The sequence below is a fragment of the Lonchura striata genome, chromosome 14, assembly GCF_050655825.1.
Source record: "Lonchura striata isolate lonStrDom1 chromosome 14, ASM5065582v1, whole genome shotgun sequence".
In the NCBI taxonomy this organism is placed as follows: Eukaryota; Metazoa; Chordata; class Aves; order Passeriformes; family Estrildidae; genus Lonchura; species Lonchura striata.
The window spans coordinates 3,781,334-4,824,341 of NC_140716.1; the positions used below are offsets into that span (position 1 = coordinate 3,781,334).

Here is a 1,043,008-nt window from a genome sequence, read left to right on the forward strand (position 1 = left end):
TACTGCTTTATAGTACCCCACATAAAAACTAATATGCACTAATTGATCTAAATAGGCTGCAATGATTAAGTAATTTGCGAGACGTGCAGCTTGAACCATCCGAACCCGAGGAAGTGCAGTTTCAAGGATCAGAGAAAGGCCTCTTTTCTAAATCAAAACCAAAAGTAGCATGGGCTCATAAAAATACCTTCAAGCCTGAGTCTCACTGATTCAACGACAATAAAAGAACTGTATCAAAAGACAGCTGTGAGGAACTTTTGGATGAAGTCTTTGCGCGTCCTGGGTGACTCGGGGGGGTCATGCCAGGCTCCACATCAGCGAGGAGCTGCTTCCATCCCCTTCCCCAGGCAGGAGCAGAAGTTGGCGGGGAGGGAGAGGGCACCACGCCGCTGCCAGCACGCCAGGGCCCGTGTCCCCGCCAGGAGCGGCTCAGGGGAGCTGAGGGGGCTGACCGGGGCTGCTCCGGGGCTGCTCCCGGCCCTGCCCCTGCTGGACCCCGCTCCGGCCCCGAGGCCCCGGGCGGCTCCAGCGGCGCTCCCGCCATGGGAACAGCGGCACCGGGGAGACCCCGGCAGGCCCCGCCCGGCCCAGAGCCCCCCAGGCCGCCGCCGCCCCTCAGCCCGCGCCCCTCAGCCCCCCTTACGTGTTGTCCTGGTTGAAGTTGGCGAAGAGCAGATGGCCGCTGCCGGCGTCGCCGCTCTGCCCGGCCAAGTTCATGGCGGGACAGCCCTCGCCACCACCCGTCCGGCGGGGGGGGGGGGAGAGAGAAGGACGAGGAAGCACCTGCGGAAGGCTGCGCCCCTCCCTCAGCCGCGGCCGCCGCGGCCGCGCCGACCCCGCCGCATCCCCGCCGGGCCCTTGTTTACGCGGCGGGCGGCGGAGCGGCCCCGCGCCTGCGCCCTCCCGGCCGCCGTACGGCCGGCGCGCCTGCGCGGGCGCGGCGGTGGCGGGAGGAGCGCGTGGCGAAGCTAAGCAGGGCCCGCCGCGATCGGCGCTGGATGGGAGACCCGCAGCGCGGCCGGGATCCCCGGCCCGGGCGCGTCCCCGCTGTCCCCAAGCTGAGCGTGGCCACGGCGCTCCCGTCACGGTGGCCACGGCGCTCCCGTCACGGTGGCCACGGCGCTCCCGTCACGGTGGCCACGGCGCTCCCGTCACGGTCACGCCCCCGCTGTTCCCCCGTTCTCTGCCCGTGCAGTTCCGCTTCGTGCCACGGGATGTCCCCGAGGCTCAGCGGATGAGCGGGCGGAGGGTCCGGACTTGGGGAAAAAGGAAAAAAGAAAAAAGAAGTTGTTCAGGTCTTGGAGGCCCCAGAGCAGCTTTCAGTGTCTGAAGGGGGTCAGGATTTGTAGGGATAGGGGAAGGAGTGATGGGTTCACATTGAAAGGGGAAATAGATATGCAGAAGGAATTCTGTGCTGTGATGGTGGGGAGGTGCCTGGAACAGGTTGCAGATGATCCCCAGCAGTGTCCAAAACCAGGCTGAATTGGGCATCCTGGTCTAGTGAATAACACAAGTTGCAGGGGAAAAAAAAACAAAAAACAAACCAAACCACCACCACCACCACCAAAAAAAAAAACCCGCAAACAAACCAAACAAAGCAAAAAACCCCTCAAACCAAAAGAAAAAACAAAAAAACAAACAAACAAAAAAAAAACCCAGCAAAAAACAGCAGCAACAAAACCCAAAAAAACCCCCAAACAAACAACACCCCCCAAAAAACCCAACAAAAAACAAACCCCAACCAACCAGCCAAATAAATGATGACAACAATAAAAAAACCCAAACAAACAACCCCCCAAATAAACAAAAAAAAACCAAACCCCAAAAACCCAACCAACCAACCAAAAAAGCCAATGACAACAACAACATTAAAAAACCCCAAATAAACAACCCCCCAAGAAAACAACAACAAACAAACCACAAAAACCCAACCAACCAAAACAACAACCAAAAATCCCCACCAAAACAAACAAACAACCTGTCACCCTGATTCTTAAGATTTTCTAAAGCTTTCTGAGTTTACATTCTGTTAGAAAACTTTTTCACACAATTTCTATAAATAACATATTGTTTTGCATTCCTTCATGGGGGTGGAGAAACTTGATGTACTAGTGATTTGTCCAATGTCTTTGGAGAGGTAGCCCATTCACTCTCCAATCCAATGTCACCTTTAGAAAAGTATAAAAGTTAGAAAATAAATCTTCTTTATCTTGCAAATAGCAGGTAGCTCGCGTTGTGCTTTCACATGTCCTATAGCGACAACAACCCCACCTGGAACTGAAAAAGTGATTTTTGGAAATGGGATCAACATCAAGGGATCAGTACAAGGGTAAATGTCACAAACATGAGCCTCCAGGTGTTGGGTTTGTGCCTCTGGGGCCATCTGGCTCCAGAGGGTTCCTGAGTGGTGCTCAGGGAGCAGTGTGGAATGATGGAGCCTCTCCGGCCTGCGAGGCTGAAGGATCTCCAGCTGCTGGCACAGAGACCCCTCCAAATGGCCAAAAGCCAAGTGGCCGTGCCCTGCTGGCCTGCAGCCACCCTGCCATGTCCACCGGAGCCAGCCCTGTCCCCCACACTGCACCCCACAGTCACCTCTGCCAGCACAGCCACGTGTCCTGTGGCTCTTTATACCCATCCAGAGCTTCTGTTCTCCCGGGGAGACTTCCCCTGCTGATGGCAGATTTTAATCTCGAGTTGTCTCTTTTTATACCTCTTGATTCTGGTAGTTTCATGTGCAGGAAAATGTCCCTCCCTGGGGAAATGGGATCACAGCTTGTGCTGCCATCCCTGCAAGGTGGGGTGCTCACGGCTGGGATCCCCCAGAGCCCTTCAGCAGGGGACAATGCACAGAGGTGTCTCCTGATGTGGGAATTCTGCAGGGAATCACAGAATATCCTGAGATGGAACTCACACAAGGGTCAGAGTCCAGCTCCTGGCCCTGCCCAGGACACCCCGACAATCCCACCCTGTGTCTGGGAGCTCTGTCCAAATGCTCCTGGAGCTCTGGCAGCCTTGAGGCTGGGACCATTCCTTGGGGAATCTGTTCAGTGCCCCAGCACCCTCTGGGGAAAGAATTTTTTCCTACTATCCAAGCTAAACTTCCCCAGACAGCTCCAGCTGTTCCCTCGGGTCCTGTCACTGGTCACCAGTGAGAAGAGATCATAATGAAGGAAGAAAACATCCCTGGGCTTCATGAGCTATTCCTCATCTAAAGGAAAATTCTGCAAACTCCACCCTGTTTTGGTGACATAAAAAAAACCCCAACTGTATTCAGGGTACCTCAGAATGTTGGAATTTCTCCTTAACACCCTTACAATTTCTCTTTGCAAGGTAGGGAGTGCACCAGGGATGGGAGAGGAAAGAAAAACAAGCTGGGCTCATGGCCAGAGGAGAGCTGCTGTGCAGGGAGGGAACACATCCCAGTGGGGTACAGGCGCTGTGAGCATGGATGTCTCCACACCCCAGCTTGGAGCAGCCCCTGGGATTCTCTGTCTGCCAGGTTTGGAGGCATTGCTGGGGCTGGAGCCATTCCCCAGCACGATGCTCAAGGCTCTGGTTGCCATAACAACTGGATTCAGGCTTCAAAAATAGTAACTTATTTTTCATTCAATTTGCCTTTTGCCCTCTGAGATGGATCTATTTTGGGATGGAGGGTTTGCTTCAGGTGTCTCTTGCCAGCACCCTCAGCCGTGGGCTGGGGGATTTGGGGATAAGGGTTATTTTGGTAAATGTGATTTATTGTCCTTTCTTCTTCCTCTCCTCTTCAGGCCCAGAGAACAGGTACAGCAGGGCACAAGAACCATGACATAGGCTCTGCCAGAGCTCATCATCTGGGGAAGGAATTTGGAAAAAAATCTTCCTGGCTAAGTGGCAGAGCGTGGGAGAGTTTTTCAGAGATGATCTCACTCTGCATCTCAGCTTGGACCTGCCACTCTCAGCCAGGCCTTGGCTGTCCCAGATATCCTACTGAAAATGGGGTTTATTTTGTTGCCCCTACATCTCCTGGATCCTGCCTGGTCCCCACTGGTGTCTTCCATCCACAATGGGAATTGTGCAGGAAGGCTGAACCTGCTGCTGGATCCTGGGGTGCTTCTGGTGAGCCTGGGGGACACCCCACAATGCAGCTGCACCTGCAGCATTCCCTGAGGGATTCAGCTGCTTTTGGAAGGGCTTGCAGAGGGTCAAGATTAATTCATGCCTTGAATGAAGGGATCCCTTCCTTTTGGTTGCTTTGGCTCTTGGAAGAGCTGTGTGTGCTGGATTTCCCATGGAAATGGCCATTCAAGCACAGCCCTTCTCCTCAAGATGTCCTCAGCTGTTCCACCTTCAGCATCGCCACGGCTTCAGCAAGGAGAGGTGCTGCGGGGTGACCCAGGCTCTGCTCCTCCAGGTGTTGCTGACCTCTCCTTTCTTGTCCCTCAGCTGCTGGCCTGAGGGTGCCCGCGGTCCCTGGCACAGCCGTGGCAAAGGTGGCACCTCTCTGCCCACATCACCTTTTGTATCTCCCTCCGAGCTGTCCAACCTCGGATGTACCTCGGGATGTCACCTCCTGCAGGAGCCTACTTGAGTGATGTAGAGGAGGGAGGGGTGAAGGCTTTACGATGGAGATGGGCTGATTTTGGGGTCCTTAATCCTTGCCTTGCTGTCGTGCTGCTTTGTCCCCCTTCATCCCGAGGGGTGCTGGAGTTGTGTCCCCTCCCAGGGGCACCACGCATGGTGGGGCTGAGGCAGAGCCACCCACCCCAGCTGGGGCCTCTGGAAAATAATGGGGGGGGGAAAAATCATTAAAACCAAATAAATAAAAGCCAAACCAAACAAACCAGCTCCTTGGGGAGCTGCCCCGGGGCGGGCAGAGATGTCTCGGGGACCCTCGGGGGGACCCAGCCGTGGCCAGCGGAGCAGGTGGGTACCGGGGGAAGCGTCTGAATGCCAGCACTCGGCGCTCTCCCCCTCCCCGATGCTTTAATCACATTTTCAATTCAAATCTGCTGCTATTTGATCCCCCGGGGGTGGCAGCGGGGAGGGTGGGGGATATTTTTAGCTGTGCTTAAAGCTGCCGGGGGGCGGAGGGAGATCGCGCAGGTTGCTGTGGCCGGGAAGAGTTGGAAGGGATTCCCCCCCATCCCCCTTGCTTTTTTTCCTCCTCCTCCTCCTCTTCGTTGCACATCTGAGGGCGGCAGCGGGGCTGGCTCCCATCTCCTGGAGGTCGCCTTTGTTTTGCCCGTGTCGCTTCTCCCGAGCAGCCGAGGGGGCGGGAGGGGGCCGGGGCCGGGCTGGGCTGTGCCGTGCCGGGCTGGGCTGGGCTGGACCGGCCGCTCCTTCTCCTCGCCGGCCGCCGGAGCTCGCCGAGTTGGTGCCGTTCCCCCGGGCGGCACTTTCCCCCCGGCCCGGGGCTGAGCAGCCGCCGCTGCCCGGGACCCCCATGGCACCGCCGCGATGTTCGTGTCCCGGCTCCTGGATTTCCAGAAGACGCGCTACGCCAGGTAAATCCGTCGGTGCGGCGGTCCCCGACCCCCGGTGCTCGCAGAGCCCCCGGACAGCCCCAACCCCTCCCCGGGCTCGGCTCGGCTCGGCTGGGATGGAACCCGAAAGGATCTTCGAAAGCTGCCGAGTGCCTCAAAGCACCGGGCAAGCGCGGGCTGGGCTTTCGGCTACCTGCTTTTCTGCATCCCTAAAGGATTCTCGGCATCCTTGGGAGCCTCCGCTGTCTTTCGCTGGGTCTAACTTCACCACCCGCTGCCGGAGGAGCAGGATCCTGCCTTCCCGAGGGAACAGACCCTAGTTCTGGCACCGAACCCCCCATGGAGGGACCGATGTGATCCAGGGTCCCGGTGGAACCCCCTCGGCTCAACAGCGGGATGCAGGGCTGGTGGATCCTTCTCTCCCTCCATGAAATCCCCAGGGAGGTTTCCCAGCAGCAGCCGGGACCTGTTGGAAAAGCTCGGTGTAGCAGGAAACCTCACGGTGTTACCTATGCTGGGGGGAAACCTGAGGATTGCTGAGCACAGGTCAGAGGGCACTTGGCCACACGCGCGGCTGCGGGATCAGATGTGGCCTTTAGGAGGGAGCTGGCAGGTGACACGGGGACAACGCCTGCCCTGCCCACAGCCCTGTGCTCCCCGGGTGGCCGGGATGAGTCTGGGGGCACCGGGCATGCACAGGTGGGCACCGTGGGCTGCTGGGGCTGCCCAGCTTTGCACCGAGGACAGGCTTTGCTCCAGCTCCCTGGGACTGTGCTGGGGGTGTTTTCCTGCCTGGGTAGGGTCCCACGGGCTGGCACAACTCCTGAGGGCACTGAGCTCTGTGCTGCCACTTCCAGACTCGCAGGGGTCCTGTCAGGGGTAGATACCAGAGAAAAACTTGTGTGAAAAGAAGTGGTGATGGTGTTTCTCGACTGCCCCAGGTAGAATGATCCCTGAGAGATGTTTGTCTGGGCTGGGTAAGGAAAGGAGACCATCTTCCAACCCCCTCCAGCCATCAGCTCCTTTCCTTCCAGGTGTCCCATGGGGAAAATCCGTGCTTACATCTCCAAAACTTGCCTGAAACGTGGCCACTTGCTCAAAGACCCTTTTGAAGCTGTAGCTGCCTCCTAACCTTTGTCTGGGGAAGAGGCAGGAGGCACCCAGCAGATCTGCACAATGTGCCTGGTACAAAACCCTGTGAAAATGGAGGATTCAAGACTTTTTCACCCCCACCCTCCCCTGCCCAGTTGGCATGCAAAGGACAGAGCTGGGGGAAATGGAGCTGAGCAAAGCTCTGTACCCCCCAGAGCAGGAGGAAAACCATAAAACCATACCTTTCCCCCATGGCAGGGCTGCAGAGGCTCTTTGGGAACTGGGCAGCAGATCAGGGGCTGCTCCACTGACATCAGTCTCCCCCAGCAGAACCCATCTGCCAGCCTGTTGCTCGATTTATCCCGAATCAGCATGCTCCAGCCTTGTTGTGGTCCTTTTTGGAGACAGCTTGGTAAATGGGATGGGGCATTGCAGGGAGCCTTGCAGGGATGGTGCCCACATGCAGGACAGGGCTGTGGGGCACGGGAAGGGTCAGATCCACAGGGAATCTTCCAGCTCTCACTGTGTGCCAGGCTGGATGGGGAGCAGCAGGACATGGGTGCTCCCTGGGCTTTCACCCCAAGGAAGTCACCAGCACGTGATGCTAACCCAGGGCTTCCTCTATCATCACAGAGATCCTCTTAGCCCAGTGCTCAAAAATAACAGTGGGATAATCCCTGTCCCCCTCCCTCCGTGCACACCAGCTCTGCTCTCCATGGAAATGCTCTGCTGGGGCATATCCCAAAAGAAACCCTAAAGCTGCTTTTTCCTTTGTGCCAGGGATGCTCGTTCAGCTGAGCTCTGAGGTGGGAACTGGGGTGAGCAGAAGCCAGGGGACTCACGGTGGCACGTGCCCTTCAAAGCAGCAGAAACATCTCAAATCCTGTGTTCAGTTTTCACTACAGGAAAGATGGTGGGGTGCTGGAGCAGGTCCAAAGAAGGATAATACAGCACAAGTCTGATAAGGAGCAGCTGTGGGGAGCTCAGTCTGGAGAAAAAGAGGCTTGGGGGGACCTTCTCAGTGACCACAACTCCCTGACAGGAGGGTGCAGCCAGGTGAGGGTCAGGCTCTGTTCCCAGGGAACAAGGGACAGGATAAGACAAAACGGGCTCAAACTGCACCAGGGGAAGTTTAGATTAGATATTAGGAAAGATTAAAATAGGCTGCCTGGGGAAATGGCTGAATCACCATCCCTGGAAGTTTTCAAAAACACATGTGGATCTGGCACCTGGGGAAGTGGTTTAGGGGTGAACATGGTCAGACTCAATCTTCAAGGTCTTGCCCAACCTTAACAATTCTATGATTCCATCTTGCAACATCTTTTCAGAGAATGTGGCCTTGCTTATAATGTTCCTTGAAAAAACCAAAAAATATCAAAGTTTTCCTTGTGGAGGAAAAGCCTGGAACAGGCTTCATTTTTCATGTCCTTTTATCTAATTTTGAGCGAGGACCAAGAAAGGAGGAACTTGGCCATTGATACACCCACCAAAAGGAATAAATAAAACACAGTGTGGTGTTGAAAGACGTGTTGTGTGAGAACAAAGAGATGCAAAGCCGTGATCAATGTGGGAACGTTCTGTGAACTTCCAGGAGAAACTCGGGGCTGGAGGGACACTTGGCTGTCTCCAAATCCCTCCTGGCTGGGCTTTGGAGATGCAGAGTTCGAGCTGGGGCAGAGGGGAGGAAAGGAAAGGGAGAGGATGTCACCATGGTGGAGCAGGGTGCAGGGCAGTGCCCTTTGAACATGCTGAGGTTATAAATGAGAAACTCGATGATTTCTGCTTGGCTGTGGGGCCCAGGAGGCTCTTCCATCACTGACACCTTGGGGAAATGGAGTTTCAAAGCACAGTTGCTGCAAGGCTTTCCCTGTCACTCACAACCCTGACAAGCAATATCCATCTCCTGCCCCACAGGCCGAGTTTAACCACGACACCAGCAGAGCACAGAGTGCGAGCAGATGGGATTCCTCCTGCTTTATCCAGCCACCACAGGGATATCCCTCCCCTCCCCCTCCACTCTTCCTCCCAGCTCACCAAAACGGTGCTGGGTCCCTACCAGACCAACAATTCAGACCAAGCTGCATCTTTATCACTGGGCTCATTGGTCAGGTTACACTGACCTGGTAACTAAACTCTCCCTGACCTTCACCACCAGCTTTGACCCCCTTTTGGCCCAGTTTTAACTCAGACATGGTCTGGTCCTTCCTGCCCACGAAGCTGCCATGAGGCTGAGTAGTTCCCTGTGGGGACATTGAATGCTTCCCAGATCTTGGCCATCCATCCAGAGCTGTAATTGGAAGGAAATGTGATTAATCAGGGAGCTGCTGTATCCAGCCAGCTTCAGCATCTCAGGAGCAGCAGTGGAGAGAGAGAGGGCTTTGCTGGGAGCTGCAGGGCACTGAATCATCCTCACAAACTGATAGCAGCTCCTGTGATTTGTTCATGGTAAAGGCTCTAAATCTTACTGTGTTTGCTTGGCTTGCCCTGCATGGGGTAACACAAAGAGGAGCAGATGGGAAAATTCACATTTATGTCTCAGCCCAGGAGCAGGGGCCTCTGGAGCTGCATGGTCCAGGCTTGTCCTCACCTCCCTGTGCCTGCAATGAAGGCATTGCCACCTCCTCATCAGTGTGAGGGGATGGAGGTCTGAACTCTACACTTGCCCAAACCCAAATCCTCTGATTTGGGGAAGGGCACCTGGGAAGACCTTCCTTGTTTCTCCCTGCACCTGTAATTATGGAGCAAGGAGACATTCATCAGCTATTCCAGCATCTCTGGCCAAGACAGTAAGAGGAGAACCAGCAGGAACAGGAGGACTAGGAGATGTTGGGGTGCTCAGACTCCAAACACAAGTAAACCAATGCCAGGCTGACAGCCTGGACAGAGCAACCACATTGGGAAGACCTGTTCCCCACTGCTTTGCCATGAAAACATGAGCAGCCCTCGCCTGCTCCCACACACTCCAAGATGCTTTCCAAGAGCTTTGCTTCCCCCACAGCCCATGTGGGATGAAGCAGTGAGAAGGGAAATGCTTTCAGTGTTGATACCACAGCCTGAAGCTCCTCAAGAGGCAGGGGCTGCTCACCTTGCAAGCACCAGCCCCATCAAGACCTACCAGTCTGTCCCCAGCTGAGCAGACAGACCACCCTCATGCAAAAGGCTCTGCTCCAAGAGATGGGAGGCCCCCAAAATGCTTGGAAAAACCAGGATTGGCTGATGTTATCAACCAATTCCATGCTGGTTGCTTTGTGAGGCCAGCTTGACTCAGACACCCTCCTAAAATGGCACCAGTAGGAGTTACCTCACGTAGCTCAGGGTGCATAATGGGAACCAGGTATTTGGAAGGCAACAAGCTCTCAGAGCAGCATTTTTAATGGGATATCCACTCAGACTTCCCTGTTCCATCCTCTGTAAGGGCTGGGGCATCCAGCAGGACAGGCTCAGGTGGGGACCACCACACTGAAGATGTGCATGGGTGGGCAAACCGAGCCCCATGCTTTGTGCTTTTGGGGCAAGGACGGTCTCTTGGCTGCCTGGGAAACACATGATCTTTCCCCTCCTTCAGCTGGTGTTGGATATCAGCCTGATGTGATTCTTTGGCACAGTTTGCTGTGTCCAGCTTCACGAGGCAGCAGCCAACACAACCCATGGGAAATTCAAGCCACTGCCCAGCCTGGCAGGTCAGTGACTGTGAGAAATGGGGCTCTGCCAGGGCTGGTCCTGGGCTGGCCTCCCCTCCTCCTCCCTTCCCACACCCCCAGCTCCACAGTGAGACAAAGCCATGCCAACAAGTACAACTCCCAAAGAAAGGAAGGGGAAAGAGCACAACTTATTCCAGTCCTTCACTCCTGAGGGGTGCCTGGCTGCAGCTGCACGAGGAGCTTTGTTGAGTCCCCAGAGATGCTGCTGCCAGGTCTGGGTCTGAGAAAGGCAGAGAAGACATGGCCAAACACATAGATCAGGTCTCTCCAGGTGTGACAAACTCAACGTTTTCATGAAGGAGTCCAGAGCCTGATGGGCTCTCTGTGATCACACTGAACCTCTCATGATAACAGGATGCCACAGGTGTCATATTCCTGGTGGATGAGTCAGATACCACTGAGTTGAGCCAAGCAGTGCTGACCTTCAGGAGAATTTGGAGTCAACTCTGTGCTCCTGTTTGAGTTTACAGCCCAGGTTTGCTGCTGTTGAGGAAAGGATTTTATGCAGAAAGAGATCATCAGGTCAGGGCAAGAAGCTGGCTCCTCTCTGTGCTGAGCAGCACTGGTTGGCACAGCAGAATTAGACACAGCCCTGCTCTCTGTTGTAAGCAATACTAATGGAAATCTTACTATCTGCATGCTTGGCTGGTGAAATACATGATTTTCCTTCCGTGCCTTCGCTGTCCAGAGGCATTTGCTGAATAATTTACAGATATGATTTGTACTTGAGTAGCATCTGGGAATCTCAAATGAGAGCCTGGCTGTGTCTCTCAGGCCATGCTGTGGGGAGATTTTGTGAGCCTGGGACATGCTCACCTGCCCATGTATTTCACAGTCACAGCCAGGGTTAGAGGCTGGGAAAGCTCCAGCCCTCAAACTATCCAAATTTTCTGCCAGCAGGCACAGGATCCAGTGGTCACACTCACTCCTGCCCACCTTGGGCTGCTGCAGTTAAAGAGGCAGAGCCAGCTCAGGATTTATCCCAATAAATCCCTGCTCAAGGCAAGGCAGCAAGAAACATGCACAATGACTTCCCAAACAAGAAATTAATGAATAATAGAGGATTTGCAGTTCTGGAAACAGTCCTTCCAACAGTCACAAAACACCTGAGACATCAGAGTCATTTTGTGACTAATCAGCTGTTGTTGGATGTCTCATGAGTACCAAATGAAACAAGAAGTCCCAGCTCAGAAAGTAATTTGGGAAACACTCATCAGTCCCATCTGTTGTGAATAAACAAACAGCTCTGCTGTGGTTGCAGGGTCATGAATTACCTTGGAAGAGTTAGAGATACCATCTACATAGAGAGCTGAGGAGAAAAAGAAATATCCCTGTCCGTAGGATGGGGATATGGGCAGTTAGCACCTTGTTGGGAGTTACTGCTGAGTTTCCACCACCAGCCAAGCCCTGCTGGGTGTACATGGGCTCTTGTGGGTGCAGAAATGGTCAGTGCCTGCATCCAGCCTGGCTTGGAGCCTCCTGTGGTTGTCCCTGAGCAAGAAAGGAATTGAGTATGCCCTCAGTGTGTTCAGGGGAAGAGCAGCACATTCCCTCCTGCACCCTCTGAGGCAGCAGGGTGTGTCAGGTGCTCTGTCCCTTCTCAGGGGACACCTGTGCCTGTGGCTCAGAGCCAGGTACACCACGGCCCTGGCTGAGCACACAGTCCCTCTCTGGGAGCACCTCCAAGTCAGCAGCAGCCCTTGCTCATCGTTCCTCAGGGTTGTGTCGTGCCAGGGGATGGTCCACAGCCAGCCCAGGGTGCTCACACACACCAGAGCGCTGGCAGTGAGCAAAACTGGGGTGGGAGGAATGAGGTGATGGATGATGATTTGATCTGCTGCCCCTTTTGACTCGCTTTGTGCGAGCAAGGCTTGCACCAGTGGAATGTGGGTGGGTTACTCCAGAAATCTGGGGAATTTACCCATGAGAAAGGGAAATGCTGGCTTAGATAAAGACCCTTCCATTTCCTGCTCCAAACCCAAGCTGCCAGCTCCTTGTGCTAGGAAGTGTGACAGAAGGAATCGCGGAGTTGTCCTGCTCCATCAGCCCTGCCCCTCTCCCACGGATGGGCTGGAGTCACAGGAGGTGCCCAAGGCCAGGCCTGCCCCACTCCCCTGGCCCAGGAGCTGCCCCCGAGCTTCCAGCAGGCACAGCCCAGCTTGGCAGAGCAGCAAGTGCCATCTGTGTGCGTGGGAGCCTGCAGGCACCGAGGAAGGGGCTGGGGAGGCAGGGCTCAGCCCCAGCGGGTGCCCCGCGCTGCCCGTGTGGGTGGCTCTGCAGATGGCACTGCCGGCAGCGCTGCCTCGGCCTTTCTGCTCCCCCGTGGCAAACGTTCCCGAGTCAGTGGGGGGAAAGGAAAAACAGCATTTCACAAGTGCTCCTGGGCTGGATGAAGCAGTAAAATCTGGGGGATGTCCTGGGTTCGAGGTGGCCCTGCATCTGGTGAGCCCCGCGATGGTGCGGTGCACATCAGCAGCAGCCAGCTCCACGCCAGCACACACAGCTCCCCTGCACTCAGCTGATTACAAACCACAGAGGAGCTCAAGGGATTGAAGCCTCTTACCAGGGATGCAGCTGGAGCATTACCAGATCCCAGATCAGAGGCAGAGCACCTGCCAAGCCCCAGCTTACGGGGATGCCACCACAGCAGCTCCCACGTGAGCACGAGCCCCAGGATCAAGCCCTGACATCTGTGCTGGGTGTGCAGCCTCAGGGCAAACCCAGGCCATGCCCTGACCAGAGAGGCCAGTCTGTCCTGCAGGGACACATCTGCTCCATCACTGACACCTTGTTCTACCAAGGGGCAGCCCCAGCAGAACTTACCATCACTGCTGATCAACATCCAGCAAATTCTTCCTCAAGCCTCCCTCTCTGACCACCACCAGGTTCTTCCTCTGCTTCTTTAAAAGCAGCTGTGACATCCAGTCACAAGAGGAGGGAGAAATCATCTCCCTTTGCAGCCAGATCCCAAGAACTGCCCAGCAGGGAACACAGCTTGGAGAAGACCCAGCTCCTTGGGCAGGAGGGATGGATATACAGCAAATCCATCTCCACAGGCTTTAGGCCAACTCCTGAGCAAGCCCAGCCCTTTTATAAGCCCTTTTTAGGTGAAACCTGTAGAGGTGAGCTGCTCTGGGGAGATTTGTATCACCTGGGATAACCTTGGACTTGCTGACTGCTCCTTTGTCCCATGGCACCCAGCCCACAGTGCACAGACACACAGACACATGCACAGCCTGATTTATGGCAGGGCTGGGAAGGGCAGGTGTTGGAGCAGCTCTTTTCAAGGGCAGAAATCCAACTCGCACCTCCCCATCCACATCTTAGTGGTCATTTCACACCCTCCTCGAATTATCCACCACTGGCTTGCCTAAAGGATGTCAAAATTATTATTCTCACTTGGAGAGAGGGGAAAGGGGAGTGAGAGGGACATGAAGTCATGTGCAGAGGCCAACCAGAGAGTTGTGTCAAAGGCAAGGCTAAGCCTCATCTGTCCCAAATTGCAGACTGGCTTGGGTCTCTTTTGGGGCCATTCCCCTCATGTATGCAGGGAACAGCTTTACTGCAAGTGTCCAATGGCTCTGCTTGTCTGAGTGTGTGGTGACCATGGAGTGACTGATTCAGATTCTCTTGGTGCCCTCAGGATAGCTCAGAGTCCCACATGAGCCCTCCTGAGGAATAATTTAACTGTATCCCTTTCTTCACCTTCTTCCCACCCTGGCAAAGGAAGAGCCAGGCAGATCTGCATAATTTCGGAGGCTAGAATTTTGTTCTTGGATAAAAGCCTTTTAAAAATCCAGTAAAACCCCCTAAAGCTATATTAAAAAAACCCCAACCCAAGAGAGCAGGAGAAAGGAGCAGGCCTGGGAAGCCAGCTCTGCACTTTGCCCAGGGACAAGGGGCTCATTGTTTCCCTGGCCAGAGCTGCTGTACTGGCCCTTTTCAGGCTCCCTCCCTGGGAAAGGGGCCAGGGGAAAGCAGGGCAGGCAAAAACCGTGGGACTGCTGGGAATAACCCCTGGTCAGACCCTCAGCAGCTCCCCCTCTTCATGCAGGCAGCTGTAGGGAGTGTGCCAGGAGCAGCACCGGGAGGAGAAGGTGCCCAGGAACCCTTTGGCTCCCTGCTTCCCACACTCATCCCTGTAAATGAACATGCTCCTGCCCCTGCTCTGCAGGAGGCTTTGAACTTCTCTGTGTTTTTTGGATTTTGCCATCCTGAACACTTCTGAGCTGCACTGGAGCACCCAATGGTGTGTAAACACCTGCTCGTGGCTTCCTGCACCCAAGAGTCACGGGTGCTGTTTCCAAGTGCATCCATCTGTCTGTCCAGGCTGGAGCTGTGGTTTGAGGTGGGTTCTGCACACTGGTGTGGCAACTGTCTGCAGGCTGGGAATGCTGCAGGGCTCCCTGTGCCCTGCATCCATGCCAGTGTGTACAAGGATGACACCAGCTGGTCCATAAAATCCCAGGAGAGCAGGGGAGGAAATGACCTCTGCCTCCCTGGGAAATGAGGTGCAGCCAGGGACTTATCCTGCCTTGCCAGATGTGCCAACACCAGCTGCTCCCATTTCTACAGAGCATACAGGACCACAGAAATGTGCCAAATTAGCCCCAAAACACAATGCAGGTCCCAAAAGTGGGGTCAGGCTGACCCACCATGTCCCACATCCTTGATGCTCCATTTCTCACCAGCCACAGGATGATGCTAACTAGAAAGCAGGGCAGGAAAATAAGATCATTTTCTCCCCAGGTCAAAAAAAAAGGGTTCTTCCTCAAGGCTATTGTCCCTCTGGGAAAAGCAGGAGGTTTGTGGTGCCCCACACCAGCACGACTCTGAGCTTCAGGAACATAAATGCTCTCCAACCTTGTTACATGGAGATGGCTTGGATGGTCCTTCCCAGCTTCTCTACCCCCGTATCAGAGCTAGCAAGGATATTTGCACCCCAGGGAAACCTTCCTAAAGGGTCTGGGAGCCCCCCAGGCCTGGGGAGGAGGTTGTGGAATTGGTTCAGTGTTGCTGCTCTGAACAGCACCAGCCAGAGCAGAGGGGAGATGGAGCAGGCTTTGTTAAAATCAATAAATTCAAGGAAAAGGCCTTGAACGTGTTTCCTCAGCAACTGTGACGTCATGTGGACGTCTGGCCTCCTCTCTTCCCCCCTCCTTCTGATTATTAAAGGGAAAATAAAGGGAAGCAGACAGTGAAGGGGAGCTGGGGACAGTCTCCTGGCAACACTGGGGACAGTAACATCCTCCTGCCAGGACGTGGCTCCAGCACAGGCAGCTCTGCCACCCTTGTGGCTGGAGTGGTGGGATGGGGAGGGCATCCCTGGTGTCCTGGGGTGGAGGTGGCAGTGCTCTGGGCACAGCCATGTCCCCAGGGGTGCCCAGCTTCTTCCCAGCCCTGCTGAGCCCCCATTTACCCCGTGGGAGCCCTTGGTGAGCAGAGCAGTGGGAGCTTGGCCCCTCCATTCCCCCCCTTAATTCCTGACATTTTTTGGTGATGAGGACCATGAATCTCTTCCCCAGTGCCAGGGTCTGGCAGGGGGCAGGGCAGGGGTTGGGAACAGAGCCCCTCTGTGCGTTGTCACTGTCACCTGCTGGGGCACCCCTTACCCCGCTGTGGTTGCACAATTCCCCCCACACCAAATCCTTGTCATTTGAGCTATTTAATCCATCCTGGCTCTGTTTGAACAGGTAAAGGCTCAGGCAGTGGGGCCAGCAGGCAGGAGATGGCAGAGGAGTCACACAGGCGTGGGTGGCTTGGGGACAGGGAGAGGGGACTTTTCCTGCCTTTCCAAGCATCCTGGCCTGAAGCATCACCCTGTGCCCAGCAGCAAGGTCTTGCCAGCCCTGAGCCCCTTTGCTGGGCACAACTCAGCTGTGAAAGGCTGCAGATGGTGCTGGAGCTGGGGACAAACAGGGTCACAAAGCAATTAGCCCAGGTCCTGCGAGCAGCCCTGCCAACCCCTGCTTGGCTTGGCCGTCCTGGCCTGAACCACAGCAGGAAAAGTCTTAAAACCCCAGATTGTCAGGAGCAGGCAAGGAACCCTCAGCATTTCCCTGTTTCTCATTCCCTCTGCTCAGCCTCCACTGCTGTCTCCTGCCAGAAGAGGGTGGTGAAGGAGGCTTTGCTCAGAGCTGTTATCCCGGATGCACATTGAGTTTGTTGTTACACACCCAGCAATGGAGTGACATGATTTTTTATCGCTGCCTGTTGGTCCAGCAGGGGAAAACCATACATTCCTGTGAATGCCAAGAGCAAGCTGATGCCTCCTAAGACTATGAGAAATGGAAATAAAGATGCAGGCTTCCAAGGGAGGGCAGTAGGTTTTTCCCCACAGCAATTTATGTGCAGCTCTGGGGGTAGGTGCAGGTGGTACCCAGAAACCAAAGGCATTGCAGGGATACCTTTTTTGCAGGTGGGCATGCTGCTGTGACATGAAGGTGTCACCCCTGGATGGGTTGGGGTCCCACAGGTCTGCCCACTACCCTATGTCCCCTCTTCTGCCCACAGCAACTGGCAGAGCTGGCTCCTGCCTTCTGCTCTCCAAGCAGCAGCAATTCCCAGGAGCTGCTTCAGCCTCAGCCATGGCTGAGCAAGACCTGGGGACCCTGCACTTGGGGACAGCCAGATGGACACGCTGTGCTCTGGTGTCCCTTCTGCAGGGCAGCTGGAGCAAAGCTGAGCTGTGTTAGGGTTGCAGGCTGGGGGTGGCCCTGTGCAGACCCCTCCAGAAGGGTTTTGCTCCATTCCTGTCCCCTGAGTGTGTTTCTCTCCCTGCTTCTCTCTGCAGGTTCATGAATCACCGTGTCCCGTCCAACTGCAGGTACCAGCCCACAGAATATGAGCATGCAGCCAACTGTGCCACCCACGCTGTGAGTCCCTGTCCCTGGGTGAGGGAGGACAGTGCTCATCTCTCTGGGGATCCACTGAGGAACCTCAAGGGACACCCAAAAACATCTGTGCTCAGCCCTGGGGCTGAGAGTCTGAGGGCTGTGGTGAGGCAGATGTTCCCTGTGTGCTCCTGGGGACTGGGATGTTCTCCTGCCCTGGGAAGTTGATTTGCACCTTTCTTGCTCTCCCCCACTGTGGCCTCATGTCCCTGGGCAAGCTGGCTGTGGGCTCGGTGGGGCAGGAGTATTTTCAGAGCTCCCTGAAAATGGATTGTTTCACAGCAAGAGCTGTGACAGGTGCCCATGGGGCTGCCTGTGTAGCAGTGGGAGGGACCTCTCCCCCCATGAGGGTTTCTTTTGGGAGTTGACAATTCCCAGTCTGAGTCCTGGGAGATGACTCAGAGACAGTCATCCTCCTTGTGCCTTCCTCCTCCTCCTCCCTACCTTCTGGACAAACTATTTTGGAGCTGCACTATGCAGGGTGGTGCACCTTAAGGGTGGTAGCTTTGACCAGAAGCTAAAGAAACACCTAAAAGGAGAAGTGGAGGCTCTATTGTAGCTGCTCAATGGAAATGCAGAGGGTAAACAGCGGGTTTGCTCGCCTTTCCAGTTCTGGATCCTGCCCAGCATCCTCGGCAGCTCCATCCTCTACATCCTCTCTGATGATCAGTGGGAAACCATCTCAGCCTGGATCTATGGCTTTGGCTTGTCCAGCCTCTTCATTGTCTCCACCATCTTCCACACCATCTCCTGGAAGAAGAGGCATCTCAGGTACCACCCCTGATTGCTCAGGGCTTGGGAAGGGGGAGAGGGTCCAGATGTCCCCAGTGCTGTGACCCATCTGTCCGTCCTGCAGGACTGTGGAGCACTGCCTGCACATGTTTGACAGGATGGTGATCTACTTCTTCATCGCCGCGTCCTACGCTCCCTGGTGAGTCGCTGGTGGCTGGGGGGTCTTCACCTGGCCCAACTGAAGGGGAAAAAAATCATCCTGGTTCCAACAAATAGAGTTTCCCTCTCTGGCTTTGCTTCTTCTCGAGGTTGCACCTCACCATTTCCACAAAACCTTCACATCCTATGGATTTCAGCCTCTGGCAGTTACAAGTTGGGAAGACCCTGTGGTGGGACAGCCACGGGGGTGAGGGGCTGAGCCCAGTCCAGGGCTCTGCCTTAGACCCTCCTCACCACAGCCCTGGCTCTTGCAGGTTGAACCTGAGGGAGTTGGGTCCCTGGGCCTCCCACATGCGCTGGATCATCTGGATCATGGCATCCATCGGGACCGTCTACGTTTTCTTCTTCCATGAGCGGTGAGTGCCTGCGGGTGGGTGCGTGGGGCTCGGGGCACGGAGCAGGGACACGCTGCCATGAATTTCTTCCTCCACGTGGTGGCACCAAATAAAAAGCCAAAGGCTCCAGATGTCACCGTGGAGTCCCAAGCGCCAGGTCCCAGGCCAGCGCACACATGGGGACGTGGGACCTGCCGTGATGGCACTGCCACCCCTCTCCCTGTAGTACTGCTGTGGGAATTTCAAACATAAGCTCCCTGTGCCCCTGCTCCAAGCTGCCTCTCTGTCTGTCGCAGGTACAAGCTGGTGGAGCTGGTGTGCTACGTTATCATGGGCTTCTTCCCCGCCTTGGTCATCCTCTCCATGGTAAGGCCCTGCTGGAAGCACTTGGGCTCAGTGTGAGGGACAAATCCCAGGAGGGATTTGAAAACCTGGAGCGGCGTGGCTGCCGTGGTTGGGGCAGTCTCCAGGCTGTGTGAGGGATAAAGCCATCCCTGATACGATGTGGCTCACCTTGGATTTGCAGGTGCTTTGGGTGCCCAGCAGGCACCATGTGCATCTCTCCCAGATCTCCTTCCTGGCCTCTGTTGTTTGGAAATTGTAGGATCGCAGAATCATAGAATTGAAAGGCACCTCAAAGATCATCTAGTTCCATTTCTCCCAGGGCTGCTGGGTCCCTGCTGGCTTGCTGGAGTGTAGCAGAAGGCAGAGAAGTCCAGAGCTGCAGCTGGACACATCTGGTCTCAGTGGGGTGGTGGGAGAGGGCAGAGCCCCCTTGGCCTCACTGAGCATTGCCTGCTCCCAGCCCAACAGGGACGGCCTCCTGGAGCTGGTGGCCGGCGGCTTCTTCTACTGCCTGGGCATGGTGTTCTTCAAGAGCGACGGCCGCATCCCCTTCGCCCACGCCATCTGGCACCTCTTCGTGGCCATCGGAGCTGGCATCCACTACTATGCCATCTGGAGGTACCTGTACCAGCCCGGAGCGCTGGACACCAACACTTCCCGCTAGAAGCCTTAAAGACTTTGTGCCACCCGGCACGTGGGCACACAGAGGGCAGCGGGGACACGGCCTGCACCACGGGCTCGCCCCAAAACACCCCCTCACCCCATGGGCAGCAGCTGTTGGTGCCCTTCCTGCACAGACAGGAGAGCCTGGAGGCTGATTTTAAATATTTTTTCTTTTTTAACCTCGAGGACTGTTTATTTTTTTAGGCAAAGGTTTCAGAGCACAGTGACTGACTGGGCTGTGGGTGATAGGAGTGACCACTCGCTCGGAGCTTCACTCACTCACCTGGCCTTGAGCATCCCACGGGACTGGGCACCTTGGCCACACACACCCCTGGCTATGACACCCTGGGTTTGGTACTGGAGTCCTTAGAGTGTGCCACTGAGGGGACTGGAGGAGTCAGGATGAGGGGAGAGGGATGTGGTGACACCCCTGCACCACCTGGACTGGCTCCTAAATCATCCCAAGTCCTGTCAGCATAAACATCCATCCCAAGCCCTTGAGGGGAGGGTCCATACTCAACAAGCCTTACAAGAGATTGAAACTTGAATCTCTTCCAGGGCATCCCAGCCCCTGAGCACTGGGAAACCCTTTCTCTAAGCCAATATGAAGTGCACATCTCAGTACATCCCTGGGATCCCCTATGGACAATTTCTCCCTGGAGTGCTTGGTTTTCCTCTCCAGCCTGGTGCCAGTGGCAGCCTAAAGCACAGCCCTGCTCCCAGGCCCTGCTGCACGTGTGCCTTCAGCAGGGAGCAGAGCTGGGATCCAGCTCCTGGCATCTCCCTGACTGGGGTCAGCCCATCCACTTCAGGGGATTCCCTTTGTCCAAGAGGGAGGGAAGAGAACCTCCTTGCACTGGGATCACAGGGCTGCCTGCCTTCTCTGCTCCCATTTTGCTGATTAACCTGTTGCTCACCAGATTTAATTCCACTTTTGGAAAGATTTCTGACATTCTCAGTATTGCTGCAGGGCAGGAATGCATCCACACGAAGCCTGGGTGTGAGCTGTGATGGAGAGATCCCAGTGATGCTCAGTTTTCAGATGCCTGACCGTGGCCACACAGTGCTAACTCAGGCCAGTGAGCCATGGAACATCCAGCCAGCTGCTGGGAGCAGTAGAATGGCAAACCCACACCTGATCCTGCTCCCCAAACACCCTGGCAGAGCTGCTGGAGCCAGGAGGGTGTGGTGTGTGCTGGGCTGTGCCTGCACCTTCCCCATCAGCCTCCAAATTAATCAATTGCCCATCACCTCTTTTTGGCCTTTGATTAATCACAGCTGCAGCCTCTGGCACCATGTGGCAAGTGAAGGAGCTTTATGGCCACCATCCCACATCTCCTGTTTCTCCAGCAGCATTCCAGGGAGCTGAGCAGAGCTTGGGGCCCCCCAAGCCTGTGGCACCCCAGGACTGGCTCTCCAGGGCTGTGCCATTGTGCAGCAAATTACCAAAGAGGAAGCAGCTGGGTACTCACCCCCTCCTGATGTGGCTGGCAAAAATATCTGCTGGGCTTTCACTTCCACAGGCAGAAGGTTCCTGTAAAAGGCTCTGGGAGCTGTACCTGCCACCCCAGCCTGGCGTGGGGCTGCTGGGGGTCTGTGCCCAGGGCACCCCAAAGCAGCCTTTGGGCTGGGACTGTCCTTGGGGTGATGGGTGGTCTTAGGGACGGGGGTGAACGAGCTGGTGGGGGTTGGTGAGAGCTGATGCTCTGCCCAGCCCTGGCCCTGTCACCTGCTGCAGGTGGAGAGGTGGAGAAGGACGAGCTGTGAGTAACCAGCAGTTGATGGAGCATACCCAGGGTTGGATTAGCAGGATACAGAGGTCCCAGAATGGGAGATGCCATATTTTCTCTCTGGCAAGTCATTACCCGTCTCTGTGCCTCAGTTTCCCCATCTGTAAAATGGGGGCGAAGACCCTGACCTACCTCACAGGGCTCGTGTGAGGACCCCGTGAAGCACCTGGAGGACAGCCAGAGCTTCACAAACACCTGCTTCAGTTTTCACTGAGTCTGAGGGAGCAGCTTCCCAGAGCCACTGTGGGGCACGGGGACAACTTCAGCTCTCCTCTCTCTCTGTCACCAAACACCACAGGGAACCACCCTGGGGTCAGAGCAGGCAAACAGCACTCCCAGCCACAGGCAAATGTCCCCTGGCAGGGGCTGAGGATGCCCAGGGACCACCACCACGCCTGTAGGCTTCATCCCAAGGGATTTATCTCAGAAACTGTTCTGCCATTGGTGGTCTTTTGGCCCTAAATCTGTCCCAAGGGCTCCTGAGGCACAGGGAGGTGCCAGAAGGACTTTTCTGAGGCTGCTTCAACTCAGTCTCCTGCTGAAAATCCAGGGCAGGACACCTGGGCAGGAATGGATGGCTGGGCTCTGTTGGGAACATTGCCACCCTGCCTTCAGCCTGGGTTTGCAGAGTGGGCTTCTCTGTAAACTGAGAGGCTCCTAAATCCTCCCCTTGCACAGCATGGGGGGCACAGAGCAAGTTTTTGGCTTGTCCTCCTATTTTATACTAATTTTAAATGACTCATAACATTCAGGATGTTTATGGAGGAGGGCTCGAGGGATCTTTTTAGCATCTCATTTTTTCACCATCCATCCTTGTTCAATCAGTATATTATATTTAACACAGTATTGAGTCAAATACAAACAAATGTAAGGAAGATAACGCTAGTGGATGTTGTTTCCTGTGGAGTAGGATCGAAATAAAAACTCAAGATACCTCACTCTTGCCTGCTTGTTAAATCAAAATTAGTTCCCCTGCAGCATGTGGAAATAAACTAATTTTCTATCTGACTCATCCCCCATGGCTTTGCTCCCTGGGGAGGAGAGGAGCCACTCAACCAACTGCAGGCACTTGGGCTGCTGAGCACTGACTCACCTTGGTGCAGGGATGGCATTGCCAGCTGCTGAACAAACAAACAAACAAACAAAACTAAACAAATCAGCGAGTTTGCTGGCAGTGCCCCTGCGCCCAGAGGTGCTGGCTGAAGACTCATCAGCATCTCACCATGGCAGTGTCAGCACAGAGCCCTCCACGCTGCTCCAGCCCTGCCATTTCCCCTCCTCCGTGGCTGAGTCAGAGGCTGAGGTGTGGAGCCCCAGGGGGATGGAGGAGGAGAAAATCTGTGGCAGCCTGGGCAGGGGGCAAGCACAGCTCCCTGCTGCCCCACAGAGCAAACCCACCACCCCACCAGCCTCTCCGGTGGGCACTGGCTCCTCTTGGAGGGGGAGAATTTGCCCTCGTGCTGGAGCTGCCTGCCCTGGGCTCTGCACATCCACTGCCTGCCATCTCTGCCATAATTACACAGGGCTGCATTCCCCCAGGCTGCCATGCTCAGCGGCTTTCCCAGAAAGCCAGGGAGGGTTCCTGCTTCCAGGGGCGGCTGAACTCACCCCGAAACCTGACCCACAACTTCCACCCCATTCCTTTGCTGCTGGCAACTGGGCTGGACTGGGAGGCCTCCTGACTTTGCTTTGGTGCTGTCGTTCCCAGAGGGTGTCTGGGTGGCAGAATTACTTTCCCACCCAGAGCACCCCTGGACAGGGAAACACCCTGTTACCAAAAGGAGATCTTCACCAAGGCAAGCAGAGCCTTTTGAGCATCTCAACTGAACAACTGCCCAGTGCAATAAGGATCCATCCCTCACTCCTTTCAGGCCCCAGCCTGTGTGCACCCTCAGCAGTCTCCAGGTCAGCTCTGGAGCTGTTTGGATAAAACCTGTTTGGCCAAAGCCAGCCTGTGCAGCTGAGGTGCTGCTGCCTGCAGAGCCCTGCCTGGCTCGCTCCTGGTATTTTCATAGAATCCTAGAAAGGCTTGGTTGGAAGGAACATTAAAACTCATGTTGCCCCAACCCCTGCCATGACCTTCCTCTAGACCAAGCTGATCAAAGCCACTTCCAACCCAGCCTGGAACACTTCCAGGGATGGGGCAGCTATGGCTTCTCTGGGCACCCTATGCCAGGGCCTCACTCTCACAGGCAAGAATTTATTCCCAATATTCCATCTAACCCTGTCCTCTGTCAGTGGGAATCTGTTCCCCCTTGTCCTCCTTGCCTAAGGTCCCTCTCCATCTTTCTTGGAGCCCCTTTAGGCACTGGAAGAGGCTCTAAGGTCTCCCTGGAGCCTTCTCTTCTCCATCCTGATCATCCCCAGCTCTCTCAGCCTGGCTCCATAGGAAAAGTGCTCCTGCCCTTGGAGCATCTTAGCAGCCTCACTCCATGCTCTATGTCTTTCTGTGCTGAAGATCCCAGGGCTGCGTGCAGCACCCCAGGCGGGGTCTCAGAGAGTGGGGCAGAGGGGGGCAGAACCCCCTTCCCACGTCCCAGCCCTTTGTACATCCTGACCCTTCCCACAATCTGACCCTTTCCCAGTGCCGACCCTTTCCACATTCCAACCCTCCCCTAGTCCCTCATCCTGACCCTTCCCCAGTACAGACCCTTCCCTCATCCTGACCTTTCTCAGTACAGAAACTTCCCCAGATCCCAACCCTTTCCCAAATCCTGACCCTCCCCCAAATCCCGACCAGTATAGACCCTTGCCAAATCCTGACTTTTCCCAGTACAGACCCTTCCCTCATCCCAACCTTTTCCCAAATCCTGACCCTTCCCTAGATCCCTATCCTTCCCCAAATCCTGACCCTTCCCCAAATCCCGACCCATCCCCCATCCTGACCCTTCCCCGAATCCCGACCTTTCCCTCATTCCGACCTCTCCCAGTACAGACCCTTCCCTCATCCTGACCATTCCCCAAATCCCAGCCTTTCCCAGTACAGACCCTTCCCCAAATCCCAATCCTTTCTCAATTCCTGACCTTTCCCTCATCCTGACCCTTCCCCAAAGGCTGACCTTTCTCAGTACAGACCCTTCCCTCATCCCTACTCCTCCCCAGATCCCGACCCCTCCCCAAATCCCGACCTTTCGCAGTACAGACCCCTCCCCAAATCCCGACCCTTCCCCAGACCCCGTCCCTTCCCCATATCCCTATCCTTCCCTCATCCCGACCCTTCCCAGTACAGACCCCTCCTCAAATCCCGACCCTTCCCCAAATCCTGACCATTCCCTCGTCCCGACCCTTCCCAGTACAGACCCCTCCTCAAATCCTGACCCTTCCCCATATCCCTATCCTTCCCTCGTCCCGACCTTTCCCTCATCCCGAACCCTCCCCAAATCCCGACCTTTCCCTCATCCCGACCCTCCCCACATCCCGACCCTTCCCCAGATCCCGACCTTTCCCTCTTCCCGACCCTTCCCAGTACAGACCCCTCCCCAAATCCCTATCCTTCCCTCATCCCGACCCTCCCCAGATCCCTACCCTCCCCTCATCCCGACCCTCCCCACATCCCTATCCTTCCCACATCCCTATCCTTCCCACATCCCGACCCTTCCCAGTACAGACCCCTCCCCAGATCCCGACCCTCCCCACATTCCTATCCTCCCCCCATCCCTATCCTTCCCACATCCCGACCCTCCCCACACCCCTATCCTCCCCAGATCCCTATCCTTCCCTCATCCCGACCCTCCCCAGATCCCTATCCTTCCCACATCCCGACCCTCCCCACATCCCTATCCTCCCCAGATCCCGACCCTCCCCAGATCCCGACCCTCCCCACATCCCTATCCTCCCCACACCCCTATCCTCCCCACACCCCTATCCTTCCCACATCCCGACCCTCCCCACACCCCTATCCTCCCCACACCCCTATCCTCCCCTCATCCCTATCCTCCCCACACCCCTATCCTCCCCACACCCCTATCCTTCCCACATCCCTATCCTTCCCACATCCCGACCCTCCCCTCACCCCTATCCTCCCCACACCCCTATCCTCCCCTCACCCCTATCCTCCCCACATCCCACCCTCCCCGGCCCCGCCGCCCCGCTCCCCGCCGGCGGTGCCGGTGGCGGCCGCGCGGGGGCGCCGCGGCCGCGGTCGCTCCGCCCCGGCGGGACGGGGCCGGCCCGAGGTCCCCGCGCAGCCCCGGCGGCTCCGGGCGCTGCCGCCGCCGGGGTCGCGCCGAGCCTGCCCCGCTCCGACGGTGAGTACCGGGGCCGCGGGGGGCAAGGCGGACCCTTCCCCAGGGCCCCCTTTCGTGGGGGGCAGATCCCCGCTGTTGCGTCCCCGGACACCCTCGCCGCGCCGGGCGGGAGCGTTCGTTTCTCGTGCCCTGGGAAGCGGAGGCGGGAGGAGCGCGGCGCTCGGGGCTTGTCCGGTTGCCGTGGGAGACCCGCGCTGCCCGCGGAGCCGCACCGGGCACGGCCGGCGGGAGGGATGTGCCGGGAACCGCAGCGCCCGAGGGTCCCCGTCCCATGGCCGGGAACACGGGGAGCCTTCCCCACACTGCCTGTCCCCGTGTCCCATCACACGAGCCTTGGGATCATCCCCGTTCCGTCCCCCTTGGGCTCCTTCTCCCCGCTGAACTCTCCTTGGAATCCGTGCCCCCATTCCGTATCCCTCAGGATCTGCGTCCCCACTGCACGCTCCTCGGGATCCTTCTCCCAGTCGCATGCCCCTTGGGCTTCTTCTGCCCCTTGCACACTCCCCATCCAGTACCCCTTGGGATCCTTGTCCCCGCTGCATGCCCCTTGAGATCCTCGTCCGCTTGCACGACCCTTGGGATCCCGCTGCTATCCCACACCCGCCGTGTCACCTGCGTTCAGCTGCCTGCCACTGTGGTGGCACCCCGGGCCGTGGCAGGGAGGTGCTGACACGATCTGTGTCCCTGTGAGGCTGGAGCAGTTTCATGCTGAGTTGTAACTTTAGCAGAGAAAACTCAGGGGAGTTTGCTACTTGCTTGGGAAGTGCTTATTTTCAGCTCTCTCCAGGACCAGTTAATTATCGCTGGGAAAAAAAAAAAATATTGCTAAGATCTTATAATTAGGCAGCCTACGGAGTCTGTGGAGCTCGGGAGGCAGCAGAAAGCAAATGCTCTTTGTGCAGGGTTTCTGGGGTGTGTGAATAGAGCTGCCCGGGCAGAGGGCTGGCATTTGCACTACTGCATTACCGGAGGGCTGGTGCACGTTGGCGGCTCAAAAGACCCTGCAAAATAATTACAGGGAAAAAAAAAACAACAACAAAACAAACCAAAAAAACAACCAAGAAAAGACAACCTGCTAACAGGACTCCTGTTGTCCTTGTGGAATCAGGTCCCAGACTGGTATAATGTTTGTGGAGCGATAGGTGCCTTTGGGACCAGCTGTTGGTGTTTTTGGGACCGGGGCTGCTTTTCCATCCTATTGGAGCAGCCCCGGGGCCGCGGGGTCCAGGCTACTGCAGGGTGCCCGCTGCTAAGAATAACGTGGTAAGGAGTTTACCCTCCCTGATCCGGCTCAAGACGGCACCGAGGGAGCCACGGGCATCATCAGGCTCCGATCCGCCCCTAGATTAGGTGGATAAAACTCGCCCAAGGAAAGGCTGGGCTCTGGAGCGGAGATTTGATCCCGGGAGGAGGGAGCGGAGGGGTTTGGGTTTTGCCCCAGCAGCCTCGGCTGTGGGGATGGGATCTGCAGGATTTGGAGCAGGGGGGCAGGATTTGGAGCCCAGGAGCGCACGTCAAAGCCACCAGGGCGTTCTCATTTCCTTTGCTCTCCGAGTTCTAATTTGTTCCACATTGCAGTGCCGGAGCGGCCGCTCCCTCCACTTGCAGCATCCAGGCTGTGGTCACTGCAATTAGTCCCAGGCTGCCACTCCAGCAGTTTCCATTAAAAAAAAAACCAAAAACCCAAATAACAAAAACAAAACCCCAAACAAACAAACAAAAAACCAACAAAAAACCCCTAAAAACAAAAACAAACCCAAAAAACAAAACAAAAAAAAAAACCCAAACCAACCAATCAAACAAAACAAACAAACCCCCCCCCAAAAACCAAATCAAACAAACAAAAAACCCCCCAAAAAACCCCAAAAAACAACCCCCCAAAAAACCCCCAACCAAAACAAAAACAACCCCAAAAAACAAAAAACACCCCAAAACCAACCAAACAAAACAAACAAAAACACCCCCCAAAAAACAAAACCAAACAAAAAAAAACCCCCCAAAAAAACCCCAAAAAATCCCCAACCAAAACAACCCCCCCCAAACCCAACCCAAACAAACAAACAAAAAAAACTACAAAAAACAAAATTAATAACCAACAAACCCAGCCCCCCAAAAAAAACCCACAAAAAAAACAACCAACCAAACAAAAAAAAAACCCCACCAAAGGCGGAAAAACAAAAAAGAAAATAAAAGAAAAATTTCAAACAAAGATCTGAGGAAACAGTTTTTCTGGTTCTTATTCTGGAGTGGTTATAGCTGAAATCTCACCACCCATCCGTGTGCTGGGATGAGCCCTGGGGAAATTCCAGATGATTAAAAAGTGTTTTAATAGTGTTTTTGCTCTTCCCCAAAGGGAATAAGATGACCTGGTAGCTACAGGTTGATTGGCTTGATAGCATCCCCCCCAGGGAGAAGAGGGAGAAACCTGGCTTGGGCTTGAATTGATTAAAGACTTCAGCACCAGGAATAAATTCCTGCCATCCAACGTGGCTGTATGGAAAATAACTCCTGCCAAATAGAAATTATTTCAGTCTCCAACATGAGAGGTGACTCTCTGTCTGTAATACACTTCTGAGAAGCAGCTGAGTTATGGGAGGTGATATTCTTATAAAAATCTGCACTTTCCACTATTAAAAAAGTCAATCCAGTCCTGTATTTAGAGCTGACATTGCACAGTGTCAAGAAAGCTGGTATTAAATAAACGTGATCCATTTCCAAGGCAGTTATCAGGGAGATTATCACTGCTGGTAACATGGACTTGGTGTTTTTATCACTAATCTGGAAGAAAGGAGATGGAAATGATTTCTGGAAAAACCTGGATCTGACCCAGAGCAGCTGAGTGTTAATGGTTTGTACAAATCCGGGTGGTAAGCTGAGTGAGAGGAGGGCATCCTAACTGGAGCAGAATGGAACATGGAAATCTTTTACACCCAAAAATAATAACTGTGGCTGTACATGGTTTCCTGTCCCCAATCTGGATGGCAAATTTTCAGCTGGAGCTGCCTGCAGATGCTGGGAGAGGCAGCACAGGGGCTCACCAGGCAGCAGTTTGGGGGGTGGCTGCCTGTCTGTCCCCATTTCTGCACTGGAGAATTGAAATTTTTCAGGATAATGTAATATTTGTCTCTGGGGAAAAAAAAAAAAAATGGCAGTTATTTGCATTTCTGGTCAGATCCAAATTTGGGTTTATGGCAGCCAAATCCAAACTTTCCTTCTCAGCAGAGGAGATGTGGAGTCCAAGGGGAAGGGACTAAGGGGCTGCAGAAAGGGTCTTACAGGTGGAGAGGAGGGGGCCATCAGTGAGTCCACTCATAAATCAAACCAAAGAGGAAAGAGGAGGGCTTGGCAAAAGCATTTAAATACTCTCACAGAGGAGAAAATACACGGTAACCAAAAGCTCGTTAGTTGAGCAGAGAAAAGATGGCAGGAATCAGTATATGGAAGCTGAGGGCAGACCCACTGGAAATAAGACATAAATATTTTACCAGGAGGAGCGATTAATCATTGGAAGAAACGTGGAGCAGCAGAGGTGGGGTCAGCACCACTTTGCCTTTTGCATCACAGCCTGCAGAGCTTCTCCCACAGCCCGAGGCTGGGCCAGCACAGGGACTGGATGGAACCACCCCAAGGCCCTGATTAGGTGATTTAATTAGAGGATGATGCATTTACCTTTAATCACGGTGGAGCCATGGAAAAGAGTAGCTCCAGTGCCCTGATGGCTCTCTGCAAGGAACACCCCTGAAATCCCTGGTGGCACTTGGCACGTGCCTCTTAGCTTTGTCCCTGGTGACCTGTGGTTGTGCTCTCGCAGATCCGTGGTGGGAAGGTGAGGGGACAGTGCTTGGTGGCTCTTGGTGTCCAGCAAAACGAAGTGAGATTCAGGAAAACAAATCTCAGTGAGCATCCCAGCATGCTGCAGCTGCTGGGGGAAGGAGCTGGTCCAGGGCTTGCTTGTCCACCTGGAGGGGACATGGGTGCTTAGGAGAAAGAGATGAAGGACACGGGGCTGTTGCTGGTTCCATCTCCTCTCCTTCTCCTTTCCTTTCCTGCCTCCTGCTTCCTCTTCTCTCCTTCCTCCTGCTGTTCTCTCCCGGTCTCCCTTGCAGTGGGGTAGGAGCTGTTGGTTATAGGGGGTGGAGACGTGGTGCAGTAGCCACATGCAAACATCAGGACCGTGTTGCAGAGCCTCTGAGCTTTCCAAACCCACCACACTGGGAGCAGCTGATGTCCGTGAGCAGCCCAGGACCTCTCCTCCTCTTCCTCTCTCAGAAGCGTGACAGACGCCTGCCCAGGATGATGCACAGCGAAGGGCAAAGATTGTTTTGAGAAGGAGGATGAATGGAAGGGAAAAAGGCACGTGAGAAGGATGGCAAGGTAGGGAGAGGCTTTTCCTGAGTGCTGGGTGGGGCCCTGGGAAGGAGCTGCTCACCCATTACAGGAGCAGGAACCTCAGGCCTGCAGGAAAGTCCCGGGTGCTCGCAGAGTCAGTCGTGGTGGTGGAAGGACACGTGGTGGCAACGTCAGTACCACGGGCATTTGTCACAGCTCTGCAGAGCTCAGACAGACAGACAGGCTGTGGAAAATAGCTGGCTTTGGTGTGGTCAGGCACTGCTGTGAAGAGGTGAAGGATCCCTGACAGATCTCGCTGGGAGGCAATCCCAGGCTTTTGACTAAGCCGTGTGTGCCCGTTAGAGAGAGAACATCACTGAATGCTGGAGAAAGGGACTTGGAAAAGTCTGGAACGTGCTCCATAGCTGCAGGCTTGTGTCCTTCCAGGGAACTGGCCTGCAGTGAGAAAAGGGCTCAGCTGGACTGGGGATATCCAGGAGCACGTGTCCCACTGACCTGCTGGAAGGTGTGACACTCTTGCTGGCTTTGTCCCCAGGCAGCTGCGGGCAGCTGGAGCATAGTGGGGCTCAGTGGGATGGCACCTACCAGAGATTTCCTCCTCATACCAGAGATTTTCTCCTCGTACCAGAGATTTCCTCCTGGGGGGAGATGCTGGTGTCCAGCGTACCTGAGCTCATGGATGTGGGAGGAGCCCATTATCATCTTATCCTGTCCATTAGGGGGATTAAGACCGGGTGTGTTTTGTTGTCTCCAGGAGAAGGCTGTGATTTCTCAGGTCACCCAGACTGGTAAAATCACACCTGTGCTGCTCTAGATGCTGAAAATTGGGGTGACCAGGCTGGCGCCTCCTCCTCATCCAGGCTTTTGATTTTTTCCTGGTGAAACGTCTTTGCCCCTGAACTCTGTAGGAGCTGTGTTTGATAGAAAGAGCAGAAAAATAGCTGAGCTATAAATAACACATTCAAAACCAGGCAGGGACCTGCAAGAAGGGAGGATGGTGTCTCTGTGATGTGGGCTTGGAGGAATGATTTTGCCACCAGCAGATGGTAAAAGGTTTCCCTTTGTGCTGGGGGTACTTCAGGGTGGAGGAGATTAAATCCACTAAACCAGTGATTTGATGACAAAGTCTTGTCTTTGCGTCCTTGATGACAAGGTCCTGCAGGGACTCTGGGGCAGTTTTCCTTCTGGTCAATGCTAATGAGGGCTGGCAGGGCCGTGCTGGAGGCCTGGGGCAGCTGTTCCTGAGCCTGTCTGCCAGCGCCCTGACCTGCTCCCCAGGTCGGGGCTGCTGCGGCACTCCCAGGAGATGTCACACAGCAGACATCAAGGGACGTCCCCAGGGATGTCCCCAGCGGGAGCAGCAGCTCTGGGCTCAGCTGGAGGAGGAGGAGCAGCAGTGTGGGGGGAGCCAGAGCCCCAACTCCATCCCTGCCTCAGTTTCCCCACTTGCAAAGTGGGAGCAGGAGCAGCCTTACCTGAGCCAAATAAGTTGGGGTAAAGTTCTGGGGCAATGTAAAACACAAGGTCCTCAGCCCCGCTGTCCTGTGCCAGGATTCCTGTCCTTCAGCACACCAGGAGTCAGTGTTGGAACCAGCACACCGGGGAGAAGGACAAACCCCAGCATTTTCGCAGTCTTTCCGGGGCTGGGAAAGGGGTGACTTTGGGATGTAGCAGCATTGCAGGATTACACAGCTCCCAGGCACATCCTTAACACCTGGTGCCTCAGTTTCCCCATCTGCAGCATTCCCTGGCTCTCTGGCTGTGGGATGGGGGGATGCACATCCTGCAGCAACCTTCCACGCACGGCTGGGAGGTGTTTCTGGGTTAGAAGGTGACCTCTTCCTTTAGCAGCAGGGAGGCTCTTTTTTTCCTGAATTAGATGGTGGTTTGGAGGCTGTCCAGGCCCGGCATCACTGCCTGATAGTGCTGAGTTTGCTCCAGGGCGTGGCTGCCCGAGCGAGCCAGGGCTGCAGCTGTGGCTCCTCACATGTGCCCGGCCAGGAACACCTGGATCACCCCAGCTGCTGCATCCAGGTGCTCTGATAGCTGTGGATGGGACATTTTGGGGTTCTTCTGTGTGTGCACGGAGTTCCTGCACGTTCTAGATCTGGAGGTGAGGGACTCCCCAGTTCTGTCCCAGCCAGGAACGCTCAGATTGCCTTTCCAGACCCCCCTGCCAGCAGGTCACAGTGTGGCTGTGGGTCACCAGCACCAGGAAATCACCAAGTGCTGGTGCAGCCAGGGTGGGATTTCAAAGCCATCTGCAGATGGTGACAGTGACATCGGGCAGGTGTGCTACCCACCTAAATCCAGAAGTGGTTCGTGGTTCCCAGTCCACTCCAGTGGCAGCACTGGGAGCTGCCACACGGCCTTGGCCACATCTCCTCCAGTCGCTGCCCACTCGGGGCTGCCCTGAGCAGCCTTGCCAGCGATGCCACCCTGGACCTGAACGTCCTCCACAAACAAGCAACAGCCAAGAGATTTGCCAGAGTCAGGACATTTTTAGAAAGGCTAATTAAAGCCCATTTTCACCCTGTGCCTCTCGCTGAACAAAAGCATTTAGCAGTACCTCAGAGTGAGTGAATTTGCACTTGAGCTTTCTGTTTCACCTCTAAAAAATGGGATTGCTCCATAAACTCGTTAGTGAAAGTACCTCCTGATGCCTTGGCTGCTGACCAGGATGGGCCCCGCCAAGTCCCGCTGGGCTCTGCTGTCCTCACGCTGCATTTTGCCTGGGCAAGAGGGACCTCTTGATGGAGAAATATGGGGCCTCTCCAGGCTGTGTTTTCAGGGACAAATCCATCCACAGGTAACTGTGCTGGTGCCAAGGAGCTTGCCTAAGCTTTTGCACTGGTGTTTTGGGTTACACGAGGGAAATGCCCTCCCTTGATCCGTCACCTTGGAGGTGACAGCGGCTCCCCCGCGGCCACCTGCTCGCTGTCCCCTGCGGCACATCCAGCCTCCAAACCACTCACCTTGCCCTCCTTGCTCTTCCCTGCCCAGCTGTGCTTCGTGACCACCTCACGCACCATGTTTTACGGGCCGTCCTCCAGCATGGCCCCGCCGTCCAAGAGCCGGCTGAAGCGCCAGAGCCGCCTCTTCTCGCAGGTGCTGTACCGCACCCTGAGCTACAAGGACCGCAGCTGCGCCTCGCCGGCGGCCGCCGAGGACGACCCGGCCGAGCTCTCCACCCAGCTCTCGGCCCCTGGCATCCTGAAAATCTTCGGGGGCAACATCTGTGCGGGCACCAACTACAAGAGCGTGCTGGTGACGGGCAGCTCGGGCGCGCGGGAGCTGGTGAAGGAGGCCCTGGAGCGCTACGGGCTGAGCCAGCTCAGCGCCGGGCAGTTCGCGCTCTGCGATGTCATCGGCCGCTTCCAGGGCCCCGAGAAGCAGTGGCACACGGAGGGGCTGAGGGTCCTGGCTGACCACGAGAAGCCTCTGCTCATCCAGGACCTCTGGAAGCCCAGGGAGGGCTTCTCGCGCCGGCTGGAGCTGCGCAGGAGGGCGGAGGTGGAGGAGATGGCGGCCAGGGATGTGGACACCACCACTGCAGGTCAGAGCTGGGTGTGGGGCAGGGAGAGGGTTGGGGTGCACCCCCAAAAGCCCTCCCACAGTGGAGGATTTCACACGTGGTTTGGGTGCAGGGGGAGGGTGGCCACATTTTAGCTGCAAGGCTCCTGGGTTCAGGCAGCACTCGGCATTCTCCTGCGTCAGTTTGGTATCTGTCACCTCAAATATTTACCCCAGGCAGTTTAGGGGTTAATAACAAACCTGCCCATGGCTGGGGAGCAGCAGGCAAGAGCATCAGTGCTTCCTGCTGTTCCCATCAGTGAGCCAGCACCATGGCATCCCCAGCTTGTGCCTTGCAAAGCACTGCCCTGCTCCCCCTGCATCCCCATCTCCCTCTGGGCATCCTCCAGGCCTGACACCCTGGGCAAATCGGCAGGAGCAATTAAGGAAAATGAAAAGCTAATGAAGAGAGAGCAATGTAGGGCAGGAGAGCCCCTGCAGCGGTGCCTGATGGAGGCCAGGGCTGGCAGGAGGAGATAAGTGCATCATTAGGAACCAGCAAGTTAATAAGTGACCCCAGCACACAGTAATGAAGCTTCCCTCCTCCCACCCTCAGATAAAAGCCCTGTGAGAATGAGGGCAGAAAGGTTTAAAATCAGATTTTTAGTTGCACAGTGTGCTTGCTGGGTCAGACCTGCTGACAGAGGGGTCTGGACCAGGCCCCAGAGATGTCAGCCACAGGGTTTTGCTGGGGCCCTGATGTTCCTCATGTGTGTTGGAAAGGGCTTTTACTGTCAGAACTGAACTGGTGATGATGCAGGATTACTCTGTGTGCTTGGCAAAGAAGAGCCAAGTTTCTGTCCCACGTCAAGGGGGACACAGCTCCTCTCCCACCCATCCAACAAAGGCTGGAGAGAACCCTGGCATGAGTGAATCCAGCCATGGGCATCCTGGGGGAGAGCAGAGGCAGCTGGAGCCTGCCCAGCTGCACTTTTCAATTGGGATTTCACCTGGTGCTTGAGGAGACAGGGCTACCTCCATGCTCACCTTGGCTCCTCAGGGAGGGGATGCCACAGCTGCTCCCAGCTCATTGCATGTGGGACACAAACACGAAGAGGTGGCTCCTGCCAGAGCCTGGGCCGAGGAGGTGGATGCTCTGCTCTTCAGCTCTTCCTCCAGCCAGGACCAGAGAGATGTGAAGCACTTTGGGAGAGCAGCCACTCTAAAACAGCTTCTGTTGAAGAGAGGGAAGGGCAAGGGCCACGTGGCTGCTCCCTGCAGGAGCCCAAGGTCACATCCAGTCAGCCTCAAATCCTCCCCCTCGGATGCAGAAAGCAACTTTCCTCCCCGTGAGCTGGTCCTGGGTGGGCTGGGGGCCGTGGGAGTGCCAGGCTCCCACACAGGCAGGGGAAGCAGCAGGGTCTGGGCTGCCCAGCACAGGAGCAGCACCCAGCTGGCCTGGGGCTGGCACCCTTGGGTCATTTCCGATGGAGGAGCAGCTCCTGACAGGATCCTGTGCTCTGGATCTGGACATAAGCCCGTTATGCTTTCGTTATCACTTCATTTGTTTCAGCACTCCTGGGTGGGGCTGTGGAAATTCCCCATTTTTTAATCTTTGGGCATTTTCCATAGCTGACCAAGCTCTTCCAAGACAGAAGCTACACCCGCAGTCAGGCTGTCTGCTCTGCAGAGTGCACAGCCCATAGCTGTCTTACCTGGTAAAATCTCACTCCTGCAGCCCCTTCTTTTGGTGGCACCAGGGGCTCTGTCACCAGTCTCACCCTGTGCTGCTGTGGGGCTGGGATCACCCTTTCCCACCTCATCTACAAACTGCCAGGAGTGAATGCAAGTGACAAAGCCTGTGACCCAGCACCCCAAAAAGACACAAAACTCCTGGTGTAGGGGGTACTGACCATGAGTGCCCTCCACCAGGGTCACCCTTGTCACGAGGCTCAGGCTGGCAGAGGTCCTCTTGCTGAGCAGCAGCTGCCTGCCCAGGGTGGTGAGGCACTGGTGTGGAAAACACAACATCTGTGCCAAAACAAAGGGACTTCAGGCTTGCAGTTCCCTCCGAGAAAAGCAGAGGGATGCTGAAATCATCCCCAGGGAAATACCTGCAGGCCCTTCCCCACACAGGGCATTGCTGGAACAGCAGGACTGGGACCACTGGGGTCATGCAGGTGCATCACTGGCTGAGGGAAAGGCTCCACATCCATCCATGACCTGTTAGCAAATAGCTTAAGAGTTTTATCTGCTCACTTACCCATTATCCTAATTAGTTTATTAGCTGCTTCCCACTGGGGAGGACAGTGCTGGCTCCTCATGCCACTAATTAGCAGCACAGGTGGAGCCTCTCTGCAGCAAATGAAGCAGCCCCTCTCTCCCTGCTACCCCCAGCCCTGCTCCTTTTGGGCAGCACAGAGGCAGCAGTCATGGAGATGCGGGGAAAACACCCACAAACTGGAGGGTGCTGGAGGGAGGTGCAGCACTTGGCATCTCAGTGGCATTCATTTTCCAAAATACCCCCATTTTGTACCAGGTCCTGTCCTGACTGGAGCTTTCCCAAGAGGCTGGAGGCTGAAGTGCACACACAGCTCCAGAAATTTGGGATTTAAGCCCATTATTCTAAAAGATGCTCTGGCAAGTGCCTTTGAGGATCTGGCTTTGATATACCTTAGCACAACTGCATCCAGGGAAGATTCCCTGCAGAGTCTGCAGAGCAATTACATTAGGAAGGACTAGCCTGGTCTTAGTCCCTGTTGGGTATGTTCAAAGCATTTCTTCTTTCCTGGGGCCCATGGAGTTATTTGTTGATTTATTTCTCAGCCAGGAAAAGCGAACCTCTTTCCTCAGCTGAAAAAGAGGCAGATCCCAGCCAAGATCCCAGGCACCACAACTAAAAGTCTTTCCCCTGGGTTGCAGGATGGGTTTAGAGGCAGCAGCTTGGTGGGGTCTGGTGGATGCTGCCCAAGGGGTGCCCAGCTCTCTCCTAAGGGTGCCATCCAGCCCTGTGTTAGGATCTGATTAGTGAGAGATGCCTCTGCCTGAACTGAGGTGCAAACGAGACAAATGCTGAGTAAATAATACAGATTTTATTAGCAATCAATGTGAGGTAGAGAGAAAGAAAGAAAGAGAAAAGAGGGAGGACAGAGACAGAACTCTTGTTTTGAGCTGGTGGTTTCTTGGGCTGGTGGTTGTGAATCTCCCCCTGCCACAATTGCCTCTCACCCAGTCAGAGCTGATTCAGCACAGTTGCTGAGTTGCTTCTATTAGTTTCTTCCTTATCTTGGGAGTTCTGCCAAGTGTCCTCGTGGCCTGTAAATTCTGTATTCTTTGTGCCCACTATCAGTGGTACATCCTTTTTCCCAAGCCTTGTCAGCTCCCTAGGCCTGACATCATTGGAGCTTGTCCAGCCCTAAACTTTAACAAGGCCTAACACCCCGACAGCAGTACCTCCTTTCTGTACTCCAAGTCCTGGCTATCCAGGGAGGAATGTAATATTTGGGGATGCTCTTTAACTCCTTACATGCTGTTCCCATCCCAGTCTCCATGTGGATTCAGCAGCCACTGGCTCTGCCCTGGTCATGCTGCACTGGAGATGTTCAGACTGAGTTTTGGGTGGGATAACCTGCACATGCTTGGGAGCAGAAAACAGTACCAAAGGATGAAAAAAACCTAACCTAGTTTTATGGAGGGACTTTGTTATGCTCAGGAAAAGAGCTGTGTTTATCTTTCCAGCACAGCCCTGGGGTTAGTGGGAACCAGTGACGAGGGCTCTATCGACAGTGAAAAAGCAGCTTTTTCCTACACAAAATAAATACAGAAGCTTCCTTTCCCCTCGATAAGGGGCTGGTGATGGCCTGTCTCTGCAGGCAGTGGGACCCCAGTCCTGGCAGGCCCTGCTCTGCCCCACTGAGCTGCAGCAGCAGCTGCTCCCCAGGATCCAGCCCCACTCCTCCCACGGGCTGCTCTGGGGTCTGCACTGCCCCAGCCATCCTTCATCCCTCTGGCCCATTTCCATGATGTGGGCTGGGGACAGGCTCCTGGGGGGAGCTGAGGTGACACGTTTGGGGTGGCCTTTGGCATCCCCAGCAGCGTGGCTTGTGTGGGCTCGTTGTCACATCCGCACCGTGGCCGGGATGGGGACGGCAGCGGGGCCGATTGCCTTTTTAAGAAGGACACAGGGCACAGGACTGCTTGGGGTGGCTTGACTGTGCCTTGCCCTAATCCCAAGGCATGTAAACAGCAGGGGCTATTTTCTCCCTGTCCCACCCCCCTCCCCATCTCCATCTCTTTGATTTTCCCAGCAAAGGAGCGCTCCATTTAAAACAAACAAACAAAAAAATGTATTTCAGAACCAGCAGCCCATTCCTCACCAAATAAGGCAGATGATTTATTTTTTTGGGTCTGAGATTGTGAGTGTCCCTTTAAGCAGCCCTGGGCACCAGGCTCTCTGCTTTGCCGTCCCCAAATCCCGCCGGCTGTCCCCAAATCTCGCTGTCCAAAGCCTGCTCCCTGCTCGGCCGAGCCAGGAGCAGGGCTCTGGCTCTGGTGCTGCACCGACAACGCTGCACTGCTGCTCCTGCAAGCAAATCCTTTAGGGTTTTTCCCCCTCTCTTCGTCCTCCCGAATGCCAGTGACCTGCTCCCAGGAGGCTGCCCAGCTGAGGTACGAGCATCACCCCTCGGTCACAGAACTTTCTGTTTCTCCTGCAGAGCCCAAGCCGCGCTTGCAGCACGGAGGGACCCGCCAGGACCCCCCCGGCTCTGGGGGTGCCATGTGAGGGGCTGCTTTTGCAAGCTCAGCCAGGCCTGTTTATTCACTCCAGCTCCTGTTTGTCTCACAGACAGACAGCTCTGCTCGAATTGATGCTTGGGAGAAGTTAATTACAGCTTTTTCTTGCTGCAGCTGGGCTCCACTGCAGCTCCCATGTCTGGCTGATGCTCTGGGGAATTGGGGGGGGGTCCTTGTGGTCCCCACTTGCTGCTGGTGACTGAGTGCCGAAGGGCTGAGAGCCGAATCTGGGCTCTTTTTTTTTTTTTTCTTCTTTTTAGCAAAGATTGAGTGAAATTTCTTTTTAGCAGGGATTTCCTCTCCCCCAGCCCTGCAGCGTGGCCGGGGCAGATAGGCGATACTATGGACCGGCTGCTCTCCATTCAGTGAGGTTTGGGGGCCAGGGAAGGCTGGGACACCCCCTTTTTAGCGGTGGCATTAGGACACTCAACTCTCCGCGTCGGTGTCTTGGCGTCACCTTTCGGGGAGGGCAAAGGACGGGGGACATCCAGGCGGGGTGGGTGCGCAGCGCCGGGCGGGCTCCAGCTGCTCCATCCCCGCTGCGAGCCGCAGCATCCCTCCGGCCGCGGGGTGCCGCGGTGCTCGGGGGGCCGCAGGGGCTGAACGCCGCTGTGTCTCCCCCCCAAATCCCCGCAGGCATCAACGCCCAAGCGCGGAAGCTGCAGCGGCACCGGGCGCGGGGGGCCCGGCGGGCGGCGGGGGCTGAGCGGCGCGGGCCGCCCCCGGCCCTGCGGCGCAGCCTCAGCGAGACCAGCCTGGGGACACCGGCACGGCGGGCAGGGAGCGGCGCCGGCAGCGGGGCCCGGCTCCAGCGGCACTGCTCCACCCTGCCCGGCAGCCCGGCGGCGGCGCGGAGCGGCGGCGGCAGCATGCGGTACTCCCTCTACCAGTCCCCGCACCTCCTGCTCCTGCAGGGCTACAGCCAGCAGCATGTAAGCACCGCGCCGCCTCCTGCGCACCCACCCCGCTTCCCTCCCACCCCACGAAGCCCCCCGGAGTGGGGCTGCTTGCATGGCCGGAGCTGCTGGGCTCGAGGGAGGTGGTGGTGGCGGTGGTGGCGGTGGCGAGGATGAGCATCCTTTAGGAAACGGGCTTGGGACTTGCAGCCTTGTCCTCAAGTCTGTCCCCAGCCTGTCCCCAAGTACGGGGAACACGGAGGCAGGAGCCGTGGCCACCTGCAATGCCCCAGAGGGATGCAAGGTGATCCCCGGGCAGCATCCCTAGGGAGCCCTAGTCCGGCGGGTGGTGGCTGAGCTGCCCCGTCCCTTGTCCAGCTGCTTCCTCAGTGGCAGATGGAATCAGAGGCTGCAAGGAGAGCAGCGCGACTGCGGGAGACACTTGGAGAACTGCAAAGGACGGGGTCGGCTCTTGCAGTTAATGGCTACTTTGTGCCCGTTAAGCATCCAGCTGTTCCAAGTTTTTGGCAGGGTGACACTGGCATTGCAGCCATCCCGTTAGTGCTGCTGGGGAAACTGAGGCACGAGGTGGTCTCCTGAGCTACCTCGGGGTGTGTGGGCAAGCTGCAGGGAAAGGCAGGGCCAGGGGTGGATGCTCTGGCCAGGGTCCCACTGTCGCCCTGGGCAGGGAGTGCAGGCATCGCTGCAGTCTAGGGGGAGAAGGTGGGAAGGAAAAGCAGCTGCAGAAGGGATGAGGTGGAGAGGTGGAAGGAGGGCTCCTTCTGTCCAAAGCAGCCCCATTTACTGCATGCCCAAAGTCATTGCACCCATTTCTTGCCGTGCCCAAAGCAGGGATCGCTGTTGTCCTGCTTGGCAGCGAGGAGAGTAAAAAAAAAAAAAAATGTTTTTGCCATGCAAATGTGCGTGGGGGACAGCTGGGGACGGCGAGGGGACAGCTGGGGACAGGCTGCAGCACTCACTGCATGGCAGGGAGCAGGGTCCCTTCTCCCCCCTCCCCGGTTCATGCTGCGTCTCCTCGCTTGGCAGGACAGCTTGGTGTACCTGCTGAACCGCGAGCAGCACACGGTGGGCCAGAGGACACAGGCGAGCAAGCCCAGCATCAGCCTGTCCGCCCCCGACATCCTGCCCCTGCACTGCACCATCAGGAAGCTCCGGCCTTCCCGGCACCGCTCGGAGGAGAGGCTGGTGCTGGAGCCCATCGCCGGCGCCGGCGTCTCCGTCAACTTCACCGAGGTGGCCCGGACCGTGGTGCTGCGCCACGGGGACCTGCTGTCCCTCGGCCTCTACTACCTGCTCCTCTACAAGGACCCCATGAAGGCGCAGCCGCTGCCAGCGCAGACGCTGCTGAGGCTGCGAGCCCTGCACCCCGAGGGTCCCCACGTGTGCGGGGCGTGTGGCAGCCTGCTGAGGGAGAAGGACAAAAAGCGGGGCCCGTCGCCCGCCGGTGGCCCCAGGACGCCCCGCAGGAAGCTGCAGCTGGAGTTCGAGCCGGCGGCCGAGGATGTGCTCCTGCGGCGCATCATGACCCTGATCGAGCCCGGCGGGGACGACCACAAGCTGACCCCTGCCTTCCTGCTCTGCCTCTGCATCCAGCACTCGGCCACCAACTTCGAGCCAGGAGACTTCGGGCAGCTGCTGCTCAAAGCGGCCAGAATGATCCAGAGGACGGTGTGGGTCAGTCAGCGGTGGGATGGGGTGTTTGTGGGGTGGGGGTTTTGCTCAAGCTCTCCCTGGGGGCTCCTCAGCCTGGTCTCTGGGGGCAGCGTGTGCTGATGGGGGTGATGCTCGTGCCACCCCATCCCACGGGTTTTCACTGTGCTTTCCCCTTCTCTCCCTGCCCAGGAGCGGACACGGGAGCTGGCTGAAAAGCAATCCCAGCAGTAAGTGTGACCCTCCTTGTTTTACCTCAAAAAACGGAGAGAATTCAAACTGGTTCTTCCTCCAGGAGTGAGGGAAGTCCGTGGCTGTCAGCCAGTGGTGCATGATGAGTTTTCCTGCTGAATCCCACACATTCTGCTCTCTGATCCTTTAACCACAATGCCTTCACACAATGAGTGGGTTTGGAAAAGCTCAGGATGGAATAGGACCTGTAGCAGCTCTGGGGGTTTCTCTGATCCAACACCTGGCCAAGGCTTTGCACTTGTGGCTTCAGCCCTGATGATACAGTAGGAATGTCCCTTATGCATGAGCCTGACCTTCCTCAGGCTGCAGACCCCTCAGTGGAGCTGAGATGGAGCTGGTATTGCATGTGTGCATCCAAGGGTGGTGGCACAGGGTGTCCCAGTGCTGGGAGCACCATTCTGGGACAACCACAGTGGTGCAAGGAGCTGTCTTCCCAGCCATGTCCAGAATCCCGTCTCTAAACCAGTATCTGGAGAAATGGTGCTTGCTGTGAGCTCTCCTTTAGGATGAACTTCAAGGATGCTTCCCAGCCCCTTCCTATAGCAGGAAAAAGCAGTTTAGCAGTTGAGAAATCACCCAGATGCTTTTTGTCTTATTTTTGAACAGCCCAGGGCAGGTGAGCTGGGTTTAACTGTCCAGGGCTGGCAGGAGCAGCACGTACCTCTGGGGAAGGGCTGCTCTTCATGAATATTTAGTGCAGTTCATCTCTATTAGGGGAAGTCTCTCCCAAAAGTGGCACCCCACAAAGGCCAGGTGGCTGTAATCAGCCTGGTCCCCACAGGGTCCCCTTTACCACCCCACAGAGCAGAAACCATGGAATTTTTCCTTGTAAAAGATCTTTCTAAGGGGAGTGCTGGGCTTGGGAGTGGGGGGATATGAAAGCCCTCTGGCATTGCCCCAGGCTGGCTGTTTTCTCCCCAAAGGCCTGAGTGGGGATGCTGAGGGGCAGAAGGTGTAACACCTGCTGTATCTCCCCAGCCAGGACCCTGCCACCCTGTCCCGCTTCACCATCACAGACCTTCTCCCAGACCTGCAGCACATCATCTTCTGGATGGCCAATGCCATCGAGATCCTCTACTTTGTCCAGCAGAAATCACCCACCTACATCCAGAGCATGGAGGAAGAGCTGGACATCAAAGGTAAGTGTGGATGCAGCATCCTGCCTGTTTTCCCAGGCGGAGCAGCTCTGCTCTGCTCATCCCCAGACACAGGTGGTGGTCAGTGCCCTCAAGATGCTCCATTAACCCTCCATAATCCTCAGCAGCAGGGACATCTCTGCTGTGGGCTGGGGAAATCTGTGGGAGGAGCAGCCTCACCTCCTGCCAGCTCCAGAACCAGGTTGTGTTGTGTTCACACACATCCCCTGCCACCACAGCAGCTCGTGGTTAATGCCCTGGGGGGCTTTCAGCAGCCTGGATTTGCAGGTAGCCCTGCAGAACTGCTCACTGGTGAGCCTGTGTTAATGCCAACAAAAGAAAAAAAAATAAATTGAAAGGTATTAAACCAGCCTCAGGAACTTTCTGGTCTAATGCAAAAGGTTAAAATGTTCTTAGGCCAGGCAGGAGCTGCCAGCAGTGATGGGAGTGTGGGGGATGGCAGGTGGGAGGCCACAGGAGCCTCTTTGCTGTGTTGAGGAATTCTGTGGGGATGATACAAACCTGGAGATCCTAATAACCCACACCCTGGGGGTTTGGGGGTGTGGGTTTGCTCCCCCATCCTCTCCTCCCTGCAGGCTCCAAGGAGTCTCTGTTCTCCTCGACCATCACGGCCAGCGAGGAGGCGATGACGGTGCTGGAGGAGGTGATCATGTACACCTTCCAGCAGTGTGTCTACTACATCTCCAAGGTACAGCGTCACACGGGGCCAGCAGAGCATCCCAGGGCTGTGCAGGAGGAGGTTTTTGTTTTTTTTTTTTTTTTTAAGCTTTTCCTCCTTGGCAGTTGCACCACGCTGAGGTGTTTTCCTTCGGGCTGAAGTTCCCCGATTTTTGGTCGCAGCCCAGGCAAAGTATTGAATTACTGCGGCGTGTTTCCTTGTCTGCAGTGCAGCGGCTCGGGGGAGGTGTTTGGGGAGGGCTGCTTGGCTCGGGCCGGTGTGGAAGAATGGTGTGATTCAGGGCGTGATGGAAAGGGGCCCCTGGCCCGCGGGAGCCGGGCGGCCAAGGGAACAGAGCAGCAGTGTGAGGCACAGAAAGGCTGCCCTGTGCAGGACACCGGCACCCGGAGCAGCGCCTTCCACCCCTGTGCCCTCCCCTTCCCTTTGCCCTGGAAGAAGTGAGTGCAAAGCGCTCTGCTCTCCTATTTAAGCAATATGGAAAATCATCCCCATCCATCCTGAATTTTCTTTCGCCCTCGTACCCAGCTGATTGGTTGCTGCCCTGTTCACATCAGGTTTTGCAGATTTTAGCTGGTGTCACACACCATCTTCCAACTGCTAAAAGTGACCAACGTGTTAATTTTAATATTTTTTTAAACTTTTGCACTACACTGGAGCCCATGGAGGCAGGGGGTGAATAGGAGCTGCCTCTTGCTGGAGCAGCACCGGTGGGTTTGCTTGGCTTGAGGAGGTGAAGGAAAGGCTTGGCTGGTGCAAAAATAGAAAAACCCCAACAAACTGAGTCTGCTGTGAACTTGCTGCTCTCCCTGCAGTGTCTGTACGTGTCACTCCCTGCCCTGCTGGAGTGCAACCCCTTCCAGATCGAGTGCCGGGAGAGCTGGCGGGGGACCCCGCCTCTGCCCGAGGAGCTCCACAGGGTCGTGCTCATCTACCAGGCTGTGCTGGACCTGCTCCAGCAGTACGAAGTGCACCCCGAGATCACCTCCCAGATGTTCGCCTACCTCTTCTTCTTCTCCAACACCCTGCTCTTCAACCAGCTCCTGGAGAAGGGTCAGTCCTCCTTGAACTGGGAAACACAGAAGGGACTGAGTTATTGGGATGCCCTCCAGTCCATCCCTGTGCCACCTAAAGGGGTACAGCAAGGAGAGGGCTGGAGATGGGCAGGTTTCAGCATAGCTACAGGCAGGCCAAGCACAGACCCAGCTGCTGCCTCCTGAGTCCCCATTCCCAGGAGAGGCTAAACCCCACAAGGATCCCATCCCATTCCATTGCCCCTTGGAGCCTGAGCAGAGAAGGCTGAGGGCTGTTAATAGGGGCAGCTCATTAATAAACTACAGCAGCCTGAGGTGCTCATTAGCCCTCATTAACACAGCTGCCCCCTTGTAAGTGCCAAGCAAGGTCCAGCCACCACCAGGAATTACAGCCACAGGATGCTGGGGACATTAACCTGATGTAGGGGCTGGGGGACAAGAGGGGCTGTTCCCTGATGTGGCTGATGGATGCTTTGCCTCCTCAGGCTCCTCTCTGGGCTGCTTCCACTGGTCTCAGGGGGTGAAGCTGCGGGCCAGCGTGCGGCTGCTCCTGGAATGGCTGCACGGCGCCGGCTTCGAGCAGCTCGCCCAGCAGTTCTTCGCCAAACTGGCCAGCGTGGCCAACCTGCTGGCCATGCCCGGCTCCCAGCTGGTGCAGGTGAGGGGTGCCCAGCCCAGGGCTCGTGGTATTGGGATAGGCATGGGCAGGAGACCGCTTGCTCAGTGTCCTGGGGAGTTCCTACACTGATGTGTCCCTTTTGCAAGCTGCTCTTTCTCAGGGTCCCTGGGTGGGCAGTACCCAGGAGAGGATGTTCTGGTTCTCTCCATCTTGCCCAACATCTCCCTCCTGTGCCCCCTGCAAGCTCCTGCTCCTCAGAGGAAGCAGTTTCTCACCTCTGCCTTGTGCCTCCTGCTGTCTCCTCACACAGATGACCTGGCCATCCCTGCGAGCCGAGTTCCCAGCGCTGAGCCCTGCGCAGCTGCACCGGGTGCTGAACCAGTGCCAGGCAGTGATGGACGTGGGCTGCATCTCAGCCTGGCAGCCCAGTGAGGAGGAGAGCCCGGCCACCTTCCAGCCTGGTGAGTCCTGCTCGGCCTACTCCAGTCACAAACCAAGCAGGTCATTCCCTTCCCCTTCCTGGGTGTCCTGTAGTACCTTCAGCAATTGGTAATAACCACAGCCCCAAAATTCAAATATTGCAAAGGATGTAAAGTGCATGAGGCTTTTTTTGCTGTCCCAAGTGAGGGATGCTGCTGGTTCAAGTTTACTAAATCCCTGATCCCAGCTGGGAGACTGCACGTGGTTGAGAGCAGAGGAGGCGTAACTGGGGTGCAGCCTGAGCCAGTGCTCACTCCATCCCTCTGCTTTTCAGATGAGGTGCTGGAGTCCTTTGACAACCACCCACCCATCATCCTGCCCAGCGGGGGCTTCAAAGTGGACCTGGAGGTGGAGACGTTGGATGACAACATCTACAGACACCTCCTTTACATCCGCCACTTCCTCTGGAGCCTGCAGAGCAGGAGCCCCCACACCAGCGACGGGCTGGGCTCAGCACTCCCAAAGGTAGCCTGTATCCCACGGGGGGTTGTTCCTCTCCAGGGTGGGCAGGAGGGTCTTGGGTCCTTCTGCAGACCCCTCCAAGCCCAGTGCCAAGGGCTTGCTGCCCTTGCCTGCAGCCTGGAGCTGTGGCAGTGCCCTCATGGAGAGCTTCTGGAGGGATTAGTGCTGCTAATCCCCCAGTATGGGGGGCACAGGAAGCTGAGCTTGAAGGACAGGATCTTCCCAGCAATCTCGTTAGGGAGGGAGGGGAGATGTCTGTGGGCAGTGCTCCTTTTCTCCCTGTGTGTTCCCTGTCTTCCCTGAGCTGCACCCTGCCCGTCCCCAGCAGCCAGGCTTGCACAAAAGCACTAATTAGCTAATGCCTGTAAAGCACAGGGAGGGTGGTACGTGCTGTGGGCGCTAAGCTCAGCTGCCATGTGGAGGGTGGCCCTCCAGCAGGTCCCCTTCTCCTCTCCCATCCTGTCCCCATTCCCTGCAGCACTCATGGGAATGTCCCCCCAGCAGGGACATGACCAGGAGTCCCCTCCTGGCTGGTTGTAAACACCCCCAGCACAGCCCTGGCCACCAAACTGGGCTGTGGGAGCTGTGCTGGGAAGCCAGGACAAGCCTGGCATCGTCTGAATTGTCAAGGCTTTGAGTGTGTGTGGCAGCCAGGAAAGCAACAGTGTGGTGGGGGTCCAGGTAGGGAGTGAAAATCACACGCGGCGGGTCCCACAGCATTTTCCTCCTTCTTAAGAAAGAGGCATGCCCGACGCCGGAGGTGCTGGAGGTGAGCGAGGGGGGCAGCACCATTGCCCAGGAGGATTATTGCTCCCCGGGGGGCTGTGCCGAGCCAGAAGGGAACCCCCAGCTCTGCCTGGCCACCAGCGCCCGCCCCTGCGAGCCCCCCGCCGGCGAGCCCCAGCTCCAGGAGAAGCTCCAGCAGCTGCAGCTGGGCAGGAGCCCGGTCCCCAAGGGTGGCACGGTGCCCCCAGACCCCTCCTGCCTGCTGACACCACCCACCACCCCCCTGAACTTCGACTGCGGGAGCCCGGAGTCCCCGCAGGGCACCGGCAAAGGGCTGCAGGACGCCCGGAGGAACGGGATGAGCGGCACCAAAGGCAGCACCCCCGAAGGTACCGAGAGCTGGCGCTGCCCGGGGCTGTGGGGCTGGGCTCGGGCGGTGCCAGAGCCGTAAGCCGCTCTCTCTGCCAGGCTGCTCGCCGACCCCCTACGACTACCCCACGCCGGAGTCGTCCAGCCGCAGCTCTGCCACCGATGACTTCTGCTACGTCTTCGTGGTGGAGCTGGAGAGGGGCCCCATCGGGCTGGGGATGGGGCTGATCGACGGCGTGGTGAGTTCTCAGCTGATGCCCTCACACAGCTGGAGTGGCACGTGTGAAATGTGGTTTATACCCCAAGAAAAGCCAGCAAAGAAGCTGATGCCTTCCCATGGGAGCTAGGCTGCTTCTCCTAGGGATGAGGAGGCACTGAGGGATCTCTCAGTGGATCTCTACTCGTAGGTCACCATGCCGTACATGCAAAGTGCACAGCTGTCCTGCAGCTGGGAAGAGAAAACAGGCTCAGCTCTTGTGGAAGGAAAATGACTCAGCCGAGGTCTTTCCTCCACCCTTCAGCGGTGGCAGGAGGAGCAGGGAGGCTCACAGGGTGTCAAAACAGCTCCTCCTTTGCATAAGGAGGAATCTGGCATTGTGGGGTGGATCATCCTTTTAAATGGCCTTTCACAGCTGTGCTGTTGGTCAGTAGGAAACAGAGCATCACTGAGCCCTGGGACAGCATGAGCAGAACTCCCATCCCAACATGGCTGCAGGCTAACAATGCTTTACTCTTAATTAAATTGCACAAGAGCAGATTGCCCCCACCTTTCCTTTCTGTGTATAAATGGATATAAAACTAAAGGACTGCATTTCCTTCCTGTTACTGTTAGCACCATCCCCATCATGTTCCCAAACATCTCCATGGTCCCACTTGCCCTCGGGCTTGGTTGTGAGCCCTGAGGGAGAGTTACCCTTCCTGGGGAGCTAGGCCCTTTGGGAACACAAATCTTTGTGTCCCTTTTTTCACTCACTGCCTTCCCCTGCCCACAGCACACCCCTCTGTGCTCCCCGGGGATCTACATCCGCACCCTGATCGAGGACAGCCCCGCAGCCGCCGACGGCAGGCTCTCCATCGGGGACCGCATCCTGGCTGTCAACGGCACCAGCCTCATCGGGGCAGACTACCAGAGGTGAGTCTCACCTCAGCAGAGGGCCTGGGCTGCTACCAGCCCTGGAGGAGTTCCTGTCAGGTCCAGGTTTCCGGCTGTTCTGCTCCAAGAGCGCTGCAGTGCTGAGGATGCTGCGGTATCAGCGAGCTGCAGGGAGAGCAGGGACCTGCACAGGACATCAGAGAGGGGGGGAAGGCTGTAGGTTTGGAAGAGGGATTATGGAGCAACAACTGGGGAGCATAAATGAGAAATAAACGAGTGCTCCGGATGTGGGCCTCAGCAATGCAGAGCTGCTGCAGCCCCATCCCACCCCAGGTTTCCTCTTGAAGGTGGTGGGATGGGGCAGCTCAGAGGCAGAGCCCAGGTGCCCATAGCACAGGGCAGCTTTGGGCTTGTTTGCCCTTGTCCTGGCACCACTAACCTGGAGGCCAAGCCCTCCACAAAGCTACAGGCAGGAGAAAAACAGCCCCTGCTTGTAGCCCTGAGCAGCACAGGTGATGGTACCAGGGGGGTGTTTTGTGACTTGACAGGCTCCTGAGGGGCTGCCAGCCCAAGGGAGCCAGAACTCACCTCTGTCCCTGTTGCTGCTCCCTGCAGTGCTGTGGACCTCATCCGCTCCGGAGGGAAAAAGCTGCGGTTTCTGGTTGCCAAGTCAGACATTGAAATAGCCAAAAAGATCAGTTCCAGCTCCTCTTCCTCTTAGTCCTTGTGGTACAAGGATCCCGCAGCAGCTTGTGGCTACAGCTCTGGTTAAGGCTGACCTCAGGGAGCCTGGAGTGCAAGAGGGAGGACCAGGACTCCACAACAGCCCTCTATGTGCTTTTGGACACTTTGCCCCTGCACTGCAGCAGATGAAAGGACATGCAAGGATGGTGCATGCTTCTCCCACTGCACTGCCTGGGAGCATCATTCCTGATCCATTGCCCAGCCTCACCTTATACCCAGTGTCGTCCTTCTCAGGAGCTTTCCTGTTCCTTTGTCCCCTCTGGCAGGGGGAGGGAAGGGAATGCTCCCACCATGAGGATGTGTAGGCAGGCTCCTCTGTTCCTCTAGGCTGGCAGCCCTGTGTAATATTTTATGCTGGCAGGCAGAAGGCTTGAAATACCTTTGGGTTTTGAAGAGAACATGTGAGGCAGGCCTGGACTTCACTGTGGCCACCTGAGGTGCTGGCACATCAGTCTGGAGAAGTGTGCCCAGCTCTGAGGGTGGTGAAGGCAGCACAAGCACCCAGGAGTGGGACACAGGATGCATCGCCAGGAGTTAATTCCCCTGATGGAATTATACACTAGCTCAGGTGCCTTTCTGCTGCTGGGCTACAGCCCTGCCTCAGGATGGGAAGCAGCTGCAGCGAAGGGCTGACACCACCAGCAGTTCCTGTGAGTCCTGGGGAGAGCTCCCTGCAGAGGAGGACTCCCTTGCCCTTGCTCTGCAGATTCACTGCCCGGCTCTGGCACCACGATCGTGGCTGAGGGCTGCCAGGACTGACAGCACAATGTTCCCACAGAGGATTGGTGCCACCAGGAAGCTGAGTGAGCCCAGCAGCACTCGGCACTGCCACCAGCCCAGGCAGACAAGTGACAGCTCAGCACCACGTCCTGCTCCCCCAGCTTTGCCTCATTGCAAGGCCACCCTGATTTGTGCCCTGCTTGGAGCATCTCCCGGGTGTGTGCTGCTGAAATGCCGGCAGGTGAGGATGGACAGCAGAGACTCCCTTTGGGATGACACTTGTGAATACCCCAGCAACTGCTCTGCTACCGACCCCGGCCTCAGCTCAGCCGAGGGTTCAGCTCCATCGTGTGGCTGCCCGGGTCCCAGCACACCCGGCCTCCTGCCGCCTCCTCCCTCTGCTTTTAGCACCATTAACGGGATAAACCCGACCTCATTTCCACATATAGACAGATACTGAGACCTACTTTAGCCGAACCCTATTAAAACAGCCTGCAGCAAAGCCCTCCGGCACACCCTGCACGGTCCAGGCTCTGGCAGGGGATCAGATACTCACATGGCATCTCACAACAACAGTGCTCGGAGGATTGTGATGCCAAAACAGGGCTGGCTTTAATTACACCTCACTGCTGCAGTTTTGGTTCCTGAGCTTAGTCTTGCACGTCGCAGGAGAGAGATGTCAGAACTCCATGCATGGGAAATGCTCCACTACTGGATTTCAGTGCAGCCTGGATTGCTTTTCTAGGCAAGATGGACCAGGCACCTTCTCTGAGACACGAGTGCCTTGCTGCTCTGCTGGGCCACGCTCACAGCCCTGGCCTTGGGTCATCCTCCTGCCACTGACTCAGCTCTACCAGGCAGGTGAGCAAAGGCTCAGGGCTCCTGGTGATTCACTTCACTTTCAATCAAGTAGGTATGCTGGCCTGTCATCCTCCACAGAACTTGGAATGGGCTGCCTAAAGCCTCTGGGCAAACTGCATGCACTCCTTACTCCCCTCTGCCCCGGAGCCAGGGCTTGGGGTGAGGCTTGGTTTGCACTAGACAGTGCTGGAGCTGCATCCTGGCACGTTCCAGCAGTACCAGCGCAACTCACTAAGCACCCCTGGAGCTGGAAAACAGCCCCAGAGCTGTGTGTCACTCACGGTGCAGTCAGGTATTGAAACAGACTGTAAATAAACCCTGTATTTACTAGTGTGCATGAGGGCTGGCTTCTCCCAGGAGGAGCAGTGGGATGGATTGAGTTCCCTGTGTGTTAATATGTACAGCTGAGATGTGTATAAAGCTCTGGTGCAGATACTGAGCACAGCATGGCGCCTGTCGGACACGGTGGATGTTAAGAAATGCTCTGTGTCAACAATAAACTGGATCAATAAAACTCTCGAAGCCCTGCTCTGGCAGCTGTCTCTTGGATCTCTCCGTGTTCACTCCAGTGGTGAGACACAAGAGCAGGGAGGCCTCCCAGATGTGCTGGAGTCAGTCCTGCTTCCTCCAGCTCACACAGGCCTTTGCCTGATCTGCTGCAAAGAGAGGCAAGAGAAGCAGCACGTGCAGGTGTAGAGCAAAGGGGAGGGGAAACAAAGCAGAGGAAGGGAGGGAACAAGTACATCTCCAAAGAGACAGGATGTGCTGACAGAGAATTAATGCACCATTCAGTCTCCTGCAACATTTGCACAAATCCACCAGGATTTTTAATGCATACTCACCAGGAAGGGATAAGACAAGCTTAGGAGATAAAAAAGCAACAGGCACTAGGACAGAAATACAGCTTTAGATCAGAAGAGCAGCTTCAGCTCTCCTTATTCCTGTTCTCTGTTTCATTCACAATCATTTGTTCCTCTTTTCCAGTTAAGATCAGGGCCTCAGCCTTGAGTGTCAGCAGTGTCCAGCGAGTTATTCCAGAAACCTCCTGCCCTCACACTGGCACGGAGCCTGGAGCAGGCTCCAGGAGCTGGGTGACCATCCTCAGGGCCAAAGGGAGGGAGTCATTCACCTCCCTCTGAAATTGTGTGCTGGCCACGGGTGGGGTGAGCACAAACTGAGCCACGCTGGGCATCTTGAGCAGGTTCATGAGCTCAGTTGCACGTATAAGGATCTCCTCAAGGTCTTCCTCACGGTAAACAGAGGTGACAGCAGGGCTCTGCACAAATGTCCTCATCTTGGACAGGAACATGGACACTCTGCAGGAGAGGACACAAATATCAGCTGGCAGGACCTTTTCACCCAGCCAGTCACTACTTAAGTGTGTAAACTCCCACAGACTAGTGCAGGTGACAGAGAATTAGTCAGCAGATGAATCCACTCCTCTAAACTGTGCCCTTCCACAGCTCACCTCTGTCCTCTTTCAGCTGCCAGACTCAGTTATTAATTAACACCAGCACACCCACATTCAGACTCATGGAATCTGCACGTTTCAAGCCTCTGCTGGTGCTCACCTGGGGATCAAGTCCTGGCTGCGGGCTGCCAGCTTGGTCAAGGTGGCCATGAGGACACTGATGGCACAGGGGGCACAGCTGGGGGTGCTGGCCTGTGGCTGCAGCTGGATGATCTCAAAGAGCACGGCCTCCAGGGGCTCGAAGAACCGTGTGATCTGCTCCACTGTGCAGCGCTTGTCGTGGGACACCGACAGGAACTCGCCCACAGCCCACGCCTGGTGCTAGGGCAGAGGGAGCACAGGGAAAGGGAACAGAATGATTTTTAGGGGATAGAGAATCAGGTGAGCTAATGCTAGGAGAGAGGAGGAGAGTGCAGCTGGTGCAGCCCGTGGCAGCAGCAGCCCTGCTCACCAAGTGGGTGAAGATGGCCTCCTTGCTCTGGATGTTGCTGACTGCTCCCAGGAACTCCAGGATCTCTGTGGACAGTCCCACCAGGAGCGCAGGGCGCAGCCTGCAAAGCGTTGCCAGCTGTGAGCCCAGCACCCTGCAGCAGAGACACAGGCACAGCTCAGACCAGGGCAGGGTGGTGATGCCCAAAGCCAGGAGGGGCTGGCAGCACCCAGCCACTGGCACAGGGCTGTGCCCTCAGGGTATTCCCAGCCACCATGAAGCTGCAGCCCCCATTTTGCACTCTTCAAAGATATGTCACAGCAGGGACTGGGCCAAAACTGAAAAAGCTGCCCTGGGATGCCAAAAGGAAGGGCTGGGAGCTGGGCTGTGCCTCCTGTCTCATCTCACCTGTACACATCCTCTTTAAACGCTAGGATCTCATAGAGCTGGTCACTCCTCTGCAGCAGCAGCACCACCAGCTGGTTTATCAGAGACCCATCTGCAAACAGCCCTTGTTTCAGCAGAACCAGTGACATCAAGCAGCCATACCTCAAAATAACCAGCCAGGTAAGACAGATGGCAGAGAAACTGCCTGGTCTAGGAGGGGAGCAGTGCACAAAGCAGGTATCAGGCACTCACTGTGCTCTCATCCCTCTCCTTTACAGCTGGCTGAGAGCACAGAATGAACCTGACACTGCCCCACAGACCTTTTCTGTTTCTCTGATCAAGTGGCCAGCTCAGTGCTGGTTCATGTCAGTACCAATCCCACTCTCCCTTCATGCACCCCTCTCTCAGAGCTGCAGCATCTTCACCATTTTGCTTCTACAACTGCTCTTGACATAAAAAGAGATCCCTGCAGCACAACTGGGAACTGAACTCCCCCAAAAAGACCTACCTCTGCCACCACCCTGAAAAAGAGCTCCAGTAAGACAGGGACAGTCTCTGCACACTGCACTACCCTTGGGCTGCCAGCCAGGGATCCCAGCAGCTGCCGAAGTGGAACCAGACTGAGGGCAAAAGAAGAGTAACTGTTGAAGGTTTGTTCCCAGTTACCTTTCTTTATTCCCCACAGGCCTTGAGTGCTGGCAAAGATGACAGAGGGAAGAGAAATCCACCTCACGCCAGCTCAGAGCAGCTGTGCCTTGCCCAGTAATCCCAGTGCTGCCTCCAGGAGCTGGGTGGCTGAACCACACTGCAGACAGGCTCCTACCTCTCCGGAGCATCCTCGGGAGCAGCCTTGGTGCGGAGCAGATACTGGAACAAGCTCTTGTAGAGGGGATGGCCAAAGGCCTCCAGACATGTGGCTGCTTTCCCAGCTGGGTCAGCCCTGGCCTTCTCAGAGGCAGAAAGAGCTGCTGCCCTAGCAGGGAACACACAGAATGTGCTGCACTGTGACCATGGGCCAGGGCAGAGCTGGGATCCTGAACACTGAACAGCAAGTTGGTCTAATCCAGGCTCTCCGGAAGCCAGAGAGCCAAACTGAGGAGTTCAAGCCCCCCATATTCAGACAACAGTTTCAGACTTTCTTCTGTGTCATGGCTGGGAAAGGGAAAAATGGCACTCTATTCCTCAGTTATCCAAGCCCACCAACATCTGCCTCCAGGATGGCTCTCTTTTCTAAGCACTCCAGAAAGAGCTGTAATGTAAGGAGGACAAGGAAGAACAGAGGTACACCCAGTTCCAGTCCTACCCCACCCTCATGGAAACTCACAGCTCCTAAGATCTCAGGAAGAAAATTCTGTGTGCCTCCAGGAGAACAAAGCTAAAACCAGGGCTAAGAGCAGGTAAGGAAGAATAGGCATTTCACCTCTGTATTGAGATGGTAGCTCGTGGAAGCCTCAAACATGTGGCAATCATTTAAAGTTGGAGAGGGAGAGGGGAATGGCAACAGATCCCTGAGCCCCAAAGACAGTCCAGTACTGAAATGTGAGAGCTGGTCACCTTCTCTTCTCATGGACAACACATTACGAGGAACACTGGGCTGACAACTGTGCAGCCTTGTGTTAACCTCCCTGCAGTGATCCCCTTGCTCTGTGCCAGCTGAGGCTCAGAAGTGTGCACTGGGCTTTGGTCAGTGTTAAGATGCTGATTAACAAGTGAGAAGGGAAGGTGCATTACCTCAGCTGGATGTCCAGAGCTGCTGTCAGACAGGGCAGGTCAAGCAGCAAATGGAAGATCTCAATGGTTGTGCCTGGATCCAGCAGAAATGGGAGAAGGTCCACAAACTCAGAGATCAGAGGTGGGCTGTTCCATGCCAGGAACTGCAAGCAACAAGCACAAACTTCTGTTCCATCACACACCCAGACAACTCCACACTGTGACCAGATGGGATGGGGAAGAGAAAGTCACTTCTTCAAAGCAAAACCAGAGAAATCTGAGGGCTTGGTCAAAACCCAGGAGCCTGTTAGAAGCTCAACACAGGCCTCTGGCAGCTGGCTCAGTGGCTGGCAAGCTGCAGCTTACTAAACTTTTCCAGAAACAAAGTGCTGTGTCCTGTGTTCACTGTGCTCCCCAGCCCTCCACAGTCCTGCCAGCCCAGACTCTTCTCTCCTGGCAGTGCTGGACACACCCAGAACCCTCCTCCCTTTCAAACTCACACTTGTTTTGTGACAATCCTTCTTGCCTGTGCTCTCCCTAGCACTGCCATGAAGGCACATGGAGGGCTCTGGGGCACAAAAACAAAGTTCTAGGGCACAGAAGGGGATGTGATGCAGGTTCTCCCCTTTGCTGCTCCAACATGTTGTACCTTGAAGAGATTTGGGAAGCTCTGCCTGAATATGCTGGAGGAGTCTGTGAAGAGCTGGCTGTTGTCTTTGCAGAACTGGACAAATTCGAAGGCCAGTGATGGGTTGTGGAAGAGCTGAGCTGGGATATCAGTGAAGAGGTGTTTGTAGATGGCATCAGAGTCCACAGCTGCCAGTTTGCCTGGGAGGACACAGCACCTTGCTGAATTCCTCCATCTCAGAGCTGTAAACCCCCTGCTTTGCTTTCCTATGTGTCTCAACCACATATCCCACAAAAAATGTCAAAGAACACCAGCACTTCTAGGCTACTGTTTTCCAAAACAAGGTGATTCTGGGAATCCAAACCAGCAGGTAACAGACTAACAAATGTTCTTGTGAGGTCACCATGGCAACTCAGCACTCACCTGTTTGGTTCTGGGACTGGAGAAGAAGCCTCCAGAGGGTTGAGCCATTCCTTGCTGAATGCTTGCATACCTCAGCCAGTCAGCCAGCTTTTTACTGACAACATCGATCTGTTCTGTACAAGGGAAGTGACAGGGTCATTGCTAGATTGAGCACAGAAGCAGCCTCTGCAACATGTCCCTGTTAACCCTCAGGTGCTGTGCTTTTTCTCCAGCCTGGATCACTCTCTGAACCAGCAATCCATAAAGAAATTGGTAGCCCAAGGTGGGTGCTCTATACCCCTCATACCACCTCAGCCAGGGAGTGAATGCTGGAACCAAGGACTCTGCTACCAGATCACTCAAGAGATACTTGTTGCTTTGTCTCCATCCACAGCTGCTGTTAGGGGGAATGTACAAAATCACTGTCACTTTATTCAGGCACTGTCTGGCTTCAGCTCTGCAGCCAAAGGCACAACTCCCTCACTGGGAACTCACAGAAACTGGGGCAGATGATCCTTCCTGCTCTGCCATGCACCCAGCCCAACATCCTCCCCAAAGCTTCTCTGGCACACCGCATGAAACACACAAACCTCACAGGAAACTCCCAGAAACTCACCCTTGCTCACAACTCCCCAGCATTTTAAGCCTGGAAAGCTCTCCTAGGTTAACTCACCACTACCTACCCAGTGCTGCCTCTCTGATGAAGAGCACTTCTAGTTGTTCCTGCTGCTCTCTTGACCAGATGCACAGGCACATCTCTGTTTCTCTCTCTCTTGGCTTGATGTTCTTCAGGATAGCTACAGTTTCACACTCCTGCTGCAACCTCAGCTAGAGCACATGATCCTGTTATACAAATCCAGGAAGGCCCAGTCCCAGGGTAGTGGAATACATCTCACCCAGTAAGTTCCCTTTCCTTGTAGCAGAGATGTCACTTTTGACAGCAGTTCCCAACTGAGAGCCTTCTGATCAGTACCCAGACCACAGCCAGGTGGCAATCTCAGCCCTTCCTATAGCTTTACCTTCTGTTAGAGACCCTGGGGAAAGGCTGAGGACATTTGCCAGGACAGGAAGAAGGAACTGAGCATTCTGACCCTCAGGCAGTCTCCTTTCCAAGGCTTTCACAACATGCTGCCCCACAGCTGCCACTTCACCCTTATTTCCCTGAAAAATAAAGCAGAGGTAAAGATAGAGACCAATCTCCTCCATCAGGCATCAATACCAAAGTCAAACACAAAAAGAACTCACAGGACAAGGGATTTTACCACATTTCACAGGGATTTTCTGCCATTTGAATTCACAAATCCCAAACTGTGGGGCTGGTTATGTCTGTTTTTACATTGTGGAATTGCAGGACAGCCCCAGTGCTGGATATGGGAGAGAGGAGCTTTGTGAGGCAGCATGTAAGTAATACATTGATGGTTTCTGTTTCACTTTAAGTAGACTCAGATGAATGTCAGAAACACTGGAGACATTTCTAAGCACACAGTGAAACTCAGAACGAGAAGTTTCACAAAAATATTTTACCTTTAACAGACACAATACAAATAAAGGAGAGGAAAAAGAGAAATTTCCAGCTTGTTCCCCAGGCAGCACTCGAAACAGGGAGATCCTCATGTTTGCTTCTCTTAATGGAGAATCTAGACCTTTGAAGTGTCATTGCATTTACAGTTTTACATGTTTTGTAGGTTCTATGTATGTTTTTTATATGTGAACATGAAAGCCAATATCGTAAGACAAATAATATCTAAAATGCTTTGCTTTCCTCCCCAGGTTCAAGCAACCCTGATTTGAAATCTATTTCAGCAGCCAGCTCTAAAGGGCTCTTTTTTGCTTCCTGGACCTTAGTGTCTAAACATTACAGTTTTAAGCATTTTCTGTTGTTATGTGCCATTTTTCCTCCATGCAAAGCAGAATAATGAGATCCTTTAAATGAACACAGAAATACCTCTGCTTTTTTCCTACATACTTGCAAGTGGTTTTCACTCTCCTTGAGCTCAGGGAGGAGCTCAGGAGCAGGGAACAATCAAAAAGCAAATCCATATTGATAAGAGAAGAGCTCTGCTTTGACAGGTCATTTACCTGAGCCAGAAGGAGGAGGACACCAGGCTCAAGAGCTTTGTATCTTGAATCTCATCACAGGAGAGGATGAGATCGTTGCAAGGTGACATCTCTCTCAGGATGGCAGCACATAACACCTGAATCTGCTCAGGACTTTTGGGTGAGCACAGCACTGTCTGCAACAGCTCCACAAACTCGCCATCGAGCCTGCAAGAGTCACAGTGAAGATCACTGCAAGGCAAGAAAAGATCCAGATGTTTATTTCCTGCCTATTTTTGGCTCTGGGATGATCCCCCTTGCCAGTGACTACTGCCACTCATCACCTTCATTTCTGAGTGCACTTCCACAGAGGGTTCAGTGACACCGACGCTTGTTAATCCTGCTGCAAAAGGAGACGGGCACCCTCTGCTCAGCACGGGGGTGAAAGGCAAAGAGGGGCTTTGTGTTTAAACTGAACCTAGGGTTTTCAAGGCAGCGTGTTATTTTAAAGCCCTAACCCACGCCCTTTTTTTCTTTTTGCTTAGGAAGGTAGCGCTTCGCTTCTCGGAACACCCGGGACACGCAGGGGCACTCACTTGCGGGGGTACTTGGTGGCGGCCACCGTGAGGTGCAGCCTCTGCAGCCCATCCACGGCCTCGGGGCCCGGCTCGGGGCCCTGCAGCAGGGCGGACACGCGGGCGGCGAACCTGCGCAGCTCCTCCGGCTGGATCTCCCTGCCGGGGCAGTCGGGGCTGTCACGGAGCCGGGCCCTCACGGGGAGCCCCGGCCCGGAGGGTCGGTCCTCACCGCCCTCCCCTCCGCCCGGCCCCGCCAGCCCCCCGGCCCGGCCCGAGGGCTCCGTGGCGCTGTCCCGGTGCCTGCCGCACCTCGCCCGCCGCAGGAATCTCTCGGCAGCCGCCGCGAACATCCCGGGCCCGCCGCGCCCCGGCCCCGCCGCGGTGCGCGGCAAAAGCCGCCCCCCATGGGCGGCCGGTACGCCGCACCGGCTCCGGGGGAACGCGGCGGCTGCTGCGCCAAGGTTCCGCCCGGCGGGAAGGGTCGCAGAGGACGGGGGTGACCAAAATCCTCCCCGGCGGCTGCTCACGGGCTGCCCGAGGTGCTGGTGTGATCATCCCACACCTCAGGAGCCTCAGCACAAGCTGGGCTCTGAGGCCACCCCGCCCCAGGCACTCAGACCTATGGAGAACATCATTATATGGCAGGGATGAGAGCTGGGGCTTCTATGGACAATGAATATATCAGCCTTTCCTGCAACCCGTTCACAAACAGAACTTCCAAAACAGGTAGGAGATGTTAAACCAGCTGCTCAGGTCTCCAGCACTCCCAGAAATTAAAAATCCATCAGGACTTTCTTTCCTGGCTGCTAACACGGCTGAAGCTCTCAGCACCACGCTGAGCACTGCCCTGCAAGGAGGAGAGAGATGCCAGGGGATGGGATTTGGCACTCTGCCTTTGGTACTTCCCTGCCCTGTGCTCTCCTGGCATTAAAGTTCATTAGCACCATGCCTGGGCAATCAGCCAGCAGAGCAGCAGCACGTGGGGAGACAAAGGATAATTTTAAATACACCTCCCTTTCCAGAAAAAGGTCTGGATTAATACTGCTTACTGTGTATTGTGTTATTAATTTTTTAATTAGTCAATTTAAAAAATGCTCCGTGTAGTAACAGAAGCGAGACTACAAGAGAGAAACTTTTTACAAGGGCATGGAGTGACAAAACAAGGGGGAATGGCTTCAAACTGAGAGGGCAGGGTTAGATGGGATATTGGGAAGGAATTCTTCCCTGGGAGGGTGGTGGGACCCTGGCACAGGGTGTCCAGAGAAGCTGTGGCTGCCCCTGGATCCCAGGAGTGCCCAAGGCCAGGCTGGATGGAGCTTGGAGCAACCTGGGATAGGGAAATAAGGGAAGGTGTCCCTGCCCACGTCAAGGATTGGAATGAGGTGACTTTTAATGCTCTTTCCAACCCAAACCATTCAGTTGTTCTGAAAGTCTATGAATTACAGCTACTTTGTGTCAATTGAGGCATTAAAAGATATTACCATTAATTTTGGAGCTAAGAATGTTTAGTCAAAATAAACCCAGAACTTAAATTGTAGCTGCATTAGAAGAAAAAGGAGGAAAAGCCTAACTACAAGACAGATAAAATACTGTTTTCTGATCTCACAGACTTAAATGAAAGCACTTATTATAAGTTACAGGGGAACACACTAGAACAGTTTAACTTTCAAAATAACAATGTTTCACTTCATGACAAAACAAAAGCTGGAGCTGGAGGAATCGTTTATCAGCCCCAGGGGAAGCATCTCACATCTCAAACACACAAGTCCATGTGTTCACTCTGCTGCGAGTCAACAGCTGCCCCAATAACTGACAAGGGATCAAAAGTCTGAACTCCAAACAGTGCAAGGTGTGCAGATACACACTTCCTGCCTACATGGAAAAAACAAAAACAAACAAACAAAAAAAAAAATAAAAAGGAAAAAATATTAAACACACTATTCCCTCACTGCTGCAGGAAACTCAACCCCTCCTGTGATGTTACACTGGAAGAATCCAAGTCTGGCACCCAAAAACAGCAAACCAATTTCAGGGCATTTTCTCTTTCATATATAATTTTATTTCTGGTTATAGAAACAAATGCTAAGAGGAGAAGCAACATTCCCCAACCACATACATCAAATTAAGGTAACAGAACAGTTAAAATAAATGAAAAAAAAAAAAAAAGTAGAAATTTAAACCTTTGTTATAGCTTTAAAATATTAACGTTCTCGATACATTAGAAATCACATTCAGATCTCAAATTACTTAAAAAAATGTATGGCTCTATATTAAAAAAACAAACAAACAAAACCACTGTATCCCATTTGAAGTGGAAACACAGGTCCTGCTCCTGGGATGCAGGATCCCACACCCTGCTGGGAGCCAGGGCTGCAACATGGCCAGAGAAAGAAAGTGAACTTCACATCCACTGCCCCCACGGAGCTTCCCCCTTGGGATACACACCTGCTTTTTAAAAAGCACTGGGAACGAAAACAAATCACAAAAAAAAAAACACAACCCAAAACAACTTTTGATATCGGCTGTAAAAAAAAAAAAACAAACAAACAAAAAAAACCAACCCACAAACCCCAAAACATCTGGCTGGAGGTGTCTTGCACAGGCAACACCAGGAACTGAAATGCAAGCATGGCTTTAGTTTCCCCTTCCCATCACCTTCTTATTCTATAAAATAAGTGCCAAACTGAGGTGAAAGGGGTAAGGCTGGCCCAGATGTCTGCAGCAAACCCTTCTGTGAAGCCATTGAGGTATTCCAGGTTGTCCTCTCAGCCTTCCCCGGGGACTCAGTGGGAATGAGCATCTGCACAACAGGGGGAAGAGGTGGATTTTTCTGAATTTGTTTTTATTAGAGCAATTATTCAGAGTTGGATCTGATTTTCCAGCTTTACCATCCATTGCTCACACACAGCTTTTGATTTATCCCTAAACAGCTTTTAACAGTCCTTTGGATAACAGTCCTTTGGATAGCTACAGACTCTTAAAATGCTCTTTTTGGCTACGTGGAGGTTGGCTGGCAGGCTGGGCAAGGCCAGCCTCCTCAGCACAAACAGCATGTCCAGAACCCAACACAACATATGGTCTTGTAAGATTTTCATATTTTAAAGCCATTTTCTGTATCACTATGTTTGAATGAGTTTGGTTTTGTTTTTTTTTTTAAATTTTTAAAAATTTTTTTTTACATTCTGTTTTCTATTAAAGCAAAAAGATCTTACAAACAATACTCTGGTTCCCTCTACTTCAAGCCCATTTGAGGGAGAAAAAAAAAAGAGAGATTAAGCAAGTTTAGGTTTACAGTAATTCAATTGCTACAGAGCCAGCTTAGCAGCCTGCCCACCTCCCAAGAGCAGCATATAAATCAGCAGAACATCAGGATGTTCTGCACCAGACTTTTAGCAGCAAGACAGTGAAACAGAAGGAATTCTCACTTTTTCTGCTCCATTTAAATCTCATTTTTCTTCAACTATCAGACATTTCTCCTCACCGTTGCCTTTAGCTTTAAGGAAGGCTCTGTCTCAGAGTGCTTTAAGTGAAACTGAGGTGGGGTAGGAGCAGGACAGAGAGGTCCAGACCACAGCATAACTTGGCACAGACACGAGGCAACAACCAAATATTAGGGGCAGTCTGGGTTTCCCAGGGGCTGTTTTCTGCTGGATGAGGAGGAAAGCTGCTTCCTTTCACTGCTCCTACTCTGGTCACTCTTCCTATCACCAACCCTGTCCTCCCTGAAGTACTGAAGCCCCATCAGCAGCCAGTGATTGCTGAGGTGAAGCTTTCACTCAGATCCTCATAGAGAATTTCTGCTTCTGGAAGAGCAATTAAGATTAGGAAGTCAAATATCACTTGCTTTTATTCTCAAAGGACCCGAGTGGTTCAAAATACACCCTTCTGTGAATTTAGTGATCCCTGCAGAATTAAATCACACCTGAACTTTGGCCAATTCAGCAAAAACTTTACTCCCTGTGAATGGAAACATTAGAAAAACTCTTCTGTGCTTGTTTTTAAGGGGAATATAGACACACCTCACCCCAAAAAGAGACAGAAGCATGACAAAAAGAAAATTATCTCACCACAGAAGAAAAGAAACTATTTCCTAGCGCCCCAGTGTTAGCTTAGCCACCTGACAGAGAGAATTCCTCAGCCTTACAGCATCCTCGTGGAGCCCCCATAAATCTCCTCTGTTAGAAATAAGGTCCCATTATTTACAGAGCAGAATCTGTAAACAACTCCCTGATACTGCATCTAGAGAGAACTGCAGACAAGAAAGGATTCCAGCTTTCATTAGTGCCATTTGGGGTTTTTTTTTGCCAGAAAAGCAGTGTGGACTGGGGTTGCTGCAAGCAGGACAAAGCCAGGAGCAGGGATCCTACAGAAGGAAGATGCAAGTACCAGGTTGCCTCTTCTGCTCTGCGAGAGGAATGAAAGCAATCACTGAAGTAAAGCTGCTTCCACTGGCTGCTCACATTTGTTACAAAAATAAGTTCATCATTCTTTCAGAGTCAGTGCCTGGTGCAGGAATTACCAACACACTGTATAAAAGTCTGTGTAAGTACCATTCAAGAGAAAGAAATAGTCATGGACCACTTATATATCTATATTGACACACACGCTCACACACTCACACATTAATAAATATAAATTTTATGTTTACACAGATCTAATTTCATATTCTCTGAAAAAAAATATTTAAAGGGTTTCTTCCTTAGCTGCCACCCATAAATTGTCAATGGTTTTTTTTCTGTCTTGAGAGCAAAGGGGTAGATTTGGCACACTACCCTCATGCTCTGAAACTTAAAGTGACACATAAGGAGAGGACCAACCATACATTCTGAAAGGTTTTAATTCAGTGTTGGTAAATCAAAAAGGTATCAAAAGAATTTTCCAAACATATAAATACAAATGTCAAAAATTGATTCAAAATTTGGAATTTAAATATAGTGCTCCAAAAAAACAAAGTATTTTTCAAAATGTCTTGCTCAGGCCAAAGTAAAATACTCCCTGGTGTATTATTGCCCCATGAAAGACACCCTAACAGAGAAAGCCCACCCTCACAGCTACAGAATTCCCACTGCTGGTTATGGCACGGGAATATACCCACACCTGTATGCACAAACACGTGCACTGACCTGCAAACAACCCACCCAGCAGAGAGAGGTGTAAAAAATCTAACAAATCCCAGCCCAAGAGCTGCCAGGCAGCCCAGAGAGAGATTCCCCAGCCACGTCTTGATCAGGTGCAGATCAGCATGCAGGAAGGCATCAGCTCCAGCAATCCAATGACCCTGTAGTGTAACTGTTTTCTGCAGCACAGCTGGCTCCACTGGAAGCTACACTTTCCAGCAGTAGTGTATGCTATAGTAGCAGCAGCTTGGGCATAATTTTTCACCCAGAAGGACACAAAAAGTTCTACAACAGATTGTTTACTCGTGTAACTGCAACCTAACACAAGAATGCTCACCAGATGCAGACCTTCAAGCAATGGAATTCAATTAGGAGTTGGATTAAAGGACTCTGGAGTTGACAGACATAACTACAAACAGAGGGGAAAAACTGATGAGGAGCAGAAACAGGAGCTGCCCAAGAGACTAGCTGGCAAGAGAATTCAGATAATTTACTGCAGGATGGCATTTGCAAACTCAAAAACTCAGTGCAGCAAGGGCAAAATTATGAAGCCAGTCCTGTTCCTTTAGAGGTTCATTCTTAATGCCCTAGTCCAACTTATTAGCAGCAGGACTTTAAAAAAGCCTCAAAGATTTTGCAGCAGGGAGAAACTCAAGGCAATTTTCCACATTGGAATGAAACAATCACTTGATAAGATTAAGCACAGGTATCTTTAAAAGTGATCAGGATCCTTCAGTGCTGCTTCCTGCTCAAAAAGACCCAAATTAGGACTGTTCCTGGGAAGAGAGGGACAACGTGGCTACATCTGCACAAATGCAATCCACTTCACTCTGTGATTTGTTCCTTACACTTTACACTTGTCTTGCAGCGAGAGACCAAACAGGTACTGAGCTGTACTGGCAGAAATGTAGCTGCCAGGCCAAGGAAAAAGATTCCTCTTCCAACCCATCCAGCATTCCCCAGATCATGTCTGCAGCACTTGTCTCTGCCTTTGGGCTCCCCAGTACAAGACTCACAGGGACCCCCTGCAGCAATTCCACCTGATGGACAAAAAGAGACCGAGACAACCAGGCTGGTTCAGCCTTAAGGAAGAAAATTGGAAAGATCTTACTGCAATCTTCAAGTACCTATTTGCAACATGCAGAGGAGGTAGAGCTGGGTTCTCCTCAGAGGCAAGGAGCAAATGCAGCTGCATGGGAAATTCTTCTTATGTTGCTGATAAGTTTTCACCTTGTGTGGTGAGAATGGATTCTCTAAGGAGAGGCACAGAACTACTGCTAGGTGAAATCCAAGATCTCCAAACCCAAGTGTAGCAGGGAAACACTTCTCCTTTCACCCTGCATTTTGACATTCACTTACACACTAGCACACACCAGTGATACCAAATAAATACCCCCTTGCTGACACAGATGAAAAGCTCCAAAACCAACTGAACATCCCCAGCAGGCAGGGAGAAGTGTTCCACACCACACTGCAAGAGAGTTCAGGTCAGATGCCCTCACTTGCTTAGATACAGGTCCCTAGCCTTCTGTACTCCAAATTTTATTCCGCTGTGGGCATTTCCCTACTGAAAAAGGAAAAAAAAATGTGGAAATTAACTCTGAATGACAACTCTACATCAGTACACAAGACCAAACATGCAAGATTACTCCCCCTAAAATCTGATGCTAGACCGTGACGCTGATGGCAGAAGCACTGTAAGAGCTTGAGCTGTTATTTCTTTCCTCTTACAAAGCTTTAAGATGTCTCTGAAAACACTCTCCTGAATAAGCTCTGCCCAACAGTAACATGTCTAGAACACAGCATGAAAATTAATACATGAAAATTGACCTTTCTCAACCTGTTCTGGAGCACCATGTATTCCACAGGCATTTTCATCCTTGAGTCCTCAGGCAGAGCTTAATACAAGGTGCTGCTCCTGTCAGTGGATAAAAATGACTGGATATGCTACAGGGGACATCGTTAATGGTATGGGGGAGGGAGGAATATGGGAAGGAAAAGGAGTTGAAAAGAATATATGAGCTAATCATGAACTTCAATTTTGTGCTCAGCACTGTGCTGTGTTATCACTAAATCAGATTAAATTGATCTTTCTCTAAAAAGCTTTCTGTATCATAAGAGCCAAGGTCAAGACAAACAACATGGAATTCCAGTGGAATAGAACAAAGAGCAACTGCATTCAACTCTTACAAACTGGGGCAAAGAAAGTTGCTATAAACTAACTGTGATCAAAGTAAAATTAGTCAATGTCATTGCCTAAGGTGAAAAGAAATCAATAGGGAATGGTGGAAAGTGAATTCACACATTAAGAACTTGGCTTTACAGTTTTCCCAGGTCTAAGTTATCGCAGTTTAAATATTCAATATGCCTTGACCTTCATTACACAGACAGCAGAAAATCCAGTGAAGCCTCCCCCTTCACTTCCCCTCAAACCTTTAGTTAATGTAATCAAAGATGAAATGCAACTTTTTAGACAATACAAACAAGTCAGATTATAAATTTAAATAATGTGAGTACTGCATATAACCATTAAGATAAACATTTTCTTCCTAGTTGAAGACTTAATTCTACCACCATGCCTCTGCAGCCTGTAGAACAAGGACTGGTATGCAGAAAGAATGGTGCTGTCATCCAGACTGATCAGTGCTGAAAGAATTCATCTGGAGGCGTTAAACAAGATGTCTTCATCTCACATGTTCTGGATAAGGACCACACTTTTCCACAGTTCCTAACACGATTCAGCAAGAAGAGTTATTTTACCTGGTACCAGGCAATGTTTAGCCAAACCTATAAAAAAAAAAATCTGCAAGTGGCAGGACTGCTTCCTACAGCAGCAGAGGGATGCAGCAGACTGATAAAGCAAAAACCCCCTGAAAGGGTGAGCTGACAAGTTCCAGACATCTCAAGCAGAAAGAGTGAACAGAACAAAGATATTTGCTTATCCTCAACTCCCATTTGAACCATCAGGCATTGTGAGCCACAAAAAGAAGAGACAGAAAGTGTTATTCTGTTCTAAATACTCAGGAGGCAGATCTACACATGCAACCTGAGGATGGACTTTCAAGAGGTATCTACAAAGCAGCAGCTTTATGGTGGATGAAAACATTGTCACTCAGCTGATGTCTTTCTGCAGCGCTGGATTAGTTTACAGAAGTCCAGACCCTTCAAGAGAAAAGCATCAGTGAAGAAAAATCCACAGAATCCTGGCAGCTCCACATCCTGAACAGTTTTGTGTTGGTTTTTCACCTTGCTCTGACTCACCCAACATTCTGGAAACCCAAGGATTCCTGCGCTTCCGGAGCGCTCCCGAGGCTCGGGGATGTTTCAGAGTCGTGCCTGTACCCAAACCAGCAGTCACCCAAAAGCAATGATTCATCACAGATACACTGTGCTGCACTCTCACTTGTGCCTTCTGCCTAGAAGTTCATTTTATTGACTCCTGGCTTGGAAAAGGCTACAGAAAACAGAGCTAATGTGTGTGCTTTTCCACTGTGCCACACCTTGCCTTCCTAGCGGGAGAAGGGACAGCTGGAGGCCAGCTTGCTTCAATTACTTTGTGGTCTCTAACAATCCTCCTTCACAAAACCATTTCAAAGTACTAAAATCCCATCTAATAACTGTCACTAAGGGCACACACCTGAATTCTGAAAGCCCAGCTGAGATAAATGATCTGTCATGAATATTTTATGTGCCTCTCTCCGCAGAAAGTAACCACAAATCATGAGACCAAGAAATTACTTCCTTCTTTCGGCAATATTTCTCACAAAACAATGGACGTGAGAATTAAACATGTCTGGATTTTATTCAAGTGGTGGGACTTGGTTATTGAATAGGATTTGGCAAAGACAAAGGAAACCTAGAAGGGAACAAGTGATGCCAGCTGTTACCTTGTGGACTTCCTCCCCAGATTCCAGCAGGCACTGAAGGGCTGTGCCTTGCCCCTAATCCCCATGGATATGCTGACAGTATCATTTACTGCACATTGGGGAAGGCTTTTTGCAATGTTTCTGCAGTGGTGTCAGACTGCACAGGACAGCAAATCAGTACATATAGGGGATAACCCACAAGAGGCACAGCCCACCCCTCTTAAGTCACTCTTGCCATTACCAAAGCTGTAACATTTGCTAAATGAAAAAATCTCTGCTGTGCTGCCAGAAGACACGTTAGCCAAGGGGACTGGAAAGGGTGTAAAGCCAAAGGGGTTTGCTGGAGGTTACAGGCAGGGGTGAGTTTCTTTGCCAGTCACAAGGTATCACACACACCCACTGCTGCATGTGGCTGCAGTGAGTCAAATCTGCCTTCCTTGAAAGACATCCTTGTACTACGTGAGGAGCCTGGAATACAGTCTGAGTAAAGGCCTCCTCCTACTGGCAAACCCAAATGGTGCTCAAGGCAGGAGACATGGGAGGGAGCCAAGCAGTGAAAGCAAACCTCTGAATCAATTTTGGTAAAACTGTTTGGTAAAACTGTGAGTTTTGTCACACGGAAAATAAAAGATAAATTTTTTGCCTTTGTCTACTATACCCTGACAGAATTTGAATGAACCATGGTATGACCTCTGCTGCCTCTCATCCAAGCCCTAAATTTCCCTCTCCAAAGAGTAACACAGGAATTCTGCTGTTAGCCATGAAAGAGGGTCAGCTCTGACCTCCTGACCAGAGTCCATCAAGCTAAGGACCACATCACCACAAGGAGCTGAAGGTGACAGCTTTAGTGCAGAACATCAACCAGTATTTTCTCAAGGTCACAGAGACAGTGGCCATGCCTTCACCTCCAGTGCTAATTTGAACAAAAGCTGGTGCTTCACACAAGCTGTAATCAATCAAATACATACAGAAACCTCCTGGAGACATAGATGTGGTCCTCAGGCATCGAGATACTTTGGCTGTTGTCCAGAGCAAGTGATGAATAATTGCAAGAAATGATTTGTAAAGATACAAACTCCTTTGTTTTTAACATCTTTACAGGAACCAAGTTAATGCAGTTCCTCTGTCATCCTATTCTCCCTCAGAGGGAATGGAGAGAAATAAATCTGGAAATCCAGGTGGCTGAGCCCTGTAACTCTCCCTCCTGAATCCCTATATAAATAAACATTTATATTCAGAATTTTCTCTTTTAAAAAACCAGAATAATTTGCTTTTTTTTTTTATGTTTGGTACCATGTTTCTTGAATGTTGTTGTGAGATACTGCACCCATCTTTCAGCATTTGATTGCCTTTTTAAAATGGTCCTATGGTTCAAAGCTCTCAGAAGCGTGGTATTAAGGCATAGAACGTGAGAAGTTTTCTTTCCAGGGAGCAGACTGTATTTGTGTTACATTCCTTTAGATTCTGAACTGCAAATCCCATCCCCTTGGAGCCAAAAGGGGAAAAGATAGTTAAAAATATCCCAGCAGTCATACAATCAGTTGTCTGTATTTTTTTGAATCTTAAAAAAAAAAAAAAAGGAAAAAAAAGGAAAAAAATATCCCATAAGTAGAGACAGAACAGAGTTCCAGATATGGGTTCTTGGGAGGGATTTTCCATTCTTTTTGGCACCTTGTGATTATAACAGCTGTTGTCCTCCCAATGAAAAATCTGCCTTTAAACAGAGCTCTTTATCAGCTGTGTTTTGAGCTGTTACAGTTGTGGTTGGTTTCCTGTGAAAGCTGCTTTAGGGCTCCTGCCATCCCATGCCCACCCCACCATCACTCCAGCTCCTCCCACCGGTTCTTCATTCACTGGTTGCCTGTCCTTGTGGCACTGTGGATGTGATGACTCCAGTCTGGGCTGGCACTGCTCCGCTGGGCTCCTCTATCCGTGGTCTCTTCACTTCAGGCTCACTGGAGGAGGCTGCTGCCGTCTCTTCGGTCCCCGGCTCGCAGACCCGGCTGACTACAACAGGAGTGGATGAGCTGGCCTGGGCTGCAAGGAGCTGCAGTGGATTTGTAAGAGCTGGGAAGGAAGATAAGAAAGAGAAGCAGAATTAGTGGGGTGAAGCAGAACAAGTGTTTGCTATTCCAAGCAAAGCAAGAAAAGAAAATCCCACCGTCAAACACAACAGCTGGCACATGGTCAAGTGTTGCTTCCCGGAGCATTTTGAAAGCTTGGCTCGCCTTCTCCTTCCCTCTCCCTCCAGAACCTCAGCTTTTCAAGTTTACCAAACCAACAACAAGCCCTCTCACAGGAGAACTTTCTTCTTCCCATCCCTGTCAAACTAGGCATTGCTAGCTAATTATTTGTTCCCAGCAGGGGAGGATCAAGCTCTAGTTAAAATTACAACACATCTCTTTGAGAGGTAGTTCTGATTGTAGGTGGCCAGACAATTTCTCATGAACTCCAACATCCATGTGCAGGGCCTTTTATTTGGAGGTTTAGAGGTTTTCTTGAGCCCTGCTCACACAGGAAGAAGAAACCAGGCTGTTGGGAAATAGAGTGCAAATATTGAGTGTACTGACATTTCACTTGCAAAAGGGGCAGGAAAAAGCTTACCCTAGACAACCACATGTGCTCCCACAGAACTGGGATCAGAACAAAGGAATTTCTGGCTTCCAATCTTGTATTGCAGTACTGACACAAGGTCTCACCCTCCCATTAATAAAAGTGGTAAGAAAAAAGATGATTTAAGTAGCAACCCTCGGTAAAAATGTCTACAATTCCAAGTTCCAGACAGAGAATGTGCTTACACACTGATTTTGGCACACATCACTGCTTGGAAAACAAAACACATGCAGCTTTTGGACTCTGCATCAATCAGAGAGGAAGCCAAAGGGGACTCAGGAAACAGCACATCCTCTGCCCTCCAGACTCATTTACAAAGGATGGAATGACTGAACATCAGTGCTGTGTTCACTGCTAAATGCATAAAAAAGGAGCCCTAGGATAAATAAACAAAGCCAACAGAACAAAGGCCCTCAAAGCCCAGTAACTTCTACCAAGACATGAGAAGAAAGCTGTAGAGTATCAAGAGGATGAAGGGAAAAAAAATAGGGTAAAGATGAGGGCAGTCAGCAATTACAGCTTAGTGACTTAGAGAACCTAAATCATGCAGTTGAGAAGTTAACTTAGTACAGATGAGAGTCAAGGGACTCAGGCTTTGTTTTGTGAACCATAAAATTTACTGCCATTTACAAAAAAACTCAGATACAACTGGAATATTTCCCACCTAGACAAGAGTTAAAAAGTTTGGTGAGATTAAAATATTTCAACATAAAAATGTTAAATAAAATCTGTCTGATTCTACATTAGAGAAATGCTAATGCTGGTTAGTAGAAGTGTGACCTACCTGATCTATTAATACCTTATAATACTTGCATAAAAACCTTATCACTATAATTTTTTCACAGTTCCAATGAGATTCTTGCAATTGAAGTGCATGCTGGGTGATAACTGTGAAGAGATGTGGCAGAAAATTCTGTAGAAACATTCCTACCTTCATGAAAGGCATCCAAAGCCCAGCAGTGCCCTTCATTTCAAACTCCCCAAAGTACCAGCCTGAGGCAGCAGAAGTGCTTGGCATCTCAGAGAAAAAAGCCATAAGAAACCTGGATATTCCCATCCTCAACTGAATAAAAACTGAGGTGCTGAGCAAGCAAGAGGAGGCTGCCAAGACATGGCTTGTATGGAATTTCAAAAAACCATGCTTGACAAATGACTAGAACACATCCTGTGTATACAAAAATCCTACATTTGTTCACCTGGTGAAATAGATCTTGTTTCTCTTAGGCTCTAAGACTGTAAAATGGGAAAGTATGTTATTTTCTTTTTACTCTATCGAGTCATGTTTCACAAGATCTAAAGAACACCATGGAAATTTTATTATTTGGCACGCTGCAAGCAAAGGCTGTTGATCAGAAGAAAATAAATGAAAACAGGCTCTCCACAAGAATCACTAACACTTTCAACAAGTAACCTCAAGAGGTAGAGAATCTCAGTACTAATAACTGCACAGCCAAGGGCAAAGGAAGGACAGGGCTTTTCCGCCAGAAAAGGCAGCAGAAGTGGACAAAAGGGAACCTCCCACTGATTTACAGCCCTAGAAGTGGAAGAACTGCAATACCTTTGAGATAGACACATGGATTAACTTGATACACAGAAAGCAAGAGGAGAAAAGCCTTGCAAGCAGCTTTCCAGCCTGGCTGCTGAGCCGGGGGAGCAGTGGCAGGCAGGAGCAGGGCAGCAGACCCACCGTAGGCGCTGCCGGCGATGCTGTTGGTGGGCACGGCGTGTTTGCCGTTCTGGGTGACCGCCCGCACCGGCAGCTGGTGCTGCCCCAGCGCCACCGGAGCTGCCTGCTGCAGGATGGTGACAGTCTGCCCGGGGACACCCTGCGCCATCTGACTGGCCACTGTCTGGATAACACGGCTGGCCGTGGGGATCGTGGCAAACGCGATCGTCGGCTTCTCGTCCATGCCTGCGGAAGAGCAGAAGAGACAAGGATCAGTCGCTGCCCTGGCTTAGAGGCAGGTTTTAGTCTCATTAACACTTTAGCAGGGGCATGTGACATTCACATTCTCTAGACAGAGAGACATAACTCTGTCTCTGAAGATTTCTTAGAGAAGCACAGAGAGAAGAAGAGGAAACAATCTTTATCTCTACTCCTTTGTTTTCCTCATGTAGAATGTAGTATGGAGATTGTTTACCTAAAGTAATTACTTGATTGGATTCTGGTGGAAGTTGTTTAAGTTTAATGACCAATGAGATCCAACTATGTAATGAACTTTCAGCAGAGAGTCAGGAGTTTGTAGTTAGTTAGGTAAGTAAATATGTAGAATAGTATAGTATCTCTTTAAATAGTATATTAATGTAATACAGTATAGTTTTAATAAAACTATCCTTCAGCCTTCTAATCTGGAGTCAGACATCATTATTCCTTCCCTAGATCTGGCATTCACCACATTTTCATTATAGGGATACACACCCCAGGATTACAATACCTCAGCACCACAGAAGGTCAAGGATGAGTATTTGGAAACACTAAAATATTCTCTGTTGCACATTTACTCTATCAACATTAAGAATATTTTTCTTACAGCGTAAGGCACAAGAAAAATTGAAAAAAATCAAACCCGTCAATTTGACCCTTTGCCCAAAAAAGGCATCACCTCCCTTATTGGCACATCACAGCTGTGATATGGACAGCAAGCACTGCAAATCTCATAGCTTACTTTGCAATTTCAAACAAACTGGCCTGACTTTCAATACCACACAGCAGGAGAAGGCATTAAGATCTTAAACAATGCCTGGAGCCAAAAGTCTGCAGCAGCTTGCTGTCAGGCTGCATGGAGGCTGATTTACAAGGAGGTCTTCCCACAGTTGCCAGCTTTTGCTGTGAAGTATAGGAAGAAAACAGGATGGAGGAAAAATAAAAAATAAATAAGGAGAGCAGAGTTCCTGGACAGAGGTAACTGCTTAAGAGCACTAAACCACTTTTTCTCACTTCCCAGGATAAGTAAGGGGTCAATACAGCAGGTATGGAACAGATACAGGACAGCATCCTGCCAGGAAAGGAGAGGATCCACTCTTCCAGGGCCTCTGTGAGTCTCAAAGGAGAGAGGGCAGGAAGCACAATCTCATTAGTCCTGTAGGAAAAGAAGGCCTCTCCCATTTTAACATTTGCACACAATAAGAGTGGTGTTAGATAGGACTTAAGCACTGAGCTGAAACCTGAAGGCAAGCTCATGAGAATGGGGAGGGAAAAGGCAAAGAATGCAAGGAGTTTAGGAATGAAAATGCAGCAAACAGGGAAAATAGAGATTAGAAAGGATACAAGTGGAACAAGTAGGGAAAGAACAGGCAACACAAGAACCAGTGAGTGAAAGAAGGGAGCAGGTGACAAGGCAGCTGCAACTGTTAGCGCTTCAGGAACACGTATGGGATCCAGACAGGAATTTCTAGAGAATGCAAGTGAAACTCAAGCAAGATAACCAGTGCTGAACTAAAAATGCCAGAGGTCCTGCTGCTGCAAGAGGGGAAGCTCTTTGTAATTTTTTCCTTCCCTTAGAGAGGGACCATTGTCCCACTGCCCACATAAAAGCAGTCACAGAAACCAGCCTTGCTGCTGCTACAACATACACTGACCTTGCAGCACTAAGACCTTCTGAAATGGGGAGCAGACAAGGTGTTGTCTAGATCATAGCAAGAGAATATTTAACTCACTAAATCCCCCAAGGGTGGAATTTCCACCTTAGGGACAAAAAAAGGCCTTTGTTCTAACTGGTTTTTGAAGATTGCTTTAATGGGGCACTGCCTGCACTTCCAGAAGCACATGCTTTCCTCTAGGAATCCGGGCCTGCAGAAAAAAGTGCTCAATCATTTATTTACAAAGCCATCCTGAAGCAGAGTTGCAGCCTTTCCCAGGCTCTCTCTTTTGGATGGAAAATGCACACGCTTTTATAGCCAATATACCAATATACAGGCGTAATTCTGATAATGGGGATAGTTACAAATGCACAGAGAGATAGGACAAAGGGGAATGGCTTCAAACTGAAAGACCAGGTATAGATGAGATATTAGGAAGAAATTCTCTCCTGTTGAGGTGGTGAGGTCCTGGCACAGGCTGCCCCATCCCTGAAGTGTCCAAGACCAGGCTGGACAAGACTTGGACCACCCTGGGATAGTGGAAGGTGCTCCTGCCCATGGCAGGGGGATTGGAATGAGATTATCTTCAAGGTACCCTCCAATCCAGATCATTATATGGTTCTATGGTAATATGCAAGTTTTATGCACTGCATGTTTTCTCAGGCTCCAAAGTCTGTTAGTTTTGTTCCCCAGGAGAGAAGAGAACACTCCTGCTCTCTGGTGGAGACAAAAAATGGATAAGCTCCCATTTGGTTTAAGTTTTACCTGGAGAAACATCTTTTTTAATGGCTCAGTGCTCAGTGATCGAAAATGTTCAACAACTCTCCCCTCCCAGCCTGCTCAAGAATTATTAGCAGAGTAGCAAGGGAGGAGAAAAGCTACCTCGGTGGTCAGCAGCTAAGTCCAACACTGCTCCTGCAGCTTCATGAGCTCCTCCTGCTGTGCCCTGGTTTGTGAGGATGTATCCGTTTGCAGAGTTTGCAGAGGAGGTCACCACTCGGACCATGGTGACAGTGGGGGCTTGCTGAACGACGTGGATGGCGTGGCACGGAGGCTGCTGAGAAGTCACTATGGACGCTGGCATGTAGGCCACTGGTTTGGCCACCAGGGTGGATGGTCGGGGAGGAACAGCCATAATCACTGGCTGGGCACTCACTGGAGATCCTGAACAGAAAAGAGAAGCACACCTTAACAGGAGAGGCAAAAAGACCTCCATTTATTTAATCTGTGCACTTCCAGTCTACTCAGTGCTTCAGCACTGGCAGGAATGGAGGTAGAAACAAGCAACAAAGAAAACAAGCCTTCAAAAATACCACCTTCAAACCTCTCCTTCCAAATGTACAAAACCCCTACTTGTCAACTGAGCACATTTTGGTGAATAAAAGCCATAATAAACATAAGAAAATATCCCAAACCAAGCTTTCCTTAATGAGCTTTGCTTTCCAATCTCACCCTACGCCCAAGTCAGCACAGCTGACAAGCAGATATTTACCAGGTTCTGGCCACAGCACCAGAGCTTGGTGTAGGCCAGGCTGATCGTATCCAAAGGCTGGTAAATGGCAGCAGGTGAGCTGTGTGCTGCCATGGCTACTCTGCTGTCAGATCTTTACAGCCACCTAGCTCAAGGTTAGATCAGCTGTCTCTACACATTCTGCCCCTCATCCACAGAGGGGTCAGAAAAAGGTTTGAAGTTGTATTTGCACCATTAGTCTCTAACAACAAAGTGGAAAGAGAGTCCTGGATCCTCCCAAAAAACACTGCAGAAGCCTTCCTGTGGTGTCCTGAGCATGGCACATGGGACAAGTGAACAGCCAGCCTCTGGAACAAGGGCTACTCACCGGGTGCACTCTGGGAATACCGATACTCTGGAACTGAGGCTAGCTTTGACCCAAAGTCGTGATCGTGTGGAATGGGTGAGCCCTCCCGTGACAGGCACTCTGGAGTCTGTAGGCCACTAGAGTGAGGGGACAGCAGGCCAGGGTGAGTAGGGGAGGCAGGAGCACTCCTGAAACACCAAAACATAGTGTTGGCAAGTGCAGATGCATTTTGACAAGACAGCAGCAGAGACCCAAAGTTATGTCCAGTAGAGGATTCTCTAGGAAGGACAACCTTTCCTCCACACCACCCACTGCAGTCCTGCTGGGAAGAGCTGAAAGGTAGACACAGACCCCACAAACACTCCAGCTCCAAATATTATTGTGTTATTCCTTGCTGAAGGAAACTGGACCCTTCAGAGCAGGGTTAATATTTCATTGTTAGACCCACTGCTGACAGAGAATCCCCAAATGCTGCATGCTCAGATCAGTTTTATAACTTCAAGTAATTCTCAAAGAACCTATGTGAGAGTTTGAGAGTGACAGGGAGAAGAAAGATGCAAGCAGAGACAAGTGTCTGGCCCTGCATATAATTGCAGAGCAGTTGCTTCCCCTTCTCCCTGTTGCCTCCCTCCCCTGCCACTTGGTTCCCACCTCTGGTCCCAAACATGTGAGGAGTTGTACATTTCTTCAATGATGAACCAGAATAAAAAGCTGAAAAATTCTCCTCCTGTTTCCCCTACATTTTAACTGAGAAAATAGGAGGTGTGGGAGGAATGTTCCATGAAACTGTTCAAGCTAGTGCTGGATTCCAAGTCTTCTCCTCACAGCTAAAGGACTCAAAGAAGCTGTCACTGCACAAGGCAGTGAAGCTGACTGAAGCAGCCACACAGAACTCCCTTTGCTCCACTGCTGACAACCACCATCAACCTGATCTCCCAATAGAAGAGTGTTTTAAATACCACAGAAGTTATTCCCACTATGATCTAATCCACAACTAAACACAGCTTTCCTCAAATCAGAGATTGGCATCTGAAAACACTCACTCCAGTGATAACTGCTTTGAATTTCTTTGAAATGATGCCAAAACAGATATGTTATTTGATGCATTTTTCTAGCTTCTTCTGGATTTTTTTTTGTTAAACACTTAAGAAGTCAGAACAATTTTCAGATTATGCCTCAGGACTAACTACATAACCTTTCAAACTATAAACAGCAAAGTATACTCACTGTACTTCAGGAGAAGCTTTGGTTTATTTTCTTTGTAATGAGTTTGGCAGAGAGATGAGAGGAAATTGAAGTTACCTGGAGGAGAGAGGCCCAAAAGGTGTTCGGAAGCAGGACACTCCTCTTTGCCTTCTTTTTCTAAAAGCTTGCTCTACAAGTTTGGCTTCAGAGGCAGGGTCAATCCTCCAAAAGGAGCCCTTCCCAGGCTCCTCTTGGGAGCGTGGGACTTTAATAAAGTAACGGTTCAAGGAGAGGTTGTGCCGAATGGAATTCTGCAGGAAGCAGAGGAATGAGGTGATTGTTTTGCCACAAAGAAGTATGTAACAAAGACAAATGGGTTGCACCACACAGCTTGGAAAAATAAATCCACATTGCCAGAATCAGTGTTGAAGGTAGAAACAAGTCACTCAACTCACATAGCTCCAAAGTCACAGGAGAACAGCAGGAGAAAACCTGGGGGAAAGTGTCAGAATTTCTCTTAACCAAGTTGAAAGATGGGGTTGCTTGGTATAAACCATTACTTAAATACATCTGGAGCCAGAGCAGTGACTTCTCTGTGGAAAGCCATGAAAGCAGAGTTTTTGCTGAGGCAGGGGGAAATCACTGTAAACCACAATAGAACTCTCAAAAGACAGGCTTTATTCTTGGCAAGTGGAAAAAGTTGCCTGAGCCTGTGCTAACTGTTCACCTGCCAAATGATTACCAGGTTGCCCAAACATGCCCTAGAGGACACTGCATCTCACAGTAATCACAACGCAAGGCAGCCAACATGCCCTCAGCCAGCTCTGGGAGGAATCCATGAGCTCTGTGGCACTCTGCAGCTCTCTGGATGATGACAAGAATGTTCATCCCTTCCATTGTAAAAGCCCATCTCTTACAGGGTGTAGCACTGCCTTTTGCGCTGGGGAAGGGCTCAGCAAGCCTCTGTGTGCACAAACTTATACCTCTTCTACTTTCAAAAAAACCCAAAAGCTTTTCTAGCAGGTTTAGACAATCTCTTCACTGGTGAAGCCTTACAATGCCACTGGAGGAGAGAGAAAAAGGCAACTTCACTCCCTGCTGAAATGCAGCTCTCTGAAGCAGGATGCAGCAACTGGTTCACAAAGCACAACTCTGCTGAGCAGGTTAGGGCAGGAAGTGAATTCCACAATTAATTAGAACTGCAGGGAAAAGCCAGGGAGGCAGAAATGTATTTATTCCAACGACACTCAAAGTGCACTAAGCAGTACTGCTCCTGCCAGTTGCACACCGTGAAATCAGCAGCTGCAAGAGCCTTTGCAGCTGTATTAGTGTATTACATTTAAATGCCAACACTCATGGCAGAGGTGTGATGCCAAGAAAAAGTCTGAAAGCAGGTGGAGTTGAGGTTCTTGAAACTTTGGAAGCAACTCTCAAGTGAACACTGAAGTTTGATTTAGCGTGTGTTAACTACATCCAAACTCTCCTCTGAAGCTGGTCAGATCTCCTTGAGCACCACAAGGAGTCCATGGACTCCTAGTTTCCCAAGTTCCCACTCAAATTCAGAACTTGCAAACTGTGACTCAAGCAATGCAGTTGATACACTGGGAAACCAAAACATCTGTAATAATTTAAGGTGCTAGGATTAAAAATTGGAGCCTCAGTTTTAGGCTGGACATCCTCTGCTTGGAGAAATCATGCTAAAGATGAGGTGAAGGATTCAGCAAGTATCTGGGCAGAGGAGTGACTGATAGCAAGGATGTAGGGAAACAAAAAAACAAAATGAAAGACACATGACTACAGCATTACAAGAGAAATTAGAGAGCCCAACAGTAACACACTACAATGCCCTACAAAGTATTAAAAAAAAAAAAAAAAACCCAACAAAACTAATCACCCACAAATGAAATAGTCAGCTTGTGTTAAACAAATTCACTCTGGGAACAGTCAAAGCAGCTCTATTCCCAGTGGCCCAAATCTTTAATAAATGCATTTCAAAGCAGATAAGCCACGTCAAAGTAGTTTAAAAGCTTGTCAGTGTCAAGAACTCACCTGCCAGCCTTTGTCAGCAGTCCTGTAATATGGATAATGCTTGGTAATGTGGGCATAGATCCCACTTAGTGTTAATTGCCTGTCCTGTGCTGAAGATATAGCCTGCACAATTAGCTGAGCATAAGAATAGGGTGGCTTGGATTCATCCTAAGCAAGAAAAAAAAAAAAACAACGGATAAAGATTTAGTCACTAACAAAGAATTCCTACACTGCAGTGTACCACAACTTAAAAAGCACATTGGGCTGTAATTTTCATTGATGCCAAGAGAGCAGCAGGGCAGGTAAGAGAGCATCAGCTCTCCATTGCTGTTTTATGTCGCCACCATCCCATTTAGCACAAGCATTTGTGTTCAAACAGCTACAGGGCTGATTCAGATGAAAGTATCTCCTTCCATCTCCCCACAAACACACATAAACCCCAACTTCAATCTGATTCCATTCCCCACTGAATTTCCCACACATGCTTACACCAGCACAAGGAAAGGGGTCAAGACAGGCAATTGGAATCAGAAATAGAGTATAGGTACATTCACTGCTTTCTGTGCTCATGAATCAAAGCCTTCAGTTCTGCCCAGCTACTCTGCTGGAAAGGTTGGAGACTGTATGTTACCAGCCCTCCTCCCAGCAACAAGCCCAACATGAAACCTGATCCCATCCCTTCTCTTCTCCAGCAGGATTTGTTTCATTCTAGGAAGTTCAATTTGTTTGCTAGATCTCGTATTTCCAACTCTTTGCATTACCCCACCAAGAACAACTCTTCTTATCTCAAGGGAGAATTAACTTTACTAAAAAAAGTCATCTAGTAGTATGCTCCTCCACCCAATCTCAAATCAGGTGGTTTTGGATATGGAGCTTTTAAACTTTGATCTGAAGATCAGCTCACCAAAATTCCATTTTATCATTCTAACTAAGTTATTTTTTAATCTAGATTCCACTTGCCACTCTCCTCATTTAACGCCTACTTGACAGGCCTTCATGTTTGTTTTAAAGTCTGACTACAGACTTCTCATGACAAGGATCTGGTTTCTTCCCCTGCTTCTGCTTTCTCCAACTGTGTTTTGCAAAATACCATTAATTAAATGAAGAAAATGAGATGCTGAATTTTATGTGCCTCTTCTTTATGAGATCTTGATTTATCAAATAAGCAAAAATATTATTATTGCTCAAACCCTTTAGTGAGTGATTTGAATACATTTTAGGCAGCTAAGCAAGCAGAGACTACCACTAAGCCAAGCACAGTTTGAAGGAATGACCTCCAACCCCTGCAGGATGCTGTACACAGCACCCTTATGGCCAGGGTGTTCTTAAACCCCTTTTAACTCTACCCAGGACTAGCAATAACGCCCCAGGCTTTAATAATCCTCCCAAGGAGCACTGCTGGGTAAGTAATGATTGTGTGAACCTTTGGGCTGTCCCCGCCAGATGCATCTGCCTGCTGCTCTGATGCTGCCTTTGCCGCATACTCTGCTGCCAGCTGCAGATCCGAGGTAATGTTGTGAACAAAACGATATCCTGAGGATCCAGCACCACGTGGACTGGCTGGGCAAGAGTTGGGAACACTGGAGAGGCAAAAAAAACCGAAAATAAATACAGTTGTTATTTCATTTATTACCAAGGCATGCAGTTCTTACTCTCTAAGGTACAGTAAAGCTCTCTGGTCATGGAGAAGCAGATGCAATGGCCTTACTTTTGCCCCTGTGGCTTATCCAAAGCCCAGACAGATTGAGAAAAAAATCCACCAGAGATAAAATTGGAATTTCTACAAAATCCTGACACTCCCTGCCATATGTACTTTCTGCAATCAGAACAGAGCAGTGTTTCAAAGTATTAAGTATTAAACAACTCCTTTGTGTTTAGAGAACCACTTCAAACTTCAAACAACATCCAGTGTATGAGGGATGAATATTTAAATAAATGGATAGTTTGTTATTATGACTTGTTAAGGAACAACACACCAATCTCCTTGTAACACTGATCATAGTTAATCAATCCTTCTAACAGACAGTTCTACAGCATCAGAGCTAAAGCACCTGAGCAGGGATCTGCCATGAAGGTCCCTAACACCACATCTGAGCTCCACAAGGCCATACCCCAACACCTCACAGCTGGAGACAGGCATTTATTTCCTTGATTCACCCCACACTCATGCGGGCAGCAAAGGGGAGCTGCACTCACTGCCTACACACAGAGGTAGCCCAGCACCAGCTCTGGCTGGAAAAGGCAGGGCCACCACAAGATGGCATTACAGGAACGGTGACTGAGCACCACAGGCTGTGAAAGGTAATGAAATGCCACAAACACATAAAAGGGGGCTATAATTTGCAACATCACTCAGGCACACAGAAATGAGCGCTACAAGATGAGAACTAATTAGAAATGCTTGTCTATGGATCACACGTCCTTGATTTTTTGGGTTGGAAGAATGGTTTGGATTGGAAGAGACCTTAAAGATCACCTTGTTCCAAGCCCCCTGTCATGGGCAGGCACACCTTCCACTGGACCAGGTTATTTCCTAGCCCCATCCAACCTGGCCTAGAAAGATTGGAGGAGAGGGATGAGTTTGGGAAGCTGAAGTTCCCTTTTGCTGTCTCTCCCTGTCCTGTGCTGTCCAGAACTGAGGGATTCAGTGCCAGAACAGCAGGATGCACAGCCAAATCCCAGGATTACAAATGTCTTCTAGGAGCAGAGAAACAGTAAACAAGAAAGCAAACCAATACACAGAAGATTTACATAGCAAAACAAGCAGTTCAAATTGTATGAAAAGATGCAAATTGAAGCTCACAGCTGGAACTAGAATTCAGTAAAACTGGCATAAACAATCCTCTTACTGGTGAAATGCCCAAAAACTGACACAAACAAATGCTGACACTCATCACAGCACTGCACCAAATGCTGTATGAAAAAACACTGAACGTGGCCCCTTCCTCAAAAGGGGACTGGCTGGATAGCTTCCCACACACACACAGAGATGGAGAGGAGCAGTGAGACAACCCTTGTTTGCTCAGTGGGCAATACCTTGGGTGCAGAAGCAATTTGTCAGTGTAAGGAATGACCATTTCCCACCACAGTCCAGCCTGTAAACTGAGAAGTGCTGCTACTCCTTGTGGTGTCTCTGCAAATGGCTGCAGTGCTGAGCTCAGCAGAACCCAGACTGGTTTCTTTTAAAAGTGAATTACAGAATGGGGGAGCTGGGGGCAGAGAAAAGGCAGCAGAAAAATCCAGCAACAACAAACCCTTGCAACAGGGAACCCAAGCTCACTCCTGCCCCATGTATCAGCCTTGTACAACACCTGGTAATCCTTGCAATGCCCACCAATAATCCTGGGCATTAATGGGTGATGCTGTTCAGAAGCACAACAGAAAGTAAAGCTTTCAGGTAGTGCAAGGTATAAAATGTTGATGAGCCTATACTTATAGATCTTTTGCTAGAGATAAAGGCATTTCTTACCCAGCCTTTCAAAGAGCAGAGATCTATTTGTGCAGGAAAATGAATGAAAATTTCCTACCCCAAGCTTTGGAAGTGGATAATACTAAACCACAGAAGACACTCTAGGATGTCTTAGTATTCACATGAGGAGCTGGTGTGAATTTAATTATTCTGCTGTCATTTTTCCATAGCTTCTTCACATACACACTTCTTACAATGTGCAGATAATTACAACTGAAAGCCATTTTCATACATGAAACAATGACAAACTAAAAACACAGCAATTCTTTTTGTGTTTGGCACCCGAGCAATTAATGCAACACGCGGGCTAGAAGCAGAATAGGATGAAACAGTTTTCTGATTTTGTTATTTGTCTGCAGAAATACACAAACAGCAAACCACAGAGACAGCAGCCAAAACTCAGGAAAAAGATATGGAAGGGAGAAAAGTTCTCCAATAAATCCATGCTCTGCAGAGCCATATTTCTTGCTTTTCCTTTTTAATAAATACATAAATAAAAATAGATAAAAGAATTTATTCCTTTGTTCAAGATCAGCAGAGCAAGAAGCTCAGTTTTTGCCTCTCCAGCTCTAGCATCTGAATTTTTAGTATGATCTCTTGCTTAAAAAAACAAACAAACAAAAAAAAAACAACCAAAGGGAGAAACCCAGTCCTTGCAGGGCTGTGATTCTCTGGAGTGTTGACAAAGCCCCTCCAAACTAAAGTGTTAATAACTTGTAGAAAAGCCAGGCTCTCCCAGCAGATATTCACTGAAGAACACAATAATGATCATCCCTTAAAGAAGCAGCTGCCCCCTGGGACAGCCACAGGTGATACCAAAGATTTGGAAGAGATACTAATCTTTTATCAGAATGAAGCCCTTTTGTCCAGGTAGATCTGCTTCCTTTCAGCCTGGATTAATGATCAAATCAAGAGATGTGGGGACAGAAGAAACACCAGCGTTTAGGCACTCCAAGCACAGACAGGGTAACACATGCTGCTGAGTGTTCAAGCTCTCAGTCAATCATCACAGCTCTTCAGAGGGGAGGCAGAAAGAGCTGACTACTGGAAAAAACAAGGAGACACAATCTGTTCCCCTCCCAACATGGGACAGAAGGAGTGAAGAAACAGTTTTACTAAAAATACCCCTCTGAGAGTTAAGTTAAAATTAAACATTAGTGCAGTCAAAAGAAAACAAGCAAACACAATGCAGTGACATCAGTTTCCTGGAGTTCCTGGAATTCTCCTCACCACCCAAAGCCAGGGGCTGGCCAGGGCTGCTTGCATGCACTCACACTCCCTTTAAAAATATTATGAAACAAAGAGTTTTCCCTACAAACACCTGTTTGTGCTATAAATCAAAAATCAACTGCAAGAACACTAATAATGATTTGTTGAATATTAACACAGTATCAATACTTGGCCAAAACTTGATCCATGCTGATACTATATCCTTTCTCTGAGAAAAGCACAGCTAGGTCTGCAATTTCACCCTGCTCTGACATCCCACCACACTACTGGGATCCATACTCACTGTCCACGCTGGCAAACTTAGTTTACAAGCAATCCAAGCTAATTTGGGTTAAGCTTGCTTCTTATGGAAGAGAGCATTTTGCAGAGCAAGTGTTTACACTACTGAAAGACACAGAACATGGAAACAACCCAGCTGCAGTTACCCAGTCTTAATCCTATGGTACCATGGTTAATGCCCCAAGTGCCAGAGATCTTTGATATCCACTGAGGATCCAGCATCTCAACTTGAACCAGTGACTGCAGGCAGCCACTGAGCCACAGTTCTCTAAATATCATGCTGAGAGCTCAGCTTTAGAATCAGACTACAACCACGTGCTGAATCACACCAGCCCTCTGCAGCATGTTTTCCATTTCAGACTTAACCCTTCTCTGGCAGGAAGGCCAGAAAGACGAGGGCTGAAAGCAGTATCTGCAATACACTCACCCATGTAAGTGGCAGGATGCCCTTTAAACACGAGGCTTGAACGTTCTTTGTAACACCACAATTCACTTTCAACTCCTGCCAAGAGGAACCCAGCCTGCAAGTTCACAGCACTTGCTAGCAGCAATTAAGTCTATGCTGCTGCAGAGTGTGTACAATGTGCTGCATTGCTATAGGAATGTCCACAATCACGTTGTTTAACCAAAGAATCAGCCTGCAAAAATAGGATGTACTACTGCATGATTGGTGCATTCACACCAGGACACTGTGTGTTGCTTGTCTACTCTCATTAAAAAAAAAAAAAAAGGAAAATAGAGCAGATCCAGAGAAGGTACTGACAGGGATAGGTAGGATGACTGGACATATGGAATGGATTTCATACAAAGTTTAAGACAGAAGCTGAGGTGCAAATTGACAGCTATAAAAACAAAGCCAACAGGAAGTGTTTAGCTCCTGGCCTCTTGCAGCAGAAGAGATGGTGGGCACAAAATGAAACTAAGTAGCATGTCCAAAACAAAAGAAAGTGCTTCTACTTCTGTGGCTAGGCTGTGAGGTGACATGATGTAAGACAGGGCTGATGATAAAGTCTGTGTGAAAGGAAAAGGCAGTTCATAAGTTCTTGGGGAAAGAGAAGGACAGTAAAGCCATCAGGAGCTTGAGAAGACAGTCAGAAGTCCCTGGTCCAAGGCAGTCTCTCCTGTCCAAGAAAATGGAGGCAAACTACACCTAAGTCAGCATTACTCTGTTTTTTATGTTATACAATCCCCAAGACATCCATGTCTGAGGCAGAACACTGCTAGAGGGACCTGTTCCCTGGGCACATTGAGATTCCCACATAAAGATTTCCACTGTCTCTCAATACTAGGCACGTTTTATGGACTAGGCGGTAATAAAAATAAAAATGAAGCAACAAGTACTTACATTATTTATTTATGGTCATATTACAAGTCTGTGAACAATCTGGAAACCAAAACACTCCCAAATTCCTGTGCCAACTTCCCCAGAAGGAGAGGCAGTAGTAGAATGCAGGAAAGTTGCCCTATTACTCAATCGAGGAATCAAGCTATGGAGGCTAAATTTAAGCCAGGTATATAGAAAAAGCACCTATCCTCTCTATGACAAAGAGGAAAGGTTACCTGGGATCCCACAAAAAATTGTTCACCTGCCTTGGAATCTGCACTGCTAAAGAAGAGCAAAACCATTGCTGGTTTAGGATATGGTATGCACATGGTAGTACCTTTGAAAAATTCCCATGTGCACATTTGTGAAGCAGGTACAGACACACAGCAGGGATAAGTTACAGCCTTGGCAATTCTGCCAGTACACAGATTCCAGTCTGACTAGGCATTTTTAAAGCCCCTGCTGGGTACAGAGAAAAAAAAAAAATCACCACTTCTTATAATCCTCCCCATTCTGTTCCTCGAATGCAAACTGGAAGTGCATTGCCCTGGGCACAAGGACAGTGGTTAGAGAAACAGCACAAACCTCTAACTACCACAATACTCCACTTCATGAGCCTACAAAAAGGGGCATGAAGATATAAGGGACGCTTTTTATGTGCAACCAGCAAGAATCAGGTCAAAGTACAGCCCTTGGACTTGCGAAACAAGCCTTTCCACGATACACCAATCAGCAAGAATGACTGAGAATCCTCCACTGCTCTCACCTTCCCCAGCCTAGCCCCAGAATTCTAACTCAAAGAAAGGCAAGTCCTTGCATGTTGCGTGTTTCAGACAGGTTTCAGAAGCAATCACAAGTGGTGAGACTGCCAAACCAAGCTGGATTTTGATGTGAAAGGAGAAATCTGAGAGCTACTCTGCCTGCTTAGTGATGAAGAAAACCAAAGCTGTCGAACAAGCCACAAGTGAGAGAAAGTGACTTATCCACGAAAGGTGAAATTATTATTCGTCAGTGCTCCAGAGGTTCCCCTGGAAAGAAGTGACTTCACTCCAACTGTGGATTCTGTGAGCATTTTATACTCATTGGGGAAGAGGAAGTGCTCCTGTAACTGGTGACATCTGCAAGCCTTCCTCCAGCACATGGCTTGGCACATGTCCTCTAGCACACAGTCCATTATCTGCAATAAACATGCGTAGGAGCTCCCCAGCCCAGCATAGACTGTTGCTTCTCTTATGTGATGTATATGCATCATCCTCCTTGGCTTGTGGTTTGGAGACTTGGGTGATTAAAAATAATCACCTCTCTGTCCAACTGTGGGAGTTGTCTGAGCTGTGCATTCTGCCTGAGTGCAGGAAGTAATGTATAACTGAGATGATGCAAAAGAGCCTGCAAAAAACCTGCCTTGGAGCTCTTCAGTGGCATTTCAGTTCAATGGCTCACAGTGCTCTGGGAAGAGGCAAAGCCTGAATGAAATGGAACATGGAATATTTATGCATCCTGCCCCAGTGAGTGAATGCATCCACTGAAGCCAGGCTTCATTCAGCTTCCCCTACACACCTTCAGAGTAAATCCCAAGGGTTGTGAAACAGCAGAGCATGGCTATGGCTATCCTAGAGCCTATAAAAAGCCCCCTTCCTTTTTCCCAGCCAAGTCTAGATCAAAGCAGAGCCAGCATTTGCAGGTCTGCTGGAACATGGCTCACACATACTCATGTCATGCTTTATGGAATAAGAGCTCAATACATAATTTATCTACTACACACGCTTGTGAAGTAGTAATTACACTGCATGCATAAAAATCAGACAATGACTTTAAATGACCTGTTAAAGGCCACAAAACAAGTTGGTGGCTAAGTCAAGATAATTGCAGTTAGCTCTGAGTAATCCACTATCAGAGCATGCAATGTGTTACTGAACTCATTTCTCTCAGGGAAAAAGGGACCATATGAAACCAAGCAATTCAGCTCACACCTTCTGGTTTACTAATCAAGTTACAGAACAAAAGAAGGTGACCTTTCATTATTCATGCCATTAACTGCATTGCAAACTAGCTATCAACCCTTCTAGTAACAGCCAAATATGGGTAGGCACATTAAGAGCTAACAGTTAAAATACAAATTTGGGTTCACACACAAATATGTATCAGTCTAGCTATTAACACTGAACCTCACCGGATACTTTTCAAGCAGTGGTTCTCACAGGACCCTAAGGACTCTTACTCCTACATGTCAAAGAAGTATTTTTACTGATAAAGACTGTGTTTGTTAGCTAACAATCCATGCCCTTTCTGTGAAAAAACCCAAACAAGTACAAGACAAAACGTTCAAGCCTGAAGTTATTCTAGTGCAGAGATAAGCCAGAAGTAGCAGCTGAAAAATATGAGTAATACCACTGACCTCCATGGCAGGACATTTAGTATTTCTGTATTGTAGTGTGTGTGTGTGTGTGTGTGTGTGTGTGTGTGTGTGTGTGTGTGTATCTCTCTATATATATCTCACTGAGAATATAATTGCTGTCTAGCAATAGGGAAGCAAGTACAAAGAAATAATTAAATTCTCATAAATATTAAAACCACCCCAGCTCTGAGGAGCAAGTCTGCAGAGAGATACTATTTGGTGAACTGAGTTAAGTTACTGCTACAGGGCCATTAACAATGACTGAACCATAGCAAAAAGGAAACTAAACACTGTAAATCAAAACTCCAACCCAGTAAGACTTCGAGATCAGGAATAGAGTCCTGCATCACACCTTGTCTCTGTAGATCTGATAATAATCCAAGCACAAGCCACTCTGTGGACTGGGTTACAACCCAGAGTCACATACATGCAGATATTGTGCATTTATCACAAAATCAGGCAAAGTGTTTACAGCATAGGTGAGAAAATTTGTGGAACCACTGTCACTCAAAGAGGAGGCTCTAAATGCAAGGTGCAGAAGCTTAAAGCCATGTACTGACAGACAGTTCCGTAAGTCCTGAAATTGTGACTCAGTTTTATCTCCAAAAAGTAGAGCTGAATTCAATCAAACCCCACATGATTTTCACAGAGCTTTTCAATCCCTTGAACCTACTGAGGAGCAATTCAGTGCTACTCTGCCCTTTCATATGTTGTGTAAAATGGCAGGCCGCTTCTACTGAGTTCTTACAACCACAGTTGGCTTTTCCTTTCTGGAAAAGGAAAAAAAAATGCAAGTCTGATTTTTTTAAAAAGGAGTTTTGAACTCAAAGCAGGAAGAAATAACCCATGCCTGTTTGCAACCCTCACAGCATGCTGCCAACCAACATTTTCCCTTACAGCTGTACAACAGCATTCAAAACACATCCACACACAGCCCCTCCTGGAGACGAAACACCTAGCTGAGAAAACAGTGAGCACATTTCTCCCCAGGAACAAGCAGGAATCTTGCTTTGCAAAGCTGCTGAGGGTGACAGGTTTGGTTTTGTTTAACTAAAGCTCATTCCCTCTCTAGGCACTGCACTTTGCAGAGGGAAAATAAATAGGCTGGAAAAAACCCAGAAGCTTGCAGGGGAGAATCTGCAGGGAAGCAAGCTGCAGTGTAAACAGGGAGGCAGAGCAGGGTTGGGGGTCAGGAGGGCAGGGCTGGATCTGGTCAGGGGGGGTGCAGGTACAGCCCCTGCCCTACAACAGGGTGGAGGCAGGAAAAGGGGGCCAGGAGCCACTTTCCAAAAAGGAAATTTCACCCTGCCCAGGATTTCCAAACTGCAATAATTTTCCATGGGCCAATCAGGGAGGAGCAAGGCAAACGCACCAAATTAGGAAAGTAAATACTAGAAGGGGGAGAGGAAGGAGGAGGAGGAGGAGAACCCAGCAACCAACTCCCAAAGCCAGCAGTGGGAGAGGGGTCTGAGTTTCATACTGAGCCCCACCAGCCCTCCCAGCTCTGCCTCTGGGAAGGAGGAGAGGACACTGTGCCAGCCTCACCCAGCACTGTGAAGCCATCAAGAAAGCAAAGAGCTGCCCTGGGAGTCAGATGGCCCGAATGCACAGCTACATGCTCCCAAAGGAGCATTCCCTTCTCAGGCAGAAACACCCAAATCACTTCCCAAGTCCGGCCCACAGGGGAGAGCTGCAAGACCCTGCCGGGGGAGAGGGGAAGGCTGAAGGGGCTGAGCAGGGATGTTTACAAACGTGTCAGGCTCTCCTCTGTAAGAGGAACTAGGAAATGAAAGGGCTTCAGCAAGCGAAACCTCAGATGTCTTTTGAGGTTTTCTGAAGACTGGGCTGGATTAGCTTCTGCTCGAGACAAACGGATGCAATCATTAATCATCCTTAGTAAACACTGCGCTAGGGGCTGAGCACAATTCAACACTACTATTTCCACTTTCTCCTTATGCAAAAGAAACATTCTCAGGGAATCAAATATCAGTTGCAGGCATATGCCAGAGTCAAAAGATACAGCCTCTGTTAGTAACACAAACCACACTGTGCTGCTTTGCACAAGATGACTGAATGGAAACTAACTACCATATGTTGGCAAAGGAACCATCCCCCTCCCCTCCCAGCAACAAGCTTCATCTAAAAAGAGAAGGTTAAATATAAACTAAAAGCAGTGCTTGAACAGAGGACTAAAACCACAGCTACCTCCAGCCCCCTCTTTCTAGAATATCTGCACTGCACATCTGTGCAGCTTTGTAAGGCGGTCGGAAAAACCCAAACAAGCCTCTGGATCATGCAAACCCAAACCGACTTCATTGTGACTCTGAAGTCTCGGTCTCAGCCATGCACATTTGAATACTACTCACTGAATTACTGCTGTCAGGAGAGATTTGCATATTATACCTTTTTACAAATGTACAGTCAAGAAAACAACCCAAAGGCTACTACTATTACTAGGCACACTCTTGCTATTTTGATGCCCACATGTTTTAAAATTCTAATATATCATCCTATACCACAACTCTCCTTTACTTTACAAAATACATGATAACTTCAAGTCACAGATTTAACTTCAAAAGATTTCACTGAAACTCTGTAGCCTCAACTCTTTGCCGAAGAGGAAAGAAAATATTCCATACAGTAACTTGGTGTTCATCTTATTTCTACTGCACATCCACGGATCAGATCATTCACAAAACAGGATACTCACCCACATGTACATTTAGATTGCTACAGCCCCTCAGTACATGGTCAGCATCCTACCCCCATTTCCTTCCATTCCCAGGAAACCATGTGCCAATGGCCACCCCTGTCCCTAACTTCAGATAACAGCAGCACCACCCAGCAACAACAGAATATTACTGAGACAAAAATAAAACAGGCAGTCTTAAGATAGAAAGTATATGCCTGCTTTCTTTTCTCCATGTATATAGGTAGCTCTCAATAAATATTTCTAATTCCACTGCCAAAGATAGACTCTATATGTAACTCTATAGTGTGAAACTAACACTCACGTTTACCCTTGAACCCTCTGAGCTCTTAAACTAAACTACTGCCCTACTGCTGGCCACCATAACGTTTTTTAGCAGTCTTCCATAATTCTGAACATCAAAGATTTAACTAGTTATTTTTAATGGGGCATTTCTTGCACCAAGGATACCAAACAAAACAGGGCTGACAGACTGATGTCAGAGAGCACATTTTTGAGAATTATCTTACCTGATAGTGCCTGTGGGGGATGGGAGGGGACTGACCACGCTCCGGAGATCCGGCTCCGGGATGTGGATCTTCAGAGGTGATATTTGAGGGTAAAGTGGCCGAAGGGGATGTGTTGAGGCTTCCTCTTTTACTTCCTCTTTATGGTATAAAGATGTGAACTGGATTTTTATAACCGTGCTAGGGAATCGGAAAGTACATCTGGAAAAGAAAGAAAGGGAAAAGTCAGTTTCACACATGATACTGAATGTATTTAAGAGGTTTTGTATGCAGCTGATGCATCATTAATTAATTCAAAGTCAAACATTCTCTACTGATCTTTTTGCCTAGTGTCTTGGGTAGCATTACTGATCATTCATAAAGCTCTGTAAATACTTCTCAGTGAATCATGGGCCATCTAGAGATGAGGTGCAAGCTGAAGATTTGGTTACATTCACTGATTTCCTCAAGGCCATGCATTCAATCAGTGACTAAGCAAGATGCACTCCTGCAATAACATACTCTGGGGTTCCTGCAATGTATCAAGGACAAGGATCTATTTTTTATTAGCTCATTGCACACATTTAAGTAAGATCCAAGTCACTAGAAAGTATCAAACCACAAGAAATAGGGAACAAAACAGCCATGAAGTCCAGGCAGAGCAACAGGCTCCAGGTTAAGACCAGAGTGTACTCTTTAAAGATTTGTCTCTAGATATTGTATAATTGATATCCATTTATATTTGTGCATGGGATGTTATAGGATCATCTAGCAGGTTTCAGATTAAAATATATTCATTAAGAAGTGCCTCCCTTTAGGGTTACAGCTAGCAGGTTTACAACAGGGCCCCTGCAAGCCTGTGGGCCTCATTTCTTCTTCAAGTAACATTTCTTTCCAACTGTTATTTAGAGAAAAAAACAATCACACAAGTGCAGCCTTCAGGAGATGCTTAGAAAATTCAAAAGGAAATAAGCACTGACATTTTCCATATTTGAACAGAAAACTTTCTGATTTACAGTGTCTACAATGAGCACAGGACTGTAAGAGTGAGTGTTCTTATTGCACTTTAATTAGACAATCATGTGCAATCAATACAAGCTTTCCAGGAATCATTTCACTGATACTAAGGTTAAAGCAGCAGGAAATAAAAACCAGGTTTCACCGTGGGAAAGGCCAGCAGAGCACAGTAATTGTGCTGGATTCCAGCATCTTGCCTATAGAAGGAAAGGAAGGGATTTGGGTGGTGTTGTTCTAGCACTGTAAGTGCTGGTGTGTGCTGGGCAGAATTCTTTTAACCAGTGCATTGTTGAATCCTGCCAGGTAACAGAACAAGGTGACAAGCAAGTCAATCTGTTTTTGTGACCACCTTATCTTAATGGTGCTATTGACAGAAATGCAGCTCTAAAACACATTCGCTTGCTCTTGGTTCTTTGGCACAAGCTGATTGTGCTGTAAGGTAATGCTCAAAATTATCATTCAGGCATGGGCAGCTCATTCCCATCTCCCACCTCATCTCTCAAATGAGCTGGCTCAGCATTCAGTGGCTCACAATGGCTCTGCTAGTATAGCAGGAGTTTGCATTGCATTTAATTCACTTCAGAGGTCCTGCCACCTGCACTCATTAATGCATTAAATAAGAACATCATTGCTGGCAATGCAGCCTAATTGTGTTTATCTAACCCTCCTAAACAAGGTTCCCTGCAGACTCGACATGAAGGCACAGTTCAAAACAGCAGTGTCCATGCCTTGCAGCGTCTGCCAGGAGCAGGCACCACCTCCTGAGGTGAACCTGAAACAAGGATGTTGAGCCACTGCCCTGGATTTTAAGCTTTGTACTGCTACATGGATTTGCTTAAAGAGAAAAAGCTCAAAGTACATATATTTGCAATGAGCATCACATGGACTAAGGCTCAAAACCAGTACAAGCAAAGCTTCATCATTTCTCAAGCCCTTATCAGGGAAAAGCTGAGCTGCCTGTCACAGAGTGATGGAATTCTCTGCTGTAACACCAACTGCTCAGCATTTTCCTGAGTCAAGGACAAATCAGTCCCTGCTCAGCAGTGTTCAGTGCAATCCCAACCTGCTGCTGATCAACAGGCCTGACTGCACAGAGCCCTAAGGCAGCTTTACAGCACTGCTGAGGCCAGGAGATCCCCCACTACAACCTCATAGCAGTAAGGTGCTCTATCCCACTGCCACTTATGTCTTCCTTTTCAGAAAGAGCCACTAATGCAAGATCTATATCTTCTAAATTGCTCTGAGGTGATGATAAAGTAACTTCCTAACTCTTCCCCACTTACTGATGCTGCAGTAGTATTAGATAAAAAGTGGTACCTGCACCCAAACCACTGTGAGAGGCTGTCCCATCAGCCTGTGAGTGTGGGCAATCTCAAGAAAATCTGTTACTTTTCCAAAATCATGAGTCAACCTGAAATGTGAAGTCTAAACGAAGGCAGTGAATGTGCTGAAAAGGCCCATCCAGCACTGCTCTTCCCTGCGAGCCTCCCCAGAGGACCCGATCCAGCCATGTGATTTACCCGCAATCTCAGCCTGCGACCAGGGCAGAGAAACAGAGCCTGGGCTGGGCTGACTACACAAGCAAACAATTCCTTGGCTGCTGTGATTTTGTTTTTAGACAGACAGGCTTCCCAGCTCACTGAAGCAGAACCCAGGATGTACAACCAGCTTCCATGGATTATGGTAACTAGCATGAACTTGGCCATTTTGTAAGGAATCAGTCCCAGGAAAACCGGGGGGTGGATACATGCATGGGTGCTCACAGCTTTAGAAAGTCCTGCAGCCTGCTCTGTGCTGGCTTCAGTACTGATACTGCCTGCAAAGCCAAGCTGGGCTAATATAGCTGAATTTATGCTTTTCCTGATGTAAAAACCTTCAACCCAAGAAATGGAAATGCAGTGCAAAGCAGATTGTAAATTCCTGTGGAACTCCTCCCTTCCCTCAGGGGTGAGAAGGTGCCTGGGATTAAGGTTATTGTTCCAGTCTATTATAACCACCACAGCAATGCAAGCAGGGCCACCAGCACAGCCCAAGCCACTGCTTCAAATCGACACAGTCTAATGCTGGGGCACTGCGTCAGTGAGAAATCAGAATAACATTATTTTGGAAGCATCTTGTCACAGGAAGCTCACTTTTCCAACCAAGAGGATAAACTTATATCAGGTTGTCCTACTTGGGAGTGAGGCACATTAGTGCAGGACTTTACACCTTTGAGAACTACACTTCTACAGAAGATAAGCAGGACAAGACAACCCAAGCAGAACTGAGCATGCATTCCTTAAGATTACTGTGTATATTTCAGGTTATTTAAACTGAGTTATACTATTTGATCCATGTTGCTTGATTCCTATCAAAGATGCAACAACAACTTTTACTCCTGCTTAACATTTTCATTATGAGAAAAAGATCAATCTGAAAGCACAGATTAGATTCAACATAAAAAGCATAATGAAGTTAACTGGTATTTCCAAGAGTGCCCAAGAGGCAGTTCTTTCAGACACCTCTGAAATTTCCAGCTGATTAGATGGATGAATTAATGGTCTGCAAAATCTTTGGTCTTGTTACCAGCAGGAAGAGCCTGCCTCAGTTACAGATCTGCTGAGTTTACACAATAACCTGCTACAGACAGGCCTGTGCTGCAATCAATCCCTTGGCCAGAGAAATTATATGGACTGAAATCACATTTACAGTATTGCACATACATCAATTCCTTGTGGGAAAGGGTTCCAATTTCTCTAGATGCCTTGCAAGAGAATAGGAAGGGGTTTTTTTAATTGTACTTTTTTTCAGTTTGTGTTAAAACTCAAAACACACAAACAGCCTCCACAAACTGAACAGAAACAATTTTTGCCTTTTTAGACTACAGACAGGAGAGAGTCACGGAAAATGGATTGCTGGCTCCATGCTGCCTGCTGGAGCGCACAGAATCCATAGCAAGTGGCTGAATGCATGCTATATATACATTGGAGACCAAGGGGAAGAGAAGGAGTGCACATTCCACACATGGTTACAGTCACATAAAAGATGTTGCTAGAATTTTGTTTGCTTGTTTTACACAAGACAGATTTTTCCAAAAGTTTCCTGGGTGAGCTCCTCCCACTGACAGCACAGCTCCCATGCTATTAGGCATCCTTCATGTGGTGAACCAGTGACAGTGACCACAAGCATTTCATCTACATAAAGTCTGAAAATAAAGTACTAGGAAACACTAGACTTTACATAAACAGTCACCCTACAGCAGACTTCAGGAAGGATGGTTAGGGCAAAAACCCAACAAAATGACTGCATACCCTGCATGGCTCTATAAAAAGTAGACATTTTCCTCCTCTTCAAAGCACCTTTTACTCACAGATGCAAAGGGAACGGAGATGCATTTGCCAAAACATAGTACCAGGTTCAATAGAAGCTATTACAGTCACTGACTTCTTTGTTAAAGCATCCCGAGTGCTGTTAGCACCAAATGACTTCTGCTAAGATCTGCTGCATGACAGCAAGAAAAGGCTATTTAAAGATTTTAAAAGGAGGCAGGAAACTGTGCTGGATTTATGCTTTTACATTCACACCGAGGAAAACCACAGTGACAAAAGAAGACAAATCATGAGAAGGCCAAGGTGAAACATACATATATATAATATACATATTACATGCATACATTAAACTTGGAATGATATTTATATATATTGTTATATATATATATAATCATAATGTAGTATGTTATGTTATATATAAACATCATTCCAGTTCATCATGCAAAAGGAACAACCAGAAAAGTAAGCTGGAACTACCACACATGCGTTGTAATCAGTAAGTTGGTACCATCTTTGTCTGCTTTATCTCGCCATAGTTTATGAAATCCTGTTGTTCCTGAATGTTGGGGGTATAACTGCACCAGTAGCATCTGTGGTACAGTGCTGAGATGCAGGTCGAGCAAGAAGCATTGTAGGAGGTGCTCTGTTAAAAATATCACTTTTTACAATTTGAATCAGACGGTACCATAGGCCCCAGGTTTCATTCAAAACCTGCTTAAGCAGGACTGTCTGCAACAGCCCCTTTTAAAACATGCAGATACTGTAACCACCCTGCTGACACTCAGGATCTCAAGCTTTCCCTCCATCACCCTGACTTTGTATCAGCATCGGTGGGAGCAGCAGGACCAGGACAGGGATTGTTCACTGTGAGGTGGTCCAACTCTGGACCTCAATTCAGGAAGGACACTGAGGGGCTGAGTGTGTCCAGAGAAGGGAAAAGATCTGGGGAAGGGTCTGGAGCAGCTGAGGGAGTTGGGGAAGGGGCTCAGAATGGAGAAAAGGAGGCTCAGGGACCTTCTGGCTCTGCACAACTTCTTGACAGGAGGGGACAGCTGCGGGGAGTCAGGCTCTGCTCCCAAGTAACAAACAACAGGATGAGAAGAAATGGCCTCTGGTTGTGCCAAGGGAGGTTTAAACTGAACACTGGGAACCATTTCTTCACCTAAAGGGTTGTCAAGCACTGAACAGGCTGCCCAAGTCAATGGCAGAATCGCTGTCCCAGAGGAATTTAAAGATGAGTGAATATGGCACCTGGGGACATGGAGGGATTTAAAAGACCTATGGAAGTGGCACTTGGGGACATGGTTCAGTGGTGCCACTGGCAGTGATGGCAGAATGGTTGGACTCGATGATATTGAAGGTCCCTTCCAAACTAAACAATTCTGTGATTCTGTGATGTGAGGGGACAGTAATTCAACTCTTGAGGATGAGGCAGTTATCTCTACAATCAGCAAATACCCTGGATTCAGCAAAAAGGGCCAGCCAGAGCTCTAATCACAACACACATCATGATGATAGAGAACTATGCCATTACTGGCTAAATTTTGACCAAGAATGCCCACAAAAACCCTTGTAAAAGAGAAAAAAAATCCTAAGCAACCCCCACAAAACAGCTGTTTCTCTGTTCCCTGTAATTTCTCTGAAAATCATTAGTTTTGTGCCAATAACACATAGCTCACCCCACAGAATACAGTACTATTTCCATGCACAAAATTCCAAAATCATGTTGAGTTTCTCAGTACAAGTGAGAATTTGCTGTCAGTCATCTCATGGTCAGGCTATTACCCTTACCAGCTATTTCAAGACACCTGACATAATTCTGTGGAGGGCAAGATGGGTACTTGTCATCCTTTCAGTGAATGTGTACCATAAATACCAACATTTCAGGCTACAATCAATGTGCAGGTGCTGTACAGAACAGCCATCAAAGAAAAGTGCCCAATTACCTCCTGTAACCCATTCTTCTTCATCTTCTGTAACCAGCTAAGCAAAGAACCACAAGCCTGCATCTATGAAAATCCTAAATCCACTCCCTAGTCACAAAATCCTTTGAAGCAGTGTGAAAGGATGTGCCTTGGACAACATAAAAGACTCACTGGGAAAGTTTAAGCACCTGTGCATCAAAAATGAAACTAAATTTGGTTAGAAAAAGATAAGTTTGCTTCACTTAACTAAATATATATCTAAGCCCTGAAGGTTTGCCCACAGAGAGATAAGCAGACTGAGATAAGAATAACTACCTGAGATTCTAATTTCTTCAAAAACAAGACTCTGAGAATTGCTGAGACCTCTGCAACAGCTGAGCTGGGAGTATTTGTTGACCAAGACTTGTTGCTTTGTGATGTTGCACTCTGCCCAGGGACAGCAATGCTTTTCAGAACTTCAGCTTTTCTACAGCACAAAGCCTCACTGCATCACCTAGTACAAAACAAATCACTTCAACTGCAAAATATTAAGAAGGATGTCTCCCATTTCAGTAACTAAAATAACCAAACCAATGATCTCTACCTTCAAAAAATAAACTAAACCTTGCATCCCAAGGGGAATAATCAACACAAGTATTTTGCTCAAAATGTGTATGTTGCCGGAATAAAGCAGTCTGAAGCAGCAAGGTGAGTGAAAGCACAAGTACAAAAACCACCTTTCAATCACAAATGAATTAAAACGAATATTAGTTTGAACAATTGTCATAAAACCATACAATAAGCTCTGAAAGCTGTCTGAGCTGTCATCAGAGATTAGGTACTATTCACCCCTCCTTTGCAATAAAAGAATAATAATAATAATAATAAAATCATCCAACATTTCCTGTTCCACTCCCTACCCTACAATTTTTCCCCTAAATAGCACTTAGTAAGCAATACCAATAAGAAACCAGTTATATCATCCACTTGGGTAGTGCTATCTCCATTTCAAACAAAGAAGTTAATTGCTCTGAGGCTACAGAGAGTTATGGAGGAAAGAAGAGAGATACATTTTATTCCTTTTAGTCTAAATACAAATCACAAAACAAGCATGTGCCTATCACCACGGTAATTTAAGAGTCACTATAATGCTTTTCCTTACACATCTCTATAGGCTGTGGGACACAGGTGGTGTAACTGCCACAGTTTTAAGAGTGATTGGTTCATTTTGGAGATCACTGCAGTCTAAAAGTAAAGGGTTTTCAGGATTTGCTATTTCCCTTTCAACTCTACTACTCTGAGCAGTTTAAGCACAGAAACCCTACTGAAGACATACCCATAAAGTCCTTTATCAAACACAGAGAGAAATACCTCATGGCTGGTAAAATCATTTGCTGTATACATGAAGAGATAAGCAAAGGGTCTGCAAGCAAATGGTGAAGTCCAGAACCCACATTTGTTCTTCCTGTAATGAATCAACTCAATCTGAAGAAAAGCAAGACATGCACTTGGCCAAACAGCAGCAGGATAAGGAAATAAACTGCAGAACTGCCTGCAAAAATGCCTCTGATATTACCCACTATTGTTCAGTGAGAGGAAAAGCTAGAAACATCACTGTTACTCTTTGTAACATAAATGACAGAAAACTAGATTTTAAAAGTACTGAGATCATCTGCAAATAAAGGACTACAGTGATCGCTCCCACTGCTCCAATGAAAGAGCAACCCATTGTAATGTTTGGTCATAATTAATCTGTAAGTCACCATATGAGTTTAGATCTGGAGGACTGTCCCTAACCTCAGAATTACCCTGAGCTCACAAATCACTTGTCTTGCATGCTTTGTAGCACACTCACTGTATTTAATATATGCTGTCATACTTAACACTGCAGATACACAAAGGAGTTCATCTGTCAGCCAAGACTGAACCAGAACTGCCTGTGTGAATATGTGAGTGAGCTCATGCTTGAAATAATTAGTTCAATTCAAAAGGCAGTGGTCTTACTTCTACTTAATGAATTTAAATTTTTTTCTCTAGGGAACTTATTCCACAAAAAGTTCCAGCAACTATTTCTCTTGCCATGTTCCACCAGATGCACAAGTAGCTGAATATTAGTGTTCTGGGGTTCCTGGCATTACCCATGCCTTAGGTATTGTTCCTGTACTAGAAATAATGTAAATCCAGTTTTAGTAAAGGCAAACTCACACTGAAGTCATCAGGAACTCATCATATCCAATTTGGTGGAATTATTATTGACTACCCTGTAATTCCAGATTACTGGAAGGATTTTCTGTCCTTCCCTGAAATACATTTGAGTTAGCTGGAAATCCTAATCTTTCCTGGACTTGCTGGGATGAGTAACTGGAAACTGGGTAAAATTCTGTGTCGCACGTGGAAGGCTCACTGGTTTCGTCTCCCTTAAAAATAATCTCCCCAAAGATATATCGTGTCACTAAATCCCATGTAGATTTATTTCAACACAACCTAAATCTGCTTCTCTGCTATAAGAAGCATTTCCTTCACTCCACCACCATTCCTTCTCTTCTGCCATTTCCTCTCAGTACCACCCCTGTGCCAACAGTACCATCCAAACCTCTGCACAGCAAGGCCCGAGGTAGCTGGAATAATTATACATCTCCTTTTTGGTGGGACTAAGTTGCCAGGCAGATCAGATCCCTTAGCCTTCCCTCCAGATGGCATCACCAACACAGAGAAGGTGGAGGGGAAAAATATCAAGTGCAGGGGAAAAATATCAAGCAGAGAAAGGAGATAAGAAGGTGCCAGGAAAAATGTTGCAGGTTTGTCTGGACTATAAAAAAGACAGAGCATGTAACCACAGTCTCAGATTTAAGCATCACATGATCCAAAGACTGCATTCTGCTTTCAGAAAACAAACTACAATTCATTCATTTTGAGAAAAGCTCTGGTCTTTATCAGGCAAATCACATCAGCCACATGCTGATACTCTCAGGCTGGAAATTTTCAAAACTTCCTGAATCAGAGATGTCACCCTTTCTTAAAAATTCAGCCTAATTATTTCAAATCCCATGTCACTCAGCTATGTAAAAGGGGACAAAACAAAAACCAAAAATTTTTTCTCCATTCCAACAGGAACATCCCGTGGCCATGTACCCATGGCAATCCTCCTATGGCAACTGGCAGGGCCCTTCTGCAGGAGCTGGAGTGGGTTTGTGTTTATCTCAGATGGGATACACAGGCTCTGCATGCTGCAAAATCAATGCTTTTTAGTACCTTTGTGCTTCCTGGGCTTATTCACTGAACAGCCTTGAGAAAGCAAGCGCAGTAAGATGGCTGAACAAGGACAATGCTTCAGGAATATTCAGAATTGCCATTTCTTGATCACAGTCGAGATGTTTTCTTTATGCTCCTTGTTACTGTTTAGCTGAAATTGTATGCACAATAAAGGACTTTTTCCCTTAATGAGAAGGCACCCAGGTTACACTGGGATTTTACTAACAATACAGATCGCCAAGCTTAAAATGAGGTATCCAACACAGCCAGACAAGATTTCAGATGGGCAAAGAGCGTGTGCAGACAAGCGTATCTACTTAAAACAAATACTACCAGCAGCATCAGGCAAAACCACAACTTAAAAAGCACGAAGTAAATTAGCTGTAATGAATGTTTCTATTGAGCACAGTTGCACAGGGCTTCCCTCTATGCCATTTCATCAAGGTTCAAACAAATTGAGAAACACTTCCACACAGAGGCAGATTTTCAAGAAGGCACTTTAGCAACCTCCTTTTGAAGACAGCAAAGTTCACAGCAAAATTTAGCCAGATTTCTGGGATTCTTCTCCCTGCCAGCAGCAGGCACACACAGATGTACACAGAAAATATCTGTGATCCCTCAGTTCCTGCAGACATCCCCTCACAGCACTGAGAGCAGCACTGCCACTGCCCATCCCAGGAAAAGGCAGCGAGTGAAACTCAGCCAAGCAGGTGGTGGGGGGAAAGGAGCATAAACACCCCCAGGATAAGAAAGGCTAAAAAGAGATCCCAGAAGCCCAACCCAAAGAACTACAAAATGCTGGTTTGGTTCATGTATTATCTTCTTTAAAAGCACATAGAAGAAGAGAAACGTTTTGAGTTTAGGCTCCCAAATGGATGCTAAAAGTAAAACCTTCAGGAGGGTTTGCTCTGTAGATATCATGCTGTGAAACTTCAACAGTCATTTTATTCTACATATCTTTCCCACAATTTCTTATCTTTCTTAGCAATACTTTTAATTGCTGTCAGAGAGCTAATAAAAATAGCTGATAAATTGAGCTAATTTTTCATTCAAGTGAGAACATTGGAGGCTGTTTCACACTGGAGAATTAGCAGTGAAGAATCAAGAGCTGTATTTTTGTATATATGTCTTTATTTTACATTCCTTACATATCTTTATTAATATTCTGATTTCACTCTTAGGAAATTATTTGAGACATCAAGCACAGCTTCACTTTCAGATTCTCCTCTTTGAGTAAAACAGCACAGAAAAGGGAAAAAAAGAGCAAACCAGGTAAGATATTATAGGTGCTACTTTTTCAGTGTAATGAAACACTGCAACAAGGTCAGGGAATAAATTCATGGAGTATCAAAATAGCAGCCCACAGAAGAGTAGGGGAGAAACTGCCAGAACTGCTGAGAAGGGTGTTTCAATCTGCTAATGGAGAGCCAGCAGGAATAGCAGGAGGCTCCCTCTGAAGTTGCCACCCTGCCTGGAGAATTAACATTATCAACAGGTCTTCTCCAGATTGTACTATCCCCAGCTTGGCAGGATGCCTCTTATAATAATCCTGCTCAGTCCAATGCCAAAATAACCCCGACTAGAAGCTGCTCCAGTCTTTTCCAGAGAGCCAACAAAGTGCATGCAAATGGTCAGGAATGTGCATTTTCAAAAATGACCTTTCTGAAAGTTTTTCAGCAGCAGCTATAAGCCAGCCCTAAGTGTTTGCTCATTTATCTTACTGTCCGCAAAAAAAAAGCTGAAGGATATTCTCAAAATACCATCACTATCACCAGTTATTTACAAACTCAATCCACACCTGACTAGGGATTTATTCACTTATCTTTTTAAAACATAAAAAGCCTCAACTACTAAGCTAATATTAAAATTGATCCAAAAAAATCCTGACAATTATTTCCAGACAAATGATAAGCAAGGTGATGTCAGAAACCAAGCCATGGTATAATCAAAAGAATATCATCAGTAGGCTTTTTAACAAACATCATTAAGGTGAAGGGTCTCTGCTGAAGCCCACCACAAAAGTCACCTCTAAAATACTGATGACAACACGCCATGGTTGTTACTGGTGCCCATCCACTGGGCAGAGAGAAACAAAGAGGTGGTGCTGTAATTGTACCTCCCTCAGCTTCACATTTCAAAACATTGCAGTCAGCTTCAAAATATGCCATTCATTCCAAACCAGGAGTGCTGGGCACAGGGCTGGCTATCAGAACACAAATTCCTGCTCCCTTCCCAAGTGCTCCTATTCCTTTGCAACCAGCTCACTGCAGGTCAGCAGCACACAGGGCAGATTTCATGGAGTACAGCCAGCAAAGATCTACCTCAAGTCTGCCAAGGTGCTAAATGCAGGAGCCTTAGGTCTTGCCTACACACACAAAAATTAGATGTGATTTTACATCAATATAAATTAATTTGCATCAATGACATCTACCTTTTGATCAATACTAGGTAGGGGTTTTGTTTGATTATTTTTATTAAAGGCTCCCCAGGGTGAATTTTGGCCCCACTTCCACCACAGCATTACAGAAGTTGCTCTGTTCTGCTGTCTAGTCTTTAATATAAACAACTTTGTGTCTCTGAGCACAGTTAAGTTACAGTGAATTTTTTTCAGTGTGTCATATGGTAAACCACATCTTCACCCAGCACCACACTCTTCCAGACAATTCCACTCTCTCATTTATTCTGCCTTTCAGCTTTTCAACGTTGAAAAGCCCTGCAGTTGCATTCCCAGGGGTGTTAACAGACCTGCAGAGAACATTTAGTAATATGTCCTTAAAGGCTAAAATTAACCATAAAGCTGCTGTTTATTTGGAATCTTGGGAACAGGGAGGTGTTTTATATGTCAGAATGAGTGGCCTGACATCAAAAACCTGATATGAAAGTTTGCCACTGAAGAAGTGGGCTGGCACAAAGAGCAGACGAGGCTTTTATTTAAATGAAGTTGGCTGCCAGTACCAGAAAGTTTCACTATCAGCACTGCAGATGCCTGATACCATCTGTAACACACAGCAAGTCTATTATGTTATTTTGTTGTGTGTGTGGTTGTATACATAAAAATAAGGAGAGTTAAGAGACTCTATATAACACACAACACTCTGTGTACCACGGCTGCTCTAATCAGGTATTCCAACCTGTGGAGGTCTAGATCCTATCTTAACCATTTCTGTACCAGCCAAGAAATATTTGATCTTCAGAGAAAACATAAATTACGTGCAACACGTGTGTGTATCTCACTTGTATCGTCAAATCTTAGAAGTGCAAAAATCTCTTTCCACGTTAGGCTGATCAATATGTTAATTTTTTAGTATATTGTCAGCATTATGTTTTATTTTTTTTCCTAAAATTTGAAAATTATCAATATCTGTGACTTGAAACTAAATAACCAAAACTTAACATGCTACATATAGACACTCCAAAAGCTAAATAGTTATGTGGTTTGTACATAGCTAAGTGGGGCCAGGAAACAAATTATTTTAGTTCCAGAGAAGGCTTTTTTAATGAACTCAGTCTCTTTTCTACTCTAATATGTTTGTATTTTAATTTATTTTCCTAAATAGTGCTCATTTTCCAATCTTCCATTTTGAATTTCCTTGCATTGCATGCAACAGCATTGTTTTTCAAGGTGTCTTTTTTAAAAGGATCACCACTTAAAACTCCTGTAGGTCACAACCCCTTTAGCATGTTTCAAATCCTGATTTCTCTCTCTGGAGATCAGCAAGCCTCTGCCACCAAGAGAAAAACAGAGATCCCCTCCTCAAGAGCCATGGGGTGTTTCCAGAAGGCCAAGCTGAAGAGAAAGGAGTGCATCACCTACACAAACTGCCTTGCTCGAGCACACACAAAGGGAAAAAGGCTGTGCTGCCAGGGATCAGTCCCTTGCCAGAGATTTTGGACAGCAGCCTCTGGGACACACCACGGCCATTGCACCCACACGTGGACAACATCAATAACATCACTATCAGCTGCAAGGAGACACAGATGACCAGTCAGCCACTCCCTCCTCCCAGCCTCCTTTGTGTCAATAAATCTTACCCTGGCTGTTTGAGCAATGTTTAATCATAAACAGTTGGGGACATGCTCCTGAATATAAACAAAGGTGAGTAGGAGAAAAACGGAGAGTGCAGTACTGAAAATCACTCGCCACTTGCTGCTGAGCCAGGTAACAGAGAGCAGAGAAACAAAGAACTCCTGGGGAACAGCACACAAGCACCTGGTGTTCATTTAAAGCAACGACCATGCAACAACATGAAAGTATTCAGGATTGCAGCCACGGAAGGATTTCATGGACTAAATGCATTAACATTCTTGGTTCTCTTAAAAACAAACAAAAAAGAAAAATTAAATTGCTTAGAACACCCACTCAGATGCATGGAAATAAACTACCCTCATTGATCTCATCCCACTGCCATTTACAACAGTCATCTTGATTCCCTTCTGTGTTGCTAATCAAGCTAAAATTAACTCCTCTCCTGCTTACCACACATGCTAGAGCCACGAACATCAATACAGGGGGACAGCAGGATCAATTGTTTTTCTCTACAAGTGCAGCCCACCTTGCTCATGTGGTAAACATGTATTTAGGACTTAAGGGTATCCCTCCAGGGATTTCAACCATTTTTGTCATGAGGCTGTTTAGACCGGGTGACAGAATAAGTAGCTCTACACTTCAAACACTTCTGAACAACTTCTAGTCATTACTGGCCTCTATGGACTTCCGTAAAATAGGCTGCAAGAAAGTGGGGATTTCAGTCCTGTTCAGCCAGTGTCCATCTTGGAAGAATCAACATCACACTTGTCACTCCTACTCTGACTAAGGGCTAAGATGTGTCTTAAGGCAGTGTCTTCACAAAGCCCTGGAGGACTCTTCATTCCCAGAAGTTTGGGGCTTATTCAGAGGACACAGAGCTTCGTTTATATGGTTGTCACTCTAACAAAACTGTTAAAAATAAATATCATATCCGAGTGTTCAGCTCTAAAGCAGCTTCATTTCAGATCCCAATGCGATGTTTTAAAGGAAAAATGCCAAATCAAAACAAAATCCCAATCCTACCAGAAAACAGCCATTAAAGAAAGCTGAAGTACAGATCAAATTGGCAGAACTATGGAGTGGAGCAGAAGTTTCAAAGAGAAAGGCACTCAATGGAGATAAATACACTTCAAGTGTGTGCTTGACAGCAGCCTAGGTTTTATGGTACTGGAAAAATACAGTGATAAACAAGGTTTGTCCATCCACCCCCATGGTAACTTGCTGCCACTAAGTAAATTCAAGTGCACAATGAAAGGCAACTCTTATGAAACAATGCAGGATGGTATTTAATTCTGAGTTCTGCTCTGGCCACTTCACCCTGCACTGATCTTTCCATAGACATCAAATTCTGCACTGTAAGGCTGCAATGGCAGACACTGCACAGCCTTTGATCAAGGAGCACGTTTTGCTCAGCCCTTGCAAGGGCTCAGAGGCCTGACACGTCTCACCCTCCTGTAGGATTTCTCATTTCCCACTTTCCCCAGTCCTAAGGGAGCACTGCCAAACCACAGCTCCCAATCCCAATGACAACATGTAGCCCCTGGCTGCTTCAAGACTCCTGGACTGTGGCTACTCTGGCAGCCCCAGGTAATGAGTCTGACATTGCTTTCCAGAGATGACACAGAAACCCTCAACACCAGCTGTGGAATACACACACATGTACCCATTTTCTGGTGCAGTGAACCAGAAAAGGCTGCCTAGCCCCCATTCACACTCAATTTTTCCCTGCTCCAAGATAAACCTTAAGATAAGAGTCTAAGTCTGGCTTCCATTCTACCACAGCAGAGACCACAAGAAGTGACTCAGCCTCTGCCACCACCTCTCATTCCTTCCCTGCTTCTGTGAAATTCAAGAGCCCTTCTGAGAGGCTTTCCAAGCCTCTGCTGGTCCCACTGATCTTGGTTAAAATGAAAAAGGTCAATATTAACTATTTTCTTTCTTTGCTCATCTTGGCAGAAACATTGAACTATGTTTCCCCCTCAATCATAAACCACAATTAACACCTACCTCAGTGCCAAAAAAAAGCCCCATCTGCACCCACACTCAGAGGAACTTCCCTATACCAGCCTCTACACAGAGTTCTGTTTTCAATAAGAAATTAAACAGTTCACCAAGAATTAAATATGTACTGACAGTATGGAACTAATTGCAGGGCCACAGTTGGCCTCTACAAGGAGTACTGGTTATTCATTTCCATACCTCACTCAATACCAAGAATTTCAAATCTTTGTTTAACTACCATGGAACTTCCAGCTGGCTGCAGATCCTGCCCCTTTCACCACACAAGTCTGGCCAACTTCAGTTCTACCCCCATTTTCATCCTAACTCCCATTTCCTCGAGAAGACCCTTCCTCATTACTACAAGCATCCAGACTCTTGGGGAATTTTTGTACCCTGGAGAATAAGTGTAAACTAACCATCTGAAAATAGCAGCTCATAAAATCTCCTAATAACCTTTTCAGAGAGAGGCACTTGTTTCTGCATCTATGCTGGATATACTAGAGCAGTTTGATTCTCATGTAAAATCTCATTTACAATGCCATCAACTTCCTTCTAATGGGCCATTCATCATAGTAGAGTTTGCTATCAAGCAGCCAGCCCAATACCTTCAAAGGTCTCACACAAGTCATTTAGCAGACTCACCCTTCCAAAGCCAGGGAGCTACCTATAAACACATTAGGAATGCCTGAGCAAAACAAAATCACCTCAGTAAAGCTCAGGAAAAGAATTCTAATTTCCACATATATATGCCAGAAAAAGCCTGTGTGTGGGATGGTACTAACCTTTGAATTCAATCAGGCTCTCTAAGAGGGCTCTAACACGCAGAGCATGAACTATGATGTATTTTCCTTTGAGGCTGCTTCAGTTCATTTAGAAAGTGATTTGGAAAAGCTAATGTACTATTTATGTACATTATAAAAAATTATCCATATGGAGTTAAAACTTTGCAAAATGTTCACATAAGTCCGTTCCATTCCCTCTGAAGACATTTCACAATCCATTCAATACCCAGTAGAGGAAGCCAGGATTACTGTTTTAAAACAGCTCTGAGGGTAGTTTAAATGTTTTAAAAGCTGACAACTTCTAGACTCAGAGCCAAATAAACATTTGGGGCAACAGAGAGTCTCTTACACAAGTGTCTACAAAGTGACATTCACCTGGATTCTTCCAAATACTGACATTTAAAATAAAGGATAAAAGAGCACAGGCACAGGCATAACCTTCCCTCCTACTAAAAAAGAGAATAATTTTACTATGATTCAGATGATGATGTACTGAACTGGCTTGGGAAAGACCACCTAGCAGGACAAAGTTAAGATTGCAAACAATAAAAAACTATCACAAGATTTCTAAGGGATTTTAAATCCTGCCAGTATATATAACTGTGCTAAGGAGTTTAATCCTTGAGAAGAGTTTAACCAACTGAAGTGACAATGACTCTTCCAAAACACAGCACATGTGGAAGTTGTCACCCCAGTGGTTTCATTATTTTTAAATTAGGAAAATTTTAGAGAGTTATATTGTCATATTAATGGCATAGTTTAAGGCTCCCTTTGCTTCAGGAGAATATATAGAATTAGGGAAAGATTTTACTTTAATGAATGTACCTTATGTGCAATATTTATATGAACTTCATAGTTTGCAGTATCAGCTTTCTGGGGGACAGAATTCTGGCCGTTTTCTGCTACAGGATTTTAATAGGAATTCTCATTCTTGCAACCGAGAACAAAGCAGGAAGAAATTGAGAAGAAACTGTAGTCTCTTGGAGAAGAGGATGCACCCACTTGGTGACAAGAGACTTTAGATTCAGAATGAATATCCACCAAAACAAACTTGTTTCCAAACTTCATCCTGTGGCTGTTTGCAGCAATTTTTACACAATTGTAAACAGATGATGTGCAAGTCTAAACTACTCCATCGTGACTATTTTCAACAGCCAGTCTGCATACACCTTGTTTACCCAACATACACACAAAAAATGATAGCAATTCTTTTACTGAACCACTAGCCATCAGGAATTTTCTCCTAAGAATTCCTATGCCTGAAGGAAACTTCAGTGCTTGCCTTAATATTCCATAAAGGCATTAGCAGCAAAGCATGTGCCAGCCTTTGACTTCTTTTTTGGTCTTCCTAGGACTAAAACATTAGATGGCTTTTGAGGGAGAGATGGGAAAAGAAGAGCTACAGTAATTATCCAGCTGAATGAACAAGGCAGAAGGAGGCAAAGCCACGCAATTGCCAGGCTTGTTGACAGCCAAAACCACATTATACCAGCCATGAGACAACCAAAAAAAGGAACGAGATCAATAAATAAATAGCAATTGGCACATCTCCCACACCAAGAGCCTACCCTTCCTAGCTTGGGCTACGCCTCAAACTGAATATGAAAACCAAAATAATTTTTGGTCTACCCATCAGGTAGAAACAAAATTTGCTTTCTGTTTCTAGCCCTTTTCTCCTCCCACACAATCAGGATTCCGAGTGTGTACGAGTCCAGAGTTCTTATGCCCTCGAGAGAGGAAAGGCCTGAAGTTGCTCAAGAACAATTCCTTTAGCAAGTGCACAAACTGGCTCTGCAGGGAGTCCAGTCCTGCTTAGACAAACTGTTGGTGGCTTCTGTATGTGGCCTAAAGGGAGATAGAAGATTAAACAGTTTGTGTGGGAAGATTTCCCAAGGCTCTCCTTGAAGTGGCATGAAGCAGAAAAAAGGGGTACAGCTCCAAGGTTGTATTTCAGAGAGAGGGGGAGGGATGTCCTTTTCCACAGTGCTTACAACACCTCTGCAAGGCTTTTTGTCTTCTCATTCTGTCCTAAAAGCTGGAGTGGATTGTGCTTGCACAGGAAAAAAGGCTCTTATGCTAGAAGATTCTTGAAGCATGATAATAAGTGGTAACAATGTGCTTAAAGTTTCTTTCTACTTCTCCTCCTATCCTAATCACACAGCATATATTAACAGAACCAGACAAAGATTGTCCATCTTTGCTCCTTCAGCTAAGGCAGAGCTCCTAATTAACTTCTACATTATTTCTCCCCAGCTGTCAAAATGTCCTCAAAGAACATGAAAATTACATATCTGGTACATTTAAAGGAGGGAGGAAAACCACCAAAGTAAATTGCACATGCACAACAAAGGACAACCCAAGAAATTAAACTTGCTTTTAAGTTACTAAAAATAGACAGGATGGGAGGGAAGGGACTATCAATCAAATCTTAGAGTTGCTGAATATTCAAAGAACAGCCTTGTAATAGACTGCTCTCTCAAGATTGCTTGAAATTTTTATGATAAAAAATGCACGAGGACATGAAAAAAGGAGCAGAAGGATAACGAAGAGCAAAATACACATGACAGAAGTGGATACAGAGTATTAATTAGGCCATTAAGATACTTAAATGTTTTACTGTCCAATAAAATATGTATTTCATAAAAATTAAGTGCCATGCAGAAGGAATGCACACATGAATTTACTGAGCTGTTCTGAAGAAACCAAAGATGTGAATTACTAGCAAAAAACATTTGTGTACAAGAGTGAATAGACATCAGTAAAATTGTATTTGTACTATGAAAACAAAGAATATACAATTGGATGGAAATTTTCACTCACATTTACTTAAAGGAGAAATTAATCTGCTCTATAAGCATCTCATCAATCTGCTCTTATGAGGAGCCTGCAGTCAACTGAAATAGGGAGACGTATAAATACTTGAAAAAACAGTTCAGTGATTAATACTGAATTATTGACTGAAGTGGATGCTTTAAGACCAGACAATAATTTGTACTCACAATTAGTCGATTAACTATGTCTGGAAGTACATCAAGATGTCTTTTCATAGCCCACATTCAAGAGACAGAAAAAAATGCTTCAGCTTTTTCATCTTGCAAATTTGTCAAAGGAAAAAAAAAAGTCACTGTAAAAATGACACCTCCACATTTTCCCTGGTTTCAGTGCTGCAGTCAGTTACATCAGGGCCCATCAACCATTTCAGATGCATAAAACAACATTTTAACATAAGTTTACCTGTCAGAAAACAGTGCACAAGCTCAGGGGACTTCTCAGGCATTTACTGCAAAGCGTGTTCAACCGTAAGAGAACAAAGACCTTCACCACTCAATACACTGTGGACTATTCTTTCTTTACAGTGGATATCTCAGTCATGAGTCTTCAACCTCAGGAAACTCCTGGGTGTACGGGGACTGAACCAAAGATAATAAAACAAAGCTGGTGTTGGGCATGGCTACATGTGAGAGAAGCCTCTGTGCTCTGGAGAGCTATTAAGGAAAAGGAAAGGAAAGAATTTGTACTAAAAGCAAATGAGAATTTTTCTCCCTTTTCATTAACATCACCAACTCAAAAGCACATAATCTTTCTTTTCTTAACCACAATTCCACTTGGATTGGAAAGGAAAGCTGTCTCATCCACATGTAACCAGCAGTGAGGTGAAGCTCGGTCCGTGAAGCGTTTCTGGTTACGGAGCCCCTTGGCTCTGATGGCAGAACACCCAGACACTGCTCAGACACTGAGCTAGAAGGAACTCGGAGTAAATCACCACATGCCAGAGGAGCTGATATGGAGCTGAGTGCTAGCAGAGATCCCCCCAGAATAGGAAAGCCAGCTGGAGGGAACTGACAGCTCTCTGAGTGGTTTAACAAGCACCTCACCAGCCTGTGTCCCCTTTGTCACCCAAGGCTGTCACAGAGCAGTCCCCAAACCCTCGCTGGCTCTGCTCTCTGACAACACTGCACAAACTCCTCTCAACAACAGACACTAATTACCACACCTGGGCCAGCAGTAAGCCTTTATTTGCATGGCATAAGTGGCAAATTCAAGTAGTTCCCTATTCTCTACCAACATCCTGTTGCCACATCTACTCCTCCAGGCAACTGCAACACCGAGAGAGAGAATTCGGTGTCCCACAGAACAGCTCTGATGCCAAATGGCCAGTGGAGCAGTTACTGGGAGCTTGCTCACAAAGACAACAGGCACATTAATCTGGCTGTCATTTATACTCTCAGTTATTCAGTGCAAAGCTGCCTATCACGTTTTCTGGAGAAAGAGGGTGAAAAAAAAAAAGCAAACAGCATTATTATGATTTGTTACCAGGACAGATGCTCTGCTGTGAGTACGCTCACACAGCTGGCACCAAAATAACTAGGATATGAATTACTACAGATTTCATCATTTTTATTCCTCATTTACAGAAAAGCAAAAACTTTCACACTCATTCATCCTCTAGATTTATATGAAAACAAAACAGTACCCACAGGAAGGAATCCACAGTCACCTAAGGATACATGCCATGATTAAGAGTTTGCTAGCACAAAGAAGTTACACCAGCACAACTTGAATCCACATTTATGACTTTATAGGTGAGACTCCACACAAAACTGTACAAGACAAGTGTGGCATGTTTTCCTTAGATTAATCTTTCCATAATCAACACATCAGGTAAGCTGAACCAAGCCTGGTTTAAAAGAATCCATAAGGACATACAGTGAGTTTTGCATAACCTTAGTTTATATTCACAACCTGACTTACAGCACAGCTATTTTTGAATCAACAAATTGAGCAGCAGTTTCACATGAGAGAAACTTTCCCTTAAACGTTTAATATAACTCATGACAAATTGAGCTGCTTAGCCAAAAATTATTACTTGACATGAATTCTGTAATTAAAATCAGGTAATCCTTTATCACATCTTGCTGTGCAACAAAAAACGTGTTCTCAAAGACAGTCTTTGAAATTAAGTAAGAGCATGAAAAATACAAGATGAAGCACTAAGAAAGCAAATCTTTAAAGGGTTTCTAGCAAGAGTAAAACCACCATCCACAAGCTGTAGCACAGCAAACAACGTATTTCAAACAAAGAACAAAAAAAATATTGTTGCAAATGCAGGTAATGCAGTATTTAAAAAGCAAAACTACCTAAGGAGTTACCAGAGACAACATACATATGCAGCATTTCAGAAACAACTAGTTCTGCAGCTGTGGTTCTGTGGTCAAAGCATTTCCTTGGTGTGAGTACACAGGGTGTGCAGCTGCCCCAGCTGTAAGGACACTGTCCCTTGTACCCCTGTGATGGCATCACTCCAACCACAAGAACGGAGTTTGAGTGGTTGGTGAGGTCACCAAAACACTGCAGTGCATTGTGCATCTCCATTTTCCTAGAATATGGCATTTTTTAAAACTTGAATTAGTGCCTGGATTTTCTGGCTAGCAGACTGTACAGCCATGTCCCTCAGAAATTGGATATAGTTCTCAATTTTCTGGCTGCTGAGACACCCTCACTAACCAAACACCGAAGGGAACTTGTGTACTCACAATATGGAAAGATTAATGCATGTGTAAAATTCTGCAGGATCAGCAGCTTGGTGTGTGGTCAGAGTATTGGACTATTTATTTTTGTCAAGTTTATTGAGCACCTAGAAAAATCCCATTACAAATAAAGCAGCATGCTCTTAATAAAACTTGACATGCATGGTAAGTTTTCAATCTATAACGGGGCTTAGATACATAATGTTTTTATTTTAACTCCGTGTTTTAATTTGATTTCCTACATCCACGTAGTTACTTCCCTTGAATTTATTCTCGAACTAAGAAAGCTCCTCCATTTATTTCCTAAATGCTAAAAGAACTACAGGTTTAAAAACTTGTTTTTATGCTTAGAAACCTCATACTGAAAGAACTCATTTACACTGAAAAACACCAACTTCAGGCTCCATTAATTATGCTACTGCAAAAATTCTAAATGTTCACAGCAGCAATAAGCAAATATCCCATGAAACATTCCCAGACAAGCATCATTTTCCAATCTATTGAGCTCACAGTTCAAAAAGCTCAAGTGCTATTATCAGGCTATGCTCAAGCAACACTTGCAGGTTTAGTCAATAGAACTTTTGTATTTAGGAGCATCTGAAGACCTGACTCACAGCTACTTAAAATTCAGGTTAGCAAGTTAAACTTTCATCTGATACAGTTCCTTCTGTTCTGGGGGACAAAATAAATAAATAACTAAACAGATACTTATTTTAGTTACTGAAGTGCCTAACTTGTTATTGCCAATTATTTTTAAAACTGAGTCAATTTTGAACAAAGAAACAGTTAATAATTCATCATTAACCTGATCCTGTAAACACCTGATTACACCATAAATTTGAAGAAATTACTGTCCTCAACAGGAAAAAAATACTCCAATTAATGGTTCCTGCTCTATCTTACACTTTTGCTGGTATCAAGAGTTTTTAAAATCTAGTGCATATTCTCCTGGTAGTTTTGAGTTTCCTCTCTTTCTTATAGAAAAATACCCAGAGAGTTATCTACAGATTTCCAGCTCCCACAAGCACAGCTAAAAAAACATCACAAGCTATAAAAAGTGTTTCTAGCAAATCCTAAATTTGATTTGAAGCACGTATTTTTGATGCAAGTACTTCCATAATTTCATCTTGATTTATATTTGTAATGTCTGCTGTAGTGTGGCACTTATTAATTAAACTGATTAAGGATCTTCAGCTGTACCATAGGCTCTCCACTCTTCCACCCACTTTGTTCCTAACTGTCATTAACCTCTAGGAAATGTCCTCTTTGTTGGTTATTACTGTTTAATTATACTGTATAGTTATGTCATCACATCTGTGAAATACAACCTCCCATAACAACACAGCTGTGGAATATGATACTCCTGCCCAGCAGTAAAATCCTGGTTACAGCAGAGAATCCACACACACCACGCTGATGGAGGAAGTGATACAGAGCTTTTCAAAAGCCCTTGGTTTTGAGTAGGGCTGTTGAGACAGGAGGTTAAGTACAGCCTTCAGAGAGGTCTCAAACTCCCCCTCTTTCCTCCCTTCCCACCCCTCCTGACGAGATCTTCCATACATCAGGAATTACTTCTAAACTTAGAAATCTTAGAAAAGAGAAGTTTTACACAGAAACAGTAAAGTGAGAAGGAACCTCAGAAAACAGAATTTATGAGCTCATCATCTATTTTTTTACTAACAATATGAACTACAACTGAAAGACACTTTTTCCTGGAACCCTCTGCTTCCATTCATGATCTCATGATGCACAAGCATTTCCTCTGCTTGTAAAGTAAGAGCACCAGTGACTGCAGTGGTCCAAAGAAAACGGCTCTTTGCACATTTCTGCCATCCTTTACAGGTGTGGGGGAGGACAACCAGTCAAACAACTGGCTTTTAGAATATTACCAGCAAAAACTGCCCATATCACAAGGACCTCCCTCTAAAACATTGTCTGGAATGATCACTAATTGCTGAAATTTAACATGAACTCTACATTCTCTGGTACACGGAAAAGGTGTGGCTGTATCAAACACGGCAGGAGTGTTACCATAATATGCAGAAAACATTGTGTAAAATTTGTGTACTACAACCTGTTCTCACTTTGTCCTCCTTCTGACAACATTAGCTGGCTGTAAGCACACAGGCTTCTCTACAGGAAAGAAATAGCACTTTATGTTTACTGGGGAGAGATTTTTTTGTGTGTGGAGAGGGTGACTGGGAGAGAATTGCCTGATTTTTCAAGAGTGGAGATAATGAGATAACAACAGACGGTTTCAAGCCTCAATCTGTACGCCAAGCTTCAACAAGATCTTTTTCCTGGTCTGAGTTACAAACCCTTGACTGGCCAGTAAGGAGTTGTTTACCTGATAGAAGCAAGGGGGCAAATTCCTTTAGATTGATACAAAACATTTTCCTACTCTGGAAGTCAGAAAGGGAGGAGTACCAAGTTTATTTATGTAGCTCAACCAGCAGCCAAGTTATGAGGATGCCTTATTGTGTAGAGTTCAGAAGTGTACATTAAACTCCTCCCTTTAAAGCAATGCAGAAGGAAAGTTGCCGTTCCCACTCCAGGAGTCAGGAGCAAAGGGGAGAGAAACAAACAGCAAGGTTGCTGTTTGACATAGTTTTCTGTCACAATGCTTATGATTAACCAAGTGAAGAAACAGAATGACAGGGAACAGAGAGCTTGCACAGATACCAGAGCCAGAGGGAATGACAACAGAAGTGCCCAGGGCATCGGGTGGTCTTGTTTTACAAAGCCAGATTAATTAACCAGCCACTAAAGGACATCTCTTTTAGAAAATGAAACACGTTAGAAACCAAAACACCTCAGAGAGTGAGCAGCTAGGGAGCTATAACTAAATTACTAAGTACAAAATGAAGCAGCCTGCAGAGGAAATGAGTAATTAAAAAACCCTCCCCTGAGCGACAGGCTGGCGAGAGAGGCATAACTCCAGGACCCTGTTGCTGGAGGTAAACAGCACCAAAGCCAAAACGTGACAGATGAAAACAGATGTTTTATATGAACAACAACTCCCCAATCCCTGCCTTTACAGCACACTCGGGGATGGCATTAGGCACAGTCAGTCTGGAACAACCTGAGGAGATGCACACAGGAATTACATCACCCACCACTATCACGCTGCTGCCCTGGGGTGAAGCACTGCAGTCGCTGGACAGTACTCAGCAGCTATAAACAATGTTTTCAGAGGAAGAAATAGATCAACCTCGTTCTTCTTTCTGCAAGAGAGTTTGACAGAGCACAGACCCTGGTAGCACAGCAAATCCCTCTCCTCTTCCATAAGGAAGCAAAGACACCCCTGGGCACCTGCTGTCCTGGTGAGCAGCATCACTCCCAGCCTGACCTGATTCCTTTTTTACTGCTGCTCCACAAAGACACCAAGAACAACACCTAACTTGCCAACCCTTAAGTAAGTAATTCTGGCAATGTGGTTTCCAACTTTTTCCACTAGATCTTTTCCAAGGAAGACAAGCCTTGGGTGTAGCAAGTTTTAGCCCACTGAGAGTCCTTCCTTCTTCTCTTTCTGAAACCCTTAAAAGCCACTAGTTGAACATGAGTCTGTCTACAGGCAAGCATGGAGGATGGTGATGACCATGGGGGACACCCTGCAGTGGGGAGTTTACACTTCTTCACGCTTTTTCCCCAGGCATGGCTCTCTCAGACGGAGCAGCCCCAGTCCCAATGAACATCATCCTCTTTCTCAGCCACAGACGGCAGCAAGGCTGGGAAGGTGAGAACATCCCATGGTGATGCTGAGAACCTCATCAGGCAGATGTCCCTCAACACAACCTCAAGCTCTCCACTAGGTGAGTGTTCCTCACCCACTGTGACCAACTTCAAGTGAGGGGACCTTCACTGTCCCCTAAGGCTCTCTGTGAGCAGGGGGATGCACCATCGCTATCTCAAGAAGCAGATATATTCAGAAGCAGACCCTCACCATCCCCTGAGACCCCTGACCCCTGTTTCCATCAGCTGTGGCCCCTCACCATCACCTCAGGCCCTTCTCCTGGCAGAGACACATCCCCTGCACGGGACACGGTGGGGCGAGGGACCCCTCAGCGTCCCCTCCTCGAAGGAGCCCCCGCTCCGCCCGGCCCCACGTCCCCTCCCCGGGACAGGGGGTCCCTCTCCAGCCCCGCGGAGCGGGCCCGGCCCCGCCGCCCCCGGCCCCCGGCACTCACTGCGGCGGCAGCTGCAGGGCCGGGCCGCCGCGGCGCTGGAAGGCGCCGTCCACGAAGACGCCGTTCTTGCCGAGGCAGCGCAGGTAGAAGTGCGGCTCCTGGAAGCTGAGCTGCAGGTGCCGCCGCGAGATGAAGCTGGAGTGCCCCATGTTGACGTCCACCGAGCCCTGCGAGGAGTTGCGGCCTATGGTGACGGCCGGCTGCCGCATGAGGAACTCGAACTCGCGGCCCTGCAGCCGCGCCAGCACCGGCCCGGTGCAGGCGGCGGGCGGCGCGGCCGGGGGCGGCGGCCCGGGAGGGGGCGCGGCGGCGGGGCTGCAGGGCGCCGAGCGCAGCGCCAGCAGAGCCCGCGCCCCGCTACTGTCCTCCCCGACTTCGGCCATGTTCCCCGGCAGCGAGCGAGCCAGCGTGCCGGCCTCCGGGGCGGGGCCGGCGGGGCGGGGATGGCGGGGACGCGGGGCGGGGCGGGAGCCGCGCCGGCCGCCGCCTCCCCCGGCAGCTCCGCCGGGTGCGGCCGCCCCGCCGCGGTGCGGGGCGCGGGGCGGGGCGGCAACGGCGGGCGCGCGGCGCCGCCTGCGGGCCAGGGCGGGCAGCGCGCTCGGGCAGGTGTGAGGGAGCGGCCGCGGCCGCGCCATGCCGGCGGTTAAACCGCTCCGGGCCGCCGCAAACCAGCCGGCGCCGGGTCCTGTGGGCACGGGAAGGTCCGTGCACGGCACGGGTCTGGTCACTGCCGTGGGCTCGCTTCAGCGGCCTCTTGGTGCCTCTCCATGGAAGCACAGGATGGGCTGGAGGGATTTAAAGATCACACAGTTCCACTATGCCAGGCTGCTCCAAGCCCTGTCCAGCCTGGCCTTGGACACTTCCAGGGATGGGCAGCCACAGCTTCTCTGGGCACCCTGTGCCAGGGCCTCCCCACCCTCAAAGGGAAGAATTTCCTCCCAATAGTTCACATAAATTTCCACTCTTTCATTTTGAACCCATTATTCCTTGTCCTATCACTGCAGTTCCTACCAAGAAGTTCTCTCCAAATCACGTCATAACGCCCTGTGCTGGAGAAATGTCCTGAGCCCAAACCAGCCTGCTCCAGGTTTTCTGTGGGGCAAGGGCACATACAGCCTCTGGCTGGTCTCTGACATGAGCTGGGTTCAGTGGTCTTCTGCTGCCTCTCTAGGGAATCATGGAATTTTGGCTTGGAAGAGACACTAAAACTCATGTGGTTCCACACCCCTGCCATGGGTACGGACACCTTCCACTAGACCAGGTTGCTCCTAGCCCCATCCAACCTGGCATTGGACACTTCCTTAATGACGACCCTGGACTGTTTGCTGAGGCTTGCTGAAAGGGGAGATTCATCCCACATCCACAAAGATGTGAGGGTTAAAGCACCTTAATGGCCTTTTGAAGAGTTATTATATATGTATAATAAATATACATATATATAAATATTTATACACTCATCTGTGAATATATATAATCATATAGTGTTTCTATATAGATTTATACTCATACAGTTTTTCATTATAAGGGACTGTGTAGGTTGTTTAGCTTGCATTACAGCATTTCTTGAAATTACTTTTTATATTTCGGTTTGATTATGTATTATATTTCTATCTATATTTATATTAATGATAAAGGTCATGTGCTGTGTCACAACAGCATATATTTGGCTCATGTGTAGCCTGTGCTATACATACATATCCATATATACATATATCCAGATTAAACAAAAAATGTTTCTGTATAGGCGAGCTGGTGATACTTTGCAGAATCCTGAGTAGTTAAATAATCAAAAAATAATGAATTTGAGAATGTGGGAGAGGGAGCAGCTGTAGTTTTGTATTGCTTCAGCTTGTGTGGGGAATGTGTCAGCTCATAGCAAGGCTGCTCAACAGTTTTGAGGAGACAGGGAAAAAAAATCCCATAACTGGTCAAAAGTGCAGAGCAAATTTCAGCGATGAAAACTGTAATTAAATGAGCTGGAATCGGTCCAGGACCACAAGGTTAACATCCCTCTTCCTGGAACATCTTCCCTGAGATGTTTAATGACTGCTGAGCAGTTGGGACCTGCGTTAGACATCTCACCCGAGACACCGTCTTCAGTGAGTGCTCTTTGCCTCTGCAGTTCAATACCAACCGAGAGGAGAGAAAAGCACAAAGCACCAGTGCCACTTCCTCCACACCAGTGGCAGCTCTGCAGCAAGACTCAGCCAAGCAGGGCACAGCAAAGGGTTGCAGGAGAAGGAGGAAAAACTTCCACAGAGGGGGCAGAGAGAGGAGGGAGGTGGTCTGAGCCGGGATCTGAGCTCCTCTCCTGCCCCAAACTGCTCAGCATCAGCAAACACTTGTGGCCAAAAAGCAAAATGTGGCCATCAGGTAGAGCCAGAGCTACATGCTGCCTGACAAGAGCTGGCTCAGGCTTTTACTCCATCCACCCTTGGATAAGTGTGCTCTTACCTGAGCTTAAAGATGGACTCAAGCTAGCAGGGTAAGACCTTGTATCAGAGCAGCCTGACCTGCCAAAAAAACCCTAAAAAAACAAAACCAATTAAAAGAGAAAGCAGTGCCAGAGATTTTAGTTCATGTCTAAAGCTTTTCTAAATCCCAAATTTGACCAGGAGGACCCAAAAGGAGCAGGAATAGGGTGAGGCTGTTACCAGATGTTGTCAGTAACTGTTTCTAGGGCTGCCTGAGAAAACACATTGTGGGCAGGCTGGGTCAGGGCAGGAGCCAACCCCCACGGGCAGGAGCAGGGCCCTGGTTCCAAACTCAGGAGGTGCAGGGAAGCCCCATGTGGCCCTCTGATGTGGGGCCAAGAGACATGTCACTGCAGGGCTGTGTCCTGTTACTGCTCCCACATTCGATACAGGCTCCAGATTTTTGCAGCTCCAGTTAGGGAATAACCCGAGGGCTGATACATGAGGCTGGCTGGGAAGATCCTTGCCCCAAAGGCTCCCCAGCTGCTCAGGACAGAGCTGATGCAGCATCACTGCTCCAGGGCTGTGGAGCTGGTGATGTCAATGGGCATGTCCAGCCACACCAACTGACGAGATTTTTTCTAACAAGTCTTTTCCTTTCTGCTTCTGAGAAATTTCTTCTGAGTGGCATTTGCTGCTTAAGCCAGCACTACTGCTGAGATAAATCCCAGCTTCATGCACAATGTGATCAAGTGGTGTACAGAAACAGGATTCCTCTGAGCTGCCTGGTGGGTTGTGCTTAGCACCGTGTCTCAGCAGCCCGTCTGCCTGCGGCATCCTTTCCCTAAGCTTCTAACAGAGGGCTCTGCTGGCAGCCTGCAATGCTCTGCTCAGCTCTAATCTGCCCTGCAACAGCATCAAACCAAGGGCCCTTCAGCCACAGCAACACCTTGTGCTCCTCCAGTCAGCTAATCCTGCTTGAAGTCAAGCTGGCTGCCCCGGTGTAAATGCCTGATGTAAACGTACTCAAGATTGTTTGAATTAAGTTTATCTCATCCTGCATGGCTGGACTTTATAGTTGCACCTTTTCCTCTGCAGGGTTTTAGATGGCTGTGTCAGCAGATGTGGCCAAACTTCTTAACTCCATGAGTTGCCTGCTAAAATATTTGGATGGCCTGGAGATGCCTGCCAGGTTTCAAGAGGTGTAGGGAGCCGAGCACGGTCCTTGTGCCACCTGAGATGTGGATCTGGAAATGGCACCTTGGCCATCCCTGGCCATCCAAACTGTCCTGCTCCAGCCAGAACTGTGCTCAGGCACTACCATGGTGTGACACCAACACAAGCACATGCAGAAATAATCCCTCCTGGCACTTTGTAGAAATGCCTTTGGCCATTTTGAGATGATGCCCTGCCTCATCTCTCTGTGCAACAGGACAACCTGAACTGGGAGGAGAAATCAAACATTCAAACAAAGCAGCTGTGAGAGCAGAAAATATCTGGGATGGAGTCAGGGTTACTCAGAGAGTGGTATGAAACCCAAATGTCCTTTGTCAAATATTTGTTTGGCTGTGTGTCATTGCTGACTGTCTCAATACAGCAAGAATCTGTTTCATGCTATCAGTTGTGGGCAAATGAATGTAATGGGTTGTTATGGTCACTCAGATACCACTGCATTGGGCAAACACAAATCTTGCAAAAACAGTGATAAAAGGGCACGTTTCTGCTTTTATCTGCTGGATGGTGCCTGCTTAGAAACACTGAGTTTTTAGAAGTGAAATGCTGCATTTCTATAGCATTTCACATGGCTGTTGCTCACTGTTCCGATGCGTGAGACTCAATACATATTTATCAAGCCCCAGTTCAGCAAGGAATCTGTTTGGCTTCAGCACTGCAGGAAATCTGTTCTACCCCCAGACCAAAGCATCATTGAAAAGCAGCTTGGACAGAAAGGAATGATGAGAGCTGTGCACTGGGTGTGAGCCACTTGATGTATTTACCCAGCAGCCAGACAACACATTGATGCCCACAATGAAAGACAGCCTAATGTGTGCAGCCCTGACCTGGGAAGGAGGAGGAGAAGAGTGAAGCAAAGCAATTACTCTAAGGAAAAGACTGCTGTCTCTGTGCCAGCCCAGCATTTCTCCTGAGCATGGTGCCAATCTCATGGGGTTAATGGCGATAAGGCTTTCACTGATGTAAGTGTGCATCATTAGCAAGCAAGCAGACACTTCAGCACCTGCATCGCACAAACACTTTGATAAAATAAAAAAGAAGAGGGCAGTGTTCCCTCAAATTCCAGCCAATCTCTCTGCAGCACTTTTTCCTTTCCCTTCTCTCAGCCCTCAAGTAGGTTTTAAATGCTGTTGTGGTTTTTGTCCAAACTGATTTGAAGCAGTGTAAGTGATGAGCAATGTGCCCTGGATCTATGGAGCTACTTTCCCCTGCACACCTGAGCTCAAGAACAGTCTCACTTTTCTCTCCAGCTGGGTGGGTTTTAATTCTGCTTTGTGTCTCAGGGAAATCACCGTGATATGACACAGGAACAAAAAGAGGTTTGCACTTATACTGGTAGGACTTTCTTCTTAACCAAGCAGCTGCAAGAAGTTAAGTAAAATTCATTGTTTTGAAATATATTCAGGCACATCACAGTATCTGTCACACACACACACACACACACACACACACACTCTCTCTCTCTCTCTCTCTCTCTCTCTCTCTCTCTCTCTCTCTCTCTCTGTTGCATGGTGTCTAACTCAGCCTCCCATGGGATTTCTACCTGTTTTCTCAATTCTGTCGCAGCATCTGTGCTTTTAACTCGATCCTCATGTCTCTCAGTGATGACTCTTGTGCCTGATCTGGGACAACCATGTAAATGTCCCTGCCATCCAAAACTGCATCCATGGCATGGCTCTCTGACTGGGAGGACACATTCAAGGCTCACAGTGGCATTTGAGGAAGTGAGCTGGCATTGAGGGTTTGGGGAGAACAGCAGCACCCTAATCCCATCTGTGATACCCATAAATACCTTCCCTCTGTCAGAACAATTTTACAGATCTTTCACAGTGGCTCTGAGACAGGTTTTAATCCAAATGGGCTGATAAGAAAGGGCTGGCCTGTGGAGGAGGTGATCCACTGATAGAGGAATTCTTTCTTCTTCAAAAGGTTGAAGAAAACAACATTAGTGAGTCAGAAATATGGTGGGAGCACTCACAGTCCTGAAAGCTCACAAAGGACACAAACCCTCCATTTTCTCCCCTATTGCCAATAGGTTGCTAAGCTGAAGGGAGCAGGATCAGAGAGAGAAAAAGGCAGGCAAACATTGCCCTATAGTGAGGGGCACTGCTTACACCCTGCTTGTCAGAGCTGCCTCCTGCAAGGTGCTGCATGCTCTGTGCTGGGTGCTGAGCAGCAGCCCTGGTGCCTGAAGAGGAGATAGGGCTAAATGAGATGCTGTGTTTGTTAACTCCCTCCCAAGAGCAGCACAGCCTGCAGAGACTGTGCTTTCTATAGTAATGACATTTTTTCATTTTCAAATCAGCTGTGATCCTGTTTACTGTAAACTCCAGCATGCTCAAAATGTTTCTATCACAGTTTATTTAGGCTTCAGAGAGATTTTTTTTTTTTTTTTGAATCACACTTATCAAGAATATATTTTCACAGCAAGCTCTCTGAAATACAGTAAGGACCTAGGAACATCTGATGCCCAGAGTCTGCCATTCCCTAAGATATTATATGATCTGCTCATTCCCCATGCAGAAATGCTGTCACTTTTGTAGAATCCAAGCCAGTGCCTGTCTGATGCATTATACCTCACTTTGGAAGGCCTTGAACAAGACTATTTGTTGTCAAGATACTTTTACAAAAGCAATACAATTTCATGGGTTGTAGTTAAAAGAATTCATACAGTTTACACTGCTCTGTGTGCTCTGAGATTTAAACCTGCTTAGTTAACTTAACTTTCATTTTGGCTTGAAACTTGGACCAGGGTGAAATGCACAACACAAGCCAGGTCTGAATTATTTGCTTTAGTTTTCCGAATGATCTCATTTTCTCACTATCCATAGATGTGAACAGAGGGAAAAAAACCCACCACATACTTTATAACAGCTGAAAACAACTGAACCAGTAAGTATAATATCTGATACCAAACACAAAGCATTTCAGCCCAAAAGGAATATGGCTTTGGACTTTTATGAGCTGCTGCAGCATATAGTGCCTGTCACTGCTGAAAATAAGCTACATGCATTGTCTGGAGGGTTGGAAGCAACTGATCTTAAATATCTTGCTTTACAAGCTGCCTGAGAAGTAAGAAGAGACAGAAAAGCTACAAATTTTCCCCTGCATTTTTATAAAACATTCAAACAAAAGGAACAGGATGTGTGTGTTTGCTGTCCCAAATCCTAGATCACCATCCACACCTATGATGATGTATCTATCATGAGGTGCAGCCAGTGTAACGTGCTGCCAAAACCACAGTGGTCACGCCTGATCCCAGCATCCTTCCCCTGTTTTCACAGGCATAAACCACACAGAGAAGATCAGGGCAGCCTGGAATCAGTTCCAAAGCCAGCATGTTGTGTGTGTAAATGGCCTCTTTGCTACCTCACCTCTATGCCATGACCCAGCAGCCCAGACCCTGCATTATCCCAGCCTCTGGAAATGGCTGCATGCAGGTGCTTGTCCAGCAAATTTCCCCCACCAAAATAAACAGCCTCTCTTTCTCTTTTAATAAGCTATCACCTATTAACCTGCTTGATTCCAAAAATTTCCCTTCCAAGTACAAAAAACCCCACCAAGCCATGCCAGGAAAATAAGGAAAAGGTCTGGATCCAGCCTTTCTCACCCTGTTCAAGGCTCCCTGCCTGGAGCATCCCAGGGATGCATGTACACCATGAACACTCTTTTGGATGGATTAAAACATAAGGAAAAATGAAGTAGTGGCTGGTGTTCATGTGGCTCTGTTTTTTCTCAAGTAAGAGACAGGGGACCAAGCGTAGAGAGGAAGAGTCCAGTGCCCAAGAACAACCAAGGTATCCAGGATCCATGTGGGAACAGGCCTGGACTTCAGCCTCTGTGTAGCATTCTAGCAGAGGAAATTGGAGCTGCTGTAATCTATTCTTAGCTTTGGCTGTCAACACAGGTTATCCTGGAAGCAGGGACTAGCAAAGGCACTTGTAAACCATAATTGCTTTCAGTGGGACATGAGCATCTTTTGGGATCACTGGAGCCTCTCAGCAGGGAGCAGATGCTGCAGGAGGGACTCTCCTAAAATATCTTGCTGTTCTGCAGACACCTCTAAAGCACTGAGCAAACCCAACTTCTGTGTATAGTTCCAGCATTAATGATGGTTCCCAGTAAAATCCTGGATTTAGTGTGAAACTCCTTTTCCCATTCCGTGCTCCCCTTTCTGGTTGGTTGCATTCATTAGGTGTGTTAGTAACTGAAGGACATTTGATGTAAGAGCTGGGAAACCCTGGATTTACAACAATCAGGCATCACTTTCAGGGCCCACTGTCACCCTTAGAAAAGCATCTGCTATAAACAGTTTAACTTACATTTCTGATAATACCATACTGTATTAAAAGTGAAAGGATTTTAAAAATCCAATTTACTTGTCCTTCAGCTTGGCCAGTAAAAAGAATCAATGAGATTCTTTCAAGTGTCTCACTTCAGTTTGGAGTACTTTTCGCTCACAAGTTCCCTCATGCTGATGAACTTGCTTTACAGGAAGGAGAGGTCATGTTTACCTGCTTAAAAACCCTATCTGTGCACCCTGGAAATTGAAAAAAAATAAATTAAAATGTCTCCAAAAAAAGAGAGATAAATAGGAAAGCATGAAAACATGTCTATTGATTTTCTTATTATAAATACGTTTTACAGAAATGAAACTGTTGCTGAATTTGACTGAAGGTCATTCTTCATCCACAAAGTAATAATAATAATCTCAGAACTTAATGGCTGAATCAAATTCAGTTTACGTTAACAGGAGACTGCCATTATGGAGTAAACTTTGATTGGATTAAGGATGTTATTTTTCTTTTTCAAGGTAGGATTTAAAATCCCTAACCATTAAAAGTAACTTATATGAAGTTTGGGTTATGGGCAAAGTTTGCATTAGCCAAACTAAAAGATAAAATAGGAACTTTGTAGCCGTCAGAAATGTTGACTCTAACACTGCCTCTAACCCCAAGAGCTCATTATGCTGGTTTATGTGTTCACTTTGGGCTGGAAAGGGAGAAACCAAGAGAAAGTGATTTGAAACAGATTTATGGACTTTTGTACCTTTACTTTCTGTATAGCTCAGAGTGGAAATTGGGTGGATGCCAGTGGGTCTAAACTCCCTCCAGGCTCTCCAAGGCATCCTGGAGCCCCAGGTCCCTTCAGCCCCTTTAATTCCCAGCATCACTCACCCTGGGGCACAATCCCTGGGGCACCCAATGTTAGGACGGTACCACCGCTGCTTGTGCTGAATCCTTTCTGCCCTGTTCACCCAGAAGCTGTTTTCCCTCATCATTTCTTCCTGTTAGAGGTTGGTTCAGAAGCCTGCAGCAGGCACACTGGCTGGCAGCATCCTTTCCCTTGGGGATGTGTTTGGTTGGGGCCTGGGCACAGCCACAGATACCCACATTTGTGGTGCCCATGGCACAGGGACCACCCGTGGCAGCACTGGCTCCCAGGCTCTGATGCCAGACCTCATTGCTAAATGCCCAGCATGACAATTTGGAATTTTATTTTCCCTCCACCTTGCATCCTGGCTGTAATAAATTGGAGTGATACTGTCTCAGGCTTCCTCCCTGCTTCTCCTGAAGCTTGTATCTAAAATTCAGCATTAGCAAAATGTGCCTCTGGAATAAAGCCTCATAAAATATTGTTAGGATTGCTAGGCAACCCGGAGGCACGTTGGGAGCTGAAAGGAGCCTTAAGTGGGCGTAGCGAGCCTGTGCTGGAGTCTCAGATGAAAAAGAGAGGGTATTCTTTGTGTCTCCATGCTGACAACACTTTGCCTTTGATTTTCTCTTGGAAAGAGGTTGAGATAGACTGCTTCCAAATGCACAGAGGTACATATCTGTGTAATTGTTGCTGCGGTGGCCTCTAACCTCAGATTAATCAGCTGGATAAGAAATGCACCTATCCAGGGCTTTTCAATAGCAATAAAAGTAAAATGAAGTTTTTATGGCCATGAAAATACCCATATTCCAGCTGCTTGCATCTTCCAAGGGCTAATTTTGTGAGAAAGAGAGGCCGTGCTCAATAAGAACTTGTTTTATGAGGCCACTGAGGCGTTACCTCAAGCCCTTGCTGCAGTGGTGCTTAATGCAAACCGACTCTGGAAGGAAGGGAAACAAATAAGCACACAATTTATTGGCAGGGTCTAGCACAAGTAATCGGCTATTTGCAGATACACACACAGGAATTACAGAAAAATTGAACTGGGCTTGCAAGAACTTTGGGAGGAATTACTGTAGGTGGAAATAGCTGGGGGTTACTGCTGATTTTGTTAGCTTAGAGGCTAAAGGGAGTTTCTGGTTTAGCCCTTCCTGCATTCACCTCGAGAGCAGGAGATGCTGTTCCCACAGTCTATATCTCATCTCTCCAGCAGCACCTTAGCTTGCCCAAAGGCCTTTAGCCAAGCAGACTCCAGTCCTTCCTTGGGCACATCTGCTTTGCTCCCACCCCAAGCCAAACCTCCAGCAGGCAGCACTTTCCTTAGAGGAAACCCTGGAAAAGCACACACACACTTTGCCAGCAAACACAGCACCCAGGTGCTGAAGCTGTCTTTGTGTCTGGCTTTTTCTCCTTCCATCCAGCATTGCCAAAGGCAGATCCTAGCAGCAAGTCCTGCAGGAGGTGGATGTGCCTCTGCTGAGAACAGCTGTCTGTGCCAGAGGCCAGCCTTCCAGCCACGCTGAGTGTGCAATTTGTTTCCCAGGCCTTGATTTAGCACATCATTTTCTGTTAAAACAGCCACTGGCCAAGCTAACACATCTGTCTGCTCAGAGTCTGTCTGGCTCCTCCATGGGAAGGGCTGCTCCCACCAAATCCTTTCCAGAGGTTACAAAAGGCTCCTCCTCCATCTCCAGTGCTCTTGGGTGACTGAAATCCCTCATTCACTCACAAATCCCACCTTGCTTTCCTCCTGTGCTGACACAGGGCTTTGTCTGCCCCATTCCTGGTGCAACACATTTGATCAGCACAAATGGAGGCACTGAAAATTAGTGGTGAGAGCAGGAGATGATGATTTTTGTTCATCCTTTGTCAATGAAAACATTCCTCAAGCATCCAACACACCTAGATATTCCCATACAATACAGAAAGGGACTATTATGTGGCAGATATGCATTTCCTAAGACTATTAATAAATCTTCCCATGAGGCTGTTGTTGGGATAAGGCATCATGGACATATTTAAAAGATGTGTAGATGTGTGACTGAGGGATGTGGTTCAGTGGTGAACCTGGCAGTGCTGGATTAATGATTGAACTCAATGATCCTAAAGGTCTTTTTCAACTTAAATAATTCTACAATTCTATGACCCTTTCTGTTGGAAGCTGCTTGCTGCTCTTGATCTTGATCTTGGCAAACAAATGGGAACAAACCTCAGATTTCTACAATATTATAAGGTTTCTTTGGTAACCACAGGTGGCATAGATAAACTACACCCTTTACTTCTCATGTAGTTTTCTAGCCAGATTTAGGTCAGGAAAGAAGTCTGTGAGGTGTTTATTCATTCCTGGCAGTGAACTGGGTGATTTTTCTGCTCTGTTAACATTGCAGGTCTCATGATACATATTGGCCCAGGCCAGAGCACTTGGCACTGCCACTCTCTGCCCCTCCAGCCACAGGATGCTGGTCAGTCACGAGGAGCACAGTGGGATTTCTCCTGTGATCTCCTTTTCCTTCCCCAGTCTCCCAGGTCAGTTTTGGAGGCACATAAAATTGGGTCAAACCTGGGCTTTCTCTTACTTTTCTCAGCAAAGCTCCCTCTTCACAGTGAGCCAGAGATGGGCTGGTCCTCAACATTATTCTAGCAGTTATTTTAATAAAAAAGGTGGCAGCTGGAAGTCTAAGAAGGATGGGAGCCAGGCACCTTAAGAAATGATAATTGCAGACTTGGAGCAGTACTAAGAGTTAACGGAGAGATGTTTAATCCAATTCTCAGCTTCTATTTTAGGATCCTTTTAACTTTCAAAATAAAAAAAAAAAAAAAAGGAAGAGGGGAGGGGAAGAAAAAAAATAATCAAAAAATAATCTCCATCACAGTGCAATTTCTTAAGCTTGTTCACAGCCCAAAGGTGAATTTTTGTTCATGTGAGGAGTCTGAAGAAAATCCATTCAGCTGTTTCAGAGGTTTCAGAGCATGAAAGCAACATCTGGTTCAAAAATCAAAAATAAAGAGAAATTCCCTTTGCTCATCAGAGTCAAAATGGGTTTTGGTTTCACACCTCTGATTTGGTGTATCTTGAGCTGTCCCCTGGAGAAAGGTAGCCATTTCTGCATTGATTTGAAGGGGATGGAATTATGTTGCAAACTCCACAAAAATTATGGTCAGCCAGACAGGAGGGCAGGTGCTACTCACACCTCCACTGCCATCCAGTCCAACACAACATGGTCCATGGCCCCTAAATTGCCAATTTAATTCACTGCAGGAAGGTCTCTCACAGCCTGCTGCCTCCTTTGGGGTTTTTTTTGGGTCGTGGTGTGATTTTTGGAGCGTGGTTTGCTGTGCTCTGCGCTGCGCTATAGATGGCACTGCAGGATGGAAATTGCAGCCTCTTCGCTCTGCAATAACAACCCTGGGCTGTGGCGGCTCCTGCAGCTTGTCCCGGCGGAGGAAACCAGCTCGGGTCGCTAATTTCTGCAGCTCTGCCTGCAAATTTCGCTCCGTTTTTTACCTGGCTATTAATAACAACACAAACATGACCCCCAACATAAAAAGCAAGTGTGACAAGGAAGCTCTCTGTAAATTAAAAAACCACACAAAAGCTCAAAATCCACTGGCAAATTTAGCCATCCTGTTGCAACACAGGAATATTTTGCATTTCAAAGGAGGCAGGCAGTTGATTTCTCTGTACATCACATAAGATGTGCCTGTACTGAAGTTGTGCTGCCGTAAATGAAAGCACAAACTCTCTCATCATCCCATTCGGTATTTATAAGGACACTAAAGTCTACCCAAATCTAACCATGTGCAGCGATTTTTTCTGCTCTCTTTGTAGAGTTCCCTGGAGTTCTGGGACTAAAAGTAAGAAAAGAAGCAAAATCCAACTTAGGTCTGCAGAAGGAGATGCAATGCTGGCAGGAATAGGGATGCTACGGAGGAGATCAGGATGGGAAGTGAAGAATATCATAAGCAATTACAGCAAAATGCTTTTGGAAAATCCCTCCAGGTACCCAGGTGCATCTGTCGATGCTTAAACACCTTCAGAAATCTGGCCACCAGCCTGCTGCTCCAGATGTTAAAAAACCTCCAGCAATCAGAGACAAGTAAAAGGTGTAAGAAAGACAAATTCCTTTTGCCATTGGCAAAATGAAAGAAAAACACAACTATTTTTGTGGAGAAAACTGCAGACAATAAATACGAGAAGCTGTCCTTGTCTTCCTTTGGAAAATGATGCTGGAGGAAGATTAGGTCCCTGCAGAACTTTGTTGTTTCATTCCAATGAACTATCCAAGAGCTGCCATCCACCTGGGCCATCCCAGGACTGGATGGATGAGCCACTGCAGCTCTCTGCCAAGGAGCTGTGCAGCACTTCTCTCTTACAGGAGTTTAATGTGGTCTTACACAGCAAGAGGATTCAAATGACAAGAATGAAGGGCAGTAGGCAACCTCATGGTTTGAGATTCTGATGAAATGATGTCCTGGCACATCCATCACATTGTTCTGCTGTCAAAAGAACTCCCAACTCTGGAAGATGAGTGTGTTTTTCTTTTACAGTGTTGAGGAAAAAAGCAGGAAAAGAAGAAAAGCAGCTGTTCTCAAGTCTAACTACTACACAAATGTAACTTTGAGATGAGACACAGCCTGATACATGAGATGAGGGCACAAGTGCACCCAGCTCTGTCTGAAGGCACGGGAGTGGGGTGAAGCCTGCACTGTGTGCAAGCAGAACTGGGACTCTGCAGAGCACAGCAGGAGGGACAAGACGAAAGACTGAAGGAAGATTCATTCCTTGCCAGCAGCATATGTAGACTTTGTGTGCCAATCCCTGTGCATTCATCTCAGAGAAGCAGATGCAGACGTGAGTGAGAGGGAGCAAAGTGTAAATCTGAGCCTGCATGGAAGGAAGGACCATGGTGAGGATATTTGCTAAGCACAGGGCTGGGGGGATGTAGGGATGCAGATGCTGATGTTGCCCAGGCAACACTCACTTTTGCAAGGCACCCCTTTGTCTCTCCTGATTTTTAAGTGTGGTTCTCACTCTAAAATGCAGATTCTCCAAGCTGTTAATAAGACTTATTATCTCCTAATGCTCTTCCCCTGTTTCCTTTTAGAGGCTGTTCGCAGCAGCACTGCTTGTGACTGAGTAACACAGGAAATTAGGAGCAGCTCCACAGCTGTGCCTGCACAGGATGGGAGAGGAGATCTCTGGAGAGAGGCAGAAGCAAGAATTGGTGCTGGGGAGTGGGTGCAAGACACCCTGAGCTGCATTTCCCACCCCACTGAGCAAACTGTGGCTGTGGAGCCAGCAGGATTTAAGGGGAGGATAAGCCTTTACCAAAAGCCTTCAGTTTATCCTTCATAAAGTCTTTCTTCCAACTTTCAGAGCCCTGATAAAGTTGCACATGGTGTCGCTGCTATTGCTCTGTTCTGACTGCAAGGTTTCATGCCCAGAGCACAAGATTTAATGCTGCACTATCCCCAGCCCACATCTGTGTGCAGTGGCCAGCATTTCCTCCCTCCAGAGTGCTTTCAAAACCCAGGGCTGATATCTCCCAGGAAGCACTGGGGACAGTCAGTGTTTTCCCACCGTGTCTCATGCCCCAGGACACTGTACCCTGGTTTGCACTAATTATGAGCTGCTGATCCCATTATTATGGAGCAAAATTGCCAAGTGCTGGAAAAAAGAGCACAACAAAAACTGGTGGAGTGGTAAGCTTGAGTGAGGTGGAAATAATATCTGCTCTGTATGGGAGGCCTGGATTTGCTAATTGGACATGGCTAAGGTCAGTAAGTTGGAGTGAGGAGAGCAAGACATTGTGAGGGGGATGACATTACCCTTCCTGATGAAGGGGCAGGCAGGAGATTCATGGGATGAATTGTGTCTCTGCACCTTCCAACCAGAAAACAGGATTCAAACACAGTGAGAGAGGGATGACAGCAAGCAAGAAACCTGATCCCCAAGTGTGGAGGTGGCACAGGAAGAAGTGGAGCAGCTGGAGAAATGTATTTGCATTTGGAGTGGGGATGGATTAAGGCAGAGCAAAGGCAGGAGCTTTACTGCCTTGTGAAAAGCCCCCAGATTTCTTCTTCACCCCAGCCTGGGTGGCTGCCACAACCCCACAAGTGCACCAGCCCCTCCAGGCAACGTGACCTGCCCTGTGTGGGGGACAGAGCTGAGAGCAGCCAACTTGTTTTCATTGCCACATAGCATTTGGTCGCCCTATTTTGCTGCTTTCTCTTTGATGCAATGAGCCTGTGGGGAATAAAGCTCAGTGGGAGATTGCTTACGTGGTTTCTAACCCATTAGTTTCTTTTATTGGCAGTTGCCTCAATAAAAAAAAGAAGACGACGAAGAAGAAAACCAAGGAAAAGTAGTTCAAGGTGTGAAAAATTCACGTGGCAGAAAAATATATAAAAAGTTATTGGCTCTGTCCCCCTTGGCTCCAGCCTCAATCTTATCACCATGCTGTGCATTTATCCTTCTATTATTACACATAATGACAGGGAAATTCTAGCAAGTTCTATGCAAAAAGCCAGCCTGCTCCTCTCCCCTCCACAAGAAACTGTCCTGGCTTGAGCTCACATCGTTGGCATCTGATTTCAGCCTAGCAGGGTGTTTCAATACCAATAAACATCTTGTTTTCATGTGAACAGCCGCTTCAGCTACATTCTTTCCCATCTTTTGTGAGCATCAAAGGCTCCGTGTAAAACTTTTTATTGATCACATAAATAGCAGCTCTGCTTCCCTACAGGCCCCGTCTCCAGCAAGTGTTTTGATATCTGGAGAATGAAAGGTTCAATAGAAAACTGATTCCCTCTGCTTTCTGGGACTCTGTACACAGGGCTGCTGGTTCCTGCTCTCCTTGGCAGAGCAGGATCCAGGGAGGAGAGTGAGGGAGCAGGGAGGGAAAGGTTTGGCTTGTTCTGGCTGTGTTTGAGGCAGTTTATACACAGACACATTTTGTCTGCAACAAAGGCAGAAGTAAAGCCACTGTGCAAAGAGCTGGGAGCAATCATTAAAGATTTAATTGGTCTGAAAGCTTCCTGAAATACTAAGGAGAGACTTAAACCACACAACGTGGAGCAGGAAGCCTCCCAAGCTGGAAAGCATAGGTGGCTTTGCTGCTTAGGGGTGTTGGTATCGTGTACTAGGCAGTCACTTGCCATGCTAAGGAATTCCCCAGGGAGGAGATGCCCTGGCTCTACCAGGGCAGTGAGGAACAGCTCCTTCATGTCCCTGGAGAAGCTGTCTCATGTCTCACAAGGAGAGACTGAGACCTCTCCATGCCTTCCTGCAAGGCACTGCTGAGATACAGCAAAGGACTGCCCTGAAATCCAAAATGCCAACGGGATCCTTCCCATCCATGTCCTGGCTGTCAGACCCATTGCATTGTCACCTTTTGTGCAAATGAAATACAAAACCTCCTCAGCTGCAGCCAAGCAGAGCTCACAGGGAAGAAGATTAATGGGAGCTACCAGAGAGCCTCATCAGTCCTTGTTCAGGAATCAGAAATCCCAATCGAAGCCTCCGTGACTCATGGCTGTGTGCTGGCACAAATTCGACCTCGTTTGGATAACGAAGGGCACATCCTGTTCAGAGCCATCTCAGAAAACCTTTGTGACTGTGACTTTATCACACCAGGCTGAAAGGGCACTGGGAACTTCGCTGACCTTGCAGGTGGCAGAGTGTGACAGCCCCGAAGGCAGCTGGGCTGCGCCAGTGGCTCCTGGAAGAGCCACCATGGCAGAGGCAGTGAGAGCCTGAACCCCCTGTGGCTGGAGGAGCCCAGCCCAGCCCAGCAGCCTAGGGCTGAGCCACCAGCAGGTGCCCTTGCAGGTGTGAAGGCTCCACTCCTCTCAGATGCTGCACTCTCAATTAATTTGAATAGTAATTACTTATGATCCACACACCTTGGGGGAAAAATGGTTTGAGATGCCTGCGCTCAGCTCCTGGGGCCAAAGAACAAATTAATCTCTAACTCCTGAGGTCCCACCAGGTCCTCGTGGTGAACCTCTGTTAAACTCTCCTTGTCCATGGACAGGAAGATACTGAAGTATTTGCAGGCTGGGTGGCCAAGCCAAAATGTAGCACCCGTTTCACCTCAAGTGCCTAATCCTGAGTGCTCAGAAAACCACTCCTCAAAGCTTCACCTACAAGAGGGGATAATGGGGAGTTATGGGGTTTTTGGTTTGCTTTGCAAATAGAAGTCTTGGGATTTTCAATAGTTTTTCTTACAGGGAAAATCTGCTTGCAAACTCAAAGGTGAAACCTGTTGCCACACCAGCGTTTCCCCTCCTCTGCTTCCAATACAACTTTATTTGTAGGGTGGTGATAATGAGAATTCTACTGCTATTGATTTTTCTTAAAAACATATATAACTTTGAAACACTGTAGATATTGCATGGACTTTACAGCCAGATAAGAAGAGGTAAATACATTCACAGTATCTCTAGCTCTTTAATTAGTCTGGACAGCAAACTCTAGCTGTATTCCTAGAGCAGACTGACTACCTCGCCTGAATATTCTCATTTTCTATGCAAATGTGGAGATGGTGGTAATTCAGCACCCCACAGGGATCTAACTTCTGACACTTAATTTTTATAAGAGAAAATTGTCATGGCCCTGCTTGTTTGACAGCAACTGCTTCACAACTCTGTGGAATGGGCTGGAAAACAGAGAAATATAGGCTTGACTTCTGCTGATATAGTGAGCAGTCTCCGTTTCTCAGAACAACCTTAAGATGGAGCAAAACTGTCAAGCTGTAAGAATGTACTGCAGAGAGAAAATAATAGAGATCAGAAGATGAGAGGGTTATGGCCCAGCTTCCCAGAGGCCTGATTGTGGAAGAACTGTCCCTGTGCATTTGTTCTGGGGTTTGCAAAACACTCTGGGACCCCAATTCCCCCCATCATCTCCTGGGAATGCCTTGTGGAGGGTGAGGTCCTGGAGCAAAGGCAGTGCCCTGAGCTCTGGCCTGCAGAGCCTTTGGGAAATGGATTTATAGGAAATTTTCAAAGCCTGACAGAAGGTTCACATAGTATGCATCTGTATGCAAACCTAAATTTTAGTTAAGGTGTAAAACTTAGACCCACGAAAAGTAATTTTACATAATTAACTCTAAAGCATTTACAGCATAGTATAACAAAAGCTAATAAACCAAAAAAACACTTACATTATAATTAAAATATTAATAAACTTATAATTATAATAACATAAATTGTAACATCTATATTATCTCACCCTTCTCATAAAACTAAACCAAAATTTTTAAAAACATCTCTCAATTACCCCATCTCTAAGTCAGAAAAAAACCCAGTCCAACAGAGCTCACTGCTGCCTTGCTCTTCACCCTTGGCTCTGGTGAAATCAATGGATTAAATGAGCACAAATGAGGCTGGAGCTGGCTCCTTGTGCTGGGGTGAGGCAGTGAGGAAGCTGGCCCTGATACATCCATCTGAAGCCTTGTATTGAATTGCAGCTGACAGCTCCAATAATGATAATAGATGTGGCCAAAGCTGCCTCCTATTTGGAGGAGGCCAGGTTCCTCCTCACTGCTCTCAGGCAGCCTCACCACGCTGCCAGCTCTCATCTCCCAGCCATTCTGAAAGGTCCAAAGGCAAACCCTGCTCCTCATACTGCCAAAGCCCAAAAGGATGACAGACTATGGCCTGCCTACCCCACACAGTCAATCTAATTCCTCATGGGGGTCTTTGCAGGAATCCCCCATGGCTCATAGCCTTGCTAGAACCCCAGGATTCACCTTTAATTTAATCTAAAATTTCCCTGGCTTGGTCTAACATGAGAAATGGTACCAGAGGGATGCCATAAACACATCCCACAAAGCTCTTCTCCAAGCAGAGGCTGCTTCTGCAGATCCAGCCAGCTCCCAGCCCACAGAGACAAGGACAAGTGCCAAGGACACCGAGTGGATCCGGGGACACGGTGTGGACAAGGCTCTTTCTGAACTCACAAAACCAGGCTAAGCTAACCCAAAGCTCAGTGACACAAAGTCAAGCCACATCAACATGAAAGGCCTCAAGAAATAAATAAAAAATCATGCAAAAAACTTCAAGCATCTGGACTTCATTATGGCATTATCCATGCACACATGCTGAAAATCCCTTCGGACACTTTGCCCCTGCAGCCAGCCATGCTGAGTTAGCCGTGCCCAAGCCCTGCAGTGGGGTTTAGCAAGGCTCAGGTTTTATCCCATATCCCAACCCCTGCTGAGCTGGGGTTGTGTCACTAAATGAGCTGGGTCAGGTAGAAATAGAGTAGCTCAGGGATGTTTATAAAAGAAAGGGAGATGAACCCTAAAGCAGAGGGCATGCCATGTGTTTGGGGAGCTAAGTCAGCAGGGAATAAATTGGGCTGCCTGCAGTTAGTGATGCTTCAGGGAGGAATAAAGCAGGGAGGCAGCTGGGACAGGTGCCTGTCCCTGCACGGAGTCCCCAGCATGTCCTGCTTCCCTGTGTTTATGCTGTGACAGGGAGCTCACCAGAGCAGCCTCAGGTTTTATGGTGTGTACACATTATTAGTGCTTCACAAGTAAATAATGTCATATTTCATTGTTTATTGCTGAAAATGCACAGGAAAAGGCTAAAGCCTGAAAAGCAGAAGAAAATAATTTATGTGGGAGGAATGAATTTCCCATCATGTCAGACTTCTGTCAGAATTTATCACGGTGCCCTTCAGTTTGGGTCTCTGTCCAACATTTTAAAGGTCTCCCTTTGTTATACACAGAGGCACAGGGAAGCTGAAGGTTATTGAGAAGACTGGGAATTGCTGCTGGTGTTGGAGCAGGAGAGAGGAAAGCATAATGTGAAGCCCTCAAAAAGCCTTCCTCCACTTAACATGGGAAATAAGGAGTACTGATCACCAAGAGCCATCCTGGTGAAGGGATGAAATGGCAGGAGGTTCAGCAATGGCTCTTCTTGAAATGTGTAAATCAGAATGGAGATGGTCAAGGGCCACTGGCCGAACTGTTGGTGGTGATCAATATCTTAACTAATATCTGATTCCCACTCTCCACTCAGGCACTCAGCACTGGTAACTCAGGTCACAGATGTAAGGATTTCTTGGGCGTATAAGGATTGCAGGGTGAGGGCATGAAACTTCAGAGAAAGGTTTTGAAGCTGCTTTCCCTCCTGCTGCTTTTTCCTTGAGAACCTGCCACACTGCTGGGCAGGAGCATCAGCCTAAGGGAATAATTGTGTTTTAAAGATACTATTTCTGTCCCTGTCATTTATATGTGTCTTGTCAGATTTGCACCTGAATCCATCTCCGAGGTGTCGGTACCAACCAGTGTGGAACCACAGCCGGAGCGCTCTGGTGAGCACACGCCAAACTATTCTCCAAACTAAACTTCTCCCTCAATCAAAAGAACAGCTGGAACAGCCTGCTGTTGAAATAAGCACCCAAAAGATTTGGAGCTTTGGGGCTGGAGATGCTCCTGCCAGCCAAGCCAAGAATTTCTGCGTACAGGCAAGGTGCCCCCTGCCAGGGATGCAGAGCTGATGAGGACAAGTCAGAAGCCAGAGGGGCACAAAACGGCATAAAAGCACACAAGGACCAAAAAAAGTCTCCTGCTCCAGAGAAAGCAGATGCCCAGTTTCTTGGGAGTGGTGGACATTTTTCTGGTGGGACTCATCCTCTCCCATGCTTCTGTTAGGGATGTCCAGGCTTAGTGAGGTGAGCATCACCACACCACCTAATGACTGGTTAAACATCCAACCAGGCAAACTGCGTGGACAAGTCAGGCTGAGAGAGAAAGGTTTTTACACCCAGACCTGAGATCAGAACTCGTGAATCCCAAAGGACTTATTCTTGTGAGCCTCTGAGTTCAGATAAGACAATTCCAAGGACCCCTTGACCAAGGTCTGTGCTACTGTGTATTTTAAACTCCTTTGACCCCTCAGGGTCATTTCCAATCTGAAATAATGATGATCCAACATTTTTCTTTCTATTTTTTTTTAAACAGACTATCTTAACACAAATACAAAATACATAAGGACTTATCACAGAGTGATTTAAACAACAAGCCTGTGTTTTGCTTGTGTAAGATGATTTTAGGGACTGGTTTTTAATATAACAAAAACAACCACAAATAAACAAACACCCAAAAAACCCAACCTGACTCTAGGCTGAAACTTTAGACCCTGAGAAACTTCTGTTTAGAAAACTAAAGAGAAAAAGAACATATTAGGATGCACTGACATGTGATATGAAAATTATGCCAAGATAATCCTTTTCAAAATTTACCTGTGTCTGGGAGCAGATCAAGTAGCTGATGGAGGGAATGGCAATTTGAAAACACACCCATTTAGGTGAAAAGCATTAACCCCCAATCATCTCTGTTATCACACAGAGCCCTTTCCATGAACCTCCAGGTGTGCCATCCCTGACATTGAACACTTTGGCACATCCTTGTCAGGAGAGCTGCCACATCTATCCCAGCCACCAAAGAGCAAGTGCCCCATGTCAAATGATGGAGCAAGTGATCTGTGGGCTGAAAAACACACAGGGAAAGGATCCTGGTTTCATTTATGACAAATACCAGAGTCTCACAGTCCTTACTAACTGTGTAACTCCAACCACAACGGAGCTGAACCCAATGAGCTAATGGGAGCAGGTCACCCTGTGGAGGCTGCAGCGGTGGCAGGGACATCGAGTGGAGACATGACGTTATTCCTGCCTTGGGCACAATCTCAGGCACTGCTTTGCATAGCAAAGTCCTTCACACACCCGATGATTTGTCACCCTCTAAAAGATCCATTGTTCTGAATGAGTCAAGTGCCCTGACTTCACCAGGCTGTGACATCCCAGTGCAGAACTGACACCCCAAAGAAGAATTCTGACATGCCAAAGCAGGACTTTGCTGGGCAATGATTTGTGCAGACACTTCTTGAGATTACTTTGCCAAAATGATGGCACAACAAAGCACCACTCTCATGCAGCTTCCCCATCAAAACATCCTCCTGAAAGTATCACGTAAAGAACATGATCTCCCCCTTGTACTGGGAATATATCTCACCTACATTTGCATTTGTCCCTCACCTGTATTTGCTTTTGTCAAGGATTTTTGCTGCTGTTCCCTTCTGGAATGTAACCTTGTCTTTCATTGCATTGTAGGTAAGGATCATGGGTGGAGCTGGCAGGGTATTTTATTATTTCTTAACTCATTCTAAAAAGCTAAAGAACCTCGAACAGGCTTTTGTATTAGATTGGGCAAAAGAATGCATTGCTCAGAGTTAATTAGCCATCCAGATTTCATACAGCTTTTGTAGCTGTCATTTCTTGGAATGAAAAGAAATATAATGATATATTGCAAAGATTATGAAGGAAGATTGGGATATATCAGGGATATTACTTTAACTGAAAAAAACATCAGAAAAATGTCCTAGTTTCTGTGTAATTCCAAAGCTCAGTATATGGAACAAAACATCCAGGGGAATTAATTATGTTTTTGTTGAGGAATTTCTGTGAGCTTTTTAAATCCCACAGAAATCTAGGTACAGGAGGGTATCAGTCATCTATACACAGAACTACATAAAGTATCATTAGAGAACCCTCCAAATGCATTGATTTTTTTTTCCCCCAGCAGTAGTCTATCAATATTTTTACCACAGCAAAAAAAATTTAACTTTCATTATGAAACATTTTTCTGTGGGCAACTAAACTGGTATCAGGGAAAAGAAATAGTTGCCTCCCCACATCTTCTGTGTAGAAAGTAAACTTGCATTGGTCTGACAGAAGAACTCTGTAAGTTTAATGTATTACTCCCTCTTCCCACCAGTAGCTGCCTTATCTCTCATATTACATTATCTGACCTTTTTTTTCTCTATTTTAACCCTACAAAGTAAAGACTCCTGAGCCTTCCAGGCCAGGACTGTGCTCATTTCCAGCCTAGCAGTTACTCGTGGCTGGATTATTCCCATTTGTCTTTGTGCCAACATCATAATTTGGTTCACTAGCTCTTTTACCTGGCATTTATTCTCATAGCAACCACCTTCCAGCCCAGCTATCCTTTAGTCAGACCAAAAAAAAAAAAAACCCAAGGAGTTTGGGGGCATCTCTCCAAGGGGGTGAAAAGTGCTGATTTTCTGGACCCTCCCTTAATTGGACTCCAGAAAGTAAATGTGTTCTAGCATTGCACTGCTCTGAGTCAGGCACAGCAACAAGAAGATCTCGTGGCCAGAAGATAAAAATATATAATAGTGGACTTTGAACTGCAAAGTCTTTCTTGTTGTTGTTTTGCTTCACTTCTTACTGGTTTGATTTCTTCTGAGCATCCTTTCAATGCAGCTGTTCAGGCAGTTGAAAGTCTCTTGACATGTAAGTGGCTGATAATATTAGCACAGGTGACTTCAAAAAGGAGGTTAGACACAGTCTGCAGTGAAGGTCCTGAGATATTCCACTGGCTTGTTTCACCTGTTTGTCCTCTTGAAAAATGAGTCTGGGTTACAGACTTGGGTTTTCCTTACACTTAATATTAAATGAAATGAATGTGGTTTGTTCAACCCAAGGTAATATTACTCTTTTCTTCCAGAATGTCTTAAATTACTCATCAGCACTGAAGCTAAATCCATGTCACTGCTTGCCAGTTTGGTGTTTCTCCAGGGCAGAAATCTGCCTTCTCCCTCCCATACAGAGATTAGCTGAGCTCTGCGTGATCAGCAGCAATTTGTATGATCTGTATCTATAGAGTTTGAAGTACTCCATAATGACACAACTTCACAGCAATATTTATACCCTGAGTAGCACTGCAGAGTCCCCACTGGTCCAGCCCTGGGAATCTAAAACAAATTCCCTGAAGTATCTTAGGAGAACCTCTTTTACCATACTCCAAAGTGAATTAAACCTAAAGATTCAGACTTACCCAGCCTAGCCTTCCCTATACCTGTGTAGTCCTTTTCATCAGGAACACAAGATGTTACCCCACTGGGGCTTTTTTCCTTCCTCCCAACAGCTCTTCTTCTTCTGAACTGCTTGTTCCTCTCCACACCTGTGCCCTAGTCATAATTGCTATTCCAGGGTGTCCTTTCAACCCCACATCCTTTGGTTACACATCTTGTGAAAGAAATACACGGTCCTCTATTTTTTCTGCCCAGACCCCAGTCATTATTCCACAAAAATCCTTCCTTCTCATCACACCTTGTTCACAGCCTGGATTTGCAGCACTCCCTTCGTTAAGCTGCACATAACAACGTGTTGTTATTTTGCTCTCCTGAAAGCCATTAATCCATTAATCTGAGCATCTTCTTAGGGGCATTAGAAATGGGAAAGCAGCTCAGTTCTCTTCTAAATTTGCTGCAAACGTGGCTTTTCAACCTCTCAGCCTGTGACCATCCAGGAAACTCAGTGACAGCAGCCTAAATTACAAGGGGTGAGTGTTATGTGTGTCACTGTCACCTGTGAATGGGGCTCAGGGTGCCATCAGCAGGGTGTTCCCACAACCATAATTGGGGTTACACCTTCTCATGCCCCTGAGCACTCTCCCTCTGCTCCAGGCACCTGGAGGGCTCCCCTAAAGTCATAGTGGGATGCAGTGGACTTCCCAATGTCCAGGAGAAGAAGAGGATGGGCATAAAAGCCAGTGGTGTGAGGACTAAGATGTTAGATAGGACTTGGAAGGGTGAAGGAACCACTGTGCTGCACCCCTGAGCAGCTTAGGGGGCACCACAGTTGGGGATTTACAGTTTTAATAGAGTGCGCCTTTGGGCATAAACTGGCTCTGAGCTGGGCTTATGTGTGAAAATCAGTCAATCTTTCCTGGATATTGACCTCTCTTTGGCATGGATTAATCACCCAGGACTTTCTCTGTTTATCCACCATCTGTCTCCAGGGGATGGTGGAGTTGTGTTGTTTGTTTGAAGTGGATTGGCACATTCCATTTGGCAGAGATCATCAGACCACAATGCAAAACCACAGCAAAACTTTGCACTTCTGCTTTTTCATACCAATTTTCCCAGAGACTAATTACCCCTAAAAATGATGAAAAGAGGACAAAGATTGAAGCTTATTTTTACTGAGAATAGAGAACCCTACAACAATCCTATTTCTGGAATAAACTATGTTAGCCTATTTCCCAACACAGGGAGTTGGGAACATTTTGGTAAACTCAAATTTCAAGGCTGTGTCAAAATAGGCAAAGAGGAACCCTGGAGAACCAATCACTGCTGTGACCACTTCCTGAAGGGGAAAGCACCTCTTGAACCTTGAACCATGCTCTTGCAACATCTCTGAATCAAGAAAGGCAGAACCCAGCACAGGCTTGGAGAGCTGTGTCAGGAACTTGTCTGCTCACGTCAAACTAAAGCAAACTGTGTTTATTACAAAATAATCTACAACTGTTCTTTTTCCAAAGGCCAGAGCAAAACTGGGAGAAAGAGAAATGAGATACAAATGCTGAGATAAGGCAGATGATGCTCCTGTGGAATGTGGTGTGAGATCCACTGCTTGGTCAGCGCAGCGTCTATCACAGCCACATCCTTACAGACACAAAGCTTCTGACATGCCAAAAGATTAAAACACCCACCCAACTTGCCTCCAGTGCAGACAGTAACCTCCCTTCTGAAGACAGCAGCTCTGTAAATATGAAGAAAATTGCTCATTTTAAAATTCTGAACAAAACCCTAAAAATAGTGTAGTGCACATCTACACAAACCATAGAACTTCTTGCCCTGGCTTAGTCCCCACTAACAAACAGCATCCAAAGAGCTCAGTTTTCTTCCACATCATCATCTCCTCTCAGCACATCCCCACCTGCTTTTGCTTTTCAGCACCATCCTTACAGGAGAGCCTGTACAAAATTTGTGTTTTCCCTTTTCTTGTGCCTTTTCCCCAGCTGCTGCAGAAGGGTGGGCATGGGTTTTATTCATGAGCCACGAGTGGTGCTTCGGAAAGAGTGACACTTTAACTGTTTACAGTTGTGGAGTGACAGCATTTCTCTTACATAACTCCTGGCCACAGGCCAGCAAACAAGGTGGACTGGACTTCTACAGCCTTCAGAAGGGACAAATTCCTGCTTTAGTAGAAGCTGCTACTGATACACCGCAGGCAGTGCTTGCACTTCACAACAGAGAAAGAGAGATATTTCAAACAAAATCTTAAATTCTGCTAGAGAGGCTCTTGTCATACAATATGTGAATAACCTTTTCCCTTCTCTTTCCCTTTTGTAAACCAACCCTGACACCTGCTTTGGGATTTACCTTTTCATTGTAACCTGTTTATATTTACTTTGGTGTGGGAGCCCAGGGGCATGAGTCAATGGAAGGCAGTTATTACTTGCAATAGGGAAACCAGCTGAAATGTTTGGCAACACATGCATTAAATAACTTGAACCTTAGACAGTTCAATCTATCACATGAATGGTGTTTTTCAGATTAGCAGACGTTTCTACCTTTACCTTCCACCCCTCCTCCTTTGTCACAGAAGGAGGGCCCCTAAATCATATGACAGGATAAAAAAGATTGCACAGTGTGAAACACTCCTATTTCCCACTGACGTGGGACAAGACATCAAGAACTTGGCAGAATTCAGAGCCAATCAGAGAAGAACTGAAATGAACCTTCTGCCTTTTTTCTCTACAGAAACATGGGCTCTTATACTACTTCTGTTGGCTCTCCTGCTATTGTGAGTAAAATATTCTTTATTGATTCTCTGCTCCTGCTATTTCTCTCTTCTTGCCACTGCTCACTTTCACACAACTAATCTGCTGAAGAGTAGATGTGATTCCCAGTTTTCCAGTATCTAACCAGGCTCTGGAATGTAGCAGAGAAGTCTAAAGACTACAGGTGTGTGATCTTGCTCCAAGGTTTGGAGTATTCCCATCCAGTTATGAGATTGCTGATAAGAATCAAAGGAAAAATGGAACGCTAATGATGTCAGGTACTGGGTACCATCAGGGTGCTGGTTTCAGTCAGGGTTCTGATCCATCAGGTGATTTTTCACAGAAATCCAGCTATGCCTCCCTGGCTGAGGTTGCTCTGCAGGCAAGCCAGCAGAAGATGACCCCTGCTGCACAGATGGAGAGCAGCAGAAAGGTGCCAGGAGAAGAATATTTACAAATATATCAGTTTTTACTCCTTCTGACTTCTTCCATGGTACCCAGCTAAGATTCTCCTCAGGGGCACCTGGACTAGGAGGGGTCCTTTGCAGATCTTTGATTTCCATCCCATGTCCCTCCTCACAGCCACCTGTGCTGGGGGAAGGGGTGGAGCACAGAGCAATGTCAGCCACCCGCTCCTGGCTTTCCAGACAAAATCCCACAGCAGAAATGTACCCCCAGTGCTTCAGGGCAGCCCTGCTAGTGGGGAAATGCTGTTATTTGCTTTCCTGGTGCCAATCAGCACTGCAGCAGAGCAGAGCTGGTTAAAAACCCCTGACTGATGTGGTGCACATGAGCACAGCCCATTTGTCTGCCCTGGCAATGCTCCAGCCACAGCACCTCAGCAAGCTCAGAAAGTTTTAGCCATATTTTTCAAATATGTTCCTGTGATTTGGATCACTCAAAAGTCTGTTTTGGGCTGACTCTTATAAAAAAACAACAACAACAACAAAACAAAAACCAAATCCCAAACCACACCAAAACAACAAAACCAAAAAAGCTACCCTGAATCTTGACCCAAGCTTTCCTATTTCAGTAACTCTGTGGCTATCTAAGATTGCTGGTTACCAGGCTTGCACCTTCTGCAGGCACCTGTAATTCTGTTGTGGCAAAAGGGACTTAAACCCAGATTGCTGTGCTCTGATATCAGAACTAAAATGGAAATTTCACTGCTCATTGACACAGGTTGTTTAGATCCTTCTTGTCCAGCTGGGGCAACACTGTTCCAGTTCACACATGAGGGAATTTCAGGCATTTCTTGTTCACATCCCTGGTAGAAAGAAGTAATGACTATTCTTTGGCTTTACAGTTAATGGTCCTTTTCAGTCTGCAGAAAACCCTGACACATTTTACTGGTAGGAGTGTTAGGCTACATTTTCCTGGCCATGTTTCAAGTGGTTTAAACCTGTTTCCCTCCAGTATTACTGGGCTTTGTATTTCTGGGCTTTGTTACTAGCCCTCCCTGACATTTCCTGGTCCTCCCGCATCCTTGGCTACCTAGCAGAACATTACAAATGAGAATCCACAAACATTTGACTCCTAGCACTGAATTAACCTTTGACAAAAAAGGTTAAACATTGACAGACTGAGTTCTGTGAAACCTTTCTTCACCTGAACACACCCAGCTCCCCATTTTTTACCTGTTCTGTTTGGACCATAAGGTGGGATCTGCTTTTTTTGCTCTGGCAGAAGCTGTGCTGCGGGACACTGATCTCATTGGGGGTCCTCAGAATTTAAAAAAAAATTGGCAATTGTAAGGGAGACCCTCCCTAAGTCTCAACCTAGATTTTGCCTTTTCAAATAAGCATCCCCAAAATCCTGCCTGAGCAGCTGCTGCCTCATGACCTGAAGATGATCTCTGATAACATCCCCCATCAAACCTTCCCTACTTTACATCCCTTCTGCAATGAACTGCTCACTTGGGAAGCTGCAGCTACTAACTAAAACCAAATATTTTGAGGACCTCTTTCAACACAGCCAAAGAGAAGCTTCAAAGGGCTGCAGCTCAGGCCCTTGTTGAGAAAGAAAAAGCCCCAAGGTAGAAGCAATAACTTTAGAGCTGCCAGAAAGGGTACTTCAGAGGAAAGAAATCTGCAAGGCTGTCAATAAAATCTAAAGAGAAAACCATCAAGACTAGGCTTCCACTGAGCTAATGCTGGACTAAGGGAAGGAGAACAATTACTGAAATTGAAGAACAGTTTGACAAAAACCCTGCCTGGGACATAATTCCTGGCATTGCTTTGATTTCTCTTCAATACAAACATGTAAGCTTGGTGCTCCTTCCAGCCCCATTTTCTGCCTCTCCTTTGGTAGACAATGAGCTCCTGTCAGGAGTTTTGCTCAAGATTTCCAGATGCTGTCTCCACAGGTGATCTGGTGGAAACAATTGCTTTCACACCAAAAGGATCCCTCTGAAGCTCTGTGTAAGCCTTACCATGGCTTACAAGTAGATTTTTACAGGGCAATTTTCACTTGGACTGCTTTTTTTTCACCACTTGTATCAACCGCCTCTCCCAAGGGATGTCGCTGAAATATTCAGATTTAGGAGAGCTCGCAGCCCCAATGCCACAGTGATATAACACTCTTTAACGCTCTTTTCTGTCCCACAGATATGGGATCTGGCCATTTGGTGTGTTCAAGAAGTTGGGCATTCCTGGGCCAAGACCTCTGCCTTTCTTGGGGACATCTCTGGAATATCGCAAAGTGAGTGCCTGGAGCTGCCTTTGCTGGCACAGCTGTAGCTGAGCAGACACAGAGTAATGATAATTTATCCACAAATGCTCCTCTGTCACACAGGGCCTGTGCAAAGGCGAGGTGGGTTTTATGGGACGCATTCGCGGAAGCGATGCAAAGCTTCTGTGTAAGTGACAATCTGAACCACTGGAAAGCTGTACACACCTCTGTGAAAAACACATGCTAAAGACAAAAGAAACATGGGAACTCTCTCTTTTCCAGTTGGCAAAGAGGCAGCAGGGGCTGGGCCTCGTCGTGCCCCATTCCTGTGGTGCCCCTGGTCCCCATGGCTGCAGGCAGGTGAGGGGAGTGTGAGGGGCTGAGGCTGGGCTGGGCCATGGCTGCAGTTTCTAAAATCTTCCTCCCACTGAGCCCTGCCCTGCTGCCTGCCTGGGGCCCAGCTGGGTCTGCTGGGCCCAGGAGCAGCCCCAGGCTGGGCTGGCCAAGATTCTGCCACCATTGAGATCTGCCCACAACCACCGGGCAGGGAGAGGAGAAGCCATCAGCCAGCCTCAGCCACTGTTCCTGCCACAAACTACTGGGCCCACCTGGGCTCAAGGGACCATAGTGACCATCTGCAGGCCCTGGGCGAGACATTACCTGTTTCAGTGCTTCAATCTTCCCTCAAATGAGAGACAGGAACAAAATGCAGGCAGTGTAGAGGAGCAAGATGAAGACTCTGAAGTCAGTGAAGAAGAAGTCAAGTCCCAGATGGGAGTGATGAGGAGATGCTTTGATCTTAGGGTTTAAATACTCTTGTAAAGCTGTGGAGAAAGACTCTTTTTCCCTATAATGCATGAAAGGATGGGTAGATGAAAGTGTTCAAATTGTAGATATTGAGCAAAGGCCTCCATGCTAAAGTAAGCAGATGTTAAAGTAGCTGTGATCCTATGAGAAGTTTGAACAGAGAAGGAGAGAAGATTGATGAAGATCCTGTGCTCACAGGAAGAAGATGATTTCAGAGATAGATAATGAGAACCTTTGCCTTTGAACAGCACATCGTTGAAACAATACCCCAGAAGCTGACATAAACACAGCCATGGGAAAATCTTGTGGAAAATGAGAGAGATTTCACAATTGCAGATTTCTCCAGGTGGCTGCTGTTCATGGAAAAGCCATGAGAGAACTGTTTTCTTGTGGAGAGATCTCCATAACATTAACACGAGGGACTTCCCTCCCTAAGGGAACTGAAGAAAGACTGTTCTAGAAGTGGTAAACTTACTGCAAATTTAGGTTTAGTTTCTTTACATTTTCATTGGGAAATATAGGTTGTAGGGGGAGAAGTGTCCTGAAGGTTTTGTTCTTATTACTCTTTCTTTTAGTTACTGTTAATAAATTTTTTCTTTTAAAGGCTTTTAAAGTTTTGAGCCTGCTTTGCCTTTCTCCTAATCCTGCCTCACAGCAGAAAATGAATAAGTATATTCTAGTGAGAGCACTAATGATTGGTCAGCACTGAACCCACCACACTAACTGGTGCATTGGCCAGGAAATCTCAAATTGGTGAAGCAAAACCACTACAAAAGCCCAGTGTGGGATAAAGCTCAGCAGCACAGACCAAGGGGCATCCCCAAAGGAGCTCTCCTGGCTGGCTGATTTCCAGCTGCCCTTTGCCAGCCCCCTGGCCAACAGCTCACTCAAAGCACAGTGCACATTCATGCTTCATCATGGCTTTGGCTGCTCATAAAGCAGCTCTGAACATTAGCTTAGAGCTTTTCTTCCCCACCCACCATGTCCAAAATCATCCCCTCCACTGCATCCTCTCTCAGATAATTCAGTACCAATGCTGCCAGAGCTCAAGGAGCATTTGGACAACTCTCTCACACATGTGCATGGCTAGGAGTTGGACTTGGATGGTCCTTGTGGGTCTCTTTCAATCCAGGGTAGCACATGACAATTTTAAAATTGCTTTCCACAGGGTTTCCTGGAATTTGACACAGAATGTTTCAAGAAATACGGGAAAATCTGGGGGTGAGTATGAACCCCACAGTTCCACATGATGACAGCAGCAGTGACAGGGTGCTGCTGATGGCTTACTTGGAACCTGGTGACACAGATCTGTGTCACTGCCGCACCATACAGGAGCTATTTTGACCAGTATTGCGAAAAGCAGTTTAAATCTGGTAAAAAAGGCCCTCACCTGCCCCTAACAAAATCATGAACAGAACTATTTACTTCAGCAGGATCTGGAACTGGGAGGTTGGGTGGCTCTGATTTACCAACAGCAGAGGAATGTGAGTGACTCCCTTTGGAGCTGATCCAAAGAATTTCTTGTGCTGCTGATCCCCACCTGCCACAGCAGGAGCTCTGCAATTATGGCTCTTCTGTTCTAGACACTTCCTCCCATAGCTTTCATCACTGTTGTTACAACTTAGGCTACAACCTTGCACATCCTGTATGATGCATCCACTGGTCCCTACATCAGCTTTAAAAAGTAGAGTCTGGAAAATTTATGTTTACACAAATGGGTAGAGAGCACAAATCAGCTTAATCTACATCTGTTCCAGGAAAGCATTCAGAACTGGCAGCTTAAAAAGACAAAAACAAGGACTGAGTTTCATCTCCAAGGATATCTCAGTGCTGTCAGCCCAAGTCTCCAGATACCCAACTCAAGAGCCTGAAAGGGGTCGAACAAGTTTCCTTCTAATACTGTAATGTGTTTAAGTGCCTGGAAAAACACAGAGAGTCAGGGGAGGAAAGGAAGACACTTGCTTCATTTAGTATCTGGCCCTTTGAGCAACTGAGCCCTGCTCATTTCCCAGTGAATTTGGAGGGTGTTTATCCCCCTTTACCATTTACAAAACCAGATGGGAAAAGGTCTGGGAGTCCTTTTCTATCTCTTCTTTCTACATTTCTGTACTCAGACAACAGAGCAACAAGGCTGCTGATGGAACAACATTTGTTCAACACATGGGCATCTCGTGGGCATCAGCCAAGCCTTACACTTCAATTATCTGGGGTTATTTACCTGCCTCCACTTTTCCCCCCACCAGGATTTACGATGGCAGACAACCCACGCTGGCTGTCACAGACCCCCAAATCATCAAATCTGTGCTGGTTAAAGACTGTTACACCACCTTCACCAACCGCAGGGTAAGAGCACAAGTGCTGTGATCTACACAGTCCAGAGAAGTGCAGAGGAGACATGCCAAGCATCCTTTGGGAACGAGTGGCTGCACTACAGGGATTGCTGAGCATGACCACTGCACGTCACTGTTCCCCTGCCTTTCAGCCTGGACTGCACACACGGGCTGGCAGAGGGAGCAGACCAAGTCTACTCTCACACCTATTGTATATTTTTGTCTATATGGATGGATTTGGGTCTGTGTGAGCGTGCAGGAATCTGTAAGGGTGCACATGTACCACCAGCTGGGATGCAGGGATGGGACATGGTGGGTACACACAGACATGCAGGTGCTGGGCTGATTGGACTTGTACTGGGGCTGAGAATGGCACCTCACAGCTGGTTTAGTGCAGAAAAGGGAATTATTTATGGATTTGTGCCTTGACAGAGGCTGTTTGTCAGGCCACAGCCTGCTGCCAGCAGTAATGCCCCCAGAAGAGCCCAGGCAGGGGCTTGCATACCACATTGCCACCCCTGCAAGGAGGCTGCTCTCTTTTTTGGGGTTAACACCTTCTCTTTTCCCCTGCAGCGCACAGACCTGGCCGGGGTATTGAACAATGCCGTCTCATTAGCTGAAGATGAGCAGTGGAAGAGGCTCCGTACTGTGCTCTCTCCAACCTTCACCAGTGGGAAGCTAAAGGAGGTAAACCAGAGGGGCAGGTACAGACTAAATCAGAGTCAGTCAGCAGTGTTTTCAGGCTGAGATTATCACAGGGGTCTGATATCTTTAGTCAGAGCCTGGCAACTAAGCAGGCCTGTTTGATTTATGCCTAACTGAAAGCAGAAAAGTCTTAAAATAAACCTGAACAGAGAAATCTTATTTGTAAATATTCATGAAACTCCCTGTAGTCTTCATGAGCCTGTGTAAATGAGTAAAATGTATTGTCCTGAAGTGACCATGCCTGGTTTGTGTTACAGATGTTCCCTATAATGAAGCACTATGGGGAAGCTTTGGTGAAGAATGTTCAGAAGCAAGTGAAAGAGGGCAGCTCAATATCTGTAAAGGAGTAAGTAGCTGCTAAGAGCATCTGGCAGAGCAAAACTTGTTAGAAGTGCTGTGGTTCACTGGGTACCAGCAATGCACATCTTTCCCTTGGTCAGCCAGGGCTCTGAAAGGAGGAATGGCACCTACTGAAAGCCTGACTGGAAATTTAAAAGGGGAAATTTTAATTTGGATGTTAGGAAACTTTCCAGAGGTAGATAGGAAGGAAAATGCTCCAGCACACCTTTGTGAATCCAGAGATCCAAAATAATTCCAAGATTGGCAGGAAAACCCAGTTTTTCCTGCAAACACTCAGGATCTCTGTGCAGCACCTTCTCCTTTCCCAGAATATGGAAGATGCTGACCTCTGCCCCACACAGAAGTGTGGGATGCTCATCCCTCACATGCCCCACTGCTGGGCAAACTGAGGCTGTAGATTGGCCCTGAGTGTTTTTGCCTCATCTGTGCCTTCCATATGGGCTCTGGACAAAACCCTGTGTATTAAACCCCAATTTCAAAGCAAAAATGCAGCAGGGGCAGCTGCACACCAGGAACCACAAAGCAGCAAAGCTCCCCTTAAACCAAACCCCTGCAAGGGGAGGGCATGGACAGCTTGGAACAGGGGGCTGTCCTGGGTGGAACTGGACCACTCCCAGGGCTTGTTTGAGGCAAGGTGTGCTGCCACCCCTCCTCAAGAGGTTACCATGCTAAGTTCCACATGCTGTCCTTCCACCAACCCATTCCATGTTGTTGTAAAATCCTTGGAAAAGCTGCCTGACTTCAAAACTTGTGCAGGCTGGAAACAAAATCTCTCTAAAAATCTATCCCCTTCTCTAGAAGTGCTGTTCAGTGCCACATAACCAATTTTCTTTCCAAACCTAAGGCAGGAGGTCTTCTGAGACTTTATATTTGAATGTCACATAGACATGAGGAAAAAAAAAACATTCATTCAGTCCAAATATTTAACCACAGTCTATTTTTTTCCATCTTCCATCAGCATCTTTGGGAGTTACAGCATGGACGTAGTCACCAGCACTTCCTTTGGTGTGAACATTGACTCCATGAACAACCCCAAGGACCCCTTTGTCAGAGAGATGAAGAAACTGGTCAAGTTTGACTTTTTTAACCCAGTCTTCATATTGTCATGTAAGTGACTCCAGGTTTTGCTTGGACAACTTCCCTTACTGGGAATGAAGTCCTACTGGCCCTTGTCTCATCATTTCCTCATTGTGAGCTTCATGCTGAAACCCTGGGGATGAGATGAGTGAAAGCTTCCTCCACCTTTGGCATCCCCAGTGCAAGAAAGTTGTGAATCACCCAGAAATATCCAATTAAGTGCTGGGAAATGATTTGAAGGTTGAAAAGCAAGTGAGGCTTGAGGAGAGTACTGCTATCTGAAATGCATTTTCTGGAAGAGAGTGCTGAGTGGGGACTGTAATTAGATGCAATTTCCTCCAGTGCAATAGCTTTGCAGCAATGGATCTTAAATTAATGTTAGATACCTTGCTGAAACCCAGGGAAAGTCTGGATCTGTGCACAGAGGAGGTTCTGGTGCTGTAGATGTTATGAATTGATAGAGAATATCAAGATCCAGTTTCTACAAGGAAGGAAAAGCCTTGAAAAGGACTTGAAAATGTTTGCATGATCACAGCAAGGCAGTGAACAGCTCAGCTTGAACAAAGAACTCAGAATTTTCAATATTTCTCTTGTGAGCCACATGCCTGTTGTGTCCAGAAGTAACCTGTCATTAGAAAACAGAGCCTTAGAAATAGGAGGTGGAATATGCCTTGGTCTTCTCTTAAATGAATGATTATACCCAGCTTGGTTGTGCCCATGTGACACAAAAACTATTCCAAGGGAATGAAACTGAGGGAAAAAAGACACAGTCCATGCTTTTCTCATCTACAGAAACTAAAAAATGAAATAAATTCCCAGTAGCATCCACAGCTATCAGGAGGGTTTTATTTAAAGAGTGCAATTTAATTTTCTATTTGTTTTTCAGTTGCTTTCCCATTCCTTATTCCTGTCATGGCCAAGATGAACGTAAACGTCTTCCCCAGTGATGCTGTGGATTTTTTCATGAGATCCCTTGCCAAAATTAAGCAGGATCGTGAAAAGGAAGCTCACAAGGTGAGTGGGAATTTGAGAGCAATTGTGGCAGAAAGTACACTGAAGTGAGATATAATTAGGAAGATGATATCAAAGGTGAAGTCAAAGTACAATGACTCAACAAAACCCTGAGCCTACTCAAGTGTAAACATTTCATTTTAATACTGTCAGGAAAGCCCCACCTGACCCGTCCTGGCAGAGAATCAGGGGGACTTTGTACATCCGTGATCTGAAGCTAAATCCAGATAAAGGCTCAGCAAAATTGAACTGAGCTTCAGTCTGCAGCACTTGTAATGAGAGATTGAGAGACTCCCTGAAGAAGATTAGGCAGAGGATGAGAGAGTGCAGAGTAAGCAGCACATGAGCAGCAAAATCACCTTTAGGGTTCAGCCTTCCCCTCTTGCTTTTCTAAAACTGCAGTTTGCTTCCTGACAAAATTCTGCCTTTTAGAGTTTGGATCCCTTTGCCCAAATTTATTCAAGACACTGCTCTCCCACCCAGTGGCTTAATGGACAGGACAGACAGGTTTCCAAAATAAAAAGCAAGCATTACGTTTTTCAGTAAAGAAGTTTTGTGCATTTTGGGGATGTTCTCAGTCTAAAACTTGTGCTTAGGCTGTGAAATCTGCTTATCTAAGCCCTCCAAGGAACCTGTCACCAAAGACCTGTCCTGCTTTCCCTCTCAGGGCAGGGTAGACTTCCTGCAGCTGATGATCGAATCCCAGCGCTCAGCCAGCCAGGGCAACAGCGAAGCAAACCACTCATATAAAGGTAACAACACCCAAATCCTCATCATGGGCTGTGGGAGTGAGGAGAATATGGGGAGGTGTTTGCCTCACCATCATCTTCAGTGACTAGTTCTAGATGGAGCTCTGTCACCTGGTGCCAGCACCAGGGCTGAGATACGTGTCTGGGGAGCAGGACTGCCATATCATTTATTTATACTCAGGAAATCACCTGCCTCCTCTATCAAATGAATTTTTCTAGGCAGGTAGAGCAGTTATAAAAGCATTATCAGAAAACAACTGCAACAAACCTGCCTCAACACCACCTGCTGCTGCCTGCTCCTTGCTGAGACCATCAGCCAACACTGCTTTTCTCATCTCCCCACAGCCCTGACCGACACAGAGGTCCTGGCCCAGGCATTCATCTTTATCTTTGCTGGGTATGAACCCACCAGTAACACCCTTGGTTTCCTGGCCTATGAGCTGGCCATGCACCCTGATGTGCAGGAAAAGGTGCTGCAGGAGATTGACACAGTCCTGCCCAACAAGGTAAGGGGGGCCTTGAGTGATCAGGAGGACCCTGTGACCCTGCTGCCCTCCTGGTTCAGTCAGGGCAGTGAGAAATCTTCAGCTCCTAAACACCACGGATTTTCCATGAGCTCTGGGAGACACACACTGAGACAACTCAGCCCTGCAGTGGTTTTCTTTTGGCAGCTGGAACCTTCCAGCCACCTCAGCTGCTCAAGCCTGTTTGCCACACTCTGCACCCTTGCACAAGAGGATGTAGGTTTCCAAGCATTTCTATGACTCAAGGGTCAAAAACTGAAACCAGTTGCTCAATTTCTACCTTGCATTTTGTTCTTCAGTGAGTCTGAGTTAAAATTGGGGTAGTGGGGGTTGGGGATACTCTGGCTCCCACAGTTATTTTAGGACAATCCACTTCTGATGCCAACATAGCTAGTCACCTTCCTCGTGTTGTCCTGCAGGCTCCTCTCACGTACGAAGCAATTACAAAACTGGAATACCTTGACATGACAGTGAATGAAACCCTCCGGATCTATCCTCTTGGGGGGCGGATTGAGAGAACCTGCAAGAAAGACGTGGAGATAAATGGAGTGAACATTCCCAAAGGAGTCGTGGTCACAATCCCACCCTACGTCCTGCACCGTGACCCCGAGTACTGGCCCAACCCAGATGAGTTCAGGCCAGAAAGGTACAAAAAGCTTAATGAAAGGGAAGAAATATCACACTGCTTTTTCCTCAGTAATTAAGCATTAATCTCTGATTAGCTTCCTAATGGTGTTCTTCCTATCTTTTTACAAACAATACGGATGAGAGATTGCAGGCTCGTGGGAATGTAATTTTAAGAAGAAAACGAGCTTTGTGCTTAAAGCAGGGTTTCAAACAACATAATCTTCTTGGGAGAATAGCACTGATACCTCACAGGATCTTGTACCCAGATTTTAAGCTTTCTGAGAGGGGGCAAATTTGGAGGTTTTGTAACTGCTGGCCATCCACTGTATAATCCTTCTTGTTGAACCTGTTCCCTTCATACCAGCTTCTATTAAATATGCCAGACTCAATCCTTCTAGAATTGCTTTCCTTCCTTGTTTTCAAGGATAACTTTCCCTAGCTGTTTCTTTTTGTAACTAATATCTACTTCTCATTCCCAGAGAAAGTGAAGCCATAGGCTGCTCCTAACCAAAACAACTTCTGGTTCTTCTCTCTCTAAATACCGGAGACAGGAAATATCTGTCACTGTGGGACAGGATGTTGCCTGGATTTTCACCTTGCTTCCAATTACTAATCTGGATGGACAGAATTAAAATCAAACCCTCAAAAGGGACCCCACCCTGTCCTGGGCAAGGGCTTGGTCTTAGTACTCAATTTCTGGGGTAGCCTGAGACACTTTAAGAAAAACCCAAACCAGGCTCTGCAGGGCACCAGTGAGAGATCCCTGGGTAAATAAGATGTAGGTTTTGTGGTTTTGCTGCCTTCATTTCTTTTCCCCAACCATCATCTAGGTTCAGTAAGGAGAACAAGGAGTCCATAGACCCGTACACGTACCTGCCCTTTGGGGCTGGGCCCAGGAACTGCATTGGGATGAGGTTTGCTCTCCTGATTCTGAAAGTCGCCATTGTCTCCCTGCTGCAGCATTTCACCTTCCAGACCTGCAAAGAGACTCAGGTGAGGGGCACGTGGAGGCTCGGGGCTGGCACGGGCCGGGTGCCAACACCAGACATTTCACACTTCCAGGCACTATGGATCCAGTCATGCCTGAACCTTTCATCCCTGCGTGTTTAACTTATCCATCTGCACCTGTGCTTTCCCTCTCATTGTTGCAGATACCAATCAAGCTGAGTTCAGTGGGGCTGCTAACACCAGAGAAGCCAATTATTCTGAAGTTTGTGCCCCGGACCAGCACTGAGCCTGCCAAGAACTGAAACCCAGCCACAGCCCCCAACACCCAGGGACTGCTGTGCTAACAAAGGGATCACACATCACAGGAAATCTCTCCTACACAGAAGAGCAGCTCCAGTTAATTCTGGATGCAATTACTACATATTTACTAATAAACATAACTGTCAGAAACGTGATGTGGATCACTGGGCAGTGACAATACACAGTCCCCTTAATTTTGATTGCAAAACAAGAAATAAATCCAAATGAGAAGCTGATCATCGACTTCTAAAGGGACTTCTCCATCTGGAGGGAAGGAATTACTGCCACATCCAAGAAACAGAGGGTGTGATGGAAATTCAAACTGCCAGACCTCACTGGGCAGGGACGGGTGCTGTTCTTCTGGGTGTACTGATGCTTGAAATTTCATGTGTTCTAATTAAGACGACTGGTGTGAGACTACACATCCTAGTTACCAACCCTCTCCTGTGCCATGTGTTAATTAAACTAAAGTGTGTACAAATACTGTCATTAAAAACGTTTGAGAGCTGCTCTGTGTTGTATATAGTGGCTGATCACTTCCTATTTAAAACCCGTATTCAGCCTCGACCCTTGAAATCATCCATGTACATTGCTTTCCACTTAATTTAATGAATCTGATCCTTCATTTAATGCCATCAAACCCTCCCATTTGTAAAGTATTTTACAAACACTCCAGCTCCCACCTCTTACTTTGATTAAGAGGGTACCTTCAGTTCAGCACTGGCCAACCCTTTCCCATGCTGGAGTGACAAGATGGATTAGAGAGAGCAGCAGCTCCCAGGAGGAAAGGACAGCCCTGCAGAAGGGCCAGTGCCCCTGGAGGAATGGTGTGCACACAGCCTGGAGCTGAGCCTTTCCTCCCAGGTACGTGGGTGGGGTTTAGTCATTGCTTATGGTGCAGTTTCAGGTGCTTTGAGCTGCTCCTGTCACCAACAGGATGCTCTGGCCACATGGGGCTCATGCCATCCCTGACCATTTAAACAGGGAATATTCAAAAGCAGATGGGAGGTTCTCCCAGATCCAAGTTTCAGACCCCAGTTCACCCCAGTAACCTGTGCTGGTTTTCACACCTACCAACCAAAACAGATAGTAGTGAAACGGGAAAGGTTTCTACAAGAGATACAAATCAAATCAAGTCATCCTGTAACTTTCTCCTGGCACCCTTCTTTCCAAGGCATTATTTGCTGTAATTTTCTCCTGTGGTAATGTGCTTTTCTCTTTAGTCTAGCAGACAAAACTGCAACATGACCCAAATGGTGCCATCCCACGTAGCACAAATTTATTCAACAGTTCAGGTCCACTCTTTACCAGTGACTATTCAGGGGTTTGGGTGCGGACAAGCAACAGCACAGTGGATTCCTCATCCCTGGAAATCCCCAAATCAAAGCTGTCCATTTTTCTGGAAGATACAGTGACATTCACCAGGCTCTAATTCAAGAGTAAGCAGCTTGTGCTGTCCCAAAAGGCAGATAAAACAATTATAGTGCTCCCTTCTGATTCATCATCTGTGATAGACTGTTTGGGTTGTGCTGTGTACACAGCAAGGCTCTGAGGAGTGCTGCCAATGAGGCCCTGCCTCAGTTTAATCTGTTGCTCATCTCTTACCAGGGGTTAGAAATCATCCCTGGAAGAGCTGGGCCTGTCTGACTGGCTGTGATGCTGCAGTGGCTCTGATGGGGAGAGTGCAAAGCATGGACAAATCAGTTTAAAAAAGGCATTTTTCTGTAGAAAATCCAGTGCCAGGCAAAACTAACTCAGGTTCAAAAAAAGAGAAGGAAAGGGGAAACTATCATGGAAGCAGCACATCACTTACATGCCAAAGAGCTGCTTTGAAGTGATGAAAAATCCTTTTGGCACCTGATGAGGAAACCCAAGTGCCTTTGCCAGAAGCACAAAGGGTTAATCCAGCCACACCCCAAGCCTGGAAGTTCCTTCTCTGCATGGCCTCTCTGGGAATGAAGTCATTAAGTGCAACTGTTCAGATCATTCTTCCAAATGTGAAAAATGTGACTAATTTTCCAGCTTCAGCCAATTATGACCTGCCAGGACTATCATAACAGCCCATAAATAATCTGTAACAAAATCATGGTAATGAGTCTTCTAGAAGAAAATTAGATCCTCCGTGTCTTAACTCCATAAAAATACTCTGCTTTTAAGGGCTGCCTCCATCATTCCCAGCACTTCCTATTGCTTTCTTGGTCACCCTCAGCAGTGGCTTGGCCAGGAGTCTGCTGGTCCTGGGCATCCATCAGGTTTCACTGGTTTGGCCATTCCCACTTTAAATCAGGCCATTTAACTCACCCCTTGAATGGTTTTTCCTGATAAAACATTTATTTTATCTGGACTCCTCGCTGATTCATAAAATCAAAGAATCTTTATGGTTGGAAAAGGCCTCTAAGATCATCAAATCCAGCCATTAACTCGCCACCATGCTCACCACTGAATCATATAAACCATGTCCACAAATGCCACAAAGACTTTTCTTTGAACACTTCCAGGGGTGGAGATTCCATCTCTGCCCTGGGCAGCCTGTTCCAGTGCTTGAGCCCTGTTTCTACACATCCTTGGCAGGCCTGGGACATTGAATTGCCCCAGAATAGCTGGGTCTCATCAGAGGAAAGAAAAGAGTGTAAAGTAGAAATTAATTGTGGGGCCACTTCTGTTTCTCTTCCCCACCTAAGTCCTCCCAAAACCCAAGTAAGAAGGAAAAGAGAATGAAGGAAATTGTTGTTTCATTATAATTTTAAATCGCATAGGGTTTTCTCAAAGGCTTTACAACCTTGTCTCAGAGAAGTTATTTTGACATCACTGCAGAATAACAGACTCACACCCAGGGAAACACCAGCATCACTCAGAAACTCCTGTAAATATGCAGAAATATATTCCCCTTAACAAAGAAAGGACCTTTTCACAGGAGGTTTGTATCCTATGGGATAAGAACTGTTATTACATCAGTCCTGGTGAAAGACAAAAGGTGATTTTAAGTGGGGAGGTTTGTTTTCTGTTTCCCAGTTAACTACAGCAGAGTCACCCTCACTCCTAACTTGCCTAAATGATGTAATGCTTCCAATTGATTGCAATGACCAAATTGATGTTATGAAAAACAGGTTTCCTGCTTACAGTGAGGGAATGTTTCATGTGCTTCACCAAATCCGTTATGAGATATTTCAATACCAGGCTGAGCCCTGACAGAGAGAAGAATGGTCTGACTATTAGCAAACTAAGTGTCCCTAAAGTATTGAAGTCTTTTGCAATTCTGCTGTGCCTTTAAAGTGAAAAATGAAACATTTCCAGGCATATTTCACCTGAAAGGAAGAACAGACAGCATGGCTCCTTTTACTTCTACAGAGGCACAGTTCCTCTGGCATCAGGAGCCTGCAAGTCAAGGGACACAAGTGGAAAAGGCAGCACAGGCAGGGCTGGGATTGATCTCATTCCCTTCCTCCTCTCTCCATCTCCCTGGTAGAAGTAACAAGCCAGCATGGGGAATTACCAGACAGATTGGAAACATGGAAAACCTGTGGCTGAATTTATGCAACGACATCACTTTTCCCTGCTGTAATGGAGAGAATTGGACATATCGAATTGCTCACCACACAGATATGGAATTTTGAAAGCCCTTACTATTGCACAAATGTTGACAGGATATTTTATTTACTGCATCATTAAAGGTTAAAGAGACTCATTCTCCAGAGGATTCATTTTTTCAACTCTTAATATCAATTAAAGCTAATTTCGGCTCTAACCAATGATTAACATAAAATATGGAAAAAGCTCTAACTGAGCATTTCTGTTCATTACTCCAATGCTCTTGTATTGCTGGGGCACTTTATAGGTACTGATGCAGCTTTGTATCACCTAAGACATAGATAATTTTCCTCTCCAAAGTTTTTGTTGTTTTGTTTATGAAAATGCTGCAAATATGCTCAAAATACCTTTGATGATTTGGAACAAAATTTTTATTTAACCATTTCATAGCTGATGATCAGTGATGTTCTCCATGGGCTTCCCTACATGGCTGGGTACAATGTCTAGATACAAATGTACCTTGTTCCAAGGCCTGCAGCTTCCATATAATTCATATATATAATAAATAAACCCACTCTGAGGTGCTTGTGCAGCCACAAGTTTGCAAATGGAGTGGGGAAGACACTAGAACTGTTCAAGGGAAAATGAAAAACCTTGCCTGCCACTTATGAACTGAAGCCAGTCCAGCACAGCTGGATGCATTTACCCATCTTCACTTGACAAAATACTGATTCCATCCACACAGCACAGAGAGCCCAGGAAAATAAGCTACAGTTCATCTGCTGGACTGTGTCAGAGGTTTCTGTAGCCCAGCTGAAGGGGCACAGGTGCCACACCACAGCTTTCCCATCCTGGGGCTGTCCAGCTGGTTTTGCTTTGAAATTAGAGGTAGTAAAAACAGAAAAGACTTTTGGAAAATGGAGCACAAAGACAAACCCCCAGAATGGGGGGAGAGTTTGTCTTGCACAGCCTTGCACTAATTTGCCAGAAGCTTGTCTAACCTTTTCAGGACTTGTCTACTTGTATCCTAATTTTAGGCTATTTATTGTTAACAAGCACTAATCTGGGATCAATCAGTATCCAAAGGTCACAGCAGAAGCCAGAGGGAAGGCAAGGAGTGGTACAGATGCTCCGAGGAAGGTCAGCTGCTGCCACTCAGGCTGCTCTCAGGGGTAACCACACATCAATCACCCCACCAGCAGCCTGAGCCTCATCCAGGGCAGTCAGCAGATGCCTGATTCTCCCAGTGTCTGCAACAGGCTCCAGTGGAAATCTGCAGGATGTACAAGTGGGGAAAATGCATTTGGAGATGCTCCTTGCCAAGAAGGGGAGTGTTTCCCATGCTGGCTGTCTCACTCCTGTGCCCAATGCAAGCCCAGGGCTCTGCACTGAGCTGCAGGTGTCTCAGGCAGACCACTGAACTAACTGTTCTTATTTTTCCTCAGCTTTTCAAGACTGTAAGTGGCTTTCTCCTTCCCCCTCCTGCATTTTCATATTTAGCTTTCAGTGACTGGAATTCATTCGGCTGAGAGGAAGTGAAACTGCTCTCCTAAGTGGAAGAGCCACCTAATAAAGTTTTAATGGAAGATATCATTTCTAATCTTTACATTACATTAAAAGCCAGTCGGGAAATGAAAGCCCAGGAGGGTTAGGAGTTGGAAACACTCAGCAAGACAGCCTTATCTTCAGGGAGTTCACAGAATAAGTGTTGCCCTAAGGAACAGATTTTGCAGCAGCAGAGAGCCGGGGTTGTTACAGACTTAGTAGCCACATGTAGATAAATATCTTTATATTTGTGTGCATATCCACACTCCCAAAGGGCACAAGGATGTCTTAGCCTTTGGACAGACTCTCCAAATCCAGCTGAGATATCCACCTGGGAGTGCCCGAGGTGATAAGCTTGGAGCCCAGGCCATGGCATGGAGCATTTACCTGCTCCGCACCACCAAGGTGCTCATTTAAGCACCAAAACCACTGCCATGTTCAGTTTTTTTTTGTTTGGGTTTTTTTTTTTTTTTTTTTTTTTTTTTTTGTGACTTACATAGAATTGGCCACTTTGGGCTCTTCAATAATCCACAACCTGAATTTAAGAAACCTTCCCACCACCAGTTCCTTGCTCTGCTGAACATCCATGCAACACCAGTAGGAGCAGTTACAGAAATCTGTTTCCAGAAGCAATAGCAGAACTGAGCAGTTCTCAGGCTCACTGTGAAGGAACTGAAACATTCAAGCACATATCAGAAAGACAATTAAAATGGGCCAAAAGAGTACCATACATTTTTGAAACACTTGGCCTTCTAGTTTAAAAAGTTGACCTTGCAAATTTTGGTTGGCTGAGAGGAACCACATTCAGTGATGGATGTTCCTTCTCCCAGGTAACAAGTGGTAGGTCAAGAGAAAACAGCATCAAGTTGCTCCAGAGGAGGTTTAGGTTGGATATCAGGGAAAATGTCTTCATGGAAAGGGTTGTCAAGCATTGGATCAGGCTACTCAGGGACATGGTGGATTCACCATCCCTGGAAATGTTGAAAAACTCTAGATGTGGCACCTGGGGACACAGTTCAGTGGTGGGCTTGACCTTAGAGGTATTTTCCAACTGAATCAATTTGTGATTCTATAACCATCACCAAGAGTAAAACACATTCAAAAGCTGTTTTAAACTTGCAAAAGCCAAACTTCAAAAAATGCCAGAGTATAAATCTTCTCAGGGACCCAGAAGGCCCCAAGGTGGCAGCAATGAAGTTTCTGCAGCAAGAACTGAGAGCTCCCAAAGATGGGAAGGACCTGCCAGGGTGTCCAAGCAGCAGCTGCCCCAGGGAAGTGCTCAGACCCTCTGCTATGCTGACCCTGCTCTAAGGACAGCGAGAACAATGAGAAATTAAATTGCACCGTCACAAACCCCAGCATGCAGCAACTTCTGGCACTGCTTTGGTTTGTTTATTATAAAGCCACGTTGGCTTTGTGTTGGGTTTTTGCCTTCTCTCTGCTTGCTGGCAGCAGCTCCAGGAAGATTTCTGGAATTTTGCTAAAATTTCAGATATTGGTTTCCTTTGTAAGGAGTTAGAAGTTCCCACCAGACTCTCTCCCTAAGCACACACCACAGCTGCACAGCTCATTATTTGCTACATTTATTATATAATCACAAAAAGATTGGAGGTTTAAACCTTCTGTCTCTTGCCCAATTCTGAACTGGCTCCCAGGTGGGTTTGAGCACCAGCAGCTGGCCCTGCTGGGCTGCTCTGCCCCAGGACAACATTGCTGTTCTCCAAATCACCCCTGGAGCCACAAGGAAAGAAAACAAACCCATGGATCAACCTCTCCTCACTGCTCCTACTCACAGCTGAAAGAGCAATGCAGGGAAGAATCAGAAAAGTGGCTCTGAGCTGGACACACATCTGAGTGTGATCCACACGTGTTTCCATCCCAGGGCAGCCTGATCCCCAAAGCCCTGAGCTTTCCCTGACAAAAACCTGCTGAAATCATCCATTTGAGTGTTCATCTTTCACCTGTAGTTTCATTTCAAATCCATTTTTTGTAGGGGTTGCTGGACTTCAACCAAAATTGCTTTCAGAATTCTGGGAAATGTGAGAGGGGCTGTTTTCCATGGAAAAATTCACCTCACTGCAGCTCTGAAGTGCAGCCACCACCTCAGGCCCAGGGCTGGTCCCTGGGGAGGGTCTGGCAGAGGGAGAAATCTGGGCTGCACATCATGGACCTGTTAGCCTGGTCTGCCAGGTGAGAACCCCAAAATATTCAAGTTCAATGGCTCCCACTGAAAATCAGAAAATAAAAAAAATTCTGGTGTTGGAATAAGCAGGACCTAAGATTTTTTTTATCATTCAGGTGGTTTCTCAATTAAAGTTTTGTGGAATAGAGTGGGTACAACCAATGCTGAGATACTGGGAAGAGATAGCAGCAGCTGAGCCAGGAGAAAGGATCTGAAGCTTCAAACATACCACAGGCAGCGGGTGGGCTTTTTGAATAAGGAGAAAATTCATTAACTCTGTGTCAAAGATCACACAGAATTTAACGAAAGTCTTAAGTAAAAGATGCCAAGTGTTTCTGAGGAGGCCTCCTGGATCTTTCCTTGAAGATCTGCAAAGAAATGTGAAGGAAATGCACCACTTTCAGTACCATACTGTGAAATTAAATGTTATCCTGCTACACATTCTTTTTTTATAGCCCACTTTCTATTTTTATTCCTGTTCTGCTGTGGAAGTGTTTGCTAATAATATATGATAGGATGCTTTGTCATGAAAAAACCTTGTATCATTTATCTGTTTCTGAAAAAAGAAATTCTCAGTACAAATCTAATAAGGGAAAAAATCCTATTCTAGCTCCTGTTGGAGGAAAGGGATTGATTTATGGAGAGAGATGAAAAGCACTAAGTATGTATTGCTTGGCAAAATGAGGAATTGTAGAGAACTGTCTTTATGCATTTGAAGGGTGTAAACATCAAAGAGGCAGAAGAGCTATTTAGAGCATTAGGAAGAGGCACATCTAGGAGACAAGAGCTGAAATTAAATGAACATCCTTAACTTAAAAATCATACTTCTGCCTGCAAATCTATTTCCTGGTATTATTACTTGCAGCACACTAATGAGTATAAATGAAGCTTATAGAAAAAAACACCTAATCTATTTTTCATATCTGATCAGCAGATCTTCCTGTAACATTTATAAAGCCCAGACCCAGCACCTAATCCAGAAACTTTGGGAGAAGAGCACCCTTTAAGCCTCCTTCTTATTGCCCAACAAATGTTGATCAATACAGTGGGTCACTTCCCCACCTCTGTGCCCTCTGCAGCCTTTGTGGTCAGTCTGAGATCAGACTCATAGGAGCTGGGTGGGTTTAACTGCTTTTACAGCAGCCAAGGGATAATTCTGATTGTTAACAACCCTTCTGAGAAACAAGAGCTTCCTTGCTCACACCCTGCAGGAAACCTGTCACTGATCCTGCAGGATGCCCAAACCTGCCTGTTTGGAATTCAGTTAATTGCCCACAGACCTGGGCTAGAGCATCAGGGGAGGAAAGGCTCTCTAAGAAATCAGAGCCTCTGCTCTCCTCCAGGCTTTGCAGCGTGCTCCAAGAACTCCAGAGTCTCACGTGGCCTGACAGCCCACAGAGACCTCAAGGACAGAGTTTTGCTCTCCCACCCCAAGGATGAAGTTTTGGAGTAAGGAGAGCTCAAGGACAGAGATTTGCTCTCCTTTTCAGCAGGCTTTGGGAGCGCCCCGTGCCCATCTGGGGGTGGGCTGGCAGCACAGCCATACCAGGCTCCAGCTGAGCTGACCTCAGCCTAGCAGGGGTCTGCACATCCATATGGATGGGCCTGGATAATTGGAAACAGCCTGCAGCTGGAGGCTCCCAGCTGAAAAACATCACTTGGTTACACACCTCCCTTCTAATTCCTACCAGCCAGCCCAGGATAACAAGGCCTGTCCCTCCCTGTGCCTTTTCTCAGCAGCATTTCACAGGTGACAGATCCTGGAGATGGCAGGGCAGGACTCCCCACTCTCAGCCTCCCCAGAGAAATCCTAAAATCCTTCCAGAATTACAGACACCTTTTATATTATTTTTTCTGCCTAGATTTTTAGTCTAAAGACAAGACTGTGGTCTCATATTAGCCATTAAAGTCAAGTAAAGGAGGTGCTTTTTGTGCTCCCTCCCTTCACCAGCAGGAAAAGAGGTAAAACCCAGGGGAACAGAGGCAGCAAAATTGTGAAGTCAGAGCACAGAGGCCATGCAGGCTGTGGCTTCCCAAACATCCTGATCCCTTCAGTCAGAAACCACTTCATCATCAAACACAGCATTTCATGTGCATAAATAAAAAGGAAGAGAAATGATTGCAATAAGCTTCTGATAATAGCCAAGGTTCACAACTGAATCTGTGATATTTTAGCAGAAAGCATATATTCATGTAAAATAAACATGATGCCTGTGAATGACAGGCTCTGATTTATATTCCTGATGTTTCCAGCCCTACAGCATCGTAAGAACATTGTAATGAAAAATGTTCAGCAGCAAATAGGAAAGGATGGCACTCTGTAGGCGAGAGGGGAATTACACTGCTTCCCGTGCCCTGCCTGGGGCCACCAAGGTCCCACACTTGTTCACATCCAGAAACATCAGTTCCTAAAGGAATGGACTTTCTGATGTAGTCACAGCTCTGTGCAAAGCCTGAGCAGCTGAGGAAAGCTTATCCAAACTGCAGGGCAGCAGCTGTGGTACTCAGAAAAGGGCAGGGGACACAGAGCTGTCCCCACCCCTCCCTGGACACTCGTTCCCACTCTGCAACCTTTGCAGCAAACTCACAGACCACAAGCCAGAAAGCCAAAAAATCTAAATAACATCTTACCATGCTGGGGGAAAGGCCACGTTCCTCAGGTGGGGAAGGGGGTCCCATGGTGAGGCAGGGTGGTGCTTTCACTGGAGACCTGCACATCTCCAGCTGAGCTCAGGAGAGGAACAGCACAACCAGGCTGAGCTTAAATGGGCTCTGGGCCTGTGGGTGGGGTGTAGAGCCCAGGTGAGGCTGGGCAAGGTCTGCTGTCCCCACCCAGGAGGCCCTCTCCATCCTCAGCTGGAGGAAATCCCTGCCTGACAGTTCAGGGCCTGTCTAGTGGAGGTCTGAGGGTCTCCAAGTTTGGAATAAATCCCCAGAGAATCAAGGGATGCACAGTGCAGGTGCTCACCACCCACTGACCTATGCCCAGCCCCTCCCCTGCAGCCACTGGTGACTTCAGCCAGGTTCCCCAGTTGACACACTGAGCATGGTGTCCTGAGGTAGGAACATCCCTTTGGCCACTTTGGGTCACCTCTCCTGGCCATGGAAGGCAGAGCATGAGACACTGAAAAGTCCTGGGCTGGGGGTAAGCTCCCCTCAGCCACAGCTCAGCCATTGGTGTCACCAGCACTGCTCTCACACTGAACCCAAAGCACTGTACCAGCTACTGAGGAGAAAATTAACTCTATCCCAGCTAAACCAGGCCAGCTCCCTGTGTCCTTTTGTGTCCCCTAAACACCATGCTGTCCCTGCAGGCTGTCCCCAGCTGGGGCAGGAACTGGAGCAGAAAGGCAGTAACCCTGCACAGGGCTGCAGGAGAAGCTGCCACAGGAACCCTCCTGCTGAGAGATCCCTGCTGCCTCAGGCTGCTGCAGGAGATGCACCACGCCAGGACATGTGGCTCTCTGAGGGAGAGATGAGTCCATTTAGATCAGGAGTGAATTTGGCCTCGGGCTGGAGCTGTTTTGGATAAAGTTGGACACGGTGACCTGTGGAAAGCACTTGTGTAGCACCTGGTGCAGTAGAGAGCCCAATCTGCAAACAGAAAAATCTGGATGCTCTACCAACCAGAACATGTCCAAACACTGTCAGAGATTTCTGGTGAGGTTAGAATTTTCCTGTCTCTTAAAGGAGTTTCATTCTCAGGGCATTGTATCCATTTCACAACATATTTCTCTGTCTCCTACATAAACAGCCCTTAGTCCTTCCCTTAAAAGGGTGAATGTGAACAAACTCCCCAGAATATCTAAAGTTCTTCTTGTGGTCAGTTATTAAAGCCAAGGCACAAGAAACATGCTCAGAGGTGGACAGGTCACATCAGAGAAAGGAAAGTCTGGGCATGGGAACACCTAGCAGAGAAGAAAAGCTGGAAGAAAAAGGTGTGACAGACTTCCTTGTGCTGGCAGGCCATGGAGATCTCTGCATCTCATGCATCCAGACCAAAAAAACCACTACAATACAGTCAAAACAAGGGGAGGCTGATGAATGAAGCCATTACAGGTGACAGGGGACAGAGACACAAAGCAGAGGAGTTGAAGTATTGCATAATGACTCGTGTGGAGGTGTAGGAGAAGGTGGAGAGACAAAACATCCCAATCACTGTCAGCTCCTAATGGGTACAGCATGCTCATTGAAAACCCAGCAGAAGGTCACTGGCCCCTGGGGAGTACAAGGAGGAGGCAGCAGCCAGAACCCCTTTTCCTCTGTGTCACCACAAATAGCCCTGAGCCACCTCTGGACACATTTTGGTGCTTGGGAACATGTGAGGATTCAGTGAGTGAAATCAGGTTTGTTTCACAAGTTCTCCTTCCTCCACTGCAAGTGCCCAGCTGGCCCATGCTGCAGCATTAATTGCTGCCCAGGAAAGTGCCATGGGGTTTGGGAAGCTCAGTGCCCTCTGGTGATCTCTCCATCTCCTTTAACTGTGAAGTTGTGGGATGAGGTAATGTTGCAGGGCTGTCTGGGATGGCTTTGCTTTCCAAAGCTCTGCTCAGAAATCCTGGCAGGAATTGGCCTGTGGCAGAACTGTGGGAGGCTGCTGCCTTTCTCTGCCCAGGGTTTCTTCAACTTGTCAATAAACTCCATGGGCTCCAAGATGAGTCAGGAAAGTAAGAAGCAAGATCCTCATCTAAAGGCAGCATCACAAAAGGTTTTCCCATCCCCAGGCTCCTGGAGGAGGGCAGCAGGTCTGTGATTATTCACTCAACCTGAGTGCAGAGAGGCTGTTCCTGTGCATTGTGTATGTACTTTTGCATGAGAAATGCTTTAAAGAGAAGTAATTATAGAAAAACTTGTCTAGTAACTGAAAGAAAAAGCAGGAAAGAATAAGCAGGTGTGACACTACCTGGGGTACATGAATGAGAGCAGGGCAGTGGAAGATGAGCAACTGCATCAACTCTTCCCAGGGGCTGCCAGCTGTTTGTCTAAATTGCATTTCTTAGCAATGTTGAGGGACTCTCCCCTTCGCTCAAAGCACAGATGAAAGCAGGGCTCCTGTGGGGTCTCTTTCCCTCATCCCTTCTCACATCTCCCCACACATCTGGGAACTGCTCCCTGCTGTGGGAGCTCCTGCTCACCAGTCCCCCTAGGACAGGTCAGGCTCTTCCCTCAGGACCAAATTCACTGCTTTGGTAAAATTCTGGCCTCTGCTTTGGCAGCAATGGGGTACCTTGAGATCCAAACACAACCAATGGCCTTTTTAACCCTATTCCAGTTGTGTACTTCATAAATCTTGTACAGATTTACACTGTTTGGGGGCAGGAGGATGTGGGGAATACTCTTCATGGAGCAGCAAAGCTGTGCTGCATTCCTCCATCCCTCAGACCAAAAATGTTTCACCAACTGATTTAATTACATGAAGCTTATGCTGGAGTTATAGAGGGATTATCTGGGTTTTATCATGGTTATTAGAGAAAATGACTCTATTGTTACTATTACAGAGTTACAAAAAGTAAAGAGGAATCACAGGAAACTTGGCAAGGGCTCATTAGCAGTGTGGTAGTGTCTCCAGAAGCTAATTAAAAATGTCTATACCTCATAATAACCATTTATCTCATCAGAGCCTCCATTCCTTACGTCTTTTTCTCTGGATAGAGTGAGGGGGAATGAGATCTGCTCGCTGGTGAATGCACACACAGCAATACATCTGAGCTTGGCACAGTACAAATGGCTTTGTTCCGGGATGTGAAGCCACCAGCACTGCTCTTGCCTGCCTGAGCTGGGGCTGGCTGTCCTTGCCTTGCTCACAAGGACACAGAGATGCTCAGGGACATCCTGAGAGTCACTTCAGGAAATATCCCAGCCAACAATCACATGCTGGGTGGGAGAGGATAGAGACAGTGAACCTGGAGGAGGTGCTGGTTGGGAGGCATGGAAACAGCATTAAAGCAGAACAGTGGCACAAGAGTTTACATTTGCTGTGCCCAAAGTCCTGCAGAAGCCATTGGTACCTGTGATGTCTCAGCAAAACTCTGGTCTGATGAGGCAGGCAGGATTTCCTCAAACATCTCAATCTCCTCTGTCACGTCACTCCTTCTTCAGGCCTCCAAAGCAAACAGAAAAATGACACAGCTCCTGGTTAATCTGTGTTATCTGGAAGAAGAAATCAAGGTGAAATCCAGTTTGTCAACAGGGGTGTGAGTGCTGACAGGAGATGGATCGGAACAGAAGAATGCCAGCTGTAGTTTTGCCCGACAAGTCATTTCTCACACAATGCCTGGATGCTGATGGATATTCTAGAGATGATGCTTGATAAACTTGTTTTGGATTGGAGTTTGAGTTGAAGGGGTCTGTAGGGAAAGCAGAGAAATAAATCCCAAAGGCCATGGTGGTTGTGATACCATTTTCTGTTCTGCCCTGTGGTCCTGGCCAGCACAGAGGAAACAGAGCCGAGAGACAAAGCCCGCCTGCCTCACTCTCCAGGGAGAGAAATGTGCTTCCACTTCTTAGCCCATCCAAAATATCAGTCCCTTGGATATAAATTCCTCATCATATTAACCTTTGTGCACATTTTCAGTAAAGCAGAAGGAATGGATGCTTCATTACAAAATCCTTGATCCCATCCCAGTGAAGTCAGAGGTAAAATCCCCTCAGCAGCACTGAGATGATGCTTCCCGTGACAGCAAGGACCAAGCCTGAAACCCACTGGCCTCCAAAACAACCTGGCTGGACCTCAGTGCTCAGAGATGCTGCTCCTCCTTGCAAGAGTTCACAATCTCTTGCCCAGCTTAAGTGCTTCCCCACACCTCTGCTTGACACCACCTGACCAATGTTTTACTCTGTCTCCTTGCACAGACAGAGCTCTTACCCATGACTTTTGGCAGAAATCAAAACATTTTTGTCCCAAACCATACATTTTTTTATTGTCTTATGCTAAGGAGAACCTCTGTTAGTTCTCCTATTACTGTTTTTCTTACTGATGTGTACAGAGATGATGAGCAGTGCCTGCTCTCATCCAGCATATCCAGCCTGACCTCCTTGGCAACTGGGAACACTTTTATTCCAGTCAATTAAACCTCACCACTGTGGCTGTTGAGCAGCTCCAGCTCTCAGGAAAGAAAACCCTGGCATGTCCCCCAGAAATATCACCCTCCTTTTGAAAACAACATGATAAAAATCAGGATTTTGCTCTCACAATTTCTGCACACTTTCTCCTTTTCATCTTTCCCTGCCAAACTCCATCCTCAGATGTATTCCTGCCTGGTTCTGTGCTGTGTCAGCCTGTCTCCCAGACATCCTCTGCTTTCTCAGGCACACAGCAGCCCAGCTGCTGCCCTGGATGGGGAAATCTCCTCTTGCAATGGCAGCAGTCACTAAGGGCCTTGGTGGATGAAGCAACCCATGACTCACTTCCATAGCTTTTCTAGGAGATGCTGGAGGCAGGACATTGAGCTCAGCTGAGATTTCCCAACACAGGAAAGAGTGAAAGAGCTGTTGTAATGTTTGGGTGGCCAAACATGAGTCATTTCCAAGCCTAGATCGTGCTTTTCTTCCCTGAAATCAAATTATCTACTAAACCAATCCAATAATTCCTAATGAAAACAAGGTGGAACAGCTTTCCTGAAATGAGGGGATTTATGAGGAGCATTAACTTATCTCCCCTTTGAGTTTATGGGATGTCCCTTGCACCAGAATCCAGGCTGAGAAAAGAGGTGGGAGATAGCACATATCCCACCAGATCCTGTCCTCCAAGACTGGAGTTTTGCAGTGCTGCAAAATCTTACCTGAAACAATCTGATGGAGGATTGAGATTTTCTTGTGGTAAATTACTAGAAAAGTAATTAAATAATTATGCAGTTGAGAATTGTTCTCAATTGTTATCTGAGAATTAGCAGAGATAAGCACAGAGGTATAAACTGTGATTCAGGCTAAGAAAGGCAGGGTTTTACACATATTCCATGCATGGAGCGTGAGGTGTCTTGACATACACACACAGAAATCAGCTGAAAGGAAGAGCTTCGAGCAGTGAAAAATTAAGAGACAGAAAAGAGGGAGGGGGTTAATCAACATTAGTGCTGCTTTCAGTCTCCAGGTCCCCTACAGAAATGGAATTGCTTGACTTGCACAAGATTACCCATTATGCATCCATGCCATTGCTTTCATCCCTCCCTTTCCTGGGAGAGGGCAGTGATGTCCTTGTGCTGCAGCCTTGGCTCCAGCACAGAGGGGTTAATCTGCTCTCACTCCCCAGCTCTTTAAATACAAGTCATAAATGTGATTGTTTGCTTGCTTTTATTACAAGAGCTGTAGCTCTCCTGGAGAAAATACACCTTGCACCAATACACTGGAGTTTTCCAAAGGGAAGTTTAAGTCTCCTTCAGCAAACGCAATGGTCACAGGTTTTAAATCTTATGATGTGGGCAATAAGCTGTTATTGGCCACAGCCAAAATAATAGCCAAAAGCTATTATTGCCAGAGCATAAAAGCAAAATACAAGGCCTCACAGCCCAGAGCCTGCAGCTCCAAACCATAGATGTAACATAACTAACATATATAGATATAATTCTTTGTATAGCTGCCATAAATACATGGTACATACCTATGGCAGTTGCATACACACATAAATATATATATATATATATATGTGTGTGTGTGTGTGTGTGTATTTGAAGTGGCCACAAACGGTATTGGAGAAAAACAAGTCTCTGTTTTTCATTACCACCTGTAATTCCACCTGGGCCCATTACTTCTTTCACTGAAGTAATGAATGAAGTGATAATTCTCCCTAAAAGCTGTGTGGCCACCAGCCTCCCACGTCAATGGAGCACTGGGAATGGGCACTTAGGAGTGGTCAGATCCAGGTATAAGAGCTGAATTTTTCCTCCCTACCCCAAATTCTGAAGTAACCCGGCAGTTTTAGGAGATTTACATTTATTTTCATGCTCTAAGCCAGAATAAACTGAAGCTGAGATGAGGCTGCAAGCATCTGGAGGTGCTCATGAAACCAGCACTCAGCATGAGTTGAAAACTTGGCTTTGTGTCCCTGAATAAGCCAAAAATAGTTTTTCCATAGAGACTAAGTGACCTCCCTGCTCCCTTCCTAACTCTGTGTGCTTTATCTGATGGGCTTCAAGAGATTTCCTCTGATTATTGCCAACGCCTCTGGAGACACATTCAAAAGGATCCTGAGCACCTGCAAAACCTCTCCCTGTGAAATCAGCCTGTGGAGAAACCTCACGGAGGAGATGTAAATCTTGGGAGGGTTTATAGCAGCTCCTCCAACATCTGTAATTCCTGTATCAGCAAACACTTTACACATTGCTCTGGGATGCAGAGGAGGGAGAGTTATTTCAGAAAGCAATCACTTAACATCCACAGCTCTACATGGAGAAAAAAAAAAAAAAAAAAAAAAAGTAATCCCAAATAGCTTTCCTAAAACGGGTTGTATTAAAATGTATATATATATATATATATATATATATATATATGAACTTACAGCATTTCACTGCTGGTCATTTTCCACTTGCTGGCCATGGATAAACTCTCAGTTATGTCCAGATCCTGCCGTGCTGCAATGACTGCTGGAATAGTTAAATATTCCTCCTAGCACTCTTGTAGTGGTTTTTCTTCCTAAAAGAAGAAAATTACCCTGTTCTGGATTAAAGGAGGTGAGGGTGGGTTAAGAACAGAGTGTTATTGGGTGGTAAGAGAGGCAGCAGAAGTGGGATAAAAAATGAGGGAGAAGGAGGAGGGTTTTGGTGCATGTTGGCATTTTGATAGCACACCTAATTCTGGCCAGACCAAACCCTCAGCCTGCTTTGGTTGCAGTGGGATGATGGGTTTGCAGCCTATTTTACAAACCCCAAATGTATTTTGATAAAAAGTGCCATGGCAATGAAAGGAATCAATACAGCAGTGCCTCTGTGTATGTGTTTTATATTAAGACTTAGTTGATGACTTCTCATCATTTGAAAGAAATGTTCAGCCTCAGTGCTTGAAATTATCCAGCTGCAGCATTTTCTACTCAATCCAATCTCCAGTTAATTTGATCCTTCATTTATCTTGAACAAAGCCTCCTAATAAAAACATTTGTATTACAAATGATACACTTGATCAATGGGATTGCTTTAGGCAAGTATTTGATAATTTGAACACTAGCTATAAAAAGTTCTCATTTAATCAATGTGGCTGGCCAAAATTTGGTGGGAGAAAAAGCCCCAAACCTGCACATGACTGAACAGCCAGACTATAATTACATATCAGGTTATTTAGATGTTCTTACCAGCATTATTGTTAGAATTGGCCAATATAATTGGTGTGATATTAGCCTTAATTATTTTTGGTAACACAATTAATTATTTAGTTCACTCAAAGTGACAAGAATGGAATGAATCAAAATAAGAAGCTGGCTAGGCTGGGAACCATTAATTTTCTTTCAATTCCATGATTCCTTCAGTCAAATCAATGAGATAAATAGTCAGATGGGAAAAGTCAATGACATTTCCATTGACTTGGAAGAGCATCCAGGTCCCAGGCAGGTCAGGAGATGATACTGGGCCCTTCACAGGGGCTGGGAAGTTTCCCTTGGCATCATTCAGGTCTGAGATGATGGTTTTTCAAACCTACAAGATCTTCAAGGTCACGGGCTGCTCTGCTAAGTGTGGTGTGTTCCCCCCAGGGCTTGTGTCCAAAGTAGAAAACATTTATCCCTTGGCAGCAAAAGTGAATTTCTGCTTTATTGCATCTGTTGCTATCCTTGGATGCTTTGAGAAGAAATCATGTTGCTTGGAATGTTATTGTGTGTTTATTTTCATTAACAGTGGTATTAATCAACATTTTCCTCTGTTCTCCACAGATGGATCAGGGATGCCTTTGGAAAACAAAGACAAATTCCAGGTCAGGGTTCCTATTGTTGAACAATATTATATGTGGGAAGTGAAATTATTCCTCTCCTTGCTTAGATTTGTGCAGGAACACTGAAAAACTTCTCAAAAGCTCCCCTATCCCTCCTGTGCCTTGGCTGAGGAGCTTTGTTTTGACACAGCCACCAGCAGGTATATCATGAAAAAAATTCAGAAGGGCTAAAAAACATCCACAGTGTACATCAGAATATTTCACTTTGTTTCTTCAACCCTTTTAAATCAGCATTTTTAGGACTTCATTTTAAGTGGGAGACAGGAAGCAGCGCAGTGAGGACTCTCTGCTGTCACATCATGCACAGAGTTGTACAACACAGCAGCCCCAAATCTCTTTCAATCCATCACTTATTTCCCTCTAGAAACCTTTTCCTTTTTTTTTTTTTTTTTTTTCCTCTCCTCCTTTCTGGGTTGTCTTTGACTGTTATTTATTTTTTTGGTTAGTTGACTTCAAGGGACATTTCTCCTGGCTGGATTAAGACGTTTCACAAACAAATGCAGGGGAACATTTCTGATGAGGCTGCGGAGGCAGCCGGCTCCCCGTGGGCAGGTGAAGTTTTGTGTCACTCAGCTCTGCTCCATCAGGGAGCAGCATTTTTCACAGCTGCTCCACCAACGGGCCCCAAGCAGCAGCGGGGACCAAAGTGAGAGGAATTAAAGGGCTGCTCGAGGTTCTGTGGGGCTCTAAGGGCTCCCCTGGGGAGGATAAAAAAGAATTAGAAAAGGTTTTATTGACGTGAGTATGTTGCCTGTGCTTTGATACGCACGCAGAGAGTAATTGTCAGTGTGGGGAGGAGGGTTCTCCACAGCTGAAACTATCATTTATACCCTGTGGAGACTTAAAAAACTCTCAGCATAGAACATGGGTAGGCACAACGGCCCAAGGCCCAAACAAGGGGTACTAAACAGGCAGCAAGGATTTATAAAGCAGCAATAAATAATATTGCTCCATTTCAAAGAGCTCCACGGCTCCTGCAGCACCCCAAGACACCGAGAGGGAAAGACATCACCATCAGCAAAACGTGTGCTGAAAAAAACCCCCACCACTGGGCAAGTCTGCAGCTGCCAGGGGAGAGGCAAACACGCGAGGCAGCAGCTCAGCATCTGGAGGGGAGAGCATCTGCTGAGAGACACCTCGGCGCTTACTTGGAGTGAGAAATCATCACTCTGGCTGCAATTCTTCACGAGCCAGACGCACCAAGTGAATGGAATCCACACAAATGAGGTCGTTAGCATAACCGAATACGCTCTTCATTCCTTCAAGAATGAAAAATATGAGTAATTCCCTGGCACAGCACAATTACAGCCTGCCAGCACTAGCACATGGGTTATATCTATTATGAAATAATAAGATAACATTAATAAGATTCCCAGAAAGGACATTAGATAGCTAATCTCATGACTGTGTACAACTGGTCTAACTATTCAGGCTGTCTCCAGCCTGCACGGCTCTACAATCTCCAGGTCTTTCTTGTCATTTTCTCTGGGAAAAGTTCAGGTCTACCAGCTTTTAAGCAGAAGGTTCTGAGTGGGAAGCACGGCGAGAGCTCTGGGAGTGCTGGGAAACTCAGGGTAGCTGCTCTCTTTTCAGGAGTTTCAGTAGCAGCCATAAACGTGAGAGCTACAGCAAACAAATGTCCCTGTAGACAGATCCATGCTGGCAGCTGTATTTTGGGTCGTTAACCTGAGTGCTTCAGACACGTGCTGGCAGAGCTTCCGAGAGCACCTGAATAATCTTTTTCCTCCCCCCATTTGCTTGTGTCCTGTGGCTCCACACCCTGCATGCACACAGAGCACCCAGAGCTGTTTCACGGGTGCATCAGCACAGGCAAGAAACTGAGTTTGACCTTTCAGATGAACATCACCCCACCTTCCTGAGACACTCACAGCTAAGCTTTAAAGAGAAAAAATACGGACAATAAGACATGCATAGAGCTGAGCATAACAACACACATTGCTCAGAATCCTGCTAAGGCAGGAGGCAGCCGAGACGTCCATCGCTGTAATTTAGCAAGATGCATCTCAGGCTCTCGCAGGAGCATCCAGCTCCCCAGGACCAAGGACACGTCAATAGCTGCAGTCAGACCCTGTGAATTTGGCAGGAGGCTAAATTGGCTCCACAGCCTCGCTGGCCCTGCTCGGGGAAGGAAAGACGCCGAGTCTCAGCACAGAGGGATGTAATGAGGATTAATAAGGCGTGTGAAGACGCTCTGTAATTGTCCGGCCGGCTGTTTCCTTTGCACCTTATGCTGTCGTTTATGCTCGTGCAAAGTGGCTGTTAAACGCCCCAGGTCTGATTCAATAGAACTCTGCAGATTCCTCGCACAGGTGTAAATTGCTCTGTGAGGTTCAGGGCACTGTCTAAATGCAAACTAATCTGATCATCTCTGTTGCCTTTTTTTTTTTTTTTTTTTTTTTTTTCCTTCTGTAAACTCCTCTGCAGACAATTGAACATTTCAATGCCTAATAAACTACAAAATATCAGGTATTTCGTGCATGAACTTACGTCCCAGAAATAGAATTCGCAGCGCTGGCTTCAAGGAGAACTGGAGATGCATCAAGATGCCAAGACTGGACCACCAGCACTGCACTTCTGTGAGCTGGTTGCTGCCCACAGGGGTGGAACATTCACATCATAAACCTCAGGGGCTGGTGCACACTGACAGCGAGCCTGAACCCTGGAGAAACCATGAAAAATGAGCTAACGACATAATTTGGGAGGGAACGGGCAAAAAACAATGCCTGACCTTGTTCAGACATAGGAAAAAACAACTGCAGAACGACAGCAGCTGTAAAATGAGCCTGAACTAAACTGCATGAGCTGGTATTTCAGGGAATAACCCTTAAAAGGTGGAAGGCTTTGATAGACGCACTCCTACAGGTAGCTTCAATCCCCGGCAGCTGCAAGGCTTCGGTAATGAATGTCAGACTGCTGGGCAGCTGTGAGGGGAATAAACAGCTATTTGCCTTCAGTGGAAGTAGCATCAGTTTGACATATGACATTCAAATGATACGAGCTTTAAAGTGTGGTTAAACGACTGATGTTTGACTTGGAACCTTGGGCCCGCCGAAGCGGCAGCGCCGCCGTTTACCTTGGCTCCGTGGGGGATTGAATCACTGAGCTTAAAGATGAAAGATCAAAGTGTTTCTGCAAATCCAGCTCTGCAGTATGTCGTGTGTCCAGCGGCTGGAGTGATGAGAGGGGTAAGATGGATCCTCCCCCTGCTGCGGGCACACGTGGGACTGAGGAGACACAAGATGGGCGATGAAATCTGAGGAATGTGGAGAAAAAGGGTTATTCCCACCTGGTCCTTCCCAAAGCACACCCTTCTCCTGCCATCCACATTGGTGGGTTCCTCTTCAAGGCTCTTTGCATTTTGCCTTGCAGGACATCAGCCCACCCTGCACCATCTCCTGCTCATTTTAGAGAAACAAGTGCTGCCAAAACTTACGTGCCTGTTTTAGGAGCCCTTGTTAGGCCCTTGTAACATCAGCCTGTCAGCTAACTACCAGCACTCATAACCCTTTGATAACCTACCTGCTGAAGTGCTTTGGCTTGCAATCTTCACACTGAAACAAGAGCTCAGGACCAAAGTTGCTGGAGGAAAAAAATCACTGCTTCCTGACCTTTGGGCAGACTCTGTGGGCTGATTATCTCATCGATTTTAACCGAATTGAGCATTCAATACGGGTGTCTGGAGGCCTGTCTCTCCTCAGCAGCGGGTACAGTACAGCACCAGCAGCAATAATAGACAAGCTCTATGCAAGCCAGGGTCAGGGGCAGGAGAGCTCCAGGTTTCTTGTAAATTGTGGCAGGCATGATTAGTCCACCTGAGCTGGGCCCTGGGAGCACTGAGGCACAGGGGGAGCCCTCAGTGAGAGCACTTCAGAGAGGGAGCACTCTGTGAAGTGCAAATGGGTGCTCTCCCTTGGAAGGAGCCAAAACAACTGAAGGAGAAATGAGTGGGGCCAGACTGGAGTGATGCCACTCGAGGGGGGACTGTCCTTCCAGAAGGAGCTGTGCTGAGCTGATGCCTGTTTGCTCTGGGAAGCAGCACTCTGCTGTAGGAGGGGATGTGTGGAGCAGAGGAGCTCATGCTGAGGGCCCCACAGTCATCCTGGATGTTTTTAGGGGGAGTGAAGGATTTGCTTCAAGCTGTCAGCAGCTGGACTATATTAGGGGAGAACCTGAAGCACTTCTGCTGTAGTGCCCTCCAAAAGAAAACCCATTTGCTCACTCTGGGACCTCACTGGAATCTGAATCAAAGCATGGCATAAGGTGGACACACATCAAATTTCACTATTGCCTAAGTGTAAATAATTTTTAAAAAATTATAGGTGCAGGTAAACTGAGGCACAGGGCTGTGGAAGAGCACAGCTCCATTTCCCTTGGATATGGGGAGTGGTTACCTCTGGAAATCAGACCAGAAAGGGCTGACATCAAACATCTTCCAGACAGCTGCTCAGTCTGGAATAAATCCAAGAAACAGCATCCCAGGTACTGAACCTGCTGGAAAATTCAGCATCCAAACATTTCTCCACTGCAAGATCTCACCCAAACCATTCCCCAAAGCCAAATCTGTTGGCAAACCTCCCTCTAGGACACTTGGGAGCCCATACCAATTTGTGCTTCCTGCTCTTAAGCACAGAATTCAGCAGAACAAAGATGAGGTGTGACAGAACTCCCGTTTTGTCCCTTGGCAGAACCCCAGCAGATGCTGGGGGATGAGGCAGTGCTGTGTCCATCTCTCTGCAGGTACAGCAGTGTTCTCAGCCCAGCTGTGCTACCCCACTCCCTTGGCACAGGGTGCAGCAGATGAAGATGCCTTTGAACAGACATGAGAGGGGCTGAAACCCTTTGAGACCTCCATGTGAACTGTATATTTTCAAAATGTTAAGCAGCTTTGTGAGAGAGATTATCCTGAAGGATATTTTCCTGTAGTGTTGACATTTCTGTGTGAGTGATTAATTCCAACATGGGCATGGGTGAGGAGGTAAAGGAAGCCTTTTCTCTTTGCCACCAGGCAAGTTTTGGCCTTTGAACCAGCAAGGCCATTAATTCATCCCTGTGACACTGCAGGTAACTTTGTCATCCTCATCTTCTTGGTCACTTCTCAAGGCAGAGGATTTTCCATGCCCCATTTCATGAACCACTGTGATGGTACAGGCACTTTTCAGCTGTTTGTCCTCCAGGGGTCTGAACTGCCTGTACATTTAGTCCATGTGCTGTCACAAACACCCTGCCTTGACTTTGGAAAAGAAGACAGCAACAGCTGAGAACAAAGATGGATTGTCACTTTTGGACATTGGTGTGCTGCAGGTGCGAGGGCAGAAGGGCAGGCCATGGCTGCCTGAGCTGCTGGGAATTTTCCAACCCGCTCACCCAGCTCATTGATGACTCTCTAGAGAAGCAGCCTCACTCCTCCCCTACACTTCCAGTCAAGGGTGTCTTTCACTGGGGAATTTAATTTGCTGCAGAAAGGTTATTATATCCCTTCTGAGGTTTTCTACTCAATTCCTAAAAAATATAGAAAGTAAGTATGAAAAGAATATAGAATAACATATGTATAATCTATCTACCTCTATAAAAAGAATATAAAAGAAATATAAAAACGGCTATATAGTGAATAGAATTCCTTTTGCAATAGGAATCACTTCACAACCTCAATGACTCTGTGACTCTGCTCAGCTGTTCCTTTTGAGCTGTTGTACCTTCAGCTCTGCACCTCCAGGAGCAGCTCTTAGGATTTATGGTACCCACAAGGATTCATCCAGGATAAAAAGAGTTTTCATCACCTGGCCAAAGGCTTATGAGATCTACAGATGGAGTCACTTGTGTATGGAGAAAGCACAGCAGCAGAGACTGGCATCACTTGGACACAGAAGAGGCAAGTGAACTTTTTATTGCAGTTAGCATTCCTGCAGCAGTTTTTGGAGGAATAATATGAAATTCTAGACTGTACAAAAATGTAGAAGTTTGGCAAGATTTTGAAGCTCTCAATAGGCAAAGGCACCTTTCTTCCAGACAGGATTGCCCAGGACATCTGAAGGCTCTCAGTGCTGCACCTTGCATAATGATTAATTTAGTTAAGTTGGTCTTACAGTGGTGTAATATAAATTAGACTAAAAGGTGTCATGATAGCAGTATGGATGGTTCCTGTGTTGACAATCCCTCCCATGGCAGGTGGCTGCATGCCCACGATAAAATAAGCAAACAATCAGGAAACATATGTGGGACACTTCTCTCCCACTCTGCAAATCTCCAGTCCTTAGGGGTAACTGCTTCTCTCCTGGCTCCTCCAGTTAACCCATCTGCACTTGGAATCACACAAAAGCCATCTAAAATCATACCAAAATCTAAATATATCAACATCAGAAAATGTGCTGCAGGCATTCAGTACTGTAAGGACGTGACCATTTTAACATTTGTCAGGGTCACAGCACAGAGCTGAGGAAACGTCCTTGGACAACTCTGCATGCCCAGGAGAATGAAACCAGGAGACACACAGAATCACCCAGCAAGCAGAGGGAACAGGAGCAATGGCAGCATTACTTAACTATGTGCAATTTGCTCTCCCCATCTTGATTTAAATTACACTGCCAGAAGAGACTGACAGTGCCTGGAATCAAATTGCTTAGAAAAGTGCCTCTTCAGAGACAGAGAAAAAAATGCCCAAATAACTGGAGTGCAAATGGTCTTGCAAAATGCCTATTGTGATTGGGGACAGCAGGACTTGGTCTCATGTTCATTAGGATAATGCTCATGTAATTGTGCTGGGCCAAACCCCCATGAAATGGGGGGAGGGCTGCCCCCCTGACATTCCTACAGTGAACACATTAACCTGGTCTCCTCTCAAGAGCTGGAGGAGGCACCATTAAATAAGAGTCTCTTGCTCTGCTCCTGCTTCCTTCACTTCTTCAGGTCAGCCTGGGCTCTGGGGACCATCTTCAGGACAATGGGCTTCTTTGGCTGCATGAAACCTTTCGAGTCCAGGTCCAGTGGGATCTTGAGCAGGAGGGGAAAAAACAACCACATCAGCTGGGAGAAAGGACAAACAGGACAACAGGAGCCCTACAGCTCAAACACATCACAGCTACCACTCAGTTTCAATGCATTTCCCAGCTCACAGGTGTACTTACAGCAGGACCAGCACTCTTGCTCGTGCAAAGCAGCCACCAGCAGGTGTTTAACAGCCCTCAGCTCTTGGATAAACTGGTTGGTGAGCTCTGGCTTTCAGCTGGAGCGGTACAAAGAGCTCGGTGCACTGATCAACAGGCTGCACTTGGAGGGAAGAGCAGCCAAACCCCACCCTGGGTGCTGCAGCTAAATGGGAGCATGCAGTGCCATTTTGTTTAATGCACAAGTGTGTCAGTAGTAAGGGCAGCTAGATCATAATGGGAGATGGAAGAGCAATAAACTCTCCAGAAAGAGTAAAACTAAAATTGCTGCTCAGACTGAGTAGCAAACCAAAAGCATCCTCAGCATCAAAGGTTTCCATGGGATAGGTTGGGAATCTCTTTAGAAACAAGATTTAGAGCTGGTGTTGGAGGAATCATCTTGCAAGGGAGGAATTTAAGTGTTTAAAGTCTCCCCCACCAATGGATGCTGCTCATATCCCAGCTCCCTCTCTCCCCATCAGGACAAGGGTGACACACCCCCAGCCCAACAGGCCACATTCACCTCCCATATCGCAGTAAGCTTTGTTTCAGGAAATTTAAATATGGCTTGGAGCCCAAAGTGCCATCAGTGGAGCAGTGAGAGGAGGCTGCAACTTCCATGTGCATGTTCCAAAGGGATGTTCTAGCATGAAATTTTCCCTCCCATTCTGATGTACATGACACCTTCTGTAGAAAAAAAGGGCTGAAAGAGCCCCATAAACCTATGGGCACCAATAATACAATACATATTTAACTTGTCTCCTTTTAATTAAAGGCAGTTATAAAAAGAATCAATTTTATGGATTGCAGAGGACTAGAAAAATGTCATTAGACTTGGGGGAGGGTGGATAGGTCACTGCATTGTTAATGGACTATTACAGTCTTTCACCTCCAGGTTACCAGTTGAGCTGCAATCTGAATCTGCAGAGATTCCAGCTGAGCACCCGTGCCAAGTAATAATTTAATAAGAACTTTTCTGTTTCTTACAACAAACGTCCTTTGAGTGACTTGTTGCCCTCTCTGCTCTGATTTCCAAAGCTCTCCTCACAAACAGAATGTAATAATGGCCCAGCCTTTTGCAGCAGTGAGTGCAGGGAGCTAGGTCAGGCTGGAAGCAACGTGGTGCTGCCTGCCTGAGGCACAGGAGCTGCCGTGCTCTCAGCAGGGCTGGACTGACACATCATTTCCAACAGCTCCTGCATTTATTTCATGTCAAACACTACCACCCTGCAAGGCCATCTCATCTGTATGCAGCATTCACTGGGCAAAACCAGCCTGGTGGGAACCTGCATAGCCCCTAAGAGGGAGAAGGTAATCAATATAAACTTAACCCATTTTGTGCTTGCTTGAAAACCCCTAACATTTAGGGACTTCCCTGGGTCATAAGAGATGAATTTTGTTGTCTTGGAATGTCCCACAGAGAGTGTTTGTGTTGCAAAACACATCTTTGGCACGGGCTGGGGGATATTCTCTTCCTGCTCTCTGGAGCAGGGTCTTCCTAATCTGGGTCAAACAGACCAACAGTGCACTGTGGGGGAGAGAGCACCCCACAATTTAGGTGCACCCAAAGATAGGCACAGGACTTCAGGGATTTCAGCCTAAAACATCCCACCAACATTAAATACGCTTCTGTAGAGGCTTTTTAAACAAAACGTAAGTAACTTGTGGTGAACCCCTTAAAATTAACTGAGAAGATTTAAACAGTTATTCCCATCTAACAGTAGGACATCTCAGAGGGAGTAAGGGGCAGATAATGAGACACATCACCACAGATCCTCACCGGTGTGTCTTTGCAGGGTCTGAATGAGAAGTTCTGCAACAGGACAACCACAGCCACTTTCACAACAAGGAGAGCAAACCTCATCCCTATGCAGTTCCTGGGGCCTGCCCCAAATGGCAGGAAGGTGTAGGGGTCAATACCCTCTTTGCTCTCTTTACTGAACCTGATTATACCAAAACAAACAAACAAACAAAACCAAGTTAGCAAGAGCCATTCTGTTGCAGGACGTGTCAGCTTCCTAATCTGAAGTAATGAGGGGTCTGGGAAGGGAAAAGCTTTTTGGTATTTCTGTGTATATTAGAAGCTAAGTCCCTTATTTATGTCTCAATAGATACGTTATGCCTCTGCTTTCATCCCAATGCTCAGATTTGGTTGTGCAAATCCAGGTGCATTGGGTGTCCTGGGAATACCTGAAATACAGTAATGGATTTCATAACTGCTCTTTTTTCAGAACTCCCTCTCAGCTCCAAAACTGAACCCAGATTTCAAACCCTAAACCACACAGGTCTACAGCTCCACAGCTTCCCTATAGATCAAAGGACTGAGCAAACACAAAGATGTTCTCCCACTGCGTGACTAAAGACAGGGCTGCTTTTGAGACATGCCAGCCCCATTCCTTTCCTCATCATGAAAAACAGGGAAGTACAATCAGCTTTACAGAGAAATTTGCCACAGAGCATTTTCAGTAATACTTCTTAGTGATCAGTTGGTTTTCATGTCAAAAAGCTTTTCATTCCCTGTGCATGAGGTACAAACCTCAGCTATGCTAAGTCAGAAGTGAAGTATCTCACTACTGAGACACCAGCACATCCCTCTGATGAACTCCCAGCAAGGCAAGTGAGTCCTAAAGAGCTCCTGTCCAGCTACCCATGCCAAGTTTGACAACTGGAATAAGGATGTGGCTACTGGAGAAACTGGTGTAGTCTGGCCCATTGCCAGAGCACTTATATTTGGGTGTTTCCTTCTGAATCCAACACAAAGTGACCACAGGCTTCACAGGTGTTTCTGCCTGATACCACTGCCATGTTTTGTCTCAAAGGTCACCACGTTCCCATACCAGGATTAGTTTCCAGGGGTATTTCAGCTCTTGGTGCAAGGGCAGAGGTCTGGTCCTGTTCTCTCTGGACCAAGCATCAATGTCTTGGTGGCCACCTAAAGATTACCAGGTTCATGGTATCCCAGGTCTGCCTTGGGCTATTGCATCATTTTGCAGGGTCTGACAGAGCTCCTAAGCAAAGATTGCTTCAGAATTTGAGTTAAAAATTGAGTTTTCTTTCCTACCCATCTTTGCCCTTCCACTGCTGATTTGCAGGGCATTGTGCCAGTCACCCAATGGCTTTTAATATCTGGCCATAAACCCCTCAGTGTTACAGCTGCTGGGAGCTGCTCTCACTGTTGCTCCCTTCAATGCAGTTAATTAAATTCCATGCACAGTTTATGGATGTAGATCATAAAACTCCCCTCACGGTAATGCTGGGACTAGATGTCAGACAATGATAAATGCCTAATTTAAATGTTATAATCATGCATTCCCCTCTTTTGCTGCCATTTCCACTCCCAGGGCTAAGGTTGAGCATGCAGCTATTCCCCCATGTGGCCCTCACCTCTCAGGCCTGAACTCGTCCGGCTCTGGCCAGTACTGTGGGTCCCGGTGCAGCACGAAGGCTGGGATCAGGACCACCATTCCCTCTGGAATAGTCACTCCATTGAGCTCCACAGTCTTCTTGCAGACCCTCTCAAGCCGGCCCCCGGTGGGGTAGAGCCGGATGGATTCGCTCACCACCATATCCAAGTACTCCATCTGAATGATGGCGTTGTATGTGGGAGAGGCCTGGGAGAGGAATGGGAGGACTGAGAACACAGCACTGCAACTGCCACCCCTACAGCCCCCCAGTGCTTCCAGGGAAGGGGGAAATCTCAGTGCCAGCACCTCTGCCACTCTGTTTCCAACCTGGGTTTGCAAGGCAGGTGGGAACAAGCCCAGCATCTTCCCACCCTCCTTTACCTTGTTAGGCAGGTGTGCATCGACCTCGTCCTGGAGTCGCTGCTGCACATCAGGGTGGGTGGCCAGGTTGTAGGCTATGTAGCTGAGGGTGGAGCTGGTGGTCTCATAACCAGCAAAGACAAAGATAAGAGCCTGGGCCAGAACTTCCTCATCACTTAATGCTGAAAAAAGACATAGAAGCACATACAAGAAGCTGAAAATTACAGTAATTAACCCTTGGGAATTTAGAATCCCAGTCATCAGTCTAGGTAATGCTACTCCTAGCTACATAATGGCTGGTAAAGGAAACATCCAGCTTACCCTCTGGTACCACAGAGGGGTGCACGATGCAGAGCAGTGTGCCCTACAAGTACCCTGTCCTGGCACCTCAAAAGTTTAAAAGCATTCTGCCTTGAGTTGACAGACTTGAGTTGACTATGCCTTAGCTGAGCCTTTACCTTCTTACACTTTACCTAGGATAGCAGATAAGCAAGGTACACACAGCATATGTGCTTTGTGTGCTTTTTGATATACAGCCAACATTGCTGGCCTTCAGAGACAACAGAGTAAGAAATGGGGGTAAGGAGATACTCTTTTTTATTCTTTGTTGCACAAACACACCTCAGAAATTATCCCAGGAAACTAGATATAATAAAAATATGGCTGACCTGTGATAAACATCATTATGGCCCCACTACTGAGGCCCCAAATCTTTCATGGGATTAATGACTAAAATCCTCTCCCTACTTCTCTTTTAAATGGATAAGGAACTATTGCTTTCTCCTGAGAGGAGGACACATCTCAAGACACACTTTTGTCCAAGTTGGTCTCAGCAGACTTGGAGCCATCATGTGACTTCTGCGATTCAATCATGAGCTGCAGGAAATCCACCCGGTCCTGGGGAGAAACAGAGGCAGAGAAGATGTGGGTGGGGAGGAGGCAAACCTTGTCCAGCACAAGTCCCCTGCTGAGACACCCGCTCCACTCACAGCTTCAGTACACGATGAGGTCTGGACTACAGACCCTTCAGGAACACAAATACTTTCTCCACTTGGACCCCCAAGCAGGGTGTGGTTCTGGCCTTTCTTGGGTTTGGTGAGCTTGGAGAACAGGTGACACACCACAGCTTCTGAAGATGCCACCAGATTCCTCCTGTACTCAGAGCTTTTCCTGAAGAGAAGAAGCCACCTAGGTTGGACTTACTGTGCTGCTGCCCTTCTCCCGTTCCTTCTTTATTTTTGTGAAGACATTCTTGAAGAAATCCATGACATCTGAGGGTAACAGAGCCACCTTCATCTTTTCCAGCACAGGTATAACAAAGGGGAACAACACTAAAAGGAAAGAAGAGACCAACACACTTGAGCTCAAAGGGGTCCTGAAGAAAATCAAAACTGGCTCAAAGCATAGAAAGGAGCAGTACATCTGGACCTTGACCCTTTTTATTGCCTCCATCTCTCTTTTCCTAACCACGGTTGGGCTGCAACAGCACCTCCTTCATATGTTACTTCATGACCACAATACCACATTAAGTGCAGCTCTCTGTGACAGAGCAGCTCTCCACCATCTCTGCAAACAGGGTCTCTCCTCATAGGAGGATGCTGCCAAGATCCACATGGACTGTGAAAATCCTGGCTGTGGTTTCCTTGGGGAAATATTTCTGCAGATCTGAGACTGTAAATCTAATTCTGCAAAGTGTTAAGCATCTCCCCTATGGCAAAAAAGGACTCAAAGCTACTAAGGGAGCTTCCAGAAAATGCAGCACCTTTGATACTGACTCAGGGCTGTATGAGATGAGGTTTGTCATACCTAAGAGTAAGAACACAGGACTCAGGAAACTGAACTGAAGAAATTTCTTAATGTTGGTGACAAAGGGGTCATTGGGGTTGTTCATGGAGTCAACATTGACACTGAAAGAAGTGCTGGTCACCACATCCATGCTGTAAGCTCCAAAAATGCTGAGTAGAGAAGAAGAGAGAGTGAATGAGATGAACCCAACCACAGCAGAAAATAAGAACCCATCTAGGAACAATCCCTGTGAGAAGGAATCTCTCTTACTGCACAGTCCTAACATAGTAGGTCTGCCCTGATCTGCAGGATCATTTCATTTTTGAAGTTTCCCTGTTGCATTCATTCCCCTAACTTTTTTCAGCTTCAAAAACCTAAGTGGTAGTTGGAAAGCACTGAACTGCAGTCTAGGGTAACAACAATTATATTCTGATTTTCATCTGTAAAAGAGATTGCAAAAATGACATCCAAAAATACCGTATCTTGTGCAGCTTCTAGAAAAACTTTGGGAAATGCTTCCTACCTCAAAATGCATCCCCAGTAAAATGAAATGGGGAAAGGGCACAGCTCTCCCATTTGAGCAGAGCAGAGCACAGCAAGCCCACTGCTGAAGAGCATGCCATGCTCATGACTGCTGTGGAGTTTGCTTCCATAGCTGACAAGGGATCCATGCTGCAGCATGAAAAAGGCTCTTCAGAACAGCCCCTTCCCCACACTGAATACAAACCCTTTCCTGTCAGCCCCAGTTACTCACTCCTTTGCAGTCACAAACTCATCATTAGCCACCTTCTTCTCAATATATTTCACTAATTTTCCACCATGGTGATTAATGATATGGAACATCTGAAATGCAAACCAAAGCACAAAGCAGTGTTGACTCTTTCCCTGCCACCAAACAAGGCTGGGACACACTGTCATCTGCCACTTTCCACATCTGGTCTGGGGAGGAAGGGCAAGCAAGGGGAAGGTCTCATTCCCAGGCCTCAGTCACTGCTTTCTCTCATCTTAACAACCTGTTCAGAGAGGTCATCTGACTAAGACTGAGCAAGGCTCGCCTTCAAAAATCCACAAACAGCTCCCACTCCAGCTTAGCATCCACTCCAGCTGGAATGAACATGGCTCCTGAGCGCATGGAAAATGGACAAGCCTGGTGTGAGTGATGTGTTTAGCAGGATGAACATACAGGCCATAGGACCAACAGCCTCATCTTGCAATGCCTTCGTGCTGTTTCCTCCCCACCCCCTTCTCCTGACTCCCTCCCTGGGATGGCAGCCAGACACTGTATTGCTGAATGGCACCAACAATGCAGGTGCTCATGGATGTGGTCCTAGCAAACAGGACAACTTCCCCATTTGAGGGGAAGGTCTGCACTCAGAAACAGCTCAGTTCTTCTCCAGCTATGGATACCAGCAGCCTGTGCTTTACCTCTTTCAGCTTCCCACTGGTGAAGGCTGGAGACAGCACTACACGAATCCTTTTCCACTGCTCGTCTTCAGCCACATTGAGAGCTGACTCCAGGATCCCGTTCAGACGAAAGTTCTGCACAGGGGAACAGGAGACAGGTGAGGGTTTACAGCCCCCTTCCATGTGACAGAAATGCAAAGAAAAACCTTCCATGGAGCGCTGACTTGGCCCCTGAAGTCATGTCAGCTCTACCTCAACCAGCAAACAACAAAAATGGAAGCAAAATTCTAAGAGTCATGAATGACATCAGCCTCTACGGCACATCCAGGCTGATGTCGCAGCCAGAGTGGCCCCTACACCACCCTAGCAGGGTTTTGATGGTGGTACCATCAATAAACTGGGGAAAATCAGAGAGCAAGTACTTGCTGAAGGGCTCAGAGGAAAATAGAAACCAAGAAGAAACTCCTTCTTTTTTCTGCATGTGCTCTGTACTGAAAGTCAAAGCACAGGACTAAGTACCTACCCGGCGATTAGTAAAAATGTTGTAGCACTCTTTCACCAGGATGTTTTTGATGAGGATGGGGTCCAAAACAGCCAGCACAGGCTGCCTGCCATCATAAAACCTAAGCCAATAGAAACCCACAGTCAGTCTATCCTTCATGATCAGTTGGAGCAAAAGCAGCCTGCTCTGTCAATGGCCAGAGCCATGGCACAAAGTGTTTGGGCCCTCTGACAAAACAGCTGGAAGGGTGAGGCTGAAACTTGTTTATTATGTAGTAAAAAAGGAGAAAGGGAATGACAGTGACAAACATGGGTAGCGTGAGCACTTCTAGCTATTGTCTGTGGTATGGAAGAGTTGCCAAAGCTGTGTGGGTTTAGATAAAAGGCAGCTTTTTGCCACAATGTTGATCCCCTGCACTTGGGCTGTCTGAGTTGTTTCCACTACTGATGGCTGGAGACAAGAAATCCACACCAAACAATCTACCTGTGGAAGAAAGAGATTTCCTGCCTGGCCTACAAGGCACTCAAAGGTGAAAACCTCATCTGTCTCCTCCATTTTCCAATGAACAGAGACAGAAAAACTTAAAAGTCATGGTGTGGGCTAAAGGGCAGAGAGCCCTGTGCCACAGCTGAGGGAAGTTGCCATCTTCAAGAAGCTTGCAAACATTTAATCTTTTGAAAAAATGCATCAGGTTTCATGAAGCCTCCCAGGATTTTTTTTGCAGAGCAATTTTGTTTTGGTTTGAGAGGTTCTCAGTGGAAGCGTGATAAGAGGCCCCTGCATAAAGCAAGCACTGTGCAGGGAGCAGGGAGGCAGGTTAAAAGGTAGCTTGTGTTCCAGCTCTGGGAGAAGCAGGGAGCAAGATGAAAAACACCGTGGCAGCCTGCAGCTTGCTTTCTGCTCCAGACACAGAAGAGCAGCTTCAAAGGCAGGAGGCTCAGACTGACACCAAACAGTGGAGGTGATTTTCAAAGCTTATGCAGAGAAATGACCCCATAAACTGGCCATCACCATCCCAGCCCCACACCACACTGAAATCCCAGCAGGAGAAAAGCCTTGGAGAGATGGGTGGAGACTTCCCCAGTGATAAACCTTGATTCTCCCAGGCTGTCACAGCTGGAATTACAGTACTGATGAATGTAACATCAGTGTAACTTTTCCCATTCTATTCTGGGATTGTGGAGCACCCCAATTTGGTAGTTTTGTTCTGTAGAAACTCACCCCCAGATTTTTCCATACTTTTCAAAGCATTTCTGGTCAAAATTGTGGACTCCCTGGAAAAGAAGAAAGGAGAAATGAACAGTTTGCCAGTGAAAAGTGATCAAAGCAGGCCACAGATGGCAGCACAGTGCATCCCACAGCCCCATTGTAAGTGGCAGAGGTTGAGGTTGGGAGGTGCATGATCCTCTTAAGCATCATCTTAAGCTTAGGGGACATTTGCATTGGAGAGAAAAAAAGAGAGCAGAGATTGAAAAAATAAAAAGGTACTTTCAACCTCCACCAGCCAACCTGATCTAAAAATGTAAAGAAGACAAGATATGACAGGCTACAAAGTTTTAGTGAGCAGAGTTAGGAGGCAGAACTGGATCCCAGGGTGTCCTTTTGCCTTCAGCTCAACAAGTTAGAGCTGCTGCTGTCTTGTCCTCATACGATCTTCCTCTGCAGTTACTGAAGACAGATTTTTATTTTGTTTCCATTAGGGTTTTAACTGATGTTACATGTAACAATGAAACTTACCGGACACATAAGGCTCACTAAACCATTAGTAAGAGGCAACATGAATGACCTGAATCAGGAAATACAATAAAACACCTCTTTTTTATTGAAGCCAATACACTTAATCTGCATTTGCAATCAGTTACCTGTGGTCAGCTACTGCCTTGAGGAACCTCATCTGCCTTATTTGATGAGGTTTGATAGCTTGATAATATTTGAGTTTTATTTAAAAATGTATTTGTCTGATAGTCTCAGGCTGGCCCAAAAGTAAGTGGTTGGATGAAGCATTCAGCCTCTTCATGTTGATGATAAAAAGAGCAAAGGGACATGCAGTTCCCAGAAAACAGCAGTCTTAGAAATCTCTCCAATGTTTTTGTTCGTTTGTTTGTTTCCAACAGAACTTCAGTTGCTCAAGAGCAGGTAGAAACACAGGGAGAAACAAAAAATTTAAATTACAAAGTAGTTTTTAAATACAGCACACCTCCTTCAGGTTAGCCTGAACTTTTATGTTCTCCACATGTCCAAAGAGCTTCCTACCTAAAAGCACAATTTTCATCTGACTGAATCAAGGACAAATGAAAGAGATGCCCAAAGAATGGGGAAAACAGCAGCAGCCACAAGAAGGATCTAAGACACTACAGAGCATCACCTGCTGGTACTCACATGTCGGTACTCCAGGAAAGTTCCCACAAATGGCAGGGGCCGTGGGCCAGGAATGCCCAGCTTCTTGAAGGTCTGGTAGGGCCATATCCCGTAGCTGTCAACAAAGAGCATGAGAGAAGCATTTATACAATGAAAAGAGACGATACTTCTTCCTAAGCACAGGGAACTTCTTAAATAACTGGTTTCTGTCACTCAAGGACAGAAATTATGAAATTATGGACCAGCAGCAGCTCTGCTGAGGATACTCTTTGCAACAAACGCAGGATCACTTAGGGTACGTTTTGATGGAAGACAAGGGTTGAAAGGAGCTGCACCCCAGCCTATGCAAACCAGTGTACCTGGGCACCTCAGGGCTTTATTCAGGGCCTCATTTAGTTGCCCAGCTCAGGCAAACGTGGCTCAGGTGACTCAGGAGAGATCTCGGAGCGACTGAGTTCTGAAGCTGAGGCCTGCCCTTGTGTTTGCCTTTGCAAAGACCTCCTGCGATGCTCAGGTGGCCGCGCTACATCGGCAGGGCAGGGACATAAATTACCGCAGCAAAATTAAGTTTTAGCCTGTAGAGCTCATTACAGCTCCCCTGAGCCATATAAGCCGAAGTTTTGCCAACAGAACTACTTAATCGGGGAGGTTCTGCTGGCAGCAGCTCCGGCATCACCCGGCGCTGCCCCCAGCTGGCACAGCCCAAGGACACCACGGGCGCTGATGGCTTTAAACAACCGGAAGCTCCTTCATGGGAAAAGATTAAAAAACCCAACTATTCCCTTTACTTTCCCTCCCCGCCGAGCCCAGCTCGCTCCTCCCTGCTGGCAGCGGGGCCCCGCACCGCTCCGAGCGGCGCTCGCTGTGCCCGGAGGGCAGCGCGGGGCCCCGCGTGGTTTCAGCGCTAATTCACTCCAACCCCACCGGCACCGGGCTCTTCTGCCCGGTCCTCCAGGGCACAGGCCTCTACTCACACGGCCACGAGGCACAGGAAGGCGGCAAGGAGCAGCCAGGTGACGGGGGAGAGGCTGGGCAGGAGCGGCATGGTGCCCGCTGTGCGCCCCGGCCCGCCTCACGGAGGGAGGCGGCGCTTCCCTGAGGCCCGGCGCCTCAGGGCCGCGTCCCCCCGAGCCGGCTCTCCGGGACCGAGCTGCCGCTCCCCTGAGGCTGGAAATTGCTGAAAGAGCGCCCCGAGCTCCTCGTGCTGCCTCTGGAGGGACAGGAGCTGCTCCAGTGTGCCGTCTGTGCCAGCTCCGGGGGTGTCTGTGCACATTCCCTTGCGCCTCCTCTCCCTCCTCCATGTGTCACGCCCTGTATCTGCTGTTTAGGGTTCAGGAGGGAAGGGGCTGGAGGAGACAGACCTCCACCAAACACCCGCCCAAGCTGAAAGGCACATCCTCTGAAGGATTCGATTCTGTGGCAGCGTAACTTGTAGTCTCACCTGTGCCGGTGGAGCTTCTGCCTGAGTCGGTGACCCGCCAGCCGCAGGGAGCCGCCAGGGCCGGGCCGTGCGGGCACGGCCTCATCACCTGGGGACGGATTCCCGCATCACCTGGGGACGGATTCCCGCATCACCTGGGGACGGATTCCCACCTCACCTGGGGACGGATTCCCACCTCACCTGGGGACGGATTCCCACCTCTCCTGGGGACGGATTCCCACCTCTCCTGGGGAGGATTCCCACCTCACCTGGGGACGGATTCCCACCTCTCCTGGGGACGGATTCCCACCTCACCTGGGGACGGATTCCCGCATCACCTGGGGACGGATTCCCACATCTCCTGGGGACGGATTCCCACCTCACCTGGGGACGGATTCCCGCATCACCTGGGGACGGATTCCCGCATCACCTGGGGACGGATTCCCACCTCTCCTGGGGACGGATTCCCACATCACCTGGGGATGGATTCCCACCTCTCCTGGGGACGGATTCCCACATCACCTGGGGACGGATTCCCACCTCTCCTGGGGACGGATTCCCACATCTCTTGGGCATGGATTCCCACATCCCCTCTGCCCCGGGCGTTCTCTCTGCACTCAGGTTGCACAAGATGATGGCATTTGGCTTTAGGCAGCTCAGTTTCCCCCTCAGGCACAGACACTGGGCTGCCTGCATTCTGTCAGAGAAGTGGGAAGTGCATGTTTGTATGGGGGACACACTGGAACCTCTGGCCAGTTTAGCTCCAGCACATGCAAATACCCCGTGCTGGTGGGTGTGTGTGGGGATGGGTCAGGCTGCGGTGTCCCTTGTTCCCGTCACACTAGGAAGGGCCACAAATCTCTTCCACTGCCCAGTCAGCACCATCCCCTTCTCTGTATTCCCTGAAGACACCAGTAGACACACAATGACCCTACATCACTCTCACCTGCATCAGACATTACTCCCTGCCTTTGGCATGCTCAGCCTTAAGGAAACCCAAGTGCTTCTGCAGTTACCTGCCAGTCAGATCTCACGTGGCTCTGCCTGCAGGCCAGCTGTGGATTTTGCCTCTGCCTAAACATTTCTTTTGCCTCATAAAACACACACAGCCTGTGCTGAGCTGCCAGCAGTGACCTCCACACTTATGAGGAACAGCTGAGCAGCAGCACTGCCAGTTTTGGTAGGTCAGTGTCTCAGACATCTCCAGCATTGCACAGCCACGATGTGCTCAATGATTCACATAATCACTGGCTGGCAGTAATCAATTAACCATTTTATGAAGGCACATCCCTGATTCCTGCTTCTCCAGGCTGCTCTGAAGAGCTGAGCTGTACCAGGATGCTGTGACAGGAACTTTAGTCTCCATTTTATGGGATCTGCCCCTTTTAAGACACCTTGAAGTAACTGTACTCAGGGAGTTATCCTTTCTCTTGCATACAAAGGCTGGTTCTTCTCCTTGACAGGTCCCATACCAGAAGGATATAAAGAACAGCAGTGAAAGGCAGGAGGAGAAACCAGGTGCTAGAGCAGTAACTCCCAGACTGGGATTAGCTGCATTTCCTCCCTCACACAAACCCTTTGATTTTCCAATCATTTTTAACAGCTGTTGTGATTTCTCAGTAGAAAGTGGGTTTGTGGTTCAGTATTTTCTCCTCCCTCACACAGAAACTTAAGCAAGGAAAGACTTCAGAGGAAAGCAAGAATGTTAGCTCTAGCCCCCCAAATATGTAAATAAGCTGTGCAGCATCTTTGCATACAAGGAAATTACTAATTTGTCCAAAACAAATTAGTAACTAGATTTTTGGTTTGGTTTTTTTGCAGGTCTCTTGAAGTGCTGTGTCTCTCCAGCACCCCAGATTTGAGAAAATCATAGTTGATAAAATGTCCACCTCCCAGTCAAAATTGCTGCTATGACTCAGAGCTGCAGGTGGGGCCATTCTGAACACTCAATATCAAATAATTTTATACAAATTGCATGTATTAGTGATGCTTTTATCCTTACACAACCCTTTAGAGCAAATGTGGTGGTATACTCTGTACTTACTGAAACTATTTTTCTAACATGAATATCACTGAAATGGCACCCAGGAGGAATAAATCAGAGGGAAAGGCTCTCCAGATAATTTTTCTGGCAACATTTAAAGGGATTTAGCATTGTGGGCAAGCAAATTGCACAACAGGGCTGCAGGTGAGGGGCTGCTGTGGCATCCCAGCCCCTTGTCTAAGAGAAGGGAAGAAAATTGCCTATTGTTTGGGCTACACAACTCTTGTTTGTCCAAGGCTGGTGATCCAGCAAAAACATCTTGTGGTACAAAAGGGGAGCAATGAGTGCTCCCCACTGCCCTTGTGCAGCAGATGTGCTAAAACAAGTGAAAAATAACAGTAACAGTAGCAGCCTGCAAGCTGACATCTTCTAATTCACCTCTTTCACAAAACTGTCACTTCCCCCCACCCCTCTAATTTCAGGCAATAACTTATTAATAGGAGATACCTCCAAGAGAGATGCTAAACCCTGTTGGTAGGAGCCACATCAATGCCTGTGACCTCTCTGATGTGCTGGTCTACAGGCATGGTTATATATTAGAAGGCAGAGCTGGTTCACAGCCCTTGTGATGTTTCCAGGGTTAGAGACCTGTAGCTAAGAAGGACCCAGAGTGGTCCAAAAGGAATGTCCCTCTCTGGGTCATAAGCACAAGTGGCCTCAGCCTCTCTGACATTGCCCTTCTTACTGACACCAACACACTGCCACTGCTTTGCTCATTAATAACAAATCCCGAGGGCTCTAAAAAGGCTTGCTGGAGCCCTGGGGATGAGCACAGTGCTATTAAAAGACTATTTATTCTTATGCCCTGGGGAGAGGAGGAGTAACTGAGTGTGACCCTCTTCCCCCACAGCAGGGTGGCCTGTGATGGTCCCAGGCAGCACTGAAGCCATGGCCCTGCCCTCCCACGCTTGTCCTCTGGCCACCACATGATCCCTCACTCTGTAGTGGTTCCTGGCATGTTTGTTCTTGCTGTGCCACCCTGGAAACAATCCCAGTTCAATATTAACTCACACATTATCTACCACTCCTCTTTGCAATGGCAGAGTGTTTTCATGCACTGGGTACCCTTTCTGTGTTTGTGTTCCTTCTGCTGAGCCAACATGCTGCACTCCTAGGAGCCGGAGGGGAACAGGTGGCCAAGGAACTGAGATCTGTGGGGATTCAAAAGCTGATGGTCACCATGGCTAACACAAACAGAAGGAGACATGAACTGTGATAACTGGCTGTAGTCAGCAGTAAATATGGGACAATGCAACCTAGACCAACTGGAACAGCAGCAACTGAACTGATGGGGCATATGTTAAAACTCATGCAGAATTTCAGTTTTTATAAGCTCGGAGAAAGAGAAACAAAAATTCGAACTCGAGGGTCCTTCCTGAAGGAGAGGTGATTTTACTACTGTCTGCTTGGCAGGTCTGAACCAGGCCAAAGGGAGAGGAAGCCCTGCATGAGTGCAGAGCAGTGGTGGAAGGCCATCCCCAGAAGACAAATGCTCCCCTGCATCTCAGGGTCTCTGTTAGAGAGAATGAGAGATTGTCTTGCAAACAAGATAATGCTTATTATCTTATTTGCAAGATAATGTCTCGTTAGCTGCTATGTTACAGACCCAAACGTTTTCCTTTCCTACACATACTATGGGAAAAGTCATGTTGTAACACAGTCTTTCTAACAGCCATAGCAAAATGTCAACCCAATTAATAACCAGGCTTTTATTCACTGATTGTCCCATCTTTAACAATTCCCTTCTTATTTTCCTCTTATCCCACAAACGCCATCATGAGCTGTTTATTCCTTGCTCTTCCTTACAAACCTTGCTCTCAAATGAGCCTCTTGAAAGGACTAAATGGGAAAGCAGCAGATGTATGACATCCTCAAAGAGCTCCAGCAGCCAGGGGAGGACCAAGGGCTGGCACCAGCTTCTGCCCTCCCTCTCACCAAGCCCAAAACCACACAGCACTTCATGCCTGGGTATTTCTGAGACCTCTGCAGAGCAAAAAGGCCACATTGTTCCTTTCATCTAGCAATGCTGCTGAATGCTCCTGAAGCATTGACAGCTGAAACCCATCTCCCTTTCACTCCTCTATAATTTCTGAGCAAGGATAGAAAATCATAAGCTGCAGCCAGTGTTAAAGTGTAAAACCAATTCTGGAAAGCACAGCGGGGGCAGTGCTGTGTGCACTCCCCGCTCATGCTCGGACACCAGCTCCTCCAAGGACAACTTCTTCTTTGCCTGTCTCACATTGTACCAGAGAACAACTCTGGCTTTTCAGACCTTCCAGCTGGTAGCTCAGTCTCACTGCATGAAGCAGCCAGTGCTTTTTCAGAAAATGTTATTGCACCACTTGCAATGACCTCAATTTCTGCTGAGCTGCTTCCAAACCAGAAATCAAGCCAGAAAAGACAAAAATCATGACATGACCCTGAAACTATCATCTCCAAACACATGACATGCAGCCCTTTCTACCACCATCCCCTTACCTCCAAACCTACCCTATCTCACAAGGACACACATTAGAAACAATCCAGTGTTCTGGAATCTGTTTTGGAGTCAGGATCTCTGTTCAGCCAGACCCAGCATTCAGAGACACATTGCTGCCCAAGGGCAGAGTTTGGCCCATTGTTTCTGTCTCCTCTGAGTTCTGGATGCTTTATCTGGACACATTCTGGATATGAACTCAGGGCAGGGATGAAGCTGTTTGGCTCTTGAGTCATTTGGCATTGTGGACTCCCTGTCAGCAGCTGCTGGATGGGAGCCATCCCTGACATGTTCAGGCAGTCCTTGAGAATCCAAGCAGGTATGGCTGGAGGCTTATCACTCAGCCTCATAGGATTTCTCTATTGCAGCTAAAGCCAAGCATTTGGCTGGTTGGATTAACCCTTGCTGGCTTTGTGAAATAGGCTTCATTGAAAACAAGCATCTTTCTCTCACCTTTTAATTTCTTCTGTGGCATGGAGACAGCTATGGATCAATGAAAGTGTCCTCATCGATCACCCTGGATGTATTTTGCTGGAGAGAGGATTGAAATACTGAATCCTTCCTTTGCCAGTCTTCCACACGGTGGGGGATAAAACATTTCCCAATTTCCATCACTTTATGTGAGGTTTAATCCCAGAGGATACGGTCTCCCAGCAGATTAAGTCAGTCTCATAAATACAGCTGAAAATTGACCCTTGTTTATCCAAATTTTCCCATCATCAACTTTTTGATGACTCCCATTGCCCTGCTCCTCCCCTGCCCTCCACCTCTGGGGTTCATACCAATCAGATGTACTAGTACATACATAAGAAATAACTCAAGATTGAAAAAGTTTATATTTAAAAGCTGAGCCTTGTACTGTTGGAATTAGACTCTAATTAGGTCAGTTGTGTTCCCCTGGTAGGGTAAGAATGATAGTGCCGAAAACAGACAATTTATAAAGACCCAAAAATAACTCATCCTGCTGTTTTGTAAGAAAGATGCGTTTTCTTTGCCCTGTGCTGAGGACATTGCAGTCAAGGCCACTTGGGCACACCGATAGCAGCCACACAGACTGGGCCTTGGTCCCACAGGCAAAGCTGGCCTGTGCCTCAATTTCCTCCTACCACAGGTGGGGTATTCATCCTTCCCAATTTGGCAGAGCTGTGGTAAGGTCACCTGTGTTTGTTAGGTATTTTGTCACTCTTGGCATGAGGTCCCAGCTATATTACACCAGCTCTTTTTCCCAACTTGCCTTTTAGCCTTATCTACACCTTCTGTGAAGTGCACAAAGGGCAAAACTCAGACTGAGGAGGCTCAGGATAAAGAACAAGTCCTTGCAGCTGCTTTTCTAAGGTGTGTGCCATCAGCATAAAAAGTGCACAGAGCCCCTTGGAAATTGCACAAAGCAGGGAATTACCTTTGAGTGACACTGTGGGTGTTGGTCTCTTCTTCCTCCGAACACATTTTTGTCACGCAACCATGAGCAGCTTCCTTGCTCCTCCACAGGCAGGTGTTGATCCTCTGATTCCACAAGACTTCACAGGTTTCAGCGCTGCTGACAAATTAGCCTTGTAAAGCCTCGAAGAATGACTTCACACATCAGCCTCGTCTGATTTAGGATTATCCTAACTCGTTAACAAATGGTGATGAACGTGCCAATTGCCTACTTAATGAAGGTTTCTACCAGGCTGGGAAGTCAGCGGCCACACCGCCTTGGCTTGGAGGGACGTGCCCAGCATTTCTAAGTAAACAAGACAGCAAAGCTAAAGAACTCCTGGAGCACAGTGGAAGTGAACAAAAACCCAACAAAAACATGTGTTCACGTTAAGTTCCTTTTGATTTTGTGGGAAATGCAGGTTTGAGATGAAAATAATCAGTGAGGCAAGAGGAGGAGAGGAAAAATAATAAAAACAAGAAGCAGGCTTACGAAAGAAAAAACAGAAAAGAAAAGGATCGAGGAGAAAAATAAATAACCCTGGAGCAAAAACTCAGAGGGGAAAAGAGGGAACAAAAGAGACAAATAGCAGGAAAAGGATCAGTAATGAAAGCCCAGATTACTTGATTCAGTCAAGCCACTGCTTGTGCTGTTCAGGACAGGGCGGGAAGCCAATTTGTTTTTTCTGGTATTGTTTAGGCTATGAATACCGTGGCAGATTTCCCATCCACTCCCATGTTTATGTCCGTGCTCCAATCCTAGCCACAAAAATGTGTGGGGGAAACACATCCTGAGAAGAGTAAGGGCTGGAAGCTGGAGGATGATACACTTTGGAGCCAAATGGCCTCAAAAAAGCACTTCTGCACCTTATGGCAATTTTGCAGGATAATGTCTCGTTCACGAAATGCTGTGGCAGGAGGATTTTCATCTTCAAAATGGGTACAGTGATACCTCTGGGTTATTACAAGCTCCCAGCTGCAAAGGGCTGCCTGTATTTATACAACACTGCATTATTTATAATATTCTTTTCAGGAGCAGGAGAATATGAGTTCTTTCCTCCACAGTTTGACTATTTTTTTTCATCCTTTCTCCCACTTGGAAAACATTGATTTCTTGCTCTCATTTCTCCCACCAGAGTTGTAGCTGACCTGACTGTGTTTAGTTTACTTCTTGAGGCCAGATGCTCAGTGGGTGAAAAGCACAACCAACCACCCTGGAATAACAGAGCTGCCCTGATTTTCTCCAGCTGGGACCTTGTCCTGCCTCCCCAACATCTGCACGTTTGTGGGAACTGATTAACAACTGCTACAACACTGGTGGGGTGGGGACAAAGGCATGAAAAATGTTGGCCCCATGGATTTCTGTTTCTGAGCAGGCTTTGACGCTCTTGTACTAAGGATCTGAGGAAGTTTATTGCTGCAAAATCATAAAATATTTAAGACTGATCAAATTTTGTGTGGAAACTATTTCAGAGTGTCAGCTTAGCTGAGAAGCAGCAGGGGTTGTAAGATTTTACAGTCCAGAGCAAACAGTGAGGAATTTCAGTGTGTGTTACATTCTCAGTGTCCTGAGCTGTTAACTCATGAGCATGCTGGCAAGGCACCCAGAAACTTCTTCAGCAACAGATGAGTCTGGAAAAATCCTTTTTTTCCCTTCTGCAGAACAAATGTACCAAGGACACAGATGTTTCCAAAAGGGTTCTTTTAATCAGAAGCAAGTTTGCAAAAGAAGAAGTAACTTTCTCATATAAAATAGTGAAGTGGTGAAGGTGAGGCTAACAAGAGGTGTGGAACAAAAATCCAGGGCAAATCTCCAAGGAGACACTGAATTAAAAGCAATGATCCGATAACCGGAGTACACCAAAGGGTAGCTCAGACACAGCTGTGTGAGGTGGTCCTACCCCATAGCTGACAGCAGATACCAAATCAGAAGATGGACTCCAGCCCAAGAGAGGCAAAGTGACTAGCTACAAACTCACCAGAATATGGGGGTTTTGCACATTTCTGCTACCTGAGAGCTCCCACTGCACTGTGACAGGCCCCAGCATGGCCCAGAGGTGTAATGACATCAAAGGCAGCCCTGGTGGCACTTCCCACCTGCAGAATGCCACCATTCAGTGGTAGCAGAAATTCCCAAATCTAGTGAATTGGACACAAATGGGAAAATACCTTGATATAAAGCTCTGTAACCCCAGTCCTGTCTCCATATCCAGTGATTCAAGCCCCAAGAAAGTGCACAGTGATCAAACAGCATTGAAATAATGAATTTCCTGTCAAGTCTTGAGGCCCCAAGGCCATTTAAAGTGGGCAAGTGGCAGCTTTGAGAAGATAAAATTCTGAGTCAGAGCCTGAATCTCAAGTGCTAATGGTACTTCACTCCTTGTTCAAACAAATCTCACCTGTCCCAGGTGTCCGTGTGTGCTTAATGTGGCTCTCTGCTGTCGGGCGCTGCAAACTCTATACCTGCACAAAGTGCAAGGCAGCTTTCTTTTTCTGGGAGGGCAGGGGGAGGACAAAAGGAGTACAGAAATACATGAACAAAAGGGACTGGAAGTGTCCAAGGCCAGGTTGGAGCAACCTGGTCATAGTGGAATGTGTCCTTGCCCTTGGCAGGGGAGTTCAAACAAGATCTCTTCCAACCCAAACCATTCTGGGATTCTATGACTTGTCTGGTGGAGCCTTTTAAGGCCCAGCATGTTCAGTCTTGGGGTGAACAGGTTCCCAGTTAAAGGGTGGTTTCCATAAGAAGGTTTCAATGGGTTTTGCAGAGCCACATCATCACATGTGTGGCTTCATTTGAACACCACACCAACAAACCTTTCCCCACCTCTGGTAACCTTGTAACTTCTAGGAACACCTTGATAATGTGTGCATTCCAGATGTGCTGGCAACAATCTATAAAAGCAACCTAAGGAATGTGACTGAACTAGCAAGAACTCCAGGCTGAGTGGAACTGTCTGCACTACAACCTGCCCATGTCCCAGCAGCTCTGTGGTTCTTCCTTTCCAAACATCACGCCTCACTGCGCGTGTCCTTCTGGCTGCTGCTGGTACAGGAGATCAGTAAAAACAGGAGGTCTTGGCATCTTGGTCACTCTTACACATCACAGGCTTCTGGACTTCAAGATTTCTAATGCCTCTGATAGAGGTTATCTTCCTTATGTGGTTGTTTGCTTTCTTTCAAAGTTTCTGATAAATTCCTTTTCTAAAAAGATTTTTCTCCAACAAGTTTTCCTGTATATCTGAAAGCAATGCGTGGGAGAAGACACCAGTTCTCTGTATGTATAAAGATCTCTCTCTCATCCCTTTTTGGAAAGCAGATTAGATAATCTTTGGATGACCCAATGGATTTCTTGAGGGAAGCAATGGCAAGGATAATAAATGCATCCCCATGTCAAGAGATTTAGTCCAAACATTCCTACAGCAGCTTCTGGCAGAGACCTTGGTATAAGGAAGAAAAATGAGATCCTGGCCCATCTGCAAAACATCACTGGTTTTAACACTCAAAATAAAGAGGGAAAAGAAATCCTTTAGAGTAATAGATGAGTTTCTTTTCTGTGTATTTTTCTTTTTTCTCTCCAGTCATGCTGACTGCTCCCAAAAGTGGGATCACTGGCCAAAGTGTGATTCCTTTAGTAACTGCTGATGAAAGCCTTTGCTCTTGCCTCTCCCTGCCCTCCCCATGAAGTCATTCCACGAGTGACTCCCAGGGTAGGGAATAAGAGACTGTCACTGATGAAAGCAAAGGAGTGCCCTCTCCTGTCCCTTGTCACTACTTCCATTTGTACCTGCACAGCGCTGGCCCTGCCCAAACATCAGAGCATTAAAGGGCAGGAATGGAAAATACTCCACCCAGTGGTGTGGGCCATGGCAGGGACACACCACGTGTGACATAGATTTTGGGAGGGATAAAAGGCTCTACTCGGAGTGGGCTGGAGCAGCACAGCTCCTTTCATGTGTGCACTTTTGCACATGATTTATGACAGGGACAACTTGAGGTTTGGGGCTGGGAGCATTGCTGAGAGTGGTGACTGCTGTCACCTCAGCCCTGCAGGGGGTGAAGACTTGGGCACTTTTTACCTGCAGGAGACTGAATATTTTTACAGCTATTGCATGAAAAACAAGCTCCTATTAAACCATTCTCTGAAATGTCTCCCTTGGTCATTTCATGATGCTGCTTTTATTTTTCAGTAACAGTCACCAAGACACCTGAGAAACAGGGAAAGGGAAATAAATAAATAAAAATAAAATATCCTGAGAAGGCATTTTAAACATAAGCCTTCATTTTTCAAGACTTTTCTAAACAGGAAGATGGAAATGGAAGAGAATTCAATGGGTGAAGTTACTGTAACATGACAACTAACGTTTAAAAGTTGTATTTCAAGGCTGCAATTTCCAAAGATTGCAGCAATGAAATAGAGCTTTCTTCCTAACTGATGGAATATTTCCTTCCAGATAAAACAATTTCCCTGATATGTGAAGTAAATAAAACCTACCTATTAACCATATTTTACAAGTTGAGTGTGTTAGCAAGAGGGTGGATGCACCACACATGGAGCTACACACGATCCTGCACAGCAGAAAACACATCCTGTGCTCAGCTGAGGGCTGAGCAGGGCACTGCACCTCCTCACTCTGCAACTGCCTATTGAAAATAAACCCACGTGTCAGAAAAGCCAGCTCCTGAACACAACATAACCAAGAGTGACAACAGTGTGGATGAGAATGGAACAGAAACACCTTTGCTGGGATCAACAGGTCCTAAAGGAATCACACCTAACCTGTTATTTTGACAGCAGTCAGAAAAAGAGCCACACAGCCAACTCAGCAGGTCCTCAGCAAGCTCAGGCTTTTTAGTTGCAGTTGGTTCTGAGAAAAAAGAAGCAGTCTCTTCTTCTCGCTTTGTATAGATTGTGCTGCTCCCCATGTTGTCCTTCAGCGGAGCAGTGGCCATGAAGTCCATTTCCTTTATTCCCTGTGATTTTCTTGGCTTTTTTTTCCTTAATGTGGTATCAGATCAGGCCCAGGGAGTAACTGCATCTTACACCAAGTGTAAGGCAATATTCAGCAGGTGTGGAGTTACACTATGCTTTTGGAGCAAAGTCTTCGTGTGTTCCATCTACTTCCTACTAATTTACATCCCTAATGTCCTCAGTGGTCCTTGGAGGGCTCCTCCTGCAGCACTACCTCTTACACCTGTTGGACAAGTGCCATTAAAATTCCAAGAGCAATTGCATTGCTGTGTCAAATGTATAAAAACAACATGTCTAAAATATGTAATCTGATGCGGGAAATGACAAAGGAAAAGGAAAACAAATCAGAAAGTCACGTAGATAATTTTGTCTAAGAAGCAAAAAACACAGACTGAAAACAAATTTTGGCAGTTCAGTAATTAAAGCAAAGTCCATATGGCTTAAGAGAACAGTCAAAGTGCACAGAAGGCAGTGGGTTTTTTGTTTGCTTTGCATTCCTCTTCACAGCACACTCCAAGTCATCCTCTTTGGAGCCCCATCTCCATCCTACACACATCCTACCCAGGTGCAGAGAGGGGGATGACTCACAGGGTTTTGGCTCAGCCGTGTCTTTGCGAGTCCCTTGCCATCTAATGAGCTGCAGATCATTATCCCAAACTCAAAAGCCCTTAAACACACCCACTGGAGTTTTTGGTTTTGAACTTTTTCTTCCTGGAACCTTTGGAGAGGAACAGCAATCCAGTGCCAAAGCTATGCAGAACATGCACCAAGAGCAGCAGTGCTTGGAGGCAGTGCCCAAGAGTAAAAGCAGTTCTGAGATTGTTTGCCCTGTCCAAGAGGCACTGAAAGGTGACAGCAAGGCTGAGCTGGCCCTTGGACCTCAGCTCCTTTGAGGTGCCACCAGGATACTCCCAACCAGGTCCTTGGGCAGCCTGGTTTCAACAACCTGCTCTGAAGACATCACCTCCCCCTGCCACAGATGTCCCACATCCCTTGAGAGAAAAGGGACAATTTTCCATGGTAACAATGCCCACATGAGCCTTGACAGAATATTAGCAAGCACCAATTTTCCTGGCTTATCCACCTGGAAGGAAATGCCAGATCCTGGCGTGACAAGAACTCTCCTACTTCCAAATTCACCTTTCAAACTCTTATGATAAAAAGTCTGGTGACCCAGGACTGTTGCTACTTGGATTCTTTCAAAGCCTGACAACTTCCTTGTGAGTAAACAACTTGCTACTAAACATGACAGACTCAGGAAAAGAATAGAAAAGAAGAAAGCAAAAAGTGAGCTGTACAAAAGGATGAAAAATAAACTAAAAGTCTCCTCTTTTCTTTCCAAAGGCTGTAGTTTCAAGTGCACAAAGCAGGCTGTAAACGTGCACAAGGTTAATTCATGACCCCAAAGCCTGAAAAACCTGGTTAGCTTTATTTGGAGACACTTTTTTTGCTTCTCCCAGATATGAAACTGCAGAATCAATAAAAGGCACCTGTGGACACCAAAACTCACCCAATCTGTTTGGTGTGTCTTTCTACTAAAAAAATAAAATCAAACAAACCCTGCCACTGTGTACCTTTTTACAGACCAATAAACAGAACTGCAGAGTCTGGGTGAGAAAGGATGTTCAACTTCTGTTGGCAGAGCATGGTAACTCTGATGATCAAAACCCTCATCAATTAGTAAACTATCTAGGTTGTCACTGCAATTTTAATTGAAAAATTCCTCTGGCTTGCTGGGTTGTGTCCTTTGACTTTTAAAAAATGACTGATTCAAATGGTACATGAAGTCCACAAGGAGGATTAGAGCCACACCAAAAATAAACTGACCTTACATCTGAATTCTTCCCACTTGCTTCACCCACCATTGCCTACAGTGCTCTTTTGAGCCATCTCCTCTTCCAAAGGCCCTGGAGTTGGAATATTTAAAGAATGCAGCAGGTCCCATTTGAAGAAGAAAAAAAAGCAGGTCAGTAATTAAATATAAATACACCAGTAGTGAGCTTAGAGCAGACACAGTGACACATCTGAGCCTACATTGATCAGCCAGTGCTCCTAATGTGTGGAGCAGCAAGGAGAAGAGAGGTGTCTGCTTGTCACCTAGAAACGTGTCCATTTTCTATCTTTTACTACTTAACTTTGATGACAGAGAAAAATTAAAGAGGAGACAGAAAAGAAAAAAAAAGAGTAGAGAAAAAGGAAGAAAAAGGAGCCTGGGAGATTTTATGTTTTCTCTTCAAATCACATCACAGAGTCACTCGTTGCATCTGGGGAATTCACCTGCTTGTTTGGGAGCAGTGGGACAGGAGGAAGGGAGAGAAAGAAAGAGGCGAGGAGAAGGGCATGGGAGCTGCTTCCTGAAGCAGTGTTACAAAAAGCGGTTAAAAAACCCCTACTATTCACAAGTGGTTAAAATCATCACTGTTCAGAATTCCTTTTTTTTCTTTTTGTTTTCTTAAACAAAGGTTCAGCTAGTTCAGCTCGGTATTTTTATAGAGTTGATTGTCTTCAGAAAGGAAAAAAAAAAACCAAAAAAAACCAAAAAACCAACAAAACAACCCAAACCAACCAAAACACCAACAACCCAGCCTCAGGTGTGTTCCCATCCGTTTCTACCCTGATAGGAGAGGTCCCCCAGAGTTCAGCGCCCCGGCCACGCACACCGGTCACTGCGGCTGTCCCGCCGTGTCCCCAGCCCCGCTCAGACAAAGGACGAGAATCCTGTCACTGGAGTCCGGGAGCCGGGCGCGGGCTGTCCCGTGGGGGTGTACACCCCTCCTGAGCTCTGTGTCGTGATGACAGTCTGGAAATAGGGTTCTGCCTCGCTGGCCGTGCACTCCTCGTATCTGTAGGACGCCGGGTGCTGCTTCACCCCTTTCTGCTGCCGCTTCCACGAGTTGTAGTAGGTGGGGTCGCTCATGTAATGGTTCACAAAGGAGTGCTTGGGCAACTCGTCCTCGTAATCCGAGTCAGTGACCTGGGGCATCAGGAAAAACAGAAGTAAATAATCGGGCATTAGCATCGATGATTTTTTTAGCCTGTTGTGCTCGCAAAGAAATGGGAGGCAAGTTTAGCATCGCCAGCTGACGGAAATTGTAATGTCAAGGTAAGAGGGATGGCAGTCCAAGTGTGGTACAGGCTGGGCTGTGGAAAAGCACTGTGCTCTGCTTTAGGCAGACTTTGCTGCTAGGAGAGTCCCCTGATGGTAAGTGACAGAGAAATCCCTTCTAATTCCCTGCAGAACGGTGCAGGGACAGCCAGGAGCTCCTGCTTGGGCACAAGATGCAGGGAAGTGTAGAGAGGTCACAGTGAAACCAACAGCTTTCAGTCACAACCAGAAATATTGCAATTACAACTGAGTATCTTTCTTCTGATGGAAGGACAGCAAGGATGCCTTCCACACAAACACTGGTTAGCCAGGCCAATGTTTGGGGTGGCCAGCCCAAGCCACCTGCACAGAACTCTGGGTGTTAAGTATTGAAAATTAGTTCTATAACTGGAAGGAAGCTAAGTAAAATCAGACTTTTTACAGGCATATAACACTATTTGCATGTTCCAGCTGATTATGGGTGGTACAAGGTACACAACCAGCGGGGACAGAAGAAAGGGAATGCAAAATCTGGGAAAGAAGAGCTCCCAGGCAGGAGGGGCTGTTCCTTGGGATGAGTCAGACCCAGCTCTGTGCTCAGAGTGGATCCTACCCCTGAAACATTTATGCACGGTGGCTGGAGAGCTTCAAAGCTCCCAGCAATATCAAGCAGGAGCTCTATTGAGATGTAACCAGATAAGCTCTGTGCATCTGCCCCTCCTCTGAAGTGCTGCTGCTGGGATGCAGCTGGAGGAATCGCAGAGGGCTTGTACATCTCTGCTGAGTGCAGAGACCACGGCAAAGCTGCAGCCATGGAATCTCTACACACATTTTTCCTTCTTTTCCTACTGATGTTCCCACCAGTAACAGCCCCATCCCACCCAGCACACCTTTACCCAGGCATTTCCAGATCTCAAGCCTTCCCTCAAAATCTCCAATTAGACCATGCAAAAGCTTTTATTCCTTTCCCTCCCCCACTCAATCTGCATTGCCAATTCTTGAGGCAATTAAATATCAAAGTAGGAGCTGCCTAAGACACACAGGAGAGACAGGTAAGTGCAGCTCGTCACTGTTCGTTGCTGCAATTAGTTTCAAAAGGTTGGTGTGGTTCTGATCTATGACACCATCCAGCAAACACACATCCTTCTTGATCCTGCCTGCCACAAAACTTGTCTTTCCTCCTCTAAAGCTCCTTTTTAATGGTCTCTGAAGAACAATCCTCAAATGCCTTGTGAACCATCGTTTGAAAAGGGCACAGCATCCATCAACCCGCTTCTTTGCCTAGGTAGCTGCTTCAATACTATTCTGTGTCCCTTTTCCAGCACAGAGGGTGATGGACAGAGCTGAGAAATTTTTCCCAGTGCTTTCCAAAAGTGAGCAAAGCAGCTCTTTACAGCTTTGCAAACTTCCTTTTCACTATTACCCAGGCTTTGGCTCTTCAGGAATTATGTACTGTTTGATTTTTAAGAATTAATAGCTTCAGGTGCCTTGACAAGTAATTACTAATACAACAAAGCCCTACCAGCATTTAATAATTATTCCAGAAGGAACACAGCAAGCCTATCTCCTAGAAAAACACTCCTTTGCACCAGATGCCAGGCTTGGGAAGCCAACACCCGACTCCCTCCAAAGACCTTCCTGAACAGGTGGTTTTTGCAGCATTCCTGGAATATCCCCAGATCTGGACTGCTTCACAGCCAGTGGGTGCAGAGAGCAGCTCCAGAGTCTTGGCACTGCTGCCAGGAGCATCCTGCCAGCACTGCCCTGTCTGTTTTTGCAAGGGGCTCCAACAGGAGTGCCACGGACGGCTGCAGATGTGGCAGCAGGGCAGGGCTGGCAGCAGGAGCTCAGGCTGCTCCTCAGCTGCAGACACAGCCAGCTTCACCAAAAGATCCCCAAACCTGGTTCCCTCTGTCCTCAGCAGGAAACAAGTTATTGCACTCTGCATCAGTCTCCAGACATGGTGCTGTGAGTCCATAGTGCAATTTTAAGATAAATGCCTGGGAAGCTGAGGGATGACATGGAAGAAAAGTCTCTGCATCCTGAGCAGAGGCAGGATAACTCACCAGAAGCAGCACCCAGAGATGTGAACTCCTCCAGCTCCTGTGGATGTGCTCTCTCTACCAAAGGCACGAGGCACTGCTCTCCCATGGCCTCTGACTCCTTCCCCAGCCCACCACCACTTTTACAGACTCAGCCACCCAACAAAGAAACAGAGCCCTGCTGAACAGAGGCATCACAGCTCAGCTGAGGTGGCATAAGCATGAGGAACCAAAGAAACCCCAAGAAGTTCTAGTGGCTCTTTATGAATCTTCCTGATGTCCCCACAACTGCGGGGTTGGATAAAGCCAACTAAAAGCTGGAAGCCCTCAGGAGAAATGCAAAGAAGCATGTGACATGACTTTATAGCTGTAATAGTACTTATGCAGCCACTTGAACTCTGTCCATCACAAGCAAAAAAAACCACTCACTCACAAAACTAATATAATTTCTGTTCCTAAGCCAAGTTATTTCAATATTGCCAGAAGTCAACATAATAAAGAGAAGAAATCCCAGGAACACTTTAAGATGGGCTGCTATTGTCTGAAATACGGTTCACTCAGATTTGCCATGAACTGAAAGAGGGAATTTAAAACAATACCACTTGCTGATAATTTCTCCACTCATTAGTTCATTATACCAACTGAAAGGGAACAATAATTTGGTGTAAATAAGGCCAGGGTCTTTCAGAAGGAAAGACTGTCATGAAGCATATGGAGCTGCAGTAATTTCAGCCTTTCACCATCATTCAGACTGATGCTGGAAAGGATAACCTGCTTGTTAGTGTTGATACAACAGTTTTTTTCTATATTTCTTTCAGGACAGGCAGGAACTGACTATTTTGTCGGTGTTTCTGAAGTATCTCCTAAGGTCTGCTCCCAGTAAGACTCCCCAAACCACCCTTATCAGCAAAGAATGCTCTAAACTGGCATTCCACAGCCCATGAAAATCAAGGAGAAGTAAGATAAATCTGTTTAGCATGACAATGCAGACAGCTTATACTAGAGGATTACTCTTTAGTGGTTTTTAAACTATTGAGTAAATAGAAATGCTGCAGGGCTTTTTGCTTTGTTTTCAGTTTTCTCCTTTCCCTGTGACTGTGGCTGTTACCTTGGAAACTTCCATAGGCTGATTGGGTGTGTGGTGACATTACACACTGTCAACCAAAGGTGCATGGATGCCTATGAAACAACAAATACAGAAAATGAGAGGCTATTTAGGTTTATTTTTCATAGCATAAAATGCACAAGTGCTGCTCAGAGGCAAGTCAGCCACCAGAGTTGGCTGGCTTAGTCAGTGGGAAATGTGATAATAAATTTGATAATAGTTCCAGTTATCCTTTTAAGTGACTACAAAAGAAACAGCCTTACAAGATTACTTCTAAAAATGTAGATAACAGCAGGATTTTTTTTTTTTTTTGTTGGCCTGAAATAAATATGCTGTAAAAAAGACAAGGTATGCAAAATATTTCTCTGGACATGGGAACCCATTCTTATTTTATGTGTCATTTGCAGCTGGTTTCCACATAGTGCCCAACTTGTCAAAATCACTGGAGAGCCTTACTGGAAGCAAGTTAAACCCTATTCCCTCTGAAGTGTTAAGTGGAAATGAGTAACTTCCTACAGAGTTGAGAAAGCCAAAGCCAGTCAGACTGCAGACAGCAGTGGGAAGGCCAGAGCATCCAGCACTGCCTGATAACATGTGCAACCTGGAAACAGTTTTTGGGAGACCACAAGGACATGTGAAAGCACACAAACATGCACCAGCCTCCCCTCTCCTCCTGCTCTTCCTTGGCTGGATGACATTGCAGGTACATCATCAGATTTCTACATGCTGAACACCAAATTTTTTCAGATTATCTGTCTAGAGTCTTGTCCACTTGACTCATTAACAAAAAGCCTATTATTATTAATCATTTAGAATTTACACTCATAGCAGTCTCCTGCTCCGTATCTGCCAATTAAACTTCTTTAACCTCATTAACAGTACTGGTGCTTGGCTTTCATGACATGGAATAAGTTCACCTCTTGATTTATGAATGTTGAGAATCCTCCTTGATTTCCTCTTTGTTTCTGTGTGTCTCTCCCCTCCAGGAGGGAGCTTGGAGGAATGCTCCCAGGCTGCTGTGTTTTAAGTGCAGTCAGCCAGCCCAAGAGTTCTTCATGTTCAGTAAACCTCAGGAGACTTGAAGCCAGTGAGCTTCCTTCTTCTCCATATAAAATCTTGACACATCAGGTAATAGGCATAAGACTAGGCAGTAACATGGTGACAAATGATTGAAGGTAAAGGCACAGGTTTTGTCCCTGCCTGCTCTAATGTGCAACATATTAAGTGGAATTTGAGACCCCCACACAGATGTATTAGAGGAAAACAGCATCAGGACCCTCTGCTGCAGAGGACCAGACCTGGGTAGAACTTTTACATGAAAAGATATCTTTAATTCTTCATCTAATGGCAAATATTTCTGCCTGCCAAGGCAGATAGAAAATCTGAAACTCTCAGAAAACAGAGCTTGCCTATTAAGATCTCCTCTGAGAACAGAAACTAAAAGAAAATAAAAGAAAAACAGGAAGAGCTAATAGGTACAGGAACACTTGAAACAAGAGTGGTCAGTCATCGATGCCCACCTCTGCCCCAACCCACCCTCACCTCCTGTCTGCACCTGCCAACATAAACAGCATTTTCAGGCTGATCAAAAGGCAGCATCTCCTACTGCTACCTCTACTGGGAGTATATTAACATTTCATGACTAAAAGCACTCCCCACTACAAGAAAACCCAAACAAGCATCAAAGACATTATACAGGAGGGCTGCATATCCAAGCCCAAAGGAAAAACGGGTATATTTTATGCACATACTCATGTGCACATCCACATTCACAAAAACACCAAAATCTCAACTGAGACCTGCAGGCTTGACAGCAATACAACAGTAAATAAACAATATCAATAGCCTGAGAAAAAAACCACCAAAATCACTTCATTCTCTCCTGTACAAACAGTGCAGATAGGAGGCATAATGACACCCTGCAAGGAGACTTCTGCACATCACCAGGAAACACCACACGGGACATTGAAATTAATGTCAAAAGGTGCCAGTGCTAAATTCACGATCATGCTCAGCAAACTGTTTTAATGACAGGTTTAATGCTGGGTTGTTACAGTGACACGACCAAAGCACTGAGGGTTTAATCTGGAGGGTAATGCTGGAGCATTGCAGAGACAGCAGCTTGAGCTGCACCAAGGAAAGCTGCCTGCACGATGGGTCGGCCACAGGGCAGCACAAAGCAGCAGGCTGTCGGTGGTAATTAGCAGGAGGTGAGAGCTAGGTAGCCAGGAAAAGCAGCTGTAGCTGCAGGTGCAGAAAAGCTACAGATGAAAACTGTCATCTTCTTTCATGACTTGCTGCCTGTGATTTTTTTCTTGCTGGAAGGGTCAGGTTTGGCATGGTTTGGCCCACTGCTCGCTTCTTGCGCTGTCAGTTCGGATTCATCAGAGTCTCAGCTGACAGCATCTAATTTTAGAGACAGATTTACCTTTCTGGATCTCTTTGAAGTCTGTCTATTCACCCATGGCCACTGCTGGACTTTCACAGACAGCAAGCACTTTCTTCTTTCTTACAGGGAATGTGAAACACAAGATGGAGCCCTGCCAAATGGATAATGCTGGCAAACACCCACCTTCCGTGGAGAGCAGTCTACAGGCAAGGCTGGGGTGTTCAGAGGGCTGAATGCTGGGCCCTCACAGCCATGGCCATGGCCATGGGGCTCCCTGGCAAGTTACTCACTCCCCACCTACTCCCTCTGTAACCAAGGCAGTGGTTGTCACCACTCAGGCCACTCCTCTGACTCCTGGTGTTTGCTGTAGCTGTGAAACTCCAAACCACATTCCACGCTCCAGTCATTGCAACAGTCCAAAGCACATCTCACCTTTAACCTCCCCTAGACAGCAGCTGGTTATTTTACAGCACATGTGTGGCTTCCCAAAAGTGCTCCAAGTTTGCAACCCACAGGCAGAAGGAGGTGTGCAGATCCTTCCAGAGAGGTCAGCACACACTGTCTGACTGATTGCACTTATTTTTCTACCTGACTCTGGAAAACTGAAAATCTGCCAAGGCCAGGTCTGGAGTCTGCCCTGGCTGGGTCCTGCTTGTCATTCTTTCCTTTGATATTTTTATTTTAAGATGTGATGCAAACAGCCTTGTGCATTGAACCTTTTAAAATCCCTGAGACAGACAAACAGTGACCACACAGCATGATGCAGGTATGGGACTGGGACTTCAAAGACTTGCCAGGATTTAGCATGGAAATGATTATCTGCAGTGTCTGTGCAGTGTGAGGCAGTGGGAAATCCTTACCTCTGACTCTGACACTTCCAGGGGCTTCTCGTTGAGGCCCAAGCCCTCGGTCAGCACAGCCCCGTTGTACTTGTTGCAGATATCCTCATCAGAGTAGTGCAGCCCCCCTGGGCTTGGCCGAGGAGGAGACCTAGGAAATGCAAAGGATGAGTGTTTGGGATGTTGTTATTCCCCTGGAATTAATGAAATCATGCTTAGAAGCCAGAATCACAGCTTGAAGCAGAGACTTGGGTGTTTAAGTCCTCCCTGGATTCTTCAGTCAGACTCTTTAACAGTGCTTGAAGCTAGAAAAAAGACATTTCAAAAGCACAGCATTCCCAGCTTTTTACCTGGTTCCATTTTTCTTTGAGAAGGTGCTCTTGATGTTCAGGTGTCTGCTGTTGAGCTCCAGAGCAGTGAAGCCTCCATTGTCCAGGGTGACTGACTCTTCCACGTTGGAGATGGTTTTACCTGGAGACAGAAAATGAAAGGTTCAGCTGAAACAAAGGCACTTTTCCCCCAAATAGAACTGCAGGAGCAAACGTCTCCTTTTTTCTGTTTTATGACATCAATAATTATTTGAAATTCTTTTTACTTTTCTTACTGCAAGGGAGAACAGAGTGAAGGCAAGGAGTGTATCAGGAATGTGAAGGGGCAGAGGAAGCCAAAAGAGGAGAAAGGAGTTATGGATGGATAGATGGATTTAATTCAGAAGCAAGTATTTAAAATAGCACAGATAAACTGTGCTTCAAAAGTGCTTATTTTTGGGTTTTGACTATAAATAGAAACCAGATAACTAAAGTAGGTGCTGTGAATCCCATTCCATGCTGACTGAAGCAAAGCAAGAGAAAGTAAAACTAGAAAAGGCAGAAAAAGAGGAAAAGAGGAAAGGTAGAGAGAGGAAAAAAAGGCAGGAGTAAAAGCAAGATGAAGGGTAAGTGGACAGCAAATTGGAAAAACATGCCACAGCTGAAATGGGGATCAGGTATGGAGAAATCACTGATAATGTAGGGCAGGAACAAGGATGGGAAGAAGGAAAATACAGCCCAGTGTATTATTTCTCGTGATAAAATCTAGCAGGAGCTTGTTCTCTCCTGTGCTCATCCTTTGTCATCCCAAAGGAGTGACTGAGCCCGTGTCCCAGGGAGAAGGGCTGGCTGCCACTTTGCAGCAGACAGGTGCTTTATCCTCAGCTTCAATTTCAGTGCTGCATTAAGGCTCTGTGAACATGAATATCTGACAGCACAGGTCAGACCTGCCTTTTCATGTCTGTCCCCCAAACACAGTAAAACTAAGAAGATGAGAGACTTCCTATGAGCTGTGCATACAAATATGTAATAGTATTAACTTGGTAAAATGCCACGGTATTCATACATCTTCTATCTCATGGGACTGAAATCTGATTCTAACACTTGTTAGAAGTGAATTACAAAGAAAGAGAGGATCTTCACTTTGGGACTGAATTACTAAATACTGCCTGGAAGACTTCATTACATTAATCCCTAAGAACAGGTAGTGCAGAGACCCATCCACCTGATCCTTTTCATTAATGTGCCTTTTCTGGCACCTCCTGGCATCAGAGAAATTTCCTGCTGCAGGTGGAGGAGGCTATCAGAGAAATACATATGTGAACAACCCTCTCAGGACTTTATCATGCAGGGAGAAGAAAAGGTAAAAGCAATATTCAGAGCTCAAGAATGAGGCTTTTTCAAAGGGGACTATTTGACATTCCAAGTTACAGAGCAGGTAGCTCCTGTTTCCTTTCAAGAAAGGAGACTGGTAAAAATCTTTACCAAAGGAAAATTCAAAGCTTGATGCTCACTATATGTTAAAATATAACAGGTCCAGATAATCAAGACACCTCCTGGCTGCTTGGCCCCCAGCCCAGCAACTGCAGCTTGACTTATGGAAGGAATGTGAGATGCAGGGCACCCAATAGAAAGGAATTGTGATACAGTCCTTACACAGAGAGATTTAGAATATCCACACTGGCACAGCCATGGAGACACAGAATCTTTCTCCTTCTCCCCATCTATCAGGGTGTTATGATAAAGTTAAACAATGTCTCAGCTAATTCCTTATTTATTCCTTATCTGCCAAATGTTTGACCCAGACTTCTTGGCTTTTACTGCAGTCCCTGGGACTTCCAGAGTCTGTCCTGTCTGAGTCCATGGCTGGTCAGTGTCTAAACCCTGATGCAGTGTGGCTAGGGGCAAAAGCCATTTCTACCAAACCAGACAGCAAATGTTCCAAGTCTTCTGCCAAGCAAAATAGCTGTGAACACAGTCCCTGCTGAGGAAATCAGAGGTTCAAAGGAAAGGATCTCTGATTCCCACAGCTTTTGAGACTTTTGCACAGCACAGAGATGATGCCTTACCTCCATTGCAGTTCTTGTACTTCTTGCTCTGGCCGTGCAGGACCAATGCAAACACCACCAGCAGGATGAGGATGAGGCTTGAGAGAGCCATCACCAGAAGAAACCACCACTCCTCATAGAAAGGGGCTTCTGTTTGTGCTGAAAGAACAAAAAAAAAACCATAAAAAAACAGTTCCTCTTTATGCCCCTTTAAAATTTTCTCGTTCCCCACAGGGAATGATGGCTCTGCAATGGTGCTCAGGAGGAGGGGGGTCAGGCTCTCGAGGGGCTTGCTGACCCTTCTAAGATGGCAGAGAACAGGAGCATATCACAGCTCCAAGCCAGAACCCCAGGATGGTTTGGGTTGGAAGGGATCTTAAAGCTCATCCAGGGCCACCCCCTGCCATGGCAGGGACACCTTCCACTGTCCCAGGTTGTTCCAAGCCCCGTCCAACCTGGCCTTGGGCACTGCCTGGGATGGAGCAGCCACAGCTTCTCTACAATCAGTTCCATCTCTACAAGCACCTTTCATACCCCTGGAGCAGCTCCAGAGGCCCTTAGCTAAGTTATCACCAGGAGAAGAGAGGCAGGTTTCTTCCCACAGCTCTGCACACCTACATTTCTTGACCATGGCAGGCTTAGCACTCCTGGGTCAAGGCAACCACTAATACACGTGCCATGACCCATGATAATTCCACTTTGTGGGAGGCTTACCGTGCCAAAATGCTGTTTCAAAGTGGCTCCTTGAAAAATACAGCTAGTGCCAGGGAACAAAGCACTCTTGGTTCAGCATCTTTCAGTACCTCCATTAACTCCAACTTCCAACATTCACTGCTACTCTATATCACTTCTCCATCCACTGAGCCAAGCCTGATGTGCAGCACAGGGATATCAGTTCAATTGCCTGGATTTTGTGTAGTCTCAGGTCATTTCACCCTGTTTGACCTCAAGTGGAAACAGAAAATGACACTAACTTCCCCTTTCCGGAGTTACCTTGCCAGTCTTGGTTTAAAGTAATAAGTATTATTGTTTTCTTGCAGTGATATTCTCTTTGATATCCTTCCTTGAGCTCCCTCAGCTTTGGGGAAAATTTGCAGATTCTGAGCATGAGCCAGCAGCTGATGTAATTTCCCTGTAGTCCTTAAGGTGGAACACCACCTGGCAGGAGGGGGTGAAGCCAGGAGAACAACCCAACCCCTCACTATCACCAAACCCTCTTTCCCTGACTGTCCCAAGGCTGGATCTGAATAAAAGTCTGTTTTAAGCCCAACGATACGAGCTCAAATTTGTTCCAGAATACTGGGTATTCTGCAGCAGGGAAAAACAGCCATGCTCTTTCTTTGCTAGGAGGCCAGTCCAGGCCAATAAAATCCTAGAGACAAACTGCACAAGCCATGCTGGGATGAGCAGATTCAGGGCAATTTATACCTCCCAGTGCCAGCTGAAGTGGCCAGCCTAAAATGCTTTATACTTTTATGACTGTGAATCTCAATGGAAGCCTCTTATTTTCATGCAGCAATTTGAGAGGAACACTGAAGCATCAAAAGGAGGTGAATTAAATAGTTCTGTTCAAGTGGAGAACTTACAAACAAGCAGTTTATTTATAGAAAGCACCACAAGGAGATGCATGCCCTGCTTCAGAGGAATAATGCCTTTGAGCAAAGGAAAGACTGACACGATTGCTGGTCCCTTATACTGTGTTACAGCCTCTCTGAAACCCCAGACAGGAAAAACACCGACTCCTGGTGTTTGAAGTGGGTTGTCCATGCCCTTGTCCTGAAGAAGAAAAGCAGGGGTAGCACTCACAGTGAAATCCATGGAAGCTCTCACGGGGTAAGTGGTTAATTGTGTCAGGACGGCGCAGCAGCCGCGATGGCGAGAGCAGCACTTGCTACTCCTGCCTGCTGGGGAGTTGTTGAATGGTGTCCATGCCTTTCACTGGAGCAGCAAAGAGATAAAAGCCACTCCAGATACTGGAGCACTGCCAGGTTCTCAGGACTCTCCAGAATTTTGAATCACAAAGCTGCTTTATCAGATTCTTTTATTTCCCTTGTCTTTGCTGACACAGCAAGGATGAAACCTATGGCTCAAAAGCAACCTGGAGTAGAGTGGGGGAAGAGGAGACCCAGCAAAGCCTTCCCAAGAGCAAGGCCTCTCACCTCACCAGAGGCCAAGGCATGCATTCAGCTGCCCAGCCCAGGCAAGCTGAGAGGAATTTGATTTTCAAGGTATTCAAGCCCCTTCAGAAAAGCAGAGGGTGGGCTGCTCACAGGGATTTGGGAAGCACGTTTAGGTCATAGCCCTGTTTACTGGGAGTAAGCACAGGAGAGTGGGAAGAGCCCCAGAGCATCACAAATGAGCTGTTCTGGTGGAGGGGGGCTGGAGCAAGACTGCCAGCACAAAGCATTGTCAGGAATAACGTGAAACTACACTTCTGTATTTGTGGGAGCTAAATACAAGTAACACAGAAAACGTTTATCAGAGTCCAGAGTAAAAAAAAGAAAGCAGAGCAAACAAAAACCATTCTAGGAATGGAGAAAAAGCAAACAAATTGCAGACTCTACAAATTAGTCTTATGACAAGAGATCTGACATACATACTCTGAGTAGGTTCTTTATCAAGCTTAAAAATGGCACATGCACATTTTTCCTCTTGAGAATCGAGCATACTGTAATTCAAACCTTAATTCACCACTTTATTACTCCAGTTTTATCCTAAAACAAGTGAAAACAAACTGCCTTTGATTATTTGCTGCAGTTAGAGAGTCTGATTTGTTTCTTTTCCCCCCCTCTTCTCCTTCAGCCTCGGGAAATTCCAATGAAAAAGACTTTAAAAAAAAAAATTCCATGATTACCTGATACTGCCACAGAAGGAACACTTGGCTCTCCATAGCCAAACTCGTTGACAGCCACCACCCGAAATTCGTAGGTGACTCCTTGTCTGAGTTTGTCCAGGCCCACTGTGTAGGAGGTGGCGCTGCGAGGGATGTCCTTCACGAACATATCCCAGAGTCCTTCATCTAGGAGAGCAGCAAGGAGAGAAATGGCATCAGCTGTGTGCCCTGGCACTTCCACCTGCTCAGTGAGAGAGCTTGTCACCAGCGCTGTGCTGGAGCCACAGGCAGGGACACACTCCCCTGGAGGCTGCCCTGTGGTACACACAGATGTTAGAATGCCCTGCAATGCATTAATTCAGGATGGGAGATTTTCATAGCCCAGATGGAAGAGGTCTCTCAATCAGCAGCAGCACCCACACAGACCTGAGCTGGCTGGAGCAGCTGCCACTCCCTCCTGTTTGGGTAAGGTCACCCATCAGCACATCTGTCATTTGATAGATCAGGGAAACCCAAGGCAACATTAATGAGTCCTAATCACAAAGGTTTTGCTTGCCTTTTACACTGCAAAATTTGCTTTGTTGTTGAACTATAAGTCCTGGGAGGCTCTGTAGTGCCAGGGGACTGGTGTCACAGGAGTGCTGCTTGCTCCATGACAGCAACAGAGATGTGTCCTTTGCATGGCACAAAGCTGGTGCTGCACTCTGTGCTCTGCAGTTTTAAACAGAAATGGGTTTTGTTTATTTTTATAAAGCTGTTGAAGTTGTTAGAAGCACAATAACATTCTGATGGGAGTGTTTCAGTAGGGTAATCCTTGCTCTCCACAGCCATAATGACATTAATCCTGATCCACATCCTAACGAGGCACCATCCCATCCCTGATCCACACCTGTAACCTCACATTAACTTGACTACAATGGAATGAACTTTCAAGAAGATGGATTCTGGTACCAGGAGCAACAAAAACAACTATAATGAAAAATACCACTCAAAAATGTTGAGGGCAGGAATCAAACATTAATCTGGCTGATTAACTTCCCAGTAAAAATTGGTGCCCAGCACTTCTGCTGAGAAAATGGAGTCTCTGTGTACACGTAGGGCCAAACCCTCAGCTCACCTACCCAGTGTAGCTCTCACAGACCTGACCTCACAAGCATCCCATTGGGCTTTTACTTTTAGCTATCAAAGCTGTTCCAACAATATCTATTTTTCTCTCCATGTCCCACAGCAGTGGGGATAGGATGATAACCTCTCCACAGACACGACTTCAGTGTGGGAGCTGCCTGCTTTGAAAGATCTGCACTGCGTGCTCGCCAGCAGCAGGACTTCTGTAGCTCGAGGTGTTATCAAGGTAACAATAAAGCAGGAGCCAGCCCTGTTACCCTCAGTGACTCGTTCTGCTGCAGTGTGAGGCAGGAATCTGTTCTCATTTGCTTTGCCTTTACCTGAGTGTAACCTAATTGGAGTCACTGCAGCGATTCCAGAACTGTGCTGGTGTAACAGAGCAAGATCTGGCCCTCAGCCTGCTCCTGTGCCACAGGGAATAGCAGCAAAGATGGATTGATTAACACTGCAGGTGCATTTCCATGTGAATGTTTTAGCTTTGGCACCAGTAAATATTTGGCTCGGTGATTTGTACTGTGCTGCACGTCTGGTGACACACACAATGAGTAACAGCCCCAAACTACAGCTTTTCTGGTCAGGAGGATTGGCAGTCTCAGCAGATGCAAAAAGCAGGCTGGAATGTTATTGTTCCAGCTGCATTTGAGAAACACCAAAGAACAATAAAAACAGGTAATTTTCATGCCATGCTTAAAACTCGGACCAATACATTATTCAACAGCATGATCAGACTATAATGAAGTTATCATAATGTACCATTGTTATGTATTAGCTGGGTATTACAATGGCTATAAAACAAGAGATAAAATATTGACTTCCCTTTTACAGGGCAATAGAAGCCGAGATTATTTCTACCACATAAAGTTACAATGTAATAAAAAGGGAGTTTGGGATTTAGTTTCTCTGAAGAGGGTGGAGTGAGGGATGCATTTTCAAAGTTGGATTGTTGCAGCCACCAATACTCAGAAGATGCATCTCACGACTATAAAATATTGCCATATTTGCTAGAATTGCCTAAGCTTTCATAAACACATTTGTAAACAGCAATAAGAGAATTTGAGCCCATTGTGAATTGTCTGAAAAGCAATTTGTTTGCATTCAAAGCCACTTAAATAGGGGAAGAAAAAGCAACAATAAAAGTGAATGTTCAGCACTCATTACAACAAACACAACTGTTCAGACACACACTTTCTCACTCATTTTCTCAAACCTATCAGGGTGCACAGTGCAGAAAGCCCAACAGACAAAGAAGTGTAAATTTAACTGCTTTGTGAAGCTTGCAGTAAGTTGGGAAAAGCACCCCTGAGAGGTCAACATTGCATTTCCTCCTCTCTGTCCCCTTGGCTATGGTGGTGACAGTGTGGGGTAGCAAAGGCTGCTGGTGGATGTTTCTTCAGAGGTATTTCTGTCTCACAGGGACTCAGAGATGCTCTAGCTGGTGGCCATGTAGTCACTGGCCCATCTCCCTTTCATTCACTGAAAGAATCTTTGTCAAAACTTTGTTTTTTTCCCTGGGGTAGGACTGCCAGTGCTGAGTTAATGGTTTGATTTGATGATCTTGGAGGTCTTTTCCAACCTTAATGATTCTAAAATGGGACCCAGCTCATTATCCCTGAGGTCCCAGAGAGGTGCTGATGCAGCTACAGTGGACAGATGTCCTATGTCTTCCCCACTGCTGACCCCTAAGCACAGCATAGCCTGTGGCTTCCCTAGCCCTGGCCAGCAAGATTTTTAATTCCAAAGCCTCAATTAATTTATCTTATATCCATCTGGAACATCCAGACTCCTCTTTGTAAACAATGATCACAATCAGATATATCCAAACTAAAAAATCACTTTATTCCAGTAGTGAACTTTGAGATTAAATCTTGAACACACACTTGTGAATTCCTTCACTGCACCTCTCCCCGTCCTCAAAACCAGGTATGCTCTAGGTATGCTCTAAATGTTAGAAGTTCAGCTGAAAGAGAATTCATGAGAAGGTCACCTGTGATAGCAGAGACTGGCCTTTCAGTTCAGTAGAAAATCCTTAGTGTACCACACACAACATTTTCTGCTCCATTTAGGGAGGAAAGATGCACATGCCATGGCTGGGACATCAGCTGGGTATTAACTCTTAGAAACCACTGGGAAGAGCAAGTTTGCAACCCTTAACAGGGCTCAGGTGCAGGGCTCAGAGGGGCATCCCCAGGGAAGCTGCCCTTGCTTTTTCTTTTCAGTCACATCAGTCCCCATCTTCACTCCCCACTGCCTTTCACTGGGCACTCAGCCTCTTAAACATGTGATGGAAAAGCAAGTGCTCCACGAAAAAGAAAGATTTTTCTTTGCTCCTTCTTTCTGTCAGTTTGCCCTGCCCCATCCTAACTCCTGCTGATGGGAGATTTGCTCTTCACCTCCCAGCCTCGACGCTCTGTCCCGTCTGAGCTTGAGGACCAGGCACAGGGAGAGGATCTGAGTGACAGGGGAAGGTGAAGCCACCTCTGCCCTAACGCCGTGTCCAGCCCATGTTGGAGAGGAGCTGCTCTGCTCCCGTGGGCCAGCCCGGCGTCACAGGCCATTAATCAGGGTCTCCACGCTAAATAAAGCTGTCACTCAGCGAGGGAGGCTCCCAGCCCCACTAAATCCAGCCACTGACAACCCAGGGCATGGAGAGCTGTCAGTTATCTGGGTTTTAAACACCAGCAGTCCCCTCTCAGAGCAGGAGAGCTGGGCTGTAAAGCTCCCTCCTAATTACACATTAGAAGGTTTATGAGGGGAGAAGCTGCTGAGAGTTAAGGCCCGGCTGAACGCCACCGGTGTTCCTCCTACAGAGGACACAATTAAAACGTGGCTGTGTTTGTCAGAGGCAAAGGGCTGGATTATCATGCAGAGCAGTGGAAGGACAAGAATGGGAAGTGAAGGCTGACAAACTGTCAGGCCCGGTGTGTCACTCGCCAGCAGAAGTGAAAAAGGCCCCATGGCAGATGCCGGGGATGCAGCTGCACCCTTCACTTTGAATTTACTGACTTCTGCTGGTTCGTGTCCATGTTTGACACCGCGCTCCCTCATTTGGGTAAAAATAAATAGAAAAGGAAGAAAACAGAAAAACACCACTCAAGACACCAGAAAGGAAACGAAAGCAAACACTGCCCTCAGGGCGTGGGAAGCAAAACCCAGCATTTATGAGGTAGACAATTCCCACTCCAAGCAGATGGGTTCTTTCCCTAAATGTCTGTTGCCTTCATGGAACTCATCATCTTGAAAGCTGGAAAGGGACTTTTTACAAGGGCATGGGGTGACAGGACAAGGGGGAATGGCTTCAAACTGAGAGGGCAGGGATAGATGGGATATCAGGGAGAAATTCCTCCCTGGGAGGGTGGTGAGGCTCTGGTACAGGTTGTCCAGAGAAGCCGTGGCTGCCCCATCCCCTGAAAGTGTCCAAGGCCAGGCTGGAAGGGGCTTGGAGCCACCAGGTCTAATAGCAAGTGTCCCTGCCCATGGCAGGGGGATGGAGCTGGATGATCTTTAAGGTGCCTTCCAATCCACACCAATCCATTTAGGTGCAAATCTCTTCCAGTTGCCTGACATCATCCCCTGCTTGGCAAAAGCACACAAAGTCCAAAATTGTGGTGGGGAGAGGAAGCAGAAAAGGAAATCTCCCTCTGCTTGTTCTGGGTCAGGGAGGCTCCTTCTGAGGTGACAGAAGCCAGGAAGATGTGTCACTTATGGACATGGTTCAGTGGTGGACATGGCAGAGTTTGGCTTATGGTTGGATTTGTTGACCTGAAGGGTTTTTTCCAATCTAAATGATTCTGTGAGGCCCAACAGCTACACAGCTGCTCTGCACAGGCTGACCCATGGATGGAGGTCTCATGGGGCAGCTCCACATCCAGGGGCACTCCTGGCCTGTGGATCCCCGGGGTGTTTCACAAACACCTCCCTGGCAGACAGGGGTCACTGGGAAACAGCTCTGGCTGAGACTGCTGGGAATGCACAGGCCACATGCCCACCACTAAAGCACAGTGACAGGAACCTTTGGCTAGGACCTGGAGCTGGGAAAAAAGAGGTGAAGCCAGCTTCTCCATTCCTCCCAGCAGCACTGGGAACCTTGTGCCATTTGTCTTTTGCTCTGTATGTAAAAGCTGAGGGCACAATCTATTCCCCATTCCTCAGCCAGCCCAGCTGATGTCTGGGGAGCATTTACAGTGGCAGAGACAGAGCCTGCTTAATTGCATTTCTTGTAATGCACACGGAGCTAAACTGGAATCCATTTCTCTAAGGACAGAGAAGTTGAAGGAAAAGAAAAACTCCTCTGTTTCTGTAATGTCGTCCTCTAGTACAGATCACTCTGGAAAAAATATTGGTTTGCCTGCTTCATCCCTGTGTGTGAGAGTACTCAAAATGCAGAGGAGGTACTGAGCCTGGTCACCTTCCATAAAGCCAGCAGAGAAACAGGGAAATCAAATGAGCAGTCTCAGCTGCCTGCTGCCACCATTGCTAAACCCAGCAGGGCAGAGGAGCCCTGGGAGACACAGCAGGGCTCCGAAAAATTCAAAGGGAAGTGACAAAAGGGAGTAGGGTTTGCCATTTCTGACAGAAAGCCATCCTCCTACTCTGATGGAAGAGTCTTGGCAGGGAGCTACAGCAGGGAAAATGAGATGATACAGCATTTAACGTTTGGGGTAATGAGGCCTGTAACAGATGACACTTGAGATGTGAAACACTAAGGTAGTGGTATTGCATTTAAATATTGGCAACAAGCTAAAGCTTTTCATCTGTCTGCTCAACGCCCCCTTTTTTGACCTCAGAAGGATAAATATCTTTTCCTTTCTTGATTTTATGTGAAGAGCACAAGTCAACTGCTCTCCTCTTGGAACAACTCCTCCTTAAAAACAATCCACACTCTTAAAATCCACACTCTAGTGCCTGTATAAATCAACATGCAAAAGCAAATTTTTAGAATTATATTAAAACAGGAACTACTCTGAATGACCAGCCCTGAGAGGAAGAATTCGTTCCCTGCTTTTGTTAAGCTCGTAATTCAGATTTCAGACTCTTCTGTGCAGAGATGAGGAAGAAAAGCAGCAGAGAGAGGAAGCTGACACTTGGGTGGAATAAGCAAATCTTCCAATTAGTCTGTCTCCTCTCCTGGATCACATTTCACGCTTCCTACAGCTGCAACCAGAACGAAGGATGAGAATCCAGCATACAAATGCCTAGTTCATTTGCTACAGCAGCATGAATAGGATTAAAATAATCTGAAGAGGAATTAAATGCCTCGACAGTCAGGTTGCAAGAGCGGGAGAATAAAACCTCTTGTGTGCCTTTCCAGGATCAGTGGAGTGGGGCCAGCAGAAGTGACCCAGGGTCAATGCAGCTCAGACCTGCCTTGGAGGGACTATTTTCTTCCTACTCAAAAGGAGTGGGCCCCAAATCCTGCATCCTTAGCCATGAGCTGTGAAATGTTTGTTCACATCCAACGGGAGTCGAGTGGATGAGTTTCCAATGTCACCACTCACACAAGCTGGATTTCCAAACTTGCAGACATGCTGTACATGGGCTGCAGGTTTCCCCCTAAAATACTCTGGCTCACAGAAAACCTGTCTGGGGGAAATGTAAGCTGGTAAGTGATTTTAAATTAACAAGTTTGGTTTAACTTGCTAACAATGCTGTTCGAATAAGAAAATATTTTCTATCTCTGATGAAATAAGGACAGAACTCAAAAAGCTGATGCAGGTGAAATAGAAGCACAGCAATGTCATGCCTCTAACTGAAAGTAAACTTGATCACTCTGGGAAACCCCAGTGCTTTGGGGAGGTATGTATTTCCTTTGCTTTTATTTCAAAAACAATTGACAAGTTAAATTACAGAAATAAGAAAGAATTTTTAGGATTAGAGCAGAGCCTCACTACAGAGCAAATTCTATCAGATGCAGGTATGGAAACCTGCATCTTCAGAGATAACCTCAATAATTTCCTTACTGGTCTGGTTAAATGTAATTAAAATCATTGGTTTTAAATGCAACCTTGCATTCAAGACACAAACAAATTTCTTGATCAAATCAAACAGATAAGCATTCATTTAATCAATATATAATCAAGCAATGTGCAAACACCTGGAAGTGAAAAAGAAAGAACCAGCAGCCAAGATGATTATGTCAAGTATAGATCATGTTTAATTTTCTTCTGTGACAGAGTAGCAGACCTTGTCAATAGAGGAGAAAGAGCAGACATCATATATCCTGACTTCAGCAAATCTTTTCACTTGGTGACATTCAAACACCGCCTACGTGGAACAAGGAGCTGGTGGAGGTATCACCAGCTGGAAAACTGTACCCAGGGAGTGGTTATCAACATCCCCTGTCAGAGTGGAGGGAAGCTATCAAGGGAGATTACACAGAGGCCTGGCAGCACTCACTGGCTTTCCTTAATGACTGAGTTCCCAGGAAATCTGTGCTTTTTGAATTTGCAAGGGGTACCAAGCTGCAATCAGGCTGGAGCACACACTGACTTTCAAAATTACCTTGTCCAAGTGGGGGAACACTCTGGAAAAAAAGCAGAGAACAGCTTCACTAAGATGCAAATCCCAGAAGCAAAGGAGCTCTGGGAAAGCACCAAGAAAAACTGTGGTGATGGGGAATTCCTTCCCCCTGCCTCAATGCTCTCCCTGCAGAACAAATGGGGGAAGAATTGTGTATGTGCTGCTGAAGCCCTGGCCCTATTATTAACATTAAAACAGTAATTAGCTGCTGTGCTCTGCTGCAGAAGGGGACAGATTTCTATCTGTGGTTCTCAAAGTACAGCTTGCAAATACTTATTAGTCCTTGCTCCTGAAAGATGCTGCAAGCATTTAAATGAGTTTTAATTATTAACTATATTAGTTCATCTGTTGGATGATTTTCCAGTGATGTAACACAGTGAAAGCCAGAGTAGTCAGGGTAATTTTCTGTGACTACTCCTAAAGAGGAGAAAATATGCCAAACCACATAATAAACCAGTAACATCTTAATACTAAATGGAAACATATTCTCTCACAAAATCCTATTACCTTACTGGAATGACAAAGAGCCTCTCTACTTCAGCAGGGGCTGAAGGAAGGGAACTGATGACATCAAACTCCCCACATCTCCTGGGGCTTACCTGAGGGTCGTGCCTCTATAATGTAGCCAGTTGTGGGTTTTTCTCCTGAATCTCCCTCAGTCCATTGCAGTGTCAGCCCAGAAGCAGATTTTGTCACCAGGATTTCCTGAGGGGAGCCAGGAGACCCTGAAGGAGGAAAGGAAAGTAGCAAATGAAGGTGGCATTAAACTGCAGCATGAATTGTTTCTGCTGAGAGAGAAAAATTATCTTGCAGTGTTGGTCAACAAATATGCAACATAAACCAGCTCTGTGGGCTACTGCCCTGACTTTTTCAGTAGCTCCAGTACCAGCAGTTACATATCAATGGGGTTTACAGGTCACAGGCTCATAGAATATCCTGAGTTGGAAGGGACCCACTAGGATCATCAAAGTCCAACTCATGGCCCTACAGGAGATAACCTTGACGAAGTGGGGGGGGTTACACCTTTTGTGTTAAGAAGGAAAGAGAAAAAGGACTCTCATTTTATCCATTGCCACTGCTATTTCTCATTTCAAAAGTGAAATTAGCCTGTGAGGTTCATGGAGAGATTCATGGGGACAGGCACTGCCCATTGGCTTGGCAAGATGCCATGGCCAAGTTAGAAAGGATTCCTCATCTACACTTGGTCTGTGGTCTGATGTGAGAGACTCTGCGAGTGGGAAACAAACAAAAATCAGAGCTATGGCCACTGCACCAATTGTTACTTACCTGCCAGGTTGGTATCATTGGAGGGCATTTACCTTGTTGGATTATCTGTATATCGAAGTCACTGATCAAATAAGAAAACCAGCTCTGGTTACAGAGCTGAACCAAGCAGGGAACCCTGCCCTGCAGCTGCTCTTGACACAGCAAGAAATCCACAGATCTCTCCCTCTGCAGAAGCCAACGTGTCAGGAGAGAACAACTGTAAATTTTTTCTGGTTTTGTATCCAGAAATCTCTGTTGGTTTCAGCAGCTACTCCAGTTCTGCCTCCCACTGCAGAGCAGTACAGTCAGAATTATGCACTGCGCTGTCAGGCAGCAGCCTGGAAATCCCTGGCTGGCCTGTTTGCATTATGATTTATTTATAGTGTTTTGTTTATTCACATTAAACTTCTAGGTTTCAGGAAAAAAAAAGGAAACATGTTTTTCATGGCAGTTGTGAAATGTGCTGAATCACATCCCATGACTCAGCTTCTCCTTGGAGCTGGAAATTCATGTGAAGCCCTGAGCGCACCATTCCCTGCTAGTGCCCTGTGTTTGTAGAAATGATGTGTGACTTGTGATTTGCTTTTATAGTCCCCCTCACCTTCTGCTGGCCCAGCTGTGATGTTGGCTTGCAGTTCAGGTCCATAGGCGATGGTTCGGGCTTGCACTCGGAATAAATAGGTCATGCCCTTGGTGAGATCCCGGACCTTCAGCCAGCGCTGCCAGTTCCCCTTGATGTCCACAGTCACCACCTTGCTCACCCCTGGAACAGCCACACAGGTAAAAAAATAAGAGGGAATTTCAGTGCAAAAATAGAAATCAAGTGGAGCTTATTACATCTACATGGTAACTAAAATCATCTAACAGTTTGCTAAGAAAGTATTTCTTACAATTAGCAGGAGTTTAAGTAGTGATAATAGGCAATTTTCAGCACTGATAAGTATAATTAGAGTTTAAGCTTGATAAGTGGGTACTGACAAGGAAAAAACCTTACAACACATCTGGGAAATTACCAAGAGACTACATGTAACCTCAGTAATTATGCTGGGAAGAAAGGAGGAGGTAAACGAAGAGGAGTGCACATTCCAGATTGCTTCCCAGGCAAGCATTTCTCTGTTGCTGTTTCCAAATAACCTCCAACATGGTCTGGAGGAGGAACAAGGGCCAGGTGTGCTCCATTCATCTCATCCTGTCATCTCCACCATCCCCAGGTGGATGCAGAGTGAAGGATGTGCAGCTCACCAGGACCTTGAGGCTATAAATGCCACGGCAAGAGGGGATGCAATCAAAGCACTGTGAGCTTAAACAAGGCTGGAGATGTGACTTGTGTTTCACTCTTCTCACCCTCTCAGAATTTTTCCTACAGGGATCAGCTAAAATCAGAGTTGTTCCCTTCACCAAGGTTCATAGCTAGGTTCACCTTTAGGTTCTCAGTGCTGCATAAAAAACAGAGGGGCAATGACTGGTTTGAAAACAAAAAAATCTGACTTTCACTGAAATTTTATAGAAGTAAGTCAATGGAAAGAATTTGATTTATAAAAGATTTTACAGAATAAACATTTCAAATTTTGAGAGTCTTTCTGGTGGTTTTTTTGGTCTGTATATATACATGACACATTTCAAACCAGGAAAGTAGCAAGCAGAAGGTTCTTCCCACTAGAAACGGCTGCTTGCTAGTTTATCATTCCAAAAAATGCAGAAGGAAGATGTTTTCAATCCAGATGCTTATTTTATGCAAATCAAGATGATACTTTCAGTTTTAATCACGTAAATAAAGAGTAATGTCCAAGCAATTTCTGTTCAAAATTTTCTTCCAGATACAATTTATAACTCAGGGAATCTTTCCTTGGCTAACAAGGATGCAGTAAAAGTGCTCCCTCCTGCCACAGGTGAACTATTTCATTTCTGTGAGACAAATCAGGAGGCATTTGTCATTTTCAAGTTATGTTCCAAAAAGAAAAAAAAACCAAACAAACAAACAAAAAAAAAACAAAAACAAAAACAAAAACAAAAAAAAAAACCCAAAAAACTGTTGAAAAAGGCTCTCGGGCAATCTTGTTGTCTATTATTGTGTAAAACATAACAGTGTAAAGCTTAAACAATAAAAGGTCAAGCAGGGATAAGACTGTGCTAAAGAACAGATTGCTGCTGGAAAGCTTGGAAAAATGGGCAGGTGAGTGGTGGTTGGTGTGTGGGAAGGCAAAAGGTGTCACCATGGGAGGACAGCCAAAAATCAAGGGTGGGTGGAAAGTCAAAATATGAATGAGAAAAGCTCCAAGAGGGTCCAGCCCATCCAGGCTGCACTGCAGTGCTCACATGGAGGAATGTGGGGTCTGGTCCCACATGGGCTATTTATTTAAGATCTGGACTTGATGATCCATGTGGGTCCCTCCCAACATGGAATATTGGTTGAATCTGTGAAAATGATGGGGTCAAGGAAGGGATTCTTTTCCATGGCAGGAGAATAAATATGTTTGCTGAAAGAAAAATGCTGGCACAAGAGCAAATGGTGGGTAAAGACTGGAAAATAAATGTAGGCAAATATTTTGCATCTGAGGAAGAGCCCTCCATAACCTTCCTGCTCACATCAGAAATCCTCCAGAGGGGAAGGAGAGACAAGTTGGAGTCGGGGCAGCACAGGCAGAGGTGGGGAAGAGAGGAAAAGACAACAAAGGTTCTGAAGGATGTTAAGTCAAATACATGCAGAGAAAACATGATTTGACACTTCCATATTTTCAGGGGGGAAAAAACTATTATTGAACATTGTGTAGGAATGAAGAAAAGGGAGTAAATACCCAGGCAGCCTGAACCTCCTGCACACACTGTGCACATTTCTTGGTCAGAATCAGAAATGCTTCCTGTATTAGCTCTTTGTGCTCAGACCTGTCAGCCATAAAGGCTGACAGGGCTTTTATTCTGGTGTTTTCAGTCCTGAGTTTAACTTTCTCTGTGCATGAGACATGGATATTCAGACAATATAGATCATTATTCCTTACAGGAGAAGCAAATACAAGTGATTGATATCCTTATTTCTTTGGAAAAGAGTTTAAAATGGATTGGCAATGGCTGAAATTACTCTCCCTGCTGTCATGCTGCCAAAGCTGGACATCCTATTGAACTATTGGCAATCTACCAGGAATATAAAAATATTAATAAAGCCATCCACAAACTATGTCATCTTTTCTAATTCACCTTTGGAATTAATTTACATTTGTTTTCAGAGAAACTGCCAAATCTTTCTCTGTTGCTGCTCTGGCAAATTAATGAAACGTTTGTGGCCTGCACTTTGTTGTGATTTAACTGAACTCTGGTGATGGGTTAAAAATGCTGCCTGAAAACTCCGTGTAAAGAGACACAGCCATGTCTCTGTCCTGTTATCCTGCCTGTCCTGTCACTGCAGAGGTGCTGCCAGTGATGACCAGCACATTTGATGCCTGGGCAATCTCTATGATCACAGAAGTGACACATGATGTGATAAGCAACACAAATGTGCCTGACAACTATTCTGGGATGGAGCCTACTCAGCAGTTTCAAAGGCAAAGCGTGGAGACAATCAGGCACTCCCAGGCTGAGCCTCTTCTTCGCCCAGACCAGGTAATGATGGCTGTAAAATGACTTTTCAAATCACACAGCCTATAGTTTGTGCAAGAAAATGGGAGAAGACAAGACAAAAGCTATACTCCACAATATTATGGCTCACTGAAGCATTCTGGCAAAAGTGGAATTGTTTTATTTACCCTTTGCCACCTGGCTTCTCTTGGAAAACAGCAGAGAGCAAGTAGGAAATTGGGCAGAGATGAAAGGTCCTACAGCACCATTGTGTCTTTTCCCCATGAATATGTATGATCAGAGGTCTTTCTTACCCTGGACAGGAGCCAAAGGCTCGTAGACAACTCGATAACCCTGCAGGACTCCATTTGCTGCTGTTGGCTCGCCCCAAGACACATTGAGGGTAGTGCAGGTGATTTCAGAGAAGGCCAGGAAGCTGGGAGCACTGGGTGCTGAAAGGATTGCACACAGATTGAATTGCAGCAGCAGGAGTCAATCTAATATACATATATATTATAAAACATTGCTTTATTTGCCCAGCCTAAATCTAAAGGAAATAAGCTGAGAATGGGATTTGTCAGTTGTATCCAAATGTCCCGTAATCAGTCAGAAATGCAGCCTGTCCTAAATATACAGCCAGTCAGCTGCAAAACTGAACGTCCACAGCAAACAGGGAGAGAGGAAGGGAAGGGCCCTCAGAAGGGTGCAATGGGAGCCACCTCCCCTTCACAGCCACCACCCAAGGCATTGCCTTCACCCTGTACCAGAGCACTCCCAGCATATCCAGCACAGGGACTGCTCAGCCTGAATGGGAGGATGCTGATCCAGCTTAAAAATAAAAGAATAGCGAGGAATTCTATAAAGCATGCTAATTGTTTCACAGGACCATCAGGGCAACTTCCAGGCACTGGAGATGAGCTCCTTCTGATTTCCAGGTGTGGCAGCAGAAACGAGAAACAAAGCCACAGACTGTTTCCTTCTGGACCAGCTTAGTTAATGGCCAGTCCTTTCTGCCACTCCATTCTCATTGCATCCTTCTCCCTTTTATCACACTCCACTTATTTGATGCTTTTTTCTCCACTTTCAAGACCTCTACAGTGCAAAAGCAAAGAGCACTGCCCTCCTGCATGCCCCCTTTCCCCTGGCTGTGCCCAGGTGAGCAGGATCTGGTCCCGTACCTGCCTGGTGCGTCCTGCCCTGGGCGGGGCTGCTGCGGGGGCCGTCCCCGGCCGCGTTGAAGGCGGAGATGCAGACCAGGTACCGCGTGTGGCTCGTCAGGTTCTTGAGCCGCACGCTCGTCTCCGGGAGGAAAAGGACCTTCACCTTCTCCGTGTCGTTCAGGGTGTCGCTCTCCCAGTAATAAATCTGTTGTCACAGCGAGACAGAAGCCCAGCATTATCAAGGTTGGAAAAGCCCTCTAAGGTCATGAGTCCAACCATCAACCCCCAGGTTTGCCATTAAACCATGAGCCCAAGTCCCACATCCACTCATCTTCAGAACACTTCAAGGCTTGGTGATTCTGCCCCCTCCCTGGGCAGCCTGCTCCCATGCCTGACCACGCTTTCTGTGAAGAAATTCTTCTTAATATCTACTTGTAAACTCCCCTGGCACAGCTGGAGGGCATTCCCTTCATCCTGTCATGTGTTGTACTATATCCTATACCTAGAAAGTATTTGGCCACTGCAGCTACAAAACAACCAGAAAGACAGTGAAGTCTTGCCCTGGACTCCTCCATTAGCTGGGATACTCAGGATTTTTAGCACATGCCAAATCTTTTCCTTAGCAAATATCCCTGAGTCCACGTAGCTGAGTACATCACTCAAAAATAGAGCAAAGGCTGAAGAATATGGCTTAATGACAGCAGGTATGAGCTTCCAGGGTTCACTGAGGAGAGGTCAGTTTAAACACTCCCTGCAATGCAAGCTGCCTGTCAGCACTGGCATCCTGACACACTGTGATGGTCCATAACTCCCCTCTGCACACACACAGCTCTCACACCACTGCTGTTCACAGCACAGCCAGGAAAATGCTCTCCTCAAGAGGGTAACGAAGATTCTCCCTAAAGTTCTTTGGGGTGCTTTTCACCCTTCTTCCATTACATAATTTTTACCCTGATGCTATAAAATTAGCCTTCGGAGAAGTTGTTTCCAAGCGGGAAATTGGTGCCAGCCCTACTTATTGGACAGGCCTGGCAGTGAGAGCATTACAACAGGCCAAAGCAAGCCAGAGAGCTGAGAGAACAAGCCAAGGCAAGACTCCACCTTAGCTCTCCAAGCCAAGCTGCTGAAGCCATCTATATACGTACAAAAGGGAAAGGACAGGGATTGATATATAAGGATGCTTGTTACTGCCAAGAAGGGATGCCAGATTATTCACACTGGCTTGGCTTTCCTTCACTTATGGATCTAAATTCATGGAGAGAGGCAGAGCCAGACACTGAACCCAAGCCAAGCTCCAGACTTGCCCATTCCCAATCTCTGAGGGTCCATTCTCAGGCTGGAGATGCTGAGCAGCGTGTCTCTGCAACGTGCTCATCTCCTGCAAACCAAACGCAATTAATACCCTGATTTAATTTTGTTAAAGTTAAGGAAATGAAACAATGCTTCCAAAATCTGACCTGGCTTAGGCTTCCAGCTGGGAGAAAGTTCTGCTCTTCCTAAAGGCTTGTAGCATTTGATGGAGGGAAAGCTCAGTTAATTTTCTTCAATACATTTCTTGCTCCCAGCTCTTGTGTAGGTGCATTGCTTTTTGGAGCAGATATGTTGCCTGCATAAGTGGAGCAGCCTCCTTATCTGCATCCCCTGTTTCCCCCATGCTCTCCTTCTCCATAAATAACTACACACTCTCCCTTTTCTCTCCTCCCCCCTCCAAATCTCATTCTCTTTCTTTTGGTTCTGGGACTTGCTGCAGTTCCCTACTGCAGCCTGAGCACTGCTCTAATTTGCCTTATGTGGTGAGGGCTACTGCACTTTGTAGAGCTCTCTCACAAGCAAATAGCAATGCCAGGCAAGATAAATGAAAACAGCAGAAAGGGGAGGATTGCCTTGTAGCCTTGGATGATCCCGTTCTGGCTGTCGGCAGGAGGGGGGTCCCAGGTGAGCTCCAGCTGGCTTGCAGAAAGGGAGTTGACTTGGATGTTCTGTGGGGCCAGCGCTGGTGCTAGGGAGGAAGGAGGACAGAAGTATTAACAGTGACAAGCAGAATTAGCTCATAGCCAGGTTTTTCATTTGCAGGAGAACCCAGGACAGACTCTGTTTATGCCACAAGTCAGCAACGAGCCGGCCCCGGGGTATCTGCGTCATTCGGATGTCTCGGCACAAGAGGAGCGAGGAGCAGCTGAGCCCTGGGACGTGGCTGTGCTCTGCTCCACACAGGCTGCCTTAGACACTGAACCAACTCAATCCTGCCAGTGACTTTGAAAAAGCAAGGAAAATTTTGCCTTGGTTCCCTGGTAGTTTGGGGCTTACCTTTGGCAGTGGACAGTGCTCCTCCTCAACTGTTCCTGGTGAGCAAGGCAGCCCCTGCCACCATCAGCCCAAATGCCACTCAGTAGCAAGACTTTGGGCTAAAATACTGCCTAAAATTACCTCCAAACAGTCAGTTGCTAATCAATACACTAATATTCTTTGTATGACAGAATGACTTTTAGTTTGCTACTATGGCTTTTTGTTAGCTCCACTTTGATTACATGTCCACATGCACACACTGGCCCTCTTTGGCTCCTGATGGCATTTCTTCTTTGAATTATGCTGTGCTAGAAAACCAATATTTGAGTGCTCCTGGGTCACTCCATCCCTTCCCTTTGTCAGGATCCCACTTGGTGCAGGTGGATTTTCCTCCCCAGCAGCTACTGAGGACGCTCTGTTCTCCTGACCTGCTGTCTGAGCCTCCGGCAGGTTTTAACAAAACAGCTCCTGTTCTGTTCACAGAAAAGGTGCTGAAGCATGTCCTGGTCAAACTGCAGAAGTGGGGAAAGAAAGGCAGGACAAAGGCTCCTCTTCTCCTTTCTCTGTGTTCAGAGTGCCATAGCCTTCTGCCAGACCCCCTGAGAAAGTTGTCTCTTTTCTCTCTGCCCCTTTCTGGGCCATAAATAGAAATGATAAAATATTCACCACTTGCACTGGATAGCACCGGTTAGCTGCTCCTCTGGAGACTTCTTTCTTAAGAGAGAATGACCTTCATAAGTCACACTTTTCTACCAATACTCCCTCCCCCCAGAGTTATAAAATAAAAAAGTAATTAACACCCACTCAGCCTGACACCAACTATTTATTTTGTTCTAACTGTGTGGTTTCCATATTATCACTGCCCACCCTGCCGTTAATGGAAATGTTAATAACCAGCGCCAGGTTGTTGTGACAGATGCTTGGGCTCATTATCAGAAATTCTTATTTACCGCTCCATTAAACGACAGAATCGCACAAAAAAACAATTCAATCAAAACTAACTGGAGGAATTTTAACAGCCACATTAATAATCCAAAACATAAATAAAGTTAATGTCTTTTGCATGTTTGCCATTGGCAACTCTATTGCAAAATTATTGCTATACAATTAAAACGTGAAAGGTAAAATTGAAAATAGCCTTTATCCCAGGGCTCGGTTAAAACTATTTATTTATTGTGGGCTTTTTTGTTTCCTTTCTGGCTGGATGGTGAATACATGAGGTGACAGTGACCATCAGTAAACCCCAGCTTGGTCACAAGGGTGCACTTGTCTAATTATTGCCCTGCCTTCTGTGCTCGTTGCTTGGCTGGATGCCCTCAGTGCAAGGGAGTGCTGTTAGGGATCAAAAGCCTCTAGATTTTGAGAATTTCACAGCACAAACCATAGCATGAGGCCATACTGATCACAGAGAGCAAAGCTGAAAACACATCCCAGAGATCTGCCAGGATGACATGCTCAGGGAAACAGGAACATGTACAATCACAGAGGAAAAGGGGTCCCTTTCGCAGTGCATTTCCTTTCTAAGGAGTGATACAGCTGTCTGTCCTGAGCTGACAGCTTCACAGCGCTCTCAACACCCAGGTCTGAAGCAGCACCTACAAGAGCATTTTTCTTTGGATGCCATGTGGCAGTCAGGAACAAATACTGCTTCTGAGACACGACCATCAGAGGAGACGGTGTGTACTACTCACTGCCAGAGAAACACTGCTTTTCCTCACCCCCTTCATGCAGCACATCTAAGAAACACAGTGGTTAAACCCTGCCAGTGGTAACTCTGCACCGACACACTCGCTGCTGGAGCCGCGCTTTTGCTGGCGCGGCGGAGGAAAATTTGACGGGAGGAACGAAAAAAAAGTGTGGAAAAAGACATTTCTCTTCACTACTCCAGAGCCTCCACAAGATGCAAATTGTTTGGTTTTGTGCCCTGTAAGTCTGTCCCTCTGTTCAACTTTCAAAGGCTGATGTGTCCCTCCTCCTCCAAGCACAGATTTCTTGTTGACAGCGAGGGACAGCAGAAGAGCGCTGCTGACGCTTGATGTGGCTCTGTGAGAGAGCACGCTCCATTAAGGGTGAAGTGAAACACTTCAAAAAGAAGGAAACACATCCCTGAAGACCCTACCTGTTTGCAACCCCAAACCATTCCCTGAATATATGGATAGCCTGTGCCAATAAAAGCAAGTGCATTTTAAAGGTGAATTCAAAAGACTTTTTGCCTTCTAGGAATGCACTTCAAGATTACTGAGTTTGGAATTTTTCACAGCTGTTGAAATCTCAAATACATAAAAAGCAAGGTTAGAGCTGCACACCTCACACTGCTTTAGGTGTTAGTGACATTATCAACTATAGCAGGAGTGACACAGACCCCCGAGGGCCCAAACATAGCTCTTGAAGGCAGGTGGAAAGCATTTCACTTTCCCTGAAAAAAATATCTGTGCACTCATGAAGTAGAATTCTGTGCACGTATCTTGGTTTGGAATCTCATGCAGATATTTGCAAACATTTCTTTTCTTATCTGATTTCAATTTACCATTGAGATTGTCTCCTTGAAACTCTCGGCCAAAGCCTAAGGAGAAAGACTGAGCAGGTTGTGTAGTAATTAGTAACAAATAGTAACAGATATGGGCTGGGCTGCTGTTGGCAGGCTCACGTAAAGACAGCAAATCTATCCAGAAACGTGGTGAGAGTGTCAAAATAAGCCTGTAAATAAAGTTACACATCTGAATCCACATTTAAACATATCACTGCCCTCATTTCCCAGCTGCACTGAGCAGCCTCTGCTCTCACTGCAGGCAATTTGAGCTTGCAAATGCATCTAACCTTTAAAGAGAAGGTGCTTTAAATCCCCAGTGGCCTCCCTGCTCCTGAGCTCTGTGCTCTGCAGAAGGTTCACCTCAGCTCTTCTCACTTGGGATATTTGTTCTCTGGGCTGTGTGGCACCCAGAGTTTTCCATCAATATGGAGCTACTACTCCTCTTCCCAGTGACAATTGCCACGATGCTCTGTGGCACAGGTAGGCTACAAATCCTTGTGATTCATTGGGCAAACTTGATAACTGGTTTTGTGAAGCATTCCTCACTGCTCTTATATCTGCTCCAGTTTCTGGTGAGCAGAGAATTTCTCCTCTACTGGTTTTCTAATTGTTCCTGCAGTGGCAGTGTTACTGGCAGACAAGTTTGGGGCAAGATTTCCTGATACTCACATGCCATTTAAGTAAAGATTCAGGCCAAATATGAAGAGAAAAATGCAGTGAAAGAGACTGAAGGGTTTCCTGTGCACCAGCTTGATCCCAAATAATCCCAAGCAAATTTCTGTTTTGTAAAGACCACTGATCCTTTTCTGCCTAGCAAGTGTTTCCCCCAAGTTCTTCAAAGCATGGCTTGCAGAATATGCCTGCCTTTTTTCCCTAGTAGTCAATATGTTTGCATTTTGGTGTTAGCACCTAGAGGCCAGAATCTCATTGCACAATGTGCTGCAAAAAAACAGAACAAAGACACAGCTCCAGGCCCCCAAATCCTCTAATCTGTCTCCACATTACAATGGAGGGGTGGTTGCAGCATGTTCTGAGTATCAGCTGTAATTTTCCCTACCTAGTGATTAACAACAAGGGGAAGGAACAGCAGTATTCAGTTCAGTGTGTGCTGATGGTGAAATCTTGCACACCAGAGCTTCCAAAGTTTACACACTGATTCCTGGCACACACAGTCATGGAAAATAGGGGTAAAAGGGTTTGGAAAGGACTCAGACATCCTCCCGGGTCACACTGGCATCAGTTTGCTGGTCAGAATTTCATGTAATCACAAGCACTGACTTCTTTCCAGATTGTGCTGTCATTCTCACACAAACTCTGCCAGTACCTCCCTACTTTAACAGCTCTTTAAACAGGGGTTTGTGTAACAGCCATACTTTAAAAATAAAAATAAACAAAATAGGGATATCTGTAATAGAACACGAACAAAATAACTCTTGTATTATTCTTTTTGATGCTTAACCTAAACCATCCTCACTATATGGAAGTTATATCCCTGCAGTGACATGGAGATTGTTGCTTCTTCAGCTGCAGCCACTGCCTTCAAGTCACAGTGTAGATAAGCAATAGTTTAGTGGATTCTAAAGCCAAACACAACACAATGAACAGAAGGTCACCAGATAAAGCAGTGATCAGCAGAACAGGCAAAGTGGGGTTTTCCTGCAGTACAGGCTTAGAGAAGAAATGTGAGGATGGTACCTCCCAGGAATGACCAAAAAGGTGGATCTGCAGATGTCTGCAGTCACTCCTTGCACGAAGGAAAAGTGGCATGAGAGAAGAATGTTCAGTGTTTACTGGCCATTTTCTTACAGAGCCTGGGAGGGAGCAGTGGGAGGATGGAAGCTTCCCTGAGCAGCAGAGCCTGGTGCCATCAGGAATGCTGCGTGAGTGATGCTGATTAGCTCAATGACAATTAGTCAGTTGTGCTTCAAAACCAGCTACTGCGAAGCTGCTTTCCACTGTGACAGAGCAGCACAAGCTATATTTAGAATGTAAAGCACACTTCCCACTAATTTCTGCCTGTTTTAGGCTGGGCTTCACCTCGTGATGAAGTCGGTGCTTTTTCCAAGGGCTGTGCTTTCTGTGGTTACTCAGATGTGCTTCAGAGGCACTCAGAGAGGCAGAGCCACATTCCAGGGATGGGGGTCTCAACCCCTCCAACACACTCCATTGTGCCCGAGTGCTCCTGTCCCCTTACTGAGCAATTTGGCACCCATGCTGCCCTGCCAGGCTTGTGACACCCTGAGACATGAAATGAGCCTCACCAAAGGATCAGTCTGGCCCCCCCATCATTGAGATGTGCAACTGGTTGGGGGAGGAGGCTAAAACAGCTGTAAAAGCCAGGTTTTAATTGGGAATACTCCTTTCTAAGGGATGTTGATGTATGTGATGATTTACACAATTGCATAGAACAGTATAAGAGAAATTGAAACATCTCCTCATGTAACAGTGGAAGTGAACACAAGAAGAACTTGGAAAACATCTCACCTTCATGAATGCTGGAAGACAGAGCAAAAATGGAAAAAAATAGACATAGAATAGAAAGAAAAAATATAGAAAACCTGTTTTAGTGGAGAAGAAAGGGTGAAGAGGAGAAAGAGAACAGCTGTCAGGATGAGAACTCTGGGAGTCTGGAACACCTGCAGTTGTTTTACTCTGTGCCATCTTGTCTGGGTAGGCAAACACTTGGCTCTCCTCTGTATACCACATTTAGTACAGTAGCTGTGTTTTGCCACATCAATTTTTTAAGGGTATTAAACTAATGAAGAAACATCAATTAAAGCAGCTGCAAATGATCCCCAAATGTAACATCCCCAGCTTCTATGCTTAGCACTGGGAAGCTTCCCAATGTTGGCACAGGTATCTTCAGCACCTGCAGAGATACAGGAGGGAGGTGGGGGTGGAGGGAGGGAGAGATGACATTGCTGCAAACTGAATTCCTGAAAACTGAAATTAAACAGGGCCTAGAAGTGGAGTCTCTTTTCCATGGACACAGGTCTAGGGGCTAACCTGCTAGTGCCCTTTTTGAACTGATGAGCCATTCTCATCCCGTTCCTTACCAGCTCTTCCAGTGGTGGTGAAAACACTGTTGCTGTGATCCCTAATCTTTTAAAGGGGGTTTGGATTTCCCACACGGGTGAGCCATGTGCAATCTGGGAATTTCTGCAATCTGGGGCAGACATGATCTGGGTGATCAGAACCATGGCAAACCTCACAGAGCAGTGCTGTGAAAGAGCCTGCAAACAAAAACTACACATTTTTCTTTTGCTGAATTGCAGAGTTCTACTTAGCAAACACAACCCTAGAACAGGCTATCACATTGCATACTGAGATTATCCATCAAGGAAGTAAGAGAGCCTGGCCCAAAACTGAACAGAACTGTCAGACTGCCTCTGGAAATGGTGTACAGGTGGTTAAAACAAGAAGTGGGGAGGATAATAAAATGAGCTTTTCCCTCTATTTCTTTCATGTCAGGAAGGATATGATCACACACAGCCAGCAGAGATGGGCCATGAGCAGGAACAGCAAGAGCCTGACAGGACTGGGTAGGCACAAACCTGCGAGCTAAAACCTCCTCTCTCTTACATCCATGCAAATCAGGGATGGCTCCTGCAGCTCCCTCTCCCTCACATCCATGCACTCGGGGGTTTTCTCCACTGAAGAGCAGAAACGGTTGTGTAAAGAGAACAGTGCCAGCTCTGATGAGTGCAGGATTCACCCCCAGGAGGTGCTGAAGGTTGTTGAAGGGATGGTGAGGAGCTGCTGCATGTCTGATCCTCTCTTGTGTGCACTGGGAGCAGTACAGGAGAGGAAAGCACTGCCCTCCACTCTCTTACAAGTCTATCCATTAGAGAAGCAAAATTACCAATTTCAGATTGTTTTCCCACACTCTCCAGGACTCAAATTTCCTCCTCCTCTATTTGTAGTCAAGTTCTGCTTATAATTTATTAATGCCACATTTGAATATCATAATACCACAAGATCATGGCAGCTGACAAAAGCACCCACTTCACATCCACTAACAGCAATGGCAGCACCTACTAAAGTCTAATCCTTCTGCTTCACTGCAGCCAAGAGAGCGTATCAAATAATCTCCCCTGGGTCTGCCATCTACCAAATGTCAAAAGCTTTATCTGAAAAAAGTCAAAGGGCACAGGTGAGATCTGCCCCTGGAATAACCTTTCACTGTGGCTTTTATGCCAGTTTGGGTAGTTGACCCCCACGAGGAATTAATTTAGGATTTACAGATTGCAATGGTCAGGGAACCCCAGGGAGCTCACAGAAGACTGTGTTCTTGTGCTCCTGGGGAGAGAGAGATTACATTTAAATTTTCTTGACTCTCTGTGAGAGTTTTCTCTTTCTTTCTTTTTCATCCCTGAGGTCATCGCTGCAGTTTCACACCCCCATTCCATCTCAGTGCTTGGACTGCTGTGGCCAAGATATTTTAGGTTATTGTTAATTCATACTTTCTTAAGAAAAAATGGCAACTTTTCTGTTTTCAGTCTACAACAGGCAACCTGAAAAGCCTCCAGTTCTGTGATTGACGACGGATACAGCAAACAGATGTCAGGGAAGAAAACCAACTGTGTTTCTCCACAGCTGGCTTCACAGCAAAGCTGTACAGAGGAGGCAAAACCACAGGAGTTGAGACCCATATGAAAATACTTACAGCACAAATTTTGCTCACATATCCCAGGATGACTGCAAACAAGCAGAGCAGGACTGCACAATTAAGCAAAATAGGAATTTGGCTGCAAATATAACCCTTTAGTCAAAAGCACTCCAACTCCAGCCTGTGTCTGCAGGAACACGAGTTATCAGCCAGGGGCTTCCCCACTTCTTTACCAGGACAATTTCTGGTTCATTTGACTTCACTACTGATTGCTCACGTTTTCTGAAAGGAAGGTGAATTCCTCTGCTTTTAATGGAGTAGCTGTGCTGTTGGTGGAGGAAATCTCTGCATGCAGGATCAGGCTTGTGGCTGCTCCCGGCTCCCGCAGCCACAGAGCGCTGCAGCGGAGCGGCTCGTCCGTCCTTCCCTCCCACAACTGCAGCACGAACCCCATGATGAATTTGGGCACGGGGACCTGCCCGTCTCGGGCTACAGTCGGCACCAAAAAAATCAGCATCAAATGGTTGGGGTTGTGAGTTCATCGTCAGAGCAAAACGCTGCCTGGCAATCACAGCCCAGCGCTCCCGGCCCCGGGACCAGCGCATCAAAGCCGCGGATATTTTTTGCTAGGACAGAAACATCTTTCCTACATTGAGACGTGATAAAAAGAGGCAATTAGACCCGAGCTAAGCAGGAGCTGCCGCACTGCATAAAGCATTGTGCTGTACCAAAGGCTGCTGATGACCAATATTAACAACTTAATGAGCTGTTAATGAGGCGCGCGTTCGGCTTTTACTTGCAGCATGAAAACATTGCAAATCATTTTAGGGAGCTTTGGACTGTCAATGGAGAATTAAAGATGTCAAATAAGCCCATCAAATCTATGTCTCAATCTGGACACTGCTTTCCATTGCATTAGCTTAAAATTCCTTCTCCTATATGGTAGAATAACTTGCTTTGACAGCACTACGACTCTCAGACTTTGCTTCCTTCTGCCTTGACATTAGATTTCAGTCTCCAGAGAGCTGCAGGGATGTCTTTTTGACATGTTGACATTAAGGACACTTCTTCCACAGACTCACACTGGCACGGTTACTTTCTGTCTTGCCGTTGTAAGAGCAGCTACTGAGCTAAGCTACCAAATCTGGAAGTCTAATTAGCAAAACCTTCACATCATCTGTAAACAGATTAAGAATATAAAATTACCCTTAAAAATAGCCAGTTTGAGTAGGAAACGGAGCCAAGTCTTACAGAGAAAATTCATTTCCATAACTCCCCAGCATTGTAACAATACCAGCAGCACACAAGCAGTGACTAATGCTCTAATGTGGGCACACTTTAGTTTGTTATTTTTTACTGTCCTGTCACAGCCCTGTAGGATTAGATCCCACAGCCAAATGCTATCAACACTCCTGCTACCTTCAGTGGAACTGCATTGAGGGAAACAACAAATCCAAATTGGACTTGCTGCAGACAAGCCCTTAGTTGAGCCCCTGTACACAGAGTGAACTGGAGAAGTTCAAAATCCACCAAGAAACACTGATGGGATGTGCCCAGGGGCCAATCCTCCTCTCAGAAATGGGATGCTGTTGGGGTACAGGTGGATTGAATTCCAAGAGAAACTGGAAAGAGGTTACTTTTCCAGACCAATTAGGAACTGTCTCACCATTTTTTTCCCCTTTCATCTTCCTACAGTTTGCCTTTCTTGCTCTGCTCAGACTTTACTCTGTCTTTAGCACATTATTGGAGAACATGGCTTGCATCTTTAACTCCAAGCTGACAGGAGACCTTCCATGGAAAGAAAGACACTGGGGACAGGATGGCAACCCAGTGTCACTCCTGGAGCAAGGCATTCCCAGAATGTCAGGGTAAAGCTCATCCAGAACTGAGCACCACATTGGAACAGCTCTGCAGGTTCTTTAAACGTAAAGGTGAGGGGAAAAAGGACAACCAGTTTCAAACACCCTGCCATCCCCCAAAAGTAGCCTCTTGCTGATGTCCAGAGGTGTCAGCAATTAAAAGGCAAACACCCTTTTATTTCAAAGGCTTGCTGCTCTTGAAGTGTCGAAGTTGCCCTTTGTTTAAAGTTTGAGCACATGAAACCAATAATTCATTTACCATTCTATTTCCCAGTAGCTTCCCTCCGTCCCCTTTTGTTTATTGAGGGAAGATACTGTCCCCTAGGCTGATAGGTTTTAGACTACTGCAATGTGAAATGGCCACGATAACCCTTCTCTTCCCTTCTCCAGTGGCATCTGGGATGGCACTGCCCACCCAGCTCTGCAGAGGCACAGCCAGCAGAGTCCCACCGAGACAGGAGAGAGCAGCCCGGATGCGCTGGAACCTTGCCATTCCTCTCCCAGCCTGACACCAAGGAGGCACAGGGGACTCCACACAGCATCTCCTCTGCTGCCTGGGCCAGGGGAGGAGATGAAGCTGCTGTGCTGTAAGAGAAAGGGGGGCCTAGGCAGTGCTGAGGGATCCCTGTCTCCAGAAAGGGACGGAGGTGGCACCAACGGGGGAATCTGGAGCGCACACATAAAAGAGTGAGGCCTGAAGGAAGAGATTAAAGCACCCAAGGGCAAAGGAGCCTTGTCCTGCCAACCTTCCTTGCCTTCAGCACAAAGGGATGTTGCCCCAGCACAGGTAACCAGGTAAGAAGGGACAAGAGCTCTGTGCTGGAAGCTCTTTTTACTCCTTGCCTTTCCCATTACAGAACCACCTCTCAGAGACCATCATTAAAAAGAACAACAACAACAACCCAGCCTCATCAGTTCTTGTGAATTCTGAAGGTCACCAATGTCACCATCAGTAATAATGACACACATCACTCCCCTCTTCACACAAATGGATTTACAACCTGTTTAAAGGCTGATGTCTCTCGAAGCACTTCACCCCTTCTGCCACCCCCTCTCTGCACACACTCACTCTACTCCAGCAACAGCTGCTGGAAGAAATGATGAATTCCATTACTTTTCATCCAAAACAGCTTTGCAGTATATGGGAAGATCACTGAAGGCTGCAGGCTCTTTAGCACAGGATTTGTATTGCCACATTTTACCTTATTCACCTTCCCAAATTAGGTAAGGCATGTCTGGCCCAAACCTGTGATTTCTGTTTAATTAAAATGCAGGTAGTGGAGTCTCCCGAACTCCAGAACCCCCCACACAATCAGGTAGTGACAGCAACCTGGTAGAATAATGCTCTTGATATAGTGGCTGCTCTAACAGAGTCTTAATTTCAGTGGAGCAGAACAGCACCTCTGGTAGCAGCTGCGTTTTGGGCTGGGATGAATATCAGTACCCAGCCTCTGCCTGAACACTCACTGCCTCCCCAATCAGAGCCAGCATCCCTGACAGCTGAACTGTTAAATGAATTAACAAGGCGAAAAGGGGGCTTGCCAGCGGGGCTGTGACTCCCTTCCTAATTTCTGCAAGTGGTGGCTTTCAATTTTTCTGTCATTTGACAGGAGATGCACATGGTTCTCTAATGAGCAGGGCAGAGCTGCAGCCAGCTCTAAAAAGACAGTGTTCAAGGATCTTCTGGGCCTTGGAGGAGAGGGATGCAGATGCTTGAGGCAGGTGGGGGAAGGACACGGGCTCTGCTCAGACTGAACAGGCAGCACATCCTTCCCAGCTGTGCTGAGCGCAAGGACTCCCAGCCCACTCTCCCATCTTGGGGAAGAACTGCTCTCCACACCAGTGAGTTTTGCCAGAACTCAAAAGGAAGCCTTCGGTCTTATGGGCTACTCGAAAAAGGAAAAGCATTTCCCGCACCTGAAGAATAAAATTTAAAACCCACCACTAAAAAAAACCCTAAAGATCCAAACCACTGGCATCCAGCTTTGCAAGTTGGGCTACAGAGGCCTTTTAATCATGGCTGTCCCATTGTTCTCTCCCAGAATTTCCACCTGCCCATCAGTCAGAGGCAGGGAAGACCTGCTTAGGTTGCCCAAGGGGGCAGTTGGCTGAAGCACAGCTCAAGAGCACTCCAGGGCTGGAGACAAACTGCCCATTTGGGTATATTTTGCTCATTTAATTGGCAAAACTTGAAGAAGGTTGCTTTTAGTGGCTTTTTTCCCCCCAAGCTTTTCAGGTGGTTCCATTACCTACTGGAACTTTTACTGCAAAAATCCAGGTCTGATCATAGGGAATATTTCAAATCTAACAGGAGAGAGCACAAGAGAGAAGGAAGGAATCACAGGCACTCCTCCTTCTGCATCACTCTGTAGAAGCTGAACAGCACAACCAACAGCAACACGAACAACCAACAGAAATGTGTCTTTTGACTGAGCTGGCCTAAACCCCAAAGCACATTTCCCCAAAGGCACAAAGGCTTTATATCCCATTTTATGAGCCAGAGAGGAATGCTCTCCCCTCTCCCAGAATTACTGCAATGCTTAGGGCAGAACGAGGCCCCATTTAACAGCACTGAGACAAGCACTACCTAAGAGTTTCAGCCCAGGGATTGGCCACCTTCATTCACTTTGTGCCCAGTATTGTGCCTGTGTCAGCACTTGTTTATTGGGAAGCTTTTCTCTGTTTTTAACCTGGATGCCCCATTACTGGAGCTGAGCAGAACTCATTTTTTTCCAGCTTGCTGCCTAACTGCCTTTACCGTGGGTAAGAACATTGAACAAACAATAACAGCAAAACCCTTGTATTTCCACAGCACACTTTAACTCAAAGGTGTCACAAATCAATTTAAAACTTAAATTGCAATACCATCTCCAATCACTTTACTCACAGTATAAATCACAGCCAGTTCTGGAGGTGGAAGAGGCAGTTATATAACAAAGTGTAATAACTTCACACAACAAGAGTGAAAATCGGCAGGAAGATCCTACATTCATCATCTCTGCTGTGTGAACCTGGATGGTCCCTTTCCAGAGGTAAATCCAGGAACTCTAAAACAACAGCCAAGTCACACACTACAACTTCAGACTCATCAGTCCTGCCTGGGAAAGGAGGCATCCTGGATAGCACAGAATCATGGAATGGTTTGAGTTGGAAGAGATCTTAAAGCTCATCTAATTCCAGCCCCGCTTCCTTCAGACACTCAGGGGTCCTGTAATTATCTCAGTGTGCTCTCAAGTCTGTCTCCTTCCATTGCCTTGTTCCCTGAGTTATGATGGGAAGAGCTGGACTGTGGGATTAAGAGACACAATATAACAGCATTTCCTTGTTTTCCCCAGCTGATTTCCCATGCTGTGTACATGTGTATAAGTGCATATGCTGGCTCCATTTGCAGCAGGGAGATACTTAGCTCTGAAACAAAAATGTATTTTGAAGCCAGATACAGTTGCCTCCACTTGGGACTTTCTTTGCTGCAGTTGCAGGAGTAAGTTGGAGCAGCAGCACACTTGAAAAAAAATGTAAATATTGCCAGCTGTCTCTCCAGGACAACGCTGCTCTGATTAATTTATGATGTTTTCAAAGAAAGATGGTGAATGTTCCACCATATTTGAAATAAAAAGGTTAAGCAGAGTTTAAAAAAAATGCAGAGTAGAGTTCTTAAAAAAAAGGTGCTTTGCTTAGTTTTGAGCAATAGAATGTCTAATGAGTAATAATGAATTAGTGCTGGCTCGGATAGCTCCTCCATCCCTCAGCCCTGAGACACAGAACAAAGTGCAATCAGCTCTGCTGCTGGGCCAGGCAATGGGAGGGTGGAGCTGCCTCCCCTTGTTCTGAGCTTCAAACGCTGCTGCTGCAGAAATGGAGACCAGAACTAAGGAGGATTTCAGAGCCAGCCTCCCTCCAGCTGGGATCACCAGAGCTGCAGGAGGGCAGCAGCTATTGCAGTCCTGCCCTTCCCAGCTGGAGTTTCTGGGGGGACAGACTGGCTGGGGCTTCTCTGGGCTCTCACAAACCACCCATTTCTCAGGGCATTCACAGAAGCATCTGCTCAACTCTTCCGTCCTGATTTCCACCTCCAGCTTCCAGGGGAGGGAAGGATCTTTTTTGATAATTTTAAAATGATCAAAATTAATTAATTAATTTTAAATGGTCAAAAAGGACTCAGTAACCAGATCCAGAGTAAGCAAAGGTTTGAACAGTGCCACTGACTGGGGCCGGGTGCAGGGACCAGCTGCACATTCTGGGAGCACCCATCCCCTGCCTCCAAAACCAACATTAAACCAGACAGGGCATCTTCTCGCTTCAAGAGCACAAAAACACAGCCAAGTGTGGTGCCAGGCAACATTTCTACACAGAGAGTTATAAAATAAAAGAATCAGCTTTCTGAGTCTCCCTTGTTTTGTAGTTTTGTTTCTTTTCCCTTGTGGCTTTCCTGTGCTCCACTTTTCACTTCTTTAACTCAAGTCAATTTTTCCCTCAAGCTAATTTGGTATGAACAGTCATCCTCCTGCAACTCCAGAAATATTTTCTCTTCTTTCTTTCAAATGTCCTTCCTTCCCTCCTTCCTTCAGACCAACTGGTTTTCCAATGGCAAGAAACTGCCAGTGCCTATTCCAGGAGAGTGGGCAACAAAAAATTGTCAGCAATGATGACTGGGGAATTTTTCAAATAATCCCTTTCCTGGACAATTATTGATCATTATCTGGAGAATACTACAACATGCTGATATTAAAAAAAAAACAACAAAGAAATAAACTGATTTTCTTTTCACTTACCTGCTTCACCCACAAACACTTCCACTGGTGTGCTGGTAGGGCTCTCACCAATGACATTATATGCTGTCATTAGTACTTCATATCTCTTGTATTTCTTCAATTCTGAAAAAGTAAAATATTACATATTAATATTATATATTATGATTTATAATGTATTAAAGCTATCTTTTAGACTCCAACACCTCTTTATCTCCAGACTTGTCTCTCAGAATAGAGCAGTGGCAGTAGAACAGCACAATAGTGCAATGCCTATTTAAAATCATCCTGTATTTACACATCACAACAGTATTTGCATCATTTTGAAAGATATTTGTGATGAAATGGCAGGATTTTCCAGAGCTTCCTCACAGTGTCACTCCAGTAAGAGGAATAATGATTTCTCTTTATTTCTTATGGATAACTAACCAGAGGAACATCTCTAGGTCATTCTTAAGTACAGAAAATGGCAGGATTTGTCTTTGAATGTCACCATAAAGTCTCATTTTGATCTGCACAGATAGGAAAGAGCTTGCCTAGCCTTTGCCTAATCCCTGGAATGCTCATTTTGGGGGGTATTTGGCAACTGCACTGCTCTAGAACAGCTGAAGCAGGTGCAGAGGGGGAGCTGAGTGTGGAATCTGGAGTTCCATCCCAGGTACTCCACAAGGAACTTCTCCAACGTGACCACAGCCCAACCATCAATCACAATGAGAAAGGAGAATTTGAAGGCTGGACTCCATTTGGCCACCAGGCAACAAATTTATTTGCAGACACAGAGAAACTACTCTGACAGATGAGGCGGGAGAGTGAGAGAAGCGTGAAAAAAATCGAAAAACCCCAATTGTTTGTGGGTAATTAACAGATGCAATGAGGGTGGAGCAGATTCACGTCATTAAGGGAGGCAGCGCCTGAGCAGTTTCAGATTTTGCATTTTTTAGGATGAAAGAATCAATCCTAACAGATATATTTATCATCTACAATACTTAACAGGGAAATTAGAGTAAGAGAGCAATCAATAATATAAATTGCCCCATTTAAATGAGCATTGAATTAAGACACGCATGGCCAGAGGTCCAAATTTCTCCCTTTGCCAATAATTTTCCCTGCTATCTATGAATCAGAGTTCCCTTAACACAAGGGCTGACAGTGTGCCATTGGTTTGGTAAAGTTCAAAAAGCCTAATTAGGCAAGTTTGTCTAATTTCAGTGTCACAGAACTGTTTATCCATGTTGTGCTCCAATATCTGACTGTGACTTCAGCATCATTCCCCAGTCTCTGGCATACCATAAATCATACCTAATATATCCCAAATTTTTTAAATGTCATATCACTAAATTTGGATGGACTGCAAAAGATGGAGAAGGCAAATCAGAAATTACTGTGCTGAGTTCATAAACCAACAACAGTAAGATACACACGTATAGTACTGGGCAGCTTGCACAGGGAAACTGGTTTTTCTGCCATGAGAAGTCACAAGGGAGATTTTAGTGTTAACTGGATGTGGAAGAAAATGGAACACGAGAGTTCATGCATGCAACTTCCAGTGGGGATTTGGCTTCATTTTTTCTTTTTTTTTAGTCCATCACAATCTGTGACTCAAAAGCCTTGGGCAAAACCTATCTAGTGAACCATCAGCACCACAAAGCAACTTGCCTTTTAACTCTGTCGAATGTTATTTTATTCATTTCCAATTGAAAACACCTCTGGAGATGCACATAAATTCATTGGGCCCTTTCTAAATTGGCCTTGTACTCCATGGAATGTTCAAACATTGCAATGCTTGAATCATAGGACTAATGATGTGATACAGCTGAACTCAGATGGACTGCAGAATATGTAGCAAGTGAATCAAAATTCATGTAGCATCAGCAATACTGGGTTGTTACAGTCACTAATGTTTTACCTTCCCAGCAGCCACATTTTTACAACAGCTACCTACTTGCATCATCGGTGTCTCTTGGTGTAGGGGAAGCAAAGGCTTAAAGAAAAAGAAACTGGAGAAAGCCAGAGTCATGAATCTGTGTTGATTTCTGCTGGATCTACAGAGGAGAGCCACAGGAGTTTGCCCATGGTCTATTTTGAACCATTACAAAGAGTCTCAACTGAAGGCAGTGTGCACTTACGTGTTAATTCATACGTCGTTAATGCAGAGCTGCTGTTCACTGTCTTGAAGCTGCTTTGGGCTATTCAGGGTAAGCAAAGCAGAAAGCTTGTTACAGTGCAAGGAAATAGTTATTGCAAATGATGTACAGCAGAGACAGAGGCAAATGAGGCAGCACACCCATACACAGTTTAAGCTTTAGGAATATACCTTGAAGGGCAATAAAATCACATCACTCTCTCGTAACACATCGAGAGCATCTCGCCCACATGGGGCTGTTTCATTTCCTCCTCAAACAGAGAACTCACAAATACACAACACAAAGATGTTCTGGCTTTAAGATTAAACAGAACAAATTAGTAAAAATGAAATGATTTCTAGGGGCGAAAGCTCTCAGCGGTGCATTACATCCTGATTTCTCAAGATGCAAAATTCAGACCCTGAAGAGCTGCAGAGTGCTGAGCTGGAAGGTGGACCACAAAGTGAACACTTACATCAGGGCAGGACCTGTTTCTTTGGGTGGAAATTCGATTTCCCAGTTTCACTTACAGAATTCAAGATTCCTGCTGTGAGTGAATTGTAATAATATGCTAAACTGTGCAAAACTGTGGGTCAGTGAGGAATAGAGGTGTCCTAAATTGAGAATTATGAGGAGAAAGAGGGAAATTTATCTTAAAATACTTTTGTCTCCACCCCTTGCTCTCTCTGTCTCTTGACTCCCTGGAGTCAAGAGAGGTACAGCTTGTTTTTTCTCCTCTACAGTAATTAGGAACATTGCTGCAGGGCCAGACAAGAAGAGGCAAAAGACAAAAGTGGTTAGTTTCACAGGCTCCCCATCTTGAGAGAGCATCCAAATTCATTATTTCATAATGTACACTGTCAGTCATTCAGTTTTTGTCTGAGAAAAGCCCTTCTGCATTCCTACACCTATGAGAGCTTTACATCTCTGTCCTCGTTCAAGCTGCTCAGTCTGAGAAGTCTCATTAGCTTTGACCATGTAAGTGAGGTCAGAATTAGGTGCTTACTTTATCTTTAAAGCACCCACTTATCCAGACCCACATTAAAATTCACTCTTGCTTTTGTAGAAATCACTTCTATGGGTTCAGGAAAGCATGGCAGATGATATAAGATATTAAAATAGTCTCACTGAACCCTATTCAGCTGCTCATGGAGTATTATCTTATTCTGAATATTCCAGTGACATCGAAGAGGACAAAAGCTGGTCCCTACATGAGCACATCTCATTGCTGGACCTTATTTCTCAAGCTACTGAGTGTTCACATGTCTACCTCACATCATCTTATTCTGCCTATTCTTCCCTCTGATTCCCTTTCTAGCCTTTATCTAAAAAGCCTTTTCATTTTTTTATATTATTCCACTCCCTCTCCACTTTCTTTCCATGTGAGCCATAAATCCCAGTGACTAAAATGGAAAACAGGCACCTAAAAATTCTTGCTCATCTTTGCTATTTTCTTTTAAAATGTGGACAAGTGCTTTGAAATTATAAAAATTCTATTTTAAAATTCTCCTCAGCTGTTTTCCTCATAGTGCAAAAAGAAAAACAAAATGTCAATTATAAAAACTATTGAAAATACCAGCAAGAAAGGAAAAAATTGCCAGCTGAGGAAAATGAAGTGTCTCTCGTTTGAAAGCAGAACAAAGTGTACCAGGGTAATTATGAAGTGGAGGTAGGGGGAAGCAGGAAATCAGAGGGTATGTGGGGGACAGACCATCAATTCCAGCATGCTGGCAGAGACCAGCACATTACAATGCTGATCACACTGAAGTCACTTGCATTTTCCAGCATCTTCAGGCTGATTGTGTAAAACCTGAATTATTCCCAGCTCTCTTAGACTTCCATTTTATTTCCATGGGGCAAGAGGGGGGGATGCAGTGCCTGGTGTAATGACAGATTACCACTGTGAGATATTTTAAGGTCCAAAGCGCAGGCTTACGTGTGAGCTCTGCTCTCAGAGCTGAGGGGTTCTGGATGGTTTTGGATTCCGTCCCAGGCCCGGTGTCGTAATCCAGCTCGCGGTAGTAGATGCGGTATCCCAGCAGGAGCCCGTTCACACTCTCTGCCTTGGGGGGCTGAAAAACACCCACGTGAAGAACAGCCTCGTTAGGATGGGCATGGCAACAGACATCCATCACCAGGGCAGTGGCTTTGCTGAAAACAGACATTGGTAAAGCACTGGCTTGCAGGTTGTGTGGTTTGAAAAGCACAATTAAAGGCAATGTGGGTCTCAGATTCAGTCAAAGAAAGAAACAGGCAGAACCCTGGGAAAGAGCTGGAGAAGAATGTAAATAATTCTCTATCTCTCTTATTTACATTGTTTATAGTTAAGTTCTATCACTGTGCATCAAGCACTGCACCAATGGTGTGGTTGTTTTCACTTCAGAACCAATGGAGTTGGTCCTCACAAAGCTCTGTATAAAAGAACAGTGTATTTTGAATAAACCAGAGTTTTACTCTCAGCAGCCTTCTGATCAGAGTCTCTTCATTCCTGTCCTGCCTCGACAGCGACATGGCGTCTTTAAGGAATTTGCTCAACTGTGGCCATTGCAAAAGGCTCTTGACTGAAAAATCCAAACAATGAATTGAGCTCCTTTCCTTTTTGGCCCACAGAAACCTGGCTGGGATGAAAAGTATAAATAAGCACTCCCTAGAAATGCCGGTTGCCTTCCACCAACCATAGAACAGCCAAACAGTGCTTCACTGCTTCCAAAAGGAAATGAATTATTTTGTCACAGACAGAATTTCTTCCTTTTCCTTGGGGACTGATCACAGGACAGTCTTCATTTGGCTTCATTATTTTACTGAAAGACTGATGATCAAATAAAAAAGGAAAATAAAAAGGAATTATAAAAATTGTTCTGGCTTTGCTTAGGAAGACAAAACTAGGTCTAATAATAACCTCATACAGGCATTTAGAGAGAAGTTACAGTGTGATGTGCTCTGGTGTGGTCACAGAGGAAAACTAAGGGCTCCTCCATAACAGCTCAGAGCAGTCTGGCACATACAGTCATGAGATGGCTCAAATATGAGTTTTTTCCTTTCAGCATCATGCTGGGAGATGCTCAAAGACAAAACACCTCAGCAAGGCTTCTCCAGCAGCCCATCACATCCCCCTTCAGCTACAGATACACAGCTGGCACACTGAAAAGGAGATTCATATCTGAGTGTCTCGCTCAAATAGAGACAAGCAAAGGGATTCCTCATGTTTTGGAAAAAAATTACTTTCCTGAGTCTAATGCAGGCTAAGAACTGCAGAGAAGAGATGCCTTGAGCCATTTATCTTCTAAAGATTCTTTAACTGAAATTTAAGGGGCTGAAAGTATAAATGAAAAGTATTTTAATGATAATCTTGCCTTTAATCCAGAAAGATCCCTACCAGTCTTGAGGACTTTACTAAGCAAAAGCATTGTGTAAAAATTAACTGCTGGTGTGAAACACCGTCACAATAGAAGGTAATGCACCATGTAATTTTAATGAAGAAAGTCAGGACATCTTGATAGAAAGGAGGAAGATCTTTGGTAATTCTGCTTCCAGAGATGACATGAATTTTCCATTACTCCATTACAATGGCAAGAGGAGGAAAAGGGTTGTCCTGGCTCAGTGCCAAGGACTTTGCTTTGGGTGAGGGCTGAAGGAATCAAGTAGAAAAACTGTAGTTTATAGAAACTAAAAAAGAAAATTACATGAATTAGAGAATAAGCACCAAGAGGAAACTGCCTGCTTTTGCAGCTGTCCTGCCCAGAGCCTGCTGAAAGCAACCCAAACCCTCCCAAGATTTCAGTTGCCCTGCCTGGGTGGAGATCTCTAATTCCTCATTTCATGCTCATCGTTGTGCTCCATCCCCTGGCAAAGCTCTGACCACCTCTCACTGTTATTGGGCACCTGCAGCAGAGAATGATGCTGTGGATGCAGGACTGTGAGGGACCTCGAGGATCATCTTGGGAGCTCCTCACTGCAGAACCCCAGCTGCTGAAAGCTTCTTTCACAGACAGAACAACCTCCACCAGAAATGGAGCTGATTCTTCAGCCTCCCAGTATTCCTGTTGGAAAGCTGTTCCCAGCCTCACCACTCCGGTGGTTAGAAACCTTCATTTAATTTCTAATCTAAATAATTCATAGCCAGTTTCTAACCATTTGTTCCTGTGCTAACATTGCCTTTTGGGTTAAATTGTTCTTCTCCCTGTGGGGTGTTTACTCCTGTGATGTATTTTAGAAAGGGCAATCATATTCCCTCTACGACTGCATTTTACAAGGCAAATAAATCAAGCTTTCCTACAACAGCCTTTCCTAGTCTCAGGTTGAGAGCCCCTTGTCCAAGGGACTAAGAAAATAGACCAAATAAAGTGCCAGGTTTCTCCAGGGCTGCCCCATGGTGTTACTGCTCATGGACCAGCTGAAACTCTTGCCTGTGCAAGGAGATGAGATGGGTATACTGAAAATGATTAGAATCTCTCTCCTGATATTTTATTTTCTCTTTTCCAATCTTTTGACTTTCTGTTTTCTGTATTACACTGAAGTTACTTTAGCCCTGATGGTGCCCTTGCAGAGAAGGGCTCCACAGGCACAGCAGTGTCCTTGCCTACCTATGACTTTTCCTATTTTAATTACTAATAATTTTTTTTAAATTTAAGGAAAAACGTTGAAGAGGAATATCCGACATAACTCTAAAAGGAAAACCCTGCTGAAGCTGAGGAGGAAACTGTGACTCCCTGCTCTGACATATAACTGCCTAACAAGTAAAGCTTAATTTCTTGTAACCCAACACTGATCTTAGTTTTCTTATAAAACAATATATAAAAATAAAACATTGTTTTCTTATGCTATCATGTGATTCTCCATTTTTTCCTTCCTTGAGATTTAGGACAGGAAAGCTCAGAAAATAAATAGCTTGCAAACTGTCTCTCTTTTTGCCATGGAAATGATGATTCTTTCCTGGAAAGGGTACTCTGCTAAAAGGTCAGGTCTTCCCCTTCCTATCTGTCTTCTGTGGACAAAACTCTGCTTTTGATGTAATGGATTATTTAGGATTTTGTAGAAAGGCCTGGGGGATCTGCTGAAATAGGTAAAATGGTTATGAGTGGCAGCCCATAATGTTGTACAGAAGTAAGAGAAACATCTTTGTACTGTTTCTAAAGAGAAATAAATAAATAAAGACTGAAATGTAAGTTTGAATAATTGTTATCTCTAAGGTAGGAGCAGAACAGTACATGATCCTGATGTTAAGTGTAACATCCTCCAGAACATTTGAAATAACCCTGCATTATTGATACAACAGACCTTACTCAAAATCACTTATTTTCTTCCTCCTTCAAATTTAAAAATAATGGACTGATTGGACCAAGCAGCTAAAAGCCCAGATAGTGCATCGAGAATTTGTTTTGTGAATTATTAACACAGCTCAAAGTTAAAATTTTAGCTTTGCTTGGAAATCCACTCTCCCATTTAGCTTGACTGCTGTTTTCAGTTTACATTATTTCTTAGACACTGCTGTGAAACTTCCTCTTAATTGGAGGCTATTGTGGGACTTCAAGATTTTTGTTTATTTGAAAAATATAGTACGGTTGAATTACCAGGACCTATTAATATACATGTGGTAATGACATATAATCGCCCACAACTCCCTTGAGATGGCTCTGGCACAACAACCCCATTTCACTTTCATGAAATGAAAAGCATCCAATTACCTAAACAACCACCTATTTCACATTAACTACACACCAGTAATCAGTCAGCTGGGGGAATGTTTTCTTCTGTGGTCCATCGTGCCTCACATCCTCTTTGTCCTCTCTTTCTGCTCTTTTTTCCTCTTTGCTGGGAGCTCTTGCTGTAGGTGGGGAGGCAGATTTGCATCTCTCCATAATTCTTCTGGTAAAACTGCTCAACACGCCTCCTATTTGCTTGACATGCTGTAAGCAATGCTGCTGCTCAGGATTTTGCTGTGAGAGCTGGGGCCAGGCACCCAGCAGCACAGCCAGGCAGATTTTCAAGTGCTGCTGCACACCAATAAACACACCCTCATCCATATCTTTTTCTTCCAAAAATGCAAGGAGCCCCATCTGTACTGTAAATGCATATGTACATTTTTCACCATAATGCAATCTGTCCAAAGTTGTCTTTATGAGGTGTGGGGGCATTGTCTGGGGAGCAGGGTGGGCAGAGGCTTTCCAGGATGGGTTTTGGATAATGTGCAGTACCCCACTGGGTCCCTCTATTAATGCCCACTCTGCAAAAAGAAACCTCAGGCACTGGATCACAAAATGTTCCTGCATCTCCCAGGAGGCCAGGGTTGAGACATAAAGGAAGGCAGAGGAAATGCCAATATAAAATGCAGACTTGACACAAATACATCCCCATCCAACCCGGAGAGACTGCGGAGAGCTCAAACTTCCTTTCTTTTCTCTGAAGAAACTCAATGTTTCCCTCTCAAAGAGTCAAGAGGGCATGTGGAGCTCCTCAGAGGTATGAATGGGATCTCAGGCACTGATCTCAGGCTTCTGATCATTCCAGCAGCAGGAGGAGGCTGTGCATGACATGAGCTTTTGATTACCTGATCTTACCAACACCATGCTCTGTGGAGTATTTTCTGTGTAAAGATGCACATCCATGGATAGCAATGAAAGGGCATGAGAATCTGTTAAGAAACAATCTTGGACGTGGCTACAGACACTCCTTTACCTCCCAGTGGGGCACAAAGTAAAAGCAACTGACAGGAATCTCCATTCATCACTAAAATTTATGCTAGATCAGGCAAATAAGGAAGTAGCTGCAGTCATTCAATGTTAATAAAATACTTCCAGCTCCAGAGAATGTCCCTGGCAATGTACCCTAACATTCAACAAGTCAAAGCAGCCAAAAAATTGTTCACAGGAACATCAGAATTTTTCATTTTACCTACCTGCCACTGCACAAGGACAGAGGAAGTTGTGTGGGGAGTCACTAACACAGAACTGGGTGGTTCATCTGGAACTAAACAAGAGAAAAAGGAAACAAAAGCAGTTACAGCAAGAGGGTGGAAAAGGGACAGCTTTTCTTTCATTCATCAAGTTCTTTTTCTTCACTGCTGAAGGAAAGCTTCCATCCCAGCTGCGTCGTGATTGCTCCCAAAAGCAGCATGGTGGATGTGGGTGTTGGAAGGAGGAGAAGCCAGGCACTCCTCACATCCCCTGATCTACCTGGGGTCTTGGCATTTTCAGCAGAGTAAGAAAAGCTCAGGGCATAAACCTGGAGGAAGCTGCAGCAGCCAGCTGCTCACAGACCAGCAGATGCCCATCAGTAAGGAACTTCAACCAGCTGTGTGCTGGCTCCAAAGGGTGAGAAAACTGCTGCCACATTTTTCAGGAGATTTTTTTTCCACCTTTGGGGCAAAAGCTCACCTTGAATTTAGGAGTGTGTGTCACATAGTCACACATGATTTTAGTCAGGACAGCTTGATTTAGCACAGGTTAACCCCTTCCTGTGCCCATGGCCTGTGGCACTCCCAAACACTCCACAGCAGCTCAAAGACATGAAGCAAAGGCTTATCAGGAGCTCACAGCCCTCCCCAGTGCAATGCTCAAGTGGCAGCACCGGGGTTGCTCAGCAGAATAAAAGCTCAATTTGTTGAGGAGGTGAGGAGCTTTCACAGGTTTTTTTGTTTTTTTTTTTTTTCCCCAGCAGTATTGTGAGGAGGCCAAGCACAACTCTGGATCCACTGTGGCTAAATTCAAAGAGAACTTAAAACGAAATTTTAAATTCCAGAACAGTGAGTCAGTGCTGCTTCATTAGCACCAGTTACAGCCTGCACTGACCCTGCTGCTGCTGTGCAGGAAGCTGGAGAGTCAGGATTCCTTTAAGGGGCTGCTTAGCACATTGGTCAGGTACTAAATGGGCTCCTGTTTAAAATCCCATGCTCCTGAGCTCTGTCCTCTCTCTGGTCTTCTGATTTCAAGATCACATTCCCTGGCAAAATGGCTTCCTATTTTTATATCTCAGAGTAATTTCTAACTCATCACTCCTTGCTCTGTATGAAATAATTCCTAGCACCACACACACACACACACACACACACACACACACATATATATATATATATATATATAATCATAGAATCATTTAGGTTGGAAAAGATCTCTAAAACCATCAAGTCTAACCATTAAGTCAGCACTTCCAAGCCCACTGCTAACTCATGTCCCCAGCCACATGTACATGGCTTTCAAATCCCTCCAGGGACTGGGATTCCACCATTGCTCTAGGCAGCCTTTGCCAGTGCTTGAAAAACCTTACAGTGAAGGAATTTTCCCTAATACTCAATTTACACTTCCCCTGGTGCAACCAGGCCATTTCCTTATGTTCTAGCACTTCTTACTTGGGAGAAGAGATTGACCCCCACCTCACAGCACTCACATATATATATTTATCCATGTATGTATCCCAGGATTACCCAATTTCCCAGGGTAAAAGCACACACTGATGCTTTTCCTACTTTGCAGAGTTCCTTTCTCCATTCAAGACATCAGAGCTACTTCTGCATTCAGGCATCGACTTTATACAATCAAGGAATTAGAAGCTGATCTCTAAGGCTAAAAATAAAAGCCTTGTCAATGTCATTCACAGTTTATTAGTCCTGATCTGCAGGATTAAATGCTCATGTTTCCAGGAGCTACATACTCTTTCTTACTTATACCTCAGCAATTTTGCCATTCCGCAGAATGACGTGGATTGTGAGGGGAAAACAATTGAAGAAACTTCTTCAAATGTATGCAGGGTTATACATTTATTTTTAATGTTCTCTTGTAAATTATTCAATTTCTGCAAAGATAATGGTTAGTGCAGAGCTTGGAAGCCAATCAAATGAAGTTTAAATCCATTTTGAGACTCCTGAAAGTATGATTCATTATCAGAGGGCACAGCAGGACACTTAAAGGCTGCCTGTTAATTCAGCCAGATGTCATTGCTACCTGTGTCAACTTCCTGTGGACAAAAATGCTTTGGCTGTTGGTTTTCCCTCCAGCCTCCGTGGAGAACACCCTGCAGTGGCTCCAGGAGCTCTGGGGAGCCTCCAGTGTGCCTCTCCTCCTCCTGCCTTACCATCCTGCAGGGTGGTGACCGCCTCTGTCTCGGCGCTGAAGTCACTGTCCCCGATGTCGTTGGTGGCCTTCACTCGCAGCTTGTAGGAGGTGAACGGGTTCAAGCTGTGGAACGGGGGAAACAAGGCTGAGGGAGGAAATCTCCCTCCCTCATCACAACTTGCCTCCACAGAGAACCTGCCCACTGCCAACCAGAGTCGCTGAGCAATTTGTCTCCTCTCCCCATCGCCTCTTCTCAGCAGTCTCCCCCAACTTCCCAGTTTTCCCCACCCTTGATGCCATCAGCACTTCCCAGACGTCCCCTGCCCTGAGTGCCCAGAAACACTCATGGATTTGTTGCTGAATTGGGCACCAGAACACAGACGTGAGGCTGCAGCTCATGGAGCAGCCCACGACTGGGGGTCGCTACCTGAGTGCTGCATGGCTGTGCAGAGCCTGGCTGCCGAGGTGCTTTGCTGAGATATCCTCCAAAGCCACCTGGGCCAGCCCATCCTCTGAGCAGGGACAGGTGGGGAGGAGGCAGGAGACACACCCAGGGTCAGCCAGTGCCCAGCAGGCTCTGGAATTCAGAGTGCCAGCTCCTGACCAATCCCCTACACCACACCACTTGATCAGTGCATTTTGCTCCTGCTGAATCCCAAATTAATGCCATTACTTGGATTATTTAATAAAGACGGTGACAACAGGTTCCCTGCAGCTCTTTTATCTATGTGGTGCTTTAAGATATGCAAAGAGTGATTTCCAGCTGACATAACCTTGCAAAGATGATTCTGTCTTGGCTTGGCAGGGGAGGTGAAGGGGAGGCTGCCTTTGGAGTCGCAGGCAGAGGTTTGAAATGCAGAGCTGTAACTTATGGGGGATTTCACTAATTAATTGGTAGTGTCTAACCATCCACTGGCAGATGGAACACTGATACAAACCCAAGTTACTTGTAAGGAATGATTAAACATCAAGGATAATGCATTCTGATGGGCAGCACTCTCACGCCCATGACTCTTCTGGACTTCCACAGCAAAATGCTTTTAGCAAGGGGGAGAAGAAATCTCTTTCAGTAGTGTCACCCTATCAGGACAGAATTACCTATAGCAACTTGATTAATGTCAATCATCTTTTTTGATCTTTTGTTTTCAGTCATGCCAATGTCATGTATAAGTGACATAGATGGTTTCCTTGTTTTTGCAGGTTTTGACTGCAAAGATACTGGCACACAACCAGTGAGCTGCCATATACCACAGCCACCAATACTTGTGATAATGGACCCAAAATACCTGTATCTGAATGCTCAGAATACCTGATTCTAAAGCCTAAAGCTCACAGCCTTTTAGAAATAATCTGATTTGTACTGGCTTGTCAACAGAGGAAATGGACAGCAAAACAAGTACCTGCTCGTAGACATTCAATTACTTCTGCTGATGTTACAAGGACTTTAATTACACCAGTATTGCAGAGGATATAATGAAGCCTGAATAACAAAGTTTAAACATTCTGATGCTATCTATAAACTTCAGTATGGAAAATACAGATAAAAATGGTTCTCATTTCATCTGGAAGAGCTTATATAGAGATAATTGCAATGCAGCATTCAGAATGGATTTTAACATCAGTCACTACTGAAAGGATTTTTAACTAGTTGTATTTTACAGAGCACTGTGTAGCTACATATGATTTAGCCCGAGTAGTGTTATCTGTGGTGCTGAGCTTCCAGGAAAGGCTTCAAAAAGATGCACTGCAGTCCAACTTTAATTAGATTTATTGCATGACCTTCAGCAAATCTCTCAACTGCTGTTCATAACACCACCTCTAAAATGGGAGCAGTGGCCTCACTTAACCTCTCTCCCCCAAAAAGAACATGAAGCTGAGTGATGCTTGTTTTGATTTCCTAACTAGTGGGAAAGTATGAGAATTTCTGTGCTGGCCTGGGATCACGTGGTACCTTTCGATAATGCAGGATGTGGCCTCGTGGCTGATGGAGGAGGAGTAGGTCTGCCAGTCTCCATGGGGCAGCTCCCGCACTTGGACTGTGAAATATCGGATTGGCGACGATCCATCACTGCCAGGCACCCAGGTCAGCACCAGGCTCCGGGAGGACACGTCGCCCTGGGGGGTCATCACCTGCCTGGGAGGTGCTGGTCGCTCTGCAATCAAACCATAATTTAGGTGCTTTGAGAGGAAGTTCAAAACAACGTAAAACGGGACAGCCGGGTCAGAGTTTCACTGTGGTGAAGCCAAAGGGCACTGAATTTTTGAATTGCCACAACCATCCCAATTTCTTAACCTTCTACTGCAAGGAGGAGCAGTAAAATGGATTCTTATCTCCCTGCAGCAAAGGTCACTGCAGGATGTAAACCTTCCTTACTGTGGACCTCAAACTTGGGGGGGTCTTGACCTGGCAGGTTAAAGAACAACCATCAGGACTGACAGCCAAGCAAAGCAAGGCAGTCTTTAATGAAACTCAGCTGTGCTTCTGGCTGCAATTGCTCTTTTGACAGAATCTGTGTGTCAATTAGCTCACTTTTTAACCTGTTCTTACTCCTTGGTACCAGGAACTCTGTTCTCTCTGTACTATGCAGAGTCCTGTTCCACCTGCTGAGGCATGAGGAAGAGGAAGGGGCGAGCTGGAACAGGCTGTTGTGTGGCAGAGTCCAAGCACACACAGCTGATGCTGAATTCCTGCACCAGGCAAGGAACCAGGAGGCATCAGCAGCTCCTGGTGCTGCTGCTTCCAAACCCCAGCCAGGAACCAGCACAGAGCTGGGGCTGGAGCACCTGCTGCAGGGTCCTTCCAGAGCTCCCCAACTCTTCCCTTCATACCCACTAACCTTGAACCTGCAGAGTCAAACCAGCCAGTGCTGAGGGAGATCTCTCCAGAGTAATTACCCTCACACCTCTGGGATGAGCAGGGAATGGCAATGCAGGTGTAAGCATGCCAGCCCCCAACTGTTTCATTACAGATCTCCTTTCCCATCACCGCGTCTCCGCACTCCATCGATTTCAATAGAGAAACTCTATAGAGTGAGGAATAATTGTTTAATTGTTTATCATGAAGATTATTGATTCTGATTAAAATGTGTGGCATGTAATAAAGCAGAAATTGATTGGAGACACCGCAGTGACTTGCTTTTGAGAAGCAATTCAATTCAACTTCATCAGCACTTGTTTCCATAAACACACCTCTGCCTGCTTGATTCCTCACAGCCCCGTATGGCCAGCGCTTCGTTTCCCTGCCATCCCCTACAATCATTTCCTACATGTTTTGGCATTTCTCTGCAGCCTGCTCTCGCTGACATCAGTGCCCAAAGACTTGTAAGCTATTAGCTGGAGGAAGCCCTGGGTGCCAGCAGCCTGCGAGCAGCAGCACGACGCAAAAGGTCAGTGCCTTACACTGACAGGCAGAGACAGGGACGTGGGGTTATTCCATGCCAGGGAGGGAGAGTCATGCAGGGATTTTATACATTCTGCTGAGAAGCTCTGCACTTTTGGGCAGGTCAGATCTTGCAGTCAGTCTCCCATGATTTCGTTTCCTTCTGCTGCTAATGGGAGATCTTAAATCTCCCATGTTGCAGGATATACTCCCTGACTGTTTGTACAAACCCATTAGTATAAAGAGTTTATTTATGGGAGTTTAGCCACAAGCAAATGCTAAGGTAAGACTTTCAGTACAGGCTTGACTCTACCAGGCCACATGACTCTATAGACTACTTTTAATTTCTTGCTACATTTCAGTTTTTTTACTCAGTTCTGCCCCGATCCCCAGTGTTGACTATTCTGAACTATAGATTCAAAGCACTGCAGTAGAGGCTCTGGAGAATAAAGCCATACTATAACTTGGGATCTATAAATCACAGGCATTGCTGCAAAATGTAAAGATTTATACTGGGATTAACCAAGGAATTTACAAGGGCAAGAGTGACTAATTTTGTTAATTTTCAAGAGAATTTTTGTCTCTACCTTAGTATCAAGGACTGTGAGGATATTAAATACATCCTTATTAACAGGAATTAGATATCTTTTAATTCTAGAATATTTATTGTCATGTATACACATTTCAGGTTAATTTCTTATCAGCAAAATAGCTGCACTGGATAAATTTCTTTGTCATCCCCTTTTATAATTCTTGATGATGTGAGAAAACACGTTGTTGTCCTTATACTTTATATGGGATCAGTAAACTTGTGGTTCCAAAGCACATAGAGAGAGACCCAGAAGAGTTGTCCATCAAAAAGCAAAAGGGATCATGTTACACTGTGATTTGGGTACTCAAGATAACCCTAAAACATTGATAGCAACAAGGGGTCACTGTTCCCACAGTGAGCTGGGAGTTCTGCCTTGAGCTGCTGTGCATCCTTGTGCACAGGCTGGGAAATCTCAGCACATTTTATTGAGCAGGAAAGGCTCTGAGATTTGAGAATTCACATTATTTTGGCATGGTGGATTTTTCTTTTGGAAGCCTCTACATGTCAGGCTTTGAACCTGCCCTTTGACAGCAATCAGACAGGGGTGGGAGAAACCTTGAGCTGATAAGTCTCTTTGATGGACAGCACCTTTAGCAGAGGCACTTCCAATTTCCTAGTACATCTCCAGAGGTTCTTTCCCTGAGGACTGCACTGTTATGCACTGGGAAGGCAGCACATGACCTGCAGAGCTTTGCCAGAGGGAATTTTAAACCCAACCAAACAGGCCAGGAGTAGTTGAAATGCACCTCACAGGCTCTTGCTGTTGGTAGCTGAACATCAACTTCTTCTCTTAGAAGTGTTAAAAGAAAAAATAATGAGGAAGACATTGTTGGCAAATACAATGGGAGATCCTTACCTTTACAATAAATGATGTGCAAGGTGTAGAAAGGACTTTAAACAAATGATTGCTTATCAGGAACATTTTAGGAATTAAAAGCAAATGTCATTGGTTGCACAATAGTGCACCAAGAGCAGGCCCACAAGCACATGCAGAAATTCTAACAACAGTTGAATGATGTCTGTGGAGGTCTGGTCTGGTGATCTGCTGCAGTGTGCTCTTCTCTGAACTGTGACTTTTATAAGGCATGGAAGTTGTATGGTTCTAGTTTTTGAGGGAGAATTTTACTTTTAAAATATCAATATCCAGACACAGCACAAAACCCAGTGGTGCTGGTGGTTACCCTGGCTTGTTTTGATTTTTCCAAATCAAAGAGACCAAATACATTCTTTGCAGTGGAACATGGCCTACATGCAAAAAAAAAATGCAGGGAAATGGCCAGGGAAGAACCCACACTCTTGTTCTCCACCAATATTCGGCAATATATTCTCTTTTAGCTCTGAATAAAAAAAAAATTAAAAATCTTCATGCACAAGTAGAAAATGCAAATTTTTTAACTGAAGCTCTACAGACCAGTTCTAAAACTGGAGGAATGAGCAGTTCCTTGAGCCAAAGCATTAAAAACAAGCAGTGATGCAGAGCAGATCCTGTAATACCTTACACGTCTTTCACATTTTGGTACATTTGGTATCAAAGCATCTGGTTTCATTTACAAACACATATAAATTCCACCTTCTAGATTACCCTCAACAGAACTTGTCTGGAGAGTCAGGGTGCCAACAACCATTTCATGGCTAATGCAAGAAGCAGAAAAACTCTGGGCAATTCAGATGCAAAGGCTCTGCTGGAGCGTGTGGCAGCGAAAGGCCAGAGTAATTACAAACACATTAGGTCAGGGCTGAGGCACATGTGGAGAAATTCTGCAACACCACTGCCTCTCATTTTGCGTTCCCTAATCAATATAATTCATCCATCACTTACTTTCTTAAGATTGCAATCTTTCTAGAAAACGAGCGAGCTAAAAAAAAAACCCAAAAAAAACTGACTGCAAAAGGAGGCTGCACATGGCCAATATAACAGCTGATGGAAAAATCAATTCCAACAGCCCGGCAGGTTAGAAGAACTGTGTCTCATAAAAGTCTGCCTTGCTTTCTCAAATCATGATGCTGCCATGGATTGGGGCAGGTTTATGGGGTGAGAAGGAGGAGGAGTAGCCTGCTATTAAAATCCCCTGAAGTGCAGTGCAGGCTCCAGGGCAGGCACAGAAATTCCCTGAACCCCCGGCTTGCAAGCATTACCTCGTTTCTCAGTGGTGATCACCGTGGCTTCCAGAGGCTCCCCCCAGCCCTGCCTGGTCTTGGCAGATGTCCTGAAGATGTAGGCTGACTCTGGGCTCAGGTCTGTAGCCGTGAACTGCCGGACTGTGGAGCCAACCTCCACCGTGGTGAACTTGTTGGGGCTGCTGCTGGCCAGGCGGTAGGCGACCTGGTACCCTGCAAGCAGAGAGGGGAAAAGGCTCAGCTGGCTTCTCTAGCAGGGACAAAAGAGCACCAGCACTATTAGTTTATCCTAATTACATGCTTATCTGAAGTCGGGAGAAAAGTAATTTGCTGCCTTTGGTGTTATAAAGCTCTGCTTTTTGGCAGATGCCACACACACCTTACAAAGGAAATTGCTCACACATGAGGCTCTGCTGGGTACAACTGCCATGAAACTGAGTTCACTTTCTATTCCTTAGGCCAACAAGATGCAAAAAAGGTGCATTCTGGCACCTTTTCAGAAAGCAAAGGAACAGAGTTGGTGCAATGTGTCACCTGACTGAGGTGGTTCAAGGCAATGCTCCAGTTCCAGCTTTCCAACCCACGCTCACAGGTTGCTCTGCCCTCTCTCTGTTTCAGCACTGGCTCAAATTCAAGGTTCTTCAGCTGCAGCTCCAGCAGCTGGATTGCCCAAACCATGCAGCCTTCACACCGCTCCAGTCAAAGCTTGCTCCTCCTTTCTGCAAGTGCTTTTCCCTCTGCAGTGAGTGCCAGAACTGCCAGCAAAGCCACCCTTCTGTCACTCAGCATCGCTGCCCTTGCCCAGAGCCAGGGAAGGAGCCTGCAAGCTCTGTGGTCCTGCTTCATGCAGGCAGGTCTCAATAATCAATTTTGCTGATGCCTGTAAGTGATAACCCCCCTTCCACCCTGCCTGACAATCAGGAGCTCACAGTTTAGCCTGGGTTATTAATGATTCCACTGTGCAAGGAGGGCTTCCAGGCTTCTTACGCACCACTAGCGACAACTGTCCCCCAAAGAGGGTCTGCCAAATGTTCAAACCTATTCTGTAAACCCAGCAATTCAATCAGGCTCTCACTTCTGGAGCTCAATGGTAACTTCCAGTCCAGCAGCTGACTTCCAAAATCAATTAATAGCAGAACTGATGTGGGGTTTTATTGCCTGAGCTGAATGTATTATTAAATGCTCCATGGACTTACACAGGGCAGAGCACAGCCAACAAATCCAAATCAAACCAGCTGAAAACAAAACAGTCACGACACAGTTCTGCCAACCCTCTGCTCACCCTCCAAATGACAAAAGAGGTCTGCAGCACCTGAGCCATCTCTTTCTCATGGAATTAATATCCCAGCTAGAGTTCGAACTCCCACCATATCTTGGCTGTAACAAGACCAAGGGGAGCCAAACCTGGCATGGTTCATTTGGGAAGGTCAGTGCATGAAATCTGAGGGGCTGATCTTACCTATGGCTATTAGAGAAAACCCAACGACATTTATTTCCCACTGTGAATATGCCACAATTGCCACATTGCCACTCACTGAAAAGGCCTGGAGTTCCTGCAGTCCCTGGAATCGATGCCACTCGCGTGTAGTGCACTCTGCCACAAACAGTGGAATTTAATTGGGATACAGATGGTATTAATTTTGTTGTGCTGACTCTCACAGTGCCACTGATGATGCACCAGGGTTTCCTTGTCCTTTCTTCCCTGGCAGCTGCTCGTGGACATGGGGCAGCAGTCATGGCTGCTTCATGTGGAACAATTTTGCACTGACACCTCGAGGAGTGACCTGGCTTTTCCAAGCACCTGTGGCTTCAGCCCCAGCTCCCCCAGGCTGTGGCTGGCTTAATCCTACAGGAACATTTCCACTGCTGGGTGGACAGCTTTAGATTCCTCTAAAGGCTGGCAATAATGTCCTATGAGAAGTGCCTGAGGATTTTGGGCTTGTCTAGTCTGGAGGCTGAGGGGTGACCTCACAGCTCCCTAAGGAGGGGGTGTGGAGAGGGAGGTGCTGAAACACTGGTGCAGAGAGGTGGTGGCTGCCTAATCCTTGAAAATATTCAAGTCAGGTTGGACATGGCTTGGAACAACCTTTATTAGCTGAGAATGCCCCTGCCCATGGCAGGGGGGTTGGACCAGATGGCTTTCAAAGACTGCTGCTAACCCAAACTATCCAGGGCTATGATCTCCCTGGGACTGATAGGACACGTGGGAATGGTTCAAAACTGCTTCAGCCAAGGTTCAGACTGAACATAAGGAAGAATTTATTTATGGGGGGGTGGTCAAACCCTGGAACTGCCTTCCTGGAGAATTGGGCAATGCCCCAAGCTTGTCTGTGTTTAAAAGCTATTTGGATGAAGCCCTTAATAATGCTGTAACTTGGTGAGCACTGAACTGGTCAGGCAGCTGGACTAAATTATTGTTATAGGTGCCTTCCAGCTGGAATAGTCTGGTCTGTTCTATTCGAATCAATCAAAAAGTATCCTGATTTTTCAGTGCTCCTGAGTATGCTTAGATCCCAGCAAAGTCTTGGGGTCTTACACTTTCAACATTTCATTCTTTCGCCTACAAATTATCTCCTTTTATCCATGGGACTAGTTCTTCCATTACTGGTCCAATATATTTCAGTGAAGTATTTCTGTATCTTTAATGCTGCAATATTTGGATCTTTTTAAAAAGTCCACAGAAAGACAGAGAGCAATGGGGAGGAGAAACTGATATATGTGATCTTTTTTGTTTATACTGATGTGAAGAATGTGGGAGTGAAAACCCCAGTGCAGGATCTTAACAAGGAGGAAAAACAGTCAAACAAAGCACTGGGGAAATTTTTACAGAAGCAAAAGAGATGAAGGAAAAAGCAACTAAGATGGCTAAAGAAGCTTGATAAAGGGATATAAGACTTAAAGAATAAGACCTGGAGGGAAACAGAGAACAGTAAAAGAACAGAAAAGTTGATTTATCTAGTTATTAAAAGATAAGTATGATATCTGGGACATATCCTTGTCAAGTAATTTCCTCTCTTTTCTAAACCTTTGTAAAATATGAAGTATAGTTAAAATGTAAGGGTGGAAAGAAAGATAACTATTTACTGCTAAATGGTGGCACTCATGCTGGGAAGCAATTACAAACACACCCAGATTAGGCAAAGGAACACATACATACCTAGGCCATTACAATATCTTACATAAGAGTGAGTCTGTGGCTAGTGAAATAATTAATTTAGCTGTGAGAAAGAGGAAATCACTTGTCACAGACTGTCTCTGTGACAGGCTCTGCAAACTCCCTTTCCTTGCATCCCTGTGAAAGACAGTAGCAGCTCTCACTGTCCCCTCCAACATCTGCTGTGTTGGCTCAAAGTCTGTGGAAATATCTCTTTTCCTGAGTTTACACAACCACAGCTACTACCTTAACAGATTTCTTAAGAAACTCAACACTTCCATAGGTCTGGTTCCACCTGAACTCAGCTCACTTTTATTGCTACCTGCAACCCACCCAAGAGACACCCAGCACTTCATTCTGACCCCCTGCATCTCCTGTTAGACAGTTTGGGACAATGAGGATCCAGACTGGCATAAAAAGCATTACTTTTATTTTTTTCTGAGTGGCACAGACGACTCAGTACTTAAACTACAACTTGGATAATAACTAGGGCTAATGCAAGATCAAAAAGATAAAATTATTAAGTTGATGAATTTCAGCAACCAGGGATAGGAGAAGAAAGGAAATGTTAAGTGAAATCAAACGAGGCAAATCAATAGAGGTAAATGGAAAGTGTTCAAAGAGAAATTAATGTATGCTCGAGGGCTATAACAGGCAATTGCTGCAGTGGAGGAATGAGCAGCTTCCTTTCCTTGCTAGATTATGACAATAAGATGTTGCAGATATATTAGGGAAAAAAATTAAAAATCAAGGGTTTTGAATGAAAGTATAACCTTTAAAAGGTGATTGGAGCAAATTTTTTGGGGAAAGGAATATATTACAGAATGTGAAATATCTGGATGGTCAATAAGAATTCATATTATTTTCTTAACTTTTTTGCCATGTGGTATTAGATCCCAAATAACTTTCACTATTGGGAGTGTTGCCACTCACCAGGTCAAAACAGCATTAAAAACCCTCCCGATAGATCAAGTCTTCAGGAGCTTATTTATTCATTGAAACTTATTTTTCATTTCAGCATATTTTTGAGTTTTTTTGTTTTGTTTTGTTTTTTTGCACAAGTGCAGGCAGTTCCATGAGCTGCACACTTGCCCAACTCAATAAATGGCAGCTGCCTGTTAAACGTTAGGTCACCGCAACGCAGCCGCTGGATTCCCCGAAGCAAACAGGCAGCAGGAGGGTGACAACACCCCATGAATAGCAAACAGCTTTCAAGCTCATCACCATACAAAGCCCTTCAAGAAGTGACAGCACCCGTTGGTGCAGGCCATGGTGCAGCAGAGATACAAACAATTATTAATTTGTCACGGAACTCGGGGAGAGCTGAGCGATACCACGAGGTTACGCTCGGCGCGGCGGAGCAGCAATCCAGTTTGTTGATTTTCCTGCTTATCTGTTTTAGGGCCAGCGGGTGTGCAAATGCAGCCTGGGATCAAAATAGGAATTTGCAAACATGGATTACATCCAATTTTGGTTCTAATTCTCGGCGGAGTTCTTAGACTTTTTTTTTTTTTTTGCAATAAGCTCCAGGTAAATGCTAAATACGAGGATACCGTGAGGAATACTAACCATGGCTTGGGAGGATGTGGGCTAAGCTCTTGTTTTCAGGGGGAGCTCATAGCTTGAAGTGCACAAATGCACATTAATGCCTCATTTATCTTTAATAGTATTTGAGGGAACTATGTGGGTGCTGGCTGAACTGAGTGCAGAGAGGAAGACAGAGTGAAGTCTCAGATGGTTGGAGTAACATTCCCAGAAGGAAAAAGGGAAATATCTCACAGTCTTGCATGGTAAAATATTTAAACAAACAAACAAGTGGTTTTCCCTCTTGGTGCCTGCCAGTATTTCATCCTGCTAATCTCTCTCTGAAATGCTAGAACATGTTTTTATATAGATTACAAAAATGTTAGCTGCAAAGGTGCATGTATGCTCAGAGGACAAGGCAGCCAGAGCAGGAACATTAGTTCAAAGGCTCTGAATATAAGTCGCTCTTGCAAAGCAAGTGGTTTTTCTTTTGAGCCCCAGGACTGAATAGAAGGGCAGCGCACAAAATTATGTTCACTTATTTTTCCCAATGACTCCACTTTGGTGCACTTGACTAGAGGGTTGGAGTGGTGTTTTGGAGGTTCATTATAGTAATGAGATGTAAAAAGTGTGCAGGGAAAAAAATAAAAACCCAAAGCTCCCCAAATTTGCAACCTTTCCTTAGAATCCTACACATAGTTTTTTATCTGTTTTTGAAGCATGGTTCACTTCTTAGGAAACATCACAGAAGTACCCAGCATGAGCAATTTTCCCTTTTTCTCTCTTTGGCAGCTAACTACTTCCTCCAGGAACCTCAGTATTTCTACCATTGAGAAAATAAAAGTGAGAACTGTTGAATAAAGACAATGAACTTCAAAGAGGTGGATGGGGGGACTGGCAAGTAACATCTCCCTGGGAAGGAATTCTAATGGAAAAAGGAATCCAGGTGAGTTGGCCATTTTAAGACACACACACACACACAAAAAAAAAGGTACAACTATCCCAATGCAGACAAAAGATGTTAAGAGGCCAATATGTTTGCATTCAGGGATCACTAATGACCTGAAAATCAAAAGTGAATTGAACAAAAAGTTGAAACAGGACACAGGTCTAAGGGAGTGTATAAATAGACAGCACAGGCACGTAGGGACAAAATCAGAACGGCCAAAGAGCAATGGGAGTTATCACCTGAAGGGCAGCAAAGGCAATGAGAAAGATTTCATAAATACATTAAAAGTCAGAGGGAGAGGAGGAGAACAGGCCAGCCAGCAGGAAGGAAAAACGAGCACAAGACAGGTGAGGCAGAGAGGGAAGGAAGGCTGGTACCTGCATGGCTGCATTTTTACACACAACAAGAAGTGGGTGCTGACAGGATCCTCCACACAAATTAAAAGTGACAACAATGTAAGTAGGGATGCAGGCTGGAATGGAGAACAGGTTAACGAATATTTAGTTAAGCTGGATGTAATCAAGTCAGAAAGGCCTGATGAAATTTTCCCTGCAGAGATGGAGCCATCTCTGAATAATTAGCCATTCTCTTCTAGGACTTGTGCACGACAGGTGACATCCCAGAACATTACAAAAGGGCAAACAGAGTACACCATCTTCTAAAAGGAGGCAAGACTGACTAAAGGAATTATGGACAAATCAAACTAAAGTTCAATACACAGAAAGAGCCTGGAAAAAAATATGAGTCAATATACAAGCATCCATGAGGATAATAATGTGCCAGGGAACAGCCAATATCTCTTTGATTGGAGCAAATAATAAATATCAAATAATCTGTTTTCCATTTTGACAGTGTAATTGGCCAGGTGGGAAGAGTAGATATGATCCACATTGACTTTGAGTAAGGCTTTAATATGGTCGCACATAGTCCCACCAAAAGCAAACACAATAACAGAATTGAAGAAGAACACCACACATTTTGAAATGAACGCTTAAAAAAATAAAATGTTGTTATCAATGATTTGCTAACAACCTGGGAGGACATAGTAAGCTCTCATGAGACCTCATGAATGAGTCTGATCCTGTTTAATACTTTCATTAATGGCCTCGCAGATGGAATTGCCAATCTGCTTGCAAACTCCAAAAATGAAACCAAGCTGTGCACACTTTAGAGGACATGAGTGCCATTTAAAGAGATCTGGGTAATGAAGAGAGATGGTCTGGAATCAGTGAGATGAAATTCAATAAAGGCATCTGCAAATTATCACACTTAAAGAGAAAAAACTGAATGTTCTTGTGAAAGGAGGACTGGCTGACGTAGAAGTGCTCTGTAGGAAAAAGAAGGAATGAACAATGGGACACAAACTGACTTAGTTACACCATCAAAGTAGTCAAGGATTGTTGAAGTGTCCTGGGATGTCTTACTGGGCATGGGCTGTGAAAGACTTTGGAAACAACACTCTACATGCTAAAAATGATAAAGATTCTTTAAGGGACAGCTTTTCTCTTTCCTTCCAACCCTGTTTTTTGTATGATTTTATCATCAACATAATGGCACTGAGCAAGAACCAGCTGCAGAGGGGATGCACTGCACAAAGTATTCTGCAAAGTCAAAATAAAGGAGAGTTCCTACACCACTGATCTTGCAGAAACTCCAGCAAATGAGGCTGACAAAGTGCAGCAACGTGAGAGGTTGGAACACAGTTGGGGGAGCAAATGTCTTTTGTGCTTTCTCCTCATTCCTATCAAATGATTTTTTTTTCTTCTTAACCACATCCTGTGACTCAAATCTCAATCTCTGCTGAGAGCACGTTCTAGGACACACAGTTCCTTAAAAAAAGCAACAAATCAAATCCACAAGACAACCTGGAAGCCAAGCTTCCTTGAGCTGCAGAGAAACCCTGCGTGGATCCATCTCTGGCAGCTCACTGCTGCCAAGCTTCACACAGACTCCTCCTCGTGCTCAGAAAATCCTGCAGCACCTGCCTTTGGATGCTGTTTGATGATTTCCCAGTGTCTTCAGATGCCAGGATCACTTTGATAAACTACACACCTGAGCAAACACCTTGAGTTCTTGACTCAAGATTTAAGTGCAATGCAGGATGAGTTCTGTATTTAAAGCAATGCCACCTCTGCAGGAGCATTTGAAGCAGGCACCCTCCAGCCAGCAAGGAAGGCTTTAGGGAATATTGCTGGAAGCTAACATGTGAGCCTGAATGATGGCAGTGAAATTAGAAGCAGAAAGGCCTGGCAGACTGAGTACTAGATAAAAACAAAAGCTTTTGCTTCTGTTCTCAGAATTGAGACACAAATCTTTACTCACCAGCCAGAACTACTGTAAAATGTGTTCAGCAGCAGCACAAAACACTAAATTGCTTGGTAACTATGAGCTACGTTAATTTTAGAGGCAGGAATGGATTCTTACATTGTAAAAGTCTTCACATTTTTAGTGCAACAGTGGCTGGTGCACATATTGCAAAGACAACCCAAGAGTTATGAGAGCAGGAAGGTGAGAAGGTTTCCCACAAATTCCTGTCATGCCTTGCTGCCTCTCCTTCCCCTGATGGAAGGGCAAATAGGATTTAACTCCTCATGACCTGTCAGACATATTATCTCAAGGAAGCAATAAAATGGAAGCACACATGAAACTGAAACACTGGGCATGTCTGGCAAAGGTGGGGAAAATCCAGGTCTCCAGGCAGTTTTCCCAACAGTCAGCCGAACAGGTTACCAACCCAAATGCAGATGGGAGGAGAGATGACATCCAGACATGGGGGCTGGAATAACACTGAATTCTGGCTCAGGAAAAGCCACAGCACGGAGCCGTGTGGACTTGCCCCCTCAGCTGACAGAAGCACATTTTCTTTTCATCAGCCAGAGATTTGCTTATGTGCAAGGCCAAGGAAAACCCAACAGCTGTGGCTTGCTCTGATCTCCATCCCTCCGCTCCCAGCCCGGGGTTTGCTGCTCCTCTTACCCAGGATGATCCCGTTGGGCTCCTCCGGCGGCTGCCAGACGATGCGCACGGACGTCAGCCTCACCTCGGGGAACACCAGCCTCACGGGGGGCCCGGGGGCTGCAAGGCAACACAGAGGGCATGGCAGCAAGCACTGCACACCACAGGCATCACAGCTTTTCTGCCCACCCTACACAGAATGATGACCCAAGCTGTATCTCTCCAATAGTGCACGTGCATAATATAATTTATTCTGTATATAAATATACGTTCTGTCCATGGATAAAGGCCTCCAACGCCCTCAGACACCAAACACAGCACAGACCAGTGCACCCTACACTGTTTTTTTACTGCACCATGAGCTCTGTAGGATTTTTCTCACTGCAGCATCACCACCACTGGTGTAGCTGAGAACACACTACGAAGCAGGACACCAAGCTGCCTTTACAGAGAGTTATATAGCTTAATTCACTTCCTACCTGTTAGAATTCAACAATATCCCTTCCCTGTGTCATCAACACCAGCTTTGAACTGCTTTCTGACTTTATATTTGCATTTTAAACACTGAGGTGTGAACAGGAGAACCTGAGGCAGGTGAGAGGCACATTAACACAAATGGCACTGACCAGCCCAGGTTCACAAGGTGAGGAGATGCTAATTCATACATTACCATCCATGAATTTTCCCCTTCAGCACAAATTCCACCTGCATTACTCCTGGTGATACTTTTAATTAAGTTGAGCCCAGAGGAGACACAACATATTTATGTCAGGGGTATGGAGATGGAAGAACAATTAGTTTCATTTGCCAACATGCACTTAAGGAGGGAACTGCTATAATGGGGTTATCCAAAACAAACAGTTTTAAGTATTTCTCATTACAGTCTGATATGTACATTTCATTGAGTGCTTTTCTCTCCCTGCAGAGTTCTGCTAACAGTAATTTTTCTTATTTTTCCTTTCAAAGAAAAGCCAGGTCCACACACAGGGAGTATGCTGAAGAAAAGGCTAAAAAAAAATGTCAGGGAGTTCTTGCCCCTGTTCCTGACCCCACATGCTCCCACTCCTTCCTTCCCTGCACTGCACAGAAAATGATTTTTTAAGCCAGAAGTCTAAATGTGCTTTGAGCCCAACCAAATTACCTTAATGAATTTGCTTGTGTAAACCAATGTTTACTCCATTATTATTCTGAAAAGATTTTGATGAGAAAGAGAGAGACTTAAACAGAAGAAGCCTCTCACACTGATCTCAACCTATTTATTCCTGAAAAGGTAATGAAAGTAAAAGCAGTTTTAGCATCTGCAAAGCCCAAAGATATTTAAAGAATTGAACCAAATTTCTGTAGAATTTCATCAGCAAGAATGCTTCCACCACAGTAGTGTGCTCAGGGAGCACTTGCTTGGGTTCCTTAAGGACATCCAACTGCACTGGGAACCCCCTGGGAAGTGCAGGAGGCAGCTGCAAAAGGAAGCTGGTAGGATCATCTTCCAAGGTCAATACCTTATTGTTTTGGGGTTAAAAAAAAAAAAAAGGCAAGTGGATTACTGAAGTCGCAAATTCCATCTCTTTCGTTCAGTCCAGTCAGACACAGATTTGTTTATTGCTTTCAATTGCAGCAATTTTTTTTTTAGCATGATTGAACTTCAATAGGAATTTCTAATTGGGCTCTAAAATTGTCTTCAATAGAAATTATCTCCACCAAGCTACAAAGTTCAATGTTAGATGTTTTCTTCCTCTTCATTAGCTGCAGGGAAGGAGGAAATAGGGGACAGTGGTTTTCTGTGCTTTTGCCAGATCCTCAGCCCATGACCAATGGGATACTGCTGAGTTATATACCAGGTACAGCCAATGTCCTTTGGGTTCAAAGCTGAAAATAAAAATCCCCCCAAAATCCAAATATTTGTTGCCTACACTTGAACCACTAGAAGACATCTACATTAAAAGGTTGGAACAAATAAGATGGCTATTTTGGCAACCTTTAAACTCACCATCATCCTTGGTTCTCTCTGTCACTGCTGGGGAGCTGGGGACTCCATCCCCAATGCGGGTGAATGCCAGCACCTGGAGCTCGTAGAGGACGAATTTCCTCAGGCCTGAGAGCAGCACTGACTGGGTGTGGTTCCCCCTCACTGTTTGGCTCTTGGGCTCTGAGTCCAAATCCTTTGCTTTGTAAAGGATCTGCAGGATAAATGTGGATGAGACACAGAGGGAAAGAGATTGCTGCACGAGGACTGAAGAGAGGGAGATTCCTTCTTGTCACCCAGTATAAAATGAGATTACAGTCACCAATCATCCCTTTCAAAGCCAGCACACTTCCTGTATCTTCTCCAGCTGACTTTGGAACAATAAGAATACCCAGCAGGTGAATAATAAGTAACAAATACAAAAGCATGTCCCGGGATTACACTGAAAATCAAACGAGTATGAAAGTCCAGTCACATACCTTGTAGCCCAGGATGAGACCATTCTGCTCAGACTCAGGAACTGCTGCCCAGGTCAGCAGGATCTGGGTTGAGCTCACAGCTTCAGCAGAGACATTCTCAGGAGGAGCAGAGGGAACTGGAACCACACAGCATCACCAAAGAGCAGAAATAGGTCAGACACAGCAGATCATTTTTCTCCGTCTCCCTACATGCCCAGAAATCTTCCAGGATCCCACAGAAGAGTATTCAAACCCAAAAGAGCTGGAATATGTTTTAGAAAATCCCCTCTCTTCTTGTATTCATTCTACATCATCTTTATTTTTCAGCCTGTCTCACAATTTCTTGCCAGTTCATCTCAGAAATGACAATGTTTGTAAAGAGCTAAACATTTAATACTTATCAGTGTCTACAGACAGACAGTAAATATTGACAGCTATGAATAAATTTCAAATTCTATATATTTTCAGTAATTAGAACCAAGTTTAAATTCCTGGACTTCTCCAGAAGCCTATCCCCCAGTATTTCTTTACCACACCTTTTATTCCCTATGCCAAAACCTAGAACTCTCTCTGAATGTGAGTTTATCTTATAGCATGATCTGTTCTAACAAGAAGTTTTATGCCCCTGTGGCTTCCTATATTATCTGAAAGGAAATTGTAACATCTTGTCTAGAGCTAGCAATAATTCTGCCCCTGGATAGCACTCCCACTTCAGTAAGGAATTCTTTAACCTCTGCAGCCTTTTGATAATGTGATAGCACTCAACATTTGCAAGACATCAATTAGAGATGGATGCATTAACACCAGGAGTGTTTTCAGGGATTGATACGGTGTCAATGAGAGATGCCTATTTCATCTGTGTTGCAAAATTGGCTCTCGTGAAACTGCAAACATCATTAGCACTGATGGCACAGGAACACTGTAATTTTCTCTGACTCCAGAGAAGAGCAAACTTGCATTTTCCCATGCCATTAAAACCCGAAGTGCTGCAGAACCACACAACTGCAGCCTTTTGTAGGCAAGCTTAACAGCACGTCACGTTATGCAAGCAGGATGTGAGGCTATTTTTAAGAGTTCACATTTTATGCTGCCCTTTCGCATTTTTTCCCCACGGCATTTCCAGCATCTGAAGGGTACAATCTTTTCTAAAGCCTGATACACCTGTCAGACCTCCAGGGAACATTCACCAAGTTACATTACACAAGCACTTAGGGACAGTACAGCTTGATTAGGGCCTGAATATATCACAAAAAGCAGCCCAAAGCTCTGCCAAAGGAAAGCTTTCCTGGCTGTCCAAGTGAAAGAACAGATCTGCTGTTTTGGAGGCGAGCTCCTGAAGCTCCTAGCAACATGAATGAGATAATGAGGATGACACCAGAATTAATAAAAATGGAAAAAATACACCCCCAAAACATGGTACCCCCACCCCTGTGCACTCAAGGTTAACGACAGAGATAGTAATTTCTGAAACAATTTCCCTGATACTAATTATTTGGGGCATAAGAAACAGAGGACCATCACATGACACAGCAGCAGACTGAAATCCAATTTTTTCCCCCCTCCAACACTGAAGTGTCTTTTTTTTTTTTTTTTTTTTTTAAATCTTCTCCCAGATTTATCCCCCACAAGGATATAATTATGTTAAAGGAAAATAGATTGCCAGGAGCCATGAATGTCTTTGGATAGCTGCCATAGATTTATCTGTAGATCTTCACAAAGAGCTACTCCCACATGAATCACTCCTGGAGAGAGACAGGGTGGAGGTGGGCCTCAAGAAACCAGGATGTGTGGAGGAAAGAAGCCCTTTCCAGCCACATTTATTTCTATTTTATCTGGTTTGAGGCCTTTCAAAAGAGAAAAAGTTACTTTATTTTACAAATATGAATTTTCCTCTCTGATCAGCAGCCAGGAACTCTCCTGAATTTACAGGAGGTAGAGGCTGTGCCCGGGCTGGCCCCGAGGGCATCCTGGCTTGGAGGTGAGGATGGTCACACTGCTGGTGGGGCACTGGAGAGCTGACAAAGGAGAGAAAAGGTTCATTAGCTCAGACCCCTCTCAATTCCCAGCGACAGAGCAGCTGAATGCCCCCTCTCACTGGAAAGTAATCCGAGTCCAATGCCTGAATGGTAAAAATCCTTGTGTTCATTGAGCAAGCTTTAAATCTTCAGTCCTCACCTCAGTGTCGAGAATTTGATTCTAATACGAGTTCAGGAACTGCAAGTGATTTTATGGATCTTATTGTTGCCAGCCTTTTATCAAGTAACAGACTTTGATCGACCCTTTAAGAATGAATTGAAAGGTAACCTTCATTTCTCTGACCCACCTCCTCTCTCAGGAAGCTGTAATTCGAAGAAATTATAGTTTGCTAAAACTAATTAATGAGTGAGGCACATAATCCCTTCTTTCCTCTGCAAGCTCCCTTCTCTAATGCTGGTTTCCTAAAACTGTTGCACTGAAGACTTTGTTATAAGCTCCAAAAAGCTGAGTTCTCATTAGTAACCTGCAAGAACAGCGCAGAAGGCAAGCAACAGCGTCCAAAAAAATCCCAGAGCATGAACAAAATGAACCAGAAACACGGAAACTAAACGATGAGCTAATCCAGCAAAGTGCCAGCACGGAGCACTTCAGAAGATCAAACGTAGGAAATCACAGAGTTACTGGCACTTTGCACTGGAATGTCAATAAGAGCTCAGGTTTTTAAGGTTATCCACTTTGGCATCTAAAATCATGCATCTTCTTTCTACATCTGACACAGCCACATCTGATGTACAGCAAATGATGTCGTTTTATGTCTCTAACTGGGCCAAAAGGAGCTTTTAATAAGCTGGTCTATATTCTGGCTTTCTAGGAAAGCTAGAGAGTGAGATGCAGTGGTTCTCTGCATTTTTGCTGCTCATTTTAGCTGGACATCCCTCATTCTTTTTGAAAGCAAAAATTAAAGTGGCACATTGTACATCTGATGTCTGCTAAGAAGGCCAAATTTCCAGCAAGGTTCACAGCAAAAGTAGCATAGCTGCAGCACACATCCACTTTGCCTATAAAATTAGGTACTGCAGGCCAAATCCTCAGCTTGTACAAACTGACAAATTCCCACAGTGACACTGGACCACATGTGAATTATCAAGAGATGCTCCATCACAGCACAGTAACTGCTCTGTGAAGGTCAGACTCCCAAGCTCCAGGAGATTGATCCTTGCCATGGATGTGTGACCATGCTCCTACAGTAGCTCATCCTGTAAGACAAGTGTACACATTCGTGTAGCTGAATATTAAGAGCACAAAATCCATTAAGGCACTGGGTTAGGTGTATCTGAGATGAATTTTTTTGAAAGCAACAGGGTCTGCATCTAAGAGGAAGCAGCCCTGCCAAGGTTGTTCTAATACATCAGATGCCTCTGCAATTTCTTGCTTTCTCTATATTGGACCTACTGTCGTTGTCAATTTATTGAGTGGAAACTGAGCTTGTTACCCTGAAGTTATTTTACACTGTAAAATTTAATGAGCTATTTAATTTCTAACATTACAAAAACATTTTGGATTGATAGAACCTGTCCTGTTTAAAAATCCTAATTCATCTCTCTCCGCCTTCAGCTGCTTGCAACCCTATCCCAGATTCTCATTTTAGAAATTCCCAATTGTTTTTCAAGCCAGTGTCACCCAAACCTACAGCATTATTTATTCCCTCATAGCTTCTTTGGTTTTGATTTGTTTTATATATTCAAGAGCTTCAGAAACCAGTGAGTACTTGTAATGACATGCCCCACTATTGTTGTTGGCATTTGTGCTCAGCTATCAGTGCTGTGATTGCACAAGCTAAAGCAAACAAATGCTCAAACAGAGCTTTATTTTCAATAAAGATTTTGGGCTCTGGTGGTTGCACTGCCATCAGATACCATAACCTGGTTTAGTGCCTGGGCTCTACTCCTTATCTCCTTGAATGGTGTAAAACATGGAACCAGGAGTTGTGCCAAGGAAGCACCACGAGATCCTGGCCAAGGCACCTCTGGCCAGTGGTGTGGCAAGTTTACAATCCTCAGCACCAGCAAACCAACTTCCCTAAGACTCTGTATCTAAAAAACTGAAAAAGAAATATTTTGAAGTTCTTGGAGAACATAAGCGATAAATAGAAATTTTCGTATAGTTCCAAAGACAGACCCAAAAGTGCTTTAGCCTTTCTCTCCGGCTTTAAATATCTTTTATTTGCATTTTAACCCCATTTGACTGTGCATACAGGTTAATTCCAGATTCCCTGAAGTGCTTTCATATAGTTTGCTGCTAAGCCAGCACATCTTGTATATTCTAAATCTAGGAAGATACAGCCAAAAGTCTGAGCCCCAACTTGCTCCGTGCAAGAAATCAGATGTCAGTATCAAAGCAAACACATGGAAAAAACCAAACGAGTCCTTACGGCCTAGATCACAGCCTTGTATTATTTTGATCCTGGGTTCTGTGTGCCTCCTACAATCAGTTTCAAGTCAACCTTCTCTTAATACTCCCAGAGAAAATGCCAGATCCACGCATAACCTCTGATCTTTAGATGCTGAGCAAGAGTGCTGCAATCCTAAGGTTTTATGAAATGACTTAATCTTAGTATTTACTACATTTCAAAAGAAGTGTTTGAAGAGCAGCAGAGAGGCGAAAGTGGAGGCTGTGATATCTTTTTATTACGACACAGAACTGCTTTGTCTGGGCTGTGCTATCTCTAACTCCAGCACAAGCCTTCTTTAAAATACCTCTGGCAATCGCTTTCCAATTATTCCTTCCCAAAGAGCAACACTTCAATGGAGGGGGATGACTTTGTTTAGCTTTCTCCTTGGCTAGTTCAAAGCAGAGTTATCTGAACCAGCAGACCAATCCCTGCTGTGCCTGGTCTCACTTCCCACCAAGGAACACTGTGTGGTACACAGGGCACAGACATGTACACATCAGGCATGCATGGGATTAAATCCCAAAACTCTTTAACGATGAAAAATTGCAAAAAAACCCCCAAAAAACAGGAAAAAAAATCAGCATTGAACCTTGCACAAAGACGTGCCACAAATATATTTATTATAAACATTTAAACTGCACATGTCACCCACTTTGTTGCTAACTTGCAACATAACTTTTCATTTCCCAGGTGCAAGTAGGATAGGTCTGGAAATAAGTTTTGGGGAAGTCAACAGCTAGAGAGCAGCTTTTCAACATCTGCCTTCACTGTTCTCCTGAGCTAACAGTAATTTACTGTTGCCTGAGAGTGACAGCTTCCTTCTGATATTTGAAGTCTCTGTGCTTGCCTGGACAATTCAGGTCCACAATACAGCCCTGCTGTTCCAGATCTGTGAGCAGGTTATGTCTACACAGCCTTGCACACACAATTTTGGAAGGCAGGTTTGAAAACGTGCCATCAGAAGCCCAGAAAATTATTTTATTTCTCTCTGTGTAATCAGCTGTCTAATATGACTTGTGCCCTTTTAGAATTATTTGGTGCTTGAAATGAAATTTCAGGTAACCACAGCCGTGAGAGAATGTGCCTCAGGCTAGAAGCAGATGGGGGAAAGGGGAGGATTAGGGTAAGAGGAGTATTGGGGAGAAGAGGAGGCATGAGAGAGCATCTCAGTCACAAAAGTCTCTATACAAGCTTCTCTTTGTGCTGTCCACACTGGGGCAGAAATGGGGAGAGGTTGTTCTGTTTGCTTTAAGTAAAAAACCTGAAGGTTTGTGCATGAAAGCAAGGTAGGAATAAAAAAAAGAAAAAGAACCCTTCAAATGTCTGCATGTCTTTTTGCCTGCAGTGCATCCCAAGATAATTTTTTAAAAAATTTAATTTCAGATTTCACGGCTAAGCAAGCCAAAAAGAAAAACCCCACCCAACTTCGAAACACCAAACTTCAAAGTTGAAATCTGAAGGAAAGCGGTGAATGTCCCGTGTTTTCTGTGCTCGGACTCACCCGACTCGCGTGTCCGACCTCTGACGGCCTCGCTCCAGGGCCCTGCCCCGATGGCGTTGAAGGCCTGGACCTGCAGCTCGTACTCGGTCCACTCCTGCAGCTCCTCCAGCGTGCACTCCCGCGCCAGGCGGTCGGCGAGCACCTTCAGCAGGGCTGGGCCCGGCAGGTCCGCGCGCCACGCCCGGATCCTGTACCCCACCGACTCGGGGTGCCCGTTGTACTGCGTGTCAGGCAGCGGCTGGCGGGCGACAGCAAGACACAACGTTCCCATCGGGACACGGCCGCCGGAGCCCGCGTACAGGCCGCAGCAAGGCAACAACGATCCAGAGGATGATTGTACGGTTTACGCTCTGCGATTTCTACCTTCGGAATTTTTCTTTTGGTTTTTTTACCGTAATTTTGAGCCAAGGAGGTTCGCTCACGAAACCAAGCCCTTTGCTGTGGGTGTATTCATATCAACAGAGATGATATGAATACGGTGTATTTCAGAGCTTTGTGATTAATTATGGAAATGAATGATAAATTGCTGAAGCATGTGACAAATTCATTTATCGTATATTTCTTGCCTTTTTTTTACTGACTTATTTATCAGCCTACTCATTTATCAGTAGAGATTCATTCTAGTATTCTAACTCCCCAAGCAATTTCAGAGATTAAAATATGAAATAATTAGCCTACTTCATGAAGTTTGGAGTTTTTCTGCTGTAAAACTAACTACACGATGCCACGGATGGCTGAGATTCAGCTCTGATTCACTGGGAAAGCTGGGTACACATTAACATTTCACAGCTTAGAAGACACTACCCCGCAGGCATGCAGGGCTAGAAGCGTGACCCTCATTCTGCAGGAAGGGAGGAATCCCCAGCTCTCTGGGGAAAACAGATTCACCTGCAGGTCTTGAAATAAAAGACATTAAACACTTTCAAATATTGATGTTATTAACCATGAAAAGCGTTTATCAGGTCATTTTAGCTGTGGCTGTTGCTTCTCCTGAACCCTACAATTTGACTCAAGGAAAATAGGCTTTCAGGTAACACAATCTTAAGGTTTTAAAGGCTCTTAAAACAACCTGGAGTTAATTTTGATGGAAGATATGTAGGTCTGGATACAGCACCAATGTGGGCATGATATTCACACAGAAAAGCCATGACAGTTGTGTGGGGAACTGCAATGGCTCATCTGTGGGTAGTGAGGTGACACCTTCAAGTTTCAGGTTTTGGTCTGGCAAGGTTCAGCATTAAGTGCAGTGTCCTGTTGAGAAACTGGAATTATTCCTTTCCAACAGCAGAAAAAACCTCTTGTCCCCAGCCTGATTTTGACTTCCAGCCATAATGAGTTTATGCATGGAAAAGCTAACATTTGGGCAAAAGGAAACCTGTGCTTCATCAACTTCACACCACAGTAACCCCGATGGAAAACTCTGCCTAACAGGGGTGAAGAAAAACCATTCTGGAGCAGGTTAATTGCCAAGTAAATCCCAATGTGGCAACTCTGCAGGTAACTGAGACGGGCAAAGGGGCACGGTGATGTCAGCAATTGCCGCATCTTCGCAATTAATCATTTATCTCTGCACTTTAGCGCATAATTCCACACCGATTCAGCTAAATCTAATCTTCCCACAGGAGAGCCAGCCTCGCTGCTGCACCACAGCTCTGAGAAGCACAGGATGCTGCCCATGGCTGGGCTGCACCTTCTGGGGACCGTTTTGTACAGGGCAAATAACCGAGCCCTGGAAAGCGGCAAATTGGCTCGAGCGGCCCGTTCCTGCCCCACGCGCTGACCCAGACTGTGGTCCTGGAGCTCCTCAAAGCCAAGCTTTTACACACAGCCACATTCCCCTGATGAAGTGGCAGAAACAGTGGCAGTAGGCAATTTATTTGATTAATAAGGCACTTAAGGCAAGGCTCAGATTTCCGACTAGTCTGGAAAAGGAAACAATTTGGCCGTTGCTCCTTCGCACCATGAGGAGGAGGAGGAACAGGCACTTTGGGAGGGCTGCCCAGACTCTGGGGGAGCAGCCCCATGCCCATCCCCATCCCCACGTCCCTCGGGCTGCTCACCACCCATCGCAGCCACAGGCTGGTCTCGCTGGCCGTGCGCACGGTGACGCTGCCGGGGGCCACGTCCGGCGGCGCCTGCAGGGTCTGGATGACCCGCGAGGGTTGGCTCAGTGGGCTGGGGCCCACCACGTTCACCTGCCGCATCCGGAACCTGGAGCAAGGGGGGAAAAGGGGCACTGAGTGCTGCTGCCAGGGCTCGGGGAATGCTCCCTTGCTCCTCCAGGGAGGGAGGATGCGTGGAAAAATACGAATTAGCGGCTTTCGGAACGTTCCGCAAAGGTCGCCGCACGCAGGTCTCCTTTGTATTCGCTGCTGAATGCTTGATGGTAACTGCTTTCAGATCCTCTCAGGTATTTAAAAAATGAAAATGAGATTAGCTTAGGGTCTATTAGAAACTTAGGTATTTGTGTGAGAAATTTATGTTAATTATACCAAGCCTGATGAGCTTATGCTGGCAGTAAGTGATTTTCTCTGGTGATGCTTATACAATACATTCAGAAAGGTATTAAAATATCAAACTTTGGATAGTCTCATTCCCTGTCAATATAAAAAATACACTGGTGATAACATTTCCCCTCAATTACGTGTTGAAAGAGGCTGATTTATCCCTGTGCTGCATTTTCAGCCTTCCTGCACAAGAAAGATTAAGTTATTTAATATGGATATGCATCTTTAAAAAATACCCTGTCTGCTTGAAACCATCTCTTCTACAATAGAAATCCTTATTGGGTCACAAAAGATTTAGGGAAATCTTTTTTTACAAGGAGCAGCACATAATTAAGATGTGCTGTATATTTCAGATACTCTCACCCATCACAAGCAACTGGAAGCACCCAACACTTGCACATAAAATACGTGACCTGCTCATATTAAACCCTTAATTTTTGGAGCTAATGACTGAACTTGGGAAAAGAATGAGCCAGTCAACACAGCAGTGTTTATTTACCTGCTCTGATCTCCCTCCAAAGTGCACTGAAGGAAACACATTAAAAAAATACTGTCCTGATTTCACCCTCAAACACTGGCCCAAAATATAGGAAAGAAGAATGGCCTGTAAAGATGTGCTCTGATAATCAGCTCTCACTATGCATTTCCTCAGTGAGCAATGACTGAAGCTGATTAGGGGACAACAAATTCATTTGGCAACAGCTTTCTAGGTTTCAAAAATTTGTATAAAATTGGTCAACACTGAAGCAAAACCGAAAAATTTCCTACCTGTGCATGCAGGAGAGACAAAAAATAGGCAAAATTCAAGGAGTTGCCATGAAATGAAAAAAAGTCAAAAGGCCAAAATGGGTGTGTAAAAGTAAGGCCATTCCAGAATTTAATAAACAAGAGGCAAATGAGATGCAAGAATAAAATAAACCAAAAAATTTTAACAAAAGGGAAAAAACAATCACCCCGAATTTCTCATATTCTTCATTTTTTGCTATCCCAAAGATGTTTCTCCATGTACCTGTCTGGGTGTGCAAGTTTTCTTATTCTTCATGGATAGTGAAGGCTGAACTGTGGTACAACCTGCACTTTCCTGCTCACCCCTGCCTCTTCAGCTTTTGGGATCTCTCTTTACAGGGAGAGCAAAATCCTCTTAACTTGAAGATAATTTTCCTAAACCTCTGCACCAGAAATCTCTATTTAAGTTAAAAAAAAAATTCAAAGACCTTTTAGTAAAACGTTTAGCTCTGGAAGATGAGGTTTAAAACACTTCAGTGGAGAGTTAGTGAGAAATTCAATATATTCCTAAGTTTGTGACCAAGGGAGAAGAATTACATGCCAGCACTGAGTCAGTAGTAAATTACATGAGCTCTCCTTGGTTGCACCTACTCCTGGCTTACAACAGCACATGGGTTAGTTAATAGCCCCTTCAGCCAGCACAAAATGGACAAGTTTCTAGAAAGCTGATTTAACACTTGCCACTGGATTTCCTTTCCACTAGCCTCTACATTAGCAAGCTGGATCATGAAAGTATTTTTCATTAGGGCTGAGTACCTCAAATTCTCCAGCCTTGTCTATACCACAGCATCACTCGGATTGGATTGATTTAAAAATCAATCTTGTTTAACTGGGGTGCACCCACAATGCAGTCACCTCAATCAGTTTAGGCATTGCTTATATCTATTAAGCTTAACTTGGTAAATTCCTATAAACAAAGGTTTCATCTAACTGATGTTACCAAATTAAGTTTAAATCAATAAAGAGATGTTTAAGCTGATGCAAATATGTAATTACAGGTTTGCACCAGTTTAACTACGATTGATTTGTCACTGGCTGATGTTCCACGGGTGCTCTCTTCAGGGAGAGAAGTCGCAGGATAGCAGTTACTTTTAAAAGAAGCATCTCATTGAGCACTTGAATTTCCTTCTCAGTGTTATCAACTGGATTTTATGTTAATTACAATTAACAATATCAGATTGGTAATTTTAGGTATAACCTATGAAAACAGCACAGCTTTTCCCTTTCGTTCAGATTCTAAAACCCATTAGATGTTTCTGATTAGGAAAGCTGTTTCATGCTGCTATTTACTATTTTTTTTTTCATGAATCTGCTGTTCTTACCTGTAATGAGTGTAAGGAGTGAGGTTTGGTACCTCCAGCATCTGAGCATCAGGTTCATTCTCCACCTCATGAAGAGTGACCCATTCTTCTTCATCACCCAGCACACCAACCTGTACAAAGGAAAGGTTGGAAGGAATACAAAGTAGGTTATAAGTATATATATAAAAATAAATACATATAACCTCTTTTACAATGTGTGTCATCACAGCAGTGGAAGCACAAATGCTGTTAAACACATTTAGTGCTATTTTTTATATGCCTAGTTATTTGTAAAGAGAAAACCCAGCCAAGTACCTGATGGGACTTCACTGGATCCTGTGATAAGATCCATTCCAGAAAAAACACATGAGAGCAATAATACCCTGTTCAATCTTCCTGCCACAATACAAAAGTATCAAGTAGTAATATAAGAGAATGAAAAATAGCCTTGATAATAACTCGCAGGAACTGATGCATATTAAGTAAGTCTCAATGGAGGCAAAATGCCATGGAAATGAAGACAGAGAAACAAGAACAAAGTCAAAGAACAAAAGTGTTTTAACCTCATTTGCTGCTCTGCACTTAGACCAGACTTTTCCATGAGCAACCCTTTGTAGTAATTAATCACAACACGTTGCCCAACATGGGCCCTCAGCCACAGCAGCGTTAGAAGGGACTGAACACTGATGAGAATTGAGCATTGCTTTCTGTGCAGCTTTCTGGAGATCAAATGAAGGTGAATCAGGACTTTAAAGGAAACCAACAGGGAATGAGAGAGAGGCTGGAGGATGCAGCATGCATGTGCAGGGCTGTGCCCGAGAGCCATGGGAGCAGTGTGGAGAGGGGGAGAAGGGCTGGATGGCTGGGCTTCACTTTGGAGATCTGCAGGTGCTGAAACCCAGGGGAGATCAGGCAAGGCTCCTGGAATAACCCCCCAGCACTGAGCATGTTCCTCTGGTGTTCCAACCCCACCCAAAGGGTGGGTGTAACCCAATTCCCTCGCCCTGGTATCCACAGCCAGGGGCTGAAGGGTACCAGGGGGTACCTGGGCAGCTCCTCCCTTCAGTGTCTATTCACAGACTGAACATCCACAAAGACACCTCACCCCTTTTTAACCCACTGACACTAGCTACTCCCACAGGCTGCTGTGGCAACTCATTCCAGAAGCTCACAACCCACTTTGTAAAGAGCCATTTCCTTTAATCTTTTTTAAACAGATCCCTTGCAAGTTCTGTGTACGAGTTACAGCCACAGACGCCGTCAAACACTCGACAGGCACCACAGCCCCAAGTATCTCATACCCCAAGTACTTCAAATAGAAAATTAGGTTTCATTCACTCTTTTCTGGTTTTTTTTCCCCTTCAGAAGAAGCAGCCTGATTTATTTATAGATGTTTTAGTTCTTCGCTCACTCAGGACTTGATGTACTGCATATTTATGTTTGTGCATGAAGAAATGACACAAAGAAAATTAGGCCAGAGAAGTAAGTTCTGCACTGCACTGTGGAAAGAAACCTCTCTGATCTTCCCAGCAGAACACTGATTCCATGGAGGATGTGGCTGAACAGCTCTTGATGGGCCTTTAAGACTTTTTGGGGATCAAGGTCACTGCCGGACACTAAACAACATACAAAATAGATGGTAGTGAAAATTATGGACCTTTAAAATTTCCAGTCCTAACTAAGCTCCATAAAAAGTAGTGAAGACCATGGATGTGGAAGCTGAAGGGAAACAAGTTGAGACTGTTCTGCAGGTTCAGTTAAGGGATGTTCTGTTTTACTGTGCAGACCTAAGAGTTGATAAAGAGATTTAAAAGAAAAAAAAAAAAAAAAAAGCCCAACACAAAGAAAGGATGAGAGTGTTGATTTCAGTCAAGGAAGCAGAACACTTTTCATTAAATTAATTTTCTATTAATACTGTAGGAAGTCTATAGCAAATGCTTATTTTTGCAAATTTTGGATGTAACAGCATCACCTCCAAGTGCTGCAGTAATTGTATAGCAACAATCCACAGTGTTCTGGAGGCTGCAAATATTCTCCAGTGGTGACTAAGTTGTCTTTTTTGTATTCTAAGAGCAGTAAGAGCTTTTTAAAATATTTCTTACCTAAGAAAATAATGAGAAAAAAACCCCAAAAAAGGACCCACAGGTTGCAATTGCTGTGCAGAGCAGGCAGGTCATTAATACCCATTAAGGACCACAAGGCCCAGCAGGGCTGACATTGCCTCTGTGAGACATTTTCTGGTGGGCTGCAAAGGTGGAAATATTAAGGATCTTGTACTAGGTCCATGTTGCTCGGAAGAAGTTTCATTTATTTATTTTATATATATATATATATCTATAAGTGATCTCAGAAGCGAGCCTTAGAAGAAAACCTTCAGTGATGGACTTTATATTTTTAACTTCCACAAAATCTATAGCAGATTCCAAGTTTCAGGCTGTGGAAGGAAAAGGAAACTGTTTTTGCTGAAACACTCTGATGCCAGATCAGAGGAAACTTATCAGTTTCAAGAATCAGAGTACAAAGGGATTCCCACGAGGCAGAAAGAACCACGGGCAGTGGTTGGAATAAAAGATCCCTTTGAGGGCCAGGAGAGCCCACTCTGAGCTGCTCTGCAGAACATCAAGTGAAGTTAAAGGCTGTTTTTTTGGATAACAGTGTATGCACGCTTCAGAGCAGGATGGTGTTTGTTGACACATCACACACGCTCGTGGGTGCTTTGTTTTGGGAGGCAGATGAGGCACCAGCTGCTTTTCTGTTACCATCAGCAGAAAAACTCCTTGAGGAACACACTCTGCACCTTCCCAGTTCCCTGTGCCACGGAGCCACAGTCCCCAGGGCTGCCACAATAAAACACCTCTGTCCCACGAGACACCTCATGGAATGCTCAACAACCATCAGCCATCATATTCATTGCCATCCCTCAGCTGCTCCCAAGGCCATACATCCAATAAAAGGGCATATTCTTTTATTATTGCAGAAATGAGACAGTGTAAAACAATATTGGGAGTGATGTCAGAACCTTTTACTTCCCCATGCATTAGTTTCTCCATTTCTTAAAAGGAAAACGTTACATATTACTCAACGATTTCTGATGGAACACACTGCATAAGCAAAGTTGCAGAATTCTGACTTTAAAGAGAAAACCCCAAAAATTAAAATTTGGCATGAAAAAAATCATGTGTGTAAGACAGAAATGCCTCCAGAACTTCAGTTACGAGGTACTAACTGCAGGAAAGGAAAACACAATGTTTCTGTACATTACAGAGGTAGCCCTTGTCCTGCTATAGTTCAAGATGTGTCAGAGTTTTCGTTTTAGAGGTCCATAACTCACACATTTGAAATCGCTTTGGGAGAAATTTGGTTCAGAGGACGTCAGCCCCGGTGCAATTTTTTTTCTCACTAAATCCTTACATCGATTCAGCCATTTTTGATTTAGAGATTGTCAAGGGCATAAAACTGTCAGAGTTTCAGACACTTTATTTACCAGCTCCAAAGTGAAAACGACACCCAGAGAATCACCTGGTGCAACGGATGAATCCTATCTGGGTCACTGGCTTCACCCACAAACCCACACAAATTCATGGGAAAAGTTGCAACTTCTTTCCCAACCACAGCTTTAGAAGGCAACACAGAGATAATACTTTAAAGGTTTTACCACTTTGAAACTCTGCTCCTGCTCACCATGACATTAATACAAAAACATTTCTAAAAACAGCAGAAAGGCTTTAAGCAAAAACTCTCCATAAAAGCCCATATACTCATGGCTCCAGGAAATGTGATGCTTCTTTGGAAACAGCTTTCAGTCATTCTGCAGGTCTTGTGCTGCCTGCAAATAATTTAAATCACCAGAAAACCACACCTGACTGGCCAGAAGTTATCCCAGATTCTGTAATCAGCTTGATGGTGTGGACTAAGCACCCACCAAAGCACAGCCAGGGTGGGTTGAAAATAATGGATCCTCAAGGTCCTTTCCAACCCAAACCATTCCATGATCAATTTATACACATTTTTCCTGAAAAAAAACCCCAGGAAAAATCCAACACAAGAAAAACAAGAAACTAGATTGCAACTGCCAGAGTGCAAACATGAAACTACACGAACACCAGCAGGGATTTGTAGCCATTCTTGGCTGAAAATTGCCCAAAAAAAGAGCTTGCAATATATGCTCTAACTGCATCTGAGAAGACAGGAGGGTTGGAAGGATTTATTGAAATTCTTTGTAGAGGAACAAGTTTCCTGTGAGTGTCAATGCCACAAGGCAGGGGGACTGCTGGTCCCTCTGAACAAGTGTCAGTGGAACCTTTATATTACATTTGAACCTCTTCCCTTTAAACGATACTCTGTGTAATAGAAAAAAACATGATAGAAGTATTTTTTAAACAGTATTGGTACATTTTTGTATTTCTCTGTTTGGAAATCCAGTTTTCTCCAGTCCTGAGTCAAGATAAAATGATGGAAAAGAAACAATCTAATTATTTTTTAAAAATCTCTTCAATAGTACAGAATGTGCCTTCACTAGAAACATAGAAATGGGATTTTTAATGCTTGATATTTCAGTATCTACCAACACTAAACTCTTCAAGACTCAATCTCCTCTCATGTTCATTGACATAATTGAGAATTAGTTCCACAGTGGCTCCCATGAATTTATACCCCAGGAACAAAAAGGCAGAAACCAAGGCCAGATGCACAAAAATTTCACGTCAGCTGGAATTCCCAGCTGTGTTTCTCATCCAAATTGTTCACGAAGGATCAGACTTCAAAAATGGCTCTCAGCCAAACTGGAGCATTTGGAACATTTTCTAGACCTGCCCTCACCAAGGAAGCTTTCTGCCAAATAAAGGAACAAAGAAGAAAAACACGTTGGTGGCAGGTTGGTTGTGTTTGTGAATACAAAACAGCTGAATTTTGTCTGTAAGGACTCAGACATTGAGAATGAAAGGTAAATTCCCAGTAGAGATGGAAGAGAAGAATCAGAATTATCAGGGATGTCCAAAACAAAGGTGTTGCCCAGCTTACAGAGGGGGAGGGACACAGGTGAAGAGCCCAAATCACAGATTAGTGTTTTATAGCTGAATGTCATCCTGTCCCTTGGCAATACCACCAGCTTTAAAATCAGAATGTGCAAAACCGCCCCTTAAGTGGCTTTTAATTTAAAGCCAAGGCATGAAACACTTAACACTGCTATTAAAAGCTGTACATGGGTCAGTGAATGAAAGATCCAGAAGGACAAAAACCCTCCCTCCATTCCAGTATTGCACACCCACAGCCCTTCAATCCAGCACAGTCCTGAGGAGCAATTATGGTTGTCTGTGCTAAAATACAGATGTTGCAGCATCGGCCTGCACCCCAGCAAGGACAAATCCCCGCTGAGAACAGACCACATCAAAGGCAGAAATGGAGACTGGGGTGGCACTGGCAGCAAAAACCAATTTTGCAAAAGCTCTTTGAAAGGTGGGCAGGTCCAAGGCAGTTTTGATCCAAGTGGAGACAGAGGCATTCCTGCCCTTATCTCTGCTTCCAGTGCCATGTTCACACCCCCTCCCCTCACAATGATGTTCTGATCACACACAGCCTGGGCAGAGTTGATCTGTCTGAAAATCATTTGTTCTTGGCTGGATCAAAGCTCGCAGCAGCTCCAGGTCTGATCCTGTGTCAGCACACACAGAAGGCAGGAGGAGGAAAATCCGTGGTAAGTGGAATGGGGAGAGGGAGCAGGAAAAGGACAAGCAGAGCTCTGCTTTAGATTGGCTGAAAGTTCTGTGAAATTGCACTTTCAGAGAGAAAGAGTTTGAGAGGAGTGCTGGCAGAAAGGGGCTGTGAACAAAGGATTATACGCAGCTGTCATCCTGGAAACAGGATTTGCTATATCCTTGAGGACTCACCTATTTCACTGCATACCTGAACTGATCTTCATTAATCAGGTGAGCAAGAGTTTTTATTTTTTTCCTGAAATCCACTAGGAGCAACATTTCTTGTTGTGCTGAAGGTGAGCAGTGAGGTGTGGTGCAGCAGAAACTTGTAGGGTTGTGGTGGTTAAAAGGAATGCCCAGATTCCACAAGGACTTGGCTGTGCTCCTTCCTCAAAAGGAACAAATAATTCCTGGATCTGTCAGAACCAAGAACCCCTGGACTTTTCTAGTGATGCATGAGATGTTGGTGAGGGTTTGTGAACAAGAAAGATCCTCCCTGCACACCAAGGACTGCTCAAACCACTGTTTGCACCCAGGGCTCTTCAAGGATGCAGATGAACTTCATCGTAATTATCACTGCAGTTTTAAATCATTCAAATTTGCTCCACTTCAGCAGCATTCTGCAACTCACTGAATTAACAAATTCCTACCAACGTCAATACGGTGTTCCAGCAGGAAAATGCTCCTCAGAATGTGCTAAGCCACCATATTATTGGATTTTGGTGTTTAATTCTGTAATTTGCCATAATGTGTATATAAATGGCACAAAATGTACCAACTTGTTCACAACAATCTCATTACCAAGTGAAGTGATTGTATCAACATGTCGAAGTGGTGACGGTGATTTAAGAAGTCCAACATTTGGTCTTAAAAACAGATTATAGTATTTATAAAGACCCGTGGGAGGAAAGGAAGAAGCAAAGCTCATCTGTCAGGAGAACAAATGAGGAATATATAACTCCTCCAAGGCATAATGACAGCAGAAAGAGGGATATTGTTTAAAGCTGATGGAGAAGAGAATTCATCCTATTCATATCTAGAGGCCAGGATAGAAAACCTTGATATATTCCATTACAAGACAGAAAAATACACTCAATCTCATGAATAATGGTATCTTTACTGTTCAGTGCAATTCTTGCTATACTCCTGAATCTATGAGATAATAATTCCAAACTTTTGAAAAGATACCTCACAGAACCTAAACACAAGTTTCAAATCCTTTTTAAAATAGAAGGATGGACTAAAGGATGCTGTGTATTCTGTTTATGCTGTACCTGGTGTTCTGAATCTAGACAAAACCCCATGTGAATTATTTAAAGGATAAGCATTCTCACATACATACATATACACATTTATATTATATATCACTTTTTTCCTGTTGTTCTGAACAGAAGTCCCAGAATTCATCTGACCCTTTCCTCCCCGGCTGACACAGACATTTCTGAACTGAGCCTCTCAAACTCTCCTGCATCCCAACTCTCCCAGAACCCTCTGAACAGCAACTCCAGCATTCATAGAGGAGCTCTGGTCCAAAGTTTAACAAAAACTGAAATCCCAAAAGGAATTAATTAGTTAGGCTCTTTTTAACCCCCCAGAAACTTCATTAAGATAATTTTGTCAGGGGCATACCTGGCCTTCCACTATCCACTTGGAGATGGAGGTTTTGCCATCGTATCCCGGGCGGAATTGAAGCGTGGCAGAGCGAGGGCTGATGTTGGAAATCACCAGGTTGGTTGGAGCACCTGGAAGTTCTGGAGAAACAGAAAAATAAATGAGAGGTAGAAACACTCTTTGTCTAGGAGCCAGTAACACAAGCTGACCTTCAGTTTCTAACATAAAAAAACCCCAAAAACACAGCAGAAAGGGATCTATTTGCCCCAATTGTGGTTATTTTTTTCTTTTTGGCAGAGTTTAATTCAAAACTACTATTTCTGCTTTCTGAGCATGCACCACATTGTTACAGAACAAATGAGGAAAGAAAGAGCCCATCTACAGAATTGCAGGAACTATTTTAGAGAAGCTTCCCAATGAACAAACCCTGGTGGTCCTGGGGGGGAAGGCACTTCCCAGCTCCAGGTCTGCCAAGTTACCTAACTCCAATGAATTTGTTCCCCCAGAATTAAATTACAATAATGTTTATTTACTTCTTTGAGGACATACAACTACAACTGGAAACTACAACTGGAAAAAACCTCAAAATTTTGGGTAGTGTATTTAATATTGACCTATAATATCTAGGTTTTCCAGGGCATATCTAAAGCCTGATTAAAGTAGATTTTTTTTTTTCAATTCCTGTAGCAAATAAACTGGGTGATCTCCTACGAGGAAAAGCCCCAATCAGATCTTTGCCTCCCATCAGTCAAGATTACAGTGGCATTTACATATTTAATATCATCTGAATTAACAACAAAAGCAAGTTTAGGAAAGAGATTAAATATAGAGTGTTTAGAATAAATTCTCAACAGTCACCTGCATTTATAACTAATTGAAATAACTATTATAATCAGTAATTATATAGTGGAAGGTGTCCCTGCCCATGGCAGGGGGTTGGAACTAAATTATCTTTCAGATCCCTTCCAACCCAAACCATTCTGCAATTTTATGATAATGCTGCACCCTGTGCAACTGCAAAAGGCCAAAACTGGGCAGGGTTTTGGCATATATTTCAGGTATGCACAGTATTTCTTGGTTCTTACTTCACATTTGTGGGAACCATGATCGATCAACTAACCCTGCCCAAGTGGGATAATGCTGTTATCTGGCAGGCACCCTGCCATCAGATATCATGGCATTGATCCAGTCTGCAGCTTGTCATAATTACCTATGATTAGGGAACAGAAGGGCAACCATACTTTAGGACACACAGAAAAGCGAAATAATACTGGGGAATGGAAAAATTGGATTCCCCCAGTGATGAGCAATAACTGCTCCACTTCGGAAAATTCTACTTCTGTAACCTCTGTATTAACTGAAACTGCTTATTTGAGGTATGAATTGGCTGTTTAGTTTGCTTTTTACACTGGATGGGGCAGAGTGTAGAATTTTAAAAACAAAATACAGAAAGGGTAAATGTACCGGTGCCCAAATGGTAAATCGGACAATGTGGGACAGAACTGCCTCCTCTCAAATATTTCTTCAGGCCAAAATTTCAAATTCTTGTAAATAAGATTTTAGTTTCACTATACAAGTGAAACACTCATAGTTGACATAAGCTATATTACTTCCACATGGAAAATCCTTTCCCTTTTAATATCACCCAAGCTCTGTTTTTTCCCCCAAAGCAACACTTTGAATTGATTCAGACTTCATTCTGATGTCACTTTGTAAATGTCAAGAGATTCTGTATTGTATCCACTTTATTACTTTGTCCATTCCATTGTCATACCCACACATTTTTTTTTTGTATTTGTATTAAACATCCTGAACTTCCTGGAAATTTCAAACTGCAAATATCTTCGCGTTAACATTTCAGTCTGTTCCAAAAATTAAATCCGAATTACGCGGCAAAGAACTCCAGTGCTTTACAAATAAAATAATGTTTATTGCCGTTGAACTGAAGTAACCTGTGACCTTTGGGACACAGAAACACCAAGAACCAGCAGGTTTTGTTTTGTTCTGTTTTGTTTCCTGCAGGCTGACCAACCTGGGGGCACTCCAGAGGAGATGGTGGAGGAGGTGACCCAGCCGCTGCCCTGGGCGGTCACGGCCGCCACCTCGATGGTGTAGGTGGTGAGGGAGGACAGCCCCGTGATCTTGTACTCCAGGGTGCTGTTGGACAGGGCGCGGGCCAGGCGGGACTCGTTCCTGCCATACACCTCCCAGGAGATCTGGTACCCTGCAAAACAGATCAGGGGGACACCAATAACCCAGAGAATTCCTGCGTGGGCTGGTGGGCAGGGGTGGATCATCGTTCCTTATGCCGTTCCTTGTGATCACCTTTTATAAACAGAAAAAAACCTTCTTGAAGTAAACACTGGCTAAAATACCCAACTATTAAAAAAATATTCATATTTCCAATAAACAATTGATGCAGGTACCCCACAGAGCACTGTCTCCCTGTCAGGAGGACATGAGGTCTCAGCTGTTTTTTTTTTCTATGTTTGGTATGAAATGGCCTGGAAACCTGGAAATAACCTGACAGAAAGGTGGACTTTCATTCTCTGAACTCTACAAAGCAAACAGGAAGAAACACTGGAAAATATAATATCTACTGGAATATCTAATTAAAAATCTCTATGTGCTTAGTAGGGCTTTCTCCTTTTGCATGCTGAAGTAACCTTCAGTGCTGCCTGTCTAGAAATACTTAGAAATCTGACAATAACAAGCAGGCAGGAACATTGTGGGAATCTTCTAGGAACTGAAAAACCTCTACTCCCCACCGCTTGTTCCTTGCAGAAATCCTTCAGCAGGGTGAATCATTATCCTTTCTTTCAAAACCATCTTGGAGCCAATGCATTGTCCAAAGCTACACCTGCCCTGACCTCCATATTATTCTTCTATCATAGCCACACTTTCCTTTTTATCCCTTTGATAACCACTTGCCTTCCAAGAACTTTTGAAACTTTCCACTGTCTGATTTGCTCAATTTTACCTCCAAATCTGCTTGTCCTCCTCCTGCCCAGTCCCACTTTATTCTCATTTGAACCCACGTGAACCTCGCTGTGCCAGTCCTTGGAGAGCATGTCTGAAAAGTTTGCTTGATTGCTGCTTTCTTTGTGATTTGACTCAGAGGGTGAAAAAAAAAAAAAATACACATAGCTCTTGAATGCCTGTGAAATTGAAGTGAGTGAAAAGGACTAACAGAAAGGAATCCCACTGAGTGAACCATGCACAAGGCAAACTGGTTAGAGAAACTCCCTACTGGGTTCCTGTTCCCATCATCTAAGATGAGGAATTCAGACCAGTTGGAGCGCTTGAAGGGTTTTTTTAAAATTTTTTTTTAAAAATAAAAAGACATGACAAGCTGATTAACATATATGAATTGATGTAGTAAAATCCCTCATGGTATTAACCAGCAAGAAAGCATCATCTCAGGAGGCAAAAGCATGGTGAGACAAATATTTCTGCAAGAGTCTGAGAGGTGTGAGATGTTCTCCATCCTCTCTTTTGAGCTGCTGTCACTGACAGGGATTCATCTTGACCTGATTTTGCACGAAAATAGGCTCAGTGTGCTCACAGTCACTAATTACATTTCAGGTGAGGGGGCAGTGATAAAGGGAGGTGATGCTTCAACAATTCCAGCTACACCACAAATGCTCCTCTGACTTTGCACTGCAGAGGGGAAGGAGAAAATCTCCTGAATGCTCATCTGGAACAAGTTTTAAACGAGTGTCTAAGTGGGAATTAATTAACTCAGTAATTTACTGATGTCGTGGAAACACTGTGGTGTTTTGATGCTCTCTGAATAGACTTAAGAATCATTTGCCAGACCAGAGCTGATGCAGCACAGACAGGATTGTAACCTGTAGGAAGATTTTGACAACATTTAACGGCTCTGTTGCCTGAATTAACAGAGGATGAGCAGAAATATGGGGGCTGACTGTCCCCTGCGTTTGATGCTCAGTCAAGAGGCATGAAGGAGTTGCAGACAGAAGGACCATCACAAGCAGCCTCTTCTTTCAATAGCTGTGGGTGCAGCCTGTTCCAGACAATAAATAACCAGAGGAAGATAAGCAGAGGACTTTTAATGCTCCCTTTATCCATTTGTTGCTTACGGACAATGGAAAGTGTCACTCAGAATACACCAGGCAATCTTCAGTGATTGAGATATCTCCTCTCCCATCTGGATAAGCTTAGGTTATACATCAAATGTTGGTGATTATTCTTTGGACATTTTATCTCTTCTCCCTTGTGACCACAGAAGAGACCCAGCTTTCCCGCCCATTAAGCACATAGTCCCTATGTATTTATTTTCTGGGGAAAAAAAAAAAATGTTCACCAAGAAAAATATCCCAAGTTCCCGTGTAAATTGAAGAAAAGGCAAAGAGGCAGTATTTACTGTCAGGGATTTCAGTCCCCAATGCATAGTTAAATTCCAGTCATATAAAAGATGAGAACAGAAAATCTGTACATACACAGTGAGCAGACACAAAGCCAAATGCAATCAGGCATAACAAAAACAGATGGAAAAAAAAGTGCTGAAGGAAAGCAACAACAAGCACTGCACCCTCAAGTAGCACTTCAGCCACACTGAGTGGCAGATGGGCAGAACTCTGGGCCATGTGGCTGGTGAGAACACACTCCCTGTGCTCCAGATGTGATCCCTGCCAGAAACGTGCGTGGGGAGCACAGCTGGATCTTCCAGAGGGTTTCCCCTGGCTCGGTGTGAGCGAGGACAGAAGAGGTGCCACAGATCCTTCCCCACGCTTTGGCACTCCACAAAACACTGCCTAACGGGAACTAATGACCAGAGGAGTTTCAGAAATAATTTTCTGTTGATGTGGAGTAAATTCTCTACACGAGAGCACTACACCCAATCACAAACTGTCCGTCCACATCCAGATCCTCATAAATCAACGTTTGCTGAGGGAAGGAGGAAGATACTGAGATTTACAGCAAGAGTAATGGGCAATTTCCCAGAGCAGGTTGGCTGCTGGGCACCCCCTCCATGCTTCCCTCCTCCCAGTGCCTGTGCAGGGAACAAGAAGGTCCAGTAAAGACATCAATGAGCAGAAATGATGAATAATTGCCTCCCTGAGCACTCAGACCTCCAAGCAGCCCTCTCTAAACCTTTGAGGTGCTCAGGGCACGAACAATTTTACTGTTCTTCTATCCCAAATGCAATTTGCATCAATAAGGAGGTTTCTTTTTCCTTATAGACTCTGCTGGGCATTTTCACACTGGTGCTTTGTCCTGAATAAGAGAAAGTCTTCAGTTAATTCCTTCTGAAACAATTTACCCCAAATATAACCCAGTCCATCATTGGCTCCATCTGGTTTCAACCCATTCAGGGAGGGGACAGCTTGTTTTTGCAAAGTAATTCTGCAACACCAAGCTCAGAGCTGCTACCTGCTGCTTAACAAGGATCAGAATTACATCATCCTGGGTGGAGGTACCTAAATTTAAGCAATTGGGCTTGAAAGGCTTTGGCCATCCTCACTGAATCAATACTCTCTGCTTTCAGGAGTCATTAGTTTCTATTCTCAAACCACTTAAATCAGTGCATATTTCAAGCAGGTTTCCATGGTGGAGAGGCAGGAGATGATCTGCATGAGGACTCCACAAACAGCTTGGAGCACACAGTTACAAATGGTGCACGTCACAGATACACAGAGGAAAACACTGACAAGTGAAACCCTATCAAAATAATTACAACTGTCAAAGTTAAAATGCTTCCAGAAATTAGACTGATATAATGTTTCAGTGGTGAAGGGCCAGAAAATCTGATTTTTTTTTAAACTCCTAAAATGTATTTTAAAAAATGGTAACACAATTTTAAAAAATTAAACACTTTAACATTCTAAAACCAAAATATTTTGATCCACATGAAATTATTTTCTCCTTTCCCAACTACCTCCAGCAATTTAAAATCTGGGAGCTTTTTTGTGCTTCAAAACGTTAAAAACCTTTGTTAAATGGAATGTCCATTCTGTGCAGCTGCAATAGTTTCCCATCTGAAAACAATATTGCTTCTGTTGATAAGAACTAGAAGTTTCCTCAAGTATTTATACCTCCCTTTTTGAAAAACAATGAAGTTGCTGCTGTTGTATCTACACTGGCATACAGTAAATAGATAAATAGCTTGTCAAATGGCAGACTCATCAAAGGGAAACAAGAGAGTTCTGAACCCTTGTGATAGTTTATAACAGATTAAGTAATGACATGCAAATTCTGTCACGCAGTCCACAGCCAGACCACTTGATCACAGAGGAAGGATTCTGCTGATTTCAGGCTTGGTCTTGATTGCAAACCTCAGCAATGCCAATCCAGACTTTGCAGCTGTGAGCTCTGTGTAGGGACCCCCCACTCCTGGGGCAAAGGCCAAGCACGGTCTCACAAATTTCCAAAAATTCAGTAGAGCAGGTGGAGGTCACAGAGGATTTAACAAGACCAGACTCCCTGTGGGGAGCTGATTTCTAACACAAACTGCTTTTCCAGTAACCACAATCATGAGCTGCCAGTAATTGGAGCTGTACTTTGTGTAACACTCCCTGGTGACATCTCAATTACCCAGAGGAGGGGCCAGGAAACCAGCAATAGCCCAAATTCTCCCTAAATGCTCCACTACACAGTTTTTCACAGCAACAACACATTCCACCCCCGACACACTGAATAAAAAAAAAAAAAAAGAGTAAAAGCAGGGATAGCAGCTGATACCTGTGATGATGCCATTCTTCTCTACAGGTTCTTGCCAGCTGACCTTGAGCGAGGTGTCCAGAATCTCAGTGAAACTCAGGTGTCCCACAGCTCCTGGCTCTGACAAAGCAGAAAAGGAAAGATGTTAATAACTGGGATCAGATTCACGTGGCAGGACTAAGGATGGAGAAATATGTCCCTGAGCCAGGGCTAAGTGAGGCTGGAAACCTCGGTGAGAGGAGAATGCAAGGTGGGAAGAAACACTCGGGCTATCATCATGTCAATTATTTCACCCAGTCATCACCCCAAGTGTGTGGAGATCTAACAGCATTACTGTTATCCCTCGAGGATACCTGTGAGGTGTTTACCTGCCCTGTTTTGTGCAGCATCACCACCAGCAATCCTCTCAGCTGGAAAGAGCCTTTTCCCTATGCAAGGTCACAGCAAGGACAGAGTCACGAGCCACTGCTTGAATATATTCCCTCAAAACAACTCTAAAAATGTCCAACATAATGGCAACTGTCTTCTGTAAAATGAATACAAGTGTGTGAAACTTTTTAAAGGGTTTTTATGATGTAGCTCAAGAGCTCTTAAAAATTTCAGCTCCCCAGTGTGCAATGAAAGAGCATAAAATGGAATGACTGTCAAGAATATGCCATCCTCCCTCAATTTTGATCTTCAAGGAAGACAACCTGACTGATTTTTGATCCAAATGCTGTTCTGTCCTCAATCGATGCACTGGAAAAAGGAGGTTTTGTTCACTTTATATTCACTGTGCTTTTGTCATTGGATACCTGCCCGAGTATCCTCCAGCTCCACTGACATCAGTTGGCAATTTCTTGTCTGCAATTTCATGTTTTGTTTCCTCTTCAATTTAGTCCAGCCTCTTGTTCCCCTCCAGCTATGACAAAAAAAAACCCCAAATCCTGCCAGTAGGTCAGCTACAAGCCCATTTGCAATTCTGCAGTCCCAGGGAGGAAAATTCCCAAACCCACTCTGCAGTACCCAGTAGTCAAAGCACCACAGAAGAATTGCTGAGCCCGTAGTGATCCCAGGAATGCCCACAAAAGCATGGAATTATCTCTGTTTGGGATTGTGGAGCTGCAGGCATTGAAACCACACACTCACAAAGCTTTGCTCCAATCAGCCCCTGCATTTGGAGCCCAATTTTAAAGTCACCAGGAAACACAGGTGCAGGTGACTGCAGGCCAGGACACGATGCTTGTGACTGGATGTCAGGTTTTATCTGACCTACAGCTTGTCAGCAAACAGATCCCTGTTTTCCTAAAGGACTGCCTAACTTTGCTATCCAGACAGAAAATGATCACCTGTGAACATGAATGACAGGCCTTTCAAATCTTTTTTTCCCACCACATAAATCCTGAAGCAACTCAGCTTCAAGGAGCTCTCTGCCAAGATGCATTACACCATCCTGCACGGAACTCGGTGAAAACCCAGAGAAGCAATTCTGCAGACTTTATAAATAAATAAATCAACCCTGCTCATCTCTCCTGCTGAGGCTCCTTGCAGCATGTAGCTGGACACATCAAGAAATGTCTCAGATTATCTAGAAAATACAAGTCTGGCTCTCTTTTAGTTTATGTTTTCCAATGGAATTCTCTTGTGTTTAAAATGGCACGTGATCCCAACATTTCCCTGAGACAGCCTCAATGAGACAGGACAACAACTCTGCCCCTGCTCCCACTTTGTGGAAAGCATTTAAGCTTCATTTCTGCAGCCTTTTCTTCAGCAGAAATATTAACAGTCTCTTTCCTCTTCCCAGCTGATAACTTTGTGTGAAATCCAAGGAGTTTTGTATCTCTGGTTTCTTACCCTTCTGCACTCACCAAAATCAACCACAGGATTCTACTGTGCTAAGAGGGAGAAGACAGATGAACTCAAACACATTTACAAATCATCACTGCCTAAAGCTTCTTTTTCTTAGGAAAATGGGGAAAATAGTTGATAATGCACAGAGGAACCTAATGCATATTTCTCCTTCCACCTCACCTTTTGCTTTCATCCCAGACACACAACTTGGATTAGTGGCTCACAGATTAGTGGCTCACACAGATTTCTGTTCCTTAAATTCCTACCTCTGGCACCCTTTTCTAGCACATAGAGAGTACATTTTTCCACACTAGGAAAAATGCATGGGAGAGTAATTTTCTCCAGGTTCCTTCAAAAATATCTAATGAAAAATTGGATTAGCACTTTAACCTCACTCCTGTGAATGTTAATGACAATTGGATTCTTCTTTACGGGAACACTGACTAACCCAAAAGATCCCTATTAAGGCAGAGTAGTATTTCTAAAAACAATATCTTAATGGATGAATTAGACACTTTTTATTCTGGTTTAAACCTGCAAATGTGCAGCAGTGTTACAATGCTCCTGAAGCACAGGCCAGAGCCAAGATCACTGTGGACACAGTCAATTTATCCACATCAGACACACATTGCACATGTTAGGCCCAAATATGTCTTGATAAAACAACTTCAAGGGGTCACAGAGACCAAACCATTTTCTGATGCAGGAAATAATTTACATGCTAAACCATTAATTTAATTTTATTTAATCCTGCGTCCAGTTTTTCAGGATGCAAGATGCTGCCTTGCTGTGATCCTGGTTCTTTCACACAAACACTTGCAATATAATATAGATACATACACTTTTAATTTATTGAGTAACATCAGGAAACAACTGTAAATTAATCTTTGACCTCCACAGGAAGTTCCAGTGCTCAGTTCCTAAGAAGATCAATTCATATTTATTCCTGAACATGGATTTAAGAGCACAAGGAATTGCAGACATAATGCATTGTGTGTTGGCTGAACCAGACTATGAAGCTCTTAGCTAATCATCAATATAAAAAAATTCATCCAGGTTTAGTCCATAATGAAACAAAAAAAAAAAATCAAATATTTGCCACAGGCTGAAAGAAGACCCATGGAAAACTGGCTGAGGTCTTCATCTGACACGAGGTCTTATGAGAAGAGATTGCTGTGAACCTGAGGTCAAATTTTAAGCAGAGAGGTTTAAATTTTGGGTACTCACTGTCTTCCAGGGTGCGCAGGAGCTGGGGAGGGCTCCGAGGGCCGTCCCCTGGGGTGGTGAAGCACAGCACTGAGGTGTAGTAGCTGGTGAACTTCCTCAGGTTGGAGATGCAGCCACTGTGAACACCGTGGAAATCCGGAGCGATGGTGACCACGGTCACGCTCTCGGGAGCATCCACGGGCCACGCCAGGAGCTGGGAAATTGAAATATGGATGAGCCCTCAGTAGAAGTTGTGTGTATTTGGAATCAAAGTCGGCTTGGCTGCCAAAACAGTCTTAATCTGATTGCAAAGAACCAAGCAGTGCTGTTAAACCTCTGTCAGCTCTGATGCTGAACAGATGGATGCAGCACTGTGACACTGGAGGGATGTCTGTAACACTCACTGCTGATGGGGATACAACCAGCACTGCAATTCTCCATGGCTGCTGCTGAGCAGTGCCAAAATTATGGCAAATCATTATTCAGATGATGTGAGCCTTTTGTCTCATCAGCCTGGCCAGTCTCTGCTGCTGCTGAAAGCAGGCTGAAGGAAGAAAAGCACTTTCAGTGCTACTTTGTCATAAATGCTTTATTGGATTTTCTTTCCAGATCCCACAGTCTGGGGAGGTTTTTGGGATCAGCGGGAGAGACATGGGGACACACACACTCTCCAACCCCTGCCAGAGCTCCCCCAGCACCCCAGGGAGCAGCCCTGCCCCACAGGCTGGGAGCATTACAAGCTCAGTGGACTGGGGACATCCACACTGTGAATGATTCAAGTGGTTCTGGAACTACAGAAAGAATAGAGAAACGGTTGTAAAGATGATTACTGCAATTTTCAACACCTGAGTCCCAAAAGTTAGACTCCTGAAGACATTTTCATGCATTTAAAATAGGGTGCTTCTCTGAGGAGCTCAGTCTTCCAGGTTTCATTCATCTCAGTGGATGTTCTGGGCGATCAATATCTCTGAGAGTGCAATACCTCATGTGTAGGTACCTAAATGAGGACTTAAAAAATTCATTTTTGGCAAACGACTTTGAAATTCTGAAACAATTTTTGAAATTGCCTTAAAGGCTTAGGGGTCTAAAACTTGAAAGTGTTTATGAAATTTTTATTTTGTCCAAAAATCGTTATCATGTGGCTTGCAGGAGAATGTTAGAATTCCAAGTCTGACTCAGTATCTGTGTAAATCATGCTACTTGTATTGATTTCAGGCTCATAAACATGAATAGATACCTGAAATTAATAAGCCATATTTGACACATTTAGCCAATGTCTAGAGTCTCTGATAACCAGAAAGCACAGTTAGGAGACTATAAAGAGTAATTTTGTTAGGAATATTTCATATTTGAGAAAGTGCACTTTACAACTTATTGAAATGCAAATAAATTTCAAAGAAAAGATAAAAATGTATAATGGCTGAAGAGGACAGTAAGTTTTATTTTCTTTTCTAAATCACCTCTGTGCATTTCAACTGGCATTTATAACTTTGGAAGACTGAACTCTTGAGTGGATGTTTGTGAGGAAACATGTGCAGAAAATGCAGGTGAACATTTTTGTCAGTTAAAAGAAAAAATGAGTTTAATCTTTAAGAAAGGCAAAGGCCTGGTTTTGACTACTAGAAATTTATAAATCATACACAAAGTTACTCTGTAAAAACCAGTGACAGAAATGATCTCACACAGTTTTTGTACTGTAATTCCCAACCCCTGGGAGAAACAGGATGGTAAAACTATGGCAATTTACTGCAATCAAAGAAATACAAATTTTTATAATTTCAGAAGTTTTCATTGGCCACTGACAGATTCAAATGACAAAATTACTTCTTTTACAGCATTGCTGAAGAAACGGAAACAAAAATTAAAGGTAGCTATGCAATGAGATGAAGGATCTTTAGACTGAAACTCTGAATATAACAGAGGATGAAAATCTGAAATAAGACTTTTGCAAATGTGGGCTCACTGTGCTTGGACTTGCACCAGAAAATTACAGTGCACTGCAGTTCACTGAGCCCCAGAAGTGCTTTTATTCTCCAGAGTCAGAACAGAAGCCAAGTGCTATTTCTGTGCTGGAGTTTCAGGGTATTGTGCTGCAGCCCTGTCAGTCACTGAGCCTTGAGAGCTGATTTTGTCCATGCCAGAAGCAGACATACACATCTCCATGTTTTTATTTACTTCTTCAGCAGTGAGATTCTCAGACCACTGCTGCTCCTCTTGAGAAATACATTGGGTTGGGCAGAAATACCAAAATTCCCATGCATATCTCTTAGTTTGTCACTCTGAGACTAGAGAAGGATCAAGTCTTCTGAAACATCTCAAATCCATGTACAATCCCTTAATTCACAGTCTTTTGAACTACAACAACCTCCTCAAATCACTCCATATCCCTTCACCCAGCACTCAAATCAAGCTTGCTTCTCCCTGCTCATAGACCACACCTGTCTTCCCTTTTCTTGCTCTGATTTCCTGCAAGATTTCTCATTGTTCTCTCTATGGAGGTTTTTAAACCCTTCATTTATTATGCCCTGACTGCTGAATCACTGATGGAGGTTCTACTGAGAACAAACCACCCTACCCAGCTCCTCAGCAAACACTCCACTGGTCAGAGGCTCTGTTAAGCACTCTCTGCTCTGTGTGCTCTTGTTAGATATTGCCTGATTAATAAATTCTACATTCTTAAATCTATCAGATCAGCACAGTGGGAAAGTCAAGGCAATTATTTAGTGTTCCCAATGAAATGAGCGGTGATTTTGCATTAGCATAAACAGGGACCTCAAGGTTGGTTTTCAGAGCCACAATGACATGTCTCCTGAGGTGACTTTCCAAACTGACATGGAATTGCTTTCTGGCTTTGGAAACTCGCCAGGAAAATGACAAAGCTATAAGGACTTCTAGGCTATGGCACATTCCCTTTTCAGAACTTACATAAACTGCAAATATTAGAATCATAGAATGGTTTTGGGTGGAAGAGACCTTGAAGATCATCCAGTTCCAACCTGTGCCATGGGCAGGGGCACCTTCCACTATCCCAGGCTGCTCCAAGCCCTGCTAGGAGCAACATCTGCTCACTTGTCTCTTTATTTTACCTGTGTAAGATACTTCTGAATGCACAGAGTCGCTTCAGAGATTTGGAGATCATAAGGCTGACATTCTGGCTTACACCAGAACTGTTCATGCAGACATTATTTGGAGTGTGTACTCACCTTGTAGCCTTGGTTAATGCCATTGATGAACTGCTGGGGTGGAGGGTTCCACAGGAACTGGATGGTTGTGGAATTCACCGCTTCAACCTGCACGTTCTGAGGTGGAGCTGTGGGCACTGCTCCCAGGAGCAGAGAGGGAACAAAAAAAAACAGAGAAGAGAGAATGAGGGGAAAAAGAGAAAAATGAACACAGAACCGCCTGAGTGCCACTTGCAAGTCACAGAGTAATAACAACCTTGAGAGAGGGATGCATTTCCTGTGAAACAGCAGCGATTTGGAAAGCTGGGTAATTGGGTTAATTTCTCATCCTGTACTGGAGATTCCTTCAAGGGGGGGAGAAGCTTATTATCTGCAGCTTATTATCCTGCAGAGGAGTTTCTCAGAAAGACTTGAGGCAGGAGCCACGTAAGGACAGGTGAGCACAGCTCTTTCAGTCATCCATGAGTGCACAGAGAATGAAGAGTTTCTGAGAGAAATTTCTTGAGTCCTTTAATGCTGCTCAATTCCCCAGATCAGACAAGAATACATGGAGTTTGCACAATTAAGGTTTTAATTGTGAATTATAATCTGGCAAGAGCATCTGTTTATTATTTACTACTGCTCAAAGAATTAGGACCAGTCATATCACATGCAGTAAAGATTTTTCTTGGGAATTGGGAGTTGTTCTTATTTTATCTTGATATGATATGCATTCATCTATATTGAATTGATTATATATATCCTGAGCCAATACATCCTCTAATCTACTAAAAGTTGCATAAACATTTTATGCCAAGGATTTAATTAGACAGATGTTTTCTCAATACAAAAGCAAGCATGGAACATAAAGGCATGCTGCCTTCAAACAACCAAAACCAGCCCTTAAATATTTCCCCATTTAATAAAATGTCTAATTCCAAGCAATTTCTTCAATTTACTGCTTTAAGATGTCATTTCTATAGTTCTCAGATGAAAGAATATTAATAGACAGGCCTATTTTTCTGAAATTATCAAGCTTATAGTAATGTTAAGAAGAAAACTGCTATTTGAGTACAAAGAAATGGACTAAGACACTTTAAATCCCATAAAATAAGCTTAATAATGCTTCAAAAATATCACTATTGACAGGCATGTGCATTTGTATTCTATGAAAGAGGAGCTATCCACAAGTGGTTTTGAAACCTGGAAGCCTTTGTTCCTTCTGCTTCCAAGGAAATGTTTCTACCAAAGCCCAATGATCTGTGCTTCTAAGGAGAATCCACGATTACCACTGAGAAATGGTGGTTTCCTCCACACTTTTCTTAAACAGGGCAGAAACTTTTAAAATTCCAAAGTACTTTGTGGAAGACAAGTCTTTGTGTGGAGAAGAAATGAAGAAAAGAAGTTCAAAAATGCAAAACTGCCTCGTTTCCCACCAAAAGTTATTATTTGTTTGGAAGAGACATAAAGGGGCATTATTCTTAAGTAGTGTTGACACTACAGTAAGACAGGACAGTGCACACCTATCAGAGATGTTCACAGCCCAGAAATATCAACACAGAAAAAAGGAGAAATCCTCAAGGATGTCAGGTTTGAAATGACAAGAACATCCACTCCCTTGCCCTCTGTTATTAAAATTCCCTGAAGATTCTGCCATGGCTCCACAACTTTGCTCTGCACACTTTTTTAAACCTCAGTAGCTGCGTATTAGTCAGAACCTTCTTGCCCTAATTTAAAACTTGATGCGACAATTTATGAACTATGCATAATTATTGAGTTCTGAAAGCAGAGTTTATCTGATAGTACTCTAAATTTTCATTAGAATCTGTGCTCTACTTCCTGCCATGTATCATAATTCCCTGTGTGCTTTTGGAAGGTTATACTATTATCTGAATGACCTGTAGACATCATAAAGTTTTTCTAGCTAAGAGATTCACCAAATCATCCTGAGATATGGTCATAAATACTAAAGTCACTCTACATTCATAATGAGTTGCTTTGGCTACAGTCCCCCACTAAATGCATTTTTTCTTATTCATGTTCTTGATGAAACAAGATATAATTAATGGTTAACACGCATAAAAATTTTTAGAAGTCAAAATTCTTACTTTCCTGTATATTTGCATGTTTAGCTATTGCAACTGCCAGAGATTTGTTTTTGCAGAAGAAAATTGTGTTACAGGTCTTGATGTTAGTTTGTTGTCAGAATTTCACCAGGATAGATGAATCTCCTCCTGCCAGGAAGGTTAAACCAGCTGAGTGAGCACCACCAAGCCCCAAGTTTTCATTTGTGGTCCTCACAGTACACAAAAAAGCTCAGGAAAACACTTGAGGATAGGTTTACTACAGTTTTAGGAATGTGGATAACCAAATGCATTAGTTACCTTTTTAAAAAAGGGAAATATTTTTTGTTCATTAGGAGACAAATTTCTGAAACAAGAATATATGGTGTTAGCAGAGAAAATACCTGCTGTAATAAGGAAAGGGGAAAAAAATTATGAACAGAAAACATAAAACCATCAGAATGCTGGAAATCATGATTTATATCACATTTCCTCCTTGGATATCTTTATTGAAAAATCAACATCTACATCTCAATTAATGCATTTAAAAGATGGAAAAAACATGGTCCATCTGATATGCATAAGCTTAATTATACTGCAGAAGGCATAATGTAATACATTTTTTATATTTTTAATCAGTAAAATATTGGCATTATAATCTCAAATTTACTTCAAAGTGCCAGTATAATATTCTCCTTTTATGTCCTGATATTAAAAACTTCCTTAGGTATCTGAGCAGTTCTGCATTTTAAAAAGAAAAGAAGTTTGAGGGAAGCTAAATCAGAATTGACCTTCTGGTCACTTCAAAACTCAGATACTTTTCCAACATCATGGAGAGTAACTTCCTGAAGCTGTGACTGTCTGCACAAAGGATTTTCTAATTTAGTGGTAGATTCCAGTCCTCTTCTTACAAATTTCTTGTCAATCTGTACAGAAGCTGCCAATGTCAAACAGGTGTTTTAAGAGTAATCCCCAAGTATTTACATTCCCAGCTTTTAAAGCTGCACTTCATCATGTCTGCAAGTATTCCAAAGCCATCTCACACTGGAGATCCATCTGGGAGTCATCTCAGAGCTGCAGATCAAATTGGTCAGACACAACCAACTGTTAGTTTCCTCCTGATAAAGTTCATGTGGTTGGAAATCTGCGGAGAGCTCAGCCCCCGGGACTGTGGGTTAATGTAGAGCATTCCAAGTAGAAAAGGTCACGGAAGCACTCTAGATAAAAACCATTAAAAGGGTTTCACTGACAAGATAATTGAGAGGAGACAAGGCACGGAGGTTAAGCATGTGTACATGGAATTATTCTGTCTCTGGCCATGTGCAAACAGCATGGAAATCCCGTGGAGTTTCTGGCTGCCAGACTCCTGCTCCTAAATATAGATCTTAAACACAGGCTTGCAAAAAAGGCTCCTGTGGAGCTCCTGACCTTCGAGGTGGCAGCTTGCCTGTCTCAGGCAGGCTTAGGGAACTGCAGGTTTTTCTCTAGGTGAGGATTTGGTTGTTCCTTCGAATGAGGTGCTGAGCTGCACATCCCATGGGAGAGGTGGGGATGTGGAGCTGTAATTCCTCCTGGAAGCCTCTTCCCCCTCTGTTCCCTGCTGGTGTTCTGGGCTGTGCTCTGAACAGCAATGGGTGCCTAGGAGAAGTGGTCTCTGTAACCCTACACATCTGAAAATGTGAATTCTGAAATTCAGCAGTGTGAGATTCAGCTTCTTGAGGCTGGGAACTGCCTCCTTCCTTTCCTGCATGTCTCTCACACAGACAGGATTTTATTTCTTTATTAAGAGCTGGGGGCCAGGAACCTTTCTGAGACAACTGCTAATTTCATCACCTTGTGAAATTATTTGAAAATTAAATAAAAGCAATAGATGGCAAATTACATCTAGCAAGATAAAATCCCCCCAGCCACTACAACCCTAACCTGCTTCTGCAGAGGAGCAGTGGGGCCCAAAACAGCCACGGTGCCCCAAGGCTGTGGGGAGGGTCCCCAAAGGAAGTGAAAGAGACTCCTTAAGGTGTTTTTGCCAAGAAAATACCTTTTCACTGAGATAAAGTCAATGGCTGCAGAGGACACTTTGCAGTCAGGGATTCCTTTTTCAAGATTATTTCCTACATAAAGCAGGAAACTTTCAGTGAACTGGGTTTCCTCTGGCTCCTCTACCTCAGCCATACACATTTCTCTGATTAATCTCATAGTGCCTGAGGAAGAAGCTGCTTTGGACCTGGCTGAACAGACTCCTCTTGCTTTTATCCTTTCCACACCATCAAGACTCACTAGTCTGGTAACTTTTATTCACTTTTGCTCAGACCTTCTTGGCCTGGCAAGATGTCCATGCACAACAAAGAAGGGAAAACTAAACAACATTCAAATACATGCTGAGATCTCTGAACTTTTGGATATAAGACTGGCTTTTGAGATATATATCAAAAGAAAAAAGCACTAAAAGCAGAAACAGAAGTGGTTAATGTCAATGCAGAGGCTAATCGAAGAAATATTTGCACTTGTAAACTTTGCCCTGCCTAAATCTAAGGCATGGTGGGAGTTTTTCAAAGAGAGAGAAATTCAGAGATATTCACAGTGGTGAGATGAAAGGGACAGACCCAAAGTAAGGGGTGGAAGTTGCTGCTTTATCAAATCAACCCGCAGAAAAAGGCAAACATGTCCAACAGTACAGAGCAGAGACAATATTGTCACCACAGAAAGATGTTTATACCTTCACAAAGCTTTTCTTACATGAAAAGGTATTGGGAAACTTCAGGTTTTCCTAGGGCAACAAGAAGTCCTGCAGGACAATGCTTAAATAAGTAAAATTGCCCTATGCAGAGGGCTGGCACAAATCCCTCTGAAAAGTAACATCAAAGCAAGGAACAGCTGGAGAAACTCTGATGAAGAAAGACCTATATATACAGAGCATCAAAGGATTAGGCTGAATATCACTCTGCAAAGACTTTCAAGATTTTAGAGGCAGTCAACCTGTCTGACCCTCGTGCTGGGATGTTCAGTGCTCTGCCAGTAAGTCTTCCTGACATTTTATCTCACTGACATTATGCACTGGCTTCCCCCAAGTTCAGATCCCTCAGCATCTCTTCAGCTTGGCTGTGTTCTGGAAGTTGGTGATTTTTGAGGAGCTTGGAGCAGCTGATTAGTTTTCAGTGGCTAAAGCAATGCCAGAGGACTAATAAGGGATTAATAGACTAGCTCCTGGTATAAATCCACAGCTTATATGGCCAGTCAATACCCCCTATGACAAAGGTGCCAATATGCTGATGTGCTCCTGCCAATGGGCTGATCTGCTCCCGGGGTTCATTTCCTCCCAGGCTCTGCCTGCACAGCACACTTGATGAGTTTGAGGTATTTTTCATCTGCAGACAGACAGGTTCTTGCCAGCACAGCTCACATCATTTAATGCACGTCAGAGCAGAGGCAGTGGTGGTGTGGTAGCAGGAGAGGGGGATGGATGGGAGTGTGTCTCTTTGACATTTATCTCTGCTCATATTAAAATCAGAATATGATTTACAAGGCAGTTTTACACATGGCTTTTTCTTACTCCTGCTAGTTTGGTTTAGGAAAACATTCTGGAGGAAGAAACTAGATTTCCCCGTCTTTTCTCAACTGCAATAAACATAAAGGAGCAGAGATTTGGATAGTAGACATTACAACATGATATTAATCCAGTTTCAAATTGTAGTTATGCCAACCAGTCTCCCTTTTCAGCTCTAAATGTCAAAAGGCTTCAAACTTTTTTTAAAACAGGACATACACCTTTGGTGAACCCAGCAAGGTTCATCAAGAAGTGGCAGCATCAATGAGGTAGTTATTAACAACTATTAGCAAATGCCAATATGAAATAAATCAGAAATATCCAGCTTTTTTTCTGTCTACCCAGCACTGAGGAATTACATGAAGCCAAAGAGGCCATTGCAGGTTGGCCTGCAGTCTAAACACTCTTGCTGATTAACATGAATGCAGGACTGACTACACCTAATTTATAACAGAGGATTTATGCCCTTATAAATGACAACAGACAGCCAATCAATAAAGGATGATAATAACTGCACATAATATCAAGGGAAATTAGAGTCAATTACAGGGTTTAAGAAAAAGGAGTGTGAAGTCCAAACCTGGGCCTTAATAGATGGAAGGTTAAGGTACTATGATAGCTTAAAATGTGCAAATAAACAAGGTAATGAATTACAAGCATCATCACAAAAAGGATTCAAATTCTGTGGGCAAACCAATTCTCTGCAGAGCTTAGGTGTTTAGTGGGATAGAAAACATTAATCCTGGCTGAAGGAGAAGACTTCAAGAAAAACATTTCAAGGTCTGCTATAAATACTTCTAGAATGAGGTTGAGTGTGCCTAGGCTCCTCTGAACTATGAGACTTTACATGCCCTAAGACAAAATATAGATAGTTCTTTCCCTAGTTGTTGTGGTTAATTAGTGTTGCAGATGAATAATTTGTTCTTTAAGATCTCCCTACACCTCAAACTGTATCTAATCATGCTATAACCTACTCCTAGCAACAATTAACAAACATCTTCTTCACTGATTTAGAATTAACTGATGCACTGTAAATCTGCAAGTTTTTAAAACAGTATAATTGCTTTATGACCAGCCCATGTACTGTCCAGTGCTCAGCATCCAGCACAACCCTGCAATTATGGGAATATATGGAAGCCTTAAGGACCTGGCACTTAATTATCCTACAGATTTTTATACCAATCTAGAGGTGTAAACATGCCTTACACTGGTTGTAAAAAGTAATTACATATCCTTTTGTTGGTATAATTTATACTCTTCTTAAAGCACTTAGAAAAGTGTGGAGGAGCTGTAGCATAAAAATCAGGGCTTTAAAGATCATTTTATCTTCCCCTTTGGAAGTATCTGCACCATTCCTGAAATGCTTCAGAACCCTTTCTCCACAGGTTGTATTTCTCTCCCTATGCTTTCCTTGCAATTTATTCCATATTTCTAAAACAAGGTTTTCTGTGATTATCAGAACTAATGCGGCTGGTTCACTCTATCTCCTACATTGCATATGCAGCATCTTGCTTGCCTTGGCCATGATAAAACCAATTCCCTGCCATATTTTTTCTAACTCTCCTGGCAGGGTAACCTCAGCCCCTGCCTGTCACAGGTCCCATAAATCCATTCCCCAGGACCCCAGCTCTCATCAGCATTTCTATTTATTACTTCTGCTGCAGCTGACTCTGACCTGCGAGCGTGCCAACACGTCATCTCGAGGGTCAACAAAACAGATAATTTTTTTCCTTCACTCCCAGCTTTTTCTGCAACAGAGATAGAGCAAAGACTTGGCTCTGACCAGGCACTTGAAATTTGCAGGTGCTTCCTGCTCCAAGCTGTCTATCAAGTTTGACTGAAGTGACCATTGATTTCCCGGGTTCTAAGGTGGGCAGCACATCCCCTGGGGAAGCCGTGGGCCGATCAAGGAGATCCTGCTGGGATTTGCTCACCTCCCTGCAGTGTGTACTCTGTCACAGGCCTGCTGAAGGCTCCCAGCCCAGCTCCGTTGTAAGATGCCACCTGGATTTCATACTGGGTCCAAATGATCAGGTCTTTCACCAAGCAATAGTTGATTTCTGCACTGGTGATGTTTTTATACTGGTACTCTCCTGGGAGGCCGGCCAGGCGATACCTGCCATATGGGGAGAAGAATTAGCTGGTTAATTAGATGGTACCAATTAGAGAAAAAATATCCTGGCTGACAAAATAGCTTCCTTTGTGAAGAGGCAACATGCAAAATTTTACAGCAGAATTTTACCAAGAATAATGAAAAATAATCAGGAGGAACATAGCAACTCCTGATATCGTGTTTGACTGCTATAGTATTTATAATCTGATCTCACTGAGATTACAGGCTCAGGGCTAAACAAAACGGGTATTTTATCCTGTTTTATGGTTGCAGAAAAATTACAGCTTTTTAAATGTGGCTTGTCTAGTAAAAGCTGTGATTTAGTATAAAAAATAGCCCAGATGTGATTTTTATCAGAGTGCTGTTGTAAATCAGCCTGAGAAATTGTTTTTTCCCTTCACTTCTGAAATCTGAAAAGGAAGAGCTCAGAGGGCTCTGACCTCCTAGAATCTCAGCCACTGGCACTCCTGGCTTCCACCAGAATTTACTTCACAGAATAATTAAAATAAGGATTGAATACAGACTGAAGGGTTGGATAAGCACTGGAGTTCCAGGAGCAGGGCTGTGTCAAACACAGGTGGGTGATAAATATCCTGAAATTCGTTCTGCTGATATATGAGCAGCTGAAATACCAAATATATTTTCTCACGTAAAAACTGTATTCCAGAAAACAGAGCCCCTTTGATGTGTCTCTTCAGGCCAACAAACTACATTGAAGAACTAGACTATAGAAAACAAACAAACCTTGCAAATCTGTGAATGTGAATAATACTGTTTGTTTTCCTTTCTTTAGGAAAGCAGTACAGTGGATGCTCACAATATGCTAATTTACAAAAAAATAAAAAAAACAGAGGCCAAATAAGGGACACAAGGCTTTACTGTTCCATGAAGAAGACAAATAAGGAAACATTTGTATTTTTATTCACCACACAACTTTTATACACTTACCCATCCTTTGCTTCACTGCAATCACCAAAAGTTTATTGACACAGAACAATTTCATTGACATCTTACAGAGACATTTTAAATTCATCTAAGTAAAATCAGTGAAACGTTTATGACTAGACAACTTCACGTGTTTCATCCAGAGATTTTTGTTCTAAAGTCTTCCTATAAAGATCAGTTCTTAATCACTGACATCTTTATTTTCTGCTGCTTGCCTGACCGTCCTTTAGCACACTTAATATTTGTAATGTTACACTGGTGTGATTCCATTTACGAAATATAAATGGAAATAAAGAAATACCAGCCCTCTGCTGAGTTTATTGAATGTTTTGCTCCCCCTTTCTCTCTCTCTGTCCTGTGCAGAGCTTGTGCTCCCTGGCAAGTCAGTTCTTAGTCCCCTGCCCAGCAGACAAGGTGTAAGTGCTCCTGTGATTTAATCTGTTATGCTGTTAGCAAGGCAGAGCCCTAAATGCAATATTGGCAGTGAGGAAAAGGGCAGAGGAAGGAGGCCAGTTCAGAAATGTCATGTCTTCATGATTTTTCTCACCATGGACTTTGATGGATACTCCACATGACTTGTGCAGTGCACCTTCACTTTTAAAGTTCAGGTGTTCCATCAATTTAGCATCTTGCATGTCTTGAGTTTTGGGTCTCTGGAGTGGCTGGTGCTTTTCATTCTGCTATACCCTAATTCTGCAGAAATCAGTGCAGGACACTGTTCTTCAGTGGATATTGCTGTGACCATACAATTCAACTGGGAAGAACAGCCTGTTTTATTACCTGGGATACTTGTGCTTTTATGTGATAATCTTAAAATCTTGTTGAATAAATGGTTTCTCTGCTCTGATGTCAAGACAAAGCAGGAAGACACCAAAAACGTTCACAGATAGAGCATAATGAATATGAGCACTATTAAAATGGAAAGAGATGTTCCACCAAGGTCAGGGATCAATTATTCAGATAAATACTGTAGAAAGTACCAAAGTTAAACATTATTGGAAATGCTATATGGAGAAAATAGCACAGATTGCCAGAAGTAGGAGCTTATGGGATTGTTTTTTAAAGGACTTAATGCTGAGACTAGGAAAGACTCCCTGGCAATAACTGAGGAACTAATCTTAACACTGAGCAGACCAATTTGAAGGGAAGAACTGCATAAAGAATGTTTGCACCCTTGGCAGATGGGAACCCACGACTCAAGACAAGGGTCAATCTGCAGGCAGAAGTTAAAGGACCTTTCCTCACTGATGGATGACAAAATGTTGCAAACTGAGCCCAGCCCTAAAACCTTGTACCAACAAGGTTTTGTTGTTTTTCACTTGCACAAGGGGCTCACCTCTGCTGAGGGGCTCTGTGCAGGGGAAAGGGAGACAAACACACTCAACTCTGCCTGCAGACAGAGGGAACTTCCCAGGGCTGTTCTGGGAGCTCACCAACACTCTTAGCATGACAAAAGCCTTTCCATCCATGCCAGTGGAAGTAGGAGCAAAGCTTGAACAGGATGTTTGCATTTAAATGGCAGCATTTAGTTATCTTTTATGGTTCTGGAGGACACTGTATTAAAAATGTCAGCAGCCTGCCTACAGGAGGCTGTAACCATCACTTGGAAATACATCATGGGATGGGAGTTTCCCACAAAAAATGCCTCCCTCACTACAGGTGTGGCTCTAGCTGGCTGCTAGCACTGCAGGGTGTGGAGGATGCCAAATGAGCAATAATCTGTAGGAGATTTTGGTAGGAGTGAATACTGAGTCCCAAAAAATCACCTAAGGGAAATGCTCTGCAAAGTCTCTCAAGTGACAACAACCTTTCCAAGACAATGAATCCTGGGTAAGCAGCCAGACTGGATGGGTGCAGGATTCCCAGTTACCTGCCTGAATGTGTTTCTCATTAATAAATACAGAGAGGGCTGAAAGAATCTTACTCAACTGGCTGATTTTCAAAACCAAACCAAGGTCTGCCATGAAGCATCTGACCTGTCATTCCCTCTCGCCATTTTGTTTGGCACAAACCTGAAGTTTATTGATTCTTTTGCTGCTCCTGCATAGGCAGGAGCCCTGTTGTGTCTTTGATAAATTTAATTAACCTTTTGAGCAGGGAGCTGAGCTTGTAATAAGCAAATATACATCTGCATAGGCTGCACTGTACCAGCCTCCCATGTGAACACTTGCATTACTTGGAGCTTCACTTCTCTTTGAAAATGGAATAAAAGGATGTGGCGAGTCTCCACAGGGAGCAGGTCCTTTGGTGCAGTGGATGCAGCCCTCAGACTCTCTAGGACAGACAAGCCAGAATTTAAGTGGCTGTTTTTTTCACATTTAACAAATCAGGGCAGCCTGAGCATCTTCAAACAATAACCAATATCTTCAATTCAACTAGAGATACCTTTTATTACCCTCTTAAGTCACCATTTGAACTCCCCTGTGCACACCTGAACCTGTCTCTGCATTCCCAGATTAAGAAAGGATTTACCTGAGGATGTAGCCATGGAGAACCCCATTGTGCTCACTCTCAGGAGGAGGCTGCCACTGGACCATGATGGACTGATTGGTTCTCCCACTGGCCACGATGTTTTTAGGGGGGGCACTGGGGGGCTCCTCAGGTAGCATCAACCTAGAGTACAAAAGAATGTGATGGACATGGGTGTTGAAAGAAATCATAAATAACAGTCTATTTCCTGTATCCACTCCAAGTGAACCACTCTTTGTTATCACAGTCTGATGACTAGAAAGAAATATAATGCTGATCAAACTGCTGAAGACATGCATGAAATAGTTACAACAAATCAACATAATAGGAAATCAGTTAAGCAAGCAACAAGACAGACAGCTGAGGTAACCCTATTCTCTTGGAATCACCCAGGCTGCTACAACTCTTTAAAAAGATTACAAGGCTGAATGAGTAAAAGCTCGGGTCCAGTGTCTGTGACTCCTTCCAAATTGTTTCTTTCAGCTCTTTCAATATTTTTTATATCAAACTCCCACATTTTGAAAAAGCCATTTAGAGTTCAGCTGTTCTGCAATTCAAGCTTGCAGCAAGCTTCTTCACAGAAGAAGGGGGATGCATTTGAAACTGAATATGATGAAGCCATCCCTCTCTGTCACATCTGGGTAAATTCCAGAAATGACATTGCCATGACAGGGTGAGAGCTGTGCTCCTGCCCGGGCTAACTGCTGGGGCTTAGCATAAGAGCAAAATGTAATTTCTGAGATTCTGCTCAACTGATACTCTGGAATATGAGGACGCCTCTCCCATGATGTGCTGATCTCCTGCATCCCCCAAATGCCATCATCCTCAACTCCTGCCAGCTGCAGGGCATTCTCCAGACACTTGGGAAATGGCAACTTCTCCATCTTCTCAATCATTGCGCAAAAGTTTATTTTATTCCTTCATTCCCAAGCAGCATTTTCCCCTCCCCAGGTTGCTGTCCCTTCAGCACACAGCCCCTGACTGTCATTACCTGCTGGTCTCGGTGCTGTAGCGGCCCTTGCCCACCTGGTTGACTGCACACACCCTGAACTGGTAGGTCCTGGCTGGAGTGAGGCCACTCACAGTGACACTGGTCATCTTCGGGTCAAGGTTTGACAGGTGAACCTTCCAGGGAGAATCTGTTGGAAAAATTAGCATGGGAAAAAAAAGAAAAAATATGAAAGTGCCTGTCAAAAGCCTTGCAGAAGTGAGAAAATAGCTCTGACTGCTCAGAGCTCTTCGTGCTTGCTTCCCTCAGAGGAACTTTGGGAAGAAGTTTCTTTTCAGCAGAAGAAACCTTCCTGTCAGCCCACACGGTTATGCAGATTGCACATTTGTCTACTGGAAAGTGATGCTGCACATGTCATGGCATAATAAATAAAAACTATATTCATTAACATTTTAATAAAAGAGGAAACAAGCATGATAAAGACAGATGGGCTGTGTATTTCACAACCCATCTGTTTGGCAGGCCATCACACCACCACACCCATGAGTGGCTCTGGTGGAAGGATTCTAATGAAATTCACAGTCAGTTTGGAATATCTTCCTACCCAGCTTGCAAGCAGGTGTAGAAGCGTGACTCTCTCTGCCAAATCAGTCCTTTGCTGCAAGACCTGAGAAAACTTCAGCTGCTGATTCTACGTGTCTGCAGTCTTATTTTTTTTTTTCCCAAGTGATATTATTCAGCTTGGAGTCTAATTGTCCTAGGAAGACTCCCTGGTAGAAAGAGCCCTGGCAGCACTCTAAACCCCTCGCTGTCAGTTCACATATTCTTGCCATATCAAGCTCCTCTGATGCCCAAATTACATTTACAAGTTTTCAAAGAGGTCAGAAATGAACCATGTTGAAAATTAAATATTCTGACATTTTGTCTTCATAGCCTGGTGTCACATATTCTCCCTGATGTCATGAGTGAAATAGTCAGAGAGAGGTGACATTTGGTCTGTGTTGCAACAGTACAGCAACAGAATCAGCCAATTTGAAGATTTGTTCAGTTTTTAAATAATACCAGCTGTTTTCATGCTCCCTGCTCAAAATTACTAACACTTCTGGAAATTGCTGAGGAGCTCGCTGTAGATTTTGGCAAAGTTATCTGTGCATGTTGCTCATCAGAAGTGCATCGTGGCTCCTGGCAGGTCACCTCAACGTCTGCCTGAAAATGAAGATGAGATGTCCCAAACGTGGAAGGCTGCTAAACTTCACACCAAGACAGAAGCCACTCATTTTCTGCTTTTCTGGCAGATTCCTTAGCAAGTTGAAGTCCTCTAGGGTGTGATGCCAGTTGAGCTATAAACACTGCATCTTCAAATTACTCCAAATGTATTTATTCCAGTAAGGGCTTTGCCAGAACAAAGCCTTTTTTAACAGGAAAACTGACACAGCAGAATACTGGGAATGCTGGAGAGGGACATTTGCACAGCAGTAAAGGTCTGTTCTTGCCAATTGTTGATTTAACAACAGCCACTTTGGCTGCAAGATCTTGATGTCAATTTATCATAGCTGAACATTGGATTTCTTTTAGAGAGCTCTTAGAGGGAGCACACCTGTGCCATCTAGAAAAGCATTGCTTCGGAGTTTTTTGCACCTTAGTTCCTCCTGAATTTTCACAGGCTTCCCTTGAGACTTCCCAAACAGCCTTGTTACAGCCAGAGTGCACAGCAACAAATCAAGGGAAGCTGGAGGTAAGGTATGGCTGACCTAGTGCACTGTCTGAAGGAACTTCCTGAGGAAAATGGAAGAGCAGACACCAAGAAGGGAGAGAAATACCCTTGTATGAGCTACTTGGGCAGTGGTCCGTTTCCCAGAGCATTTAATTTGTTTACTGCCAGTGTAAACACCACCTGAGAGTGCTTAACCCAAGCAGCTCAATGTAGTGAGCAGTTTGATTCAACAAGAGGCCCTATTAATCTCCTCAGCACCTTGGGGCTTAGCTCTGTTTATATGCTGCATCTGTAGAATACTTTATTAATTCTTTTTCCTCTCCTGGTGGAAGATAAAAGATCTGGCAGGAAGAGAGATTAAACTGGAAACTAATATAAACGAAGCCTATTCATCTCCTGGGCACTCTGATTCAGAGAGGAGGGTGGTTCAGGGAGCATTTGCTCACTCCTGGAGCACTGGATACACCAAATGTGCAGAGTATCTTTAAAATTTAAATGTCAAGTCTTTTTTTTTTTACAATCAATAAACAAAACACTCAAAAAAAAAAAATAAAAAAGGATCTCCCTCTTTAGATACACACAACCAACCCCAGGATTGTGCAGAAGCTCTTTTCACTGCGGAGAAGAGCAATTCTGACAAGGGAAACATGCCATAAAATTTTCAACACTGCCTCTCCTGTCCTCCAGGGATGGCTGTCACTCACCTGTCCTAGGAAGCCTGGAGAAGCTCCATGGTGACAAAAGACTTGCCAGGTCAAACTATTAAAAAAAGTCTCTGTTAGACTGAACAGACTCTGCTAATCCTTCATTTAACTTAAGCTGCCCAGAACATACTCTGGGCTCTGCTGCTCTTCCCCTGTAATTGCTGCTGTCTGAACAACTTCCATGTTGAGCTGTCTGTCGTCTCACAAATATTGGGAATTCTGAATTAACTCTGATTGCCTCTCCAGCTTAATTTATTGGAAATGAAGAAACTCACAGGCTGTTCTCTGGTTTACAATGTCATTTTGGGGTTTTAGAAATGACATTTTTTTTTTCTGTCATGAATTTTTGGATGCGCTTGTGACGCGTTCAATAACTCTGGCTACGTGCCAAGAGGCATTTCTTCTCTATTTCCCACTCTACCCTACAGTTCATGCATTAATTGCAATTTCCCCAAAAGTCATTTCTAATTTGATATTACCAATCAGATCTACTGCAGAAAACTGATTTTTGCAGGTTTAGAACACATTTCCATCTCTTTCCTTCTCAGGGGGTTTGGCATAGATGGCATCATCAGAATTTGCTGTACTGCTAGAATACACTGAATTCATCTTTCAAACCTTTGTAGCAATGTGACATTGCAAAAAATCCAAATGAAAGCTAAATGGTTCATCCCTTGTTTAGTAGGACCTATGCAAGGTCTACCAGTGGCCTGAAAAAAAGTATATTTTAAAATTATCATATCTGAGCCACAATCATAATGACAATGCAGTTTTACTTTGATTTTTGCAAGGATTTATCAAGGAGTTCAATATTTGCCATTTGAATATTCCTTCCAAATTCAGGATGCCAATCCATAGGTTTTAGTTAAGCATGTAGAGATGCTTTCCACAAGAATTTTTATTATCTCCTCATTAGCACAACGTGTTGAATCTGAGTTATATCATCACCTCATATAGCACAGATATCCCAGAATACAATAAAACAAAAATGGGCTTTTATCTTCATTGTCCTCAGCAGAATTCTATAAGACTTAATTCATTTTTTCAGTTAAAAGACTATTCAGAATATTTTTTTATTAATTTCTTTAGTCTAAACCTCTTTGGAATAAAATAAGCATATCCCCTCCTAACTCCGTGAAGATGCTTCATTGGAATTCCGAGGTAAATTGCAATGGGGCTAAACAGGTCATGAAACATCCAAAATTATATTAGTGCAAATGACAGCAATGCATGGTACTATTTATTTGAAAATCCTATTTCAAATCAAGGTTCACATTCTTGGCTCTGTGTGGGCAGGAATACTTAATGACTGTGTTTCCTTGGAACTGTGTTTTTCAAATTAGATTGTAAATTTGCCCCCAAATGTTTAAGGCCATATGTCTCAAATCACCCACAGACAGTCTACTGTGAATACTTGCATTTTGAGAATTATTGCGTTGTGCCAAATACATTAATTTAAAAAATTAGGTGGCTAGAGTTGTTCATATTCCCAGCAATTTATGTGCACGATCTGCCACTGTTTTCTTCCCTCTAATTAAAATAAGGGTTTTGTATCTCTTTACTGAATTGATATTAATGAAAAGGAGTTCTAATCCATGCCAGGTGGAGTGACACGCCTCCCTCTAATGCAGCTGGTAATTAAACTCCTGAAATTTATACTTGTTATTTTGAATCCTCTTCAGCTATTTCTCTGCAACAGACACTGTTGTGTATTCATTGATGGTAAGTGCTTCAAAACCTACCATGGGTCCTAAACCTGTGAGAGAGTTATCCAAAACAAAACACCTAAAAAAAGCAACAAAACAAGGCTACTTTTCAGCACCTGTAACCAAAACACTCCAACTCCAAATATTCAAACTCCACAGAACTAAGAACAAAATCTGCACAGCATTGCTAGCTGGAAAATAAACCCTAATTCTGAAGGTGTCCCTCCTTCACATTTGAAAGTTCACATTTGAAGGGGGACGGGGATGGGAGATGCATTGCTCTGTTGTGACAGTGACAGAGCTCGTGGAGGGTGTTCCCTGTCTCCCTGACAGTCACTCCTCCTTCTGCAGCACAAATCCCAAACAGAAATTGTTTTTGAAAAGCAAAGAGTTTCTGCAGTCATATCAGGCCAAGCTATACCTACACAACATCAAATACCAGCTTTGTGCACAAACAGTGCTTGGGATGGCTGGGAACAAAGGGAAGGTGATGGTTTCCAGAGGAGCAGGAGGTCTGGAGAAGCTAAATATTAACCACACACTGCTGAGATCAAAATAACCCTGAAAAACAAACACTTCAGGAAAATAGAAACCAAAACAAGCCAGTGTCAGTGTGCAGACATTTCAGTCAGTGTTCCAAACCAAAGTCACTGCTGACATTGCTGTCCTGTTCTGTAAATATGGAACAAGAGAGCACAGCAACAGTGGACTATCCAAGGGCTCAGATTCTTTCCTCTTCTACTTCTGTGGGCATTGCACATAAAAGGCAAAGTGAATAAAGACAAAAATTTAAAGGACAGCAAGACCTGGGATATATCTGGGAGTTAAGAAGCTCAGTCCACAACAAACCTGGCCTGAGGCTTTTGCAGCTTTGAGCTGTGGCAGGACACAGACCTGTGCTTTGGGATGATGAGACCCTCTCAGTGGCAGACTGCAATGGCATCAGCCAAAAAAATTTAATCTATCACAGAGTGAGCAATGGTTCACAGGACCCTGTGGTGTTCTCGGGGACTGTGTGCATGCTTTCCAAAGAACTACTGTTGATTTTGGCTGAGCCTTCGACAAATTTCAGTGAATTAATTCTAAAATGATGGCATATCTACCCCATTCCTATACAACTGCAAAGCATCCTTGGTAGAAAGGACTTGAAGACCTTCCAAACTCCTCCATGACAAAAGAAAGATGATGGATTGAGATGATCTTCAAGGTCCCTTCCAATTGAAACAATTCCATAATTCTCCTGGCACTGAATGAGCTGCCTTTTCTTTCAGGGACTTCTCCCAGTCGATGCAGCCCACTGCAGGATCCAAGTGCACGTGTTCTGCCACCTCTGTGCTGTCTCTGTGCAAATACAGCTCTAGGACCTTTGCATCATGTTCCCAGACTGGGACTTCACTAACTTGTCATCAACAAAGCCACTGGGAAACAAGGAGCAGAAGGGAAACATCCTTGGGCAAAAGACCAGGGAAGGAAAAGAAGAAAAACAGGCAGCAACTGGCCTGTAGCTATGGGAGGGAAGGAGAAAAGAGTGAAAATAAAAAGGAAGCTGGTGATAAAACGGTAGAGGAGTATGAGTGCAGGATCATGGATTTTCTTACTCATTTGTAACAAAAAGATCCAGAGTCTTTGATTGAAAAGAACTATTTTAAGGGCAGCAGTCCTGGGCATGACTTTGGATTTCTGCTAGGATTAGAAACCTGCACTTTGCTTAACAGTTGTGAAGATCATTGGTTCTGGGACCTCCACATCTGAGAAGTTATGCACTCCAGCCTGCAAAGCAAAAGGCTTGTATGTGATCTGAAGCTCAAGTTCCCCTCAAGCTCTCAGTGTGGCAAAACAAACTGCTGCTCTCCAGATAATCAGAAATCAGAACTGTTTCACATTCAGTTATGCAGTAACTAATTTCCACATGTCACAAAAAGTGATGCTCTTAATTTTTTCATCAAGAATCAATTGTTCAGCTTGGATTTCCAGCTCCTAGGGTGATAGAGATTAGAAAGTATTGCCAAGGTGACCGATTTCCATATACCCTCATCTTTCCATCAACTCCTCAAGAGGCATTAGCAATGTCCCTGAATAACCTTGCAGACAGAGAGCCACGGAGGGCCTGGTGTACAGCATGCTAAAACTGGCAAGTGGCAATTTCCAATGCCCAGGTTTGTCATGCAGGAAGTCAGATATTTGGATTGCACTCGACCATTCTCAACCACCTACCTCAAGGAAGGGTGTAAAATGATAATCCAGAGAAAGCAGAGAAAACATAGGAGCCCACAGAGAGGTAGGACAGCAGCTCCTCTTGACATCCAGGTTTGTTCCTTTGACAGACCATCAGTTGTTTGAATTATCCCCCTGTCTGCATATTTTAGGTGAAACTGGGGCTCTGAATACACCAAGAAATCCACAAAACTGGAGAAAAAGCCATGGGAAGGAACAAACTGACTACTGCTGTTGTACTGAGGAATGAGCTGTTGTGCCTCAAGTCTGGCTGGCAACACCAGAGGTGGAACTAAGTCCTTCCTGTAAATAAATCCCCCCATCTCAGCCTTCTTTGTCATTCCACTCTTCCAGCATGCAAACACCTGAGTGTAAAACCCCTTTCTGAAGGCTTTGGCCAACTGCAGCAGCATTTTGCCAGCAGCTCTGGGGAGAGGTGAGTCTGAAGGAATGGTTTAAGAACACCACGAGGCTGAGAAGTATTTGACTTACTGTTCTCAGAGAGCTCCACCACGTAGTAGAGCACGGGGCTGTTGCCGTCGAAGGGGCGCACCCAGGAGAGCACCACGCTGCGGCTGTAGGAGGAGTTCAGGGTGGCCACCAGGTTCTGAGGGGAGTGAGGCAGCTCTCTATGGAGGAAAAAGGGCAAGAGAGGGAAAAAAAATAAACCAGCACAGAAAAATTAATCTATATTTCATCCAGCTCCAGTCTTTTAGGCCGTTAAAGGCAGGCGACATCAGCCCCGTGTGATGATGGATATAAAACCACCAGCAGCTATTGTACAATTAAATAAATGAAAGACATCTCAGAATTCTTCACAATTTTATCTTGTTTGGAGGGGTGTGGAAATTTAGGCTGAAAGTCCCAAGGCTGATGCATAGAACAGCTAATGGACATGTTGCTAAATGTGGCAAAAAGCCAATTTTCATCCTGTTTTTGACTGAGCAAATTGGTCAATAAATTTCCTCTCTCACTTTTTCTCCCGTCTTGCAATGATGTCCTACAATGTGACAGCAGTGATACGTATAAATAGTAAAACACATGGGAGATATGATTTAACATGGAATTTTTCATACTCAAGGAAGCAGAAGACATTGACACTATCCACACAGAGCGACTAATCAAAATTACCATATGTATTCTTAGGCTACAGAACAGCTTGATTTACTCACGGATTCAAGGCTTATCCTGTCATGGGTAGAATCCTTCCTCCCTATAATAAGGATTTTTTTGGAAGCACCCAACCAGAAAATGTAGTGAAAATGCCTGCAGAAACCCCATGGAAATACAACATAAAACATTTCAAAAACAAAAATAAAGCAGCAGCTCAATTAAAATGTGTAATTTCTACACATAAAGGAAATTTGTGGAAAAACATTTCATTTGTACCCATTGGCTGAAAGAGGGAGCTGCATGGTGAAGTGAGAACACTAAATTCTGCTGCAACCCTTAAATGCTGATGTGTTTTAAGAGATAAAAGTCCTCCAGCATTATACTTAAGCATGATTTTTGCTCCTTATCATTCTGGTTCCTAAGGAGAATGAAGATTTTGGAGTGAAAGGAAAGCAGGAAGGGCCAGTTTTTACCCATTCAATCTGCCCTCCTCCCCAGGAAGGCTGAGGGTGACCCTTCCACAGCTCAGGCCAGAGCACAAAGCCATGAGGACACTCACATGCTTGCATTAAAAATGCAGCAATTCCTGCTTGTGATGTATTTTGCCACTGAAGACTCAGAGTTATTTAAAAACCGCAACTCCTCAGCCACTCACCAAAATAAATACAGGCTCTGGCTCCAAGCCAGAACAATAAATATGTCCTGGATTTCTGTTTCTACTGGAAGATTGAGGAACATATGGAGAGCCAGACAATAGTTTTATTATTTTTCCGTTAAGCCGTGAATGCTTTTGTTTACGTGTTTCTGATGGATACACACTGTGGAGTTAGCATCAAAAAAAAAAAAAAAATATAAAAAAAAAGAACTTAAAAAAAACCCAACTTGCTGGAAGAGCCAAAGAGTGGCAAGAAAAACACACAACTAATGAGGCACCAGAAGCAGAAGGCACTTCCCTGCCCACCTCTCTCCAGGCAAGAGGAGTTGATATTTCCTAAGGCTAAACCTGAGACTCAAAGCCTTGTCTCATCTCATTTGACTTTAAACGCAGAACCAAATTAGCAGCACAGTGACCCCAGGCTCTTTCTGTAGTAAACATGGAATGACACCTCAGGGTGTGATTCAAATCTCAACTTCATTAAATCGCTTGCTTGGGATGCCTTGATGGTGAGGAGTTTAAGTTGACTGTTCTCACTCCTTTCTGGGCGTGCACTGACAGCTCAGACATGGTCACGTTGGGGCTAAAACAAACAGCAGGCACAGAAAGGATCATGTGTGGGCCCAAAGGGAGTAGATTTTGAACACAGCACTGTGAAATTTTGGATAAACACATTTAGGAAAGAGGGGAACCTGGAAATAAAGCAGGAGGGCAGCTGACCTGGGAGACAGAGTGTAGCTGTCACTGGAAAGTGTGGGGGTGTAAGATATGGCCATTTACCCAGGGACTACAGGAGTGTGCTGCTTAATTTTGAATGAAACATTAAATTATAATAAACATTAAACCCCCACCACAATTTATCATTATGTCCTAGGCAAGCTGGTTGGAAAAGTTTTTGTGATTAAGCTGGCAAAGGTAATTACTGAAGGGAAGAGTGAAATGTCTTGTTGCTACATGCCTCACACAAGTCCCAGTCCCCACTTCATTTATCACCAGTCCCTGCGGGGAAGAGCTCAGAGCAGGGCTGTGGCTCCAGCTCCTCCTGCAAGATGATGGCCACAGAAGCAGCAGTGTGAGAGGAATGGCTGAGGGGAAGCTCACAGCAGATTATCCCCATGTATCTGCTGTTCTGGGCAGCAAGACTTAAAGCTCAGTCTCTTTTTCCAAGTGCACAACACTCAGAAGACTTTTGGAAAAGAGTTTCGCTGTTTTTCCCTGTTTTTTAAATGCACAGACTGGGTTAAAACCTGGGGTTTTGCTTGCTTAGGATTTGGGTTTAGTAGATTTTTCTCTCAGATTGACAAGGACAATCAGCAGCAGCACAAGGGAAATGGGCACTTTCTGTTCAGACAAGAGATTGAGTAGCGTGAGCTGCTGCCTCCATCCAGGACACCCTATCCACAAATATCACAAATATTGGGTTTGTCTTTACCCAAACGTGTCCACACTGAACAGCAACAGATGGTGCTCACAGATTTAAACCCCCTGAGGCAGGCAGAACAAGTGCCTAAGAAACACACCTGGACAGAAATGAACATTTAAAGCTGCAAAGACATTTCAGCACAGGAGTGTACCTCTCCCATTGTAGTATGCAAAAGCAGAGATTAAAAAGTAGTAATTTCTACTTCAGCATGCACTTACACTTTGTCTCCTCATTTGCTACCACATACCCTGTGGAAGTGATGATAAATGAGACCTGTACCACCATCATGAATATTCACGTTCCCCGAAGAGATCATTGCTTCTGTTTTTCCTTTAAGAGGATTATCTTTCCTTGCTTCCAACACCCAAGAAATTATTACAGAGAATTCTAATTTCAACCCTTTCTCAGGGCGAGGAGGACCTCAGAGTAGAATTGGTCAGCACCAAGAAAGTGGATGAGGTTTAGAGCAATAACACTCAGAGCACTGAACAGACCTTGACCAGACATGCAAAGTGTAGTTCCATCATTATCATTCTTTTGTTCACTGAAGCCCCAACAGGAATTATATGGAAGTTTTTCAATATAGAGTATCTTAAAACTTCATTTTTCTAATGCTGAAGAGTTGCATGGAGGCAAGTTTTCCATAACTTATTTTATGTGATAGCAAAATATGTGCATGGACACTTTAAAATCTGTAATTGATAGATAACCCCAGGGTTAATGGCATTGCCACCAAGGTGACCTGAGGGAACTCTGACAAAGCAATTAAAGTAGTGCATTTGCAAGAAAAGAATATGAAGTCATTGTGACAATCTGGGAGAGAAATATTAGCCAGCTGCAAATGATACATGCTCAAAACAGAAACCCTAATGTTTTGAGTCAGCTCATCACTGCCAGAGGGCAGCTGAAAAATTCACTCAGCAAACACATAGAGTGTTTTATAAAATTAGCTAAAAGCAGACTATTTGCTGAGAAAAATAAACCAGACATGGTTTGGAGAGACTTCTGAGAAAAATGGTCCAACGGCAGGTAATTAGAGAGACTGTGACTGAAGAGGGGATTACTAAAAAGGCACAGGAGATTAAACAAGTTTTCTTGTCAGGTTCTGAAAAGCCCTGCTCCTATTTTATAATGGACTCCCTCCGTGAGGTCCAGCAGGCAGGGTCTGCTCAGGAGCAGCTGGTTCATCTGCCAGGGCTGATAACAGCACCGGGCTGAGGCAGGGAGCAGCACTCAGCCCTGATGGCTCTGCTGGTAAAAGTTTATCATGGTTTAAATTAACAAACACGGCAACTGTTGCTCAGGACTTTGCAGTTTCTCTTGCAAAAGAATCCTTTCCAATTCCTGCAAGGCAGCCCTGAGTTTTGAGGCTCTTTGTCTCTCAGAGGTCTGTAACAAGGGGAATTTTTGGAATTATAGGGTTGCCGAGTTCCAGAGTGCACAGATTTATTTCCCATTTCAATCTGCTCAGATCTGGAGATGACTTGAGAAAGAGGTTTGAATTTTATGTTTTCTTTTTGCTGAAAATATCTACATTCCTGCTATATCTTCAATGTCAAACAGACACAATGGCATTTATTTCCAAATGCATTTCTAGGCAATATTTCTCCTCTGAGTATCAAGTGCACTCAGACCCAGCAGTGAACCTTGAGTCTTGGATGACATCTCAATAGAGAGCTTGGAAAAATAAATAGAATCCTTCTTTCCAGTGAGGAAGGAATAATATATTCTCAAGTTTGACATTCCTTCTGCTTTCTCTCCCTGGAGAAAGGAGAAGAGATGGACAATTGGAACCAAGGGATGTGGGATCTGTATCATGTTACATTTGTAATTGGACATCATTTTTATCTCACACTGCATTGGCCACACTGATTTTAATTTTAGCAATATTTTTTTATGGGGTATATTGGGAAGAAATTGGAAGAAGTGGCAATTATAAATAGTCCAGTAAAAAGGGTATCCAAATTCATGGATAGATGGCTGACAAAGGCAATACTCTGCATTTCTGGCAACGCACTGGGGTTTATTATAAGTGGTTAGCTCCCCTCTCCTGCTTTTGAAGAAGACAGAACAATAATAGCTCTTTCTCTGATGAAAGGGAACTGAAAGAAGATGAACTTGCTGCCAGGAATAAATTGCCTATTTTTGTAATACATTGTCCTTCCCATATTTTTGCATGCAAAAAGAGCCTAAAAGATTTTACTATATGTTGTGACATAACAGAGGCTTGTAGAGGGCTTTGATTTTCCAACAATACAGCATTACCATACTTTGCAGTCACATTCATACAACAAAGAGATCCTCTAGCATGGGCTGCAGACAGGCTGGTATTGAGCAGTGGGTATCATCAGGCACAGATAGTGGTAATTCTGAATATTTTATACATCCTGAGAATCCTCAGGACACTTCGAGCTGGAATCAGCACAGTTTCCCATCAGGTGAGTGATACATGGTGATAGCTCAGCTTTTGCAGCTTTAGGAACAAGCCTTTTTCCCTCTGTATGTATTTCAGGGTTGTGTATGCAGGACTATAAAAGTAAGCTAAATGAAGCTGGAATGTTTCATAACATGCAATTACTTTCAGGATCAAACCCTGTGACTTGCAGGGATGTGAGAGAAGCGGGGGGCTCATCACCAAATGTCTCTGATATGCAGTTGAGAAATTCTACTAGGAGAAAAACATAGTCAGTGTAAAATTAAAATCTATCTCTTGCAGAATAGAAACATCACTCTCAAATGTTTTACCTCATGCAAATCAAATCAAGTGATGTACATGGAGAATAAACACATTTAGAGGGAAGACAAATGAATGAATAGAGTATCTTGACTAGCAATTAGTTTCTGTGCCCAAGTACCATCAGTGCAAAATTGATGAGCAAGATAACCTTTGGCTGCACTTTAGCAAGTTCTTCATTAGTTTTTTGGCTTTCCTTTGCAAATATTTTATTTCTTCTTTCATATTGAGGTAGATGATCCATCCTGCCTGCAGCACCAATGTATCTGTGCTGTGCTATCTGTGCAGGTTCTTCCTGCAAGGAACACCACCATTGTCCCCAAGCCTGACTTCCAGCAAGGGCAGGCAAAGGAAGAGATTTCTTTCTTGAAAACTGGACCATCAGAGATTAAATAACCTGGAGGTCGATGGTTTTCAATTGAATCAGTTTGAACAGAAATCAGTAACAAACTTATTTGTGTCTTTGGAAACTCCTCTCGATGGGCACACAGGTGGAGGAGGAACATGCTGGATTCCCGAGGGGGGAAAAAGGTGGGGGAGATTTGGAGTTGTCAGGCAAGGCTATGTACTATCCATTGGTGGCTGCTCCAGTCTGTAACTGGTTAGAGGCCTCCTTTGAACATTTGTCTGCCATTAGTGCTACTCAAGGCACTGAAGTGTAAGTGCTCATCGATGGGAATGTGCATGCCCTGTTTGTTGATGCTCTGCACGAGGGAATTATCCGGGAGAACGGGGAATGTTATAGATCTGTCATTCCTATACAAGCTGGAATTTAATTTAGGCTTCACTTCAGATGTTTCCTTTCCACATATTTTCTTCTTCATTTCACTCCTGTTGTATCGTGTATCTCTCTTCCTCGCAGATCAGTGCTGCTGAGCCAAACGATAATGATGAAAGCTGCAAGGAAATGCAATGTTTTCTGGCAGTATTGCACTACCTGCAGCCCTGCTTTGAAATGAAATGTCACAATTCAAGGTATTATTGAGTGACTTATCAGTTACTTGACTCCCCTGAAAGAGTGGGTCTGATAGATTCCTTTAATTCCTCCAGGAAAAACAGGAGATGGGCGATCAGCAACAGAACATCAAAGGAAGTAGAGAGGCAGGATTAAGAGGCAGTCCCAGTGCATGGGGAGCCAGCCAACACAGCTGGAACAGCTGGGGTGCCTCAGCAGGGCACACAGGACCAGCCTCTCCCAACCAACTTTAGCCCAGATTTTATGGCCCATAAAAGAAGCTCCTCAGTGGTCAGTTGGGAACTGCAAGTAAATCCAATTCCCTGTGCTGTACTGGGCAGCTTTTGCTATTCAGCATTAGGAAACCGTCCTGCTGCTGAAGTGTTTAGCACATATTTATAGCTTTGTTTCAAAGTCCAAGCTTTAACATTCTTTTCAGTCTTTACTGTGATTTTCTGCCCTCCATTCAAAAACCGCCTCAGAGAACAGCGAGCGTGGCTATGTAGCAGCAATATATTCTGAATTGTCTTCTGCTCTTGGATTCCAACCAGCAGTAAAATGCACTCCGGGAGGAGAGCTGAGGAGTGCTTAATTAGAAAAAGAATGTATGACCGCTCTCGGAAAATGGGCATCTGATGGAGCCTTGGCACTGTCAGAATGATGCTGTATCAAACAGCCCTCTGCACAGCAAATCTCAGAGGTGAACTCGTTACACTGCCAACCACACAATTGCCATCTTCTCAGAAACATCAGGCATGACCAGCAGAAACAGATGCAATTTTAGTTAAATTAAAGCGTGCGTACTACTCGAGTAAATAAATAAATAAATAACTCTACATAAAACATTACCTTCTTTTTTTCTTTTTCATTTGATCTGCTCCACACATGTACCAAACCCACAGCTGTTGCTTTTAGTGATAAAAATAAAATGGAAGAGCACTTCACCCCAGTGGAATGACAGAAATAGAAAATATGGAACCATGTAATGACATTTTTATAATCCTTTTCCAGAGCTGAATGGCACTTTAAACATCTTTTTGTTTTTATTTTTAAAGATCCATAGAAATAAAGAAAATCATACATAAAAATATTTTTTTTTCTTGAAAAATTATGTATAAAGAGAATGCAAGAGTAAGCAATGCCCATCCAGGGAGCAGCTATTCTGATAAATGTTTAACAGAGAAAATACTAAAAGGAAGAAAACATTTTCTTGTTTTCAAGCCTTGGCATCACAGCACAGCACTTGGGCTTTATGGGAAAGCCCTGCAGCATGGGGTAATAGAAGGATCCAGGTTTAAAGGGACCTTAGGAGGTCTCTGGTCCAAACTCCTGCTCAATGCAGGCTCAGCCATGAGATCAGAGCATTTCAAAGCAATTTCATTAGCAATGAACCAGCCTTCAAGCCCCTTAAAAAAATGCCTCACACCAAAAAATCAGAACTGCTGACTGTCCACAACACCTAGAATGAAATGTTTAAAAAATCCCCGAGGGTGTCTGAAACCCAATGTGGGGAATATTTAAGCTGGAGTACTCACATCACTTCCAGCCGAGCTGTCCTGGAGTCGTTTCCCCCAGAAGAAACGACCTCACAGGTGTAGTCCCCGATGTCACCCGACCACGTCTGGCTGATGAGGAGGGTCCCGTCCTTCTCTACGGTGATCCTGGAACTGCTGGATGGATTTATTGCAACACTGTCCTTCTTCCAAAGGTACCTGAGTATCAGAAAGCTTCTGTTATTGATCACTTGTAAGAACACCAGAATAGATTGATTTTAACTTTCTGGAAGGGATCAGCTCCTGTCATCACGTGTTAAAAATGACAGGCCCCTGCAGCTACTTTCAAGAACCTTTTACAAATTCAGGTTTTAGATCAAGCGATCAGAATGAAAAATGTAATTCCATCTGAGATATTAAGTATTTTACCAGGAAAAGATGGATACTGTTACATGTCCAAGTTCTTAAATTCACCCCACCAGAAGAGAAACTCTGCAATTTATGGTGGGTGTTGGCCAGCTCTGTAACACTGGGCTGCCAGGATCAGAAACTTGTTGAAGGTCTACTAGAGCTCACATAGCAAAAACACACCTCCCAACATGTCATGTGGGGAGCCCACAGACACAATTTCCCACCTCTGAATTTTTATACCCATATTTCTCTTTCCAAAGTTCTTTCTGCAGTTCACCCTTCAAGCACTCTCCAAGCTCTTCCTTGCATTTTATTTCATTTATGTTGCTTTCAGACTACATTAATTTTCATGGCAAATTTATTTTCAAGTTCTGAGTTTCATCTAGATGCTCTAATTCAAATTTTAATAGTCCAGACAAATTCTGGTTTCCTTTACACGGTTAGAACAGACTATAAGCCCAAGTTATTGAGTTGTTTCCAAAAACATGGGCATCTCTGGTGTTGCTTTTATGCACCCCAGAGTAAACACTTCTGAAATCCTATTCCTTCTCTTTGGCTTTTACTCTCATTAAGTATCAGCCTCTGACAAGTTGGTTTTATTGATAGTGTATTAACCTTGACAGTAAAATCATGGAAGGCTATATTGAAGTCATGAAGTGGAACACAGCTCATTGTAAATAATACATAAGGCTGAAATGGAAGATGGGATTTATATGATTAATGATACAGTGTACAACCTTATAATGCAGTAATCAGGGGTTTGGTGTGAAAATCTGGGGTCCCAAAACTTTTCACCTACTGCTATTCATGCAGCTTATAAAATTAAACTGGGATAAACCAGAGAAACAAGAAGTGCCACCACCAACCTGATTGAGATTCTGGGGTCGTGCGTGGCCTCGCAGCGCAGGGTGGCTGTGGTGCCTTTGATCACCGTGCTGTCCTCGGGAGGGCGGACAATGGAAGTGCGATCTGAAAGGAGCACAGGAGAAATGAGAGCCTTTGGCCTTGGCTACTCACTCAGAGAGCAGCCACCGAGTTCAAAGCAAGAGGGACACTGCTCTTCAAGCCTCTGCTGTGAAGGCTCCTCTTCCTCTACGGACATTGTGACACAGGAGGCACAGCAGCGCAGGGCACGAGTTAAGCCCAGAGGAGAAGAATGGTAAAGCTCTCCAAACTCTCAATTGGCTTGTGCAGGTGTCTGTCAATGCAACTCCCTAAAGTCTCAGCGAGTGTGTGGAAGCAAACGCTGAGGAAACGAACCGTGCTCAAAAGCACAAACAAGACCGAGGAAAATCTGCGCAAAGGAAAATGCACTTAAAAAAAACGAGAAAGAGGTAAACTTAAACAGCACCCTACAGCCTCATCAACCCCAGGACACGGAGGAGCTCCTGGAAGAAAAATCTGCCATATCAGAAAGATGTTGTTTACTTAAATGTTTCAGAGCATCCTTACTCAAGCCCCTCCTAGAGGCTCAGAACACAATAATTGCTGTAACTACAGCAACCTGATCTGGTGTGAAAGATCCCATTATGTGTCACACACAAGAGCAGCAGCAGAAAGCATCAGCTGAGGTAGGGAGACAAACAGGATGAGTTTGGAAGATATGTGGATAATGCTAATAAGTCTCAAATCCCTACAGAGATAATCAGCACCTACTGAGGCATCTCATACATACACAAGAAGGGACCATCAGCATAATCAAAAGCTGACTCTAAACATCATGGAATTTTTAGCATTACTCCTGATGCACCTATGTAAGGCTTCTGGCTTTATAATGGTGCTATTGCTACACAAACATTAGGTTATATTCACTTTTCTTCCCCTCATGCAGTACAATGAACAGGAACTATTTTTAATACCTGTAAGAACCATAGCTTTGAGAATTAATAGGCAGTATCTCCTTTACTTGATCCATACACCTGGATATCATTCAGTTTATGGCATCCTGAAATTTCTACCAACTTAATATTGTCAATAAGACATAAACATGATGGACACAAATATGTTACAGTTACTGTCAGGAATGTTTTCAGGTATTCCCAATTTCAAAAGGAAAAATGTGGCTGATTTAGCTTGCAGAGTTTGGGGATTAATAAATGCCAAATATGCACCACACATCAGCAGCACAATCAGTACTTCAAGTGCTGGAGAGAAGCCACAACATTTTTCTATTAATCCTCATCATCTTCATTATTTTCAGTTGCTCTTAGTCCCTGCTCAGGGATCATTATTTTGTACCTTGAGTAGTAAAAACCATGTTACCCTTCAATTGAACTCACTTAGGAGTTACACAGGTGAACCTCTTGGATCAGACTCACTTCCCTAACAGAAGAAATATAAAAATATAGAGATCAAGGGAAAAAGGTGAATGACAAAACCATTTCATAGGATGCCCTGTCTCACACCAGTCTGTAGTGGGAGGGATTAGCTGAAATCTGCTACACTTTGATTTGGCTTCCAACAGCATGCAGAGCCACAAAAAATACAAAAGTGTGAGGAAAATCCTATCCTATTGTGACTGTGGCCACTGTCTCAGACTGGCCTGTGCTGCCTGCAGATTCCTGGAGGCAGAAACCACCTGAAACCAACCAAATCTACAGGTTAAAAGCTCACACTTGCAATGCAAGACACCAACGCAAAACCTGAGTAAAACTGCAATTGTGATTGAAACTCTATTTAAATAAACTTCCTTTCACAAAATAGAGATTTATATGCATAATTCTCCAAACAAAAAGGGTATTTGTGATAGGCTTCCTAAAATAGACACATTATTCCTATTAAATCATACAAGTAACGCTATTAACGAGAAAAGCATAATTACTAATGAAAATTTCTTGAGTGTACAACAAAAACTGATTAATACTTGATTAAAGTTAGACTTTAAACAAAGCATTATCCTTACTCCACACTGTCAGCATCACAAAAGCATCCAGGGCTCCTTCAGAGTTGGCTGCACAGCAAGTGTAATTGCCAGCATCCTGCAGGAACACGGGCGCTATCTGGAGCCCTCCAGACTCGAGGAGAACGAAGCGAGGAATCTGCACCGAGCCACTGGCTAAGATCTGCTCTCCTGAAACACACGGGGCAAGCAGCACGGTTAGTGCCAGGCAGGGTCAGGGATCAGGCACTGCAATTCCAGCTCTCCCAAAATGTTACAGCCTGCCCAGGCCGCTGGCTCTTGATGGCCCCACAGCGAACCCGCCGGGGAAAAAGGCACTGGATGGATCTACAGGATCTCAACAACAGGAATGGGCAGGAAAATGTGGATTGCAGCTCTTCTACACATTGATAACTGGCTACCTTTCTTCCAGGAGATGGCAGGTCTTGGAGCTCCTGAAACTTCACAGGTCAGTACTGCAGTCATCCCCTCAGTGACTGTGGTGTCCTCTGGGGGCTGGATAAAGGCTGGCTTGATGTCTAGAATAAAAAATTCAAACAAACTCAGTGCCTCACCTCTCAGAAAGATCCTTTAACTGTTACCGTGGACTCCTTTACATCCACTTTTATAGAGCTGATCATGGAGAAGGACATGACAATAAGACATGAAAATCTTTCAGCAGTGACTGTAACCTTTTCTTATTCATCTCCCAGGAATTGCCTAATCCTGTTTATTACCTACACAGAAAATAAAAATCTATCAGTGCTCGTACCTGTACAAGTAAGATAGGTTAAAGAAAAAGGAAGATAAAGATCAAAATGAGTGTTTGGGGGGAACTTGAGAAATCTAGATAAACAAAACTATTTTCCTTCATCTTCATAACAGAGTTCTTTAAGATGAAAAGCAACTTGAGAGAGGCATTAACTTTGAAACTTAAATGTCAGCCAAAAGAATTTAGAACCTGAGCCTTATCCAAGACATTTTCTAAGTTTCTTTCTCTCTTATTTTCCCCCAGTTGCATTTTATTGCAGTTTTTTCCCTGCAGTTTCCTAGATCTATATTGAACTGGGGCTGATTTATTTTCTGAGGCCAGTAGGAATTCTGGTCAGTATGTGCAAAGTGCTCCTGGGCTAAAAATCAGCTTCCTGAAGGGAAGTTTAATATTACAGAAATGACTGTTAATAATCACTGTTAAAAGAGACTACTAGGATTTGTAATTCTTCCATAGAGAAGCATGCACTTCATTAACAAAACCATTTAATCTGACTTTTTGGCCAAAAAAGACATTTAACTTGAATTTTCTTTCTTTTTTCTGACCAAATGCAGTTGCAGAGAAAGGCAAATAAAATGATAGCATGCACAATCATGAAGCAGTAGCTCAAGTTCAGAATGGAATTACATTAGAGTGGAAATTGGAAGGAAGCGAAGGAAAGATAATAGTATTTCACAATTAATTTTCTTTTCACCAAGATCTCTTTTTGCCATGTGAAATAGGGGAGTTCACCTCAAGCCAAGCTCTCCTGATGTCCTGGAGAGCTTTTCCACACGATTCAGCAGATTGCTGAGGCCACAGGGCCATTTTGGGGTTCCTTACAGCTGGGGCAGCTACCCGTGACACGAATTCAGAGCTCTGCAGGTTGAACTAAAGCAGCTCTGAGAAACGCGACGGGCGTGGGGTCACCGACAGGGATGACACCTCCTGCAGCCCGTGGCAGCCCTCCTCACTCACTGGTGACATCCAGGTAGGTGTAGGTGTGGATCTCCCCAGCCTGGTTGCTGGCGAAGCACTGGAAGATGCCGGCGTCCTGCGGGCGCAGCGCGTGGATGCGCAGCCCCCCGCTCAGCAGCACCTTGTACCGGGGGTTCTGCAGCCTGCCGAGGGCAACCGAGTCCTTGTACCACACCAGCGTGGGGATGGGAACACCTGCTCAAGCAAAAACAAATCCTTATTACTCTTTGCAGAGCACGTTTTAGGTCATATCCCCGTTTTCTCATCTTTCTACGCCGATTTGTATTTTTTCCAAGCTGCTTTAAATAAACGGAGGCTGTATCTCACATTATCAATGGTAATAACACACTGCAGGACATAAGGGAATAAAACCAGCAAATACTAAGGGGGAATGTTGAGAAAACATGTTATCAAATTGCTTTCTTCACCCAATCATATTTCATGCTACTACAAAATAAGATTTGGAGCAATTTCATGTTGAAAGCCAGAATCATGCTCCTTAAACAGTGTGGCAATACAGCCAGTCTGCAAGGCTGTTCCATCCCAAATAAGATTCCTCTGTGCTTCTGTAGCTAAGATAGCTGAAATACAAAGGAAATGGCAAATTACACATGAAAAACGAAGCGCTCACATGGCTGTACTTGAATCCCAATCTAGAAGCTTAGTCTGAGTAATGTACAAACAACAATAGGATAGCTTTAAATTATTATTATTTTTATTCAGTTTCAAGCTTCACCTGCTATTTGAAAAAGCAGGCATAAAGAGAAATAAAATTCCTAGCCTAGATAAAAGTTACAGTCCCATTTATTTCTGTTTTCTTTCATGAGCATGTTCCACAAACCCTGACACAGTTATTTCACACATATTTTTGTTGCTGTCATGTCCCTGTCACCTGGGATGAAGTGGCTGTAAATTTATTATACACAAATAGTGTAGGATTCTCTTTTCCTCAAGAGATGTCAGGGGCCTAGAACAGTCTGAGACAGCTGTTCCCATCCCACTGCTCATATCAGACAATGTTTTATGTTTACATCCCAGAAATCCCCACTGGATCAAATGCTGGGGATTCTGTGCAGAGATCAGAAATGAGGCAGGTATTTTATTATGTGGTTAGATAATCACTGAGTAATTAAGATTGGAAAAGACCTCCAAGATCATAATTTCTTTTTCCAGTACCTGACAAACCTTCCTGTGCAGAAATGCTTCCTGATGTCCATCCTGACCCTCCTCTGGCACAGTTTAACACCATTTCCTCTCATCCTGCCCACTGCTCCCTGGGAGCAGAGCCCGACCCCCATCTCACTACAAACCTCCTGTTAGAAACTGGAGAGCAAGAAGGTCCTCCCCGATCCTCCTTTTCTCCAGGCTGAGCTCCCCCAGCTTCCCCAGCCTCTCCTCACAGGTTTTACACTCCAAACCCTTCTGTTCCTTTCCCTGGACACGCCCCAGCCCCTCAATGTTCTTCCTGAACAGAGGGCCCAGAACTGGGCACAGCACTTGGGGTGTTTTTGAACACTTTTCACTTAAAGCCTCAGACCTGCACTATTTATTGTAATAAGGTACCTTAGTACCTTATATACCTTGTAATAAGTTCTCTTGTAATAAGAGACCACAAACTTAAATCCATGGGTGGGTGAAATTTGACCAAATAGAGAAGAAGTGTCACTGAAGCATGGAGTCACTGATGAATTGAGCATCTGCAGACAATGAATTTCACTGCAATGCTGGCAGTTACTTGATGTTCCGAGAGCTAAAGTGCCATGGGAAGATCTATATAATCATCATTATCATTTTAAAACTCCCAGAGTTAAATACTACTCCATCCAATATGTGATGCTTCCATTCACATATTTTCTCAGTGTACTTACTCTCTTTATACAGACAAAAGCTGTATTAACTCTGGAAGGAATGTACAAACAATGTATGGCAATGACTGAAAAACAACATCCAATTGCTGTTGTTACTTTTATAAACACGTATCATTTACTTCAATCACCTCTGATGCTTTTGTTCTGCTGATAAAATAAAATGTACTCATAGTGCAGATAATCATCTCAGGAAGAAACCCACTATGTAGAAGTGCATTGTTTGATAGAGAATAGACGTGATGTAGGAGCTTGCAATAGGCATAATTTAAATTTCATACAACAGCCCATATACAGAATTAGCGTAAATTTCAATGTTCGCAATTCTCGGTGAGAGTGTTATTCATCTCTTGAAAATCCTCCTGGGCAAATACAAATTATCACTGAGTAATGAAGAAACAGATGATGCAAAATGGAATAGTTCTCCTGATGCTGAGAAGCTTGGAAATTATTTCAAGTTTAAATAATAGCAACTCCATTTTCCCACACATTAGACTTGATAGGCACCAAGGAAATAATGAAATCCTGCATTCAGAACACTCAAACCTTTAACACTGGTGTCATTCCACAAATCCCATTCTACTAACAGTATTGGCAAACCTTCTAATCCTATAATCACTGTGAGATACACCTTCCTATCACCAACTCAGCTGACAAACTGAATATTACCATCTCTATTTCTCTACTTTTCAGTTACGGGTATCTTCCTCCACTCAAAGTTATGAGTCTGAATAATAGGATCTTATCTGAGCACTCTGATGCCTGTCAGCAGCATTCATCTGGGCTTTAGTGATCTTCCCAGAGAGATTTGTCTTCCAAGTTGTACACACGTTCTCTTCTAATTTTGCTGCCTATTTGGTTGTAAAAAATGGTTAAACCCAGCTTTTCTCATCTTCTACCCACCCCACAACTTTTCCTCTCCACACACCCCGCAAAAGGAATTTTTCTTTTTTCTTCTCTAGACAACTTCTGGTGAAAAATTATGAAGAGAAGGAAACACTTTCAAGACCTTTTGCACTCTACCTTTCCAAGCAGTATTGGCCCAACCCTGCAGTTCAGGAGGTGAGAGTGGCCTAAAAGACTGGCAGCAATAAATAAAATAACCTTATTTCTCAGTTGTATGCAGCACTATTCATTTTTCACAGACAAATTAACCTAGTGTCAGGGGGGAGGAGGGAAGGTAGGAAACGGAGACGCTGGTTCCAGCTTTGCCACTTCTGTAACCTTGGGCAAATAACTGAAGAACCCGAGGCTCAGCTCCTCCATCTGTGAAACAGCTGCTTGACTCTCTGCCAAATTTCACTTAAGAACCTCGATGAAAGACTCAGGATATTCACTGTGTCATCTTTGTTATTTATTTTTTTACCGCCTCCTCTAGATCCCAGTGAGCTACTGGGGAATCCCCAAAAGCATCTCTTCCATCTCCTTCTCTAAACAGGTAGAACTGAAGTGCAATTAACTGTGCTCCCCAGACACCACCACCACTGCCTGCAGCTCGAAACTTTCCACAAGCAAATCAGAAAGAGCATTTAAAGGAAACCCATTGAACATTCAGGCAGCATCAGCCACTGCTGGAAGATAAACAGCAGAGCCTGGTTCCTGTGGTCTGATACCCTGAAACTCCATTACAGGGAGCAGGGAGCTGGTTGCTGCAAGTTGCAATTTTATTTACAGTTAATCTCTGCTTATACTGTGAAATTAATCTGTCTCTCACACATCCACAGTGCACGAAGTCTTGGCAAATGGGCTTTGTGCACACAACCTGATGGGGCTAGGGGAAATACAATCTGTCTTCCATTTGTAGCAAAGGTAGAGGGCAGCTCTGCAGCTTCCCCAGTGCTTTGTTCTCCCAGCTCAGAGCAGGGAGGCAGCAATCTTCATTTACCGTCTTTTTAAGTGATGGAAATTGCTAGATTTGTGTAATAATGGATCAAAATTCCTCTGTATTTAATTACAGTACCTACCCCTTATATGTATTATAGATAGTCAACAAAATAATCCATAGGGAAACAGGTTTTCATGCTCCTGCACCACATTTATCAGCAAATTAGATGTGCACTACAAGAGCTGAACAGAAATAATTAATTTTGTCGAATAAGGGTTCCCATATTTCCACTGAGAATGGTTATGAGTGCCCCATTAACCCCCTTGGGAACTAAACTACTCAAAGAAAAAGTGAGGGTAGAAGGAAGAGTTGAAGTCAACCTCACACCCCTCTGATTCCTCCAGGTTTTGGGTTGGCTTGTCTTTTTTTATTTTTTTTAATTCATAAAAATATTTGAGAGAGCAGATGAGTTCCTGGGGAACTCCACTGACAGCAAGTCCTGCTGTGTTTTGCTTAAAAAGCTATTAATGAACAAGAAGACATTGACTCTTATCATCTGATAGCTTCATTTCCATAAGAGCTTTTTGTAAGAGATCTCATCATAGGCTTCTGAAATTCCAAATCAGCCACAGCTCCCTTAACACACACACTTGCTTATCACACAGTTTGCAAAGACTCCTTCTAGAAAAGAAGTGCTGACTCTTTCCTACATAAAACATGGGGAAAAATGCTTAAATTGTAATGGCAATAACACAAGCACGCAGTAAAAATGTCTTTATTGGCTCTGATTTGGAGGAAGACACCACACAAATAACTGTTAGTTAGGTCTGGCTTTTTTAACCAAGGATGTGATCTTTTTCCCTAAGGACCTCATGGCATTTTATGTGTGTTGCTTCTTAAAATCAGCACCAGGGAAAGTAAAACAACAAAATGTTCAGTCCCTCATCAGAGTAATGGAGAAATTTGGTGATTTGAGAAACCTGCAGTAAACACATGATGACAACATCTCCTACCTGACAGTGCTGAAAGAGGTTGGGAATGCATTTCTGTGGAACTCAACTTGAAACCTCATTTTAGTCAGGTGGAATTCTAGACTTTTGAATCCTTTTATATTAAGAGGCCACCTACCAATTAAAAACTACCTGTAATAGTCCTCCTGCAGATTTCATAACTATGTTCAGATGTCAGAGTTACTGACATTTCTATGCACTATAATAGTTCCCTAAATTTTAGAAGAAAGGGCATTGTGACTGTTGAAAGTAAGGACTGTTTGCATTGCAAATGATGGGTTCCATAACCATGCTCCCCCCTCAGCTCATTTTCTGGTTCAAGATATTGAAATCTCTTCTCTAGTGATACCTCTGAAGCACAGGCAAGATTCCAGAGTGACAGGAGCAGGACTTGTGCTCCTCACAGACAAACATCAACATGCCAGAATTATTCCAAATTAAACTAAACTACAGGAAATATCCAATTCTGCAAGGGGAAAGACCAACCCTCTTCCTTCTATATGGGACCTGTGATAATCAGCAATACCACAGAGACTTCTAAACATTAAAAACTTCCAAAGATGGTTTATGTAAGATGATTTCTTCCAAACTGGACAGACACATGCCATCAGTCCAGGTTGGAACACTTTTGTGCACTCACCCATGGCCTGGCACAGGATGTCCACGTCCTTCTCCACCTCAGCCAAAATCACATTCTGGGGTTCAGCCGTGAAATACGGAGGTTCTTGGGGAAAGAAAACAAAAGTCAACAAGCAAAGCCACAGCAAGGTGATAAACAGGAGCTCATAAAAGAATATTAATCACAGAATCCCTCCATGGCTGGTGAATTTGATGTGAGGGGTTACAAACAGATTTGTTTGTCTCTATTTGGGGGATTTTTGGTAGTAAAAACATCATAAAAATAAGGCCTGACAATGTTTCCTTTGCTGAGTATGAATTCCAGAGTCAAGTCAATGGAAGGTAAAGATTTAGGGGTTTGCACTGCAAATTAATACTCAGAGCAGGGGCTACTTTTCATTTTATAGGGCTGAATCATGGAACATGTTAATTTTTTGCTTAGAAAGGCCCTCCCGAGAGGTTTATAAAGGTTTATATTTACAATGTACATTTTATAGGATAGTTTGCTTCAGTATCTAGACTGCATTTCACCTCAGCAAGGTGTGAAGTATGTCAAATAAAGTGCCATGGCATGTCACAGAGTCGACATCAGAGGACAAGTGCAGCATAATTAGAAGAAATTCCTCTCAACTGTTTTATTTCATGAAAGCAAACAGATTTAATGCTTTAATTGAAGTTATAGTAATAATCATAAAAATCTCCACTTTATCATTAGGGCGAAAGAAAAGATATTAGATGTTTAATTAAACAAAGACCAGACTGCAGAAATTGCAGAGTATGCTGGCATGTAACTCTTTCTTCTATGCAGCATAAAATTGAAGAGCATCATGTCAAAGTCCCAGAGGCACTAAGGTTGCAGTCATTATCATGGTAACTAAAAACTGTCATAGTTTGTTCAATGCAATTATCATCTGAGTACTGGTTTTAGAAGGATTTTACTTGATTATAAATGCAGTTCTCTTGCAGCATAACGAAACTCACTGGTAAGTTTTAGGAAATACAGAAAAGGCAATGTAAGTAGCTTGTGAAACTGAGTTATTTGTATTTCCATTTTAAGGAAAATTGAGTATGTTTTAAAATACGTAGGAAGCTGCAATATCCAAGGTCATCTGAGCTGACCTGCTCTCAAACCTCTTCACCAAACACGACTGGAGAAAAGAACTTGTGGTTATATTATTGCTATGGCATCAGCATTTTAATAAATAAAATCAAAACCATATAAATTTATCCTGCACAATCTTGTTGCTACCTGCAGTATAGCAAGCATGGCTGTCATTACACAGGGGTGAATTAGGAGGCACCAGCTTAGAACAGAACCTCCCTTTTCCCAGCAGTTCTTCCCTCTCACTCCAATAAAATACTTGCTTGGGTGTACAGAACTGGGGTTTGTCTGAGCACCAATGGATATTACAATTCTGTATTCATTCCAAATAAAGCAAATCAATATTAGTCTTCAGCATGCTATGCAGGGGAGGAGGGGAGGTTGCAAACAGCCTGGAATAGTTGTTTACCCAGCAAAACCAATAAAAACAAGCTACCTGATTTATTATATTCTAATAATATACATGTGTTAACATTATTGATCCTCACTGCCTAAATATAAAGCTATTAATAAACATGCATAATAAGCTGTGATTTATTGCATATGATCTCATGCGTTAATCTCAACAACAAATTGAAAAGCTGAACGTTTAATTGAAATTCACTGATGGCACACACTTTGACATGTTTGATCAGCTAAGTTGCTGAGTCCTCTGCAATTCATCTAAGTCCGTTTTTACTCTGAGCACTCTCCTTCCTCTCATGCCATCCTCCAAGTCCCGCCTGGTGTTTTTCTTGTGCTCCATTTCCCTGGATGTTAACTTTTGAATTTCCAAACCTTCAGCCTAGTGTCCTTATCTACGTGTCCTGTCCGTGGCTGCACAGGTCAGTGTCCACACATCCATCTCTCACAGTAAAATTTTAATCTTTCATTCTATGGCAATCTGATGTGATTGTGGGGTGAGGACAAAGCAACAACGGGCCAGGAAGGCATCCAGACACATTCACAAATCTAGACATTTCCTTCTAAGTCTGGGCTTCTTCTGTGAATGTCTCTCCCATCACTGAAGTTTATCTTTTGCTTAGGAAGGTCCTGACTGCATCTTTCCTTTTATAAAGGATTCTGCCCTTAACAGGCCAAACTCTACACTTGGCAACCTTCAGCCACCAGCTCTCAAACTTTCTCCTGGATCAGCAACATACTCGCACACCAGTGATAAATTTGCAGATTTATCTTCACTGTGGGCCTGCAGTCCAGCTGCAAAGCACCCAATGTGACCTCAAAGCTGCTGGTGGTTCCATGACCTCTGTTTATGTGCTGCTGCTGCACAGCTCCTGCATGTACACCTGGCAGATTTACACAGCTGTCTTTCCCAGTGTCCCTCCCAAAATCCTAATCTGCAACCTGTGCTCCTTCCTTTAAATCCCACACAGGCTGTTTGTCACCCTCAAGGAAACTTCTGACATTAAGAGATGCTTAGGGGAGCAGGTATCAAGCAATGAATTACGTGACAAAGAGCCTGAAGTCAGTGACAACTGTCACTTAGCAAACGGGATGTGATGCTCTAAAAAGAAGACTCGCATCAGTTTTTCTGAAAGGAGCAGTGAGAAACAGAAGCAGACAAGACAGAAAAAGAGCAGGAGCAGCAGAAAGATGCAATCTAAAGGCTACAGGCAAATCCCAGAGGACTTTTGGTGCCAACAGATTTGATTTCTACTCTTGAAGTGCAGACTCACCTTTTCCCCCAGACTAAAGCCTGCTGAACTCTGTTCACAGCCACTCCAGCAGCTGGAGGCACTGCCAAATGTGACACCTGACACAGAGACAGAAGCTGCCCACAGATGAATCAGATCCTATTCTTGAAAGATAAGCACTGATACAGAAAACCTTCCATGAGCAACTCTGCAATTTATGGCCTGTACTGACTAAAACTTGAGACAAGCCTGGGTGGGATGGCAAGGCTGATTGATAAGGGATTTCTGGAAGATCCAGAATAGCACATGGACAGCAGAGCTGTGCCAAAATCTATCAGATGTGGAAAATTAGCCCTGGTGGTGCAAGAAATTAGGGAATTTCAGGAATATTGGTGTAGGGATACCCTAAGGGGTTTTGAGACGAATAAAAGAGTGATTTCACACAGAATCTCATTATGGCTGGGGTTGGAAGTGACCTCTAGAAATTACCCAGGCCAGTCCCCCTGCTGGTTCATCCAGGGCAGGCTGCAGGTGTGTTTTTATCATCTCCACAACCTCTCTGAGAAGCCTCTTCCAGTGCTCTGTCACTCTCCAAGTAAAGAAGTCTGAGTTTTCCATGCAGCTGGGAGCTTTTCCACACTCATGTGCCATTCACTGGCAGCATGGATGCTCTAAAGGTCCTGTGAAGTCAACAGAACTTGGGCTGTGGAGGAAACAGCTCCATTTACAGGTGCTAGGCAACTGCAACCTCAACTCCTCACTTTTCAGAGGTGTCAGATGCATCATCTGACAGGTTTTGTGCCCAAGGGTCTGAATGCCCAGCATTAACTGCAAGGGAGAAATTCAGAGTATCTGAATTTGGGTTGTACAGCACCTGGTGAATGACTGTCAGAAAGAGGCCATAAAAATGCAGCACTATTTATAGGGGTCAGATGGCATTCTGAGGGGGCATTCTGGGTGGCTGTATACATGACTCCACTGCATATTTATAAGGCTTGGTTTGAATCACACAGTATGAATTTAACATTTACTGTTGTAGGCAATAATCATGTGTTGAAATTTAATATGTGTGGTGAAATTATTATGTCTTCCAAAGAATATAATATGCCAGACACAAGTCCCCACACATGGCAATTTTTAGGAATGACAGTAATTTGCCAGTATCAGGTCAAACATTTAAATTTTTTGGAAATTATAGAATCACAATAGTTAGACTAGGAAAGGACCCATTACTCCAAGTTCACCCTGCTGGCATTGTGGTGTGTGGCAACGGGAGGGGTCACAGCCCACATTAGACTGAAAGAAACAGTGCATTGTTCAGATATTGTATTGGTGTTTGATCTTCACTAAAATGTCAAGTAGAAGCAAGGGGGGGAAATAGTATTTGAATATAAATTGGTGTTTTTAATAGTTGTTGAGGATTTTGGTTTTTTTTTTTTTTTTCACTCCAGACATCACTGGGAAGATGTGTCTTAGAAAAGCCCTTGGGAGCCTGCAAAATTTGATCCTGTTCTAACTTCCCCTGTGCAGAGTTACATGGTCACTGATTTTAGCATTCAAAAGATAGCAGTCAGCATCCATTACATACCCTTCAAGCTGCACTGGAGATGTGTGACCTAATCCTAGATACACACATGAAAGTCAGAAAGAACAGAGAAAGCCCCAGGGGCTCCTCCAAAGCTGCAATTCCTGAATCTCTCAGAAACTCAGAGCTACATATTTAAGAGGGAAATTGAGCCTTCAACATGGAAGTCTTCCTCCAGCATTACCATAAACTAATTTATTTGGTGACTATCTTCTAAAGGAAGAGGAACTGGAAGCTTGACAGCCCCTTGTAGGTACAAAGTCTAACTCCAAACAGAAGATCAGACTGGCCATGCTGGGAGAGAAGCCCCACTGTGGATGCAGGTACAGCAGGCTCCTTGGAGCAGGAAGTTTCTTTGCATGAATATCAGGTTAAAACAGAGAGAGATGAAAAGATCTGTGTGGTTTCTTGCTACCCCCACTGTGAGCTGCAGTCTGTGTGTTCTGAAATGACAGCCCAGGGAACACATGTCCTGTCCGCAGGGCTGAAAGGAGGAAGAGCTTGTTGGGAATACCAGAGACAGAGCTGGGCTGCCCAGAGGTCCCACTGCTTCCCTCTGGGGTAGGTCCTGTTGCACTTAGGCTCCAGGCAGAATGTCTGTGTCCATCTCAGAATCTCTGAGCCCTGACAAATCAAAAGCTGCAAATAGTTTTTTCCTTTGAGCCCAAACTGTGATTAGGCGAGTCCGAAGACATTTTGTATTATAGTTTCCCTGAAAACTTATTATTTTCTTACACAGTAGATGAACACAGTCATCAGGATCTTCCCTTAAGCACCACACATGAAAAATTATTTCTACTGCTTTCAAAGAAGGCATCTGTAGTGTTTCAAAGTGTCTAAGCTGGAGCCACGAGAGCTGCTGTTTCCAGAGGCCTGAGCACGAGGCACTGAAGTGCTCATAGCTACAGAGGGAAATAACTTCTGCTCTGGCAGTTCTGTGCACACAGTGCAAATTCCTGAGCAGCAGAAACGGACAAAGAAGACCCTTCAGCATCTGGACACTCCTGGAGAACAGGGAGGGAGAAACAGCCCCACAGTCCATGTCAGAGCCCAGCCAGGTGGGCCCTTCAGCCCAGCACTGGAACTTTTCTGAGTTCCTGAATCCTGTGGTCCCACAGAGCTGAATCCTCCCAAGAAGAGAATAACATGTCTTTTAATGTTGATCTCTGGGCACAAAATATTCTCCAAAAGAAGGGAAGCCCTCTCCTTTGACTCTGTTTAATTCATTTGTATTCCTTTGGACAGACCAACAGGGCGTCAGCCCTCAGTTCTGTACATCCACTCATCATGCCAGGCCCTTTCATCAAATTGTTTTTCTCATTTTTTTCAGATTTTACTATCTGACTACATTTAATTTAAAGAGCACTTTGGATTTCATACAGTGGAAGACTTTGGTTCCCCATTTTTTTGAGCTCCTAAAATTCATAATTTCCCGTAGAACAGTCACTTAAGAAATGACTATTGCCATTTGTCATGAAAACTTGCAGAAGTGGAGCAAAAGAATTTAAGATTATCTCAGCTTTCAAATTGGTTTGTTCATGGGAAGACTCTTTAAATTACTTAATCTTCAAACTGTTAGTGATAAAACAAATGTGCTCTTATCTAATCTGCAACAAATCTTTCCCAAACTGTTACTCTGCCAAGCGAGGAACATGATACCCTTTAAAAATTTATAACAACTGCAGCTAATAAAACCAAGGTTTGGAACCACCTCCGTTTATCTTTTCTGGAACAATATGAAGATGTCAGGGAGCTCTTTGCCACATTCAGAAGAAAAGTGCAGCAGCACACAACTAGGGGATTTTCCTCCTGCTTATGCAGTACTACTCTGATACATTGGAGATTCAGGTTTCTTCAATATTATTGTGGTTTTAATTTACAGACTGAGCTATAGTCTCAGAAATATCCAGAAAAACTTCTGAGATAATACTGTAGGTCACAAATAATAATTTGAGTACATCCTTTGTGCTAAGTTCCACTGCCTTCTAATAGAACTTTTGTCACCATCTGAGCCACACTCAAATTGTATGACTTAGCTGGAAAAGTCAAGGACTGATATATTTGGAAAAAAGCTTTGATTAACTCACTGTTTTTGACATCTTTGATGCATCTTTTTGCTACCCCTGTTCTATCTATTAATAGCAAAATATTTTTCCCTCTTGATCCACAGAAGCTCTCACAGCTATGCTATTGAGGGGTTGCATTTGATTTCTCCCATTCTGCAAACAAACCTCTTCTTTTAAGACAATTTCCTTTTTCCTGTTAGTTGAGACCCCTCATTAAGTCCACACTGTGTTATTCTCCCAAGAAGTACAGCTCATTATCAGCTCCCAATCTACACATCCACACTACAAATATTTTATGCATGCAAATGGACAAGCATTCCTGATTCTCTCTAAGTACTGCCCCCATGGACTAGGAGAGATACACTGCAGAAAGCCTTAGGTTTGAATCTTCTCTGCACTTTCCTCTAGAACTCGTCCCTTGACTAATTAAATGACAGCCAGATCCATCCAAGAATTCTAAAGCTGAATATAAGTTATGCATTAACTACTAATCCTTTGATTTGGCTCCCTGTTTCGAATTAGAGATCCATCCTGCAAGCTCAAGAAACTCATAAATAAAGAAATCTATCAGGCTTTGCTGACACGTTGAGTAAACACCTGCATCTGAAGTGTCGTGTTCCATCAGAAGGAAATAAAAGTAATTGGTAACCAATTTGTTTCTGCTTTCTTTCATCTGCTTGTTCTTATCTACAGACCTTTTCATAACTTCATTCCCTGACAGCCTCCTAAAACCGGATAGGAAATAAATAAAACATTTAAAAATAAGAGAGCAGGTAAGCTACTAAAGCACTGCTAGTTTAATATGATTCCCCAGTGATTATTTTTCAGTTTTATTGTAACTGTATTTAAGAGTCTTTTGCATTAACCAAGAGGCTGCTTTAAGTATTGCATTAGGCTGGATCTGACATCACAGCAACAAAGGCAAACCAGCTACTATAAAATCTTATTCATAAGGAAAAATTTAAACAAAACCTATAAATAAGTGAAATTCATCTCTGCTCCTTAAAGAGAAGGTAATAACTCCAAGGACCAGAGGGCAAGGAAAGAGACTGCAACCAAAGTTTGTCCAGCAGGTAGTAAATATAACAAACACACAGTGCTCTAAAAGAATCCAGAATGGAGCTTTGCAGAGGGAAGAGCTGCTTTCTCACTTAACAGCAGCTACTACAAATTGCTTTAGCAGAATACAAATCATACAGCAGTCTTTAAAATTGTATTTTCAGAGGCTCAAAGATGTAAAGAATTGTGGGCTGCATTCCCTCTGCAAAGCTCCAGGAGTGCACGTGCCTGAACCCTGAGCAACACCGCGACTGCTGGCACTGCCAGGGCTCCAGCCTCCCCAGGACACTCCCACAGATAAAAGCTTGACTTTACACAATCATGTCTGGCTGAAAACATCTCAGTGTCCCTAGTCTAAACCACCACTTTCAGTCTAAAAGTGCTGTGTGCACTGTGCTAATGTGCAGAATTTCATCAGACATGCCAAGAACCACCATTTCCAAATTCCAACCTCCTCCCTACAGCAACACTCGGAGAGGAGGTGGTGGTGGAAACAGGCAAGGAAAGGGCAGCAATGTCCCCTTTAACAGCATTAATTCCAAAGTTTCCCTGGGAGCTGGAGGTCCAGCAAACAGAGCTGCTTTAATGGCAATTCCTTCCCTGTCCTGTTGCCTCAGCAATGCTCTGTGCCTGCAGAACGTCCTTGGCCCCGGCTGCACCCGCAGCACACGAGGCACAGGAGTGCTCCTGAAAGCCTTCCTGCAAAGATACAGGCACTTGACATATGAAAACTGGATGTAAGCAAGGCAGGAGTTAATCAGGATTTAAAACCTAAAAGCCAAGCTAGGGAAGCTGCCCATTAAGGATTTTACTACTGTATTTCTCAAATTTCCCATTAAACGTATAGTTTCGCAGGGGATTTACAATCACAGCAGTGTTTAAAAAAATCTATTTGATGAATTTATATTAGCAGGGAAGAACGGCTGAATTAATTTGGAAGATAACCCTCCTTCACCTTCTTTGTTCTGTTCTCTGAAGAAAGGTTCAAATGTAAGGTCAATGAAATATTAAGATATCAATTTTATTTCCTATTATACCTCAGCCCAGAACCTTTTTTACTAAAAAACACATTGCCTCAAGAATTACCCAATATGGAAAGGAAAGCTTTAGCTCTTGCTGGTTCCTCTGTGCTTTCTCTGAGCTTGGCTTCACAGAAGTACATCCCCACATCAGCAGAGGTCGGGTTGGTGATAGTGAGGCGTCTCCCAAAGCTGCTGATGCCACTGGTGATCTTGATTCCATTTCTCTTCCAGGTCACGCTCAGCCTCTCAAGAGGTCTGGCAAAAAAAATACAAGAATAAAATCATAAAACATATATATTGCAGGATAATCGCTGTGTGCATATATATATGTTTATACACAGGAGGAATATAATATTACAGATTATAAAACTTCTTTAAGTCTTCCTCTATCCCCAAAACACACTGTTAGAAAGTAAATACATGTATAACTTCTACACATCAAGGACTACAGACTACTCAAGTGGCATTATGCAAGTACAGCTAATTGATACAGCAATAGAACCTAAGTGCTAATAATTTGATTTCTCCAAGCAAAAGGAGTAAATACTGCTATGGGAATCAGTTGCATGGGAAGTGCTTTCATTACAACTCAATTACCAAAACAATATTAATCATATCAAGAACATTTCTGCCCTCAGAGGGCAAAGTAAATCAGTTGGTGTTATCACCCAAGGACTTCAACTATTCACTTCCACTGATATTCAAGGCCAGCTAGATGGAAACATAGGAGGAACACTGTGAATTCTGTATTACAGTGCATTATGAACAGTTGAGCAATAATCACTGTAAAATGAGAATGCCTGAAAAAATTACTTCATAGGAGATCTTCACTAAATTTATTTACTGGGAAGCACCAACTGTTCAACAGCATCACCTCTGCTGTTGATAGGCAACAGCCAAAATATTATTAAACCTCACCATAATTTTTTCCAAAGATAATGTCTGCTGATTGAATAGCACTTTTTTCCTTTCCATGAGAGGCCAAGGTGGGAAAGCACCCCTGCCTGACCCTCATTTGGCCAGAAAAATCAACAGGTTTAATTCAGTAACGTTGGACAAAGATCACTCATAAGGTCACTCTGAAAAGTGAGCGTCCTTCTTCAATCTCCAAATTATTAACAACAAAAAGATGAAAATAACATCCTCTGCTGTTCTCTAGGGAGGACAGAGTCCCAGAGCAGCTGAGGAGGTGTTCCCATACCTGGCGTTGGCCACGCACTCCAGGGTGGCCTCGCTGCTCCCCGCCGCCACGCTGGTGTTGTGCGGGCGGATGACCATGGCAGGAGCCGCGCTGGCCGAGGGGCTGCTGGCACCTGCAGGGCACAGACACACCTGGTGAGGCCCCGGGGACAGCCAGGGCTGTGACAGCAAGGATGGCACCTTCCAGGCACCGCTGCAGGCGTCACCCTCCAGCCTCACCCAGCTTTGCGTCTCCAGGGGCGTTCCCGATGGCGTTCCCGGCGCCGCTCCAACCAAGCCAGCACTACAACCCCACAACTCCCAAGAACTGGCCCCTGCCCTCCATCCAGGAATATTCTCAAAGACAGAGCAAATAAATTAAGCATCCTAAAGGTTTTCTACCGTTGAGCACTTTTATCAAACACTTGCTGACTTATATTTTTAAGACCTTTTCATGTTTTGTTTAATCTTACCCCTTCCATACCATTTCAAAAGAGTCTGCCAATACTCATGTTAGTTCTTTAAAAAGATTTTACACACTGGGGAACAAATATAAAATTAACAAAGCAGCATATCACAGCAACTTCAATCCCCTTTTCTTATCACAAAAGTAAATAACCCAAATCTGTTACTCTTTTGTGAAGCTTCATGCTGTAAATAATTCAGCTTATGCAACAGTCAGCAGACACTTAAAAAATGGTAAAAAGATAGCTTGTAAATTTTCTCTGTATGCATTTAGTAAGTGAATTAAAATATCCATGTATTCATAGGTACTTTGCTTCAAGCAACTCATTTGGGAAAGAAAAATTAGCTATTTTTTAGCTTGAATAACACAATAATAAAATTTTCAAAGATATGGAAACCAATAAACAAATTACAGGGAAAAGTAATAAAAATAAAACTAGACTGATGGAAAAGCAAGCCAGTTCATCAAATGTTTTCTGCACAGGAGGCTCATCCATGCCCATTAAGCAGCATGGGGAATTGGGAAATGCAAGGTATGGACCCTAAAATTTAAGGTAATGCCCTAAAGAACAGAAAACAGTCAGCAGACTGTTTGCTTAAATCATACCCAGCAGGCCAAAAACCATTTGACATTGGATTTGATTTGTTTGATGGAAAAAGGCTTTGGTCATGGGGCTCCGAAAATATACAAGATTAGCAGATCTCTCAATGACAAATCCTTTACCTTTGGATGTTTTTCTAATGGACAGCAGTTAGTGTAGTACAGGACTTGGAAGTGTGGATCATAATTTCAAAAATTTAAAGAATACCACCCACACTTCTGAATAAATTCAAGCATTCAAGAACAGTACTTAAAGAGTACGCAGATATTTATTTCTTCCCCTAAATATGCTCTGTCAACCTGACACAGCATCTCTATGAAACACACACAGGATCTCAAAACACAAGCTGTTGGTAACTTTTACACCTCCTCACCAACATTCCTGGAAACATGATGCCATCATGTAGGAAAATCTATTTTCTAAGATTTCCATGCTGGTCTTATAGGTATTCATGGCAGAAATTTTCCAGTTAGTAATTAAAAAAATCAAACAAAGCCAAAACAAACCAAACCAGAAAACAAAAGCTGATAATCAGATTAGGAGCTTGTTACTGATTAGAAGAAATAACCTCAGCATCACTGCTCCCCACAACTTCTGCCCAAGATGAAGATTTACAACAGTGAACGCTAAAACATCAACAAACCAGTGACTAATTTGGCAGTAATCATTCCAACCTTATCTCCATCTGGAAGAGAGGAAAACCACTTGTTTCACTTATCAGCTCCCCACTAAAACCAGACAAAGAGGAGAAGCTGGCTTTGCTGTCACCACCATCACCCACACAAGTGGCCCCGTGTGCACTCAGCAGATAAGAAAGTGCACATTCCTCATCCTTCAACCAGGAATAGGCAGAGATTTCTTAGTGACTGTAACAAGAATCTAAACAAAGCATGTGTTTATTGTTATTTTGTACCATTCCTGAAACAAACTTATAAAAAGCAGTCTCCTGCTAAAGGCTGAGAGTGAACTGATACTGATGTGAGACAGAGGGCTCAAAAGGGTCATAATTTGGATTTCCACGAATGCACCTATGAAGGGCAGCTATGGACATAACAGGCATATACAGAAAAGAGCAAAATTTCCAAGTATTACCTAAACAGTATGGAGGCAGCATGAATATTCCTATTTTATATTCAAAGACAGCTCAAGTTTCCCTTTGCAGCACTAAGAAACTCCTTCTCATAACTCACTCGGGCCCCAGTCTTGCCAAATCAAACTCCATAGGGACATTCCCTTTGCAGAGGGCACTTTGCAGCTTTGTTTTATGGCTAATTGAAACACCAAAGGAGGATCTTAGTTTTACTTTAGAGTAAAAATCTCAATAGGGCTGTAACTTGGGATCTGTGCTTTTCAGAACTTCACTCTTTTGTACAAAATCCACAGGCTGGAGTATCAGAGTAGCCAAGATCCTAATGGAGATAAGCAACGTTGGGGTTTTGTTTGGGTGATGGGATGTGGCAGATCAGCTTTCCATCAGGCTGGGGAAGGCAGAGAGTTATTGCAAACAATCAGATAATGAACAGCTACCCAGACTCCCCAAGTTTCTCATCCTGCCTGTCAATAAAGCCACTCCATCCTTCTGCCTCCACATGCAGCACACAGATGTGATTTTACTTGACTGATGCTACACAAAAATCCAATGCAGAATGTCATTGTTAGTAAACAGACATTTTCTTTAAAATCCTTTGTCAAAAACAATTGAATTTTTCTCCTTTTCACTGTTCCTTTTTTTACTTCATCAGACTTTTTGTTGCCTGAGCTTTCTAGCACTTTTCTGTTTCTGGCTTTTCATCACCTCTTCTTTCTCTTCCTCCTCTCTCTCAGCTTCTTTGCATTCATCTCTGGCCATTTCCTCCCTTTTTTTTCTATCCCATGGTCCCCCCTTAAACATGTTTCACTATTTAAGAACTGCTCAGTTTTTGATGTAGCCTTTAATTTAATGATTGAACTTCAGCTTCTCTGAAGGAAATATTAAATACACTGAAATGGGGAAGTAATGCAAATGCACACAGGAACAGAGCTACAGTGAGATGAATGCACTAACAGGGGACCACCATTCCCAGCTATATTCTTCCTTTTTGGAAAGCAAATACCTTTTTTCTTTCCCATGTGCTTTCTGAACCCTCCTCTTAGCTAGAAAATCAAAGCAGCTTTAGGGAAAAACACTGACCCCAGAAGTGCAGCCAGGGGATGCCTCCCTGTCAGACATAATCAGTCTGGGGGGAACCTGTGGGAAGCTGCAGAGACAAGGCTGAGTGACACTGAAAAACACTTAAGGGATGTGCTCTTAATCTGATTTTAGCCCTTAATAGATGGACAGAAGGACTGCCACAGGCAAGAGTCCTAATCCAACAGGGACTGTTATCCAAAAGAGAGCTCACACTGCTTTATTTTCCTTTCCATTTTAGCCACTGCACTCCCAGCATTTCCAATCTTCCCTTTGCTTCTAAACTTTCTCATTTATCACTGTCTGAGCCATTACCAGGATCTACAAGGGCCCAGCACCTGCAGGGCCTTCAGGACGGACCCCAAACAGTTTTAGAAGTAAAACTGTGGGACCACCAAAGATTTGGACTTGGGGCAGGAGGGAGTTTGTCCTCCAGCCCTCCAGTGGTGGCCATCCCCAGCTGCTCTTGGAACAGTTCAACAGTTCAGCCCAAGATATTTAGGTAAATTGGCATTGGTATTATGTTTGCCATATTAATTTTTTTTTTTTAAGAGACAGAAAAAGAAAAAAAAAAGATACAACAGAAAATGGAAAGGGATGATCTGGGGTTTTTTTTCTGTCCCTTTGAACATAAATTCCTCTCCAGACTGTGGAATTCAGGAATCTGGCAATCCCCCACAAAGCAGAGATAAACTGAGAGAAGAAGAAAAAGAGTGAACAACTTTTGCACGGCCTGTTTGTTTTTATCACCTGTGGCTGTGAATGGCTGCACATCACTGAGCCTGCTGAACTTCTCCCTCTCTCCTCCTGCCTGATCAGGAATGAAACCCATCCAAAGCCTAACACTGATTTCTTTTTTTTAGTACTGACGAGCTGTAGAATTTTCATCTGTTATTTAAATACAGTAATTATGTACACTGCCCTATCATCTCTGCAAAGACAGTATTTTTATCTCTGTACATATATTGACATGTAAGGTGCAGGAAATTTGAAATATTGTAATTTACAGCTTGTAAAGATCCCAGACCTTATCAAAGCCACTTCAGATGCTTAATTTTCCCAACAGAACTGAAATCTCACCCAGGCCAGATGACTGGAGACACAATAGGTTCTTTCCCCTTCAGAAATGCATAAACATTAAGTTCTTCCCTAGATTTTACATTATGACATGCAAAGTTTATCTATGTCTGTATTTGCAGTGCAGAATATTAAGTGTATTACTTCAATGGGTGCTCAAATTCATGTGACAGAGATATGAGGTAAGCCAGCCTCAATAGAAACTGAGAGAAACTTTATCTCCTGTGAAGAAGTAATAGTTTGAGTTCAGACTTGAGCACAAAAGTAAGATTTATTTTTGAGGCTTGCTTATAGGTCCCAACCCTCTAAAGAAACTTAATCCAAACAAGGTGACCATGAGCAGGGGGACGGGGAGGATTGTCCAAATAATCAAGAGCCTGGAATGTGAGGTTGGCTGCACCTCCCTCATCCCTACCCTCACTGTAAATTACTGCAAAACTGCTCCATGTCCAAAGAGGATGGGATCCCACAGGCATCAGTACCCAAAAATAAATTTATTTATTCATATTATGAAATTTGTCTATGTGAGAAAAATGCTCCACAGAAGAGATCACCAGTACCCTACCCTTCAATAAAGAAATGGAGTATTTAAACAGAACTTTCAAAAGTTATCATGAGAGAAAAATATTAGAAAACTTTCACCCTAAAATTCCCACAGACTTCCAGGCTTGCACAGGATGCAGAAATGCCTTGGTAATTACTCTGCAGGATACATGCAAAGCTTCATTTTATCAAATTATGGACACCCCTATTAGAAAAAAGCAGGATAGGAGCTAAGAGTCCAACACAAATAGGAAAAATATTACATCTAGTACAACATGATTGCATCAGGAATGTGCAATCTCTGCCTGGGACACAGAATATGAGAAGAGAGGAGACATGACAACCACAGGGTATGTCAAGATTGCTCGAGGGGGAGAGAAAAGAAACAAATACAAACTACCTGATGGAACACAGCCCCTGTTGCCAGGTACAGCCTGCAGATGCTTTGAATGATGAGCCCAGAGTGGATTAATGCCCCTTTCCCTCTCCAGTACAAGACACACAACAGGAACTGGATCCTGATCAATAATAGATTAATTTCCCTTCCCCTTTGGAGCAAAAGATGCACAACAGGAATTGGAGCCCGATCAACAGAAAAGCAAATGCTGACAACCACCTGCAGACACCAGAGAAAACACCAAGCAATTAATGAAAAGAAAGTGTGTTCTCAATCACAAACCCATGTCCAAACCATGCCTATTGCCTCCCTGCTTATTGGAGTGATTCTTAAGAGCTGATACAATAAAAGAGCATTAAGGTAACCAAAATTACTGTTTCAGTTTCCCATTTTGACCCTAGAAAAGACTATTTATTTTCAAGAAAAGGGAAATATGCTGCTGTCACTGCACAGGTCTTTGCTCTGATTTCTAGACATAAAGAAAAATAACAGAGACTTTCCCATGAGGCTTCTTGGTCACATTTGTTTAGTTTGATGAAGAACATAAAAACTCCAGATGGGTTTTTTTTGAGCCAACGTTACATAGTTACAAAATAATTAGCAAACTAATGGTGAAGAGTTGGCATAACAAGAATTATGACTTTTCAGTATCAAAGAATGTCTTCATACTCCTCAAAAATGTAAATATTAACACAATTTATTTAACTTTTGAGAATCCAGACTGTAGACCTAAAAAAGTAAATAAGGAGCAACATAAAAAACCTTAATTTTGTGGATCAAATTTATAGGGAAGAAACAGCCTAGTTGTTTGAATTAATCACAGCAAGTGAATTCTTCTATATCCAGCCCTCGTCTTGAACCAGACATCAAACATCACAACATATGAATAAAACACCAGAAATGAAAAAGATTTACAAAACCCAAGCAAAACAAGTGAATGATCTAGGTCAGTTGTGTTTATTGACTCATTACACTCTTGTCACTGTGACTATGCTTTGTCCACATCAGAACAAACACAGGATACAGTTCCACTGTAAGGAAAGTTAAAAAAAAAATAAAATTAAAAAAGGGTAAATAAAATAATAAGACTCAGAACAATATAGAGCAAGTAGATCCCAAGTTAAATATTTGAGGAGGGATATGGTAAGGAACAATTAGAAAAGATTTCATCAGCACCTGTTGAGGAAGCCTTGCAATAAATTCATTTTGCCTGAATTGCCCATGTCATAGGGCTGAGAACCTCCCCTTGTTTCTGGGCCTGTGGGTTTGTCTGAGTATGTCATAATGACACCTCTGAAGCATTTAACTTCAAAAAACAAAATTACCCACAGAAATTAACCCCTACATGTTGTGATTCCACCACTCCAGATCCTTTTTTGGTTGGAAAGCTTCCTAAAGCTTTTCTGCTCAAGCTGCTACAAACACTCCTAATTCCCAGCTTCAGTGGCCAATGCACTGTTAGTTCTTCTGCCAGAGCTGTCCTTCACAGCTTTTCAGAGCTGCTCTCTCCCCTCTGAGATGTTTACATCCTGAAGCATTTACAGAAAGCAATCCTATTCTTTCACAGCCTTCATTTTACTAAGTGAAACTCGTCTTGTCTGGAAGGATTCATTGAAAAACACACAAAAGATGAGGAGCAAGGATAAAAATCCAAGCCAGCATCACTCTATAAATGCCTCCAAATGTTTAAACAACTAACAGCCACGTTTTAAACAGCTTTTTCCCCACCCTTTGTAAGGACTTTCACACAGACTGCAAGTGCTGTTAGTTTTAGCCCTAGGGAAAGATTAATGGAGAACTCGGTTCTAGCCAGAAGACAATTTATACCCCTTTGTGTGTAGATAGTCTAGTAAAGAGGAGATTTATATATTTTATTGGATAAAACTGAGTCTAAAACACAGGTTGAAAAGGTCTAAAACCTTATAGAGAGTTCTTAGGGTCTACTTCTGGGCAGAGTGAGAGGCTGGGGCCTAAATACAGTTGATTTAAAGATGGAAAATGTATTTCTGTAACCAACAAAGTGCCCCAGGAGAGGCAGCAAGGCCAGGATGGTACGTGGTGACACAGTCCCTCCAGCCTTTCACCAGTTCTGCTCTGAAGACAGGGACAGGGATGGGAGGTGTGGGTTTTTTCTTGATTTTCCTCTCTTTCTACAGATCATTAAGTGCAGGTGACCCAGCAGCTGCCATTTGGGGGGTGAATTTCTCTTTTTTCTACTTCCTGAGGTTTACAGACCCACTTTGTATTACAGGACCACTTCAGAAATAGATTCCTAGCATTGTCCCATGTAGTTTTAAGGAAATTAAACCACTGCTTAGTTACACAGCTCCCTGTGAATCAGCAGCTAAATTCAAAAGCAGACCAAATTTCTGCTCCAACACTCTGCAATTCCCTTCTCACAACTCCTCGTGCAGAAAGAGCAATTTGGAAGTTCAGTCTCTGTCACTGACCTGACCTTCCCCCATGCACAGTGAGGGGCTTCTTTCTGCCTGGAAACTTATCATCCAGCACATCATTAGAGCTTTTAACATGAAAAAATATCTAGCCTCAAGCTATTCCAGCTAAAGAACACTCAGGTGGCTTTTCAATTCACCAGATAGCTTTAATACCAGCTAAATAAGTGGATAGAGTGTGTAATCTTATTCAACAGCAGTTAAAAGGGGGAAAAATATCCATGGTCTGGCAGTGGAATCTATTAGCCTCAGAGTCATCTTCAAAGAGATGCAGGAGGCAAAAAGGCAGAGCAGCTGCACTGCAGCCAGGGCCCACAGCCTTTGGCTTCCCATGGAATCCAGAATTCCAGAATGGTTTGGGTGGGGAGAGACCTTAAAGCCCATCCAGTGCCACCCCCTGCCATGGCAGGGACACCTTCCACTGTCCCAGGTTGTGCCAAGCCCTGTCCAGCCCAGCCTTGGACACTTCCAGGGATCCAGGGGCAGCCACAGCTGCTCTGGGCACCTGTGCCAGGGGCTCCCCATCCTCCCAGGGAAGAATTTCTCCCCAATGTTCCATCTATCCCTGCCCCTGGCAGTTTAGAGCCATTCCCCCTTGCCCTGGCACTCCAGGCCCTTCTCAGCTCTCCTGGAACCCTTTCAGGCACTGGAAGATGCTCCAATGTCTCCCCAGAGTCTTCTCTTCTCCAGGCTGAACAGCCTCAAATCTCTCCCAAAACACGGCTATGTTTAAAAAGACTTAAAAATAACTCATTAGTGGGAATTACTTTTAAGAGGCTGTATATTTTTACGATGCACTTTAGTGCATTGCATGAGAAGCATTTTTAACCATAAACAGACCCTCATTTGGCAGGAGGAAACAGGTTTGAGGGGCCTGGCAGTGGTTGCAGGGGTTTCTGCAGCACAAGGCAGGACTCACGTTCTCCTAAGGACAAAATTTTAAGGCCTTGCAGTCTCAATGCTTCAGACACCTGGATATTTACCATTTGCTTTCTTAATAATGGGAAATTTAAGTTAATAAAGCACATATCAGTAGCTGGATGTTAAATAAACCAAACCTGTCACTTAATAATCATGTCCACAAATACAAATTCAGTGGTGAGATGAGCTGAAAGGAGAAAGGAAAGAGGAAAGCTGAGCTGGGGACATGGCTGTGTCAGAGGGATCAGGGTGCTGCTGCCATTTCAGGGGCAGCAATTCTAACCAGCAGATCTTGGTTTCATGTCAAGCAGCAGCGAAGAGAGAGAAATGGAAGATAATAAAATGCTGCTTTCTATTTACAAATATGTCTTCGCATATGGCTTCATATTAGACTTTTTTTATAAACACATTTTTTAACTCCTTACTATGACACAATTAAAATCCCACAACTGACAGTCTACATTTGCTTTTTCTTACTTGTAAGAAGTTTAAACTCTTCCTCTTAGAAATGAAAGAGTGGTAACAACTAAAGAAGAGAATCTCATCTATCCTTCACTGGAGTTAAATAAAGAAAAGCATTTGCAGTGACTTTGGGGGAATTTCTTTATGAAATACCATCAACAATTTATTTTATGACAACAATAATGGAAGCACTATTTTCAGAAGGAAGATTTAAGATTAAATATGCTCTGTGGAGCATAAAGCAGATATGTACAATTGATCACATGTGAATTCCCAAGATCTCTTTCTCTGCAGCAGTTTTTAAATGAACCTGATGCTGTGGGGCATTACGTGGGAAGCAGAGACTTGTGTACACAGACTGATCACAGAATCCCAGAATGGTTTGGGTTGGAAGGGACCTTAAAGCTCATCCACTTCAGGGACACCTTCCACTATCCCAGACTGCTCCAAAACTCCATCCAACCTGGGTCCAACAGGGATCCAGGAGCAGCCACAGCTTCCCTGGCACCCTGCACCAGGGCCCCCCCACCCTCACAGGGAAGAATTTCTTCCTAACTTCCTATATAATCTAAATCTCTCTTCATATGCTCTTGACAATGAATAGTGGAGCTTTTCTATCACAGATATTTGTGGCAAGTGTCCAGGCCACCACCTGGGCCATTCCCATCTTCTTAAAAAGCACTCAACCAAAGCCATGCAAGTCCATTTTTGCAGGTGGTGGATAAGCAAAGTGTGGGTCAAAGCTTTCTCCAGAAAATTCACTCTAAGAACTGAGATTAAAACTTGCCACATATAGACATAATTTGAACTTCAAAAGAAATAAAAAATCCCTGCCAAATTTAACAGCCTCAGATCCCAGATGCCACAGTTCATGAAGGCTTAAAGGAGAGCAATTCTACAGAGAGGATAGCACTGAAATAAACAGGCATTCTTGGTTTCCCTCGTTGAACTTAACTCTTCAAACCCAGATGCACTCACCTAGCAGCATTTTAAGCTCAAGGTCAGTTCTGGCTGCATTCTATTTTTATATATTTACACACACACATCTGAGAAACATGTTTTGGGATCCAGATTGCTACCTTGCTCCCAAAGGTCTGCTATTTCCAAATCTTTACATAAAGAGAACAGATCAGAAAAACAAGAAGATACCCCACAGCCTTCTTCCAGCAGCTAACTCAACCAAACATATGGAATGACTTGTCAAAATAATATTTTGAGAAATAGGTTATCAGGGGCCTCAGGTCCACTCCATATGGTCTAAAGCTCTCCATCCCCCTGACCATATCATGCTACTTCTCCACTGTCTTCTATAAAGGGAGACAATCCTTAATAAAAGTAGAGTTGTTCAGGTCACATACATTCAGAACCAAATAAAATTTCATTTATAATATTTACAGTACTGTAAAATAATTTTAAAAATCAGGACAAAGCCATGCACACAGCAGAGCTCAGAATCCAGAGAAATATTTTTCTAACAAAGGAAAGTTTTGTTTCCATTTTCTAGCACAGATGTTTTTTCCTAAGTGCAGCTTCCCTTTTGCAGTCTTTGCGATTATCAATCTTTGGTTACTTTATAATATAAGGTTGCTTCAGACTTCATCAGGGAGAAAAATACACATTGCTGCATTTCCTCTGTCACAAGAATAAAACAACTCTGAAAGCAAAGAATGTTCCAAAAGAGCAAACAATAACCCAGCTAAAGAAGGTCTACAAATGTATCCATTCAAAAATAATTCCACAGATGGATAAGCATTTAATTTTCTGAAGTGAGAATAAACCAGCCTCTCTTTTCTGGGATGTGGAATGGGGTTTTGGACCTACCTATTTATACCCAGTACATAAATGCTGCTCAGAGAATGCTGCAAGTCCTCTAAAAAGAAATCTAAAGGAAAGTTATTACTCCAGGCTCTTTGTTGGTGCTGCTGCAGTCTGGGTAGTGCCAGCATTGTTAAAAACAAACTGTTGGCTGTACCTCGCTTGGCCTGTACAAATGTTCTTTGCATTAAATTACTCAGGAGCTCCTCTCTGCTGTGCCCTGCCAAGAGAAGAGTGGAAGAGTGGGATGTCTTCTCAAACTTGCATTGACTTCCTGCCCTCTCAGACAAGGCCTGGTCACAGATTTTGGCTGTGTGGATGGTAAACAGCCTCTCCTGAATATAACAGGGACTCACTGCTGTGATAAAAACCATAAGTTTATTTCCACAGGGTGCTCTTGACTCCCAGCTCATCCAAAACTTCGTGTTTCATGCTGCTTCTTATTTGAAATTTTCATCATTATGATATGACACTCGGATGTCACAACAGAATTACAGTTAATAAGGAAAATTAGGGGGAATAAGTGGAAGATAAAGTGGCACATTAGAAAATGCACCATCATCTGAGACATGAATTTTTATATTGTTGAGGTACAAGTAATATCTATTTCATTTTGTTTTAAAAAGAAATCAATTCACCCCTAGGTTTAGAAACACTCTGTCACTTCCCAAAATGTCCTTGGGTTGTCAGTTTGAAATAAATTGGCAACGTGTCATTAGGCAGAACACAACTGCATTGTTTCGACTTAATTAACCCATTTTATTCAGATTTGCCCCAAAAATAACCTTAACAATATGATTCTGCTCTCCAGATGGTGATGGGCTGTGTCAGAGCAGAACTATCAGCTGTCAGCTGAACCAGAAATCAAACATTACAGGGTCCACTTGAAACCCAAAACCTGTAGCTCACTTTCTCTCCTACACACATCTCCTGAAAGTGCTGACACAGAATGAGGAAGGATGAATCACATTAAATGCATCTCGAGGAGATGAAAATTACCCCAAGCAGGTAAAACAAAGCTGCAGGAAGGCAGGCTGGAAGAGCTGCCTGCAGCCACACCTGGATCCTGGATGCTGATGGGGATGCCCAAACACCTACAGCACCAACCTGGCGTTGCCACCTCCTGCTCAGTGACTTCTCTCCAGGTTTTTGGCTGTGGGATTAGTCCTGAAACATCAGTGAATCCACACTCACCTTCAGTGGGAGGAAATACTGAATGAATAAAGCATGTGCAGTGTCAAAAGCTGGTGCTGGCCTCTCTGCAGGCTACTGCCAGCACCCTACAGAGTGTCACGAACTGCTCCATTTCTCTCCCCTCCTTCCTTTCAAAAACGTTATTATAGATAAGAGATTAATGTGTGCCAGACCATTTGGCTATTCAGGAGCAAAAGAATTTTGCAGCATAGACTGAATTTAAGACAATAAAATGTGTTACCTACTGAACCACAAAATCTCTAAGAAGACTCAGAAATAGAAGCAGCTTTTTGAAATAAACCATAATCTCTCTGCCCTGTTCCCAAAGTCTGCAACTTCAAACAAAAAAACCCTGAAAAACACAAAGCCTGGTGATATATAAAAATAAAAGTACAGATGAAGCATTTCTGACATTTCTCTATCACTCTTAAAAATAGTAATAATCTTGAGCTATTGAAGTTGCTGAAAGAAAATGAAAATCAATGTGTTTTCACTTAGCACTTCTGAAAAAGAAAAGGATCAGTTGGTATTTCAGCAAAATGCTTTAATGCCACTCTGTAACAGAGCCCACTGGAAGGTGCAAATAAAGCTCTTCTCACCCAAGCATTAACTGCACCCCAGAATTAGGGACTGGGAAGAGCCCTGGGGCAAGGGTGCAGAGCAGTCCTGTCCCAGGGTTCAGAACCCAGGCTGTTCTGGGCTCTGGGAACAGTGCCCCATGTCCCACACACAAGGCAGAGACTTCAGACATAACTCCTGAGCATTTCATACACTGAATAAAGCAATTTATTTCCCAAGCATGGAAGCTGCACTGGATTTCTGCTTCCCATGCTTCCCAGCCCTGATCCAGCAAGCAGTGATGCACAAATCACTGCTTGTGTGGGGTTTTGTGGTTGATTTGGGGGGCAGCTTGATTTGCTTTTTAATTTTTATTTTAAACTACATGCATGGTAAACATGACAAGCTTCAACTCCAATGTGTACCCAAAGTTCTGCAAATGTGGGCTTTGAAGTGTTTCTTTGCATTTCCCAGTTGCTGTCTGGTCACGAATTTTAGGTGTGCAACCATAGGCAGGACAAATTTCTGAGAGACATTGAGAAGCTCCTGCAAATCATTGCTATCTACTCACTTTGAAAGTGGTAAATGGTTGAACCTTCCCTCAGCACAGGCAGGGTGGACATAAAACTGGGTATTTTATAGTGAACCACAAGTACTACTCACAATAATTAATAGCAATAGCCAATATAAAGGAGAAGAAAAAAATAGCATGTTGCAAATGAATCTGTTTCTTGTTTCATATAGAAGAACCAGAGTCACAAAAAATGCTTTTAAAGAAATGTTTTAACTGTTAACAATTTTTCTGTTGTTTCTGGTTCTTCTCTGTGCATACAAATGCATGAAATGTAAAACCCAGCAAAGAAGTAAAGTGGAAAATTTTAAAAAGCTGATTTATTTCTGTACAAATCCTTTACTTCTACCATTAAAAAGTACAAATTATTACCACTGGAAAGCAGAAGGAGTAGAAAGTGCTCTTGAAAAATAATAACTGCTTCTCCCAGCACACCAGAGACCTCTAGAGAAGATGGAGGAACCATTATCTCCATTTTATGTGTAGTGAAAATGAGGCGAGGACAAACATTACTGAAATGAGGCTACACCAGGTGCATCTGACCTGTTTATTACAACCTTTTAACATATTAGGTTTCACTCAAATACAAGATGGAAAGATTATTTTTTTCTTTCCAGTTTTCAGCTGGAAGAAGATACAAATCCTTGGGGATCTTGCAGGCTCTGAAGGTGTCCCCCTTCGCAGGCCAGTTCTCAGTTGGAAAATTCCTTAATGAGATGTGGCAATCTAAATTTAATTCTGCTGCTGGACAGTTATTTACAGTATCTTTGGTCAACAGCAGAGCAGAGAGAGGGAAAAGCAATGTATTCTCCCAGGTTGTACCAAGGCCAGAGCAAGCCAAGCAATCTGCATTTCTCAGAGTTACTGTCCCAGGCTGCCCCTGGCACATGTCACCACAGCGATTTAACTGAGCTTGAGCTGTTAAAAAGCATTAGAAATGTGCCTGAAGCCCAGATCAAAACATGTGCTAAGGCCATTCAGACAGAAGGTTCCATCCCAGTGTTAAACCTGCTCTCCTGCCCCTCCATCTCCACATCCATGTTCTGCCAGACCTTTCTTCTGTCCTTTCTCACAGATCAAATGCACATATCCCACAAAATTAAAAGTTTAAAAAGACAAGATGAAAAGCCATCTGAAGCCCAGATGAAAAGCCATCTGAAGCATTGCAGAGGATGGGTTCAGTGGGTGTGAAATGTCAGTGAGGACTCTTCACCTTCCCTGGGAAGCAGCCAGGAAAGGAGCCCAGGCTGGGCTCCTCTCAACCCCCTGAGCTGAATCCTTCCAGAATTCAAACCAACAGCATCCCTCTGCCTTCCCAATCTCCTCTGGATGCAAACGTGGTCAGTGCCATACACTCTAAATCCAGTCCTGGCTGCTCTTTAAGCTGCAGGAGGGTGGATTTAGATTCTAAATTAAAAAGAAATACTTCCCTGTGAGGGAAGTGAGTTTGTTTTGCCCTGATCACTTGATTGCCACAACCAAGAGTTGGAACTGTGACAAGAGTACTCACAGAGCCTAAATCACAGATATCAGCCTAGTTCTGTGAGGATGTTAAGGGATATTTGAGAAGGGATATGACCTTCTCTTTAGGAAGAATGAAAAATAAATTCAAATTATTTTTCCCTTAACCTTTATGAATCACAATTTCTCATTTGTCTGGGGTGACAGATTCCTGTATTTTTCCCAGAGGAAAACACAATTTTCCTTGAGTAAGGAGAAGCAAAAGAGAGCGCAAGTCAAAATATTTTGATTATTTCAGTTCTTTCAAGGGCCACTTTCTACAGAAGGAACTGGATGAATTCATCCTTATGACTGCCATTCCCAAGTGCTGTTGTACTGCAGGTGGGATGAATTCCTCAGGCCACCAGGAGGAAAAGGGGAACATAAATACATTACTAGTTAGTACATCACTCTTTGACATCACTTTAAGGACTCAATTCACCAATAAAAAAAACCTTTTCCTTCTAATGGAGGAACATTGGACAGCTCAAGGATGAGGCTTTTTATCAAACCAAGGACTCTTAATTGAAAATTAGAGTAAGAAATACCCCAGATGCTGAGGATGCATAGAATGAGCTGCTAAGTTTTGCAAAATCTCTTCCCCTTCACAACTACCTTTGGCTCAGGGGAGGGGGGGAAACCTGTTTGAAAGACACATTATTAACTTTCCAACTCTTATAATAAGGTTACAATCCTCAACCCTTCCTGTTACAGTACAGGAAAGGCATCCAAAGATGAAAGGGAACGTTCACCAAAGCACAAATATCTGTTGCCATTATTTGATGATCAGCTTCAGGTTAAACCTGTCTGCCTTGAGACTGGAGATTAATAGTGATAGCTTCTTTTAATGACTGTAGAAATGCCACAGTGCCTGCCAATAACAACTTGAGCAATGAACAGGTTGCTATAGAATGTATTGTTTATGCACCACTGACTGCAATCTCTATACAGAAAATTTAATAGACCCTTTTTTCCCCTCTCAGCAAGCTTATGTGGTTGGGGATTTAGAACTGCATTATTCCTTATGACCTGACTTATTTATCGTGTCAATCATAGTAATGATGTGTCAGAATTATCACAGTTCTGAAGCTTTCCCTTTATCATCATTTTAAGAGTGTTCTTTCTCAGCATTATAAGTACATATGACAGAAGAGACATCAGAGGCATAGATTTCATGCATGGCTCTAACAAAATCACAGGGTTAAACAGCTACTTTGAGAGCCAAAGCACCATGGAATAACTTCTTCCATTTTTCTAATTCAGTTCTTGTAATAGCAGCCAGACACAGCTGCAGTTGCAATTAAGGAGAAAAGATGGGGAATAAAACAGCACAGAGTCAATTGCCAAAGGTCAAATTAAGATGCTGGGATTTGCAGGTCCTGACCCACATAACACCATGTAGTTGGCCTTCTGATACCACCAGTCAGATTTAAAATTACAACTTTAGCAATTACTGTGAGTGAAGAAGCAGACAAGCAGGTTACGTGGTGGTGAGAATGCCCTTCCCTGCCTGAGGAGAAAGTCTCCTCAAGGGCTGCTGTTAGGGAAGAGAGGATAATGCAGGTGAGGGATTCAGCCCTTGCTGGAGCAGAAGTTTCAGACAAGAGTGTGAGCAAGGTCAGGGCCAGGCTGATGAAGGTGACTGTCTCAGTGGCACAGGTGCCACACGCCTCAGAGCAGCTTTCCCCACAAAAACCTGGCATCCACAGCAGGCTATTGACTCGGAGAAATTAAAGGATGAGAAATAGTTAACAACAGGAGTTCTGTCAGAGGTACAACATATATTCCTTTGGTTCAATTTTCTAAAGCCCAAGGTCTGAAAGAGATGGAAGCCTCTCTGAAAGGGTCTGGACAGCATTCTAAATTTCATGTACCATAAGTTTCTCTCAGTCACACAAGATTAATTCACCATTTATTCTGGAGGCTAGCAAGAACTCAGGGAGCAGGTAGTGTGTGCTGCCCTGAAGGAGTGAGACAGCAAAGCCCTGCTTCCTCTGGGGCTTGTAAGTGGGGCTGAAACCATTTTTTAATATAGTTACAGTCAAGAAGAGTTTTAACAAGTTTGAATGCACACCTAACATTGTTACATCCTGAAATATGGATTCTCTAACCAGTGGCCTGTGTTGCAGCATAATTTTTGCTACAACAGCTGTCTGGAATGATCCTAAAAATCAAGCTAACACCAGACAGGTTGAAAAATACCTGTCAAGTCCACTTCGGGCAGCATCACCATGATGCCTGTTTGAAGTGTCCAGGCTGTGGATCAGCAAAACCATGCAGCTTAATAAAGCTTAATAAAACAGAAACAGCTTGTTCTGGGCAAACTCTGATGGAAGTGCAGGATGTTTGCTGCTGAATTACCAGGGTGAGCATGTCTCAGGGGACCCCAGAATCAATAAGAGAGACACGTCGTGGCCCTTCAGCGGGCAGAGTCGAGACAGACAGGTCCACAAAATGAACTGACAACAGCCAGCAAGAACTGCTTAGTTAGGAGAAGTAAAGTTGTGGAGAAGAAAAGTGTAGGACTTGGAAGGAGATTTAAGTTAAGCATAAACTTAATGGTCTTTCAGAACCAATTAAAAATTAACAACTCTAATGTCTAATCTGACCTGCCCTCTGTCAGTTTGAAGCCATTCCCTGTGTCCTGTTCCTCCAGGTCCTTGTCCCCAGTCCCTCTCCAGCTCTCCTGGAGCCCCTTTAGGCCCTGAAAGAAGCTCTGAGATCTCTCTGGAGCTTTCTCCTCTCCAGGCTGAGCACACCCAGCTCTCTCATCCTGTCTCCAGAGCAGAGGGGCTCCAGCCCTTGGAGCATCTCCTTGTCCTCCCCATTTAGTGCTCCAGCTGTTTGCAGCTGGATGGAGCAGCACAAACAGTGCAATGAGGGGGTCACATCCACCTCTCCCATTCCCAGCCCTGCCCAAGCCACACTCTGGAAAAACTGAGGAATGCTCCTGGCTGCCTGTGCTCTGTCTGCAGGGACATCACACCAAAGGGAAGCTTCTTATTACTGCTGTGCCCCTGATAAATAAGTTATATTTCTTAGGAATTTCCAGATAAAATATCTTCTCCAAGACAGTGGACAACAAGAGTGTGAAAGTAATTCAGGGGAGGAAGACAATGTGTATGAAATTCACTACACCATGAAAGTTTGATGTCTTCCTTAATACCAGATTGAGGTTGGTCTGGGTTTCATGGTGATTTAAACAATATAAATCCACTTCAAAAAAAAAGATGATGTTATCTTGAGTGACTTAAATTTACAAAAGTGAAGAAATTAGCCAATCCCATTGTACGGATCATTTCTCAACGTTCCATTTAGCTTTTAATTACCCAACAGACTGTAATGGTTGCTCTGGAGCTATTACACTCCATTGTGTCAATTTGGCTGCTACAAATGCACAGCACAAAGTCCTCAAGCTAAAAATCATTACGAAATTATTGTTGAAAAAGATTGTTGGGCATGTGCAATAGCTCACTTTTGAACTCCGATGTTTTACAATTTCTCTTTTTTATAAATAGCTGGAGCAATTAGATGCTGCTATGAAGCTATTCAAAACCTTTCAGTTTTGAGATGCAAAGCGTTTCTTGAGTTACAGAACTGTAAAATTTCAGTTAAATTGGCAAAGTTCTGTTTGCAGTCTGTCACAGCCTCATATTTTCTCTTTACTTCTGTATACAATCTATTCAAGTCGTATTTTTTACACAATGTTACATCAGAGAAAACATCAGAAAATATTTTAGAAAGTAAATGAAATAAATCTAAAAAAATTGTGTCTGCAGAAGCTACACAATAATAAGAAACAGATGCTTGTATAGAAGAACAGAACTCAAAGCACTAAGTAGCACACCCAGCCTTGCCTGGACACAAGATTAAAAAGGGAAAGAAAGGATTTAGGAATTTGGGCATGCAAAGAAAATTGAGGTTTCATGTAAATCAGAAACCCAAAATAACAAGGAATATGCACTGGTGGGATTTGCAGAGAATGAGCCATTAAATGGTTCATGGATTTGAGAGAAAGCTGCACCTAGGTGAGAATATCTCAGCTGAGCTCCCCAAATCAGGGCAATTCCAGCTGAAAGCACATGATAGACTCAGCCTGGGATGGAGTCTTGTCAAGGACACAGAGCAGGGCTTCACAGAGGAACAGTTCATCACACAAATGGAACAGTCACTGCCTCCCAGATCTTGCAGTGCAACGTATAAACCAGAAGTTCCCTCTCCCAAGGATGGTGCAGCCAAACAAGAAAGCAGAAGGAAATTATTCAGCTCTATTTGACAGCATATTAACTTGCTGGATCACGCTCAAACTTCTCGTAGGCATCCCAGCACAGACACTTCCAGAAGGCATTTTGTAGCACTAATGAGGCAAATTCACAGGATTTGTTTTTTTCCCCTGGAATATAAGTCAGGAGCAGCATAGGAATTAGCACAGGTGAGACTCTAAAAACAGAACAAGCAGGTGAGGGGTTGGGAAATGGCTGAGGAGAGCCAGGAGCTGATCTCTCCTTGTTGTCTTCATGATGGAAAAGGTCATAAATCTCCTCAAAAGTGAGAAAGAGGGAGAAAAACAGCAGGACACAAAATGGGAGGGTAAAGGTCAAAGCAATACCTGAGAAGGCATTTTAGTAATGGAGATATGAGTTTGACAAGAGTTTGGGATTTATTGGAAAGGCTGTATCATCACAAGACTATTAAAAGTAAGATTAATTTTTAAATAATAGCTCAACATAAAGATGAGGGATCTCAGAAGATGACAGTAAGTAACTTCTAGCCAATGCCATCCTGTGGGATAAGCAGCATGTTTACATTCTCTGGGGAGTCAGCAAAGAATGAGAGGAAGAGGTGTGGTGGGATCTGCAGGGACTGCTATGGGAAGATAAATCTGATTTTTCAAAAGTGGATGACAAACAGTTGATATATATCAAAGAGATTTAGAGGAAAGGCAAAAAAGAAACCCCAAGAAATAGGGATAAGGGGGGTGTTCTTTGAAAGGGTGATTAGACTGGTAGGAAATCAAGTACAGATGGTGGCAAGGAAGCAGAAGGGGTCTAGATTTCAAAGAGGATATGTGCTAAAGCATCCAAGGAGATTACCACTCCTTTTGTAATTTGAACTGGTGTGAAGGACCAATAGCAAAAAGCAAAAGATCAAAGAAGCCTCTGTGTTATCAGCTCTTATATAAAATTAACCTTTGATAAATTGTATACTTAAAATAGCAAGAAGGTCTCGAAATTTCTCTATATTTTTTCCTGCAGTTGAGTACTAAGAAAACCAAAAGTAGAATAAAATGTCTGGAGAAGAATCATAGACTCAGGGAATTCCAGGATGTTTTGGGTTGGAAGGGACCTTAAAGCTCATCCAGTTCAATCCCTTGTCATGGCCAGGGACATTTTCCACTGTCCTGGGCAGCTCCTGGCCTTGGACACTTCCAAAAGGGCATAGAAAGCAAATCCTTGGAAAGGGCTGAAACACAGGACCTCAAGTGTGAAAGAGACACAAAAACAAGGAACAAACAGAGCACTGAAGGTGAAACATGGCTGGGGTGACAGGAAGTCTTACTGGAACGCAATCATTTTACAACAGAGAAATTAATGCCACCAAAAATCAGGATATCAAGAGTGTCTCTTCCTAGGGCCTGGTATTTTAACGATGCTGACTGGTTTTAAAACATGCAAGTTCACCAGCAGACAGACGCCTCTGTGGGCAGAGAACAATCTGGGTGTCTGCAAGTCTGCTTGAGAAACAAGTTGTTTGTAAGAGGTGGCTCTGAAATGCTTTTGTTGGGCGGTGAAGTACCAACACAGTGGGATAGTCTATTCTTGTTTTGTCTCTTAGAATGGGAGAAAAACAAATCCTGCAATTCTGCACAATGTTTGCTGAACACAAAGTGCTGCACTCTTCCCAGAAAGCTGCTGATGCAGCACAGCTCAGAGCCAGGCACAGCACAGCTCCTCCAGCACAGAGACATTTACTCCTTCCACTGCTACCTTCAGGGAAAATTAGCAACATTCCTGGGCAGCTCTTCAGCTGTCCAGAATATTCATTTTTACAGTCTCCTCTCTTCCTTTGCTTTCAAAGGAATTCCACCTCCTGGCTCATGTACCTGCAACACAGTTTGGGACGTGCCTCTGAGAGGCATTTATAACTAAAGAACAGACTCAGCATCTATGTTCTGAACAAGTACACAAGAGGGAATAAGAAAAAATAAAATTACATCTCAGAACATGAGAAGAAGCAGCATTTTGGTTATCAAGCATGCAAAGGTGCTCAGGTCAATACAGTGGACAAACACCCAGTGAGGCAGCCCAGCCCTCATCATACTGGTTAGAGATGTTGTGAGTAAGAAATATAACCTGCAATGTTTTTTAAGCCTCTACACTCCTTAGGTATTAAAAAGTTTGGTGTCAATGCCAAAAAAATCCAGGCCTTGCTCAAAAATATCTCTTTAATGATTAGCTATCATTATTTAAGATACAGATTGCATAGCTTGGTTTCCCCATAAAATCTCACTTTTTTATTCCATGGAAATCCAACAAAAGCCTTTCCTCACTGTTGAAGGGCCCAATGCCTGTCACCTGATCCTCTCACAATTGCCAAAATACTGACTGAATGAGGTTTCCTCCCTCAGGGCTCAGAAGAGTCTCACACATTTCTGTCCTCAGCACCAAGCAGAAGCCACAACTTGGAATTGATGTACCCTGGGAGGAAAGAGAATCTGCTCCTCACTCTCCATTCCAACCTGCTGATGCTGGGGGTTGCCTGACAGTCATAAACACTTCACATTGCTTCCCACATTAACACTTCTACAAATATTCTAAACATTATCTCACTTTATTTTCATTTAAAGGAAAAAAAATTGCTGGTTTGCAGAACACCTCAGTGTATACTTTTTAGTATCAGTCAAAAAATATGAAAAAGAAGCCTAGGTCAACTTTTTAGAAGTTCACAAGATCTGGAAGATAGCATAGAACATCTTTCAAAAACTCTTGGTTTAAATAAAACCTTTTCATACAAATGGCAAAGGATTAGCAAGTTTTACCAGTGAACCCAAGTGACCCCTAGAAAATCCAGCAGAACAGAGGTGCACTGAGAGATTCAGATTTCTTTGAGGATGAGGACTGAACCAACACTCTGGATGATACTGGGGACCCAGGAAGAATAATCCAAGACTGAATAGAAAATGGCACAGCATGATATAATTTTAATTGCATTTCCCACAACATTTCTTGCTCTATCATTAATGTTGATCAGTTAAAAGCCAATTAAAAATCCACATGCAAGTTCAGTGAGGTGCACAATCCTTCCTCATTTCAGCCCTTAAACTATTGCTCTTTGGGTTTTTTTTTGTAAAAATGTCATCACCACCGTACCTCTACTGAAGAGAAAGTGAAAAATTTTCTACTTATAATCATACATAGCATGATTAGGGCAATTCTGGATTGCAAGTGATACACAAACCTCATAATAAATAATGCACACAATTTTGAGATTAGCACTGCTGACAGCATTTAACTTCAGCACTGCTGCAAGACTTTGATCTAACATCAATATAACTGACTGCAACCCTTTTGCTTAATTGCCATCTATAGAAGAATCTAATTAGACCAAGAAATATTAAAATAGTTTTAATGGTTAACATAAAGCTTCATAAAAACAATCACTGCTGGTTCAAGGACACAATCAATACCCCCTAGCTTGAAAAATATTGTGGCTGCAATTATAACTAGACTGGCATTCAATCCATCCTCTCCCCTTTTTCATAAAAATCAGTATCTTGAAGAATGTTCCTATGGCACTACATGCACTGTAATTTTTCACTCTTTCTCTAAATCTCAGAAAATGTGCTGTAGATGGCCCCAGGAGCAAACACAGCAAAGATGAAGTAAAACTCGAAAAGGAGCTGTCTGGTTTAATCTATGAATGTTCACAGCAAGGGCTCCGTGTAAGAAATTTGTAATCAGGATTTCCACAAATGATGGTGGCAAGGTTTCATTGGAACTGGTGTTCTTGTCATCTGCAGAGCCTGTCACAGCAACCTGTGAGCATTTGCTGTTGCTGTGATTTGAGAATCCCCAAGCATCCTGCTTCTCCCCAGTGCCCAAACACACACAGCAGATCTTCCTGCTCACAGCCACCCCAGCTTAATGGCCATGCATTTGTTATGCTCTGCAGGGAGAAGTGCAAGAGCTGCTGAAACAAGCTGCTGGAGTCTCAAAGTGCTAACCAAAGCCCCAGCAAATGAAAGCTGTCCGGGATACAAGTTAGTGTGTCAATTAGGAGCAAGCTCCTCACACAGTGATGGGTAGGTGAGGGAGCAGGGGAACACCTGGGAAGGAACACGGCCTGTCAGAGCTTCTAACAGGGATGACTCCAGGTAAACAAATAACACTGACACACTGGGTCTTGCTTCTTAAGCACATTTGTGGAATAGAAATACCTCAGGAGCAGGAAAACAAAAGCTATCCTCCAGCTACCCTGTTTCTCAAGCCTTTAATTTAATTTGTATCCAATTACTCCAAGACAATTAGCTTGACAAGGAATGGGGTGAAATTCTCATAGAAATTTCAGCCAGCCCAGGATGTTTCAGCAGATCTGCCTGGCGCTGACTAATGACAAAAGAAGAAATGGGGACCGACAGTTATCCAGGGTGCCCTGACAGAATCACATCCTGCTTCTGATTCTGGTCCACAGTACCATAGAAGAGATGCACACAGCTTCACCTCTCCTTGCATGCCAGACCCCAAACGACACTCAGCTAAAAACCACACTCTACTAAATGACAAAGTAAGTCAAACAAGGATAATAAAGTTAAACTGGTACAAAGAAGAGGAGAACCAGTTCCTTGATGCCCTCCTTGCATCAGCCAAACCCTGCAGGCAGTTTCCAGCCTAGTTTTCAGTGATGTTTTCTCACCTTTTATTCTTTCCATTCTCGAGTTTTCCTGGCATACAAGCTGTGTATGAAGATGTTCAGAAGCATCATCTCCCAAAGCACACTCACCACAGGGGGTGATCACACATTTTCATCCAGAGCATGACCTCCCTACCCAAGGCAGCTCTCCTCACCATCCTGTTTGTGAGAGACTTCAAAGCTTGAACTGGTGATAATTAACACCCTGAGTTCATCATCTTCCTAAATGGGAGGGATTCTCAGTAACAGTGGGGAGCCAAGATGACCAAGGCACCTCAACCCTCCTGGGACGTGCTGTGCCAGGCTCAGCTGGTACCAGCACCAAGGCCAGGAAGAGGAGCAAGCAGCACAACTCCCCCATTTCCCTAGCAAAGAGCTACAGCAGAGAATCATCACTTGGAGGGCATCAGTGGGGCCCAGGGAAAAAGCAGAAGAGAAAAGGAATTAGGCTGGAATATGAGGTTTGACTGAGATGTAAGCTGAAACTTCCACAAGTGAATCTCTGCTTATAGTCAGGCCACACCTGCTGGGTAAACACAGAAAATACAGCCACCTCTTGCCCAAAAGGTTTAATATTAACACCACTGCTGTATACTATACTTTAACTTAATTACCCTAGCATATTAAAATAGGCCATTTAGCTGCAAAATTTGGGGCTCAGACAGTAATCATTATCTTCTCAACATTAAAAAAAAAACCAATTAAAAAATGGCTTGCAAATCAATATGTGAACACTTCAACACCACACACAAAATATTATTCCCCAATAATTTCTTCCTATTTTGCAATTTCAGCTTTGGGTGATGTGTGTAAGGAGAAAGGGGAGGGTGGAAAGCAGAGATGGGTTTTATATCAACAATTCCCATTAGCATTGATGGGAATTGCACCCATAAAGACTCAGGTCACTGATGCTTTTCTTTACTCATTAGGTAATTTCCAGCATTGTATTCTTCTAGTTTCTGCTCTCTGCCCTATAATTTCCAATGCAGTATTTAGATCCTTCCAAAAAGCTTCATTGTGTGCTGGCTGCCACTTGCAAGTAAACAGCACTGTGATGAACTTAGGAATATCTATTTCTCCTATAATTGGCTGGTAGCAGTCAGTGCAGTCCAGCAATGGGAAAAACAAGGAAAACACACTGGAAAATATTAGCTGATTCAAATACTCCCTGAAAATACAGATATTCCACTATGACTTCTCATTACTAGCAAAATACTAAGAAAAAGTATGATTCTGTGTCATCAAAAATAGCTGTGACGAGGTTGAAAACTAAGGAACAAAGGTCTGAATGTACTTTACTGCATTCTGGGAGGGGAAATCAAGCAAGATCTCTCTCTTCCTCTCTCTCTGTAACATCAGGGAAAGTTGTTCAAAGACCTCATGGACAGCAGTTCAACTGAATGTCTATAATAAAGTATTTTGCCTGCAATGAAATCTGAACACAATTAATTTTTCTCTTGATTTATGTATTTATTTTCAAAGAATCTGTTTCTATAAGAAAGCCTAGTGCACTGTGTCACATAGCAGGGATTATTGGATCACAGAGAAAGGGACTGTTCTTTCTGAAATTCTGAATGTTGTTCATTAAGAGAACACAAAAAACTCAAGGTAATACATGATATGTGCAAATTGCACTGATATTCGAGGATCAGCACACCTGGGCTTCAAGTCTACCACCCAAATCAATCACTGCTGATAATCATCCTTCAACAGAGCAATGCAGATCAATTTTGATCTGTTAAGTGCTTCTGCCTAACTTTATTACCCCACTGTCTCCTAAAGAAGACAGATACCAGGGTATTTTAATAGAAATTATTTGACACAGCTCTTATAAATTCCATAAAATAATTATCCTTGTGTTGCATGTAGGAGTCAATTTTGTTAAGTGAGAAGATCATGGGACCGAGAATTACAAAATGTGATTTCTAACCTTGTTTCTGCCCCTGATTCTAACTAAGTGATTTTAAGCTAATCACTTTTATCTTTCTGTGCATCAGTTTTCTCATTTTGATATTGGAATTAATAACCTGCATCTTGGTAAAGACTTTTGAGGAATACTGATGAAAAGCATTAGATATGAATCAGGCCTTATTATTAATAATAGGAAATTGCTTTGGGATCCTTGGATGATAAGTGCAATTTAAATTCAAAGAAAATATTGGGACTTTAATTGCTTCATCTTTCAGATCTACCCCAGCTTTACTTACTCACACACTGACAGGTAAATTGAACTCAAATTATATCAGAGTGGATACACAAAGATATAAATGTATGAGCCCCTTGCATTATTGCTGTTGCAGCTTCCAAGGCTTTGGAACACCTGCTTTGAGCTGCTCAAGATCCCACATGGCAAAAATCCAAATCTCCTGCTGCTGGTGGGATATTGGGTATTAATGGAAATGCTGAAATCCCCAAATTCTTTCAACAGCCCAACTTCAAACCTCCCATTTATGAGACGGTTTATCAAAGTCATTTCTATTGTGATGAAACTGCTGTTGTTTTGAAATGATATAGGGAACAAAATGTCATTATCAAGTAGTTTCACTCAGGGAAGATCAGAGCCACAGTCTATTAAAGTATTGCCATTGATTTATTCACTAATGTGCCCTATATTTTCATCTGCAAAAGCCTTTGTAAAACCCAGTGTCTATTAGTGCAATTATCCCACATAACTGCTCTGCAGGGCACGGCTCATTATGGTTCTTTTTTTTTTTGCTTTTAGTGCCGAGCGCTGCCAGCAGCATCCGGGTACAGGAGAGGCTTTGGCGGGTGGTGACAGTGGGAAAACAACTCCAGCACCACCAGGAGCCTCGGCCACTGTCTCCATAACAAACTGCAGGGAAAACAACTGTAAACTGATATTATCATCCCAGCAGTGCCTGTGACAGAGACAGGAAACAGGCACGAGGTGGAACACCAGGAATTCTCTCTAGGCACAAGGAGTTTTAATTTGTTCCTTGACTGCCAGGGTAGCCAAACACTGGAGAAGGCTGAGGGCTCTTCACCCTCCGAGATGCTCAAACCCACCTGAGCAGAGCCCTCAGCCTGCTGGAAGTGACCTCCTTTAGCAAGGGATGGACTCCCCAGGAGCCTTCCAGCCTCATCCACCCTGTGAGTCTAGGACTAATAATTCCTCTCAGGTTGTTGATGTGTGACCTGTGTTATTCACTACTGGAAATTAAAGAGAGCAGCTGCAAACACTTCAAATCTGGACTGGATAGAGGAATACATCCCCTAATAAAACGCTGCAGAGAAAACTTTGTTTTTCCTGTTTACTCATCTTCTACCTGATGGAAGTAAAGCATAAACATGGCTCTTTTTAACCAGACTAATTCTGGGAAGGCAGTAATGACTGACTTAATTACTAATCAGTTTGCATCAGAAATTAGCAGGCCAAAAGCAGAGTGCTGCATTAGTCACGCAGTTTAATACCCAGTATTTTTGGTATCTCTGAAATATCTCTTTTCCTTGGAATTATCCAGCCAAAGCCCATTACTTTACCACAGTGTTCCATTGCGAGAACATTATTTCTTCATTATAAACCAAATTCCAGCCTGGGAATGGGAGAGGAAACCTCCCTGGTTGCCTGAGTCTCTATTAATGACTGCAGAAAGCTCAGGCAGCTTCTTCACACCTCTGAGAAGCAAGGAGAACTCCATGGGAAAACAGGAACATGCTTTGTTTGGTTTAATAACAAACCAAATCAATTTGATGAGCAGTGATGGCCTTGGCCCCGGGCATTTCTGGGGAATTAACAAGCGACCTGTATTTATGGCCTAAAGCAACACTCCTCCAGCAGGGAGGGCTCCAAAGCAGGAGCTGAATTTTCAGTCATATCTGCTTCTCAACAGGGAAGAGAGTGAAAAGCACTAAGCAGAGGAATTTAGGTGAAAAGCTCATTTTTTTCCCCCCATGAAACATTAATTATGCTCCTTTTTGTTGTTATCAGAATTGTGACACCAGGCTAAGCAGCCGTCATTTCTGTTCAGTGCAACTTCCACATTTCAATGGAAATAATTCTGGAGTTCAGGACTTGTGTATTTTGTACTTTTTTTTTTAAAGTTTAAGGTGCTTCTACAACAAAATCTTCAAATGAAAGCCAACAGACTCTTTGGGGCTTGAACTCCATGCCCTGTACAAGATCTTAAGTACTGCCAATATCCATTTCATTTTCCAAAAAAAATTTAAAGGAACATGCATTTGTGGAGAAAAGAATAATGACTGCCAGTCACCATATGGAAGGACAGGGACAATGAGAAGTGCATTATTTAAAAATACAAGAGGGCTGTGTTCCAGCCATAGTCAGGCACTATAAATATTTCAGCTACTTTTATAATTGGGTTCATTTAAAATACTATCTACTCCCAAAAACATTGCATTCAAAATGCATTGTGCAGAATAACTATCATTTGTTTTGGTCACATCAAAATATCACTCAAAAAACCATTAGGGATTCTTTTTTTTTTCCTGGCTCTGATGCTGTAAAACAGCATCTCCCCGAGACCAAAAAAAATGATGTTGTAGAACATATAATTCATCTTGCCTCTGGATAAAATGACTGCTGTGAAACAATCCAAAAACTTTCAGCAAGGAGATAAAACAATGTATATTTTTGCCAGAAAGCCCAAGTTGCCTGACAGCACCTCATCTTAGCCCAATGGCTAAATCTCAAACTGTCTCCTGGATAGTGATTTTTGACCATCCTCTTAAGATACGGGTAATTATGCAGTATTTTTAATATCAATGGCAAAAATATTGCAAAATATTTGCAATATCATCGCAATAGCAATGAAAGATACAACTCCTGTACAACAGCACTAAACTTTACAGAACTATGCAATAAAGTGTTTTCCATTGAATTCTTTGAATTTCTAAGTGAAAATGTGAAGATGGATTTTATTCTGTTCTTCCTTAGTGTGTATTTGCATTTAAGTTGCATTTAATATTTTTCTGTAAGAAATCAGCAGTGAGGGAGACCGGCATTCTGAATCTGTATGAAATGGAGTATCCAATGGTGTTTTCTTTTTGTTTGTTATTTTTGAACTCCCCATGATTTTAAATAAATATGAGGCTTTGTGGTTTGGATGCTATGGATTGCAACACAGCAAAAAACAGAGTCAAAAATTAGCAATTCCTCACAGAGGCTTCCAGAAGAAAGGGTTTGTTCTGCACAAGGCAGAAGTGTTAATATCCTCTGCACATTCCATCCCCCTCAGATTTTATCAACCATGAATGTGAGAAGCAAGAACACAGAATAATCTCCCAGGATTAACCCAAACCGTGGCTATGGGGACAAACCTGAAAATTCCCTCACACTTTTTTCTCCCACCACGAATGTGGCTGATCCGTTTCCTCATGGGATGAGCCCATCATTAACATCAGTTTGTATGTGTGTGCCAGCTCTGCTTTTTTAGCACTTTTAGCTTTTGGTATCAGTGACAGGAGTATCTTTCACCATCTCTAATCTGGGAAGCTTTTGCAGAATTAAGTTAAATGTGATGGTGAGCAGCATTATTTACAGCAGCGGCTTTGTGAGGTGTTCTGAATGTCAGCATGGGGAAACAGCTAAAAAAACTTCTTCACCTCTGGTCAGAAACAGGAAAAGAAGATGTTTGAACTTTGAGGGGGTTTTTCTAGAGCTAAAACTGTGTCAGGTTGAAGTCACACCAGAAAACATAATCCAAACTCTAGTTTGTGCCTCTGTCTGGCAAGAACAGACCTAATGAGGATGGGCATATGTTCTGTCCATGAATTGTTCCAATCCTCCTGCCCTCCCGCTCACCTGCTGATCCCAGGAGCTGCCTCTGGTGCTGTGGCCAAGCCTTGGCTGGCTGGGGACACCTCCTGTCCCCCAGCACCTCCCCAAGCAGCTTCTGTCAGTCCTGCTGCCCCAGCCAGCTGTTAGGCAATGAACAAAATCGGCTGATTATTGCTCCAGCCAAGAAATATTCTTCCACCAGGAACAAGAAATCACCTCCATATTGCCAGTCCCAAAGTAGGCAAGGAAAATTATGCTCATTAAAAAAAAAATCTTTCCGTAATGACATACTTCCTATCAAAAAGCTCAGGGATGACCGACCTTGGCATCCAGGATTAAGGCAGCATTATTTTTCTTGATTACCAGCAGCGGAATACTAGGGAAATTATAAAGCCATTGAGAGGATTAATACAGCCCTGATCTCTCTCTCCTGGCTCTTTATCTCAAGCGATTAAAGTTCTCCAGGAAAAAAACCCTAGAATAAAATAGCCATGGAGCATACGCCTGCTGCCATGGAGAGAGACAGCATCAGCTCCCTGTGACAGCCAGGAGGGCAGAGGTTAATTATGCATTCTGTATATGGCTTTAATCACTTTAATCAGATCACCACTCTGCTCCATCTCAGGCTGTAACTTCCTAAAAGCAAGAGGAGCCCTTTGGGCCCGGCAGTGTTTGTTTTAGGAAGGGAGGAAGAGGATGGAACATGCTGCTGGTGCAAAACCAACTGGCCAGACGCACAGACTGAGCCTGGCCATTGGTGTGAGCAGGGCCAGAGTGGCACCGAGAGGTCACAGGGGGGACACGAGGTCCCTTCCTGCTCTGGGGACACCCAGAGAGCCGCCCCAGCCTCTGAACAAAGCGCGGCCCCAACGCACGCCCTGCACGCTCCTCCCCACCTTTGTCTCTGCTTCCAGAGCCTGACACCCCAGCAAAGGCCAAGAAAAACAAGGGAATAATTGCACAGCAACAGGAAAAGCCACATTAAGAGAGATGGAACAGACTGGCAGGGAGTCACAGGAGTCAGAGCTCCATGCCCAACGTGGGAACAAAGGATGGCTCCTTTCAGAACTCCAGCTGGGGTTATTATCAGCTCTGTTCAGGGTTTTGTGCTTGCATCTTACACAGACAAATCTCTCATTTATGGGCATTTGATTTGAAAAGAAAGAGCAGAATAGGCCTTTTTTTTTTTACATTTAATTAAGGAATATTGGCCCTCAGGAGAAAGGGAGGAAGTTCCAGTCCGTGGAATGGAGTGGGAGAGAGAAATCTGTCTTTGTTCCCTTTGGAGCATACAGAGACATTGTTATATTCTAGTTAAAATATTTTCAAACTGGGTGGCATGAGGAAAGTGTTCAGGCTTCTCCCCAGCAGCCAATATTTATTGCAGCATAAAAAATGTCAAACATGGATAGGTTCTAACTTTGAACAAAGCAATCCCTGAGCCAAACTGATCCTCATTACAAGGCTCCCTCACATCGCCAGACATGACTTTAATACAAGGCCACACTTCCCCTGCCAGATTCAATTTCCAGGTTACTTCACTTTTGTATTGGGAGGCAGAAACCCAAGAACATCATTCAGTCCCAAATAAGGTCCTTTTTAGAAAAACATCCAAAATATTTGACAATTCTTGTGGGCTCTTCTGCAGTGTTCTACTGAGCAAAGAGAATCTTTAAAATAAATTATTTCCTTTTATAGCAGCCCATAAATACTTCTCTGTATAATGCTTTGGATATACCTGGCTATACACAAGGGACTCTAAAAGTGTTTGAAGATAATTTATTAATTTTATTTTTAAATCCAGCCATCTGGAGCTATAAACACATTTAGTGAGTTACATAATAAGACCAATATCTAACAAAATCCTCCCATGCCTGCCCAGAGAACTCCATCATCCAAAAGCCCAACTCATTCTTAATCCTAAAACTGTCATATTCTGTTGGTCCCAATTTTTGCAAAACCCCATGTTGAATAGCTTTTATTTCTGCTTTTAATTCGTAACCAACCTATATATTTTTCCTTCAAAAATATCTGCTGTAATCCAATAAACAAGAAAATAAATAAAAATCATGTTTTGGAGGTGAGGAAACAAGAAGGAGGAAGGGAACCTGCCAGAAACACTTTCCTATGCCTCAGTTCAAACCTTCTCAAAAACACCTGTGGCATCAACATCTTCCCATGGATGGAGAGTGAGGTTTTTTTAACAATTATGGAGTACCCAGGTACCCAAGGTGGTAAGACAGAGTGTCAGTTTGCTGTCTGACCAAGTATGAAAGTGAATGCCCAGAAAAGGAGACAGCATTTTAGTAACAGCTGTATTTCTGCAGGAGAAGTTCTCACAGATACAAGGAAGGAAATTTGATCCATTTTAGAATAGTTTGTCACCTACGCATTTTTGAAGCCAAAAATCTGAACCAACTAGAAATGAAAGATTTAAAATCTAGTTTTTAACATTTGTTGATTAAAAGAAGGATTTGACTCTCCAAGGGAAGCTGTGTGATGAGAGCACTGGTCTCCAGTTGATCCCCAGATTCTGGGGGAGCTGACAGAAAGGTATCAGGATAATTCCAGGGTTCTCTCAAAGCCTGAGTTAATAAAGACAGGGTCATTTCCAAATGTCACCATCTCTTTATTCAACAAGCACCACTGGAGTTCTAAGATAAAAACACCCAGCTCAAAGGTTTTGCAAGTTGATATTATCACTACCAGAAAAATCACTTTGGAGCTTAGCAAGTAATGAAACACCTTTCAAAAGCAACTTAAGAAGAGGGGAGGCAATAGGAGGGAAAACAACCTTATTCTCGGGCAAGACGCTGTTTTCAATAAATAAAACAAACCCTATTGCAGAGAGAATGACCTTTCAGCAAATCTGACCTTAGCTCAGTGTAAAGGAAATTAAAGTCTCTGGTACTGATGCAGGCATAGTCAAGAGCATCTTGTGCTGGCAGCAAGAATTCCTGTTGCTGCTTTACTTCTGACCTTTTGCATCCAGTAGGGGAAGAAAGGAGAGGGAAGGGAGCCCATCTGGATTTCCTGTAGACAATATGTCTGATCATATACATCATGACCCAGCTGGTAAATAAAGAAACCTTGGCAAGTGGTGGTAAGCAGAAACGTGTCCTGCTGATAGGATTTCTCCAGGAGAGGCAGCAGCTCTGAATAAAGTCCCCATTCTCAATAATCTGCTCGTTGTCTCTGGGGGAAATCAGATTTAACATTTATTTGCCCTTTGGTTACCAGAGGAACAGACTGAGTGCAGACTGTCCCTTTCCCCAAGCAGTTACTAAAGTGGCCTTTCAAAGCTGGCTTCTCTAAGAAACTTTCATCTCTTCAGATGGCATTTCTCTGAAATACTGCCTGCCCATTAACACAAGACTGGAAGCTGGCCCTGGCAGAAGATCTCTCCTTCCCACCAGTTCATTGTCTGCTGCAATTCACTCTCTTCTTTTAACTATGTGCTCTGGACATTTCTTCATCTCCTTCCACACCTCAGCCTGGGTGAAACACCACTTCAGCCACCCTCAGATAGATCCCTTCCATCAGTCATTTCTGAATCCTATGAGAAATGATAGTTATGACGAGGTAGAGGATCTGTGGGAATGTTTTCAAGATAGTTGTGATCAGTAATAGCTCCAGGTCAACGACCCAAGGGAAGCCACAATGGATACATCCCTAAGAACTCATATTTTAGCAATAAGATTCCTCACTTCCTGTATTTCCTACATTAAGAACTTGCATGGAAAAATGCTAGAATAACATGAACTCCCTTCTTCACAGAAGAATTGCTGTCAAATATTTATCCCAAAAGTGAAATACCTAACAGGGACTTTGGATGACACTAAAATAAGAATATTACTGCAGCCACAGCACAGCCAACTCTCTTCTCATGGTAAATCCAGAATTGTCCCAGATACTTTTGGCAAACCCATGGCAACACCCAGGCTTCTGAGTGGCCTGAGAACAAAGCACGCCTGCACTGTGCATCCAAACCAGGTTGCAGTCTGGAACTTGCTCAATCCTTCAAATACACCAAGAAATTCTTCCCTGAGAGGGTGGGGAGGCCCTGGCAGAGGTGCCCAGAGAAGCTGTGGCTGGCCCTGGATCCCTGGAAGTGTCCAAGGCCAGGCTGGATGGAGCTTGGAGCAACCTGGGATGGTGGAAAGTGCCCCTGCCCAGGGCAGAGGGTGGAACTGGATGATCTTTAAGGTCCTTTGTAACCCAAACCATTCTGTGATTCTTTGATGAGGCAGCTTTATCTCTTCCTGCTTAAATAAAGTTCATTTTTCTTAACATGACAGTTTTAATCTCATTCAACTGAAAATTCTGTTCAACAGTATTTAATAAACCCAGTACTACCCAGAGACACATATACTACATAGAAATGATACCATTTATAGGAGTAAGTTATATGGCACATTTTTCAAAGTCAGTGATTGGTGACAGGCTTGCTTACTGCTCATTAATAAAAAATAAAGACATCGCTCCTGCTGGATACTACTAAAGTTTCTTGTTTACTTTTCCTTCCAATTACTATAATTGACCTATAACTCACTGGAGTTCTGGGCATTTATTCTAAACTTTGCACAGAATGCAGCAACAATCCTTCAGCATGGCAGCTAAATATGTCAGGATTAACATTCTGCTAAATATTCCAAGAGAAATTACACTAGTGTTGTAAGCTGGGGGTTTATGAGGGGTTTTATGCAATTTGTAAATACTGATCACATCTGGGACAATATTAAAGGGCAAGTAAAGATCTGTCACAAATCTGTGTTTATCTCTTTGCTAGCCAAAAATAAAAATCCAACCAAATCTCAGTAAGTCTGGTTTGGGAAAGAATTATGTAATAGTTTACTGTATTTTTATAAATTTATTTCACTTGATGTCAAGCAAAACACCAATAACTTTAAGTGACTCTGCTTGGTACAAGCACAGGGTGATGAGACCCTTTGATCACTCAGGGATGCTCTTCCATCCCCCTGCTTCCCTCAAAGTTTTCTTCTCATATGGGAACTTTAACATCAATTCCTGCCTTCTAGAAAGATTTCCTTTATTTTGATCACCAGATATAAGGACCCCCTGAGATGTGCTTAGACAAGTGATTGTAGATGAGACCGTCTTGACAATCCAAACTAATTTTCAGCACAGGGAACAAAAATCCTCTCAGCACAAGGACTCGCAGGGTGCACCATGCAGCTGTTGGGCAACAGCCTCCAAAGCTCCAGAGCCAGAACTTGTCTGACAGCTGTGAATTACAAACCTCTTCCAAAACTGGCCTAGCAAATATCTACACTGCACCCTGCAACCCCCTGGCAATTTAGTAGCTACCTCAAATTGTTTTTCAAAGCAGATTTCTCCCTTTGCATAGCGATGGAATAAACACAAACTCTTCTAATTCAGTAATCAGGACAGATAATTACATCCTCTTAATTGTTTTCTTTTTCCAGCTTAGGCTCATGTTGATGGGAGATGGTAAAATTAGTCCACGAGCCATCTGAAGTTTGCCACTTGCTGATTAAAGGCTTAATTGATTCAGAATGTTTTACAAATCAATCTCTGAATTACTTCGGGATCATGGTGGCATATTGTAAAAAGGAATTCAAACGCACACACACTCCCCCTGTGAATGAGAATCACATTCCCATAAATCCTTAACTGCATAAACAACTTGGTTATGTTGTTTCAAAATTCACTGTTTGACAAATTCAGGGGAAAATGACAAAATGAGAATTGCCTAAAATACAACCTGCTGTGACTTACAGAGGATTCTTATTTCTTCTTAAGCTTACTTAGCAATTTTTGAATGGATTGCAATGACACAATCTTGAGGGGGGAAAAAAAAAGTAAAGCATAGAACTACCCCATCTTCTGCAAACTCATAAAACTGTGATCTACAACCCAGTGCATTCTGAGCCAGATGTGTTTTTCTGATTCAATGCACTCCTTCCCTCAATCAGGATCCACACTTTTCACGGAGATTTTATATTCCCTATTATGCAGTTCTGGTGAGCTTTGCACCTTTCCAGAGACTGCTACCCAAGATTTCCTTCTGCAACAGAGATTTTAAAGTTCTCTTGGTGATCAAGGATGAAAAGCAGAGATATCTGACACTGTTCTTAAGGGCTTATCAAAAGGAACAACTCTGGCTGTAAGGACAAGCCCCTCCCTTCCCAGTGCTGAATTTGCAGAGGTCAGAGTGAGCATCAGACAACTTTGATGTCTCTCTTCCCCCAGAATTGATCATTCAGTTGAGCTCACCTTTGTCTCACAGGCTCACTACACTTGAGAACATGGAGACCACTTAAAACACACCACTGGGCCCTTAAAAAACAGCAAAAGAGGGGCTTCTGTCCTATATTTCAAAAAGTTGACAGATTTCACAAAACATCCTGTTTTTTATAACACACCCTGTCTATAAAATTGTGTTCCCCTCATTTTTGTAATAGCTGTGTCTGACAAACACAGCTGGAGGCTGAAGTGAGGTGGATTACAGAGGCATTTGTGTTTTTCCAGGGACCATTTCCTCTGGGCAGCACAGAGTTGTTGTTTGCTGTTTGCACTCATGGACAGAACTTTCTACAGATCACACACCTCGATGCCTCACCATAAAGGTAAAATTTACTTTGGAAAATTCTTATTCAAAGATACAACCGACAAATTTCTATGCCACAAGTATCACTCAGGTAATTCATATGCACTTCTGATAAATTTTTAAAGAACACCACTCAGTTAAGTATGAGGATTTATGACAAATACACCACCTCCAGCATTAACACACAATGAGGTTTGTGCTCCCCATTTTGCTGCTGTGCTGTGCCCGGAAGCATCTGTAAATGTGGTATTAAGGTACTAAAAAGTCATCAAAGTTGTTTGTGACATTGTGAAGTGGAAGTGAAATCAAGTACCTGAGTCACACAAACCAAGTATGGACTTGTTAAAAACCAGTCTTTTAAAAATTGCAATAAAGTCTTGTCAGCTGACTTCATAAACCTCCTCTTTATACACACAGAAAATAGCTTTATTGCTTTAAAAATAGCAAAATATAGTTCTGAAAAGAAGCTGCCTTAAAGAACCAGTGTGTGCAAAGGCTGCAGGAAAACAGCTTGGTCATTATTCACAGTAAACTCATAACTTGTAGGTTTTAAGTCTCACAACTCGGAAATATTTTGACAAAATTAAAAACACCTCCTCTTGTATGTGCAGCAAAAGAATGAACCAAGAAAAACACTATCTACCTGCATCTGCTGGCCATAAACTCGAGATAAACAGTGTAACTTCATCCCTCTCACAGCTGCTACAGCCTCATGCTGCCACACTAATTAGAGGTCTGTCACTTCTTCCATTACAAACACCCTCCGAAAGCATTTGTAACAACCTTGTAAAGGAAGATTTATCTGTGAATTTTAAGAATTCCACTGCTTTCTCCACCTTTAAACCATAAAAAAAACCCCTTCCCCACGTAGCCCAGCTGACTGCAGTGACACTGCTACAAGCTACAACAAAAAATGCACAGCCACCCTGGACTTGTTTGCTGAAAATGAATTCTGCATTATGCTCAGCAACTCAGCAGCCCATGTCCTAAGAGATCTGCCAGATTCCATCTTTTAGCCCATTAGCCTCTGAGGTGCAAATCCCTGTTCTGCAGTGGCACCCAGAGCTGTCAGCACAATTTAATCAGAGTCTTCCTCTCCTCACCTCCTCTACATCAGGGCTGTGTCTGCAGATGATGCCATGGCCCACTGTGCTACTTTCAAAAGCACCCCAGGCCCTCCAAGTTAGAACACACCACATCAATCGCATGGAAGAAGTGATCAATATCCTCCCTCAAAAGCAAGTGGCAACTGTTAATCCAAACTCTGTTAAGATGCTTTCAATATTAAGCAACCTGGACACATTTGCTGTGCTTACATTTTGTACATGACACTTCTTGAGTTAGAACTTAGAGAAAAGCTAAATTTAAATGTCATCTTGAGGGTGCAAAACCATAATATTGCCTTACTCTAATGCATTGCTTCTTTTAGTAGAAAAAAAATCCTTCTCTTTTTTAATTCCCTGTAACATCTTGGGCATTGGCTATTTGCATTACTTGTCTTTCCACAGTTAAAGGGAAGTGTTGAACATCTGGTTAAACCTCCTCTCCCTTAAAAAACACACCTGTTGCACTGACAAGCAATCCACAAAGCAATCAAGCTGAACAATTTTTGGAAAAGCTTTAAAAAATACTTGCATGGCAAGGTACAGATATTTGTCACAGAGGTCACAGAGCAGTTCCTAAGCTAACAAGGTTAGAAATCTGTGTTAGTGTAGTGAAATGAGCAGAATTCTCTATCAAATCTACCAAGAGAATACCCACAAGTGAAAGAATATTAATTTTATATGAAAAATCAATACGTAACAAAACCACTGACATTACAATGTCCACAAAATTAAGGTGAGCAGAAATATTGTCTGAAGGGGAAAGTGCTTCTCAAGTGATTAAACAAATGATCCCTGTTGTAGCAAAGATAATAAATAATAATTGCAAAGCACATTTATATAAATCTTCAGAATCAATCACATGGTGTTTTACAGTTTAAGAGAAGATTATATAGGTCAGCATGATGTTGGAGATCAATACCATAATAATATGTTGAAGTATAAGCAACCATACCAAATTCTATTTGAAAGTGTGAAATTGGTCCAAAAGTGATGAGCCCATAATCACAATATTTACAAGAAAAACAGCCCTCAGGCTCCAAGTTCACAAGCTATTTAGACCTATGTGAAAGCACTCTGCACTTGTATTAAGTCAGCAGGACTCAAAATGAAGATATTTATTTTTCAGCTTTCTCTATCTCTGTTTGCATCTGAAGTTTCCAGTTTAAATCACAGAACAAAATGAACCTTAGATTTTTCAGCTAAAAAACAACTCCATATAACATTGCTTTGCGAGATGAAGATCACCAAATGAAATTAAGTCTCTTTACAGTATTTCTTGGCCTTGCTCCAGGACGATGTGGCAAAGAAACATTTGTCACAATTGCTTCCAGTTGGGAAAGAACAGGAAAAGATCCTGTTAATGACACAGCACGTGGCACAGGGGCTCTGCAGAGCCATCACTGCCCAGTGGCACCCCACAGACCTGGGGTGGATAAAACTGGACTGAGATGCACCGAGTTCTCTGCACAGGGGAATTCACAGCCTAAAAAAGGAGATATTTACTTCCACCTCCTTTGGCACAGTACACCCACTTGCATTATCTTGCTTTCTGGGGTTTTTTTGGTTGGTTGGATGAGCATGGCACGCCTGCAAAGCCTCTTTTCACGCCATTATCCTCAGCATATTCACTTCTTGCTTTCATGGGCCTTTCTAGCTAGCTTTTACTGACTTGATTTAATATTCATAATCATCTTGAAAAGGCCATCTGCAATTTAATCACTCACTACCAATTACTTTCTTTAATAGCTCTGACAGTATCACTCACAGATACCTGACAAATCCACAAGGATGGCTGAAGGCAGCACAGGCTTTGCACTGACTTTCCCAGCATTTGCAGAAGGTACAACACTGCTGGCTTTTTAAGCCTCCACCAAGTCTTTACTAAGTCAGGTTTATGAGCAGATCAAAATGCAGCCACACAGAGTGAAAAAGCAAAATTTTCTTTTATCCCTCCTTAGCGAGGAAGGAACGAGCGGCAATAAAAAAGAACCGCCAGACACAACTACTCTGCTTTTCCTTCTTTATCCAGCACATCTTCCACTGCAGTATTTTCTCTAAACACAAACAACAGAATCTACTTCATCCTCAGTTTGTAGAGATATTTAACAGAAAACACGGCTGGACAAAATTTAGTAACAATTTTGCACAAATAGGGCCTCAGAGACCAGGACATTGTGTGCATTTTCCTGGTTGCTGTGCTCCATCTTTATCACAGAAAGCTTGCAGTCTTTTAAAGATATGCTATTTAACAATGATGTTCTCCAGTATTAGTGGAGCTGTAACTTTGTTCACACATTCCATAGCTAGAATGATTTATCCACCCTCAAAAATAATCCATAATCCCAAAGTCTGCCTTTTTAAGGGCTTGAAAGTGTAGACAAAAGTCTGCACATGAAAAGAAAACAGTGCTTTCATCACTTTATAGCAAAGTCTGTAGGGAAAAAAAAATCAAATTTTGGATTGCTCCAATGTCTAAACCACTCCCCAGCTGCACACAACAATATGTGAAACCGAGCAGGACAAAACCAAAGGATAACAAACATCCTGGCTTGGCAATTTACAGCTCCCATGGCACAGCCCAGGGGACAGGAAATCAATGCAGCTTTTACATACATCAGGTGAAGCAACCCAGGTTATGGCCAGGTCTGAGTTTCTCTTCCTATTACAAATGGGGTAGGAACAACCAATTATTCTAAATTACTTTAAAATTCATAGAAAGTCCTTACTAAAATCTAAAAAGAATATTTATTGCTGTATGGGTGACCTTGAATCCTGCCTGTCCTGACTCTCTTGGACTGCAGTTGTAATCAGTATTTTTTCCATTTTTTTCCATACCCAGGTTGTTGTCTGCACTACCACAATTACTTGGACAAATCACATCTCTCTGACAGACATCCAAGGCTTTTCCATTCTCATTCAATTTTCCTGTTTTATGATGTATATTGAGAAGAAATTAAAAACATCTTTAATATGAAGAGCTTCAAAAATTATAACCCTCAAGCAACCATATGTCTGTGAAAGCTGGAGATGAAAATCAGCTTTTGTGAAGATGCTGGGAGGGCAGCTCTGCCACGCAGACCTTTGGCATGTGCAGCAACTTTTAGGATATATTTAGGCTTTTGCAGTAACTCAGTGCAGAACATACTCCACCAAACATCTGTTTTGACCATATTTACTATTCCTTATCTGTATTGCTTAGACTAGATTTTAAGCTTGCCTAACATAACGGTTTAAAGAATGTTATCAAATAGTTCCTAAAGTATTTATCTTTCAAATTGAAGAGTCTTCTGTGACTAAAAAAACCCTTCAGAACACCTTACATGCTGCAAATTTATGTGGATCATAAGAAATAAAATGCCTGTCACTGTTTTCCTAAGCAAGAGCTTGGTATCTGCATTCTCACTCACAGATCAGCCAGGACAACTTTTCTCACAGAAGACCAGGAAAGAGCTCTCACAGCCATAGATCAGAGAATCATTGATTACCCTGAGTTGAAAGATCTGCAAGGATCATCATCAAAGTCCAAATCTTGGATATTTTTCTTTAAATAGGGTTGTTTGTTTTTCCTTAAAATAGCACATCTCAGCTCAAGCTCAATTCAATAAGTTACAGGTTCTTAGTTTCTTAGTAAAAAGCACCTTCAAAAGGGTTTGCCAACTTAAAATAAGTGAGAATTATACTTTAAATACATCCCACTGGGTAAAGAAGGGAATCAAAGCAAAATACTTCAAGTCAGCTCCTTGGAAAACTCCAGCAGTTTGGCACAGCAGAGGGAGACTTAGAAGAAACCAGGAGTTAATGTTCAAAAGGGGTAAATTGATAGACCAGTCTCCAGTGCTGTTCCTCCTAAAGCTTCAGCATTATGATCCTTACAGGAACTGCAATGCAAAGCCCTGTACAAATGCCTACAAATCACTGGGATTCTGGCTGCTCCGGGAGATTTTAGGCAGTGCAGTTGGATCTGGGGTGTACAGGATAAAGAGATAAACAGTTCCAGGGAAAAGATTGTTTCCAGACTGACAGGCCCAGGAAGCTGCCAACACTGAACATTGTTTGACTTAAATCTTCCCCGTTTTATGATTTCTATTACTGTTATTATATTATTCATCTAGATACTCGTTTTTATGGCATTATCAGTACATATTAAAAAGCTTTTGCAAGTTCCCATAGTAGTGCTTAAACTTACAAGTATGGACAGGAGCTACTACTCTCATGCCAACAATTAGAACTAATCATGAGCACAAAGTGCTTACATGAGAGTGAGAAAATTAGTTCACTTATCACTGCGCTGAAATGGAAAAGAGAAACTAAATAGAAATATGTTCATGATAGAACGTGTTAAATTGGAATTGGATTATACTATCAGTTTTACCATTTCTGCCCATGAAAGATGATTCAGTCTTGAGTAACCAACATCATCTTTTTATGTCTGATCAAAACAATCTTTATTTTAACAGCTCCCTTTCATGTTATTCCACTCTGAAGAATTAGTACAAGATTGACTGAAGAAAAACACAGATCAAAAATGATACTTTCTTTGTAAATTTTACAGCATTATTTAAAACCACCGTAGGTGGACCAATGAGATTGAAAAGTCTGTCTGTTGAACCAGCAATACTTTTCTGTCTAGAAAAGTTTTCTGGCATTTCTCTTCTGCTGATCTTCCAACAAATCATCGCAGTTTGTTCAAGATGGCATTTTCCTGGATGGCATGTATAATTGATGGGTGTCACATTTTATAAAATGATTGCAAGGTAAATTCAATTTTCCCTTTTCCTTGTTTGTGTCCTCTAAGAATCCCTTATCTCCACATATCAATTACCAAGCAATGACAGAGATAGGATACAAATCACTCCGATGAATGTAATAGCAAAAGTGATTAGAGATAGGGAGAGATTAATTGCATGTGTCAGATATAAATAAAGGGTTTAGGAGACAACCCAGGATTTGGAGCCTGTGTCTGTGTGTATTCCAGATCTCTCTCAGACACTGTAACCCCCAAACCTCATAAACAGACAAGTATAACATGAAGCCATGTTAAAGTAATAAGTTTGATTATCGAAACTTCAGCATTTGCTGCTTCTTCAGAGCAACATGCATAATGTATGTGCATCTGCTGAGGGAACAGACACTTAGCTCGGGTGCAGTTCTGTGGTTTCACCAGCCAGTGAGGAGTCCCCATAACAACAGGGTTGTTCTGTTGCACTTAGGAGAAAAGGAAATAGCTATTCTTCCCATAAACCACGCATTTAAAGCTTCATTACATTTGTTGATGCAATATGATGAAAATTAAGTGCCAGATATTTGAATAGGTTTTATGCTGATTTAGGCTGTTTCAGTTCTCTTTATTAGGCAGACTGAAATAACCTTACAGAAAGTTCAGTTTGTCATCTTTCCATGACAAAAGCTACCAGCAGAGGAGACCCTGCTTGCCTGGGGCAGAGGCTGCAGCAGATGCACCATGAGTGGCACTAAGTTTTATCAAAAATAGTCCAGAGGGGGATGAAACTGGAGGCCAACCAATATTTCTGATATTTATCAAGAAGAGAACTGATAGCATATTTGGAAAAAACTAAGAAAAAAAAGCTTGAGCTGCCACAGAGGTTTCTTGGCTCACCTTTATTATTCCTGCAGTTTAACAATCTATCATTTTAACCACAGGTTTTCTTCTCTATCTCTGTAGTTAAAAGTGAGCAAAGTTTTCCTTTAAGGAGAAGAAAGGTAGAGAATTATGGAAGAGATCTGGCTGAGGCTTTAGAAAAACCTAACAATGAAATTTGGAGTCCAAGAAGGCTGATAAATCCTGAACATCATCTGTTACTTCTTTGTAATGCATATAAAATCAGCCTACACTGCAGTACAGTGTCACTTTTTGCAGTAGATAATAGGGTAAAGCACTGAGAATATCAGCCTCCAGTGAAATTGCCAGCTCTGGATAAAGCTTAAACTAACATTTGCTCCAATATATCAAACCCAAATCTTTAGCACTAACTCAATTTAGTCTTTTTTCTCACAGCTATTATTGTTATTAAAATGTGTTTGACTTAAATACATAACCATGCATTTGAGATCTGTGTAAATTGCATTCTATTCTCAAAGTAAGGAAAATGATCCCCATTTAAAATGTATGTCCTTGAATATTGAGCAACAATAGAAGAAAAAGCACTTTCACAATATTTGACCAGGGTATTAAAGATAGCTTTGACACAGAATGTGTCCTTAGGGTTGAGTGTTAGACCCCAAACACTTCCACAGACTCCTACAAATTAACATTTCGGGTAACTGGGGCTTGTTTAGTGCCAATCAAATGTTCAGGGTCACCCAAAGCCAAAGGTACACATTTACTCATGGAACCCCACCACAACACCCCTCCTGGAAATCCTGCTAGACAAGGAGAGAGCAAAACCTTTGAGGAAATGGGAAAGAAATGTGATCCTTTCAAAGAGCCACTTAAAACCAGTTCACAGAGGGGTGAGCTCTGCTCTGTTGGACTTCCCCAGTATTTGGTCACAGCCTTGGGAAATCAGGTACAGTCACGGCACAGAAATGCAATTTCATCTCATCCCATATTCCTTCTTCTTCCCTCATCTAAAAGTAAAAAAAGCATCATAGAACCACTAAATTCACCTCTACAGCACTGACCCAGAGAGGCTAAAAGAAGTCAATTTTCTTGGCATGAACTAAAACCAGTCTGACAAGTCTATAGAGCTTGTGTGAATTTGACATCAGAATAGAAATATCTGTTCCCTGTGTGTGCCAGCCCATTCCTTTTTTCCTTTTTCCTGCCTACACCTGAAAGCTGGGACTGGCAATGAAAAATTCATGCCTTTTGTGCTTCAAACTTCCCCATGAAGGATCCTCAGCATCTGCTGACTTGAACGAACCCTGATGGTTAATATGGAAAATCGTGTTAGTGAAATGCTCTCTTCCAGAGAAGAAAATGTCTGCTCAGAATCTTCTGAAAACTTCTTAGCAAACCTGACAGAAGGATGTCATGAGGAACATCCTCTCAAACACACCGACAGGTAATGGGGCACTTCCCCCCCCCACCTCTTTTTTCCTGACAACATAAAGAATATTTCATTCTTCCAGACACTAAAAGTGACCTAAATGTCCTGTGCAATCATGAGAGCCTTCCTTTATAGAAGAAAACCAAACAAACAAGAGCTTTGAGGAAAATTCAGTCCCTGTGAGCCTGAAATGGGACTTCTGCCTTCTGTAAAGTTTATGTCTTGATACATTAAGTTGAAGTACAAAACAGGCACCAAGCAGAGAAAAACAGGGTCTGTTTAGCCTCATGTCAATGTCTGCCATAACAGAATAAAATTCTTCTGGTTGCAAGTGGAAGTTAGGCAGAACAACACTACACCCTCATACTTTGAATTAATTGCAGTGCAACCAAGCCAGGAGTTTAATTTTCAGTCCCCAACTTTTTTCTTTCCTTACTACCTTTTTTTTTTTCTTTTAAGCATTGCCAGTACCCAAGGGAAAAATTTATCTTCGTTAAATGATAATTGGCTTTATTATCTTTGACTCTTCAGAAATGCTGGCTGGCAAGGTTTTTAAAATTTTCATCAATCTTGTTTTCTCTTTTCACGAAGCCTGCATCAGAAAATGACATCAGGCTGCAGAACACTGTATCTCATGGTGTTACCAACAGGTCTGGGGACTATCTAATTTACTAATAAATCTATTGGAGCGACATGCATCTCAATATTTCACAGCTTAACAAGGAGGGGCAGGAGCAAGGCCCTGAATTGCAGTTCCGGACGATTAGCGCCACAAAACCAATTGAAGCAGGACCATCTAAACTGTCACAACAGCTTACACACACCCACCTCCTGCAAGCCAGCCATTTAAATCATTTACTGAGGCCCACATTTTTCATAAAATGCTTCAACTGGACTCAGAAAAAGCCAAGCACTCCATTAAAAGTTTCCAGGACTAGGCCAGTGGTGCTCACATAAAGCGTTGCCCTGGAGTCAATAATGGAAATATCTCACCAAGGCTTTGCCAACTTCTTCCCACGTGGCTCCAGAGCCTGGCCATGGTGTCACATCGTAAAGTGGAAGGACACAGACTGAATGCCCTGCAGGGAATAGCTCAGCCAGCTCATCACAGAAATAAAAAGCTCCGTACTAATCTTTCTTTTTCTCTCCCTCTTCTAATAAACCCACTTAAACTCTTGACTTACATTCTACAATCCCTCATGGTTTCATTAAGAAGCTCTAAATGGCCTTGCTCCCCTTTACCCTCAAAAAAGCCTTTATGCAAAAGTGGCACAGCCAACAGCGAAGTACCATGTACTAGCTTTTGTTGTTTGTTTGGGTGTTTCTGGGGGTCTTTGGTTTGTGGAAGTTTTTTATCATTACTTTCAAAGATTTGGAGTTTTGAGTTTTTTTGTTTGGTTGGATTTTGTTTGATATTTAAGTTCCATACTACAACCAGAAGAGTTGTGATGCAGATGCAGAGATATTTAGCTGCTACACTGAGAATGGCCCTCAAGGAAGTGAGGTTTTACGATGGCCTTACTTGAATAAACACTTCAATCTTTAGGTACCCTGCCAACACTTGTAAGATCAAAGAATGTCACTTTATTCCCTGACAAGTCACAATCCTTAGGAGCAGACCAGACCATCTGTGCTGCAGGGTTTATCTGGCTGTGGGAGAATAGGCATATGAAAGAAAAAGCCTAAAGAATTAAGGATCCATTTATGATACCATCATCAAACCCTATAGCTCAATAGATGGGAACAGGAATAAAACATTTAGGATTTTCCAAGTGTTGTTATTGAAGAGCAGTATTTACATCCCAAAAGCTTGTACCAGTCCAGAGACAGATAAATTCTCACACAACTCTAGTTAAGTTAGGAAATTCCATCAATGGCGTTAATACTGAAACCCTCCCAAGCAGCAGTAGTGAATTCTCAACAAGGAGTGAGTAATTTCAGTTAAAACCCAAAGCCAGTGTTGTTACTATTTCCACTGCCAAACTCTTGACTTTCAGACTTTCCGATTTTCCAAGCCAAAATTTTGTGTTATTTACATGAAAGCTCTGACATATGGTTTAAAAAAGAGGAAAGAAAAAAGTGGCAAGATTTTCATTAGTGTAGTACACAGTTCAACTCATTTTTAGACATTTTAAATTTAGGACTAATTTATGACACCTCACACTAATTTCAGATGTGACGTTATTCCCAATATGCTGTCTGTTGGACATAATTTTTATTTCCCCAGAGCCTGTCACCTCAGAGATGATCTAATCTTCCTGAAATCAGTGCAAGTGAAGCCACTTGAAAGAAACCTCCATGGTTTTCAAGCACAGCTGGGTGGACCTCACCCTGTGTCACATTCAGACACAAGGGTTTAGGGCAGGCATGTGGAGCACGGGTGTTCAGCCAAGCTGGGGACTCAGCTGTGAAGGAAAAAAACTGCTTAATATTTGGATTTTCTCACTCAGTGACCAGATCTACTGGGAAATAAATCTTTAGTGCCTTTGCACCAGGGGTGTGTAAGGACTGAGTGATGGGGATGGGGGTTGTACCTGAATCACCCAAATATCCTGAAAAACTGAGAGTTTCCCTAAGCCCTGGCACTCTGCTGCCTTCATTTCCCACGTGTGGCCGACCTCAGAACATGGAGAAAAGCAAACCCAGGCACAGGCAAAGCAAGCCTGACGAGCCTGCAGGCTTTCTGTGGGAGCTGTTTCCCAACTTCCCCTCATGTTTGCAATCAGGGGCGATGGGTGGGTGTGAGATTCACAGTGTTGGACTCCGTGAGCTGCAGTTTAGACTGACAAGAAACATGTCTTTACTATTAATACTCAGAGCCCTACTGGAGAATTCTGTGTGATTGGAGCTTTTAGACTGTTTTTGAAACATGCTCAACATCCTCTAATCTTTTTAGAGCATGTGTATCAAATACAGTTATTAATTGAAGGACAGTTCAATGTATTTTCCAGGCGATGCTCAAGCTCCATTTACCTTCAGCCACAGTTCAACAGCGAGTTTAATCTGCAATATAAGGCCCTGAAACTCATCCTCTGCTCAGCTCAGAGCCAGACCTTTCTCCTCCTGTCATTCTTGTACTTTGGAGCAGAACAGGACAGCTTACAGCTTTCTCAGCTGTTAGAATGATTCTGCAAATATGCTTTTCTTACAGGCTGAAGCAAATCTGACACTGGTCTCCTTCAAGGAATAATGAGCTGTGCATATCTAACACTGTTCTCAGAGAATGGCTGCCCTGGGAATTATCTACAGGGTTTTTTCCTCCTGCCCTCAATAACAGTGGCAGTGTGCACGCTGAGTCATGCAGCAAGGTTGTACTCAATAATTAATATATAATCTACTTGCACACAGATTGGCTATTCTGCTTTACTTGGGGTTTACTGGATTTTGATTAATCTGTTTTTAAACTTTATACATGTCCTAATGAAAAGTTACAAGTGACATCACTCCTAACATCCCATAAGATTCAGATAGAGACAAGTCAATGCAGTATCTTCCTCATCTGTGTTACCTTTAACAATCTGTTTCTAACCTTTTGCTTGAATTCTTTATTACTCTTCCAAAATATGTCATTTTTCGGCAACCATTTTCTGCATATTGCTTCAGGACTGTATTTTTACCTGATTATTTTCTGTTACCAGACCGAAAATGTTTATTCATTTCTATGTACTGTATCACATAAGTTTTCTCCCCAGATCAAAGTTCAGAATGATCACGTTAATCCAATTTTCTTTACAGACTCCAATGCCTTACAGCCAGTGCCTTCCTTCACCACACACACACAGCCTTAATAACCCTGAATATCAAGGTGTCAATTTGAAAACCTCATTGGCTGACATTACTTCTAAAAGCAAATTCATTTCTGGCTTTCCATCTTGTCTCATCCTTCCTTTTCTTTTATCCATTTTATCTTTCCTATTTGCCACATTCCAGGCAGACTTTGCATTCATGGTATCAAGCCTGTGAGCATTTTGGAGTGTTTTCTTTTCCATATGCCCATATTACCTTCTGCTTTGCATAGCACTTGTTATGCATGCATGATCACAGACTATTTCTAGCATTAATTAAGACATGAAATTAAAGTGGGAAGTATGCTATTGGTCACATAATACAAACAACACAAATTTGCTTTAAAAATGAAATTACTGAAGTGTTAGCAAACCTCTTCATACTGTCAGAAATAATAATGTTTACAATCTACATGCCACAGAACAGCCAGAATTCACAAGTGGATTTGGAATATTATTTCCACTTTAGAAAGATACACACGAAACCTCTGAGCAGTTCATTTAGTTTAGATACTTGTCTGGAAGAAAACGGAGGTTTGTGTCACCTGCTGCCTGTCAAAGCATGCAGCTGCTGCCCACAGTGACCCCCAGCCCATGACCAGGGCCCCCCGTGCTTGCCCAAGAACAGCTTTCCTTGAAATCCAATTAGGAATTTTAGCAGAAAAACGACATTTTCTTAGTAATGGAATGTTTCACAGGACCATGTTTCAGATGAACTTATGACAGACATAAGCACTGCTCCAAAAGCAGTTTCCCGGATTTCCAGCCCAGAAACTCAGACTCCCAAGATTTGCTATTGTAAGGAAATGAGCCAACAAGGATTGTCCAAAATCTCATAGTACCCAAGATCAGGAGTTCTGGGGCATCTCATTATGCCATTGATCTAGAGCCAAGTCCTGCATCTTCTAGAAGCCCAAATTATCAAGGCTGCCACTGTCATCAGTGATTTACTCCATCACCTCTTCCCTGTCTCTACAAGCAAAAACGAGGAACCTCCCCATTCCCACAGCACTAACACGCTCCCTCTTCTCACAGCTACATAAATAATGCCTTTATCAAGTGCCTCATACAAGGATTCAATCCATTTCATGTGTTTAGAATATTAATTTTTCATGCAAACAGGTTTACTGGATGTTTTACAAGAGCTTGCACATGCACATTTCTGCTGAAATGTGCAGAAATGTGCACCTTGGCAGACTCAGTGTGCAGCCATCTCCCTGACCCCAGTGCTCTGCTGCTTTTCCCTCTTCTCTGCTGCAAAACCCAATCATGGAATATCTCTGGAGTGGTAGTGTTAATACAACCCATGTAATGTAAAATAATAAGTAATAACAATGAAATGCATGTTCCCTGGGACTCTGTGATAACTCCAGGTAAAAATAATGCCATAAACTGGGAATAGATTCATAAATAAATTTGCACTCAGAAGGATGACTTGTTTACTTAGGCACAATGGAAAACAACACATTATAAACACCTGCATTAAAAAGAAATTATAACCACAACTTCACAATAAACAGTGAGGGATATCATCATGTACCTGCCTTGCACAAAGCAAACCACCAGACAAAGGGCTCTGAGGGTGATTTGTGGAGGGCATCTCCTCTCCTAGGTCCCTCTTTTGCACAAGGAGTTCAGTGTGCTCCAAAACCAAGCAGGAAACACTGACCTCCTTTAAAGGTCCAATCCTTTATTAGCAAAGCTCTTTGTATTGGGGAAGCCTTTGTGAGTCCTGCCTGCAGCCCCAGGGTGCCAGCACATGCCCCACAATTTGAGTACTCACGTGCTACGCTGAGATGAATGAAGGGACTGGTCTTGTTCTCCCCGTTCTTCTCGTTGACTGCTTGGACGTAGTAACCTCCTGCATCTGTCTCTGACACCCCCAGGATCACCAGCTGGTTCTCCAGAGTGATGGCTCTGTTTAGGGAAGAGAAAGATCACACTGAAACCAGAAGAATGTTATCCACACCACACCTCAGACCTGACACCTAATATGATATTCACTGGTCATGTTGTGGAATCAAAACCAGCCCCACTTCAAATACAGGAAATAAAGATCTCAGATGCCTCTGGGCCTTTTCTCTACTTAGATCATGTAAGATGCTTATGGTGACACACAGAAAAGGCTTCAATGTGTAAAACAGGGGCAGTTTAAATGGCAATAAGAAGTTATGCAAGAATCAGCAAATGACACCGGTGACCACCAGGCTGCAAACTGCATCTTTGTGGGGTGATGACAATCCTGGCAATCATCAGGATGCTGCAAAGCCAGATTTATTGAAAACCTTCTCAACAAGTGAAAGGCAGCCTATTAAAGAGTCACACTCCAGGAATTACACACAGTTCACTAAAATAAGAAAGTAAAAATCAAAGACAGCAGAAGATCCAAAGGTAAACTTTCTGCATTTATGGCATCACTGGTTATCACCTCATCACAGATAAGGCCATGGGCTGTCACAGAGATGATCTGTGGGAATAGGGAGGGGTTTTCTTTCATCCACAGCCCTGTAGGTAACTGGTGTGGGCCTGGAGGAGTCAATACATGTCATTGCCTAACACAAGTCTGTTCTTAGAGCTGCTGTATAACGAAGGTTTCTGTGAACTCGCTCACAGGCAGCATTACACACTTGGCTACTTTATTTTCACATGGATTAGATGGCCTTTTCTTGACTATAAGAGATAAAGGATTAACCTAGAGGAAACATGTAAGTATTCAAGAGTTTGAGGAATAGGACACAGGAAGCTCAAAACCCAGAAAGATAAAAGAAAATGTAACGTTCCAGGGAAAGCCAGTGGAGCAAAGAGCTCGTCTACTGCAGCCTGGGACAGGCACAGACTTGGAAATCAGAGCATAAGGCTGGGAGGAAAAACTCCCTTCACTTCTAATGCTTGATGAGAAGCCATGCTGAGTTCAGCTGTGCTATTAGATATATCACTGAGCATGAGGGTGAAGCAACTTATGGAATTATTATACTGGAAGAAACAAATTCACACATCAATAGGCTCAGAAAGAATCAGCACTGAATCAAAGCATTTGTGCACTAATCAGTGAATAATAAACACCCCTGCATTCCATCCTCCTGTTTTGCCATGGGGTGGTTACCCGTAGTAATAAACAGCTATTTTGCTCTTAAAAAAACCCAAGTAACAGTGGAAATCACACATTCCTAGTGTAGCAAACTGGTTTTTATATGTAGGGAGAGCATTAGAAATTACAGAGAGAACACAGCTGTATTCAAAGCCAGGCATTTGATTCATAACATTTCAATTTCCTGATGTGGATACAAAGAAACCTGAACTTCTGAATCAGAGAACCATTTATGCTGGAAAAGATCTTTAAGATCGTGGAGTCCAGCCCTGCCAAGGCTGCCACTGAACCCCTCCAGGGATAGGGACTCCACCACTGCCCTGGGCAGCTGTACCAGTGCTTGGGAACCCTTTTGGTCAAAAAATTTTCCCTTATTTCCAACCTAAATCTTCCCTGGTGCAAATTTAGGCTGTTTCTTCTTGTCCTGTCAGGGAATTGCAGAGCAAGAATGTCCCCCCTGAGCCTCCTTTTCTTCAGGCTGAGCCTCACCAGCTCCCTCAGCTGCTGCTCAGACTTCTGCTCCAGACAATAATTACAATAAACTGCTGAAAAATGAAGCTAAATGTTCAGCTCTGAAATAATTCATTACACGCCACCTAAAGATCCTGTTTACAGCCTCTTCCTTGGCAACTCTTATTGTAAAAACTACTAAAAAAAATCACAGTACTTTTTTTAAAATTCAATGACACTGTACTAGTTTAATTGATTTAGAAAATTAATCAAAGAAACTGTGATAAATTTACAGAGTGAGGATATAAAACACAATTAATAGGACATTTGATAGAGCAAATAAAGATAAAATTCCAGTTCAGTGCTAATAATTGAATATTACAAGACAATTACATTCATATTCATTTCTACTTTAATTCTAAAGACAGCAGCATTAGAAAGATTCTTTGAAAATACTGAAATATATCTCAGGCAACTGATTCCAGGTAAAACTGCACCCAAAGTTTTAAAGGTGATCCTTGAATACTGCTGAGATGGACACAGTTACTCTCTGCTTTAAATTGGCTGAAAATTTTGACACTTAACCCATTAAGCTCATAATAATAATAATCAAGAGCAAAGGACATGAAAATGTATTTACGAAGGAAAATGTTGAAAATTAAGCAGGACTTTTTCATTTTGATACACAAATTTTTACTGGAGTGTGAGCAAAATGTAACATTTGTGTGTGAAAAGTAAGTAAATTTTAGAAAGCAATCTACATAAGCATAATTTCCTGTACTAATTTGTACAGGAAAAAAAAGAGTTAGAAGATAATGCAACTCCTGAAGGCAGCTCTTAAGGGTCATCAATTACACTGTCAAATTTAAAATCCAACTCCACAAATGAGTTATTGATATGTTAATAGTTCTGTGAAAAATGGCACGTCCTGAGTTCATTAAGGGAAAGCAGGTATGGAGGCAGCCAGGAGCCTCCCAGAGCCCGGGAGTTTTATTTACATCACGCATGAGCCCCGTGCAGCAGGAAAATCAATTAGTCACATTTTAAGGACTCATTAATTCCAATGTTTCTAAATCATCTGAAGCTCCAGGCCCCAGCCCTTACCAGGGCTGCAGCCACTTTCTGCACAACAGCTGCACAGAGCATCCAAAAATTGGCTTCACACGTTTTCTTGGGTTTATTGTTTGTTTTCATTGTCTGATATAACTTTTAAATTCTGACAGCACCACTGCGATGTTCCAAGGAAAATCTGATTCCTGTGTGCTCAGTTTAACAGCACATTTCATGAAGATGACTGCAGCAGATGGAGTGGACCTGTCAGTAATTCATACCCAGCACAGAATACATGAAAAATATAAATATTACTTTTTTAAAGCAGTATCAAACTTAACTCTAGCTAACATTTTCGAGACAGGAACAACCAGCAAGCAAACTAAGCAGACTGATCCTCTGGGATTTCTTAAGCTAGGAAAGGAACATTTTAAAGCACACTTTTTAATAGGAGAATTGTTGGGATTTCTCTGGAGCCCAGCAGAAGCCTGCAGGGAACACAGGGCTGGCAGTGGGAGGTAGTTGAATGGTGGATCCAAGATTATCATGTCCAAAAACATCTCAGTGGCACCTTCACCACAGAAGGAGCTGAGGCTGAACCAGGCTGATCTCAAAGCAAAGGCAAGGAGGCCTTTGAGATGACAAACTGGTTAGGGAATGCTGTTTAATCAAAATTATGGACTGAGGGGATGGGAAAAGGCAGCAGTGATGGGCACAAAGCATTATACAGCCCATTCTTCTAAACACCAGAACACAGAACTGCACCTTCTGAGGTTTCCTCACTTCCACTCACAGCAGTCAGAACTGAGCACGTGGACACCTGGTCTAAAGTAAAGCATCCCTGCCCATGGCACAGGAAACAGATCATCTTTGTGGTCCCTTCCAACCCAAACCATTCTACAGCTGTGCACTCTGGAATTGTTATCTGCACCTTTTCAAGTTGTCCAAATACTATAAACTCTTCTGCAAATAATCTCTAAGCTTCATCTAAAGCTTATGGGAATTTTTTTGTTAAGATCAATGGGACATGAATGAGACTTTTACAAGTAAAGATAATTTTTCAAAGGGGATGCCATTTTTATGGCCTTTAAGTGAAAGGTTTTTGAGTTAATGCTGCAAATGAACCCTTCAGTATCTCAAATAGGTGGATTTAGATTAATAATGTTTTTTATTGGAAAATAGCAAAATCTACTCTACAAGGGGATAATTCCTCAAAGTTAGATATTTGTTATGTTATTAGTCTACCAGATTACACAGAAAGTAGATAATACTGAGTTATAAAAATATAAAATGAAAATCAGAGTAACCTGATTAGGCTGTCTCTCATAAGGCACCATCTGCTCCTGAGCCAGAGTGCAATATTTTAGTACAAAGGCCTTCATAAAGGCTCTTTTCCAATATTACCTCTAGCTAACATGATTATTAATCCCACTACACCAGATATTTTTTACTGGAGAGCCTCTGTTCCCCTTTCAAAAACTTCTGTCCACACTACACAGCAAGGCCCAATCTCCCCATGCCACAGACACCACAGAGTACCACTGATGCTGCCAGAAAAGGGAGAGATTATGGAATAATCACAAAATAATTACTGCAAGACTTCCCCCATGGGTTTCCCCTCTTGGAAAAGCAGGGATCTGCTGCAGTTGCACACACAGCTGTTCCAGGGGATCTGGGTGCATGCACAGCTTAACCCAGCCAGCACTTCACCACCCTCATGGCTACTGGTGCCGAGAGGGAATTATTAATGCAAATTATTTAAATACACATTTCTCACAAACAGTCGTGTTTCTCAGGACTCAATCACAGGGAAAAAGATTTGTGTTTGTGCTGCAGAGAAGCATCTCCACAGGGACAGAGCACCAAGAGCTGTGACTGCATGGCAGTTTTGTGGGATATTATTCAGGTTCTTTATACATTGTTACTGCAAATCAACCATCTATTAATAAAAATTTTATACTTGCACAGGCACTGGATATTAAATAAAGCTACATTGAATTTAGAATCAGGGCAGTTCATCTATTGCTTCTCTAGCTGTGTCAGGGCACAACACATGTTTCTGGGAAGTGCCTGGGATTTCTAGTCGTGGAAACATCCCAAGGCTATAAAGAGTAACCAAGACAGTCCTAATAACCAGGCAGAGGCCAAACACCACTCTGAAATGAAGGACAGCCAGCTGTTGGTGGGTTTAGCAGATGTATTTCAGGAGGAACCGAGATAAACAGCAGTTTCCACATTTTACAATTGACTTCGCTGTTCTCTGGTTTTGGAGCTTGCAGGGTCTTGGTTTAACAAGGCTATAGCCAACACTCCCTGTGCCTCTTCACGAACACCTTACACTACATCTGGTCTGTGTGAAGCAGGTGGAAGGCTGGAAAGGAAGCAGGTGGAAAACTGCACTTGACAAATCATCAGTGATCCACGACCTGAGTGGAAAGTGAGAACAGGTACAAACCCACAGGGTCTGTCTTTGGCCTGCCTTAATATTTTCATTGGTGTTTGTTGACTGGATATAGATTTCACTTACTAAATCTGCTGATAAAGTCCCAAAGACTCTGAAAGACAGAATCAGAATTACAAATGCAGGAGATCTGCTCAAGCCTCTCCCCTGACTGAGAGTTTGCAGTTCAGTGAACAAGCTCAAAACCTTGTATTTGAGAAAGAATAAGTGACCGAGCAACAGGCAAACCTCACAAGGGGGTGTGTAAACAGCAGTATCACTGGGAAATCTAGAAAACAAGCCTGTTTCTCAGCCTCCTCTCAGCCCTAGCTGTTACATGTGTACCCACACATGTAAGTCAAGAAGAATTCAAACAGCACCAAAACACTATCACAACCATCCACTCCCCTCCATCTGACCCAAAGAATCATCCAGAGACTGTGACGTGCAGGAGAGCATTCAAAGCAAACAAACCAAAAAACAAAACAAACCAAACCTCAATTCATCACAATCGTCTTCATATATGTACAGGACTGGTACAAAAAAGTGTCTCAGATTTAAGCAGAATCACCAAATATTGTGTCTTGGTATAAAAATCTTAGCAGCTCACCCTAAGAAAGCTTGTTTTTGGTCTTTGGAGATAGAAGCTCCCAGAAAATATGCTCAGATAAATTATCCCAAATGTATATTTTTTAATCATGCCCATATCAAGCAATTACTTGTCTAGAGATTAAAAACCACACAAAGCCAAACCCAAGATAATCACTATATAATTGATCACAAGAGAGATGTTTACAGGGAGAGACAATACTGCCAATGCAGAGGCAAGGAATTACAGCAACAAACTAAGAAATAATTCCTAAATGCAGTATTTATGTTAAAACAGTTTTATTTTTCTCCCCAGGTTTCCAGCAGCTTCAATTCTTACTTAATGCAGCTTAATTATCACACAACTCTTCTCCTTTTTTTTTTCTTATTTTGATCTGTTTGCTCTTTTAAAAAATTATTACACTTTAAGCAGCAAGAGTTAGTGCAGCTGATATAAGAACTTGAATGTGCTTAAATCCCAGCTCCTGGGTGTTATCTTGCTGAACCACACCGAGGTGTGGCTGGATGTGCTACACCAGCACTTCTCAGGCAAATAGAAAAAAACAGACTTTCAAGACAAAATACACGTCTCGGTCAATAACAGAAAGAGAAGACCCAGAATAAAATAAGACAATTTTCTCCAGCCTCCTCTTCCTATAAAACTCATACAGCATTCAAGATATTTATAAGCAGGGTGTCTGTTTTTCTTCCCTCTCCATTTTATGGTATAATCAACACTTTGAACTCCACTTGTGCCATCACCAGCTGTTGCCATGGACATTTCTGGCAACCACAGGCAGAAAAAATAGAGGATTTTTTTTTTTTTAATACAAATGGGTTATTTAAACAAAACATTGCAGTTAAAAAGTACCATAGGTTGTTGATTTACACAGCTGGCTGACTTCGCTGACAGTAAGCACAAAGACTATTTGTAATAATTTGGGATTTTATAGTTCAATTTTCAGAGACAGACATGAATATTGCTTCCCTTTATGATAGTTCTCCTGAATTGATTATTTAAGGTGCTGTGGGGTTTTTTTTAAACACTGATTTGTTCCCCTTTCCTTCACTGTGGGAGGAAAACTTGTGTTATTAAATTATATCTTCATTTCGGATAAAACATGTCAGCATAATGGTATGTGCTCTAGTGCTTTGTGGTGAAGAGTGGAAGGGTTTCCTGTTGAATATTGTATATTCATACCATTACTTCACTGAGATACATTTGTTTTTATTCTGAGTACATAAGCCATGGCTGTGAACTGCACTAACTATAAAACAAATTAGCAGCATCGTGGCCCTGTCACAGGGCAATGCCCTGAAGGGATAATTGATCATGCAACAACGACAAAGGAAACGTCAACCTCTTAACAGCATATTTAACACATGTATTTAGATGTGCCACAATTGTGCCTACTTAAATGCTCCCAACTTTCCTTTATTAATGTTCCTGAATGCCCCAGCATCATCTCTGCCTTTTTAATTCCTCATTTCACACATATCTCGTTCAGAACCATCTCCATTTTCACATAGGTGTAGCTGAAAACAAGATTTGGCACAGCTAGTTTTGAGAACACCTAGTCTCACGGACTCAGAAATCTGTAACACAGCAACTGAAAGAGCCACACCATTTGGAAATAAAAGCTCAAAACTTGGGCTGGTCAATGTACTTGCTCAGTTTTCTCAGATGAAAAACTCCTTCAGCAGCAAAATACATGCACATGAGTATATTTAAAACTGATTTCCAGAGTACACAGAGCAGGGATAGCAAGCCTCTGTCTGGAACCAGCAAACCTCATGGCAGCTGATTTTCATCACTGAAGATGAAACCACAGGTGGAAGACCTCAAGAGGCCAGTACCTGCAGTGGCTACTTCTTATTGTATGAACCAAAGGCTTTGCTTTCCTTTTAATGCCAGAAAAATATAACTCCAGCTTAAACCCAGCAAAATAAATATCCAGCTGTACCACACTTGCTCTACAAGAGAGAGGAACAGCATCAACCTGGCCACTCAGCGCCTTCAGGTGATAATAAACCCCTGAAGGGATAGGAGAAACTGTACAAGACATAACTTGTAGGAAGGAATCTTGTACTTCAGGACTAACAGCCTGATAGCCCCTTAGTTTTTAGATCCATTACCCTTCCTTTTAATGGTACCAGATCTTTAAAAAAAGAGAAAGGATAAGGTAAAAAGTGGCCACTGACCCAAGCATCAACCTCTGCTGCTGCCAGAGAGCAGCAGCACTACAGCTATTTATTTAGACAAGTTTTACTATGAAAGATAATTAAAGATTTAGAGGCACGGATCGATACAACAGCAAACACTATCTATGTACAGCCCTGCAGTTTGCCAAGACCAGCATTTGTGTTACTGCTGCAGATCCATCATACAGGGCTATTACAGTGTCTCAGGTTTGCTGTCTACATCAAAATAAGGATTTTTGTGGGGTCATTTCTACTCACACACCATTAGGACACATACTACTGCTGTGCAGCAGAAATTGAGCACAGGCCCTGGAGCCAGGTAAATCTAGGTTGGGTTATCAAGCCTTGGCTGAGTTATTCAGCCTTTCAGTCTCTATGTTTTGCCAAGAGAGAAAAAGGATAGCACATGTATATGTTTCTTTTTAGGCAGGAAAACTATATCTAGAGGCTTAAATAGTTAATACCTGTGGCACTCAAAAGACGTAGAAGATTATTAAATCTTAATACTCTTAACTTCCCCTTGCATTTCAGTTTGACTGTCAGGCATTTATTACAACTTCAGGCAAAGCACTGATGTTCAACTCCTTTAAAATCTCCTTAGCTCAACACCAGGCAGGTGAGCACTGCTTTCCAAACACCAGAATTCCAAGGAATTGCACAACTTCCTTCAGCAGAACCCCCTCGTACTGGGTACAGATGCACTCAGTAACAAACACACAGACTCCACCAAATCCTGGCTATTACTGAGAGTGATTCAGAAGTTGAAACTTCTAGCAACTCAATCACACTTACTTTTTTAAATGTCCTTTTAATGTCCACACTGCAAATGCTTCCATACACTTCATGTTAGCAACATTAAAACATAAAAACCACAGGTTAAAGAGAAGAAATAAGCAAAAATTAAAAAGGAAGCAGTAGCTCCTTATTTCTATCACAAATACACCATGTATTGACCCAAAGTCAAAGCCAGGTTGGATTCATGCAACCAAATGTTGAACAAACAGATGAGGCCAACCACTGGAAATCAGAGAAGCATTTTCTGTTGTGATTTCTGCCCAAACATGTTTTCCTGTCAATAGTGTGTCAAACAGCACAGTAAACTATAGGAAACAATTGTTTTATCAATAGAACTTTTTATCTTTTAAGGAAGGGGTACATTACAGTCTAAAAATACAAATGGATAGTTTTTCAAAAATAAAAGGAGGGATATTTTCAGTTAATGAATCAAACATACACAAAGCTGTTGTGTAGCAAAGATATGGAATTCTAAAAGGTGGAAAGCAAAGTTATGAGGAGATTTATGTAAGAAACTGAGAACTATTCTTGTACCTTAAGCATTCGATGATCCCAGTTCCAGGCAGAGCAGCATACCCTACAGTAAGATCTGTGAAACCTCAGTCTAAACATCAGAATCTTTGAAAAGAAAGTGTCCCAGCGTGGCAGCAGCTCTCTGGCCACAGAAAGCAATGCACAGCTTTCTCAGGCATTGTCCTGGGAAAGGCAGTGAGAAGATCAGAGAAAAGAATGAGAAACAACTCCTATCTTCACTTGCTGCACCTGTGGACATGTGGAATGTGTTGTGGAGATTTGCTTACCAAAGGGAGGTTTCTTGATTGGCCAGTGGTTGATGGTTTGAATTGAAGGACTAATTGGGTCCACCTGTTTCATGGCTGTGTGTGAGGGCAATGGGTTTGTTAGTAAGTACAGTATAATAAAGTGATTGATCAGCCTTTGAGAAGCATGGAGTCAATGCTAATTATTACCCAGCTGGGGGCCTGTGGCGACATCCCAGAATAGAGGCTTTAGACATTCCAAAGTAAAGCTCTTTTTTGGGATCCTTTTGCATGTCCTGCTTGAAACCCTGTTGTAGCCCTTGTCTCCAACTCATCACAAACACTTCAGCGACCATCTCAAATGTAAATTGCACACAATTAAAGGACCATACAGATTTTTATGTTTTCAGCACAGGTGCTGTTGCCAAATCTGGGCACACAGGTACTCTTTCAACGCCACTGATTTTTAAATTACTTGAAATCAAGACACAGGTGTTTTTGTATGACTTACTGCATATTTGACTTCTGAGTCTAATGACACAAATTTCCTTGCCCTAGAGCAATGAAATACATTCAGGACTTCTGGCTGTAAAGCTTAAGGAAGTCAGAAGGCCAAAGCTTCTGCAGTAAATCTGGCCAGTCCTCCAGTGGAATGACAGCAACTTCTACTTTAGAAATAGTCCCAGAGGTAAAATAAAAAGTGAAGAACTTCAACTCCCTCCCAGTACTGAAGCTTTAAGCACCACACTTTCCCTCTAATGAAGGACAACCCTGCCTTGTTTGCATCTGCTGCATGATCCATAAACATTGTGCCCATCGAGCAGGCCAGGGAAACCCTGAAGAGTCAGGAGACACAGCATGGTTTCTTTGATTTTATAGCTACGAGAGGCTTTGCAGAGTAATTTTATTCTCAGGACTGAAGAAACACTCGGCTGAGTTCCGTGGCAGAACAACTCACAAATCCCGAGGAAGAGGCACATGTGATGCCAGCCCAGGGCTGGGAACAGAGTGCTCCACACCCTGCTGGTGCAAGTAATTCCACTTAAGAGCTGGACCAGAACAGAAAACCTCTGATGCCCCCAAAGTCTCTGCTGCAATCTGTCTCCCTGTATTTATCTCTGTACTTGCAGACATTCCTGCTGCAGAGGTTTTAGGGATTTGCTCCTGCAACGCAGCAAAATGCTGCTCCCTGTGATTCCCCTCATCTGGAGGAGAGCTTCTATTACCCAGTTAATGGCCAGTAGACACAACAGTTCCATCACCTTCAGTTACTGACTCTTTTTATCCACTTTGCCCTGTAATGAGGATCTCTGCTTGCCCATATTTACGCAGCGGCAGCGGCAGCTCTCCCCTAATCCTGCACACATAAAAATGGAAAGATAGATGCAGGAAAACATTAAAATGCGCTTATCACTTGGCTGCAGGGGTATAAACTTAAAATAGGAGATTGTTTTTCTGTTGGAAACAAACAAATAAATACATTTACTTAATTTTCTTCTTAAATAATCCTTATGAGCATTGCAAGGAGCCTTTGATTATTACTGTAAAGATAAACACTGGAACATTCCATTCTATCTTACCCAGGTTAGATAGAAACAAATCCAATTCCTTCCTGTACATGTTTTTCCCAGGTGCATTAACACGCTCTTTACATTCAAGAACCAACTTTTATTACAAGCTGAGTGTGTAGGGAACAGGGAGATAGGGAAAGAAAACAGAATGAACAGAATGCTAATGAGAAAGAAAAATACAGACTCAACAGTCAATTCCTTTAATTAGACAGACGTCTATGTTTTTAACTTCCAAGTTTTTAATCCTGTTGTTACTGAACTTGAAAGATGGAAAATAGAAACAATGCTCAAATAAACCCTGCAGGCTACCTTGCTAAAGGAAATAGGAAAATTAACCTCTTATCTCCTAAGATGAAAAATAAGTGTTTTGTAAGAGCCAGATTCATGAGGCCAATAATAACAAAACACAAGCCTCAGAGTGAAGTTTTGAAAGCACAGTTAACAAACAGGAGATAAGTAACAACTCATGCAGGATAGGGATATAAATGCCCTGTTTTCTCCCATACATTCTTCACCCAGTAATTCAGAGAAAAAATACATATTTGGTTATGCTGCAGCCCTTACTCAATCATGCAGAACAATCAGAAAAATAACCATATGCAACAAGTCCTGCTAAATTAATAATAATGAAACAGAAAGCCACGTGCAGGTTTGAGGTACTTAAGTCTCATTGCCCTTTCATGCAAAGGGCACAAACACGTTCACAGAGTTTCCTTGTTTCAAGTTAGTAAAAGCACATTGCTCAAGTGGTTAATATTCAACCCAGAAAAGAAGTCAAACAGGTACCCAGGGATTGCACCTGGGTACTCAAATTCAGGATTGCATTCCACAGACATGCAGGCTCACAGTTCCTCAATGCATACAAGCCTACACTTCAGCTCCACACGCTCTGCAAAGTCAGAGACTGCAGGGAAAAAGGGAGCCATGGCATGGCTCATGTCTAATTGAGTGCTTGTGTATGAGAATGAGCAGGAGAGAGGGCACACATCCCACAAAAACACACAGACACATCTCGGGAGAGGTGTCAGAGCTGCCTCTTGACTGATCCCTCTGTCAACTCAAGCACTGAAGTTCCTCCTTCAGCTCATTCAACAGCCAAGGTTTTTGATGTCGAGACTTTAAATTCTGTTCCCTGGTGCCACAAGTGAGTCAGTAGTGTCTACACGAGGCTAGGGTTTGTTATCATGCCAGAATTGAGCTTTAAGACCTAACAATATTGCTCTACAGATAATTCCAGCCTGCTCAGTTTAGATGACTTCACCCAGAAGGTCACAAATGGAATGTGTTCCTTTTCCTCCCTCTTTCTTTACTCTTCAATGCAGAGTGGCAGCTGAAAAGGAATAGTTGAGAACATGAATCACCTCTCAAGAGCAGAGGCAGCACCAACACCACTGCACTGCTTTCCCTCCTAGGGCAGCAGAGGGGCTGTCTCACTTTAAAGCATCTCCTCACTCCAACAGCACCAGAGACAAAAAGGGAAAAACTCTTCACCACAAACCAACACTTTTGTAAGGAAACGTTCTTCCTACGTTTCTGTTGTCACTCAGAAGCTGCATCTCTGATGCCTCAAGGATTTATCAAAATACTAATTCTTGGTAATCTCTATGACAAGAACAACGTTAATAGAAAGCATTTGCCTAGATAACACAATTCTCCTCTCCCCAAAGAAAGCAGCTGGAGGTTTATTAGAGTTACTGAGCCTCCTGAAACGCTGTTCTTCCAGCCATCACCTTTTCACAGCAGTGTCTCTGTGCATGCACAGCTCTGGCTGTCCACATCCCAGCCCTGGGACAAACTGCCAGAGCAGCCACTTCTGAGCCAGCACCAGAATGTAAAGGATGATGTTAGGTGAACCTGTGAAGATGGATGAGGAACCTCAAAACTCTGCATTTCCAAGCTGCATTGCTGTGGGTTTTCTGCTTAATTTCTCTACCTTTGTCAGGGTCAGGATTGAAGATCCAGAACCAAAATCCACATTTACATGGCTTTTTTTGTGCCTGGCTACAGGTTCAAACTTCTGATTCCAGGGTATAAATTCTGTATGCATATACTGGAATACCTCTATATATTCCATGTCTATAGAAGTGATATACAGAAATATAGAGAGAGACTGTAATATGCTACAGATTATAGTTATAGAATATATCTACAGATACTCTATATTCTACAGGACATATCTAAAGACAGTCTATCTATAATAAGAAATCTGTAACATATTCTCTATCTACAGGCAAGTTTCTGTTGGAAGACCTGTGTTGCAGAGTCTAAGCCATTGTTAATTAAAAAAGACACCGCTCAAATTACATTTCACTCTAGTCCTCCATTTGTGTCTTCACACTGCCTGCATTTCATTCTTCAGTCAGTTGCTTCAAGAACTCCAGGGAGAAAAATAATGTGTTGCTGTGAGGATACGCCTGTGCTCCTCTTTAAGCTTTAAAGTTGGCTTCCAACAGTCAAAGAAATAGCAGGAAAGGGGAAGGTTAAAAACTTTGCTTTTCATCTCTGCCAAAACAGTAAAAGAAAAATGAAATTGCTGAATAGCTGACTGACTGCAGAATCAACACAGCAGTGATCTGCCTATAAGCTGCAAAGGGCAAACCCAAGGCATCTGCTTAAAAGCTTATGCCAACTGTGGGATAAAAAGTAAGGAAGCCACAATAAAACATAATTATTACAGGAGCTATAATTATGGCATTATTCTTTGGTGTATTCAATGTTGTGCACATTAAACCTTGTACACTGTGAATATTTAATGATTATATGCTTACTCAAAGCCCTTTCACATCCTTAAAATACAGATATTTTTCATGTATTAAGAAAAAATTACACATAATTTTTTTTCCTAAGGGTCTGCTGTTGAAAGAGATGGACAACATTCTGTGAGTCTTCTGCAAATTTAAATCTCAAAGCTTTGGAACCTGTGTGTTTACAGTCACTGCATGCCAATTTTTAGTAGTTTTTGGAACAAGACTCCACTATCTTGACCTCAAGAAAACAAAATATAACCTGTGAGTGGTCAACTGCAGCTGCTCTGTCTCATCATCTCTAAGAACTTCCATCAAAAGTAGCAGCAGGTCTCTAAGGAGACTGAAAAACTTTGGATACATGCAAACATTCTTCACAGTAACAAGCCAAAAATGTATTTCTGCACTCAGGAGCAGCAGGAAGGAAGATTCAACAAGTGCCAACAGAGCAGAAAGCTCAGGAGTTTCTACTGAGCTGCCTCTCTATAAACCATGCACCCAGGAACCATGAAAAGGATTCAGGTTTTACTATGTAATACAGTGTAACAGGGCCAGACATACAATTTCCAGTATTTTATAAGGATATAAGTAAAGAAAAATTACCAGATTTTTTTTGCATGCATTGAGGCTTTAGTACAGTAAATACTGGCAAAAGGATTTATGGCATTTTTGCATGTTCCACCCTTACCTGAATGGAGAGCACACCTTGATGGGTCTGGGTTTTTATACTGGAAAAGATGGACTTTTAAAAAAAATTACTGATTTTTGGGGGAAATCAGCATTCTGGGCTGCTGTAAGATTGCCAGTGGCTTTGCTACTTTTTTCCAAACAGCCACCTTTTAATCACTGCAAATGAAAGCAGAAGAAACAGCTTCCAGAAGTGCTGGTTGGCTCATCCTACCAGGATGGGAAACTTGCAAATCACCCAGCACGGAACTGCTGCTAACTCTTCTCAAAGTCCAATTTCCCCATTTGCCATCCCTTTGCTGGCAGACCAGACCTTCTTACAACCCACAAAGCAGTATTGAAAGCCCTGCTGAAATTAGGATGTTAAAATTAACATCTGCTGCTCCACTTGTATCTACCAACCACAGGGGGGTCCAGCACAACCCATTTCTGACACATATAAATATATATTTGTTGTTAAATGACTTTTTTTTTTTTAGAAGATTACAGTTAGTTCTTTTGGTTGCTTAGGACAGCATTTTTCCAGGAATGAGAGGTGAGCTGACTGACATTTAATTTCCATATTTCTCTTTTCCCCTTCCTAAAAACAGACATGACATTTCTTGGTGTTTTGCATCCCAGGCTCACATCCTGCATTCATTCTCCAGGATAACTGCCAACCATTCCAAAATCATTCTGTGGCTTCTCCAGGTAACCTAGATAAAGATCACCTGTCCAATTGATTAAGAAATATTTAAGCTATGACATCAAGTACGAGGGATGGTTATATATGTAATAAAGATGAAATATTGCTTGTTTTCAAAAGCACCACGATGTTCTCATGTTTTTTATTATTACTTATTTCCAATTTATTACCTCAGCAACACCGCCTGCTCTATCATTCCAGCTAGCCAGGGAGCACTTCTGATCCCCAGGATATGGTTTGTGGCCTTGAAAGGATATTGAGTTAAAAAGAAAATTAATGTGAACTAAATTAAGCCCCTCAATGCATGCCTCACTTTTTAAAACTGAAGCTAAATCACAGAACCACGGGCTCCCAGGTTGGAAGGGGACCTCAAGGGCGATGATGTTTGATAATGCTTCCCAAGCCTCCATGGCAATCCAGCCCTGAGCATTTGCTGCTTGCTCTGTGCTGCAGCTGCTCCCAGTTCTCCATCTGGAGGACTCCAGCCATCCAACACAAGTCCCAAGGTAAATCTCAGGCTCTGGAAGGAAATAATTTCGACACTTGCTAGAGCAGCTGATAAAAATAGGAGATTTCCTCATCCCGTGCTTTGTAAGACTCTGGATCGGGACAGAGGGAATGGAGAAAAGGAGAAAGTAGAGGAGGAGAGGAGAAGAGGAGGAGAAGAGGTTTCTGCATGTTTTGGGAGACCCAGCAGATCAGAACACACCAAGCCCCATGTGTAGAAGCCAGACCTTATCTTTCCCTGCTCTACAGAATGAGGAATGGAGAGACAGAGGTGAAGCTGGAGAGATATGAAGAGAACTTCTGCTTGTTTTCATTTGTTACGGTACAACACAACAGAATCCAGGTAGGAATGTGTTCCTTAGCATTGCCTGGGGTCTCTTGACCATCAATTTCTTGTTCTCTAACTACAAAAAGCCAGCTGATGTCCTCCTTTAGAGTCATAGAAACCATTAAAACATTGACAGATGTAGTTCTGGGCAGAAAGGAACAGCAGCAGAGAAGCAACACAGCTCCCCAGAGCAGCTTGGCATGTCACACACTGAATATTGATGCAAATTCCACACTCAGGTACTAACTAAAGAGAGCATTTACACAAGCCTAGTTGTTTGTAGCATTTCTTCAAGCAAGTTCCCTGTGCTCTGGGGCCAGGAATAGGAATTATTTTGTGTTAAGAAAAGGATGTTGAACACAATCTTATTTGCAAAGTCTCTCGATTTCCCAGCCAGGTCTGGTGTCTGGGGTCACAAAAGTGGCATTTTTGTTTTGTTTTTGCAAAGCAATGAATGTTTTAACATTTTCCAGCAGTAGTATTTGTAGTATCCAAGGTTGGCCTGTTCCATGGCCTTCTACCACTTGATATTTAAAGGCTTGTACATAATTGTGGAATATTTTGCATATTAGTTGGTGCTGTATATACTGTTCATAAATATGTATTACCTGGCACAGTGTGTGTACCAGTCATAAAAGTTTAATGGATTTAAGAATTACCTTAAGAAGACCAAAAATTGTACTGGATATTTGTGCATTTATGAGCACATACACCCTAGCCTTGTAAGTATATTTGCAAATGAAAAAGGAAATAGAATGGAAAAGGGATTTTTCTAATCACACCTTTGACAAAATAATGGCATCATTATCTTTCCTACATTAGGACACTGTAGAATATTTCACTTCCAATGATTTATCTTCACTGTTTGTTTCTGTAAAATCTTTCTCATACCTGAGCAAATTGCAAAATGTAATTTCAGAACCCTAAAAAATCTGCTAATTCAAGAAGGTAATGCTCTAAAAATATCTCTGTTATCAGGGGTTTCCAGGAAGTAGATGTAAAAAGGGAGAACTAATTCTTAGATTATGCAGTGTACTGATATGAAATCCATTTGATTAAAAATACAGAAAAACTTTTTTTTCAACCAAGCCATAAATTTGATTTGCCTCCTTCCCTCTCAATTTTTAAACTAACAGCTCCAACTTGTTGCTTCATCCCAGCCTCTTTCATGCCTCCAAGTCTAATGGAAAAGATCTGTAGTCACCTCAAATATCCCTGTAGTCACCTCAAGTCTCCTGTTTGTCACTCTGCAGCACCAGCACCACTCAGAACTTCAAAGGATCAGGACAGACCAAATTGGGATCCTTGTTTCTCAAGAGACCTGGCTCCAGGAGATAAGGAAATCTTCATTAGCTGCTCTCGTTATGGAGACGATGAATCAATTAAGGAGTTCCAACTCCCGGAATGAGAGTGCACCCCAGGATAACTCAGTTTGAAACATGTAAAACTGCCAGAGCTTTAGATCCTGCTGATGCTGGAGCTGGGCTGTGGGAGCTCTGGGTTTCCTCTCTCATGGCAGTTTGCTTTTACTGAGCAGCACTGGGGCATGGCCATAGCAGAGGCTGCTCGCTTTGTCCTTCTGCAGCTTTCCCAAATGAAGGATTTGCTCAAGTATTGTTTTGTTGTTTTTTTTTTTTAAATTTCAATGAAATAGTTCATAGATTAGAAAAATTCAAATTATGGATGGTAAACATTGCATCCGACAGAAAGTATCTTGTGTGATGAGACCATCCTTAGTTTTCCTAAGTGGAAGGATTCCAATTCCCTTTCTGGTGTTTGCAATTGAGCTGCTAAGATACTGCTCAAAGATCCTTACCGTGGGAAATAAATTTGAATAGTTCATTTTCTGGAAGGCCTTGAATAAGTAGCTTTCTTATGCATTCATTCTTTAAAATTACTCAGTTTAATACAGTCAGTGCCTGTCTTATTGTTCCCCTTTTAAATTTATTTTTAGGACCAACATTCAAACAAAGCATTATGACTATAAACCCCCATGGGCTGGTTTGACTTGGAATTTAAAAAATGCAGAGTTAGCACGGGCAAATGGGGAGATATTTTTAAGTCACATACATAAATAAGGCAGAGGGAAAACAGGTTGCAATGGATAAGTTTAAATTTAGATCTGGTGCCGTTCTCAGTAGTGTTTTGCAGTACATCCTAACCTAAATAAATACTACAATAGAGTGGAGTTATTAGAAATATCCAGTTAAATTAGCAGCTCCATCCACAGCTGATAATGTGCAATACTGCCCAAGTTATTCTACTTCATGGAAGCAAGGCCCCATCTAGACAAAATTACACTTTCACAAACTTTTTCTCAAAAAAGTCCCTACAACTCCTAATTAAAAATACTGATTTCAGTTAAAGTCAAAGCACTCTAGCATGTCTCCTGGAACCATTCCTTCACCAATGCATAAAGGGGCCATTATTGGGAATTCTACATGGGAAAGGATTTAATCTATAAAATATTACAGGGAAAACTTACCTAAGTGTGATATAAAAAAAATATAGAAAACATATTTTGGAACCATAGTAGAGGTGGTGGGGAGAAGTTTATTCTTTTTTTTTTTTTTCTTTAAAGGAAAAGTGTTTGCTTCCTGAATTATGAATCTTAATTTAGCATCTGACAAAGTCATGATTACTCCCAAAATCACAGTGATGTTTTGGGCTTTTTTTTGCCACCTTTTAGTCATGTAAGCTAACAGCAATATGGATATGTATGCAGTCTATAGATGATTGTATAAATTAATCTAACTACTTGACAAAAAAATAAAGAAAAATGGAATATTGGAATGGAGAATTAACTAATGAGGATTTAAACAGAATTTTAAAATCAAGGAACTACAAATCAGAAATCCTGTGGAAGGTGCCCCACAAAGGCAAAGTCCCAGATCTGTAAGGATGGAGGCAAAGCCCACCCATGCCCACATGCAGCCACTGAAATACAGTTTTTAAAGGTGCTGTGAAGAATTCAATTTCCAGGCTGGGAGCAGAAATATCAGGCACGTGAGGGGATTTCTGCAGAGACTCGAGCAACTGCTCTGGCTCACAGATATTGATCCGAGCATGCAGATGAAAGGCAAACACAGAGCTGGGCTTACAGACAAGCTAAAATATTATTGCTGTCACAAAATCAAGACATGTCCCTTTCCCCCTTTTTAATTAGGCACTTCAGAAAGTGTGCAGTGTACAGCTCCTCCTAATTTCACCAATAACTGCGAGTAAATTCCCTCTTCAGTTTAAATGCAGGATTAAGCTGGTTGCTGAATCAGCTCACTCTGCCTCGAACTGCTCAGACTGCTACAAATTTAGGAACTACTTCTTAGAGATGCAGAGTTAGTCAGAATAAATCCTGTATCACAGTTCCTTCAGTTGCTAAGTATTTAGCTTTTGCTTTTAAAGGGACACAAGCAATGAATTGCAATAAGTCAAGCATCCTGTGCTCTTCTAGCATTTATTTTCTTTCTATTACAGTTGTTTGGAAAGCAACTGTGGCACAGCAATTTTGCCAGGAAGCCCCAAAAGCCCATCTGGATTCTGAAAAGCAGATATTGCAGCTTGACTCCAGAGTTAACTGGTCAGACTCACCTTACCCTGGGAATACAGATAAATATACTGTAATAGTGTATTACATGTGATATTTTATATATATATTTATATATACATAGGATTTATGTGGTGTATTTACTGTAGAGGGCAGGGCTGGGATATTAAGGATAGAGGCATCATTTCCTCCATGTCCCACCCTGTTCCATATGGAAAGAATTTAACAAGTTCTAGCTTTCCTGGCACTTATAATATAATACATAGATATAATTACAGAAGTATCAGGAACTTTCTGGTTATTGCACACAATTAATGCCCAAATACACAATGTATCTGCCACAAACAGCCTCCCTCAGCAGATTCAGGGCCGGGGCCATTTCATTAATCAGTGTTTGCCCGAGGCACAGCACATGAATTCCCTAAATTGCTGCCAGGGTTCCTTGATCATCCTTTGGCTTCAGAATGAGAATTTCTCCACAGGCACCTCCTGTTCAGCACAGCCATTCCCACCCTGGAGATGTGCAGGACACCCAGCCCTGGCAGCTGCTGTTTGTGCCTCAAATGACATCTCCCAAGTCAAGGTGCAAGAAGAGGATACAGACAATAAGTGGTGAAGGAGATAAAAGGAGTCCAAACCTGCTTGGAAGCTGTCATTCCTTTAAGGCAGAATTTGACAAGAATTCTGAAAATGCTGTCAGGTAATTAAAGACAGATGCTACAGTTCCTGACTTTAAACAAAGTCAGGACCATTTAACACTGTGCACGATCAGAATATTAAACAAACATGATCAGAAAGGATTGTATCACACATGAGGAGTAAGGGGTTATGTTCTGCATCCTTACTGCAGCTCTATTAAAATCAAAAACCTTGTCCAGCCTAGGAAGGAATATTCAAAGGTTTCAGACCTTTTGGTTTCAAAGTGTCTGCTTATCAAAGGTACAGTTCTGTGCACTGTGAATGAACAAATCAGCTGTACAATCTTCAGATATTTCAAGCACATCTTAGACTCAGAGATGATACCCTTCTCATTTTTAAATTTCACTCAAAAAACCATTGATTTTTCTTCTTAAACACATCCCCACACTCTACAGACCCAGAATACTCAGACACAAGACTGCAGTGGCTGGTCTCCCAGAACTCTCACCCAGATCCTGGGGAACCTCAAATGGGGAACCTCTGCTTTCTGTTAAATCACCTCTGACAGTTCCATATCATAATCTTCAATAAGTTATACGGCCATTTAATCAAAATTCCATTTCAGAAACTAGACCAGCTTCTCAAGATCTAAGTTCTTTAAAATAAAAAAATGTGATGCTTAAATAAGCAATCCTGTATGAGTGAAGGCTGAGATGCCTTGAGGAAGAGTATCAGAAGTTCTAATGGTCACTGCACAATTTCCAATTCCAACTAGTAGAACAAATCCACAAATAGGGAGGTTAAAAAAAAACCCCAAACCCCCAAATAACAACAAAAAACATAAAAGAGGGAAAACTTCCAGATGTTTAAGGCAAAACAATTTTTTCTCTACACATCAGACCAATGTGAGATGACTTTTGACACCAGCTCTGTCTACTTAAAAAGCCCCTTTTGTACATAACCTGCAAAAACAGCTCTCACTGATGAGTTATACCACTGGAATGTGGTATTTTGATGTGAGATAAAGTCACCCAGTTTGAGAACATGTTTGGGAAAATAGCATGAGCAGCATGGAAAAGCAGCTCACTTTGAAAGCTACTACAGTAAGGCAGCTTCATATGGAAAAAAATGTGCTTTTATTTATTTTTACACATCACCTCCCACAAGTGTTAAGACTGTTCACCTTCTGGCATATACTAAAAGCTCTTGCTGAGTTCACAGACATCAAGGATTCACTTGATTCCACCACATGGCTTAGCTCTTGCACAGAATTACTTTATAATAGTGGAGGAATGCTACTAAGAAGTGACCGTGGATTATAAATCTGAGAGATCTATTGAGGTGTTTTCAAATTTTCTAGTACTGTATAATATAATTCTAGAATATAAATAACAATAACAGTTTCTAGAGGTTACTGCACTGGATTAAAAAACATTTAATATACTGGATTGGTGTTATCAATCACTGCACACCACTTACAAAAGGAGTTGATGTTATCCCCACTTTTTGCCCCTGGATCATTTGTGACCCTACCTAGACACAACAGCCCAGACAGCAGATCAGGCTCCAGCACCCACCCACACCAGAGCAGGGATTTATCACAGGTTCTTTTTACACAGCTCCAGCCTAAGATGGACAAGTTGGCAATCTCAGCATCTGCACTTTTTCTATCCAAAATCCATTTCACCGATGGGCGTTGAACTGCTCTGCAAGACAGATTGGATGTTTATTTCCTAAAATTGAATATACCGGGTAAGTTCAGGCAGAAGGACAGCAAAGAAAGGGAGGAGGGAAAGAACATCAATAATTTAGTGTTGTCTTTGTTAATTTAATAACTCACTGAGGTATTCTATTAAAGTGTCATGTACTAAAAGCACCTCTTCAGAAGGGATGCCAAATTCTCTTCAGTGTCAAGGAAGTTTAAGCCTCCAAAACAAACAGATACCTTAGTCTAAGAGCATTTAGCTACTTTGTATTCCTGCCTGCTAATGTCTCATGTGAATTGTTTTTAGTGGTAAAATTTTGTCTGTAATGTGCAAGCATTGCAGCACTTTGAAGTAATGAAACCCAATGGACCCTTCATCCTTATTCTGTTTATGTTATATAATTATAAACTCATTATTTTTATATAAAATGCTATTCTAATCTAGAAAAGGATGCTACAAGATACAGCAAATCAATCTGTCAACCTTGCAAACCAAACATAAATCTGTCAACCCCACGCTGATGACAATTGTTGTCTGGAATGGAAAAGAGATATGACTTATGATCATAAAGACCAAAATTCAAAAAATAAACTGAACATTAAGCTGAGCTGTTTTCCTGCCTCTTTTTCATCCTTGCTAGCAATAAAGACTCTGATACCTGAACTCTGCTAGGTTCCACCTGTGCAGCATCACTGTCTGCACTGTGCATGATCTCAGCACAACCACTGAGCCTCATTCCTCACATCCCAGTCCTGAGCATGGAACTGCTGCTTTAAAAGCCCTGATTCCTGCCCTCCCTCACACTGGCACTACTCCTTGAAACCCCATTACTATGTGTACTCAAATTCATTTTCTTAAAGTTAATTATTTTCATTTATGTTTCCCATGCTCCTTATAGTCATGTCCTGTGGTGTTTTGGCTAGATCAGTTAACAAAACTCTAAGGACTGTGTTTGGTCTCTTCTTTCCTCACCACAGTCACCTTAACATCACTGGGGTTTCTTATCAACTGTGCCAGAAGAATGACTGAGTCACCACCACAGCCATTCCTGTTGCAGGAAGATAATCTCTGTATGCTCTAGGTTTGTACTGCATTAAAAAAAGAAGAGGTAAAGAGCAGAATAAGCCCCCATGGCAGCACAACCGTCAGTGGTACAAGAGCTACCAGCACAAGGAAATCTATTTTCAAAGCAGCTGGAATCCCACATGAGAAATCTGTACTCATTCATGCAAGAAAACATTTTTGTTGTAAACTTTCAGGAAACTGAAAGCTGCTTGTGAGGAAGGAATGGTTTGTCTAGGAACAAATTATATGTGCAAGATGACAACACAGAAGTATGCAGCTAGAAGGGACAAGTGCAGCATTGCTGTAATCAACATAGATTGTTAATTTTTTTTTTGACACTAAGCTTTGTGAGACAAGACTGTATCCTGCTATAACTATATTGTGCTTACTCCCTTGAGCCAAGGTCATATTTTATCCTGCAATGTAACTTTTCTGTTTAAACCTGCTGACAAGTCTCAATAAGGAAAAGGATGCAGTCGACCAGTAAATTATTCCTTTACATTACAACTCTTTTTTATCTTAAAGCTTCTCTCTTGCAAGAACTTTAAGCAGTTTATTTTTATGATGTTTTATTTGTTCTGCAGAGTGCTGCTGCCGAGTGGTGTCTCCACTTCAGTTAATGCAGAGTAATCCTGTTATACAATACAAGCCTGTATTCTCCAGAGCTTCAAGGTAACAGCTTTTCTGTTCAGACTCCAGAAGATAGGATGTTTTCTCTGCTGCTCTTCATGCTTCCAACTGCTCTGACAATGATGGTATTTACAGCTGGGGGAAAATGCTTAATAAAATTACAAGGATCTGCTAGAGGAGGATTCAGGCAGCGATGTGCATCAGCTCGGTCTCTCTCTGACATGTGAGAGCCATCCTGAAGTAAGCCCTGGGTGAAGGCAAACTGCACATTTCCAGTCCCACCTGGCTTTCATGGCCAATCTTCATACTGAACATCTAATAATGGTTTTAGACAGCACGTGATTTGAGTGCAGGAAAGGACATGCACGATCAGAAAGAATTGCCTCACCTCTCACAGTTTAATTAATCACATCTCTATTTTCACACCGTGTCCCCAGGTCCCTTTGACAATACCAGAGGTGAAAGCTGCACTCAGTGCAAACACACAGCAGCACTGCAATGGTAAGATCAGTGATTTGCTGCCTGTGCCATGCACAACTGTGGCCTGAGGACTGTGGCACGAAGCAATTTGTAGTAAACAATGTGACTGGGACATTAACTAAAAAATTCTGTAGAGTTTTTAATCCCAGACAAAGAGAACTCATGGTGTGGTAAGGGCACAGGATGCACACAGGTGGCATTGCCTGCTAAAGGCTCTCTTTTAAACAGGTCCATCTAGCAGGGGGCCCAAGATTTGGAAGAAATATTAAAGCTATGGGGATGAAAGACAAAGCATTGCCTGCCTATAGGCAAAGCCAGCAGGTAGGAGAGATTTCAGGCACAGGAATATATCCCCAGTCTTTCCCAGATATGTTTCTCAGTCACAAATATCATTTGTCAACAACTGTCCTGTTCCCACTGTCCCATTGACAACAAAAGGGTCCAGTTTATATTCCAGCCATTTTTAAGGTCAGTTTATGTTTTCTGTGTTCTCAGCACAGTTTAGCACTCCAGCAGATTTCTGAACAAGCTCAGTCAGTCCCTGGAGAATGCTTACTTCAGTAGTTTCAAATCTTAAAAAAGTGTAACTTAAATTGACTTCCCAGCTGACACTGTGGTACCTTCCAAAGGGTCTTTTTCTCTGAGCTTGTTTCTGCCTGTAATCAGCATCCTGGCAGAAATCTTATCACTGTCAATCTGGATGGAAATATTAACTGGGGAAAAACACATCTATTTAGGCATCCTTAGTTTCATCAACTCTCTAGAGTTTAATTATGAATAATTTTAAAGTACAGGCAGAGATTTAGGCACAGTGTGAATAATACATACAGATAACAAAAGCAAAGACAGAATCAATAGTTGAATAAATGACAAGGGCCAGATGAAAATTTTCAGGGAACAGGAAATATTTACTAGGTCTTGTCCTTCAGTGATCAGTTCTGAATTAATTCATACTATCACTAAAAGTAGCATCATTTATTTAGAAAAAGTGGGTGGAAAGGTAAGTGTCATAAACCAGCATTTAACTGACAGCTCATCAGAACACTCTACTGAAGATGATAATGTGTTTTGGAAAAGGCTTTAGGAAGAAAAAAGGAATTTTAAAGTTGAATAAATATTTGTAGATATGATGCTATGCCCTCAAGAGTCTTGTTTACTTATTGAGACATATTTTTTCAGGAGAGAAAAGCCTATTAAATAAATATATCCCTGTTTTTCCATTATGCACAATATAATTTTACAGGAGAGGAATGCAGGTGCCAGTGGCCACCATTGCCCACTCCTGTCTTGTATAGAGATTCCAAACTGGATTAAAATAATGGCAGGAAGACTTGAGTTAACAAAGCACACTCACAGAACTGAGCTGTATTTTACAGGAGTGAAGACCATTGGAAGTGAACCTGGGAAAGTGGGAGGTGTCCCTGTGCATGGCAGGGTGGCAGCTGGATGAGCTTTAAGGTCTTTTCCAGCCCAATTCCATGGTCCTGTATTCCCAGCCCAATTCCATGGTCCTGTATTCCCAGCCCAATTCCATGGTCCTGTATTCCAGCCCACTGTAATGACTGAGTGAAGGATTTAAGAGAACAAGAGAATAGGAAAATACGGTGAATGCATTGCTAAGATTGCAGCATTATTCACTAAAAACCCAGCAAAGTGACACAAATCAGATGTGAAATTACATACTAGGTTTTAAAGCAAAGCTCCAGCAGAAAGTTTAAGGTCTGAGAAGACAGAATCATCTTCAGATCTTCCTCAAAGTCCCACTTCTGAAGCAACACCTCTTTCCATCCAACACCTTGATTTTCAGGGCACAAGCCAAGGTAAAGGCATCTGCCTTTGACTTCTTTGTTGTCTGCATTTGCCTTGTCACCATTTACCAACACAAATAAAATCTCTGTGAAACACCACTCTGCTCTCTGCACTGCCCTGGCTCATTTTAGCTCTTCACAAAATTATTGACCTTAAAAAACCATTTTTACTGGGTCAAAAAACAGAAAAGATGGACAAATATTTTCTTTCCAATGGTTTCTGATGATGCCAAAAAGAAACAACACCTACAGGATGGGCAACTTTCAATATTCAGTGTTCAGATTCAAAGATCTGATCACTGTTTTTTCTGGGCTATTTTTGTGCAAAGAAAAACAGATGAAAGCATAGTTGACAAACTCCTGGGTCAGAGATTTCTAGTCCTTTCTCACTCTGAATTAAGTGAGGCACACAGGAAGGCAGTTTGCAGAAAGAACTGATTCTGAAAAAGCTTTCATCAGCTGCACTGGGAAAAGACGTTTGAATATCAAAAAAAACCTTTTTCTCCATCCCCACAGCACCAGCTAACTCTCTATTTAAATCTTTAAAATAAAACATCCAAGGAATGGGAGGACATGCAGTTTGCAGGTAATGGTATTTGGAGTGTACATCTGAGATGGAGCAGATTAGTGAAGCATGAACCCACCAAGCATTCAAACTGAGATGGAGGAAAAATGAGTTTGCATATTTTATATTTCCAATATCTATGAAATACCAAGGAGGTAACACTGATCTCACAAGCACTGACAGGATTTTCTGTACAAGGAAAGTTCTCCTCACTTGTTTGTGCAGTGCAAGGTGCTGCTCTTCAAGTGCAGAACGTCACCTCTGGCACTGAGAAAAGTGATGTCACCACATCCCATTGTGATGAACCAACTCTGACCTTTTTATCTTTCATTACAAGCCTAAAAGGTACCAAACACCCACAAGCTCTCTCAAAGTTATGTTTTTAAACTGTGCATGTGGATTGTTTGAGAATTGTAGTTTCAGTCTGTTAATTGTCAACTGATGTGTTTGTTCTTTGGCGTACAAAAAATTAGTAATGAAGATTTACTCCAAGGTTTTCCACTTCAGGTTTCCCATTTGATGATTATGATTCTATAGATAAATAGTGAAAAAATACTGTTATGCCAGAAAATGCTATAAAAAAGACAAAAAATGTGTTTCTCCCAATCTTAAAGAGATAGTCAAGTTTTATTTGCCTATAAATGGAATTACCTCATAAAGTGTGAGAATCCATTTGTAGGTGTAAAAGCTGAAAGCAAAAAACTGTTCTAACAATCCCATATCTAGGAAAAAAGTGGGCAGAAAAATAATGGAACTAAGCAACTGATCTATTTCTATTTGGCAATAATTTCATAATTTTAATAAAGCAAAGATGCCATCAGTGTGTCAGACTTTGTTCAATATTACCAAAATAGAGATTATATTGCATCCATTTGAATGAACCAAATTCAGTCATCTGCCATTTGATCAATACTGTCAGGAGACTGGCCCAGTTCTAGCTCAGTGAAAACAGTGGATTTGTCTAAAAAAATTATTTTCCTTTTATTTTTCTCTGAGTAGCCAAGGAAAACCTAGTCTTTCTTTTTGTTCTATCCCATAAATTCAATTATAATCCTAAAGACTGTCTTATTAATAACATTCAGCTTCTTTAGCCAGACTTCCAAAACAAATTAAATTAATTCTTTTTACCACAAGACTTCTACATTGTCTCCTCTATCAGAAGAAATGTAATGCAGATCCAAAAAGCTGGCTGGATCCTAAGCTTCTCTCAAAGCTCCCAACACTGCAAAGAATTGTGTTCCTGCAGCTCCACTGAGTCCAGGAAAGACAGAAGAGCTTGCAAACTCATCTGCAAAATCCCTTCTCTTTCTTATCCCTGAAACTGTTCAGCATTTCCCAGCTCCAAATAGCAGACAAACATAATCCAGTCCCTCTAGGAGAAAAGTAAATCTTTACAATTTGCTCAGTTTAAGGAATCTTCAATATCAATGAGTATAATACTGAGATTTACCACATCATCAAGTTCCAAAGCAACAATTTCATTTCCAGCCATTTATTCCTTCTCAAAGTTCTAGTACAGCAAATGCTACGTAATCTTTTTAGACTTAAATTTCAACTCTTTTAAAGTCTGAAGAACTGTTTTACCACTAATTACCATTATATCTGTGTGGCAAATTGATTTTTAAATCTTAATTTAGTCACAGATGGGGATATACGAAAAATGGTTGCAAGAAAACACATTTGTGCTCATTGTGGTCACAGGAAGCTCTACCAATGGATGTAAAATTACAAAGTTGAGACATTTTTGCCCATTATTATATTTACTTCAGACTTTAAGGACTGATAAAACCACAGACATTCCTTCATATGTGCAGTCATTGGATCATTTTGTTCCAAACTCTTTTCAGTTCTCAATGCTGGAATATTTCAGCTGCTTCTGTTCACCCTCCTGACCCTTCTGGGCTGCCAAGGTCTCATTTTTGAGTGCTCTAATTTCTGTTTGTCGAACACTTACATTTTCATCCCTTTTTGATGAAAGACAACTTTAGTTCAGGCTGTACAGAGAACAGAGAAAAAAAGAAAATCCACTAAAGGAGGAAAGAAGAGTCAAAGCCTGGGTAGCAGGTGAAAAGGGCATAATCAGCTCCATAAGAAGGGAACTAACAGAGCCTCAGCTCAGCTCCAGGCTGAGCTCCCAGGGGAACACTCAAATGGCTAAAAAGGGTTGGAGCTTTTCTCACACTGGATGCATTACTGGGCTCTCCCTTCCATGCAGCTTCACACTATCATCAAAACTTTTTAGGATTCAGGACAGCTTCCAAAGGCACTCTGAAGGTCAGGAGTGGGCAGAGTCAGGGACAGGAAAGTGTGGGACTAAGGGAGGTGACAGACAGCAGGAGAGGAAGTGGGAAATTGAAGGCTTTGAAAATTATCATTTCATCTCAATGTTCTCTTGATTGTAAAATCATGCATTTTTTAAGTTTGAAAAACAAATCAATCTACTTAAGTTTCCAGTTTGAAGTTTTGGAGATAAAACAGTTTCTCCTTATTTACCTTTCTGAGTAAGAGCCACATTAAAGGGGAATGAAGTAGGGAGACAAGGGAGCTTATTATCACTCTTTTACCCTTCTGCTCAATACATGTTTCCATTCTATGCTTAATTTGTAATTCAGTACACTGCTTACTACCACTTGTACTGATCTTTTCAATTATTTAAAAAAGTAATTAGATAGATTATAATGTCTGGATGGAATGTTGTGCTTTTCAGTGCTGCTTTATTCCCTACGTACCCATAGCTGCAAGTTCAAGTTAAAAGCTATTTTAGTATTATCTGCTGGAGAACACCACATCATTAACTCATTTCTCACAGTTTATCAAGCTGTCAACATGTGGACATGATTTTGGTCATTCACAGCCTTGACTGAATGTCAGTGAATGACAGGAAGTGAGACACATTCTAATTCTCTGCTTCTCAAGCCAGTGAGCCATCAAACATCTTTCATGGCCCCTCCACTCTCCCTAACTAAATTCTACTAAGGTAATACTTCTGCTGCTTAATTAATTCATTTTCCTATCATTTCCCACTGTAGTGTACCACTCTTGCTTTATTCCACCATCTGAATATTTCAATTTTACATATTTTGCTTCCCTACTGAGTTGCTTCTATAATTTCCCCATCTCTTTTGCTATACATTGCTTTCATGTTTCCTCCTGCTTCCCCAGATCTGTCTTTTGAATCATTTCAGTCCCCTCTGCACATGTTCCACTTTTATACTGTGGGGTACTCCCCTTGCTCTCTTCATTCCAGGAGATCACGGACTGACCTCGGGCACAAGCAGCAAAACCAGCAGGAGAAAAGTCAGTATTCAATGTGGCACAGATAAGTGAGAGGCTCTGTGGCACACCTGGGGGAGAGGCTCTCACTAAAGGACCGTGGCCAGCAGTGCCATCACTTTGCCATCACACGCAGCAGCTCTCACATGGCTGATGATAACTCACATTGTTGGACAGGTTCAGAACAGAGCAGGCTCTGTTTACCTCAGAGCCATCAGCTGCCCCTGACCAGAGCTGGGAGCTCAGAGCCATTAGAGGCAATAAAATCATAAACCCCACAAAAACTGGCCACAAATAAATAGCAGGCACAGCAACCGGTCCCTGAAGAGGAAACTGGTGACAGCTCCCCGTGCTGCCATTTGCTTTCAAAGTCACAAAAACCCTTTTGAACCTCTTGTATTCCCCTGACTAATGCCATCATTATTTCAACACTGGCTGTTCAGAGTGGAACAGGTGCTATCTTGTCAAACGAGCCTCTCAGCTTTCATCATCCCCGAGTTCTTCATTGTGTATTGTTCAGCTGACAAGGTTTAGGGTTGCCTGGATACCAGGTCATGCTGATATAACTGCTAGTGATCTCTGCATAACCAAACTTTGTTGGTGAGATGCAGGCAAAGGGAGGAACGGTGTGGAAAGGAATTGTTTTATTTCCATGTCATCCTCCCTGCAAAAAGAAGTTCCATGAGTTTATCTCAGAGGGCCGTGCAGAGAGGGCTGGTGGAAAGCTTCCAGCACCTGATTAAAATTACTCACTCCATAATAAGCCAGCATTTCTAGTCTCATTTCTAAAAGCTTTTCTCCCTCACTACTTACAACAGCCTGCTAGATTCCTAAATAGAAGGGAGAGATTAATCTGTGCTAAATTACTTGATGCGGGTTTAAAATTATCCTGGCAGAAAAGTAGAACAAAGTTTGCCCGTGGAAGCAAAGAATGGAGCATCCACCCCCCTCCTCCAGTTCAGAATACAGTGATGAAAATACCCCTGGAGCTGCAGCACCATCCAAGTTACAGAAATATTTAAAATCAGTTGAATCAGATTTTTGTTCTGAATCTTCTTTCTCACTCTCTCTCTCTCTGGACAGATGGCTCTCAGAAATAAATGTTTTTCAGCCACATGCTTGCCTAAACTTAACCAGGAAATTTTGCTCTAAACATGATGCTTGTAGAAAGATTGTTATAGGAGAGGGTTTGTTTTATGTAAACTGGTTTTTTGGTTTTCATAGCAGTGAAGATTTTTTTACAAGACATCAATTTCCACTGAGATGCTGGAGGTTCATAGTTTTCTTGTCTTGGGACAAGAAAGTTTTACACAGTATTGCTTTAGACAGAAAAGAGCCCAACCTCACCTGCAATTTCCTGCACAAAATCTATGACAGAATTCCTTAAAACAACTGAATTTTATAAAATGTTTCAGACTTTGAAGACACAAGCTGTAAAACTCCAAACTTCTGAAGCCATAAACAAAGTAGAAAATCAATCTTCATCAATGGCACTTTTTCTCCTGTAGCCAAATAAAAAGGATTTGCCTAAATAATACACTTTGGCAGCTTGCTCAGGCATATAAATTGAAATATTGAAGTTGATTGAAATGCTCCTCAAGCCTTTAATGTTTTAAGCTAATGTTATATGAAAGCCATCATCTATCACATGCAAGTTTGGAACCAGGCAGGCTTAGCCAAGTAACAAGTTTTTTTTGGATGATGTCCTGATGATTTGGGGCAAATAAGGTTCAAAGAAGTAATGGAAACCACTTTCTGTTAAATGGAGACAAAGATGTCCAGCCATGCACATAGTTCATCTAGTCTGCTAATTAATAGGATTTTTCTCAACACCTTCAAGACAGTCATTACTAAACACAGCAATTAAAAATTATGGAGAAATGTTCTTGATCACCACTGGTGAAAAAAAAGAGATGTTAAATGGGTTGTTTTAATTTTCAACCAAGAAAACAAAACTTCATCCAGGCCCTGGGTACCATAAAAAAAATAAAATTAAAACAGATACAAGGAGCAGGCCTGTAGGACAGGGGAGGGAGAAAGTGAAGGGACAGAAAAGAAGAAAGAGAGCTGATGTGGTGGAAAGGACAAAAACTGAAGCTGAAACTGAAGTGATACAACAAATAAGGCCAAAAATATGTGATTTAACATTATTTAATAGAAAGAAATCAAAAGGAAATTGATGGGTTATTTTACAAATCTCAAACCATATTGGATCGATAGCTTGTTTAAAAGGCAACAACTTTGTTTTTACAGCTTCAACAAAAACTTGAATTGCTGACATTCAGAAAGAGAAGCCAAAACAGAGACATTTGAGTCAGAGTTCTCACGTGAGAGTATCCCAAATCTGATGGAAGGAGTTTGTTTGACCTCCTCCTCCTATCACTGCTCTACAGCTGGAAAACCAAAAGCCTGCACAGGGAAAATGGTGAGGATGCAAATTTACAGTGCAGCAGAACATATTTGCAGAACTGAAATTAAATGGGAGGAAAAAAGATTTGAGAAAATGTACACATCAAGTGACTTCCTACGCAAAGCCTTCCAAATTTTTTGAAAATGAACCCGTGGCTCCAAAGTAGAGCCAGAAAATTCCCCCAGCCCCTGATGGGCAATGGCAATAGGCATGCAACTTGCAACACTTTTTAACATGTATTTTTAATTTAATCCATTAGAACCACAAAGGAATAATGTATTAAAGTGATAAGTCTGTACATTCAGTAAATAAATATCAAAGTGAGACTCATGAAAGCTTTACCAAAAAAAAAATCCAGTCAGAAAAGAGAAAAAAAAAAAGAAATGAAAATTAAAGCCCTTGAAGGAATACATCACAGAAAAAAATAAATTGATCTACTAAATTAATTAAGTAAATTGATTGTAAAAATTTACTACCCTATGCAGTATAGAATAAATCTCAGGGGAGGTAAGTTAGCAGAGTCAATTTGAGCCTTTCAACCATGAGAAACTTGTAAAGCACCTCATAAACCCTCTCAATAATACCATAGAAGAAAAATAGAAACTTTCTATACATGCTGAATACCTCAAGCAATAATCTAGAAAGTACCATCCTGCACTGCTTTTGCTACATGTTCCGAGCTTGTCCATTTTTATTAGATCCAAAATAATGAAATACATGGTTCCTCCAAAGCACATTTGTTTAATTATCCTCTCAGGATATGAAAATTTTGAAATAAAAAGGATCTGCTTGTTCTCCTTCTTTCAGTTGACTTGTTGAGCCTTTTGTTCATTAGATATAAATAAAACAATAATTTCAGAACTCAGCAGTTCTGGGAGGCGAGTGCCTTTCTAAATTTTCTACCCCGACAGAAGAACTGCCTATGAATAACAACCAATCCCTCTCAATCAGAGAGCCATGAATCACAGAATCAGCTATTTCTAGAGCAATCACAGGAGATCATCTGGATAAATCCTCCAGTTTAGGGCCTGACAGCAAGACCTGGGTTATCACAAGGAGAAATTTGTCTTGTACTTAAAAAAATTACCTGTAAAGGCCTTGTCAAAAGCTCTTCCCACAGCAAGGTATCAGTAGCCACTATTTCTGTTGCTTACAAAAACTTGCCTAACTCAAATCTCCCCTATAATAAATTATGCTCATTTATTTTCGTGTTCTATCTCCTTTCCCCACCAGCTATACAGAAGAACTCAACATCATCCACTTAATAATCTAACATGTGCTAGAAAATGTTATCATGTTCCTTCCTAATCTTCTCAAACTAAACAAATCCCATTCCTTCATCTTTTCATCATTTGCCAGTTCTTCTGGGAGAATTGCTCGCTCCACACTGACAGTGTCTCACAGCTTTGAGGAGATTTGATCTTTTTCCAGTTAACCCAGCAACAGACACAAAGAAACAATTTCTAAATTCATAAAGAACCAGTTGTGATCATGAAAAGCACTTCAGTCAATGCTTCTAACTGATATGCTAATTAACAGAGATAACCAGTCTTAATCAAACTAATTACATTGCAGATTAAAGGTATTTGGAATTTAACACAGATTCCCCTACGTATCTACATTACATTATGGTGACCTGAAGCAGCAACCTGGAATAAATACTTTAATATGTTTCTTTAAAGAATTCTTAACACATCATTTAACTGCAGAACATAAAAGACAAGACTGAATAAGCCATAATGGTTGTTATTATTTCTGTTCTTGTTTAAACTGGGGAAGGGGTGTGAAAAACCAACCCTGTCAGCTCTGCTAAAGATGAAGACACTTCTTGGGACCTCTGGCTTGAATTTCAGTTTGTTGCTGTTGTGAATGTCAGGCCAGTCCCAGGGCTCAGAGACACAGAGGTGACACTGGGACACAGAGCCTGGCGTGCTGGGACACCACGGGCACCACCTGCCACCGTGGCACTCCCGTTCTCCTGCAGGATCCATGACAGACCACGGGATCACTTCCACGAGGATGGGGTGTGTGTCCCAGAAGAGAGGACCCAGCCCCATCCCTGCAGGGTGACAGCTCCCCCAGGGATGCTCCGTGCCTTTCCCACCCCGGAGCGTTCCGTGTCCCTGGAACAGCACCAGCAAAGGCGGTGGGGTGGGAGCACCAGGGGTTGTGTTTGGGTCAGGGCTGTGTCCCTGAGCTCCTCGGCTCCCACTGCCACCCACAGGGTTTCAGTGGCATCCAGCCCCTCCTGCTCACACAGCCTCAGACAGATCCCAACTGCCCTGTGTAATTCTTCATAGGAGAGCAGGTCCCACAGGGTGATCCTGAACTGCAGAGTGCATGAGACCACTGTCTGTGCTCCCAGAGGTGTTTTATTTATCAGCTTTGTTGTGACATTCTCACTGCTCCTCTTAGATTGCAACCTGTTTGCTCTCCCCATTTCTGATACTGAATGGCATCCTCCTTTTTGACCTTCTGTGCCAGAGTTTTATATGAGGCCACCTGACAACAGTTTGAGGTGCAGAATGATAAAATGATAGCCTATAAAATATTGTCTGTACCCATTATTTCCTTCTGCATTATGTTTAGCTTGCTTTTGCATCCTCACAAATGCCATGGCAGGACCACAGTGTCATCAATGCCAAGAGGTTTCCATGGTATAGAAAAGTAAGAATATTAAACTGTTAAATATCTGTAGAAGCTGGAAGGAAAACAATGGAGTAATTTTATTTTAATTGCTGCCTGCACATTGTCTTGTAAGGTCAATTTGAGATGCATTTATTTAAACTAATTAACCAATGTGCTTGTAAACATGGTATTTGTTCTTCTTCTGTAGAGAATAAGAGCTGAGAGTGATAAGACAAGTACAACTTTTCTGTACTACATGAATTAATAAACACACATGGACATGCATGGAAGAAAAACTACAGGCAAAAGGAGTGGTGGAAGGATCCTCTCTGTATATTACCATTACAGCAGTAAATGAGGTAAAAACATTGAACAATTCTCATTATTCCTGATACAATCCTGGTATCAGCCATGAAATGAGAAAAAAAAGTTGATTTCAGATGGAGCTGAATAATGCAGCCATTGACATGGTCACCTTTAACCTAGACTAGGAGAGCAAGTTTGGTATTCTGAGGCCAGATCAGAAGTTATATTTTACACAGTGTAAATTGTGCCCACGTACATTCCCTGAAGTCCTTAGGTCTCTCTCACCCTCTCCCTTGTGAGATGTTCAACAACATGAAATGGTTGTAACACAGAACATGCCCATGTGAAGAGGCAAATTAAATGCCTGATTAAAGAAGTTAGTACCCTCACTGTTTGTTCTCGTTCTCTTCTTTAATTAGGTTCTTAATTGCTCTCTTGTTTGAGCAGCTTGGTAACAGAACACATCTGCACCAGCTGTAACAGGAACTTTTACTTGTATGGATACTTGCAGACATTGAGATTTAGGTTTCTTGAACTGGTTTGGATTGACTTTCCCCCGAGATGTGAATCCCTTGCCTAAATCCAGGCAGCTGGCACCATGAGAGGTGATTGGGATGATGGTGATGGTTGGGCACACGACACAAGGCACAGTGCAGAGCTCCTGGAGCTGCAGCTGGGGGAGGTGGGACAGTGTGGAGTGTCTAAAACAGCAGCAGACCATGGCCTGAGTCACTGACAGCATCCACAACAACCAGAGAATCTGGAGATTATTCCAAAAGACACAAAGTGGGGAAGATCTGGTGGCTGCTTGGATGATGCTCTTGTAGGTCAGGCAGATCACCCAGGCTCTCAACCACCAGTGCAGCCAGTCTGAGTGTAGCAATGCCCAGAAAGGATTGCACTGAGAGCAGGGAGTGGCAGCAGACTGCCATAACTTCTAATTTTTATCCTTTAATTCAGTTTTTCCTGTAAATACATTCTAGATATGCTTGCTGGGTTCTTACAGCGAGTAGCAGGATTAATCCAACCCCTATTTCCATGTAAATATTCTTTTAACAGGCAGGTGAATTTTTGAAGTATATCTCAAAGCATCAATTGAATTTTTCTGCCAGCACAGAGAATGTTTTTATTCTGTCCTTTTACATGCTTAAAAAGGCATCTAGCTTGAACATTCCTGGGAGCCAAGTAATCTGTTCAGAGCTACTTTCTAACTAAAGTAAGAATTTACTGCCACTTTTTCTTGCTGATCTTGATACATCAAAATGAGAACTGAGTTTCTAAGAGAAAGCTGAAACACAAGAAGTAACCCAGGGTTAAAGTGCAGCTGAACACCCACAGGCAGCAAGAAGAAGGTGCAAACTATCCCATGGTAGAGACACTACTGTAATCAGGAATTTCTTAGATCACACCAAGCTATGGAGAATGAACCTCAGTTCTAAGTGCCCCTAACCCTGTTGTGTGTTTTGTCAGTGCAGTCAGTGCTTGCTGTCTCCGGTTTAATGGGAATCTGGGAAGGACACTGAAGCTGTCCTGATCTGCCTTCCTCTGAGAAATCCTGTTCACTTAGAAAAATTAGTCTAAAAGTCAGATGTAAACTTCAGTGTAACAAACATTTCCTAAAAGCAACAAATGAGGACATTCCTATTTTAAGAGATAATGATTACTCTGGCCACCTGTCCTTTCTGCATTCCAGTCCTGAGTATTGGAGGAGCAGGAAGAGTAAAGAGGGGATTTCCTTGGACACTTTGGACACCAATCCATCACTTCAGTAAATTTAGCTCTTGCTGACTCTGTTATTGATGACTGCATGTAACTATTATAATAAACTAAATACTACAGTGAGCTAACCACTATAATACATTAACTACTGTAATATATTTAGTATATTTAGTAATATTTAGTAAACTACAGGAACTCTGCAAACACTGGATTTTTCCTATTAACCTGATTAATAAAGGGTTCAATACAGAAAATCCCTACACTCCTCAACTTTTTAACCAAGTTAAAAGCATTCAACAGCTTGTAGTAGTAGCCAACAATGAGCTGCCACCAGATAAGGGTTTGTAAGTGCTCTACAATTGCTTCGAGCTAGGAAGCATTAACCTTAAACTGGACTGGAACTGAAGTATCAAAAAAAAAAAAAAACCAAAAGGGAAAACCAAAATGCTCCTACAAGATGCAGTAGCTTGCAAAGAAATCTGCTGATAAACACAGGCTCATCAACAGCCTCATCAAATGCCACTCTACTGAAAAACTAATTTTGATTTTTTTTTTTCCTTATTCTGAATGACAATGAGTTTGTGATGAAAAACTTACCATCCTTTCCCATAGGTTATGAATGTCATAGAAGGAAAACTAATGCAAAAAATCTGCTTTAATTACTGCATCTGATCATGGTTAATTTAACCAGTTTTAAAAGTAAAAAAAAAAAAGGAATCTAAGAAGTGTCTGTGTTTTTTCACATCAACAAAAACACACAAGTTCTACTGCCATCTTACCAGCAGTGACTTATGAAGAACACCTGTACTGAATCTCTCCAAGAGTGGCATTTTACACATTTCTGGCCACAACACTGGTGGCAGCATTTGCCCAGTTGCACTTCTCGCCTCTGTGAGTTGGTTATGCCCAACATGAAATGAAAGGCAGAAATGGATGACTGATATAATTTACCACTGTGTTTTGGGGGGCTGTTTGGTAGGAGCTCTATTCTGGATCAGCTTCCTCTTCTCAGAAAGCCCCTCCCTTGTGAGCAGCCCTCAGCACCTGCTCAGGGTGCAGCCCTACGTCAGATCAGCCACTTTCCTGCCAGATTTCACTGCAATAATAACCCAGAACAGCTTACCTTCACTACCTGATTCACACTTATCCTCATTCTCCTTAAAATCCACATCTGGGCTCCTTAACCTGCCTGCAATCCTTCCAGCCCACCCCTTCTCCTTCTGAGCCTCTTATAATACACACTTACAAAAATCTCTTAGTACTGATATTTTACCTTCATGATTTTTTATTTACATCAGCTAAAGACACAGTGTTCAAGTGATATTTATATTCCTGTGATTTCTATCATCTCATTGTAGCAGATGACAAGTTGATTGCAAGATGTGAAATTCATCTACATAAAACCCTTTGTGAAGATGCACAGGAAGGTGAATCTCAGTAACAAAGTAAATTAAAACATACTGCATTTGAGCACAATGAGTGAACATGTCAGAAAATGCAAAGGAAAAAGCAGACCTGTCATGGTGACAGCTGTAAGATTCAAAGGTGCTGCTTTTCATTCCATCACTTTCACCATCAGAAGCTAGTACCATAGAATCACAGAGTCATTTAGGCTGGAAAACCCTCTAAGATCACCAAGCCCAACCCATTAATCCAGCACTGCCAAGGCCTGAACTGAACCCTGTCCACACGTGCCACATATGCATGTCTTAAATCCCTCCAGGGATGGGGATTTCACTGCCTGGCAACATTTTTTGGTGATTAAATTGTTCCTAATATTCAATTAAACCTCCCTTGGTGCAACTTGAGACCATTTCCTCTTGTCCTATTCCTTGTTCCGAGGGAGCAGAGCCCAACATCCCCCTGGCTGCACCCTCCTGCCAGAAGGTTTCCCCTGAGCCTCCTTTTCTCCAGGCTGAGCCCCCCAGCTCCCTCAGCTGCTCCTGGTGCTCCAGACCCTTTCCCAGCTCTGTTCCCCTCCCTGGACATGCTCCAGTCCCTCAATGTCCTTCCTGAGTGAGGGGTGCTGACACCTTGACACCTCTCATGTCTCTGCTGCCCATGGGGTTCTGTCCTCACCTGCCCCAAGACAGAGACCCAAGGAGCCCCTTGAGCCTCCCTCAAACTCTGCTGCCACCAGGCTCATCTCCAGGGAGTCTGGTTTCATCCCTTTCCTGCTTCAAATCCAGTGCAATGCAAGGGAAGAAATTCCCCAAATAGGAAGTGCTTTGAGGAGCAGGGAGATTGTGCCAAACTGACCTCTAAAGTTACAGAAATTGGCTGCCTCCATTTCAATTATGGCTTATGTGCACCTTGTAACACCCCGTGAAATCATTTACGTGTTGGCCTGTTTCACAACTCAATATATTTGAGCCCATTAAAGAGGGATTCTGTTTTCCAAACACATGAAATAGTGTTCATAAATATACCCATTAGAAAACCAGAAGCAACCTGTTTAGCTGGGAACAGCCTTCCAGAAATGCTGATCCAGCCACCAATATTTTTCTCATCTTTATTGATACACTTATTATTTACACCCATCTATGATGCTGGGTTTTGTAATTGCTGGTGGCTGCAATTCCCCAACATTAATCTTTCTCAAATTATGTGGAGTTACTGTGTTTATTTTAATCCACCTCTGGTTATGCAGATCTCAAAAATGTCATTTCATGCATGGCCATATTTGCACTGTCATCCTGATCCTTCTGTGTTTACAGTTCCATTTTCAATGGGACAGTTCACAAATCTCTCAGCATACAGATAGGTGATCACAAGTGTCAAATTACTGCAGTTTAGAGAGTCTCCATGAGTCACCTGAGCCATGACAGCTGACTCTGTGTATCCTCTTAATCTGCTCAATTTACTGAGCAAATCATATAAACTGATTTATCTTCAAGGTTGTCACCAAAGGCTTATAATTATGTATAACAAAAATAATTTAAGCTACACATTATAGTTTGCAACCGGAGTGAGGAAAGAACAAATGCATCATTACTAAATCTCACAACACCCTTTAGTTTTGAATTTAGATTTCTAACAAGACCATCTTCCTCATAGAGTTGTGGCTTTGTTCTCCCCTAGAAGGGAAGTGTGGTCACAGTTGTGGGTTCAGAACTGCTAATATTAAGGTGAAAGCTCTCCAATAACTCCTCCAAAGCCAGAGAGCACTGAAGCAGGAGTGCTGCTGGTTCTGGGACGGGGGCAAAGCGAGGAGCAGAGCTCTGGGCACTGCTGGCCCTGCCTGGGAGCCAGCAAGAGATCCAAGTCAAGGAGGTCATGGAACAGGACACGCCAAAGGCTGCAAAGAAGCCACTGGAAGTCAGCAGTCCTTGATTATGTCATAGTTAAACCATCTGCAGTGTGAAGTGAGGTTCAGCCAACAGCTCTTGAGAGGGGTTTCTTGAGGTCTGCCCTGCACCTCTGGCTGCACAAATTATCTGGAGCCTTTCACTGAGAGGTCTCTGTGCCTGGCTCACAGGGAGCTCAGGGACAGGAGGAGGGAAGAGAAGCTTCAGGAAAGACAGGGACTGGGTTTTTTGCTTTAACACAAAAGCTCACATTCTGGAGACCAAGCTGATAAGTGCAGCCCAGAGCCCACAGCTGCTCTCTGCTTTGGACCAACTCAGTGCACACTTTGAAAGATCCAAACTCCTGGATGGAAAGCACTTCTGGGGAAACTGGGTGCCTGACAGGAAGGCTGGAACATCACTGCTTAGGTAGCACTGTGATGACAAATCTTACAAAGATACTCTGTTCCTCTTCTGACTTAGCTGGGGGGAAAAAAGCAGCTCAGGAAACCAAAAAATCTGTAGAAAGGTTGGTGGCAAAACAAAAATAGACCAGGGAACTCCCAGGCAAGCTGAGCCTTTGTCACTTCTCCTGGGCTGGTTACTTCAAATATGATCTAAACCATGGGAAAGCCTCCTGAAGAAAAGCCAATTTATGGATCGTGGCTTTGAAATGGGCAGGGGAAGATAGGACTGCAGAAATTATGGATGGAAAGATGAAGAGAAAAAAATGTGGAAGGTAGAGGAAAACTGAGATGTAAGAATCAATAAGGAAGAAGTAAATATTTATATAATAAGGCTGAAAAAAGGTGGTGACTACTAAAAATATAATTATCAGCACTGGAAATTAATCCTAGTATTTTTTGCTGCACTTTTCAATATTTTCCACTTTAAGTCTCTAGCACATGATCTTTCATTCTAATTCTGGGCTCTTCTCCTTAAAAGCCAATGAAGCCTTGCAAACATACTTTCATCTTTTTAACTGGATGAGGAATACATCTCCGATGTTTCTTAAGTGGTTGCTTGCTTTCAGTTCTTGATTCCTTTACTCCTGTGACACTCTCCTTGAAGGACTTTTCTGTATTTGAAGGCACTGAATGACAATTAATTTAGTGCACTTATCACATTTGCACTGGCTAGATACTCTCCAGATTCCTGAGCAGGGATAATTCTGCTCTCAACAAAGGCAGATCCAGTATTTTTGGTGCGACAGTAAGATGTTATTTAATAAGTGAAAGTTCTTCCCAGGAGATTAAAATGAAAACCATGAAGAATTGGTTGAGGTGGCACATGGCTACAAAATTTTATTTGAAGTTCTGTTTTCCCTCAGCACTATAATTCTGTATGACAATTTGAGCATGAATCTGACTATAATGCAAACACTTATAATGATTCAAGTATTTAGATGAAAAGTCTTCCTAATTTAACAGACATTTTTGACATGAAGAGAAGGCGTAGAAATCTACAGTTGGTATTTAAGGGGAAAAATGTGAATATATCTCAAAATCTTCATTTCCTGGTCACCTCACTGTTGAACTATTCACATTTTCAATGGCTATTTGGACAAATTAAAGCCACATTTTCTGTTACAGTTTTAAATACTGACCTTATACTTTCTGCCACTGTAAAACAAAGTCTAATGCGATTTGCTGTGTTTCCTGTTTAGTGATTCTGATTATACATTAGATCTGTGCACAGGAACAAACAGCAGTCAGATAAAATCAATGCAGCAACAAGATTCCTGTTCAAATGAAAAGCATCTCAACTCTGCTTTGCCATGCAAACAATCACTGAGTGGTACTTTTTCTCAATGTCTACTTATGATGCAAGAGAAAATGGGAAAATCGATGCCCTTCAACAGAGGAAGCATCGGTGTCTCTGCAACCACAGCAAACGACCCATTTCTGTTCCTTATCACAGCCATGACACTCTTGTAGAGCTTAAAAAACACATTCCCAGCAATGTCAGTCAGCAGAGGAAAGCTCTTTAGTGATCCTTCACTGGGAAAGAGGTTATAAAGCTTTTCACAAATGGTTCTTGTGTTCCACGCACCGACCGAGAAAAATCTCCCGGGATATTGATTGGTTTATTCTATCAGAAAGCAAAAAAGTAAAAGTATATAAATATAAAATCCCCTGATAACAGCAAAATTCACTGGAAATTGTACTTTTGGAAAAAAACCCTGTGATTTCTTTCATTTGATCATACAATTAATCTTTTATTCTAATAAAAGAATAATTTTACCCAGATCAATCAAAGAGACTCACAAGATATTAGAGACTTGGAGAAGGCTAGAAGTAAAGTTGTTCAAGATATTTCATTCTAAACAAATTTATCAAAAAAATCTTGCAGTGGGGCTTAACAGAAGCTACACAATGTACACATTTGCCACTGATGGTAATTATATCCTGCTGTACATCTTACTGATCTTGACTACATTTGTAAATGAATGGTGTAAGCCAATCCATTTATCTCTGAAGTCATTAACCACTTAAGACTCTTCAGAAAGCTACTGAGAGAGGGTTGCTAAGATTAAAAATAGAATGGTTTCATGTAATTTTCAACGTCAGTATTGAGAATAAAAACACTGAATGAAGGGTTAATTTGCACAAGGAAAGAAAGCCAAATAAAAGATGACACTTGGGCTATGAGACCATCTTCAGGCTGTGGAAAAAAAAATTGAATATATTTTCTCATAGCCCTAAGAAGAGCTTACAGCTGAAATGTCTTCTCTAATCTTATTGTCTATTTATAATCTGCATTTATTATCCTCTTTGCTTTTATTTTGCAGCTAACATCCTCCTGCAGGACCCTATTTGTCTCCAGATGTTGATCAGTGTACATTCTTTTTGCTAAATGTCTTCTGGATCTAAAGCCTTTTTCATACTGGGATTTGGTAATCAAACCCTTTTCTATGTTCCCTGCTTGGATGAAGCCTCCTCCTGCAGGAACAGGAACTGACACTCATTGGAGTTACTTTAAGGACACTTAAAGTTACTTTACATTGGTGTTATTTTAAGGACAATTACAAACGTGCAGAGGTGGAGAACTGGTCCCTTTTTGCCTTGTAGGGTTCCAATGAAGGAAACACCACAGATGTGGGGAATTCCTGGGGCATGTGGGGAAATGGGATTTATATCATCCTACGTCAGGCAGTATTTTACAGAATTATCTGAAATACATCCCGAAGTTCCCAACTCATCATTCAGAAAGGGTCCAAATCTGTAAATTCTGGGGTTGTGCAAACAGCATCATCAAGAGCCAGAAGTGCAGAGCACTGGAAGCCTTAGAACAGCAACCCAGATCCTGGAGCAGCAGGGCAACATAATCTGAATTCCATTATATGAATCTAAGCCAGCAAATTTCTGAAAATCATCTACAAAAGGTAAAATGCCGATTTATGCAGCAAAATATGAAATCTCACAATCCATGTATTGTGAGAGAGAAAAAGGGGAAGAAAAGCAGAAACAGAGAAAAAGAAACAAAGAAAGAAAGAAAGAAAGAAAGAAAGAAAGAAAGAAAGAAAGAAAGAAAGAAAGAAAGAAAGAAGAATAAGAAGAATATATTTGGTATTTTAAAATTCTTCCTATTTCTATTGTTAAAGACTTTCATTTTTCTGATTCTGTATAATTTCACTGAAGTTGCTTTAGAGGACAGTATTGTCTTAACTAAATTTCTATGCCTGACAATCCAAATGGTATTTCACCTGAGAAAATATTATCCTTTGCAAATCTTATTGCTTCCTATGCTAATTTCTTTCTTAAAATTAAACTCGGACAAGATCAGGTCAATCTATAACACAGCTACCCTGGAATTAATGTTGCATTTGCCAATTTAGCAACTTTTTCACGGGTTTCATTGATCTGTCTTTGTTTCAGTGAAAAAAAAAAGATGTAACAGCTTTATTAAAAGGAAAAAAATCCTTAGATCGTAGAATGTGGCATTATCATAGCAGAAAGGAAAATAGCTTCCTACCTGTTGAATGCTACAGACAAGTCCAGAGAATGCAAACAAGAAATGGATGCTTCAGAAAGGTTTTAAGCCAAACAATTCAGGCAAGATTTTCAAACATTTGTTTCCCATTTGTATTTCAGTAAAGCGATAGTAGGAATAATGAATCCAGTAACAGTTTCAGGAGTCGTGTTATTGGTCAGAGGAAAAGCTCCCCAAAGAGTCAGAAATGGACGTGGGTATTGTTTTCTGTCCTGGCACCCATCAGCTTAGGGCTGGACCAAAGGAGCCTTAGGGGGAGGTAATTTAGCTGTACAGCCCTGGGCCAGCAGAGAAAACCTCACAGTGGCAGCAACACGGGTTCTGTGCCCAACAGCAGCTCTGCAAGTGCCAACATCAGGCCAGAGTCAGGAAAGGAGGAGAGAAAAATCACCCCAGTCTTTCCATTATTTCCAAAGTCTATCTTATTAGCTGAATCTGCATACTCAAAACCACAGCTCAGGCAAGAACAAATCAGTAAATGACACTCTCAGGAATTAAAGCAGGATGAATTTACCATTTTTTGCTGCTGCAGTGCCAACAGAACCGTTCAGCTCCTCTGCCCAGGAGTGATGGCCCCTAATGAGATTCCCACTCCAGTCATTCTTTTTGTTTCTTTAAGGACTGGGATCCTAGCAATCACATAAGCCTTTGGTTTTTAACAGGCTCTGAAAGATTTGTTAAAAACCAACATTTTCAGCTAAGAACTCATCAGCTGGGTCCTTTAACACAATTAGAATCAATTAGCAGGTAGGGCTTCTATTTATTCCACACTATTGTGTGGATTCTCCCTATCCATCTAACTAACTCCATAGTATTTTTTCTAAATACAGAATCCTTATGTCTAAATAAGTCTCTAACAATAGGTCCATACCCGATTTAGCTCAAATTTGCTACAATTTAAAGCTCTTGCACTGCCCCACACATTGCAATGGAATTAGCTATTAGTTAAGCCAGAAATTTCTCCATCAGAGCCACCAGTTGGCAATTTGCAGAGAGGAAACCTCTTTCCAGGCAATTCAGGGGCACAGCTTGAGATTCTCAGACCATTTCTGTGGAACAGCTGAAGCACAGCAAAGTAGGTCAAGCATCATCCATCCCCCCCAAGGTTTGGCAGGAAGCTCCCCAGGTGAGAGCTCCAACACGAGATCAAAGCCACACCTCAGACTGACACACTCAAGGATCTTTCTAGGATGTGCTTCCTCACAAAAAAACTCCTGTCAAGGTTCCACAGGAGCTCAGAGCCTGCACAAATGGAACAGCAGCACTTCCTTGTTGTTGTACTTTACAGCTCCTCAAAACGTGCTGTTATTCCCTCCGAAGGCGGTAATTGAAAGTTATAAGTCATAAAAACTGATTTATTCTTGCTGAAGGACTATTTAAAATGATCTGAACTAACTGAAATTTAAAGTTTAAAAACCACATCAATAGTTCTACTCTCAACATTTATTTAAAAGAGGTTTCGAACAGAGCAATATGATATAATTTAGAAATGAATTCAACAGTTGTTTTTACTCCCTCCGAGAGCAGTTATTGCCTGTCAGATAATTAAGTGACTATGCCAGTGACAGAATACACAAAGCAGCAGGGAGCGCAAGAAAATACTGAAGCTTCTTGCAGTCCATGAGCTTCCAGGGAGAACAACCTGTCTAACATATTAGAGAGAGAGAGAATTAAAAGACATGATCAGAAAAAAACAAGAAATCGCCATGGAAACGCTCTATCAGTGTATTTCATTCTGGGTGTGATCAATTCAGATATTCCCAGCAAATTTTATGACACATTACAAAACATACTGCAAGACTCTATCTCACATAAACATTTATTTAAAATCTGTAAGTCAACTAAAAATAATAATATACCTCAAGCAGCTAAACTGAATGAATAGAAGATGTTCAAGGAGCTTCATTCCTGACTGGAAATTTATATCAAGAATCCTGATACTCTATTCAAGCCAGACTTTGTTCAGACTTTGTGCAACTCTAGACACCTTTGAAATTTGTTTACTTCAATTATGAGACACTTCTGAAAAAGAAAAGGAAACAGCAGGTTCTTGCTCATCTCTAGACAGAAACAAAATGAATAGGAAGTTTTGGATTGTTGAATTTTGCTTCTGAAACAAATGTCATCATTCTAAATATGCAGATTCCTCAAAACACACGATGTTTAACATTGCAAGCACAAAGCCCTGTGAGATACAGAACTGGCTTTAGCACAGTTCTGGACCCACTTAGGGTGGGATTCCCAGTACAGCCAGTCCCTAAACTGACCCGAGCAGCCCTGTGAGCACAGGCTGGGTCCATGGGATTCCTAGGGGCTGGGGAGGAGAGAGACATAGGGCACAGCCAGCTCCTGGTTTTCTTCACTGCCTCCAACTTCAAGAGAGGGTATTTCTTCCATTTCTTATGGTATTATTCATTTCTATGTTCTGTAAATCAGTTTATTGATTTGATTTAATCTATTCCTGAAAGTTCTGAAGAAATTTTGTAAAAAAAAAAAAACCCAAAAACCAAACTTAAACAACCATCTTCAGAAACTTAGGCTGAAACACCAGAAACTGAAATTGAAACCCCAGCACAGAAGTTACTGAGTGAGCAAAGCTAAGAGCACACCAAGTGCTTTTCAAGAGTGGAGCAGTTTCCCTGGTCCTGCCAGGAGACAAAAGCAGTCACAGAATCCTAAATCCCAACACCACCCTAATGTGGCCACCACGGCCACCAGCACTGTCTGCAGCTGGCCACGTCCTGCTGTTGAGGTATCTGGGAACAAGGATATTTTTTTGAAGGAACATATGGTTGAGAAATGAAGGTGTTTCCTCAGAGGTGAACTGCTGTTGTAGGACCTGGGATGAATTCCTCTCCTCAGAATGCAGAAATAACCAGCAAATGTGGGGCCTGGGACTGCTTGCTGCAACGCTCCACACGTCGAGAATATTTTTCTGGAAGCTTCCAATTACCATGGAATTCTTCTTGGAGATTTTTTTTGTGCCACTGATTAAAGATAATCACGAGAAGAAAACTATGGCTACTAATTGTTGAAATTGTAAGGGAATATATTGAGATGATTATCGACTTAATGAAGCTGGCATAGAAATACATTTTCCTGATCTGCTTACTCTGTGTACTGTCTCCTAACTGGATAATACTCTGTGATTTACTCAGCCTCAGTAAATAACAGACTGATCGCTCTTGTTTGCAAATGACAGCAAACATAGTTCCAGGAAAAATCATAAAACAAACAAGCACAACATGTAATGCAAGTATCAACCATTTTGGGCTCAGTGAAAATAAGCTTTGTAGAGAAATGCTTGTTTCAACATACCTCAACTTGATGCCAATTTGTAATTACAAGTCTCATTCTGAGCTATTTTACTAATTAAAAATAATATGGGGTGAAAATCTTATATTATTGCCTTTTTTCTAGTGCAAATCCACACAGATTGAGTAACAAAGATAAGTTACATGCACTTTCTGAGGAGAAAAAAACTACAATTATCAGTGAAAGCAGTCCAGCCCTTCCACTAAATGTAGTCAAGGTTATTATCCCTGAACAAATTTTTGAAAGTATTTTTTATTATTTGCTTTTATTTACTCAGTGCATTGAGAATAACCCTTTTCCCACAGAAGGAGCACAGAGGGAAGAGGTTGGGTTTGATTTCCTCCTCACAGTCTACCACAGCTATTCAAAATTCTGTCTGTGAACATCCACTCTTCTACTACATAAATATATTTCAGCTTCACCTCTCATCTTCCCATTACAAATCCTGCTTTCCAGGCACTGGAAATTTTGCAGCATCCATCTCAAGGCACTTCTGATCCCGTGATGGAGAGAAGATCCCTTGCCAGGAAAAGCAGCCCTAGTTCTGCACTGGGAGGGTTCCCAGGGTGAGGATGACGTGTGAATCCAAAGCATTTCCAAGTGTCTCCCAGAGTTCATCAGGCAGCTGTGATCTTATGATCCAACTAGCCAGGATTAGTTGTTCTTTAAACAAATGAAATGTAGCAGAAATTACTCTTGTGGGACAAATAATCTGTCCGTAACAAACACAGATGACGTAAAAAATTAATGTTGTTCTTCATTTCCACAGTGTATACAGAAGAAATTAACTCTTGAGTTCCTCAGATGATCAGTCTGTAGCAATTCTTGGCGTAAATTTAAAATTAATTATGTTCTAAATGCTGTACACATATTAACTAATTAACCTCACAAAATGTGAAATAGATTTGTAGGCATTAGCATATGCCCTGAAGCATGAGATTTCATTACCTTTACCATTATTTCAGCTTTCAGAATGATAAGTGTGCACAGTAAGACAGAACCATCCAAAGGAAAAAGAGGTGGTTACCTGCACCCAGAGCATTTGATTTGAAAATCTTCCAGGAGCTGAAAAATTCCAAAGCTTGAGTGTAGACACAGAAACGAACATTTATGAAATCCACCAAACACATCACTGGTACAAATCATGGTAAAAATCCCCAAACAAACCAAAACCCAAAGCCCAGCCCATTTCCTTTTGTCATTCGTGATGTGCTGGATTTGGAAAGAATAAGATCAGCCATTCATACAGGGAAATGGCTCAGGACAATTCTGCTGTAAATCAGAGGGTAAGCAGATCTTCTGTGACTCTCTGTAATGGTTAAAAGATTAAAGTACAAAGAGCTCCTTAAGCGTGACTCTATTAAAGGAGTAGGAAGTGTTGGAACAGAAAGTGAATGTCAAAGGGAGAGGGTGCACCTTCAAAGCTCCCTCAATGAACTCAAAAATGTAAATTTAAAAAACTTATTAAAATACTAGATTTTATATTAGCATTTATAAAGCACAAGCTCAGAGTCCTTTTCATAATTCTGGTAAATCCCTTTTGCAATTTAATAAAAAAGAGACTCAACATTTGCATTTGAGGAACGACCCAATGGATTTTTTTTATAAGATCTGCATGGGAGTTAAAACTGCAACCCTGTGGAAAGTACTTTGATGTTACACAAAGGAAGGTTTTATTATGATGTTATTTCAGAGGTGTAAATGAAGTATTAGGAAATTTAAAAGTTTAAATTATTAGGAAATCACCTGGCAGCTGGTTGGGTAGCTTGGATCTGTTGTTGTGCTGTTTGACTCTTTACCGTGGAGGCTCTTTACCCTTACAAAAAATTACAGAAAATCTGAAGTCCACCAATAGAATGTGTTGTCTTTGCCCTTGTGCAGAGCAATCCATCTGTGCCCCCTCAAACAGACCTATTGAATGGGCAAAAATGTGCTGCATTTGATGAAAATGAGTATTTTACTACAGAAATGACTAAAATTCACACCTACCAGTCACAGGATGTGTTAACCAGATTAAGGGAATATCCCATGGGGTGCAGCAGGTTTCAGAAGAACTGACAGCACTCAGACACCCCACAATTCACTGACAAAAACCTCCCAGCAAGGAAAAGAGAGCTCTAAAAGCTGATCCTCAATCAGAAATTTTCCTACTGATGAAATAATTTTGCTTAAATAATTCAAAAATTTAGGCATGATGTCCAGATCCTTTATCCATCCAGCATCACCTTCAAGGTTCCATGAGAATAACCAAAGTGTGTTTTGCACACTCAATTTTCTACTTTATGCTTGGTATTTTTTTCCACTCAGGAATTGTTTCGTGTACAAAAGTGGTTTCCCAAAGAGACAAGAGGATGACAACTGGAATTGTACCTTTATGAATCTTGATTAGTGAACCTTTCAGCACCATAAAGTCTTTTACATAGTGAAATTAGCACTGACAGCTATGGATTAGAAGCTATCAGGCATTCTCTGGAACAAGAATATTTGGCTAACTCCCTGTTTTTATTAAATTATGAGTGGCATGTTAGTTTATTTCTTGTCTTGGAATATTTCTTTAAATCAACATACAATAAATACCTATTTAAAGGATTTCTTCAAGGTATTTTCACTGCTTCTTCTAAAAGAAATTAAAAATTCTTAAATATAAGTTAGTTTACTCTTCAAATAATGCTGTTAAAACCAGAGTTGGGTGTAGTCAGTACCAGATCTAGATCCCAGCAAAGCAGCTGTACAATATTCTTTGCTCTCACCCTCTTGCTGTGCACCCTCAGCCATTTCTTACCAGTTATTTATCATCCCCTCATGCAGCAGGTTTTAATTACGTATGAGTGCAGAAAAATCCATCTGTGTGAAAATATAGATTGAATTGTTCATAATTATGCTCAATAGATAAACACTCTGACACAAAGATGTGAGAGCAGATATTTTCTTTAGAAAGTGTTTTTTGTGGTAAATACTGAACCAGTGATTACATGATCTGAGCTCAGCCCTGCGAAAGCACAGAAAGAAGCAAGAACTGAGAATTTCCAAGGCACTTCCACTAAACTTCCTGCCAGGTCAGATCTGGGACAGAAAGAGTCACAACCAAAGATGTAAAGACTCACTAGACTTGCAGCAGAATGAGAAATTCTTTTATTGGGGTGTCACCCAAGAAATCAAGGAACTGAGTCCCTTTATTAAGCAAATAATTTATTAAACAAACTAATTCCATTAATTTATCTGAACTTAACCAAGATCCAGTGCTTTAGCAGCTGACAGAGATAGGCAGTGGTTTTGCCAGATTCTGCAAAAGCTTTATGAGATGCTTCATGTTAGTGGAAACTCCTTAGAGATCATGTGGGAGACTGGAAAAATCAACGTTTCTCCCCTTGCACTTCAGCACTAGATAGAGAATGTAACAGTTCCTTTTCTCCCCCTATTTTGCAAGACAAACAATCTTGAATTTAAACCAATCATGTTTATTAGTAAATATGATCTATTTTGCCCCAAAATGCTTCCTTGTAATCCAGCTTCCCCCGTGATGATAAAATCAGTATTAGAAGATGAGAGAAGATGAGGGTTGTTTGTTTGATAGAAGGTCTGTGAGTAGAACAGTTTTTCAAGATTTGAGATCTGCCTTAAATGGCTGCCTTACTTCTGAACCAAAATAATGCCAAACTCCAAAATAATGATTTCCACTCTAAAGCAGTTGGAAGGAAAGAATAAAAGCTGATATATATTCACATCAACACTACACTCAATTAGTTGCCCAGTTACTCCTTTTGATACTAAAATACTTCACACAAATCTACAGTAAAACAACATTTTCAAATCCACACTGCTACTCCTTGCTGATTTGATCAATGGGGTTTAAAAATGGTGGTGAAATAGCAGGAATTAGGAGAATGTGAGCTCTGGAGCAGAAGGATGAGCTGCAGGTTTGGGGAAATAGTTATTCTGGGGCAAAAGGTATTGAGGAAATCAGACTTTGGAAAGCAGAAACTCTGGGATAAGATTACCCAAGGGAAAATGCTGCACCTAAAAAGTGGGAGCATCCACCTATTTTTGGCCCCTCAAGGCAGGGCATTTTTCCATTCTCTTGTGTCACAGCCCTAGTTAAAACACCAGTCAAGACTGCATGGAAACATCCAATATTGACTGCATATGATGGAAATTACTGACATTTCCCTCTCCCTCATAATAATATTTCTGCTAAGTTGTGAAAAATATGAATAAAGACATAAATGCATTAAATTGAAATGTATAGCGAATATTCAAAGGGTATTATGAGGTTGTTGCAGCAATATCTGTTGGGTAAACAGAAAATGCAGCTGTCTAACAACAGCCATTGAAATGTGTAAGTATCCCAATAAACTCTGCTTCTTGTGGCTGCTGAGGCCAGTTTCAGTTCCCATGGAAACAGATGATGGATTGCCAAAAATGAGATTTGATGTTTTAAAATAATCAGTGATTTGAACTAGTGATTACTACGAAAGTATTGCAGTCCTCTTGCAGCGAGGAGGTTTTATGCAGGGAGCAGGGAAGGAACACATGGCAGCTGGCAGGCAGCAGCAGAATTGTTAAAATTCTTGCAAATGGTCGTGGCTGCTGAATGACAACAGCAAATGCAGTTTCTTGAAAAATCATTGAGTAAAATCTAGCAAAACCCCACTTTATAAAGTGAATAGGCTTTGAGGTTTTAGGAAAAAATACAAGAAATGTTGTAGTACAGCCCTTAGATGCAATGCTTTCAAGTGCTTTTCCTAAATAAGGTCTCCTTTAAACCTCAATTCTGAGAATTCAAGAAGCCAGGCACATAGAAGCTTGAAATTGCTGGATATTTGTTCTGCTGTTATTTCTCAATGACACAATAGGTCCTGATTCTTCAAATAAGCCACAACAAACAGAAATAAAATGCTGGCAATATTCAGTTTTCCAGACTGAAGAGGTGTACCAGGGGAGTTCCAGGTCTGGGATGGATCAGTGGCAGTGCAAGGGGTTTGCTGCGAGTTGAAGTTGAGAAGCTCAGCGAGATTTTTTGGGGAAGAAACTAAAGAAAAGTGAGGGCCACACTCCCGGGACATTGACACTCCTGGGAGGTGAGGGAAAGAAGAGATTTCCTCCAGCATTTCCACTCCTTATCCATTCCCTTTGCCCTGCTATGATGAAAACAGGTTGATCTATTCCACTCCTTCCCCACTCGAGTGGCAGGAATGCAGAGAGAAAAGCAAAGAGAGAATTTAGAGAGAAAAGCAGAGAGTGAAGCTGAGCAAGCAAGTGATGGCTGTGCTCACCCCAATAAACATTTTCCTTGTCTATGTCTAGAATTGGTCCTTTCATGCAAAACAAGGGATCTGTGTAATACATAAAAACAGCCACAGGTGTGTATTAAGAAATAAAAGGTAGCACTAACAAGCAGCAGAGAAATAATTTTCACACAAATTTTGGCAGAATTTTCTGTTTTCTCACTTCTAATTGCAAGATGCCTTCAAAAGTTTCACCAGAGAAGAAAATGCCTCCTCTCACAGAGATGACCCTGGGCCATGGAAGAGCAGACAGCACGTTTGCAATGGGTTTCAGTTCACTTGGGACCAGTTTGGTGAAGGCCAAGCACAAAACAGCTCCACTCCCCACCCTGGCACCCAGGAGCAGGCACAGGCTGCCAGCTCCTGCCTCTCCCTGCAGCACTAATTAATGTAAAACTGCTTCACATTTGCTCCCATGTAGCAAATTCTTTAAATTCAAGTTGAATACTGTTAACAAAGTAGACTTGATGCAAATCAACCACAAAAGCCACAATATATCCCCAGAGTGCCAGGTTCTGTGGTTTTGGGGTTTTTTTTTTCCTTCCTGAATCACACAGCAGTATTCACTATAAAAGTAAATCTGCCAAAATGAAAGGCTTTAAAGTATTCCACATAAACCTGTATCTTAAAGCTACAAACTTATATGTCTTAGCACCTTTTCACATCACATAAAAATCCACTGAAATCATGAGACAAGACAGAATTTGTCCTTTCCTGCATAGAAGGTAAATTAACAATCCTTTGTAGTACAGAGCTAGAAGTACTGACAGATACCTTTTACTTCAATCAGTTTTGATTAATGAAAGTTGATTGGTAAACATAAGACATTACCTTTTGCTATATTTGATAAACCACAAGCATTTTTCATCTATTTCCATAAAAGCAGAGATATGTGAGGGGCCATGGGAGATAAATTGTTCCCAGGGATTTGTGAACAATTGCCACTTTTTAAGCACAAAGCAATAGTTTTCTTTTGCATATTTGCTCTTAAGAATGACTGCGACACTTTTAAATAGTCTTATCTTGGCTTCATATTAAAATATTTCCATTTGTAGCTGGAATAGTTCAAAGATTGACAGACAAATGATTTTCCACAAAAGCACATTAGTTATTAAAGGATTATATTTATGATTTGTCCCTAATAGCATCTTTAGTTCTGATTAGAAAATGCAGCAAATGCAAAAAGTGAGCCTCAAAATACGATGACAACAAGTCTTCATATTTATCCACCTCTAGATTGAGGATGGTTTTTTAAAAATAGTATATAATTCACTTTTAAAGAGTAATGCTATTAACACTTCTTTCACAGTCCATATTTTCTTTCTCAAAGTACATTTGTCCCCAGAAAGCAACAAACTCATAAATCAATGTCACTGCTAGCTGTGATAAGTAAATCATACTTAGAGCAAAAAAGGTTTCCTTCTAGTGACACTTCCATTGCCTTTGTTTTACAAATTCCAAATCTATGATTAATAAGGGTAGTAGCACATAAAATGATTTTGTTCCTTATATGTGATCACCATAGGAAAAACAATATCCAAGAGTCAGATTGTCCTCCTAGACAGTGATCTTTGAAGTTTTATTGAAATTTACAGCTGCTGAAGATTGTCCTGGAAGACACTCTGAGCAGCTGAGGCCCATTAAAGCACAATATTAGTTCCAAGCATCCACTTTTTTCTAGCAAAGATATGGATTTTACAGTGCTACAGTAATGGCAGCAACTTCCCCTGGCTTATGAAAAAAACATACATTACAAAACCCTCTGTGGTTTGTGGTCCAAATCTGTAATGAAACATATTGGTCAAATCCCAAAATGTGCCTCTCATCTCATCAGCCCGAGTGCTCCTCCTGGGAAGAATCCCCCTCCAAATGAGCCTTGCTAAAAGCCATTTTCTGTGGCAGCAATGTTTTCTTCCTGCTGTCCCTGTCCCACCTCTGAGGGGCTGTGCTGCTCCCAGCACCCTGCACTCAGCATCCCCTGGTCCCCAGGTGCCACCTCGGTCTGCTCCCCCTCCATCAAACCAAACAACAACAATCACCCCGGGAAGATGAGAGGTCTGAATAAATTAATTGCTGACACATTTGTTTGAGACCTGTGGCAAACAAATGATGTACGGAGAGGAAAGCAGTGAGGTTGGATCCAGACAAGTCGAACAGCTTTGGGAAATAAAGCTGGGATGTGCTTCCCTGGGGTGCTGCTGTTTCCCTCTGCTGAGCACGGTGATAGCCACAGCAGCCCTGACAGAGTGATGCTCACACAGCCCCTGACAGTGCCAGGGCTCCTCAAACTCAGCACTCCAAGAGAGGATGGGAGATTTCCCCACAGTCCTTCATACCCATCCAGGCCTTGGGGACAACACTGAAACTATTGGAAGGTAATTCCTGGTGCTGCCTGTTCCTCCAAACTGAAGCTACTCAGTGTAGAAGTTTGGTTAAATAAATTAATTACAGGGTGGTGGTGATGAATTTTAGTTTAAGGGAATAATTTAATTCTACCAAGTACTCTTCTTTTTTGGGTACTGACCTTAATGTGGAGCCTGTGAAAGGTACATTAAGATAAACCAAATATTATAGTGCTTTTTCACATCTTATTGCTGAGAGGTGTCACTCCATGATGTTAGCAGACAGAAGATCTGCAAATTTTATTTTTTAAATTATTGCTCAGCTAATACATTGCAGAGTTGACAGTCCCTGAATGTATTGTTCAGTAATGATAATCATCATGATCTTAATGAAAGTATTATCCAGTGCATGTGAAAAGTAATTATGTGCAACTGACTTAAGTTGTATGACAGGCTGGTATTTGCAGAGAGATGCTCTGTACCACTAGAACTGCTCACAGAATAATGAAGTGGTGTTTGTTTTAAAGTGAAAAATATATACATGGCACATTAAGTCAGCTGCTATCATCAAAGCAAAACCTAATCTAATGCTATTATCAGCCCCAAATTTGATGTGTTATTCCTAGATACTTCAATTTTTCTCATATTTTAAAGCCTACTTAGCTATAACTACTTTTTTTTTTTTGAGGCTGCCATTAACACATTTACAATTTTACTTTAACAAATGTCTAATAAATTTGCACCAGCTTTGTCTATTTTCAAAGTATTGTGATGTTCAAAACCACAGCAATTCAGGAGAGAGTTGCTTGTGCTGAATGTATTTTAATTTCCACGATCTGCCAGCAACTTCAGTCTCTAAGAGTTAATAATGACCAAATACATCCAATAATGAATTAATCTGAGTTCAAAACACAGGTATTAACCATTTGTACCTGAAGGCAATGCAATCCAGCATTCCTGCCTAGGGGGATGAGGTGCATTTGTGAAGTCCTTCAGTTCCTCATGAGTTAATTAAGTGACTAAATGTCCATCCTGCTAAAAGGAACGCCCCAGAAGTGCCTTTATACACCAAAAATGAACTTTCTGGTTTTGTGTCAGACATAATTCCACTGTCAAAAGATATGATTTTATATTCATCTAACTGCAGCTTACATGGGGAAGAGCAGTTTCACTGTAAGGAAGTTAATGAAGACAGTAATAACATCTGCATAGAAGTTCTCTTCTTAAAGAAAGTGAATTAAAAGAATTGATGGCTGGAATGAACCTTTTCTCTGAAAAACTCTTCACTTAGAGAAAGGTAAAAAACCCTCTAAGAGTACTAAGAATTTAATTCCTCAATGCCACAAGTGAAAGGCAATTGTAGACCTTGATGGTGCTACTGTCCTTTGTACCTCTCCAAGGTACTATTTGTGCTCGTGTAAAGAACGTTAAATGTTCTTTGCTTTTAAGCCTGATGAAGTACAAGCAGGCAAGGCAAGCAGAATACTTGATATCCCAGAGTAGCAATTTCTTTTGATGCAGTCACCTTTAGAGAGCTGCTAGTTTTGGTAAGATGTGCAGGGAAACAGGCAAAATCATCCCATCAGTCAGGACCCTGGATAACAGTGCAGCTGTAACTCCACATTTCTCTGCTGGTGTGTTTGGAAATGAATCTGTCTGGGTGTAATGTCAAGTCTCTTCTAGAACTTCTTGGGGAATATAGAATAATAACAAACACCTCAAACCCTAGTTCTTCTCCTTGCTCATTTTCTCTTGTTCTTGATCTTTTAGTCTCCTCTCCAATTCTCCACTTTACACTTTTCTAGCATGTACAGAGCTTCATTCTGTTCCAGAAATACCTCTTGAAAATACCAAGCTGAGGCTTTGATGAATGCATAAAAGCCAAAATGAGTGTACACCCACACTGCACTAAGTGAGAAGGGGATGACAGTGGACTTAAATTTAGGACTTAAATTTTTAAATGCACACCATCATGTCCCACTGACTCTGCTGTACATTTGTTAGTTGCCTTAAATCATAAACTATAACAACAACCCCAGGAGTATGTGCAGGCCTTTTGCTTCACATTTATATATTATACAGGGGTTTGTTGACTTTACATGCCCACTTATTGAGGAGTAACTTGTCATCCTATTCCTGTTTCTATCTGGAGGCCTTAACAAAATATTACCAACACCATTAGGATAGGTACTAATATGTGTTTATTTGCTGCAAATTCCACTTTAACACCAGCAGTTAAATTAAATAGAGTGTGCAGTTTGAAAAAAAATTGCCTGTGTCCCAAAGGAAACTTTCTCCCAGAAAATGTCACAGCCATGCACGCTCTCAGAGTAGGAAATACAAAAAGGTGAAACCAAAGCTATTCACTGATCTTTCCTCCCCCTGACCCTGAACAACTGACAAGGACACAGAGTGGTAGGACAAGAAGGGATAGTTTTAAACTACAAAAGGGTGGATATAGGGAAGAAATCTTTCCTGGTGAGGGAGGTGAGGCCCTGGCAAAGGTTGCCCAGAGATGCTGAATAGCTGGCAGTGCCCCTTCCCATAAGTGTCCCAAATACTGGTACACACTGAAGGAGAAATACATCAGCATTTAGCACCTTAAACCTGCTAGGAAAGCCATAGTGCAGAGCCAATTAAATTACATTCTGTGAAACGTCTCAAGAATTTCTTATTTTTTATTGTCAGAACGAGTGTTACTTTTCATTTTTTGTACCTCTCATCTAAGGGCAACTCTGTTCCCACATCAGTGAGATGAATCTATGCACACAAACATAAGGATCATTTTTATGGCATAAAAATGCTGCAGAGTTAAGCAGATGTAAATTAAGGCTTTTGCATGAGTAAAACTCAGATGACTATTTGAATGAATTTCACCACAAGCACCACTGTTCTCCCCATTTTTTGCACTGTTTATGTCCTCACTCCTCATGCACCACAGCAATGTCACTCCTAGAAATCTTGATTACAGCTGACATATGAAATTATGGCTGATTGATTCAGCCAAACCATTGTAAGCTTGTTTAAGAACACTAAAAAAGCTTTATATTGATTTAGCAATATAAGGTACTTTTAATCAGATTAAAGAGCATCGTACAAGGTGGTTGTATCAATTTCCCTGATCAGTTTAGCAGGAGATCCAGTGAGATTGATGTATCAGCCTAACTGGATCACTGGCTAAACTGATCAGGGAAATTGATCCCTCCTGGAGCACAAAAAAACACATGGAAAACTTGTTCCACAAGTAAGAACCAGCTCCCATAAGATATTTCTCAATTTCTCACAGTTTTATATGCATCCTCTCCACGTCTCAGCTTTCCTGTATTTATAGGGCTGCCATATTTACTTCTCAAATTTCATGGACAACAAGATGTGAGTGGATGCTCTCTGGTTTTTTCCAGTATTTTGAGACCAACTGCACAGAGTTCTCTGATGATTGGTGCGTGTACCATAAATCTGTCACCTCCTGAACATATCAGACTCACTGTGCACCATCTATCAAACTTCCAAGCAGGCTCACACTTCCAGAATGGGCATTTCAGCTGCAGAAGTACTCAGAGATTTCTATACAGGCCAGAAAAATGTCCTCAAGTGTCCCTTTTAGAAAAAATTTCTGACCAGGGAAATGGAATTTATATGGAAACCTTGAGGTGTATTTCAGCCCTGCTGTAGCCAGTGTTGCAGTTCTCCCATTTTAAGCAGGACCACAGTTACAGGTCATTTCACCCCAGCAACCCCAAGGGGGTAAGAGTACAGCAGGTGAAAATCAGGATCTTCATATTAACAAATACATGGCATACACAATTCTACTTGCAGTTTTCACAAACTGTAAGAGAACTGAGGCAAATCTCATTGTCAGGCACTGCAGGCTTGCCTTGGTCACGCTGCTCTGTTCCCTGTAAGGGTTCCCAGGAAACTCTCAGGTAGCAGCATAACAAAGCCTTGTCACTATCTGCAAATTCCTGATTTGTGTGTTCTCAGCATCAACAACACAAAATTTGTAATGTAGCACAAGTGGGGGAAGTAGATCCTTAATGGTTAATAACTCAGGATTTGTCACTTAGCTCTCTTCAAGAGATTGCCCAGGAACCTATTGTTTCATCTTCCAGCTGTTTCCCATCAAATTACTATTAAATTATTCATAACTTATTACATTGTTTCTTCACATCCCTGCAATACTAATTTTAACAGTTTCAAAGCCACTCTAATATCAGCTTTCAGATTTAAAAAGGCACATAGAAGTAAAATATACTGTACAGATTAGCAAAATTCAAATTTAAGAGAAGTTTTCCCTTTCCAATATGAACTCTAAAGCACTTCTGGAACACAGCAATATTCCATTACCATCATTTGCTAGCACATCTATCCCTTTGAACACATGAAAATGTAATGCACAGTTGAAAACTAGCTAGCAACATTCCTGGCATTTCAACAGCTTTCTAATAAATGAGACAAGATTTAATCCACATTTTTCAATGTTACAGCCAAGCCCTTCAGTCTCTGAATGGAACTGTGCAGATAAAAACATGGGGTGGCTTCATAACTGTTTCAGAAAAGGATAAATGAGCACACCTTGGGATAATAACTAATAAAAATGAAAGTACTGTGTCATTAGGGGTGAGCTGTTAATTAGTGAAAAATAAATAAAATTTTCATTGTTGGCAAAAAAATAATGAAAAGAATAAACAATATCTAGAATTTTATTGTGAGGAAAATAGTACTCAGCATAACTCTGCAACAAACCCCGCAAATTCATGTTTTAAAAGAAAAAGCCTCAGAATTCATTGAGTTAGTGCACTCAAGCAAACGTAATTGAGAGAGGAACATTCCTTTTTCCAGAGTGTATCATGGAAATGAATAGCGTGAAGGAAGCTCAGACATTCTGCACATCCAGCCCCTTATGCTGCACCAGGACCATTAAAATCACATGAATTATTTTGTCAAACTGCTTCAGAAGTTCAGAGACAGTCTTAAAATAGTAATTTATCTCAAACTTAGTATGAACACGACTACTTTATTCTCTTTAAACCTTAATTAGTGTACTTAAAATGTAAGCTGTGTTATCAAATATAATTAATCATATTTTAGGGTGGGTGTATTTTGAGTTTTAAATTGACTTACATTCTGCTGCTTGGTATAATCTTGTGCCCGTCTCTAAACCACGTCACTTGGGGCCTCGGGTGGCTGAGGATGTGTGGGAAGTTCAGAACAGCAGCTTGTCCTTCAGTCACTGTTTTTCTCTGGTCTGTGCCCATGAAATCTCCCATGTCTGCAAAAAATAAAATTAAAAAAAATTAAAATGAGAAGCTTTGCCTTTCTCCCTGTTTCTTTTCAGTAGACAGGGAAATCATTATGTTTCCCACCAACCACTGGCACTGATAATTACTCATGAGACACTATGGGTCACGGGACAGTTTGGAATTTGGGGATTTTGGATTATAGAGGCAGATGAAGGAAATCCCAGTGCTGCTGGTGCACACAGGCAGAGCACCCATGAGCAGCCCTGAATGGCCCCTGTGCTCTTGGGCAAAAACTGAGGGCCTTTACTGAAAATGACATTTTAATGGAGATTTGTTTGCTTTGGTTTTTCACTTGGTTGGGGTTTTTTTCAGACAAATCCTTAACAATAAAAAGGAAACCCCTGCAATTCAAAGGTGTATATAAACCCCTGCTCATGGTGTATACAAATATGTTCATTTTTTGGTCATCTTTTTGCTTTTGGAAACCTCTCTTCCACTGCAGCCAGCAGAGAGTCAGACCTAAGCAAGGATCCCAAAATGATCCTGGAATCCCAATGTCATGCTGGGGACTATCAGCTCTTCTGGCACAAAATTTCAATGTCAATCATGCATCCCTAGTGTCAGAGAGCAGCTTTTAACATAAGTTTTAATGGAAGAAATGACACTACCCTTGCAGAACCCCTGCCTCTGCAGGCTTTATTTCACAGGCAAGTTCAGGTATCTGGGGAGACCTTAGAGAAATTCAGTGAGTGGTTTTTTTTTTTGTTGTTTTTCCATTGCCTTTTCCACTGCATTCTTATCCATTAAAATGAACAGGGCTGTAGGCTCTTACTTCTTCACCCTCCAAAGAACTTCTCTGCATTTTAATTTGATTTAAACTAGGAAACTGACACACACACAACAGAGAACTATTGCAGCTTCTGTCACTGAATTCCATCATTTTTAAAGGAAAACAGGGTTCTCTACAAGTTCTGTACTGCAGAGAGGGATGCAAAGGACACAGAAAAGAAATGACTACTATCAGATCTGTGAATGGCAGGAGATGAGAAGAGACAGAACAAGAGCAGAAATTAAAAACATGGTATTTTAAAGAAGCTTTAATCATCTTTGTGATTTTCAAGTTATTTATTCAGACATAATCAGCATTGTACTTCCTCTGCTGCTCCAGATTCCTTATAACTGTAATCAGATCAGCTACTTGAAAAGAAATTTCAAACTGTGGAGGTGGATCTAATTAACTTCACTGTCGTATGATTATTTTAGTTTTCACAATACAGGAGTTTTTAAGCCCATCCTGTAATTAAGATTTACTCAGCAGTTTTCTCACAAATATCTGTTCCCATTCAGTTAAGTAATATGTTAGAATGTGTTGAGAATATTTTTTAAATTATTTAACAAGTTCCCTGCTACTTCAGATATCTAGGACATGGAAGATACCTCAGATCTTTCTCAGTGCCATTATAATTACACCTTTCAATTCTTCACTAGAGATCTTCAGTTGAAGTGCATTGGGAAGCATCCTCTATTCACTGGCAAAAATAGATCATTTCTTGTGAATCCTTCTGAGTTAAAAGACTAACATTTCAATTCCCATAAGTTTGGACGAGTGGCTAAGATGACTTTAGGAACCCCTTGGAACATTGCTTTCTGATATGTTTGAAAAATAACCAAAAAGCAATATATGATAAAATATTAGGAACTTTACTACATCCACACAGCTTAAATCAATTAATTTAAATCAAAACCATTAAAACACAGACAACAATCACATGGCATCAGTAACTACCCTGAGTGAAGGGGAAAGAGGATATCTAAAACTTGTAGAACAGTTTAATCTGCAGGAATAAAGTGCAAATCTGACTGGCAATTTCACTACAGAAGCCATTGATGTCACAAAGGCTCAAGACCAAAAGCCTCCCAAGTCACACAGGATCTGGTTTGCTTTGCCTCAGTGTCTTTATAAATGAAAAGAAATTAATAAATGAATTAATACACAGTCTACTTAATTCAGACAGATTTAAGAGAAAACATTTTAGCCTCTTCAGCAATGCAGATCTAAATGGAGGGAAGACTAAAACTGAAGAAGCGTAACCAATTGCACTTAGTCTCTCTGAACAGCCAAACACCCAAACCAGCCTGGAGAGACAAAACTCTGCCCTGCAAACCTTCCCCCGCTTCAGAGGGGAATAAAGCTGTCATTTCAGGAGACAGAATTCTTCAGCAGCAGCAGCAGCATGAAGGAAAAGCATTCCTGTGTCTCCTTCTCACTATTGTTCCCACCAGGACTTCCTCAGGAACTGCTCCCTGCACTGTGCCAGTACAACTGCTTGCACAGCTGGCTGGGGAGCTGGGCAGGGAGGAGTTGGGAGACAGATTTTACAGCCCAGCAAAAGAACTGTTGCTCTTTTAGAATTTTGGAGAAGTCTCCCAGCCCACAGCTGCTCAAACACATTTTCCTGCTGAAACACTCCCAAAAGGGGAATGAGCTCCACTACAACCCAGGAGTGGGAATGATTAGTGGGATGCAGGAGGAAATGGGCACATTTTATCCTGGGACTGCTAGCAAAGCCTTTGTCTCTTGAAACCACACCTGGAGATGCAACTCCAGAGGCATCCAGGCTCCTCCAAAGGCTCAGTGCTGCACAAGAAGAGGCACCTCACCCTCCCCTTCCCATCTAACCCCCCTGCTCGCCCCCACCTCACTCAAAGTTCTGTTCACTCACAGCAGCTTGCAGTAGATCCTCTGTGACCTGACAGAATTCACTAAAACTGCAGAGGAGTATTTGGAAAAATACTTGCAAGGGTCTGAGCCAGGTCAGAGTGAGCCCATGGTCAGTAGACAGCAGGGGCACAAGGGCTGGTAGAAGTCAGGGAAGGAAAACTCCATTTTAGCAGCAGTTTATTTTTACTTTAGCTCCCAGCAGCTCTGAAACAATAGGGAGACCAAACATCAAATTACTGATATCACTGATATTACAGATAAAGTAACAAAGTCTACTGAAATGCAGCAAACTGATGAACATGATACCAGAACTTACATAATACCATTTGCAACTAGTTTTATTTTAAAACACAGGAAATTCCATGTAATTCCCCTCATTGACATACTGATTAACTTGAATCAGTAGCTTCAAATTTGCTATCAAATAAATAATTCAATTTCTCAAAATTCTGCTTATCAAGTGACATTTACTACTACTGAATTTCCAGTTACCAACCCTGATGAGAAATTTGATCCATGCATGAGACCTCTTAGGCACAGCACCCAAATCTGTCTCTTTTAAAATTTCTTTTGTGCTTTTACTTTGGAAAAAAAAATCAGGACTGATCTTCTTCTTATTTCCAAAGTTACTTGTATTGTATTTTCTATGTTAAGGGAAAAAAAGGAAATCAAGGGTATGTGATAATTTCTTATGTCACGTTCATTCGCACAAACACCTGAGAAAACTAACTTACCCTTTCCAAATGGCAGCTGGATTTCAAAAATTCTGCAAAGTCCAAACTGGAGTGAGGCAAACATTGCACCTTTAGAAAGGTGTTAATAACAGAATTTTAAAGTTTTGTTGTAAAACTGCTGATTTTGTACCACAAGGACTATGATGTGAAATCTTCCTGGTGCTATCCCCACCATCCCATTCCCTTTCAGATGCTGCTGCTTTCCTCTAAAGTTTTTGTTGTTGCTGTTGTTTTGATAGTTTTGTTAGTTTTGTGCATGGCCTTCCTGAATTCCATAAGGTGTAACAGTTCTCTCATGCTACAGACATCTCCAAACAGTCTCATTGCCATGGCTTTGAACAGCTCCAAGGCTGTGTTGCACTGCTCTGAGCTGCCTCCAGATCCAGTTATCACTGAAGTGTAAAATTCTTATGAGACACTTATTGAAAAAAAATTTAAGTCTGATATTTAACACCTGTTCAGACTGACAAATGTCATCATACATCAGCTTTTTTACCAAAAAAGAAGCTAATGAGTGACAGAGTGACCCCAATCAGACATACATGCCACTTGGACTTGAGATCTCCTCTGCAGCAGTGCCCCCATCCTGTTCCTCACGATGCACTGGTAGAAGCCAGCATCAGCTCTCTGCAGAGCTGGGATGATGTACCTGCAGGGCAAAAGGCACAATTAGAGAGCACTTCTTCCTGGTTTACACTTTGATTTAAATGCTTATTGCATTTCTTCTCACAAACAGCATTCTTGTGTAATCTCAGGTCTTTGGTTATAGTATTGTCTGTTATATACAGATTTTTAAAAAACAGCTGACACAAAATGCATTAAAATACCTTTCAGTCTTCAGTTCTGCATATGATAAATACCAAGTATATCAAAAATTCACATGAAAGATGGACAATTTTTTTCCCCTAGTTTTCTCTACCTTCATTCATAAGGCAAAGCAGGTAATTAGTTCAGAGAAGCCATGAGAAGCTTAAGGTATTAGGAAGACTTGCCAGAAGTATCAAAGCTTTCCAATGAAAGCTCCACTGTGTGACCACTGAAATTCAGAGGAATCCTGGAAGTGCCACCTTGTGCTGTACCCTGTGTTTGCTCTGCCCTTCAAACAGACACTCAGTCCACTAATCTCACCTTCTCATTCAGCTACATCTGATTGCTCAACATGAAAATGAGCTGATAGGCACAGTTTTAATGGGAATAAAACACATGAATAATAGAGATAATCCTGCATTAAACAAACATTAATCACAAGTGCATATTCCCCCAGTCACCTTCAGGAGATATTATGGCAGGATTAATGAAAGTCTTTATGGAAGATAAGGAAAAGGAAAACAGCTGAATTTTAATCTTCAAAATTTAATTCCACTAAAAGAAAACATTTCTTCTTAGACTCAAATATACTGTACACACCCACGTGCAGAGCTTAATGCCTGAACAGGATCAGGGAGCATAAAATAAAGGAGGCAGAGGATTCTGGTGTCATCACAGAATTGGGTTACACCACCAAACACAGGCACTAAACCAGAGCCCAACACTGTGAGCAAGCTTCAGACATGCCGGGGGTCTCCAGGAGCCCCTGGCTGCCCAGGGATGGGGGCTGTGACTCCTGTGACCTCCTCAGGTCACTGCTGGGACCTCCCCAGAGCCACCAGCACATTCCCTGCCCTGGCTGTGGCAGCTGGCACCAGGAAGAAAAGGGAGATTCCAGCCTGTGCTCTTTATGGGAGTCACAGCAACCCCAGGACACAAATAATGACTCTGAAGCAGGAATGTTGTTTCTTCTTGCCTGACAAGCCTCACCATGGGGAAAGGAGTGAGAGAGCAGGTGAAAATACAATGCAGAGGAGAGAAATCAATAGGACAGAAGGATTCTCTAGTTCCTTACAAAATCATTTCCTTCTCTGCCAGGAAGAAGATTGTTGTGAAACATCATTATAAAAAATTAAATAAAAGAACTGAAGATTTTGACAAATACTGAAAATTAATATTTACAGTTCTTTTTACCCAACAGTTATATATCAACAATCTTTCTTTCTCCCATAAAGATTTAGTGTTCTACTTGGCTAATACCTTGTCTATTAATAAAGTCAAAATTAAAGGCCTCTTTCCTGAGTATTATCATCTGTACTAGGACAGTAATGCAGAGTTAGTTTTGCTGCCACCAGGACAAAACAAATCAATTAGATCAGAAGTGTCCTACTTTGGTTTTCTTTTCTGACTTATTAAAGTTTCATCAGGAAACATTCTTAACATGTTGCCTGAAGAAATGAAAATCTTTTAAAAATTTACAGTGGAAATCCCATCTACTTTAGAAATTCCAAGGCAGCCAAAACCTAGAGCAGCTGGATTCTCAGCGGACCTACTGGGTATAACGTTCAGGTATGGCAAGCAAAATTAGAAGAATTAAATAACAAATGTGGAAAAAAAGAGATAGGACATGTGTTAATACTGTTTGAGACTATCTTGAAAATTGCAAACCTGGGCAAGGGATAAATATTAATGGAATTTCTGATTCTGTGTTTACAATTTTAAACAGTCTTTATGCACCTCATATGTCTTACTATTGTTTTAAAACCTACTTTTCTACTGACCTAACAGCCTTGATACTGCTTTTTGTGCTATGCTTTTCCCATTCCACTTGTTTTCTGACTGGCAGGAAGGGATATAAATAGGCTTTCTAAGTTCTAAATAAGACTTTCTTCCCCAGAATGAACTGAAACTGAAGGTTAACACAATTCCTTACAGTGACAAGACAGAATTTTGCTTTCTTTTTGTCCATGCTCAAACTTTGAAGACAGATCTTCCCATTGTAGAGATGCCAGGAGGCTCCTTGAGGTACCTGGGGCTGTCTGCAAGGACTTTGGAAAGTCAGCCCTGACTCTTCCCTCGGTTTGAAAGGCACAGCCAAGCAGAACCTGGAGTTTGGGAAGGTTCTGCAGAGAGATGGGAAGTGACAAGCGGAAAAGAGAAGCTTCAAGGGGAGTCTCCCCGAGCCTGATGTGCTCCATCACCCCTCTGCAAAGAGCTCCAGGAGGGAGTGGCATCATCCACCTCAGGAGAAATCCTGGCCAACACTTACAGTTCCCTCCTAATCTAAAATTTAAACCTTCATTTTAATTTTAAATGCCCTTAGAGTTGAAAGTGAAGCTATAGGCTATGGGATTTAATAGTCATAATTATGGATACAGAATTAAAGCTAAGTGTATTTTATTAGATATTCATGTTACTTTCTATCAAGCTTTTTAACAAAAGACTTATGGATCAACTGATCTAACTTTTAGAATACGGAAGCAAAACTGAAATGTGTCCATTGTTAAAAATTTAATAATCAGATACTTTTAAGTAATTTGGTTGAAAGTGTATGGCTGCTTAGACGTGACCTTAGTTTCTTAAATTCCAATAAATCAATATCTTCAGGCCACAAAAGCAAATATGACAAACACACCTTGTCCAGAACTTAATTCAAAAGAAAACAAAGGAGAGGGAAAAAGAAAACAGAAATAAGACACTGCCTGAACATTAAAGTCTCTTAACTTATAGACATGACCGAAATTGCTCCTGCAGTCATCAGCATCGATTTGTTTTCATAAGGTGGATCTCAGATCACAAAGAATTGATAAGGTTGTTTTATAAATACTTAACACAAAGTGGTGTATGCACAGTCACTGTGAAAGCCAGGCTGTGCACACAACCAGCCTCGTTAGACAAAGAGGAGCTTCTCACTCAGGGTCACCAATGTCACAATGCAAAGGCTCCAATTAGGTCTTCACTCACTTGAGCTGTTATAATAATATATTTTCAGCCTGTTACAATAAAGACATTACTTTAACTGAGACACACTAAGTAGTATCAATTACCAAAAACTCTTTGATTGATGATTCAAATTGCAGCAGAAGTCACTTACTCAGGAAGATTCGTGCATTTAAACAGGCTATTTACCCAAGAGAACTGCACAGCAAACTGTTATGGGGTCAAAGGTTAAATTTTGCAACTGCAATTTTTATGTCTGAGCATATCTTTTCCTTGCTTTCATTCATCCTAATGCACCTATGCCATTTTTTTGGAAGCTTAAAGCTTTGCATTTCTACAGAATCAAAATCCTGTTTAGCTGATCTCTGGCTGTGGTGTAGCAATAGGGATGCAATTGCTAAATTAATATTTTCTATCAATATTATTATCATAAACCAGCAGCTTCCTCTGCACCAGATCTTTTAATAAGAAATAGAAATAAGAATATAAAAAAATGCAGAATTAATAAATATGGTTTGGATCATGACCTGACATTCACAAGAACAAATTAAATGCAATATAAGAAACAAGGGACTGACTGCAGGTGTGTCACACACAGCTTGGGAAAGGTGTTCCAATAACTGACTCACACTGCCACACACAGTAAAATTCCAATTTTGTATTGGGGTGTCCACTTGTTTAAGAAATACCACGGCACTCAGGTCTTACTTCAAAATGTCACACATTCTTACTCAGGTTTCTCCTAATACCATGAAATGTCATCTCCCAGTGCGTAGCACACCTCCAGGGCTGGAGTTCTAACCCCTGCTTGCTGTTCATTCCATGTTCATGTGTTTTTCCCCCACCCCATTTTTCCTCCCACTCTCTCAGCATCTCACACGGTCAAGGCTGCATCCAGCTCCTTCTACCCAGCCACTACAGCTGACTCTGCTGCTGTTGATCAAAACAAGTGGCATTTGCACAAAGTCATGCCCAAACATTCTGTGATTTGTTGTGCTATTAGAGATCTTTTCATTTTCTAGAAAGCATTCACAAATCTCCTCTTTATGTGCGTGTGGCTCGTAATCCACATCCCAAAGGATGAAAGTACCAACTACGAGTAGATGCAGGGGCTCAGGAATAAGAGGGCTCATCCAAATCAAGTCTTGCATTTATAGGTAACTTCATATAGAACTGAATGCTTGGGTTCAAACAGTTGCTAAATACTTGAAATGCTAAATAACCCCCACAAGTTTAAAAAAGTTATTTAAGGGAATCTTTTCCCCTACTGCTCTGTAAATGTAAATAATATCAAAAACAGAATATCAAAAACAGAGTGCTAGGTTACAATTTTGAAAATCTTTGAGAAAAGTAATTATGTATTGCCTTGTGTAACAATGTAGAACTTTATATTATTATCTGCATTATCTGCATACCAATTTATACTGTAATTTCTATCTATACTGAAGGAGCATAATTTTCCCTACCTTAAGCCTTGTGTCCCAAAAATGCAGTATTTAGCTTGGTTTGGAAAAGGTACAGGTGTTGTACCTGGGCTCTCTCTGTCACATACCCACCCCTCATAATGTCTGAACTCACCTGGCAAATTCTACAAAATTGGAAAGCACCAAGTAAGTTGCATAAAAATTAAATTTCCGTAAGAGTACAGAAATTTCTGTTTGCATGGAGAAAACCCAGTCAATCCTCCCACAAGCAGACAAAACTTGGCTGTCTGGCACGTTGGTACTTGGCCAGCCATGTGCTGCCTATCAGCAGGAATGAGCTCTGATAAGCCACGCTGTGGTTCAGCTCCTGTTTGATGGAATGTCTGTGGGATGGGGAGGGAGGCAGGAAGAAGGTCCTGGGGGCAAACTGCACAATCATTAAAGGACAGTTTGTTGAACTATCAGCTCCCTTTTGGAACTGCTAGAATTGAAGCAGAAAGTTTTGTGTGGAATTTAGGACAGACCACATTCCTCTAGATCTGATGGAGACGGAGAGTCCCAGCGAGCTTGGCTCTGTTCGAGGATGAGTTCACACATCATATGTAACATTTGGCTAAGGAATGTGTCTCCTGTTTATCACGAACACAGGTAAATGTTACATCTCCAACAAAAGGCACTTCTGGTACTTAAAAATTCCATGTTAAAACCCACATTATGAAGTGTCAAGTCGCATTTTCAGCAAAGGAATCTCATCTGTTTACAAAACCTACTCTTCTTTCATAATGAACCCCCACATCCCTGTGTCTTTATCTACAAAGCTCTTGGAGGCATTGGGAAATGGAGGGGGTGGGGTTTGGTTTGTGGTTGTTTTTTGCAGTTCCACTAGCAGAGGTGATTATATGGATGTTATTTACTTGTATTCACTGGAGTAGGAGGTTATTTCACTGTCGTTGTGCAACCACTTGAATTCCAAGGGCCAGCTGCCTTCAGCAAGGCACGTAAGGACCAGTCTGTTTCCTTCCAGGTGGATCTGGGGCAAGCCTGGTTCTGTCTTGAAGAATGGAGCAACATCCCCTGAAATACAAAGGAAAAAATGTGTTTGGAGGCTATTTAGGAAAATATAGGAGAAACTACTGATATTTAGCTAATTTCTCCTCAACATGGTCATGGTAAAACAAGAAACAACATGATTCAGCTAAGGCTTGCACTGGTGCATTCATAGCTAAGCTTTATCTTTAGGGGCAGAATTACCAAGATTTTGATAAACTTTGTCCTTGCCCACTAAGACAAGCTTTTGTCCATGTTTACTCTTTCTTCAGAAGAAAATTCCAACATTGCCTGCTGTGGCAGGCAGTGAACAACCCTAATAGGTTTTTTTTCCCCCTCTTCTCCTTTCTGAGGATTAAATCCTCTCAAAACTTTTTTTTTTTTTTACCTTTTTTTTTTAATTTCTTGAATAGGAACCAGAAGTGTAATCTTGGATAGAAATTATTATCACAGCAGGAAAAGTCTCAGGGTAAATGAAGATTCTTGATAAGGAAAAGAATTTAGAAAAAACACCTCACAAGTTTAATGTATTTTTCAATGTTCTTACAAACCGAAATATGTTAAATTATATTACCTGAAGCAACTAACAGATTTTAGAATTAGGGTACATCAGTAGTATGCAAGGGTCACAAGTAATCTCAGACTCTTGTGTATCACAAATAAAACACTCAAAGTAGCAAAATTCTTGATGGGTAAACTGCCAAAGCTCTGCTCAAATACAGATTGATTCTGAGTCCACACCTGCTAGAGATCTACCCCAGTCACATCTGGAAGATGAAGGCTTTTCACACTTTACGTGTTGAATTTTTGCTTGTAATTGTACAGGAACTATAGGCTTAATTTTAGGAGCATACAAATACCTTCTATAACTGAATTTAAACCAGAATGGTCTGGGTTGGAAGGGAGATTACAACTCATCCAGTTCCAACCCCTCCCATGGGCACAGACACCTTCCACCAGACCAGGTTGCTCCATTCAACCTGGCCTGGAACACTTTCAGATTTTATGATTACACATAAACAACAGGAGTTATATTCGAAGTCAGAAATGTAATATAAAATATTAATAATACTGAACACATAGACAATACTGAGCTCTTCATTCAAGTATGCAGGGTGTGTGTGCGTACTTTATATATAAAATACAGAAAAAAACCCAAAATATACAAACGTTGTCCCAGTGCAAGTAATGGTTCAGTTAAACTGCAAACCTTCCTTTAAACATTTATTTTACACAAAAATCTCGGGCATTTTTATACTTGGAATTTTATATATAATCAGGCTTTTTATATTTAAAGAGTTTAACATATTTTTTACAGTTTTGAGTGCCCTCATGTGCTGTTCAAGGCTGGCTGGAATTTTTGAGTCCACAGATCCCAGAATCACTGACAGGACAGCCCCAGGAGCTTGGCCCAAGGGTGCTGGTGGGGGTTTCCCAGTGACCCTGGTGTTCCACCAGGCATGTCCAAGTCTCCAAGCCTTTATCTTTCACTTTGCCTCTGTTCAGGGAATGTTTCTGACTGCACAGCATGGGGCAGCACAGATTTGTTATCACTGAAGGGTCCCAGGGCAGAGCTGAGTGTGGCCAGGGAGCCCCAGGCCCACTGCTGCCAAATATCTCCTGCAATGGGCCATAAATCAACCACAGCTCCCCACTCATCTGATGATTTGGATTGACAAATCGTCTCCTGAATTTTTAGATGATTTGGATTGACAAATCGTCTCCTGAATTTTTAGATGATTTGGATTGACAAATTGTCTCCTGAATATTTAGGATTTAACTTCAGGAACACAGTCATTTATGCAGAAAGAAAAAACATATAATCTTAAAGTAACACTTATAAACTATCACACAAAATCCAAGCTAACAAGCTAAATTAAAAACTGGATTAGGGATAGGGTCCTTTTCTGATTTGTTGCATTTTAAATAACCTGTCTTTCAAACAACCTGATTCATGACAAGTGCAGATCAGCAGCATCTTCTCTAAATTGGCTATATAGGAAGCTACAACAATTCAGCATATGAGAAAACTGGAACAGTTCCAAGCTAGCAGACAAGCCAAGGAAAGTTTTTACACTTCTCCACACTATTACATGACTGAAAATATATTCTGCAAAGCTTCTCTTTAGTTGTTGTTTTAATGACTGCAATTATTGTGAAATCATCTTATCCCAATTTTCATTGTCTCCTAACTAGTAAAACAGACCAATATTTTAAATGCTATAAAGAAAAATTAAGGTTGGAGTTAGAGGATGTTCCTGTGCAATACAGTTATTTTACCCAGAGAGAAAAGCAAATTTTTACTAAGGTATTTCTAAACAAGAGAGAAAATGTTAAATCCTGTCAAAGGCATTTTGGGGAGTCTCCCCAGGGAGTTTCAGGCATTCTACCCTGGTAAGATTAAAGGTGTCAGGCTTCCTCTGGAGATGGAAAAGCAGCAGCTGGGAGCAGTGCTGGTGTTCAGGGGAAGATAACAGAGCCCAGCTGGTAAAGTGAAATGATTCGTGCTGAGTCTCCTGAAAACAACATTTACCTGCTCATGTACAGAGGCTCCTGGAATGAGTCCCCTAAACTGTTCCTCCCCAAAGAAAGTTTAGTCACTGAGGGAGATCTCAGTGGAAGTGATGTCTGCACCAGAGTCAATTGTTGATCCTTGTTTTCAGTGATTTACAGACTCAGCAGCACAACCTCCTTCATTACTTACTCTGAATTATCCACTTACTCCTAACTTATGTCTTTCCAAGAAAAAAAATGATGCATTTGGAAGACAAAGTGCTGCCCACAAGTCTTCATTCAGCCCTATATTTCCTACTCAAATATTCCAAAGCCAGTGATGCTGCAGCCCACTCAGAGCTATCTTCCATTTAAAGCATCACAATCAAGCTGTTATTACATGAAAATGATTCTCAAAACTCAATCCAGTTCTGTTAGAAGCTAAAATTTAATAGACCTACGGGAATATTTTTATAAAGAGTATAGCATGCTTTATAAATTACCCTGGCTCTCTGGAAGATTTACTTAAACCCTTGAAGTAATTTTATCTTCTAATCCTTTACTCCTGACTTTCTCATCAATCACATACCATCAGTTTATCAAATTCAATTATGCAATCAGAGATCACTAAATATTCACTGAAAGCAGAAATGAAAATAAAATACAGAGCAAAAATTTTTTTGCAGAGAGGCAGCTTTGATGACGTTGGCATTTCTGCAGCACAGGGCTGCTCACACCTCAGGCTGCACCCTGGGCTTTATTTACAGCCTTAATCTGTAATGGAAAGCAGAATTTAAACCTGGACCTGCAAGGAAAAGTCTGGTTATTATAGAGCATCCTAGGGAAACAGGAAAATTGGCAAGGAAAAAAATCAAAGCCATCTCAGAGGGGTTGTGGGAAAAAAGTAACTGACTGAGAGATGGAAAACACAAGGGGCATTTAATAGGTATGAGATACTTGCACTCAGTAATTAACTACAGAAGGGGCTCACCAGGAGGGTAACCTTGGCCAACCAAGGGTTTAGAAGCCAGGAAGGCATTTTTTGTTTCATACTCTTCAAGAATGGAGTAAAATACTAATGAAAAGATATTCTGAGTCCTAAAACCAAAAATATAAAATTTTGAAATTATTATTCTTGGCTAGAATACTTTTCTGCCTACCAAAAAAAAAAAAAAAAAAATCCGACAAGCACTCATGCTATACACTGTTGCTTTTCCTAAATGTGCTGATACTTCCAGCCTCTCTGCCTCTTCAGCTATGTTGATTAAAAAATAAAAGTAATGGTAATTAAAGAACTTTTTGAGTTGCAAGAAGGAGCAAAGGGATAAGGTGCCAATCTGTTGGCACATGTATATTTACAGCTTCAGTAAATTTTCATTAAGACTGCTTACCAAACTCGCCAACATCCTGACTCGTGTCCTTAAAAGGATGCTGCAGATTTATTTTTATGTACATCTCAAGAAGAAGTAGAATTGAATATGCCAAAATTATCTAGAAATTTGCTCCACAGCTTTTCTGCCTTGCTTTTCTGCACCTCCAAACTGCCTGAGTTTCATTACATCGCTGGGCTGGCCCATTAAGTTTCTTTCTTTGGTACATGCAAAGCTTAGACAGATTTTATCCCAAAATAAAGTTTCAGGAATAACTTCAACAACACCCAGACAGTTTTTCTTGGACTAATGCTGACATTTATGTACAAAATGGTGCTGGGTACCATTGTCCTCTACCCTGGGCTTGTCCCCAGCCCTGGCAGATGAGCTGCACCACAGGAGAGCTGAAAGCTCCCTCGTGCTTCATTCTCCCTGAAAATCACCTTCAGGCACAAATTTACAAACAGGACTGCAAGAAGAAGAGGCAGCCTGGCTGGACAGCTTTGGAATGGCAACAAAATTCCATGAATAGATACTCATTAAATAGCCAAGGAACCCCAGTCTCATAGGGATTGCACGAGTGAATGTGACTCCAGAAACAGGAGAGCACCATCTCAAGGACCTCAAACATTCCCTCTAACAAACAAATTAACAAGGCTCAGATAATGATTCTGAACCCTTGAAGAGCTTACATTTGTAAAACACATAAGGCAAAGTCAGATTAAATAGATCTTTCAGTTACTACAAGGTCTTACAAGATCTTGAAAGCAATTGCACAGTCCTGTCCCTCAGGAATTAATAAATTTTAATTAAAGACAATTTGATCTTGAGAACCTCTACCCTGCAGAGAAAAGGAAAGTTAAAGTACTCCAGGGAAGTACCACATCACCCCCATCAGTAAAATCCACTGCAACTACCCTCTTCAAATCCCAGCTTTTTTTCCTCCAGAAAAGTTGGATACCAACAGTTACAGACAAAATCAGGTATTCACTTCCTGAAAAAACCAGATTCTGTGGTCCTGAACACTCAGAGGAAGGAAAAGGAAGGGAGTGCTGAGAGCAGGCTGAAAGATCCCCAGTGCCACTGCTATTTGTCTTTGTTATGCATCTCTACTTTTAAGTCATTTTTAAGTGAGCTAATATTGAATATTAAAAGTAGATCAACCTGCACACAAATCAGCAATTCAGAGCAAATATTAACAAATACCAGGTGAGCAGCTGCCTTTCCATTGCTCTGTTGGCCCTACAGGTTCAATATTGAAAAGAGAGTTTTGACTGATGATTTTAGCTTATTAATCTCCAGTCAAAACATGATGCACATTACTGTTTCTTCATATGCTTCTAAAGGTACGATCAGCTGAGACAGGAAAATAAAGAACAGATTATGCCTAAAAAATTTTCTGAGGAAAATGAGGTAGAGACTGAACGATCAGCCCAGGAGATCAGCAACACAGAAATGTTTTTGCCCTCAGTGTCTGCCAGGAAAGGAGATGTGAACCTTCAGGTGGGTAAACAATGACTGCCATGGGAAGAGTATCCCAAAAAGTCTGTCTGGGACATTGAATGTGTAATACAAATATAAAGGTAAAATGGCAACTGGAGTCAGGAAACCCAAACTAGAGACAGGAAGAATCTTTTCAGCAATCCACAGAAATTGCCACAACTGTGGGCAGCAAAATCCATTCAAGACCAGACTGAAGTTCAGATGTGAGCACAGTCGAGCTGCTCTGCTCTGACAGCAAATAACTGCAACTTCCTGGGAAAATGGCTTTTCTTCTTACTCCCAAGTTGGATATGGAAAAGATTTTTCAGTATTTCCTTTTCAAAAGGACCTTTTAGTCTTGCTATCTCAGTTTTCTAATCTTAGAGTTTCTGATATACATGCATACATGTGCTAGCTCTGGATGCAAGTTGTATTCTCTTGTGGAAATGAAATTCAATAGATTATATGACATATGAATTTGAAATTATAACACAGTAAATCCCGGGAAATGTACCAGAAAGTCAGATTGAACTCGAGATATATTTGAATCAATCTTCTTTTGAATTCAAATCTTCTAAAATACATTGGTGAGATGCTGGGGAAGTTAGTATAAGATCTATTCATAAACTGTCAACAATGTCAAACATACATTAGAGCATTCAGTCACTTTAACTGTATTGATTTGCAGGAAGTCTATTTTACCCAAAATACTGTATCTTTGAGATTCAAATTTTTGTGGTTGGAAGTGTGACATAAATCACCAAGCACAACAATTAAATTTAAATTGCATTTTACTACCTCACTCTAAACCTCGATTGCAAAGGACTGATGCATCGTAGTGAATATTTCATTAAAATATCAGGTTATTTTTCAAATATACTGCAACAGCTAAGAATTTTCACACAATGGTATAAAGCATTCTCTCAAAATGGATTTCCTGAACTTTCATCAAAGACGATATCTGATTTTATATTGGAAGAGTACTGAAGCAACTGTATTTAAATCAGTCTTTCTTTCTCGATTTCATACTTCAAGTAAATGAGCCCAAGCTGCCCATTTTTGTCGTCCTACAGATTAAGAAGATAACCTTCTTTTAGGGTACCTCTATTATAATCCCTGAATGCAAATACAGATATCAGCTGAGGTTGATGGATGATGCTTTTAGAGGTTTAATTGGGGATGGAATTAAATTGTTTTAGGACTCAGCAAATTCTGTGAGGAAGCCCACATATTTTTAGAATAAGTGACATTTATTTCTTTTAAATGCACACTCACAGGGAGACAAGATTTCAAAGGATAACTTCTTTTTTTTTGCCTTGAATAGCTCACATAACTAATTGGCAAGTTAGCTATTGGGTAATTGCCAATCATATATTTGATTTGGATGGAAGAAATATTGAACTAAAGATTGCAAACCTGTTGCAGCCCATCCCAAGAGGAAAACGAAACATTCTGTAATGTATAGTTATGATTAGCTTTCAACAATTCAATAGAATAGGAATCCCAAGTGGCAAGAATGAGTGCTTCACACTGATAGTTAAGCAGATTTAATTAAAAATTCTTTTTTTTTTTTTTAAATTGAAGCATCACTTCTCTATTTCAGAATTACCTAAATGGCACTGCACATTCCAGTTGGCTTCTCTGCTCCTCATTTCTTGATGCAAACATACCAAATGTTTTTCCCAAATCTTGGCTAACACATTGTATTGCTTAAAAGAACAAACATCCTAATTCATTCCCTAGAAACTTCTATAATTCTAAGATAAACGCCATGAAGTGACTAGATACAGTAGAACCTCTTTTGGTGTTTCCAACCTTTTTTCCCTGTTTTAAGGCATAAACATTTCCTGTTATCTCTTAGCCTTCTTCCATTTTTCTTTATGAACAGCTTTAGATGAACTACAAAAATCCATTTGCATCCTGAGACAACAGAAAAAAGTCAGAGCAGGATTTTTTTATGATAAAAAAAGAAAATCTTATTATCACAGACTGCTTAAAAGTCCTTAAACATAACCTGTTCTTTGTATTCATAAAATCTACTCCCTAATACTCTGCCATCTATTTAAAGACCCTCTTTTCATTCACTACACAATCACTTCTTGAAGAATTCCCTTTTGAGAAAAGATTTCTCAAGTTTTATTAGAAACACTCAAAACAGAGCCAGAGCAGACTTTTTATAGGATCTGGATTCTGATAGAAAAAAAAAGAAAAAAAAAAAAATAGACAATGGTTGGTAACACACCTCCGTTAAAATTCAACATAAACCTCTCTCAGTTATCCCCAAATACACCAAGAAAAACTTTCCTACATGCAATTGTATTATTCTTTTCTTAAAATTGATTTCTTTAGCAGACCAGCCAAGGAGAAAAAAAATAATGAGCTGATATCATTTTAACTGAGCCTCAAGCAGCTCCTGATGTATTAACCTAAAGTCCCACTAAGGCTTCCTTTTCCCATTTAATTTCTACACCTCATGTTTTAGTCTCACTTCCTGATCACCTGTAATAATTCAGTTCAGTTCAGGGCAAAAAAATTATATTGGCTTACTGTTTATCAGAAGGCAGCCACTATTCATAGTTCTGGGAATTTATGGAATACCTCAGAATCCCAGAATGGTTTGAGTTGGCAAGACCTTAAAGCCCATCCAGTGCCACCCCTTGCCATGGCAGGGACACCTTCCACTGTCCCAGGTTGCTCCAAGCAACTTCCAGGGCTGGGGCAGCCACAGCTTCCCTGGGCACCCTGTGCCAGGGCCTCCCCACCCTCCCAGGGCAGAATTTCTTCTCAATATCCCACATAAAGCCACCCTCTTTCAGCTTAAAGCCACTACCTGCTGCAAGATTAGAAATCAAAAGGCTACATATGATGTTCTAAAATTATGTTTAGTGTAGTTCATCCACAAAAAAAAAGCTCCAGAATTTTTTTTTAATATTTATGAGGATATTTTTAAGAAAGTTACAAATGCACTGAAAGAAAAAGGCACATCTGTACAAAGTGGGCAAATGAAAGAGAACCCATTAACTATGAAAACCAAAACAAAATCTCCAAAGAAACCTCCAGCCTCTGAATTTGGTATCAAAGCACAACCTCTGTGCTTTTCATATCCTCTTCATACAGGGATGTTTACAGAGCCTCACTCAGAGACTCGAGGAAATAAGTTGTTAGTGTTTAAACCTTGGCCCACAGCAGGTAGAAGGCAGAGCTGCCTCGCTGAAAGGGAATCCAAATATAGCAGGATTTCCTTCATTATTTTAACCACAAAAGAAACTATTGTTGCTGCTACATAATCTACAATCTCCAACTACTACAGGGCAGCCTGATCACACTGATATCTAACCAGCAATTTAAAAATCTATCCTCTAAATATTCCAATTGACACCGGCACGAAGGAGAGATGAAACCCTACAGAACAGGTAACAGGAGAGAAAAGATGAAAACATAAATGTGCTTTCCTCAAGTTTGTGCCTGCTATAAGAGGCATTCTCAGTGTGCAGAAAATAAATTAAATCAAAAAGGTAAACAGCTGAGGAGTGTCTGGAAGTACCAGAACAGAAACACAAGAGCAGCAGGAGGAAACAAAGGAACAGCAAAGGCACTGCCAGACCTGAAAGCCATGTCAGGCACCTATTTATGTTCTCAAGGAGAATTTATTTCTAAATAGCAAAGCAGCTATGAATATCCAGAGAAGATATAAACACATCTCTTTTGATGAAGGGGGCTGGAGGGGAAATGATTCATGCTCCAGCCTTTGTTAAAAGCAATGCCTACTGCTCACTGCTATTGTTATTTTGTTTAAGTGTAACTTGCAGCTTTCTTTTTTTTTTTTTGTAAACTTGAAAAATGTAAATAGGTTTAGAAACTGGGTAACGCATGCCTCAAGAAACTCAACTCAAAAGGACCTGAGTGGTGTCACTGAATTGGAGGGTGATGGGCACAGGAGCCCACATCACGCTGAGCAGAGACGGGACTGTTCATGTCCCTGTGTGATGCTGGATTAGGACAGAAATGCCAACAAAGCACAGTACAAAGTTCACAGGACCCAACTGAAATATTCCTACATCTTAAAGAAAACTCTGGGACAGGCACCTGGTGGGAGACAGAAGCACAGAATGACCCTTGCAGAGCTCTCAGGGGATTTGTGCAGACACTCCCAATGGGATGGATCAAAGGCTCTTTGGAAGCCTCACACAAACTGGGCACCTTCATTTTCCCAAATAGCACCACTTATTTCCATGTCTTTTACAACAAATCCTTTCAGAACTACCCAAGTGGAATTCTTTCACCACTTCAAGGAAAATACACAGAACCAGAGACTATAGAATTATTTTTGGTGATACCAATGAAACATGTAATTTCTTCTTGTCAAAATGGGAAGAAACATATCACTGTTCTAGCAAACATAACTGAGCTTGACATATCTGAAGGCAAAGAAAAGGAGTTAGTTGATTATTCTGGATATTTTATTAAATTTTCTTTGGGTTATAAATAAGCAGCAAGTTAATACTGTTTTCAACTTTTGACAGTTCTAATGTTAATTACATGTACTGGATTTTATAAATCAATACTTCTTACATAAAGTGTTATTTAACTTGTCAAGTGCAGCAATAGATCAATGCATTTACTGTTCTTGCTAGCATTGATGGATGACATACATCAAAAGCATATGTATAGGAAAAATAAAAGACTTATTTGTAAACCAGACAGGGTTAAGCCCCAGTTAGGCAAACAGGGAATTTAAACAGTGTTTTGAAAATAACATCTTAACTTTATTAAGATGCTAAAAGTTTTCTTCTTCCTTGGGTTCTTGGAAGTTTGGGGGTTTTGGAATTTGGGGTTTGATTTTGGCTGATTTGTGGTTTTGGTTTTTTTTTTTTTCTTTTAATGCTAAAGCCTGAAGCTATCAGCAGCAGACTGCTCTGTGTACAGAACTGTTATATTAAATGTTGGTATCCTAGAGGATACAGGAACAATGAATTGCACCTCCCAAACTTCAAATATAATTTACTAGAGAACCACATCTCCACGTTCAGTACAAAGTACTTCCATCTCAACATACAAATAAAAGGATAAAAAAACCCCCAAACAGTAGCTGATTACTTCACTATTTGCAAACATGGTACAGTTAAAGTGCTTAGAATTTTACAGGATGTATATGAAAAATTTTGATCATAAATCAACTTCAAAGACTGCATTCACTGCATTATGAGCTGCAATAAAAGAAACACTCAGTCAAAAACCATCCTAAGAGCCAGTACTACTGCACCTGCACATTTTGAAGAGAGATACAGGTCACAAAGTAACTAGTTCTCATTATTCATTTGTCCTATTTGTAAAGAAGATATAAAGTATAATAAAATTATGAAATCCCAAAGAACTGAAAGCTATTTATTACTCTGTATGTAACTCCAGTAAATCAATAAAATATTGGTTAAAACGCATTATCAGAAGTGTGTATATATACAGAATGTATAATTATGTACTGAAATAGAAGGGGAAATTGTTTTCCTTCTATTATTGATAGATTTCTCAGGACGCAAGTAATAATTGTACAATATGTTATTTCCAGTTCACAGAATGACAAAAAAAGTCCCTTTGCATTAAAAATTGTCATAGGATGGGCTTTTCCCAGTCATAAAAGGTAATGAATGTAAACTTGAAGTGTTATCCTTTCGAAGTAATTCATGTAATCATTATATTTTAGAGTAATTTATCTGACTAGAAAATAAAAAGATACCTCTGTTGTACCACAAGATTCAGTGAAGTACAAGGAGGCTTTACTCCATCAGCGCAGCTGCTTTGGACAGCATTTATGAGAAGTAACAAGCAATGACTACAATTTATGAGTTGTCTTAGCATATTTGAGAAATAATTAACAAAAAGGAAAAATTGAAAAACAATGGTGAGTCTAAGTCAGAGAGAAGTTTGTAAAGTTGCCTTCAAACCTTGGAAAAAGATAAAATTCTATTTAACAAAAAATTTTAAGCCAAAAAAAAGAAAAAAATCTAAAAGAAACCATTTAGTCTACTTGCTAACTTATGCCCTGCAGAACCTTGCTAACACCTTCAGTGAGGCTGAGAGTAATGCAAAAAAAGTCATGAGGCTGTCCTCAGAGTTGGAGTATTTAGTTTAAAATAATCCAGCAAAAGATTATTCTTCTTCTCTTCACAAAAACTCTTCTAAACTGTTCAAGAAGAATGGGTATGAGGCAGGGGATCAGCTGCTCACATCCAGCCTGGCTTGTACGTCTGCAGGAATCTCTGGGAGCTGTCAGGCACCCGAGCCATGAGAAAAGATCATCCAAGTGACAAGTGGGAATTGTGCACATTTAACCTTTGTGTCCTGCTGCAAACTGTGGGTGAGGAGAAGACAGAGCCTGTGGGAGACTGGCCAGGAGGTCTAACACAGAGCACTTGGTGCTCACTCAGAAATCCAACACCAGCCTTCGTCCCATGCCACTGTCCCACAGCACACAGCCTGGCAGGGAGGAAAGCACCAAACCCTACACATTACATGGACCATGCTGCATCCTAATCCTGCTCTCACACCCAGGCAGCAGCACCTGCTGGACACCAAGCCAACAAATACAGACAGGCTGGCCAAAGCCTGCTCAGCATCCCAAACAAATGGAGAGCAAAGCTCTGCTCCTCGCCCCGAGCCCGGCCAAGCTGGCAATAATGAAGATGTATATCCACAAGGAGTATGGAATCAGCCAGAACCTCGACTCAGGAGCACTCCTGTATCCTGTAAGGGGTGAGCTCTGGGCTGGTTTACAAGCTCCATAAAATTGCTCACTGGGGGAAACAATCTGCTGGCTCAATTCTCTGCAGGATTCCCCCAGTCCCTCCAGTCATCTGCTCCTGCTCTATACATCCACATACATCATCAAGCTGACAATTCAGAAACTGGACCAGATGGATGTATAATCCCAAACAGTGCTGTTTGTTAAATCTAAAAGCTATTAATCAGAGTAATTTCCTTTATTAAACTCTGTGAGAGAAAGGAATAAGTACAGATGAAGTATTATTACCCGAGTTTACCAGGAGTGCATCACAGGATGACACACACTGAGCTTATTTTCACCCAGCAACACCAGAGAAAAATGGTGACCGCAGAAATGTTCCTCCTGGAAAAAGTAGATTATTGCAGGACAAAGCAAGTAAGAAAGGGCATCCTAAATGCTTTCTTTGAGTAGCTAAGGCATGTCATTTTCCCTAGAGGAAATAATTACACTCTCTTAAAGGACTGGCAACTTCGAGTTATTTTGAAACAAAGAGCAGTTCTTTGTGCAACAGGAGCACTGAGTTGTTTCAGAGAGGCATTTGGAGAGATTGGATCAACAAAGTTACCTTCACCTTCCACCAGGCATTTAATGCTAGCTCAGCAGGAAAACAGCTGGGCTGTTTGAGGTTTAAGCCTCCCAAATAATACTTATTCTCCCCCTTCTGACTCTGAAATTCCTCACATTTTTAGCCACAGGGACAAAAAATATCAGGTATAGTTCCTGTCCTTCCAAACTAAAGCTTCACAAGAAAACTATATATCTACACCACATGAAAAAAACATTCCATTTTAACAGTAAGAAAACTTTTACAAACAAATGACAGAAAAAGTCTCCAGAAACACCTAGAGATTGTTTCTTATCTTTTAAAAGATTTATAAAAGGAAGAAAAACCTGTAGCTATTTGCTTAACAGACAAAAGAAAATGTTTCTATACATTCATTTATTGGGGGAAAGTCACTGAAGCAGAACACAGTTGTGATTCTTTAGCGATGCTCTGACACATTGCTACAAACAAAGTTAATTTTGCAGGTTCTGTTGCAGGGCAGAACACCCCTACTCTAACACAGCAGAAATCCCTGTGATCCCAGGAAGGGAGGTGACAGGGCAGCCTCCTGACCACTTGCTCTGGTCTACCTGCCATGGCGTGAAGAAGAGAAAAGCAGGAAAAACCTCCAGGTCATGTCCCTGTTGGATGGGGCTTGGAGCAACCTGGTCTGGTGGGAAGTGTCCCTGCCCATGGCAGGGGTTTGGAACTGGATGAACTTTAATGTCCTTTAAACCCAAACCATTCTGTGATCTTACGATTCTATGAATTGCTAAAAAAAAACCCACAAAACCAGTTTGACCCAAATATCAATTATGTGATATATTCCTGTTACCTTCTTTTAAGGGTTTATCCTAAGTATTTAAGTATTTATCCTAAATACTCCTATTTTCACATTTTTCACAATCAGAGCTTTCACTGATATGGTTTATGAAAATGTCTTTCCCCAGCATGGATTTCCCTCTATGGAGGAGAACCTCTGAAACAGCCTCCTCCAGAACCCCTGTCTGCCTTAAGAGCAAACAGACTGAAATGTTGGTGCATTATTGCTGGCTCATTAAGAGGCAAATTAGTTGTTTTTGTCTTCGTTTAGCAGTACTCCACAGGTACTTATTTTGACACCACTTTAATGTGCAAACACATTAAATTAACGTGTTTCATAGTCACAGCAAACATTCATTGGACAAAGGCCAATCCCGCAGCCTCGCAGCAAAAATTATTATTTCTATATTAAAGAAGTTAAATTACATAAGACACTTCCCCACATGTGCTTTTTGCCAAACCATTGCATTTGGCAGAAGCTGATGATTTTTATCTTTCTATTTAATAATAACAATGTATATCAAATACAACTTATTACAAAAATAAATAAAATTAATAAAAATGGCACAAATGGCTAAAAATCAATGTCCAGACATGACCTTCTCTTCTGTGTATACAAGCTAATCATTACAACTATGTATGCAAAGTTCAAGAACAACCTCTGTTATTTGTCTATACTATATATAGAAAACCAAATTCTATAAATAAACAGTCAGCCTAAATTAGCATTAAGATAATATTTATTTAGTTTAGACTTTTGGCCTTTAGTTTATATCAGCTTAGAAGTAAACAGAAAAAAGTATAATAATGGCAAATAAAACAATGGAGCACTAAAAATAACATGGTGATGGATTAAAATATATTGTTCTAGTTGGGAGTCAATAGGGCAAGTGCTTTATAAAAATTATGTTTTCCTTTGACAAAATCAGTACAATATTTGCTGGTACAGGCAATAAAAAAAAACTCCCATAAAACACTTCCGACTTTGCTTTCCATTTTAATGGCTGCAGGCAAAATTCAGAATACATTTGTCAAGTTGATATTATCAACACAACAGGGGTATGCCTGACTTGTTCTACATTTGTTCTGAAAGTTCACTTTAGAGGCCATCAGCCAGGAAAGAAGAACACAGGAAACCAAAATCATTCCTAGCAGGCAGACACAGAAATATCTCTTCAAATATTTAAGAGAAATTTCAGTAAATATTATCACATACTACTCTGCAAGGCATCAATCACATTCAGTTTAACATTAAAGACCAAGCATTCTGAAAATTAAAGGTGATTCACACTCTCTCTTTGCTCAGTTTAATGAGACATCCAAGTCTGATCTGTGACAACTACTGCCAACATCTTTAACTTTCTTCCTGACATCTGAAATTGATTTCAAAGACAGATACTGAGAAGGCAAGAATACTACAGAAAAGGACATAGGAAAAGCATTGTAAAAGAAAAAATCAAATGTATAGCCTTAGCCTTTTTTCCCCCCTTTGGTACTTGGAAATCATCCGCATCATTAAGCAACTGAATTTCCATTATAAGTTCCTAAATGTACCTGAACCTTATTCTTGTGCCTTTGAAATGAATACCAGCCAAGTATATTAAAAACAATTCTTTGCTTTCATTCATTGTTCATTTCCTTTTTTTGTTCACTTTGATAATGCTTGAGCTGGGGGTTTTTTTCAATGTAGTGAATGCCTGCTCTTTCATGAAAATATATGTCCTTATGCTTGTATTTTCTTCTATTTTAATTTCTTAGGCTTCTCCTTTTCCAGACCAAAATTTACAGAGAGGACAGATTTATCGTAGAAATTAAAAAAACAAAAACAAAAACAAACAACTGCTGTAATTCTGTGTCATTCTGTGATTTGCCCATAGATGAATAAATGAATGAATGGTCAGCTGAACTGACTGATAAAAGCAACATTTGTAAAACCACTCAAATGTCAAAACCAAGTCCTTATTAATCATACACTGGCTGAAAATGCACTGAGCTCTGTGTGTTGAGGCTCTATTAAGAACCTCTAGCAAAGACTAATTCTAAGAGGAATTGGTGTCTCATTCAATGGATTCCAAGGATCACAGAGTGGGTTTGGGCTGCTTATTTTTGATGAGGGAACAATGACATGAGGGCACGGAGCTTCACTTTGGCACCAGCACCGTGCTTGTAAGAGAGGGATCTCAACAGCTGTCCTGCCCAGATGGTTGCTTTTACTTACAAAGCTTTGAACTGAAGAAAGATTAAATCTATGGATGAGGGACTTCTACCTTGCAGCTCTGCCTGCATAGCTGGCAGAACAAAATAGCTGAGATAAACAAAGCATTTATTATCATCCATCTTATGCACACAGGATTTCTTAAATGGACAAAATGTCCTGTTTTGTTTGATTTTAGCTGCATGTGGTTCCCACTGAGCATCCTGGAATTCTCAGGAAAACAAAAAAAAAAAGAAATTCTAGCTTTCCTGCATTCCCGTCAGAATGTCCACAAGTACGAAAAAAAAAAAAATCAGAAAAACCAAACAAATACAAATTACACAGAGGAAAAGAATCTGAAGTCAGAAGTAACCAGCACAAAAGCAGATTGCCACACACTGCATGACTAATGGCACATGCCTGTGTTCGAAGGTAATTAATGCTATTTTTCAATGCTAGCTGCAAGTCCTGAAAGAGTCATTTCTGGGGAAAACTGTGGTTTTCCCTAAAACAAGGCAAAAAAGTGAAGGATTTGATTTGCTGTGCTGACATAACCTCAGCAAGCAGCAATAAACACTATTCACTAAAATTGTATTTGTGTAGTTCACCAAACTGCAGCTCCCGTGTGGGTCTGCCCTGAGGTTTCCCTTGTGGAAGGCAGTTTCCAGACTGACTTTGTAGAGATCTTGGCAAATTCCTTGGTTTACTACAAGTGTTTACTGCAAACTGATGCCTGATACCAGCTGTTCACGTGTCACAAGAGTATCCCCATCACTAGCAGGTTTTATTAGGCCTTAAAATAGGATATCAATATATGAGATAAAGGAACTATAGAAATCTATGGCAGCTATCGCACAGCTTCCATCCTTTTACTGTTAACGAGTGCTTCAGGTGCACACTGAGGTTCAAAGAAAATATTCATTAATTCTATTCTGGCAGCTATGTAGTGTTTGGAAGCCAAAATGGAAGGGATCTACCAACTTCTAAGGTGAAAATTCATTTTAAATTGTACAAGAGAATTTGAGAGCTTTAAATTCTCTCAGGAGATTTAAAAGTGAAGCTGATCTTTTGATTTTTATCAACTGCATTTATAATAGAAACACTGTTTTGTGAAAGAGAAGTGGAACAATAAAACACTACTGAAGCACAGAACCCCAAAATTCTAGAAGTCAAAGAAGTTGAGCTTTTTATGTTGCTCCTAATTTTCTTACAGTTAACAAATATAAAATGTACCCAGCAAGCAGAAAGGGAGAAAAGAATAGAAATTTTGAAATACGGTGTAGTTTCAGTCTGAGGAGGTCAATACACTGGCAGAAATTATCTTTAACCCTAAAACAAGAGAGGCTCACTGGCAATTTCTTTTAATTTACAATTCATTTCTCATGAGTAGATTCCAGATGAATTGTTTTCACGGCAGCCCTTGCAGGAGGCCACACTCCAACTCCTGCCTTCATCAGGGGATTCTGTTTGTGGCACCAGCCTATTGACAAATGACTTTTGAAAACATGACAAGTCACGGTCACGTCTCTGAGTGTATCCTGTAGGATAGAACCTCCATGAATCCCGTTTTTCCTCCACCCCTCGGGGGAATGCAGATCATTTCACAACGTCGGATAGTGAGGCTTGTTGCTGAGTCCCTGCGCTGATAGAATTTGAAAACCTGAATCAAGAAACCATTCAAAAGTACATTTTCTCCTCATTGTTTGGTGGAAGAACCCTGCATCAGTGTGCCCACGTTTCCCTTCTGATCTATTTACCTCCAACATGCCTTTTGCAAGGCTTCTGTGCCCTCAGACACTGAGCAGCACCACCAAATCCAGAGGAAGCATCAAACAACCGTGGCTGCCTCACCACCTGGGATCAGGCGTCCACTTTGCATTTCAGCCCTGGAGACACCTCTGAAAGGCAGCTCAGAGACACAAAGGGCCCAGACATCTCCAGCCATGATCAAAAATGCCCTCAAGAACCACACAAATAAAAAGAGCAGGCTCCTCTTCTATTCTGAAGGTGTCATCAGGGATAAGATTATCAAGTATTATTATCACATCCTTCTAATAAACAGAGTTGGGTCATTAATGAAAATAAGCTTCATGAGTTCAAAATAAATCTTGGTGCACACATAATTTTAAACAGCTTCACTTCACCTAAACCAATGCGTTTTTTCATCTTGTTATGGCAATAGTGGTTCTGCCATATATTTCTCTATGCAAAAAGACTTGAACTATGCATTCTTGTTCAAGCTTTAAAAAAAAATTTACGCTCAAACATGGCTCATCATAAAATATTCCAGCTCAGAATTCAAGCAATTAAGAAAAAGTTTTCTGCAGCCAGATATGCCCCATAAAAAGTAAACATACGTAGGCAAAAATAAATTAGAGCAGCTACACCAGCACAGTGATAGAGGTTTATGTAACAAGATACACATTTAATGCTTTCATCCTTCTCAACACTTGCACTCTGTTCATTACCAAGGACTGAAAATAACCACTTTTTCTCTCTTTTCTTTTGTGGGAACCATTGTTAGTCTAAACAAACTATTTAGAGAAAAACGTAAGAGTTTTTCAGTCTATCCTTCTCACTATTGATACAATGATTAGAAGTTGTAAAATACCTGTATTTATCTCAATGGATGCATTAAGAATCCATTTATCCATTAAGAACCAAGGGTTGAAATTACAGATAAATCCATAGGGAAATAAATCAGCAGAAATTCCTCAGGGTCCATGGGATGTAGGACTGTCACTTCTTGGAAGAAAGCTGCAGTAAAACGGAAGATGTCTGAAAGATTCCCATGCTTTGGAGAACATGTGGAAGCTGTAGGAAAAGTAGCTCCAGCAAGTGAGACTGCAAAGGAAAGGAAGCTCAGCAGAGACAATGGTAGACATTTAACACAAAAAAAGCATGGTACAGGGGGCTTAGGAACAGGCTGGGTGAAACTGGAGTAGCTCAGCTCTGTGGAAATGGAAAAAGAGAAGAACAATCTGAATCAGCTCATCCCAGAGCAGGCACTTGTGTCTGACATGGAAAAGAGATCTTAGAATAGAAGAGGAGATTTCTCTTTTTATTTGTGTGGTTGCTGTGGGTATTTTTGTTCAGGACTGGAGATGTCTGGGCCATTCATGCCTCTGAGCTCCCTTCCAGAAGTGTTGTGAGGGCTGAAATGCTGAAAATACTCTGCAATAGCAAGGAGTGTTCTGGTAAAATTTCACAAGAGCTTTGATTCTCTGCACTGAATTCTCCTAAAATACCCAGTATACAACACAATTTCTCTTTGTTTTAACCTGAGATCTAGAATTTTGCATGGAAATTCCAAAATCCAAGTAGGGTTCTAGTAATTCAACTGCATTCTGTTTGTGCTGTCTCTGGTTAAAAAAAAAAAAAAAAGAAAAAAAAAAAAGTAAAATAGTGTGTCCTTAAAATCAGAGGAAATAGATATTCATAAAATGAAATTATTTCTTATTTGCTACTTATTTCTTCAAATTGTGCAGATTGGAATTGCCAGGTGATACACACAGACATCCATTAACTACTTTAATTGCAGTGACAACTAGAGGCAGAGAAATGAGGGGGTTTGATTGGTTTCTTCCTCTCTTTTAAAATTTATTTCTCCTTTCCCCACAGCTTCCATAGTCATGGCAAGCTCCTATGACCATTCCTTTCTCCCAAGCACACACCTTCAAGTCCACCCCTGAAGACAGAATTTCCCAAATGACTGTAAATTGTTTCTAAATTGGAGCCACAAACTGCACTGATATAAAATTCATTTCTTTAACCCTGCTTGAAAAGCAAACTTTCCTCCCCCTTATCTCCTCTTGCCACCCAAATAATAGATGACAGTCATGTGTTTTATGTTAGACTATCACTCCCAGATCTCTCGTGCTGATTCATTCTCAGCTTTCACAGCACAGGCACAAGTTGTCAGGAAGAGCTACGCTGGCTGCATTTCCCATATGGAATCCAACAGCTGGAGTTCATTCATTAGAGCAAGCAAAAAATCCTGAGATAAATTAAAGAGAGCAAAACAATGCAGTGCCAAACACATCTTCCTTCACCTCGAGTAGGACTCTGAGAAGAGGTGTAAAGCAAGGACGCTGTTGTCTGCCAGGGAATTAACAGAGTCCAATTAGCCACGGACTTGTGCCTATGAAATTCCCCCATTTTCAGATTTCAATAACCCCAAAGTCTTTCCCTTCATTCCTGACTCCCTCAGTAGCATTCATGAGCCCCACACAAAACCCAAATGCCCCCCACATCCCTACACCTTCACTCCCCATCAAATCTAAACTTTACTTCTGCCTTAGATAAATAATAATCAAATTATTTTCTTGTCTGCAGCTTATGCTTTTAAAAAATCCAAATATTTACCTATTTTGAACTAATCTATCAACTTTACCAGTTCTGCCAAATTAGCTCCTGTTAAGACTTTTATCCTTAAAATTATCAGCTTTCTGTTAGAAACATTTAAGGAGTCTGTAATACTCCACAGGTGATATTGCGCTAATGAGCTGCTACAATTTTTCTCGGTGGTATTTTTAACTAAATTTTAAAATTTATGTCAAGGAATTTCCTAGATTTTAACAGTTTAATATAGAAACATGGGAATATTTTCATACTTTGGATTTTGTTGTTTCCACAAAAAGACCTATTTTCAGCCAAGATTTTAGGGGTTTAAGTGTTACCATAATAATGACAAAATCGAGTACAGTATTTTTTTGTCTGAGAAGGGAAAAGTGCCTGGAGTAAGGAAGCACATTAAAAGGGCCAGAAAGGTTAAACAGCAGGATGGAGAAGGCTTGGAAGAAAAGGTCCTTCAAAACCATTGAAGTTCAAATGATTGAGAGAAAAAAATAACTCAAAGTCTTGTGTGGCAAAATATGAAAAAATTCAGTGAAGCACCCCTCTCTCTCTGATCCCCTTCCTCAAATATTTTAAGAAGAGAAAAACCAACCACCATCAAAACACGACCCAAAAAACCCACAAGAAAGCCCCTACATGTGTATTTTTTGGTATTCATTTGAAAATTATATGTATTACAGAATAGAATATTTCACCACCAGTTAAAGCTTCTTTTACAAGGAAAAAGGACATTAGCTTAAATAATTATCATGGCCACTGACTGAATGTTTGATGTCAAACAGCACGTTGCAAGACTAATCAAATATTTTAAGAGAATTATTTAAATATAGATATTTGAAAATCATTGAGCCACATGCGGTTTTAAATTCTTGTGTCTGTGAACACAGAGAATCATCCACAGAACTCTTTGTATTAATCAGGAACAGTTTTAGTGCTAAGTTGTTAAAAGAACTAAAATTTGAAAGCTCTGATAATCCCTGAAGCCAGGGAACAGATCCAAAGCACCACTTCAGATTTTCACTCTGTCCTTCAACAGAAAAGACATGTATGAGTTTAAGCATAAAGAAGTTATACTGTAGTTCTATAATTACTATTATTTCTGTTGCAATAATTAATATATCTATATTAAAAGAATATACTACCACAAAAATAGTTATGTGGAGAAAACCAAGTCTGGCATTATTCCTCAATTTTCAATGCTTTGAATATTTTTCATGAAATTGATCAGTTTCTTCCTTTTCTTCTAGAAAAAGCCACCAGTACCTGATGTAATTTTTGCTGTTCTTTTTCTTCCAACAACATCAAAATGCAATGTATTTTTTCCTTAGGTGGAATAATTTTCCCTGGGAGCTGTTCCTGGGAAGACAACTCCTAGGTGAGTCAGCACTTGTCCCTTGGCTGACCAAAACCCAGCATTGCTGTACTGCCAAAAAGAGTAAATATGCAAGATGGAAACCATGAAAAAGTAGCACATCAATAGAGAAACAAACAGAACTATCCTTTAAATATGAAACAGAAGGAAGTGCACTATGTTTCAGAGGGATATTGATCTTACAAACTCTGACGGCAAACTGTCCAAGTGCCTTTATTTAAAGGAAAGCGTCAGTGAAATTCCTGGTCGATTTTTTAAAAAATATCATAAAAAAGAGCTATAAGGCCATGCATGATAAATTGAGAAAACTTCTGATGGATGTAGCATATATTTGTGGATCAAAAGATTTAATGTAAGAACTGTAGAACAGCGTGTCAGATAAAAGTCAGGCTTGCGAACAGCAGATACAGCGGCTCCGATTTATTGCCAGCCCCCACCCTTGACATCCATCTCCTTTGTCAAGCTTTAGCAATGACTGGCATTAGGGGAGCCTTGGCCTTGAAGCTGTGTCAGTAATCAGACGTGAGGCTGGGAGTGACAGCCAAAATGGAGTGATTAGAAAGGAAACGCGTCGGGAACGGCACAGCCAAACCAAGCGGTGTTACTACGTCCAGCAAGAGAGTGGAGAACAGTTTGCTGGAGGGTAAATCAAAAGAGCTGGCAAAGGAAGATCATGGCAGGAGGAGGAACTGGATCTGTTAATTGGTTTTTTTTAGTGCTTTCTGGTTCTTGCTGTGTGCACTCGGTGCCTTTAGAGCAAGGAGTGATTAATGCTTTGTTTGGTGACGCTGGTTTTGGGTCATTTTCACCATGGTGCTGATCACAAACCCAACAAGGGAACAGCTGTAGATGCTCAGCTGGGCATGGGGTATAAAATAGCTGGGAATAAAACATCCAAATCATCATGTCTAGGAAAAGAGGTACAAAATTTTCAGCTGGAAGTGGGAAGAGTGAAATGAAGAACCACTCAAGGTGTGCAATGAGGGGAATATGAAAGTCTAAGGAAGTTTGAGCCATCACCATGACACAGCTAATGAGGGAAGACACAGAACTAACACAATAACTCTCCCTGCACTGCAGTCAGAGAACCTTTTGATATAGAATTACCTAATGCAAATAGTAAATTTAAAGCCCATCTTGCCTTCCAAACTACCAAGGGGGATAAGAAGTACTTAAAAGGGCCTTGAGGCTTCCTAGGCCATTTAATTCAGTTTTGTAGCACAACTTTTTCAGGAAAGATATGCTGCCATTACAATTAAGCAATTACTTTTCCTAGTTTATTATTTATGATTTGAATATAAGACTTAGAGTTGCACTATATAACTGCAATCCATATTCTTGTATCATCCCTGTCCCATAGAGCACAACTGTTGAAATGTTTAGCAATTTACCACTTTGAATTATATTACAAATTTGCCTGGAAGTTGGTTCTTATACTTCGATCTAAAACTATTACCCAAGTCTTGTACAATGTAATTAAATAAATTAAACCAGCCCTTGGGGACCTTTTGCTCTAAAATGAAATTTCAGATCCAAGAGTGCCTGTAACCTTTACTGTAACCATGTCTAAAATGTTACTTGTAATTTCACAACTAATCAGATCTTGACAGAAAGGCAGACACTTGTTGATGGAACCCCTCCTTCCCGCTATCCCCAAGGATAAATTTACTACATCATGATTGAAACAAATCTCCTTCTAGCAGAGCCCATATTTTAGGCAGGCTATTCTGGGCTCTGAAGAAAGGCTTCTGGAATATTGCTGCTCACTTGTAATGCATGGATATCACTCAACCTCTCCTCCCACCCCTGGACTGGTCATTGCATTGAAAAAATTTGTATTTTGTGACACGCAGCATTTTTCTTTCAATTCAGACCTAAATACCAGGCTGACTGCAATCCCCAGGCTAGTGACCAGCTGTATTAAATTGGTACCAGGAAAGGTACAGTTGAAGATGTAGTGTCAAAGGCCATGTTAGACATGACACTATAAATGAAGGCAAATATTTTAAATCCTACCTCTCAAAAAAAGCAAAGCAATAATCACCAACTGAAAAGTCATAATTAACTGGACAGACAGCAGCTTCTGTGTCATTATGAAAACATGGAAACAAAACCTGTGCAAAAAGCTGTACTCATTAAGAATGTAAGCACACAGTAAAATGTGGGCTCTAGACAAATACAAGAAACAAGCACAAATGACTGTTATGTGACAGCTGAAAATCTCACCCCTTGGTTCATGGAGCAGGGTGCTCCCCAGAGCTCCTACCACGTGCAGAGTATTTGATTTTATCAGCTTGCACACAGAGGTAGGAGGCCCAGGATGACAGGGCAGCTGGATGGAGCCTGGTGCTTTGATTCCTCCCTGCACAAGGACTTGGGAGAGGCTCCAGCTGAGCTGGGACACAGCACTGGAGCTGGGAAACAGCCCTGCAACACACCACTGGAGCTGGGACACAGCACTGGAACACAGCCCTGGAGCTGGGACACAGCCCTGGAGCTGAGGTACAGCCCTGGAGATGGGGCACAGCACTGGGACACAGCCCTGGAGCTGGGACACAGCATTGGAACACAGCCCTGGAGATGGGGCACAGCACTGGAACACAGCCCTGGAGATGGGGCACAGCATTGGAACACAGCCCTGGAGATGGAACACAGCACTGGAGCTGAGGTACAGCCCTGGAGATGGGGCACAGCACTGGGACACAGCACTGGAGCTGGGAAACAGCACTGGAACACAGCCCTGGAGCTGGGACACAGCCCTGGAGCTGGGACACAGCCCTGGAGCTGGGACACAGCCCTGGAGCTGAGGTACAGCCCTGGAGATGGGACACAGCACTGGGACACAGCCCTGGAGCTGGGACACAGCACTGGAACACAGCCCTGGAGCTGGGACACAGCCCTGGAGCTGAGGTACAGCCCTGGAGATGGGGCACAGCACTGGGACACAGCCCTGGAGCTGGGACACAGCCCTGGAGCTGAGGTACAGCCCTGGAGATGGGACACAGCACTGGAACACAGCCCTGGAGCTGGGACACAGCACGTCTCGTCAGCTCAATGATCTCCTAGAGCAAGAGCTGGGGGCAATCCCCTCTTGGTGCTGTTGGTACATCCTCTGATGTTGTTTGCTACTTATTTGTTACTCCTGACACATTAGAGTTTAAAGGCTTTGTAAACCTGGGTTTCAGCAGCCAAAAAAAGTGCCAAGCAATAACTGCTGCTCAAGACTTTGCATCCTTCACTTCACACGTTTTTCTTCTCATTAGAAAGTTTTTTATATGAATGACATTGAGGAAGAGAATGTTCTGCCATCTGAAAAAATTGTAATTTTGTCCATAGCAATGGGGCCATCATCTCCCAAGGGTCACCTACCACCTCCCTGCCTCTGCCTGACATCAGCAGAACACTTTCCTTCAAGGTGCTCCTGTTCAAGGTGCCTCTGTAATTATATCAGCATCAGTTGTGCTCCTGGAAGCTCTGGAGGAGACGCAGCTGATTCCTCAGCCAATCATACCTTCCTTTTTTTGCAAATTAGGCATCAGTTTGAAAAGTACAACAAATAATTACTTTGCAGTCAGCTGGACAGCTCATAGGTTTATCTTCAGCAAGTACTGGGTATTGAGGTAAGCTGCATCTTCAGTGATCACTGCATTGTAACTAAAGACAGTTTCCAGTAAAAAGGTATTGTAAAATACGAACCTCTATGGAGATTTAAGGAAAATGTTCTAATGCAGGTAGTTTTGTTCTTTCCAGCTACAAAAATAACACACTATCCATCCTGAAACACAAAAGTAACCAAGAAAGCATTATGTCATTTGTAAAAGGTTTCCTTCCCTAGAGCAAGGTATTCTTACTATTATTATTATTATTATTAAAATTCAGCTACTTCTCTATATTTAACTTTGAAAGAAATACCACATAATATCCAAATATTTCTAATGAATAACGAGCCTGTAACAAGAACTACAAATGAAGAGATATTAAGAAAACATTAATTTCACTATGTGAGTACTTTCAAAGGTCATCTCTGTTTTATTCATTTCCCCAAGCATGATCCTCCCTGGTCCAAAATACCTCAAGCTTTTATCCCAGCTATTCCGTTTTGCTACAGCCCAGAAAAAACTCTAGTGCTACAATAATGTGATGTCCCTAGCAAATCAATATGTCTGAAGAGCATCACTAATTATAATAAATGTGTGTTTATTAATAATATTATGCATTTTCATGCATAATTGAATTTTAAGTTTTCAAACACATACTCCTCAGAATACAGTTCTGGAGTCCCACATGGAATCCCCAGAATGGTATCAATGCAGAATCACAAGGTGCATTTGGGGAAGGAAAATATAAACACATGGATTTGTTGCATTACAGCCAGAAAAGTACAGGCAGCACACAGCCAACCAATATGTCCAGGAAACAGGCAATTTATGTCAATGTATATACATAAATATACATATTTAAACAACAACAGCCACTCCAAAACCTCTGCCAAACTCTACAATTTCCTTATGCCAGCCACTGCAATTAGCAACTCGGGATACAATTTTCCTGATTTTTCATGTGGTAATAAACAAACAGAAATTGCCCCACTTTTTCCATTGTTTCAGTCTCTTTGTCCCCACAGTGAAGTAAAACTCTGAGCTATACCAAGTGTAATAGGAAGAGCTGCAAAGGCTTTTTCATGTCCTAGCTCAGTGCACTTGCAGAGCAAAGCAGCAGAAGGAATGACATTTCACCTCAGTGCCAATGAACCAGGATACTCTGGTATTTGCAGCCTTTCCTTTGTAGATATGATTCAATATGACAGAGCTCACTAGGATTTAAAGACTTGCATGAAATAACTGCTGCTTCTTACTTACAAATCCATTAAATGGGTTAAAAGTGACTTAAACTATTGAGTCTCAAAGGGGTTTTTTGTATCTTCCAAGTGATCTTTTACTCACAGGGTAGCAGCAGGTAACAAGATGCAAAAATTCCCTCATTCTCCAGAGGCTTGGTGTCTCTGTGTGACTTTGTACAGGTTATAACCTCTCTGGATTTCATTTACCCATCTCTAAAATGTGAATAATGCTTAACTTCCTCCTGGGAATTGTGTGGAGGCTTAGAATATTAATCCTGGTAAAGTGCTTTGAAATCAGTGAATTGAAAACAGCACAAAGCACCAAGTTTTATCTTGTGCATCCATTCCTTATTGCCTTTACCTTGTCAAACTCATATGGAATTAACTGTGATCATTCAAATCAGTTTGGCTTTTGCAATAATAATCCTGCCTACTTCAATAATTAGAGAAAAAAAGAAGATGATAAAGGTAAAATAACTTCAAGCAACACTTCAGGCATTGCTGCTTACAGATGTAATACACACTGTGATGTCACACCCAGTGCAGAGTTTAATACTTCTCCTCCCTGCTTTTCTCTGGATGAACAGTGTTTAAGGAGCCTTCTAAGAGCAACAATCTGTTTCATTATGAAAATCTTTAAAATGGTTCTGCAGTGGCCCTAGTGGATGATTTTCTGTATTGATATCAAAAAGCTATTCCTTACATCTTTGCATGCATAAAATAGATTAAGTAATTCAATTCTATGGAACATAAAATTTTGTTTAAAAGTTGTAAAAATCACTATAAAATGTGAAATATTTTTCTAGTTTCTATACAAATTAATGACCTCACGTTCAGAGCTAAAGAACAATAAAAACCAATGGTTTACTAAATCCCTACTGATGTCCATGATACATAAATACAGTGAGGATTTGCTGGATTTTTTTTAAATAAAAAGCTTAGAATTCATAAGAAGTATTTATGTTCTGAAGCATAGGCTAAAAAATTAGTTACTTTCATGAGAACTACTCATCTTATATATATATGTTTCAAACCCAAGAGAATATGAAATTCAATAAAATCCAATAAAATCTGGGGGGTATCCATGATTAACAAATATCCAAAATATTTGCAATATATACAGAACATTAGTTAAAAAGAAACTCCATGGGCTAAGTAGGCAGGCAAATGAGTGACTTTTCCAAAGCTTATTTAAATATTTTAATACTCCTGTCTATCTTATATCACACCTGTTTCTGAAATTCCTGAGATTTCTGCATGAGCAAGTCATGAGCACATGATTTTTCTTGCACTCACATCAGCCAGGCCTGGATCAACAGGATCTTGAAATATAAAATTCTCATAAATGGTCTTGGAATGTTCAATTCTTTGCTGCACTCTGAATCCACCTTGATCTCATGGAATTTCCATTCCTGTTGTTGGGTTGTTTTGGTTTTTTTTTTTTCCTACAAGTTACTGTAGAGAGGCATTTTCAGATGTTCCCCAGAATATAACCATAAGTAAATATGATAAAGTGCATTTTGTAGGACCTCCAGGAAGGGGTTTATTGGCTCTGGTGCCCCATTAGAGCCTGGCTGACAAGGACATCCCCCAAATACAGACACAATATCAGGGCAGTGATGGATTTACTGCAGAGACTGGGGTTCAAATAAGAGACTTGACTCAAATAAGGCAAAAACCCCTCTGCAAACATGGCAGACCAAAGGACTCTGAAACAGATCCCTCTCAAAAACACATTATTTTGATCTAGCATTAAACAATAATGAACCTGCATTCTTACCCCTGGTGTCACTCTTTGTGTTAAAAAATTCCCTCAAAATTCAAAACTGCATTTTTTAGGGAACATTAAGAAAGAAATATGGAGAAATTTAGAAATACACTCATCAGAAACACAGATGCAATTTTGCTACAAATTCACAAGTTTGGGCCTTAGATTTAATAAAAATAATAATTTGTCACACAGCTTCCTTCAACAATGAACTAAAACAATCTAAATATTCATTCTCTGGAAACTGTACTCATGGAAGTTTGCTGTAATATACTTTCCAGCAGGCTCAGCACGAGGGCAGTTAAATCCCAGCAAAGCTCCTGCAATTGTTCTATATTGTTTTAGGGAGCCCAGGGGAGCAGCTCTCCCTGTATGTTTTAGTGATGCACACAGCTCTGACGACACTTCAATTATCTCTGCCTGAAATTGAATCTGTTAAGAACACTGTAAACCGAATAATCCAATTCCTCCTAATACACCAGCCTGAATCCCTAAGCCCTAATGAACATTTTTCCTTTTTCACTCCCTCTCCCCAGAGCCAGCTAAAGGGTTGAGTCAAGAACCCAGCAATTACGCAGCATTTAAATATTTTAGTTTATATGCATTCATCATTTGCAAGTGAGGACATGATTGCAGTAAACTTCCCAACAATGCTCTCTAATTTTAATTACTAGAAATCCAACACTGTAGATAAACCAACGCCATCAATATAAAAAAAAAATGCACTAACCATGGCTATCAATATTGGAATTATAGGGAAAGAAGCACAGGCTATGTGCAGGGTTTTTAAACTCTGTATTTTATGCACTCCACTCCATATGTAGAAGTTTGTATTAAAAAGAACAACAACAAAAAAAAACCTCACACCAAAAACCAAATGACTAAAATTTTAAATACATGGTCAAAATATAGTCTCAAAAAAACCTGAGAGTCTTAATAAACTTCCTAGTTTTGAGAAGATTTCATATTACTCATTTTTCAAAAATGTCATAAAAGTCAGCTGACAAAATAATGAGCAACTGACAGAATAGCGAAAAAAAATCCTAGCAACAAGACTAAACAATTTGTACTATTATTGAACTTATTTTATTTTAAACTTATTTTAAACTTATTTAAAGTCACAATAAATGGTGACTTCAATGTTTCTGAAGAAAGTTAAACATGTCCAGGTCTTCTGAAAACACTTGCCTACCATCACCAAAGCAAATGCATATTTAGTGAGTCCTTGCAATCTTCAGAAAATGTTATCAACATTTATTTATCTCTAAAAATAAACTTTAAACTCCAGTAAGTGCCTTTCCAAACCCCAAATGTGCAGCATTTAGAACTGCGCGCAGCTGAAGCTGCTGAAAGCCATTTTAAAAGGATGTGATAATAAAAAAACATTACTTTTTAGCTAATAATCCTCAGTCTTGCATGTTTTAAAGTACTTCATTGTTTTCAGCCTGAGAACTAGAGGCCAATAATTTTTAAGATAAGAAGGAATATTGGATCTGGGAGAAAACGTGGGGTGCAAAATGTAAAATCTTGGGAAGACGAACAGAAGAGTGGGAATGCTGAGAGGGATGGGCTCTCTTCACTGGGGATTGTCTATGTCAAAACAAGTCCCCAAAGGCATTCCACAGAAATCAGAGCAGCAGGGTGACAAGACCCACCTTGCACATGGAGCCTGCAACACTTTTACAGAGTCATCTTGTCTCTGAAATCCAGCCAGAATCCAGCCATTTAAGGGAATTGCTGTAAATGGCTGGCATGGAGCTATTCTGGAGAATCCCACAAACTGCTGTGGGATTTGGGGTTATTGCTGACCATCACAATGACTGAGTGACACAAATTACTGTAGCTTCTCTGAGGTCTTTACAGATAAGCCAGAGAAAACTGCAATATTAATTTTCAAACAAACAAAGTGTGTTTGGATCGATATTATTATATTGATCAAAATTTGATGGTACCTTAAGTACCTAAGACAAACTTCTTCAGGAAGTGATGTCAATCAATACAAGAACATTTGATTTACAAGCCAAGCAGAAGTTGGGTCAACAGTAATTGAAAAATACCATCTTCTCAGAGCTCTGTTTTCCAGACTTTGAATCTGTTAGATCTCCAAGAAACTTTCATGCCTCTGTCCACATTATAAATAAGTGGCATCTTGCTTAAAAGAAGAGTAAAATGTATGCCTTTCTTTTCGGTGACTCTTTGGCCTCTTTCAAAAAGATTCATCTTTCCTTTAACTTTTCATTCTATAGCATCTGTACAATAAAAACCTGCATGACACATTTTAAACCAGGCTGGAGATATTTCCACCCTCTTCCTCTCAGGCAAATTGAAATATTTCATTTTAATAAGAACTAAGTGAATTTCATATCAGTTTAAGTTCCCAGTCACTGTGACTAAGAATACTTTTCTGCAAAAGAATTTAAAACCCAATGTTATTTTCCTACTCTTTTTTCAATGGCCAATTTAATGATTAGCACAATCAAAACAAAGTGTCACAGCATGGGGGTATTAGTTCCAGGCTTTGCAGAACTAGAGAACCTTGAGTACAGGCAATTACCAGCCACTGAGGACAATCCAAGTGATTTCCTACGTGCTCATTAACTCAATTTAGACAAATGAGTAATGTCAGTAATTTCCATAAGGAGGTATGTACAACCTTCTTTACAAAGTGGGCATCTTACTGTCTGTCCCCTCATTTCTCTTTACCTACAGCTCTTGTTTCTTCATTTCAAAAAAAAAAAAAAAATCTAAACAATTGGAAGATTTTCAAAGGAGTCTGGACTACTCCTGTATCATCTTTGATTCTGTGTCTTTCCAACTATAAATAATATGTTGTCTTCCAAAAACCTTTCTCCATGAAAGTACATAAATATTCTTCTAGCCATCCAAACCATCTCAGAAACTAGCACTTGTTCATTCTGACTTGCAGTTACTTTTATATTTTACCTACAAGTTTTATTCTGTATTTGTTTCCATCCCATACTCTTTGGTGCTCACACTCTGTCATTTCAGCAACATCCTTTTAAAACTTTCAGACATCCATGCACAGATAAACTTTTTGGCAGAACTATAATAGAGCACAACAGGATTATGATGAGAGATGACTTTTGGCCTAGGCAAAGCAGGTGACTGACATTTGGCAACTGACTGCTTGGGGCAAAGGAAAATGTTTTGAGCATGTGATACCCAGAGCACCTGCCTGTGTGAGAGGCAGCAGTAAATATTTTCCTGAACAGTAGCAGGCATCAGCAGGATGTTCTGTTCCCACTGTTTTCATAACCTGACCCTTCATTTCCCCTGCTGCTTCTTTCTTTTGACAGCATCTTAATATCCCACCTGACTCCTCACATCCAGTCTAAAACCCCTCTGAAATCACCTGCCTCCCACCACCCACCTGATCTTGCAGAGGACTTTTGTTATTGCATGAGGATATTTTGCTTACACTCCTGAGACGCTTCGAGACAAGCTCCAAATGCTGTCCTTTAGGACTATTCATTTCCTTTTCACACTGGGAAAGATAAAAAACGTTTGCAGATGTCTCCCAGGCCATTCTCTTTCCCAAGGAAGCATCAGTGAAAGTATTGTATTGTCAATTTTTGGATGAGACTGAAAAATCAAGCCCTTGAAATAGATTGAATAACTCAGGGGGTAATTAGTGAATTACTACTCTGGGTGGGGGTATTAACTGAGGGTTTATCTGCAGCTCAGGACACAAGTCTCACCTGCACTCACCCCTAGATTCATCACCTCAGAACAGAGCGTGCCTTGTGATTATCACCTTCCTCCTGATTCATCCACAGCCTAATAACCTACAATTAATACTTGCTTAATTACTCTCACTTAAAATGCACAATGCATGCCCAAGTCACTCAGGCCAGACAGCCAAACATTCAGAGTACCTGTGTAACTGTGACTCCCCCCAAACTCCCTCCCTTCCACAGTCTCTGGTTTCTCCTTGAATTGAGGGGCCACCAATGCTTGTTTCATTTCTTTTGCATTCCTTCTGAAGCCACCCATCCAACCTGAACTGCTCCCTCTGCACAGCTGCCTAATGACCCCTTTAAAATAAATAACTCATTGTATACATAAATCTACATGATGTAGGATTTTATGTGTTGTTGTCTTTCCATTGGGACCACACATAAAACACTATTAAAATGAATGACACGCAGCATTAAATTATTCTGCTTTAAAAGGTTTCAGACAGAAATCATAGAATATCACAGCCTGGTTTGGGTTGGAAGGGACCTTAAAGCCCATCCAGTTCCAACCCTTTGCCATGGCAAGGACACGTTCCACTATCCCAGGTTGCTCCAAGCCCCTTCCAACCTGGCCTTGGACACTTCCAGGGAAGGGGCAGCCACAGCTTCCCTGGGTAACCTGTGCAAGGGTGTCATCATAAAGAACATTACATCTAAAAAATTATTTACTTCTGGTTTGAAAAATACTCAGGAGTATTCAACCAATTTGTGCCTGTTAGTTACAGCTATTGGAATATTGAAAGAAATTGTGAGATTGTAGACAGAAATATCTCCATACATATAATATTGACATGAAAACAGGGGGAGTTGGGAAACTGGATAAAATATTTATCTTTAATGGAAAATTGTTGAAAAGATCCTGTAGCTCTTCAGGACCAATGAGCAGTTATTTGCTATCTCAACCATGGTGAACTCCAGCTATCTTCTTATCTTTCTGGGATTTATTTGAGTTGCCTCAGATATTCAAGGCTGTATTTTGGAAAGACAGTAGCATTTTTACCACCAGAAGCCACGTTTTCAGACTGCATTTTACAAATCAGATTGAAATGAGAGGAAAAACACCCTGAAGGTTAAGGCCTCCACATGAAACACTTATTTAGCTCGGGGTTCCACGGCAGCAAGCTTTGGAGGATCACTTTCTTTAAACCAATGATGATCAATAGGAGGCAGATGGCCGGGCTGTCACGCTGGATGGAGCTGTCTGCGTGATAAGGTCACTGCATCTGTCATGGGGAAAGGCTCCCCACCCGCCCAGCTCTCTGAGGAGAGAGCACCAGGATGAGGATGTGCACTGGAGGAGTTACAGGAGGTTCCCACATCTGACAGCATTTGTCAAATTATCTCACGCCACCTTCGCGGAGGGGTACAAGAAATAAAAGCGCTGCACTGCGCAGTTAGTCGGAAGAATTTGTCAACAATTTTCCCCCTTGGGGAGGTATTTTCTTGCCTTCTATTTTCAAACAATATTTGGATGTGATTTCTCACAGATGGTATAATTTTAATGCACACCATACTGTGTATCAGCTATCAGTAAAGCTATTACCATAATTAAATGTCATCTCTTTGAAGGGGATAGAAATTGCAAGTTTCTGCTATATCATAACTGGTATTGTACAGCCACTTGTAAAACTATCTCTCCTGCTGCTCCAAAAACTCACTCCAGAATAGCAGTTATTACCAAAGTACATTGCTTTTATCATTCCTGCTACTGTATAGACAGTGATACATTGCATCATTGTGGAGGAAAGAATTAATACAAACGTGAACAGTTTTAAAACCAAGTAACTAAAAAAGTGTCTTCAAAGAAGGTTTGGAAATACCCAGATGTTTTCTTTGGTGTTGAAATGACAGTTTTTGTTCTAAGTACCAAATCATAACAAATAAAAACCCATGCTTTTTTTTTTTTCCCTTTTTTTTTTAATAGCCTTAGAGCCTTATTTTGCTTCCCTAATACAATAATTAGTAGTAACAGAACCTACATGACTCAACTGAAAAGAAACGGATGAATCTGTGTTTTTTTCCCTAAGATATTTTAGAATTAGTAGCTCTGTGCTAATAGCCTGAGTACAAATAAATAATTAACCACAGAAACAGTTTTAAATATTCAAAGATTGTTTGAATGGGACACTTAGTCCATAATTTACATACAGTAAATTACTCAATAAAATTGTTTTCCCTTCATGTTCTTTACTTCATTGTTGAAAGGAACAAAAGAAACTATGAAGACAAAAAATTAGGATCATTCATCCTCTGCCATTAATAAATGTTCTCTCCACATATGAAGGAAATTGAAGCTACACTTCCTATGTACATGGGTGTACAAACACTGTTAAAAAAACTCATTAGTATTTCCGGCTAATAGAGAAAGTTTTATGTGTGTTCCCAGTTGCCATGTATTTATTAAAATTTATGGGTTTAACAGCAGAGTACCTTCAATATCCAATGTGCCTGCAATACAAAATATCTCAAATTTACAGACACTGCAAACCTTTTAGATTGATAATCAGTAATAAAACACAACTGTTAAGCTTTAAGACATGCAAACTAGAAAGCCTTAGAGCAGCATGTGAGCTTGGAAAGGTGTTCAAATCTCAAACTCTAAATCATCATTTAAATTTTATTCTCTGTTCAGCTGGTTCCTTCCTTGATAACAAAAAAGAGCAAGTTCTCCAGGAAAATGCATACTGAGGGTCCAGCTTTGAGCTCCCAGCAGCAAAATACCAAAAAGACAATTTTTGATTCCTTGGACAAGTGAATATCCATTTATTAGTTAGATCATTACCTCTATGTTTTACATACTAAAATGGTAAGAGACTTGATGCATCTTTTCTGACTAGTCTGAGAGAATTATAGCAATACTTTGGCTAAACTTCCAAAAATTGCTCATTCTTCTGCAAAGAATCAACTACTGAACTAGAGCGGTGATGTTTTTAATTTCACTGTCTTCAAACAGCTAAAAATATCAAAGTAATGAAGAAAATTAATCCAAGAAAACCAGAAAGTGTTTGGGCTCTCTGGCAGTCAACAGGATGCCTTCAAAGAAAATGATGTGTCTGTGCCATTTTATTAATACTGCATTAACATGTCTGTGCAGAAGTTTAGAATTACCATTTTAAAATGAACAAAAATACTTCCCACTTATCCATCCTTCTAAATTTACAGCTTCCTGAAGAGCCTCCGTGTATCCAATGAACTGAGAGATGAGCCTGAGGACTTTTCATGGGAGTTGGGTAGAGGGACAGAAGATGATCCAGAAATGCTGAGGACTCAGAACACAGAAAACCTCCCCAAAATCCCCCTCGAGCCCAGATGGACAGCGCAGGGAAGCACTGAAAGCACCAACAGCACAAAAGCCTCTCTGAGGGATTTATGGGAACTACATCAGAATATACAACGTGTTGCTAAATTCAGTAGAAAGGTTTGCCTTTGATTTCACAGCTTTGAAATGTAAAATGAAGTCTAAACAAAGTGGAGGATGTGCTGGGGGCTCCCCACAGCAGAGGCCTCCTGCAGACAGCACCAGGGACTTGCTTGTCACTTGTATGCAGCACTAAGTGTGGTTAAGATCTGCAAACATGAAAAACACACTTCATGCTGATCTTTGGTTTCAAATGAAGCTTCTGGTTCACACAACTGACTTTGGTTGCTTTTGTTAAAGTTTTGATTTCACCCTCTCTCCTGCTACTTCAGAAATAAAATATCTACCTCATAATTTGGTAGGCATGCATATAAATCCATCACTTCGTGCTTCCATTAATCATTAATGCAATACAAAGCAAGATAAAGACAATTTCTTTTCCACTTGTATGTTGTTACCACTGATTAATCCTATTTTCCCTGAACAAAACAGGTTTTCTTTAATCTCCCATTTCTGCATGTTTAAAAACAGACTAGACTAGACTAGACTAGACTAGACGAGACTAAACTAGAATAGAATAGAATAGAATAGAATAGAATAGAATAGAATAGAATAGAATAGAATAGAATAGAATGTTAATTTCTTTCCCCCAAGGAAGAATTTTAACAGTCTAGGGCCACAGAATGGTCTGAGGACATTAAGTACTTAACACCTCGTCAGTATAAAGATATAGAATCTAACTAAAAAGCAGAAATATGTTTTATTTTTAGTTCAGTTTATTCTTGGAAAAAAAAATCTTACAAGTATTTCAGCTCCTCAGTAGGTATTAACCACAAAGAGCTTTTCAAAGAAGAAATGTTATTCTTCTCTGAGATGATTTTCTAATATAGTTCCCTCCACAGGAAGAGAAGTGAAGCTGGAATCCAAGAAAAAAATATTTTCTGTGATACTTGAACAAAGAAAACTGTTTGAGTACTCATTCACACGTGTAGAGATGTGGCTCATACACAAAAGATAGTTTAACTTTACTAAATTGAGAGGTTAAGGATGCAGAAGGTGTGCAGGGAAGACAGAAACTAAAAGGAATAAAGTATTTTCTAGAGTCAATAACCTTATTCCCTTACATTCAGCAGGTATAATCCAGAAACACTGCTTGATAAATCAGTGCCTTAAATCACATTAAAAGACTGATGGGATCTTAAAATTTCAGGGAGATGATGGGACGGAGCAAGCAGCTCGAAGCAGCAGAGAAGCTGAAGCACTGAAGGAAGCAGCTCACAGCTGGGCAGGACACTGTGCTGAAGGGACATCTCCACGCTCTGTCTCTGTTCTCCAGTGCAAGGGAGGATTTGCAAACTGGAATTGGAATGCCAAGGACACTGGCAGGACAGGATATATTGGTGCTACAATGCTGGCTGCAACCACAGCTTCAGACTAGTGCTCGGGTGTCGCCCTGTTCTTTTAAAGTTTTAAAGTTCTTCTAAAAGTTTTCTACGCCTTCTGATGTTTACATCTTTCTACTGAAGTGTCTCACACACTGTCATGTAAATAATAATTGTTTTGCATTCTTTTTTGTGGAAGGAGAGAATTGATAGACTGTTAGTTTAACCGGTGTGGTTGGAGAGGTGACAATTTCACCCTCCAATCCACTGTCACTTTTAGAATTCTGTATATTATGAGGTGAGAAATAAAACCTCCTCCTTTTACTTCCTTTTACTCTTTTAATCTTAGTGTGCATGCGTGAGTTCTTTCATGTCGTAATGTGACACTCAGGTACCAGTAACAGCACATCCACAGGAGCACAAGGCTGCTGTCATTTGGAAAACCTGAAAGAACTGGATGAAATGCTGTGGGGGTACCTTTTGCAGAATATTGGGCTGTTAGAGCTGTTTATAGCTAAAGTGGTGCTGTCTGAAGTTTAAAAACAGGCTCGTGAGCCTTCAGAGTTTGGGATGCCAGTCAGATCCCATTTATAACATAGCCATATCCCCATCCTCCCATCTGCAATTGGTGAGCTGAACACACAGGGTGTCTTTGACACTCACCTTGCTGTATTTATTCATCAATCAGCCCTGCAGCTTCCACAGAGGATCACTGAAAGATATACTGCACAGCCTTGCTTTAAATACTGCCTTGCTCTGGCTCAATCTGCACAGAACAACTGTGTGAGATTTCCTGACCAGCTGGCAGTTAAAGGTTTGGGTCTGGCAGCTTTGGAAGACCTTCCTATCTTATGTTTTTTAGTTTGCAAGATGGGTTTTTTAAAAGCAGCAGCTTGTCTGGGTGCCTTACCTTCTAGGGGAAAGCTTGAGCTTGGGGTGTGGAGCTTAACAAAACAACAGGGTCCCTCAATGGGCACAGAGACTTTTATTTTCTCTGAGGATAAACACCCATCAATTTTGCTTGTGTTTTAGAACAAACAAATTGCAACTCAAAAGGCTGATTTATTAGAGGCAAGGAAAACAACCTATAGGCCTATCTTTAGGCCCAACTATGCAAACAAGCAGGCCATAGAAAGGGAGATACAATACCTATTTTCACACTGGGAGGTGATAATCTTTAAGCACCTCAGCAAGACAGACAAGTCTCCTCTGAAAGATAATAGGGAGAAGGACTCAGAGTCATTAATCTTTCCTCTAATTGCCGTTTGATGTACAGGAATATTAACCCCAGTTATTCCCAGCCCCTTCAAGAGACATTTAGTAGTTCAGTTGCTGAGCCTCACTGAGGCAGCCCAGCAGCTACAGGAATAAGCAGTTGATGACAAGCCCAAATTACATTTGTGGCAATTTCACTGAAGGCACATTTCACAGCTAATTGGAGCCTAAACCCAAATATTAGAAGAAAAAAACACAGGCAAGATGGAAGTGCATGGTGTATCATTCTCGATTAGTGCTTCAATACAAATAAATAAATAAATAAAGGCATTTACAGGAAACCACCCAGCAATCAGGTCCTTAACTGTTTTTTGCTTCATAGCCAATGGATAGAACTGGTTTAAGGGAAGAATGTTTTTCAAGCTTCCTGCTTAGAATATTCATGTAAGAAAATATTTTACGACTTTTTCAATTTGCTAAAATTTCTGTTGTGCATCTCTGGATAAAAGACAGAGCAGAGTCTAATTTTAAGTATTCATGGTGTAATGTCTCTTCACTGTCTCCATCATCTTATACTTACTGGGTAAATAATTGATATGGCTTCATTTAAAAGAAGAAAAGTTGCTTTTCTAGAGCTTCCATACCATTTATTTTACAAAAGAAATGATTTCTTAGAAAATCAAAATTTTCAAACTATGAAATTCTTAAAAAAATACTGTTAGATATTTAAGTAATTTTCAAAATTTGTTTCTTCAAACCCGGGACAATGTAGAAGTGACACTATTTTTTTGGCACAGAAAGCAGATCCACTGTTCCTTTGACCAAAATAAGCCCCAAACCAAGCAGCTGCTGTCAGGGGTTCTGGTGCTGATCCCCAGCAGGCACAGAACTATTTGGGAAGAGGTTTTTTGAAGGGAAGGACTGATGCACAAGACATTTTCTCAAGGACACCATCGACATCCTATGACAGCTCTGGGCATTTGCTTCAGAACAAGCTGTCTTGTTCTCACCTGAGCTATTTAGTGTGAAATCCTGCTCTGAAAAATGACTGTGCAATGATAAGAACATTGTCCTCCCCTGTGTCTTAATCAGTTAGTAACAAAAGTAATGTTAATAAATCCACCACAGAACAGTTTTCATGCATTACAAATCCCTGCCAGATGTCAGCAGCAATACCAATGTGTCATGACCTCAAAATAATCTTTGTATTTATTTACCAACACCCTCAGTGCAATCCTTTCAAGCATCCAAATTGTGGCAGAAAGAACTTATTAGAGGAAAATATTGATATACGTTTGAGACTGCATATCTAGATATCCAAAGAGTTCTGAGAAATGGAAAAAGTTACAAGTTCTTAGCATTCCTGGCATATTCACATCACTTATTTGCAATGATACAAAAGTTACTCATTTTTACCTCCAAGATAAATTGAAAAAGTGCAATTACAAATTCACCGAACTTAATATCCAGCAATATCTTCACAGCAACCATCTCCCACATCATGTTTATTCATCAGCAAGGTTATTTCACTTTGAGCCTTATTGCTTTGGCATGAGATTGTTACTTTTTAACATAAGGAAATGCAAAGAAATGTAAATAAGAGGTAATACACATGAAGCATTATTTTACCATAGAGACCTAGGCAGAAATGGAGCAAGGAAACACAAGAAATGCAGTTTTTACACAAAAAAGCACATTTAAGTTAGAAGTGAGTGGTGAGGAAATGCTGAACTTTGTTCACAAAGTACTGGTTAAAAATATAAATCCATAGGATAAAAAAAAAAAAAAAAGAGAGAGAGAGACATAAGTTATTTATCATAAACCTCACCATACAAATGCTGCAATTATAATGAACCAGAATAGGAAATGTGAAGTTCTTGTTTACAGAAAGAAGTGGATTTTAATAAGCCATTAATCCATCGCTGCAGATCACAAGTCAAGCAATTTGCAACTGAACACGAGAAAAACTTGTCTAGGTCACACCTGCTACTTACAAAGTGTTGACATTCTTGCCATGTTTCACAAATATACTGTCAAAACTTGAAAGTACATGACAAATTTATGCAATTAAGTTTTTGTTTGGATTACTAAAACAAGCCATAATTGATTGCTCATATTCTTTACTTCATTAATGACTCTCTAATTAGCAAAAAACTTATCAGTATCTGTGGCTGGAGGGTTAGCAGGCAGTGATGGAAATGCAGGTGTGAAATAAGGCAATTTACCATATCAGATGATGTTAATGATTTCACAGGACCAAGTAAGGTCCCATGAAATACACTCTCGGTTCCTATTACTAACTACTGACAATCACAGTTTTATATCACAGGAAGATTACTACACTTATCTTCTCATTAGTAGCTAATTTCACTCATTCCTCTTGCCAAACTAATTATACAAAAACTTTTCAGGCTGAAATGAATTAACAGGGCACTTGGACCCCACTCATTTTTCTCATGATAAAATAATTAGTAAGCACGCACACATAGAAATCAAAATAGTTCTGTTAACTAATTGGCAACACTAAGGACAATAAACCCTGTAATACACTACAAGTAATAAAACCTTTTTGTGAGTAAGGATCATCAGGTTTCCCTAACTTGTAATTTTACTAGAACAGTATCAGAGAAATGAAAGCAAAACACAGTCATTATATTAAAAATATTTCCTTTTCAAAGTCTCAGGAGCTGTTCCTCAAAATGGAAACGTAAAACTGCACCCCTGAAGTCAGTACCTAAATCAGTGTTGGGACTTACTCATGATTTAGAGGGACTGATTAATGAGCTGATGGATTTCACTGATTAAATTCCATTGGTTTTGACAGAAAAAAAAAATTGAGAGAACATTTTAAAACTCCACAGCTTTGGTTTAAAAGTAGGAAGACAAAACTTAATATCTTTGAGCAGCATTTATTTGCTCCTGTAGCTCTCCCAGGACTGTCCCTGTTCCATTGCAGCACCTTTAGCAGAGATGGCAGCCAGCAAAAGTGGGAAATCCCCAGGGACCAGGAAAGCACCAAAATCTTGCCAAACCCCAGCCTTTAGAGGGTGAGACTTTTTTGCCACCAACCAAAACATCCTAAGCTAAGTGGAATAAGGATTTCTGTTGGAAAATGAATAAATTACAATTGATACATAAGGACTCAGAAAATAGCTGGGTCAAATGCTGTGGTCTGTAAGCACCCAAACTGATGTGTAGACCTAACCTGTCCCTCCAGGTAAACCTCAAAGCTCTTGTACCTCTTTTCCACTCAAGGAGCAGCTGTTTCCATTTGTGTTTCTGACACAGAACAACCACAGATATGCTGATCTCATTGTGACTGATTTCAGGGGAAACAAGAACACAGATTATTGAAAATTCCAATAAAAATATGTGGTCTCAAAGGAAGAAAAAGATAATGTAAATGTAATTTTTGTGTGCTGTAAATTAATGTAGCATTTAAATGTTTTGAATTATAATACAGTCTGTAAGCATAGCAGACTTTTTTAACTTGCAAGAGCAAATTTTGATTTATCTGAACATCAGCACCGCAATATAAAGCAAAAAGTGCTTAGAAACATACTCTGTTTCAATTACTTTATTGGAATCAAGCCCTTGTAAGTCTCTTTAAACATAATTTTGACCAGAGGGTAATAGATTCATCCTCCCACTGGATTTTAACAAATATAAAATGTTCCACAGAGAGCTGAGTTGGTTTTTTTGTTTATTTTTCTTTCCAAAGGGTACAACACACTGTATTTTCAGTTTTTGTTTAAAGGCAAAAAGAACAACACTGTGATCACAACTCCAAATCTCTATTCCCTAAAAACAAACCAGCCAACCCCCCCAAAAACTGACTTGAAAACACAGGCAGTATTTGCATTGGGAAAAAATGCCTGATAGCTTTGCTTTTAATCTATCTTTACAAAGCTCTCTGAAGATCAAAGAGGTCTCACTCAGACAGCTGCATTTTCATGCCAATGGCCAGCAGAAAGAATGGCCTTCAAGGAAACTGCTCAGTGAATCCCTAAGTAATCAGCCAGCAGAACAGAGGATAAAAACCTTCAAAAAGGTCAGTGGAGATGGAATAAGAAATCTTGACTGTTAACTTCAAGGTTTTTTTGGTTGGGGCTTTTTTTTTTCTGTTTGTTTAACTCCACTACCCTGGAGTTAAGCACCAACTGTGGAATTTCGCTGTATTTGGCATCAATTTCTCTAAAATAAAGAACTGTGTTAATGAAAGCAGCAACTGCTGTGAAAGGACAAGAAACATGCGAAATTCAAATCACTGTGCTGTTTCTGCTCAAGATAAAATGCCTTTTGTTTCTTATTTCTAGCACTACTGCTTAAGCAAATATTTAAAGAACAGCAAAAAATCCCTCAGGATATTAAAAAATCAACTGAGCAGATGATTAACCTCACTATGCATTTAATATAAACAATTAACAAAAAAAATATACAGAATCAATTAAAACTGTCTTTTTGTAGCATAATGAGAATCTAACAGACTCATTCTAATCACATAGCAGCTCTTACCATCTGAACAGATCTTATCCCCCATCTCCACATTATTTCATAAACTTAGCACTGCCATTTGTCCTCAGGAGGCTCCCATGTGCTGTTTACCTTCATTTCCCCCCTGGATTTCTGGGGGAGCATTTATGCAACACTTGTGTCATCATTTTCTGTGCATCTCCAACTCACCAGGCTGGCAGCAATTGTACTGCACCAAGGGCCTGGTCACACACAGCGATTCTGAATCAATTCTGCATGTGCCATGAGGCTGAACCGAACATGGATGGCTGCCAAAATCTCTTTCTACAAAAACATCATTTCCAGACGGAGCAGGAGAACTGGTGCAGTACAACCAGGCATGGGGGACACCAGGCCAAGGAAACAAATGACATTGAGAGATCCTCAAGCAACTTCATCACATTCCCTGCTCTGGGTGTGTTACGTGTTTATTCCTTAACTAAAACTGTTTGCATTTGCATTTTTCGTTACATAATTCTTTCCCTCAGTGTGAGTTCACACCACAAACATGCCTGTACTTTATTCTAAAGCTCTGAGGTGATGAAAGGTGACCTTAAAACTCCAGTATCAGCACAACAAGCCCTGCTGTCACATTAGCACTACTCAAATGAGCATTTCCAGCTTCCTCCCCTCTATCAGCCTTTTTGTTTGGAGATATGGGGAAAGGTCCTGCAGCAACTTTTTCATTGAAACATCAGGATTACTTTTAAAACTCTGAAGTAATACCTGAATGATGAGCAGGAGTACTTTTTCTAGCATCATTTAAATTGATAAATGGGAGGAGACAGCTCCACAGGATCCCTGACAGATCTCCGTGAAACTCTGCACCACGGGTTCCAGATGACGACAAAGCAAAGTGCTTACTAAGAGTAACTGGGAGTTTCAGACTATTTTCTATATAGGCCAAAATGTACTTGATGAGGTTGCAGTTCTTTACATCAGTTCTAAAGTTTAAAAAAAAAAACCACTCTATTACAACAGTCTTAGCTAAAACTTCCCAGGCTTACCTCAAGAACTGCAAAAGTGTTGCCTCTCCCTTCATCCCACTGCCTACACAAGCTTAGAAATGACCAAAGCATTGAGAATGTTCTCAGTGAACCTCAGCCATGGAAAAAGCTCACAAGACTCCTACTTGACTGCCAGTAGAATTCAGCCAGATTTATGTCTGGGAGCTTAACCAGAGGGCCAGGTCTCCTTCCTGGCCATTCCATTAAGTGAGAATTTCCAGGGACACAGCCCTGAAGGCAGGTGGCCCAGGCTGGCTCATCCACAGCACACTGCCCGAGCAGAAGGGTTATGCTTCATAGTACTGGGCTCTGAATCTCCCTAGGTTTACTGCAGATGCTTTAGATATCATTTTCTGTATATTTATCTGGTCAGAGTGTGTGAAACCACTTCAGAGTACTGGATTTAGGACCTGGAACTAATTCTCTTTTCCTTGCCTGGAGATTCATATGAAGACATGATATGAGTGGGTTTTTGAGTGTTGCAATGCATTTTACTCTGTTGTGCTAGTAACTTCAGACAAACCAAGGCTGGCACAACATGGGGAAGACACAAAAAAGAAAATATTTAAATAAAACTCCTACTTGCAAGTATTACTAGGGAAATTAAAAAAAAAAAAAGGATGAATCAGAATTAATTGCACAACTATTTATAACACATCTCCTACGTCATAGACACACTCCTACATTTCAGAATAAATCCCAAAGTAAACATGGTACTTCACAGTTAATTTTAATGGTGAGATTAACCTCATTACTGGAATAGCACAGTCTCAAGTATGATCCACAAAACACAAACTCTTTGACTGCTAGGAAGACTGAAAAATCTGGGTACAATTCATGCAGCTCTGAAAGGGAATTTTGTCATGTTTCTGGCATTCAGTGCTTCTCTTCTAAAATATTCCTTATATTCAAGATGGAAAACAATATAATGTTCATTATCTTTGGAAATATCTCACAGAATTCACTCTGGCTATGCAGTGCAGCAGAGGGAAAACAGCAGGACCTCCCCATTGGAAAGATTCTTATCCAGACTAACCAGTATTTTGAGGAACCTGTGCCATATGCATTGTTGACTTTGTTGCTCACTTTCCAATATTACACATTAACACCATCTCTGCAAGATAGTTTGCAACCTCGTTCATATGCCAGCAAAGTAAAAGAGAAATTAAAACAGATGCTTAATGAGTGTTTTCAAGTTCAGGAAGGACATGGCAGATATTTATTTTACCTTCCAAAGGCTGTTCCTGAGCTGTACCTGCCCCAGGGTGTTGAGCACTGGTTATGTGACAGCCTGGATGCTGTGAGGTCCAGAGGTGTGACAAACAAGAAAGTCGCCTTGGACCATCCTAAAATTTGAAGACTGAGAAGAATCTTTGAGCTTCTCCCTTTTCTCTGGTTCTGGAGCCTTCCAGGTTAAAATAATCAAATGTATCCATGTATCTCTCTGCTTTCTGCAGCTGCTGGACTCTGTGTTTGCAGTAGCCCATCCCTGATGCAACTCACAGCTCCTTACCCCAGCTCAGCCCCAGGACACCTGTGCCCTCCAGTCCAGGTAATCATCCACTAAACTTCTCTGCAGCCTGGAGTGAACCAGTCTCAGTCCCTCAGCTGCTGCTGTCCCAGAACTGATAGCATTTACCTCATTGCCTCACACTTCAACTAAGAATTCAACTTGCAAGAGAGAGAGAGAGAGAGAGAGAGAGATCAAGTGTGAGAGAGCAAGACCAGAGAATGAGCATGAAGACGCCCTGGAAATTTCAGGGGGAACAAAAATTACAGATGGAGAAACTGGCTTCAATTATTGAATGGCTTCTGCAGGACAGCTGATCTTTCAGAGGTTCAAAGAACTCCCAAAACTAGTAAACAACAACCAAGACAGCCTGGAAAAGCACAGGAAAGAAGTTTTGTTTTTCTTATCTTCCTCCTGGATTCTAGAACTGAACTAGGTCTTGAAGGGAAGGATGTCACAGATTTGTGCCAGGAGATTGCTGTGTCCCCAGCTGGGAGCAAGGGAAGGGGACACCACGAGCTTTCACACAAACTCATGTTTTTGTTATTGCAACACACAAATTCATGATCTCCTTCTGATCACACAACTCATCTTCCTTCACACAATGCAGGGATTTGAGTTCCCAGCTCCCAGAGCCTGAGCTTGACTTTACTTCTGGTCCTTGGACTTTGTGATAGGTGCTGGGGCCACTGGCAACTGAATGAAAGTGGAAAAGGAACAGATCTAAGAAAGCCTTTGAAGTAGCACAGAAAAATTCACTAGAGAGAAGGGGTGACAGGCTGCTAGTGTGTGAACTCCAAGCTGATGAATCACATATTTTTCCCGTAGACTAACCTGCTTTATTTATGTGGAAAAACAAACAAAAAATGTATTTTGCTAAATTACTCTGATTATTGTGATCCCCTCCCTGCTGAGTCAGTTGTCAGCTCACAGCACTCCTCAGATATGCAGGAATAAATAAATCAGGAATATGCAATGTAAACCAAAGAAAGGAAGCATAAAAAAGCACATGAGTGGAATGCACCACTCTCCCCTAGGAAAATTCTCTGCCATGATTTTAGGCAGGATACAAAAGAAGGAAACCCTGAACTTTTCCCCATGATGTTGTGTTTTAAAATTGCTCCACCAATGTCAAATATGGTAATCTGACTCTCTGAAAACTCAAAGCAACACTGATAAGTTTGTTGTGTACACTTTAAGGAATTTGACAGTAGTTTGACTTTCCAGTTACTTCCTTTCAGTTTTATTCAAATCACCATAATATTTTAAGAGTTCAGCTGTGATGTCATCTTGTCACATCAACATACATGACAAAATAGAGATAGCAAAACTTATTCAATCCCTGGATCATGGTCAGAACAGCTCCATGAAATTGTCAAATAATTCATTTGTACCAACTTGGATCCCTCCTGCTTATTTAAAGTTAACATGTGTTGACTTCAAAATCTATAAAAAACAAAACCTGTGGAAACATGCCAGTGCCAGAACCAGATGTTTTTCACTTCAGCATCACCCAGATCCTGCAACTATGCAAATCACAGCTGCCTCCAGTTTCATCACATTTCTTTCTCATCATTCATAAAGATATTAAACAATGCCTGAGTCTACTCTATAAATTCTGTACTCCTAGAATGCACACACATTCATAAAAGGTGAGGATGCCTTTTGTTCTTTCTAATACAGCAAATATTCTCTTGAGTCTCTGCTAAACCTTACACAAGATTGGCTGTAGTAATGATAGGCTTATACCGATATATAAAATATAATCTCCTCCAGCCTATATTCCTATTTTATATTGCCCTATGATCAAAAGAAGATTCAAGTTTAAGAACATATTCTTACAAGAAGTCTAAGTAATTCAGCATGCAAGACCAAGAGTCTGAAAGTCAGTAACAATCAATGAGAAACAGTATATATAGTGCATAAAATACTTAAACCTAGAATTTCTGCTATTCTCAATATAGTATATTAATTGCAAGCTTTTATAATTGATCAGAAACAACAAAAAAAATCTTTATTTATTAAATAACAATTTTGGTAAATAAGCTAAAATTAATTCTTAATGGTACACTATACTACCATGTGTGAGCTGCATGATGAGACACCCACACTTTAAATTCCCTTGAATTTTTCCTTCAAACATTGTAGCTACAAAGATTCCTTTGTCAGGAATCAAAGGCTTCCCAAAGATCAATAAGCTCAGCAGCAAGCTTTTGATTTGGAGATATTTACCTACTTATTAACAAAGGGAAACAATAGAAAGCACTGATCAACAGCAGAATACAAATACCCACAGCCACACTGGGTATTTTACCATTGGAGGAATAATGCAAGTTTCTTAATGCAAAAGTCTCCTGGGAAAAAAGGCCTTACACAGATTTTTTTTGCAACACCAGTAAGCCAATAATACCTCGGACACATAAGAGCCAGGGTCAGCTTTTCCACTGCCCTTGCAATCTGAACGATGATGGTTACACCTTCTTCCTAAGGTAAGTGCAAGAACTTGGAACTTACAACAAAAAGGCTGAGACAACATTTCTGGTTTGAACAAAATCAAACCCTGCCAGGCCTAGGATGGGAGCATCTTCAGTGGAGACATTTCAGTGAATCAGGTATTGGACTACAAGTAGAATACATGATCATTCAGGTACTCAGAAATCAGAGTACATTTTTTCTCCTCCCTTCCTGTAGGTTATGGAATGACCCCCTACCACAGCTAACCACCCACACAGCCACTTGTTCCCTCCCCCCAGGCAGGATGAGACAGAGAATGAAAGGAGAAAAGACATAGGCAGGGACAAAAAATGGTGTAATAAGTGAAAGATGGTTTGAAAAGTGAGGGGAGTGGGGAGAAGGAACAAACAAGTGATGCAACCAACCACTTGCCAACTCTCGCAGGCAGAGTGGTGCTCCCAGTCTCTAAGCTACACCCTTGGAAGGAAACCCCCCCACTGTCTGTTCCTTGGGTTTGGGGTCTGAGGGGGTGTTGTTGCTGAGCATTTGATGGGATGGAGTGACCCTCTGGCCAGTTTGGAGCTGCTGCCCAGGCTGCAGGAGAAGAGAAATCCCCAGCACTGGGCAGGCAGTGCTCAGCAACAGCCAAAACATTGGTGGGTTATCAGCACCATTTCAGCCACAAATCCAAAACACGGCACCATCTGCACCACTACAAAGAAAATTAACTCCATCCCACTACCCAAAAGGATCGGGCATAAGTTATTAATAGATAATACCTAAGATAAGAATAGATCAAAATCTATTTAATAGATTTAAAATCCGCTTTCCATCTGCCTTGCCTATACAAGTGTCAGTGTTTGCTGTGAATTCCACTTCTTATCAGCAAATCCCATGGGGACTTGAATCTACAATGAAAAATTCTTAGTTTCAAGTAAAACCTTTTATGATTTTAGTAAAAAAATCCAAGGCTAAAAATGCTCTAAAAACGTCAGGAATTCTTTCTGTTTTCCATCTTGTCCTGCTCTTTCTAGCAATGCTGTCTACAAAAAATACCTCATTTCTGTATTCCAAAGAACACCAATAGAAATCTCTCTCATCCCCAGAGTAGCCACAGATTTAAAATTCATGCCAAAGAACTGTGGACACTCCAGTACTGAGTCAGGTACATCATATTTATGTCGAGCCATTAAAAAGGGTTTACTATATTTATTTCTGCAAACATCCTGCCTGCCTAGACATTTCTAAACTTTATGCTCCTATATGCAAGAAATATATGTAAATGGAGTAGCCACTGTAAAATACTCATCTTCTGCTCTTCTCATCTTTTTTCTTGGTTGGGGAAGAGAGAGGAACTGAAGATTCTATCATCAGTTTGAAACAGAAATATTATATACGCTGGGTTATCTTGAGGAATTAAAATGTCCCTTGGTTATCATATTCCAAAGCAAAACCTATTACACTTACTCTGCATATATTATGAAAGTTTTAAATCCCATCTGACATAAATTCAATTAAGCACATCCTTAGAAGACGGCTGTACAGGTAACGGAACGACTCATAAGGATGTTTAAAACTTCATTAAGGGATAGAGGTAAATTGTATTAAGATTTATTCAACTAACTCAGCAATAAAATAACTCAAATGCATTTCTTAGCAGGAATCATGTGCGCTGACTAAATCAGTGCCTTCTGAAAAGCAAAGGAAATGTTGGGGAGCACCCATTTTCCATAATTCCTTCAGGATTCCTTCCACATTGTCCAAATGGCCTTTTTGTGGAGCTGCTTCACTGTGAGGCCACTGAGGCCACCACCAAAAGGGTTCAGAGACACAAATCCATGGGCATCAGCTGTGCTCTCACCCCCTCCTGGCCCCACACACCCAGAGCCTCTATGTTATCCACAAATACAGCCCAGTTCTCTTAAAAACAACAACCAGAGCACTTCATTTATAATTTCACATGCCAGGAGGGATAGCAGTTGGGAACCTGGCTATTGGGAAGTATTTGAATGCCTTGAGAGCAGGAATTCTTCTCTATGCAAACAGGAACACAAAGAAACAGCAGAGAACACCCCCAGGTTTTATGGGGACTGAAGCACTTCTCTATTCAGAGGACTGCATTCATACTAGCTCTTAAACCCTCCCCCCAGAGTTCTAATGACTTTGTCTTTAAAATTTGTTAATAACTAGACTACTTTATAGAGATTTTTTTTCCCATTTTAGTGATTCATTTTGCTGTTCCTGGAAGTAAAGTGAACTTATTCTGAGAAAAAACAATTTCCTTCGAAGTTCAAAGGCAATATATGGATTATCTCTAACTTCTTATATAAGAAATGTAATCCTTGTTGAATATAAATGTGCCATAGAACTTTTCATCTTTCAAAACAACAATTTCACACTTGCTCACCTTAAAACAAATTCTGATTAAGGAAAATAATCAAAATGATAGCAACATTCACTGATCCAAAGTTGAAAGCAAATATTACTCTCAGCCTTGTATCAGAATATTTACAACGATTGTTTTTAAATAAAGTATCTCCAGCACTGAGGAATCCTTTGCTTAGCATCTAAAATGAAGTCAAGTTTTTAATTTGGTTCTTAAACAATCACACCAATAATGATAACAGCTGCACCCTTTATCAAGGCAGAAAAGCCATCCTGCTGTGCCAATTCATCAAGAACATGAGGCTATTACAACAGAGAGAGTTTAAACCTGTTTAGTCTTGATTATGCTGGTGGGAAGGGAAACTGCCTCCTCCTGGCACTCAGCTGGAGCCCGTTCTGCTGCCTGGGGGAGAAATACCAAAGGAAAGGTGGGAAAGGTGAGACTGCCTAGAGCACAGCCAGGAGGTGAGGGATGTGAGGATTGGCTCCAGCCAGCACCTGGGACACTTCTGGAGCTCCATGGTCCCATTCCCTCATGCAGGAGGGACATGGAAAAGTCTGAACTGAGCAGCTGGAGGGCCAGAAAGACACTGGGAAATTGGAGAGAGCACAGAATGGGAAGGAGCTGGGAGGGGGGTTTGTAGTTCAGATGGGACACTGCAGCTCCTGCCTTAAACAAGGAGCTTCATTTTCACTAGAAGGGCTGGCAGCAACTCTTGCAAAATTCCTGAAAAAGTTCCACCTGCTGCCACAGTAACTTTAGAGTGAGGAGATGTTGGTGACTATCAGGAATCAGGCTCAACCCTTTGGACAGCCACTTGCAGAGCACCAAGGGAATCAAAGCCTGAGCAGGGAATGTGACCCAAGCTGTAAAAAACATAAACATTTTGTGCTTTCAGCAGCCACAAAGATTCATTAACTTCATCTTCAGTGCAGTCATTAATAAACAGGGCTTTCTCTCCAAGTGCAGCAGAAGGTTCCCCAATTCCAGTCCAAAAACTCTTTTGATACTTGTCTTTTCGAAAAGAAAATCAAACAGCTCCATTCCAGCAAGGACAGATGGATTTGCCACCCAAGGAAGTGAGAGTAGAGTCGTGGAAGACTAAATGTATTCTAAGCCCAAACATCATTTTGTCCAGGCTTTTTAGATCCATTTAGTAACTTTGAGGGGAAGAGCTCTCAGTAATAGCACAGAAAAAAGGTCCCTTGAAAAACTGCTGGATAGAGTTAATTACAGAAAATGGAAAATGTCCGGTTGTTTATTGATTATACTTTTGTATTTAAGAATACCCCTACATTTAAAGCACCAGGCTGGGAAAGTGATATTGATTTTAGCTTGATAATTACAACCTGGATAGTCCCTTTGTAATACAAAGCTTTATTCAATAAAATATTTACCATGAAGTTCTTTGGGCCATACAGTACAATCAATTACCACCCATGATTTCTTGCAGCAGCTAAACATTAACATGGACATTTGAACAAATTTAGCAAGGTTTTTTTGTCTGCTTGGGCTTTTTTGTTGTTTTACTGTTTGGGTGGTTTTTGGGAGGGAGGTTCAGGTGGTGTTAATTCCTGGGGAGGATTCCTTCATTTGTTTTAATAACTGAGACCATTAATACTACCTAAAAGAGTAAAACCTCCTAAAATACTAGCAATTTTCTTCACCATGACAGAGCATAATTATGTGTTCCAAGCTTTTTACTTGCATGCAGTAAATAATCAGCCTCAAACGAGAGAGACATTTCCAAATTCTTTTGAGATTAAACAGTACAATTAACATATTAAATATTCAGTGGTTTTTAATTTCCCAGTAGCCCAAACTACATTGCCTTTAAATAATACAGCACTCAGTATAGAGGTCTAGGTATATAAAAACAAGAGAAATGCAGAGACAAAAATAGGTCAACAAACATGCAATATAATCGATATTTATGCCTATTACAACGGACTTTTTCTGAAAAAACAGTTGGTAATTTAATTAGAATGCACTAAAAAAGAGTGATTGATAGTTCAGCTAAATTATACTTTTTCCTTATCATCATTTGCTTTATGATTACCTGTAATTAGAGATGACTTTCAATCAATTGAAATAAATCTGCAACCACTTAATGAAAAATAGTCTGAGAACATTTCTGAGCAAGGAGGGTCAGCAGGCCATGAAAATACTAAATCTAAATGTCTAGAAAAGAGTATTGAGGATAAGAAAGAATATTTTATATTTATCTAGCTCACTGACAATATACTCAGTATATTAATTCTTATTCAGAATTGAAAATAAGCTTAAAATAATGTATTCTAAGATAAGCTTTTCCAGTCTGGGATGGATGTGCAGGTCCAAATAATCATTTCTCAGATGCTAGAGTTCAGACAAGGTCAGTTACCATGAATTTATTTAGGCAATAAAATAGATCAAATTTTTTCACTCAAGAATTAATGTCCATATTAAATATTTATACTCTTTATACAATATAATTAATGTAGCATACCTTGTGAAAACATTACATACTGACATATTTGCTCCAAAAATACATATAAATCCTTTTTTCCCTCCCCTCTCCTCCTTAAATCACTTTACTCCTCCAATAGGGGAATTTAATGCTGCAGAAGCAAAGCAAAGAAAGCCATGAGACCCTGCTGGTCTGTTCCACTGTAACACAGGAAAATCCAGCAGCATCCTGGAAACCACACTGGAGCCAAAGACTCTCCTGAAAATTACATCAAGCCAAGAACTGGAGTTCTGTCTTCTCTCAAAAGTCTATTCTATACATTGCTAAAATTGAAACTTTTAAATCTTTTAAATAGTCAGCATTATATGAAATCTGTCACTTGCTGTCACCATAGGAGTGATTTTAACTTTCACCAGAACACTGTTGGCATCCTGAATTCTACCTGCAGGAAAAATAAATAACATTTGTGACAGAAACTAATATTTCTAAGTCAACACCATTTTTTCCAAGGTAGTTGCATGAAGTAATATCACTGTGGGTTTTCTTATAATAGACATCATTTGTTAAAGATCAAATTGGAATGGCATATGAACTTTCTCACATCTTTTCAATTTGTTCAGTATATTGACTATTTCCCTGATTTATGTACCAAGATGAAATGCTGGTGATGGCTACATAAAGATCTTTAACTGTGGTACAAGAAAATCCCTCAGCTCTAATGGTTCTATTCAATATTCTCTGAAAACAAGCATTTAAAGGTATAAATAGGAAACCAGGAATCTACAAATTAAAAATACTCACCAAATATTCTGTAGAAAATTGGCACAACAGTATCCACTGCTGTTTTATTTCATAAATGCTAATGAGAGCCCTTCAAGAGGAAGCCTGAACATCATTTTTAAGCCATGAACAGAATCAAAAGCAGCTCCTCAAAGAAGCTTTTACCTTTCCAAGTTTATAAGCTCTAATATATTACATTACTTTTTTTAATTACTGGGAATCTTGCATTTAACAAGCCTTTTGAAGTTAAATTAGTGCTTTTTAAAATCACACATCAAAGTTCAGAAAATGCTGCTGTGCAACAGTTACCCCAGTGTTAAATGCCTAATAACCAGAAACAAACCAGAATTTGTAACCTGTACTTATCTTATTTCACTGTTGGCAAGAACCTGACCAGGATTTTCAAACATCTGTGCCCAAGCTCAAGAAATGACATCAAGATATACCTCCAGTCCTTCAAATGCTCATGTATTTTGATTATCTGAGAGTGATCATCTTGAAGTGTAGTGGAAGTGAAGTAAGATGAGGAAATGCAGAAGTGGTGCTGTCTGTGATTTCAGTTCAGCACTTCAGTCAAGGTGAGTTCTCAATGTGCAGCATGTTTAAAAATCCAGTCACTTACTCAGGCAACTGTATCTTTATTTCAGTGTTAAATTTGGACAGGTTTGTATTTATATGAACATTATAATTTATCTCTACAATGTTTTCTTCTAAGATGCTGCACAGACAAAATTCTAAAAGTGCTACTCCTGTTATATCTCTTAGACCAGCCCTGTATTTTATTAAAAAAAAAAGAATACTGCTGTATTTTTTGTATCCATGTGTACATAAATTATTTCAGGAAAAGACAGGAGAACTACTACTATAAGAAGTAAGAACAACCAAGTTCTCATTTAAAAAAAAAAAAAAACCATGTTTTATTTTTAAAAAAGCATTGTAGAATATGCTACTGGATCAGCAATTAAAAATAAACCCCAAAAACAAAAAGACATAGACTCTTAGCTCATCTTCAAGGGGAAGCCTTAAGGCAGAGCATTTCCAGCTCTCTTCTAAGTTTTCACCAGAGGATTTTTTAGCACTTAATCCATATTCTCAGGACAGTGTCTAGATTTGCCCTGTCAGACAGACACAGAAGCATTCTCAAAGCATGGAAGTCACTGCAAGTCCAGCACCAGGTGCCCCAGGATGCCAAAACCAGCGAAGGCTCCGGGGTCTGGCACAGGAGAAGTGCAGAGGGCACAGCCCCACCCTGCTGTGACAGCAGTGCCACCAGGCTCTGTGTTTCAGACGTATTTTTGGAATCAGGAGGTTTCAGCTACTGCAGCAGAGTGAAAAGGAAAGGTTCGGCACCTCTGGAGAAGTTTCATCACACCCATGAGGGTCCTGGGCCAAGAGATAACAGAAGCCAGGATGAGCATGTGAGATGACCCTTTCAATGCAAAGCCAAACACACAAAATGCATCTTCCTGCTCCCCTGGCAGCAGCTGGGCAGCTGGGAAATGGAACTTTCAACTTCTCTGCACAAAGGAATAAGGAGGTTCAGGCAGAGAACAGAAAACTCTCTGAGAGGAGTGCAGGGAACTTCTGCCATGGGCTCTCTCTGGCTGAAACTCTTTGGAAAAGCCTGAAAGCTCCTGCCCTGGGCATGACTGCTTTTGGTGCTCCAATGCTTCTTCTCTAACTTCTTCTCTAAATTGTTCCTATGCAACTAACAGGAATCTTCCCATGACTACAGCATCTTCTTGTATTAGACAAAAACCTCCAGAACAAAGTTCAGAGGCTGTTAGTTTCAATGCACATTTGTTTTTCCAGATCAATGGATCCAGTTTAGAACAGGACAAAAACAGTGACCTCAATATAGAAATATAGATGTTAAAACAAATTTATTATGTACTATGATCAACAAAGCTCTTCAAGAAAAGTAATTTCCAAATCTATACTCAGAAAATAATATTTAAGAATAATTCCAGAGAAACAATCTTGGCTTTAACTGTAAAAGAACAGGTTATATTATTACAAGAGCAACTTTTTCACCTTGAAGCTTCTGTAATTCTTTGAATCACCATCCCTCTTTAATATATCCCCTCCCATGTGCCTGAGGCAATACAGTATTCAACTACCATAGTGAAAACTTGGGTTTGTCCTGTGTGCTGTGCCCTGGCTCTGTCTAATGTGACCCTTTTTGTGCTGTATGGGATACAAAGGAGCAGCTTATACAACCATATCAAGCCTCAGTATTCTGAACAGAGTAAAAATAGACAACATTTATTCTGGAAACTCAAAAAGAAAAAACGATGTGACAGAGAATTCTGACTGAGAACAAAGGTAGAAGCAGAGGCTCTGTGTTCATTTTCTTCCAATTAAAAAAAAAAACCTTTCTATATTAAAAATGTTAGCTGAGCTGCTGTTTACCAGTATTAAGTAAGAGTCCACTGGACTCAAGAAGCCACCAGACAGAGTTTACCAGCTGCTGCCATAGTCTTCAGAGTAAGTTTGGGGAGTTTTCTGCCACAGACTCAGCTGGGGCACACAACTTAGCCTTGTTATTCGAATGCATGGCAGTGCCCTGTAATCTGTCTGTTTTCCAATGTATTAGATTAACATTTATCTCTTTAAGCACACAGCTTATCTGTCAAAAAAATCCTCTACAGTGTCTGGAGCAGTGTCTCCAAACAGAGTGTCCTAGTTCCACACAGGCTGTTATTTAGTGTCCCAATTTTCTTCACTTTGATAAAGAAGAAAACTATTCAGTTCTGACAAGTTGATTAACAACAATCAGCATTATTTTGAGAAAAACAGATCAGCTTTTCCCAGAAAAACTGCAAAACTACTCTCATCTATTTTTGACATGGCAGAAATGTACATCAATTCCAAATATGAATGGCAGTGATAAAGTCAAAGCAGAATTAAAGTAGGTTTAAAACTCAGCACGAATTACACCTTCTAGCGAGCATTTTTATGCTCCAAATGCATGACTCTATCCCAAAATTGTACTTTGAAAGATGCAATATTTTCTACAGATTCTAAAATGTTCATTTCAAAATAAATCTTTCTAACCTTATAACCACAAAAATAATCTCCAAAAATTAGATTGAAGCTGTTCTGCTGTATTAGCAAGAGTAAGAAAACAAGCAAACAAACAAACAAACAACATATATTTTCTTTTATTCTATTGTTTCCTTCTATTTCTGTTCTCTAAGGTGTAACACAAGTCATCCCATCTCAGGAACTGCACTGGTTCTCATTTACTTCCCCAAGTCAGATTTTATTGGCACATCATGAATTATTAGGTCAATTTTGACTTCTACATTCCCATACAACTCCCCAGCTTTTCCAATTAATCCTACAGCAGGATTCAAAAGATGTGCTGCTTTGCAATAAATCTGTTCCAAGAAGGTGGAATTCTGCACTCAATATTGTTTTTCTGTCCACCTGATAATTATTGAGTTTTCCCATGCAAAAACGGTTTTTAAAGATCCAAAGGAATTGTATCGAAAATCCTAAATTTGTTATAATAATCTGCTCACAGGTTTATGGGTATAATGTCATAATATGTATTTTTGAACATGTAATATTTTATTATTAATACTAGATTATTACATATTATTATTAGACAAGAGCTCCTGCTGCTGAAAAAGTGGAATTCTATTAATAATAAATTCAGGAATATGCAGCATATGATTTTTCTTTATGAAATTATATATCTGGATCAAAACCTGGGCCATCACTAATAAGTTATCTTATAACCTAATCTTTGTAAGGCTTAATGAATTTTGATTGAGCACAGCATTCCTAGATTGGAAAATTAAAGGATGCTGTGACAGGGAAAAAACTAAAATGCTGCAGGTAGCTTCAGGCAGAAGTAGGTGGAAATAGGGCCTCACTTTGCACATCTTGTGGTTAATAATGTGTTATTAACAATAAATCCTTCTGCTGCATCCTATCACAACTGGGTAAGTCTCAACTATCCGGATTACAAATAGTATTCTTCTAGGAAGAGCATTCCAGGAAATTCTGCATTAATTATAGTAATTTGCAAGCAAATTTCAGCAACATTGTAGGGTGTGATTTCCATCTCAATCAACTGTACCACATCTCGAACAGAAACAAAATCATCTCTGAGAGAAATCTTCTCTTTTACAGTGGGGAGTTCATGGAGGGATTAACTGCACTGACAGCACCAAAAATAGATTTGATTTTTACATTTTCAATTTTGCCCCTGCTCCTCCTCAGCAGGCAGTAACTTTCTCTGTTACTTTTCTACCAACTTGCATGCATTTCCAGTGGATGAACAGGGTACACATTAAAAATCTCTGCAAAGGGACACAGAGTGACTCCATCTGATGACCATGGTGAGTGACCCCATGTGTTTGAACTGGGAGGCCTTGAGTGCTGGGAACAAGAAATACAACCTATGAACAAGCTTTAAAAATTTCCTTTATCACACAAAAGCCCATTTCTGTCTCCAGGCCTCCTCCCTCTCCCCAAAAAAATCAGATTAATGGCAGTACCCATATTTTTTTTATACAATGATGTTTTTCCCCTCAAGAGTTGATTGCAAAGAAAGCACTGAGTAATTAACATATTCTCAGTGCTCCTCCTCATATCCCTGTCTGTATTCAGAACATTCAACACATTCCTCTGCAGTAATTTCAAGCAGTATTATTCAGGTTTTCTGTAAGATTATTATGATTAAATATAAATAGGTAATTTCTATTCAGCTTCTTCCCTGACAGAAACTTTGGAAGCCAATTTTTATTTCATTATATACAGAAGATACATCTCCAAACATCAAAACAGTCTTTGAATATCAGTGTCATAAACAGGACTCAGAAATTCAAAGTTAAAAATGAGAAGCTGGTGTGTGGATTCGTGCTAAAATTTGGAATAATTTTCAATCCTAGACCATAACAGAAGGAAGGCAGCTCATCACATTCCTTTGTCCACAGTAAAAAGCCACAAAATAATGCAGCCTCGCTGGTAAACTGTGATTTTACACGGAATTCCGAAATATCCCAGTTGTATTAAATGGAAATGATTCAGCACTTGGGTGGAACATTTTAAGGAAGTTCTGCCACCAAACAAGCCAAAGTCACCACATCTCCCTCAGCCAGTGCCACACAGGCTCCACCACCACAGTCCAGGCAGAGTTCAGATGTCACAATCAGGCCCTTGCTGTACAAATTAAAGTTATGAAATTATCAATTTGACTGAGAATTCCTATTAACGTTCTTTATTTCATGTCCTCTAAAACACTTGCAAAGAAGACTTCTTATATTTTTGGATCACTGCATTGCAAAGTGGCTGTCACAATGTGTAGAACAGGATTTATCTTTTGAACCTTCTATGGAAACAACTGTGAAAGGTCACCAGAACAGACTACAGATAATTCTGTAAAAAAAACCAGTAAAACAAATCACTTCTAAATCAAATCACACTACTCAATAAAACAAGATGTAAAACCTGCAATCATGATATAAAACCAAAAGTAAAACAGTATTCATAGTGTACTCCTGTCAATAGGGTTTTTACTAAATAAATGAGAAACTTTGCCTTAAAAACAAATCCAAAATACTTGATGAATTTCTTAACATGGAAGTAAAAGTACACTGATATAAACCATCTCAGGTTCAAGGATGCCAACCCCTGAGGCACAAAAATTGTAATTACTACTTCAAACACTCACAGAGACTATCTGGTCTTACCACTATCGAACTGAATAATCTTGAAACACAAGTAGTTGATGTAAAATAAAAGTAGTAACATTAACTGTAACAAAATCACAAAACAAAGTTAAGGAAGCCTCTACTTAGAACTGCTCTTCTTTCTGCATTAATAACAACAAAAACCATTGTGGTTGTGGGCTTTATTTAATAAATGTAAGTTCTACAAAGGATAAAAGTATTTTTTTGCCAGTAAAAATAGTTATTTTCATCTAAGTCCAACACAAATGAGAAAACTAATACCACATCAGTGGCTTATTAAATGGAAAGTTTATAATTGACCTTCCCCTTCATTTGCTTGCAAAGCAGGAGCTGAAATCTCTTGCCAGCTAAACCACTTTTGTTTTTACATATGTACTTTCAATACTGAGATTGCACATAAATATAATTTAAACTGACAGAAAAAGCCACAAAGAAACAGGATTTTGCATCGTTAGCATTATGCAGGTACTCTCTTGGTGCTGTTGGGAGTTTTCCTTTTACTCTCCCTTGGGGGAAAAAAAAGCAAAAGGAAAAATCCATTATTTTCTATCTATCGAGATACTGCTTTTCCTACTGGGAATCTAAAATGCCTGATCTCAGTGTGAGATCTCTGAAAGCACTAGTAAGAGAATTCTCCTGATAAGAATGAGAAAAATAAAAATTACAAATGGCTAAGTCAGCCTTATTACCTCCCTTGGTCACTTGAATTCATTGCTACTTAAAAGCAACCAGTTGCAAACCAATTTCCATAAATAAAAGGAAAATTACACACCATCCTTTAAATCTGAAGTGTTAAAGAACATTGTCTAGAATTTAAAATGAGCCAAAGATTGTCAACTGCCAGCAGCATTTGTGGCAGGAGCAAACCAAGGGAGGAGGTGGGAGCTTCTACAAAAGAAAACAAAACCTCATCAGAAAACAAAACTCCACTAGCATTGGAGAGTGCCTGGAAGGCATGGACTAGACACAACTTCCTCTTTTATTATTATTATTTTTGCTCTTTTAGGCACAAAAACCCTCCAAGAAGCAGTGTGGAGTGACAGTGAATTATAACACAGCCAGGGCACCTGCAGGAACTTCTTGTATCTGACTTCAGCCATCTCCACTGCTATGACTGTTCTCAAATAACAATTTCCTGAAGTCTCCTGTTTTCCAGAATGAAAAAGGATATGAAGAGATGAAAATATGAAAGAGGTATTGAAAATAACCTCTTACCACAAAACAGAAAGAACAGATGCAAAATAAAAATTAAAAAAAAATTCTCCAGTATTATTTTAAGAAGTGGTGGCATTATCTGTGGAGGATGAGCAGAACACTGGAGTACAGTGGAATGCAGAACACCTGCCTTTACTAAATAAGAAGCACATGCTTTAGCAGAACATCTTGTAGTGGTTAGAGAGAGAAAGGATCAAAGATCCTGCATCAGCACTGTCAGTTTGCTCAGGAGTGATGTTTTTCCACTCAGTGTGGTGCAGATCTACAGCACTCCAAGCACTGAACTGCCAGGGGAGGCTACAGAGAGCTGCTTCATTTGCCTGGGAAAAGGGAGTACCTGATCCATATGACAGCCCAGAGCTTAGGAGGTAATTTAATTTTTTCATGAGATTATTAAAGACCATGAAAAATACATCAGTCTCCTTCCACAAGGACAACTGTAACCATCAGTTCTAAACCTGTTTTGCTAAATGTCATCACATGTTAAATGTAAGTGCTTGGCTTCCCTGGGCCCTGGGGAGCATGGCAAAGGAAAGGCTGGTGTGGGAAACACTCACAGCTCCTGACCACTGTGTGGTCTCATTCACAAATTACAGCATTTTGGGGACAACACTGAGCCAGTTGTCAGGCAGAGAGCAAAAGATGTCAAAACCAGTGTTTTACACTTTATTATGACCTTCCTGAGGTGCCCCACACAACCTGTGTGAAAGTTGCCAGGATGCAGGTGATTATTTACCCCAGCAATTTGCACATCACATCTTTTCTCCCCTCACAGCTCCAGAGCAACACAGCCACAGTCCTCCCATCACTATTTCAAGCTTCCTTTATTTTAATGAGAAGTGAAGTGTTTCGTGTTCTCTCTATTTATTCTCATCAGGCCACTGTAATGAAACTCAGTGGAAAGTTAAATATGAGCAAAAACAAATACACAAGGTTAACTGCCATGACCAAAATACAACAGCCCTCACCACTGAAAGGGAGAAGGCAAAATCACTTTAAGATCTCTCTTTATAAATACAAGTTCGTGGGGCATTTTTGAGACTAATTTATGACAATAGAGAGAGGAGATTTTCTAGATATTTATGTAGCATGCCTGCTAATCTGTACTTATTAGACTATCATCTTAATTTATCTCATGATAAGTCAGCTATCATTAAATTACTGATAACTTTATAGTAGAAAAAAATTCAGTCATCTGGTAGCATAAATTTTTATCTAAATGATGTGGTTTCTGTTCACAGCAAAGTACGTTCAGCTGAGCAATATTTCAGATGACCAGTTTGGGGGAAGCGAGGCTGGTGGCACTGCAGCAAGGTGCCCACAACTGTGCGCAATGACATCCACTACAAATCTAAATTATTTATAAATGCTGGAGAACACTGGGGATTTACTGACTTGGGAATGTGCCAGAGTCATAGTGTTCACTAAAATGCCCTTATTTTTAAATCTTTCTTAGTCATAAGGGTACCCTCTGAAGTGAATCATAAAGAATACCAGATGCCATTTTAATCATCACTGGCAATGCCTTTCCAATCTGCAAACCACCAACTCACACAAAACCCCTGTGCAACACAAACCACAGCGGTTCTTTCACAGCTTCCTGCCCAAGAGCAAGACTTGCTGGTGTGCAGTCTGCCCAAATCAAAAGCTTTCACACCTTCTCTATTAATCCACACACCAAATATTATGTATCTAATATCAATGCTAAAAACACAAAAGAATGGTAAATAGGATCTGAGATTAAGACTAAAAATTCCGACAATTCTGACTCAGTTCTGACTGTTGATAATCTCCAGTTTTGGATGAATCCCTTTATTTTTTCATGCCTCCATTTATTTCCACAGACCATTGAAGGATTAGCTCAAGCTTCTAAACCATTTTAAACAAAAAGGGATTTCTCTATAATTGCTAAGTAATACAATTACTGAACTGAGAGAAAGGAATTCTTTTGAACACAAGTTTGCTTTTACAACGTGCTTGTTCTGATTATAGTTTTTTATGGCCCAGTAACAATGTGGAAAGCATTTAAACTGGCTTTACCATTTATATTAGGTATTTTTTATTACATGCAATGCGTAGCTCCTTGGGGTCCAATCTAGTTTTCTTTCTCAAAGAAAAGGAAAACTATTAAAAAAAAAAAAAAACTGTAAAAGGTTTACTGTAGGCAAAAAACGAACAAAACCCCAAATCAACCAACCAATTTTTGCTATAATGTAAAGCAATCAAGATTCTCAAATTAAGAGTTTTCCTGAGGTATTTCCACAGGCTGATTTTTTTTCTTTTTTTAAGCAGTTTTTTTAACTCGCTTAAACTGTTGAAACAATGCTTTTGCTTGAAACTTAACCCTTGTTCCTAGAAATATGAGCAGGATTACTATCAACACCAAGGTACAGCTCATTGTGTAATGATGGCAAAAGAGTAGCTCTCCATCTACTTCATCAGTAATCTTGGCAGCCACATCTCTGAGTCTGTGCCAGACATCATTTGCATGAAGAATCTGCTGCTAGTTCCAGGTTGAAGAAATTGAGATGAAGCTGCATTGCAAAGAAAGAGTCAGCCAGAACTGCAGCTTTTTCTCATTTTTGGGAAAAAAACAGATTCTACATGGTGACACCAGACAATGGATTTGCTACCTTGGCGTTGGCAGAAAAAAAGAAAGGGAAAAAGGGTTAAAGAACTTCAGAGCTTTAGGATCGTAGCAATTTATTAGAATAGTTTGCTAATGAGTATAAAAAAGAGTTGAAAAGCACAAAGCAAACCAGTAATTATATCAAATGTCCTTGGTCTATTCTCACCAATAAGGATTAGAAAACAATGAGTAACAAGAGTATCTGGAAAAAGAAATCCTGACAAGCTCCTCAGAGACTCACCTTTTCCACTGCCACAAAAAGGGCCTGAAGTACTTCATGTGAAATGAAGGAGGAAAGATCCTGCAACAGCACAAATTGTAAAGGTACTCCATCCTCCCACATCCTCATTTCACACAATAAGGAATGTGAAAGATAAACTCTACTCTTGAATCAAACACACCCATAGTTTTAAACAGAATTTGAAGCCTAAGCAAGCACAAGATAAACACCGGGTTGTTGAGACATGTAATAAAACTAAAATTGACTGAAATAAAGAGGCACAAAAACCACAGGAGGGTTCACCGAGAGTTAAGAATTTCAGCTGCATCCAAAACCTAATTACTGCTTTAACAGGAACTAATGAGTTCCAAATAAAAACACAGAAGGAACACAAAGGTAGTGAAACCACTGGCACTGTGATACCCTTTAGCACCAGCATCCTGGTAATTCATCAAACAAAAAAGTAAATATTACTCCAGCTATTCCCTGCTAGCTCTGTTTGTTTAACATTCATTAGGTTCAAAAAGTCAACTCAATGTACACCCTCAGAGTTCAAAAATTATAGACTTAGTGCAGAAGTTATTGATAAGACATACATTAAGGTATTCACTGAGAGTACCATTCAAAACTTGGAATTTAATAAAGACTTAGGTAATTTTTATATTACTGATACTTTTTTCTGCTACTAACACACCATGTCTCCTCTGCTCACTAAATGAGTGCAGGGCTGCTGCTCACTTCACTCCAGTCAGTATAAATCCTCTACTTTAAGCAGATCAGCTGCATCTAATGACAGCGAGTTCCTCCCTTTTACAAATGGAAAGATCTTGAATTACTTTTCAGCCAATTCATGACTTCCACAGCTACAAACACCCTCTTAAAAATCCAAAAACTAAGAACTACTTCAGGGTTAATTTTTTATAGAGCCTTCATGCACTGCTGAAAACCAAAGGATTTCAGCTAGAGGTTGATTTATGCTCTTGTGCACTTGTCATTTCCTTCCCGAGACATCAACTCATTGTGTGCACATGCTTGCCTTACGAAATCAGTGCTATGTTAACTTATAATTAGATACACCCAAACTTGCTTCCAACACAACTAGGGAGGCATTTTAAGGCAATTTTTACTTCTTTTTGCCCATTATTTCCTTTACCAGTTGATAGTTATCTCTTCTTCCAATCATGGACTATCAAAACACTGAACTTGTAAAATGTCTGGACTACTGAGATAATTTTTTTTTCCTCCCATTTCTTTCACCACTCTCTGTGCACAGCTGGAATTCTGGGCTTCTATAACCAAAGAGATAGAAACACTACCTGGAACAGGACCTGTTTTCCCATTGCCTCAGGAATTGTGCCAGTCTGTGCCTCTCTGTGCCCACCATGAGAACTGGGAGTGCACACCAGAAGAACTGGAATCTCTACCCATATACTATTTTCAGGAGAACACAAAGCTGCCCCACTCAGTTCTCTTCTTCAGCAACTGCTTCCCTTTGTAGCTCTTCTAGTGAACCACGAAGAATCTGAATTCTCAGCAAAGATTTGCCCATCTTAGGACATCTCTCAAAACAGCCCCTGTGATGTGTTTAGGAAGACTGGAGTGTTCTTAGGGATTGGAAAACTGAAATGCACTTGGGTATTTGCAGGATCCTCCTCCCCCAAACACTGCCTTGGCTTGCATTTCCTTCACTGTCCTGGAAGTGCAAGTACTTAACAGGATTTTCTGACATATCAGCTCATTTTTTAAGCCTAAACCATAACAAATTCACATTAACTGCTTCCACTGGCTGACAGTAGCTAAAAGTCACTGTCTCCTCACTCTCGTCCACAGATAGCTCCATTCACATGCACACTGTTCTTTCTAATTCACTGTATTTCTTTGGGTTTGGCTATCTTGTGTGACCAGAACCTCTCACTCTGTTCTCCTTCCCTTTCTTCCCCCACAAAACTACCTGAGTCCCAGTCAGTTACTACTGAATATAAAAAACCACACATACTTTTCATTACATAAGAATTCCTCATAATATCCACACAGGAATACAGTTTTTCTTTCCAGGTTGCTGGCCAGAGTATTTTTCCAAGTCTGCAATTTGTAAAGCCAGGGCTTTCTCAGAAAATCCCAGACATCCAGCAATAATACTTTTTTCAGGGTTAGTTTGGTTTTGTTTTTTTTTTTCATTTAAACCAACTGACATAAAATTTTCTTGAACACAATTCAACCAAAAAATGCTGAACTGATTTTTTTTCCTGGAGTAACATCTCCTTCTGAAGGCAAAACGGAACACAATAGTGCAAAAAAAATTAGTTTGCTTCCCCAGAGACCAACACATTTACTCTGAAAGAGTAAGAGCAGTGTCATGGAGAAGAACAAGCTGCTCTGCTCCACAAAAAGCATTTCTGATTGATGCTAATCCTCCAGAACACACCAAGAGCTCAGGGAGTAGTAGGTGATGATCTCTTGGAGTTGGCTGGACACATTCAGCATAATTCTATACCAAGGCACAAACAAAAATTTGGATTATTCACAGACTGGCTTCATGACTAAGTATTTTTACAGTGGTTTGTGGAAGTTGCAGTGGTGTGTAGACACATTTGAGGGAACTGGTGTGACTAAAACTAACAAAGTTTCTACTGAACAAAGTTACATATTGGCTCATAATGACTGCAGTTTTCAATTGTTGTTTCCTCCCTCAGCTGCAGAGATGTGCATCTACAGAAATGCAGAATTTAATTCCCACTTAAGAGCCTTTAACTGCCTCGCTCATAAATTATTTATTAATTTTAAAAACAAGTACCACACCTTATTGACAGTTTTCCCAGACAATTCCCCATCCAGTTTTTGACTATAGAATATCCCATGATCCATAAATCTCTTTTATGATAGGAAAGTAAACATATTGAGAAGCAGAAAATAAGAATTTGAATGACTGCACTGTTGTCTCGTGCTATCACATCTTTTGCAGACCACACTTCGAGTGTTAGGTTTGTATTTTTTTGCCATTAGGAGAAAAGCACAAGGTAGGAAATCTGTAAATGAGGAGCAGTGAGATCTCTACCCATCCTTCTCTTCACTCCAGGAATGATCCAGCACAGGGTGCCAGAGGCAGCATCCCACCACCCTGTGAACCCTGCACAGAGCTCAGTGAGCAGGGAATGAGCACTGGGCTCCTGCAGAAAATAAAACTCAGACTTTACAACTGCACATGGACACTTTGTAAGTTTAAATATAGTTTGGCATCTTTAAAACAGCTTTGAGTTTCCATTTCTGTGTCACCTTTCTGTGCATCAGAGCCAATTGGAGTTGGTGGGTTTTTAAATTACTTTTTTTTTTTTAGGAATTACAGATGACTTTATGTAAATAATAACTTTGGTAGAATTACACCGAGAACACAAACACAAAAACAACCCATGATATATTCTGCAAACTCCTGACGTCATTATTCCAGAGAAAGATAGAGACCAACAAATCTTCTGCACATTTTTAAACAGTCAATCTGAAAAGTCAACTTATTTACACTTTGAAGAAAGATTTGCAAGTTAGCATTGCTTAACTTTTTTTTTTTTTCATTCTAGCAGACCTTTTACATTTACTTCTGATTTTAAAGTATTGATCATTATCTCACCATTTAAAGGACTCGGACATGGTGTGGTTGGCCAAATTCACATCATTTATTGGGAATGCATTGTTGATACTGCATCTATTGATGACATTCATGTGAAAACTCTGGCAAGAACAAGCTGTGTCTCAGGCTGCAAAATCACTTCTCAGCCTGTCACCATTTTGGGACCCTCCAGCTGCACAACTTTAGTTATAAATGACAACAAAAAAAAGCACAACCATAAAACTTCATTTTGAGTTACATTTTAATAAAACTCATCATGAATCTTATGGCTACTAGTTACTAAATTGGTTTTTCTTTTCTTGTTTCATCAATATAACGTTTTTTTCAAAACATCATGATTCAAAATGGTATTTTGCAGTACCCTAAATCTTAATTAAATGTGTCTTGTACTGAGACATGAATACAAATATCAACCTGCTAACAATCTTAAATCTTCATTTAAGAAATAAGAAACATGTAATTGTAGCTCTTAGCTTCCTTGTGTAGACAATCTTCCCAAACTGTGTGCTCACTATATAATGAGTAACTATTTAGTAAGTTTACAATAACAGGTTACGGGTAAAATTATTTCTTTTCTTCCTGCTCACTTTTCCCTTTTTGTTTTTTCTTTTTTCTAATTAGAATTCATTTCATGCTGCAACTTGAGGAGCTCTTTCTTATCCTTCCAGCATCAATACAGACTTTCACTTCTGGAAATTACATTTGGGATTCCTTTGTTTTACACTTTCATTATGATTTATTTCTGAAGAAAACCAATAAGTGAGGCAAGTAAAAAGGAGCGTTGACTTCCCTAGTTCTGTATCACCCTGACACAACATCTCAGATCAGTATGGAATTAATTGAAATCTCTTATTGACTCTGAAACCTAAATATGGCAATTTAGATGTCAACATTAGAAGAGTTGATGTTAATGTTAACATACAACAACTCTGACAAATGAATTGATGACATGTACAAATTCCTGACATCTGTAACTTGGGACAGCAAATGGAGTTGACAAATGGATCTGATGGCAAATATTATGTGACTCCATAATTAGGGATGTACTGAAGTTTGCACTGAAACTACACTGCAACAACAGAGTGAATTTTCCACTGACTTGCAGATTAGGCAGCTATTTTCAGTTATGTTAAGTGCACACAAGTTCAATTATTAAAAACCCCTACAATCTAATTTAGTGTTGTCCACCTATTTCACAGAATCAATTAGGTTGGAAAACACCTCTGAGATAATTTCATAGAGGTGTAAAGCAGGATCAGGCACTCCCTTTTTGAGAAATAAACAAAGAACAGTTGAATATTTACTTTGATTATACTAAATACTGACCAGAATCTGTTTCATTAACATTATATAGAAATTTATTATGAGAACTTCCAAAAACAACTCACTGGTTTATTAATTAAAACTAATCATTAGGTTTAATGATTCCAAAGAAATACATGAGAACAAGCATTTCAGTGAATGAATTTCTCACTAAGAACAAATATAAATTGAACTTGCTCTCCATATTCAAGGAGATCCACTTCCCTCATTATTTCAGTATCTTATATTACCACTGTACACAAAAATCCCCATCAGACAAGAAACTTTGCCCAACTGTGTAAAAACACAGCACAAAAGATAACAGGCAAAGTGCATTCTCAGAAGTTAAATGAAAGCCTTTTCAGACTCACTCTAAAGATGCAAATTGAGTAACACTTGAGCAAATACTTTGATTAAGTCCATCCATTAATCGACGCTCTTCCTAAAACGTTCAGGTCCAGAACACAAGAATGACCAGGCACAGCCCCAGGTTTGCACACACGGAGCCCCAACACAGGGCTCTAATTTGGGGTGTGATAACACTCCAGAATCTGGTACAGCACTTTGCTTCTTTGGGCAGGTAGGGAAGCTGGAAAGTAGCCACGGTGCTACAGTAGAAGCAGTGCTGAAGGGCAAGGAAAAGGGAAGCAGGGACTAATTTGGAAGGTTTATGTGCCTTTAGCTTCTCTATAATACCAAAGCTGGTCTTAAGTACAAATTTAAATAATACTGTGAACTGGGCAATAGTCCTTCTGAGTCTACAAAAGCCTCAAATGTCCCATGAACAGTCGCTTTTCTGTCCCAGGTTTGGATTTTGCCGTTCAATTTGCCATTTCTAAACTGTAATCACAGATGAGCAGCTCGAAAAGCAGCTGCAGTGAGCACTGGTTACATACAGAGGGGATGCTCAGCCCCACAGTTCTGCTCCCTCTCTGTCTGTACTACCTGCAATAGCTCAGCTGGGTCACCACGTTCAGCAAACAAAGAACACAACCGTGAAGCCGCCTCTCCATTTGCCTTTGTGCAAACACCATGGCCAAAAAGCTGCAAGCCAAAATTCTGTTATAGGATAATTAATACTCTTTAATATGGTTTTCCAAAATTAAAACATTCCAGGTTATGCACTGCTGATAGATGCTCTCAGGCATTTTGGGAGTGGGGAGGGAAAATTAGGATTCCAAGCTATCCATCAAATGTATGTCATATTTTTTGGGCAATTCAGCATAATCTACTGAACAAACTGTAATAGATCTACAACAATTTTACATCTATGTCTTGAACCTTCAAATTCTGTATTGAAAAAAATAGGCTATAGGGGAAAGAAATGGCCTAAGAATAAAAATAATTTATTTGATTCCTGTTGAAGTCGAAATTGTCATCATGAACTATACCTACCTTAAAAAATATCTTTCAAACTACTCTGCTTTCTCAGGGCATATTCTTGTTTCATTTGAAGAAATATAATTATATTTTTATGTATGACCTTTACAGCCCCTTTGTCTCAGCTCAATAACAACTTCCTGGTAATTTCTTTCCACACAACATTCAATCTTACTTCAAGAAAACCGTAATAGAAAACTAAAACAATTCACATAAACAATGGCAATTCTGCCAAATGTTAAACTCAGGCTTTTCCACCTCTCAAATTAATATTAGATTTGACTTTTAGGCAGTTGAATGTGCAGAAAGCAGAGGCAAACTAAGATACTGAAAACACTTCAGGGGCATTAAAAATACAACCACTGAGTTTAAGTCTAGCATTATTCAGTTAAGTTACAGATAGCTGATATTTAATTATTACCCAAGATTTTGTATTCGTGTCTATTAATTCAGCAGACGTTGATAGTTGTTAGAGCTTTCACAAAGCTCAAACCACCTTTTTAAATGAAAAATAAATCTGTGAACTTCTATAAAAAGTCATGAGGAAAAACTATCTTTAGATGTTGTAAGTTTTTAATCATTCCTTGTGATCAAAGAGTGATTTTTCTTTTCTGAAATCATTCCCTATACTTACAGTTCTCACATCTGACCAGAATGGCAGTATGAAAAAGCTGCTCTTAACCTTACTCACTGCTAATTCCTGTTTTACTGCAAGCCTAGTGAACTGGCTTACAGAACATGCAATTACTGAAAGAACCCAGGGTACCTCAAACAAGGCTGAGGCTCCACAAACCTTCTCCTCAGCAGCAACGCTGACTTTGGGGTTTTCCTTTCCTCCTACCCTACTCCCCATCCTTGTCCCCATTCTGCCCTTCACAACTGTTCCCAGGGCTGCACTGTGAATGTGACTGGGGAATTAATCCAGGTTGGGAACGGAAAAAAAAGAAACAGAAATAAGGGAATAATTAAATCAAATCAGCTTCCTGATTCAGTTCAGAGAGTACTCTCAGAAATAGCTGTAGGAACAAATCCACAGGGCCAAGGTGAGTCCAGGAAGGCAAAAGCAGAGTGGATGGAACAGCATCAGCAAACGTTGCTGCTCAATCTCACTTATGGGAAAGCTGATAAACATTTCAGAAATTCTAAATGTCAAGCATCCACTATTTCAATTAAATACTGTTTGTCTGATGTATTTTTTAATGAATAATCTGAAAAAAAATACCTACAACAATATTTTTGCCATTTGTTCTTTCTACAAAAAAGACATTCTCTTTACTCTCAAACAAAATACCTGTAAACAACAAAGGGGTACTAAAAAGGGAGATTTCTTAATATCCAACTCTTATTTTTCTTCCTTCCATAACCACACACAGCTGAAGACCACTTTCTACACTCCCAGCATTTTAAAACCATACTGAAGTGATTACAATGTATGGAAAGCTTTCACTAAAATTTCTGTCCATGCACAAAATTACTGTTATCATGCCACTGTTTATCTATTTTACTTTCTAAAGTGGCTTGTCATTCTCAGCAAATGCCAATATTTAAGTTTAAAAAGGTAATTAGAGAATAAGATTAGAATTTGCTATGAAAGCAGGAATAGAAAACATAATGTTTTAGTATCTAGAAGGTCAAAACTGTGCCAAACTCCACAAAGTTATTCACATATTTTATCATGTGCTTATTGCATATTTCTGTGCATTAATTATAAAAAGCTCATACAGCTGTAAGTGTGGCTTCTGTAATTATCACATTTCTGGAACACTTCAAAAATAAATGTATTTAGTGGAACAATTATAAATAGATGCTCAAAACAAGAGGCAAAGTTGTAGCAAAACAGAGCAACCTGTTCTTTATGCTGAATTTTGAAAACATGATGCTGCCAAAACTGCTGTAGCATGTACCATTCAAAAATATTAGATTATGGTTAATTAGTACCATTAAAAATTACCATTAACACAAATGAGCTTCATAGCAGAGCAATATATCAGGGGTCAGTGCAGAAATATCAGACTCAAGGCATGAAACTACAAAATACCCAAAGATGTTTCTCCCCCCAGACCTGACTTTACTGTTCACAGCGAGTGATAATTGATCTGCCAAGCACAAGGCTCAGACCCTACATTTCCATAGAAATACTGGCTCATAGTTAATAAAATTATATTGCATCCCTACAGAAGTTTTCTGTGATTCATTGTCATCTTTCACCTCAATTAAGAATTTAAGATGTAAAGTATGTGGGCCATATACTTCAGTTATTGGGCACAGCTGGCTCTGTTAAACCACAAAGATGCAGGCATCCACTGCACACAATACAAGCAGGAATTTCAAAGCTTCCTAAGAATTCTGAACTTGCTTGGTAGATACCAACCAAAAACAGGCAGATGTCCATAAAACAGAGCCCTAAAACATTTTGACTTGCTATACGGACTTCAGTTTCAACTGAAGTGAACAAAATGCCCAGTTGTGTCCATGAGTAAATTCACCTTTTGTGGCGAGCACAGAGAACGGGCCTGGAACTGTCCAGTGTGGAGCAGCCCACTCTGCCAGGCAGGAGCTGTGTCCAGAAATATGGGCAAATGCATCAGAAAAATACACATATATAGAGAATAGATAGAAGATTAGATAGATGATAGATAGATAGATAGATAGATAGATAGATAGATAGATAGATAGACAGATAGATAGACAGACAGATAATCTCTCCAGAAAATAAAAATCCAGGCAGAGGACAAATCCTGATCATGCACAGCGTGATTTTTACACTAGCAGGTTTTACACCCTTCGCAGTTGGTGTAGTAAATTAAATTAAGATTCCCTGTCAGTTTGTTTTCTGGGTATTAGTACCTGCTCAAGAGCTGGATTAGGACCCTTCAAGGCCTTACAGCAGTCATGATGTGTAAACAAGGGTAAAGGAACCCAGAGAGAATGTTCATCTAAATTTAATATCTCTATGAATACATAATTTAGTCCATCATATAGTAAAATTGAAGAACTAAATCTTATAGTTAACATTGTTTCCAAAAGAATTTAGAGTCCGCATACATAATTATGTGAAGATGACATCTGGTTCTATAGCAGAAGACATTAATTTGAGAGAAATCAATGAGTTTGCACTGAAAGACTGGAAACAGTCATAAAACCAAATATGATTTTTTGTGTTGTCCCTCCTATTAATTTCTATTATGTTTATATTTATTGTTTTTTTATCAATTTATGCATGCAACAAAATTCATAGCAAAATTCTGCCTTTGGGATCTATTACAAAATGTAGCTCCATTTCCATATTAAATACAAAGAGCATTATAGAGAAGATTTAATGGAGCTTCCTGGTGGAAGGGATTGGTCTTAGCAAGATCAGCAAACACAAAGTTTATCCAGCTCACTAAATGTAGCTCCAGTGATAAGACATGGATCAACTTAGATAAAACTCAACCACTTCATATTTCAGAAACCTCTGCAAATAAATGCTGGGAAATGTTAAAATCACTACTTTAGGAAGCTAATCTTAAAGCACATTAAACTATGGTGTTCCTACTTCTTTCCATAAGTAATGGAGCCCAAAGAGGATTAGGAGTAATTCCAGAGGAAGATAAAGCATGAGTGTGGACTCCAGAAGAACACTGTATTAGTGTTAATTTAGCTAATGAAGGGAAAGCACTTGTGGCAATATCGCTGCACAGGCCACTTGGATTCCATCAACTGACTTGAAGACAGCAAAACAACAGAACTACACAGATTTTCTTTGGAAAATTAAATGGCTTCCAAGTTAGAATTGCCTAGAAATAGGAAAGAGGAAGTTACCTATTGTGAAAACAAGGGCACTGGCTGCTCCCTGCTCCAGGACTGGAGCATAATGCTCAGTACTATAAACACTCAAGCAACTTCCAGCTCAACTTCTTTAGTGAGTAAAAGCAACAATTACTTTAATATTAAAGAGTCTCTTCTCCTGTAGCATTTAATTCCTTGAAATAGCAGATAGAATAGGAATTTAAACCTAAATAGTTGGAAGAACTCTAAAATAGAACAAGTAGTTTATTCCACAGAACAAACACAGCTGAAATGATCTTTGATGTAACATGCAAATTATAGAGAAATGTTTCAAAACATTGGCAAGATTTTTTCCAAGCATCAAAAACAACTGTGATGTTTCCTGTAACACTCTGCAACCACACTGTAGCAAGGATGGAAACTCAGGAGAGCAGCAGCCCTGTCAAGAGCTGCATATGAAAGACAGCAAAATTCCCTGGATAAAAAACTGCAGAGCAGATCAATGTGTCAATATTTAATGCTGAAACATGCAAGGAGCTCCTTGTTTTCTCATATCCACACAGCCCAAAAAGACCAGAATTATTCTGCACTGCACTCAGTATCACTGCAGTAAGGGTTAAACAGAATAAACCCATGACCTGAACTTTCCAGGAGTGCACTCTGACACATACAGACATTCATCACAAACGCAAGGGATCAGCAGTTAACTCAGATTATATAAATAACAGTGCAAAACTGACCATTTCATACACTGCAGGTCACCAACAATGTGTAAATATTTTCAAATGGCTTAAGGGCAACCAGAGGGCAAACACATCACCTTAGAGTTTAGCTAGTTTAGCATCATATTACAGGCTCATGTGATTATTACAAATGGTAGGTGGCTGGGGAGGCTTTTTTGTTTAGTTTTAAATATGTGAAAGGGAAGATCTGATACTATAAAATTGGAGAAAATCCTACAAGGAAAGAAACCAACTGAGATCTTCCATTGCATATTTAAAGTGCCATATTTTCAAGACTCTCTACAAAACTGAAATTCACTGGGGAGAGAAACAAGCATTGCTTAGAACTCATTAGAAAAGTATTTCAAGAAAAACTATTGCCTTGGCTTTCTTAAAAATATAACATAGCAAAAATTTAAGTTACAGACTTCAAAAGCTTTTTCTTACCTTACAGGAATAAAAAAACCCAATTGACCAATTGAGATACTACTAAAATAACAGTAAAAAGTACTTAAGTGTTACTATAACTAAAAGTGAATTATCAACTATATAGATACTTGCCTGAGAAATTAATGAGTCCATGATTTGCTATGGGCATTCTATGGAATATAAAAATACCATTTGTAGTAATTTTTCCTATTAAAAGACTAAATTGCATTTTACTGCTTTCCAGCTATCCCTTTTTAGTGGCAAAACAATGCAATACAATTAATTTTCAGACAGTTGTATGTTTAGCTTCAAGCCTCGAACTTAGCAATACAGGAAGGTTGAAGTTTGGCACCTGGTGTCTTGTTGGTTCTGTAGCTGGCTTAAAGGTTAAGACAACATCAAATCTGATAGGTGGGCTGGCCTGAGATTTTTTCAATACAAACACAATAAAAATACATCCCTCTTCCAGATTTTTAAGTAATTAAAATCATCACTGCAATCTGAGGATTCCCTCCTGAAGCACAGTGCAGAATGCTGGACTGACCTACAGAACCCCTTCACAAGCAACAAGCCACCAACTGCCTTTGCCTTTGCTATATTTCAAATTGAACAAGTAAAATTTCCTTCCAGTGAACACTCATTGTAACGTTTTGCTGAAAGGCAATATCTTCTGAACTTGAGTTTATCCTGTGACCTTTTCCAGTTTCCCTGCATCTGCTCATGTCTTTACCTCCATTTTCTTTGAGCTACAATCAATCTGATCTGATGCTCACCATGTCTTCTGCCTTTTGCCCTTGCCCACTTCACAGTGAAATGCAAATTCATTCCTAGATTGTTGTCATCTCCAAGACCCCGCTTTCCCCTGTTATCAGCACACTACCAGGCAGAACACTGGCTAAGCAGCAATGACTCGCTGCGCGTAAATAAAAATTAATCTCAATTTAGTCTCTTAAGTTTGAAAAAATATTTTAAAACATGCAAAATATTTATATGTAAGGTTAATAAACCAGGAATTTCTCATAAAGTAGTACCAGAGCCTTCCAGTGAAGACTGAGAGATGGTGTTTTCAGTGTCAGCAAATTGTAAGCAGCAATAATTCAATTCTATATTTACCATTTTTTCATCATATTATTATTGAGTTAGGAATGAGTAAGAAAAAAAAATAGTACTAAGTTTAGATGAAACACCCACTGTTGATCATTAAATAAGCTCTTACATCTTGGAAACATGAATTTTCCCTCCCACCTCACACCTCTAGCCCCAAGATCAATTTTTTAATCACATGCTGCCAACTAATATTTATGTAAACCTCTACAGTCCCTGGATAGGGGCTATAGTAGCCTCTTGACTGTCCTTGTAGAAGTTGATGCAATTTATTCATTTACATCTGTCTATAATTGTAAAGCACCCTAAGGCAGAAAGCTAATTTCATTATTATCTTCAAATACAAAGTCCAGTGCTGGCAGGTAGCAATCAGCAGCTTCACACTCCCACAAACCCTTGGTTACTGCACTCTACAAAAAACACTTTTAACAATTTGTTTTCTGCAGTTGTACCCACACATTGCCCTGTCTTCTTGCATCTTGAAACCACTCAAAGACATAAATTCTCATTTAATTTACACCAACTTTAGCAAAATTACTTACTCAGATGTAGAAAAAAGTTTGTTATTTGTTCAGCCCCACCTTCAAATAATCCCCTGCAGGGTCAAGGGGCTTCAATCACCCATCTCAGGCACCTTCTGACACTATTTTTGTTACATGGAGTAATTTGACTTTGTGTTCAGAGGCCAGCAGAGTTCAGCTCTTCCATCAGGTGACTTTACAAATCAGGATATTCCCTCACATCTGGTGTTCCATGTGTTTACTGAGGCTCTGAGCTTCTCCTTGGCACAAACAAGTTTTATGACCTCTACTGCACTAAAAGAGGGAATGAAAAGTGGCAGAAACAGGCAAAGAAGTTTCAGACTTCCATTGACCAAAAATATATTTCTTGGATGATTCTCTCCATGATTGTACACCCAAACCCTTGGGAAAGGAAAATGACTGCCTGCTTGGAGAATTTCTTCTCTCCACTTCTCCTCAGGATTGCTCTGATTGCAGGAACAAAACACTCAGCTCAGGTGAACAGATTCACTGCCTGCAAACAAAGCATCTTCAAGATCTCCATTTTTTAAGACATGTTGCTGCCAAAGTCTCATGATACTTTGTCAGGGATGAATTAATTTTCTTGTCAGATTATACTCTTCAGAGGAAATCTTTCTCTACACAAATATATTTGTGTCCTTTGCTGAGATGTAACAGTTTCATCTAATTTTGTTACTTAGAACAAGTGCTTTCATTTTGAACCCTGTGATATTTTAAATATTAATAAAATCAACATTTTGCCAAAAACTATTCATTCAAAATTCAACTTTGCACTACTGCATTCAAATAAATAAAAAGCTTTTCAAAGAAAGAGGGGAGAATCTCCCTGTAATTATACATTTTGAAACTTGTCTGGGCTTCTGATTTACTTTTCCTCATTTTACCTTTTATTGGTCTTTCCCTGGACTATTAGCACACTTAATAACATTTTTTTTTTTTTTTTAAGAAGCAGAAGTGAAGTCTGATGTAATACTCAAAGACTAGCAAGTGTTTGGGTTCATTAGTTAGGGACGAATAAGGACAATGTAAAGATAATTCAGAAATTTTTACCCCCAAGAACACTACCACAAGTGATTTATCTAAGGAATACCTCGGAGAACCATACTCTTCTTCACCCAGACCTTCCAGCTTTCAGCACAAAACTTCAGAAGGAAATCTATGGAATAAATGGAGTTAGAGCCAGTGACAGCAAAGCACTGTTAGAAAAGACATTTTCCCTTGCTCCAGTGGTATTTCCTGCTGTGCCTCACTTCTCCACAAAATGTGTTCCCTGGATCTTTTTTTTTCCAAGCAATTGTATTTTTAAGAGATCAAGAGCTGCTCAGAAACAGCCTTGCTTTTGCCATTAACATTTCAGAGACAGATAGAAATAGGATAATCTTCTCCTCAAAAATGTTTCTCTTTGTGTAATGTCAAAACTGTGGAAATTTAGCACAGGATGACATTTGCACAATAATTTTAGGTTTATTTCACTTACTAAACTAAAACCATATGTATTTTCATACCTCCTTATCCCACAATGAAAGTTATAGAGGAAATAAGAGAAAAGAACCCACCAAACTAATGTGTGACAATAATCACACCTATGACAAAAATGAAAAAGTTACATTCCCAAAATACAAAACTTTTGAAGTTGGATGGGACTTTTTTAATATCCAGGTTGCAGATGAAAAATCTGGTCTATCTGCTGTTTAACATATTTGATGTTGAACTTTTGGGATCCTCTTGACAAGGATCACAGATGGCCAATTTGATAACTCAGAGAATTTTGAATGAACACGTAGATTAAAAGCTTCCATGAACTTATGGTACCAGCAAATGAAAACAACTATTTTTCTTAAAATATAGCTGAGTCTTGAGCTGACACTATTCCTTCTCATGACCTTATTTTTAGATGTATTCAATCAAAACTACCCTAGGATATGAACACTCCTTTCCCTTGTCCTGGGGGTTGCTATTTGTGCCACAGTAAGAATGTGGTGAATTGTTACTTTTCAGTTCTATTCCTATAATAAAGAAAAAAATAAAATCAAGCTCCCCTTATATTTTTCAAGAACTTGGTCTATTTACAACAAAGCAGTTTGTTCATCATGTCTTGACACTCGAAGAGCCTTAAAAAAGCAGCACAAAGGAAAAATGCAATTTAACATGAAATTATACAAATAAAGGGAAAATATCCACTTGACAACCTGGTTACAGAAAAATAGAGGTACAGAGAAATCTTTCATTAGTGCTTTGCCAGTGGCAGAGCTGGTGAAAGGCATCACACTGGCTTGGTTGAAGGTCAAGGCTCCTTCCTGGAGGGCACGGGGTGTTTTTTTAGCTCTCCTGCTAACTGACTTGCCAGCACAGTCCAGTAAGCTCCATTTTCTCTTATTCTCCAGTATACTAAAAGCTTTCCTGAGGAACAGTCCTAATTTCATACTGTGTTCAGATGTGAAAAAAAAAAATAAATTTAAATTCTATTTCACAATAGAGTCAAATCATCAATTGCTGTCACACTATTGGACCTTCATGAAAACAAAGAGACTCACGTGCATCAAATCAACATGATCTGAGATTTTCACTTATAATTACTAATTATTCCAAATCACCGAGTGCAAAACAACTATTTAGTGCATTACAACAAATTACCTTTAACTAAGGGTCTGAAATAAAATGTGCTCTTTGATTCTTGCTTATTGGATTGGGAACTGCATCAAAACAAGGTAACCCAAGAGCAGCATCCAGTTTCTTGCAATTAGGCCAAGGATAAGCCCAGAGAGTGGAGTCTCAGAAGCATAAGAAACAATTTTTTATGGAACAGTCACCCAACCAGGCATTCTCAACATCAAGGAGTAATTTTCCCAACACCAAAGAAAACAAAAAAATATCTTCTTCCTTGATTTTAAGAAAGAGAAATAAAACCACCATAACACCTGTCTCCAGATTCTAAGCAAAGCTTTGTAGAAAACCAAACAAAATTTTAAAAAATTTGCCTTTTTAAATAAAAAAATAAAACCAGCCAAGAAGCAATGTGCAAAACAAGAAAAGTGTCACTGATTGTTGAAGTAATTTAAGACTCTAAGACTACCTGGAAATACAATAATGTTCTATGATATGTGATATTGCATTAAATTCTATTTTAGCCATACTCACAAGTTATTCCAGTATTTTTAATGGGACAATGCATAGTTGTTCCTATATATTCAGGAAAGGATACAAGAACATCCAAAATGAAAACATTTTGAGTTGAAATATTTACTAGCAGAACAAATCTATTAGCATTTATAATGCATCTTACATTACATATAAACACACAGTTATAACTAACATAACCAAATAAAATTGGAAATGAGCTGATGGAACTCTTAGGATTCATCTTCTACTAAAATAAATTAAAAATATGCAAATTAAAAAGGTACAAGTAACTATTGTGGCAACAAAAAAAACAACCACATTTTCCTCAATATGAGATATCTTTCATAATTTCTAGGCCAATTTTTTACTGTATTAAAAAAAAGGATCTAAGAAAATGGTTCACCCTCCCCAGGTGTCCTTTTCTCCTCCTTTTCTTTGTACTCTGATGGGAGCTTTCAACACTGCAGTGGAACTGGAGGAATTGTAATGACTACAGAGCATTTGCACAGTCTCAGAGCTGAGCAGGGCTTCTCCCCATCCTCCAACCCATCCTGGAAATCTTAAAGTTTGCTTTGGAGCAGATTAACCTCCATTAAAAAAAAAAATCAAATATTCAAATATATATACATTTTTAAGGAGCTAATTGATCAAGGTCAGATGACCAGCTGGATCTTGAGGATGCAGCTGTTGCAGGTAAAACTGTTTGTTCTTCACAAAGCAGGTAAATCTCAGAAAGGTTTTATTGGTGGTTATAAAGTTCTGGTGGGGTTGGTGCTGTCAGAGTAAGAGAAGCCCTGGTATGAAAACAATACTGGAGAATATTTTAGATGTAAACAGGGAGGTGAAAGGTGGGCACATTCCAAGTGAAATCAAGCCTCAAGTGAGGCTCTCATTTCCTCCAGGAATCAGGAATTCAGAGCATCCAAGAGCTGTCTGCCCAATCTACCCTCAGCACCTGATTCAGGCAGGACACTGGAAACACCCAAATGGTGTAAAACTAATTTCCCTGCTCTAAAGCCAAGAGAGTCTAAGCACTGCAGATGAGCTTTATCAATTCAGAATGGTTTTAGTATTCAAATAATTGGCTGGATTTTACATGCTACCCCTGCTGTCTTCAACTCCTACCACATTACAATTCATATATTATGGATATATACATCCTGTTAGTGAGGTTAGCATAATCCAGAAATGAAAAAACAGCACATTGAAAGAAAATACAAATGAAACATTAAACTCAGGTACTAGTGAGAATGACAATTACAGATTTACATAACAAACATGATGCTAGAACTATAAAATTCCCTTCTGTGTTCTGTATGCTCATAATTTCTGTAAATAACACTTTAATAACTACATTTTTAATCTGTCCTTCAAAAAAACTCCACTGTATACATACATAATGTCATTTAAGCTTGCATCCATATCATTATTTAATTAGACAATAAGCCCTCCTCTCTCATAGTAACAGTAAATAACATTTATGTAAGATTATTTTGCACTTTCTACACCGTGTTAATTGTTTTCAGCATTTCAAATTTAGCTTTTTACTGTGAAATAACCTTGAAGAGCTGGCTGCAGCTATTTTTTTAAGCTTCACAACAGTCATAATTTTCCTAAGCTATTTGCCTCAAAAAAAAATTTCAAGACCGATGTTAACTCAAGGTTACTCTCTCAACACAGAGACATCAGAAATTCAGAAATGATATTGATCTATTACCTATGACAACCACAAAAAGTTATTAGTTTTGGGGTTTTTTATTTTAAAGAAGTCCAGCCATGCACTGGACACCAGAATCACAGTGCCCTGCTCCTCAATTGCATCTCAATAATATTACCTGGACATCATGGAAGCCAGGGTGAAAAATACCTGAAAAGGGCACAAAATTGCACATTTTTGAACTGCAGAGTCCTTTATTCACATGATTCTCCTAATAACAATAATCCAATGTACACAGGATGCTTTCCCTTGCATAAGGAGGGGAACTCAGGCCCCACAGAACACTCTGAGGGCTCTGCTTGTTCCAACCCCAGTGAGTGGATGCTCCAGAGAAGAATGAGTGTTATTTATTTCTATTTATTTCTCAACTGCTGTACACAACCCCCTGCTCTGAAGCACTAAAGTTTCCATCAACCTCTGCCTCTCTTTTCAATCATTTCCCTCTCTTATTCTGTTTTGTAAATAAAGGCAAACAATAGGTGCTTGTTCTGTCTGCAATATCTCAGAATTTCTCTTTCTTGACAGAAAATTAAATTTCCCTTCTACACCTGTTAGAAGCCTTTATTATCTAAATACAAGCCCACATAAAAATCCAGATAAGAAAACTGCTTTCTTATTTTCAAAACAAGAAAATAAAAGCAACATTAGTTTGAATGTGCACAGAATAGCATCTGAAATTTATTTTAAAGGTCCAAAAATTAAAGCTTTGCTTTTAAATCACTACTTTACAGAAAACACTAAATCCTGACATTTAGAGAGGATTTCTGTGATTCTTAAAATTGTTCTTCTAAAATCCGAGGTTGTAGGTCTATTTCCTAAATAAGTTAAATTTTAGATTTTAAACTGTCTTGGTAAAGTACAAAAACCAAATAACATCCAACACCAGAAAATAAATCTCCTCGCAGTCAGCTCATGCACAAATCAGTTCTGCAGCAAGTGAGTAACCACTTCTCTAAAATATCTGTTAGCATCTCCATGATGCTGCAATGGATACACACGTGACCTGGGGCGAATTTGGGTTTTTCATGCTTCATTATCTGCACAACCATGTTAAACACCAGCTAATCAACTCCATTACATTTCTATATGTGTGTGTCTTTGGAAAGGCAAAGTTTGAAAACTTACATTTCAAACCCAGAATGTCTTTCAGTAATTAGATCAGAATTGTTATTTTGCTCTTCTTTTCAAACAGACAGTTGAGGGGGGATGGAGGGAGGTATTGAAAGAGATTTCTCGATCCCTTAGGGGTTAACATTTGTATAGCTGTCTCTCTTTGTTGGCACAACCCAATTTGAAAAGAAAGAACCATCTGCCCAGCTGTCTGGAATCCAGCCCTGTCTGATAATTCCCATGTTGAAAAATAAACATTTCCCAAACCCCATGCACTCAGGATACTGATTCCCTTTTCCTACAGCTCACAACCAGGCTTATTGAGCAACACCTTTGGAAGCCATAAAAATCACTGAAACTTTAATTTTGAGTTGGAGCTCTGATGTTTCTCTTTACATCATGTTTCTGATGTTTCTATGACATACTATTTTTCAGGAGTTGCAAATTTTGCAATTTGACTCACGAAACAGAGCAATTACCTTAAAAAAACTCAATTAATCCCGTTCTAGTTTGTGTGATTATAACCAGCACAACTATGAATGCTCTCAAGGAGCAAGTGATCCGAGTATGATATTGTAATAACAATTCTGGTGTGTAAAAATTAATTCAATAAAAAGCCTGTAAAGTGGTAGTAATAGAATGTTATGGAGTGATTATCAGAAAGCTCTATTCTTGAGTAAATAACTTCAAATTGGCCTCATTAGGTTTTTTCCAAACGTTACAGTTCAGACTAATTCAAGAATGGGTAAAGGATACTAAACTATCACATGTTCCTAAACATCTGTAAAGAAATACCTTTATTTTTTTTAATTTTCATATTTCAGCTTAGATTTGGGGCCTTTGAAAAGAAAGGATGAGAAAATTGTTTCCTCACATAGCAGAGAACATTTGGACAAGGTGGATCCATTCAATTCCCTCATCTCCTGAAGACCTCCAGCACCAGTTGTGCAAAGCTGAGCTCTCCTCAGCTTTTACACTTTATTGCGTTTAAGACTGAATTAAAGTGCAATTTTTAGCCTTTCTTTTTAAAACTCACTAGCGACCATTGCCTTTCAGACTCACAAAACACAAATCCACCATTTTTCTCTCAAACCACCCCTCACACTGGCCTGTACTTGAGACAGTGTTTTCTGTCTCAATTACCATTAACAGGGCATTAATAAATCCTCTGCTTACTCTGAATGACCCAATGACACCTCATGACTGTAAAGGTTAAGAACTTAAGAAAAGGGCTTGTAACTGTGTAGTATTAAAACAACCTCTATTATTGCTTTAGGATATCTCATGTTTTCTCGGGTAAATATGGTTTACAAGGAAATAGTAATTAAAGTTAATCTGTTTAAGTACACAAAATGAAAACATCCCCAAATGGGCAATTCCTTTTGTACACCGGTTCAGAAAACTGCAAATAATCCAGTCAAAAAGGCTACTACATATGTAAAAAATGGCAGTGAAACTACTCCTCTCTTCTATTTCTTTGCTGTCACAAAATTGGATGTTTCAAGTAGGACTAATCAGAATATATAAATAAATAAATGAAAGACTGCAGAGCATTATTTGGTTTTTACAAGGCCTTAATGCAAAGTAATTCTCCATCTGAATCCTGTGACAAAGTGTTGGGAGGCATTAGTTTAAGGAAGAAAGTTGGTCTGATTGCAAAGCTTAAATTGCAGAATTTCTCTTTCCAAAAATGGCAAACAGCTTTTACATTCAAAACCACCATTCTTATAACTACTAATTGCAGAAAAATAAACAACCATTAGTTATGAAAATGCTTTTTAGCCCATAATTTTCCATCTTGAATGCTCTGTCTAGATCCAACAGCGTGTCCCACCCAGTCTGTGAGGATACTTCTTGTAAGCACAAATTTAATATATGGTATAAAAATATCCCAGCATTATGAACCTAATCTCTTTCCTTATCTTTCCCTCCCCTTTTAATTACAAGCTATTATGCTGTTCTAGACTATTTCTTCTCATCTTCACTTCCGTATCCTTCCCTATTGCAACACACTTATCTGCTCCTCTCCATCTTCAAACAGTAAGTGAAAATTTCAGCACTGAAATATTTAATTTTCCTGCTCCAGTACTGTGTGCTGTCCTCTGATTTCTCAATCCTGCAGCAGCAATATGCTCAGATTTGTATGCATGAAAAATTCACAATATAACCTTACCACACCTCATGAAAAGGGAGCCCACTCTCCTCACTTTGACATGATAATTAAATAATAGAAACATTGCTGCACTGATCCCAAGCAAAACACTATTATATGTCATCATATATCCAAGATAAATTCTTCACTTGAGTAGATACCAAGTTAAATTCAGAAAAAATAGAACAAATTAGCTTCTGCACTTCATTAATACTGTCAGCTTCACTCTAACAAAGAAAACCCCAAGCCCCCACCACATCAAAGAAACCCATTAGGTTACAAAAAAAAAAAAAATTAAAGAGAAAATGTATTGAAGTTTAAATATATACCTTTTCAACAATTTTATTTTAAACCCACCAAAACTGTGTGATGTTGAATTGCTAAGTCTCAATTCTTCACAAAACAATGCTTTGCTATCTGACACAGCTCCCAGTTCAAACCCACATCACTTTACAGCCTCTTCATTGGTAGAGTGCTCTGCATTAAACTTGCAGGAAAAAAAAGTATTGTGTTGATTTATAATAAATTATTTCATGGTCTCACACCCATATGATACTCAAAAAGGATGTGTTTAAAAAAAGCAGAGCATGATGTGAATCTACAACACTGAATTCTGTGCAGCACTGCCAGCAGACACAAGGTATTTGGTGAGTTAGGCAGACAAAAACCATATCCAGAACTTTCACAGGTGTGAGAAGCAGTTTCAGAACTGTAAAGTAAAAATTCAGAATGTCAATACATCAATCATCTTTGTACCATGAATACCAGACAGCTATTAATAATCCTCTCCTTACTTGGGAAGGTAAAAAATTCAGTAACATTTCAAAAATATCCCAGTCTTTCTGCCCTCAATTGCTTTCCTGAGAACAGCAAGAAAGTTGGTTCATGCCTTCTCCTTCAGAAGTTAAGGATGAGAATATGGACACTGGGAAACTGCAGCACCACAACGTTTCATGTAAGGTTCCAACCACTGTGACATTTAACCCCCCCCCAAAAAAAAAAAAAAAAAAGCCAAAAAAAACCCCACCTTCTACTGCTTTTCAAAGACATTCTGACTGACTGGAGAGCACAGGACACCTCTAGCTTTGATATGTCAAGAAGGAATAATGCAAAAAGAGACATTATTAAAAACTCAGTGGCAAACCCAGGCTTTCTTCCTTTTTTTCCTCCTGGAAGACAGGAAAGATCCTCAGGTTAGATATCAACAGAATTCCTATTGAAAACAAGAGCTTTCATAAGCACTGTGATGTCGTTACTTTAAAAGGTTAAGAAAAACTTTGTCTTTTGTGGAAGGCTTTTGAGGTTTCTGAATTTCATTTTCTTCTTAAAGGTGAGAAGTTCACTTAAGCATTCCATAAACTACAGTTTGAAATATCCAGTCCTAAATATTTCCACTAAAATGAAACCTTATAAAAACTATTATTATTTTGATTTAAATGTTCCTGTGCAAGTAAAGAAAGGTCATTTGATGCTGCTGGGTGTCCTGACAAGTTATTTGACTCCCCAGATGAAAGCTGTGTTGCACATACATGAACTGGGCATACTGGGGATTAATTATAGAGCCAGCAATGCTTCTGGAAATTCCTCACCAAAGGGAGGGAAGTGCCATGAGACAAACAACATTGTGTGCCCAAATATCTGTTATAAAACAAACACTAAGAATTCCAAGACAATTGAGCTAAAGAGTTTTTCAAGAAAGCAAAAGCTGTGTGTGTTGAAAATCGGGGAGCTGTAATTATAAAACACCAAGATATTAATTTAGTTAAATACTGGTTTGATTAAGACATCATTAAAAAAATACTTAAAATCCAAACGTCAAGGATCTTGAGAAACTTCCCCTACCAAGCTAAAGGCAAATTAAATTGTCTATTACATATAAAACCGGACAAGTCTTGTTGCAGGGGAAGTTCCTGCCAGCAGGCTGAATTACTCAGCTCCTTATCCACCCAAGTGATGTGAGTAATCTATTCCTGCTAACAAAACAAACCAGCCACACATGAAGAATTGCTTCATCCTCCAGTAGGTGAAGGCTGAGGTCCATCACCTGCTGGAGGTACCTGGAGTTGAGTGCTTCACATTCCATTTACCAGAAAGGAAGAACTCTCCTGATTTGTTTTGAAGCTGAGATTTCTATTCAACCATTTAATTTAAGTTCAAGGCAGGAGGCAAGTAATCAGAGTGGATACCTGGTGACCATTTAACAAAAACAAGAAACAAGTTACTTTGGATAAATACAGTTTCTTATGGTTGGGGCCTCTTAAAATCATAGTTTTAATGTTTACCTACAACAGCTTATTTTTAAACTAATGGAACTGAACTCCCAAATACAACACTTTGCTCACTTTGACACCCATAATACAGGTAGATAAAACTGCATTATATCTCCTGTCTGCTTCTTCCAGACAGCCACAGATCTATGAAGGATAACACAGAAGACAAGTTCCCATAAAATCCTGACCCTGTTAAAGTTACTGGGGCTTCAGCTGTATAGTGAATGTAGTAGATGATCTTGCATGAAATATTCCTTCAAATGTGCAGGCCATTTTCTGGGATCATTTTCTCTTGAGAAGGTAACTGGATAGCCAACAAGTCATTAGTTATCCAGAAAGCCTCCTGTAATTCTTAGCTCATCAAATCCTTCAACGGGTTGAACACGAAAACTGAATCAAACATGTTTTTTCAGACAAAAATCTAATGGATTTTGATAATATTGAATTATTTGCTGGATTAGCCTATACTTCTCTTGCACTAAAAGGAGAAGAAAAATCCATTTCTTAACTGGAAAAGGAACGTTAAACCATCACCTTCACATCTCTTTCACATTTTAAGTTCTTAATCCTACATTAAAGTGTGTCAAATCCTTTATCTTCCCAACTTGAAACACACATAGCCTCCTACACCGCACCGAAGGTGTTTTTACTGAGCACTCGCTGCTCCAGACATCCTCCTGTACATCCATGCCCGGCTCCTGCGGCCACTGGGGCTGGAGCCGAGCAGCGTCTGCTCCGCATCCCTGCGCGAGCGCTAACGGGGATGGCGCCCCGCATCGAACGAGCCTCTTTCAATTAACAGCCCGGGCTGCGGGCAGGGTCCCGGGCGGTGTCTGAGGGCGGGCTTGGGTCTGGGCTCTCTCGGGGTCGGGTCTGGGATCTCTCGGGGTCGGGTCTGGGCTCTCTCGGGGTCGGATCTGGGATCTCTCAGGGTCGGGTCTGGGATCTCTCGGGATCTCTCGGGGTCTCTCGGGGGTCGCTCCCGCCCCGCCCGCGCTGCCTGCGCCGCCCTCTGCCGCCCTCTGGCGGTACCGCCGCGGCCTCGCACCGCCCCTGCAGCCCCGCGCTGCGGGCTCGTCCCGGGGGACACCCGGGGGACACCCGGGGGACAGCCGGGGGACAGCCGGGGGACAGCCGGGAGACACCCGGGGGACACCCGGGGGACACCCGAGGGACAGCCGGGGGACACCCGGGAGACACCCCGGAGACACCCGTGAGACACCCGAGGGACACCCGGGGGACACCCGGGGGACACCCGGGGGACACCCGGGGGACAGCCGGCCTGTCCCCGCCTCGTCCCCAGGGACACCCAGACTGTCCCCGCCTGGCCGCGCTCAACTCAAGCGCCTTTCAGGCTGCCTTCAACTGGATATGCCCCAGCACTGGGTGTTCATCTTTCTTGTGATGATTTCAAAGCTTCCCGACACCTGCAGTGGTGCCGTGGGTGACACAGCCCCATGGCCCCACGGGGACACCCACGAGCTGCAGATCCTTTGACATCGCTCTCCTCCAGAGTTCCAGTCTTATACATAGCTTATTTACGAGATTTGGGAACAGAAGACAATGTAACTTCACAGTTTAAAAGAAGTCACACGACGCATGATGACAAGATAAGCAAGAAAAAAAAAAAAAAAATCTTTCAATTGTCAGCTCCCTTGAGTTTCCTTCTATTCTTGAGTATTTGTGAGAATTCAGGATTACAAATTTCATGCATTGGTTCTCTGATCTGGCTTGTCCTGAAATGTGAACTCTGGTCCTACAAAGAGCTTTCTTTGACAAAAGTATGAGCTCCTATCTAAAAAAAAAATCCCATTCTAAAAGCTTACACTCCTGCTCTTCTCTTTCGGCCCATTTCAATTTTTTTTAAAACCCACTCCAACACCTGTTTTTTTTCTTCACCCAATGAAAATTCCTCCTTCTCCTTGCAGCTAAGCACATGCAAGCAGACTTCTTTAAATAACTTTGGCATTTCCTTGGGGAAAGAAACTCAAACCCTGCAAGTCCAATTAACAAAGCAATAGAATTTTTCTTGAGCCACAGGTACTATTTCCTTAAATTCTGAAATCTTCCATCCTTTCTACACTTCAAGATTCTTACTTTGTAACTGGCCTGCAAGCATGCAGTCCTGCAAGAAGAGCACTTAATGCAACTGCTATGAAGCAAAAAGGAAGCTGGACTTCAGTCTCTGATAACCAAAATTCTGTAATTCAGTTTTATCTTAAGAACTAAATTAATGGTTTTTCCTCCCCAGCTGAGCAATCCTGAGCAATTCATACCACAGGGAATGCTGGGGGTGTCTGACCTAGCAAATGTTCAGACCTAAAGGATTCTCATCAGACATCCCTGAAAGGTGACTGACTTCATCATAAGAATACACTGAGAATTCACCAGACTGCACAGAATCATATCTGGAATGAGCAGAAAACTCCATCACTCCTGACTGAAGGCTGCAAAAGTGATAGTGCCTACAGAAAGTTCTTTTCTTCTGGGTGTTTTTGTTGTTTTGTTTTGCATTTTTTTTCTAATGAGGGTCCTAACTGCCAACTCTTCCTCAGCACTCTTAAGACTTTGCAAACAGTTTTCCAAAATTTGGCTGAGTAATCTCCTGAGGACACAGTATGGATATGTGTTTACTTCACCAACAAAGGACAGCTCAGTTCCGTTCTTTTCAAATTTCAATGCAAGCAGCAAAGGCTCATCAAATCTATGAAACAGAAAAGGATTATGGATAGCAGGTGTCCAAAATACCATCTACTTTAGCAATCTGGAGTACTGGTAGCAGCAAAAGCAATTAGACTCTGAACTCAAGAAAATTTGTTTTTTATAGCTCGGATAGTTAAATAGTGAACAGATTGACAATGGAATATCTGGAATCTCCCTTCCTGAAGTTCTTAGAAAATAGATTAAATAAATATCTGTCAGAAATTGTGTTGCTATGATTGATCCTGCCATAGCCCATGAGAATATACTGTTGAACCTTTGAATCCCCTTCTAGCCCCCCTGCTTTCTTCTTCTGAGCCACTGAATTGTAGCATCTGCATCACTGTGTTTTAGTTATCTTTTAAAACCACACTCAAAATTAAAACATATTTACTTCAGCCAAGAAGCAGCAGATGATCACAAAATGCTCATAGCCTTATGGCCATGGTGGAGGAGAGTGAGTCTGGAAGAGGCAGATTCCAGCAAGGTGAGGGGCTCAGAGGCAGGTGGGAGGGGCTGGGAAGGTGTGCTGCTGCCAGGACACTGCACCGAGGCCGGGAGCTGTGTCTGCCACTCCTGCCACTGATGGGAAAGGACAGCACCGGGAGGATTGGCTGCCAGTGCTGAGAGTCTCTTTACACAGGACACGGAAGCAGTGTCCACAGCAGCCAGGGCTGGCTGTTCCCAAAGGGAGAGCAAAGCAGGACCAGGTGTGATCCCAGGCCAGGGGCTGCCCCCGGCATTCAGGTGCAGCCCCAGAGCACCTGAGCACAGCAGGGAGAGGAGGACCAGGGACTGGAACCCGCTGACAACCCCAGACAGGACAGGAGACAGTGACACTGGGGCACAGCAGACAGAAATGGGTACAGGGACAGCACCAGGCACATCCAAGGGACCCATCCAGACTCTCACACAGGGCTGGGATCCCTCCAGCAAGGAAGGACCAAATTCCCAGCCCTGAGCTGAAAGGGAGCTGGGGGCCCAGGGGTGGAAGGTGTGGCTGGAGGGCCCTGGTAAAGCTGCTCAGGGAAATTGTGACCTCATGTCCCCAAGGCCCTGATGGGCTCAAAGCCTTTGTGTACACTGAGAGAGGCAAAGATGGCAGGTGGACCACAGCCACACCTCTACTCTTTCAGTCCAAACAGAATTACTCCAGACACCTGCTGATTCTGACCGCCTGAAGCTCTGACATTACTAAATGCAGACCACATTGTGCCAAGTCAAAACTAGACTAGAGATGCTAGTATAAAAAAAGATGCCCTGACTAGAGAGCAAAAACGTGTGACAAAACTTCACTGATGCTCCTGACAGTTTTTGTAAAAATATTAAACTACTGGCCCAAAAGTACAAGAAATTCTGCACACCATTCAAAAATCTCAAAAAAAGAAAAATATCTAGAGCAAACAAAGCCAACCAAGACCAATAGGAAGTTCTTCATTTTCTAAGAACAATGTACAGAATTTTTTTTTTTTATGAAAGACCTCAAATGACTAAGAGGGTTTTTTTTGAATACAAATTATGATATAATTGAGTAGAGTAAAGCATGCTTGACTTATCAATAATATCACTTCTCATGTAGCTGAAATTAAGCTTTTGCTGAAGTACCACTGAATTTGGCCTATGAAAAGAGTATTCATTTCATTAGTTTTAATAAAATTGTATGGAATCATTGCTCAGTGATATCAGTATGGGACTTGGATAAATGAAAACCATAATCAAACCAGCCTTCCAAAACCAAAAATAATGAATTAATTCTTGGAAATGTTCTTCAGCATCCGTTTCTAGCAAAGAACCCTTTCACACCATGACTCAGGTCAAACTGCCTGTAGCTCTCTTGCCCTGGCTTAGCAAGTACCTCTCATGTTGCTAAGATGGAGAAAAACGTTTTTTAGAAAAGGCAGAAATGTACATGTAACAACATTTAATTGCAGCTAATCTGAACAGAAAACAGTTAAAAACAGCTAGTTTTAACATATTCTACTATTTAAGATCTAACAAGTGTGTCTGTGCTCTACCCAGCTCTTTGACATCTGCTTCAGGCAGTTCAAATCACATACCCAGCTTCAGTGTCACTGGAGAAGAGCTGAGCACTTGAGATTCTCAGCAGCTGCTTCCAACAAGGAGTGCAAAACCTTGGATAAGGTTAGCTGGAATATTTCAAATTGCACATGTGATTCAGAGGGCAGGGACAAGATCATGGAACCTCCCACTTGAACTCTGCACCATTACTGCAGATTATTCCAAGGTACTCAAGACAGCTTTTCAATTCAGAATTTATCTCTGCACAGCCCTGTAGAATGGGAACAGAGGGAGATCAATGACAGTTGTAACAGAATAAATTTCAAAATGGGGAAAAAGAAAGACAAATCTCCTTCCATGTAAACAGTAACCTTCTTTTTTCCTGGAGTTTTTCAGTTCATTTAGTTCAAGCTTTTCAGTCATTGGCTCTATACTAGTAAACGCCTATAGAATTTGACTTGATCATTTAATTTTCCTTCTTTTCCTAACACAATATATGTAACTAAGTCCCAGTTGATAGATTAAGGGGTCATTTCAGTCAATATTTTAAACTTGTTTTGTGATATTTTTCTTTCCTGACATTGCTCCATCCCCCCTGAGAAAATAATATTAATTATTTCTAAGCTAAATATCCTTTTAGATATATAAAACTACTTAAAATACAAACATATGTTAAACTGAGCTTTGCTCTTTTATTCACAAGTATTTATCTGCAATTTTTCCATCAGACCAAGCCCCAAAGAAATGTTGTCTGAAAGGGAACAAACACAAAATTAACAGAACCTCCAAGACCTCTTCAAACATCTGTCTGCTTATAACGCAGATAAATACCCCAGATACTTCTCAAAGTCTTCTAAGTATGGTGCCATTGAACATACTAATTTCCCTGCCAATTGTACATTTTTATGTACTAGAAACTAGGTTGATGTCAAAGAACTGAAAATTACAAACCATATGTCACACCAGAAGCAGCTTATAAAGATTAGCATATTTATAAGACAAAAAATGCATTTTAAATAATGCAAATATGAAAACATCTTTTTATTTGTAAAAGCATTTTTTCCCCAAATCAACCTAAAATATGCCTTTCTACTTCACTTTTACAAGATCAAAGAAATTATATTTCATCCTCTAAGAAAGATCTTAGAGTAATATCTGATATGGTGGAAAATGCCAACAATCAATAATTTATCCTTTCAAACTGTAATTCTAGGCTCTAAACAATAATCCATTTTTTCAAAGATAAAACACAGAAGTCAGTCAATTTGGTAGTGGTCATAATGGCCCAAAACATTCCAAGCTGAAAACCACACAGGGCAAGACTGAAATTAAGACTCTAGTTTTTAACTGAAATCCAGTATTTTTGATGCAAACCTATTTTTTCACATTTGTGTCTCAATTCATTTCTACAAACTTTTTAGACCAGCACTTTTTAAACTTTGTTAAAGCCCATTCAAATGCTAATTGAAGATGAACAATTAAAACCATGTGTTTTCAGCACATGACCAACATGCAAATTAAAATGTTATTAAAACCAAAACTAGTGGACAATTAGCAAGATATGCTTATTTTTATTATGGTCATTAACTCTCAGAACAGCAATAAAGCCAGAATAATACTTGTCTGCTTCCCAGAGATGTGGTTCCCTGCAAAGCTGAGGGACCAACATGAACTTCAATGTATTTCTCATGAATTTTGTTGTATTCCTTGTGTTGCTAATACATCGTTTTAAAAATTGAATTATCAAAATAATCACAGAATCAGCGAGGCTGGAAAAGGCCTCCAAGATCATTGAGTCCAGCTGCTGACTGATCACCACCTTGACCAGCAGATCATGGCTCCGAGTGCCTTCATTTTTTCTGAAATACCCCCAGGGACAGTGACTGCAGGACCACCATGGGCAGCCCTTTCCAATGTTTCACCACCCTTCCAGTGAAGAAAGCAGAATAGCAGGCCAGAGAAAACTATGTGCTAGTTAAATATATATTCTACCTAGCAGGAAAATAATTTTTTATACAGGAGTCCTCATAAAAAATTCTCAGAAAAAAGTTTTCAAAATGTAAAAACTGATTAAAAATAACTTTCAATAATTAAAAATACAAAAAAAAAAAAAAAAAAAAAAAAAAAAAAGAATTGTAGAGATCCCTTGGATGATGAAGCCAATTTTCCCCATTACTGTAGCATTTATTTTAAAAAGCTAAGGCCCCAAGTACCAGATTTTTTGTTATTAGCACTGCTCTATTAACTAGTCAGTATAATAAAGTCTCTAGCAAACTCTGATCAAACTGTATTCAAAGGTTTGATTCTTCTGTCTTTATAATTCTCTTCACTTCAACTGAGAGCACTCACACAACTTTATGATGCACCACTAATAATCTGTAATAGAATTAAATGGGTACTTTCCAGGAAGTCAGCAGTACAGCTACAAGGGTATTTTTGTTGCACAGTTCTTCTAACGTACTATTCATAGCTGAGAAAGTACTTTAATTTCCCTAATTAGCTGTTCAGTAATACAGAAATATGCTAATTAAAATCTATTTCTCTTCTCTTAAATAATGTCATGCTGTCAAATAGATACAAAAAATGAATGAAAGAGTGATATTTGCAGTATCAGTGCAATATTGACATTGTGCAAGTGCTCCACCAGCACTTGCTCCGGTTGTTTTGCCTTGAATGAGTCTGCATTGTTTAATTGTTCAGAACTTAATAAACAATTCTGTAGATGATGTATGAGGAGGATATGATATGAATAAGATCCAAGATGATCAAATAGTGACCAAGACACTATAGAAGATAAATGATGAAGAATTCCTCTGCCATTCTAACCACAGTACTTAAACTCTTCTACCTGCAGCATTGCAACTGGAAGAGTTAAAAAGAGGGGATCCAGATGATCTGCGCTAAGTAGGTACCACTTAAAAATAGTTTTGGGATGTGCTATTTTAAAGTGTAACAACACTAATCCTTGCTTGATGTGCAGGAACTTGTGGCTTTGCTGCAATCTCAGAGATTCCATGTTGATTTAGATAAACAGGTCAGACTTCCTGGCACCAGAGGAGCTCCAGGGTGAGCAGACAATTGCAAAGGCCTCAGGATCAGAGCAGAGCTCTGCCCTCCACAGCCCCCAGAGACCTGCTCAGAGAAAACCCCCAGCAAGAGCCCACAGCTTTTAGCTAGTTTTCCTTTTGAACTTTTTTCCTGTACCTCACAGTTGTGAGATATGTGTTCTATTCTCTGCCCAGGTGGATAGCATCAGGAATTTATAGATAAGAACTCAAGAAAGATCCTTCATCTTCCAGCATGGAAAAAGCCATTTATGCAGTATCTCTGTTTTCTCCCGCACAGGACATCCATTCTGCTAACCAAAGTCTCTGCACTAGCTATGAAAGAAATAAATTAACAAGCAACACCAAAAAACTCAATCAAAGGCAAGCAAAATAAAAAGAAGCACAGGTAAAGGAAAGCTCTGGGAATATGAAATGCTTGGGTTTACAGGAAGAAGCTTCTACAGGAGAAAAAAGGTATATAATGAAATATCATTAATTCTATCCGTGATTTTTGAAAGCATGTCAACTAGAGGAAATTCTTTTTATTTACTTACTTGCATTCTTCTGGACTGTGAAACACCTAAAAGCTGGACAACTCTACATATCTTTCCTTTGGATCTAGGTAATGGAAAGGCCAGAGTTGAGAATAAATACTGCCTTCTTGAGATTAGGGGATCTACACATCTGGAATAGCCAAGTACAGGCAAATGCAACCCAACAGTTCAGTATTGGTTGTTTCTGTCTGGAACATCTTCATAAACAACTAATAAGATTTAAGACTTAGAAAAAATATCTAATTTTATTAAATAGCTCACACATACGCAGTATATGATTGATGGTTATGGCTTTTACCAACTTGAGGAGCCATCACACTGCTCTGTGCAACTTGATAAGCAACATTAGTCAAAACATACTACATTTTTTTCCTTACTGTACATATTTCCTTCAAATACATATAAAGATACTGACTCATGTCTTATCTTTTCCTGGTTCAAACAAAATTTCTGTTTAAAAATGTACCATGGTTTTTATCATGTCAACAATCTGTTCTGTTTATTTTCTTAAACCTGTTATACAGAGCAAGATTACGACATAAAAGAAACCAACCCAAAAAAGCAGTAAAAAAGCAACCATAAAAATAAAATTGAAACCAAAACATGGGGCTCCTTGGCTTTATTAAGAACTGCTATGAAACCTGTGTATCTCAAAAGTAAAGTATTTAATCATAAAATCCTTACATTTCAACAGACTTTTCACCTGGAAACCGTATTACTTCCATTACCAATCTGAGTGAAGGGACAGACCAATATCTCAGTTCCTGAAACCTGCTGAAACACATCCTTCACACAGAATCCCCTACATTTGCTGAAGTGAAAAAAAAAAAAGTGACAGTAAGAAGAGGAGAGCAGTTTACACATTGACAGTGAAGAACTTCATTGGAATGAATCTGTATAACTTCAGTAACACTTATTAATAAACCCCATTGTATACATTAATTCTTCTACCAAACAAGATTTAAAATCATCCCAACACAACTAAAGCTTTTAAATGCCTAAAGGAAAATTAAGAATATTGTAACTACAATACAAATATTTAAATCTTGTAACTCTTCAAAACTGTTTAAAGTATAAAGCACTATGTCAGAGAATGTTTCTAACATGTAATCTCTACAAAATGTAGGTTAAAATTAAAATCTCTTGCTTTCATACATCACATTGTTCTATTTGGACAATTACATTTGTTATCATATTCAATTAACTCATACAAATCTTACCCTTCCTTTTTATATTAGTTGAGATGGGCTCCTCCTACTGAAAGCATTCACTGCAATTAACTGAATTTCTGCAAGTTATAAAATACAAATGTGCACTATACTACGAAAAATACGCCTTTCTGTGCTACATGAATATGTAATAATGCACTTCATGTGATTCCCCACAAACTTAAAAACAGACTTAGTAAGTGACCAGTAGTTTTGAGAGACCATCCTTTAACAAAGACTCAAAGAGAAAAGGCTTCAAAGAGCTTGAAACCTGTTGCCTTTAGCTGTTTCTTCAAAGATGATATGTCTGAGAGCTCTGAACTCTTTGTTTCTGACAGAACTGCTTCACACACAGTGATATGAAAAAGCACCACTATAATTGAAAAACCACAAGTGTTCTGCCTCTAATATGATTACATTTCACAATGCAGATTTATGAGATTTGAGATCTCCATTTAAGATCATGCCATTTCATACAGTTTCTCTCAGCCAATATACAAGGTACAAAATGAAAATGCATTTACAGATGCAGTCATTTGCTCGTTTGAGCTGGGGATGAGTCAATTTTCTTCACAGTGGCTGGTAGGGGGCTGTGTTTTGGATTTGTGCTGAAAAAGAAATCGTTGATAACACAGAGATGATTTTGTTATTGCTGGGCAGCCCTTGCACAGAGTGAAGGGAGTGCTTTTAACCACCCTGCCAGCGAGGAGGTTGGAGGTGCACAAGGAATTCGGATGGACACAGCCTGGACAGCTGACCCAAGGATATTCCAGACCATCTGGTGTCATGCTTGGCATGGGAAGCTGGAGAAAGGAGGAATGGGGGATGTCTGGAATGATGTGTTTGCTTTCCCAAGCCATCATTAATCACCAACGAGCTCTGCTGTCCTGGGGATGGCTGAGCACTTGCCTGCTGAGGGGACAATGTGAAGGGACAGCTTGGGTTGCCTTGCTTGCACACACTGCTTTTGCTTTACCTGGTAAAATGACTTTATCTCAACCCACAAGTTTTCTCACTTTTCCAATCCTCTTCCCCATTCCACTGCTGGTGGGGGAAGTGAGTGGCTTTGTGGTACTCAGTTGCCAGCTGGACTTGAAAAAAAACAAGTCTTAAACACAAATCATGCCTAGAAATCTGAAATCCAGCAATATATGCATCTAAATCACAAAAAATACTCTATCAACAAAAATCAGAACAGTAAAGGAACTTCTGACCAGCATCAGAAATGGGACTTCAGAAGACTTGAACACACTGAAGACTTCAAAAAAAACCCAATATATCAATCACTACAGACAGTTCTTCATCTGTACAGTACATTCTACTGCCAACTTACTACATGAGTTCTGAGTAGCTGCGTCTGGTGCTCTATTTGCCTTGATGCAGCATCTAAACAAGCAGGCAAACACACATTTTTTTCTGCATTTAGCCATTCTCCAGAATTTCAAGACAGCTGAGACTGCTGGATGTCTGGAAGAGAGCTGCAAATATGTATGAAGGCAACATTTGCCTTTCACTCAGAATAGAAGATTTGGCTGAATTATGAGAATGCCATATCTGGCAGCTCTAGTACTGGTTTGGGGAGCTTTTCAGTCAAGGCAAGAACATGTGCTTAGAACTGCACTGTAACTTTTGTCTTGTACTTATTTGCTGTCTTTTCTGAGTTTCATATATATATATATATATATATATATATATATAAAAAATCTCCTCATTTTCTTTGTCACGTGTTTAAAGTTCCAACAGAAGACTTCTGGTAACCACACAGATCTGGATGTTAATGAAATGAGTGACAACTGAGTGCACTGCACGTGCCCAACACCAACACTCACTAATTGGTTACAGAAAATGTGCAATATGCCATAATTTACCAAAGCACCAATGCCTAATCACTTCACACTGCAATGAATTTCAAGCAAACATGAGTAATTAAGCCATTATTTTTAATAAAGTGACAGCTAGCACTTACTCCACTCTAGTGAACATTTGCACAGAAGATGGTTAGCAGTGTTTATAATGTCCTGCAGCTCTGTAGAAAGGCTATTAGAATATGAAGAATTCTTTCAAGATTTGTTGTGACATGTATGAACATTTGTTCACATGTTAAGTGTGGAAATCCAAAAGTTTTAGATTTGACTTGGACTTCCTTAACAGAATCACTAAGATTTCCACTCTTTGAGTTTAATCAGGCACAACAGTTAACACTGAAGGTTTTTACTGACACCAGTACACCACAAATATGTCTTGTTCAGGTTTTGAGTAGCAGAAGACAGAGCTACATCCAGTATATGAAAGCTGAAAATTATACTCACAAGAAACCTGAATGGGATTGACAAGGCATCATTTTAATTATGATGCATTTACATAGTGAATGTAACATTGAATTACCAGCACTTGAAATCCTGAGTTTGACACGAGTGCCATTGACTCAGAATTCTTAACTGAAGATTCAGAAAAATATGCTTCAATATTTGACCCATTAAATGCTAATAATAAGCCCTATATAATTAATTAAATCTAAGATTGCTATCAACACTTGTATAAAGAAACTTGAAGATGTTAGTTACTACATAAGCAGCTTGAAAAAAAGTTTCTAAAATATAAATCTTGCTTTGTTATTCACTGATGCTTCAAACTTGTGCATGAATGAGAGGTTTATCTTGAGAGTCACTTGAAATTTTTCTGTTGATGATTTCATTAAACAATAGCATCTCTGGCCTGTCTTGTAATTGAATTAAGCCAGAGTCAATTGACCTATTCTCCCATTTCCCTGAAATTGAACACCTAAAAGTGAAATTTTAGCCTTGTTCTATGGATAATGAGCACTAGCATGATTAGGCTCTATGAACAAGAAACATCTTCTCTCAGTCGACTAATTTTATGAAGCTACTATATAAAATATGTATTCTTTTCAAGAGGAGGAAAAAACCCAGAACAAAACACTAACCTCTCATTAGTTCTTAAAAATTAAGAGCCTTGCACAGAAGTTTCAAGCAAGAAAACAACACGCAACCTTAAAAATGAAGTTTAAGATAAAAAGAAAATATTCTTTCTAGCTAAAATATGGCATTTTAGAAAGTTATGGTTGCACAGGCCAATGCAGGAAACTAATTTAACAATAATCCACATACTTTCTTAATTTAAGATACATCTGATATTATTCACAAGTAAACAGTTATGTTTGTAAAAACAAAACAAATTCTAGAGAGAAATGACAGATCAGTTGATCTTAAAACCTGGTGCTTGAAGTGGCATCAAAATGGTTTTTAATTTCAGTTACTCCATCTTCAGAAACAAATCTAATGTCTTCATGGGAACAAAAACAGCAAAAGGTGTAACACAGGAGCTGCTGTTCTTGATCTCTCGCCTCTTAGACTTACTTAACATTTTAAAAAAATGCTGGGATAATCTACCAATAAACAGTCTTCCTGCTCATCTGCTCTCCAGATGACAAGGCCTCCAGCACAATAAAAGCCCTGCTTAACACAATGCACGTGTCCTAGAAAAGGCACTCTGTGCCCAGGGAGAGGAGCACTCCACAGGCAGGATCTGCTCCACATCCCAAGTGCAGAATCAGAGGGTTTAAGCCTCCTCCTCAGCCTGTCCCTGGCAGGAGACATTACATGTAGACAGCAGCACGGAGGAGCACTAATGTGAGAGCAGAAGCACATCGGGGTAGAGGCTGTGTCAGCCTGAGACAAAGGGATAAAGACAACAGAGGGAAGGGTGAGACGCACAGATGGACGTGCACACAAACAACAGCACTGCCTTCTCCATGGCACAGCACTATTGCCAGAGCACTACCAGCAAAGCTGCTGCAAAAGTTTTTTTATGCATCACAACATAAAAGAAAAGCGCTAATGACTTTCTCCTCAACAACAGGGACAGTGGGGAAGAAAGCACAAAGGTGCTGGTTTGCAAATGTTACATTCACATGATAGGTAAGATCTGGGTGTATTCAATCTCTTGACCCAGAAGGAAAGAAAACAGTCACAAACAAGAAAACTGTTTGTTGTACCTCTTCACACAGATTCAAGAGGATTTAAACTTTTCAGTACACTCATTTAGAAATCCTGATGCAGAATTCCCTTTACCTCCACCCAAGCACTTCAATACTCCAGCAATGTGTTCCATGGTATGATAAATGTATTATCCTTGAACTGCAGGTATGGCACTGCACCATATATTTCTTTTCCAATAATCATATACCATTTAGTTACTTCAAAGTATTTAGTCATGAATGGCCTTTGCACTTCTTGGCAGATAAGAAATAAGAAACAGGACATTCATTCCCCAGTGCACCAGCAAGACTGCAATGAGTGTTGGAACTGAGTCTGTGCTTAACACAAATGTTAGGTGAGCAAACAGCACTAGTTTAACAAAATAGTTTTTTCTAAGTGTCTAATGATTTTAAATATTTGCACTATAGTTCCATTATTTCCTTAGCACCTCTTCTTAAAAAGTAGCATTGCTACTGAGTTAATCTCCTATGAACTCAATGCCAAAACCACAACATTCTCAGCTAATAAATACACAAAATTTGACAAATATGAACCTGAGGATGAAAGCAATGTCACCAGATCTTCTGGTTCTTTGTGTAATAATGAGTTACAAACTTCAATTGCAGCCTGGAATCAATGTGGGTCCTCTCTGGCAACACACACTGGAGCTATGTTATCGTTATTCTCTACTTTCTGGTCCAAGAGAGCAATACCCAACAAATTATTTTTTAGGTACCATGTTAGACCAAGGAGTTTATTAGGAAAAATATATGGCTTAGGGCTTAAAAGACCATAAAGTGGTTTAAAGAGACCTAAGGGATATTGATTTATCTACCAGAATCAACTTTCTCTTCAGGCTGCTGCAATAGAGCATGGAAATGAGAAAAACAGGATTAAGGAATCACATTATCTGCATAAAAAGCTCTAATGCTTTATTGTTTATAAAAATGATACTTCAAAAGTTATCTGAATGGTGTGACGTAAGATTGCACAATCCACTTCCACGTCTTGCATTAAGTGCTGTTAAAGACTTCCTTTAATCGGAGTTGTTGGAGGTCAAACCTCCCCTTTTTAACCCTCTGAATCTGCTCATTAGATAGAAACATTAAAAAGTAATACTGGTGGAATTTGCAACTTAAGTTGCAAAGTTTCTTTTTGTTTGAGAAAAAAAAAAGTATTATTCCTATCACCAGCATACATAATTGAGATATCAGAGGATTAAGGAGAATTTTTATATTACTTAAATTTAGCATCTACCTTATAAACTCAGGTTGGGAAGATTTCATCCAACAGAGAGAAAAACTCACTGAAAGGGACTTCCAGAGAAAAAAAACTAAAGTTAAGCCTTCTAAACCACCTCACTGCACTATTTTCACTCCATATAGATGGAGTGCAGCAGCCTCCATCTATGTGTAAGAAGTCAGGCCATGTACATTGCCTTGTGTTTTGTCAGAGTTGGAAAACTCCCCCCCAGCTGAAGCTGATCTTAGGAACGCTGCCAGGGTCATGGCCCAGCCAGGCTGTCCAGGCAGTCCTGTCACCTCATTTGCATTGTCCCTGATGCCTGTGTGACCAAAGTCTGTGCTAGCCCAGGGAGCTGAACAGCTGGAAAATAAAAACACTCCCCTTAAAAAGCCTATGGATCTACATTTCTAATCTTAGTGAGGGTGCCACCTCAGGGGCATTTCACTGCTAAAACACAATTAGAAATAGACCAGTGTCTATTCTAGGAATAGATGTGTTATTTTCTGTAGCAAAGCCAGAACAAAAAAAAAATATCTCTTTTTGTAAACCATAAATACAAATACTCAAGATATGATGTACAAGTATCACATACAGCTAGAAGTCAAGAATCAGTGCCATGAGCAGATCCTACAAACCCAGTCATGTATGTTTAAAAGCAATGAAGTTGGTATCACTTTAAAATAAAAGCTCCTCCCTTCTCAGCCCGGTCACCCTTCGAACCTTTTGGGGCTGTGACATTCCAAAGGCCATGTCTGTAAAGGAATTGCAAAGTCTTACTGTGCTGCAGGGGCAGATAGAACTTCAGAAACCCCAAGTTCTTTGGGAACAGGCCTTTCCATGAAGTTACATTTTTGTTCTACTAGAGCTCTATGCATGGTGAAGGGTCATCTTTGAGGCACGTGCAGCGAAGAGTCTTTATTCACTAGAAAATATTCACTTGATAGTCAGAAATAGAACACAAATCTCACCAATGACTTGCTTTCCAGCTGTAATAACTGTAAGTAGTCTAATCCAATGCAACTCTATAGCTGCTAACAGTTCTTCCTTTGGTTCACACAAAAGTCTTCTTGTGCTGAATTTAAAAGATTTCAAGCAAATGAAAGATGGAGCCAAGCACTGACAAGAAAACAAAATACTGAAAAACTGATCAGTGGGCAGCACTCAGTCTCAGTTCTGACTGTGTAGCCAGGAAAAACAATAGGTAACAATTTAAACTTAATCATAATGTACATACATTAAGAATTTGTATTAAAGATGCAAAGGTACCTTATTCTGGCATTTTATAATCTCTACACAAATCTTACCAAAATTGTTCTTTTTCATATGTTTTAACTTCAAGAAAACAAAATCTTGAAAATATCAACATATCATCAATTGTTTTCCCTAAAAACTATTTAAATGCATGTTATGTATGTACATATGCAGAGGGAGGAAGAAAGGCCTATTTCTGTAATGAACTCAGCATGAACAAAATTTTGCTCCATGAGGAATCTAATTGCCTCTAGTCAGCCCACAGATTCATCACAGCACAAAGGTCCTGCTGGACCAAATAACCAGCCCATCCAGAATGTGATGTTCAGGTAAAGTTGTATAGAAAGTTGATAAATGCATGGAAATCTTTTGAGTCAAGGATGTGTTCCAGACTTGTATATGTATGGTGATAAGAACAATAAAACAATAACAAAATCCCTCTCAGATCTACAAAAGCCCAATCCCTTCACTTAACAGCTTCCTGATAACTCATTTGAAATTGTGTTTTAGTATTTCTATGGTTTGTTAAAGCAATCTTTAAAATATTAGACAACATTTGCCTTTGTTATTCAAAATACATGACTACACACAGAGATGGCAGAAGCTTCCAGAACAACTTTTCAAGGACACAGATTTGCCTTCTGTTCTTCTTAAGAGAGGTGAAAGCCACAGAGCAGAGCTACCACAGCCTCTCTCCACACCCAGGCCATTCCTGCTCTGAGCATCTCCTGGCAGTGCATGAACACAGTGATTATAAACACCCATTACTTATGGTCTCCCTTCAGCTCTACCAGGACCATTACACTGCACTCTCAAGGAATCATCTGAAACACTGCACTTGGAATGTTAATATTATGTGCTCACAGCTCTTTGAACTTGCTCTAAGAAGTCTTAAGAATAGGTACTTTTCCAGCAAAATATAAACATATAAAGCAAACCAAGAGTTACCACAGTAGAGAGAGTGAGAAGTCGCATGATCTGGCCACAGAAAATGCCAACTATCTCCACCCCAGTTCTATTTAGACTGGGCCTGGATCTACTCCTCCAAATCAATTGCTTAATTATTATAATTATATACACAAAAAATTCAACTGCTTTAAAACTAGCACATACTTTAAAAGCTCATCTAAAGAAAAGAAGCACAAAAGGCTGTTGCCCTGATTTCTAAGTGTTAAGTTTTCTTTTATAGTACTTTTAAAAATTTTGAAGTTCTTTTAAAAGTTGTCTATACCTTCTAATGTTTGCATGTTTCTACTAGAGTTCTCGCACACTCTTTATGTAAAAAAATAATCATTGTTTTGCAGTCTTCTTTGTAAGAGGAGAGAATTGATAGACTATTAGTTAGACCAGTGTGGTTGGAGAAGTAACAATTTCATCTTCCAATCCACTGTCACTTTTAGAATTCTATATATTGCAAAGTCAGAAATAAAATTAGCTCTTTTTCTCTTTTAAACTTATCAAGCTTCTGTGTACTCATTTTGTGTCCAATAGTGACAAAAGGCAATACAAAATCTTGAGTTTCCAATAGAGAATAACAGTCTTTTGTAATTAGAAATGGTTCCTTCTACATTCAATTCATAATCTTTTTCACTCTCCAGTAGGTATTGCCCTAATATTTTACCATCTATCCATCCTTCTAACAACCAAATACTCTATGCACATTGTTTATTATCTCTGCACCTAATGAATTTGAAATTGGTTTGAAAAAGCTTCTTACTCTCAGCATATTTATAATACCCCAGATCAAATATTTGAATTAAGGAAGTTGGGCCCCAGAAACATTTTCATCTATCTACTGGGTTATGGCTTCTTTCAAAGTATAATGCACATCAATATCACCTTAAATGTACATCCAGGTATTTGTAGAATTCTGAATACAGATTTGATTAAGTACCATAAAAAGATTAGAGTTCCATTGCTATAAAACTAAGAAAAATCAGACAAGCTTCTCTTTCTTAATATTTAAAGCTACCAGGCTCCTGCTGGAGAAGCTTAAAGCTCTGCTCTGCTTTTATCTATTTTAAAATCTTTCTGAACAACAGCTATCAACCCAAAGAAATATATTTTCAAAGTATTCTTTCATTCCTCAACAAAGGTAGACATTGGGAAGGTACTTAAATCCATTAAGATGCATGTAGAGTCGCCTCTAGCAACTTCCAACCTATTTTAAATAAGCAGAATTTTTCTATTTCCATACAAATATTCCAGTAGTTTAGTAAACATTTTGTACCTCAGTAGGCATCGGTGTTTGTTAATCTCATACATAAGGAATAAATTCCAAAGCTGCAGGAGCTCTGTGTATTCCCAGGACTCTGCCCAGGCATGCAGACCCCTGAGCCAGACTCTGCAGGAGGATGTTCCTCCAAGTACAGTAGGCAGCCACTGGGGCCAAATGATTCATTCCTACCACCACCTCACAAAGTCTAATTTGATAATTATAGTGATTATCAATTAGCATCTCATCACTATTTGATGACACACGATGACTTGAGGCTAACTAGCATCTCATACATCATTTAATAAAAATGCCATGAAAAGAGGGCTGGTGGCAGAGGCCAGCAGGCAGAGTGAGCTGAGTAAACAAAGGAATGTGCAACAGTTTGGGGACTCTTACAGGTTAGTTTTGCTGAGATGGGCCAGTGCAGACACACCCCCAATGTGAAGGGGCCCTGTGCAGAGCCCTGGCCATCACAGGAGTGGGAGCTCCATTCCCAGCCTGGGACAGGCCACAAATCCACTTTGTCTTCTGTACCTGGAAAGTCACTCCCACTGTGCCAAGGTCTGCACAACAACACTAAGGTTCAAAGAGAATCCTTCATTACTCCGGACAACAACCCAATGTACATTTTAGACTCATTAAACTCACTTTAAAAAGGAAGAAGAAAGCAGATAAATTTTACCCTGAAATATGTAAGCCAACTATCAGAAGACAGAACAGCTGAAGACCTAAGCACAAAATGAATTTACAAGTGGTTCTGTCTACAGTTCACTACAAGATCAGCTTTCACATGGATGATCATTCAAGTTTAGAGAATACTCAACCAAACTGTTGCAGCTGAAACTCATTTCTTCTGTTCACCTTGAAGTGTAAGCTACTTATCTCAACAACTTTACCTGATCTGTTTCCTAGGAGTGAAGAACCTGCATTTCAGTATGCCTGAAATACCTCTTATGTCTTTAATAATGCTGGGATAGTTATTATGGAAACATTAGCTGGTTATAGCTTTGTATTATGATTCATTCAGAAGAGCCATGGCCCATATATTTAGAATGTTCATTTTTTTATTTTATAAAAAGATTGAAGTCATGTAATTCTCTCATGCATATGACCACATCATTCCATTAGAAACGTCTGTGGCTGTAGCAGAATTTCCATTTTCATGAAAGTCTTTTATATTGTCATCTTCTCTCAAAGTAAATTTTTGCATAAAAGTGATGAATGACTTAGAATCCATTAGAATTCAGAGTGCAAAAAGAACCACAAGTTATAAATTAATACAAATTTTGTGAAATTCCAATAAAAGCCCTCCACATCCAGACCTCCACACTGGTTTATGTGTCAAATAATCCTTAAGAAGACTAACTGTAATCTTCAGCATTATATAAAAATTACAATGTATTTTGTTTCTGCATTCATTGTTTCATGTCTTCTACACTTCATAGCTTTATCTGCCCCAGTATTTTTCAGAAATAACATCTTATTCTCTTCCCTTCCCCTCCTTGCCTTAAATACTCTTAGTTACTTAAAACTAACTTGGTGTAAGGACTTTTTTCAGGGACTACGTAACTCCCTGAGATATACAGTAACTGAAATTGATACTACTGCAAATGCTGAGTAATCTGAAATAAACTATTGAAAAATTACACTCTACTATGTGCTAAACAAAAGTTTCAATTCACTTGTAATCCAGTAAAATGGCTAGTTTACTACTAACCATAGAAAAGCTGGCATCTAAAATGATCCCTGAATCCCTGGCACTTAAAACTACCTTTTATGATTTTTCCTTTTTAAATGTAAACAGCAAGAATCATCAGCATTTATCTGTCAACATGAAGTATCATATTGGCACCTATCAACAGCAACTACCAAAAGAAAAAAAGCAAAAAGTGACGTGAATTTTAATTTGCAGAGATAATTATGTCAGGTATGGCTTGTTTCAGGATAACAATACCCTGTTAGGGCTTGCAGGCCTCAGCAAAAGTAATTTGGAAATAGCAGTGACAGCATAAACAAAGCACTGAGAAAGGTTTATGAGGGTGGAGTCCATATAAAACACTGGATTAAATCTCTTCTGTATCCTGCGGCTCCAAACTTTCTGAGGATGCAGCAGTAAACCCAGAGCAGACAAACTACAGCAGACTTGGCTTCCAACTCCTCTTCCTCAACACACAGCCCCATCCACTTCTTACAACTGAATGCACCGTTGTTCCCCGTGAAATACTTGAAAACAAAGAGCTAAAACACAAAGACTATTCCCCTTCATGGAGTATGAACTTCCGCTTTTAATAACTAACTCCTGGTGCCACACGATACAGTTCTGCATTGTCCAGTACACCCCACTTCAGCCAGACAATGCACACAGCAATAAAACTCAACCCAGCAAAGAAAGTGAAAGCTGCGTTTGTTCAGCGTGTTATTTGGCGCAGCCAACTGTAATGCTTCTGCCTGCCATTTATTGTTTACTCTGTCAAAGGATTATTAAGAATTAGGCTACATTTGGCAATTTTTGAGAAGGGAATTTACATGCAAAGTGACTGACACTTGGTATTTAAAGTCTATTGGTCGACTCTGACCCTTCGTTTACAAGTGACTCATTTGACTGCAAGGATCTCTGATGTGGAAATGCTCAGATACGAATCAATTGCAGTTTTTGTCTCGGGTAAATGTTACTTGGCAATCCAAAAGAAATGAACAATGCTGAGACCGAGGCTCACATAGAATAGTGCTCATATGTTTAAAGAATTCCTTTTAACATGCCTGGTTTAGTTCTAGTCGGAGGATTTATGACTCCCCTTCTCCTAATAACTTATCTCAGAGCACAGTGGTTTTAAACACACACACAGACACAGAGACACACACACACAAAACCAGCAGTTAACTCTTTTGCTGCCTGAAAGAACAGCACGGATGCATTTAAGTAAATTTAAAAAGCAGGTTTGATGCTGATAGGGATTGTGAGTCTCCGTGGGAGGTTGGGATAGGGTAAGGATAAGACTAGAAAGGGAGAGAAACATGTAGGTACAGTTTGCAAATCCCTGCTCCATAAAGAGACGATTGTGTGTAAGAAAAGACCATTCCTACATGAATCAGCTCAGTGCAAATTCTGCAGTTTATCTCTGATAAGGATGAAAGTAAAAGGGTTTCTCTGTACCCGCGCAAGATTCCCTTCCTCTCAGAAGGCAGATGCAGCATTTCTATAAACAAAAAATGTCTCTAGCCCTACCTTGTGCCAGTGCTTGCAACATGTGGAGCTGAAGCAACAGAAACGCCCACCATCCCCGACAGAAGATGAAACAGAAGTTTAACTTTATCATCATTCCGCCTCGCCTGCTATTCCTTCGGGCAATAATTTCGCGATCCACCTTTCTTTCAACCGGTGTTGCCTCACTGATGCCCATCCGATCCGACCGGCTGCCACTCCTGCCAGCGCTTTGGTCATCGCTCATTCCGCACCCGCGGGCCGGGCTCTCTGTGGAGGGTCGGGAGCCGGTGCCCCGCGCTTTGGGGGGAAGCGAAGCCCCCACTCGCCAGGATCGGCGGGCTCTTTGATTTGTGCTCGCTCCGCCTGCAAGCCGGGAGCAGCGCTCCGTGTGCCTCCCGCTATGACAGTCGCCACCTAAGTCAATGTTTCTTGTGGAGGTATTGATTGCACCAAAACAACCAGTCAGAAATGTGAAACACATGTTTCTCTGCACTGTCACATCCAATGCCTTCAGCAGAGAGGGAGTAAGTTCATAGGCGTCAGTATTTCAGTAAATCCGGATCCTTCAGCACATCGCAAACAGGAACAGGGAGAAACTGATCCATCTTAGCAGCCACCAGCAGACAATCCAAAGAGAACCTTTTATACTGCAACAGTGATGGAAACTGTTAACCCCGTCATTTTTGTGGAGCGTGGTGAGTTCTCCAGCATGTGTCCCATCCTCCTGTAAAAACCCTCCGATGGAAGTGTTAAATTCTCGCAGAAGGGGGGGTGGGAAAAAAGCGACAAGAGAAAAAAAAAAACTAATTGAAAGTGTCTCGTTATTCCTTGCGCTAAGGATTTATTTCAGACAATTTCAAGATTAGCCATGCAGACAGAGTAGTCTCCCGATATCCCCGCAAAGCTCTGCATAGTTTATATTAATCCGATTTTCCTTGGAATACAAATCTCTACCGTCAATAGAAGGGTTTGCAGGGTTCTCGAGCAGGTAAATCAAGCAGCTCTGGCTGTGATTCCAGCTCGCTGTGCAGTCAGGCAGCCACAGGCCGGTGCCGGTGTCACTTGAACTCCTCACGTTCAGCCGGAGGTAGGGAAAACCTCAGTTGATCCGGTCTCTCTCCTCGAAGGCTGGTACCGATCCCTTCCTAGCAGGGAGACCGCGACAAAAATCACCTCTAAGTGGGAAAGCGCTTTTTCTCTGGCCGGTTGTGGACGCAGCAAGGAAGCAAACCCTCAGCTGGACAGTGTCCGGGGTGGGGGGAGAGAAAATCTCCCGAAACAAACAGCAACAAGGTGAAATCCTCCCAGCTCTGCTGAGCCGGGCTCCTGCTCTCGGCGCTGATGCAGCCCAGGGATCCCGGTCCTTCCTCCGAGCGTCTCTCGCTCACAGGCGCTGTAAACACAAGGGGGAAAGCGCGATCACAACAGCGGCAGCGGCGGCAATAAAACCCAACCGAAAAAAAAAAAAAAAAAAAAAAAAAAAAAAAGGGAAAGCAAGCGCTGGAGGTTTTATATTTGAACAAAGCATCGGGGTATTGTTTCAGTCCCGCCTTCCGTGAAGGGAAAACTTTCGTGGGAGATTCCCTCCCCCCTCTACTTGTTAAAAGAAAGGAAAGGAGTAGTTATAAAAGAAGCACCGAGGATAAAGGCGAGTTAAAAACAAAGCACCTAGGCGCGAAGTTGATCAAACACGAGCCCCGCCGGCTCGCCCCGGCCCCCGAAAGCCGCCTCAACTTTCCTCACCGCCTCAGGCGGCGGCGCGGCGCGACCCTGCCCGCGCCCCGCCATCCCCCCGCGCCCACCTCGGCGTCCCCGCCCCGCGTCCCGGCTCCCCCTCGGCTCCCTCCGAACCGGCAGCGGCGCTGCTGGCTCACCTCCCGGCTCCCCGCACGGCTCTCCCGCCCACAGCGCCTCAGCCCACCTTCCCCTGACCTACACCTCACCAGCGGGGCCGTATCTGGGCTGGGAAGGGGCTGGGGAGGGGGCGCATCCTGCGCGGGGCTGAGGGGATGTGTGTGCGTTTATCTGTACGGGTGCGTATCTCTGTGTGTGTGCCACTGTCGGGACTGGGCGGCGCGGGGCTGGGGCGGTATTTCAGTGCAGGTTCCGCAGCCGCGGGAGGGGGGACACACAAGCGACGCCATCCCCATCCCCTCAGCTGCGCTCCCTCCGGCCGGGACGCTCATTGTGCGGCAGAGCGGGGCGGGCGGCGCGCGCGCAAAGGCGGGAGCGGGGCTGTCTCGCGCCCCCTTTTGCCCCCTTCCAACCGGCCTGAGGGGACGCGGCTTGCGCTCCCCGCGGTTTGTCCCCGTCCCCATCCCCGTCCCCATCCCCGTCCCCGCGGTCCCGGCGGGGCGCTCCGCCGCCGCGTCCCCGCGCTAACAGCGCCCCCTATGCCCGCGCGGCGGTGCCGCGGGCGGGGACACGCCGGGCCCGCCCGGACAGGCCGGGCCGCCGCCGCCGCCTCAGCCGGGCGCGCCCCGCGGCGGCCGCGCCTCCCGTGCGCCGCTGGGCCTGGAGCAGGAGTGCGGTGACGAGCCCAGGGAGCCCCGAGGTGCGAGTGAACCCCCGAGGTGCGAGTTTAACCCCCGAGGTGCGAGTGAACCCCCGAGGTTTAACCCGTCCCTGCGCGCTGGGCTGTGCGGTGCTGCCGCCTTCCTGTGCCCGCTGCGGTTGTGCCCGTGCAGGGCAGCGAGGGCTGCAGGTTGGCAGAGCCAAAGCTGGAGCTTGGCTCCTGCTCCTTCTGCCTTTTTGAGAGCAAACACTGTGTATTATCACATCAAACACAAGGTCATCTTCCCGTTCTATTAACAGCCGGTGTGGTGGGTGTTTGACAGGTGTGTTACCCAAGAAAGCACCTTTTTCTCTAGCCTTTGTTATTTTACGGCATTCAAGAAGGTAAAGCAGCTTCACAGTTTGCACTCCGGAGCAAGGGAACACTTTCCCTGGTTCCCTGGCAGGATATCCTGTGCCCAACACCTGCCCCTCAGCTGCCTTCCTGTCCAAGCCATTCCATCCGTCAGCATCCAGAGCTGCAGGGCAGCTTTTCGTCCTGACCTCCCTGTGTATCTCCCAGGTACATCTGTCTGCCAGATTCCCTCCTACGCCAGTCCCTGCTTCTTCTAGTATCCAACAGGTTATTAAGTTTTTATGACGTCTCTCGTCTGCCCACCCTTTATGCTTCCGTGTGCCAGCTTGTTCCGTGTTCAAGAAGTTGCTGTACTAAAATCCTCCTTATTGTGGCACCTTTTCCTGGTGGGAGATATGAGCTGTATTCACCAGCCGCCTCTTCTTTGTGGTGAATAGAGTGAAAATAGCGATTCTGTTGTGCCTGCCACGTCACACTTTCCTTTTTTTGTGCGTAGACCACATTAATAATTATCTACACATATCAGGACTCGGTGCTTATGATTTTCCCTGCAATACGTCCGTTTTGAGAACAATGCAGCCTGAACCCAGATTGTGTTCAGGACTGACCTCAAGGAAGTAACAGTCTGTTTGTAACTCCCAATGCACCAATAGTAGTTCTTTTACTGCAGCATGAAAAAAAACCTCTCTTTTTATTTAACCAGTAATTTTGGGTGGAATTGATTTGCCTTAACTGGAAATGGAAAACATATTCGTGTGTTGGGAAGTTTTGTTTTGGTTTTTTTTAAAGCACTGTTACCAAAGGAGCGTAGGGCTGCTCACAGAAATTTCAGTTTAAGATTTCAAATTCAGTTTGATACCTAAGAAAGTCCTCTGTGCTTCCTCATGAGTTCGAAGGGAGGCAGTTTGCAGTGGTTATGAGAATTGTGAAAAGTCCGCTGAAAGAGTCGTTGTCGGACTGTTGTAACCAAGGTGCTACAAAGGAGAAATGCTTATTTCTGTAGCATTGCTCAATTTCAGTGGAAGTTTGTATCACTTTGAAATTAACATGTTTTCCTTGTAGCCCTTTAAATCTGTTCAGCATGCAAACATAAACATTGGAAAGTAACCTACAAACGTAAACATCGGAAAGTAACTTACTTTCATCGCTCAGGCCTTGTTTTCTTATTTAAATGTGATGTCTTTTATACCTGACATTTTGGGTAAATTGTTTGCAGTTTGTTATTTTTAACAATGAGCACATCTAAGAGGACAATATTACAATATTAATGGTTGGGGTTTTTTTTCTATTTACCTTGGTTACAGTAAATATACATAATAGTGTTCATACATAGAAAAACTTACCTGAAATATTGTTATCTATGTAAATTAGTGAAAGCTTTTTACCACTTCCCCCTCCTGCATGCATGTAACAATTAAACATATAGCAGGAATGCTGGTAGGAGAACAGCTCTCCCACCTGAAAAAGCAGGAACAACAAATCTGATGGTCATAAAGACAGAAAAAAGGAAGGGATGAGTTTTCAGGAATTTTTAAAGTAAACACAGGAAGAAAAGAAGTAATGTAATTAGTTTTATTTAAAGGTGGAAAAAGAGAAGGTTGAATGTCTTTATCAATGACTGTTGTGTTTTGAAACTAGGTGTAAATGCGGTGAGATAATGAGACAAAAGAGAAAGCAAGAAAAGGCTGCACTACTCAAGAGGGGCCTTGTAATGAAAGGCAGCCTTCTAGCCGAGAAAGTGGAAGCATGGAACTACTTCCACAGGAAAATCTCACCAGTGTTTTTTTACAATCTTCTAATCTTCTTCCTTTATATCTTTTGGGGTACAGTTTATTGATTCTTTAGCATTTGGAATTAGCTAAACTCCTACAGATGGAGTGTTCTCATATGCAAATCATTTGATGTGCTTTTTAAGGCTTTATTTGTTTGTTTGGGGGGGGGTTGTACGACTTTGTTTTTGAGCACTACAGCAGTTGTTGGGATCTGCTGTATCTCCTCTTGGAGTCTCTGGTTCTTGCAGTCATTGATGGGTGGTAGCTGGGGTCTAGATTATACAAACGTGATGGTTTTAAACCAGGTTTTAATGTGGTTTGTTTGGCTGTTTTAGTCCTGTAAACCAAATAATTATACTGCATTATCTTCTATTTAAAAAAAATTATATTTTTTATGTGACATTTCTCGACAGCACACTTTCTTTGTTGATGACTTACTCCACATGGAAAATTTAACTGGTAAAGCAAAAGTCTTTATCAAAACCTTTGAAAATTAAATGGAGGACTATATGAACACCATAACAGGCAAAATAAAAGTTGATATTCTAGTAAGGTCTTTATCATAATTAATGTAGAACAATTACTACTTTTAATTCTTTAATAGAAGGTACGGATCCTGAAAACAATTCCATGGGTTGTTCCTACACTTCCATTTTCCTTCACTAAAAATTTAAAGTGCAAAACTCAGGACAAGCAATTTTTATTGACTACCACATGATAGTCCCAGAGGGTTCTTATATTGCCTTTCCTTTTCTCCCAAGAGGGACAGTGCTTTTGAAAACAATGACTTTGCAAGTAGAAAATAACTTTCTTTCAAATGGGAAGGTTTTTCAGCATATTAATTCAACCTGAATTCAGTGAATTTTTGGGAGGGGGCTAAAATCTTTCCTAGCAAGGGTATATTCCCAAGGGACACTAGCCAGCTGCTCTGCTTTTATCAAGTAAATATGCTTCTACGTCAATAAAAAACATTGGAAGAGAAGGGAAAAAGTATCCCATTATATGCTGGAAGTCTCAGGGGAAACATTAGGCAATGACTTCACCACACTTCTGGAAGTATCTCCTGCAGCAAACGCTGTTGCAAGAGCAAGAATAACTCCCATTAAATGTTACTGGCCTTAAATAACTTAATATGGTGTTAGTTTATAAAGCCCCCAAACAAACAGAATGACAAATTTTTGTTTTCTCCATGTGGTTTGGATTTACATAAAAGAAATTAGAATTAGATTTATGTACCTCTTATGTCTGATTTTAAATTCAGAGATGCTAGCAAATTCAGAGTTAAATTCCTTCTTGCTTGCTTCTTAATATGATTGTGCTCAGGAGTGTGGGAACAGGCGAGGTGCAGTTCTAAGGCACAATTGTAGAAGTTGAGGGCAGAATGAATATATGGAAATGTTTCATGGCTTTTATGAGCCTGAGAAGGTTCCTGCTAGAGCTGTAGCACTCTGTATTCATGCTCAAATTCAGTTAAGCTGATGGAAGCAGTGTCTGTGCCGTCAGGACAAGGAGCTAATGTGGTTTCTGAATTATCCCACCTCCTGTATTATCCCAAGGTAACGATAGGCTTTCTCATTTAGCCATCAGAAGAAATCCACAATGACCCAGCCATGTTGCCCTGCTGTGTTTTATGGAGTAGAGAGTTAGCGAAGTAAGATAAAGGATCAAGACAACAGGTTCTGCGTTTTTGAAATGCAGACGTTTGAAAACATTCTCAGAGCCTCCCAGAGGAAGTCTATGGGGGCTCTTATGATTCTACTCCAGACAAGATGGGCTAGAATGGAGAGAGAGATCTTCTCTTAAGAAGTCTGTGCCTTCAAACACCAGCGGGTCTGGCTACCCAGCCATGGGTTGCCGTGATTGCCCTTTCATGGTTCTGATGATGCCCCAGGCATGAGTGACCTGAGCACTTTGAGAACTGTCTGAAATTGCCCATAAATAATGGGGCAGACTTCGGACAAAGACTGAATGTTTCAGTTGAACTTAACCTTTATACTGAGGAGTGCCATCTTGGGGACTTCCTCAACCTTCTAGTTGACTAGGAAAAAATAAATGAAGCAGAATCTGAAACGTAAGTATAAAAGAAATCTACTGAATAGCAGCTGAATATTACCAGTGAAATGCATTAATTCATCAGCTTACACTTGATCACACTAGGCAGAAGACATCCAGAGACTACATCAGACTGTAGGGTGATATTAGTTGCATTCTTTTTCCCCCCCAATCCTTTTTTGTTTTTTTTTTTCCTGGAACTAAACCATAACCCATTCACAACAGTAAAAATTACTGCTTCTGCAGGACATGTCTCAGGCAGGACATAAAATGTTAAACACTTTGAAATGAGATTAGATTTCATGATGTTTTCTGTTTTTCAATAACTCCTATGTGAAAAACCCAACACACAAATCCCCCACAAAATCTTTAGCTGAAGTCCTTGTATCCCATGTGAGATCCGTTGTGATTTCTGTTGATTACAATTTTCTGAATTTCCTGATTAAGATGCTGTAATATGCCCGTGGTTTCTCCCAGAGAGAGTACTAGTTTAGTCATTAGTGAACTGGTTATTGTCTTCCATATTCTTATTGACAAAAACATTACAAAGACCTAAATGACTTTCCTGCAGTCCCTGAGTAGTGCAGAACACTGTTTTTATCAAGGGCATGGGTTATTTTCAGGTGCATAAACATCTTAAGTAAGCAAAGACATCCATTGAACACTTTGTGATGGGATTCCTCCATTACAGTGAGGAACTGTGTTAAGTGTATGCATAGAGATCATATTCCAAAAAATAGCATATTCCTGAGATCCTGTAACTGAGAAATGCAACGTGCTAGATGTGAACAAGTTAGTTCATTATTACAATCCTGCATTCTTCTGACTTGATTGACGTGACTCAAATGGAAAAGCTTTAAAAGCAAAATGCCAGTGTGACAAACAGATAACAAGGAGGATGGAAACAATTACCACGAGGGCTTGAGCAGTCCCACTCACTAAAAGGGTGAAAACTGAACATCTCAGCCATGTTGCTGCTGCAACATTTGTCTGTCATGGAAAAATAAACAGGTCATGAAATAGCAAAGGGAGTTTTAAAGAATAAATAGAAGCTATTTACAGTGATTGGCCACCTGAGCTATAGATGATTTTTTCCTCCATAGGACATGAATATGTATTGATGAGTAGTATTTTCAATTAGGATTCAAATCCAGCGGAATCTGCCACTATGGAAATTTCAGCAGATACTTCTCTGCCATAATGAGACCATGGCTTGTCTTTTAAGGACATTTTGGCTTTATTAATCCTTTGCTCCTAAACATTTGTGTAGCCAAAAATTTTCCAGATTTATTGATGACTGAAGTTGAGATGTCAATTTTAGATACTGTAACTCTGGTTTACAAAAATAAAAAATGGACCATACTGTTGGTTCAGGGAGATAAAGTGAGAGGGTTAATGTGAGTGAGCCACTGTGCCAGATGGTTTTTACAAGTACTGCTATTTTGGCATAAAATTAATGTTGTTCCAAAATATTTTTGCCAGATATCTGTGCAGAGATTCTGAACAGCAGGTTCTTATATTTAGCGGCCAAAATAATTTATTTGTCACCACTGTTCTCCTTGGCTGCATCCTTGAGTACATCAGCTCAGCCCTTCTCTTGACTGGCTGCATTGGCATCTACTTAGTGCTTCACAGCTTTTTCTAGACTGCTTTTCTCAGTTCTGTAATTCTTCCTTTTCTTAGAAGTTTTTTCTTTCTTTTTTATTATTTTTTTTAAGATGATCAAAAGCAATTATAATATATCTTTGAATCTGTTCAAGATAGGACAAGAGTTCAGATTAGAACTAGAGAGCTTTCCTTTCCACAGGTCTCTTATCATGATTCTGCTAACAGAAATTAATTTTGTAGAAATCCAGGCTTGGGCACGGATGGTACATTTCACCATTCTTACAGCTTTAGCTCAAGGTTATTATTGCTGCTCTGTGCTCAGAAGGGAAGGCTGCATACTAATTACAGACATTTTATCTTAATTTCCATAGCAATTAAATGTTATTTTAAAAGGCTAATCTGAAATATTTTCTAAGTGATCCACTTGGGTGACACCCTTGCACCATTTTTAGGAAAGCGATGAAAATGTATTTAAACATGTGCTAAGGTCTTGAATCCAAATGTCACTTTTCACTGTTACTTTTCAGTAATACAGACAATATGAAATGCATATTCCTTGGAAGAAAACACCCACAACAAAGAAGTTCACACCCATGATAAATTTAAGCAGCAGCAGAATATCAGGATAGCTTTGACAACATAGCTGATGTAAAGGAGAAATATTGGAGTAAAAATAAAATAAAACAATCTTTATTGAAGAAATTTATGTTTTAAAGGAAGTAGGAAAGCTTTGTGGTTATTTACATAGAAACCATTGATTTTCTTAACTACTCTGTAATGCATCTATGCAGTAATTTAGAAAGCTTATACTTAAAACAGATGCCAGCATTATTCTTCAGAGAGTACTCAGAGCACAGTGAGTGTGAGACAGATGGATGCAGCAGAATCAATAGTTCAGAGAACTCCATCAGGTGCATGTGTTTCACATAGGTCAAGTTTGATGAAACCCCAGCTTCGTGAATCAACACTTGTGGTGTAAATAATTCACAGGAATGGAAAAAAAAATCCACTATGCTTATATGGGATGAATATAAATACACTTTTTAAGTAATTGTTAGTGAGCTGTAATATGATCTGACTCTTGTAGCTGTATATACATATCATCCTACTGATAGAGAGTTTTAGTACAGCAAGAGGTTGGAGATTTTTGTTTTAGTAATGAGTTTAGTGAAATAAGGAAAACTATGAACTTTAAACTGAGTGGCATTTGCAATACAATAACACTGCAGCCTCTTTGCTCTTTTACTGTAAAAAAAAATATATAAATCTTTAATTAGTATTTAAATCTGATCTCATTCCTTATTTGATATGTGTATCTTCAGGTTTTAAGTATGACTCTAATGTGACCTCCCTTTGGGAGCAGCTCCACAGGGCTCTGACAGGCCCAAGAGGAAAGGGTACAACCTCCAGAGTGAGATGACTTGCTCTGTAAAGCACTCAATGATCAGAACAAACTCCACACCAGTGAAGTAAAGTAAAGCTCAGCTCAGTCTGGATCTCCCTAGACATGGAACTTAATTCTGCTCCAGCACGTTTTTTCAACTGCTGCAGCCTTACACATTTTGGTGTCAGTACTTCTGTTTTTACTGGTAAGGTGAAAAAACCCAAAGGAAGTCATGTGTTGTTATCATTTGCCCCCACTCCCCAGAACTGTAGTGGATTCCAGGTTGTGTAGGATGAGAATAAGAGCTACTTTGTTTTGCTGAGAATGTTTATCATTGCATGTTTTTCCTGACAGACTTTCAGAGAAGCCTTTCAAGCCCCGTCACAAAAGCAAAAATTAGGTAGATAAGGGTGAAACTTCAATATTGATTTGTAACTTGGATTCATTCACATACAACTAAATTCAGTTATGAAATTTATAACCTTAAAAGCCTAAATAAAAATAAAGATGCCAAAAGGAACTCATGGGAGGTGGTGTACTTTGTAGAGAAATAGCAATATATTTCTTTGCTAGTCAAAATTAATACTTTAAAAGAGTTACCAAGATGAATGCAAAATACCTTCAAATTTATAATGCTTAAATAGTACAAATATTCTTTTATATTACATAATGCTTGGATATACCATGGATTCTTCAAACAACTGCCAAACAAGTTCTGTGAACTGTCAGTGTCTCTTTAGCAATAAAATTTCCAGAAGACTGGAAGGAAAACCCAATGTTGTGTAAATATTTTAAAGTTAATGACGCCACAAGTAATCCCAGACATGTTAATTGAAGATCAGTCCTCATGCACTCAACAGACTGCTTACGATGGAAACAGTAGAAGCAAAATTGAAAATCAGTGCTGATTAATTTGTTTTTTATGGAAAACAGATATTGAACAAGAATACTGGTGCTGTGGATGACATCACAGCCTTGACAGATAATCTCCCATTGCTTCATTTAATGTTCTTCTTTGCCCATAATGTCTTGCCTGATTATGGTTTTAAAAACAAGTGGGTTATCTGATATTCAGCCCTTTAGATTGGAATGATAAACTGAAACAAACTTCAGAAAATAAACACTGGGTTGAAAGGTGTGTGGAAGAAGCATGTGTTTGGGGGAACTTTGTCAGATCTATTTTTAGGCCTGATATTACTTAGGATCCTTCCTGAAGAATGACATTCTGAGAAATCTTTCATCTGTCAGGAGAAGCATGCTTTGGGATATAAAAAAAAAAATCCACCGTTGAAAAGTGATGCTAAATTATTTCAGACCACAAATAAGAGTAGAGGTTGTCAACATTGAATTTTCATCTCTATGGTGACACTTGAAAAAGCTTAGCTAAAGCAACTGTAAGTGTGAAATTAGAGAACATAAACTGAAGAATGATAAATCCCTTTGTGGATGTCATAATTCTTGAGTAATATAAACTCTAGTGTGCTGGAGTTTGGAATTTAAGAGATTTTTAACATCTGAAATGAAATAATCACATTGAGTTCAACTAGTTTTATTTATTGCCAGTGTTCAGCAGCTTAGGTTTCCTGAACCATTCACTCGGACCATTCCAGTTGGTAACTGGTTTCCACATATTTTACCTAGACATGCAATGGCCTCTCTGTAGATGATGTTGCTTATTTAGAAAATATTCTGTAAATAGACTTTTTGCTATTCCTGATTATATTTTTCTTAATGTTCAATATTGCTTTCCAATAGAAATAATAATTTTGTTAATATTCCAACTTAAAAAAAAAAAAACAAACTTTGTGTACATGACTTGGCTTTAAAAATTACAGGGAGTTTGCAATATAAACAAACATTGCTTCATCAAACAGCTGCCTCACAAGATGGAGTAGAATACTGACCTTATCCATGGAAGTCTTTTTAGTAGTTTCAGGGGGAAGACAGGGAAGGAAGTTGCTATTGCACAGTGGTTGATTGTTCTTGGTTTCACCTGAACCCAGTGATCTTTGTTGATCATAGCAGCAGCCAGAGAATTTCTCTAATGTGCAAGAAAGAAAACAAAAACAGCAGAGAAACTGTTCCAAATTCTGAGAGACTTGTCAACAATAAAGTGTGTTAGTTGCTTTGGTGACAAGAACAAAGCCAGCAAGGAAGGATATTTGCAATTAAATACTTAAAAAAAGTTTCCAATTACATTTATTTGTAAAATGTATGGCAACAAAAAGTGAGTTTGGAGTCTCCATACTTCTTTTATATGACAAGAGAAACTTTGCTTTGTGGCATTCATTGAACAATGTCACATCTTGCTTTTTCTTTCTCAACTCTTTACTCCAGCTTTTCAAAAGGAGATTTACATGCTGTCTCAGACATCTTACATACATAGATTAACAAGAAATAAATTTGCCTTGGATTTTGGCAAATCTCAAAACCATATGTTCAGAGAGTTCTTTCATTCAGTTGTAATTAATTTTTTACAAAATTAGTAGCTTTAATCTATTGGATACCTGGATGGAGTCTGAATCCTGCTATGGGTGTTTGAAGTCTCAGGGAGTTGTAGTAGATCAAGCAAAGCTTTCATAGGTTTGGCCTTTCTCCTTTCACTATATGCATCTGTGCTAAATAATACTGAGGCTAATTCTGCCTTTTGTCATAATGATATAAATCCAAAATAAAGCAAGGACTTAGTACATGTACTCCAGGCAAGGGGCAAATCCTATATATTACAGCAGTAATATATAAATGCTTAACTTGCAGCAGATGAATATCTCTGCAGGATTTAATTTAAGCAGACACTTCTAGTTTCAGTGAATGTCACCTGGAGCAGAGCTTGGTGTGCTGGTTGGAGACACTGTGCCTTGCTTGCTGTTATTGCTTGATCTCTAACAAGTCCCAGGGGCTTCCAGTCACTTAGCGTTCATTATTTAGGCAAAATTTCATTTAAAGGCATCCTAAAATGTTGTAAAATAATGATTACAAAGCCTCTGAACAAAGCAAGAACAATATATCTTAAATTGCTGCTTGAAATATCTCAGATGTAGAATTTTTCTGTTACAAAGCATTTTGAATTATTCTGGGTTTAGTTACTTTAAGGTATATTTTTAAGTAACATCCATAAATTTGTCCCTAGAAAAATATCAAAAGGGTGAAAAAGAACACTTGTTTTAGTTGTGCCCCTGTGCTGAATAGTCACATTTTGCATTGGCTCCTTGATAAACATTGCAGCTGAGAGTAATTCTGAAAAAGAAAAATGGAAGAGCAGCTTTCCTTCCAGCACACTGCAGTATAACGTCTTATGACACAGCTAAGTATAGCTAATTTATTTGGAGCAAAGAGGTTATTAAGATGAAGATTAATGCACAAATAACTCTTTCCTGGAAGCTTACTGTGATACATAAACTCACAAAATCTGTTGCATGGGAGGGTTTACAACTGTGCTCAGTGTGGCTGGAATCCTTTTTATCAGCACAGTAATATTTGGGGTACTCTTCCAGAGGCCACTGCACAGCAGGGAAGAAGGGCCTGGACATTCCTTTTATCCCCACAAACATGTAAGTGTGTTTACTGGAAGAGGAATAATTGTATTGGGGTTCAAGATCCATTATGATTCCAAGAGGAGTCAGTACCATGATTTCATGCTGATAGCCCAGAGAAGCCACTAAGCAACAAATGGGAATTGTTGGTTTGTTGTGGTAACTGTGTTTTATACATTTCTAGACCATCATGGACTGCTTTTGTTTTGTTTTGCCTTTCCTTGGAGACCTGGGTATTAGGTAGAAATAATACCATGATTTTTAGTAGATTTGGGTTCTTGCCCTGAGTAACCCCCCTATGTAACTTCCTCCATGTATCTAATGTGTACCATATGTCTGGGGTAATAATTTGCAGGAATATGTCAGAATGTCTCTCTAGTAAGGTTAGGGGTAATAAACTGTTGTTAGTGGTTCCAAGGTCAAACCTGAGTTCTTTCCATGGAAATAAAAGATAGCACTGCATTACCTTGTCAAGTTAATACAGTGTGATAGAGCAGCTCAGGCAGCACATCCTGAAAGACTGTAAATGTCTAATAGATTTAGGAAAACTGTACCTCAGGGAACATATTAGGAAGGATTCATCAATGGATCAAAACTGTCTTGGAGCCTTACTTATTGGGGACCAGCAGAGTTTTAAATTATTGCTTTCTTAAGAAAAGCCTCAAGACAAATTGTATTTCTTAGATTAGCTTTACACGAGTGGTCAATAGTTTATGTTGGAGAATTTTGAGGGTTTGTTGTGGTTTTTTTTTTTCAACACTGGCATGAGCAGTTTCAATAATTTGAACTCTGTAATTAAGTTTTGATTTTTTTCCCAAATGATTTTCAAATTGCTTAATGTGCTGCTTATAGTCTGTCGTTCTTTGCAGATGAAATTGGACAGATTTGTGAAGTGTCTTAGCAGTGTGTCTCTAATGACAAAGAAGTTTAATTATAAGATATGGGTTTGCAAGTTGTGCATTAATTAGACACAAAATTAACAAAGTGGGAAGTTTGTACACATGTTCACACATACACAGAACATCAGGAAGTTTTCATGCATAGATGTGTCCCAATGTATGTAAGCATTTGGAATCAATACTGGTTTAAGGGTTATAGCAATTATTGAGAATTCTGCTACTCTGTGTGTTTTGAATTGTACTACAATTCATCCCTGTGAAATCAGTTACTCGATATTTCCAATGTGGCTGAAGTAGAAACTGGCCTCTATTTATGATTGAACTTAGATCTCCCTATTATGCTTATGCTGTTTAAAGTCATGATGGATGGTAACTCACAGCTCAAACAAGAAAACTTTATACCAAGGAGCAGATAAATAGGATTAAGTTAATAATTCTGCAGTTCTGGAGTAATTGCTATTTACAAAGCACAAACTGTGGTTTACTGATGACATCATTAGAGTCTTGCTTTAATTAAAGTCTATATTGCCTGTGTTTTACTATGACTGCCTCTTACTGTAAATTGATTTTATAGGGCACTAATTTGTGAACTCGATATTGCTGCAGAATAAGACTTGGTTATATTTCTGTGGTCTACATGCTACACAATATTTAAGAATGCGTTTAAAGTTAAGTATGTGTTCAGCAGTTTGCTCGAACTCTTGCTTCTTTTATTCCACTTCCTGCAAATTCATGCCTCAAATAGACATACTAAAGATTGGATCCTTCTAATCTTATTAATATTGAGTAATGCCTTAATTGCTAGACTGTCATTTTGACACAGACTATTATAATTTCAGAACAAGAAAAAACAAATGCAGGTTATTTAGAAAACTGTGTTCAAGCCTAGAAGTAAAATGTTTTGACAGTATCACACAGAAGAGGAAATAAGGTTTTAGATTTGTCTGTTATCAAATATAAACCATGGGTTGCATCCCATGGAAAGGAATAGATGTGGCTTCTTTATCGAGTACCTATTGATTTTTAGTGTTGAGAAGAGTGACCAAAGAAAATTAATTTGGAGAAAAATGGTGCTTTTTACTGATGCCTGCAATTGTTGGATCTCTGATTTTGTAGTTCCCATAACAACATCCAGATGACTGAGGACTCTGCACCATTGCTGTCCATTGAACCTACAGGATGTGGCTGCTATTGCTCCAGTTTCCTTATTTCTCTGAGAAAGGCAAATGCTTTGGGAAGCTGGCTCCATGCTTTGTTCCACAAAACAAAACTTTTCTGCTATTCATTGTCTGTATTCTTCTATCTGTAAAACCAACAAAACCTAAATACCTAATATTGGGAAATTCTTATATCCCACTTACAATTCATGTCTTTGTTCTCCTTTGAGTGCCCAGAGAAATACAGTGCAACTGTATATTTTTTGTTGCAAGCAAGAAATGAAAATATTCTTTTTGTAAGTTACATTTTATTTCCAGCTGAGTTGTATCAGTTTAGGTAGAACAATAGCAGAATCCAACATCTTAAGAGGTAGAGGGACTATTTCTTTTAAATAAATTTAATCCTTTGGGATGCAAATGAATTAAGAGCATGTAAATGCTCTACAATAAGAAAATATTCTTTTTGTGACCTGCAGTTTACACTTATCTGAGTTAGGTATTCATTTCACCAATTTTTTTTTTATTTGCTTCAGGTAAACCTGAAGCTGCATTCTGGGACCTGTGTGTAGAGAATGATTTATTCCAACAAATTGACAGCACTCATACTCCATCTACCATGCTGACAGTACAAGTAGTTGATATGTCTTGAATTTGTTAAGACATAGACAGTAGAAGGATTTAAAGGTTGGGGAGCATTATTTTTTTTATCCTGCTGGCGATGAGATTAAACTAATACTCCAAGTATCCGATGGCAACCTGTTATTTTAGAGATAAAAAATTCCTGAACTGCCAGTAAAAGAGAGAATAACCTTCTTTGCAAGTAGCCATGATCTTTAATTTGTTTACTAAAGTTGTCTTCAAAGAATATATACGTTAAACCTGACAGCTTGATTGCACTGGGGTCTTGCCCCAGGGCAGCTATTTGGATGCATCATGGACACAGAATATCAAAACAAAATAATTTTGCTGGAATAAAAAATCTGTCTATCTTGCTGTCCATTTTGACTGTCTCAAGTGCACAATTCAACAGTTTTATAAAATTGAATAGTATATGCTCCAATTCTCTCTTGGAATGTCGTGATGTTAGGAAACTATTGTGTTTCTGTGCAGAAGGAGATGGATCTTTATTCCACAGCAAAGCCTTGCCTAGGGCATTATGATTTTTCCCTACCCATATGTTTAATGTGTGTTCTTATATACAGATTGCTGCGAGGACAAACCTCTTCACAACCAGCTCTCAACTATCCCTTACAAACTCTTGTTATGTTAATTAAACAGTTTTTGTTACCCCATACACAAAATACTAAGCCTGGAAGAAAACAGTTTTGAGAATACATATTAGCATCCTTAAAAACACACAAGCAGAAGTATATGTTTATGTCAGGAAAATGTAATAACTATTCCAAACCCAAAAATTACCAAGCTAGAAAATTGCATTAGTATATTTGGGCTCAAATTGATCTTTGAGGCATGCAGGCAGAGTTGAGAGACTCAGTGGTCTGTCAGCAATTCAATACTATTCAGGGAAACTTAAGAATGCCAACAGAGGGGAAAGTACATGTAGAGTTCTTCAGGCTGCTTAAGAGCGCTGCAACAAAGAAACAACATTGTCACCTGGCAAAAATGAAAGTTAAGAACCTCTGCATTAAGTTCATAATTTCAATGAAAATATGTAAGACTGATTTAGATGAACCCAAATTGTCAGCACATTCTTCTTTATTTCATGAATATCACACATGCTCAAGTCTGCCTGGACAACACAGTAACTTGGTCTGCAGGAATTCTCACACAAGCTCTGAGAAAATCTGTGCCTGAAGTTAGAAACAGTTCCCAGCAGCCAAGAGCTGTGGCTGCCCTGGGAGGGTTTGGCTGGGATGTGCTCAGCGTGTCACTTGGACTGGACAATTGTTGTAGGTCCCTTCCTACTGAACTGCCCAGTGTGGGCTGAATCTTGCAGGCACTGGCAGCTAAAGTCAAAGCCTCCACTGAGCTATACAAGCTCTATTTTTCAGATTTACAGCAACTAAATCTGGGCAAATTTTCAGAAGAGTGGCAAAAGCTAAATCCCTGAGGTGAGTTATGGGTACCTGCCAGTATCTCAGTCCCTTTTCTAGTCCATGAGGCTTAATGTTCATTCTGTCATTGAGTTTCCCCTTATAGTTTTGTTGTACTGTATATCAGTTGCTCAGTAATAATTTCTTTTTCTTGTTAGATCCCTTGTTTTACTTAAAAAAAAAATTAACAACCAAGCTCACAGCCTAGAAAAAGCAATAAAATAAAGCCTTCAAATATAGAACTATTCTTAAGTTTTTCTAGCTGCAACCTATTTGGGAAGTTCATCAAAAACTCTAGGTGAAGGAGCAGAGAGAGTGCACCTGACTCTTTTAGCTGACATTGGAATAATTAATTTTATGAAAATGACTTCTATTGGAGGTTAATTTATTTTGGCTGACAGTCACATACATTAATAGACATATCTAATGCTGCAGTCAGTCTGAACTTTATTTAGAACAGTTTATTTATATCTTTGGGTGATTTCATTGCAAAGAGGTGCAAGACATTTAGGATCATCAAGTATGAACATTTTTTCCCAGTTTAAAAAAATACAAAAAAACAAAACCCCCCAGAATTTTGACTGCTTGAGTATTTTAGCCTTCTGACGGTTAAGCCTAAAATAGTTTGATTTCTTTCATCAGTGTAGCTTAAGCAGTTCCTTCAGATGACACAGTTGATTCCTTGTACAGTGAGAAACACCAGACATCTTTCCTCTAATTCTGCAGCTTGCGACTTTAGGAACAAGGACATGCCTCAACAACTTGGTGTATAAAATAGTGTTTGTGTGCAACTCAGATGACTTACCTGTTCTTCTGGCCATCATTTGATATTTATAATTGTCTTACTTGTAAATAGCTTACACAAAATGGCCAAGAACAATAATCTATCTATTTGAAATGGCTCAGATGTAGTTGTATGGAATGAGTCCATACTTTAAAAAGCAGAGCAAAGCTGAGAATATTGGTGGGTTCTTATACTCTTCTAGTCTGAAAAATCCAGCTGTAGAAAAAAACCATTGTGCCCATTTCAATTGTATTTTTGAAAGGGTATATTATGATAGTAATTTCCCAGGAGGTAGTTGTGCCTTCTGCTTTTTTTTTTTATGCATAAGGATGGATTCTAATGTAATTTTTAAGTCTTACTTTTATCCTACTTTATCCTTGAGTTCCCACCACCAGATAATCAAGGAAACAAAACTGGTGGATTCTGTATTTGTATAATTAAGTCAGTGCTTGGCTTTCTAAGTGTGTGTGAAAAGTCGATTGACAGTATTTGTAAGGAGAGAGAATATGCCTAGAAACATAGTTCTTATAAACTTAGAGACATGGGAAAGTTGACAGTTTCAACCATGTTGTCCAGTTTTCTCATGCACTGAAAACCTCCTGATAATCTGATGTCCTTTGCAAAATATGTTATCATGGGCATTGTGTAGAGTGGAAAACAATGACTCTCCCTACCCTGATATATGACATCTGCTATATCATTCATTTCCATAACCCTTTTCCATGGCTAGGGTCCAACTGTTGGATGGAATTTATTAATTTTAGTGACATCAACCTGTTACAGTGTCAGTGGTACAAAGTCAATCTTTGTATGCAAGCTGGATTGAATGATGTTTCCATTGTTCACTCTGCATCCTTGGGAAAGACATTTTGAGTCTAAAAATATTAAATCAGAAAAGGAGAAGCAAGAGAAAGAGCATTATTTAAAAGTGTTGTAGTCATCAGAGACTTAAAGAATCTTGTCTGTAGCACTTCAAGAGAAGAACAGAGGAATTTTAGTACCAGCAGAATCACAGGTTCAGAATAACTCCCTAAATTTTGGAAAACTTAAACTTGCGCCTTTACAGGTAGAACCCAGAATTTATACTGAGGCCAACTCACCTTTATGGTCTTGAGGAACATGGAAATAGCAATATTTGTTCAATGATCTTGGAGCTGTAGTGTTAAGCATAAACTGAAGTGTGTGCTTGTGTTCCCCAGGACTTCACTCCATGACCTCTGTTCTTCCAAAGCACAGCAGAACCCATCCGGAGGCTGGCTGACAGCCAGGCTGTGTGAAAACAGCTGGCATTAGATTGGAATGGGAGCAGTGGGGATTCACTTCGTTCTACACAGGCCTGGAAGAAAATAAAAATATTAGTTCACACAAAAACCCAAACCAGGGCTATGAAACAGAGAGATGAGTGATGTCAGAGTTCAAGGAGAATCTGGATGACACCCTTAGTCATATGGTTCAGTTTCCGGTAGGCCTGTGAGGAGCAGGGAATTGAATTTTATGACCATTATGGGTCTGTCCAGCTTGAGATATTCCATGATTCTGTGATTGCCTTAGACATAAAACTGAAAGATCTTTACTGTGTATTGATGAACCTGTGAAAAATGGCAGTTTGTGTCATTGATATGTACTAGAAGTAGGAGGTTTGTCTTATGAGCCTGCTTTGAAACAAGATCGATTTCAGTAAAAAGAAAGGTTTTCTCTACCATGTTTCTATCAGCTCTGTATATGCAATTGCATGTACTGAAGAAAACAAGAACTGCAGTGGGAATAGTATTTGCAGATGATAGTAACAACTGAACTGATCACCCAGTCATTGTTGCCTCTTGGTTTTGTAGTCATTCGTGCCTGTGTGGAGTAAATACATATGCTGAGAGAGAGATTCAGTAGGATTCAGTGGAGTCCTGGGTTTTTTTTTTACAGTATTAATTTTACAATCATTTCTGCACCCATGTGGCAAGCAGTGAGAGTGAGGTCTAAGCTATACAGAATCAGATTTATCTCAATTTATATACAAAATTATTCTATTTGTGTGGAATACCCAAAATATTTAAATGCAGAATGTGTATCCTGACTCTTTTCAGATTTAGGACTGAATATGAGACCCTGAACAGATATCCCTTCAGAAAATGAAGCAGAGATATATATATTTCCAATTACAATTCAGTAGGTCAAATGGTGGGTCAGCTGCTCAGTCCCCTCAAAGACAGGCAGGATGAATGGAGCTGTATAAAGTTTGAGTGATGCTTTTCCCTTCAGAGATATTTTATCTGGCATGAGGCTGTGCTTCCCATTGCTCCTACCACAATGGTAGCCACATAGAGTTAACCTGATTTCATTGTTGTTTTTTTTAGTTATGCTTCATTCTCTCAATTACAACAGTCATAATGCATCCGTTCATCATTCATTCTCCTTGGTTATTAATCTGAAGTATGAATCTGTTTATATTCAGGGAAACTTTATTTAAAACCCTGGGGACTACAGTTCTCAATGTAGTCCCCCTTCTATAGATTTTGCAGATTCTATCATAAGGTGTCCAAGGTCACTGGGAAGGGGAGGGTGAGAGACAGACAATGCTAATTCTGCTGACATTGAAGTGTTATGTTGGAATTGACCTGGAAAAAAATTCCCTGAAGAGCAGTAGGGTGTCAGCGTGAACTCCAAAAGAAAGAAAACAGTGAAATTATTGAACTGTGCCAAGTGCCGTTTTTTTCACCTCCTCTTTCTAACTGTTAAAAGACCAAGGAGTGTCCATGGAGCAAGGACCTCTTAACTCCCCTCACTCGAGGTTCCTCATTAGAAGAATGATTATTCTGGTAGTAGTCTAACAAACCTAATGTTTACTAAAAAAGCCCAAAGTGTATAGAATCTGTAATAAGCACATCACCCTCTTTCTGAAAGACTTTTGAAGTCCCTGCCCTCCATAGTTGTGCTGTGGTGTTGGCTGGCAATGCCAGGATGTGTTTGGAAGGAGGCTGATGTTATAATACAGCACATCACACTTGCTGAACTTTGGCTGTTGGAGGAGCTATGGAGAAAAAATCCACAGCAGTGGAATTCCATGTTCTTTTTCTCCTTTCACCTACCTCACCCTTTTGCTTGTTTTTCTTCCCTCTCTTATTAACCTAATTTTTTCCCAGTGGTTTCCTTTAGGCTTTCCCTGAACTTGTGGGCATATGGGTTTCCAGCTGTAATTTTATGCTGGATATGAAAATTGAGTATGTCACACGAAAACTCTGCTTTGTGAGGATGGTGCTGCCTTACATTACTGAGTTTGCCAGAATTCTGACGCACTTTTCTCCCAATAAAACCACAAGGCCTTGCAAGAGCAAGAAGAGAAAGGTGACCTTTGATCCAAGTGGGTTTTTGTCTGGTTCCTGTTAGGTCGTAGCATTTAATTATAAGGTAAGTGTACCTGCCTTTCCCTCCTTCAGGAAACAGGTCTCAACCTGGTGAACTGCATCAGCAACTCTGACCAGCAAGAATGTATTCCCCTTGGGTTAACATTTATGTGGACACTGCCTTATAGTCCTTGTACAGGTACAATAAAACAAGTTTTATGTCTGAATCCCATTCTGTATTTCCAAAGAAGGTGTGATGCTGGCATCATAAAAGCCAGAGCAATTTATACATGGCAGCAGGAGCCTGTGATTGAATTACAGGGTTACTATTTAGCCATGAAACTCTATATTGTTATTGGCCATGTGTGTTAAGAGAATATCAGTAGTTAGCCCTCAGGGGCTATAATTTATAATTTACTTTGCAGGTGGGAAAAGTTTATAGTTCAAGAAAGTATGTGTGTCTGAAATCATGTTTGTGCCATTATGTAGGGAGGAGGCAGAAAGAGAATCAAGGAATATTTTAGTTTAATGGAAAAATCTGTGGGTTATATAAACATGAGGTAGAATGTTTCTCTCTTTTGCTTTTGTGTTTGCACTGATGTCTGTGTAATTCTGGAGCCGTCCTAGCATTATGCACGTTTGCAGGATAGTTCTTCATCTGTAGTAAGGCAGTTTCATGCTTGAAAAGATGCAAAAAGGCTTCCTATAAATTTTTCACTCAGCATTATTAAAATATACATGGAGCTCAAAAAATATACAGCGCACTGAAGAACATGTGATGAATGCCATATAAAAAGTTTTGTGTGGTAACACAGTTATTACATTTTTGATACCAACTAAGTGAAAGTGAATAAAGCATGTTACACACAATTGTCATGTTCAATAATAAAAATTAAAATCAGATTATAAATTAAATTAAATTATTAATGCCATTGATTCTATTGCACATCCATTTTAAACAAAAATATAATTACTGTGCTGTTACTTGATTTCAGTTGATTTGGGCTTTCACAGAGAATATTGAAAAAACTCTTCTACATTTTAAGAAGATAAGAATTGCCATGGCAGATAAAACTGGCTGTTCATTTAAGTCTGTATCTATCAGATATCTGAAAGTATAAAATATATTGTACAAAAAAAACACACCACAGGGAGTTTTTTCCATGATAATTAACTTTATTCTATCCATTGTAATTGTGGGTGTTTCTGTCTAAATGTCTGGTCCTTTATTTGAATTCTGCTGAAATTGTGGACTAAGATTTAGTGTAGAGAGTTCATGTAGCCAATGATTCACTGTAGCAATGATTTCCATGTATTGCCATTATAAGTCATGATGAGACTAATGAGAGGTTCACAATGTTTTATTGGGGAAGTGCTTTTATTTTTTCTTAAATTAAAGGATTTTGTGGATTTCATGTGTATACTTTTCCAGACAGAATGCATATGCAAAAGTAGCATATTCTAGGCAGTTAGATAAACATTTAATTTATTTATGTGAGCAGAACACTTCATCATGGGGAGGAATCAACAAGTAGTTTGTGATAAGATGAACAGCCTCCACTAAGTCATAGCAGACTATTGCCCAAATGCAATTCCATTAAATGATTAAAACATGCTTATGTATATCCCTTGCAGAATCCACAGTTTTAAAGTAAGGCAGAAGGTTCAGTGATACACTGAAAGGCAAGGGTTACAGTGTCATTTCAAACAGTAAATTATTCATGAGGATCAATTAGACAATTTTTCTGTTATTTGGAAATGCAAAACTGCATGGAAGTACCTAGTCACAGTATTAGGCCATGAATTTTAGCTTTATGAGGTCTATAAATTTGTATTCTTTCCTTTGTATGACATGATTTTCTATTACGTACCTCATTTTTTCAGTCTGTTTTCACAAATACATAGCCAGTGTTTTCTATAATCGCTACAAGACAACACTGACAAGAAATAATAATACATAAGTGACTTCTTGCTATATATTATAAACAACCAAATCTTTATTTTCCATGCATTGCTGAGTTCTGTTTTTGCTCAGGAGCCAATGTTTCCTGTGGGTGAAGTGGCAGTGAATAGTCAGGTCGAGATAACTGCGTATTTGTTGTAGTAATTACAACACTGTATGCAATGTTTTTAATACAGTACAGTTTGCCATGACACAATGCAAGCCAGCAAAGCAACCCCACCCCCTCCCACCCCCCAAACAGTGTGTGAATTTTAGATGGAACACTGTTGTGCATTAGGCTGCACAAATAGATTGTTTGTTCTTTTATCCTGCGTGTTGTCATTTTAGAGTGGTGGTTGTGGAGGAGTTCAGCATCCACCACAAAGCCAAGTTGGAGCATATCATCCCCTAAGATCCATGAAATGCAATCATTGTCCTGAGGGCTTAACTAATACGGTCATAAAACCCATTGATATAACACCTCCATGCAGAAGCTAAGTTGGGAATGTCTCAAGAGTATGACCTAGCCCACAGATTTGTTGACAGAAATGTTAGAAACTGAGCCAACCTCCCTTACTTAGGAAGATCATATTTTTAGCCCGTTGGTGTCCCAGATCACCCCTGCACTTATGAAATGACAGCAGATGGCTCCTTGTGTTTGCACAGCTGCCAGCACCAGTGCTAAGAACAATGCTGCTCTTGGCTTTTTCCATGTGACAGTCCCAGAAAGGTGTGGAGGTTGCTCTGTGGGTTTGTGCTCTCCTAGGCAACATCACCTGGGGACATAATTTGCCAAAGATTCCCAGCAAGTTTTCTCCCTTTCATACCTCTGTGCCCAGGCACCAAGGCTGCAGCTCTGCTTGGTATTTTTGGCTTGTTGTTGCCTGGCTGCTTTTTGTTCACACAAAACCTTCTGATTGCTTTTTTGCAATGTTTTGATCATAGCCTCTTTAGAGACCTCAGGATATATCAGATGCTGCTGAGATGGTTAGAAGGGTTGACAAGAGTGAACAGGCTTATAATTGAAATTGGTAGTTTAATTGTGTCACTGTACTCCATGTAATATGTAGGCTTGGTTTATTATTTGCTACTGCAAAACAGAAAATACAGACTGGCAGATCCTTATAAGTTTGGGGGTTTAATGCTGAATGGGAGAACAGTCTCATTTAAAATGTCTGTGTGTGAGAATCTGTGTCTATACTGCAACTGAAAGCTTTGGCACGGTTTGGTTTGGATTAACCTAGAACAACTTAATGGAATTTGCTAGGATCTTCTTGATCTGTAGTACTGAGGTTTGATTTTCATTATTTCCTTTCTTTCCATTGGCACTAATTGGACTGTTTTCATATATTTACTGATCTTGCATATTTTTCTCTTCTCTCTCCTGTGCACAAAAATGTAATTCTGCTTGCTCTGAAATTCCCTGACTGCTCATCAATTTGTGCATCATTTCCAATTATTTACAAAACTGGAATTTCATAAAAGTCAACAAGAAATATTTCTGTCCCTCTATGAAAAGAGTTTTACTAGTGAGGGATATTGGATGTTCCGGGAAAACTCCAATGTCTGGCTTGAGAGTAAATAAAAGTCTCTAAGCAGGCTTTTATGACACTCTATAAATGAAAACATGTGGGAGAATGGGTTTTATAATCCACTTTCCTTTTTTTCTTTTTGTTCCTCTTATTTCCTTCTTCTCAGTTGACTACATTTTCTCTCCTGTGAGGAGGGGACTGGAGTCTTGTTTTGCACAAGTCCAGCTCCAGTTTCACTCAGCACTGTAAGCTGAGCATCCCCAGACTTGCTAATTGGACCCTTTTGAAAGAGGCATGCCTTATTTGCCTAAAAAGCAATTCTGCTATCCCAAGAAACACTCCTTTGCCTTCACAAAGAGCAGTTTCATTTTGTTCATTTTGTTTATTTAATAGGATTAAAATGAATACACCATTATTTTAAAAACTGCACACTAAAGCTGTAATCCAGCTGTTCTGATAAATGAAAATGCTCTGGACAGATCAAATGTGCAGCAAAACCCAGAACCTACCTTTTGCTGGAGCACTGCTGGAAGATTTTCTTGCTGTTATTTCACTTTCTCACTGGCTAGAGGCCTTATAGGTGTATTTTATTTTTGAGCATTTATTATGTTTAAAGAGATACATATAATTAAAAAGCAACAGCCTATGTACAGAAACTAATGAAGTGGAGATGGCATAGCTAGCAAGCTGAAACTTTATTTTCATTAAAAGTGCACATCCTTTAGTGCAGATACAGCATCCATCGATAAGAGGAAAGTGTGACACAGAAAAGCAAAAATAGAACAAAGAGGAGGTTAAGGCGAAAGAACTGTGGTTGACAGAATTCCAATTGCCAGTATATAAAAGAGAATGGCACATAGATTCTTTGGAGAGCATGTGCTGTAAGTCCTGTTAAAGGAGAAGTGGGTTTACAGAGCTCTTCAATATTCTGAGTTCTGGAGAAGATCCTTTAATAGATGTGTAACTCTTTTCATCCAAAGATCTCCAAGCGCTGTGCAGAGGGATGAACAAGGACTCAGAGTAGTATTAATATTTACTCTCTAGCTGAGAAGGATTCTGTGATGCTTTAGTCATCAAGATCATCCTACATCTATATTTAGACATGCAAAGGCATGATTTTCAAAATTGCTGAATACCCAGTATTTTTCAGGCAGGAGTGATTTAGGAGTATAATTGCTTAATTTAAAAAATTTTGGACAATGCTTTATAAAGTCACATAATTCAGAGCTATCAGCAGTAAATGGGCAGTTCAGGCTGCATTGATGTTTTTATACCAAGCAAGACTTGCACTTTAATGATGGAATTTACTTTCAAGAATGCTTCTGTTCAAATGAAAACTGAGTTTCCTGGGAAGTTTTTTTTAATAAAACTTTTGCAAACTTTTGAAGAATAAATACTTATTTAAAACAGTATTTGAAATATTCTCCTGCTTCATCCCCATTTTTGTTTCCTGAGCTTTAGAGATAGCAGTCTCTACTGCAGTTATCCATACTTCATCATGTCTAGAATTGCAGATTTGTAATCTGCATTTGAGCAACACTAAAAACCCACTCTGAAATCTCAGTTAATGTTTTGCTGCTTGGTAAAGTAAATTATCTTTGTTCTTCTTAGATCTAATTGGTTTCCAGTTTGTTTCTGGGTACACTTAACCTATACAGTGGCTGAAATGGTGTTAATTCAACACAGCCTGAAGAACATCTCTTTTTAAGTCATATCTACTGAATTGAAATAACCTTAGAACACAAAGGTGTTTATCAGGAATCAGAGACTAGAGCATTTTCCATGGAGGGGCAGTTAATTTATTTCCTTGGTCCATCAGAGCATGAGTGCATTAAGCTTCACAGCATCCAGTGAACCCCTGCACTTTCCCAGGGGCTGGCTAAAAGGCACCGCAGTGGATCCCACGGATTTGATTGAGCGACTGGAGAGGCTCTGTTTGCAGTTTGTATAAAACACAAGCACTTCCAAACTATTGCAGATTACCAGGGAGTTAATTGGTAAATCTACTAAGAAATAAGCACAGAGTTGCTTGTCAGATGAAGAACTGAGATGCATTAAGTTGTTATGGAAATTCACACTGTCCTGCCAATTTCATGACAATAATTGCAATCCCGTTTTCCATTGTGCAGTGGAGATTGCAGGGCTGTACCTGGGGTAAGCGATTCCACAAAGCCTGAGCGAGAAACACGTATCACATAATGAACATGGAAAGCAGTTAAAATCAAGCACGATGACTTTGTTCATTTATTTTTTTCTTTAATCTTTTTACAACTATGTTCTCTGGCATGAAGGCAGTTTGGCAGAAATTACAATACTGGAGGGGAAATGGAAAGCAGTAATCTACAGGATTCTAGATGACAGTCCTGTGCAGTGAAAAACACACAAATGCTAATTACATAGAGAGCAGGCACAACTGCTGATCGGGATTTATTAGAGCCTCTTTTGTGGACAAATGAATATTGGTGTGCCTGGAACTGTGCACACATGGGTCCTCTCAGGGTCGTGGTATTTCTAGAATTACACTGATTTATGCTTTGCATTGCACTCACTTGCACTTCCAGAGCTGAATGGACTTCGCTCCCATTTCCAGGATTCTTTGCCTCTTTGTGGCCTCATGTTTTCTATCTAGAAGTGTCACTTGTAGTGATGTGATGCATTATTATACTTCCAGAATGTTTGGAAAGCAGTGACTGGCAGACTTAAAGCCAAAATTATAAGACACACATGGAACAAAGAGCAAAATTAACCACAGGTGTGAATTTATAAGGATTTCTATAATATATTCTGAATGTTCCTACTTAAACTGGTCAAGTCAACATGATTTGCCACTGTGAATGCTTATGAAATATTTATAGTCATTCCACATTTCCTGACTTGATGGCAGCTTCTGGTAAAACATGAATTAACCAAGCACATGTCAGCACTGATAGAAATGGGAGTTTGTCAGCTTTAAAATGTGCAAATCTTCCTTTCCTCAACTCCTTTAACAGATAGACTTCCACGACATTATTTGTTCTCCACTAACTGAAACATTGCCACATTTGTTTTCAAAATGTGTAAAGTGGAAATTGCTGTCAGGCTAAAAATTTATATTACAAACCTCTGCCTGCAGCAATTTTTTGTAGTTAAATTAAGCAAGACTTATAACTTTAACACTGATAGACTTTTTATTACAGCCACACCAATGTGAGAATCCCTTGTAGAAGTTTTTTTGTGATATTACTGCAGCTGGAAGATTTGCCTCTGTCCAGTTTAGTTGTTAACAATTGATGAGCTGTACAGCAAATGCCACTGGTTACTGAAATCTGTCCCTTGGCTGTGCCCACATCCGACCATTGATCTCACCAGCAATAGTTCTCTGTTTGAAAAAGAGCTGAAACCAATCTCACAGTATTTTCAAACATTTACATTGCTTGGGAGAATTAAGAGATTGCAAACATAGACTCTTATTTAATTAATCTTTATCAAATAACTTTTGAAGACCCTCGTAGGCAAATTTGCAAAGGTGCCAGGCAAGAGCAGCTGACTTAGACAGACTTTGTTTCCCAGAAGCCTATGATAATTTTATCCAAATTTTAGCTAAAGTGTTCATGTGTCTCTAGCACAAGTTTTCCTGTGTTGTTAGTTAGTGTTAGTGAGAGTTAGTAGTCAGTAACTTCACCAGGAAAATAGCTGCATTCTGTAGTAGTGGGAGATATGGAAAACCCTCATGCTTTGAGTCACTATCTTTAGTTTTCACTGACATTTGCAAGAACAAGGACTTTACAATACTGGTATACTTACATTTAAGATTTGGGTTACTATACTTTGCACTTCTTTCAGATGATTGCAGTTAAATATGGAAGATCTTTAATATCTATTTGTAAGAGCCCTTAGTGGTGTTTTCTTTGGGTTTTTTTTGTTGTTTTTTTTTTTTTTTGAGTTGACATAGGGCAGAGCTGTCCATGTCTGCTTTCAGTGTAGCTCAGAGTTCAAAACTGTTGATTTCCCTGTGCAGTTTGTTTGTGCAGAGAAAGCAACACAAAACACATCAGCTCTAAAATACCAGCTGTAAATGGATGGTACTTTTTAATGAATGAGCAGTTCAGATTCTCTGCTCCTCTTTCTGTCCCCCAATCCTGCTTTTATGGACCAATTTAAATTTGAGTGTTTTACAACTGTACAGGTCATCTTTGATTAGTCAGATTTGCAGGAAAGAAGTCAAATAGTGTGAGGAGTATATTGTGCACAAATGAGAAGCATAAAAATGTCCAGTGAACATGACTTTTATGTCTACAGCTCACATAATTTGTTTTTTAACTAAGCACTGAAAAACAAGTCTTAATTTTAAGTTCAACATATGAAGTTGACCTCAAGTGCATCTTTATATCCACACCAGTTGTACAGTTGCTCCCTGCAACTTTTCTCTCCCAGTGCCTCAGCCACCCATATTAGCACTCTTTTGTTGCAGTCATTGATAGTGTTTTTAGCTGTACACAATGATTTACAAGAGGTTGACTAACACTTACAAAAGTAAATCCTTGCTACAGGGGATTTGCAGATTAAAGGCTTGAGCAGTGCCCATATTCTGAGTTTATAAGAACCAGAACATAGAATAAGCACTGTATACTACCAAAACTCTTAGAGAGTCACATGTTCTGCTGGATTGCCATGGCTGGAATCAGTTCCTCAGTTTCTTCACTACATCCCTTAGCAGTTGCCTTCCCTCTGCAGGGCACATTTGTGTCGTGCCCTCCTTTTGCACGTAGCTTTCACAGCTTTATTATCCTGCGCACAGAGCCTTCTGCAGAACTTGGCCAGCTCTGGCTTCTTACTGGGGATCCTGGCTGAGAAGAATAATGATAATGAGATGAGAATATAGATATCACTTTGCTTTGAGTGACTGCATGGTGACCACTTCTGCCAAGAGCTGATATTGAGCACAGCTCTTGGTCTTTGCAGAGCAGGCTCAGTGATGGCTGACAGAGTGAGATCGCTGCCAACCACAAATTTTGTGAACTAAAACAATGATTATGTTACAATGGGCTGCAATTCTAATTGCAGCTAAATGTGTGTTTTCTGAGCCCTCCTTCTGCTCTGTCCTCGCCTCTAATTCTTAAAGCAGAGCTCCATGTGCTGTTGATCCCTCTGAACTGTGCTGAGGGAGCAGCTGCCTATTGATGCATTTAACTTCTTTGAATGAGTGATGCTTTATAATGAGGCAACAATCCTGGCTACCTTTAATCTCCTTTTGATATTCAGTATGTGAATTAGAGCATAGGGCATCACGGTCTATATGGAACAGAATATTGTAACCAACTTCATCACATTTGGGAGGGAAGAGCCAAGTGGTGGGATTAGAATGGCTGCATCCCAGGGGCAGGCTCAAACAACTGTGGTATTGTGCTTTCTGTCACTGATATGTGGTGTCTGGGTAGTGATTTTCATAATAGGCTAATCTTGGTCGAGAGGAAAGCAGAATAATACATTCAAAATTGGAATAGAAAGTTATTCACACAGAGCAATTAGCTTTTTATTCTCTGACCTATAATACAGAACAACAGAATTTTAGCTTTACCCAACCCTAAATGCAGTGGCCTGGGAGAGAAAAGAGGCCATCTGACAAGAGAAACGCAAAGTCATGAGGAAATATTAAAAGTGAACCAGTTTTCAGTGCATATTCTGAAACTAACACCCATTTTTTCCCCAGTTTTCAAAAAATAGGAATCAAATGCTAATTGATTTGTTCTCCCCTCCATAAGGCTGCACTCTTTCCTTGAGGGAGTACCCTTTACTATGAAGCTGAGAACTGGCATAAGTCTCTTGCCTTGTGTTCCATACTTCTCTTCTAGCATGGTATGGGCCATGTTCTCTCTTGCTGGGTGTCTAAGTGGTGTTGAATGTTGCATCTTCCTGTGCTTCTAATGTAACATGAGTGCAAGAGCCACTAAAAGCACCCATCTCTGTTCATTATTATTTTTTTCTTGGAGCTTGCTAATTAAATCATTAAAATTTTATCATCACTTAACCATGGATAAAGCCTTTTGAAACCTTTAATTAGTATGCTGCAAGAGATATGTGTGAAACCAAAAGCATTTATATGGTGTGAATGACTGAGAAAGATAGAGTGAGAAAAGGAATATATGAGAATGCAATTCCCTGCAACAAAGCTGCCCATGTTCCAAACAGGCTGTAGATAAAATTATACTGTTGTCAGTAGGTGCAGTTCCAAGTGAGACAGTGGCACTCACAGGAAAATGCCAATAGCTAACTCATGGATTTAAGTACAACTATATTATAAATATGCTTTGCATTACAATGTGTCAGGGTTCTCCTTTAGTACAATGCGTTTGTTGTCCAAGCTCATTTTAGAGTGCCTTAACTAAAGAAAGGAAATGTGATTTTGGTCATAACATTTTACTGTCCTGTACAATAATTTTACCATCCATATCATATCTGTTCTGCAATTCCTTCACCTTTTTTATAAGGACAAAAAGCTTAGCAGTACAGTTAGGCAGAAAGGAAAAATTCCAGTCTTTCAAAAACATTTTCAAAAGATTGAAAAGCCAGAACAGCCATTATTAAGGGCAGTGATGGGGTAGTGTCTGACTACCTGTGTTTGAAACTAGAGTTAAATCACCAGTTGTGTGTGGGAACTGCTGTCTTACACAGGAGAAATGTGGGAAATAGTCCCTAAGCAAGCCTGTATTATACTGCAGGAAGCTTAGGGACACACTGGATGGCAATTTTCAGTTCTGTTCTGAGTGTTGCAAGTCTGACTTCTTTAAGATATTTTTTTAAGTAAGGAGGAAAGATCAAGAAAGGCTTATTAGTCTATACCTGCTTTTCCATCTCCTCTCAAAGGGGAGTATTTTTTTATTTTCTTTTTTAACTGCACCTCTGTTCTTTCCATAAATAAATTTCTCTCTGGCTGTTTTGCTGACAGACTGGCCTCCTCCAGGCATTTCTTATGTGTCAGAAAACTTGCAAGAGTTGTGCAGGAAACAACATTAAATTAGAATGAAGAAAAGCATTTTTAGTTTTGCTCTCTTTTTCCATATCTTACCTAAGCACTGCCTTTACTGAAGTCTTAGGTCTGCAAATATCAAAACATCTTGCAAAACATCACTGCTGTTATTGTGTGAGGTTACACGAATGCTGTAATAGGGATGTGAGGCTGGCAGCTCAAACAATGCATAATGATGCAGTTCTCAATTTAGAAATGGCAATGACAGCTATTAACCTATTCTGTTTGTTATGGCATAACAGTGCCCAGTAATCCCTTGATTTTGGTTAAGCAACATGAGAGTTTATGCTGCCCTGGAAGATAGAATCAGGAAATTGCAAAATATGTTTTTCCCTACATCATTGTTTTCAAAATTCTGTACTCAGAATTACGGTTCTGTAGTTTGGACCAAAATTTAAATTCGCTGGTGAAAAAGAGGAATCTTGCTGAGTTTTATTTGATCTGTAGTTTTCAGTCCTCAGTTCAGACATTGCTTTTCCCTTCAGTAGAACTTGAATAGTCCTGAATTCTCTGCATCTTGGTTAAGCACTGAAGCTGTAACTCTGACCTAGAAAGACTATTTTGTCTGAAGCAAAAAAACTGCCTACCTTTGTAGTTTTTTCCATACTGATGTTAAAGAAGAGTTTCCAAACAGATTCATTGTTCTTTCCACTGATCTTGAAGGTAAATCATACATGTGCTAATGTCAGTCAGGTAACCAACCCTGAATTTCTCTTTTCATTCTGTCTGTCCTTTCTGAAGCTCAGTGGAATCAATGTGAGACAGCTTGCCTTGGATTTTAAAAAGCTTTTCCTGTGGCAGGAATATGCTTTATCTCAATCTAAGGCAGCTTTTCCTTCTCTAACCCAGTACAGGCAGGTTTGGGACCACAGACCCCTTTAGGCACAGCTCTGTGGCATCAGCTCTGCTCCTGCCCTGGCATGGCACAGCCAGGCTAGTTCTGTTCTCCTGGAAGAGCTGATGGGGTGAGAGCCTGGGAACCACAGAAACATCACCACCCCCAGCATGTCCCAGTGCCTCTGGATCACAGCTGGTTCATTATGCAGCCAGACAAGAACAAAGGATGCTCAGCACACAATTGCCTGCAGTTTAGACATGTCCTATATTTTCCCCCTCCATGTATAGAATTAGCTAACGATCCCAGTCAGTGTATGGGACTGAACTGTAACTGTACCAGTCAGAATTGCAAAGAGTGCACTCTGTTCCCATCAGCCTGGAAAAGGAAGGTAGGATCCTACCTCCAGAAATTCCAGAAAAACTCTGCAGTATCCAGAATCTTCTTTATAACAGTTTTATTTTGTTTCTGCCACAAACTTATTCATACCTACTCTTCACAAACAGAACTTGTTAGTGTGAAGTAAGTTTAACTACCTTACAGCAGGCCTCTTGAAAGCCCAAACTCACAAACACCTAGATTGTATTTTCATGAGGTCTTTCTGTATTCCTCCTCCCAGAAAATCCTTTGTTCCAAATAAAGGAAATTGGAATGATTAAAAAAAAAAGTCAAACAAAAAAATCCATTTGCAGTCCCCCTGAGGTTTACACTACTTGTGAATTCTATCATTGGTGTATTTATCGGAGTCAGAGGCTCACAATAGAGCAGCTAAATATCAACTCAACACAGCTGCAGACTCCAGCACACGATCATTTATAAATTGCAGATAAAGTTCTACCCAGAGTTACATTTTTACAATGGTATGGACATAAATAGAGTTGTCTGGAAGTACTAAGGGCAGAACATGCTCCCTCAGATCTCTTATGATGTGAAGGCAGTTACCCTTCGATGACATCACTTTCCCTAAATGTACCATGGAAGCATCATAGAATCATGAATGGTTTGGGTTGGAAGGGACCTAAAGCTCATCTCCTTCCAGGTGCAGGGATATCTTCCCATAGACCAGGTTGTTCCAAGATCCATCCCAGCTGGCCTTGGACACTTCCAGGGATGGGGCAGCCACAGCTTCTCTGGGCACCCTGTGCCAGGGCCTCCCCACCCTCACAGGGAAGTATTTTGTCCATATATCTAATCTAAATCTGCTTTCAGTTTGAATCTGCTCCCCCTTGTCCTCTCACTCCATGCTGTTGTAAATAGTCTGTCTCCATCTTTCTTTAGCTCCCTTCAGGTACTGGAAAGCTGCAATTAGGACACCCTCAAGCCATAAGTAGAACAGGACACGATTATATGTTATATTTTGGCACATAGATAAAAAACTTTTGTTTAACTATGTTCATATATGTTCATATACTATGTTCATGTATGTTTTGTGTTGTAGTTTACTGGAATCACATCAAGAGAACTGGTCGTCCTTTCCCTTGTTTTCCTTCACAAAACAAGGATACATCAGGCTTTTATTTCTGAAAGAGAAGCTTCCTGCTGGCATCCCCTCTGTTTGAGAACTATTCTCTTTCCTTTCATGATCATCCAGTGCTTAACATGCACAGCTGTGCTCAGGTTTCACACCAGAGCTCTCCTGAAAGCAGCACTGAGAGTCACCTCCAGATTTCAATGCCTGGTTTATAGTGACCTGGACCCCTGGAGACCTTGTCCCCAAAGAGCAGCTAGAACAGGGCTGGCCAGGCTAGCTGCAGTGTCTTGGGAGCACTCTGCATGCCAGGCTGTTCTCAGGACATGCTGCCAAATCTTTCTCCTGCTCTCCAGGCACCATCTGCCATTGATGGGCAAGGAGCTCTCCTTCCTGAGCAGTCACCAGCATCCTGCACCCAAGGGATGCCTCTGCCCTGCTCTGTCACTACCACAGAGATGGTGTGGGAAGGATGAGTTAAATAGAGGATTAGGAACTTTAAATGCTGGCAAATCATTGCTTTCTTGGAAGAATTTCTAATATGACTACACATTTTATTGTATTCAGAAATCTCAGTAGGCTTTCCCCTGAATTGACAACACTGTATGTGTTAGTCAGTGGGGATGGGGTTTTTGCTCTTTGCAAACAGTGGCTGCTGACAGAGCAGTGTAGGTGCCATGGGATGTGCACCCAGGAAACCTCATAATGGGAATAAGAAATGGTTTGCAATTTTCCTTCTCTTTTTCTCTTGGAAAAAAACCATCCAACTATCAAAGTAAGATGCTCAAGTGTCCCCATCCAGAAGAATAGTCTTGAAAGGATCAGCAGGCTCAAAAAGCACACATCTCATCCTAAAGTGCTGAGATCCTGCTTTTGAAAATGTTTTTTGAGCTTACAGATCACATTGGATGAATGATATTTACATGAGTGATGTCAAAGCTTACAGCAGTATTCTGTAATTGCAAATTCTGATCCACTGAGCTAGAACTGGATTATTCAGATAACAAGTTTCTTTCACTTAAAAATCTTTGGAGTATGATATGCATGGAGGAAAATCTACTATTTTTTGTTGAATAGAAGAACCTGGGCCATTCCCCTACCTTGGCAGATATGTCAAATTTGAATTATTCACCTGGTTTAGTTTTTAGTTTAGATTTTACCTCTAACTCAGAGCCATCACAGTGCAATTACCATTTCGTTTTTGCATGCTGAAAACCTGATAGGTGAGTGTTTGTGCTCTGCTTTGCATCAACCAACTTTCTGACTCTGATAAGGAAATCAGATTCCAACCTCTCCAGCAGTTTTATCTATCTGCAGGTTTTACAACCCCCCCCTCATGCCGGTGTGGCAGGAGGACTTGCTAACAACTCCCTACCTAGCTGAACAAAACAAAACAAAATTATACCTTGTGCAGGGTCCATACATATCTTCAGATCTTCTGTTTATTTAGTTTTCCATTTCTGTTTTAGAATGAGGATTTTGCTGGTGAATTATTTATATGACAAGAGGAAATGAGAGGGGGAGTGGTGTGAACAATTTCCATAAAAACCTTATGTAGTTTGCAGTAGCGTTCAGTGAAAGCGTCGGGGGTTTTTTGTTTTCTTTGCAAGTTTCATTTATATTTCGTCACTAGAGAAAGCTGCCACTGATTTAATTTAAATATTTATACAGAATTACAGTCTTAAGCTATATGCACACATTAAGAGAGCTGTACATGAGTTTGTCTCCACATAAACTGGGAAAGTCTGTGTCTACAAACATTGAGTTTCCTTGATCACTGACACCTGCAAAGGAGATAACTTTCCACTAAAACTAAATCCTTTGGCCAGTGTTGGTCGCAAAGAGATAGAATAAAATCATCTTCCATATACAAATTGCACCACAGCATATAAGGAAAAGAATGGCATAGGAGGGAGGTCTTGCAGGAAATACTAGAATTCCATGAGCAGCAGCCATTCCCAGATGTAATGCAGCCAGCCATGGAGCAGCCTCAGTTGTGACAAGCACTGTGTATGAACCACACCTTTCCTAAACTTCACTTCTTTGGAAATGCCTTGGCCATGAGTGTCTGTATTCTTCTGGGCTATTTTCTGTCTTTATTTTCCTTTTGTTGCATCACTAGCAATCCTGATGTGACAAACTGTGAGATAACATCCTCTCTGTTTGGCAGCCTGTCAGAGAAATGAGATCTGAAATGAAAAGAACCTTCCAGCTCTGGGTGGGCAGGGTCAGCTGGCTCTGTGTGGAATTGTCCAAGCATGAATATAGAGAATTGAGGAAAAGAGAGGTAAAACCTCAATTACTTAGTTCTGCCAATTAATCTCACTCAGCTCCTTCTTGCCTCATCCCTCTACTCCTGTTGGCTTACACAACATGCAGAGTGTTCTACCAGCTTCAGCATTATGGCAAAAGAAATCAGGACTTTACAGGAAAAGAGAAAGCAATATTTTCTGTTGCACATCCTTACATCTCTTGCCATGGTAGCAAATGGAAGATTTGGCAGTGAAACTGAAAAAGTATATTTTGATTGAAAAATGTCTTCGACCCTGATCTTAGAAAGACAGGCAAGCCTGTAAGACCATCTCTTCCATTGAGAAAGCCTTTTGCTTTGATGAGCAGGTTCAGTTCTGTACAGTACAGACAATTCCCAGAACGCTTCTGGAATGGGAATTAAAGCCCATGGAATAGAGATGCTTCCATCACAGTGGAAGGATTAGTTTCATGTTTGCTTGAACATTTGGTGGGATGTTGCCTAAGGAATAGTATGCTTGGACTAACGGATATAAATACATCCTAGAATCACTATTTTGATGGTTTTCTACATGCATTCTTTTAGTTGCCCTTTCCACTGGAGTTTGGAATCTCCACATGGCTGACACATCATACCAGCTGCTAACAGGCAGTTGTAAGAAAATTATAAACAAATTGGGTGACAGTTGCAGAAATTTAGCTGTGTATTGCAGGGTTTCTAAGTACCCCACTACATAAGATACCTTTTTTTTTGCTTTCTTTCAGGCTCAAGCTATCTGAAACCTCTTATCCAATTGTAATGATAGAATCTCTTTCCAGAACTGTAATATATTTGTTAGGATTTGTTGTGCTAAACTATGGCTGAAGTTCCCTTGCACCTTGGGCCATGGGGTCTGTTGGGAGCCCACCACAGGCACAAGCATTTCCTCATTCCTGTGCTTGTGCCAGTCAAGACACTGGTTTGGTAATTACTCCTCCTAAGGCACCACAGTTATGTATCACAGATATATTCTGTATTGCTACAGCTCCATAAAACTGATATAATTGTTCTTTACCACTGCTAACATTAGATAAAGAGAAAGCAATCTTATGGTGTGGGTGAACTTATCAGAATCAAAAGGCTGATACGGTTTGTCCTGCCTAAAGAAAGCAAGGTGGTGAAGTAAAGCTTGGAAAGGGAAGGCACAGAATTCTGGCTTATTTGGAAAGAAATGGGGAGTTATATAAGTGATTTCAAAATAAATAATGTAAACACTCTCTTGGCATACAGTTTTGAATCTAACAATATTTAGGTTTAGATTTTACATTATTAGTTAATAATAACAGAAAGGAAGCTTTGAATACATATGAAAATAATTCGAATGTCAAGGAGTATTTTCCATCCCTTGTTCATCTGCTGGCACACTGTGTTTATAATGAATCATTAATCCCATGCAAATGTAAGCATTTTCTGGATCTTCTTTTCAAGCAGTAGAAAACAGGGACTGACAGTAAGCAGTGTAAACGTAAATCCCAAACCTCCTTCCTGGTGTTCAGTTTCTGAGTACATAACCAAATCAGTAACTCATTTCCTTAATCTACACCCTCTGCCCCACGTTTGTAATGCTTTCTTTTGTAAATTATTACAAAGTAGCTATGCTTCCCAATAGTAAATGTTATATGAATTAATTGTATCTGTATTTCTTTTTTATTCCTTAACAGTATTTTTAGGTGGGTAGTATTTTTAAGAACTTTGCTTGACAACTTCATTAATGTGTGCTACCATGGTATTTATTTTATAATGGAATTATAGTCTCTTTGTATGTATCACCATTGCAAATGTTATTCCACAACTCCTCTATGTAATTTTTTTCCCTGGTACTTCTTAAGGCAAACACTTCACTTGACTATGGACTGCATTTTAAGGAGATGATATCAGCTAAATTAAGCTTGCCCTCTGTAAGTACTTCAACAGATAAATAACACTTTCATTTAGCAGGCTGAATCCACTGCTGTCACTCACCACGAGTTTGCTGGAAGTGCTGATCATTTAGCAGTGAGGCTTGGAGGCAGCCAGGCAATGTCCAAGTTCTTGTGCAGCTGGCAGCCTATGAGGTTTCCACTGTGAGGTTAAAGCTCTGTGGAGTTCTTTAACCTCATGGTCACATTCAAATCCTTGTTTATCTCAACATTTTGAAGTGCCTTAAAGCAATTATTTCATCCAGCCTGCAGAATTGCTGGGGAAATGTGGAGGGTAGTGCCTACAAGAAAATAATGATGAAGCTCCACCTCCACCTCAACAAGTGAACCGGTGCTTTCATTAGATTTTATTGCTGAAGTTGAGGGATCGGTGCATTCCTGACTCCGGGGCCATTAGGTGGCACACTTGGGCTGCGGGTTTGGCAGGGCACGAATTCGTGCGTGGAACCCAAAGTACAACTGATTAATCACACATCTTTTAATTTCTAGTAGATGAAGCAGGAAGAATGCAATAAAATGACATTTAGGCATGAGACACTGTAAATATTCTGTCAGCTGGAAACCACGAGCTTTCTGTATCTTTGGGTTTCGGGCAGTAGCAAAGGGATGTTTTCAGGAGCCTTGTATGGGTTTGATTGCTGATTTGGTAGAATTCACAAGTTGATGTTGCTTAATCCCAGACAGCAAGTAAGCCCCAGATAGCCACTCACCCACATCTCTGGTGGGATTGGAAGAGTAAAAATGAGACTTCATGGGCTGAGATACAGACAGTTTAAAAGGTAAAGCAAGAGAATCACACATAAAAGCAAAGAAACCCCAGGCACTCCTTCACCTCCTTGTGCATCTGCAGCCTCCTCACTGCTGGGCTGGGGTGGGCAGCAGAAAAGACCTTGAGTCGGTGTAATTGCAGCACAAATCCCAAAACCAGCTCCATATCAGCTACAGTGAAGAAAATTTACTCTCCCCCAGCCCAAAGCAGCACACAGGTACTCAGTGCACATCTTGCAGTGAAACCAGTATAAACATATACTGGTGAAAGTCTCCAAATGCTTAGAAAAGGGCTGTTGTCATTGCTCTTTAAAAAAACAAATGGACCAATAAGAAATTAAAATTTTCAATTTTATCCACTTACAAAAGATATTTTTGATATGGTTGTGTTGTAGGAGCTATATATTACGTACAACTAGAAAAACTGTAAAAAACATATTTGGGATTATGTAGGATTGTTGTACAGGGTTGGGTCAACCAATTTCTGCGGTGAAGAAACTGAACAGTTGACACAGAATAGTGTTTTACTTGTGCCTGTGAATATTTTGGCCAATCCCATCCCAGTAGCTAATGATTTCTGGAGTTCCAAATCAATTTAAATTTCACTTTCCTGTTCTACCAAGCTTCCTTCAGTTGACTTGACAGGTTTTTTTATTCCAATGGGATGTTGCTGTCATGTGAAGTGCTAATCGTAGGTAAATTAACTGTTGTTAATTTAAGACACCTGGGGTTTCACAAACAAGGATTTTTTATTCTCTAAGCACTGCAGCACCAGTAGGAAAGTAGAGCACTGGGATGACTTTGCTTGAGCTGGACTTTGTTTCCAGTTCTCATTAATAACAGAATGAGCTGCGGAAATGACATCTGAAGGATCCATTGTGTGCTGGCTGTTGGCCTGGGGATGACTCCTAATGAAATCAAAGGAAGTGTATGTATTCCTGGAATGTCTACTGGAGCCAGTGTCGCTGGAATGAGAAAGAAGCCCAAGAGCTTTAAGTTTGTTTAAAAAGCATGGGGAAGAAGCCTTCCATAATGAGTGAAGTCAGCATGGGCACACATAATTTTATTTTTTTTTAATTTTGGGTTTATGTCCAATTCACTTTAGCTTTCCTCTAGCTTAATGTTAAGCCAGATGGCCATGCAGCATCTAGAACAGTGGGGTTGCACTCAGATGTGCCTGGAAATGTACTGCATTTTTAAAAAGTAAAATAAATAAATAATATTAGTCTTAGCATATGAGCATGACCAGGACTCTGAGTTTCTATTTTGCCTGGAGAGAGAAGCTGGAAGTTACTGTGACTCCTCCATTTGGCCAGAGCTCTTTGTTTAAGCTTACTCCGCATTATATCACCTGAAATTCCACTTGGATATGATTGCACATATATTCTCACCTATCTGCATTCTGATGTGAGAATTAGGTGCTCTGCTTATGTGGATTTTGGGATATTTATTTACATTTAAAATTTCATGTGTTTGGGTGGATATTTGTGCATGACCAGAAATGCACAAGTTGCTTAATGAAGGCATAATACAAGATTAGTTAGTATAAAAGTTCTATTGTCTTTTCAGATTCTTTTGGCAATAAAAATCAGTTTCCAGAGAATATCTTGATGCTGAGTGCAAACAAGCAAAAAGTATACAAATAACTCGGCATTGCTTTGCATTGGGAAGGGAAGATGTTTAATTTATGATCAGGTTACAGCTATTAATTTAAAGCTCTTAAAACATTTAGAATTAATCCTTTGAAATATTAAAATACTTGAAGAAATAAGTCTAGAAAGTGACTGTTTTACTAATCCACCATTCTGTGTCTCTCCAAGGCTGCTGCCCTCTTTAGAAATAAGGTGTTATTGGAGCTGGGGGTACTGGCTCAACTAAGGCAAGGATCAATAAGGACAAGAACAATGTCCAAATGATAAAAGTTTCCATCTAGCTGCTCCTCTCTCCAATTTCCTTACTGCAAGTAGCCTCTTTAAGAGAGGTAACGGTCCAGCAGTGAGCTCCACTATAAACCTGAAAAAGATGAATGATTCTTGTAATTTCTACCATAAATCTGCTCTGCCCAGAAACAGGGTGGAATTCAAGCTCTGTTTTAATGATGACCAAAGAGGGAATCTGCAGGAGTGCCACATGTTTGGAGTTTGCTGTGTTGACAGAGGGCCTATGGCCTGAATAAGAGAAAAGCAGCAAACATCACTCTCAGAATATACTGAAAACTATAGGAGTTATAAAGAAGCACTGAGGGAGGGAAATAAGAGTGACTGCTCCAGAGCCAGCAAAAAACCCTTTGCTAAGCACATGGGTTTACTGGAAAGGTGAATGGTACAGGATACATTAGCTGAGTTGATGAAGCTGGGACATAGATGAGTTTAAAATCAGGATTAAGGAGTTTTAGCAGAACTCCTGAGGCCTAAACAAGTTTTCTAAAAATACAACACAAATTATTGCATGACAGACATTTGAAGCTTTCTATTCTAAAAGTGAGGAATGTTACCCTTTCCTCTATTTGTGTGAGAAAAGAAAGAACATTAACTAATTGCTATGCAAATAGGGATTGATCCTGACCCAGTTCTTTGCTGTCACTTGTCATCCTCTCAGACAGTCGAGCCATTATTCCAGTTCACAGAGCTAATATTTACACAACCTGGGATGACAGCAGGAGGAAAGTTCACGAAGGAGATCCTGCCCTCCCCCACCCCTTGCATTTGAATTAAATGCCTCTTTACATGTCCACATCTCTTCTTTTGAAACTTTTCCTGTGGGACTTTCTCCCTGCATGTGGTCTGATTTCATAGAATTACAGACTCACTGAATGGTTTGGGTTGGAAGGGACCTTAAATCTCAACTTCTTCTACCCCTGCCATGGGCAGGAACACCTTCTGCTGTCCCAGGTTTTTCCAAGCCTTGTCCAAGCTGGCCTTTGATATGTACTCAGCATATGCTAAAAGCATGCTGAGTTTACCAGCTACAGCAGTCCAGCTTTCTAGGGAATAGTAATTGTCACAAAGTGCTGGTATCTGGTGTGTTATAGGGCAGCACAGCTGAGGACACTGGATTTGGTTTCGTCCTCTGAGAAGATAATATTTCAGAGACCCAGATATTAGAGAGAAGATGATTTATGCTGTATGCGTTTCATTACTTAATAATGTCCTAATTGTTTTGATCACCCCCTGAGAGAGTCCCTAACAGTATGAAAGTACCTCAGTGCCAAAAGAAAGGTGACAGAAGGTGACAGATCTTTTTGAGTCCTGACAAAGGATATTTTAGTGAGCATTGAGATGAAGGATGTTACAACACAGACAGAAGCAACTCTGTTTTGGATGTGAGCATTCTGCAATCTGGGAGCTGGGAGCAGGGATGCATTTTGCCTGTCCTTCCTGAGAGGTGGCTCCCCTCGGTGCTGCCTGGGTGTGCTGAGGCTCTGGGCACAGGGCTGAGCTGCAGCAGGAGCACTGCAGCAGCTCTGCAAAGCACAGAGAGCCTGAGCCCAGCTCTCCTGCAGAACTGCCTGCCCTGAACATATGCAATTCTAAATATGAAATATTTGTGTCTCGCTTTTTTTTTTTCCCCAGCATGTTATGAAGGAGGCTTTGTTGATTGATTTCAGTGCTATATTCCTGTGGCATATGCCATGACATTGTTCCACAGATGCTATCACCAGCCGCACGGTACAAAAATACTCATTTTCAAAGCTCTGTGACTGCTCACAAGAAGCCCGAACCCCTCATAACTATTCAGAGATCTGTAGAGGAAAACCATACTCTTATGCTATATTTGGAAGAAGTCAGCATGTGTAACTTCACGTTCATTTCAACTGTAGTAATTTGATGCAGCAGTTCCTCCTGGTGTGATTGTCTCTGGACATGGTGTTGGTGAATTGTTGTGCAGCATTGTGTAGTGATGGCACAGCATCACCTTGCCTTGTGTAGCAGCACAGTCTTCCAACAGACCAAGTTCTAGAAGTGCTTCCTGCCTTCTCTTTGTTCCATGTGTGCACACACTTGAACACAAACCCTGTGTTTGTGCAGTCTCTCTGTGGTTTGTACTTCACATGCTGTAGCTGTTCGTGTTGGGCATCTTAAGGCATTTTTAACAGCAGCTTATTAAAGAATGAAACATGAAGACAACAACCATATTTGTAACAACAAGTCTGTGCAGTACTTAATATTCAAATAATGAGCAAAAATGCCTGTAGTGGTATCCAATAGTAGAGAAGGTGTTGCTTTTTCTGTGCTGTGTTGAAGTGGCAGAGGGGAAATGGTGATGAAGATAAGGATAGAGGCTGGTGGCTGTGTGGCATTCCTGATGCACTGCTCGAGGGCTGATAACAGGCTTGGGCTCAGAATTAGTACAGAGAGTTTATAAATCAGGCAAGTACTTGGAAATTCTGATCTTATATGTTTGGTCTCTGGGATTTATTTTTGTTTGGTTGGTTTTTATTGATTTACACACAGCTAATGGCTTGCTGGGATTTACTCTTAGTCTGATGTGGGATGTAGGGATATTGTGTAAGGGAGATACCTCCTCCTTTCAAATCCCAGAGTTGCTGGAGGTTAAAACCTTGTAAAAAATGTGCAACAAAGAAGCCTTAGGAACAAATTGCCCCCTATTTTCTGATCCCAGTCACCTGACATAGATCCAGGTTGTAAAAATTGAATGTCTCCTGTCACATGGGTAGATTATTATCCATGGACAGGAATGATTGCTGTTGCTGACTGACCTGTGATTTCCTTTTCCAAATTGCCATCACTTTGCCTTAGCAAGGGAAAAGTAAGTGTATATACTGAACAAAGGCATTTCTATTGTGTAGTCTACATACTAATACTGTGAATAAACGAGAGACAACATCCACATTTGGAAATCTTATCTCCATTTTTTTTTTGCCTTTGTTTGTTATGTGCATTCTTAAGAAATACACATTTTTTTGTCTTCCTCTTTTCACTTCTGAATCCTCTTGCAGTTGCAAAAAGGAAAGTGCTTAGATATAAGACGGTCTTCTCTCCTGCTTTCAGTTATTATTTTAAAGTAAACATCACACTTCATCAGAAGAAGGATTCATTACATTCCTGCTAAAGGAAATGGGATTTAAGGATATACTAAAATTTAAGAACTTGATTACATTTGCTCAGACATGACTTCAGTAAGCACCATCTATCCTTGAGTAAGACAGAAAGGTTGTATAATTAAATACAGTAAATTATCATTTTCAACAGTTTTTAAAACTGCATACAGGGCTACATTCCTTGGAACTTTAGGGGAACAGGAGCATCTGATTCCCTTAGATGCCTTCGAAACTGTGCTAGTGTGGATGAGGGGCAACACACACCTTCAGATGAATCGAGTATGCAAAGGCAACTTCAGCTGTGTCATTCTTGGGCTAGGAGGTGATTAGTTTTACAGCCATTTCTTATGCCAGCCTGGGGAGTGCAGCATTATTCATTGCAGTGTTGTGCACATTGCAGTCCCAGAAAAAGCCCTCATAATTCCTGGGTATGCCTGTGTGCACCTAAATCAGCATTCCTGCTGAAGTTGTGCTCATTGATTGCAAAATGTCGTGTGCAAGAATATCAGAACTCTTCAGAAACACTTGAAGAGGAGCGAGGCTCCGTGGAAATCAACAGATGTGGGAATGTGGAGGGCACATTACTGAGGAAGCAGCATAAGCAGGAGAACTAAAAGGCTAAGAACTGCACAGCATTTGTACCAATGTTTTGTCTGAAATACAAAGCAGGTCTGGTTTGCAGAAATGTAATTTTGTGGTTTGGGTTTTGGTTGCACAATCCACTGGGTTTCCTCTCCCATAGTTTATAGTGACATGAGAAGCCACAATGGAATTAAGATCCTGTAATTCTCAACACCTTTGAATATGTTTATAAATACACAGTTTTTGTTTATACTCTGTATAAAATCATAAGTGAAATTAAGATCCAACCTGAAATCTAATTAAATTCCTATATGGATATTGGGTCTTACAAAGGCTGCTTTTATTACAGTTGGATTGTTTGGTGCTGGTTCAACATAACACATACCTTGAGAACTGCAGCAGCTATAAGTAATTGAAAAGGTCCTTGCTTTTAGTATAAAATTCAAAAAATGGAAACAAAATCCCACTCCTTGATCCAAGCATGGGGAAGTGACATTTAGGGAAGGATGAGATGGATCACTGCAGGTTTGAGAGCATCACCTTGAAGGGAACAGCTGATCCAGCTGAGTGACTGCTGCTGTGGGAAGGTGTCAGGGGGATGTTTGTCACTCCTGGGGTCAGGGTGCATGGCTGCAGAAAGCAGCAGCAGTACCAGCCCCGTGCAGCCCCAGCAGGACAGGAACCCTGCTGTTGGTAGTGCTCACTGGTTGTGGGCTGAGGTGTAAGATGTTTACTTGGTGACGTGGTGGCAGAAATCTGGAAATGTGTGCATTAATCATTGTGTGTGCTGTCACCCAACCTGCCAGTGATCAGCACTACCTTTGATTTTCACAGATTTTGTCAATCTGAAGTCACATTGTATGTTGTATTATGTTTTTAACATAGTTTTCCAGAAGTAATAGAATCATAGAGAAGAAATGATAGCATATGTCACATAAACCTGAATATAAGAGGCACAGTACTGTGGTAATGGGACACCCAGCCTGCTGGAATATCTTTGTAAATGGAAATTTATTTTCTCCAGGACTCTTTGCTGGGCAAAATAAATTAAATATGCATTTAGTTTTATGAGTTTAAAGAATGTCTGTTAAAATAAAAACAGTGATACAGAAATATATTCCAATAAATTAAAGTAAGATAAATTATATTTAGCAGCTTGGTGAATACTTCAACTTGTGAGGTTTTCTAAAATCTGAATAATACAATAAGGACCTCCCAGGAAGAAAAAGCTGATGGAGATCTCTGGAACACTTTACTAGTTACAGATAATTTTAGCTTTGATGATGTAACCATGTGTCTAGACTCTATTTTCCTTTTTCACTTCAAGCTTTTAATTTGATACTATTCTTCTTGTGAATATTTGAGGCGGAGTCAGTTTGGTTTAGGTCAATAGGCCAAATATGACCTTAGAAATAAGACAGTCAACCTCCAAAAGCTCCACAATTTCTACACAGACACTTAATAGGTTTTTAGGACACAAATGAAACCACTGTAGTCATTTTGCTGGTATAATTTACTACATTAATGATCAAAAAAAGTGAAGAAAAAAGAGCAAAAATGTTAATTTCAAGCACCATTACAGAAATACAATATAATAGAATTTAAAAAAATCAGATAAATGTTCATTTGCTGTAAACTGACGGTTGTTAAGAGCCCATTGCCCTAAAGCAAGCTCTGTTTGGAGCAGCAGCAGACCGAGGTCACTGTCATTTGTGAAATGCAGATTACTTATTGGGGATTTTTGTTAATGTTTTAATAGAAAAAGGGGGCGATTAAAATGGTGTTTCTTCAATAATGAAGAGTCATCATTGCTCTGCTGATGGTGTTAATACTCTGCTGCCTGTTGCTGTCGTGGCTCCGGCACCCTTGAGCAGACAGCCCAGACCGGGGGCTCGGTGTCTCCTGCAGCCCAGCCCTGCTGTGCCCCAGCTGCTCCTGCTGATGGCCCTGCTGCTGGAGCTGCCCCTCGGCGCCCTGCCAGGGTGGGTGATGTTTCTCCTCTCTCAGCCCCTAAATTATCAGGCTAGCCCAGAGATACGAGGCCTTGAGGGGAGGAACACCAGGAGATGGGCAAAGATTTCCAAAAGAGGCTCTCACCCCAATATATTGTCCGGCTCTTTATTCCATGGTCTGAGAGAAGAGCGGGGAAAAGAGAGCGAACAGGAAGGGGCATGGCCTTATCCAGCCTCTGGACAGGGAGGGCTTCTCTTATCCAGGCTCTGGACAGGGAGAGCTTCTCTTATCCAGGCTCTGGACAGGGAGAGCTTCTCTTATCCAGCCTCTGGACAGGGAGGGCTTCTCTTATCCAGGCTCTGGACAGGGAGAGCTTCTCTCATCCGGGCTCTGGATAGGGACAGCTTCTCTCATTCAGGCTCTGGACAGGGAGGGCTTCTCTTATCCAGGCTCTGGACAGGGAGGGCTTCTCTCATCCGGGCTCTGGATAGGGACAGCTTCTCTCATTCAGGCTCTGGACAGGGAAGGCTTCTCTCATCTGGGCTCTGGACAGGGAGGGCTTCTCTTATCCAGGCTCTGGACAGGGAGGGCTTCTCTTATCCAGGCTCTGGACAGGGAGGGCTTCTCTCATTCAGGCTCTGGACAGGGAGGGCTTCTCTGCCTCTCCACCAGCCCTGTCAGGGCAGAAGGAGGGGTCCAGGCTTATCTTGATCCGAGTCACAGGGTCCTGGGGAATGGGGGAAACATGGTCTGAGTGCAGTGTAACAGGTGGGCAGGCAGGATCTGAGCTGGGCTGAAGGGCACCAGTGAGCCCTGAATGCCCATGACTGGCTCACTGCCTGTCTGCCCTCCAGCTGAAGAGGAAGAATCACTTATTCTGCTTTACTTGTTGATGGTGCTGTTAGCATTCAGGAACACACAGAATCATGGGATATGATTCTGTGCAGGTGCTTTTATTGAGAGCTCTGGGAATCAGGGGTACAGACCCAAATCTTACTCCAATACGGCTTTCGAGCTGAACATATTTTATATTCTATCGTTATATAACTTACATATTAATTATTAAACTTATATTGTTGTACTGCATACATTGACTTTATTCAAGCACGAGTTTCTTGTGATCTTTCTTAGGTCCCTGACCACAGTTTCTCATGATTATTCTTACTTCTTAATTAAACAGTAATTATATTTAATTACTAAACAATCATCACATCTAACAGTTATATAATTTATCATGTACTAGCTACACATGCACAGTTTTTGCAAGGTACAAGGTCTTCATGTACCTTGGGTATTTATTTTTTTCAGGGCCTACTAAGCTTAATTTTCCTTTTAACCCTAAATCCCCATGATTTTAAAACTCAGTGCAAATGTCCTGGCATCATTTAATTATCACTGTAACATAACTGTTTTCCCAGAACTGCAATCCCTGGCAAAGTTCACAGAGGTGACAGTAGATCCTTCAGTAGCTGCTTCCCTCTGATGAAAACTATGCGTAAGGTAGAAAGTAGGAGATATAAGGGGCATTCAGGTGTAAAACTGAGCAGCATTAGTTGAAACGTGTCTCCTTTGAGAAGATTTCTGTCTCTGCAGCATTAGTTAATGCAAAATAGGTTTCAGAGCCATTCCCTTGGTGGGAACTGGGAAGCACCTTACCTGTTCACATTTGTCCAAATGCTCAGGGCTGACAAGGCTGCTCAGGTTGAGGCTGTTGTCCATGGTGACATTGCAGTCTGGATCTGAGTCTCGCTAATCATTTGATTTGCATTACTTATAAATATCTAAGGAACAATCAGATTTTTTTTTTAAATAGTTGTTGAGTACTAGAAGTGTAGTACGAAAACTTTAATTTGGAACAAATATATATTTTTAAATAAAAAAAACTTCTCCAGTGCTCTTTTGCATGCGAAACAGACCTAATGACATTTCTGATATCCTTCATGCATTCTGACATTTTTACATTTTCAGCTAGAGAAGCATGCAGTACACAAGAGAAGTGATTGTATTAGCTTCTTACTTTCTGCACTGCCTCTTGTATTAAATAATGGCTTAGAAAAATAAAATAAATCCAGTTCATGCATAAAGATGAATGGAGTAGAATAATCATTATGTGCATGAGTTCAGCCCCTGTGTGGTACATTTTGGGAGAGGCCAGGCTCATGCCCAGTGAGTCCTGTTCCCATCCTACTGAACATGAGGGGGATTTGTTGATTTGTTAGTGGTGTCTGTCCCAGCCCTGTCTGTGGAGGTGTGGACACAGGAATCTCTTGCTGAGAGATTCAGGTGAGCTCAGCTGCTCTTCCTTCAAGACTCTCACAAGAGAGGTTGTGCAGAAGCTCCTCTCTGGTGATAAATTAGAGCCAAGGATCTGCTTCCTCCCCTCTCCTTGGACCTCAGCTCATCAAACACTCCTGGTGTAACCCGCCCTGGCACAGCAGGAGACCCCCTCCCTGGGGAGCACAGGCTCCTGTCAGTGAGAAATACACTTCTCTCAAAGTCTTTTTAATGCCAGACTGAGCACACCTTGGACTACAGAGTGCAGGTCTCTGTGTGCCCATATCCACACTGGGACGTGGTGATTTACCCAGGCTTCAGGAGCTGCTTGTGCTGGGAATCACGGGCCAGATAGCAAAAAAGGAAGGGTATGACACCTAATTCTGCATCCTGTTCATTTTTGTAGGTGTTTTTGCTGTGAATAGGCAGCAAGATTAAATGCTCTGTGGTGCACTTGGTGTGCAGGCAGGGATATTCTACAGTTTCATGAATAAGAAAACTCTCAGAGAAGAGCAGTGACTTGGGGCTACAAACCTCTCCACTTCCAGTGTTGTGAAAAGCATAGGAATGGACCAGAACATTGTATAATAGTATAGAAAAGATCAGAATAGAATCAAAGCCTTTGATTTCTTACCTGTTCAAATCCATTTTAACTTCTGAGAATGTATTTCCTCCATAAATGGCAAGAAAAAGTAGCCCACAGAAGCAAATGGAAACCTTAGGAAAGATTTAAGCTATTCCATCTGTGAAACTGTTTATGATTAAAATATTGATACAAAATCAATAAACCTATGAAATTTTACCAAAGATAATTCTGCAGTGGTTGCAAAATTTTGTGGGATAATTAATATTGGAATAGTATGAACTAATTTAAGCATTATTAACAATACATTATTAGAATTTGAAATATATTTTGGGAGACTCATAAGAAAAGACACTTAATAGAGATGAGTATTCTGCTTTCTCTTGGTTCTCACATAAATTTGTACTCTCCAACTTCTTTGGTCATTCTTCCAGCAAAGAAAGCCCAAACAGCTCTTTCTGTAACAGGGGTTGCTACTCTCAGGGACTGAGCCATAAAGACAACCCCAGATTTGTGATGAAATTAATGGAATTGAAAGAGTGCAATATTGCTCCAGATTTTTATTTTGCTGCAGGTGCATGTATATTTGTTCTAAGATAGCTTGAAGTAGTGTTTAAGCCCATTATAATTTTATTGGGGAATTGTTTCAGTGTTTAATATAGGAATTTGATTCTATATTTAAATATATTTCCACACAGGATCTCTTCAAAAATAAGATGAAGAAAAAAAGTAGGTTTTTTTTTATATTATGGGTTCATATTGCAGTAGATCTGAGATTATATGCTTATTTATCCTCTCCTGTGTGAGATCAAAGCTTTCTTTGTGAAATATATCCATGATACAGAAAATAAGAATAGCACAGCAATAAGGGTGTCTGATCTTCACTACCATAATCTGGACCCCCAAAGAAATCCTCATCTTGTGAAACTGCAGCCTTAAATAGAAGCAATGTAATTTATGATGCTCACAAACAAGCCTACTGGAAGTCAGGGAGCAGCCAAGATAGTATCAGTCTCTCACAGGGTGGATATTAGCCAGAGCTGTATTTAAAATTATTTCTAATTGGAGTGTGATTCTGCATATTTTGTACCCCAATGCAAATGCAGTGTGCAGATAAGGTTCTTAAAAAGAGATGTTCAGAGCAGCAGACACTTGGAAAACACAGAGTGTGAAATCCAGGAGCAGTTGGTTGATAATTTTCTGTATATTGTATGGTTTTTATTGACCCAAAATGATTTGCTCCTTTATGAGAAAAGACACAACCTCACTAGCATTCCCTACTGTGTGTGAGACCCACTGTGTGCGGACTGCTGGGTTTTGAGAATTAACAAATGAGCTAAATGAATGCAATAAAAATAAATCAGGGATGGTGCATTGCAAAATGGGCTTTGTTCATTTATTTCTGACATGAATGGTTTAGTTTTAATTATTTATAATCCTTCACAGTGCATTGTTAAATGTGCTGCAACATATTTTGTAGAAGTAATGAAGTTTTTGAAGTAGCAGAGCACAGTGCAGCTCTCACACCAGCTGGGTCTGGTGGGGACTGAGCACTGCAGGGGGAGAGGCACAGTGTCGCTATAGGACACGAGAAAGCACAACACGAGCCACTGCGATGGCAAGGTGAAAAAGAAAAAGGTTTATTTTCTGACTCCAACCTGTATACTTTTCCAAAGGCGACAGTGGATTGGAGAGTGAATGGGCCACCTCTCCAAAGACATTGGACAAACCACCAGTACATCAACTTCCTCCACCCCCACGAAGGAATGCAAAACAATATGTTGTTTATAGAAAATGTGTGGGAAAGTTATCTAACAGAATGTAAACTCATAAGGCTTTAGAAAATCTTAAGAATCAGGGCGACAGCACAGGCAGGTTCTGTTTGCTCCTGTTTCCTTGTGGTGTGGAAACAGCTGTGCTCAGACTCCAGGATCTGCACATTTGGGGTGTCTTGGCAGTGCCAGGTGGAAGTGGCACATCGGGCACACATCAGGCCCGAGCACCCTGAGCTGGCACTGCACGGGGGTTTTGCCCAGGAGAGCAAAGCTGCTGCTCGTCCTCCTGGCCAAAGCTGGGAGCTCTGTGCGTGGCTGGATAAATCAGTGTCACACGTGCAGGTGGCACAGGAGCAGCAACACCAAGGCAGCCCAGGGAGCTGCACTGCTGCTCCTGGGGAAGGCAAACGGGCACAGCAAAGGCTGCGAGTGACTGAGCACATACGGGAATGAGGAGTTTGAAACTGCAACGTGGGCACATTCTCCGGTTCCACATTTTCAGATCATTGCCTGCTCTCTCAAGTTGGCACTGGCAGACAAATGAGGGCCTGGGTTGGGAGGCAAATATTTCTTAACTAACCACAGACCACTTTTATATGGCTTTGCATGGGAACTAAGGAAAGGAATTGTGTCTTTTCATGCAGGAACGAGAAAAAGAGTTGGGCACTTGGGGGAGGAGGAAAAAAAACTTTTAAAAGAACCAAGTGTGATAATTTAATCTACTGTAGATATAAAAGAAATGAGCTGAAGTATATTTTAATCCATCTTTCAACTTGTACAGCGCCTTAAAGTTCACTTTTGTTTCTGACTCTGTTACCTCCTGTGAGCTTGTAAACTCTGAAACCATTCCAGTGGAATTTTCTGCATTTTATTTTTAGTACTTTCAGTCCAGTTGAAGACATTAGCTACCTGAATAAAAAGCTGATGTATGAGATAACCCTCTCTGCATCCATGTGGAGGTAATGGAAGATATCTGTTATGGGGGAGGATTGATGCAACTTGCTTGAGGCAGTGAAAATAGTCACAGAAACTCACCGTGGGAAGAATCTTTTTACCTTTCATGTGAAAACTCTACCTGAAACCCTCTCCTTTGCTCTGTGTGTGTCATTGTGTTGATAATAACCTGGCTAATGTCTTACCTTTGATGGGATGAAAGGCTGGATTTCACAGCTGTTTATGACATATGTTTCCCACTATTGATGGATTCAGCACTGAAAATAATGCAGAGAAATTAGTGTCTTCTTTTTCCCACTTTATGATAGCAAATGCATCAATACAAATGTGGAGATGCTATGCAAAAGCAATCAAATTTAGTCTGGCTTTATATGTATGTAAATGTTTTATTTTCTATAGTATTTGTAGCCCTTTGCTGCAGCAATCATATTAATCTCTGATTACTATGGGGAAGACCAGAAATGTTAATGAATAGCACAGCTTGTCGTGCTTCTAGGATTTGGAATTTATGGAATATGCTTTGCAGTCTACTTTATGCTAATGTCTTTCTCATGAAGCCCCTTTTCAGGATTAACACAGGATTGAAAGTACAATCCTTGACTATGATCCTGCAGAGACTTATTAATGGCCTTAATTTTAAGAACCGATACTTCAGTAGGACTGTTCACAGTATGAAGAACCTACGTGAGACTTTGCAGAAATGAGATCCAAAATACTAACTTTGCCTTAGTCTTAATGATAGCAGTGCACTATTTCCAGGGACAGCTGCCTCAGTTGCAGGGATCTGCAGAGCAGCAGGCTGTGGTTGTGCATTGATCCCACAGCCTCTGACTTCATAACCCTGGTACCATCCAGTCACTGAACCTACAGACAATGAATGTTCTGATTTTCTCTTACTCTCTTTTGCTCCACGACAGAATAAGTTATCCTTTGCTTCTGACCATTCCAGCAGCACAGCTGGGTGCTGCCTCCTCTTCCTCATCTTTCCATCCACAGGAGTGTTGAGTATTCATTAGAAAAAAGAGAGGCACTATCATATCCATAGCTGTCTCCTCTTCCAGAAGCCTCACAGTGGGTTAATCTAAATTTTGTAACCAAAAAGAAGCAATTGGGCTTTGTAGTGTCCCTTTCTTTGCTCTCAGGGTCGTGCCAGAAAGAATACGTCCTTACTGCATCACCTTCACCCCCTCACAGCATGTGGAGACATTCTGAATTCAGCTGAAAAGGATGCATATGTCTTATTCCAGAAATAAGATGTGCCCAGTGTCTCCATTTCACTACATCTCCTGATAGTTCTCCCTATCACCCCTCCTCTCTTCAAGGACACCGAGCTCCTACAAGGTCTCCTGTCTTGATCTTGCTTTCCTCTGGGCTCGCCAGAGCAGACATTGTGTTCTCCTCCCCTGTTGTAAAGCTGCTGAGAGTTATACAAACAAAAGTAGCCGTGCCTGGTACACTGCTCCACCCAAGCGATGTGAAGCTGAAGCGTTGCAGATGAGCCTGCAGTGCTTTTGCAGGGTCCCATGAAATGAGCCGATAAACCACACAGTTACTGCCTCCTCACATGGCATTTACTTCCTCCAGGGCAGGGAAAGCCAATCCAGGCTCAGCTGGAATGGTCTCCAGCAACTATAAAAGCAAAATGAAAAGTGACACTTTTCAACTCAGCAAAATAAAAAAGTGAGCTCTCCTTCTCCACTCCTCTGAACACTTGAGTTTTGCTCCCAGCCAGACCTGTCAGTTTAGACTAGACTCAGCAAAGTGAAAGCCTCTGCTGAAAGCATTGTATCATCATCCTTATCTTTCTCCTCCCTTCTTCTTGTTTGTTAATTCATCTTCATTAGGGCTTTCAGTACTCACTATTATACTTGTTTTGTTTCTTATACCTCAGGCATCCACAATGGTTTTCCATATGGAAGAAACATCAGACCTCAATTTTAACATAATAAGGATCAAGTTGTGCTAAGTCTTTTAAGGCCACTTCTTGTTTGCCTCTGGTGAGAATGTCTCTGGCTCTGCTGGAAAAATTCAAGTTCTGTTTTTTCTGCATGCATAGGTCAATATTACTGAGCTGCTTTTCTTGGGAGATGTAGTGGCTGCTGAGAACCCAAGAGGAAGGTATTGTAGCAGTGTACAGTACTATTGATATATGGTTTGTAGCTGTTGTTGAAAGCAAACACCACCACAGTCTTTAGAAATGTAAACTAATTCCTGGTCTGTTTCAAGAAATCAGGACAAAAACTCCCCTTTGTCTACATCTGCGCTTTCAGCATTACTGATCCTTCCACACCTGCTCAGCAGCCTCTTCCACCAACTCTTCATGTAAAAGGTTCATTTTTTCTCTTATGTCCTTTCACTTTCATCATCTCAGTTTTAGAGAATTTAGTTTGTTTCATGGTGGAAGGATAAGAATTGGATATAGTAGTTGCAAGGGGAATATATCATTCCCTAAATCCTGATATAAAATGGTAGTTCCCTCTTTCTGTCAATACTCTTAACATTATTGCTTCTTTGTCTCACTGAAAGTCCAATTCAGGAGTCACTGGAGTTTCTTAAAATTTACAAGTTTCACTCACTGGAATTTTAAGCCCACAAGTTTATAAGCAGTTTTTCATATTTTGGTGAGCCAAAAGAGGATAAATGCATAATTCCATATCTTTCCAGAAATAAACAATATGGTTTCTTTATTCTCTCAAAAACATTTTAGACTCTTAAATAAGCCTAAAGCACTATGCAGTGCTATACATTTTAGACATTTTTTCAGTTTTCAATGAAAGGACTGTGCTCATCTCTCTGTCCTTTCTCTCCTTTATACAAAATATAATGTAGGCATATTTCTATGAATGAATGGGGGTCAGTAAACTCATCAGGGGTCTGGTATGTTTTATACAAGAATTAGTGATTAACACATCAAACCAGGTAATTAGTGCAATGTCTCATAAAATCAGGCTTCAGTTTTATTAGATATCATTATCTATTAATGTAATAAATTTAAGAGGTTATTAAAATCGTGGCAATTTAGATCTACAGATAAAAACCTAGACCAATGTGTGCTTGAATTAATTTCATTTCCATTACTTATTTTGAGATGGGTTATCTGCATTCTATTACACCAGGTGTATCAGAAGTAACTCCATGAATGATAAGTGAATTAAAGTTTGTTACAAATTTCATGGCATGTAATGAATGTGAGTATGTGGGCATTGGAATGAAGTGAAAGTCCTATAGATGTAAAGGTATTAAATATTCTAATATAGAGTTGTCATGCAGTGAGAAAGCACAGCTTGCAGAAAGTTACACTATTGTTTCAAAGAGAAATATTAAAAATTCCAACCCAGGTATTCATTTATGGATTAATAAATAGCAGTCATATAGTTTTATGGCTATGTTTAATCTCACATATGTAAAATGTACTGTGATATATGACCACTATTTATATGCATCCTAAGAACTCTTCTACAGGAATGGTCAGAGTCCTTCCCTTGGGAACTACACAGTTAAGTAGAAAATGAGCATGAGATCTTGGGAGAACAGATATATCCAAAAATGAAAAAATAATTTCTAAATAGCAAGTCATAGAGAAATCCCACATACTGACCAAGTGGGACATCAAGATTTCTGTCAGCTCAGTCACAGGGGCCAATTCAGTCTCACAGGCTGTTCAAAACCCCTCAAGAACTCTCCACTACCTGCTGTTTCTGTCCTCTTTCTTTCCCTTGCTCGGAAAACATTATATGTTCCTAGCCTGCCTCAGAATCCTCTGCTTTCAGAAATGATCATTGCTGTTTTGGCAGAATAACTCTGAATGTGATGTTGGCTGCAACTTGTTCTATTTGAATGACACAATAAGGAGAAATAAGGCATAACATGGTAATATCTCAGTCTGACCTCTGGGATCTGATAACTTTTCCATCAAATTACTACCTTAGCCCAAGTTGCTTTTGGCAAATTCCTGTTTCATAAACTTATCTCTGTTGTCCTCTGTAACGCCCCAGCTCCTGTTCCTGCAGTGGAGCTGCATTTATTGAGGATGGCTTCAGCTTCCAGCTTTGCAGCATCCAGTGCTGTTGTCTGGCAGAGCTGGATCTTGGGTGTGACTCAATACAGGAATTCTTGCTTTTCTAAGGTGTACTGGTGATATGCTCATGTGGAGTTTCATGCTCTGGTCTTGACACATTTATGTAGCAGTTTCAGGTTCAAAGGTGTTGTGGTTCTCTCTACAGAGGAGGAGAGAGAAGCGCCGATAGATTCTGTGAACCATGGTGGATGCAGAGGACCTGTGATGAAAGGTAAAAATCCTTAACTTCCAACTCTGTGTTGCATTCCCTGGATATTTAAACTGTGGAAAATGTTCCCTTGCCATTCAAACTATGTGGATTAATATATAACTCTTGGTTTAGAAATTGCATAGTTCGTATTATTAATTAACCCTAACATTGCTATTTCTGTGTTACTGTGTACTTACTGCTCTCAGCACAAAGTTTCCTCCTCCTGACCTTTTGAAGAATCTGTATGGATTCAAAAAGACAAAATGTTGAAGAATGTGAGCCATTTAAGCTCTGCAGTTATTTTCAATTGATCTCTATTAAAACATCCATACTTTTAATTGGAATAAATGCTGACCTATAAAAAATACAAGAAACATTTCAAATTTAAAACAAACAAACAAAAATAAGTAACTCACCTCTCTTGGCATCTACTAAATTTCAAGTTTGATAGATTATCCTTTGGATTTCAGATATGTTAAATCCTTCGGTCTAATATTCAGAAGAGATATTGACAGTGCTACTATCACATAAATTGGGAAAGATGATTTTATGTTTTAAGCAAAAGGTGAGATATGAAACTGATTGATTTATTTAGAAAAAATAAAAAACAGAAACTGTTGAACTAAAATAATTTTTCCAGTATTTATTCTGGTGAAAATTATCTGAATTCTATGAATGGTTGTTTTTTTAAATAATAGTGATTAGATTTCTTCCTGTCCATCTTTATTTTAAGAAAAAAATATTGTTTTAGAAGTGTCTGCCCTGATTTCTGAACTTTTTCCAGGTGTTGTGGCATTGTTGTCTTTTTTTTTTTTTTAATTAAACCAAAATATTGAACTATGTGAAAGAACTATTTTTACCACTTGTAAGGCAGAGGAAATATTCCCTTTTTACGTCTCCAATACTTAGTCTCATCATCCACTGAGGATGGATATGAATACATAACTCATTGGTTGCTGTTAAACTAAATCATTTGTCTGGAAGGTTTAAAGATCCTTGGATTTAAAGCCCTGTGGACATGTAATTAAGAACATATGGAAAAGCACAAGCACCTGAGCTGTGCCTCACGCACAATTTTGATTAATCATGTAAGTGTAAGGGAAAGAGAACAGGTGGAAAAACAACTAAATTGACTCTGTCTCTTCTGGAGACAGCACCAGAGAGTCTGGAGCTCCCCTCCCTTTGGCCTCAAGAAGGGGCAGAATGGGTCACAGAATCCCAGAGCTGCAGAATCCCAGACTGCTTTGGGCTGGAGGGAACCTTAAAGCATCTTGTTCCACCCCCTGCCATGGGCAGGGACACCTCCCACTGTCCCAGTCTGCTCCAAGCCCTGCCCAACATGATCTGCAACAATTCCAGGCATGAGGCAGCCACAGCTTTTCTGGACAACCTGAGCCAGGGTCTCAGCACCCTCACAGAGAGGAATTTCTTCCCAATATCCCATCTAAATCCACCCTCTGTCAGCTTAAAGCTATTCCCCTTTTTCCTATCAAAACCCCAGGTCTGGGTTCTTTGCTTCAGTGAAGGGCTGGGTTTTTTTGTGCCATAGATTGTGAACCCAGATCCCAGAATGGATTTGAATCCAAATTTTCCACACTGGGTGAATATGCTAACAGGTGACTGGGATATATCCCATAATACTGTCAAACTTGACAGAGACTGTACATTTTGTGCAAAACCACGTAAACCCCACACTGTCAAATGAAAGAGGGAATTTTATGCTCTCTGTTCCCCTCTGATATATGTTTGGCTGTCATCTTATTTCATAGTTGAGGCAATCGAAACAGTGTTTAAATGTGTATCATAAACCTATAGATGAGAACATTTCCCTGCTGGATTTAAACCATTACCCCCAAAGGTGTTAAAGAAACCACGCTGTGTGTCACTTTTTAAGATCAAGGGGCATTTTTGATGTTAATGCCTAGAAAAGGCAGATGAACACTAACAGCTGCTTATGCACAGGCTGGTGAATTGAATAGGGAAATACTTCTGTTCTGGAAGTCAGATCTCCAGAGAAAAATGATAAATTGTGAGCATCCTTAAGTAAGAGTGATAGTCTCTAAGGATAGTTGAGCAAGGCTGATAACATAAAATATGTAAAACGGGGAAAATATTTAATACTTCTGTTTCTCTGCTCTAAGGAGTTGGAAGGGTTGTGTTAACAATATATACGGTGCTGCTGTGCTCAGGCATGCAGGAGAAATGCAATATATTAGTTCTCAAATCAGTAGTTTGTAAAATGCGTTTCTGGTATCCAGGGATTTTCAGGACTGTTACCCTGATAAGGAGTCAAGGGCAGCCTCCTCATGGGCTGGGATGGCTCTCTTGGGAGAAGAAGGGAGCAGAAGAAAAGGAGCAGCAGATTAAGAGCTTTTAAGAGCATTTTAGTGTTCCTTTACTTCTAAATGTTGATTTTTTTTTTTTAACTCTTCAGTTTGCAGATATTTAAAGCTCTGCAGCAGCTTCAACTCTGACTTAGAGCTGATGAATCACCTCTTTAAAAAGGCCTCCTGTAGGAAGTTGTGGTGTACAAGGAGAACCTTACACCAAGGGAAGTTTATTTCCATAGGAAGCATGTGTGATTCCTGTGGGACAGACAGAAGGAGAAGGGAGAGAAACTTTCCCTGTAGACCCCAATAACGATGTTCTGGTATGGGCAAAATGTGTAGGAGACCAGCAAAAATAGGGAGGAATAGCTAAGATTCCAAATAATTTCCACTGCTTGATCACCTAATAGAAAACCTTGAAATTTTGCTGGCATTTTTATGCAAGGAACTCAAAGTAAAACCCTGCAGGAAGGGAAGGTACAGAACGACCAAAGGATTTAAAATGCAACCTCATTCAGGTTGCACCACCAGGGCTCAGACCTGCAGAATTAGTACAACTGGAAGGAACTAAATATACCCTTTTTTTTCTGAAGTCTCTGGCAAAGAGGGAGACAGAAACATACCAGGTGTGTCCTTCCAGGTTGAAAGCAGAGGTGCAATTTATTTTTTCCTGCACCAGGTTTAATGAAAGAAATCTGAGAAGCCGTAACCAACACCAATAACAAAAAAAGTATTGTTTATTGTTACCTTTAACTGGATAGCTTCTTAAACTGAAAGTTCCAGTGGAATAAAAATAATCAGAATACAGAGACAGGTATCTTTTTGAGGCAAGTAAGTTTTCTCACCCCAAGAAATAAAAATATAAAAGGAATATTTATTGCTTAGAACTCTACCATTCAGGTTCCTAGACCCTTCATTTGAGTCAGGAAAGCCCCTGGTTCAAACTCTGCAGCTTTTTGCTGTATTTTATGTGATGCATCTGAAGTTTTTCATTTTTTCTGCCTGCCTGGTTAATAGAACATAATTATTTTCTACACTTACATTGTGTGAAACACATAACTTCAGTCTGCCAGCCTCAAGGAACTGCAGCCTCACTATAACACTTTTTTATAGCTTGAGGGAATTTTTTTACACCTGAAAACTGGGATTAAGATTGTAAATTCTTTTAAAATAGAGTTGATATTCAGTTACATGTGGCTTTGTGATTGATGACTGTATCCTGCTCAGCTAATCTCAGTTTGCCAGTAAACCCGTTATGACTATGAGAATTTTAGGTTCTTTGATTTCTGTGATAGATTCCTTAAAGCTGCTCAGGCTTTGCTGGATAATTGCTTCATCTCTATGGTGTCACTTTAAACACGGGGAAATGTGGCATCTTCTTTAAAACAGTTACTGTAGTTTTTGATCTGTTTGTAATCTACAGCATTAAACAAAGCAAAAGCAGGAACAGGAACAAATGATACCTAACCCCTTGCTTGGCTCTGTAGGGCAGTTTCAGAGTGTGCTGCCTGATACCCTGTTTGCTGAAGAAATCAAGGACAGAAGGAGAAAGCTGTAATGAGACTTTGTGAGTTTTGATTTGAATTTTTAACATGTTTTTCCTTTCAGGTTAGGAACTATATGTGGAAGATCTGTGATTTTAAAATTGAAGTGAAGCCACAAAGCCTCCTGCCAGCAGAGTTAGTTTCTCTGGTTGTGCTTAAAATGGTTCCTCTGTTGCATGCACAAATCAGCTTCCTCTGTGAAAGCAGCAGAAAGCTCAACTCAAAAGTGTTTTGTATTGGTTTTGATGGAAGAATTGTAGGCCATGATTCTTATAGCTCTATTTCACAGTTTTCACCCAAAGTTTCACAGACTTTCCCCTGGTCAGAAACTGTAGAACCTCACCTGTGCAGTTATTGCATGGGGAGATTTTTGGCTGCTCAAGGCAGGAGGTTTTCCTGCACCTTGTCACATGCAGCTCCAAGTGTGTTCCAAGCAGTGAATTTTGGTAAAGCTGCAGAAGAATACAAGTAACACATCAAGATATAGTCCTCACTGGAAAAAAAAATGGTAAGGGGATAGCAGGTTCTGCTATTGCTCAGCAGGAGACAGAAATTCCTGCCTTCCTTTATCTTTGAGCTCTTGATATAGAGAACTGGAATTGCTTCCAGAATCCCTTTCTGAATAATCCTCATGGATAAACTTAGACCCTCACCAGTCCAGCTACAGTTACAAACATGTGAAATAAGATAAAAAATAATGGAGGATTGGAGCAGAGCACCCTTGCAATTTTTTGCAGGCTTCAGATTTTCAGTTTGGTAAGAGCAGTTCATGTGTTATTGTAGCAAGACTTTGAGCCATGTGTTTTCTCTATTTTCTTTACATTTCTTCTTTTCACTGTATCGCCTCACTTCCTCTATTCTGCTCTTTGCCACTGCTCTATCCTTTGACAGTTTTTCCACTGTTCTTTTGTACTTACTTTCCATTTGTTATGGTTTTCTTTATTCTCTACCAAATACTTTTTCCTTTCTTATTTTCTCCCTCCACTAATGTCATCATGCTTTCCCCCCCCCACATTATTATATATTATATGTTGCTTATGCTTATTTTTCTAGTGTTTCTGATTTTATTTCTGTTATTTTCTCTAAGGAAATAAACACATGCCCATGCCCATATATACATAGTTGTTTTTCTCTAGTCACCCTCAAAGAAAAACTGAACCTTGCAAAAATCATGAGGGAACAGAAGGTGCTCCAGACAGAAAAACCTGTGGGTGACTCTGCTCAAACCCCCGTTATTGTTTTCCCAATTTGTAATTTGATGTGTTTGCATTTACAGCTGGACTGGTGACATTTGCAGTCACCCTTGCACACTGGCTTCCCTGTTACACTCATCCTTTCTTTAAAAGTTCTTCTGTCTGTCCCTCACACACCCAGGACCTGACTCCAGGGAGGTTTCACCTGTGCACATGTGCCCAGTGTAAAGGTAAAACCTCGGCTGTGAGCAGTAGAGCTGTACCTGTGCCTTGTACAAGAACCAGCACACCACGCAAGGGGTTCAGGCTCAGGATCCCTCAGCAGGGTGGCAGAGCACTGCAAGATGTTTCTAGAAGTGATGGTGACTGCTCTGGTGGGTTTGGCTGCAGGGAGGCTCCTGGTTGCAGCAAGAGCTAAATGTCCTCTATGAGACCCACCAGGGGCTGGGTTTGCATGTTGGCCTTAAGGCTGGAATCCAGCATTGAAGCAATACAAGCTACTGCAGCTTCTCTGTGTCGGCAAAGACTGCCTTTGGAAAAACGTTATTCAAAACATCCTTCAACTGTAAAATAATTTGATGCATAAAGCAAACCTTGTTGACTACCTTTTTAGCAAAATAAGCTATTAATAATCTAGATGCCTTAATGAAAAACCTTTGATACCTTGGGAAAACCCAGAGCTCCTTCTGCCTGGAACTGTTGTTCTTGAAACTCTGTTTTCTTCAGTTCCTTCATTCTTTTTTCTCTCCCACCTGCTTTCTACCAGCAAGTGCCCTGAGACACCAGGGCTGCTGCTCTGTGCTGGGAAAGGCACAGCACCAGCCAGGCTGGCATTAAGCACATCCCCTTGAGCCTGAGGAAATCATGCCCTGGAAGTGTGTGGAGCTGAAGTGAGGCAGTGGAGACAGGCTGCTTCTTGTGCCCGAGCCGGGCATTTGTGCTGCCACCTCTGCCCACTGCTCTTCCTGGGAAAGGGGCAGCAGTGCCTCCTGATTTGCTTGCCTGCTGCCACAGGGCTCTGCTGTCACCTGCCTGCAGAGTCATTTGCAAACAGGCCCTATTGCTGGGGAGCAGAAATGTGTTTTTTTCAACCTGCAGCAGATTTATAGTCTGGTTTCCTGTCAGATCTTTGCATTTTCCTTCTCTGCCCCTCCCAGCCTCTGACACACTTTTTCTTACTTTCTGTGTGGCTCTTTGCTCATTCTGACACCAGTGCCCCCAGCCTCCTTCATTCCTGATTCTCCCGAGACTTTTGTACTTTGGGGGCCAGGGAGTGTTTTGCTTCTTGTGTTTCCTTAACTTTTCAACAGCTGCAGAGCACGAATAACCTTTCCAGGACTCCTGGAGAGACACAGACTGTTGCATGGAGGCGACGTAGAGAGTGCAGCCTGCAGCAGCTGCAGCCCCACAGCCGGTCACTCATGGGCACCCAAGGTAAGGAGAGCAGCTGGCAGAGCAGCTCCCCTCCCTGCTGCCTACACAGCTCTGATCACTGAAAGTTCCACTTTCACCTTTTTCGTGTTGATATTCAAAAGGTTCTTTGAAAATGGTTCCATTTGTGCTTCCCTTGCCATCATCGGGTCTGGTACTCAGCGTGTGTCGATCTTTGGAGCCCAGGCTTGAGGGAGGCAAAGAGGCTGTAGCTGGAGGTGCAAATGTGCACTGGGAAACTGAGTTGATATGGAGGTCTGGAGAGGGGAGATGAAGGACTGATCATCAGTGCTGGTCTCCAGGGTATTTCTGGTTCTACCCATAGTGTGTTGAACTCTAGCCCTTTCTTTAAATCTCTTCACTGAGATTTATGCTTTCTGCTAACAAGTAAAATCTTTATTATTTGGTTTTCTTCCTCTTTTTATTTGTTCTTCTCACTTCCCTTTTTCTTTTCTCAACCCTTTCTATTTCTTATCTTTTTCACCATCTTTTTATGCCTTTTTATGCCTTTTTATGCCATCAAGAGTATTTTCTGTGTGACAAATTATTTCCCTTTTTCATTCCTTTTCTTTCCCTCTGCCTTCTTTCATGTCTGTGCATCCTCCCTCAAGTTCTTAATCTCTCCCTCCCCTCTGTCAGTTCCTTCTTGTTCTTGTGTTCCCCTTTCCCGTTGTTCCTCCAGCTTCACACATGCACTCCTACTTCCTGCTCCATCCCCTCTCTCCTGTGTTTGCTGCACTGGAAAGAGCCTTTCATGAGAGCTCTTGCCTCTCCACTGGCCTGTCCTTGCACACATGTGTCTCTTAGTCCTATCATTCCCTTCCATGGAAGTGTTCAGGATTTGCATATTTACAGTTTTGGGGATGCATCCCAAAATAGGAGACTTTTACACTTGCATAGCTTCCTTCCAATGCTCAGACTCATATTTAGTCATTCACAGCAAATAACCACTGTCATCCTGTCTCTCTGTTTCTGTCTTACAAACAGCATTTTCTAGCACCTGTAACCCCTTAGTCTTCCTCTCCACTCTCAAATAGAGCCTGCCCTGACTTTGTGTATTCTTTCCCTTCTCTTTTTACCATCCCACTCCTTCCTACCTTCTTACCACAACTCTTCACCAGGTTTCTCTATCTGTTTTTATCTTTATATTGCATTCAAACTAGGAGGAAACGCTGAAGCTGCTGGGCTTGCACTGCTGCCTTAGGATCCCTCTGCCAGCCTGCAGGGGAACCAGAGGAAGTATTGCAGTCTCTCAGCTCCTCTTTCCTCTGCAGAATAACCAACCTGAGCAGAGAAAGAGCTTAGTGACTGAACTGAAGGTAGATGAAAAAATGGGAAAGTACATTGCAAAATGCCTTTTGAAAACTGTAAAAAATAGTTCTAGTTGTTAGTTAATCTTTTTACTAAACTGAATAAACTTCGGCAATTCCTGCCCCACAGCAGAATTTCTTATCTGACACTGGCATAGTTTTTGTCCTTTTGATTCCTATGGGATTCCAAGTCCCAAAGGTAGACGTTCTCATCTCCGATGCTGTAGTGGCAGTAACTTTGCTCCTAGGATCTGGAAACAGCTCATGTCTTTTATACCAGACATACTGGTGAGTCACCAAGATCAGACATGGCTAAAAACTGCATCCAAGGACAATATCTGGTGTTATTCCTTGCTTAAATTTGTATGCTTTGAATCAAATATGACAAATAAGTGTACTTCTTTGATGAAGCTTTTTAGCCTCACCTTCTTGAGCAGGACTATTGAGACTGAAGATTTATTCCTAAGGATGTTCTCGTGTGGTCTTTTGGGAACTGAATAAGTTTCACTTATTAAACTCAGCTGAATTAATAAGAGAATTATTATGTGGGAGAATTCTCTTAGCAATCTGTCTGGCTCTCTCAAATTGTCCATCTCCTTATGAGTGAAAGGAGCTTAAATTTTTATGTTTGCAATTATAAAATATCCTTTCTGATTCAGAGTTAGAAAACTGTGGCCTTTGAGCTGTGAGAATTCTTTCTGAATACAGAAAGAGGTACATTAAAATATCTTTGCCTTTTGGATCTTGCAAAAAGTCCACAAGCCTAAAACAATAAAATACGAGATGCTAATTTTATACATTCAGGTCTAAAATGACTCTTTCTTATTCTGTTGCAACTCATCTTGTGATGGGAACAGCATTTGTATTCCTTTGAGTCATTTGAAAAAGCTTTAGGATGTTGTGCCTTATTTAATCAGTACTTTTTGCCCCTATTACTGGTTCTTTTTGTAAAGGCTCCCATAAATAAATGGGCTGGGACAATGTCTCTTCTCTCTCACCCCCTCCTTTTTCTTTTTGCATCACATTGTTTCCCTGTGTTGAGCTAAAATGGACAGTGTCAAAGGTGTGTTGTGATTTTTGCAAGGGGACCTGGAGACAGAAATTGTATTTTTGTGTGTGTCTGTTTCCAGTTTCTTCAATAATGTGTCTGGCAGAGGAGGAATTTCAGCAGGAAAGAGCCTGGAAACTTTCTATCCTCAGTAAATTTCTGTATCAAGAGAGCCAACCCCAGAACAGAAATTCAGAATCACGTTTTACTCCCTGTTCTTATGCAAATAGTTACTTCCAATTAGATTTAACTCTTAATTAAGAGTTCAATAAACTTTAATGATGAACTTTCTTAATACACTTTCAGCGTGGGAGAAGGAAGAGCCATCTGACTGCCTGTATCTTTTACAATTAAAGTCAATTTGGACCTTCTCTAGAAAGATGAAACCCAGATAACTGGATATGCTGAAGATACCAGAATGCCATACACCAAATGACCTTGGTTTCTGTACAGTTTCTTGGTAAAAGTTTTCATCTGATAGATATATGGAAATGTAAATTTCATCACAGAGGATGAAATTTATAGAGATCCTTAGCTACCCTCTTGTTAGCAGATGGCTTAACTCTCTCTTTGATATTGAAATGCATCTTTCATGAAATACGAATCTTTCACTTAGATATGGTCATTAAGTCGTGTAACTGATGGTGGAGTTTGACCTGTGGCAGCTTTCTTTGGCAGTAGCCTCCACAGCAATCTAAACTTAAAAAGAAATATGGAAGTATGCCATGTGATTTTCAAACTGAAGGGTGAAACCATAAACCCCACCAAGTTTGGTCAAGTCTCACCACTGATATGAGAGAAAAATTCTTTGTCTCTTGTCTGTTTTACCACTGCTGTCTGTAGGATTTGCATTTGCAGAACACTGCTTTGCTGTGAATCCAGTATCTGCAGTGGATCTGCAATTCCTTTTTCAGAACAAATGATGGGGTTTTACAGGCCTACATGTAATAATATTCTCCATCTCTACCCTTCCCCCAAATTTTTTCTTAAGCGCTGCCTTCATCCTCTAGTCTGGGTCACTTATTTAATGGCAATGAACATTTTCAGAAGGTAACCTTTCTGCTTGTGATTTGTTCAAGGACTCTGGAATTATAATGGTTGCTGTCAAATGTGTATAATTGGTGTCTGTGGCACACATCCAATGAGTGATAAAAGCTTCGTTGTCTCTGCTGCTTCAGTCTGTATTCTCTCCCTCTATCACCCTCTCACTTCTGCTGCTCTCAGGCAAGAGGAGAATGCAGTGCCAGGCTGTTTAAAGTGCAGTTAGACAGAACAGCAGCTCTGCCAGATTCCCTATCACGGAGTGTCCCAGCTCTGGGCAGTGAATTCCCTTGGCTGAGGTTTGCTCACTGACTTAAGCACAGTATCCTCTGAAGTTTTATTTCAAACACCTCCCTTCATAACCTTCTGCCAAATATTTGGGCTCTAGGAAGGATGATAGTTTGTGAGTACCATGAACTCCCAAGCTTAGTGACCTACATGTAACATTTTACCAGTGGGTAAGTCTCATAATTGAGATGGAGACAACACAGAGCAACACACTCCATTTTCAGAAGGCTTCAAACTCTTTATTATAGCAGGCATGCTTGTTATACATTCTTACAAAACTCATAAGTTTACACTTTACTCACTGGTCACGAGAGACAAGGTGCTTATTGGAATAGGCAGTTACAGGTTTCTCTTATTTATCCTTCTTTCTTTCTTGGTTTCTATGTCAACAACTTCTCTCTGGCTCATAGAAGTCATGTAAAACCTCTTCCAGAGGTAAAAACTTTGTGCTTTTATATACAAAAAGCAAGCACACATTACTAATAGCACCCAAAACTGGCAACATGTTGTTCGTTGTCTGTTCCCAGTGCTGAACACGTAGTGAAGAGAATATTTCTGTTACTTTAGTCCTGCAAAACCTATTTTATCTTCAGGGCTGGATGGGTGATTACTTTCTAATGCTGTCTACTTCAGTGAATCTGTTTAGCAACTCAAAAGGAGAGAGAAATTTGTCAAATCTCACTGGAAATCTATCAGAAATGTCAAATGAAATGCTGTAACATTCTGGTTTTGTCAAAAGGATAAATGTATATACAGCTGTGTGTGTGTGATATTATTTGTAGTAATTGTTGCCTCAGTGAATTTCTCTGTGTGAAGAACTTGGTGTTGCATTAAGGCATGTGTTTGTTCTGGTCCCTGAGGCCAGCTTGGCCTTACACAGAGGTACTTGGAATTTGCCCAAGTCAGCCCTGGTTTTTGGAGTTCAGGGGAGGAATCAGCTTCAGTGTAGCCAAGGAAAGGATTCCCACTGGCCGTCTGAGCACTGGGTGTTTGCTGGAAAATTTTCCTCAGGTTGTAATTGAGATGCTGAAGACCAAATGTAGCATAAGTTTTCTGTTTAAAGTGCGATAAGGATTTTTTTTTCCATCTGCATGCAGAAGAAGCTGTATGGTAGCAGTACATATATGGTTGTCATTAGCAGCTGAAGAATTGTTTCCACTTCATTTTTATAGCTCTAAACTTGTAGAAACATCTCAAATCTGGCTGTGCCCATACTTGAAATCAATCTGAGTATACTTAATAAGTTGTTACATGCATTTAATATATTTGAGCACAAAAATAAGTTCCTCCAAGATTTGAAACACTAATAAAGTCAGCTATCAAATATTTCCCTTTGGGGATTCTGAATCCTGATGAAACTGGGAAAACACCCAAAGAGTGTTTCAAGTCTTTTTACACCAAGTACATTTCCAAAGTACAGTGAAAATGGTGATTGAAACTTTGATCATGAACTGAAAAATTATCACATTTGTAAGACCATATGAGGGCTTTTGGCTTCTAGCAACTCAGTTCAAATACCAGCGACCTACTCTACTCTCTGACCAAACTGGTCCATTGCATGGAGTCTGTTTAAAGGAATCTTTCCTCCCTGATGGCACTTCCATGTGGATCCTCTGCAAAGTCTACTGGTGCATCCCAGTCTTTCACAAGAACAAGTCACCGTGTCTATCCAGCATCTGCTTCCTGCATCTCACTGCTTGGCTTTTTCTGAATCACAGAATTATTTAGGTTGGAAAAGGCCTGTTAAGGTCATTGAGTCCAACTGTTAACCCAGCACTGCCAAGTGCAGCACTAAATCATGTCTCTGAGCACCATGTGAAGGTAGTTTACATTCCATATGGTTTTTTGTAGTTTATAATGAGGTAGTTAGTGAGATCATCAAACTCTTTTCACTAATGATTTGCAGTGACTGAAAATAGAAAATTCCATCAATTTTCCCACCTTCTTTACTATTGCTGAGCTGATTTTTTCCTGAGGGGAAAAAAAACAAGCTTAAGGTAAGATTCTTCCCTGCTCCTACACTGCTAGTCCTCCTTCATAGCTCCTGCTGAAGGAAGTCAGGATAAGTCCCAAAATTTAATTCTTTAAAAATCTTCTGTGTGGGCTTCATCCTTCCAGTAACATATCCCTGTATTTCCAGTTACATATTTTTTAGAAAGACCCAAGAATGGCAAGTTTTATTTTAGAAGGTTTCATTTCCTTCTGTCTTTTATTCTCTCTTTTTTTGCGATTTATGCCATGAAAGATACCAGGGTAGGTAGCATGAAACAAAAAATGTTTAAACTTTTGTGTCAGGATCGGAAACAATGTGTTTTCCTCTTGCTTCAGTTGTTCAAAAAAAGTGAAGGAATTTTACATTTCCCAAAAGGCTGGAAAGGCTGAATCTATTGGGTTTTTAAATCCGCAAGTCTGTGGCCTGAAGGAAAAGTGATACTTGAATATTTTTATATGGAGTGTTACACTGCAGAATGGTGTTTTTGTGCCTCATCCATATCCATACTGAGAGCAGCATCCAGGCAGTTTTGCTGGACTAAACACTATTGACAGCAGCACCTTCACTGTATCACTGCCCAACAAGGCTGCACACCTGGGAGAGCAGGGCTGGCTCCAGACTGGCCTTAGAAGCTATGTGAGAATATAATATCAGGAAGAATATTCCACCTGCAAGGAACAACTGAAAAATGCTTGGTTTGAGGCAGAAGTGATCAGAATTTGAATGCCCCTTTGAAGTCAGTGGATTCAGTGACAAGCTGTTACACATACCTTGTACTATGTGCTGCAATGCAGAAAAATGTAAACTCATTGCAACATGATAATAGTGAAGAAATCCAAAGCTGCTTGAGCAGGATAGTATTAGAAATCTTGAATGCATTTAAAATTTTTGGCTGTTAAATAGCCAATGCCATCAGCACTTCAAGTAGAGTCTGCACAAAGGGACTGAACAGTAGAAATTATTATTTGAACATCTAAATATGGTGAGGAAAGAGCATGAGAAAAGGCAGAGGGTGGTTTGTAACTGCTCCTTTGGTCCTCACAGAACATCCCAAGTTCTCCCTCCCCTTACCCTGACCTATTAGTCTGACTCCCCTCACTTGTCTTATTTAATATCTCCTTTTCTCCTCCTTTCTGATTCCCAGCCCATGCATGGGAGTCCCATCAAGTGAGAGAAGGCATCTGACAACCTCCTCTCTGTCCAGCAGACTTTAGAGCTGAAAGCATCACTCACCTCCAGTTTGTGACAGAGGGAGGTGAAGCAATGCACAAAGCACAGCAAATGAAAAACCTGCCTGAAAACAGAGATGGGCCATTGTGCTTTAGCAAGCTCTAAACTCTCTAAACAAAGTCAGATTTTCATTTGGGATATTCTTCCAGTTCTTTTCTCTTGTGGACAATGTTTCACACACACAGCTGGCTGCAGTAATCCAGGTTGTTCAGGGTGCTGTGCTGGGTGTCAGTGCCAGCTCAGAGCATCAGCTTCTGTGGGCTGGGCAGTGCCACATCCTGGCATTCTGCAATGTGTTGTCTGGGTCTAGAAGTGGTTCCTGCCCACCTCTCATCTCCCCTCACATGAAGGCAGCGAACTCTGTAACCTCAGACCAGAAATTTGCTCTACCTTGAATTTAGCCTTACACAAGCCCAAGAGAAACAGAACAACTTCTGCTGCCCAAACCAGCAATCCTTCTTTCCCCCAGAGTGGGAAAAATGAGTGAGTTGAATGTGGATTCTGAGCCACCAGCTGGACCATTCCATCCTGAAAAGGAACAGCAACATTTTTGGCTAAGTGCTAAAAGTTTGCATATAAGAATCCAAAAGGAGCATATGGCCATTGCTTTAAACTTGCCTTGTTCTTTAAAAATACACTTTACCAGAATTATCTATTTCAGACTCTCTAAATGTGGAGTGAGAAAATTTATTTCCCTCTTTTTTCCTTGCTAGAATAAGTGGCATCATAAATACTAGAAAGAAACAGAGTTATTTCAGGAATTTGAACTGGGATAAGTATCATTTAAAGAGGCTTCTATCACCACTCCACTGAAGATAGCAGGGTCTGTGCATCAGTTGTTTGAAGAAAGTTGTTGGTCTGTTGTTGTCGAGGCAGGACAGGAATGAATAGACTTGACTCAGAAGGCTGTGAGAGTAAGACTCCAATTTATTCAAAATACACCGCTCTTTTATACAGAGCTTCGTGAGGACCAAATCCATCGGTTCTGAAGTGAAAACAACCCACCGCCATTGGTGCAGAGTGCTTGATGCACAGTGATAGAACTTAACTATAAACAATGTGAAAAACAAGAGAGATAAAGAATTATTTACATTCTTCTCCAGCTCTTTCCCAGGCTTCTGCCTGCTAGAAACTCTCAGTTTCTTTCTTTGACTGAATCTGAGTGCCACATTGGTCCTTGTTCAGTTCACCTCAACTCCACCCTTCACCCCAGCACCAGCACTGCTGATACAATGGGCAGTGTTACCCCAGTCATTCTTGGTGATAACGTCTGGGTGTGACTCTTTGCTATTGCAAATGACTGATCATATGACTGTGATATGAAACTGTCTTGATGTATATGAGTAACCAGGACCATCGCTAATAAACTGCTTTTTACCCCAGAGAATGTTGCCATTGAGAGCACCCAAGGGGCTTGCCCACTCACAGAGTTACTGCTGAAGCTCTTCTAGCAATCCAGGAATTATTAATGATTAGTCGCTCTCAGGAAAGGTCCTGTAAACACTTCCTCCCACACTGACTGCTGTGAACAATTTCAGTGTGAGTGTGGGGAGAAAGCTTTGTGGTTATGGCAGTTCCCCAGCCCTTGCAGAGCTGTCCCACAGCATTTGCCCACGCTGTCCCCTCTCCTGTGATGTTCTGTGCTCCCCCTCCGAGGCGCCGGGCGGGCACCGGGAGGGCACCGCCTGTCCCTGCCCTCAGCTCAGGTGGCTGTGCTGCTCTGCAGGGACTGGCACTTGTGGAACTCCCTCCTGCCCACCCGGGAGGGTGAAGCCACAGCAAGAGCTCCTGACCTCTCAAGAGCTCAGGGAGAAGGTGGCAGAGGATGCTCCCAGTTGACAGAATTCCACCCAATAATGCCGACCTCAGTGCTGATGTCAGCCTGGGACACAGCTTCTAAAATTGCTAATAATGAAAAGGCTGGGCACATTCCTACTTGAAGAGGCTTTTTAAATTCTCCATATGCTTAATTTTAAAACATTCCTTTAATCTTTCTGATGTTTGCAGTACCCTAGAGAATAATGAGAGTTCACATTTGATGAGTCTATTGCTTTTACAGGATTTGAAACACTCGCTGACTTGAGTAGCTTATGACAAAACAGGATTTTGAATTCAGATCCAACTTGCTCTGCCTTGCTTCCTTTCCTAATCCAGAGTGAACCTTATCTGTTGTTATTTTGTATTTCGCATGATGGGCTATCATGATGGAGTAATTACTGCCACAGAGAGGATAGAAGGGCCTTGCTGTCAGAGAAGGAAACCTGTGAAAACAGCCCATCATTCTTTAAAAATCTGAAACATGAGTGGAGAAAAGCAGGAGTTAAACTGGCTCCTGTATAACAGTTGCTTTGTCTTATGCTTGATGTTTCACTCCTGTGCCTAATTCCTCAGTCTTGTCTTCCATGGTGACTTCGTTAGCAATGAGATGCTAATTAAATTTCATATTTACGATTAGAAAATAAAATCATTGGACCTTTTTAAAATAGATTTTTATGAGTTTTGGCTCAGTTAGCTGAGTCAGCAGCATGGATTCTGCAAGGCTGAACTCACCAGCTTTGAAAAAAAAAAGATAAATAGAGCAACTAATGATGAAAGGAGAGTCTAATCTAAAACCTCATACAGTTTCTACACTGTATTAGCTTTTGAGCATAAGAAAAATAAATTTGTTTTGGTTCCTCATAGAAAGTAGTGTAGAAAGAACCCTTCTTTTATTATATCTCAGAGGGTTCAAAGCTTAAAATTCCTTTTAATTCTTAAAATCTCAGTTGTGGCTGGAGACAATATGCTGAAAAGAGATTGATGCATCTGCAGTATTTGTCATCACCTGTTAGCTAGCAAAATATTTATTTCACTGCTTAGAATTAACACAGGTAAGCACTGGCACAGAGCATCTGCCCTCTTCCCCATGGAATGTGCACTGCTGTGGAGTTTATACAACACTAGAGAGCCAGAACTATTTAAATACTGCTGCCAGCCAGATTTATAGGTGCTATAGGGAGCAGTTCCCTATTCATGTAAAAATTAGCACCTCACAAAGCTTTAAAGGCCCATTTTTCCATACCTAGAATCTGAAGAATGTTCCAGTTGTGAGAAGATTTTTGAAAGCACTCAACTTTAAATGTGTACAGAAGCCCTGATTTTAAAAAGTGCTTAATGCTCAGCAGCCCTGTGATTCATAACACCACCTTATCCCACACTGCAAGGCAAGGCTGGCAAAAATCTGGCCGTTTGTTTTGATGCCTAAATACCACCTGTGCTCTTAGAAAATTTGACCCTAATTACAAGCTGTGCCCTGGAGCAGGAATGAGAACTAGGGGAAATCAATCCTCACGCGTGGGAGCCGTTTGCTTGTGCTCATCTTGTGTGTAACCTCACCTCAGCCACAAATGCAGCACTGCATTTTAAACAAAGCCTTTTCTGCACGTTCTGCAAATGATTTTGCTGCCAGCCTGTGCTAAGGAATTGTTGTGCTTCAAGGCATAAGTTAGAAGAATAAAACAAACTTCCCCTGATTTTGAGTTGGTTACCACACTTTGTACTGTTAAACATCTGAAAATCAGGGTTTGGGTGCAAATAATCCTGCAAATCTTGCTTTTGTAGTATTTTTTGTAGATGTTGTTTTAACAGCAGCTGCCCATCCTTAAAGGCTGGGATACTGACAGATGGAATGCAATTCTGACATCACTTTACAGTAGTTATTTTCACAAATATTTATTTCCACAGTCAGCAGAGAATTCAATACAATCCTCGTACTTCTTTTTACCTTGAATCATGGTCAAGAACCAGGTGAAGACCAGGTGAAGACAAATAGTCAGATTTATTGCTATTTTAGTATTTTGTTTCTTTGGTCTTAAAAAAAAAATATACACTAACCATGAAATGAACTAGCCAGAGTTTCCTGATGAGACCAGAGTTTAGTCTCTTCCCATGGTTAGTTAATTCTTTGGGGATAAATTTTCCACATGAAAGCTTTACAGTATTTTATTTCCTATCATCAGAGCAATGGGCTTAGTTATGGAGAGAGCAACGGAAGATGCTTAATTCCTCCTTGCAGTGCTTTGAACATAGAAAATATAGAATTGCCAAGTATTTGGCATTATCTCTTCCCCAAGACAACAAGACAAGGTCATGGAGACATTACCACTAGAGAAACAATGGACAGACCATGTACAAACAGACCATTTTTCCTTTAGATTGTTAGAGAAGTGACTCACAGGAGCCCTTCTGCAAGACAGAGAGCGAATTGTCTCCCTCTTCTCCAGAGATTGCTTTCCTGCTCTTAATTGCAGGCCTTTGGTGACAGGGGATGGCTAAGGAAACCCAGCTGGGATCTCTGCAGGAAAACAGGAGCTGGTTGAGGTCCTCCTCAGGCCCTTGCTGCTCCATCCAGAGCCCCCAGCTCGCCGTGGCTCTGAGAGCGTTTCCTCTAAGACTTCCCTCAGCAGCAGTGCCACATTTGAAAGTTACCCACAAGCTCTGTTCAGAAGAAAAGGGAAGTAAGGCAGCCCCAGCACTCTCTGCCTGCTATATATAGGCTGTGAGTCTGAGAGGGAGGCTGGTGGGTGGAGGTTTCCGGAGCTGCGTGTCACAGTCCCACAACACTGGTGAAAAGAGAGAGGCCGCAGAGCAAGAGGAGCTGACCAGAAAGCACAAGCTGGGAAGATCTATTCATAAAACAAGCACAAGCATTTCCATGTACAAGGAGTAAAATATCAAGCTCCTTCTGATTCCTGGTGAGGGTTTGCCCTTCCTAGACCAGGCTGCTGTGATTTATTGTAGGTTTTTTTCTCATCAAATGGCGTCCACTTGTCCTCTGTGTGTGTTGAGTGCTGGTGGCTGAGATGTTCCTGCAGCTCTGAGCAAGGTGCAAGGATTTGGCCAATGGACAGAGCACCCAGGACTGTGGCAGACTGTGGCTAGGAGTGGAGCTCACTTCTTCCAGTGAGGTGTTGGCTGTGTAAGGTATGTATGACATTGTTCATTGCAGTGGAGCTACAGGAGAGCAGCCTGCTCTTTAACATTAGAGTCTATTTTAAAGTAATGGCTACAAAGAGGTCACAAAAAGCAATAAGGTGGAGATACCTGTTCTATCTACATAACCTGTGCATTTACAGAAAATGAGCAAAATGTATGTGTGAACCATGGGAGTCATCACCTTTAGGAGACTGGCCAGTGTTTGATATATTGTTGGGAATTAGAAGCTGAAAACACAAATGGGTAAGTTTTCACAGAGCTGGATGGGAACTATACCAACTTTGGAGAGTATATAAGATACTTAACTAAATAATATTCTCATCGCAATCAGTGCATGGTGCTCTTGTAATACAGTAAACAGTTTGCATGGGGGTTATTTTTCATCTGTTTGGAGCAGTTTGCCAAGGTTGACCTTAAAAGGAAGGTTATCAGAGTTGGCCTCTTATATATTCTTTCTTTATATTTTATGTGTTTGTACTAGCTGTGGGATTTTTAACTGCTGGAGCTGTGTCAGGGGAGGTTTAGGTTGGATATCAGGAAAAGGTTCTTTGCCCAGGTGTTGGTCAGGCACTGATAAGGGAATGGTCACAGCCCCAAGGCTGTGAGAGCTCCAGAAGCACTTGGACAACGCTCTCAGGGGTGCACAGGGTGGGACTGTTGGAGTGTTTGTGCAGGGACAGTGGCTGGACTGGCTGACCTTTGTGGGTCCCTTCCAACTCAGAAGATTCCATGATTCTGTGATTCTCCTTATAGGTTTATATCCTATTTTCCTACCATGTTTCCTACCTATTTTCCTGCTATATGAAATTTTTTTTTCAAACTTTCCTGGGCCACGGTGAATTACAGTGAGATTATCTGACACTATTCAAGAATGGAGTGTGACCTTTTCTGTTTTAAGAATGGCCTACACATTTACTGTCAGTTGTTTCTGAATTTGGAGATTGTTCAAGTGAGTGCAGTCCTCTCCTCGAATGCGTTCTGCGTTATCCTTTGCCTGGAGATGAGAGTATCACCTACAGAGGGTCATTATCTGACTAGATGGAAAGTGTTCTTCTCTCTGTTATTTTTTTAAACTTCTGTAATGTAAGAGTTTGTAGAAAGTGACAATTTTTTCAAGAAACAGAGTGAGTGGGAGTTTTGTTTGACAGAGCTACAATTCTTTCTCCTGTCCTGATGTGACTTGTATTAATAGAAGTGAAATGTTAACAGCACTGATAAGAATCAGGCTCTCTGTGCCAGGGTTGTTCAGGTTTCATATGTACCAGTTAATGAACCTTTGTCCTTACCAGGTTTCTGTGTAGCTCAGCCTGTGGAGGTTCCTCACAAACACTGGCTCTCTGCAACAAAGAATGTGCTGGGTTTTGTAATTCGAGCACACATTTACTGGGACCTAACCTACTGTCATCAAACCATTTGCATCTTTGAGCAACTTGAATTTTTAATTCAAGGCTCCTCCTAAACACACAGGACTTGCCCCCTGCTGTACCTCCACCTCCTCCTGTGCTGGCAAGAATCTCATTATCAATTGTAAAAACAAAGTGAGTCAGTCTAACGAAAAAATTAACCTGGGACCTACTAATGACTTCTGAGGCTCTGTTGGACCAGCATTCTCATGAGCCTCGGCAGCTTCTTTCTTAGATCTTGGCTTTTAGCACACATTAGTTGAAAGGAAATGCTTGTGTCAGTAGCTGATGCTCCAGAACAGAAGGGCAGCTATATAAACATATTTGTACTACGTTAGCACAGCGATTTCTGCTGCCCTCCTCATCACCATGCAGAACAGGACGGAGCATGTGTAGATTAAAGCATTTATTAAATGTCAGGCACTCAGCTCTCCACTGCTACTTTGCAAATCCTTTAAAATAGATGCACTGAAGTCCTGTGGTAAATTATTTATTTTAATTACTGTGCCATTATCTTGATTTGCATGCTCAGAAGTAACACTGATGCCTAATGTTTCAGGACCTCTGGCAGGTCCTTCCCTATTTATTCCCACATTTCTTGCCTTTGCCATTACTAAGGCCTTTTCTATTCTCATCTCTGTTTCACTTTTGTCCCTTACTTTCATCTGTTGAGTTCCTCTTTCTTTTTTTTTCCTGTTCCCTACTTAGTACTTCCTTTTCCCCTAACCTCACCATTTTTCACCCTCAATTCTCATCTTTCTCTCCCCTCTTCACTTTTTTTTCTGCATCTCTTATTGTTCATATCTCTCATTTCTCATTTACTTTTACACATATTAGCATTCAGTGATGCCAGTATGACAGTTTCTGAAACCTGGGTATCAGATTCTCAAACAATATGTGAAAACAGAATAATACGCATCTAATCACCAGTGCAGATATTGGCATCAGGTGGACAAATCTCTCTTCATGGACCCCAGAGGGGACCCAAGTGATTTGGGGTGGCTGAAAGCTAATCTTTGGAGAGCATTCCAAGGTGGAAGTATAAAATGGTGGAATGAAGAGTTTTTAACAGAGCATTTTCCATTAACTAGAGAGGAACTGGATTCTAAATTCATGCCTAATTCAAAATGGTGAGATGAATCCACCTCCAAAATTTGCTCCTTTCTCACTAGTGCTTAAACAGTGTGTTACTGCCAGAGCTGGAAGCAGCTTAATTATTTGTAGGAAATAGTGACACACAGAGAACTAACAGTTGTCAAAACATAGTTTCAGCTATTTGCAGAGGAGGATTTTTCCATTGTCTTTGTTTATGATCAATAAAGTGTGTGCTACAACCAAAGCTGATTGGATGCCTGGTGCATGTTGGAGGCAGCACAACCTGCTCTAAGTTGGCCATTGAGCAAAATGAGTCATTTCCTTCCTGTGAGATCAGGTGATGGGAGCTCAGGGGCTCTAAAGCTGCCAGACTTGAGGAAGAGGTAGAGCAGATACTGCCAGCAGGTGGGGTGTGAGATGGGAAAGCTCCAATCTCAGCCTTTTCTGAAACAGAAATCATTGCAGGATCCTAAGGAGCATCACTGCACTGACTGGGGTCTTTGCAAGAATATTGCATTGGGCAAAACAATGTCCTTAATGTGTAAATAGTGTTTTCCTGCAGAAAGCAATAAGAATTGTATAGAATTTCATTTGCAATTTCAAAACACACAAAAGCTCAATGTGGGGAACTCAGTTCCTTCACTGTTCAGCTCTTAGGCAGTGTTATCCTGCAGCATTGAAAACTTGTCTTTGTTGCACACACTGTTTTCTGGTTTAGGTGGTTCTAAGCAAACTGTTGAGTGTCCTGACTGACAACACCAATAATTGATCTGTGCTTTATGCATGAGTTACCCTCCTTTTTTCTGAGATGGGGTTTTATATGGATCTGTTCTTAGGAAAGGAAATAAAGACAGAAAGCAATAATTAAAGAGAGTTCCAAGAGTATTAATTCTTCTGACCCCCTTCTGTTAGGACAGGAATAGTGATTAGACATAAATCTCTGATTTATTCAATTGCTTGGTTTGTTTTGGTTTCTTCTTTTTTCCAAAATGGAGAAGTACTGAATTGCAGGACTGAAGTACTGAAGTACAGAAGGGAGGGTAATATGATAGAATTCTTCATTTCTTTTTGTCTCACTTGGATTTTGAGCTTATAGTTACAAAAATGAAGGGAAGTTTCTTTCTCTCTTCCGAAGCCAGATGAAGATGCTTCCAGAGCTTTCTGAACCAGTTAAGGAGTTTGGTTTGCTTCCTTCTCCCTCTCTTCTGTTCAGAAATGGGAGTACTACTCATGTTAGCTGAAAATCTAGCTTTACCTCCCTGCAGTGCTGGTGTTTGGAGTTTCTTTTGTAGGCTGTGTGGAATGGGAAGATTGACTCTATTGAATCGAATAAGACATTTTTGTGCAAAAATAATCCTATTTTGTGTTTAAAGCTTCTTGCTCTTCTACTACTTTGGTATCTCTTATTCTATTTTTTTTCTTTTATATTTTGTTGAAATAAGTAAGATGGTTGAATTTCTTGTATAAAGAAGGGGTTCTGAGATACACAGAATGATTCTTTTCATGTGGTTCACTATGACCCAAAACAGAAATACAACCCAGCCCAGCCAGCAGAGCTGCTGCCTTCAGAAAGTGTTGTGAGGTCTGAAGAGTCTGAATTAATAAAACTGCACTAATAATAAATATTTTTCTCAGGGCTTTCCATCTCAGTGGTTCCTTGTGCTTTGCAGTCACTAATTAACAAGTCCTACCTTGTCACAAACATACCCATTGCCAGCCTTGTTTTCAGGTGGGGACACTGAGGGAGAAAGGAAGGATATAAAGTGCAAATTCTTAAAGGCAGACAAAGACACTGCCTCGTCTCCTTTGGGAGTCTGGATTTAGACATTTGTATCAAAAAAAATTGCAAGGATAGGTAAGCAAATTTAGTCGTCTTTATCAATGTTTGAACCTTTTAAAAGTGGTTTTCAGTACCACAGAACATCCAGAGAGCAGCCAACATAATTGGAAACTGCTGGTATTCAGCATTTCAGCAAGCCTGGAGGGCACACAGAGCTCTCCTGTCCTTAAGCAAAGGAATATAATTTCCTTATCACACTTTAAACTGTGACTTTCCTCTAAAAGTAAAAATAGCTTTAAATCCCTTTGTGGTTTTGTGGTTCTCTGATATTGCAAATCTGCACATATCCACACAAGCAGCTTTTGAGAAAATCACCCAGTTGTTACACTTTGTCATGTGAGGTGCTGTACACACTGCAGGGAGAAAAGACATGCCCCACAGACTCTGGAGATGTGCTGAGAAAGAGGATGTAGAACAACACCCTCAAAATGCTGAGAATAATTAGATACACAGTTTTAGAATGTTGTTTTCATCTTTATTTTTGGTTTAAAGTATGATGATTTATATGTCATTCTTTCATACTCAGCATTAAACATAAAATTCTGTTCTTATTAAGTTATAATATGCAAAACATTTAATGTACTGTTGTTTCTTTTTAAATACTGCCAGTCTGCAAACATCTGTGACAAATACAGAAATCCAAAACATAACAATAGATTACCTCTTCCAAAATAAACTTTCTTCTGCTTCTCAGTATGAAGAGAAAACCCTTTTTTCATATTTCACAAAAGGAACATCAGGAAATCAGAAACCTGAGCTGAAAGCTGCATTGGCTGCATGGCAGTTCCTGAGTATTGACAGGCTGGCAGAAATTGAGAGTACAAGGTTGCAAATTATTAAACAGCTGAAGGGTTAATTTCTGCACCATCATCAAACAAAGCACAAAAAACAAAAATGAAGCTTTAGATGTGACCTGATGATGAGCACTTTATAGAACCCCTGGGTCTGAAGCCTGCAGGCTTTATTCCCTTGATCAGTGGAGAGTGGCACTGACATATGAGAGTGTGGAGTCTGAGTGAGAACAGAGAGCAGCTTTAACTGCAAGATGATTTGTTCAGCTGAAAAATCCACCACGGAAAAACCAGCAAACATCCAGAACGATTCATTTGTGTGTAACAGCCAGCAGAAGGATAGTTCCTGAGAGAGAAAAGGAGACAAGGGGGGCAGAGTGTTCCTTTTAATGTAAAAAGGGATTCTCTCTTTTATTTGTCTACATCTACAGAGACCTTTGAAATAGATGGAACAAGCTGAGATTATGACTGGATTAAGCTCTCCTGCAGTTAAAAGCTATTTTGTATACTAACTACTGAAAGGAGCAGCAGGAGAGCAATTTTTTAACTGCTGTGGTGATTTCTTGTTTCTTTTTGCTTAATGTCTGTTGAAGTCAGTCCAAGTCTGTGAGTTCACACCTGTGATTTGTAATGGATGCCATAGTATTTCTATGACATATCACAACTCCTGGATGTGTTAGTTTACAGCTCAAGAGGTGTTGGAATCACAAATTAGATAATGGTAATAAAGATCGGGTTAAATAAGTGATTACACATTTGAAAACATTTTAAATCTGTCGTTTTTAATTTTGTAAGTGAAAACAACTTTTCTGCAATATCATCATAGGAAGGAAGGACAGAAGCAGGGAACAAGGGCTATAAAATGCTTAGAAAATGCATGTACTGCTAAAAAACTTCTAAAATTAAAGCCAGTAATACAAGACCTTTATTAGTGTCCCACTGAGTTTCAATTGTTACATTTGAGTTTTTGACCAGCACACCAAAATTTCAACCAATGGCGAGCATTTTGCTTCCTATTCAACACTATATTAAATACTAAATCAAATGATTATTTGCTCAGTAGGAGGGGTTGTGCACTAAAATCAGCTGATCACTGCTATTTTCTCTGGAGCAGCTCCACAGGACGCTGGAGCTCCATGGGGGTGGTGCTCTCAGAGCAGCCTGGCCAGAGCCTCACAGCAAAGGCAGCACCTCGAGCTCTGGGAAGGGGGAGTGATCCCTGGGACACATCCCTGGAGCTCTGGGCAGACAGGGACAGAGCTTAGCTGTGACTCTGCAGGGCATTTCCAAGGTGGCATTCCACAGAAGGATGCAAAAGAGGTGGTCTGACATTCCTACATGGCAGTGAAGGACCACTCCACTAAATGACATTTCTTAGGGCTTGCACCTTATAATAGACTGTGTTTAGCAGGAGTTTGCTACCAGAAATCTTTTAAAATTCTTAGCCGCTCATCCAATATACTTATTACTTTCTCATTAATCATTATGTCCCCAAAATAACAGTATAGATGTATTATGTCCATATACAAGGGACTATTTGATAAAGATTTTTTTTTTTTAATGTCAGGTAAAAAAAAATAACATATTCATGTTGAGAATTATGCTGATGAGTGAACTCTTCTTTGAATCATTTAGTGGAGAAATCCCTTACTAATGTCCTGAGGGAACCGCTGACAGTGTGCAATAATTTCTGGTTCAGCGCAGCAGATTACAAGATATCTTGCATTTTATGAAATTCAGGCAAGTGCTTCTTTTGCACTCTGAGATCCATCCCTGAGCTCCCTGGTATGCACCCAGAAATTAAAGGGCCTGTGACTTTCCTTTTTTCAGCTGCATGAGTGCTGTGGCTGTGAGCTGACTGAGGCACTGTGTGACCTTCTGCTTCACTGCCTTCTACTCCCCAAAGTCCAGCTTCTCCAATTATGTAGCATTTGTTAAATTCACCTTTGAAGTGAAATACAGTTACTTCCAGAATAATGGTGGAGAGTAAGGTTCATGAGAATGTGTGAGGACTTCAGATGAAGCTCTTTCACCTTTAGCATTCCTCCCACTACAACCTGCTTTGTAAAGATTTTTTCTCTGTTGTTTTACCTTTATTCTACTCGTTGCTTCAATGTCATATTTACCACACATAAATACTGGCATTCAGTGAGAATTTCACCCAACCAGTGTGAAGTTCATAGGATCAGGGAGATTTTCTCCTAGCTGCAGCCTTGCCCCATGATTCTGCATCCCACTGAACTGCTCTGGTTTTCCTGGCCCTCTGGGGACTGATGTCTTTCCCAGAATATGTAATGGCAGTCACTGGAGTAATGAATCCCCATGCAAGCTTCAAAGCAAATGTGGGATAAGTGGTTCCTAGGATGTGAAACTGCAAAGAAAAGCATTCTGCTGGAGTACAGGAAAAGAACAAAGCCCCTGCCAATACCCCCTTAACTTGTCCATACTGTGAAAATCCATCCAAATTTTTCTAACAGAGATATTGAAACCCAGACTAGGATTTTTGACAAATTGGGAAAGCTTTTAAAAGCATCAAGCAGAGAGCATGCATTATTTTTGTAGGAATATTCTGTATTTCATTATGTGAGAACACTGACAAACACATTATTTAGCAGATATAAAGCACTTTTGGCTATTGTTTTCAGAATGAGGAATTAATACCCCTTGGCTATCCAATTCATGAGCTGGTTTTGCTCAGGGATGCTCAGTGTAACACGGGCTGCTCCCCAGTTCCTAAAGCTGGAAGCTGAGAAAAGCAGCATGTTGCTTTTGAGGTCTTTACTTACTGATTACCAGCAAAGCCTCATAAAGCAGAGCTCTCGTGTCATATGGTCCAAGAAGTGCATAGTTTTCTTCCACCATGGTCTCTGAACTTGAAATAAAAGCTTATGTTCCACGTGCCACCTGGATCACAAGGTCCCATGAAAGCTAGAATGCAAAAATAGTACTAGATGAAAGGTTAATATTTTTCACAGCATAAAGAAGGAAAGATTTTTTTTTTTACAAAGTTTCTTTCGTTTTAACTTCAGTACAAGTTTTCTTGCCTCACTGTAGCCTGCCATGTAACCTTCTCTAATGAGCTGGTACAAATTAGGAGCTGGCAGGAAATTGCTTCACAAGCACTCAGAAACCATGTGATAGCATTTGCATGAGTCAAGAACATTTTCAGACTGCAGTGACACAGTGCTGTTACCTGCCCTCTCCTGCAGGGAAAGGCGAGGTCTGAGCTCCCAGGTGTGAGAACCCCGGGCTTGCTCTGGGGTCTCGTGTGGTGGAAAAGTCTCTCCTCCAACCTGAGCTTCCAAAGAAAAACTCCACAGCCTCTCATTGTTCGGTCTCAAGGCAGTTTATTGTGAGTTATCTAAAAGATTTTCTTTTCATGCTGCAGCTGTTTGGTCAGCAGCCCAGACAGAGACACACACACACCCTGACATCATCTCTGTCTGCTGTCCTCTTCTTCTCTCCCCCCACCCAGGGCTGCTGCTATCTTTTATATGATATATTACGTGTTACATGTTTATAGTTTTCCCCCAATACCTACTACCTATATTACCAAGTGCTTTTCTACTCTAAACCAATCTGTGAGTGCCAGCATCACCAATAACATGGAGGCAAGGAAGACAAAGGAGGAAGAACAGGATCAGCCCACTTTCCTCCATCTTAGAACTTCTGACCCCCATGTACAAAGTAAAACCCCCCCTGTACAGGTGCTAAAACCCCCCTGTACAATACTAAAAAAATTCCCCTCTACTTAGTAACTACTTTTACTATACTATCTAACCCTTTGTGACTGCTTGTTCCACCTCCAAAGTTGGTAACTCATTCCATGGCTCAAATTCAAAATCACAGCTGTTTGCAGCTACCTGCCAGGGTCTAAAATGCTTCTGACCAGGGCCTGGAACCTCTAAAAATGTCTGAGAGACATTTTGAGTTCCCACACCCAGGTACCCCTCAGTGATCCACAGACAGCTGCAGACACAGACCTGCCTTAACTATTCTTGTGTGCAGCCACTTACAGGTGCTGGCTCATCACATCTGTGCAGGTTCACATCAGTACAGCTTGCAGGAGCAAAGGAGGTGAGGATGAAAGCCTTCATTGCCTGCAGCCAGTATTTGTCTTTGCTCTGAGCCCTGCAGGTTCATTCCCTTCTTGCCTTGCACTGTGCCCTTTGCCGTTGCCTCTCTGACTTGTAAAGAGCTCGGTGGAGTTGGCTGAGTGCAGATTCATCACTGGAGAGCGATGAGCAGTAGTTCATAGACTCAAGATAGCATTTCTGTGAACTGTCATTTCCCAGATGAGCTGTGGACAGGCTGCACTTCAAACAGCTTCAATATTGGGCAAATTCAGCATTAGTCAGAGGTGGTTCTGAGCTCATCCTTGTGACATGAAAGCACAAAATAGTACTGGGATTGCAGCTGTCCTGCTTGGAGTTCATTTGCCAGTTGTGTCCCTTGTTCAGGAGCAGAGCCAGAGATGGATGACTGCCTGGAGACCCTGAAAGATGAGGAGGAGGCTTTGTGGGAGAATGTGGAGTGCAACCGGCACATGCTGAGCCGCTACATCAACCCAGCCAAGCTGACCCCCTACTTACGGCAGTGCAAAGTCATCGATGAGCAGGATGAGGATGAGGTGCTCAACTCACTCATGCTGCCCTCCAAAATTAACAGAGCAGGTAATTATCTGGTCAGTGGCTCCATCTGCATCTCTGTCTGAATAGCTTTGCTCTACTAAGTTTGGAGAGAGCCTGAATCAAGTTACAGATTATCAGATGGAAATTCTTTTATCTTATTTACAGGAGGCTTAGAATTCGGGGGGATTCTGATGCTATTTTGATAACAAAGACTCCTTCCAGTGCTTTGCAGACTGGAGCTCATGGGGTTCAAATTCCCATCAAAGCCTTGGCAAATATTTCAGTTAACACAAGCAGCAGTCAGTGCCATTCCAGGAGTAGCTTTTCAGCTGTCTTGCAGTACTTTGTGATTTGTCAGTGGAAGATCTGCCATCCCTGCCTGGTAAAGGCTGCACTGAATATCTTGTGCTTTGAAATTTCTGTTCCAGAGACCAATTTGCCCACACTCCCTCAGAATAACAATCAGCACAAACATACAGAATTGGTGGCATTACTTTACGGGTTCAGCTGAACTCAGTTAATCAGGCAGATTTTGCACAGCTCGTTGCCGTGGCAGAGATGAACCTCAGGAACATCAGGGATGTGATATTTGCTTGTGCTGCTCGTGGGGCTGATGTGTCACCTCTCTGCTGTCTGTACCCAGGCCGGCTGCTGGACATCCTCCACACCAAGGGCCAGAGGGGCTATGTGGTGTTCTTAGAGAGCCTGGAGTTTTACTACCCTGAACTCTACAAACTGGTGACAGGGAAAGAGCCTACACGGAGATTTTCCACTATTGTGGGTGAGTAGAATCAATCACAAAAAAGCCTGTTGAAGTAAGGGCTCTCTGGAAGACTGGCTTGGTTTTTTTCAGGCAAAAAATGGAAATAAAAGCCAATCTTGATGTAGAATGCTTTTCAGTCCCCTTCAAAGCAAAATGTGTTAGGTAATGTATAAAGCAAAAGGACATCCCAGCTGTCTGAATGAACCTGAAGAGCTTTAAATGGAATGATAGGCATTACCAGAATTCTCAAGAGAAGCTGTATTGGAACGGTGGACTGAATTGCACTGACAACTTACACATGTGCAACACATTTGAAGCATTCAGATTAATTGTACTTGCACAGATTCATTGTACAAAGGTTGTGCTATTTCCACAGGCTCAGCTGAATCAAGACAAATGTAAAGACTTCATCTTCTACCCAGACAAGCTGTATATGTGTATATTGTGATTCTGATACCAGTGTGCTGGGTAATATTTGTACTGTTCCTACTTAGATATACAGATGTGTGTGAATTTGCATAAATTCTGTACCTCTGTACATATTCTGGGCCATTTGTTTCTTATTTAGTTCTGCTGATCCTACATATTACCTTATTAATAAACTAATGTAAATAAGGTACTTTACCAGACATTGATAAGCTGTTCAAACATTTTCAGTGGAGGAGGGACACGAAGGTCTTACCCATTTCCTAATGAATGAGATCATCAAGCTCCAGCAGCAGGTGAAAACAAAAGATGTGCAGCGCTGTGAGCTCCTGGCCAAGTCCCGCCAGCTGGAGGATGAGAGAAAGCAACTAAAGCTGAACAAGATCGAGCTGCTGACCTTCCAGGAGAGATACAACAAGATGAAGGAGGAGAGGAATAACTACAATGATGAGCTGGTCAAGGTGAAAGATGAGAACTACAATCTGGCCATGAGATATGCCCAGCTGAGTGACGAGAAGAGCATGGCTGTGATAAGGAGCCGTGACCTGCAGTTGGAGGTGAGATAAATGCTCTGGGCAGCAATGGAGGGTGCCAGTGGCATCTGGGAAAATGAGATCTCCTCTGACAACAGAATGATGTGGAGCTCTCATTTGCTTTGCTTATCCAGATTATTGAAGGCATCACTGTACAGAAATGCCAACTGCAGTGAGCTGTATTAATGGCAGATAATTAATTAACAGAATAGAATGCAGATACAAATAAAATGTAAAACAACTGCTTGCTAAAAACTTAATTTTAGCTTTTTTAGGTTCAGTAATATCTTGGTACAGTTATCCAGCAGCACTACACCTCCTGGGGATTTATTCAGAAAGATATCCTGAATTTTCTGCTTTTCCTGATCCATATAGTCCATGTGCAAAAAACACAGTGTGTGGTCAGCCTCTGTTCATTCTGTTTCATATCTCTTTGTTTATTGGAGGATTGAGAAGTGCCACTTTTTTTAGTCCAGGTATTCTAAAATTCCACAACCAGCCCATATGAGTTGTAACTGGCAAGTAGCAGGTTTGTAATTGAGACTTCACCAGTTAAGTTGAGGACATTCAGCACCCAATTATCAACCACTCATTAGCATTCACAGCTTAGGCTATTTTCCCCTGGATGTTTTCCACCTGGAAGTGAAAGATTTTTCAGAGCATTAAGTGTCAGAGTTAGGGAGGATCCCTTTCCTCTCCTCTTTCTCCTTTTCTCTGCTCCCTCTAGATTGACCAGCTGAAACATCGCTTGAACAAGGTGGAAGAGGAGTGCAAACTGGAGAGGAACCAGTCTTTAAAGCTGAAAAATGATATTGAAAACCGACCCAAAAAGGAACAGGTTCTGGAGCTGGAGCGGGAAAATGAGATGATGAAGACTAAAATCCAGGAGTTACAGTCCATCATTCAGGTATAAAAGCAGATTTCTGCCTTTAAATCCAAACTCACACATACTCTGGTTGCAGTGCAGGAGGTGTTGGCTGAAACCTCTGCTGCAAAGCTGCAACCAGCAGAAGTGCAAAGTTTGGACAGACAGAAGGCTGCTTGTACAGCTCCCAGCTGCCTGGAGTGCTTCCTGTACAGACACATGCATGAGGAGGAGTTCTACAAAAATAGTCCTCTAAAAAAATCAAGTGTACATGAGAAATTGGCTCTTCCAAGAGTGCAGTGTTTAATTGCTGAACATTGTACCAGCCTGTCATTACAAATCTGTGTTAAACAGCCAGCACAGAACTTTTTGACAGTGATTCTGTGTACCCTGTGTTAGGCTGTTGTCATAGCTTTGCCAAAAGGTTTTAATGAAGCAGAGGGTGATAAAGGTTCCTGTACTTGAGTGGTCACTAAGCAGCAGGGTGTCCTGCAGATCCCTGCTCTAACCTGCACGGGGAGCTTCACCAACCTGTGTTTGGGCAGGTGGGGAAACAGTTGATGTGCAGCACATTTAGGACTCCTCTGTGAACAACGTGGCCAAATATAGGGATATATGTGATAAGCATTTAGCACTTTGTTAGAAAAGGCTTCTGGCATTTTAAAATTACACTTAAAAATTATCAGTTGAAGGCTTTTCAGAAATGGCTGTAGCCTCTAGCAGTGCCTAACGATTCTTAGTTCTAACACAAATCCAATTCACATGTTAGAAAAAAGTGTAGAATAGAAGATTCTGGGAGTTCTGGTCCATGTAGGTGTCTTCTATTAATTGAAATAGTCTTACAGCACTTAAAGAAACAGAGAAATAGCTAAAAATAGGATTTAAATTCTCCTAAGTAAAAGTATAAATAAACTCAAATCAGTTTGGCTTAGAAATGCTTAGGTATGCTTAGAAATACTGAGTAACCTAAATGTCCCTGAAATCTCCAACTCAGTCTAGACATTTCAAAAACAAATAGGCATATTCCTTGCTAGCAACTTATGCTTTTTTCATCTTCCATTTATGGTTAATTTTGGATGGCAATTATTCGTTGGAACCTGCTTTGGTAATCTTGTTCATTTTAATTCTACAAGAAATTATATTCCTGGATGGTGTAGAAAATGAAGCAGTGGTACAAGGTACTCCAGGCATGTTTAATATTCTCTGAGCGCAGCTCTGCAAAGCCTGTGCATGCCTTAAAAATTCTCCTGAATATTTTCTTAGGCCCTGCTCTTTGGAAAATGGTGATTTTTGTGCTCAGTGAGAGCTGATTAATAGAAAAGAGTTTTGAATTCAGGGCTTGGAGTGAAGAATTGTCATTGCATCCAAACTGGATCAAATTATAGCCAGTACAATAGACCAGTAAAAGAGTTCCTTCATCAGACTATTCTGACAGCAAGACAGATTTTATTCATCTTTTCTGACACTGCTTTAAAATATGAACAGATGTCCATCTCTTCTCCTGCTTTCCCATTGCAATACCTTGTTCATTTGCTATTCCTCTTGCTTGTTACTGTCTCTGATACTTCTCTCCCTGCAAAACTATTTTCTGTTTCCCTGGCCTGGCTCTAAAAAAATGTCTTTCCTCAGGCTGACAAGAGGGGTTTGCCAGATTCAGACAAAGCCATTTTGGATATTCTGGAACACGACCGTAAGGAGGCACTGGAGGATCGCCATGAGCTGGTCAACAAGATCTTCAATCTCCAAGAGGAGATTCGTCATGTGGAGGACTTGAGAGACAAGGTGAGGAATGGAAGGGTAGAGAGATGGGATATCAGGCTGGTGCCCAAAATGCCTCTGAGAGCAGTGGTGGCTAACAGTGTGTCATTTCCAGTATCTTGAGGAGAAAGAAGATTTGGAGTTAAAGTGCTCAACACTAGGAAAAGACTGTGAGATGTACAAGCACCGCATGAACACTGTGATGATACAGCTGGAAGAGGTAGAAAAGGAGCGAGACCAGGTATCTCACAGTTAAAGCAGGGGAAAATCAATAGCAAAAGCCTCTATCTGCTCTGTGTCGCTCTGGGGAATTGTAGGTAATTGGGCCCAAAATACCATTATAAAATAAGCAGTTCAAAGAATTACTTGTTGGGATTTGCATTATGGTAATTAAACACAGGGTAATATTGGGTTGTTTCCACAGTGTAGCATCTGGCAGGCAGGACTGGGATCTTAACAGCAGCTCCTGCAAGGCTGTACATCAGTGTCAAGTCACCCCATTTGCACTCTGGGACGTTTTCCCACCAATGCAGAGGGAGCCGTAAATGAACCACCCTCATCATCATCATTTCTAATGGTGCTACTGTGGCACATCCTGGTCCTGACTGCTGTGTTAACGGGTGGCTGGGCACCACTGCTGAAGTGCCCCTTGCCAACACCTCACAAACAAAAGCAGCAGGAGGAGGCTCTGGTGCCCAGGTGCCAAGGAGGTTTCCTGCCCCGCTGCAGGCGTTCCGCTCGCGCGACGAGGCTCAGACGCAGTACTCACACTGTCTGATCGAGAAGGACAAGTACAGGAAGCAGATCCGGGAGCTGGAGGAGAGGAACGATGAGCTCCGCATCGAGGTGGTGCGCAAGGAAGCGTGCATCGTCAACCTGGAGTGCAAACTGCGGCGCCTCTCCAAGGACAGCAACTTCCTCGACCAGGTACGGCTGAGCAAGGCAGACATCATCCCTTTTGTTCACAGAATTCACAGAATCACCAGCTTGGAAGAGACCTTAAAGATCATCGAGTCCAACCCAGCCCCAACACCTCAACTAAACCTGGCACCCAGTGCCACATCCAGGCTTTGTTTAACACATCCAGGGACGGTGACTCCACCACCTCCCTGGGCACCCATTCCAGAACTTTATCACCCTTTCTGTAAAGAAAGTTTTCCTAATGTCCAACCTATATTTCCCTTGACGCAGCTTGAGACTGTGACCTCTGGTTCTGTCAGTGCTGCCTGGTGAAAGAGACCAAGCCCACCTGACTACAGCCACCTTTCAGAGTGTTGTAGAGAGTGATAAGGAAGAGACTTGTTAAGACTTGTTTTCACAAACATTTTGGTCTGAAAAGCAGAGGGGACTTTTCAAATTCTTTCCATTAATTACCTGAAAAAAATAATCTCCTACTAAATGTCAATGTTGTGAATTCTTTGGTATAGTGTTTTTCAAGTTGTCTGTTTTGCACGTGGTTTCCCAAAAGCTGCCATCCCACAGCTTGACTTTAAATGGAAGGGGAAAAATGCAGAAAATCAAATGTTTTCTACACTGGGGTAGAAACTACAAATATTTTTTAGGAACGTGAGTGAAAAAGAATTCAGTCTGTGAACAGAAATCCCCACAAATCTCAGCCCAAATTACTGACTGGGTCTGAAGCCACATTCTGTGTGAGCTTCTGAAGCACTGGAGTTGCAATAAGTTCAATCAGATTACTCTAAAGGAAGGTCATGAGTTTGTTGTACCAAACTGGTCTCAGAAATAAAGTGTTCCCTTGTGATTTTTAGAGTTTGCCACGGAATCTTCCCATTACCGTTATCTCCCAGGCCTTTGGGACTTCTGGCCCAAAAGCCAATGGTCAGGAAGCCGATGACTCCTCCACTTCTGAGGACTCTCCTGAAGACAGCAAATTCTTCTTGCCTGATCAAGTTCGTCTCAAGAGAAGAGTGAACCTAAAGGGGATCCAGGTGTGTCTGAATCTGAGGCTGGAATAACACAGAGCAGGGACTTTTACAATTATCAGACATAACACATGTGTGGCTGTGCCTCTGAAACTGCTGTAAAGATAAGAACAGATCTGTGTATGATAGTGAGCTGTGCGTGATAGTTTTTGCCCTGTGGTGATTTGCATCTTGAGGAGCAGATCTAATCAGGCTTCATAGACTGTTTTCTGTCCCTTCTCTCCATTTTCTGTTTTCTTCTCGCTTCTGCTGTTCATTCACATTCTCAGAGAGTTGTCAATAAATTGATTCTTTGCCTTCTTAACATTAGTGGAAAAAAAAAAATGACATAATGCCTGAGGTCCAATGCACGCTGAAGGTGAAAAACGAAGCATTGGTGAAAAGCTCTCAGCAGCTGGAAGGAAAAATAGAAAGAAATGGACACAATCTGGAGCAAAATTAACTATCTAATTTAGAATTAAATTATGGCAATTTCCTCACCCCTAATAGGAAGGGGGTAGCATGAGTTAGGTTCATGCTTTCCCTGACTAGCTGCATTCACATGGCTATTATCTGATGCTGAATTCACGATCAGTAAAAAAAACCCACAAAAATCTAACATTAGGGCTTTTGAGGTTCTCTTTCCTTTCATCTGCACTTGAATTCTCCCTGCCCTTCATAACCTTCCTGAGCTCTGACTGTCATTATTACTTATGGCAATAGAGCAGCACTTTTCACATTGTACACTCCAAAAGGATGCCTGTTGTATTAACAGCTGCCTGAAACCAGTCCCAAGGCACCCACTTCACCTTTTGTCTCCTTTTTTCTTCATCAGAATCTGGAAATTGCAATGCATTTGGGCCAGGCATTCAAAAGTAGCCAGGTGGCTCACCCTCCATCACTGCTGTTGTATTTAGATACCTAAATATCTTCTAAATTTTGGGTCCTGTTGTTTAAAGGAGGGGAAGTATATTACAACATAGCAGTGGAAAAAGATGATGAAAATATCTGGTTTACAGTGTGTGGTAAATATTCTGCATTTGTGCTGATTTTTGTCCTCTTTCTTTTAGATAAGTCCAAGAGCTAAATCTCCTGTCAGCATGAACAAAACATCAGAGTTTCAAGGTCAGAAAGAGCACCCATGTCCTTATTCCTTTTCCGTTGCTTTGTCTCTTTCACTTAATCTCTTTAAGTTGTTTTAACAAACATGCCAACCAGGGAAATTCTTAACTAAGTCCAAGTCAGAAAAAAAAAAAAAAAAAAAAAAAACACAACCCAAACTAACAAACAAAAAAACCAAAAAAAAACAGTTTCTCTCACAATTACAAATGTAATGATTAAAAGTGGTCAAGACTTCTACTTCATTGTCCTCTCCATCCAAAGGTACCTCCCCAGGAACACAATATGCATCCCATAGCTTACCTAAATATTCTGTTTCCTCCGTTTTCCATTTAGTTTACAAAAGTTGTAATGTCATTTCTGTAACATCTGTACTAAAATCATTACACCATTCTCTTTTTGCTGTTGGAAAAATCATTCAAGCTGAAAAGGCCCTAATCTAGTGATTGTCTAATGAGTTCCTTTGTCCTTCGGCAAAAGGGAATTAATTTTAAATCTAAAGCATTGCAAAGGGTGGGAGAAGGGGATTGACCCATGCCCCAGCCAGCTGCCAAGTTACCAAATTTGTTGCTGTACACTCATGTTTGAGCTGCTCCTGATTCCTCCTGTTTGTGTAACACTACCCCTGAAACACCAAACACCATCAGGGGCAGAACTTCCTTCAGTAGCTGCGTGTGGCCCTGTTGGATAAAATACCCTGGGAATCACAGCTCCTGCTCCAAGGAATTCCATGTTAAACAGCAGCTTTGCTGCCAGGCAGTGTGCAACATTAGTACCAGTCAGAGGTGCTGAGGAAGGGAAGGAGTCCACAGTCACTGTGTCACCTGGCACTGCTGAGGGATCTCGGGCTTCTTGATCCCTGCTGTAAATTCTTTGTTGTAACAAAGTGTAATTCAACGAGCCAGCCTTGCAAATTGCCAGATTCAGGTGGTGTAATTAAAACATAAATTCATGAAACAATCCTTTAATTTGTCAAATAGCATTCACTGATCTACTAAAAACACCCAGGACAGAGCTGAGAGACAAAGTGAGCAGGAGTCTGTGCAGAGGGTGGGAATTTGCAGGGAACTCCTGGGGAGCAGGAGCTGGATCTGCAGGGCAGGAGCGTGTCCAGGGTCCCTGTTCAGTACAAGAGCAGCTGCAATGGAGAGGGAACACGAGTGCAGTGGCACATCTGAGAAAGGCTCTGCACTGGAAGTGCTCTGACCTGCTTGTCTCTGGTGTGTTTTCTCTGTGTGCTTCCCTGGTCCCCGCGAGTGCAGCAGTCAGAGCCCAGGACGAAGACGGGGCCGAGGGCAGCGCCGGCCGCACGGACACCAGCTCCTCTGTGTCCATCAGTAACTCCATCAGCAGCTGTGAAGTCACCAAGATTGTAAGGATGCCCCTTGCCTGTCTACAGCCATCTCTCCTAATGTGGTTCAGAGCTTGCACAGCTCAGTATTAGCACTGCCCCAGCATCCCAGCTGTGATCCTATTCAAGGCCCTTGTCAGAAGCTCCCTTAATCCTTTAACCAGCATTTTGTTAGAACTATCTTATTAGCCTTTCCCAAAATCACAGAATTGGTTTATGTTTATTTAAAGATATTTCAGAGGTATTTATGACCTCTTGCTGTCTCCTTATGCCATTTAACATTTACTGTTAGAAGAAAAGGATTTGCTTTAAAAGCTGCTTTGTAACTTATCTGAGAAAATTTTAAGGGTTTTTTGAGTTCTATAATGCTTTTCCTGTCTATAAGTAACAGTGAGTGAGGAAAGGGGTGCAGATCACAGTTGGAAATTTCTGCATACCGTAGTCAAACCATTTCTTCCCTGCTTGCTGTATCCCCATAATCTTCCAAGGTAGATATTCCATTATACATATGTGAGCACTGACACAGCAGGACAGGCAGATAGAGAGAGTGCTCTTGCAGAGTGTTAATAACAAAGAACAAAACATCTTTCTAGAACACCGTGAAAAATGCTGCCCCCAGGAAATTAAAATTATACTCAAGAATAGCCAGGAAAGAACTTGCTGCCACTCGTAATAAGCTTAGCTGGGTTAGGAATAATTTTTTGGAGTATCTGTTGGATGTTTAGATGACTTATACTGTTTTCCCTCTAGTGCAATTCAGGGTTTAGTTTCCAGTGCACTGGAAGATTAATTATTTAATATATAGAGGTCTGTATTTTTCTTTTTCATTCCAACTATATATATATTTATATAAGTACACATACTGCTTTTCATCCCCCTCCTCCTATGTCAGCTGTGCCACACACAGAAGTAAAGTTACAATGGCTCAGTAAATCAGGCAGTTGTGTGGTCACAGGAGAAGGTGCAGTGCCAGCACACAAGCTGTGCATTGTGCTAAAAACTGGGATATATGAGTGCTCTTGGATTCTGCAGAGCTAGAACCAACTTCTCTTCCTGTGTGTGCTTCCCAGTGCAGAGTACAGCCAGTGCAGAGCACCCTTGCTAACGCTGCTGTGAGTGAGAAGTGAGAGCACATTTATTTCAGCCGGGTAACCTTTCTGACACCTTTTGGTTTCTCATTCAAAGCAAACCCTGCGAAATCGCAACGACAGCATCATGTCAACCACCCCCGAGCCCCCCGGGAACGACTCCATCGTGCGGCGCTGCAAAGAGGACACCCCTCACTGCAGGTGGGTCACAGGGCAGCCTGCCCCGAGCCTGCTGCCACAGGGACAAGGGACAGGGGCTGCAGAGGTCCTCGTGTCTGCCTCTGGTTGCAGAGCCGCTGTAGAATTCACAGAATCACGGAATGCCCAGGTTGGAAGAGACCTTAAAGATCATTGAGTCCAACCCATGCCCCAACACCTCACTGAGTGCCACATTCAGTCTTTTTTTGTGATGACTCCACCACCTCCCTGGGCAGACCATTCCAGAACTTTATCACCCTTTCTGTAAAGAACATTTTCCTAATATCCAACCTATATTTCCCATGACACAGCTTGAGACTGTGTCCTCTGTTTCTGTCAGTAAAGCATAGGATTAACCTAAACTTCTCAAGGCTCAGCCCTGCATCCCATATTTTGTCCAAAGCACTCAGGAATGCCTGAAGTTCAGCTGGCATCAATGACAGTGACAACACTGCAGCCCTGAGTGTAATGGACAGAAACACAAACAGGACTGGAACACCTCCGCACTGATGCTACAGTTGAGAGTGTTCTCTCTGCCTTTGCACACTGATCCAGCTTCGGTTTTTGCCCCTCAGCTCCCTGCTGCCCACATGTCCCCGTGGTTCTTTCCCCTTCTCTCAAAGCCCCCCCTTCTCTCTAGAAGCTGCAGAAGTAGAGCAGAGCTGCTTGCAGTCTGTGAGGAGTGAGGGGAGGAGCAGAGGAGGGAGCTGGTTTTTGTGAGTCTCAGGATCTGTTTCTCAGCAGAGAAGCTTTGCCCTTGGCTTCACCTTCTGCTGCAGCTTCCACTTCTGCCAGGTCAGGGCCCCTGGAGTTCCCCTGGCAGTGAAATCACATCAGCTGGTGAGTGGGAAGTTGGTGGCAGGAAGGAAAGAGACCTCCCCAGCCTCACAGTTCCCTAAAGGGCACCGACCCCTTTTCTAGAAGGTTTTTTGCAGTGTGATACTCAGACATGCTGTGTTGGTGTGGTGTCAATAGCATCAGTGTCTGCATCACAAATACCAGGAGACACAAATACATTCCCTAAAGGAGAAAAGAACAGAGCAGACCAATTTAGAAGAAAGCAATATACGTGGCGGGTTTAGATCTTTATTAGATCTGTTTTTAATATCTAATTTTTATTAGAACTTTATTCAGGTTTTTATGTTTTTCAGAACAATCTGATCTTGGGCAGACTGCCATTTCTGCCTCTCTCTTTGGACAGCTTTGCAAGACAGCTTTCCACTGAGGGCATCCTCAGCTGGTTCTCCCACATAATTTTCTAGGCTGCTGAGGATTTAAGCAGTGTTTATTTTAATCTCCCTTAGCTTCTCCTTCATTGTCCTCCAAGTCCCTTTTTAAAGTGTGTTGTATCAATTCAAGATAGAGAAAAGGGGGGTTTTATTAATGATTTGAATGTTTTGTGCTTCAGGTGCTTGAGAAGCCTTTGGCATGCCTGAACTTTTCAATATTTGCAGTATATTACAGAACACAGTAGAGATTACATGGAGATTATTCATCTTGTGGACTTACTTCACTGTAATTCTGACTGTATTCTGTTCTGTGTGTTAAGGCATTGGAAGACTGAGTTGTACTGAAATCTGAATTTTTCCCTCATATTAGATATTCTTCATGTGGAAAAAACAGGTACCCTGGAACAAGGTCTGAATGGGAACTTACTTTGTTGGGCTGATAATCACTGAAGTCAAGTATCTCAAGAGCCTGCCCAAAAGTTCAGTGTAGTTTATAACTTTATAATTAGAATGATAAATTTTTGGAACTTATTTGTGAATATAATCCAGAATAATTACTGTTTGCAAGCCAAGTTGCAGGTTTCACAGTTCATCTCTTCTTAATTTGTCTGGAAAAAAAGGTGAGATCATCATTTAATGTAGGAAAAGGTACATTATTTCCCTGCTTATGCATGGTGTAAAAATAGCTGATTCTCTTCAGGCTGGCTGCAAAAATTCACCCTTCAGCTGAAGCCAAATATGAGGAATATCAGCTCCACAGGAGACCTACAAATCATTTTGAATGGGAAAAACAACAAGCTGTTATTTAAACAGCTTTGCAACCAAAGGACATGTTTTAATGAAGTCCTTCTAGTAAAGCTGACAGATCACTCACTTGGCTTGACAGCCCCAATACCCCTGTAAGAGCAAAATTTTAGTGAATTTAGAGTGGCTTTAAGGCCAGCCAAGCTGGTGACCTTTGCAGGAAAGGCTGTGTCACTGGGAGCTGGGCTGGGAGCAGAGCTGTGGCAGTTCCTGTGCAGAAGCCTCGAGCACTTTGCCATTCTGTACTGCAGGTACCTGAGTAGCCATGAGAGCTACCCTGAAACTGCTATAAAATGCCTCAAGTACTTTAAATCAAGCAGATAAATTACTCCTCTTCTGCTGCACCTCAGTAACTTCCCTTGCATTCACTCTGTCCATCAGTGAACTTCTGGCTTTTTGCTCTATTGTGGAAAACCCCACGGTGCAGTGCCTGCACAGCAGGCATGGTGCAGCCCTTCACCTCTGTGCTGAGCCAAGCGTGGCGTGAGTCACACACCAGACCATCAGTCAGCAGCTTCCTGTCATCCTCAGCAAAATCTTCATCCCCTCACTGCTGTTGGCAGTTCTTCCTTCTGAACCTTCTTGCAGTTTCACATGCTTCCCATGCTGGCTGACACGTTATCTCCTTTTTCTTTATCTTCCCTGGACCCTCAAGGATGTCACTTGCTTTTTTTTTTGCAGCTGCACCATTGGCTGATGCAGCACCTCCTACATCTTCCTTTTTCACAGAAGAAGTTCCTCCTTCAGAACTTAATGAAATCTACTGAAGCTGGAAATCTGAAAGCTTGAAAGTGTTCAGCTTTCTCTCTCTTCCATTATCTCATGCTTTGTTTTTAATTCCAGCCTGGCTGAAGAGGACAATGACAGCTTTGGATGTGATGCTTTGGAGATGGATGGTAAGCAAGAGGATATCGTGTAAAATTGAAATATGAGCTAATATGTGATCAGCTCCCCAGCTACAGAGACTGTCAGATAACCAGCCCTGCTCTAAGTAAATGGGACACACAGCCTGTGAATAAATCAAGGAAACAAAGGGTCTGCCAGTGGTGAGAAGGGGAAAGCAGTCATTCCTGAAGAGCTAAGAGGGAAAATGGTTAGTTTTATTACCCTGAGGGTGGTCAAACACTGGAACAGGGTTGTCCAAAGAGTTTTAGCCATACTCTTCATCCTTGGAGATATCAAAACCCAGCTGGACAAAGACCTGAGCAATCTCCTTGAGCTGACCCTACAGTGACCTTTGACTAGACAGTCTCCAGAGGTCCCTCCCCACTTTCTCTTCTATGAGATTGGCATTCCTTGTGCCATGTCCTGTGGTTATGAATCATACTTCTGCATGAAGAATTTCCTACTTCAGCTTGGGCTGGGATCAATTAAAATTCATCTTCCCCTTTTCTATTGTTGTCACTTTATCTAGGACTCATCATTCTTGTTACTCTTTCCAGACGACAGTCACGACAGGCATTCACATGGAGCTCCTTCAGTGCACTCTTCCTCTTCTTCTCATCAGTCAGAAGGCCTGGATGCCTATGAGCTTGAGCATGTCAACTCCATATTTAGAAAGTTCTCTCTGGAAAGGTATTTGAGATGCCAATTTATTTACCTTAGAGACTGAGAGGAAAGGGTGCTGTGGTAGAAACTCTATTTATTTACTAGCTGCTGAAGTTATAGCAGCAGGAGTGATTATGGTGGCAGCAGTATAACACTATCTTGGAGCCCTTTCATGTTTTGTAAACCTATGATGGTCAGCCTGAAAATTCAAAAACTTAAAGGCAGAAAAAATGTTCTAAAGGCTTCAATTTCTCCTTGTGATCTTGCTGTCTTGCTGCAAGAGCTTGCTGAGTGGAGAACTATGGTAGTCTGAGAACTTTTATACACTGGGTTTTCAGAGATGCTCTTCTCCAGAACTTGTGCAGTAACGAGGAGGATTTCTTTTAAAGTCCTTAGATCCTAGTGCTTGATAATGCTAGAAGTTTATTTGTGTAGCTCTCATTTCTCATGCACTCATTTAACTCAGAGTGGGATAACAAGTTGTCCCTTCCTCTCCTGGACACAGACCCTTCCGTCCCTCTGTCACGTCTGTGGGCCGCATGCGGAGCTCGTGTCACACGATCCAGCGCGTGACGCTCAACGGGGACAGCCTCACCTCGGAGATCACCCTGCTCGGGGGCAATGACAAAGGCAGCTTCGTCAGCTCTGTCAAGACAGGCTCCCTTGCAGAGAAAGCTGGCCTTCGGGAGGGACACCAGATCCTGCTGGTGAGCATGGCATCGTCACCAAGCAGCCCCGGGGTCTGCCCACCCACCTGTGCTGTCCCTGGCATCCCATGAGCACAAGTTCAACAATGCTTCTGCCAAATTTCTCTTTACTTAGTTTTCCCTCCATTGCCAATGTTCCCAAACCATTTCCCTGTTCAAATGCCTCCAAGGGGGAAAAAAACATCCTCCGTATTTTATATTCCTGCACTTCTTACTCCCAGAGAAGCCTGGGATTGTGCAAGTGCTGCAGCTCTGTTTACTGCTAGTATTCCTAATTTGAGAAAAAAAGAATTATATAATTAGGACATAATCTACATTTTGGTAACAAAGTGTCTGCACTGTTTAATAACAAAAAGATCATGGCACTTAAAAAAAATTACTTAATTGACTCAGAGATTGAACTTGCACTGGAGAGTAATATTTCTTTCATATCTAGTTGGAGGGCTGCATTAAAGGGGAAAATCAAAGTGTTCCTTTGGATACTTGCACAAAGGAAGAAGTTCACTGGACAATTCAGAGGTGCAGTGGTCCAGTAACACTCCAGTATAAATCAAACCATGAAGGTAAGACCAAAAGTATTTCTTATCTCAAGTAGTCTCAAGGCTCTTATAGCAACTTGTCTGGAAGAGAGTGACAGGACCAGCATACCCTTTGTATTGGGATAAATCTGGATCATGCCACTGGTGTTAATTACAGCTCCTCCTGGAACTGCTTCAGCTTTTAGCCTGGTGTCTGAGGAAAAAAAAACAACATGTGCTTGTCAACAGGAGTCTGAAAAATTTACATGGTGGCCAATAGCAGCATGACTCATGAAACATACTCAAGCTTATTTTTATGTACAGTTTTCTGCAATACGATGCGGTGAGCTGAATGATCTTTATCCAGCTGGTTGATTTAGCATTTACCTGATGGTGTTGCCCTGTTTATTACCTTTGTGGCTTTATCTTATCTTTAACAGCTGGAGTTCATGTGTGGCGAATAGAATTTGATTTTAGTGTTCAGGTTCTATAATGATAATTTCAGGTTATGGATCAAAAATTACATTCCAAAATCCATTCTTTACTGGTGTGTATAAATGGGCATTCATGTTTTTATGCTGGTTAGAGAATTTCAGCTGCATAGATCACGCAGGAAATCATGCCTTTGATTTTCTTTGATGTTTTCAATTGTAGGAAAGACTTGCAATTTTTTGAGCATCACTTAACTGCAGATAAAGCATGTTATAGATTCTGGGAGTGCCAATTAGAGCTAATAATAAGGAGAATAGCTTGTCATTAAAATCAGTGGCAGAACTCGTACGGTACTTAGAGGGCAGAGCTATAGCTGTGTCTGTGTCTTTGCTGAGAAGTTCTTTGTTCTACAGGTCATGGGGGGAGTACTGAGAATGGAGTTGCCTAAAAGTAGCATTATAATGAGAATATTCCCACAGCGCTGACAGCAGCAGCATGGGCTGTCCCTGAGCCACTGCCCATCAGTGTCTCTGAGGTGCAGGCCCATGATCTGGCTGGAACTGCTGCAAGCAGCACTCTGGGAGTACAAACCTCTCTCAAAGGAGCCTGAGGAGTTGGTGCTGTGGGAATGCAGCAGCAGCAGAGTGGCAGATCCTGCCTCACCCTCCCCTCCCTGCTGCAGGGTACCGCAAGCTGCTGTCGGAGCTGGAGGAAGGGCTCATCACCTCGGGGGACTCATTTCACATCCGCCTGAACCTGAACATCTCCAGCCAGCTGGACTGCTGCTCCCTGACAGTGAAATGTGATGAGATCGTCCACATTCTTGACACCATGTACCAGGGCAGGTGTGAGTGGCTGTGTGCCAGGGTGGATCCCTTCACTGACAGGGACCTGGAGATGGGGACCATTCCCAGCTACAGCAGGTGAGAGTGATACTGAGTGACCATTACTGAGAGCAGGGATCTAGAAACAGAGAACTTAATTGCTACTGTAAGGAAAGAGGTGTCTATGTCTTAAATGTTGAGGTAAAGTCTGATGTTAAAGTGTAGTAAGAGCTATAAAACAACAACAGAGATTACAGATGTTACTTGAAAAAATGGAGTCCCTCCAAAAGTATCATGCAAGTATTCCATGGATATCTTTTAATCCTTAACTTAACTGCACTGCAGTTCTTCATATTGTTTTGTTCCTGCCTTTACTGCATGGTTCAGTCAGTCCTCACTGCTATTTCTGTTTAATCTTTTCTGTAGGCACAGACCCGTTGCAATCCAGCTTTCTTGTTAATGGTTTCAAAAACATTGTGATCTGTGTGATTTCATCCTTTCTTTCAGAGCCCAGCAACTCCTTTTGGTGAAGCTGCAGCGGTTGATGCACAGAGGAAGCAAAGATGAAACAGAAAACTCCTACAACACCCTTCGGGCCCTGCGGGTAAGTATCTACAAACAAAGTCCTTTTAACACCTCATACTCCCCTGCTACTGGTTTTTCATTTTTCATTTTTCATCATCATTTTACAGAAATTCCTGTTTACGCTCCCCGCAGGTTTTGATTGTGTCAGGCAATGGGCACCTTCTGTTTGCTTTAAATAATATTGTCCCTGGGAATGAACCCAGCTCTGGCTTGCTATTAACCCTTCCAGCTAGGAAGGACTACACTTTAAAAGTTCAAACTCTGTTATGGGTGTTAGTCACCCTTCTCATGCTTCTCTACATGTAAACATTTAATGCATCTTCATGTATACACGAGGAAGAAGCTGTGTCCTTGCAGTTAATAATCAGAATTATTTCTCTCCTGTTGTGGATAAGCCTCTAAACCACAGAGTCTGTTGCCCCACTTTGGAAAAACCTGTCTCTTCCAGCCTGGATGCTATGGGGAGAACTGGGATTATCAGGCCTTTGCACACAACAGCACTTCAAATTTTCCCTTTTCCATCACTAAAAGCATTTTAGACCCCAAAATTCCATTTTTACATAATTAAAACTGCCTTCCTGGTGTGTTAGTTACCGTAAGTTATTTTTAGAGTCTGGGAGACATTTATGCTTCTGAGTTTTACAGAGACAGGTAGACAGTGCTTGTGCTTGATGTTAGTCAAGGTTAAGTGTCACACATTCCTTCTGTGCTCACGGCCCCACTGATCAAAGGGACAGAGATCACTGGCAGAGGTGCTTGTGAAAGCAAAAGCTGTGCATGCTCTTTCTTGGTGCAGAAATTATCTCTTTTTTAGGTCTGTGACCAAAGGAATGTGAAGAGCAGTGAAAGAGCAGTGTTTGTCAGCACAGGCTGTGCTATGCCCACTATTTGTTTAGAACATTGTGTTTGGGATAGGTATCAATCACTTTTTGTTGGAAATAGAAAATATCTGGTTTGGCTTCTTTTGTTTCTGAAATGTTCTGATTAAAAAATGTGAAAAAGAGCAGGGGTGAGAAAGCCTCCTGTGTTATTTTTTACTAGAATACACTGCAGCCAGAGGAGCCTGCCCTGCAGAACGACCCCAAAACCAGCCCTCGCCTATCCAGAGCAAGCTTTCTTTTGGGCCAGATTTTACAGGTAATAAAGTTCAAATCCTCAGTGCAATGTCTGAAATAGTGGATCTGAACAGTAGGTATTCTCAGGCTATCCTAATTCACCCAGAAATCCCAGCTCAGGTCTAGGGGTTGTATTGGAATTTATTCCTATCAAAAAGAGATTTAATGCATGAAGGAAAAGGCTGGGTTGTTTTCTGTTGTGATGTAGGGTGTTTGTTTTCAAGAGCATGGCTTCCATTACGGATGTGCCTTGAGGAATCCCACACATCTGCCGTCAGAGGCTGAAACGTGCTTTGTTTGTGCCATAAGGACAAATCCAATGGGCTGGATCAAATCTCCAAGTCTCTGAGATAGGGCTCCATGAGAAAATAGTCCTTTAATTATGGGCCAGTGACTCTGAACATAACAGAGACTGTGTGGGTGAAAGACAAAGCCTTGTGAAGGAAGGTGATTGAGAAAGGTTAGCAAATACACAGGAGGAGGAGTTAATGTTTGGATAGAGGAATGGGCGGGTGGATGAGGAAGGAAAGCATGAAGCCTATTTCTCATGTAAAATGACTGTAAAAAGGTGCCATTTGGGAGTTTTTAAGTCTCTCTGGTAAAGCAAAGAAGAGGCAGTTTGGGTATAGCCTGTGATACATTTGTGCACATACTCTGGGTATGATACACACATCAGTGCTTGTACTGGTGATTTCAGGGAGCTTTGTGAAGAGAAAACATGCCTCTAAGAGCAGAGAACAAAATAACAAATCCCAAAGGGGATTAACACAGGCTCTGAAGCAGATCTATGATATTTAAAGAGTCTTAGAATTCACTCCACACATCCATGGAGTCCTGTGTTTGACAGACACAAGTGATTCAGATCTCATAGGTAACAAACGTCAGGTGATTAATACATGGGAGGGTAAATAATGCAAGAAATGAGGCTCAAACCTCTCTTTTTTCTGTTCACCTTTTTAGTTTGTCAGTAGGTCTGAGAACAAATACAAACGAATGAACAGCAACGAGCGGGTCCGCATCGTCACAGGCTGGCCCTCGGGCCTGGCACTGAACTCATCTGAAGGGAAGAAGCAGCTGCCTGATAAACTGGAAGGTAAAAATCTAAAGAAACCTTTACAATACATAGTACTGACACAAAGGCCTACATAAACACCTATAGAACAGCCTGGCTTTGAAGTATATCACAGGTCTTGTATTTGTGGTCCACTCTGCGAAAGTTCAGCAGCAACTGTGACCAAAACTGATTTTGCTAAAAGAGCTTGGGGCACTGAGCCTTCACAGGCAGCTTTAGAACACTGAAATGTCCTGTTTGGCTGGCAGTTTTTCCTAGGTGCTTTCTTGCCTTTTGCTCCAAAACATTTAACTTAGACTAAGTCAAGCTAACGAGCAGAGAGTCTCCATGCAAATGTTGTGTTGAAGAGGTTAAGAAATAATCTCTTGAAAGTAAAAGGCAGTTGAATTATTTAGTATTAGATTGGACATCATAGTGCTGTGAGTATAGTAAAGATAACCCCAGTAAAAGGGAAGGAGGACCAGTATGACTAGCCATGTAATTTCTGGTTCATGTGTGTCTCCTTTTTTAATTCAAATATTGATGGGGAGGAACCCAGAGGATAAATGTCTTGTTCTTTGCTCAGATTTGGATTCCGAGAGTGAGCTGGATAAGAAGCTCAGTCTGATCCCCTACAGCTTGGTGAGACCCATCCACTGCGAGCGCAGGCGCCCCGTGCTGTTCACCCCCACCATGCTGGCCAAGCCCTTGGTGCAGAAACTTCTCAACTCTGGAGGTGCCCTGGAATTCAACATATGCAAGCCAGGTAATGGGATAAGAGAGGGCCATGAGTGTCAGCCCTCTGTGTTGGAAATATGAACGTATATATGCGTGCACACGTAGGGGAATGCACATGTGAGAGTTGCTTGAGGTACTTCAAGTCACATCAGAGTGATGTGTAGCTGTAAATCCTGCTTTTTGAGACTATCTGGGATATTTGAATGTTTTTGAGACAGCCAGTACACATGGTTATGAGATTCTGTGTCTATAAATATTATCCATGTGTATGCTGTGTGGTTGCTAGGCTGCCCCTCAGAGACTGAAATGCTGTGAGTGCTCTTTCTGTTTGCATACTGTTTGCATACTGCATATCTAGGCAATGTGAAATTTTGATTAATTTGTTTCTAGTATTTGCTATTATGAGGAATATCTTCCCTAGAGCAACTTTAGGTTTCTGTCTCATCCAAGCTGTGAAGATTGTGCATTTGATCTAGTGGAAAGACTGATTTTCTTCCATGCTAAGTATTTACTATTAAAGCAGTACGCAGTGCCGTGATGGCTGCAGGGCAGGATTGTATACAACCCAGCATTAAACAGAGCTGACGTTTCATTTTTACACTAATATTGAATACCCACAGCATAATATGCTGCCTTACAGTCATCCAGACAGAGAAACTGAGAAGTTAAGTATTATAATAAATATCCCCTGTCTTGCAACATAAAACAAAAGCTTTGATGTAGAGCTGCAAGTCACAAGGGGGCCAGTATCACACATTGCAACCTAAGCCAAATTTTTTTTAAACTTTAAACACAAATGTTGGAACACTAAATCCCTATTTTAGGATGCTGTGCTGAAGAGACCACCTTTTTTAGCACTTCTCAGCATCCTCCATCCCTGAACTGCTGCTATATAACATTAGGTGCTGGAATTGTATTTACTGTTTTAATTTAATGCCTTCATAGTGTTGTAGTAATTGCCCAAGGACTCATTGGTGCAGGATATAGCTGAGATGCTCAGCTGTGATCAGATTAGGCTTTAATTGAATTCAATGGAAGAAATGAGGCAGCTGTTAAGACAATTCATTGCTCATCCTCCTTCCCTGAACCATCCTTACATCCCATGTGAAGTACTACTGGATACTTTTCTACGTGTTCTGCTGCTGTAAATTTGATTCTGTCCCCATCCGCATCTCTTCCCAGATATTGTAACAAAGGAAGAGTTCTTAAGGAAGCAAAGGACAGAGACTGTCATCTTCAGCAGAGAAAAGAATCTGAACACATACGAATGTATTGTACCTGCCAACATCGAGGCTGTTGCTGCCAAGGTGCTCACAGTGCTCTGTGTCCCTTCTTGGGCTCTCTGGGAACCTCCCTGCAATGGCCTGGATATCAGACTGACCAATTTACCATTGCATGTCCTCTCTCCTCCCCTCCTTCAATCTCAGATTTTTATTTATTCCCCCCAAATGGTTTTTGTGCTCTTACTTTTCTTTTTCTTTCCCATCCTCAGCCATATCCTTTTATATTTTCCCTCATTCCCTGTGATGACCCACATAGATGCAGCTAAATATCCTTTCATTTTCTGTGCTCCATCCTTTATTCATTTCCTTTTCATATCATAAGTATATATGAATACACGAGAGAGTAAGAGATACAAGGACCTAGACAAAGGAAAGAGAAGCCTGAAACCCAGATGCAGGGGTGTACAGAACAAAGATAACAATGCCCAAGACAGAGATCTGATGTCAAGTAGAGTAGATTTGATGCACAGCATGGTAAAAAAAGGAGAATTAAAGTGATGGTTTTTTGTCTCACAAGTAGTTGCAATAGATATTCTTTCTGAACAAAAAGCAACTCTGTGTGTTTGTGTCTAAGGTAAAACTGGTATTTTATCTTATTTTTCATCTTTAGAGCATTCCATTCCCATTTGAAACCTTTTTAGAAAGCTGTTAAGCTCAGCTGTTATTTGACTGACTAGTTTTAAACCAGTAGGAGGAGCTGGACTTTAAATGTATATTTGATTAAAAGGTTTTAAATCAGTACAATGGTAAATAGAGAGCTTTCCAAATCACCCCATAAGGGATAGATATCATTATCTTGAGACTCCACAGCAGTGAATTTTCCTTTGTGACACTGTTATGACTTTGTTTTTAGAACAAGCATTGTCTCCTGGAAGCTGGAATAAGCTGCACGAAGGATTTAATCAAAGCCAAGATATATCCTATTGTTCTCTTTATAAGAGTCTCAGAGAAAAACATCAAGAGGTTCAGGTAACATGTCAAACCTTTTGCATATTTGATGTTCCATCTTATTCAGTGAATAATTCTTGAGTCCAATAATGTTCTCACTGAGAGAAATAAAGACCCTCATCCCTCTCCATCTGGTACTTCTTTGTGCACTATTTCCTCCCATGACTCCTCCCTGAAATCTTACAACCAGAGAAAGCAGGAATTCCCCAAATCTGGCACTCTTTCACTGTCACTGGTGGCAATGAGCATTGTGGGAGGATGAGACTGAAGAAAATGTGGTTTACTCCATGCTCAGCACTCCCACAGCATTTCTTAAGGTAATGCAAGCTGGAAGAGGAGAGCTCATAAACACTTGCACTCTCCCTCCATTCAATCCTCCTAAAGTGTTTCCCCTAGCAAATATTTCTCCTTGGAGGAAGCATGGAGGTAAGGGGATGGTAGACCAGGAGTAGCTGCATTCTTCACTGCTTTTATTGCTTCTAAGTAGTTAGGAGAAAATAAATTCTTGATGGGACAGCTGGGACTACAGGATTAACTTAAAATGCAAGACATTTATTTTTGGTCTGCTCATTTGGTGCAGGAAACTGCTGCCGAAGCCGGAGGCCGAGGATGAGTTTTTACGGATGTGCCGCCTGAAGGAGAAGGAGCTGGAAGCGCTGCCTTGCCTTTATGCCTCTGTGGAGGCAGAGGCGTGGAGCAGCATCGAGGATCTCATCCGGACAATCAAGGACAGGATCGGGGAGGAGCAGCGGAAAACCGTCTGGATTGATGAGGATCAGCTATAAGAAGCCTCAGTAACACGGAGCTCTTTGGTGAGGAAAGGACACATCCAGGTGGAGCAGGGCTTCTCAGAGTTCTCTGGTGAGGTGCCCAGAGCTCACTCCTGTTTCACCCTTGCTGGCAGGGCACTTCCTGCTGGCAGGATGCACGTCTGCAATGGTACTGGAGCTGTGTTGAAGAGCCAGAGTCTCAGATGTTAGGATCCGGGCTGTGGGGCAACCACCACAATTTCTGATCCACTGGCATTTCTTAAGGGACAGCACCTGTTTAACACGTGAGGACAAAGATCTTGAGAGGGAGCTTGGGGTAATTTATTACGTTCAAAATATGGATCTCTTTGGTCTCATTCAAAATTTCTGATGAGACCAAAGAAGTGGAATCTGAAAGGGATAAGGCATGGGGATTGGGCTGCAGGATATGGAATTGAGATGTGCCCCACACCCCCCTGAGGTGAGATTCTGAAATACACAGCTGAGGAAGCTGAAGGCTGGTTGGGAGCAGCAGCAACACAACTGCTGGTGGCCAGAGCAGCTCTGTAGCCCTGGTTCTCCACAGCCATTTTCTGCCATTTTAATCAAAAGAGAAGAAAACAGATATTCCTCCTGGCATTAACTAAAATGAAAATTTTCTCTTCCTTTTGAAACCCCAGTTTTATTTAACAGTTTTTCAGGTTTCCTTTGTAGTCCTGGCGCTTACAGGAAAACAGACTTCACTGTCCCAGTGGCACATCAGATCTTTCCACATCAGCCAACGTTTCATTTAGTTTATCCCTGCCTCTGCATCATATTCATTTGTACATCTCTCAGTTTTTAACATTTTTTTACTCATGGAAAGTACCACGGTGCCTTCTTTGGACAACAGGTTTCTCTGTTTCTTCACTGAAACATTTCTCTACATCGTTGCCTGCCAACATGCCCACTCTCAACAGGAGGGACTATTCTTAGAAGAAGAAGAGGAGAAATTCATAAGCCAGTAATTGCTGTGAACCACTCAGTCCTTGACTTGTGTGCCATGAGTGACAGCGAGGAGCCCGGCGGGCACCACGCTGCGCTGTGGCCAAGTGGGATAATGCTTCCAGAAGTGTGTGTAGGGCCGAGGAGACCATGTCCCATTTTCAAAAGCACTTAAGTTCTCAGAGAGTTTAAGTTCCACTGCTCATGAGTGTGACTTATACTCCTAAATCTCTTCAGTCTTTGAAATCTTTCCTCTCGACATTAGACGCTGTACTGAGATTGCCAAATTGATCCAATAAAACTGACCCGATAATAATGACTCGCGCAATTGCTGATCTGAAATGCAATAAAAATTGACCTACAGATGAAGAGTGGTCCATCCCATTGTCCTTAGATCCTTCATTCCTTGCCATATCCCTCCCTTTTAAGATGCGTTTTATAACAAATTTCCTTTCCTCCTGCATTCATCCTCAGTTCCCCATGTCAGTGCTGTGGGCTGATGTGCAGTAGCAGGCAATAAAAAACCAATCAGAATCTAAACAGAACATCTGGCCAGCTTGCCTTCACTAGATTAGCTGCTCCCTTGTCTTTGCAACAAACTTCTGCTGTGGGTGTCTCTCAGGTAGACTGGGTCAGCTCATGTTGGCTTGTGGGATTGTGCTTTTTTTTTATGTTCTTCTCTTTTATGCACATCATTTTTTAACTAATGGACTCTTCGAGAAGTAATTTATGTCACTTTACATCTAATTGCTGCTGCTGTGTTTCTCAGGTTATTAATGTTTGAAAGAATGTTCATAGCTAGCATTTCTCAGAGAATAGCTCTTTACCTGCCCAGTGCCATCTGCTTGGACTGTGTAAGCAGGGGGATACTTCCATGTGCAATCTCTTTACAAAAAGACAGGCTGCACACACAATTTGCAACTCCCTCCAGGGCAAAGAATAACAACCAGTTGGGGTATATATAGAACAAATTGGATGATTCTTCAGAGATCCTCTGTAGCTCAAGCAGAAATAAGAAAGCATCAGTTGGAAGAACTAAACCTTCCAGGAGCATTTTGCATTCATTCCTAATGTCCTGATAATGCAATCTCGTGTAACAGCTGCCTGTGGTTTGTTCCTGCCCCTCTTGTGAAAGCTTTTGAGTCCACAGCTGAGCAATGGGAGGGACTGCAGAAACATTCCTCAGCTGCTTCAGCAAAAAGTTCAGCCAGGTCAGCGTCAGATGCCTCCAGGAGCCACCAGCTGACTGCTCAGCAGCCAGCGTGTGGAGGATGTCCGTGTGCCACTGGCTGTGCCACAGGGATCGCTACCATCTGCTGGAGTGGCTGCAGCAGATGGCAGGTGGGGCAGAGGGGATGGACTGCCTCAGAATGCCATGGTTGTATCTGCAGTGATCTCCTCTCCCCACAGCTTAATGGCTTTTTGCATGGACAAAGCTGCAGATGTGATTTGCCCCACTCCACTTTCAGCACAGGAAAGGCATATGCCAAACTCTGGAGGAGGTTCCTTTGCAGTGAGCAGAGATGCATCTCCAAAGAGCTGTTTCTCTGGCTTACTGGAGATGGCTATCTAAGGGTGAGATGAATTGCCCTCTGAACTGTCTGGGGTTTTCATAGACTACATCAAGAAACGAGAGAATTAGCCCAGTCTTTAGCATTTAGCTCTTTGATCTGTAATTTAGGGCAGCTAAACCACCTTATGGGAAAAGTGGAAGTAGAGATTGAGGCAGAGAACAAGAGATCTAATTATTTCTGTGAAACAAGAGAGGAATGGATACATGGAGCAGACCTTTGTTCTCATATTCAAGTGCATATGTAAATTCCCAGCTCTGCAGATTCTACAGGTCGTTGTAGTTGTCTGCTCATATGATACAGAACAACCAGACCCTGTCCAGTGCAGTTCATGGCACAGCTGTGTGCTGGACCCTGAACAAGCCTCATCTCTCTGTGGCTAAGTGGAGAAGGACTGAAAACTCTGTTCCCTCTTGACTTCTGGGTGTGAAATCCAAGAGCAGATGTTGCTGGAGTGGAGCTGCAAAGGAGCCATGGAGCAAAAGGAGCCACTGTCATTTACACTGGCTGGGAGGAGCCTCTGCTCTGGAGCCAAGAGCTGTCCCTCTCACCTGAAGTAAATTAACCCTGCACATTTCTAACACATTCAGATCTTTAAAAGAGATCTCTCAATGATTTTCCCTGAATGTCAGAGTGCTTGAATCAGTGTGGATTCCAAGTCCTGAAGCAACGGATTTGAAGTGCAGACTTGGAATTTGGGCTGTAGATCATTGTGGTATTTTCTATTCTGCTAAATCTCCCTTATGAGGTGTCACCTTAGGCCACATCCCTCCTCACATGCACATCCCAGTTACACAAACCTGGGCTCAGCACATGCACAAAAGCCCAGCAGGCATAGCCAGCTTCAGTAGGGGCTGTGTGGCTGAAAAACTGGGAACAACAATTAAGAAAACAAAATGGGAATTGGAAGTGTTGGAAATGTTCTGTGTAAACAGTGTCACGATGCAATCTCAAGCAGATCCTCCACCTGATCTCATCAAACAGAATGGGACGTGTTTAATGTTCATTTATTCTTTGGTTGTTTCTATCAAGACAGCACTTGCTATGAGATTTGGGGTCAATAACTGGACTTGCAGGTACCACCAAAATTCATGTATATTCTATAAATCAATCTAAAGAGGGAAATTCAAGCTGCAGACCTGATTTTGAGCTGGAGGCTGTTCTTGGACACCAGAGCTCAGGCCCAGCTGCCAAATGTGGATCCCTACCTAAGGTAAGCAACATTCACAGCACAACCCATTTTAAAATCACTCATGGTTTTTAACTGAAGTCTGGGAACATTTCTCAGCAATTTGTATTTTAAGTTAGAAAGGAGGTAACAGAAAGCCCAGAAATTGCCCTATGTTTGGTCTGATGCTTTTACTGTAAGAGGTGGAAACATAGAATAATAACTGCCTTTCAAAATGGATTATTTGAAAACTACTTCTTCTTGCCTTTAAGAGCTCACTAGAGCTTGTTGGAAAATTTTTCACATGCAAATTGTTCTTCTGAAAATGTCATTGAAAAATTGCCCACTAGAAAATGCAATTGGAAATTTTTTCAATGGAATATTGTTCTGATATAAAATATGTTTTCATCTAAATCAAATGTCTATGGAAATTCTTTCATTCTAACATTTCATTTTTTTTTAAATTTAAAGTATTTCAATAATACTGAAGCAGTCATTTTCAAAATTTTACATACTTTCAATCTTTTATCTGAAAACACGATTGGGGTTAATTTTTAATTTTTATAGGTGAAATTTTTTTTAAAGTCTACATTTAAACATGTGATTTGATTGAAACGCTTATTGCATTTGATGTTTATATACTACAAAATAATGGAAGTAATGACTTACAGCCCTCACATGTGGTATTATAATACCTGTGATCACAAGAGAAAAAAACCAACTGAGTCTGGCTTTGAGTTTTGTTTAACTCTGCTGCTAAAATGATGTATTGTTTAAGTCAGTATCATGCAGTTCAGCACATTGGGGAATTGTTGCAGGTAAAAATTTCATGCAAACTTTATTACACAGAATTGGATATTCCTTTGAATCAGAATTCTGGCTGGAGGCAAAGCTGTCAATCGGTCCGGCTGCAGCACAGACAGCTCTGGCAGCACAATGTGCAGGGGGGTAGGAACACACACAAAGCACACTTGTGCCTACAAACTTAAAGTGCAGATAGGTGCCAAAGCTGGAAAAATGCCTGTAAACCTGTTGGAGGTTTCTGTATTCTTTGTGCCAAGCTATTTTCATGGCCCAGGGTTTGAGAGCTCAGTACGAGGCTGCAGTCGGGCACTGCTGAGCCCTGGAGCTGCTCACAGCTTCTTCAGCCCTGCCCGGGCTGGGTGTTTAAGCAGCACTTGTTAAACTGTTCCCTGGAGACTGGAAAAGCAAGACTCAGGAGTTTAGGGCTTCTGAGAGAACAACATTTTGCAGTTATTTGTGTTGTGTATTCCGAGTCATCCAGCCTTAATCAGCTTAGGCCATGACAATGTGTTCCCCTTTGGTGCAGTTTCCATCTCAGCTCTGAGAATTGAACAGTACCTCACAAAGAGACACATGATCTCAAACAGGAGATTGTGATTCATTGCTTGTAAGTCACTTTGTGTCCCCCCTTTCTCCTGCTTGCTCAGTTTCCAGAGCTGCTTGCTCTGCAGCCTGTGTGCAGCCCTGAGGTCCCTCCCCAGGGCACCACCAGATCCAGGCACGGCTGTCAGTTGAAGCAGTAACTCCAGGAAACCTTCTGCTTCTCCAGACTCATCTGTAGAAGAAAAAGGAGGTTCTCCCATCGATCAAGGACATGTGCCTTTGGTTTTGGAGATCAAATCCAGTGTGGATTTTGGTTCAGGCAGACTGAATAGGGGCTCTTGAGCACTGGCAGCTTGGGTGGCAGTACAGTCCTTGCCTGGGACACCCTCCTGGCACAGCAGGAGTGACAGTGACCCTGCTGTGCCAGTCCTGCCCACACAGTACTGCAGCTACTGGGGTGACCATTCTGCCCAGCTCTTTCCTGGGAAGAAAACCTAATCCAGCCAAGGCAGTGCTAAAAGCCCGTGGCATGAGATTTCATCCATGTATTTCAGGTACTGCAGAATTCTGCCATGCTGCCAGAAATCATACTTGATATCTCTGTAAAACTCTGTTAGGGACAACCCCAGACCCAAACACAGAGGAATCTGTGCCGTTCTTACAGACTTTTCATTGATTCCTTGTAAATTTTGAGGCTGCAGAAGCCTGGCATCCCTGCAGATTTCACCTGTAGAACTGATTCTTCTTTAAGAAGGTGCTGTCACTGTCTCTGTGTGGATGCAGGAGGTGACAGAGAGCTGAGGGCACCTGTCCACACAGGCCAGTGGCACAACCTGGCTCTCCCTGGGCTGCTCTGCTCTGCCTCAGGGCTCTGAATGGGGGGTGATGCCAGCTGCCAGCTGGATCAAGGCTTTGGTTGGAGCTTGCCTTAAGTGGTGAGATTTCTAGTTTGATTTGAGAACCCTACCAGTAAGCCAAGTTAGAACAACAGGAAGCTCATCCACCCTCCCTCCCCCACCTCCTTTTTTCTGTTCCTCAGCTGCAGAAACTGTCTGATGTTCAGATCAGAGGCTCTCTGGGGTTAAATGCACCATTAGTCACTGGAAAAAAGGGGAAAAAAAGACCTTCTAAAAGCAGATGGTAGATGATAGAGAACCTGTTTGAGAGTAACTATCTACAACAACGTGTCTGCTTCATCAGATATTAGCATCAAAAGCTGTCTGATAATTTAGCAACAACCAGCAATATTGATTTTCTTCCAAAGTGCAGATGCAGAAAGACAAAGATGGAGAGGTGGCTTTTTCAGAAGATGCCTGGCAAAGACAAGGCAGGAAAGGACCTGCAGCCCCCAGTGCCATCAGCAGGGCAGGAGCAGCCTGCAGGTGAGAAGTTCTGGAGGGAGAGATCCACTGCAGCCTGTGCAGAATGGAGGGGCACCTCCCAGGGATGGGGCCAGGACCTGGCTGCTCCCACCAGGAAAAAATGGAAACTAGAGCAAGGAAGTGGAGCTGGGATGGAATGTGGAAGAGACATGAGCAGTAATAGCTACCAGCCCTTCTGTCTCTCCCTTGCATACATTCCATCCTGACTTTCCAGGGCACTGCCAAAATAGCCATTTTAACACCTTAGCATCTGGAAAAATTCTACTTTAGAACTATGATTTCTCTTTTATCTCTTGTCCATGAATTTCTTTTTCATACATTAGTAGAAAAGCCTCCTCGTGGTCAGCAGTTGGCTCTTGGAAATATTTCTTGACAAGTGTTGGGTTTATCCAGTTCTTTGGACAACAACTCCCTACTTCTGTTTTAAATTCCCTGCAACCAGTGGCCTCACATCAATTATGTACACTGCTCCTCATCTCTGTGTCTGAAATGTCAGTGAATCTGATAATTTTTGCTCACAGAGGTGGGGAACCAACAAGGATCTCTGGCACAGCCTGCAGTGATTGCATCTACCAAGGCATTAGCAAAACAGCAAGGAGACAGAAACGGGCACTGACACTTGCTGAAGTTCAGCCCCTGCTCAGACAGCAGCAGTCAGAGAATTCCTAACAGAGAGCTGAGGAGGCACCAGGGCACATCAGGACACTGCTCAAGAAGGGCTGCACAAGGCAATTTCCAACCATGGTCATGGGAACATTTGGAAAAAGCAGGAAAGAAATAAACACAGTAAGAAATAAAGACTAATTCATAATTAAACTGATTTACTCCAGGCAGAAATGGACACAATTCCATTAACTTTCAGTTCTATCTAAATACACACCAGAAAGAAACTAAGCTGGATATCGACTCTGACCTAGTTGGAGTTCTTTATACTAACATTACTGTATTGTTAAAATACTGTTTTAAGAGCCAATTTTGGGCTGTTGCCTTCCTTTTTGCACCCTAGAGAAAGCCAGTGGGGTAAACTTCTATTAAACGAATGTAAAAAATTGATGCCTGGTTCTAAGTGCACATTTATAAATATAACATCAAATCCAGTGGCTTACAACAGCTCCTCTCCCAAAGAGCTCTGCCCTCTGAGCCTGCCCTGTGGTGCTGGTGGTGTCTCTGACCCAGCCTCCTGGAGCAGCCCAGCACCTCCCAGACACACTGGGAATATTCAGCTTTGTCATTGTAGCCTGTCTGCAGCATTTGCTTCCCCATATGCTGGTGCTGAGGTGATTTGCTCATTATCAGATTGCTGTTTATTAATCAGAGCTGTAACAATGGGACGGAGGAGCTGGAATACAGCAGAGCCAGTGCTTCATTTGTTCCAATTGATTTTCCTATCACATTTTATTACTACTATTTACTCTGTATGCCTCAGGAAGATTGAACTGCACTGTGCACTAGGGGTAGGGATTTGAATTTCTCTTCTCTTTAGCTCTATTTCTGTGGTGATAGTCAGAACAGTGGGTTCTTCCAGCAACTATGCCATGACCTTCTCTGCTATAAAACAGCATATGGAGATTCTGTGATAATGAGACTCCACCAGTGTGAAGTCCTGCAGGTGGAGTCCTAGGGAAATCCACAAGAGTCATGGATACTGAGCACAAATTATCTCTCCAAGATGACACCTTACAAATGCTCAGCACTGGCCAGAACCTCTGCTGGAACTGGAGCAGCTGGAAGGTACAGACCTGCAGAACAGGCACCTGTGCTTGGGCTGGAACGAGCAGCTTGTACCAGAGGGAGGTTTTGTCCTGCAGTAAAATTAATGGAGCTGATGGTGATGATGGGGTTTTTTTCCCTGCTCCTTCCTCTCTTCTCTATCTTAGGTCACTGTTCACAAGCTGGATCTTGCAGAGTCCAGCCAGCACATCTAAGCCATGGGGGCTGAGCAGATGATTGCTGTCAGGAGGTGCGTGGTGCTTTATGGAAGCTGACGTGTGGGTCAGCAGGCAGACACAGGGTGGCACACGCTGTAAGATCACATTAATCGTCCCCTTGCCAGTAACAGGGCTCACTGAGAACCAGAAGAAGCTTTAAAACTGACTGAAAAACTATAAAAATCTGTGGCGAAGCTCCTATTTTCAGCACAGCAGGGATTTCACTCTAGAGATTTATAAGTGTTTGAACTGTATTTACTCTGAAATTGCCCCATTCAGTGAGTACCACAGGAAACTCATGGTTGGCTGCAACTGTAGGTGTCAGATGCAGTTGCGTGGGGAGGTGATGAGAATATATGTTTAAAAAAGGCTTTGTTTTCTACACTAATTTTAGAATTAGCCTAGTTGAGGAGTGAGGAGGCAGCTCTCAGGTGGTAGCACGTGTCATTAATAAAGTTCAAAACACAAACCACAGACAGTCAGCTGAGCTGAAAGCTTCCACGGGCTCTTCACTGTTACTGGAAATGTGAGGGTCCTTCAGACAGGAATTTCTTTCCTATCTTGCTGAGATGCTGGTTTGGAACTTAGGCAGAGTGGGTGAGTGTGTGCATGTGCAAACACATGCCCGTGTCACAGAAAGAGTCTGTGCAGACCTGTGCAACATTCATCCTTTTTGGGAACATGCCACATGACACTGGGGAGAATTGCTCTTTTTTCCTCTTTCTTTCTTTCTTTCTTTTTCTAGCAGAACAGCTTATTTTGTTCCACCAGCAGAAGCTTTGGGGTTTGAGAGCTGAGTTGTACATCCTGTGCCAACAGTGCCCGAGTGACTTGGGCCTTGCTTGATGGCTCCCTGTCCTCCTGCTGTCAGCGACCTTGAGCTGCACCAAATAATTATTTTTTTCCTGGATTTTTTTTCAGTGGCAGTGGGGGTAATTGAATGATTGTAAAATAGCCACTGGGCCAGTAGGGGTTAAATGAAACCAAAAATATTGCCATTGATGGGAACACTTTTTGGTCACATTTAAGGTCACAGTGAGATAAAGGGTTAGGAAATATCAGCCTGAGTTTTTAACATCACCAATGGCTTCTGCCAGCACATCCTGAGGGTGAGGGGAGGGGGTGAGGATGGAGGGAGGGGAATGTACAGACCTGGTGGTGGATTTAACCAGGACTGAGTTCAGACATCTGGAGCAGACTCACTTGAGCAGTATTGATCAGAGTGGAAACATTAAACTCTTAATCTGGCACTGTTTCATTCGTGCTGCATTATTATTGTTATTAGAACCTGTGATTTACCGTGTCCAGCCTGGATCAAATTCAGCAGCTGTATTTCTCCAGATTATTTTGCACTCTTCCTCACTGAAGTGCAGTCTGGCAGCAGAAGTTTTACAGCTCTTTGAAGGAATAAGGTCTCCCTCCAGTGGTGGCAGGAAACAGGTTTGACTCCCTAAATCAATGAGGGCATGTGAGGCTGGAAAAATGAGTGTGCACCACAACACACTTCGATGGGCAGTAATTTTTTGAAGGATTTTTGAAGGACTTTTGATTATTTTGCTATTAGCCACCTCTTCTTATAACATTGCTTCCAGTAGAACCCCCAGTGTCTTTGAAAATCTTCTCTTGTCTTGAAAACCTCCTTTCAATACTACCCCTTTTAACAAAGCAGTTTAATATGTGTAGATAGCACTGAATTCCCACTCAATTTGCCTGTTTTACTACTGCAGTAGTAATAGTTCTGTTGCTGATTGTCAAGTTGCACATGAAATACTGGGCTGGATCCCATCACCCCATGGCATGAGGTAATACAGTGCATTAGACATTTTGCAGGAAAAAAATCCCTTTGGATTAAGCTGTTTTCAGTTCAGAGGAGACATGTCCAAGCCCTGGTCACCTTGTAGCAGAAAGCCATATGACACAAGTGCACTGGGGTGAAGAGATATTGATTTACCTTCTGTAAAATGAATGTAAAGTCAAAAGTCTGAGCATTTTTCAGCACCTCTCTATACACTGCCTGATTGGTGTGACCCTGGCTGCAAGCCCCATGGCTCAGACCTTCCACTACACATCCCACACTTTCCTAATCATCCTCCAATTGCAGGTTCATATTCTGAGTTGCAAAATTTGTGTGTTCTGTGTTGTAAGCCACGAATGCTCCCTTATTCATCCATTTTGTGTTCCTCACTCAAGTTCTCTGTTTTTCCTCTCTCTCTCCTCACATTTCCACATCTGAAGCAAACTTCATAAACCACTTTTCTTAGCCTCCCTAGGCCTTATTGTAGCACCAGCAGAAAAGGTGCAATATTAAAAAAGGTATTAAAATAGCAGAGTTATACCTCCAGAGTGATGGGAAGAAGTAAGAAATTCTATTGAAACCAGTATTTAATGTTAATTATATTTTCCCTTCCAGTAGTGAATAACCACTCAGTGCTGAAATTGGAAGACTTGTTCAGAAAGGGTTCCATGGGATTATTTGATTGGAATATGTAAGTGGTGCTCATGGTTACCATTCTCCTGATTTCATGGCAACAGAATGGGCAGTGATGGCTTGAGAATCAGCTAAACAGTTCCCCTTCTTCTGAACACCATAAATGGTTTAGAGAAAACCCATCTGAGCATTTTCTTTCTGAGCTCTTTTATCATCAGAACTATGATATAGAATAGCTTTATTCAGTCCTTACTGTATCACAACTGTTTCCTTAAATACGAATTTATTTTTGAAGATAAAATTTTATCTTGTCTCTTCCAGGAGAATGCATTGTCCACCCATATATTTTGGGTTTCTGTTTGTACTTTTGCCCTGTCACCCCAAATATTCAGTGTATGTTTCTTCCTTCTTCTAGCCAAGAGTATAAATTAAAATTCAATTTCATTAAAGTTGTAAGTAATCGCTCTCTGGCTCTCATTAGTAACGATTCGGCGCAGGGGGATCCCGGCTGCTCCCACCACTGTAATTCAATTGGACTCATCAGCTCTTGTTCACAAATCGCTTGAGCTGCACTTTCTTCCCAAATTTATGGCATCAGCACTGTCCAGAGGTTGAATTACAGCTGCAGGTTTGATCAGGGACTGCATTATTCTGCATCTAATCCCTGCATTCTGACAGCAGTGGGGGGAGCACTGTTGTTTTACAGGAACTCTGCATTGTTCCTCTGCTTTATGTCAGGGGCTGAATTGCCTTTGGAATCAGGGAACTGTCAGCCCAAAGCTACAAGCAAACAACCAGCTCCAGATGACATGGTGAATAAATAACAAACATGGAGACACTCAAAAGCCAGCACTCCTTCTTCTGCACTCTCCTAAATTACTGGGATGGTGATTGACCACAGCCTGTGCTCCTGCATCAGCGGATGCAATCTGAATATATCGATGCTTTCTGAATATATTGTTGGAATGTGACTCCCAGCTTTTACCCAAAATGAGAAATGTTGATATTCACTGGTGGCACAAAGTCACTTGCACATTGATTAAACATTTCAGCCAGAAGCCATGTTCATGCATTCATTCACATCCAAGCCTTTCCTCTTGAGCAGTGACCTGCAGCCCACGGCAATCCTGGCATGAAGGGCTCTGGAATGGCACGGAGCAGGCCCTGTGCCATTTTCCACAGAGGTGAGTGGCACCCCTCAGCTGACAGCCAGGATCTAGCCTCCTGCAAGGCAGCATTCCCCCAAACCCCCTGGTACCCAGGGCTTAATCCCAGAGGGATACAGAAGCCTTTACCCCTCCTAGAAGCACTGTCCTTCAGCTGACAGAAAGGATCTGGCAGCCTTGGTTTGGAACTGATCCTTGTCAGGAGCAGAGGAAATGCCCCAGGCACATCCAACCTTGGATCAGGCCAGGGGGAATGGTGCACTGCCTTTGGAAGCTTCTCCTGCTTTAGCATATCCGTGTCCCTGTGCTCCAACAGCACAGATCACATCCACAGCCAGCGGGTATCAGTATCTACCACTCATTTAATTGACCTTTGCTGTTAAATCATTAATGGAAATCACTGAACATGGGGCAATAAGGTTGTTTCACCACTGTTCTGCTGCTTGTGGCTTCTGCTAATTTTCTGGTGTAGTTTTGCTTGCTCTAATAGCAGAATCTATCATCTTCTAGTTTTGCACAAATCCTGGGAGGCAAATTAGGAGAGATGTGGAGCAAATTTCTGTTGACTTTAACGAGGGTTGTGGTTTTTAAAAACTACGTTAAGAAGAAAGCAAAGATTCTTTTATTTCTTTATGCAACCTTGCCTTTTTTATACACCTTGTGGTTGGAGAGACTCTGACATGAGACAGGCTATGGGAAATGTCTGCTTTCATATAACAACTCAGAGCAGCAGCATTTGGCTGCTGGGCTGCAGCTTTCAGAGAGCTGTCGGCATCACCTGTTGTGTCAGTCCCCTGTGGCTGCAGATCCCCAGGCAGGATTCTCAGTCAGCCTCCCAGGTGGCTTCCAACATGTTTTCAGTGTATTTTAGTCCCTTCGTTTGTCCATTTTTTTTTATTCCTTTTCAAACTGAAATATATTTTTTCCATTCCTAATTAACTCCCTGCCACCCTACTTGTGGTAAAACCTGATTTATTTCTCCTTCTCTGCACTGAGAGGACAGGATACTTAATCTCCTCTGGGTGGACGCTGAAAAACTGTCTGAATAAAATGCTGATCACTCATCTGGTTAGCTCCTGCCAGCTCTTCTCTGCATTCCTGCCACCTGGGTTTTGCATCATTTGCTATCGTTTCTTTAAGTGACAGAGCCTATTCCTTCTCCATTTTTGGGAGAGCAATAATTCCAAAATTAGCTGGTTGTCACATTTAGGTGTGGTATGAGTGTTTATCTTTTATATTAATTGTAAGACCATGAATATCCACAGGCTAAGAAGGATTGTTTGAATAAACACTTAGAAAGGGTATTAAACCAATGTCTACAATTTACTGCATTTGCTGGTTTTTGGGATATTTTTTTGTGGATAGGGAGCAGATTTTATAACAATGTCCACTTGGTAGCTGCAGAGGAATAAAGAAGGCTTGGGATGCTTCATTCAGGGAGCAGTGAATAAATATGTTGTAGAAACAAACAAATATTAGCATTTTGAAAGGCTCTGTGTTTGACACACATCTGCAAAGTAAAATATGAATTTCAGATACATCTGCACACATGCATCAATGTTTGCAGGGGCAAACCCTTTCAGATGGCAAACACCTTAAGTGCCAACATTTTTTGCATGTCTTGGAAATATTTGTGTAAAAATGGAAAGAGCAAAGATTGCCCATCTGCAATGTGAGTGGGGAATGCTGTGGGCAGCGTGCACATGTGCTCAGTGAAGGGAGCCAGGTGAGGGAGGTGAAGACTCAAGGTTTCCCTGATTCCTGCTGAAGCCTTGCAAGGCCCATTCGGTGATGTCTCATGACACCTTTCAGATGCTCCATCCATCCCCTCTGCCTCACCTCTGAAACCAGCCCAGGCTGAGGAACCTCCCCGTGGATGCAGCCAGGGGCTCGGAGCCTGGCCAGAACCCTGTCAGTGATCTCAGGCAAATACTGAGAGCTCTGTTCCATTTATTCATCCTCAAGTGGAGGTGTTAGGAAATACGGGGCTGGTAAGTGAGTGACAGGCATCTGCAAGTGTCACCTCAGCAATTCAGGTTCACAGAGAGCCTTGGAGTAAGATGGCAAAAATTGCATCATTTGTAACCTTTTCAGCACCAGCTTTTTAAAACACAAACTGTAACCAACAGCTTTCCTTCGGACATGAAGAGAATAACTAAAGAGAACATCTGTTTTCCCTTTAGATGTGGAACTGCAATAGCAAGCCATGCATAAATTTTATTAAGGCTTGCTAATTTCTGACAAGTTTGGGGAGATACATGCTACCAGTGCAAATATTTGGCTCTGCATCACCAGATGAAAAGTCATTTTAAAAACAATGCAGAAAAAATGGACATAGCTTGGCAGCAAATATGTGAGGTTCTGCTCCCAGGGCTTTGGCTTTGTTTGTGCAATTTATAGATTTTGTGCCCTTTTTTTCCCCTCTTAATGTCACTCATCTTCTTTTCTAATGATTTTTATGACATAGATGACTAAACAAAATGCACCTAAACTGACAGAGCTATGTATTGCTGGAGCCTTTGTACTCAAAATCAGAGATACACATGCTTTCAGGACTTTGCTTTTAAGTTGTTTGTGCAATACCAAGTTTTTGTGTACCCCAAGAGCACTCGAGCCAGCACGAGCCTGTTCTGTCCCTGTTGCTGCAGGAATGTGCCCCCAGATTTCAAACTCACAACTTGAGAAAGCTCCACTCAGGTCCCACAGCCCCAGGTTCTGTGCCCCCTGAGGAAACAGCTTGGAGAAGAACTTCAATTTTGGATCTTTCTTCACTCTCAGAACCAAGGAAGATGATTACCTAGGGGGTAATCACAGTAACTTCACAGAATCCCACAATGTTTGGGTTGGAAGGAACCTTAAAGACCATTGGGTTCCCACCCCCAAGGACACCTTCCCTTATCCCAGGTTGCTCCAAGCCCTGCCCATCTTGGCCTGGCACACTTCCAGGGATGGAACAGCCACAGCTTCCCTGGGAAAGCTGTGCCAGGGCCTCACAGGAAAGGATTTTTTCCTAATATCCAGTCTTCATTAAGAACTGCAGGATGCTTGGCAGGACATGCCTGGAATTACACAGATCATGCCTCGTTGCATGAAATAAGTCAGAAAGTCACAGGCTGGGTTCAAAATATGCTTGTCTTCTCTCAATAATTAATTGTTTGTGGATTAATACGAGGTTTTGTGTTTTGAAAGTAAACTAATCCACTCACTGGCTGGTGTTTAATGAAGGAGAACAGGCTGCTGTCAAGCAGTCTGAAAATAGTGAAAATTAACTCCATGAAGTGTCACGACTCACATACTTTATGTATATGAGTAATGTGTCTTCTGTGGGACAGAAGATGAAAATACCACATGGAAAAGAAAAAATAGTGGTTGCCAATTTAATAAGAGAAGCAGGAGTAATTGCTTTGACATAATTTGGAGTTTTGACTGCTTGGTTGTGGTGGGCTGGGCCACTGCAATAGAATACACTGCAGGAGATCTCACAAACAGTATCAACCAAAGGTTCTGCAGCCTCTGTATTCACAGAGCTATCAAAGGGGAAAGAAAATATAATTTAAAATCAGAATACACTGAAATCATAGAGTTCCTCTCCAGGTTGGAAGGGATCTCAAGGATCATCCAGTCAAGCCTTTCTTGACAAAAAAGAAACTGGTCTAGACAAGATGTCCCAGCAACCTTTTAAGGTTCACCCAGCTGATACTGGGGAATCCACCACTTCTCTGGGGAGATTATTCCAATGACAGATTGTTCTTCTTTTGAAAAATTTTCCTCTTGTGTCCAGTCAGAATCTCCCCAGGAATAACTTGTACTCATTTCCCCTGTCCTTTCCATGTGACTCCTGGTAAAGAGGGAGACTCCATCTTCTTTGTAGCCACCCTTTAAATATTGGAACATGGTGATAGGTAAGGTCACCCCTCAACCTTTTCTCAAGGCTGTACAAACCCCATTCTCTCAGACCTCCCAGAGGCATTAAAAGGGACAAGGCAAATACTGGGATACAAATTCACTAATAAATGGATTTTTTCTTGAGAGATGCCAAACTACTTCAGATTTCTTTGGCTGCACAAGTGTTAAGACTGCAAGCACTTCTAAAAATTGGGATCTCTGAGAAAGAGAATAGAATAGAGATCATAAAGTCTTGCAGATAACAACCAACCAAGGGTTCAATACCTACAGCAAAAAACTAATACTTTAGTACCAGAAGGTTCCTATATACTTAATGATGTTGCTAGAAAATGGTTGATCTGTTTGAACTGCTCTTGTTCATTCCTGTGCAGGAGAATGTTATTCTCTTTGCCTCTCTGCACTTTTTCATTCTGCCATGGGGAGTGTGCAGAGAGAAGGCCATTGAAAAAGCCATATAAAACCTCAAGAATGCAATAAGCAGAACATGGCACTTTTAACACGACAAAACTACCAGCTTAGGTAAGGCTTGAAGTGCACATAAACTCCAGCACCTCCTCAGGCAAAGAGAGTCACAGTCTCAACAGAGAGCCAGCAAAAGGAGTTTAGATCATAAATGCTCTTCAGAACTACAGGCTTTGCTGCCTGAATGCACAATGAGCAATTCAAGGGCCCAGACATCTTCAAATCACCCAGGCTAAGCCAGGAGTGCACCTGCCCTGTGGGAGCAACAGCTCAATATTCTGACTCAGTTTGCTCACCCAGCACGGGGTGGGTGATTTATCACTTTAGGTGATTCCATCACTGCACACCTTTCCTTGCCATCCTTATGTTAAGATCTTCAGTTTTGTGCCTAAACTCTGGAGTTTTTACTGCATTTGCAGGAGCTCTGCCATTGCTGCAAGGTGCTACTACTGCAGCAGGAGCAATTCCTCCTTGTGGCTTATTTGCTCCTCAGTTTCACGGAGCAAATTGCTCTTTGTGGCAGTGCTGGTGTCTGGTGGCACTCAGAGGAGCAGCAGCCATGTCCCAGGTGTGGCAAACACCAAAGATTTTAATGCAAGGTCCATCAGTGCACCCTCAGCTCGAGTGGCAGCAGCTCCTTCCCCCTGGGGCTCCTGCTGTCACTCCCACCTGCAGCCCACTGCCTCCTGCAGCTGCCAGACACTTTCCAGCTTTCATCTGCAGATGTTCTCGGGGCCAGAGCTCCAAAAGTTTATTCCCCAGCCTTTCTCTCAAGAGCCCCCCATCTTTCTGCTCATAATTCAGTTGCTTCGTAGCCAAGGGGGGAATGGAAATAATGCTTCCCTCATTGGCCCTTCTTTCTATTCTCCAGTTCTCTGCTGTTTTCCATCTTTTAGTCTTTTCCCTCTCTCTGTGGGTGATAAAGAAGAAGGAATAGAAGCAGTTGCACAATCAGCAGAAAGAGAAATAGGAGTTATAGGAAGAAACAGAGAAGGGAAAGAGGAAAACAGAGTAGAAAGAGAAAAAAAAGTAAAATAAGAAAGGAAAACTGAGAAGGTAAATGAATAGACAAACAAGGTAATTGATATTGCTTTATTTTATTCTGTATCATTATAAGTTGTTTTAGTTGCAGTCTGAGCCCAAAGAAGGGAGATTAACCAGCAATCCTGAAGCATGGAGCTGGACAAGTAATAAGGAAAAGGAGAAAGGGAATTCTCTGAGGCTGAGAACAAACCTGTCTCTCATCAGGAACACTCTCACCTCCTGCTCAGGCTCAGGACAAAGCCTCTGCAGGGCTGTCAGTGGGGATTGCCACGTGTGGCTGTGAGCCCTGCCGGGCGCTGGGCACAGCACCAGCCCGCCTGCCGCAGGAGCAAACAGAATTCTGCTTTGTGCTGATCCGGGAGCAGCTTCCCAGGGATTCCATGGGGGGTGGGGGCAGCGAGGGAGGGCTGCACCTTTTCCTTTTGACAATTAGATGGGAGCTGTTGAAAGCTGCTTTCATGGATGAATGCATGGAGAACTAAGGACGTCTGGCAACTGATTTATTTGATTAGCTTATTGTATACCGCAATTTCCCCTCTCCCAGATGAAGCAGGTCTGTCACTGGAGTGGGACTTCACAGTTACTGAACTCTCTCTGCCAAAACCCCTCAGCACCTCAGAAGTCTGAAGAGGACCTCAAGTAGGGCACAGACAAAGCCAGAGGGGCAGGAGAAATGGAGCTAATCACAAAACGCCAGTCTGGGCACTGCACAGCTCCTGATTTCCAGGCAGTTCAACATCTGCGGATGCCAGCGGGAGCCCTGAGCGCTCAGCTGCCGCGAAATTCAGGGAACGGGGCTCGGCCTTGGCTTGTTCGTCTCCATCCCAGCGGTGTGGATGGGTTCTGGCGGGGCAATCGTGACATCCAGTGGGAAACTCCTGAACTACAGCAGCTTCTTCTGGGGGAATGAGCCGCTCCTGGGGCTCCAACTGCAACCGAAGGGTAACAGCATGGAAGGGAAGCTGTTCAGGAAAGCTTCGAGTTTTGTTCTGTCTCCTGAAATCTCCAATATCTAAATGTGGTTTGAAATGTCTCTCTCCTTGCCATGGAGAACACTCTCTCTTTGGGGAAGAGTTGACATCTCAGTGGGATTAATCCTCACACAGGATTTTCACCTCCATGAAAGGTTTTCTGTAATATTGTTTTTGTTTTAAATCTGTGACTCCCTGACCTTCTAAGATGTCTCAATGCCTACAAGGAGGCTGGAGAGGAACTTTTGACAGGGTGGTGACAGGACAAGGGGGATGGCCTTAAACGGAAGAGAGGTGGATTTAAATTGGATATTAGGAAGAAATTGTTCCCCGTGAGGGTGAGGAGGCCCTGACACAGGTTGCCCAGAGCAGCTGTGGCTCCTCCAGCCCTGGAAGTGTCCAAGATCAGATTAGATGAGGCTTAGAGCAACCTGGGATAGGAGAAGGTGTTCCTGCCTATGGCAGGGAGTGAAACAAGGTGAACTTTAAGGTCCTTTCCAGCCCAAACCAGCCTGTGACTCTTAGCATGCTTAATAATTTTCTATGAAATCTCAGTCATTCTAGTAGTTTCCCTCAGTTTTCTATACTTGTGTCCCATGTTTGGAACAGGTCTGGGAAGGATAAACAATCTGAAACTTAAACTGGAATAGATGTTTATGTAAATACTTGGAAGCACAGAGAGTAGTAATGCAGAAAGGACAAATAATCTCATCGAACTGAGGACATGTGCCTGTCTCTTACGATTTCATTCTGCAGCCAGAAGGCCTGGGATCCCAGCCACTGCTCGCTGATCACACACCCTCCAGTACCTAATCACGAGACCGAGGGGGATTTTCTTTCAAACGTGTACTTTGACACTTTCATCCCCACCTCGCCATCGGCCTGGCACTGGATTGCAGCAGCGTGTTGTGAGGAATCACACCCGATGTCATCGGGGACTGAAGCGCCCCACAGCAGCGGGGTTTGGGTGTCAGGAGAGGCTGGACCCACCCTGGTCTGTGGAGACAAATCCCTGCGTGTTTAATCTGGCTAAGGATGTGCAGATGCTGCAGACGCTGTGTTCCCCGATGACGTCAGCAATGGCACGTTTCTTTACGTCACTGCATGTTCTGTGGTGAGAACAAACCCCACCGCGTTCTGACCCACACATTACAAACACCGCCCCGGCAGCGCCGGCCCAAGGGCTCCGCCTGACGCCATCCCGGGCGCGCAGTGACGTCACTCCGCGTCCCGTGTGGGTGTGTGACGTCACGCCGTGTCCCGTGTAGGCGTGTGACGTCACGCCGCGGGGGCGCGCCCGCCTCCTCCTTAAGCCGCTCAGGCACCGCCCCCGGCAGCGAGGCCACGCCCCCTCGCTGCTGATTGGTGCTCGCTCCCCTGTCCCCGCCCCCTCCGGCACTGCCCGCCCTGCCGTGCCCTGAGCCGCATCGCCCGCTCGGTCCCGCCCCTCATGCCGGTTCCTCCAATTGGAGAAGGGAATCGCTGAGCGACAGCGCCGCCGCCCAATGAAGGAGGCGCGGGCTCCTCCCCGCGCGGGCGGCGGCGCTCAGGGCAGGGGCCGGGGCCGCGTGTCCCCCGCCCCACGGCGGCACCGCCGCGACCCCGGAGCTCCGGGCGGCCCCCGCCGGCCCCGGCCCCGCGCAGCCCCCTCGGAGCGGCCGCGCCCCTCCCCGGGCAGGGCCCGCGAGCCGCGCCCCGCCGCCCGCACCCCTCCCCCGGCCGGCCGCTCCCTCCCTCCGCCGAGCCGGAGCGAGGAATGGGCGGTCCCGGCCCGTAGCCCCCGGCTGCGGCTGCTCCTCCTCCCGCTCGCAGCGTCTCGGCGGCCTCCGCCCGATGCTGGCGGAGCTCGGGGTCTCGGCGGCGGCGTTGTGAGCGCTCCGGCCGGGCCGCCGCCGCCATGTCCGGCGTGGTGCGCACCCTGAGCCGCTGCCTGCTGCCGGCCGAGGCCGCGGGCCGCGCCGGGGAGCAGCCGCGGAGGGACGGCAAGGAGCGGAGCCGCGATGCCGAGCGGGAGGCGCGGCGGCGCAGCCGGGAGATCGACGCGATGCTGGCCCGGGAGCGGCGCGCCGTGCGCCGCCTCGTCAAGATCCTGCTGCTGGGCGCCGGCGAGAGCGGCAAGTCCACCTTCCTCAAGCAGATGCGGATCATCCACGGCCGCGAGTTCGACCAGAAGGCGCTGCTGGAGTTCCGGGCCACCATCTACGAGAACATCCTCAAGGTGAGGGCCGGCGGACGGGCGCGGGAGGCCGGCGCCGGCACATCCCGCGCCGCCGGGAGCTTGGGCCGTGCCCGGAGCCGCTGTCGGAGAGGATGGGAGAGCTCGGCGGTGCTCGCCCCGCCGCGGTCCCGCGGCTCCCGGGAAGGGCTCTCGGTGCAGGTGTTCGGCAGGGCGGGGACCTTTGTGCTGCGGGAACGGGAGCTCCGGCCTTTCCCGGCTGAAGGCTCCCGTGAAAAAGGCTCAGAGGAAATTTTCCCTGCAAAGGGGATTGGGAAAAGCTTTGTGGAAACGCAGAGGAAAGAGGATATAGGTGTGGCCTGCCTTCTGGAAAAAACATTATGAGAGCATCCTCGAAGTCGGGATTGGAGAAACTTCAAGGTTTGAAGAAATGAGGAGGAATTTCTCTGCTTTTGCAAAGTGCCCCCAGTCTGTGCAGCTCGAGATGGGACACGAATGGGGTCCTCGTACAGATGTTACGGCTGCAAGGGGTTGTTACTTGGTGCATCTTTAGAAATGGGGGAGTGTAGGCCCGCAGAGTGGGGTGTTATCAAACCTAGAGCTAAAATAGAAATAACTCTGGTTTGGTGCCTTTGCAGGAAAGTTTTGGTTCAGTGTGTGTGCAAGTTTTATAGTGCTGGCAGTGTGGTTCTCTATTGACTGGAGACTATAAAAGCTGCTGGTAGAAACTACAGACCAATATTTCCCTAACTAGGGAAATCCAGCCTTGACAAATACTGTTCATTTCAGAGATACAAGCCTTGATGCCATGTGCAGGTAGAAGTGATCACATTTTAGAAAATACCTGAAGATATGTAAAAAGCTCAGGAGTGTTTCTCTCTTCATCTTCATACTCTTTCCCTAAAAGAAATGCTGCTTTCCTGCCTATATTTTTCTGTAGGACCGTCACCATTCTTTTGTGGGCATGGATTTGTGAGTCTTTGTGAGTTTCATAGAAGTTAAAGGAAAGGGAACTGTGCAAGTTAAAGATAACGAGTTACTTTTGAGTTTCCAGATTCGTGTTTAAATAGAAGTTTTATGTGCACTTAATAAGTGCACGCATACAATGACTTGTTTTTAAGAATGCTGCTATTCCATAAAGGGCTTTCACTTCTGTTAATGAACGGGAAAATTGTTGTCTAATTTTATTTTCCTTTTTTTTGTCCATTTTCAGGCTGGAGCCCATTAACTGCAAGAAAGTTGAAATACAGAAGCTTCTCTCTGATTGTAGTTATGTGAGCAAAGAGAGTATTATGATTTTTTTTTAAATCTACATGCCTAGAAATAAGGAGTGTTATTTTAGCTCTTAATGCTTATTGTGGTCCTGACAGTGATTTATTTTTTTGCTGCTACTAATTTCAAGTAGTAGGAGAAGCTTTTAGGGAAACAGTTTGTGAAAATGGAAAAATCTGAGACTCCTTCCTCTTTAAGTTGTCTAAGCAGTAGCAGTTATGGTAAAATGATGTAATATTTTATGTATGCAGAAGGTGTAGAGCTTTCAGCAGTAGAACTTGGTGTGCTTTGGAAAGGAAAGTGTCTCCTCCTTGTAGTAGGGGAAGCAGAGTCACACACTTGAAACATTTGTTTGCTGGATGGCTCTGAATTGATATGCAGAATTCAAAGTAGAGTCCTGATCCTCAAGATAGCAGTTCTGATAGTTAACGGCACTTCTTGGACAATGTCAGATGAACCTTTTAAACTCTTCTGACCTTGAAAATAAAATTTGGAAGTACCTTTAAAGTGGGTTAATATGATTCAACAGATTGATTGCCCTTTTGGCCTTGCAGGGGGTGATTTGGGAGTGTTAAGGTTAGGTTGAGGGCTCTCCTTTGGGTACGTGTCAGACTCTTCTTCCCCTTGCTTCTCCAGATTAACACAGGTGGCTCTTGCATACAAGAATACAATTTAAACTCCCCCCATAAGTTTTTGGGGAATGGCTTGGGAATAGTCACTATGGAAAAAGCAAGCAGAAGGAAGAAGAGCAAACAAAGAAAACTAAAGGAGTTTTCTGGTGGGAAGGCAGTATATATTTTGTTTGTATTTTTGCTCATCAGAGAGAAACCTGATAACACCTTGATATTCTGCCATAATCATCAGGAAGAAATCAAATACCAGGACAGAATAATGGCTTTCAAAACAAAGTGATTGTCAGTGCTTTTATTTTAGGGTAACACTCTATTGCATTAAGCTTTGTTCTGTGGATAAACATCCAGTGTTTAAAGTAAATTTATTTAGCTTCTTTGAAAGTGTAAATTGACAAGTGCATGTGTTTGCTGCTCTTTCTGTAGCAGAGTGTTTAGACTACAGGTTCTTTTCACTTTTTCAGGAAGTTCAATGGTGTCTGGCTAAGACTTAATGAAGCCAAGATCACCATGTGTTTAACTGGCAATCAAAGATCTGAGATGAACTTTTAGTACTATACGTGGACAATGTGAAGTGGAAATGATCCTATCAAATAGCTTTTAAATCTGTGTAACATTGTAAAGTACAGCTGCAGCAACCTTAGCCCATTTTTCCACACAGTCCTCAGCATGGTCAGACAATGGTCCTCCTAAGCTTTTGCAACACTGAGATCTGAGATAGAAATGCAGTGTAAATCTCTGGGATTAAATGGTCAATTTTCATTTTCCAGCCATGACTAAACTCCTCTCTGAAGGAGGAGCATTCCTACTCTTGTAACAGTGCTGGATATTTCTGAAATGCTTGTTGCAGTAGTGTTTAGGCAACTGTACAGCTTATGGAGAATGAAGAAACTGCTTCAGAGAACACAATGTGAAACCTCTCTGAAAATAACATTGCTACGTATGAATTGACATTAGCATCAGCTTCCACTTTGAGTTTTCACCTTCTTGCCTTTCTGATACCTTCTTAATGCTGAGTTCTTTGCTTACCCTGTTCTCTCTTGTTCTCATCTCCCATTTTGGGGAAACCCTAGTCAGAAACAAAATGCTGAAGCAAAACAAACCTATGATACAGAATTTACTTTTCCATTTAGTACAGGTGATGGTTCAGGGCCTTGCTAGCTTTTTCTGGCATTTGTGGGATGGTATTCAAATACAGGAGTTTTGCTTTGGTTTAAGGTAAATAGTCATCGGTTAACTCGGGTTTTGCTTGTTAATCAAGGCTAAGTTTCAAAGTAACTTTTTGGAACTTTTTGATGATTGAAGTGAAAAGCAGTAGTGTTAATGTTCTGGTATGAGTACACAGGCTTCAGGACTGCAGCACACCCACCTGGAAAAGGAAAGTGCACAGGACAGGGCTGTCTGGCTGCTGAGGCCTGAATTTTAAGGTGCCTCCTGGCTATGCAGAGAAACTTGGAAAACTGTCATGTACCTTAAGTTTCAAATCTGAGCAATGTGTGGTGGTGTTACCAAGTGTTTTGATGCTTTTCAACTGTAGCTACAGGAATTTTCTGATACCTTCCATCCAAAACAGGCTAACCAAGTTGGCCTTGCTGCTCTATTTGCTTTCTTTAATACAAGTTAAAGAGCTCAGACACTCAACAGGTTACAACTCTGATGTTCCTTGTCTAAATGTTTTTTTGTTTCAAGTATGTGAATATCACGCTGCTTAAAAAAACCCAGTTTAGTTGCATAAGAAAATAATTACAGCAATCTACAAGCACCAGAGTGGTACTTGCACCAGCTTGTTTAGGAGATTTCAATCTGGAGAGAGAAAAAGTTCAGCTTTTAGAAGCCTGAAGTATAATCTGTTGAACTCTTTTGGTAATGTTAGTTTTCCTGTTGAGAATGGAAATACCAGCTCAAGGTTTCAGTACATCCATGAGTGTTTTCTTACTGTTTGTGGCCTGAAGTGTAATGATTGACTAAGGAATTGAAAAGCCTGGAATTACAGAGGGAAGGACTACACAGTAAATTGTATGTGATCATTTGTAAGTGGGGAAAAAGCAAGGAAAGATTCTGAACATGTAAAATCTTTGAGGAACACTCCTTTGGGACTTTTGAGTGCAGCTGCAATACACGAGGGGATACCTGAGAGCATTTCTCCTTGATAGCAGGAATATGAGTGGCAGTTAAGCAAAACAAGTGGCTTGTGCTGAAGGCAGCTTTAAGAACTTTAGACTTCTGCAATTAATACTAAACCTGGACTGTTCCTGGGACTCTGTGTACCTTGAATGTACCTAAATTGTATTTGTGGTGGCTAAAGTAAGGTGGCTGTACCTCCTGTCTTCAACAAACAAACCAAGAAAACTCTTTTGCAACTTTGAGAGTTGCAGCCAGGTACAGATACAAACTCTGACATGTGGAAACAGATTATTCCTCAGTTTGTTTGGGAACTACACTTGCAAGTACCAAGTTACTACTTGTAATGTAAGCATATTTCTTCCACTGGCCCACAAACTCAGGGGAAATACATCAGGTAAACCCCAGTTACTCGTTAAATTGCCTTGACTGCACACTTTCGTGGGTTTGCATGCAAATGAGTTTGGAAGCCCATTAGGAGGTGATGATGGTCACACTCCATCTGTTGCTTCAGAGCTGGGATCCAGCTGTTTGAGTAGTTGGTCTCAGGACAGTGTCAATCTCCTTTCTGCTGGAACAGCTTCTTTTCAGAGGAATGACAAGGAGAGTAGAGGAACTGTGCTTAATTAGAATCTTTAAATTTAATATAGAAGTGCTAAAGTTCTGTACTACAACAGTCTTTCAATTCTGATTATCTTTGCTCTGAGCCTATATTTATCAAGAAAAAATAATATTCACTAGTTTATGTAGAAAAAACAAAAAGCCCTGATGAGTCTTGCTGATCTGGTTGTTCATTTCATCAGTGGATCTCTTATTAATTTCCAGCTGGTGTATTTTCTATGTCTTAAATGTAAATTCTGTCATCTCTGGTAGTCCCTTTGCATTTGGGGTGTCTCTTGGTTGGGCTGGGAGACAGCAATCTTTCTTCATCATGGCAGATACTGGAAGAGGAGTAATGGTCAGTAGTAAATGATAAACATTCATAGGAGTTCCAAAATGGAGTTCACAATGCTCTTGTGTTGTAGTCATTAGTATTGCAGAACATGACTTAGTCCCTGGAGACTGCAGGCACATGCTTTGATGTCTTCCAGACAAAAGTTTAGTCACTGAAGTGACTAAATTTGGGAGCTTACTCCCAACTTATTCACTTGGTTATGTAGTTTTATAATTAACTTGGAAACAGTGTTGGCAAAATAATTAGCAAATTGTCCTGTAAAAGATGTTTACGGGAAAATTTCGGAGCAAGCTCTAGTTTACATTGTCTGAAAAAGTAAGTTCAATGCAAATGCCAACAAGGAAAAAGCTGAAAGGGATTGGAGGCTGCAGAGTTTCCAAATGAATTTCCACCCCTTGCCTGGGATTTTTCAGCCTAGTGAAGGTCAGGAGCTGGACCCATCCTGGCATTGAAAGCCCTGTCTGAGCACATGTGCTGGGTGCTGAATCCATGGGGGCAGCATGGCAGGGATACCTTTGGAGCTGCGGGTGCTGCATCTCCTGTATTGAAAGCGTGAAGTGACTGTGAGCTGATATTGGTGGGTTGGTCTCAGGGCAAGGAGAAAGCTGCTTATACAAGTCTGAAAGCATTAACTGGGAACTTTTTGTGAGGTCCTGAACGTCATCTCTGAGGTCACCATCTCTCTACCCTGTGCCCAGTTACAAGTAAAGTTTGCAGGGAGAATTTTCCTTCTGCTGCATTTATCGTCATTTTGCTGGGTTCACTCAAAGACAAGGACTCTTTTCAGAGTTTCCAGACAAGCAGACATCACTGCTGCTCCCACTCCAGAGAGTCGGTGGCTAATCCAAATGTTTTTTAATATTTGTGTTCCTGTGGACTAGGTAAATGACACTTCCCCTTTGTTGCCATTTTTTATTTGTATGCTGGCCTGGAAGGTAGCTCATCTTTGCTGTTTACCCTGCTCTCACCTGGGTGGTACTGGAATCTGTGAGTGGTGAAAGGACATGCAGAACTGGGGAGCCTTTTCATTGTCTAACTGGGCAAACTGGTGCTGCTCCCACCCCTACCCCTAATATGGCCAGTGGAAATCACTTTTTATATTAATAGCCAGGTTTTTGGTGATGTTTGCTCACTGGATTGTGGGCTCAGGCAAATGACAAACTTATCAAACAGAAGAAGGTGGAACTCCACTGCCAGGAAAGATACTCCTTTTGATGGTACCTCATTTTTTGGCTGTTCTGTAATGTGAAACCTTATCCTGAATGACATTGGGTTCTCTACTGCTGCTTGACCATAATGTTCCAAGGACACAGATCAAAGAAAAACTCTGTTAATGCTTTTATGATAGTGTGCTGTAAAAATCTGATTGTCTTGCTGTTTGGAGTAGGTCACCTTCTCTGCAGTGCCCAGACAGCGATTTGCAAACAGTGCATATGATTATATTTTTTTAAATTGTGCATGTGAACCTGTGTTCCTATGGCTGCATCACCTTGTACTGTTCCTCTTGCTCCAAAGAGTGTCTGTGGGCTGAGGTGGGAGCAATCCTGTTGGCAGTAGCTCCAATTTAGATTGGTCTCTGTGAGATGAGATCCTCAGACTTCTGCCAGTTCCTTGTCAATAAGAGTGAGGAATAACACGCAGGAATCTCCCTGTCACCTGGAGTCCCCAGCACTTCTTTCAGGACAGTAAGGTCCATAACTGATATGTAGATGCTGGAGATTTCAGGCATTGCTGTGAGGTTGAGCAGTGTATTAATGGTAAAAGTGTAAAAAGTACCTGCTGTAGTATTTCATGTGTAACAGTTACTCTCTGGTCTGTGATCTCACACCCAGTAGTAGTTCCCTAAAATTATCTTGAGAAAATGTGCTGTAGGGAACTCTTCTATTTGTATACAAACTCTGAGCAGGTTTGCAGGTTCTCTCTAGACACTGAATCGTGGTTTTTGATCACCTGACTGCTGGTGTGTGCATGGAAGAACCCGGCCTTGCCTATGAGCAAAGGCTCCCCAAACCTGTTATGCCAATTTTATGTTTGGTGCTTAACTGAGGAGTGTTCACTTGGCCTCTGAGTTGGTCCATCTGGTGAAAGGTGTGAGCTTTTAGGGATAATGAATCCTTCAAGTACTGAAGCATATGAATAATTTAAAAAGTGAGTGTTGTGTTTTATATAGCAGTGTAACTACAGATGTGAGATATGCTTAAATCATTCTGCTCTTTAAATACTGCAAACATCTCTGGCTTCAACTGACATTAGCTTATGATAACCTTTCTAATAATTCCCACAAATTCATTGAATCATTATTTAAAAATACAAGAGAACCTGAATTTTTTCCAAAGCTAGGATGATTTCAAAAGTAAAGGAGAAAAAATGTATTTGAGCCAGTCCTAGTAATGAGCGTTTGTGTAAATACTCATAAAACCTTCCTGCTGGTGAGGAGCAAACGTGCTCCAAACAGCTGTGCTGTGTCAGGCTGAGGAGCTCAGCCTTTGTCTGGGACATGAAAAAACAACCCACAACCAAAATGGGGTAAGAGCACAAGGCAATGTGATCCTTTGGTGTGCTCTTCCAGTTATTGGCAGCCTTTGGTTTCAAAAACTCCCTGAGCCAGGATTTGCATCTGGAATGTAATCGAATAGTCCTCTCTGGACTTTGCTTCCATCTATTCTTCTTCATGGCTTTTGGAGTCCATTTTTGCTTTTGGCCAGCATCCTGTGTAAATGCTCTTGGCTGGCTGGGGGTGTGTAGGTTTTGAGTTTGAACTGTTTGATAACTCATATTTGTCTAGCAAGGAGAAGGAGAAAAATAATCTTTGTCCCCTTTCTGCAAGTGGTTTGTAATTTCTTGAGATTTCTTGTGTGCTATGCCTTAGCTGTCTTTTCAAATCTATGGATTTCTATACTTAGCATTTTCTTCTGTATAAGATATTGTGCTTCACAAGGTAGATCTCATCACACTCTTGTTACACCTTTTTCTTCTTCTACCCTGAATCCATTCAGGTGTTGTGCATGCCAGGGGTTTATGCAGTGACTTGAATGTATGAAAAATTATTAAGAAAGGAATGGAACAGAGCATTTCCTGGCTTTTTCCTCCCTAGTTGATGCTTCCATTATGCTGCTGGTTTTCTACTTTCTAATGTCTGACACTATTCTTATCTGTGAATTTTAATTCTTTCCATCTATGCTTATTCTGGGTCCTGCTTTAACTGCAGCACAAAAGCTTTAAATCACTTGAAGTGTTCAGAAGTTTATTTCCCATCTAAACTTGTTGCTTCTTTTTTTTCTGTAGTCCAAATTTCAAAACAGAATGGTAATTGATGGTGTTCAGCCTCGTGAATGAAAATGTGAATTGGCATTTTCTATAGTCACAGAAAATTAGAAAAACTGTCAGGAAAGGAGTAGGAAAAATGCCTTGCTTGTATTTCCAGTAAGAGGAAACCTTTGCTATGGTGACTTGCTCTGCAGATTAATGAGGCAGGGATTATCAAATGCTCAGTGAGGTTGCAAAATACAGTGTTACCAGTAAATCTGAGATGTGAGAGGAGTGTATAGGATCTAAATTTAGTGAGTTCTCTGTTTCTCCTCATCTTTCTGACATCTGTTTGTAGCATTTATGGAACTGTTTTGTGGAGATGGAGAAATGTTAAGTTTAGATTCACTTTACTGGGGATTTTGCTGAGTCACACTTTTAACTGTGAAGAGTTGGGCAGAAGAAACATTGACTGTTTTGCTTGTTATGTGAAGCTTTTATTCCTGATGTGTTTTAGAGACACATGTTGAAGCAGACGTGTTCTAAAAATTTTGAGAGGTGCTGTGGGTGTGTACAGGATAGCATTCCTGCTATCTCCATCCTGTGTTTTTATTTTCTTCATGCAGTGTGTGTCTGTCAGTGCTGATGCTGGTGTCCTACTACTGAATCACTTTGTCCCAGATTGGGCTCTTCATGTGACTTGGTGGCAACATCTCTGTCTCTGGAACAGTCAGAGCAATGCTGATGCCACGTGCTCCCCATGGGTGACCTTACACTGGTTAATCCACTCCCACAGGGTCTGTGGGACCTAAGTTTAGTTCCTTTTTTTTCTCAAGGAGGGTCAAGCCTGCATTTCCAACAAGCAGCAACCAGCAGATAAGTGACTATTCTGGGACTGGAGCAGTCTGTACGCCCTTGATTGAAACTGTTCTGTGGTTTTCTCCACACAAATAATGAAACTTTCCCTAACAACAAACAGCCTCTTGAGAACCTCCATGTCTCCAGCAGGAGCAGGGACAGTCAGAAGAACACTGTGGGGAAATGCACTTGGATAGAGGTGCCAGTGCTCTTTTATCCAGGCAGGAGCTGTGCAGACCTGCAGCCATTCCTCTGGGATGCTGTGCAGTGGCTGTGAGGTGGAGAAGGGTTAAAGCAGCCCCAGAGCTGGAGATCCTGCAGGGCCCAGGCAGGAGAAGGGTCAGAGCTGGATGGGCTGGGAGCTCTGGGCAGGGCCCAGGGCAGCGAGGGGAGGAGGTGACCCGGGGGGGATGGCAGAGCTGGGGACGTGGTGAACACTGTTCCACACACAGTGCTGGTTAACCACTTCATACACAACAGTTCTCACTGAGCAGAGACAAACCTGGCATGAAACACCTAGAAATAACTGCATCCTGCTGGTCTGTCACCACAATCCTCTGGAAAAATCTCCCAGGTTCTTCACTGGGCATGGTGGGGAGCTGACCCTGCTTCCCAGTTGCAACCAAGATGGAAGTACGTGCAAAGGATGGTTTGCAAAAGTGTGTGAAGCTGTGAGGTATCATGGAGGCATCTGCAGTTCAGAGACAGAGCCTTATAAGTGGGTTTTTCATGCTTCTGTTTGCTAGTGCCCTTCAAATAACCATCGAAAGGCTTCTGTTAATAAAGGGATAAACTCTGCAACTAGGAATGAGAGTTGGCTTTTGGTCTGTATGACAGTTACTAAATAGTTATGTCTGGAATTTAAAGCATCAGTTGGTAAATAGATTTGATTTTAGTCTTTTTGTGGTATTGTGGAGATATATTCTCTACTTTGAGAAGAAGTAGCAATCAGTAGAGAATCATAAATATTTACATTTTTGGGAAGTTGCTCTTCAGGAGCACTGCTGGATTGTGACAGCCACAACACTTTAATTTGAGTTGCTATTCTGTGACACTCCACTAAGTTGCTTTTCACTTCCCTCTCTAATCTTGGTTGTTGTTGAGAAGTTACTGTTGTTGTGTGGTGCTGCTAAAGGACTGGAGAGCAGAAAGGTTCAAGTGTTAATAAAACATACATGTGGTTTTGATAGCTTAAAGTTTGCAGAGATCAGTTCAGTAATGTGGAGGCTCTTGTGAGTAGCTGTGGAAACAGAACTTCTCTTTTGGAGATTTTTTATTTTATTTATTTTGTATCTTTTAGTATATATTTTCGTATAGAACCTAAGATCAACATAATGAGGAAATTAATCCAGTATAACCTAGAGATTTTACTGGTGAATTCAATGGTACTTGAGATATTGAGTCACCATTAGCAGATCTATCCATTACTAAAATGGGGCTCACTATTGAGAAATAAATATTGGCCATTGGAAGCTGTTTACTGCAGGTGAAGTTAGAGGCAAGACTGAAGTATCACATTTCTTTAACCTCATGTGTTTGGTTTGTTGCCATGAATATGAACTTAGGTTTCCATAAAAACTGAAAACTGAAAAGAACCAGCTCTCAGTAATCCTGAGTTTAATTCGAGAACTAGATTGCTTTACTTGTTTTCCAGTATTAGAGTAGCAAAGCCTACCTGTCACATGTTGCTTGGCAAATGTGTGGCAAGTTCAAAAAGTAAGTTGATTCTCAGGGAAAACTGGATCTGCTTTCCTGAGCCTGGTAGCTTGGAATCTATGCAATGTCTTTAGTCCTGTCATGCTCTTCTGATCTCCCTAATGCTTGAGAAAGCTGGGATGTCCTTTTTGGTGTCAGAATCTCAAATGCAAAGAACAAGATGGAAGCATGTGGTTTCAGGCATGGTGTTATATTTAAAACTACAGTTATGATGATGACACATTAGTTCCCAGGCACCTTTCTTAATTCTCAGACACTTCTCATACTCTCACTAGTGTTTACTTTCATTATCTGTCGGTAGCGCTGCTTGTTGCCATTAGCTGTTGCTGCTAATACTTTTTCCACCTGGGGAAATATTTTGTGGCTAAATTGCTTACAGAAGTAGGCTGTTGGAGATGTTGCAATAAACAATGGTTTTGATTCTCTCCTGAGTTCAGTCTCACCAGAACAGTGTCAAAAAAATAATCTTCAATTACCTTCAAGTCCTCGTTGTTTTGCACTTTAATCATTATTCACTGACTTTCTTCTGTGACTCATTCTTTAGGGCTGCAGGGTTCTGGTTGACGCACGGGACAAGCTGGGGATCCCTTGGCAGTACACAGAGAATGAGAAGCATGGGATGTTCCTGATGGCCTTTGAGAACAAAGCTGGGATGCCCATCGAGCCTGCCACCTTCCAGCTCTACGTGCCCGCCCTGGGCGCGCTCTGGAGGGATTCGGGAATCAAGGAAGCCTTCAGCCGCCGGAGCGAGTACCAGCTGGTGAGTACACCCATCTCCTCGGGGGGAGGAGAAAAGTGCTGCAGTATAAATCTCTCTTCAGCTCAAACACAGCTTGCTACGTGCAAGATGGAGCCACCCTGTTAGCTGTTTGCAGGAGTGCTGTAAATCTGAGCACTTCAGCAGCAGAAACAAGTGGTAATTGGAGCCAAACTTGAAAAACTACATGGCAGTAAGAGGGAGTGGAAAAGTGCACATGACTGGATAAACTGGAAGAGCAAGAGGAACCAAAAAAGGCAGGAATTGGTTGAACTAAAAATATTTTAGCAGCTCAGTAGGTCTGTTCATAGTAGGTCACTGATGAAGGCACACTTAATTTGTAACTTTCCAGTCCTGCCAGCTTGCACTATATTGATGCTGGCAAACTCTTCCTGCATGCAACTCTTTTGAAGTGAATGCAACACCCATTCAGGCTGCTGCTCCCTGACTGTTTCTTTTCATCCTGACGTCTGCAACTGAAACTTGGATAAGCAACTGAAAGATGACAGTGAGCATAAAAATGTGCTCCCTTCCCTGCTTTCCTGTTGTTAGGTCTTCATGCTCTTGTGCCAAAATAGCTGCACTTCTGGTATGGGATATGTTTCTGACAGCTGGTCATAATCCACTCCTTTTTCTTCATACGTACAAGATGGAGAGAATTTTTTTTCCTTCTCTTTTTCTTCCCTGTTCTGTGGAGCAAGGTGCTGATCGAGACCCGGTTCCACAATTGCTATGTTATCATTGCTTAATTAGAGGAGTTAAAGGATAGAAACAGGGCTTTGTGTAGTCTCCTTTAGATTCTTTTACAAAGGAAGTCGATACAGGTGAAGGAGAGCTAGAGAAATTGGATAGTGAAATTCTGATTGTTCCCTCATTTGCTTCTCTGTGTGGGTTCTCTGTTGTCTGGTTCTGTAGTTAAACTCATGCTGCAGCCCTTAGGTATTCATCTGTCTCCACTAATAAGATGCCTGCTTGAGTCATGTTGTTGCATATCTTTGAAATCTGTCTCTGAAGTATCATGAGACTGCCAAATAGGTAAAGAATAAATGAAATGGTGAAGCAAAGCTGTCACAGGATGATTGGATAAACCTCACTTCCTTAGGCTAAAAATGAAACAATTTCCATGTTACAGCACTGGGGGTGCGGGGAAGGATGTGCAGGGGGAGAGAGGATGGATTAATTGTTCTATTATTCCTAGCATCTGTAGACACAGGCTCTGCTGTTCTAAGCACTGTTGAAATGTGGAATAAAAAGATGGCTCGTGCCACAGGGAACTTGAATTTGCCATGAAATAACTGCTAAGAGAATCCAGTATGGTAAGCAATAGTTGCATCAGCAGCCTGCTAATATTGTTTGTTTCCCTGGGAAATGCTATGGTCAAGCATGGATTTTGTTTGTAGAGGGAGATTCAGATGGAGATCATGTGGGAGGTTCATTCCTGCACTGGTTAGCAATAAAGTAGTATCAAACTGGGGGGGGAAAGTCCCATTTGTTGAATAAATAGCATTCCAAAAGTAGTAGGCCTACCTCTGCATTCCCTGGCTTAGAGGATTAAACAGGAAATACCAAAAAAATAAAAAAGCCCCACAGAAACAAAGCAGAGAGGGATGCAAGTGATCATTTGATATACTGTCATCTTCAACATCATGCTGCAGTTCCACTGTACATCCTTTTGGATGCCACTGGTGTCACCTGGGTGAGGTTACTGGGACACCTGGAACTGCTGCAGGCACCAGGGCTGTTACTCTGTCAATACTGCAGCCACGTGTGCCACAAAAACTCTGTAACTCCATCCCAGACCTGTGGCACTGACGACAAGAAAATCTGGGTGCTGTTATTTTGTTGTGCAGGCTACATCACCAGGGGATCAGAAAGTCCTTCACTTGTAACTAAAAAAAAGCACTTGGCTGCATAAAAGGTTTTTAAATGCTGCTTCTGGATTAAACAAATTATTAACACCTTAATACTTTGAATAAATTTCCATATCTTGCTTCTTAGTTCAGCAGAAGTCTGATTCTCCCAGTATATGGGAATAAGCAACTGTACAATTCCTTTAAAAAATTTAAAACTACATCATGTTTTAAAGAAAGAGGTGGTTTAAGGAGATGCCTAATTTGTAATTGCATATGATATGTATAAACCCATACCTTCATTTAGTTTAAACCCTTGCTGGATATAGACTTGTGTAAATAAATAAAAGCCAGATATAGTGGACTCTGAGAAAATAAATCTTTTCTGAACTGATTTTAACTTAGGCTAAAGAAAACCTCTGCATCAGCGCTCTCTTTCTCCCGTAGTATAAGCGAGCTATTAAATGGAATATGCTTGGTTTAAACTGAATTTATTATCTTTAAAATAGTTCTTAAATCATCACCAAAATTTTGCAGCTTTACATTACTGTGATCTTTCTGAGTGTGCCTTGACACTGTTTGAAAAAACAACCCCACTCAGCACTGACATTTTCTTCACCCTCATCTTGCAGTCAACTGAACACCAGCTTTTTTTTAAATCATTGTTGTTATTTTGGCTTCAGAGCTGTAGGATTATTGGTGTACTCGTGAATGCTCCGTTTCTGCAGGAAGCTGTGGGACTGTTAAAAACTAAAACATGTTGGTTGGTTGACTAGAGCTGAAAATTGCAGTGTGCAGGTGCCTTCCTATGGTCTGCAGTGCCCAGCTCAGTGACTGACTCAGCAGTAACAAACTTGTTGAAAGAAAACAGCTCTGACCATAACCCTGTGCAATGTAAAAGCTGTTTCTCTGGCACTGCAGAAGCTGCCTCTGGGCATTTGAGTGTTTTCTGCTTCATACTCAGTGCCTCCAAGTGCTGGTTGTAAATCCCTGTCTGGGTTTTTGAGCGTTTCAGAAGTGAGTGGGTGGATTCTACAATAGCAGGCTGCTTTTTTTTTTTTTTTTTTTTTTTTTGCTTTTGTCTTCCCAGCCAGTCTTAAAGCAGACGAACCAATTTTGCTTTCTTTTTACAAACATCAGCCTCTCTCTTTTCCCCTACCCCAGCCAGTCCCCACCAACCCAAGTTCCTCTGTTCCTTGTATGGGAGCCAAGTAGTTTGGGGACAAAAGCTCCATTGTATGTTTGCTTCCATTGTCACGTCTGTCCTCGTTTTTAACTACTGGAATAGGAATTCCTTTGTAATCAGAATGGGATTCTTCTCCCTTCTCCCCTGCCCTCATTATCCCCACCCCATTTTCTGTCTGTGTGTTAGAAAGGAATAAATACATTGGTTATGAGTCTCCAGATGTCCAGGGATATTTGTTCCTTGGAGAGTGCCCGTGGTAGTTTGGGCAAGGGGCTGCAAATCCCCCAGTATCAGCAGGGGGAGACAAATCCCACTGGGAATGTTCCTGGAGAGCAGGCAGTGGGATTTCCTGCAGGATTTGGCTGCAGGGGTGGGAGCTGCTGCAGTTTGAGCCTAATGAGAGGTGCTTGGGTGTATTTGGGAGCTTGGGTGTGTGTATCTGCAGGCTCTTTTTCACCCATTAGTGACATTTCCTTTTATGCTATAAACCATGGAGACCAAGGCCAAGATGGGAATTGCTTTGGTCATATGGTTTCCGTTTTGTTCTGTGGTTTGGGGTTTTTTTTGTTTTTTCCATCCTCTCAGGTCTTTACTGTGAGAATGTGAGAAGCCATTCAATAAGTCCAGCACAAAAAGTCTGACACAAGGTTAGATACTCTTTTGACTTCTTGCAGCTTGGCATGCTTGATGTCATTGTAGGTAAAGATGGGGCAAATAGAGCTTGCCAGGGAATAAAAATTATTATTATTATAATAAAGAACAGATGGATAGTAATGAGCAGATCTGCCAAGACCATCATGTGTCTTTAGCAGTTCTTAGAGCAAATTTAATACTGTTGTTATAGAAAATATGTTCATGATCCATCACCAGAATATCAATTGAAATTGTTGTTATTGATGTATTAATATTATTATTGATGATCCCTGCACTGTTAAAAGACTTTCTGGTGTTTTAATAACTCTTTTTTAAAGAAAAAATAGATGTCAGCATTAATGGGAAGTTGTGGTTCCTGAGAGGGAAGTAAGGCTCTTGCAAATATAGACAAAAACCTTAGTACTGTGTCCATAGCTATTTTTAGCTGTGTGCACAGGGAATTGTATGGAACGCTTCCATTAATACTTCAAATACTGAGAGCCTCTGAAGCCTTGGTTGTGGGAAGTCTCTGGAAAATGTTTTAAAGACCCTTTCTTTTATTTTCATTCACCATTCTCTGGGTGAGAGGTGAGGGGGAATCGAGGGATATTTGCAATAGCACATGGGTCACCCTCTGAGAATTAACCATGGAGTTTGTTGTTTTTCTGTTAAGCAGCCCCTGGAATTGGTTAAATTCTGCCTGCCAGGCCAGGCAGTGTGCTGGAACACTGCAGAGGGAGCAGCGTGCTCCTTGGGGTAGGAGAGCTTTGTTGCTGCATTCTCCCCATGCAAGGAGCTGATGGCTTCACAGCCTCACAGGCCGGCAGCTGTGTGTTCTGGCCAGTGTGCAGGGGAGGCACCAGTCATTCACACTAATTCTCAGTTCAGGGTAGACAAACTGTGGCTTCAGTGTCTTTATTTTTGTACAGAAATGCTCGGTACAGCAGTGATGTAATCAGGAGTTGGGCTGTACATCAGCTCCTGAGGCACTGGGAGGTTTTGTGGCAGCATTTGGCTGAAGCCGAATGAATTGAGAGATGGGGCAGCAGAAAACTGACTTAATTGGAGAAGTAGGTGACTTTTGAAGTGACATATTCAATGAAATCTACAGCAATGGGTTGGATTTTGTCAGAGTTCTTCAATGCACTTTAACAGAGATTTCCCAAATCCTGCAGCACCAAGTTTCCAACTGATTGTTTCTCTTTAAGATGCAATGGCAGAGTCGAGCCAGCCCTAAAAGCATGTTTCTAGGCAATTTGCTCTCTCAGCACATATGGCAGAGCCCTGAAATGCAGGGATACTTGTGCCTGGCATCGCTGTAAATCACTGTGCACTTGAGGAAATACCGAGTGTCAAATCCAGCCCAGCTTATACAATTGGCTGTAACACAAAAATGAGCTCTTCTCTTTGCAAACTACTGTTTGAATATGAGCTTACACAAGAGACTGTGAATGTTGCCTATTCTACAAGGATGATTTTTTTTCTCCAGAACTGTGAAACTCTCATATTTCATCAGTGAAATCCATTGAGGCTTGACCAATGCTGGTGAGATGTACAAAGGCAATAACCACACTGTTCAAAGTGCCAGCCTGGGAAATCTTGTTACCATTTAATGCATGTAATTGGGACTAGGCAGCAGCTCTGCCAAAATACATTTGAGCTCTGCATGGGTATTTCCTAGCTTACAGAACTCCTGTGAAACTAAATTATTTCTGGGAAGTTACGTGGTTTTTTGTTTTCTTTTCTATATCTGGATGGGACATACCACTCTAACCCACAAATTTTTTTTACAAAACAAGGGATTGACAGCAGAACTACAAAGCACAAATTCATGTTTGCTGTTGCCGAGCCTTAATTTTTTGTATTTGCACACTATTAGTGCTGAAAGTCAAGTGCATCTGTATCTAACAATATTATATTCTTTCTTTCTTTCTTTTTGAAGCTAATTGTGAAGCTGTGGATGGTAAATTGGTTTGTCTGAATCATAGCTAGTACATGCAAGGAATGATAACGCTGTAATTTGTATATAAAACACAATAAGAGTCAATGATAATCTAGTTTTGTTATGTTAGGATTCTGAAAGAGTGGCCTTATCTGACACAAGATGTCATATTAACCCAAAAGATCACTGACTTGTAGATTTTACCAAAAGATCACTGACTTGCTCTGGACTCTTATGGAAGGGAGACTTATAAAGATGTTTCTTAGTTAAATATTTGAGCAAGGCTTTGAGCTAGTGTCACAGCAATTAAGTGCCAGAGATCCAGATTAAGTTCTTAATTCTAGTTCTGCTTCCAATCCCAAGACCTCCAAAGTTTCTGGTCAGGTTATGGAGTCTGACTCATCTTTGTACAGCAGGGGAGGTTAATTGCTTGTTTAAGTGTAATGCTGCAAAGCGTGGTGGCTGCTCTGCAGCAGGAAGGATTAGCAGCTGGAGTCCCTGGCTTCTAATCCTGTCTCTGTGACCAAATAGGAAAGTTTTTTTCAGAGCAAGGTCTCAAGTAAGAACCCCCAAACAGAAGTGGTAGTTTGTTAGAGGAGGTGAAAGTTAGTGAGCTATAGTTCAGGTTTTATTAAAAATTGAGAGATAACAAAGCAAAATGCAGCTGGAAACCTTCACACAAAATTCTGTGGGTGCTGGCAAAGGTTATAGAGTTAGCCAGTCTGCATCTGCAGAAGTTCAATCTTCAGTCTTAAATCTGCAATATTCTAAAAATGAATGCTTAAATGAGATATGTTAATGGGCCTGCTGCCAGCAGAGAGCTCCTGGAGCAGTGCAGGGTTTGGCTGTGCAAGTTTGTCTTGACAGTCAGGGATTCAACCTGAGGACTGAGCTGGAGCAGGAGGCAGAGTTGGAGATGTTGGCTGTCACCCACAGCAAGGAATGCTCCTCCTGGTGCTCTCAGTTTTGCTTTAAGTGCCATTGAACAAGAGGTGAGAAGAACTTGCATTTAAAATAGGCTGGATTCACAACCATTTGGGGAATCACTGCAAATCATTTTGAATTGTAGCAAAATCTGCTCTTGCAAAATCTTTTCTCAGTGACAAGAGCTGTTCTCTGAGGCAGAACCAACCTAAGAAAGCTGTGATGGGTAAAGCAGTTATTAGCCATTCTTAAGTTCTTTCTGCTATTGGAGAGAAATAAGAAGAACCAGAAAGGTCATGAATTACAACTTTTTTAAAGCAGTGCAAGTGGAAAAGTCTTGGAGAACAGCAGCTGGTGACTGTACCTACCTGAAACCTCAACCAAGCATTGAGTGGTAAATGCTCTGTGGGAAAATATAAGGATTCTTACCAGGAATTTCTCCTGACCTTAGGTTATGACAAAGTGCAACAGCTGGGTGAAATGTGGCCTGCATGGAATTGGGAGGATAAGTTGGAAAGTAATGAGAAGATCATACATAATAAATAAGTGTATAACAAGAAATTGATATGCCTACCATATGGGAGCTGATATGAATAAAAAGAGCTGTGCTACTGGTTGTCCTACTATTCTGTATAGTGAATTCCCAGCACTCAACAGTTTTGTAATTTTTACATTATTTAAAGATCAAAAGCTTTGGGTAAAATCACCTCCAAAGTCTGTAAGACGTGCAATTAATGCACTTTATTAATGCTCTGCTCTCTATGGGTACCAAAAGGCTGAAATTCAGACTTAATGAAGACCTACCTTTAATTTACAGATTCTTGGAGGCAGATTAAAAAGTCTGGTACTATGTAAGACTTCCTGTAGGAGCTTTTTACTGCTGGCCTTTGGAAGCCAATACATCTTGACTGTGTTTTTGGGGTGGTTAAGATAAATGAGAGAAACAACTTCATATTTACACCTTCCATGGTGCAAAATCATTGCAAGTATTTGCCTCTTGCCTAATGATTGCCATTTTCCTGGTTGAAAGATTTCTTTTTCCTTATGTGTATTTTACTAAGTACAGACATTTTTTTGTCTTTACCTCTTAGTAATTGAGCCCCTTAGGGAACTGTCTGGGTGTCCCAAAAGGTTTTTTACTCATCCTTACCTCTCTATGTACATATGGAAGTGATTATTGTTTGCTGTCTTACCTTCAACAGCTCCACTGAAACACTTAATCTAATGTTCTTGGGCTGGAAAAGCCCTTTTGGCTCCCAGCTCTGGAGAATAAATGCCACCTTGGATCTGAAAAGAAGCTTTAATTTTATTATGCATAAAATAATTAGAAAAAATACTCTGTATGTTTGTCTTTGCAGAATTGTTGTTCTGAGCCCTAATTAGTGCTCTCTAAATCTTGCAGGACTGTATTGAATATGAGGATTTGTTCAGAGCAAGTACAGCTGTAATTAATCTTTGCATTCCCATCAAGAAATGCTGGCACATGCTGTGAGAAACAAGGAAGGAAACTTTCAGTTCAGGCTGTCTGAGCCAGTACCCAACTGCAGCTACAAACCACTGGAGTAATCTCTTTATCCCTTTCTGGTGTGCAGGAAAGGTCTGGGCAGAGACAAATCCAGCTCAGTAAGCAGCCTTTAGCTTTGATTATGCTGTTTAATTTCATACTCAGAAAGTTTCTAATAGACCTCAATCATTTAGGAAACTTTAAAATTGGCAGCTATTATCACCTCAGAGATTCACAGTCATGAAAATGTATTCCAGAAATCTCAGACGTTAGGCACATTTAAGGGTGCACCCTTTGAATGACAGAGGGAATCTAATGAAGGCTGAATTTTGAAATTTGGTGGAAGCAGGAGAGAGCTCACATATTCAGTAATGAGCATCTGAATAGGTTAAAGTCATGGTAGCACAATGAAAACTTTTGAGTTGCTACAAAAGTACTTTATTATGCAGAGACATATATGTTAATGTTTTTCTGCCTAAAAACAAATGATTCTGTTTCTATTGGAAGGGCTCCACTTGTCAGACTGGTTTCATCCATTCAGTCTCAAAGATACAACTGGAAAGGAGACATATATATTTTTGTTCCCATGATATGGGAGTTCAGAGTTCTTGATGTATAAAAGCTACATGCACTACTTGAAGATGCATCAAGGGCTGGCTTAGCTGTGTGAAGGGAGAGAGAGACTTGCTGTGTGCTGTATTAGCAGTTTTCTGAGCCTGTGGCTGGTTTCAGGAAATTGGGGGGGGGGACATAGGCACTGCCCAAGAAGAGGTGACTGGTTTTGTTAAGCCTATCTCCCTGACACTGCTCTCTCTGCTCAGAGCAGCACTGCTGACAGTGCACTTCAGAAAGTTCCAGTTTTACAAGTCAGCCTTTTGTACCTCATTTATATGTTTCTTTTAGTGATTCAGTTTTCTTTTGGTACCCATTCAGCTTTTTCTTGGTACAAAACCCTGTCCCTAGAACTGGGACAGCAAGCAAGGGTGTTTTCAGTGCCTTTAAAAATATTCTAAAAGGTTCCCTTGAGAAAAAACAGTAAGAGGTTAACGCTTGGATTTTTCAAAGGGGCCACTGAATTTAATAGGATAATGGGTAATGAATGCTTTCAGGCTTTCCTGAATATCCTAGTTTATTGTAGGCTATGTAGGATCAAGAACAAGTAAAATGAACAGATGAACAAATAAGCGAAATGTTAAAAGCTACGTCTGTTTTTATGGGAGAGTCAAACTGGCATATCTTCTGTATTTTTATACTTAGCAGATATTTGAAGTTGTTCTTTACTTATCACAATGAGAGTGAATTGTGTTTAATGAGCCCATGTTCTTGAAAAGGCGGGGCCTGAGAGAAAGATGAAAAGGAAAATGCAGTTAGGATGGTTAGGCAGCAGTAACCTGCTCAGGCAGTGATGTTGTACCCTTGCTACCTATCCAAATCCTGATCTTTTTGCAATGACTTCTCAAAAACATTGTAATGTCTTTAAGCTACTTTTCTTCTGCTTTTCCCCTTGCTCTTGCTGTCTCCCAAACAAACCAGGTTTGCCTTAAAACATGGAGAGTTTCACTGAATGCAAACCACTCTTGGCTTCAGCTCACCTTGGGCTCTGCTCTGGACAGAGTAATGCCAGGGAGCAATAGGAAATGGTGGTTTGGGGAGTTCTGCTTTGCACTGAGCTCTTGTTTATGCTGGGTGGGTTTTTTGGAAGCTGCTCTTGGAGAAGGGAGGGATGCAGCCTGGGGGTGGCTGAGCACAGCTGAGGGGGTGACACGCTGTGCTGCTGGGAAAGGAACAAGCCATGGGCATCACAAGTGGGAACAAATTGCCTTAACCTGGTGCTTGCCAAGGAGTGTCTTTATCTCACTGATCCTTCTCCCAAGCAATGGTTCCTTTCCTGATGCTAAAATAAGATGCCTGTACTTCAAAGAGTAGTTTCTTCAATGTTTGTCCAAAGTTACCTGAAGTGTTCACAGGCTGTTCAAATCCCGGCTCTTTTCACAGGTGTTGAGTGTGGAGGAGGAGGAGAAGGTGAGCAGAGGAAGGGAGGAAACAGTGTTTTACTTTTGACTTCTGGGTTTATGTGCAGTGGTAGCTGTGCAGCAGGGCAGGGTTTCATAGATCAGATGAATTAAGATGCATCTGAATGTGATGCTGTTGTATCTCAGTGCTCCAAAGTGCTACAAACCAAGCAGCTGATAAGCAAACACTAGTGGAGGGAGCAGAGCTGTTGAGTGCCCTTCCTGAAGGAGAAGGGGAAGGTTATTCAGTGTTTTACTTCTCCTTTCTCAGCTTCACTGCTGGAAAAGCTTCTGTCACAAAGGCAGGAGGCAGCGTGGTCCCCACCTTCTCAGCAGTTTGCAGCTACACCTAAAGCAACTCTGCGGAGTAAACCTGTTTTGCTCTATTATTGACTCAGGATTTGAGGGAGGGCAGGAAAACTTCTTGGAAACACCATGCAAGATTTTCTGTTTGAGAAAGTGGAAAACATGTTGCTCTGAGAAGTAATTTATTGACACCTTTCGAATGTCTCCTCTGTATACAACACAGATTCCTGCAGTCAGACTGAGGCAGACTTGTGCTTCACTTGGCTCTCCTCCTGAACAAACTGTTGCTGTTTGTCCTTAGAAGGTCTGCTCTCCGCCCCGCCCCCAAAACTCTTAATTTGACTTGCTTTCCTTGATACTTGCTTAATTCTACTTTGGAAAACTCGGTAGAATCTCAAACTGGAAAAGCACTGGTTTATTGATGGAACTGTTTCCCATTTAATTCCACCTCTGAGTTCAAGGCTTTGATCCATATGCTTTCTTTCAGTCTGGTCCGAGTACAGTAGTGAATCAGTCGTGGTGTTGGATGTGGGCAGGAGACAAAAGAGCCACCTACTATATCCTCTTCTTCTGTCTTCTTTCTTCCAGCCCAGCACATGCATTCCTGGTTGCAGGGAGTTCAGCTGGCCATCCGTGTGGCTGGACTGCTGCCCTCTCTCCAGTTCAGTAGGATGTGACCGAGGCTTTAATTAGGATTTTTTTTTTTAATAGACTAGGCTGCTCAACAGCTTGGAAAAGTTTGTTAAACTCACTTCATTTTCCACCATGCCTTGATTAATTTCCATGTGTAGCTGATTAGAAGTAGGTGACAGCTTCTATCCTTAAGCCTTAAGGATGTGTTTCTTATCACAGATTTCATCTTTAGGTTTGTTTTCAGACATGAAAGAGGACAAATTCTGGTGTTGAAAGTAGTCCAGGTTGCATGAAATCTTCATACTGAAGTATCAGTAGGGTGAAGGTTTAAGTGCAGATTTGAAGAATTCCTCCTCCTCATGCCAAAACAGACGTCACAAAGGGAGAGAATATTTAGAATAGCTGATATGTTTTGATGTTAATAGATAAAAAACCTTGCAAGGTAATGGAGGATGATAATTCCCACTGATTGGAAAGGCACTGGGGAGGCAGGCAGGGTGACAACAGGCAGAAACTGCACCTCAGGGCTGGTCAATTCTAAGTCTCTTAGAATTATCAAATAGCAAACTTTTATTGAAAAAGGAGGTTTTTATTTCTGGGGCAAATGATTTTTGAGAATCAGCTCTGAAGCTGCTTTGAGGAGTCCCTCAGACTTGCAAGCCTTGTGTTGTCTGTGTTGAGCCTGCCAAGCACTGAGGTAATGGGCATGGGGCACAACTTCAGAGTAATTAAACAAGGTGGAATTTAATTTCTTTCTGTACTCAATTCTCTACACACTTGATTTTATATGAATCAATATATGATATTTATATGATTTTATATGTTAAATAGTACTCCTGAGTGCAGCTAAGACTTAGGTTGCATTTTAGCTGAGTTTTACCTAAACTTTACTTTCAGATACCGAACAGCTTTCTGAGTTTTGCAAGGCCATCATTTTATTCTGCCCATCTAGAAATGTCTCAGTTGTATGCATACAGACAAAATGAGAAAATCTTGTTCAGAACAAAATTTTAAAGACATGTGAGGGATGAATGCACTTTGCAATCCTTATAGTCACCATTTAACAACAGACAAATTTCAGTATGACATGTCTGAGCTGATATTTCCCCAGAAAGTGGAGCATTAGGACACTGCAGCAAATCTTTGGTGTGTAAGTGGAGCAGGAAGCATCGTTCTGCAAGATACTCAAGGTTATGCCTCTTGTAAGTGCATCCAAGTTGCTGAGCTTTCCAGCTGGCCACATGCCATGGAAAAGTCCAAGCTCAACATTCTCTCATGGCTGGTGTTAGCTGCTTTTTCAGCCCACAGGATCTAAGATATTTATTTCCCATCCCTTGATCTGATAAAATTTGAAAGGGAAACTCACTGGTAAACTTGTGATTTAGTCTTGATCAGATAGTCAGTACTGCTGACTAGATTAATTCAGGAGGTACTTTTTTTTTTTTGTCACTGTCTGTTCTGGTTCTGCAGATGTCTCCTGTAAACAGAGCAAGTTTCAGGTTTGCATTCTGACCTGCTGGGAACAAAGCTTGGGCCTGGGGTCAGGGATTGTGCATCATTCCAGCGGATGCAAAAACATCCAGTTGCTGCCATTTTTCCATGGCAGCTGCCCACTGAGAATATATGGGATAATCTGCTGGTGATGGGCCAGAATCTTGGATCCATCCCTCCTTGTGCAGCCCAGGACTTTGTTCTAGCTGTGGCAGGAGTGCTGTTTCAGTTGCTTTTGGGGTGTTGAGCTGGCTGTGCCTGGAATGAGAAGCTGAGCCTGGCGTGCACTCGCCCAGCTCCATGGAGAACCTCCGGTGTGGAGATGAAAGGGCCCTGGCAGCACTTGCAGACAATGAATTCCCTTGGACAGCTGGCAGGGAAACAGGAAGGAATCCTTCCATGGGATGCTTCAGAGTAGGTCTGGCAGCCACTCGTGCCAGCTCTGAGCCGGGCTCGCTGCTGATGTTGGATGCAGTCGTTGAACTATTTTTGTTGTTTGAACATGAATTTGGTCATGAATCCCCTTGCATCCACTCCTCAGCTCTTGCTAGCTGCTGTCAGTGAAGGGTAGGACATGCTGAATCCCTGATGTGCAGGTCTGTCTGGTTAAGGATTTTTCTGGATTTATTTATTTGAAAGCTAACATTGAGCATGTTTGTGTTACACTTTGTGTTTTATTTGTGGCCAATACTGTTTTCTCTGCTGTTTGCACCTGTTTTTCTTCCAGCCACTGCAGATCTGTGAAGCAGAAAGAGCAGTGAGTAAGATAGTAAGTATGAGAAAAATCAAAATTACAGGGATCTTTTGTTAATGTTTCTTGAAGCTTTTAGTGTAGGATGGAGCCTGCCTTAGTCTATTAACAGAAAATTCCTTTCTTCCTGGAGGCATTGCTGCTGGTGTGCATATTTGAGACAAATGGACAGAATTGTTAACCTAGTCCAAAAGTAATTTATCTCATCTACATCCTGTTGATGTAGAAATACCTAGAATTTCAGGAAAAAATGTAACTCTAGTTTTCCCTTGCAGCACTTAGGAGAAAAAATTGCTGTATTTGATTGCTAGAAAAAGCTAACACATGTTAAGAGTTGCCCTTCAGCAAAGAACTCCACTCCTGTATGAGTGTTTCTTAGCTGCAAGGCTGGAATTTCAGTCACAGGATTCCACAAATCTTAGTCCTGATGTGGAAGCTCTGATTAGCCTAAAGGTCTTCTGGAGAATTAAATAAATATTTATCACCTATTATTTTCCATATGCTGCAAAGCACAGTTAGGCCATGTGTCATGGAGGATGAGTTAATATAAACCCACCCTGATGTGTACAAACAAATTTTCCCATTGCCTGTTTGGACTGTGCTGACAAATAAGGAATTTTTAAAATATTTTCAGACCTTAATATCTGATACCTACCGTGTGTGAGCAGGCATGAGAAGGGAGAGGTAATTTTTAGAAGTTAGGAACCATATGGTACTCTTTTTTGTAGTTGGTGTGTTTGTAGGGTCCAGATAGCAGCAACTTGTATAAGCACTGGAGTTGCTGGATGGGAGCCAGGAGCTCAGTCTGTTGTTAAGGAGGAAGTTAAATAACACTGGAGAGATTTGATAGCTGGAATTCTGTACAGCTTAAATGAGGAGAAGTGGTTGATCTCTGCATTGGAGCTGGTGATTGAATGAAAAATTAATGTTTGTCTTGTGTCAATAAATTTCGATGCCCAGACAGGATGTAGAATATCTGTAGAACTGAGTTGCAGTGTCCAATGGGCATCAGCATTTCAGGGCAATTTAGGTTACTTCAGCATCCTCTGGGGGAATTCTTAACAAGTACAGACTTGCTCACCTCCTTGGAAAATAATACTGAATTCATCAGCTGTCAAAGAGGAGGGAACACTTTTCTGGCTGCAGTAAATCTATGCCCTGTTAGCAGTGAGGCTGAATAGAAGTGCAGATTTAGAAGTAATCTCTTGAAGGAGCCTGTGGGCTTGGGGAGGGGGAGTTGTTTGTTTGTAGTTGTCCCTCAGGAGAGTTTTAGCCCTTGGACAGAAGCAGGGTGCAGAGCCTGAGCCCGTTCATTCCCAAGGGATTTGTGTTATGGTGGCAGGGTGTCAACCTTCTGCTTGTGTCCAGTGCCTCTCTCTAAGGAAAGCATTTTCAGTACCCAAAAACTTGGCTGATCTAACTCCTGAACATTTTCAAATACTGGTCTTCTGGTTATTTTATAACCTTGCTTTTCCCTTGGGCCTCTCGCTTGTATAAAACATCTGAAGTGGTGACATTCAGACCCCTTACAGTCAAGAGGTGACTGACATCCCAGGAAACCTGGAAAAGGGGAGATCTCAGTATTTGCAAACAAAGATTTTGCTTGCAAGTTTGCTTTTTGCCTGTACATGTCTCAGGCAGCTCTCATGGAATGGTTCCTTAAAAGAAGGCCAGCTTTGGATGAAATTTTGTCAGTGTTTTCTGTCCATCTCAAGACCTCAGAGCTGGGAGATCCCCAAACATCTTTCTAGGGTCTCCTGGATTTCCTCTGTGTTTCTCAGCCCTGCTGCTGAGTGTTTTCCAGCTCCTGAGCAGGGGGTGGGTGGCCAACCCTGGTGTTTTATCTGGATCAGTGTTTTGCAGACTCTGCTGCAGGTTGTGGCAATTATTTGCAGTATGTGTTTCGCTGCAGTGTGGGAATTCTGTCAGATCTGTATTTTGTGTTTCTTTTTGATCTGTACTAGATGCTTCCTTGAAGTGCAACATTTCCTTCCTCTGTGGTTTAATCCATCATCTGAAACAAGCTAAGACTGACAGGTCTACCTTAAATTGTGCACTCTAAATTTAACATCCAGAGACAGAATGATCAGGAAGGGCTAAATTAATATTATGTCAAAAAGGCCTTGGGACAAGGAAAGGAAAAAAGCCAATTTGGAACAGAGAGTCCCCTTTCAAGTCTTCTAGTTCAGAGCAGAATAGAGAGGAACTGCTTTTCAGCAGGAAAAGTTTGAAATGAGCCAGTATTTTAGGGAGCTGGACAATGGGATGTGTCACTGTCCTTTACGTCTGACCAAGGCTCACTCTGAATATCTGAGGGTTACAGTGACAGGTTGATAAATTCTGGCTTTCTAGAACATGTCTGCTGAGTTTCTGGGAGTATTTTAAAGTAATCTACATATTATTGCTGTGCATTATTTTCATGCAATAAACAGTGCTTGGGAACTCTGCCCAAAATGAGGCTATCGATGGCAAAGGAAGTGATGCCAGATTAGTTATAACATTTCTGTGTGGGGATTTCCTATGTGCTCTGAACGTAGCCTGAAGGGACAGGGATGTTGAGTTCAATCATTATTTTCATGGTGACTTATTTGGAGCTCATGGTAGATGGCATTCACATTGCACAAAGTATGTAGATTAAAATTTTTTTTTATTTCATGGCTTTTGCCCCTTGGGAATGCTGTGGTCAAAATAATCTAGCATATAAAAAGAGTTTTAGAGGACTATTTCAGGAAGCAGGAGTATATGTTTACATTTCAACTTTCCTCCCTTTCTCTTCCACCAGTCAGTTTTTAAACAAATTGCACTATTTTCTCTGGCTTCACCAAACTTTATACTGCAGATAGGCCAGTTTAAAAGAATAACAATTTTTTTTTTTTAAATAATCCAATAGCGATACTACATTGTGGGCTCATTTGAGGCCTTCTGTTTGTGTTTCTTCATTCCCCCAGTTCCCAGATGTGCAGTGACTCATCCTCCTGAACAATGGGAACAGCATCTCGGAGCCCTTCTCTCGGTCCCAGCCGCAGAGCTGTTACTCACAGGGTCTGGGCTGCGGAGGGAGCAGAGCTCAGCAGTGACACCCTGACTCACCCAGCTTTGTGGTCACTCTTGGGTGGGGAGCAAGGAGTGCAGCACCAATGGTCACTGCTGTACTCTGGGACACCAAAAAAGGATCATCCGAGCTACATAAAATTCATAACTCAGAGGTCACTCTTCCCTCCCCCACAGCTGTCCCGTAAAACACGGGGTGTGGGTGCAGGAGACACTGCTGAAACATCTTGATTTATTATCAAGGAGGATGAAAATCCACAAAAATAGCCAACTGGTTTGTAACTTTCCAATGTGAAAGGTACTAATCCAGCAGTAGTTAAAAATAAATAAGAAATGTCAGTGTATAAATGCTTCACTGATAGACTCTGCTGGGACTGTGACAGAACGGGGCTTCCTATCCTATTGTGCTGGTTGAAATTAAATCTTTCGTATCTTGAGAGCATTATTTATGAATATTGCTAAAATATTTTTAAAGGAAATAGTGTACTATTAGGACAATGGAAGACATGAGTCTTTTTGAATCTGAAAGGCAGAAGCTCAACAGCTTTCTATGAACACTGTTGATCTGAGGAAGTTTCTGGAGCTGCCACAGCTTTTCTTGCAACATCAGCCTGTAAAAGATCTGATCTGGATCTTTTTTGTTTGTTTTTTAAGTGAATACACCACGATGTGATTATATTTGGGTAGTTAGACGTAGTGTAAATATACATAGAGTATATAAATATGCATATATTATAAATAACTTCAGCTTTCATTTCTACTTTGCAAGCATAGCTTGAAATAGATTGTGATGTTAAAATAAGCTTTTTTTTCCCAATAAGACCATTAAAACACTGAAATTGAAGTCATCAATCTGCATAAAGATATTTTTAGTATCTGATGAATGAACTGCAAATATTTGCTGACACTTTTATAGGAAGTCATGGTCATGGACCTGAAATAAGTGGCTAAGATCTGGAGGAGGAGAGCACTTGTACTGCTAAGCCAGCTTTGAATGGAGCTGAATGGCCAGATGGGTGCTGGGGAAACACTAAATATTTGCATTGAAAAAGCCAAACCAGCTTCTTTATGGCCAGTGTCATGAAGAGAAAAAATAATTCAACACAAAAGGGGGGCAGCTGATACTTTATTTTGGTAATTGCTTGCTTTGAATGGAAAATCTACTTTGATTTAGAAACTGTGTGTATATTTTTATATACGTAGGTTTATATACATAAGCATTTGTTTGTATGCATGTATAATACCCAAAGCATGAGACAACTTTGCATAAACAATAATATGTTGGTGGAATTCAAAAATCCATTAAAGTGCAGCTTGATATAAAACTCAATGAATTTGACTTTAGATCTAATTAATATTGCTGTCTAAATGACTAGGGAAAACGAATGTAGAAAGGAATGTTCAGTTAGCATAACTGTTCTAATTAAAAACACTAATAGCAAACAGTTGTGAAACCTGGAGTTTCCATATTTTCCTCATTTAATATGTTACATGTTACTCATCAAGTCAGTTAATGCCCAGTGCATGTGTGTTGCTGCTGCCTAGAGGAACTGACTGTGCTTCCCAGAATATCCCAGTTTGCTGTAAATCTGAGATGTAGAACAAAGTTATTCCAGAAGCCTTTGGAGCAGGAACTGAGTTCACACTTCCCTAGGATTTAATAAAGAATCATTAATCAGGGAATCATTAAAGCAGGAGGTTTTGAGTGTCTGCTGGGTTTGAGCTTATTGCTCTGCAAGGTTTTTGGTGGGTGTTTTTCCTCCCTTCATGTTTGTGTGCTTTAATGTTTTGAGGGTTTTTAAACTTCAACCTCTCTGGAGCTTGTTGAGGATTTGTTGTTTTGGCTGGAAACAGATATTTTGACTTAAGTACTGGATGCCTTTGGATTCTGTGCTAGAAGAGAATATTCAGATTCCTTCAGATCTGTCAGACCATGCATATGGTGCTCACACCTGCTCCAGCCACCTGACTTGGTTACCAGCTCTCCCAGTGCTTTGCCATTGCTGATTAAAATTTCCCTGAGCAAATTACATGGCTTAATTGCAACGTTAATAAGAACTGAGTAAGAATCTAGAGAAGTCTGTTTTCCTTAAATCACTGCAGAAATGAACATGTATTTTTTTTCCATTAATCAGTTTATTTTCTTACCTCCCTATCAGTGTGCAGAATGTCAGAGTGATGGATGTGTGGGGTAGGAATTAGGGGAGGCAGAAGCTGTAAATCAGGTGATGCTGCCTGTGTGTCCCTGCATTTCACAGGCACATGGGAGGGTAGACAGACAGGCAGGGACTCTTGAAGCAACTGGGTAGAAACTTGGAAGAATCTCCATCAGAAATGGCCCCTTTGCCATATTTTTGCACGTCTGAAGGAGCTGTGTGGGATGGAGCACAATAGATAGAGAAGGGATTTTTGGTAGCTTCAGTGATCTTTTCTTTCTGGGCTCTCCCATCTCCTGAATATGACTAATGCTGTACAGGAAGCCCTTTTCTCTTATTCATGCAGTCTGTGATATCTCTTCTGATCCACAGAGTGCCAAAAAATACAGGAAATTACTTTCACCTTATGAAAATTCATGATTGTAAGGAAGCTCTTAGAGCAATTGTTCTTTGGAAACTTCCCCTCTCCCCCACCCCACCCCCCAAAAAAAAAGAAGTGTTTTTTTCTGCCAGCAATCCATTGTAAATCTTTTGTTGATACATGGTAGTCTTTTGCAAATCCGTGTGTTCTCTCTCCTTTATGAAAAGACACTTCCAGTTTTAAATATTAGGAAATAATAAGCTCCAGCTCCTTTTGTATGTGCCTTATGCTGGGAGTCTGTACTTGTCCAGCACTGAATCCTCTGATCTCCAGTCTGATTCCTCACAGTGAATGTTGTGTTCATCTGTTTAGAGTTGTATTGGGGGCAAGAATTCTGTTCTGCTGTCTCAGACCTGTGGTGCAGAGGAGGATGTGTGGTTTAGAGTTTATATTGCAGCTGGAGTACTTGGAGGAAGTTCCATTCTGAATTAGTGACTTGGTGAGGGCACCCACTGTCATTTGGTCATGACTGACAGCCCTGATCTGTGATAAGGATTGGCTTTTCCTGCCTAAAATCACTAAAAGGCAGCAGGATTTTCCACTTTAGTGTTCTCTTGATATGGCTACAACTACAAGACACATCCAGAGCAGTAAAGAAGACTTACTGAATTACTTCTTCATGAAGGATTTGCTGGAGGGTTTCACTCCAGAGTAGCCTGGATCTGTATGGAAACAAAATTGTCACTTCTTTAAAAGTCTGTGCAGGGCTTCTTGTCCCCGCTTAATGCAAAGGGGCCCTTGATTTGGGTGGGACACACAGGTAAGCTTGTTTGGTAAAAGACCAAATCCTCTTACACAAGAGTAAATTTTCACACAAGAATTAATTTTCACTGTAAATATTCCTGTTTTCTTCTCAGTATAATTGCTAAAGGCCTTTCTACAAGATGAGCAAATCTATTATTAAAAGTCTTGAGGCCAGAAGGGGAACTGTCTCTAGAAGAGCAAGTCCTTGAAAATGCTCTTTTATTTTTTCCTTTGTTTGTGACAAGCAAGTCTAGCTTAAATCATCATAAATTGGGGGGGGCTTAAATCTTCCACTTTTCTAGGATATGCTTTTGTTCACTGTTATGAATTTTAAACAAAATACACTGTTTTCTTAGAAATGTTTCATTTTTTACTCCCACTCAGTGTCAGTTAACTGCACTTATCTTACAAAGGGAAAAGAGCCAAATTCTTTAAGTCAAAGAACTGACTTTAATAACACTTCTGTTTTATTGTGGAGATTTACTGGCTAGATCTGAGCATTTGTTCAAATTTCTTCACAACTTTGATTTTTCCAGACCTCGTGATACTGCTCTGTTAGACCTCAGTGCATGTTGGGAAGAAGGCCTTGGATTTGCTGTCCTAGAAACAAGCTCAGTTCCCATGTCTTTCCTTTTCCACAGGGTGAATCAGTGAAATACTTCCTGGATAACCTGGATCGGATCGGTCAGCTGGTAAGGAACCTGCCCCCCTTTGGTGTTGAATTATTTTATCTTCTGACCAGAGAGCTCCAAGAGACAAGAAGAGCCTGAGTGTGCTGTGATTAATGGGGTTTGCTTGGGTCTTTTGCTTTGTTTATGAAATAATAATGCATTAAATTCAGTGTTCTTTCTGTAGAAACAGTAAACTCCAGCTTTCTAAAACTGAAGCTTAGCATTTGTTTAATCTTTTTTGACAGACAACAAATGGAAATTGTATTTGTGCACATATTTTATCAGGCTTCTGTGCAGTTCTCTGGATCTTGTTCCCTTTCCCTGATGTTCTGATGGCTGCTGCTCCTTAAGGTAGCAGAATGAAACCCTAGCAAAATAAAAATCATTCATAGCACTTGCAGGATTCAAAATCTGTCATGAAAACATCTGTCAGGACACTTGGAGGGGAAGGAAGGGAGATAATTTTCCTAAACATTAACAATGATAAGGTTCTGAAGAACAAATATCTCTATAGCAGTAGATTGGGCCACAGCCTGTGGTAGAATCTGCTGCTGTACTTGCTGGTTATAGAGTGTGAACCTGGAAGAAGAGTTTCCACTAAAACTTTCAAGAGGATCCTTTAAGAATAATGAACTGTGGAAAAGCTATATTTAAAAGAAAACCAAACCTTTCAGTGATGATTTGGTCTGCTTTATTGAACACTACCTAAGTGTCAGTAACACTGTAGCTAAGAATTTCATGATGACAAAATGCACTTCAACTTTAAATGAAGAGTCTTGATGGATGAAAATGTGAAGTAGTGAGTTAGTCTTTTATTTTTTGTTCTCATATATATCGGGATCTTCTGTAGCTGTTTACAAAGTGTTGAGCTAAATGGTCAACAGGCCAGTGTTTTAAAGTTGAGTATTTATTCTTCATCTGATAATTGCTAAATTTAAAAGCACTCCTGGTGATTTTACCCATCCCTTCAGTATTCAGGCATTAGCCGGAATTTTTGAAGGACTTTCTTTGACAATTCTCTCCTTTCTTTTGCAGAACTATTTTCCCAGCAAGCAAGATATTTTGCTGGCCAGAAAAGCCACGAAGGGGATAGTAGAGCATGATTTCATCATTAAAAAAATTCCTTTCAAGATGGTGGATGTTGGGGGACAGAGATCTCAGCGTCAAAAGTGGTTCCAGTGCTTTGATGGAATAACTTCAATTTTGTTCATGGTCTCCTCCAGTGAATACGACCAGGTCCTCATGGAAGACAGGCGCACAAACAGACTCGTGGAGTCCATGAATATCTTTGAGACAATAGTCAATAACAAGCTTTTCTTTAACGTTTCCATTATCCTATTCCTCAACAAGATGGACCTTCTGGTGGAGAAGGTAAAGACTGTCAGCATTAAGAAGTATTTCTCGGACTTCAAGGGCGACCCTCACCGCCTGGAGGACGTGCAGCGTTACCTGGTGCAGTGCTTCGACAGGAAGAGGCGGAACCGCAGCAAGCCCCTCTTCCACCACTTCACCACGGCCATCGACACGGAGAACATCCGCTTCGTGTTCCACGCCGTCAAGGACACCATCCTGCAGGAGAACCTCAAGGACATCATGCTGCAGTGAAGGAGAGCAGCCCCTGCTCTGTTGAAATTTCGCTGGAGGGTTGGATCCAAGTTTTTGTCCTTTCTTTATGGCCCTTGCATGCGGCGTTGGAGCCGTGCGAATTCCTTGGCTCAGGAATGCTGTACACTAGCCAGTCCAAACAGAGGAGCTATAGGCCGGAGGAGTCGTGTTGATGTTAGCTACTGAATCATTTGGACTAAAACACTACTGAAACCTGGCCGTGGTAGGTTCCACACCGAGTTTGGAACGCTGAATGACACAACCACCGTCTGCCTTCTTCGAGAACAGAAATCCCTGACAAACCGTGGATGGAAGACACGTTTCAAATGAATGAGCTCATTTTTCAGAGACACTAATTGTACAAACTGCCTTTTTTTTTTTTTTTTTTTTGTAGTTTGGAGGTGCTGAATCGATCAAACTAATCTGAACATGATGAGATTGGCAGCTGTATTGGAGAATGTTAATGGAAGTTCCATTCTTAACCCTTAGGAGTGTAACCAGGTCTTGTGTGTATGTGTTCAGCTTTGCCAGGGGTCAAGAATCCACCTCCCAAGGTGGATGCATAGCTCTTGTCTGAAGGTTTTACATGAGTCTCCTGAGGCAGAAATCTAAAACTGTGTTAAGGAAACTCTTGTTGGAGTAAATGGGATGGGGACTTGAAGCCTCGCTGATTCGGAGAAGGGCTTATTTTGCACTATGCTTGGAGGGTGTTACATCATGGGAAAACTGATTTCCTTGGTGCAGCAGCCTGTGCTGGAGCACCCAGCCATGTATCTGCACAGTGGTTGCTCAAGGGAGATGTGCTCCATGGCCAGCTAGCACTGTCCTACACCCACAGTGGGCAGCATTTGTGAAGGTTCAGTATCTCACGTGACAGGGCTTCACCTGTACTCAAAAGTTTGGAAGCTAAACTCTCTAAGCACAGCACAGCAGCTGCTTGATTAGTTCCCAACAGCTGACCTTGTAGGAAGACTGAACACTCTGGAGATCCCAGCTTTCCAGCTGCACTGATGTATTTGGACAGCAAGGCCTTGCTGTAAAATTAGCCTTTAATCTGTGTCTTAATGGGATCTTTAGCCTATAGTGATGCACATGGAACTCAGAGCACAGACAGGTTTGGAGTCGCCCCTTCTGGGCAGTTTGGGTGTAAAATGGCAAGAGGCTGTGAATAATTTGGGTGTGAACTCCAAATTTCCTTGTGCTCTCAATCTCTGCCAGGTGCCTTTTCTGTGTATAGACATTGGATCTTTTCTCCTGCAGTGGGGTACGTGGACAAACCGAAGATATTGTAGTGTTGGCCTTTAGGTAACTTAAGCATATTGCATATTGTGCAATTTTTGTCATAGTTTTTAATCCAAGAATAAAACCTGAAGGGCTGTTTGTACCCATAAAAAGTCAGCAGATTCCCTGGAGTTCTTATCCCCTTTGAGCCTGTAATGGCATGTCAAAACAAGCAAAGTTTTACTTCAGCTGGTAATCCCATGGGAAATGTGGTCAAAGAAAAGTCCTGTTCCGTTGTCCTTTCATGTTAATTTGGATAAAATCTGGAATCTTTCTTCCCCTCTGAAGCTTGCAGATGTTCATATCAGTATTTTTGTGTAGTTTCCTGATGTAGCAGCCTCCTGGCTTTCCTTGTGCAGGCTCCAGAGTGGAAAAGCTGTGGCTGTTTCAGTGCCTGTAACAGGCACAGAATCGACCTGAGAAGCAACTGAGAAGTTGCAGATGGGAAAACCTAGCTTAAATTTCAGCAAACTTAAACAGGAATTAGCTTCCTTGTAACAAGTCTTATTTTGCCAGGACCAACTCTGTCTTTTCAATATTTATTAATTTTTAGCCTTGAAGAAGAAGAGTGTTATGTGACTAATATTCAGATGGGGAAAAATCTTAAGATTATTACATTTGAAAAGGAAAATGTTTCACCACGGCGTGATGCAAACGAGTTTACTCATCACATAAAGTTGGTTTCTCTGAGCCCATTTGTTTGGCTGAAGACTAAGGCTGCTTTCAAAGCTTTCAGATGTTTTCTGAGTTCTTGGTAGTGGTTTTCCCTTCACACAAGACACTGGGAAAGAGGAGGCAGTTGTGGGCTCACCTGATTTCTAGATTGACTTGACTTTAGTTCTAGTTTGCTGTGAGCTTTATTCTTTCACTGAATTTTCCAGATGAGTTAATATTACACTTGTTTTCTCAAATTAGTTAAACATTCCCTTTCAACTGTACTTTTTCTCAAGAATTACCTCAGTTGGGTGTCTGAATCTACTGTAGTTTTACCTGGGAGGCATAGCATGGAATTTCTGTTCTGTTTTTCTCTTGGCACTCGTCCATGGTTTTGTATCCTTAGTCACCTTATGGATTTACCCTCAACAGAACTAATGATGCAACTTATATTTTAAGTAATTTAAAATCTGCACCTGGAAAAGAAACAGCATGAGAGATCTCACAGTGAGCTCTCAAGCTGCTTTTTTTTTTTTTTGTATGATATGGCAGTTTTGCACACTAAGTCAGTTTTGGGGAACCAATTTGCCCCCCTTGGGCCCATTCTTGCCTTTTTTGTTTTAATTGATGAAATGGGCCTGAGTGTGGGGCTGCAGCTGCAGGTGAAAATCCATGTTTTGTCTCTGTGGGCTCAGAGTTCTGTCAGGTTTGGATAGTGATGGGTCACACCAGGAACCCCAGGTCACAAAACTCTCCTTGCAAAAATCAAGCCCTTCCCAAGTTTGCAGAGGAGCTGGCTTGTGAGTAAAAAGCATGTGGGGGGTCTTTTTTAACTGTCAGCTTTCTCTGCAAAATACTTGTCTTGCCACAGCTGAGGGGGCTTGGGGTTTTTTTCAAGGAGAGTTGTAGTATGATAAAGCCAGAATATCATGTTGTGGTAAGTCAGTGAATTACTAAAGCAGAGCTTAGGTAGACGAGGTTGTTCACTCTTCTAGGGACAGACCCTGGTCTGTTGCTTAGTCCTTTCACCAGAAACAAATAGAAAACTTTAAGTGACATCCTGGAGAACTTTGCAGGTAAACACAGCTGGAGAGAACATCTTTTTTTGTTAGTTTTATAGGCTTATTGTTCATTTGCCTGGTCAGGAAATGGGTCACAGGCAGGATGATGATCAGATGGAGACCTTGAACAAGTACTTTTTTTTTTTTTAAAGAAAAAATCAGCTTTTTGCTGTCCCTCTGACACCCGGGGTCAGTGACAGAATGCTGCAGAGGGGTTGTCTCTCCTGAGGACAAAGAGAGGAAACTCCTGCAGCCTGTGCTTGGGGGACAGACTTACGTAAACCTGGAGTTTAAGTAGAAAAACTAAATGGGAGTCATTTTTCCAGCACTACTTTGTGTTTGTTTTCCTCAAAACAAGTGTTTAAAGCTAATAGAGTGTGTCAGTAGCACTCCTGCAGATTGCAGTGCTGTCAGCTCTGAGCAGCCCTTAGATGCATTGCAAGGTGATTTGCTGCAGTTAAAGAAGATGAGTGGCTTTCTGCAAGTGACATATTCAATAGGCACTTGTCACTTTGAAGGAGTAAAATAGTTCTTAATGTTGAAAATTAACTAATGATGGTTATGGAATTGAAATTACTGGCCACTCAGTTTTACAACTCAAAGATGCTTTCAGTGTCAGGCAGAGAATGGATCTTATTTAGTATGGCAGCCTAGATTATTTGACTTAGTAACTTGATCATATAGTTAACTTTTAATTGCTGCTGAACTAGGCATGTTACAAGAATGAAGCTCCTGAAGATGACCATTCCCAGGCCTTCTGAGGCAGGTGAAGCTGAGCTGTAGCCAGGCAGGCCCAGTAGAGAAAGTAGTGGCAAATAAACTATAGGGAAATGGAGTAGGAAGAGCTCATTTGTACATGGCACTGGAGATGAAAATACAATTCCCCTAGGACAGCTAAATTGGCATTTGGTGTGAAAAGTGGTGCATTTGGAGTGTCCATCCTGTCCATGTATTGCCCCCCCATCTCTATGGCCTCATTCCCTCTGGGAATTCACCCATGCTGGTTATTGTGATCTGCAGAGAAATGTAGAATTAAAGCAGTTAAAAGAACAGATGTGAAACCAGTGAAGAAACCAGCAGTTTTCTTTAGTGACAGACAGCTGCCTTCCACAGAACAGCATTTTAGAAAACAGGTCCTCAGCTGCCTTTAGATGGCTGTCTTTGTATTAACTATGTTTTAACTTATATTAACTTATGTTTTGGAGTTTTTTCTATGTGTGTACTTCTTTATTTCTGGAGGGAAAATTCCTTTTGTGCATGGACTTAGAGGATTTCTCTAAAAGGCCCCTCTGATTTTCCATCAGTGAGTTTTGACACCTGATTTAGCTTGGCTTCTGTCATCAAATTTTCAGGAGTACCTGCTGCATTGATGGATGATTTGATGTGTGCCAGCTTGAGAGACAAACACGATATGCAACACCTCCACACAGTGCAGTTTGTCATGTAAAGCAAACACTGATCTCATGATGAGAACTGTAAGTTTAGCAGTACCCTCTTTTCTGTATTCTCTTTCTAGTATAAAATCACATGGTGTAGTCAGGGGTTTGATATAGCACTGCCAACTCTTTACCTCATACTCTGTAATTCTGTAACACAAAGTGGTGGGTGGGGTGTTTCAGTAGCAACTATAAAACATCTGTGCCTACTTTTGTAAATGAGCTTTTAACAGATTTTTAGGGAGCATCCATTATGGATCAGGAAGACTGGTGTGGTCTGGGCCAGACTTGGCCTGAGTTGATGCTGACTGCACACAGTTCTAGGTGAGGACTGTGTAGCCTAGTGAGGAATAATTGGTAATGCAAGACCTAGTGCTTTTTGATAATACCTGTTTTGTAATTAGCTGGGGTGATCTCTGCTTTGTGCTGTGACGTGGGCACTTCTTTGTTTTAACACTAATCTTTTTTTACATAGATGGAAATGAGTAAAGCCAGGAGATTTGGAGCTGAAACTGCCTCTCTGCTAACCAGGTGATGCTGCCTTTTTGCTCATCTTGGTGGTTGGGCAGTTCAGCTCAGTCCTTGACATTTTTATCTTGACAGTGGCATTTGGAAAGCGGTGTTAAAGTTTGTGTGTTGATATGCTTGTGTTCTTATTGGGTGGGGAGTGTGGAGGTTCTAGATTGTCAGTGCTGGTGGTTCTGTGCCTGGCTTGAGGAGCTGTCCCAGCCCAGCCCGTGGCCTGTGACTGAAGGTTGGATCTTCTGTCTGGTGTGAAAATAGAGGGGGAAAAAGAACAGCACTAACTTCCAAGGTGGGCATTCTGGTAAAAAAAAAAAGCCAAAGTATGTTGGAGGGGAGCAGGAGAGGGGAGCTAGTGTCTAAACAGATGCCAAAGGCTGATGGTGAAGACTGTATAGAAATGAAATGCCATCTGCACTGACCCAAAAGCTTTGAGTGACTCCAGAGAGCCACTGGCTGTGAATTAAGAGCAGCAGTCTGGCAAGGCTGGCCCTGCCATTGTAAATCTTTCTCTTCCTCTGTTCATCACTGGGTGCTAAAACTCAATTTTGATAAAATACAGTATGCAGATCTCTGGCCAGACAGTGCATCTTGCTCCTTCCTGACAGCTGCTTAAACTTTCTTCAAGATACCAGAGCACAAGAAGGTAAGAGGCTGTTTCCATTCTTTGAATAACACCTACAACTGATAGAGAGCAACATTTTTTAATAAGTAGGACCTGAGAGAGCATCTTTTGAGGGAAGTGAGAGGTTTTGAGTAGCACAACTTCTCTGCTGTTACTTGCCACTGATCTCTTGTGGGGGTGGTTGGGCACAAAGGCTGAGAGGAGAGGGCAGGGAGCAGGGGGTGTGGGGGAGAAAGGATCTGCTGGGAGCTCACGAGGCTTGGGGAGGTGCTTGGTGGACTTAGGTTTGGAGAGGTGTGTTCAGAGTCCTGTTTGCATTGAAGCCATGAACCCCTCTGGGGGATAGGGGGTGTTTCTCCAGTTGTGTTGTCTGGGATGTGGAATGGGCTTCAACTGATGATACAGATTAAAAGGTATTTCTGGAGACTCCACTGAGCAACAGTGCTGGTGTTTCTCACTCTAGTGAGGAGTTGTCTTGTTTGTGGAATCAAAATTTACAAAAACAAACAGATAAAACACCAGGTTATCTGTGACATGACCACATAGCTTAGGAAGCCAAGTGATGTTATCTTTTATTCTGCAATGTACTTGCTCTCCGGTGCCTATGCATTAACACACATGCTATGCAATATCAGTCTTTTTTTAAACCAGTTCACTACATTGGGCAAGAAAGGCCTGAGTTTAGCCTTAATTTTCTTAACAATTCACAGGAAAGTACTTTAAAAACAGTGACAAACTAAAAGAAGGTGGAAAATGCATAAAGTAAAAGCACAGTCCCAGACTGCTCACATAAGTGTCTTTCTTGCACCAAAACAGCATCTGTGATAGAAGCAGCTACTTGCTGTAATAGTTTCAACTTACGAAAACTGTGTACTAGATAAAATTATATTGTGATGTGTAAAAAGTGTATTTTATAGCTTTGGTGACTTAGTTTACTGTTTTGTATATATGAATTTTATAAATCTATTAAAACTTGACTTGTTATACTGTTCTCTATGGGTTTTATCTTTCAACAGAGTTTGAGGTGACTTTTTTTTTTTTTTTTTTTTTTTTTTTTTTTTTTTTTTTTTTTTTGTGAGAGTTGCCTTTGAACAAGCAGCAGCATGGACTGTATGGAAGTGCAGCTGCCATGTCATGAAATCTCAGTCTGTAACCTTTAGGTATCTCCTAGTCCTGGGTGGAATCATCCTTCCTGAGGGTGTGCAGGAGCTCAGGCTGGTGACACATTAACCTGTGTGAAACTCAGAACTCGTTCAGCTGTGGCATTCCTGGGGCTGGCTGGGGCACGGGCAGCTCGAGTCTGCTGATGGATTTTGGGCTAAGAGAATTGGGTTTGCTGAGATGGGAGCACCTGCTGGGGATTCCTCAGAGCTGTGTAGGATCTCCTAATAAATAGCCATGGGCCAGGCCCCTGTCTGGGAGCACAGCAGAACCCTTGGAGGGTCCCCAGTGTCCCTGTCACACAGCACTGCCATCCTGTGCTGCCAGGGCTTGGGCTCCAGTCCTTGGGAATGCCATTAACCTTACCTCACATTCCCTCACTTCCAAAGGTCACATCTGGCAGATTTTTGTGGCAAGTCTTGATTGTTTCTTGTGTAAACTATTAGTGTTGAGCCAGTTCCACTGCCAGTGCACAACTTGAAACACTTCATGGAGCATTTTTGGTCCTTTCTACAAACAACTGGAAATGCAGCATCAGGTCTTTGGGAATGGCTGACTCTGTCCCTGGAGCTCTGGGCACTTTCAGGTGAGATGTATTGCCAGTGTTTGTAAATTCAGTATGCCAGCAATTATAAATTCAGTATGCTGTAGCAGAAGGTGCCCAGGTGTGATCACTGTAACCTGAAAAGCTCTCAGCAGCAGCAGCAGCTCCAGGGGATCTCTTTGGTGAGCTCTGTGGAGCTCTTTTGGGGCCCAGGTGTTGCTGTGAGATGCCCCTTTCCTAGCTCAGCTGTGCAGATGTTGCTCCATAAGAGCAGAGCTGCAGCAGTTGGTTCTGCAGGTGGGTTTGTCTGTTCAGTGCCAGTGAGTGCTTGTGCCCCAGGGAGTGCCTAAAGTCCATATTTTATCTTGGAATTACCTTCCCAGGAGCAGCACAACTCCCTGTTCAGGAGCAGAGTATCTCTTCTGCAATTTTAGTAATCCAACACTGAAGATAAAAGGGAGATCATGTCTGTTTCCCCAGGGAGAGGCTGCTCTAAAATGCAAAGTATAGCTTGTAGTTTTGCTCAAGTGTACAAGGTGGAAGGTTTGGGGTGGTTATAGTAATATAAAAGTAGTTGTTAGAACTCTTTGAGGAGAGAAATCAAATAAATCCTTGTGGTTTCTAGCTCCAGCCTGGTATCTCATTATCCTAACAGACCTGGGAGGAAGTTTACTCAGTTACTAATCCTAAATTTCTTGCCACTCTTCCCAGGACTGATTGGCATCTTGTGAAGCTGTATGGTGTTAAGGCCAGAGAAGAGTTAATTAGGACGAGTGCTCAGGGATTTTTACCAAAAGTAGCTTTCCCTAAAGCCTCAGTTGTGCACAGCAGAAGCAGGTTTCAGTGAGAAGTACCATTTTTAGGGGAGAGAGGTGGTCACAGCCACTGTTAAATCACAAAGTGCTGGATCATGCTAATGAAAAGTTGTAGAAGGTGCTGCTTTTTCCTCTCCTACCCTTGCAAGCTGTAGGAGGCAATTGCACCCCTAACTAGTAAAGAGCTGGAATTTTTTGTTGTGTTGGGGTTTTTTTCCCTCTGGACAGTGGCTTTGTCTCCACTCTCCCTTCAGCTACAGCAAGTCCTTGTTTTCAGAGTAGGAGTGGAATGTTCTGCCTGTTTATTCTTGGGAGAAGATATTTGTCTTTATGAGCTCGTAAAGCTATTTAAAGACTGGTTTTTACTGTGTTCAGGATTAGACTTTAGAAGTTGCTTCAAAACAAGTGTCTTTGAGCTTGGGGCAGAAAGGATGTGACTGAGCTGCTTTGGTGCTGCAGGTAGCCACAGGATGGTGTGGTTTGGGAAATGCTCTGAGCCAGAGGAGTCCAACATGGATCTGTGTTGAGCTTTAGGGGTTGTTAATGGAAACCAGCAGCAGCTGCAGGAAGGAGGTGCTGGTTCTGCTGGAGGATCTCCTGAAGGTGGGTCAGGTGCAGGATTCGTGGTCTGCCTGTCACCATGAGCCAGAGGAACACAAGCAGTGCCTTCCAGGGCTGCCAGCCAGAGCCCTGGGCCATGCCCAGGCAGCTTGGGGCAGGCTGCTGGCACTGTGTCCATCTGGGACCTGCTGTCCCTTCCCATCTGAGTGCCCGTTCCTTCCCCTGCCTCTCTTCTGCCAAAGGCTCTCCAGGCTGTGACTGAGGTGCTGCACAGGCAGCACCCAGGTCTCCTGCCCACTGCCTGCCACACAGAGGAACTGTTCCTGGACCTTCTGTAACCAACCCCAGTCTTGGCTGCTGCATTGCAAGTGACTTCTGCATGTTGGATTTCTATATAGAGCACCCTACTCCTTCTTGCTGATGGTTGATCCACAGCTTGACCTTTTAAAGTGACTCCTAATTATCTCATCTGGGTTTCTGTTTCACAGCTTACTCAGCAGCTTATTAGCTGCAAGTTATGTTCCCACACCTTTCTGAGTAGAAGGATCTCCCCAGGAACCTGCTGCTTAACATGCAGGAAATCTTATTTAGGGGCTTACCTTCAGTTTGGCCTACTACTTATTCCTGTGCCAGCTGTTTTCTGCCCCCCTGCAACTCTGGTACATGCAGAGAGGAGTAGGAGCTGTGCCTTTGTGCTTTAGTTCTGGCTATAACCTTCATCTTCAGTGTAACCTTGCCCAGTGCTTTTGGTCCTGTGACCCAGGCTGCCTCCAGTCCTTTCACTGGTGTGGGCTGGGGCAAAGTGCTGCTCACAGACCCTGTGCTTAACCTGCTGCTGCAGCCCTGGAAACCTTTGCTGCCGTGGAGAGGAGCCCCTCCACAGCAATGTCTTGACATGACCAAACCCTGCATGGAATATTGCAAGGACAATGTCCTCGAGATGCTGAAGGACTTCCAAGTGTTTTCAGCCACGTTCTGCCTCTCACTGCAAAGCTGCCTCTTGCCTGTGGGCACTGCTGAGCTGCCCAGGTGAAGCTCTGAGTTGCCATCTCATTTATGCCTTACCTGGGGCACTTGTGGACCAGCTGAGCAGGCAAGTGGTGGTGTCAATACCTGTTTGCAGCCACAAGAGCTCTCAGCAGAAATTCCTGCTCTCACAGCAGCACTAATGCACACCAGGTGTCACAAGGAGTCTCCACCTGTGACTTCTGCCAGCCCTCCTGTGCCACCCCACTCCTCTGCTGTCTGTGGAATTTTCTGATGGAAAGCTGCCTCTGTTCCCGTAGGCAGGATTCTCATCCTGAGCCTCTTTCTGGAAAGCTTCTAAAGTTCAGCCTAGTAACTCAGTTCAGAATCAAGGAAGAGCAAACAAGGCTGAACAGAGAATAATATCTTGCTTAAAATAGTAAATGTGTTCAGGAAACAACTGAGCGAGCTCGGGGGCAGAAGTGGGATTTGTAACTCAAGCAGGGTTTGTTTGGAAGTTTCTGCTGCTGGGAAGAATGTCTGGATGAGAACCCCGTCCCCGTTGTGGCTGCCAGGAGAGGGCGGCAGCAGCGGCTCCGCCGCTCCCCGCTCCGCCTGGAAAATGTTTCCAGGAATCGCCGTCATCAGCCCCGCAGCCAAACTCCCTTTCTCTCCCGGTATGAATCATGCGGATGTGAAACGCTTGTGTTTCCGGAATCCAGCTGAATTTATGCAAGACCATCTTTGCTGCTCACCTGCGTGTGTAAATCTCCGGCGTTTTTCCAGTGTCTCCTTCCAGTTACGCTCTTGCTTCCTGCTGCGATCGCAGTGATGGGGTGGAGGCCGGCAAGTGCTCCGGAAAGCCAAAGCTGCTGCCTCCTCGGAGAGAAACATCCTCTCCTTTCTCCCAGCTGCGCTGAATCTGATCCTACCTGCTGGTATTTTTGGACAGGAGAAATTTGGAGCTCAGCCACGTTGCCGTGAGCTGCGGGAGCGTTATCAGTGCTCAGGGAGCAGGGGATGGAGAGGGGTCAGCCTTCCCCTGGCACCCATCAGCCTCTTGAGCTCTGGCTATAAATAGCCAGGAGGAACAGAGGAGCAGCGTGCCCTGGCCTTGGGAAGGGAGGCTCTGCTCTCGGTGCCAGCACAGCACCCGGTCCTGCTCAGTGGGAAGAGGGAAGGGCCAGGGTGGGAACTTCCCCAGGCAGAGAGAGGAACGCACGTGTGGTTCCCCCTTTCACGTTAATAATCAATGAGAGGAACGCACGTGTGGTTCCCCCTTTCACGTTAATAATCAATGAGTCTGTGAATGTTTCCAAAGGTTTCCTCTCCTATGCCAATCTGCAGAGGATGTGGGTAGTTCCAGCTCCAAGCCTGGTTTGAGCTGAGGCATCTCAGGAGATCTTGGAGAGTCTGCCAAGAGACAATCGTCAGGTTATCGCTGGGCTTTGGGGCAGCCGAGCTGCCAGGGATCTTTCTGCTTTGCTCTGTGCCCTTCTCCTCCATCTCCCCCAGCTCATAATGAGAGTCCATCAGCCTGGATTGTGCTCCTGTGCTCAGCACAACCTCCAGCTGGTGGGGCAGAGAGCAGAGCACTCCGAGTGCTTGTGAGGGGGAGAGGAGAGGGAGAAATCTCATCTCATCTCATCTCTCTCTGTGGGAGGGAGCTGCCCTGGTTTAATTTGCATCTGTTTGTTCAGATCGCCCAAACTCCCGTGTGAGCATGTTCAGTCTTCAGTGGGGACCTGGCTGACCTCTTCCTGGCCAACTTCGGACCAAGAAAATAAATACACCTAAATGGGATTTGAGGTGGGTGTGGACTGGTGGTGTCATTTAGACCAACACAGGAAAAACCCGTAGAGAAGAACTAATAACATCAAAACTGTGTTAGCAATCTCAGAAAACAAAACACCTTTTATTCCTGGGGGGAGTTGCTGTTTCTCTGAGACAGCAACAGCTTGGGATGAGGAAGGCTGGCCCAAGGCAGCCCCAACCTAGTTGTCCTCCCACCGCCAGCGATGAGGGGATGATTCCCCTTTGGACAGTTTTCTGGAACTCAGCTTCCTCCGCAAGGAGGAAAATTTGTCTCCAAGGACTTTGCGTAGCCCAGTGCTGTCCCTAGCAAAGGGCAGGTCCTTCCTCATAGCAGGCAGCTGGCCTGTAAACATTTCCCACTTCGCCAGGGCATCCACGGTCTTGTCCACTTGAGCCAGTTCCTCCTCGGAGACGTTCCTCTCCAGGGCAGCAATGCACATCTCCAGCCACAGCTCGTAATCCTTGATGGTGTCCGTGGCCTTGGCGTGCCCGGGGAGCCGGGGCTGCCCCTCGGGCACTGAGCTGGGCTGCTCGTCCTGCTCCAGCTCCGGCCCGATGGACAGGCCCTGGCTGCAGGTGTCGGGGGTCAGCGGCTCGGACAGGGAGGTCACGGCCTCGGAGTCGTTCTCACAGCACATCCCAGAGTCAGAGCTGAGCGGGAGGATGTCCTCTGAGGCAGACAGCTCTGCTGACTCCTGCCTTGGCCATGTGGACAGCACGGTCTGTGTCCAAGCATAGAGCTTCTGTGGTGAGAGGAGAAAGGTTTCATTGTGGAGGATGAGAGATGCCAGGTACACATTCCCCCGTGTTTGCCAGGTAAACCTATTTATCTTGGGTGGCTCAGCTGCAGCTGCCACAGTCCTCTCTGCCAGACAATGGGTTCAGACAACTCCTGGTGACCCTACAAAGCAGGAGCTTTCTCTTGTCTCATTTTCTTGGACTGTGGCAGAGCGGCCTCCAGTCAGATGTGGACTTTATCTGCCCTGTTACTGAAGGTCATTCCCTGCTGTGTGAATGTGATCTCCAGGAGAGGCAAACCAACGCCTCTCCAGAGGAAGCTGTCATTATAAAAGCTCCTCAGATAGTGGTGAAGAATTGTTTCATCATGTTGTTAATGCCTGTGGTAATGTGTGTTTTATTCCCAAGAATAGCTCTTCCCCTCGTGAGCTGCAAGGAACAAGTGGGAAGGCTGGCTCTAGGAAAGAACTAATGAAAGGAAAATGTCGGAGACAATTTCCTTTTTAAATATTAAATGCCACAATGAGGCATATAACAGGTTGCTCCTGGCACATTTATTCCTTATGCTTTAGGGAATGAACCACAGTACTCCAGTCATCCCTGGGTAAAAGGTGATCTCATCTGCCTTGTTTCTAGTATTGAGGTGTTTTTGTGGTTGTTGTTCAGTTTTTCACACTCCTGTGGCCTATTTCTTCCCCTTTACTTTCTGTAACTCCCAGTGGTCCATCTGCAAAGCCCCCAGTTGCTCAGCAGTGACAGGAGTAGCCCGGGCTGTCCCCATGGTGTGCCAGGCACGGAGCTGGATCCATCCCTGCTCAGCTCAGGGGGAGCTGCAGTGTTTGAGGAGCAGGCAGGAGATTCCCAGCCCTGTAGAGCTCCCTTCTCTTACAGCCCCCCACTGCTCCCTCCTCCTTTCCTCCTCTATTGCTGTCTCTTCAGGCAAGTGACAGAAAGGATAAAGAGCTCAAATTGAGTGGGTGGGAGAAATCAGCCCTGCTTCTCATTTCAGTCTGAGCATGGAGCCTCGGGGAAGAATTCTGTACAGGAATAAAATGGACTCTTTCAGTTTAGCTAATCCACCCTGCCCCCTCCCTCTAGGCCAAGAAAAATTGTAAAGGGACAACTTTTCTCCTGCCTGGTCCTACCTCCAGTGGCCCTTCCCTCCCTCTGGGTTTATCCAACAAAGGCAGTGGGAGCTGGGCTAGTGAAGGGGAAAGCAAAGCTCTGGAAAGCTGCAAGCAGCCCATAATTTTGTAATGGCTCTAAATTCCCAAGAATAGTGATTCTGGGAAGGAATCCCAATTGCTACTTAGCCCAATTCCCAGGAAGAAAAAAGGCTGTGGAGATATGGATTTTCCAACAGTACATTTGGGTTGTTCAAGGCAAAAAAAACCGGGATAATCGACTCAGGATCTCTGCCTGAATTCCCAGAATCTCTTCAACTCCTGTCATCCTTTGGCTTATTCATTTGAATTTTGGGTGGGTTTGAAGGGCTGCAGCCTCTTATGTTCTCCTGTTTAACCAGGAAGGGATGAGCTCTGTGTGGGTTTTGTTTACCTGCAGGCAAGAGCAGCTGAAGTGGATGTCCACCCCAAGGATGTCACTAAGACCTGTCTGTGTGTGTGTGGCCACTGCAAACTCATCCAGCCACTATGTGAGGACAACCTGGGATGCTGCACCAGCAGCAGGTGGAAATGTTGATTGTGGTGGGGAAACACCAGGACAATTAGCTTGCTTTCAGTTTTCAAGATGACTCATGCTGGAATAAGCAGCTGGAATAAAAAATGGAGTGTGGTTCTGAGTACAGCTCAGATAAATAAGTTGAGGGGCTCTTGCTGCTGCATGAGGACTGGTTTCCTGCCCTGCATGCTCCTCTGCCCCAAACCATGTCTCAGTTGCAGATCTGAGCAGAGTTGCCTGCTGCTGCCAAGGCACAGCTTGGTTCTGGCATTTCCTGTGGTTATTAGGATGTCTGAAGCTGCTTTGTGGCAGGTGGGGATCTGTGATAGTTTCCAAGAGGAAATGTGACTTCAGACTTACACTTAGCATGCTTGGCAAGATAACTTTGCTATCTTTTATTGTCTCAAAATGCTTTCTGCTTTCTTCTGTCCTGTTCCTTAACTATTTAATTCATCTCTGGCATTTATGTCTCCTCTCAACATTATGGCAAAGCCTCTTACAGAGATTATCACAGCTCTCTTACACCAGCTCTAGTTGAGCTTTGCCTTCTCAAGGAAGCAGATGTGACAATTGGCAAGTGCATCATTCCTTTGGGTTTGTGTTCCCTGTCACCAGAGGATGCTGAGCCAATTACAGTATTTGCTGCAGGTGTAAAGGCAAAAATATTTCTAGAAAAGATTAATGCAGGTGGCCGGTCTCTTCTAGAAAGCACTGGCTGGATGCTGACAGGCTGGGTGTTTAAATAGAGAAGAATTTATCTGCTTTATTTAAGCAGAATCCTCTGGTGGTCTGGGCAATTTAGACACTTCTCAGACCAAAGTAGGGACCAAACAGCTACAGAGTCAGAGGAGGGTCTGGCAGCACCACAGATAAGTAGGAAAATCACAAAAAAGTGTGTGTTTCCCCACAGTCTTTGCCATGCTTCTCTGTTTTTGATTCCATGCTGAATGAAACCAGAGGCATCTCCTTTCTCATTCTGCTCGTATCTTGTTACAAATACAACCCACAGACTTTAAAATAGGCAGCCATGGAAAATCCTGCCTCTGAACATGATGTGTGTCAGACAGGAATCACAACAGGGAGAAGATGGGTGCTGAGTGAAAATGGGGACATTATTTCTATTCCACCAACCATTTGGCTACTGAAACCTGCTTTTTAGACAGCAGAGGTAGAAAACCCTTTTAAGAGTTAAGGGTGTATTAGCACTGTTCCTGATGTATCTAAATGTAGTATTTAGCAGTAGTATGAGTGGGAGAGAAGAGACAAAAGATGAGTCTGGGACCCTCCATGTATTGAGGGTAATAATTTGGGATGTTTTCTCATAAATTTAAGAGGAATTGCAGCAAAGTACACACATAATGTTTCCTCCCTGTTCCCAGCAGCCCCAGAGAGGCAAAAAACCAGGGTGGCACAAGAAAGGATGTAGCTGTGGGAATCCCTGAACTCACTGCTGCTCCTGCTTGCAGTCTGCCTACCCTCCCCACCTCATTTTTGGGAGTAGGAAAGTGTGGTTGGACTGTGGCAGTGTCCCTCCGGAAGACCCAAAAGCTCTGGAGCTTGTGCAAAGTGCTTTGTTGGTCAGAGAGCATGTGTAGAACACCTCCATGATCAGGTGTGAGCTGCTGCCTCAGCACCTTGCACTGAGAGCTCCTGAGAGCTCCTGCCTTCACCAGGCTGCTGCAGCACCTTCAGTGCTGGGTTTGGGCTGGGCTGAGCCACCCTGCCCTGCCCCTGCTCCAGGAGGCTCAGGGGGACTGGGGCTCACCCTGTAGCGCTCGATGAGTTTGAAGCCCACGACGTGCTGCAGCTTCCGCAGGCAGATGGGGCAGGGCTCCAGGGGCCGCAGCAGCGCCTCGTCCAGGCTCAGGGCGCCCTGCATGATGCACTGCAGCCAGCGGCACGTCCCCAGCCCCATCAGGTGGCAGATCTCATGACAGGTCACCTTTCGGGGAAGCAAAGATCACAGCAGTGCATGTCATTCCTGTTTCTGCTGCCTCCTCCTCTTCCTCCTCTGCTGTTCCACCTTCCCTGCTCCCTGGTAGTCTGAGCAGCCCTTGCTCAGCAGTGGTTCTCCTCCAGCCTAGGCTTTTCCAAGGTGATAGGAGAACCTGGCTGCCTCTTCCCAGCTCCATGTTTGTGTAGTGGAGAAGGAGGGGTGGGTGTGGATAAGGCAAATGTGGGGAGCCCTGTAGGTAAAGCTGTGGGGCAGTGCTGCTGCTGCTCTTCCCCAAGGACAATGTGGTGGTTTTTGTTGTTTTGGGGGTTTTTTAAATAGGAAAAGCAGTCCCATTGGGGCCTGAAAAGAGCAACACAGCCTGTGTGAAAAATGTGCAAGAAGTTGTTGGCAATAACAGATATGAGTCCTTCCAGAACAGACTCCATTAACGTTTGTGCCAAAGCAGAAAACTGAGCTGGAGTCAGCTGGCCAAGCATGACTGCCTTGGGAACTGGCAACTGTGGAAAGGCTGAGGATGGAGGATTTCTCTCCTCCTCCCATTGCCACTTAATAACATTTAAAATTATTACAGGAAGAGTTCTCAAACTAGAAAATCCTGAGCAAATACCAGAGGAGCAAAGAAAAGTGGCTTTGAAGGTGCTGGTGTGACTGCTCTGTGTGGCCCAGCTTTGGGAGGAACACTGGAAGCAGAGCTGGAATATGGCAGATGTTGGGATGAAGAAGGACAGCACTCATGATGAGGATGTATTGGAGGTAAGGGGGATTTAAGGGCATCTGCATTTAAATAGATGACTTGGCTGAGGTGTTCTCCTCCATCCATGTAACATGTCTGGCACTGGGACCCCTCCCCTCAGGATTACCCAAGCACAAGTCTGGGAGCTGGGCAGGGTTGCTTCAGTCCTGCTCCATGACAGAACCTGGTTTAGTGGAAGGTGTCTCTGCCCATGGTAGGGGTTTGGGACAGGATGGTCTTTAAGGTTCCTTCCAAACCAAACCATTCTGTGATTCTGAGGCAAGTCCTGTAGCCTCCTCATAACTGATGTTGTCATTTGCTCCAGTGGGGAGGGGAATAGGAGTTGTCCATGCAGTGCACTAAAATGCAAGCTCTTTATGTCTGAATTCAGTGTGGGCTTAGCTGTGACTGCCTGTGCTTCTGGGAGCAGTCTCATGGCTGCTTCACTGGGCTGAGGCATGGATGATACCCTGGCCTGAAATATTTAACCTTACCCAGGAAGAAACAAGGGGTGGAGGAGGTTGCTGGTCCTACCTTGCAGCACTGGACCATCTCCTGGGCACTGAACTGCAAGGCTCTGTCTCTGCCCTCCTTGCTGACTTCACACAGCTCTTCCTTCTGCGTGGGTGGGTTCAAGCTGCTACAGCCAGCCTGGGGGAAATCCCCAGAAAACCTGGCAAAGCTGCAGACTCCCACTTCTGTGAAGAGAGGGGAGTACAAGTCAGGCGTTTGCTCTTTTACAATTGTCTGTCAACTTAGGCAGCATGAAAATGCAGCTGTGGGAGCACAGTCCAGCTGGGCACACAGGCTGTGAGGAGATCCACTCCCCAAAAGGTTTGTATCAGTTGCCTCTGTCTGGATCAGGACCCTTGATCTCCCTAACTTCACACTGGGGAAAAGTTCCTCTTACTAGGGAATAGCATGTTAAGAATAAGATTTGGCTATTCCAGTCTCACAGGGAAGGGCTTTTTGGTACAGTACTGCCTTATTCACACTCTGCTAGATCACCATGGGACACCAACCCACCTTGTCCTGGCAGGAATTTGCTGAATGTGAAGCTCCAGGTCTCACATGGGTAAAGGTCCAGCAGGGTAAGTCCAAGGACACACAGGGCATCCATGGGCTTGTTGTTCTTCAGGAAATTCAGGATCCCATCTGCACAAATATGAGAGATGTTCATTTAAATGAAGAATCCCTGGAAGACACAGAGCCAGGTGGGGCTCTGGTGGGGTGGAGGATGTAATCCAAGCCTACAGGCAGTCAGAGCTGCTGGATTCATCATCTCAGGTGGAGAACATGGCTGTGTAGCCCATCTCTCAAATCAGAGAAGACTTGACTTTGGAAGTGGTGCTGGGCACAGAGTCAAAGCAGAGATCCTGATGAATTCAGTACTAACCCATGGAAATGAGCACCTGGGAGCAGAATTTCCCTACAGGCAGCTCAGAACTGAGCTGGAACAGCCCCAGGGCTGCAGTCCTGTGTCTGTGCTGAGCATGTGCTGCCCATGGTACCTGTAAACATCTCATTCCAGGTGGATGTTTGTGCAGTGCAAGTTTGGCAGCTGGCAAACCCAGTCCCCTGGGGAACTGTGTGACACTTGAACCCAAATTTCCTATCACGAAAGGCCTGCAAGTTCCCCCCCTGCACCACCCAGGCCAATGATTTACTTTGGCTCTGGACAGGGGATGGGAGAACTCAGACTGCACCAAATCTACAGAGCCTTCCCGCAGAGCCGATCTGATGGCTTTGCAGAGCTGGACCGAAACATAATAGCACTGAAAAATACAAACAGCAGAGGAAAATATGATGAAAGTCACTTTGTTTTTTATTCCTGTTTCCAGCCTCAAAGCTCTGGGCTTTCCATGGGAACAGGATTTCTGCCTTTTCACTCCCTTCCTCATCCCCTCCCAGCTCAGGCAATGGAGGGCTGTGTCAGGCATTTCCTAAGGGAGAGCTCGTGCCCGTGTGCCAGGCTGGAGTTTGTGGGCTCCCTGCTGCCAGGTCCGTCCTCACCTGCGTGGAGCTGCACCCTGTCCGAGTCCCGGCTGGGGCGGAAGCAGCAGTGGATGGAGGAGACTGGGATGGAGGGGAGGCACTTCACACGCAGGCCCAGGAAGAAAGACTCCACACAGCTCTGGAGGGAATCCAGCAGCGAGAGCCCAGCGGGGCCTTCGATTAAATCTGAGGAGAGAAGCTCTCGGTCAGCCCCTCACAGCCAGGGTGAACATAAGGGTCTGATGGGGTTTTGTGGTACTGCTCACAGCAACTGGGCAGGCTGCTTCATTCTGGAGCTCATGGCTTACTCTGGGATGTGGTGGACACTTCTGGATGGTTATGGATGTAGAGGAGAAGAGGGAGCTCCTTCTGAAAGGTTGCTCAAGGCATTAGTACGCTCTCATTAGCAGAGCAGATGTGCTGGAAGGTTGTCTCCTGTTTAAGTTGTGCAGAATGATTAACGTGGGAATGAGTGGCTGTGTTTAATGAAGCATCAGAGATAGACCTCCAGAAATGCTGGTTTTTCCAGCATTGTTTCATACTTTGATATACATATATGCATAAATTCATAGCAAGCCTCACCCAGGGGCACACATACCATTTATACGGCAGGTCTACCACCACAGCTTATGACTCTGGACTGGGGGCATTGCCTGTTACAATTCTCTTTGCTATGGCCATTGCACTTGCAGATGAGTCCTTAGAGGAAGGTGTTAGCAGCCCTCCACACCACCCACCACCCTCCTGTGTCTCTCCAGGCAGCCCAGCGAAGACCCCCCCATTACCTATAGGCTGCAGGTAAATGTGCTTTCGACAGAAGTTCTGCTTCCTCCTCAGCATGGCGTGGTAGAAGGTCTCGAAGTCCTCGGGGGCATCGGGGTGGCTGAGCAGCCAGTCGAAGGCGGTGCGGATGAGCAGCGTGCAGAAGAGCGTGCGCTGGGGGTTGTATGCCTCGGACAGGAACAGCTTCTCCGCCCTGGAGAAGGCCTTGGCGTAGAGCTCCTGCAGCGCGGGGTCGGTGGAGATGAGCGCGTCCTTCAGAGCGCGGGGCCCAAAGCTGAACTCCTGCGCGTGTTTGCACTGCAGCATGGCGGGGCACGGCCTGCGCGAGGGGACGCGGCCATCAGCGCCCGGCCGCGCCAGGGACGGGAAAGATCCTCACACATGGAGGATCCAGCCATGAGCACCCGGCCTCGCCAGGGACAGGAAAGCTCCTCATGCCTGGGGGACATGGCCATGAGAGCCTGGCCTCAGCAGGGACGGGAAAGCTCCTCATGCCTGGGGGACATGGCCATGAGAGCCTGGCCTCAGCAGGGACAGGAAAGCTCCTCACACATGGAGGATCCAGCCATGAGCACCCAGTCTCACCAGGGACAGGAAAGCTCCTCACACATGGAGGATACGGCCATGAGAGCCTGGCCTCAGCAGGGACAGGAAAGCTCCTCACTCTTGGGGGACACGGCCATGAGAACCTGGCCTCAGCAGGGACAGGAAAGCTCCTCAGACATGGAGGACACAGGCATGAGTGCCCAGCCTCAGCAGGGACAGGAAAGTTCCTCACTCCTGGGGGACACGGCCATGAGAGCCTGGCCTCAGCAGGGACAGGAAAGCTCCTCAGGCTTGGTGCTTGCAGTGGTGTGCCAATATCCCGGCTGTAGGGTGTGGTGGGATTCTGTAAACACTGCACGCTGTGCTCCAGGCCCTATGCTTCCTGTGGGAGTGGCTGTTATGGGTTTTCCATGTCCCCGTGGGTGTCACTGGCTCAGGGACTGGCTCAAGAATGCACAGCCCCAAAATGGTGCTGGAGTAAGCCAGATGGCTTGACTGGTTTGGGGGTTTTTGTTCACTCTATCCTGAAGCCCCAGTAAGACGGGAAATACCTCTGAGTGTTGCACAACTGGACCTTGTAGGATATAGAAATGTGGTGCTCCTCCTTGCTTGGGACAAACTACACCCCTTGGAACAGGTCCAGGTCAAGAACAAAGAGGTTGATATTGGTCTTTATCTGTTGATCAGAAACCTAAACTTCTGCCTTACCTGACACCAGTGAAATTGTTCTCTGGTGACAATTTCCTCTAACACTTTTAATCCTAGCTATTATCCCAGGGCATCTGTTGGCTCCCAGTGCTGCTGTCAGGCTGCAGGATTTGGGGAGGTTTGCCCAGCCAAGGTGGAACTTGCTGTGCAAGGCTGGTGGTGCCTCTCTAGCAGGACACACTTGGGCCCGCTGCCATCATGTCCCTTCATGAACAGCTTCATGTCACACTGTGTTAGCATCAGCAACGCTGGGCATGATGTCAGCTGGTAAATAAAGAGCAAATAAAAGCCTGCAGCACAAATGTGGAGCATCCTGGAAATATCCTCTCCAGGGTCCTTTCTAAGACCAGCGTTCCCCAAAGCAGCAGAATTCCTATTCCTATTCCTATTCCTATTCCTATTCCTATTCCTATTCCTATTCCTATTCCTAGGCACCTATTCCTGCATCCACTGCAGTTAATGCACTTGGGGAGGTGCCAGTGAACACCTTGGGGAGAAGGAATCAGAAGAGAAAATAAAGCACAGCCCCCGTGACTAATCCATGTCTGGATTTTTCCTTTAGGTAAGGAGACCACGCCAAGCAGAAGTGGAGCATTTTGGAGCAGTGCTTTGGGCTTTTTGCCTACCACAGGTAAGTGCTCCACCTGTTCACAGCAGAATGAGAAATTCAGGGGATATATGCACAAAAGCCCGAGGTTTCTAGGAATAAGTGTTACCTTTTTCTAGGCAAGTTAATAGTAACTTAAAAGGAGCCAGAAAAGCTTTCTGACTGGACACCAAATGCATCAGCTGCTGACCATCACTGGTCTAGCAGCAGCATTCAATCACAGAAAAAAAAGAAATTAAATATTTTAAGGAGGAACTGGTTAAATCTATAATTTAACTAGGTCTGCAGCCTAGTTCTGCCAGGTAAATGGCATTCTGTGGCCCCTGAGGACAGCAATATGATTAATAAAATTCAATATTTAAAAAAAGTAGTACCAACATGAGCCAAAGCCTCTCCTGTTATGCAGAGGTGGTTTGCACTGTAAAAGGAAAGTGGCAGCCCATTAAAATTAACATTGCATTCCTTCTCATCTAACCCTTGGGAAGAGCTGTGTATGTATTGGTAGTCCTTAAAAGGGCTCATTTAGTGTGATCTTTTTGTCTCTAAGGGTGTGTAGCTTGGAGAGGGAGTGGATAAGCAGTTTTCTTTCATTTTTGCAAGCTTTGTATTTCACTCACATTAAAGGCTGACAGCAGGTGGCACAGGGAAATCTGAAGTGGTACAAGGGCCCTAATCCAGTGACAATTTAGAAAAAAAATCTGTGATACTTTCTCAGCTCTTCTTATTGCCTAAAATTGTCCAGATTGCTCCAGATGTTTTTTACAGGGAGGAGCAAGAGTTTGCGTGAAGTTTCTCTGCACTTGGTGACCCAAATCTCTACACTTCTGACTTGCTTCCAGATTTGGAAGCACAAAGTGAGAGTCTGACCCCAGCAGGTCATCAGGAGTTTTGCCTTGGATTAGGGTGAAGATTGGCATTTTCCTAATGGACAAAATTTCACTTGGTCTGCACAACCTTTAAATACAAGCATCCTTTTCCTGGTGATTGCAGAACTTTCACTGGGCAACTCTCAGCAATATTCAGCTGCCTGAAGATGTGATGCTACGAGCTGCTGCCTGCCTAGAGCAAGTCAAGAAAGAGACTTTGCACTTAGTCCAGATTGAGACTTATCTTGTTAAATGATTTAAATTTCAAAGTTTCTGGAAGCATGAGCTGTTTTCATTAATGTTTTGGGCAACAACTGGAGTGTTGGTCTGGGGAGGAGGAGCTGGTTAGAAAATGAATGGATTTTTTTCAGCTAAATGGGAAGCAGCAAAGAGTGGATGTATGTGACAGCAAATACAATGAGTGCACAGTCTTGTAGTAAGTGTTCCCCCCAGGGTCCCTGGTGGAGTATAGTGTGAGCCCAAAGCTATGGGATATACATTGTGTCCCTAGACTTCCTAAAAGGGGACATTCACCCAGCTCCAGACATTCCCAGCTGTGACCATGGGTGTTTTGTGATGTTCCCCACGCCCAAGGGTGCCCATGACAACACTTCAGTGGTTCAAAAGCTCGGGCACAGGAATGCATTTGCAGGAATTCAGTCTGGAATGACATTTGCCTCCTTCTCCTGGAGATCTGGCTTTGCTTCCAACAGAACAGCAGCAACCCATTACACTCTCCAAATCTGAGGCAATTACTTCTCTTTAATAAGCTTTTCTAAAATACTTCATTGGAGAAAATAAATGCCTCAGAAAAATTTTATGGGACAACTTTAGTAGTTGAAAAAAGAAGCTTTTACCACATTAGCTATAGTAGATGTTATTTGTCTTGGTCTAATATATGGATATGGTGTTTCATCAACTGGAGCAGAGCAACAGGGCTTTATAATTTTTAGCTTTTGTGCTGAGGGTGCCTGGTGTAACTCCCTGAGGCAGACCCTCTGGAATGGCACTTTGGCTTGGATAGTTTCTTTCCCAACTCAGTTTTTAAGATGACAAGGTGGGGGTGAAGAAGTAGAAGCACCAATGCATCCTTCTGCCCTTCAGGTATTTCGGAAGATGTCCTGCCTTTAAAGAAGCTGATTTGGCTCCCTGTTAAACAATAAGCTGTGGGACCTGACCAGCAAGTCCTGGGGAGGAGAAAGTAACTCCTTTTGTTTAAAAGGCTAGTAATTTGTAGTTGCACTTAAGAAAATGCTTTAAGCAAAATAATAATGTAGAGATCTGCTGCAAGTGGAGACACTCCACATCCACTCCTGTACCATTTTTTACTTTACCATTAGGAAAACATCTTGTTCTCAACACAGATTTTGCTGCTCCATCTCGCAGCCATTTGCTAACATTGTAATTTTTCCTAAACCAGGAACAACTGTGCTGGACCACATGAGATCCATGAAATTGGACCTGATGATCTTGGAGGTCTCTTCCAACCTAAGTGATTCCGTGATACGAAGGAGCAATCAATGTCCCTGTGTGCAGGTTGGACAGGATCCCTGCAGGATCCAGGGGCAGGGAAGGAGCCTTGCTGGGACTCTCATCCTGCTGGGAAATCCTCCTCTTTTTTTCTGTTATTTGCATATTTCACATCACTCATCATCACCTCCACACAGCACAGAAGAGACACAAAGAACCCAAAGGTTTTGACACTTGGCTCTTTGTCTGCTCCTGCCAACAGCCTTTTCCAAGGATTATGTTGTAGGACTCCAGTTTTTGCCTTTCTGCTTTTGGTGTTCCACAAGTCAGGAGCTCCAACACACTCCCTGAGTCTGGCTTTCAGCACCACTCTGAGGTTTCAGATCACATTGGGCACATTACACAAATCTGTTCACTATGGAATCCGACAAATTTTATTTTCATGGTGAGTGTTTTCACAGGGAATACCCCAAAATCCAGGCTCAGCATGTGACACCTGAGCAGTATGTACACTCCCTTTCCCACAGTAACCTGTTAATGTGCTTCATGTGCAATTCAGGTTACTCATAAATAATTCTCTTTGCAAATCAGACACATATAAATTATTCTCTGTAATTGAAAATTACCTATGAATTATTCTGTTTGTAATTCATATATATGTCATTTATTCTCTAATATATTGACATTGCTTTCTTGGATAGAAATGCCTGGGGCTGATAGTAACAGGGTGATTCTCAAAGGCCAAGGCAGTATCATACAGTGTGTGTTTATTTGGGATATTCTGACAAGACAGGGATGGTCTTCTGTGAAGAAATTCCATGTACAGGTCCAGAAAGGGCACTCAGTGCATTATGGAGTTATTTAGTATTGTATAGAATTTGACCCTAACATCACTGAGATTATATTTTTTTAAGTTGGTAATTCTAAAGTTATTTATTATTTGAGCCAATTTGTAAGTAATTTCTAGCTCTGACTCTCCCATAGGCACTGCAGATCCCTTCCCCTCTCAGCTCTTGTGAAGTATTTGGAGGCAAACTGACTTAACCCAGCTCTTTGTATGTCAGAGGGACATTAGCAGGGTCTCTTAACACTGATTAATTACCTTTGTTAGGTGCTGTACCATAAACAAGCAGTGATAGTGCAGGAAATTCATCGTCAGTCAACAGAAATGAAAAGCCCAGAGCAAACATAACGAGTGATAACTAATTACAGCACATGCTCCAGTTACTTAATAGCTCTTTCCCTGAGATTTGCACTTGGTGTCTGCTACTCCTGCTCCAGGATCAGCCTCTCCTTCTCAGTATTACACCAATGACAGCCTGAAAGCAATTTTCTCCATTTATTTGTTTACATGCATAGAAAGAGATTTTTCTTGACTGAGAAGCTCTGCTCCAAATAAAATTCTCACTGGTCCAGCTCCTTCCTCAGGAAGCTCAACACAGCCCCTCACACAGACCCAGGCTTTGCCTGCCAAGTAGGCTCAGCTCCTAGGGTCACACCAAATCTCTTTGGCCGGGCTCAGACCTGGTTTTGAGATACTCAGCAGTTTTCAGAATCAATCCCCTCTGCTCACAGAGCAAATCCACTCTGGACTTGCTCTGCCCTCTGCTTGCACACCCCCATAGAGCTCTGGCATCCTCTGTCCACTTGGCATTAAGTGGCCACAAAGCACTGAGTCAGATCTCTGTGTGTTCCAGCCCAGAAACTCAGATAAAGCCTTCTGGCCTCACGTCCTGCCAGATCCCAATAATATTTGTGTGTAATGTCTCTAGAATATGTCTGTGGCTCAGAAACAGATGGTGTTGGGAAGAGTCATTCCTGGTGCTGTGGAAACCTTCAGGGATTCACATTTACCAGGAGGATCCTGCATTTACCAGGGATCCTGCATTTACCAGGAGGAGAATGTGCTTGTCCTATTGGAACTGTGATTGATGTGTTATTGCTGCAAGACTCAGTGCTGCAAGTTTGTCCCCCCAGGAATCTGCCTCATTAATTAACTTGGACTGCTGGACAAGGTAGATGGACAACTCAACAATATGCAAAAAATGTTTGCAAGGTGAAAGACAAAATTTGTAAAGGTCATTAAATACTTAAGATGGAGGCAGATTCTTCCTTTTGTCCTTATTTAAATATTCTTATTTAAATGTTCTTAAGTATTTAAGAACACATACACGTCCACTTTGCCTTTGATTTTGTTTTATGTTAAAGCCTGCTCTCTCAATACGTTGTGCTTCATTTTAATACGTCCTGAGGACATACATTATCCCTTGTTTCAGCCTTCTCTTCTACAGATTTTATTTATTCTACGCTCGTACAAAGCACTACCCTATTTTTCAGTGCCTGCCATTTGAGGCTCTCTAAGTGTCACACAAACATTCATGAACTTCTCTGTGCTACCCTCCAGAAAGTGAGCTGGCAGTATGTGCCTTTCCCCCTCCTCCCCCTCACCACCCATTTATTCACCATTTTCAGAGTTTTCTCCGTTCATTTTAGTCTGGTTCAAATGTCTATGTTGCTTCTTCCATGCACACATGTGATGAAGGGCTGGCTGTGTTCTCCTTCCCTGGCTCTGACATGAAATAATCTTCCACAATCCATATCTGCGTGCCGTGCACTTGCTAACCAGAGATCCAAAAGCACGGAGCAGTATCTATCAGAGCTGTACAACAAACGTAGCACTGCAGAGATAGCCGAGCTCTAATCACTCAGCTCCAGGCACTTTGCTCTTCATCATACTTGTCTAGACAGACTAAATGGTCTCTGCGAGACAACCCCGGTGTTAGCCAGGAAAGCGGCTGTGTTTTCCATACGGATGAACTCCCGAACAGGTATGGCTAAGGGTGGGTATTCCCTGGAGCACGGGCGATATGAAAGTGCCTCATCCCGCGCTGAAAAGGTAAAAAGGCACGGGGATGCGGTGCCTCCTCCTCCCAACACATCCAGGGCTTTTTAAGTGATACCGCCAGCTCGGGGATGTTTGTGGGCATCTCACAGCCAAGAGAAGGAAGGGGCTCCAAGGTGTTACTACAGCCAGCATGACTGGGGAGGGGGGACAACAGAACCCAAAGCCATGGTTTCGTAGGGGCCGGCTGTACCCTGGTCACCAGCCAGCGCTGCCAGCCGGAGGGTTGCTGCGTGCGAGGCATATTCTGGAAGGGCTGCAGAAGCAGGTGCTGCTCCTGGGACACCTGAACACCCCCCGGCCCCGCTGATGTGGAAAAGGGGCTGTGATTCCCCTTTTGTGCGGGAATCACGCGGGTGCGTGTGCAGGGAGAGAACAAGTCCCCCGGCACTGGGACGATGCACCAAGCACGAACACTGAGCTCACCCCCGGCACAGCAAGCCGCCGGGAGGATGCACCAGGAGTGCCCGGGCAGGACCCCTGGAGCCCGTGGGGATGATGCCCGGAGCGCAGTCCCCAATGCCCTGCGGGAGATGCCCCGAGCGCGGTCACAGCCCCCGGAGGGGGATGCTCTAAAGCGTGACCCGCCGCCACCGGGGGAGGATGCCCCGGGCACGGCCACCATCGCCCGCGGAGCGATGCCGTCGCCGGGAAGCGCTGCCCACCACCCCAGGAGATGATGCCCCGAGCGTGGCCACCCTCACCCGCGGAGCGGTGCCCGTCACTCCTGGGGCGATGCCCATCACCCCGGGAGATGCCCCAGCCCGCACGCCGGGGCTGCCCTGACCCCCCTTCCCTCCTGACCGTGCCCTCCCCCGATGAGGCGACCCCGCGACACCCCCGATCTGCCCGGGGAGCAGGACAGGACTCACCGCCCGCCGGGCCGGGACTGCGGAGGCCGGGAGGAGCGGCAGGGCCGGGGCACCCGGCTCGGGGCTGGCGAGGCGGAGCGGAGCCCGGCAGCGGCGGCGGCGGCAGGAGGAGCAGGAGCAGGAGGAGGAGGAGGAGGAGGAGGAGGAGGAAGAAAAGGGGGAGCAAAGGGGGGCTCGGCCCCGCCGCCGGGAGCCCGCGAGATTCGCCGAGCGGCCGCGCAGAGCCGCCTCCTGCCGCGCGCGGGGCAACCGCCGGGGGGCGCCCGCGGGGAGCGGCCGGGCCCGCCCGGGGCCGGGGGACACGGAGGGGAACACGGGGACAGGGACACAGGGTACAGGGACACGGGGACACGGGGAGAGGGACACGGGGACACGGGGAGAGGGACACGGGGAGAGGGACACAGGGACACGGGGAGAGAGGGACAGGGACACGGGGACACGGGGAGAGGGACACGGGGACACGGGGAGAGGACACGGGAACACGGGGACAGGGACACGGGAACACGGAGGGGAACACAGGGACAGGGACACAGGGTACAGGGACACGGGGACACGGGGACACGGGGACACGGGGAGAGGGACACGGAGACACGGGGAGAGGGACACAGGGTACAGGGACACGGGGACACGGGGACACGGGAACACGGGGAGAGGGACACGGGGACACGGGGAGAGGGACACGGGGAGAGGGACACAGGGACACAGGGAGAGAGGGACAGGGACACGGGGACACGGGGAGAGGGACACGGGGACACGGGGACACGGGGACACGGGGAGAGGGACACGGGGAGAGGGACACGGGAACACGGGAACACGGGGACACGGAGGGGAACACAGGGTCCGGGACAGAGACCGGACACGGGGACAGGGACAGGACAGGGGACACGGAGGGGGCACAGGGACAGGGACAGGACAGGGGGTCCGGGAAGGGACACGGGCTGGAGGGACAGGACACGGTGTGCGGAAAGAGTGCGGGATGCGGAGGGGGCACGGGGTGCGCGGAGCAGACGGAGATTGGGAGCAGGACACAGGGTGCGGGGTCAGGACACGGGGTACGGGATCAGGACACGGGGTGCGGGATAAGGACACGGGGTCCAGGAGGGGACACAAGGTGCGGGATCAGGACACGGGGTGCAGGAAGGACACGGGGTGCAGGAAGGACACGGGGTGCGGGATCAGGACACGGGGTGCGGGATCAGAACATGGCGTGCAGGATCAGGACAAGGGGTGGGAGGGCAGGACACGGGGTGCGGGATCAGGACACGGGGCGCGGGATCAGGACACGGGGTGCAGGAAGGACACGGGGTGCGGGATCAGGACACGGGGTGCGGGATCAGGACACGGGGTGCGGGATCAGGACACGGGGTGCAGGATCAGGACACGGGGTGCGGGATCAGGACACGGGGTGCGGGATCAGGACACGGGGTGCGGGATAAGGACACGGGGTCCAGGAGGGGACACAAGGTGCGGGATCAGGACACGGGGTGCAGGAAGGACACGGGGTGCAGGAAGGACACGGGGTGCGGGATCAGGACACGGGGTGCGGGATCAGGACACGGAGTGCGGGATCAGAACATGGGGTGCAGGATCAGGACAAGGGGTGGGAGGGCAGGACACGGGGTGCGGGATCAGGACACGGGGCGCGGGATCAGGACACGGGGTGCGGGATCAGGACACGGGGTGCGGGAAGGACACGAGGTGCAGGATCAGGACACGGGGTGCGGGATCAGGACACGGGGTGCAGGAAGGACACGCGGTGCAGGATCAGGACACGGGGTGCGGGATCAGGACACGGGGTGCAGGAAGGACACGGGGTGCGGGGTCAGGACACGGGGTGCAGGAAGGACACGGGGTGTGGGGTCAGGACACGCGGTGCAGCGGCGGTGGCGGCGGGTCCCGCTCGGCTGCCGGAGCCCGGAGCCCGGCGCGGGGGGCGCAGGCCGCCCCGTTCGGCGGAGCGCACTGCCGAGGGAGCCCGGGGCTGGGCAGCGCGGCGGTGCCGCGGGTGGAAACCCTTTAATCTGTGCTCTAATGAGAGCCGGGCGAGGAGCGGCTGGCTGGGGACTGGTTGTGCCGGTGGCTGGTGCCATCCCCGCCCTGCGAGCCGCGTTTGCATTCGCCTTGATGCCTCGCTCGCAGCATCGCTCCCACATCACCCGGATTCATTTCCGTGTCCCACGATGTCCTTTAATTCGGGAATATTATCTGTTCTTGGAAAGGTTAATTACATTAAAGGAGTGGATCTCTGTTCCCATTTCTTCATGGCTTCATTTATTCTGCCTTTCATGTTTTGATCCTCTTCAGTGCTTTGATCCCTCACTTCTGCCATCCCTGGATGGGAGGAAAAAGGAATACCCTGGCTGGGACCCAAGCGTGTCCCTAAGTGACATAAACTGAAATTAGGAAAAATAATATATTTTACAGCCTCAGGGGCCGTAGCAGTGCTGGCAGCCCAAATGCCATCTGCACACCCAGCACAACCATGGGCCTTGCAAGGGCCAGCAGAATGTCCTGCTGGAGTCGTGGTGGCCACAGGAGTGGCCAGATGACCGTGTGCCATGCTGCAGGATCAGCAAGCAGCAGGACGAGCCCATCCCTGCTGCAGCCTGCGTGCCTGGGACCTGCATTGCTCTGAAGGCACTGGCAGCATCACTGGTGAAAAATTGCCCTAATTTGCTGCTCTCGTAATCAGGCCAAGGCGAAGCAGCAGCTTCTCCTGGCAGCCGACGCTGCTCGTGAATCTTCCTTGTGGGAAACCTTCCTGAGATTCAGCGTGTGGGAAGGGCAGCAGGGAATTCTGAGGCCTTGCAACAGTGTCTTCTTCCACTTCAACTGCTACCCAAAGCACAGGAGATGCCCTCTGCACTGTTTTAATTGGTTGTGGCTTGTAATGAGACTTTATTTGTATTAATTACTTAAATTATGTATTTATGAGTTGCTCCGAGTACACCATCAACATGTTTAGAACCGTAACAAGCCTCAAAGAGTCAGCTCCTACATGAGGAAGCTGTGAACTGGAAAACCAGATGCACTGATAAAGTTTTGCTCCCAGAATGCACAATTATTTTTTTTGTTAAACCTATTGTAAACTTAAAAATCAGTAGTTGGCTTAGCTGCCAGGCCACTGACTGACCAGCATAGGTAAACAGGACTGGTGTTGTTGTTAAATGTTCTCATAATGATGCATTTATCCTGGGCAGGCACAGGGGCAGGTGGGCAGTCCTTGCCCAGCAGAGCTGGCATTGAGGGAGGGGGAGGCAGGGACAGAGACAGTGATGAGGAAACAGCCACACAGTCACTCTCTGATGTTTTAGGAGGCAAGTGGTTTTATTAAGAGAGGATCAGTAGAAAAGGAAGGGAAAAGGGAGCAGGAGGTGGCCAAAACTCAGATGAGAACACAACCAGGATCTGGAGAGAGCAGTGAATGAGAGGGATGGAGATTTGGGGCCGTGGAAGGAGTGGGAGAGCTCCGGGACAGCTGCACTCAGCACCCGCCCAGCTGCCACTGGAGCTGCTCACAGCAGAGATGTGATGCCCACCACAAGTGGCTTTTATCTGCAGTGATCAGCAGCAGTCACCATTCTGCTCTGAAACCAATTGTTTGTGCAAAGCTGTGTCTCCTGGAGCAGCCACATGATCTGTGTCCTCCCCATGGGAGGATGTAAAATACAGGGGTGCAAGCCTTGGGCAGGTGAGTGCAGGAAACTTCATGGGGCAGCACATCCTCAGGGAGAAGCAGATTGAAAAAAACCCCCAAAACTGCTGCCTGAGACTGGGATTTAGGCAACTGTAGCTATTTAGCCAAAGAAAGTTGTATAGCTACATAAATAACTCCATGGGGAGAAAAGGCAGGTACCCATGAACTGTGTAAACCAGAGAGAAGAGACAGCCCAAACCCACAGCTGCAGGCTGAAGGCAGTCTAATTGAAATGAGAAAATAGGCATTAATTTTTTAAAGAATGAAGTTGATTAGCTGCTGGAACAAATTACTGAGGAAAGTGAAATTCTTCCCATGTGATAGTGTTTTCTATTCAAGATAAGATGCCTTTCCCCAAGTGGGCTTCAGCCAAGCACACGTTCCTGTGTTCAGCAGGGCAAGGATGGGGTGAAATGTGGTGGTCTCTGCTCTGAGAAGGTGAGGAGGTGACTTTGTGGCCCCACCTTTATTTCAGGAAATGAACTGAAGGCTGTGTTCCTGGCATGGATTTCTAAATCCCTCCTGGATGGTGCTCCAAATTTCAGTTTGTGCTGCTAACACAAATTATAGATGCACACAAGCAAACTTTCTGAAAGTTTGGACCTCAGCAGCAGCCCAGAGAGAGCAGAGTGGGTTCAGCTTGTGTTGTCTCTTTGCTGGTCAGCCACAAAACCCTGACCTACACTTGGGTAGCACTGTAGAACTACCAACAGCTACTTTGATGTTGGTCCTAAAACAATTGATTTTGGTCCTAAAGCAATTGCAGCCACATCTGTCTCACCTTTGGACTGTGTTGTACACAAGGAGGAGAATTAGGGAATGTCCACACCAAAAAAAAAAAAAAAAAAAAAAGGTAAAAATGTAATAGCACATTGCTGCTTCTACAGAAATGAGTAAAGTACAAAATTTGCTAGGAGGAGCAGGCTCAAAATCAAAGGGTGAGATCTCCTGCATGTTAATGGTGATGGAAAGGAGGAGAAACGGGAATGACTGGTTTGCAAGGAGATTGAGAGTTCCCATCCTGGGAGGATGTGGCACAGACCTGCCTGGGGTCAGGTTCTCTCCCTTTGCAAGTTCTGGTGGTGTGGTTCTGGTCGAGGATCTGAGGCAGGAGATGAGGAGTTATTAAAGTAGGATTTCACCTTGAGCTGGAGAGTCTGAGGGACCTCATCTGACAAGGCTACAGGAGGTTTTTGCTTCCTCACTGAAATCAGTTGATTTGGCTCCCTGCCACACATCAGAGGGCGTGGAAGGGGGATGAAGTGTTCCTTGTCTCCTCCACTGGTACCATGAAAATGCAGTGCATTGTGCTGGTGCTGAGGAAAGGCCCCTCCTTTGCCCAGCTGCTGCCCTGCATTGCCATCCCATGTGCCAGGACGTGCCCTGCGATGCTGCCTCATGCCTCACCCATCACCCTTCCCCAAAAAACCCTGCAGAAAATCCTCCTGGAGGTGTGGATGAGCAGCACTGAGTGTGGCACTCCTGGATTTCCATGACTGGCAGCAGTGAAGGACAGCTTCCTTCCCTCTGCAGGAGGTGGCAGGAGAGAAGCAGAGAGCAGCAGGCACCTTCTGGTAGGTGATGGAGTGGGGGCATCAGAGAATTGTCCCTCTCTGCTGTGTCCTGGCACAGTACAGGCCCCTTTGGCAGCTCAGGGAGGAGCTTTCATGAAAACAAATGTTTGGCTGGGGTTACTGTAGTGCCACAGACTTCAAGGAGCAAGCAGAGAGAGCCCAGCCCCTCTTTGATTAGTGAGTGCAATCTGCTGCCACAGCTGATGCTGGAGGAGAAGATAAGAGAGAGAAAAAGAGAACAGCTCTGGAGTGAAGATGAAAACACTGGGCAGAAGATCTGTGGGTGGATGAAAGGGAGCCATTTATTTGCAAATAAGTTGCTAGATCAGGTTTCTTGTGCATCTGGGCAGCTTCTAATACTATGGGCTTATTCAGAGCTGAGAGTTTGACTGGACCTGGAGACTCTTGAGACATCAGCCCACACATGTAGCTGGTCCAAGTCTGTCTTGTGCCAATCAAAGGAAAATTTAAGGGTCTTCTTCACCTTTTACCATCGATTTTGTGTCTCTGCAGGAAGTCAGTGTGGCTGCTCCATGATTCATTCCCATGAGGAAGCATGATTTCAGGTCCCCAGATGGTTGCAGAGGCAGAAGAGGGGGCAGAAATGTATTTTTACAGCCAGGAGAATGAAACTTCAGTGTACAAATTTGGTCTGGCTTAGAAGATCTGGGGAATATATAGAATGAATATTTATTTATCTATTTTCATGGTTGTCTTCCTCTTGCCTCTTCCTCTAGGCTTTAGGAACACTGAGAAAGGAGGAGGCTGCTGCCTGAGGAATCCATCCCAGGATTTAAACTCAGCCTTGTATCTGGTCTGTGTTCCCTGGGATTCAGCAGAGTCCACTTATTGAGTCCAGCAGAAATAGCTTTTCGCTTCCTGGTTTCAGAGGAGGTGTTAAGTAGGACATAGATAAATTTGGGAATATTAGTAAGGGAAGAAGGGCAACTATTCCTTTTGAAATAAATCTTTGATAATAGATCTTTAGGCAGAGCACTGGGAAGAGCTGCCCTTTATAGAGAGCTAGAGGATGAGACGTTTGCAGATAGGAAACTTTTTGATTCCAATAAATTATTGGGCAGAAATGGATGTTTGGGAGCATTTCAAGTTTCTACACATGCAGCCCTCAGTCTGGCACTGAGTCCTGCAGCGTTTCAGCTCAGGGAGTGTCTGGCTGATGTCAACAGTTCAGGGCTGGGTCGTGTCCTGCATTGGCATCTCAGCCTACAGGACTTTGGGGACTGCTGTGTGCCAGGTGGAGATGTCCTTGGTGGCACCCCAGCTCTCAGGTTCATCGGAGTTTTCCCTGACATGTAGAGACATCAGGTCTCACATGGTCAGAAAGTGAAGCAGGCTCTCCCCACAGAAGGAGGGAGGTCTGTGACTGAGAGGCAGAGCCCTGCAGTGCTCTGTCTGTGTGATTACAGCACTGCAGTGAGATGGGACACGAGATGGAGAGCAGAGATAGTTGGAGGCACTGAGAAACAGAAGCGTTTTCAAGTATTTTGCTGCAGAGGTGACTGGAGAATTTGCCTGCTTTTCCCTTGGTGCTGTCCTTCACCAGGTGACTCGTGCTGGGCAGCCAGGGGGAACTGAAGCCTCTGGGTGCCAGGACAGGAGTGGCACCAAACCAAGCTCGGGCACGAGGCAGAGGGGAACCACAGGGCTGCAGAGCCTTGAGTCAGGGCTCATCTCTGTGTCTCCTTTGGCTGATGCATGGCTGGGATTTTTGGCTGGGGAATTGACCACAGCCCAGTTTGCTCTGGGCTGGGTGAGGATCCGATTGTGCCTGGTGATGTTACAAAGGCGGCTGAAGGCCAAGGGCTGTCGCTGGAAACCAACTGTGAATTAATGCCCAGGGTGTGATTAACATGCTTTTTAAATGCATTCATGTCCTGTCGCACGGGCTGCAGCTCTTGTGTCACATTCAGTGCTCTCAGAACATTTATTAGCCTTACAGATCCCTTGATTATTGCTTTCACTTTTATAATTAAGCCATGAAACCCAGCATGGTGCAGCTTATGCAGTATTAATTCATGGCTGGTGTATTCTGCCTGTGCCCTAGGAAGAGGCTAAATGCTGGCAGCTGGATTGCTCTCTGCACAGTTACTATTCTGAAATTTTTTAATATGATTATAAAAATCACATTCTGCTTACATATGGGCAGCTTGGGGCTGTGCACTGCCACAAGAAGTGAGGTGTGGTCTGACTTCCTCAAGAGCAGAATCTGTGCTCCCAGCAGTGCTGGGAGAAGGGGCTTCCTCCTGCCCCAGGTGCTGGTGATGCTCTCCAGGTGGATGCTATTAGCTTTGCACAGTGCAAATGCAGCTCCACGTGCTCTCCACTCCCTGCCCACCCTTCCTAGGACGTGCCTGTGAAAACGTGAGTCTTGTAAATCAGTTCTGTTTCACTCCTTTTTGTCCTCCTTTTCTTCATGTGAGAGATAAGTAGAATTCAGGATTTCCTGCGAGGCTGCAGCTCCACGGCCCCTTTCTGTCAGCAGCAGCTGCCGTGGATGTCTGAAGAGTTTTCCTCCTGGCTGGTTGCTCCTGCCCCCAGAACAACAGTTTAACAGTTTGTGTGGCCATGTGGTGAGCTGAAAAGGGAGCAAAAATAGCATTAAACATGTCTGGTTTATTTAATTTTTTTTAAATTTTCCCTCTCCTGGGAACTAGTTGTAGGAGTGGCTGTGCTGGAGGAATTGGAGCTCAAAGCTACTGGGAGGGAAATCACTGGGATGACACAGACCCAGTGCCCCAGCCACTGCTGGCCCAGAGGCAGCAGTTTGAATGCAGAATTCATGAGGTTTTTGCTGGGCTGGCTGTTGGGTCACTCGCTGCTTCCTTTGGGTAAATCCAAGCAGCTTTGCAGCCGCCTCCTCTGAGGCATGAGCTGCAGCACAGGGTGGGCAGTGATGGGCTCCAGCAGCTCTGCCCACCTGGCTCTGGTCTCCTGGGAGTCCTACCAAGTATCAGATATGGGGACAAAGTGCTGGGGAGCAGTCATGTCAGTGTTCCTCACGTGCTCATCATGGGTCCCAGATCCCACAGTGGAATTGCAGCTCCACTCCGCTGTCTGTATTAGTGACACACATACCCACACTGCTCAGGTTATTGATTATTGCTCACCAAACCATTTCTGGAGAGACCTGATTGCTGATCATCTCAAAGCTTGTGTTTCAAAAAATACGGTGCCAAACCCTATGTGCAGGATGCAAAGCTGTAGTGCAGAAACTCTTTGAGCTCAGACGTTTCCATGGAGATGAATCTTTGATCTCGCTGAAATAAATAAAGGGCGGAGAAGATACTCCCAAACTAGGAAGGAAGGCAAGGCTGATCCCTACAGGGCAGAAGTTCTCAACAGGAATTAGGGTGACAGGAGACTTCTCTTTTTATTCCCTCTGTGGCAGCAGGGAGGTTGAGCTGTGTGCCCGCCAGTGCACATGGAGAACGTGCCCTTCGTGCAGGCAGGCAGGCACTCTGCACCTTGGAGCTGCTTGATTTAATGCTGCTGGAGAGGCAGACCTTTGTCTGCACTGCAATATTCACCCCGTGCTGCAGGACTGGAAGAACAGACCCAGGGGTTTAACACCAGTGCGAGGCACACTCGTTTTCTTGACTGTGGTGAAGCAATGTGAGGAATGAGAACAGCCAGGAAAAGAGCTCTGTTTATGGATAAAATATAGAGGGGAAATAGAAATCACATTTTACTCTGGTGTAATGTGCAAAATAGAAGTGTTTCCTATGCTGACATGGAGATGTGACCAAGGGCAGCAGTCGAGTTGGCTTTATCCACGCGGGTGAGCTTTGACCGCGCCGGCAACTCCTGCATTCTTCGAGCTGCTGCACTGGGAATTGAGGCTCCCATGGATGGGGCAGAAGAGAATTCATTAGGGAAGGGTATAACGAGCAGAGCAGCTCTGAGAGCTGCTGCTGGGGGTGGCAGTGGGCAGGAGCTGGCAGAGGGACAAGCTGCCCGGGCGTTTCTCGCTCCGCTGGGCATCGCCAGTGGCTTTCTGTGGCAAGAACACTTCTCTCCCTCTTAGGATTCTTCATAGAGGTGCACAGAGAGAAATGAAAGAGAAAACAATTTTTATTTCTGCTCCTTGTTTTTCCTATGTGGAATGTGTTTGGAGAATTGTTTACCTGGGGTGATGCTTGGTTGGATTCTGGTGAGGATTGTTTGAGCCTGGTGGCCAATCCAACCCGCCTGGGGCTGGGCTCTCAGAGAGGGTCACAAGTTGTGCTACAGTCAGAGTCAGAGAAAGCAGTATGTAGTTTTAGTATCCTCCTTTTATATAGTATATTAATGTATTTTAGCATAGTTATAATAAAGAAATAATTCAGCCTTCTGAATTGAGTCAGACATGGTCATTTCTTCCCATTGGGTTCACCTGCATTTACAGTAGCTTTCCCCGGTCACTTTGGATCTGCTCACGGGACAGTGACGGATCTGTCCCACTGTCTCAGTGTGTAGGAGTGTGCAGGGTGAGCAAGCTGATGTGCACAGCTGGTTTTCTTCCTTTTTTCCCTAAATAATCTTCCTCAGATGCATTGAGCTGCCAGTTGTGCTAACTAGGATCTCCCCACTCTAAGGGTTTTCACCCAGGCTAACCAGTTCTCAAGTACCTTGTCCCACCCCTGCTTTCCCTGGAGCAAGTGATCCCTTTGTGCCTTGCTGGATCTCTGGCTCCTGAATGACTAAACTATCATTTCATGTAATTTTAAACTTACAGTTTAGATGCTTTATTTATGAGGATAAATGTTGTTTACAACTCTGAAATCTTATTATCTTTTCCAAATATTACAGAAAGCTTAAATGTTGAACAAACCCCACAGGTTCCCTTTAGAAGCTGACAAGTGGGTGTTTTGTTGATTTTGTTGTTGTTTCACGTGACCCCCGCTGAAAATACTGTCACTGCTCTCTGTTTTCAGAAATGGGCCATTTAACTGAGAAAGCCATGTTTGTCTTATGCACTACTTCACTGGGAAGAAAATATGTTGAAAGAGCATGCAATATTAAAGGTATTTTCAATCAAATTCATTTCAGCTGGTTTCAGTAGAAGATTCAGCCTTGTTTTCACAGGGCTCTTTGTCAGAACCTAAAGCACAAAATACTCTTTTGGGTCAAAGTTAAGGTTACTAGACAGTAATGAAAACAGCATTTTCATCCTCAATTACGTGGACAAGATTGTTGTGCAGCCACAGCTGTTTGTCTCAGGGCTGTGATGGATGTTGTCACTTAGCAACCACTGCCATTTGTGTTTTAACTGCAGCTTTTTTGTTGTTGGCACATAATGAGAGTTGTAATCACGAGATCAGTCCCATGGAGAGTGTTTGTTATCAAGATGGGTTTTAGGACTCACCTGTGCCCCAGCCCTATAAGAGCTAAATCAGATGATTTCATGAGTGATGGCTAATGCAGCTTAGTAAGGGCTTGTCTAGGAGCTGGCTTGGCTGGGCCAAGTCATGTTTCAAGATGTGCAGCCTGCATTCACCATCTGCCAGACCTGGCTCTGCAGCTCCTTGGTGCTGGTCACAGCCCAGCCCAGGAGCTGCTCTGAGGCCAAAGCTGTGAGTGCAGAAGGAGGGACCAGCCTGGGCAAGTCTGGATGTCTCAGTGCTCAGCAGCACCAGATCCCTGCTCCTTCTGCTGGCCCAGCCCCAGAGCTCAGGGAATATGGGCTCAGTGGAGACTGGAAATGTGAGGAGTGAAAGATAATGAGATGGGAGAAGTGAAGATTGAAGGTCTTCGTCTCTTGAGGGTAATTCTCACTTATCCTGCATTGACAATGAGGGAAAAGGGTCGGACCTATGACAACTCAAGCTCTAACATCCTACAGGTTAAGGTCATGGTTTAACACCTGATCTGATCTAAGAAATGTCTCTCAAAGAGGTGAGTGCACCCTCTGTGCCAGACATTGGGTTCCTGTCTGGTATGGAAGTTAGCAACCAGGCAAGTGGGGAGTAACTTGGTTTGGATGGGTTTGTTTTATGGAGGCAGAGGTGTGAAGGCTATCTTTGGAGCCCTGTTATATGTTCATTATTATGTAAATAAACACTTTCAGCTGAGCTCTGAGCAGAGATTGAGTATTGGTACCATGGATAGAAAAGCTGTTTAATTTAATTTTGCTTTAACTGAAGCTGTTGTGTAATTGCACCTGTAGCTCTGCAGGGACCCTTGGTGAGGGTGCTGATCCCCCAGGATGTGTTTCCTTGCACACCCTCAGCCCTGCTCTGCCTTGTCCAGATGAACACACTGCTCCTCCAAACCCCCTTCCTGCGTGTGCAGCTCCAAGGTTAAAGGCAGGACCTGTCCTGCCTCTGGAGCAGCAGGGCTGCCACAGCCCAAGGTCTGGCCCTGCCAAGTGCTGCTTTGTTTCTCAGCAGAAGACAAAACCCACTGCTCTGAGGGGAAATGACACAGACCACAGAGCTGCTGCTACAGGTACATATTTCCATTGTAAATTGCTGAGATCTTCTGCAGTGAAGCTTTTTGACGAGTTCCTCTCTAATGCACACTGGTTTTTAGAAGCCTTGATGAATATGTATTGAAAGGTAGAGCAGATTTTATCAGAGGAGGAGAGAAGGAATTGCATAGATGTGCACAAATTGATCTGTAATCACAGATCACGTATATCTAAGCTGAAGCAACAGCCCTAGACATTTATGGCCCATTTTTGACTAAGTTGTGCAATTAGTGTAATTAGGCAAAGAATATTCTTTGTATTGTAAATGTCTAGTGTATTAAACCAGAAAATTAACAGCCATTTCTTTGGCAGCTTTCATTAAGCCATTGCTAGTGTAGGGCTGAGCCAAAGATGCTTATTCTCTCTAGTGTCTGAGTCTGAGCAATCAAAGGATAAATCCTCTCTTCAGAGCTTTGTTGAAATGTGTTGAAAGCAACTCTAGGAATTTCCTACCTGTGTACAGATCAGAAAACACAACATTGCCCCTGTGCAGATAAAGAGCTGAAATGAGCTTTGAAATTTTCTTCTTTCACAGCACCAGCCACCAGAGATACAAATTTCTTAAGCTGTGATGTTTTTTGTCAATACCACCTCTATTTCTCCTGCCAGCTATTCAGAGCCTACTTAAAAACAAAGGACAGTCCTGAGCCTCGTGTTCTCTTGCATTGAGGCCCATGTGTGGCCACAGCCTCTGCCAGAATCAGCTCCGTGGGTGTAGGAAAAACTCTCAGCGGTGCCTGCCTCCTGCAGGAACCAAACACAGCTACAGCTCTGATGGGATGATGAGTTTCCAGAGAAATCCATCCCAAAATGTGCATAGGAGCAGGCCCGGCAGCCCCCTCCTTCTCTGTGCTGTGTGACAGAGTGAGCTGGTGGTAGTTTCTGGAGGGGCAGATGTTGTTGTGAAGTGTTAAATAACAGTGACACAATAACAGTTGCTGAATGGATGTTCAGGGCTGTCTCCTCGGGAGCCAAGCCTTCCCCCAGGTGCAGCATGACCACAGCTCCCTGGCAAGATTTAGCAGAGTGTAATTCTTAACCCACAGGAAGCTCTGCAGCTGGGATAAGGATCTTGTGGAGGTGCAAAAAAAGCCTGGGTAGGTAAGAAGTGGGTTTAAAATAAAGTGTGAGTGTAAGCAACTGGAGGAGGGCTTGTATGAGTCCTCAAGTGTGTGAAGATGGGTATCCCAGCATGAGGGATGCTCCACATCAGCAGCTATTGTGTGTTCACAGCTAAATTTCCAGCTCAAAAATCCCACCCCATTGTTTTCAGTAGAAAGAATTGTGGAGTTTTTAGTTTGCTTTCATCTTCCTTAATCTCTCTAGCCCTGGACATTTGTTCCAGATGTCCATGACCCTTCCTGATTCTCTCAGCTCCCAGGAGCAGCATGGCAGTGCCAGCACCTCGGTGTCAGTGGCACTCCACTGTCACTGGAGCAGCAGAGGAAACAAAAGGCAAAGCAGGGAGCTCAGACAGGACAGAAACACGGAGTCAGCACTGTCACAGAGCTGCTGGAGGAGGAGACCTGGCTTTAATGAAAGAGGAAATAAGTCCTTAATCCCCTTCTAAAGGTAAGAAGCCCCCCCACCCTCCAGCTTGTTTTACATTTGGTTTTTAGTATACAAGTGTATAAACACAATTTTGGACTGCAATTAGGCAAATGCTACAAACATAATGTCACCCTCACCCCAGCTTATTAAAAAGAGAAAGGAGTTCCATGAAAAATTAATAGGTCTGGGAGTTGAGAAACCTTGGTAATAAGCAGGGAGTTTTCCTTCTGTAACAACTCACTTTTTCAATTTGCTGATATCTGAATAACTCCTTGGAGTCTCCTAAAGTGCAGAGTTCTGAAATGACAAGAATTCCAGTGCTGAACAAGAGGGAGGTGTTCACCCAGCAACCTGCTGCCTCCTCTCCTGGAGCACAGCTGACCTACTGTCAACACAGAATGCTGCTTTTGGAACTGCAGTGCCTTCACTAGACAGGACTGCTGGAATTCCACAAACACTCCACACCTCTTTAAAAGCTCATCCCTGCTCTCTCACTAACCCTTTGCATTTCTGAGATGAATGCAGTGACAGGAAAAGGCCTGAATTCTACTATCTTCTGTCTTTTGCCAGGTGTCAGCCCAGCTCAGGTGGAATTGTGTCAGAAACAGAGCCATTCTCCCCTAAAAACAGCTGCTGGTACAAAACCCAAGGGCTCTGTCACACATAAAGCTGTGCACAGAGCAAGAGGCAAGTGTGCTGCTTTCCTCAAAAGGCAGAGCAAACCTTCAGCCTCAGCAGCAAGAGATCCAAACTACATCTCAGCCCATTGTACTGCTGCAGGGAGGAGATTGCACAAGTCTGCTTTACTGCTTTAGATGCTACAGCCTGCACTGCCCCAAAATCAGTGTCATGTTCTGCCTCTCCACAGGCTGCAGGAGGATAAAGGATGCTCAGTAACACCTGCAGGAAAAGAACCCACCATGGTTTGATCTACTGCTAAAGGTACTGTTTGTTTTGGGGCTTTTTCTAGGTTGCAGAGAGCTTCTTACACCACATGGCAAGATACTGGAGCAAGTTGCAAACTGCACTCTTCCCCAGGTTTTTAAAAACTGGCAATTTTTTCTCAGAAAATCATGTTACCGTTCACACTACGTCTGCTGGTTTCTAATTGTTACCAAAGCTAATCAAGATTACCAAGATTAAATTTATCTTGAAAAAGCTTTAAGTGTAAGTTTCTCTAAAAAGTTAGAAACTGAGTACTTTTTTTTTCAACAAGCACTTTTAAAAAAATACATCCACACAAAAAAAAAATTTACATGCTTCTGGCTTCAATTAAAACCAAAGTCAGCATGTTGGTGTCACTGCTGAGATCAAACAAGTCTGTGATCTATAGGAGAAAATTTGTACTGCCAAGGATGATCAGCTTTTGACTCCTTAAATGCCACTTTCTGCTCTAGATCTCAAAGTGCACAAGGGAAGCTGAGAGATCTGTTTATAGAATAAATACAGAAAGGTTAAAACAAATGTTCCTTAAAACCAGTCTCCATCACTTTTAGCTACTTTGGCTCCAAAAAGAGCCTGCAGCAACTTGTTTTCAGTCACTCTTGTGTTTTTTTAAATGCTTCCTTATGTAGGCATGGTCCAGTGCTTTCTTAAAAGACAACAAATTTTTAAAAAAGGAACAAATGCCATTCTTAATGTTTTTACTTTGAAAAAGAAACAACAGTTTATTAGAAACTACACTTTTTAACAAAAAAAAAAAAAACAGAATTAAAGCAAAGATTTTCTAACCCATTTAACAGCTGACAAAACCATCCTTCTCCTCCAGAAGAAAACTGCTTGAGCACTCCTCCCTCAGAGCAAAAGCTGTGTTCAGTAACAGTCAACTTCATTATCCTCTGTAGTCCCCAGAGTAGCAAGGATGTCCTGTAAGAGGGACTGAGGGCTTTCTTCCACATGGTCACTGCTTTTATTTAGCTCATCATGCAGCTCCAGTAAGTCTATTGCACCCAAAGCTAACATCATGCTCTCTGGATCTTGGAAATCCACCCCGACACCACCATCTGTGGGGAAGTTCTGAGCCAGAGAACCCTGTCTTAGCGTCCTCTGTAACCAGGCAATGCCACGTCCTGCAGGTGAATCTTCAATCTCCTGTGGATTCTCCAAAGTACTCACAGGGTAGAAGTGACCTCTCAAGCCAAGCAGCACATCACAGGCTCTCTGCCCCACGGGTTTGTCACAGTCACACAGAGAGCCAAACAAAAACCCAAACAGCTTTGCTCGACAGAACACCTGCAGCAGCTCGTTCTGAGGGGTGGAACTTGTGAGCACAGAGGAGACGGGAGCATAGGGACACTGGGAAAGCTGGCAAATGGTCTGACTACAGAAAACTTCAACCAGCTCCAAACCACCAAGTCTGACTTCCCAGTCTAAGTCACGCTCCACAGTCTGGATGACTCTAGAGACAAACTGTTCTGTATCTTCCAGCTGACCTGTGCAGCCTTCTCTCAGCCACTTGGTGAAGATGCTGATCACAGCCCTCCTAGGAAAGCCCTCTGAGTCTGTTGACAAGATTTCCTGAAGCTTTGCTACGATGCTCTAGATGCAAAAAGACAGATGAGAAAGCTCAGTGAGTGGAGGAACACGCAAAAAAACCAGCAGAGGTGAAAAATCTTCTCATTACTGGTTGTGCAATCTGCCTGCATGAGCAGACAACTTGTGAAGAAAGTTACAAGCAGTACAGCAGCAAACTGTTGGGAATTCTGCTCATGCAGGAAAGGTTATCCTACCTCTTTGTTATATAGATTGCCTATGACAAGTGACTCTGGAGCAAAGCAAGTAATGAGGGCCAGGTGTCCCAGTGCAGTCACGGCACTCGCTCGCACGTAGCTCTCTGGGTCCTCCAGCAGGTTTTCTGTGAGCCTCAGCACCTCTGAGGACAGGAGACACTGCCTGAACTCCTTCTGCTCTGTAAACAAGACAGCAATCCAGAGAAGTGAGACTTTATTCCCTCTGAGCATGAGGCTGTTTCCAATGCAAACAGTCCTTTGCCTCATACAAGGATGGCCACTGCCTGCAGGGACAGCTGCCAGGGAGAGGAGCTGCTGCAGGGACCAGGCAGATGCTCTGTGTCAGACTCCCCCTCTCCCAGCAGCTTTTAGTCAAGCCCTGACAGACACTGGAACTTGGAAAATTGCACTTAGAGTTGTTTTCACAGCAAGAAAAAACTTTCTACAGGCAAGTGGGGACATGGCTCCAGCCTCATCAAATTTATGCCTTTGCTTAAAGGAAGAAGTAGTTTTCCTTTCCTGTTGTCAAGCATACAGCAGAGAAAACAAAAGTAACTGTACTGAGAGGGCTGCAGGGTAAAGTGCTAATGCAGCTGAGCATGTTGGATACTTCCTTTGTGACCTGGGGACAGCAGCATTTGACAAAATTCCCCTCCCTCCCAACACTGCAGAGCTACCGTAGGAAAACCAGCATTGCCTCAGTGCTACCTGCTGCAAAGCCCAAGCTATCAGTACAGTAGAAAATCAGTAATTATTCCCAAGCAGGTCTAGGCTTTTAGCCTCCTAAAGGCCAGCCCCCAGCCTGCAGACTGCAGTGCAGAGCAAACTGAAAGCCAGAAGTATTATCTGCCATTAAGCACTGTCACCTGCCTTGACAGATATGTCTCAACATCCCTCAGATTAACTCACCAAAATTGCCATTAAGGCAGGTACAGCAATCTGAGTTTGACAGAAAAAGCAGGTTAAGTTTATTAATATTTTGATAATGATCTAAGATAAAAATCTTGACACTTCTTTCTTTACTCAGCCCTCCAGTTACAGGTCAGAAGATGCTTCACCAGCCCGACTGACTTTCACAGCATTAAAAGAAATACTCCTCAAATCTGAACTGGTAAATCTTTGCACCTACCTCTCAAGCACTTAACCATGGAAGTGAGGAACTCCAGGGAAGAATCTCTGACTTCCCAGCAAGGACTGCACAAACGTTTCTGCAGCACCACAAACACATCTGTAAAAGGCAAGTGACAAACCTGAAAGGACATGAAAGGCAACAAGCCTTACTGAAACACTCACTGTACAACCTCTGCATAATTTCATCTGATACAATCCCTTTTGCTGCTGCTGGATGCTTCTTCTAGAGCTCTGCAAAGCACTATTTGGGCAGCTAAAGTTAAATTCAACATAATTGTGTACAAGTGAATCCAGTGCTTTGAGCAGGAAAGGTAGGCAGGAGCCCATTTCATGTGTGCACTAGCTGCTCCTTGTCCCAGCTGGACAACTTAGTTACCTTCCAAAATCTTCTTATTTTGCTGCCACTGACTGCTGGAGGAGGACAGTTCCTGCAAGTGCACCAACCACTTGGATGTAGCTTGAAAGGTTTTCTTTAGAACCTGAAGCAATGTAAAGCAGATTGACTTTACTACTGGATGAAGCAGTGTTGCCTTTATGCCTTTAAAGGTAAAATTAATTTTAGCCTCAAATTTACAGAGAAATTATCAGAATAAAAAAGTGCATATGCTTCCTTACTAAGAATCCACCACAAAAAATGGTGCTTAAATATAATTTCTAACAAACACCTAGAAAATCCATGTGTTCAGCTTAGTATAATGAAGTTCTAGTACCTCCAGCTTTGGGTTTGCAGCTGCCATCAGAGTCATTCATACAAAACAAAGCAAAAAAACAAATCCCTTTAATAAAAAGAATTCAGTATTTCATGACCATGTCAAGTTGAGTATGTCAGTGCTACTCTTAGACATGATGACTCCTGTCTTCTCAAGAACTCTCATGTACTGGTCAGTTATTTGCTCATTACAATTTAAGCTATTTTCTGCAAGCCACCCAGGACAAGACAAGTGTCCTACATATTCTAATACAAAGTGGGCTAAGAAACAACTGCAGTCATACCCTTTATCAGAATTACACCCCACTGGGGCAAGCTAATAGACCTGGATCTCTCCCTAGCTCTATACTCACAGTAGGGTTGGTGTTTGGACTCTGCAGATATTCCAGAAGGACATCAAATAAATTTCCTAAGAGAGTGTCACAGTCTGAAACAGAAAATAAACCCAAAGGACCAATACTGAGAGATGGAGCAGCCAAATCCCTGCTGAAATACACAAAGACACAGAACTGTAAAATTGTTTTGGGTAAGAAAGCAAAGATGAAGTCACCTTTTTTCTCTGAGAGTGCTGCAAGGACATCAAGAGCTGACTTTTGCACTCTGAAGGAATTGATCAAATTCCGGCTTATTGTGCTTCCCAAGGGAGAAGCTGGGCTCAGGAAGCCATTGCAGAGTTGTAATATTGTCATGAGAGAGTGCAGCAAAGACACACTAGGTAAGTCCACTCTTAAATGTTTCTAATGGGTGAGAAAGGAAAGAAAAAGAGTTTCCAGCAACAGTCTCAAGTACAGAGCAGATTTAGGTCAGAAGGCAGCAAAAAATTGCAACTTCTAGTGGGTTCTTAAGGTACTACAATGTCAATAGCTACAAATAAATGATACTCCTGTCTTCCAAGAACTACTGCACAGATGGAAGGAGATTCTTCTGACTGCCTGGGAAAGCAGTTCAATTTGTGTTTCTTCTCAGGATCAATAATTGTAATACAAGTAAGGTATGTTAACAAAGCTCATCAATACAAATTTAAAACTTAAGTGCAGTCCCTCTTTAAGAGACTCAGTATCCCCGCTTTCCTGTTTAGAGCCTACTGTGTTAAATTTCTTTAAACTATGGAAACCCTCACTGCCAACTCCTCTCCACATTCTGTTATGCTCTACTGAAAAAGTTTGCAATTATCTTAACACTGTCTTTCAAGGACCAGTTTGATTCCCAGGCTCTTTTTTTCCCTCTCTGAATGTTACCAGAGACAGCAGCTTCTCCAGGTGAGCGAGGGTTTGACACAGGAGACCAGCACAAGATGTCTTGGAGGACAGAAGACTTTCAACAGTGACAGGATCACTGACAGACTCATCCAGCAAGCCTAGATCAAAGAAAGGAAGAGCTCAGGTTGTCAATGAATAGAAAGAGCTGTGATTTTTAAGTTAACCAAGATATTCAGCTGATGTAGTATGAATATGCCTTCAAATACAACTGGCAGAAGGATTTACCACTAACACTGCTACTGTCCTTGACTTCCCCTACTCTTTTTCCTCCATTTTGGCTGCACCAGGCACTTAAAATACTGGCAAGCAGAGACTGGCCTCTAACTTTTCTGTCACAACTGTACCTGCACATTCCAGAGGCTGGGAGGCTGCTCTCAAAATACAGTCCATTGGCTGAAGTAGAACAGTCAGTGCCTGAATCCTGACATCTTGTGGGCTTCAAGGAGGAAACAGCAGTTACCAACACAAGTAAACTTCAATTCCTTCCCAAATACCTGCCCCTAAATGCTGAGCAGGATAATGATTTTCACACAGGCTTTTAAACAAGCCAGCAATGACAGAGCAACAAAAGCAGTATCACAATCTGAGCCATCTTCCAAGGTCCCCTTGCTAACTGAAAGCAGAGGAGAAATGGCTCTGGAATTTAGAAGCAGCTATGCAAATACAGAGTGGGATCCTGTGTAAGGAGGCTGGGGAGAGAAGCATTTCTTGTTAATGAAGTGTCCTTCTATCTTAGAGCAACAGTGTTACTCAGCCTGTAAATCGGTATCTGTGTGTGCTCTGTTCATCTGATGATTTCCTGCTGCTTCTCCACTACCTAAAGAGAAATTATGGAGCAGAAACACCTGCACAGTGCAGAAATTTCATTGCATTAAGTCCTACCATTTGTAGAGCTTCAAAAGTCCCACTGCCAGAGGAGCTGCTTGTACTGGGGTTAAGTGTTCCAGAGCAGAAGTTACTAAAGCCCAAAAGCTGCCTTCAGTGCCACAAAACACAGGGGATCTGAGAAGAGAGAAGTGTAAGTGTAACCTGTCCCATGGTGGCAAGCAGATCTATCTCAGCACAGCCTCCAAGTTGCCACAAGAGCTTTACCGTGCCACGTTAAGCAAAAGATTTGCCAGCACGGGCTGTGCTTGAATAGTCTCCTCCAGCAGAAAGGATTCTATGTGCTTTGCTATGTCTAACCAAAGGACTTCAGTCCATGCAGCATAACAACTGCCAAAACAACTGCCAAACAAACTGCTCAACAGCTTCAGTGACTGCTCGATGTCAGAGGCAGAGCTGGACTGAAGTGACTCTTTTATGTGCTTTACAATCATCTGGGCACACGCTGGCCAGTCACAGTCCTTGGCACTGAGAGCTTTTGGTGTTTCAGACTCTAGGGAGAAGGTGAGCAAGTGCACCAGGAGCTGGCTGGCAGCTGAAGCCACAAACAGGCTGGGATCCCCTTGCAGAGTGAAGATCACATCCATGCCTCCTGTGGGAAAACAAAACAAGTCACTGGAGCAACAAACATCCAGTCGTGACACTAATTCAGGTACCACACAGTTTTAAATGGTGGTGATGGGGTTTTCTTATACTTTATTTTGTAGTCTCTACTCAAAGTCAGCCAGTTCTTGACAACAAGCAAACAGAAGAAAATAAAATTGTTTTAGATCCTCAGGGGTTTAAGAACTCAGGATCAGACTTCAATAAACATCAGTAACATTAGGAGAGTTGACAGCACTCTCAATCTGTATTTATGGACAGAGCCTGTACCATCTCTGGACATAACCAGTAGGAAAAACATGAACAGCAGTATCAGTACCACTTTTCCATCACATGGACAGCAGCATGTGCTGCACTTTAATACCAGTCCAGTCCAGTCTTTTAGGCCCTATGTACATGGGATCTAAAATTTACATACCTCCATAACAACAGGATTACAAATGCGTGCAAGCACAAAGAGATAAATGAGCCTCCATTTAGCTTTTCTGCACTAAAATCATGTTGAAATGTACCCTTCAGTAGGAGTTACAAATAAGAATACAGATAGTTTTTAATTTTATAAGGGCAATTTTATAAGATTATTTCTCCTCTACAAAGAGCACCACCTTCAGTGTTTGGAGGCAAAAACTAATAGCATAACTAACTTAAAAGTTAACTTAATGCTTAGCTAACTTAACCAACATCTTTCAACGACTTTGTTTGTTTTGACAAATGGCTTGCTTTAACCTTAACTAAACAAAGACTCCCATCTTGCTCATTTGCCACCTGAGCAGCAGGGCCACAGCAGAACGGGGGGGTGGCAGCCCCAGCAGCACTCACCCGTGGAGCAGAGGCAGTGCAGGGCAGGCAGGTGGTGCAGCATGCTGTGCACTCCCTTCAGCCAGGCGCTGCGCACCGACGCCTCCTCCCACGCCGCGCCGCCCCGGGGCCCCTCCCGGCCAAAGAGCCTCCCCAGCAGCTTCTCCTGCTGAGGCAGGGCAAAACACGGAGTAAACAGCAAGCAAAGGGGCTGCTCTGTCCCAGTCAAGAGTATCAGTACTGCAGTGAAACCTCCTCTTGCTACAAGCATCACTAAAATGGGCAGTTTTCAGAATCTCGCGCTTAAATGCAACATATGGATGAACTAGTGTTCAAAACCAAAAGTGTTTTGTTTGCAGGTGCTAAAGGACAACTTATGTGTATCAGTTCCATCAGACTGCTTTATACACCTGCACACATCTCTTCTCTGAATGAAGCCTTTTGGGTTTTATACTAAAATGTATCCTGGTGCAGGAAGCACAGCTTTAAAAAGCTCCCTTGTTTTTGCAGGGAACAAAACTTTCCTGTCAACCTACTACGGAGGGAAAACAAGATCTGTTAGTGCAGTGTAAATCTACAGGATCTGTCCTGGGATACAGTACTGTGTAGTGACTGCTGTGAATGTTCACAGAACACACAGAATGACAAGGCTGGAAGAGACCTTCAAGATCATTGAATCCAACCCAGAGCTGGGTTACCCCATACAGTTTTGAACTAAAAATGGAAGCACTACACATCAGCATTCACAGTCCCGTTGTGGTGACACAGAAGTGAGAAGCAGCTGTACATGAGAATGGAACAGGAATGGTGATTGTAGCTCTTTGCTGTCAAATCACTCTTGCTGAGTTGTTCCAAGTAAGCCCTAAATTTACTAAGCAGAACCTGTATGGACAGTTTTTAGGGGCTGTCCATAGAGAAGGAGCAGACAGACAGCAGCAGGTACCTGGGTGCCTGACTCACCTGCAGGTGCTGGAAGCGGCTTTCGGAGGAGGCGAGGATCCCGGCTAACTGCAGGGTGAAGGCCAGGATGCTGGGGCTGGGGTCCGGCAGGGCCAGCACGGAGCTGATGAGCTCTGTCACACACGGGTTGTCCCGCACCAGCTCCACAGTGGGATCTGCCCAGGAGAGGCCAGAAAACAGCAGGTCACTGCCAGGACTGTCCTGCCTCATTCAAGCGGTTCCCTGAGCTGAGCTAAGCCCTGCCAGCTGCTACAACTGATGAACTCAGGTGCACCCACAGCATTTTGAGGTGTCACAGCACCTCAGATTGTTGTGGACACATTCAAATCCCACCTGGCCACCTGTTCCCGTGTCACCCGCTCCAGGTGACCCAGCCTTGGCAGGGAATTGCGCTGGATGATCTCCGGAGGTCCCTTCCAACCCGCACTGTTCTGCGATCCCGTGACGGACCTCCGCTCGCCTCGGACCGGGCCCCGGCACTCACCGAACCACGTCAGGCTGCGGAACCAGTCCAGCAGCTTCTCCAGGCAGGTGTCGTCGAGGCCGGGCTGCCGCGGGTCGGCCAGGGCGGCGCAGACTCCGGGCAGCAGCACGGCGCACTCGCGGGTCATGGCGAAGCGGCGGCGGGCCCGGGCCACGAAGCGGGACTGGGGGTCACACATGGCTGGGACCACCGGGACCACCGGGACCGAGCCGGGCCGGCCCGGCCGCACCGCGAGTGTCGCAAAGGGGGCGTGGCCAGCGGGGGCGTGGCCAGCGGCCGGTCAGGGGGCGTGACCCCGGCGCGCTCCGGGGCAGCGGTGGCTGCGGGCCGGTACCGGTGGTGCGCGGGATGGCGTTGCGCCCTGGCCGCAGTTACCCCGGCTCTCTCAGGCAGAAGCTCCCGTCCTGGCAGTGGGGCAAAGCCCTCGCAGAGGCCGCTCCGCCGCCCGCCGGGGTTTCGCTCCCCGCGGGGCCGCTTGGTGTCACCCGCGCTCCGCGGCCAGGCCGAGCCCTCCCCCGGCACTGCCCGCAGGCGCGCCGCCGCTCTGCGCATGCGTCCCCGGCGCGGGCCGCGGGCGGTTGCCATGGTTACCGCGACCCGGAAGTGCCGCCGGGGGGCGATGGCCGCCCCCAGGCCCGGGCCGGCAGCCTCGGCCCGAGGGGGCCCCCGCGGCCCCGCCGCCCCGTGAGGCCTCCCCTCTCCTCTCCCACCATGGCCCTGGGGGCCGGCGAGGCGGCCGCGGAGGGGGAGCTGGTAAGGAGTGAGCGGCGGGGAGGAGGAGAAGGCCCCGGGTCTAGGCCTGCTTCGGCCCGGGCTCGGCTCAGGGAACGCTCCGGCGCGGCCGGGGCAAAACTTTGGGGCACCCCCGGGCTTGGCAGGCCGGCCAGACGGGGGCTCGGAGGGGGAGTGGGATGGCTTCTGCCTTCTCCAGCCCGCGGGACTCTGGGCTCTGCCTGTGGCTGCCCCGCAGCACGGCACAGACGTGAGAAAATCTGAAGCTGTGCTAAGGAAGGTTTAGGTTGAACGTTAGGAAGAATTTCTTCAGAGAAAGTGATTAGATATTGGAAAAGGCTGCTCAGGGAAATGGTGGATTTACCATCCCTGGAGGTGTTTAAAAGAAAGAATGCTGGACATGGCACTCGGTGCCATGGTCTGGTTGGCAAGGTGGTGTCGGGTCAGAGGTTGGACTCGGTGATCTTAGAGGGCTTTTCCAACCTAGATAATTCTGTCATTCTCTGTTGGTATTTGTTTCCCTCCCCTCAGCAAGCAGCTGGAGGTTTTGAGCCCCTTTGGGAGCCCCCAGGTTCTGTTGTTGCCTGGTGCTGAAGGTTACCAAGCAATAGTGCTGGGGCTGTCACTGCATCTTTGTATTCTGGCCAATGTTTAGTTGTTACCATTTATCAAAGCTGGGCACTCTGCACATTGTCTGATTCCAAACATGATAGCTGCAGTTAGGGAGAGAGATATTTCAGAATGAGACGCCTAAAATAACAAAATTAATCAGTGTGCTGCAAGGAGCATTGCCTCAGGAAATGAAAAACTGCATGGCCTGGTGTGTGAGGACACATCCCTGCCTGCTCTCAGCCAGCATGGCAGGCTCTTTAACCTGCTCTGTTGTCTGTCCTTGCTCCTGTTCTGCCAGCCAGGGTTTCCAAAAGTACTTCATCCCCTCCCCTGCCTCTTACAGACACTGATCAGCATCTGTCCAAAGATTGGTGCTGAGTGCCACAGAGTCAGCAGCAAGTGGAAAAGTTCTTTCTGTGAGGGCAGCATCCAGATAATTTGGAAGCTAAGTGGAAATTTTCCTTCATCTATGGATGTGCTTGCATTTGAGAGGGAGAGAAATCTGTCATCTTCCTTGCATTTGGGGTTTCTTCCCTTGGCCTGAGCACGTTTCCATTCCAATACAGGAACTGTACAATCCCATAGCATAGCAGGGGTAGCACAGGTGAGGGAGGAGGGGTAGAGCTGAGCGAGTTGCAGCTTAAATGGTGGAGAAATTCATGCAGAGGCAGCTGCAGGTTCAGCTGGTGCAGTGCCAAGTCTCTGTGACTCTAGTGCAAAGTGTCCCTGCTCATGGCACAGGGCTTGAAACTGGATGATCTTTAAGGTCTCTTCCAACCCAAAGCATTCTGTGATGGTTCATTTCTGAAGTGACTTTCACAATATCTCAAAACTATTTCTATTAAAGCAAATTATGCTGGCTGCAAGAACCCCACCATCTTCCAGTGGCTTTAGTGTTTTTGGAAAATGGCTTATTTTTGTCTTAAACAATTGACATTTTAGCAATGCAATGGAAGAGAAACAGAGGCTTTGCTCACAGTTTGAATTTATTGTGCTCCAGCTCTGTTGAACTGTTGAAGTTTCCTGGATGTGTATTGCAAGCAGTTGTTCAGTAGCAAATGTCCTGTCTTGTGTTTCCCAGGGAGATGAGAGCCTGTCTGTGATAACCTGTGAGTCAGACACAGCCATGGTGAGTTTGGATTAAAGCCCCAAAACCCCTCTGGAGTTTCTGCTCATCTGTGTGGTGCCTCCTGCTCACCAAGCACCCCTCAGAAAGGAGAGTGAACAGTGGCACTGCAGTGGGCTTGAGTCACAAACCTCTCATTTCAGGTGTAATTCTGGCTTCCACATTCTCAGCACTGGGGCTGCAAATGATGTTTGCTTTATTTTGCTGTTCTATCGAGTTGAGAGCTTCAGTAATCCTTTTAGAGATTACTTAAGGTTTAATGGAATTGAATAATTCCTTTAACTAAAAGGTTCCACAGATCAGCCTCTACTCTGGGATCATCTTGAATTTGATGCTACTCATGTTCTCATGCTTGTTCATGTTCTGAGCAAGAATTGGTAATTTATCTGTATAATCAGACTTCAGTTGGCACCACCTTAATTCTGGTCACCATTGCTGTGCCCAAATCTGCATATGCTTAATGTTATTATTTTTCTTTTTTATAGAAAAGGTTTTGTCTTATTAGAACAAAGGATCTTCATAGAAAATGGGAAATTGAAGGCAATTTTGAGATTATGTGATGAAATCTTAAGAGCTGTGTATTTTCAATACAGAAAAAAAATATCCATTTCTCTTTCAGAAGTTAAAGAAAAAGATTTTTCACAAGCCTCCAAAGTCACCAAGTAAGTGTTCCAAAACTTTTTATTCTTCAATTGCAAAACCTGGTATGTCTGTGGGATACAGGAACTGGGAACTTTATTTGAGACAACATCTTGTTATTCTCTTCAGAAATATTAATTGCTGTGTGCAGAGCACACCTGTTTGAGATCTGTAACCTGTGAAGTCCAGCTTGTATAGAATAAAATATTGACATTTATGTGTTTGTTTTAAATCTTGATTCTCCAGCATAATCTGCTTTTTTCTCATGCCCTGCCTTCTGATGGCAACCATTCTGAATTTGTTTTTCTCCTTGTCTTTTTGGAGAAATCCTGTTACTTGTTGTGCAGAGAGACTCTGGAATTATTGGAGCTCTCTACCATCCAATCATAGATTTCTGTGTGTGGATTTAGTGATTCTCTGTTTCATTTGTTGTGATGGGTTGCTTTGGTTTTTGTTTTTTTTTTTCACAGTACAATGTTGTTATTATTATTAGATCCACAGTTTTAACATTGGGTTTGTCCTTTATTTCTGGGGTTTATGTTTTTTTGCTATGCTTTCCCATTTACCTTCCTTCACAGGCTTCTAATGAATGTTTCAAAGAAGGCTTTACCCTAAAGTGTTGTTTATAACAACATTTAGATGTGCAGGTATCTTAAAGATACCTAAACAAACTGTACACATAAATATTTCCACATGTGTTGAGTCATACTGCTGTCACTCTGCCTTTTTCTAAGTCTCTTCATTTTTTGGAACTGTATTTTTTTATTTACAGTGGAGTTCTTTGGGTTTTGGGGGCTTGTTATGTGCCTGTTCCATTGCTCTGTGTAAGCCAATATGGAATATGCTGTTAAATTCTGTTTTTACAAGTAACAGGATTGAGTCTGGAAACTTTGAAGAACAAGACAACAAGAATTTTAGTAACCTTGAGCTTTTGAAGGCAGCACTGAAATATTTTCTTTTGCTTTAGAGTCTCCCTACAGCTCAAGCACACAACTGTATCCTAAAAAAGCTGCAGCTTGGAGATCTCTGCAGGGAACAAGCAGTGCTTGCTTTGAGAATGCAGCTGTTGAAAACCCAAGGCACATGTGGCTGGGATTTCTGAAGCAAGGTATTAGTATAGAAATATTGTTTGCATTTATGGATAAAATGCATTGTTGTGGACAGCTTAACATATAAACTATTAAAAAAAGATTTGTCTTTGATTAAAGGTTATGCAGGAATTAATTTCACTCTTATTTATTTGGGTGGTTAGAATTATCTGATATTGAGCATTGGCATTTATAGAGGGAATAATTAACAGCATCTGGAGCTTTCCATGTTGCATTTGTTCAGAATAATTCCAGAAATTTAATTCACAATTATCCCTGATTTTTGCATTTTTGTTCCATTTCTCTTGGCAGGAACGAGCCATGCTCTGAAATCAGATGTTGACACGGGGCATATGCGAGGAAATGTTTCCAGTAGCACTCCAGAATATTTGAAGGAGGCTCTAGGAATGAAAAAACCAAAACATGCTCGTTCTCCCAGTAATGGTAAGCTCTATAATGGTGTGGTAGATAAAATGGAATTATTTTTTCCCCTCTAAAAACACACATTGCTTAAGAAAAGCAAGAGCCATTTTAGTTTACTAAAATACGTGTGTGAAAATATGATCAATGAGATACTTTTTGAGATTCCTAAATTGGTTAAGGCAGGGATTTCCAATTTTTTTGAGCAATGAATCACTGTTAGCTTTCAAAACTTTTGCAAATTGCCATGCATTTGCAGCTGAAAATGTTGCAAATATAATATGGTTCAATGGGACAGCTGTAGACAATTTATTGTGGCTTCAAAACATAGTTTAGGAACCATTGATAGAAACCATCTGCTTGCCTGAAATTCTATGTAATTGACTCCTTTTACTTCTTCTCTAGAAAGTGTTTTATCATGTGGTTGTGACATTAAAATCAAATGAGTTTTATGAGAAGAGCAAACTTTCAAAGTTTTATTCTGCTTTTCTTAAAGGAGAACTCTAAACTTTAGAATTCCACTTCCATTTAAAATGACACCTATACATTTACCGGTGATACAAAATTTCTGGCAACTTTACAGGATGATACATATTTGTGCATATTAAGCATAAATAGAAAAATGTATTCTAGACATATTTTATAAACCTTTTGTAAATAATGGATTTATTGGGATGAGAAGACTGCAGTCTTCTGTGAAATTTGTATCTTTCTTCAGGTGGATATTTTAATATAGCACCAGAGAAGAGAAGTAATTAGGAAAAAATTGGCTGCAAAATCTAGCAGAAGTTTCATACAGTAACACTTACATTTCACCTCCCTTTCTAAAATTAATTTCCTTGTTGATTTTTCTTCTTCGAAGAAAGGAAAAAGACCTAGTTTCCACTTTGGTGCTGTTCTAGATATTTCTCTTTATCTGCGAAGTTTCTGGTTGGTTAAAAATACCTCTTTTGGATCTACTTATTTTACATACCCCTTTCTGTAGGCTACATTCCTGGAACTCCTGACTACAAAGAGAAAGAAGATATGTATGATGAAATTATAGAACTGAAAAAGGTACAGTTTCTCTGATATTTACAGGAAAAGTCTTGGCATTGCTCCTTCCTGTGCATGTCCTGGCCTTAATGATCCAGAATACTTTAGTTTCTACAACTAGGGGCAACCACCACATTTTTTGCATTTGTAATGTAGGGCTAAACTAAAACTTATGTCTGTCTAAGACAAATTCACTGTGGTGATATGGTTAGAGTTTTCTGTAGAGGCTGGTGCACTGTATGAAGGGTGAGGACCGGGCTTGTTGAGCTCTGGGGTTACGTATAGACAAATACCTTGGCTGTAGTTGATTGTTTGTGTAAGCCTGCCTTTCTGTAAGACCTTTTCCTTTTATCTTCCCTCTGTCTCCTCCCTAAGCTGTCCTGTCCTGGTGTCTGCCCTGGTCCAGTGTGATGGTTTTGTGTTTTGGCTGTTCTGTCCTCTTTTTTCATGTCATCTTTACCATTGTAATTGGATTGGTTTTGACATCAAAATGTGTTTCCATTCCATTCCATGTGTTTCCATAGGAAAAACTCTGGTTTCTCCTATTTCTGAAATGTGGTTAAGATTCTTCTTCCCTCTTTTAGACAATACAAGCTCAGAAGAATGAGGGAGACAGAATGAAGACAAAGCTCCGTCGACTGGAAGAGGAGAACAATAGAAAGGATAAACAGATTGAACAACTGCTGGATCCTTCCAGGGTGGGTATTTCTTGGGGGGATAAAAGTGGGGCAAAAGAGTAGAAGTTTATAGAGTGGTGACTCCTAGGAGTGATGAGCTGGAATATGAGAGGTGGTGTAAAGGGATTTCTGGTCTGTGGATCTCAGATCAGCAGTCCAGCTCAGTTCAAAGGCAGATGATGCCATGCACTACAAATAAGTTCATTTAGCACAAATACCTTTAATTTCTGAAGGTAAAATAAAAATGCTGTCTCATTAGGAGCCCACTCTCTGAATATTTTGCCTGAGAGTAGAAAGGAGTTAACCTCTTGCAGAGTGATGCATTCATGCAGTCCTGAGACCTGACCAGGAGGCAGAAGAGCAGCCTTGTCAGGCCCTGACAAGAAACATTTGTGGTTGTGGTCAGACTTGAATCTTACTGAATTTCTTGTGGCTGTCACTGTGTGCAGGCCTACATCTTGGGAGAAATGTGCTAATAGAAAGTTAAGGGCATAAGGAGTTCAGAATTTCAGCTGTTGGACTGTGGATTGAGCAGGTTGGAAAATTCTGTGGAAAGAGCCAGCAGTAGAATAAAGTAGTTATTGTGACCAGAGTTGGTCACTTGCTTTTTCTGTTGCAGGGCTCTGAGCTGGCTCGAGCTTGGTCAGAAAAGAAGACTGATAATGGACAGGTAAGAGTTTCTTCATCACTTCCTGCTTTCATTTGTCCTTTTTCCTCTTGCTAAGGTGAAACAATACTACAAAATAAAATTAGGTCAGGAAGAATAATCAGTTAGGTAATCACATAACCTATTATCTCTGTTAGCAGCTAAGGAGTTAGTAATAAAGATCTAGAATTAACTTTTTTTTTTGGGAGCTTTCTTTGTCATTGCCTTGAGTCTGTTTAGGCAGCATTCTCCCTATTGTTTGCTGCTTTGATGTTGGCAAGGTAGTGGGCAATGTTTTTATTTTATGGTTGTATACCCATATTCTTAAACTCATAATGAAATCCAGCATCTGATTTCATCAGTGTTCTCTTTTTCACAGGGTAGCAGATGTGTATGATTTACTAAGTACTGAAATATGTAGAAATAAGTATATCTGATTGGGTACAATTTATAAAGACAGGGCAGACAGGAATAGAACTTCTGTGAAGAGATAGATTATTCAAGGACTCATGAGCTCTTTGTTCTTTCTGTAGGTGGCTACTGGATTAAAGCAGAAGATTGTCAAGCTTGAAGAGCAGTGCAAGGAGAAAGACAACACAATTAAGTATGACTTTGAGGGGGCAGGGGGTAGAGGATTAGCTAATAAAGAGAATTGCAAATCCATGTTATTTTTCATTTGTGTTTTATTCCTTAAGACATTTTAATAAACTCCCAAGAACGTATTGGCAATTATAAACAAAAAAAAATTATGAACCACCAGCTTGCAGTGTCTTTGCTGATCTGACTGGATTCTTTTTTGTATTATTCTATTTTCAGTGAATTCCAAGAAGACGTGAAAACCAGTAGTTTGGAAGAAGTGAGGTTAGCCATGGAAACCTACTATGAAGAGGTATGTCTGGCAGGTCCTTCGGTGTGCATGCAGAACAGGAAGCTGGCCAATTGTTGAGTCAAAGTGGAAATGGAATGTTTAAGATAAGTTTCTTGTACCTTAACAGCACCTGTCATTGGTTGCAGGTTTTCATAGTTATTCTCACAGCTCCAGCTGTATGTACTGAAAAAATATTTTCCTTCGATAAGTTGAGTGTGTTAATGAAAAAGGGCAAATAAAGAACCCACTGTACATCCATAAGTGTAATGTTGAGATGAAAGCAAATTTAACAGCAGCCTGATTTTCAGTGATGGCATCATTAACTCTGCCACTACACAAAGAGTCTTGTTCTGATTTTCACCTAATGAACAAATGTGTTTCTGTGGAAGCTGACATTGCTAATGCTCCTTAATGGAATCTGTATTTCACAGGTTCATCGCCTCCAGCTCCTCCTGGCCAAGTCTGAGACTATAAGGAAAAAGTATGTTTAATTCTTCTGATGCAAATGTTTGCATGCATGTGTTTGACACATCAGTCGAGTCCTGCTTTAACTGATGGAAAACTACTACATGGGAACAGTTTTTGTCATTTAGATTGCTGGATTTGCTTTTTTGGTACTGCTTTAGTTGGCTTCACAGCCTTGAAATATGTCTTAGTCACATTTTTTTGCTTGTAGATAGATCATTTTGTGGATCTGGAAAAATACCATAGCTATTTAAAAAGTACAGGATAGCACTGAAAATTTATCTCTGTTACATCTTCCCTCATAATCACACCTATCCTGGCATTACTGGTAATTGAAACAAACTCCCTGGATGTTTGGCATTTCACACTTGAGTCAGTTCTGTATCTTGCTCTAGAGTGTGTGCTGCAAAGAAAATATTCTTGGAGAAAACATTATTTTCCTTTGGTACAGAGACACAGACAAGGAAACTGTGTCAGAGAAGCTTGTGCAAGTGCTTGTCACTGGTGGGCGAGTGTGGGCATGGTGGTGAGGGTGAACAGTTCATAGAGGCAATAAAAGTCAAAGCATTAAAGCACAAGACAGAGCTCCACTAAGAGAAATTAAAAGCATAACTGCAACTGAGTGTTATTTGAGCTGAAAAAGCATAAGAGTGTCTTGTAGGACAGTAAAATACGTTACCACACCACTTCAAAATATACTTGACCTCCTGGTGTTAAGTACAGACAACTGCCTTAACATTGAGTGTAATTATTTAGATTGATAGAAACATGTGAGAGCTCTTTAGGGTCATAATTTATTCTGCTTGTGTTCCCTAATTCACTGTCATTTGTGGATTGAAAACTGCAATTTGTTTTGTCACTTAAAAAAAAAAAAAGTATTTTGGCTCAGGTCTGCAGTGACCAGCCTCTCGAGGCTCTAAGCCATCACACCTAATTTATTTACAGGTAAAAATGAGTCACCAGGTCTCTTCCTTGTCCTCATTTGTTCATAGCTTCAAAAAGTGGTGGTCAGGGCAGTCTCTCTCCATTACATGACTGTCAGTCTCTGCTGGAGAGGCTGGGCACTGACATAATAAATCATGTTGAAGGTCAGGACTCTGGCATATTGAAAGAGTTGTTTGAGAGTGTTTCTTTCATGATGTCTGTCTCTGTTAGTTCTGGCTGAAGTGAATGGCATTTGGCTTCTCTTTTTCAGTGTTAATACTGAAGTCTGGTTATATGTATGTGAAACTGTAGTGTCCAGTTTTAGCTAGAAACTAACTTTTGAAACCCTCAAAATGGATTGAAATAGATTTCATTTTGGGTTTAGATAAGCCTAAAATAATGCCACTGAGTAGTATGGTTATGGTTTCTATCATTCCTGTCACTAACCCATTTTAACGGTGTGTTGTGTTATGTTTTTTACTCTTTTTTTCCCTCCTGTCTGGGACAGCTGTGTGGATAGTCATCCATAACATCTGGACAACCTTGTTTGTTTTTTTCTTAATTTCCTTTTAATTTCTAAAAAGGAGATCAGCTAAAAATTCAGCCTTTTTCGATATACTAACTGTAGGCTATCTCCCCTTTTACCTTATAATTATTCCAGTGGATAGGATGTAAGATTCCTTTCACAAACTGTTCTGTGGTTGTCACTGACAGTGGCATTTGTGCAAAACGAAGTGTATCAGTTATTTCAGGCCTTTATTTCCAAAAGTAAGTTTTTAAGAATTTTCTCATAGCAATAAAGAAAATATATTTCATCTCACTAAGAGTCTGTTTTGTGAACAAATGTTACAACTTCGCACATCAAGAAGCTCAGATTTCTTCCCCCCTTTATTAGAAAAAAATTAAAAATCCCTGTTGTATATTTAAAGTCATTTTAACACATAACAGGCTTTCCCATTTCTGACGCTTTTCATTTCCATATTAGCTGTATTCTTCAAATCTGTTTCAGATCTCTCTGGGGTTTATAGAACAAGGATAATTTCTTTTACAATAGAGCACCATTTCCAGTTGTCTGAAAATACACTTGGGTGTTGGATTTGTTTGGGAGCTATTTAATCTCTCTCCCAATCTCAATGTTTGCTAGTGAACAAAAGCCATTCACAGCCTGCAGGCTGGCTCTCTGTGCTGGACAGTTTTTTTTTGAGGAGTCTCACAGTTGGCTGATGAGTTTTCTAAATCAGGATCACAGAATGCTGGTAAAGCATTATAAGGTTACTTAACAAAAAAAAACAGAAAATAAGAAAAATAATATTCATACAAGTGTCTTTGTTGATTCATAAATGGAACAGAGTGGGGGAGGAAGTAAAAGTAATAAATGAATTTTTAATATTTCAAATTTTTTGACACAAATTGAAATAATTGTGGAAGTCCTGAGCAAGATGATCTTTGCATGCTTTTCCAGAAAAGAATAGGTAACTCCCCAAGTAAAAAAAACATTGAGAAATGTTTTTATGGGGGAATTGAAGCTGTCAACTCAGCCATCTGACTTGTATAGTGAAGCTGCTCCACTCTTTTTAATGCTGCTTCTTTGTTCTCTGCTTTTAAGTTAACTTTCTGGTTTTGATCCCTTTTCCAAGTGCAGAGGGCAGAGACACCCAGAAAAGGCTGAAGGCCCTGAATGCTGCTGTGCTGAGGCTGTCCAGGAACATCAGGGACATGCAGGCTGAGAATCGCAGGCTGAAGGAGGACCTGGATCACGTGCTGAACGCTTCCACTCCTCACAGTAAAACAAAAAGTATGTGCTGGAAAATCAGTGAACATGGGGGAAGGGATTTGGGTACATCTGAAAGATGTGTGACAGCAGGACCCTACAAAGGTAGAAATAAGGGAGTTATTACAAGGTGAAGATTCAGGGGTAGCAAAGTTGGAATGAAAACTTTCTTTCAGGAGTGTCTGATTTCTCCAGTCAGATCTGTGTTTCCTCTGTTATTATCCCTGAGAATTGTAAACTCGAATTGGTAGAGGAAACTGAAAACTGGTGAACGTGAGTGGCCTATATTGATTTCAGGGTTAATGGTTTAGAAGTCAAATATTTGAAACGCATTCTCATTTTTTCATTGGTAGATATTTAAAGTTGACATTCAGAGATCTTTAAATGGTCTTTTGATAGAAGTTTCAAAAAGCAAGAACAATGTTGCCCCATGGATGAAGTTACATGTTTAAAACTTTGTTATTGTATTTAGATTATAGTGAGTGGAGCAGACAGAGGCTGGTGAGGAAGATTTTGGATCTAGAAAAAGTAAGTGGTCATAGCTAAGTGGCTTTCTTACCTGTCTGGGAGCAGAAAATGCAGAACCACTGTCTTGTGCTCTTGGCATGTTGTCATTCAATGTCTCAGCCCTGTGCCTTCTGCCTCACACATAACCTGCTGCCTGTAGCATGAGCCCTCCCTCCCTGTTTTCTTCTATCACACTTGATAGAGATGCACATTTTAGAATTAACCTCCATTTGATCTTTTCTCGTGGCCTAAATAAAATAATTTCACGCTAAATTTAATTTTCTTTTTGTGTGTGTGTGTTTTCCATGTAAATTTACCCTGCTTAGAAACTGTGTGCCATGAAGAGCAGCAGGGTGTCCTTAGCTGACACTGAAGCATCACAAGTGCTTGCTGTGTCACCTTCACATTCTGTGGACCTGGATCTTCCATCATCCCAACATTTAGGTGAGGAATGCTGTCGCCTCCAAAGGCTGGTGAAGAAACTGAAGAATGATAGGAAGGCTCTTCAGAATCTCCTGCTCACTAAAGAGTAAGTGTGACTCCTTGTCTGGGATGTTCTTCTGCAGGTGTGAAGTATTTCATCATTTCTGATCCTGGTATGAAATGATGTAATAATAAGTAATTCACATTTTCAACTAGAATATTAATTTTGAGAATCCCTTCAGTTTTTATTTCAAAAGCTTCTTTCTAGTCCTACTTGCTTCATAATACTACACTGAAGAAGAAAAGCCAGAGGATGGAAAATGAGAATTTCTGCTTGTTTCCAGCACATTTTTCAAGGCTTATTTTTCTGACAACCATGCTGAAAACCCTTTGAAGGGTTATATGTTTATGCAGCATTTCTTGTTTGTATTGTGCTGTAAAAATTTGTGTGTGTGGTTTTTGGTTTTTTTTTTCCCATGTTTTGTCCTGATCTCCCAATTCTCCATTTAAACCTGCCTTCTGCCCAGGAATGCTCTGTGACTTCTGTCCTCCCCATAAGTGGTTGATTTGCAGTTTGTATTGCCTGGAGTGTTTGGTGTGTCAGGGCCTTGGGGCAGGTTAATCTGAGCACTCTGAGCAGGGACATGCCCACATGGAGGTGTGATGGTGACACTCTGCCTCCTGTGTCACCTCTGAACAAAAATGCACAGTGAAAGCACATGAGGAGGGGTTTTGCTCCTCAGCAATAGGTACTTGCACTTTTTTTTTGTTTGAAAGGAAAAATTAAACATTCAGTTACTTCACAAATTTGAAAAAACCCAACTGATTCAGAAATTTAAAGAAAAAACTACTACTTTGTAGAAGTATGAATGTTTTAGGTATCACTGAGATTTCCTTGTACCTTTGTAGATTAGATATCAAGCACTTGCTTGAGGCTAAGGCTGAAGTGGAGCTGGAGCTGCAGAAGTGGCAGAGAAAGATGGAAGAAAAAAGCACAGAAGAGCAGACGTTAAGGTAAAGCATTTTGTATTAATAGATCCTTTTGGAACCCCACAAAAAAATCTCTTCAAATGTAATTCTCTTTTGAAGTGGCTCAAATTGTGTAGGAGTTCATCTGAACTGCAAGAAGCTGGGGATTCTTTTAAGCAGAAGTGTTTGGAGGGATGGAGTAAGTTACTAGGGGAAGACTTCTATAGAGTGCTTTTAGAGGAGGTGGAAGACTTAAGTAGTGCAGTAAAAATAAGACCTAAATTATAATAAAAAGCCGTAAGATAAATGTAAAAAGCTTTTATGTTGGGCTCAGTAATTTTTTTCTCTAGGAAAATATTGTACTCTCTTTACCTTAGCCTGTTTCTAGACCACTGCCTCTGTGTCACTCCAGTTACTCCTTGTATTCTATACAACTGTGAGTGATAATCCTGTGCAAGGGGCACAAAAAATAATTTCAATATTGTTTTTTGAGGAAGGACTTTGACAAATATAAAACTGTAGCAGATCAAAATAGATTAATAATAGTATCAAGGCTACCACAGTAACCTTGAGACTTCTTAGTTTTAACATAAGGCTCTGCTATCACAGATTGAGAATTGATGTTATTTGTCTGTTACTATGAGAACAGGTATCATCCTGAGCAGTTCTCTCTTTGGCCTTAAAAAACAAACCCAAAGTAATCAAGTGTTGTGAATTAGGTTCAGTATTTTCAAAGCAGGGTCAACAGAAAGTTTCTATAAGCTATAAATATCTTTGCTTTTCCAATAATAGTGAGGAAACCCAGAACCTGACACAGAAAGTAGGGAAACTGGAGTTGAAGCTGGAGGAGGAGAAAACACAGATGGCAGAAGATACAGTGGAAAATCTTAGTAAGGTACAGCTACATTTTTGTTTGTGTTTTTCTTTTTTCCTTGTGCCTGATATAGATTTCAAATGGAGCTGGTAGTCTGAAGAGTTGTCAGCTTTGTTTTTTCAGAGATGCATCAAATCTTATAGTAGAGATAATGATGGTTAACTCCCAATATTTGTTGGAAATAAGTTATTTCAATAATTAACACTGCAACTTGGGGAGTTTTTTGAAGCTGTTCTGTTAGTAATCCTCTGCATTGCTGTTGCTTTTTTTCTTGCTCAGTGTAATATTGCAAAAGACTTAAAATACTAAGTGTTTGGGGCTTTTCTCAATTCTTAAAAAATAAAAAAAATTCTGGTTACTTTTATCTTCTTACAGCATCTGAGGCCATTGCCTAATTTCAGTTTGATTTTGTAGAAGGAGGGAGGTTTTGTAGGAGTTAACAGTCAGATAAAGAATGGAGACACAGGTAAATGTGGTCCCTGGCAGACTGGCAAAAGATAAAAATCCCCTTTCAGTGTTTTTTCTGCTGGCCAGGTGGTCACTTAGGGCACAAGAGCTCTCCAGTCAGAAAATACTCACTTGCTTTTCTGTTATGATGGAAGTGAGGTGGTTTTTCATGGGAAGATTTACAGGATGTAGAGCACTCATCATCATGGAAATTGAGGGGGTTTAATTCTGCTGCTGGTGGAACATAATATTTAGGTCAAGAATTATGGAAGATGTCAATACAATAAGTGGACTTCACTTCCAAGTGAAGTTTTCCTAGAGCTGAGGTATTCTATCTAATAAATATATTTGTGCATCTGTTAGTCCTGGACAGTATTAAGTGTGACTTTGGAATCAGTTTGGGGTTTTGTAAAATATGTCTGAATTTGATATCTCTGCAATCTTCTGTCCCTCTTCCAGGTGAGGTAATTGGCCAGCAGAGATGGATGGGCACTGACAGAGCTGCATTCAGAGGCACTGTGGCCATGTTAATCTCATTTCACTAAATACTACTTGGAAATTATTACTGGGGATTTTGATTTGCACTTAAAAATAAATAGACCCTGAAATACATGTTGTAAAAAGTACTAATAAAAATGTCCAGTGGCTTAAGAGGGTTCTGCTTTCTGATATACTGTGTCATTCTGTCGATTCTTTTCTGTGTGTTACAGGCTCATAGATGCTAGAGGATGTTTTGAATACCAAATAACTGGAGTCTTTAAAAACAGCCAGCAAACAGCTCCCTTCTCCCTCTGCAGACTATATATATTCTTGGCCAGTAGCCATTCATTTATTTAAATGTTCCCATTATTTGTAATTATCACTAAGTTCCTACCAATTTCTCATTTTAATAGTAGGTTGTCATTTTTAATATGACATGATCCATTTGCTAAACTTAAGCCTGGAGCTTGGCAGGTTTAGGTTATAAATAAATTCTTTTCACAGAATCAAGAGGTTTTTTCAGAGTCTATAAAATCTCTTGTTCCTCTAGTTAAAATTTTACACCAACAAATTAAATTAGTCTTTTAAACTTGCACTTAACTTTTGTTTGGCATATGAGGTATGACAAGTAGGGTGGTATAATTAGGGATCTAAAAGATCAAATGGTGAGAGGTGGAATATGCAACCACACCTCGGGAGAAATTATTGGAACAAATTCTTGTTTTATTCTTGGTTTCTTCATTTTTCCTCTAATTAATTTCATTAAGATAGAAGAGTAGATTTATGCCAACTTACACAAGCTTGGTGTCATACATGGCCAGCTCTCAGTAAACTCAGAGAGATGATTATGGGGCAACAGTTGCCATGATGAGGCATAAGAGACCTCCCTGGTTAATTAATGCTTGTCTTTCCCGGAGAAGAACTGCAAAATCAGATAACCTGATTTTTGTTCTCAGTCTGTTTCTAACATACAAATTATTTCTGAGCACAAAGCAGTGAGTTAGGAGTGCCTTAGCAATGCACAGAAAAACAGGAGTGTGTGCAAATGGAAACTTTGCCATTCCCATGCCCTGCTGAGGCCTGAGAGGGGGCAGGGATGTGTTTCAGAGTCATCTCCATGATGAGTTTGAACACGAGCAGGGTTCAGAACTAAGAGTTTCCTCTTGAACTTCCCCCTGCCCTGCAGCAGGATGAGCTCTGGTGCTGATTTTCCTGAGTCATTTGTAATCTGTTCCCTCACAGCTCTGTCTTTCCTGTGCTAACTTAGAGATTCTCCTTTGCAGGCTCCTCCAGTCTGCACAGTTACAGACAAAGAAAATCACAGGAAAGAACAAGCAGCCAAAATTATCCAGAGATACTGGAGGAGGTACAAAACCAAGGTGAGATTCTCCTATCAGGGGACAGCTAGGACATCCCCCTCTGAATCTTACTCTTGTTTTAGCATCTTGAAAGATTATGTTGTTTGAGTTTGGCAGGGATTGGGACAGGTATTTTCTGTGTCTGTCAATTATTGGGGAAAATTTGGCAAATCTTTATTAGCTAAAACGTGTATGTATTTGTAGCATTAACATGTGCATTTTTCATTTCAGAAAGAAGAAATTGCTCTGCATGAGGTAAGTGTGTTTATGACACCCAACCAAACAGTACAACAGATTTGATTTGTATCAAAGGGCAAACAGCCAATACAATATTTGTTCTTCAGACTGGCTATAATCTTCCTTCTGACATCCTGATTTTGTTGCATGTATTTTGTCAGAGGTCTCAAATTTTTGGTCTCAAATTTTCCATAGTTGGTACCTTCTGCAAGGTGAAAGCTTCTGAAAATTCTCAACAAAATCTGATACCAACAGACAGGAAAGTTTTTCTGAATGAGATAATTCTAATCCTGATTTGATTTTAATTATGATGAGTCTTAAGAAAGATTTTAAATAGGATTTAAAGCTTTTGCTAAGGAGAAATGTCTGTGAGAATTATGAAGATAATGAAAAGTTTGTCACACAAAGTCATTTATTGATGAATATTTTGCAGAAGGGTTTTAATTAAACTGCTTTTTTCAAATAGCACAATGTAGCATCTTACCTTTATTTTCTTCCAGAACATTAAAATAAATTTGAATTTATTCTAACCATGTGACAAATACATGCTGTTCTAAATGCTTTTTTTTATTATAACCCAGTAAAATCTGTGAGGGGAGTGGAAGGCCTTGCATTTAGTGCAATCACCACAAGGTCTGCCAGGCTTGGCTTGGTTTCTGATTGCAGCAGAGCATCTCAGAGCCCTCTGGGTAGCCAGAATGCAATGTGGGCATGGCAGCATGGTGCAGTGTCGGTGAAGTTCAGGCTGCTGCTGGCAGCTAGAACTTCACTGACATTTGATAGGATCAGTCCTGAGCACCTCCCAGATGGAATTTAGCCCCAGAGCTGACCCTGGAGGTGCAGTGTCTGTGGGTTATCTTTCAGAGGAGCTAATGGCCACTTCTCTCCATGGCAGGCAGTGGTTCTGCTCCAGGCAGCCTTCAGAGGACATTTATCTCGACAGAAAGTGCTGCTGCATGCTGGGGTGCCTGATGCAAAGTCTCTCACCGAGGTAATTGTGGGGACAGATGGGTATCCCAGCATCACTCTGTGTTTATCTTGCACTGTAAAGGACTTTACTTCCAGGCTTAGTTTGTTGAATCACCTGGTGATTGTTTTAATGTGCTGGTTGGCAACACCACTGTAATTCTAGAAAGATACTGAGCTCATTCCCTGGCTTTCCATCTTCCTTTCTGTAGTTCACACTTTTTCTTAGAAGTAAAGCTGTAACTTCTCAGCTTTGTGGCTTGTAACACTGACTCTTTTTTTCCCCTGGTTCTCCCATCAGATAGTACACCCTAAGTCTTTAATTTGGAGTGCTGTTCAAAACTTTACCCGCTCTTAAGGGTTCACTACTCAATCACCAAAACTTTGTTCATCAAAGTTCAGCAAGGAGAATCTGGAAAACATCTTTTATTGGATTGAAAAGCAAAGGAGTCTTGGTGAAGCATGCTCAACCCAAGACTTGGTGTCCTTTCTTATGTCCAGCTTGCTCCAGATTTTTTAGTTCTGAGTATGAAAAAATTTCCTTACCAATTAAACATTCAGTTTCTGTAAATCATTTGCCAGGTTATACAAATATCCTTTGGACCTTTAGCAGGTTATAGTTAATTTGTAATTCTCCATCCAGGTTGTCCATCTGATTGCACTTTCTATGCTGTTTGATTCTGGTAAACTGGCCCAATGTAGGAGGACTGAATACTTGGCTTGATACAAGCAGAAAATAAATCCATTATGAAGGTTGTCTTACCTCCTTCATCTTCAAAAGGTTTCCTTCCTGGAAAATAAATGGAATTTTCCTTGCAGGTGTCTGCTCTTTCATTAATTGAATGCTGATGCTTCAAAGCTTATATGATGATCAGATTTGCATTTCCTGCTGATTTAGTCTTACAGAACCTTAAAAACTGCAGACCAAAAGATGGGGATGTTTGTTCTACTGCCAGTTTCACAATCAAGAAGATTGTGAAAGGTTCTGTCGAGCTTCTGTGCAATCTGTAAAAGGTCAGTTTTCTTTAATCTGATTGCTTTGCAGAACTCCTGCCTGTCTTCCATGTCAGACTCCTTGAGTTCTTCTGATTGCAAGGAGAGAGATGAGATTGTGACATTCATCCAGTCCATTTTCAGGGCTCACTTAGCACGTACAGAGCTACTTCAAGAGAGGTAAGCCAGGAGTAGATACTTCTGCAACATGCAATAGCAAAATCATTTTTATTACAGGAGAGGAGTATTTTTTTTAAATAGAGTTTTAGTGTGGGTCCCTTGGCAGAAAAGGAGAACAAGGCCAATGTTACAAAAAAGACAAGGGAGAGCTTGTTCCTGAGAAGATTCAAAAGATGTGCAACTAAAAGGAGCTTTGTGACAGCAGGAGTCTTCCCATATCCTGCTGCATGTTGTCTTCCATAGCAGTGGGTGAAAGTAAAGTGAAATAATCACTCTTTGGGACAGAAAGGTTACTATTGTTATCACAGAGATTGCTGATATGTTTGCTTAATGTGTGAATCTGAAGCCCTGACATGTGCAGGTGAAGGGTTATGTGGGGGAAGAAGAGGGAGAAGCTAAAATGCCATCAAGTCATTTAGCTCAGGCAGGGTGCAGGGATTTGATTACTGCTTAGGTTTATGGTGACTCTCTTGAAAAATACTTCCTTTCTCTCCAGGGTTTACTGCTCTGAAAGTTTTTAATGTTAGCTACCATGGTTACAAGGAGAGTTACATGGCTGTCAGCTCTGTTTAGTGTCTGGGTTCACTTCTGCAGGTGATAGAGCAGTGACACAAGAAACTCTTCAGCACAGCCTGTGAAGAGAGACTGCAAACACTGTTCTGTGCCTCATGCTCTGAGTGTCTCTTTGCAGGTCCTCTGTGCCCAGTGCCCCCAGTGGGAAAGCTGATCCTGCAGTTCCCATCACAGAGGAGAAACCAGGCTCAGCAGCACCCCAGAGACCTTCAGTCCTCACATCTCCTCTTCCTGGTAATCTCCCTCCCCTGTGTTCAAAAGTCTGGGTGTTTTGAGTGGGTGCATGCACAGTTTTATTGAGAACATCTGCATGTGCACACACATGTGCATCCTTGTACTCCATGTGGGTGGCTTCATTTGGTGACATGTTGCTTCTACTGGCACGTGCAGTTCCCTACATAAAAAATAAAAGCTCTGACAGTCTCAGCACCAGCTTCTTCACAGTGCTTTGTCTGTTTGTCCCAGCTGTGGTTTGGAAAGTCTCTCTGGTGTAAGTGGTAATTATTGAGGGAACATGGTGTTCCCCTGTATTGCCTCTCTGCTTCCTTTTCAGCCCTGTAGCTGGAGTATGGTACTTCCCATCACATTTTGGGCCCTTAGCCATAGACAAGCTGAGAGCATTTGCACCAGCCTGACTTAGTTTCAGCAGAAGATAGACAGACATCTGCTAGAAAGAGCCATCCTAGGCAGCCATGTGCATTTGGTCATGGTGTTTTCAGCAGTCTTCAGTTGCTGCAGTAGGGGGAAAAATGAAGTCCTGGATAACCTTGCCAGCAAGTACTGCTGTAATACAAACTGAGAAAATCTGTCATTTTCATGGCTCTTGTGCCATTTGGTTTTCTTCTTGGATTCCTTATTGCTGTTTGTGAGAAGATGGAGTTAAAGCCAAAGAGGCTTTTAGGAAGATGTTAGAAGTACAGAGTAAGAAAGGCAAAACAATGCTGCAGATAAGACAGCCTTAGACATGCAGCTTCAAAGGAGTTAAATTGAAAAGGGCTGGTTCTGTCCACAGTGGAATGTTTTAGGCTTTTATGGACCAGTTGGGGAAAAAAGGAGCAACTTTGAGTGTGACCTGAGAAACACTGGCTCAGTTTTTTTGTCAATGAAAAGCTCTCAGTCCCTGCAGGCTTGCTCTGAGACAGAGAATGCTGTAAGCAGTGAGGCTGTTTCTCTAAGACAGGAGGTGGGGAATAAGCCAGATTTGCAGGGCTTGTGAAAACAGAGGTAACACTTCAGTGGAAGAAAATGTGTTTAAGAAATTTCACTGTGTTCCATATTCAGAGGCATGTTCTACTTTGTGAAGGAGTAGGTAGGACTTGCTTCTGAAGATGTTTGAGTTTTGAGTGACTTTAATTATGTCTGGTGATAGTATCCATGAAAAAATAGTGCTGCAGCACCTGGTTTTGCCTGAGCTCTGCTGTCGTAGTCATTAATGGCATGCTCACTCTAAAGCCAGGGTAAACCAGTTGTGAAATTCTACTCAAAGAGAAAGAATCCCTTAAATGCTTAGTGCTTCTAAGACCCACAGAGGAGTGTAAGATGAGGCAAGTCCAATAAACCCAGTCATATGAGTACCAGCAGAGCACAGTCATTGTCTAGCTATGAAGTCTCTTAAGCTAAGTTTTATTGCAGATTATGATGACAAGTTGATGAGTGAAGAAGGTCTGGAATAGTTTATACTGGAAGAGAGACAGAGGAAACCCTTTCAAACTTTCTTCCTTGCAGTCCTTTCCTGGTGAATATCAAAAAGGAGTGACTGGGAGCGGACCAGGTTTTGTTTGCTGCTGATTTTATCAATGTGGGAGATGTTTTCAGATTCTGGGATGAGGAGAGAATGTATCCAGGTGGTTTGTGGAGAGGCACACTGGGGATGTGCTTCTGTAACTGCACAGATGCCCCAAAGACTGCCTGGCACTGAGCTTTCTGAAGCATTAGGTCCTGGTACATGAGAGTGTTTAACCAAAATCTCCCAAAAAATTAATTAGGAGAAACCTCCTAAAGGAAGGAGAGCATCCTGGTGTAAATGCAACCCCTCAGGGATCTGTTTGATTTTTTGCCATGTGGATTTATGTAGCTTAAACTAAAGTTAACTAAAAGTCCACGCCATTCTGAGCTCATGACTGATAGAAAAATCCACTGGCAAAATTGGGGTTTGATGATAAATTGGGATTTCAGTGGTCATCCTGCAGCTTGGAAAAGATGTGAAACAAGGAGCTTGTTGAGCAGCTGAGTGATTTAAAAGCAATCAAATTCTTACAGCTTTAAATCATGCAACTGTTGAACAAGTTCTTTCTTCATTTGTCCCAAGTCTAGACTTGCATTTCATGACCTCTGGGTCTTAAAATGATCTTGAGCTTTCAGACAATATCTGTATTGCAATAAATCATTTCAGTTCACTACCCCTTTTGGCATTATTTTAAGAACAATGGGGAAGACGAAAATGTGTTTTAAAAAACTTTATACATCTGCTAGAATGAATGGATATAATCCTGGTGTAGCATTGTTTGCATCAGGTTGAATGTCTCTATTTTCTAGGAAAAGAGAAAAATTTTTTTAAGTGTATTATTGAGTGCTGCTTTGCTTGTCTTCAGGACCTGGAGATTTTATAAAGCCATTTCTGCTGTTTCCCATGAAATGAAAGAGACATCAACAATTCAGCCTGTGAAATTTGATGTTGTGTTTTGTTTTGTTCTGTCAGGGGAGTGACTGGAAGGAAGAATATGTTCTATACATGCACAGCAATCTTGATTAAGGGCAGTGCTTCCCTTTGCATATTACTGACCACTCTGGCTCCAACTGTTAACTTCATTTCAGGCTTTTTTGGAATCCTAATGAATTTACATACAACCCTTAACTCATATCAGTGCTTAGCCATCACAAGCACCAAGATAAAGTTGAAGTTAAACTGAAAATGAGGGCAAGAAAATCTCATATTTTCTTGAGAGCAGGATATAATCAAGGGTGATTTGGATAATATTAAGCTATTTCCTGTATAATATATTTATTCTTAGAGTTGCTTCTTCTGGTTATCATGCTTGGTTTTGGCAGTTCCCTTTTCTCCTCCATATCACCAGTGCTACTATCTCATAAATGTCCCTGAAAAACTCTGACATTGTTTGTTGACTGGTGCAGATAAGATTTTCACTTAACTAGAAAATTATGTGTTTCCTTGCGCTTTAGGCTGAGGTCAATGTAATGTAATGGCCTCCCTGCATCCCCCTTGCCATTCACAGACTCTGTCACTCTTTTCCTATCCCTGGGCCAGTTGTGGTCCCTTTTCTTTATTCCATCTTCCACTTTCTCTGTATGCCTGCTCTTCCATACCAGGATATTTTTTTCCTGTGCCAGGAGTCTCTTATTTCACTACAAGATCCATGGTAGGTCTGTTCTCCCTGCATAATATTCTCTGTGTGCCTTCCAGTTCAGGTCAAAACCTCAGGCTGTAGCTTCTCGCCTGTTTCCTCTTTCTACCACAGGTTGTCTTGATTTGTTTTCTTCTCTGGGAGAGTCTTTTCAGAGAATTTATGTTTGAAACTGAAAAATAAGTGGAGCTGAGAAAGAATATTGTGCTAGAAGGTATTAATAGCTGAGGGGAGGATATTGTGCTGGAAGGTATTAATAGCAGTCATCATTTAGTTCCTACATCTCTTGCACAGGGGTTATAAGCTGCTGGTGCTGCTCTTCCTGTGTCAGGGACTTTGTATATATTCATTTTATGCCTCTGATTCTCCAGTGTTTACTGGAATCATCAGGAATATCTGTTCACAACCTGAACTTTAAATATTGGAATGGTTGATATGCATAGAAACACATCCAGGAAAATAGCAAAGAAACAATTTTTTTAAAAGGGGGAAAACTCAATGGTGTGTGCTCACTGTTTTTATTGTCATTAGAGTAGAACAGCATGTAAACAATATTTTGGGTGTTTTACATGTATAAGGGTTAAAGACTGTGACTGAGAGCTTCTACCTTTTTTCCCTTTGTTCCATCTATATCTGAGTCAGGTTCTCATTGTGACCTCTTTGTGTAGCTTAAGCTTGGGTCAATTTTTCCTTTTGGCCATTTAATAAATATTTGGTTTTCACCTGCAATGGCTTCAGTATCAAATGGCTTTACTTGGTATGTGTGTAACCCCTTGCAAAGATTTAAAAGCAGTAAGAGAACTCATGCATGGTCAGTGTGTCAGCTCAACCCTTGCTGTGCACTGTGGCTCATTAAAGAGGAGCAGAAATAGCTCCATGCACAAAAACATCAGAGTCAGCCATCAATGGATGACTCCAAGTAAGCTGGGAAACTTCCCGGCTCAGAGAATTGCCCCAAGGGTTTGTTTTGGTCAGTGCTGTTTGCTGATGACCTTTTTTGCTGGAATCATTTCAGACAGGTCCTGCTCTGCTCCCTGTGTGCCCCTGGACGAGGCTCACTCCGAGGACTCTGATGATGATGTTGTTGTCCCTCCCTTGCTGCAGGTGAAGAAAAGCTACACCCACTTCTAAGGTTTGCTAACAGCCTCTGTTGGGCTTGGATTATTTGGTTCACCAACAAAACTATTTGTACCAAGATCAAGCATCTTAAAGATGGAAAAAGGGGGAATATCAACCCCTTTTTAATGGCAATTCACCTGATTTCAGCCACAAATGAGTAATTCTTTGATGTGTTGTCTCTGCAGACTTTATGGCTAAAAGCCACTGACTGACTGTTAGCCTTACCCTCCTGGTATACAGAGAGTTTGGATTTAAAAACTCAACCAAAACACTTCCATGCTTTTAATGAGGATTATAAATTCAGTTGCCAAATTGAAATGAAAGCAATAAAGCCTTAAGATATTTAATTCCAAACAAAGTTTTGTTTCAGGTCAACTAAAAGAATTTGTTTAATCAGAAAATGGTAAATGACATAACTCTAGTTTTTAGCCCGTGTATGCAAAGGGTACAACTGGTATTTGTTATCTGTGCTTTACTATTTAAAATTTTTACTGTATCATATTTTAATATCTTTTTAAAAATTTTACACTGAACATTTAAAGTCTGTGCAGACCTTGTAAAGGCTTTTAGAAAGCCATTTCTTTGCTATAGGGCTATTCTAGGCCCACTGTATTAGCTGGGTTTTCTTATTTATTGACCTTTTCCTCTGTGTGTATGATTATATGTGTAGTACTGTTTTGTGTTGAAATGTCTGATGACATATTCAGCTTTTGGGATTTGTCAGGGCAGGTGTGTCATAGCATCAGTGTGCTGTGAAGGGATATTCTTGTGAGTGTTTTTTCTGCTTAAAAGGTCACAAATTATGTGTGTTTTTCATGGTCAACTTTTAATGTGTAAAAATACTTGACACAGGAGATGGAACTGCCTGGAATGCTCACCTGGCTACATTGCTCATATCTAATCCAGGCAGTTTGGATTGGGAGCAGAAGTGGTAGGTTGGATTATAACAGAAATTAGTGCTGCATCCAGAAAAAAGCACTCACAGTGTAATTATCCATGGAAAGACCAAAGGCCTGATGGGCTGCTGAGGATTTCATCAGAGGGGGAATTTCCAGGGCTTCTCTGCAAACTGTACTTTTTGACTGGATAGTTCCTACTGTTGCACTGACATCCTTCAAAGACATTGAAACGTGTGTGGGTTTTTTAAGGTGAGCTAGATAAATCATGATACTTACTGGAAGGGGAAATTAATTTTACAAGCATGTGGTGAAGGTTTTCTGGAAACACCAATGGTTTCTTTGTCATCAAAGAGTAATAAAGTCTCCTGTAAACAGAAAGCACACTCTAAAATATAAGATTTTTATCACCTTTTCTAAATTAAAAATCAGTCACCACTGTTTCTCAGAATACCAATAAGTCAGGGCTGTCTTAGCTCTGTGATTTCAATGAAGACTATCTGAGGCTTATCATAGTTTGTGCCAGTACTTAGAGCCAAAGAGGAAACTGGATGGCTGCAGCACAATGCAGCTGATTTCATTTAATGCCATCGGTGGAAATGCTGCCTGTGCTATTTCCAAAGGCAGTTTTGGGAGCTCTCCATACCCAAAGCAGTCTGAAGAATGTCATTTGAACTCCAACTGGGTATATTTTTCCTGCTGGTGCTTTGGTCACATGACTGTCATCTGCAGGAAGGATAAAAAAATATACATAAAAAAAAAAGGATAGAATCCTTTGGTAGAAGCTGGGATATGTTTCCTTCTTTTTCTGGAAGTCACATGAAGAAGAAGGGTTATTTTGCTAAATGGAAGCAGTGCTGTACTGAGTTGTTGTGTATAATATTTCAGGTCTGAAACTGTGACTCTGTCATGGATCTCTCCAGAGGGTAACCAGAGATGAGGCCTGACACATTAAAGGGAGGAGAGTGTGTAAAGTGTCAGGACCAAGGCTGATACCAAATACCTGCCTGGCTGTCATCCTATAGGGAGATACTGGGGCAGCAAATGCAATAAAGAAAACATTCTTTTACTTTACTGTGCTGTACTGAGCAATATGACAGTATTAGGAAATTGATACAGAGCAGAAAGTCTTGTGTTTGAGCTGAGCATGTGGCCAGCAGCTGTCTATAGACAAATTCTGGGATTAATGGGAGATTGGAGTTTGGGATGACCCAGACCCAGGCAGAAACCAGAGTGAAAAGGAGCAAGCGTTCTCTGGGGTGACTCAGAATGTGTCTAAAACTTTCTAAATTTGGGGATGCTATCTCCCAGCTATCAAAGATCTGATACTAACCTTGAGATGGCCTTCAAACTCATACCTTACTTTGGAAGGTAATTATGTGTTCACTACATATCAGGAGTTTGGTGTGCTACAATAGGAAGAGAAGCCTGCACAGTGTTAGCCTTAGGTGTTGTTCTGTTGTCCACTGTGATGGAATGTGTTGGAGTGAGTGGTGATTGACACTAGGTTTGGTTCTGTGGTTATCCATCTTCCTATAAATTTTCCCATGGGAAGAAATGTGGCACAAAGAAGGACGAAAAAGTCAATTTTTTAATAAATGGCATTTTTCCTCAACAGGGAGCCGAGGACAGTAAAAATCAGTGTGGCTCAAATCTGCCAAGATAGGCCCTGTACAAACACACTGTTTCTGAAAAACACCTCTGTAGAAAGCCCTGGAAACCTAGTGGGGGTGTCAAGGTCTTGAAGGAAAATTAAACTCCCCTTTATCCAGTGTAATGTAAAAGCACACTTCCCATTCTATCAATATGGAATAATGTTTCTGACTTAAAACCGTCTGCAGTTTGCAGCAGTGTTAGTTAGAAATTGTGTGTGAGTGCAGAGATCTGACTTTAATGGGATCTTATCTCTCTTGATCTCTTTTTGCCCTTAAGTGCCTTTGCCTGTAAATCTTTACTGAGGCATCAAGACCTGAAAAACTGTATTGTTTCCTGCATAGCTCTAAAAATAATCCCTGCACAGGCAACTTCTAATGTAGTCAAAATGGAAAAGGATTAATCTTGGCATATGAGAGCACCATTAATTTTTATGATCCTTTTAATATTTAGAACTGTTCAAGTATTTTATATAATTTATTTTGGGATCTTTGAAAAGCTAAAATAATTGCAATGAATTGTCTTTGAACTGTTGAATTTTGAAATAAAGTTTATAACCAAATATTTATGTGTTTCTTCTGCTACTGCTGTATTTGCATTGCCCCTCTGGCCTCTGCTGCACACTCCTGTTTTCTCTTTGCACCTGGGCTGACCTTTTATCCCTGATTTCCTGAGTGGACAGTAACAAGATAACTGAAACATGTAAGGTGTGGAATTTCTTTTCTTCTAGTGCAGATGCAAGGTTTTCCCATTGGGAATGAGCAGTGTTCCTGACCAAAACCTGGTGGAACTGAAAGAGTTGATGGGTTTTTGCTTTAAACACTGGTTTGGCAGCAGCTGAGGGAGAGCAGGAGACTACAGAGTTCAACAATTTACTGACACTGTATCCTCTCACCTGGGTTATTGTTGCTGTTTGTGAAGCTCTGGAATGAGCTAGGACATGTGCATTCCTTTCCAGGTCCACTGAAAAAAGCCTTTAAAGACTCCCTAAAGAAGCCTTCTGCTGGTTGATGGAAATTGAAGACCCTTTTAACTGCTGTGAAAACATGGGAATCCTGCAGTCATCCTCCTGTCAAGCAGAGTCCTTGGTGTAGGACTACAACAGCTACGAGAGTACAAGATGAGACAGTCTTTGTTGGATGATTTTATTAATTAAATTTTGCTCTTTTTTATTCTTTCCTCTCAGCTCTACTGGCATATTCTCTGCATTTCTTATGAGAAACTTCAGTTTTAAATCTTAAACACCAGAGGTAATCCATGAGGCATGAATGGAAAAATTTGGTATTATTTCTTGGAGCAGACTGGTCTTGAATTTAGTTGAAAGCAATTAAACATTCACACTTACTTATATTAAGCCATAATTTGTCTTCAGCTGAAGTTGGAATGCCCTTGATTCTTGCAAGCTTTACAGCATCTCTCTGTGGTAGGTTTGTCAGCTAATGAATTGCTTGCCTCATACAAACTTTTTAAGGGGAGAAAAAAAGTTTCATTCAATGGGCATCATTAAGAGCTGCAAAGAGCAAAATTTCCATGTTAGACTTCAGGATATTAGGGAAGGATTTTCAGGCATGGTTGGTGGTCAGGTGCTGCATCAGTTCCTCTGATGTTTCCTTCTGTTTGCTGAAGTGCTGCTGTGCTGGTGGAGGCAGCACTGACATCCCTTCCCAATGCCTGCCTGGTTTTGGTGAGTTTGGCATGCTGGTTACACGTGTTTGTATAATAATGTGGTGTTCAGTAACCACTGCTGCTGTGCTCAAGGAACAGCCTGGAACAGCAAGAGCTGCTGTGAATTCTCAGGGATTCACTCTGCTCTCATTCACTGATGAAGCTGCACCCTGCTCCCTTTGCCCCTCCCTGCCTGGCCCTCCCAATTACCCTTTTCAAATCTGAGCACTTGGACTCCCCCTGCTCTCCAGGACAGTGTTTGTGTTGTTCCCCTCACCAGAGCTGTGTCTGAAGCAATGTCCCAGCTCAAGGTGTTGCTCAGGCTGTCCCAGCTCCCCTCTCCTGGGGAGGGTTTTGTCTCAGGGCTTCTATTGCTGGTAGTGTGAACAGAGCTTTCATAAAATCATGATGCTCAAAATGGTCTGGGAAGAAGCAGGAGGGACATCATGTCCATTGCCAAGGGCTGTCTTCCCTCCCTCATTGTCAGCCAGACAACCCCACACCTGGATCTCATTCCTGTCCCCTCCTCAGCCCATCAGTTCTGCATGAAAATGAAGGTAAACAGAAAGCACACTCTTAAATATAAGGTTTTTATCACCTTTTCTAAATTAAAAATCAGTCACCACTGTTTCTCAGAATATCAATAAGTCAGGGCTGTCTCAGCTCTGTGATTTCAATGAAGACTATCTGAGGCTTTATCCATTGCCTCTGCCTCGGCAGTGGAGCACAGCTTGAAAGTCTTTGCTGCACTGTGACTTTAGGGATGAAATACTGTAAGATCTGTCACTTGGTTACAGGGCTCATGTAAAAAAAGGCTGTACTTGAATGGCCTCTAGGTACATGCATGGAAAATTAGAAGAGCTTTTAATAAATGTGATTGACCATGAGTGCCTGTAGTACAAGTTACAACGTTCTGCACAAACATTGCTTTGCATTGCCATTATCGAGCAATAATCCTTATTTGGAACTTATAGAAATTGTGGCAGAACCTTCTATTTATCTAACCTGGAAACCTTTCCTGAACAGGCTCTCTATAATCTACTCAGAGAATTGGCAGTTTTCTTTCCTCTCTCGGCAGATATTTAATAGCCACTTTCCATGCTAGTAAACCTTCATTATTATACAAAATGTACCAGAATGTTATGAAGAAATACCTTAAATAATTAAATAGAAATGAAGAGTGACAAAACAAATGAACAAAGTGCAATTTGAGCTGTGTTATTCTTTCCTTTTTATGTTCACTTATTTGCTAATTTGCTGAACTTACTGGACTGCAGTGGGTCTTGCTGTGATTAGAGAGAGTTTGCCAAGTTCCTTTGTAATTGTTTCTTTGCAATTAACTAAATAATAGAATGTTCTCTGTGTGGCTCTCTGGGGAAAAGAGCGGGCAGGTGCTTTTGCAATAGGATTTCCACATCTTCCACCCATTTCCCTAGAACTCAGTTTAAAAAGATCAGTAAAACATGAGAAAGAGAGAGAATATCGCCTCAGGACTGGAAATGAGAGAATTAACTTATTATTTCTTTCAGTTGGCTAGAAGCTTTTTTTGCTGGCCCTGGTAGTGGCTATTTTTTGTGTAAACCTGAAAGTCCCTGGCAGGATGTCAGAGGAAAGTCATGAAGAGCCAAATGTATGTTCCTGCCTGCAGATGCCTCCACTCAGGGGAAGTCCTTCAAGCTGGGAGCAGAAGTCAGCTGGGAAGATCCCTGGTTGTACTGGGAGAGCAAGGCTGGAGACAGAACTGGCATGGAGGGGGCAGCGATGTCTGGGGGAGGCTGGAGAGCAGCCCTGGCTTTGTTATTTCCTTTGACTTTGAGCAGAAAATTACAGAGGAAGCCCTGGGAGGAGAGGAAGGGTAATTTTAATGGAGGCACAGCTTAGCTCAGTGGGAAGGAGCACGGAGGGATGGAAGGACAGAGTTTATGGAGCAGCAGAGTCAGAGGTGTGGCCCAGCAGTGGCAGCTGAGTGCCAAGGCTTGGTTGCCTCCCTGACCTCCCCATGACCATCCGTAATTTAGTCCCTGTCTCAAGAGGGTAACTCATCCATCTGCTGGCACTTGGAGTGCAAACTTGCCTTTTTCTTTTTTTTTTTAATCTGTATTGTTGGCTAAAACCTTTTGGAGCACATATTAGGTTTGACAGTCAGGGGAAGACTCCCTGCTCCACATGATATTAAAAGCTGAATTATTTAATTTCATAGTGAATCAGAAAAAATGGGTAGGAGATTGCTGTTTTAAAAGGTGCTCTCATTGCCAGTACCACTTCAGCAGTAGGGATGTCTGGAATCAGAAGCTTGTGAAGAGTGAAAAATGCTACATTTCTTGGAGGGCTTTTGTAGACTGCCTGGTGGTCTCAAGAGGATGGAGGACAGCACTGGCTGCCTTATTTTGGAGGTTTGAACTAGTCTTTTTATCTTTGCTGTCTTTAATGTGGAGCACTTCTCATCTGCCTATTATGTCCATTGATTCTTTAGCAAAGCCACTGTCAGGGCAAGTTAGCAAACACTAATACTGCTCTTTGGGTTATTTTTCAGCAGGATTACCAGTGAACAGGCTGACATTTGCAGTTTGCTTTGCTCGACTGTAGAACTGCTTTCCATGCAAGGGTGATTTACTGTTAGATTTTTTTCCTGGGATGTCAGGACAGTGTCTCATTTATTCATTTGGCTTTGGCAAAAGAGAGTGTACCTATTTGTGTGGGAAAGAAAAGAAAGGCTGCTATAATCTAAACATGAGAGCCTTGATAACTGTCTTGTCATGTACTCAAGAGTTCAAATGAGATCAAATGAGAGATGCTAGACATCCAAGAATTGCAGATATTTCTTTGTGATGTGGCACAACAGGCTGAGATGCCATGGAAAGTATGGCTAGTGCTGGATCCTGTGGTTTGTCTTTTATTTCTCATTTGCTGAATCCATTCTGCTTTTCATTTTCCCATATCATTATAAATAATTGTGGGGGAGAAATGAAAACTGTTGATGCCTCTGTTTCTCTGTAATCCCCAGTCCTCATTCTGCTCTAATTTAATCCAGTTGTCTCAGCAGCAGGAGGCTGAGGGGAGGCATGCACACCAGCACTGCTCCCTTTCCCACTCACCCCCAGCCCTGCAGAGTGCCTCAAACACCCACCCCCATGGAACAGCATCCAGCTTTTCCTGTCATTTATTCCAAAACCTTTTGTGCAGTTTGATTTACGTCAGCCCTGTCAAACAAGATCTCAGTGTGGCGTCCTGGCTGCATCTTCTATCCCCTGTCCCTCTCATGCTGACAGAGGTGCTTGGACTTGCAGCCTGCTGGAGGTTTTGTGTCCATCCAGAGGCTCGTGGCTGTGGTTACAGCTGCAGGACAGATTCCAGCCTTGAGTGTTTCAGTGCCAAGCTGCATAAACTCTGTGTCAGAAGGGGCTTAGGCAGAGATCTCTTGCTCCCAGTGAGGTCTCTCTGCTCCTTGTCTTTGGGTTTAGAACTGGAGGTGAAATATGTTAGACCATTGGCCCTTGAAATAATTCCTTCTCCTTCCATCCATCTATCCTTGCCAGCACTGTGAAAAAAACAAAAATAATAAGGAAGAAAATAAAATCGGCTGAAGTTTAGCTGTCCTCCTGCAGGAAAATCAGCTCTTTTCTTGGAGAAAGCTGGAGGGAGTTGAGGTCTTGTATCTTGTACCCTTGTGTACCTTGTACTTGTGCACACAGTGTGTGGCTCTAAACCCTCTGACGTGTGTCTTAATTCTATTTGTGAGTGATAAGATTTTTTTTTTAGCTGTGTTGATAATACTCATATGAAAATCCTGTCCTAGTCAAAAGCTATTGAAGTTTTCAGAACATCAGCAGAAATATGTTTATGTGCTCTAAGGGGTTAAATGGCCCATTTTAGCATTTTTGGTCCCCTTATTTATGAAATGCATCAGTCAGGACAATGTAAAGCACAAAATCCTGGTGGCATTTGGGAAAAGGAATAAAATCACACTTGCAAAAGAGTGTCTCCATAACATCTACTGATTGCCACCCTTTAGGAGAAAAAATTGTTGGTGTTAACCTTTTTTTTCCAGTGGGATACGCAGCATTCCAATATTTTCTAAGTTTTCATGGGCCATCACAGTTTCTAATTCTAAACAGATGAGAGTTTCTCAAGCATTCAAGACCTGGAAATCATTTGCCTGAAGTCTGTTAGAGGACTGGATGGTCCTTTTTTCTCTTTCCAACTCCAAATTATGTTGAGTGGTGTTTAAAAGACAATGCTTTGAGCAATCAGCAGTGGGTGAGGTGTGCTGCAGCAGGGCTGTGATGGGGGCACAGGGATGGAGAGACTGAAGGTCTGGGAGATGGTCTGAATAGACCTGCCAAGTTTAGGAGCTCCTGCATTAATGCTGGGCCACGCTGCGTACTTACAGCAAAAATTAAATTATTCATTATATTCCTTTTAAAAGAAAGTAGCAATTTTTTTAAATGCATTTCAGTTGCAACAAGAGCAGTACAATCTTTGTAATAAAGTGAATGAATTTGGGATAGCTGCTGCTTATTATTTTTTCTGTTTTACCTCACTATCCTAGCATTATCCAGAATGTTTATGTACTTACTTGTTTCTGACGTGATCCCCTGAGAAGGTATACTCATCGTTTTTACCTTTTACCCAGAAATATTTTCTGTTCTGTTTAGAAAGAAATGAAAAGCCTTCCCCATTGTGTGAGAGTGTTATCCTTGGGAAAGTGGTGTGTGAGTGGTTCTGTGAGGAGCCCACCTCATGCACAGCTCTGTGGTGTTATGCAGTTAGATGCTGTCATTGCTGAAATATTCAGGTTCTTATTTATGATGTCATCAAAACAAACTGAGAGTTGTAGGTTCCTTCAAGCTGATGAAGCAACACACTGGCTTTGGGTCAGGGTTTGGATGAGGCCAAACCTGTGCCTACAGAGGGTGGAAGCTGAACCAGAGCACTGCATATCTCTGTGGAACAGGTGGAGGGCAGACTTGGAATCACTCAAGAGACGCATCCATGTCTTTAGACACCTGAGTACCTCCAGAAATTTCCCCCTGAGTTTTGGGCAAACAACTGCTGGGGCAGTCAGTGCTGGGGAACAAGCTTCAGCTGGCATGGAGGCATTGATGTGGTCATTGGCACAGGGGCTTGGATGTGCTGAGTGGTTTGGGTCCACTTTGGGGTTATTTTGGAGGGGGAGGTGTTGGTGTGAGGGGTGGGATCTGGGTGTGGACACCCACCCTTTGCCACACGTGGCCCTGCGCCCAGCACCACAGAGTCATTAAGGTTGGAAAAGACCTCCAAGATCACCAAGTCCAACCATCAACCCAGCACCACGACCATGTTCACTATTAAACCATGTCCTCAAGTGCCGTATCCTCTCATTTCTGAGGTATTCAGAGAGATTCCAAGACTTTGTTCAAATTATTGTTTTATTATTTTTCGCGTCGTGCTGTCACACAATGAGAGGCGTCTCCTTAATGTTCACCTGTGTTGCTGCCCTTGCCATGTGTGTGCCCAGCCACGGGAGTGCCGGATAACATTCTGCCTCCAAGAACTGCGAATCGGGGAGGCACAAACTTGCTGCCTGTGCATCTCAGGATGTGCGCTGAGACGGACTCGAGAGGAGCCAACAAAAAGCGACTTTATGCCCGCCTTTACCACTTGCTGCGACACGAATCGCTTTTACCCCGCTGGCTTTTAGGCTAAGCCCAAAACGCACCTTCCGCTGGTAGGACTGCAGGGCAGCGTGAGACCCACAGCACCAGGAGCTCCGTGGGGGAACGAACGAGCCCGGCGGGTCGGGGCCCGGCGGGTCGGGGCCCGGCGGCGCTCCCGGGGAGCCGCGCGGGCCGGGCCGGGGCGGGGCGGCGGCGGCGGCGGCGCCAATGGGAGCGGGCGGGCGGCGCCGGGGCGGGCGCGGAGCCTCTGGGCGAACAAAGAGGGAGCGGGAGCGGGCGGAGGGAGGCGCGGGCAGCGGCGGGGGGGACGCCCGGCCATGCGGGGCCGGCGGCCGCGGCGCGGGTGAGGCGGGCGGCGCTCCATGGCCGGCGGGTCGGGGTGAGGCAGGCGCGGGCATGGCGGGCGTGAGCTACTCGCCGCCCTGGTGGGTGAGCCTGCTGCACCGCCTGCCGCACCTCAGCCTGCGCTGGGAGCTCACCGCCGCCGACTTCCGACCGCACGACGCCGAGTACCAGCAGGTGGGTCTGACGGGGCCGAGCGGGGAGCGCAGCCCCGGCTGTGCGGGGGCTCGGCCCGCCTGGAGGGAGGAGGAGGAGGAGGAGGCGGCGGCCCCGCTGGGCTCCCCGGGTGGGTGGCCGAGGGTGCCGTGTCCCCCCCGCTCCGGCCGCCGCTGGGGCAGCTGCCCCGCAGGGCCGGGGTGCGGGTCCCGCTCCGGAGGTCACCACCCCCGGCGGGATGGGCAGCAACGCCGAGCCGCCCCCTGCCTGCCCGGAGCCCGAGGTCTTCTTGGCAGAAGGTGAAATTATAGACCGATAAGATCACTGAGGTTGGAAAAGCCCTGCAAGATCACTGAGCTCAACCTTCCACCCCATCCCGCCGTGTGCCCACCGACCCGCATCGCGGAGCGGCCCCGGGCAGGGGCGGGAGCCAGCGCTGCTGGGTGCCCCGGCCGGCCCGGCGCTGCCCGGGCCAAGGCACCGTCCCGGCCGGCAGCCCCTGGCTGCCCGCAGCCCGCCGTGGGCTGAGCCGGCCCTGTGCAGGCTCCGCTGAGCGTCCCCTTTGATGCCGCCAGCCCCGCAGCGAGGCCAGCAGTGCCTTTCCAAAACCGGCTGCCTGCCTGCTGGAAAACAGATGACTTAATGCACGAGAGTGGCGTTAGCATCAAGTGCACAGGAGGATGCTCGCAGAATACTTGTGTGCAGCTTTTTTTTTTTTTTTTTTTTTTTTAATGCTGCTTAGCCTGTATCCTGTGCTTGGTTGGCTAGGCATGTAATTAAAATGATTGTGGAGTGAATCTGTGTGCTCCAACATCTGTGTTCTCTGCTGTCATCTTGGAACAGAGCTGCAGTGACTGCTGCCTCGTTTTGCCACGGTCTCTGGTTTTGAAAACACCATTTTGCTTTTCTGAACATACTTACAGTGTCCTATATACACAGCCTGCTATCATGCACACAGCAATGAAGGCTAAAGCATCTAAGCAGTTCTTGTTTATCTTAGAAGTAGAAGGCATTAGAAATACTTTAGGAAGCAGTATATTTTGGCTTTTTGTTCTAAACAGATGAACAGATCTGAGGACTGAAGCTAGAGCAAAATGTGAGGGATGTGTTTAAAGAGCCATGGGTAGATACAAAGAAACATCTTTATACCAGCAAATCGGAGGGACTTTGAGCTGACTTTGTATTTTGAGGCTTCAATTTGTTAATTTGTTTTAGTTCCCTTGGCTTAGCAGAGTTCAAGATGGCCACATGCAGATGTAGCGCTGCACAGCAGCTGAACTGTATTTCCATGACCTCAGAGGGTAGCTGCCTTTAAAACAAGGGATATGCGATGCTGGAGATCAGAAGTTAAGAGTTCATTGGAAGATCTTCTTGGGAGTGTGTTATCATGGAATAAGCACTCGGTGACCTTTTGAATAGACAGCAGATGTACCAGTTTTCACTTAAATTGCTTAAAAGCATTCCTAGCAATAATCTGGGGTTGTGTTTGTTTGTCAGATAATTTTTCTACAGTAATCATATTCCCACTTAAAGCCTTCTGCTGTTCTCCTCCTGTGTAGCTGCCTCCCCTCCCTTGATGATATTAAGGACTTCTTGCACAGCAGTCGATGGCCTTTTAAGTCTTAACATCAGCTCTCAAGAAAACATTTTATCAAATCCAAACTCGAATGTCTGGATTACTGAGGCATCTGTCATCAAGAGAATGATCTGAGCAGCAGCAGCTTTGCTGGTTGTGGTGTTGGTGAGGGGTAGCAAGCAGGCTCCAGCACTGCAGCCTGTGCTATCAGTGCTGTGGTTATATAACAACGCTGCTGTGGCTCTGCAAGTTGGCTCTGGAGTTCGTAGGCACATAGATTAATTCTAATGCAGTGAACCAGGGAAACTTAATCCAGGACTGGGAACTGTCATGATAAATGCTCTCTTGTGCTTTAAATGCTTCTGAAGGCCTTTTGGTTTGAATTCTAGATTTTATTTTTTTTTATTAATTTGTACTTCTTGCACTGTGTGCAGCCTGTGCTGGCACTGTCTTCCCTTATCTTTAGGAACCTTTCATATTTAATAGGTGAGATCATATACATCCTCAAAATTAGGAAGTCCTTTTTTTAATTTTAACTTTGGCTTATTTTTCTTTACTTTGTAGGTCTCACTCATGCAAATTGTGTATGTTTTTCTTTTCTATTCCATTAGTGATTGATACTCTGATGCTTAAGCATGAGCTTTTAAACTACATGCTGCATTTGATTTCCCCAGGAGCTGAGGAGAGGTCAGTGGGGGGATGCTGGATGAATTTTTTTGGGACAGGTAAGGGCAGGGTGTCCCTAGTTGCAGTAAGGAAGGATTACTTTGCTAAACTACATGACTCCAATTCATCAGGTAGCTGGACTGTTGTCATAAATAGCCACACAGCTGGGCTCACTGTCCAGTCCCATTCTGACGTGTTTTGAGGAAGGAAGCAATGTACCCTTTCTGATTCTTCACTGCTTCTCTAGAAAATATTTCCCAACCCGTGACCCCGGGAAAGCAGCACTTTCCTTATAAAACTCTTTTCTTTAGCCACCTTTTAGTAAATACCCACCTGTTTCTTGTCCTCGTGTTTTGGTGACGGGCTTGGAAATCGTGCATCAACTGAACATCCCACTCCAGCCAGAAGTGGCATGCAGTGGCTTGGGTTTGCATGTTGTCCTGTCACTTGTTGCAGTGCCACGTGCTGCTGCAGGTGAGGAGGCTGCTGCCTGAAGAGGCTTTGCACCTCTGCCTAGCAGGATTAGTGTAATGCCAAGCCGCTGTTCCCCTGGGGCAGCAGCCCAGCGATTGTGCCCTGACACCTCTTTGAAGGAGGGTGAATAAGCACGAGCTGCCAGCCTTTGAAGTCTCGGTCTTTGTTAAGTCTTCTGGGACCCTGGGTGATAGGGAATGTCTAGCAGGATGTAGATGCAATGGCTGCTTCTGCTGTTCTGTCCCGAGCAGTCCCTTGGCCAGAGCAGCAGGGACGCCTGCTGCGTGCTGGGCTGTCTCAAGGCGGCTGCAGCCATTGTGTACCAACCTACTGGGGCTTCCTCCTTTTGTCTGAGAGCATGAGAAATGCTCATGGCAGTGCTGCTGCCAAGGGCTGAGATCAGTGCAGCTGCAGGTTTTGGCTGCATACCTTCTTCACCTGAGTTGGGCTCTGAAACGCTCTCTCTCGGTATTACCTTACTCTTTATCTTCTTCCACAGCATATCTTGTTGCATTAGGTTAGACGAGTGTGGAGGAGCAGAACAGATCCTTCCCCTCTGGACTAGATTGTTTAAAAATGTATGTGTATCCTGATGTCCTTCAGATGCTCTGCTTCTGCCACAACAAGCAGTACAGCCAGTTGTTTTCTTTTTCTGGGGGAACTGAGGTGAATCTCCATGTAGAATGAGCTGGGGTTGTGATCCTTCTTCTGCAGGGGTTTGGCATGCTGGTGAGTCCCGTCAGAGCTGCCTTCATGTGCTACTTGCAGGACTTGCTCCATAGTCCTCCCTACAGAGGATCTTATCAGACCAGTTCTTTTCCTAATCCTCCCATGAATCATTTGGGTTGAAAATATCTTGATATGAACAGCTTTGTTCTGGCTGTATTCTCATCTGAGTCATACTGCAGTGCTCTGCAAAGCCTTTTCATTGTGTAGTGAGTCACAAATTCTAGAGTGGAGGGAATGTAAAAATGGAGCAGAGCTCCTGTTCCCTCTGACAGCATCATGCTAATACCAGTTCAGGTCTCCCTGCCTTTTGCTGCTGATCAAATCATGATGATCTTGCCTGTACTGTCCACTTACTTGCTAGTTCAGTTGTTTGGCCCAATGAGATGGTCCTGAGACTGCTGCTGTCACTAGTGTAATTTATTTACCTATGTAAGTACTCCTACTTGTGACTGACTTAGCTGTGTGGCATTGAATTCACTTTCTTTCTCAGGGTAGAGCTGGTTAAGAGTCTTTAAGTAGTGTGGAGGTCACGTGCTGGAAAGAAATAGAAAAGCTGAATAGCTTTGTAATACAGCACAACAACAGGTAATGGGATATCTGCTCCACTCAGGGTGTCTGTACACTGGCAGAAAAGGAGACTACAGCACTTTATCTCTGGAGTCTGACTGTGGGCTGAGAAGTGCACTGTGACAGTGAAGGAGAGAAGAGGCTGTAAAAGCTAAACCACAGAGCCCTTTGGAGTTTCTGCTTTTTCTTCATTGCTGGAAACTGGTGACATTGACACAAACCTATGTAAACACAAAGGTTATGTGTGAGTCAGGCTAGAATAAAGAAAAATTCTCCAGCATCTTCGAAACTCATCCCTTGCACTGCTTCGTGCCTTCTCAGTACGAGTCAGAGCTGCAGATGCATGGTTAGTAGGTGTAATGGCAGCTGTTTGTGCTTTGGAAGATGACTGATGATTGATTCACACCAATTAAGATGCAGAATCGTGCTGGAGGAAGCAGTGATAAGAGCAGGGACATGCTCTATCCTTGGCCTTGAGATGCTCTCCTCAGTGTTGTCACTCAGGAGTTTCCTATCATACATCTGTCAGTGCTTTCGTGTTGTAATGTTCTTTTTCTCCCTCTGTACGTGTGCTGAGAAGGGATCCAGCAGGGAAAGGTGCTGTGTAAGCCCAACGATCCTTCCCTTTTTTTGGCTTGCAGACTCTAATCCAAGGCATGTGTTTGAACCCACAGCCAAAGGTCCAGCAAGGAATTAATTCTGTCAGGTACTTTCTGGCTCTGTGAGGCTGTTTGCCTACACATAACAGCTAACGTCGTCTTTGGAAGTATTTCTTGGCTGGAGAAACATGATGGAGCCCAAACTGCCAAAAAACTTGGATTATAGAGATTGTTTTAGAACTTCCTCTACTGTACTGGCATCTTATTTCAATTTTGAAACCAAGAGTCTTTCTGTAAATTGGAAACATGTGCATTAGTCAAGTTGGATGACGTGTTTTTGTCTAGTTGGCTCAAAGTCAGAGGGTAATGTGCCTTTCTTAAAGGGCTGGACTGAAGGTTTCTTTCTTTCAAGAACAGATGGAACTCTTCCAAGGTCTGATCAGCTATCCTGCTGTAGCACCAGTTTTCTCATATTTCCAGAAAGGTTAAATGACCCCTGTTAGTAGACTCTAATGTTTTCTGATGTAATTGAAGTTGTTTTTATTTTTTAAGAACTGCTGGTAAATTCCCTCTTCCCTTTACTCATCAGTGTTGGCTGCATGAGTAACCATGCAGTAATGCCTCCTATCAGCAAACTGGTGCTGTGCTCTGACTCTTCTGTCTTTGATCTGGAAGAGCCTTTACTGAGGAGCTGCATCAAAATAAATAACCAAAAATGTAGAACCAAGGCTATTTTTGATGGCTGAGTTTTACCAAAAGTGGACATAAAATGTTTTCTGTTGACCATTCATCCAGTCATGCAGCAGCATATGGTGTGCAGAGAGGAAAAAAGTCCACCTTTGCCAGCTTTCTGTCTGCAGCCTTGCTTTGTTTTGCTGACCCATGCTGTGCTGCCACGTTTTCAGATGGTCTCCTGAGAACTGGCAGTTTCTGGAAATGCTGGCTGTAATTACCTTACTCTAGTCAAAAAAAGCAACTGTTCTAAAGGTATGGTTTTAGCAGAGTACACAGGGGTAAAAGGTGCCTTGGGGGAATGTGAAACACTTTGTGGCGCATGGAGGAAAGGAGATGCAGGTGAGTGTGCAAAGATGTAAACCATGCTCACTTCCTCTGGGTAGGATCCTAAAAGTGTTCATCCTGCACAGAGAAGCTGTTGGTGCCCAGCCTGGTGAGCTTCCCAGTCTTAAGACACATTTATGGAGCATGTGGTGCCCTGAAGGTGCCATGCTGGTCTCAGCTGGAAGGGTAGAAGCAGAGCTGAAAATGTCTGGTTGTGGTGGCCAACCATGGCACCCTGGTGCTTCTGCACCTACACAACATTTGTCTTCCTGAGAATGTTCCATTTTTATCCACATGTGTGTAACACCATACAGCTCCTGGTCTGCAAAACCTGATCTCTAGCAGTCTGGAGAAAGAGGTAAGAAAATTCAGTTCAGTCTTAGCGTGTCTTGTCTCTTTTTGTTCTTTTCCCCTTCATGCCTTTTTGAGCAGAGGAACATCTGTGGTCTCCAGGTTAACCAAGTGCCTTTGTTTAAATGCTGACCCAATAAAGCAAGCAGTGCTTAAAGCAGATGTTGATGTGGGTTTTTAGTGTTCTTTATTTTTTGTTATTAGAGAAAGTGAGAAATTCTCACCCAGAAGAACATATCCCATTAGGCATGACTGGAGATTAAGGACAGGAAGTCAGGTGCTTTCTCTGACTTAATCCCAAGGTTCTGAATGTGGATTAAGGGGCTGTGCCACAAGTCTTCTTGCTCTCTTACTTGTATTTTGGGATTATATTTATTTTGGAACTTGTAAACAAAACCCTGTCCACTGAGTACGAAAGAGAGGAAAGTTATGGGCCTGTGTCTCACCAGGTTTCTTTCCGTGTGTGTGCAGAGCAGATAGAGGAACAAGTACTCTCCAGTCCCTTGAAATTTATGTGTTTTCTTCTCTTTGTTTCATTTGGTTTGGTGTTTTTCCTCTCTTTTTCTTCCAGGACAAGGCTAATTTTACTTCTTCTCCTGCTCCCCTTCCCCCACCAGCACTCACTGATGGGAAGGGTGAAGTCCAGAGTCGATGTTTGTGTTGTGGGACTCTGCTGTGGCAGAGCTTGCACGGTCACCCCGCTGTGACCCCTTCCAGGGACACTCCTGTACCTGTGGGTGGGTGTGCTGAAGGGCCAGTGGTGATGGCCAAAGCTTCTCCTGAAGTCATTCTTTCACAGTCTTTGATGTCAAGTGAATTTGCTTGGGTGGCTGCAAGCAAGCAGTGAGTAAGGTGGTGCTCACTCTCAATTTCTTAGGGTGGAGGGGAGTCAGCACCTTGTTTGTATTAACCTCTTGGTGACTGCCAGTTCTCTTCTTGTTTCTGTTTTAATTTTCAGTAGTGACTTTTCCACCAGTTATGGTGGAGATTTCCCATTCCCCTTGAGTGAGTAGGAGAACTTGGCTTGTTTTCAGCTGGATGTGATTCCCATAGCTGGGGGAAGGGATGTGATGTCTGGGAATTTATTTGCTCTAAGATTCAGATGAGACCCAAATAACTTTGGAATATATCAGGATTACCTACTGCACTGAACCTCAATTCTCACTTTTAAGACATGAATAAGCCTCCTAATACTCAGGGACTTATTGATGGATGCTGAGGTAATCATAATAATAATATCCAAGCCCAGTAACTTTGCTCCTCTCTTGGCAAGACTGCTGCACTTTCTGGGTATGTCATCCTACCAGGGCTTTTTTGTTTTAGCTGATGACAATGATTAACAAGACAGATGAGCTAAAATCAAGGAGGATCAAGTTCATGCAAGACTTCTAGTCCTAGGGATGCATTCATATGAGAGTCTGAAAAAACAAAAAAGTCATCACTGTTGGAAATTCTCTCCTCCACTTCAAGGGGTGACCAATGTGTTGCAGCAGTGAAAAACTGGGAATTGGTTGCATTTAGTCTCAAACCAGAAATTATTTTGGGACATGGCAAAGGGGTCTCCAGGTATCTAGTGAATAGTGGCTGTGGGGCAGAGCCATGCTAATGCTATTTTTTTAAAATTAGATAAACTAGGAAAGAGCAAAATACAGAGCACTTTCATGTTGCAAAAGCTTTCATTTCAAACTTTTTTTTAGGTTTCTGCATAATGAGCCACTTATAGTTTTTCAGTCTGATCTTGTAATTGTGAGCTTTAGGGTTTGGTAAGCTGCAAATGTGCACGTTTTTGCAAAGCAGTCATTTGTGTGCTAAGGCTGCAAGGCTATTCTCTTGCAAGAAGAAAGAAAAGTAGGTTAGCGTGCAATCCATGGCCACAGCAGTTGGTGTAACTCAGTCACAATGCTTGTGCCATTCCCTTCTCCAAGCACTGGGTAACATTTGCAATAATGTGTGCTTTCACATGCTTATCAGGTTGCTTGCTTCAGCAGATGTAATGTGTGCCAGCCCCTCTTTTTAGTTATTATTTTAACAAATGAGCAGTTTTGGTCAATGGTGAGAGCAGCATTAAAACCATCCAGGGAAAGAGCTGACACTCCCCTTCACCTTCACTTAAACTGGAGCTGCAGCCTCGGATTGTGATTTCCTGATTTCCTCGGTCACTACTAAATGCTTTTTCTGGCTGATATGGCTCAGAATGGTGCCACACGTGCATATGCATGAAAGCCCTTTGTAGTGTGAAATTAGGGATGAAAGATATTGCTAATCAGCCCTAACAATGCAGGACTTATTCCTGGACGAGGGGAAAAAGGGAATGTGGGGAATGGATGTTTCACAAATGTATAACACATTCAGACACGTTGTTATGCCAGTGTTGGTGTCTGTGCACGGACACCCTTTTCAGGCTGCAAAATGCTGCTGTTCATGCAGGGAATTTAAACAAGCCTTCTATTCAACGCCGAAATTCAAAATAACGCCAAAATCCAAATGGAGGCACTTCAGTTGCATAATAGTGTCTGTCACAAGGAGGCCTTGGTGCAGTAGATGATGTAATGCTCCTTAAGATAAGGCCCAAGCTGGGCTTGGGGAAAAAGGGAAGATGGTGTCAGTGACAGAGCCATTAAAAGTATTGCTGATGGTGTCAAAGCTATCCATAGGGTGTTAATTAGCACGCCTGAATAATTCCAAAGTTGATTGTGTTACAGCTGTACATGTGGAAAAACTGCTCGGTGCTACCTGTTTTCTCTGATTATAATCGCTTTTTCCCTGGGGTGAGCTTTCTTGAAGTTCAGCAGTGTGCTCAGGTTCCTGTAGCTGATCAACTGGTAACTGTGACACTTGCCATAGGAGCTGAGTGCCTCAGTCTGCCAAAGAGATGCTTTCTGCTGCTTGCTGAAATTCTAATGCTTCTCACCGGGGATGTGCCTGTAGTTGTTACTGTTCCGACGCCCCCGGCAGCTTGTTACTTTATTTCCTCCTTGAGTTTGTGGTTCATCTATACTTTTTTCCTTTAGTTTAGGAATAATCTGTGTCGCATCCTCACTGCAAGTGCCTCCAGTCCGTTTGTGGGCTGGCGTGGTTAGAATGGGCCTTACCTATGGGCCGCCCCATCCCCTTTCTCCCTGGTTTTACAGTATTCACTCCAGGAAATGCTGAGAAAGTCGGGAGGAATGGAATTCATGAAATCCAAGCTGTGCTTCAATGAAAACGTGTTTTCAATTTCTGCCTCCTTGGGAGCCTGGGACTGAGTGTAATTGCCGGCGCTGGGTGGGGGCTGGGATGAATGGAAGTGCCGGAGTCAGCGCTCTGCGGAGCCGCTGCCGGCATCGCTCCGCTCCCTCTCGGCATTCAAAGGCCGGCGAGCGCTTTGTGGCAGCTTCAGGAAGCGTTTTTGTACTCGGCTGTCCAAAAAACCCAAGCGTTTTTCCGCTGGGTTTGATCTGGCTGTCGGGGTCTGAATGACAGTGACATGCTGGAGAGGAACGTGATGGGGGAAGCATCAGCTGCGGGTGGTTTATCCCCCCTCTCTGCTCTGATCCTGCTCACGGTGTCCTTTGAGTGTCCTGCAGCCGATTAAGGGTGAGAATTATAATGGTGACTCAAAAGCCTTTGGTAAAACTCATTAATTCATTCCTCCTTTAATTAGACACCCAGCCATGGGCTTATAATTATCAGAGCCCAGGAACGTTTGCAGCTGTTATAAGCTGTGCTGCATCAATTGCAGAAATCCTGGATTTTTGGCAAATGCAGATATGGTGAACTCTTCTCAGGTCTGGTTTTTGGTGAGGAACATGCAAGGGCATAGAAATGAAAAAAGCAGCTGAGTGTGTGTTGTGACTGACCTCTGGCTGAATCTTGCCTTGTGGTGTTGAACTGAGAGGAAAGGGTGGAGTTGTCCTGCTTATAAATATTTTTTTTCCTTGGGAGGTGTAATAATGTAGCTTTCAAAGAGAGAAAAGAGGAAGGAGAAACAAATGAAAATATCTTAATATGGAATATTGTATAAAACCTTTAGCACCTAGTGGAATTTCACTTTTGGAATAAGTGTAGCAAGAACAGTTGCAGGCACTGCGCACAGAGCCCATTTTGGTTTTTGGAACTTGGGGAATAGCCAGATGTTCTACAATGAAAAGTACCAGGTACTTTTTTTGAGTCTTCTGGGGGAAGAAAATCAATAGTGAACTTCTATTATTCAGTAATCTCTTCTTGTTTCTGAAATGGGAAGCAAGGTAATTTTCAGAACTAATTTGTGTGGCTGACCCTCAGCTACAGATGATTGGAGTCTTCTGAGAGAAGCTTGTGCTGCTTCTGGTACCTTTGAAATGCTCATTGGTTTTTTCTTTTGCAGAAGAAGAACTAGAGGGAAGGCTGAAAGGATTTGAGGGAAGGACTTATTTCTACCCTATTGCATCTCTGCTTGTCGTTCTGATCCTTGTGAATGCCATGGTAGACCCTGATAATACAATCTCCTTTTAGCATTGGACTGACAGGCTGTCAAGTGCAAGCAATCCAGGGAAAGGCACAGACCTAAGAAAAGGCCAGGGATGGAGATAGCTGGCAGCCACTGGGCTTAGACAGAGATGATTGAAGAGATAAGTTAAAAATTCTAAGGAAAAAATATTAAAAAATGAAACCTGAGTAAGATTAGAATGAGCATTTTGGACTTGAAAAAAATGGGAGCTATTGCACAAGAGTAGATCAGAGGTACTGCTAGGCAATGGCAAGTATTAATGTTCATGTTCCCTTAAGAGGCAAGCTGTTTCAATTGGAGTAGGTGGCAGGAAAAAATGGATCAGCTGTGTTTTGGGTCTTTTTCTGGATTTAGTGGAAAGCACAGATAGTACATCCAGTGAGGATGGAATGATTTTTTTGACATTTCTGTAGCTAAACAGAAGTCTTTACTTCTGATGAGGGTACTATTTTAAAACCACTGTACAACACTTCTTGTGTGCCTTTTTGTATTACAGTATGTGGCTGCTGTCTTCTGTTTTTCTTTCCCATCCTCTCCCCACACAGTCTGAGTTATTGTTGGTTTATGAGACTGAGTAGTGCCTGGAACTTGGGTGGGACTGGGCTTCATCCCTGGTCTCTGACATCAAATATGCTAGATTTGCTGGCCTTTCCTTATTTCTTTATATATTTAAAGTTCCTGCAGGTTAGACAGCAAAGGTTGGATCGACCTGAGTGGACAAATTAGCTGCAGCAGCAAATTTACAAGGTTAAAATTGCCTTTCAGTCTCATAAGTACAACTTGGTAAATATTCTGCTGAGGTTCTTGGCTGGTCTTGGAGACCATGTTCTGGGGTAGGTTTTATACTCTAGCAGTGAACCTCTTGATCACTGCAGAGGCTGGCTTTTTCTGAGCTTTTTCAGCCTGACCTCCTGCAAACTAAAAAATCTCTTTGAACACAAGCTCTTCGGCATTTGAAACACTCCAATATGAAATGGCAAAGTGAAGGTGATGAATATGAAACACGTCAGGTGCTGTTGACAGAATTCTCTGTGTGGACAAGCGGTGCTCTGGGAGCTGCTTCCAAGGTCTTGGAGAAGCCTTGTAAGTGATCCTGGATGCTGGGAGCGTTCTGCTGAGGTGTAAATAACAAGGTTGGACAGTTTACGCTGGCTCTGCTGTTTTTATTAGTGCAGCTTAGCTTTCGCCTCGGGTGATGTGGAGGTTATGGGAGAAGGAGGAAGGGACAAGCTGTGAGCTTGCCTCCTCTCCCAGCAGAGGATGATGAGAAGTATGGGGATCTGGTTACCCTAATCCCCCCTTGGCATGTTAATTCTTCTTGTCTCTGTACTTGTGTCTTATGTCTGAAATTCTTACTGAGGCAACTGCTTGCTGGGTCACGTGTGTCTCACTGCAGTGCCCTTTCAACCTTTTTTGTGTGGATTTTCTTGCAGCTATTAGAATTCAGTTGCCTGCTATGGTATTTCATCACTGTTAATTTTTTTCTCAAGAAAATGTTGCTCTGAGATATGGCTGCTTGTCTTATTCCTGTCCTAAATACATTTGCTACCTATTTGCTAGATATGACATCTTCTGCCTGTGGTTGACCCACCTCTTAATGTCCTCTGCAGATCCAGGTTCTTTTTTGTGGATAGATCTGAATCACCTTCTGCTGATGGGAGAAGTACCTCTTGGACCACAGCAGTGACAAGTACCACTGGTGAAATGTAGTTCTGCAGGTGTAACCTATGGGCTGGACTCTCATCACTAACTTAATTATTAGGTTTGGTTTACATGTGCTGGCTCCAGCAAGGGTGGTCTTGGTTGTGTGATGCAATAAATAAAACATGAGGCTCCTAAGAAAGAACCAGTTTCCAGGATAGGCTTTGAATGCTCATCAAGGTTCAAGTTCAAACCAGGTGTGTCTGTTTTTTTTCTCTGCCAAAGTGAAATTGGCTGCTTTGTCAGATGTAGTGAATGTTGAGCTTCCTTTCTAACATCTGTGCCTTCAGCTGGGATTCACCAGCAGTTTAGTTCTTTACTTCCTACTCACAAACGCATCCATCAGCATTTCTTTGATACTAAAGCTAGTCCTACAAGGCTGTCTTCCTTGAGGATGTCATCAGCTAGGCTTTTATCCTTGAGTTGTGTTCAACTAGCCTTTGACATGCTGTTGCCTTCCAACAAGTCACTGGTCACATCTCCTGGGAAAATAGAGATCCTGAGTATTTTCTGTGTAGCTGCACTCAGACCTTGGGCAGTGCATGGTCATGGCCTTGTGCTATGAATATGGCTAACTGTAAACAGGGCTGAGAGCTTCTGGAAACTGCTGTTGTCCTCAGCTTTATTCCCAGTGAGGAATGTTTTTTTGTCCTGGACAAAAAAATACATGTGTGAAACGGAACTGCAGCACTGCTCTAACGCCGCAGTAAGGAAATAGCACATGGTGAAAACTTTGATGTTAACTGCAAGTTGTACACCCTTTTTGTACTCAAAACATTAACTATACTGGGATAAGAGTCTTTTTCTTGGTACAAATGTGGTTTGGCTGTGAAGCTCTTTGTGTTCCAGGACAGTATTTCTGCTGATGTAGATGAGTGAGCTGATGGCTGGAGGAAGAGTTCACGTGTGTGTGCTCATATTATCAACTGAGGGAATGGTGCTGGGCACTGCATGTGGCCATCAGTGCTGCACTTGGGGTGCTGGTTCTTCCACAATCCTGGCTGTGAAGATCTAAGGCTCTTCCAGTGCTACTGAGTGGGGTCTCAGTAGGTTGGAAAGCATCTCGTGTGATTCCCAGCTGCTCGCAAGGACCAGGGTCTTTAGGCTGTTTATGTTGCACTTCTTGCTATCATGTATTTACCATCCAGGCAGATAAACCCCCAAGCTTGTGCCCCTGGTTAAAAGGCTTCCAAGAGGGGTTACACATTCCAGGCACGTCCTGGCTCAAGCTGAGTTAGTCATGCGTCTCACCAAGCGTGTCAGATCTGAGACTATCTGTCTCCCTTGCTGCTGCTCTCCAAATCCATGCACTGTAAAAGACAGTCATCAACAAAAGGGCAGTTGGAGTTGTGGAGCCTGGTTACATGATCTTGTCACTTCTTTCACCCTGATCTTCAGAGACAGTGTTTTGAGTGCAGAAGTATTTTCAGGAGCCTGGGAAAGTGGCTGGGACTGTTCTGTTCAGCTGTAGGGCACTGTCTCAAATAAAATAGTGGCAGCCAGTGATAGGAAAAGGAAAAATATCTAATTCTTTAGGAGAAAACCACATGAAAACAATGCCATGCTATCCCTCATGATCATATTCTGTGTCTGGAAGCTACTGCTAAAGCTGCTAGTCATTACATGTAGGATTGCACTATCGTGTCTTCAAATGTATGCAAAAACCTGTTCATGTGCCTTCCCTTACATGCTTGCCACCTGAGGGCATAATCTAGTGACAATACAATCACTTCCATAGCAACCAGCATGTCATAAACAGGATTATGGCACCCAGGCAGGATGGAGGCAGAAAGAATTCAGAGAAGAACTGCCCCTTCATTATCATGGAGCAGAGCAGGGTAAATAGTGAGCTGAGTGTGGCACCAGGGGCTGCGTCACCAGAGAACAGGGGAGGAGGAAGGGCAGGGGTTCACGTGTGTGGTGTGTCCTTAAACTGATGTGACAAAGCCTTGAGAAGGTGAATCTGTGTCGTTAGCAGGGCAAGGTAAAGCCTACAGAGAGCCTGTTACTGATCTCTAGGTGCAAGTGCAGCAGGCTGCATTGGCTCAGCTAATGAGATTAAACCCCTGAAGGCACCAGGAACACATTCTAGCCATCCCTTGCCTTCCTTTTTTCCCCTTCCCAGTCATGGACATTCTTATCCTCCAGTCTGTACAGGGTAAGGTTTGTCTGCTATAAAGTACTGCATTTTTTCCCACTAATGCTGTCTTCAGAGTTAAATTAAAATACTTTCTCAATACACATTCAAGCTTGCACTCTCTTGTAGTATAAACTTGAGCTGTTTTATTGTCAGAGATGATGGGAATAACCAGCAAAATCTGTCTTTAGCTCCTTCTGCAGAGAAGACAAACAGTGTCATGTAATGTTCTTCTGCAGACCCATAAAGGAATGAGAGCTACTCTACTTGCACACAGTTACTGCCACTGGTATTGTAGTTGGTTTTATGCTGCATAGATTTAAGTGAGAACAGTTACTGAGTGCTTTGTAGGAGTGTTTGAGCAGCTGCTCTGCTCTACTTTGTTCTGCAGTTTATGCACCACTTGCTTTTGTTCAATAAAAGGCAGCATGAAACACGGGAGTTATTGCAGATATTTGCTCTGTGACTTCAGGGTATCTTATCATGGGGCCGGTCACAACTTCTTTCTAGTGGATTGCTCTCACTCTTTGCAGCGTTTGGGTGATGTAAGGAACAACTCGATTGCTTCAGTCAGTCAAAAGTAGTGCCTGGCTCTCTCCCAGGAGCTTTAACACCTGCTAAAAGGGTGAAGAATTCCGGGCAACTGCTGCCAGCCCTGAAGTGCTGTGAAAAATCTCTTGTCAGAGATCCAGCTTTCTGTCCAGGTTGGGAGTCAAGATAATGCTCCCCACAAATGGAATGGGCTTGGTGAGAGCATCTCCAACTCTCTGTTGTTGTCTGAACTACTTTTTGTAGTGATGGTGTTTTCAGAGAGTTGACTTTGTGGAAAGGGATCCTGATCACTATTGGTGATACAAAATTGCTGAGGAGGACATGACTCTCTTCTTTTTATTGTATTTTTACTGCTGGTCCTGCAATCAGTGATGTCTGACAGCCCCATCTCATTAGAGAATAGGCTCCAGTAAGAAATACTGCGAGTCCTGCACTGGGGCAAGTAGGGTTTTTTTTCCTGATTAGGATTCTCAACCAAAATATATTTGTAAATGAGGCTTTAAATATCTGTCTATAAAGAATAGGAAGAAATATTTCCTGTAGGGAAGGGGAGGATCTCAAGCCTGACATATTTCAAGTGCAAGTTGAACGTATAGTGTGACCTGGGTTAAAAATAGGTATAAAACTACTCCTGCAAAGTGATACACCTGGTTCCCTTTTGTGGCAACCTTTATGGGAGAGTTCATACACAGCCTGGGGTTTTCTGCTTTACACACTCGTGAATCTCACTTTGGGACAATGTTCCAAACAGGCAAATTGCAGATCTGCACATAGAGCAAGGTACCTGGTGCTTCAGAAAAGCTGTTTGCAAATGCAAAGTTAGTGCTGAAGGTTGTTATAAAGCCAAGGAATGTGGTTCACTGGTCAAGATAAGGTGGCTGAAAGGTCATCCAGCTGCAGCAGTGAACTGAAAGACCCTGAAATAAAAGTAAACACAGCAGGCAAGTAGCAAATAAGTAACTAAGCACCAGTTCCTGGTGTAGATGAAAATGTGTTCCAGAAAGGGTGATATCATGTATTTCTGCATTTGTTATTCTGGAACCTCTCACTGAGAATGCTGATCTGGTACTAACAGCTGTTTTTAAGTAGCCTAATTTAATTTTTAAGTTTGTGTAAGTACTCCCTGCAGGACTGATAAATGCTCTTTGTGTTGTTGTTAGTGGAAGTTGCCAACCTCAGCGATGCAAACATACAAAAGTCATTTTAAGGCACCACAAGGTGTGTGTTGAATGATAGGCCAGAAGTCAGAGCAACCACAGGGATGGCTCATAGCAGGAATGACCTCAGCTATCAATGGCTGTGGCCTGAATGTTGTATTGGAGGCTGAATTAAATAATCCTTCCCCCAAGAATTTTCAGGCCAGCTCTCTTTCCTGACTCCCTGTTGCTTCAAAGAGCTGCAGTAGATGAGTGCAGAGTAGGAAGTGGAGGAGGCAGCTGGCTGTTGGCCATTGGATTTCTTCTTCCTTTGCTGGATCCCTCCTCATACTTCCAGTTGGAATGTTGTGGGCTGTGTTTCTAACCTGAGATGTGAGGTTTAAAACAGCAGACTGAAGAGTCTGTGCTCCTGGCCCTTCATTCTGAAAGGCACTGTAACCCCAAATCTGCCAGTCAGAAGTTGTGAACATATAAAGGAAAGGAAAAGGGCCTGGTTTGTGGGTTAGAAGTACAGATCCCTCCCTCCCAAGGCCAAGTGAGGACCTGGTGAGCAGGAGCACTGGACCTGTTCTTCAGCAGTGCTGGTGAAATCCTCCCCTGGTGGCTGTGCTGTTGTGACTGAAGGAGCTTTTCCCTGAAAGGGAACTTTGCCTTGAGCTTTGTTGGCTGGTTGTGCAACACCTTGGGCTTGGCCTGTCAAGCTCTTCTACTGTAGTACTTCTGTCCTGTGATTCTTCATGGATAGAAAGCATTGGTTATTAACCCAAAGGTAGCAGAAATACACAGCAGATGCAATAATCTCAGCATACTTGGGTAGAGATGAGAAAAAGGAGTTGGTGGGAAGAATAGCTCAGGATTACACTGTGAGGGGGGAGCTATCAGTTTGGGATGTTAAAGAAAACCTACTTCCTCCTTCTGCTCCACTACTCAGTGAGTAGTGTTGTGGGTTTTCTGAAGGAAGGCTTCAATGTGTTTTAAGGTTTTCAAGCTCAAAGGGCCAGGACTGCTGACTGGGGAGGCTGTCTGCTGGTGGGAGGATGTGATGCTTTCAGAATGCAGAACTGCAGTTGTGAGATGAATTGTCTTTAAGTGGGTGGAGAAGTGGGGGAAGTCTCCATTATCAACAGCAAGTGTCCAAAACGGCTTAAATTTCCCAGTGAAATACACAGTGAAAAGTTGCAAAGGGTAAGTTTATCACAAGTAGAGGAATCAAACTGCACAGTGCTTTCTATAAAAGGCATGACTTTTGCTTTTAGCTTGTGGGGCTCCCTTTTTTCCTAGACCAAAGTTGGTCTTTAGCATACCTCGTGGCATTGTGTAAGTTGTGCATGGAATGGTCCTCAGAGAGCAGCTGGAGGCATGTCAGGATGAAGGTGATCAGGGTGACAGGAGCAGGGAGCTGGCTGTGCTAACTCTGCTACTGCAGGCCAGACTGGAGCAGCAACCCCAAGCAAAGAAATCTGCTCAGAAGGCAGAAGTAGCCAGAAACCTTTTATTTGGTTCCTGATTTCTGCTTCTTGACTGAGCACTCCAAGATATTCCAAAAGGGAGATTCAACACAAAGCCTGCCACGTCCCACGCTTTTCCACCCAACTCTTAGTGCACAGGGACTTTGTGTGCCCCAAGGGCTCAGTGCAGAGGGCTGGGCTGCATCACTGACAAGGTGTGGCTGAGGCTTCCACAGGGCATGTGAACTTGGCATTTCTGCCTTTCAAACTGATCCAAGCAGTGCTCTGCTGGGAGGTAGAAGCTTTGCAGTAATTTCTTCCCCAGATGTAGCTGCTGTGCAAACAAATGTTGAAGGACTCTTTTCTCACAATGGTCCTCTATGGAGGGCGCTTCAGCGTTCACCAGTTACTGGATTAGCATAACAAGGGTGGTTTGAAGCAATGCTGATAAGAGCAGAGTGTTTCCTGCTAGAATTATGATCGAGCAACTTATAATTCTGCTGTCTTGCACTTTTTTTTCAATCCTGGACTTAAAAGGAAAGCTTTGTCTGCCTGAAGTGTCACCACTTCCTCTTCTGCATCTCTCCAGTGCAGAAGGGTTTGGTGCTGTCCAAGTCTGCAGTGCACAGGCTGGGGCTGGTGCTAGAAGAGGTCACTCTTCTGGGAACTGTGGAGAATTGCAAAAATATTTCCTCCATTGTGCTGTGTTTGGAAAGATGTTTTTTCTAATAACCCAGATAAAGTGCATGTTCTCAAGTCCTGTGTGGTTTGAGTGTTTTGTTGTTGCTGGTGGTTTTTTATTTAGATTATTTTTGCAGCATGCAGGTGCTTAGATATACTCGAAGAGCCCAGGAGAAAACTTAAGTGTTGTCACTTTCCTTACAAGTTACACGAGAGTTTTGAAATTGTTTTTAAAACCCCCAAACAATCAAATCCAAACATCTTTATGTTGTAGAAATCCATGCAAACAAATTGACTTTAGGTTTGCCTGTGTGTACAGTGAAACCCCAGGAAATCCCATAGTTGTATGGAGCCCAAGCTTTGCTGCAAGATTTGCACTTGTGATCTGAATCCCTGGAAAATGGGTTTGTTTCTCTACAGATTTGCAGATCTCTTTTTTAAACATTATGAGGAGGGAGATTCTGACCATTCTCTCTGTAACTGTGTGCTCAAAATCTCCTTTACTTTTTAATGGCATTAAATTTTTTGGTCCTGATTTCCCATGGAATGGCACTGCTGTATCAGTGCTGCAGTGCCAAGACCTGTGCATGTTGGTGAAACTGCATCCAGCACCCATTTGGAATAAATACATTTATATTTCTTGTTGAACAAGATACAGAGATGGATAGTACTGTAATCTAACATACTCAGCACGATTTAAAATTAGATTTGGCTGTGAACATGGATGTTTGTCTATGATAGGCACCTACAGGCAGGAGCTCAGCAGAGAAACAGTGCAAAATTGTGGTTTCAGCACTGAGCCTTTCTTTGTGTAAATGGCACCTAAATCTGAGGTCCTGCATGGGGAATTCTGACACTGATGTGACTCTCCCATCCCTAATAAAATTTGCAGCTTTAGACCTTTTAATCACACCTGTGTGAAGTGGAAGTTTGTGGTTCCTGAGGTCATGGTCCAGGAGGGTGGCTGGAACATTTTGCACCCTGGGGCTGCTCAGTGATTAAATCAAAGGACTGAGCAGGCTGGAAACAGGTTTTCACAGCAGCTCAGAGGTAGGTCTGGTTCCAGTTCCAGTGTAACCAGGCCTGGAATGCACAGGAGCAGCCCTGCTGGCCAGGGCCAGGGTGTTTGAACAGCTGCCCAGTGAACCAGACTGAACATCTGATCCAGGCATGAAACACTGGATATTCATGGCTGATGAATTGTTATAACCCTGGCCTGGCATAAACCTGGCATGGAAACAAAGTCCCTGTGCCTTCCTAGTGCTCCAGCACTAAGAGTTGGGTGGAAAAGTGTAGGACGTGGCAGGCTTTGTTGAATCTCCCTTTTGGAATATCTTGGAGTGCTCAATCAAGAAGCAGAAATCGGGGACCAAATAAAAGGTTGCTGGCTTAATTCTGTCTTCATGTGACTCCATAGGCTTTCCTCAATCATAGCTTTTTTTTAAAATCATCATGGAAAAAACCACACTTCTTGTTTTGGCTAATAGGTGAGCTTTTTCCTGTCCTTTATGGCTTCTTTCTGGTTTGGAGTTGGAAACAATGCTGTGAGCAAATGGAACAACCCACTGGACTGCTGGTGAAAGGGTCTGTAATAGCATTTTATTTCTGGTTCATTTGTGACCTGCAGAATTGTAGCTGAGCAGGGAATATTCCTCTTAAAGTGCATCAACCCATCCTTTTCAGAGCTGATTCTTTCTGTGCTTCCCTCTGCCCTTAAGGCCACACCCTCCATGACTTTAACAGTCTTGAGCAGTTCTTGTTGCCACATGATCAATTTTCCCCTTCTACAGAATTAGGTTATCTGTGATGTGATGCTCTCCTTGGTGGTGTATGTGCATCTGCTCCTCAGCAATGTGCCTGAAAGCTCTGGACGTGGCCAGTGAAATGGGATGTGGCAGGATCTGAATGCCACTCACAGCTGGAGGAGCAGGGGCACAGGTGACTCCACCAGAGCCTGGGGCTCAGCTGGGGTCTGTCACGTAGCTCCAGTCCCCACCTTCCCTGCAAGCTCCCCTCTTGCAAGCCCATCTGTGTTTTGAAGTCCTCTTCAGAGTTGCACCTCTTTAGAAGAGTGATGAGAAAGCGAAATACAGGGCTGTGCAACTCAGTTCAGGCCCATCCATTTGTCAGGGAAATGGTTTTCCAGGGCTGCATTCTTATAGGAAGTGTCAGGCCTGATAAATAGGCTCGAGCTTCCTTACTTCTTCATTTTCCCTAGAGCTTAGTTTCTAGAAAGAGATAGTATTATGTAAAATACAGGAGATAGTCACCAGGGACCAACCTGGATTGGAGACAAGGCAGAAGTATTTTAATTTTGAAGCTGGCTGGATAAACAGTTAAATGAACAAAGATTTTACTGTAAAAAAAAAAAAAAAAAGGAAGGGAAGCAAGATGGATACATTGAAGTATCTGGGAGGGAACATCCTTTCAGATGTTTGGTGCATTGGAGATAAAGGCTGCCTCCCTTTAATCAGTGGCCTTTTTTCCTAGTGCTTTTTAATGCAGTGCAGCCAGTGAGTCTGGGTTTTCTGAGTTTCTTTTTTCTGGGCACTGGCTGAAATAGCTCTTCCTGCTGGAATCAAAATTGGAAATGACCTGAGCTGCACATGCTGAACAAGAGGAAGAAGGGGAGTGGCTTGCTAGCTGGAAACTTGGTAGTTCTGTTTATCCGTTCAGTAGCTGAGAAATAATTACTTTTCAAGTGTTGAGAAGTTGGCTAGTGGGGCCATTCATTGTTTTGTTATCCACAAACGTATGATGATGGGAAAAAAGGGTGTTCTCCTCTTAAGATTTTAGTTATAATAAAGTTTGTGACTAATATTGTTATGAAAGCATTTTTTTCATCAACACCACTTTCATAGGGAGAGGCCTTGAATCTGCATCAGATCTATTAGTCTGAATAAGGATTCTTACATGCTTGGTGAACAAAAGGAAAGCAGTCAAGTGACAGCCACATTTCAGGTATGGCTGGACATGCTTAAACCCTGGTCACACTGGTTTGCAATGTCACACTGTCCTGTAAGGTATTTAAGTGTTATCCAGTGATTCCCAGGCTCCATAGATGGAATTTAAAATTAACTTTAGAACCAAGAACCACTTGAATCCTTTTATTCTTACAATATCAGCATGTATTCAAAAGGGTTAAGAGTTTTATTTTCAAGTTATGTTCATGCTTCATGAATCTTTTAATCTGGATTGATCAATTATAAAAAGGCTTCTTCTCTCATTTAATTTTTGTGGGAGTAAATTTTTCCTAGTGCCTGTTTGCTGGGGAGTAGCCAAAGGATTTGAATCTTGGCTATGGCTTAAATTTTGTTTTTTCAGTTGAGGGGAAAAGGAAAAGGGTGTCTCCAGAGGCAGAACGAAGTGACCAGCCTGTCTTAAGAGTGAATGATGAGGTCTTCCTTCATGCTTTGCCCTGGCAGTCTGGGTGCTTTTATGTCTGCTTTGGAATGGTCAGTATCTCCAGACTAGCAGTCGTTCTCAAGGATGGGGATGTTTTCCAGAGGGACAAACTGCAGTTGAAGAACAATTATAATAAAGAAGTTTTGTGAATAGCTGTTCTTTCCTGTACCTGAGAGAGCCACTTTTGTGCCTGGAGAAATCACTGAGGGTTTGAGCAAAAAAGACCGAAGACTAAACCCAGCTTGTCTAGAGATCTTATGCTCCACTAGAGTGAGTATTAAAAATAGTTTGGGGAGCTAAAATGATCTTTGGTGCCTACAGCAATGAACTACATGAAATAATCCTGCTGAAGTCCTGGGACTTCAGAGGCTTACTTTGAGCTGACCTCCTGTTAAAGGACTTGAAACGACAGCCCTTGCAATTCAGCTTGTCCAACTTGATTAGATTTTATCTGGAGCTTGATTGAATTTGTGAACAAGATTATGAAAAGCAACATGACTGCCAATGAGGTGAACAGTCTTTGAGGGGAAATTCTCTGGTATCCCAGAGGGTAGTGCTTTTAAGTTCAGTTATGAATATTAGAATTCCTTGATTAAGTTAGTTGCAAATTTTAATAAGGCGTTCTTGCTGCTGTGGATCATTTTAACACAAAGCTCAACACAAAGCTTAACACAAAGCTTGTGTGGCGTTTGCTTCCTGGAAGGGAAGGGTCTTCTCCCCATCTTAGCTGTTACCAAACTGGTCTTGGAGACCCTGGGATCTTATTATTTTAGGGAAAAGCTTTGATCATCAAGCACAGCAGCAGAAATAGCCTTGCTTGTTAGTGTGGAGCTGTGTCCGCTGTGCTTCGCTGCTCCAGCAGGTCAGATGGGAGATGATGACCTCTGGGTAGTTCACCTAAACAACACATCTTGGTATTTGTGTAGTGGATATCAAAGTCAGTCTCACTGGAGAACACAGGGATTTACAGCTTTTTTTTTTTTTTTTTTAAAGGAGAAGAACATGGAGGGGAAACCTGGCTATCTTCCCTCTGTGGATGGGGGAAATAACAGGTTTTGGAAGCTGCTCTTCTATTACTGTTTCCTTTTCCTGGCTTTGGTTCTAAGTGTGGCATTGTCTCCAGCTCAGAGACCACACCAGTGATGTGGTGAGTGATTGCTTGAGCCCAGGGAGAGCCACACTACCCATCACAGGCTCAATTGTCACAACTTTTAATGGTGGCTTTCTTGTTTTAATTCTGTTGCTAAATGTTCAGCTGTGGTGTTGGAGAAGAGAAAAAAAAAAGTCTGACACCTTCATATGTAGCAGCAGCTGTTAAGGAGGAAAGCAGTGCTTTGTCAAAACTGGAGAGATCTCACTTATTAAAACTATGCTTTTTACCTCTTTTTTTCTTGTTGAAGTAAGTTGAGTCAGAAATAACAGTAATTTATAAGCTTGAGAACTGTGCCCATATAAATGATTACAGACCTTTTTGGCTACTGCTAAGTAATAAAGAAATCTAATAGTTAGCTGTCTGCTTGTCAAATGTCTTTGCAATTAGTTTTGTTCAAAGCAACCAACAGCAATGTGACAGATTTTCAAACAAATTTGTACTCAGTCCCTAAAAACTTTAAAATTGTTTTAGTACTTAGTAGGGTGGCAGGATCTCCTCCTCTCGGACAAGAAAGCGTATGAAGGTGCTGTATTTCTTGGAGCTTTTCCCTGTTTGAGACAATCATAGCAGCAATGGGTGTGTGTATGTTTGCGTGCAGGAAACCTGTGGGTTCTGTCTTTAAGATATTAGATCTGCTCTTTGTTCTATCCCCACCAGAGCTGGCAGCATGGATTGCTTCAGGGCCTCCTGTTTCAGTGCAGAGTTGGGTGTTCAGGAGCCAGACTTATCTGACTTCATGCTAGTGCTTCTCATCTGCCTTGCTGCTGTTTGATCAGCTGAGGGGCAGGCAATTTAGGGCAGGCAGTGACACAAAACACAGTTGTTTCTGCGGTGGTTTATAAATAGTGGGAAGCAGGTAGGTGTTCCTGGCTGCACAAACAACTGCTCTAAGTACAGTTGTGTAATGGCAAAAAGGGAGAGGTGCTGCTGCTTTCCCCTCCCCAAGGCACTGAGTGAGCCCTGTGGGACTTCACTGCCTGAGGAGATGCACCTGATCAGTAGTGACTGCTCAGGAGATGAGCTGCTCCTGCACAGTCTGGGAAATAGGGCAGAGGAGTTCATTCTTTTCTTGGCTCTAAATGCTCCTGGAAGATAATGTGCTGAGTTCTCCCCATCCACACCCCAAGCCATTTCTTGTGCTAGAGCCTGCAAATCATTGCATTCAAGTTCTGTGTCTTAGATTCATTTTTGCTTGCACTTACTGGGGATTTGGTTTAGGTTGTTGTGCAAGAGGGAAGCTGTAACAAGCTCTTCTGCTGTGACTGTGCTGCTCAGGCACTAGAGCTAGCTTTGCTCCTCCACATCCCTAGCAGGTTTCCTGACCTGCTCTGTGGCTGTGCTGGTGGTGAGCCCAGCAGCTGGATCAGCTGCTCTCCCATATGGTGCTGGTTTCTGTGCTCTTTCCTGCTTGTTCTTTGAGAATTCTCATCTTCTGTTATAAACTTTGGTGTGGTCTGGAACCCTGGGATTGGAAGCTGGGGCTGGGTAGCTTTCTCTGTAGAGACCACTTCCTCCCTCACTTTCCTAAATTAATGGAGTGAAACACCTACAGAAGCAGCACTTGTGCTGTGTAGTGCTGCCTTTGAGGAGCATTAATCCTTTTGGGTGTCAGCACTTCTCTGAGCTGTGTCAGGCACAAGCACAGCTGCACATCTTACCCCTTCCCCTGCACCCCCTCCTTATTTCTGCAGCTCTGCCTTCCTGCTTGTCGAGGAAAACCTGAGCTGTGGACAAAGATAAAACAGTGATTTTCCTATATTCTTGTTGTGATAGCGTGGTGTGGCTGCTCATTTATTTAACCAAGGCCCTGTCTCATTTGGCTGTCTCCCTGCCTGACCCTGGTTTGGGACAGGGATCGATACCAGAGTGAGCCGGGCGGGCTCTGGGATGGGAGGAGAGGTTGAGCCGGGCTCTGGGATGGGGGGAGAGGTTGAGCCGGGCTCTGGGATGGGGGGAGATGTTGAGCCAGGCTCTGGGATGGGGGGAGATGTTGAGCCAGGCTCTGGGATGGGAGCAGGGGTTGAGCCAGGAGCTCTCCTGCGAGCTGCCAGCCTCCCACCTCCGGGCTCGTTGCTGTGCAGCTCTGCAAGGCAGCAGCCCATGGGATGCAGGAGCATCCCTGCAGTTGGGCTCTCAAATAACTCCTGAGGTGCCTTGTTTTTGGTCTGAAGCATGTAACTTCTCTAGTGCTGCTTTTTCCCCTTTCTCTTTCCTCTTCTCTCCCCTCAGCTGTCCCATGGTTTTAAGCAGTTGCATGCATGCTGTTGAGTCTCTCAGATTCTGATGGTGCTTGCTGTGTTTCTCACACCCAGTGTGGGGCAAGTCTGTCACCTCTTGGTGTTCTGTGACCCTGTCAAGTGGGGTGGGATGTGCAGCTGGAGGCAAACCTGCTCTGAAGGCTTGTGCTTTGCCCAGCCTCTGTAAGCAAGCTGAGAGTAGCCCTAAAATGGGGTCATCAGCCATTTCACATGCATGGACTCTCCTCCAGCTGTGTGCCAGCATAAATCCTGTGTTACTGCCTCATTCCTTGGGGCTCTGGGGCAGGAGAGGTGCTGATGAGCTGGGCATGTGTAGGGAAAAGCCACTTGTTGGTCAGAGGCTGACCTGTGAGGCTGGGACATTTGGGACATTCAGCCGGGAGAGGAGAAGGAGAAATGACAGAACTGTGAGCAGCCTTTGCATAAGTGAAGGAGGGACTTGGAGAAGATGGTTCCAGGCTCTTCTCAGAGGTGCCCAGCAAAAGGACAAGTGACAACAACCTCAAGCTGAAATGGGAAATGGAGCATGGGTGCTGTCACTTATTAGCATTTTGCTTTGTAGTGCTGGAGGAGGGCGAGGGAAGCTGTGGGAACTCAAGCATTAGAGACACTCAAAACTTGCCCAGGCAAGACTCTGAGCAGCCCCATCTATTAAATTAGCCCTGCTTTAAGCAGCAGGTTGCACTACAGTGACCTCCAGAGGTCTTTTCCAACCTATTGTTTTCTACTATTGTATGGAATGTGTGGAATTGAGGTTTGTGTCTGAAATCTCAGTATGGTGTTGTCACAGCATCAGTGACTTGTTGACACACTGGAGTGAATGCTGTAAAGCTGGAGCTTTAAATGTGGGCATTTAACATTTATGGGAATTAACCTTTCAGCACTCTGTGGTGCCTATTTTTGAGTCACTGGGAAAGGAGATAAAATAACCATGAATGCTGCTTTCCCCCTTCTCTGTGGGGTGCTGAGTTAAGGCTGAATGGTATTTTGTTTTCCCAGGTACCCCCTCCTGCCCTGTTAGTGTGATCTCTATTTTAAAAGTATGCTTCACATTCATGTATTGTCCATGCAGTCCTTTCAGAAGAGTCAAGGCTAACATTAAAGACACAGTCATTCTTATTTTTTCCCTTTAATAAGGTCCAGTGGTGTGCAAGTGGGTTGCAATCTGACTGTAATGAGAAGCTAATCACCAGCCTTCTCCACCCTCTGGGATCCCAGGAGGTTACTGGAACAGCACACTGCCCCAGTTTCTCTTCCTCATGTGTGTGATGATTGCATTTTATAGTTTTGTCTGGTGTTTTAAGCATGGCTCTTGATAAGCCAGTTTGATAGCTGGCTGCTATGTCTAGGAGCAGCATTTGACAGATGACTTCAGAGGGGGAAAGCAACTTAAGTAGCTTAATAGGATTTAGCTCTGTCTACACTGTCCTGCCAGAGCACGTTATAAACCACTTTAGTGGGATTCTTGCTTTAAATATAGCCATGACATAAGTGCAGGCAGAACCTCTAAGAGAACTCTGGGAACTTTCCTGAAAAATCAATCTCTGTGGTTCGGAAGAATTGCTGAATGAATGAGTATCTGTGCAGGAACTCGAGGAATCCCACCAGCACTGATCTCATGAGCAGGATAAAAGGATCTCTGAAGGCAGGCTGTGCGTGCATTAAATTACCTATAAAATGCATTGATTTTCAGTAAATATGATATATGTCATGGGAAAGCAAAGCAACTAATGAAAAATCCTATTAGGACACAGTGGGGCAAACACCTCCTTCTTTTAACTGATGTAACCTCTATTACAGCCAAATAGCCCTGTCTCCTATGTATTCACAAACTTGGTGGCAAAGGAGGCTAAAAGTGAGGTGTGTTTGTCTTTAAATAGTTGATACAAATCAAGTACTTTAAATTTTTTTAGGCCAGTGGTCCATGACAGCTTTCAGCTTTGCAGGCAAACCCTAAGAGAGTTAAACAGCTTTGAAACAGTTGAAAGGAGACAGATTCCCCTCTTCCCCCGACCCTGTGGGGAAATGAAGAGACTGCAGGAAGAGCTGCTCAGAAGCAGAGCCACAGGGTGAGACTGATGCCCTCTGTGGATTTGTGTTGGGACACCAGACTTCCCTTGTAATTGCAAGGGGTTTAATCTATAAGAGCATCTGCTGTTAGCTGTGCCCTGTTCACTCAGGAATGGCACTCAATTTAAAACGTGTGTGCTCCTCTTTTATCAGGATGATGCTGGGGAGCAGAAGCAGAGGGGTGAGGCAGTGACCACTCACCAGAATGCTGCTCTTGATGGGGAGCTTGACTCTGGATGCTGAGAGGAGCATCTGCAGCTCTGCACTGCTGGTGGGAAGAGCTGCAAAGAAAACTCGGTGTTCAGATTGCATTTCCCTTCAGGGCAGCAGCCTGAGGAGGCCCTAATCCCTTCTCACATTTGGCCAGGAGCCTGCAGGAGGCCTTTCTTAGCTCCCTAGCCTCCCTTGCACAGGCTGAGGAGAAGTGGTTAATGACGCTCCCAGTGTTGTCAGTGGTGCAGAACACGGGCTCCAGCTGTGACTGTGGTGGGTCTTGGCTAGCTTGGATGTTTTTTTTTTAATCTGCTTCCTCTCTTAGTCCCTCTATGGTATTTTTTTTTCATGGGTTTGAAGGCTCTCAATAGTGAGTATTGGTAGTCTTTGTCCCTGAAAGTTTTTTTGAGAGCTTTTTTGTTTTCTTTAAAGAAAGAAAAGGAAAAAAAGACAACCCCAAAATAAAACTAAAGAAGAGTTGAATTTGAAATGTTTCCTACACATGAAGGAGCCTCTTTTGTAGGAAGGAAAGGTGCAGTTTTAAGTTGAAGGAAGAGATTTCCTCCCTTTCTTTCCCCTGTTTTTTAAAAAAAATTATTTCTTTTTTTGAACTCCGACTACAGAAGTCCTGAAAGAGGCAGTTTGGAGTGAATTTATGGTGAGAAGCGTGGCACCTGTTTGTCTCTGGCAGTTAAATGGCACGTTTGCTTTGTTTGTGCAAGGAGGTCAGTGGGATCCAGAGTCAATAGATGGGTCAGAGGTCTCTGTTCTCCCTGCCCAGCTCACAGAAGTTTTCCCCATGGGATTTTGCCCCTTCCCAGCTCTTCACGGCCTCTCCGCATGACCGACCCACTGCACTGAAGCTGACTTCAAATACAAATTATTTTAAGGAAGATGTCATGTGGGCTGCTGGCTGTAGCACAGTAGGCTGTGACTTTCTGAAGATGTGGGGCAGTGTGCCTTTGATTTTGTTCTTTTTTCCCTCCCAGAGGTCAGTCCTGGGGGCAGCCAGACCAGGGCTCTGCTAACACAATCAGGAGTGCTGTTTTTCTCACCCTGGAGTAGGCTTACAGTGTATTATGGACTGCACTGGATTTTTGCTGTGTAAACAGCCTTTTGACCTGCTTCACTTGTGTAGACAAATGCCAGTGAAGCTGAATAGGGTAAATGTTATGGAAACTCAGTGCTCTGTTGTTGTCCTGTTGGTTATTTACATGTTGTTCCAAAACTTCTCATCCCTTTTGCTGAGGATTGACTTCAGGTTGCAATCTGAGTACAAACTGGATGTGGATCTCCCTGTCATAGACACCTGAGTACACTAAAATGACCCATTGCCATCACTGACACATAAATAGAGAAGCCAAATTATTGCTGCTTACCTTCCTGTTCATTCAGTGCTAATAAAAGCAGCTTATGAAGCCATTTGCAGTGGATTTGTAATCTTGGCTAGAAAGTACCTCTCTTCCTTCTAATTAATTCTATTTTTTTTAAACTTGGTGCCTTCAAATGCCAAAGTGTGTGCTAGAGCTTCTCACTTAGACATTTTCCTAATAGCTGCAGTTTAGAAAAAGAACTCTTCATTGTGCTAATGATATGGAACAAGTTGTATACATTAAAAAAAGGCAACATTAAATTGCCTTTCAAGTCTAACATTAGTAACAATGTGATGTTAAGAGTTTCCATTCCAATTTGGATTCTCTCTCTGTTATTCTGTATAAGTTTTGTGGTTCAGTGCAGCAAACGTTATTCTCGAGTTTATAGCGTGCAGCTGTAGATGCTCTGCGCCAAAACTCTCAAGACATTAAGTGGGATTAAAATAGTGCCTGAAGACAAACCAGCAAGTTCAAAAATAATGCAAAATAATGGCAGAAGGGAGCAGAAGCACATTATCTACAGTGGTCATGCTCATGGAAACACTGCCATTCCTGTTGATGGTGTGGGCTAACCCTGTTGATGGGCTGGGCGAAGTTTCCACAAGTGGGACAAGGATTTGTTTTCTGTTCCACTTTGGGGTGGCTCTGCTAATTTTCCATGCTCTTTCCTCTCCCTCCCCAGTGCCTTGTTTATCCTCTCCCTGATAATGGCAAAATACTGATGACTGGTGTGTGCAGCTTGCAGTGACCTCCCTGCCAGGACATCAGAGCTGAGGATTGGGCTCAGTGGCTTCAAACTCTGTAGTGGCTGATCAGTTCAGATTTGGTTGTCTGGTTTAAGGAGAGGTGATTAAGAAGATCAAGAAGTTGCTGTGAGCCTAAATACTGCATTTAATCTGAGCTGGTGCCATGTCTCCTGGAAAGGACAGGGTTTGGGTTCTGCAGAAGAATGGGAGACTTTTAGATGATCAGTGTAATTACCTCTAGTAGAAGGCCCAGTCTTTGTGGAGAATTCTTAAAATTCACAGGGGCAGGATGAATGCTTGGGTTTGAAACCCAAATCTAATAGGGAACAGCAATAGCTGAAGAACAGCTAACGTGGAGTAAAGCACAAATTCTGTACAGCTGGGGCCTTGGAAGAAAATCCTTGAGGCTGCTGTCTGTGCCAAAGCATGAATGGCCATCATAGATGGAAAAAAAAAAAAAAAAAAAGCAGTGTCCCAGCACTTGGCTTGATAGAGTGTAAGGACAGGCACTTAGGAGAGATCATGTTTTTCCCCTCTAAATGAAGTGTATTGTCTCTGAGAGTGCACATTGTAGGAGGGGGAAGGGAAAAAAGGATGGAAATTGGATTAAATCACTGGGCTTCAGGCCTAAGCATTTCCTGCTCTTTTTTTTTTCTTTTTTTTTTTTTTTTAACACACCAGTGCTGCCTCACGTGCTGGGCTCTGCAACTGTGCCCAGGTCCCTGCCTGCAGGCAGTGCCACGTCTTTCCTTCAGGGAGTTCCAGGCCTGCAGGAGCACAGCTGAGCTCCTGCTGGAGGGCTGGGGATGGGGAATTGTCTTGGTGTGGGAATTTATACAGCCCTTGAGCACCAGCCAGGTTATCCAGGCACTGCTTGCTTAGCCCTGAGCTGTAGGAGCATTAAATTCATACTTCTTTTATAGCATGGGGTTTCTTTCCATTATCCAGTTTGCTGGAAAATTGCCTTGTGAGGAGCCTGTGTTTTGAGGCATTAATGGATGATACAGTTTTCCAACCAAGGAAGTCAAGTGGCTTCTAAAAGACCTCAAGGAGAGGAGCTGCTGTTGGGTGGGAATGTGTGAGCTAATCTGCTGTGGGAAAGGAATGTCTGCTGGAGTTGTGTGGGTCTGCCATGGGTCAGCTGGGCAAGCTGAGTGTGGATGTGAGAGGTGCAGGATACCTGCCAAATTCCTCCAGCTACCCTTTCGGTGCCCTTCACCTCAATATCCCAAAAGATTATCTGATTCTTGCCTTTTAACAGAATTAACTAATGGCTGTAGCTTTGTCCAGCTGGGAATACTAAGAAGAAATAAACTTCTAAAGCTGAAGGCCTGTTCCCATGAGGATTCCTTACATGTTTTGCTGGCCTGGGATTTGGGGCAAAGACCTGCAGGAACACTGATGCATCCGTGATGATGTGGTTTTTTTTTTAGAGTCCTGCAAGGGAATTTGCAGAATCCCCAGAAAGGAAATCCGCCTTTTCAGCGAGAATGCTCATTTGACAAGCTGCCAGTTCTGAGCTAAGCCTCATTTAATAAAGATTTAGTCTGTGGGGACCTGTCAGTGGAAACTGAGTTTGGTGAGAGTGTCTCATTCTTTTCATCACTGTAGTGCACAGAGGCTTTCAGCCAGCACTATGGAGAAACTAGGGATAAGAACATCCAATTTAGAGGACCTTCTTACCTCTGGGAACATTTCCTTGCTCTGTAAGATGGAGATTGCTGAGTTTGTAACAACTAAGGGAATGAATGCATTGTTATTTGACTTCAACCCAATAGGACTCCAGTGTTTACTGCTGGTTAGCACAGCTTAGATCTGCATTCATGGGCATGAAAAAATATCCAACCCAATTGTTAAGCAAATCTTTCCTAGTCTGTGCTTTCCATCTCTCTTTGGGGTGTGGTATGAGCTGCTCTGATGAATTCTAGCACCTGCTCCCGTGTAACCTGTGACAGCTGAGGTGTGCAGACATACCTGAGCTGTGTATTATTCAGCCACAGCTCTCAAAACCCTAGCAGTGATTCTATTGAGTTGCTTGCTGCAGTTAGCCAAGGAGCAGCAAGCTGTGTCTTTTTGGCCTCTACACTTCTGGCTTCTGCGAATTGGACCAAATATAAAGGCAGAGTTGAAAGTCTTTAATTATGAAATAAGGGGTCACAATGTTAGTATGGAGGAAATGATGATGAATCTTTTATCAACCTAGCCTTGTTCTTAGTTGTTGCTTACACTTGAGAAATTAATCTGAATTAACTGGAGGAATAAATTCAAAACAGATTAGTTAAAGCACTTTAAATGCACTAAAGTGAACTAAACTACACTGAATTAAGGCCATTCTAGTTAAACTACATTAAAACCCTGTGTGAACACTCATTTGTAATTAAAGAGGCTTTAGTTCACAGCTCTAATACAAATTAACTATATAATGCCCATGTCTGCGTAGAGAGCTTTGCAGTGTTGGGGAAACTGGCCTGCTCATTTAAGCAACTTGGTAAATGGAATTGAGTGATGGAGTCATGCTAAGACAGGTTTCAGCTGCAGATCTGTTTTTATTCCAGTTTGTCTGCTGTATTGTCTTAAGGTGTTTGAAAAAAAAAAAATAAAAAAGAAACAAACCAGGAAAAAAAGCATGACACACTCCTTGGCATTTCCTGCTTTCTGGAAAGGAAAGCCAATAGCCAAAAAAAGCTAAAGGCAAAGTGTTGGCCTATATTGCTTGCTCCAGTGTGGACTTGCCCTAAATATATCTGTAACCTGCAGTCCCTCACCAGTGTGCTTTCTCTGGGAGCTGTCTGTAGAAGGGGATGAGACAGTGGAACCTGTTGTGTTTCCATGGTGCTCTTCCCTGTTGTAGGGGGATCCCTCTTGGAAGAGAATTTGTCTCAGGACCATGGGAAAAGCCCCTTCCACAGCACATTTCCTGCCCAGCTTTGCTCCTGCACAGTGCTGAGCACAGAAATTGGCCTGGGCAGGCCTGTCCCTGTGAGGAGACAGGGATGCTTTAGTGCTGACATCAGCAGTGCTTTCCACGTCCTCCTCCACCTTCCACTGGCCATCCCTGGCTGGCTGTGGTCCCTGCCCTTCTGGAGGGGCTGTGGGATGAGTGACATCCTGAGACACTCAAGTATCTCAGCAAACACCTCATACAGCCTTTTTTTAAGTACTGAAAATCAAGTCTCTGAACATACAGTGTGTGCAGAACAAGTTGATGGGGAGGTCAGAGTGTTCCTCATGTTGCCAGCATTAAAAAAAAAAAAAAATTAAAAAATGGCTAGCTTGGTAGAACATAAATGCTTATCTTCTGAGTACATAAGCTTTTTAGAGAGATGTCCTGAAGTCTGGAAGAGGAAAAAAAAAGCAGTGTAGGAAGTAGTGTAGGCATGACACTATCCCACAGCAGTTTCTTTTCTTGCTAGGATGACTTCCGTCCGTCATGGAATAAATAGAGATGAGTGCTCCTTTGGCAGCAGCCCAGGTTGCTTCATTTGTTCTTCTGGGTGAACGTTTTTCTCTTCCCACACTCCTTTAACCTCTTCTCTCTGTTTTATTATCACTATCTCAACTCACTGCATGGAAATAGAGAAAGAATGCTAGCTGTAGATTCAATGGAAAGCTTTCTTTTGGCAAAAGCTAACTTTAAGGTAAACCATTCTCAATCTGGCAGTGATTAAGACAGCTGTGTTCTCGAGGTGCTCAAAAGCTGTAGCTCTTTTTTTTCTGTGGGCTGAAATTACTAAGTTTTAAGATAAAATAACTTTAAAATCATTGATGGAAAATTAAAAATGAAACTGCAGTGAAATGAAAATGAAGGCTTCAGCTTTGTTCTCAAGTTTCTTAAGGAGTTTTGGTAGACTTTCCAACTAGCAGTAAAATAGCAATCATCTATTCCATGCTTCTCACTATTCCATGCTGCTGCCACTGCAATTAAAGTTTAAAGATTGTGGTAATTGGAAGATGGATAAATCGAGATTGGTAAAACTTGTACCTGATAAACACCTGGATTGTTTTGAGCCCTTGTGTATTCAGAATTAACTTCTTAAATCTATTCTGATGCCAGAACATTTTGTGCCAAATAATCTTCCTGGTAGAGGGGACATGGTCACATAAAGAAGAGTCACTAAGCAGCATTTTTCTGTAAAGGTGATGAGCAAACAACATTTAATGCAGTGGTAAACCTTGACATTTAACATGAATGCAGTACATTGTTTGCCTCCTGCACTGTGATGCCTTGTGGCTTTATTTAGGGTTCCCCCCCTTTATAAGGAAAGAAATACGTCTTGTATATCTCTTTTCTTGTGTTCTTACGTAGATGTTGTTGTCTCTTATGTGGATCTATTTTCTTTGTGACTTCATCTGTTGGATGGGATTAAATCCTCCCTTAAGTGCAGTTTCAGCAGCTAAAATTATCCTTGCAGGACCACTGTCCATAGATATATTTGGATAACCAACAGTGTGGATCACCCTTTGGAATTTGCAAGCTGAAAGTGGCTGTTTCATATGGGGGATTTTCATCCAGCAGACAAGGCTGTATATTGGTTTATTTGTTCCCCAGTAACACAGGGCAGGGTCTTGGAGGGCAGGGACTGATCAAACTAAAGGCTGATCTACATGTAAGTCCTTAGGAATGATACCAACACCGTGCCATGTGGAAGAGCTGACCAGCCCCTGGGTAGCTTTGTGGAGGATGTTTTTGCTGAGCTTTGTGTTCCCCCTTTCTCTGCATGAGGCTCTGGATGTTTTCTGCCCATTTTTTGGCTTCATGCTCCCGTGCAGGTGGTAAGGACCACAAATCCTGGCCACCACACTGGAGCTGGGCAGGCTGTTAACATTGCAGCACCATCCCTGCACAACGCTTGCAGGTTCCATGGTGCCTCTCCAAGCTAGCAATGCTCCTGTGGTTGCTTCCCTGTGTGTAGCTTTTATTTTGAAAGTGCTTGCTGTTACTATAGCTTCGTCTCCTGCCAGTCTGGGGATACCACTTAGATTTACTCTCATTTTCAGGGGCTGCTCTGTCTCCACTTCTGCCATTAGTGTCAGTGCAGTGGTAAAATGCTGTTCCTCCAAGTTGTCTCCATTTTCCTGTAAGGGCAGTTCATGCATCATTTGCTATAAAGGTTCTGATAGCTCAGCAAATGTTTGAAGACAAATTGATGCTCTTTTGTGGCAAAAGGCCCAGTGCATAATTTTACATTTACTTGGGATAATGTGGCCTTGGATAACCGAGTCCCAGATTTACTGGTGCAGGATAGAGTGTCTAAGGGTTTATCCAGCCTCAACCCCCTTTTTTTAAATACTGTCACTTAATCCTGACAAGCAAGCAGAGGAATATCTTTGGTTGTGACCAGGCTTTCACTGCCTGCCAGTTCCTGGGTCCTAAACTGACTCATCAGTCAGAAAGATTAATAACTGCTCTGCTGGATGATTTCACTTGTCATGGCACATATCCATTAATGGAAAACAAATATTCTCTGGAAAATGAAATGCAGATTGCAGTATAGTGGCCAGCCAAGTCCTTTTGGCCAGATGCAAATTTAAAGCATGTATTAAGTGTCCCTTCAAAGCAGGGACTTCAGGTTGCTTGATAGCTGGCAGTCTAATATCCATTTTTCCCTTTTTTTTTTTTTTTATTTTTTTAAAGTATTTCCTTTTATTTCCTTTCAATGGGGGCGGTTCCCCTACATCTGGAGCTGCAGTGTGGATTTTTTGCTGATAAAAGAGTTGCTGGGAGGATGTTTTCAGCTGAGTTTGTCTTCCAGCAGTAATGCCTTTTAGCATGTGCAGGAGGGCTGAGGGTGTGAAGAAAGAAGTGCAGGCGAGCGGGGCAGGAAAGCTTTGCCTCACAGCAGCCTGACATGTTTAAAAAATAAAGAATACCCCTGAGGAGCTTTGGTATGCCAAATTAGTATGGAGTGCTCGTTCATGGCAAGGCTTCAGAAGTGGGGGAACGCGGGGCTCCGAGCACAGCTTCCCTCTCGGAGGCCTCTTTCTGCTCAGGAGCTCCAGCAGGGCTCACACCATCTGGAGAAAGCATGGGAAAGGGGGACTGGGCTTTTTCCCTTCCACCCCCACTCCTGGCTGGGAGAGATCCCAGAGTTCACTTTGCACAGCAGGGCTGAGTTTGTGCTCTGTAGTTTGGGAAAGCAGCACCTGGGAGCTGCCCCCATGCCAGGGCTCCGGGAGGGTTTGGAAAGCTGGGAAAGCCAAGAGTGAGGGGCTGCCTGGGGTGTGTGGTGCAGCACTGGGATGCAGCTGGTGAGCACCTCCCTACGTGTGCCTGATGTTCCTTGGCTGGCAAGGACCTTGTGTGGCTTGTTTGCCAGGATAACCACCCAGCAGGGAGTACCTATGGAGCAGGGCAGGGGAAAGAAAAGCCTACAAAGAGCAAGTTCCTACCAGACCCTGTTAGAAACGGTCACCAGTTGTGAAAGTTCTTTAATCTCAGGATTCTTTGGTGTGTTCCTTTTGATCAGAAGGAAGTTATTGTTTCAGTCAGGAGGAAGCATATAAATGTTCTTTAAGGAATTTCTGCATGGGGAGGAAAAGAGATACTGGTTTGAAAACCCAAGCCTTTGTTCTAGGTTAGCTGATACAGATCTATGTCTGAATTCCCAATATTGGGGCGGCAGCAAGTGACTTGGACTCTTTCCAGATATTTAAATAATTTCTAGTAAGTTGGCATTTGTCACCACTAGCAAGGATGTGTCAAAAACACCTTGTGGATAAAATTGCATCCTTTTGCTTAATTCATGCAGGTGGGAAAATGTGGCTAGATATGGTGTTGGAATTGTATTTTTTTTTTAATTTTATTTAACAAAATTGGTTTGCATTTTTGGATTCTAGGCAGGATTTTTCAAATAAAAATAAATTGGAAGGGAGTTAAACACAACATCCCTTTCCTCCCAGGAACATAACTAGAAATAGGTAGAATTCACACTAACTCAATTTGTGACTGCTTCAAGTGTGTCTATAGCATCCACGTTTGTTGTACCTATATATATGGATAGTATATGGAGGGGTTTAGCATTTATTCTAGGTCTACCTTGAACAGAAGCATTGCAGAGAGATTGATTTTTTAAAAAAAATAATCTCATGCATGTATAATAAATTCCACCCCCTTTCAAACCCACTCATGCACTTGGATTTCTAATGAATAAGCCTGCATATTTATTCATGAAGATTAAAAAACTGTACAGATAGAGGCAGCTGGCTGAACTATTTTTAATTATTATTATTATTTTTGTTCTCTAAATCTGCTGACCTGTGATCAGTAGTAAAGAGGAAACCCTGATTAACTTAGGCTTTTGCAGACTGGGACAGGCAAAATGGCTCAGCTATTTACTGCTGAGGTACAGAACATGGATTTATTGAGTGGGATGGAGAGAGGGGAGCAAATGAGACAAAAACAACACCTCTTTGTAATTTAAAAATGTGCTAAACACACAGAATGACCTGCTGGCAAGGTATGCCTTGGTAGGTGTGTCCCTGGCTGCCCTGCCAGCTGTGACCCCACGTCTGTTCCTGCAGGCTCTGCTGCTGTTGGGTGGCATCGCTCTCTCCTGCCTGGCTCTGGACCTGCTCTTCCTTCTCTTCTACTCCTTCTGGCTGTGCTGCCGCCACCGCAAGAGCGAGGAGCACCTCAACGCTGACTGCTGCTGCACGGCCTGGTGTGTCATCATCGCCACCCTGGTGTGCAGGTACGGCCTCCCCGCTCTCCTGTCCCCAGCCTCGCTCTTCAGGCGATGCCCCAGGGTTTAGCTTTTGATTTTTCAGATTCTCTGCTGCTGTAGTGTGCAGTTCTGGGCTTCACATTAGGGCGTGGTGAGCTCTCTTCACAGAGTAGGAGATGTCGCTATAGCACGCGTGGAGGCACGACGCGAGCTGCTGCTATTGCAAAGGTGGTAAAGAGGAAGTTTATTTTCTGACTCCAGTATTTATACTTTTCCAAAGGTGATGGTGGATTGGAGGGTGAATGTGCCACTTCTCCAATGACATTGGACAAACTACTAGTACACCCATTTTCTCCGCCTCTATGGAGGAATGTAAAACAATAGATGGTTTACAGAAAGTTGTGTGAGAAAGTTCTCTACAAGAATGTAAACTCGGAAGGCTTTAGAAAATTTTAAGAATCAGGGCAACAGGGAGACAAAACAATTCCTTCTCTAGCTGGGTACCAAGGACAAATGATCCAAATCTCAGGCCCAGGAGCATAAGCAACAGAAAAACAAGAAGGATGGGATTTTATAACCTAAAGCTATAATTGGACAATTAAACTCCAATATGCAAATGAAGCAGAACTTATAAAAGTGAGAGACCCCATGGCTGGTTGTCTGTTTTGTGACCATTTTGGTTCATCTTGGGTGTAGCCCTGACTGGGCTCTTGTGCTGCCCAAGGTGGATCCATTGAGGCCTTTTAATATATCCCTACTTTATTCTTTAACTCAAGCTAGCCTCTGTTTTAGGTCAGCCTTCACAAGGCATCAAAATGCCCTGCCTCTACTTGGTGAATACTGGCAATAATCCCTCTTTCTTTCATTTGATGTATGTATGTTTTTAAATGTCTGTAAAGTATTTCCTTCCTTTCTACCGCTTGCAGGCCTGCCTGGTGGTTTGAGCAATGTGAAAAGGAATAGTTAATGTCCTGCTCTTTGATACTTTTCAAGTGATAAATCAAGGACCCTCCATCCTTGGGAGCTTATCACTTAAACAGGATGGATACAGTTGAAATATTTATCAGGTCTAAATGCAGATTTCTCAGAACCTGGTGTCCAGAAAGAATCACTATGTGTGGGAGAGTAGATTAGGAAGAAGGAGTCATAGATGATTCTTTTGGGTTTGGAAGGATTGGTGCTCGATTGGAGGGAATGTTCAGGTTTTGTAGCCTGTGTAAGACGCTGCTGCATTTTGTTATCTGCACAAACTTGCCATTTGGGCTGCTAGTAATGGTGCCAGGGTCAGCAGTGTTTCATGTTGTGACTGAGCAATAGAAGATTTTGGAGGTGAGGTAGAAAGAAGGATTCCTGAAAACCAAGAAAAAAAAAATCAGTAATTAGTGGAGAATGGGTGCAGGAGAATTTAAAAGGAGATAATTTCCTAGAGAGTGAATGATGGGGCATCTGAAAGCGGGGATGTGTTTGCAGATATGGAAGGAAGGAGCCTCTGATCTTGTTTTGGTTTGGGCAGAATGAGTCCTCTGGATGTGTGCCCTGTATCAAGCCCTTTCCAATTTGCTTTTCTTTCCAATTCCAAGCATCATCTATTCTTGGCCAAGACTCCAGGTGCTCTCAGCTGCCCCTCTGTGGGTGTGGCAGGTCTGGGAGCAGTCCCCAAGTCAGAGAGGAGGGAGCAATGAGGTGATTGTATTTGGCAGTGCCTGGTGGCTCACTTCTGGCCCCAGCCTGCTGGTAGGTGCTGGGTGTGCTGTGTGATCCCTCTGCAGGTGAGGTGTGCCTTGAGGGCTGGGCTCAGCTGCTCAGGAGCCAGACTGCTGCTGATGCATTTGTGTGTTTGCTCTTTTGGGGCACTCCTTAAGAGAGCAGCAAGGCCTTGGAGTGTTGGAACAAAGAGCAGAGCAGACATTCTGTGGGGAGTGCAGCAGCTGGGCGTGGATTTGCCTGCAGAAGCAGGGGCTGGGGGCTGAGGAGGAGACCTTGTGTGCCAGCCAGGGTGGCTGTGTCTGCAAGGAGCTCTTCCACGCTTTGCTGACTGCCAGCAGGTGCCTGGGGTGGAAAGGCAAACCACAGAACAACTTGTAAAGAAGAAATCTCAGCCTTATTCACCTTTATTTTAGTGATCTTAAGAGCTTCAGCTGCATCCATTCCAATCCACTGAGAGAGCTGTGGTCCTAACCCTTTCTTACAGAAGCTCTGTGCTATTTATAGTTGTGCTGCTGCTACAGCCCCTTGTTAGCTATTGTTATGCAGCAAATGTGACCCGGGCAGCTGCTGCCTTGTGGTACTTGTGTTTGTTTTTGGTTGTGGAAAGGGTGAGAAGGAGGTATTCTGCACTTCTCCAGTGCATGTGTGAGATAATTTAACATTGGAAGGGCAGCATATAAATTCTGGTAAACTTGATGTGACTCTGTCAAATCCACAAGCTGGAGAGCTGCTTAGGCTTCCTCAAAATCTAAACCACTTGTTCTCATCCTTGGTGTACAATTTGTTTCTGCAAGTATTAAATGCAGAACCATAAAACTAAGGTTCATAACATAAGGTTCTATCTGAACCTACAGTGATATTGGATGATCATTTTTCTTGACATTTTAAATGAGTTGTTTAATTTCCTCTCTGAAATCAGCATGCTTGAGCAAGAGCAGGTTGGTACCACCATGGGGAGGAAGGTGCTGTCCAAGTGCTGCTGCTCTCCTGGAAGGCTGAGTTTGGTTTTCTGCCTCTCTGCAGCAGCTGGATGCCTCAGTGCCCTCAATGCAGTGTCTCTTGGCACTCTGTGATCAGTCTGTGCCTGGGAATGCAGATGCAGCTCCCAACAAGCAGACTCCAGCTGTTGGTATCCACCTGGGACTTCCTGCTAGCACTGATTAAAGATTAGCCCACTGGATATACCCTGCCCTGTCCCAGCTGTGTGTCACACATCCAGAAGAGCCAGACCAGCTGTGCTAATGGGGTATGAGGCCATTCTGACCCTCTGCCTGACAGCAGCCTGCCCTGGGAGGCAGCTCTGTGGCTCTGAGTGCTGAAGCAAGAGGTTCCAAAAACAGCAGGTTTGGTCTGTCTGAGCACGTGGAAAGGGACTATTGTCTTCCTAGCTGAGAATGCTCAGCTCTGGTGAAGTCCAGCTGTGCCTAGAGCATGGTTCTCTAGGTTCCCTGAGTCCCAGGGGGCTGTTTGTGCAGTGAGTGCTGCTGTGTGCTTGGCTGTTTCCTAATGGCTCACAGCAGAGAGAATGCTGAGCCAGCAGAGGCAGAGCTGGTTAGCAGCAGCTCTCCAACAAAATGTCTCTAATGAGCCTTCCCAGTTGCTCTGGCCACAAAGCTGCAGGAATGCTTAGCCTAGATTTTTCCATTTATGCTTCAGTTCTAGTCCTTGCCAATTTTTATTGGTTTCTGTCTATGAGGACTTGTCCTATAAACCATTTCACCCACTGGTTAGGTGACCCTAATTCTCCCAGAAGATACATCAGCTCCAAAAGTGGGGAGAAAGCTTTGTGGAGAGGGCATCAGAAAGAAATGAGTGCAAATAAATGGTAAAAAACTTGTATTATCAAGTGCCAGTAATAGCACTTTCCCCTGGTGTGAAAGTGCAAGGTGGTAATTAGGCAGACAAATTAACATTCCTCATGAGAACCTGAAGTCTAAAAAGGGCTCTTCTTATGAAGTTCCTGTAATTAAAGATGACTTGGTGTAGTTAGATTATTCATTTCTAAGGATGTGATGTGAATGGCTAGTGCTCATCTTTCCAGACTGGTGTCTGGGTACCCAGAGGGTCACAGTGTGTGTGTGGGTATGACAGCAGGAGGATCTCATCACTAGAAAGCACACAGATCCTCTCTGTGTCAGATTAATGCTCTGATGTTCATCCCTTCTCAATGCAGAAGACATTTTTTTTGTTTTTTGCAGGTCATGTTGCAAGCAAATTCAAAGTTACACTATCTTTTTTTCCTGGTTCTTTACTGAAGTGCACGTGATTCTTGCACACAAACAATGGGAAAGCTGCTCTCCAGACTTGAATTTCTTAAGTCTTGCTGAAAAGTGATACTGAAGTGTGTGTACAACCTGCAGGAGTTTAGATCACGTTGTTGTATCTGTAGGAAAATACAGAAATCCTGGTGTGCACCTCTTCCATCTCACTTATACAACTCTTTAAAGAGCTTCTGGAGTTCTGTGTCCCCAGTGGGTGTGCACTGCTGCTCAAAGTTCAATGTTTCCTTGACTTAAATAAGTGGGTTTCTTAAAACTTACCAAAACTAGTGAGTAGCTAAATAGCTTTTTAAGTGCAGTGTTGAATAGCAGGAGCATCTTTTTAAATGGCCTATAAGACTGTGATTCATTGATTTTATTTTTTTTTTAAGATTTTATTCAAAAATATGAGTGAGAGGGAAAGTAGAAGAGAGGTGGTGGTAGTGAAAGTGATAAGAGACTGACAAAAGGTAGGTTTGGGAGGAGGAATTCAGCATGGGACAGTGTGGATTTGGGAGGAGAGAGGGGTGTGTGCACTCCAAGGGGAGTGCAGCAGAAGCAAGACTGGCAGAAATAGAAATGACTTTCCTATAGAAGCATTGAAAATGTGTTGGAGTATTTTCCAGGGGGTGCTAGGGTAGAAAAGAGCAGTGTCATTCAGGAATGCTGTCCTTGTATCCAGGCTGTGTGGTGATGATTTTGCCATCCTGTGCTGGGAGATGGATCTGCTGTATCTTGGCTACTGTGCCTCCTGGGGTTTGTGCGAGAAGCCTTGTGATTTATCATGACCTCAAGGACTTATGCTGTTGGGTTAAGATGAGTTATCTATTTTTATTTTAAAAGAATGCTCTTAAATAGAAGGAGCCCCTCTGTTTGCCTTTAATCATATAAAAGGTAGTTAAAAACTAGTGTAAATCCTTAAATCTGCTTTAAACAATAGCAACTCATATCAGTGTGTGTGGGCAGGGATTTGAAGCAACTATTGGATTTAGATGAAGCCAAATGCAAACAAAGCGCAGCAGCAGCAGTTCCCCCCTGGCTGCCCTTCAGCTCTGCCCTCTCCTCAGGCACAGCTGCCCCCAGCCTGGGCTTGTGGGATGGATTCCATCCCTCTCTGCCCTGATAGAAAGGGAAAAAGCCACAAAACTGCATGGCTTGCTCCTAGGGGAAGGACTGGCTGTGTAAGTGGCCCTTGCTAGCTCAGGGTGGGAACGCAGAGCTGGCTTTTGCAGGGCAAGAATGGAATAATCAACACTTTATGTGTAATTTGCAGTGAATGTGTGAGTCTCATGTCTAGAGGAGTTTATTACTTGGATTAAATGGCTTTTATCCCAGTCGCTGTGCTGTAGGGCTTTCTTTCAGAAGTAGTGGCTGTGCCTGGGGGGCCAGAGCAGTGGGATCTGTGGTTTTTACTGGGCAGGATGGGAAAACTGCCAGGGTAGATCTGCCTCCAACAGGGCAACGAGTTTAAAGTCACTTGTTTGTATTGCCAGCACTTCATAGCTGGTACCTGTGAGTAAACTGGCTGGTCTGTGCAGCATCCCCAAGGATAAGGTGTCTGCTGCTATTTCAGAGTGCTATTTCTGAGTCTTTCCCACCAAAATTGTGCTACTGTGCTGAGAATACTGAGAGCCAAGCAGCAGATTTTGGGCACTTACCAAGTCTTTGAAAGAATAGGCTTCTAGTAGCTGTAAACAGGCTGAATAGAAATTGCTCGCTAATTAAAGGGGTCAGATCTGCCTATTCAATGTCCAGAATGTTCTGGAATTTATTTGTTGCCTATGGCAGAAACAACTGCTAACGTTTTCTGCAGCTCAGGAGGCTGAAAGGGTCTGTGTGAATTTCTTTGCTCTGATAAGACAAGGAGAAATTCAAGCCATGGTTTTGTAATTTCTGTGATGGGGTGCTGAGTTGCCTTATCCTGGGCATAGCCCTGCATCTGTAATCTCTGCTTCAGGGGGAGGGGGGGAGTGTGTCTTTTTTATCCCTTCCACCCCCGTGCACCCAAGGCATGTGTTATCAAGCTCTGATAATAGCTGCAACCAGAGGAATGCAGAGGGCTTTTCTCTCTTTAGTTATCAGCATAATTTCCATTAGGAAAAGGTTTGAGGAATGGTGTTCCTGAAGAAAGAGGCCCATTTCTCTTATTAATGCTAAATATTTAGTTACCTAGCTGCTGCCTCTCTTTCTGAAGAGAAGGCTGCCTCTTGTCCCTAGAAGACTCCTCAGCTGAGGTTTTTATGGGCCAAGCTCTCTATAATTTATGGAGATTCAATTGCTGGAAAAAGCATGAGGCTGACACAGATTTTCCTAGTGGATCTGCTTCCAGATCATGATCTTTGCTTCTATTTCTTGTCACGTACGAGGAGAAATGTGACCAGGTGAACTGCATTGTTCTGCTCACTCTTTGGAAGCAGAACCCAGGAAAGGAGGAATGGATGTGTCTTCCTGCAGGAGAGGAGCAAGAGCAGGAACAGCACACAAAGGTGTTGTGAAGGAAAGAAATGTTTCATCCAGAATAAATTTAGATTTACAACAGGATCACCACCACCTCCTTCCTTTGCACTGCCACAAATGCAACCTTGGTGTCTTGAGAACCTTCCTAGAAAAGGTCCTGGGTGCTCTCAAGCTAAATATAACATGGGAACAGAAAACTGTGTCTTGGTAAGGTTTGTTTGAGTTTAGTTGTGTGATCCTTTCACAAGTTCTTTCCTCCTCTATTATTAGGAAATATGGGCTTGGGCAGAGGAACTGTGAGTTCCTGCAGTGATCATTTCATAGAAGTGGTATTGCTGACTTGCATGGGATAATCCTCTGTTTGCAACTCATTTACAGGATCTTCCTTCTTTAAGTGAGGCTTAAGCTAATATGGTTTACTTCATAATTGGGGCAGACTGATATGTGTGGACAATTATAGAAATCAGCTGATAGGTGGTAATTTGCTAAGCAGCTGGAGTTGAATTGTGTCTGCAAGCTTGAAATTTGCTTGCTTTAAAAATAAATAAGCCTTTTGTCCCAGTAAGTTATTATGTTTCCCTTCCCAGTACTCTAAATCAGTGTGACACAAATGTTTCTAATGGGAAGATAAATCAAGATAATGTTCATAGATATTTCACAGGGTAGAGAAGAGGACATGGAAAATCTGTCTGGAGGAACCACCACCATGGGCAAACAGTCAAAGCAAGCTCTTTGTGTCCTGCTTTTAAAAAAATGTAACAAAATTTCATGTCCAGAGAATGCATCTAGCGCAGCAATGGCAGGAACCACTGGCTGGATTTCTGGCTCTGAGCTCCCAAACAGTTCTCTAACAGATTTTCATTATTTTACCATAGATGAAATATGCTTGTTGTGTTCTGCTCTTGGCCCTGGGGTTGCTCTTGGAGAGCTGCTGGCTGTGCATGTTCACGGGTGCAAACAGAGCAGCAGCACGACCCCAGCTCTCTTCGGGAGGGAGCGCCTTCCCTTTGTGTGGAAAGTGCTGGTGTGCTCCCCAGTGCTCTGCAGCCACCAGCCCTGTGTTCCCACTTGCCTTTTAGCTTTACCTCTTGCCCTTTGCTGCTTTTCTTCCTCCACAGTGCTGGAATTGCTGTGGGCTTCTACGGGAATGGGGAGACCAGCGACGGCATCCACCGGCTGACGTACTCGCTGCGCCACGCCAACCGCACCGTGGCCGGCGTGCAGGACCGGGTGAGCACCCCAAAAACGGGGCACGAGCAGCCTCACTCAGCACCTCTCCTCCTGTGCCTGCCTCTCTTCCTGTTTTCTCTTCGGATCCGTGCTAAAATTTCCATCAGTGGCAGGGTGATTTCTTCCGCTCGTCTAAAAATAACAAAGTGAACGCAGCTTGTTAAGTGAAGTCTTCTCTTTGCTAGGTTTAAAAACAGCTTGTGATCAGCTCTTTCTTCCACACCCAGAACAGGAGGAAGGCCAAAGCAGACAAATCTTAGTAAAATGTAGCATTTGAGTACCATTGGTTGTTCCTGTGCTATCTCTAATTTCATGGTGTTGTACTGCAACCCTGATGTTTGCAACACTGCAAAATGTGTGCACGTGTTAAGGCTCAGCTGAGGTGTCATCACTGCAAACAATCCCCCTTATAGATGCTTTTAAGTTGCTTTTGAGGGGTAAGCAGTCTGAGCCTCTTAAGACAGAAGACTGGTAATCTGGAAGCTGTCCATGACTTGCTAGGGAGAATGAATTCCCTTTTACTTTCTTGGCTTTCCTGTACTTTAATTATTTTTTTTTTTAATTTGTTTATCCCCCCCCCCCTTTTTTTTTTTTCTTTCCCATACTGTAGGTACTGGACACTGCAGTGTCCCTGAACCAAACAGTGGAACCAAACTTGCTGGTCCTGGAGGAGATGTTCAGGAAGCAGACAGATTACCTGCAAATTGTCCAGAAACTGCAAAGTCTCCTGGATGATCTGGTCAGGCAAACAACTGAGATTCCCTTCTGGAAGAATGACGAGCTGTCTCTGGAGGAGCTGGCAATTCAGATTGACCTCTATGACTGGTACAGGTGTGTAGCAAGCTGTAGTGTAGTGGTTGTAACATCTGCTTTGGCCTGTTTCACAAAAATTATGTGCATGTTCTGGGTGGCTGAGCCAAAGGCTCTGTTTATTGCTGCAGGTGCTCTTGGCCCACAGAGCTGTTTTGTTTCTTCCAGCAGGACTGCATTCAGTTTAAATCAAAATGCACAGCTTGTTTTCCTTAAGTATCTTTATTACCAACTGATGAGAAATTTATTCTCAACATACAAAATCTCTAGTTTGTGTTCTAGCACTGGGGAAAAAAAAAACAGCCTCAGGTATAGCTTCTGCTCTGTCCTAATAAGTGCATAAAGAATACATTAAATAGAGTAGAAAATTGCACTAGTTCTGTAAGTTAGGACCACAGCCTAACATTCCTTTTTATTAAGCATATTAAATAAGATATTGCATCAATTGTATTCCACAAAAGAAAATCTCTATCCAAACATGTGGAATGAATAACTGAAGTATTTCCTAACAAATATCTAGGAAGTTCAAGAAGCTGCAATGCCTTTTCTCCCTCTGATGATGACCAGTGCATATAACACCACACTAGTAAACACTAGCAGTCTTATTTCTCAACAACTGTTTGTGCTGAGTGTGTTGTGTCAATGCTTGTACCTGCCTCAACTTCCAAAGCCACAAATACCCAGACCTCTCTGAAGATTAATATTTGGAGGTGGTTTTAGGGAAGAGAAGGACTCTGTTTTCCCCAGAAGTCACAACAGCTTCTCGATCTCTGCGTTTTGCACACCAGTTTTCCTTTGCAGACTGTGTTTTTGTTTCCTGCAGGTGGCTGGGATACCTGGGCCTGCTCCTGTTCAATGTCCTGATATGTTTGCTGGTGCTCTTTGGGCTCATTAGAAACTCCAGGGCCATTCTTATGGGGTAAGTCTTGATCTGGGGACGGGGCATAAGGAAAGTCAGCTGAATGCAAGTGCCTGCTAGTGGGAACCTCTACCTGTTGTCAGATAATATCAGGGACATCTGAAACGGAACATCTTGCATTTCCTCTGAGAAGAGAGACATTGTAGAGTGTAGCTCTGTGGGAATAGGGCTTCACACAAGAGATGTTTACAGGAAGGTTCTTGAGCTATAAAATCAAAGGTGAGGACCTCATCCAAGCTGTCTGCTTTCCACTGGGTGGCCTTGGAAGCCTCCATTTGCTGGGAGATAATAGTGTGAACATCCTTCCTTAAAATTACAGGCTTTAAAAATCTCCACTTAATTCTCTGCAGTTGGGAAGGCATTTGTTAATTGATGATAAGCATTGCACAACCTGCAGCATTGCCTTCTGTGTCACTGTCTGCTCTTGTGACCTGGGGCTGTCACACCTGAGGAAGCCTTAAACTGAGAACTGCCATGGTTTGCAGTTATGAGAAGGAGTCTTGTTGCCATGGTACTGCAATGTTAATGCATGTGTGTTTCTCAAAAGCACTGAAAATGCCCCATTACAGGAAAAAAACTCTTCCTCTCCTTATTTTGTAGCTTGGCATATTTGGCAAAGATCCTGGTATCATCAACACAGTGACAGTTTGATAACTGACATGGCCAAGGGTTTATCCTGGTCTGTGGTGGTGCCATTAATAATTGGAATGTGTATCCAGATTTATTATTTACCAGATGATTTCATACCTGGCAGGTTATACAGACAAAACTCCAAGTGTATGCACAGATGGCAGAACCAGGGTTTAAATTAGAATCTCATTCCCCGTTAGCCAGAAGTTCATATTAAGGCATTCCCTAAAGGGAGCACATGGCATAAAGAAACAAGTGTACCACAGCCAGGCAAGATGGTGAAATGCCAGTTTTAGATCTTTTAGCCAAGCAATCAGTTACTGACCCAGTCATCTTCATTTAAAGTAAAATAACAAATGTGTCTTATTGATTAACATGCTCAGCTGGAGGCACCAAGCTGTGTTGTCCTTATGCCATAAACCCACAGACCCTTGCTGATCCATGGCTGATGATTTTTGCATCCATTTGGAAAAGGCATAACAAAGTCTTTAGTGTCTCATTTCAGAGAGCAGTGCAGATGTCAGTCTGGTGAAACTCCCTTACTTCTGCAAGATGAGGCATAGATCCATTCACAGAATAGGGATTATTTGGAATTAAAATAAATTAGTAAACTGAAGGATAGGTGTTTTTTCTTTTTTATTGGAGACCCATAGGTTTACTTTTTTAAAGCCCTAGTATTCAGTGAGACAAATGAAGCAGAAAAAAGATGTCCCTTTCTCAAAGAGATGGTTGTACTAGATATGAATAAAGAAAGTCTTGGTTTTTGTATTGTTTAGGGTGTGGGTGGGAAGGGATCTACTTATGTTTCAAAGCTTGAGGGGAAAGAGCATCCCTAAGAGAGCAAGGCAGTGTCTCTTTACTTTGAAGATAGAAACAGATAAAATGAAACTGCTTATTAGTCTGCAGCCCTGTACCTGTGGGACTTGAGGAGCATTATAGCCTAAATATCTCTACCACTCATACTGACAGCAAGGGTGAAGAGCTAATGTGCTGTTTGGGAAGTGAAAAAGCCTTTTCCATGAGTGTGTGCTCCTAAATATCATTGAGAGCACTGCTGTGCCATCCCTCTGCCTTGTGTCTGCTTGACAGCAGACACATCCCATGATTTCTGTCAGTAATGAGGTCCAGCCTCAGAGCAGAACTTGAAATCTGCAGAGATGGACTCTCATGGCAGTGGTAGGCACCTGAACTGCAGTTCCAAGCTGTTTGCCTGCAGGTGACTTTCTGTCCTGGAGCTATGTGGGATGCTTGGGTGCTGTTCAGGTGCACCAGCTTGGAGCCAAGGTGTCCTAGCAGGGGCTGTGTTCCCTCCCACCATCTGTAGCCATGTATTGCTTGTACCAAACAACCTCATTTATTGTAGACACAGGAGAGATTTCTCCAGTTTTGCATCAGTATGGTTTTGTGGGGTTTTCTTTATTTAGCCTATTTTTCTTTGGGTATCTTTGGACCCGGAAAATGAAGTTTAGAATGGGAACAGTGAAAGGGATGGGATTGTAGTCAACCTCCTGCCAGTCTGCCTCCCCTACAGCCACCTCTGTGTCTTTGTGTCTTTGGTTTCACTGCTAGAAATAGGACAATACTTTGCTTCCCTACTTCTCCCTTCTGCTGCAGCTCACGGGCAAGTAATGCAGTAACCAAGAGCTGGATATGAACTCTGGATATGCTCTGGTTGCTGCTGTCCATGACATCTGAAATAGGATTGTTTATCTGAACATACAGTCAGAGGTTGATAATTTCTTGGGTTTGGTAATTGCTTTGGACTCCAAATAATACATCTTGTGAAAGGAACTGCTTGAAATCAGAGGTGCTACATCTGCCATCTGTCTGTCCTCCCACAGGGTGTGCTTGCTTGGGGTGTTTGCCCTGATTGTCAGCTGGGGATCCCTGGGCCTGGAGCTGGCTGTCGCTGTGGTAAGTGGCTCACATCCAAATCCCATTCACCCTGTGCTGCAGGTTTAGCAGACACCAGATTAATGTTGTGCTGTGCCTGTTTCACAGCATAGCCTGAGCTAAGTAACTGTCCTAGCAATTTCCATCTGGGAGAAGCCCAGAGCTGCTCCTTGTCTGTGGTGTGGTAGCTCAGAGTCCAGCTCTGCTGGTTGTGTAGGGCAGTGCTGCTGAGAGACCTCAGCATCTGAAACACCCCTAGAACAGAAGGTTCCCTGATGTTAACCTGGCTCAACTGCTCTTTGATGCTGGTGTGCTTTGATACTCCTTTTGCCTTTTGTCTTCCATCTGTCCAGGGCTCCAGTGACTTCTGTATCGACCCTGATGCTTACGTCTCCAAAGTGGTTGAAGAGAATGCAGTGCTCAGTCCTGGTGAGTGCTGGGGCTGGCTCTGCCATGGAATTCTGCAGCTGTCACACAGGAGCATGGCAGTGACTGAGAATTTGAGGCTGTGTTTGAAACAGAGGAGCTGGCATACAGTGGGAAACAAAATTTGTGGAAAAACAGCATTCTGGTCAGAAGTGTACATGTATGCATCAGAACCACCTTCAGAACCTTTCTCCTGCCTTGACCCTTAGGTGGAAATAACTGATAAGATGGACTAACAGAAGTCCCCAGATTATTGGATTATTTTACTTTAAATGTAACACTCTTGAGGCTTGTTCTCCTCTCTAAGTGACAGAACTGTGGCAGTAGCAGTGTGCACTTTGAGTTGACATTTTTAAAACTTGCTCTTGTGTCTGTATTCCTGAATCTAGCATGCCTATTTTTCTATCTGTTATCAACAGTTTATATATAATTTTTTTCTCTTAATGATGGCTGTAAATAGTAGCCTCTTTGAAGGGTAAGTGAATAGGAACAGCCACAAAGAAGTATGAATTTCCCTTTCCATTATAAATGCAGTATTTTGACCGCTTTGTGCATCCTGTTCCATTTGAAGCATGTGCCTGCACCTCAGTGGCTTCCAGCTGAACCACTGATGTATTTGGGGCTTGTTGCTCCTAATTCAGACTGAAGTGGTTGGTGAGGTGAGAGGTGCCTCCAATTTGCACTTCAGTGGGGCAAAGATGGCATTCAGAACCATGGCTTAACAAAAAGGTGATTGGGTGCCTGGCAGGAGAGATACAGTAAGTGCTGAAAAAGAAAAGTATTTTTAGGAGTGAGTTTGCTGCTTAGTTTACAAAGTTAACTTTTTTTCCCCTGCCTTCTCTCCCCCAGCAGTTCCTTTATGTAGTTCTGTGTGTGGCAAAACACAAATAGGCAATGACACTGATTTGTAAAAGGATGACTTGTGGTTTTTCTGGTTCTTATTTGGTGGAACCAGAGAACTTTTGCTGTGTGTGCAGAAGGCTGTGCTTAGCCAAATGCTGTCTCTCAATGTTTAGCTGGTAGGAAGTTAGGTATGTAGGTATGGCTGAGGATGCAGGGATTGGAAACAGTGAAAAACCTCAATGTCTGGAGGCAGAATGTAGTATAAAAGAATGTGTACAGGTTGATCTTGCAACCCTGCATCTTATTTTTGGAGATGATAGAGCCAGGCAGAGCTCTTGGCAACAAAGAAATGTAGTGAGTGAAGAGAATGAGTGTTTAGCATAAGATGAAAATCCTCTTTTGGCTGTGAAGGTGACAAGGATGTGGCTTCAGGTGCCTAGCTGGTTTCCTGCCTCTTCAAGGAGGCAAGTAGGTCAGTGAGGCCAAGGGGCAATATGTGATGCTACTGCCAGCTGTGTGCTGTGATAATTTGGTAACCCAAATTAGCTCTGGAGTGTGTTTGGTAACAATTAGATTGACCCTGGGGAACCAAAGAGAGGCCCTTTTGTGCTGTTTCCCCATTTCAGCTGTCCTTGTCTGCTGGGCTCCTGTGGTTTTCCATTGATCAGTAGCAATGTTCATTTGGAGGCTCACAGGCAGTGCAGGGCTGGCATTCCATCCCTCCTCCCACATTCCCCAGCAGGGACAGTTGGCTCCCCAGGGGGAAAACAGGCTCTGCTCCTGCAGCAGCACCAGGGAACAGTTGTTAAAGCTCCATAAATAACAGTGAAGGGGTCTGAGGGAAACAGTGAAGAGGAGGAAGAGCAGGTGCTGCCACAGGCCTGGGTTGGAAGGGTGGCCCCTCCATGGGTGCTGAGTGTGTCAGTGATGCCTCAGGCTTTAGCTTTTATATTTTTCAGATTCTGTGCTGCTTTAGTGTGCAGTTCTGAGCTTCATATTAGGGGATGGTGAGCTCTCTTCACAGAGTAGGGAGACAGAAGAATTCCTGCTCTACCTGGGGATGAAGGACAAATGATCCAAATCTCAGGCCCAAGAGCACAAACAACATGGACTGAAGAGAAAAACAAGAAGGATGGGACTTGATAAGCTAAAGCTATAACTGGACCATGAACTCCAATATGCAAATGGAACAGAGCTTATAAAAGTGAGAGACCCCATGAGTGATCATGCATTTTGTGACCATTTTGGTTCATTTTAGGTGTAGCCCTGGCTGGGCTCTTGTGCTGCCCAAGGTGGATCCATTGAGGCCTTTTAATAAATCCCTACTTTATTCTTTAACTCCATCTAGCCTCTGTTCTAGGTCACCCTTCACAAGGCATCATCGGCTCTTGCTGCCAGCAGCATTGGTGAGCACCTTTTCCTTCCTCCAGAAGGAAATCTGTCCAGTTTCTGAGCCTGCCATTGCACCAGGCAGCTGCCTGGGAGATGATTGAATCTCCTCTCTTCCCCTGTGGGTTTTCACTGCTCTGTCATAGTTACGGAAATAGCTCTTGGTCCCCAATGCTGAGATCTTCCCGTGCATCCGAGCAGGAAGAAAAATGATGACATGAGGACTACAGTGTGGTAATTACACTTTTATCCTAATAAAACCTCTTTAAAATGTCTGGAATAAGTGTTGGCATCCCTTGGCTGCAGATTGTAGCATCTGCTTTGTGATTAGCTGAGCCATATGTAGGAGAGTGAGGAGCTCCAGGAGACAGGGACAGGCTGGAGCAGCATTGATGCTGTCCTCTCAGAGGGGGTGACCCTGTTTGAAAGCCCCTGGTTCTGGTGCTCTGTGCTCTCTGGTTTGCTGTCTCTGCTTTTTGGATGATGTTCTCCTACTTTAACAGCAGTACAGACATACTAAAAGAGAGTGTGGGTGTCTGGAGGGGCTCAGGCAGATCATGGAGGAAGAATCCATGGGGAGTTATCACAGATGTAGGAATCACATTTGCTGTGAGAATCACTTCAGCTGAAGCTGGCCTGACTGAGTCATCAATATTTGCAATGTGTTTTTTTTCTGGTAGTTTTCACAGAAAAATAACTGAGTTGAATACTGGGCAACTAGTATGTTAATATTCTTGTTTATGTATTAATTGCTGTTTTCAAACCTAAATGGAATTAATGGAGCTGAGAGTAATCTGATTAAGTGCATTATTACTGTCATGTTTTTAGCTAGAGAAGTTCTTGTTTTGCAGATAAAATGTGGTGCATTAAAAAAAATTATGGGGAAAAAGGGAGGCAAAGAACTTTAATGCAGGTTTCTGGGAGAAGCAAATACTTAAATAATTTTGCAGAAGAGGCTAATGTATATGCCTAACTCACCCTTTATTCATTAACTGAGGTAAAGCCAATGGAATTGAACAGTGCCTGTATAATCAACTCCTGCTGCTAGTGAAAAATTTGGTGCAGCCAAGATGTTTATTTTCAAAGCAGGAGGCCATCTTCTAGTCCCATTCTTTTTCACTGATATTATGTTATTATCAGATGACTTGTTGCATAAAATTAAATAAAAAGACACAATCTGTCTAAACAGCAGGAAAAGATTTCTCCAGATTCTCTTCCCAGAAATCTGCATGGTGAACAGGCACTCTCTTCATCTGAGGGAGCTGTGAACCTCGGGGGATGGATAATGGAGCCTTTTAGCTGCGATCCAGCCCAGCTGGCCAGGCTGGATGCTGAGGCTGAGCTGCTCAGATATGAGCAGGAAGGGTTCTTGTTGTGCCCAGCCTCCCAATTGGCCTCCCACTGATGCAATCTCAGAAGTCCAGAGCTGAACCAACCAAAGGACTGACACCACCAGCACCTCTGCTTCCTCTCTAGAAGTAAGATGAGGACAAAGCCTCAGGTGGGGCAGTGGTGCCTGCACAGTTATTACCTGAGCTCAGAGTACACTGCAGGAAAGAGTTTGCCCAAAGAAATCCTCTTGAGAATCCTGCTGAGCTGATGTTGGCATTGAGAAGCTGTTTTCCTGCCTGGTGTTGTTGGACTCCTGATTAGCAGAAAGCTTTGAGTGGAGGGCAAATGGGACAGTTACAAGCTCTTTGCTTTTACAAGAATAGGATGTATCAGAGAAATTAAATATTATGCAGAATAAATATGCAAATATTATGCACCTCTCTTTGCTGTCAGACTGGTGCCTTGGGGAAACAAACTTCCTGGTGGAGAGCCTTACCTGGGCAAGAAACTCCAGCCAAAAGAGCTGCCTTCCTTTGACACCACAGGTGCTTTCTCTGATGATTGAACCCTCAGAGACAGCCTCATCTGGGTGTATAGGTAAAATGAACACTGCTAAGAGAATGTTCAATTAGAGATGAAGAAGAGCTGGGAAAAGCTGTTCTAGGTGTGAGGATTTTTTTTGGAGGTAGGATCTTTTTTTCTCATTGCTCTCTACAGACCTCACTGCCTTTTGGCAGGTGCATAATACCATTTTTGCATTTTGGCTGGGCTTTGAAGTGAGTAGTAGGTCTCCATGGTTGCAGAAGCAGTAAGTGGTTCTAGCAGCTGAAGCTGTCTTTAGTAGGAAGCTCTTCTTTCCTTTCTAGGAAAAACAGATTTTGCAAAAATAAAGCATTTTAGGTGGTTCCCTTCCTTGCCTTCTTCTCCCACAATGCCTGTGCACCAGCAGTGAGTCAGGAGGATTGCTGCTAGCAACAGCAGGCAAGGGCAGCTACAGATGTGACCCTGCCTAACCCTTCTGCTATGAGCTAGATTGCCTAAAGGCCAGCTTCAAAGCTCAGATCACCCTTTAGGAATTTTCCTTGAGAGGAAAATGCACCAGAAAGATAATTATAGAAAGAAATTGCCTGGGGCTGTTAGCAAAGTGCAAAGGATGGATTAGTGTAGCTGCTTTCTGGTGAGAAATATGAGATTTGCTGATGTACAGGATGGCCTCCACCAGGTTTAAAACAGGTGAGGGTTCCTCCTGCTCCTTCCTCTTTTCCTGGTGGCATGGAGGCAGGGGACATGGTCCTCTTAATTTCCAGGCTGTGCAGTACAGGATCACCTGAAGGCAGCTTCTCTGCCTGTTGTAGCCATAGATTTAAAGCTCCACAGCTCAGGTTCAGTGCAGGGCAAAGCTGCTCCTGATGGCTGTGCCATTTTGGGAAGCATGTTTTATGTAGAGTGTCACACTTGTCAGCAGCAAAGCCAGTGCTACCACAGTGAATCCTTGTTGATCCTGCCTGCCAGGGTGAAGCAAGGCAAGCATTTATTTCACTGTACTGCTTTTTGCTTCACTTGTAACCAGCAATCTTTATCCTGAGCTTACAAGCTGCAAACTATGGTATCAGGAGCTCTCATCTCTCATCTGCCCACCAGGGACAATCCAGAAGGCCCTCAAGAAACATTTCTAGAGCTCTGCATTAGCAGTAAGTCATGCAACTTATTGCACTTAAAAAGGCGACATAAACTCGATTCCACTGTGGGAGCTTAGGAGAAACTTGTAGCGGTTTGTTGGTTTAAAATAAACAGGTGACAAGATCACAGCTCCTTTGGGGGTCACCATGTGTGATGCTGTGGGTTGCTGTTGCTGTTCTCTCAGTGCAGGTGTGTTTTAATCCATTTTCACACAGCCATTGTGTGTGATTGATGAGCCAGGGAGGAGCAGCCCTTTCCTTGGCTCAGTGCTTGTGGACAGTCACTGCTGTGGTCTGCCCAAAGTGAGGCACAAAGCAGCTCCTGCTGCCCTCCTGTCTGCCCAGAATTTGCTAATTGCTGTTTAGAGGCTTGGCTGGGGAGGTGTAAGTTGTCCCAGAGAAAGGGTCGGTGGGGGGAGATGGAGCAGCTGGCAGGAGCTGCCCCAGAGCAGGCTAATGAATTATAAATAACAGCTGTCAGCCTGCATTGCCAGCACACAGGGGCTGACAGGCTGTGCTGTAGCACTCGGTCTCCAGCGTGCTGCCTTGCCAAAAGGTGCATTCAATATTTATGGGAAGCGTGGCAGAGTCAGGATGCAGGCAGGTCTGCTTCCTTCACAGCTCTGCTTGCTTCTGGTTGTGCCTTTTTACTGATTTCTGAGTTGGGGCTCATCAGACTAGCTGTGCAGCCTGGAATATGCATTACTGAAAGTCACAGACAGGAGATTAAAAAGAACTGAGGAAAAGATGCTGGTGGAGGGGGAATGCAGAGGGTTTGTGTGTTTTAGAGCTTTTGTAGTCTTTACCATGCCAACATCACCCTTGATTTTGCTGAGCTGGCATGCTCATATTCATTTGAAGAGGAACTGTAAATGTTTGAGGAATAATCTAAAGGTATTTGGATGATCAAGTCTTTCAGAGCTTCCTTCCTTGATAACCTTATTGAGGATGGCAGGGGAAAGCCTGGTATTTGCAATTTGTGTGTGCTGGCAGTTGCTGTAGTGTTGCAGAGGGCTCATAAGGGAACCAGGCTGGTTTGACTGAAGAGGAGCACAGCTGTGTCTTCAAGCCTGGAAACAAATGATGTTGTTAGCAGAGCACAGTAACAGTCTTACCTGGAAGTTCATGAGTGTATCTTTGCTGTACTGTAGTTGAACTTGCCCTAGACTGATGTCTTGGGTTTATGTGATGGATGGTGCCAAGGTCTGAATGAAGCTTTCTCAGTGTTCCATCTAACTTTAAGGGGAGCAGAGCCATACTGCAAAGCTGGGGTGATGTGTCTGGCCTGACTTTCTTCTCTTGTGTCTTACAGAGACTCTCCGCTATTACATGACCTGTAGTGCTGGGTACCCCAACCCTTTCCAGCAGGTGAGTGAAGCACCCCAACTCCTTCCACCCCTGGGTCTCCTCCCCCTGCAAGGTGCAGGTGAAGTGCTCTTGGTGCAGCATGCAGCCACTCACAGGGTGTTTGCTTTAGGGAGCACTCTGGCTCTTGGTAAAGCCTTGGCAGCTGCTTCCCAGCTGTGCAGGAGGTGGCACTGTGGTTTAGTGAGGAGTTTAACTTCATCACCACCTGCACAAGCCCAGGACACCCCCTAGAAGGGCTTGTGTGTACTGTGGTGAGGACCATGGCTTTGTCTGTTTACAAGGCTCTTGTAAAGAGCAGCAATGTGGAGACACAGTGCCACAATTAATGCCAGGTTGGCAATCTCTGTAATTCCTGCTTTGAATCTCTTCTTGAAGGTTCTTTTGGGTTAAACAGTGGTAACACTCCACTCCCAAAATGCAGCCACTTCTGTGGGTGAAGGAGTGCTTTCCACAGATGCCTCTTACAAATCTTTGAACATCCAAGGGATTTATCCTAAAGTATAAATGTGAGTCATTATTCTTTTGTGTGGAGGCAGAAGAACAGCACCTGGGCCCATTCCAAACTTTGTCGTGTGCATCAGAGGCCAGAATGGGCCCACACCACCCACCTTTTGGCAGACACCAGCTGCTTCACCATTTATATTTAAGATTTTTTTTAAAATCTTGTCTTCCTCTCTTTTAAAGGGTGGGGTAAGAACACTTGGGGCTGTGGTTTGATGCACCTCTGCCATCTGTTGCATTTCTGGTTGCTCTGTGTACTGCCTGACATGCCATTGCATGTGAAATGGTGCTTTAAAAGGATGTGAAGGCTGCATCCTAAAACAAACAACTTCCACTGTTAACATTATGTTTTTTTCATCCATCTGATTTAGTAAAAATCCAGCTGTGTTCTGTGGTGAGAACTTGAGTGCTTTGTGTCTTTTCTTTCTCCTTCCCTTCTGTCCTAGAGCCAGCCCCAGCTGTGTGTACATTTTTTGTGTATGTATTTTGTTCTTTGTGGGTTTGTGTTATTTGTATTTTTTTTTTCCTTTTGGTTCTTCCCTTCTTCTCTCTGTCTGTACTTCTTCCAGTTTGTTAAAGGTCAAACTTAACCCTATTGCAGCTGCACTCATGTCAATTGGGACAGCTTTAACTAGTACAGATGATACTTCAGTATTTGGGAAATAGGATTTCAGTCTTTTCCCAGGAGATCTGTTGGCCCATGTGGCCTGAACTGCTGAAACGTTGCATGTTTTGTGTTGAGCAGAAGCTGTCAGGAAGTCACAAGGCTTTGGTAGAAATGCAGGATGATGTGTTGGAACTGATGAAGTCAGCGAGCAAAGAGCACCCCACCTCCAAGGTAACTCTCCTCAAGTTTGCTCTCCCTGTTCTTTGGGGCTTCCCTCAGCTTTGTGCAGAACCCAGGAGCAGCTCCTGCCAAGCATCCCCTTGCCCTAATCACTGACCTGTTGTTTGCAGGAGTACCTTACTCGGATCCAGGAGGTTCTGAATTCAACAGAGATCAACTTGCAGCAGCTGACAGCTTTAGTGGACTGTCGGAGTCTGCACTTGGTGAGTTCTTGGTAACTGGGCTTCAGCTAAGAAAGAACAAAGGAAGTGTAGAGCCTGTATTAGTTTGGAGTTCCAAACCTCTGGTAAAAGTTTACAACAACTTTTTACTTATTGATTATAGCAGAAAGTGGAATGAGAATTTGGATCAAGTTAGCTTTGAGTTTAAAGATGAACATAGGAAGGTAGATAACATGCCTTCATACATCTACAAGCTGCAGCCAGAGGCCTTCAGGTTTGGGTTTTCTGTGTATGGCAAATAACTTTTTGCCTTTGCTGTGGAGTGCAGTGCCTCAGAGCACTTAGAACAGTGTAGCACAGCCTTGCTGTTGTCCTCACTGCCTCTCTGCAAGCAGAGACACACACAGTTCATACTTCTGTTCTTGGGCATGGGACACTGTGAGGGAGTTGGAAGGCTTAATGAAAAATGTTGTATCTTCAGTTGGGTGGATAAGTTTGCCTTGGCTGTTTTTTTTTTCCTCCTCTTAAAGTCTTTCTGTGGGTGGTTGAAAATATTTCTATGTCTAAATCCAAGCTGGTCTTTGTGAGGGGAAGCAAGGGTTAGATCATTTATGACAAGCACTTGAGTCCCTGAAATTAAAATAGAAATGTGCTCTAGAAAAGGGAGCATGATGTCTCTAAGTTGTTTCAGAGAGTATAGTCTGGAGAAGGGCTTTTGAGTAAGAGCTCCATGTTAACTCTGCAGTGATCAGGAAACTCTGCTCCTTTCTCTCTGCAGGATTACGTCCAGGCTCTGACAGGCTTCTGCTATGATGGAGTGGAAGGCCTCATCTACCTGGTTCTCTTCTCCTTTGTCACAGCCCTCATGTTCAGTTCCATTGTCTGCAGTGTCCCACACACTTGGCAGCAAAAGAGGTACAGAGAAGGTTTAGATCCTGTGGCACTGTAGAGCTCTTTCCCAGTGAAGACTGGCTATTGGATTTGTGCCCATGAGCATATGGAGTTCATTCCCACATGATCCCAGGGGTGTGAGGGATGAGGCTTTATAAGCACAGGTCTAACAGAAAAAAATATGGTTGTGTTTTGCTCTGGCTGTGGTTGATACTAACATCTGAGACTTATTGCACTGGAATACTCTGTGTGCAGAGTATTCAGTGCACTGTAGGGCTGTGAGTCAAGTCCATGAATGATTGTAACTGTAATATAGAGGTAAAGCTTGAACTATTGCTCTCTGTAAAGTCCTTGTTCTCTTACATTTTCTTGAGGCATTTGTTCTACTATTGTTCTACTATTTGTTCTACTATGTTCCCTCTTGCATTCCCTGGAGCAACCATTTGTCCCCCAGCCTCCCTGTGGGAAGTGGAGAGTGTCTTAGTTTATGGCCTGTAAGAGCCTGTGCAGGCTGCAATCCCTCGATCTTCAGTGCCACCGTGTGGTGCAGAAGCTGCAGGTGATGTTTGGGAGGTTCTAGTGATGTCCATGCTGTGTAGAACCTTTCACTAGCTTTAAGCACAGATTAAATATATTTCAGACCATGGTGCTCCACCCCCTAATTAGGGAGATGAAATAGTGTGTATTATGTAGGAGGGGCAAGAGAATACTATGGGAAGGCACAGGGAACCAGCTGGCAAACAGGGAACCAGCTGGCAAACAGTTCTGCTCTCCATTGATTTGAAATCCTGGCATTTTTGAGAAGATAAAACCTTTAGACACAAATTTTGCAGCTTAGTCTCTGGAATGACTTCTGTGATTTTGCTAGAAGCTGAAGCAGACCCTTTGCCACCAGAATGGGACTTCAGAGAAGTCTACAGAGGTTTATCCTTTAGAGCTCTTTGGATGTGTCTACAGGAAATGGAAGGACACAGTTTGCAGTTTTGAAGGATGTTTCTGTGGGGTGCATGGCACTAGATCCACACTGCCTCTCTTTTTTGTTATTTGTGAGGTTTTCTGGCACTGTACATTTTGGGATGTGTATCCATCCTCTGGCTGTGCAGCTGGGCAGTGCTGCATGCCGAGCCCTGAGTGAAGCCTGCAGGGAGGCTGGAGGGGATCACGCAGTGTGCACCTCCAGATGGGATCTGTGGGAGGTCTGAGTCACTGAGGTGTGGGCTGTGTTTCACACTGCCACCCTGAGGCATCCCAAACGGGTACCAACGTGGAGGATGTGGAAGATGACTGGGAGGTTCCTAGGATTACCATGGTTTCCTGCAAACCCCACGACGTGGGGTCACTGTAGGGTTCTAGGAGGAACTTTTTCTCCTTCTTGCAGAGGCTCAGATGATGATGGGGAAGAAGAATCAGCTGCTCAAGGGAGTAGACAGACACACGATAATCTGTACAGAGTGCACATGCCCAGCCTCTATAGCTGTGGGAGTAGTTATGGCAGTGAGACCAGCATCCCTGCAGCAGCACACACAGTCAGCAATGCTCCCGTCACGGAGTACATGTGAGTATCCCCAAGGAAGCTTCTCCACATGGCTTCCTTCTCACCTCTCTTGGCTCAAGTGCTGCCACGCTGGCACTTCTGTCCAGGTGGTAAAAAGCAGTGAAGGATTTTGTTTTCTGATTGGCATCTAATGGGAGAAGGTAATAGCTTGAAAGTGCTGCACTAGAAAGAGTTTTGTTAGACAGCATGCTCCAAAATGTGAACAGCTTTGTGCTCCAGGACTCAGGAAAATGTCTAAAGAAAAGAAGTAGGAAAGTCTGAGCTTCTTATTACACAGTGATTCTGATCACCAGAAGACTTAGTTCTTCACACAGAGCAGTCTTGCCAGAAGCCTCCCAAAAGACTGAGAGCCAGGAAAAAACATGTGGGCTCTCTCTTTCTACAGTATTTGCAATCACCTCTGACATCTGTTGGAGCTACCTAGTCCAGGTGGGAACTTCAAAGTTCCTAACCCTGATTACATTTGGACTATCATCAGGGCCCATCTTTTTTTGGGCTGCCACATCATTTTGTTTATCCCCTTAGACATTGTCCTCATTTTATCTCCATTTCTGCCACTTGGCAGTTCTGATGCTGCAGGGAGGCAGATTTTCACAAGGCCCTATTTTTAAATCACTTGATGTGATTCATTGTGGGCCCTTCTGAGTAAGAATGTAAAAACAGTGCTCAATCTGAGGGAAATTATGATCGTTTTATGCCCTTGTCTGGAAAAGGGGATCCACCTGGCCTGTAAGAAAAGCTTTGAAGGAGACTGAGCTGATACAGTCGTTCTGGGGGTGAGGATGCTCTGTCCTGTGTCCCCATCAGAGACCCTCCCCAGAGAAGCATGGCACGTGCCCCATTACCATGTGTGTCTTCCTTTCCTAGGAGCCAGAATGCAAATTTCCAGAACCCCCGTTGCGAGAATACCCCGCTCATTGGCCGGGAGTCCCCACCTCCCTCAGTAAGTCTCTCTTTTACTGCTCTTCTCTGCTTCAGCAACTTTGGGGAATACACGTTTGCCACTCCTGTGTACTCCCAAGGGAGCTGATTGTGCAGCCAAACACAGGATCTGGCCCATAAATGGCAGCAGCTTGAATAGACAAGCTATGTCTCACCTGCCATAGGGAATAAAACCCTGCTATGCTACTTTGGACATTGCACACAAAAAGACTAAATAAAACTCAGTCAATTAACACTGGTAATCCTATGGGGCCAGTCCTGCCACCACTGAAGTGCATGAGTATCTTGATGGGTGACTTCAGCAGGATGATTCACTTGCATGCAGTGTACTTGCTATCTGTGCCATTGGTTCCTCAAGTTTAAAAGAAACTTGTTCATACTGTAAATTCAGAGTTATTGCTGAACCTCTCTCCTTAATCTGCCCTAAAGAGATGGTAGGATGAAACCTGTATTATATTTTTTGTTGAGATTTTTTTTTTAAATCTTTCTTTCACAACTGTTTTACTTTCTTTGAAATCTATTTTTGTATTTATTTTCCTATGGAGGAAAAAAAGAAACTTTCATGGAAGGTTTTGGTATCTGGAGTGGCCTGATAGCCACTTCTGTATGCTGGATAAAACATGGGCTTGTCTTCATGTCTGGGTAAGAACTAAACGAATCTTGCCCTCCCTCACTGGATCCTGTAAACCTGATTTACAGCAGAACCTGGAGAACGTGCCATCCCAGTGTTCACTAATTTGGGGGTGTGATTACAGAGGATGAGTAGTAAAATGCCTGATGATCAACCAGTCTTCAGGTATAGGTAAAGAAAATACACTCTGTGGTGCCTGGCTCAAACTGATGGGAAGGGGAGGAAGAGGAGGTTGGCGGATGAAGGAGTAGAAATTGTGGTGGAAATGAGGGGGTCACATTCAAGAGGACCAGTTCATCTTGCTGTAGAGGAAGTGGGATTGTGCAGAGTTGATCCTTGTCTCTGTCCTTGGCCAGATGTCTTCCACCCTTCCCAAAGAGGTGGACGTTCCCCTTCCCCATTTCCTGCCCCGCGCTCTGGTCGCGTTATCCGCAGCGAGATGGGCTCAGCAGAATCCCTGACCTGCTGCACTGCTGCTGCTTCCTGGGGCAGAAGGGCACTGTCCCTCTGGTACTGCCAGGGCACATGTTCCTTCCATGTCCTGCCTCCCCTTGCCCTACAGCTCTTCTGCTTCAGAGAAAGCACATTCCCTTCCACGGGGCTGGAGTGAGGCAAGAAGTTCCCTGGTTTGTGTCAATACTGTGAGTGGGAGTCTGAGTCCTGCTGCCTTAGGCTGGGGTTTGGGAGTAGATAAAGGGTTTTTTTCTTCAGAGTAACTTGAGTTGGCAGCCATCAGTGTGGGCTGTGGGGAAGTGCAGGAGCTGGGGAGGATGAGGGAGCAGCACTGCACCCATAGAAAAGGGAGCTTCTCCCCAGATGAGAGAGGGAACCAGGCTATAGGGTAAACGTGTTTCCTGGAGGGATGTAGTAGACAGGCAGTGGAGAGAAGGAAAATGCTTTCTATTCTCATATTGGCAGGCAACAGGGAAAGGCTTTTCTGGGATTTTTGTATTTGCAGCTCTCCGTAGCAGGTGGCTGAGACCATACTGAGGCAGAAGGAATGGTAACTTTTCATAGCAAATTGTCTGTGGGAGGAGAGAGACAAAAACGGAATACCAGTGCACACATCCCTGCCTCTTTTTGGGAGGGAGGAGAGGGAGATAACCATCCAAGTAGGTTATGTCCAGTGGACCCCAGTAGACAGAGCTGACCTGTTCCATTTAGCTTTCTGTGAACAGATGGTGAAAACTGACATGTGATGATCCTGCTGCATTGTTTGTCCGTTACTTTTCCTGGCTTTTTTTGTTCGTTTGTTTGTGTTTTTCCTTCTCTCATTCCTTCTGATTTCTCCTTCTTGCCACAGGGATATTCCCTTAGGGTTGTAGAGCCCACCTTGTCGCTGACACACACCACAGTTTCACTTGCTTGCACTGTGTTTTTCATGCACGTTGAGGCTGCACTCTCTTTTTCTCTCTCTTTCTTGCGTCATCACAGTTGTATTTGGCTGCCATGGACAGTAGCAGCCATATGAGCTGGCAGCTTAAGCCCTCGGACAGTGCACGGACATACTGGTAACAGCGCCCGCAAATGGAACAGGTACTGCAAAAAAAGGTCCTTCTTGCTCAACCCTTCTCCACTCCCAACCGCTCCCTTCATCCCTGCACTCTTTATCCCAGGCCAGTGCCTTTTATTTCTTCACATTCCTTCCCTCTGCACCTCCCACCCCATTCCCTCCTGCCAAAGGTGAAATTGAAAATCCGTTTTGCCTCTGGTGCAGTCTCAAGGAGCAGGATCGACCTTCTAGAGGCTTCTGGTGCACCTTGTGAGGGTTACAGGTGCCCGTGCCTCACAAAAGCCACCTCACAGCAGCTTCAGCTTGGATTCCACACTTCAGAACAGCTTGAACACCAAGTGCTGAGTGCTGCTCAAATGTAGGAATAACCTTGCACTTCAAAAGCAACATAGAAGTTCTCCCATCACAAGAAGCCATTCTCTAGAAGTAAAGAAAACCAATCTAGCAGCACTTCAGTCAGGAGCGGTTGTCTTAATTCAGCTTTTGGCTCTCTTTGAGCCCTGCTGCTGTTCTGCTCGTCCTCAGTAGTCATAACACCCAAAACCATCGATACCTGCCTGCCACAAGCTTTTAGCACATTTGTAGGATTTCTAATTTTAAACTGTCCAGGAGAGTTACTTAGTTGCCTGTCAGATCTGTGTGCAGCTTTTCGTTTTATCCTTACATTTAAGGTCAGGCAGGAGCAATTTTTTTTAAAAAAAAAGCTTCCCTAAGGGTCCAGATATAATCACTAAGATCTGTTTCATTCTGTTTCAAGACCTTTTACTGTTTTGTTTGTTCTCTGTGTGTCCAAATCATCCCACCCGTGTCCTACAGACTCTGTGAGCAGGGCCCTCCTAGTACCATTTCACTGTCTGCATTCCTCATGGGCTGCAGTTGCTCAAGTTCTCGTAGACAGACAATGTTTCCTCCCTTGTGGCAAAGCCACCTGCCCACAGAAAGAGGAGGTGGTCTGCATTCTGGGGGGTTGTTAGCTTGGTTAAATACAGGGTATGGTTAGGGACAGTGCTCCTTCAAGGGAACCACAGCCAGTGCCAGGAGGGTGCTGGTTCCAGTGGGAGCAGGGAGCCTGTTGCTTTTGGCTCGTGCAGTCATATCTTGCATTTTCTTCCCAGAAATACATGTCCATAAAGCTGCTGCTGTTCTTTCTTCTCTGCTTCCTCTTGTTGGCACTTCTCTCAGCCTTGCACTGGATTCCTTTCTGTTCTGTTGGTGCTTGGTCTGCATCCCTGCTGCTCCTTGCCTGCCTGCCTGCCTGGGGACTGCTGGGAGGGGGCTGGATCGGGTGTCTTGATGCCTCTGCCTTGGTGCATGAATGCAAACAACCTTGCCTGAAGCATGGTGCCAGCACCCTTGAAAGGCTCACAGCTTTCTTCAGTCTTAAGTCTTGCTAAGATTGCTCCTGGGCCTCAGCTTGTGGTGGGTTTTCTGCTTTGTTGTTCCTGTAGGTGGTATTGTAGCAATGTTAGATGGATCTGTTCCATGAAGTAAAATATTGGTGAGGGTGGGGAAATTCTAGGAGCTTCATTCTAGACTTGAAATCCCTGGGCTGGAACATGACCTGATCCCAGTCTGCACTGTCTTCTGTTTATCTATGGTCCCACCCGAGCTTAATGTGGCTGTCTGAAGAGCTATGGAAAAGGCACTGCATTCTTTCCAGGGCCTTAAAAATAAACAAAACCAACAGAGGCTCTGTTCTCTTGACTTGAAAGACTTAAGTCCCTTTGAATTAAGAACCCACTGGCTAGAATTAGCTGTTTCCCTGCATCTTGTACCTCCCATACATAATAACACCAAACCCTCTGTGTTTACTGTGCTCTAGCTGTTTGAGATCAACCTTTCAGAACTTGAATCCAGAAGCTTTGGTCTTTATTGCATTACCTGAACAGCTCTGGCAGAAAATCAAAGTCAGGGTAGCTCAAGAGAAATTCACGTGGGTTTTTAACCACAAATAGTAAATGGTTTGTACTCAGTCATGGTTTCATATAGTAAGTGATCTTTCAGCATAGCTTAGTTAGCTTTGAAGTACTCATGGATTTCATAGGAGTCAGTAGAATTTACGGCCTCTAAAACTAACTGATTATTCCTTAAAATGATGGGTTTTTTGCAACCAATGATTCCTTTGTGCCCAGGCTATGTGTGTTAAGTGCCTAACTAGTATGTGCTGGCAAACCACACCTATGAAAGTTTATACCCTCAACAAGGCTGAATGTGAAGGCAGAGACTTTTATTTTCTTTGGAGAAATACAAAAATAACCCTGTGTGCGATCAGCTGTGTTTGTTGGAGCTGGCTGGTAAGTGACTGAGAGGTGCTGTGTTGAACAGCACAGGCAACCAGCAGGAATGGTAACAAGAACTCTTTCAGGTGCCCTTCTTGGGGAAGCTGAGAGTGAGGTGGAGTTATGGGGTGAAACTTGTCCTCTGTGCTGTTTCTGAAAGGGTAAATGAGGGTGTATAGGCACATGGGTACTTCCAGTGAGTGTGCTGGAAGAATGACTGAATTGTGAGTGTTCTTTAACCTTCTATGAAAGCTCCTCTTTAAAGGAAACTAAATGCAACTGTGAACCTGACAGCTGTGGGCCTCAGAGTGGAGTCCAAGCCCTCCTTGGTCTGAATTGTGCTCAGGCTTTCTGTCTTTAGAATCACTTTTTAAAGGAGTTTAAAACATAGTGATTTTTTAAAAAGCAACTGAAGACTTAATTACTTTAACTCTGGATGATATAGTCTGATTTTGTATCCAAAAGTGGTGTCTGCTGATAAATCTTCATCTGCTGGCCTGTCCAGATGTTTGGACCTGTGTGTTCCACAGCATCTTTCCTCTGCTTCCCAGCAGAGGATGCAGAGAAGGAATGAGGAAGGGCTGCAGCATGTGGAGAAAGCACTTGTACCTGGAGGGTTTTGCTGTGGCTGAGACCCAGAGCACGCTGGTAGAGCTGTGCTGTGAGAGGTGCACAGTGGAGTGTTGGCTCTCTACTGCCAGGTTTCTGTCATACTTACCATGGTCCTTAAAAACACACATAACAGAAGGAGGAACTGGTTCAGTTGAACTGGGAAGAGGTGCAAAGGTGCAGAAATCCTGAGTTAAGGAGAGAACATCAGCCCTAACTCTGACTACTCTGAGTCTTGATTTGTTCCTTGTGGTGGATTTGCAGGTAGGTTTGAATGTAAAATACCCTCTGCTTGACTCTCCAGATCTTGTGTTCCTGGTTACTTTGTTTTAGTGACACTTAAAAACTGTGGGGTCTTTTCTTTTTGGAGGAAGGAGGGAATTCTTTTCAGCTTCTCCCACCATGATAGGTGTACTTTGTCCTCTTGATTTTAATGCTTTAAAGAAAGTTTAAATTGTATGTTGTGTGCTGAACCCGTATGACTAGTCCAGAAAGATGCACAATAACCTTCCATTATTTGAGATTTTTTTTTTTATAATATTTCTCACAAAACTTTAGCACCTGGAAAACTTCTCTGTCCATACTCATCTACTATCACATGTCACTACAGAGAATGCAAATGGAAAATGAGCACTCAAATGCAATTTTCCTTCTAAGGCCCTCTTCTTAGCATGAGGCTTGGCTGGTAATTTCAGCATTGCACTACCTGAAATGTGCCCTACTTACTCTATGAGAAAGTTCTTTGACTTCTAAACCTCTCTGAGGCTCTTGGGTTATTCTCCTATGTATTAATAACACCCTAAACTTTATTTCTGAAACAGTAATCACATTTAATAAACTGTATAGATTATTGTCCTTAAAGTAGCTCAGCTTGCTATGTTCTATCTTCTGCCCTCTCACTGACAAAAAATACATCTTAGAAAGAACAGATGTACTCTTTGTCTTCTAAATATAGATGCCATTTCTGGGCCAGAGTTTTATATTAAGATCCATGTTCTGAAAAAAGTTTTCCAGTTATGGAAGACACTAAATGCTGAGTGTGCAAGTAAGCCACAGGTGTCTTCATCTTGTGCTGCTGGGATCAGCTCTGCCAGAGGAGCAGTTTCTCTCTTCTATTGCGCAGGGGTTCGACCCAGGTCAGTCTTTGAAGGAAAACTGATAAAATACTGTTAATTCTCTAAAAACCCCATGGACAGCTGAGCTTTTGAGAATCTAAAGATGCCTCGTAATGTTCTTTCCCAGTGGGCAAGATAAATCATACCTCCTGGTGTGGAACTGCCTTTCAGTTGTCTCTGCCAGCTTAACTGGCTATTTTACATGGTGTGGTTTAAGAGGTGATAAAAAGTCAGTATGCTAAAGAGCACTCTTGGGAAGTAAGCTGTGAATATTATAGAATTATTCAGGCTCCAGAGGGTATAGAAAGAGGAATGAAATGTCTGTCCTCATTGCTTGGTTGTTAATACTGGGGTAGCAGAGCCCAGAAGACATCGAGCACATTGGTGTAAAGAGGCAAAGTCCTGTTCTTACTGCTGGATGTTGTTCACATGGTTTTCAGCTCATTATTCAAAGCTGAATGACACATGTTACCTCAGTAGCTTCTGGGAGCTGTTTTGGATTACCTTGCTTAGAATAAAAAAGAGAATAAGAGCATCACCACCACCTCCAAATCAAACTAACCTTCATCTTCCTGACTTGCTTTTCTCACCCCCATACGGGAGTCTCTTCTGCTGCTGCACAGTGCACAGCTTGGATCCCAAACCACAGTGGGCTGTCACCCACCTGATAACTTGCTAATATCATCCTGTTTGATGGCAGCCTGTTTCCAGCCTGATAGGGTCTGTTCTTTCTTGGGCATAAATTGTTTAGTTATTCCTCACTTTTCTTTCAAGCTGCCCATCCATGGCATGCGCAGTCTTCTGATGCCCTCATTGCTATAAAATGCAATGTGAAGATGTGGTGAGCACCCATTTTCTTTTCAGCCTCCTTTTCTGGCATGGTTGAAAGCAGTAACATCACTAAGAGAGGATGAAAGTGTGGGGTAGGTTTTTACATCTGCATCATTCCCATTTCTCTCTCTTCTCCCAAGCAACATATGTCATGTTTTGACTTAGTGGCTGTTGGATTTCCTTCTCTAGGCAGCTTGGATAAATCACCACATCTGCACTGACCAGGCCAGCACCCCTGCAGCAGACTGGCAGAATGTTACTCAGAGTGAACCATGCAGTGACTTGTTAAACTTTCTTCTTAAGGCTGAGTCAGCAGCTCCTTGAGATGCTTGCTGTAAATATACACCATATTATGCTGAGAAGTGGTAGAAATCTGTGGTTCCATCGTGACATTAGTAATTCTGACTTAACTTTCTGTTTGTTTGTTTTGTTTTTTTGTCTTGTCTTTTCTTTCTCCAGTACACCTCCAGCATGAGAGCCAAATACCTCGCCACCAACCAACCTCGTCCAGATGCTGGCAGTGTGCATTAAAATGAAAAAGCAAAAGCAAAAAGCAAAAAAACCCCACACAAACAAAAAACAAAACCCACACATGCAGTCAGACTAAACAATGTGCCAACTGCTGTGCCCCTGTGCTGTCCTTGTGGAACAATCCTGCTGTTCTGCCCAAAATTTAGTACAGCTCCTTCTGTTTCTCCAGTCCAGACCACCCTTCCAACCTGGTACCTGGCCACTGAGTGGAAGCTCCTTTTGAATTTAAGCCTTCACCTTGTAGTACAAGAGAGCAAATGTGTGCTGGCCAACAGCACCTGGGCAGGAACCTGAGTCCCCCAGCCCATGGGCCAGCTCAGCAGAGCAGCCTGGCAGAAACAGGTGGTGAATATCTTCTGCCCCCTTCTCCCCCCTTCTGTTCCAAGAGGGACTTGGTGAAAGATGGTGGTAGATCTTCTTCACTTCTGCAGTGGGACCAGCAGCCTGTCAGACACCGAAGAAGCAGGACTGGGTGCCTGTGGCTGCTGTGCAACGAGGGAATGCTGAGGGGATGCACAGAGCAGCATCTCGGTGGGGATCCTCTGGTGCACTGCCCTGGGTGAGGGAGGAGGGAACTCCTGCCTCGTGGTGTCACTGCACATCCACTGGAATTTGCTCTAGTAGAGCCAACCATTTCACTACCCTGGTTAACCTTTTTTTCTTTTTAAGTCCATGGAGAAAATGCCTTTTTCTTTCCCTCTGTATCTATCACGTGAATTCTTGAGGAGGAGCAGGGGGGCCCAGCACCAGTCAGTGACCCTGTCCACTGCTCTGGACCTGAGCTCTCTGCTCCATCAGGGAAGCCCAGGTATTTGCAGATGGCATTCTGGGTGCTGCCTTTCCTAGGCTGACACAGATCAAACAAGAGCCAGCCACTCACTTGGTGCCAAATTTTTCCAGGGAAAGACTTTTAAGACTTTATGGGAGGTATTTTTGCACTAAAGAGTTTTGGCTCTCTGATGCTAGATCTTATGGGACAGTCAGCTTGCAAAAGCAAGAGAAACTGGAAGCACTAATGGATTTATAGCAAATGCAAGCTCTCCCCGTGGGGATGACCTGTGAACTCTGCTGGACTTTCTTTTTTTCCTTTTTTATAAACCATAACCTACAGCACAGGGTTGCTGAAATGGCATTGAAGGGGGTTTTTGGAGCCTCATTCAAACAAACTCACAAGATTGTCAGTGTATCTTCTGTGTTTAGAGTCTGAAACCCTCGACAACATTGTGACCGTCAGAACAGATTTATGTTTTATTCTATTTTCTTTAGTTTTCAAAGGCACATTGCTAACCACTATCTGACCATACTAATGCACATGTAAGGCATTTTCTAGACATGAGGCAGAACAAGGCTTGCAAAGGGGCAGCTGGGTGCCTGCAGAGGGCAACATCCTTCACTGGTGCTGTACTTCCCACTGAAGAGCAGTGCTCCAAAGGGCACTGACAGCTTCCTGCTGGAAGAGGAGACTGCCTCTGGGGAGGTACTGTCAACTACTGCCCTTTCAGTAGGGTAACTATAATGTTCCTTTTTGTCTTTTTACCTCTTAGTAGGGGCATCTTAGCAGAGCTGCTGAGCATTATATTAAACAGCTGGCAGAGGAAATTGAGTGGGACACATCTCTCAAACTGGAGTGGAGCTGTTGGCAGAGGCATTGTCACCTCAGTGATGTTCAGACTTGGTGTTTGTTTACCCCACGTTTGCAGTTTGGGGCACAGAATTACCAACCTGCCTTTACTCAAGTTGGTTGCCTTCTTGCAGTGAGGTGGGAACTGCTCCTGGCAGGCAGCTAAACAGGCTGGAGGGATTTGCTGGGAAATGGTACCAGCCCTGTGGCACAGCAAGCTTTGAGACTCCTCTTAAGACAGAAACCACTACCAAACTGCAAGGCCAGCTGTTACCATTCGAAGGAGTGTGAGACAGGGAGGAGGCATCACCATGCAGACAGGAAGAGAAGGGTTTGGAATAAACTTCATGCTTCACCATAAATCTCTGGAAGCAGGATGTTCTTGCTCAGGACTGAGTATGCCCTTTCAAACACATTGGATGGGCTTCACACTGAAACATTACCTCTGTTTTATCAAATAACAAAGGCAGGGAAACTTGGTCACAGGTGGTATGGAGGGACACTGTGGCTCACCAGCCCCAGGTTTCCATCCTGTCTTAGAGCCTACCAGGAGATGTGGGTGTGCAGGGTGTGGTGAGGTGATCTTGCAGGGCCCCAAGGCCCCAACTGTTCTCTGGGGGGAACCCCAACCTTTCCCTCACTTTGAAGAAAGAATCAAGAGCCATATAAACCTTATTAAGACTGAGTTGTTCTGCCATCATCCCTCCTTGCAAGGATGTGCTCCGATTGCTACTCATATTATCAATTCTAGGGGAGCTGCCCTGAAATCTGTGGCCCAGTCCTACTGGTGGAAGGCCAGTGTTTTGGAGGCTGGAGGGTGTGGGGAGCCCTGTGAAAATAAGTGCTTCTGTGTACCAGCTTCTTTGTGCACAGAATGCACCCTGAACCCATGTGTGACTGCACTTTGGGCTGGGTCTAAATTGTCACCGTGGCATTGTCTGTGCCACACAGAAACAGGAGTGAGCCTTTGTTTGCAGCATCTAACAGAGCAGCCACCTTGACCTACTTCCTTCCAAGGTCTGGCATAGGCACTTCCAACACCCAGAACAACTTCTGACAGTGTTTGGGGCTCGCAGCAAGGCACAGCTGTGGAGATACGTACTCTGTGACTTCAACATATAACTGGAAAGAATGTTATGGAGATAACATTTTGCTCTCTGGAGGCCAGCACAACGTGACTGCAGTGTGAGCAGTGTACCTGTGTCCAGCCAGCACTTCCTTTACTTGACATGGATATTGCACTTTTGTAAAGCATCCTGGAACTCTGCTGCCCCGCTGCATGCTGTGCAGAGCGCTGGATAGGAAACACAGACAAATGGGTTTCTTTTGGTTTATTATTATTATTACTACTACTTTTTGGGGTTCTTTTCCTTTTTTTTTTTTTTTTTGTTTTACTGGAACCTTGAGCAACAGTGTGGCATTTCTGCAGGCTGGTCTGAATGGATCTGCTGAAGAACAGATGGCCTTTGCCTATTCTTATGGCTGCGACATAATCAGTCTCATCCATATGGTCACATTTAGTCTGAGGAGGGGACTTTGAAAAGCCAAGATCTCCCAGACTCTGTGCCTCCCTCTCGGGTGAACAGCAGGTGCTATCTGGCGAAGACTCATCTGTTCTGGATGGCATTCATGGTTGAGGGAGTCCAAACTCTTCAAGCTGCAGGAGGTAAAGCTGTAGAGACTTCTCTCTCTTCCATCGTGTCTCTCTGTTTTTAATGTGACAAAACGCCGAGGCCATATCACTTGGTGTGTCCCAGCTGACCTTATCGGACATTTCTCATGTTGCTGGTTGCTAGAAAAAGGGTCCAGAAGTTGGAGGAGCTGAGATTGGCCTCTGGACACCTCGCTGACTGCAGAGTGGATGGCAGCTTGTCCGGTTGAAGGTGACTGCATCGGTGAAGACACTTCATGTTACTTTTTCAGAAGCACAAATGTGGTCATTGGCTTGTCTGGTTGGCTTGGTTTATTTCCACTGCATCATCATGTGTGAATGACACTTTCTTTTGGAACTGAGAACTCTTCCAAGCACACAAACATCTCCACAATGTGAAATGTAAATAGCATGTTGGACTCTTGTGTCCAGTGTTCAAGACTGCATTGTAATTGTAAAGGAAATCAAATCAAGACTTGGCTGTGAATTTCTTGTGCTGTCTTGGGAATTATAACTGTAGTGTTTGTATCCTGTATGTATTATTAAACTGAGTTCATTTTGTGTGCTGATAAAAGGGTTCAAGCTAAGATTTTTAGCGTGCATCCATGTATCCAAATGTGAAGGATGGAGTGCTCCCTTCCCCTCCTGTCCTTTTTAAGTTTTCTCCATTTGATAGGTGTTGATTTTCCGTGTACAGTCATCTCAGCCAAGATGCAAGGGATGTTCATTTGAGTGCTTTGAGGGGGACACAGTGCATGGGGTTTTAAGTGATCCTAAGTCAGGATTTCCATAGCAGTTCCCTGAAACCACATGAAAAGTTTGGCCTTTCTGAGAGTGAAACCATTTCTCAGGGAGCTGCTCAGCCATTGCTCACGAGAGCTTTGGGTGCTGCAGGGTGGTGGGAGACAGGAGTGGGTGGGTGCCCCAGAGCAAGGTGCAGGTCCTGTGGGATGTCCCCTTCTTTCCCTCCGAGCAGCCACTGAAATACCATTCTGAGCCCTTTGAAGAAGAGAGAAGTGTCTTGGCTTGTCGATCTCTGCCACCCCCCGTTTCCAGAGGAGATGAGGTGGGTGGGTTTCCCCTGAGCTGTCTTTGAAGCATTTCCTGCCTGGGCTCCAAGGAGCAGCCAGGGTCTTCCCCAGCTCAGCAGGTGTCTGTGCCACTCGGTGAGCACCTCTGGGTGGGAGGAGAAAAGCCCTCCAGGGAGGTCCTGAGGAGCAGATCTCAAGCCTTGACACAGACCTGACAAGGCTTGGTCTGTACCTCCTTCCATCAGAGCCTACCTCCCTTTTCCAGAAATTGTGTGCAGGCTATGGATGGCTTCCCTGGGCTGCCCAGGAGGCCCAGCAGAAGCGTGGGATGTTTTGGTAGCAGTTCCTAGGTGGCTGAGAAGTGCTTTGTGCTTTTGGGGGGGGTGGGATTTCTGCCAAGCCATGATGGTGAGCGTGCTTGCCCAGCTGGGACACAAGGGATGGGTTACTGGTGGCCTGGAGCTCCCAGATGCACACCCAGCCCCTGTGGCTGCATGAACAAAGTGGAACATAAATTGATGTACAACCAGAAAGTTCAAAATACTGCATTCCTAAAGAGGATAACTGTAGCATGAAGCTCTTAGGTGCTCTGCGTATTTGATACCACATTGCTCCTCACTATGCAATTCCCAACTCCTTCCTTCCTGTTCCTCTTCTAATCTCACACCAAGACTTCTCCAGTGGCCTCTGCCCAGGAGGCTGCTGAAGTCCCAGAAAAGCCTCATTTCTTCCATTGTCCTCTGCACTGGGTGCAGCCCAGCCGTCACGTCGCGTGCCTCAGGTCCCTTGGTAACGGGAGGCCCCATGAGTTTTATTCACATCATTCAGAGGGAAGTTTATTTTCTTGGACACTGTGCACAGAAACCTAATGGTGAACATGTACCTGGCCTTTTTGTAACTTCTCTGTTTTGTTTTTTTTTTTCTTCTTCTTAACCATAATGGTTGTATATCATACCACTTTATATACATATATAATATATAAATATATATAATTTTTTTTTAAACTTCGGACCTGCTAGTTTCTTTCAAGTGTTCCTGCACTTACCCAAAATGTTTTTAAATTGTGAAGATTAAAGAGGATTGAGCCCATTTTTGTATCTTTACTTTTAATTCTGTAGTTCTCTTGATTGTAACGTAGCTATTTTTTACTGTAACTTTTTGGTTTGCAAATACTAAACAAAAAAACCTAAATGTAATATCTGTGGTTTCTATTCAGCTTGGGTTTCATGTTTTAAAAATAAACAATTTAAAACCACTGTTCCTGGTTATTGATCTGTGTTTTCTCCCAGTGGGGCTGGGCTGGTGGCTGCTGTGGGGACGTCCTTGTACCTGGGGGCAGGAGGTGCTGGAGCAACCATGGGACACATCAGCCTGGGAGATGTTCTCCTGTGCCCAGTGTGTTTTAACCCCTTGAAGCCCCTCTGCTGCTTTGATTATTCCCCACTGGAGCAGCAGGAAACACGAGTGGTTCATTTCAAGTACAAATACAAGAAGTGTGGAAAAGTGGCCTGGGATGGTGCCCCAGCAGCTCAGCCCTGTCAGAGGCTTCTCTTTGGGGGAAGATGAAACTCTGCATGGGCTCACCCTGCTCAGTGCTGCCCCAGGGTATCCTGGGTTTCTTTTTAGTTCTGTTTGTGCAGTTCTCTGATCACAGGCCCACCCCCACATCACTATCACTTAGTAAACTGAAACCTTTACCTTCCTCTAATTTTCCTGGTCTGTTTTCTGCCTGATCCTGCCAGTCAAAGGAGGCGTTGGGTCCTGCCCTCATCCTGTGCTATTCTTGCCCTGACCTCAGTCCCTCCCTTCCTAGGTGTGGGGATAAGCAATAATTCAACCCTGTCTTTGTAAATATTATGTTTGTTTTTTTTTTTTATAAATGCTGTGAATATGGCTGAAACCCATACCAGTGCTCTCAAGTCCTGCTCACGAGTCCAGTTCAGAACCACAGAGGGCTCCTGGTTGTGACTTACCCCTCATGGTTGTGAATCCCAACAGACACCAGTTTTCCCCCTTCACTAATAATTGACAGATGTGTCTCCCCTCTTTTTTTTTTTTTTTTTTTTTTTCATTCCCATCTAAAGGAGGAACCCACATTTTCCATCTTCATCCCTGACCTGAGGTGATTAAGTCTGCTCTGTAAAGCTCTAAAAGGGCTTCGAGCAGTCAAGGGAATCTCATGGCATGAAGGAGAAGAAAGCCTAGATCAGAGTCATCAGTGTAAATATTTAACCAGGTTTATGGACTCCAGCAGGAATGGGAACATGCAAAGGCCACCTTCCTGGTGACCTCTCCCAGTGTTCTCCAGCCACCCCCAGGAGCTGCAGCTCCACTCACCCTCTGCACTGCTGAGCCATTCAGGGCTTGGAGAAAACAGAGGGAAGGGTGAAGTATGTGTTTGAATAAACTTCACCCTCAGATCAGCCTTCAGTAGTGGTCCCTTAGATCTCAGTCCTGGGAGATAAGGCAGGGAGGGGTGCCCCGGGGAGATGCTTTGCTCTGTGGCGTGCTGAGCTGTGCTAACACGAGCGGTGCCTCCGGCAGCTCCCGTGGGTTGGTGGATGGAAAACCATCAGGCAGAGCTGGTGGCTGTGGGACACGGTTACCGACTGCGTGTCCCCATCTGCTGTCCCCTCCTGGGGTGGGAGATGGCCCGAACTGCCGGTCGTGATTTCTGCTGGGCGTGGCACTGTGCGGGCACTGCTGATGCTGCAGCCTGGTCCGCCCAGCTCCCTCCATCGGGTGGATTTAAGAGCTGGATTTGTGATTCTTCGGGAGTTTCGCGCTCTCCACGAGTCCAGGAAGGCATCAGGCAGCCGAAAATGCAGCTCATCTTTAATCCCTCCCGGAGCACCCTCGTTCCTGAGGAATGTCCCCATCTCCCCACCCCACTCCGTGGTGCTTTCAGGAGGTCGTGTCCTGTCCTTGCACTGCGAGGGAAGCCAGGACAGAGCTGAGTATCCGCTGGAAAAAATCCCCGAGCAGGGCGACTGCGAGCGGTCTGACCGCGTGGGGATGCTGGAGCCCTGCGCTTGGTTTCAGGAGGGTTTGTGAGCCGAGGCAGCCCCGGGAATGCTCCATCCAGGGCTCCTCCAAGCCCGTGTCTCCAGCTCGGTTTGTCCCAGCCCTCCAGTGTCTCCCAGTTCATCTGGGAGTGCCCAGGCAGGGACAGAGGGTGGCCTGGCTGTGGCCATGATGATGGAGCAGCCGGTCACACTGCTGTGCCTTCGAGAGGGGATGGATGGATGGCGGCAGGAGCAGAGGACTTTTCCTTCTGCAGCTGGGGTCTCCATTGCTGCCTGGCTCTGCCTGGAGCAGGCGGTGTTTCTCACCACGACCTCAGCAAAAATCCCTGCTCAGGGATTTTTTAATCCCTCCCAGTCCGTGGAGGGCAGTGGAGGAAGCACAGCTCCCTGCTCACTGCGAGGTGTTGCAGATGCTGGTGCTTCTCCCACCCGCTTCCTCTTCCCACCAGGCAAACCTCCCGGAACCTGGCGCTTGCACCCCGTAAATCACCCAGCCACTCCTGATCTCTTCCAAACACATCAGCTCTGGAGCCTGTGCCTGGGTTACCCATCAGGAACCAGAATGGCCCCGCTGCCCAAGGGCTTCCCAACTCAACAGCCACCCTAAATAAGGGAAGCTCAGCAGGCTGATGAGGACACGGCCAGAGCATCACCCAGTGCTGACACGGTGGTGACACTGCTGCAGTGTCACTGCTGCTTCGGGTCCCTGTCCTCAGTGTGGACAAGCACAATCCCAGCACTGTTTCCCTGGTGAAAGCACCGTGGTTTGGTGGGGGCTGAAGTGGGACACATCCACTGAGGAGGAGGAAGGAGGGGCTGGGAGCGGGGCTGTTCGGTGATGCTGCAGCTTTGGGGATCCCATCTGGCAGCACCGTGGGAAGTGTTTCCAGATGCTTTTGAGATGCTCAATTTATCTCCTCCTCCACTCTTGGCTTGCCAAATGGCTACAGCAGCAGAACTGGCCCCACTGGGCAGCTGAGGCAGAGCAGAAACAGCAGTTGCTGGGAGTTTTGGGGCAAGGGGGATTGGTTTTGATAGATTCAAGGCTGGTCTTAAAAGTCAGGAAGGAAAAAATAAACTTTGTAGGGCTTTTGGGTTATTTATTTTAACCACCTGCATATTATGCAGGGTTGGGAAATAGTAGAAGGGTGAAAAAAATAAGGGGGCAGTGGTTGAGAGCTACTCTGCACATCCCCATGCTGAGTCTTGGCCATCCCACAGCCATCACTTTGCTGCAGGGCTTTGCAGCCCCTCGCCCCAAGGCAGACAGTGCTGGTGGTGGATTAAATCATCTCCAGCTGCACAGAGGTGGTGGGATGTAGACCATGCCCCCACAGGGGTCTCAGCACTCTCCCACCCAGCACTGGGACAGGCAACTCCCAAAGCTGCAGCTGCATGCATCGCTCAGGCCCTGCGATTCGGATGCTTTTATGTTCGTTTCCCACAAATATTCCAGTTTGCTGGGCCAAAGCAGCTGGAAGTGGCTCTTGGAGCCAATTCACACAAGTTTTGTTGTCTCCTAACACTGCCCTCCCACCCCAAGTCTCAAGTACTTCTCGCTGCTCTCAGTACCAGGATGGGTGTTTGTCCCATCGCCGTGCACACGGTCCCTGGTGAAAGTCCCCACAGCCAGGCTGGGAACACAGTGACTCACACGAAATCTGGGACTGCAAGTGACCCAAATGCAAATTAAACCAAAAAAAAAAAAAAAGGAGGTTGGAAACAGCAAAAAGGACAAAACCAATGTGTTACTCTCTGCCCTCAATGTTGCAACCACCCAGAAATGGGGAAAGTCTTCAGCCAGGCACGGTGCTGGAGCATCCCTTGGGCACAGCAGCAGTTCCTCCATAGTGACAGTGTCCCCGACAAGCCTGGCTTGTCCCCACCCCATCACCACACACCAGACTCTCCAAAAGGTACAGCTGCCTTATCAGCTGCCTCGAGCAGGCGAGAGTAAACAGGACATCCCACACCAGCGCCGGGGTGCAGATGAAAGCAGCCTGGCCTGCGGAGTCTGCCAAGTATGCGAGAGCAGCAGGCTTTGCTTTTGTTTTCCTTTTGTTTATTAATGCCTGTATTTATTTACTTTTCAGCCCACGAGTAGGGAAAGGAGGAGGGAGAGGCTGGGAGCCTGGTGGGAGACAAACTGGAAGGCTGGTGAGCTGCCTTCCCCCACTCCTGAAGGCTCGGTGGAGTATATTTCATTTTACTTTATTATTTTATTTTATTTGTACCTTTCTTTTTTATTTGTGTTTATTTTACTTTTTAAGCCCCATCAAGGAGTTGCACCATGCCCAGCCTCCCCCCAGCCTTTACCCCTGCTGGGGCTCCTGTTTCTTGCAGCAGCATCCCAATCCACAGCCCCTGGTGGCCCAGCACCTCGATGGGCACTTAACCCACATCTCCCCATCCTGTCTGGGGTGCAGGGGAGGGTCAGGCTCAGCAAGGGTGACAGCACCACTGCTGGGAAGTGCCCACGCTGCCAAAACCGCAGCCCGTGAGCAATAGGAAAACTCGTGGGGGAGCAGATGGGGCTCGGTGTCACAGCTTCCTGTGCCTGACACAGGTCCCTTAGCTGACCCTGCACCAGGGGAGGCCTGAGGGGCACCGGATCCTGCATCCAGCACACCATCCCTGGCCTCAGGCAGCTGGGGGAAGGCAGCACTGCTGTCCATCCACCCTTCCCTTCCTCCAGGGCAGATTTTGGGGTGGCGGGGTCAGGGCAATGCTGGTTCTCTGAGGTGACACACTCTCAGCCAGAGCCCCACATTACCAAGGGCTGCTTGGGGAACTTCTGATTTTTGTGGCCGTCTGAAGGGTGAGTGGGTTGGGAGGAGGGGTGGCTGCTTCAGCACACACCGATTTCCTGCCGAGCTGTATTTTTAGCAGGGCCAACCCTTGATAACCCAGAGATTCAAGTGAAACTGTGAAGTAAGTGTGCCTCGAAAAGGGAAAAAAAAAAAAAAAAAAAAAAGGGTGCTGGCTGTGCAGGAAGGCGAGGAGGAGGGGATGGCACAGGTGGAAGCTGGTACCAGTGGCACAAACAGGACTGGTTTGGGGAGTGGAGGGACAGAACTTAGGCTATCTCCACAGTCCATGAAAGCTGGGGCTTGTTTCTGGCAGGTGGATGCTGAGTGTTGGCTGAAACTGTGGTGGAGAGGGTGAGGGGAGGGCTGGGAGGGAAGGGACTCCTCCTCCCCCGCAGCCCCCAACCTTCCCACGCACACGCCTGCCCGCCGGCTGTTAACAACACCCTGCTAACAACCGGCTCTCACCTCATCCCCACCGCCTCCCTCCCACCCCTGAGCCTGGGAAAAACCAGCCCCGAGGTGCCAAGCCCTGCCCGAGCCTTTTGGGAAGGGGAAGAGGGAGAGGACCATCACACCTTGGGATGCAAATGGCCAGCAGGATCCCAGGACCCGTGGGAAAAAAGGGACGGGGGTGCAGCCCCTCCTGCGAGCATCCCTGAGAGCTCGGCCAGAGGTGACAACATCTGCAGGGGATCAAGGGGTGCTCAGAGCAGCACATCCATAAAGAGACACCGGAGCCCGGAGCAGGTGACTGTGGTCAGCAAAAAAGCCGCTTTATTGGTGACCGCTCCCACGGGAACCCCGTGGCAGCGATCGGGTTCAGGTCCCTGAGAACACACTGTCCATGCTGGTTCCCCTTCCCACATCTATTGCTTTAAACACATCCTAGTTACAGAAAGCACAGAGTGACATTCCAGATACTGGAACATATAAATTAAGTGATAGTTACAAGACATCGCAATTTTTTTTTTTCTTTCTTAAACAGATTATCAAAGGTCGGGGATTTTTCTTTTTCTGATCCACAGAAAATGTATAAAAAGCATTTTAAAATCTACATATTTCTCAATGTGTTTTTTTTTTTTTCTTAAAAAAAAAGGCACAGTAAAAAAAATACTGGCTCAATAACATATTTACAACACACCCATTATGGGCTATTTTCACTCAGCTTCAAGTTGGAAATGTTCAGCTCTAGCTCGGCCCAGGGACAGAGAGAAGGCTGATGTTGACAGGCAGGGCAGCTCTCAGAGGATGCAGGGTCCCTCTCCCTCGCTGGATAAATCCCTCTCCATCAGGAAGAGCACAGTGGGAGGGCTGAGAGATGCTGCCTGCCTGTGGCAGGTGCCTCCTGGGCAGCACCCAGAGCCAGGGCAAGGCCACAGGATGCTCTGGCCCTACAGGGGACACCCACACAGTCCCCAGGCAGACCTCGAGGTGTTCCTTTGCAGAGCTGCAGGGCTGCCCAAGCAGCACTGGAGGGAGACCCTGGACAAACACGGTGCCCACCCCACTGCAGCAGCTCTGGAAAATCCCTCCTCCCACGCCTGTAATTACAGAGAGTCTTTACACCAGTCTCTAAATAGTTCACCCACCGATGCTGCCGCTTCACCCGTGAGGGGGGAGCTCTGGGAAATGGAGTTCACACCAACACCAGCTCCCAGCCACCCCCCTGTCTCCCTCCAGTGAGGCTGTGGAGCACCCAGCAGCTTTGCAGGACCCTGGAGGAGCTGTTGCCACGGCCAGAGGCTTCCCCTGCCCACCTCTTGCCTGCTGTGCCTGCCTGCCGAGCCAGGGAGCAGAACTCACAGGGACCCCTCATCCCAACTGGGAGCCAGAGCTTCGCTGCTGAGATTTTGGGACTGGGAGAGAGGATGGGCTGGGTGAGGGGTTATGGGAGCAGGTTGTGGGGGTAGATGCAAAGAAGGGAAGAACACACCAAAAAAACTTAACATTTGAAAGGAAAAAAAAAAAAAAAACAACAAACCATCAAGGAGAAGCAAGCCCGGGGCGGGGCAGGGCCCCGCGCTGCGGCCGCTCCCCACGCATGGCGTGGGGCCCGCCAGCCGCGGCTGCCCGGTGGGTAAGTGCTCAGTTCCCGTCCCTCTCACCTTCCCGGCCGGACCAGGCAGCGGGCACGGGCACGGGCAGGCGGGGCAGGGGGCAAGGGGCCGCACAGCAGCCTTCAGTACACACACACTGTGCAATACCACAGCAACGACGTCCGTCCGTCCGTCCGTCCGCCTCGCGGCGAGGCCGGACCGACACACCCGCACGCAGGTCCCGCACGCCCGTCGGATACCGGGGAAGGTCGGGACGAGGTTGGAGGGCACGTGCACCTCCTAGTAAACCATGTTGGTGGGGCACCACGGCGTGTCGGGGTACAGCAGGCAGTGCACGGAGCGGAACCTGAGGAGGAGGAGAGGAGCGAAGCTGAGCACGGCACAGCGGCGGCCCCACGGCAGCCCGGGCTGGGGGGAACAGGGCCCCCAGCTCACCTGGATGGGTCCTCCTCGACGGAGAAGGCTCCCTTCATGTGGATGGAGTTGCGCTTGTTTTCGAACATGCCGTAGCTCAGTGTCACCTGGGGGGCAAGCACAGAGGGGTGAAGTGGCCAACGTGGCCATAAGGATCAAGCAGAGGAAAGGGGAGCTGCAAAATTCACCCCATTTCCCAAAGTCTCCAATGACACTTTGCATCACCCCACAGTGATAGGCCGATGGGGCTTTTCCCCTCTGCTGTTTTGGTCACACACCAATCAGTATCTTAGCTTTGATGCCCAATTTTTGGGTGACAATTTGTGGTACCTGTTTGTGGATCTCTGACTTGGGCACCTGGTGGAGGTTCTCCAGGTGGGAGTGGAAGAGGTTGCTCCTGATGAGCTTCACGCCCAGCACGGACTCGATGATGTAGCCGATGGTGCAGTCGTCAGGCAGGCGGATCTTCTCTGCAGTGCTCATGAAGTGACCCCCACTGCGGGGAGACAGACAGGGGCTGCAGAGGAGCAAAGCCCAGGGGATGTGGGCACCCTGTGGGATTCTGGGCTTGGCCAGTGGGTGCCCAGCTCTGATTAAAAATCACTTTGGGGGAACTGAAACCCTTCCCAGCTTGTTTCCAAGCTCTCTGCAGACACACCCAGAAGGGAAAGAGAGAAAAGTTGTGGGACATGGTCCAGCACCCATCCCCAAAAATGTCACCTCTCTGTGCCCTGGCGACCATGAGGATTCCCCCTGGGAGTGCAGTGCCAATGCTCTTACCTGGCCCAAGGGCTCATCTTCAGTGCCAGCCCCCGGCTGATACAGAACCCTGCTCCACCCGTAGCAAACCAGAAATGCACAGGATGCTGCGAGAGAGGGGAACCAACGCAGTGAGACAACAGCTCCTTCTCCGTGCAGCCCAAATTAAAGCAGCCCCACGCTCTCCCCATGCTCACCATCTTGTTCTCACTGATCCTCTCTGTAGCCTGGATGGGCCGGTCCAAGCTGGGCTTCCCAATGTAGATGTCCTGTGTGTGCAGGTAGCTGGAGAGCAGCTTCACCAGCATCCGCACGTTCACGTAGTTGTCATCATCCACGTGGCAGAACCACCTGCAGTGACAGCAGTGTCACACCCACCCGGGGCAGCTGCCCCGTCCCCACACTGAGGAACAACCCCAAAACCACAAATGGTCTCTGCTGGCACCATCCTGCCCCCCTTCAGTCCTGTCATCCCCCACAGCAGCCCCGGGCACCGCTTACTTTCTGCCAGACTCGATGAACTTGTCGTACTCCACGGCCATCTTGCAGGACAGGGCCTGGCGGCTGTGGGCAGCCGAGCAGTTGGTGTTGATGACGTTTCCTGTGGGGAAAAAGGAGGGGTCAAAACCCAGCATTGGTGCATCCCACACCTCCCCACACACTCAAACAGTGACACTTCACCACACATGTCCCAGGTGTGCCAGGGGGATGGAAACTCATGGGTGGTCCCGATGCTCAGTGACCCACATTGTTGTTGTTTTGGGCAAATGATGGATTTTTGGGGGAAGGCCTTTTTTGTCCACGTGAGAGAAGGGAAGGGATGAATAAGGAATGTGGATGCAGCAGATGCACCATAGATCAGCCCTATCCACTTAAGCATGATGTCACCCCACATCACCTTGCCCAGGGTGCACCAGCCATCCAGGGGTGAAGGGGTGTCTGTGAGTCCTGAGCTTGCCCAGGACATGGCAGCAAAAATCCTGCCCTATGTTTCTTGCCCAGCTCAAAGTCAATCACTTCCCAGCCTGAAAAGGAGTCATTTGCATGGGGAGAATAGACCACGCTGACCCCAGCCCGGAAAATGCTCCCATGAAACCCTGTCTGCATTGTCATCAATCCCAACTCACCCCAGGGACAAAGTGGTGCAAAGGCACCCCACCCTGTTACTGTGACCCCCAGCAGCACCATGCAGGGGATGGGCTGGGCTGACTGGGAAATAAACCTGCCCCCAGACGGGGCTCCCAGGCAGAGGGTGTTTCAGGCATCATCACCGAAACAAATTGTGTCATTCTCAACCCACGTTCCTGTGGCAAGGGCTTTTTCAGAGCTCCCAGGGCAGGTCCCATGCCAACCATGCTGCACAGGTGGGAGCTTTTCAGGGGACCTGGCCAGGTCACACACACAAAGGGACAAGAGCCACAGACTCACGTGCTTGCTTCTTCAGCTCCTCATCCTCCCCGTCAGTGAAGATGAAGGTCTGAAAGAGAAGACAAAGCACCTCTGAGGACCAAGGGGCTGAGACCATGTGGCTCTGGATGTGGACACAACACCCATGGGCAGCACCTGGGATCAGTTCCTCCGGGAAGCTGGTGGTGACTTCTTCCCCCTTATCAAAACCCCAAGGGGCACTGGAGAGTTGGCAGCCACACACCACACCCAGCTTCAGACCAGGACGGGTGCTGAGCTCCCCTTGGGAGCAAACCCCAGCCCCCGCACAGAGCATCCCCGTCCTCCTGCCTTTTGCACGGGGCAGCAGCTGGCAGGGAGGTGTTGGGGGCCACGGGGGCTGTCCCCAGCACAAGGGGAGGCGGGGGCATGGAGGGGAGCAGGTGCAGAGCGGCCTGATCTGAGCGGGGATTTCAGCCGTGAGCCGGCGCGCGTGGCCGGGGGTGCCGGAGCAGCCGCCCGGGCAGGTGTGTTTGCCCATGGCGCCGGCTCCCAGCCGCGTCCCCACCTGTGTCAACAGCACGTGGCTGTCCTTGCCCACTTGCACAATACCTCCACGACTCCTCTGTGCCCCCCAAGGGGGCTGAGATGTGCCAGTGAGTGCCACTCGCCAGCCCCGAAGAGGAGATGGTTCCCCACTGCCCCATCCCAGCACAATCCCACGGTGCCAGGCAGCACCCGACCGCCTCCCCGGGCCCCTGAGCTGCCTGCCCGGCTGCACTCCTCTATTTACACAGCTAATCCCTGGCATATGTCACCCAGGAAGGAGGACTGGAGGAGCTGCTCTGGGCCTGGGATCTGGGGAAGGACGAGAAGCAGGAGGAGAGAGCAGGGGGTGGGAAAGGCATCGCCATCAATCAGCGGGCAGCAAACAAAGCTGGAGGAGAGAAACCACAACCAGCTGCCAAGCGCTATTAAAAACCAGACGTGCACAAAAGGGCAAAGGAAGAAAGACAAAAGGGCTGGGGGGAAAGGCAGGAGGCAGCAGAGGAGGGACGATGGAGCGCTGGGGATGGTGAATTACAAGTGAGCTGGAAATTGGGTGCCACCCCGCAGCCGGCCCCGGGAACGCGCTGGGGTTTTGTGGCTTGTTTGAGGAGCTGGGTACAATAGTGGGGTTGACTTTACTCAGCGAGGAGAGTTAAGCGGGCAGCAGTCATTAGCATACAGCTGCACTGGTTAACCCGGCCCTGTTTGCTCAGGTCCCCAGCCGGGGCTGGTGGGGAGAGCCTGGAGCTGCAGCGAGGCTCAATGGGAGGGGACGGGGCTACAAGTGACCTTTGGGGCTTGAAAAAGAGAAAAGAAAAAGTGGGGGGGAAAAAATGATGGAGGGGGTGGGAAGGCAAGTTCTCACAAATGCACGGCCTGCTGTGGAGCCTGGCTTGTGGGGAGGGACAGAGGTCAGGAAGGCTCTGAGGAAAGGGGATGGGGAAGTGCTGGTGAGGAGGGGACAGCTGGGGGACAGGGACCCATCAGCTGCGGGGCCAAGGATGCCCGTGGTTGCTGTGTCTCCATGGGCACATCGTTGCTGGGGTGGCACAAGGTCAGTGCTGTGTGTAGGGGGGGGGTGTCACCCCAACCAACTCGGGGTACAGCTGCTGGTCCCCATTTCCCTCAGGTGCTCAGGGAGGGGTCAGGCAACTGCTTGGGGTACAAATTGAACCAGGGCAGCAGGACAGCATCCAAGGATGCCTGAGACAACCCCATCACACAGGGGGGTTGGCACTCCAGCCCAGGTTTCCCTGCTGGGGGTGCAGGGAGCACACAGCCTGTGCACAGGCGAGACAGAAAATGTTTGCTTGATTAGCTCAGAAGCGCCGTCCAGCAACTGCCTTCAGCTGCTCCAAAAATAACCCCACTACTAATCCTGCACTCAGCCTCTATAAATAGAGCACAGGGACAATTGTTTATTACTCGCCTGCACCGAAATGTTTCATCCTACCCAGGCATCTCCCCTCGGCCTCTCCCCACACACATCCCTGTAATATTCCTGGTGAGGGTGGACCAGGTGGCACCTCAGGGACTGGGACAGGGGCACACAGCTATAAATCACCCCATGTGGGCACCTACTGGGGCCTCACAGGTTTCCCACATCCCTCCCAACCCCACCATGACATTCAATTAAAACAAAAACAATTCAAAGCTTATTTTTTTTAATTAATTTTGTAATTAATTTGTGTTTCTTGGATGGGACATGCACCCTTTACCTGGGGCTGCAGGGGAGAGGAGCAGAGGTGACAGCCAAGCCCGGGAGGGAATAGGCCAGGAAAGGATGAGAACAAGTGAAATACATAAGTCCACCTTTAGCATCTCCCAAGTGGGATGCCAGACATGAGGGCAGCGTCCAGTTTATAGTGCTGCAAGAGGACACTGCAGCCAACATCCCCTGCAAACCACCACCTCCAAACCCAGCAGGGCAAGAAAACACTCTCAGCCCTTACAGCCACCTCTCTCCCACTTGGCCCCTGTGCCAGACACAGCACCGAGGGGTGCAAGGACCTCTTGGACCCCCCCCCCCCAGTAACTTTTCCTGCAGGGTGCAAGAGAGGAAGGGCCCGCTGCACCCCCCCAACCCCTGCAGGAAACCTCATTGTTCTCAGAACTGCAGCTTCAAGAAACACAGGATGCCAAATCCCTGCCGAACAATAGCTGCCAGCGCTCCTCGCAGCCCCGCACAATGCACGGCCCCGGGCCGGGACTGAGCGGCACCCGGGATCCCCGCGGCCAGGACGGGCTCAGCCCCCCCCAGCTGCCCTCCAGGAGCCAGGCAGCCGCCGGCAGCCCCCCACTGCCTCCTCCTCGCCCTTGGGGAGGGCTCTCTGTTTTTTTTTCTTTTCTTTCCTCGCCTTCATTTCTCCTTTCAGGGTGACTCATTTCCCCTGCGCTGCTGGAGCTCGTGGGTTGCTCGTGGCTGGGTGCTGCACAAGCTGTCCCACCAGCCAGGGCCACCCCGGGGTCATCGTGGCTGTGCCACCTGGCTGAGGGGTTCTGTGACTTCCCAGGGTGACACGCTCTCTGCGTGCCCCATGCCTGCCACCATGCCACCAGCACACCCACCAAAAGGGGAACCTCGGCCAGGCAGGCACCCCGTGACTCTGTAGTGCACAAATCCTGAGCCTGTGCCACATCTCACTTCCCCATGCTGGGAGAGGATGGAGCACTCCAGTACCCTTTTCACAGCCACCCCACTTGGTGCAAAGGAAAGGAGGCAGCAAGAAGTGCTGGTGGGTGGGGGGGCTCAGTCTCCAGCTGGGTGAGTGGCTCTGGAGCAGGTCAGGATGCTGCCAGAGCTGCCCAGCTTTGTGCCCCCACAGGAAAATTTCTTCTTTTCCCTCTAGCCTCGGGGTTTAAGGGAGGGAATCCCCACCCCTCCTCACCAAGTTGGGAGCAGTGTGATGGCGATGTCCCTGCAATGACAGCATGCCACGATGGCAGCAGCCCCAGTCCATGGTGGTGGCTTTCCCCGGGACCAGGGGCAGGTCTGTGCTGGCACAGGATCCCATGGCTGGGACCTGCAGAGGCGGCGAAGGGGCTTGCAGGGCCGCGGGCCCTTCCTCCCCCTGCTCCTTTCAGCAAGAGGAAGAATCCTCTACTGTAATTTTAAATGTTATAATTTTTTAATAACCTCCTCCCAAACAATGAGCTCATTGTGTGGCAAGGGTCCCCCACCCTCCCGCCTGGTGCTCCACGCGCCGCTCACCGGCTCCAGGGCTTTTATGGGCAGGGACAGCAGCATCGTTTGGGACAAGGCAATTAAGGGGCTCCCACCCCTTAAACCCACACAGGCTGCCCCGGGGGACGGCAGGGAGGGACCCTCACACTCCGTCCGAGTTCAAGAGTGCTCAGCAGGCCCTGGCACACAGCCCAGGGCAGGGGGGAGGCAGCTGCACCGCGGAGCTGGTTTGGGATGCGCAGTCCCCGGCCTCAGCCGCTCTGGTGGGAGCGAGACTCGCATGCCAGCACACTCCAGCGTGTGGGTGGGGACCCTGGCCAAGGTGCTAGAGAAATTCGGGAGCCGCCATCAGAGCAGCGTGCTCTTTGGAAGGCAAACCCGCTCGCTTTGCCCCGGGAGCAGGAATTTTTCAAAGGCTGCAATTACCGCGCCGCCGAGAGGAGGCGGCCAGCGGATCCCACGCTGCCGGGACGGCGGCCCGGGCTCGGCCCCCGCGGGCTCCGAGGCGTGTGCCGAGCTGCCTGGATGCCTCAGGGACACCCAGCCGCCTCCAGGGCAACCCCAGGGGCAGCAGAGGTGTCTCTGGCGACCCTGCCGCTGCGAATCACCCGACTCGGCAAGTAAGAAGTGGATTTGGACTTGCTCCTGTCCAGGGTTTCTGCTTAATGGCCATTTTCCTCGCTGCTGTCTTTCCTTTCAAGTGCAAAGTTTCTCCAGCATCCTAAGGATACTGAGACAGCTGGAAACTCAAAGAGTGGAAAACCCATAACTCTCCTCCAAAAGCAGCTTGTCCAGCCTGGGTTGTGCAACCCAAAGAGGAGATTTAGAGGATAGGGATGTGCTCTCCCTGTGCAGAGAGGCAGGAAGGAGAAGAGGGTGCCCTTTGCAGCGTCTTGGAGGTGACAGAGGGCAGGAAACAGGGACTATTGTGGGCAGAACAAAGAGCAGCCAAGGAAGGACACAATGGCTGTTCCCCCTATCTGCCAGGGCCCAGGCAGGAGGTACCTGCTGGATTTAACTCCTTCTCAGCACTGTCTGCATCCCTCCTGCCTGGCTAATGAACAACCAGAGGGAGGCTGTGATTTGAGCAAGAGGTGATCAGGAGAAAGACCCAGCATCAGGCAAAGGAGATTCTCAGCCCCTGGGCAGGAACTTCCCCACGTTGGTGAGGCAGCTCACATGCCTGAGCACCGTTAGTGAAACCCAGAGTGAGAGAGGATGAGCAGAGACAGGCCTGACTCAGACCAAGAGAGACGTTTGAGGGGAGGCAGTGCCCCACTGCCACCAAATCACCCTCCTGGGATGGAAACCAGGGGGCCAAGCAAGGAGGAGATGCAGGAACTGAAGAGAAATAAGAGAGAAGAGCCCCATAGCACCAATCCCACACTCTGTGGGCAAACAAAACCCAACCTGATGCCAAGTTTGGGGAAGCTCAGGCTGCCTCAAAGCTTCCCAGGGACAGAGGCTGTGTCAGCATGGGAAGAGCAGAGCCGATCACCCCCAGCAGCGTGGCCTCATCCTCTGTGCCCCCATCCCAGCTTTGCTCCGCAGGAGTTCGTGCTGCCTCCAGCTCTCTCGGCAGCTCCTTGTCCTCAAGTGCTGTACAAGAGCCGTCACTCAGCGGCTTGGCTTGTCAGGCAGGCACCTCGCCGGGCTGCGGCCCCCCTGGCTTCATGGCCCTCATCTCTAGGCAACCTGACCTGGACACGGCCGGCTCCGGCTCCCTCGTTCCCATGGAAAGTGCCACACAAGAGGCTGCGAAGCCTTTTCTCTGCGCCAGGAGAAAAGGGGCTTTGTTAGCTTGCCCAGGGGGACAGCGTGAGAGCCGAGCCTTAGGGCTCTGGGAATCCAAACGGACAAACGAAGCACAAAAAAAAAAACCAAAAAAAAAAAAACCCTAGAAGAAAGCCGGAGCTCACAAGAGGGAGAAGAAAAAAAAGAGCAGCCATTCCCAGGATCATCTGTAGGTGCTCAAAGAGCGTTTCACTCCACCACCACTCACCACCCCCTCGGAGTGACAGCAGAGCATAAAAGAGGTTTCCATTAAATAACTGGACCAAGGAGAAGTGGCAGATCCACTGCCAAGCCCAGGAAACTTGGGAAAAAACAAACAAACAAAAAAAAAACCAAAAAAACCCCACCCCACAATTCACAGGGGAAAAAAAGTAGAAGTAGCAAGATAATTCTTGGGGTACAGTGCAGGAGCCAAGACCCCACAAGGTCCAGCAGACTTGGGTGAGGAGGGCATGGGCAGGTCAATCCTTCCCCCATGGCCTCCACCCTCAGCCACTCCAGATTTCCAAGGCAAACAGTTTGCAAGCAAGAAACTGAGTTCCATGCCAGGAGGAAACACGTGAAGACAGAAGAAGAAAAGGTTAGGACCAGACATAACTTACTTTTGGGAAGCTGTCTAAGGGTAGAAAAACTGTCTTAGGAGCAAATGGCAAGGCACATTTCCTAAGGAAACAGCTTTTTTTTTTTTTTTTTTCCTTTTGAATTTTGCTTCAGTACTTGAAGGACAGAGTAAGGGACTGCCAGGACTCCGGGCAGGACATCAGTAAGGTCAGGAACCAGACTCGCTGGAACTGTCCCGGTGTGGGTGAGCCGGTGCAGACCCACAAGAGCTCCCAGCAACTCCAGTCCTGCCCAGTCCCTTGTCAGGACACCGAGAGCTTCAATCCCGGCACTCTCCCAGCCCTGGCTTGATGAACCGGGTGTCCTTCGAGCAGCACAGCTTCAGGCACCTCTCTGCAGGGGCCTGATCCGGGCTGTGGCACCCACGGGCTGGGCTGCACCCCTTCACCGTGCCTCAGTTTCACCAGCCGAAAGCAACCCAGACCAGCTCTGCAGCGGGAGGTGCTCAGCGGAAAGGAGCCCGGAGCAGAGTTAGGAGAGGCTTCTGAGTGCGAGGACCCACGGTCGGGCTTTCTCCATCACTCACCCTGCAACGCTGCATTTCACCCTCCCGAAAACACAGTTGGGCGCAGAACAGCCCAGCCAGGCTCGGAATACCTCCCGGCTCAGCGACGTGGGGGAAAAGGGAAGGACAGGTGCTATTTGCTGGGTCACGGCACCACCCGGATCGCACAGAACGAAGGGTCAGGACCGCGGCGGAGAAGCGTGGGCTCCAGCCCGTCCCGAGCCGCTCCATCCCGGCCAGCGGAGGGGACCAGCCCCGTCTCCATCCCTGTCCCCATCCCTTACCATGTCGCGGTTGCGGGAGATCCAGGTGTCGAGCAGCAGCTCTAGCCGCGCCTTGTGAAACTTCTTGGTGGTCTTGACGGCGATGAAGACATCGCGGGGGGAGATGTCCTCGGCCGGCGGCCGCGGGGGGCTCGGCGGGGCCGGGGGCAGCTCCCGCCGCGCTCGGCTCAGCCGCCCGAAGTAATCGGCGAAGCTGCGGAGCCCGGGCGGCCCCTGCGCCGCCGGGGGAGCCGCGGCCGCCGCCGCCCCCAGGCTCTGCAGCGCCCGCTGCGCCCCGCCGGCCTCCCCCCGGGCCAGCCCCGGCCTCCCCGGCGGCTCCACCATGAGCACCAGGAGGCAGGTGAACATGGAGCCCACGAGGGACAGGAGCAGTTTCCTCCCGCAGCTCTTCAGCATCCTTCCTGCCCTCCGCTCCTCGCCTCTCCGCGCCGCCGCCGCCGCCGGCCCCCGCCGCGCCGCCGCCTTTAAACCGCGCCCGCCCCGCCCGGGGAGGGACGGGCCCGGGGCCGCCCCACGCGGGGCGTGGGCACCGCCTGGCCCTGCCCGCGGACCGCCCGCGCCCCTCCGACCCCCGCGTCCTCCCCGCCAGCCCCTACGAGCGTCCCGGCCCCGCCAGCCCCGTCCTGCCCGGTCCCGGGCTCTGCCCCGCGCATCTCCGCGCCCGCGGCCGGCAGCGCACGGCTGGGTGCGGGCAGGGTGCCGGTGCCCTCTCCTCCCTTTTCCTTGATAGCCGCGATGGGGACGCTCTGGTCCCATGTAGCCCCCAGCGCGCTCGGAGCATCCTTCCTGCTCTGTCGGCAGCAGCGAGTGCGTTCCGCGTCCCGGGCTGCCCAAAGCCCTGCATCGAGATGTTCTCACAGCCCTGTCCAAGAGGTTTCCAGAAAGCTGACCAGCCTGACCAAACTCCAGGCATTGTCCCATCGGTCTCCTGTGAGCATAATTGAAAACAAACACACCGACCCCCCGCAAAAACCACAGCGCTCCTCTCACTTCCACCAAACTTCATTCTGGTGGGTAAGCCAGAATGGGAGCCAGGAGCATCTGTTCCCATTCCTTCTTCAGGGAGACCTGGAGAGGCTCCCAGACTTGACCAACCTCATCCTGGACACAGCACTGTGCTTTGGAGCTGATGGACAGCCCCGAAGTGCTGGGATATCTGAAAATAAATGTTGCATAGGTACCAAGCAGCCTCCTCCCCTCTACCCCAGTGATCACTAATCATGTTAATGATCACTTTTTAAATGAGACACCATTTTTTCAGGCAGACAGTGGGAGATGTGGTGCCTGAAGGAGAAAACTGAGTTGAAATCTGGTCTTGGATGTGCCACCAACTTGATATTTTCCTGGTGCCGAATCCTGGAGCCTCTTTCCCCCCTTACCCTCTGTCTCTGCAAGCAGTGAGCTCTTGGGGTTTTCTTTCTTTCCCAGGGAGTGTACTGCTACAGGGAGGCGGATTTGGGTTTGGGCCTGGGCTGCTATGTAATGCCATAATCAGGGGCTGCTGCATTTTTGGGCAGGGAGCTTGTCCAACTTGCATTTTTCCTGCTGTCACGTGTTCCATTCATCTCTGGCACTGGATAAACAATACCATAATACCAGGCAGGATGAAGCAGGGAAACTGCTTCCTCAGGCAAGCCCCAGCATTTGCCTCTTCTTGCTTTTAGGTCATGCATTCTCTTGGTCAGCACTTGAACCATGATCCCAGCTTAGAAAAACTCGGGAAGACTTTAGGGCTTCATTTTTCAGAGCATTGGCCATGTCTGGAGACAGACCTGGGTTGCCAAAGAAGCCTCCCATAATAAGAGAAAAAAAAAAAAAAGGCAGTTAGACCGTACAAACACAGGAACCGAATCCCACACTCCCCACTTCCCGCTATTGCTGCCCAGCCTTCCAATCTCAATTTGCTTCTTTTTTTTGGGCGCCCTTTGTCTCCGACCCGATGGCACAGCAACCGCGGCTCGAGAGGCAGCTGAAAAGCCCGAGCAGCAAAACCCTGAATGAAGAAAGAGCCCCTTTCTCCAGGAGCCAAAAGGGGAGGAAAGGCACTTTTCCCCTGACCAGCTGCTCTGCCACTCCCGCAGCCCCGGCGCTGGCTGGGGACACGTGCTGTGGCCAGATGTTGGGGTCCCAGCGGGGCAAGTGACAATGCGGGCTCTGTGTGCGCCGGCCCCCGGAGATGCAGGGGCTTGAGGAGCCGCTGTGCTGCCACCGCTGCCGGCACAAGCGCTGTCCCAGCCCTCCGGCACTGCCTTACCCCACCCCGGCTCTGCCATTCGGGAAATTGTTCTTCCAGCAGCACTGTCCTGCCACAAGAAGGTTCCTCCGGGATTGTCCAGCCGCTGGCCGCATCCCCTCTCCAGGTGCCTCGCCTCCTGGCCCGACCCTCCCCTGCCACTTGGATGTCAACAGTGAGGCTCTGTCTCCCCTGGGAGCAGCCACCCTGCACACCCCACAGTGGGCACAGGATGGTACCTGAGGGGCGGGGAGAAGGAGGTGGGCATGGGGAGGATGGGGATGGGAATGTTTGGGGTGTGGTTCACTGGTATTCAGACAATTCTTTGTGTACAAAATGTTTAAGCCCAACAGGGGTGACTCCAGGACCAGATAAATTCGGGTGGCTCATAAATACAAGGGGCAGGGGAGATGGGTTCTGTGACAGCTGCTCTGCAGAAGGGATGCCAAGGCTGGACCAGGAGGGACATCTCATTCGTTCTCCCAGAAAGGATCCCATTTGGGACACAGTCCATAACTCCCCACTGAGATGTGAGGCGAGGCTCGCTGTGGCTGCAGGGTGCTGGTGTGCTCCCCACGCTGCCTGACCACGCAGGGATGGCTCCGAGATAGAACATTCTGCTCAAATCCCCCAAATCCCAAGGATATGATCACTCCCACTTCAGATTAATTTCACTGAAACTCCAGACTAGTTTTCCACTGCAGACAGCTGGTTTCAGCCCCACACCAAACCCAGGGCTGAGGCTGCACGTGGGGCATCTCCCTTTCAACCACACCACGGTATTAGGTCGGTTTAAATTGGTTTAAACTCTCCGCATCGCCCCTGCTCGCAGCCTGACCCCGGCACTCAATAGGTGGTCCCTAAGAGGCTCCCAGGTTCTCAGGGCTGCTAAAAATGGTTAATAAATCCCCAGTAATAACGTGTTCAGGTCATCCGAGAGAAATGCCGCGCTCGAGCTGCAAAGCTGCATTGTCTGCCCGGAGCGATTTACGCGCTCTGTCGGCCAGGGGTTAAAAGCTCCGTCAGGCGCCGACTTCGCCGCTGTCGAATTGTGGGGTATTGATCGGGGTTCGGCCCCGACGTGCGGCCGGGCGGCCGCTGCTCCCACTGTGCAGCTCAGGTTTGGCAAGGAGATGTCGGAGGAGGGCGGCCCAGGAGCTGGATCCTGCCCGTGCTGAGCCTCTCACCCCCCGTTTTTTTCTTTCTGGGATTTTCTGAGCGCACAAAAGAGACTTTGCATCAATTACTGGTAGGAAAACGGCAGCGCCCCGCGGCAGAGCTCTGCGCCCCCGTTCCGGGTTTGGTTAACTTCCCATTGTCTGATAGGCTCCGCTATTCAGGGCCAAGGCGAGGGCTCAGTTTTTTCATCTATCGCGGCTTTTTTAAACACCTTCGAAACAAAAAACCTTCCTGCTCTTGTAGCAGAAGGTCTGGGAGTGTCTTTGAGGTGGCTGCAGAGTGAAGCCCATCAGCATCTCCCTGCCCGGCACGCAAATTTCTTGCAATGAGTGCCTATGATGCATCTCCTGATGCTGAACCATCCTCATGCCAATCAACCCCAGATGTGCTCCAGCGGTGGCACCGCCAGGTCCTGCTGCAAGCCCCCTCCACCCTCCCTGGTTTCAGACCCTACATCGCTTTTCCCCTCCACCTCTGGGGACTGCTGGTCCCCTCGGCGGGGCGGGAGGACACGATTCCATCCCTACGGGGCACTGTGAGATCCCACGGGGCCGGGGGCTATACAAATGCAAAGCGTCATTATTTTCCCGGGGCTGAAGCAGAGGCCTGAGAAAGGTTGAGTGAGAGAGGCAGCGAGCAGGGAACAGCGGGGGATTTAGCTCCTGAAAAGGAGCCAGGGAGAAAAGCGGGCGAGCAGTTTCATTGTGCGCTGGGCAGAGGGGGTCACGAGCAAGTTAAACTGGTTAATGTATTGGAGCAGCTTCCTCCGAGCTGCTGGGAGCAAGCAAAGCCCTCAACAAAAGGCCGAGGGAGCATTCTTGTGGGGAAAGTGGGCTCTCTTTAAAAGGATTTGATTTCTTTTCTGTCAGTTGAATGGAATTTGGTGGTGACTCCTCCAGGTCTAAGAATCTGAGGCTTTGGCGGTGGTGGTAGAGTGAAGGGACAGTCCCTGTCTCCCCCCCTTGCATTTTTCTCCATCTCCAGGCCCGCTGCCTCCAGCTTACGGCTCCTGGTGTTGCGGGGGGAGAGGAGCTGGGGGAACACAAGCGGCCCCATAGATGCTCTGATCCTGAAAGAAAGCGAGGGGCACGGGGCCGTCCCTGCCCAGCCTGGTTTCTCATGCTCCCTATTCAGCCCAGGAGAGGGGAGGTAGGTGTGGGGAGAGGGGAGGCTGGTGGAGCATCCACTGCTGATTTAGTGCCTCTCTCAGTGCTTCACGGCCGGGGTTGATCTCAGAGGAGTTTTGGCAGTGTAAGGTGTGCAAAGGGAGCTTTCCACTCCTTCCTTTGGGGAATGGAATTTTGATATTAAAACCATGTAATGAAGGTAAAAACATGAGGGAAAGGGGATTTGAACTATCAAAATCAGCTGGATGTAACCCCTCTTTCTCACAGCCTGTGCATCTCTCTCCTCCCAACAGCAACTCCTGGGGCAGCTGAGGATTATATTCACAGTCCTGGCTTTGTCACCCCAGAATGCCTGGGCTGGTGGGCAGGAGCACTTCCTCTTGATGGGTACAGCTGCTGGGGCATGGGGGGGTCACACTGCTGCCAGCCAGGGGTGCTGGGCTGGATGCAGCAATCTCTGGCTGCAGGTGCCTCATTTGGTGCTGACCCCAAGAACAAACCAGGGAGATTTAGAGGTGCCCTGGGTTGGAGATTTGCTGTTGCACACTTCCTAGTGTAACTGGCAGCATGAATTTGAGGTGGAAAAAGATAATAACTAAATAAGCAGTGGCTGTGACTGGTAGCCCTACACTGCATGAGATTATCATAGAGCCAGAGCTTTCAGCAGGGCTCAGGTATCTGGACAGACAGACAGCAGCTTTCCACTGACTGAGCTCAGCTCACTGTGCCTCGGTTTCCCAAGAGGTGACATTGGCAAAGACACCATGGTTCCTGTTCCCTGCCTGGTGCCTGTTTGGGAGATTCCCTTGTGGGCTGTGCAGGGAGCCTGCACGTTGGTCTGTACGTGTCCATCTGTACAGGCAGAGCAGGAGCACAACAGGCTGAGATCACAGTCTGCTGTAGATGATGGCCAGCCTGTCCCAAGCTCCTTCCAGAGGTGTGGTCAGCAGAGCTTGCAGCTCCTGGCCTTTAATGTTTGGCCTCTAATGCTTTCTGGCCCCAGATTTTCTCATGTTCCTGTTGCAAGCTTGTCTCTCTCTGCTTTGCCTTTCTGAAAAGGAGCCAGAAGCTGATGTCAGGGGAAGTGTTTGATGATTACCCCAAGGAGGAGGCAGGAATCAAATCTCATACTGGGCTGGACTGGATGGACAAAGGCTCAGTGAACCCCATGTCCAGCCTTCAGCAACAGAACTGTCATATATAGTTTGTTTGGGGTTTTTTTTTCTATATGTATAAGGAACAGCAACCAAAGGCAGGCTGTTCCCAGTGCCCATCCCAGCCAAATCCTGCACTGTGCTCCCCTCCAGACCAGCACCTGCCTTAATAACTCCTTCAATCTCATGGTTTTGCTCATGTCTGATGCAGTGGCTGGTCCCATTCTGTGATGGGACACTGGCCACTATTTCCTGGCCACAGCTGCCTACAGCTCCAGGTCTTTCAAACCTCCTGGGGAGAAGCAGCCAGGCAAAAGGATCAGGGATGCATTTTAACTCCCTGCTCAGACCTGAGCATCTCAGGACCTGCAGCTGGCCCTGGAGCAGTGGTAGATCCCACAGCCTCCTGCGCACACCCCCTGCACCCAACTCAGATCAGGTATATGTGTCACTCTTGCCTTGAAATGCTCCTGCAAAGGCTTCTTCAAAATGTTGGTTGTTCACAGGGACTTTGGCTTCTCTCTGGGCCCCCACAGCTTCTTGGCTTCTTCTTTGCCCTTGGGGTGTCCCAATTTAGTTGCTGAGGGGGTTTTCAAAGGTAGATGAGTGAGTCAATATTCACCCACCACTTCCTCCAGCTTGCCTTGGTGTTTCCAAAAGCCCACTCCTTCCAATTTCCCCACTCCACCCCTGGGAAATTTGTTTGCTCCCTTCCCATTGCCGCTGCAAAAGGGATTAAAACCAACAGTTCATTTTTCATGTGATGCAAGTTTAAATAGGAATCTCACTGCTCTGGCTTCGCCTGGTTTCCGGGAGCCAAAGCTGAGAGGGGATGGTATTAGCGCTGTGCAAGGCAGGGAGGAGGAGGAGGAAGGAGGTGGGAGCTGAAAGGGGGAGAGGAGGGGGGACGTGCGGGGGTGAAGATGGGATTAAAACATCCCATTAGAATTTCTGTTTTTGGAAAGCTCACAAAAATGTTGACATGTAGCATGACTAACATAGTGCAAATGTCAGCCCGGCTCTGCGAACGGGGGCCCTCGCTCCCCTCCCAACACGCTGGCCCCCTTTTAAGGCAAAAATATACAATGAGCCGCACAATGGCCGAATTCCAGAGAGCCGCGCTAATTGTCCCTCGCTCACGTAGGGCTAATTGCTTTGCTGAAACCATTCGTGCCTGGCCTGGATCCCACGTGTTTTTACCATTTAATTAGGACAGAAAAGCTGGGGCCAGGAAATAGGGTGAGATAAAGACTGGCAGAGATGGAGGATAGGTCGGGTGCCCTAACCTGGAGACGAGACACGCTGTGTGTGCTTGGAGAGTGGGTAGGGAACAGTCCCTGCTCCACACCAGCTTCCAGTGGGATTAGAGCTGAGCAGACACTGGGGATGGAAATGGGAGACTGTGACAGCTCTTGAGGCTGGTGAGGCCAGCTGTGAGACAGAGAAATGCTGCCAGCCACAAACGTTTGCAAGAAGCACCTTCATCCAGCTGCTCAGGACTGCTCCGAGGCTCTGGCACACAGCACAGTGTGCAGCTCTTCACCTGGGGCTATGATTAGAAACTCTGTCCATTTGCAAACCACGTGCAAAGCATGAGCAGGACTCGAAGAGGGAAACAATAGATGGCCAGGAAATGCCTTTTGATGGCTGCTTATTGTCTTCCACCTTCTGGGGAACTGGAAGTTTAACTATAGTTTTCCTCTTTCAGGTATTCCTGTAAAGCCTCGTCCTCCTCCGAGGATGCTCCTGGACCACAGCATCGCCTGGCGCTGGGCTCTATTGTGGTCGGGAATTGTGCTCTGGAATGTGCATGTGTTTTTCCCCTTGAATAGCTCCTGTGAGACTGCAGCGACCCAGAAACACTGCAGGGCTCCAGCACCTCCCCTCTGGGATGAAGGGTTTGCTTCGGGGTGTCACTGTCTCCCCAAGGCACAGCACAGCAGCTCTGCTGCTGCTCAGCCCAGCACGGTGCTGCAGCTCATGGCAGTCCCCCTGCTGTAAACAGAGGTGGGTGCACAGAGCTCAGTATTAACATTCCCATCCCAACAACTTACAGAGCTCTGCTTTCTCTACAGCATCTTCTGGGGAGCCTTCATTCAGGCCATGAGGTTTTCTAGGCAGGGAAAGCCATTTAATAAATATGATCTGATTCTGAAGTACAGCACCTTCTAGGCTGGACCTTGATGGAGCTGCTCTGTAACTTCTGGAGGTGTCTCATCTTCCTGTGAGTGCAAACATCTGGGGGTTCCTCCACTGCCCATCTGCACATCTTCCTCTGGTGACAGCAACCAGCAAGAAGCCACCAGCCTCCCTTGCTCCCCAGCCTGTACCACCCCTCATCCCCTACAGGAGCTCTTGGGGTCACTGCAATGCAATTTGCACTTGGCAAGTTTAATTGCTCTGTGGCCTCCGTCACGGAACAGCTCTTGGCCTTATAAGCAGTATTATGAGCAGTACCCTGGTGGGTCTGGGCACTCAGAACAATCATTTCAGATCAGTGTTAAAAGATTGTCACAGAGTTCAAAGCACAAATCTCAAAGTGTACCTGGCTCCAGCCTCCACTGGCTGCAGGGCAGCCCCAGGAGCTCTGCTGCTGCTGGGCTGTCACTCCCATGTGGGCAGAGGAGCTGAGATATCTGTGGCTGGAATAATTTTCTCCCGGTTGCCCCAGAGGTGAGGGATGTGCTTGGACTCTGCCTCCCTCCCAACCCAAGGCTCTCGTCTTTCAGGTCTCTTGAGAATAGGAATAATTTTTGCCCAGCTGCAGATGAAGGAGGAATTAGTCACACAGAGCTCAGCCATGAGGATATAAGGTAACCACTGAAAACAGAAAACAAAAACTTCAAAAATTCTCCAGAAAAAATTGTAATTCTCTGTATAAAAAGGGTGATCTTCTCTTTGTGTTTCCATGAAAGCCTGAAGAGCACACCCATACCCTGAGGACAAGGATGTTAACAAACAATGGAATTTACAGCAGCAATTTACTCAGGAGAAAAGCTACAGGTGAAAAGGACTGATACTCCAACAAGAGAGTGGGAATTCTTCATAGATGCAAATGCAATACTTGTAAGTCAATATTTGCTCTTGCAATACTGGCACATGCAGCAATGGTTTTCCAACATGAATAGGTTTCAGCCCAGCTGCTCCAGGATCAGGCGTTTCAGAAGTACTCAGATTCAGTTCTTAAACTTCATTAAAAATGTGGTTTTTAAAAGCCTTTGGGGAGCTTAGAGTCTTTTATGACAAGTCCTTCTAGCCATTGAAATCCACCAGTGCCGTGGGGTGGCCTCATAGTAGCTAACGAAGAACAGATGATCCCTTTGGGAAGAGAATATTTAAAACCCTAAAACATAGAGAAGACAGAACAAATGCATGTGGCAGCAAGAGAATTGGGAACATTTCTCCTCAGATCAGCCAGTGACAGAGAAATCTCCAGATGATAATTCAACCTGGGACTAGCCCCCACCCCACGCACGTTTCCAGCTCCATCCAGGTGCTGGAATATCACACTGAGATACCCAGTGCTGGTCACTTCTTGAAGTTTTTTGAGCAGTTCCCTGGAAGTTACTGTCACATGTGTATGAGCAGGGGGCCTGGGGAGCCCAGGTGACATTGGGACATGCTGGCCAGTACAAGTCAGTGTCCCTGCCCCAGTCCCTTGTGCCTGTCCCACACTCAGAGCCCAGTGAGGAGGTCCCTGACCAAGGGAGCTGGAAAGATGCTCACAGCACCCAAAGAGGCCAAGAGCCTTTCTTCAGAGCTGGTTTTACTTATATAAAGAAGGATAAGGAGTCATAATATGGGAAATTAATTTTCCTATCTGGAAGGGAAGATAATAACCAATTTTAGCTCTGCAGCCAGTGCTCTGGGAGCAGCTGTCTCAGTTTGTGAGATACAGCTTGTGCCACTTGCTGCCCTGCTGTAACAAGATGAGCCAAGTAGCAAGCAAGAGATCTGTAGGCTGGGAAACCAAGATGTGGAGGAGAACTGAGCAGTATTTCTTCATACCACTGGGAAAAAGCTTAGGTCAGTGATCATCATCAAAATCTGGGAGCAAATAACGAGGAAACTCCTTATTCCTGTTCCCCATGGCTCATAAAGTTTTACATCAGGAAGGGTGGAGGCAATGCATTTTGTACTCTTGGAAGGAACTACACGTCCTCGACAGACTGACTGCTCCTCTTGTTGTTGCAGAACTGCTGCTGTCCTTTGTCCCAAATGGTCCCCTTCATGCCCCATTCCCTGACCTTGAAGGACCAGTCGAAGGAGGTGGTCAAGGGGCTTTCTTTTGGGTTTATTTCAAGTGTTGCCCAATTAGCCCACTAAATGCAATATCCATCTAGGAATAGCATCCTAGGTGTGGGTTGCCCACTCAGGTGGACAAAGGACATAATTAAGCCCTTATCCTGTTTTTCACACTCAGAATGACATGGCTTTTATTCTGGAATGAGCTGGCTGTTGGCTGCTCCTCTGGAACGGGGTGCAGGGAGCGTGCCAAGCCCACGGAGGGGACACAGCCACCTGCCCCATAGGAAATGGGCCGGCAGCCAGGCGAGGTTCGTGCACACCACAGGACAGGCACCCAGCAGCAGCAGCGTCCTCCACTGCTGACCTGGGCTGGAGTCAAGCTGGCAGCTGAGAGGGAAGAGGAAACCATATTCTATCGTTATCTCTCACCTTGCTTCCCTTTCGTAACAACCCCATCCCTTTGCAAAACAGAAAAACACACCAGAGCTCTACAGGGGCTCCTGGAGGCCGAGCTCTGAGCCAGGGCTGCCCTCGGTGAGGGCTGTGCACAGACAAGCTGGCATTTCCCCAAACTGGGTCAAATGCAAAAGAGAAGGGCTCAGGGAACAGCAAGACTTTGTTTCCAGCTCGATCCCAGCCTCTGCAGGGTGGGATGATGCTGCAGAGAGGCTTTTCTCCAGGAGGCAGGACCATGCTCCTGCTGGTGCTCTGTCCCCAGCCTTGAGACCCCGCAGTGCCACCTCACTGCTTTTAGCAGGAGAATGTGTCAATGCTCAGGGATATGAATCAGAAATGTGTGGGCAAAGAAAGCTGAGCTCCTAAGATTGTTGTCAGCATCCTCTCCCTTGCACTGTGTGACCATCTCTTCTCAGTTTAAGCTCGTGATCTCCCAATCCCTGGTCTGACACAGTGCCTGTCTGTCAGCTCTGCCCACCCTGATCCCTTCATGTGGCTCCTATACCGGCTCTCGGGAGTGACAGAGGCCATCTCTCTGTTTTTCACATGAGCTGGTTTCACATTTGTTTTTCTTTCAAACATGAGGCTTTGCAAATATTAAATTATAATCCAGGAAGAGTTTGCTTTGTGAGGGAAGAGTGTGGGATCACGGAGGGGAGAGGGGTCATTGAGGGAGTGTAGGAAGGTGGGGGTGGCAAAGCAACTTTCATTTCCCCTCTGTGTCCCATTGGAATGGAAGTCTTTACTTCTCTGCAAACAATAGTGGCCAGTATGGGACAAGTTAGAGACTTTGGGAGACTCTAGTCTCCCCCAAGACAGGAATTTCTGCTTGCAGCAGCAATTTCATGCATTGCCTATGGAGAGGGGAGAAGAAAAGCCCTTGGCAGGTGGTAAAACCTGGACAAGATGTCTGGGACCATGAAGAAATGAGTAGAAAGGAGAGAAGAAATCATCCCTCCTAGTACTGAGTTGTTGTTTTGCACTTAAAAAAAGCAAACAAATCCAGTTTGTGCTATAGGTAAACAGAGGAACTGGGCAGGCAGGACAGGAAAGCAGAGCCTCGTCAGAGTCCTGCACCACGCAGGGAGATAAACAAGGATCCTAGAAACGTGAAGAGAGGCTTGAGGTAATTGCTCAACACGTGAGGAAATATGGAGGAAAAGCCAGCTATCAGGGAGAGGAAGCTGGAAAAGGGCAGGCTGATAGGAGCCATGAGGTCAGCTCAGTAAAAAAGTGTGGGAAGTCCACAGAGCACACATGCCCCTGCTGCTCCTCCTGCCTTAGATGCGCAGGTGGCAGGGATTACTCGCCTGATATTGGGTTAAAATTGCTCAGTGGTGGTGAGCTCAATCCATCAAAGGCTCCTTAGCTACAAATCCACCTCACAGCACCCTCAGCTGAGCTTTATTTCCGAGGGACCCCTTCCTCATTGACGCTGCTCCATTGGCAGAGCCGAGCCACCCGAGCTGATCCTGTCACCCAAAAACCACCAGGAAGGAGCGGCTGCATCCACTCAGCCTGGCCATTTTTCTTGAATGAGCACAAAGCTGGCCCTGTCTGGCTGTCAGAGCGAGCGTGAGACACGCAGGCTGCCCTGGCAGGCGGGTTGGGTCTCCAGGCTGAGCGCGGGGTGAGCTCATCCCGTCCGGAGCGCGAGGCACAGCGCTGGGAGCGCTGCCAGCTGACCCCCGGCCCTGTGAGCACTGGCAGCACGGTCTGTTTGGGTTCCTCACATGCCAGGGGTCTCGGGGCTTGTTTTGAGTTCAGCTCAGCTCGGCGGTTTTGACGGGTTCTGCTCTGGTCACAAGCACTTGGGTGTTCACAACAGTCCTGCTCTAAGACAAACAGCATCCATAAATCTCTGGTTGAAGCCAAGAAAATCCTGACTTGCATTACTCTGTGCTGTCCCTTCAGCCCTTTGAACGCCCAGTGCCTTTGCATGGAAGCCTTAATCGAAGTCCTATCCAAAGGAGCAGAATAAATCTTGTAATCTTGTGAGGTAAGGTCACACTTGCTGTGTGGCCATCTGGCAATAGATGGGGCTGCCCCTTGGGTCGTCTTCTCCTTGCAGGAAGTCTTCCATCAACTCTTGCCAAGCGTGAACCCCTGTGTCCCCCCAAAATGTGGTTTCAGCAGTTGTCCCTGCTGTGGCTTGTTCAGTGGGTCACTGCTCAAACCAGAGGACTTCTCATTGTGATCCCTCCTACCCAATCCATGCTGGATTGTTCCCAGCCTTGCTCCTAGGACCTCACAAGGGATCTCCCATTAGGACCCTACACACTACTGAGTCACTTCTCCAATTTCATTGAAATATGTCTGTTTTTTTCAGTTACCTACAGAATAAAGGATCTTGGAGCATTACAGATTTGGACAGATTTGTTTCTCTGGCTCATCTGTCTCTGCTCCTGTTGCTTTGCCTCCTCCCATGTTCCCAGTGATTTGTTAAAAGTTTGCACCAAAGCCTGATAAAAACTGCCTCTAACATCAATGAGTTTGGGTCAGAGCTTGAATTCCTAGAAAAACACCTTTTCCTGCCCCATTTCCCTGGCTGGACCTGCTGCTGGGGTCAGTGTCCCTTGGCTGCTGGGGTCAAGGACAGCCATGCTGACATAAACAGGCTTTTTTAGCTGATTTTCCCTTCCAGCCTCAGGCAGGGAAGAGAATGGGGCTGGCCTGACACACAGTGAATAGTGACTGCATCCATGACAGTGGGGTTTTTTTGCCTTTTCAGCCAGGCTTTGATAAAGTCTGGCTCCTGCCTGTGCTGCCTGAGCTCCAGGGACCATGGGAATGCTGGGATGACCACCTCCCCATCTGGGACAGGACACAGGACAGCCAGTGACCAGTCTGCTGGCCCAGCAGCACACTCAGCTGGACACACATCCCCTCCAAGGGACAAAGGGACTCGCTGAGAGAGGAATAATCCATGTGTGGCCTACAGGAAAGAGGGGGCTGAAGAGGACTTGACTTCAGCAGCAGCAGGAAGGGAAGATAAGGATGGAAAATCAGATTGTTTCTAGCTCATGTCTGGGCAGTCCTTGGGAAGAGGCTGTGAGATCCATGTGCAGAGTCTGGAAGCTGGGCAGACTTGGGAGATCCTGAGGGAGACCCTAGGAAGGTGGTGTCTCTTGCCATGGTGGCAGCAGCATGAGGAGGGTCTGAGTGTGGCAGAGTGAAGCCAACCCCACTGTCACTCACTGTTCTCCAATCTTTGCTGGATCTCATAGTGGCTGCCCTTCTCTGAGCCCAGGAAGGATCACACGGGAGTATCCAAGCACCTCATTCCATGTGGAGTGCTGTGCAGGGTAGCTGGAGGGACAGGCATGGATGGATCTATGTTTTCCCTTCTCCTCAGCTCCTCTCTGCTCATGAGGCCACCAGCAAGGAGCCACTGGCAGAAGCATCTGCTCATCCTCCCTGAGAACAGGGACCCCTTTCTGCCTGTCACCCTATAGCCATGACCCAGTTTCACCGAGGCACTTCTCAACCCCTGGCTTTTTCCTTTTTGTCTCTGCTCTCACCATTCCCCTCCCTCCCCTTCACTGCTGGCATCTGATATTTACTTTCAGACCGGGAGGGACAGAGGAGGCTTTTCCTTGCATTGCCCCCACATTGTTCCCCGCTGGTATTTGGGAACAAGTGTGACATTCAGGGGAGCCAGAGCGGACAAAGCCTGCCTGCAGGTAATCATACCTCAGGCGGGCATATCGGGTATCCCTGGACACAGGGCATCCAGGAGCTTTTGACTGCATCTTTTTAGGAAGAGCTTTCTCAGCCCCGGTATCTCTCAGATTAGGTTTTGTCCCCAGAGGAGCCTGTTGTGCCTCCATTGTGGCGCGGCTGTGGGAACCCGCGGCACCGGAGGGGGACAATGCCCCGTGGGCTCCCGACCGGCCCCGTGGGCGGCTCCTCCCGTGCTCCAGAGGGACTCTGATCTCTAATGAGCAGGCTGAGCCGACAGCTGCTGCCCGGAGCTGCCTCCTCTGTGCTCACATGTCCACAAAAGAGCAGGGATGGATGCATGGATCACAGAATCACAGGAGCACAGAGTCACAGAATCACAGAATAATGAGGTTGGAAGCGACCTCTAAGATCATCAAGTCCAACCTATACCCTAACACCACAACTAGACTATAGCACCAAGTGTCACGTCCAGTCTTTTTTTAAACATATCTAGAGATGGTGATTCCACCACCTCCCTAGGAAGACAATTCCAGTACTTTATTATTCTTTCAGTGAAAATATTTTTCCTAATATCCAACCTAAACCTTCCCTGACGTAGCTTGAGACTGTGTCCTCTTGTTCTGCCAGTTGCTGCCCGGTGGAAGAGACTGACCCCCACCTGTCTGCAACCTCCCTTCAGGATCTCTAGAGAGCAATAAGGTCACCTCTGACCTCCTCTTCTCCAGGCTAAACAACCCCAACTCCCTCAAACGTTTCTCGTAGGGCTTGTGTTCACCAGCCTTGTTGCCTCCTCTGGACATGCTCAAGCATCTCAATGTCCTTCCCAAACTGAGGGGCCCAGAACTGGACACCGCACTCAAGGTGTGGTCTCACCAGTGCCGAGTACAGGGGAAGAATGACCTCCCTACTCCTGCTGGTCACACAATTCCTAATGCAGGCCAGGATTCCATTGGCCTTCTTGGCCACTGAGGCACATTGCTGGCTTGTATCCAACTGGCTGTCGACCAGCACCCCCAGGTCCCTTTCTGTCTGAAGCCCTGTGCCCTTGGCAAGCATCCCTGAGCCCATGGAGAGCGACACACACACATGCACAGGGCAGGTGCACCAGGTACAAAGCTGGCTTGGTGCCTTGGATGTGCAAGGAGGAGGCAACACAAGGATGAGAACACTTGCTCTGTGCTGGAGGAGTAGCAGCAACCTCAAAAACTCAGTGACGTGGGAAAATGTAGAGGAAAACCCAGGATTGTCTCCATTCCCTCCCATGGGCCCTTTGGCATAGCCAGGAAGAACTGGTCCTGGGTACAAAGCACCTACAGCCCCCAAAAAGTGGGAGATGTTTACCCATCTCTGGCTCTCTTCTGCACTTAGGGACTTTCAGGGAAGCTAAATGTTTCCTAGAGACACAGGAAGGAATATTGTCCTCAGCCCCTGCTGCAGCACAAGGTCTTACTGCTGGGTGTCCCATCTGAGAATATCCAGCCCTATCCAGCACAGACAGAGCCTGGCTGCTGTATGACCCTGCCTGTCCTGGGATGGGACATCTAAAGCTCTGACAACCCCAAGGAGAGTGCAGTGTCTTTTCCCCTCAAAGAAATCAGCACTCGCCCCTCCCTGACCCCATTAAAACGCCTGATTTAGCACAGATACTGAGTGCATTTAGCCCGTGCAGAGCCACTTCTGGCTCCTCATGCTGAGGAGCTGCATAACACCAGTGAAGCCTCACTGATATAAACCAGTCCCTGACTGATCCCTTATCTCCAGCCTTCTCGTGCTGACTGATGGGTTCCTCCCTCTTTCTCAGCCGAGCCGCTGCTCTGGATTCACACAGACTTTTCAACACTTTTAAAATCCTGGCCCAATAAAACATTAAAGCACTTGGACATGAATTTGACTGTTTACTTGCTTAAACCTAAACATGGGACGTAGTTGGGTCAAGACCTTTCTCTTCCTGCCCAATGCCTGCTCCTGCAGTGTCCTGGCTGCTCTCCTCTGCATGGTCTGTGGTTTCTCTGCGTTTCGGTGCGATGCCACGGAGAATTCGCAGTTTCCCATTTGTGACACACTGGTTTTGCCTAAGGTGACAAATTATCTTCTCCCACGGTGATAAACCAATTTACTTATCCCAAACTGCATCTGCTGGTTCATCTTGGTCTGCCCACAGAGCAGAGGCTTTCGGTTCTGCTCAGCATCTGGGCCACAGCTGTTTGCCATCGACTTTCCCATTCCCTTTCGCATTCGGCCACTTGCTTCCTATTGCACTTCAGCTCGTTGTGTTTCCTTTTATCATTCTCTGTTCCTAAACCAAGCTGGCTCTGGCTACCTCTTCTGGGAAGAGCAATCCACTGCCAGGCCATGAGGCAGCCTCTGCAGCTCCACGTGGTTGAGCACGTTGGGTTGGGTGGGAAGTCATGAGCATCGCTGACCTGTTGCCATGTCCCTGGATGGGGAGGGACACTCTTAGATGAGTAGAAATGCCCATGAAGCAGCTGGGGAGGTGGCACTGAGCCTGGGGCAGGGCTGGCTGGTGTCCCCAGCGCCGTGTGGGGACAGCTGCCCACAGCTGCTGAGGCTGTGCCGCGTGCAGGAGCGTGCAGCCCGTCGGACACGGCCCCAGCAGAGGTGTCTGGGAGCAGCTCCAGGCTCATGCAAGTCGGGCTGGCTGCCCAGCATCCTCCATGTGAGGAAAAGATGCCTTAGCAGGGATACAAACACACCATGGGCAGGTCCTTGGATCAAGAGACTTCCCTCCAGCACATCTGGAAAATTACTCCCATCCTTTAGTAAACAGCCTTCCAGAGGAAGGTCTGTGCTAGTGTTGTCCTCCCTTTGGGACATAATGGAGCCAAGGTAGGAAAACCCAGCAGGATGGGAGGATATAAACTCCCCTGGAATAACTTACAGCTGTCCTGGAAGCTCAGAGACCCAGAGGGCTGAGGAGAGTGTGGGCAAAGTCACACATTTAATAAATTCTGTTTATTCTTGGCAAAGGGCCAGTGGAAGATCCAGTTTCCACAGGGATGATGGAGGTTCATCTGGTGTCCCTATTGAGTTCAGCTTTTCTTCCGCCTCCATACACCCAGGGGAACAGCAGCACAGGTGGGTCTCTGGGCCAGGCTCAGGAGAAAGCCTGGAGGAGCCAGAGCAGCTGACATTCCTCCTCCTCCTCCTCCTCCTCCTCCTCCTCCTCCTCCTCCTGAACAGAGGAGGTCCCAGAAACCCCCAGTGATGGGGTACCTTTAAAAACCATTGCATAACATCCAGCATCACTGACAATGGGTTATGCTCTTCAGAGGCTGGTGAGAAGACAAAAGAAACAGTGCCACAATATGAAGTCATCTCAGGTTGGGGAAGGACCCAAGAGAAGGATTGCAGGTCCTCAGACCTGGAACAGAAATTTGGAAGGGGCTGTCTCAGAAATCCTAATCCAGCACAAAGAGAAGTGATGAGAAAGTGCTGTAGCCCTTGGACAGCAAAAGGGAAGGAGGGGTTGCTTAAATATCTGGTAACAATAATCATGTCACAGCTGTGAGGACATGGCCCAGAAATGTTTTGTTAGAGGTTGTGAGCCCCGATAATCAGGAATGGATAATCAGGAAGCTCAACTCTCTTTTTAGAGGGGGATAAGCAAGGAGGTTGTTCTCCAGTGTAGATAGATGTGGAGGCCTGAGTTCCCTCCAGACACCACAGAGAGATGTCACACATGAAAGGAAGCAAACCAAGCATGATTCACATTTGGTACATAGAATATAATGCTGAGGTCCTGCTCCACAACCTTGCTTCAGCCTTGTCCAGCACCCCCATCCTGTGTACTGGAGGGAGAAACCTCCTGTGTACTGGAGGGAGATTCCTCTTTGGAAACCAGGAACCTGCTAGGTTCAGTTCTGATTACATCCTTAAACTACCATGCCATAAATCTTCCCTGCAGCATCCTTGGCAAGGTGCCCTCCACCAAACACCTTGCTCATTCAGTCAGACAATGAATGCAGCAGTTGGTTTGGGGGGTCTAACTCTGCTGTGGGCAGGGCATCCCCAGACTACTGCCTTGGGGCATGCTCAAGCTTTGGGAAGCCAGCATCATGGCCCTGAGGGGTGACAGAAGATGTGACTTTTCTCCCCAAGGCCTCTCCCAGCAGGAGCTGCCAGCCTTTCCCAGCTGAGCCCCCTCGGGCAGCGTGACAAGGCAGACAGAGCCTGGCATGTGGCTTTGGCCATGCCAAACCTGCTTCCAGCAGGGCACCATGCCCAGGCAGTCTGACCAAAGCCAGGCTCTCCTCCCCACACTGATGGCCATGCCCTCAACAGAGTGAGAGCCAGGAGGTCCCAGGGCCACTCTGGACAGAAGTGAGCTGGAGCTGGGCACAGCTAAAGATGGGGGCTCTCTGTTAAAGGCTCAGCACTGAGCTCTGGAGGCTTTTTATATTAGAAAAAAAAAAAAAAAAAAAAAAAACAAAAAAAAACAAAAAAAAAAACAACTACAAGAGCCTGCTCAGACTGAGAGTTTCAGAACTCTCCCAGGCACCTTTTTCCTGCATCTCTCCCTCCCCGCACCCCATCCCGCTCAGCTCAGCCTCATCTCCTGCGAAATGTCCAAGTGACAAAAGGCTCTTTGGGGCTCGGCGTCAGCCAGCGCCCACCGCCCGCCTGCCTGGCCGCATGGGTGGAGGACAGGACCATCTGCTCCAGGGCAAATGAACCCCAGGGCCAGATGCTCTGCTTTGCTAAGGGGCTGTATAAGCCTTGGACCCGGTTCATGGGAACCGCTTCCTTCTCCCCCGCCTCCTCCTCCCGCACTCATTAACCTCTTTACTGCCACTGATGTCTTTATGGTGACATCTGAGGGAGGAGCAGGAGGTGGGTGAGAAGGCACGGGGATGAAGGAGCAGGACGCTGTGGAGGTGTCCTGGGAGCTTGCCTGACACGCTGGTGTGAAGTTTGCCGTCCTTCCTCCCCGCTTTGGGAAGCGGGGCAGGGAGAGCCGCTCCCGGCGGGGGTCCGCAGGCAGCACGGGAGCGGTGCGGAGGCGCCGCGGGGGCGGCAGGAGGAGGTGGCAGGATTGGCACTCGCTTTGGAAGTGGCCCCGCGGGGGTTTGCTCTCCGCTGCAGCCGATTCCCACGAGCCAGCCCAGCCCCATCCCCCAAAGCCTGTCGTGAGGTTTCCATCAACCATCCCGATACCACCCTGATGGTTCCCGTACCTGGGGCATCAATCGAGGCAGCCCGTGTTTGCTCCAGGTGCTTTGGCTCCGGTGGAGGGGACAGGAGGGACCGTGGCTGCCCACAGGTCTCTGAAGCTGTTGCAGCCACTGCTGGGAGGGGGACACACGGAGCCCTGGGTGCCTGGCCCAAGCCTGGCTCTGCCCTCCTGGTCACAGCCAAAGCCCTGCCTGAGCAGTGTTGCTCTCAGTTCCATCCACACGACATACATTTTCCCCAAAGAGAGTGGTTTTAGGGGAGGGAGAGAGCCAGAAGTCCTGCCTGGTAGTCCCTGCTGTGCTGCTTCTTCATGGGAAGAAACCACATAACCTCTGTATTGCCCATATTGCCTCCAGTAACAGACAGGAGACATCCGTCCCACTCGGCAGGGTGTTCCCAGGCAGGAGCCCGGTTTTGGGCAGAGCTGGGAAGATCAGGACCGTGAGGATATATCACCTGCATGCTCCATTAGCAGGTGAACAACTGCTGCTCCAGGCTGGATCCAGCTCTCCTGCCTGGAGAAGGAGGGTTCCAAGATGTTAACAGGCACAGGATGATGCCACTTCCACTGAGGTGAGGTATCTCCATCTCCCCTCCCTCCCCCACATGTTTCCTGCCGCTCTAAATTAATTTCCAGCCACCCAGGCCACCAAGGGTTAACACTGCTGCACTCCGGTGGGCTGCCTGGGGTGAGGGGGGGAAATTTGTGCCATGAGCTGGGGAAATCACAGGTGGGATGCGCGCTTGCAAGGCACAGTGGCCTGCTGGAAAAGACCTTGGCTATTGAACCCTGAAAAATCTCCTCTTTTCTAGGAGAGCCTTCCTCGCCCTGGTTCCCACAGGGCTCCTCAGCACCTCCGGGAAGGTCACACGCCGCTGCCGTATCTCGCCTGGCGCGGTGGGAATCCGATTAACAACCGGCCCCCGGCGCTGGGATTGGGCCAGGATGGGCGAGAGAAGGGCCCCGCGCCCAGGGAAGAGCTTTCCCACACTCCCTCCGAGGAAATCGTCCATATCTAAATGTGTCCTGATAGCTGCGCTAATCTAGGGCTGAATGTGCAGCTCGGGGTGGGCTCACCGGCAGCATTAGCGCAGCACATGGCCCGTATTCAGCTCACACAAAGGGCCCAATTCTCCCTCGTCCGCTTGGGCTTGGCATGCTCCAGTGGAAAAGCGGAGCCGGGGCTGCGGGAAGGTGGGAGACCGTTGGGATGGAGCAGCTGGCTCCCCTCGGGGACGCCAGGGGACTTCTGACCCCGCGCAGAATTTGCTCTTCTCCCCATGTGTTTCCTCAGCAGGCAGAGAGGATGAGCGATGCTGCGCTCACAGCCCTGAGATTTTGGCGTAGAACAGGAGAAGCTGGGTTATTTTAAGCAGCAGAGGGGTATTTTGGGGTGGCTGCGTGGCAAACTCCATCCCTGTCTGGTAGGGGTTTCTCTGCTTGTTGTCTGTGCCAAAAAAGCACCAAGTGGAAAAAAGTCGGCAAGATATCAAAACAAGTTGTTTCAGCCCAACCTGAAACATCCCTCCAACCAAATCCACAATGTTTCCTTCCCTTTGCACCTTTTTAACCTTTCTTCTCCTTTTGGCTTGCAGCACTGTACAAATAGGAAAACCTGTTTTGAAATAAAGAAGATTAAAAAAGGCACACTTTGTTCTGATAAAAAAAAAAAGTTGAAACAAGATGTTTCGACATCTTCCGAATGATCTCTCTCCCTTGTTTTGGCTGAAGCCCTGCATTTGCATTTGTCCTGGATTTGCACATTGTTGGTTCCCCACAAAAGGGCACATTTTTTAGTGAACTCAGTCCTGTTCACCAGAGGCAGCTCAGCTCTTGAGCCAAGCTTCTGTAAGCAGAAATTTTCAAAACTGTGTAATTGGTTGGTCTGGGTAAAGGTGAAGATCCTCTTCCCCAAAGTGCCTTAAAATATGCCTTTTCACCCCACAGAGTTCCCCTTTTCTGTTCTCCTTTTTCCTTCACTGCCTCTTCTTTTTCCTCCATACTTAGTCCAACCTCTCACCTAAACCTCTTGTTTCCGCAAGCTCCCTTTTTTTTCCTTTTTTTTTTTTTTTTTGGTAATTTAATGAATAAATTCTGCTGCCAGGCTTGGATGCAAATTCTTGGAGCCTCAGATAGTCCAGAAAACCAAAAACCTCATCACTAAGATGAGTCATTTACCCTGGGGGATCTTCTTGGCCACTGGATACTCTCCCGCTCTAGATATGGGAAAAATTTCCCCCTGGGGAAAGAGGCGCCCCAGCCCTGCCCCTATTCCCGAGCCCTGGGGGTACCTCGGGGCCAGGAGGGAAGGAGAACTCTGAGATGCAGAGCTGTGAGCAGCCCTTGCCTAACCAGCCTTCAGCTCACATTAGCAGCTGTCCCCACCCTTGCTTGGAGCCCTGTTGTGTAGCTACCATCACTTCCCCACCCCACCAGTGTGACAAATTTCCTCCTCCTTGCCAGGGACCGGCTTGTTGGCATGGGGCTTGTGGGTGCTGGTGGGGGAGAAAGCCCCCATGCTGGAAGGTGGGAAAGCAGCAGCCTTCCTTATTTCCACAGGGAAGGACAGGGAGCAAGGGGAGGCAGCCCCTCCATGCCTGGCAGATCCTTCACACCCCTCTTTCTGGGCCCTGTCGAAATCTGCCTGTTTGAACTTGTCTGTATGTCTCACTGGGGAGATGGACTGGAAAACACAAGGCGGATCCAAGCAGCTTTCTCCATGGGGAAAACTTCCAGCACATAATAGTCTGGGGCTTGTTTGATGCCTGGTGTAAGATGCAGCTGAATAAAACCACGTAGAAGGAACTTGAATAGCAAAGGGCATCTTGAGAAACAAGCAGCCTTTTCTTCCCTCTCCTGCTGCAGAAGCTGCCCCGGAGCTGCTGTGTGTGCAGGGAGAGGGGCTGGTTCCCATTTAATCTCAGGATGAAGGCTGCCACTATAAATAAAAGCAAATATATAATTCCTCCTATTGCTGCCCGGTTGCTGTGGAGACCGCAGTTTAATTAACCACAATGCTGGTGCCCTGCATGCCACAAAGCTGCCCGGGAAAATATTACCAATGTCTCTACACATGTCAGTCCCGCGTTTTACTCACTTCCAGAACTTGCCAAAAATGCCTGATGGGCACGTGGTACAACTTGGCAGCAGCATCCAAGCTATGTCCGTGCTTCCTACAAGATGGACTGGGAAGGCGGCAGCTACCAAAACTGGATTCCTTGTGATGATGTGCAGGCTGGATGGAAAAACCCATACACACAGGGAATTTCCAGAGAAGAAAGGGGAGAGATCAATACTATTTAGTCTTCCCAGGCGTTTACTTGGAAAACCCATGGAGATCCCAGCCACTTCTGTTTTGTGGATTGTGGCTTGGCAGGAGGCACTGGAGTGGGTGCAGGAGGTAGCTGCACGTCTCGCCTGTGTGAGGTTAAATCCCTAGACAGCCTCCAGCTGAGCCCCCAAGAAACCTCTGCAGGGAGCTGGGCTTGGAAGAGGTTTTACCTTCCTACTGTAGACTTGCTGGAGTATTTCCATCCCACTCAATCCCCGCTTGAGGGCTAAAGCTGCTACTCCCCGCAGTCCATCCCCACCAGGGAGCACGGGGGGTGAAAGCTGCCTGTACAGAGGGAGGTTTGCAGACCCCTCGCTGCATCCTGGTCTTCTCCAGCTCCTCATCTCCAGGGCATCAGCAGCTCCAGGAGCTGCACAGGCCCTGGGGAAGAGACCTGCGTCAGGGAGCTGGCGCAGGCACAGGAAATCCAGCTGTCAAGAAGACTCCAGCGTGCTTGCCCATCCCTGCCCCCCGGCTCCTTTTTCTGGTGCGCGTTTGCGTTCCAGACGGCGCTGATGCTGCCGGCCAGCCCTTACCTGCCAGCAGCTGTCAGCCAGCGCAGCCAGGAGCGGCCCCAGGGCACGAACCGCCCGCCACGGGGCCCCACCTACACCCATCCACCTCCGTGATGCAACTTGTGGTGCGCAGCTGCTCCTCTCGCTGCCAACAGCCCCCGCCGGGAGCGGGTCTCCGAAGCAGCAGCTTTGGCACATCCCCAGCTGCTTGCTCAGCCGCAGTCTTGAAAGCGAACCTCAGCAAAAAGTCAGGAAAAACCTTTCCGGGTGGAGAAGTCCAAGGGTAAAGCCTTGATTTGGTCAGTCAAGAGGAGTGGTGACCAATATGAAAGGCACATCCCCGTGCCCTCACAGCTGCTGTCGCCATGTGAGCTGTGGAGAGAGGAAAATTCAGCTCAGCTTCTGTCACAGGACGAGAGCCAAGTTTGGACGGCCACCCTGTGACCCCTGCTGCCACAGGGACCCCGGTGCACCATGGTGGGGAGCCAAGCTGTGCCCTTGGCTCATGGGGTGTCACCACAGGGCTTGGAGGGAACGTGACCAACTGTGCTGCCACGCTGTGTTGTGTGTGAGAGCAGATGCCAGTTCATAAATAAAAGCAGGGCAATGGGGTCTTTACGGGGTCAGATTTATCCAGCCAGGTCCTGGTAAGAGCTGGTGCAGGAGAGCTGTGCCATTATCCCAGCGTTAGACTCCACATGGGCTGCACTGACAGTACCACAGGCTTTCACCTGGATCCCTGGAGCAGCATTAGTACAGGAACAAGCACAGAAGCCCAAAACTCAGCCACAGGTGTGGGAGACAAACCCAGGTACCAAAGAGACAAAGCTGTGGGACTGCAGAGAAGGATAAATTGTTTGGCAGCCCCAAAATTTCAGATTGTTTTGACCTAATCCAGAGGAACTCACTTCCCTGGTTCATCAGGAGAGTTTATTTTTTCTATTGGAAAATTTAGACCCTCATTCCCATTCCTGAGGTCCCCAGGGCACTGGAGGAGTCCTTCACTGTTTTTACAGTTTGCGTTGCTTCCCCTCGCCCTCTGTTTTCCTTTTCCTCTTCTCCATGACATGAAGCTTAACTAAACTCTGGGGAGGGGAGAGGAGAGGGGGGAACAGATGCTGACTCTGGCTCAGCAGTTCTCTAAGATCCCCAGAGATCCAGGCACAGATTTCAGTGTCCTGCACTCACATGGAGAGCTGGGGGATTGCCTTTTGGGCCAGCCAGAGCTGGATGAGTAATTCACATCATTCCTTCACCTTTTCCATGAGCCTTTCCATTCTTCTCATGTGGGCTCGGATCTGCCCACAGGTGGCAGCCAGGATGGCTTGGAAGGATGTGCTTTTCTAGGATGATTGCACTTCACTTTCCCAGCACGGGAGGTCGATATCAGTAGAGTTTCTGTCTTTTCTGCTCTCTCAGGTAAGATGTTAGTAAAGCAGGGGATTTTTATTGCTGAAGAAGCCCCTAGGATGCTCCCAGTGAGCTGCAGCCTGGCAGTCAGGAACCTGCTCCCAGCTTGCCAGGCTGGCACCTCGCAGGGACACTGACACCACTTTGGCCCATGTGGTGGGAATGAGCTGAGGATCTCCAAACCACAGGATAGCTTTGAAAAGCTGGTTAGCAGGGGGCTGTCATCATGACTCTGATCCCTGTGGGACATACAACACGCAGAGCAGCAGGCATCCCTTCAGTCTGGGTTTGGCTGCTGTTTTGGAGCAGGTATTGCACTGCCAAAACACAGTCGGTGCCTCTTGGTGGCTTGTCAGTTTGGGGACAAGGGTGACAGCTCTCTTGGGAACAGCCCTGGATTGAGCACCATAAATCGAAGCCAGAGGGAAGAACAAAATCCCCTCTTTGATTGGGGTGTGGGGCAAGAGGCATCGCTCGGGGGGTTTCCTGAATTTATGGCTCCCTCTGGCTCCTTTAGCAATGGATGCTTTCGACATAGGATCCAAACCAACAGCCTTGGCGGGGTGGGGATAAAAACCCGGGAGAAAAGAAAGAATCATCTTTTTTCTCATTTTTTTTAAATCAGCAGAGAGAGAAGAGGCACCATGGCAACATCAGTCTCCTCGGACAGCATGCTCAGCGCTGGAGACCCCATGCTAAACCACCCTTTTCCATCTGAACAGCCCTCGGCAAACCCCACTGCGAGGTCATCCCTGTGTCTGATGCATCACAGCCCCGTCACCAGCATCGCCCGCCTGGCTGGCAGGAAAATCCATTCCCAAGCATGGATCAGCCACTGGCTCCTGGGTGCAGAGTCGGAGGCAGCAGGGAGGGATGTGAGGAGGAGCGGGATCCTGTTAACAAACCCCGGCTAAACAGGCTGCTCGCACAGCCCCATTGACATTGAAATCAGGTGCAATCCATCACCGGCAGAACAGGCTCCTTCCACGGCGAGCTGAAAAGAACCACTCTCAAAGGGAGGGGGAAAAACTTGTCCAGGGGAAGAGCGAACCAAAGCGTGGCAGGTGTGCTATGGAGGGGGATGCTCCGTGCCAGACAGTGATTCATGGCCCAGCCTGCCGTGCCGCTGCCAGGGGACAGAGCTCTGAGTGGCAGGAGGACAGTGGGCCTGGGGAGGTGTTCTGCTGGGGTCTGCTCCCCCCAGCACTGGCACCGCAGAGTGACAACAGCTCTGGAGTGAGAAAATCCCTGTTGGAGCAGTCAGCATGACCAGGGTGGGCCACTCGTGGAAAGGAGGTGCCGCTATGGGATGTGGCTCCTGGGCTACCCTAACCCCTTTAACCTGAGCTCCCTCCCCAGGGAGTGAAAATGCGACTTTGCACTTTCGCTCGTGGCCTTTGTGGGTCCTCCCGGGAGCCCATGGGACAGCATAAAGCTACCACGCAGTTTAAGCTACGATGGGCCTTTTCACACCTCATCTCAGTCAGCATCCCTCCGGCTCTGGGGCTGCCCACCCGCCCCAGGGCAACACCGAGACTCCCCAGGGTATTGCCCAGGCAGGGATGACTACCAGACTGCAAAGGGCCTTGAGCGTGGGCTGATCTCAACTCTGTAAATCTAACTCAACATTAAAAAGAAAAACAAAACTAAACTAAACTTAAAAAAAAAAAAAAACAAAAAAAAAAAACCAAACAAAAACACCAAACCGAAGTGAAACTGAGTTCGGTTTCCTGTGTCTCAAGCCAAGTTTCCACCGAGACAGAGGGCTTTGGTACAGTCTGAAGTGATGGGGACTGTGTCTTGGGGAGAGGGATGTGACAGCTGGCTGAATGAGAGGAGAGGGAACTGAGGTTGGGGATCAGCCTTGTGAGCTCCCCAAAACTGCTTGTCCTACTGCAGCCAGCCCCAGGACTCGAAACACGGTCACTGTCTTTCAGTGGTGAGGGTCAGCCCTGAGTCATCCCATCGCTGTTCAAACTGAACGGTGCCAAATCGCTGCCAAATCCGCATCTCAGCGCTCAGCATCTCAGCGCTCAGCCTCCGGCCCGGCTCCCCACACCTGGATGCAATCACAGCTCCGGCAGGAGAATGGGAAAAAGCCTCAGATCCGCTTCACCAACAGCTGCCGCTTATTTCCCGGGAATCCTTCCTACCGAGGAGTGATGGAGCGGGGACGAAGCGCTTCCCACCGCCTCGGGGCTGCCGCTGCGGGACGGTGCGGGGTGCGGGGGATGCCCAGCGGGGTGGCGATGTTCTTGACAGAGCTGTGAAAGGACCGTGGCAGGTTTGGCCTTTCCCAGCTCCGTGCCGGGGGCCCGGGGGAAGCCCACATCTGTGTGCGGGGGAGCCGGGCAGCGCCGGCTCCTGCGGGGGCGGGCGGTGGCGGAAATCCGTGCGATCCCGCGGAGGCGGGGGCCGCCGTCAAAAATGGCATTCTTCTCTGATTTTCCCTCTCTTAGTCTTTTTTTTTTCTCCCTAAAAAAATGGAAAATCATGCAAGCTCTGTAGTTAATTAAGCAAAAGACAGAAAGGCTGGGAAGTGCTGGGGTGCAGCCATGAAAGCAATTCTGTTTGGGGGGGAGAATGGGTTTGCTTCTTGACAGCTTCCCTCTCACGGTGTCATGCTTAGCACTGGCCGTGGGATGAGCCCTGGGGCTGGCAGGGTTGCTCCGTGCCCCCCTGTCATCCCCAGGCTCCCTTTGACAATCACCCCTGAAATGTGAGAGCTCTGTTGCAGCGCTGCCATCGGGTTTGTCACTGCAGCAGAGTGACTTATAGCCCCTGTCCCCTCCTTGGCAGCAGACTTGGGCATGTTCTGTCTCTGCTTTGAGCTTTAGTTTTGTCTCTGCTTTTGTCTGCTGTATAAAAACCAAGCAGTTCTTTGGCAGAGCAGCTCTGTACACCACTAGCAAGATTTGCAATACTCCTACTTTTAACAGGGAATGAAAGGACACAGGAGACAGGAGCCCACCAGAGGAATCTCCTCTTCTAGCCCTGGGATTAGAGCATTTAACCCGGGATTTGGGCTCTGCCACACCAGAGCAAGCAGGCATCCCTCAGGGGAAGGAGAAATATCCGAGGCTGTGTTTTTGCCATTGTGCTCCACTGAATGAAGGGAAGGAGAGCAAAGGGTAAAATTAAACTTGCACCCTGAGTCTGGAGATAAGTTTCCCCTGATTGTTGTAGGAAAAATTAAAAATCGTTGGCCACACTGTTCCTTTTCTCCTTTTCATAACCTACTTGCTTTGATTCCCCAACCTCCACCTGATAATTACAGATCGCAGTGTGCTTTTATGATCCAGAATCAACAACCTTGAAACCAGCACAGACGAATTATGGCTTCTTCTTTGGCAGCGGGGCTGACAGAGATTTTCTACAATCTTAGAATCATCAATACCTCAGATTCAAACAGTTCAGGGATGAGGAAGAGGAGGAAGAGGAGGAAGAGGAGGAAGAGGGAAGGCTACTGCCTGGCAACTTTGGGAATGGAGCTGGAGCGAGGTCATACGCTGGAGAAGACATATTCTGGCAGAATAATAATGAAAATAAACCTCACTAGATTTATTTTTAGCCCTGCTGATGATGCTGGGACTGTTTAGGGCTGGCTGACACTGTGGTCTGGGGATCTTTGACAAGCCTCAGTTATCTTGTGTTTTGTTCTTCGATCGTAAAATTTGGTGGGAAAGAGAGAATATTTTCCATGTGTTGGTCAAGGACCCCATGCCTAGCATGCCTGGGCCCTTTGGTGTAGCAAATAATAAACACAAATAATAATTGACAAGGAATTTACTATGTCTGATGCAAACTACCCAGCTGGTCAAAGATGGAGAAGGAAATCTGCAGGATGACTTTGGTCAATCTAACAGTGAGATGGATGCAGAATCAGGCAGGTAACTCAGCAGACCACAGGGCAGAAGCTTCAAGTATTTTTCAAATTCACATCAAAAATGTCAATGAAAAAAAGAAAACCTTTGTGGAGATGAGATAAAGGTCAAAGAAGTAAAAAAGGCAGAAGGGTCTTGCTTCAGGCAAGGGAGATGGGGTAGCTGGGTTGGAGTGACAGTGAGCAGCTCCGTAAGTCACACACGCTCCTCTGAGTGGGTGAGTGGCTCTGGGATGAGTCCTAGATTTGCTGTGTGGGGTCAGGAGTCAACCTGACACACAGCAAACCAGCAGCTCTTCCACTTCAATCCTCACAGAGAAACAACTTCTAGGGCAACTTACACAAACTGCTTTTTTGATGTCTTTAAACCCTCCCTCAAGATGGTTTGAGGGTAAACACATGCAGCCCCATAAATTAACTGTAATAGCTGAAGCCCCATTGTGTAGGCAATGACTTGCAGCAAACAGCAGCTACTCCTGCTCAACAATGCAAGAAAAGTCACCCTGAACGTTTTTTATCCTTTGACACAAACTGCAGCTGCAGAAATACCTCAAATGGGATTTTACCAAAAGATAATAATTTCTTGCAGCTCTGCACATTTGAGAATGAACCCGTGGAGATAACGGGCCCAGGCTCACAGTGATAAAAATGTCAAGATAATTAAAATTATGTCTTTCTTCTAATAGAAAGGGCAAGATCCTAATCTGATGTAAGATGCTGTAGCTCTGTATGGTCAGTGGAGTCACTCCTGCTCACCCCACTGGAGACTGAGCCCATGGAACTGGCAGCAATTAAATGAGATCCAGCAACCAGGCTCTGCAAATGCAGCATGGTCAGAGAGGTCACAGTTTGGTTGTGTGTGCCAAATTCTCATCTTTCCCCATCCAAAATAAATCTGGGATTTTTGTATGTGTGTGCAGATGTCACAGGAGCTAAGCTGAAGGCAGACAAGCTGCCTGTGCAATTCAGGAGCCAGCTTTCAGGGAAAAAAGGTCTGGATGCTAAGCTAAGGAATCAAGTGAATTTTCAAAGTGGGAATTAGTCCAAATTTGGATGGGAGTTTCTTGCAGAGATCAGGGGCAGCAGGGTCACACACACGTGTTTGGGAAGGGCTGGGGGCAGATTTCACTGGGTGAGAAATAACAAAATCCACAAGACAGGGTGGACCAGGTTCTTGGAGGATTTTCAAGCAGGGAGAAGTGCTGGAAAAATAGTAGCCTGAAGGAGAAAGCCTGGAGGAGCCTCTGGCAGCAGGAGGGGAGGGCAAGCAGGCAGGATTGCCCTGCAGAGGAGGAGCAGGAGCGTGCACAGGGCCGGTGTCGGGGCTTGTCTGCGCAGAGCAGCACAGCAAAGCTGCTATTGTGGAATAAAATATGCTGGAATGTGGACACGCCTATTCCAGAATAAAGCTGCTTTTTCCTAATTTAACTTAATCCACTATTTGTTTTTATTATTTTTATCATCATCAGATGCAGCTAATTTGGAAAAGCTGTTCCAATTAATTTCCCTGCATAGACAAGCAGCTACACGCTGGAAAGCCTTTGTCTGTTCAGTGGCAGCCTGACCAGCAGCTTCTATTCATTTCAAAACCAGATGCTTTCTTCTCCCCTCTGACCATTTTTTCTACTTTGTCTCATCAGACCATGAAGGGAACAGGAGTAGGAATTTCTCCCAGGAGTGTGGAGCCTGGTAGCCCTGTTTATGGGAGGTAGAGCAGGAAAAAAAGTGTTATTTAAAGTGAGGGAATAACGAACCTCAGGACAACAAGGGTCCAGGACAATGGTCGAGGAGCCAGGATGACTTCATGGATACCATGAGGGACTTGGCATGAGGTAGTGTCTGCCATTATTCTCTTTAAACTATTTAAGCCATGGGTAGTGCACAGCTTGAGACATCAGCAGGGGCGCAGGGGGCTGGAGCACAATGGGTTGTCCATTTTGGAGAGATCCAAAACTTGAGTCAGGCCCAGAACAGCAGCTGTTGGTGGCACCAAGTCTACACTCAGCAGGTCCCTTGGATGCATCCACAGTGCAAGACAGTGGGAGAACCCCATTGCTGAGGGGGCTGTGGTGGCTGTGCTGCTCCCAGAGATCCAGAGCTGGCTCTTGCCGAGCCCAGATGTTCCAGAGGAAGCTGCTGAAGAATGATCCATCCTTTCCTTTGGCTCGGAGATCAAAGCAGCTCACAGGAGCTTGGGGCTATGAGTAACTCATTAACCAGCACTCAGCCACTGCCCTACTTGTTTTGAACAATTCCTTCACCAGCCCCCCTTCAGTTTTTAGCCAGAGCAAGATAACCTGGGGGAAGCCTGCACACAGGGAAAAACCAAGACACAAACCCCTGACCCAAACTGATTTTTCTCCCTCTGATTCTACAGTCTGCCTATTTTCCTACTTTTTCTTCTTCCACCCTTTTTCTTGGAGACTCCATCATCTCCTCACTCCATCCCACATGGTCTTGTCCTCTGATACTTCAGATATTTGGCTCATCCTCCTTCTGTCTGGCAAATGTTGGGAGGCCACAGCTACACATTCATCTCCAAAAGCAACCTGAAAACAGTCCAGTCCATCATCCCCTGTGCTCTGGGCAGTGAAGCCCATGCCAGCAGGAAGAGTCAAGCATATCCACTGCCTGTGTGGCAGGGAGCTTGCAGGAGAGGCACTGGGGAGAAGGATGGAATCTAAAACCCCAACTTTTCTGCCAGATGTTGAGTGCACGTAAAGAGATGGCAGCAGCTGGAAAGGACAGCAGACTTTTCTCCCTTCCAGGCAATTCCTACATTGTTTGTAGAGTCCCTTTCCCTCCCAAAGCTTGACACTGAGAGGCAAAAATGTTGGTGCAGGACTGTTGTGAGCTATTGCAGCACAAAATCAGGTTCTCATCTGGCTCAGTGTCTCTCTTTTCCTCTCCCTCTTCATCCTTCCAGCAGGCTGTGTTTAGGAGATGCTCAATGGTGAATTCCCCATGCCCAGCCTCTCATGAGTTAAAAACTAAAGTCTTCTGCCCCACTAATGTTTCTGGCCCCTCTTGCCCAGTGCTTGCTGAGCTGTACCTCCCTGCCAGTGAAGCTTGGTACATTGTAGGGGCAGGCTCACACAAAAACAGCTTCAGCAAACGGGATGTGCTGCCAGCCCCCCTCCCTCCTCCTGTGAGGGTTTCTATGGTCCTGATTTCCGCACAGAGACTCTGATCTGCAAGTTTTATTCACGACCATAAACCAGAGATTAGCTCTTATCTCTGGCACGCAGCAATATCAGGCACCAGCCCTTGCACCAGAGCATTGGCAGCCGAGGACCAGAGAGGCACATGAAGAGGAACTTCATGAAAAAGGAGGAGGAGGAGGAGGAGGTGAACAACACGGGGAAAACCAGTGGTGGGAGGTGAACACAAAGGATGGGATGATGCCAACCTGTGCTGGGCTGCCAGGGAGCCCTGAGAGCAGGGGAGGAAGCTGTGATTAGGCAGCAGCATCTGCAATCACGAGCAGGAAGCACGAGCGCCGGGAAACGCTCGCCGCTCTCGCCGAGCGCGATGAACCCCGAGTGCCCCGAGGAGGAGGCACCAGCCCTTCCGTGCCCCCCTGGCACCGTGCCCAGCCAGCAGCACCCCAGCCCCAAGCACACAGGGAGCTGGTCCCTGATGCAGAACCACTTGTTCCCCTTGGTTTCCAGTGGCCACCAAGGGGATCCTACAGATCCTACAGAAATACCCAAAGCCTGCTGCTTTACAGCATGGCTGGCCCAGCAGGGAAGGGTTCCCTGCATCAATCCTTGGTTTTTCCTGGCAGCGGGGTAGTGTTGTACCTGGATTGAGGAGCTGTGTAGGCAGGCAAAGACCTAGGGCTGGTTTGGAGTCTTACAGCAAGACAAACACAGCTCTGCTTACACAGGGGCTTGGGTTGATTCAGCACCGGGGTGTGTGGGATCAGGCTCTGGTCATCAGATGGCTGCAGGAGAAAAAGAGCAAGAGATGGAGAGGGACAGAGGACAAGTGAGGAATTAAAAAAGAAAGACAAAGAAAGCAAACCAAAAGAGAAAAAAAAGAAAGGAAGGAAGAGAAGAGAAGAGAAGAGAAGAGAAGAGAAGAGAAGAGAAGAGAAGAGAAGAGAAGAGAAGAGAAGAGAAGAGAAGAGAAGAGAAGAGAAGAGAAGAGAAAAAAGAAAAAAATAGAAAAGAAAAGAAAAAAGAAAAGAAAAGAAAAGAAAAGAAAAGAAAAGAAAAGAAAAGAAAAGAAAAGAAAAGAAAAGAAAAGAAAAGAAAAGAAAAGAAAAGAAAAGAAAAGAAAAGAAAAGAAAAGAAAAGAAAAAAAGAAGAAAGAGAAATCCTTTTGAAAGCCCTAAACCTGCCTCTTTATCTCCCTAATCTGTATTTTCCCCCCAGAGCCTCTTTCTGTACAGGATGAAAGCAGATTTCTCCTCTTTATTTTCGTTTTCTGTGTCCTTTAGGAAGGCATTTGCTCGAGACTAATTGAATTTTCTGCCCGTGAAGAGAGGGACACGACACAGAGTGAGTTAAAGTCCGACACCAGGACAGGGCGCAGGAGCCGTGTTAACTGGTGTGGGGAACAGCCCCTCACTTAACAAAAGTGTTTAATTCTGTCCCCTCTTGTTAAGAAGGGGCGGAAGGAGGGGATATTTATTCTGTTCTTTTCTCAAGGTTTTTCCTTTCGGGTCACAAAGTGCCCCCCACACTCCTGGCCCCCCTCCTCTCCCTGCTTTTGTGGCAGCAGCAGCTGGTGGGTTGCAAAGGGGACAGGCTTTGTCTTTTGACACACTTGAACATTTCTGCACAGAGCTGGGGAAACCTTTCCCTTCCCACCTCTCGCCTTTATGGGCAGGAAGGAGGGAGCGAGGGGCAAGTGGTGGAGGAGTTATGACCAAGGGGATAAAATGGTACAAAGGGCTGTGGAGCTACGGTGGACGAGAGCTCAGGGCTGGACTGTGAGGGGTTGTGGTGAGCAGATGGTGATGGGCCGTGGGGAGGGGGTGTGGGATGGCCCTGAATGCCGGGGAGGCTTGTGCCGAGCAACCTGTTGAAGGGAGAAGGGAAGAAAGCAAAGCAAGAGGCGGCAACTCCACAAAGGAGAGTGCAGTGGCTGCCTCTTCCCAAATCCAACAAAGGAACCTCTTCTGTCCCTTTGTCGCCCTCCCAGACTCGGGCCCCAGTTAATCTTCTGGCCTGACATGTGGAGGATTCGCTTGGTTTGTGCTACAAGTCGATAAACCAGCTCCTTTTTCTGCCAGCAGCACCCTTGATTCCTCCACAAAGGTTTTGCAAACCTTTCTGTCCCTCCAGGAAGGATCTGCAAACCCCTTGGCCTCTCCACATCTCCTCCAGGACAATACAGCTGATCCTCAGGAATGGGTGAGGTGCAGCCGTGTTTCACAGCAGGGCTTGAGGAATGTCCTGGTGCAACCCTGCGGCAGTGGCCTGGGACTGGAATGAGATCAGGCTCCTGGCAGGTACGAGCAGGAAATTGGGGCTTGACCCCTGATCTGACCCCACAGCAGTCAGTGTAACCTGCCTGTGTCCAGCCTGCTCTGTAGGGATTTGCAGGCTGGGAGTGGTCCCAGCACCTTCTCTGTCCTAGGCAAAGAAAGGTTAGGAATATTAAACCAAGCTTAAAGTATGAAAATAAACCCAACTCTCTCATGAGCTCACATCTTGATTTGGAGACTACGTCCCTCCACTGTTCTCCCCCTGACCAAGAAGCTCATATAAGACCTCTAGACCTGTCCCTGGGACAGCAACACATTTTTTTTCTGCAGCAAAAACCAAGACCTCACAGCCTAGCTGCTGTTAGTCAATGTTCCTCTACAGTGCTACCCAACAGCCTGCACAGGGAGATGCACACGTGGACACTGGACCCTCCCAAATTGCATCCAGTGGCCTGGTTAAAGCTGTCCAGCTCTCCTTTTTACTGGTGCAAGCTGGCAGCTTCAGTGTGTGGACACTGAGGTAAAACCAGCATGAGGTGAGCGACAGCAGAGGTGTGAATTTTAACTTTTGTGCGGCACCATACACATACACAAAGCTTTGGGAAATGCCTGTTTCCGCAGGAGCTTTCAGGAGAGCCCTTATGAATGGAAAATAAATAGATACATTCATTATCCAAATTGTCTTATTTTTGTGGTGCCTCTTGAGTAAACCCACTTCTGAGGCTGTCCTAATTGCTTTGCAATAGAGCAGAGATAAATATTTATCAAACAGCTGCATCAGGAAACCACAGTTCAGAGAACCAGTATCGGGTGATATGTCTCAGGAAGGATGAGTCTGAGTGGTTTTAGCTTTGCTGACCTGCCAGGCTTCCTCCCTTACACAAGACAGAGCATCACCCAAGCCCAGACCCACTTGGCAACAGCAGTCCCTTAGCATTATTTGGAACTGGTCACGCAGAGCCTTTGGAGGACTCTTCTCGATGCTGGAGTGCCCCCATTGCCCCATTCCACTGACCTGGTGTTTTCTGACACCTTTTCTTCCTTTGACTTCATGGCCTCTCTTGCTTTCTATTAAAAACCCCAGAAACGTGGCCCATATTCCTCTGGGACACCCTATGCTAAAAGAGGCCCACATGCAAATATTTAGCTGCACTAATATTAGCGCAGAAACATCCGACCAGATGGCAGCGTTTCGAGGTCTCGCTGTGCAAAACTGCCTCTTCAAAATAAAGCAGGCTGTGACAGAGCTCTGTGACCACTTGCCAGCTCCTGAAAGCCCAGACCACTGTACTGAGGCAGCTGGATACACAGGACAAGGGCTTTCTAGCATCTTGCACATGTGGGACATCCTCTCAGCCAGTGGTGTTTCAACTAAAAAGAGAGGAAATGATGACGAAAACTAAATTTTGAAGTTCAGAGTGTTAGAGGAGGGGGTTGGCTTGCATGGATCTGGAGCAAGGGTGTGCAGGTCTCCTCTTGCTCCAGGCATTCCTGGTCCCTCAGTAGAAGGGTGGCATTTTCCATTGACCACAATTAACGTGCACTGTCCACAGCTGGAGAGGGCAAAAATTCCTCTGTGATTGTTGATTGCATTGAGCAGCCTCAAGAGCAAAGAAGAGCAGCATTTCCTCTTCTGCTCAACTTGTGCCCAGCCTTTAAAAACCTCGTCCTCCCAGAAAAGCTCTCTGAAGCTGGAAATGCCCAAAGAGATGATCACAATGCTGAGCACGAGCCAGCTGAATGCCGCTCTGAACCTCAGAGGGATGACATTCCCGTTTAATTGGGAGCGGGTGTTTCTTGACTCGTGCAAAGGGCGTGCTATTTTTATAATGCTCTGGTTCCAGATCACAGCCTCCCTGTGCTAGGCTCTGCCCATACATCTAATGAAAGCCATGTCCTGCCTAGAAGCCCATACAATGGGCTCAGAGTTGGGAAGAGCACTCTGAAGCCTCTCACCCAGGGGCTTTGCGAGGTTGCCCGCCAGGGTCTGTTTTTTCCATCCTCACTCATGTCAGAGAAGTTAAATATTTACTGGAGTTATTAAATATTTACGCTAAGTTGGTCCTCCCGTGGGGAGGCATCCTATGGCTGACTCCAGGGGGTGTGCGGCCAATTCGCTCACGTGTCTGTGCTCAGCTCAGCCCTGCTCCAGAGTGCAAACACACAGGGCCTTCACAGGGCCATGCACTCCAGGGAAGGGAAATCCATGGTTTTGGCTACAATAATTCTGTTAGGTGATGGACTTGGTGGTTCTTTGGATGTCTTCCTTAAAGATAAGTCCCTCAGGAAAGTGTGAGTTGCTCTTTGCTCTCCTTCCACCCCATGGTTTGCAATCCACCTCACCCCTGTTGTGTAGGAAGCTGACTGAGAACATCCAGACCCATCTCCAGCTCCATTCATTCTTCCAGCAGGTCTCCAGCGCCTCCAGAGAGCAGGAGGACTCGAGGCAGAGGGTTCCTATTCAACAGCATCCAAGGACATCCATGGTCAACACGGTAAGAGCAGGAAACGTGGTGACATCACCAAAGCAGAAACCAAATGGGAGAAGCCCCGTCCCATCCCTGGGGAGCCAGCGCCAATCCTGGGACAAGCTCCCCGCTCCCATCCACCAGAGTGGGTTAATGCTGCTGCAACTCCCTGCTGGAACAGGGCCAGAGGAAAAAGGCTCCACCATTTCCCGGTCTGCCTGGAAAACAGGCCAGCTGTTTTCTCCAGCAGCAGAAGGTTGTTTATTCTGGGCCAGATTCAACAGCGCGTTGTCCCCTCAGGCCCGCTCTCCAGCCCGCAGTGAGGCTGAAGGGCACAACCTGCCTGGGGGGAGCTGGGCACTGTCCCACCTGGTGTGACCCCTCCCCGGGCGCCACTCTGCCCTTTCTGTCCCCATCCCTTTCCTTTCCTCGTCTGGCTCCGAGCAGGGCTGGGGACGCCCTTTCCTGCCTGGCACCCGGCAGGCCCGACAGCAGACACGGTGCTGCCAAACACCACCACACCATTTCCCCTCCACGATCCTGGCCAAAGCCCCACCACATTTTCATTCTCTCTGCCACGCTATCAACATGAAAAACGTGCCCGGGGAAGAAAGAACGAGGAAAGAAAGGGAAAAGAAAGGAAGAAAGAACCCAGCCTTTGGCTCAGGCGTGCCAAAGGGAGCGCGAGCGTGCGTGGGCTTGGCTCCCTTTCTCGCCAGCTCTTTTCCCAGCGGAGCGATAAGGGACAGGGCGAGTACAATCGTGAGTGGAGCCAGTCCCAGAGGCTCGACTGGCTCTGGGCTGGGGTAGCCAAGGGACATTGAGTGCTCCACAGGGACATATTTCCAAAATAAAGTCATTCTGGTGCTCCTCCAGCCCCACCAGCCACCCAACAGCTCGCCGCAAAGCATCGCTGCCGCCCCCACAGCCGAAATAAAGCTGTGAGGAGCCCTGACCCTGCAGAGGCGAGGCTGAGTGCTCCCCAGGCAGCCCCTTCCTCCTGCCACAGCGGTTCTCAGTGTGAAGAGCAGCACGTGGGCTTGGCCGGATGCACATGCAGCCCCACAGCCTTCCCAGCCCATGGCCTTCTGCCCTGTCTCCTCTTCCTCCTGTCCTCTCCATCTCCCATTTCTCCCACAAGCATTGCTGCTTTCTTTGCCATCCACACCCCGGTGATGGGACACAGATGCAGCCTGTGCACCAGCCTAGTTTGCTTGCTGCAGACAGAGCCTGGCTTATCCTGAACACAGGTGGACGTTTGGAGCCCAAGTCACGGATGACATTGTCGAAGGGCAGCTAAGAGGAGCAATTTGAGCCTGTTCCACTGCTCACAGAGCTGCATTGTGCACCCAGACTGCTGCAGAAGGGCTGCTGTGGGCTTTGGTTGCTGCAGGACACTTCTGAGCACACGAGCCATGGATGTGAGATACCAGGAGTTCTGGGAGAGGGGCTCCACAGGAACTGGAAAGCTGAAAATCAAGGAGGGGTTTGAAGTCATCCCAAGAGATGGAGCTGTGAAACCCAGATGCAGAGCCTTCAGGGTCCCACTTATTCACCTCACCCTGTCCAATGCTCCCCCTGCCTACAATCCGGTGCCAAACTCCTTCTCCATCTCTCAGCAGCTCCACAACTAATGCCCTACACATCCACACACGTGGATGAAGAGCAAACCCTGTCCATCTGCTCTCCCATGGGACTCCACTCATTTAACACTAATCTAGAGGTTCTGGAAGTGGATCAGATCCTGCAAACACCATCCACCCCACACAATGATTAATGTGCTGGATCATTCCAGAAACTGACAGCCCCAGCCCCAAGCTCTTCATGGCATAACCTCTAAAATCCAGAGGCCCCACAAGGTTTGACCACCTCAGTCTCCAGCACAGCCTGTAAATGTCACAGCACGCACACTTAGGTCACCCTGACCGCTGTCCCCAGCCCTTCCTCTTAGTCACCTCTTCCTTACCGTAATAAATTAAAAATCAAATGGTTATTACCACACTGATGGTCATTCTCATAATCCTCTCATCAACATTAAATTAGCACCCCTGACAATGCACTGGAGGCACCAGCAGGGCTGAGATAAGCGGCAATGACAGAAGGAAATCAATTCTCTCTGGGAATGGCCAGCTCTGGGTGTCCTGGCAGGCGAGGCATGGGCATGGCCAGGCATTCAGAGCTGTCCCACCACAGAGCCCATCTCCCCAGGGCCTCCCTGCCAGCTCAGCGCCCCACAGAGGACCTCAACAAGCTGGGGACCAACAACTGGGATTATCTGGGTGGGCCTGGGAGCCTGTGCCCATCCATAGTGCAAGGAGATGTAGGAGAAACCCCAAATGCCGCCAGAGGAGGTTTGGACTAAACAAAGCTACTGATGTCCCTGCTGTAAACACTATTCCATGATGGGGATCCATCCAGGGACGTCTGTGGGACACCCTCTGCCTGAAAACCTAATCTGAAAGAGCTGTGGATGCCTCATCATCGTGGCCCATCCCCAGCTGACATGAGCAGAGGTTGGCTTGAACCCACCAGCAAAGGTCTCAGTGACATTTCGATCCTCCTTGCTGGAAGGAGCTGTGAGAGGGGTCACCCACCTCACTTTTTCCACATCTTCCTGGAAAATGGGCAGGAAAGGAAAAACTGCATCAGTTAGAGATCATTTCACCAGAGCTCAGGTCGGGATGGAGCAGCTCTTGGAGCAGGCACTGCCAGGAGGGCTCGGCCCTCCCCACTCCCTGGAGAGAGGTGCTCAGAGAGGTGGGACACACCCCCTTGGGAGGGGTTCCTGTTTTGAGGGAAGAAGAAAAGGACACGGACGTGGCAGTCAGGGATGTACCATTGGCCCTGCTAATAGAAACCCTCTGTATAAACAGGGAGAGGATCCAACAGAGATCAGAGATGGCTTTTCTTTCAAGAAAATTAAACATTTAAAACATTTGAGAACACACGCCCTCACCCCCCGGACAGTAATTAACTTCTTCCTGTGCAGAGCATGGAGCACTTTCCAAAAACAGAGCTAGATGGATTATTTTTCAAAGGAAATGTTGTTGAAAGGATCTTCTGTTATGTCCCAAAGTGGGAAAACAGTCACAGTGGCTGAGGAAGGGCATGCTCCATGCATGTGCCACACTGTGGCTGCCTGAGGAGGTGGTGGCACTCCAGATGATGCTGGTTTGAGGCCACGTGGTGGTTGAGCAGCAGCATGGTGTTTGATGGAAACGAGTCCTTGTCTGGTCATTATGGGACCCTAAAAATCAATAAAAAGTAAACCAGTCACCAACAGCAGAAAAAGAATCCCAAACTCAACCTGTGAGGGATGTACTGCATTTCCCCAACGTGACAGAGCAGGGGAATCTTGCAGTGTGAGAGGGGAGATAAAATCAGATGCAGATGCAAATATATGCAGTGTTCGAGGGGATTTACATCCCACATCCCCAAATGAGCCCATCTTCCTGTGAACTTGGGAAGAGCTCAGCCCTGTTCTCAGACCAGTAGCATGAAAAGAGGCAGCTGGTATGTGTGTTAAACAAGCACAGTGTGAATGACATCCCGGCAATAAAAGGACTCCACGCTAGCCAAGGTGTTTGGTGGGAACAGAATAACTTCCCAGGCTGAGCCCACCACTCTCCCTGAGCCTGCAGAGAGGCAGGAGCAGCACAGGGAGGCAGGGCCGGATAGAAATGGCTAAGAGCTGGTTTTGAGAGACAATTGTGCTTTGTAGCAAAGTTTGAGGTTTGGATGTTTGTTTTCAGTGCAGCGTCGGGAGGAAAATAAAACCCAACATTTTTTGCAGCACAGACTTGTGGGGAAACAGCCTTTCTCTGGTTGAAAAGGTCAGGTTTGCTTTCCATATCTCCCTCACATCAAAAATGTCCTGCAATCCCTGGAGCTCGGGAGAAAATTTCCTCTTGCAAAGTTAAGTGAGGGCAGGCCTGCGGGGAGAGCTCATTTCTTTTTCTAGCCCAGATCGAGCCAGTTGGAAGGAATAAGTCTGGATTTGAGGACCCGAATACCCTCTGAGGTCTGGAGTAAAGTCACCACAGAGCTGGGCTGCTCAGCAGGACCCGCCTGCCTGGCAGCTCAGGGCATCCCACCCATGGATATTGACTCAGGGCCCTGCCCTGGAGCAGGGCACAGCAGGAGCTGTCACCACCCAGGGCTGCGTGTGGCCTGTGCCAGAGCAGCCCTTGTGCCTCTCCCTGGGGACAGCATCCACAGGAGTCTCACATGTCCCACAGAGCTGGGGGACTGTGCCACATTTGGTATGGGAAATTATATGCTTGGGGTGAGAAGTCTTCTGGCTCTGCTCCTGTAATTTTTCTTCATCCCTTTTATAATTCCAAAATCATCCCGAAGTTTCCTAATTCACTTTGGGCATGATTACACTCTGACTTCATTCTACAGTCTTCCCTTGGCTGAGATTTAGCTTTTAGCATCTTCACTCCAGTAAGGATCCCTCTGCGTCAGCATTGCGAGGAGTTTTGGCACCGCTGACCAGAATCTCCCTCCTAATGAGACATCCAGTGCTCAGCCTGGGAGGATGGCGAATGCAGACAAAGAAAATATAATTCAAAGCGACAAGACAAAGGGATCTGTTGGATGGGGACCAGTGCATCTGGAGAAACATCTTTGTTTTAGAGGGAGAAGAGAGCAAAAGCAAGAAAAAGAAAGGAAAAAGGCGTCCGGAGCGGGATTGTTCCTGGCCTGCAGGTGTGTGTGTGTAGGGAGGGCAGGAGAGCCCCGGGCATTAAAAGCTTTCATTGCAGGCTGACCACCTTTGGCTGATCACTGCACGCTCCCTCCCGGGGTGTTGTGTTCCCGTGCCCACAGGCAGCGTGCTCTGCCCTTTTCTCTTTTCCCCACCATCTGCCATTGCAAATTCCCCCGAGCATCTCCCACCCTGGCGTAGAGTTTCAGCACTGTGTAGAAAACAAGAGGGAGAGAAACCCAAACCCAACCAGTAGCAGCATGAGGAGGGACAGGAGCCAGCTGTGCCTGATGCCATCTCGGTGTCCTCTGGCCTCTGCCATCAGGTGCTTTGGAGCCACTGGATGATGCTGGGGGCTGCCTGTCCCCGGCTGGGGCAGGGGGAGGACGGGGAATGCGGGGCTGTGCACGCAGTGGGATCCTCTTTCCTTGTATGGCTGGGGCCGCCGGCGGCACAGTCCCCCCCAGCCCCATTGTTTCAAATTACAAAGCTGCCCGATCCCACTGAGCCACCTCAGATCCAAGGAAAGAGCCGGCAGCTGCTTTGAAATCCAGGCTGGAGTGTCTCCAGCAGACAGTGCTTTAAACAACAGCTGGGCTCCCTCCTCGTGGGGCACAGCACCCCAGCCCTGGGTACCTGGGAGGGCACTTAGAGCGAGCGCTCTTCTCTGACCCTTGCCATGGGGTAAGGGAAAAGGACATTCAGACCTGGAGCAAGGCTCCCACAGCCCCCAGAGCAACCAGAACCCTCCTGTATCTTGTGTGGCCAGTGTCCATCTCTTTTAAGGGCCTGGAGAAGTCCCTGTGTCCTGGTAAGGGATGCACAGGCATGCATTCTGTATCCCCAGGCAACCTGGTCCATTTTCCATGGCACATGCCAGTGGCTATGTCAGACCTCTCCTGCAGAGTGTCCAACTCATTGACTCCTGAGAAAACAATCATGGGAAAAGGGCTGGAATCTATGCCAAGCTTATTGTCCTAGATTTGGTTTAAACCCTTCTGTGCCCATCAGTGCCTGCAGCACACTCTCCTGAGTGGCTCTTGGGCCACTCAGCCCTGAACTTGAGACACTCGGTGGTGATGGGAGCTGGGAGGGTAGAAGGGGGGCACTGGGCTGGCTGTCCCATGGGCTGATCCAATTCTTTATGCATAGTTAACTCCTGCTTGGATGGTCGGGAAGGAGAGCACAAGGCCATCGCTGGGACAAACTTGGTCATGCTCAGCCACATTCCTGCCTTCAAAAGGGTCCAGGGTGCCTGGGCCTCTGTGGACAAGGGCCCTGAGAGATCACATTACTCGGGGCTTTTGTAGCCTTAACAGCTGTGACAGGGGTAGCAAAAACTATTAGTGTGCAGGGCTGTGTGTGTGAGAGGGCCAGGGACCGGCCTCCCCAGCTCAGTCTCCATTAATCCCCCAAACAGATTAATGATGCTTAGTGCTTTGAAGAGCAGAAAAGGAGATGGGAGACTAATTGGGGAGATCAGCACGAGGAAAGTTGGCACATGCTCCCCCTAAAGCCTCAGACAGCGGCTGGAAAATCAGCTTCTCCCTCGGGGAGCTGCATGGGGAGCTCAGCCCACCCCGGGAACCACAGCAGGACACAACTGTGGGTGAAACCTCCTCTGGGGTGTTCCACTGACCAGGAAGGGATGGCAGGGACCAGTGGCTCCGAGCACACCTGGAGCCATGGATCCGTGCCTCCTGCTGCTCAGGGGATGCTGAGCTCCCACTGCACTCAGCCCGTGCTGGGAGCTGAGTCCAGCCCGAGCCCTGCACGCTCGCGGCCAGCCTGGCACACGGGAGCTGTTCCTGGAGCCCCCAGCCTGTGTGCCACCAGCCCTTCCAGCCCCCAGCCCACTCCCCACGGCCCCCAGGGAGGGAAAAAGGCCTTGTGGGGGCTGTTGGGCAAAGAGGAGAGGATTTGTCAGCACAAACCAGTGAGCCCATGTGGGAGCACACTGGCTGCCCCTACCCATACTGACAGGGCTGCAGGAACAGCCTCATCCCTAAAAGCTGTTGCCCATCCTTCTGGCTGCTCCAGCCTCTTCACCGGGGTGGTGCCTCCCTCTCCATCAGCATCACACCAAGCTGTCACCTTCCTGCAGCTCCTGATGCCCAGCCAGGCTCTGACAGGGATGTGAGCCCGTGGCTTCCTTGGGCTGAGATTAGAGAGTGTGTTAGGCTCTGCCTCAAGGGTGGCAGCAGGGTGCTCCGAGGGCTGCCATGGGTCCTTACTTCACTAATTACAAACATGCAGCCACCAATAAGCTACCTGCTCTTCCCTTGATGCCTACATGAGAGAGAACCTTTCCTTCAACCCAGCTTTGATCAACCACCAGCCTGCAAACACTTGGTGGGAAAAGGATCTCTCCCCCTCTCCAAGGATCCAGCCAAAGGCATTTTTATTTGCATTCATCATCCTGGCCATGATTAATGCTGCAAGGACTGTTGGTATTTCCTCCATGCTTCCCAGTAGCCCTTTGCAAAGGGCTGGCACCAGGAGAGCAAGCTGAAAGACATCCTGAGCTAAAACACATATGTCTCTACATCATGTACTCTGGGGCCAGGCTCCCAGGCTGGGACAGCAGCAGACATTAGTCTCTGGGTCATGGATGTTGATGAAACATCCTTCTCCTGAGCTGCCCCAGCCCCCCACCCTGCCTGCCTTGCAGCATCCAGACCTTTCTCAGCCCATTCCCTCTTCCCAAAGAGGTACAAAAGCTCCCAGGACCGATTTACCCCATGTGGGCAGCAGGGAAAGCATTTAAGGCTTGGAGGTGTATCAGGGCCACTGCAAGCAGGAAAGAAAAATAAACAGGCACAGGATCTCTCAGCAAACCAGCAGCCCTGGGAAGGGAAGCCAGCCCTCAGTGCTGGTTGGGTTTTCCTCTGAGCATCATTTTCTCTTAGCTGACACAGGTGCAGCTGCAACCTCCATGCTGGATACACAAACCCATCCAAAAGCTTCACCTCTGCTGTCACACATCCTAACTCACGTTTCTACAAACTTGTCCTACCCCCAGTCAGTGGCTGACAGGCTTTGCCACTCCCTCAGCCAAGAAATGCCTCCCAGTTTGGGTCAGGGCTGCCTTTCCTGATCTGCTCTCCCCACTCACCTGCTTGCTTCCCACTTCTCACCAAGAGGCTCAAACCATCTGCAGAGATGTTCTGGATGTGAAGGGGCATTTACAACCCAACTGACTTCTGCAAAAATCCCCTCTTTGCACCAAAATCCCGGTGGGAACCTTGTCCCTTCATCCCACAGCACTTCAGTTTCCCATCCATGCTTTGGGAATGCTTTTCCCAGGGGAACGGGAAGAATCTTTGTGGATTTTCCCTTTCACCCCTGATGCTCTGGTGTTTCATTTTTACCTGACTCCCCTCTGTCTCCCCTGTTTGGATATAACTGTGTCCATCTCCTCCCCACTGAACTGAGTAGAAAACCCCCTGCTCCCCCATCACCCTCTGATGCTCCATCACACCGAGCCCCTGTTTTGCAGAACTAGGAATTCGAGCGGGCTGCTGATGTTTTCAGGCTCACCTAACGACTTCCAGAGCCTTAATTTAATTTAATTACCATCCCCTTCTTATCTAAGCCATCCTGCCCGTGTTTATAAACAAAACACTGACTCCCTGCCCCACGGCTGCAACCTGAGCGCGGCACCTCCCATCTGCACAACTCATTGCATTCCTCTGCTGGCCCATCTGCCAGATGTCCGCAAGGGAAGCCGTGCAAGCCGCGACTGGAAAAGATGCTGCATTAACCTCAGCTTTCATGCAGAGCCGGCCCCGATCTCCCCGGAGCGCTCCTCTGCTCCGTGCCCGCGGTCAGGGGTTTGCCTTGAGGTTTCCAGCCCGTTCCCTGCTCTCCTGCTGCTTCCCTCTGCTGCCGGCTCAGCCCCGGCCCTTCAGTCGGGATGTGTATTCCAAGCCTGGCTGGTTGATTTGAGGGAGAACCGGGATGCTGCGAACGGCCAGGGTGGTGTCTGTGAGTTGCTGCCCTGCAAATATTCAGCAGAGAGCACACACGGTGCCAGGGATCCTGGCAGCGCCCTGCTGCTGCCGGCAAGAGAGGTGCCACGGCCAGAGGTGCCACAGGGGTTACACAGCTCCAAAATGAGCCCAGAGTGGAGGAACAGTCACTCCCTGCTCAATCCCACTGCTCCTGGGAATCTTTGGGGTCCCTGCCACCCACTTTGAGCATCTTTTTCCTGCACCATGGATGTGGGGTGAGTGATGGTGCAGCTGACTCCATCCCTACCCTGTGAACTTCAAGGCTCTGTTTTTGAGGTTCTCCCCGTTTCCTCTAAAGGATGTCTATCCTCAAAATATGTCTCTTCCCCTCCAGGGAGTTCTGATAATGTCAGCCACGGCTGAAGCCAGACTTGGAAGCCTTCCAGTAGAGCTGTTGTTTGGTGTCTCTCATGACGTTGATTTTCGGTCCTTCTAGAGCCCAGATTCCTTTGATTTTCAGTTCTTCAAGAGCCCAGATTCTTGCCAGTCTGGACAAACATTGCTGAGATAACCCGACTGTTAAAAAGGTGAGGTGAGCTCCAGCTAACCAAAGAGACTCTCATAAACATTGGAACAAGGGACTTGGCCCGAATCAGGTGTAAAAACAAACTTTGGCTTGGACTTCAAAAGCCTGAGAGTTTAAAAAGCAGTTATGATGCAACCTCCTTTGCATGCGAGCAGGGATGGCAGCGCCGGGTTCTGCAGGAGGGCAGGATGGGCCGGCTGGCCCAGGGGGGATTTCATTTGCAGGAAGTGCTGCAAGCCCAGAGTGATTCAGAGGGGGCAGGTCCAGGGGAAAGGGCAGCCCACTCCCAGTGTTTGCCTCCTGCCTCCTCCAACATTAACGAAGCTTCTGAAGGGATGCCCCGGGAGTGGAGGTATGGGGGAGGAAAGAAAATATGCTTCTCTGTTTTCTCTTTTTACTGTAATACTCGAGTTGCTCCCTGAAATTCCCTCTGCAGGATCTCCTGGCTGGCTGCAGCGTGGCAGAAATGCAGAGTATTTGTTCTGCTGAGACATGGTGGGGCTGGGATGAGCCACCAGCTTAAAGCCCCGTGCTGAGAAGAAATCTCAACCAAAATGTAAAAATCAGCCCTTTCCCCATCACTTGGACTCCTGACAGATTTACATCCACAGGGCAGGCTCTGTGTCTGGCCACAGTTTGTAACTGTTGGCCCAGAATACTTGAAATAATTGGTCTCTGCTTGCAGAGACAGCAGCAGTAACTTTGGGCTGCTTTGTTTTTTTGACCTGATGTTCCCACAGCACATCCCAGGTCCCAGAAGTCCCTAATTCATTTCCATGGTGGTGGGTCCAGGACAGTCACAGATCCCTGGGACCAAGGGATGCCAACAGCACAGCCACAGCCAGTGTCTGACAATATCTGTCCTGAAGATGTTTGTTTATGCCCTGCAATTCAGCCTGCAGCCAGGGAAATGTCCTGGTATCTGCCATCTCAGAAGTTATTCTGGAAAGGTTCTGGTGTGTTTGGTTGGGTAAGAGCAAGCTGAAGTTTATTTGAAGGTAATTCTTCTGATGGCTAAATCAGGAAGGCCAGACTCCCTGGCAGTGCTATGGGGGTTTCTGTGCTGGAGGCCAGGTCACAGCGTGGATTTGGGGGGATGATTGGTTCAAGTCATCACACACAAATCCTTTCCCAAGAACTGCAGCCTCCACATCACCCCATGTCCTTGGCTGAACCACCATCCCCATGAGCAGGGGCAGGTTAAACCACCAGGTTGTGGAAAGGAACTGAATGGTGCGAGCCCCCAGTCCCCTGCAGCACCCAGGACTCCTGCTGGGAGCAGGGGACCACAGACAGCTTGAGGAGACCACACACCACCATCTTCATATCTGACATCACCTTCCCTGTCTGTCCACTGGGGTAAAAGAGATGAGAAAACTCTCCAACGTGGCCACAGCGTTGTGCTCTGCACAGGGGCAGGAGCAGAGCACTCAGAGAGAGCTGCTCTCCCCATGCTGGTCACTGGCAGGAAGGACACAGGTTTTTCCTACTACAGCTCAGTCATGGGACTAATAAAGCCTCTTTAATCATTGTTCCTTGCTTGTGCACACACGCACACAAAGGACACTCAGAGCTGAAGTGCAGAAGGAGTCAGCACCTGGCAAAGTCATTACTGGCCCGTTTAATTTATTTCTAATCTGATGTTAAGGAAGAGAAAAAGTTAAATGCAAACTGCTGCCAAGAGAAGAACTTGGCCCATGTTGAAAGGAAGGCTGTGATGGAGTGGAGAGGGAAACTGAGGCAGAAGAGGGTGCAAATCGCTCTATACCTGGTGGGATGGCCTAGTGGGGTGCAGTGGGGAGGCCTCACTGTTCTGGGGTTCTCAGGGGTTCCTGAGGTGTGGACAGGGTACTGCATACACCACATCCCTGTGCCTGCTTCTTCTTGCCAGAGGATGGAAATAAATATCTCAAGGAAACACAATTTCTAGGTACGTACTGCAACTGCCCTGGAGCTCTCTGACAAGGACCTTCCCAGGTATGCCTGAGCTGGACCCAAAACTGCCTGGGTTTTATTTAAAATCTGTTTTCAGACTACTGAGTTTAGTGGAAATTGGAGCTGCCTAGACCCCATCTCCTCAGGCTCCTCATCTCTTTATTTCAGACATCCATTAATAAGTCTGGCTGCAATAAAACCTTATCAACCCATAAAACTCACCCTCCCAAGCACATGTTGTGGCAGCAGGGCTGTGATAAGGGGTTCAAATACAGGAAACCGCAGAGGGAGCTCTGCAGCAAAGGCAATTGAGGGAGATCCTACATAAACAATGTCCCATCTGTGCACGGTGCCCATCCCTGTGGCAGCACTCCAGCTGTGTCTGTGGGGTGTGATGGAGATGGGCTAGGCTCTCGTGGTGCTGGGCCATGCATGGTGCCCCCCATGGGTCACCACCCCTTTTAAAAGGAGCTTTGGATGCCACAAGGATTCCATCCAGACACGCCAGGACAAGTGCAGCCGGTGGTGACAGCAGCTGCTGAGCCAGGGGTGAGCAGTGAGGTTACCTGAGGGAATCACATCTGCCAGAGTCCAGTGAAATATTTTCTCTTCCCTTTTTTTTCTTTTTCTTTCTTTCTTTCTTTCTTTTTTTTCTTTCCTTCTGGAATAACACATAAAGTTCAGTAAATATTATTCAAATATTTTGAAGTCAAGGCTGGTATCCTCATGTCTGACAGCAGCTTCCTTGTGTCCTCTCTCTGAGCTTGGAAAGATCAACCCATCTGAAAGGAAAATACCTCAGTGACATGTTTACTTTTTTCACAGCTTGTTTTCTTGCCTGGATAGGAAAGCCTGAGGGCATCAGTGTTTAAATCTGGGTTTAAAACCTGCAAGCCTGTTGTGGGCTGGCAGGTGGAGGCACAGCCACAGCTTGCAAGAATCCCTCACCCTGAACTCCCAAATATTCTCTGCAGAAGTTAAAGATTTCCTGGCAGTCAGTGCAGGGGGATGGGCTGTTCCAGTCTCCATTTAAAATTTTCAGATGCCTTTAGTGTTCATTCATGCCCAAAGTTATATCCTTTTGTATTCATTCATTTGATCTTATCCTGTTTTTCCTGTTGGCCCAGGAAACCCTCTCCCCTCTCAATCCTGGTATTTAGGAATATCATTATCCATCAGCCAGGACTTTTCAATATCTAGCACTAAAATAAATAACAAAAAATAATAAAAAATAAACTGAGCTTCTCCACCCTGTCTGCATAAGCAACATTTCCAGGCCCTGAATCACTTCTGGGGCACTTTTCCTGGACACTCCCAATGTGCCACCCTCCTCTTGGCAAGGGGACACCAGAGCTGGGGACATGGCCCTCCCTGCTCTCCCCCCATTGTCACAGCCACAGGGAATGCACCCTCCATCCACCCCAGCACAGCTGATGGAACAGAGTTACTGCAGGTCTTTGAAACCACAAATCCAAGGACTGGCCCTGGGAGCCTGGATTACCTCTGAGAGACCACAGAAATGTTTTTAGAGGTTGTCCCACTAAAATAAGGCTAAAAGTCATGGTTCTGCCATGGCTTTCACATAGTTTCCTTTCCAAGAAAGAGGTTGTCCCATCCTATAAATCACACCTTCCCTTTTCCTAGAATCTCCTTGTGGTTGCACTAAAAAAGGCAATTCTGGCTTGCACCAAGTCGAGTGATCTGGCTTATTTTTTAGCAGCTGTCTAAAAATGTTACCGGAAGGGTTTTCTTTTTTCCCTTATCAGGTAAAACTCAAGAACCAATCACTTTGCAACCCCACTGTGAACCCCACACACTTCCCCAGGACAGCTGCACCTCCCGGCCCCGTTTGTCCTCCCATCAGGTGAGCTGTGATGGCTTTGCTTTGTCAGAATTTATCAATTGATCTGAGCAGCAGTCTCCACTCCAGCTCTATTTGTACCACGGCCTGACGCCAAGTCAAACCACACAACCAAGGCTGTGGCATTGACAAGATCCTCTTTATCAGTCCAAATCCTAGCCCTGTAGAAACTGAGTCGTTTGTAGAGGTCTATTTTCATCCTTTTCTGGGCTTGGCATCAGTTACACCCCTCTTTTAATTAACTACATGTTGCTTTGTATTCAGAGCCATCTCAGTATTTCAGCAGTGACGGATGCCAAGCTGGCAGCCTCCAAATAACCCAAGGGGCCTCATTGCCCTTTGCAAAATACTGGCTTCTTTCTGGAGCTCCTCCCACAGCCTGAATATAGCAGCAGGGTTTGGGGCTGGGACACCGAGACCCCCACGCTGCCCTCAGAGCACAGAGCCACATCCCTGTGTGAGGTGGGCACTGCTGGCTCCTCCTGGGCAGCAGAGGCACGTGGTGGTGTGGAGAGGGTCTCACTGCCCTTGCCAGCTGTTTTCCTTTGTGGCTGGGGTGAGGATTTGAACTCAGCCCGTCCCAAGTGTCGCTCCCAAGCATTAATCTAACAGGGTGCCTCTGTTTCCATGACCCTGTTTCCACCCTCAGCGTTACACTCCACTCCAGCTCCATGAGCTGTTCCAGATGTTTTGGAAAACCCCTTGCAGTTTGGTAAAAGCTCCAGAAAACAAGATAATTTCTCCCATCAGAGAGATCTAAAGGAGGAGGAGGAGGAGGAGGAGGAGGAGGAGCAGCAGCAGCTGAGGATGTGAGGAGCAGAGTCATGGTTGGATAACATCTCCGCAGGCTACCATCCACATCAAGTACAAGCCAGGACTGATGAGGTGCTGAGGCAGGTCAGAGCTACCACAGATCTCTCTTGAAGATGAAGACCAAACCCCTGCATCCTTGTCCTTTTCCATCAGTGGGAGTTTTGCCCCTGGCTGCAGCAAATGGCATTTCTCTCTGAGGGGCTGGAGACTCACCATCAGCCCTGACAGGAGCAGGGAAGATGGATACAGCACCTTCTGGAGCTGCAGCTCTGTCCTCAGCTCCTGAGCGTGCCTTGGCTTCTCCTGAGCTGCTACTGAGATGCAGATGGGATTCAACCCCAATTCCCAGAGCTGCTCTGTGAGCAGAAAAACTGCGGCCAAAGTGTGGGTGGGTCTGGGTGGAGCCTTCTGTGGATTAAACCCCTTGGTCGCCCCACACTGCGCTCTTCCTGCCAGTTTGTGTCCCTTCCTCTTGCTGAAACCTTGCACTAACAAATGTTTCATTCATAAAGCATCCCTTCACCTCCCGTGCTGAAATTCTCACGCTCTAGTTAGGTCTATCCATAACTATGTGGAATTAAATTACATATAAAGCCAGCACCAGAAATAGAGAGGGACTAAATCAACAGCCTGGATTCAGCCTCCACCCAAGCAGGAGTCACTGGAAGCTGGACCTGCCTCCAGACTTTGTGGCTGGAGCCCATCTGCAAGTCTAAAAGCCAAAATGAAAATAGAGAAGAAACCAAGTACCGTGGCATCTCCTCGTCTTGACCACAGGCTCCCTGGGGCAGGGCCGCCTGTTTGTTTGTCTGGAGAAGAATTTCACTGTCTGCAATGAGGAGCTGGGGCGGGGCCAGGGAGTCTGGCTGCGGGAAGGGGCAGAGAGGAGCGCAGAGGTGGAGGTGGGCTTGGTGCTCCTCCAGCTCCAGCAGCAGGACGGGCAGCAGCAGATATGGCTATAGGGAAGGCCATGATTCCCCCTCTTCATTCCTCAGCATGACTGTGAGCCCCAAAATCTCCAAATAATGTGGCACCATTGGCTACCACCTCCTTGGCTGCTGCCTGGCTCTGGGGTGTGACAGCAAGGCAGGTCCTCCTGGACAGTGCTGGGGAGAGGCTGGAGGGGAGCCAGGCAAAGGAGAGAGACCTTTGGGCAAAGGCACCTCCCGGCCCCTGGGCTCAGGGGGCTGCTGGAGCCTCTGGTCCTTTCCAGCTGAAACCTGGCACCTGAGAGCTGCCATTCAGCAGCTTGAACGTGTGCCTCTCCCGTGCTCTCACTTTGAGCTATCCTGGTCACACCAGGAAATAAATGCATTTGGTTCCCTAAATGGGAGAAGGTTTTTTGTCATCGTCGTCATTTTTCTAGTTTCGCTCTTTGCTAGCAGCCCTTCCTCTTCCTCCCTGCTCTCCAAAATAGCAAAAAGCTGCATCCTCCTCCCCAGCTGCCTCTTTCAGGTTGCTGCAACACCCAGCACTTCTCCTCAGCCACCAGTAGCAAAGGTCAGAGCCCACGTGGAGGGGACCAGTGCTCCAGGCTCAAGGGTTTGTTGCTGGGTGGCCTGAAGCAGATATGTGTGGGGTCCTGCTGGTACTGGTACCTTTGGATGTGTGCCATGCCCTGCCAGGCTGAAAATGTCCTTCCTAGCACTCTCCCCTGTGTCATCCCACCTTCCCACAGAGCCTGGGATGGGGAGTGGACCTTACATCCCTTCTTCTGCTTCACTGTGCCTCTGTTGCAGCAGGGCAGATGATGAGCTGGTGCCTCAGTGCCACAGGACAAAGATAAGGAAGCAGTGGTGGTGGTCAAAGAGTCAGAGGTGGAGGAAGGACATGCTCTGGCTCCCAGAGCTGCAAGCCTGTCAGTCCCTAAACCCTTTTGACCAAACCCAGAGTTCCTCCCCGACAAATGCCTCCCTGGTGGTCTCCTTGGGGTGGAGCTCACACTTCTATCAGCAGCTCCAGGAGCCCAGCATGATGCCATCTATTGTGTCCCAGCCCTGACCACCACTGATCTGCCTGGAGGAAAAACTGCTCATCCTGGTTGGAGGCAGCACCATCTCTGCCCCCCTGATGGATGGTGGCTCTCGGACAGAGCTCTCCAGGCTGGCTGCCTGCTGGGAAGGGGCTGAGCTGGCTCTGGCCTTGGCACATCTTCCTCCTGGGTAAGTATTATTTGCACTTCTCTGTGCCTGGGAAAGGTCACTCAGAGCTGAGCTGAGCAACTGGCTGCAGGAGGCTGAAATGTTTGTGATTCTGATGGTCTCATTGTTTTCGTCTTTTTAGAGTTTTTCTGCCTCCTTTGGTGCCAGTCATCATTTGACCCCAAACTGGACCTTCTCTAGGATGAGGCCTGCAGGACAAAGGTTTTCAGGTGTGATGAGGATATCAAACTGGATTGAAAGGTTTTTATGATGTCAGAACCTATAAGTCCTTATGTTAATAAATCTCAATAGAAAATGGTAAAAAGGAGAGCAACACAAATTGCAAAGTCTCGCAGACCCGAGCGGTCCTCGTGAAACCTGCCAATATTCAAAGGGCTCCAGCACACGGCAGACACCTGTGACTGCCTGCTCCCTGAACCCCAGAGCATCCCTAAAACCTCACAGGTTGCCTCCCTGCCTCTTTCCACCGCTCCAGGCTTTCCTCTCCTCTGCATCTTCTCCAAACCCTCCTGCGGGCGCACGACTGCGGCTCAGCCCACGCGCTGCTCCCGGGCAGGCGCGCGGGCTTTGATAGTGGAGCGTGGCCCGCCTGTGCCATGCTCAGGCCTGTTGCCACGTGGGCTCCCTGGCCAAGGGGCTGGCACAGATCTTGCAGGGGAAGCATCAGCAGGAGATGGTTGTGCTGTTACTTGCACAGGAGCAGAGCACACGGCCAAGCTGCAGCCCCTCCAGTGCTGTGCCTCGTCCTCTCCCTCTGCTTTGCGGTGCTAAATCATTCAACATGGAATAAGAGCTGCTCAAACTGAGGAGGAAGGGCTCCCAGAGGCAAACCTCACCTGGGAAGCTGCTTGGAAGCACTTCTGAATTGGCAAGAGTTGGCAATGGGGAATGAAGGGGGATTTGACAATGCTGATGCTGCTCCTCAGGAACAGGGAATCAAGAATGAGCAAGGAGAATTCACACATAACCTTCCTCCCCCTGAGGATCTGTCATTGCTGCAGCTCTGAGCCATTGTGGAGGGACAAGCAATACACCCACACGCCAACTCTGAGGAGCACGACAGGGCCAAGTGCCAGCTCTCCTCCTTCTCCATCAATCACCAGGAAGAGGGAGACAGATGTCTCCCTGAGGAGTTTGGAAGATGTCATCAAGGAGCAGGATAAATCAGGTCCCTGCATATGCAACAGGGCAATTATTTACGGATCATCAAATATTGGCTCTAAAAACCCCAGGCATTATACAAGAGCCTGTGCCAGGTTGTGTGTTTACCTTCTGCCTGCACCTCACATGCAGGAGCGATGGGTGACGATCAGCACCAGCCGTGCCCCAAACCCAGCACTCCTTTCCTGTGGCTGCTTCCTCTTGCCAGGGGATGGAAATATTTCAAGGAAATCCAATTTCTAGGTACAAATTGCAACTGCCCTGGAGCTCTCTGACACGGACCTTCCCAGGTATGTCTGAGCTGGATTCAAAACTGCCTGGGTTTTATTTAAAACCTGTTTTCAGACTACTGAGTTTAGTGGAGTCACTGGTGAGGGCAAAGGGACCTACTCTGACGTGGTTCTGCCACCTTCTCCCTGGGGAATTGAGCAGGAAAGCACAGCCAGGTTCAGCCTGGCAGGACAACAGTGCAGCAGGTGTGGGTAGGGACCCACTGGGATCCTGGCTGCAGGGATGCTGTGCTGTGGCACAGGTGCTGCCCCAAGCCAAAGAAGGAAGAGTAGGTATGACCTGATCTCAGCCACTCTCTGCCTCAGGGCTTCCACCTCTGCAAAACCCTGGTTCAGTTTCTGGCTGGGCCTGGCCATCCCTGACAGGAGCAGCAGCAAAGTGGCAGCAGGCAGTGCCTGGTGGGATGCCCTTATAAGAGCAAACTCGAGCTCCCAGTCATAAACGAAACCCTTCTCTTTCATTTACTCATCTGACCTGGCGGTGCTGGAACTGATAATGCTGGTTTCCTTTTAAGCAGAGGCCAGTCATAAATAAAATAAACCAGGCATGCTTTGTGTTTCCACTCCCTTGCCTTTCATCCCCGCTCCTCAAAGCCGTGGAAGGGAAGTCCTGAGCGGGGAACAGGAGCTGGGCCAGGGACAGCAGCAGCTCCAGGCTTGGCCTCAGCTGCACTTGTGGGGGTTCATGGCCCTGTCAAGGGGTGAGATCACCTTCCCCTTTCCACCAGTGTGGGGAAAGAGCAAAGAGAGGCAGAGACTTCACTTGCAATGAGCTACATTCATGGCACTGTCCGGGACAGAACCAGGCTCCTTTTCTTACCATCCACAAGAATAAAAGCAGAATTCCATACCCAACAGCTACCCGGACAGCTGCTGGGGGAGAGAACATCCCTTCCCTTCCCCAGCACCAGTGCCTGACTGGGAGGATGGTGGGACATTATTGTAAATGCAGGCGAACCCAATGGGAAGAAATGCTGATGTCTGACTGAATTCAGAAGGCTGAATTGTTTCTTTATTATAACTATGCTAAAATATATTAATATACCATATAAAAGGAGGATACTAAAACAACATACTGCTTTCTCTGACTCTGACACAACTCGTGACCCTCTCTGAGAGCCCAGCCCCAGGTGGGTTGGATTGGCCACCAGGCTCAAACAATCCTCACCAGAATCCAACCAAGCATCACCCCAGGTAAACAATTCTCCAAACACATTCCACATGGGAAAAACAAGGAGCAGAAATAGAAATTGTGTTTTCTCTTTCATTTCTCTCCGTGCGCCTCTATGAAAAATCCTGAGAGGGAGAGAAATGTGCTTGCCACAGGACATGCTACCAGGAGGCCAAAGAATGGAAAGTCTGAGGAGCACATGGAGCACATGGTCCCCAGGAGCTGCCAGCGCCGAGGCCGCTCTCGTTAGCGGGGCTGACACGCAGTGAGGGGCAGGAGGCTCAGCTGGAGCCCAGCAGCGTGTGCCAGGGTGTCAGCTTCCCCCTGTTTCTCTTGCCACCTTACCGGGTGTGATGTTTTCCTTCGGGGCTCTCTGATGAGCTGCCTTGGGATGCTTGGGCTGAGCAGCTGCAAGGGGCTCCTGCCAGAGAGCCTGGAGTCTCCTTACAGCAGGGATGAGAGCTGCAGGCTGCAGCACTGACCCCTGTCCCAGAGCAGCAGCAGGGGTTGCATCAGACTTTTCCAGAGTTAGAGGAGAGTTAGAGTTAGAACCATGTGTGAATTTTGTTGTAATTTATCTCAGGGATTTGCCTGCACTCTCCAGCCCTCTCCTGGCCAGTTCTGTAAAGCACACCAGTATGAGATCACAGAAACAGAGAGATACCACAGCCTGTGGCACCAAGGTTTAACTCACAAATGTTTTATAGGTATTTTCTCTCCCATCCTAAGCCTGGAGGAGCATTCACAGCATCCAGCCCTGGCATAGCACTGACAGTCCTTTGTAGACAGCAATGCTGGAGAGAGATCCCAAGTTATTGCAGAGCCATAGATCTGGGGGAAAGGGAATGGGGGAGAGCCAGCAAAGCAACATCCCAAACCCTTCCTGGGGCAACACGTTCCTAAAGCAGCATGGCCAGAGCACAGGGCTGACCTCTGTTTGCACAGGGGAGGTTTAGCAATTCCCTCAAGAAGATGCAATGGCTACAGGAGGTGTAAATACTGCCAGGCAGCAGATAAGCAAGTCTGGAGAAGCCTTGAACAGAGGTGTGCTCTGGGGAAATCATAGCCCCTGATTTGGTCTGGTGGGAAGCAGCTCTGGGAGGTCTGTCTGGATTTGGGGTGACCCAGACTCACCCTTTGAGAAGAAGCTGAGCCTGCCTGAACACAACCTGCTCTGCAGTGCCCAAGCCTTGCTCCATCCACTGATACCACTAACATAATCATTATAAACTGGACACACTAATTTAGCTAGCAGACCCCTCCTTTCCTACACACAGGACAGCAGTTCTGCTTGGCTCTGCCCACCATCACTGGGAGTATCTCAAAAGCTGCTCTTTCTCCCTGCAGCCCCTTGCAGGTAGCAGAAATGAGGAGGGAGTGATGATGTGGGGGCTGAAAACACAATATGGGGTTCAGGGAAAGATGCAGCTCGACAGATTGGAGACACCAATGTCCGTCATCCTTCAGCAACGCCAGGAGTGGCAGTGGGATGTCCTGTCCGTGTCCCTGTCCTTCCAACACCACCCGGGCCCCTCTGCAGCTGGCTCAGGCTCCTTGCACGTCCCAATGCTGCCATCTGTAGCACAGAGCTCTGCTCCTGCTCCAGCACAGCGGGAGAGACCCGGGAGGAGCTCAGCTTCACAAGGCTTGGTTTTGTGAGTCCAAATGAGCCAGTCCTGCCCTGGGACTTGGCTTTTTCAGTCTCAAGAGAGGCTCTTGGCTTCTATGTCTGCTGAATTGCGGTTTTAGTTGCCTGCCAAGGGCACCAGAGGCTGGAATAGTAGTTATCATTCTGCTTATCTGCCAGAAATAAACATTAAATAATACCCAGCGTTGTGGCCTATGCACTAAAGGGGTTTTAGTCCACAAAAGCCGTGCATTCCTGTAGGACCAGCCAAGGGCCATCACAGCCTCCCATGCATACAGAGATAGGGACAGTGCTTAATGGTTTTAAGACATTGACACTGCGGGAAGGGGGGAGGATGCACAGCCATCCCTCCCTTCCCCAGCTTATGAAAACACCTCATCACTGAAACATTCATTTCAACGCTGCTCATTTCTTGGTGCATTTCCATGTCAGGAAATATTGGACAAAGGCTCCCTCACCCTGCTCCCAAATCCCTGTATTGTCCCCAGCAGGGAGGGGAAATGCGGCAGCGGGGCATGCTGAGCTCAGCACAGCAGCATCCCGAGCCTGGCCGGCCCCGGGGCGCCACGAGGGGGAAAAGTGGCTGTGACAAAGCTGGCATCAGCTCATTTCAGGCCAGGCTGTGACTCACAAAAAGAGAAAAAAGAAAACGGGAGGAAACGGCAATCTCCGATGGTCGGGGTGTAGCTGAGCCCCTGTCGGAGGAACCACTTCTCCTCTGTCACCTCCCTTCTCTCTGGAGCTTGAGGTGGATCTGACTGCTGTTGTTTGGGAGTCCCCATCTCTCCCTCGTGCCTCAGACCCCCCTGACCCCCCGGATCACCCGGCTCCATCACTCAGAGCCCAGCACCGCGGGCGGCAGCGGGGCCGGATTAGCCGGGCTGGCCCCGCCGGGCTCAGCGGGATTTGCTGCTCCCATGCCGGCTGTGACAGGAGACCTCAGCCCTGGTGATGCCAACCCCGCACACGTGGGATGCTCCCGGCCGGCAGCATCCATAAAAACCCCTCTGAGCGTGCCCCGGGCTGGGCTGCGGCGATGGCATTGCGGGTGAGCGCTGGGGACGCGGTGTGACAGCGCCGGGTGGCTGGGGGGACAGCACGGGTCTGCCCGCGGGTAAAGGAAGGCGCGACAGAAGTGCCAGACAGGTGGAAATCCTGAATAACACATGGGTGCTGCTTAGAGTGCTGCTCCTCTATGTCAGTCTGGTCCAGGCTAGTGCAAAACTGAGTTTTGCGGTGCTCAGTAACAGGCAATAAAACAGATTTTCATCCAGCAGCAAAAGGGGAACAGCTCTTTCCTGTGTGTGCTGTGTCTCTTGTTGGGGTTGGTGTAATGATTGCAAATTAAGGGTCAAGGCAAGGTGAACCTGGGTGCTGCCATCGTGCCCTTTGAATCCAGAACTCGTCAGCTCCAGCAGTTCTCTGTGCCTCACCAGGGGGACACTGATCAGAGCCTTTCAGTGCCCATGTGTGGGGTCCCAAAAAGTAGCCAGGCACGAGGGTATGAGGTTGGTCATCGCCAACTCCTGCCCAAATGTTTCAGCTCCTGCCTGAAAACATGCATATCCCAAAAAAAGCATTGGAAATAAAACTCGTGGCAGAGGAAGAAACAGGGGAGTTGAAGTCCTGAGCTATAGGAAGGGGGAAACAGGCACACAACAAGGCTGGGGAAATTTTCCTAATGTGAGCAAGTTTGCAAGAGGGGATGCTCAGAAATGAAAGATCATTAGAGTGCTGAAAAGAAAAAAAGTGGGGTGAAATGGCAAGAACTCCTTATTAAAATGAGTTATTTAATAAAAATATGAATTATTCAAATAGGAACAATTTCCAGCTCATTTTATGCAAGTTTAACCTTGGAGATGGGGAGAGCACGTGGAACAGGGGCTCAAGAATCAGCCGTGTAACACTGGATGAGCTCAGACTGGATGGCATTTTACACCTGTTCCTCTGCTCCAAAGCATCACAAAGTTTTCTGCTTCAGATTTTGTATTGCTCAGGTGCAGAGAGAAGCAGAATATCTTTGTGTCCTGACAACAATGAAGGCATTCAAGTTCTTTAATTTTTGCTTTCTGATCCCGCTCAGCTCTTTACAAAAGACCTCGGGGACAGCAAATCCCACCTCATCAACTGAATGTCATAGAAACTTGATTTCTTATCAGGTTAGAATCTCTGAGATTATTTAGGAGTGAGAAAAACATGGGGATAGAGAATGTGCCTGTGTGGGAAGGAGAGAGAAAGAAATTACCATGAAAATGTGAGAAAGAAGTGTAAGGACTGAGTGGGGCACTGCCTCTCTGCCACCTCTCTGTGTCCTCCTCCTTGTCTGCAGTTTGAGGCCCTGCACCCGGAGGGAATCTGTCCTGGATGGAGCATCGTGGTCAAGGGTGAGACCAGTTCCAGCTCAAGCATGTAAGGACATGCTCTGCTCCCAGCTCTCCTGGCTCACAAGGGTCAGAAGCATCGTTCACAGCTCTCCATCCCTTTTCTCTCACTCTCTTTAGGTTTGAAATTAATTTGCTCTGTGAGCCTGGAGACCAGATCGCTCTCCACTTTAACCCTCGCCTCTCCAGCTCCAGAATCGTCTGCAACTCCTTCCTCAACAGCCACTGGGGGCAAGAAGAGGTTAACAGCACCTTCCCCTTCAAAGCCAAGGAGCCCTTTCAGGTAACTCTGTCACCCCACAGATCCCCTCAGGTGTAACAGAAATAACCCAGCCAATATTGGGGTGCTCCCCATTGCCTTTCCTGCCAACACCATACCCAGCAACATCCCCTCTCTGGCTTTCTCTCCTGTTAATAATCCCATTACAACCTGGTGATTTATAACCAACTCTGGCACAGACGTGCAGAGCTCCAGCAATAATCCCTGGATGATGTATTTGTTTTCAATTTAGGCTTTGCTTTACCATCACATTTTGTTATCATGAAAGGAAAAACTCAGTTATTCCCTCTTTTTGCCCAGAGTGGGGGCGAGCAGTGTGTGTGTCAGTTTGAAGTGGATGAATAGATCCAGCAGTTCCCTGATGTAATGGAAGGAAGGTCCAGTAAGGCCACATGAACATAGCACAGTCTCTCTTTCAGGTTGAAATCTACTCTGACCAGGACTATTTCCACGTTTTCATCAATGAAAACAAAGTCCTGCAGTACAAGCATCGGCAGAAGAATCTTTCGTCCATCACCAAGTTGCAGATTCTCGATGATATTGACATTTCTTCAGTGGAAATCACCAAACGAGGTCTTTACTAGAGACCAGAGTTGGGACTCTCTCACAGACCATTCCCCCTTAAGCTTCTGATTCAGTCACTTCCTCCCCATTTCCACATTCCACCACCAGCCAGGGAGATAGCCATGTGTCCTCCCAGTGGAAGGGATGGTCATTGCCATCACCCAGCCACATTGCTGACCATAGCCCAGCCCATCAAAGACCTTCTGCCCCTACACCTTCAGGTGCACAACAGGCTTTGTAGGTCTGATCATCTTTGCTGCACATCCAAATCTGTCTTCAGTAGTCTGGACACCTGAATAACACCTTAGAAATTGTGTTTGCCTGAGAGTAGGGTGTGCATGAGCACCTCAGCTCATGCACATGAGCTAATGCCTCAGCTGGGCACATGGGGAATGTGGATGTTAGGGGTGGAAAGGGATTTTTCTTTCCAGGAGCTGGGTAAGAATGATACCAGATTTGCCAATAAAATTAACCAAGGAAATCCCTGCTGAGATATCCCTCCCTGGGCAGATCAATCTCATCATTCATCCCCTGCCAATCCGGGCACCTGGCATGAGCAGGGTTGGTGACTGGGCAAGAGGACACTGTTGAGGGCAGTGTGATTTTGGCTCTGGGAAAATACTGCTTTTTTTTGTTGTTGTTGTTTGTTTTGAGGGCTAATGCAAAGTGAAGGTCCCTGGTATGCAGAACAGTGTGATAAGATTCAGCTTGCCAGGTGTTGCCTGGAATTCCGTTCACCAGCTGAGAGATGTTTGCTCAGCCCTACTCCTGCCAACTCCAGGCTTCTCAGACAGACCCCCAGAGTGATGTAGTGTGTCAGAGAAGGGCAAGAGCTTGGGGAGACACATAAAAGCACATGGTTCCTCCACCATGCACCAGAAATGCAGCTGGACTCCAAACAAAAGGAACTGAGTAAAGCAGGGTCTAGAAATTCTGATAAGCTTGGAATGAACAGAGTGCTTGGGGATAAGCATGGATAGCCTGTGGCTTTTCTCTGCTTTATTGTTTTCTTTTCTCCCCCTTTATAGTTGTCTTTCAAAACAATCCACTTATTCCTTGCACCCTTTTCTCTTTTCCAGCCTTGGAGCACAACATATTTGTGACTCCTTGACCAGCCCACAGCAGAGTAAAAGATGTTCTTTTTACTTTGTTGTAATTACACACATAATAAACAGCATAATGTCATGGTGTTAAATCTGAGCAGGAACTTATTCCAAAAATGCACTTACAGCTGCCTCTAATCACTTTTTTATTCCCCATATATGACAGAACACATTCCTGATGGAAAAGGCAAAGATGATCCTGCCTTGCCAGTCCTTTTCATTGAGGAGAGATCACTTAATAAGAAGTCATCCCTGATCCATCCTTGCCTTTGGATGAGATCTCTGAAGATCTCTTTTCTCAGTGCTCAAATTGGCCATTCCCAACACTTCCTTCTATTTACAGCTTCAAGGACTTGTGAGGAAGAGGTGGCTGTAGAAAACCACAACACATGATGCCATAAACCTGACATTCATGAACCTGTTAAGAAGTTTGTGGTGTTTTTCCAGACTATCAAAAGCACTCATGGGAAACCATCCTGTTCTTGTAGCAAAGGGCTCATTGGGAACACAAAATGGTGCCAAATGGTACCTTTTCCCTCCAAAAAGAACAGAAAACATGTTTTGGAAATGGCAGTGGTCTTAACAGCAAGTCAGGAAAGTTGGAGATGGTGAGACTTCCTCTGGCCTGGAATAAATCCATCACCACTGGGACAAGAGAGTCGACTCAAATTCTGGTTGTTCTGATATAACCCAAGGCTTCAGCACACTTTGCTCTCATGGCCATGCCTTCAGCAAAACAGGCACAAACCCAGACAAAGCCAGGCCTGCAGGGATCTCTGTGTCATCCATCTGATAATGCTGAGCAGCATTTGAAAGAAATTGTCTTTTCTATTTGTGCTTTTTTTGGGGGCTGATAAAGACAGATCATTTTTCATGGAGGAAAAGTGACTAAATGATTTATAAGGGTAATACTTTGTACTTATATGGCCACTAGCTGCATTCATAGCCCCTGCTGCAGAAACACCCCACAATTCCATTGTTCCCCAGAAATGAGCACAAAGGACCACAGACAGGGCAAAAACATTTCAAGTACAAATAAATAAAGAGATGTCACAAAAATCAGGCAGAGACAGAGATTATGCCCTGACTCCTGGACACATCCCCGCCAGCTCCTGCCAGCAGCTGATCTCACTCCATTGCCATCTGCACCAAGAGAGCCCAGCCTCTCCTGACACATCCCCAGCTCTGCTGCTGCCTTCAGGCCTTTATCTGCTGCCTCCTCCAGCCAAAACACAGCCAAGGGTGAAGGGAGCAGAAGAGCAAGAGAGGCCTGGGAATCTACAGAGCCCTGCTGGAAGCAAAACCTAAGGGCTGGCTGTTTATAGCTGGTTTGCAGAGTTTTATGGGGAATGAGATGCCCTCCAAGTCTGTGACCCTCATCTGTCCCGTGAGGAAAAACTCCAGAAAAAAATTAAGCCTTGCAATTACAGTGGTCAGTGAAACCTCCTGGAGCAGGCTGGCACACCAGGCTTGCAGGGAGGCAGCATCTGCTGGTACTGAGGGGATCCAAGGGAACAAATTAACCCTTCCTCCACATTTCAGTCAGCCTTCCTGTTCATGGCCTGGGGGGAGAACTGATGAAGACAAGCTCCTGCCCAGGGTGTTTTGAGGAGTGGAGGCCTTTTGAAGGGAAAGGGGCTGCAGCAGCTGGAGGTGCAGCACTGGAGGATCCCACCAGAATTTCACTGCCCAGCCTCGAGGTCAACTCTGCATTTTTGCTGTGGCCAAGTTGTGCAGAGGAGCCAGCTGGAATGTTCCAGAGAGAACACTGCTGTGGGATGGGACAGGGACTCTCCTAGTCAGGATCTGCAGATAAAGCAGCAGTTGTTGCTTGTGAGGCTTACAGAAAGCAGGAGGGGATACCTGGGAAACAGAGATGTTTCTCAGGAGGCACAACTGACAGAAGTGATGACTTCCCACATGGGTTCTCCCTTTCCCACCCGTTCTCCTCACTTGAATTGAATCTGCAGAGCTCAGAAACGCTCTGGTTCATCCCCAGATCAACAAGGGGAAAGTCAGGCTCATAATCCTTCGTGCTTGAGCTGTGCCAGAGCTCCAGGGGCCAAGGGATCCTCTGGCGGTTTCACAGATCTCCTGTGGAGCATCTGCTGCTGTGTGAGCAGAGCAGCTCCTGGGTGCCACTGAGAGCACTGGCAGTCACCACACACCCAGCAGTGTCCTCACACACAGGCTGCTGAGCAAACAGCTCCCTGGTCAGCCCGGTCACATCTCAGCAGCACAGCACAGCCTGGGGACATCCTGACTGACCCCATGGCAGCCTCAGCAAGCAACCACTGAATATCAGCCTGGCTCCTGCCTGGAGGCAGGAAACTGGGGGAAAAGGGCAAGGACTTGTTGCCAATGCAGTGACAAAAACTTTCAGGAAAGTTCTAAAAAAAGGAGAAAGTCACACCGGTTGCATCTGCCCCATACTCACTTTGCAACTCAATACCTTTTCTTTCAACCCCCGTTTTCTTTCTTTTCCACCTCTGTACACAAACCCCCCAAACCTACCAAATTTGATGCTGGGTGTTTAGCTACTTCCTCGGTGCTAGAAGGCAGCTCTGGTGAAGAAAGGCAGGAGGAGGGAAGTTCTTAACCATTTAATTAAAAATTCCCTTTCTCCTCCCATTTCAATACCCCCCTGAGCATCTCCTGATGGGAACAGTTGGGTCACAGGAGAAATTTTTCTCTTCACTCATACACAGCAGCTGTGTTGTGGCACAGCTCAGTGACCCTGGCCCCTTGTCTATGGCATCTCTAATTTCCCCCATCCCCCAAGGCTGTTTTCCAGCACCTGCTAGAAGTGCAGACCTTATTGGCAGTGACTTTCTGCATTGCATCTCTGAGTCCCTATCTAAGAAGTTGCTTATTCAACCCTTGTGGGCTGAACTCCTTAAATGCTCAGGAATCACAGGTGTTTGCTGGCAAGACTGAGGAACATGGAGAGCAAATGTCCAGCCTTTTTCTGAAGAGTGTGAGGAAAATAAAACAAGAGGAAAGTAGTAACAAAACCAAAAGGAGTAGTAACTCTGAGTTCTGGTGGTTAAGGGGAATTTCTGAGGCTACAGGCAGCCAGAATGCAGCTAGAAGAGTCTCTGCAGGAAAACAGGAGTGTTTTATTGCAATTAAAGAGAGGCTTGTAAAGCTATTTTAACTCAGCATCTCCATCCAGAGCCAGCTCAGACAGAAAAGCACACCTCCCAGCCCTGATTCTGTATGCAGGGTGGCAGGTACCAGCTCCAGACATGAAAGGCTGGAGAGGGATTATTTTCTGAAAGAAAGGCTCTGGTCTAGAAGTTGAAGAATTGGAAGCTGATGGTATCACTTTATTTGGCAGCTGAGTTATTGTGCTTCAATACTGCCTGAGGAAAGCGTGACAGAAATTATCCTGATGCCCAGATTTGCTGGCCCTCCACTCCCACAGTCTGTCCAGGACCCTCTTGCCAAAGCCAGATGCAATTTATCATGTTATTTCTTCAAGCTATATGGACATCAGTAGCCAAATCTCTGGTTTTAGCAGAGGACAAGACAACAGCCTGTGGAGATCCTAAATGTTTTCTCTGCATCATTACATTATTGCAAGACTTTTGGGGTCTTAAAAATCACTTACAAAGATCCAAGTATAAAAAGAACTATCATAACACTCTTGTGCAGGTTGTCAGAATCCTGGACATCCCTCTGGCTGCCCTGGCTCTCTCAAGACCCTGGCATGAAGTCAAAAACATCTGTGACTTCAATTTTAGCCCATGGAAAAAACTGCCAACTCTGTATGAGGAATTATAAGTCACAAGGATTTGAGTAGTGTGATATTTGAATTAACACAGGGTGAAAAAGTAGAATTTGGGGATTTTCAGAATGTAGTTCAGGGGGTCAAGATGGAGGGATTTGGGCGTGTCGTGGCTTTCTTCTCCTTCATCTTGTCCTCCATGTCTTGGTGTGATGGTGACACTTTTCTATTGGTTTAAGGTAGAGACACACTGTCCAACATAAAAGGTAGATATTGGCACATTATTGTAAACAGACTAAACATAACTTTTGGTATAAAATGTAAACACCGCCCAAGGGGGCAGAATAGATTGCCATGGCTTCCTTGCTAGCCAGAGCTCAGCAGCTCAGAGAAAGAATGTAATAGCTAAGGAAAAATAAACAACCTTGAGAAGCAAAATTGACACATCTGGACTTCTTTGGCTGTGGGGCTGGGAGGAAAAGACTTTTTATGATCTTGGGGTCATCTTGACCTCCAGAACCCTGACACATCAACACAGGTGAGGGAAGCAAGGCCCTTGCAGGGAATGGCAGCAGAAAGGAAGGAGGGAACCAGGTGGTTTTGTCTCCAGCCTGGTGCTCTCACCCTGCAGCTCTGGGCCTGACCCTGGAGCCTATGGGCAGGTTGGGCTGGGACTTTTCATCATCTACCAGGTGTTGCCCCAAGCCTTAATGAGCCAGCAGGCCCCATGCTGAGTCCCTCCAAGCATCACAGCTGAGCCAGCCCCTTGTCTCAGTGAGGCCCCGGGTTGCTGAGCAGCTCACCAGCCCAAGGAGTTTCCATCCACTGTACACAGACAGCATCACTCTGCTCTCCCATACAAAGCAGCATTTTTCTAGCTCGTTTCATGCTAGAAATGATGAAAGAACCACCAACAAACCCTACATTTTCCCCCTCCTTCCTTGATACATCCCTTTTCCAAAGGTTTAGCAGCTGCTGTTTGATCTGTGGCATGAAAACCTTTCTGGTTTCAAAAATTGAGAGTAAAACTGAGATGCAGCTATTTCACCTTATCACCTCCTGTGCCTTGGCAGGAGCTGCAGCTATTGTCAGCTTTCATTTCCTGAAGTCACTCTGAGCTGGGGACACACATTGGAAGCAGAAAGACACAGTCAGTGGTGATGAGAGGGCAGTGATTGCACTTCCAGCAAATTGCCTGAGCCTTTCCACATCAGTCACTGCACAGAGAGAGGTGAAACATTAGGGAGAAAAAAGTTTGCAACTGATCCTGACAAGAGTTTAACAGCCCCTCAAAGCCTCTGCCTGCCTGGTTTTCTTTAGTTGTGGGGATTCCTCCTAAAAGGCTGCTGAAAATAAAAAACAGCTCACAGATTATCTTAGACTGTGAAAACATTGGAGAACACTCAGAACTAGAATCACATCTCTCCCTGCTTCCCAGCTAATCCTCTCTTGAATTCAGAGAGCAGAAATCCCAAGAATTTCCTCATTGCAAGTCTAAAATATAGGAAAGCTGGTTTTTAAACACATAACACTTGACTGATCACTAAGCCCTTTTTGCAAACGTGCTCAGGTTCTAACTCTTATTACAACCTGATCCCTGAGGTATCTGCTTTGTGACAGCTAGGCAAATTATCACCTAGGCTGAGAGTAAGTTATTTCACTCAGAAAGACAAACTCCCTCCTATTGTATTCTCTAAAATCTTTATCTCCAGTCTGATACTAGCAGATCTGAGCCCTGAGAGTGTGGTTTGTTTTTTTCTGCAAAGCCTTTCCTTCCTGCCTCCCCTCATTTCTCCTCCGCAAGCCTCTGCAGCTGGGAAAAGGCAAAACAGTGGCAAATTTAAAGGCTTTGTCAGACTTCCCCCAGATGGCAATCAGCTGATGAAACCCAGGAAGATTTGTCATCTGAAAAGCCCTTTATTAGCCTCTTGCACCTGGGTACAGAGCACCAGGGAAGATGTATTGATATTCAAATGTGGAGCATGCAGGTAGAAGGAGGGAGGGAGGATTTACCAGCCCCTGTTCACAGTGTTGTTTCACCTGGCAGTGCCACTCCTTGGCAGCACCAGGGGCAAACTGCTTGGAGTCATAACAGGATGAAATGGAGCCCCACAAACCTGCTCAGACCACCAGATCCCCTCAGTCACCAAATCTGCTTGTCTGGGCTTTGGTTTCAGTCTGGTTCTAAATATTTCTCGCCAGGGTTTGCGGTGCCTGTGTTGAGCAGGACAGTGAGAGCACCACACAAAACGTGGGCATGGAGGAAATCCCATTATTGCCTCAGAGGATCCTAGGTCCCAGCTCCAGGGAGAGAAGGGCTGCATGAATGCAGGCAGCGTTAGAGGGCTGCTTTTTGTGTCAGCTGCCTCCACTGCCAAGTCCTGGCACTCTTAACTTCTCAAAGGCTTGACCTGATGCTCATTATCACTTCAAAATCTTCTCTGTAAATGTGTGCAGTGATTTAGGGATCCACAGCACTGATTTCTCCTTAAAACACTCACTTTGTTACTCACTACACATCAACTCAGCATCCTTCATTTAATGAGAGAGGGTCAAGTTCACTTGGTGTGGCCCTGGGTTTAAACAGGGACTCTGTAGGAGCATGTTTAGCTCTGCATTCCCAGCCTGCTACTTGCCTGAACTTCTGCAAAAACCACAAGCAAAGACATCTGAAAGACAGAATTTTCAATCACTCCAATGCCAAAATGGTGTTTCATTGCTCTTGAGCCGGTGAACATTGTATTAGACAAATTCTTTTATGCAAGATTATCTTTTTCTTTCAGCCACTACATTTCCGGAGCACTCAATCTAAAAGGCATCCAATAAAAAGGACGGAAGATATGGAATTTGGCACATATCTGTTTATGAAAACAGACCAGTGAATATTCTCAGACAGAAAAAAAATGCACACATTCTCCATTTAAAATCCTCCAAAGGACGCTGGAGATAGTTTAAATGTTTCATTCTTTGATTGAGGGAAGACTAGCAGGAGAACAAAGATTTTCTCTCTCATGGAAGTAATTACAAACAACAAACATAAATTCCCAGATGTCTTTTATTTGCTTCTTTTATTTTCAAAGAATCTGAAGTGCACTCGGCGTCCCCGCTGTACTGCCGTTGATTGTGAGCAGCGCTGGCCTCTTATCTCCTCCCGGATTCAGAGCAGCATCAAAGCGCTGACATCTGTGAATGTCACCCGGGAGCTGTGATGAGGACCTGGACCCCGGGGCCAGGAATTGCTCGTGTCGGCCCCAAAACGGCGATGCTGGAGCAGAGCTGGCACGGGGACAGAGCAGCCACCAGCAGAGGGAGAGGCAAAGCAGCTCAGAGATCCCCGCACCGGTGGCACCGAGCATTTGGGCAGTTTTGTTGCTGGGTTAGAGATTTGTAGGAAAATGTCCCAGAGAAGGGTAGATATTTTTTTTCTAATCCAATGTGAGTTAATGGTGATGTTGTTACTCTCTCCTGATGGCAAGAGAGCCAGGTTTCAGTATTGCTCGTGGTTATCTCGGCGTTAGAAATGCTCGCACACACCTTCCCAGCAGGGTCCTGGCAGGGGGAAGGGGTGGGATGTGAGGGCTGGGGGAATCTCCCTTACCCCGAGGTCCTCCTGTGTCCATGCCATCGGCCAAAAAGTGTGGCAGGCAGAAGGACAAGTGGCAAGGGAGGAGGGTTTTATCCAGTGCTTTCCAAGGGCAGTCTAAACAGCACCTCCCAGCAAAAGCAAGTGGGAAACAATTTCACCAGTGCCCGTGCTCACCCCTAACACCCTGGACTGTGCTCCTAGCTCACCTAACACAAGCAGCACCATTGACAATCTGTCCCAGTAGCACCAATCCAGCCCTGCTTGACTGAGACAAGCAAAATTGTGTTTCACCTCTGTGAAGGGGGCAAACCCCATCCCACCTACCTGCTGGGCAAGCACAGGAGGGGAGAGCAGCTATATCCTCACAACAGACCTTTACCTCAAACTGTGCCAGCTGAGACACACCAGGCATGTCAGGATGGGCACTGGGAGAAAGCCAAGAGAGCCAAGTGCCCTTCGGTCAGGTGGCAGCCATCACACAGAGGTCAGGGATGCAAACACATTGGGGACCACACAGGGCTGTGTATCCCCCAAATCCTGGCAGGGAGCCTGGACAGCAGGGGGAAAAGTTAGAGTAGGGAAAGCACCATGAGCTACTGCAAGTAGATGCATGAGCAGAGGGTTTGCTCTAGCTTCACACTCTCAAGGTCCAGCCCAAGCTGGAATATCCTCAGGGTTTCCTGAATTTACACCCATAGTTGGGACAGGCAGAGCATCTCTGCAGCTCTGTGTGATACCCAGCTCCTGCTGCAGTGGGAGCAGGGAGGTTGTGCTGAGGCAGCAAAGCTAAATTTACCCTGGCCCGGGACTCTGATGCGCAGTGGGCAGGGCAGGTTTGGGCACATGCGGCTGGCATGGGAAACGTGAGGGTTTTTTGAGATTCTGGCAAAGCCCCGAAGTGGCTGACTCACTCCTCTCAGGTCAGTTGTTCACAGCTGTAACTCCAGTGAGACCAGTGGGTTATTTCTGATGTGCTTTGCTGTATGATCACAGCCCAGCTCGCTGCCCTTGCTGCTGAAGGATGGCTCCTGTCTCTGGTGTACTTTATTTAGCTTCCACTTCAGAGCTGTTCTGTAAGAGGCAAATCAAAGTGAAAAGGGTATGACAATTCTTTTCATTGGAGATTCCCCATCTTGAGTTATCTGGTGACTTTGAACTTGTTAGACTCAATGAACTTGTTGTAATCAATGCCCTGTGCTCTCTGTCAGCTGCACACAGTGTATGGATTCGTCATTTGCTGCTAGAGATGACTTGGCACTTGTGAGTTGTGTCAATGGATGCAAAAGCAGATTCATCCTAATTATATCGAACCATTGATTAACTTAGTAATTTAATCTTGAAGTCCTAAAGGTTCCTCCGCAGTAAATCATGCAAGTTACAAGCAAAGCGTACAGAGGAGAAAAAAAGAAGTTAAATGTATTTATTAACTTGGACATTTGGAAGGCAACTACCTGTACAAAACAAGCCCTGGCACATTTCTGCAGTCTCCTCTCTTAATACACTACTAAAAATGCTGATTTAATCACCCCCATCCTGTGTTTTCCATGTGTAATGGTAGGTGTGCTGTAGGGAGGCTGTCAGGCTGGCAAGGGCTCGGGTGCATGAAGATTTCCAATTGCCAGCTCCAAATCTGATCTCTCTAGTTGCCTCATTGCAACAGATCTATTTGCTTATGGAGCAGCTGTGAAACTGCAGCAGATTTTAGGTATCCATGGGAGTGTCCATGCATTTTACTGTGTGGAATAATGTGTACCTGGTGCTCTGGGCAACACTCTGCAGTTTGTTTGTGGAAGCTGTTTGTCTCTGAAGACTTATAAAGACACAGACAGAAAACTGTAGGATAATGAGCAGTTACACACTTAGAGCAAACGCATTTCTATGCAGGAGAGGTTTGCAGGCTGATCACATTCTCCTGCCATCCCCCCACAGTGTAGCTCCACCACTGATCTTGCTTTCATTTCACGTAAGGCTGACCAAAAATATTTACTTTATTCTTTCATATGCATAGAACAAAAAGGATGGGGAATTTCCCAGTGAAATCAAGGGCATTCACCGTTCAGTGACGAACAGCCTCCACTGGGCTGTATTTGTTACTGTGCTCTCCCTCAGAGAAGGCAAAGAAAGAGAATAAAAACTAAACATTTCAGGCAGAGGTATGAATTCCTCTCATCAAACATTGTCCCCTGTGATACACTGGCATCCTCTGAGCACCTCCAGTCAAAAGTTCCGTTTTACAAAGCAACCTTGCTCCTCAAAGAAGCACTTCAACTTTTCAAGCAACTTTCCCCATACACGTTCCTTTCCCCCATTCCTTGCATTCAATGGAAAACGCCACAAGTTGGGGTTCTTTGTGCCGGGCTCCTCGTTCGGGTGAGTTCCCATCACACCTGTGGTGTTGCTGACCCTTGGCATGCCAGAGACTCAGGATGGTGGGGGATGTTGGAGTAGAAGTGGAGCAGGATCCTCCCCGCTCCGTGCCCGCTCCGTGCCCGCTCCGTGCCCGCTCCATGCCCGGAGCTGTCCCTTCAGCACCACGGCCGGGCTCCCGGCTCCGGAGGGGCACTGGCACGGCTCGGCTCGGCTCGGCTCGGCTCGGCTCGGCTCGGCTCGGCTCGGCTCGGCTCGGCCACCCCGTGTTGGCCCGGGCAGGGGCTCGGCTCGGCTCTTTCCACCTTTACCCATCCAGGGCTGGCCCCGGTGCGGCCCCGGCCAGCGCTGCCAGCGGAGGAATGGGGGCTCCTGTGCGGGGGGACAGTGTGTGTGAGTGTGCCCGGGTGTGCCTGGGTGTGCCCGAGTGTGTGTGTGAGTGTGCCCGAGTGTGTGTGAGTGTGCCCGGGTGTGCCTGCGTGTGCCTGGGTGTGCCCGAGTGTGTCTGAGTGTGCCCGGGCGTGCCCGGGTGTGTCCGGGTGTGCCCGAGTCTGTCTGAGTGTGTCTGAGTGTGCCCGGGTGTGCCCGGGTGTGCCCGAGTGTGTCTGAGAGTGCCCGGGTGTGCCTGGGTGTTCCCGGGTGTGCCTGAGTGTTCCCGGGTGTGCCGGGGTGTGCCCGAGTGTGTCTGAATGTGCCTGGCTGTGCCTGGATGTGCCCGGGTCTGTCCAAATGTGCCCGGGTGTGCCCGAGTGTGTCTGAGAGTGCCTCGGTATGCCTGGATGTGTCCGAGAGTGCCCGGGTGTGCCCAAGTGTGCCTGGGTGTGCCCGAGTGTGTCTGAGTATGGCTGGGTGTGCCTGGGTGTGTCCGGGTGTGCCCGAGTGTGTCTGAGTGTGTCTGAGAGTGCCCGGGTGTGCCTGGCTGTGCCCGAGTGTGCCCGGGTGTGTCTGGGCGTGCCTGGGTGTGTCCGGGTGTGTCCGGGTGTGCCCGGGTGTGTTCGGGCGTGCTCTTTGGGTGCCAAGGGGCTGCGGGGTAGAGCTGCACCCGCTGTTCAGGGAGGGTGCAGGGGAAGGTTCCGCGGGGCCGTGCCGAGGTGCGGGGCGGGTGCGGGGTGGGCGTGAGGAGGGAGCGGGGCCGGGGATGCTCAGGGAGCCTGCGGCTCTGCAGGACACCTGTAGGAAGGTGCGTGCAAAGGGAGTGTGCAAAGGGAGTGTGCAAAGGGAGTGTGCGGGTCTACAGACGTGCTGAGGGGTGCGTGTAGGCTCTGTCGGGGTCTGCGTGCGTGCGCGGGGGTCGCAGAACAGGACTCTGTGTGTGTGGCTTTGTGTGTGTGCGGGGCGTGCAAGATGTGCGGGGCTGTGTGCGGGGCTGTGTGCGGGGCTGTGTGCGGGTTTGTGTGGGGCTGTGTGCAGTGTGTGCGGGGTGTGCGGGGCAGTGTGTGGTGTGTGCAGGGTGTGTGTGGAGTGTGTGTGGGGCAGTGTGCAGTGTGTGCGGTGTATGCAGGGTGTGTGCGGTGTGTGCAGTGTGTGCAGGGTGTGCGGGGTGTGTGCGGTGTGTGCAGGGTGTGTGTGTGTGGTGTGTGCGGGGTGTGTGCGGGGTGTGTGCAGTGTGTGCAGGGTGTGTGCAGTGTGTGCAGTGTGTGCAGTGTGTGCGGTCTGTGCGGGGTGTGTGCGGTCTGTGCGGGGTGTGTGTGTGGTGTGTGCGGTGTGTGCAGTGTGTGCAGTGTGTGCAGTGTGTGCAGGGTGTGCGGGGTGTGTGTGTGGTGTGTGCAGGGTGTGTGCGGGGTGTGTGCGGGGTGCGCATCCTGCGCGGCGTGCGCGGGGCTGGCGGTGCGGTGGGTGCGTGGGTGCGAGCACGCGCGGGTGGCAGCGGGTCGGGCGCTGCCGCCGCGCACACGCACGGACACACGGACACCGGGACACACGGACACACGCACACATCCATCCACGGCAGAGCTGCCGGCGGGAGGAGCCCGGCCGGCGCTGCCCGCCCTCCGCCCGGTGAGTGCCGCCGCGCCGCGGGACCGCGGGAGAGATGGAGAACCGGGGGGGACCGGGAGGGACCGGGAGGGACCGGGAGGGAACAGGGGGCACCGGGAGCTGGGGGCAGCCCGGGGCAGGGGTGCGGCAGCGCGGCCGCGGGACACGCAACTTTGCGGGGAAGGAGGGAGTGAGGGACAGAGGGAGCGGGGGGAGTGGCTGCGGACCGAGGCCGGGGCTGCTCTTCGGGCTGCGGGGGCTCGGGGCTCCTTCCTCGTCCTCCCGGCGGAGGCGCCGTCTCTCCGCGGCCGGGCAGGGGCTCCCGTCGGTCCCGCTGCTGCTGCCGGACCGGTGCCGGTGCCGCGCTGCCCAGCCGCTTCTCAACTAAGTTGTGGATAAGAAGGTCCCCTTGAAGGGCGATCTCTGCCCCGACCCCCGCTGATCCCTCCTCTCCACACCCTCTTTTGCAGGAAGGGCTGATCCCAGCTTGCCATGTCCAGAGCACTGGAAGCAGCGCAGAAGGCTCTGCCCCGTTAGCCCAGGTTGCCGGGGGTGGGGGGGAATCAGCCATGGATTCATCCCCCCCAGAACCCGGAGCCCCCCCTGACCCTCTGCAGCTCTGGCAGGAGAACCAGACCCAAGGCGGGCTCTGGAACGGCAGCCAGGAGCTGGGGTGGGAAGAGCTGGAGAAGATGCTCTTCCTCTTTGCAAAGGAGCCTGTCACCATCAGCCTGACAGTGATGTACTTGCTGTCCTTTGTGGTGGGCCTGGTGGGCAACATCATGTCCATCAGGGTGCTGACGCGCAAGCGCCGGAGCCGGGTGTCCAGCCTGAGCGCCACCCGCAGCCTCCTCATCAACCTGGCGGTGTGTGACCTCATGGTGGTGTGCATCTGCATGCCCATCACCGTGGGCAACCTCATCTACAAAGCCTGGGTCTACGGGGACTTCCTCTGCCGGGCAGTGCCCTTCATCCAGGCTGTTTCTGTCTCCGCCAGCGTCCTCAGCCTGACCGTCATCAGCGTGAACCGCTACTACAGCGTGCACAACCCGCTCAACGCCCGCTCCTTCTTCACCCAGAAGAGGATCCTCAGCACCATCCTGGTGGTGTGGTTGTTTTCCTCAGGGATATGCATGCCCCTCATCTTCATGAACAAACGGGATGAGATCGGGGTGGTGGAGGGCTTGCCCCTGGTGTTTTCCATCTGCAGGGAGATCTGGCCTCAGGAGAGGCTCAAGCAAGCCTACAACTTTCTGCTCTTCTGTGCCCTGTACTGCCTGCCCGTCCTGTTCAACATGGCCATCTGCTTCCTCACGGTGCGCCGGCTGTGGAGCCGCAGCAGCCAGCTGAAGGACAGCTCTGCCCTGAACCGATCCCTGCCGGCCTCCAGGCTGAAGATCCGCAGGAAGGTGGCACAGATGGTGGTGGCCCTGGTCCTGCTGTTCGCCATCTCTTGGCTGCCCGTTTACCTGATGGACATCTGGATTGATTTCAACATCCCCAAATCTTTGCAGGATGTGACTCCTTCTCCTTGGATCCTGCAGCTCAGACCTTTTGCCCAGTGGCTCGGCCTCACCAATTCCAGCCTCAACCCAATATGTTATTGCTTCATTGGGAACCTCTACAGATCAGCCAAGGAAATGAAGAGCAAATACCACCAAAGGATGGTCTCTCTCTTTAACTTCTCTCTGTCTGAAGGGACAACTCATTCCTCAGTCCCAGAGCTGCTCTCTTACCGGAGTTCAGTGGAGCCTGCAAGGAAAGGACCCTCCACCACCCCCTCCATGGACAGGAGGTGTCAGGGAAGTCATGGCCATAAGAACAAGTGTGGACACTTGAACTCCTGCCAGCATCCATCTCTGAATACTGTCTCCAGTGAGAACACTTCCTTGTAATTCTGCTCAGGAAGTGCCACTCATACCCTCATCTGCATTTAAGGACTCTAGAGATCTTTCTGAACCTGGTATTTTAATGATGGAAAAGAGCTTTCTTCTAATAACTCTTGATACCAGTTCCAAAATGCTGTGACAGGGAAAGAAACAGGTAATGAGATAAAAAGATGATGTATTTTAACTCAGATGAAATTTTAAGACAAATTATTTTTACTGGGGACAACTGGATGTGCAGCCTGTTGCCCAGTCAACAGTCACATAATTAGACAGATCAAGTTCCCAACGAGTGAGCTCTCCCTGCAGCTCCATCCCTGGATGCAGAGGTGCTGTTTGAATACAGCAACGATTTGACTGCTTGCTGCTGCTCACACTTGCTGATGAAGAGCAGTGATAAGAGGCACTCTGTGCTCCAAATCCATCAGTTGTAGTTGCAAGCAGTGAAGAAAAGCTGGAAACAGCATCATAAAAAGTAATAGTAAATGGAGAATTTCATGCACTTTACCACTTGAGATTTCATTGTCTGCTCGTATTGTTTCACTCCTCCATGCAAATAAATTCTCCTTATGTGAAGAGACCATGGCAGAAGTACTAAAGCAACAATCACCATTCCACGTCTGGGAATTCAGAAGGGATAATGTGACCTCAGAGGTGATTTAGGAAATGAAACAGGAAAATATTTTTTTGGGCATCAGCTCTTTCTTACAGCAGTGCTCCTGTGTGTGGAGTGGAAAGAACTGGGCATCTATTAACATGATTTGCACTTGAAAAACCAGCCTTGTTCAGCTGTGTATGTACCAAACAAAGTCAATGGCATGTGAAAATAAAAATAGAAAGTGGTTTATAGCTAATAAAATCAGAAAAAAGTAATGCAATGCTGTTTGTCTGAGAAGGAGCAAATCAAAGGATACTTTTCCTGAGCATCACAAGTAGGTTAAAACCTGTTTCATCCATCTTCTCCTTTAAAGAAGACTTTGATAAATAAATTGTATACTTTTATTCTGTTAGCATTGAAAGACTCCAGTAAAGCTCGAGCATTGTGTTGTTCTGAGCACTGGACCTGTATGCACAAAGGAGAATTTTCTCCCCAAGGTATAAGGGAAAACACGTCAGATCAGACAACAGGTAGGAGACAATAAATCCAAAAGGCTGGAATGATAACAGAGATGAGCCTCTCCCTGCCCAATGCCAGGGAGAGGGGATGTGCACTATCTCCTGGTGCCAGAAGAGCCCATGCCCACCTCCTTGTGCCCCAGCACCTGGCACAACAGGTTTGTCCCCTTAGCAAAGCCCAGACTGAACACAGCAGCGTCCCTGCTAGAGGATTTTGAATTTAAAGGAACTCAGGTTCTGATGACTGGGGGCTTTTTGTATTATTATTATTATTATTACTGAACAAGGGAAGGATGGTTAAGGAAATTCAAGTTTCATATAATATCCTGCTGCCTTCCAGGGTTCCTTTTGTAGGCAAAAAAGTAGAGACAAGAAAATAGCCATTCAACCTAACCCTTGTAATGATCCCTCAATAGCATTTAATGTTAACAATGATCTGCCTGGGAAGTGAAAGGTTCCTCCTTACCAGGCAGTGCCATCCACAATTTGTGTTCTTTATATGAACAAACAAGACATTACAACTACCCAGATTTATGGCTTTTATGTGTGCTAGAGATGAGAACATCTGCATTTTTGCAGGTGATATAAGAGTGTACCTACTGCCTGATCTTTTAGTAGCTGTGGATGAAAGCCTGTAGAGAATTTTTCTCTTTCAATGCATATTCTTTGGGCTGGCAAAATGTGGCAGACTGAGGAGTGTCAAAAGCTTACTCTGAATGCCCACTGATTCCACGTCTGTAAAAAGATGTTCTTCATTCCCAGACCAAATGTAACACAATGTTGTAACCCCTACACTGCCCTGACCTGTATATTTAATCCTGCCCTGAATAAACTACAATGAAGGGACCATGGAGCTCCATTCCCTGTGGTTTCTTGGCTCTGAAAACAGACAGGATCAAGTGATGCAGTCAAAGATGCAAGATATTCATATTTTAAAATATCCCAGAGGAGAATTCTTTTCTCTGAATTTGTGTGCCAATGCCTGGGTCCTGCCTGGAAGCCTCTGTACCCTCCATGAAGGAGAAATAGCAGGGACTGTGTTCTCCTGAGTGTACCTGACACAGGTGCCTGTGCCTTCCTCCAGCCCCACAGAACTCCTGAGATTCACAATGGCAAAAGTCACTTCCTCTAGGCAAGGTTATCTCCTCTTCACACTTCTAAATGTATTTTCCAGTTTTGTTCAGTGTCCCTGTTTTCCTATAATAAAGTCTAATTGATCACTTAACACCTCTTTGCCTCCTTGGTTGCTTCTTCTCTATCCCCCACACTCCAACCACTTCTCCACTGTCTCCACAGTGAAATCTCCCCCTGCTTTTCTCTGTTATGACTCTGCCTGTGAATTCCCCTCCCTCTAATGACCCATTCATGTCTTCACTCCCCTGATGAAAAATCCCTTCGTGCCCTGCTGATCTGAATGGCTCCTTTTGTGCTGCAGACACCTGTTTGCTGTGCAGAACACTGATTTATTTTGCAGGGTTTTACCCAGTGGCTGCCAGGTAGTAACGGATTTCAGTCACTCTCACCCAAGGGTAAAGGAGAAGCAGTGACGTCAATGTGGAAGCCACACAGCATCCTGTGAGCTGCCCGGGCCCTGGCAGTGATTTTATTAACCTGAACAGGTTTGTGGAGCTCAGCAGTGCCTGGCTGACTCACCCTGGATCCCAGAGAGGTGAAACATCAGCATTCGGGAGGGTGGCTTCTTCCCTCTCCTATCTGATGAAAGATCTCTTTATATTTAAGGCTGACAAGACATCTGAGTGTCCTCCAGGCCACACAGGTGCTCGTTTCAGATGGAAGGTGCTTTGATAGGCAATCAAGGGGCTCCTGGTCCTTTGAGGAGCAGGGAGCAGCCACGGCTCTGGCTGGTGATGGTTTCCTCAAAGGAGCTCCAGCCAGACATCTCATACTCCGTGTGTGCTTGAGGAAATGTGTGTTTCTCTAAATGTGCCCAGGCAGACTGGAAATGTGAATTTTAGGCATCTCAAGGACAATGTTTTCCCTCAGCAATGCTGCTAATGCATCTCAGTCCCACTCTTCCCCCATGGGTCCTTCTTCTTTGCTTTGCTGTTTAAATCAATACAGGCATTTTACCACGTTACAGAAATAGGATGTTTAGAACAGCCTCTCTTAGAACCACTGAATCATTTAGGTTGGAAAAGACCTCTAAGATGATGGAGTCCAACCATTATCCCAGCACTGCCAAGCCCCCACCAACCATGGTCCCAAGTGCCACATCTTTTAAACCCCTCCAGGGATGGAGACTCCAGCAGTGTGCTGGGCAGCTGTGCCAGTGCTTGAATCCATTTGCTGTGGTAAGGACTTACAAGCAGCTGCTGCCCAGTAACCCTCTCATTTTCCATGATCTGTTCTCGTACTGTCAGTCCTGCCTCAAAGATGTGACAGGTTTGTTTTGTGGGAACCACCAGGGAGATGGAAAAGAGACAATTTTTTGTACCAGGTATCACTGAGGTTGGTACAATCATGACTGCTACCTAGCCTTCACATGGAGATTGATGAATCACCGCTCCTTATAACAAAACACTCAGGGGAAGCCAGTGGAAGGATCATCCAGGATGTGTGAGGGCAAGCAGCTCCTCTTCTCACACCCTGGCAGCTGCTGGGCTCACAGGCAGAGGGAGTGGTGAGGGCTGAAAGCAATAAAAAGTGTCCAAGAGGAGAGGGCCCATCACAGCAGAAAAAGCCACTAGCAGCTCTTTAAAACAATGATGAAACTTCTGACCTACAGTGGGTGCATGACCTGTAATTTCCCCTTTTGCTCCTTCCCAGAACGTGCTACCAGCCTTCACTGGGAGCTGGCTGCTGGGCTGAGCATTGCTTGATCTATTCAGCACCCTTTATTTTACATCCCTATGAAAAATCCTTCCACATTAAAGTGCAAGGCAAGAGCAGAGGATGATTTCAGACCCGGAAAAATGTGATCAGTGGTAAAACTTTGCCAGGCAGAGTCACCTGGAGGTAGGGCACGTTAATGCTGACACAGCACAGGCTGGGAAATGCTCACTCAGGCACTTGCAGAGCCAGGGCTGAGGAGCCCCAGGGGATGGTGCATGGTGCCCACTCCAGTGCAACACAACAGAACCAACAGATCCATCCCTCTTCTGATATTCATCAGCCCTCTCAAGGGGTCAGCACTCCCACTGCAACACCCCAGAAAGAGGAATGCCCTCCAAAGGGGAACTCCTGCCTGCTGGTATTTTACACATTATTCTTACAGATGCTGGCATTCAAAACAGGATGGAAGCTGGCTGGAAAGTTATCCACACCATCAGCATAATGCCTCCTTCACCACAGCACATCCCACACACAACACCCGAGCTCTTCTGATGTGAAATATCTAAACAGTGAAATATCTAAAAGAACAGAGACTGCAGGATTTGCCTGGGTTTCCAGTGTGTTGTGATGCTCTTGCAAAGAATCAGAGAAATACCACTGTGAATCTTCTAGTAAAAAACAGTGCAGCTCAGCTGACATTTTTTATTATATTTGTCATGAAAATAAATCACTGGCAGCTGCTAGAAGAGCAAATAAAAAGCAGCTATGAGCAGGTACAACCAAAGAGGTTGGTGGAACCCTCTGGGAAATGCAGCCTCCAGGAAAGTACTGGCACGTATAGGGATCATGTAAGACTTTCCCAAAATTTCTGAGGGTGAATAACTACTGGTTAGGTCAGCCCAGGGGTACAGGAACTGCAGCAGTTGCTTTCTCTGCCTGCTAAACATCTTTAGGCCAAGCCCAGACTCAGAATTGACAGAACACAGCTGCAAAGTCAACGCAGCCTCATGTCACTGCCACCCCCAGGCTCTTCTGCCAGGCCCTGGGGGAGGCTCCTGGCTGTCCTCATCAAAGGATTTTTCCCTCCTTCACTTGAAACAGCCAGGAAATATTATAAAATATTTCAGCAAAAATGATGGATGCAGCACTTGCAGAGAACTTTCTTGCAAGTAAGGAATCTACACCAGAGTGTTCCTGTTTGGTGTCTCTTGCTGATTGAAGACACCCCCAGAAGAAATCAATGCCTGGAGTGCAGTGGTGAGGAGCTGGCTCAGGACTGCCAGAGCAGGGGGCACTGATTACCTTGTGATTATCCCCACCCCATGGGGAGAAGGGGAAGTCTCATGGAGCTGCAATGTGACCTTTGATTTTAAACATTTTTCTGCGTTCAACCTTTTCCTTCTTAACTCATTGCACTCTAAGACAACTGCTTTATATTGCACACTGGGGGATGGGTGAATTATCCAAGGATAATTTATTTTTAAAAATACACATGAAGCATTTCTGCACCTGAGAGATCCAGGAATTAACAACTTTTCCCCACATGCCTTACGCTTGTCTCTGTGAGGTTTTAAGGCACTGAGGAGCACAAAATGCAGTGGGCACTGTAGGGTAATTACCAAACTTAAATAATTCCTTTACCTGGCAGGCATTTCCCATCTAAAGCCTCCACCAGGGGCTCTGGGGCCAACCTGCAGAGCAGTGAGCAGTGGCCACCCCCTGCCCCTGCCAGAGGTGGCTGCTCTGTGGCTGGCCAAGCACCTCCAAACAAAAGCAGCAGCATCCCTGGGTGTGCAGGCTGCCCCAGGTGCTGCAGAGTCTCTGCCTTTCTTAATTTTCCACTTGAGGTGTTTTCAGTCAACCCCCGCTTTCCTGTCCTCAGATACTCACCACAAGAACAGAGCTGCTGAATTAAAGGGCTTTATGAATGAGTCTTCAGGCAGATGTATCCCATTACCCAGTGCTCACAAGTCATGAGCTGCTATTTCTTAATGTGAGGCAGGAAAATGTGGCAAAACATTCAGGAAATAAGCTAAAAGATAAAAAGGGGAAGGAGAGAAAGCCCAGACAGTGAAATAAAACCATCTTAAGGCAATTACTGGGGGAGAAATAGATCTGCCAAGGATATTAAAGCTCTCATCCACTTGCTAATCTCTTCCGATAAAGGTCTCACTGGCTAAACTAATAACACTATTAAATCTGCTGTAATCAGTACCAGAGGCAGCCCAAGGATCTCACAAAGCCACATGCCTGGAGGAAGACCTTTCCCAGCATGACTGGGCACAACCAGCAGCAGGTAAGTGGTACCTGCACCAGGGATGCAGCAAAATTGCTGAAGGTCTGTGACTCAGCCACCTCCCTAATTGCCTCCCTCAGCTCAGAACTGCACCTGGAACTCCCAAGGCTGCATCCAGCACTTCTGCTTTGTCTGATTGTTCTTCTGGGCTCTGGTAGCACGGGAGCAAACAAGAAATTCCTGCACTGCCTCCTGGTACACACTGGTATTTGGAGTGGGCTGACTCATAAAGCTTCACGAAGGTGGGATGTTCTCCTGCAGGAGCTAACAGCCCAACACAGCCCCTGGCAGAAATGCATCAAGGAAGAGATTCAAAATGGCAAAACTATCCAAAATCCCCCTCCTGAATCCTCACAGCAGTGGCAAGGCTTCTCTGTGAGTGGGAGGGAAACAGATTTTGGGGGGACAACCAGCCCTGCAAGGTCCATGTGGTGCTCTGGAACATCAGGGAGGAGGTGCAGAGGTGCATCCACATAGCAACACCAGACAGTGATCAGGAGTTTGTGCAAAAGCATTTTTGGTGTCACCCCTCCATCAGGGCTGTGGAGATGCTGCCCCTCTGCAGCAGCAGAGTGTGCCCAGGCTCCTTGCTGCCCAAAATCATGCAGATCCTGCTTCTCCTTCATTCCCTCTCCACCACTGTTGGCTTCAGCAGAGTTTCTTCTGATTCATGCCCACGGGAGATTAGAGGGAAGCACAGAGTGAATGAAATACAGCCAAGGTGAGGCTGCTGTCACATCAGCTGCTGTAATTCCACAGCCTTAATGGATCTACTTCTAATTTACAAGTGAGAGCTGGACCTGGCACCACAGGCTGAGTAAAAAGGTGTCATTTTTATACAGTCAAATTTATATCTGAAATAAATACCACATTAGGTCTTTCCAAGAGGTCTGAGCTGCAATGTGTTCTTTCCTCTCCCTGCAGAAAGGTGAAATTCTTGCTAATGCTTTCATTACCCTCAGGTCTCAAGGCTGGATACTTTTTGGCCCTCTGCTTGCTCCACACAGGCTGTCAGAGGCCAAAATGGGCAACTGTGTCCCCCAGCAATTTAGTGAGAGATTTTAAGCCCCTTCCTCAAGGCTGCCTTTTGCAGGGAATGACACAGTCCTGATGATGTGCAGCTTCTTACAGTAAAAATTCAGATAAAGGAGAATAAATTGTTTTCTATCTGTATGGGCTTTTCTTGCAGACCTCCGAAATAAGGAATGCAAACATATGAATATACTTCCAATTACAGTGTAAGTACATCAAGCTTAGAACACCGTGGGTTCCTCCAAAAGTTGGTGAATATCTGTGTGATCACAGGCTGCGAATGGAAATTCATGGCTTAACCAAGACCACGTCACACAGGACCAACTGTGTGGATTCCAATGGATCTCCAGACAAACACCCTGGAAGAAAAACACCTCCAGCAGCCACGTTTCTGCATCTGCAAGCACAGTGTGGGAAGACTGAGTAGGGTGGGAAAGTCTTTGCTCTCAAATAACAAAATGCTCTTTTTGATCTCATCTCCTTAATTCTCTTCCTGAAGTCCAGGCATGACAGCCCAGAAGCCAGAAAGCTGCCAAATTTGTCATGGAAACAGCAAAGCTTTTCTGCAAGGCTCAGTGCCAGAACTGGAAGCCAGAACTCCTAGAAACAGCAAACAACTCTTTCCCAGTCTTGGCTTCACCAAGTAGAAAGCAAAACTTGGGAAAACAGGGGTGGGGCAGTGATGGATGTGGGGGTCTGAAAGTGAACATGGAGCAGCTCCCCTTCCTTCATACCTACTGCCAGGGGAAGCCAAGAGAGGCTCTGCCAGGGCACGTGGGAAGCTCCTCGCTCCAGCCTGGCTTGGCTGCAAAGGTACAACACAACCAGAGAGCAGGAGCTTAAATTTCTTATCTGCTGGCTTGGAGCTGCCTAACCAGAGGGAATCTTTGCTGCCTGCTCCTGTAGCACAGAAATAAGGGCCATAACCCATGGGCTGCTCTCATGCTGGCAATTAGAAGTGACTGGAGGAAATTCTCAGGGCATGGCACTTTGTGATGAAAGTCTGTATCCTGCTTTGTGGGAGCAGAGATGTGCAGTGCTGGTGGGAGAACTCAAAAGGAGTGGGAAAGAGAAAAACAGCATTTCATTTGTGCTGATAAGCTTCAGTATGTTTCATGGCCAGCAGCTTTTGCCCATGGGAAATGTTTTGATAGATTATTGTTTTGGGGTTTGTTGGGGCTTTTTTTCCCCAAGTCCTTTTCCCAACTGTGAGAAAAGCTAGGAATTGTAATTTTTGTTCCTTGACATGCTGTGCTGGATAAGAGAAATCTGTGAACAAAGGGGTGAGATGAGGGAGTGCCACCCTGAACAAAGAGCTGGACACAGACAGAATTGAAAACAACACCGATTGTGAAGTAGCAAGAAGGTACCTAAACTAAGAAACCAGAGGTGAGCACTTCTGCTAGGAGGAACTGCTCAAATAAACAACACAGGGACTACACAAATTTGTCTTATTTTATATGCCTCACCTCTTACTATGGGATGGTCTGCTGTGCACACAGGGTGTGGGGAGGACAACTGTCCCTGCCAGTCCCTGCTGTCCTTTCCATTGCCTCTCCAATGGAAAACTGTCGGAACTCAAAATGTCCCTCAGACATTTTTGGATGTTCTGGGCCCAGGTCAGAAGCATTTGAGACCCTGGCACAGCTGGAAACAGCTGTGATTTTGGGTTTGAGCCATGGAATGATTTACCAACCTTGCAGGAAGAACAAGAAGTCACAAAAGTTTAGATATTATAGTAGAAGTAGTCACAAAGTAGAGGGAAGAATTTTTGAGTGCTGTACAGGGGGATTTTGGTTTTGTACATGGGGGTCAGAGGTTTTAAGATGGAGGGATTCGGGCCTGCCCTGTCCTTCCTCTTTCTCCTTCCTTACCTCCATGTTCTTGGTGATGTTGGCACTCACAGATTGGTTTAGAGTAGAAAAGCACCATTTAATATAGGTAATAGGCATTGGGGTAAAACTGTAACCATGTAACACGTAATGTACATATAAAAGATAGAAAAGCACCATTTAATATAGGTAATGGGCATTGGGGAAAAACTGTAAACATGTAACACGTAATGTACCATATAAAATACAGCAGCAGCCCTGGGTGGGAGAGAAGAAGCAGTCGGGGTCAGAGAGGATGTCAGGGTGTGTGTGTGCCTCTGCCTGAGCTGTGAGCAAACCACAGCAGCCCCAGAAGAAAATCTTTTAGATAACTTGCAATAAACTTCCTTGAGACTGGACAACAGAGACTTCTGAGCCTTTCTTTGGAAGCACGGGCTGGAGGAGAGACTTTTCCACCACATGGAGCCACCCCTGACCTAGAGATGAGCTCTGGCAGAAAATGGTCCCCATGCCTCCCTTGTAACATCACATGAGCCTCAGCTTGCCTTGACTTCCCTCCCTGAGGATCTCCCAGGGTCTGGTGCCACAAACTCCCCAGCCCATGGCTTCTGTCCAGGAAAGCAGGGCTGGAGCCACACAGGCTCCATTGCAGGGACTGGACCTTCCAAGGGAATGGGATCTGCATGGGTTAGAAAGCATGGCTATTTAATTGGTCCTTGCTTTGCTCCTATTTTTATTGCTAGCCATTTAAATTATACAAATGAGGTTTTATCTTGTTTCGTCCCCAGAGAGTCAATGCATTAAACAAAACATTAAAATATAATCACAGAAACTCTCTCATATATATTTATAATGTCAGAATTGCTGGCATTAATGCAGAAGTGGTTTCTTCATGCTTATCTCTCCTCACTGTTTCTATATCAAAAATATACAGCACACGAAAGATAAACACATTAAACTGCCCAGCCATTAACACATCTGCCATCCAGAAATAAATGCAAGGAACAAATTTACAAGGAAAATCCAGTGAAGGAGACAAACACAATTACAATGATGTGTCTCCACCACTGTCTGAGCATTAAGGATGATGATAAGGGAAGTGTCATTCCAAAGACTCTGGCTTTTGGAGCTGTTTCCAACATGAGAAAACACTGAGAAGAAGAGCAAAGTGGAAAACCCACAGTGACCCAGGGCAAACAGTCTGGTTTGCTACCTGTGCAGGAACCCCCAGAAATACTGGGGGACAACTGGCACAGAAGGCAGGACTTAGCCCAGATTTTCAATAGTTACACGCAAAATACTTCCCATTTTGGAGAGAAACAAGACACTAAGGGCAGCTGTCAACCACATTCTACAGCAGAGGAGTGTAGGAAAGGGTGAAGATGCTCAGGGCTTCTCAGCACCAGCAGACAGAGCAGCCACCACCTGCTCCAGCCCCTTTGTCACTCTCAAGCTCCTGAAGAAATGCTCAGCCCCATCTCAGCCAGTTTGGTGTTGCTTTCCCAGGCCAAGTTCTGCCCTGGAAAGGTGCCACAGTCAGGTTGCCTCCCCAAGGGCTGTGAGGTGGTGGCAGAGGGTGTCACAGCCACCAGCAGCCATGGTTTCTGTGGGGTCTCCATCGAAGTGATCACCAAAGTGATGGAAATCAACCTTTGCTTCGTTAGAGTCTCAATCCCTTCTCATATTCCCTTTGCCTGACTGTTTTTCAAGGAGAGGGATTACTGCAGCTTTATCCCAGGCTGGGCAGAGTCCAGCCTGGTGTATCTAATCAAGGAGCCAATCTCTTCCTTGTGCTCCAAGCACCAAAACACAGACACAAACCCTCTGGCACGCACTGCTCAGCTGGGGCATCCTTGCACTGCCAGCAGCAGCCCCGACACTGCACAGCTTTCCTCCTAAGCCCCTGGAATTTTAAGGCAGGAGCTGCTCCCCAGCACACCAGCACAATAATCTGCCTTGTTAAGAATCCCTCAGGCTCCAGATCCCATTTTGGACTGATGCTTTACTCCTGTTTGTAGATGGCCAATGTCTGCTTGATTTGTGAGTGCCCCGAGCTGCTCACAAATTCAATTGAGCACCCTTGTGGGAATCACTCCCACAGTCACACCAAACCCGAGGGAGGTTGCCAGGAAAGACCAGTCACAAAGAGCTGACCTCCTGCATCAATAACTGCTGCTGCTAAAGCTGACTCCTCAGACATTAGTAAGATTGACTGCTGCTCCCCACCAGATGCATTGATGCCAAGTGCACCTTGAGTGTGTATTAGCAGTAAGTTACTGTTGGTACCTCTCAGTTTCTTCCATCAAAAAGCAATCACCCTCCTCTCTTTCCCCATGGCAACCAGGGTTTAGTAATCACCTCATCACCTATTCCAAATTGAGGCTGTAATACATGCTCTCAAAGACTGAAAACTCCAGTCTTTATTAAACTGCAGGTATTTGTTACTCACTCAGACCAAGCATCTTCCAGGCTGCATGTGGATAAATGTTCCCTCCTCTGGTTTGAAGTACGGTGGGATGAGAAGGGCAGAGAAGGTAAATATTTAAACAGCCTGCAGAAGGAAGGCCATGCTTTGAGACATAGGAAACCAAATGCTCCACAGGTGAATCTTCCAAGAAAAACACAAAGGATCAGGAATTAAGTATTGTGTTTTACCCACAGGGGATCCTCCTCTCATATCTCATTTTCTGGCTTTTGCAGGCAAGTTGACAGCCTGAATTATCAAAGCATTTGTGCTACACAGGAGGGATTCTCATTTGGGGGCTGGTGCAGCAGAAGACATCTAAGATGGAAATGGAGCTCACCATTTGTTCCTTTGCTGTCAGCTCTGGTTACAAGAAATGAGTTTCTAAAGCCTCCAGCCTGGCCAGGGACAGAACCATCAGTGTATCTCTCACTTGTAAATGTGCTGCTAAGAGGGTAGAAAATAAAGAGCAAAGATTCTCGAGATTTGACTGAAGGTGCTGAGTACTCACTCACTCCTAACATTTCTTATCCAGAACCACTTGTTTCACAGAAGTTTCCTAGCAATAGATCCTGTCCCAATAAAAAATCTGAGCACTGAATTTTACTCAAAAAACTTGAAAAGCGTGGAAATTATATAAATTCAAAAATGAATGATCACAGCTTAGGCTTTTTTTTCTTTCCATATATTTGTATAGTAAATATGATGCTAATTAGATGACATGACGAAAATAGGGAAAAATTAAAGTATAAATGTTTGCTGTGACAATATTCCAAGTCTGGGGGGAAAACTCTTTGTAGTGGTGGAAGGAATGAATTCTGCTGGATCCTAAGACACATACAGTGATTGAAGAAAACTTAAAATGCCTCCGACAAGAAACTGCTCGTGTGAATGTACTGCTTGGTGGCACCATCTACTGGGTGTCATGGAAACAGCTGAACACGGAGGAACTGGAGTCAGAGTCACTTGCTGTGCCCAGAGAGGGAGCAGAAGGTCAGGGCGTGACATGGGACTGGCAGGGTGTAAGATGTGCAAAAGCACTTGCAAAATCCAGAAGAGCAACTGGCTCCATCTCACAGTTTTGCCTACCAGGTGAGAAACTGTTTTCCACAGTCTCTCTTTTCCTTTAATCTTCAAAGAAAATAGCAAAGTAGGGTTCCTGCATTGTCATTCTGGTGGTAACACGTGAATCCCATGCTGGAGTTCAACTAAGAAATCCTATGTGCACATTTTTCCTCCCTCTTCCAATAAATATAAACCTAAGAAAACATCCAAAGTGGAACGTTAAGTTACTGGTTTTGTCACCCTGATTCTTAAGATTTTCTAAAGCCTTCTGAGTTTACATTCTGTGGCAGAACTTTCCCACACAATTTCTATAAACAACATATTGTTTTGCATTCCTTTATGGGGGTGTAGAAACTTGATGTAATAGTGGTTTGTCCAATGTCTTTGGAGAGGTGGCCCATTCCCTCTCCAATCCAATGTCACCTTTGGGAAAGTATAAAAGTTGGAGTCAGAGAAATAAACCTTCTTCTTTACCTTGCAAATAGCAGGTGGCTCACGTCGTGCTTTCGCGTGTCCTACAGTGACAGTTTTGAATTCTCAATCCATGGAGAGGGCAGGATGTGGAGCCAACTCAGAAGAAAGATTTGAACTCAAGCCTTGAATGTCTTCAAGGCACACAGTGCCTTCACAAAGAATGAAGATACTTCACAGAAGTCTCTGCCAGGCTCAGAGGTGGCTCGTCCATGTGCTCTTTGGTGGCCCATCTTTGGCACACATGGGAGCACCCAGCCCCTCCACCATGCCAGGGGTTGGCCTCCCATGCCCTGCTGCCCCACATCGCCAGGGACAGCTTGGATTTCCAACAGAACTCCTCCTCCCAAGCCCTGATCTCCCAGGCCCTCATGGGGTTCATCTCTGCTCTCTTTAAAGCACTTCCCATCAGCAGGAACAGACCTCACAGCATCCACATAAAGAATTCCTGATCTTGATATTTTCCTTCCAATTTTCATAGATTATATAAAGATCTCCCAGACACTCACACCTTGTTCCTAGAGAATTACATGCTGTGCTAGTCACTGAGTAAGATAAAGTCACGGACAATTGTAAGAAGATGATGCCAATTTGGCATGACCCTCTGTTAAATTGCTTAACACTAATCCAAGTTTTTCACTAGACTGTTTTCAGATATGTGCCCAAAACCATGATTTTCTGGATTCAATCTCCACCATCACATTCTTGGAGAAATAATACACTTCTCCATGACATAACTGGCCCAGAGATCCTTAAGATGATATAAAATTAATTGAATTCATGCTTCTTTCTGTGTCTGCTGCTGCAGTGTGATATCTCACCAGACCTACTGAAAGCTATTAGTACTTCCATGCCCCGGGTTTTGATGAGAGCTGGGAGTGTCACTGTGCACTGGAGACACTCCAGTTACCTGAGAGTGGGTTCTGGAACATCTGAAATGGTTGTTCATTGGATTTTGTCTTGCTGCAGCTCTGTAGGAAACAGCCCAGGATTCCTAGCCCTTACCTGAATCACAGCATTCTGTAAGCAAACCCATTTAAAGAGTAATGACAAATTTCAAACCAGCTTGAAAAGAACCCAGCATTAAAATTATTGACTCTCTGGGCTCTATAAAGACCATTTAATGTAATTTCCTTTCTTCTGTAACATATCCCAAGCACAGGGTTTTTTTAGGATGCAGCTTTGAAGCCTGGTTGATGGCTCAGCAGAATCAGTGCCCTGCATCCCACGCCTGCTCACATCAAGACTTCAACACCATATCTCAAGGACAAAAAAAGGGGATTTCCACAGGGAATTGTGATGTAACAGAAGAGAAGCTGTTGATTGTCTTTATGATGACCTGGTGAGATACTGGAATCTTCATTCCATATAAATGGAACTTAAATTATTTATAGATGAGCTACTTCAACCACCAATTTTTGTGAGGCATGAGGGAATTCTAAATTTCACATTTCCCAGCTGGAGATAAAAACAATCTGGAAAAGATTTTCTGCTGACCTCATGGTGATTTGGAACTGTAGTTTCAGTTTCTTCCTCATGCACCAGTTTGGTGCCTGTCACAGGTCAGAGACACAGATATTGTTATTTACATCAACTTTCATTTATGGTGAAAAAGGCCTTGTCTCTGCTCTCACCAAGACTCCTCTGGTACCTGAGCTTTTAAAGCAAACAGCAAAACTGGATTTTGATTACTTTTAAACTTGAATAGTAATTTTTTAAAAAAGCATGTAGCAATGGTTCTATTTTTGTTCCAGCCATTAATGATGACTGTTTTCTAATGATTTATTTCTATTTTTAAGCCCATCAGAAGGGTATTATATGAGATGATTCTTGTATCTGCTACAGTGATATTTTGGTACTTTGTTCTTAAAATAAATAGATTAGGGGTAAGCTGAGCTCCGCAGATCTGCATTTCACAAACTATGTGAATACAGAAAAAACCCCAGCTTGTCAGGACACTTGCTGAAGATGCTGTTTATCAGATGCTGCAGAACAATGACAGAACATGGTTTGGTAATACATACTTTATAATACCAATCAATAAAGTCATTGAAATATTTAAGGCATTTCTTTCATGTTTTTCTTTTCATTAGAAATTCATATTAGACATTAGACACATTCTTGCAAAACACTTGAGAGTTGCAGGGGTTTTTTTAAATGACACAAAGCCTTTTCCCTCTCCTGTCCTATCTCATCCCCTTTGTATGTCTCAGGGTTCTTAGAGCATAGTGCACTTAGAAGCCATTAGTCACCTATTGGCATATTTGGGAGGCTGACAGCTTTGAAAATCTGATCCTTGTGAGCTCAGAGTGCTTGGTCACATCGGGTGCATGCAACACCAATTACCTGGCAGCACAAATACAAAGTGACAGCAGGATGTGGACACAATTGCCTGTCCTTGCTGCTGAGCCAGCCCTGGTGCTCAGTGCCATGGTGATGCTGGCTAAAGTCAGAGTTGGGCAGACTGGCCCCTGAGATGGCAAAACACCCAGCCTGGGTGTCTGCCTCTCCAGGAGCATCCTCCAGATGCAGGCAGGATGCTTGTGATAGCATCCTTCAGGACAGGACTTTCTCTCCTAAATCAGCTGCTGGCTACAAAGAGCACCAAGTCATTGCCCAGGCACTGCACGTTTGTCCTCCTCAGTTTCCAAGTGATGTTTTAAGGCTGCCCCTCACAGCAGCAAGAACTCTTCTCTGACAGTGCCTTTCCAGGTCCCCCTTTCTCAGTGAAACCTGGTGATGGTGAGAAATGCCAAATACCCACAGCAGAAATTGCTGGAAGTGCTGCTCATCCCCTGTCTGCAGGGCACGTGGCAAGTGAGAGCTGGCACTCTGACTATAAATGGGATGCTCTGGAGGCTTTGCTTACCTGGCATTCTTCAGCTCCATCTCTGCCTTCTGCCTCCTCACCCTTCTCCACCAAACTGGCATTTCTCCATCACCAGCAACCTGTCCTAGCAATGAGAGAGACAGGGAGAGACAGAGAGAATCCATCATGGAGCTGGCTTCCCAGCTGATGTTATTTGGCTTCCAGGCACACAGGGAGTTTGCTCTGGGCTCGGGTCTGTCTGGGTTAGTAGTGCCATTGTTCTCTTGTTATTTGACAGAGCTCCACTATGCACAGCCTTGTCCTGTCCATCACCAGCATCTCCTGAGCAGGGGAGCAGCAGTGAGTTGTGCTCTCAGCCAGCTGGAAACAAGGCAGAGCTCTTCTTCTTCAGAGCTCCACCAGCAGCTCCAACTCTACAGTAAGGAGCAACTCTAGTAGAGCAACTCTACTCTATAAAACACTTGGAAAGCAGGAGCAAACTGCTCTCTAAAGGATGAGAGAACCAAGACAGACCCAAACTGGTGACTGATGGAATTTGTTTTCTTTCCTGATTTTCTTCTGGATCACCCCTGTCCTTTCTGCCATTTCTCTTCACATCCAGCTCTTCTGCCCTTTGTGATACCCATCCCAAAGGTCAGCAGCTCTTTGCTCCTGTCCTTTCTTCACTCTTTCCAGCATCACCTTTTCAGAGGTGCAACAAGAATGACAGTAGTGGAACAATTCTAGAGTTTGAAGCCTATTGTCAGAAATTAGATACCAGTATGTCCTGCTGCCTCCCAAAGGGTCCGACCCACCAAAATACCTAAATCTAGGCTCCTGCATCACTTTATCCTCCTAAAATATTTACGGTCACCCAAAAAATTCATTCCTGGTGCTTTTGCCTCCCGGAGGCGCAGTGGGATGAGATTTCCCAGCTGGGCACTAGGTGGCAAAACATCCCGAGAAAGGGAATTTCCCACCCCGACTCTTTCGGAAGGGGCTGCGGGAGCTTTGGCGAGTGCTTCAAACGCAGCTGAATATGCAGAAGTTGCAAATGTAAGCGCGCAGAGCCCAACAGAGAGAGAGGGAGAGGAGGTGATTTGTATTCCTGTCCTACCTTTGGGCAGAAGTGTTTGCGTACAAGCGTCTGAAGCTGTTTCCTCCTCTGCTGCTCTCCCGCTGACAGACTGTGGCCATAGAGCTTCAAATATGCCAACACCGGCCCGCTGAGGGCACAGACGTTTCTGTTTGGGGATGGGATGCGCTGGCTCCTGCTGCAGGCACGGGTCAAGCGAACGTGCAGCATGTGGCCCGTGGAGGTCTCAGCCTTCAGCCCTGGCAGCGCTGCCATCCTCCTCCTCTGGCAGCTCCAAAACGAACAACAGGCCATTTCATAGAATCATAGACTGCTTTGGGCCAGACAGGACTTCCAACGTCATCTCGCTCCAACCTCCCTGCATGGGGAGGGGTGCCACACCTAGATTTGGTTGCTCAGGGTCCCATCTGTCCTTGAACATTCCCATGGATGGGCATCACTGCCTCTCTGGGAACCTCTGCCAAGCATTTTGGCTCCCCCACACCTCTCCATGCCCTGTGTGACTTTCTCCCCTCCTCCTTCATGTGGTGGAAAAGGTGCAGATGTTGCATTCACTGAGGTGAGTCCCTGAGGGGCTGGAATCTGTGTCCTTTACCCAGCAGGATCTGCCCTCTACCATCCACTGCTCTGCCCAGATGCAGAGTCCAGAGCAGGTGACTGAAAGCCCTGAAAAGAGACAAGTCCTCAGCTGCTTGCCCTCATGATTCCCTGCTGGCAAGTGCCATCTTTTTATTCCACAGTGATCAGCCCCCTGATGGGACTCGGGGACCAAGAGGCTCCAAAGTGCAAAGCTGCAAGGTGATGTCACTCATTTTGGCCTTCCCTGCCAAAAGCTTTCCTTCCCCAGCTAAAAAACATCCTGCACTGGGCTCCACTGGCAGGTGGGATCTGGAAGGAACCTACAGCTAATTGACCTCAAAAGCTGCTTTTTCCTCCTCTTGCAGCTCTCAGGAGTGAATTCTCACAGGGACTTCTCCTGACTCTGCTCTTCCACAGCCCCTTTGCTCAAAGGCCCTGCAGCAATTTAAGGTGCTGATTTTGCAGATCACAGAGGCGATAATGGCCAAAATAGGTGACACCAGGCAGGGTCCATCTCTCCAAACCCTGATGCTCTGCACTGCTGGTAACATGTATGGATGCAGATATCTCTGCTGCCTTGCTCTGGGGAAGCTGGACTGGAAGCAAAAAGCAGCTGAGACCACCATCAAGGAGGAGATGTGGGGATATTTGAGATTTGCTCTGAGCTGTGGGCACCCTCAGCTTGTATCACAAGAGTCTGGTGGAGCCCTTTAATCCTAGGTGAAGGTAACAGATGGGGATGTTTTGCCAACTCCACAGCCTGGCAAACAGAGGGGAAAATGTGCTGTAAGCTATGACTTGCTGAGCATGTTCTCTTCTGGAATCTGCCTGCAAAACAACTCAAATTTCTCAAAGGGGTTCATTATTCAAAACTATTTGCTGAATAATTTCTCTGAGTAATTGCAGGTCTGAAGCTTGTCAGCAAAAAATTCATCATGAGCATCCAGGCAGGCAGCTGTAACCATGCTCAGGCTCTGGTCTGTGGGTGGATAACCCCAGAGTTGGGTAGGAAGGGTAAACAAACTTGTTTACAAAATCAGGATCTGGAGAGAAAAAAAAAAAAAAGAAGGAAAAAAAAAAAGTATAATGTCAAAATAAGCTGCTTCCAGCACAGTTTCTAGATATAACTGACCAAAATAACCTGGCAGAGAGAACTGGGCATTGGGGACCATCCTTGGGCTGCCACATCCCTGCACATGGTGTGTGGCTCTGTCCTCCCATGTCCCATGTCCTTCCCATGTCCCCAGGGGAGCAGCCAAACTGGTCCCCAGGCAGGGAAAGGAAAGGAGCAGGAGATGGGGAAGGAGGAGCTGCCTCCATCCTTGCAGGGCCCTCAACATCATGGGAAGAGCTGTGTGCTGGAGGAGCATGTCACAGACCCACTGTCCCTAGAAAATGTCACCGAGCAGCTCTGACAATTCACACACACTTGGAGAAGGAGCAGAGAGTGACTGGAAGCGTTTCCACAGTTCAGGGCTCAGCAAGTGCACAGTAGCACTGGGCTGGGTACCAAACTCATCACTCAGGCTATGTTTCCTGCTGAAATCATGAAATAATAGATGTCCAATTAACTGGCAAAGCAAGATGCAAAGAGAAATATTGCTTGCAGAGAGCTGGCATAGTGCCCATGGAGTTATAATAAGAATATTTTATTTGCCTGGGCTATAGATAACCTATTTCTCTTCTCTCTCTTGCTGCCTCTGGCATTCCTGAGAGTATATGGGTTTTCTTGGAATAACTCTTCCAGCAATCTCTAAAGTCCTCTCACATTCCACCAGATCAAATTTATTTCAAATACTGCTAGACTAAACAGAGCCCTAATAGCTGGTGTTAGAGACTGGAGTATCTGACACACTCAAACTGCATAGACTGCAAATTTGAGGCTGTGGTACTTTTCAAAATGTGCCTGTGTGGGAGCAGGAAGGAGAAGAGGGGCTAACCTATTTCAGCCTTTAGAATAGGCAGAACAGGCAAAGTTAGAGCAGAAATAGGAAAAGGGGAAAAGGTAAAAAAAATACCCTAGGAAAGAAAATTAATTTGTAGGCTCCTTCTCATTGCAGTCTCCTAAGTCAAAAATAAAACCACAGAGGTTCCAATAGGACTGGACAGATGTCAGCTCACCATCAACCTGCCCAATAAGTTATTAGAATCCAGAGACTACTGCATGTAGAAAATCTTGTGCACAGTGCCCTGGAGCCAATACAAGGCACGTACTGCACATCCCTGAAAAGCACAACAGGAAAGGTTCCAAGTGCAGCACGCCAGCCTATCAACCACACATGATTCAGATTAAGGGTAACTAGCATAAACTAAAGCCTCTGAACAAGGTGTCCAGCAAAATGAGATTTTTTAATGGGTCAGTCCCGCCCTGCAGGCGCTGCAGCAGCAGCTGAGCTGCTTAACTTGACATGGAACCAGAGCCCCGGGCAGGAAGGAACTGATTCTGTTTAATTGTTGCAGCCATTAACCTAAAGCCAGCTCTCTGTAATTCTCTGTATCTGTTTGGCCCAAGAGTGTTTCCAAATCCTTAGAAACAAGTCAGCAGTTGTAACCTCGGTAACACTGGAGGCATCAAGCAGATAAGTGACTCACTGAAGGTCAGAGCATGACCCATTTGCAGAACTAAGAATGGAAAATCCTTTGCTTCTCAGCCTTGTATCTCAATTGCATTCCTGATGGTCTCTGATCTTGGGGAAGGCAATGCAAAGGAAGTTCCAGCACGCACAGAGAAATTTATTTGAATTAAACTGCTATTGAAACAGCCCAGAAACGCAACTTGTGAATTCTGTTTCCTTCTTTCTTCCCTTTTAATTCTTAATTTTTTTTTTCTTCTCAAGCTTTTCATTCACAAAACTCTTTTATTGTTTCTTTTGTATTATTAAACTTCTCATTTTGCAGTATTTCTCTTTATTTCCAGATAACAGAATGGAGAGAACCAAGAGGTACACCCCTAATGGGAAGAGAGCCCTTAAAATCACCTGCCAGTCAATCCCTTTGCTGCTGGTGGTTGCCACTTTCCCATCCTGCCAGCAGCTGGGAACACAAGGGGGGATGGCTGTGGAAATGTGCAACGTGAGCTGGGGGTTTTGCTCAGTGAGGTGATGACAGAGTGAGAAGGAAAACACAGGATGTGACTGGAGAGTGGAAGATGTTTCCTCTGCGACAGCACCGTCCTGGGAGCCCAGCAAAGGCCCAGTTCTCACCAGTGGAAGTCTGGTGCAGGTGCAAAGAAGCAATCAAGTAACCAAAAACACAATGAGACAGCCTTTTCCTGCCATTTCTTGACCTCATCCTTTCTCAAACCAAACACTGCTGTTCTTTCGGGGCGGGGGGGGAATCCCCTGTTGCTTTTGACCAAATGAGCAAAGAAGAAAAACAAATCCCAGCGCAGCTCCTGCTTTCTGTGGGTGCCTGTGTGAGCAGGGCTGAGCAGAGCTGAGCCTCAGCTCCACACTGGCAAGCCTTGCAGCTGCAGGCAGGGAGCAGCAGTAGCACAATGGCCTCAGAAATGCCTTGCCAGGGTCAGGCAGATCAAGCCAAGCACGTGTCATTTCCCCATTTTTACTTGGAAGGCACCACATGAGATGCTGGAGGCAAATATATAGTGTCTAATAATTCCCAAAAGGGAGAATCACAGAGTCGTTTTTGTTGGAAAAGGCCTCCAAGGTCAGTGGGTCCCAACTTTGATCCAAGAAGATGAGAAGATGAAACCCAGGCTGCCTCCATGGCCCTGCCCACATGTTGGTGCTTCACCAGCTAATTACCTCCATCCTTGTAGGAATTCCTTGATGGAATCCTGATGGAATTCCTCCTGCCATTGCACTCCACTCCCAGTAAAACACACATCTCTAGAAGGGTCAGGAAAGGATCCTACAGAAAGACCTTGCTTGTGGCATCACGATCTCCACAGTGTGGGAACAGGCCTGTCCAAAGCAAACACCAGCTAAAAAAAACCCAACAAAAATAACAAAAAGATCAAACTCAGAGTTGAGAACGAGGCAGCCAATCACTGTGTCTTCTTGCACTAAGTGGCATCCCTGCAAGGAGCAAGCTGGAATATTTTAACAAAAATATTCCAGCAAAGAATCCATTTCTGGCAACTAAGCTGTATTGGAAATTTCCTTCCAATTGACAGGGCCAAAAAAAAAAAAAACCCAGCTAACAGAGCAGCAGCCTAATGTATACTGAAAGCTTTTTCCTGAATATTGGAGGAAAAAACAAAAACAGAGAGGAAAAAATAACACAGACCCACTCCACCTCCAAAAAACTTGTCCTTCATTGTCTTTTTAGTCTAAAATCATAAGAGCTAAATTTTCACTGGCGTCTCAATTCCAAAGGTACATTTCACAAGCAGGCAGTTTTCTTATTGAAAATAAAGTGAAAAGCACTGATCCCAAACCTGCAGACTTTCCAAAAGCCAGGAACTGTGCCCAAGCACACTGACCTTTTGCTAAGCTCTAAAAAATGTAATAAATGCAAAGTGCAACAGCATCTGGAACCTGCCCTGACATCTTGAATTCACATTCGCACTTGCTGATGAAAGATGCTTTGCTTCTTTTAAGCAGGTTTGCTCCCAGAACTCTTGCTGTAGCCTGGAGCCTGGCTGTGCTGAGGGCCTGGTCCCAACCTGACCCAATTTTGGTACATGAAGGGCCCTCAGCACACAGCAGCTTCATCCTGCTGCTCTGCCTCTACCTGCTGCTGTGTGGTGGAAGAGAAACACAGTTTGTCTTGGTCTTACAAAGAACTTTTGTTTTCCAGCTGCTCCCAGAGTCCTCACTTTCCCCGGGAAAATCTGTGTGTATGATGCAAATTTAGTCCAATAATTGCTTCTGTCTGGGAGTACCTGTGGAATAACACTACAAATTTTACTGCCCACCACAGGCTGTACTCGCTCTCCTGTTGCAGCTGGCAGGGCTTTGAAGGAAACCTGATGCTGTTTTGAGAATCCAAGAAATCCAGGAAGCTCAGATTTGAGGCATCTAAAGAAGAAGAGGGAAACCCAACACGATCCCAGTTCCATCATTTTGGGATTGACTCCCAGCCCCACTAAGCAGGGGCTGGATCCATGCAGGGGAAACTGGAGGGTGCAGCCGTGCCAGGGTTCATCTCTGGCTGCTCAGGGCAGGGAACAGGGACAAAGCAAGCAGGCTCAGGGGTGGACAGCCAGAAGGACATCACAGCCACCAGCAGAGCTTGTGCCACACTCACAGCACCCTGGTGGCTGCACAGCACAAACCACCCTGGGACACAACGGGGTTTGCTCAGGAGAGCTAACAAAAACTGGGTAAGTCAAGAGAAATGTCCTAGAATCCACAGTCCATTGCAACATAATAATTGTAACACAAAAATGATCCTCTGCTGATAGAAAACAGAAGGCCATCACTTGCAGGTATTTCACTCTATCAGAAATGTGCTCCTATAAACATTTCACGTGTGTTCACCTGCCCAGAGCTGTGGGTTGGTTCTGACACATCACATTCACACTCACAATACATAAAATACAAGGGAAGATAATCAAGAAACACAAATCTAGGTCATCCTGACCTGAAGCAAGAACCTTTATTCAGAAGACCTGCATGCCCAGACTACTACTGGGTAGCTGTGTCATGCCAAGGTGGGTTCCCCACTGTGCACAGCAACACCCAGCACTTGAGAAATGCTTATATGCACTCAGTTCACTGATTTATCATTAGCTAAAGGTCACCAAAGGCTTTGTAAAAAGCTTTATCCTCTCAGCATGATCATTCTAGGTGACAAATACTTCTGATTTACCCAAGACAGAAAATATACAAAGTCAGAAATCAATAAAGCACGCAAAGGTTGAGGGAAAAAAAAACTGGAGACAGACAGAAGTGCCCAATAACATGTGAAAGGTCACTGGCACCATCTCTCCAGCACTTCCACCCCCCATGGAAATTGCCCTGCTTTCAGAGACTGACAGCTGGTAGAGCTGCAAGCCTTCCTCCCCCAGCCCAGGCAAACCTCAGACCACCACTCTTCTTAGTTTGCTCTAAATAACTGTTTGGTCTAAGTGCACAATGACCAGCACCATTCAACAGAAACACAGGAATTTCAGATAATCTGTCCCCATATCCTGTATCATAACCCCTTGGATCTTGCCTGCTGCATTATGATAAGCTTTCACTAGCTGATTTTTCAGTTATTTTTCTCCTCTATTTCAGCCTCTGCTCCCCCCCGGAAGAGCAGACAGGGCAGGTCTCCATGCTGCAGCAGATGGTACTTGGTTTCTCAGCAGCCCCTCTCACTCATCTCAACATTTACCCACTCCACAGAATCCCCATTTTGTTTGGAGATGCTCTCCACTCCCCCCACCCTTTTTATCCTTCAGATACACATCCCCAGCCCAGCTCCACTCCCTGCTGACTACTCTTTTGGCCACCACTGTCTTCTTAACACATCTTCTTGGCTCTTCTCTGTCCCCTGCACTCCTCCCATGTTTTCCACAGAGACCTGTGTGATGTCCAAACAAAACAAGAGTCAATCCCAATGGCATTTTGTTCCATCCCTTTTGAATTCCTACAATGACAGAGAAATAAACATTGAAACTGCAGCTTCTCTGCCACCAAATGTGGCTTTGCCAAAGCTGTGTGTGATCCATCTGCCCAGGGGGATAAAACATGGAATTCATGAAGGCACTGCTTGGTGGGTCAGGAAAAGTCTCCCTCATTTGTTGAACACATGGTCTGGGCAAGACTGGGAGGATTTTGATACTGGCACAGTGTGAGGATGAGAATCTGAGACAAAATTACAAACCCCCTCATCAGGTGAAAAGTGCCAGCCCTGCTAATGGCAGCCCAGCTGGCTGAGCTCACTCTGCTCAAGAATGCCCAGCATTTCCCCAGATGAAGAAAGACATTTTGTTCAGATTGATGGCACTCTCTGTGCCTCCTCTTCCTCTAGAAGGCAGCCAGGGGCAGAGCAGGATGGTGAGCTGGGACCTCTGCATTTCTGTGGCAGAGTTTTGCTCACAGACCCATATGAGCCCTTGAGCTGTCCAAAGCATATGTACTTCTTGAATCAATATAATTCTCATGCCAACAGCTTCCAGATAAACCCCATGGTAGAACATGCTTGGATTGAGGCAGTTCTGCATGGTTTTCACTGCCAGCACTCCCACCCAGGGAACTGCTCCTCCTGGAGAGCCCCAAACCTCCTGTGGACACAGCTCAGGCACAGGAACTCTCCAGAAAACAGGAGTCTGCACTCCCCCTTTATGGAGGACAAACAGGAGCCCTCACCAAAGGGCTCACAGCCACAATTAGCATCACTGATAATTAAATACATGCTCCTTGGCTCTGTCTCATGGCTTGAGGAGGAAAACATGGTCCATTGCATGAGTCTCTGGGTTCATATCATTCCCTGCAAGGGAAATTCCTGCTGCCCTGCAGCCTGGGGGTCAGTGTCTCTGTCCAAATGCAATGGACCAGGTCCAGACCTCACAGCCCAGATGGCAAGGACACGAATACCTGAAAAGCCAGATATAAAAGGCAATAGTCCTAAAGTATAAACAGTGGGAAAAGACTGATGAACAGCCACATTCACTTGCCCTGCTTCCCCTCTGGAGCAGTCTGCTAAAATAACTGCAGCATTCTCCATTAGCACCCGTGGTGTGACTCTTGGGGATGTCCTGGCCAGGGGTAAAAGCTGGAGTCAATAATCCTTGCAGGATCCTTACAATTCAGGCTAGCCTATGATTCTATGCTTTTTAAAATTACATCCTTCTGTGAGGTTTTCCAGAGCCTTTAGTATTCAGTGGCAGCGATTAATTTTCCAGTCTCAGAGACAAGCTCACCTGCAGCACAGGTTGCACAAAACAATCTCCTGCTGAGCACAGGAGCTGTGCTGTGGCTTCGGGTTGTGCTTTATTCATCACCTCGCAGGACATCCGTGACAGGAGCTGCTGCTGACAGCGGCTGTAGGAGACAGACGGACTCCGACTGCCGCAGGAGCCAGGCCAGGGGCAGCGGCAGCAGCGTCTGTCAGAGCCCAGCAGCACGACATGGGTTTCAGAATGGGCCACAGCAGGGCCTGGCTCCCGCGGAGCCTCGCACAGACACAGCAGTGAGGAGAGGCTCAGCCAACCCCGCCGGCTGCCGAGCATCGCTCCTGCCAGCACGGGGCTCTCCAGTATCGCTCTGTCCCAGCACGGGGCTCTCCAGCATCGCTCTGTCCCAGCACGGGGCTCTCCAGCATCCCTCCCTCCCAGCACGGGGCTCTCCAGTATCGCTTCTGTCCCAGCACGGGGCTCTCCAGCATCGCTCCTGTCCCAGCACGGGGCTCTCCTGCATCCCTCCCTCCCAGCACGGGGCTCTCCAGCATCCCTTCTGTCCCAGCACGGGGCTCTCCTGCATCCCTCCCTCCCAGCACGGGGCTCTCCAGCATCCCTCCCTGCCAGCACGGGGCTCTCCAGCATCGCTCTGTCCCAGCACGGGGCTCTCCAGCATCACTCCTGCCAGCACGGGGCTCTCCTGCATCCCTTCTGTCCCAGCACGGGGCTCTCCTGCATCCCTCCCTGCCAGCACGGGGCCCTCCAGCATCCCTCCCTGCCAGCACGGGGCTCTCCAGCATCCCTTCTGTCCCAGCACGGGGCCCTCCAGCATCCCTTCTGTCCCAGCACGGGGCTCTCCAGCATCCCTCCCTCCCAGCACGGGGCTCTCCAGCATCCCTCCCTCCCAGCACGGGGCTCTCCAGCATCACTCTGTCCCAGCACGGGGCTCTCCAGCATCACTCTGTCCCAGCATGGGGCCCTCCAGCATCGCTCTGTCCCAGCACAGGGCTCTTCCCCATCACTCCCAGCATGGCATGGCACACTGCCACAGACCTCAGGGCAAGTGCCCCCCAACTCCTGCAAGGCCAAACCTCAGGCTGCACAGTCTGAGCTCAATCCCCAATTTGATTGAATCAAGGACAGAGTAGAGCTGCACTGTGCCAGCTCCAGAGCCAGCACCACCCATCCTCCCCATTTCTTTCCCAAACAGCCAGGGATCAATGGCTTTATTAAATTCTGCTTTATTTATCCCTCTTACCCTTGACTAGAGGGTTTATGAGCAAGACCAGCGTGGGCAAGCCCTTAAATACAAGCAACACGACTTTCTTTTGAGCCACCACAGCCCACACCCTCCCTGGCACCGCTGTGCACCACAGCCCCGCTGCACCCTGCCAAGTCACCGGCTTTCCCCCGCGGGCACTGCGAAGGTCCGGCTTACGTAAGAAGGAACAAACTGGCTTTTCTTCACCACCCTTTCAATGCTGCCATTCATCCCCTGCCCTCCATCCTTCCAGTGCCACCTTGAAGGATGCAAAACACACAGCCAAAACACTTCATCTCACATGTTGTCCCAGGGTGAATGTTGTCCGTGGTTTTGTGCCCCTAAACAAGTGAATTAAAGGATTAAGGCAAAAAAAAATACTGAGATGCTAAGGTACCCATTGTGTTAAAGACACTCTTACCCTGACAAAGTCATGCCACTGCTCAAAAAACAAGGAGTTGTGACCTGACAGCCCTTTCCTGGAGGGCACAGGGGCTGCAAAGCCAGGTCACATGCATCCCACTCCACCAGAGAATCCGGCATCAAACAGCGAGGGACCAAATCTGTTCAATGGTTGTGTAAAGATTTTGGCTCTGATGCTGAGCAAGCAGTAAAGCTGGTTTCAGTTCTACCCAGCTGGAAACATCTTGGTCAAACCCCAGGTTATTTTTGCATCTGCACATCAGTTCTGCCTCGTTAGAGACTCCATGCTGTCTTTGGCCAAGTGGTCAACCCCAGGGAAAAGCAAGCCAAGAGGGGAACAGGACACAGCTTTGCAGGCTGAGCATGAAATGACAAAGCCAGGTTTATTCAGACACAAATAGCCTGCTTCAAAGCATTTTCCAGCCCTCATGAAACTGATACGAGCATCATAACCATCTACATTCCACGATTTTTAGTCCTCTTCTGACTTCAGGCCAGCACGGATGCATTCTGCCTGCCATTATTAGTTAAATACCAAATTCCAACTCCTTTGCGAAACCAGGGGGAAGGAAGCATGGCTGGTTGAACTCTTTGTCCTTCTCCCCCCCCACATACACACTTTCACATCATGAGAACAGAGCAAGAAACCCACAAAAAATGCACATTTCCAAAGCCAGAGGCTACATCCCAGTTCTGACAACCCAGTGGTCTTACCACAAAGCTCAGCACAGCCTGGATCCCCTTTGACTTCTTAACAATACATTCACAGTGGTGGCACGGTGGGGAAGAAGGGCTTCAAAAGGGAGGAGCAGCAAGGAATAAGTTATTTTGAATCCAGAAGCCAACCACTGCAGCATGAACACTCCCCATCAGAGTTTTACTGCTCCTCCAGGGAAGAGCTTTGAAGCGTGGCAATGGAAAACGAGGACAGAGCCAAGAGCACCCAGCACATTGGCTGGGACAGTTCTGCAAGCATTAAAATGTCTGAGATATCAGTAAGGGCTGGACTTGATGAGGTAAAAAGGGAAAGCAAAGAACACTAAGGCCTTGGTGGTCTCATGCCATCCGTACATTCTTCTGCCTGCAGCTTCCAGGGAGGCTGATAGATCCATTGGGATGCAGGCAGCTTGCTCAGCCTCACACATGGGGTGTTTTGGACCTCAGTGTGATACAGAGTGGTGTTAGCACATAAAGCTGGAATTTACTCACTTCATCCAGCTTTGGATGTGGAAAGAGAAATCAGTGTCTTCCAAGTCTCCCCTGTCTAGCCAGTGTCAGCAAGGGAGCCTTGGAAAAACCTTTTTCTTCTATGGCTATTAAATCACAAGGCAGCCATATGGAGAGGATACACTCACATCACACGGAGCAGCTGCTGGGCAGCTCTTGCAGCCATTTTGCACCTTTTCTGCCCATTGCACAACCAGGAACTTGCTGCCAAAAATGGCAACACTGCAAGCCACTCCTCCCCTGCCCTGGATGACTGCCAGCCAGTGACCTTGAGAAGATGCTCCTGGGACAGGTCGTGGCCATGAATCACAGGACAAGCGTGGCTGGGGAGGCAGCAGCTGGTTTGCAGGGTGGCACTGGGATCCAGCAGCCAAGCACTGCTTGGAGGGGCAGGAAGAGAGAGGACCAGATCAAGAGGTGCAGGGGAAGCAGCTGGTGGGAAGCTCACACAGCATCTGTGCTTTGGCCCCAGCCCCCCATGCCTGCACATACTAAACATCAATTTCATGGAAATTAAAAGAGGAAAAAATAAACACTTTGAAAAGACAAGAGATGAAAACATCCACTCTGTGTTTTTTGACAAGAGGGATGAACCCACCCTGAAGAAATGTAAATGTAGCAGGAATCAAGAGACTCCCGGGATTACTCATTATGAGACTCTACATCTTTCTGTTTTGCAGCAATTAACTGTTAACTGGGAAAAAAATTGAATAGATCAACACTTTTCTATTATTAGTTTTAAATAATGACTCAGAAGCAGACACTTCCTTTTTCCCCAAGCTATGAGGAGCAAAGCACCAAGACCCTGACAACGGTTTCAGGCTCATTTAAACTGCAAATATCTCTGCACAAATTACAGGAGAGTGGTGTGAGTACAAGGAGAAACAAACCCTTTGTTTTGAATCTAACTACCAGCAATTACCTCTCATTTATAGGTTAAAAAGCTTGATACAGCACATTTATTAGAAAAAGCATGGAGTGCCTGGATGTAATTGTGCAGAAACTGGGGAAGTGAGAGGAGAGAGAGAGGAAAAGTCACGCCTGCTGATGGCCTTGGAGAGAAACTGAGTGAAAGGCCAATACAAAGAAGTCCCCCCAAAACACAGAGCTGTCTCCCAAGGCCTGACCCTGGACCTTAATCACCCATACCATCCACAGTCCATGGAAATAATTAAGCATTTCAGCTCTGAAAGAGTTGCCTGCCTAATCTGCTAAGCAAACAGTTCTTGCAGAGCAATTCAGAGAGAGAAAGAGAAGCAGATTCAGCTGATGAAACACAAAAAGTCTCTAAAGGCATTAATTTCCTTTGGGAAGCAGCCCACATGCTCCCAGCACAGTGGGAACCATCACTCCTGCAGCAGGTCCCAGCAAGGCAGATGATCAAATCTGCATCAGCCATTTGGAATAAGCAGAAAGGCAGTGGATGAGGATCTGGTGGCACGAGCAGTAGCTGGAATGCTGAAAACAAAAATTTTGACTTGACCTTGACATCTGCTTATTGAAAGAAACCTTTTGGATCTTCTTCTCCCCAGGATAAGCATCTGCATCCCTACCATGCTCCTCTAAAGTGTGCACAGGGATGACGAGGACACAGCATGGATCTCAAGGGACTTGCACTGCATGCAGCAGTGGCCAGGACATGGAGCAGCACAGCAGGGCCTGGCCAGCTCAACCATCCAGGAGCACTCCGCCCATCCTGGCTGGCCACAACTCCTAAGAACATCACCACCCTCCTGGAAAAGGGACAGGTCATGGGAATGCTCCACACTAGCAATGTACAGGGGCTGAACCTCAGCTCTGTGAACAGCAGAGTCCCGCAGTACTTTGCCAAAAGGTCAGGCAGTGCAGTGGTGCTGTGTTGGCAACCTGCATGCCCCAAAACACCCCACAGGACCTCTTGTCACTGCTCCCAATGGCATTTCCTTCCTGTGACCCTGGTGTCACACTCCACACCTGTGAGTAGTGTGAGTCAGAGTCCTTCCAGGTGTTCTTCCAGGCCTGTTTGGCAAAGTCAGGCACTCACCCATCTCACTGCCTTTTGAAGTGACCACCAGCAGATCTGGCACCATCAACATCCCCACCCCCAGAGAGATCCAAGTGCTCTGCAAACCTTGGACCTCTGAAACAGCAGCACTGAGACAACACACAGAGGCAGGTACATAATTTCTTGGGGTTTTCTTTGACTTTTTTTATTCCTTCCCTTCCTTTGCCATGACACACGCTTTGTTTTAAATATCTTAAATATATTAATTTTTAAAAAGTATTAATAAAAAGCTACTGAAGGACATGATTGGCAGAGTGACCGAGGGCAGCAACCCATTGCAAAGTATGGGGACATTTTAAAAAACAGAAAACAAATGATAACCCAAAAAAAATGGCATTTTTTGCATATGCAGAGCTGGCTGTAATACCCTGGACTCTGGCATTATTGTAAAAATGGAAGGGGAAGCAGTAGAAAAAATATATTCCATTGTACCAACTTGCATTGGGAAGGGAGTTAAGAGCAAAAATGAGGAGGATTTAAACATTTTTGGTATTTCAGATGTTCCCTCCCACACCCAGTGCCCAATCACTTTCAGTCTTTAAGCAAGTTTTCTGGTTTGGGGTAGCCAAAGAGTACAAAATCTGCTTCATAAAGCTTGTAGAGCTGCTGCCTCCAAGCCAGTGGGATTTTGGCAAACCAGTTATCTTCCCAGCTGCTGGCAGTCCTGTTCCGATAGCTGGGTGGGAAGCGAAGCAGCCTGTCCACTTTGAGGAGCTGCAATAAATAAGCAGCGTCCTCATCCAGCGTCTCCAGCTTCCCGATGAAATCATAGTCTATCTGGCACGGGTGGCACAGACGGTAAACCTGCCTCCAGTGCTCATTGAAGGGGGCCATCTTCTCTGTCCTGGGATCCAGTAAGTACTGGATGAAGTCAGAAAAGGAGACTCTGAGGCCTGCCCCGAAGGCCTCGCTAACAGAGGTGGGAAGGTTGGTGTGGTTGGAGTAGAGCTTTAGCATGGGGATGGCGAAACGCCGGTAGAAGTCCTCGTTCTCCAGCTCGAATTTGCTGCGAAAAGCGGAGATGAGGCGGACAAAGGGGTCTCGTACAAAGAGGAACTTGGTGTATTTCTTCAGCTTGATCTTCATCAGGTGCCGGGAGAACTTCCCGTAGCGGCGCCAGAATTTGTTGAATGTCAGGTGGGTGCTGGTGTTGTGGACGTGTTCCCGGGGGATGTCCAGAGGGTTCCGGTAGGGAACCCCCTGGTCCAGCAGGCTCTCACTGAGCACGATCATCACACGCTTCCAGTTGGTGCAGGCCACCTTGGGCACGTAGCAGTAGATGACACCGTGGCGGTCATCCACGATCAGGTGGTTGAGCTCGTAGTTTGGAATGTCATCGAAGGAGCGCTCCTTGGTGGGGAAGGTGAAGCTGGAATTGGCACAAAACTCTCGCAGTGTTCTCTGCCTTTCTACCTGCAGCTTCTCTTGGTCCAAACTGTTCCTGTCCTTGTGCGTAGACCAGTCATAGCCCCGCACGTTCTCCTCCAAGTTACTCACCACAGGCTTGTTGGAGCCCTGGACGAGCAGCTGCTCTGTCTTTCGGGGGACAGAGGTGTTCTGTTTCAGGCTCGAGCTCAGCAGCTTTGCCAAAAATTCATCTACATCTGGCAAGGCTTCCCAGTCTTCAGCTGCTGTGATGGCTCCTGGGGAGTGGGGTCTGGAGAAGGATGTGTGCAGGTAGAAGTGAGCTGTCCCCACGTTGTCCCAGTACACAATAATCAGGAGGATCATGAAGATGGAGACCAGCACCACAGACAGACGGAGGAGCCGCGCTTTGGTCATCCTGACACTACTGTGGTAGCTGGCTTTCACCTGGACTCACCTCTGGCTTGCAGAGTGAGGCTTGGGATCCAGCATGGTGCTGCAGAGAAGGAGCCTGGAAAGGTATGAGGAAAGAAAAGTTAATCCTTAAGAAATCCTTCTGGTTTGGAGAGAATGACCTGGCACAGTCAAAACTTGTCGTGGGGCTGACCATCCCCACTTCCACATGGGGAGAGCTGTGAGAGTCAGAGCTATCCACAGAGACTCTGTGGAAAAGAGCTGGCTGGCCAAAAGCAGACATAATGTGCTGCAATTTTATCAGTTTCATAGCAGTCATGGGTTTTTATCAAGTTTCTGGAATTAAATTATTTCAAGAGAAGTTCTGTTTAAATTTTTAAAAATCAGTAAAATATAATGATTTCAGGCCTAGAGCTTACAGAGGCAAGTTTGAGAATTTTAAAATACACAACCATAGACAGAAAGTATGCAGAGTAAATTACCTTTCAGACCTCCTTTTATTTTTACACTATCTAACACAGAAGAAGTAAGAAGCCTCAATCCATGATTTCAGCTTTTGGTATCACACTGTGGTCTCATCTCTGCATGAAGGTCCTCTGTGCTGAAAACAAATTCCTTATTTGAGTTATGAATACAGGGCTGAAGGTGCCACTGCCTCGGCAGCTAAAGCAAATCCCTGCTGAGAGAACATCACTGACCTGAACACACCATCTTATCTACTCTGTGTGAAGGCACCTGGTAGGTGTTATTTCCATGACCTCTCTTGGTAGCTATTTCATTTTGCCAGGGACAAAGATTACACAAACAGCTATCCTACAACCCTGCAAAGAGATAGAGTCCTGATAAGAGCCACGAATCAATAAAAAACTAAAGGACAGATTACCTTTAACTGAATGATTTTGGAGATTAAGGATGCTCTGGTAAATCTGTGTTTGTGCCCAGACACTGTTGAGTCAGAACCTCTTTTCCTGCTTTGATGTAATTTATATTTCTATCACACTCAACACTAACAACTCTTGATCACCAAAGACAGGTGAGAAATCGCTGTTAAAGAAGCAGCTCAGATCATCTGTTCTGAGGGGTGCAGCAGGTTTGAGTTTGTTGCTTCAACCAGTCCCATCTTTTCACTGCTGTCTGCTTTCCATGACTCCCAGCCCCTTTCTTCCCACAAGATCCTCAGGGAACACCCATCTCCCCACCCTGCTGCATGTTTTCTGGTGCAAGGCTCCGTGCAGAGGCAGGCTGGCAAACCAGCCTTGAGCTCTCCCTGAGCCAGCAAGGAGCCAGTGCCTACAGCCAGGGAAGAACAAAACAGCAAACTGAGGAGCTACAATGTTCTCCACCCCTCCAAGCATAGTCCAGGCTCTGATTATAAACACACAGCAGCACCTACAGATAAAAAACAAGAGCTGTCCTTTCCACAGACATCCTAAATCTTTCCAATGACTTCAGAATAAACTCTGCAAACACCAGCTTTGAAAACAAAGCCACTTCAGGGCAAGCTGCCCTGAAAAGTTTTGTTAAAATGAAGGCTGGGTGTCTCTTCTTCCCAAATCACAGAGGTTGCTCCCCAGCCAATTCACACCACCCTTAAACAGCATCAACCCCACCCAACACAGAAGAACTCCAGTCCAGATATGCAAAAGTGCTGAGCTCTGTCATTCCCAGGGAAAAGGTGCTCAGTATCTCTGAAGTTCACTGCAGCCTTGCAGTGAATGACTTAGGAAAAAAGTGCCCTGCATGGTTATGCTTGTGTCTCAGGAGTGATGGGTTTTAACAAAGTCCAGGTTTCAAACATTAGACAAGAATTTAGTAACAAAGAGGAACAATACCAGATACTGTCACATGTCAAAGTATTAGGTCAGCTCGTCCCAAGACACAAAACACATATCTGTAGGCTTTTGGTTTCTCCACCCTGGTGTATTTATTTACTATTTGGAAGTAGGGAAGTAGGGACAGACGGGAATTCAGCAAAGCTGTAGCCTAACACAAGCTTTGCACTGCAACACCAAAAAGTGCCCTCTCCTGAAGCCAGGCTCTTATTCTGCCTGCAAAGGGGAGCTGGAGGAACTGCAGACATAACATTTTTACACTCTGCAGAGCAAGAAGCAGGTATTACTCAGCAGTAATTCTCCTTGTTTAGCTAGTCAAGATTGAGGATGGAGCAGATCTGAGAAGAAACACCCAGAGAGATCAGCAGAGAGCTAAAGAAGGGGCAAATTACATATGTGCGTCAGCACTTCAGACCAAGCATCCGAGTCCAGCAGCAGAAGATAATGGAGGGACAGTGCCAAGCCTCCTGCTTGGCACACTCCTGGGTTTGAGTTTTGCCCAAGCCTGTTCTTGCTTTTGATCCCGTTTAGCTGCTCAGGGCAGGGACTGCTTCCTATTCTGGATGAATAGGGTGCCCACTGCGCACAGAATCCCAGCGCTGCTCGAGACCTCTGGGCTGGCTGGAATGCAGCAAGCCTGGAAAGCTGCACGGAGCATCCTCTCCTGCTGTCCCCAAACCCAGCAGCTCCCACAGCCCCGGGCAGCCAGCACTGCAGCCTCCCAGCATTCCTGCAAAGCTGTCCCAGCCAGGCGTGGACAGATCACCCTCCTGGCAGCAGCCACAGGGGCAAACTGGACACTGCGTGTGGCACTCACATTCCTGGGGCAAATGGAAACAGGGATCTTCACCAAAGCCACCCCACAGTGCAGCTTCACCAAGTGCACCCCAAGGGCTCCAGCCTGCTTTCCAGGACACGGCACGCAGGCCTGACAGAGAGTTTGGCTTTTCCAAGACACACACACAGCAGTGAGCAGCATAGAATCAGAAAGACTCCACTGCTATTAACTCTACCAGTGCCAGAGAGGAACCCTGGAAAAGAGCAGTAAGACAGCTTAATTCCCCCTCAGAAGGAAAACGCAGAAGAAAACAAGAGTTGCTCTATTGATTATGACCCATTCCCTTCCTGAGCACTTCATAAAGGACGCCAGACTGAAAGCACAAATTAGAGCTCTCTGTGCACATTAGAGGGAACGTGCCTCTGTCCTCCCCTTGCCAGATTCAAAAGGAAAAGCTTCCAGAAAGAGCCAAGAATTTACATTCAAGTTCAACCCAAAGTCACCAGCCAACAGGAACATGCACCAGGATCTACACAAAGCTGCCTCTGTGACACGGTGCTGGCAAACTGGAAAGTGGACCAAGTGCTATAATCATCCCACAGAGTCCCCTGAGCAGCCATCCTGTGACCATCTCCAACCTGAACCTGGCCTAGGTGTGAACCAAGAACTCTTCTCCCCATGCCAGGCCTGAGAATGACACCGTGGTCTGAGGTCACTCGTGCCACGACAGGTCAAACTCCCCCGCTGTGTCAAACAAGCACCTCTCAAACTCATTAACACCAGAAAGGATGTGTCCCCAACACTCTTCTTGCAATAGTTATTGCACATGCAACTCCTCAGGGGTTTGGAAACTCTATTTCCACTTCACAGCCCAATTGTAACTGTTTATCCTCAGAACAGAGAAGAGTTTAAGTAATTTGTGTCTCTTTATTCCTCCCCTCTTGGCTTTATACAACAACTACATTCTCTTCCACCCTCTCTGCAAAAGAAAGTCCAGCTCACTTACAGGAGCAGTAAGGCCCACAGAAAATAAAGCAGCTTACAGAAAGCATGTGCCAGATACAGGGGACAATAAACCCTCTCTATGAAGAGCAGTGGCTTTGAAAGAAATGTGCCTCCAAAGGCTTGGGTGCTGGTCCCCTCTCTTCTTGCTTTGAGTTTCCCCAGCACTTGGCACCATCTCAACTCCTCCAGTGCCCATTTGATCTAACATGAGAAGATACAGGATTTCAGGTAGCTTACTTGGATTTTGCCTGCTTAGAAAGACAGAAAGAAGTGGAGTAAGAACTTTTAAAAACACATAAAACCCCCCCAAATTCAAATGGATACTTTCCTTGGGGCACTTCACCAGGGATCACCGGACCCATGCAGCCTTCTATACTTCCATATCATGGTACACACCAGTTATGCTTAGGGAATCAGCAACCTCTACAAAAGTGGAACCTAATTTAATCTCCTAAAGGTGCAGGAGAACGAGCTCCCACCAGTGAAAGCAAACTGTACCAATAAACAAATTTCATGCACTTGGCTATTACTCAACACATTTTTTTCTGCCCAGCCTCCCAAAAGTCTAGCACCCTTTGCAGAGTGAGGAAGTTTTAACCCATCAAATGGCACCAATACTTACATTAGTATAAATGTACACCATAAGCAAAAAATGGAGCTACTTTGCATGAGGCACCACAACTTAGCCCATATATGTTACAGACCAGCAGAAGAACATCCTAATCTACAGTTTGCCAGTACCTTGTCCGCCACTGCTGTCACAAAGCCTGGTTTGTACAGGCTTGGCAGCACTTGCCACCTCTTTTTTAATATCCATTGGAAGTTGTCACAACTTCCTAAATTTCAGGAGGAAGCTCCCCAGACGCAGGACGCACTGTTCACCCATTACTTTTATCACAAACTTCCAGCACACGAACCCATCCCTGGCTTCACAATTGCAGGAAGCACCTCCGCAGCCCCGGTGCTGCAGCGTGGGCCAGCAGCACCCGGGGACATTTGCTGTGTGTCAGCCCTGACAGCCGCACTGGCTGTAGAACACCCGGCTCCGGCAGTTTCCAGCCTGGGCTCTGCGGTGAAGTTTTGCACGTGGAAGAAGCTCGCTTCGGGCCGGATCCCCGCGGAGCAGCGCCGGCAGCCGGCGGTGCCGTGGGGAGGCGGCTGCATCCCGGCATCGCTCCGCTCTTCCCCCGGGCGCTGCCAAGCCCGGCAGCGGCTGCGGAGCACCCGGCAGGGCTGCACCAGCCTCAGGCCCAGCACCGGAGCTGGAGGGACTCACTGAATCACTAATGTTGGAAAAGACCTCTAGGATGGAGTTCCACCATCATAACCTAACGCTGTCAAACCGTGAGCCCAAGTGCCACATCCACATCTACCTCCAGGGACGGTCACACCACCACCTGGTCCAGCTTGAGGCTGTTTCCTCTTCTTCTATCTTTTGCTACTTGGGAGAAAAGACCGACACCCACCTGTCTACAGCCTCCTTCCAGGTGGCCGTAGAGAGCGATGTGGTGCCCCCGGTCCTCCTTTAACCCAGGCTAAACCCGCGCCGCTCCCTGGGAAGCATCCAGCCGGGAAGGTGCGAGAAGGGGAGCTGCCCGCAGAGCCCCGCGTCCCGCCGGAGCCGAGCCCTACCTGGCACCGGAGAGAGCGGAGGAACAGGCGGGCGGCACGCCGCGCTCATAACCGGGAGCTGGTCCGGCCCCGGGGCGGCACCTCCTCAGCGAGCCCCGCCCGGACAACCCCCGAGCCCTGCCCGGCGCCGCGCTCACCTCCCGTCCGGGCACCGCAGCCTTCGCCTTCCTCCCCTTCTCCTTCCTCCCACCACTCCTCCTCCTCCTCCCGGCGCGCTCCCGGCGCCGCCTCTCGCGAGACGCCGCGCGCGGGGGTCCCCGCGGGGCCGCGCAGGCGCCGCTCCGCCCGCCAGGGGCGGCCCCGGCGCGCGCCCGCCCTCGCCTGAGGGAGCGCCTCAGGGGCGGCGGCCGCTGCGCGGTGTCGCACCCTGCCAGCGTGAGGGGGAACCGTAAATAAAACACAGCATTCACCTCAGCGTGCGGAAGAGCTGCTTGCCATGGAGCAGGAGCGAGCGCTGGCCGGGGAGGGTGCGGATCTCCCTCTCTGGGGATATCCCGCACTCATCTGGACGCGTTCCTGTGACACCTGCCTTAGGTGGCTCCTCCACGGCAGGGAGTGTGACTAGGTGATCTTCAGAGATCACTCCCAACGCTGAAAGTTCTGTGATTTTGTAAAAATTTTACGTAAAGCTCGCTTTTAAATAAATCACAGGTTTCCACACCGTAATGCTGTGTGGGTGTTTAATGTCGCTGAAGATTGGGTGGCCAGCGGTCATGATAAAGAGCAAAATCAAAATAATTGAACACAGAAAGGCTAGAAAATACTGCTGAAAAATCCCAGCACAGTTTAAGTTCCTTTTGCTTCTCTAGTTGTTTGTGATTGGTAAGAATAGAATCAAAAAAACATTAGCCCAGTACTGAAAAGTTCCACTTCACACAGGGGCTGCAACCTCACATCCAGCAATAATCAAACATACAAGTGACAATTTACAGATCCCACCTCCAACATTTCGAGCCCCAGATTCTGCATAAATTAACAGACTTTAAATGTAGATTTTACAAACAGGGAAGTTTGCACATCACGTGGCTATGTACTCTTCACAACAGTCATGGAAAATTATCAAGTTATTTTCCTTCTCCCTATCAAACTTTCCCTTCAGAGATGCAGCCTCAGACTGAGGCACTCGGCTCAATTCAGCTCACTTGAAATGGCACCAAACACTGCAAATTTTTTATGGTGATTCAGCTCAAAGGTATTTAGCAGAGATGTATATGCTTGAAAAGCTTCATTTTCCCTCATCTTTGGTCCCTCACGTGAAGTCTTGTAAATCAATCCTGGTTCAGGACTTGCTGGCACAGGTTTGTCTTACACACACTCTGTGCTTATTTTATCTTTATTTTTATCTTTTTTTATTTCTTTGTTTATCTCAAAGAGTCAGCTCTGGAGACAAGTGTTCCTGACCTTCCGCTCCCCTGTCACAGTTTTTCCTGCTGCTTTCTGTTTCACAAGGAAAATTGGCTGTTTGCTACACCTGCTCACAGCCTTGCATTGATTGCATCCCCGCTTCAGGGGCTTAAGGCATTTATAAAGACAAGTAATTAAGCTTCCTCATCCCTGGAGTGAATTATCCCTCATCTTCCTGTCAGCAAAGCAAGAGGCATAGAGAAATAGGAGTGTGTACCATGTCACCCAGTGAGAAACAGCACACGGGAGAATCCTTTGCAAGTGCTGCAGCTGTAAAATAGATTCTTCATCCATTTGAAAAAAAATGCCCAAACCTACCTGAGACTGTCACCTTAGAGGAGGGAAGCCACTTCTGCTTGAGGCAAGGAGTTACTTTCCATGCAATTATCAGAATTTTATTTGCAGCATATTTTTAAAGCCCCTTAATGGAAAAGGCTGCCAGCTGAAGATGTTTGTTCCAAAAAGAAAAACACATTCCCATAGTTTACCTCCAGGCTAGTCATTCTTATCAGGGTCTTCACCTATCACCACTGCTGCCTCCCTGTCTGCAGTCAGATCTGAAATGTTCTGTAGATAGAAGAGAGCTCAGAGCAATCCCTGGCTGCTCTCACAGCCAAACATCTGCTCACCCAAACAGCATTCCAGAGGTGCAGAACACCTCCCAGCATCACAGCAACACACGGGGGAAAACAGGGAAACTATCTCTCATTTACATTTGGTTTTAATAGTCAGGGAGCCTTTTGGATGCATGGGTGGCATACACACTTTTGCCCTGGGAAAAAAAATGTGGCTTGGGCTCCACGCTGACATCTTCTGGGAGACAGACACTGCTGGGAAAATGAGGTTTTCTTTTTCTCTTGGACTCTGTCGACACCCTACTTGTTTGAGGCTGAAGCTAACAGCTAGAGCACACAGGACAGAGCAAAGACTTGAAGTAGGGATATAGATATATAGATATATAGATATATAGATATATAGATATATAGATATATAGATATATAGATATATAGATATATAGATATATAGATATAGATATATAGATATATAGATATATAGATATATAGATATATAGATATATAGATATATAGATATATAGATATAGAACAGGAAATCTATGGTGTATAAGCTTCCTTTCCTCCTTGCTCACCTTTCCTCTGCTCTTCAGCAGCATGACACAGAAGCTTAAATACATTTTAAGGCACACTTCTGAATCTACTTCCTCAAATTCCAGCAATCTTGACATTGCAATCCTCTGGGATCAAAGACAGTCCGGTTTACAGGTGACTTCTATTCAGTCCTGGGCTGGCTCCCCAGACAGGCAACTGACTGCCTGTGGCTTTTGCCGACTGCTGGCACCATCTGCAGGCCCTGAAGAGAGGGAAGAGGAAGAACTCAGTCAAATTTCTCACACCTTGATTTGAGTCTCTTTGCCAGTCAAAATGGGGAAGAGACAGATTGCTACAGGCTGTGGAAGGATGAGTTTGGCAAAAGCCAAGGATCTGCGCAACGCTGCCTCAGGAAGATCCCAAGGTGACACCTTCAGTGGAAGCAGTATGTTGGCATGTGGCTAACTCAGATAAAATTCTGTGCTTCACATATGTTCATAACTGGGGTTATGAAACACCTCTGAAAATGTTGTTTTCTCTTCCTAAGAGGTTATTTTTGGTTGAAGGGAGATGGAGTGTAACTCCTCCTGGAACATTGCCCGTGTCATCTGTTGCAAAGAAAAAAGGCTTAAAACTTGGCTATAAAACCTCTACCCATGTGACTGCTTTCACAACTGGACCATTTGTGTTGCATTTACAGCTCTTTTAGTTCAGACTGCACCAGAGCAAGTGCTGAAGAGCTCCTCCTGTGCCAGCCAATCTGATATTTCATGCACTCACTTGTTTCTGTAGATCTGTCCTTTGATGTGACCAGCGTTGCTGTGCTGGGTGGTGCTTGCAGGAGCGTTGCCTTTTGGCAGTACCTTGAGTGGAGTCCCCTCTGTTGGAAGCAGGGAGAGCTTTGTTATAAAAAGTGGAAACAGAGCACAGTTTAAAAGTATTTTGCAATGTATGAGTTGCTAGTAACTAGCCAAAATAAATTAGAGCATTGTAAATCAAAAGTTAACAATTTTTTAGTAAAAAAAAAACTAAGAAAAACTTATGAGGATCAGTAAACACCCCTTGCCAGAGCTGTGAAGTATTCTGGCAACATTTCAATAGGATTGGGGTGTCCAGTTCCCCATAACTCCTCCTGGTATTGTGTGCTTGCACAAAGCAAAACAACTGAAGCTGGCAGATGGTCAGTGCAGCCTATCACTGGTGTTCTTGCTGAGGCTCAGCTTGGATATGAAACAAAGGCAAAACTGAGATCAACAACATGCTGCACATGAACCCAACTGAACACTAATGCTTCCCCATAGGTTACAGAGGCATAGCTGAGGCAGTTGTCTGTAAAGCATGTGCTTTCTTACTCATCAAAAGCTACTTAGACCATGTAAAAATATTGTCTGACTGATAGTTCTGATCATTAGCATTTACCCTGACTTATTTCTCACATGACAATCCATCTTCTCCAGCAGAGCTGAAGCAGGATGTCCCCATCTGTCAGATGTGATGTCAGGTGCAGAGAAATCTCTTTGACCCCTACCTGAATGATTGCTGACGAGCTCTGACCTTTGTGGCAATGGATCTGCTGCTTGCAGCTTTGGATGGATGGAAGAGGCTGGCTTGGCACAGGTGACTCTCACAGACTTTGTCTGTACTGGGGCTTGAGGGAGTCCAGAGCTTATCTTTCAAAATCTGAAAAATATCTATATGCCTTAAACCCCATGGTGCTGTCTCTGACCTCTGACTCTTGTCCACATTGCAGCAAAAAAGTTCCCTGCCCTTCCCACCTGACCAGCTCAGCTTGCTCTTTAGGCAGGAGGTCAGGGGCATTATAGAAGGATAAAGATATTTAACTTATTTCCTCATGCAGTTTGTACTATATTTCTCTTACTCTATTTAAAAACCACCTGCTACCCTGGATCTATGCCTTCTGCTCAGCTCATCCCTTTTAGAAAAAACCCACTAAGATAAGTTTGTGTTTCCACCCTGTGAAAGTTTGTTTCTTTGGTTCTTTGGCAATTTCCTCCAAAGCCTCTGGACTCAGTAGAAAATAGCAAAGTCTACAAGAGGCTTTTTCCCATGGAAACCATCACACACACTAGCTTTAGCTGCTCTGCATGTTCCACCATCACACACACTAGGTTTAGCTGCTCTGCATGTTCCACCATCACAAGAGCAGGATGCTTTCCACAACAAATGTGCCTTGAATTCAGTTCCTGCTGTACTGACCTGCTGAACTGAGCTTTCTGGCAAACCAGAGGAAGTTGGTCTGAGATGGGTATCCAGAGACCACACTTTCTACAGAGTGTCATTTTAGATGATCTGTAACTGCCACTGTGAACAGAATATGCCAAGAGGTTAACAGATGAAAGCACAGACCCCTTATCGACAGGCAGAGATGGAACATGTCTAGCTGAGAGATGTCAAGCTGTGGGGAAAGCAAGAAAGCTGGTAAACATGGTGATAAAGAACACAGCAAGGAGTACTCCAAATTCATTTTTGTCCCCTGATCTTCACTATCTTGGCTACTTTATTTGGTTTCAAAGCCTGGCAACAGAAGCAAATTAAAACATTCCCCATAGCCCCTCTCTACAGAGAAGGCTCCTGTTAAACCAGAGCTGATTGGAAAGAGCTATATACCAGGAAACTTTTTGAAGGTATTTCAGTTTCTAGAGTTCCTTGCAGTTTGGTATCTCCCAGCTTTGTGGACTTACCTGGGAGGTGCCAGGTCCCCATGCCCTAGACAATAAGTCTAATAATAAGAAAGACTTAGAGTACTTGTCTGACGCAAGGGTGATGGAGGGAATGTCAAATTTCACCCTCCAGGGAATATAATTCATGTTCCCAGGCACACCCTTTCTGATCTCATCTTTATTAGGATCCAGATGCTGACTGACATCCAGAGAAGGGCTTTTGTGGGGCTGCAGGAAGAGGGAAGAATGAGATCCTCAGCAGATTTTTCTCACTGTAAAGCCCCTTCTCTAGCCCGGGCTTTCAGTCAGTGTTACAAAGACACTCTTGATACCTCATGTGCTTTTACAGAGTTCCAGCCACCTGCTATTTGCTCTCCTCCTGTGGAGGGTCACCCAGAGCAGTTTAATTTCTCATGTAACTAACACTAAGGGTAACTCAAGGTGAAACTCGACTCCGTGTCCTGTTCATTCTAGACAATCATAATAAACAGGAGATGCTGCTGCTTGGACTCCCTGCTGAAGACTGGCAATTTCCTAGCAGCCCTTACTGTCTCAAAACACAAAGGTTTTCCTGAGACAAAGCAGCAAGCAGCATCTTTCCCTTCTGGTGGGAAAGATCTAAAGACCTCAGAAAAACTGTGCTCTGAGCAAGCAGAGGCCTCTGGATAAGATAGTCTCCTTCAGCAGTCACTTGGGGCATTGCATGTTTGGCCATTTTATCTTTGAGTCACCTTTTTTTTTTGAGTAGAACTCCAGAGACAACATGTTCATAAAACAAAATCCCTGTGCAGCTTCTGACTGACCCCAGGACCCAGCCAGGCTTTGGGTGTGTGTGATTCCATGGCCATGACACCACAGCATGGGACAGGGTGGCTTCTCCAGCACAGGAGGCTGCTCTGCCTTACCCTGGGCATGCTGGACATCGCAGGCAGTGTAACCTCACTGGTGTCTCTGGGACAGGAATCCACATGAACCTGAGCTGTGCTGCTGCCATCCTGCTCTCAAGCACCCAGCAGACTGGCAGCCCTGAGGGCACCTTCCCCTCCTCATGCTCAGGGCCACCATCCTGTGCTGTTCTGCCAGCAGCAAGTTGATCTCTTCTCTCACTGCTGTAACTTCCTGTGAATCCATGACATCCCTGTCTTCCTCCTCAGTGTTTCCCCCCTTCTCTTCCTTTGATGGCATATCATCCCTGCATGCCCCCCTGGTTTCCAGCTGCCAGAGGAAAAAAAAAAATGAAGAAAGGAACTTCTGGGACACAGTGACATAGCTCTAGTGATGCATAGCCCTTCATTGTGTCTGTCCAGCCTCTTCTTCCATGACAACAGCAGAATTAATTAGTCCAGGGTGCTCTGGAGCTGCACAAACCATGCAAAAGAACACAATTACCTTCCTCCCTTTGCCTCCTATGTGATCTTTCCATGGAAGGAACACCCCAACACAAATTACTGCCTATTCACAGGTAATTGTTGAATATCTTTATTGTCCTCATGATTTTTTTTAACCATAAATAACCAAAATCCTGAACTTCCAGTACCCAAAGAGAGTCTACAAGAAAGATGGAAAGAAATTTTTTACAAGGGCATATAGTAGCAGGACAAGGGGGAACTGACAGAGGCAGGATTAGATTAGATGTTAGGAAGAAATTCCTTACTGGGATGTTATAAATTTATCCAGAAGAAAAGGATGCTGCTGCTTTTTCTGGTATGGAATCATGTCTAGAGACTGCATCCAAATGGAAACCACTTCACAAGCAGCAAGTAACTGAACCAGGGAAGAACCAATTCAGTCTGTGCTTCACTCAGTTTTTCCCTTAAAACACAAGTTCAGAATTTGGACCAAAAGAGATGAGACATCTCCCATTTATACTTTAGTCTTGAGCCTAAACTCGATGTTCTATGTGCTGGCTGCCTTATGGAACTGTAGCTCCTCCTGGTGAGTCTGGAAATCCAAGTATACATGATGTTGGAAGCTAAGGAGTTTCTCACTCAGCAGTTGTTGGGAGGTGCCTGCAGGTGTCCACATGCAGCTCCCTGTTGGTGTTTTCCAGCTCCATCAGGCTGTGACACACCTCCATGTGCTCTCTGAAAGCCTCGATCAGCTGTGCCCTCAAGGTGTTCATTACTTGGCTGCCGTGTGCCTCAAGCCCTCAGTGCCTCTCTGCTGCAGGAGAAGACATTTCTGATCTGACATTAGGCCAGCTGAAATTCTGTGATGTCCCCCCAAAAGTACTCTGGGATCAGGTCAGATGTTATAAGACATTCCTTTTTAGGATTCTGCTTCTTTCTGCAGGCTTGTCAAGTTCATCATGTGCTGAAGAAATCTGATACAGCTTTATGATTGCATTATTAGCAATAACTAGTCCTCATTGACATGCTTTTGTGAATATAAAGGGGAAACTTCATAGCAGGGAGATCTCTTCTGCCTTTGCACACAACAAAAGTAAAAGGGTATCTGTTTTCTGTGCTTGTTATCTAGAAATAACCTTGGCTGTTGGTAGCAGAGGTCTATTATATCTCATGTGTTGTCTGTCAGAGAACTTGACTATTTTTATTTCATTTCTTGCCAGATTCACTGACAAAAGGAACAATCCCTGGGGCAGAACAATCAGTGTTTTAAAATCTTCACCCTGCCTGTCTCTCTATTTTTTTTTCTTTTTTTAAATTACATTCAATGGGCCGTAGAGCAGACTCAGTGTCCTGACAGAGCCTCAGAGCCCGCGGTGACGCAGGCTACAAACTCGGTCACCTCTCTGTGAGAGACAGGGCTCCCCACAGCAAATGCCACCATTTGATGTCAAATCTCTTTTCAAGGGCAGGTTTGTGAAATTTAAAGCATTTTAAGGCTGAGAAGGGCAATACCCAGAGTCACACAGTAGATCAGAAAAGAAGCTCATGCAGAGAAAGAAGTTCAGCTCCCCCACCTGCCCCCACTGCCCATCGGAGTGTGCTTCCCACCGTGCTCCTCTACAAGTATTCCTGAGCCACGAGAGACCCACCAAGCAGCACCACAACCCCCCCACACAGCCCCTCTCCCCTCTCTTCCCTCCAGAAACCCCAGAGCTGTTCTAGCTCCTGCTTCTACATTGCAGAACCCTGAGGTTGAGGCGGACTGCACTTTTCTCCTTCTCCTGGTTCTCAGCCCTCTCCCTCAACCACTTCCCCACATCCATGCCTGGTACATCACCCTCTGCTTTTCCATTATTCTGCCCTGTTTTTTCACCTTCATATTTCTCTCCTCATCTACAATTCACACAATTTGCTTTCCACTGTTCCCTTAATCTGGATTTCTTCTCTCACTCAAACTCTACACCCACCTGCACTGCCTGCTCCTGAAGTTTGTTCTTTTTTCATCCACTGCATCTTCTATTTCCACTTGCAAGCTTTTAGTCATAGAATCGTAAAATGGTTTTGGGTTGGTTATACTCTCATTTCACACCTGCCATGGGCAGGGACTCCTTCCACTATCCCAGGTTGCTCCCAGCTCTGTCCAGCCTGACCTTGAACATTTCCAGGGATGGGGCAGCCACAGCTTCTCTGGGCAACCTGTGCCAGGGCCTCACCATCCTCACCAAATCTATAAAGTCTACCTTCTTGGGAATTGTTTGCTCTGGTACCTGTGTCTTGCTGGTTTTTCTCAACAGGCAGAGATCAAGGTCATTTGAGATTCTTGGAAGGAGGCAACTGGCTGGGCTGATGTGTGCAATCGTAACAGTCCTGCTGTTGCCCCCTCAGGAGTCCTGGAGAGATGCAATGTTGATGTGGTTAATGTGGATATGACCAGGGTTTTATTGTTCAGGGGCAACCACTGTGGCTGGGTACCCTGCAGTTCATTGAGATTCTGGTGGAGAATCCCAATTAGGAGTGAAGGAAGTGCTGGTAAAAGACCATTCATTAGGCCCTCTCTCCATCAACACTAAAATCAATAAGTAATTAACTTGCTACAAAAGAAGAATTTTTGCAAGAAAATCACAATTTACACAAATGCACTGACGTATCTCAATTCTGCTCACGAAAGGAGCCTGCCTTTCCCTCCATGTCTCCTCCTTCCCACTATCCTCTAGAAAACACATCTGTCATGAGCAGCAGTGAGAGCTCAGCACCAAGGCTTGAGGCGAGGTTCATAAATGAGCTTGTAAAATATCCATAAAATAACCAGTGAGGCAAAGAGCATGTCTGCAACCTTTCTGATTTTTTAAGGGAGAGACAACTTATGACAGCACACAGTCACTCTCAGTCCTCCTTCCTCCTGCCCCACAAAATTTGCTGTCCAATTTCAGCCAAATCTTATAGAAGGAATGAAACCTTCAAAGGTATTAAGTGAATTTAAAAACTCACTGGTCACCTGCAAGCTGAGATGTATGACCCACACCTACAGAATTCCTTTATAAAAACCTATAAAAGCTCCATGCTTAATCCTCTGAGAGGCAAAATGAACAGATCTTTCCTGTTCCTGTTCCTGTTCAAGACACAGAGAGCAGCAGCAAAGCCCAATTGCTATGTGAGCAAGTTTCCCCAAAAAATGATGCTTGGCTTCCTATTGATTTTGTCCTTCACCCCGTAATTTCTTCCAGTTAGTTCAGTGTCTCACCCCACAGTGACACTGCCTGAGGACAGAGACAGTGTGTGCCACCCAAAAAGGGTGACAAGAGGACTGGCAGATGGACACATAGTTAGGTTAACTGCCCACCTAGGTGCTCAGAGCTAGAGCTGTAGCCTATAAATGCTTTCTACAGCTACATTTGTTCTCTCTAAATCAGCCCCCAGCATTGCACAGATGCCCTTAGCACTGCCTCCTTTTTAATGGAAAGATTTGTCTCTACTGAATTCTACCTCAATTAAGTGACTTTTCTAACATGGCAGCTTCCCTGTTACCTTAGCATTTAAGAGAGGTCCACACTTCCCAATGAGAATGGTATTTTAACTCTCCACCCTTGTCCTCACAGTAAGCACTTAATTTGCTCTATATTTGTGGTTTTCACAGCTGTGTTTTATTCCTCTGGAGCTGAACAGCTACAGGGACTACTTTACCTGTTGGACAGTATGCAAAAATGGTTGCACTGAAGTCAGAAATGACTCCTTCTGTCAGGCTCTTTATTGTGGACATATATACTTCCTCCTAATTCAATCAAAAAATGCATAAATTTTTGGGTAGGCACAACACCTGTCCAAATGATCTATACCTAATTACATTCCCTGTGATTTTCTCACTATGTTTTAGAAATTTCCTGGGCTTTGGAAGGATTCACAAGCTGTTTGAATTCTGATACATCATAAGAATGAGCAGAAAAGCACAGAGGTTTATTGAATTTTCTAAAGGCAGGCAAGATGCAGGAGCTTACTGAAAGAAATATCCTTCAATATCATTATTTTATTGGACTCTGAACATAAAATGCTTAGGGTTTTTTGTGTCTGCTGAAGAAAGGAGTAAATTCACTCCCTGACCTTTGTTGAGAAGTGCCACTGGGCTTCCAAAAATACAAGGATGAAGCACGCAAGGGTGAAGTTTGATGTTAAAGAGAAAGCAGGTGCCTGAAGTGCTGTGAGAATCATGGCTGCAGTCACATCGCGGTGATGACAAAATGCAGGCACTGCTTAAATGATCCCCAGTCTGCAAAACACAGCTCAGGGAGGGCACCAGAGCTCCCTTGACGAGCCTGTAAAACCACAGAGCACGGGGGAGAGCTTCTGATAACAGAGCCAGCCGTGTGACAGTGACCTCGTTCACCAGAGACCTTGGGAGACAAAGCTTTCTCCCTGCTCAGGTGTGCTGCACCTGGGGAGGGCCAGTGGGGGAGGGAGAGGCAGAATGAACCCCATACATCTCCCCCACTTCTCTGGCAAAAGGAAAACCCTCACAGCCCTCTCACCTTCAGCACTGTCACCTTTTATCTGGGTGACAAGTGGCCTCTGGGCTGTGCAGTTCTGTTCACCTGCCAAAACCATTTATCTAAGCAGGGAAAACAATTCTAATGTTAAGCCTTAAAAAAAAAAAAAAAATGAAGCCTGATACCTGAGTTGCTGTGTGATCAAAAACCATGTCAAATACAAATGCTTTTCCTCAGGATCTGTTATCTCATGAGATGCCATCTGGGTCTCAGCTTGGACCCATCAGGAGCCCCCTCTGTGATGGGATGAAGTCAGAGGGAGAACCGCTAGGTCTGGGTTTGGGTAAGAGGAATGCTGCACTACAGTTCTGCCTGGAAAACACTGATACACGCAGGGCTGAGGCTAACAGACTGGGTTTTGCAACTGATGTAGCAACTTGTGCAGTTAGAGAGCTGCAAGATGCTTGGAAGGGCCGTTGAGCAGCAGAACAGTCTCTGGTGTTGGGTAAGAGCACAGCCTGCAGGGACAAACAGACCCCGGGCAGACAGACAGACAGGGAGGGAGGGACAGCACCTCTTACCTCAATTTTCAGCTAAGATTCAGACTCAGGAGCTGTGAAATGAAATAGTCAGGTTTCTCAGCAGCAAAATTGCCTGAAGCCTTTTGTGCAGAAGGACTGAGGGAAATATCTGCATTGCTCAAGGACAGAATCTTCTTTCTGTGTCTGGCTTTTATTAAGTAAAAAAGTAAAGGTGAGAAGCAGGTTACAGAATGGTTCTATTTGTTCTCAGTCCTTTAGGACTTATTTCAGTACATGATTATTACAGTGTGTGGTTACTGTGGAGAATGGGGTTCTTTCTCCTCCACTGAGTGGGCTCATAAGGAGGTGTTCAAGGAAAGGACAGAGAACCTTGTGCCTCCTTCTCCAGAGCAGCCTTAGTGCTCTCTCAGGTTAGATCAGTAATTAGGGCACAGACCAGCAGAATAACCCCACTGATGCCCCAGCAGAGAGATGAGTGTCCAGGACAGGTGCCCATGAGGTTGAGGAAATTTCAGAACTTTTCTTTTGCATTTCCTGCTAAATTCCAAGTCTCTAACAAGTATCTCTTTGATCTGCAAGTTTTCAATTACCAGAATTACTTTGTTGTTGATGGTTTTTTAATTCTTTTATTTTCACTGGTCCAGCTCAGGCTTTAAAACCTGAGGCAACACAAGAACAAATTGCAAAGGGAACTCCTGGTTTGTCCTTGGTGGCAGTATTTGCCTGCATAAGGCAGACTGACAAGTAATCATGTGCACAGGCAAGTGTGACAGGAGGGAGCAGAGCCTGGAGGATGAGGTCAGCCTGTTTCCTTGAGAATTTTGTCCTGTAACACTTTCAGGCCCCTTTTACTGAGCTCCTGTAACAGCCAAATTTTGCTCCCACGGTGTATCCATGCATCCAAGAGCCCTCTTTTCCAACGTGGGGCTAATGCCTTGTCTAACTAGCAGTATTCTAAAAGCAGAAATCTTCTGCTGTTTCATGGAGGCATTAAAATATAACAAGTCACAAGCAGAGTCAATTTTGAGTTACAATTAATAAGCAGACAGAAGCAGTTCTAAATGAGTTCAGCTGGGAGTAAAAATAGCAGGGAACATGAATGCAAATCAAAATACACCAGGAAATTTAAGTACTTTGACTGCCCAGTCAATTAATTTGCTTCCATAATTACAGTTATTTGCATTATTAAGAGAAAAGCATTCTCATAGACAGAAGTTACTCAGACTAATGCAATGCACATTTCCTTCCCAGATTTCCATTAGAGAAAATAGATCTTAGGGAAGATGATGCAAGTCTGAATAAGCTGCATAAAAATAAAGCTGATATCTTTGTGAGATCAATGGCTGCTTTAAAATAGAAAAAAAAGGTATTTCACAAGTAAGGTGCTAAACAAAAATTGCATTTGTAATCCATAAAGGGGAAAGAGAGATTCATAGTTGCTTTGCTTCTGAGGGCTGCTACCATGTGATTATTGTGTGGAGACAAGATATATTGCAGAATTAGTGTGTGTTCAGGAAAGGTTCAGAGATAGATCCGCTGAAGCACAATAAAAAATAATGGGATTTACATCGAAAATGAAGGTAAATAACAGAGGCACAATAAAAAGATGTGAATAGATGTAGCAATGTAGAAGAGGTAAGTGGGAGCCTTCTGCAATTCCTGCCTCTTACAGAGGTGAACAAGAGGTGGAAGATGCAGAACTGGAATAAAAGAAGTGCCACTGTATGGGAAGCTTTAAAGCCTAGAGAGTTTAATGAAGTTTATATAGTTAAAACCAGTTTATTCCCCCATGGTTTGCATGTTTATCTTGACAAATTCTTCCTCCCTCTGTTTCTGTCTCTAACACAGAGCAGGACTCAGACTGACTGACAGGGAAGGTGGCAGAGTGAACTCAGCCATGTCATTGCTGCAGCCAGCAGGAACCTTCAGAGGTCTGGGACCTTGGTGCCCACAGTTGTAGAGCTGAGCACAATTACAGATTCCCCTGGTGTTCCCAAAACACCGATTACAGTTATCCATGACAAAGAAAGGGAATTGCATTTCACTAAGTACCCATTTTGTTTAATCCCAGGTAGCAAATCGTTATGAGCCTGTTCAACCAGATCAGAGCAAGTCGGCCCTGATCTGTGCAGGTCCCACAGGGTTCCTCAGGAGCTGGAATTCATCTGGAATTCATCACAGGACCTGAGCAATTAGAAAGTAGCAATTAAGTGCCAGTGCCTTGTGCCACAACTCAATCAGTCAGAAACACTCTGCTTGAAACACGGACAGAATTTGACTCCAAGATTTAAAATGCAACGGCACAACCTACTTGTCAGCATTAATAACAGCCAAGAGCACGGGTGTTTCAGCCTGTTTAATGCACAGGTGAAGCCCCAGAGGGAATGCTGCTGTGGGGTTAATGGGCTCCCTGAAGCTGGGATCCTGCTCTGGCCCTCACTCACTGTGGGTGAGTGGCACAGTCCCAAAGCTGCATGCCTGGCAGAGGGTCTGCTTGAAATTCCACCTAAGAACTGCATTTGGCATCTCGGATATCAGAGAGACTTGAAAAATTCTATTTTCACCTTTCCGTGGTTGTTTTTGCTCTCATAAAACACAGTGACATCCCCTTTGCAGCTCCTGGCAGAAGAGCTGATACTGCTAAAACATTTCATAGTGCACAGGAACAACGCTGTACCCAGTGAGCACTTAACAAAACAGACTTTTTCTACAGCCCCACCAGTCACAAGCAACTAGTTTCTATAGGAACCAGATTTATTGCCACAATAACAAGCCATGTACCAATTAAATGAGGGTTTCACCAACAGCTCCCAGTCTCAAGCAGTGTAATAGACAATTTTGAGTAGTTCCAGCAGTAGTAAAGGGACATTTCTTCACTGTGAACATCTCAGGTGAGCTCCCTAGCTTCAGACAGCTTTTAATATTCACAAGAAATAGTTAATTGCAGTTTCATCAGCTCTCTAAACAGGGCTGAGGGACACTGCTATGAGCAGCTCATTCCCATATCTCTTAAAAGCATTTAAAAATATTATCCTCTACACCACAATCCCAAAGTCTACAGGAGGTGAAGGGGATCGTGCAAGCCTCTTGGACAGCCTTGAACTCCAGAATGGTTCAGTTAATCGCTGCATTTGAGAGCCCCAGCCACTGAGGGTAAGAAAACAAGCTCAAATGAGCAGCATGTGGAGCCAGGTCACACCAAGTACTAAGGCTTTTCCTTGCATTAGAGAGGAATGCAAGGTATTCCACATATTATTGACTTTATTTTAAGCAATTCCAGTTAGAGCAGAGGTTTCTGTGTCTGCCCCAATCCTGTTTCAGCACACTGTGAGAGCAGTGCTTCAGTTTGACTGAGAGGCATGGGGTTGAAGGTTAAAACTTGGGAGAGGATTACACTTTCAAAGCATTCCTCTCACTGGGATCAACACAGAGATGCTGAGGCCCTGCAGGAATTGTGAGGACTCTGGCAGAACTTTAATCCCAGCTGCTTTTGGCTGCTTATTGTGAATCTGTCACTCAGGTCCCAGAGAGATGAGGACAATGAAGATCACTGTGACACCAGTGTGACACCACCACCACCTGCCAAGTGACCCAGCCTCACTCACTCTTCTGCACATTATTCTCTGTGTAAGATTACTTACACACCACTTTTCCTTTAAACCATGCTTGGCTAGTGCCAGTCTGGTTTTTTTTCCCAATTGGACTAGGGAGCCCAGGAACACCAGGAGTCCATGCACTCCAAAAACCCATTAAAAAGTCCCATAAGATCACCTTTTGTATTTATTATTTATTGACAGTAAAGGACTCAAAGCTCATAAAAGTTGCAGCAAGGCTTAATGAAAAATATTAGAATTTAAGAAGTTAAAACTTAGTATAGCAAGTGACCGAAATTTGTTCTGTGAAGTTGCATTAAGGGCTGTAGATGCTTAAAAGGTCATGAGAATATTTATTACAAATTCAAAATACAGACAGTTAAGACTAGCCCAGGATTACATGAATTGGTTTAGTTAATCCTGCTATTTAAGAACAATCATTAAAAGTACTTAATACCATACTTAAACAAAACCATGGAGAGATACTATCTTAATGCTTAAGGTTAGTTTCCTTTCCCACCCAAATTCTGGACCTTTATGGGCACTCAGTGAAGGACCAAGTGCTGTGGGAAGCCTTTTTCCCCACCATACACATCTTCAGACAGTACCTACAGACCTGCTTCTGCTTTGACCATCCTCTAAAGCCCTTACAAAGGTACAGGCTGAGAAGCAGTGGCGGAGAACTCAAAGCTACACAGAAGGATTCAATCCCCCAGGACCCTCCTCCCTACTCCACCTCCCAGTGCTATTCCAAGGTATGTCAAAGAGGATAATTTACTGAGTACATTACCATAAAGCAATTTCAGTAGCACATAATTTACAAAAAGCATGTGGCGTAAGAAACACGAGAAAAGATGAAGGAATTGAAGGGAGTGATGTCAGAAATGCCAGTGTCAGCTGAGAAAAGGCCTGAACTGCTGGTCAGTACAAGATCTCATCAGCTTCCAAAGCTGCTGCAGGAACAATTTTGGAGGAAATTTTTGGGTTGTTTTTTTCCTCCACTGATGAGCCACACTTCAGAGAAGCATCTTAGAAGAGAAGTCAATTCATTCAACATTGGCATTACATTTAATTACTTAGAAAACAGCCAGGAATAAAACACAGTAGCCTGTGAAACCTTCACTGTGTGGAGATGGGGAAAAAACCTTCCAGTTCCATTTGTGATTCAAAAAACAATTGAGAAGTCAGCTCTTCACAACAAAAGGGTCATAAAAATGATTCCTGCTATGCAACTTCAATCCATCATTCTTTACCAGGAGGGTGGGGAGGCCCTGGCACAGGGTGCCCAGAGAAGCTTTGGCTGCCCCAGCCCTGGAAGCATCCAAAGCAAGGCTGGATGGGGCTTGGAGCAACCTGAGATAGTGGAAGGTGTCCCTGTCCACGGCAGGGGCTTGGAAATGGATGAACTTTAACATCCTTTCCAACCCAAACCATTCCATGATCACCAGAGAACTTAGTTATGTTCTAAGTTTTTCTAGAAAATATTTCTTTCCAGTCTGAGACATGAGGTGTGGAAATACTGTGGAGTAAACTTTAATCAACTGTACCTGTCTATATGGATTATGAATGAACAAATGCAGAATATTGGAAATTGTAATACAGAGTTTTGGAAAAACAACACATGCTGGTTAAAGAGTGAATTGTTGGAACAAAGTCAATACCATTTATGGGAAAATAATTTTGAAAATTTCCTGGTGAAGAGGACATGGGAGTTAATTGAGGCACTTGTGCATTGGCCATCACAGCAATTTACCTGATGACAAAGTGAGTGCTGAGAACATCCCTGTCCCTTGGCTCCCTGCAGCTGAGTGGGGCTGCCCTGTGCCCAGAGGTCTCCCACTGCAGACTGTCCCACCCTGCTGTACAAGCGAGCCCTGGGCTCAAGGAAAGCCAGCCAGAAGTCTCACCTTGGCAATTCCCTGCCCAGTCCAGGAGAGGAGACAGGAACATCCTCATTCTCCAAGGGCAAGGAACAGGCCAGCCTCTCACTGC

At 44.4% G+C, this 1,043,008-nt stretch overlaps 18 protein-coding genes and 6 long non-coding RNA genes across 63 annotated transcripts in view; 11 read left to right on the top strand and 13 right to left on the bottom strand.

The window, feature by feature from the left end:
• WIPI2 (WD repeat domain, phosphoinositide interacting 2) overlaps positions 1-878 on the bottom strand; it is a 22,713-nt gene extending 21,835 nt beyond the window's left edge. For all 3 annotated transcript variants that reach the window (XM_021549481.3, XM_021549475.3, XM_085592147.1), the window contains exon 1: positions 644-878. In XM_021549481.3, coding sequence (XP_021405156.1) covers positions 644-717 — 74 coding nt within the window. In that variant the 5' untranslated portion in view covers positions 718-878. The remainder of the gene's footprint in view (positions 1-643) is intronic.
• Positions 879-5,020: 4,142 nt separating this feature from the next.
• MMD2 (monocyte to macrophage differentiation associated 2) lies at positions 5,021-22,170 on the top strand. Its single transcript, XM_021549464.3, has 7 exons — positions 5,021-5,483; positions 17,049-17,130; positions 17,759-17,919; positions 18,005-18,079; positions 18,354-18,455; positions 18,731-18,800; positions 19,240-22,170. The coding sequence occupies exons 1-7, from the start codon at positions 5,437-5,439 to the stop codon at positions 19,441-19,443; spliced, it is 741 nt and encodes a 246-aa protein (XP_021405139.1). The 5' UTR covers positions 5,021-5,436; the 3' UTR covers positions 19,444-22,170.
• Positions 22,171-25,375: 3,205 nt separating this feature from the next.
• On the top strand, positions 25,376-50,432 carry RADIL (Rap associating with DIL domain). 3 transcript variants are annotated; one of them, XM_021549451.3, is made up of 15 exons: positions 25,376-25,479; positions 32,833-33,385; positions 38,773-39,068; positions 40,080-40,727; positions 40,896-40,933; positions 41,934-42,094; positions 42,688-42,800; positions 43,604-43,841; positions 44,308-44,480; positions 44,752-44,902; positions 45,196-45,386; positions 46,120-46,498; positions 46,578-46,717; positions 47,471-47,610; positions 48,187-50,432. In XM_021549451.3, the coding sequence occupies exons 2-15, from the start codon at positions 32,860-32,862 to the stop codon at positions 48,290-48,292; spliced, it is 3,300 nt and encodes a 1,099-aa protein (XP_021405126.3). In that variant the 5' UTR covers positions 25,376-25,479; positions 32,833-32,859; the 3' UTR covers positions 48,293-50,432. The 3 variants fall into 3 exon arrangements, with proteins under 3 accessions (XP_021405126.3, XP_085448275.1, XP_085448276.1); XM_085592149.1 differs by lacking the exon at positions 25,376-25,479 and adding an exon at positions 29,722-29,853; XM_085592150.1 differs by lacking the exon at positions 25,376-25,479 and adding an exon at positions 29,722-29,853 and having other exon boundaries at positions 40,080-40,721.
• On the bottom strand, positions 25,481-29,285 carry LOC146766061 (uncharacterized). Its single transcript, XR_014958513.1, has 2 exons — positions 29,149-29,285; positions 25,481-26,282 (listed from the first exon to the last, which is right to left on the bottom strand). It is a non-coding gene; the product is annotated as an uncharacterized LOC146766061 (long non-coding RNA).
• A 263-nt stretch (positions 50,433-50,695) lies between the features above and the next one.
• Positions 50,696-57,961, bottom strand: AP5Z1 (adaptor related protein complex 5 subunit zeta 1). The gene is given in 13 exon segments (XM_085592151.1): positions 50,696-51,212; positions 51,468-51,688; positions 51,819-51,951; positions 52,206-52,303; positions 52,693-52,804; positions 53,008-53,157; positions 53,916-54,058; positions 54,946-55,058; positions 55,944-56,085; positions 57,004-57,017; positions 57,020-57,189; positions 57,558-57,695; positions 57,849-57,961. Coding segments are annotated over 13 exon segments (1,740 nt in total). The 5' UTR covers positions 57,890-57,961; the 3' UTR covers positions 50,696-50,947.
• Positions 57,962-59,566: 1,605 nt separating this feature from the next.
• FOXK1 (forkhead box K1) lies at positions 59,567-116,054 on the bottom strand. The gene is made up of 9 exons (XM_021549418.4): positions 115,643-116,054; positions 89,661-89,858; positions 79,168-79,324; positions 77,766-77,912; positions 75,834-76,027; positions 74,553-74,719; positions 73,597-73,878; positions 70,823-71,047; positions 59,567-68,589 (listed from the first exon to the last, which is right to left on the bottom strand). The coding sequence occupies exons 1-9, from the start codon at positions 116,023-116,025 to the stop codon at positions 68,369-68,371; spliced, it is 1,974 nt and encodes a 657-aa protein (XP_021405093.1). The 5' UTR covers positions 116,026-116,054; the 3' UTR covers positions 59,567-68,368.
• Positions 116,055-141,876: 25,822 nt separating this feature from the next.
• Positions 141,877-154,667, top strand: LOC110481678 (cytochrome P450 3A9). Its single transcript, XM_021550424.4, has 13 exons — positions 141,877-142,072; positions 144,656-144,749; positions 146,695-146,747; positions 147,770-147,869; positions 148,430-148,543; positions 148,819-148,907; positions 149,880-150,028; positions 150,885-151,012; positions 151,677-151,761; positions 152,104-152,264; positions 152,702-152,928; positions 153,740-153,902; positions 154,061-154,667. The coding sequence occupies exons 1-13, from the start codon at positions 142,002-142,004 to the stop codon at positions 154,157-154,159; spliced, it is 1,533 nt and encodes a 510-aa protein (XP_021406099.2). The 5' UTR covers positions 141,877-142,001; the 3' UTR covers positions 154,160-154,667.
• Positions 151,130-164,219, bottom strand: LOC146766062 (uncharacterized). The gene is made up of 2 exons (XR_014958515.1): positions 164,044-164,219; positions 151,130-161,780 (listed from the first exon to the last, which is right to left on the bottom strand). It is a non-coding gene; the product is annotated as an uncharacterized LOC146766062 (long non-coding RNA).
• Positions 164,220-164,221: 2 nt separating this feature from the next.
• LOC110481576 (cytochrome P450 3A40) lies at positions 164,222-198,198 on the bottom strand. Of its 7 annotated transcripts, none has more exons than XM_085592164.1 (15): positions 190,271-190,914; positions 189,318-189,411; positions 188,160-188,212; positions 186,960-187,059; positions 186,458-186,571; positions 185,787-185,875; positions 185,054-185,202; positions 184,451-184,578; positions 184,060-184,144; positions 183,269-183,429; positions 182,868-183,094; positions 181,264-181,426; positions 175,418-179,331; positions 170,906-175,003; positions 164,225-167,513 (listed from the first exon to the last, which is right to left on the bottom strand). In XM_085592164.1, the coding sequence occupies exons 1-13, from the start codon at positions 190,339-190,341 to the stop codon at positions 179,236-179,238; spliced, it is 1,530 nt and encodes a 509-aa protein (XP_085448290.1). In that variant the 5' UTR covers positions 190,342-190,914; the 3' UTR covers positions 164,225-167,513; positions 170,906-175,003; positions 175,418-179,235. The 7 variants fall into 7 exon arrangements, with proteins under 7 accessions (XP_085448293.1, XP_085448294.1, XP_085448291.1 ...); XM_085592162.1 differs by having other exon boundaries at positions 164,228-167,513; positions 170,906-171,039; positions 174,832-179,331; XM_085592167.1 differs by lacking the exon at positions 190,271-190,914 and adding an exon at positions 196,636-198,198 and having other exon boundaries at positions 164,222-167,513; positions 170,906-179,331; positions 181,251-181,426.
• Positions 190,952-194,126, top strand: LOC146766063 (uncharacterized). The gene is made up of 2 exons (XR_014958514.1): positions 190,952-191,337; positions 192,538-194,126. It is a non-coding gene; the product is annotated as an uncharacterized LOC146766063 (long non-coding RNA).
• A 3,828-nt stretch (positions 198,199-202,026) lies between the features above and the next one.
• On the bottom strand, positions 202,027-580,714 carry SDK1 (sidekick cell adhesion molecule 1). Of its 10 annotated transcripts, none has more exons than XM_085592155.1 (47): positions 580,589-580,714; positions 578,667-580,038; positions 471,225-471,384; positions 465,682-465,788; positions 465,140-465,208; positions 461,565-461,712; positions 401,339-401,472; positions 351,692-351,803; positions 350,555-350,745; positions 342,045-342,128; positions 336,705-336,899; positions 335,398-335,514; positions 335,000-335,167; positions 332,964-333,066; positions 331,729-331,905; positions 323,806-323,942; positions 317,018-317,165; positions 316,030-316,170; positions 312,434-312,615; positions 304,935-305,050; positions 301,753-301,945; positions 298,717-298,815; positions 294,044-294,235; positions 292,030-292,151; positions 284,729-284,838; positions 282,174-282,324; positions 280,114-280,351; positions 274,205-274,320; positions 273,750-273,939; positions 271,784-271,882; positions 263,199-263,393; positions 259,043-259,244; positions 257,111-257,214; positions 254,940-255,010; positions 249,981-250,116; positions 248,048-248,107; positions 245,946-246,047; positions 231,773-231,888; positions 229,908-230,094; positions 229,044-229,181; positions 225,782-225,943; positions 224,514-224,639; positions 216,295-216,459; positions 213,462-213,599; positions 211,435-211,555; positions 211,106-211,235; positions 202,027-204,598 (listed from the first exon to the last, which is right to left on the bottom strand). In XM_085592155.1, exons 2-47 carry the CDS (start codon positions 579,124-579,126, stop codon positions 204,323-204,325), a joined length of 6,888 nt encoding a protein of 2,295 aa, XP_085448281.1. In that variant the 5' UTR covers positions 579,127-580,038; positions 580,589-580,714; the 3' UTR covers positions 202,027-204,322. The 10 variants fall into 10 exon arrangements, with proteins under 10 accessions (XP_085448281.1, XP_085448280.1, XP_085448279.1 ...); XM_085592154.1 differs by having other exon boundaries at positions 580,520-580,693; XM_085592153.1 differs by lacking the exon at positions 580,589-580,714 and adding an exon at positions 580,448-580,541.
• Positions 580,715-581,116: 402 nt separating this feature from the next.
• On the top strand, positions 581,117-687,517 carry CARD11 (caspase recruitment domain family member 11). 5 transcript variants are annotated; one of them, XM_085592169.1, is made up of 26 exons: positions 581,117-581,218; positions 635,259-635,324; positions 641,678-641,801; positions 663,272-663,484; positions 664,086-664,223; positions 664,863-665,188; positions 665,892-666,071; positions 667,659-667,811; positions 667,903-668,028; positions 668,517-668,714; positions 669,557-669,736; positions 670,780-670,834; positions 672,091-672,200; positions 673,365-673,468; positions 676,342-676,394; positions 676,941-677,073; positions 677,552-677,753; positions 678,190-678,316; positions 679,386-679,626; positions 680,035-680,131; positions 681,154-681,249; positions 682,188-682,320; positions 682,865-683,044; positions 684,199-684,323; positions 685,153-685,268; positions 685,828-687,517. In XM_085592169.1, exons 3-26 carry the CDS (start codon positions 641,789-641,791, stop codon positions 686,030-686,032), a joined length of 3,504 nt encoding a protein of 1,167 aa, XP_085448295.1. In that variant the 5' UTR covers positions 581,117-581,218; positions 635,259-635,324; positions 641,678-641,788; the 3' UTR covers positions 686,033-687,517. The 5 variants fall into 5 exon arrangements, with proteins under 5 accessions (XP_085448295.1, XP_085448297.1, XP_085448296.1 ...); XM_085592170.1 differs by having other exon boundaries at positions 581,166-581,238; XM_085592171.1 differs by lacking the exon at positions 641,678-641,801.
• An 18,643-nt stretch (positions 687,518-706,160) lies between these two features.
• On the top strand, positions 706,161-746,534 carry GNA12 (G protein subunit alpha 12). Its single transcript, XM_021549394.3, has 4 exons — positions 706,161-706,571; positions 717,871-718,086; positions 738,329-738,379; positions 739,394-746,534. The coding sequence occupies exons 1-4, from the start codon at positions 706,251-706,253 to the stop codon at positions 739,961-739,963; spliced, it is 1,158 nt and encodes a 385-aa protein (XP_021405069.1). The 5' UTR covers positions 706,161-706,250; the 3' UTR covers positions 739,964-746,534.
• A 4,942-nt stretch (positions 746,535-751,476) lies between these two features.
• AMZ1 (archaelysin family metallopeptidase 1) lies at positions 751,477-767,495 on the bottom strand. The gene is made up of 7 exons (XM_021549376.3): positions 767,262-767,495; positions 759,293-759,609; positions 758,526-758,693; positions 757,539-757,667; positions 757,047-757,210; positions 755,588-755,764; positions 751,477-752,147 (listed from the first exon to the last, which is right to left on the bottom strand). The coding sequence occupies exons 2-7, from the start codon at positions 759,594-759,596 to the stop codon at positions 751,584-751,586; spliced, it is 1,506 nt and encodes a 501-aa protein (XP_021405051.2). The 5' UTR covers positions 759,597-759,609; positions 767,262-767,495; the 3' UTR covers positions 751,477-751,583.
• A 4,396-nt stretch (positions 767,496-771,891) lies between these two features.
• LOC146766064 (uncharacterized) lies at positions 771,892-785,678 on the top strand. Its single transcript, XR_014958385.1, has 3 exons — positions 771,892-772,532; positions 780,376-781,494; positions 784,309-785,678. It is a non-coding gene; the product is annotated as an uncharacterized LOC146766064 (long non-coding RNA).
• Positions 781,488-790,351, bottom strand: BRAT1 (BRCA1 associated ATM activator 1). Of its 2 annotated transcripts, none has more exons than XM_085591679.1 (13): positions 790,111-790,351; positions 789,627-789,781; positions 788,688-788,832; positions 787,473-787,857; positions 787,263-787,382; positions 786,725-786,816; positions 786,360-786,478; positions 785,672-785,858; positions 785,475-785,548; positions 784,789-784,891; positions 784,411-784,509; positions 783,282-783,460; positions 781,488-783,090 (listed from the first exon to the last, which is right to left on the bottom strand). In XM_085591679.1, the coding sequence occupies exons 1-13, from the start codon at positions 790,286-790,288 to the stop codon at positions 782,365-782,367; spliced, it is 2,562 nt and encodes an 853-aa protein (XP_085447805.1). In that variant the 5' UTR covers positions 790,289-790,351; the 3' UTR covers positions 781,488-782,364. The 2 variants fall into 2 exon arrangements, with proteins under 2 accessions (XP_085447805.1, XP_031361990.3); XM_031506130.3 differs by having other exon boundaries at positions 788,688-788,835.
• A 92-nt stretch (positions 790,352-790,443) lies between these two features.
• IQCE (IQ motif containing E) lies at positions 790,444-819,016 on the top strand. Of its 6 annotated transcripts, none has more exons than XM_021539677.4 (23): positions 790,444-790,863; positions 792,536-792,583; positions 793,200-793,242; positions 794,187-794,327; positions 794,620-794,751; positions 795,713-795,783; positions 796,347-796,460; positions 797,059-797,109; positions 797,619-797,689; positions 797,902-797,974; positions 798,385-798,434; positions 800,980-801,137; positions 801,586-801,641; positions 801,947-802,149; positions 802,953-803,057; positions 803,805-803,907; positions 806,097-806,192; positions 806,403-806,426; positions 807,304-807,399; positions 808,420-808,547; positions 809,239-809,354; positions 813,498-813,614; positions 817,109-819,016. In XM_021539677.4, the coding sequence occupies exons 1-22, from the start codon at positions 790,459-790,461 to the stop codon at positions 813,611-813,613; spliced, it is 2,400 nt and encodes a 799-aa protein (XP_021395352.4). In that variant the 5' UTR covers positions 790,444-790,458; the 3' UTR covers position 813,614; positions 817,109-819,016. The 6 variants fall into 6 exon arrangements, with proteins under 6 accessions (XP_021395352.4, XP_021395353.4, XP_085447810.1 ...); XM_021539678.4 differs by having other exon boundaries at positions 813,498-813,586; XM_085591684.1 differs by lacking the exon at positions 817,109-819,016 and adding an exon at positions 816,881-817,026 and having other exon boundaries at positions 813,498-813,586.
• On the bottom strand, positions 812,412-823,653 carry LOC146766065 (uncharacterized). The gene is made up of 2 exons (XR_014958387.1): positions 823,514-823,653; positions 812,412-821,353 (listed from the first exon to the last, which is right to left on the bottom strand). It is a non-coding gene; the product is annotated as an uncharacterized LOC146766065 (long non-coding RNA).
• Positions 823,654-823,793: 140 nt separating this feature from the next.
• TTYH3 (tweety family member 3) lies at positions 823,794-897,923 on the top strand. Of its 2 annotated transcripts, XM_021539680.4 has the most exons (15): positions 823,794-823,991; positions 860,875-861,044; positions 868,558-868,669; positions 869,280-869,500; positions 870,303-870,398; positions 872,870-872,942; positions 873,275-873,350; positions 879,903-879,958; positions 881,205-881,297; positions 881,417-881,509; positions 882,246-882,382; positions 883,737-883,913; positions 884,781-884,856; positions 886,921-887,022; positions 892,293-897,923. In XM_021539680.4, exons 1-14 carry the CDS (start codon positions 823,869-823,871, stop codon positions 886,999-887,001), a joined length of 1,584 nt encoding a protein of 527 aa, XP_021395355.1. In that variant the 5' UTR covers positions 823,794-823,868; the 3' UTR covers positions 887,002-887,022; positions 892,293-897,923. The 2 variants fall into 2 exon arrangements, with proteins under 2 accessions (XP_021395355.1, XP_021395357.1); XM_021539682.4 differs by lacking the exon at positions 886,921-887,022.
• Positions 897,924-903,255: 5,332 nt separating this feature from the next.
• LFNG (LFNG O-fucosylpeptide 3-beta-N-acetylglucosaminyltransferase) lies at positions 903,256-914,498 on the bottom strand. 2 transcript variants are annotated; one of them, XM_021539684.4, is made up of 8 exons: positions 914,057-914,493; positions 907,162-907,210; positions 906,235-906,334; positions 905,931-906,084; positions 905,755-905,840; positions 905,305-905,470; positions 904,996-905,081; positions 903,256-904,906 (listed from the first exon to the last, which is right to left on the bottom strand). In XM_021539684.4, exons 1-8 carry the CDS (start codon positions 914,450-914,452, stop codon positions 904,840-904,842), a joined length of 1,104 nt encoding a protein of 367 aa, XP_021395359.1. In that variant the 5' UTR covers positions 914,453-914,493; the 3' UTR covers positions 903,256-904,839. The 2 variants fall into 2 exon arrangements, with proteins under 2 accessions (XP_021395359.1, XP_085447824.1); XM_085591698.1 differs by having other exon boundaries at positions 905,755-906,084; positions 914,057-914,498.
• A 38,762-nt stretch (positions 914,499-953,260) lies between these two features.
• Positions 953,261-969,658, bottom strand: LOC146766066 (uncharacterized). The gene is made up of 2 exons (XR_014958386.1): positions 969,361-969,658; positions 953,261-953,622 (listed from the first exon to the last, which is right to left on the bottom strand). It is a non-coding gene; the product is annotated as an uncharacterized LOC146766066 (long non-coding RNA).
• A 364-nt stretch (positions 969,659-970,022) lies between these two features.
• On the top strand, positions 970,023-981,671 carry GRIFIN (galectin-related inter-fiber protein). Its single transcript, XM_021539841.3, has 4 exons — positions 970,023-971,711; positions 972,993-973,072; positions 973,165-973,327; positions 973,744-981,671. The coding sequence occupies exons 1-4, from the start codon at positions 971,637-971,639 to the stop codon at positions 973,906-973,908; spliced, it is 483 nt and encodes a 160-aa protein (XP_021395516.2). The 5' UTR covers positions 970,023-971,636; the 3' UTR covers positions 973,909-981,671.
• An 87-nt stretch (positions 981,672-981,758) lies between these two features.
• On the bottom strand, positions 981,759-1,026,072 carry CHST12 (carbohydrate sulfotransferase 12). 9 transcript variants are annotated; one of them, XM_085591696.1, is made up of 4 exons: positions 1,026,001-1,026,072; positions 1,021,315-1,021,437; positions 1,021,099-1,021,217; positions 1,018,954-1,020,713 (listed from the first exon to the last, which is right to left on the bottom strand). In XM_085591696.1, exon 4 carries the CDS (start codon positions 1,020,617-1,020,619, stop codon positions 1,019,369-1,019,371), a length of 1,251 nt encoding a protein of 416 aa, XP_085447822.1. In that variant the 5' UTR covers positions 1,020,620-1,020,713; positions 1,021,099-1,021,217; positions 1,021,315-1,021,437; positions 1,026,001-1,026,072; the 3' UTR covers positions 1,018,954-1,019,368. The 9 variants fall into 9 exon arrangements, 6 of the variants coding, with proteins under 6 accessions (XP_085447822.1, XP_085447823.1, XP_085447819.1 ...); XR_014958382.1 differs by lacking the exons at positions 1,018,954-1,020,713; positions 1,021,099-1,021,217; positions 1,021,315-1,021,437 and adding exons at positions 981,759-983,378; positions 1,004,476-1,004,555; XR_014958381.1 differs by lacking the exons at positions 1,018,954-1,020,713; positions 1,021,099-1,021,217; positions 1,021,315-1,021,437 and adding exons at positions 981,759-983,378; positions 1,004,476-1,004,560.
• LOC110475575 (galanin receptor type 1) lies at positions 986,456-990,874 on the top strand. The gene is made up of 2 exons (XM_085591689.1): positions 986,456-986,672; positions 987,122-990,874. Exon 2 carries the CDS (start codon positions 987,221-987,223, stop codon positions 988,544-988,546), a length of 1,326 nt encoding a protein of 441 aa, XP_085447815.1. The 5' UTR covers positions 986,456-986,672; positions 987,122-987,220; the 3' UTR covers positions 988,547-990,874.
• Positions 1,026,073-1,043,008: the final 16,936 nt, after the last annotated feature.

Coding starts and splice junctions, on each gene's coding strand:
- GRIFIN (XM_021539841.3), top strand. CDS start 971,637: ATGCTCCCGGCCGGCAGCATCCATAAAAACCCCTCTGAGCGTGCCCCG. Junction 973,073..973,164: donor ACCAGTTCCAGCTCAAGCAT/GTAAGGACATGC, acceptor CACTCTCTTTAG/GTTTGAAATTAATTTGCTCT. Junction 973,328..973,743: donor AAGCCAAGGAGCCCTTTCAG/GTAACTCTGTCA, acceptor TCTCTCTTTCAG/GTTGAAATCTACTCTGACCA.
- CHST12 (XM_021539633.4), bottom strand. CDS start 1,020,619: ATGACCAAAGCGCGGCTCCTCCGTCTGTCTGTGGTGCTGGTCTCCATC.
- LFNG (XM_085591698.1), bottom strand. CDS start 914,452: ATGCTGAAGAGCTGCGGGAGGAAACTGCTCCTGTCCCTCGTGGGCTCC. Junction 906,335..907,161: donor GGAGCTGAAGAAGCAAGCAC/GTGAGTCTGTGG, acceptor TTTTCCCCACAG/GAAACGTCATCAACACCAAC. Junction 905,082..905,304: donor AGTCAGAGATCCACAAACAG/GTACCACAAATT, acceptor CTTGCCCCCCAG/GTGACACTGAGCTACGGCAT.
- LOC110481576 (XM_085592165.1), bottom strand. CDS start 190,341: ATGCCGCTCCTGCCCAGCCTCTCCCCCGTCACCTGGCTGCTCCTTGCC. Junction 183,430..184,059: donor TGAGACCAACTTGGACAAAA/GTGTGTCTTGAG, acceptor GTCTTTTTTCAG/CATTAAGTGATGAGGAAGTT. Junction 181,427..182,867: donor GACGAGTTCAGGCCTGAGAG/GTGAGGGCCACA, acceptor TGGTATAATCAG/GTTCAGTAAAGAGAGCAAAG.
- AMZ1 (XM_021549376.3), bottom strand. CDS start 759,596: ATGCTGCAGTGCAAACACGCGCAGGAGTTCAGCTTTGGGCCCCGCGCT. Junction 758,694..759,292: donor CATTTACCTGCAGCCTATAG/GTAATGGGGGGG, acceptor TTCTCTCCTCAG/ATTTAATCGAAGGCCCCGCT. Junction 755,765..757,046: donor AGATGGTCCAGTGCTGCAAG/GTAGGACCAGCA, acceptor CTTCCCCGAAAG/GTGACCTGTCATGAGATCTG.
- MMD2 (XM_021549464.3), top strand. CDS start 5,437: ATGTTCGTGTCCCGGCTCCTGGATTTCCAGAAGACGCGCTACGCCAG. Junction 18,456..18,730: donor GTTTTCTTCTTCCATGAGCG/GTGAGTGCCTGC, acceptor TGTCTGTCGCAG/GTACAAGCTGGTGGAGCTGG. Junction 18,801..19,239: donor CCTTGGTCATCCTCTCCATG/GTAAGGCCCTGC, acceptor GCCTGCTCCCAG/CCCAACAGGGACGGCCTCCT.
- IQCE (XM_085591684.1), top strand. CDS start 790,459: ATGGCGTTGCGCCCTGGCCGCAGTTACCCCGGCTCTCTCAGGCAGAAG. Junction 792,584..793,199: donor GTGAGTCAGACACAGCCATG/GTGAGTTTGGAT, acceptor TTTCTCTTTCAG/AAGTTAAAGAAAAAGATTTT. Junction 798,435..800,979: donor TCTGAGACTATAAGGAAAAA/GTATGTTTAATT, acceptor CCCTTTTCCAAG/TGCAGAGGGCAGAGACACCC.
- RADIL (XM_085592149.1), top strand. CDS start 29,818: ATGGAAGGGAAAAAGGCACGTGAGAAGGATGGCAAG. Junction 39,069..40,079: donor AGGGCTACAGCCAGCAGCAT/GTAAGCACCGCG, acceptor CTCGCTTGGCAG/GACAGCTTGGTGTACCTGCT. Junction 42,095..42,687: donor GGAAGAGCTGGACATCAAAG/GTAAGTGTGGAT, acceptor TCCTCCCTGCAG/GCTCCAAGGAGTCTCTGTTC.
- GNA12 (XM_021549394.3), top strand. CDS start 706,251: ATGTCCGGCGTGGTGCGCACCCTGAGCCGCTGCCTGCTGCCGGCCGAG. Junction 706,572..717,870: donor TCTACGAGAACATCCTCAAG/GTGAGGGCCGGC, acceptor CTCATTCTTTAG/GGCTGCAGGGTTCTGGTTGA. Junction 738,380..739,393: donor TGGATCGGATCGGTCAGCTG/GTAAGGAACCTG, acceptor TTTCTTTTGCAG/AACTATTTTCCCAGCAAGCA.
- TTYH3 (XM_021539680.4), top strand. CDS start 823,869: ATGGCGGGCGTGAGCTACTCGCCGCCCTGGTGGGTGAGCCTGCTGCAC. Junction 861,045..868,557: donor ATCGCCACCCTGGTGTGCAG/GTACGGCCTCCC, acceptor CTTCCTCCACAG/TGCTGGAATTGCTGTGGGCT. Junction 883,914..884,780: donor GCTCCCGTCACGGAGTACAT/GTGAGTATCCCC, acceptor TTCCTTTCCTAG/GAGCCAGAATGCAAATTTCC.
- CARD11 (XM_085592169.1), top strand. Junction 664,224..664,862: donor GAGATTTTCCACTATTGTGG/GTGAGTAGAATC, acceptor AAACATTTTCAG/TGGAGGAGGGACACGAAGGT. Junction 676,395..676,940: donor TGATGCTTTGGAGATGGATG/GTAAGCAAGAGG, acceptor TACTCTTTCCAG/ACGACAGTCACGACAGGCAT.
- BRAT1 (XM_031506130.3), bottom strand. CDS start 790,288: ATGTGTGACCCCCAGTCCCGCTTCGTGGCCCGGGCCCGCCGCCGCTTC. Junction 789,782..790,110: donor CCGCAGCCTGACGTGGTTCG/GTGAGTGCCGGG, acceptor TCTCCTGGGCAG/ATCCCACTGTGGAGCTGGTG. Junction 784,510..784,788: donor AAATAAGAAGATTTTGGAAG/GTAACTAAGTTG, acceptor TGCCTTTTACAG/ATGTGTTTGTGGTGCTGCAG.
- SDK1 (XM_085592155.1), bottom strand. CDS start 579,126: ATGTGTTTCACATTTCTGACTGGTTGTTTTGGTGCAATCAATACCTCC. Junction 342,129..350,554: donor AGCTTTCCTTTCCATATTGG/GTAATTCTTGAG, acceptor TCTTTCCCCAAG/AACCTCCGTATTTCACGGCT. Junction 255,011..257,110: donor GGTCACCACCCTGCAGGATG/GTAAGGCAGGAG, acceptor TCTCTTGTTTAG/TTCCAGATGAACCACCCAGT.
- FOXK1 (XM_021549418.4), bottom strand. CDS start 116,025: ATGGCCGAAGTCGGGGAGGACAGTAGCGGGGCGCGGGCTCTGCTGGCG. Junction 89,859..115,642: donor GCCCTGCAGCTGCCGCCGCA/GTGAGTGCCGGG, acceptor TTTCTTTTCCAG/ATGTACTTTCCGATTCCCTA. Junction 77,913..79,167: donor CTGGCGGGGACAGCCCAAAG/GTTCACACAATC, acceptor TTTCTTGCTTAG/GATGAATCCAAGCCACCCTA.
- LOC110475575 (XM_085591689.1), top strand. CDS start 987,221: ATGGATTCATCCCCCCCAGAACCCGGAGCCCCCCCTGACCCTCTGCAG.
- LOC110481678 (XM_021550424.4), top strand. CDS start 142,002: ATGAACCTTCTGCCTTTTTTCTCTACAGAAACATGGGCTCTTATACTA. Junction 151,013..151,676: donor GTGAAAAGGAAGCTCACAAG/GTGAGTGGGAAT, acceptor TTTCCCTCTCAG/GGCAGGGTAGACTTCCTGCA. Junction 151,762..152,103: donor AGCAAACCACTCATATAAAG/GTAACAACACCC, acceptor ATCTCCCCACAG/CCCTGACCGACACAGAGGTC.